Source organism: Mastigoproctus giganteus, chromosome 1 (assembly GCF_048544385.1).
Source record: "Mastigoproctus giganteus isolate SK-2022 chromosome 1, ASM4854438v1, whole genome shotgun sequence".
Classification (NCBI taxonomy): domain Eukaryota; kingdom Metazoa; phylum Arthropoda; class Arachnida; order Uropygi; family Thelyphonidae; genus Mastigoproctus; species Mastigoproctus giganteus.
Genome location: NC_143575.1, coordinates 198,281,807 through 199,373,362, shown reverse-complemented (window position 1 = coordinate 199,373,362; position 1,091,556 = coordinate 198,281,807). Strand labels below are relative to the sequence as shown.

At 37.9% G+C, this 1,091,556-nt stretch overlaps 4 protein-coding genes and 4 non-coding genes across 12 annotated transcripts; 4 read left to right on the top strand and 4 right to left on the bottom strand.

The window, feature by feature from the left end:
- The first annotated feature begins 45,152 nt into the window (after positions 1–45,152).
- Positions 45,153–45,234, top strand: TRNAL-AAG (transfer RNA leucine (anticodon AAG)). The gene has a single exon. It is a non-coding gene; the product is annotated as a tRNA-Leu (tRNA).
- A 37,671-nt stretch (positions 45,235–82,905) lies between these two features.
- Positions 82,906–183,877, bottom strand: LOC150091441 (popeye domain-containing protein 1-like). Of its 3 annotated transcripts, none has more exons than XM_090383940.1 (5): positions 183,814–183,877; positions 111,125–111,724; positions 104,308–104,416; positions 85,734–86,061; positions 82,906–83,276 (listed from the first exon to the last, which is right to left on the bottom strand). In XM_090383940.1, exons 2-5 carry the CDS (start codon positions 111,583–111,585, stop codon positions 83,071–83,073), a joined length of 1,104 nt encoding a protein of 367 aa, XP_090240066.1. In that variant the 5' UTR covers positions 111,586–111,724; positions 183,814–183,877; the 3' UTR covers positions 82,906–83,070. The 3 variants fall into 3 exon arrangements, with proteins under 3 accessions (XP_090240066.1, XP_090240056.1, XP_090240076.1); XM_090383930.1 differs by lacking the exon at positions 183,814–183,877 and adding an exon at positions 150,356–150,857; XM_090383950.1 differs by lacking the exon at positions 183,814–183,877 and adding an exon at positions 150,356–150,857 and having other exon boundaries at positions 111,129–111,724.
- Positions 183,878–226,812: 42,935 nt separating this feature from the next.
- Positions 226,813–226,888, top strand: TRNAT-UGU (transfer RNA threonine (anticodon UGU)). The gene has a single exon. It is a non-coding gene; the product is annotated as a tRNA-Thr (tRNA).
- A 6,792-nt stretch (positions 226,889–233,680) lies between these two features.
- On the bottom strand, positions 233,681–233,753 carry TRNAT-UGU (transfer RNA threonine (anticodon UGU)). The gene has a single exon. It is a non-coding gene; the product is annotated as a tRNA-Thr (tRNA).
- A 10,367-nt stretch (positions 233,754–244,120) lies between these two features.
- Positions 244,121–244,193, bottom strand: TRNAT-CGU (transfer RNA threonine (anticodon CGU)). Its single transcript has one exon. It is a non-coding gene; the product is annotated as a tRNA-Thr (tRNA).
- A 222-nt stretch (positions 244,194–244,415) lies between these two features.
- Positions 244,416–246,027, top strand: dgt1 (KAT8 regulatory NSL complex subunit dim gamma-tubulin 1). Its single transcript, XM_090383917.1, has one exon. It carries the CDS (start codon positions 244,650–244,652, stop codon positions 246,018–246,020), a length of 1,371 nt encoding a protein of 456 aa, XP_090240043.1. The 5' UTR covers positions 244,416–244,649; the 3' UTR covers positions 246,021–246,027.
- A 42,167-nt stretch (positions 246,028–288,194) lies between these two features.
- Positions 288,195–461,172, top strand: LOC150091436 (PEST proteolytic signal-containing nuclear protein-like). Its single transcript, XM_090375469.1, has 5 exons — positions 288,195–288,319; positions 343,475–343,731; positions 407,997–408,071; positions 434,690–434,739; positions 460,068–461,172. The coding sequence occupies exons 1-5, from the start codon at positions 288,277–288,279 to the stop codon at positions 460,186–460,188; spliced, it is 546 nt and encodes a 181-aa protein (XP_090231595.1). The 5' UTR covers positions 288,195–288,276; the 3' UTR covers positions 460,189–461,172.
- Positions 460,922–1,072,824, bottom strand: LOC150091435 (SAM and SH3 domain-containing protein 1-like). 3 transcript variants are annotated; one of them, XM_090375439.1, is made up of 19 exons: positions 1,072,146–1,072,824; positions 731,528–731,686; positions 705,701–705,760; positions 695,327–695,418; positions 631,128–631,183; positions 619,523–619,684; positions 610,930–611,021; positions 605,192–605,248; positions 554,093–554,180; positions 541,816–542,531; positions 523,597–523,668; positions 514,942–515,094; positions 506,585–506,672; positions 503,270–503,424; positions 492,087–492,302; positions 485,263–485,407; positions 478,869–480,010; positions 473,056–473,187; positions 460,922–462,128 (listed from the first exon to the last, which is right to left on the bottom strand). In XM_090375439.1, the coding sequence occupies exons 1-19, from the start codon at positions 1,072,698–1,072,700 to the stop codon at positions 461,862–461,864; spliced, it is 4,407 nt and encodes a 1,468-aa protein (XP_090231565.1). In that variant the 5' UTR covers positions 1,072,701–1,072,824; the 3' UTR covers positions 460,922–461,861. The 3 variants fall into 3 exon arrangements, with proteins under 3 accessions (XP_090231565.1, XP_090231584.1, XP_090231574.1); XM_090375458.1 differs by lacking the exon at positions 523,597–523,668; XM_090375448.1 differs by lacking the exon at positions 705,701–705,760.
- Positions 1,072,825–1,091,556: the final 18,732 nt, after the last annotated feature.

Here is a 1,091,556-nt window from a genome sequence, read left to right as displayed (position 1 = left end):
GAAATACTAGATAGGATACTTTTTTTTTTTTTTTTTTTTTTTTAATTTTGAACTGATAGTGATATATATATATATATATATATATATACAAATTTTATTTTAAAATTTACAGTGTTTGTTATATATATCATTACTGTTGTGATTAATGTTGTATTATTTGTTAGTGGATAATGCATAATATTGGATAAATATACATTGTATATTATGAGGTGCTACCTTAAAGTTATGAGAATGTATTTAAAAACACTGATTCATTTAAGTTACATACTTTGCATCATGTGCCCTGCATACTACACCCTGTGGGACTTAATATACTAACCCTAGCAATTCTGTCAATGTTGGAAGCATGCCTGAAATTTTTTTTCATAATGCCATCAAGTATCTCCTGTGATTTCTTCTGAATCTCCAAGTCCTTTACACTTCAGTATCATCTTTTGAAATAAGCCACAGGGAACAAAGTTCAGAGAAGTTCAAAGTCGGGGGACGGGGTACACAGGCAGTTGTGTCATGGCCAGAAAGACACAGCAGCATGACTGTTCTATTATTTTGAAAACCCTGAAAATTTGGGATTTGATAAAACATTTCTCCAAAAGATGTTTAATATCACATCACTTGTTTTTGAAGCTCCTTTATTAAGCATGAAACTAAACTTGATATAAAGTGATTGTTGTTTTGGATCATTCATTTAAAAAAAAAAAAAAAAAAAATCATAGAACATATTTTTACACATTCTCACTAAACAATTTGATTAACACAGCACAATGGTATACAAGGCAGCACACTCTGAAAATATACTTATTTATTCACCTTGTTGAAAAAATTTAGACTGTTACTGGCAGCATGATTGAGTGATCATCTTTGTAACTTTTGGTAGCATGTTATAATATATGTACTTTCTTACCTAAATACCCTATATGAACAAAAGTGAAACCTGTTGGCATTCAGTGTCTTCGTTTCTATTATTTTGTTTATTTTTTTGTAAATATATAATTTACAAAGGATGCATGCATGTTCACACACACACATCCCTGCCTGCCTGTTAAGCCAGTGAGTTAGTCACACATACTGTGCAATATACCTCCTATTTATATATTTCACAAACTTGGCACATTGGTGAATTGTTATTTCTGTTCATTTTCAGGCTGAAGTGTACATTACTGATTAGCACTGAACTTTATTAATAACACGGCTGCCTAAACTTCAAAATTTTTTGCAATCCTATGTAAACTAATAAAGGCTTCTTTACCTATATTTTAATCTTTAAAATATATATTTAAAAAATTTCAACCAAATCTTAGCTTTCATGACCTCTGCTTTCTTTATTGCCTACTGAAGGAGAAATGCTGCTACCGATGACAGCAGTGTAGGTGTGACTTAAATAAAGGGCAATGTTCTTCCCAACTTCAAAGAAAATATTGGCCATTTGCCTATAAAAATTAAGCGGTGGGCACTTAGGAAAAATAAAAATTGATAAAATAACTTTCTGTTACTCAATTGCTGAAATCTTCAAGATTTGAGTAATTATTAAAGTATTCACTCTTATGTGAAATCTGATTTCTTCATATGATTTTGCAGCTGTAATTGTGCTTACATCTGTTTCATAAATAGATGTAACAAAGATAGCTCATCGGTAGACTATAAAAATGTCTAAAAACACTGTGCTTCTGATCCAGATTGAAAAGAACTGTTGTAATTTTTATGGTGTGATCCTGAATGGATACAATTAAATCCTTGTTGAAAAAAAAAAATTATCATTGCCTATCTCTTAAATTGAATTTGGATATTTGTTGTATAGTTCAAGTTTCATATCGGTAATTGGAGATGAACAGACTTTAATTTCATTATTGGTTAATTTAAGTTGATTCAAATTAGTATCATTGTTGGTACTTTTAAGACTTATGGCTTGACATTTTAAAGTTCTCCAGTTTTGTGGTAAGCATAATAATGCAATAGCCCCCTAAGCGATGAAGTATTATTATTGGAAACAAAATCAAAAAGTGGCCATAAGCTCTAAATATGTACTCAGTTTGTACGAAAAGTTTTAAGTCCACAATAGGATGAACTTAATTTTCTATTTCTATAACAGTTGGTTGACAGCATTATCAATCTTATTTCTCATCAAATTTCAGTGATATTAGGAACTGATAAATTAGAAAGGGATCAATACATGTATCATAAATAAAAAAATGTTTTATAAAAGGATCAATACATGTATCATAATTAAAAAAAATGTTTATACCATATGATTTTTGGATTAAGATCTATAATGGGGCAGAGATAACCCACTGTGCTGGTTGCTTCTTCTGACTTTTAAAACTATCCTTTTTTCTATATTTCAACCTTCAGTCTTTTAGTGGAAGCCAAAACACCTATTAAAATTAAAGTAATTGTTTCATTATGTAGTTTACTGTGATGATTTTTCTGTATAGAATACCTACTAGGCTTGGCAGAACTTCATAAGCAGCTCACTACAATGAAGTTCTGTCAAAGTCTGCGAAGAATTACAGTTGCTTTTAACTTGCAGTTTAAAAGTATTTGTGTATTTGCAAACTCCTCTACAGTTGTAAATTTTTCCTCTCTGGAGTATAAACATTTTCTTAATTTAAAAGCTTGCTGGTTAAACACTGTCAACTGATGAGTAGAACCATGTGGGCAATACTAACAAGCCATCACCTGATTGATCAATAATTCATACCACAGAATACTCACTCCTTTCTATGTACATAATGTGTGGGCATACAATCAGTATATTATATATATAATACATCCATATATCTATACAGTTTAAGATAATTTCAAATAATGCTCAAATTATATTACACATCTTTCAGGAAGTGCCACCATATCTTGTCTGTGTTTTTAAGTAATTATAGACAGTTTATAATAAATGAAAGCACAAAAATATATTTTAAAATTGGAGAAAGCAATCAATCCTACGTGTTGCCATTGTCTGTCTGATTTGGGCTTACATAAGCCAAAATTCTCTGGAATTCAGAATCAGAAGTTGGTGAAATTGAATAAAGTAATACATAAGATTAGTATTTCATCAAAAATAAATAAATGCTGAGATTTTTAAGAAATTTTTACAATATTTTAAAAATTTAAGATTTTTTAAAATTGATTTGATTTTTGAACTCTGATATTGGGTGACCAAGTCAAAATAAAACAGAGCCCACCACTATTGAAAAACACACCGTTCAGGACCCAGACATTTTCAAAAAACTTCATCTAAAAAATGTTAACCTCCCCAATATATGAATAATATTGAGTGGTTAGAAGAGATCTCCCCCCCCCCCACCACCACCCAACAGTCTGCATTAAATTTATGATTTCTTCAGTGAAATCATAAATTTAATGCAGAACTCCATAGTAAGAAATGAATGTAGTACATTCAGTGCAGTCAACTTAAGAGGTACACTATAAATGGGGTATAAATAAAATACAGTGCATACATATTTATCAAGATTAATATGTCAGAGTTGGAAGGCTATTTCAGACTTTCCTATGATTTTAATTATTGCAAATAGGATGACATGTTATACTGTATTAATTTATTTTATTTGTGGCAAAGGGTCAAAAAAATATTATGTAATGTACATCATTATATGGGCAATATACTACAGTTAAACTTTAAATCATCTAGATTTCTCTAATGACCACTCTTATACCATGTGAATATTATAAGATAGTTTATTTAGCTATTAACTAAATCACTATATACTAGGCCCTCGATTTAACAGACAAAATTTGTCCTTAAGTCAAAATTTAGAACATATTTATATCTGATAGCATCAGCCATCACATCTGTCTGATGTGTGACACTATCAGACAGATGTGCTGAAAATTCCTTCTCATGAAATAAAGGCTGTTTGTCTGCTAGACAATACACCTACTCACCCTAATGCTGAGAGGTTAGTTAGCAGGGATGGGAGAAATAAATGTGTTTTTCTGCCTCCTAACTTACTTCACTGATACAGCCGATGGATCAGGGTGTAATAGTTGCATGTAAGTTGTATAAGAAGTTTTTGGAAGAGGTGATGGTTGTTTTAGAAGAAACAGAAGAAGATACAAGAGGTACCAGGACACTGCAGAATTTTACATGCATACAACATCAGATCTGCTATCGTCAACTAAGCAGTTGCCTGGAAAGGTATGAAGATTACTATCTTGGCCAATGCTTGGAAGAAGTTGTTGTATGATGTAGAACCTGAAATGGACTTTGAAGGAGTCGAGGCATCTAATTTTCGGGACCCTCTTCTGAGGGCCATCAACAAAACTGCAACTGTGAATGATGTGGAACAGTGGCTCAAAAATGATGGTAATCCAGGCTATCAAATTTCTTGTAAGATAGAGATTGCAGAAAATCCTTCTTCATGGAGAACAAGAGTACGTTGATGACAGAATCAGTTGCACTTCATCCTAAAATGTCTGTTATAAGACAACATATGGATGACATCATACATTATATTGAATCATCATCATCATCAGATCCTGATGTGCTTCCTTATTATGAACTTTTAGAGAATTTCGATCTCTGTAATAAGGAAGCAGCACCAAGGTGTAAGGCAACTGAACCTTGATGATTTCTTCAAGACCACTTTATCAACTGGACCTGTTTCACCAGAACCCTCTACCAGCAAAGAATTAACCTCTCCCTCCAGATAACAGTTGTTTCGACTCTGAAAATTGTAATTCTTTCAATTAAGTTAATGTTAATATTGAATATTATGTATTTTTTTAATGTTTTTTTGTATTTTTTTATTCAATGGGGTTTAAGAATTTTAAAGTATTTTTTCCTTCTAAAATGGATTTAAATGAAAAAACTAATGTTCACATTTCATATTAAAAACAACTTTGAGCTTTAATGGAAGAATAAAAATTAAAGTGGTGGAATCACTCCATTAGTTATATTGTTATGGTTTTTGATATGTTTAATTAAAATAAAGTTTGGTTCCTGTCATAAATTTATTTTTATATTTTTAACATGTTTTTAGTGGCATGTATAAATTACTCAATGTGCATTATAATAACATTTTAATACATCCTGTGCATTGTAAGTTCGTTATTAATATATGTTTTTAAAATACATTCAATTTAATGGACTTTCGGTAATAGTGGACACCCCTTCCGTTAAATTGAGGGCCTACTGTACTTTAAGGTAACATTTTGGAAACCTTGCCAGAATCCATCCTCAGGCCATACTTAAACTGTTGCCAGCCTCTTGTTTTAGCAATAGGCTATTGCTTTAGCAACAGCTGGCAACAACTTATATGTGGTCTGAGGATGGTTCTGGCAAGGTTTGCGAAACATTAACTTAATGTATAGTGATTTAGTTAATAGCTAAATAAACTATCTTAATATTCGTGTGCTATAAGAGTGATCATAATAGAAATCTAGATTCTGTCGAAAACAGCCACAACATCCTCCTCCAACTATATTAGATTTGGTAACTAAATTCAAATACTCAGGCACAAAACAATTTTTCTTTTACATTTTTATGTATGCATAAAATACTCTTTGTTATATGCTCATTATCTTACAGCATATTTTTATGGAATAATTATATTCAGAATTCATGATGATTCCATATCAGATTACAGAGGTGTGTATGTGTGTATGCATCATACATGTTAACGGTAAACTTGCATAAGTTTATTTGTACTATTTTATTTAAAGATTTTAGCCATGTTTCATCCTGTACTATGAAAAGGCTTTCAAATGATTTATGGCAACATGCTCTTTTCTGGACTATTTTGAAATAAATTGGAGTTCTTGATATTATAAAATACATTTCATTTGTTTTGATAAAAATATTGTGTAATTAAGAGAATTTTTGATTATGAAAATAGTATTTTCTGTTTAATATTCAGTTAATTTTTTTTTTTTTTGTTCATAGATTATATATAAATTTTCCTTGTTTTAATTCTCTTCCCTGCCCTAGATTATATGTACATCTTCTAGGTTTTAATCTCTTTTAAATAAAATTTTTTATAACATTTATTTTGCCGTTCAAAGCTAACCACTACTAAATAATGAAAATGGTAGTGATACTCGCATAGGAAATGTGCCATAAGTAAATATAATTTATACAGATATTATGTTTTTAGAGTAAATATTCTGTTGTGGGTCATCCTAAGTCTTGTGAATAAGTGCAATAATATTGCTAATTATTTATATTTTAATTTTTTTCTTTTCTGGGACCTATGGTAAATACTTTTAAAGAGATGCTATTTGCAGGAACTAATAATTCAGTTAATTATACAAAGGAAATTATATATATATATATAAATATTGACTGAATGATCATTTATAATAGATTTTAAATGTCAAAAAAAAAAAAAAAAAAAAGTTGTAAATTGATTAATTTTTTTTGTTCCTTTTCTTTAGAATGTTACAATTTTATCACCAGTTATATCAGTATATCATTTTTGAATTATATAAAAATTTAGGATTACAAACTATAACAACCAGCACTGCATAAAAAAAAAAAAAAAAAAAGCAAATGGCTGCCTGGATTAGTCATCCAACCAGCATAAAATTTAAAATCATTCAACAATGTCTTTAATGATTAACCTGTGATTTTTTTTTGTTTTTAACTATTTTATATAAATAAACCAAGCCATATGGGATTTTTTTTGTGTTATACAGTTGAAGCTCTTTATAGCAATCCCCATGGGAATGATAAAAATAGTTATATTAAAAGGAATGATCAGTAGTTTGTAAAAGCAGTAAAAAAGTGAAAAGTTTGAACATCTCATGTAATTATTAATGCAATATTGTATATGATTGTTGTACAGTGTAGTAAGATTAAATTGTGTATGGATCATAATTACTATATACAGTAGTATATATGTACAGTTAATTCCCCATAGAGAGGGGAATTCATTTCAGAACCATAGTAGGTTCCTCTTCATTTGTGCATACCCTGAAACATGCAATGTCCACATCCACTTTGTAGTCTTCAAAAGACATTTTCCTCTAAGGAGGGAAATGGAGGGCTATGACACACATGCATCTCAATTTGTTCATTTATTACTGAACTGTTCTATATGATTAATAGAGGAAGAAGCATGTAAAGCTTTGGTTGTTTCATCTTCAAGGCAACAAAATCCATTATGGTCAGTTGGTTATTATTTTTTCATTTACCTCACCCCATGCCAAAACACATAAATACATTGCCTGAAGCATGTCCATTTCACATTGTGCTTTGCCTTCAAGACAGCAAAATTTTTGTTTAATGTGTGAAAATTTGAAATTCCTCTGTGTGCATAAAAATTAAAATCAGCAAAAAAATTTAAAATTGTTAATTTTTTGGTGCCACAGAAATTTTGGACTTGGTGCATCATGGCCTGGGTTGCCCTTGCACCATAAAAAACCAAATTAAAAAAAAAAAAAAAAAAATTTACAGTTTTGGTGGCATCAAAAATCCATGTTCTATGTTAAAAACACATATTTTTAAATTAAAACTAACTTAGATCTGTCAACAAATGAATGTAAATTTAAAAACCAAACCCTTTAACCTACACTGTGATTCAAGGAGAGCACATCAGTAACAGGAGCACTTGCTGCATGAAACACGAAGTGCATGCGTAAAACGTTAATTCCAAACAATACATAGGTGTCATGACGTCTGAGAGCATTACCTTTTCACGAAAAGTGCAGGGCCATAAAGTGAATTTACTATCAGTGATTCTTCACGACATGTCAATCAACATGCGCATGTAATTAGGCTTAATGTAGTCCTGAATTTTTCCTAATTGTGAAATAATTGGGTTATTTTCAGAATTTTCTGCAAAGAATTCAAGGAAAGCATTTTCAAAAACAGGTATTGGGAGTTTCGGCTGTGTGGACAGAGTATATGCACAAATTGCTGAAATAGTGTCAGGGTTGAATCTACACCTCATAACCAATACAGGGTTTAGTGCGTTCTTTGATAATTTTTCTTAAAGGACTGGATTACCTTGATTGAGTGGCTGAAGAACTGATACCATATTAGGCAGCCAGTACTCAGTGACTGCATATAGGCAGTTCACTTGGTAGTGAAGAGTACAGTTATCCACAAACAGCAAAATTTTGCTTGTTCTCCCCACTCATCTTGTGATATGTCTTATCTATTCTTCAGAGATTTTTAATGACATCCAACTTTTTGTTTCCTTAAAACATAGTTGGTAATGTCTAACCTTTAAAAAGCACCAGAGCTCATGAGCTTCTCCAATGATTAAGAGAGGAAGCTTCTCTGTTCCACATGTTTGCTGCTAAAAAAATAATCTGTTTTCCTTCTTTCTACCACTACATTTCTTGCCTTTTAAATGTAAGGTATTTTATGGGGTAGCAACTTGGAGTCCAGTTTTGTCAGTATTGGAAATATTCTGTGGTTGAATGTCAACAAAACATTTTTTAAATGATTCTCCTTCCATTCCTTTGTAGTTTCAGTGGAAAAAGCTGCACTTTTGCCACACACTTTTAGGAACACAGCCCAGGATAAGTCTTAAATTTCTGGAACCATCCATCAGAAGACTGTCTTCAATATTCATCCGATGCACAAATGATTCAGCCTTAGTTTTTAAAAGATTTCCATCTGTGGGAATATTTTTTACACATATCATCATTAGTCATGGCAGGAGTACCATTACAAGATCTGGTTATTTTTCATTTTGTGCTCTAATCAGTGCATCAGATTTCTCCAAACTTTCAATCTTTCATAATAGTGAACAGTTTACTCCGAGAGATCTTGGCCTTAGAACATATGCCATTATCTACAGCTTCTAAAGTCTTAATTTTACCTATGATTGGCAAAGCTACCTGCTTCGTAGGAGCTATATTGATAAACATATAGTCAAAGTTAATTTCATTATGCCAGGAAGGGTGAGAAATTGCCAACGAATGATTTCTCAGTCAGCCTGCAAGCTAGTGATTAGCTTCCATATTCTTTCATTTTGAAATGTTCAATATTGTAATAAAAAAAGTAAAACACAAGATTGCGATGGAAATATTTGGGCCATAGAGAATTTGTTTATCTTTTAAGATCATAGCAATTGTAATTGCAATTACAAGACCTACTACATAGATCTTATAACATGCTAGTGCGTTAAAAAGAGGCTAGCTATAAAGTGCTTTGACTGTAATATTATTAGTTTAAAAATATATAGCAGAAGAATTTTCTTTCCTGCTTAAACATAAAACAGTGCTTTCTGTTAATTTCATCCAAGAATTTTAACTGATTGTGTGAAGGTTTCTTGTGCATTGACTACTTCTGTCACAGTGCACTGAGTTGTATGGTACTAGTGTAATCTTTATCATGTATTATGCCTGTACAAGTGGACAGACATAATACCTGATGTATTATGTCTGTCCACTTAATGAATAAAGTAATGAAAGTTGCAAGGTTATATTTCAATGCAAGCATGGAAATTATTTGGAAATTGTAGGCATCTCTGCATTCGGTTTCTATCTTTGAGGATAAAACTTTTAGCCACCCCCTTCAGTGGTGGCAGCTGAAATCTAACCATTAAACCTTGGGCTTATGCTCATGTCAGAGATGACACCATTATTTACTGATTGACATATTTTGTTAATAGCTTTATTTTAACTTTTAAAAATATGTCTTTTGTTGATGGCATTTGTTTAAAATATATTGGTAACATACAGTGACACTACAGATAATGGTATCATCTGTGAAGTGAGCAGAACCCCAAGCCTTGATGGCATGCTTTCAACTACCATCACTGGAGGTACCAAATTGTATTCAAAAACAGAAATGGAATACAGATGTACACAAATTTTTCAAATTCAAACTCTGAAAGAGTGTTCGTAGTGTGATTTGCATGTTGTTTGCGCAAAAAAAAAAAAAAAAAAAACAACCAACTTGGAATAAAAAGGGAAAAACCCACGCCTTCTGCTGTAAGACATCTAATTATAATCTCAGTGGAACCGAGTTTTAAGGATTTCTCCAGTCAATGTTGGGATTCAAACCCAGACCTCTCCAAACAAGCAACATGTAGTGAACCCATTATATTTATATGGGGAGTCAGAATTTGAGGATACTGAATCTAGGGGGGGGGGGGATATAAAAACATTGAAAAAAATTATTTATTTAGTTAGCATAAGAGAATTGCTCATTTGTTCATTCCTATTTATGTCCTATCTCACAGGAATAGCTGCAGGAAAGCTGCAGCACAGTATGTGATGTAATATGACATATTCTCACTATAAGTTGACAATAAAAACTGAACTACTGCCATTGTTCTTATAGAAGGTTAATAGAAGAAATAATCAAAGAAAGGATTTTTTTATTCAGTTATATTGTACAGGTTCCCCCCCCCCTCTGTTTCCAAATAAACAATTGTTTGTGACACTAGCTTGTGTTTTAAGAAGTTTAGTATAATTATTTGAGAAATTTGTGAAAAATGGCCTTTCTGAGGTAAATATTTTGTAAGAAAGACAGATAAATCATTGTAAAAAAGGAATGAGATGATATTGCAAAAAAATAAATAATAATATATAAATAACTGCTGTCAATGAATAGTTTATTTCTATAGTACTTGACTATAAAAAAAATTAGGAAGTGGCATGTAATTGCATTTTAAGCATTGTGATAATTGTTCAAGCTTAATTTTTTTAAAAAACTACTATCATTATGAATAATGCTATTGGTGGAGTCCCCCAGGGTTTGGTGTTGGGCCCATTGTTATTTTGTGTATTTATCAATGATATTGATGAAGGTATATCAGGGTTAATGTCTAAGTTTGCAGATTATAGGAAGGTTGGCAGGGTTGTTAATGACAGTACACTACTGCAACAGGATCTAGAAAAGTTGAGCAGATGGGCTGAGAGGTGGAAACTGAAGTTTAACATTGATAAATGTAGAGTACTGCATATGGGTAGCAGTAACCCCTGAGTGTAGTACCAACTGGGTGGTACTACATTCAGGGTAGTGGAAAATGAAAAGGACCTGGGGATAATTGTGCAGACAGGCTGCAAGAGTAGCTAATGGTGTCTTGTTAATGATATACAGGAATTTTGCTAGCAGGGATAAGGAGGTGATTGGCCCCTTGTATAAGGCAATGGTCAGGTCACACCTTGAGTACTGCACACAGGTCTGGAGGCCTCGTATTAGGAAAAATGTAGAGCTGCTGGAATGAGTACAGAGGACTATGAGATTGGTGAGTGGAACAGAGGGTTGCTGTTACCAAGAAAGACTTTAAGTTCTGCAAATTGCAGCATCTGGAGACTAGGCACCTGTGAGGTGATCTAATTGAGGTGTATAAGGCCTTGAATTGTTTGAGCAAGCTCAATGCTAATGGGATTCTCCTCTTGCTCAGATTACTCACCTGAGGGGACAAAAATTCGAATTGAGAAAAGACAATTGTAGAATAGATATGTGGAAATTTGCCTTTAGCCAGCAGGTGGTTGTTGATAGTTGGAACAAACTTTCATCTGTTGTAGTGGAGGTCAACAACTTAAATAAGTCCAAGACAGAACTAGATAAACATTTGGAGTGAGTGGATGGAAAGAGTTTTTTTTTTTTTTTTTTTTTTTTTTTGGCTGATGCTATATAAGCTTGCTTTCCTGCATTGTATGCCTCTGCTAATGCTAATAAGATTCCAATTTTATAATATTAATATCATTACTGACTGAGAAAATGGGGGGGGGGGGGGTTGAACAAGAAATTCATTCATGAGAGTAGTGTAGGTTTCTAAAATTATGATTTAAAAATTGCCCACATTTCTGCTTAGGTTAGCAAATTGTTTAAAAATAATTTAAAATAATGTTATGAAAATAACATTTTGCCTGGAATTTATTAGAAAAGAATGTCCTGTAACAACCACTCATGTTACAAAACAGAGTACCTGAAACAAAAATAGATGTTGTTGTGCATCTACCATTGAGATTGTATGTTAAGGTAAGTATTCCTGACAAACTAACAGACTTATTATAATGGAAAAATGGTGTTATTAGCATCATCTCTTGATGGATTGAATTAGCTACTTTCAACAAATTTTCCTAGAGACTTGTAAAAAATATTTTTTAATAATTTTTTTTTAAATGATTCTGCTTTATCACAACCAAGAGCCACTAATTCTGATAAGTGTCACATGATGATAACAAATCTTCAGTATAGGTGACATTCAACGTTATATTTTGAATTTTTATAAAAGAATAAAACATTAATTATTTATACATCACAAATTTCACTCTTACAGGATAGGAGAGAATTAGTGTGGTTGATATGCTGAAAAACCATTACTTGTATGTAATCTAGTGACAGGCATAATTGATTATATGTGAATTAGGTGATTGCAAAATCAACAAGAAGAAAACCAGAGGGTTAAAAAAACGGACAGTGGAGGGACAGTAATCAACTAATTTGCATGCAATTGATTAATATTTCCATTACACCAATCATTGTCATTTTCAAGGACTGAGAAATACGATGGAGAGAACTCAGTTTATTAGGAAATTACTTGAAAATACAATACTATAAAAAAGCAAAGTAATATTTCATTTTTAAGAAGCTGCATAGACAATCATCTGAGATTAAAAAAAAAAATTATAGTTCTAGAAACTTCAGGAATTTTTGTTCTTTATTTGGTCTACAAATGTGAAATATGAATAGACAGTGATATTTACTTATTATGTTTATTGAAATACAAATTGCTTTAAGCTGAGTTTTCTGTATAGATGAGAATACAAAAAAATTGACTGGCAAATGTAATACAGTAAAAATCCTATTACAACAAACGTCACAGGTATGCAAATTATTGTTTTGCTAAAATTCATTTTAATGAAATTTGCTGAAAATTATTTCAAAAGAATTTTTTTTTTAAATAAGTTCTGCATGCTTATACTGCAATATTTAAAAGTGATAATTTCTGATTTATTTAAATATTGACTTTAAAATCAATAAATTAATAAAGTGACTAAATATTATAATTTTTTTTAGAAATTGCTCAGAAATTAATCATTGATTTTTATCGTTAAAAAGATAAAAATACTACACTAGATAAAACTTTAATACATCAGCTTTAGCACAATTGAAAATGTGGGCTCAGATAACACAAGTTGAGTTTGATTACTAATTCTGATACTTTCTTTGCTGATCAAGCAAACCAATTTTGTGAATATAAGCAGAAGAGCCCTTTAAATCATGAAAACTATCCCTGCCCCTAATTTTATTTTTGTTTGCATGTTCTTTGATTTGACTTTTTTTTTTTTTGTTTACTTTACACAATTAAAAAAAAAAAAAAAAAAAGGAACACTACAGGTGCCAAAATTTATAATTGCACATCATTTGGATGGGGGAGCATATGATTCTTTCAAAAGTCTGGAAAACAATGAGTGTAATATTGAATTCTTTCAGCATATTTTTTTAGAACTTTCATATTTTTATTCCAGCAAATGTGCCCATAACCATATCTATAATTTAGGCTACACAGTGCTATTCATATTTTTCCGAAAACATTCTGCCTGTTGTAAACCAATGAATTTCGGCACAAAGGTGGATATTGAAAATAATTCTCTGTACTGAATTTTTTGCCAAAACTGTTTCACTCAAACAAGATTTACAAAGTACTAATAACGAGAGAGGGAGGTGAACTGGCACCTAGAAATATTTCTGTTATTGAGAAAATTTTGTTAAAATAGTATTCATTGTAACAGGAAATTACTGATTAAATTTCTAACAAAAAAAGCACTTTTTTTTTTTTATACTAATACAATACTAAAATTCAGAACTGCAAATGTAAATTTCATCCTCTTAACATACCTAATAATACACAAAAGCTATAACCTCAGGAAAGCAGTACCAAAATTAAGAACAGAACTTGGACACTGACTTTGATTTTGCACGTTGCTGTAACTATAAATACAAATGATTGATATCTGGATTAACATTGTTTACTTCATTATTAATTTTAAAATAAATTACATTTTTTATTTAGTTATTTTGTGAATAAATGATCAAGTAGAAGTTTATTTGATTTTTTTATGTTTATATAATTGTGTATTAATTATTTCGCCTAAGCAGAAATATGAGCATAAATGCATAGTTTTTTTTTTTTTTTTTTTAATTGCACCTTATTCTGGAACACACACTAAACACCAAAAGTCAGGATAATGTTGGTTATTTTGAACAATCCCTTTAATCCAATGCCAGTTGCATAGTACCTGAAGGTGCCTTAAAAAAAAAATATATATATATATATATATATTTTTTTTTTTATGAAAACTCCAAACAAAAAGGGTATTATAATCTGTAATACCATGTATGAGTTTAAGTCTGAGAAGACAGAAGGTGTTTACATTAAACTTCAATTTTTGTAGATTGTTGTTTTCAATAAATACATAAGGAAGATTGTGTGCCAGAAAACAGAAGTAAGATAAATGAGGAAGAAGAAAAGTTGGTTCTGTAAGTATGGAGTTGGACAGTGAATGGATGTTGACCGTTTGCAGTACATATTTAAACTGGTTTGGAAAAGAGGGAAATTACAGATGCCAATTCAGACCAGTGTGCCCATGAATGTATATAAGACTGAGTGGAGAGACTTTAAGAGATGAGTCATTAATTAACCTGATTGCCCTCTTCTGAATAGAGTCAAGAAGCTTGAGAGCTCTCTAAGGCTTGTCGCAGACATTCTTCCAGATATGATAGGCTAGTGCTTGCTACCTTGGGAGTCTAAAATGTTGATTGAACTGATATTCAGATCCCATTTGTGAGCTAAGTGGACTGAATTTTAGTGAAGTTGGGTTATTTTATGACAACCAGATCTTCTGCTTGCATCTTCACATTGGTGGAACTTTTACTAACTCTGGGGTATATCAGCCCCCCCCCTCCCCATGTGCAAGGGAAATATTGTACCCAGCATATTAGAGGGACCACCCTGGTCCCTCTAATATGCTCTATAATATTAGAGGAACCAACACAAGCATGGGTCACGGTGTGACATCTGCATCACTACACGGAGGAATGCTGCCCCTCTGTATCACAGTGAAATACTAGGTGGCAAATGACTTCCATCATTCAGAGCAACACATTGCTGATTCTTGAAGTGGTGAAACCCATGCTTTAATCTCCAGAGCAAAGCTCTGGCCCCACCTCTTCCATCATATAATATGAGTGATGCCTCTTGAGATTATGATGGGCATGACGAGATCCAATATTCTTTGCATTTTGAGAGTACAGCTCTAAAACAATATTCACAGGTTGGCTGCTAGATAGTCCACCAGACCAAACCTGTTGCTAACTCTCTAGGAGTCACCCAGATCAGCTATTGTATAATATCTCTATTCTGCCAGCTTATGAATAGAGGGTGTCTGAGTGGTGGGGATTGTCAAGGCTATGTTTTGTTAAGCAGCTGGATATATCCTTCCTGTCTGTACACCATATCCAAAAATTTCATCAATTCATACATCATATTTCCTCCTTCATGTATTGTGAATAGTTAAACTAATAGAAAAACTTATCTGTGAAAAGATCTAAATTTACCTCCCAAAAACTTCCTCATTAATTTCACAAATGTATATGGTCTCTGTTCCAATATCAATAATATCCATTTCCACATACAATCTGCCAATCCCCACTTACTTTTTCCAACAGGGTTTCAACTATTACTCATCTCAGTTGCTCTAATTATTCATTCTGCAATTTGCTTCAAAAATGGTAATTGTGCATGTCTGGGCTTATATTCCCTGTCAGAAGTTTCTTAATTTGGGATCTCCTCTGGCTTAATCTCTATCCCATTCTACTAAATTCATCTGTTGCTTCTATCATTCTCCCAACTCCACAAATCACAGAACTGTGATGTCCTTTCTTTGAACTCTACTTTTTTTAAGTCTGACTTTCTCTAGACACTTCAGTCCCAACTTTAGTGATGGTCCCTTCACCACTGAAGCCCCTCCCTCTCTTTCATGGTCATTCTCAGCCTCATGTTATTTGGTATTACAGGAATATTTATTGGTGTCCAATAAATGTGCTTAGGCTATTCAGTTTAAATATGTAGCATATCATAATTAGCTTGTGATAATTTTCAGCTTCATTTTCTGTCTGAAAAAGTTATTAATCAGCCCAAACTTGATTTTAAACAGGCTAAGAGTAGAAGGCTTGCTTCTTGTTCAAATGTGGTAGTCAAACATTCTTGTCTCTTGCCAAAACTAATGGTCACAACTTCTTTCCATCAGTACTTCTACCTCTGTTTCAACTGTCTGGTTCTATGCTTCCTCAGCTAAAGACAAAGCTAACTTGCTAGCAAGCATCCTGTTTTTCTTCTAACTCTTGGTAAATCACCTCCTGTCATACCCAATACATTCCACTTGATGCCTCCTATGGTCTTCCACCAAAAGAATGTTAGAATTCTGAACAATATTGCTGTTAAAAAAGCTTCAGTCCTGTTGGTTCTCAAAACCTATGCTTGCTCCTATACTTTGTCGCCTTTATACACTTTCTTATTCCACTGGTGTTTTTCTGAAATTCACTCATATAAAGCCAGTTGCTAAAAAGGGTGGCAAATCTCTTCCCTTCCAATTATTGTCCCATTGCACTTAGCTCTACTCGTCCCAGAGTATGGAGAAATCCAATTACCAACTCTTAAGCTATATCAACGTTCCATCCGAATAATGACTGTCAATGTATATTCTGCCAGTGACAATCCAGTGGTGATATATTGGCTTAATGTTACTCATCTTTAAACAGATTCAATGGAAAAATTTGGTAAACCCAAGCAGTTGCTCTTGACATTTTTAAGGATTTTGATTGTGTTTGGCATAAAGATCTAAATAAGCCATCATTTCCCCTTCCATCTTTATAAACCTCAATCAGGTCCCCTTTAAAGTACCTGGTTGCCAAGGTCTGTAGCCCACATCAGTTATTGTGCAGTGAAGTGAAAAAACTTAATTAACAAACTTAATTAACTTAATTAATTAGGAGGATTGACCTCCTAAAACTCGGTCAGTCTTTTGCACAAGAAAGAGTCTACTGCCACTGTTCTTATCTTTGGTAATACTCAATTTCTAGACGACATCACATATGTCTATTAGGGATTACCCCCAACTTATATTACCTTGGCATAAGCACATCACAAATATTTTTAATTTCAAAAAACCTGGGGGTTTTCTCTTTTTTGTACTCGCTCTGTACCAATCTTAAATCCATCCTACAATGAAATGTTTCCACATCTGGGGTAGCAACTGCAAAACCTCTTTCAAGCTTCTCAAAAGTAACTGTTGTCCATTAATAAATGAGTAAAAATCTGATTCCCCCCCCCCACAATAAGTGTAGTCAGACTTTTGAGATGTTTTAGAAGTGAAAAATTGTTTACATGGAATTATACATGCAAAGAATCTGTCAGATACATCATGTCTATTTACACCTTTTACTTCAACATGCTAGTTTCATTTTCGGTCTCTTATAACATATTGCTCATGGATTGTTTCAATTCACATGTCGAGCAATGTGTGGAAATGGTATCAATTACAGAAGGTAGTCCTGCTTTGTTTTGTGTTTAATTGTTGTACAAAATGTTTTTTCCTATATTATTTTTATTGATATAAAATGGTTTCTTCAATTATTTGTTTATTCTGTTATTCATTTGACAGCTGTTATTTGGTTTTTAGGGGCATTAGCAACTAAGGCCATATTGCTCCGGGGATATGCGGTGGTCATTCCCTGACCTTACCGCATCCTCTGTATCTGGTGCTCACGGGCTTGAACCCCGGTCTAATCAAGAAGTGTGTGCTACGCACTGCTGCTCCTGCCCACCTGGCTACAGAGGCGCCTCATTCATTTGACAGCATAAATTAACATGTGCACATACCTAGTTTCAAATTTTACACTCTTAAGAGTTCTCTGAACTAGAAAATAGAAGTGACTCTTAATTTCCTGTTTATATTTTATGATAGTTATTTTTTCATTGTCAGTAGAAATTAATGTTTTTGCTCAACCACCCTCTGAAGAGAGTAATAGCCATTGAAACAGCTGTCAGTTGTAAAATATTACAGATAAATAGTATATTAGTAATTAGTATTAGACATAATGGAAGGAAGCCACAGGCTTTTGCTGCACCAACCAAAAAAAAAGTAGATAAGAAAATACAAATTATGTTGGTTGTGGTGCCTCCGTAGCCAGGTGGGCAGTAGCAGCAGTGCGTAGCACACGCTTCTTGATTAGACCGGGGTTCGAGCCTGTCACCACCAAATACGGAGGATGCGGAAAGGTCAGGGAATGACCACCGCATATCCCGGAGCAATATGGCCTTAGTTGCTAATGCTCCTAAAAACCAAATAACAACCAAATACGGAGGATGCAGAAAGGTCAGGGAACGACCACCGCATATACAGGGGGCAATATGGCCTTAGTTGCTAATGCTCCTAAAAAAAAAATAATAATAATAATAATAATAATAAAAACAATAAATTGTGCTTTCCTCCTAACATAGATAACTATCCAGTTGACCCTTGAATTTATTTCTTCAAATTGTCAGCCTCAACTACCTGCAGAAGCAACTTGTTCCATTAATCAACAACTCACTGGAAACTTCCTACAATCTAGTCTAAACCTCTTCCCCTGCAATTTGAATTTATGGCCCCTAGTTCTAGAATTCTTTATAACAATGAAAATTCCACCTTTTTACATTTTACTAATCCCTCTCGGAGCCTTATAAACTTCATTCAGGTCCCCTTTAAAGTACCTGGTTGCCAAGGTCAGTAGCCACAATTGAAGTCTTTCCTTGTACAGTTGTCATTTTACAGATCTCACCATGCAAGATTCCCCTTCTGTGGACCCATTCAAGAAGTGCAATGTCTTTTTTCAGATGAGGTCTCCACACCTGGACACAGTATTCCAAATGTGGTCTTACAGTTGCCTTATACATGACACCTATCTCTACAGGATATTGTTCAATAAATCATCAATAGGACACCATGGGCTTTCCTAGCCACATGTTTATTCTGCTCAGAAAACTTCATTTGTGCTGTATCGTGATTCTCAGATCCCTTTCTTCCTCTACTGTTTTTAAATTTACTTCCGCCCCCACCAAGTGTATAAGTTATTTTGAAGTTGCTTTTCCCCAAGCATAAGACCTTGCATTTTCTGCATTAAAACATAGTTACCACTTTTCTGACCATTCTTGAAGTCTATTCAAGTCATCCTGAAGGAGTGCTGCTTGGAACTGATCATTAACAACTCTCCCAATCTTTATGCTGTCTGCAAATTTTGACATCATGCTTTCTATCCCTTTGTTAATATAGTTTATGAAAATCAGAAACAAGAATCAATCCTTGAGGAGGCACACTTCTGCCATTACACCAATCTGAAGAATATCCATTAATCATATCTCTCCTACAGCCACCCAATAATCCCGACATGGTCCAGCTTATACATTAACCTCTTATGATAGACTAGGGCAAATTCCTTGCTAAAATCCAAATAAACAGTGTCAAAATTGTTCCCTGCATCCAGCTATTGAAATGGCTTACTACATTAGTTAAACATGATTTTTCCTTAACAAAACCATGTTGTGTCCTTCAGAATGCCATTTCTATCCAATGTTCCTGGATTGCACTCTTGATTATTGCTTCTAAGATTTTCCCTACTACTGGTCAGACTCCCCTGTCTGTAGTTTCCGACCTTTCTCTTAGAACTACCTTTACATATTGGCAATACATTGGCACTTCTCCTAACCTCTCTCCCAAGTCCAATGTTGCTTTCATAATTAACCTCAATGGTTCAATACACTCTCTGGCCATCTCCCTCAAAATTATTGGATATATGCCATTGATTCAAGGAGCCTTACTTGCCTTCAGGCTTGAAAGTTTTTCTAATAAACAGTCAACTGTTAATTTCAAAATCACTATCATATGACTTAGCCTCACTTGCGCAGCCTGTTCTCAGCATGAAGGGTCTTTTGTTAGTAAAGACAAATGCAAAGTACCTGTTTAATTCAGCAGCAACATCAGTTGTGTTATCTAAGATTGTCCTAGAACCAGTACATAAGGGTCCAATCTGATTGTTTTCTTCTTTGTGTTCACATACATGAATAATTCCATGTTCCTATTCTTTTTCTTAGCCACTACTTTCTCATACTCTACCTTGGCTTCCCTAATCTTATTTGTAGTACTATTATAGATGAACTTATAGCTGTTGTAGGCTTCAATACTTTTCATCATTCTAACTTTCCCATGCTATCTTTTTCTAATCTATTAGAATAGCCAGCACCCTTTCAGCAACCCCCTCGTACTGTATGTGCTATTGTGATGAGGGCTTGCAGTCCTTCCTTGAAAATTTGTTTTCAGTTTTTTTTTTCCTTTTTAAGTAAATGAGATTGTACCTTGTTATTTTCAATGTAGGCCTATTCATTATAGTTAAGCTGTTTTGAGGAGAAATGTTTATTGAAGTAATTGTAACGAAACAGAAAATTTGTTTAAAATTATATATGATATTATTATAAATTATATATTATTCAACAATGTTGAAAAATGCATGATTAAAAGGATGGCTGTGCTCCGTTTCATGATCTGTTTATGTACAGAAAACATTTTAAAGTGGATAGATAATTATACTGCCTAATGTAAGTCGGGTCAAGAATATAGAATTTGTGTGTGTATATAGCAAGGTTATCCAGTTCAAACAAATTTTAAGTTCTTGATAATATTCTGCTACTGGCTTCATTTTTTAATTCATCATTTATCCACAATGGCACTTTGCTGTTTTGGAAATTATAAAAAAAAAAAAAAAAGTATTGAAAACATTTAGTTTGGAATTGCAAGTGCAAATGACAATTTTTTTTTTTTTTTTTTTTTTTTTTTGTGCATCAGAGAAATGTTTTAGCTGTAAGATGCATTTTGTTTATTATTTTCATTGGTTATCTGTTACTCTGAATTATTTGAATGAAGGAAGTTTTTTTTATTCTACGATACAAATGTTGTTAACTGAACCGTAACAGTTTTTTTTTTATAAAAAAATTTTCTTTGAGAGCAAAAAGAATCATAATCTAGTTTTCCACAAGAAAGAGGGGGGAATGTACTGAACTTTGGTTGGATATATAAACTGAAATTCTACAATCAGTACATGTGTTATATAGAATTTAAAAGATGTGCCCAAAGTCTTGATAGATAGTTCTTCAGAATGTAATATTTATAATTGTTGGTACCTTTATAGCACAGAAGTTTTTCATTTCTAGAACTGTACTGTAAAATAATGAATTTTAAGAAGTGTTTTAAAGTCATGTTTAACTATTTAGGGACCAAATTGAACAGCTCTGCTGGAATACAATATTTTTATGTATGATAAATATGGCTTATAAGAGGAATTAAGAAATTGTACATTATTAAAAATGCTTTTATATGAAAGAATACTGCCCTTGTAATTTTGTTTTTGCACATGCATGCACACAACCTATCATTTAGGATAATACTGATATGTTAAACCTTTTCTTAACATAATAGTTAATGCAATAGCATCATTGTTATACATAAGTGAATCAGCAAAAGGGTATCGTTTTTATCTTATTGTGAATACCTTCACAATGACTTTTATTATTGTTATTAGCCATATGGTGCAAGAAGCCCAAGGCTTATGCTGAAACAACCAAAAAAAAAAAAAAAAAAATTGAGAGATTCACCAAAAAAGAGAAGAATGATGATATCCAGCTCATGACCCTGGGTATGTCAAGTCCATACTCACCAGATGTGAGCCCCTGGAGTTGCCTTATTGTTGCACTACCTCAAATAAGCAAAGCTTCACCAGTGGAAAAAAACTGTTGTTGCTTATTCTTAGTGGATACCACTACCACCCAGATAGCCATTTCAAGGCTGTTTGGCTCTCAATGAAGAAGCAATGCTTATTCGAGGTAGTGCTATATTAGGAAACTTGTTGGAAGTATTCACAGTGTGAGATGTAATAAAAATGTCATTTTCACCATTTTGGGGATTCACTTATGTGTAACGGTGATGCTATTGCACTATTACGTCAAGTGAATCCCCCGTAGATTGAGGCCATAGCCCTTCCAAATTCTTTCAGCCTTTTTCTTAATTAAACAGAGCTGCAAGTCTTGCAGAAGTACTGGCCTTTGAATTTCAATTTGTGTTTGCATATTCATGTACTCAAATTGCAAATTCTCAAAGTTGTGCCAGAAGTACTAATTTGATTTCAGCTGATGAACAAAACAACTTTAAACAGTGGTTTTTTTTTTTTTTGATTTGTTCCTGCTTTTAAAAATAAAAATTAATAGATATTCTTCCAGAAATGATAGTCCAAGCAGGCCTGAGCACATTGCAACAACAGAACTAATATTCAGGTCACACCCATAAAATATAGTTGCAAAATTTGGAATGGGCTGGTTGACCTATAACAGAATTTTCTGTTTATACCTTTGCACTATTAATGGCTTAGTAATGAATATACTACCAGACAAATAGTTATAAAAGGTACTATAAATACATAGTGTGCTAGAATAATACATGTGTTCTTTCTCCACTTGACTTGATGCATCATGGCCTTGGTTGCCTATGTACCACAAACGATAAATCACTCAACCATTCTCCACTGAGAAATTCTATATGATTTTGATCCTCTGAAACAATGCCACAACCTTTGCTTATTGGAGGGCAAAACCATGTTTGGGCTCCAAAACAAAATTCTAGCCTTGCTACCCGTTTTTCCAATCTTGTCCACTGTCTGACACGAGTAATATCCACAGATTACTGCATTAGAGGACACTAGGCTGAAACTAATGGTACTTTAGGTGGCTTCAAAATCTGCTAGCAGATCATCTCATTGCCATGAACTTTTGGCAGAAGCCAGAAGGGCATCTGATCAGCAATATAAGAGGATACAGCTAAGACATTTCAAGGATTTGGGTATACTCTGCACAGCACATAAAAAAAAATTGGTGTTTACTTCTTCTGAACTTTTACTTTTAAAATCACAAATATTTATGTTAAACATAAATCAGTGGAATGGAAGCTTTTCAATTTTTATTAAATGCAATCATATTAATGGAACAAGTTTACCTGTCAAAGCAAGTCTCCAAAAATCTTATTAAGAAACATACTATCTTATTTTAAGTCTCAAGTTAATTTAATTTTACTTACAGTGCAGTATTTTTATCATGCAATTAGTAATAAAACGGAAGTTTATTACAAACCATACGATTTCTCTCATTTTAAAGGTGGTATTTTAAAAGCACACCTGTCATATTACAGATTTTGTAATCTAGAGTTTCCTTTATTTACCTTTGGCTGAAAATGTTTTCATACTTGGCATGACCACCTAAGGCAAAGGAGTTCAACAACTAATCACCTTGGCAGTAATACAGTCAATAACCACATTTAGCAGTTACATAGTCTGAAATGCATGTGTTAATGCACTCCCACACTAACCAATTAGGTATGTCATGCCTCTTTAACCCATTCAGTTAAGTTAATTTGCTGCATATTGGTGTGTGTGTGTGTGTATGATTGTTGGTTTGTTTCAACATGCGTAACTTCAGCAGGGTTCCTTTTTTAGCTGTGTTCATAAATGAAGCACCTAAGTCATTTCATAATCATCTTTAACTTCCATCCCAGCATCCATCCACATACAATAAACTTTTCCAATGAACAGATTTTAATGAAATTTTATATTTAGATATTTTTTAGAAGCATTTGGCAAGCAAGTCTCAATATCATTAAATTCTAATGGCATACAAAAAAACTGCATCACCTTAAAAAAAAAAAAAAAGAAAAATTCTAGTGAAACGTATAAGATATTGTTTGAGTAGTTGTTTTGTTTGTCTCAAAGCAAAGGTATTGCTATAAGACAAACAAAGCAAAGGTATTGCTATAAGACAAACAAAGCAAAGGTATTGCTATAAGACAAACAAAGCAAAGGTTTGTCTCAAAGCATCAGCCGTTTCTATGAATACAGTGTTGGAAGGGTATACACTCTCATTAGTATCCTGTTTTGCAGAGGTGTAAGCATGGCTCCATATGTTCAGTTGACACCAAGAAAAAAAGTGTAGCTGTTGCTCTGTCCCAGGAAGGGCTTTCTACGCATGCTATCGCTGATAAAATAGGCTGCCACCAGTCAAAAGTATCCTGGGTGCTGAAATTAAAGCATGAAACTGGTGATGTGAAGAGAAGACATGGATCAGGCCATAAGAGAGTTACTATGTCTTCCCAAGATCGATATTTGAAATGACTATGCCTTTGTAACCTCCATGCTAGTGGTCCTGATATAAAACTGGACTTTGAGACAGCCTCTGGTGTTGAAACAAGTGCGCAAACTATCCAAAGACTGCTTTCGGAATGTGGTCTGCATGTCTATCTGCCCAAGAAGAAGCGACATGCTTGGGCTAAAATGCATGTTTCATAGACAAAAGAGCAATGGGCTACCGTCATCTTTTCTGATGAATCGAAATTCAAACTGCATGGCTCGAATGGGAAGTGATATATGGGCGCCTTTGTAGCCAGGTGGGAAGGAGCAGCAGTGTGTAACACACGCTTCTTGATTAGACCGGGGTTCGAGCCCGTCACCACCAAATACGGAGGATGCAGAAAGGTCAGGGAATGACCACCGCATATTCTAGGAGCAATATGGCCTTAGTTGCTAATGCTCCTAAAAAAACCAAATAACAAACAAACAAACAAGTGATATATCAGAAGACTAAAATCGGAGGTATATCATCCTGACTGAAAACACCAACTGTAAAGTTCCCTGCCGGTCAGATGGTCTGGGGATGCATAACAAGAAAAGGGGTGGGGCAAATTAAGTTTATTAATGGAACGGTAAATGCAGAAATCTAAACTGCTATCTTAAGAAGTGCCAAACGTTATTAGGGGATCGCACGTAGCCGAGTGGTCAGGAGCGGGAGTGCAGTAGCATACGCTCTTTGAGTAGACCGGGGTTCAAGCCCCTGACTGTTGAATACGGTCGATCTGCCAACCCGCACTGGACCAGCGTGGCAGATTATGGTTCACTTCCCTCAACATGAATTATTGAGGAGGCTTCCATCCTGCAGTGGGTTGATAATGGCTGCACTTTACTTTTTTTTTTACTTTACACACAGACATCAAAAAACTGCATTTTTCAACAGGATTCAGCACCTTTCCACACAGCAAAATTGGTAAGTTTTATGCTATTTAGATTTAATGATGAGTTTGTCTTACAAGGCTTAAAACATACTTACACCAATGTTTTCCCCTAATTTTTCTCCCTTAAGGTGCAGTCATACCTCTGAAATGCTGGCATTACAGTGTTGGATGGTGCAGCAACAGTCCAGATTTGAACCCTATTGAAAATTGCTGGTACATAATGTCTAAAAATAAACCGACAAAGATTCAGCTGCAGGAGAGCATTGTAAGAGTAATGAAATTGGGCAACCATATATCCAGAAGTTGATTAATTATATGCCAGATCATTGCAAGGCCGTAATTGCAGCTCAAGGAGGAACAACAAAATATTGAGGACTTATTTTGCTGATTTACAGTACATAATACTATTACATTAGCTTATCATTTCAGTTTGTACACGTAAATGCAATAAAATGTATGTTTGGTTGTCATGATTGCCATTTGCATGATTTCTGATATTTCCATTAATTATGCATTTTACCTTTTGGGAAGATATTTATGGAAATTAGGTATATCAGGTGGAGTCATTCACAGAGATACGCAGTATATCCAATCTAACAAATGCATTTCGAACATTTCTGCAACCCATGATGCAGTGCAAAACACATTATGTATTTGCAAAATTCACAAGTGATGCAGTTTTTTTTTGTCTGCCACTGTATAAATCCAGCAATTTTATTTTATAATTATCTCAAATGATTCATATAATTAGCCAAAGGTGGGGAAATTCTGTTTATGATGGTGGATTGAAGGAAAGAATGAACAATATGTAGTTGAAACACTGTGCATATACCAGAAATTGACTGCTATTTGAAGAGTCCATTGAATTTCTTTTTTGTTCTGTTAAACATAGCAGATCAGTGTAATGGAAGCATTAAATTTTTATTAAAATCCTGGTGAAATAAATGTAATGCATTGCAAAAAGTTGAATTACACTAAAAGATTAGTAAAATACCAGAGGTATGTATGTATAGTCAAGTGATAGCATTCACTTTTTTATATATATATATATATTAATGATTGATTTGTTAAAAGTTAGTTATGTACTTTTTACATGTGCTAATCATAGCAAATGGAAAATATTCAATTAATTTAAGAAAAAAATCAAATGCACCTGCAGTGTAATGCAATGTGTGCATTACCTGCTTATTCTAATTATAATGGCCTAGCTGGTAGATATACTAAGACTGCTGCCATCACTAACGCAAATTATTCTCTTACCAGCTAATCCTTGCTAATCACGTAATGCTGATTAATTTTTCCTTGCAAAAAACCTAAATCTGCAACAGGTGATAGTTCTACACTACCAGTAATTAGTGAAACAAAGTTATGCATGCTTGAATCTGCATGATCTCATAAAATATGGTACTGTTTTGTAATAGTATTATATAATAATATTAGCCATATGGCTAATATTATCATATGATACCACAGAATTTGTAGTTTTGCAAATGGTATAATGAGGCCTGTTGCACCCACATGCTCTGTACAGTGGAGTCCATTGTCCAGAGGATCCTCTCCCTTCTTTGGCCACCCATCAATTATGCTGTTATTTCTCAAATTTTACATAATTTTGTTACCGAATTTCATATTTAAATCATCTTTATTTTATGCTATATTTCATCACTTTCATTTATGTCTTTTGTTTTAGCATTAGTAGAGGCATATGACACAAGAAAGCAAGCTTATAAAAAAAAAAAAAACCATTCCCATTTCACCCATCCATTTGCTCCAAAACTTTGTCTAGTCCTTGAATTTATTTAAACTATCAACTTCTACAACAGATGGAAGTTTGTTTCAGAAATCAACTACCTGCTGGCTAAAGGGCAGCAAATTTCTGCATATCTATTCTACAACTGTCTTTCTTCAATTTGAATTTATGCCCCCTTAGCAGTGTTGAACCAGGGGGGGTGAGTTTCATCCCTGTTGGAATAAGTCTCCCCCCAGGTGAAAAATAGTAAAAATTTTTATTTTATAAAACACGAATTCAATAAATTTATGTCAAATAAACACAACATGAAAAACCACATCAACTAAGTGTGGTACTTGTTAGGTGGTACACAGCAAAAATAAATCACTAAAATTCAAAGGACACGAAAATTTCAAAGTAATTAAATGGGCACTATTTCTGGCTGCACAAATTGTAACTAAAAGCCACTATTTCAAGTGTCTGCATTTTCGTTTCATAATTTTCAGGTTTCCTTTATTTTCACACAAACAATCTCTTGATAGTGTTTCACACAAACTGTCTACTTTCAACTAATTTTTTGTATAATGCAAACAAGATCACAGCCTGCAAATAGGTTTGCCTGAATTGGTTCCTGACAGATGCTATTGTAATTATAAAGGGTCCCACAGCTTTCAGGGAAAGGGCTAAATGTCTGGGCAGAGAGGAGAGTCTACTGCAGCCACTAATTCAATCGTTGGCAGTTTCGTTTTATGGTTTTCACATTCACTTTGTTTTTTTTTCATAGCAAGAGTCTACTTGTGGCTAATTCTTCCTTTGTATACCACAAACAAGACTGTTTGGTCGCAGCCTATAAATAATACATTTTATAACTTTTTTTTATTATATATGCACCTGTACTGCAAGATTGCATGAAGATAAGCTTAGAGGGCACAAATGAGTTATTGGAAAAATTAATAAATGAAGTGATTGATACACATGCAAAGATGATTAAATTATTACAATATAGTACTTGCATGTTTGATTATAATTTGTATAATTTTTATCGGTGTTTTTCATATCATTAAACTGTGATTATTGTCAGTGATGTGGATTTTGTGAACTGCGGGGGCTCACATCTGGTGAGTATGGGCTTGGCACACCCAGGGTCCTGAGCTGGATATCATCATTCTTCTCTTTCTTGGTGATTCCCTTCTGCTTTTGACTCTCTCTCTCTCTCTCTCTCAGGAACTTTTTTTTTTCCTGGTGCAGCATAAGTCTCAGGCTTCCTTGCACCATATGACTATTAATAATAATAACTGACTATTAGTATTTGGATGTTAAATAATAAATATTTCCTTTTGTTTCTCATTCTCTTATTATAACATTCATAAATATACATAATCTGTATATTTATGTATAAATATACAGATTTGTTTGTAATATTTTATGTTGTAAATATAAATAATAATAAAAAATATACTACGTGTACTCCCGAAGTTTACATTTACATACCCCCCAGTGCAAACGCTCTGGATTCAACACTGCCCCTCAGGCTCGTAATCTGAGCAACAGGAAAAATGCCATCAGCATTAAGCCGGCTCAAACCATTCACCTCAATCAGATCACCTTGCAGGTGCCTAGTCTCCAGATATTGCAAATTGCAGAAATTTCTGTACTCGTTAGAAACTCTACATCTTTCCTAAAATGAGGCTTCCAGACGTGTACACAGTACTCGAGGCATGACCTGACCATTGCCTTATAGAAAGGGATGATCGCCTCTTTTCCCAACTAGCAAAATTTCTGTATATCATTGACAAAACTCCATGACCTGCTCTGGCAGCCTGTCTGCACTGCTCGGAAAACTTCATATCTGACTGCACAATTACCTCCAGGTCTTTTTCATTCTCTACCAACCTGAGTGTAATATCATACAGTTGGTACATTTTTGTTCTTGGCTTAGGTTTTATTAAACCTAAGGCAAGAACAAAACTTTTTATTAAACCTAAGGCAATACTAGGCAGTTTTTAGTTAAGATTTTAATTAATTGCAAATTAATTAAAATCTAAAATTGATTTCTAATTGAAAATCAGGATTGCTGATTTGCAATTAGAAAAGAATACAAAATTATACCTTAATAGTATGAAAAAATAATTTCAATTTACAGTAGGAAATTATATGCAACTCAACTGCCTAAGAGCCATTTGGTTTTTATGGTGTATGAGCGACTTAGGCCATGATGGACCAAGTTTGAGAGAAGCTTGGTGTGTTCATCTCATGCTATAGGGTGCATAACCCTTTACCTGTCTTCTGAGTGAAACTTTCAGAATCATTAAATAAATAAAAGCAATAATATACGTCAGTACACACTTGTCTGGCATGCACTTTAATTGCTTACCACATTAAAGCAAGAACTAAAGTGTGCTAAATTGAGAAGTGTATACTTAAAGTACTAAGTGTCCTAAGCATGTAAATAAAAGGGTGCCTCAGATGAAACAGACTTGGAATTGTCATCCTGTAATGCGCAGATTTAAACAAAATCACCAGCAGACATCTGTCTTATTCTGTAACAAAGCAAGAAAACATACATAAAAAAATATATATATATCACTGGGTGCAAGGTCAGGCCAGATGAGGAACACATTTGACATTAATGCTGGCTAAGTACTCAATGAGCAGCATGAAGTCTCACATTGTTGTGATGAGGCACCCACCCACCTGTGTGCAGTTGTGGTCATTTGCAGCAAATGTGAACCCTGAAGTGTGCAGCACAGCATGTGAAACCATTCCTTGAATGTCAAAAAAAAAATGACCATAACCTTTCCTGCAGAAGCCACAAATAACTTTTGATTTTTTCGGTGTTGGCAATAACATAGACTTCCAAACAGAGCAGCTCTGTTGCTTACTGTCTGGATTGAAATAATAAAGCCATGTCTCTTCCACCTTATGCAGAACCTCACCATCTTCAATAATCATCCATTGCAGCTCCTGACAAACCTTCATGTGAACTTGCTGTTGCTCAGGAGTGAGTAGGCTTGGAACCAAGTGTGCACAAACACGTGTCATATGCAAATGGTCATGGAGACTACCGTGTGTGCTTCCTACTGATATTCTCAACATCTCTGCCAGTTGCTTTCTGTTATACGACAAACTTTCACAATTACAGAAGTAGTAGTGCATATGGTTTCTGTGGTAACAGCAGTGGTTGGAGCTCCAGGACTGCTGATTTTTGCGATTGAATCACATCCATCTTTACCATTCTAAACCACCTACAAGCTGTGCTATATGGAAGCATAGATTCACCATAAGCCTCTTTTAACATTTCATACACTTCGGGTGGTGTTTTCTTAAGACAGAAACAAAATCTGAGTGCACATACTTTTCCTTGTGTGTCATCCATTGTTACATACGCAAAACTGAACACGCATAAACTTTACTGGGCCACAGAGATCACACCATGTGGTCAAATCAACTGTGAAGTTGCTGTTTGATGTAGCTTGGGTTTGTCTTAAATTCCACAGCTCAGCCAGAAGTAGCAAGCAGTATGGTTGTTCTTGAAAAATTATGATCATTCTTTATTGAACTGCCCTCATAGAATTCTGCTAGTTGGCAAAACGAGTCTATCGTTGTTTTGGATTACTACCTAAGTGAAAATGATGCCCCCCTTTTTTTTTTAAGTAGTGTGAGAGATGTTTCCACTTATACCAGAGAAACAAGACAATGCCATGCATTAATGTGCTCAGTCATTTAATCTTAATCTTCTTCTTTATCTTCACCTTCTTCCCACGTTTATGTGGGGTCGGCATTTCCGTCCTTAATTATTTTCCTCCATTCCTCCCTATCATGGGCTTCCTCTCTCTTTTAAATCCTCTGCCACCTTGTCTTTCCATCTCAGCTTAGGTCTCTTCCTCTTCCCGGTCACCCCCAACTTTTCACACTTCTTCCCCACATACTCCTCACTTCTTCGTTCCACATGTCCAAGCCACCTCAACCTAGATTCCTGCAATTTTTTACTCAGAGGCCCCACCATGACCGTACCTCTAATGTAGTCATTTCTTATCCTGTCCTTCCTCATTACACCACACATCCATCTTAGCATCCTCATCTCTGCCACTTCCATCTTCTTTTCCTGAGCCCTTGTAATTGCCCATGTCTCTGCACTGTACATCAATGCAGGTCTAACCACGGTTTTATACATTTTTCCCTTCATTGTACAATTTACTTAATTATCACACAGCACCCCACTAATCTTTCTCCAGTTCAACCATCCACATTGCACTCTATGCTGTATTTCTGCACTCAATCCTCCATCCCTCTCAACGTTCAATCCCAGATACTTAAATTTCAAAACTGATGGTAGCTTTTCCTCCTGCAGTTTTATAGAACTCCCATCTTCTCCATTCAGTACCATATATTCTGTCTTTGTTCTACTTATCCTCATGCTTCTCTCTTCTAACGCTTTCCTCCAATTTCTTCTCTACCTTTCCTTGGGATGGTTCGCACAGTACGATATCATCCGCGAACAGAATACTCCATGGTGCTCTACTCTTCACTTCTCTCACCAACACATCCATTACCAGATCAAACAGATATGGGCTAAGAGCTGATCCCTGGTGCAGTCCAACTTCTACAGAGAAGTTGGACTGCACCTCAGTCATACCTACACTACTCTTAACCTGAGTCACTGCTCCCTCATACATTTCTTTCACAAGCCTTACATACTTTTCTGATGCACCCTTCTCCCTCATGCATCTCCATACCTCTTGTCTGGGCACTATCATATGCTTTTTCCAGGTCTATGAACACCATGTGCAACTCTACTTGCATCTCCCTGTATCTTTCAATCACCTGCCTTAAAGCGAAGACCGCATCTGTTGTTCCTCTTTCCGGCATGAAACCAAACTGTTCCTCTCCTATTTCCGTCTCCTGCCTGCCTTATCCTTCCTTCCACAATTCTTTCCCAGATCTTCATCGACTGAGACATTGACTTTATTCCCCTGTAGTTCCCACATTCCTGCACATCACCCTTTCCTTTATAGATTGGCAAAAGTATACTTTCCCTCCACTCATCAGGTATCCTCTCCTGCTGCCACAGTTTTTCCATAAAGTTCCATAGGATATCGATCCCTTCTTCTCCCAGACTTCTCCATACCTCTACTGGTATCTGATCACCACCTACTGCTTTCTCCCCTCTTCATTTTTCTTAGTGCGCTTTCCACTTCTTTCCTGCTTATGCCTTCCACTACTCTTTCATTCGTTTCTCCATCCTCGCATAATGCTCTTGGGTTTTCCTCATTTAATAACTTCTTAAAATAGTCTTTCCACTTTCCTTAACCTTCTCCTGATCACTCCCTTCTCATCTTTTATCTGTTTTATTGATGAGAAGTACTTTGATGCCCTGTCTCCCGTTTTGGCTATTCTCATCAATTGCCTATCTCCACCTTTCCTTTCTAGTTCCCCATAGGCCTCGTCCACTGCCCTCGCCTTTGCCACAGTCCTTTTTGCCTCCTTGTTTGCTAATTTATATGCTGCTTTATCTTCCTAGCTACCTGTTAAATCCCATCTTTTCTTCATCTCCTTTTGTTTTATCACTGATTGCACTTCTTCATTCCACCACCAAGGCTCCTTTTCCTCTGGCACCCCCTTTCCTGATGTTTTCCCCAACAACTCTTCTCCAACTTTCCTTATGATACAACTATTTAACTTCCACCATTCTTGCACATCTTCCAGTAACTTTATTCCTTTTAGCACCTTTTCCCTAAACTCCTTCCTCAAACCCTCCTCTTTCAATCTCCACCATTTTATCCTTTTCTCCCTCTGTCTTAAATATTTCCTACTTTTGTCCACTGCAACTTCCCAATCGACCGCAAGCAATCTATGTTGTGCAGACACTTTCTCTGTTTATCACCTTGCTGTTCCTCATTTCCTTTAGATGTCTCCTACGACACATGATATTGTCAATATGGCTTGTCCTTTCTCCACTCTTGTAATGTTATCAGCTAGCTTTCTTTCTTTTCTAAGTAGGTGTTAACTATCGCCAGGTCGAATGCCACTGCGTGTTCTACTATCCTCTCCCCTTCTTTATTTCTTTCCCCAATACTCCACCTTCCATACACTCTTCCTTCCTCTCTCTTGCTTCTTCCTAAATGTCCATTTAAATCGCTCCCAACAATCAACCTCCCTTTCTCAGGTATTGCCATGACCACTTGATCCATTTCCATCCAAAAACTGTCCTTTTCTTCTTCTTCTTCCCCGCATCCTACTTGCGGGGCATATGCACATACTATTGTGGTCAAATGTCCACCCACTTCCACTTTGATGCTCATAATCCTATCGCTCCTTCTGTTAACCTCACACACTGCATCTTTTAACTCCTTATCAACTACAATACCTACTCCATTTCTTCCTCTCTCATCCACTCCCCTAAAGAACAATTTGTACCCTTCACTGAGCTCTTTTGCTCTTTCACTGAACCATTTAATCTTAATAATCTGTTGTAATTATTGACAGTTTTACCATAATGTTGCATTTATTATAAAATATTGTGGGGCAACCAGTCTATAAGAAGTACACCTTACGTCAAAGAAGAATATTAACATGACCTTTTCAGCCCCAGGAACAGAACTAATCTTTTTGAATGGAGGATAGCTCTCTTGTTATCACATGCAGTTACACATTAATTAGCCTATATCATATTGTCCACCTTTTCAACAGTTGCTTGATGAATAAGACTTTGCTATGACCAGGACAAGCCAAGCCCTTAGTGAACTGCCAATCCCTTTTTTTTTTTTTTTTTTTTTTTTTGCACCACTGAAAACTGTTGGTTGTTTCAAATTATTATCACATACCCAGCAATAAATGGCCATCGGCCTTTCTCCTTCACAAAAATTAATAAAATCCCTGTTCACTTAGGACAAATCCATGTTCCTATTCATATATTATTAAGGTGAAAACTGAATGTAGCCCAATGGTTGATGACCCCTAGCACATGATTTTTTTTTTTTTTTTTTTGAAGGTTTGCCATTGCCACCCTGAGATAACAATCAAAGAAGGATTCAAAGAAGCAAATTCAGTTGGATTTTTTAATAACTAAATTGGTACTGAGTTTAAATAGTGCCCAAAATGAGTAGAGTGAGGAAACTTTAGTAGACCAGCGATCAGCACCATTGGATCCAGTGGGCCACATTCAGTTTTCACCTTAATAACAAGGATACAAGAGTAGCAGATACAAAAAAAAAAAAAAAAAAAATTTCTGAGCTTTACCATGCAGTTTACCATAAAGTTTTTTTCGGTTGTTTTTTTTTTTTTTTTTTTTCACACAGTTCTACAGATGCCTTGAAGAAAGTCTTGGGTAAGAGATTCCACAGTTAAAGTTGTGAAGACCATCAGAAATAAAGAGATGAGATACACCTATCTGCTATGAAAAACTGAAAGGTGATCTATAGTTTGAAAGTAACAGGAATATTTCCTCTTGAAAAGTCCAAGAAAATTGAACAACCTCAGAGTGTTATTTCACAACACAGAAATTAGACTGGTCCTATAATTGAACCTCAGCTTATCAGGAAGTGACTCAGCAATGTTTTTGCAGCAGATTCACGAATGTTGAAACAAAATTTAAAAAGAAACAGCAAAGCAAAGAGGAAGTTGAAAAATGAAAGGCCGAATCTGGAATATAACAAAAGCAGTGGCAGAAATAAAACATTGGCTACTAAAATTAGAAAATGCAAGAGACAAGATTCGACACTATCAAATTGCCAAAATAAGTGCTGTTGAATGTCATAATAGGTATAAAAATATATATGTTATAAAAACACACACACACACATACATATTTTTCACCTCAAACTTGTATCCCATCTTAAATTTTTTAAACTATTAAGTATTCCTAAAAAGTACTATTGACAATCTTACACAGTTTGGTCATTTTTTTTAAACAGAAGTTAAATAAAAATTTATTGGAGTCAAAATCAAGGTTAAATTTTTTTCATTTTATAAAAATTAGCATTTTCAGGGAAAATTCATCATTAGATTAAGTGCAATATTTCAAATTTTGATGTTAAAACATATAAATGAATTTATAATAGTTGCTCCATCACTTATGCTAAATATTTCTTTTTTTACCTTTGTCTTCTTGATGTATGCACAAGGTTAGATGATATTTGAACTTGCCCTTATTAAGAAAGAAATACGGTGGGATTGAAGAGTTAGCTGTTAATTTAAGAAGTACATAGTGTCTGGGTTTGAAGGTTGGAAAGACAAGGCAATTGTTAACATTAGACTTTTATTACAATACACATTCCAGAAAATGGAAGTTGAAGGGATAAATGAAGAAAAGTTGGTTTTGTGAGTTTGAAATTGGACAGTAAATGGATGCTGACTGGTTGCAGCACATGTTTAGAAGACAGAGAGCTGGAATTATAGATGCCAATTCAGAATATCTCTAGAAAAGGCATGCAGCAGAAACAGTACATCTATGAAAAGTGGAGAGACTAAGTGATGAGTCATTAATTAACCCAACTGCCCTCTTTTGCATGGAGTGTAGAAGCCTGTGAGAGAGATTTTGGGGGCACCATCCTAGATGTGGGAACAATATTTTATGGTAGGGTCAATTTGAGATTCATACAGCACTCTGTATGAATCTCAAATTGACCCTACCATAAAATACTAGTTGTTTAGAAGAAATTTAACACCAAGAGTGAAAGAGAAAACCCAGTTTTTTGGATGCAGTGGAAGCAATATTTGTGCTGTCTTTAAGGCAAGATAAATCAGAAGTCAGAATCCTTAATACAAATATGTGATCTTTGCTCGGGGTCAGAGTGTCATTGAAGATAAGCATAGGAGCATTAGACTCTTTTTTAGGAGAAAATAAAAAGACATGACTGAGTTTTAGAAGGATTGAAAATAAGTTATCTTTGCCTCATTGGAGAATTAACCGGAAATCAGAATTTAAGGAATTAGTAGTGGATATTGAAGAGCTATTTGCACTGGGCAACATTTCTCGAACTAGAAAGTAGAATGCAATGCGCTATCATCAGCAAAACTATGGATAGGATTTCCAGTCGGTGGGAGAGAGAACTGAACCTTGGGGACCAAGCACATTAGTGGAAAAATTAGAATACATCCACCATCATGTGCAGTGAGCAGTCAGGGAGAAAAACTGTATAACCAACTGCAAAAAAAAACCACAGTTGGAAATTCATCAGATAGATAAATAAATAAATTTTCTGTTTATACTCCGGGACGACCAAACGGTCAGAGGAGCTCACAAGATAGATAGAATACAAGAAACAGCACCGTATTCAGTAGTCACGGGCTTGAACCCCGGTCACTCAAGGCACGTGTACTTATGCACCCACCCGCGTGCCTGACCACTAGGCTACGGCGGCCTACTTTGTTTAGAAGACCTATATGCCAAACAAACAAAAGCCTTAGAAATGACAAGGGCAACTGCTTGAGTTTCCAACTTTTCCATTGAATCTGCCACAGATTGGCTTATATTATTCAATGTATTACAAATGGATTGACATTGGCATAATCCATATTGGTGATTATTGATCAAATGGAAGGTTGAGATAGTTTAGAGTTGGCAGTTAATGGATTTATCCATTACTTGGAAACAGTAGAGGTAAGAGCAATGGGACGATAATTGTATGAGAAGGATTTGTCACTCTTTCTTTAGGAACTGGCTGCTTGTGAGCAAATTTCCAAGCAGAATAAAAAACACTAATATGAAAAGGAGACAAAATAAAAAACCAGTGGCATAAGAAAATATAAAAAGGAGTTGAGAGCAAGTAGAGAGAGATGCCATCAGGACTTGGAAGCTTCTTGTTTCTTCAAGGTTGTTTGACATCCTTTTGATAAAAGCCACAGGCACTAAGTGGAGAGTTTGGGGAATGGTAGGAGGTGGTTTACCAAGATCATCAATACAAGAGTTAGCCAAAGAGTAGGATGCTAGAAAATCAGCTTTATCCTTACCTGAAGAGGCAATAGAACCATCAGGTTTTAACAGAGCTGGCAGTATAAATGGTAAAAGTTGTGGCCAGTAGCTTTGGCAAGAGACCAGAATGCTCAACTACTTTTTGGACAAAAAGTGAATTTTTTACACTTAACCTGTTCAAAATCTAGTTGGGATTGGATAATAACTTTTACAATTGTTGATCTTTCACTAGGCAGAAAATGAACCATTGGATGCAATATTGCAACGTTCTTATCTTGAACAGCCTTAACACATTTATTAGAAAACCAAGGTTCAGATAAAGGATAAAATTTTAAGGTGGAGTGTGGAATAAAGAATTTCATCCCTACAAGAATAATTTCATTGACACCAGGAGATTTAAAAATGGTAATCCAACAAAGGAAAATAAGAACAGAAATCTCGCAGATCATTCCGTTTTGCGTTCTTGTAATATTACAACACGAGGCTGAGAATGGCCACAACAGAGACTCCATTGGAGAAGACACTAATGACCAAGTCATGATCTGAGCTGCCTAAAGGATCACTCACCTCAACCATATACCTTAAAGGGTTATTAAAGTTGAGGATCCTGCTCAGGTTGCTAACAATCTAAACGAGTATTTTGCATCTACATTCACGCATGAGGAGTTATTCAGGAAGGAGAATGATGTAGGTAAAGTAAACATTGGCAGTGAGCTGGATGATTTTGTAATAACTGAGAGGAAAGTGGAGGAGAGATTGTTGAGGATAAACATAAAAAAGGCACCTGGGGTGGATGGGATCTATCCAGTTATATTAAAGGAGGCAGCAAAGGAAGTAAGCAAACCCTTAGCCATAATTATGAGAGCTTCCTTGGACTCAGGGGAGGTACCTATGGACTGGAGATGTGCAAATGTGACCCCAATTCACAAAGGAGGTTCAAAGGCTGACACAAGTAATTATAGACCTGTTAGTTTAACTTCTGTTCCAGGTAAATTAATGGAGGCACTGGTTAAAGAAGCACTGCAGGATCATCTAGACAAGAATTCAATTATAGCTCAGACGCAGCATGGTTTTGTTAAGGGCAGGTCTTGCCTGACCAATTTGATTGGATACTATGATGTAGTCACAAAAGAACTGGATGCAGGGAATAACTTTGATATTATATATTTGGATCTTAGAAAGGCTTTTGATACTGTTGCACATGGAAGACTGCTGCACAAATTGGAGCAGTGTGGCATTGGAGGCAAATTGCTGCTATGGATAAGGGGATGGTTGAGTGGCAGAAGACAGAGAGTGGTAATCAATGGACACTGCTCAACGTGGACTAATGTTATTAGTGGAGTTCCTCAAGGTTCAGTGTTGGGTCCGTTGTTGTTTTCGGTGTTTATGAATGATATTAATGATGGGATATCAAGTTTAATGTCCAAGTTTGCAGATGATACAAAGGTTGGCAGGGTCGTTAAGGACAATACTGACGCTATGCTGCTTCAACAGGATCTGGACAGGTTGAACAGATGGGCTGAGAGGTGGCAAATGAGGTTTAACATCGACAAATGTAAAGTGCTGCATATGGGAAACAGTAACCCCAGAGCAACGTATCAACTCTGCGGTACTACACTGACAGTGGTGGAGAATGAAAAGGACCTGGGGGTAATTGTGCAGGCAGATATGAAGTTCTCTGAGCAGTGCAGACGAGCTGCAAGAGTAGCTCATGGTGTCTTGTCAATGATATACAGGAATTTTTCTAGCAGGGATAAGGAGGTGATTATTCCCTTGTATAAGGCAATGGTAAGGCCACATCTTGAGTACTGTATACAGGTCTGGAGGCCTCATTTCAAGAAGGATGTAGAGCTGCTGGAACGGGTACAGAGAAGGGCAACAAGATTAGTAAATGGAACAAAGGGTTGCTCTTACGAAGAAAGGCTTAAGTTTTGCAAATTACAGAGTCTGGAGACTAGGCACCGGCGAGGTGATCTGATAGAGGTGTATAAGGCTTTGAATGGTTTGAGCATGCTCAATGCCAATGGGATTCTTCATCTTTCTCAGAATAATCACCTCAGAGGGCATAAATTCAAATTGAGGAAGGACGGATGTCGGATAGATGTGCGGAAATTTGCCTTTGGCCAGCGGGTGGTTGGTTGGTGGAACCGACTTCCATCACTGGTTGTTGAAGTTGATAGCCTAAACAAATTTAAAGCTCAACTGGACAGGTATTTCGAACGAACGGAGGGGTGAAATGGGAGTGGGTTTTTTTTTTTTTTTTTTTGTTTTTTTTGGCTGATGCTGAATAAGCTTGCTTTCTTGCATCATATGCCTCTGCTAATGCTAATGCTAATTAAAGAGAAAAAAAGATCAGAGTGCTAGGTGTGTATGGTTGAAAATAAGTTTGTCTGGTAGGAAAATTAACAATCTGTGTTATCATTGTTAGGAAATTTGTACTGGAGAAAAAGGAAGACAAAAGAGTTCCAAGTGATTAGAGGAGTTGGGAGAACAGTAGAGACAACAGATGAATTTGACAGGATTGGAGAGATTTTAAGCCAGAGAAGATCAAAAAGAGTTTCCAAATTACTCTCTCTCTAACAGGGAATATCAGAATGGACATATACATAAGTACCATCTTTGAAGAAAAAGGAATCCTACAGTGTAATAATTAGGACAAGTGAGATGAGACAACTGATAATTGGGATTCTGCCAAAGTGAGAGAAACTTGGCAGAATAAGTGTAATTAATTTCTAATTCTCTAATCGGATGTAACAGCAGAACACAGGTTGACCACGGTGTATTATCCGCATTGTGAATATGCTTTAAACTTTTCTACTGGCTAGGAACGCAAGAAAGCAATTGACCAGCGCGACTTCTCGGTACAGTATGTGGGAGAGCGGTTGTAAATGTGTTACGGCCACCATTAAATTGTGGAATGTTATGCATGAATTAGTTTTTAATTCATGCATTTACAGCACCAGCTCTATTGCCTAAAGGCCAGAAGTGCAAACAATAGAACAAATACCCAGGTCTCTCGAAATCCGTTCGTTATATGCAAAATTTTATTTGTTCTACAGCAGTGGTCTTCAAACTTTCAACATCTACAGAACCCTTGTCTCTAACTGAGTAGGATTCCACAGAAATAATATTTAATGTGTTTTTAGGTACATAACTGACTTAATTTTTAGAATCATAATATGTATCTTACTAAATAAAACAATTATTATTATAATGGTGAGGAGAAGAAGTAGAAAGGATCTGTACGACGACAACAGCTGAGCCTGCATAAAAGCCAACTAGAAACAACAGTATAAAAATTTATCCTTCAATAAATGTATTCAATATAATAATAACTGACAATATAGAATACAAAATCAATAAATAATGATTATATGCCCTACTGGAAACTAAAATTTTTATTACCATCTAAAATTGGTAATTGGTCGTTGTTTACGCCAATACAATGACTTGGATGTGCTTGCATTTGCAAATATCGTCAAAATTTAGAGTTATTGAGGTTATTTGCAAATGCATTCTGGTTCGGCATCTAATTTGTTTCTGTACTTGTATACGTGGAAAAAGATCTTTCGCAAAGATAGGTCATAATGAAAGGCAAAAGAATTTTTATTGCTTGTTTAGAAATTTCTGGGTATTCCTTGTACACTCAAATCCAAAAATCAAGTAGCTCTTGTTCTTCATACTTCGCTTTTACTTATCAGTTGATAAATCGATCAGTTTTGTCTCCTTCAGTGGTAAATCAGTTTCTTCAGATTTGAACCCAGTTATATGACTGTTTTTGTTGTTACAATATGTTAGATTTTTTCCTCAGGTGTAAGTAGTATTTTAATACATTTTTTACATTTTTTTAATTATAAAAAAAAACGAAAATTATAATTTTTGCGAAACTTTGGAACCCAATTTGAATATCACTGTTCTACGGAAACTATTTTACTTGGACTACCCATAGATTTCAGAATCTATATAAGCTAAGAATCTTAAAACTGAAATTTGGTTAATTTAGCAATTAAACAAAACTGGAGCATCTAAACAAAAGAGGGAACAAGATCAAATTCAAAAACAAAACAGATTGGTAAAAATAATTGTTTTTTTCTGATTATATTTAATCAGAAAAGATTAAATATAATCAGAAGCTAAGGTCCCAAGAAGTGTAAGTATGATCCTGTATGTTACACAAGAGATTTTTTTCATGAAAAATAAATGACTAATTGGAGTTCTTTATGTAAGGATATTACAGAAGAATAACTGCTTTGAAAGGAAAAACCTTTGTTGGTGTATAAACTGTGCTGTGCACTTGCTTGTGTATAATTTTCCAGTTGATGTTTAGCTTTGGCTTCTGTCATTCTGTAACGCTGCATTGGAAAAATTAGGTTGTCTGAAAAGAATATTCTTCCTTTGGATAAGAAGCTGCTGTTTCTAAAAATATTATTTGTGCCTATTATGCAAAGTAATTCCAGAAATAAGAACAGAATTAATTATAAAATGCATCATTTTAAAAGTATGCTTGTTTTTCTGAAAAATATAGGGTTTTCATGAAGAGAAACAGTGTACTTCCTCATAATAATTATTCAAAAAATCAATTACATAAATTATGTGTGATCACTACAAAGCCCCCGCCACTTTTAAAGGAATGTTCTGAAATAGAGGTGTGTGTGTGTGGAGTTTGCCTCTTGGGACACAAAAGCAGCGATTTCTCACATAAACATTCAAATGCGCATAAAATGTGGATGGGATGACTAAAGCCTCACAGCTGTGGTTGCTAAGCCACTTATCACAAACAGCTCAATAAGAAAATACAATCAAGAACTATTTGAGCACGACTAGGTCCGACACTAGGGATGCACAAGTGAGGCATGTGACACAGGTGCCACCAAAAATAGGCGCTGCTAGATGCGCTACTGCATATACGAGGGAGTATCAAAAAGTTCGTACCCTAACCTAGAAATAATAGCCCTAGAAAGGTGAAACTTCACAGGAACTTTAATCCTTTTCTATGTACTCTCCATATTTAATAACACATTTCTCCCATCTATGGATCAGTTGTTTAATGCCTTGATCATAGAAGTCTGCACTTTTTCCTGAAACCACAATTCCACTTCATTGATGACTTCCTGAGATGAATCAAAGCAGTGTCCGCACAATGGTTTCTTCATTCCTCTCATGGTGCTAGATCAGAAAAGAGTTCTCAACATCCACATTATGCAAATCCAACAGTTGGCAAAAACATTGCATTTGACATTGCTTCGGCAAAGGCATCAGCAATCTTGGAACCTATCATGCAGAGACCTTAGACATGTGCAGACGGTCATGTAAAATGCTATGGGCAGACCCACAACAAATTCCCACTGCATTTGCAATGAAATAAATTGTCACTCAGCACCAGCTGTTCAACCTTTGTACCACCGCACTGGAACTCCCATTTCCACTTTTTTAGTGTCATAGGATGGACAATTCTGCCCATACACAGCTTTACACTGTCCATACACATACCTTTCATTTTTTCATCAATTTCCTGAGTTTTCTTGCCCAGCAAATGCAGGAACTTGATCATTGCTCGATACTCCACTTTGTCAACCATAGTTTCCTTCCTCAGATTCCGGGCTCCACTCTACTATTCTCTTCTTTATTTCTTTGTCTTCTGCTGTCCTGTCTCCTGGGAATGTGTGTGTGTGTGTGTGTGTGCGTGTGCGTGTGCGCATATTGTTGCTGGCACGGAGTTCTTTTGAATGGCTTCAAACTCATTGTTGTTTGGTTTTTAGGAGCATTAGCAACTAAGGCCATATTTCTCCGGGGATATGTGGTGGTCATTCCCTGACCTTTCTGCATCCTCTGTATTTGGTGGTCATGGGCTCGAACCCCGGTCTAATCAAGAAGTGTGTTCTACGCACTGCTGCTCCTGCCCATCTGGCTACAGAGGCGCCTTCCAAACTCGCTTTTGACATTCAGTGCATGACTGTTGAGGTTGGCCATGGTTCAGGCATAGTTGTGGCCTACTTTCCCATGGTGTAGGCGGACACTGGGCAGGCACATTTTTACACATTTACACACATTTATGGCCTGTTACAGTGCTCCGTAACCATCACAATATACAAAGGCGGAGTTGAACTTTTGTTTGGGTGCCTTCCTACACAAGATACTATACATGTCTACATTAAAAACGGCATCTTCCTACTGATACTTTATCTAGGTCAGGATACAAACTTTTTGATAACCCCTTGTATATGCATGTTAAGATATGATACGATATGAATTAGGCATCACAAAAAGGTTTTGCCTCAGGCGCACAAATGCTAGCGCCACTTCTGAGCATGACTGTACAGAGTGGTCAAATCAATGCACGAATAATTAATACCGACGGCTCATGTTCAAATTCACGGAATATGACAATATTGTCATAGTTTAAATTTTTATGATCCTAAGTGCTAGGTCTCCTGAAATATATAAAAAGAATTTATTTGGGTTACCTATTAAAACATAAATCAGGGTGTGTTCTGATTGCTTATATCTGGCCGACAACCTGATTCAATGACAGCCTTGCATATTTTAAAAGAAAAAAAATTGATTTCCGCTGCGGTCAGCGATGCGTAAATCCTTTCTTAGACAAAGATGTTTTAAAATCAGATTTAAAAACAGGGGGGAACACCCTAGGCATATCAACTTAGGAGGACAGTGGGCGGGAAAGCAGTAAGTGGCACCTGCCAATCACTGCTTTGTTCCTACTCGTTTGTCGAAATATCACCGAAGATCGGGAGTTTTACCTGCTTCCATAACATTTAATGAAAAATTATTCAGTAATTATAACAGAGCTCAAAATGGACCGCAGCACACCATCATTATACCCACCGGTTTTATCAATGGCAGTCTCAGTTAGGATCATATACCCTCAGGGGCCCACATCTGGTAAGTATGGGCTTGGCACACCCAGGGTCCTGAGTTGGATATCATCATTCTTCACTTTCTTGTTTATTCCCTTCTCCCTCTGACTCTCTCTCGGGGTAACTTTTTTTTTTGCTGGTGCAGCATAAGCCTCACAGTGGTGGATTTATGACTTTAGAGGCCCCAGGCGCAATTCAATTTTGAGGCCCCCCCCCCTAAATATTTTCGGTACCACTACAGTGTGCATTCCACGCGCACGTTTTTACTATAGCACGCGGTCTAAATTGGTGTTGCGGTTTTAATCATTTTGGTTGCGCAATTCTTTCATACATATTTTATTAATTGGGAATTAAAAAAATTAATTCCCAATTATCACTTGCTATAAATGTCACGCCTCGTCAAACAATTCAGTTTTGATAAATACTTAAAACATTACATAAGATATTACAGATGCTTACTTGATAACAAAACAAAAATACTGCTACACTAAAACACCAAACTCGAGTAATTTGTAACAGATTCGTGAGTGAAATGTTAGTTCGGAAAGCTATTTAAAAAGACGATGCTCCGTTACATGTGAGCCAGCGCAGTAGTGATTTGAGAGGCTTTAAAAGACTACTGCGCTTGCTTATTGGTTCCCAATTAGTTGCGAATAGTTTTGAACTGCCTCCGCCAACAAATCTAATATCGTCACAGGATTCTTCACTCGTGGAATTACATCCACTAGGAAAAAACTGAAAGTGTTTAATTTAAGCATTAATGATAATATGTATTCTACTTCAGATTCACTTAGTTCGCATAGATATTTCATATAATATGTAGGGATATTCGCATAAGAGTTTACTAACTTCTCATCTTAAATTATAGTTTTACTCTATAACGGTAATAAAGATGAGTGTAAAAATTTAAAATGAAACATTTTTTTTTTTTTTTTTTTTTTGAGACCTGAAATTTGAGGCCCCAGGCGCGCGCCTCGTGCGCCTGTGCGGAATTTCGCCACCGAGCCTTAGGCTTCCTTGCGATATGTAGCTAGTAATAATAATAACCGCTCCCGATCAAAAATGTGGAATTTTTTTTTTTTTTTTTCACTGCTACAGGATAAAGATTATCCAAACACTGCTAGCTCTTCGACCCCCCCCCCACTTCCTTTATAAATTCTGGGAATGCGCTTCATTAAAATGATAAACTTGGGCCAAACTTGAATATAGTTCAGTATAAAGAATTAATCGTGACGTTGAGCTTTTAGTTGCAATACGACTACGAAAAAGTTTATCTATACGTAAATGCAAGGGGGGGGGGACAGTTACCATTAAATGCAGAATAGGGCATTTACAAGTAGGGATCGAACGAACGACAATTAAGTTTCATTTCTCAATTATGATAAAAATTTGCAATGGAGTGAAAATAGTGGTTCCGTCATTTTCCCTTTACAAGCTCAGTGCTTTCTCCAAAATAATTTGTAGGTAATTATTTATTGCATTGCGTTTAATGTTTACAATGTTGTTTATTCCAAATATTGTATAATAGATATATTAATAGTTTACAAGATATTAAAGTCAAGCGACGACGGACGGTAGGGTGGCCGAGCGGTCTAAGGCGCTGGTTTAAGGCACCAGTCTCTTCGGAGGCGTGGGTTCGAATCCCACCCCTGCCATGATAATTTTTTTTTACCTCTCTTTCTCTCTCCTTAATTTGGAAAATAAGGTTTATCCTTTTATCAATTCTTAATTTGGAAAAAAACGTATAAAAAAAAAACTATAAAGCACTTTACAAAAAACAAATTAACGCTGTTCGTGATAATCTCATAACGGTATCACAAATATGTATACAGGTAACCTCATATAACACGGTCGTTAGGTTCCTATAAAATGTAGTGTTGTGCGAAATCGTGTTATACGGGACTGAGAAAAAGTACAAAAGGAGGCGAGGGGGTTACGTTCCAATAACTAACAAAAATACATTATTTCGTTAATAAAATATTAACAAAAATACAGCATTCTAGATTTTGTGTATCTTCTGCTCTCTTTAAAAAAAAAATCAGTAATCTAGGTTTATTTGCTTTTGCTTAATAAATTTTTGTGAATTTCATCGTATGGAACTAAGCATTTTTGAACTCTGGGCTTCTTTCTTTCAAGAATCTGCATTCAAAAAATAAGATTCTAATTGCTTGGCTAAAATTATGCTTTCCCGTATGCTTTTTTGCTTAAAATTTGGAAGTTTAGAATTTTCATCTGCGCTATCATCCTCTGAATTGATTTGGTTTTACCTCCAATGCCATTTCCACCAAATCCACTTCGCCAGCCTCTTTTTCTACCAGTAGTTCTTGAACGTCTTCAGTAATCATACTGAAGACGTTCAAGAACTACTGGTATAAAAAGAGGTAGAAAAAAAAACAAAAAAACTTTTTTTTGTTTTTTTTAGGAGCATCGGCGACTAAGGCCATGTTACTCTGCGTATATTGTCTATAAATTGCGCGTGTCCCGAGGTCGATTTTCTGTTTTGATGGATGGAAAAACAGTTTCCGGAAGAAAAATATATGCTGCCTGAGCCCGACTAACTCAGCCACGCTGTGAAAAATACCCATAAAAATTTCTCCCCGTCATGAACGGGATTCGATCTCAAGTCTTTTCCACCCGGTGTGGGGATGAGGGCGATTTTTTCAAATGTGCTACCCACGAGGGCTTCAGTAGTCATATCATCAAAACCTTTCCCTCCTTCCGACGTAACAAGTTCTACTATCACACCGATTCCGTTTTCTGCCAGTTCGACCATATTTCCTGAATGAAGTGACTCTGTCCATACATTTTTCCACACGCATTTAAAGTTGACGGTTTTACTTCTTTGAGCGATAAAGCTATGATTCTGATACAGTCCACAATTGAGAAATTAACCCCAGGGGCTCACATCTTGTAGTATGGGCTGGCACACCCAGGATCCTGAGTGGGATATCATCATTCTTCTCTTTCTTGGTGATTTCCCCCCCCCTCCTCTCTCTGGGAACTTAGGATTTTATTTATTTATTATTATTATTTTATTTTATTTTTTTTTTGCTGGTGCAGGAAAAGCCTCAGGCTTCCTTGCACCATATATCTAATAATAATAAATAAATAATGTTTCCATGCCTCCATTACTTCAATATATTCGGAATAAATTTTTTTCCAAAATCCATTGTAACGATTTTCTGATATAATGAATTTTAAAGATTGATAATGGCTGAATGAAAGAAGTTGTGTTAACCTAGTACAACGTTTGGATGACTTAAATCTTTTGGATAGCCTGGCGTGCTATCCAATAGTAATAAAACTTTGAAATCTAGATTTTTCTACCAGTTCAATAGCACAGAACAACAGAACATAACACGGAGATTTCCCAACAAAATAAAACACAGGGATTTCTCAATATATATATATATATATTTTTTTTTTTTTTTTTCACTAGCGAGTCAGCAGCGGGGATTCAAAAAGAATAAAAATGTTGAAAAACTAAATCTAATATACAGTAATAGCAGGGTTTCCCCCGCACAAAAGCTCAAAAATACCCTGTTATGGAGATTTGCCGAAATTCTCTAACCGTGTTGTGCGAGGATTGCCAGAATTTATCAATCGTGTTAGAGCGAAACCGTGTTGTAGAAGTACCGTGTTATACGAGGGGTTGCCTGTATAACACAAACACAAAACGGTAGGATGGCAAAGCGGTCTAAGGCGCTGGTTTAAGGCACCAATCTGTTCGGAGGCGTGGGTTCGAATCCCACCCCCTGCCATGATGATTTTTAACCCCAGGGGCTCACATCTGGTGAGTATGGGCTTGGCACACCCAGGGTATCAACATTCTTCTCTTTCTTGGTGATTCCCTTCTACTTCTGACTCTCTCTCTCTCGGGGTAATTCAGAAATTTTTTTTTTTTTTTTTTTGGCTGGTGCACCATAAGCCTCAAGCTTCCTTGCACCATATGGCTAATAATAATAATAATGTGGAGTGAAAATGAAAAATTAGATTACATTAAATTCATTCCCCGTGTAATGAATCTAATAGCAGTACAAATCGAAAAAAGAGCTGGTATAAAAATCAACAGATATATTCATTGGAGGCAGGGGTGGGCAGAAGGGGCATAAGTCCCCTTAGCTAAAAAATTGAAATTAAAGAAAAAGAACGCAGGAGCCGTTCTTAAAAAAATCCTCAAATCCTGGTCGCCATGCCCTTCACCCTTACGATGCTACCTGGATACGCCACTGATTGGAGGAAGCAGTGGCACAGCGACCAGGAGACACTATGGGGAATGATATCGTCCATCTCTCAAAATAAAATTTAAAAAAAAAAAAAAAAAAGCATTTTATGAAATCAATTTTTTCACTTTTTAAATTTCGAGGTTCTCTAGTCTCCTTTAAGTAATGGTGCGCCTTTGTGAGCAAACTTCAGCAATACGGTAATTTTTGACTATTAAGCTAACAATTATGAGAATCGGAAAACCTAAATGACTTGTAACAATTATCTCGTGATTTAACTCAACTGTGTTATAGAACTATTTACTGGAATGTGGATAGTTATAGATATTTAGTACCTGCTAAATCATGAGATTGTAATTATTAAAATTCAACATCATATAACATTTTGTTTTTTCAACAACTAAAATAATTTTTATAGTTTTTCTTACTACAAGAAGCGTTGATATGAGCTTAAAATCCTCATTTCTCAGGAAACTTTCTTATACTTGTCAAGGTTTTCTTTTCCAAAGTTATATTCATATATTGTTCTTACTTCCCAATTTACGCTGAATAATAAATATTTGAATATAAAGTGCAGAAAACAAGAGAAAGAAAAAAAAATGTGTGACCAATGTCAAAACTATAAACTCAGGAGAGCCAGATGACCGAAGCCCCACGTGATCTTTATCCATACCAAACGAGTCGTTTCTCCCTTCGCTCAAAAGGGCGGACCTCACGGTATGGTAGTTTCCACTGTATGTGGGAAACGCTTTGAAAATTGGAATTATAATAAAATTCTGCCAGGCTTCGCTAAACAAATACGAACCTCAGTATCAATCAACATCCATTTATTGCCTACTGCTGTTATACAGCGATACATGAAACATTTATCAGATGTAAGATCGAGTTATCGTATATTTTAAAATTTTTATTGCATGATTTATCTCGTTCTAAACGGACCTTCCCATATTCTCTGGAGAACAAGGTTTCGATAAAGGCGAGAGTTTAAGATAGAATGAAGGAAGGATTTTATTCTTACAATAATTAAGATTTTACCACCTATCGTTAGAATATTAAAGGGACGTTGAGAAGTGGCAGTAGGGAGAGGAAGTTATCACGGCTGGTTGTGGGCCGGTGATCAAACACGAGAGTAAATTTGTATGGGCGTTTCAATTGACCTGGTTCAAGCCCACGTGACTGCTAAACACGGTGATGTTCTCATTCTTCTGTGAGCTCCTTTGACTCTGTGGTCGTCCCGGAGTTAAAAAAATAAATTAAATATTTCATTGATTTATTTTTTTTTGTTCATTTGTTTTTAGCAAAAACCTCAGCATCTCTTGCTGCTGTGACGGTAAAATTGGAAAATGGTATCAGTTGGAGTTATGAACTCCAACAACTGATACCATTTTCATTTTAATTAAGGTATATTACCATATTCCTTAATTATCATTAAGGAATGTTATTTCACTATTAGTAAAGTGACCAGACATTATGCGAGATGGTCCCAGATTTGTGTCGTTTGCTCCGCATTTTGCAAACTGTCCCGGATTGGACATGTAGCCTCCATCATGAATCAAGATTTTGCATTTTCATTTTATTCTGCATCCTTGCAACATCCTTTGTCTCATAGATGGTACAAGTTATGTGTAATTTTGCTAATTCTTGTGAAGAATTTTACGAAGATATAGCAAATAATGAAGAATTAAGAAAAATTCACTCCACGGAAAAATATTTAATTATATTGTTAAAATATGTATTATTATTTCACAGAAATACCTATATTATTTAGGTATTTCTGTGAAATAAAACAAATATACATTGGTGTTCAAAGAAAGTGCATCACACCCTAAAACTGTAATTATCGTCCGAATAACGTAAGTATGTATATGGCAATATTTCTTACAGATTGCATCAGATAAGATTGACAAGCATAAGTGATGACGTAATATTGCATCAGCTGTTACTTTCAGCTATATAAGCACGCTCTGCAAGAGTTGCAGTCATTCCTTGCTTGTGTCAGGATGGCGAGTTGCGTGCAGTTGACGCCACGAAGAAAGAGTGCTATTGTTGCTTTACATGAGGAAGGATGTTATTCCCGTCATATTGCTTATAGAGTGTCTTGTAATCAGTCGACAGTGAGTAGATTTCTTTCCAAACTCAAGAATACTTGTTCTGCTGATACGAAAAAAGGAACCAGACGCAAACGAATCTCTACGCCAAAACAGGACTTCGTTTTGAAGCGCTTATGGCTTAAAAATCGTAAAGCTTCTTCGTCTGAACTGAAAAGAGAATGGGAAGAACATACAGGAGTTGTAGCAAGTGCAGTAACAGTCAGAAGACGCCTCTTCAAAAATGGACTTGTAGCCCCTCGTCCTATGAAGAAACCCCTCCTCACACAAAAAATTAAAAAGGCCCGATTAATTTGGTGTAAGGAACATGTCAAATGGAGCCACGAGCAGTGAAAGTCAGTTATTTTCTCGGATGAGAAGAAATTCAACCTGCATGGCTCTGATGGGAGACAAACGATTCGCAGTAGACGTGGTGAAGAATACCACCCCAGACTGTATGGTGCCTACAGTGAAATTCCCTACCAGCCAAATGATGTGGGGTGAATTTCGTATCGCGGAGTAAGTCACCTGCAGTTTATAAAAAGTTCCGTAAATGCCAATGGATACCTGGCTATATTTGAAGGCAAATTGCTGCCAACCATTAGAGACCATTTCAACCTGCGAAGTAACTGCATCTTTCAGAACGACTCTACTCCTTGTCAATGGGCAGAAAGTGTAAGTAGGCACTTCTGTAGTTACTTTAGCTTCATTTCTGCATTACAGGTTCGACAGTAATGTGTTTTCATTTGTTACAGGTGAAAAAAAATGGTTGAAAGAACGGTCCATTACAACTCTTAGCTGCCTAAGAAACAGCCCGGACCCGAATCCTATAGAGAACTGTTGGCATCGTGTGGAATCTGCAGTTGCCAGAAAGAAACCAAAGACCCTTCGTGAACTTCATAATTCGTGTTTGGAAGCACGAACTATCAGTTGATTGTCTTCAGAAATTGGTCTTGTCAATGCCTCGATGGTGTGCTGCTGTCATCAGGGCCAGAGGCAGTTCAACTAAATATTAGTTTGCACCTGGTGAACTTTTCATTTTGTTTTCCATTTAAAATGATAAACTGAAGCAAATTGAGGGCTTCTGATAACATTTCAGCCACAATTGTCGTGTTTAACAAAACTGTTGTATGAAGGTTGCAAATGCTCATTTTGGAATATTTTGAGAGCACCAGTCAAATATTACTTAGCTTTGCCTTAACTATTAATAAATATCTTTTGTTTATATTTCTATTTGTGATGCTAGTCATTAATGTAACATACCATCCCGAAAAAGGGTTAGAAATGTGAAATTCCTAGGTGATGCACTTTCTTTTACCACCAGTGTATGTGGGGAAAAAAAAAAAAAAAAAAAAAGCGCAAATATAGGCTATATGTACAGTACTTGGTTTTTGATATGAAAACGTCTATAGCGGCGCCTAACAATGGAAGTTTAGCAAACACGTCACACTACCCACGTTACTGGTGTAAAATGTGATGTAAAATACTGAAATTAAAGTGATAACGAACGGGGTCACGGTAGGCCTTGTGGCAACGTTGCCGGCTTACTGAATATCTAGTCGAGGTTCGATTTCGGCTAACTACCCTTAGGGGAATTTTCCCAGGGGCTTTCCATTCAGCATTGAGTTTGGCGATCTCAAACCGTGGTCGCGAGGTTTTTCACCGGGATTGACTCCGGTTTTCCCCTCAAAACAGACAAACCGCCCTTCGCGACGAGAGGTACACGAAATTTTGATAGGGCTAGGGACGCGAGTAGACTAAACTCCGCAGCGTTTTCGCTGCGGACTTTACTCTTGAGGGAAGGGGGTTAGTGGGGCAGCCACGCCACCACAATCATAATTATGGTGGATTGCGGGCAGTCTATTTAAGGCGGCGTCTCCGTAGCCAGGTGGGAAGGAGCAGCAGCAGTGCGTAGCACACGCTTCTTGATTAGACCAGGGTTCGAGCCCGTCACCACCAAATACGGAGGATGCGGAAAGGTCAAGGAATGACCACCGCATATCCCGGAGCAATATGGCCTTAGTTGCTAAGGTTCCAAATAACTAACTAACTAGCACTAAGGCAGAGGATTTCAGCTGCAGCTAAAATCCATCGATTAAAATACGAATAATTATGCGGTTCAGCAAAAATCAATTGCTGGGGTTTGCACGTGCTGAAAAATATTTTTTTTTTTTTTTTTTTTTTGGTAGTTGTTGGCGCATCGGCTTCTGTGGCCATATTGCACCTCCCAAGGTTTTTGCAGTACTTTGATCCAAGCCCGAGGCGAGAATCGAACCCGCGACCTTTGGGTTGCCGGGCAGGTACTTTACCCACTCGGCTAGCCCGGTCGGCGCTGAAAAATATGAAATTAATTACGGGGGGGGAAGGTAGTTAGTGTGTACGGAGCATTTCGGGCGCATTAGCAAATTTCACGATTTACAGCAAAAAGCACTAGTTATGCATGAACAGAGAAAATTTCGTTTCTGCCCATGTCAGCAAACAACATCCAGTGCTTCAACTACAGCATACGGATAGCCCATGTGATATATACAGTATTCCAAAAAAATAAAATAATAATTGCTAGAATTCCATTGGTGTGGTTTTAATGAAACAGGAAGGATCGACAGATCTTTCTTACAGAGTGAAATATAAAATTTCCTTAAAATCTATCCACTGGGAAGAGTTATTACATGCAGACGGAAGGACAAAGAAATAATTGTATCATTTCTAATAGTCCGATTTGAATGATATTTGGAATGCTCAACAAATTTTTCTAAAAGGTCCAAATATAAATTTCATGAAAATCCGTCCTGAGAGTTGAGTTGTTGCATGCTAGCTGGCGGCAGGCGTGGTGAAGGCAATAGGCGCATTATGTATATAATGCTAACGTTCTTAAAAACGGGACCATATTTCACAAATCGGGCAGTTAATTGCATTGTTAAGGTGTGCTTACTTTTATTTATTGATACGAAAAAAAAAAAATCTATAGCGGCACATAACAATGGAATGTAACGGAAATGCAAATGTTGTCGTAAAATATTTGTATCGTTGCAATGATACTTCCAGCAGTAGTAACTGCAGGAAGTTTGATTACTACTGCTTTGTACTGATTATTACTACTGCTGGAAGTATGATTGTGACGTCATACCAAGGAAGTATGGTTTTAACGTCATACTATTCTACAAATGAATTTCGCTAACCTCTTCCAAGTTCTTCTAAGCTAAGCTAAGCTCTTCCACGCCAAGGATGTTTTCACAAAAAACATCTTTTGCGTACTGGGTACACACGCTTTAATTTTTTTTTTAAGAAGTGTCATATTTTATTTTATAAGTTTAGTTCAAAGAAGTATATGTATTTAATTTATATTTTGTATGTGAATATTTCTTTATAAATAAAAAATATATGTGTACATTGTTTTTGAGTGGGAGAGGGCAGTTATAAAATCTATGTCCCGCATTGGAATACTACGGATCTGGTCACTTTACTATTAGGAAAGTTGGAATATAAACTTCGAAATGACTTATATCAGTTGCAGATATGGACTGAAGCTGTCTAAATGTATCCTTCTGCACCTGAGGAACAGAAGTTGTAAGAGTTACTTAAGCTCGGATGGAGAGAAATGGAGAGAGAAAAGTGAGTTAATACGAAAAAGACTTTGGGATTATAGTACAATCAGATACGAAGTTTTCAGAATTGCAGTGTAAATAGGCGACTAGGAAGGCACATGCTGTCCTGTCCATGATTTATACGAACATTATAAGTAGAGGGAAGGATTTGAAATAATATTCAGATGAGGAGGCCACACCTGAAGAAAAATAGGTAATTTCTGGATAGAAGTTCAAAGAAAGGCAACAAGTTTGGTACCAATTGATATCTAAATAAAGAACGGCTTGGAAGGACACAAAGCTTGGCAACTGAAACTCTTGGGGGATGGGACGTGACTGAGGTATATAAGGCCCTGAATGGGATCACTAAAATAAATGAAGGAGGTATATTTTCCCTGCTAGCCGAAACAAGAACACAAATATAAAATCTTAATAGAAGGCTAAATCCCATAAAGTTTACTTTTGGGGCAGTGTGTTACAGATCATCGGAATAAATTATTTACCATGGTGGTTGAGGCGGAGAGTTTAAGAGCGAATCGGTGGGATAGCCACTTTTTTATGCTAAGCGAAAAAGTACGAGTGATCTGGAAAATGGGTTTTATTTTGTTTTGTTTTTTGCGTTCGCCGTAAAAGTCCATTTTCTTGCATAATTTAGCCAATCTAATACTACTTTAAAGATTTAAGGGAAGAAATAAAATTTAAAAAAATATAAATAAAAAAGCCTCTGACAAGGAATACCAAAGCCGACGCATATACACCTTAAAAAAAGGAATCAACAAAGACTTGAAGCGAGTGAGGTAAATGACAGTTTGAGCAAACAAATTATTGGAATTATTAAGAAAGTTAACGGGAAATTTAGAAATGTCCACGTGGATACGGACTTTCCGCACAGAAATGGAAATTAGATTTTTAAACCTTACATGTAGTATCCCACCAAAAATCATTGGACACTTGTAATTATGAACAAAATGTGTTTATTCAAAAAATTTAATAGCGTGTTAGCACGTCACTATCCGTAATGGCTGCGTCAATACGTCGTTGAGGACTTGCTACTAGGTTCTACTAGAAAGCTTGTGGTGTTGAGCCCTACTCCTTTAAAGCATTCATAAACTGCACTAACGAAGCGTGGTCGTCTCGGCCTTGTTGACTCTCTACTGGCCAGTGCCATGTTCCGATATTATTCTCTTTCAATCACGGTTCGCAATCTTGCTTCATGACAGTGTTATGTTGGAAAATGAGGACTAATTCCATAAAAGAGACAAACAGGATTGCATATAACAATATTCATGGTTCCATACACTACAATCAATATTATGAGAAACATTTCCCCCCCCCCTCCAACATACGTACAACCATGTTAATCGATGCTGTCTGCTTATAATCAAAGACTTGTAAAGTCTTTGATTATAAGCAACTTTTCCGTTAGAATTAATGGCATGTGGCTCTACGTGTAGTGAAAATTCAGCTCTACCTGTGGCCGCTAGCAATTTCACAGTTTCTCTAGGGTTCTGATGGCGAGATAAGGTAACCACCTATCTTAAGGTGCATCGGCTCCTGTCATTCAGGATTTTAACCCTACCTGGTCGTTTGTGGTCAGCACTTCTGTACTTCCATTTTTTCGGCCTATTGCCAGTTGTTTAACTTGGAAATGTTTAATTCCTGAAATAACACACAGATAGACATTTTCCCTACTTGACATTCCTATCGTTCCTCTCTGTAACTCAGCTCTTTCCATATGCTTCCAGACTAACCACTTTATAGGCAAAAATATTTGCATATTTCGTAGTTACATAATTTCCTGTAATGGGACCAAGAGGTACTCCAGGGCTTTTAGTAAGAAGATGGTGTATTTGTTAAGTTTATTAGGAAGCAGTGATGTCCAAATATTGAACAGATGGGCTCACGAGCACGAGAGGCTGCTTGTTTGGTAAAGGTTCTACCTTTATCTTAGGTCACACGAATCGTGAACAGGCTAGTTTATAAGTCGCCCCTATCAAATAATCTTGTTCCAATAGTTTGATTTATGATTTATTGAGTCAAAAGTTAGAGAAATTAAGTTTGATGTGATGATTTTTTTTTAACGTGCCGAAGACAAAATGCCACACACAGCGATAAATCAAAGCCCTCACGGTACGCCTGTCCCACATACGAGATGTAAATGACGTTGGATCTAACCATGGTGTCCTTCGTAACCATGACAGGCATCATATTGCATCGTAGAAGACATGGAGAAAGCTGTAACTCTGAACTAGAGAACAGCAGTTATAATCACCGTCCTCACAACATCACAAGGGGTGAAAAAGGCCTGAGTTCGGATACCATTAATGATGCAAGGAACTTATTTTCTTTTTTCCCTCTGGCCGAGTTTCACACAGGACAGTAAGGGTTTTCCCACAGAAACTCGGGTTTTCCATCCAGCAAAACCGTTTATAGTTGTCTGTACCATTTGTCAGGCAATTATGAACGGTTTTTCCTTCACAGTTTAGTCGATGTGCCCGAGGCAGGTTGCTATACCCTCCTCCCAACGCTGTACAAGCTTAATTGTTTATCATCATTAGAACAATATCCACAATTGTGATAACTTTATATTACATGGAATATCTCTCTCTCTCTTTTGGAGTCTAAACTGAGTTAGAGAGGGAGAAAGGAAGCCGGCAGAATTGTTGCCCAACACATATTACTACACACTTAATTCATTACCGTTATTACTACATGTTGCGCAGGAGCCTCATATGTACAGGTCCCCCTCTGATATATTTTTCAGTGAAAGTTAATCTATATAAAAAAAAATACAGATAGCTTCCTACAAAATGCTTTTTGGAAGGAACGAAGTTAGAAATAAAAAACTGTCACAGAGGAGGGGAGTAGAGCGCTGAAGTCAAAACGGAAAGCAGCTCGAAGAATAAAGGTTGCTTCCTAGAAAAAGCTATCAGACTTTTAGATCGGCACTTTACAGATATCTACCTTGAAGTCTCAATAAGCTCTTTGGAAAATCAATCTTGAGTTAAACGTAATGTTAAGAAATTTCATCTAGGACAACAAAGGAAAAGGTTGGTTTAAAATATAAATGGAAAATGGAGTGGGGGGAATTAAGCCAGAGACAGTCATATTTTGATTTTTTTTTTTTTTTATTTATCCTGAGATGTAAGCAACATAAGTCAATAAAGACAAATTTTGAATTGTTCATTATGAGTTTGAATTGTTCATTGATGGACAGTGCAATGTTGAGTCTGTTTAGTGTGACATAAGCAGTGGGAAATGAAAAATGAGAGTAATGTATGTTATAGGCCTAATGAATCTGATGAGTATAACGAGCAATTGTGCAGAGAAATAGTGGGCCAGTAAATTAGAATGCCTTATAATAGGGGATTTTAATTTCCCAGAGATTGACTGGAATTTGTGGGTTTGTCACTAACACACTAGCAAGGCTTTTGTGGATTTATTGGATGATTGTTTTCTACAGCAGCATGTTCGGGAGGCAACTAGAGGGAGTAATACTCTTGATCTGATTATCAGTAATGATTCTTCACGCATCAGGAATCTGCAGATAAAAAAAACCACTAGATGGCAGCGATCACAGTGTGCTGAAGTGAGATTTACTCAAAGAGGTAACTACCATCAAGGGTAAAGGGAAAGGTTTTTGCTTTCGTAAAGGTGACTAGGGTGGTCTGAGACAGTATTTAAATTCAATACGGTGGGACCAACTGATGATGTTACCAACAGCAAATTCAGAATGGGAAGCATTCAAAGAACTTATCTTGGAAGCTACTATGCTTTTCATACCAATAAAGAAATATTGTTCAAGGTTTAGGCCTAAATGGATGTCAGTTGAACTAATTAGACATGTGACAGAGAAGAAAAATGCATGCGATATATATAAATTAACATGTGACACAGAAGCCTACAACAGATATAAGCTGGTCTGTAACCAAGTTACAAAGGAGGTTAGGCAGGCGAAGGCAGATTACGAGAAATCTTTGACAAAGGATGCAAAAAAAAAAAAAAAAAAAAACCAGCAAAGAGTTCTTTACTTATGTAAACTCTACAAGGAAGGGGATGAATCAGATTGGTCCACTTGATATCGATGGTTCAACTGTGGCTCAGGTGGCTAACAAACTAAATGAATATTTTGCATCTACATTCACACATGAGGAGTTATTCAGGGAGGGGAATGCGAAAGGTGTATTAAACTCTGGCAGTAAGCTAGATAATCTTGTAATAACTCAGGGTAAAGTGGAAGAGAAATTGTTGAAGTAAGAAAGGCACCTGGGGTGGATGGAATATATCCGGTTATATTAAAGGAGGCAGCAAAGAAAGTAAGCAAACCCTTGGCCACAATTATGAGAGCTTCCTTGGACTCAAGGAGGTACCTATGGACTGGAGATGCGCGAATGTGACCCCAATCAACAAAGCAGGATCAAAGGGAGACACAGGTAATTAGAGACCTGTTAGTTCAACTTCTGTTCCAGGGAAATTAATGGAGGTACTGGTTAAATAAGCACTGCAGGATCATCTAGACAAGACTTCAGTTATAGTTCGGACACAGCATGGGTTTGTTAAGGGGAAGTCTTATCTGACCAATTTGATTGGATACTATGATGCAGCCACAAAAGAACTGGATGCAGGGAATAACTTTGATATCATATATTTGGATCTTAGAAAGGCTTTTGATACTGTTCCACATGGAACACTGCTGAACAAATTGGAGCAGTGTGGCATTGGAGGCAAATTGCTGCTATGGATAAAGGGACGGTTGAGTGGGAGAAGACAGAGTGATAATCAATGGACACTACTCTTCGTGGACTAATGTTATTAGTGGAGTCCACCAAGGTTCAGTGTTGCGTCCATTAGTTGTTTTCTGTATTCATTAATGATATATCAGGCTTAATGTCCAAGTTTGCATACGATACGAAGGTCGGCAGGGTTGTTAATGACACTAATGCCAGTACGCTGCTGCAACAGGATCTAGAAAGGTTGAGCAGATGGGCTGAGAGGTGGCAACTGAAGTTTAACATTGACAAATGTAAAGTACTGCATATGGGAAGCAGTAACCCCAGAGTAACGTATCAACTGTGTGGTACTACACTGACAGTGGTAGAGTGTGAAAAGGACCTGGGGGTAATTGTGCAGGCAGATATGAAGTTTTCTGAGCAGTGCAGACGGTCTGCAAGAGTGGCTCATGGTGTCTTTTCAATGATATACAGGAATTTTTCCAGCAGGGATAAGGAAGTGGTTATCCCCTTGTATAAGGAAATGATCAGGCCACACCTTGAGTACTGTATACAAGGAGGCCTCATTTTAAGAAGGATGTAGAGCTGTTGGAACGAGTACAAAGAAGGGCAACACGATTAGTGAACAGAACAAAGGGTTACTCTTACGAAGAAAGTCTTTGAAAGTCATTTGAATTTATGACCTGAGAGGTCATAAATTCAAATTTAGGAAAGACAGGTGTAGAATAGATGTGCGGAAGTTTGCCTTTAGCCAGCGGGTGGTTGATTGTTGGAACAAACTTCCATCTGTCGTTGTAGAAGTTGATAGCTTAAACAGATTCAAGGCAGAACTAGACAAACACTTGGAGCGAGTGGATGGGTGAAATGAGAGGGTGTGTGTGTGTGTTTTTTTGGCTGATGCTATATAAGCTTGGTTTCTTGCATCATGTGCCCTTGCTAATGAGCAAGAAAATTAAAATCATAACCATTTAGAAATCGAATTGCCAAAATAAGTCATAAGTATACGAAATATAATCGAAACTTCTTACCAGAAACGGAATCAAGGGGATAGAAAATAAAAGTGCAACATTTCTTGAAGAACACCAACAGAACTGATAACTAGTATCATTAGATAAAAACTAAAAATTTCTGTAATAAAATACTTTCCGATGGTTGTAAAACAAGCCCAGTAATAAGAAAACACACCCGTGGGACTGCAATTAAAAGCAATACGCACACAAACAGAATCAAGAGTTTAAAAAATGTGAGGGGGGGGGGCGCGTGAATAGCGTTCCAAGTAAGATGGATTTTTCCAATTGTTGTAATGGTTAACTAACCAGTGAACGCTTCAATTTGCAAAGTACTACTGACAGAGAGAAAAATCAGTAAAACTTCGAGCATTAGGCACTTTAGGTGTAGGAACTACTTCATAAACTTTTGTACTTCTAGAACTATACCAGAAAGTGAAACTTTATCATGTACTGTAAAATAGCAATATATCAAGGGGATAAAAACCCCCACAAATTGAAGAGAAATCTGGAACGGAATTAGTCTCACAACAGCAGAAATATCGGGTAAAGTCTTAATAATTAGCATTAGCATTAGTAGAGGCATTTGATGCAAGAAAGCAAGCTTATGCAGCATCAGCCAAAAAAAAAAAAACCCACTTCCACTTCACCCCTCTGTTCGTTCAAAATACCTGTCCAGCTGAGCCTTAAACTTATTTAGGCTATCAACCTCCACCACAAGGGATGGAAGTCTGTTCCACCAACCATAATTGCCATTAATCAAATGAAATTGGTGTATAAATTATTTTAGTTGCTCGGTACTATTCTATAATCTGCTATAAAAGGAATATTATTTACTCCTGAACTATTAATATATCGTTATAGTAGATAATATTTACTTATACAACACAGAGCACTCAATAACGTAATTTTACGATTTCGCGCTGTTGGCATAGATCATGGGTTCCTAATATTTTTGTACAGCCACCTTACTTATTCTAGTTTCAAAACTTAAACGAAATATATGGTAAGAAAAATTCAAGTGTTAAAAGACCTTGTTCTTTAAAGTTCCATTCTATATGTTGCAACAACTCGGGAATGAACAGCCGAAGCAAAAAAAAACCCTGAAGGGAAAAAAAATCTGCTGTATTTTGGGAGGCTTCAACTCCCTTAAGGAGTGAATCATTCTGTAAAGAACACCTGGTGTAGATGCGTATTCACATTACTAGCGAGTCCATGTCCAGTGATATTTCCATGAACGCGCTGCAGTCTAGGTAGACCGCATGACTGTCACACAGTTTGGTTCTGTGCAGAATGTTTGCAACTCCTTCGCTTGGACAAGTGCAGGTGATACAACCGCCACTTCCTCACACCATGAGAGCTGCCACTGCCCGGGAGAGTAATACCGATCGACGCCATTTCTTCCCAATACAACATGAGCCAACCCGGAACAATATCTGCCATGACCATGCGTCGCACGTATGGGCTATACCAGCAGACTACCCCTACGGCAATCTATCCTAACTAAGGTTCATCAGTGTAAGAGACTCGCCTGGTGCAAAGAGCTTGCAAGTTTGACATTAGAAGACTGGAAGAAGGTGTGTTGGTCGGATGAGTCACATTATTTACTCCACACCGTGGATGGTCGTGTACGGATTTGGCATCAACGACATGAAGCTCTTGATCCAACATGCATGGTATCAAAAAGTGCAGGCCGGTGGAGGCGGTTGTATAGTGTGGGGCACGTTTCACTGGCATGAACTTGGACCTTGGTACATGTGGAACAACGTATCAGTGGTCTCCGCTATCGCAACTGCTTGCTGACTGTGTACACCCCGCTATGTTACACTTTTTCCCGAATGCCGATGGTGTCTTCCAAGATGACAATGCGCCGAGCCATCGGGCACTTGTGCAGGAATGGTTTGAAGAACACAGTTCTGACTTCCAGCATATCAACTGGCCAGCGGAGATGGAGGAAACCCCTAGTGCCGTTTGACACTAAACATACATATCAATTGGCCTCCGAACTCCCCTGATATCAATCCCATAGAGCACTTGTGGGACACTATGGAAAGGCATATCAGGCGTCTGGATACACCAATCACCTTCATACCTACACTGATGACCGCATTACACACAGCTTGGTTGGCCATACCTCCCGAACGCTTCCGACATCTTGTTGAATCAATGCCACGTCGGATAGCTGTTGTACTGAGGGCAAAAGGAGGATCTACGAAGTATTAGGTAGGTGGTCATAATTCAGTGATCACTCAGTGTATAACATATTAAGGAAAGATATGAAAGATAAACCTGTCATACTGTGTTAATAAAAGGTCCTTTAAGTTATTTTTGCCAGTTTTATAACTGTATTCAGGCGATCACCATTAATCTCGCCGTCCCCCAAGACACACATTTATAGAATTATTCCGACGTTTCGCGGTGATCCTCCTAGGGTTCTCAAACAATTTAAAAAAAAAAAAAAATCACGATTTTATTCTAGTGAATTAAAAAACATCATCGACAAAATAGAACAAAAAAGATTAGAACGGTATGGACACGTTATGAGAATGTGGGAAGAGAGATTACCTAACAAAGCAATGGAATGGAATGGACACCCCCTAGAAGGAAAAGAAGAGGAAGACCTAGAAGTACATGGATGGATGGAGGGAATGAGGGCAGCTATGTAAAAGAGGAAATGGAAGAATGGAGACTGGGAGGACAGAAAAGAGTGGAGGAACAAAATTAAATTATATAAAAAAAGCTAGGTCGAGGATAACTGTCGATACAACGGAGAAATCCAAGAAGAATAAAAAAAAAACAGATGCCCATAACTAGCATCTCTCAGCATGTATACACAAGACTATCAGGCTTATAATTTATAGATTACAAAAAAAAAAAAAAAAAAACACCTTTCTATTCCGAGTGTTTTCGGGGTAAGTTCTGTATATGAACAACATGCGTCATGATTCGCAAAGGGATTGTTGCTATTAATTCTGGAAATTATTCTGAAGTACAAAGTAGGAAATCTGCATTTATTCTTAATAAGAGAACTAATGCTTAAGAATGGACAAGAGATGGAAAGCGATTTTTTCCCCGTTTTGCCTTTGTTGGTGAGGAAGACATCCCAGTAACTGGCTTAATTAATGATCAATCAGTGAAACGGCAAAAAACATCGCAAAGTACTCTAAGAGAAAGTAATAAGTTCACATCGTTATTTGAGTTAAACGGTGGAGAAGCAATCCAAGGACATTCTTCCGGTCAGCAGCAGCACCTAATGCATCTCGAAGAAAGAAGGAAATTAATTGTCCAGCTCTAAACACGTGATCAAGTAAGAAGGACAGATGACTAAGTGGTGACTTTCAGAATGAGTCATTAAAAAATAACCACCAAATATACAACCAGATCTTATACATGAAATGAAGACACCTCTGTTCCACAGGATAATAATATCACTTGACGCATCTGGATTTGGACTTCGATGTATATCCTTACAAGTGAAAGAAATGTTTTAAATGTGCCCAGTCTTTGCATAAATACATAGCAGAAATTTAGTATGTGCACAGGCATTACAAATTAAGAATTTTATTGAAAATTTTCAAAAAAAAAAAATAATCAATGCGAGCACACACTGTATCCACGGATAAATTGGCTGCTGCCCGATTTTAATACTGTTCAAATAATGATTCAAATACGGGCTTCCAGAGGACAAGTCAAAAGACCTTATGAACTCAATGTTGTTTGTAGGCCATTGTTAAGAAGAACTCTTTATTATATAAATAAATAAATTTTCTGTTTATACTCCGGGACGACCAAACGGTCAGAGGAGTTCACAAGATAGACAGAATACAAGAAACAGCACCGTATTCAGTAGTCACGGGCTTGAACCCCTGTCACTCAAAGCACGTGTGCTTATGCACCCGCGCGCTTGACCACTCGGCTACGGCGGCCGTCAATACATACATAAGGCACATTGCCGTATACAATTCCCTTCACGGCTACAAACCAGGGGTTTACATAAAAGAAATTACACAATATACCCGAATTACAAATTGACAGAGAGCTTATGATGACAGGAATCTGGATATAAAAAAAAAAGGTAAACTGCAGCCATTATCAACCCACTGCAGGATGGAAGCCTCCTCAAAAATTCATGCAGAGGGAAATGGACCATAATCTGCCACGCTGGTCCAGTGCGGGCTGGCAGATCGACCGTATTTAGCAGTCAGGGGCTTGAACTCCGATCTACTCAAAGAGCGTGCGCTACTGCACTCCCGCTCCTGACCACTCGGCTACGGAAAATCTGCATATAGAGTCCGCTAAAGGAATCCTGGACAGGTAATATGTTAATATTTAATTTTTAGACATGCAAGCTTCGGTTTTTTGTTGTAATGAACAGTCAGTCTATAGTTGACTCAGCAGAGGAACGCAGCAATAGTCGCTTAAGACAATACGGTGCTTACAAGATCAAGGACAACGTCACGTGGCGACAAAGTTAGGGTTTAAACCCTCCCCACCCCCAACTGTACTTTTCTTCTATTATTCTCACAGGCAGGAAGTTGCTTTGCTGTGAGATATTTTGGGAATCTGTGGCCTTTTGTGTGCCTTTAAGGGACAAACTTTATAGCTGGAAGACATCTGAAGAGGACATTGATTAAACTGCATATACAGTAGTTCGTGTGTTTTCTTTAAACCGCTTAAACCTACACATGGATGACAAACAACTTCCTAATACTGAGTTTCTTCCGTCAGTATCTACGGCTGAAAGTTCTGGATTATTAAATCCACAAGTTGCCCTCAAGGGATTGGATGATTCTGAGTCTTCGCAAGATGAAACTTTTCGTCAGAAATCTCTTTCCACTGAACTGAGATGACTCATTGCAGGACTCTGCAACGCAAAAAACATTGGCTAAAAATCAGAGTTGGCTAAAAGTCAGAGTTGGACAGTGATATCTCAAGGGGGGGGGGGGGGGCAACGAATGACAAGCTGGAAACAGGCTCCGAAGGTGAATTGAACTTAAAACAAAGCTAAATGAAATGGACGCACCTATCATTTTGAGAACCATATCTAAACTGCATAATGATTTTTCTGGGTTTCTCTCCCAAGAGGGAAACAAGATTACTAAAACAGCTGGTAATATCCTAAGAGAAAAGTGGCACAATTTGGAAACCGAGGCAATGTCACTTCTCATTGAAAACGAAAAACTAAAGGCACTTAATCAGGAGATACAAAATAGAACAGATCTCCTTGATAGGATTATAAATACCTGCCCGGCCTTTGTGATGAATTCAGATGCGACCAGACGAGAGAAATCAAAGGATTTGATGGGATCCGAGGTTACCGCTTCTCAGCTGATAAGGGAGCCAGACCTGTCATGTTCAGAACCTAATCATTCTGGGTTACTACCTGCTTCTCCTTTTCCTAGACCATATGCAGACACTGTTCGAATTTCGGTAAAAAAGACTGGACAACCGAAAGTTAAAACTGATAATGTAATTATTCTTCTGACGAAGTAATCGAAAATCTTCATGTGAAAAACTTGGCTGAAAATGGATTTTCCTTAGAGGAATGTAAACAAGAAATTGCTCTCAGATTTACTACCCGTGCAAGATCGTCGTCACTTGTGAATTGGGTAATAAGCTTCTCGCCAAGAATGTACAAATGCCTTCTGTCGCAAGAAAGGATTTTCTTATCTTGGAGTTCTCACAAATTTCGTCGGTTTACAATTGTAACAAAGTGTTACCTCTGCTTAGGATATGGGCACACTACACAGTTTTGTTCCCACGAATCCCCTTCGTGCGGTCACTGTGTCCGCAGTGGTCATGCTTTCTCTGAATGCCCTCATAAGGAAGAGGCGGCTTGCTGCGCAAACTGCAAGCGACGTAAACGGGAGTACAGCCATTCTGTAAAGGACAGTGAATGTCCTGAATATAAAAGAGCATTAGAAACCGCAAGAATAAGGACCGCTTATGAGTAATTTGACTCGTCACTCTGTACATAATGTAAACAACACTACCTCTCTAAACGGTTCTACGCCAGTTTCGTCTGTGAGGATTATGCAGATAAACGGGCAGAGATCTCGGGCAGTAGCTGACGAGATTAGGCTTTCTGCCGAGACATTGTCGCTATACAAGAGCCGTATTTTGCACGCGTCCAGTCTGGACCACAGTCTAAAATCCTGGGTTACTCGTTGAAAATAATACAACCTGTTGACCAGAATCCCAAATCTTGTATATTAATTCTTAATGACTCTTTAGACATCACGGTTCTTCATGGATTTTGCACTCAGTTCTCTACCTGCGTTCTTGTCACACACTCCATAATGAATTTTTACTTAATTTCTCTCTACTGCCCTCCATCGGAGGACTTTAATCATTCTTTAGCTTACCTTGAGACTGTGATAAATACTTTGGAACCGAATAGCAATATATTGATCTCATCGGACGTCAACGCATAATCAAACTTTTGGCACAGCTCTTCTACAGATGCACGTGACCTTCTCTCGGAGGAGTTCATAATTAATCATTGTTTCTCAATTCACAACAAGCCTAATCAACCTCATACTTTCTCAAGTTATGCAGGAGAATCTAATATAGATATAACGATGACAAACTCTCAATTCGATCTGCGGCTTACTGACTGGACTGTGTATACGGACTGGTGCACCAGTGACCATAGAGTCATCTATTATATGCTTTCCCCTGATTCTGCCGTTCCATCTTCACACACTTTCTCACAGCCAGAATTAATAAGATTTTCCATCAGAAATATTGACTGGAATGCTTTTGACTCTTCCATTCTTCTGGACCTTGACGAACAGAAACTTGCTTCTTTTGAAACCTCACCTATTTCTCATCAAGTGAACTATATTCAAAATGCTATAATAAAAGCGTCCCATAAGTCTTCTAGGAAAAAGACGGTTAATCAGAAGACGTGTTCATGGTGGACGCAGGAGTTATCCCAGTTAAGAAGGAAAGTTCATCGAGCCCGTAGGTATTACGGGCATAGAGACTGGCCCCAAACCGACGTTAATCGTTTTACCAGCAGTATTCTTCATTGAGGAAAAGCTACGTGAAGGCCATTGCCTCTCAAAAGCGTGAAACGTGGATGAATTTCGGTGACACCTCTGGAAATGCTAACCCTTGGGGTCTTCTATACAAGATTGTAAGAGAAAAAAACCTCTGGATCTAGCATATTTGGCTCAATTGTGGGGGACTCTGTGGAAACACTGAACTGGCATGATTCTGCAAATGCAATCTTGGATGCTCTTTTTTCCGTTGGATGATCCTACCTCAGACTTACCTGTTCATTCTAAAATCAGATCAGACAATGAATCTTATGTGTCCTCAACAACCACCGAACCTTTTACGTTGGATAAACTGCAGGCTGTCTCGCATAAAGTTAATGTTCAGAAGTGCCCAGGACTAGATCTTGTAGAAAACATTTTTATTATCAGAGCCTTCAAATTAAAACCTTATGTTCTTCTAAACTTATTCAACAGATGCCTTCAGGAAGAAACTTTTCCGGAAATTTGGAAGGTCGCTCTAGTTAAGTTGATCAGAAAGCCCGATAAGCCTTCTGGAGCGGCTAGATCGTACAGGCCGATCGCTCTGCTGGCTAATTTGGGTAAATTGCTAGAGCGACTAATGGCCATTAGATTGAATACCCTACTGGTAGAACAGGATCTGCTTTCAAGGAGTCAATATGGGTTCTGTCCCGGACGTTCCTGCGAGGATGCTCTTGTGGACTTTGTCTCTTCAGTTCAAAACTCGGTACATAAATATACCCTCGCCGTTTTCATCGACTTCAAGGGCGCCTTCGACTCCCTTTGGTGGGAGAGCGTCCTGGAGCATCTGCGATCGGCTAGGCTCCAACCACCTTTACCTTTTAATCCGTAATTACTTTGCCAATAGAACCATAATAGTCAAGGCTAAACATAGCCAAGTATCAAGATCAGGATCTAGAGGGTGCCCACAGGGCTCTATATTGGGTCCTTTTACATGGAACATGGTGCTGCAGCAGTGGCTCTCCCGATCTTTCGATAACGTCAAAATAATAGCGTATGCAGACGATCTCACCATCTTGGTAAATGGTAACTCTAGGGCCGATCTTGAAACTACCGCAAATTTTGTTCTCCGGGATCTCTACGATTGGACTGTGGCCAATAAGCTTAAAATCAGCTTGTCAAAAACAAAGATGATGATTCTTCGATCAAAGCTGGATATCTCTCGTCCTCCGTTGGTCAAGATCAACAACATTCGTCTCCCCATAGTTAAAGAGTACAAGGTTCTAAGAGTGGTAATTGATTCCAGTCTCAATTTTATTCCTCACTTGACAAACTTATCATCTAAAGTACGTAGATTTACTGGTGCAATTGTTAGGGTGCCCCGTGTTGAATGGGGTCTCTCCATAAAAACTTAAGGATCTATTACAATGCAGTTTTCTTCCCTCTGATCAGGTATGCTGCCGGTGCATGGTTTCACAGGGCACGGCTCAAACACCTCAAAGCAAAACTCGCCTCATTGCAGAGAACCATCTTGCGGTGTTTATTTAAGGCATGCGGGACAGTCTCGACGCAAGCTCTGCAAGTACTAGCCGGAACATTACCTTTAGACTTGCAAGTTGGCGCCTCCGTAGCCAGGTGGGCAGGAGCGGCAGTGCGTAGCACACGCTTCTTGATTAGACCGGGTTTCGAGACCGTGACCACCAATTACGGAGGATGCGGAAAGGTCAGGGAATGACCACCGCATATTCTCGGAGCAATATGGCCTTAGTTGCTAATGCTCCTAAAAACCAAATAACAAACAACAAACTTGCAAGTTACTTATAGAGGATTTTTATACAAACTGAAAAAACAGATTGAGACCGAATTTCTTGGAACAACCATCAAGATGATACTAAAAGAGAAAGAAGGAGACTGTGAAACGAGTTAGTTAACATCTGGCAATCTCGATTGGATACAGCTCCCGTTGGTGCAACAACGAGAAAATTTATTTATATCACAAGTTTCATTTCTCCTTGATAAGCGTGTTCGATTGTGGTTCTGCATGGACGTATTCACGTTATCCTATTGACAGGACATGGATCGATGAACCAGTCTTTTTAGGTTCAATTTATTACAAACAGACCTCTGTTTGTGTGGATCACCAGAGAGTTGGGATCACATCTTGTTTCATTGCTCCCTGTATGACGATCTCAGACTTTCTCTTCAAGCACTTACTAATTTTCAACCAGGACAGGAGTCGTCTCTGCTTCAAAGCTCGTGGTCATATCAGATTCTTCAGGCTTTCGCTCAAGGCGTAGTTCTTCGAAGGCGTTCAGTGTCGACAGATCTCAACAAAATGCAGCATAATGGTCCTGCTGATGCATAGCTGGTTAGATCTCCTTAATAATATATAAACATCCTCAAGAAGTGAAATTTTTCCTCGGCCTGCAGACAAAATTAAGTGCTTTCTTTCTCTCTCTTTTTTTTTTTTTTTTTTTTCAGCAGCATCACTTTCTTTCATGTATTTATTTATTATTATAATTTCTTTCTTTTTTTTTTAGGAGCACCACTACTCTCTTTTATTTATTTATTAAATTACATTTTTTTAAAATTTAATATATAAAAAAAGCACTTTTTTTTGTTTACTAATTTTTTTGGCTTTTTTTTTAGCAGCACCACTTCTTCCATTTTACTTATTTTTATTTATTTATTATTATTATTTTTTTTATACAAGTTTTATTTTATTTTCTTCTGCTTCATTTTTATTCATTTCGGTTCCATATCCAGCACCATGGGTGATGTTTTTTTTTTTTTTCCCCTCTGGAATGGGACCCCAGAGAATCCTAGCCTACCTTCTGGCAACGTCAGATGGATCAGAGTCTCTCTCTTGAGACAGTACGTGCTTTATATGGACTGGCCCACCTTCCCGTGGTGTGGACGAGTATCCGAATCATCTGTCCAGGTGACTGATGCTTCTGGGTAGCCAAGCGGCCAGAACAGAACACACACATAATATACACAAACCGACGTCACACACACATCTGGCCCATTTGTAGTAAAACTGTTCTTCACAGAGATACGAGGCGGAGTTGAACAAACGTTCTAGGAGCCGCCCTTTACATATACACAGATCCACAACATAATAAACAAAGATGAAAAAAAAACCAGCATTATGACACCAGAAAGGTTTGAATACTGGAGTGATGGATAGGTCCTCGAGAGCAGGTTCTAATGTCATCTGACGTGGTCCTGGGAAGGAAGTCGACCGAGTACTTTCTGCCTATATTTCTTATCGACTGCGAATTTGTAGAGGTCGCTGTCCAAGGAGTGTGTCTTGCAGCATTTGCATGGGTAAAAACCGATCAGATTAACTTTAACCGGTTTGGAATGGCCTGAAGGACTGGATTAGCCCTAAAGCTTGGGACCGGGATCCTCCATCCGCAGTTAGCCCAGAAATCTGGTACTGAAATAATACCGACCATCATTTTGATGGCAAAGACGAGTCTTCTCTCCCGAATGATGGCAGGAAGACGTCTGATGTTGAGAGATGCCGCCATCTAGGTGGTCCTTGGTGCAGGGAGAAGCCAAAATTTCCATATGGCCCACTTCGGTAGCCATAATTTCCCCGCGAAAATCCGTCTAAGATGGGTCGTAGCAGTTGAAGTCCAGACTTTGGCGCCATAGAGTATGACCGGATAAACACATGTCTTAATATATCTGCACCCAACAGCCTGGTCATGGACGTGCATAAGTTGTTGTTTAATCATCCACCGGAGTCGACAGAACTTTATTAGCAAATGGTCTATATGCGGTGGAAAGGAGAGCTTTTGATCAAAAATAACGCCCAGATCTGAATGTTGTTGGACGGCAGAAATCGCGGATCCTCTTAAAATGGGTTGCACTATTGTTGGGTTCCGTTTGAGAGAGAGGAAGTCAACTGTTTTGACTTCTCAGGATTGATGTGAAGTCCGAAACCGGAGAGGAAGGCCTCAAGGTTCCGGATTATTTGAAGAATTAAGGCATTGATGTATTCAGTAGTGTCACCAGGGCTGATGGTAATAAAACGTTTTATGTCATCGGCAAAAGTGATGATATCAGTTCGGCCCGTCACGAGAACAAGATTCCGGACAGGACCCCGCCTTGTGGGACTCCAGCTGTAATAGTCCTGGCGTAGCGCAGATTGCCATCGCGAACAATAATGGTCCTGTTCTCAATCATTGTCTGAATAAACAAGAGCACGTCTCCACCAATGAGGTAGTACTCACGTAGTAGCCTTGCCAACGCGTAAACGGATATGGAATCAAATGCTGCCTGGACGTCGATATAAGTAACGATGATTTCCGAACGGTGCTCAAATACCTCGAGGATCTTGGTAGTGGTGGTGACTAGATTTGTAGCAGTGGATCTGCGGTAGCTGTTGTGGCATAATTTGGATGGTTAATGTTCTCAGAAGAGATTTCTCAAAGAGCTTTAATAGGCTTGATGCAGAGAAATTGGACGGAAGTGACGTGGCTGAGAGCAGAGCGTATTTTCGGCAGCGGTCTTGCTAGATAGACATGCCACATAGGAGGGAAAAGGTTTTGATTAAGGATCTTGTTAAATGTTATTTGTGTTACTCCGTGAGCAGAAACACAATCTTGTTTGAGTACCCCAGTTCATCGAACAGTTTTATTCAGAAGCTTCATTACCCTTCCTACAATGTCTTGTTGGTACGATTTGCACTTTTAAACTTTTTTTTTTATAATAAACTCAAAAAAACTGTAGAAAACTTCCACAAAATCATGACTAATATAGGACAGCACAGCTTTTAAAATCTGAGCACAGACTCGATTACATCTTATTTGATGTGCACCATGAACTCTTTTAGGATAAGAGAACTAAAAATTATCTGTATAGTTTATAATTCAATTACAGAAATAACCGATCAATCTATTACATTATCAAAGCCGTTCTTGAAAGTATGTCTGTTACGATATTGACCTTAATTTTTGAATCTACAAAGACAATTACATATTATTTAAGAACTCTTAACTCAATGACCTTATAATATTAACCAGAATTTAATGAGTTAATTATTAAATACGAAATTAAGTAATTCACGAGTTTTCACAAATTACTAACCAAGGGCCGTACTGTCAGGTTTTGGCCCAGCAACTCCAAGCAATTGTGACTATTAGTCGATGACCCAAATTTGCCGTTGACTCCTGAAACGATCACTGCTCTGTTGCCTGAGTCAGTCCGCTACCGTGATTAACTGACATTGTAAATAAAGATATTATAATCACCATGGCAACGGTTGGATCAATAGCGTAATGGATAAAATTTTCATGGATGTTCTTATTATTCTGGATATACGAGATCATTGTATGTGATCGTACTTAATTTTTTTTTTTGTCCTATTTCTTGATTCTTTTGACAGAAAAATTTAATGAATGAATATCACGAGAGATAAAAAAAAAGGTAAATAAAAACAGAATAACACGGGATTTACTAATTAAATATGATTGAAAGAAGTACCACTTCAGCTACTGACCAATGAGTACTTCACTCGATGACGTGTATTATATCACAATAAAAGTTGGAATGAACAGTGCACAGGCGTCCAGGAACGTATCCAAGGGCATGCTGTATTCAGTGTTGCAACAACAGAATTGACGAGCTGTTACCCACAAACCTATCCACTATACAAGTTAATAAAAAACAAAGGGTGTAATTGTTATCCAGAGTGAGGAGCCTGGCCTCTGAAAGAATGGTATCTCTTCAGTTACAAATCTCGATATACAGTGTTTATCAGATGGAACAATGCGACAAGTTGGAAAAAGTTCTAAAGAAGACTGTATAGTCCCCAGCTGAGAAACATGGTGTTGGATTCATGATGTGTGGGCAGTATCTTGCAGGAGCGACATTGGCAACTTGAATAATACTGTTTTTGTACAACTGATACACTTTTACGTGGCCAACCTCCAATCAATATCACATAACGCTTATGTGGTATTGATTGGGAAAATATAACTGCCTAGCTGCTGAGACCTATCTGAGTCCAAAAACAATGTTTATGAGTCAAAGGTGAAGGACATGTGGAGGCTCGTGCACAGAGATTAACATCACTTTCTCGATTAAAAATATTTCTGCTTAGAAATGGAGAAGTATTTCAATTGATAAAGTTTCAAAAATGTTTAGAAAGTATGCCACGAAGACAGAATACTATATTACGAATCAAATGAGGCACTACACCTTAAGAACGATCTAAAATAAATAAAAAATAAATAGTTTTCATTTCAGGACTGCCAATAGGGTTATAATTTACAAGTAAGAGATAGAAGAACATCACCATATTTAGGAGTGACATGAGCTTTAACCACAATTCAAATGCCTGTACTACTGCAGTTCAGCGTTAACCAATCGGCTAAATCAGATCTTTTTTCACATCATTTGTCTAATTCTTATATGTTCAATAAAAAACCCCTGCCCTCCACAGGCTGTGAATGTAATGAATTACAAATACAGTAAATTTTGAACTATTTTATAATAGTGCGTATTTCATCGAAAAATGGATTATGTGGGGGGGGGGGGTTGTAAACATAACGACCCCACATAAAAATTAAATGTGATCAATGCAAATAAAAACAAATAAGTTATTAATAAATACTCTTCTGGGGTGTCTGTATATTGCCATTTTCGTAATTATGCTCCAATGTGAAAATCGGCAGACCATTATCGTTGCAGCCACCAAATATATCTCAGACGGCTTGTCTCATTTGTGTTAAAGCCTCTGAGTCACTATCTCTTTAATGAATCCCATCTACTCATCGCCATCCTTTCCTCCAGAGTGTAACTGGCGTAATCGGCCATTGCTGACACGACTTTATAATACCTAGAACAGACAACTGCCATTAGAAGATTGTATATGCATCGCATTTGTGATGAATGTAAATAGCACTTAAATTTAGCACAAATTAAGTTTTGCTGGAAGAAGGTAATGAAACAATCCGTAGACGTGTACATCTCCTTATTTAAAACTGCGAAAAACTTATTTGTTCAAGAAATAATAACAAAACGTATATGGTTGTGTAAAATAAGCGTTTCATTCAAATTTAAAATTTGAATACAAAGTATATTTTGTGTGCGCGCTACAGGCTTTAAAAACACAGACCTCAGGCATTAGTATATATTAGTATCATTAGTGGCAAATGATGCAAGAAAGCAAGCATATAAAGCATCAGCCAAAAAAAAAAAAAAACTACGCGTTTCACCTATCCATACCATCCAATAATGTCTAGTTCTTCACTAAATGTATTCAAACCATCCGCATTCCACAACAACAAATGGATGTTTGCTCCAACAATCAACCACCGGCTGACTGAAGACCACAGACCAGAACTAGCAGTAGTTCTGGTCTGTGGCCAGTGACAGTAGACAAGGTTTATCACAATGTGTACTCGCTATACACTTCGGCTAAATCCGAATTCAAATCCCGTAAAGAGACTGGAGAAATACTTAGAGAGGCCTCTTCCGACTGAAAAGGCCTTTAAGAATCGCGAGTTATTCAGTTTTTGGTTGTTTTTTTTTTATTCGCGGATCGCACAATATACAAACCGTACAGCTTTGTATATAGTTTTGCTATATAATATAAAACTACAGCTTTGTACATGCATAATTTAATACTCCATATTTTTAGAAACCGTATAAACTAGCACAACTCTAACCAACGTAGTCGATGACCCAAAAATCCCTTGCACAACCTTTATGGCCACTTCTGCTTTTAAAATGAATTTGTGGAATTCTGCTATTCATTACTTCAATAGCCTGTGGTACCTGGACGATAAGCTAACAACCATTCTTGCATATCATATTCCTTGGCATTGATCGAGCGGAAAATCAAATCAGTGGACACTCCTTAAAAGAAGAGTTTCTTGTTACAATTGGAGGGGGGGGGGGGTTGGAAACCTACTGTATTTCATAAAAATTAGAAGTTCAGATTAAGAGAGATACAATAAATCAATAAAAAATAATAATACAGTATTTTAAAATAAAACCGGGAAAAATATTTAAAAAGGAACAACAACGAAAGTAAGAGAAACGAAGGTTATTAAGACGACAATTCTGAGCACTGGCTCCAGGGGAAAGTGTCCCGGACTGGCTTTTTCCCTCTATTTCCTATTAAAGGTGCCTACACGTAGAACACCTGCGTTCTAAGTGTAAGCACCCTTAATAGAAAATAGAAGGAAACAGCCAGCCCAGGACACTTTTCCCTGGAGCCAGTGCTGACTCTTGATGCATCTGTTCAGATTTGGAGGCACTCCAAAGAGTTTACTCGCAGAAAGAAATCTGATATAAAACTACTTTACCTAATAATAATGAGAGGAAAGTACATCACGCTTGAACTTATAGATAAGATACAGCTCAATTTTTTACTCTCAGTTTTTACCAACTTTCAAGGCTCGTCCTTTCAGCGCCAACCTGGGAAAAGAACATCATTAACAGGCTGCTCTACCTTGTAAATATAGCTGAAACAGATATAGTCGAAGAGCGATTCTTTCAGGATTAGAGAAGACCCAGAATTGTCGTCTTAATAACCTTCGTTTCTCTTACTTTCGTTGTTGTGCTTTTTAAGTACTGTATTTTTCCCCGGTTTTATTTTTCATTGATTAATTGTATTTAATTATTAATGTTCTCTTAATCTGAACTTCTAATTTTCACGAAATATGGTAGGTTCCCAACCCTCAAGATAAGCATGCACCTGCGTTCTACGTGTAAGCTGCCTAACTTATGTTACTGGTCCACGTCCCCTACACAAGTGCTTCTCAAATTATCTGTGGTGAAGGACCAGTTTCTTTTATTTCCAATCAGTCGCGGATCGATACTTCTGCAAAATACAAATCGTCGCGGACTGGCACCGGTCCGAGGACCCCACTTTGAGTAGCGCTGCCCTACACGATACTCGGCCAACCAACGCCGCTGTATACGAGGGTCGGATGGGAGGCAGAAAACTCCAACCTGCAATGAGGTGCCTTTCACTATGTTTGAGAACCCTTAAATACGTAGTAAATGAGGGAGATAATAGTCCCCCAGGTGTCTCAGCGAAGGAGCAGTAGTAAAACCATCTAACTTGCTGGTGTAATACTAAGATATCACAGTTTTGGAATTTTTTTTTATTTTTATTTATTTATTTTTTTGTCCTAGATATCCTTATCCTTGTCATTCTACTAATCCAGTAAAATAAATGTAAATTTAATTATTTTTAAAATGTCGCTAAAATTTTAAATATTAAAATAAAGTAATATATTTGCAGGTGTAATGCAAAATTTATGCAGAAGAATGTCAGCAATACAGGTCTTTGTTTTTCAATTAAGATCACGCTAATTCTTTTACACAAAGCTCAATTGACCATATGTGCGCACTCACGGTAAGGGCTTAAAAACCACTTTAGTGATAGATCATAATTTGTATTAATTAGCATATCCAACGCGCGTTTCCTCGCATAACAGAATGATGGGCACGATCACATACAACAAACTAGATCGGGGGCAAAGACAGGATGATGCCATCAACAGCCATAAAAGGACTGTTGTAGGTTTATATGCACATCAACTACTGCGGGCATATTGCACCAATCATAAAGGGATTAGCTGACCCCAATATGGATTATGTACGATAACAGGTTTGACCGAGATGTAAACAGGTCAACTTTCAGAAACTTCTTTACTGACAAACAATTCGATCTATCTGCGCACTGAAGGTCTCACAGAACTGATGAATCGATGCAGAAGACAGGATTTTAACCTAAATTAAAAGAAATTGATTTAAAAATTATTTAACCAGTATAAATCCAGATAAGGTAAACTTTTACCAGTTCTTTCTCCCCTCCCCCAAAGTCGTACACTTTATTAGACGTAGAACATTTTTTTCGGCATATCTTTTAGTTGCTTGTGTTAGGCGTTTATTAACACTATTCCAGGATTGGGCTAACCGGTGGCTATCTTTAAAAGCAATACACTGTAAAGTAGGTTGGACTATAAGAAAGGATTTGCAAGTTATGTGATGATATCATTGTCCGTTGTGCGTTTCCCTGCTATTGCGATAATTTGTCCCTATACGTTAATTCAGTCTCGGACATGAAATATGAAAAAAAAAAAAAAAAGTTCTTACTTATTGTGTTCGTAGTAAAAACCAGGGAGTAGAAAAATCCCGGAGTAGAAAAACAGTTCATGAACGTGCTAAGAGTTAGTTAATTTATGCATGCTATACCGGAAGCAGCTAACTTCATTAGTGTCAGCGAATATCGAACAAATCTCCAGTCAACCATGGAATTATTACATTTACCTTTAAAAAGTGTTCACAAGATGACATTTTTATCTTTAAGGTCTTTTCTCCCACACTGTATTTTGATCTGGAATAACTTTTTCTCCTTCAGATTATGCATTTTTGCATGTTGTCCAGTCTACAATGCATAACTAAGGTGAAATATTACTCCAAATTTCTAGTAATCAAATCCTGTTTTGATTATAACACATATTGACAAGAATGCTTTTCCGATTACTTTAGCTAATTACAGACCATTATGTTTTTCAAATTTTGAATGCTTTATATAAGCAGAGCGTCTTCAATGTGTTCTGTTTATATAATAGCACTGAGCAGAGCACAGTTCAAAGGAGTTTACACTAAGCATTTGACAGAATGTTATCATTAAGCGTATTTTGCAGTCACGTGAATTCGAATGAACTGAAATGCGTGTACCACTGCACTACCGCATGATTTTTTTTTTTACAGTCGAAAAGCGAATTTGAGTGTTTCATCTTCAAGAAGTAATGGCCTTCACTGTTTCACGATCATCCTAAACATGCACTAAGCTCTCAAAAAGTACTTCAACACTAAACAGGCCAGAATACGTCGTACTTTTGGAAATAAAACTTCCAAAATCATCTTTAGTCCAACGACACAGAATAGAAAATGATGCATTATAACCATGTAGTTATACTCTATTTTTATAAGCGAGACCAGCTTTATCGGAATCTAATTAAAAATATATTAAGAGGATGCAAGTAGAATGTTTTTTGCTTCTTTTACGGAGCGATACCTATATTCCACCCACACGTATTACGAGATCCGTAATTACCAGGCACTAACCCGCTATAAAGAATATTTGTACACTATAAATAATTATATACAGTATAAATAAAAAGTATTAATAATTCATACAGTATAAATAATTACTTCTTCTATTCTCATAGATTTCTGATTTTTCTACAGTGAATTAGGGTAACATTTTAGAACAGCTCGAGACCCAGCATAGTAAAAACATTATCTCAATGCCATTATGCCAAGTATAGTGCCTTAGGGTGCTTACACGTAGAACGCAGGTAGCCGCTTACCGGAAACCAGCAGCGAAATAAAGTGGAAACTTCTCACTATCTATAAACACCCAGAAAACAGTTGACCAATGCAACTTCTCGGTATGAACACATAGAAAGCAGTTGACCAGTGCAAAACTTTGCCCCATCGCATACCGAGAAGTTGCACTGGTCAACTGCTTTCTATGTGTTCACAACCAGTGAGAACCTTCCGCTTTATGTTGCTGCTGGTTTCCGGCAAGCGGCTACCTGCGTTCTACGTGTAAGTACCCTTACTCTACAGTAGCAAGCAGGCAGCCCAACTGGTTGCTTGCTACACAGATCAACAAGTATTTTTATCAGAAAAAAAAGTGTGGCCTAGAGAGATCTTTTAACGTAGATTCAAAATCAGTATTCCCTCTAACATCTAATTTGTGGGATGACACGAACATGACGAGACTGATTATGCCACTCACATACTTATTCAGGAGACCTTTTTTGAATATACTGTAATTATTATTTATTTATTAAATTCTTTGAATATATCTATATCCTTGTTATTTCATAATTTAATTATTTGATAACAAATTGTTTCAAGTGAGATCCAGTGAATTGCTGAATTTTCTATCTAAATCACAAAGGATATTCGAAAAAATTACCTGTTATACTTTGGCAGTGACCAGAATATGGAGTGGGAACCGTGTTATTTGTAGCGCTTGTTTGAATGGATTACGTTATTGGTTAAACAAAAGGAAAAAGTCACTGCCGTTTGCCATATCCATGATATGGAAGGAGCTAAGAGACTACGGTGGTGTTTGTTACTTTTGTCATTTGAATTTAACTGAATTCTCCGCGAAGAATAAGCATAAGGTTATTTATCCGAACCTGGATTCAGCAATGACCAATCTTTCACGATGACAGTGTGCAAATTTTGGTACCTCCATAGCATGGACTAGGTTCTTTAGAAGATGATGGAATGCGATTGACAGAGACCCGAGAACCACTGCTGAAAGAGACATCGTAGCCGGAGTTGTTTATCCAAGTTGAGTTGAATGACGCCATTAGAAATCTAGCCCTCTCCAAAGATAAAACCGAACTTTTCGCTTGGAGACAAAAGTGGAAACACTTGGTTAAGAAGAACGCAAAGCGTCTCACTATCGAAAAAGGAGCCAAGTTTTGGCGACATTCTCTACTGTAAACAGTCTTCTCTGCTCTTCTTTAGGGAATTGTCACAAGTACATATTGCATCTGAATGGCGCCACTTCGACTTCCCACAGCAAAGTTTGAAAGCTTATCTTGTATAACGGGAACTTAAAGCCATCTACCCCCTCCTGCTCTGTTCATCTAAAGTACATAAAATAACATTAAGAAGCTACTTGAAGCAATTCAATACAGCACTCATCTGCGTTGCCCTCAAAGTCATTGGTATGTTAATCGACATGCAAGGAGGGGGGGTTTCACAAAACGTTGATTCCTATGCCTATGAGGTAGCTGTTCTACCGCAAACCATTATATTAGACGTGACTGGCCTCAAAGAAGCACATATCCAGGAACGAGAAGCGTTGTACTATTAGTGGATCAAATGAATAGTTTCCTTCGACCTCTTCACATTAAACTTGGCCTAATGAGAAGTTTTGTGAAATTGGATTGGTGGGCAAGATGAATTCGAGAGGATCTCATTACTTAAGTGTGAAAGGGAGGGGGGGGAATCTTTATGGGGCCTCAAACCAGAGTTTCTGCAGGACGAGAGCTTTGAAAAATGCGTAAATGCATTAGAACTAAAAGCAAGGCAAGCTTTCAGACGGCTTTTGGGAGACCTTTTGGGTAACCACAGGTCTCGGGCATACAAAGATGGAGTTCAGAAACGGGATGTCGTATGTCACTGTCACTTCATTTCTTGCATTCAGACTTACAGCATTTTAACAGTCATCGACCGAACGAAGAGAGTGTTAGAAATTAAGGAATAAATAAAGACCACTCTTGTACAAATTGAATAAATTTATTGGAGAAAGAAGGATAACTATAAATGTCAGTGAGACGGTAACTCTCCTTCCAGACAAATTTATCCTAAATAAATTAAATAACTGACTAGAAGAGAACATTCAGACGAGAAAAACTCCGGGGAAACCAGCGAGGCGATGTCTCCTTTACTGGATTAGAGCTCTCACAAATTGAGAAGAATTTTGTAAAGAAATGAGCTAATGGATTGGAAACGTGGGTTATGCGACCTATATAAAGAAAGGATGGCATCTAATAATTTTGTTTCAAATTACAAAATATATTTAATATATTAAAATATAGGAAATAAAATGATATATAAACAATATAAAAATAAAATAAATCTAAACTATTTTCTATGATAAATAAAATATAAAATAATTTAAATGATATAATTTCCAAGAAGGAACCAAGTGAGAATTTTTGATATGATTAAAATAACAGATAAAGGGGGCGCCAAGCAACAAGTATGGAAAATAGTCGAGTTTAAAATACAGTGCGCGGATCATGAGCCAACAAAATATAAAACAAGAATAGACTAGAAAAACCATTATGTTAAAATTTCATGAATTTTTTAGATCCTTACCTCCCCCTCCGTTCGGTTGGTGACTGCCAGAATGCTATATGTACCTTTTCTCGACCCTATAAAGGACTTTTATAGCGCATTTAAACTTGTTTCCCGAAAACCCTGGCACAGTGAGTAAAGAGCAGGAAGGGCCACGATGCATTAAGTCAAAGGAAAATCGCTAACAAGGTTTCTGGAATGAATGTACGTTGGTAGAGTAGTTTGCTGGATGTACCAAAGAAAATCATTTGCATAACACTTTTAAATTCTACTTTTTTTTTTAATAGTGTACTGTATTATTTTAACAGTGCATATAAAATGCATTCGGTTTAAACAGTAAAAATGCAATTGTAACCAGTCTCGTGTTTTGTAATGAAATCGTCATAATTAACTTGTATTGATATTATCAGTAGTCATACACTGGTGTGCAAAACTTAAGAACCAACACTATTTCTAAAGGTTACAACCACAATCTTTCCTTAAGGTACTCTTTACTGATGAGATTAGATTCAGTCTCAGCAGCGATTCTGGACGTCAGCTAATCTGGCGAGAGGTTCGAACGCGGTATCACCCCGCAAACATCACTGAAAGGGATCGACATGGCGGTCGAGGTGTTCTTGTCTGGGCGTACACAACTCCAGATACTGGACGGTGGTACTGTAACCGGTGCACACTACAGTACTGAGGTAATCCTTCCCCATGTGCGTCTGTTCCGAGGTGCCATTGGCCCCGAGTTCGTGTTTATGGATGATAACGCCACACCCCCATCGCACTGCAGCTGTTGATATGCTTTTGGAAAGCGAGGAAATTGTTCGTATGGATTGGCCTGCCCATTCTAAATCCCATCGAACACATATGGGAAGTTCTGGGGAGATGCCTAGCGGCATGTCCACGCCCACCAGAAAATGTTCACCAGCTGAAGAAGGCGCTGACAGAGGAATGGACGATGTTACCGTAACAACTTATCAACAACATTGTTCTAAGTAAGGACAGGCGGTGCAAAGCCTGCATCAACATTAGGGGTGGCCATATTTCCTACTGAGGACCACCTCTTCCCTTTGTTCCATCTTTGGAAATGATGCATCTGTATCATGGCAGCCATTGCTATGTTGCCATTTTTGAATAAAGTCCCCCTGTACCGTTTTGTTTCTGTTGTGTCGGTGTTGTTTCCTTCATCATTTCTGTACCTCACGAGGTTCCTATGGTATGCTTTTCCCATATCCAGGCCACTCCTATGAGAAGCTACAGGTGAAAACTTGACTGGTCCTTAAATATTGCACACCAGCGTATTATGGAAAAAACCCCCAAAAACATTTGAATCAGCACGCAAAACTGGTTTATAAAAGCTTGTTTACATCTTTGATAATGAAAAAAATCGTTATTTTGTTGACCAGTGCTATCACACAGTACCCGAAGTGCTATCCTGTTGTTCCAGACCAGTGGTTCTCAAGTGCTGCCACCAGACAATTTTCATAAATAAATTTTTTTTTATTTATTAAAATTTCAACATTAAAAAAATTATATTTTTTTTTAAAGTTGAACTAGGGGGTTGCGCTCGCTTCTTTTGATAAAATAAAATGCTTACAGAAGCTTTCCACACTGTGTGTGTCTCTTCCTCAGTTATGAATACATAACATATGGAAATAAAAAATGGTACCCCGTAGTCATGCTAGATAAAGCGCGTGCATGAGGTTTATCTAGCATGACCACGCTGAAACATAAGCTTGTTTTATCACAGTAAAACAAGCTTCATTTCCGAATTTTAGTATTTGTTACGTATTACCACGTAACCCGCATCCCTATTCTCCTATTGGCTGGATAAATATCACTAGGAATAAAATTATTTTAACGTATAGAAAGATGATTTTTTTTTTACGTAGAACAATTTTACATGATATTGTTCTACAAAACTCGAAAATATCTTTCTCAGCTGACTTCAGGATAGAATATTAAACTACATAACTTCTTATTATTAGTTCCAGTTTTTACAATCTCTTCAGGAATTTTATTATTATTCCTATGTTACATGCATATAAATTCCATCCATCATTCATATCAGTACAATAAATGTCTTAATAAAAGAGGAATTGTTCTGCTACCAGAAAAAAAAAAAACCTCTTGAGAACCACTGTTGTAGACATGCGTGTCTATGGTGACGACAGAGTATGCAGCCCTATCTTGCACGTGTACTTCGATTTCACGATTAGAGGAAAAGCAAGTGAAAATCACGGATTCTGGAGATGAGATACCGCAAATTCCACCTCGAAATATGATTAGTCGGTTTGTGATTATTTGCTTGGCAGTCAACAAGCCATTAGACAAAATGATAATATTCTTGTTATGTAACCAGTGACAAAATACCAGTTTTCCCTTTAAGGAACAGTCATAAAAATAAACATATTTATACGTTCTGTGGATAGTGAACAACTACAAACAATTTGAATTCGTGATCGTGTGTTTTTATTTTAAAATATTCAACAGAGTCACCATTTCTTGGATTTTAAGTTGTTCTTTATCAATAAGTCTTTTTATGGGTTCAGTTATGTATTCTGGTACGATTCCAGGAGTGGCCAATTCGAAACTGCACGGAGAAATTCGTCCCCAACATCCACTCCTCAAGAATACAGTTTAAAAAAATGAGGGAAGAACTACTACGCTTTTCTTTCGTGGTATATAAAGGCATTGAGTTAGCAGAACCTGAAGATATCGACACTGTTAACTGTGTTTATAGCTACTGGATTTATTTATTACGTGAAACTAGTTTTAATTAAAAGACTGCGTGAAATACAAAGATAAGATTTCGTAATCTTAATAAAGAAAATTTTAATTCGTTGGTACAAGAAATGACACAAAGACGACGCTTGTATGCAGATAAGTTTGTCAAGTTTAGGCGTGGTTAATTGACCTCACGTCGCAAATTTCAGTGGAGAGTGTTGAAGATTTTAATTTACGACAGAGCACAGCAGAGAGATGGAAGTTCGTTCTGAAGTCACCCTTAGTGCGGTCTAAACGCAGAACTCTCGAGGACCGCAAGGATACGAAGGGCTGTGTGAGGAGGATGGATTGGAGGATGATGAAACAGGCTCGAGTTTAGCTAAGGTGCTTATATTTTCCGAGACGACAACTGCCGGAAGTGGTCGTCGAGATGCATGAAAGGGACCCGGGTCAGAGAAGTGGGCGGAGTGACGTGAGGTTCGGGCTGGAGATGACTCTGAAAAAACAAAGAAAAAAAATCATTATTAGCTATTCCTAGCTATGTATTCGCGTATACAAAGCAGCGGGTGATCACTACTGCGTTGTTAATCATAGGCCTTCTGAATGGAAGACCTGTGGCCAACAACGCACTCTTCTTATTGCGCAGTAAAATTATTAAAGTGGCATTTTAAGTAGTTCAGAACTGTGTTAAAATATGAAGATATGTAGGATAGACGTATTGAAAAGGTACAAAAGACAGACTGATTGCCAAAGAATGTAATATTTCTGAGGGGTCGGTACTGCCCATCCTCCATGAACGCTTGGAGGATGGTCAGTTCTCGATAGGTGTCAAGAATATGCTCACACCTATTCAGCGCAGGGCTCAAATTAATCCGGAAAATTTACATGCATGATGCAGATACACAACAGTTTCTTTCAAGAATTTAATAAATCGGTGATAAATCGCGGATTACCTCTGGGACCGGAAAACAAAATAGGAGTGCCTACAATAGAAACGTTATGTGTCTCCACCACTTTAAAATATTCAGGACTCAACCTCTACCATTTTTTGGGATATGAAAGAAATTCTTTTGATAGACCTACAGCCAAATAAAGAAAACAACCTCTGGAGATGCCCATGCCGCTGTTCTAAAAAACAATCAAGAGGGACTTACAAAGGGACAGACAAGAAGAACTTAAAAAGGCTAATATTAGTGTTCTTCTATAGTGCAAAGAAACCACAGACCTTTTCGCCCTGTGGATAATACTAATATTAAGGACTTCATTACGTATTTTTACTCTGCTCGCAAAACAGAGGATATGCATGAACTGAAGGAGGGATATATACAGTATATTGATTAAGAAATAGGCCATGTTGTTTTTTTATTACTAAGCTAGATTACTTTGAGTGACCTTCGTTAAAACATCGAAATGAATTCGCCCCATTGATAAACATTTTCCTTTCAGAATTTCTACAATACATTACGATGAGTGAATGCATATCTATAAGTGCAAGGTGGAAACTACCAAACTTTCTATACCCGTTTTAATTAAATTCCGTATCAGTTCTTAACCATTCTTATTGCAAAGCGAGTCATATTTTAATTGGATGATTATGTCATAGGATAGAGTAGAAGAATGAAGCAAAACCAAATTCAATCGTTTAATTGCAATTAATTCTTAAGTAATTGTATTTTTGTGTTATGCGTAGGAAACTTCTTTGAAACAATATTTAATAATAATTTTCCATTAATTTTATAGCAGTTTGATGCTTAAATATGCAACTTTTGCTTATTTGCCAAACTTCATGCAACTTTTACTGAAACATCACTTTTTTGGCTTTCTCCTTTCCTTTTGGATCAGGTAGAAAGTTTTTGCAGTCGAGGGCGTCCTGATAAACGAATAATAAAGTTGCCGCTTAGCACTAAGACATTAAAGATATTAAAAATAACAGCAGTGCCTCTTACGACTTGACGTATTTACTTCTTTAGTCCAATCAAAATGTGTGTAACACATCATACACTCGCTCTAATTAATAAGGAATAGAATTATTTTTTTCATACACACATTTCTCTGCCGACCCAGAAAGAGCAGCTGACACTGATAAAGCATTTTGGAGGGGACGGACATCGAATTCGTCAAGAAAAAAAGCTAATAAACTGCATTAGCTCGATCTTATTATTATAGTTGTCAGGTTATTACTGATTGATACGTTAAGTTACAAAAAAAATCAAATTCATAATAGAAATCGAGAATTATGACAGCCACAGCTAAATATGCAGTTTGTGGGGCCGTGTCCAAAATAACTCTCAAAGAGCGATCAGTATTTGGAAGACCGTTTTTTTTTTTTTTTTTTTTTTTAATAAAATAAAAAACGGAATATTTAGTATCGTTAAGGAAGAACAACATTAGCTACAATCGGTGTTCCAAATGGGAAAAAAACGCCACTCTACTTGATAAGAGTGCTTTTTAAAATTAAGCTCAAAATGTTCTTGAAAAAAAAATCATTTTCAAAGTGTTGTTTGTATAGGATTGATAAAAGTATATTTAACCTTGTTTTCGTTGTCAAACATTCGCATTCCATTTGTTAATATTTTCTATTTGGAACATCGAGTTGACTGTAAACTTCAACGTTGTATTTTGAGCTCACAAAATAAAATAATTCTTCTTGTGTACGTATATAAGTGTTTTCACTGGAAACAAGACAAGCCCAAATTATATCCAACACGGAAATTATTAATGAAAAAAAAAAAAAAAAAAAAAAACACCTTTGGTATGTTTTATAACTTAAATTTGACGAGCAAGCAGTAAACAGCTGGCAGCAGACCTCGAGCCCGGTCTGCTGCCAGCTTCAAAAGCAGGCTTTCGTGGACCACTTTCTTTCTTTTTTTTTTTTTTTTTTTTTTTAACAAAAAGCAAACTATAGAGGATCTTATGTGAGAAGGGATTAGCGGGAATTTCAGTTGGTACTTACCTACGCTTCCACCTGGAGGGGTACCAAGATGTCTGTCTCGCGCTCTCCACAGCAGGGAACGAACAAATCCCTTAGTCCCTATGTGCACAGCATCCACACTAAGACTGCGTGGCATTTGAAACTGCCACCACTCTAACGAATTTGTCTGTGGCATACTCCGGCAATCGACGTGGTACAGTTCAGTGAGGGAGTACAGTTTATAAGTAATGTCTTTGCCTACTAGGTTATGGAGAAGGGCTTGCAAATAGGGGTTACTTTCAAGAGTTTGCTGAAGAATACTTCTCTGCCAACACAGATATAAGGAGGGTTCTGTTGCTGTTAGCGTCACCTGAAAGAAACAGAGACAATCAGCAAAAATTTATCCGTCCTAACTTTCATACTTCTGTGATTCTCAAAGACATCACTTTAGATGTAAAAGTATATACAGTATATTTTTAATTAACCAAAATTTCCTATTACATTTAATTATGCAGAAGGTTATTCAATTGTTCGTTTTAGTCTGGCTAACGTCTTTTAGTTAACCAGTTCGTATGATTACAAACTTAATTTTAGGTCTGCCTCGTGCCGACCGGGCTAGCCGGGTGGGTAAAGTGCCTGCCTGGCGACCCAAAGGTCGCGGGTTCGAATCCCGCCTCAGGCCTGGATCAGAGTAGTGCAAAAACCTTGGGAGGTGCATTATGGCCACAGAAGCCAATGCGCTAACAAAAAAAAAAGGTCTGCCTCGTGAAAACCAAACTCCGATATTATTTAAGTATAAAATAAATGGAGAGAAGACTACTTTCTATTGATAAAAACTTTACCCTTTTACAACTTCAAGCATACTTTACCCCACAATTACATTGCAATAACCTGCTAAACTAATTTGTCAGAGACTACATTTCTCGATCAATTGAGTGAATCGGCTTCAAGATAGGCTCGCAGTCGTTGATAAAAGAAAGTACTTCACCTACTCATTGCAGGCTACATTAAAAAAAATGAAATCTCATCTCCAAAAATGACAAAACACTGTGAGAGACATATGGAATTTGTTGAACATATATTATCTGGGAAAGAGGATATTCTGATCTGTTCAGACCCAGATCCATTAGTATTCCAGATTTAGCATTAGTTGAGGCATATGATTCAAGAAAGCAAGCTTATACAGCATCACCCATAAAAAAAAAAAAACCCTTCCCATTTCACCCATCCGATCACTCCAAATGTTTATCTAGTTTATCAACTTCCACAACGACAGATGGAAGTTTGTTCCAACAATCAACTACCCGCTGGCTAAAGGCAAACTTCCGCACATCTCTGCTACAACTGTCTTTCAATTTGAAACTGTGCCCCTTCAGGTTCTTAATCTGAGCAAGCGGAAGTATCCCGTCAGCATTGAGCCTGCTCAAACCATTCAAGGCCTTATAAACCTCGATCAGATCACCTCGCAGGTGCCTAGTCTCCAGATGCCGCAACTTGCAGAACTTAAGCCTTTCTTCGTAAGCGCACACCCTTTGTTCCTCTCACCAATCTTGTTGCCTTTCTCTGTACTCGTTCCAGCAACTCTACATCCTTCCTAAAACGATACCTCCAGACCTGTACGCAGTACTCAAGGTGTGGCCTGACCATTGCCTTATACAATGGGATAATCACCTCCTTGTCTCTTCTAGCCAAATTCCTATATATCATTGGCAAAACTCCATGACCTGCTCTGGCAGACCGTCTGCACTGTTCAGAGAACTTCATATCTGACTGCACAATTACTCCCAGGTCATTTTCACTCTCTCTACCACTGTCAGTGTAGTACCATACAGTTGATACGTTACTCAGGGGTTACTGCTTCCCATATGTGGTACTTTACATTTGTCAATGTTAAATTCAGTTGCCACCTCTGAGCCGACCTGCTCAACTTTTTTAGATCCTGTTGCAGCAGCGTATTGTCATTAACAACCCTGCCGACCTAGTTATCGTCTGCAAACTTGGACATTAAGCCTGATATACCTATATACAGTACCTTTATCGATATCATTGATAAATACACAAATTCAAATACACAAAAATATTGAATGATTCCTGAATCTCCACAACGACCATTACTGTTTGGTATATCCGAAATATTTTGTTGGTTTTGTATGTCCTAAAGGATATTATGAACAGTGACCACTACTTGCAGGTGCTTGAAGATGTCGTATGGCCAACTACTGACCAAGGGAAATATTGCACTGATCTTCATAAAAGATGGAGACGCTACTTTGCCGTGCATGACTGGGCAGCGCTTTTCTGAAGGTGACCAGGATGACGTGTACAGATATCTTTATTGCAATCAGCGAAAATAAGTAAATTTTACACGAATGCCTGATGCAATGGCCATAACAGCAAAAATGCTAGGGGTTTAACATAGAAACGAACTAAAACTCTAACAACAAAAAAAAAATTGTAAACATGAAAACAGTTTTTTTTTTTTTTTTTACAATATCAACAAACCAATCAAGGAAAAATAATGACAGTCACTCGGTTGAAGATGAGAGCTGCTCCCAGATGATACGTATTCTGTAGGCTTTGTCCTCAATGAATTTCTTGTAGTCAACATCCATATCTGGAGCATCTCCATTGGCAGGAATCTGTCGCTCTTCCTGAGCCTCCACGCCACGGACTGTAAACAAGGGAGGGTCCTAGTACCCTTAAGGGTCTCGGGGGGATTCTCCAACTACAAATCTGCCAAAAATTTGGCGTGTTGATTTCACCCACTATCATTTTAATGGTGACGAGTAAGCGGAGGGTGAATATCCGTTCTGAGACTTCTGTAGTTCAGAAGTTTGGTCATTTCTGAAGTATGTGTGAGGGGTGGAAGCTTGTGCTTGAAGAGCACCCACCAAAGAAGCCAGTACTCATCAGATGACATGGTTATTAGCGTGGTTTTTGCTGCCGACGCCCAGATTTTAGATCCGTAGGCAATGAGTGGCTGAAGAAACCGGTAAATATATTGAATGGTGTACTGGGATTCTGACTTGAAGGAGGTGTTGTTTGGCAAGCCATCTGGATCGGCAGACCTTGTTGTGAATATCTGCCACATGGTGTTTAAAGCTAAGCTTAGGGTCAAAGATGACCCCTAGATCTCTGTGCTTGGTTATTGGAGGGATGGAGGTTCCATGAATTTTCAGGTTTAGTTGAGTTGGGTGCGATTTGAGGGAGAACACTCTTTGTGCAGATTTATTTGGATTAATCTGGAGAGAAAACTGTGCTAAGTACGTAACTAGAGCTTTTAGGCTGTTGTTGATGGTGTCGGAAGCAGTCTCAGGTTGTCAGTCCCTTGGATCCGATAGAGGAGATTCAAATCATCTGCGTAGCTGAGAAAATCCATTTCCTGGCATAGGAATGGGTGGATGGCAGCAGTAAAGAGTCCAGACAGAACTCCGCCCTGGGGAATACCTACACTGACTTTCCTAGTGAAGGATTTTTTATTCACCGTCAGATGAAGACCCTGTTTGTAAGAAGCGACTTTAAGAATTCAAGGATATTTCCTTTAATCTGGTATCCCTCCTCACAAAGCTGAAGAAGGGGCTGGACGTCAATGCAGTCGAAGGCAAACTGGATATCTAGATACACAATTGTCATCTCCTCCCTGCCTTGTAGAGCCTCCAGAATGGTGTTAGTGGTTGCCAGCCGGTTGGTGACGGTGGACCTGCGTTTCAGTGCATAATGGATATATTGTGAATTGCATGAGAGAACCTGGTTAGTTAAGATGGGAAGAAGGCACTTCTCCATAATTTTGAGGATGCATGATGCTTTCATAATTGGCCTGAACTGTGATAATGAGGTAACTCCATGTGTTTTTGGAATTGCCCAAACTATATATTGATTCCAGGCTGTTGGGAAACTGAGTTGTTAGAATTTCATTTAGGATTCCTAGAAGCGCATCTATGATGAAAACACTTACGCTCTTAAGGATAAATTGTGGGATCCCATCAAATCCAGCACATGATGTTGGTGGGATACTATTGATGGCCTGGATGAGTTCTCCTTTTGTAATGATGATGGATGTGAGGGTATCTCGCTGACAACTGTTGTGAAGGTTCTTACGGTCTGACGCAGACTTGGGTTTGAATCTTGTAATGTAGTCAAGCCATTCGATCGGATTAATTTGCTGAGGGAATCATCATGTCCTGCTTTAAACGGTGTCTTCCCTACCTTGAGTGTTTTATCAATGTAGGTTTTCACGGCTTTAGATTTACATCTGTTAAGCTGAGCACGGGTTTTTGAGTATGCTATTCTGTCTATTGGGTCTGATGTGGCTTTCCATTTTGCACGAAGCCTTTGCTTATTCTGAAATTCGAGGCTGAGCTGTTGGTTCCACCGTGCTTTTCTCCGGCGAGAAATTGACACTGTTTTTGACTGCAGATCGAGCAATGGAATTCAGCCAGCAGGTAAGAAAGTGCAGCTCGATCTGTGGATTACATTGGTTTAGGGCATCCCAAGGAAAGACGGATCGAGGGGTGAAGGACTAATCACAGTTTTCTTAACTGGTATCTGATGTTGCCATGGTGACTTGGAAGCAATTGGGAGACAGAAGGCTATTGGTAAGTGGTCTGACATGAAGGCTGTTTCAGGCTGGCTGTCTAAGGTGAGGGAGTCTGTTGCAAAGATTAGGTCTAACTGACTAGTGCCTCTAGTAGGGGTAAAGTTCTGGAGGGTCAGTCCTACTGCAGCCAGATTAGAGGACAAAAATCTATGAAGACTGTGTTGGTCTGAGCTAATATTGAAGTCTCCATACACAAGTAAAGTTGCTTTTGGGTGGCATTGATTAATGATCCAGTTAGAGACCTCTTGTATAGTGCTCTTAACTGAAGGTGGGGGGATATAGATTGTGCACACGTCAAGCCTGTTGTCTTGGATACTGAGTGAGACTCTTACAGCTTCAAATAGTTCTGTCTTCAAAGTGGCTGAGCTAGTCCGTAAGAATTTCTGTGTGTTGAAGAGAATGCCTACACCGCCGCCGGTCCTCCGCTCTCTTGAGGCAAAAATGCCAGAGAAACATGCAGGTTGAGAGAAGGCAAAGTCCTCTTCATTAGGGGAGAGCCAGGTCTCTGTAATGCAAATCACGTCATACAACCTTGATAGGAGAAGAATTTCCATTGTCTGAAGCTTATTTCTCAGGCTTCTGGCGTTTTGTCCTTGTTGGAGCTCTGGTGGCCTTCGAATATCGGCTTTGATTCGTTCTGGAGGTGATCCTCACTTTAATCTTCATATGTTCCTCAGCAGTTGGTGGCAGGTGTTCTTGTCGCCGACTTGCTTCTATGAAGCTGTTCAGACCTTTGGAGAGATTCGGAACAGTATAACCTGAATGCTTCTCCCTTTTCTTAGACTTGATAGTGGGTCTGAGTCAGCTATTCCTTTCCTTCGACATGGTTTCATACCGTTCAGGAAACTGCATCTCGGTAGAGAGACGCTTCGAAAGATAGAAATGTTTCACAAGTGCCCCGGCAGGCCAAGATGATGCAAGGCTGATTAGTTTATAGTTAGATTCCACAGAAGTGATTTTGAATGATGCATAGTATGGTTGTTTGGTGGTAAACCTAGTAACTTCTGCATCTATACCTATGTCTTCATTCAGATATGATCTCATTTGTTCAACTGTTGTCTGTGGGAAAAGCCGTGTGACAAAAATTTATCTATTACGTGTCGAGATTTTAAGCGGGATCGCATGAATTTTTATTGGGTTAACAGTACCGACCGTGGGCTTCATATGATAGTTTGGCTTTTCTGGTGTGGTTTCTGGGATTTTTGTGCCTTTCTGCTTACGTTCGAAAAATGTCATCTCCTTAGGATATTCTGGCTGGGTTGTTACTTCGTTGTGGCGGTGAGATGGATGATTTACCAACTCAATGGCCCGCTGGCAATTCTGATCTAATACTGTTGCTTCACCATGGTTTCAAAGGTGCCTGTGGAATTCAGCATATGATGAAATTGGATGTCTCACCTGCCGTGGATGTAACTGGTATCAAGCACGCTACAAAACGAAATAAGTTCTCTTTCTGGACCAGACCGATTAGTGTTTGTAAGAGGAACTATTCTTCAAGAGGGAATTGTCGTTGTTCTACTTAAAGAAAAATCCCAGTAATTTCTTTTGATACTCAGCAAAGCAGCAATTTCTTCGAATTGTGAAACTTTCCTGCAAAGAACTCCTGCAGTAGGGAAAGAACAGATATTTTGTAGATGTAAAAAAAGCTGACAGTGCCCCAGAAACAGTGATATATGATCACCCTGGGGATAAACTTACATACTAAACTTATTCCCGTAACCCAAGGGAAATGTTATTACAAAGCCGTTAACCATGTACAGTCTGCAATGTTTTTCCCCGATAATGGAATTATTACAAACTATCACGTGGATACATTAAATCTTACTCTTCCAGTAAACTGTAGACCAGGGGTTCTTAACTTGGTGCTCGCGAGCGCCATTGTGCTCTTTAAAAAATAAATTTTGTTCGCGGCCGATCCTAAAATGGGTGCACGCGAGCACCTTCGCTTAAGCTAAAAAATTTATATATAAATTTTTGTACTTTAAAAAACGTGCTTTCTATTTCTCAACTTTCTGGATATTCTAGAAAAATTCAAGCCAATCTTTACTAGAAAATCCCTTTTTCACCCGACGCCTCAAATTCTACGAAATAGCATGGGATCGTATAATAATGTCATAGAATTCGGTAGTCTACAGTGGACACAGAATTCTACTTCAACAGAAAACATGCAAGCGACAGCCAGATAGATTTACCTTTCATCCTATCAAGAACCTCTGTAAATGCGTTTATTAATTAAGCGTACATAATATGTTCATAATAATAAAAAATGTAATTGTCTGTAAGAGATACTCTTCAAACTTCTTGGAAAGAAAAACGAAAACGGCTTTATAAGTTGTTTTGCGTCCACCGCATTCATAAGACACCAACTATAGTCCAAAAAAAAAAAAAAAAAAAAACGATTACATTACCATGTCACAGTCGAAAGAGTTAAAGGCTAGTACTTTCAATATTCCTACACTTTTTGGCTAGGTACATAAACAAGCTACGTAAGACCGGGTTTCCTATTTGTTCTATCGTATCATAGAGAGAACTGGACATTCCCAGCGTTAGCCACACACTTAATACAATACGTTATTCAATAACAGCATTTACTGTATATTTTAGCATATAATGTAAACTTTGCGATTTTCAGTTTCTCGTTTGACAGGTTTCTGTCGGGTTACGCTCAGTTGAGCTGCTGCAATAAGTAGATACTGTATATGTACTTTAAAGGTTGTGAAAAAGTGTTATAGTAAGAAATCTTCTGATTTTTGCGTGCAAATGCTTAAATGTACAAATATTTTCTTTTAACAGATCTAAAGTTACTAAACCCTTTCAAAATGGATAGGTTTTTAAAAAGAAATCGAAACGAGCATGATGAGGGAAAAAATTATGCATTAACACTAACTTCGCAATTGTCTGATTTAGACACGTTTCAAATGCAAAGAAAACAAACAAATTAAAAAGTACGCAATTCAGTCCACTTGGGAATATGATTATTTGGTAATAGATAATAGTAGCGGGACTAGTGTAATTTGCTTATTATGTCAGGCGTCTTTGGCTGGCTATCGGAAGTCAAATTGTGAAAGACATCACCAAACATGCCACAGGAATCTTCATGAAGCTTTTCGCAAATTTAATGATATTAGAAAAGCTAAACTTCAAGAAGAAAAAAAAGAAACTTAAAAGATAGAAAAATATTTTAAATTTAGGTTAAGCTAATAGTAGTAAAATAAATGAAGTTTCGTTTATTTTATCGAATATAACTGCAAAGAATTCATTGCCTTACACTAGTGGTGAAATAATAAAAAATTGTGCAGTGTCATCATTAGAAGTGCTTGCTAGGGTCTTACCAGGAAAAAAAAAAAAAAAAAAACAGGAAGCTACCCTGATTGATTAGCTCCGCCAAAAATATTCCTTTGAGTGATCATACAGTTTAAAATGGAGTTCATAAAATGGCAGATGTAATATTCAATGAATTATTAGGTAGAATCGAAAGTTGTGTATTTTTTTCACTGGTACTTGATGAGTCAACTGATGCTTCGGGCTCATGTTCATCACGTTAAATCAATCGAACAAAGCACTCATGTGCTTTGTTCGTTTCATTCAACGTGATGGCAGCTGTGAAGAAGATTTTTTGGCTATTTTGCCGCTTACTGGTCATACAACTGGAAAAGATGTATATGACGCACTTATGAAATTCCTCACAGTGCACAAATTTGATCTGAGTAAACTTGTATCAATTGGTGCGCCTTCCATGATAGGTAAAAACAGACTTATTGCTTATCTTAATAGAGATCAAAGGATACCTCATTTTGTGCATTGTCACTGCTTGATTCATATTGAATGAAAGATCAAAAAGAAGAAATTATAGGAATGTCTTGAAGTCACTATTAAAGTCATCAACCATTTTATTGCTAAATCCTTAAATAATCGACTTCTAAAAATATTTCTGGAAGATCTTCAAGTCGCATTCTGATCTTATTACCCATACAGAGGTTCGTTGGCTCAGTCGTGGAAAGACGCTCCCCAAAATTGGGGAGGTGTTTGGAAAAGTAAAAGCTTTTCTAATAGAAAGCAATAAAGACAACCTATTTAATGAAATTTTACTGAAGATTTCAAGATTACACTTTCATTCATGATGACATCTACAGCCATTTAAATAAGTTAAATTTGAGGCTACAGGGAAAAGATAAATTTGTGGTAGCTTTTATACGAGGAGATATTTTGCATTTGAGAAAAAACTCGTGTTTCAGAATAAAGTTTTAAAAGGAAATTTGCTTCCTTTTTCTACTCTTAAAAATATTTGGAGGAAACTGTTGTTGTTACTGGATTTTAGGGGCATCGGCAACTATGGCTATGTTGAAGGACACTGCCGGGGAGTGTTCATCGTTAGTAATGAATGCAATCAAAGACCTTAGTGACCAATTTAAATAGGTCACAAAGATTTAAATACTTGAAAGAGCACCTCCCAAAATTTGAATTAACGATAAATTACAGAAACCTTGAAATCATTAACTTGGAACAAATTTTCACTCAGAATGAAGTAGTAGATGCGGAGTTAGAAATTCTTGATATGCAGTCGTCTTTAGCTCTGAAATGTCTTTTCCAACACAAAATATTTTAAAATTCTGGGGTTCTTCCGACTGCAAAAAATTTCCTTTATTAAAAAGAGAAGCGTTCAAAGTATTTTCTATGTTTGGATCAACGTACACGTGTGAAAGTGCTTTTTCATTAATGAACAATATCAAAAACAACAAAAGGTTGGAAGAAAATCTGCGATTCTCTTTATAATGGAGAAATTAATTTCAAAGGTTTGGCATCATCTCTTCAAAGTCAAGGTTCATACTGATAGGGTAATATATATTATCCCCCAAAAATTTTAATCGAGAAATATAATTCTTGTATGCGTAATACGGCTAAAAAATTAATTAAAAAATGCATTTTTAATCTTTAAGCAAGAAAATTTATATTTTAATATATGGCGCTTGCACGTATTGTAAGCTGCAAAATCTTGCTCGCTTAAAGCAAAAGGTTAAGAACCTCTGCTGTAGACGAACACCAGAAGGAGGGAGATTTCCCGTTGATTGTCCCAGAGTTGCGCAACTTGTAGAATAAGTTTTAATCTTCTTCACTGAGTGATAGGTTGATTTACTAATTTATAATTCTCCTTGTACAGGTATGCCGTGCTATCTTATGAGAAGAGATTTAAAAATCTAACTCGATTTCATCAATAAGTATAAAACTCACAATTATACTAATATTGATCTTAAAACTACAAGACTGATCTCCATACATGCTATACTGTATATCAGGGTAAAGGTATCAACACAGGAAACAAAATTCCAGCGAGTCATTTTGTTTGGTGACCATAAATGACTAAACTCAAGATCGGCTTCTCGTTTTATTAACGAGTTGTAATGTTTCCTGATCACAATAAGATGTTGGTGACCGCTAGAGGGTTTGGGTGTCACATGATCATTTAGATTTTGATCTGGCAAATGTTTGGACAGATTTCTATCAAACAATTCTCTTGCGACCTCTTCGCGTTTGATATCCTTATCTAGGTCGAATAAGATGTTGAAGTGCGAAAAACTTAAATTTTTGAATCTGAGTTTTAATTGTCCTGATTATACTTCCTTAAAAATACATTTATTTGCTCGTTTTATTTTAATAATTATTTTATTTATGCACTGAATGTAACCGAATGCGTAACCTACTGTATGTTAAATTGCAATAGGTTTTAAGTTCCTAATGTAAACGTCTCTGTTAAATCCCCAGCCATCAAGATTGTGAAAGACCATTTTGCTTTTGTTATGGGCCGAAACGCACCGAAAGTTTTAGCTCGTCTCACCTTAGTGATGTCAAATATACATTTCATTATTAAAAAAAAGATTTTAAAAATATTATCCCCCTCTTCTGATGCATTCATATTTAATTATAAGCAAAATAAAGATTTTTAGTGCTCCACGGTAAAAGAAAATCTTTTTATTTATTATAAAAGAAGATTAGCTTTCCACGAGTTTTGCCATCAGACCCTCGTTGAAGTAGCAATAAGATTGCCACGTTCGCTTTGAGGTAGTGAAAATCTGGCTGTCTTAATATTGTTATTTTCAACTTGTACCCTTCACAAATGCCATTTCGCATTACGTCTAGCTGTATTTTATTATCCTCGAGAAAATAAATTGTCTTCTACTTGCAATAAGTAATCTAAAAAATAAATGAAAGTCCAAGGAGATAAAAAAAAATGTTCCAGAAATTCGGGACACTAGAATGACAGTGACAGAACGTCTTCTAACTGAACTTCTTTGCCAAAGGAATCAGGAAAGACAAACTACTTCACAAAAATTAAGAGACAACGTTCTGTGCAAAGTATAGACATAAATGAAATTCCCTTTCTCCAAAAACGTAAACATAATTAACGGACACGAATGGGGAATTATCCCTATGCGGCGATATTATCTTAATAATAAGACTGCGTAGCAATGATGAATTTATTCAGAAGGTCAAAAGAACCATCTCGTGCTATCTTTGAGACGAGGCAAAAAAGCTGACGATTCTGCCAGCCATAAAAATACAACGCCGATTGTAATAAGCTTGCCAAACACGGCTATACACTTGTCGCTTGAAACAGTATGCGAGGAGGTTAATCTTAAAATGGTCGTTAAAGTGTTTCAGAATTCTTTTGAACCACACTGGATAGCAGCCCAAATGACGGCCGCACACAAAAGAAAGGAATGAAATAAAGGGCACAAATTACGACGTGTGCATTAAAAATGCGTGGTGCCAAAGTACTCCAGAGAGCGATAGCATCCTTTTGCTTAATACTTGGATGTGGTGAATAATTTTAACTGCGGATGAAAATCAATCTACCAACTCTTTGAATTCAACTGCTGGAGTTGCAAGATTTAGGATCATAAAGATTCTCATAATATTTATTTTGCTTATAAGATGGTCATAAGGTAAAGGATTTTGCAGAACGAATGCAAAGTCTGTTTATAGCAGTAAAGCGCCAAATACAGGCAGTTCACTGTATAGTAACACGACACCTCAGCTGTTTTCTTTTTAGGTCATCGACAGTTTCAAAAGTGTTTTCGTGCAGGTTAAGGGAAAAAATTACTTCAATTAACACCACGGGTCAGATACCGATTTTCTTCCTTAATATCTTTGTTCAATTATAGTTTTTCTGCTCTGTTAAACTCTGGAAGTTGGGAAAGAATTTCATTACCATCGTATCTACAAATCGATATTATATTACTAATGAGAGGATACCTCAAGTAAACTAAAAAGCTGTTGATAAAACTTTAATTGCGAATCTTACCTGACAATTTGTACTCGATAATTAAAATAAAATTAATTTTCTGTTTATACTCCGGACGGCCCCATATTTGGGTCCCTCTGCGCATGTTCGACTCAGACGATTCCGATATGCATGTGAAAATGGTCAACTACGCTATGTGATTATGCACATTTATATTTTCCAACTAATATTTACAAACTGAAAACAAGGAACGTGAACTTTAGCAACAGACAGAACAATAAACTCATTCTCACTTTGCCATGCAGCAGACCAGCTCTAGAATCAACGTGACAATTCCAAACATTTGACCCTCAGAGGCAGGTAAATCAGTCGAACAGAAATTGAACTCATCGGAGCTAGTACATCCGAATTTAGTGTATCCTTTCGTCGGTAAGGGGGGTAATCAGACTAGTTTCAATCCAAAATTGGCTTCCTGTAGATATAGAAGGGGAAGAAGACGAATAACAGCGTGATTAAAAGAACTGCTGGAAAACTAGAGTAGGTAATGATCTAGTAAGTCGCTTGATCAAGTGGCTTAGTCCCTAAAGTGTTACGTTGCTAGGTACAGATACTTTTGATCACGTATTAATCAGAATTTTTTTTTTAATTTCAAGATTATCCAATGCATTCATCAAAGCGAATATTTAGTTACCAAGTATTAATAATGAACACTAACTGACCTAAATGTTACAGGCGGAGTGCCGCGTTAAAGGTTTTTTAATATCTTTAATGTGATGACAAAGGACACTGAGGTTGGATTTTGGCGTTAGAGGAAATGGTAATTTAGTATTAGCTATATGGTGCAAGGAAGCCCGAGGCTTTCATTGAACCAGCCCAAAAAAATAATTAAAAATAACAAAATACCGATTTGACTTACTGTTTAAGTGGGTACCTACTCAAATAACTGCTGAATTTCTTCATGTTGTCATCCTTAATCAACCATGTAGTCCGCATATTCGAATTTTTTTCTCTATGGCTTTCCTTTTGCCAATCTCACTAGTGCTTGGCCAGACCTTCTTTGGACCGTTCAAAGCAGCGAGATTTCTTTTAGCAGTCCTCTACGCTTAGAATGTTCGATAAATCATCGATGAACACCCATGGGCCTTCCGTGCCGCCTGTTTCAGAACTTCACAAATCCCTTTCTTCCTTTGCTATTTTAGTTATATAGGGTGTATAACTTACTTTGGGGTTGCAAATTAAATTAAATTTAATTTAGTAAATGTTTTGAAAAGCCAACTGCATTCAAAGACATATTTGAATGCGTGTTATAAGGAGATGACTCGTTCGTTAAGGCAATTTTAGTCCATATTGAGTACTACATGCAGACTGGAAGTTTCGTTCTCAGAAATACGTTGAGCTGTTGGAAAGGTGCAGAAAACGGCAACAAGTTTAATGAGGGCAACAAAAGGGTACTCTTACCACTCAGCAGTTTTCAGAATTGAAAACTGCTGAGTCTGGAGACTAGGTATCTTCGGATTGGGATATTTAGAGCTTTGAATGGATTCACTATAGCTCAATGCTGGTAAAATTCTTCTTCTTAGACTATGCACATCGTAAGGAGAAATTAAAACTGAGGAAGAATGGTAGCTGGACAGATATATGCTTTCAGCCAGCGGGTAGTTGCTGTTGGAGCAAAACTTCCATCTCGTGTTGTGGATGAGAGTGGTCTGTATAGATTTAAAGAGGGACTAGGGACTAGCAAATTATTTGAAGTCAGTCACGTGATGTGGGAAGTTTTTTTATTTTTTTCGCTGATGCTGTTGGATTGGATTGGATTTTACTGGCGCAAAAACAACTAGGGCTATGGTGCGCCATAAACATCCGCTGATGCTGTATAAGCTTTCTTTTTTGCATCATTTGCCCCTACTAATAATGTGAAGAGTTAGTACTGATTTCACATTTAGTATAACTGAGGAAGGATGGTTGCAGGATAGATGTGCAGAAGTTTTCCTACAGGCAACTGGTGGTTGATTGTTGGAACAGGCTTCCATCCCTTGTTGTGGAAGTGGATGGGTTGAATAAATTCAAGGGAAAACTAGACTAGACAAATTCTTAGAGGATACGGATGGATGAACTGTAGTTTTTTTTTTTTTTTGGCTGATGCTGTATCTTTCTTGCATCATTTGCCATTACTACTATTAATCCGTGCAAAGTGGTCATTTTATTCCATCCAGAGGCATGCCAGATATTCTTTAGCAGACTGATTTGTAATATTTGTGATCTAAGTGGATCCCAAAATGTTGTGGAGGTTTTTAATTATTTATTTTAATCCAAAAAAATTTAGAAATCTGTAATAATACAAATTTCACCACTGGTCCAATGCAGTGTTAGAGGTATGGTGGGGGGGGAGTAGCTTAAACAGATTCAGGAAATATATTATAATGCAAACTCAGTATGTAAAATACAAGAGTCTGTAAAATAGTAAAGTCATGACTGATGACGGTTGCAACGCAACATTTCAGTCTATTTTCAGCTGTAGTCGAAAAAGTTCTTCAAATATGCTGGTTCTGTAGGATTTGTCATCGCAAAGCAGTTCACTATTAATTTCCGCGTTCTAAAGAAATTAAGTATACTGTATGAGAATATATGCTGTAGGTTCGATAAGTGATTAAGTCTTGCACCAAGTGAGTCTACTCATGAGCTCGGTTGGCGCCTTTTACTTTGTAGGAAGGTGAACACGGATTGATGTTAAGTGTATTTAATTTCCCTTCCAGTAACTTTGTGAACATCAGAATACCTTTGGAGATAGTGAAGGGATTTTTTGTTCCTTTGCTTATTAAGCGTTGGATCCAGTATTCAAGGCTGATGAAGTTATTGATATATGACCGTGGTAATCATGGGCGATTGCAGAGGCATACAGAGCAATGGGATAAACGCACCTCTGCAGACACTGCGTGACTAATTTTGTATCGTAGAAACCCACGAATTCTGTCGAGTATTACAGAGAGTAGTGAGAATTTTCTTCCGAGAGGTCCTGGAGTTGTGTTTGAAGGCAGAACCACCGTGATTTTGGAGTCATTTATGAAGATATTCGTAAGTGACTCGAAAATCACGGTGACTCATGATCTTCGCAACCATTTTACAGAAATCTATGTCATTTTTCTTATATTTGTTGATGAAAGCTGTATGGTATTTTAAGACATCTAGTCGAGGCCGATACCGTGAAGATATAAATAGCGGTTCGTTGTTTGCTGAGCATTTCGTGAACCACTAGCTCATCTCGTCTGTCTGAATAGATGAACAATTTAAGGTTGTCGGTGTACGAAATGTTCTGATTCACAGAAAGCGGCAGATCAATGATGACTGCGAAAAGAGTGACAAATAAAACATCCCCTTGCGGTGCGGTTCATAATACATTTCTTGGTATACCGATTGTTGCATAAATGATACTTTAAGCACTTCCAGTAGGTTTATTGTAATTCTGAAATGATTTTCAATGGTGATTAAGAGCCGAGATGGAGATTCTCTCCTAAGAAGGCTCTATATCGAGAAAAATTATATCCATTTTTGCTTTGCCATTCAAGGCCTTTTAGATCTTGATGAAGGTTTTCATGTTTGTGACTGTGATCCCTTTAATATGACTTAAGTATGGGGTCTATGGCTAAAGCAATGATTATTTAACTGCTGAAGTATTGATTTTATTCATATTTTGAGAAAATTGGTCCGAATTCACTCGGTTAGTTCGTTTACTTTTTTTTTTTTGGTATTGGGTTAAAAAAAAAAAAAATCTTTCTAAATCACGGTTAGTTTTATTTTGCAGAAGCCAGGATTTCAATAAAATATGCATTAAGAATTCAATTATGTAAACACGATATATTTTGACAATGAAAAGCAGAAAACCAGACGCGACTGCACTCTTGTTAAGAAGCCTGATTATTACCTCAAGAGTATTCTTAGGTTACTGTCGTCCAGAGGGGAGAGGTTCTATCCTTCATTTGAATTTTTCCGTATTTTCCAAATTCCGTAGATCTATGGTTAGGCTATCGAAAATTCAGCCCACGTAGTAAAAATATTATGATCCATATGAAATACTTTATACGACTTCGCCAAAATCCTTCTTGCTGCGTCTTTGTTCTGAAGGCTCTTATCTTTCGACGGTTTTTTTTTTTTTTTTTTTTTTTTTTTTGAGAACCAAAGTTTGATACATTGAGGTTCTTCCGGTTTTCTCGAGGCGGCTGTTAAAGAGATGTTTAAAGATGTGATGCTAAGCTCTGGACAGCGCTATCTGGTGTTGGGTGAGCACCAGTCGGTTGTTTTAAGAAGATACTTCTTTTTTCTTTAAATCTGTTTAAGAAATTGATTCTAAATGATGAGAGTACAACTTCAAACGTTATTGAGCTGTGATCTGAAAGGAAACGAAAAATCCTGCGGTACACGTTGATTTGAAGAAAATTGTGAAAAATTAGACCCAATGTAGGAGACACTTCGAGTTGGTTCAGGCCTAAATCTCGCATGGTGTTCAGTTTGGTTTTATCTTCAGTGTGCCTGAGTAGTGGCACACTGAAGCCGCCTGATACAATTGCTGTATTTAAGCGCAAAACGATCCATGCCTATAGTGAGAGGTGTAGCGTTCGTTGTGTTCAGATGGAAGACGAGACATATATCAATTATATATGCCCTTCTTTTGATTATCATGCAGACAGTTTCGAAATGTTCGATTTTGCTTTTCTAGGTATTGCTATTATGGAAGAAAGTTATGACTCCTTTGCTTATTTTAAATTAGAATTTATTAGATTTTTCATTAGAAAGAAAACTACATGGGATTTTTTCTTTGTGATAAGGTTATTGTTGGGAGCAAGCCGTGTTTCAAAAAGAGATTATGTATTCTTCCTGAAAAAGCAAAGTCTGTAGTAGATGAAGCTTGGATATGGTTCTGACATATTGTGAGGAAAGGTAATCAGGGGTTTTATCAGTTAAACTACATGGATAGCTATCTAGGATTTCTGGTAGCAAATATCCCGATTTCAGATATAAAAGACCACAACCGTGGGTCTGGCGGGATTTCAAGGTGGTAATGTTTACAAGCAACTTGAAACTATGCATACGAAGAATGTTTAGTACATATTTTCCTAATGTTTGTTTGAATACGAGTCTCTTACTGAAGATCATTGTTTGAATTGCAAATATAGGTGTGTTGGCTCCAGCCTCGTGACGACGATTTTAGCAAGATCAAGTTTCGACCTTCTGCCTTTTCCATGAATGAAGGTCAACAGAAAGAGCGGTTTTGAATCCTATCAGGGTTTTTGTACTATACAAAAAGTGGGATCATTTTGGTAGAGAGATGGATCGTTTCTCATGTACATTTTTAAGCCTTGGAAATTTGTAAGCTGGATATAATATTAGTTTGGGGAGGAGGCTGGGAAAATTTTCTAAGGACGGAGTCCGAGCGAAATGACAGTGATATACTAGCTGATTACTTCTTATTTGTTCAAAACCACATGATCGACTTGGAGAATCAAATTATAAAAATAAAATCTGTTTATACGCCCGGAAGACCACACGGTCAGAAGAGTTCATAAGATTCAAAGAATACCAAAAACAGCGCCGTATTTAGCAGTCACGGGAACGAACCCCTGTCACTCATGACGAAGATTTTAGCAAGACCAAGTTTCGACCTTTTGCCTTTTCTATGAATGAAGGTCAACAGAAAGCGCGGTTTTGAATCCTATCACGGTTCCAGTTTAGCCTTCAGGTTTATTTAATCAGTAAATTCCCTTTCCCGTTTGCATGCTTTTTTTTTTTTTTCATCTTTCATTTATATCGCTTCGTTCAATTTTTCTTTCAGAAGAATCCAAGGAATAGTTAGAAAAAAAGCCTATGTTTGGAGTTGACCACACACAGCAGAATTAATGCACATGAAACACTTTCATCAATCATACTACTCGCTCAAAAATAGTCATGTTTATAATATCGTGATTAACGATGTCAATTGCAAGTGAATTGCAAACTCATCAATTACTTAATTTCGTATTTAAAAATTAATTCATTAAATTATGGTTAATATCATAAATTCGATTTCTGCTTGAAACTTTTCGAATGATATATGATTTATCATCTTTGTAGATGCAAAACTCAATGCCGATATTATGAACAGACGTTGTACAATGGCTTTGATGATGTATAATAGATTCCTGGGGAACGAAAGATATTTCGGCACCAAATAAAAATATCAAGGTTTGCCTTAAATGGAAATCAACTTGCATTTAATAACTACATTCCAATGCTATTAAAGTAAACATGAATTAGTTATTTAAACTCTCCAGTGACGATTACCTTATGCAACCGCTGTCGAAAGCGAACGGTCCTTTCACTTTCTATTAATGAGTTCTTGTCAGTGACTGTTCTTGGGATTAATTTCCGTGAGGAAGCTTCTGAATGTCAGAATATTTCGGACCAATGCTGAATTCGCTCACCGATGGGATGGGATGGGATGAGGAGTGGGTCAGGAGAAGAAGCAGTTGGCTGCTATCTCCAAATACGCAAGATTTTGCTAACGCATTAATCGCGCTTGTGAGAAAATATATTCTGCTACACACCCTAGGATTCAGCGCTGCTTTCAACATTTATCGTAGTGGCCTGCGGAGTTTTGTCATGAGATGTAATCCCAGGAATCTAGGACAAAGCAATCCTTTTTCCTTCGGCTTACTAATTATAGTTTTTTTTAAAGGAAAAAAAAAGGTTACAGTGAACAAAGCAACTGTGACATTTGAATTTTTGACAACTTTTTGGAAAGCACTTACCTGAAAGCATTTGTCGTTGTTATTTGCAGAAGACTCCCACTCAGGAGAATCGATGAACTCATTAGGAAAAAGGTAATGAAGGAGAACGTCTTCGCACGTAGCTTTCATTCTAGAACAGAATTTTATTTTAAAAATTAAAACAGTGAAAATAAGACAAACCTCATAACATATGCATTTGAAATATTAGCACTTAACACTCCTGGATAGGGAAAAACTACACACGACCCTCTTTTTTTTATTTTATTTTCTATTTTTTTTTTAATGAATCGTGAAATATCCGTAAGCATGTTATTTTTATTATCTTTATTTCCCATATGGGATACCCGGCTGAAGCCTTTGACAGTTGGGATGGGGGGGGGGGGTTGTATATACATACTTTACCTTTATTATACAAATTTAATATTTACGAAAGTTAACATTTAAAGTTAATACGAGTATTTATTCATTCTTAAAAGACTTGGCTATAATAATTAGTACTGTTACATTAAAAGCGCATTTAAGATTTTTACGTAAGCAATTCAATATTTAACCATATTTAATATTAATCCAATATTAGGAATACAATATTGAGTGGCGAAACTACCATACCGCCTAGTGGGGGAAGGACTTGGCTGGTTTTGCATGGTTGTTGAATATTACGTGGGGAGGGGGCGATCGGTATATCGCCCCCTCCCGATAAACAAAAGACGGATACAGAATCTGAAATGTTTTTTTTTTTTTTTTTTTTTCAAATCTTGTAATAGCATAACGCATCCTGAAAAAGCATAATAAAAAGTAAAGTAAATAAAATAAAGTATTTGGAGTATTTGACCAGATAAAACAGTACAAGGTTTAGGCATTTACCTTAATTACAATTTTTGGATTAACTATAAACTGAAAATGCTCGGCACACTGCCTATCTTTATAAAGAAATATGTTACACAAAATATGAAAAACATAAAAAAGTAAAATATAATAGGAAGCTATAAAGAGAAAAAAATATATGAACATCGCAGCACAAAACAAGAACAATTAAAAACACTGGCAGGGAAGTAAATCAAAATAAGGATTCTGATCAAACAGATGTGAAACATTGTTGGAGCTCAAAAACACAGCATGGTACACGTTGGAGAAGTGGATGGCTGGTGCTATCGTTTAGTAATGTGGCACAGTTTACGCCACAAGATTTGGATGGAGTTATTCCAGTTGAGCAGATGCGATCCACTCTAGGAGAATGCAATGGCATTTGTAATCGGTAGTCATTTTTTGCAGATTAATTCCAAGACGCGTCAGTTCCTGTATTTTAGGGTGTGGGAAAGGTAGGAAACGATTGCAAAGTTTCAGACGGTTGTATTTCGGGATTAGTGTGGGATCACACCTCAAGGATGGCGGAGGGTTGTGGCAATGACAGAAATCCCGGATATTCGGGGTATTTATTACTCCTGTGAACATTTTTACCGTAGTTATTAAATGTCTGATATCAATTAATTTTGAGAGCCTGGACACAATTAGCTGCTCAGCCATGTCAGTGGTTTTCAATTGAGGAGGTCGGCGATGCTTATTTGTGGCGCATTGTAGGGTCCAGTATTCAGATGCGAACACCAATTTTTGAAGAGAGGGCGAAGCAGATGCCCAAATTTCAACAGCGCATAAAATAATCGGATAAACAGCGGTTTGTAGATATCTGGCCTCAGCTGCGGCATCTTTGGCATGGAGTAAGTGGTTTTGCTCTGAAGCGTAAGGTGATAAATCGCTTCTAGAGGTATTCTCTGTGTATACGTCAAATCTCAGTTTAAGATCAAAATAGACACAGAAGTCGTTATGGTTGGTAACCACTGGGATGAGATTGCCACAAACTGATGGTTGAATGACTCTTGGTCGCTGTTCGAGGGAATAAATCATTATTGCAGATTTAGAAGGGCTAAGGTTTAAAACAAAAATATACACACGTCGAAAAAGCGGATAATTACAGAGAGAAGCAGATAATTACAAGTTTTACTTTCAGAAAGCATTAAAACCTCATTTTAACATCTCAGAGAAGACCAAATTATTTTTCGCTCTGATAGTTCAATGTAATGAAAATGGCATATATTAGCTATGGAATGCGCAAATGGTTTGTGTTTGATTTAAATCAAATAGTTTGATTTAAATGGTTTGTATTTTTAAAATAAGATGCAACGCCCCCATTGTTCAAGCAGTATTACGTTACGCGAAATGTTCCACAGAACCGTACACCATCTTTTTACATTACAGTAATGTTTTACGAAACTGTTCTATACGTACTAGTAACGTATAATTTCAGTTTAAGATTTATTACAGTTAGGTTTAATTTTTTGTCTGCATAGAATTTATACTATTCTACCGTTTGGTTTATGCGAAATTTATTAGTAATTTATTTATTTTTTTAAATTTAAACTTAACTTCTTATAAATGCATAATTTATTATCTCGTGTTGTCTTAGTCAGATTTGTTCTTTAAAAATTTTTACATAAAAATTCGCACATAAAAATCTTTATCTAATTATCAATGAGAAAGATGATAATGTAGGATATCTGCGATACCTACAACAATACTTTGAAATAATTTTCAGCAATATTCATTAGAACTGAATGATCCATGCATCACAAACTTTGCCAAAATGGTATTTTAATATTAATATTATAATGGCTAAATGATGCCAGGATGTGGGCTTTTTCTACATCTTCAAAAAGAAAAATAATAATCTATCATTTATACCTTCCACATCTCCAAAATGTGCCTATCCATTTCAGCTTTGAACTTTGCCAAAATATCCAACTCCACCGCTGTTGCAGGCAATTTATTCCAATCTACAACACGCTGCCCAAAAATAAACTTCATGAGATCCAGCCTTTGTTACTCCCAAGAATTTTTTACTGGTGTCCACTGGTGCCTCTGCCAATGAAAATACACTTCCCCCCCCATTCATTTTACTGATTCCATTCATAGGTTTATATACGTGTACCAGGTCTGCCTTAAGATGTCTTGTTGCCAAGTTTTGCAGTCCGCACTTCATTGTATATAAATTTAGGAGCATCAGCGACTAAGGCCACATTGATCCGTTTTTTGTTGCCTGCAAATTACGTGTATTGTGAGGTAGATTTTCTACTTGCTGGATGAAACCCCCGAGTTTCCGAGAGGGAAAAAAAATCATGCTACCCTCCTGAGACCGACTAACTCAGCCAAGTTGTGAAAAAGGCCCATAAAAATTCCTCATGTCATCGACCGGACTCAAACTCAGGTCTTTTCCACCAGGTGCGAAGAGGACAACGATCAACCAACGAGGGTTGGATGCCCCTTAAGTGACATCACGTGTCCGTACCATGCGATATAAAGCGAATAAGCAAGTAAGTATGCTGTATGAGCGCAATCGAGAATGTACAAGACGAAAGTTTTAAATGACTTTCAACGGGTCATGATAGTCGGTACCAATATCAGTATTTCGGAGAGTACAACCCTCCACGGGATTTCAGGTATATGACTTTGTCTCGGGTATATCGACATTGGTCTAATATCCAAATACCATCCAGCCAACGATAATCCTATGGTTGTAAACAGCTCGTTGATGCGAGAGGCCAACAAGACTTGTGCAAAGTCATGTTGCCCACCCAGTACAACACTGATAACCATTTCAGAATGCACAACTCATCGTACTTTTTCATGGATAGGGTTATCTCAACTGACGACAGACCGAGTTCCGCAAATAACAAGTGATTTTTTTTTTTTTTTGATTTGGTAGTTGTTGGCGCATCGGCTTCTGTGGCCATATTGCACCTCCTAAGGTTTTTTTGTAGTACTTTGATCCAAGCCCGAGGCGGGAATCGAACCCGCGACCTTTGGGTTACCGGGCAGGTACTTTACCCACTCGGCTAGCCCGGTCGGCTTAAATAACAAGTACAGGATACAGTGGGCTCACGAACACCAACACTGGAGAATTACAGAAACTTTGCCTGACCTGACGAATCTCGGTTCCTGCTGTTTCAAGCTGATAGGAGGACTAGAATATGGCGAAAATTGCAGGAGCAGATGGGGCCATCCCGCGAGGTAATAATGCTGGCTGGAGGTAGCGGCTTAATGGTGAGAGGAATGTTTTTAAAGTAAACATTGGGCCCTCTTGATAGCAGTGGAGCAGCATTTAGATGTCATCTGGAAACAGTTTCCAACCAGAAGCATCCCTTCATAGCTGCAGTGTATCTATCTGCATCATAAATATTAGTTATATAGCACAATCTGGATTAAACTGCAATACGAGGAAAACAAATTGTGATTTTTGTTAACAAAATCTAATTTTAGACTTATGCATTAGTATACTGGTGTGCAAAACTTAAGGAACAACACTATTTCTAAAGGTTACAACCACAAAATATTTACTTAAGGTACTCTTTACTCATGAGAGTAGATTCAGTCTCAGCAGCTAATCTGGCGAGAGGTTGGCACACGGTATCACCCCGCAAACATCACTGGAAGGAATCGATATGGCGGTAGAGGTGTTCTCGTCTGGAGAGGCGTTATCTTGGATGGACGTACACAACTCCAAATACTGTAAGGCGGTACTGTAACCGGTGCCCGCTACTGTACTGAGGTAATCCTTCGCCATGTGCGTCTGTTCCGAGGTGCCATTGGCCCCGAGTTCGTGTTTATGAATGTTAACGCCACACCCCATCGCACTGCACCTGTTGATATGCTTTTGGTAAGCGAGGACATTGTTAGTATGGATTAGCCTGCCCGTTCCGGCGATCTAAATCCAATCGAACACATATGGGACGCTCTCTTGAGACGCCTAGCGGCACGTCCACATCCACCAGAAAATGTTCACCAGCTGAAGATGGCGCTGACAGAGGAATGGACAATGTTACCGTAACAACTTATCAACAACATTGTTCTAAGTAAGCACAGGCGGTCCAAAGCCTACATCGACATTAGGGATGGCCATATCTCCTACTGAGGACTGCCTCTTCCCTTTGTTCCATCTTTGGCAGTGATGCATCTGTATCATGGCAGCCAGTGCTATGTTTCCATTTTTGAATAAAGTTCCTCTGTAGCGTTTTGTTTCCGTTGTTGTGGCGGTGTTGTTTCCTTCATCATTTCTGTACCTTGTGAGGTTCCTTTGGTATGCTTTTCCCATATCCAGGCACTCCTATGAGAAGCTATAGGTGAAAACCTGACTGGTCCTTAAATTTTGCACACCAGTGTAATAGCACAGTATTTTCTGTAACGCATATAAAAAAAGTTTTGGGTATTATCCTGAATGTAAACTATAATTTCTATAACACTATAAATCGGTTCACAAGCAAGCATTAACTTTCTCCAATTTGAAATTTGATATTTTTAAAAGATCATTACAAATACATTGAGATACGTTAACTTTCATAAATTGTTCATAAGTTGAGATACATTAACTTTCATAAATTGTACTAATTCCATCCAACAAATGCCTCTCAAATAAGGTACATCTAGTAATGCTAACATTTACTACACTGAAAGGATCGAATTCGTGGGGTTCCTGGGTAACGCGACCCTGTCGCCCCTCTCGCTAGTGGACGAACCCACCGCTTGGCAGGTACACTGCATTCATGTAGACGGTAATTCGATGACAGCATGGATAATCGTTGTGAGTTAACCGACTTTGAAAGAGGGATGATAGTGGGTGCCCGACGCATGGGTCACTATCGCAGAGGTGGTACAGAAATTGCACTATCCTCGTTTAACAGTGTCGGGAATAACATCCCATCGTGGACAGCGCTGTGGGCGGAGAAATGTGGTGATGAACGTGGTCATCGACGTCTGTCTCGCATTGTTTCAGCCAACCGGAGAGCAACAGTGGCACAAATCACTGCCGACTTCAACGAGGGAGATGCCAGAAACGTCTCCACCAAGACCATCTGGCGATTATTAGCCGCAATAGGTTATGGGAACCGTCGACCCACCAGAGACTAACACCACGAAACGGGACTCTACGCCTCAACTGGGCGAAAGAACATCGGCACTGGACCTTGGATGATTGGAGACGGGTCTCCTGGTCCGATGAGTCCGGTTTCCAGCTATTTCGATCGCGAACGGGAGGGTGCGTATCTGGCGGAAACCACACAAAGCTATGTCATGTCAAAACAAGGAACTGTTCAGGCAGGTGGACGGTCTGGGTCGTGTTCAACTGGCACACGTTGGGACCTCTGGTACGTCTAAACGCATTTCTGAACGGAGCAGGTTACGTGTCCATCCATGCAGATTGTCTGCAACCCTTCGTGGTCATCGTCCACCCACAGGGCAATGGACTCTTCTAGCAGGACAATGCGCCTCCCCACGGAGCCGTGGTGACTAGAACATGGTTCAAAGAGCATTCCGCAGATTTTACCACCATGCCCTCCCCGTTCACACCAGACATGAACCCCATGGAGCACCTTTGGGATGCTGTGGAAAGATCCATTCGAGCTTTGGATCCTCAACCCAAGAATGCGACGGAATTATGGACAGCGGTGCAGCAAGCATGGATGGAAATACCTGTGGAACGCTTTCGACCAGTGGATTCGAAGCCTCGCCGTGTGACTGCCCTTATCCGGGCGAAATGTGGGCCTACCCGTTACTAGGTAGGTATCCCATAATTTCTATCCACTCAGTGTACTTCAGTGGAATAATGGATTTTAAATTAAAAAAAAAACTTAAAACCAAATTTTTTATAATTAAGCTAAAGTTTGCACAATAGTTAACATGTACGCCTACAGTATACGTATAATTCCTGAATATATCATTTTTTTTTTTTTTTTCAATTTCATTACTAAACCTTTTATTCACACCACTTTGATATCAAGCTACGGATTCGTACTTGCCACGCAAAAGTATAGAAAGTCTCTCATCTGTAGAACTGGCACCTTCCAAGGCATAGTGTTCTCCTTTCTGAAGAGAGAAAACCTCAGCGCCTACCGTGAGGTCCTTGAAGTCCTTTTTGCTGACTTTCAGAGGTAAAAACATTTTCTTGTATAGGTCCTTCAGCTTGGAGTCTATTCGTGGAGGTAAGTTTTTGTAAATAAGATACAGAGAATGGCAACAGTTAGTAAGAAGAAAGATGAAATTCCATCCCAATATGTCAGGTGCACATATCTCCACCCCGGCCCAGACTGCGATCATCAAGAAGCCTGTCGCCAACAGACTGCGGAGTAACAAGACGCTGAGATGAAATCTGTGAGGCACCAGAAAGGCAAGAGCGAAGCACAGGTTTGCGCTGTGGAATAGCACGCTATGGGATTCTTCCCAGTCGGTGCAAAAACGCCCGGTCCTGTTACGCATGACCCTGGAAGGCTGTAAGGCAGGTCATGTGGTGGATGGTTTCCTTCTGGGTGATGTAGAGCTACCGCTGTGTCCATTTCGCTCTCATCTTACTGCCATTTATGGGTGTGGACGGGTGAAGGCCAAGCACTTCAGAACCCTATAAAAGAGAAAAATAACAAGATTGAGTTCTGGAATTTTAATTTTTATTCGAAATACTGAATTAATAATAAAAAAAGTCAATTTGTTCAATGCAATGAAATTAGATAGTTATAGTTTTGATTACTTTTATGTTAAAATTCTGAACAGCGAACCTCAATCAGCAGATATGAAAAATTTTGTAGGTGATTAGGCTCTTCAGGAAACTTAGAGATAAAGTTTCCTGAAAAAGTTGGGCACGTGTTCGTTATTAATAGAAAATTCAATATATGTACTTGGAACTGTAGAGGGGAGAAGTGGACATCACATTAGGATTCAGTTTGTCACAAATAACAGTTATTTTGAGGAAGATACGTGTAGGTTGTTACTAGGGGTTTCGACTGCCCACATGCAATCCCCTCCAGATCCCCAGTACCAACCTCTATGACAACCACAGATGAACTGAGCATGAAGGTAGCCGCCTCAAACAAGAACCACTGGATCCAGGATAGTAAACTTGGCACCCTACTATTGGTCAATAGATTTAATCCCATAATGTAACTGTTGACAGCACCTCTTGCCATGGAGGCGCCTCCGTAGCCAGGTGGGCAGGAGCAGCAGTGCGTTGCACACGCTTCTTGATTAGACCGGGGTTCGAGCCCGTGAGCCACCAAATACGGAGGTGGGGAAAGGTCAGGGAATGACCACCGCATATCCCAGGAGCAATATGGCCTTAGTTGCTAATGCTCCTAAAAACCAAATAACAACAACAACCTCTTGCCAGTATGCACAAGCTTGGTAGCATCGGCAAGCAGGAGTCTGACAGCAGAGAAGAATTTAATTTTTATGTATACATCTCCGTAAGTGTTTACATCAATCTATAGTACAACCCTAATGTAATTTTAACCTAAAATTCACAATTATGTTCTAAAATTGTAACTATGTTTTCCCCTCCTAACAACTAATGTGTGGTCTGATGATAGGCGGGTCATGCAATTAAACGATGAATAGACACAATTTGGCCTCAGTTGCCCTTGTGTCTTTAAACCCAATAACAACAACTGATGATAGGCAGCGGTAAGTTGCCTGAAATGTCACCTTAAATATATAGTGGTTTGGGCTATATAAGCTTAATAAACGTATTATTAATTTCACGTGGTGGAAGACTGGTTACTACAACAATTATTTTTCATGGAAAACAACCACGTAACGTCCTTACATAACTAAGTAACGTACAGTTTTAAAATTTTCGAAACAGCTGTTGTGGCACGCAGTCAGCATACTTAAATGTAGGAATATATGTGGTCGATTAACATTCGGGCATGCGCACTCAGTTTCTGAGAATCGCGAATGTGTGTACTCTGTCACAGCGCAATATCTTCATAATTCACGTTGTAATTTGAACAAGCAAATATCAAGTTTCGCACGTCTAAGGTTGGTTGTTGGCCTTTTTTATGGAGCAAAAATGACTAGATTATAATGCGCCATGACAGTCACGTATAAAGAAGTCTTTTCCACGCGCACACGTAACTGGTATTTGCTCTTTGTTTAGATCGTAGTATGCAAAAACAATTCCTCCAATGCTCACCACCCCATCCCACCCTCCCTTGCAATCTCCACAATGTGACCGAGGGCGTCAACTCTAACCATTCAGGGACTGAGTATAATATTCATGTCCCCGTCAACGCACATAAGATGCGCACTTGCACTACATCCCTCGACGGTTCTTTCAAAAGCCAGAACTTTGACTGTAATAAATAAATACAAGTTGAGGTACGCAATACGTTACATTTCAGACGCGTCAGCAAATTGTAACAATTCATGATTTATAACAAAAAAGAACAAAAATCGACGAATGTTATTCGCGAACCGAGTACATTTAGTTTGTGCGCATCTGCCATATTGCTTATTCATTTCTCTAATCAGTGCACGGCGCCAATCCAGTACTTTAGCTATAATATACGGTATATGGATATGTAATATGGAGGGGGAAAAGTAATTTCCAGATTATTGGTCCGATTTTAATGAAATTTGGAATGGCTCGGCAAATCTATCTAAACAGCCAAATATAAAATTTTAGGAATATCTATACAGAGGAGACAGTTATTACATGCGGACGGACAGACAAACGGATGGACTTGGTGAGGATAATTGGCGCTTTATGTATATTCTAAATCGCTTAAAAATACAATATTAACAGAATGTTAATACAGTATTGTATTTTTAAATCTACCATATAGAGCAAAATTGTAGGTTTGACACAAAGGTGTCCTGATCAATCACATTCAAATGCCTTGTTGACTGGAAGTCAACAAGGCATTTGAAGTCCCTAAACCTTTCCGCAAGAAACCAGGGCACGGAAGCCCCATGAAACAGGAAATTCAGGTATTTTAATTGAAAAGGGATAAAATCAGGGAGTTAGATAAACTCTGACACTATCTGGTGCATGTATTCTAACTTCGATTAGACGTTAATTGAAGTTAGCAGTCAGTACTTCTAAAATTCCTTTTAAGTAAAGATTTCGTGTTCTGCTTAAATTAATATTATGACAAGTTCACGCAACAAAATAAAATGCAAATGTTTGTAAAAAAGTTAATGTTTTATCAATGATAAAACATTAACTTTTATTACTAAAGATCTGAATTACAAAAATTTCCTATATACTGATTTAAAATGCTATAAGATAGCCAATAAAACGGCTTTTGGCTCTCCACTTGCGAAAATTTCACGAGTTCGACTGCTCACTTTAAAAATAAATACATTCCTGTTAATATTAACTATTTTTTTTTTTTTTTTTTTCAAATAGATGTTTGTTAACCACGTCACAATGATGCGCATGCCTTGAATAAATATTAATATTAGTGACTTTCTGAAAAGCAGGGTCAACATTTTCTGCACTTATTTTGCTAAAACTTCAGAAAATCTAATTTCTGAGCTTTTATTAACAGGACAGTTGTGGAGGGAAGAGTGAAGCACGTACATAATATCTGGTTGCTATATTTGAGACAAAAATATTTGATTTCATTAGGTCTATGATTAAAAATTGCTGCGGGGAGAAAACTTGAACAGATAGTGCGTGATCATTAGCAATGACTCTTACAACAAATACTCTTCTTTACTCAATGTATTCATGTGTATTTTTCAGTACAAACTGCAAGCTTCATGAATTCGTTACTTTGTTGTTACAACGGCATCATCATACCGTACGTTGCGTGTCTTACAATCATAATGAATACGATTCCGATTTACAATGGTTTTAGTTCTAGAAAATAGTTGTGATGGATGTCTCGTTAGATAACTGTTGGGCATTCATACAGTCTTCAATGCCGATACTTTAAACACCTTTGGTATACTGTATTTTCATTGCAAGTTTTTTTACATCCGATTCTCCAGTGCGTAAATAAGCCCTACTACTATTTCAGCGGGCTGAATATGCAGTTCAGCCCGCTGAAATAGTAGTAGAAGAAAAACTGCTTTAGAAATAAGAACGTCACTGGAAGATGTCTGCACAGAGAACAAATCTAGTATACTATAAAGCCTTTTAGTTTCTCTATCGAGACAATTTGTTCCCATGGGAACCTTGACGTATTTTTAACTCAGTATGAAATTGACGTCGGGTGATGGATTTATTTGGGGATCTGTAAAGATACAAGACTCGCTGCGTGTTTCGGCGAACGTCGCACCTGCTGGAAGTCCCACCTTCAGCCAGAGAGATGCGTGCTAACAGAATTAACGACCTGCAGCCACCTGCCTTTGTAGAATCATTGCACTTCGAACAAATAATGTCGTATACAAAGGACGACCACGAATAGATCACTCTGAGACGGATGACCACCGTAATGAAATAGGTAGACGGTTCAAGCAGGCTAAAAGCCCATTTAAGAAACTGCAGAACCTCGTTTGTTCGTAGTGACGCTGACTTTTTTTCTTCTGCTTCAAGCACAATACGTCAGATTTTAAATTATGAGAAAAGGAAAACAAATTGCTGTTTCACTAGACATTTCAGTTTACCATAGGTTACACCACGAATTCTTAGGAAAGCATACCTGCAGAGCCTTAAACTCTCCCATTAATGAAATGGATTATTTGAAAATCAAATCAAAACCACTTTCTTTGGTGGATTTCTCTTAACATTAAGGAAGATAATCCTTTCGTAAATTTACTTAAAATGAAAATGGCTGCACATAAGTATTTTGTGGCTCCAAACCACAAAGTAACACAGCCATTATGAATCTGCTGGTTGGTTGGTTAAAAATGATTAAATTAAAGGATTTTAGGATTAAGTGATTAAAGAATTTTAGACGCATCAGCAACTTAGACCATATTGCGCCATATACTGTATATTGTCTGTAAATTGCGTGTGTTTTGTGGTCAATTTACGTTAGGTGGACGAAAACCAGAGTTTCCGGGAGGAAAAACTATGCTACCCTCGCCTAAGACCGACTAACTCAGCCACGTTTATAAAAAAGATCCATAAGAATTCCTTCCATCATTGACGGGATTTGAACTCAGGTCTTTTCCACACGGTGAGGAAGGACGGCGATTCTACCATCTGTTTTACCTACGAGGGCATTAATCTATAGATGCGCAACTGTTTTATCACGGTGTATATCTTACATTACCTTCCCCTTCCTGTGCGTGCGCACCACTTTTATACTATTGAAATGTGTTGGGCTTGCTAAGTGTAGAATGACCGTTTGCTCGTGGCCACTTTGCTCCATGAATAATTGAGTCAATTAAGAGCATCTACTTCTGCCAAATAAATTTGTGTTATTTGCATTACCGAAACCTAGCTTTCCGATGAATGAGTATTTCCCACCTTAGTCGGATAAACGTACCTTCTAGGTCTGGTAAAAAGAGTGGAAGAATTTAATTAATTACTTTCAGACACGACATTAATGAAGTGGTCAAATCCCACCTTGTGTCATGTGGATCTTGTATTTAACAATAATTAATTTTTATCTTCCCTCATGCTCCTAGACCGATACTATCACCAATTTCTAGCATGGTTTACTTTAAATGCTAATTTAAGAGTTTATTGCTCTGTTTGGAGACTTTGATCTTCTTAGCAGAGAAGTTCGTGCTGCTGGGACTGATATACTGGAAATTGGCTTAGTTCAGATTGTTGATATTAATACTAAGGATACAAAGATTCTTGAATTTAATTTTGCTTCTCTTCTGTATGAATCTCGTTTTCTGTCAGATAACATTCATGTCGCTTATGAATTTCCAATAAATAGAATCCAAGCTACTTCTAGTTCATCTCATTTAGAAAATTATTATAAAAAGTTTGTTACCAAATTCTTGAACTTTTCTGTTGCTTTTTAATTGCTTAGTATTTGTCCCTGGAATTGAATGACTGATTGTTCTACTGAGCTCCTTCAGCTGTTCACTGCATAGCGATCATGTATTGTTCTGTATTCTTCGTTTCACCTTTCTAAAATCCCAGAAGTCTCAAAATTTATAGTGAAATAAGAACTAAGTGTTTCATTTAAACTTAAAATTATTTAGGGAAAAAAGAGAGAACCTTCATTTCAAAGTTGTCCCAACTTTAACTCTGCTAGAGCTGCTTTTCCGCCTTAACAAACCAAAATTGACTTGTGTCCAAGCATACTTCACAAATACAAAAAAAAAAAAAAAAAAAAAGTATTTTTTCCATCTGCGAGGCATGCTCAATATATAAAACCTAATGATCTTACATTGGTTAATTTTTATTATTTGTGAGTTTTAGAAACAGTTGTTTGTGCCAGTTTACCTGAATTCCCTTTAGATCCTGCTTTCCAACTTCCCATATCCTGTTTCTTTTTCTGCAGATGAAATTACAAAAAGCTAATAAATGATCTCCCTCCGTTGAATATTGTTTGTCGTGAAATCATTCATAATTATAAAATTAAATTCTCTGGTGTGTATATCTTTGTCTTCTGTTTTTAATAGATTTCTTAAAGAGATATTTTTTCTAACTCTTAGCTCTCTTATGTCTATCCTGCTCCTAAAATTGAAAATCTCAACCCTGCCTAAGTACCTTCGAAATCGCAATTTCATCTTCCTTACCCAAATTGCTTAAAAAAAAAAAAAAAAAAAAAAAACACTACTATTCTAACAAATTCTTTCTTAATTTCTCTCATATTCGTTCACTATGATGGCAAAATAAATATTTCCATAGTGGCCAACTTGCTGGAACTCCCCCCCCCCCCATTTGCTTGCTTTTAATCTAAATGGGCAGTTTTATTTAGTCGGAATTAAAGGGAATATTTTATCCGGCTTTCTCTTTTGAATTGCACATTGCTTCTCTCATATGGTAATTAGGCTCTAACTAGAAATGTTTCTACAGACATTCCTCAGGGTGGTTGGTTTCTCTGCCCTTCTCATCTTCGATTTACCGCTGTTAGTAATCGATGCCGCTCTAATTTTTATGCCGATGACTTAAAAATCTAGTAAATTTCTGGGAACAGCGATGAGGCTGCAATTAACGATATTAAACAATCTTTCTCTTTCGAAAGTTAAAGATAATTTTTCTAAGTTTGGACTCTGTATTAATGTAAAATCGCATTTCCTTCTCTAAAACCATCTTCAAATGGCTGTGTCCTTCTCTCTGGTCAATAATGGCCTGGCACATCCCTCCTAAAAAAACAAAGACCAGGAAAAATCCTAAATTAGTTTTTCTAGCGAATCGCATTAAGCTTAGACTATGTTTCCTGGTCCCTCCTTGGCATTAATAAATCAATAAGAGAGTCTGATCCATTTATATAATGTGTAACTGCCTACAGAGACGAATTTATTAAATTTCATTTTGTATTGTGGTTTTTTCAATACCCTGAAAAGCGCCTAAGTGCGTTATAGTGCTTTTTTTAAAGAGTACTGTCATTGTTGTTCAACTGCTCTCCACCTGAACGTGTTCCATATAACATTGAAGCAATTTGTCTCTCATATTATAATTGTTTCGGGTATACTGTTTGTAGCCTTTCTAAATTTTTATTCATGCATGTATGATTGAGCCAAGTAAATGGTATTATAATTCTATAATACCACTTCACATGGCTCGATTGTAATGGTATTAATTCTATAAAGAAAGCCCCACTGGATTTGTTCCCCGAAGGCACAGAAGATTGGAAGTACCCTTATATACCTTTGACTTACAATAAACGTCTTATTTATTTCATCTTATTCGTAGATGAAATTTTGACCAAATTAATATCCATCAGTACTTCAGTGGTAGTTTCTCTTAAACTACGCTACCTGATAGAACTTCGCAAATAAGTGTTCCCCTTCCATAAGAATTTGGAAACATCCGGATTCAATTCCATAATGTTAAATATTTTACTGGAATTGAAGTGAGGCTGAGTTAATTGGTCTTAAATAGGTATAGTGGTTTCTTGACCTAAGTTTCATTAAAACTTAGGCTAGTTCTAAGCCACCTATTTTTATTACAAAAAAATGTTACCCTCTTCCCTGGCATCATAGTCCCCCAGAAAAAGCAATCAGAAGGCATTTTCATTCCAGCGATTACCTGCAATGTTCTTTATTCTACCCTTCAATATTGAAATACAGTTTATTTATTACTAAATAGTAAAACGCCAAAACGAGCATTCAGGTTAATAACAGAAGACTCACGATCGTCCTTCGGAACGCATAAAAGGATGACATTTCAATGCTGTTTGTGATTCTATTTAATATCAAATAGTCAAGTTCAACGTAGTGACTAGTGATATGCATGCAGTCGCGAAACTGCCGGGTCCACCATCGCGGGAGACGGATGGGCTAGCAGGACCAAGCAGCTGGTTTGACAACGTTGCTAAAGAGCAGGGGAGGACCTTCGTGAATGTTGCGGATGGGCCCAGAATTTGTATTTTCCGCTACTATCTGCATGGAACAACATTCGTCTGTACGTTCTTTTAACTTCACAAAGACAGTAAGTACATAACAACATACAAAATGTACTCACTTCTAATAATAGTATAGTATGTAATAATCGAATATTGTATATCAATGTTAGTTTGTGCGCTTATTAGTTCAATGAAATTCATGTACAATATACTGCAATTAACGATTCTATTCTATAATTAGGCTCTTCAGGACTCTTCGAGAACCTAGTATAGGTTCTCTTTAGGCTCTTCGAGAACCTAGTATAGTGTAGGTTATTTATAACACCCTAACACTATACTAGGTTCTCGTTAATGCCAAAAGTAAGAACCGAGAATTTAGTAGCGTCTTTCAACAGAATCTTTTCATAAAACAAAAAGGGCAATATTACAAAATTTATGTATATAATTAGAGGCCAAGGATCACATTAAAATTATCTTTATTTAACTTTTAAGAGTATTCTTTGTGTCATTATCTCTTTTCATAGCTAAATCGGTTGCGTTATATTGATTAATACCGTTCATTCTGGACTTATAATAATACAATATGGTATGATTGGTTTCCACGACAATACATTTTGAATTCCGAAATGTTTTTAAAACTTTGTTTTGATTAAACTTTCGTGTTTAATGTTAATGCGCCATGGGGGAAAAGTTAAGCTGTAACAATTTTAACCAGAAAATTCTCCCCTGTATTTTAATCTTTCCATCCTCTTGGATTCTCCTTCACTCTTTGATGGATTTCGGAATAATTAATGATAGTCAAGTTGCATTTCATCCCTCAAAAATATTGATATGATTAACTCAAATACCCTGTTATGGCATAATATAGTGACCAAAATTAAAACGTCGGTCAATCTATTATTTAGAAACAGATGGGCATATGGAATATAAATAGCTCGTGGTCTCTAATTCGTTCATCACTATTAAGAGGCCAGACGGCTAACACCAAGCAGTCTAGACAAACATCGTTAATGTCACAGTTTAAGTGCCGAAGTTGTGAAGCCAAGAAATAAAATGCCTAGAAAATAAACAAATCATAACAGTCAGAAATGCAGAGGCCCCCATTAATGTTCAGCGTACTTATTTCTCAAATAAATTTAGGATTTGAAAGCATTTCATTCTTTGTTTTAGAATTTGTGACCAGCTTTATTCGGAGGTGTGGGTGAAACTGTAAAGCTGAAGCGGGTTTAACTGCAACCAACAGAATATGGTCGTGCTATGAGCATATGACGGATCGAGCTTTAATATCAGCCCTGGTTTTGCCTAAATAAATTGCTCAAAGAATTTTCTTCTAAACGTACTGTATATGGCTAATTCTTCAGTGCAAAATGAAAATCAACGTTCCCACCAAACTGTAAAACAGAACTGAAAATATTTCCAGGAAAGTGCGAAGGAATTAATACTAAAAAAAAAAAACTCAAAATAAAATACAGGAAAAAAAACATGGCTGACGGGCCAGGATCGGACATTTGCTACAATACTCGTTAAATTCGGCCGTGAGCTTTATCCAAATTACAAATTTAAGTTCAATAATGTGCGCAAGTGACATATCCACTTCCGCACAATGTTAACATATATTAATATTAGGTGAAACCATGCCACGTCTGTGAAGAACGTACAATCAGCACTCTATTACTGCTGCTGTATATTGCTGGAACCTCTTAGAGTGAACTCCCATCTGTCGTTAAGCCTCCATCTACATATCTACCAATTATGGTTGTTCTCAAAAGTATAATCGGAAACATAGGCAATTGTATGGGCTTCAATTACTTGAAAAACACCGTGTGTTTTGCTATGCGGTATACTACTTGTTACATTACTGTGTTGCTAAGGCTTGATCAAGCGTCTCCTTAAACCCAGAGAAAAATGGCAGTAACGACAGACATGGTTTGGCATCCAGAGCGAAATAATACTGCCATTGTAATATGTATAGCATAATTTCTTGGCGTTTATCACGAAAGGTACAAATTATTTCATTCTAGCAACTACTTAACGCTTGCATACCCCGAAAGAACACTGTTAGGAATTCTTTACATAGCTGCAATGACAGGCATTCTCAAAACGGGATTCTGTCGCCTGCTTTAAAATCTGTACCCTATCTTTACCTTCTAATTGTAGAAATGATATTATATATGGGCACACTCCATTCTGATAATGCGTCCAAAGAAAATCTGCTTCCAGATAACTTTCTTAACGTATTCGTAACTTCATTTTTCTTAAAAGGAACTAAGTGATCAGTACCCCGTACTACTCTGAAGATATTTTAACAGGTAAAAAGTTTAATGGCTTGCACCTTATTATATGCGTAGTAGTTTTTTTTTTTAATTTCTCCAACGTTATAGTCGCTACCGATATGCTTTTTGCTATTTCAAAACATTATTCTCATCTGGAATTGCAACTGCAACTTACAAGTGACCGTCCATTTTAAACTCAGCATGCGCAACCTGCAAAGGAGAATAGAACAATTTTAATAACATAAAATCCATTTGTCTGACCTATGCCTAAAGTTAGTGAAGAACTAACTGATTTATTATTGTTGCAACTGCTTATTGTGAATTTTGTATTCCGTTCCATTTTTACATTATCAACTCGATTTATTATTTATTATTACAAAGCCGCTTTCAAGTATTACAATTTGCAACAAGAGTTGGTCGCCTAATTTCTCTTATGGTTGACATAAACAAAAATATCTTGAAAAAAAAACAAGGATGTCAAAAAGGACTTTTGCATCCGATTTCCAAATCAAAGATGGTCCTGCGTAAACTTCTGCCATTTATTGGTTGGTGCAATACAGAAACCACTGATAGCTCGTTTCTTTCGTATCAGGTCGGACCCATACTGACCAGAAGCCGGCTCGCTATGTAAGCCCATGAGTTATCAATGGAGAACTTTTATTTACAGAAGCGAACTACAATTCCCTGCATCTGACAGTGAAGCAATAATCGCAACACTTCAAATTAGGTTGGACATCACAAAGGCGATTCAAACTAAGAAACGTCTTGTCTGTTAAATTGCACATGTGCGTTCTAAACATTACATATAGGCAAGTAATTTCCATTTAATATGACACAGGTGGATCAATGTGATTTTTTTCTAAAGGCAAACTCCTGCCCAGACTACTCGCAATATCTGTTGTACCATTACAATGCACAACCATATCTACTACTGAAATTTCAGTTCTAAATTACAAACGAATTCGCACGCATCAATTGTATTTTGGTTAATTACATTGGCACAAACTTATTTTTACTTTTTCATGAGGCAAGTTAAATCCTTGAAATATGAAATTAGTTTTACTGCGTGTTTTACATCGTCCACGATCATTTAAACATATTTCGACAAATGAGTAGTTAAAACTTGATGTTTCTTTTTACAGCGCGAATTCTTTGATGGCTCTAACTCATAAATAATGAGGGTAATCGTGATGGTAAGATTAGTGGGAGTTTGTCTTCCGGATAATAAAGTCTCCTGTACATGTTAATTATTACCGCACTTCCGCATTGCATCGCTGGAAAAGTACTGCTTTTCCGCAGCGACAAGAGGTGCCAAGCATACATATTTACGCTGATGAAAGAGAGGAGGGTTAATAACGTTGGACGAAGAGTGATTCACAGAGTGGAATATTGGGTACCACCACACAACCTTCGGAATGCCGGCCGCCCGAGAGAAAATCGGCACATTAATCTAGCTATAGCATGCAAGGCAGCTTAAATTGCATCAAACTAAGATAGACGTGAAGAATCGATTCACTATCTAATTACATAATAGAGGCCTGAATTCGAAAACGAAACACTTTAAATTCAGACAATGGTTATATACAATAAAAGTCGTTAGAGGGCCCCAAGCAGAATTAATATTAATTAACTGGTGTTTACAGTTCCGAAATTCCTGTACAAACCACACTGTCGCTGTGAGATGTATTTTCTTTTTCAAGTGGGAACTGTTTTCTTACGTACTGGGATAATTTTTCCTCACATTCTAATTTTTCGAAATTCTAAGCTAATGATTCAAGAATTGGTACTTATAAAGAGTCAAGACTTCGAACTGTCAAATGGGTTTCCATTTATCACGATTTAAATTTGTTTACGATATTCCTTAAATGCCATAACGATACCATTCACCTTTTAAGAAACACTGAAAAATTCATCGTCATAACTTTCACGTTAAAGTAATCCCCAGTGAAAGTCGGATTTTCCATTCAGTTCCACCGAGACAGGAGAGAACGAGTCATTTAAAGACGGATAATAAACTAGGTGTGGAGAGAGAATAAGAATGGGACCAATTTAAATGGTACATATTTCATGTGTTACGGTAAGAAAAGGAGAACGATCGGTTTAAATGATAAATGCATTTCGATACTTATGAAGTAGTCTAATCGTGATTAAACCTGGGTACTGTTCTAAGAAATGCAGAATATATGAAAATAGCAAATGCAACACTTAACTACAGTGGAATGGCTGTGTACAGCTCAATCACAAGAGGGAGCCCACAAGTGGCACGTTATTTTAAATAAGATAAGGATGTTGAAATAAAAAAAAATAATTTCCTATATTTAATTTAATAGAATTTTCTGATGGTATAAGCACTTCCGTATACAGAAAGAGAAGTAAACTGTCGACATTTTCGTCGTGCTAGATTCCCCTTATATGCGCTTGAATATAAACTGCGTGATGGTGATTGCTGTTATTAAAATTTTTGAACTCCTCTCCTATCCTATAAATATCTTAATCCCTATCTTCACCCGTTTATCAAAAATTACAAACCTGTTTTTTTTTCCCTGAAAATCCACTGTTTTAAATCTCGTTCTATTCAAATTGATTTTTTTCCTTCAACCTTTCTTCTGCTTAAAACTACCTGTGATAACTGAAGGTAATTCAACTTTGCTGTTTCCCAAGATGCTCCTCAAGGCTCGCCCTTAGGTGGGCTCTTGTTTATTGTTTACATTAATAATCTGTCAACCGTATTTCAGTCAGCAAATGTTCAGCGACAATTGTATGCAGATCACCTTAAACTTTTAACTTTACAAACTTACCTATTTTCCGACTGACAGTAATGAACTCTAATCCTATCTCGATTTCCTCTCATTCTGGCTCAACAAAAATAATAGGTTTCTAAACCCGTTATTAAAAATTATGTCGCTTTCGTTCGAATCGTGCAGTTTGATCCTTAGCCCATTGATTATTATACTGGAAATTCTCCTATTGCAAATATTGACTCATTCCAAGACTTCTGCGTTTTATTCTGATCTGATTTGATATTTTCCCGCATTGATCTCGTGATATCCCAGACTTCCAAACTCCTTAGTTTAGGAGGGTTTTTCCTCGACTTTGAAAAAGTGACAAAGTTGTAATTCGTTTCTACAAGCAGTTTATACTTCCGATTTTTGAATACTGTGATATCATTTGGTTCCCACAACAGCAATATCTTTCTTACAGACTAAAGCGAATTTAAATCAAGCTTTCGAAACTCTTTCCTTTCACTGACGAAACTACGAATCACTTTGTCCATCTTTAAAGAATGGACCCTCTCGCTCCAGAAGAGAACTCCACAATGATTTCTCAGTCTCTTCTTGAAAAAAGACCTTTCACGATACTTCGCCTTAATTTTCATCATAAAAAACTTGTTTTTCACTGCCTCTCCTTCGTATTTAACATTTACTTTCCACTCCTCTGATCCGTTTCTTCGGGGAGTAATCGCTACATTGAGAATATAAGCTTAATCCATCTATATATAAGAAATTACTTTTCACTTTGTTTCATTAAACATAGTTTTGTATAAATTTCAATGTACTGCAATTTTCAGCTTTTTCGCCCGAGTTTATAGTCTGCGAGTCCTGTGGGTGAGAAGTAATCTAAAAAAAAATATATAGCGCATTAGCATCTTAGGCCATAGTGTTCTGTGCGTAATATGTCTGTACAAGTGTGTTCACGAGTCACTATGCATATTTTTCTGAGTGAAAAAGCGGAATAACTCAGGGAAAAAAATCCTGCCCAACCCTCTCCTCTACGATTGGCTAACTACAGCCCCGACTAGAGGCCTTTAAGAATTCCGCCGGTTTTCGAAAAGAATCGAACCAAAACCTCTCCAAATGAGTGACAAGTGGTTAAACCGTTACTGGGACTGGGAATATGGAAGAACTAGAATACTTAACTATGCTTTCATCCATATGAAAGCCCCGATAGCGTAATAGCCTCGATCTGATGATATTTACCATCTGTTAAAATATCTTCATTGCTGGGGAACAGGACTTCCTTCACCAACACGTTACATTAGCTGCCGAGCGCGTCAAATGTCTCAAGTTACGGTATTCAATGGCATTTATGACTCCAAACAAGCTTTAATTTGAATTCAGTGATAAAACTTCGAGTTTATCTACTAGTAAGTTCAAACAATTAATATTTTTATTTTTTCTTATATAGCACTTCTAAAAACTTCGGCGACTATATGCTTTTCTCTCGTGTTTATCGGACAATCGGATTTAGAGCACCTTACCTCCCGTAGAGTCCGTTAAAACGAGGTTTTACGCTAATGAGTAACTATGGGTGACCGCATGCTGGTATATTTTCCTGGGTTCGAGCCACATGTGCCATTGGGTTTCCATCGCTGCTGTAGGCGATCCTTAAAAAGCCGGACGATATGATAAGTTTATTTTCCAAATGCAAAAGGTAAACAAATGTAGTAATAATGAGTTCTAATTCGCTTCAGAACATAAAAAAATGAATTTTACAACTTAGAACAATGCAGCTTTGTGACGAATGAAAATGCAGAAGCAACAGTATTATTATAATTACCGATGATTATAATAAACCCAAGGTATTTTAAATTGCAGTATTACTTATGTTTTTTTTAAGAATAACCAAATACAACAAGAATAGCCAAGTGTTATCTTGCAAATGTTTCAAGATAACTTATCTTTGCACTCTACCAGAGTGCAAAGATGTATTTCCCACGCAAGTAAGAGAACACGGAAAGACAATGATTTATTTCCCGATGTCAAATGTTTGTAGAGAAGAAATTAGCAGTCAATGGTTGAAGAATCACGACCTGGAGTTGGATGAGAAGTATCTAGTCGTCGAAAGTACGAATCACTTTGCCCATCGTTTAAGAATGGATCCTCTCGCTCCAAAAGAGAACTTAAGTTAAACATTCAGCTATTAAACTAATAAGAGTTACGAAAAGTCAAAAGCAGATACACTAGTGCGGAAATAGTGATTTTTTTTCTGATGGTTTTCTGCAAATGTGCACAGATTCGAATTATCAAATTTGATAGGATACAGTCAAATTAAAGAATTTATTTTGAAAACAAGAAAGGACGAGATAAATTTCTCATGGAAAGGTTCCTTTTTTGATTATCTTTTAATGCTATGGTAAAGTAGTTTATTCAAGTCAGAACCATTCATGTTAACTGCAGTATATCCTGAAGAAACAATTTACGTCCCTTCATCCCACAGTAGTAGGTTTCGCAACCTCATGCCTTATTATATTGTCAATATTCCTGCGACTGCAGAAAGGAAATGAATTTGAAATATCGCTCCACAGTAAAGCATCTCTGTTATTCCGTACAGTTTATGCCATGGTTTGCTCCGGAAGTGGTGTTACGGCGCATTCGGAAGGTGCCGTCTGTTTAAGTTTCCGATCAACAGTCAAACTTAGAAGTATACAATCAAATCTCTTTAATAATTATTGAAGAGTGACTACAAACTGATGATTGAAGCTTGCCTAGTCCACTGGATTAAAAATTTAACTATCAAAAACAGCGTAACTAATATCTACTGAAAGATTCAGAATGGCAAAAGTAAGCGATACTTAGATTAGTCAAGTCAGGCTTCATGCCACAATATGGAATATATGGCAGGATCTTATTAGAATTAACAACACCACTTACAGACTAAATAAAAAAACAAAAAAAAAAAACATGATACGTTTTCTCCGAATTACTAATTTAATCTGTTATTAGCGAATGTGAGAACCTTATGTTAAACACCAGCGTAAATTCCTGTGATACAATTATAAGTGCATTTATAAGAATGGTGGCATTACATTTGAGATAATTAACATTCAGAAATGAATCTTAAAAGAGGACTTAAGCTTTAAGTGGCATTAAGTATCCATCACCCTCTTTAAAACCCAACTTTTCCTCGTCATACGATGGAAAAAGGAGATAAATACATGCAGAGCATTGGCATTTTAGTATGCATTGCGCACTGATTCACGAATACAGTGCCCATCATGGATAATAATTAGCAAGACAAAGCACCACGATTTCGTTTATTTGTCTTCCATGCTATCCTTTTCCTGGATATTAATTTTCGTGGTTAGGGAACCCGGGTGCGATAACTGCGAAGTTAGGATGATTGTAATTCCCTTGGAAAATAAATTTCACTATCGGATACCAAAACTAAATAAATTTTCTGTTTATACTCCGGCACGACCAGTGGCGGATTAAGGATAGTTGGGGCCCCTAGGCAAATTATATTTCGGTCCCCCCCCCCAAAAAAAATAATAATAAAAAAAAAAGAATAAAAATAAATAAAAGTTAGGTGGCAAATAAATGAAATTTTGTACTTATAAATTTTTTGCTTAAATTAATCAAGATTTTTATGATGTTTACTGAAAACATTAATCTATTTTAGAACACTATAGGAAAATGTCTTGGCTTGGGTGAGGCCCAAAGTCTGGGACCCCTAGACACGTGCCTCAATGGGTAATCCGCCACTGGGCACGACAACCAAGTCAGTAGAGTTTACAGTAAATCGTCAATACAAATATTTATCGCATTTAGTAGCCACGGGCTTGAACCCCGGTCCACTCAAGGAATGCGTGCTATGCACCCTCGCTCCTGACCACTGGGCTACGTCAGGCCTATTATCAGAAGAAAATTACTAACTGTATGGAATAAAAAACATTTAATATGTTCAAATACTCCTTCCATCTATTTCTTGGATCAGGAAGATGCACTATGTTACAGAAGAGAAAATACAGCAACTTACAGAACAGATTTTAATAAGATATTTTACTCGTCATAAGGTCTGCTTTGAACAATACAATGCAGTCTTCGTATTTGGCCATACTTTCCACAGATTTCTGATACGCAGAGAAAATATTTCCTGGATCCTCGAGCAAAATAGTTTTTAATTGGCAAGCGATGGCGGCTCCTTGTGCCATAATGGTTCTGTTGGGTACAGATTAAGACTGAGAAAAAGTCTCAGTATCACCACATTCCTCTATGCCATATTACTGGCGATTTCAATTTTCTCCTTATAGATGGAACAATTGGGACTAAAATAGGGGGTGGGGTGGAATCACCTTTAAGAAGGTATTATGGAATATTTACCACTGATGGACTTCAGCGCAGTCTCAATTTGTACGACTGTAATTAAAAACTAACAATTGTTAGATTGTAAATAAACTAGACGATTGTTATTTATATCAGTATATTAGGAAAAGTAATAGGAACAAGAATATTCTAGGCATACATGATCATCACCCTAGATCCGGATAATATCCTAGAAAGCTGACAATAAAGGAACCCTTAGCGAGAAGTTATCACACAGTTCTAAGTTGTACGATAAGAAAGAGGTTTCAGTTGTTAAAAATGAAGGGTTTTATCTCAGAAAATTATACTGAGACAGTTTAAGACTGTCACAGTATCCCGGTCTTTATTAACTGTGTAGGCATATACAGGGTTGTTGTTGTTGTTGTTATTTGGAGCATTAGCAACTAAGGCCATATTGCTCCATGATATGCGGTGGTCATTCCCTGACCTTTCCGCATCCTCCGTATTTGGTGGTGACGGGCTCGAACCCCGGTCTAATCAAGAAGCGTGTGCTACGCACTGCTGCTCCTTCCCACCTGGCTAGGCATATACAGGGAAACTACAGAATATCTTTAAAGAAGCGGTCACTAAAGACATTAAGAAAATATAGTAAGGGAATATAAGTTCAAATTACGGAGGAAGCAGAATAGATCGAACTGTAAGACGTTCTTTTAGACAATGAGTTGTAAATCACTGAAATACAACTCCATGGGTAGTTGGGAGCTTGAGAAAATTCAAAAATCAGTCGGATCAGTACTGGTGGAAGAGCACGTAATAAGGGTTTTATTTATTCATTTTTATCTTGCTAGTGTGAGCAAAAGTGTGAGCCTAGAGCTTCCTTTCACCACATGGAAACTTGCTTATACCAACTTCCTTGCACCCTATCAACGAATGGAAAATACTAATATTAACTAAACCAGTACTCATTAACTAAGTGATTAAGTTATTAAGAGTTTTAGGGCAGAGAATCGACCCTATGGAAAAACTGAAAAGCTGCACCATAAAAACTGGCATCAGCATTAACGATAACGTCACAGTATCGCTGCTTATGCAAGGTATCATGCACAGAAATCTTCAGTCCAACCTCATATCACAAACAGATCCGAAACGTCAGCTTTCCACTACCATATTTCAACATTCCGGTTAGCACAGCTTCCTTCTCTCCCATTTTTCGGTCTGATGAAAACAGCATATATAGAGATTTCGCTGTCCGGGAGTTTCTTCTCCATTTTTCCAGAGGTCAGGTCCTCCGAGCATGACCACTTCATCCAAAGAAGAGCATTAATTTCCCTTTTAAAAAGATTATTGGTGAAAGTACGTCCTTGTATTCGGTGATACAATGATTATGCATACTGGCAACCGAACCTCTTGGTTGATTTCTCAGCAAATTTGGCTACAGCTTTTCCAGATAACACAAGTCCAGTTCTTTGGAAATCTCGTACGTGAAAATGCATAGTTTTCCCTGGTCGATTTAACTCTAATATCTTTCACTTTCGTATGATGTTCCAGACAGTGAATTTAAGATGTCTGGAAATTCACTGCCTTCAGAACGCTGAGAGGCCCAAAATCCTTGTAAACTACATCCTTTCTCACGCCATCCATCGTGGTCAATCTTTAAAGAAGGTGAATTTAACTTAAAATATCGATTACAAGTTCATTTCTTGGCATTTTATTTCCCGAGTGATTTGTCACTATCTCGTGAGTGCATCATCTATTCCGTTTTTCTTCGTTTCGCAGCATAAGAAGCAGTTACTCAAATCGGTTCCATAACCAGAGTACCGTGATTCCATCAGCCACTGTCGACCTGCAGCCCTCTGAGAAGCTGGAGTCAATGGCAGATTTTGTTTTATTTTTCATTAATTTAATAAGATCGGTCAGGTAGTTGTGGTGGGTATAATCGCAACCGTTCATATATATTTATATTTCATTCGTTTTTGCTTTAGGAGCCTATCAAGAGTAAAAATTGGTTGGGAAAAAAATTTATTTTTGTAATTAGTAGAGATTTCATGAACATTATCTTATTCTGAAAAAAATATCTTCTATAACTATTGACTTGGAATGTGTTTCTTGCCGAACTTGATTACATCACTTTATAATTTACTTCATATAATCGAAGTTGTAGACTGGAACTCACAAATTCGAATAAGTGCATTACTAGTCATGTGGTAGAGAGAAAAAAAATATAGCTGAAGAGTTAAGGAAATTTTGGATCGAATTCGGTTGGAACACGAAATTGCAGGCTTTTCAATTTCATTGCCTCCAAGCGTGGGACCAGAAGATACCCTTGCACTCTCAGAGAGAGTAAGGGTACCTTCTGGTCTCACGCTCATAATGAATGCACAGAACTCGACTTTAAGCGAACTCTGTGCTTTATAATGCAAAATACATCGTCTTGTATTTTGCATTATAAAGTCTTGACCTCGAAGTAGGCCAAACTGGTTATAATTACATCTCATTATACTGTACTAAAAGAAAATCACTGTTCTTTCCCACAAACTTAAGTTGTGGGAGGGGGAGGATATTGTCTTAAAAGGAGTGGAATTGAACAGTTCATCAGTTAATTGATCCAATACATCAACAAAACAGAAGTTCTAGATCAGATTTAAAAAAAAAGAAACCATTATCAAGGGCTTGGCTTATACAACAAAAAAAAAATAAAAATACTTTACTGGAATACAAAGAAATACCAGTCGAAATCATTGGTGCTAAAAGGACAACTAAGAATCACTTAAGAATCATTTTGGCAATGACAAATGTTACCATTAGAGGAAAGTAGCAATCTTTTGATAAATGTGACTGACACTCCGCTAGATTCGTCATAAATAAAATAAAATAAAATGATAAATGTGTTACGAGATAATTCTTTCAAATAGCTTAAAACACGAAAAGGAGGGGGGAGGGTCCATTCTGGCAAATTTTCAAATAGTTTAGCAGTCATAACTGTCTGGAATGAAAGATGCATTTTTGCATTAGGAAACACGCAAAAGCAGATTCGGAGAGCCCGCTCGTATTACCATTTAGGCTGATGTTAACATGAGATATGAATTCTACTTTCATGAGCAAGCACACAATGGAAAATGGAAAGGGAGGAATGAGTTTCTGTTTCAGAGAGAGAAGGTGTCGATTAGCCATTTTGTTCTTCCCTCTTTCGAACTGACAGCAATCACCAAAACTCACTTCGCCTACTTCTGTTACGGAAGGTGGTTGGCCATTAGAAACAGAACCGAAACCTTGACAACATTCTTATTGGGCGTCGTCAATGGGCAGTTTTTCCTGTATCTCGCAGCCAATGTTGTGACCATAACTGTCCCCATTCAGACGTAAAAGTAGAGCAAGTGCACACTAATAACAGATTTACCGCCGTATCGACACGCGAAACTGAAGCTGAGTCTTAAAATAGTCTTATATATGTTACTCTTATCACCTTGGTAATGAATATCATGCAAAAGAAAATTAAAATCGCAAAATATCCCTAAAAATTACGGTTATCATTAACTTATCAATGTCGTATGAATCAATAAACAGCCCATTGCTACAGAAGTGAACAAAACAAGGAGAAAAATGTCGCTATCTTGTATTAATAGCATCGAAAAATATTTGAAACTCAAATATAAATAAATATAAATCAAATATAAACAAAAAAAAATAAATTACGAAAAAATTAAATTTCATAGCTTAAAGTTTGAAATAAAGAAAATCATCACAAAAATGAAAATTAGGTCTGAATTTCTGTGGTCAACGCGGGAAGACCGTAGTATACGTCTTTAAGTTGGCCATGATTCGAGTTCGTGTGACTGATAAATAACAGTCAATGATAATGTTCTTGTCAAAATTATCAATCGCTAACTCCGCTGACATACGTGGCCGTGCCCTGTAAGTTAAAATTATTTTCCTCCTGGTGATACTTATTCAGCCAATGGGAGAAGAGGGATGCGGATTACATAACAAATACTAAAATACGTAACAAAAGCTTGTTTTACTGTAGTAAAACAAACTTCTGTTTTAGCGTGATCATTCTAGATAAACCTCGTGCACGCGCTTTCTTTTCTAGCTGGTTTTTTTTTTTTTTTTTTTTTTTTTTTTAGGAGCATTAGCAACTAAGGCCATATTGCTCCGGGGATATGCGGTGGTCATTCCCTGACCTTTCCATATCCTCCGTATTTGGTGGTTATGGGCTCGAACCCCGGTCTAATCAAGAAGTGTATGCTACGCACTGCTGCTTCTTCCCACCTGGCTACGGAGGCGCCATTCTTTTCTAGCATGACCACGCGGTACCATTCTTGATTTCCATTATGTAACGTATTTATTTGACAGTATGAACCCGAACTGTAATGCTCAATACGTTCTATGTTGATATCAATATTTGTAAAAATCATATTGAGGTAAACTTCTCTTATTCTTTTACAAGAAACGTATTTATGTATTCATAGCTGAGGAACACAGTGTCGAAAGCGTCTGTATTTTATTTTTCCAAAAGAAGCCAGCGCAACGAATGAAGCCCCCCAGTAATTTATTATAAACAGAAGTTGGAAGTTCACTCAATCACACACGGGTAAATCGAACAGCACAATCCACAGTTTGAATACTAAAAATAACAAATGTACGAATAAATTGAAACGTTGAACAAATATCATCTGACTACAGCCCTTGTTTTTTTTTAATTGTGAGGTGCGCTTTCTTTCTAGGAGGCACCATATTCCGAGGTGGAACACGAAGCATTTCGGACTAATTACTAAAATATTACATTGTTTTACACAATTTAATATTTGAGAAGTTTGTTCTTATTTGATAATATCTTAATCAATAGTAAATACAAATCCGAATTTACAAAACCCTTCATAAATAATTGAAGTAAAATGAAATATGGGACGGGAAATACAAACTTTAAAAAGTAAATCAGGGCGTTTTGAAATAAGTAGTTGGCCAAACTACTTATTTCAAGCCTTAACTTTAAATTATTACTTCAATTGTATCGAAACTTGTCACTCATGTTGTATACGAATTGAAAAACCGAGAATAATTCACGAGGAATCCCCAATCCCTCCTCCTAAAATCGGCTACCTACAGCCCTGACTAAGACCTTTAGAAATTTCTCTGATCGATGACGGGACTCGAACCTAGACCTCTCCAAACATGACAGTATAGTGGCGAAACCACTATACTGTCATGGAGCACAATAATCGAGAATGAGAAGATAGTTAACATCAGAAGTGGTTTTAGAAAGATTGCCTGGATATTAACGAAATAATTATTTCCTTCGGTAATTATTAAATTACTGAAGGAGTATTCAGCTGCATTAAAAACAAAAAATCTACAGCTACTTCTAATAACTTTTACCAATCCGGACAAATTTGACATGAAAAATTAGTCAGATAAAAACTAAGAAACGGTAACGTTTGACTGAACCAAGTTCTATGGGTCAGAAAGGCACTCAAGAAAGAAAGAAAAAAATAAGGGTGTGAAGGAAGTCAAAGAAAACAATTTACTCTTAAACATGTTTAAAAAAAAATCTTTATGAAAACTAATGTTAATTCAAATGTCAATAATTTTAGCTTGAAGCCAACCCGGTATGTTTCCCTCGAAACGTGTGATCCAGAATTATTTTCTTAATCGTACAACTAATTTTACCTGAAGACTTCAAGAGTAATCCACACATGACGATTGCATAAAGACATATCCATAAAAAGAAATTTTACGCTTCATGCAGCAATTCAGTCGCATCACGACATACATTTAGCTGAAAGAGTGCCTCGGCGGATACTGCAACGTGCCCATATGGCTTCTGTTGCTTCACCTTTGATGTCAGAAACGCCCCCACATTTCCTCTTTGTCAGATTTTGCTTCATCTGCAAATTCTTAGACAATGAGACAATTCTTTTTTTTTTTTTTTTTTTTTGCGCGCGCGAATTAAGAAAAATTTCCTCACTAATTCGAGATGACAGCACGATGACAATAGTAAAATTTCTCTGAATTGGGCCATCGTTCATGTATGGTACGCAGGCTAACACCTGAAGTAAATAATGCGAGTTCTATGCCCTACAGGGCATAGAACTCGCATTATTTACTTCAGGTGTTAGATACGTGTTAAATACAACGAGTTCTATGCCCTACAGGGCATAGAACTCGTTGTATTTAACACGCTTACCAAGTGAGTGTGCATTTGTAAGAACGAGACGTAAACTGTAGCAACTTGCTTTGACCATAGTTGCAGAGAGAATCAATTCTTCTGTTACAGTGTGCGTTTTTAGTTTTAACAGTCGTTAACTCGCCAGACAAAAAGGCGAAGGGCATTCTTATTCTCGTAAAACAGTTGAGATGTGGTATGAGATCGAGCAATGAATATACCGAGCCTGGGATATTAAAAATTTACTTCGATTCACAAGGATGGAGTAACTTTTAGCTTGGCTGAACTACAGATTATGGGTACACCTTGTCACTGCGTTGCGGGCATGGCCAAGTTCGGGACAGATTCAAGCAAAGGAAATGTGGTTTTTTAACAGACTTTCATTTTTGGCTAGTAAAAAAGGGTTTAGGTTAGTTTACGCCAGTAATTCGGGACTGATACAAGCAAAAGCAGCTACTTCCTCCAGAGGTGTACCCATAATATTAGCATTATGCATTAGTAGAGGCATATGATGCAAGAAAGCAAGCTTATTCAGCATCAGCCAAAAAAAAAAAAAAAAAAACCCTCTCCCATTTCACCCCTCCGTTCGTTCGAAATACCTGTCCAGTTGAGCTTTAAATTTGTTTAGGCTATCAACTTCAACAACAAGTGATGGAAGTCGGTTCCACCAACCAACTACCCGCTGGCCAAAGGCAAATTTCCGCACATCTATCCGACATCCGTCCTTCCTCAATTTGAATTTATGCCCTCTGAGGTGATTATTCTGAGAAAGATGAAGAATCCCATTGGCATTGAGCATGCTCAAACCATTCAAAGCCTTATACACCTCTATCAGATCACCTCGCCGGTGCCTAGTCTCCAGACTCTGTAATTTGCAAAACTTAAGCCTTTCTTCGTAAGAGCAACCCTTTGTTCCATTTACTAATCTTGTTGCCCTTCTCTGTACCCGTTCCAGCAGCTCTACATCCTTTTTGAAATGAGGCCTCCAGACCTGTATACAGTACTCAAGATGTGGCCTAACCATTGCCTTATACAAGGGAATAATCACCTCCTTATCCCTGCTAGAAAAATTCCTGTATATCATTGACAAGACACCATGAGCTACTCTTGCAGCTCGTCTGCACTGCTCAGAGAACTTCATATCTGCCTGCACAATTACCCCCAGGTCCTTTTCATTCTCCACCACTGTCAGTGTAGTACCGCAGAGTTGATACATTGCTCTGGGGTTACTGTTACCCATATGTAGTACTTTACATTTGTCAATGTTAAACTTCATTTGCCACCTCTCAGCCCATCTGTTCAACCTTTCCAGATCCTGTTGCAGCAGCATAGCGTCAGTAGTGTCCTTAACGACTCTGCCAACCTTTGTATCATCTGCAAACTTAGACATTAAACTTGATATCCCATCATCAATATCATTCATAAACACCGAAAACAACAATGGACCCAACACTGAACCTTGAGGAACTCCACTAATAACATTAGTCGACGTTGAGCAGTGTCCATTGATTACCACTCTCTGTCTTCTGCCACTCAACCATCCCCTTATCCATAACAGCAATTTGCCTCCAATGCCACACTGCTCCAATTTGTGCAGCAGTCTTCCATGTGCAACAGTATCAAAAGCCTTTCTAAGATCCAAATATATAATATCAAAGTTATTCCCTGCATCCAGTTCTTTTGTGACTACATCATAGTATCCAATCAAATTGGTCAGGCAAGACCTGCCCTTAACAAAACCATGCTGCGTCTGAGCTATAACTGAATTCTTGTCTAGATGATCCTGCAGTGCTTCTTTAACCAGTGCCTCCATTAATTTACCTGGAACAGAAGTTAAACTAACAGGTCTATAATTACTTGTGTCAGCCTTTGATCCTCCTTTGTGAATTGGGGTTACATTTGCACATCTCCAGTTTATGGGTACCTCCCCTGAGTCCAAAGAAGCTCTCATAATTATGGCTAGGGGTTTGCATACTTCCTTTGCTGCCTCCTTTAATATAACTGGATAGATCTCATCCACCCCAGGTGCCTTTTTTATGTTTATCCTCAACAATCTCTCCTCCACTTTCCTCTCAGTTATTACAAAATCATCCAGCTCACTGCCAATGTTTACTTTACCTGCATCATTCTCCTTCCTGAATAACTCCTCATGCGTGAATGTAGATGCAAAATACTCGTTTAGATTGTTAGCCACCTGAGCAGGATCCTCAACTGTTGAACCATCAATATCCAGTGGACCAATCTGATTCATCCCTTTCCTTCTCGAGTTCAAGTATGTAAAGAATTCCTTTCTGTTTTTCTTTGCATCCTTTGCCAAGGATTTTTCGTAGTCTGCCTTTGCCTGCCTAATCTCCTTTGTGACTTGGTTACAGACCAACTTATATCTATCATAGGCTTCCATGTCACCCATTAATTTGTATGTATCCCATGCATTTTTCTTCTCTGCCACATGTCTCATTAGTCCATCTGACAACCATTTAGGCCTAAACCTTGAACAATATTTCTTAGTTGGTATGTAAAGCCTGGTAGCCACCAAGATTAGTTCCTTGAATGCTTCCCATTTTGAGTTTGCTGTTGGTAACATCATCAGTTGGTCCCACTGTATAGAATTTAAATACTGTCTCAGACCATCATAGTCGCCTTTACGAAAACAAAAACCCTTCCCTTTACCTCTGATGGTAGTTACCTCCTTGAGTAAATCCCACTTCAACACACTGTGATCACTGCCACCTAGTGGTTCATTTATCTGCCGGTTCTTAATGCATGAAGAATCACTACTGATAATCAGATCAAGAGTATTGCTCCCTCTTGTTGCCTCACGAACATGCTGGTGTAGAAAACAATCATCCAATAAATCCACAAAAGCCTTGCTAGTGTGCGAGTGACCAACCCACAAATTCCAGTCAATATCTGGGAAATTAAAATCCCCCATTATAAGACTCTGATTTACTGGCCCACTATTTCCCTGTACAATATATTATTATACTCATCAGAGTCATTAGGCCTATAGCACACTCCTACTCTCAATTTTGATTTCCCTATGCTTATGTCACACCAAACTGACTCGACACTGCCCTGTCCATCGATGTCAACTGGCTTCACTTCCTTTGACTTTATGTGTTTCTTAATTAATAGCATAACCCCTCCTCCCCTCCTGTCCTGTCTATCCTTTCTATATACATTGTATTCCCCAAATTCCAGTTCCGCATTACTTATATCTGTGTGACACCACGTCTCTGATATCCCAACAATATCTGCCTTTGATGTTTTGAGCAATACCTCAAATTCATCAAATTTATTTACCAAACTCCTAGCATTGGTGTACACGCAGGTATACATGCACCTGTTTCTATTCTTAGCTACCCTAACACAACCCATGTGTTTACTTGTAACGCAATGACTACCAGCAGTCTCTGAAATATCCTGCATCTTGTTTTTCAGACTTCTGCTCATTTGAATAGAAGCAGTGCAAGAATCACTTCCACCTCTGCCAGTGGCTACTGTTAATCTATTAGTCCTTGTATCCCCCCCCCCAACTAGCAGTTTTCCGACCCACCTAACACTGCCTCGACAGCATCAGCAAAAATTCTTGCACCCTTTCTATTTAAGTGTATCCCATCCCTGTAGAAGCAATCTCTCCTGTTAACAAGTACAGTCCAGGCTGAAAAAAATTCTACCCCTTGAGCCTTGCACAATCCCTCCAGGGCCGAATTGATCGACAAGGCTCTCATCATATACTCCCTCCTATCGTGTTTGGGCAGAATTGCAGACACTTTCAAGTTCAACCCTAATTCACGGCTTTTTTTCAACAGTGACCTGTACTTGCTAAGTAATTCCGCCGGTCTCCTACTCTTAATATCATTAGTGCCAACGTGTACAACTATATCACCTTTTGTGCCCTTAAAAGATGATATCCGCTCTACAACGTCATCAACCTTTGCCCCTGGCAGACATACCCTGGTCCTATTCCACCTATCCTTTTTACAAAGCATGTTCCCCGTTTCCCTGACAATAGAGTCACCAACAACTACTAGTTCCTGTGGGACCAGCGCATTCTGCCTAGGGGGCTGCCCCTGTGTTGCCTGATGACCAAGTGCAAACTCTGGCGTTGATGTGGGCAGCTGAGAGCTTGATGGGCCCCTCAATTTATTTCCTTCGAGGGCATCCACCCTGTCCTTCAAGGTCTCATAAAGGCCCATAACAACGCTGAGTTGTCGCCTGATTTGCTTGCACTCCTTACATCGTGCACACACAAAGACATCCCCCTTGGCAGTATCATGTCCCGTACCCGACTGCTCCGCAAACATCAAGCAAACAGTGCATTTTAATAGACTGTGATTCAGAGGGCAACTGCCCCCCTCAGTTCTCCCCTGAACCACAGCACTCCCATTAGCTTGAGCCTTTTGCTTTGCTGCTCTGGTCAGAGTCATGATTCCAATTTAATTCAATAAAATTTAAAACAAAAATTAAATCCTTAAGTTATATCCCAAAACAGTTATGTTATATATATATATATATATATATATATTTTTTTTTTTTTTTTTTTTTCGGTATCTAGTGTTCCCTTTATACAACTTCCGTATCACGTGTACCACTATAGTTATGTATTAATTATTCGTTACGATTAAGTCGTTATATATATTTATAGAGTTAAAAATACAATTTAATTGACAATAAAGTTTATCAAGGTTAATAGATTTACTGATTAATTGACAATATTATATTATGCAGTATACTACACACTAAGCTTATGCTATCGTGTAAAAATGGCGGGAATTCACGAACGGTATTTCTACGGACTCGTAAGTATTGATTAGCTTCGAAATCTCGCTATCTCAATTTAGAATAAACTAAGGATCCTGACTAGGTCTATAATCTACTTATAGAAGATAATTTGATATAACAATTGGTTAATAAATCGACTAAATTTGGTTAAAAGACCTCTCGTTCAATTTGTGACACGTGGATTTGATACCGTTACCGATACTAAGTAATATCTACGAAATCTCTGTCTAAGTTAAACTTTAAACTAAGTATCGTAACTGGGAATATAAAGCTACTCTAGAAAATAAGTTAATATGACAATTTAAACTAATAAAGCAGAAAATAAATCAGGAAAAACTTCTCTGTTTGAAGAGCTTTAAGGAGCAATGTCTGCACAGGCTAACCTCGCACAAAATAACCCTTAGCTTTTTCAGTACTTTGTCACACTCATTTATTAATTTATAATCTTTGCAAGCTTATAGACTAAGTGTTGCCTCTGGTTATGCAATATCTCGTTAGCTTCAATTATAATCATGCTGATCGCTGCTCTTGACTGTTCATTTCTTTGTATCCAACTAATCTCTATGCAGCAATATACAATTAGACAGTTAACGCAGAAAAGATTACTAGATATTAAAAGATATTGTTGTTATTATTATTTATATAATGCTGCATAGCTATTAGCATTTAAGACCATATCCTGGACCAATTTGCATGTTATGCCGGCTGAAACCAGGAATAACTGGAAGGGAGAGGGGTTTTCTCTTATCCAGAGGCCAGTCACAAATAAAGTAAGACTATTTTAATATATGAACTCTTCCCTCAAAAAAGCAATTTTTTTATGAGTAGACTTTAAATAACATTTGTACTTTTACTCATAACACATTGTAATATTATTTCCATTAATCCCTCCATGCGTTATGTAATTTCAGAATGGTCCCGAATACCATAGTTGGAAAACTGCAGATACGATTAGTCTGAGGTAAGTAAATTGCTTTTACCTGTATTTAATTTAACTTTTAAACAGTTACTAAAGCGATGTAATATGGACATTTTATAGATGCTGTCAGAAACTTTCTGGTGTAGCATAAGCAGATATGACGATAAAGTAGCTGTAAATATTAATTCTATTACTGTTTATCGTTATTGTGATCCTTGTTAGATCGTTTAAAGGAGAAAAATAAGAAAAAGGGTAAATTGACAAAAGGTTCCATATACTTTCAGGACAATGCGTCGAGTCACAAGGCTTTCGTAGCAATGAAAAATTAAGCTAATACCTGGTCTATTCAAATAGATTCAGCTCCCTCACCTTTTTTCGATAACTGCAAAATGTTCAAAAGGGACCAAATTTCAGTCTGATTGAGTATGTTTTTTTTTTTTACTAGAAAGTCGGAGGAAATAACCTACGTACCGCGCCATGTATTAGTAGTAGTAGCAGCAGTGGCATCTGATGCAAGAAAACAAGTGTATGAGCTTATGCAGCATCAGCAAAAAAAAAAAAAAAAAAACACCATTCCCGCCTGTCCAGTTCCTCCTTAAATTTATTCAACCTATCAACCTCCACAACGACAGATGGAAGTTTGTTCCAGCAATTAACCACCCGCTGGCTAAAGGCAAATTTCCGCACATCTAATCTACATCTGTCTTTTCTTAATTTGAATTTATGCCTTAGGTTCGTAATCTGAACAAGTGGAAGGATCCCATCAGAATTCAGCGTGCTCAACCCATTCAAGGCCTTATATACCTCAATCAGATCACCGCGCAGGTGCCTAGTCTCCAGCTGCTGCAATTTGCAAAACTTAAGCCTCTCTTGGTAAGAGGATCCCTTCATTCCCCTCACCAATCTTGTTGCCCTTCTCTGTACACGGTCAAGTAAATCTACATCCTTCCTAAAATGAGGCCTCCAGACCTATACGCAGTAGTCAAGGCGTGGCCTGACCATTGCCTTATACAAAGGGATAATCACCTCCTTTTCCCTGCTAGAAAAATTCCTATATATCAATGACAAAACCCCATGACCTGCCCTGGCAACCTGTCTGCATTGCTCAGAAAACTTCATATCTGACTGCACAATTACTCCCAGGTCGTTTTCATTTTCTACCACCATAAGTGTAGTATAACACGGTTGGTACGTTTCTCTGGAGTTACTTCTACCCATATGCAGTACTTTGCATTTGTCAAGGTTAAATTCAGTTGCCACTTCTTAGCCCATCTGTCCAAATTATCTAGATCCTGTTGCAGTAGCACACTGCCATTACTGTCATTAACAACCCTGCCAACCTTTGTATCATCTGCGAACTTCGACGTTAAGCCTGATATACTTTCATCAATATCATTGAAAAATATACAAAACAACAGTGGACCTAACACCGAACCCTGTGGGACTCCACTAATAACATTAGTCCAAGAAGAGCAGCACCCATTGATTACCACCCTCTGTCTTCTCCCACTTAACCATCGTTTTATCCATTGTAGCAACTTACCCTTAATACCATTCTGCTCCAATTTGAACAATAGTCTTCCATGCACAACAGTGTCAAAAGCTTTCCTGAAATCCAAATATATGATATCAAAATTATTTTTTGCATCCAGTTCCTTTGTAACCACATCATAATATCCTATCAAATTTGTCAGACAAGACTTTCCCTTAACAAACCCATGCTGTGTTTGAATTATTGCTGCAGTCTTGTCTAGATGATCCTGCAATGCATCTTTAACCAGTGACTCCATTATTTTTACCCGGAACAGAAGTTAAACTAACTGGTCTGTAATTACTCGTTGTTGTTATTTGGTTTTTAGGAGCATTAGCAACTAAGGCCATATTGCTCCGGTGCGGTGGTCATTCCTTGACCTTTCCGCATACTCCGTATTTGGTGGTGACGGGCTCGAACCCCGGTCTAATCAAGAAGCGTGTGCTACGCACTGCTGCTCCTTCCCACCTGGCTACGGAGGCGCCTAATTACTCGTGTCACCCTTCGTTCCCCCTTTGTGAATTGGGGATACATTTGCACATCTCCAGTCCGTGGGAACCTTCCCTGAGTCCAAGGATGCTCTCATAATTATGGCTAAGGGTTTGCTTAGTTGCTTTGCCGCCTCCTTTAAAATAACTGGATAGATCCCATTCACCCCAGGTGCTTTTCTTATGTTTAACTTCAACAATTTCTCCTCCACTTTGCTTTCAGTTATTACAAAATCATTATGTATTCTGCTACAATTTGATAACCTTCTGCCATTTTCAAACCTTAATAATTCCTCACGTGTGAATGTAGATGCAAAATACTCATTCAGTTTATTTGCTATCTGAGCAGGATCATCAACAGTCGAATCATCGATGTCAAGTGGACCGATCAGATTCATCCCCTTCCTTTTAGAGTTTATATAAGTAAAGAAATCCTTGCTGCTTTTCTTAGCATCTTTTGCCAAGGATTTCTCGTAATCTGCCTTACCTCCTTTGTCACCTGATTACAGACTAGCTTATATCTGCCATAGGCTTCTGAGTCGCTTGATAATTTATATGCATCCCATGCATTTTTCTTCTCTATTACGAGTCTCATTAGTTCATTAGATAACCATTTAGGCCTAAACCTTGAACAATATTTCTTAATAGGTATGAAACTTTTAGTAGCTTCCACGATTAATTCCTTGAATGCTTCCCACTTCGAATTTACTGTTGGTAACATCGTCAGTTTATCCCACTGTACAGAATTTAAAAACTGTCTGAGACCACTGTACTCACCTTTACGGGAGCAAAAACCCTTTCCTTTACCCCTGATGGTAATTAAATCTTTAAGTAAATCCCACATCAGTACACTGTGATCACTGCCACCTAGTGGTTCCTTTATCTGCAAATTCTTAATACGCGAATGATCACTGCTGATAACCAGATCAAGAGTATTACTTTCTCTGGTTGGCTCTCGAACATGCTGCTGCAGAAAACAATCATCCAATAAATCCACAAAAGTCTGACTAGTGTGTGAGTGACCAACCCACAAGTTCCAGTCAATATCTAGGAAGTTAAAATCCTCCATTATAAGGCATTCCGATTTACTAGCCCACTATTTCTCTGTACAATTGTTCATTGTACTCATTCGAGTCATTAGGCCTATAACACACTCCTACTCTTATTTTTGCTTTCGCAGTGCTTATGTCACAAACTGACTCAACACTGCACTGTTCATCTATATTTTACTGTGGTCTTGTGTAACATTTATCAAACAGGACAAAAATGAGCACTATACCATGCATAAAGTCATTCTGGATATTTATTATTATAAATATTCAGACAATTAATTTTTTGTTTTGTTTCGTTGAAATTCGTGAAGACCTCACCAGTAGAGGATAACAACTACCAGTGACAAGATTACCAAGTCGCCACTGCAGGAAATGTCCCGAGGAATCAAAAGATCCGGCGGTTGAATTTTTTAATGGTTGTTAAAGAGAATGGGCACTCAATTTCCTACGGGGGGGGGGGGAAGAAGGAAGAAGCGGAGCTGGAATATCCATAAAAGCCTGAGGCAGTCTTTTTATATAATATCTCAATAGGATTCTCATTACTTAAAATATTTGAAAACGTCATTCCCACAGCAATAATCAATCACTGCTTTAACCATTGATCTCTGTATATTCAATGATTAGTGGAAGATCCATTCCCACCTATTTTGGACACTGGACACTTTTTAGGATACAAGGGCTTTCAACTGCAAGCCACAACTTGATATTTTGTTTTTTGATATAAAGGCAGCATATGATCAGATATCCATCCCCGTCCTTCTGCACATTCTGAAATGCTATTTCAATATCACAGGCAATCTCTTGAAAGTGCTGGCACCAATCCTTCAACCTAGACATCTGCTTGTCGCACATCGGTACTTCAGCAAAAGTTTCACCATCTCGAGGAATGTCCCACAAGGGGGCGTCCTCTCCTCAACGCTATTTACGGCTGCACTGGAACCCTTACTGTCGGTTAACCAAGACTTCCTGCCCTATGCCGATGATTTGAAACTATTCATCACTTCAGGAGACCCAAACTCGGCCCATTTAATCTCTGATGAAGTAACACGGAAACTCGCACTCTTTGAAGAGTATTTGCATGCCATTAGTTTACAAATAAATGAAGAAAAATCAGCCTAAGTCACTTTCACTAAAAAAGAATCACATTCCTGCCACCATTAATGGTTCTTAAATCAGGAACGTTTCTCATCACAAAGATCTCGGGTTAACATGGAACCAAAACCTAACTTTCCTCCCTTCATTTTATGGACTCCAGAAGCAAGTACTTCTTTGCCACGTGGGCCATTCGGCAAGAGCTTACCAGTTTTTGTAATGCAAATCTAATAGTTCAATATGTACAGAGATGTATCGTCCTAGTCATTATGTACGCATCAGTGATTTCGTCATCTGCCCCGCCCTCCTACCGGAAACGCCACCTTGGATTAGAATACTGGTACCTGCGACGGTTGAACTGGGCCACGAGGAAACCCTTCACAATCTCCAAGGCGGTACTGTTCTCAAACCTGAACATCCCACCGTGGAACCATCTCATCGTTAAACGAAATATTATAACCCTTAGTCAGCTGTTTACACACACTTTGGATGCCCCAGACATTGACAATATCCTATGCAGCAGAAAGAGAAGAAGAGACCAAAATTACAACTTTAATATGTACAGAAACACACTTCAAATCCTAACATGTATTTCATATATATTCCTCTCCAATACCATCAATTTCTGCAACATCCTAGAAATATCAGTAAGTAAAACCTGTTTTGAAAAGAAATAAAGAAAACAAATCCTGGCTGAAATCTTATCCGTGGTTCAATTCTGACGCAGCACGAGCGATTCCACGGTTGATTAGCTCTGCAAACCAGAAACCCCACGTCCATTACATTACACTGTTCGTGATAGAGCGTCATCGTCCACAAACAGTTGTCTGAATAAATCCACGCTGCAATGACCTTATCACGTACGAGAGCACGGTAAAACTAGCTAGAAAAAGCGTAGCACACCTCCTCATAAAATGAGGAAGGGGAGAGAAGACAATGATACTCAGCTGCCAAAACATGCGGGTTTTTTCCTAAGGCGGTTCTAAAAACTTTATGAAATGGCGTCATCCTTAGCTTTGAAACTTTCAATGCGCACCTTTCTTCACATCGAAAACAATTTGTTAAAATGAACATTCATTCGTACCCACTTCCACACAAACAATATTTAGATCGTCCCAGCTGCTTCGATTCCATCTTAATCATATAAGATGGCCATCCTAACTTTATGTAGTGGCGTTCCCTCTCTCTCACCCACCCACTCATCCTTAGCATTTTAATTGCGCTACTCTCTGAACAGCTGAATTTGTTAAAACGAACCTTCTTTGCCCCCCCCCTCCTCCCCCAGTGTAGAATTCAGCACTCATTCGTGATATCACATCGGGATTGTGAATTTTCTGAATCGGACGCCGTGGGTATCCACAACTCAGTTTAAGTGGGCGTAAGCGCCGTCACGCCGTAAGATATTTCAAGGCCACGCATCCTCCGCTTCATTTCTACTTAGAAAGTTCTGTCAAGTTTCTGGATTGCTAGCGAGAAGCTGATAATGGTGGCTGTTCTTTTCGGGAAATAACGAAGCTTTTTTTTTTTTTTTTTTTATTCTTTATATACAATCGTTTTCGGTAACGCCAAATCTTATGTTAAGCCTGAACACTGTTGCTGCCAGGAACGTTACCATTTCATTGAATGCGATGGGTATCATTCGACCAAAGGGAAGGGAAGCATTTTCGTCTGCTTTCAACACCATCTTAGCTTAAATTTGAAGACCTTTCTAAGGACCTTTAACTTTACAAGCCTCCTCTCAATCCTTTCCTCCGTCTGTATCTGTATTCTACCGCTTGTGCTGTACTACTATTATTATTAATTATACAACTCATCTGTTATACTGTACTCATAAACTAATGAAGCATTCTTTTAAGATTAACATTTAATTGATATGCTACGGAAGAAAGTAAAAATGGAATGAAAATAAAACTAAAATCTCCATATTTAAAACGTAAAAGGTGAGAACCGTATAATTAATAAACTGAGCCCATAGTAATCTGTGTTCCTGCTGGAACTTTAAAACTTTTACCTGTAGACTTCGATAAAATGCATGCATTTTTTTTTTTTTTTTTTAACTTTTGGAGCCACACTCCCTCTGGGGACAGTTTTCGCAACGTTTTCTATAAGTTGTCTTTTGAAAGAATGTAGATTATAAATCTGATTACAATAGGCTCGTTCCTTAGAATCAGGTCTCGGAATGTAAAAACTTAAATAATGGCCGCTCTGTTGCTCACTGATATCAATTCAACAACTCTCCCCCCCCCGGCAACTGAGAATGTTGGATTAAGTTACTTTCAAGATAACTCAGCATATGTCAATTTTTTTCTCTCACGGTAGCACAGTTGGTATAACCACTGTCTTCCTCACACCGTGTGGAAAAGACCGAATCACGTCAATAATGGAAGGAATTTTTATGGGTCGAGCCTTTTTCACAACATGCTGAATTAGTCCATTTCAGGCAAGAATAGCGTGGTTTTTTTCTCCCGGACTCGGGTTTTTCGTCCCTCAAAGAGACCAAGAAACACACGCAATTTACAAACATATTATACATGGCACAATATGCCCTGAGTCACTGATGCGCCTAAAACTCTACAACCAGAAATCTTATGTATTCTAAGGCGGATTTGTCGGTTTGGGTAGTGAAACCCAGAATAATTCTGAGCCCAACATCCGCACGAGACCAACTTAACCCCTCCATACAAATGGCATGTACTCGATTTACAAATGGCCACTAAAGTTCTTCACATTACGAATGGAATTGGAATCGGGCATTTCCAAACAGGTCGCTACTGATGTAACCAGTATTGTGACAGAGAAACAGATAATTTGAGTAGATGTTTCTAATGAAGAGCTTCAAGCACACGCCAACCATTAATTCATTGAAGAAAGGGAAACAAGGTTGTAAACAGAGCAAGGAAAAACGATAATCACTATTTCATTATGCTGGTCAGGGGACTGATGTGGGCAGTGGAGACTGCCACTCATTGGGATGCACTTAACTAAATCAAATTACTCGTGTGGTCAAAGGGGGTAGGCCCTATTCAAACAAAGGATTTATCTGCTGAGCTGGAAGAAGAATGCGTGCCACTAATACAGGAAAAGAAAATTGCATGTTTTAAGTGAGAAACGGGAGGTTCGGACACTTAAATGGAATGTGTAAATTCAGATTATCTTTGAAGAAAACTAAGTACGTTTAATGGAACGAATTCACCTTTATGAAAGTTTCACAAAAGAAAAAAAAAATTGTTGCAAAAATCTAATTTTAGGAACCAGTCTTCATGAAACAATGTATTGAAAATGGTTTTTCGCGTAAACCATTCATCTGAAAGAAAATATTCATGCACAGAAGGAGAAAAAAGAAAATTAACTAAAAACTGTTAAACGGGAGAAATTGCGATCAGCTTACTTGGTACACCGAATTCTGTTTTTAACATCGTAGATTCGAATATGACGCACTTCTGGGCCTACATGCTACAGACCACTCAATGAGAGTAAATATTTCTATAATAGCAGTGAGAGAATCGACAAGAGAATAGAACGAATACAGCAGCACTTTAGAAGTACGAAGACTTCCTCTGTAAAATATAGATGATTTGCATATCAGTGATGGAAAACCATTTAAACGTTCTAGAGAAGTCGCATGCGAAATATATATTATGAATGGATTATTAACCTTCTTTACACAATATGGTTAGAAAGACAAATCGTATTTTTTCTCCATCTCCTCCAGGAGAGTGACTAGCACAGGAAACCCAAAGCTACTCACGACCTTTCTCCTGGCGCCCCTTGGTGTTCGGTATAAATATACCACACTAAGATATATACAGTATATTTACGCTCAAAAGCCACGGCATCTTTTCTCTCCGGGCACGTGCCACGAGCTGTTCTGGAATCTAGTGAAGCTCCTGAATGATAGCCGACCCCAGGTGGAAGTTATGAAACGCTTTTCTTTTCTTAAAAGAATCGTGTGCGTAAATATGGTGTTTCTAAAGGTTGGCAAGCACCAACTTCGCTTCTTCTATGTGATGTTGTCCGACGAGTATTTAATGACTACTTAAAAGTCCCTTAACTGACTTAGTCAGGAAAATAAAAATTCACACAAGCACCCACGTTTTCGATGTAGTAAACTTTGCATAGTTTGATCCGTTAAGACAGAGTTTAAACTTTTGCGCACCCTAATTAAAATGGTACTTTTATATGTTGCCTACTGTTTATAGATGTTAAAATTCATTTGTTATAGGATTAATACATTAGTAAAATATGGCATATTAGCCATAAATCTGCTGCATAATAGAGTACGATAAAAAGAAAGTTAAAAAAATTAGAAGTTCTATTAGACCATGATAGCTTGTGACAACACGGCAAAAAGGTGAGGTAATGCCTGTAATAAGCACAATAGCAAAGTAAATGGTATTATTATTACACTGCATTCCTATTCTAAATTATTATAAGTATTAAAATAATTTCTTAAATTAAGTATATTTTAATATTAATAATTTTTAAAATTTTACTTTAGGAGTTTTCAATAAAACGATTTTTTTTCATAACTTTTCAGTTCCCCCCCCTCCCTTAAATAAATCGCTCGCGCCCACAATTTGGGGAAATTGCTGCAGTAAGCCAATATCAACCACAACGCAAGTTTTATGAGCCAACCAGAAGAAAAAGAAATAATGGCGATTGTAAAACAGTATCGTACCTATATGAGTATAACTTCATTCACGCATAAAACACTATTTATTATTACCTTACATCATTTATTACCTTTGATAAACACCATATTTATTGTAGGTTAAGAGAGAGGCGCATTCATCGTGGCTTACTGAAGGCTTCATGGGTGTCACGGCCGGGCAGAACGGCAGTCTCCATACCAATACTGTACTCGCTTACTGGTTTTGAGGGGAGGGGGGGAAGATACTAAACCTTCCTAAATCTAAAACCGATTTAGAAAGGTTTTAGATTCAAAGCGAAAGCAAAAAAAAAAAAAAAGTTGTCAGAAAATGATTGAGTTTTATAGTTATTTTATTTTATTTATTTAAATCACTGCATATGAGTCCGCAACTTTTATTTACATTCCGCAAAATATTCAAATATATCAATTAGAAATGAAGAAAAAAAACATAAAAATCAAATATGCGATTGATTTAACTTTCAGCAAATAACGGCATTTATACAACCAAACGATCTACAGTACACTAATAGGCACTTGAAAGAAAGTTGGCTATCACATGTTTATTTAATTCTACATAGAATTAAAAAAACAAAACAAAAAAACTTATAGATTCATGCCGATATTACATAAAACGAATAAGAGAACCAGTGTAAATGTGTGCGAAGCAGTAGTAAAATATTAATTATATCAAACGTAATAAAATACAAAACTGTCGTTTCTACTACTGTGGTTAAACAACTGCTCCGTAAGATAAGAGACTAAATTAAAAAATTTAAACTGACAACTTCGGAAAATAAAAAAACAGGCATGCTATAAATTTTCTTATCACTTACCGATAGCTGATGACAGGATAACCTAAGCATCGAAAAGCAGTAGAAAAACGTTATCACTCAATCTTGAAAGCGAGGTGTCTTTACGCTACACTCTTCGGTAAGCATATTAATTCACGCACGCACACCAAACGTAACTCTGTTTACTAGCAGCAGATGACTAATGCTGCTATGGTGCCGCGCGCGCACGTTGTGAGCTGCTATGATTCGAGTGATGTCGTCATTGGAACTGAGAGCCAGCTACGTTTCTCGAAAACTCCAGCTACAGACTAAACAGCAACACGATTCACGAAGGGGTCATTCTGTTCGGTAACTCCCTTATCAATAAACAGCAAATTTTCTCCTCAAAAGCATAAACACAATAATTTTGTTGTCATTCGGCCAGCAAATATAAATTATTGATGGAGCTAGGATGACATATCAATAACAGGTTAAATTTAGCCGTAGCTGTCACACGCTATGTTCGATGTACATCTCCTTACTATCCGACCTTTTTGAAGGTGAGTGAACAACACACTTCAAGTTTTATTTTCTAGAATCTAACACACGCAACAGGCTGCGAAATGTTAAGCAAAATCACTTGAAGAACTGTTATGTGAAAGTGATATGTGGCGCTCCCTGGTGGAACATTTAAAAGATGCATTGCGAAGAAAGTTTGGAAATTTTCAGTCATTTATGAATATTACGTCATCGAAATTAAAGTCATATATAAATTTATATAAAATCCAAATTATAGCACCAATTGAATAAGAAAAAAATCAGACGTAAATAGTATTTTTTTTGATTTTTTTTTAATATTTCGCACATTGAGATATGTATTTGATATTAGTAAAGTTTCAAAAAATTCAATACGGCTGTCGGGACGTATAGAAAAATTGCCTGAAAAATAAAAATGTTACATACTGTGGTTATACAGGGGAATTTATTTGTATGTGTGTTTGGGGGAAAAAAAAACAAAAAAAAAAAACGGAAAACGCATAAGTTTAAATTAGGAAAGAAGTGAAAATATCTATTGTCTCCCATAATGCCTCAATAATGTCAAACAAATAAAAAATATATTAAATAATAATATTTTTAGCAATAAACACAACTCCTTTCTTTCTCAATAAGAACTTCAGTTATCTGTCTATCTACTATACCTATTTTAAAAAATTCAGATACAGAAAAAAGATAATTTTAACAGGCATAGAAACCAGGTCCGTTAAGTACAACCAACTACACTGGTGTGCAAAACTTAAAGACCAACCCTATTTCTAAAGGTTACAACCACAAAATCTTTACTTAAGGTACTCTTTACTGATGACAGTAGATTCAGTCTCAGCAGCGATTCTGGACGTGATAATCTGGCGAGAGGTTGGCGCACGGTATCACCCCGCAAACATCACTGAAAGAGATCGATATGGCGGTTGAGGTGTTCTCGTCTGGAGAGGCGTTATCTTGGATGGACGTACACAACTCCAGATACTGGAAGGCGATACTGTAACCGGTATATGCTACTGTACTGAGGTAATCCTTCCCATGTGCGTCTGTTCCGAGGTGCCATTGGCCCCGAGTTCGTGTTTATGGATGATAACGCCATACCCCATCGCACTACAGCTGTGATATGCTTTTGCAAAGTGAGAACATTGTTATATGGATTGCCCTGACCGTTCCACCGATCTAAATCCAATCGAACACATATGGGACGCTCTGGGAAGACGCCTAGCGGCACGTGCACACCCACCCGAAAATGTTCACCAGCTGAAGATGGCGCTGACAGAGGAATGGATGATGTTACCGCAAGAACTTATCAACAACATTGTTCTAAGTATGAACAGGCGGTGCAAAGCTTGCATCGACATTAGGGATGGCCATATCTCCTACTGAGGATCACCTCTTCCCTTTGTTCCATCTTTGACAGTGATGCATCTGTTTGTTTGTTTGCTATTTGATTTTTAGGAGCATATTGCTCCGGGGATATGCGGTAGTCATTCCCTGACCTTTCCGCTACCTCCGTATTTGGTAGTCACGGGCTCGAACCCCGGTCTAATCAAGAAGCGTGTGCTACGCACTGCTGCTCCTGCCCACCTGGTTACGGAGGCGCCATGCATCTGTATCATGGCAGCCAGTTCTATGTTGCCATTTTTGAATAAATGTCCCTCTGTACAGTTTTGTTTCCGTTGTTGTGTCGGTGTTGTTTCCTTCTTCATTTCTGTACCTCACGAGGTTCCTTTGGTATGATTTTCCCACATCCAGGCCACTCCTATGAGAAGCTACAGGTGAAAACTTGACTGGTCCTTAAATTTTGCTCACCAGTGTACATCTTTGACTCTATTACCACGCAACTACAATAATTTTCGCTGGGCCTTATTATCATTTTATAGACTATCTACCGTTTCTTTGATATTTTTAATGTTTATTACTGTTAGATTGGTGTTTCAGAAGAATCTTGTATGTCTTCAACTTTATAGATAAATATATTTATCAATCGAACAAGTACATCTCTAGGTTAATCATTCTAATACATGATACTTTATAAGAACATCGTGTCTTTCTCGACACAGTGTTCTAATAAAGAAGTTAATGTTTTTTATAACGATAAATACTGGGAACCTAAAAACTTACCGAATATCAACTTCACAAATGACAGTTATAATTAATTTAATCAATAAATTAAATTTTTAACTACAACCGATAAAAAAATGTGATTTATTTAGCCTCAGCTCAAAGTATTATGAGGCACCAGCTGTGGATCTTCATAATTACACGTAATCTAATGAGCCCACGAGTATTTCGGATATCGTGTCAGTAAATCCCATGAATTTTAAGGATCAAAAACGACAATCAACTCTCGCGAGACTTTCAGTTCGTAATATTCCAGCCTTTCCGAGATACTGGATTATTGCTCGTCCTAGACGAAGTGATTCAACACTAATAATGAGAGAAATCAAAACTAAAAAGTTTGTTTTTAAAATACTATTTATAATCATAAGATAATTTAATAGAACCAACTAGAAATGAAGCTTTCACCAAAATAGCATTATGATCACATGTGCGAAAAGCTTTGATACGAGTCCTTCCCGTCTAGATGAGACATCTAGAGGGGAAGGACTTTTATGGATTTGTTTACTCATCGTCGTCGAGTTAGTTGGTCTCTAGTGGGGTTTTTTTTTGGACAAAAATACCTTACCTTGACAAAAATAACCAACAACAAGAAAAGAAACTTTGCATATGTTCCTTTATCCCCCGATGTTTTACTCTTAGGGAGGTACGGTTTCTCCCCAAAAGCTTTTGTGACCTTACTTTTCAAAACAGCCCTGATATATGCACTAAAATACAATGAGCGAAATGAAATCATACAAAATCATCGGCGCAGCTCTTTATGAGCTGCATCAATGATTTTGTAAATGTACGTTCTATAAATTGAGACCAACCGAATACGCTAGAGAGCATTTGTTTGGTTTTAATTCAAAAGCTATAGACAAAGGAGTATGGATTATAAGAAAAGTAGACTGAATTTTATCTTCTGGGCTCAGCTTTAAATGAGATAATCCTTTAATCTAGGATGTTTCTCTATGCCAACTGCAAATTAAAAATTGATAATAATAATATTAAAAAAACAAAACTAAATAGCATTTATTAAATAAAAGTAGGTATTGCTTTCACATAAATGAAAAAATTAAACAAACATATTCTTTACAAATTATTATTATAAATAATTACCTAATAGTACTTCCACACCATACTAAAATTCGACATATGTGATGAAAATCCCATTGAACTCATCGAAAAACACGCGAACTCAGAGTCATGTCTGAAGGAATTTGTAGACACATTCATTTCTTGCCTCTGTTTCAAATTGCACATTTTCCTGACAGTCTAAACCGAGAACCAACAGAATGAAACGAATTCTTGAAGACTCTCCACCATTCCGGAAACGCTGTAATCCTATCAGTTCAGTCGTCATACACCAAACAGCCAAGAATGTTACAATAATCACACTGACTTCCTTTTAAGAGCTTAATCCAAGCCTAGTAAGCGCTACAGAGACCTTTCCTTCTACCACCTAATATTCTAAACAACTGACTTAATATCCAGCACGTCACTTTAATATTACTGTGATGAGATGCTGCTCTTGGAATCGCCAGAATATAATAAATGAAGACTAAAGCATTTCAGGTCACAGCTCGTAAACATTCATTTATCATATACAAATCAAATCACACCTAACCATTTTAATTATGACGACTTAGTAGTAATTCTAATTGATAACCTGTGCGCCATTGTCAACATAAACAGCCATTAATATTAATGTTACTGATTAACATATTATACCAGTAGAAATGAGTATTTTGTCAAGTGGTAAAGGTTTTCATTTAAAACAAAGGAAAATTTAGCATTGAAAAGAAAAAAAAGTTTGTTTATACTCAGAGACGGAAAGAAGAGGACCATCTGTGTCACTGTCATGGTAGCCGTCCAACTTCATTTAATTACAGTAATTAAAGAAATAACGTGCTACCCAAGGACTATGGGCTGTCCAGCGAAATGCCTGGGTTTCTTCCCCCTGCAACAACTGTTCACCTATTTTCTGAATACTGACTGGCGACGCTTACTATAGTAGGGTGGCTACGGCGCATGCGCATTTCATCTTAGTTGTGTGATGGCGATGAATGTACTTGCAGCCCGGTGCCTCAAGTGATCACTTGGGTCATCTGACCTATTGTGATAATCTGATCGGCCCTACCCAGGACCATAGTCAATCCAATAGGGCAAAGAAGGGGAAAACTGTATCTTCTCTATCTTCCTTACTTTCCAACTGTTATTTAAGCTTCTTTGTTCTAACAGTATTGAAGAGATTCTAGTTAGCGTGTGGTCAATTACTAAATTAATAGCGAGGTGTCCATTAGAGTTACTCACCTCACACTTTAAATCACCAACCTTCCTGTTCTGCAAGGAGTAAATAAAAAGAGAACGAAAAGTAATTAAATTCGATGTCTACGCAGTGCATCTGTTGTTTAATCTCGTTAACAAAATTCAATAACCAATTTCGTTTGATTGTCTCTCTCTCTCATTGCAGTATCAAACCTATTTTATTTTAATAAGTAGGTGTCAAGTATAAATGAAATGTGATTTATCTCTTATTGAAGCTAGATGTTTGTTTCTCAATGTCCCATATATCCAACCAAAAAGTTTCCGATGGTTCATTTTATTACTTTTATTATTTTGCTGATACATTTTATTACTCCAGCATTTGAGTTTCAGTGACCCAACACATTTCGGTTAATAATTCAATTTTGGCTCGATACCAAATCGAAGCGATTGAGAGAGGGGAGGGCTACTGTAATAAAGCTAAACTTCTGCTGTTATTTACAGTCAAAAAATAAAAATAGGTGGCAAAGGTTGTTTGAAGAAACGAGAATACTAATGTACACGAATTAAAAAAAATGATTTTTGTTTATACTCCGGCACGACCACCAGGGAAGTGGAGTTTACAATAAATCAACCAATACAAATGTTAATCGTATTTAGCAGTTACGGGCTTGAAACCGGACCAACTCAAAGAGTGTGTGCTACTACACTCACGCTCCTGACTACTCGGCGGCTACGTCGGACCTATTATTACTATTAATATGTACTCGTGTGAGATTGTTTCCCACAGTTTTTGCAAATTGGATAGGTGCTGGTCTCTACTGTGAAGAGCTCGTCCACCTCACCTTATAAGTGCTCAGCTGGACTGAGATCTGGTGATTGGGAAGACTACCGCAACGAATTCAGTTTCACGTTCTTGGAACAAATTCTGTACAATTCTGGCCTTGTGACATGACGCTTATCCTGTTGAAATAACCCATTCGCAGATGGATACACTGCAGCCATGAACCTGGATGCGCCTGGACAGAAACAATTTTCAAATTATCTGTCCAAACGTTGCTCCAGATCTAGGGGGTCCGTTGTGCACCATGAAAACTCCCCCATACATTACACCCACTTCACTGTTGCCACCAGGCAGAATGGATCGTGGACTAGTGCTGTCTTCGCCATATTGTGGTCCTCCCACCAACAATGAACAGATACGTCAGACCAGGCAACGTTTTTCCAATCCTCCACCGTCGTCCAGTTTTGGTATTCCATAGTCCATTGTAACTACACCCCTCTTTTTTCTTTTTTTTTTTATTTGCTGACAGGAGTGGAACCCGGTTCAGCTGTTTTCTGCAATGCCTCAGCCGTGAAAAGCTACAACGAGTTATGCGTTCTGAAATGCATCTTGGTTACCATTGTTGTACTAGGATGTTACTTGACTGACTGTAGCATTTCTGTTATCCTGCACAATCGACCACAAGATCGCCGTTGACTAGATGTTATTTGTCTACTGGACCAATCTCCTTGCACGTGAGAAACAACCTCGGCACAATTTTACTTTCCGAGATACTCATACCGGCGCGTCTGCTATAACGATTTGGGAAGATTTAAATAACATTATGCTTTTTTTAGAGGAATTAAAATATTACTATTATGGCTATAGTGATAAAATTATCTTTGTTTACTACTTTTAAAATTAATTTAGCTGTTTATTTTCATTATCTGATAGCCATTGAAATGAATAATTTGTCTTTCCTATGAAGTGTCCTAAAAAAAGTCATCGATACATAACCACATCGTATCAGTAATTTGCATAAATCAATACTCGTTAGCGTTTTCAGAGGTTTGAATAATGTTTATTTAAAAAGAAATCTGCAAACGGCTTTATTTGCAAGTCCTTTCTTAATTGCTTAACAGATAATCATTATAAATAAGAAAATGACAAAAAATATTCTTAACTCGATAAGCGCACTATCATTAATAAGAACTTTTCAGAAAATTTATTTGAAGAGATAAAAAGAGAAAGAATTATTCGGAAAGTATAAGTAGTTTTCCATTAAATAAGAAACAAAACAAAAAGAAAAAGAAAAAAAAAAGCTGAGTGGATTTAGTTTGCTTGTCTTTTGCCATTTGGAAAAGGCCAGGATTGGATTCTTATCGCAGCTGAAGTTGAAAAATATCCCCACCTTTTGAAAGTGGAAGGAACATTTTTGAGTTTCATCCTCACAATCATAGCAAAGACAGTTTTTTTTAGAGTTGTGTTTTTTCTCTACCAGAAATTTGGATTTGTCAGCCAGCAAAGCAATCATAGAATACACTGAGTGGACAGAAATCATGGGATACCTGCCTAATAACTATATGCATCACCAATCTGGTCTTCTACCCCGACGTCGTACATAAACAGATTCCTGGCGGTCGAGTACTGGATGGATGAATAGGGTCACGGGCAACGCATTCACCATCTCCGGGGCTGTTTTATATACCAACCTAAATATCACTCTCTGGAGAGTTCACATTGCATCCAGGAATGTTCTTCTTCTTTCTCAGATGCTTACCGGTGTGATTGACGCCCCCAGTCTTCGAGAACTTATCTCTACTCCACGTGCTGTACGCAGTAATGATAATCCTTAGCTACCGTTACTTTCTATACTGTCCAACTGTGCTGTATGAAGAATTTCTTCCCAAACAACGCAGTCAACCTCTTTTCAATTCACTGGTAATAGACCCTGCGAAATACACCGAAAGCAGGCAGTACAAAGTGAAGAGCCTTTCTGAAGGGCACAGTTTGCTTACTTCAACTATAGAACGGGAACACCCCCCTAAGGAAATTACACGGAAAAAAATATGGAATGACCAACATGAAATGACTGTTGAACATTTACTTTTGTATGAAACTAAACAATTTCCCCTTTTAATTTTGTCAATAATTGCATTTTGTAAATAATATTGTAAATATACGCATTTGTGAAAATATTGTAAATAATATTGTAAATATACGCATTTGTGAAACTATTGTAAATAATTGGAAATATTGCATTTTTGTACACCCTTATAATCGGTCGGCTGTGTAAAATGGGTGAAAGCAAACACTTGCTACAATAATAAACGGATTTAATAAATAATAATATAACAATTAGACCCACCTTTCGTCCGGGTAAGGGCAGTCACGTCACATAGTGAAGCTAGAGTCCACTAGTTCATGAAAGCGTTCCACAGGCATTTCCATCCATGCTTGTTGCACGCTATCATAAATCCGTCTCATTCCTGGGTAGAGGATCCGAAGCTCGAACGGACCTTTCCACAGCACCCCAAAGATGCTCCACAGGGTTCATGTCCAGTGAACGGGTAGGCCTTTCCAATGTGGTAAAATCTGCGGAATGCTCTTCGAACCATATTCTAGTCGTCACGCCTCTGCAGGGAGGCGCATTGTCCTGCTGGAAGAGTTGCCCTGTGGGTGGACGATGACCACGAAGGGATGCAGAGGGTCTGCAAGGATGGACACGTAACCTGGACCGCTCAGAGCTGCGTTTAGACGTACCAGTGGTCCCAACGTGTGCCAGTTGAACACGCCCCAGACTATGACTATTACCGACCGCCCACCTGCCTGAACAGTTCCTTGTTGCCATGACGGGTGCACAGCTTCGTGCGGTTTCCGCCAGATACACACCCTCCCGTCTGCTCAAAATAACTGGAAACAGGACTCATCGGACCAGGAGACCCGTCTCCAATCATCCAAGGTCCAGTGCCGATGTTCTTTCGCCCAGTTGAAGCGTGGAGTCCTGTGTCGTGGTGTTAGCAATGGGACTCTGGTGGGTCGGCGGCTCCCATAACCTATTGCGGCTAATGATTGCTTGAAGGTCTTGGTGGAGGCGTTTCTGGCACTTTCCTCGTTGAAGTTGGGGGTGATTTGTGCCACCCACTGTCGCTCTCCGGTTGGCTGAACAATGCAAGACAGACAATGTTTGGGTCTGATAGTTGAAGTTGGTCATGGAAGACTACCTCTCTTCTTTCGAATTGGACACTTTTTACTGTCGAAAATTCTCAACCTCTCACTGTACACTGAGATTTTGGAAACCTCTGTAGTACTTTGCCAATTCTATGGAAATAAACTTTCCTTGTTCCAATACAATAATGCTTCGACCCATCAGCCCAGGCTGATATGCATCTCGTAGTTTGAAGAAAACGAAGTTTCATAATTGATGTGGCGATTCCAGAGTCCTGATCTGAACACCAAACAACTCCTTTTGCAAAAGATATACAACGTCCCAAAAATAGCAAGGAAGTACGACCCTTTTCGATTTCTACGATGACGACTACACTGAAGGAGGTAAATCACCAGGTTTTAGCTGGACATTATTCGAAAACCTTTTACGAAAGATCAACACTATCATGAATACCAAATCTGGTCATATATTATTAATTTCTTTAATAAAAATCCTCCCACACTTTATGTAACACAGTGATTATAATCACTTTCCTGCCAATTAAAAAAAAAAAAGGCTTAGGATTGAATCCTCACTGATGAAAGAAACTTTTATGGACTCTTTTCACAGGGTGGCCAAGTGGGCAGAACCGACCCGAGGTCTATCAGCGCACTGTGCTAGAATTTTTGGTGCTCCCTCTCCGACTTGAAATTTACAGCAAATCAATGAATTTTCGGGGAATTTTGCGCTCCCTAAATTTTGGCGCCCTGTTCGGGGGAACCGCTCGATAGTGCCTTAAGCCGGCCCTGCAAGTGGGTTGGTCTCAGATGATGATAGCAAGATTTTTTCCTGCCTCGAATCCCTGGATTTTTCATCAGCAAAAACAGGCAAACTGCATGCAATTTAGGGTATAATACATGGGTAAATGAACTTTGATAATGGAGGGTCGCTGCTTTTTGACACACTGGAGAAAATCTTTGGATTGATTCCATCGAGGACCCAAATTGAGAAATATTTCTGGTGGGGACGGGATGGGAAATATTTCTGGATATAGAAAAATAGGGAAAATGTATTTTAATCATCATAATCTTCCGAATGCAATGTCTTGTGTTCAATGAGAAAATTTTCTGTGAAGAGGTCGAAGGTGGCGGTAGATACAAAACAAAAAAATTAAAAAAAATGATCAATGAGATGCGAAGAACAGCTCATAACATCGAAGTTGTGTAATTACAGATGTTATTGTCTTTTTAATAACTGTCTTATAGTGAATGAAACAGTTTATTAAGTACATTACCAAAAGAAAGCTTTGTCTTATAAAAAGACAATGCATTGATTAGACTGATAAAAATCAATAAGTTTTTACTATAAAGAAAAAGTCTTTTTTTTATCGAAATATTAGTAAGTTAAAATATTTATTACAGAAATGTGATTTAAATTGCGTTAAGATATTATATTAAAAACACGTATATTTTATTTTCAGGGATTCTAAAGTCTCATTTATAGACACGTGTGGTTTTTCACACTCGATACTTCAGTAAAGTGATTCATTCCGAGGTTATCAATTCCTTGGCTTGGTTGCGCCGCCAATTTCTCAAAAGTCCACTTCAAAATCGAGTCGTTCAGCTTCAGAGCCAAAATTGTCTGACCATTTTGGACCATAGACTGTCGAAGACGATAAAGTGAATAAAATTCGTTTTATTAACGCAATTTTATTTATATACATAAATAAAACACTCCAACTTAAAATAAATCAGTTATATGTAGAAGTAAAGTGAAATTTATTTTTATTTCTAATTTATCTTATATGTGACACGGGCTCTTGTATGCACTCCACTCCACTCCCCTAGGAAGGACAGTGGTCGAGATTCCTTGTAAATACACCAACCAACCTCCTCACAGATAATTCTCCAAGCCTCCTGGTTTAGAAGAGACAAATGAAAGAATACTCGACTTTGCAGAAAAATTATTGCCAAAAAAATGTTGCAGTATTTCCATTCATTATAAAATGATCCTAACAGTAAGCACACTGTTTCGTGATTTATTAATCATGGAGAGTAACTTTAACTAAGCTAATTTATTAAGCAGGGTGGATTAATAGCTTTTCCAGTTACAGATATAAAGCGTGTACGTTTGGTTTGCTACCCAGTCTCATCAATAAATTTTGCCTGGAGAGAATCAGTCAATTAGCTATATGAGAGCGTGCTCATGTCTTATCAAGGAGGTTAAATGACTGTAACTAAGCAACCTCTCTCTCTCTTTCTCTCTCTCTCTCTCTGCATGTACGTGTGTCTAAAGGCAAATACGCTACCCGTTTTCCTAACTCATATAAACACCGAAAACAACAACAACAACAACAACAAAAAATTCTTGGGAATTAAATCCATCTGGAATTTAATTCCCAAAGCTCCATCGGAAACCAAAGGAATCATTAAAAGACTGCAAAACAGTACGACAAATGGATCATGCTGTAAAACAATTCCATGCAGAGAAACCTTATATGGGCCTTTTGCCAGTAAATCGGGTCGGTCGTTCATGAAATGCTTTGCTAATGCCGGCATCATTCTTGTAGCGTGTTTTAATCCAATATAATCAGCCTATGGAATAAGAACCTCTTGCATCAAGGAAATAATGCAGGTGATGAAGAATAATTAAAGATATCCCCAATTCATTAGTTTAGGCCATTAACGTTTCAGATTATTATTTATGTATTCGTTTTAGCCTGTAATCGTTGTAATGCTGTGGTTTGGGGCATTAAATCATAGAAATACAGTAAATGTGTTGTTTGGGATTATGAAATGTTCTTTTCGACATTTCGCGATGACTATACGTTGCCAGAGAGGAGATGTTTTACTAGCCTCGGAGAGGATGAATGTGTCACTTAATATTAGGTAGCAGCCGCGAGTTGATTAATTCGACCTTTCTAGTGGACTAGAAACAACAAAATTCATCATTGGCCTTTGTTGGCATCGGGCACTTTGTTGACAAATGAGCAGGAGAAAGGTCAAGTTTCTTTACTTAATTTCGGTGAGAGCTTTTGGTCAAAAATGTTACGGAAATTGAAAAAATGAGCAAACCCTAATCCCTCAGCGATGATTCATGTCATGTTTATATCCTTTTGTCTTCTTATAAGTTATGAAAATCTCTACAAGTGTGCCTGTTCTACTCCATTTCACCCTAAAAGAATAAATGTAATGACATTTAAGATAACGCAGCGAGTCAGCTGGAGTTATGTTAAAATAAGATCAACTCTGTGCCAATTAGGCTCTAAGAAACCAATGCTCTTCCAGTTAGGTAGCCAATAATAGCAGATGTTTAAAAAAATAAAGAATCTAGGCAATGGTCATATGCAGAATATTCCTTTCTTGATAATTTGGATGTTTTGATGGATTTCAAACGATCATGTTTTTCTCTTTCTCCAAATAGGAAACTACTTTGATTATCAACAATAAAATTTATTTTGTGGAAAAACATAAAATAAAACTAGAAATCTGGGTCAATACGTTTGATAATGACTATAAAATGACAAAAGATTCTAAAATGAAATTTAACTGTCCTGCATCCTAACACACAACGATTGAGAAAACTCTTGGACACTAGAAGCTTAGAGAACCCGAAAAACTCCAAAGTAGGAGCGTCATCAGAATGAACAAACTGTTCGTGTAGCATTGCAAAATGAATCTATTTCAAAATCTATCGAACATCATCGCATCTTACATAGAACAGGATGTAACTCTTACAAACTCTTCCTCTTTCACGCACTCGGAGAAGACAGCCCCAACCGGAGAACTCAAATAAATGAATGGATTTGTATGGCACTGATGACTATTATTTCTTAAATGAGATGTACGTCACAAAACAATTTCTTCACTTGTGAACAACGTTTCCATCAAAAGAAATTCCATAAAACTGAACATGTGACGTAAAGTTATGTCTGACCCTTGTCGATGATGACGTCCGTGTATTAATCAGAACTGGACAGAGTGTGGGTACTGAGCTACATTTTTCTGTTTCCTATGCTTTGTTTGAGTTCCATCTTCTAAAACAGTGTTTATCAACCTTGTACTTCTGGAAACTCCTTTTTGAGCAAAAGAAAAAAAATGAACAACTGTTCTTCCACGATCCCTTAATAATCTAACCAGCTTAGTTCCTCTTCTTCGTTTGAAATTGTTAGTTTATTATGCCATGTCGCAAAATCCCAGCGTGTGTTTCTAAATTCCCTTGGAATTCAGAGAGGAGTTTGCAATTTGTTGTTTGAGAACCAATTTCCTGAGGCCGACAAACTCGTTTACAATATGAGAATGCCTACAAAAGAGCATTTTTATACTACGGCAGAGTTAACTCGCGCCTTTTTCGTATAGTCAAAACAGCAGCACTAGGCACACTGACTTTGAGTCTTTATAGATAAGAACAGATTATGAGTCAATTGTTAATTTTTGAAATTTTAATTGGCGTTGTCATAGTCACAAACAGAGACTGATTTTTGGTAAATGAGCACTAATGAGCATCGCCGAAAAAATTTAGAATTGTCCATGAAAGGGTGACATGGTTAATTGACCTGAGGGCTTCTTAATGAAATATTATTAAAATACTTCGCTTTGTATCATTTACTTTTTCTTCTCTTTAAGCTTTCCTATGGTCTGCTTTCATTGCCAACTATCTATAATAACTGAAGATACTATGTCAACTTCGCTTACTATTTCACAAGGTGTCTTTCAAGATTCACCCTTACGTCCGTTCTTGTTTAATGATCTGCCAACTATTTCAGTCTGCTAGTTTTGAATGACAACTCTACACATTACCTTAAACTTTACAAAGTTATAAATTCCCCGATTTGGCAGCCCGGAACTCCGTTCCTGTTCAGATTCTCTTTCACTTGGACCTAACAAAAATAACATTTTTCTAAGCCCTAAGTTTAAAATGTAAATTACGTCGCTTCCAATCAATTCGTACAGTTGGACCATTACTCTTACTGATTATTCCATTGGAAATTCTCTCGCATTTACAGGCGAATTCAAGGCATTAGATGTCTTATTTCGATCTGCTTTACATCCCTCCTGCCAATCCCATAATGGGTTATATTTCCAAACTTCCCGGTTTACTGAAACGCTCTTCGTGTGCTTTTCAGAGCGACAGAATTATACTTTTTCTCTACAAGCAACTTATACTTCCAGTTTTTGACTATTGTGATTCTCATATAGTCTCCACAAATAAAAAGATAACAGCAATGTCTTTCTCAAAGGCTAGAGTGAATTCAAATGAAATTCTAAATCTGTTATGGTTCTAAATCAATTTATCTTTCACCAACAAAATTATGAATCATTTTGCAATCGTTTCAAAATCGTCCCTCCTTTCTCGAGACAGCAACTGCACGGGTCAATATTTGTTTACAATATCATAAGCTATTATAGATTCTCAATCTCTTCTTGATCAAATACATTTCACTATATCTCGTCTGAATTCTCGTCAAACTTATTTCTTGCTGTCTGTCCCTGGTATTCATCATTTATTTCAGAAATAAACAAACAAGAAATCGATTATAAGCTTAATTCTCTGAGTATAAAAAAAATTACTCCACTGTTTCATTAAGCTTTTTAAATTTGTACAAATTCTAACGTATTATCTTAATTTTTCTCAAGCGAGTTTTAAGGCTTGTGAGGTTAGAAATATGTACATAAATCAATAAATAAAATAAATCACCTCTATTCAAGTCTCTACTCAGGTTTTCTTTACTGTTCTCTTTCAGTCTTTAAAAGATGAGTACCCTCTCAAAAAGCATCCCAACTTAGACGCCGACAAAACCGGTGCGCTTTCAGTCTTATCACGTAGCAATTCCATTGAATGATGAGTCTCGCGAACTACGAACCAATCCATATTACGCTGTGAGTAAACAGAAGCGTCTCCTAGCAACCACCTTACAGGAATTAACTGTCTGTTCTACTTTCGGTTGCCGAAATATTACAGAGGTTAAACGGGATGTTTAATCGTTTCTGTGGGATATAGACTATTCGGAGTACACCCACAGAATCACTAGAAAGCGAAGTGGGCTAGCAGCGGAAATGAAGACAATCTCCTACAAATTCGCCTTTGGCTTTTCTATCACATTTCTTTGCAATTGGCTGAAGTTTTCATATTATAAGTCCCGGTTGATTGCTTGTGGGAAGCATAATTGATTTAGATGTCTTAGTAAAGCGAAGGTTGTTGGGTTTTCAAGCTGTGCCAAGACAATAAAGGCCCCGGCACGAGGTGTTAGTATTCTGTAACTTTCCTGTATGTGTGAGAGATTTGTACGTTTTACTGATAAAGAAGTTCCAAGACCGATTAACTCGGCCACTCTCTTAAAAAGGAGCTGTTTTAAATTTACTTTCCTTCCAAAGGGAATATTTCATAATTTTGGCCGGTAATGTAAATTTATCCTTGCGATTAAATCAATATTACTATTAAATTAATAATTTTAATTTCTATTTATCGTTTTTCCATTCTTAGTCTTCCTAATTATTTTTGTCATATCATTAAACCATAATAGCAATCTATTCTTTCTGCTAACCGAGGTTACATGGTTGACCAGAATATCTGGGGCTGTTCGGTCCAAAATATGCCTATTTGATAGGCAGAGAGTACCACTGATTAAGCTAGCTGTCTTTTGGTGAGTGGTTTTTAATAATGACGGAAAATGGTGAATCTTCGGGTTATATGATGTTGTGGGGAGAACCTACTCTCTAATATCTTTACGGACGAAATGCATCTAATCACAGTGAGTTCCTTCTCCTCTCCTCTTCGCTGTGAATACTACTTCCATCAGGATAATGTACAACTTCATGTAATCCAAATTTGCGCAGGTATAAAACGGCTGTGATCGCTCATCAATTTTTGTCATAATTGACGAATCCCAATCCCAAACCCAACAGTTCAGCTTTCTTTTGCATCCGTGTTACTAAGTATATGAAAGTATCTAATAAGCAAAGTCTTCACCACCTATAACCAGGACAAAAGTTGATATGTATAACACGTACATCAACAATTATCACGTGTTGTTGAACTAACAACATTAAGTTACAATAATTAACAAAAAGATAAGATCGCAATCAAAACTCTGCCATGCATAAAGAATACCAATGTACACCGATAAGTGTACTGCACAGGTTTTTGCAAGTTTTTCCTCCTAAAGAATTTATTTCTGCTTTCTGCTATTCGCAGTAAAAGGTGACTGACGTGTGAAGAGAAAGCAGAAATTAAAACCTACTGGAATCAGAGGAATTGCCATCTGAAGTCCTGCACGCAGTCAGATTGTATTGTAATATTACATTCGGCACGCTACGTGCTTCCAGATGGACGGTCACTGACCCTAGCATCTCTAATAACGTTGCAACACACACACACACACACACATACACACATATACGTGCAGCTTTATGCCAGAGCGAGGCTATATACGACTAGAATATTTCTGGGAAAATCAGAATGCAGGCACGTTATAGCAACATCAGCATTGCTTTCTGGTGCGAATGTTGTATGATTATTTACAGTGACACGCAGGGGCACGAGCCGAGAATGAATTTAAGTCTCCAGGAAAGCAGACCGGGCAATGATTTATTGAACGATTGGATAACGAAAGTCCAGCGAGAAAATTCTGCCTGAAACAGCATTTTGCCTAAATATTCTGCCTGAAATAGAAAGGTGACCTTATCTGCGCATTAAAACTATAAATTCGAGAAGAATATAATATAAGATGAATATTTTTTTTTCGAAATATACGCTTTGTAGCAGTAATTGTGAATAATATGACGAGTTTCATCAATACTTTATCGTATTGTATCCAACGTATCTAGATATTTATTTATCTTCCCCGAAGCATAGAAAGATCTTTTCCAAACGGAGAAAACAGGTCGGTAACGCGATGACAAATCATTTTATGACTGAATGCACAAATATGTCTGCTTTATATTCCTTAACACTGTCTCCCTTCCTGTCCCACTCGGGTAAACAGACATGTCTATTTACTGTGGTCTGTAGGAAGACATTGTACATTTGGTATTTCATGCTTCCTGAAGTGCGAGGTATAGTGATAAAATTCCGGACTGATGCAATAAAAAGAACACAAAGTGATGGAGCTTAAAAATGGTTTTATTTTTATCCAAAGATGGTGATTGAATAAAAATTCAATCACCACCTGATTGAATGCACTTAATTGCACTGTTCTAGAAGTTTCTGAAAAGAGTCAGCAATAGCGTCCAGAGAGATGATGTTGTTCAGTTCGTTGGTTATTTTTTTTTATATTTATGTCTTCAACATCCTGAAATCTCTTTCCTTTGAGGGAGGTTTTCACCTGGGGAAAGAGGAAGAAACCCTCTGGTACTAGATCGGTTTTTTCTTCTGGATGATTAGGGGATTGGTAAAGAAGAAATCCTACTGGCGGCTGAATAAAAAGGTAACTCCTTGTTTATTTCTAAAAAAATATTTATTTATTGTATTAGGCGGTTCCTGCCAACTTTTGGCAACACTGCCGTATTTACAATATCATACAGATAAAAGCCAATAAAAAATATGATGGTTTCAGTGATGTCTGCGTCGATCAGGAATGTAATTCTCAGAGATTCTAGAATTTTCCAAGGATAGTCAACCGTTTTCTATCTCAACGTAGCTGTTTCAACTCGGAAGGGTGGGGTGATCCTTAACTGGTAAACGAACTGGTCACAAAATTGAATCTGCACATCCTACCCAACCTGCGCAAATTGGCAATGAACCGTTCTCGTCACACTCTGTACGTAGTATAGAGTGCTATTTGACGCTTTGGACCTGGTGAAAAGAACTGAAGGGTCTTTTTTTTAAAATCCCACACTTCCTAAACGGGGAGTGAACTTGATCGGTACGATCCATAAGAATGATATACTAGTAGATCTCTGGCCTGGTTCCAATGTGCGAGGGATGGTAACTATATGGTGGCAGTTTCTGCTGCCGTCTGGGCTCAACACGAACAACATAACCCAACATTAAACCACGATACATTTACACCACTTCATTGATTGTCCTTTATCAGTATTTTTATTGACCTTTATCGTCACAATAAACACAGCGGAGTTGTCAAAGTTTGGTAAGGGCCGCAAACGTAACAAATAATAAAAACTAATACCCAGTGGCCAACATTCTTGTGGAATGTGAGGGGTGCGCCATCTTGTTGAAAAGAGCATATTGTTGCTAGGATCATCCTGAGTAGTGGTATAGAATACACAGGACAGGTAATTGTCCTTTCTGTTCATTTTTGTGCAACTTTCAGTTCAAAACATGTTAACTGTGAGAGTGTCTCGGACGTGTTCCAAAACCATGTTGGCTAATTGGCTTCCCTACACTCTCACGTTGTGTCCACCTTGCTGTGACGTGGAGTGCACTCTTCACTAAACACAAAACGTTTAAGTAGCTTCCAACTTCTGCCATGTCCACACAGAATGTCTTATCTTTACGTCAGCTTTAGCTTTAACATTATATACGTTAATTTTTAGACTGCGTACGAAACTCCTCACTTCTTCAATGGTTTCCTCACTTACAGTAGGCGTGCGGTCTTTTTTTGTGTGTTAAGCGCCAAAGCAACTAAGGCTAAGAGGTGACAGCATATTATGTCTATAAATGTTTTATCTCCAGAGCTCCCGCCAGATAAAACCATGTAACCCTTGTCTGAGACACTATCTCAGCCACGTTTGTGACAAAAGTCCATAAATGTCTCTTTGCATCATTGACCGAATTTGATTTTTTTTTTGTCTCTGTCAGGAAGCTAAAGCTACCCTGGCTACCTCCCAGTGGTGGCGACGGGAAGCGCAGAGTCCCACTAGAGGCTCTGCAGCCAAAAACCAGAACAACAACAGAACATAAAACAACACGCTACACACACTTCTGGCATTTATAGGGTTCTGTTTATTTCATGAGTACAAATGGCGCAGTTGTGGGGAACTACCAGTAGGGCCCCTCCCCAAACACCATGTTACTATGACCACTATGACCGAATTCGAACTCAGGCCTTTTTTGTCCGGTGTGGGAGGACAGCGATTACAACCACTGTGGTGCCCACGACTGCTGCGGTCGTCTTACGAATATGTGTTAAGTGCCAAAGCAACTAAGGCTATAAGGCGTCAGGATATCACGTCTGTAAAATTACATGCGTATTCTTTGCTCGATTTGCCTGTTTGCTAAATGAAAAACCGGAGCTTTCTGGGGAAAAACAACGCTATCCTTGCCTGAGACCAACTAACTCAGCTATATTGTGAAACAAAACTCATAAAATTTTTTCGCGTCATTGAAGGGATTCGAACTCAATTCTTTTCTAGCCAGTGTGGGGAAGACAGTAATTATAACACGAAGGCTGTCTTCTTACCGTGACGCGCAGAAAATTTGGTAGCTACAGAAGTCTTATGCCAGTGTCTGGAATAAGACTTCTGTAGATCGAATGCCTGTTTGGAGTTTTTCCGAACCTTGTACGAGTGCATTGTGCACTCGTACAAGGTTCGGATTGTGCTCTTTCTGCACTGTATTCGCCATTTCTGCTTAGACTAAAGCAGTACCGCCAGTGACTGCTTCAGCAATCAATTACAAACGAGCATAAATCTTTAACCATTTATTTTCAGCGCTACAAGCACATGATTATGATGAACACATTTACAATACAATGTGTATAATTATTAGTGATTCAATAAAATTTTGTATAAGTAATAAACGTAATCTTTAACCTTATATAGTTAATAAAACTTGTACCTTAACCTTAAAGAATATTTCTGCTACCCCCATTTTAACACATACATAAATGTGTTAAAGTAGCGCCTCTCTTCGCCGAATCAATTTACTTAGGTTGTAAGTTCCGAGAATGCTACTTCTCTTTTCCACATATGTGTCACGCGGTGATAGCTAATTTACAGGGGCACCAGACTGGTAAAACATTTCGGTAAAATTTATTCATGACGTGTTCTTAATGAAACTTTTCACTTTAAAAAGTGTTCCTTGCAGCTAACAATGAATACGGTATGAAATTCCCTTAGGGGAGATTATTTAACGACCTTCATATTATTAAGGACAGATGAGAGAGCTTTGAAACTGCCATTTAGTCATTTAAAATTCAAGGGGGGTTCACCTCAAGAATGCATCCAATGGAAGTCACGCAACGATGGAAAAAGTCATGTGAACGTCGGGGCACAGACTGGCAAAAAGCCAAATATTACTGAAAGGCTTGCCTTGTAGTTATTACAGTAAGAAGCCTATTGAGTATAGAATGGAAAAGGATCATGGTTTACTTGTGTTTCAAACGAAATACAGATTTGCGATTAAGAGCTCCCTCGGGTATTCATAAAAGCATCAAACCGAAAACTGCATACTTCAGTTGCACGTAACGCGATATGTAAAACACAGATATTAATCATAGTTTTATTTATTCTGCTTATATAAACGAAACCAATAATAAGAGTCAAGCGAGGATGAGCAAATGCTACATACAAATCAACGATTCCTTTACAAATATCAAAGAGTGCTCCATATTCTGCATCCACCAACTTTTATTGCAATCCAGAATACAACAAAATGACTGCAAATGAAAATTTTGTTCTCAACAGATGAACAGCTTGAAAAAACACAGAGAGAAATTATTCAACGTAAAATAGCTAGTTTTCAACACACGCGTACACATCACATTTCATAATGGGACAATAGATCATAGAAAAGACTTCGCTATGGACGAGCATCTGTTTTAGAATAGAAAAGACGGATCAATCACTGAAGTCCCAGACAGAATAAAGACCGCTGTAGCCTTGAATAAAAGAAGGAGTATGGATCCAAGAAAACTTCTTAGAAGGTTACGAAACAAGATTAATAGAGTTTAAGTCAACTAAAGATTCTGCTCATAGAGAAAGGGAAAAAAATCTTAATTTTGAAACACGGAGGTGCACCACTTTTTCTTTCGCTCTAAGGCAAGGTGGCGCCATTGTGTTTGTCTTTTTTTATAATTACGAAGTACAGATAAGCGAAACATTTCTAAATGTTTTTCTGACATCACGCAATGGTAGGAAGCAGATTGGCATATTTAGCTCATATCCACATTACTCCCAATTACTTAAAAAGGCTTGCAACGCATTTTTATTTTTATTTTCTTCTTTTCATTATTATAAGAATCCGCGACATGCCCCCCCCTCATGATAGTGGAACTCTTTTTCGTTTTCTAAACACGCATAATGAAGTTCACTTTAAATCTGAATTCTTCGCAAAAAATTGGACATATAAATGAAAGTAAACAAACAAAGCAGGAAGAATTAAACTGTATTAAGAAGAAAGCGTATAACACACTCTGGAAGAGATCCAAGTTTAAATGATTCATAAAAATACATTGTTGGGATTTTTTACATCTCATTAAAGCTTAGCTACTTGGTAGAAGACTTTAACGGAAGGGCCGTTGCATCTTAATGATTTCTGCACTTTGCAGCAATACTACGCAAAAAACTTGAAACAAAAACAAGAAAAGCGGAACAGGACAGAAAAGAGACACATCATTTCTGTAAATCTGGTTTTGACGTGATCATCTGTACTATTGAACACAAAAGGATGGCAAAACTGCGTTTCCTCGAACAATCTTTCACGCATATTTTAGTAAAGAAAAGACATTTCAATGAATAGGGAAAAAAATCACACGAGAACTAAGTCACAGATTAAGAACTTTACAAATGGAGCTACCGGTAATTCTACACACGTGCCTAATTTTATGAGGCATTCGTTTTCTTAACAGGTTACTTTGGAACGCAGTAATGCGTGGAGTTACCAGAGAGCGGACCCTTATTCACGCACGATCACATTGGCACGCGCCTCCAAAATATCAGTTGACGTTACAACCGGGGCAAAACGGATGCCGACATAAGGAAGGTATGGGTAATGTGTTCTTGACGTAATTATGGTACAACGCCCCCTGCTTCTCCTACAACTATTCATTACAGTAATTACTGCATAACTGGCGTCGTTCATAAATATTTGAGTACTTCTAGCTATTCTAGCAACGTAATCGACGTCACTTTGCGGTGTGTGGTACAAGAGTTTATCCAGCAACTTAGATCACCGATAGGATTACCAGAGGTGACGGAGCATCTGTTGTACTGACAGGAGAAGACAGTGTCCTCTGCTTGAATTCTGGTATTTTATGGATGTAATAACCGGTTTGTACACCAACCCAGAGACAGAGGAGTGATCCATTATTTATTCAAACTGAGCACCCCGCTATGTCGGACTAAAGTCGTAACCTGAGCTACCTACAGATCTTGTGTGATAGTGTATGCGCAGCACACCGAAAACAACGTTCACGAAGTGCCTGAACACACCTGGAGCAATCAGAACATTGAGATTATGTGTTTCGCTTTGATTTTCAGAAGAGTATGTAGGTATTAAAAGCAACAACTATGACAAATCGCTTCTTAAGCAAAAGAATAAGGGTGTAGAAATATTCGTGGTTAGTGTATCATTTAGTCAACGGTATTTCGATCTAAAGTATGTGAATATATATTTACTGACCTCTGTCAATTGCTCTGATAGTTATATTTCATTAATTATCGTAATGCTTCAAATGGTGTAGTCGTAATGCAATTTACATTCGATTAGCTCCGAGTTTGGTTTCATCAATATTTAGAACGCCCGGATTACATTTTCCCATTCATCCATCGAAATGGTAGAGGCTAAACACGCGGAAACGGTACATATTGACAACTTCGATCGCAGTCTGTTCTATGGTATGATTGGTAGTTACAAGATTGGTAAGCAAAGTCGTAGTGACAAGAGAGAACGAAATTTTGATTTGATTAGAAGAGATAATAAAAATGTCGCTCGAATGGTAGCTATATTCGCATTTAAACCGAATAAAAAATGAAATGTTTATAATAAGATGAAATTTTTCTGCGGTGTAAAGTTTAGATCTTGGATCTGACTCTGTTTATGTGGTAAGCATTCAGTTGTAGTCAATGAATAGAGTAAATATTGCCAAATTAAGTTAATAAAAAGAGTTTTAATAAAATCACATTTTTCACTTTATTCTGATATACGTTGACAATTACTGTCTAAGAAATATAATCATTTCCCCAGAAAAAGAAAGCTGTTGTTTCGCTCAAAGAAAACAAGGTCACGAAACGTCAGTATACCGTGTAGCATCGATACGTCGTTCCGGTTTCCCTGTTTACTGGAAGAAAAACCCCAGTTTCCAGGGAAAAAAAAACGCAGCTCTCACTGGAAATCGATTAATTTGGCCAGATTGTTAAAAACAAGCCGATAAAAATGGAGAAATTTTTTTATTGATTATTTTAATTGCTGTTTCAATGTCGTATACCAAGATATTAGCATACTGCAAATATAACCAAAAGTTAAATTACAACCAAAAACCTCTGAGATGTCAAAAAAACTGATAGTCTTGTATAATTCAGGCATTTATAAAGGACTGTGGTCGCTTCTGACAACTAACGCAATGAGCTCTCATGCTGTTTGCGAGGATGATAATAAGGTCTTGTGGAAATACGTTCCATTATTCAACAAGAGCGAGTTTGGGCGTATAGAGGATTCTCTGATGACGTTGAGTTACACCAGTTCATCTTCCGAAAACATCCAAGACATGCTCAGATAATTCGGGTCTAGAGACCTTACTGGCCACTCCATTGAAAGGGTGTCATCGCTTTAAAAGAATTCTTCAAGCAGCTGAAGCCTGTATAGAAGACTATTATCGCCCTTGAAAACGAATAGGGGCTACGATACCTCTGAAAAACCTCATATAGTGAAGCTCGAGGATCGTGTCCTTAGCCTTTGGGCAGTAAAGGTCCTTCCAAAGATGTGGAAATCGGTATGGTAATCATCATGAAAATGTGGAAATCATCGTGATGCCTTCCTGAGACCAGACCATGGTAATGAGCCATGGCGATGGTCTTGAAATATACAATTTTCCTTTAAACTGCCGTTCTTGTGGCTATTGAGTACTTTCGAGAGAGCTGCTGGTTTCTCATATCCCTAAGACACTTCGCTGTCAGATGCAGATAGCAGTCATACTGGATGTACCTCTTGGCTGATAGCGAACTACATCTGCCAATCGAGAGACAACTCTCTTGTTTGGTAGATGTAGTAGAAGCTCGCCTTTTCCATGTATGATGGACAGGAACTTGCCTTATATGGGGGGGGTGTCCTTTCCTACTATAAAAAACCGCGTGTGTACCCTGTACGCACAAAACATGTTTTATGTTAAAACATCTTTGACGAAAATCAGAAACGTTTTAAAATCGAACAGCTAGAACAGAATGATGTAACGTTTTATGCTCACGCCCGCTACTTACTCTACCGAATCAACGTAAGTGACATTATCGTCATACTTCAGTGCGAAATATTTAGTATGAACGATGTAACGATTTATGCCCACGCCTGCTACTTGAGCTACCAAATCAATTTGGAAGAGGTTAGCGAAATTCAAGCCAATTGCCTAATTACCCATTTGATTGTAACCATTTGTTGAATAGTATGAGTGCAACAATACAAGTATTTGTATTGTTCCAATTCGCATTTTCGTCGCATTCCATTGTTAGGTACCACTATAGATATTTTTGCATCAATCATCATTTTCTGATTAGTGAAAGGGACTGAATGCCACACTCCTATAGCTGTGTTCAACGATTCCGAAGTCATGCAGAGCGTTGATGAGAGTATCGAGCAAGTCAACCTAAGAAAATAAAGACGGAGGTAGCAATGAGTGCGCGAGGACGACAAAGACTATCGAGATTGTGTAAAAGACAGAAAATCAAGCGTTCGATTTAGCAGTGCCTTCAACCAGCAATGACGCTCCATCTAACAATAATGTGCCCGAAGTGAGTATTAATTATGTACAACGGAACATTTCTCCAGTCGCAGAGCAGATGATCAAGCTCCTTTTCCTTACATCGACTGCTATTTACATAAGAATGCGTATCGAGAGTTTGATAGGATACATATGAAAAATCATTTCTGTGTGCTACAATTGCGAGCGTCTATGTTTTCAGAATGACTCAAAGAAACCAGCTGCTAAAGATACACCATTGATACGCACTGCATTTCCTGATGTTGACGTCGACAGGATCCTTGTGTTTAATAGCTGTAGAAGATCACTTAAGAACAACACCTTTCCAGCGCTATCTAAGTCAAACAACTTTTGTCTACCCAAAAATTCCATCGCATTTACAGAAGTTGGATTTAGTGAGAGAGAGAGAGAGAGAGAGAGAGAGAGGCTTATTTCTCCTCGTTTACCGTTCATCCAGATAAGGCGCCTGAGACACACATACAGACAATACGGCATTCTGAGCAATACGGTCAATGTGCCTGTTTTAGTCAACACAATGGTCCATCGCTTGTCAAGGAAGGTTGACGACGATCATTGTATAAACGTGCATATAAAACTCAAGAAAATATAGAAGTCGTTGATCGGGTTAGTAAGAACGCGATTGGTTAAAGCATGACTTCAGTATTTGGTCGACACCCCTCTCTATCAATTGTATCAAGTCACGATAGATCAGTCATTCTTTGATGACAGTCACATGGGAATTAGGCTATCAGAGATAAATCCATAAATTAGGCAAAAATCCATTGTATCTTGTCGTCCAGTTGAAATTATGGAAATTTGTGAATCTTCAATCAAATATTTACAATACAAAAGCTCTTTTATTTCGTAATCAATATATGCAAATCAAAATACCTAAAAGAAATGCGAAGATTAGTAACCTTTACGAAAATGACAGCATTTGCGTAATTTCCGTCTAGCATTTTCGTTGCCACCTTACTTCGGTCCGCTACTTTACTGAATCAACGTTAGTTTATTCGGTAGACTTAGTAGCAGACATTCAGGAAGTTACGTAATTCTAGAAGTGACGTCGTTTAAGAAGTGACGTAATTTACATCATTTCCGCGTCGCATTTTCCTGACAAATTGGTTTTGCTTCAGTCCAAAATTTAGAGGTGCGGCAGACGCTGTTTCACATCAATAACCTAGAGAGTTGACTGTTAGGCTTGCTTGGATGTTATCTGCTATGAATGGTAGGTTGGCTGGTGTGGATGTCTGGCGATCTCATTGTTATTTCATTGATAATACAAGTTGTTTCCTTGCTGTGGAGCTGCCTGGTAAGTTGGGCATTCGCAGCTAGGGTAACTGCCACCGAGACTGACAGCCTGGTGAGCTGTAGTTTTCATCTAGTGGACATTGTGGTTAGACTGTGATGACTACCTGGTCAGCACATGCAAAAATATTATCACATCATCTGTTTAATCTAGGACTAAGTGGCCAATTCAGTTTGTAGTACAGCGGTGAGTGGAAACTGAGGTGTTGCTTTGCTCACAAATGAAAAAAAAAATCCCCCTAACCGTATTGCCATAACTCTGAAATTACTATTGACACGTTTATAGCTCTGGTCTACTCAACTTTCAATTCTTGTCATCCACCATTCCTAATCTTCTAAGCCCTTGTTGATATAATCACTGTCCTCTTCACACCTGGTGGAAAAGACCTCAGTTCCAATCCTGTCAATAACGCGAAGAATTTTTATTGGCCTCTTTCACAACATGGCTGAGTTAGTGTCTCGAGCGAGAGTAGTACGGTTTTCTCCCGGAAATTCGGGTTTTTTGTCAAGCAAACAGCAAATCGACCAGAGAACACACGCAATTTACAGACATTATATACGGCGCAATTGACCTAAGTTTCTGATGCAACTAAAACCCTACAACGACCAATCAATCAACCGAATCTTCTAAACATCTATGTTGTATCCTACAGAAAAAGAAAGCCTAATCACATGCGTTCTGTATTCCGTTAGATTAGAAACAACAAATGCTGTTGTAGTGCACACTTCTAATTTGCATTTTCCGGAGCCTTGTAACTATCGTATTTTTTCTAGTCAATAGCTATTGATTATTAATCCGTGACGCATTCTGCATGATATTTACACCTTTTCACACAAGTGAATGCTCTTTACTAAACGAGTATCGACAACCATGCTCGTCATGAACTCGTTTCATATCTCCGGCTTCCTCCACAGTAAAAAAAGGTAAAGTGCAGCCATCATCAACCCCCTGCAGGATGGACGCCTACTCAACAATTCATGCTGAGGGAAATGGACCATGATCTTCCACGCTGGTCCAGTGCGGGTTGGCAGATCGACCGTATTCAGCAGTCAGGGGCTTGAACCCCGGTCTACTCAAAGAGCGTGTGCTACAGCACTCCTGCTCCTGACAACTCGGCTATGGAGATCTCCTCCACAGTAGGCTGCGCAACTATACTTTTAAACTCTCGATTAAGTGAAGACTGTTCCATTTATATCGGGACGTCGATTCTACAATACTTTTGAAGAGCAGTGTAAACAAAACATCTGATCTCAGAAGATAGATGGTTTCTACCAGATCGAACTCTCGTACTCTTCGAAATTCCTGTAAACTGTCCTGGATATTGATCAAGTAATCAGTACGTGAAAAACATTTCACTTCCTGTTATAATTTCTCCACGAGTTACGTAATTACTAAAGGGAAATTTAATAAATTGCGCTAAATTATAAATTACACTAACAGAATACTCGCTCTCTGTTCTCACACTCACGCAGTTATCCTTCTTACAGTTCGCGATTCCACTGGGATAAATACATTGTTAATAATCCAGCTCTTGTCACCACATTTGTTCGGTGAGGGGCGTACTCAATTTGAAAACAAGTTCTCTGGCAATGTCGGTTGCCACGTCTACTCTAACCTGTCAACTCTCGCGTACGTTCCTCACCACGTGCGTGCAAAGCATGAAAACATACACAAAAAAGTGCGGGGATCGATAGTCTCATCCTATTTCAGTAGAAAGTCACTCGCTGTAGATTAAATACCGTCTAACCGGCTGCAGGAAGTCCCTGCAAGTTATAATCTCCCCACAGATTAATCTGACATTTACGGAAAACTTTCCGAGGTTTCTGTTACAGCTATTTATGTCTCTAGATCGTGACAGATTTCTTGATAATGCTAAAAGGCTGCTTTTTTTATATTGGACAGCGATTAATGAACAATAAAAATACCATTATTTTCGATTGAAACAATAACCGCCCTCCGGGTTGAACAAATAAGTAGGTTATTACTCGCTTCCACTTTTTCTTTCTATGATAAAAGTGGAGAAAAAAAAAGTGCGTAATTTTACAAGTCCTTGCTTATTAGTTTTTACAAAAATCTTATGACAACATGGAGACGCAAGAAGCCAAACTGTTCACAGGTTTAAAAAAAAAAAAAAAAACAACAACGTTATTTTCGAAAATATCTAAAACTTCATCAGGGGTACCCTTGAGTGAGTAGCCACTGAACTTCAGCTCCACCCAAAAGAGACCCGATTAATACAAATAAAAAAAACTGAGCATTTTTTCTCGATCGAAACAGCAGCTCTGATCAAAGTAAGTCTCCATCAAAGGAAAATGCTAAGTGCGCTAGCGAACTCCAGTAAAATAGGTTGCATGTTGTATCCAATATTTTTTTACTGCATATCACGCCGACATCGGTTATTATCAGTATAATATAACCTATTTGCTGCAGTAAAACATTTGCAAAGAGACCATAACGGGATCGTGGTGTTTCTCCAGAGTCTGACGTTTATATATATAGGGTGTCTCAAAAATATTGGTACAAACGTGGAATGTGAATCGCATAGGAACCCATACCCGGAAACGTCACGGGAAAGTAGTAGCAGAGGCACCAGAAGCAGAAATTACAAGACAGTAATTAGTGGCAAACATTTATTTGACATAATATTAACAATGGAGTACGAGATGGATGCATTTCATGATGTTACAACAGATGCTCGAAGTTCCACCATGAGACGCGATGCATGCGTGACACCGACGCAGCATGAATTGGCGGACCGGTCGAACACATCTGCAGTTTCTTTGACAGTAGCAACAGCAGCGCAGACGAGATCCATTTCCGTCTCCACAGGCGATTCATACACGATAGATTTGAGGGGTCCCAACAGAAAGAAATCAAGGCTCAATAAATCAGGTGAGCGTGGGGCCCACCACGTCCAATCCATCGACGCCCAAAACGCCTGTTCAAATGGTCACGAACGCACCTTCCATAATGGGCAGGCGCCCCGTCATGTTGAAACCAAATGTTGCGTCTCACATTTGCTGGAACATCGTCAAGTAACCCTGGTAGAACTTGTTCAAGAAAGATCTGATATTTAGCGGAGTTCATGCGGGATGGTAACACGTATGGGCCGACTAAGCAGTCACCGACCATACCTGCCCACACATTTATTGCTAAGCGATGTTGGGGGCGCATATGGGCGCACACCGTGTGGATTGTCATGAGCCCACACATGAGCATTGTGCTGATTGAATAAGCCTTCCCGAGTGAAATAAGCCTCATCCGTGAACAAAACATAGGTTGGAAAATTCAAGTCTTGAACACTTTCTTGGAGAAACCACTGCGCAAAATCCACACGTGCAGGATGATCTTGGGAGAGCAGTAACTGAACCCTTTCGAGGTGAAAGGGGTGTAAGGAATCGTCTGCCAGACAACGCTGTACACTGCAACGAGACACTCCTAAGGCAGAGGCAACGGCACGTGTGCTGGTAGTAGGATTATTCTGGACGGCATTTAACACACTTTCTTCCATGGCGGGAGTTCGCTTCGAACGTGGTTTGCCCGCATTACTCCTGTTACCTCTAAATGACCCATGATCGCACAAATTTTGATGCACACGCCCAAACAAACGGTGGTCCGGTACATGTCTGTCTGGGAAGCGTTCTCCATAAATCGTTGAGCGGCTCGTCCATTGCCCTCTGCTAATCCATACACTAGGTGCATGTCTGCCAGCTCACAGTTCGTATATCGACGCATGCTCTTCGTGCGGCGACTACTGCTTGAATAAGTAAACCAGAAATTTTCCCTCTTGCGAACTGATGAACAGCGCCGTGTACCAACTTAGGGTGACGTTTCCGATTATGGGTTCCTATGCGATTCACATCCCTTTAGATGTTGCCTACCTCCCCTAAACGTGTGTACCAATATTTTTGAGATACCCTGTATATATATACATTAAACACCAAAGTAATTAAGACTGTGAGTAATCAGTATATTGTGCTCGTAAGAGAGAAAAACTAGGCAGCCCTCACCTGGGACGGAATAATTCAGCTACGTTGTGAAAATAGCTCATAAAAATTCCTTTCATCATTAACGGGATTCGTGCATTTTTCCACCCAATGTGGAGAGGACGGTGATTACATCCACTGCACTACATGTTGTTGTTGTTGTTGTTGTTATTTGGAGCATTAGCAACTAAGGCCATATTGCTCCGAGGATATGCGGTGGTCATTCCCTGACCTTTCCGCATCCTCCGTATTTGGTGGTCACGGGCTCGAACCCCGGTCTAATCAAGAAGCGTGTGCTACGCGCTGCTGCTCCTGCTCACCTGGCTACGGAGGCGCCTACTGCACTACAGCGAGGGTTTCAGGTTTTACGGAGTAACAAGAATTAGCTATGGCCTACTTAGGAGGAACCATCTAGATCGTTTTAGAACCTCCAGAACCTGATGTGGATTTTTCTTTGTCCATATGTGAGAGTTATGGGTGCTGGTGGAACCATTCAGAACGGGTACTCTTCATCAAACTCAGCTATTTTGTGACCAAGTACTGCCAACCTTCTTATGTCAATGAAACTGCATTGGCATATCGGTTGTCTTAGGACTTGGAGCATACAGTAAAACGTTGTAAGGTAAATTAATTTTCTGACCTCTGGAGTCGGATACCTTCCCTTTCAACATCAACATCATGCTAGATCTAAACAGCATTGCCACGGATTGATGATCATCAATGTTCAATGAAAAATGATCTATCGTGTCCTCCTGTTGAAGCAACGTTGTTCCAAATCAAGAATAACAAAGTCGGAACCTTTAGGATGTAAGATCTAGTCGGATCAGTTTTGTTCAACTTCAAGTGCCTTTTCTTAAGCAGTTCTTTTACAACCTATTGATGTGCTTATTTATTTAGATTGAATCAAAGATGAAGAATGTCAAAATGTGTTGCACAAAGTGGCAAAAGAAGGATATTTTTAACACGGCTGATATAAGAACGTGGCTAGGAGAGGATAAAATAGCAATCTCACTTTGATGAAAAATCTGTATGTGTAGTGAAAAATTAATAAAATAGAAAGTTAAATTACACGAAAACAGAAGTTGATACCCTTATTAAATTTGAAAAATATTTCTACGCTCTTACAAACATTACGAGCAACATTATGAAAAAGCAAATAATAGGACTCTTACTCAATAGAACAGTTTCGATTTCTTCAAAGAACACATCACTAGGGAGGGATCAGTTGCATCTCATTAAATTTATACTCTTAGCCACTAACATTTAACGCGTTTAAAGTTTATTATTCAAAAAAATCGCATTATTTGTGTAATAGTTGATTTGAATCAAACACAACACAAACCTGCTTTTCCATATTTCCCTGTGAAACTCGTACTTTTGGCCTAAAATTACGACTGAAAGAAAGGTGATAGTGTAGCGTAACTATGGCACTTCAAGAAGCTCTTCGTGTCTACTATACACCAAAAGAATTAACCATTCATAACAGATCCGTGACACAAATGACGATGACGCAATGTCTTGTGACGCCATTCCAGTGAAAAAGCACGTGTCGAGAGAGCTACCACCGTCACCACACCCTGTGAACTTGAGGACACATTCTTCAAAACTGCCTCACTTGAGAAATGGGTGGGGCTTAATTGATGGATCAAGTTTCTCGAAATTAATTAAATGGACGGAGGACTTTTTGAGTTGCAGCTGGACAGGGCACGAGCGAATGTTTTATTAACCTCTACAGATTCGCATCACAGGCTGAAAAATGCGTGACAAGCTAATTCGGATTCTAAAGAGTGTGCGTTAGTTTTTCGTGGTGTAGAAGACAGGATTAAAGGTCGCGATCACGCGTCGTATGCAAAGGGGAATTGTGCGGCAGTAGACAAACCTGAGGAACTGCTAACACACTGCAGTGGGAATTGAATCCATTGAAGATCTGAATCCAAAATTAAGCAAATGTCTGATAGCTAAGCTAATGACAATTATTCTGATTTTATTATTTTTTCTAATAATGCTTAGAATAAAGTATGATTATACCTTATGCCTTTCATTTATATCTTAATTTTCCATGTCCAAAAGTTGAGGTATAAATGGAAAAAGGGCAATAGTTTGCAAAAACAATTGGTATAAATCGATGAAATTTGTATGGGAATATGGGATTTTTTGATGCAACAGTACTGCGTGTTAAGCTACTAGTAAAGCGTGCCATTTCTGATATGTGAAAATTCTCATACTCACCTAAATATTCAGCAGAGGAGGTTGTAGACCTTAATCATGAATATCATTGCTCAGAACAGTCTGGTAACAGCCTCTCGTGGTGTTCATAAGTCGTGGTGGTACTGAAACCGACTGCTCCAGTAAAGCGGTTTGCAACTCATTGAAAATGAGTCTAAAGAGATGGAGGACTCGAGACAATCCCGTAAACATTACGGAAATTAACCTGGAGGTAGTCTGATGGTCTGGGGGCATGCTAATGTTCAGCGCATATACGATGTCTTTGAAATAAAATGAAAGTAGATGTCAGTTTTTCACCATTTGTACTCTCTTACAGAGAGCACAAATGGTGAAAAACTTTCTATAAAATTAGTCTGTTTTCTGCATGGATTATACCCTATCCTTGAGGTCTACAGACCTGAATCCAATTGAGCATGTTGTTGTCGTTTCTGCTGCTGTTTGTTTGTTTTTGGTAGCAACTAAGATTATGAAGGTGTGAGTATTGTGTCTGTAAATTTCGTGTATTCTTCGGTAGTTTGCCTGTTTTTCTGGGTGAAATACAGGAAAAATTGCAGGCAAATAGTTTCTGAGAGAGAAAAAATCCGTAACACCCTCGTCTGAGCCTAGCTAATTCAGCCACGGTGTGTAAAAAGGTCCACAAAATTTCGTCCTATCTTGATCGGATTCGAACTCCGACATTTTTCAGACGGTGTTGAAGGACAGCAATCATAACCGCTGTACCATCCGCAAGGGTCATTGAGAATATATGAGATGCTCCAGGAAGACAAATTTCGAGGCGTTAGTCATCCTTAAAACAAAAGTTGAGTTAGCTCTCTCTCGTGGAAGAGATATACAGTGACTGTTAATACCAGTGGACTTTTAAACACTCTCTAATGCGCAAACTGACGAGACTTCTACAACCTCCTTTGCTGGATACTAATTTTTCAGACCCATGTGAGCTAATTTGAATATTTCAGAAATGATTATCCAACAGAGGAGGTTATGTGTACTTTCATGCTAAATTTCATTAACTGTATCGACTATTTTAAAGCCTTAATTCTTTTCGCATCCGTAACTTACACTCTGTGCAGCAGTGTACTGTCCAAATGAAATATGAAAGCAAGGCTCCGATAATAATAGATCAATAATAATGTGGACAGACCACTAATCCAATAACTATCTAAATCAGAAAATCGATTATTATTATTAATAATAAATAAGCCAGTAACAAGTTTATATACTGATATGGTGGCGTGTAATTAATTATTTAAATTCCATAATCCGGGAGAGTTAATCCTCATAATTCAACTGAAACACTCCGATGTAAAAGAAGTAAAGAAACTGTAGAAGAAGTATCCAAAATAAGTAATTATTTTAGAAAAATTTTCACTCACAATATCCCGTATCTCGTACGCATAAACAACAACTTGATGACGTAGCTTTACACCCCAGAATTGATGACAGTGAAGGATGTTGACTACAATGTTCCAAGTACCAGTATATACTCCAGTCTCACTAACTTCAAAATAACGACGATAAGAATACGCGTAATTATTGTAGCTATTTACGTTAGAAAGTTTGTTGGCGAAGTTCCACCCCTTAGCACTTGTGTGGTAGACATTGTTTTGGGTGCAAGTGATTGGCCGCGTTCCTCTTAGTGACATCTCTGGCAGCGATCGCTGTTGGCATCTCATCAAAGACACTTCACACCTGACTTCTTGCTTTCATGCATGTTCCATTAGCTGGCAATTACCATTAAATTTGTATAAATACTCCAATTATCAACTATAACAAATTGTAACAGTTGCCATTGGCAATTTCTGTTTGCTTTTAATACATCAGAGAACCTGATTGTCATGAAACAACAAAAAAAAAAGGACAAAAACGTTTTATACGAAGTTAGGGATCTCCTTAAAGCTTGTACATGCCTACGTTCTTGAAGTAGCATAATAACCTCAGGGCAACTGTACCCAAAAGGACTCTGTTCTTCGCAACAACATTCCATTTCATCCATCAATAAAGCCACTTTCGCTTCCTGACTTTTGCTCAGAGATCAAAAGCTTGAAGACGTAATCTCCATCCTCACATGGCAACATTCTGTGACGATATTGCAGTCTGTGAATCCGCCTTTATTCCATCTAAGCTGCGGTTTCTTTATTACACACAAGGTAATCTTATGTTTCAAATTGCCCATCCGTATTTTCTCTGCTACCCAGTCTTCTTTGCTTTTTAACTGACGGAATTCACTATTTCTGTTTTATTTTCAAGGGGATTGCTCAAATTCTCTTCAGTTCATTCACCGTGGCTCGGGATCGCTTGACCTAAATACCTTTAGTGATTGTACATTGTCGAAAATTATTAGTTGTAAACTCTTGACTTATTGGTATGCTCGGGTGTAAACAGAATACTTTCTTATAGTCTTGACGTTAGCATATCGAACTGCAGAGTCCTTGTGGGTAGCACTGTGGATATATAAACACTCTCCTCCCAGACCGGGTGGTAAAGGCCTGGGTTCTAATCTCGTCAATGACGCTATAGAAATTTATCGTATTTTTCATAACGTGATGGAGTTAGTTGGTGTTAGACGAGGGCTGCATGGTTTCATTTCCCCCAAAACTTTCATTTTTTCGTATAGCAAACAAGTAAACCGACTACACGCTATTCACAAACACACTATACTGACGCCTCGCATCCTTAGTTGCTTTGGCGCTAACGTTCCCCAAATTTTAACTAGATTTTAGGGAACCTCAAAGAATCTTCGATATTTCGTATAAAAATACTTAATCACTTATCAGACCTTTCTTGTTCAAAGTTTTGGCCACTCATCAAGTTTACCCAGTCCTCTCTCCATGGTATTTTCTTGTTACCAAAGGTCTGGTTGCTGTCAACTCAGCATAAGTCCAATAAACACCCAAGAGTTTAACTGTAAGTGCCTTTCATCCAATATAAAACAAGTGTTAAAATAACAATAAGATTATCAGAATGGTTTGGTCCTGGTATATCTCAGTATTTCAAGTGCCTTAAGAGCTTAACATTTCATCGATCTTAAAGGAGATGATTACACGTAAGCCGCCAAAGAAGTTAAATCCTTGCTCTGAACAAGGATTCAACATCGCACACAGTTTTAAAATGCATCGTACCTGCTTTTCTAAGACAATACAGGAATGATAACAGTTATAGAAAAATTTCCTTCTGTTCTAACTTCATTTTTCCTTAGACGTAACCGGAGTCCTGTGGGGAGTGGTGGGGACCGAAACGCCGGCAAGCACACCCAAGTGTTTAGCACTCGACAACAAATTGTGCGTGGAGGAGATCCCAAAATACTTTTCGCTCTCCAAACATGCTCACATGCCAGAGATTGTGTCCTTGAACGTTCGCAAAGTCAGCGACACCGGTAGCCAAGTGTTGCCGCCTCGTAACCTGCCTGAGATGATATCTCGCACGGATTACGGACGTGAAAGGTCAAGGCAGGTGGAAAGTGTTATTGGAAGGTGGAGTGACAAGTAGGGACAGATGATAACCACAATGAGTGTGTTCCGAACAGAGTGGTATAGGCACAAGGAACAGTGAAATTAATTTAACCACCTGAACTCCAATTCTTCATTCACAAATGGTCCAATATATGAGAGCATTCGTCTGACTGAGTTTTAAAAAATATTAAAAGAATTAAACCACAGCAAATGGTTACTTTTTTTTAAATATAAAAAGTAAATTCCCCCAGTTTTTTTTTTTTCTGTTAACATTATTCAGTTAAATTATCTTTGGCATTTTTATTGCATTTTTTCAGGAATATAAATAATTGTTTTCTAATTTTACTCCAGATCCTTGTAGAATTGTGATAACAGGAAACGGAGAAAAAAAATTAGAAAATAACGTATAGCTGTTTTGAGAGAAGGGCACGTAGTCTACTCTGTACGGTTAATAACAATTGACAAATCTTTCCCGATTAGGCCTGATGACAGAATCCTGCATGAAACTCAGAAACGTTACCAATGTAGTTTTATTGTGTAGGAGTAATTAAATTATTTTATTACTTAATGAGAATTACTTAATGTAATTCGTTTTACACAAAATTTCACCTGGTAACCACAAATCGCGTGATTTAATTGGTGTCATTCATGTTCTATGAAACGGATTTTTGTTTAAACAAAATTCTCAGACGGAAAAGATGTTTATCTGAAACTGTCCTAAGTTGATGAGAGTGCAAAGGCTACAGCCCATGGTTACGAAGGTAAATCCTATGTGTAAACTTAGTACGTGAAATATATGAACAGTTCATTAGTTCAGAGTTCATTAAACACAGTTCATTAGAATTTTGAACTATCGTTGGTTTCCGATTTAATTCTCCTGCTCACAGTCTTCTGAAGTTAAGAAACAAATAAACGTATTGCAGTTAGAGAAGGCCGTTACGTGGTTGTCTTCCATTAAAATTATTACTATAATTAATACCAATCATATACCATGTGAAATTAATAATATAGTTTATTAAGCTAATCGCCTAAATCACTATACAATTTATGGTGACGTTTCAGGCATCTTACCGATACCCATCATCAGACCATGCTGTTGGGGAACAGATAAATATAAAGGGTTACAAATTTGAATATTACAATAACAATTACCAATATTACGATTACAATTATCAATATTACCATTACATATATACAATTCCAATAAGTTAATTATTGTGGAAAATAATTCTAAAGTATTAAGACTGAATTACCGTTACAATAGAAAACAGATATTAACCCAAATACATAAAATACATATTAATACAAATACAAAAAAGTAAAATCAAATACATGCTGTCGTTTATTTGCTGTCAGACTCCATTCTGGGAGCATCAGCAAGAGGAGTCTGACAGCAGGTAAGAATGTAAGCACATATTGAGTACAGTATAGAAGGTTTTAATTCCTTTAGCTATTTTATTTGATAACCAACTGCACCTTAAATGCAACCTAACTTATTAAAATTGATTTCTTGCTAGAGAATGAGGTTGGGAACGACTCTAGTACATTTTAAACACTGTTTTCTACAAAACCTACCATCTTCTTCTTCTTCTTTAATGCTGCCGAATGGCGTTTGCGACTTCGTTTTGATATTGTTCTCTGTCTAGCGCTGCGTGTAGAATTTGTGCTGTTGTCATGTGAAGCCAGGTGTTGATGTTATCTAGCCATGCCATTTTCGGTCTGCCTGGGCGTTTCTTGCCTTCGATTTTTCCCTCCAGGATGAGTGGTAGTAGGTGATATTTTTGTTGGTTCCTAGCGATGTGACCTAGGTATTTGCATTTCCTGCTGATGATGGTTTTGAGCAGGTCCCGTTCCGTGTGCATGTCCTGCAGGACCTGTGCGTTGGTTATCTTGGCTGTCCACGGAATTTTCAGCATTCTTCGGTAGAGCCACATTTCGAAGGCCTGGAGCTTTATTGTAGTGGCTGATGTTAGAGTCCAGGTTTCTACACCGTAGAGCAGTATTGGCCAGATGTAGCATTTCAATGTGCGTAATCTATCATTGAAGTTTTCAAGGGAAGGATAATCCAAGTAGTTTCCCGTTGCTTTCTTGGATCACAATTTAGTTGAAAAGGTCGTGTGTGGACCTTTTGAAACGGGTTTCGTCTGACGTCTCCACTGAAACCTTTCCGCCATGGGAGGCCCTTCTGGGAGCATATATCTTTCGGTGCTTTAGTAGTTTAACAAATTAAACTACTAAACCTGAAAACCTACCATAATGAACAATAAAAATAAGTCATGAACGGTCACAACAGTAGTACGAAACAAAACACTACTGACGTTTTATAGTCTGCTTCATGTTTTTGCCCCCAGGTGTGTTGTAATATTAATATAAATATTATGTCACCTGTTATCGTGCTAATAGAAGCTGTCCATACCGTACTTTGAATATAATTATGATAGCCAGCTCAAACAGAAACCTGAATACTGATCCCTAATCAGCTATGCTTCCCGTTCAAGCTTCTACTGGGGTACAAAGTTGAACGATTATTTGCTCCTGTTTCTCAAAAGGTGATTAATAGCGATTAATAGCTTCCAACTGCATTTAGCTTCGCAGGATATCAGATTCAGTAGTCATGTGTTCGCGGTCATCCGTCATTTTATACTAGAATCATCTATTTCAAGGCGACTAGCGGTCTAGCAATAAAGTGAAGATAAAGAAATTTTTCCACTTACGACTTTGGACTATTAAATACTTAGCCATTTACCATTTTATTTCTCTATTAAATAAGATAGTCATAGACGACTGCCCGATCAGAACAGGATAAGGAACAACACCGTAGGGAAATACCGACTTCACTTTTTAATTATCTAGAGATCATCGTTTACTTCCTCTTCATCGCTCGAAGCTGCCCAAAGAATGTTTAGCAGGAAACAAGAGAGAAAAACATGTCATTGAATGAACGACGGAAAACCACATTGACTAAGGAAATTAGTTCAATGATTATCTCCTGTGGACGAGCAAAATAAGCAAATTACCAATTTCCGTTCTAGCGTGCCGCACCAAAACGTTGAGTGCATTAACAGAAGTTGCCATTCTTGGCAGAGGACCAACTCTGTGGATTCCGATTTAACTGATTTGTAGAATGGCTTCTCATTATTAATTCATAAACAAATGGAAAGAAAAAGATGTGTACTTCTCAGTTCTGGCAAATAACTGTCTGCACGCCACGAATTCGTCTGTTTTCTAAAACCACTCCAAATACAGGATTTAATAAACCACTAACCTTTGACTAACCGGTAACTGAGATACTGTGAGTGTCCTCTGGTGGAGAACTTTATTATTACAATTAGGTATGCAAAAACGTAACCTTGCGTGATATAATTATCTCAGATTAGGGCTTGTTGGAAAAGATGAGGTTAAAGGAGGGCAGGCTTTAGGAGGAGTTGATGGTATACAGGGTGTCTCAAAAATACACGACAAAACTTCAGGAATGATTTCCTCATATGTAGACAATAAAAATATTTCATATCAACATAGTTCCGGAAATGCTTGGTTCCCGAGTTATTAACCGGAATGTCTTATCTCCCGCAGGTGATTTCCTTCATCAAAAGGTACTGACAGAATCTGGTAGTTTTCCATTCCGACCATGTACTCAAATCAGGAGCAAGCGGATATGCACTTTATGTACGGTTTGGCGGACGGCAATGCTCTGGAGGCTCGTCGTTTGTACCACGAAAGGTTCCCAGAACGAAGATGTCCAGACAGGAAAATGTTTGAAGGTATCCATCGCCGCCTGTGAACATGGGACCTTTACACCTCGTGCTGCCGACAGAGGACAACCAAGATCTACGACTCCTGAAGTAGATGGGTGGACCAACTGCCTGGCCTCAACGCTCATCTGATTTAAACCCACTACGTTTCTTCTTGTGGGCCATTTAAAGTCATTGGTGTATTCGACTCCGGTAGCTGATGTGGAAACTCTCCGCAATCGAATTGTGGCAGGTTGTGAGACAAACGAAACATGCCAAGAATTTGGCATCGTCTTCGCGAGTCCATGAGACGTCGATGTGAGGCCTATATTCAGGCAGAAGGTGGACATTTTGAACAATTACTATAAGGTGATGTGAACAGTTAAGTGTCGTAGACAGACCTTCAAAACTCGGAAACAAAGCATTTCCGGAACTATGTTGATATAAAATATTTTTATTGTCTACATATAAGGAACTCATTCCTGAAGTTATGCTGTGTATTTTTGAGACACTCTGTATATTCAGTTATACATTAAAAGAGTACGTGCGACATCTGTGACCAAATTAACCTGTTGGGAATATTAATGAGGGCGTAATTAGACTCCCGAAAAATATCCTTTGGGCTAGACAAGTGTTACTGTCTCCCCAATTCACAAAGATAAAGAGGAGCTGGGTAAGGCCATGGTTATGGATACCATTCAGAACCATCTCAATAAGAATGGAATCTTAAATGGATCATTAAAGGGAGGTCATGCCCGAACAATTTAGTAAGTTACTACGATGTATTCATTAAGCAGATGGATACAGGTAGCAATTTTGACGTTGTATATCTAGTCTTTAGTAAAGCCTTTGATACTCTCCTTCATGGAAGGCTGCCGGAACAAACAGAGAAGTTGGAGTTACTGGTAAGATTCTATGCTGGAGTACAGGCTGGCTAAAAGATAGGAGACAGAGAGTTGCCATTAATGGTCAGTTAATCTTCAGGGTGGACCATCGTAGCAAGTGGAGTACTCCTTATATTTCTAATTTTCATAAATGATATTGACGAGGAAGTCTAAGGTAAGCTGTCAAAGTTTTCAAATGATTTGAAGGTGGGAAGGTAGTTAACGGTTCGTGTCAGGCCATGATGTTTCAAAAAGACAAATGGACTGGTTGCATAAAATGACGACTAAATTTTAATACTTCTAAATGCATGATTATGGATTTGGGGAACAGAAATCCTGGAGTCACATATAAGTTAAGTGGGGGGCGGAGACTAGCTAAAAGCTGTTCAGACGAAAAAGACACGTGATTTGGTTCAATCTGATATGAAATTTTCAATGCAATGTAAGCAGGCGGAACACATGGTGTTCTATCCACGATTTATAAGACCTTTGCCAGTAGAGATAAGCACGTCATTGTTCCTTTACACAAAACAATAGTTAGACCGAATTTAGAATGCATTCAGATCTGGAGACCGCACTTAAAAATGACATAGAACTTCTTGGAGAGGATTCAAAGAAGGTCGACCAGATGATTTGAAGAAGGCAAGTGCCTATCGATGCACATATCAAGAACAGCTTAAGAAGTATGAGCTCCAAAGTTTAGGAGATCTGATTAAGGTTTATATGGATGAGAGGTTCAGCAAATCGAATGAGGAAGGGCTGTTCTGCCTTGTAGGTGAGACGAGAAACAGGGAATGCAAATCTAAAATCAGGAAATAACAGAAGACTGGATCCGATGAAATTCATTTATGGACAGCGAATTGGCAAACATTGAATAAGTTACCTTCGCACGTAGCAGAGGCAAGTGGTTTGGGCTGGGTCCGAAGCGGAATAATATATTACCTTGTCGAAATGGGAATAGTATGAATAGTCTGCTTTATTTTACTATTATTTTATTTATTTAATCATTTTTGGCTGATGCAGAATAAGTCAGCTTCCTGGAATTTTGGCTTTACTAGTGTCATAAAAGATTGTAATGTATTAAATGTCAAAATTCTCAAAACTCACTTAAACCTATTGTTAGTTGATTGAAAATAAACATTTATGTGCAGGTTTAATGGACAGTATCTTGTAGCTTACAAAGGAAGGCATAAATCTCACGCGTGCCTTAATTGGGCTTAAAAAGAACAAACCCGCTTGATCCCATGACTCTTGCTGTGTGTTAAATTACCGTCAAGAGCCGGTGCAAGTGGAAGGATTTCCCCGCTTATCGCTGAAAAGCTCCGACAGAGGTGCCACTCTGTCGCTATTCTGTCACGCGCTCAAGGCTCAGATGGTTTAAAGGAGACACAACACCCGTTCCTTCGCTCTTTTATTCTTTTGTTTTTTAATTTCCTAGCGATTTTATCTGTGTCGATTCGGTTTATTAACTTAAATTCCCTAGGGATGAATAAAAAAAGTCCAATGTCTGGAGATGAATGTTACACATTTTGTGGGCTTCCTGGAATACGCTTACACAATGGAAACATTGCAAAGACGTTAAGGAGATAATTATTCCTAGAAAGGCAAGCCATGAAAATATCAAAAAAGAAAAAAAAAACCTTCGCCGTCTACTATCCCGAATATCATTTCATATTTCTAGAAAATTTTAACCGAAGTTTATAAAGTTTTACTATTCGCTTACTTCCGTCTAGAAAACTCTCCCTTTCTTTAAATTCCATTTTAATTCAATTTCTGCTCTCTAATAACTGCCGTGGAAATCCTTCAGGGAGCGAGCATACATACCCATTTATCACGTATGTCAATTCCTTCTTGAATAGAAATCCTAAATTTCTTCCTTTCGATGAACTCTTAATGAGTTCTTAGGCAACGATCGACTAAGAAAATTTCCGTACTACATTGGCGCCTTTAGATCTGTTAAGAATTCGCCGAAAGGAAAGGCAGAAGAATAAGTAGAATTCGAAGGTCTAGAATTTGAAATGTAGAGCGAATGTCAAAGGGAGATCGAATAAAAACATAAAAGAAAGCGAAGATGGTTTTCGAATTAATGCTGAGGCAGCTAAGGCCATGAAGTGGCTGTATATCTCTGTAAACTGTGTGCGTATTACTCTATGGTCGATTTGCTTGGTTGAGGGATGAAACCACGCAATCCTCTCTTAAAGTCGATTAATTCGACCACGAAGTAAAAAAGCATATACGAAATCGGGCTCTCTCTACAGGATTAGAACCCAGGCTTTTTTTTTCCCCAGACTGTGTGGAAGAGAGCCAATTGTGCTGGCCTAAAAGAGTAAGGAATAAATAGACACAGCAAAACTTTGTAGGGGTTTGGGCACAACAGCGACTTGGGCCATATTACGTCATATACATTATGTTTGTAAATTGTGTGCGTTCTGTGGTTGATTTGTCTACTTGCTGGTCGGTCCAGCAAACATAAAATCGACCTCGGAACACACGAAATTTACACGGAGCAATATGGCCGTAGTCGTTGATGCTCCTAAAACCCTACAACAACAAGCTTGTTGGACGAAAAATCTGAGTTTCCGGAAGTCAACTCGGGATTCGAATTGGGATCTTTTACAACCGCAATGGGGAGGAGAGCGATTCTACCTACTGTGCTACCCACGAGGGCAAGAAAAATAAAGGAACAAGCTTTTCGATACTTTGTGCATTTCACCCAGTGCTGTAATATTTCAGCCGATCAAGATAGCGGCTGTTACTTGCCATTCTCTTTGAAAGGCTCGGGTTCGAATCTTGTCAGTGAAGCGAAGAATTTATCGATGCCTTTCCGAGTGGAGCAACTGAAACTGGATTACCGATCTCAGTCGGAAGCGTAATGTTTTCTGGTGATGTTTAAGGAGGTTTTTTTCAGTTTGTAAATAAATGAACTAGCCTTAAACTATATGCACTCTTCAGACACACAGACCTCACTTAACTTAAGTTGGAAGTAATAACTGAAAATTACAAGCCAACCATCCACAGTCGCTCCGTCCAAATTCATTAAAATAGTACACTGCTGACTCTGATTATAATTGGATTGGAGGCATTGACTTCACACAACGTCTTATTTTCAAAGCGTATAAAAACGAAGATCGTACTGTGACATTTCACCAAACTATCAATCTACAAGTGTCATAAACTCCTATCCATGCTGCACAGAGTGGAAGTAATTGACCTTGCAGCAGTGACAATAGGTAATGTGGAAATGATGAATGATGCTACTCAGTCTGGGCATCAGTTAAACGGACACTGCATTTTGCTTTGAATTGTTGTAACGGTCTGAATTGCTTTACGTGTTGAAAGACCCATTAATGCAAATGCCTACTGTGACATCCCAAACAATTCTCTCCTATCTCACTTGCAAAAATTCTGTCTGGAAAGAACCAACTTGTATCAGCTTAACATCCTCTGTTTCACAAAGCATTATATCATGCTAAAGCCGCCTTAGTCAGTCCAGGACTTCGATCTTAATCAAGCTGAGACCTCTAGACTTTGTGAAGAACTGAAAACCAAGCCTAGATGCCCAACTTTTATGAATAAAATAACCACTACCTTCAGATGGGATTAGAGAATTAAATTGCTTTCTCTTCTTGAGAGTGTAAGACTATAAGAACAATGCGCTTATTTAGGACCATGATGGCACGTCAGATATTATTTTTTTATTTTCTCAACCTGTACTCTCGCACCTCGATTCCAGTATATGAGTACTGTCCGCCAGTTCTAACAAAGGAGTGAAAGTATCAAAACTGATACAGTTGAATATGATTGGCTGATCATGGGGGATAGAGAAGATTTTAGGAAATCCGGGAAGCAGAATGTCATTTGGTCAATGAGACGCACCATGTAATTATTCGCTTTTAACTGTCGGGTTTCCTATGATATACTTGAGGTCTCTATTTAATTAAGAAAATAAAATTAAGAAATTAAGAAAAAAAAAATCTCGCTAGGTTTGTGTCTATAGTAATTTTACATATGTTGTTTTTCAAGATCACCTGGCTACTATATTTACAGTGAGTCGCCAATGATCTTGGCTACATTGCAAATTACTCAATACTAAGGGGGAACCTACTCGCTGTTAGGTATATAGTACGTATATTTACTTAATAGCGAGTACGTTCCCTCCTTTAGAACTCAGGACAGCCTGGCAAGAACTCAACGAGGTGTCGAAACGTGTCATAGTGATGCCGGTCGGAGTTGACTGAATTTCTTTCCACCGTTGTTTCAAATTGGATGACTGAAGATTTCTACTACGAACAGCTCATTCCACCTCATCCCAGGTGCTCAACTGGATTGAGATCTCGTGATTTGGGATCCACCGCAGTAAGCTGAATTCACTCTCATGTTCCTGGAACCAGTTCTGTACAATTCTAGACTTGTAATATGGTACATAATCCTAATGAAAGAATCCACTCGCAGATGGATGCGTTGCAGCCATGAAGGATGAAATACCCTGGTTGGAAGAAATTTTGAGAAAACCTGTAGCACCCAAATATTGTTCCGCTGGTATTAAGATGGACAGTGTGCACCACAAAAACATTCGCCACACCAACTCGTTTTTGCCATATTGTGACCTGGCAACGTTTTTCCAATCATTCACTTTGTTGTTCTTTAGTCCACTATAACCATATCCTTGGTTTTTTTTTTTTTTTTCTGACAGGAATGGAACCCGTTTCGATCATCGACTTCAATATTCCATCAGTGGCAAGGTACGACGAGTTGAAATGTCCCTTTGCTTACCATTGTTATATTGAGTTGCTATTTAGATGATCGTTACCCTGTACAAGACTTATCAGCCTCCGTTGGCCTCTAGCATTAACGAGCTGTTTCTGATCACAGGATCGCTGTTGTCTGGATGTTATTTGGCTATTCGACCAATCTAATCTCTATGCACCAGAGACACAATCATACGTGAAAACCCCAGAAAGGTTGTAGTACCTAACGACTACCATGCTACGTTCAAAGTTACTTAAATCTTTCGTTTTGTCCATTCTTGCATTAAATTGAACACAATAATATATAAATGATTATTGCTAAGAATAATCCACACAACACCACAGCAGAGTGGATGTACATGACAAAAGTTTCTCTTTACACGCACATACACAAAAACGACATTCTAATAAAAATTAAACTTGTTACCGTCATATCGAAGTAACATTTATTTCACTAGAAAGTGTTTATTTTAACGTTCCTCAAAATATCAATTATAAATAATTGTTGCAGCTGTAATCTTTCATTAAAGTTTACGATTTAAAATAAATATATTCAGAAATCTTAACGGACCTTTTCCTAATCATTTTCGCAATAATACTATTATATTAATTAAAACTTGTTTTTACAACTCTGTAATACGAAAAGCAGTAACATAAAGTTTAAAACAGATGGCAAACGTTGTAGGCTTTTGGAATTTTATTAGAAATTATCTCTTAAGTTCCCACTATTTGAACTGATAAGCCAGAGTGCTATAAATATTAGATCTATCGGCCCAATTAACTAAAGAAGGGAGTTAATGTATGTAGTGTGTCATATTTCAGACGCATTAGCAAATAATAATTCATGGTTTATAAAAACCAGGCACCTTAGAAGAGACTTTATTGAGGTGTTTAAGGCTCTGAGCGGCAAAAGTAAAATGAATGAAGATAAAATTTTCACGGTTATAAATGATTCTAGAACAAGGGGCCATAAATTCAATTTACCGGAGGAGAAGTTTAGACTGGATTGCAGGAAGTTTTATTTTAGTCAGCGAGTTATAAATTACTGGAATAAGTTATCTGCATGGGTGGCTGAGGCTGACAGTTTGGGGGAATTCAAAGGTCAGCTGGATAATTATCTACGGGAGGAGGGAAATGCATAGGCTGTCTATTCCCTTTTCTTTTATTGTATTTAATTTTATTTTTAAATATTATTTTACTTTTTTTTCCTTTTGGGGGGAGGAGGGGCTGGTGCAGCATAAGTCTTAGGCTTCCTTGCACCATCTGGCCGTTACTAATACTAATTTTGGCTCAACTACACTCGCAGTTTTTGTGGATTGCCCAAACCAAGGTTGACCTGCTAATTAAATCGTGAAAAAAATAATAAAATTTAAAAAATATAATAAAAAAAATATATATATATAATGGACTCGAACACTAAGCTGATGACATTGTTAGGGTTATGGACCCATTTATAATTAAACTACTGGCTGAAAATGTTCCTCAAGTCCAGTAATTTGAATTTCTCAGAATTACAAACAGATCATTTGGATAAAAATAACTTATTGTGTGTATTTATTACAGAGCTGTATCTGTACAAAGAATTCATTAGCTTTTAGTGCGAGGTTAAAAATTATCTAAATTATAACCCACCTTAGCGTGTTCGTAAGTTATTAGAATTCATCGATAAAAAAAATCTGAAATCAATACTTTTCGGATTTATGACTCGCAAGCACGGAATTCAGATATGACTTCGACATTCAAAGACTAGCGGTTAAGGAATGCGCAACCTCGAGTTGGAGAAGAAAAATTATCACTAAGGTTGCGATGGCCTTGGAAGAACATACGATCTCTTAATATAGTCGGATAACAAATTAAAACTCTAGAAACATTTCATCCCTACACGAAAATTAATGGTTAGGGTTAACCTGAATATAACTTGGAAGTGCAGATTTTCCAAACTGCTATCTGATAAAACTGCAATCGTTAAGTCAGTGAATACCAGTCACGTGACAGGAAAGAAAAATCCATAAAAGTTCAGGGATGTAGCTTCTTCTTAGGAAATGAATTATTAGCGGAAGAAAGGGAACTAAATTTAAGGTCTTGCTCGGATGTTAAATCAAAAGTACGTGTACTTTATTTACATATGGGATTTGATCGCGCTTTCATAGCCTGAGGACTCCCATTACTCACCTGTTATTACTGTACACAACACGGCTGATAAATTTTCACCTATTAGTTCAGAACACACGTATTTCCAATTATTCAAAAGTAGTAAACAACTTTGAGACGAAGTAACTGAAACCCGCGTGACTGCAAAATACAGTACTGTTCTTGTATTTTCTCTCTACCTTGTGAATTCTTCTATACCTATGTAGTCGCTACAAGTATAGATTAGAAAATATTTATTTATTTAAAGCTGATAGCATTTACATGAATGCCACCCATATATATATAGTCATAAGCAAGTAGGTCTAAATTTAAAAATTTAAGTGATTATAATTAAAGTGAGTTGCTTTGGCCGCCGGTAGGTGGCGAACTGTGAATCCTCCAGAGATGAAATTGGAATACGTTGTCTAGACAATGCCGAAACGAAAGGGCACGAAAAAAAAAAAAAAAAGTTCTTAAACATGACACTAGGATGCAGCTACGCAGGGTGTGATGATAAAATTGCTGGTTGTGTATTGCAAATGTGTTGGAGGTACACTACAGCACGGTCACTTGTTGCTCGAAATATGTCACAGGGACCGTTGGCAGAATGCCATATGATGCTTTCCTTCAGGTCAGTTACAGAGTGAATACTTTGATAAGCCCTCTCTTCAGATATCCCCTTAACCAGAAAGTCACAATGATTATCTAAGCAATGGCAATGGCAAAATGCCGAAATATAACGCTGTAGTAGTAGTAGGGTTTTAGGAGCATCAGCGACTTAGGCCATATTGCGCCGTGTATACTGTCTGTAAATTGCGTGTGTGTTCTGTGGTCGATTTTCTGTTTGCTGGACGAAAAACCTGAGTTTCCGAGAAGAAAAAACCATGCTACCCTCGCTTGAGACCGATTAATCAGCCACGTTGTGAAAAAGGCCCATAAAAATTCCTCTCGTCGTCGAAGGAACTCGACCCCACGTCTTTTCCACCCGGTGTGGGGAGGACGGCGATTCTAACAACTTGTCCTACCCACGAGGGCTATAACGTGGTCATCGTGAAATGTGGTACAAAGCAACTGAAAGTTTTACCGGCTGAAGAATGCGTACTGAGCTCTGGGAATCATTTAAAAAGACCACAGCAATGCTCATCGTAACGACAATCAATTCCGGACTACGTCTTCGAACCTTCTCGTTGAATTCTCTATGAAGTTTGTTGTGAATCCACACCAAACAGTGTGGATTCACAACAAAGATGGCACTGGAGAGAAAGTTTGAAGATAATAAGGAGAGGCGATGACACTTCCATAACCGACAATTATAGGCATTTCTTAACGAGAAATTAGTATTCATAAGACCAAATGATGCAAGGGAGGGAACGTTTTCTACATCAACCAAAAATAAATAAAATAAAAATAATAATTATTATTATTTAAAACAGAATATTCATACAACAAAATAGAATAAAAAAGAATATTTATACGATTCCCATTCCCACAGAGTATTGTATGTATGTATGTATGTATGTTCCCTCTTTATGGCGGCCCCTAGGCATATGCCTATCTCCACCTATTGTCTCTGTGAGGAAATAATCCCTGTTCAATGGGCCTGACATAGTATTAACACACACTACAATACTGCAGTATGTGTTATCCATATCAGGCCGTTTTGCCACCAGGAAGCAGCTGTCCCTGGACCTCCTGGACAGCCAATTCCCGGTGCACGTTCGACGTTATGTAAAGCCGGGCCTGTTCCAATGGTCTGTGCTATAGCACAAAGTCCCGCATCCACCGGCGGGTGTGCCATACCAGTGGATGCCAGCAAATCCCGCACTCAGGGTGCCCAATCCTAAGTACAAAAAAAAAACGGTTAATATCAAAAATAACTAAAAAAAATAATAAATAAATAAATAATAAAATAAAAATAATAATAAAAAAATAAATTAATTAATTAAAAAAAAAAAAGAAAAACCCAAACTATGGGTACGAGAGAAAAAAAAAAAAAAAAGAGTGAGATATTACTGAGTGGCTTTCAGTAATTGTCGTCTTTTTCTAAAGACACTAAGACAAAATTGTTGAAAAACATTAAATCTATCTCTATCTGAGACAAGCAAGTGCAATTCATTAACATTACTTATTAAAACTGTTTGAAACAACAGAGATCTTTCTTCAGTATACAGATTACAATCCAATAATACATGTTTCCAATCTTCTTCAATCCCACAAATACAAAAACTATCTGTCGCTATACCCAACTGAAACAGTTTTGCCTTTAATGATCCATGCTCTGTCAGTATAAAAGAAGCCGTCATAGCTGGGAAAAACCAATCTATTTTTTTGTTTAATGACAAATAGCGAACATCTGGCAAAAAGTATTTGGTGACTAGACCAGTCGTACTATCGTTCCACCTACATTGCCATATATTATATAATTCATTTAATATTCTTTTTATCTCAATTTTCATATTAACAGATGTATTAGAAGTTATTCCCATATAGCTAACTTCCCTACCCTTCTTTAAATGATACACCATCCCTCTATATATCACATGCAAATCCAGGGGTAACACCCCAGCTATCACCTGAAGGGCATTCGTTGAAACCGTCCTACATACTCGATTAATTGCTAATAACATCACCCTCTGCATGGAATTTAATATATTTTTTATTCTAACAATATTTGCCCTCCTATACCAAATACCAGCAGCATATGAAACAATTGGCAGGAAAACAGCCTTATAATACAATCTAAGGGTTTTTTTATTTAACCCCCATTCTGTTCTAGTTATCCTTATTATAGCAGCACTAAAAGTTCTTACTTTATTCGCTAAATTTTCCATATGTTCTGTAAAACTTAATTTATCATCTATAGTTATTCCTAAATACTTATTGGTTTTAACATACGCTATTTGTTTATTATATATACGTGCAGTAGGTGAACGATCATAATTGAAAGCCCCTTTAAAAACCATCAGCTTAGTTTTTGTTATAGAGATATTCAACTTATGTAATGTAACCCATTGGGTCAGATCCTAATTGAAAGCCCCTTTAAAAACCATCAGCTTAGTTTTTGTTATAGAGATATTCAACTTATGTAATGTAACCCATTGGGTCAGATCCTCCAATATTTCCTTAATCTTTGTCTCCAAGACCAATCTTGAAGACCCCGGAACACAAATTACCAAATCATCTGCGTATGCTATACGATAACAGTGTTCAAGACTCCGAGAGAGCCACTGATCTAATACAAGATTCCAACACACAGGCCCCAGTACGGAGCCTTGGGGACATCCGCGGTATACCAATGTGTCGTAGACTAAATGTCATGCTCTTACTGATATTTTCCTATTTGAAAAAGAATTTCTTATTACTTTGTATAATTGATATGAACAACTCATCTTTACTAACACATTTAATACACTCTCCCACCACGGTGAGTCAAACGCCCCCTCGAAGTCTATGAACACTGCCATAGCATATTTATCAGTAGCAGTATCACAGTAATGAATTAAGTCATATATAGCGTCTTCAGCAAATTTTCCCTGTTTAAATCCATATTGATTTGTTTCAACTGTACAATTAATTTTTAATAATTACTCCCACAGAGTAATCATCCAGTTCTACTTTAAACTTAGCCAGACTCGCTGCCTTTACCACGTTGGGAGGAAACTTATTCCAATGTTTGACAACCTGCTGCTCATAGGTGAACTTTGTAAGATCCACTCTTCTGTTATTCACCTAAGATTTTGTGTCCTCAGGTACGTGTCTCAGCCACGAGAGAGAATAGACCTTCGTCACTCATTTCACTCAATCCCTTCAGTGCTTTACACTTCAATTAGATCTCCTCTTAGATGTCTGCTTGTTAAACTTTGCAATCCACATCTTCTAAACCGTTCTTCATATGTGCATCACTTTCCACTCGTCACCAATCTGGTCGCCCTTTTCTGGACCTCTTCTAAAGTTCTGTCTTTTTTTTAGGTGAGGTTTGTAGACTTGAATACAATACTCGAAATGCGGTCTAACCATCACCTTATAAAGAATGACATTGATAATCTTCTCCCTACTAGCAAAGGCCCTATAAATCATAGACAGGACACCGCGTGCCTTCCTAGCCTCCTGTTTATACTGCATGGAAATTTTCATAATTTAAATCGTAAATTTCATATATTGAATTGTAACGTCTGTCTTTTTCGTCTTGAACACTCTTAGCTCCTTTGCCCCTAGCTTATATCTGACTCCGGGATTTCTGGTACTCAAATGCAAAAACCTTCCATTTAGAAGCAATTAATCCACTGCAAATATATCCAGAAACCGTAATGTGAAGTCGGGGATCATGGAGATAAATGAAGAAACTATTGCAGAAGAAATCAAAACCCTTGGGAAATGTCCACAGAATATCCTGTTGTCGCAATACTGCTCTGGCAGCGGACGAATGTGCATTTCGTGTAACACCATCGGACATAACAACATCAATTTCGTCAAGAACAGCAGTCGCAAGTGTCGCATCCTCTGCTGGGAACTACAAAGTGTTCATTTCGTGGAAGTTTCTCTTCGTTTTGAGCAATCCATTTTGGGAACGGAGTCGTCTTCTTAAGTTTTTTTTTAAAACAGTAGTACTTCTGAGGCACAGCCAAAGCTTTGTTAAAGCTCTTCAAACAATTCAACGCCTTGGAGTTGTTTTGACAGAAGAGCTTCTTTACCAATAAAGTACAATCTTTCATTTGCAATACTAAATTGACATTCAATTGCTAGATGGTGACGTCTTCTTTTATCGTGCGTCACTAGCCATGTCATGATATTTACTTGCACACGAACTGCATGTAGCAACAAAAGCACTTTGATGCCACTTTTTTTTTTTTTTTTTTTGAACTTTGTTTCTGCACTGACTATTCCAGATTTCAATTGTGGACGATTCATGGTTTGCAACCTACAGGCAGCCAAAGTGATTCACTTTAATTATAACCACCTTCCATATTTTAATTTTTTTAAGATTTTTAGTAACTCATTACTCTCCTGTACGAGCAAATAAAACTCGTAAAATGTGTTTCTCGAGAAAGGTTTATTACTCGTGAGTTTCTTTATTTTTTCTGTTTGCTAGTGGTCCCTGTCCACATCATTAATTTCCTTAATTGTGCCTTGCTTTCTTTCTACTGTGTAAACAACCCAAATTCGGTGACTTTTTTTCCATTGCAGAACTCTCCAAGCTGCTCTCTGTATCCCATGTCTGATTGTCTTCTTGGCCTGCACACTGCGGGATCATTACAATTTTTCAGACTTCAGTACTTTTTTACCCTCGTTTCTTTCTAATTGCAGTTACACTACATGTTATTTGATTTATGAAACTGTTCTGATCTGTCGCTAATCTTAATGCCAAAATATTTAATTATCTCGCTTAAGTCGAAAAGAAATTATAGTCTGAAAGGATTGCCTTTCATATCCATTTTGGGAAGTACCATCACCAATTTTTGGCCAATGTTTGTTCACGCTTACTTTATTCCATTTAAGGATTTAATAGAAATTAAAAGAAAATTGTTAATAATATCAATTATACAGTGCGGTTCCCAATCTTTCTAAAATATCCAATGCAGCGAAGGCTAAACAAAGAAATGGTGATTTATAAAATGACACCAGAACCAGGACGAGATTCAAGAAATACAGCTTAGAAACCTTTCCACCACCACACCTTTTTGATTCTATTCTCAGCAACGGGATCCTTCTGTTGCTGATAATCATGGCGAATTAGAAGGGAAACTTGTATGTACAGTAGTTCCAACCTAAAACTACTGAAGGTACTATAGTCACGAAGCTTTCCGAAAATTTATGTTATCCTTTCTTCAGCATGTGTCTAACAGAGAGAGAGAGAGAGAGAGAGAGAGAGAGAGAGAAGAAGGAATGATATAAATTTTCTGAGACTGCATAAATATTTTGGAAATTCCAGCAGAAATAAATGCACATAATTATTGGTTTCAGTTATATCCATAAACTATCTTGAAAAGTGTACTGTTAAAAACAGTAAATGGTTGTAACCATGGTAACGAAACTCTTATTCGAGATAAGAGGAAGGGGGAAAACTGAAGTGGATCTCTACAATAAGATAAACGCAACCGATGGCAAGATAGAAATCGCGTCTGGCGATTGTGAATATTCGATGTAATACCGAACATCAAAGAAAATACTATGAATTTATTTAAAACAACGGTCTCTTCAGTACGTCACATCCTGTGGTATAATCGTAAAGGCAATGCCACTTGCTCTCTGTTTCGAAATGATCTGGCCTCCATTCTCGTTGCCAGACCAGAATTTTCTTCTGCTGCTGACGACAGGAACTTCTAAACAGGGCCGAACGGATTGGATAGGTTTTGCTGTCGACAGCTCCCAACAATTTTGTCCCCATCTGAATCACTTATGTCAGGACAATTAATCGATGACCCAAATTTTCTGTTGGCTCCTGGACCAGTCCGCTTCTGCTTCTAAAGAACTTTAGAACAGATGGACGGGTTAGTCAAGTCTCTTTTAATTTATGAATTCCAGTTTTTATCCAAAAACGCTCCAATCCAATCAAACAAAGGATCCATCCTTGATTCTCTAATAACAGAATTATCTGGTAAGCGGTTCCCTACGTGTGGTATATGTACTAAGTGGTACATGCGTCACTGCAGCGGTACGAAGTAGAAAAATAAATAGCGTAATACCGTAAAAGACGCGTTCAAGAAAATAGTATTGTTTTTCGATATCGTTGCTCAAGTTAAAGATTGGAAAGTCCTAGTCTAGACAGTTAATTTTGTTCAGCGTATTCTGCAGTATCTGAAGACGGTAAAAGGAAATCTTCGAAACGTTGTGCTTAGCTGTGAATAATCGCTACCAGTAATTTAATTGATAGAATTGGTGTACTGAATAACTATGTAGTAATTTTAGTAGCGCACTATCACTGAGTCTTCTTTAAGGTTGAGTTATGAGTTATTTTGACTTCTACTGATTCTTCCTACGACGTTTTATCAGGGGCTATTTATTCGTCGCTTTTATATGTTTCTAAAGGCAGCAGCCAAAGAAATAGAAATGTAATGTCATCGGCTTTTTGTTGGTAGTTTTATCACAGTTGATGTAAACTGTCTCTCTCTCTCTCTGTCTAAATCTGTGTAAGTAATCGATAAAGAATAAAAGCAATCGATATTCTCCAAGGAAACTTGTGGGCTTTCGAGACCAAAACACTTTTGAACGGAGCCATAATTGTAAAGATATCATTCGGCTTTTTTCCCACCAATTTCGAAGAATCGCACAAAATGCAAATCTAATGTCGTATTGATCTAATACGATTTCTTTATCGCACGCCTATGGTAACTAAATTTTTAACAAGACAGCTGCTAAAACAAATAAATATTAAAAACAATTTTTACTACAAAAAAATCAATGTTTAACTTTTACGATCAAACAGAAGTGTACAACAAGGTGTGGGAGGGTAAGGAAATAAATCCCCTGAGCTTAAAATTTGGAAAATGCACTTTTGTACTCTTATTTTTCTTGAAAATCTCTCCTTCAAATCGAGTTATAAAGTATACTTAAAAGTACAGATACGAATGTATTGTTACATTATAATCATCATAATACGTTCCCTTTTTCTCGCGTACACCCCTCGCCATCGCTATACAAATATCTGGATATGATGAACCTGGTATTGGGGATCAGTGTAATGAAATCGCCAAAATTTGGTAAAAAATAATTTTTATACTTTTATCTCACCTGAGTGAAATTTAGGTGTCCGGCCCTCGCAGTTAGCAGAGTGGTTACAATGGCCGTCATTTCATACCGTTTAGAAAAAGCATGGATTCCAATCCCGTCTTGAAGGAAAGAACTCAGATCTACTTTTCACAAAGTAACTGAGTTAATTACTCTAGGGCAGGGTTGCGTACTTTTATCTCTCGCAAACTTAAGCGTTTTGTCCAAAACATGTGGAACATGTATTCACCGTCTAGTGGTTCCCGGCTATTCCCCTATACAATCCTCCGATGTCATCCATGAGGTAACATTTTTGAATAACCATGTGTGTGTATTTGTTTAACGTTGTGTTGTATGACCGTTGCCGTTGCAGGCAGCCAGCAGAAAATCAACCTGAAAATTCGCTGACTCACTTCCGTCCCATACCACTGGCCGTCTTCTGTATTCACTGAAGCTCTGTACTTTTGGCTGTGTTTATTTAACTGTTTCTAGTAGCTGTGGGTATGTCGCGGTTATACCAGCCAGGTGAGCATAGGGAGAAGGCACCACTTAACGTGAGTCTCGGCAATCCAGTTACTGCAAAACAGTTCAGCGAGAAGATAAAATTTATGGAAGAGCCGCTATTGTCAAGCCACTCGTTACTGATGGTAATATTAGACAGGGTATGCAATGGCATAAGGAGCACAAAAACTGGACGCCTGATGATAGGAAGCATGTCATATTTTTAAAGGAATCATCATTCACACTTTTTCCAACGTCAGAGAGGGTGTTTGGTGAATGCCGAAAAAAGAGCATCATCCCGTCTTGTGCCAACTGTCAAACGAGGAGGAGGAGGATCAACAATGATTTGGGCAGCAATATCTTCATGGTATTCTTTAGGCCCGATCATCACGCTGAACGGGAGAATTACTGCCACTGATTTGATCAGGTTCATCCCATGGTGCTAACATTGTTTCCCACAAACGATGCCGTATTTGAAGATGATAATGTTCCAATATACACAGCCGGATGTGTCTAATCTTGGTTTGAGGAGCATGAAAGTGTGGCTAAACATCATCTCCCATGGCCTGCACAATCACTATAAATAAACGTTATTAAGCCAATGTGGGCACATTTGGAGAGGAGAGCGAGATTTTCACCACCTTCATCACTCACGGAGCTTGAAACGTTCTTCCACGAAGAATGGTCCAATATTCCTCTTAAGACAGTTCATGATCTATTTGAATCTATTCCAAGTAGAACACAAGCTGTTTTAAAAGCAGAATATAGTCCAACACCATATTAGTGCATACCTGTAACTCTTATCACAGGTGTTTCCATAATTTTGTTCACCCCTCCTATTATTCGTCGTCTTATTTTTCGTGAGTGCATTGTAGATTTTAAGCTTGTTTTAACATTTAATAAGGTTAACGTACCTCAACCTATTTCTCATATCACACAGTACAATATTTCTTCATTTTAATGCGTATACTTTATTTGACTATTTTATTACTCTTTGTGCAACTCGCTAATTAAGCTTAGGAACCCTGATTATTCGTATTCCTTCAAACCAAGCGCAGCAATTTGTGTACTTAACATAATTGAATGGGCGGTCTTTCTCCACCCCACTTCTTAACCACGTTTATGGTTCCGAAAAAGTAAGCGAAGCAATCTGTCGAAAGCTCTCCATACTTTTGCCTGGATTAACGGGAGAAATAAAAAATGTAAAAAAATGTAATTCATTAGCACACATGTTAACAAACGAAATTAATTTTGTAATTAGTTTGAAAGTAAAAAAACGTTCCGATTATATGAATTTTAATGCGTTCCGGAGCAGTTAAGTTTTCGGAGATAAACGTTTTATTTCAAATTTTATTTAAATTCTATCAAGTTGTGAAAAATACCGTTAATCTCATAGACGAGTATGTGGCATTTTTTGTGAAAAGTAAGCATTTTACGATTGTCATGTTTTATAATGAAAACAAAAACTCAGTTATTTCTAATTGAGTTTGTTCTTTACAAACAGTTTTTTATATGAGGGTTGTTCAATTAAAACAAGTTCGACGAGTTACAGTCCTTCACAAAATCTACTTCGTTTCGTTTGTACTCTGTTTTTTTCGTTTGCCGTTTCAAACCAAAGCGAAGTGATCCATTTTGGATCCGCTTTTAACGTGGCTCAGTTTTTAATTTTGAATGGTAAAAACCACAAATTCATAGCAGAATATCTACTGTGTGTACGATGACGGTTGCCACTTAAAACTTGTTGTTGTAGAGTGTAAAATTAAAATTTTCTAGAAGGAAGTGCGTGCAGAAAAATCATCAGTCTCCAAAAAATGTCGATCCCAGATTTCTGCAGGAAAAAGGCAGAAGTTAGATTCCTCGGGAGTCCATGCTAAGATATAGGGAGTAATGTCAGTTTGCAGATGATGTGAAGATGGGGAGAGCGGTTATTGACCACCTCCAAGCAACGGGCCTTCAGGATGTCTCGGTATACTTCACGGATGGGCGAGTAAGTACTCAAAATTCAAGGTTTTAAACTTAGGAAAGAATCATCCCAAAAAAAATTCACACAAATTTTGGAAGAGGAAGGTTGAGTTCAAAACCATACAGGAAGAAACGGTTTTGGGAGGATCGATGGTGTCCTGTCAATGATGTATCGAATAACTGCTTGTAAAGAGAGGAAGGTTATATTTCCACTGTATAAAGAAACTGTAAAATTGCACTTGGAATTCTGCGTCCAAGTATGGAAAAAAAAACAAGTCACGCTTTTACTTTATTTGGATGCATATTTGATTATGCAAGTCACGCTTTTACGATTTACGTTATTTCCACAGCGCCATTACTCAGCTCTATTGTACTGTATAAAAGCAAAGCAGTCTCTTCAAAATCATACAGTACTGTAGATGTTTGCCTGCACTACAGCAGCAATGCCAACAACGTTGCAGGAAAAGGCGCTATTAGTGAAGCAGGACTATCAGAACAGCAACGATGCAGCTGCGGCTATTACAGAATTCCAGCGTCAGAAGCGCATAAGGCCCACGTGGACCTATGACTGTTTGTGCTGTCCACAAAATGATTGCGAAATTTGAAGCGACAGGACATCTTGGTGTTCAACCAGGTAGAGGTCAAAAACGAGTGGACTCCTCTCGTGTTGAAGATGTGGCTATGGCTGTCGTGGATTTATCAACTCAATCTCCATGCATGTGGTAGCGCAAGTGTACCGGCTGTTTCTCGTGAAGTGGACATGCCGTATTCCGCTGTAAGGCTAGTAATGGGTCAGGTGTTGTGGTACTATCCTTACAAGATGCACATACTACAGCAGCTAAAGCATGGTGATACAGATATTCGTTCACATACGCACTTCAGTTTCTGGCGCGAATGACAGTGGATATCACTTGGCCACGGAACATCCTTTGGAGTGATGAAGCCCACTTCTTAAATGGACAAGTGAATACGCACAACTGGGCACAAGTGAATACGCACATTTGGGCAACAGAAAACCCTCGAATTATCCAAGAGGTCCCGTTGCATTCTCCAAAAGTGACACTGTGGTGTGGATTTATGGCCACATTCATGATTGGGCCTATTTTTTTGAACAGGTAATACCGACTGGACCCCGCATCTGTTGCGTCACTGGACAGCGATATTATGAAATGTTGGCAAATTTCACGATACCAGAGCTGCAACAACGTGGGTGCCTTCAGGATACCATATTCATGCAAGATGGAGCGCCACCTCACATCCACCGTTGTGTCCAAAGATTGCTAAGGCAACACTTTACAGACAAACGGGTCATCAGCCGTTGTTTCCAGACATTTTGGCCACTCTGATCACCGGACCTCACTCCATGCGACTTCTGGTTGTGCGGCTTTTTGAAGAACCAGGTGTCGGGAAGGATGTCAAACTCTGGCAGATCTGAAGGACAGCATTAGACATGTGCTGGCTATTCCAGTTGACATGTTACGTTCTGCTGTAAAAAATGCTGTTCTTCGAATGAAAACTGTTGTTGACCAAAATGGAGGACACATTAAACAATTGTAGCGCTGTTCAAGTGATTTGTATTGCCACAGCGCCATATAGTGACAAATTTTGTAACTAATTTTTTTTCCCAATAATTAGCGAGCGCATTCTTTATTGTACCTGTTGTCCAAATTTCTCTCTTCAGTACGAGCCTTAGAACTCGCTATAGAGCCCTCTACATAGGGATACTTTAATTTTAACAACCCTGTATATATACATTATGATTAATGTATAGCTGTATAAAAGAATTATAAATAAATAAGTAATTTCAAAATTTTAAATTTAAATTCAAATTGATTCCTGCGTTCATGGTTTCGTTTTAAATGACAACCCAGTATTTCCAGTCACCTTGCAATCAGACTCAAAGTTTTAATATAATCGTATAGAATTAGCCCCTTGCAATTATGACTGCACTCTTTTTTGGTATAATTGAATGCCGTGTATTTAATTAGATTAAATACACGGCATTCAATTATACTAATGATTTAATACCATGTATTAAATTAGATGTACAAAATACATCTAATGATTTAATGCCATATATAAAATTAGTACCATGTGTTTAATAAGATTAAATACATGGCATTCAAAGTGGTCCTCCACCTTGGAGGACCATTGAAATATGAAACATTGGTATACCCCGCTTAACGACAGGGGTTCCTTGAAAACGAGTCATCAAGCGAAATGTCGCCAAGTGAATGGGGATTTCTCATATATTTCCATGTTCTTATGATAGATGCGGTCCATGAAAAAAAATTAACTAGTACATTTTAAATAAAATAGTTGTTAGGGCGTAATAAGAAAAGGAGTAAACTTCCCTATTTTGCATAAATGGTGTTAAACAAATGTTTTGCTATATAACAGCATAATAATAAGATAAGACTGAAATGATGGCTAGTTGATTTATTTAATGCGAACCCATGGACCTTTTTTCTAGTTCTCCTGATAATTTGTAGAACAGTTTCAACTGCATCTTTGCAAGCTATCGCAAGCTTATTACCTCTGGATCTGTATCTCACGTGCAAAGGCTTTGTTTCCTATGTTCGTAAAGAATATCCTCTAACTTTTTCCGGTTTGGCCTATGATCCCACTGCCGATCCAAAGAATGAAAAAGCAAAATGTTGGACTGAGCTTCATAAAAGATGGCAAGCGAGATGGAATTCCCCGACCAAAGGAGCAGTGACCAGATGCTTCGTATCTGATATTAAATTCACTTCCTCAAAAAGTAATCAGTTTTGGTTCTACCCAAGCCTTCTTGCATCATACATTCTAACTGGCTACGGCTCTTTGAATGCTCCTCTTCTTCAATTCAATCTAGCAACGTCAGATATATGTAACTAATGTTTCTGCGGCGCCTCCGAAGACTGGAGTCATTTCTTATTCTTCTACCCTGTTTACCAAGATTTAAGACAAACATTATCTAGAACAGTACATAATTTCTCTCCTGGAAATGAAAGACATCTTTTTGGCAAATCAAAATGCCTTCTCGGCTCTGCAGGAATTTGCTACACACGTTTTTAACAGACGACGCGGATTACTGAGCTAACTTCTGTACTCAACAAATCTATTCTTACGACCTTCCTGTGTTGAAGTTCAGCATCATTAATTCCCTAGGATAGTGTTAACCTTTATTACTCTGTCTCTTTTTTTCCTTTCCTTAATTATTTTATTTCTTTTATAATAATATTTTTTAACATTTTATCTTATTAAATTTATTATTATTATTTATTTATCGCGTTTTATTTTTTTGAAACGTAATAATATTGTCCATTAAAATTTTTTTTTCTAAAATTTTTAATTATGCTAGTTTCTTTGGGGGGCAGGATTCGCTGGTCCAGTTTATTACAGACGGCATTTTCACCTGCTTGTACCCAGAATTAGGCTTTCTGGGTTCGGGAACTGCTGGCATTCACTGCTATTACACTTTCTCCAATGATGCCGGATTCTTTGTGCTATTCACCACCGTACGTGATTATAGGAAACTGCTGCATTCATAGAATTTTCGCTTCTTCCTATGGGTGCTGGAAATATTACATTTAGTTTAGTACGTGTATAGTTGGGCCCGCCTCCTCGTGGCGTGGACGGTTACGGAGAAGCAGCATTCCTGGTGATCACTGTTTCCTGGTAGCAAAGCGGCCAGAAACAACTAAATAACACAACAACAACACACACACTAGGCAAATAATTCACTACACTCATTTCTGGTTATTGTACAGAGTTCTGTATATTATCACAGAGAACCATGGCAGAGATGAACTAATATTTACGAGCCGCCTTATGTAAGGCACAACACATGTCCACACATGTCCACGTATATCTTAGTCAGTCGCAGAAAATGAAACTTTGGGTCTAGGTGTAGTGGATGAGACCATTTAATATAAGAGTCTAACACAGTGGTTTTCAACCGGGGTGCCGCAACAACATTCCAGGGGTGCCACGTAATTTGGGTTTAAGTTACTTGAACCTATTTTAAGTATTTATTTCATTATAAAGAGGTACATCCTTATAATTATATTATTATTATAACTATCATATATATATATATATATATATATAATATAAAATAAATTACTTAAGGGTGCATTATTAAAAAAAAAGGTCGAAAACCAGTGGTCTAACATCTACATATTCTTCTCTTTGTGCAATAGTGATAAGTATGCTTTGGAGAGAAACACTTCTTAATATTTCTAGAAATTATTTTTAAGGTGCCTTTAAAACAAAATAAGGGATGTTGTAAACTGAACATTGGCGGTAATTTTCATGTTTTGTTTTAATGAACTGTCGTTAAGCGAGGTATACCTGTAGTCGACAAAAACATAGGAACTAGAGAACTGGCGTCTTATGGTCTAGGGTCAATTCGACAAAATTCCCGACTAACTCTCTTCAGCTTCTCATAAGAAAGCGTTGTGACAGAATCAACTTAGGAGGTTGCTGGACCTTGCTCTACATCACTGATTGCGCCTACGTGGGTCTCAGTCGAACTGGGCACAATTGATGTAAAATTATTTGACGGAAGGAAAACTGATAAACGTGAAAAGAGGCGAGAGTAATTTTTAAAAAAAAAATGCGCCTTCAACTGGTTAACGATGTTAAGAAAGGAAAACCCGAGGTGATGTCAGCGAGAAGAGACCTCTAAATAAAATGTAGATGGTGTAATTCTGCGAATGTCAGTTTTCACGGTTCGGTCTTAATTAACATTAAAAATTTTTAACGAAATGATTGATGTTGTGTTCGGCACTGGTTGAGTCAGCACTGCACGTGCTTGCTTCTTGCACTTCGTACACAGTCTGGCTCACTCCCTCCTCACCCCTCAACTGCTTTGACAAATGGCGCCACGCGTTCCGAACATACTTACGGAGGTCAGAAAAGGAGAAGGGGGAGTCTTCCTACAGCATCCTTTCCGAGATACGTCTCGGTCCAGTAGGCGGCATTTCTGGCGCCGGATTGTCCCGAAGACTGCCGCGGACCAACACGTCACGTGTCGAGCGAATGTCCTCGGTCGAGACGACAATCCGACTGAAACGGTTGCATTAGTTTTACGACTGGCCATGAGACGCATCGAATGCGTGGCACGCTGACGGACGACAGCAGCGACACACAGACCAGGAATTTCATTCATGCCGTCAGTTTCAGAAAAATTCAAGGTGACCGAAAAATCTTTAGAAAGAAACTCAAAGAAATTTGACGGTCTTGGAAAATACTCAGATGGCAAACAAATAACCGAACAAAAAAAAAGGCTTTAAGTCTTTTAAATATGACTCACGAAAGGTTTTAGAAAAATTTCTTATGGCTCTTTCTAACTAATTCGTCAAAGGCAACTTCCTAAACGGAGAAAAATTAACACTTAATGCCTGATGCAAAATCTTCACTTCCGAAAAGTTGATCTCAGATACTTCCAGGACTGTGCTCTTTCTCAGCTGCCCCATTAAACTGCGAAGGGCTGATCGGTTCTGAGGTCTGATCAATTCATTACCGTGTCCTGCGTGACTTGCTCCACTGTCAGGCGCTTTATAATCAAATTGAACTTGGCTTCTTTGGATGAGAATTTTATGACGTTTAATTGACCCTAAGTATCAATAAAACAGACATTGTTACTTCTCAAGATAGTCTTTCCCCCTTTATCTAAGCACGGCTACCTGCATCATTCTACTAATTTCCAAATGCTTTTTTCCAAGAAGCATTGTGGTTGTTTTCAAAACCAGAACTGAATGGACTTCGATGACTTTATTTTCTACTATCAAGCAGGAAGTTCGTTTATCACATTTTCATGATCTTTGTTGAAAATTTATCACTTTTGCTCTTGTGAATATAATAAACTTTCACCGCCATAATGAGCTTTAAGTGCTGTTAAAATTTCGCCAGTTTTAAGTTTTCGGCCTTGTTTAAATTCGATCAACAAAAACAATGGTCTGCTAAACAGAATTTGGCACTTTCCTTTCAGTTATGATGCCGAATTTTCATCCCAAAAAAGTCAGGCTTTTCATCCAGAAAAACAAACCACAGACCATACGATATTTGCAGAAAAAATACACTGACGCCTCGTAGTCTTATGTTCCAAAACAAAACATGAAGCTGAGTAATGATCATTCTTTCGTTCGATGATATTCCTATAATCCTTTGTATTCATTTGTTTCTTAATAAATCTGTAATTTAAAAAAATTCATATTTCAGATACTCTCGAATTTCATGTCAATAGACGATCAGCTGTGCTTAATGCTTTTTTATTTCTTACTTCATGTCCAAAAAACTAAATAGAAACTGGTTTTCAGATAGCCAATTTCCGTGTTAGTTATTGCAGCGTGAAATAGGATTCTGTTTTAACGAAACCTTTTCCACCTTTCTTCGAGCTTATGGCAAGTTTCAACAAGGGATCCAGAAATATCTCCATTTAACTTTTAACAGAGTAGTAACAAAGTTGAGAAAATACATTAACAACCAATGTACCTTCAAAAATAGCGTGGAGCAGTGTTTAATTTCATAAATTTATGTTTAAAAGTAAAAAAAAAAAAAAAACAATTTGTTTAAATGATTTATAAATTTAAATCTGAAATAACAGTTATCTTTTCTTTTTCATACCGCGCTTCTGGCGCCAACTACCATAGCACGCTTAAAGTCATTTAAATCTTTCGTTTTACCCATTTTCTTATTGAATTGCATATATACTAGTATCTCCACATATCTGTCCACCTGCTTTATATTGCATGGTACGAACACATGATGCTGTTACTGATAGCGTTCTCCATATCATGAAAAAGGTGGGCGTGTCTAATAAACTGGCCACTCTCTATTTCCTCCATCTTTCAATGTTATACGAAAACTATTGTTTCAGCACAGTCGAAAATTGAGCAATAAATGTCACGATGTCAACCCGTAAAGTTGAGATTGGTTGGGTGGGTTTGCAATTTCTTATTATAATACATTTCAACTACAGATAACTTCGAGAGCCATGATGGTCCACATACACACTGACTGGCCCTTTTTCACTCTATTTCAGAGGACATCTGAAATAGAGGTAGACATAAACTTTTGTGGTGACCATAAAGTTCAATCGTAATCGAGATGGCATCAATTTGTGCCTTTTTTTGGCAAGAAGACACAGGTTGACAAGACCATACTGCTACCATAATGTCCGATGGAAACTTATCTCCATAAGAACTTCTGATATCAGTTCCTGACTCTTGGAACCCCCAAAGTCTGTGGACACGATCAACAGTGAGCTACCTACCTATATCTTCCAGATAATTCCATGACTCTAGCGTCGAGCGTCAACTTTCAACCAGATGGTCCCTCTTAGATATTCTTAACACGTCGACAACCTTTACGCGACTGCCCAGTTCACCGAAAGAGGAATAATCTAATTTTTCTGCCTGCGTCTTTATATGGTACAATAAGGTACTGTTGAATAGACTACATTAGCGACAAATCTCCGTGGAGTCGGCACGTGACTCTACATGCTGTATATGAAATGAACGCCATCATTAAAGTCAGTGATCAATTCAATTGTGAAATAAGTTGGCACTAATTTAACAAGTGGCTGTGTTGCTAAGTTTTAGAAGATAGTGTTTTTCTGAATTTGATGTAGCCAAATTCACGTTATAAATGCCAGTTGTTTTATTTCTTTCGCTTTCTTAACTTCATTTTCACATCGCCAAATAACTGGCGTTGTATACATATATATAATTTGCGTTTGAAGTCACAGTTGTTATAGTCTCCTGCCATATAGCATTACTATACTTGTTCCATTCCTTACTTCGAGCCCTATTTCTACAAACTCCACCGAACCGAAACTCTATCGGATGATGCAAGCGTCAATATGCGCATGAAATTAGCTTCTATAATGATCTTTTCCTTCTTATTGAAATTTAAAGATATTTGTATCCTAGGATATTCCTTTGTGCGACTGCAAAAGAGAAAGCGCATACATATTTCTGGTCCTCATACCCTACTGAGAGCAGAACACAATTTACACTTCGCTGCAAAGATGGTGAAGACCGTTTCATTATTATTGTTTACCCATATGTGCACAACAGAAACGTCTGTATCCTTCTTGAACTTTTGCCAGATTTCTTCTTCTGTTAACAGTACATTATAGAAAGCACATCGAAAAAAATCAAGACCTTGAAAGAGAGAATCTTCATCTATCTCATATAACAAGAAGAAAGTACTGTCTGGAATAGTTTTCTTTACAGGAAAATGCGTCAAGTTTTATGACCTCTAAAGCACATAACGCTTTTTAGGTTAATATTTTGTGTTTCACAGCCTTCCAAGTATGAAATTATTTCTTTATTTCTGTTTCCTGGCTCGCTTTACGGCGATTTTTTTAATTTTGCAAGTTCATTTACAAAATCCCTTCAATGTTTTAATGTGTCTGAATGCATCTTAATATGGAAGAGTTGTAAATCAGCACCTCGTTATAATGCAACATATTCTTCCTTTTTATGATGCATAATCATCATTTAATTCTTGGTAGCAATATGAAAGCTTTAACGGAATTATCCATTGAAAACTGAAAGAATCATCTTATTTAATTTCTAATATTAGGGAGAGAAGTGTAGACACTGGATGTACAATGTCAATGACGAAATACCAAGCCGACAGCTAGGCGATCGCCCCAAACATCAAAACATAAGAAGCCAAAATCAGGTATTAGCTATATACTGCAAGAAAGCCACACGCTTTTGCTATACTAGCCATATTAAAAATGAATAAATATATATAAAATAAAGAAAATAAACCTATGTGTTTCCCCCTCATCAAGAAACAGAGATACCTTGTATACTGGTGTGATAAGCTTTGGCGCGATAAAGTCATGACAAATGTCTCAGTTTAATTACATTTTTCCACTTTTCTCTGAGTGCCAAGGAAAGCGTACTCTTAATCAATCCTTAAGGCAGTGATTCTAGAAGTAGTAGTAGTAGTAGTAGTAGTAGTAGTGGCACTTGATGCAAGAAAGCAAATGTAGGAGCTTATGCAGCATCAGCCAAAAAAAAAAAAAAAAAATCGCACCATTCCCTCCAAATGCCTGTCCAGTTCCTCCTTAAATTTATTTAACCTATCAACTTCCACAACGACAGATGGAAGTTTGTTCCAGCAATTAACCACCCGCTGGCTAAAGGCAAATTTCCGCACATCTATTCTACATCTGTCCTTTCTTAATTTGAACTTATGTCCCCGTAGGTTGGTAATCTGAACAAGTGGAAGGATCCCATCAGAATTCAGCGTGCTCAACCCATTCAAGGCCTTATAGACCTCAATCAGATCACCGCGCAGGTGCCTAGTCTCCAGCCACTGCAATTTGCAGAACTTAAGCCTCTCTTGGTAAGAGAATCCCTTCATTCCCCTCACCAATCGTGTTGCTCTTCTCTGTACACGCTCAAGCAAATCTACATCCTTCCTAAAATGAGGCCTCCAGACCTGTACGCAGTACTCAAGGCGTGGCCTGACCATTGCCTTATACAGAGGGACAATCACCTCCTTTTCCCTGCTAGCAAAATTCCTATATATCATTGACAAAACCCCATGACCCGCCCTAGCAGCCTGTCTGCACTGCTCAGAAAACTTCATATCTGACTGCACAATTACTCCCAGGTCTTTTTCATTTTCTACCACCTTAAGTGTAGTACCACACAGTTGGTACGTTTCTCTGGGGTTACTTCTACCCATATGCAGTACTTTGCATTTGTCAAGGTTGAACTTCAGTTGCCACTTCTTAGCCCATCTGCCCAAATTATCTAGATCCTGTTGCAGTAGCACACTGCCATTACTGTCATTAACAACCCTGCCAACCTTTGTGTCATCTGCAAACTTCGACATTAAGCCTGATATACCTTCATCAATATCATTGATAAATATACAAAACAACAGTGGACCCAACACCGAACCCTGTGGGACTCCACTAATAACATTAGTCCACGAAGAGCAGCACCCATTGATTACCACCCTCTGTCTTCTCCCACTTAACCATCCTTTTATCCATTGTAACAACTTACCCTTAATACCATTCTGCTCCAATTTGTACAGTAGTCTTCCATGCGCAACAGTGTCAAAAGCTTTCCTGAAATCCAAGTATATGATATCAAAATTATTTTTTGCATCCAGTTCCTTTGTGACCACATCATAATAACCAATCAAATTTGTCAGACAAGACTTTCCCTTAACAAACCCATGCTGTGTTTGAATTATTGCTGCAGTCTTGTCTAGATGATCCTGCAATGCATCTTTAACCAGCGACTCCATTATTTTACCCGGAACAGAAGTTAAACTAACTGGTCTGTAATTACTCGTGTCACCCTTCGATCCACCTTTGTGAATTGGGGACACATTTGCACATCTCCAGTCCGTGGGAACCTCCCCTGAGTCCAAGGATGCTCTCATAATTATGACTAAGGGTTTGCTTAGTTGCTTTGCCGCCTCCTTTAAAATAACTGGATAGATCCCATCCACCCCAGGTGCCTTTCTTATGTTTAACTTCAACAATTTCTCCTCCACTTTGCTCTCAGTTATTACAAAATCATTAAGCACACTGCTACAATTTGATAACCTTCTTCCATTTTCAAATTGTAATAATTCCTCACGTGTGATTGTAGATGCAAAATACTCATTCAGTTTGTTTGCTATCTGAGCAGGATCATCAACAGTCGAACCATCGATGTCAAGTGGACCAATCATATTCATCCCCTTCCTTTTAGAGTTTATATAAGTAAAGAAATCCTTGCTGTTTTTCTTAGCATCTTTTGCCAAAGATTTCTCGTAATCCGCCTTCGCCTGCCGAACCTCCTTTGTGACCTGATTACAGACTAGCTTATATCTGCCACAGGCCTCTGCGTCACCTGATAATTTATATGCATCCCATGCATTTTTCTTCTCTGTCACGAGTCTCATTAGTTCATTTGATAACCATTTAGGCCTAAACCTTGAACGATATTTCTTAATCGGTATATAAAGTCTAGTAGCTTCCACGATTAATTCTTTGAATGCTTCCCACTTAGAATTTACTGTTTGTAACATCGTCAGTTGATCCCACTGTACAGAATTTAAAAACTGTCTGAGACCACTGTACTCCCCTTTACGGAAGCAAAAACCCTTTCCTTTACCCCTGACGGTAGTTACCTCTTTGAGTAAATCCCACTTCAGCACACTGTGATCACTGCCACCTAGTGGTTCCTTTATCTGCAAATTCTTAATACACGAATGATCACTGCTGATAACCAGATCAAGAGTGTTACTTTCTCTGGTTGCCTCTCGAACATGCTGCTGCAGAAAACAATCATCCAATAAATCCACAAAAGTCTGACTAGTGTGTGAGTGACCAACCCACAAGTTCCAGTCAATATCTGGGAAGTTAAAATCCCCCATTATAAGACATTCTGATTTACTGGCCCACTCTATTTCTCTGTACAATTGTTCATTGTACTCATTCAAGTTGAGTCTGAATCCGGAATTCTGAATCTGAATTCCTCCCCGACCAAAGCTAAACAATACTTCCTACAAGGAAGTGTTTCTCAGTGGCGGAAATCTACCTCTGGCTTTGTCCACATGGTGCGTAAGGCTATCCGCTGCTCAAAAACCCAAAAGAGCCCTGAGGAACATAAGCTTGGGAAGGGTACCTCCGAAAATTCATGTAAATATTGTTCAACGACTTTTTTGGTCAATCGGGCGCTGTATTCCCTCGTTGTTCTATCATGATTTCTTGGCCCTCGAAGATCTAACAGTATAAAGGTAAATAGCCTGTTCGAAGTTCTGCGAAGGTTACTTTTTGTTACTCTCATATTCTTCGGATTACAAGGGTAGAGATGAGGAGACAGCAAAGGTACAGATGAAAAAGAATGCATTTACTCTTATCGATTTTTGGTAATTAGCAATAGTAGTGGCATACGATGCAAAGAAAGAGGCTTATATCAACAACGCCAGATAGAAGTTTGTTTCAACAATCTCTCTGGCTGAAAGCAAATTTTTTCACATCTATCCCTTATATGCGTCGCCTGGCAAAGAGTAAAGATCCAATAAGCATTTAGTTTACTCAGTACATTTAAAGCCAAATACACATCAATCAGGACTCCTCACAAGTGTTTAGTCTCCATTCGTTGCAACTTACAGAACTGAAATCGTTCATGGTAAGAGTATATCTCTGTTGTTCCTCTGACCAATTATTGCTCTTCTCTGCGCCCGTTCCAATATATTCACATCCATCCTAAAATGGGGCATTGAGACCAGTACTCAGTAGTCAAAATGCGGCCTAATTTTCCCTTCTGGTAAATTCCCTGTATATCATCGACAGATTCTTCATGAGCTGTCTAACTAGCCTGCCTGTACTGCTCAGAGTATTTGTCGGATTGTGCAATTACCCATAAGTATCTTTGTTCTCCACTACTTAGAGTGGCACCAACAAATTGGTATGTTATTCTGGGGTTACTTCTACCTAAATGTAATACCTTGCATTTCTCAATATTATACCTCAGTTGCCACTTCTCGGCCCATCTATCTAATTTCTTTATGTCTTGTTGAAGTAGCATACCACGATAACTATCATTAATTATCATGCCAACCTTTGTATCATCTGAAAACTTTGACGTTAAAACGTGATGCCGTAATCAATATCGCTAATGAAGATTAAAAATAATGAGGGACTCAGCACAGAACCCTAAAGGACCGCACTAATAGCAATAGTCCATGAAGAGCAGTGGCCATTGATAACCACTATCTCTTGCCACTCATTCATCCCTTTATCCACAGCAGTAACGTTTCTTAAGGCCACTTTGCTCCAATTTGTACAGCAGTCTTTCGTGTGGAACAGTGTCAAAAGCTTTACTTAAATTAAGAATATATTGTCAAAATTATATCTTGCATCAGTTCCTTTGCTACTGAATCGTACCTAATCGGATTAGTCAGACAAGGTTTCCCCCTTAACAAATTCGTGCTGTGATCGCCGTATAACTGTATTTCTGTCCAGATGATCCTGCAATACTTCTTTAACCACTGACTATTATTTTCGGTGGAACAGAATTAGGCTTGCAGGTTTATAATTGTTCACGCTGGCCTTTAATCCACCTTTGTAAAAATCTGAACATCTACAGTCGGTGAGAACCTCCCCTGAATCCAAGGATGCCCTCATAATTATAGCCAAGGGTTTAATTACCACTTTTTCTGCTTCTTTTAATATAACTAGATAGATCAATCAGTCCCAGCTATTAGTTTACTTTTAGCTTCAGAAATTTCATTTCCACTTTCTTCTCGCTCATAAGAAAATCATTTAGCCACCAGTTACTTTGGTACTTCTATTGTTCCCGGCCCTAAAAACGTCCTGTGTCATACATGATGTAGATGCAAAATACCCATTGAATTTAATGTAGAATGAATGTGGATGCAAATACTGATGAAATGCTAATAACTGCTGATGAATGTAGGTGCAAAATACTCATTGAGCTTGTCAGCAATCATTAGTAACTATGTCATCCAAATCTAGTGGGCCAATGTGATTCATCTCTTTCCTCCTAGTTTGAACATAAGGAGAGAATTCTTTACAACTTTTATTTGCATCTTAGCCAAGTATTTTCATCATCTGCCTTAGCTTGCCTAACATCCTTAGTGACTTGATTTCAGGTTAGTTGGTACGTACTGTAAGTTTTATGTCCTATGCTAATTTATAATCATCCTATGCATTTTTCTTCTCTGCCACACGTCTCATCAGTTTACTGACATCCATTTAGATCTAAACCTTGAACAATACCTCCTAGTTGGTATAAAATGCTTAATAGCTTCTACTAAGCTTTATATACCAACTTTCCTCAATGCTTCGATTACAATTGTTTTAGACTAACTATTTAACTATTGACTCTGTTATCGTGGTAACAGAAAATTTTTTTTTTTTCAAAACAGATAGGTGGAAATGAATCAGGGTATGTCTGTCAAAAGGGGGAAAATTTAATAATGTAAAACAATTCTTTTTAAAGGGTAAAAATGTGATATTGTTGTACACGTTAGTATCAATGATATTAAGAATAGACCACCTAAGGATTTATTTAACAGGTACAGAGCAATGTTGAGAAAAATCCGTGATTTGGACTAAATTTGAAAGTGTCTTGAATTTTTTCCAAGAAATGATACGAGATAATACATGATGAGAACCTTAACAATCAATATTACCCTGGAGAGGTTGTGCAAGACTTGCGGAGTGGAATTTTTCACAGCTTGGTCTGTACTTGATAATAGGAGCGACTGTTCTTAGAAAGAGATGGGATACAGTTATTGAGTTACACTACTAAACGGCGCACATTGAGGAAGTCCCGTGGTTGTTCTTTTTTTTGTGGCTACAATATACTTCCAAAAGTGCATTGATTTGTTAGTTATATGCAATTTTATTTTTCTTGCAAACCTTGCTGGATTAGTCTGTTCAGGAATATTCCCTATATGTAATTTTCCTAATTTTATTTTGTGAAATATATCATCAACTGATTTTTTAAGGAATGCAAATAAAAAACAGCATTGTCTTTTTTTGTACAAATGAAAGATGTATAACCAGAAGATTTTGTGGGTGTATAGTGAAGGTGGATTTCATAACGGCAAAATAGGGAAATAAGTAATCACCCACATTTTAGATTATATGAGTGATAAGTTTTGCAGGGAACCCGGTTTCCTCGATGAGACGCCCATGAGTTGCAGTTTCATTTGTCCCTTTTACTGGACTAAATGAAAATTTTAATCATCCAGTCCCGTATAAACAGTTCTGAATAGTGAGTATCGGTGGCGCTTCATAGATCCAGCGTCGCCGGCGGTCTGATTAGCTTGATACCATCCACTTTCCCTGGGTGGGACTACGCGGAACTCTGCAAAACGGAACAGTTGTCTGCGATCCTCAGTATTAGCATATGCAGTATTTGACTATTGGACAAGGTAAACTGCGAGCCGGACTATACGGAGAGCAGAGGTTTGGAGAACCTGTCATTGGACAATAATCCGCTATGCTAAAATCCATCAACAGTAAAGCAATCAGAATGTTATTGCTGGAATTTTTTTCCAATTAAAAGAAGGCGTGTAGAAAGAAATAATCCATATTTGCTGGCCTAACAAGATTCGAGAATGCTTTCTTGTTTTATTTTAAAACGGCCAGTTTTTACTAGAATGACAGCTGGCTGAAGCTTTTTTCATTTTATCCTGTGTATATTATGAATATGCGATTGCTTTCCAGATTTACACATGAGTTTTGCAGCGCTGCCAACATTTCGATTGCATAATATTATTCCTCGGTCCATACAGAGCTTACTCGAATAGCAGCTTTTTATGTATTTCGGGAAATGTGGGTCATAGAAGGGTTCAGAGGGAAAAAAATCACGAGAATTTCTTACATATTTTTTAAGGAATTAAGTTAGAATTCTTAAAACAGAATCCCTCTTCATTTAAAATATTCTTTTGAAAGAAGCGTAGTTGGAAGGAGAAAGAGAGGGGGAGGAACTAGCAAATGAATGAATAAATAACATTTATTCTTTGAATGTAGACGCTTTGAAAGAAAAAAAAAGCGGAAATTTATTCTTTAAATTACAAGATTATTCATTTATAGATGACAATCCAGAACAACTGTGGTTGCTTAAAAACACTCTATATTCTGATTCTTTCTTTCCGATTGAGTTCTACCCAGAATCAATAACTACGAACAATGAACATTGAAACTTCAGTTCTGTGTTCATTCCATAAATTGAACAATCTCCTCTTGGGGGGGGGGGATTTATAAGTCGTTTGGGGATGGGAGGATGAGAATCCCTTCTATCCCAAAGGCATGTGTGTGCTAACTGACCTAACACCAACCGAGACGCTTTTGCGAACTTGAGATAACATCGACTGAATCATATTCTTTATGGATACGTGTCGCCATCTAGGGATTTATTTTAGAGTAAAAGCATTTTTAATTATTCCGGGAACAATTTCCATATAAGCCCAGTAACGAAATATAAATTATTAATAAGACAGATATAAAATTTTAAATTATTAATAAGATAGATCATTCTTTACCGATGCATTTTAATTTCATTTCATAAGCCAAAACTAAATAATTCCTTCTTATTTTACATACCATATTACCAGTTCCAGATTATGAACAATGCAGACTATGATTGGTCGAAGAATGGCAGTTACTTTTTAGTGCTGCCTAATGTAAAGTTCTACATTATATTATGGCTGATTTTCATAAATTATGGCTGATTTTCAAATATTCCACGATTTGCTTCAAACACGGTTCTTGAACCCAATAATGTCTCTTCTCTATCTTTGCACATTCAGATATCATTTTCTGCTATAGTTCTGAGGTCGGTTTTTGGACTATTTGATACACCACAGATTTCAAATGTCCCCAGAGGAAGAAATCGAGAGGCGGTAGATCCTGTGATGTTGTGTTCATTCGATCGTTTCTCGTCTTCCAATCCATTTAAGCTAAAACCTCTACAAGAAGAGGTTTTAACTGAATTTTGATTCCATTTCCAATTCCCCTCTTCAAAAACATTGCTATAAATTTGAAACGGTAACTCCGATATTTTAAAAATTTTCAAGGCTTACTTAGAATATTCTTCAACCTTTGTAGTAAATTTCATATCGATGGGTTAACCCATTTGTCCTGTCCTGTGCACCTGTCTCGCCCTTGAGAAGTCCTGCTACACAAATTCCACATCATAGCAATCCATCATTTGAATATCATAGTGAAATTTTGGTGAACACTTCATGAGTACCAGTACAGAGGTTATTAATTCCTCCCAGGGGTGGGTTATTTGATCATCAAACGCGCCTGAAATGCATATATTACCTAACCCTTGTTTTTAGTATGGTGTTAAAATTATATTCATGATTTTGTTTTAGTTCTCTAGTTATTTTAACTTCGCAGAATGTATTTATAGATGGCCTTCGCAAAATTTTGCCAATCGTGGTTTTAACCTCCGATTAAGTATAATTTCATATTAAGTGCGAAAATTATTCGTTGCTTGTTTTTGTAGTGGCAAAGCTACCTTACAACCATGTCCGCAGGGCGAGAGGGGCCTGAATAGTCTGAGCCGACGATTGAAATAGTATGGTTATCAAAGATTATCAGTGGGGTGAAATCTCGTCGGGGGGAGACGCAGAATTTAAAGTTTTGCCTCTGTTTTTGTCAAAGCAATTGAGGCTATGAAGAGTCAATGTACTGTATTATGTTATTGTGTTTGTAAATTGCGTGTATTTTATGGTCCGATTGCCCGTTTTTTCTGGATGAACACTAGAGTTTTGAGAAGGGGAACGACACATATTAAGTGCAGAATAAAGCCCATATAGACTATCCACGAGGCCAAGAAGTAGTACATTACTTCTTTATATTTGTCTTGGTGGTGCTTTACTTTATCTAAAGAGTTTATCTATCCACAAGAATCGCTCAGAATTTGTATTTTTGCAGTTGCATACTTTACTTTTAATATTTTCTCGTATGGTGCTTTTTGTATGTAGAAATCATCATAAACAGTTCGTAACCAAGTTGTCAAAAGTAGTGACTGGCCCACTACACATGCGGCTCAAGCAGCAAGGTTAATTGATATATAATCGCACAAATTTTGTATCGTATGTTATTCTTAAATTTAATTTAAAAATGCTGCAGAGAGACATATATTTAAAATAATTTATTATAGTGTTCTTGTTTTGAGGATTTTTTAAAGCATCGACTGTTTTGGTCATATTGTGCTGGTTCTTTTTGTAATTTTGTTTTAGTACCATCACCTTTTGTTGTACTTTTATTATTCCTCCAGAAGTGTTTGTAGAGAAGTTTTTTTTTTTTTTTTTATAATTGACAATAAAGGAATTAACTCCATATATATTTTGTCTGTACAACTTTGTTCACAGGCCGATTTGCATATTGTGGAAGTTGGAAACCTTTTCCCCCTGCAATCGGCGAGAGAAAACTAGTTAAATAAAAATAGTTGGAGTTGTCTTTTCTCAAAAGCCGTATTTGAACGATCAAATGAGAGAGTACAGTAGTATTCATGTTTGAGCTGGCTGTTTTAGCTCACGTGACTGCAAAATATGGAAATTTATTCTTTCTCTTGTAAACTCTTCTGGCCCAATGTAGTTGTGGCTGAGTATAAACTCAAAACTTATTATTATTTCCCGGGCCCCTTTTAACTACCAATGAAATGTAATTGATAAATGTGATTATTTTATGAAAGTGTCAAAATATTTGATATTTCATGCTTTCATAAAATAATCGCATTAATCAATTACAGTATTAATTTCATAATTCACAGCAGTAAAAAAAAAAAAAAAATCTATATTATACAGTAATTTATAATTAGAATGCGGTATCTTCATGTTCTAACCACCAGGGAGTGGAGAGGAGGTCAGTTTATCAGAAATTTTAGGACATGGGTTCTTAAAGTTTTTTTTTTATCTGCGACTCCTTTTCATAAGACGAAATTATTAGCTACCCCAGATTCTTTTAAACTGCGACCCGCAGTTTAAAAACCGCTGGTGTATAATAATTTCAATAGTTCTATAATAAATATTTAATTTTAATCACATTTATCAATGTTTGCTGCGACCCCCACAATCTTTTTCGGCCCCCGGGGGTCGCGAGTTTAAGACCACCTGATTTAAGACCACCCACAGTTTAAGACCACCTGATTTAGGAGACTAGGAATTGGAGTCCGAGTCCGAACCCCTATGGGAAAAGGCGGTAACCTGGTAAAGCCCACGGCCATGCTGACTCTCGACGCCCCTGTTATCTAATGACGTGTTTATGGGTTTAGAATCAATAGATTAATACGCATAGCAAGGGTCGGTGTTTAATATAGGATAAACCTATTAAAAAATAATAATAATTGCTTATATTATAATAAACATTATAATGACAAATTATTGTTATTCCCGAGTTACCCTGAGAGAGAGAGAGAGAGAGAGAGAGAGAGAGAGAGAGAGAGAGAGAGAGAGAGAGAGAGAGAAAGAGAAAGGAATCACCAAGAAAGAGAAGAACGATGATATCCAGCTCAGGACCCTGGGTGTGCCAAGTCCATACTCACCAGATATGAGCCCCTGGGATTATTTAACATGTTAAAATTTTAAACACCTGATAACCACGTTATGTTTCTTATCTTAAGAATATCTATCGGCCCTAACCGCATGCCGAAACAAAGTACAGTACCACTAATTTATTTAATTAAAATGCATGTCCACATACCATTTAACCAATCTATAAGGCTTACATTCTTTGCTGCTGGAATTCCTTACGTTGCCATCATGGCTCAGTGGTTAGAGCAGCACTGGTCTTGTAAACCAGGGGTTATGAATTCGATCCTCACTGGTGGCTTGTTTAGTTGAAAGTTATCCATTTTTGGATCAAAGTCCAACGAAAATGTACATGCCGCATTTTCTGATTTACACTACTCCACAAAATACTAATTCCGTTGTTAACAGACAAAAAAAGCTATACAATTGGAGTTTAAACTAAAGGTTGAGAGCTCTAGCGTAGGGTTGCTAGCTGTTTTTTTTTTTTTTTTAAATGCTGATTTCTCTGGATATTTTTCTCTTTCTTCGTACAGTATTTCTAAAAAGGAAAATAATGTAATTAAAATATAACCTAGCAAAACATCATTAAAAAATGAATACTCGTAATTAATATTTTCTTTGTACCCTTAATTTACGAGCTATTAACAAATTACGACTCTGGTGGGGAGTGGCAGATAAAATGTTAACACACTTTAAGTAACACATTATCACACCTTAAGTAACAGATTTTTTAAAAATAAAATATAATTATATATAATCTTTATTGTATACAAAAGTTATGTATACAATATACCCTTCACAGCAGCAATGTCAGGGGATAATTAAATCATATAAATTGATTTGGGGTATTCAGTGGCGTAATAGGTGGGGGTTAAAAAATTCACATTACGTAATTTGTGAATGGCCCTTTATTTCCTCGATAAACAGACTCCATAATCAACTGTTCTGTTAATCATGAAGTTTCCTATTGGAGAAGAAAACAAGGAGCTCATTAAATTGAATTACTTCATAATATTTAAAAACACATTCGCTCTTCTGCAGTATTAAAATCATTAAATTATTATTACAATTATAAATTTAGAAAATTGGAACTGTATCTCTATTGTATAGCTTTCTGAATGCGAACAATTAGACTCATGTAAGTTAATAGCTTTGATGAGGTAAAGTTGACATTGAGGATATATTACGTTTCCATAAATTATTTGGTTTCATTATGTTGGTTTCATTATGTTGGTTGAGATAATGTATCCGTGTTCCGATTGTGCATATACCCATACACTTCCTTTTGAACGCCTATGTAAATAGATTTAAATATTCAACAGCACGAAAAGATAACATTGAACGGATATGCTTCCTAAATCAAAAATCCAAATTTTCGTCACATGTATTAATGCTACTTATTATGCATGCTCTCTTCCATGAATAGCTTACGTATTCATGGAAGTTGTTAATTATGAAATTTTTATTCTGAAAAATGAAATGGCAACAAGATCAAGTATTGATGTAACTTTAAACAAGATTATGCACGGAAGGGTAGTTCATTTTTAGTAGCACATAGTATTACATCTACTGACTGAAAGAAAAAAGATTACTTTACTTTTTTTATATATAAAATATAATTGTGGTTTCGCTATGTACGAGTACTTTAGTTGCAAAATGACATAATTTTCCACCTCGCATGATTGCAAAAGAGAAAACAATAACGGATCCAGAGAGAGAGAGAGAGAGAGAGAGAGAGAGAGAGAGAGATTACACAGTTAGGAAGAAAGGCGCCCTTGGGAAATTCGGTCATTTATTTAGTTATTTCCATAACTCTACTCTCTCAATTTTCATAATTACGTTATAAATTACAGGGAGGAAAATTATTTTGCCATTCTAATGCTGAGAGAGAGAGAGAGATTAATTTGTTTTCATGTTGATGATATTAATTAAAATGAAAATTAAAATGCCCTTTGTGGTCCGAAATTGATCAAATGCTCAGGTTGTGGCACTCTCTAAAAAAAAATTTAGCGATCTAAAGTAAGTAAAGTTGCAAAATAATACATTTAAGTGTCTTAAATATTGTTAAGTCTATGATAAGCCGGAGATAGAATCGCTTTTCATAATTAATAATAATATTTCAAGCAAACTGTGACATAACTCCATTTCTTTTTTGTTTAGATAAAGAGGACAAATGGGATGATTGACATTGTTTTTATTCAGAAGAAAAGCGCAAATTTATTACACTAGTACCTCACAACAAAATACCCCTTAGATAATTTGGAAACGTCGTTCAATAAAATATAGCGAATATTACTCAACAATCAGAAACAAGAGAATAAATAAAATAAATTTTCTGTTTATATACAGTCAGAGGAGTTGACAAAATCGAGAGAATACAAGAAACAGCACAGCATTTAGCAGGGTGCTTGGAGTGATAGGGCTTGAACCCCGAACCTTTGAGTGATCGGACCTGAACCCCGATCACTCAAAGCACGTGTACTTATGTACTATTTTACCTGACCACTCGGCTACGGCAGCCATAGAAAAATTTTTGAGCATTCTGCATTGCTTTATTTTTGATACTGTTGATTCGTATATAGACTATGAAGATTTTGAATCAAATAAAATTAAATTTTTGGTGTTACAAATAGATGTATTTTCTAAATTACTCCTATTTACCATGTTGAATATAGAAAAAATTTAAAGCATGCGTTTAACTTCCATTTCCATTGCAAATTGAACTGGAAAATGAAATAAATAAATTTCTGGTACGAAGCGTGTGAAAAATTAAAGAAATAAAAGCTTTATAGGATTACAAACATTTCAGTCTGAATATAAAGCTTTTATATTTCTTTTAAATGTTCACAACATTTGTCTGAAAAATGCATTTTTTTCTCTTCAGTTTGGTTTTATTTTTGTGTTTGTTAAATTATTAAATAAAGGGCTTAAAGTTATTTTCTGACTTCAACTAATTTTTACTTAATTTTTTCGAAAATATGCGTTAGCTGCTCGTGTCATTTCCTCGGAACATTTTTAGCTTGTTTAGTAGAGTAGCTAAGTGCGATAAATTTTGTAATTCCAACTTGATATATCATTTGGATAAAAAAAAAAATAATAATAATAAAAAAAAGTCCCATTGCACATATAACTATCAACCAAGAGACAGATACGACTATTTTTAAACTCGCTCACATTTCTCATTTTATATCGTGCTTAAGATAATCCCGAGGGAAATCAAACATTGGAGTTTGTTTCTGTTAAATGAATATAATCAAGGAAATGTTTTTAGTAAAGTGGCGCTCGCATTTCGCAGTTAGTGCGTTACTAATTATTAACACGGGAGGCATAATACAACGTTGCTTTATATTTTCACTGACAATCGATACGCAGACTAAACGCCAAAAACAGTTAAATGTTACAAAAATACAAAAAGAGAGAAAAGAAGAATTAATTAAAACACATTAATGTTCTTCGGAACACTTACTGTTACGGGAAATAAAACGGGAGATTCAAAAATGCATTACACAGTAACGAACATTTACAAACATGGTAGAATAAATTGAAATATTTCTGGAACTGTCTGGGAGCGTTGTCTAGTCACCTGCAAAACTTTTCTATGGAACAGGAGTGTGGGCTACCCCATAGCTCATTGGATAGCAAACACCGAACCCTGGGGGACTCCACAAATAACATTAGTCCACGAAGAGCAGCGTCCATTGATTACCACTCTCTGTCTTCTCCCACTCAACCACCCTTTTATCCAGTGTAGCAACTTACCCTCAATACCATACTGCTCCAATTTATAAAGTAGTCTTCCATGCGCAACAGTGTCAAAAGCTTTCCTGAAATCCAAGTATATGATATCAAAATTATTTTTTTCATCCAGTTCCTTTGTAACCATATCATAGTATCCAATCAAATTTGTCAGACAAGACTTTCCCTTAACAAACCCATGCCGTGGCTGAATTATTACTGCAGTCTTGTCTAGTAGTATTAATATTAGCGGCAAACTGATTCAACGGTGCAAGCCTTTACAGCATCGGCCATTAAGAAGAAGAAGCGGGAAAAAATAATAAAAAAACACTTCATTTGCCCATCTCGTCTAATACTTTGTCCAATTCTTTAAATTTATTCACACTACCCCACTTCCATAGCACAGGCAGAAGTTCATTTCAACCATCAGTTATGCTCTGGTTGAAGGTAAATTTCCGCACATCTATTCTGGAACCACCCTTTCCAGTTTAAATTTATGTCCCCTTACGTGTGCCGTCCGGGAAGGAGTAAGAATAAGTATTTATTTCTTCAATTTACGCATTTCAATTAAGTTTCCTCGTAGATGCCTGGTATACGAGTACGTTTAAAATTCATATACACTGTATTGTATTTGTGGAGTAAATACACATACAATTCGTTTGATGCAGTTTCCCTTAGCGAAACTAAGAAAACTATTCTTTTATTCCTTTAAATTTTCTTGTGACCGTTATAAATAAAATTAATACATTTTCTGTTTATACTCCGTGATGACCACATAATACACCCAGGGGCTCACATCTGGTGAGTATGGGCTTGGCACACCCAGGGTCCTGAGCTGGATATCATCATTCTTCTCTTTCTTGGTGATTCCTTTCTGCTTCTCTCTCTCTCTCTCTCTCTCTCTCTCTCTCTCTCTCTCTCTCTCTCTCAGGGTAACTTGGGAATTTTTTTGGCTGGTGCAGCATAAGCCTCATGCTTCCTTGTACCATATGGCTAATAATAATAATAATAATAATAATAATAATAATAATAATAATAAGGTTATCGGAGTTTATGGTTATTTTAATGACAGAGTAACGGTTAAATAATCTTGGTTTAAATAAGAAAAAAGGGTTTTTTGTTCACTGAAATAGCAACCCTCCCCACCACGCTCTCTTCACGACTCTCTGAATAACATATGGTGGTACTCCATCTCCCACTGATTTCTTTACTTCAGGTTACAAAATTTGCAACAAAAAAAAAAAGTACAGTTATGCAAGTTACGGTCACATTTTTGGAGACGAATTTCCATTTCGAATACCTCCATGTGGCGCCATCTGGCATCTCTCGAGTGAACATAATAATGTATAATTATTTTTTCGTATGATCTCTGTTTCTGAGTGAAGTTCATAAATATGTTAAAGTACTAAGTACTGCTTTGTAACTTCATTTAGTTTCTGCCAGTCTAAAGAGAATTGTTTTTTAAACTTCCGACATAGCCACCCAAAGATAAGTGGAATTTATAACCTCACTGGATTTTTACTAATTCTGTGTTTTAATTTTAATCAGAGGCATCCAGCGAAAAAATTATCTGTCATTAAACAAACATGCTTCTGAAGAAAAGAAACGCATTTGTCAGTAGTGTTTTTGGTAAGTATATAAATTATTGATAAATGTTATTTAAGTTGTAGCCTAATACTTTACAAAAATTGTTTGCTTGGTTCTTTCTCCGTTTCTTCCTTTTGTTTCAAATATTAAGCGAATATTTTATTTTCATGTCTCAAATTTAGTGTTAGTCGTATTCGATAATCTCTCCACAGTCTAGCGATATTTGTAACCTCTCAGACGATTTCAGCTTTAGCAGTGGCAAACATCAGCCAAAAAAAAAAAAAAAAAAACCAAAAACCCGAAAAAGAGCGGGCACATGTTTATTGGTTCTTTCTTTTCTAGTTGAGAACGTTTGGAGACACTAAATACATTACGAAATTATGCTATATAATGCTATCCAGTGCACGAGAGCGTTTTATTTCACTGTGTGTGTGTGTGTCAGTAGCGTAGCTACTATGTAGGCAGGCAAGGCAAATGCCTCCGGGCCCGGGTACTTTAGGGGCCCGGCGCCTTTGGCTATCTCCTGTTTTTTCAATTTTCATTAATTAAGTAGGGGCCCGAACAAAAACGCTAGCTACGCTAGTGGTATATATATATATATATATATATATATATATATATACAGTAATCATAAATATTAATCATTTATTTTTACTATTATTATTAGCTACATGGTGCAAGGAAGCCTGAGGCTTATGCTCGACCAGCCTAAAAAAAAAAAAAAAAAATTCTCGAGTTACCTACCCTGAGAGAGAGAGAGAGAGAGAGAGAGAGAGAGAGAGAGAGAGAGAGTATGTGTGTCCAAAGTCGAAGGAAATCACTAAGAAAGAGAAGAATGATGATATCCAGCTCAGGACCCTGAGTATGCCAAGCCCATACTCACCAGATGTGAGCCCCTGGGGGTGTTCCTTTACAGCTTCATCAATCTAATTGGCTTTCTAATTCAGCCTTTAATTTCTTATAATTTAATGTCCCACTTAGGTTTCCTTCATCTTCTTTCCCTTTCATCCATCCCTAATACAGTACTTCTCTTTCTTTCTATCCTTTCCATATTAGTTTGACACCTTGTGCTCGTTACGTTTCCATCTGTCAGTCCTTTCTTTCTCATAATTATTCTAACTTTGCTTATATACTTTGGTATCCTTTGTTGCTGCCTCGCCCACTTAGGTACATTTTATTTTATTTATTCAATTGATTGCTAGTTACAATCGCCCCTTGTACAGCATACAACCCAGGGGGAATAAAACATTTACAACACAAGAATAAATTTACATAAATATGGACAGTTTAGTAAAAAAAAAAAGCCCATCGTGCTGGATGTCTCCACAGAGGAGTATCCACATCATGTTCAAGTTAGTACTGATGTGATTCAGTTGTTTGTTGAAAGATTTGCCATATTACTAAATACTTATTTTCCCGCTGTTTCCATGTTATAGTTGCTACTTTAAACTTAAAAATCTAAACTTTATATATATATATATATATATATAAAAAGTTGTCTTTACAGTTTTTTTTTTTTGTTTTCTTTTTTTCTGAATCTGTCCATTGTTGATCTGTTCTAATAAAACGTGTAAAGCAGATTTTTTCGAATTTTCTGACGATAACGGAATTGATTTTGAGTAGAAGTAAGAGTTATTAAGTAAATAGCAAAAAAAAAAAAAATAGGTTAGCTATTTTGGTATGGTATATACCAAAATAGCTAACCTATAGTATGTAAAAAAAAAAAAAAAAACGTAGATCTTCGATTCGAAATTTAAAAAATGACCAAAACAGCCACCAGTGAGGATCGAACTCACGACCCCTGGTTTACAAGACCAGTGCTCTAACCACTGAGCTATGATGGCGATGCGTCTTAGCGCCCTCCTAAGCGTCCTATCTTCTATGCAGACGATAATTGATCTCCGTCAGAAGATTTTATAAATTGTGGGGTAAAATGCATTTTGTACGTTTGGTCGTTGAGAATGCTACACGGCATATATGTTTTATTTATTTATTTTTTATGTAAACACTAATTAAAGTGCACGATGTAGTCAAATAAAATAAATAAAACGCATCAATCAAAAATTGCAAGGGTATTTTTAGTTCAGTTTCAAGAATGAATTCTCCCTTACAGCAAAACTAATTCAAATGAATCGCAGTCCAAAAACAACCAATTACATCCCGTCTAACACACTAACCAAATTTTACACTAATAATCTTGTGAGCTATACTTATTATATTAGTGACTAAACTCGTTTTTTTTTGTGTGTGTGTGTTTTCTATACTTTTCCTGAAACTATGTTTTTATTATTACTCTATTTTACTAATCTCTATATAATATCGGTGTAGATATTATATAGAGATAACGGAAGGTCAGGGTTACGTATACAAATCCCGTGTCCCTTTAGGGGCTCGGGGTCTTTGGCTGCCTGTTTTTGCAATTTTCATTAATCAAGTAGGGACCCCGAACATGTTCTTTGCCTCCGGGGCCGAAAAAGGGTAGCTACGCTAGTGCATATTACATACTAATCTGTGTATGTCAGTCTCTATAACTGTTCTATGGCTGACTCAGGGAATTCTTTGCCTTTTAGCTTGTCATTGTACTATGTCACGTGTATGCTTCGTCTCTGGAGCCACAGAGAAGTACTCTGTGTTCTGTGTCCAGAGCTTTGGAGTGCACTTTGATCAACCTTTTTTTGATCAGAACTGTGTTCTTGCCTTTATTGACGTGGCTTTGTTTTTGACTGGCAGCGAATAAACGGACATTACAGTATGAAGTTAGTTGAGAAGTACGAAGTTAATAATGAACAGTTTGTACTATGTGGTATTTTATTTCCACAGTTTCTGAAAATAAAATGCCACGATTTTATATGTATATAAAGTTAATTTAAAAGTGTGGCTTTCTTCTATTCTCAAACAGTATGCCGAAAGCAGGCTATTGGAACCCGTGTTCCCGTAAAATAAGAGAATATTCATGTAACCTTTATTTTGTAAATCCTGGGCCTATGCGCCGGACTTTAAGTATGAACAGAAAAGTAATGTTAAACAATACAGTAAGTACGTGGGTTAATTACCTGACGGTAGTTCCATTACCCCGGTGGAAGGCATAAAATTCAGGAATTCCGACTGTGGCGCATTTATAGTCCTGCATCACGAGAATGAACTGAAGGTCTCCACCATACACATCTATTTCAACAGTAGAGGGATAAGTGAAGTACTTATGCCTCTACTACTTAAATAGAAGAGGAGGGGTGAATGTCCATTTTAAATTTATATTATAATAGACCAAGACTGAAATGGGAACACAACAGATTCTATATGATTACCTTTGTTTAAAATTAATCTAAAAAGTAAAGTATCATAATCACTCCTTTACTCTTAAACTATAGTCGTACCGCAACGAGAATGAACTGAACGTCACCACAAGATGCAGTCTATATTATAAGTAAATGGTGGTGGGATGATTAGGGCGCTTTGATTTTTTAGATTGATTTTAACTTTAAACAATAGTAATCATATAAATGTACACTGAAACAATGTACAGAATCTATTCTGACCTTATTTTGAGAATGGTCTATAACATAAATATAATACAGTATCTGTATTCACACCTTGTGTAGTAATACCACTACTTCATAGACTATATGTATAGCGCTGACCTTCAGTTCATTATCTTGGTGGTAGGACCTTTATATACACTACTGTATATGTATAGTTTAGGCGCCTCCGTAGCCAGGTGGGAAGGAGTAGCAGTGCGTAGCACACGCTTCTTGATTAGACCGGGGTTCGAGCCCGTCACCACCAAATACGAAAGATGCAGAAAGGTCGGGGAATGACCACCGCAAATTCCCCGGAGCAATATAGCCTTAGTTGCTAATGCTCCTAAAAAAAAAAAAAAAAAAACAATATGTACAGACTACGTCTGGTAGTGACCTTTAGCTCATTATCTGTTCGGGCTGTATGACTATAGGTCTCTTAGGGTTATTGATTCCAGATGTCCCGATTTCAGTCAGGCAATCTCAATTTACGTGTGCAAATCCCGTGTCCCTCTTTATGTTAAGTAGGAAAGCGAAAATACTGCTTTGAACTTCTTATTGTTATAAACATCGTTAGTTAATTTGATTCAAGAAATTCATTCTATCAAGTTCACTTTCTAAAAAGTCTGGGGAAATTTTTAGTTTGATGAAGGATGCGCGATAGGACGCCAAATAGATTGACTCTAATACGCTGGAAGCACATTTAATAGGCATGTGCACTTGTTTATGCACAGATTCACCATCACCGCCCTTTGGTCGCTGTCGAGTTCGCGTTCTGGAGGTTTTCTGTCACGCCTCAAAATTGTTATATACACCCTGATCAAGATAGATAAAGCATATAGATAATGGAAAATTTTTCATTATCTATATGCTTTATATGAAAAATTATCTATAAAACATTATTCCAGTGGTAAGGCCTGGAATAAAAATCTCCCCACCTTGTATGAAGGGGTCCCGCAGCAAATTTAATCAGAAGTCAGTTATACAGGACCCCTTTATTTTGAGGATGAGCCACTCATTGCACTGAACATCACCAGCGTGGCAGTCGTAACAGGAATTGAGAAATTCAGTGCAGATGACATAGAGGAGTTTGCTAACCTTCCACAGTGAGTCCCTTAACAACAATAAACTGCAGGTTTTTTGTTTGTTGTTTGTTATTTGGAGCATTAGCAACTAAGGCCATATTGCTCCAGGGATATGCGGTGGTCATTCACTGACCTTTCCGCATCCTCCGTATTTGGTGGTCACGGGCTCGAACCCCGATCCAATTAAGAAGCCTGTGCTACGCACTGCTGCTCCTGCCCACCTGACTACGAGGCGCTATAAACTGCAGGAGAATATGAAGGGGTTTTAAAAGTTGGTGGTCTAATGTTATCTGAACGTGGGTAACACATAATAATAGAGGTTCTTGCCATGAAAACCGTGTCAGTACATTAGATCCCAGAGTAGTTGACAGCAGATCAAAAATGTAAAAGCATTGTCAAGTCAATATTTGCATAATTTTCAAGCTGGTCCAGCAATCCTTGCAAGGTTTATGATCATGGATGAGATGCTGGTCCCTCACTGTCAAGCAGAGACAAAGGAAAACTTTGAAACCGTGGAAACACAGCTCCTTCCCCGTCACTTCTAAAGAAAGTTTAAGTTCATTCCCTCCGTGGGCAGGGTGATGGCATCGAGTGTCTGGGGTGCTGATGGAATGTTACTAGTGAATTACATTCAGAAAGGCCAGACAGTCACAGGGACAAACCAGGACAACGCACCTGCTGCGAAGTTTTCATTACCATGGTTGCGAACTTTTCAAACACCCCTCTTACTTCTGTGTTACTTTTGATAATACACAAGTCTGAGTCCACTACTGTGATAGCTTTGACTATCGAAGTGATTGCAGAAGCATTTTCACTACACGTTGAGTGCATAAAGTTGCAGTGAATGCTATGAATCGAGGCTGAACACTCTGATTTGAACGATCTACACAAACTTTCCTTAATAGTGGCAGAAAACAGGCTCAAACCCAACCAAAAGTTAATACTTTTTAATGTGGAGGCGAATGGATTCCCATAAATGCAGTTTATTTCTGAGATACATATGTACATACTTGAACAAAATCTGTTATACATTATCAAAACCGTTCTTTTTGAATATTTTTAGTTCACGGTATTGCCCTCGAGTTTTCTATCCACAAAAAATAAATCATATCATTCGGAAAGTCTCAACCAGGATGATATTACCAGAATTTAATGAGTTCATTTTTAATCACAAAATGAAGCACTGTGTGCGTTTCAGATGACAGACGTTGTAAACCACGGTATTAAAAGCATGCCGGTTGAGCCAGTAATGCAGTGGTGCACAAACTACGAGGCGCGACCCACAGAGGGGTCGTGGCAATTTTTAAATAAATTTATTTTTGGTGTACATAAAAGCTAAAAACCTGTTGTTAAAATTACTTTTTCTAATATTGTAGGTGTAGAGAATTTACAACTCGAACTAAGTCTGAGATACGAATGAACCCTACTGCCTATTGCGTCGGGAATACACTGTACCTTAATTTGCTCACTGGCTATGGACCCATATTGTTATGGACTCATGTTATGGACAATATAGATTCAAATTCATATTGTTAATACTAGCAGACTTCAGCGCCTGAGGACCGGAATCAATTGACCCAAATCTATCACAATGTATACATACGCTGCTTAGGTATTGACCATATGAGATACGTGTATATATATATATATATATATATATATATATATATATATAATTACGAATAATAAAATTAAAATTAAGTAGAGAAGTTGGATTTGAATTTGAATTTGAATAGCGATAATATGAATTATGGATCAGGGACACTGCAAGAGCAAAGGTACCCTACAACCATAATGTATATATAAAATTATTTTTATTGTTATGTGTATAATGTAGTAGGAATATATCTATAATTTAACTAGTGCTAATAATGAAAATACCGTGTACCCTGGGAGCGATATATGTTGATTAAAGGGGGGAAGAAAGGAAAAGAAAAGTGTAACGTTATAAACAGGAAGAAACAAAGTGAGAATTTTGAAAAAACAGGAAGAAACAAAGTGAGAATTTTGAAAAAACAGGAAGAAACAAAGTGAGAATTTTGAAAAAACAGATTTTATTAAATAAATATATTGCTTACTTCATTTCCGAAAATTTTGTTTTTTCAAAATTCTCACTTTGTTTCTTCCTGTTTATAACGTTACACTTTTCTTTTCTTTCTTCCCCCCTTTAATCAACATATATCGCTCCCAGGGTACACGGTATTTTCATTATTAGCACTAGTTAAATTATAGATATATTCCTACTACATTATACACATAACAATAAAAATAATTATATATATATATATATATAAAATTATTTTTATTGTTATGTGTATATATATATATATATATATATATATATATATATATATATATATACAGAGAGAGAATCGGATCTAACAGGCATAAAATTGAGTAGGGGTGCCCCAAAATAAAATAAATGACTTAGAGGTACCGTTATTAAAAAAAGGTTGAAAACCACTGTGGTAGAACGTTGTAGAAGATTCCAAATGTTGCAGAGTCCAAAACTTTTGCACCAACAAGTCATGTTGTACCTAAGATTTCCTACACCGCTGCATTAAAACAGCCAAAGCTTCCAACCAGTGAAAGAATCAAACTTGTTATACTGAAGCCGAATGAGGTAGAGCTCTAAAGAGCAGTAAGGAGGTTAGAATGAAAGATCTGAAGTCTCTTCGCCCTCATCTTAATAATCAGAGTAAAGAAAACTCGGAAAATTAGAGATTGCGGGATCATCGTCGAGGAAGCCTCCATGGAAGATGTCGAGTAAATCCAACAGTGCGAAAGCCTGGAGGTCATTGGCCTGTGGGCCGAGATTCCCAAGTTACAGGTATCCAGCGTCCTCGTTTACGATGTTGATGCCTAGCTCATTATGAAAGAGAGATCTGACTGTCACACGTACATTATAGCTATCTTTTTAGATTGCAAGGGGTCTTTGACTCTGCCTTGTGGCCTAGTGTAATGAAATGGGTTAGGGCCTTCGAATGTGCTTCTAAGCTCTACAAATGCTTCAACAGCTATTTCACAAATAGCTGTTTCAAAATCAAGACCCAATTCCATCATATTACAAAGAATAATACCACTAGAGAGTGCTTTCAAGGCTCAATTTTCCGTACAGCTATGTGGAGCATGGTGCTGGACGAGTGGCTAGGCCACACCTTCGAGCACGCCTCCATGTTCTCCTATGCTGATGACTGAGTTATTATTTTGGATATACGCGTTCCTCGATTGAGAACCGAGCAGATCGTGTCATTGAAGCACTTGCTACATCTGCTTCAACCCACAAGTTGACCATTAGGACAACTAAAAGCAAAACATTCTTGATAAAGGGCAACCTTTATGCTCGCAGACACCCTCCGTGAAGGATGGCCATCCTCTTCAATATGAAAGGTCAGTCAAGTTCCCAGGCGACACTCTGAATAATAAGTGGACTTTCTTACCACATCTCGACTCTCCTAAAGGAAAAACTGGCGCTACTCAGTAATGTTGGCCCATGTAACTAGGACCGACTCGGAGGTAATAGGAAGAAATCCGCACCTTTTTTTATGGTGCTGTCTTCATAACCATTATAACTTATGGAGCCAAAATATGATTTCGACGTATGGAAAAAGAAAAAAAAATCTAATTATTATATTAGGGCCATCCGCAATTTCTTACATATACCCGTATATGTATTGTGTCTGTAAATTGCTCGTGTTCTCTGGTCGATTTGCCTGTTTTGCTGGACGAAAAAACTCCAGTTTCTGGAGGGGGAGGGGAACCTTGCTATCTACGCCTGAGGCTGATAACTCAGCCACTGTCGTGTGGACAAGAACACCATCATCAACAGGCTGGGACATATCCAATATCTCTTCCTATGCATGTCTAGAGATCAGTGTCTGTCAACACCTGCTGTGTAAGTAACCACAGGAAAACTTCCCCAAGAATTGTATGTCGCTTTCTGCAGTCTAACAGAATCTACAAGGAAGAACATAACAACAGAATTCCTAGGTATAAGTACCAGACTGACCAAGACCTGAAAGTAGAAAAGAAACGTATTTGCCAAGAAGTGAACATCCTCTGGCAATCCCGATAGTCCATTACTGGTAAACGTGAAATAACAAAGATATTTATCCCAGGCATCGACCAGTTCGTCAGCTGCACCTTGACCTGATTCATCCCTGACCTTGAGACGACATATCTCTTCTCCACACATGGGTTAATCAAAGCTAAACTACAGGAACTGCCCCCCTCCCCATGATGACCTTTGAATCTGTGATGACATGGAAGATTGGAGTTGCATCATATTCAACTGTGTTGCCAAGACAACTTTTGGAGGATATGGCAAATGCTTGAAACCCTGAGTAAGATAATAGGTGGGCCCCTGGCAAGTGAGTGACTTCTGCCAACCCAATTTTCGCTAGGATGTCCACTTGCTAGTCAGGTGGGATTAAATACGACGCTGGATCCACCAGTGAAATCTCTTTCAACAGGGAGACCCAATACATGCTTTTGGGGTTGTATTTGCTGGCCTAGTGACCACCCCTGGTACAGTACTTACCCTCGTCGTAATCTTCCACAGATAAGCTTTCTTAGAACTGTTGGATAAAACATCACCCCTTGTTCCTTTGGTGGAGGAGACAACCTGTTCAGTGACAAAGTAATGCTCTTTATCACGTTGCTGACTCAGAAGAACTTGGAAGTCTTATCTGTTCACCCTTAGGCACTTTTACTCTTTCATTTTACTCTTCCTGAAGTCGTCCCACATACTATAGGTTTTCCCACCTCCTACTCTCCTCTGAAATATCTCTCTCTTGGTATCCCCATCTTCACCTTTGATTCCCCCTTCTTTCACTATCTCCATTTTACTTTTCATTTGGGCCTTCCCCTTGCTCTTCCAAGGACCAGCTCTGTCAGATGGACGTATCTGCCCCTGCCCCTGCTCTGTCGTGGATGGAGGCTGGGAGTTGCCTTCCTTGGTGATCATATCTCTCAGTAACTAAGTGGCCAGATGAACAACATAACGTATGGTAGCCAGTAGAACACACAATCATCTGACTTTGTAGAGTCTTCCATCTTCACAGTGCTACAAAGTGCCGTTTTGTGGGGAACCATTGGCACCACCTAACAGACATTATGTCCACTATCCAAGCATAGAGTTTATGTGAGACAATCAACTGAAAGAAAAAGGTGCCACATTGTTTAGTGCCTACAGTCAAGCACGGTGGTGGTTCCTTCATGATCTGGGGTTGCTGCTGTTTTTCTAAAGTGGGTGACATCGTCAGAATTGAAGGAATTTTAAGAAAAGAAGGCTACAAAAACGTTCTTGAACATAATGCAGTATCCTCTGGACTTCGACTTTGTGGAAGAAATTTTATGTTATAACAAGACAATGGCTCAAAACAAAGCTCTAAGCTGTACATGTACTTTCTAGCAACTAAACAAGAGGAGGGGGGGATCCTGGAAATTATAGTGTGGCCACCTCAACTCCTGGTGTAAACCCAACAGAGCTTTTATAGGATCATCTAAACCGTCAAGTCCGTGAAGTCTGCCAATCTACACAAAATGTGTGGGAAACCTTTCAGATCGCTTGGAATAACGTTAGTCACGACATTGTTATAAAATTAATCGCCAGAATGCCACGTCTATATAAGGCAATGATAAAATCTCTGGCAGGATATTTTGATGAAAAATCAGTATAGTTTTTAATATTAATCATTTGAATAATTTTTTGCTGTAAATTTTCAATGCGTAATGAAAAATCTTAAAATACTTTGTAGTGTTCTTTTCTTTCCTTTTTTTTTTTTTTTTAAAGTATTAAACCTTACATTGTCATAGTTAATTTCAAATAAATTAACGAAAATTGTTGTCATACGCTGTGATTCACAACTTTTAGGCGGGAGCATATATAACAATCTATCTTTTACTCGTTTGTAATATTGCGTTAAGAGTATAAAACTCTTTTCTGCTCTTTGCCCTCTGCATAACTTTCGATTCTCTATTAAAAAAAATCGATAAATAACCAATGTATTGAGAGCGGCAAATAGGTAGCCGAAGTTCTTCTGGAATTGTCTAACGAAAAATGTAGCCTTTCTGCCCTAATGTCTTTAATTGATTTATGACTGTTGTTGTTGTAGTACAACAACAATCATAAATCAATTAAATAAGAAGCCCGAGGCTTCTGCTGCACCAGCCAAAAAAAAAAAAAAAAATCCCCGTGTTACCCTGAGAGAGAGAGGGAGAGAGAGAGAGAGAGAGAGAGAGAGAGAGGAGAAGTAGGCGGGAATCACCAAGAAAGGAAAGAATGATGATATCCAGCTCATGACCCTGGGTGTGCCAAACCCATATTCACCAGATGTGAGCCCCTGGATTTAAATATTTACAGACAATAGTCTGTAAATTGCGTGTTTTCTGAGGTCGAGTTTCAGTTTGCTGGACGAAAAATTCGAATTTCCGGGAGAAAAAGCCATGGTGTCCTCGCCTGAGACCGACTAATTCAACCACGCTGTGAAAAAGGCCCATAATAATTCCTCACAGCAAGGAAGCCTGAGGCTTATGCTGCACCAGCCAAAAAAAAAAAAAAAAAAAAAAAATTCCCATGTTACCCTGAGAAATAGGGAGAGGGAAGTAGAAGGGAATCACCAAGAAAGAGAAGAATGATGATACCCAGTTTTATCCATTACTTAGATTGTAAAAGTTATTATTGTTAATAATAATTACTCTGACTGTAACAAGTTAGTGAATGTTTGCAGTGAGTTACATTTCAGGCGCATTCAATTTTTTTTAAAATTCAATTTTCATGTTTTGTGATTACTAAAAGTGAAAAGTAAATAACTGACTTGCCATTTAATTACTAATTAACTAAAATTATAAAATAGTAATTGTTTTCACCCCACACTATGCCAGAATATAATATCACCCAACTTTTTATAAAGTATATTTATTTATTTCTGAATGTTAATAAAAATTGAAATTTAGCACGTATTTCAAACTGCAATTTAATAAACAAATAGCAACACGTCTCAGATGCTGAGAACACTTCATAATGTACTTAGTTATTTATTTTCGGATTTTAATATGAATTGAAATATAATACGTATTGCACAATTACTAAGCAAATAATTCATGATTTTTACACTTTGCGATAACATGAGTTTACTCTTTAATATTAACCTTAAAGTGTTTCATTCGTTTACCTTCCTAAAAAGTTTTTCGAAAATGCTGAGATTGTCATTGCCGATTACAAGTTCAAGGATTTTCGTAATTAATCGTGTATTCAGAATGAGTGATAACTACTATATAAATATTTGCATGCTTTGGATAGATTATTTTGGTAAAAATATATTTAATTTTGTTTCCACTATTAATGAAGTATATGGGGGGAAATTTAAATTTTCTAGAGATGTATTATAGCGGCCTGTTATATTGTGACTGATACATAGAGAATGAATCCTAATAGATGTTTTCTGATACTAAATGTGTTTATATTATTATTATCATTCTGTGCATATTCATATTTTGAAACTTGAATTGTACGCATGAAAAGGGGCAGTTTTATGATAGATCAGTAGAATTAACGCAAAAATTGAAGTATAAATGTGTACCAAAAAACATGATTTACGAGAACTACGAAGCCACCAGTGAGGTTCGAACTCACGACCCCTGGTTTACGAGACCAGTGCTCTAACCACTGAGCTATGGTGGCTGACGGGAAGTAGGTTCGTAATTCTTTTATTATAAGAAAACACAGATTATGGTGTACTTTCTCAGTGAAAATCGATAAATTATAAGAATTTTAAAGGAAAAATCACTCGTAGTTTAATTTTTCATTCTCATTAAGCCTTGATGAAAATTCTCCTAAAATATACAAAACCAATACGTCACCGGTAATTGCTGCTGGGTTGTAGAAGTAGCAGTTGTGCGTTTCGAGGTGTTGTTCGTGTCAAATTTTTAGTTTAGTACGTTATGAAACTTCAACGTTAGAACATGTACGGTTTAATAGATTCATATTTTCCTACATGAAATTACTTTTGATTTTCACTAATTGATTTTCATACTGGACGATATGTGACTGGAGAAGCTCTTTCGTTAGATGTTAATACCAAACAGTTTTATATGCCGAATATAGATAGTCTAAAGACGTCTGCATTACGGTAACATAATGAAGAGAGCTGTAAACAAGAAGAAAAGTAGTAAGTATCCCCAAGAAAAGCCATTTTGTAATTATGTACATCGTATTTGTATGCAGAATCGTTTAGAAGGTTATGATTATTGCATAAGGCATATATTAGAAGACAAAAGTGCGCCCTTTCGTCAGTGTTCTTTTGTTCACTCTCAAACAGGAAAACGTTGCACTAATGCTGCTCCCAAAACCGAGAAGAGAGATAGTCTATGCCCGTGGCATGTTAAGCGAGCCCTTCTGAGCAGTCGACTTTATATAAATAAAAAGAAGCCTTCTGAGTCGCCTCAAACTTTATTTGCTGCTTTGGAACATCATTGTCAAAGTACAAATCATGAAACAAATTCACCCCATGGAGATTCTTGGTCATCGAATGGAACCAATATAATATACTTGGATAGTAAGGATAATGAAATCGACGATATTGAAAACCCCTTAGTAGATCAAACATGGAAAGGTGGGATTGATAGTGATGCGGAAAGTGTTGATAGCGAATTAGATGATCCTTTAAAGCATGCGGGTGTGTATACCTCAGAAGAAGTTGCAGCAATTACTCGTGATAAGTTAATTCGATTGCAATCTCTTTATATAAATCAGTTTAAAAGGCTCCAGCATATCTTGCGAGAAAAAAGACGGTTATATCTTCAAGCACTGAAATCGGAAAAAGAAACTTTAGGTAGCATTCATCCATCACCAAAATTGCCTCCTGGGGAGATAAATGCTTATCAAAAACTAAGGGCATTAAGACGTTATCATCAGTGCCATGGAAAAGAAGCCCTTTTGAAAATTCAGGCACGTGAACGTAGGCGAGCAGCTGCAGAAGGAAGTAATTATCAGCCACCACGATATCATAGATGCACATTTTCACACGATGGACAAAAGTGCACCTCAAGAAGTCTTCCTTTGAGTAAGTTTTGTGCTAAACATATTTTATCTGATCCACTGCAAGTATTGTACAAGACATGCAGTACAGAGAATATTGATTGTAAAAAGCCTATTGTTCCTTACTCTGAAAATCCAGTCTGTGTGTTACATGCTCAGCTTCCCAATACTCCAGTTGTACAGGACCAGAACTGGGATCTTACAAATCAGCAAGTTGCTATAGCAAATGTAGTGGATATGGATATCCTTGCTCTAGAGCCAGAACATTTCCAGTCAATGGATGATATTGCTTCCCTTGGCCTCGATGTTGTTCAGCCCGGATGCCTATTTGGACTAAATCAGTTTGGTGAACCAGGTGAATCAACAGACTCTGTATTGTCGGATCATCCAGATCTAATGCAGTTGTCCTTAAATGCAGCAGATATTTTGGGTATTAACAGAAAAACTTTGGAGAATGAGGTAGATAAGTGATAAGTAATACCTTATTCCAAAGTATTATTATTTATTATTTTTGTTCTGTAAATACAACATAATATTGTATGCCGGTGAAAACATTAAAATATATCTTTGAAACTGCTGCAGCAGATGAATTCTCCTTTCGGTATGTACATTTCTTCTTATTTTGTTCACAATAGGCTGTTGTTGCAGCATTAACATACAGGTTAGCATTTTTACATTTTTTTTTTTTTTTTGGTGATTGGTTAACTATTGTCTTATATAAAGCAGATTATATACACAAATTAAATGTTACTTTAACAAATAAAATTGGTTAATAAGAAATTAAAAGAATACTGAATAAAATTTTAAAAAATCACAAATTAAAGAACTAACTAAATTTATCTATTTATATTATGGATATATAATAGCATGAAATATGAAATTTTATATCTTCTTTTTTTTTGGAGGGATAGATTTTCCCAAAGTTTTATCTCATTTTGCCTTTACTTAAATGCAGTGTAATTAGCAGAAACACCAATTCTCCAAACCAGTCAAATAAGTTACAGATAGCTAATCACCAGCTAACAGCCTCCATAGCCGAGTGATCAGGAATGGGAGTGCAGTAGCACATGCTCTTTGAGTAGACCGGGGTTCAACCCCCTGACTGCTAAATACAGTTGATCTGCCTACTCGCACTGGTGTGGCAGATTATGGTCCATTTCCCTCAACATAAAATGTTGAGGAGGCTTCCATCATGCAGTGGGTTGATAATGGCTGCAGTTCACCTTTTAACCACCTCTTGCTTTTTGCATGTATCAATTTATTTTACTTAAGTTAGACACTCAGGGTGGTGGTGGTTTTATGACACATCAGCATCTCAGGCAATATTGCAGCAATGTATAATGTGTGTTGGCTGAATAACCCAAAATAACTTATGGGGTGCTTCTCTCTCTCATCGTCATCATCATTTCTTTTTAGCAATGTCAAGTGGCAGAACCCAAATGTCAGGTGTTTTATACAGATGTAACTTTATGAATACTGTGCATTAAGTTGTATTTGCATTTTCTGTTGTTATGCTGCAAGTTATTTCTGGCATAGGAAAGCATTTGTCTGCATTTAGAATTGTGCTTGAAGTTATTGTATAGAAGAAGAAATTTTGGTCTTAGAAATAATAATACATTCAGTATCATGAACAAAGGTAACTACATTTATATTCTCATTCAGTTCAGTTTTCAGGCTTTAAAAGTGCTATGTATTAAGTGAGAGAGAGAGAGAGCGAGCAAGATCTGTGCTGCAGATTATACTTGTGGGTGAGTAAGCTGTATCATGTCATCCATTGTCTTATAAAAACTTTTATAATGTGATTGCTATCCATTAGTGACAGAATTATTAATATTAAAAAAACATTGAAAAAAAGCTGTAAAATGTACAATTTTTGCATTAAATTGCTGATTTCCCTATCTCAAATTTGACCCAATTTTTTTTTTACATAAAAAAATTGAATCAGTTTTAAAACAAATACAAATTTTTAACCGAACAAATTGATTATCTGTAAAAACTTATTATCTAAACTAGTTAATTCCCAATTGGTTTGGATAACTGAAGTCTCACTATATGCAGTGTAATTAAACAAGCACATGTCAATTTATAATACAGGGTGTCCGGGCTAGAGGTATCCAAAAATACACGCATATATCTCAGCATCTATAAGGTGTATTAAAATAATTTTTTTGTTATTATACAGAGTAACTCACCAAGTTTTTATGAAGGTTAGTAAAGTTCAATGTGGGCACCTTTTTGTATCTTGACAGATGTCAAACGATACTCGAGCTCTTGCCAAGTGTTTTCCAGTATCTGAGGAGTTATTAGAGCAACTGCTTCAACGATACACTGTTTCAAATCATCCAAATCCGGAACTTTTCTCTGGTACACAGTTTTTAATAAAACCCCATGCAAAAAAGTCCAATGAGGTCGTGAAACAGCGTATCGTTGAAGCAGTTGCTCTAATAATGCCTCAGATGCTGGAAAACACTTGGCAAGAGCTCGAGTATCGTTTGACATCTGTTGAGCTACAAAAGGTGCCCACGTTGAACTTTACTAAACTTTTAAAAACTGTTTTTCAAAAATTGGATATCTTTCATTATTTCACATTAGTGGTTTCTTTTGTTTGCATATATTATCATACTTTCCCCCAGAGCACAAGGTAGGCTGGTCAGCCATAACTTGTGTGACTATAATATCTGGAGCAAGCAACAGCTACCATTAACAAAGGAATTAATTCTCATTCTTACTTTCTGTCAGATGTGGATATGATAGTAATGAAAGTAAGTAGAAAAAATATAGTGGTTTCAGAAAATTGGGTTAAACATTTTTTTGATTAATTTTAAACAAAACCAAATTGACAATATTAATAATGCTCCAGAAAATTAAATTTTGGTGTTATTTAGACTTAAGTACTTTTGATTAAAAAATAAAATCGAGGTTTTTAAAAATATGTACTTCAAAATATACTTCATCAAATAGTAACCAGAGTGGTCACACCGGATTGATATCATAGCAGTACTGCACGTTATTTGATAGGGAAATAAAAATTGGGAGGAAAGTGGTAACTGCAGCTTATGCTGTCTATGAGATAAATGTAAAATATTTTTTCTTAGATCTCACAGACCTGGCATGATTACTGCAGGGTTGTACAATTGCTTCTGCAACACATTTAGATAAAACATATAAATAAAGATATACATTTATCATAAACTAGGAGATATGGGTAGTGTATAATCCTACAAGGTAAGATCAAATAGCTTTAGAACAAATATCATTAAAAATATCAGCACATTGAATAAGATAAACTTATTTTATTTTGTAACTTAAAAGTCGAATTTTTTTTTTTTTTTTTGTAGTAGATGGCATTTTGGTTGCACATGTGTAAAGGTTTATTTTTTGTCTGTTGTTGATGGTAATTAATTTTATATTGCTTTCTTAGAAAAAGAAAAAAGATCTTCTATAACATGTTGCTTTTCTTTTTCAAGAAATGAGGCTCTGAGATGCTGAGATGTAATTGTTAAAACATACAATGAAAAAGCTTTAAGAAGATGGGATATTTGAATGGTAGAAGTGGTTTAAAAATGGATGTAATACCTACCATTCAGAATGATGCAGTATATGGAGGTCATTGCATATAAACAAATTATCTCCCATTTAGAAGCATGATTTAAGCCATTTGTCAAATAACAAAGTTATAACCTCTAAAGTTATATGGTAGTTTGCTACACTATCCTTTCTGATGTTTTAAATATGACTGCTATGTTTGCAGGTTTTTAATGTAAGATAAGATGGACAAAAGAGTTGAAATTTTGAAAGATTTGGTTGAAATTAGTGATCAGATCCAGCATTTCTAAAAATAATAGTGACGGGATATAATTGTAGTTTCATTTTAAGACCCACAAACAAAGCATTAGTCCTCTGAAATGATGGTCTCTCTGTGCTGCAGTTATATTTTCCTATAAAGGCAGCATTAAACATTTGAATGCTTCATGATAACAATAATTTCTGAATATCTTTATAAAGACCGTAACTGTCATACAGCATTCTATTTATTCAACCTAACATTGTGCCTCATGATTTTAATTTTTCTCCAAAATAAAAAAAACTTATTAAAGAGATGATGATTTTCTGCTGAAGTAGAAGTTAAGTATTAATAATAGAAAACATCATGAAGCAACTTTGTGTTATAATGGGGAATTTTAACTCTCCAGATATGACTAAAACTTGTGGATTGGTAACTTGTGCACTGGCAAGACGTTTGTGGATTTATTGGATGACTGTTTTCTACAGTAGCATGTTCAAGAGGCAACCAGCTGGAGTAACTTTGATCTGATTATCAGCAGTGATTATTCATGCATTGAGAATCTGCAGATAAAAGAATTGCTAGGTGGCAGTGATCACAGTGTACTGATATGGTATTTACTTAAAGGTGTAACTACCATCGGTGGTAAAAGTAAAGGTTTTTGCTTTCGTAAAGATGGCTACATTGGTCTCAGACAGTTATTAAATTCTATACAATGGAACCAACTAATGATGTTACCAACAGCAAATTCTAAATGGGAAGCATTGAAGGAATTAATCTTTGAAGCTACCAGACTTTTCATACCATTTAAGAAATACTGTTTAAGGTTTAGGCCTAAAGGGATGTCAGATGAACTAATGAGATTCGTGGCAGAGAAGAAAAATGCATTACGAGAAATCATTGGCAAAGGATGCAAAGAAGAACAGCAAAGACATCTTTATTTATGTAAACTCTAGAAGGAAGGGGATGAATCAGATTGGTCCACTTATTATCAATGGTTCGATTGTTCATGATCCTGCTCAGGTAGCTGACAAACTGAATGAGTATTTTTGCATCTACATTCACACGTGATGAATTCTCTAGGTAACCAGATGTTTATCAAACTCTTAACAGGGAGATAAGCGATTTTGCAATAACTGAAATGAAAGTGGAAGAGAAATTGTTGAAGCTAAACATAAGAAAGTTGCCTGAGGTGGATGGGATTTATCCAATTATATTAAGGGAGGCAGCAAACCCTTAGCCATAATTATGATAGCATTCTTGGATTTGGGGGAAGTTCCCATGGACTGGACAAGTGCAAATGTATTCCCAAACAAGGGGGGATCAAAAGGTGACAAGTAATTAGACCTGTTAGTTTAACTTCTGTTTCAGGGAAAATAATGGAGTGATTGGTTAAAGAATTGATGCAGGATCATCTAGACAAGACTGCAGTTATAGTTCAGACACAGCATGGGTTTATTAAAGGGAAATCTTCTCTGGCGAATTTGATTGGATACTGTGATGTGCTCACAAAGGCAAAAAATAATTTTGATATCATATACTTGGATTCCAGGAAAGCTTTTGATACTGTTGCACATGGAAGACTGCTGAACAAATTGGAGTAGGGTGGCATTAAGGGCAAATTACTACTATGGATAATGGGAGAAGACAGAGGGTGGTAATCAATGGCTCTTTGTGGACTAACGATATTAGTGGAATACATCAGGTTCAGTGTTGTGTTCTGTATTTATCGATGATATTGATAAAGGCATAACGTCCAAGTTTGCAGATGATAGAATGGGTGGCTGGGTTGGTAATGACTGTATGCTACTGCTACAGATCTATAAAAGTTATACAGGTGGGCTGAGAAATGGCAATTGAAATTTAACATTGACAGATGCAAAGTACTGCATATGGAAACAGTAACCTCAGAGTAACGTACCAACTGTGTACTACTACACTCAGGCAACCCAAAGGTCGCAGGTTTGAGTCCCGCCTCGGGCTTGGATCAGAGTAAAATGCAAAAACTTTGGGAGGTGCATTATGGCCACAGAAGCCAATGCGCCAACAACTAAAAAAAAAAAAAATTACACTCAGGGTAGTGGAGAATGAAAAGACCTGGGGGTAATTGTGCAGTCAGACATGAAGTTCTCTGAGCATTGCAGATAGGCTTCCAGGACAGCTCGTTGTTTTGTCAATGATATACAGGAATTTTGCTAGCACGGATAAGGAGGTGATTATCCCTTTGTATAAGACAGTGGTTAGGCCACACTTTGAGTACTGCAAACAGGTGTGGAGGCCTCATTTTAGAAAGGATGTAGAGCTGATGGAACGACTACAGAGAAGGGCAGTGAGATTGGTGGAACAAAGGGTTGCTCTTACCAAGAAAGGCTTAAATTCTTCAAATTGCAGCATCTGGATCCTAGGCACCTGCAAGGCGATCTGACTGAGGTATATAAGGCCTTGAATGGTTTGATCAAGCTTAACACTGATGGGATTCTTGCTCAGATTACATACTTGAGGGGGCATAAATTGAAATTGAGAAAAGGTGGTTGGAGAATAGATGTGTGAAAATTTGCCTTGGGCTTGCACACACTGTTCCTTACTTTTCTTCCAAGCACAGAAATATTTCTGGAAGTCCTTTTAACACTTTGATTATTTTTTTCTGAATGTCTTCAATGGATTTAAAATGTGTTCTCTTAATTACATTTTCAGTTTAAGAGAAAAGAGTCACAAGAGGCTAAGTTTGGTGGTTAGGGTTCTTCTTGTCGACACACGGGGATTTTTTTTTTTGGCCAGAAACTGGTGCACAGAGTGCATTGTGTGCTGGAGTACCTTACCACAATTCAGTTCTCATCCTTTGAATTTTTTCACGCAGCCTTGTCAGAATTTCAGTGTATATTATTCATTTTCCTTTAATATCGAAGAAAATAAGAACCATGGTTTTTGATTTTGACATTCTTGGTGTTTTTGGTCTTTGGAATTGTTTGTCTTCCATTGCATTGACTGTCATTTAGTTTCTGGGCTGTACTGGAACAGCCAACTTTCATCCCAAGTAATTACAGTACTCACAAAGTCTGGATCTTCAGTTTTTTCAAAACTTCTTCACAAACTTGGAGTCTTCTCATTCTTTGATCTTCATTCAAAATTTTTGGCTGCATCTTGGCACACACTCTTCTCATGCCTAAATTTTCAGTTAAAATTTATCTGCATTGAGTTCTTATGCAACCATTGTAATGCTTTTACAATGATCACCTCTAATCAGTGTCCTTACCTGCTCCACATTTCATAAGTTTTCATGGATGTCAGATGGCCTTGTCATTCGTCTTCTTCCACATTCTGTCTTCCTAAAAATCTTTTATGCCATTCAAACATGCAAGCCCTTGACAGTATATCTTCCACATAAACTTGACATAACTTTCAGTTGGTGTTTTCTTTAGTTGTTAAAAATTCTCTCATTTTTCTGGCCAATTGCAAAAACACAAGGTAACAAAACCTGACTCACTGTGAAATGAATGAGCATGTCGGAACATGACTTGGCAGACAACTAGGGAAAGGTTCAAGGTCAACTGCTGTGTCTTTGTTTCACAGGTGTGTAGTGGCTGCATGCATAGTCTCATTATTTAATAGCCACACCTTGTGTATATTGGGGATAACCCTGACTTCTGACTTTTCTTGGAATGAGCAGTGGTAGTCCTAGATAGTGGCTAATGGGATTATAGGTTTCCCTTATGATAAAAATAATGTGAATTTTTTTTTCTGCTACATGATGATGATTAAAGCTCAATAATTCAAATTTTAAGAAAGAAATTTTTCTAGGCAAGAAAATGTTCCTCAGAAAGGACAAAAAAATATAAAATATCACAGCACTTTTTTTTTTTTTTTTGCCCCATCTCCCTTCAGGAAATCTTGGGACTACTACTGGGCATAAATATATCATAAACATTCCTTCCTTTGTGTCAAAAAAAAAGAAGCAAGACATTGTTCATACTTCCTGGATGGGACCTACACCCAAAACCTTTCTCCCTAGACTTTATTCCAAAAGTGTAGTCAAGTTAATTAACAACCCATCTCTCTCTCTCTCTCTCTCTCTCTCTCTCTCTCTCTCTCTCTCTCACACACACACACACACACTGAGGTTCTACTGTTTTCCTTTTCTCTAGATATTTCCATGCTGTTCTTCTGATTGGAATCTGTAATTCTGCCTTTCTTTCAAACCAGTTTGAATGCATGCCTCAAGTCAGTGTATGTTCACTATTCAACTCAACAAGCTAACTTTTCCTCATTTATCTGCTACTTTTGTTTTTTGGAACTACTTTTCTATGAATGTATTTTCTGATAATTATGATCCACAGAAATTGAAGCCCAGTGTCACCAAGTATCATCTATCTTCACAACCCATATAAGGTACTAAGTGCTATAGACTAATACTTTTTTTGTGTGAAAAAATTGAAAAATTCACCTTTTTCTGGGCACTGTCATCTGGTATACAGTAGTTTGCACTTTACATACGTGTAATGTAATCTGATCCGTACAAAAAATTTGGGTAAATTCATCATACAATGGAATTACTTTCTTCTGAATGGAATCAGAGAAGAAAAAGATAAATCTGCTTCTGCTGGACCATGTGTTGGGAAGGGGAAAACAGTTAAATTTTATGGATATCATTGGAGAACATTATACTTTCAAAAGTATTTGGATGCCATACTAGGTTCAACTGGCCACTTATGTCAAATATATCAAGGGAACATCAGTAGTAGCCATTATGAATTGCATTGTGCAATTTCAGAAAGCTTTTTTCATTAGTTGCCATTTTGATAAATGTTTTATGCCACTGAAATCTATTTGAGCCTTCACCTACCCATAGGTGACATCAGGGTTCAAAAGGGAAAATTTTACAAAACCCAAACACTTATCAGGATAATAGAACAGGAAACAGTTAATGTGTGTGCTTGATATTATCAATGCATGTAACGAACCATATTGTGTTGTAGAGTGTATTCTTGGCACATTTTTTCTCGATACAGCAATTGAAACACTGTTGTATCCAAGAATATGTGTGCACAGAGGAGAATTAGTGATTTTTAAAAAAAAATGGTCATGTCTAGTGATTGGGATTCCTAGGTGTTTTTATTTATTTATTTTTTTTTTTAATTCCCAGGAATACTGTACTTTTTTTGAAATTTCCCAGGAATCTTTGATTTTGTAGTCGTTTCATTTTTGTTTATACTTATTGTATAATAAATCAGAAACAATAGAGAAAAAAGCTTATTCTGAGATCACAATAACCCATTTAATTCAGTGGTTTTCAACCTTTTTTTAATAACAGCACCCCTAAATAATTTATTTTATTTTGCGGCATCCCTACTCAATTTTCTCAATATATATATAATATTAAAAAATATATGTTATATGATATTTATTACAATAATATAATTATAAAAATTGCATTTCATAATACAAATTATATATATACAGTATATAATTATATTCTTTATATAGAGGTACTAAGTAAACATCAATTATTATTATTATTAGCTATATGGTGCAAGGAAGCCTGAGGTTTATGCTGCACCAGCTAAAAAAAAATTCCCGAGTTACTCCTGAGAGAGAGAGAGAGAGAAACAAACAAAAGGGAATCACTAAGAAAAAGAAGTATGATGATATCCAGCTCAGGACCCTGGGTGTGCCAAGCCCATACTCACCAGATGTGAGTCCCTGGGGTTAATTATAGATCACCACAAAATTAAAAAGATACTGTACACCTCTTTATAATGAAATAAACAAATTAAAAAATAATAAGTTTAAGTAACGTAAACCCAAATTACATGGCACCCCTGGAATGTTGTTGCGGCACCCGGTTGAAAACCACTGATTTAATTTATTAAAATATAATTAGCATTTTAAAGTAACTTCCTTTAACAAGCATAATTCATCAATGGATTTGTTGCTTTAATGATGCCCTCTTTTTGGCAACAACATTAGTATCATTGGTTAAAAAAAAAAAAAAAACATGCTCACTCAGTCAGTGCTGGTTTTATTATATTTAGTGCTATGAATGCAATCAAATATTAGCTGCAGTTTTTTCTCTATATTCATTTATATTTAGCTCTTCAATTTATTGTAATCTTTACAAGGTTCAAAAGATTTTAAGTAAGCCTAAATATGCTTACAAGTTAGTACAAATGCATTGCAAGCATGTTAACTCACTTAACTACACAACTTGAGGCTTTTTCCCTAAAATGTGATGTAAGCCTAAATAGCAAGAATTGATCGTCATTATTGATCCATTGCATTCTTCAAATGTTCCTTCATAATATTTTATATACAGCATTTTATTATTTCATTTTAGAAATCATTTTGAAAAAGTTGTCTGAATTTGATGCAGTACATCGTGAGTTATTTATACAGTATTTAATAAATGGCAGCAGTTTTTTTTTTTGTTTTCTTTCTCACAAATAAAATTTTATTATTTATGTGATTTGTTACTTAATTTGGAATTAATTTTAATGACTCCTTAACTAATTATCAAATTTGAATCTCAACAGTCATGAGACTCATTGTCTGCAAAATTTCAGATAACTGTTCAAAATTAAACAACCACATAGATCGAAGAGTTTACCTCTAGACATTTGAGAAGAATATTATCATCAGCCCTAACTTGTGGATTCAAACAACTGAAATGCACACATTTTGCATTTAGCAATTAGCCAAATGATGTTCTACTCTCATCCCAATAATGTAAGTGATTCAAATCTGTTAAACATGGGTTCCTGACTATTCTGCTAAGTTTTACCCTTGAGAATAAGAGATTCTTTTTTTTTTTAAATTATGTAATTTTATAAAAATAGAATTTATTCGTAGTTTTTACATAATTTGATTAATTTATCAGTGTATCTGAAATACAAAATATTATCAGACTCATTATAAAATTCAAAGAAGACTCCATCCTCATCATTGAATTCATTCTAGTTATTTTCTGTATTATATAACACTTTCGTTATTGCTAAATGTATCCCGTAATTGTAGCATACTGATGAATTGCCCCATATAATGCTGCCAAAATATCAAATTTATGCATAATTTATATCAAATTCTTCAAACTTTTCTTATACAAGTGCCACTGCTGATTCAGCTTGAAATTTTTCTCTTATATTAAATTCTCTATTTTTGTGATGCAGATTAATTCTCAATTGCTATTACGTTCATTATGTACGCATGTCCATTCATTCAGTGCAGGGCTAAATATTTAATTTTTCCTTGAATTTTATTTTAATTATTTCTGCAACTGTGTAGTTTAATATTCTGATAGAGATGAATTAGTGACCTCAGTTTCATACTTTGGTATATTATGTTCTCTGGTGGAAATATTCTCCTAAAAAATACTTATTTCTGATTGATGAATATGCCATCAAAAGCAAAGAAGAGGAGAAAGAATTTCTTCCAATTACATTGTGCAAAATTTTATTCACAAATTAATTTTTTTTGTTTGAAATACTCATGAAATTTACCAATTTTTACATTGCTTTTGAATGGCAAATTTATGTAGAAGTTGCAAATGTCTAATGAAGCCAAATTTTGATGTTCGTTTGTAGTTAATTAAAACATTTCTTTGTGTTAACCTTTTTTCCCTCTCTCAGAATATCACTGTGTGGTCCATTACCATTAATGTAACTGCAAGTTCAACAAGAAATATAATTGATGGTTGAAATAAAATTATATGAAAATATTTACAAAATATTAAATAACAGTTGTTCTTTTCACCTGGCAATAAACAAATAATGTAAGAACAAAGAATCACAAAAATATTTCAAGAAAGAGCAGTTCATATGTGATCTGTAGTACCGAAAATTTAAAAATGAGTATTCCAAGTAATCGCTTATTCAAAAGATATAACTGGTGTTTAAGAATACCTGATTCCTAAATTGGTTATATCATCTCTACAGCTGGTGGTGTTAAAGGTCTTGCCTCAACAGGAATGGCCATCATAGCACCCACTGTACTGTAGGAATTTAGGCCAGTTTTGTGGTAAGAACTGTAGCTCTCAAATCCCAGCATAATGACAAACATCACTCTGAGCAATATTTTTCATCATTGAATTGCTGTAGCAGAAATGTGTGGTTATGGCACTTGCGATCCATTTTGTAAAGACTTGTGTTTAAATCCTGTTGGCGATGTTAGTAATTTAATTGATGTTTTAATAAGTGGGAACAAATGAGTTGGGTGGCCCCAGTTAAATGGAGGTTTAGGATTTGCTATATTTTATTATTATTATATTGCTGCTCTTATATTATTTATCCCTGATCGGGGGTTCCACCCCGTGACAGGTATTGCTACCAAGTACACAGGGTGGTTATGTCTGGTGTTATCGTTGGTCAAGGAACTCTGACTATCTTCAAGTGTTCAGGATTGCAACTTTCTGGAGTTCCTTGTAGGTGTTTTCTGGAAGACCTATTGCTGCACGGTTGTTATGTAAGGTCTTTGGCACCATACCGGTGATTGAAACAATGATCGGGATGGTCGTTACTTGTATATGCTACATCTCTTTGATCTCCTGTCTTAGGTTCGTGTACGTCCTGATTTTTTTTTTCTCATGCATTGTCTGGAGGCTGCCAGTGTTGGGCACTGCTATGTCAATCAGATAAGTAGCCTTTTTCTTCTTGTTGACAAGGGTTATCCAGTCTGTTGTGCAGGATTGTCTTCTCCGTTATTATGGCGCAGTGCCAGTACATCTTGTGGGTTGTCTCTAGTACTGCTTGTGGTTCGTACTTGTAATGTGGTACACTTTCTTTGATCAACTGGCATTTCCTTGCTAGCTTCTGATGTATTATCCTGGCTACCTGGTTGTGTCTACAAGTGTACTCAGTCTGGATGATCAACTTGCATCTCGCGGTGATGTGTTGGAGTGTTTCTGAGGCCAGGTGGCATCGTCGACTTGTGTCATCTGACACTCTGGACTCTTTTGTGATTGATTGTCTATAGTTTCTGGTGTTGATTACTTGGTCTTGAATGGCCAGCATGAATCCTTCGGTCTCGGGGAAGGGCGTGCCACTGGTGAGCCATGCATTAAAAGCAGTTTTATCTATATCTTGATGGAGGTCATTGTAGCATCTGCCATGGAGTGTCTTCTTTGCCCATCTTTCTAGCATTGTGCTGTCTGAGCAGGAGGGGCCTCCTCGCTTAGATTCAGTGGGTCTGTCTTCCTTATTGCCTAGTAGAGTGCTGCTGCATTTTTCTGGAAGTAATCTTTCAGGTTAGCTATCGCTGTTTTGTGTTGTTCGATGAGGTCTACAGGCCCCTTCCTTCCGATTCTCTCCCTTTTTCCGTTATTGTCAGTCTCTCCATGGCTGACTTCGGGTGGTGTTGGTGGCTCTTGGTCATCATTGCCCTTGTCTCGTGATATCCTCCAGCTTGGCATTAGTCATCTATGATCTCATAGATGACTATGTTATCTATGAGCGTATGTTATCTACGAGTATGTTAGCACTGGGACTGCATAGGTGTTTATGGCTTTAACTGTGTTGTGTCCAGTTTTGCTTTCAGCAGGCTTCTGAGTCTGGTAGTATTTTTTGGTCAGACAGGTCTTTATTTCCTTGTGCTGTAAAACTGCTGGTGAACCTGCATCATTCCCAGCTGTTTGTAAGTCTCTCTCTCTCTGTCATGACTTCAATCTCTTTATCAGTCTGCAGTTCGTAGTTTTGACCAACTAATTTACCTGATGCAATCCATGGATCTTGCATTTGTCTAGATGAAGTTCCATCCTGATATTACTGAATTCTTCAGTGATCCAGAGTAATTGCTTCTCGGTTGCCGTGTTGAGCTTGATGCCATCCATATACATCAGGTGGGTGAGTCTGTTCAGGTTTTTCCTTCCTTTGAGGTTATATCCATGCTGCTGTTGAACATGATGGATAGTGGGTTGAGTGTTATTCAGAACCACAGTGGGCTCAGGGCATCTCCGTGAAAGATTCCTCTCCTGATAGGGATCAGATTGGTTTTGATGTTCCTGACCTTAATTGTGGTACTCCATTTTGCCCTTGTTGCTTCTAGGAAGTTTGTCACTGCCGGATTGGCTTTTTTTTTCGATCTTCAGTATCTATTAGCCAGCTATAAGGCACGGAGTTGAAGGCCTTGTGGTAATCGATGTGGGCTGTGTACAGGTTGTGCCACTTCTTGTAGGTTTGCTATATAACCATGGCATCTACAACTAATTGCTCCTTGCATCCTTTTGCTCATCCACTTGCATTCTTTCTACTATCCAGCGATTATGTTCTGGCTCTCTCCAGTGGTCTGATTTCTTCTTGGTTATGCAGCTAGTCAAGGTCTTGTTTATCGGGAGCAGGGGCGGCTTGTCCATAGGCACTGCAGCACCCCCAGCTATTTAAATCTAAATATAGAGTAAACAGAGGTATATGAAATTTTGTGAAGAACAATGCAACGCAATGAATATTTTTATTAAAAGGACTGCATGCCTTTTAATAAAATTATTCTATTAAAATTAAGAGTATGCACTTTTTTTAATAGAATATTAAAAAACGTTTTATTTAAGTTGCATTCTTTTATTTAATAGAATAATTTTAATAAAATTATTCTATTAAAATTAAGAGTATGCACATCCTCTATTTCCAGTGATCATTTCAATAATAAACGAATAAAAACACGAAATCGTTTCCAACTTTGACGTTTAATTAACCGTAGGCCTCACTGTGTGGCAGGCAGTGACATTTTTATCTCAGTGAATATTTGGTAGTTGGTTGTCATTGGCAACTTGCCAATGTACATTTTTTATAGGTGAAAGGAATCAAAGTCACTGTAAAGCGTGCAGTGCAGATTTCATCGTTGACCGTGATGGGTGTGTAGCCACAATGTCAGTGTCTTTGTTATTCAAATTTCCATTAAATAATATCAGTGTTAAATCAATACTCAACATTCAACAATTAATTGTGTGATTACAGCATAATTGAGCTTGAACTTGGTAAGTTGAAGTTATATTATGAGGTGATGGGTAAGTAAAACATTTCTGCGACACGATTTTGTGAAATTTGATTCGATCATGGCCTCCATGCTTCTCCATGAAGTAAATCGCATGACTGAATAAACTTCAGCAACTTAGTTTTTCACAATTAAAATGCGATTAAAAAAGAAGGCCGGCCCACACCAAAGATTCAAATTTCTCAGAAGGGAATAAGTAATAATAATAAATATACAGGGTGTTTCAAAAATGGTCAATAATTTAAGGGTGAAAAGTACAAACTAAAATAAGCAAAAAAGTCCCAGCGAACATCGGGCTGCAAATGAACCGTTTTCAAGATAATGCAATTTTCTGTTAAGATCCGCCACTGACAATGGGAGCACTGTTTAGCAAAGAACTGTGAATGCTAACGGTGGTTTCATTAAACATGAGATAATACATTTTTAATTTTTGGTGTCAACACCACAGGATTTTACAGATGTTACAGGATGTTCTTTTTAACACCCTTTCCTCAACATCACGTCCTATGCTTCCGGGCCTACCTGCTCGTACTCCATATGCGAAATTCCCATGTTCTCTAAGGCGTTGATGTTGCGTGATGAATGTGCGCCTGTTGGGCTGCCTTCGGCGGGGAAACGCTTGGTACAAACGTGCAGCCTCGAGCACAGAGAACGAAGATATTACTACTCTGGCCTCGAGTGCACTGCTGTTGGCTTTACCATACATGAAGCGCATGTCCATGTACCCTTCGTTGCTGTATCTCTTTCCATGTTGACTGTCCTTTGACAAGTGCTAGTATGCCTGCTATATCTCAGAGCATTCTGTTTCAGAGAGGAGAAACAGAATGGGAATAACCTAACCTAAACAAGTCAGTGGTGGATCCCAACTCTGTACAGTTCACCTTATCAGTGGTGGATCCTTACTAGAAAAGAGCAATATCTCGAAAACGATTCACTTAAGGACCCATTTTTACTAGACTTTTTTGCATATTGTAGTGTACAGTTCACCTTTAATTTATTGACCATCACTTTTGGAAACACCCCGTATTTGCAGTTTTAAAACTGAAAGGTACCAAAGGAAAATTTGGCTTTGTGGTTGTGAAGTTAAAAATGCATTGTTTTGTTTTCCATGTTTACTGTTCCGAAGTGACTTAACGTGGACAAAAAGTGGCATTATAAACAGAATTAAAAAAAGAAAAAACTAAAAATACGAGAAACTTTGATAATGTGATTTCGCTATCGCTTTTAGGAAGCGTAAATATTAAAGAACAGCTTAGTGAGGCCTACAGACTTTCGATCTGCAAACATAACAGAAAAGTTACCAAGAACCGTGAGGTGTTATCTAAAATAATAGACTGCATTAAATTTTGTGGACATGACGAAAAAGACGATTCTAAAAATCCAGGTGTATTCACAGGATTAATAAATATCGCCTGTACATTAGATTCCAATTTAAAGAACCATTTAAAAAGTAATGCAGCATTTAAAGGCATTTCAAAAACTATTCGGAATGATATTCTTGACTGTTTGCTACAAATATGCCGGGATGAAATAAAAAGAGAAATTAAAGAAGCTTCATTCGTAGCTGTCATGGCTGGACACAGCAGAGGTTTCAGAACATATATACAAATGGTAATTGTTCTAAGATATGAACTGAATGGAGACATTTTTGGGGTTTTTTTTTCACTCAGGAAAACCAAACAGCAGACGGAATATCGAACTGCATTCTAGATCAGTTAGATATAATCCTCGAGGGAAATACTCAAAACTGGTTTCTCAGATATTTGATGGCGCAAGTGTGATGAAAGGCAAGAAGGGGGAGTTCAAGCTAAAATAAAAGAAGTGTACAAAAATACACATTTTATTCTCTGCTACGCACACCAACTGAATCTGATGATAAGAAATGCAGCAACTAGTACCCGAGTTTCAAGAATATTCTTTCCGAACCTCATGTCGATGCCAACATTTTTCTCGAGATCACCACAGCGTCTCTCTGTTCTCAGAAAGAATATGGACAGCCGTGTTGCCCGACCTTCCCCTACAAGATGGAACTTCAATATATGCACCGTGGACAGCGTTTATGAAAATTTTGGATCCTTAAAAAAGTGCACAGAGGAACTACAAGCGACAGCAAAAGCGGATAAGACGATTTCAGAAGCAACTGGAATTTTGCCTATCTTGAGTTATGAAAAGTTTGAACCAGAACTTTTACATTATCTTATGGAAAAGTTCTGGTTAGGACTTTTCCATCAGATAATGCCTCACGTGGAAGTTATTTCTAATAATGCAATCTTGAGAAATTGAGGTAGTTAAAATACATGAATATATAGGAAACTTTAAGAATGCCATTCTAAAAATCAGGAATTCAATGTAATTTTAAAATCCTTGAAAAACACTCATGATTGAAGCGAAGGAAGTATGCGACTATATTAGTGTTGATAGGTCAGAGATATTCTTTTACAAAGCAATTAATTGCTGCTAAATTGTTTAATAAGGAGAACTTTGTTATTTTTAGTACGAAAAGGCCCATGGAATAGGTACAGGAGTCTACTGAGGCATGTCCCTTCACTTTTCCATGATTGAAAGAGAAAAACTTCTTAGGAATTACTAGTTTTCTATAGCAGACATGATCTACACAATTATTGCAAATTAACTGATTTGCTGAAATTTATCTCAGAAAACAATCTAGCTGAAGTTTTTGGTGAACTAACAAAACTCATAAAAGTTCTTTTGACCATTCTGATGACTCCTTCGGAGCCCAAACGCTGCCAGTCGACAGTAAAAAGAATAAAAAAAAAAATTAAGCAGCGCTATGATTCAGAAAAGGCTCAATGCTCAAGCAATGCTTTTATTAGAGAAAAGCTTGGTCAACAGTGCACCAAACTTGAATGAAAAAGTTATTAATCTGTTTTCAACAAATAAAAACCGAATGAATTTTGTTTTTAAATAACAGTTCAAGTCTGTTACTGGTAAATGTCTAGTTTATGTTTTGTGGTATTTTTAACTTGCTTATTAATATTACTGTGTATGTCTACATGTCTTATAACCAAGGCAATTTAATGTAACTTTAAGATGCAGCACCCCCAAACATCAGGGTCACGAGCCACCACTGGTTGGGAGACAGGTGATTGGCCTGTATTTTGTATGCAGGCCAATCGGGCTTCTTGTATCTTGGTCTTTAGACTTCAGATTTGTGATTCCTTGAGTAAGAAACTTCGGGATTGTCTCTGGGTGCTTTATCCTTTGAGTGAACTGTGCTAGGTGCTTGTGTGTGCAAGTGAGCTTGTTGTGGACGTCATCTATTCCTGGGGTTCGCCAGTAGTGGGAGTTCCTGATCGACTGTTTACTTTTTCCTCCCTAATCTCCCACTCTCTTATCTCTTGTATGTCCTTGGTTTTCTTCCGTTCTAGTCCTATCCAGTTGGCTCGGCTGTTATGTCTTCGCTGCTGCATATGTTGCCCTAGAGCTCGATCGTCTTCTGCTCGGGAGGTCTGTTTCCGTTTTTCCCGAGACTCCTGTCGAAGGCTCTTTTGTCCTCATCGAAGATTTGGTTGTTTAGTTTCCTCTGGGAGTTCTCTTTTTATCGGAAGGCGCCTCTGTAGCCAGGTGGGAAGGAGCAGCAGTGCGTAGCACACACTTCTTGATTAGACCGGGGTTCGAGCCCGTCACCACCAAATACGGAGGATGCAGAAAGGTTAGGGAATGACCACCGCATATCCTGGAGCAATATGGCCTTAGTTGCTAATGCTCCTAAAACCAAATAACAAACATCTTTTTATCGGTATAGTCTCTTGCTGAGTGTGAGGAGATTCTGCTTCAGTCTGTCCAAGTGTTCCCCTATTCTCTGATTTTTTGGTCTCGTGCTTGCTGTGGACGCTGTCTCTCTTGAGGATGCTCTTCACTTTTCCAGTCAATTTCTTACTGCTATTACCCTGTTGGTACTGGTTCAATTGGCCTATCTCGACTCTTAATTCTATCTTCTGCTTAATTCTTCTATCTTCTGCTGTTCTGATGAATACTAGGGAATTTTGGAGTCTAGCGAATAGATAGGTTGGTAACACTGAAACAGAAATTTATGTGTTTTTGTATTTCTGTGTATCATTTACGTTGCAAATGATGTTAAGAGTGATGGTCATTTCTTTTATTTGTTTTTCAGGCTTATGGACAAAAATTACTTAAAAAGCCAGAATCCCACATAAATGTGTTAACAGTGTTGACAATTTTTGTTATGTATGTGGTTGTGTGACATTTTCCACTCAAAAACGCCAATTGACTCAACTTGTGAAAACAGGCTACTACCATTATTTTGGTAAGGTAGAGGATGAAGACGAACCCCAGGCACCTCATATTTGCTGCAACACATATGCTGTACTCTGTGGATAGATGAATAACAAAGGACGTTCAATGCCTTTTGCCATCCCAATGATTTGGAGGGAGCCTTCAAATCATGTAAATTACTGTTATTTCTGCATGGTGCCTCCTCTTCAGCATGACATGTCAAAAAAAAAAAAAAGAGGAAGTGGACTGTAGAATACCCCAAAATCCCTTCAGATATCCCACCTTTCGCACTTGGGGATGGTCTGCCTGTACCTCAACCTTCAGAAGAGTACACTTTTGAGTCTGATGAAGATAGGGACAGTGTGAGGAATGATGGTCGACTTAGACTTTCAACATCACAGTGTCCTGATTTTGTGTCAGAACCTGAGTCGCCTAGTGAGTCACAGAATCACTCATGATGTATAAAGTGATCTAATTCGAGACCTAGATCTGTCAAAAGATAAAGCAGAGCTTCTGGGATCAAGGCTCCAACAGTCGAATCTTCTGAAACCAACTATCAAGGTGTCTGTGTACAGGAGCAGGCAGAATGCTTTGACTCCATATTTTAATAGAGTCAAATGGAGTGGATTAATGTCACTAGTGGAGTTCCACAGGGTTTGGTGTCAGGCCCACTGTTGTTTTGTATATTTATCAATGATATTGATGAAGATATATCAGGCTTAGTGTCGAAGTTTGAAGATGATACAAAGTTGGCAGGATTGTTAATGGCAGTGTGCTACTGCAACAGGATCTAGAAAATTTGGGCTGAGAAGTGGCAATTGAAGTTTAACACTGACAAATGCAAAGTACTGCATATGGGTAGAAGTAACCCCAGAGGAACGTACCAACTCTGTTGCACTATACGTAGGGTGGTAGAAAATGGAAATGACCTGGGAGTAATTGTGCAGTCAGATATGAAGTTTTCTGAGCAATGCAGACATGCTGCAAGAGCAGGTCATGGATGTTTTGTATATCATGGATGATATACAGGAATTTTGCTAGCAGGAAAAAGAAGGTGATTATCCCTTTGTATAAGGCAATGGTCAGGACACGCCTTGAGTACTGCGTATAGGTCTAGAGGCCTCCTTTTAGGAAGGATGTAGATTTGCTTGAACGTGCACAGAGAAGGGCAACAAGATTGGTGAGAGGAATTAAGGAATCCTCTTACCAAAGAGACTTAAGTTCTTGCAGCGGCTGGAGAGTAGGCACCTACGAGGTGATCTGATTGAGGTGTATAAGGCCTTAAATGGGTTGAGCACGCAGAATTCCGATGGGATTCTTCCACTTGCTCAGATTACGAACCTAAGGGGGCATAAATTCAAATTGAGGTAAAACAGTTGTAGAATAGATGTGCGGATATTTGCCTTTAGCCAGCGGGTGGTTAATTGCTGGAAAATACTTTCATCTGTCATTGGGAAGTTGTTAGCTTAAATAAATTTAAGGAAGAACTAGACAAATTTTTAGAACGAATGGATGGGCAAAATGGGATTTTTTTTTTTTTTTTAGCTGATGCTGTATAAGCTTGCTTTCTTGCATCACATGGTGCATCAACTTTGGATTTCCAAGTAATACACAATTTTTAATATTTTCATTAATGTATTTTGATGAAAATTGGGTGAACAAAAAATTTATGACCACATGCACGGCCTTCAAATATATCCTTCTAATGCCCATGGTTAATGCTACTATTATTTTCCCTACTTCACAGATTATTTACAACAATATAATACTTCAAAGTTAGCCTGCAAGAATGCATGTAATATATATATATATATATATATATATATATATCAAGCTGCTCTTTTGCACTCTAAACCGTTCTATTCATCCAAGAGTAACCTATAATACCTTTTAAGAAGGCTTTCCCAGTATTAATAATTCAATTCAAGCACCAAGAGTAGTGTAACTTTTTTGAGGTCTAAGTGTAGAGCAACTTAATATTAACTGATTCATAATATGACATCCAGTCATGTTTTTGTGCAAACTTTGGTTTGCCTTTAATTGCAAAAAAAATTTCATCAACTTCTGCCGTGGAATAGGACCACAGCAAAAGGTAATGAAATTGTAGAGTACACGTCATCTTTTAAGGGCACAAAAACGTTGTAAATATTTACACTAATGGCGTTAAGAGATGATCTGAGGACTTAACAAATACAGGACAATGTTGGGGAAAAGTTTCAAATTAGGGTTAAATTGAAAGTGCAATCCTTCCCAGACATAATAGAAGGGAGTACGTGATGAAAGCCTTGTCAATCAATTTGGCTCTGGAGAAATTGTGCAAGATCTCAAGGGGTAGAATTATTCTCAGCGTGGTTGTTCTCGTAGCGACTGTTTCTACAGGGAGGGTATACATTTAAATTGACAGGATGCAAGAATTTTGCTGATGCTGTTAAGGCAGTCTTAGGTGAGTTGGAAAACTGCTAGCTTTGTGGGGAGGAATACACAGACCAATAGACCGCAAGCAGAGGTGAAAGTGATTCATGCATTGGTTCTATTGGAACATGTAGCAGCCTGGAAGACAAGGTACTAGGGATTTTAAGACATTCTGCTGGTCATATTGGAACAAGGAAATACATAGGATCTATTAGGTAAACTAAGAGTAAGAACAGATGCACGTATACTTGCATGTACACCAACGCTAGGAGCAATGTAAATAAATTTGATGAATTTGAAGAGATGTGGTTTCACTCAGATATAAGGAAAGCAGAAAGGAAATACACTCAATTATGACCACCCTATGAAAACTGAATACGACCCGTTGACCACGTGTGGTACCTGAGTGCGGAGTTAGTCGACCTACGTAGCATAAATAAGGTGTCAGTGGTTCAGTAGGTAGTAAAATTCCGAGCGTGATGGGTAAAAGGAAGGATTTATCGGACTTTGATAAAGGACAGATTGTGAGTGATTTTTTTTTTTTTTTTTGATTTGGTAGTTGTTGGCGCATCGGCTTCTGTGGCCATATTGCACCTCCCAAGGTTTTTGCAGTACTTTGATCCAAGCCCGAGGCGGGAATCGAACCCGCGACCTTTGGGTTGCCGGGCAGGTACTTTACCCACTCGGCTAGCCCGGTCGGCAGATTGTGAGTGCTCAACGAGCTGGTGCCTCGATTTCCCTAAACGGCTGAACTGGTGGAGTGTACCGCGACTGGCATCAAAATGGTCAAACAACGACCCCACGCAAAACTGCAAATATCAGCGAAAGGTTGATGTTGGAGGTGAGCGCCGGGTCCGACGACTCGTACAGGCGAACAGGCGCAACACTTTTGAAGAGTTGACTACCCAATACAACATGGGCCAACTCGGAATAATATCTGCCATGACCATGCGTCACACGCTCGCAAGTATGGGCTATACCCCCTATGGCATCCTCTCCTAACCAAAGTTCATCAGCGTAAAAGTCTCGTCTGGTGCAAAGAGCATGCAAGTTGGACGTTAGAAGACTGGAAGAAGGTGTGCTGGTCTGATTAGTTACGTGATTTACTCCACACCGTGGATGGTCGTGTACGAATTTGGCGTCAACATGAGGTTCTTCATCCATCATGCATGGTATCAAAAGTGGAGGCTGGTAGAGGTGGTTGTATCGTGTGGGGCATGTTTCACTGGCAGGAATTTCGACCACTGGTGCATGTGGAACAACGTATCAGTGGTCTCCGCTATAGTCAGCTGCTTGCTGACTGTGTACACCCCGCTATGTTACACTTTTTCCCGAATGGCAATGGTGTCTTCCAAGATGACAATGCGCCGAGCCATCGGGCACTTGTACAGCAATGGTTTGAGGAACACAGTTCTGACTTCCAGCATATCGATTGGCCTCCGAACTCCCAGGATATCAATCCCATAGAGCACTTGTGGGACACTATGGAAAGGCATATCAGGCATCTGAATACACCAATCAGCTCCATACCTGCATTGCTGACCGCATTACACACAGCTTGGTTGGCTATACCCTCCCCCCCCGAACGCATCCGACATCTTGTTGAATCAATGCTACGTCGGATAGCTGTTGTACTGAGGGCAAAATGCGGACCTACGAAGTATTAGATTGGTCATCATAATTCAGTGATCACTCAGTGTAGTGTACAGTGTTGATTGTGAAGCAGCACTGTTGACCCCCCCCCAACTCTGCATTTGGATACTCTCTATTGCAGTAAAAACTCTGCTAAAGGCAAGAGATAGTTTAAATTTTAGTGTTGGTCTGTTATTTCTCTGGCCGTTTAGTCGCAAGACTCCCAGTGAGATCTCATGTGCCCCGAGGAGGCAGGCCGGGTGTAGTTGGTAATAGAAAGGTCTCTGGTGGAGATGAATCCTGGGTAATACCTGAGCTTGCCAGGAAGAGGAGGAAAAAGAGAGCGGGGGAGACAGATGAGGAGGGGAGGAACAGATGAAGATAAAGAAGGTGGATGATAGAAACACTTTCCACCTGGAAATAGGAAGATAAAGGGTTAGGGAGGTACCCCTAGGGAAGAGCCCATACTCCACGGTTGTAGGGACTATTAAGAGCACAGAAAGGTTTGTGGTGGTAGAGTTCATCAAGTGAAAAGGGTGGGTTGGGAGGTGGGGAAGGGAATGAGGGTTTGTAGGGGGATAAAGTCATAGGGCCAGTGCGCCCTATGCGGGAAAGGATTTTTTAAGTACTAATTACAACATTAATTTGGTCTCTGCATAGTTTCACAGGTGACTAGACCTTCACTCACAATTCGTAAAACTTAATCTACAAGAATAGCTAATTTAATTTTTTTTTTTTTTTTTAATATCCATATTCAGGGTACAACAGTTAACACTTACAGGACATTTTCATTCATTTCCCATTTTCCTTTACCCTTCCCACTCACCCTGAATAAGACAGCACACAATTTTTTTATGTTAACTGGACTCATTTCCTACCCAGCACAAGATACACATATTGGCATATACATACATACTGTACCTACATTCACACACACACACATATATATACAGGGCGAATCACTACCAGTGCGACAAACAAACTTGCAGAAGGTGTAGGGGGCACAAAAACGAATTGGAATCACATAGCATTGCAGGGTCCGAAATGCCTTTGTCATGCGGTAGAGGACGCTGAATGGGAATGCTGACTTCCAGCGATCCCGCTGGAAGTCACCATTTGCGAACCGTTTCTGTTGAAGAAATCAAGTAGCAAAAGTCCTCCGGAGTGGATAATCCGCAGGCTCCAATGATTGAACGCGTTGCAGATGGTATGAAATCATTTGGTTTGTTGACAGTATCGTCCGTACAGTGGATTGGGAAATACCCAATCGTTGGCCTATCGCTCGAGTACTCGTACTCGGATTGCCTTCTGCAAGACAGGACATTCTGATCATTGTCTGGCGTCCTCGTCGTTCGTTCTCGATACATGGTACCTCTCGTGAAACAAACAGTCTCACGTAACCTTCTGTGCACGTGCAAAAATCGTATGATGAGGAGCACGCCTGTGCGGTAAACGTTCCTGGTACAAGCGCAGAGCGGCGCGCCCGTTACAATCCGCAGCTCCATACACGAGGTGCATGTCGGCCAGTTCAATGTTTGAATACTGGTTCATCCTACTGCCTCAGGAACCGGTTCGCAAATGCTGACTTCCAGCGGGATCGCTGTTCACGCGACCTCCCTTTCAACGTCCTCTACCGCATGACGAAGGCATTTCGGACCGTGCAATGCTGTGTGATTCTGATTCGTCTTTGTGGCCCCTACACTTCCTGCAAGTTTGTCGCACTGGTAGTGAATCACCCTGTATATATTCACATATATTCACTCAAACTTGTATACATTCACACACACACACACATCTAGTATAGCATAGCACACTATCGTATCGTGCTATCATCGTAAAGGGGGAGGCATGACGACCAGATTTTTGAGTATTTTTTTAGATAGACCTAGGAACACATATGCATGGTTAATGGGGGTTTATGCACGTTGTGCCCTCCCCTGAATATACCCCTGGCACAGAAGATACTAATGCATCCAAAAATATTGTTGTGCAGGCTTTTTCTCCGTTATAGTGTGTGCTTGCCAATGTTCCAAAGCTTCTCGGTTATGATGTGATATGTTTGTCAGGCAAGATCAGCTGTGGGCCAGACGGTCTCCGGCAAGAACCAACACTACTATTTGTATCCAGAGAAACCTGGGCTTTATATGATTGTCTAGCAGTTTATATTAGGACAAGAATCTTGTGCCCCAAGACTAACTCAGATTGACACTGAGAGTAAGCTTGCAGGATCGAAGATTGCGAAGTGTTCTCACTTTGAAACCTTCTTCTAACTTAATTAGGAGAGTGCCGCATAATTATGGTTCTTCTTCAACAATTTGTTCAGTGAGTTATGTGTAGCAGAGAGTAATTATGAGGCAAACATAACAAACAAAACATGGTTTATTACACAATACAATAGCTTACACATACAGTTAGGCGAAAACAATGCATATACCTTTAGCATAGTAACATTAGGCTTTATACCTTTACATATTTAGGTAACCGACGTATCAATATAACAATGGTATGTATTTGCAAAGTTGTTGTGTTCTTCATGTGGATTCGTACAGCCAGTGTGTTGTAATATTCGTCAGCTACCGTGTAGCTGACGAATATTACAACACACTTGTGGAACATGTCAGTTTGTAGATTATAATTAATATTAAGGCATGCGTGGTGATAGGTTACAATATCTATTAAATATAAAATACTAAGTGTAATAACAAAACGCTTATGAAAGTGTGAGTGTCCATGAGGAAAGATGTCTTTAAATGCGAATAATACAAGAGGGGGAAGGGTAGGTTCGACTTTGAGCAATTTAAGTACAGTTTGTTATTAAGCAACAAGGGTTGACTTACCCGAACAATTCAGCAACGCCTCTGGAACAATAGTTACAGGACAGTAGTTCATCTTCGATTCCCTTCTGTCTCTCCTCAACGGGTTTTCTCCTTTTCTTCTCCCGACTCTTCGCCTTCTCTTCTTAAGGGTTTTTCTCCACATTCTACAAAAGACTATCATCACGACGGCTCTCCAACTCACTGCCAACTCCCACTTCCAACTAACAGCTCACTACTCACTAACCCCTCTTCGCGTATTTATATGTCCCCCTTTTCTTGCCACCCCTCTTGCATTGCTCTGGTTAATATCATGCGGTAGAACAACATCTGGGGAACTGTCATTTACAGAGACCTGACTCAACCAAAAGTCCGATTTATGAAGGTAGTAAAAAGAATTTCATGTTTGTATGAGGTTGCGTCTCTGAACTGGACAAAGGCCAAGCGGACATAAAAATCGCCCACCCCGACACAAGGAATCTACGAAAAAACAAACACTCTGCCAATACCTGATTCAAATTACAACAGAAGTATTATTCTCCCAAATGTGACTCCTCTTCTGTACGACTAGCGTCGCGTCTAACTCCCTGTTTTTTCAACAATGTGCCCTGAGGCCTGTCCACTCCGAACGAATAAATAACCTCCGGCCGCGCTACGTAGCAGGCACCCGAAGGTGGTTTGGCATTTCATGGGTGTGGCCTCTGCTCCCGTGCGAAACCGAAAGTAATTCCGCCTTCTCCCTGTGAAGTAAGTATTGTATGACAGATACAGCGCAGTGACAAAAGTATGGGGCGCTTGTCCTTTCAATGGAAGCACTGACATAAGTGAAAATGGCGGGATTTTCATAATATATACACATTATCACATTTAGACCTCTTTGTCCTCATATATTCACACTCATGTAACCATTTATGTGTATAACTTGTATACTCCAGAATAATAATAGACAGATAACATATATTTATGGTTAGGCATATAATATAATTATAGATACATATAACGTTTATCATTATATCTAGAAGTGTTACCAAAGAAAAAATGTTATAAAACATACCGATGCAAGACCTCAGTTATGTCCGAAAACATGGATGCGATTGAGAAATATTGTTCAAGGTTTAGGCCTAAACGGTTGACAAATGAAATAATGAGACTCGTGGCAGAGAAGAAAAATTGCATGGGATGCATATAAATTATCAGGCGACACAGAAGCCTATGGCAGATACAAGCAAGTCTGTAATCAGGTCACAAAGGAGATTAGACAAGAGAAGGCAGATTACGAGAAATCTATGGCAAAGGATGTTAACAAAACAGCAAAGATTTTTTTACTTATACCAACTCTAAAAGGAAGGGGTTGAATCAGTTTGGGCCACTTTATATCGATGGTTCGATTGTTTATGATCCTGCTCAGAGAGAAAACAAACTGAATGAGTATTTTGCATCTACATTCACATGAGGTGTTATTAAGGAAGGAAAATGCCAGAAGGTTATCAAATTGTATCAGGATACTTAATGATTTTGAAGCTAAACATAAGAAAGGTTCCTAGGGCGGATGGGAACTATCCAGTTATATTAAAGGAGGCAGCAAAGAAAGTAAGCAAACTAATTATGAGAGCTTCCTTGGACTCAGGAGATGTACCCATGGACTAGAGATGTGCAAATGTGACCCCAATTCACAAAGGAGGATCAAAGGGCGATACGAGTAATTACAGACCAGTTAGTTTAACTTCTGTTCCTGGTAAAATAATTGAGTCAGTGGTTAAAGATGCATTGCAGGATCATCTAGACAAGACTGCAGCAATAATTCAGACACAGCATGGGTTTGTTAAGGGAAAGCCTTGTCTGACAAATTTGATTGGATACTATGATGTGGTTACAAAGGAACTGGATGCAAAAAATAATTTTGATATATACTTGGATTTCAGGAAAGCTTTTGACACTGTTGCCCATGGAAGACTATTGTACAAATTGGAGCAGAATGGTATTAAGGGTAACTTGCTATGATGGATAAAAGGGTGGTTGAGTGGGAGAAGACAGAGGGTAGTAATCAATGAACGCTGCTCTTCGTGGACTAATGTTATTAGTGGAGTTCCACATGGTTCCGTGTTGGACCCACTGTTGTTTTGTATATTTATCAATGATACTGATGAAGATATATCAGGCTTAGTGTCGAAGTTTGCAGATGATACAAAGGTTGGTAGGGTTGTTAATGACAGCAATCACAGTGTGCTACTGCAACAGGATCTAGAAAATTTGGGCAGATGGGCTGAGAAGTGGCAACTGAAGTTTAACATTGACAAATTCAAAATACTGCATATGGTTAGAAGTAACCCCAGAGGAACATACCAACTGTGTGTTACTACACTTAGGGTGGTAGAAAATGGAAATGACCTGGGAGTAATTGTACAGTCCGATATGAAGTTTTCTGAGCAATGGAGACAGGTTGCAAGAGCAGGTCATGGGGTTTTGCCAATGATATACAGGAATTTTGGTAGCAGGGAAAAGGAGGTGATTATCCCTTTGTATAAGGCCTTGAGTACTGCGTACAGGTCTGGAGGCCTCATTTTAGGAAGGATGTAAATTTGCTTGAACGTGTACAGAGAAGGGCAACAAGATTGGTGAGAGGAATTAAGGAATCCTCTTACCAAAGAGACTTAAGTTCTGCAAATTGCAGCGGCTGGAGAGTAGGCACCTACGAGGTGATCTGATTGAGGTGTATAAGGCCTTAAATGGGTTGAGCACGCAGAATTCTGATGGAATTCTTCCAGTTGCTCAGGTTACGAACCTAAGGGGGCATAAATTCAAATAAAATGTAAATTCAGTAAAAATGTTCTCTTCGGTCCCCATTCGGTGGCGGCTAATTCTCGTTATCATTCCGGAGTAGTTTCTTATCTTAGAGATATGGCCGAGATTTGGACAAAATGTCAATTTGGAGTCAAAATTGAGGTAAAACAGTTGTAGAAGAGATACGCGGAAATTTGCCTTTAGCCAGCGGGTGGTTAATTGCTGGAACATACTTCCATCTGTCGTTGTGGAAGTTGATAGCTTAAATAAATAAAAGGAGGAACTGGAAAAACATTTAGAGGGAATGGTTGTGTGCATTTTTTTTTTTTTTTGGCCGAGGCTACATAAACTCATGTGCTTGCTTTCTTGAATCATTGCCTCTATTACTAGAATGAATGACATCCCTTAAACCAGGCGCGATAGAGAGCTCCAAGCAAGAATTGTCATGCACATAATTATCATTTATACATGCATTCACAATATACATACACTAATGCCAAGAATAAAATATGCACACTATGACCAGGGCCGACTCAATGGTATATCGTACCCCTAGCCGATATCGACTGATGGCATCCCCCTTCCCCGATCCGATGCAAAAATTTTCATTTTTAGAACGATTAATTTTACCAATTTGTGCCAAGGTTTAGGGGCATTAGCTCTCCCTAAATATTGGTGCCTCTAGGCCAGTGCCTACATGGCCTTACCTTAAAGCCAGCTCTGACTATTACACATATAAACTTTCTCATATTCTTGAACTTGAACCATTCGTTCCATAAAACAGACACAATTATACATTAATAATAGACATTAACAGTAATACTGTTAAACATAGATATTACTTTTAGAGATGTCTATATCGGGTGTATACATTCGAACTGCGTGTCAAATACTTTCTAACAGGCCAGTCTCTTTTGGGTTTGTTTAATTTAGTCAGTCTCATAATCAGGTATGCATAAAGAACACAAAGAAGTGTCACAGTCTGGGTAGTCATATCATGGTTGCATCTCGTCTGAAGAAAGTTTTGAAGAAATTCAGAGAAGGCCATGTAATACATGTAATCCGAGATGAGTAATTGGGACATGTCATGAAGAACATGGGCCTTCTCTGAATTTCCTCAAAACGTTTTAATTTGTTCCATTCCTCATCAGCTCCACAGGTACATTTAGGATCCTAGGTGAGACCCAGTTGACACAACTTTGCATTCATGGAACCATGCCCTGTTAGCAAAAATGTGGCATTGAGTCCTGAGGCAAACCAACAGGTGGTGGTTTGGAGGAGACTAGGGTAACCAGTGGCAGGAATCTTCTATTGACTTCCCCTTTAAGTGTCTTTCCACCTACTTTGCCTTTACTGATAGAGTGTGCTTTGTGTCATTTTCCTTTCTTGTTTGAGGTCAGTCTCCAGGTTCAAAGTGATCCCTAGAATATTTGGGATCTGCTTCTAGTCTATAATTGAGGCTCTGTATAACTTCTACATCAAGGGGAAGTGCCCTTTCTAGAACAAGTAAAGCAGGTGTACTGGCAGTACAATATGCCCTCGTGATGATTAGGAGTATAATTTGTTGTATTGAGTCTAGTTTTCTTCTATTTTTGTCTAGGATAATTCTGTAATACCACATGCAGCCATAATACCATAGGTTATGACTGGGGGAAGATTGCCTTGTAGTTAAGTAAAAATGTTCTCTTCGGTCCCCATTCGGTGGCGGCTAATTCTCGTTATCATTCCGGAGTAGTTTCTTATCTTAGAGATATGGCCGACATTTGGACAAAATGTCAATTTGGAGTCAAAAGTATATTTACGTTCTGTTACCAGGGCTGTTGTTTTACCAGAAATTTTTTATCTGTGGTTGCCTGCAGAGCCGTCCTTTAATTAACATACACTTGGATTTAGTTTCAGAAATTATGGATTTTTGTCCAGTCCTGTAGGATGTTAAAAGCATGGTTTGCCTGATGTTTTAGGACAGTTCCAGTGTTTGCGTTCAAAGCATGATAAGGTCATCAGTGAAGGCCACTGTCTATCTGGCCAATATCCATTTCCAGGAACTCATCTAGGATTAGGTTCCAGGAAGAACAGACAGGACAGGACTGGGGATGGAGGAGGAGTTATGCTTTTAATTAAGAAGCATATTAAATCTAAGGCAGTGCATCCAGTTAACTGGAGTGGCCAGTGCAATGTTCAGTCAGTATGGTGTGACAAGCTGGTAAAATAAAAAAGAGTGTAGGAGTGTGTTATAGTGCTAATGACTGTGATGAGTACAATGAACAACTATTAATAAATAATACAGGGATTCCCTTGGTCTCTTTATAGGAAGGTTTCTTTTCCAACTCTCCCAATCCATCATGTAAAACTTAAAATACAAAGATAAAATCGATACAATTCATTTTAATGTGTTCCATACCGACAGTACGACAGCGATTTAATAACCCGGAATCACTGTTGAAACCCCAACCCGACTCCAGAAATATCAACTGTGACGCAACTATCAATATAGGAAAACATTATGTCAAAATTACAAATAGATTAAAAAACAAATAGGAAACACATGAAAACGGATTTCTTCGTTCTTAAGTTAGACAAATACATTTCGATGTCTCGTGTTCGCAGGACGGAATGAAACTAAAAAATGCGCCGATGTGTATATATATATTTAAAAAGAAATTTAGCATTAGCATTAGCATTAGTAGAGGCATATGATGCAAGAAAGCAAGCTTATTCAGCATCAGCCAAAAAAAAAAAAAAAAAAACCCACTCCCATTTCACCCATCTGTTCGTTCGAAATACCTGTCCAGTTGAGCTTTAAATTTGTTTAGGCTATCAACTTCTACAACAAGTGATGGAAGTCGGTTCTACCAACCAACCACCCGCTGGCCAAAGGCAAATTTCCGCACATCTATCCGACATCCGTCCTTCCTCAATTTGAATTTATGCCCTCTGAGGTGATTATTCTGAGCAAGATGAAGAGTTTTGATCACGTATGCGTTAATAGGATCAATTATCTGGTGTCAAAAAAAAAGTGTGCGAATGTTAATTCAGTTTCTACAGAGTTTCGTTTCAAGAGTTTGGGCAAAAAGTAACTTACTATAATTATGCTGTATATTAATTATTTTGGCTTCATTAAAGAAGGAAAGAATGTTCCTCATTTACAGCATGAAATGCCAACTCCGAAGCATTTGCTCTCGCCGCGCTTATGGAAGCCTCGTGTAGTTTTACGCGAAAATCCAACCTTCCCCCCCAAGTAGATCCGATATAAGCCGAGTCACAGTCTTTACAAGAAATGCTGTAAACAAGACCATGTGTTTGTTGAAAGGAAGAATTAGTCGAAACGTTTCTTTAGTAATGTATGTAATTTATTAGTAGGTCTAGCTATCACTTTCATATCCGTGCCCTTACATAAATAATTCAGTTTGTTATACAAAAATTTCAACATATGAAATTGTAATAAAATGTTTTTTATCAATATTTGTTTTTTGATTGTTATTAGTTCTTTTTTCCTGGGCAATCAATTTAACTTTATTGATAGAGGTAATTGGATAACCTCTATTGAGGAATCGCTTTGTTAGCTCCTCGATTTTTGACTGTAACACATTATGTGTGGTTGAATATTTAAAAGCATTTAAAAACAGATTGAGCATGACCGATTTTTTGTATGTATATGGTCATTCCGTCCTGTGAACACGATATATCGAAAAGTATTTGTCTAACTTAAGAAGGAAGAAATCAGTCTTCGCGCATTTCATATTCTTTTTTAATCAAATTGAATTTTGATATAATGTTTTCCTATGCTGTTAGGTGCATCGCGGTTGATATTTTTGGAGTCGGGCTGGGGTCTCAAAGGTGATTCCAGGTTATTAAATCACTGTCGTACTGTCGGTATGGAACACATTAAATAGTATGAATCAGAGCTGTAATACTCAATATATTGAGGTAAACTCCTCTTATTATTTTACTAATATTAAAATGAATTTTATCTTTGCATTTTAATTGTTTTACGTGATGGACTAGGAGAATTGGAAAAGAAGCCTTCCTATAAAGAGTCCGAGGTAATCCCCGTATTATTTATTAAAGGTTGCAAAAAATATAGGAGATATAATAGCTCTTATTACATTAAATGAACAACCATACAGGGAAATAAAGTAGGCTAGTAAATCAATGTTTTATATTGCGGTGTTTTTAACTTTTCAGATATTGACTGGAACTTGTGGGTTGGGCACCCAAACAGCATCTAGACATGGATTTATTGGATGACTGTTTTTTAGAGTAGCACGTTAGACAGACAACCAGAGAGAGCAATATCCTTGATCTGATTATCAGCAGTGATTCTTCATTGTAGGCGTACGCAGCCTAAAACAAGAAGGGGGGGCCAACCACATTTTGGGCTCGCCCCATAAAAAATAAAATATTTTATTTTTAAATAAACATATTTTTATAAATACAATTTTGTATATATATATTAAAACTTTTATTTATTTAAAAATACATTTATATAATTATTTATTTAAAAAGCATATACACCAATGAGCCAAAACATTATGACCACCTACCTGATATAATGTTGCACCTCCACGTGCAGCCAAAACAGTTCGTACTCGGCGAGGCATGGGCGCTACAAGATTTCTAAATGTTTTGTGGTATCTGGTACCAACACGTAACCAGCAGATCCTTTAACTCCTGTAAGGTCTGTGGTTGAGAAGGCGCAGATCGGAGTTGCTGTTCCAACACAAACCACAGATGCTCGATGGGATTGATGTCTGGTTAATTTGGAGGCCAGGGCAATACCTGGAAATGTTCCTCATGTTCCGCGAACCATTCTCGAACAATCCAGGCGTTGTGGCATGGCGCATTATCCTGCTGAAAGACAGCACCACCAGAGGGGAAGACCATTGTCATGAAAGGGGTGTACCTGGTCAGCAATGGTGTTTAGGTAGGTAGTAGACGTCAGAGTTCCCGGCACATGGATGACTGGACCCAGGGTATCCCAGCAGAGCATCGCCCAAAGCATGACACCGCCACCACGGCTTGTTTTCGTCCCGCGGTGCATCCAGGCACCATCACTTCCCCAGGTAAACGATGCACATACCCGGCCGTCGGCATGGTGCAACAGGAAACGTGATTCATCAGATCCGACGACCTTCTTCCAATCACTCAAGGTCCAGTTTCTATGCTCGCGTGCCCATTGTAGGCGCTGTCTCCGGTGGACCGTGGTCAGCATGGGCACTCGGAGTGACCTGCGACTAAGCAGGCCCTAGGCCCTATTTTCAGCAGGGTTCGATGTTCTGTGTGTTGTGACACATTACTCTCGTCACCAGCATTTCAGTTACCGGTGAGTTGCGCCGCAGTCGGCCTTCTGTTGCCACGTATCATCCGGGAGAGCCTTCGCTCACCTCGAGCATCAATGAGCCGTGGTTGTCCAAAACCTCGCCGGCAGGTCGTAAGTTTCCCCTCCTCGGATCACTTTCGGTAGGTACTAACCACGGCTGACGGTGAGCAAATTATGAATTATGATATTAGGGTCCCTTGTAAATGTCTGCGCGCGTAGCACAGTGGTATCGTCACTGTCCTCCCGACACCGGGTGGAAAAGGTCCCAGTTCGAATCCCGTCGATGACGCGAGTAACTTTAATGGGCTTTTTTCACTCCGTTGCTGCGTTAGTCGGCCACGTAGTGAAAAAATTAAGAGTATTGTAGATAGCAAGGTTCCCCCCCAGAAACTGAGGTTTCTCATCCAGCAAACAGACAAATCGACACTTGTACCCAATAGCGTCCAACCATTCGCGCATCGGGATCCACAGGAACAGGGATTTGCTATTTTGACTATCCAGCTTCTGCTAACCCAATGGACTGAAACCCTTTTTTTTTTTACACCTTTAGATTCCTTCATCAGGGCAGTAACAGACAATATTGAACGTTTTACTCGCCCTCTTGACATGGTAATACATATACGTTACAATTATAGATGCCAATTTTCAGATAAGTGCGGGCATCCGTTCTTTCGAGGTATGGCAATATTTTAGGGATGAACAATGTATATTCATTGCACTGACGGCTAGGGTCACTTAAACCACACCATTGCTCCACAGTTAGCATAGCATTAGCATTAGTAGAGGCATATGATGCAAGGAAGCAAGCTTATGCAGCATCAGCCAAAAAAAAAAAAAAACCCTTCCACTTCACCCCTCCGTTCGTTTGAAATACCTGTCCAGCTGAGCCTTAAATTTATTTAGGCTATCAACTTCCACAACAAGGGATGGAAGTCTGTTCCACCATCCAACTACCCGCTGGCTAAAGGCAAATTCCCGCACATCTATCCTACATCTGTCTTTCCTCAATTTGAATTTATGCCCTCTCAGGTGATTATTCTGAGCAAGAGGAAGTATCCCATCAGCATTGCGCATGCTCAACCCATTCAAGGCTTTGTACACCTCTATCAGATCGCCTCGCCGATGCCTAGTCTCCAGACACTGTAATTTGCAAAACTTAAGCCTTTCTTCGTAAGAGCAACCCTTCGTTCAGTTCACTAACCTTGTTGCCCTTCTCTGTACTCGTTCCAGCAGCTCTACATTCTTCTTGAAATGAGGCCTCCAGACCTGTATACAGCACTCAAGGTGCGGTCTGACCATTGCCTTATAGAAGGGAATAATCACCTCCCTATCCTTGCAAACAGAAAAATTCCTGTATATCATTGATAAGACACCATGAGCTACTCTTGCAGCCCGTCTGCACTGCTCAGAGGACTTCATATCTGCCTGCACAATTACCCCAAGGCCTTTTCATTCTCTACCACTGTCAGTGTAATACCACAGAGTTGATACGTTGCTCTCAGTTAGTTAATTACTAATATATTAAGAATATTGTAGAGAGACACTGGCGAAACTACCATGCCATGCGCCCTCGTGAGTTGGTAGAATCGCCGTCCACCCTACGCCAGGTGGAAAAGACCTGAGTTTGAGTCTCTTAGATGAAGTGCAGAATTTTTATTGGCCTTTTGCACAACGTGTCTGAGTTAGTCGGTTTCAGGAGACGGTAATATGGTATTTTCTCCCTAAAAACAGGGTTTTCGCTAGCAAACAGAAAATCGACCGCAGAACATGCAGTTTACTGACAGTATGTAGGGAGCAATATGGCCTTAGTCGCTAATGCTCCGAAAACTGTGCAACAAGAGCAACAACAACCATGCCGCAAGGACTGCCACTGAGGGAGAATCAGGATGATTTGTTTTGATTGGTTATTAAGGAGAACAAAGCTCTATTTGGGAATGGGGGAAGAGCAGATTTGTAATTTCGCTTCCGTAGGGAGATAATTTTCATTGTATCACAAAACGATACTTAGTGCTTTCTTTATCATGATCATAATTATTTCCATGTTAGTGGAAATAATTACTTTATCATAATTATTTTTTGTTAGTGCTTTACTTTATAATAATCATATGCTACAAACAATCAAAGAGATACTATATTTAAAAAAAGTGCCATTCAGAAACGTTCATTCTGTGCTTTTAATGTTGTAAATTTATTTAGGAAGGTATCTCTTCTTACATTTGGCTGCCCTTGGTTTTGTCGTTCAAATAGTTTGCCACCTTTAAGAGGCTTCGCACAAAGTGTGACTGCCTCTGCTTGGGCTCATTCAACAAGGAGCCAACCGTGGATTTATGGCTCTATTTTTTTTTTTTTTTTTTTTTATTAAAACGTGAACAGTAGATACATTTTCAACAACAACAACTACTGTATTTACATTCTATGTACAAAGCAAAAAGGAAAGATAAAGAAAAACTTTTTAGAAAGAAATACAAAGGTTTCAAAATTTTAATTTCAGGAAATAAGAAAAAAACAGTTTCTTGGGGTTGGGTCGTTCTCCTGTTAAGTGTCACACGTTGAAGGTGATGGACTGTTCAGTGATGGTGAAGAGGTGACCGCCACTGTTCCATTCGCTGTTAAGATGATCCACAGTTTCTGGTCTTTTGCAGTGGAATTCGAGTAGGAGTCTGCCCTGCAACTTCCTCCGTAGGCTCCACTTCAGATGTTGCGCCGATGTGTCGACAGGTGGCACGTCATCACTGCTTCTTGTGTGCTTCAAGTAGAAGCTGTAAATGACGGCCTTGGCCGCAATGAATAGGAAGTTGCAGGTGGTGTGTGCTGTCTGCTCAGAGTGAAGTAGGTACCAGTAGTCCTCCGGAGTGTGGGCGTGGTTGCAGGCAAGCTTTGCTGCATCCAAAGCGTATTTGACGAGTTCCTTGTTCACAGGGCATGCCAGGTATATGTGTTCCAGGGTACCTGGGGTGGCGCAGAGGAGGCAGTAGTTTGAGGAGCGTAACCCGAAGATTTGTAGCTTGACTGGGGTGGGAAGGATGTTGTGCCACAGTCTCCACTGGATGTCTGCGTCCGATTTGGAACATTTCGTCCTGTACGGAAGGTTCCACTGAAAGTTTGATGGTGGCTTGTGGTGAGTGGAGAGGGGTGCAGGGACAGCTTGGCAGGTGGATGACTGGAAAATCGTGGTTGCATGGCGAGACATGATTAGCTGATAGACTTTTTTGGAGGGTGCAGGAGACAGAGGTACCGTGTCTTCTGGTGATGTGATGACGAAGGTTGGTGTAAGCGAGGATCCAGTGACATTTCCAATCCCTTTAGTTGTAGTGATGTCTGGAAGAGCTTGTGTGATCGCTGATTTTATATGTATGTGTTGCTGCTTTGCATTAATGGTTTTAATGGGCAAATCTTCTGATCCTTTCCATTCAAGGCTTGGTGTCAGGAGGTCGCCTATGGTTCTTATTCCTGCCCAGTTCCACGTAGGGAAGAAGAGAATATCATCATTTGCAGGGTCTATTATTCTTTTATTGTAGAAGAGCGGTTCTGAAAGTATTCCGGAAAGGGATGTTCTCTCAAGATTATGGTGAAGGTTTAGCTTTTTCCAGCGGTATAGTGCGTCTTTATAAAACGGCGGTAGTTTGAGTGGTACTGGTGCCATGTCCATTCTCAATATTGTTGAAAGGGATAGTCCTCTAGTGGCTGTGGCTAGTAGTTTATCCGTAGTGTTAGATTGTGCGTATTTTGTTTGCAGCGTCTTAAGAAGAAAGGTGATCCGGAATGCTGTGATTTTGTCGTCTAAAGAGACCAACCCTTGACCCCCGTGAGTAAGTGGTTGGCTAAGTTTGGAGCAGGACATCCAGTTGGTTTTGTTCCAAAGGAAGCTTCGGATAGATGCCTGGATTTGGTGGAGGAAGTCAGCAGGTGGAGTGAGAATTTTGAAGGTGTGCCAGAGAACGCTTGCCGCCATATGATTGACCACAAGCACTCTCCCTCTCAGCGAAGATGTGGCGCACACGCTTCTCCATCTTCCGAGTACTTTGTTGAAACGACTCAGCAATTCGGGCCAGTTCTTCTGGGAGAAAAGGAGGGTATTGCCGAGGTACACACCTAGGTATTTCTGTCCCTCGCTGGACCATGTGCCTTGGATGGGGGAGTCGGTTCTAGTTTTCCAGTTGCCAGCCCACAGGCCGCTGGTCTTACAGTGGTTGAGTTTTGCGCCTGATGCTTGAGCATAAAGATCATGAGCCTTTTGAATGACTTCAAATTCACTCTCGTGTCGTATTGCAATTGTGACGTCATCTGCGTATGCTGAGTAGGTTATATATAGGTGGGGTTCTGGTAGCAGCGTTCGTCGGGATTGTATACTGGTGGCAATTTTATTAAGGAATGGTTCTATGGCAATTGCATAGAGTTGTCCAGAGAGTGGGCAGCCTTGTTTTATCCCTCTGGAATACGGAAAGTGGCAGGTGAGCTGGTTGTTGAGTTTCAGGCAGAATTTGGCTTCCTTATATAGCAGATGGATTGTTCCGATGATGTAAGGTCCATATCCAAAGGCTTTCAAGGTTTGAAATAGGTAGCTGTGTTCAACGCTGTCGAATGCCTTTTCCTGGTCAAGGCTAATTAGTGCTAGAAATTCTCTTTGGCTGTTTGCAGTGGAGAGGAGGTCTCGGATCAGATGTAGATTGTCGTGAATCGATCTTCCAGGTACAGAATATGTTTGTTGGTGATCGATGATATCAGGGAGCGTGGCTTTTAATCTATTGGCGATGGCTTTGGAAATGATTTTACAGTCCGTGTTCATTAAGGAAATCGGGCGCCAGTTTTGTAGATTGGCGCGATTTCCTTTCTTGGGAATCAGTCGAGCGACAGAGGTGGTGACCGAAGCTGGTAGTCCATGGAACTGAGCTTCTTCAACCATTTCAAAGAGTAGCATTCCGAGTTGATCCCAAAACGTTTGGAAGAATTCAGAAGTCAGTCCGTCCAGACCTGGTGATTTATTTTTGGAAAGGGCTTTGCATGCTGCTGTTAGTTCTTGTAGGGTGATTTGTTTCTCCATGCTGCAATGGGCCGTATGGGAGATTTTTTTAAGTCCTGAAAGGATTTCCTCCGTTGCCTTTGTAGAGGTTTCTTGAGAACTGTAAATTTCTCTATAAAATCTTGTTACTTCAGAGAAGATTTCCTCTGGGTCTTCAGTGATGTTTCCGTTTTGCAGCTGAATGGCAGTGATGGTGGTTGATTTCTGATGTCTGCTTTCTAATGAGAAAAAGTATTTGGTCGGGGCATCAGATAGATTTATGTGGGTGTATCTTGATCGGAGCAGGGCGCCTTTTGCAGAGTGTTCTAAGTGGGTTTGTATGGCTTGTAGTGTTGACTGGTAGGTCTGACTTTCAGATGGGAGATTTTTCAGCCTTTGCTCAAGTTGATAGAGGTTATTACGCTTTTGTTGACTTTTCTGTTGGCTGTAGGTTTGGGAGAATGATTTCAGTTTACTTTTAAATCTAGGCCACCACGTGTTCATGGGCTCCAATCTGTCTTTGGATTGGGCAAGGTTGGATATCAGGTCTTGCAGCTTAGAGATGTATTCCTTGTCTTGAAGAAGGCTATTGTTGAACATCCAATAAGCACCTCTACTTTTGTAGTGATTGGGTGAGAAAGAGAGCTGTAATTTGATAAAGGAGTGATCTGAGATATAAGACGGCAAATGTGTGATGCTTCTGACCAGGGGGATGGTGTGTTTTGGGATGTAGTATCTGTCCAGTCGGGCTTGGTAAGGTAGTCTTGCTGATGCTGTATTTGCTGATCTCCAGGTGTAGGACTTTTCTTCTGGGTGCTGGTGTCTAAATACGTCGACCAATTCATTGTTGTTTATCAAGGCTTGCAGGTTATTGATTAATGTTGTGCGGTGCTCAGTGCATCGTGCTCTGTCCATTTTTGGGTCAAGAGTGCAGTTGAAGTCGCCAGCAAGAATGATATGTTCTTGATCTATGGTAGAGAGGTGGCTTTGTATGAAGTTGGTTATTTGGATAGCGAGTCTGTCCTGCTGTGGCATGTAGATGTTAAAAAGGTGCAGGGTTTCCTTCTGGGGTGTATCCAGGAGGGCGTAAATTGCGTAGCCAGCGATCTCTGCTATCACATTGAGCTTGCAGGCTGACCTTTGATGAAGGCCGATACTCACTCCTGCCCCATGATGTTGTTGTGTTGGAGAATGATGAAATACATATGGCCAATCTGCCCATTTCAAGGATGGCCTTGTGTCTGTTTTAATATTTGTTTCTTGTAGGAAGAGTAGGTCGGCATGATGTCGTTGGACCTGGTGAAGGATCAGCTTATTGCGCGATGCAGAGGAGCATCCTCTTGCATTAAGTGATAGCATGCTAAGAGTCAGCATTATCTGCAGGGATAAAGATAAGGGTTTTGCAAGTTTTGGGGCGGTTAACATCCTGATTGATGATATTGCTGTTCAAGCCCGTTAGTCAAGTAGTACAGGCGTTTGGATCTATTCACATCTGCTCTGTCTTTCTTTCCTTTTAGTTTGGAACGCAGACCCGTAAGTTGTGAGATCAGCTCGGGTATGTTAGAGGTGAACTTCAGAGCTGTCACCAGCTTCTGTGGCGAGCCGCGTACTTCCCGTAGAAAGGATCGTAGTTTCTCCACAGTTAAAGGACCTTTAGTGTAGGGAAAATCGGTTTCCTCGTCCTCTGAAGCACTTGAATAGTGAGAATCACAGTTGGTCTCTTCTTCAGTGCCCAGAAATTCGGGTTCTTCTTCATTTGGATCGTCAGTAGTTTGTAGCTGTTTATTTATTTCCATACTTGGTGGTATGATGGACTCATTTGAGATCTGGCCGTTTATCTTCTGTGGTGTTCTGTATTTATTTTCGTCGCCCCTGTTGTTTTTGTTTGCGGTTTGCTCTTTTCCTGCCGCCGTGTGCGTTGTCTTCTTCTGTTTTGTGGCTTTGGACGTGGTCTGCCTTGGGGGTTGCTTTTGAGATAAAACTCTTCGGTCTCCTGAAGAGATTGCGTCCTGGTCTTCTGTGGTTTTTGAATTTTCTTTTTCTAAAGAGTTTGTTGTGGGGAGCATCTCAGACTGTTTGACAGTTTCTTCAGCATCCCCATTTTCTCCAACAGTCAGCTCGCTTTGTGCATCTGGCCTGACCCAGGTTGGTGCTGCCTGAATTTCGGTATTACTTTCAGAAGAGTTAGAGATATGCGGGCAGTTTTTCCTGATGTGACCCTCTTCGTGGCAGAAGAAACATTGTGAGGAAATGGAGGTATAGAAGGTGTGAGTTATTCCGTTTAGATCGGTGTTGATGAGTTTTGGAATGTTTGCTGCGTCATTGTTGGCGAAGTGCATAAGTGCTTGCCTGCGGAAGCTTTTTATATGCGAAAATTCCGGTTTCGTGGTTGCTGCAGAGAGTGTGCGTATTTTCCCGGTAACTGATCCGTATTTGGATAAAATCCCTCTCAGAAAGTGATGAGGGATTTCAGGTGGGACGTTTGAAATTGTGACTTTCGTTGGTGCTAAGGCAATTGGCGCCGCTTCTAGGTGATGAAGACCGATGTCTACTCCATTTTGCAGGATAGTTTGCGCCCATGAGGGGTGGCTGAAATACACCTGCACAGTTCCCGCCACACGGGATGCGTGGGTAATATTTTTCGGTGGTACTTTCTCCGCGATCGCTGTAAGGTACTGTTCTAAGGGAGTGTTTTCCTTGGTAGCGAAAATTACTATTCCATTTTCCCGGGAAGTAATAGCGGTTGCTTCATTTGTAAGAGCGTTGTTCGACCGCGTATGTACTATTGTTGGTCGCGAGAGAGAGGTTTTTGCTGGCGTCAAGCATAATCCATTAGATACGGTATTAGCATAAGTATTAACAGTTACTGACCTTTTGGACCTTGAAGTATTCACCTGTTGTCGCAGGGTGTGGTTTCCAGTATCTTGGTCACTGCTGGCAGTAGCTGTAGGTTCCGTTGCTGTGGTTGTTTGACCTTCGCTGGCCATAGCTGGAGGCAATAGATGGGGTGGATGGGGAGTGGAATAAGCCGCTATTGGAATGTCCAGCTTTCCATGGCTGAAGTTAATAAATTATTTTCTAACCTAACTGAAACTCCGCTAAATCTACACACACAAAATTATTATTACTCGAAAGCTCTTCCGAAGAGGAATCGAAATATATATATCTTGACTGAGGGTTCTCGCAGACAAACGTTGAAAGGGGCAAAAGGGCGGGAGCTCAAAAGCACGTGTCCGATCGGCGAGCCAGCATTAACTGAGGACTTATGGCTCTAGGTACAAATTTAGATATCCTGATGCAAACCGGACTTTGGATTACCCATAAGAGTATATTTATAGAATAAACACCCCTTAAGTTTTCATTAAGAGGGAAATTATTTCTACCATTCTGGATCTCCCTAATCGCCTTAGTCCATGAAAACTATTCTTTTTTTTTTTTTTTTTTTTTTTTTCTAACTCACACTGAAGCGTCTGCTTCCAATCACCTCGACATTTTCTAGAGACTTCTTGGAAAAGGATGCTAATTTTAGACTCGTATTTCCCTGAAATTCATATAATAGGCTTAAAAATTATGGATTTCTGTTCTTGCGTAATAAAATATTGTTATGAATAAGTGAAGTTTTAAACAGTCCTGCCTTTTATTATTTGGATTGTATAGTTCCAGTGTGTTTTTCACTTTAATGCTATCCGTTCCTGCAAAATTCGCCAACTGCTTTTAGATATCAAAGGAGGGCGCATTTCACTCACATTTGAAGAACAATGGCGGATGATAAAGTGGACGCGGAAGGCAATGTTTTGAAAGGTAATTTGTTGTTTCTTTTTAATCGACTTAGAAGTATAATTTAGGATACGTTTTAAAGGCGATTAAGATAAATATTTTATTTTATGCTTATGTTGGTTTTGTACATGTACTTGATATACGTTTTGTTTCAATTATAAATCGGCGACTCTCAAGAAACAACCGAAAAATGAGCAAATCTGTCAGTGTTGTGTGCTCAGTAAGTCGAACCTTGTCATAATATTAATAATTGTTGTTTAATTTAAACAACAGTATACTTGTTTAGTTAGTTGGATGTTCATCATTGATATGGTTGTATTGTAAGCACAACATGCGTTGCGTTTATTAAGTTTTATTTCGTTGTTTACCAAGTTACTTCAAAATACTCGTAGACGCGTTTCGCTAAGTGCATTTTGTTATGTATCTTTTTGATGGCCAAGTATTGTAGAGTTGAACTGACTGGCGGCTGTTAGTAGCTTTAAAACCATAATGATCGTTTAAACGAAATCAGCCACAGATTAATAGCTTATGACTTGTTTTATAGTCTGAAAACTTTTTTTTTTTTGTATCTGATTAGCTAATTAGTCACCAAAAGTAGTTCTTCACTTCTAATTTATATATATTTTGTAAAATGTTGGGTTGCAAGTAAGAATCAGCACAGACCATCTAATGTGCTAACCCTGGAGGAGGTTGTAATATGGAATTTCCTTGTTAGAGGAATTCTAAATATACTGTGTAAAAAGGATGGTGAAATAGAACTACAGTGCATTTGTTTAGGACAGAGATATATGATATCGTGAAGCACTTATACCTTTAGCTTTCAAAAGAGATTTGTTTTTATTCAGCCAGGAATTAATACATTACACAAATAAACTGAACTTCTACGTCTTATGATCCATTGTTAAGAAAATATTATAAGTTTGTACTTTATTTAGGCCTATAACACACTTCTACAGTCAGTCCTCGTATAGCATGATAGTTGTGTTCCTAGAAACCATCATACAATGCAAAATTGTGCAATATAAACAACAGGTTCTATGGGAAAAATAGGGTTAGGTGCCGACCGCCCAAGATTGAACACACATTTGTAACCAAAACATTACCAAACACAATAAATAATTGTAATAAAATATGTATTTTATTATGACTATTACGTAATAAAATATTGCTAATGCTTTTGCTTCTATCGTAAGCAAACTTGTTTTTTTTGTTTGATTTTCTATCCAAACAGATGACAGCAGTTCCATCTCTTCCAATTCTTTGTGTCTTGAACTAATGGATTTTAATTACACTTTGAGTTGTTCCTTCTATGAAAGTTGTTTTTATCTTCTCTGCATTCTTTCAAATTCTTGGCATTGCCTCATTTAGGCATGTAGCACGTGCAATATCACATTTTCTTTCACTTTGCTCAAAGCGTTGTTTTGCTCAAAAGTTGTTTTTATCTTCTCTGCATTCTTTCAAATTCTTGGCATTGCCTCATTTAGGCATGTAGCACGTGCAATATCACATTTTCTTTCACTTTGCTCAAAGCGTTTCATAATTTCATATTTTTTCTCTATCGACAGTGTGATTTTGGCCATAAATGCTAGTATAAAGCCACTACAAATTTTCCTGGGTAAGAATTTTTGACCCAGTCTGCCTCTGTTTATTGGATATTGCTTTCCTTTTTCTCTTTGAATCTGTAGTGTCTTTATTAGGATGCTTCCTTTTCACACCTTTTATTATTTTACTCATTTTTAGGAAATAAAGCACAATTACAAAATGAGGAGGCACGCTTGATACACATAAACAAAGCTGTGTGCGTGTAGCAACTGAATAAACAACACCGTAAAGGCAGAGACACACTATTAACATCTCACTAACTCGCATTTTACTAAAGCACATTTCTGGGGGTTACTACAATAAAACAAAAACAATTTCCACTTGCGTTTCTGCTAGTGGAATCTGTTATAAACTGGTAGTAAACTCGATCTAATTGCATTTGCGATAATAGTGATAGCTGGAATTGTGTGGGTTGTTACGGTGAAATGTGTTTCCCCTTCATTGATATAAAAAACATAAATATATTTTCAGAATCTTCTCTTCATTCCTAGCCGACCGGGCTAGCCGAGTGGGTAAAGTACCTGCCCGGCAACCCCAAGGTCGCGGGTTCGATTCCCGCCTTGGGCTTGGATCAAAGTACTGCAAAAACCTTGGGAGGTGCAATATGGCCACAGAAGCCGATGCGCCAACAACTACCAAATCAAAAAAAAAAAAAAAATCTTCATTCCTATGTTGCATTCAGTTGGGGTGATTCCATGTTCGACTGCCATTTCTTGTAAACACAAAGGCGAATCGTGCATAAGCGAATTCGCTTCATATTATATATGACATCATTCCCTTATCTATAAATCGTGTATGATCGAATTTGTGTAGTGTAAACACGTGTTAAACTAGGACTGATTTTACTCTAATTTTTGCTTTCCCAGTGCTTATGTCACACCAAAATGACTCAACATTGCACTGTCCACCATGTCAACTGGATGCACTTCCTTAGATTTTATCTGTTTCTTAACTAACAGCATAACCCCTCCTCCCTTTATATCCTCTGTATCCTTTCTGTACACATTGTAGTCCCCAAATTCCTTATATCTGCATGATACTACGTCTCTGATATTGCAACAGTCCCATCTACCTTTTGTCTTGATCAGCACTTCAAATTTATTTACTTTACTGCTAGCATTGGTGTACACAGACGTATACATGCACCTGTTCTTTCTCTGAGTTACTCTGACACAGCCCATAGAAGCAGTGCATCACTTTCACATCTGCCTGTGGCTACTGTTAATCTCTTAGTCTGTGAAACTCCCTCACGCTAGCAGTTTCCAACCCACCTAATACTGCCTTGATAGCATTAGCAAATATTGTTGCACTCTTTCTATTTAAGTGTATCCCATCCCTGTATAAAGCAGTCTCTCCTGTTAACAAGCACACACCATGCTGAGAAAAATTCTACCCCACGTAAGTAAGTAAAATGCAGCCATTATCAACCCACTGCAGGATGGAAACCTCCTCAACAATTCATGCTGAGGGAAATGGACCATAATCTACCACGCTGGTCCAGTGCGGGTTGGCAGATCGACCGTATTCAGCAATCAGGGGCTTGAACCCCGGTCTACTCAAAAAGCGTGTGCTACTGCACTCCCGCTCCTGACCACTCAGCTACGGAGGCCTCTTGAGTCTTGCACAATCTCTCCAGCGCCGGATTGATTGACAAGGCTCTCGTCATATACTCCTTCCTATCGTGTCTGGGTAGAATTGCAGACACTTTCAGATTTAACATCAACCCGTGACTTATTTTCAACATTAACCTCTACTTTTTAAGTAAATCTGCAGATTTCCTACTCTTAATGTCATTAGTGCCAACATGTACAACAATATCACTTTTTGTACCCTTAAAAAATATCTGCTCTACAATTCATCCTTTTCCTAGTCCTATTCCACATAGTCCTTTTGCACAATATATTTCCCTGATAATACAGTCACCAACAATAACTAGCTCCTGTGGAAACAGCACATTCTGCCTTGAAGATTTGTTTTTTGCCTTTAGCTGTGTGAAATAGATGTGTGGAAGTTTGCCTTTAGCTTGCGGGTGATTGATTGCTGGAACAAACTTCCATCTGTTCTCGTGAAAGTTGATAGCTTAAATAAATTCAAGGAATAACTAGACAAACTAATGGAGGGAATGGATCGGTGAAATGAGAAGTTTTTTTGTCAACGCTGTATTAGCTTGCTTTCTTGCATCATATGCCACTACTAATGCTAATAGTAATTCCTTTAATATCAGAAAACTAGAAGTGTGGTTTTCATTTTTGAGCTTAACATTCTTACTGTTTTGGATATGGAGGATTATTTTGTCTTCCATTTCTCTTTCTTTGAACTTCATTCTAAAATTCTGTCACCATCTTGATGCATGCTTTTCTGATGCCAAAATATTCATTTAAAAGATACCTGCTAACTTTGTCCATATTGACTTCTGATTCTGTTGCTTAAACAACGATCACTTATAATCAGTGTCCTTAACTGGTCCACATTTTCATCAGTTTTTATGGATACTGAGCGGCCTGATCATCCATTGTCTTCCACATTCTATCTTCCTTTTAAAATTCTTTTATGCCATTTTCAAATGTGCAAGCTCGTAATTAGTGTCTTCCCAAAAACTTGATGTAACAACTGAACTTTCAGTTGGTGTTTTCTTTAGTTTTGTTAAAGATTTAAGGTTGATTCAGTTGATTTGTTTGTCTCATTTTTCTGGCCAACTGAAAAAAAAAACATGGTAATGAAAACCTGCCTCACTGCAAAGCAAATGAGTGTGTAGAACATGACTCAGCAGGCAACTAGGGAAAGGTTCAAGGTTAACTGGTGTGTCTTTGTTTTTCAGGTGGTGCTTGGTGTGTAGTAACTGTGCACACAGTCTTGATATTGTATAGCCACATTTCGTATAGGGTGATTATAAAAGAATACATGTATTTCAAAAATGTATTCTGAAAACATTTTCTAAGTCAGTTTCATGAAAAATTGAACTACCTCTGTGCATGTGAAAATTTGAAAAATCAGCAAAAAATAATTCAAAATTGTTTATCCTTTTGATGCCACCTATATTTTTAGTATTTTCTGAACACAGCTATGAAAAATTCATGTTCTATATTAAATGCATACTGCTAATTAATTTTTGAAAATTAAAATTCCCTTCAGACCTGTTGGCAAGCAAATGCAAATTTTTAAACAGCATGATTTAACTAACATTTTGATTAGAGACCAGCTTGACAGTAACAGGAGCACTCACTGCATGAAACTGGGTGCACATGCATCAATAGTTTGATTCCAGGCAATACATCAATTTCATGAAGCCAGAGAGTGTTACTGATTGGAGGAAAGCACATGGCAATAGTTTTTTTATGAAACCCCCAAACTTGAAGGGTATTAGAACTTATAGTATTTAGTACCTTGTGAGGGGTGAAGTTTGAGAAGATGAAAGAAGATACTTGTTGACATTAGATTCGAATTTCTGTAGATTGTAATTTTCAGGAAATACGTATGAAGGGAGGTTGTTCCAGAAAACAGAAGTTGAAGGAGTAAGTGAGGAACAAGAGTTTGTTCTGTAAGTTTGAAGTAGGACAGTAAAAGGATGCTGACTGGTTGCAGCACATGTTTAGACTGGTTTGGAAGAGAGACAGAGGGGGGAATTATAGAAGCCAATGTAGAAGAACAGTGCCCATTGAAATATCTGAAAAGGTATGCAGCAGAAACAGAACATTTGTGAGACAGAGCATGGAGGGACTTTGTAAGAGATTGGTCATTAATTAACGTAATTGGCCTCTTTTGAATGGAGCCTATAAGCCTAAGGGGTTTAAGGCATTATTTCATGATATGATGGTTTTTGATTTGTATAGAGTGAGTAGTACTTTAAAAGAGAAGCTCTGAGAACGAAAGAGAAAAGTCCATTTGTTAGATGAAGAGTAAGCAGTATTTGTGAATGTCTTTGTGCTAAGCAATGTTAGAAAACAGGATAATCCCTATTAGAGATGTGTGGTCTTGAATAGAAATCTGAGTCTCATCAAAGATAATTATAGCAGCAGAAGCATTCATTTTGTGAATATGACAGAACTGAGTTTGACATGGATTGAAATTAACTAGTTATCTTTGCCCCATTGGAGAATTACCTGGAGATCGCCATTTAAGGAATTAGTAGTGGATATGTGAAAAGCTGAAGCTGTTTGTGCAGGGTAAGGTTTCTCAAACTGGAAGGTGGAATGTAATGTGTTATCATCTGCAAAACTATACATAGGATTTCCAATAAGTGGAAGAAGGTCATTAATATACAAGAGGAAAAGAGTGGGAGAGAGAAGTGAACCTTGGGGAAAACCAGCATTGGTGGAGAAGTTAGAAGACAGAGCCATCCACTGTCATCTGCAATGAATGGTCACAGAGAAAACTGGATACCCAATTATAAAAAACAGTTAGTAATCCATAAAATGGAAGCTTATTTAGAACGCTTATGTCAAACATGATCAGAAACCTTTGATATCAAAAGCAGCTGCTTAAGTTTCATAAACTTTTCCGACACGGGACAGCGTCCATTCTTCCCCAAAAAAGATAAACCCAAGACTGATAAAAGTAAGCCCTCAGCACCTCAGAAGCCGCCTGATGGACCCACCAAGCCAAAATAATGGCTAAATTCCTACAATGGAATTGTCGTGGATTCCGGCGAAATATTGATGACATCAAGGCCCTCCTGCAAAAGCACGAGCCAGTTTGCTTTTGCTTGCAGGAGACATATCTAAAGGCAAATGACGATCCCACCACGCACAACATCACAATTTTTCAAAAGGATAGAATTGCGGATGGCTCTGCTCATGGAGGAGTGGCTATCCTCGTCGGCAATCAGACCCCAGTTCAGCCCTTGCTAATTACAACTAGCTTGGAAGCTGTTGCAATTCGCCTTTCGGTGGGATTTATATTAACAGTTTGCTCTCTTTATTTGCCACCTGGGACTGACATCCCCCAGGAAGACCTTGATGATCTTGTAACGCAGTTGCCTCCCCCTTACTTACTTCTCGGGGATATGAATGGACATAACACCCTGTGGGGTAGTGCTAACATCAATGGAAGTGGGCGAGTCATAGAGCATATGCTAAATGACAATGACCTTTCCCTTCTAAATACTGGAACAAATACCTTCTTCCACATGCCTACCCGTACTTTTTCTGCCATTGATCTCTCTATCTGCTCCCCTTCTCTACTCCCTTCACTCACTTGGGAAGTGGAGGAGAATCCATACGGAAGTGATCACTTCCCTGTGATAACCTCGTTACACAGTGGGAGACCATGTCTTCCCTTCAGGTTACCACGGTGGAAGATTGATCAGGCTGACTGGACTGCCTTCCAACATCAGGCAAATTTTGATCTTAGCACAGTCAGTCAAGAGCCTATCAATAATGCAGTTAAGTACATCACAGAAAATATTGTCCAAGCAGCTGCGAATGCTGTTCCAAAAACATCTGCCCGGTTTCCACTATTTCCCAAACCTTGGTGGAATTCACAATGCACAGCAGCAAAAAAGGCTCAAAACAAAGCGTGGGGTATATTCCGCCGATATCCTACCACGACCAACCCTTAAACGTGCACGAGCCAAAGCACGATATATCCGCTGTCAGAGTCAAAAGGAATCGTGGATCCGTTTTACATAATCTATTAACCAGTCTACCAACTCTAAGGTAGTCTGGGATAAAATCCGGAAAATGAAGGGAAAATATACATCCCACCCTTCTTCAATCCTAGATTATAATGGATGCGCTATTGCAGATCCAACTGCAATAGCCAATTCTCTTGGGGAAACATTCTCTAACATCTCTGCAACATCTTCGTATTCCCCAGAGTTCTTGGTCCTGAAATATAAAATTGAAAAACAGGCACTTAACTTTAAATCTAAGAGCATTTATCCCTACAACGGGGATTTCACTATTCAGGAACTGAAAAGAGCCCTCGCTCTTTCCAAAGCAAGTGCCGTTGGACCAGATGGCATCCATTATGAAATGATTAAACATCTTTCACCAAAATCTATGGATTGTCTGCTCCTTCTGTATAACAGAATCTTTACTGAAGGGCAGTTTCCGGACTCCTGGCGAAAGGCAATCGTTCTTGCCTTTCCTAAGCCAGGAAAGGATCCAAAAGTCACCACCAATTATCGTCCTATTGCTCTGACTAGCTATCTGTGCAAAATCCTGGAGAGAATAGTTAATTCTCGTTTAATATGGTATCTCGAATCAAATGACCTTCTGTCCAACATCCAGTGCGGCTTCCGAAGGAACCGGTCCACTTTGGACCATCTTATTAGATTGGAAGCATCCATCCGGGATGCTTTCCTAAAACGCGAACACTTGGTGTCGATGTTCTTTGACATGGAAAAAGCATATGACACAACTCGGAGATTTGGCATTTTAAAAGATTTACATAGCTTAGGCCTTAGAGGGCATCTCCCCTTTTTTATTCAAAACTTTTTAGCCAATCGATCGTTCCAAGTTCGTGTGGGATCCTCACTCTCTCGCTCCTTTAGCCAAGAGGAGGGAGTACCACAAGGATCAGTATTAAGTGTCATGCTTTTTGCCATCAAAATAAATTCCATCACAGAACAACTTCCTCCAACTGTAAACAGTGCCCTCTATGTTGATGACTTTAGCATTTTTTGTCAGTCGTGCAACATGAGGGTTATTGAAAGACAACTGCAGAAAGCCATTGATAGTCTGAATTCCTGGGCACTTGCTAATGGCTTCAGGTTCTCGCCGGAGAAGACCATTTGCGTACACTTTTGTCGCAAGCGTAATCTTCATCCTGAACCTGAATTAAGGCTCGGACAAAATGCTATTCCAGTAGCAGCGAACACAAAATTCTTGGGACTCATATTCGATAAAAAAACTGACCTTTTTGGATCATATTCGTCAACTCCGCACAAAGTGCACAAGAGGCCTTAATATGCTCCTCTCGCTCTCCTCTTTATCTTGGGGTGCAGACCGATGCACCCTTCTACGGCTTTACCGTGCACTTGTGCGATCCAAATTAGATTATGGGTCCCAAGTATATTCTTCAGCCAGAGACAGTGCCCTTCGATGGCTGGACCCTGTCCATCATCAGGCTCTACGTATCGCTACTGGAGCATTTCGAACATCTTCTGTCCAGAGTTTATACATCGAAGCAAACGAACCACCATTATCGCTTCAACGTAAGCGGTTGTCTTTAAAGTACGCTTTAAAACTGAAATCCCTGCCAGACCATCCAACGTGGCCATTCGTTTTTGAGCCACTATGGGAAAACTTGTACAATACCCGTAAGACTGCCAATCGTCCGTTTGGTATTCGTCTCCAAGAGCTACTCAATGAACTTAATATCAAGGTAGACAAGGTTGCCCAAACACCAAAGCAACCCTTTCCACCCTGGCATGCTCATGTCCCGGCATGTGACTTATCCCTTAGAAATTGGGCAAAGTCGGACACTCTCATCAGTCTACCTGCAGCTTTATTCAGCACACCGAGCTGAACATTCTGACTTCGCGCCAGTTTACACAGACGGTTTGAAGTTGGAGTCATATGTGGGATCTGCTGCTGCCTTTACGGACAGCACTACATCGGAGCAGATTCCCTCTGAATGCAGCATATTTACTGCAGAGCTGCACGCTATTGAGTTAGCTTTGGATCACATCAGTAAATGCCAATACCAACGGTTCATTTTATATTCTGACTCTCTCAGCGTGTTACAGGCTTTAATAACTGTGAGATATAATTCTCATCCAGTTCTGTCTAGCATTCAGCAGAAGATTCACTTTCTCCATGAACGTGAATATGATATCCTCTTCTGCTGGATTCCCAGCCACATTGAGATTATGGGAAACGATTTGGCTGACACCGCAGCCAAATCAGCAATTCTCAATAATAATCGCTGCCTGTCAGTCCCCTATACAGACTACAGGCAAATAATACTCGAGAAAATACATTCCCAATGGCAGGATTCGTGGAATAGACAGACTGCGAATAAATTATATCAAATAAAGCCTGTAATTGAACCGTGGCAGTCTAGTCTGCGCAGGAATCGTAAGGAGGAAGTTGTTCTTGCCCGGACCCGCATAGAACATAGTCATTTGACACATTCTTTTTTGCTGAGGGCTGATGACCCTCCTATGTGTGAGTCTTGTGGCACAATTTTATCAATCAGACACATTTTAATTGACTGTCCAGATTTTAGCAATATCCATTTTACCGCTTTTAACCATCTGACTGAGCCTTATACACTCAGTCAGATTTTATCTGACAATGACCATGTGTCTGCTGTTTTTAGCTATTTTAAATCAATAAAGGTTTTTACTTGTATTTAAAATTTATTTGTTGATGTAATTTCTTTATTGATTTATCATTTTTACATTTTATACCTTGATTTGGTGACCTTAATAATTAGGTCAGTAAAATTAAAAATTTTAAATATCATCTAGTTTTGGCGCATTATAGCCTTAGTTGCTAATGCGCCAATAAAAACGGCGCCTCCGTAGCCAGGTGGGAAGGAGCAGCAGTGTGTAGCACACGCTTCTTGATTAGACCGGGGTTCGAGCCCGTCACCACCAAATACGGAGGATGTGGAAAGGTCAGGGAATGACCACCGCATATCCCGGAGCAATATGGCCTTAGTTGCTAATGCTCCTAAAAACCAAATAACTAACTAACTAGCCAATAAAAACCTAACAAACAAACTTTTCCATTGAGTTTGTCCATAGATGGGTAACATAGCCAATATATCACCAGTGGATTGACACCATACTGGCGAACGTTGATCAAATGGAAGGTTTTTCCTAGATAGAGTAAGAGTTGGTGGTTAATGGATTTCTGTTACATTAAAAAGTGTATAAGTGCAGTGGTATGATAATTAGATGGGAGGGATTTTTCACCTTTTTAGGAAGTGGCTGGAGATGAGTAAATTTCCAAGCAGATGGAAACTCACCACTGGAATAAGTGCAAAAAAAGGTGACAGAACGGGAGTGAGCACAGGTTTAGAGAACAAGTGGAGAAGTACCTTCAGAACTTGGAGTTTTCTTGGCATCAAGATTGTCCAAAGTCAGGTGGAGGTAAAGAAAGCCAACACAAGAATAACGAGAAAATTTAGTTTACCGATACGGCACTCTAGCACTGCTCGCTTGGTAAATAGGCGATAGGTGTTGTCGGTCTGGGGCAAAGTCAAGAACGATATATTGACAGGTAGGCGTGGCAAATGATGTACTGGTTTGTGCGCAAACACAACACAACACACGATAACGTCGGTTTAGTATCACTTTAGTAGCACTCAAAAGTAGGGCTTACAATACAGGTATTTTTAATTTATGAAACTGGGATACTGGTATTCCAAAAACAAACATTTTTCTCAATAAATTTTGATGACAATTAGGTGCAATAAAGTAAGGAAAAAAACAAGTACTGTAGTTACTTGAATTCATGTTTTAAATAAACTTTTATTGCAATAATAAATATTCTGAAAAAAATCATTAAAATACAGTTATTCTAAAAACAAAAAAAATACATATAGTTACTGCAAGGTTTAGTTATGTTTAAGTGTCCACACTACCTGTCCAAATAAAGTGAGCTTTTAAGAAACATAAGCAATCAATAGTATGATCGTTTAAAATGGATCTAATTTTGGTACATATTTGATTAGCGGCAGAAAACGCCCTTTCGGATTCTATTCTTGTACTGAGATAATTGTAGACGATCTTAGTTCCTATTTTCTAGGCTTTGAACTTTTTTAGCAAAAATAGTTAAAAGTATTTCATTAATTTCTGACTCGAGTTCATCTTTTAAAATCTCTTTGGAGTCAGGCAATTTCTTATTTTGGAAAGAATTTGCAGAACACTGATGTTCTGTTCCATATTGGTCTTCATGGTTGAATTATGTTCAACATTTTCTGAAGGAGCAAGACGTTTTATTAAGCGAAGTGTCATTTTCACTATAGTATCTTTACTGAGTCTGGGAGAGAGCAAAGAGAGGGGATAAGAAATAAAGAAGAGAGCAAAGAGTGCAGTTAAGGAATTCTTCACATATATAAATGCAAAGAACAGGAGGACAAATCAGATTGGACCCTTATGTAGTGGACGTGGGATAGTATTAGATAACATAGCTGAAGTTGCAGATGAACTCAACAGTTACTTTGCATCAATATTTACAATATTTAAAATAATTAAATGCACTTGGCATAATACTTTAAGAGTTTAATATCTATATAATATCAGTGTTTAGATACACCATAGACACTCTTAAAAAACTACAAAGTAGTTGTTGTGGGCATCATTTGCTCTTTCTCATATTGTGCTCTGCCTTCACGAAGAGTTGCCATGATACTGCACTACCTCAAATAAGTAACGCTTCACTAATAGAGAAGACTATTGTTACTTATTCTCAGTGAGTACCACCACCCAGACATGTTTCAAGGCTATTGGCCTATCATCAGTGGGTGGGCAGGTGCCCTAGTATTGCAGACATGACGACCCAGTTGTGAAGTTAATCGCACAATATGAGAGATGCCAAAAGGTGTATAAGATAATATTTAAAATAATTAAATGCACTTGGCATAATACTTAAGAGTTTAATATCTATATAATATCGGTGTTTAGATACACCATAGACACTCTTAAAAAATGGTGTATCTAAACACCGATATGTTGGTCTTGCACCTGGGGAACAGCAACCCCAAAATAACTTATACACTTGGTGGAGTTGAACTAAAGTCAGCAGGGGAGGAACGGGACTTGGTAGTTACGATATGGTCAGACATGAAGTTGTCCAAGAGTTGTGAACAGGTTGCGATGTTGCATAGTGTCCTATCGATGATTTATCGAATATTTGCTAATAGCGATAACGTCATAATCACATAAAGGTGATTTTATAACTTTTGTGATTAAATTATAAAAATTTTTTTTTTTTAAATTAGTACCGAAAAATCGGTATTTTTTGTATCAGTACTGGAAAAAAATGATGGGGATCCCGTTATTCAAGATCCCGGGATCCCAGTATTGTAAGCCCGACTCAGAAGCACTAATGGTAACTTGCCCTAATCGCACATGCCCTAATAAACACTTTCCATAATGGTGAAAAAAGGTCAGGTTACCTCCAATTGAATCCCACGGGAGCTTGAACCCCCTCCCGTAGTGGAGGGGGTAATCTAACCTTTTTTCTTTAGAATCATGGGTGGAGTACCGCATAAATTGTTTATTAACAAAATATTAATTTTTATTACGGTACTTTTATTTTTAAAGACACTTGTGCGGATACACACGTATCATAACGTCAATCAACACCTCAATAACTATTCACTATATATATACAGGGTGTCTCAAAAATATTGGTACAAACGTTTAGGGGAGGTAGGTAACATCTAAAGAAATGTGAATCGCATAGGAACCCATAACTGGAAACGTCACGGGAAAGTAGTAGCAGAGTCACAAGAAGCAGAAATGACACAAGACAGTAATTAGTGACAAACATTTATTTGACATAATATTAACAATGGAGTGTGAGATGGATGCATTTCATGATGTTACAACAGATGCTCGAAGGTTCCACCATGAGACGCGATGCATGCGTGATACCGACACAGCATAGATTGGCGGACACGGTCGAACACATCTGGAGTTTCTTTGACAGTAGCAGCAGCGCAGATGAGTCTCGCCACGAGATCCATTTCCGTCTCCACAGGTGATTCATACGCGATAGATTTGAGGCCCCCCCCACAGAAAGAAATCAAGGCTCGATAAATCAGATGAGCGTGGGGGCCAGGCAACGGATCCACCACGGCCAATCCATCGACGCCCAAAACGCCTGTTCAAATGGTCATGAACACACCTTCCATAATGGGCATGCACCCCGTCATGTTTAAACCAAATGTTATGTCTCACATTTGCTGGAACATCGTCAAGTAACCCTGGTAGAACGTGTCCAAGAAAGATCCGATATTTAGCGGAGTTCATGCGGGATGGTAACAGGCATGGGCTGACCATACCTGCCCACACATTTATTGCAAAGCGATGTTGTGCCGCATGGGGGCCCACACATGAGCATTGTGCTGATTGAATAAGCCTTCCCGAGTGAAATAAGACTCATCTGTAAACAAAACATAGGCTGGAAAATTCAAGTCTTGAACACTTTCTTGGAGAAACCACTGTGCAAAAGCCACACGCGCAGGATGATCTTGGGGGAGCAGTAACTGAACCCTTTGGAGATGAAAGGGAATGTAAGGAATCGTGGCGCCAGACACGCTGTACACTGCAACGAGACACTCCTAAGGCAGAGGCAACGGCACGTGTGCTGGTAGTGGGATTATTCTGGGCGGCAATCAACACACTCTGTTACATGGCAGGAGTTCGTGTCGAAAGTGATCTGCCCGCACTACTCCTGTTACCTCTAAATGACCCATAATCGCACAAATTTTGATGCACGTGCGCAAACAAACGGTGGTCTGGTACATGTCTGTCTGGGAAGCATTCTCCATAAATTCGTTGAGTGGCTCGTCCATTTCCCTCTGCTAATCCATACACTAGGTGCATGTCTGCCAGTTCACAGTTCGACGTGCAACGACTACCGTGCCGTCTATCAACTTATGGTGACGTTTCCGGTTATAGGTTCCTATGCGATTCACATTCCTTTAGATGTTATCTACCTCCCCTAAACATTTGTACCAATATTTTTGAGACACCCTGTATATATAAAGAATCTTTCTTTCTTTTCCTGTTATTTCCTAACCTAATGTTTAATGTTAGGTCACAAAATATAACGAAAAATAAAGAAACATTTTCCTTTTTTCGTAACCAAACCTAAATCAACAATATAGTAAAAAACACTCATGAACTCCAAAAATCTGCTTTTAATAATGAGGAAAAAACAATGAAGAACGTAAAAATGAATGGAACGAAACTTTTATTAATTTAGTTTTCATCAAAAAATCAACCAACATTTTATTTTCCTTACAAATTTCTTCCATCTTTAAAAGATTCATCGCTGCTTTTACCTGTTTATCATTCATCACAAAACTATTATGCACCGTTCTTTACTCATAAATACACATTATAATGCCAACCAATGACTACACAGTAGCTTGTTGTCTGTTGCGCCCATCACCAATCATTTCACCGTTTGCCATGCCTTCCTGTCAATCAATATATCTTTCTCGATTTTGGCTCCAGACTGATAGCTCCTACTGTCTGTTTACCAAGCGACAGCGCTAGAGTCCGGTGTCGGGAAACTAATTTTCTGCATAAACTATCCGACGTTTCTCGTTCTTCTCACTTTGGCTTTCTTTACCTTAGCCCAAAATCCTTTTGACAGAAGACCACAGGAGGGGTGCAGTGTACTGGGAGTGGTAGGAGGTGGTTTATCAAGACCAATAGAAGAGTTAGAAGAAAAGTAGGATGCTAGCAGATCAGCTTTATCTTTTGTTGAAGTGGCAATAGAACCACCTGGTTTTGACAGAGGTGGGAATAGAGATGGGCAAAAGTTGCACTAATAGCTTTGGCAAGCCACCAGAATGCCTGATTACTGTTTGGACAAGGAGCAAGTTTTCTACTCTTAGCCTGTTCAAAATCTAGCTTGGACTGATTAATAACTGGTGTAGGCAGAAAACGAATCTGAAGATTTGTGTTTGAACCAATTGTGATATGCAACATTTTTACCTTGAATGGCCTTAGCTCATTTATTGGGAAACAAAGATTTAGATAAAGGAAGACATTTTAAGGTGGAGTGTGGAATAAAGGATTTTATCCTGAGAACAATCTCACTCACATGATCTGGGCAAATATTGACATCAGAAGATTTAAAACAGTAAATCCAGCCAAGGAAAAGAAGAATAGAAATTTCACAAATCATTTCATTTTGCATTCTTGTAATGCCAAACAACACAAGGTTGAGAATGACCACTAGAGAAAGGCTGGCTCCATTTGAAAAGAGACCATCATTAAGTTGAGTTATTTTATTTGTTTTTTTTTAGGAGCATTAGCAACTAAGGCCATATTGCTCCGGGGATATGCGGTGGTCATTCCCTGACGGGCTCGAACCCCGGTCTAATCAAGAAGCGTGTGCTACGCACTGCTGCTCCTGCCCACCTGGCTACGGAGGCGCCTAAGTTGTGAGTTAAGGGTGCCCAGAGGACCATTGTCGACTTTGCACTTGGAAGGGTTGTTTCTAAAAAAAAGATTTGTGTTGGCTGTGTGTTTAGGATCATCTGGTATTCTTGTAGGTAAATGAACAATCTGTGTGAGATCATTAATAACAGTGGTTTACAGTGTATCTGGGGTTTGAGTAAAAGTATGTGGCAGTTATTTATGCATGTTTACTGATTACTAAACCAAAGTCTGTTTGTTTCTACCACGTAAAGATTTTTCACAATTCGTTAACAAAATACAGTGGATTCCGGTTATTTGGGCCACTGGTTAATCGGGGCAAATCTTAAAAAACAGAATCCATTCGAGAAAATAGCCAGGGTTTACTTCGCTTAATTGGGGTAAAATGCCGTTTAATCGGGGCAGGAGACTGCAGCACTGAAGATTACCCTCCAATTGTCTCCGACCGTACCACGTAGTTCGGTCAGATTTCTGGAGGTCACAACCATAAAACAATAAAAACATTTAGCAGTCACCTATTTATTGGACTTTTGTGTTAGTGAAAAATATCATAAACTGATAGTAAACTTGATCTTATTGAATTTGTGATAATACGGACAGCTGGAATTCTGTGGGTTATTATGGTAAAATGTATTTACACTTCTATGGAATCTTCAATCATATAAAAAAAAATAATTTTCAGAATCTTCTCTTTATTCCTATTTTTAAAGCTTCCTATTGTTACTCCGTTCTTACTTGCACATATCGTGTTACTTACAATTTGTGTGTGCTGGAATTCTGTGGGTTATTATGGTAAAATGTATTTACACTTCTATAGAATCTTCAATCATATAAAAAAAAATAATTTTCAGAATCTTCTCTTCATTCCTATTTTTAAAGCTTCCTAATTTGTTACTCCGTTCTCACTTACGTGTAACGTGTTACTTACAATTTGTGTGTGCCGTTTTCTTTGTTATTGATTGCTTATCTTTTTACTGTTTTAAATTTTAACCCCCACCCACAAATGACAGTGAACAGAAATATCAACTAGTTTTGTTAGTATATACATATTACAGTATGTATTAATTCTTCCGATTATCACGTATATTCTTCCGAATTTCACGTATCATTTAATTTTTTAATTGGTAAGGTATTAAAGGGTAAATTTGTACTTAATATATCTTTACTTTTATAGCCTGTGGATAATATTCCTCCTATTTTCGCTAATTAGAATCACTGTTTAATTGAATTAAAATTCAATTCACAAACATGATCACGACTGGCGCTTATTACACATCGTATAGTGAACGGTACTTTATAATGGTGACTCCATCGTAATGTGATTTTATTGTACAGTGAACCAATTGTAAAGGGGGGGGGCATTGTATTTTTAACTATTTACGTGAAACTTCGGATAATTGGGGCAGCTGCTTAATCGGGCCAAAATGCACTAGTCCCGATGTGTCCCAAATAACCGGAATCGACTGTATTACCTAGGTATTATACGCAAATGTGTACATAACTATAGTTTCTGTGATGGTTTACAAGTTTTATACCCCTATATTAATAATCAGTATCAAATATTTGCTTCAAATGCAACAGATTGTGCATGTTTAACCCGTAACTACACACACTGCAAGGTAGCTGACCTTGACCCAGAAAGGTAGACGGCCTCGCCCTGCTCTTCCAGCACATCTGTGATTCCAAGAATTTTATTTTCAGAGTGAAGTCTGGGAGACTCGTGTGTGTAGTTATGGGTTAAACTTATCTGAGCATGCATTCACTTGTTTGTACAGTCCACTCAACCACAGAGCCCATGTAAGTTCCCTTATGCGGTCACTGAACTGTAAAAACCGTCATGAGCTCTCATTGTGTGTTAATTTTCTTTTAGTATGGCAACCAGAAAGTATATAAACAATCCAACATATTTTGTTACATGTGTGGTTGTTTTGTTCCTGTAAAGCAGAGGCGAAATATTACCGATTTTGTAAAAATATCGTATTATGCATACTTTGACATAAAACTAGCCGATCGGGATAAATCGTGGGCCATAAAGTATGCCATACATGTGTCGAACATCTTAGAAAATGGAGTCAAGGAAAAAAGGTGTGCTTGCCATTTGCTATTCCTATGGTGTGGCGTGAGCCAGTAAGCCATGCCGAATATTACTTTTGTGTATGGGATGTTAAAGGTTACAATTCAAAAAATAAAAAGGACATCAAATATCCAGCTACCGTCAGCCATAAGACCCGTTCCACATGGACCTGATCTGCCTGTAAAACCTCCATCAGAAACTTTGGAGTCCACATCTTCTTCCACTGAAGCAGAAGCTAAAGAGGTTAGTGAAGAGGAATGTTATCAACCAGAAAATATTTTAATGGCACAGCAATTCACACAAGTCGAACTGAGCAATTTAGTAAGGGACTTAGGTCTTTCAAAGTATGCTGCTGAAATTCTGGGATCCAGACTTCAAGCAAAGAACTTACTTGTTCCAGGTACATCATTTTCTTGGTACAGAAATCGTGAAAGGGAGTTTATATAGTATTTTTTACAAGAAGGCCCTCTCATATATTGCAGTGATATCGCTGGTTTAATTAGTGCCTTAGGAGCTCCATCATATGTTCCTAGCGAATGGAGACTATTTATAGACTCTTCTAAGACTGGTTTAAAAGGTGTTCTCTTGTATAATGGAGATAAGTACACATCTGTGCCATTTGTTCATTCAGTCTACTTAAAAGAAACTTGACAATCTAAAGTTGCTTCTGGAGAAAATTAAATATCAAGATCGCGAATGGCAACTATGTGGAGACTTAAAAGTGTTATGTATGTTGTTGGGGGAACAGGATGGGTACACTAAAATGCCATGCTTTATTTGTGAATGGGATAGCAGAGCTAAAGTGCTGCATTGGACAAAAAAGCAGTGGCCTCGGAGGCACAATCTTACACCGTGGTCAAAAAATATTGTGCACGAAAGTTTGGTGAAGCCAGATAAAATACTTTTACCTCCACTGCATATCAAGTTATGCATAAAGAAGTAATTTACTAAAGCACTGAATAAGGATAGCAACTGCTTTAAGTACCTTTGCAGTAAATTTCCCGGTTTATGTGACGCAAAACTTGAGGGTATCTTCATTGGTCCCCAAATTAGAAAATTGGTTTTAGACGGTCAGTTCGAAACTACTATGACTGACGTTGAAAGGGAAGCCTGGATTGCTTTTAAAAGTGTAATGGAAAACTTTCTAGGAAATCATAAATCACAGGATTATGAGAAAATTGTTCAAAATATTCTCGAAAAGCTTTGCAATTTAGGTTGCAATAAGAGCATCAAAATTCACTTTTTGCATGCCCATCTTTATTTTTTCCCTCAAAAATCTTGCACAGATGTGCGAAGAACAAGGAGAGAGATGCCATCAGGACATAAAGGAAATGGAGCAGAGGTACCAGGGAAGGTAGAATACAAGCATGATGGCCGACTACCGCTGGTGTTTATAAAGGGAGAAACCTGGCACTGTACTTAAAAGAAAAATGATTAAACATTCTTTTCAAAAAAAGAGACAAAGGTGTGATTAATGAAATTTTCAGAATTTTGATTAATACTTATTAGTATTTACGTATATTTTGATATATGAAAATGTAATCCTATCAATTTGTCATTACTAAATACAATAAAGTTATATACGTTTGTAAAAAACAATACTTTATTTCTTAAATTGTGATGTATCTGAATGTGATAGAAAAAAATCTAGGTCATATTTGAAATCACAGCAACATATTCCAGCAGTAGGACCTATTGAAATTCAAACCCCAGTGAACAAACTTAAATTTGTTAACAAGTGTAATTGCAAAAACCTCTGCATCCCATGTGTGACTAGAAAACTGATGCCAGCTGGAGTTATAAATTATGAGGTAATTTCCTTGGTAAATTTCCAAGGAAAATTACCTCACTGTTAGCAAAGTTGGACTGGAGAAAGTTGAAGGACAACTGATGTGGGCAGTGGTTGAATCAACCAATAATTGGGATCCTGTCAGAAAAAGTATGTGGGCTTGGCAGACTGTAGGTGGAAATGGACAGCATTGAGATTGGAAATGAGACCATGTGTATTTTGGAAATGAACAAGGAATACTATCAGTGACTGATTGCTTCTTTTAACACTTAGATTGAAATCCTCTGTGATTTCAATCTAAATGTTAAAAGACATTTAGATTGAAATGTCTCTTCCCTGTTGTTTCTTCCAACTTTATGATTTCTCTTAAACTTTTGAGTTCAGGCTCCTTGAAGCGGTACTTGAAATTTCTTTATCACTATCATCCCTTTCTTCAATATGCACTTGTGCCTGCAATTCAATCAAATTATTTGTTGGGAGTTTTTCTTTATCAAACTCCAGCAACTCGTTCACATCTTTAATATCCACTTCCATGTTAAGATGTGTCACAGTGTTTAAAATATCCCCTCTGATATTTTCTTGCATTTATTGTAAATCTTAGTCATGGACAAACTGTGGGAAAACTTCAGCTGGATATCATCATTCTTCTCTTTCTTGGTTATTCCTTTCTACTTCTCTCTCTCTCTCTCTCTCTCTCTCTCTCTCTCTCTCTCTCTCTCTCTCTCTCCTCTCTCTCTCTCTCTCTCTCTCTCTCTCTCTCTCTCTCTCTCTCTCTCTCTCTCTCTCTCTCTCTCTCTCTCTCTCTCTCTCTCTCTCTCTCTCTCTCTCTCTCTCTCTCTCTCTCTCTCTCTCTCTCTCTCTCTCTCTCTCTCTCTCTCTCTCTCTCTCTCTCTCTCTCTCTCTCTCTCTCTCTCTCTCTCTCTCTCTCTCTCTCTCTCTCAGGTTAACGCGGGAATTTTGTTTTTGGCAAAGTTGTTGCTTCCTTACCATTAGTAGCAGCAGAAGCCTGAGTAATGGTTCTGATCATGGGTAACTTTTCAGATCTCTCGTGATAATACAATTTTTTGCCTACGTCTCCCCATTTTGAATATAAACTGTTTTCCTTGAGGTGTTTTGAAGCTGATGTTTTTCACAGTGTGACGGTACAAGGCAGATACCATGCAATCTTTGTTGCATTGCAGGATGTGGGATCCTAATTCACTGTTTCAATTACACATCAAATGATTGCTTTTCTACTGTTTAGTCTTGTATTTTTATTTAGTTTTGTTTTTTTAAATCTATTTTGGTTCTAGTAATATGTTTTAATTCTGTTCTTGTGCCAGAAAGGACCATGGTAGGCAGTCGAATAAAATAATTAGCTCGGACAGTTTTTCTCTCAAGAAAGAAATGATATTTGCTTTATAGAAATTGTTTTTATTTTGCTGAGGCTGGTTCTCCCTTGAGTGTAATTAATATATATTAATTACAGAACCCACTCTTAATAAAACATAAGAATGTTTTATATTTTTTGACAAGTTGTGTACAATACAAAAACTTCAAATTAATATATATTAACCAGCAATTGGCATCTAAGAGTAATGTGAAACTTATAGTGTAAGTGGTCACAGAATTAGATTTATTAAATCTAACAAGTTTATGCTAATTTTATGTAGCATTTCTATACAATTCAAACAGTTTAAAAAAAAATTCATTTGCAAGACTTTTTTTCCACTGTCACTTTTATTTAAAATGTTTTGGATTCCAATTTTTTGGAATCCAAAGTTGAAGCATTTTAAATAAAAGCTACCTGCCTTCTTTTTTATTTGTTTAAAAATTGTTTAAAAAACTTCCCATTCCAACTATAGAGAATCCAAGATAGACGCAATTCATTAAAAACTATTTCAGGTTTCAGCAGATAATGGATATAAACTTAACAGCTGCCTTTCCTTCATCAACAAATGTAAACTCTTGATGTTCATCTTGGACTGTACCTTCTTTAAGGACCATTTACTCTTTAGCACGTTTCTCTCAATTAGAAAGCCAAATATATTTTTATTTCAGATTTCTGTGATCTCTTTCCTGTATGTTTTCTCCCATGCTTTTCTCTGGAGTCACATGTATCACTTTTTACTACACATGCATGTGTACAATGCATTATCACCAATAATGTAGGAAAAATGCATTTTGACTGTTATTTACATTATTGATAGTCATTATATACAGAATATTATTTAAATAAACAGAATGTATAATAAAATGACATGCAGGAATCTAAAGCAATACAATATACAGTATATGCTTTAAAGCAGTGGTCTCAAACTGGCGGCCCGCGGGCCGCATCCAGCCCCCCGAAGCAATTTTACATGGCCCGCGAATACTTTCAGTTATGCATTTGTTGTAAATACGGTGCTTATAGTTTTAGAGACATAGAGATATGGACTGAGCTTATGTGCGCGACTGCTATTGAAGGAAAAAGAGATAGAATAAATAGGTTGGGGCTTTGTCTTTGTCACTGTGTGCTTGTATGCCAGGCCACGTGACTGGTGTAAGGTGGGAGAGCTTCCCATGTCAGTACAATCAGTAAATTTAGTTCGCCGGCCGACAGTTAGTGGTGCTTCAGTATTCTGGTGTTTCCGATTTTCTCTATTGAGTTGGTACTTCTGATATATATTTTCCTTGAGTCAGTCACTAGTTGGTTAGCTGGATGCACAGCTCATATTGCTATATAGATGGAGACAAACTAACGCACGGCTTATAAAACCTGTTTATTTGTGCTTGTTGTTAGATCTACAATGTAGATCTAGCGATAAACGATAGGTACTGATATAATGTAGATTCTACATTATATCAATACCTATTGTTTAGAATTGTGCATAACTTTTGAGTGTTGCTTTCATACGAAAATTCATCTTGTGAAATTAAAGTTGTTAATAAAATTATAATAGTGATTTTAATTAAGAGATTAAACTGCAAGCCATGTCTTTAACAAAGGGTAAAAGAAAAGTGGACGAAGAAGGACGTGTTTTTCAAGATAAATGGGAAATTATGCACTTTTGTGGTGTTGTGCGCAATAAAATTGTGTTTTATTTGTAATAAGGGAATATCAGTTCCAAAAGAATACAATTTACGTCGCCATTACGAAATGAATCATAAAGAAAAATTTGAAATGTTGGAAGGCAAATTGAGGGAAGAAAAGTTAGTTTCTGAAATCTGGCTTACAACGACAACAAATTTTTCTTACTGAAGCAAATAAATCCAGTGAAGCAACAGTTCACGCAAGTTTTGCTCTCGCACACATCATTGCAAAACGGTCAAAACCATTTACTGATGGTGAATTCCTTAAAGATTGTGTGATTAAGTCTGCTGAACTTCTTTGTCCTGACAAACAACAATTATTTACAAATATTAGTTTGTCAGCCAACACGGTAGCGGAACATATCAACGAAATCGCTAGTGATTTACGATGTCAGTTAAAAGAAAAAAGTAGATTTTGCAGCATTCTCAATAACAGTTGATGAGAGTACTGTCATCACAAATATAGCACAACTTGCCGTTTTTGTACGAGGTGTTACTGATGAGTTTGAAGTAATTGAGGAATTATTGGAAATAATTCCTATGAAAGGAAAAACTGGTGCACAGGATATTTTTTCTGAAATAAAAACTGTAATAGATAAATATAAATTAAGTTGGGATTTGCAAGTGATGGTTGGATTTGCAAGTGATGGTGCAGCTGCTATGGTTGGTAAAAAAAATGGAGTAACGGTAAAATTAAGAAATATAGTGAAAGAAGAAAAATTTCAGAATAATTTTTGCACTATACATTGCATTATTCATCAAGAAGCATTTTGTGCCAAAAGTTTGCAGATGGATAATGTTATGGAAACAGTAACTAAACAGTAAACTTTATCTGTGGACGAGCTCTGAATCATCGAGAATTTGTTGCATTGCTTGAAGAAATTGAAAGTGAGTATGGAGAAATGATTTATTATAACGAGGTGAGGTGGTTAAGTCGAGGAGCTGTATTAAAACGGTTTTTTGATTTAATAAATAAAATCAAAATTTTCATAACACAAAAAAATAAAACCATCGACGAGCTACATAATGATACAGGGATAACAGATTTAGCATTTCTTGTTGACTTCACCGGCCATTTAAATATTCTCAATAAAGAGCTGCAAGGAAAGAATAAACTTATCATTGACATGTATGCTTGTATTAAAGCTTTTAAAGTTAAATTGCAATTATGGGAAACACAACTGGAATCAAAAAATTTCGTACATTTCCTGCATCTTAAATCCTGTCCTATTATTTCAAATTAAAAATCTCAAGAATATGCAAGAAAAATAGCATTATTATGACAAGAATTTGAAGAAAGATTTAAAGATTTTAATGATTTGGAGTCCGATTTTACATTATTTTCATTACCATTAAGAACGAACGTGAATAATGCACCAGAAAAGTTACAGATGGAGCTAATTAATTTACAGTGTGATATAAATCTTATTCAAAGATTTGAAGATACAGATTTGATTAACTTTTATTTGTACTTATCAGAAGATAAATACCCTCAGTTACGAATTTTTGCAATAAGAATAATCACTTTGTTTGGGAGTACATTTATATGTGAACAGTTTTTTTCGCAGTTGAAAATTAATAAGTCCAAGAAAAGAACCCGATTGACCGATGAGCATCTACAATCCGTGATGATAGTTTCTAGTAATTTTCCTCCAAGGCTACAAACTTTATCAGAATCAAAACGCCATCAAGTGTCAAGTTGTAGTAAGAAATAAAGAAGTTTATAATTATTTACATAGAAACATATGTATTTTTTCTGTACGTGTCAAAATAAATTTTCAGTTAAACCATGTTCGAGGCAAATTAAATTTTAAAAGTAAAATTTCCAAACTTATTATAAACTTACACGCAACACACCACACGCATAACACGAGGTTATAAAGGGGTGGTATTCATACATTAGGAGTAAGTACGGTGCAATTTATACATATTCACTCTCACTTTGTTTAAAAAAAAATTCCGGCCCGTCAGCTGCTTTCAGATCGTGATTCGGCCCGCATGCAATTTGAGTTTGAGACCACTGCTTTAAAGCATACATGACAGGCCTAGATAGTCTGTAAACAGTTCACCAATGCATATAACATAGATAGGAAGGGGGGAAAGAAAAGGCAAGAACTGTCTATAATCCAGAGTTATGCTCTCTAAACTCTATAGATTGTACCGTCTCAACCTTGGGGGAGGGCCTTTAGTTGGCTAATTAGCCGAATTGTAGCCACCCAGGACATCACAGGTCCCACTCTGATATTTCAGTTGTGCATCAAACGATTGCCATTCTGGTTCAAGGTAACTCACAGTTATGTTTCTGGATCTAATTATTTCGTTGTGTCAACTTCCTGGGGGAGGGTTGAACATTTTAGGGCCTGGGTAATCAGCTGAAAAAATGTAATCAGAAAACACGAGAACTCTGAAAATGGTTGTTCCTTGCAACCCTACTTGTAATGATTTTTCTATATGAGTTTGTGAAGTAAATGAATAATAGCCACTGTAGTTTTTCTGATTTTTTTAAATTTACATAACATTACTGAATCTTTTGATATTAAAATATTTTGAATTAAGAAATATTGCTGAATACCATTGGAGCTTTCTGTCAGCGGTATACCAAAAATAAATTTAAATGGGAAAAAAAGTGAGCGTGTATAATTTTGTAATTTCATGCTCTTAACTGTTTTCTGCAGAAAGTGACTATTAGTGTTTGTTTATATTTTATGATTGTCATGTGTCTCCCACACCTCCAATTTCTTCAAATTTCATGTTTTCTGTGGTTTTTTGCACTGGAAAACAGAAGTGATTGTTAGATTAATGTTATATTTTCTGTGCTTTTTTTTTTTTTTTTTCCCTCCCTTTAAAATATGTAAAAACATAGCCGTTTTTAAATATTTAATTTTTTTTATAAAAATTAAAACATTACAGTATAATAAGTATTTAAGTAGTATAATCTATTAAGAAAGGATGATATATTTGTATAGTGTAAGTAGAATTTTAAAAAAATCTGTACCTTTTTCCATTAAAAAAAAAACGTTTGGCACTTCTCAGGTGTTGTGTAATCTCCATTGCAACTTTTTTGGGTGGGGCCACTCAGGTTGTAGGTGAATATGGCCTCTTGATCCATAGACCCCTGATTCTTGTCAACTAATTGGTGGGCCAGCTCAGTTGTTTGAACTGGCCCGCCAATTAGTAGCTGAAGAGTGTGGAAATTGCGAAAAAAATCAGTACAAGTTTAATAAATATGAATTCATTATAATAGAAATTATTTTGAATTTGCTGCCAAGCTGAGAACAGCTAAGGTGTTCTAATTACTGATATTACCATTACATTGTAGCGGCTCTCTGCCTTGATGAGTCGCTTCCCGAGAGCCGGCATTAGCAGTAGCAAATGTTGCAAGAAAGAAAGCTTACACAGCATGGAAAAAAAAAAAAAAAAAAAAAAAAATCCCATTTCACCTATTCATTCCTCCAATATCTTCCTTGAATTTATTTAGACTATCAACTTCCACAACAACAACAACAGATGGAAGTTTGTTCCAGCAATCAACCACCTGCTGGCTACTAAGGCAAACTTCCACATATCTATTCTGCAACCATCCTTTCTCAATGGGCGCCTCCGTAGCCAGGTGGGCAGGAGCAGCAGTGCGTAGCACACGCTTCTTAATTAGACCGGGGTTCGAGCCCGTGACCACCAAATGCGGAGAATGCGGAAAGGTCAGGGAATGACCACTGCATATCCCCGGAGCAATATGGCCTTAGTTGCTAATGCTCCTAAAAACCAAATAACAAACAACAAACAAACAAACCTTCCACAATTTGAATTTGTGCCCCCTGATATATGTAGTCTGAGCAAGATGAGGAATCCCATCAGCATTGAACTTGCTCAGTCCATTTAAATCCTTAAATACCTAGTCTCCAAATGCTGCAATTTGCAGAACTGAAGCCTTTCTTGGTAAGAACATCCCTTTGTTCCCCTCACAAATGTCGTCACCATTTTCTGCACCAATTCCAGCAGTCTACATCCTTCCTAAAATGAGGCCTCCAGACCTGCATACAGTATTCAAGTTGTGGGATAATCACCTCCTTATCCCTGCTAGAAAAATTGCTGACAGTTTGTTTGCACTGCTCAGAGAACTTTCTATATGACTGCACAATTACCTCCAGGTTTTTTTCATTTTCCACTACTCTAAGTGTAGTACCACAGTCGGTACATTACTCTGGGGTAACTGCTACCCATATGCAGTACTTTGCAGTTGCCAGTATCAAACTTCAATTCCCTTTTCTCAGATCATCTGCCTTACTTTTTTATATCCTGGTCCAGTAACATGCCATCATTCCTGTCATTAACCACCCTGCCAACCTTTGTATCATCTGCAAACTTTGACATTAAGCTTGACATACCTTTATCAATATCATTGATAAATATACAAAACAACAATGGGCCCAACACTGAACCCTGAGGAACACCGCAGTGTCCACTGATTACCACTCTTTCTCTTCTCCCATTTAACCATCTCTTTATCCATAGCAGCTACTTGTCCTTAATGTCATACTGCTCCAATTTTTACAGTAGTCTTCCACGTGCAAAAATATCAAAAGCTTTCCTGAAATCCAAGTATATGATATCAAAATTATTTTTTGCATCCAGTTCTTTTGTGACCACATCGTAGTATTCAATCAGATTGGTCAGACAAAATTTCCTCTTAACAAACCTATGCTGTGTCTGAAGAAGTATAATTGCAGCCTTGCCTAGATGATCCTGCATTACTTATCAAAAAAAAAAAAAAAAAAAACCCAGGTGCTTTTTTTTTTACCTCCCTCCAAATAACTAAAACCAGTACTAAGATGAACCTCATCTCCAACCAAACTGCACAGAAGAGGTGGCTCTCCCCACCTTTTCAGAAACTTATCAGACCCTAAATGCCATTTTTCCAACTGTAAAAATCTTTGCATGGAAGCAGACATTTTGTTTCAAATCCCAAAGAGATCTCCTAAAGGTCCCAAACCTTTTCCGTTTTCGAAGCTTCCACACATGATATTTTGCCTCTGTAATTAAAAATATCGTGAACATTTTTTTCTTGCCCAAGGGATGATCGAATTGCAAGTAAATTACCTCTTCTAGTGTGAACTGTCTTATCCTCAAAAATCTACAAATTCTCTTCCAAACTTCCTACATGAATCGACAGTAATAAAATAAATGGTACACTGTTCGCATAATCTGTTGCCTGTCTGACTAAATCTATACGTTATATCATTCACTGGTATGTTTCCGTAACCAACCCTCCACGAAAAATCAATATGCGATGGGTAGTTTCCACCAATTTTTAGATTTTAAAAAAACAACTGCGCATTACGGTTTCCTAAATTTGGTTTTTCTGGATTTTCTGATGAAGCATTGCCTATTCAAGGAGTTTGAGTGTGTGAGTTAGAGTTACTGTCCCTTTCATTCTTCTACACCGTTTCTTTTCCTCTTCCACTCCTACTATTACTCTCCCTCTACCTTTTTGCTTTTCTAAGTCTAATAGGGACAACTGGATAGTCGAGTTATCCCACACAAATACAAAATAGCCTTGAAACGGTGCTGTCTGGGTGGTGGTATCCATCTGAGAATAAGTAACATTAGTCTTCTCATCAGGTGAAGCGTTACTTATTCAAAGTAGTGCAATATCATGGCAACTCATTGTGAAGGTATTCACAACTTAAAACGATGCCGCTTTGCTAATATTCTGTTCATTCAGATTTGGCTATGTATTATTGATGCTTTCGCACTGTACTTATACATAGGTAAGGGTTTGCTTTCTTATGTTCAACTTCAACAATTTCTCTTCCACTTTCCTCTCAGCTATTACAAAATCATTTAGCACTCAGAGTTTGATATATTTCTGACACATGCTTCCCTAAAGAATTCTTCATGTGTGAATGTAGTTGCAAAATACTCATTCAGTTTGTCAAGCAATCTGAGCAGGATCAACAACAGTCAAACCATCGATATCAAGAGTGGACCAATTTGACTCATCCCCTTCCTTCCTTCCTTCTAGTTTTACATAAGTAAAGAATTCTCTGCAGTGTTCCTTTGTTTGCCTAACCTCTTCTGTGACTTGATTACAGAAGAGTAAAGAATTCTTTACATAAGTAAAGAATTCTTTGCAGTGTTCCTTTGTTTGCCTAACTTCTTCTATGACTTGATTACAGACTAGTTTATATCTACCACAGGCTTTTGTGTCACCTGATGAATTATATGTATCCCATGCATTTTTATTCTATGCCATAAGTCTCATCAGTTCATTTAACATCCATTTAAGCCTATACCTTAAAGAGTATTTCTTAGTTGGTATGAAAAGTCTAGTATAGTGTTTCTCAACCTGTGTGCCGTGAGTATGCTTCAGGTGTGCTGCAGAAAATGCAAATAAAAAAATATTAATAAATCCAAGTTTTATAATAAAATAAAAATTAATTCAAATAAAAAATTCGTTTAATTACGTTGCACCGATCCCAGCCCCTTTCAGTGGTCAACATGACATCATGTTTTGATTCCTAGTACTAGATCTGTTCACCTTTAATCCTTTATTCACTTTTTGATTCCTATTAGTAGATCTGTTCACCATTATTCGGTCAGCCATTCTTATCTTTTGAGAGACTCTCCCAGGTGCCCTGCAGCTGTATAAGTGCAACTTGTAAGCAGCATAGTAAGAAATGTCCTTTGTGTTTTAAAGGTAATTTTTGAGTTTTTATATCTCTAAAATGTCATATTCAGTTAATTGTATAGAACAGGTATTTTCAATTAACTGTATTAGTACATTCTAGAAGTAACTTTAACTTTTTTCGAAATTATTAGTGAAGGGAAATCAGAAGAGACAAATTGATAATGAGCTTGGAGAAAATGACAAAAAAAAAAAAAAAGAGTAACCATCAACATCTAAAAAGGAGAAAAAATTTGTGGTAAATATGATGATGACTATTTGGCGATGGGGTTTTCATATACTGGTACCCAAGATTGTTCTCTACCTTTATGTCTGGTATGTGGCTTAAAATTGTCAAATGAATTAAGAATTTATTGTCCAAAACTATGGAATATTTTAAAAGACTGCAGGCCTCTAGTAGAAAACAAGGTATTGAATTTTATAGCATGGCTAAAATATCTGATAAAGCTCAAGAATCCAGTTATTTAGTAGCCGAACCAGTGGCAAAAAAAAATTTCATCTGATTGCAGATGCAATTCATTAAATCCCTTATAGCAGTGGTTCCCAACCAGTGCTTCGCAAGCCTCTGGGGGTTTGTGAAAGTGTTCCAGGGGGTTCGCACTAAAAAAATAAAAAGTAAAGAATTGGCAAAGAAAGAAACCATGTCTCCCACAATTCCTTACTATCTTACAGTATATAATGTTGAATAAATGTGTTCCATGCTGTTTGTGTTTTTTTTTTTTTTTTTTTTCAGTCTCAAGGATCATTGTTATGTATAGGTACTTTTTTTAGAACCTATAGTACTGTACTTAGTAATGTGCATGGTTTGAAGGTTGAAAAGATAAAGGAAGATGCTTGTCGATATTAGACTTGAACTTCTGTAGACGGTAATTTTAAGGAAATATGTATGAAGGGAGGTTGTTCCAGAAAACAGAAGTTGAATGAATAAATGAAGAAGAAAAGTTGATTCTGTGAGTTTGAACTTGGACAGTAAAAGGGTGTTGACTGGTTGTGGCATGTGTTCGGACTGCTCTGAAAGAGAGAGTGGGAATTATAGAAGCCAATTTAGAAGAACAGTGCCATGCAACAGAAACAAAGTCTATGAGACAGATAATGGAGAGACTGTTAGAGATGAGACATTAATAAACCTAACTGCCCTCTTTAGAATGAAATCTAGAAGCCTGAGAAAGGTTTTTTTTTTTTGCGGGGGGGGGGGCAGAGGGGGATGTGGGAACAATATTCCATAGTAGGTCGGATTTACAATTTCTACAGAGTCAACAACTGTTTGAAAGAAAAGTAACGCCGAGAGTGAAAGAGAAAACCCAGTTTTTTAAATGCAGAGGAAACAGTATTTGTAGTGTGCTTTGTGCCAATAGAGATTAGAAGTCAGGGTAATCCCCAAGCTCTTGCATAGAAATCGTCATCGAAGATAAGCATAGGAGCAGAAGAATCCTTTTTGTGAGATATAAGACAGGACTGAGTTTTAGAAGGATTGAAATTAAGTTGTCTTTGCCCACTGGAGAATTACCTGGAGATCAGCATTTAAGGATTTTGCAGTGGATACTTTAGAATACTGGAAGGTGGAATGCAATGTGTGTCAGAAAAACTATGGATAGGATTTTCAGTCAATGGAAGAAGGTCATTAATATACAATAGGAAAAGAATGGAACTGAACCTTCTGGAATACCAGTGTTACTGGAAAAGTTAGAAGACAGAGAGCCATCATCCTCAGTGAGCGGTCAGAGAGAAAACTGGATACTCAGACAAAGAACAGCTGGCAAACTATAGGATGGAAGATTATTTAGAAGACCCTTATGCCAAACACGATCAAAAGCCGTTGAAATGTCAAGAGCAATGGCTTGAGTTTCACCAAACTTCCACAGAATTTGTCCATAGATGGGTAATATAAGCCAGAATTATCACCAGTGGATTGGCACTGGTGGAATTCATACTGGCGATCGTTGATCAGATGAAAGATTTCCAAGTACAGTAATTTAAGAGTTGGCAGTTAATTGATTTCTCCATTACTTTGGAAAGAGTAGAAGTAATCGCAATGGGACGATAATTGGATGGGAAGGATTTGTCACCCTTTTTTAGGAACTGGCCGGATATGAGCAAATTTCCAAGCAAGTAATAATACACATGCAGGTGGCAATATGCAAAAAATACTATTCATAAGAAAAATAAAAATAACTGCAATAAAAAGTGAGCACACAAAACAATATATTGCCATTATTTTTGTATTTGAGTCATGCAAAATTTATGTAATCAATGTTATAAGAACCTTTTGGGGGAAAATCATCATATAATTTCATATTTATAATATTTGTTACACATATTGGCAGAATTAGGTGGCAATGTGTTACTTTTTTTTCATCACTAAAATTTGTTAATTTTAAAGTGGCTTTTTTTTTTTTTGAAATATCAAAATTTGCTGTGTTGGAGTAATGCAGAAATTTCATGCAATTGAATGTCTCAGTAAACTTAACCCTAAAGTAGTCATGCCATTCTAATTAACTCGTGCAACTAATAAAAGGTTAAAGGAGTTGACCAATTTTTAGAGGGAATGGACAAAAGCAATGATTCCTTAAGGTGAAATAAATGTTTTTTAACATTCTTCTAATAATTTTTTTCCTTCGCAAAAAGACTCAGCAAGAGTGTGCCCTGGTCAAATTTGGGCATCAAATTTATCAAAATTCCCAATTATTATTAAAAAACAAAAAAGAACTAAAATGAATAAGTGCACTGCAATCTACTAGTAAAATATCAAGCATTAGCATACTCCAAGCAGAATTCAAAAAACCAAATACTTTTTTCAAATATTAAAGTTAAAATAAATAGTATAGCACAACATGCCAGGTTACGGAATACCAATTTTGCTACAAAACAGGAAAATACTAGCCAGGTTGAACACTTCAGTTGCTCACTAGTTTCCAGACTGTGGAATGTGGTGATCTGTTCTAGTATATCACTGAAAAAAAGACAAACTGCTCTAGCAGCCTATTTGACTGATCATCATCATGCCCACCCTATATTTTATGCCTGTCTTTTGATTATTGGTATCGATAAAGGTTTTTTACATTATCAATTATCCTAAGCGTAGTGCTGCTCAAACGCAGTATCATGCATTTATCAATCTATTTATCATTTATCAATCAATATTTATCAATCTCAAATGCCATTTTTCAGGATTTTGTTCTAAATCTTGTTGAATTAACATACCCTGATTATTTCGTTAAGCATTCTGCCTACCTTTGGGCTGAATACAGGAACCCTTAGTGGGGGGTAATCACAGAGCTGTAAGGAGCTTTTACATGGCTGATAAAAGGCAAAAGTATGGGTTTAAATTTCAGAAAAGGAGACTATGATAGTTTAAGATACTACATGGCAGCTATTAAAAGGGGAAGACAGCATAAGGAGGATAAAATAACTTATTTTTGAGATTAGAAGCTAATGTGACTGAAATCTGAAAACAGTGGTTTTGCTTGCAGTATTGTTTTAGCAGTCTTTATCACGCTGTTGTGGTTATCCATTCTCAATAGCCATAGTTTTATCAGAACAGTAACTTGGAGAGTTTTTTTTTTTTCATGTGGTTCAGATGAATGAAACAAGAAAAAGTGTAGGTGCTACTGTAACTGGGCAAAAATGAAAAGACAATGCAATTACTTTTGAAAAGAAAATGAAAATAAAGAGCTGAAAGTTGAAGTCATGCCATCTTATCAGCAGTGAGTTAGGGTTAGCATGCTCAATAATAATTATGACTATCATATTTATAACTATCAATAATAAATATGATAAAGATAAAATTATCAAATGTGTGAAAATGAGTTTTAGGTCAGTGAATTAATTCCACTGATGCACTTATTAGCACAGTGGATGAAATGGAAAGAAAACTGCTGAAAAATGCATGCATTAAATTCCACTTAACCTCACAATGATTCAAGAGATGGCAGAAGATATCTGTGGGCATCTGAAAACTTGTATTGGAGAAGCTAATGGCAAGGTTGGTAATTCTGATTCATTTAATACAGGTTAGGGATGGTTAAAAAAAAAAAGAAGATACTGCATAATATAAACTTGACAGGACAAGCTTCTGGTGCCGATTTAGCAGTAACAGCAGGTTACACCTACTTGCTTTCTGAAATTATTGAGCTGCAGGATACAATGGCAATCAAGTATTCAACATGGCTGAAATGGTATTATTTTGGAAGAAGATGCCCTGATGTACATGGATTGTAATTAAGAAGAAATTAGTATTAGTACTGGCAAATGATACAAAGAAACAAGCTTATAGAGAATTAGGGGGGAACCCCCCCTCTCTAATACTTACCTAATTCCTTAAATTTATCCAAACTATCCACTTCCACAATACCAAATGGAAGTTTGTTTCAACTACCTGCTGGATGAAAGTAAATTTTCACAGATCCTGCAACCATCATTCTTCAATTTAAATTTATGCCCCCTTATGTGTCAAGAGAAAAGATTCCATCAACATTCAGCATACTAATTCATTCAAAGCCCTAAACACCTTGTCCAGATCTCCACACAGGTGCCTAGTTTCCAGAACAATGCAATCTGCAGAACTGCAGTCGTTCTTGGTAAGAGCACTACTTTGTTCCCCTCACTAATCTTGTCCTTTGAACTAATTCCAGCAGCTCTACGTGCAGTACTTAAGATGTGACGTAACCATTGTCTTATACAATGGGATAATCACCTCCTTATCCTTGCTGGCAAAATTACTGTATATCTTTGACAAAACCCTATCAGCTGTCCAGCAGCCCATCTACACTGCTCAGAGAACTTCATGTGGGATTGCACCCAATTCTTTTTTCATTCTACACTACTTTGAGTGTTTCCACACAGTTGGTACATTGTTTTTCTGTGATTGCTGCTGCCTATGTGCTACCTTGCATTTGTCAATGTTAAACTTCAAGTGCAACTTATCAGCCCATCTGTCTCATCATCTTTATATCATGTGCAAAAATGGACATTACACCTGATATGCCTTCATCAGTATCATTAATAAATATTGAAAACATCAATAGGCCCAGCACTGAACCCTGCTTACACTGCTCTGATTTATACAGAAGTCATGTGAAACAGTATCAAAAACTGTAATGGGTATGATTGGGGAAGAAGATCTACCAAGGTTGCTAGTAAGTCAGTCCTGTTTTTAGATGAAGATGCAGTAGAACCATCAGGTTGTAAGACAGGTGAGAATACTCACCTGTCTTACAACCCGGTGGCTTACTGTTGTGAGCTTTGTAATAGCTACATTCTTATTTTGAATGGCCTAAGCACATTTATCGAAAAAAAATCAAGGTATAGATAAGGCACAGGATTTAGGGGTTGGAATATGGAATAAAGGATTTCATCCATACAAGAATAATTTCAATGACAATCTGAGCAAACACTGGGATTGTAAGATTTAAAACCAGGTCAACCAAGGAAGAGAAGAATAAAAATCATGCAGATCCCATTTTGCAGTCTCATAATGTCAAATAACATGAGGCTGAGAATGTGTGTGTATGTGTGTGAGAGAGAGAGAGAGCGAGAGCAGGACTCCACTAGAGAAGAGACCAGGTGTGTTGGGCAGGTGGTTAGGTGTCTGGTAGATAAATGAACAATTTATGTGAGATCATTAGTAATTGCAAAAAACCTTAGTATGTGCACTCCTCTACTTATGTATAACTTGCAGATATGTACAAAGCTGTTGCTATGTTTGTTGCTATATTTGACTGATGCTGTAAAAGCTTGCTTTCTTGCATCATATGCCTCAACTAATGCTAATGCTTATGTTCGGTTATAAGAATCAATTTTGAACACCTTTGTGATATTTTTCTAAAGCAGCTTTCTGGAGGTCACTGCCATAAAACAATAAAAACGATTAGCAGTTTCTAGTTTATTGGGCTTTTCTGTTAGTGCAATGATATTATAAACGGGTAATAAACTCAATCTTATTGCATTTGCGATGATACTGATAGCTGGAATTCTGTGGGATTTTATGTTATTATGGTGAAATGAGATCCCCTTCACTGAAATCTTGAATCATATAAAAAACATAAATAAATTTTCAGAATCTTCTCTTCATTCCTATTAGTAGGGGCATTTGATGCAAGAAAGCAAGCTTATGCAGCATCAGCCAAAAAAAATAAATAAATAAAAAATAACCACTTCCACTTCACCCCTCTGTTCATTCGAAATATCTGTCCAGCTGAGCCTTATTTAGGCTATCAACTTCCACAACAAGGGATGGAAGTCTATTCCACCAACCAACCACCCGCTGGCTAAAGGCAAATTTCCTCACGTCTATCCTACATCTGTCTTTTCTCAATTTGAATTTATGCCCTCTCAGGTGATTATTCTGAGCAAGAGGAAGAATCCCATCAGCATTGAGCATGCTCAAACCATTCAAGGCTTTATACACCTCTATCAGATCACCTTGCTGGTGCCTAGTCCCCAGACACTGTAATTTGCAAAACTTAAGCCTTTCTTCGTAAGAGCACCCCTTTGTTCCATTCACTAATCTTGTTGCCCTTCTCTGTACTCGTTCCAGCATCTCTACATCCTTCTTGAAATGAGGCCTCCAGATCTGTATACAGTACTCTAGGTGTGGCCTGACCATTGCCTTATACAAGGGAATAATCACCTCCTTATCCCCTATTTTTTGAGCTTCGCAAAATTATTACTCCGTATCTCACTTGCGCATATTGTGTTAGTTGCAATTTGTGTGTTCTATGTTATTGATTGCTTATTATGTTTTAAAGTTTACGATAAAAAAAAAAATGTCAGTGAACAGAAATATCAATTAGTTACACTGTTAATTAAGGTATGTACATAAGCATAAATTTATTTTTATTTTGCTAACCTGTGGGACTTCTGATTTTCACGCAACATTTAATTTTGTTAATTGGTGGAAGTAAAGTGTAAATTTGTGCATTATATCTTTACTTTTATAGCCTGTGGATAATATTTTCGCTTATTAGAATGGCTGTTTAATACAATTAAAATTCAGTTCGCAAACGTGATCACAATGACTGGCACTTACTACATATCGTATAGTGAATGGTATTTTATTTTTGTAGAGTCCATCGTAAAGTGATTTGATTGTAGATTAAATTAAATTAGGTATCGTATTTAGATTCAATTAGTTTTGAATAAATACTGTACAATACATTATTATTCGTTGTATGTTTTTTCAGCCTCAGTTAACTCGGTTACAAATCGTAAAATGCTGTACGTGATGAAGTTTGTTTAGGGGTTATAATCTCAGTGTGTTATACTGTACCGTACATGTATTTTGTATCTACAAGACCAAAGTTGGACTTACGTACATGGAAAAACAAAAAAAAAAAAACGATTGTAAGTATGTAAGGCGAGGACTGTCTGTATCTTGACCATGCGTGGTCCATAGAACTAGAAATGTGAAGCCAACTGAGTTGTGAATGTTAAAATCACCACAGAATATTACATCACTATAAGTGAGAGTTGGACTGGAGAAACTAAGTTTCAAAGAAAGGAAGTCAAAGGGTTCCAAATGATTAGTGAAGCCGGTGGAACAGAGGAAACAGATGACTTTTAGAGAAAAGGACAGAGATATTTTTTAAGCAGAGGAGATAAAAAAAAGAAAGGAGATTGCAAATTAGGAAGTCCCTGACAAGAAGTATCAGAGTGTACATATGCATAAATAACACCTTTGAAGTGCAAGGAATTGTGAAGTAAATAATTATAACAACTGAGACAAACAGCAGTTTAGGCTACTGTTAATTGAAACTCTGTCAGAAAAAGTGGAGCTCGGCAGACTGTAGGTGGAAATGAACATCACTGAAAAAGGAATTGAGACCATATATATTTGTGAAATGAATGAGTTTTCAAAAGGTTTAGATCTTTCACATAACATAAGTTTGATCTATTAGTTTGACTATACACTATTCAAACTCTCTCCAGTCACTAGCTGGCAGAATAGAAGCAGCTAGATTATACGCTAGTCGATCTGGATGCCTCCTGGAGAGCTACCAATAGTTTTGATCTGGTGGACTATTTAGTGACAAACCTATGATGACGGTTCTGGAGCTATACCATTGAAATGATGCCCATCACAACCTCAAAAGACTTCACTCATACTACACGATGGAAGAGATTAGAAGGCACCTGAGATTTGCTCTGGATGCTGAACATGGGTTTCACCACTTAAAGCCTAACATTGGCAAAATGGTAGCGTTGCACCAGATGACAGTCATCTACTCCATAAATATTACCTGGTTACACAGAAAGATGGCATTCCACTGTGTGATGTGGATAATATACCCCAGCTTATCTTTATGTTGGTTTACATCTGGGTGGTTGCCTCCAGTACACTTGGTGCAGCATTTCACACTTTACACTGGGGAATATACCTAAAGTTACTAAAAATTCCATCATCACGAAGGTGCAAACAGAGGAACTGGTTGTTGCAGAATGACCAGACTTATTGAAATTCAATAAAATGGACTGAACAGCAACTGGGACCTGATTATCAGTTCCATCAGCATTTTAGACGTGACCTGCTGGCCGCCATTTGAGAAGCACAGCCTTTTAAATTGTCAAGGGCTGGAAAATGTCTGTAGGCACTCCTTGTCCAAGAAGCGTACTAAATACTGTAAGGTGTTTTGCAGAAGGCAATTGATGAGGTACAACAAACAACAAGCCTGATCAAATTTATTTAGATTATCTATTGCCTGCCATACATCTCATGTAAGTGGTATTCCCCGAAGCATGGTACATAAAGCCCCGAGGGTATGGTTCCATCTGTTTTTCCTATAAAATCAAACATCTGCATCAACTGGAACTATAAAACTGTCAAAATCTTTTTGATTTTGTCCAGTGGATGATGGACAAGGTGGTGTGGGATTCAGAATGGTTATTTAACATCCTATGGACACAAATTGTCAAATTAGGGCTGGGGGAACCTTCAAGCACATGTTCAGGAATCACTCCAGCCATTATGAAGATAATAGTATGGTGTGGATTTGTGGCACTATTGTTGGCCCCTTTTTCATTGAGACCATTAACAATTGAGGGCACCTTGTGACACATGCACAGTTAGCACCACATGATATCTAGCCTATTGCAAGCAGATTATTCCACAGATTAATGAATGCTATGGTTTACATGGAAGCATAATTTTTATCTAGGATGATCTCTACATAAAACTTATGCTTCCATGCTACACCTCCCACATTAACACTGTCAAATAGCTACAAGAAATCTGCATAAAAGTCAAATTATCAGTTTATATTTTCCATATCCTTAGCCTTCATAATTGTTTAACCTACCTCCCATAGACTTTTCGTATTTGAGGTCTCTGAAACACTGTGTTGACAGAGATTTCCCTTTGATTCTTTCAGATTTGAAGGATGCAATCCATCAGGAGATAGTAAATACTCCATCTGAAATGTAGACAGTTGACAAATGCAATGCCTTCTTGAATTGATTGCTTATTAGAAAATAATTGTGTATCTCCTGGTGGCCCTATTTCTCACTAATTTTTTATTATTTGAAAAGATCATATATGTACTGATTACGATGGGGAAAAAACCTATTTTTTGATATGACCTATGGTTTTTATGTTATTTTTATAAAGTGGGAGGGAAGTTTATCACCCCTATGTATATTGTATTTTGTAAATAAATTATTATTTAATTAATTTTTATTAATATAATAAAGCATAAAGTGTCAGATTATTTGTAACTAGTTCAAAGCATCAGTTTACATAATTATAGAAGTATCAGCAGACAAAGGTTGCAAACATCATTCTTTGAATGTCTCATATTGTGAATCCTTTCACAAGTTGCCCTACTCCTTATGCTTTTTAAGTAGAGAAGACTTGTTTTTTTTTAATTCCCAGTTAAGTGCCACTGCCCAGACAGCACCACCACTACTTCGGAGATTTGTCTCCTGGGTAGACACTGATGAGGAGGCAAATCACCCTGCATGCAGTTCTTACTTGACTCCACAATATGAGATATTCAAATAATGCTGCTGATGATGTTTTCATACTTTTATAGATAAATTATATCTATAAAATATCAATTATATGCGAAATATCAATTTATACGTAAATTGATATTTTGCACTATTTGTACAATTTTTAGTTAATATATAATTATTTAATGCTACAGAATATGCTATATATTTTGACATCAGTCTGCTTCTGTATTTTGCCTTAAATTCTTGCTTAATCATATATTGTCCATAATAAGTTGACCCTTTTTATAGTCAATTTCACAACTCACATAGTGAAGTATTATGGTGAAATCATCATTTAAAATCGCACTATTTTTTTTAATTACCACATATTTCTGCTCTTTTAAAGTTTTAAGTTGACATTTTATTACACTGCATGGTAAAGTTCAAAAGAAGTGGTAAGCATATACACTGCTCCTTTTATGTAGAAAGTTTCAAAACTAAAACCTATGGACATAGATAATGATGTGACATTGCTGTTATTGATGCTATGTATATCTACATGGTAAGCTTTGATTACAATAATTGAGCTATTCTTTGCTGCTCAGTTACGTAATCAAACATCATTATTTGAACATCCCGTATTGTGAATTTAGCTGGAAAATGTCTGTCACTGTATCAACAACTTTCATGGTGCCAGAGAACACTTACATGGAACTCCAGAAAGCTGAGATCCTGAACACCTGTAGGACAGTCGGATCAGCTTCTCTGTAAACAGTGCTGCCTCAATTTGGAAGCACATTTGCTATAAGAAATTTGTGGTTTCAAAACTTGAAAAGTAAACCTGAAAACATGACTTGCAGTGAATTCCATGAACTGTTTTCCTCTGAAGTAGGTGAACAAATTCTTGGGTTCAAAAGTTGAGCAAGCATGCATATTGTATAAAGATATATATATGTATATATATTTTTACAATATGCATCGTTGACTTTAAAAATTTTTAATTATTTTTTAGTTCTTCAGAGGTTAACTTGTATTCTGGAGTATACTTGGATGTCATTAATATTTTGCCTCCTCTATCTTATGAGCATATTAAAAGGGGAAACATAACTGTATTGTGGCAGATTGCTTTGATAATTATTTAAATGTATATACTCTATTCTCTTGATGATAAGATGCACCAGACCATAAGAGGAACCCAAGTTTTTGAAGGCAAGCTGTTGGGAAAATATTTTATGGCATATAATTTAAACAAATTCACATGTGCTTGCTAAAAATGTCAGTTTAAAATGAAACTTTTAATAATAATAATAAATAATAGTAAACAAGCTATACTGACCATGTCATAAATAAGGGACATGACAGTTTCTCACAACAGACTAGATGTGGCCCTCATCGACAGGAACAAAATTGCTACCTACCTGATCAACATAGTGGTGCCCAACACCAGCAACATCCAGAAAACCTGAGGGAAAGATCAGGAAGTACACAGATCTAAGACAGGAAGTTGAAATGTGGCATATGGGACATGGTGCCAAAGAGCCTCTTTAAGAAACTAGCAGTAATTGGCCTCCCAGAGAACACTTACATGGAACTCCAGAAAACTGTGATCCTGAACACCTGCAGGACAGTCAGAGAGTTCCTCAACCAACAGTAATAATAATAGTAACTGGACACAACCAACCATCTTATACACTTGGTACTAATACCTGTCATGGGGGCAGAAAAAATCCCATAAAAGAAGAAAAGGTTTTTTATAATAATAATGTGGAAAACATTGCTTGGTGGCTCTTTCCACATAAAACATATATCTTTAATAAGATTGAATTTTACTTCATTAGATTATCTTAAGAACACTTTTTATTGATTATAGTTTACACTGGTAAATATTCAAAATTTTAGTTTTACTATTGTTATCAGTTGGTTTTTACTAGATTGACAGGATGTTCAGAGAACAAAGCTTTTATTGTATGTTGGCATAAGCCAATAATTATCTTTGATAATTATAAAAGGTATAATTACAGAGATCCACATAACAGAACCAGAAGGATTTATAAGGGATAATTTGACAATGGCAAAAAAAAAAATTTAAGGAAGTTGAGTATCTAATGCTTAGAGAAACTTAGTTGCAATTATTTTTAAATAGGTATTGCTTAGATGATTAAAGAAAATGATCAGATAATTAAGTTTGCAGGTTACAACAGTAGATCTTGGCAGCAAAGAGCTCTATCCAACATTTATTCTAAAGTAGGATAACAAGTTATTGCTTGTACTTAGCATCCCACTTTCACAAATTCAATGGATAGATGACACCTTGATGGTCCTGATTGTTACACTTTGGGAAGAATTTTTATCCTGTTGAAGTTACGCTCAGTGATTATTGAATTATGACCACCTACCTAATGCCTACCGAAGGTCTCCATAGCCAAGTGGTCAGGAGCGAGAGTGCAGTAGCACATGCTCTTTGAGTAGACTGGGGTTCAAACCCCTCGCTGCTAAATATGGTCGATCTGCCGACCAGCACTGGACCAGTGTGGCATATTATGGTCCATTTCCCTCAACATGAATTGTTGAGGAGGCTTCCATCCTGCAGTGGATTGATAATGGCTGCAGTTTACCTTTTTTACCTAATGCTGTGTTAGTCCACCGTTTGCACGGATAACAGCTCTGCTTTACTGCCCTGAAAGGCTTTCCACAGTGTTGGAATAGATGGTGGTCGCGTGTCCATATACTCACTTCTCAATCCAAAACATCCCATAGATGTTCAATTGGATTGGCATCAGGCAGATTTGGGGGCCAATCAAGATGGCTGATATCTTCACTATGTTCCTTAAACCAATTATGTACAGTGCAGACCCAATGACACGGTGCATTATCATCCTGTTTATGTCTGGGAAAAAATGCAACATGGTCTCCTAAAAGACTGGTAGACTTCATCAGTGAAACATTGGTCCCTACTCACCAAGGGTCCTAGTTCTTACCAGCAAAACACAGTCCATCTTAAGCAACCATTGCCACATGCCAAATTAGTGGGTGCCATTCACAATGTGTCCTTCATGTTGTTTGTGCCATGCGAAGGCATCCATTGGCACATTGCACCAGGTATTTGGACTCATCCAACCAGCACACTTGTTTCTGGTCCTCCAGTGTCCAACCAGCATGTTGTTGACACCACAGCATTTACTGTTTACTGTCGACTATTATCAGTTATGAGGAGAGGGTGTCTCTTGGGTAATCTGCTGTGCGAGCTGCATATATCTGAGTGTGTGGTGCATCATCATTTGAGATATTGTTCTTACATTCCCTGTATTCTATTGTATTGTGATGTCAGTTGTCACACAATGACTTGCCGTTGAGCTCGTACAATGTGCTGCACCTTTCAATGGCTACAAAAATCCACCTTGTGTAATTGGTGGGAGATGGTTTGGCCTGTTTGACACCATTCTTTGTATACCTTAACCACAGTGGGACATGAGCATCCAACAAGACTGTTGTCACTTCTGATATGGAACACCTGACGCACAGACTCTCACAGTTATACCATTTTGAAACCTCATAATAGCTTTACTGTGTTCCACAACTGCTACTTTATCACTTTGATTTGCACAACCAGATGCAAATTACCACTGTTCTAGCGTAGGAAGCTGTTCAGCATTTTATACTGCAAACTAAGCATAGTCTGTTACAGATGGGTTGTCATAATTCAATGAACATTGAGTGGAGAGCAAAAGTGTGGATTAAGTAAGCACCGGTTATTGTGATTATGTTTGCAAATTGAATTTTGATTACAAATAAAAAAATAATAATAAAGTGCAGCCATTATCAACCTATTGCAGCCTCCTCAACAATTCATGCTGAGGGAAATGGACCATAATCTGCCACGCTGGTCCAGTGCGGGTTGGCAGATCGACCGTATTCAGCAGTCAGGAGCTTGAACCCCGGTCTACTCAAACAGCGTGTGCTACTGCACTCCAGCTCCTGCCCACTCCTCTACGGAGGCCTTAATATTAAATGGCAATTCTAATAAGTGAAAATCAGAAGAATATTATCCACAGGCTATAAAAATGAAGATATAAAGCACAAATTTACACTCTTTTCTCTGTCATCAATTACAAAATTAAATATGTAAAAAAATCAAAAGAATAAAATAAAAATTTACACTTACTTACATAGCTTAAGTAATATACATACAGTACTAGCTAAACATAACACTTTGTAATCTGATATTTCTGTTCACTGACATTTTGCCGGGGGGGGGGGGTGTAAAATCTAAAATAGTAAAAGTAGATCAGCATCAATCAATAACAAAACATGGCACACAGAAATTGCAACTGACACAATACGTGCCAGTGAGATATGGAGTAAAAAGATTCTGAACAGATTTTACAGAATTTTATTTTACTGTACTGTAGTTTTCTTTGTCTTTTAAAAGGAAGCCGAAATTTTTACCTATTGAACCGAAGATTGAGATTTTAAACAGATTTTCAAATGGAGAAATTGAGTCTTTATTAGCAAAATTTTACAAGGTTGGAAAGTCAACCATAACAGACATTAAAAAATTTTTAAGTTCACATTGAAATTTCATTCAAATCTTATTCGCATTCTTCCCACGTTTACATGGGGTCGGCATTTCCATCCTTAATTCTTTTCCTCCATTCCTCCCTATCCTGGTCTTCCTCTCTCCTCCATCCTCTGCCCCCTTATCCTTCCATCGCAGCTTAGGTCTCCCCCCTCTTCCTCTTCCCCACATACTCCTCACTTCTTCGTTCCACATGTCCAAGCCACCTCAACCTAGATTCCTGCATTATTTTTACTCAGAAGCCCCACCTTAACTGTACCTCTGATGTAGTCATTTCTTATCCTGTCCTTCCTCGTCACGTCACACATCCATTTTAGCATCCTCATCTCCGCCACTTCCATCTTCTTCTCCTGGGCCTTGTAATTGCCCATGTCTCAGTACTGTACATCAATGTGGGTCTAACCACAGTTTTATACACTCTTCCCTTCATTCTACAATTTACTTTCTTATCACACAGCACCCCACTCATTTTTCTCTGTTTCAACCATCCACATTGCACTCTATGCTGTAATTCTGTACTCAATCCTCCATTCCTCTCAGCGTTCGATCCCAGATACTTAAATTTCGAAACTGATGGTAGCTTTTCCTCCTACAGTTTTATAGAACACTCATCTTCTCCATTTAATACCATATATTCTGTCTTTGTTCTACTTATCCTCATGCCTCTCTCTTCCAACGCTTTCCTCCAATTTCTTCTCTACCTTTCCTTGGGATGGTTCACACAGTACGATATCATCCGTGAACAGCATACTCCATGGTGCTCTACTCTTCACTTCTCTCACCAACACATCCATTACCAGATCAAACAGATATGGGCTAAGAGCTGATCCCTGGTGCAGTCCAACTTCTACAGAGAACTCCTCAGTAATACCTACACTACTCTTAACCCGAGTCACCGCTCCCTCGTACATTTCCTTCACAAGCCTTACTTACTTTTCTGATGCACCCTTCTCCCTCATGCATCTCCATACATCTTGTCTGGGCACTCTCATATGCTTTTTCCAGGTCTGTGAACACCATGTGCAACTCTACTTGAATCTCCCTGTATCTTTCCATCACCCGCCTTAAAGCAAAGACCACATCTGTTGTTCTTCTTCCTGGCATGAAACCAAACTGTTCCTCTCCTGTTTCTGTCTCCTGCTTCATCCTTCAATTCTTTCCCAGATCTTCATTGAATGAGACATTAATTTTATTCCCCTGTAGTTCCCACATTCCTGCACTTCGCCCTTTCCTTGGTGAAGTATACTTCCCCTCCACTCATCGGGTATCCTCTCCTGCTGCCACAGTTTTTTCCATAAAGTCCCATAGGATATCGATCCCTTCTTCTCCCAGACTTCTCCATACCTCTACTGGTATCTGATCAACACCTACTGCTTTCCTCCCTCTTCATTTTTCTGAGTGCGCTTTCCACTTCTTTCCTGCTTATGCCTTCCATTACTCTTTCATCCGTTTCTCCATCCTCGCATAATGCTCTTAGGTTTTCCTCATTTAATAACTTCTAAAAATAGTCTTTCCACCTTTCCTTAACCTTCTCCTGTATAACCACTCCCCTCATCTTTTATCTGTTTTATTGATGAGAAGTCCTTTGATCCCTTGTCTCTCGCGTTGGCTATTCTCATCAATTGCCTATCTCCATCTTTCCTTTACAGTTCCCCATAGGCCTCGTCCACTGCCCTCACCTTTGCTATTGCCACAGCCCTTTTTGCCTCCTTATTTGCTAATTTATATGCTTCTTTATCTTCCTGGCTACCTGTTAAATCCCATCTTTTCTTCATCTTTTATTTTATCACCGATTGCACTTCCTCATTACACCACCAAGCCTCCTTTCCCTCTAGCACCCCCTTTCCTGATGTTTTCCCCAACAACTCTTCTCCAACTTTCCTTATGATACAACTATTGAACTTCCACCACTCTTGCACGTCTTCCGGTAACTTTATTCCTTTTGGCACCTTTTCCCTAAACTCCTTCCTCAAACCCACCTCTTTCAATCTCCACCATTTTATCCTTTTCTTCCTCTGTCTTGAATATTTCCTACTTTTGTCCACTGCAACATCCAATCGACCACAAGCAATCTATGTTGTGCAGACACTTTCTCCGTTTTTCACCTTGCTGTTCCTCATTTCCTTTAGATGCCTCCAACGGCACATGATATAGTCAATCTGGCTTGTCCTTTCCCCACTCTGTATTATGTTATTAGCTGGCTTTCTTTCTTTTCGAAGTAGGTTTAACTATTACCAGGTTGAATGCCACTGCATGTTCTACTATCCTCTCCCCTTCTCTATTTCTTTCCCCAATACTCCACCTTCCATACACTCTTCCTTCCTCTCTCTCTTGCTTCTTCCTAAATGTCCATTTAAATCGCCCCCAACAATCAACCTCTCTTTCTCAGGTATTGCCATGACCACTTGATCCATTTCCATCCAAAAACTGTCCTTTTCTTCTTCCCTGCATCCTACTTGCGGGGCATATGCACATACTATTGTGGTCAAGTGTCCACCCACTTCCAATTTGATGCTCATAATCCTATCACTCCTTCTGTTAACCTCACACACTCCATCTTTTAACTCCTTATCAACTACAATACCTACTCCATTTCTTCCCCTCTCATCCGCTCCCCTAAAGAACAATTTGTACCCTTCACCGAGCTCTTTTGCTTTATTTCCCTTCCACCTTGTCTCTTGTAGGCATAGGATCTTCACTCTTCTTCTTTGCATCAAATCTACAATCTCTCTACTCTTTCCATTCATCGTCCCAATGTTCAGTGTTCCTATTCTAACACTTTTCATCCTCTTCTTCTTCTTCCCTAACTGGACTAACTTCTTTAACCGAACCTGCCCTTTGTTCGGTAGCCCTGACCCTTTTCTCAGTTTCCGGGCGACGTGACTGCGCATCGCTTATGGGGTACACCCTAGCCATTCCACATCTATTTTCCATCATTCTATCATTTTCTTTTGTTTGGCATAGTTTTTTTACAGCCGGATGCCCTTCCTGATGCCAACCCTCCACTTATCCGGGCTTGGGACCGGCACCTACTGAGGCTGGCTTATTGAAACTTCATTCAAATGGTGCAGAAAATGAGAAAAATTATGAGAATAGCTAATGACCCATCCCTCCAAGATACTGTTTATTAGCATTAGCATTAATAAAGGCACATGATGCAAGAAAGCAAGCTTATATAGCATCAGCCAAAAAAAAAAAAAAAATCTAATTTCACCCATCCACTTGCTCCAAACATTTGTTCTGCCTTGAATCTATTTAAGCTATCAACTCCTACAATGACAGATGGAAGTTTGTTCAGTAATCAACCACACACTGGCTAAAGACAAACTTCTGCACATCTATCGTACAACTTTCTTTCGTCGATTTGAATTTATGCTCTCTCAGGCATTTGTTCTGAGCATGAGGAAGAATAGCATCAGCTTTGAGCATGCTCAAACCATTCAAGGCTTTATACACCTCAATTAGATCACCTCGCAGGTGTCTAGTCTCCAGACACTAATTTGCAAACCTTAAGCCTTTCTTCATAAGATCAACCCTTTGTTCCTTATGCTGACTGGGCTAGCCGGGTGGGTAAAGTGCCTGCCTGGCAACCCAAAGGTCGTGGGTTCGAATCCCGCCTTGGGCTTGGATCAGAGTACTGCAAAAACCTTGGGAGGTGCATTATGGCCACAGAAGCCGATGCGCCAACAACTACCAAAAAAAAAAAAAATTGTTCCATACACTAATCTTGTTGTCCTCTGCACTCAAACCAGCAGCTCTACATCCTTCCTAAAATGAGGCCACCAGACCTCTATACAGTGCTCCAGGTGTGGCCTGATCATTGCCTTGTATAGCCTCTATACTCTACCATACTAATACTTGAACAAAGGGGTAATCACCTCCTTATCCCTTCTAGAAAAATTCCTGTATATCATTGACACAACACCATGAGCTACTCTTGCAGGCCATCTGCACTGCTCAGAAAACTTCATATCTGCCTGCACAATTACCCCCAGGTCCTTTTCATTCTCTACCACTATCAGTGTAGACCACACAGTTGATATGTTACTCTGGGGTTACTGCTTCCCATAAGCAGTACTTTGCATATGTCAATGTTAAACTTCAGTTGCCACCTCTCAGCCCATCTGCTCAATTTTATTCTAGATCCTGTTGCAGCAGCTGTAATTAGTGTCATTAACAACCCTGCCAATCTTCGTATCGTCTGCAAACTTGGACATTAAGCCTGATATACCATCATCAACATCATTAATAAATACAAGAACAACAATGGACCCAACACTGAACCATGAGGGACTTCACTAATAACATTAGTCCATGAAGAGCAGTGTCCATTGATTACCACTCTCTGTCTTCTCCCACTCAACCATTCCTTTATCCATAGCAGTAATTTGCCTCCAATACCACACTGCTCCAATTTGTGCAGCAGTCTTCCATGTGCAACAGTATCAAAAGCCTTTCTAAGATCCGAATATATGATATCAAAGGTGTTCCCTGCATCCAGTTCCATTGTGACCACATCATAGTATCCAATCAAATTGGTCAGACAAGAATTCCCCTTAATAAAACCATGCTGTGTCCAAGCTGTAACTGAAATCTTGTCTAGATGATCCTGGAGTGCTTCTTTAACCAGTTTCTTCATTAATTTCACTGGAACAGAAGTTAAACTAACAGGTCTGTAATTACTTGTCGCCCTTTGATTCTCCTTTGTGAATTTGGGTCACATTTGCACATCTCCAATCCATAGGTACATCCCCTGAGTCCAAGGCAGCTCTCATAATTATGGCTAAGGATTTGCTTACTTCCTTTGCTGCCTCCATTAATATAACTGGATAGATCCCATCCACCGCAGGTGCCTTTCTTATGTTTATCTTCAACAATTCCACCTCCACTTTGCTCTGTTATTACAAAATCATCTAGCCCACTGCCAGAGATTAATTCACCTGTGGCATTCCCCTCCCTGAATAACTCCTCATGTGTGAATGTAGATGCAAAATACTCATTTAGTTTTTTAGCTACCTGAGCAGGATCATCAACAGTTGAACCATCGATATCCAGTGGACCAATGTGATCCATCCACTTCCTTCTAGAGTTTACATAAGTAAAGAACTCTTTGCATCCTTTGCCAAAGATTTCTCATAATCTGTCTTTGCCTGCCTAACCTCCTTTGTGACTTTGTTACAGACCAGCTTATACCTATCATAGGCTTCCATGTCACCTGTTAATTTATAAGTATCCCACTCATTTTTCTTCTCTACCCTATGTCTCATTAGTTCATCTGACGTCGATTTAGGCCTAAACTTTGAACAATATTTCTTAGTTGATATGAAAAGCTTAGTAGCTTCCAAGATTAATTCTTTGAATGCTTTCCATTTCGAATTTGCTGTTGGTAACATCATCAGTTGGTCCCACCATATAGAATTTAAATACTATCTCTGACCTCCGTAGTCGCTTTTATGAAAGCAAAAACCCTTCCCTTTACCCCTGATGATAGTTACCTCTTTGAGTAAATCTCACTTCAGCACACTGTGATCACTGCCACCTAGTGGTTCCTTTATCTGCAGATTCTTAGAGCATACAGAATCACTATTGATAGTCAGATAAAGAATATTACTCCCTCTAGTTGCCTCCCAAACATGCTGCTGTAAAAAACAATCATCCAATAAATCCACAAAAGCCTTGCTAGTGTGAGAGTGGCCAACTCACAAATTCCAGTCAATATCTGGGAAATTAAAATCCCCCATTATAAGACTCTGAATTACTGGCCCACCAAACTCCTAGCATTGGTGTACATGCAAGTATACATGCACCTGTTCCTATTCTTAGCTACCCTAATATAGCGCATGCGTTTACTTGTACCACAATGGTTCCCAGCACTCTCTGAAATCCCCTGCATCTTGTTTTCCAGGCTGCTGCTCATTCCAATAGAAGCAGTGCAAGAATCACTTTCACCTCTGCCAATAGCTGCTGTTAATCTATTCGTCTTTGTATCCCCCCAAGCTAGCAGTTTTCCGACCCACCTAACACTGCCTCGATAGCATCAGCAAATATTCTTGCACCCTTTCTATTTAAGTGTATCCCATCCCTGTAGAAGCAGTCTCTCCTGTTAACAAGCACAGACCAGGCTGAGAAAAGCTCTATCCCTTGTGCCTTGTACAATCTCTCCAGGACCGAATTGGTCGACAGTGCTCTCATTATATACTTCCCCCTGTCGTGTCTGGGCACAATTGCAGACACTTTCAAATACATCCCTAATTCACGGCTTTTTTTCAACAGTGACCTGTACTCGTTTAATTCTGCCAGTCTCCTAGTCTTAATATCATTTGTGCCGACGTGTACAACAATATCACCTTTTGTGCCCTTAAAAGATGACATCTACTCTACAATGCCATCAACCTTTGCCCCTGGCAGACATACTCTGATCCTGTTCCACCTATCCTTTTTGGACGATATGTTCCCTGTTCCTCTGACAATAGTCGCCGACAACTACTAGTTCCTGTGGGACCAGCGCATTCTGCCTTTGGGGAGTTGTTGCTGTGTTGCATGATGTTCAGGCACCTCCGTAGCCAGGTGGGCAGGAGCAGCAGTGTGTAGCACATGCTTCTTGATTAGACCGGGGTTCGAGCCCGTTACTGCCAAATACGGAGGATGCGGAAAGGTCCACCGCATATCCCCGGAGCAATATGGCCTTAGTTGCTAATGCTAATAAAAACCAAATAACAAGCAAACAACAAACAGCATGATGTTCAAGTACAAGTTCTGGCATTGTTGTGGGCAGCTGAGAGCTTGATGGGTCCCTCAATTTAGATCCTTTGAGGGCATCCACCCTGTCCTTCAAGCTCTCATATAGGCCCATAACAACGCTCAATCGTCGCCTGATTTCCTCACATTCCTTACATCATGCACACACAAAGACATTCCCCTTGGCAATATCATGTCCCATCCCTGATTGTTCCACAAACATCAAACAAGCAGTACATTTTAAAAGACTGTGATTCAGAGGACAACTCTGCCCACTTCAGTTTTCCCCTGAGCCACAGCACTTCCATTAGCTTGAGCCTTTTGCTTTGCTGCTGTGGTCTGAGTCATGATTTTGATTCAGTTTCAAATAAAATTTCAATTTCAATACAAAATTATAACCCAATGCAGTTATAACACTATATATATATATTTTTTTTTAGGATTGAGTATTATCTCCGAGTTTTGTTATATAGTTTCTGTATCTCCTATTGAGTTATATGTATTAATTAATAATGTTACGTTTGTAAAATCGAAGTCATATGTACAGTCCATTCCGGTTATTTGGGACACGTCGGGGCTAGTGCATTTTGGCCCTATTAAGCGGCTGCCCCAATTATCTGAAGTTTCAAGCAAATAGTTAAAAATACAATGTCCCCCCCCCACCCTTTTCAATTGGTTCACTGTACAATCAAATCAAGTTACGACGAACTCAACATAGTAAAGTACCGTTCACTATACAATGTGCAGTAAGCCGCCGGTCATTGTGATCACGTTTGTGAATTGAATTTTAATTTTTTTAAACAGCAATTCTAATTAGCGAAAATAGGAGGAATATTATCCGCAGGCTATAAAAGCAAAGATATATTAAGCACAAATTTACCCTTTATTGCCTTACCAATTAAAAAAATTAAATGGTACGTGAAAATTGGAAGAATATGCATGATAATCGGAATAATTAATATGTACTTTAATATGTACATACGAACTAGTCACATTTCTGTTCACTGACATTTGTGGGTGGGGGTTAAAATTTGAAATAGTGAAAAGATAAGCAATCAATAACAAAGAACATGGCACACACAAATTGCAAGTAACATGATACGTTCAAGTGAGAACGGAGTAACGAGTTACAAAGCTTTAAAAATGGAAATGAAGAGAAGAGCTGAAAATTAATTTTTTTATATGATTGAAGATTTCATGGAAGTGTAAACATATTTCACCATAATAACCCACAGAATTCCAGCTGTCGGTATTATCGCAAATTCAATAAGATTGAGTTTACTGTCCGTTTATGATAGATTTCACTAACAGAAAAGCCCAATAAACAGGTGACTGCTAATTGTTTTTATTGTTTTATGGTTGTGACCTCCATAATTTCGACCGAACCACGTGGTACCGTCGGAGACAATCATAGGGTTATCTCCAGTGCTGCGGTCTCCTGCCCCGATTAAACGGCATGCTGTCCCAATTAAGCGAAGTAAACCCTGGCTATTTCCTCGATTGGTTTTTGTTTTTTAAGATTTGTCCCAAATAAACGGTTGCCCCGATTAACCGGTGGCCCAAATAACCAGAATCCACTGTATTTAGTTAAAAAAGTAAAGTTTAATTGACAATGAAGTTTAACAAGATTAATAAATTTTACTGATTAATTGATAATACTATACTATACTAAGCTAACAGATTTCTGATATCGTGCTAAGTGTTTTGCTATCTAGTTTTACCTTAAACCTGATGTTATCTAAAAAAAAGCCGTAATGGTCTTGTCCGGGATTTGAACCCGGGACCTCTCGTGCCCTGAGTGAGAATCATACCCCTAGACCAACGAGCCCAGTGTTCACAATTTGCGGGGGTGGGGGGAAATGGTTGTAAAATCTAAAATAGTAAAAAAAGATCAGCAAAAACAAAACACGGCACACAGAAATTGCAACTGACACAATATGCGCAAGTGAGATATGGAGTAAAAAGATTCCGAACAGAGTTTTTACAGAATTTTATTTTACCGTACTCTAGTTTTCTTTGTATTTTAAAAGGAAGCAGAAATTTTTACCAATTGAATCGAAGATTGAGATTTTAAACAGATTTTCAAATGGAGAAATCGAATCATTACTAGCAAAATTTTATGAGGTTGGTTGGAAAGTCAACCATAACAGACATTAAAAATTTTAAAGTTCATTTTGAAACTTAATTCAAATGGTGCAGAAAATGAGAAAAACTCTGAGGATAGCTAATGACCCATCCCTGAAAGATGCTGTTTATTTGTGGTTCACACAGAGATGAAGTTTAGGAGAATTCATATCTGGATCTTTGTTGTGTGGAAAGACACTGGATTTTAACAAAAAATTAGGCAAAAATTTAACAAAATATTTGTGGTCCAGACAGATGAAATTTAGGAGAATCGATATCTGGATCTTTGTTATGTGAAAAGGGGCTGGATTTTAACACAAAATTGGCCAGTCTTCCTCAGATTTTAAAGCCGCTGTTTTTATTTCTAAACTTTTTTTTAGTCTCCAGAACAGTATTTTTGATAAGTTCGGAAGTCCAAACTACCCCAGTCCCAATTAGTTCAGATTATTGACGCTCTACTGTACTATTATTATGGTCTGTACTTTCCATTGTGCAAAGAGTGTAACATCCTCATTGTCATCTAAGGCATGCTGATTCTTAAGTTTTTTTGAAGATGAGAACAATCTGATGTTTTTGCTAACTACCATAAATTTTTTGCCAATTTGTATACTTGTGAAATTGCTGGTTGCATTTGTATTGGTGTTGATGTCAAATCATGATTTGGTGTCTTCATCCAGCGACTTCTGGCTAAAACTCTTTACATCCAACTCAGTGCATAATTCAGCAGTCTTTTTTTTTTTTTTTTTTTTTTGTTATCTCCATTACAGTTCTCTTGGGCAGGGGTGGGGGCTAGCTTTTTCTATCCATGACTTGAGATAAAAACATTGCTGCATATGATACATCTAATATCCCAGGCCATAAGATGCTTGGGGATTTTGAGCATTTTCCAGTGGGGGGGAGTATGTCTTATGGTCTAGAAAATATGGTATATATTATATTCAGAACAGTATGTGATCATTGACTTCTGAATATCAAGTTCCAAAATACAACTTTTATGTCAGTATAGGATAGATTATGTTAGGTTACTAGCATAATCTGCCATATGTTGACATAAAATATAATTAGTGTGTATCTGATTAACTGTAGAAATGTTATTTTTTGTCATACATAACAAGCTACAGCAGAAGAATTCTGCTGATGATTCGCTCATTCAAAAGCATCTTTTGAATACTTTACTCTAATACCATACAGTTGCTGCCCAACTTTTAATTATAATAATTAATTAGGCAGCTGAAACCAAACAGCATAATGTGCTAATTTGAAATTAACACTATTCAATCTACATCCATGCTACAAAGTAATTTTGTAGACAAAATAAATGTGCATTGAGTGATAATTTGTAGTTTTGTGGTTAATTTGTGTTGCAGTGTTAGTATTTTTTAGTAAATGATACATAAATTAAATGTGCAGTCTACTGGAACACAGGTAAATGCATAGCAGTTTGGTGACTGATAAGTTTCTTTGTTGTACTGAAAGGAAAGTAGAGAAGAGTTAATGATTTGATTTTGTTAAAATATCAAATTACAGGGAAAGGAGATTAGGGTTTGTGGTAGCAATAATTGGTTAATATGGTACCCCAGTGTGAATGCTGACACATAATAGTACCAAAAAATAAATAATCAGAAATAAAATATATATTTTAATATTGTTTAATATTCCTGGTATAGTTTTTTGATGTTTCATTCCACATCACTGGTGGTGCATTTTATGTGTTGTGCATTTGCTTGGGTGAAAAAATACCTAAAAAATTTTTTTTTGAATGTTAAATAAAGAACATTAACATTACAGAGTGAATTGCACACCTCCTTTTGTATTTTAGTGATTGTTATTCGATATTTTTTATTGGATTTTGAAAATATAAAAAAATAATTGTTTTAATAATACCATAGAAGACTGATTTGTATTATTATAGTACTGATGATTAGTTAGGTAGTGAAAGCAGAGTTTTCAGTGAAATTGTAAACTCGGCTTGCCATTGGGGTCATAATGGAGTATACAAACAACTTTTTGTTAAGTATACCTATGATTTTTTTTTTTTTTTTTTTTTTTTGCACATCAATCTTGATGTCTAAGTTCTGCAAGTGGTACTTTGATCTGAAAAATTTGTCAGTCCCTGGCTTGCGTGTTATTCCTGTATCTACAACTGTTAAACTTTTAAAAACATTATTTAACCATGAACTACTCAGAAGGATATTAGATCTGTAATTTTAAAGGTTACCGGAAATGAAAAATTATGGATTACAGCTATGGCGGTTGATTTGTCAGATGGCACTTCCTCCAAACGTGCTAAATCTCAGATAGAGAACAGTTCCAAAAGAGAATCCTCGCACGGAATAGTAATCTTCATCACTCATTATAATTCTATTTGAGCTGTTTCATAATTCTTCATAATTATAAATTATTATTTTCTTTTTTTTTTACTTTAAATGGCAGGGATAATGAAAAAGAGAGGTGGTTAGGGTTGTTTCTGTCACCAAGCAGTTCATTAATTAGGGCATATTTCAAATTTGCCAGTGTGTTTCACCTTGACTAGGCTTGGACACCTCTCAGGACCAGGCTGACAATGGACCATATACAGAGGGACAGACTGATGATACGACTGCTATAGCAACAGATGGAGAGAAGAGGAAGTTAGACAAGGCAGACGATAGTGGAAGTGAAGGAGCAGCAGATGATGGGATCACAAAGAAGCAGAAAATTTCCATAGGATTTTCAAGAACATTTGGTGCTGCCAGAACAATCCAAGAAAAAAAGAATCCCACTCCAATCACTATTAAACTTGGCAGTCAGGTAAGTTGTGCTGCTTTCATACCTACTGATCATTTTTTTTCTTGCCATTTTGTGTTAAACCAGTTTCATTAGACCTTTCTAACCAGAAGGCTTCTGTTCCCTTTCTACTTTTCCTCTCCCCTCCTTCCTACAGCCACCATCATTTCCTTTTGAAGACATAAAATTGTGTTGTTTCCAAATCAGAACTTGTTTTGTATGATGTCATTTTGTGTTAGTTTAGATTTGGATTAGTTCTGAAATCTCTGCAATAATAACATTCCATGGTTAGTTATTCTGTTAATTATGCAGACACTATGAGGACTCAGAATCCAAACGATCATTGTGAAATGTTTGGTCAAAAAATATTTAGTTTTCCAGCTGACAGGCAACGCCTCCGTAACCAGGTGGGCAGGAGCAGCAGTGTGTAGCACACGCTTCTTGATTAGACCGTGGTTCAAGCCTGTGACCACCAAATATGGAGGATGCGGAAAGGTCAGGGAATGACCACCGCATATCCCCAGAGCAATATAGCCTTAGTTGCTAATGCTCCTAAAAACCAAATAACAACAACAAACAGCTGATAGGCCAGGAGCCTGATGGTGGTATTTATAGGATTTGGGGAGGCGAGTCCCAAAAATTTTTGAGAACTGTATTTAATTTACATATGCACATCTATCTGTGTGTGTGCACGCATACACACAGCCCAAGTAGCAAAAAGTAACTCTGGCAGTTGCGATTAACATTTCTGAAGCCTAATCAAGCTTGTTTCCACTTCCTCTTTTCTCTCATTTCGTTAATACTATACGGATTCAGTGTGACATTACTGAGAGTAGCAAAAATATAAACATAGATTCAAATATACTGGTGAATGAAATAATTACATGAGAGTAATTATAAATTCTAAAACCGTAAAAATAACACACAATGATCATATAAATTTTACTTAATGTTTACCTTAATTAAATTGAATGGAATTGTCTAAGCAAATTCTCTACCTAAACAATACTAGCATACTTATTCTTGAAAATTTCCATTTCAAAGACTAAATAATTGAGAATGGTTAACTGCTATCTCATTATACCTAACAAATATTAATAACAACTGCAATGAAATTGAGCTGTACGAATTTAATTAAAATTAAATAAATTTATCATTTGAAAGCATGAAATTAGAGTGTCTTTAGAAAAAACTAGAAATAAATGTTAAACTAATAGATAATGAGGTTTTGTCAATGATATACAGAAACTTTGCTAGCAAGGATAAGGAAGTGATTATCCCTTTGTATAAGACCATGGTTAGGCCTCATCTTGAGTACTGTATGAGTACTATACAGGTTTGGAGATCTCACTTTAGGAAGGATGTAGATCTGCTGGAATTTCCTTTGTTTTCAAAATCTTTCTCTGAAGATGAAATATGCTTGTCTGGCTCCCAGTTCTGTCAATTCTAGTATATCTGTGTATATATCCCCCCACCCATAAAGAAATATTGGATATTTCGTGATCAATTTTATGTTATCAACATGTAATTTTATGATAAAAAGAAAAATTTAAAAAGTTGGAAACTGAAAATTGTTAATAACAATTGATTTGATATGTATAATTTTTAGTGGTTACTTGTGCAGATGTTTTTCTGAAGTTTGTGTGTTAACCATTTTGGGGTGATATTCTAGGCATTACTGACGTGAGCAGTAATTCTGCATCTATTCAAAGTAGTGATCCTGTGGTTGTGTCGCCTCTGATAGTTTTTCTGAGAATATTTCCATCAGGCAAGCAAATTTCCTTGCTTGCCTGATGGAATTTATTTCTTATTGGTTGGGGTGAGAAGTGTTTTATTGGACTTGGATGCAGGTGAGCATGATCAAGTGGGTGCTTCTAAATTTTTGGGGTTCGGGATTTAAATGTGTCCTCACCTGTCTTCTTTGTTTCGACTCTTTCTATTTATCCTTGACTTTTATCTTGCTGATCAGATTTTTTTATTGCCTTATATTCAGTTTGACATGACTGTAGTGTTTCCTTTATCTTTTCTAGAGATATTATTATTATTAGCCATATGGTGAAAGGAAGCATGAGGCTTATGCTGCACCAGCCAAAAAAATTTGAGTAACCTGAGAGAGAGAAGGAGGGAATCACCAAAAAAGAGAAGAATGATGATATCCAGCTCAGGACCCTGGGTGTGCCAAGCCCGTACTCACCAGATGTGAACCCCGGGTTAAACTCTGAACATCTTCTTTGATGTTCAGAGAGGTCCAGTCACTTTGAATTTCTGGATCCACTAGCAATAAAACAAAAAAATGAAAACAAAATTATGCACAAGAAAAAGCATAACTTGAGTTTATTTTTAATTTACCCAATAATTTTCTACCTTTTTTCTCAATTATTTCAGGTGCACCAATTATTGAGAAAAAAAAATCAAAAAATTTGTTTGAGGGTTCTTTCCAGCTTTTGGCATGGGAAAAGGAACCATGCCAAAAGGTTCTCATAGACCTGCCCCTTCCTTTTTTTGGTCTGCAATCCTCAGAGAATTTCAGGACAACTCGTGGGGTTTTTGTCAATACATGAATTTTGCTAGCGATTATCCTAGGAGGTGATTATCCCTTTGTATTAGGCAGTGGTCAGGCCACACCTTGAGTACTACATACAAGTCTGGAAGCCTTATTTTAGGAAGGATGTACGCTGCTGGAATGAGTACAGAGAAGGGCAATGAGATTGGTGAGGGGAACAAAGGTGTGCTCTTACCAAGAAAGACTTCATTTCTGAAAATTGCCTTGTCTGGAGACTTGGCACCTGCAAGGTGATCCGATTAAGGTGTTTAAGGCTTTGAATGGTTTGAGCAAGCTCAGTCCTGATGGGATTCTTCCTCTTGCTGAGATCCACTTGAGGGGGCATATATTGATATTTAGGAAAGATGAAAGATGGTTGCAGAATAGATGGCAGAAATTTGCTATTAGCCAGTGAGTTGTTTATTACTAGAACAAACTTCCACTTGTCGTTGTGGAAGTTGATAGCTTAAATAAATTCAAAGAAGAACTAGACCATCTTTTGGAGGGAATGGATTGTGAAATGGGAAGCGGTTTTTTTCTCTCTTTATTTTGGCTGATGCTCTATAAGCTTGTTTTGTCGCATCATATGCCACTACTAATGCTAATGTTGAAAGTTTTATTGCTACATTGAGTAACAGTATGTCAAATCTGTCTTGCACTTGCTGTTTTAATTTTTAACTGCATTATATTAATTTAATTTCAAGTGACTGCTGGAAGTGTAAAGAGAAAGGAAAAGAGTAAGAGAGAATGTTTTTACTTTTAAAAAACAAAAAAACGTAGATAGATCTTTTAAGAGTAACGTCTGGAATTTTAGTTATGTGATCTGTAGAAATTCAAAATGAAGTTCTGACTTGGATGAAACCAGTCAATAAGAGATCCTTTTCATAGGATCAAAAAATTATTTTTAACATTTGGTTTTATAAGTAACATGTATTATGGATGGTTCAAGTTAAACTTATTGAAAGAAAACAATCATAATAAAATGCTTATTGATTCACTGTCTGTGGCCCAATAGACAAGTTTGCAATGCATAGTAGCAACTTATGTTGAAGCATAGTGTTATCTGTGACTAGCACTATATGTTTTTAAAATAACTTATGTGTGAGTCAGTATTTGTGATTTGCTTGTGCACTATGCAGCACTGTGTGTCATATTGTTGGTTTGGTAGGTGTGGGCCCCCCCCTCCTTTTTTCTCTAAATCTGGTCAACCTATAGTAAACCAGTATTACCACTATTCATTGATATTGGTCAAAGCTTCTTGTGGAACGTCAGTAACGGGGTGACAGTTGGTTAATCATACAAACAGAAAAGGCTTGCATCCTGAACTGGATCTTCATCAGTTTATTAACGGTATGGGAATAACATCTGTAAGGTAGGAAACACTCTAGTCCTTTATACAGGGTGTCTCAAATATTGGGACAAACGTTTAGGGGAGGTAGGTAACATCTAAAGGAATGTGAATCGCATAGGAACCCATGACCGGAAACGTTACCGTAAGTCGGTACACGGCGCTGTTCATCAGTTCGCGAGAGGGAAAATTTCTGGTTTACTCATTCAAGCATTAGCGCCGCACAAAGAGCATGCATTGATATACGAACTGCTGGCAGACATGCACCTAGTGTATGGATTAGCAGAGGGAAATGAACGAGCCACTCAACGAATTTATGGAGAATGCTTCCCAGACAGACATGTACCGGACCACCGTTTGTTTGCGCACGTGCATCAAAATTTATGGGTCATTTAGAGGTAACAGGAGTAGTGCGGGCAGATCACTTTCGACACGAACTCCCGCCATGTAACAGAGTGTGTTGATTGCCGTCCAGAATAATCCCACTACCAGCACACGTGCCGTTGCCTCTGCCTTAGGAGTGTCTCGTTGTAGTGTACAGCATGTCTGGCACCACAATTCCTTACATTCCCTTTCATCTCCAAAGGGTTCAGTTACTGCTCCCCCAAGATCATCCTGCGCGTGTGGCTTTTGCACAGTGGTTTCTCCAAGAAAGTGTTCAAGACTTGAATTTTCCAGCCTATGTTTTGTTTACAGATGAGTCTTATTTCACTCGGGAAGGCTTATTCAATCAGCACAATGCTCATGTGTGGGCAGGTATGGTCGGTGACTGCTTAGTTGGCCCATGCCTGTTACCATCCCGCATGAACTCCACTAAATATCGGATCTTTCTTGAACAAGTTTTACCAGGGTTACTTGACGATGTTCTAGCAAATGCGAGATGCAACATTTGGTTTCAGCATGATGGGGCGCTTGCCCATTATGAAAGGTGTGTTCGTGACCATTTGAACAGGCGTTTTGGTCATCGATGGATTGGCCATGGTGGTCCTATTGCCTGGTCCCCATGCTCACCTGATTTATCGAGCCTTGATTTCTTTCTGTGGGGCCCTCAAATCTATCGTGTATGAATCGCCTGTGGAGACGGAAATGGATCTCGGGACGAGACTCGTCTGCGCTGCTGCTACTGTCAAAGAAACTCCAGGTGTGTTCGACCGTGTCCACCAATACATGCTGCATCGGTGTCATGCATGCATCGCGTCTCATGGTGGAACCTTCAAGCATCTGTTGTAACATCATGAAATGCATCCATCTCATAGTCCATTGTTAATATTATGTCAAATAAATGTTTGCCACTAATTACTGTCTTGTGTCATTTCTGCTTCTTGTGCCTCTGCTACTACTTTCCCGTGACATTTCCGGTTATGGATTCCAATGCGATTCACATTTCTTTAGATGTTACCTACCTCTCCTAAACGTTTGTACCAATATTTTTGAGACACCCTGTATAAATACCCAAATTCCATACTTTCAGATGATAAATATATTTACTTTTAATGTGTATAGCTGAATTTCATTGTATATTTATTGATGTTAATATATTTATTAGTTATAACAGGATAGCAGTTAACAGTTTATTTCTTTCCTTTCAGTAACCTTGAAAAGGAAGGCTAAAGAAACTTTAAAATGTTGATAAATAATTGTTTTACATTGAGGAGATTTTGTTCAATTTTATTAAAAATTAAACAAAATATTTACATAATTTCATATGTTATTCTCATAATGGAATTAACATGAGTATTATCTTATGAGAATATTTAACCCTCTCCAATTAAAAATACTGAAATTAATTATGAGAGCATCTTTGGACTTGGGCGAGATTCCTTTGGATTGAAGAAGTACCAACGTATTACCAATACATAAAGGTGGTTCTAAGAGTAAAGTTGGTAACTATAGACCAGTTAGTCTGACTTTAGTGGTGGCGAAAATCTTAGAAGCAGTGATTAAGATTGTAATCCAGCGACATTTAGATAGATACAGCATTCTGAATAACACACAGCATGGTTTTGTTAAGGGAAAATCATGTTTAACTAACTTAGTAAGCTATTTTGATACAGTTACTCATGAACTTGATGTATGGAACAATTTTGACATAGTTTATCTTGATTTTAGTAAGGCATTTGACTCAGTCCCTCATGAGAGGTTATTGTATAAGTTGGAACATATTGGGGTTACTGGAAAAATTCTACGATGGATTGCTGGGTAGCTGCAGGGCAGAAGGCAGAGGATTGGGATTAATGGATATTCTTCAGATTGGTATAAAATCAGAAGTTGGGTTCCCCAAAGAAGTGGTCGGCTCTTGGACCACTTGTTCCTGATTTTCATAAGTGATACAGAAGAAGGATGGAAGGCGTGGTGTCAAAATTTGCAGATGATGTGAAGATTGGGAGAGTTGTTAATGATCAATGCAAAGCAGCGCTCCTACAGGATGACTCGAACAGGTTTTTTGTGCTAGTAAAATCAAAATCAATCAATCAACTTAAACAAACTTCAAGAATCGTTGGAAAAGTGGCAGCTTTGTTTTAATGGAGCAAAATGCAAAGTCGTACACTGGGGAATGACAACCACCTGAAATAAATTATACACTTGGTGGGGTTGAATTAAAAACAATGGAGGATATGAAGTTTTCTGAGCATTATAAACAGGCAGCTACGAAGCCCACGGTGTCCTATCGATGATTTATCAAACATTATTCTGTAGAGATATTGAGTGAAGGCAGAATTTTCACTGTTATAGAGAATTTCGGTACTTGGGGGGGGGGGACATAATTTAAAATTACAGGGGAAGAGATTTAGACTAGATTGTAGGATGTTTTCTTTTAGCCAGCGATTCATTGATTGCTGGAACAGATTGCCTTCATTTTCACATGTAGTTGAGGCTGATAGTTTGAATTTATTCCTATATTCCTATTTTTAACCTATGTGAGGATGGGAGCAAATAATCTTATCTACTTGTTTTTTTGATGTTTTTTTTTTTGCCTCTCTGTCTCTCTTCCTCTCCCCTTCTTCCGAACAGAGCAGCAAAAGCCTGTGGCTTCCTTGCATGGTGTGGCCATTACTATAAAACAATTTAGGAAAATAATAAACAAACCTTAAAATATTTATAATGTAATAGATTTGATAACATGCATATAAAATATTTAGAGAGGGAACAGTCAAACGGTATGTTTTCAGACAGAGTCTGAAATACTGATGGATCCAATATCTTTCTATTTTAGAAGATTTAGGAAAAATCTTGTTGGCCTGCCTCCTTAAAATCCACTCATGTGCACTTTGTGGTAAGCCCTGTAACATCACTTTGGTGGCATCGAACGTGTAGAGTGGTTCTCTTCAAGACACCTGGTCAGTGTGAAGAGGAAAAGACCAAACCCTTCAGCACTTATTAAATATGACAACATGACCAAACAAACACAGTCCCTGGCAGCTTTCACTCTCCCTCTCACGGTAGCGAGAAGATCAGAGTGGAAGCAGAGGGAGCAAAGAATCTCTGGGTATGACTAAGCTGCCATTTATGGAAACTGAACTTGGCCTGTTACAACTTAAGATTGCTCATCAGTGAAGATAGGATATTAGAGCTGGAAAAGGAATTACAAAATGTGAATTGGAATATCATCAGCTTGGCGGAAACAAGAAGAGGAAATGAATCGCTTACAAGTTTATCTGCTGTACGCCAATGAAAACAGCGAAAAGAGTGAAGGCGGAGTTGGCTTTCTGGTCCATAAAGATATTAAAATCAATATTTTGGAATTGAAAAGTACATCACCAAGGGCGTCAAGCCTACTTACTCAGGATTTCTAAGAGATACAAACTAAAGGTTATAATGATTTATGCACCAACATCGAGCCATGATGATGAAGAGATTAAAGAAATATACACTGATATTGAGAGACTTCTAGATGAACAGAACACTCACTACACCATCATTATGGGGGGATTTCAATGCTCATCAGTGAAAAGAGAGTTTTGTCTCTTTTCATCACTGGAAAGAGACAAAACAGCATAGAAATGGAAACTATAGGAAATTTTGGAATTGGTCAAAGAAATAAAAGAGGTGAAAGACTTGTGGAATTTGCAGAATCTCGAGGAATGTCAGTAATAAACACTTTTTTTCAAGAAAAGGCTGAACAGAAAGTGGACATGGAAGGGCTCAAATGGATTAACAACTAATGAAATTCACTTCATCCTCACTAACAGAAGATATATTGTGAACAATATTATCTTCCTGAATAGGGTAAATGTTGGAAGTGATCACAGAATGGTAAGATACACACTTGATATAGATGTAAGAAAAGAAAAAACTACTCGAGTAAATAATACGAAGGTCTTTGAGATAACAAATAGAAGAGGAGAAAAAGCAGAATGTACTGGAACTTAGGAACAAGTTTAAGCTTCTGCAGACCTTTCAGGCCCAGGTATCGATGAGCAATACAACAACTTTCTAAAAAAGAAAAGTAGGACAACATTAGGAGAAAACAAAGGGCTTAAATTAGCATTCATGAGCAGTAATACTGAAGGACAACTGGTACTGAATCTGAAGAATAGTGATGGTGTTCTTATAAATAGCAGAGAAGGCATAATTCAAATAGCAGAAGACTACTATAAAATATATAAGAAGCAAGGGAATGATGCCAGCAGTGGGGAAGATGGATCACAAAAATAGCAGTACGTACAACATATCGGATATTCTTCCTGATAAGGAACATACATTAAAGAAAATGAATCAAAAAGCCCCAGGTGAAGATGAAGTTGCTGAGAATTATTAAAATTAGAAGGAAGAGACATGGCAAGACTCTCACAAAATACATTAGGAAAGGCACGATGCATATGGAGTGGAATAATGCATAAGGCAATGTTTTGGGCACTGGGAAGGCAAGGCATAGACAAGGCATAAACCATTATCCTATACATTATGATTTTTAAGAAAATACATGAGAACCTTATTAGAGTAGACAAAGACAGTAGCGGCGCCTCCGTAGCCAGGTGGGCAGGAGCAGCAGTGCATAGCACGCGCTTCTTGATTAGACCAGGGTTCGAGCCCGTGACCACCACATATGGAGGATGCGGAAAGGTCAGGGAATGACTACTGCATATCCCCGGAGCAATATGGCCTTAGTTGCTAATGCTCTTAAAAACCAAACAACAACAACAAAGACAGTAGCAAATTTAAAATTGAGAAAGAAGTTCAACAAGGATACGCAATATTTCCAAAGTTTATTACTGCTAACCTTGAAGGAGCTTTCAGAAGGTTAGACTGGTCACTCAATGTAAATGGAGAGTACCTAAACCATTTATTATTTGCAGATGACATTGGGATCAGAAGCTGTGATCCTGAAGAATTAGAGGAAAATCTTAATCAGTTGTGCAGAGTAGTGAGGATTTTGGACTAAAGATGAATATGGTTAAAACACAAGTAAGGATAAACAAGTATGCCACAGGAAGGGATATAATCATTGACAGAGCAGAAATTGAAAAGGTGGATTCATATACTTATCTTGGAAAAGTCATTAGCTGTAATAATGACAAATGGCTGGAAGGCAAGAGAAGAATAAATTTCGGATGGATAGGATTGAGGAAATGTAGTCAGATAACGAGGAGCAATATCCCAGTTTTGTCTGAAATAAAATAAAATAATGAACCAAATGTATTCCCCCCACCATGACTTATGGAGGTAAAATTTGTGCACTCACCAGAAGAATGGAGCGAATTATATTAGAAATCAGTCTGCTGGATAAAAAGAGAAACACATGAATTTTATTAGTGAACTCAAGTAAAGGACATTCTTATCAAAACTAAAGAACTGAAATGGTCTTGGGCAGGACACATAGCTCGAAGACATGATGACAGATGGACTAAGAAAATAACAGAATTGGTGCTCAAGAGGAGCTAGAAGAAAACCTGGAAGACAACAATGGAGATGGACAGATAAAATTTAAGAGTTTGTGGGCAGTAAATGATTGGCCATTGCACAAAACAGAAGGAACTGGAAAGTTGCCGGAGAGGCTTTCTTTCTGCAGTGGATTGAAAGTGGCTGATGATGATGATAAAAAATATTTTAACAGTGTGTGAGCTAAATAGTGTGGTGTTCTCTTATAGCTTTTGAATTTTCTGTTATATATTAATAGTCTTTAATAATTCCAAGTTGAGTACATAAAATCAACTGGTGGACCACAGAACAGAGATGGAGCCTTTACATATAAGAAAAGGTAAAAAGTCAAGGTGAAAATTAGGTTTAAATGATTAGTTAGTTATTAAGTTTACAGAAAGCATAATTCACATTTTTACCTGAACACATTTTACTTAAATGAAGTGATGCTGGTCTACATTAAGATCAGAGTTATTCATTAGCTATACTGCAGAGTTTGGTGAATGGCATTAAGGTTTTACTAGCCTGTTCAGGTTTGAAGTTAACTTTGGTGAGCTTTGGAGACAGCTAGAGGTAACCCTAATTCTAACACAGTCCCAGATGTTAATATCGTCTAATTTTCCTGTCATTTGGTTCATTGTGAAGTTAATCTTACTGCAAAAGCAAAAGGGGAAAAATTAAATTTTCAAGATTCCATGGTCTGGACAAGCAGGTGGCAAATGAATATGTTTGTACACGTGCTTAGGGATTGAGGTAGCTGATACTGATTGGAGGATGATAGCATACATGATTCCAAAAAATATATAAATATTAAAATATTTTAAAATAATTTCATATTTTTAGTCTTTGCCATATCAAACTTCAGTTAGCAAGAAGCTTTTTCATGTTCTTTTCCTAAAATATTGTGTGTTTTCAAGATGAATTTGGAGTGTAAAAAGATTCTAAGAAGCTTAAATTCCAAAATTGAACTTTAATGTTTGCCCTCGAACAAGAATTGGCAGAAGAGTAGGTTTGGGTTTCAGCCTTATTATTATTATTGTTGTTGTTGTTCTTTCCACTCCGTGACAGGTACTGCTACCAAGTACACAGGGTGGTTGTAATGTCTGGTGTTACTGTTGGTCGAGGAAATCTCTGACTATCCTACAGGTGTTCAGGATTGCGACTTTCTGGAGTTCTTGTAGGTGTTCTCTGGAAGACCTATTGCAGCTAGTCTGCTATGTAGAGTCTTTGGTACCATACTGGTGGTTGACACAATGATCGGGATGGTCGATACTTCTTGCATATGCCACATCTCCTTGACCTCGTGTCAGGTTTGGGTACTTCCTAATTTTTTCCTCATGGATTTTCTGGACATTGCTAGTGTTGGGCACCGCTATGTCAATCAGATAGGTAGCCTTTATCATCTTGTCCACAAGGGTTATGTCCGATCTGTTGTGCGGGATGGTCTTATCCGTTATTACGACGCGGTCCCAGTACAGCTTGTGGGTTCGGGTCTCTAGTACTGCCTGGGGTTCATATTTGTAGTATGGTGCACTTTCTTTGGTCAACTGATATTTCCTCGCTAGCTTCTGATGTATTATCCTGGCTACCTGGTCGTGACTATGAGTGTACTCAATCTGCGTGATCACCTTGCACCCCGCGGTGATGTGTTGGATCGTTTCTGAGGCCAGGTGGCATCGTCGACATGTGTCATCTGACATTCTGGGCTCCTTTGCAATGTATTTTCTATAGTTTCTAGTGTTGATTACCTGGTCTTGGATGGCCAGCATGAATCCTTCAGTCTCGGGGAAGTGTGTCCCGCTTGTGAGCCATTCATTGGAAGCAATGTTATCGATGTGATCTCGATGGAGGTCATTGTAGTGTCTGCCATGGAATGTCTTCTTTGCCCATCTTTCTAACTTCATTTCTTGTACCATCTGGGCTGGAGGGGGTTCCTCGCTTAGGTTGAGTGGGGTATACCACTTATCTATCTTCGTTGTGGCTTGGTGGAGTGGTGCTGTGTTGTTCTCGAAGTAATCCTTCAGGTTAACTATCACTGTTTTCTGTTGCTCTATCAGGCCCCTTCCTCCCTCTTTCTGAGCTATTGTTAGTCTCTCCACTGCTGACTTTGGGTGGTGTTGGCGGCTCTTGGTCATCATTGTCCTTGTCTTTCGCATGATATCTTCTAGCTCGGTGTTAGTCCAATCTATGACCCCAGAGGTGTATTGGTGTATATGTTAGTACTGGAGCTTCATAGGTGTTTATGGCTTTAACTGTGTTACCTCTGTTCAATTTTGTTTTCAGCAGGCTTCTGAGTCTCTGATGATATTTTTCGGTAAGGCACTTCTTGATTTCCTTGTCCTCTAACTGATGAGCCTGCATCATCCCTAGGTATTTGTAGGTCTCTCCTTCTGTCATAGCTTTGATCTCTTTACCAGTCAGCAGCTGGTAGTTTTTGCAAACTAATTTTCCCTAGTGCAGTATGTGGGTCTTGCATTTGTCTAGACCAAATTCCATCCTGATGTCCTTGCTGAATTCTTCGGTGATTCAGAGTAATTGCTGGAGTTGTTTCTTGGTTGCTGCGTAGAGCTTGATGTCATCCATGTACATCAGTTGGGTGAGGGTGTACAGGTTTTCTTCCTTCTTTGAGGTTATATCCATACTTGCTGCCGTTAAGCAAGGTGGATAGCGGGTTGAGTGCTAGACAGAACCACGGTGGGCCCAAAGCATCTCCCTGAAAGATTCCTCTTCTAGTGGGGGATTGGCCTGTTTGTGATGTTCTCGATCTTAATGGTGGTACTCCAGTTCGCCATTGTTGCTCCTAGGAAGTTTGTCACTGTCAGATTGATCTTGTAGGTCTTCAGGATCTCTATTAGCTGGCTATGCGGTATGGAGTCGAAGGCCTTGCGGTAATTGATGTTGGCTGTGTATAGGTTGCGGTGCTTCTTGTAGGCTTGCTCCATAATTGCGGCATCTGTGGTTAATTACTCCTTGCATCCTTTGCTCCTCCACTTGCATCCTTTCTGCTGTTCAGCCATTATGTTCAGACTCTAAGTGGTCTGATATCTTCTTGGTTATGCAGCCGGTCAGGATCTTGTACATTGTTGGGAGGTAGGTGATCGGCCTGTATTTCGCTGGGTTTCTTGTATCTTCGTCTTTAGGCTTTAGATATGTGACAAACTTCGGGATTGTCTCCGGGTGCCTTATCATTCGAGTGAACTGCTCTGCTAGGTGCTTGTGTGTGTGCAGGTACCTTCTTGTACCAGTAGTTGTGGATGCTACCAATTCCTGGGGTTCTCCAGTTGTGGGTGTTCCTGATCGACTGTTTTACTTCTTGAATCTCCCACTCTCTCATCTCTTGTATATCCTTGGTTTTCTTCTGTTCTACTTCTGTCCAGGGTGCTCTGCTGTTATGTCTTACTTCACTGCTCCAGATATTTCCCTGGAACTCCTCGGTCGTCTTATTCTTGGGTGGTCTGTTTCCTGCTTTCTCATCTTCACCCAGTTTCTTGTAGAAGGCTCTTTGGTCCTCATCAAAGATTCGGTTGTTTATTTTCCTCTGGGAGCTCTCTTTGTATCTGTGTAGTCTCTTGCTGAATGTGAGGAGGTTCTGCTTCAGTGTGTCCAAGTATTCTCCTGTTCTCTGATTTCTGGTCTCATGTTTTCTGTGGATGCTGTCTCTTGAGGATACTCTTCACCTTTCCAATCAATTTCTTACTTCTGTTACCCTATTGGTACTGGGTCAACTGACCTATCTTGACTTTTAATTCTATCTTCTACTGAATTCTTCTTTCCCAAGCTGGCGGTTCCTTCTGTTTTTGGTTCTTCTGCTGGTCTTTCGTTTCTTTTCCATTAATCCTAGTAGCAGCTAGGGCAGCACAGCTGTGTGGATATTCTTCAGCGTTGCATCATTGTTGTCAAGGTGATGTGGCATTATTTGCCGATTGAGGTGGTCTGTTACTCCCCACAGGATTTTATTTGGCCACATGGGTTCTTGTGGGGGTCCATTCCATCAAATTCTGTTAGGGCCTTCTTCCAGTCGTCTTCTATTCTGGATATCATGACTTCATCTCTTTCAACTTCAGCTACTCTGGGTTGGAATTTCTTGCTGTTCCTCTTCTGGTTCCATATTGACCATATTCTTTATGCTTTGTTGTTGATCGCTGACATCCTGCTTGATTTTTTTCCAAGATGGCAGGAGCTATTAGGTTCTTCATGACGATGGTTCTTCTTTGGTGTGCTAATCACTGTTCGGTGACCTGAAAATCCGGGTAACGTTCCAACCACTTGGTATGTAGTCACAACCTGTACATTGTCATATCGGTTTCAAGCCTGGTTATTTCATACTATGCTCACATGGTGTACATATTCATTTCAATGCTCCACTTCATGCGTTGGCGTTTTCTTCCTTCCTGGGTGGTCACTAGCGCAGTTATGCAGGAAGCACTTCCACTTATTATTATTAGCTATATGGTGCAAGGAAGCCTGAGGCTTATGCTGCACCAGCCAAAAGAAAAGGGGGGGGGGAAATCCTGAGTTGCCCTGAGAGAGAGAGAGAGAGAGAGAGAGAGAGAGAGAGAGAGAGAGAGAGAGAGAGAGAGAGAGAGAGAAGTAGGAGGGAATCACCAAGAAAGAGAAGGATGATGATATCCAGCTCAGGATCCTGGGTGTGCCAAGCCCAAACTCACCAGATGTGAGCCCCTGGGATAAATTTTTTTTACTAGTAGTTGATGTATTGAGTTTTAGCTGAATTCAATTTCAGGTTAAAGAAGTTACGGGTAGTTCTCGATTTAAGAGTTCCCGGGTTTATGAGGTGTTTTTTTTCCAACTATCAAGCATTAACAAAATCGAAAATATGAATGTTAATTGCAATGAATGAATGTTAAACGTTCATAAATACCACATTTCAAACCACTTGCATAGCTATACACTGTATTGTATTTTATGATATTATTCACTTTATGATATTATTCAGTTCCTGAGACACCATCTTTTGTGAAAATATCACAATGTGAACCCATTAACACATTGTTTTTTGGTAATTCGTTCCAAGACCTTGGAAGTTGAAATTTTCACTATACTGTATATAACTAAGCTATTTATCCCTCTAAAAGGTCATTTTTATAATGGAAATTGTATTAGATACCAATTCAAATCATTAAAATGCACTACACACTTTCATCATTATCATATGTTCTGTTATAAGAATCAGTTTTGAATGCCTTTGTGATATTTTTCTAAAGCACATTTCTGGAGATCACCACCATAAAACAATAAAAACAATTTGCAGTTTTGAGTTTATTGGGCTTATCTGTTAGTGCAATCTGTTATAAATGGGTAGTAAACCGTAGCCCAGTGGTCAGGAGCGACAGTGCATAGCACGCGTTCCTTGAGTGGACCGGGGTTCAAGCCCGTGACTACTAAATACGATAAATATTTGTATTGACGATTTATTGTAAACTCTACTGACTTGGTTGTCGTGCCAGAGTATAAACAGAAAATTTATTTTTATTTTAAACTCGATATTGCACTTGCAAAAATACTGTTAGCTGGAATTCTGTGGGTTTTTACGTTGTTATGGTGAAGTGTGTTTTCCCCCTCCCATGAAATCTTCAGTCATATAAAAACATAAATGAATTTTCAGAATCTTCTCTTCATTCCTAATTTTTAAGCTTCGTAAACTTGTAACTCCCGTATCTCACATTCGCGTATTGTATTAGTTGCAACTTGTGCCTGCCGTTAATTTTGTTAATTTGTAAGGTAATAAAGTGTAAAGTTGTGCTTTATATCTTAACTTTTATAGCCTGTGGATAATATTCCTCCTATTTGCAAACGTGATCACAATGACCGGCACTTACTCAGAGGCTGACTGGCCATAAGACTTACAGGGGAAACCCTGGTGGGCTGGAGAAGACCAATGAAGACCGGCGCAATTGGCCATAAACACTAGTATGAAGCCACTACAAGTTTTCCCTGGTAAGAATTTTTGAACCAGTCCACCTCTGCACTTACTACATATCATACAGTGAACCGTATTTTGTTTTAGAGAGTCCATCGTAAAGCGATTTGATCGTACAATTAAACATTTGTAAAGTGGGGATCCATGTCATACTGTGTGTGCTTTTGTTTGTTCAGGCAGACGAAAGTGCCTCACTGACTCATTACAGTACATGCTGATGTTATGTTGCTCTTCATTTTGCTGTCTTTTCTTATTTCAAATTTATCTCCCTTATTATTGTACAGTATGCCAAAATGAAGCAATACTACGGAGAGTGATGTAAATAAAAAGAAACAGTGAAGAGGAATAATGTTGGAAACAAAATATGATATCATAAGCAAGCATTCGGCTGGAATGACTGTTAACGATCTTTGTGCGGAATATTACTTAAGCTCTTCCACTGTGTGTATAATTTTAAAGGACAAAGAAAAATATTTGAAGGAAATTAAAAATGCCCAATCCATGCAGTCTACATGGTTACGTACTAAAGAAGTTGACAGCATTATTCCTCAAATGAAGAAACTTTTAACCACATGGATAAATGACCAAACACAACGTTTAAATATGCCTGTTACCTATGCTACTATTCATGCAAAAGCTTTATCCATTTTTGAGATGCTTAAAGACAAAAAAGGGGACAGCTGTGAAGAAACTTTCACTGCAAGTAGTGGATGGTTTGATCGTTATAAAAAAGAGCTGGTTGGCATAATGTTAAAATGCAAGGAGAATCTGTGAGTGCTGATACTGAAGTGGCAAAATATTTCCTAAAAAATTAGAAGAATTAATAGAAGAAGAGGATTAATGCCATCACAAATTTTTAATGTAGATGAAACTGGGCTGTTTTGGAAGCTCATGCCACATTTCAAAAGAAGAATCGTCGATGCCTGATTTTAAAGCTTCAAAAGATCGCTTAACATTATTGCCTAGTGGTAATACTGCTGGTGACTACAAATTAAAACCTTTGCTTGTGTATCGTTCTAAAAATCCAAGGGCACTTAAAGGAATTGTGACAGCTATACTTCCAGTCATATGGAAATCCAATAAGAAAGCTTGGGTTACTGCTTCACTATTCCAGATTGGTTTTCGCATCACTTGGTGCCTGAATAAAACAATATTGTGAAGATAAAAATATTTAGGTCATTCTGATTTTAGATAGTGCACCTGGTCACCCACCATTTCTACAAGGTCACCACTGTAATGTTAAAATAATTTTTTTGCCACCAAATACGACACTACTTTTGCAGCGAATGGACCAGGGTGTTATTTCAACCTTTAAAGCGCATTATCTTTGAGAGACATTTGATATGCTAATTAATGCAACGGATAAGGAGTGAGATCCAACTCTTAAAGAATTTTGGAAAGAATTCCATATTTTAGATACAATCCAAATAATAAAACAAGCATGGGACAAAATTACAAAGAACATGAAGGGTGTTTGGAATAAACTCTGTCCTCGGTTTATTGATAATTTTGAAGGATTTCAAGAACCAGCAGAAATCATACAAAATGAAACAGAAGTGATTGTTAATATTGCTAACCAATTGTAGCTTGAGGTTTGTACAACTGACATCACTGATCTGCTTCAAGCACACGACAGAGAGCTCACAAATGAAGACCTCTTTGAAGTGGCCAAATGTGAAGAAGCTGAAGAAGAAAAAGATTTAACAACTGAGACTCCTGCTCATTCCTTCACTCTCAAGGAGCTTGATGAAGCTTTTCAACACAGAAAAAGCAGTTGAGATTTTTGAGTCACAAGATTCAAATCTCAAGCGCATTAGAAAAGCTGCTGCAGATTTAAAAACTGCCTATGCATGTTGTCGCAAAATTTATAAAGAAAAGAGAAGATTGTCTTGGAAACAAATGCATCTTGATGCATTTGTAAAGAAGACAACTCCTTGTGCTTCCAACAAACCAACAAAGAGTGCTGAGCCAACACAATGAGTGATCAAATAGTGTGCATATAGTCGATGAGGAAGAAGAATAAACATTCTTTAACATTTGGAAGTCATAAATAATTTCTTTATTATTATAATTTGCCTGATTTTACAGGATATTTTCATTTCTTTGGCTAAATAAATAATTTTTAAGCATAAATTATTGTTTTCTTGACCTGTATTTTACACTTCTATGGTCAACTTTCATTGTTGAGAGTGTAACCTTTTTTTTAATATTACGTGTGAGGGATGAATTCCTGCTTTACGAGCGCATGCTAGGAACAGATTAACTCGTAAAGTCGGGAAGTACCTGTAATTAGTATTGGTAAAGTTTGTGAAGGCAGATGAAACTTTTACTATCTCTTCAGCCAGAGCTAATGGGGATTTCCAGTTTGCCATAGGCTTAGTGAAGAGGACACCATCAGCATAAGAGAGAAACCCTAGGTTTTTATTTTAAAAAGTATAAAGGTGACAGCAAAGAGTAGAGTTGTGAGGGATGGAGTCCTTGGTTAATAATTGATCCTCAAATTTTAAAATGAAGTACTCTTTTATAGAATAAGCTTAACGGAGTATAAGAAAGGGTCTTTGATTAAAAATAATTGTTCAAGAGAAAGGCAACAGCATTGAAGGTCCATCTCCTGATTCGAACACTAAAAGGGTATTAAGAATTTGTGCACCTAGTCATGTTAGCATTAGCATTAGCATTAGTAGAGGCATTTGATGCAAGAAAGCAAGCTTATGCAGCATCAGCCAAAAAAAAAAAAAAAAAAAACCCACTCCCACTTCACCCCTCTGTTCGTTCAAAATACCTGTCCAGCTGAGCCTTAAACTTATTTAGGCTATCAACTTCCACGACAAGGGATGGAAGTCTGTTCCACCAACCAACCACTCGCTGGCTAAAGGCAAATTTCCGCACGTCTATCCTACATCTGTCTTTCCTCAATTTGAATTTATGCCCTCTCAGGTGATTATTCTTAGCGAGAGGAAGAATCCCATCAGCATTGAGCATGCTCAAACCATTCAAGGCTTTATACACCTCTATCAGATCACCTCGCCGGTGCCTAGTCTCCAGACACTTAATTTGCAAAACTTAAGCCTTTCTTCGTAAGAGCACCCCTTTGTTCCATTCGCTAATCTTGTTGCCCTTCTCTGTACTCGTTCCAGCAGCTCTACGTCCTTCTTGAAATGAGGCCTCCAGGCCTGTATACAGTACTCTAGGTGTGGCCTGACCATTGCCTTATACAAGGGAATAATCACCTCCTTATCCCTGCTAGAAAAATTCCTATATATCATTGACAATACACCATGAGCTACTCTTGCAGCCCGTCTGCACTGCTCAGAGAACTTCATATCTGCCTGCACAACCACCCCCGTTCCCTTTCATTCTCTACCACTGTCAGTGTAATACCACAGAGTTGATACGTTGCTCTGGGGTTGCTGTTTCCCATGTGTAGTACTTTACATTTGTCAATGTTAAACTTCATTTGCCACTTCTCAGCCCATCTGCTCAACCTTTCCAGATCCTGTTGCAGCAGCATAGTGTCAGTAGTGTCCTTGACAACCCTGCCTACCCTTGTATCGTCTGCAAACTTGGACATTAAGCTTGATATACCATCATCAATATCATTTATGAATACAGAAAACAATAATGGACCCAACACTGAGCCCTGAGGGACTCCACTAATAACATTAGTCCACGACGACAAGTGTCCATTGATTACCACTCTCTGTCTTCTCCCCCTCAGCCACCCCTTTACCCACAGCAGCAATTTGCCTCCAATGTTACACTGCTCCAATTTGTGCGGCAGTCTTCCATGTGCAACAGTATCAAAAGCCTTTCTAAGATCCAAGTATATAATATCAAAGTTATTCCCTGCATCCAGTTCCTTTGTGACTGCATCATAGTATCCAATCAAATTGGTCAGGCAAGACTTCCTCTTAACAAAACCATGCTGTGTCCGAGCTATAACTGAAGTCTTGTCTAAATGATCCTGCAGTGCTTCTTTAACTAGTGCCTCCATTAATTTTCCTGGAACAGAAGTTAAACTCACAGGTCTATAATTGCTTGTGTCAGCTTTTGATCCTCCTTTGTGAATTGGGGTCACATTTGCACATCTCCAGTCTATGGGTACCTCCCCTGAGTCCAAGGAAGCTCTCATAATTATGGCTAAGGGTTTGCTTACTTCCTTTGCTGCCTCCTTTAATATAACTGGATAGATCCCATCCACCCCAGGTGCCTTTCTTGTGTTTATCTTCAACAATTTCTCCTCCACTTTACTCTCAGTTATTACAAGATTCTCTAGCTTACTGCTAGAGTTGAATACACCTCTGGCATTCCCCTCGATAAATAACTCCTCATGTGTGAATGTCGATGCAAAATATTCATTTAGTTTGTTAGCTACCTGAGCAGGATCATCAACAGTTGACCCATCGATATCAAGTGGACCAATCTGATTCATCCCCTTCCTTCTAGAGTTTACATAAGTAAAGAACTCTTTGCTGTTTTTCTTTGCATCCCTTGCCAAAGATTTCTCGTAATCTGCCTTCGCCTGCCTAACCTCCTTTGTAACTTGGTTACAGATCAACTTGTATCTATCATAGGCTTCTGTGTCATGTGTTAATTTGTATGTATCCCATGCATGTTTCTTCTCTGCCATATGCCTCATCAGTTCATCTGACATCCATTTAGGCCTAAACCGTGAACAATATTTCTTAGTTGGTATGTAAAGTCTAGTAGCTTCCAAGATAAGTTCTTTGAATGCTTCCCATTTTGCATTTACTGTTGGTAACATCATCAGTTGGTCCCACTGTATAGAATTTAAATACTGTCTCAGTCCATCGTAGTCGCCTTTACGAAAGCAATAACCCTTCCCTTTACCCCTAATGGTAGTTACCTCTTTGAGTAAATCCCACTTCAGCACACTGTGATCACTGCCACCATGTTACGGTAGACTGTTTTATCATTCCATAATGGGGATCTTTCATTGAAGACTTGGACTGATAAGTAGCGAAGCATAAATTTTTCTAATAATTTGAACTAGATTAAAGAGATTGAGATCAGTTGAAAATCTGACATCACCAGGTGATGAGATGATTAGGAGATGGGACTGCAGCTGGTGGTGAACCATTTGTTCTTGTGGCAGTATGACTACAGTACAGTTTTGAGACCATTACTTGGAAATTAGTTTGCTCCAAGACTAGTTAATTAACTGATGTGTATTATTCCAATTTGCTCTTGTTTGGAGATATTGATCCTGTTAAAGATTGGAATATTAATTGAGTCATTGCTACTTCATGGTGGATCCATAACTGAGAGGAAGAACCTCCAAAAAGATTCTTTTGTTATTGAACTTGTTGAATGTGTCAAATCAGTGAGTTCAGTTTGTAATTTCATTGAGAATTTTCCCCCCCTTAAAAGTCACTTAGAGCTTTTTATTCCACCATGGTTTGGAGTGATGTGAAATTACTCCTCTCATCAATTGTAAAAGCCAACTTGTGGAAGTTATATCCAAAAAATATGTAATGGATACCCCCTTCCTGAACAGTGAAGTTCAATGGTTTGTGGTGTTCTTTAAAAGGTGAATTTCTATCTTTTGAAAATTAATTATATTAACTTAAATGTATATAACATTTCAAGGTAACATCTTTTGATAACTCCTTAAAATATGTGCAAGCATAGTAGCTCTCCAGATTTACAGCACAGAATCCATCATTTTGACTCAATTTGACCCCTTCTGTATCTCATTGGTGTAACAGTTTTTCTCCATCTTTTTGTTAAAAGGAAATCATAAAATAAAACTATAGTAAAATGAAAAAAAAAATATTTATAAATTTTGTGAAATTTTTAAATATTAGTAACTAATAATTGACATTCCGTAACTAATAATTTCTACAGTAACAGTTATCTATAACTGTTTCATCCAAGTTGTATGGTATGAAATTAATATACATTACAGTAAAATATTGGAAGACACATAATCATTTTTTTTATATATATTTGTATAATCAGGAAATGGTAACACAGTTCCCTTTGTGTGCTGTCAATTTCAAGTGGCAGGAAATATTAATGTTTTCAGACTTTTACAAACAAAAATGAGCATAAAGACAGTATGTAGTTTATAGAAAGAAGTGCTAAAATAGGTTTAATATTTCACAGTCACAATGATATATGTGTCTAACGTTTAACATAGAACGTAATCTTCCTCTGAGTTGTGCTAATCATTAGTCATATTGTTCAGTAATACTTCTCTATAATGAAAGAGTTTTGGAAGAACAAAAACAGCAGGCATCGGTATTGACATTGCACAGATAGGGAAAGGAAGAGGTAGGTACAAACATTAGCCGTCTTCTGAACAACCTGAAAGCAGGTGGGGATCCCTTTAAAAACTGACTTGCACTTGGTCATTGGCTGTCTTTTTATCTCATTAATTTGTGTGCTGAAAAGTGTGCTACATGCCTGCCTTTGAAAGTGGATGGATATTTGTTGGATATGCATTACAGTAAAATATTGGAAGATATAAGCTATAAAAAGCTATTTTGCTTTTTATAGCTTATATCAAATGTTTTTATCGGATATTAATTCTGTTCTTTATTCATTATCAATATGTTAGGCGCCTCCGTAGCCAGGTGCAAGAGCAGCAGTGCGTAGCACATGCTTCTTGATTAGACCGGGGTTCGAGCCCGTGACCACCAAATACGGAGGATGTGGAAAGGTCAGGGAATGACCACCGCATATCCCCTGAGCAATATGGCCTTAGTTGCTAATGCTCCTAAAAAAAAAAAAAAATCAAATAACAAATATCAATATGTATTATGTGATAACACTGACATGTATGATATGCACGAAATGAATGTTCATTGACTGTTAATGTTATCAATATTACAGAGTTGCTAAGCTTGTGAAACAATGTGTTACTTAAACATTGAATATGTTTCTCAAAAGATAATACTTACATGAACAAAATATACTTTACAAGTTATTTACAAATAAATTTTGAATGCATGAAAGTCCTGAGAAGAAGCATATACTTATTTTGATAATAATTGAGAGAAAAAAACTTTGTTACATATAAAGCTTTCTGTACGCAATAACAAAAACTTAACTATTTGTGGCCCTCAGAAACTAAGTGATCAGTATCAGGATACTGCTTATGCTGCAGCCTACCTCAAAGCCTAAGTTTGGCACTTTGATTCTTTGTGAAAATTCATTGTTATGAGTGAAAATTTCAATTATGACTGTTGAAAGCATCTTAACAATTATACCTGTGGGCATAGTGTATAGTTGTTTTAGCTGTTTAAGGTACCCTGTTTTAAACCATATGTGTTATAGAATTTTCTGAAAGTATTTTAGTATTAGCAATGGCCACATGGTGCAAGGAAGCCTATGGCCTTATGCTGCATCAGCCAAAAAAATAAATAAATAAACAAAATAATTAAATAAAATAAATAAACAAAATAATAATAAAATAAAATAAAAAATAAGAGAAAACGAAATAGGCAGCCTATGTGTTTCCCTCCTCCCATAGGTAATTATCCAGCTGACCTTTGAATTTTCCCAGACTGTCAGCCTCTACCACCCATGTATGTAACTTATTCCATTAGACAGTATGAATCAGAGCTGTACTACTCAATATGTTCTACGTTGATAATAATATTAGTAAAATAACAAGAGGAGTTTACCTCAATATAGTGCGTAGAACACTTCCGTATGATACCCTCCAGAAATTGAAACGAAAACGAAAAAATCGACAACTTACCAGTACATTAGAGTAAAATATAAATAATTAAATAATCAATTTAACACAATTCAAATCAATTTAAAACAATTAAAAATCAAATTAACGCAATGAAAGAATCTAACGAAAATATTCAAAACAATTTTCCTTCCTTAAGCTGACAACGCTTATTGCCCGTATGTCGTGATCACAGAAATGAAAATTCTCACAAGAATGAATTTTCATTCCTGTGATCACAACATACGGTCGAAAAGTGTTGTCAGCTTCAGGAAGGAAAATCGTTTTGAATATTTTCGTTAGATTCTTTCATTGCGTTAATTTGATTTTTAATTGTTTTAAATTGATTTGAATTGTGTTAAATTGATTATTTAATTATTTATATTTTACTCTAATGTTCCGGTAAGTTGTAGGTTTTTTTGTTTTTTCCGTTTTAATTTCTGGAGGGTATCATACGGAAGTGTTCTACGCACTATATTGAGGTAAACTCCTCTTATTATTTTACTAGTAACTTATTCCAGTAATTTATAACTCACTGGCTAAAATAAAACTTCCTGCAATCCAGTCTAAACCTCTCCCCCATAACTTGAAATTATGCCCCCTAGTTTGGCTCCAAGGTATGAATTGTCAGTGGATATTAGTCTTTTCTGCAGTAAACGGATGACATTAAGACCAAGCTGCATTTGTATGGTTTAACGAAAAGCCCAATACCTTAGTGTAAAAAAAAACTTTATTTATTTATTTATTATTTTTTTTTGATTCAGGTAGATGCTGTAGTGTATGCTCAAACAAAGAAATATTGAGAAAGAAAGAAAGAATGTATGCTGTAAAGTATGCTCAAATAGCAATACAGTCCATTCCGGTTATTTGGGACACATTGGGACTCGTGCATTTTGGCCCGATTAAGCAGCTGCCCCAATTATCCGAGGTTTCATGTAAATAGCTAAAAATACAATGTACCCCCCCACAATCGATTCACTGTACAATCAAATCACATTACGACGAACTCACCATAGTAAAGTACTGTTCACTATACGATGTGTAGTAAGCGCCGGTCATTGTGATCACGTTTGTGAATTGAATTTGAACAGCGAATTGAATTGAACAGCGATTCTAATTAGCGAAAATAGAAAGAATATTATCCGCAGGCTATAAAAGTAAAGATATATTAAGCAGAAATTTACCCTTTATTACCTTACCAATTAAAAAATACGTGAAAATATACATGATAATCGAAATAATTAATACGTACTGTGATATGTACATACGAACAAGTTGCATTTCTGTTCATTGACATTTGTGGATGGGGGTTAATTTAAAACAGTAAAAAGATAAGCAATCAATAACAAAGAACAAGGCACACACAAATTGCAAGTAACGCAATACACGCAAGTGAGAAAGGAGTAACGAGTTACGAAGCTTTAAAAATAGGAATGAAGAGAAGATTATGGAAATTAATTTTTTCATATGATTGAAGATTTCATGGAAGTGTAAACACATTTCACCATAATAACCAACAGAATTCCAGCTGTCAGTGTTATTGCAGATTCAGTAAGATCGAATTTACTGTCCGTTTATGATAGATTTCACTAACAGAAAAGCCCAATAAACAGGTGACTGCTAATTGTTTTTATTGTTTTATGATTGTGACCTCCAGAATTTCGACCAAACCATGTGGTACCATCGGAGACAATCGTAGGGTAATCTCCAGTGCTGCAGTCTCCTGTCCCAATTAAGCGAAGTAAACCCTGGCAATTTTCTCGATTGGTTTCTGTTTTTTAACCTTTGCCCCAAATAAACGGCTGCCCCGATTAACCGGTGGCCCAAATAACCGGAATCCACTGTAATATGCATAACTGTGTTCAAATTTTGCCTTTATTTTCTGTTTCGTGCAGGTTTTGTATTAGTATTATCTATGAAAACTGGAAATAATGTTTATATTTTGTCTCTTGAAGCATTAAAAATAATTTGACATTATTGAATTTATTTGCTTGTGTGTGTGTGCGTGCGTGCACGTGCCATAAATGTAAATACATGGTGTGTCAATTGATGCATTAGGGTCTACTCACTTTTTAGATTTAGGCCAGGGGTTTTCAACAGGGGCGAAAATTGGTTTTTGGGGGGCAAAAAATTAATGGCTTTTACGGTGGTTTGTGGCCCTCCAAAGTTCAACCCTGTATGATGACATCTTATTCCTTAATATTTAATTTCTCTCATTGGGTTTTCTTTTCCCCTGAGACAACTGATTTTTAATATATGGGTATATTATATTAGGACTTTTTTTTTTTTTTTTTCATTATAAATTTATATTCTGTTGTCAAAAACGAGGCAGCCATAATGCATCTACTATCCCTCCCCCATATATTTCTGTTTTATTATTGTATCTTTAAATTTCCTTATATGCACAATTTTTATTTTTTTATTTTCATAAAATTTCCCACCACCCCACATAATTTCAAAATTTTTTACATTGAAGGTGTGAGAATATGCGTTGTTTGCAGTGTTCCCCACCTTCATTTCAAACAACCTTACCCTCTCCCCAGCATAAATTTTCCTGCAGCCAGATGTGCTTTTGTAAATATGTTTGCATCTCGCCGAGCAAATTGCATCCCTTCAAAAATTACCTATATTTATTTATAGGTTTCAAAACCACATCCAGTTTTTTTTACAGATTCTTGTGGTTTCCTTTCCTATTCTTATGTATAAGGTTATATGTTTCAAATTTTATCTATCCTGTATTTTATTACTATTAAGTTAAGTACCATTCCTATAATTTCCTTTGTATTTCCATACGGATTTCAACCATGCCCAGGAGAAACCCAGTTTTAGAATGAGTTAATGGGATCTAAAAATATTTCTTGACTGAATGTCTAATAGTATGAAAGAAGTTGTTTATGCATGGGTATCACATACCCATGCATAAACAACTTCTTTCGAGTTATGGAGATGTTTGTAAGTTCCTCATCTAATTTTTAAGATCAATATTAAAATACCTCCCAATTTTCCATTTCATAGAGGTAATTTTGCACAATTAAATTTCTAAAGATTGTTTTCTGTTTCGTGCAGGTTTTGTATTGGTATTATCTATGAAAACTGGAAATGATGTTTATATTTTGTCTCTTGAAGCATTAAAAATAATTTGACATTATTGAATTTATTTGCTAGTGTGTGTGTGTGCATGTGCTTGTGCCATAAATGTAAATACATGGTGTTTCAATTAATGCATTGGGGTCTACTCACTTTTTAGATTTAGGCCAGGGGTTCTCAACAGGGGCAAAAATTGGTTTTTGGGGGGCAAAAAAATTTGAAGGGCCATAAACGATGGTTTGTGGCCCTTCAAAGTTCGGCCCTGCATGATGACATCTTATTCTTTAATATTTAATTTATAACAATGGGTAACAATAAGCCATTATAACAATGGGTTTTAAGATTAGTATTAGTAGTGGCAAATGATGCAAAAAAAAGCAAGCTTATACAGAATCAGCAAAAAAAAAAAAAAAAAAAAAAAACTTCCCATTTCATCTATCCATTGTCGTCAATAGTTTGCTAGTTGTTTGTTGAATTTATAATCACAGGTGAAAGCTATTTTCCACCAGTCTACCACCCACTGGCTAAAGGAAAACTTCTGCACTCCTATACTGCACCACCCTTCCTCAGTTTGAATTTATACCCCCTCATTGTGTGTAGCATGCGCAAAAGAAAGAATCCCATTAGTATTGAGCTTACTTGATCTATTCAAAGCCTGAAACACTTCAATAAAATCAACTCACAGGTATATACACCAATGAGCCAAAACATTATGACCAGCAAGTCATTATGAAATTCGAAGCAACTGCAGGTGAACTATGGTGCATGCGAGGGTCGGGATACGCTATAAAAACACCTGATAGTGAGCTCTATTAATCAGTGTTACTCTTGTTCTTCAGGTGGGAAAGGCAGCGGACTAAAGGTTATAGCATATCTGAAACGGCACAGCTGGTGGGGTGCTCATGGTCAGCCGTTGTCAGTACCTACAGAAAGTGGTCCGAGGAGGGGGGACCCATGAACCGCAACGAGGTGTTGGGCGACCATGGATCATCGATGCTCGAGGTAAGGGAAGGCTTTACCGGATGGTGTGTGGCAATAGAAGGGCGACTGTGGCACAACTCTCCGGTAGTTGAAATGCTGATGGTGGGAGTAATGTGTCATAACACAGTATATCGGGCCCTGCTGAAAATGGGGCCTGCTTAGCTGCAATCCACTCAAGAGTACCCATGCTAACTACAGTTTACCAGCGACAGTGCGTACAGTGGGCATCAAAACTGGACCTTGAGTGATTGGAAGAAGGTCGCCTGGTCCGATGAATCAAGTTTCCTGTTGCACCATGTCTACGTTATTTACCTGGGGAAGTGATGCCGCCTGGATGCAACATGAGACAAAAACAAGCCAGTGGTGGCATTTGGGCAATGTTCTGCTGGTATACCCTGGGTCCAGTCATCCATGTGCCGGGCACTCTGACATCTACCACATTTCTAAACATCATTGCCGACCAGGTACACCTTTTCGTGGCAACAGTCATCCCCTCTGGCAGTGCTGTCTTTCAGCAGGGTAATGCACCATGCCACGCTGCCCGGATTGTTCGAGACTGCTTCACGGAATGTGAGGAACACTTCCAGGAATTGCCCAGACATTAATCCCATCGAGCATCTGTGGTTTGTATTGGAACAGCAACTCCGATCTGTGGCGTCTCAACCATGGACCTTACAGGAGTTAAAGGATCTGCTGGTTATGTGTTGGTACCAGATACCACAAGACACATTTATAAATCTTGTAGCATCCATGCCTCGTCGGGTATAAGATGTTTTGGCTGCATGTGGAGGACCAACATCATATTAGGTAGGTGGTCAATTTGTTTTTTTCTCATCGGTGTAGTCTCCAGGCGCTGAAATTTGCAGAACTGGAGCCTTTTGTGGTAAGAGTACCCCTTTATTTCACTTACCAATTTTGTTGCCCTTCTCTGTACCCATTACATCAGCTCTACACCCTTCCTAAAATGAGTCTTCCAGACCTGCATGCACTACTCAAGATGTGACCTGACCATTGCCTTATATGAAGAGATTATCACCTCCTTATCCCTGCTAACAAAATTCCTATATATCAATTAACAAAACCCCATCTGTTCTCCTGGCAGCCTGTCTGCATTGCTCAGAGAACTTAACCCCGGGTTGTTTTCATTCTCTGCTATCCTGAGTATAGTACTACCCAGTTGTTACGTTACTCTGGGGGTCAAGGTTAAACTTCAGTTGCCATCTCTCAGCCCATCTGCTCAACTTTTCTATATCCCTTTGCGATAGTGTGCCGTTCTTACTGTCATTAACAACCCTACCCACCTTCGTATCATCTGCAAACTTGGACATTAAGCCTGATATACCTTCATCAATATCATTGATAAATACAAAAAAAATCAATGGGCCCACACTGAACCCTGGGTGGCGCCGCTAATAACATTAGTCCACGAAGAGCAGTATCCATTGATTACCACTCTTTGTTTTCTCTCGTTAACCATCCCTTTATTCATAGCAGCAACTTGCCTTTAATGTCGCACTACTCCAATTTGTACGTGACTTCTATGTGCAACCGTATCAAGAGCTTTCTTGAAATCCAAGTATATGAGAACAAAATTATTTTTTATATCCAGTTCCTTTGCATCATAGTATCCAATCAGATTGATCAGACAAAATCGCTCCTTACCAAATCCATATTGTGAATGCAGTATAAGTGCATTCCTTTATAGATGAGTCTGCATTACTTCTTTAAGCAGAGACTCCACTATATATCTCTGAACAGAAGTTTAGTTAGCAAGTCTATACTTACTTTTCCACCTTTGATCCCCCACCTGGGAATTTTGAATACATTTGCACATCTACACTCTATAGGGACCTCTCATGAATCCAAAGATGCTCTCATAATTATGGCTGATGGTTTGGTTGCCTCCCCTAATATAATTGGATAGATTCCATGCACTCCGGGCAACTGTTTTATGCCAAGCATCAACGATTCCTTTTCCACTTTCCTCTCAGTTATCTCAATCATTTAGCTCCTTGTTTGATTCTGATGAAGTTCTGGAATTCCCCTCAATAAAGAACTTCTGAGTGAATATAGACTGTTTGTCATCAAAGTGGACCAATGTGATTCAACCCCTTCCTTCTACTGTTAATACAGGAACTCCCCGACTTACGTAATACTTGACTTTACGTAAGTTTTTTTCTGGCAGGAGCAAACTAAAAAAAAAAAAAAATCGTGGAAACGTATTTTGCATCCCGTAGGAATAAATGGAGATATCGTGAAAATATTGTAATGCGATCCCTCAATAACACATTGGTTGTTTTTTTTTTTTTTTTTTTTTTTTCTGTAATTCCAAGTCCTTGGAAGTTGAAAATTTCACTATCCTGTTATAAGAATCTATTTTGAATGACTTTGTGATATTTGTCTAAAGCATGTTTCTGGAGGTCACTGCCATAAAAACAATTTGCACTTTCTGGTTTATTGGGCTTTTCTGTTAGCACAGTCTATAATAAACGGATAGTAAACTCTGATATTATTGCATTTGCGATAATACTGATAGCTGCAGTTGTGTGGATTTTTATGCTATTATGGTGAAATGTGTTCCCCTTCACTGAAATTTTAAATCATATAAAAAACTGATTTTCAGAAACTTCTCTTCATTCCTATTTACTTATTACAATGGTTGAAGGGAAAGGGGCCAACGGAAAGTGCAAGTGGTGGTAGCGCCAGGAAACAAAACAATTTTGAATGACTTTGTGATATTTGTCTAAAGCATGTTTCTGGAGGTCACTGCCATAAAAACAATTTGCACTTTCTGGTTTATTGGGCTTTTCTGTTAGCACAGTCTATAATAAACGGATAGTAAACTCTGATATTATTGCATTTGCGATAATACTGATAGCTGCAGTTGTGTGGATTTTTATGCTATTATGGTGAAATGTGTTCCCCTTCACTGAAATTTTAAATCATATAAAAAACTGATTTTCAGAAACTTCTCTTCATTCCTATTTACTTATTACAATGGTTGAAGGGAAAGGGGCCAACGGAAAGTGCAAGTGGTGGTAGCGCCAGGAAACAAAACAAAATTGATTTAGAAATGAAGATGAAAATGTTAATTAGAAGTACAAAACAGGACAGAGTTTGTCATCTGTTGCAAGTGGATTAGTTCTCGCTGCTTCAACATTGAATACTATTTTAAAGGACAGTGCGCGTATAAAAACATGTCAAAGGATCAAGGTACTTAAGATCAATAGTGATCGCAAAACAATGTTCAGTTGCTATATCGAAGATGGAACAGCTGTTAATAATATGGATGGAAAATCAGATTCAGAAGCGAGTGTCCCTGAGTCTAATGATCATTCAAGCAAAAGCAAGAAGTATTTATGAAGATATTAAAGATAAGTACGGCGAACCCCAACCCAAGTTCATGGCAAGCAATGGGTGGTTTAATAGGTTCAAGCATCGCGCTGGTTTCCACAACATTAAAGTATGCGGTGAAGTCGCCACTGCTAATTCTGCAGCTGCAGAGGGCAAAGCCCCCCTAGTGCTATACATTTATAATAATTTTTTTGTTTTTGTGCTAATTGAATCAGGCCTGACCATTATTTTTAGGGCCTCTGCCTACTTTCAAGTATCCATATATAGCTGCAGGCAAGACTGTTTCATATTTGTATTGTATTATACTGCCACGTAACACGAGGCAGTGTTTGATCGAAAACTGCCAATTTTGTGGGAGATAAGCTAACTAATAGATTAACAGCAGCTGCAAGCATAGATGAAATTGATTCTTGGTTTGCTTCTGTTTTGACATGCCTGCAGTAGCTTGAATTGTAGGAGGGTGTGGGAGGCCTATTGGATTACATATGCTTCGTATGAATTTACTAAAAACGCAAACAGGCAAAAGTTTACTTGCTTGTGCACCGGTGCTAAGACTATAGTAGATAAAAATGATGAGGTTGAAGTATTGGCATAGCTACCAACTCTGGATTCATTCAATCCTCTCCTTGTCATTGTATCATACTAGCTAGCATTGGTACCATAGAGAAATGGCACATTATGGCCATAGTTGCCGATGTGCCTAATAAATCCCTAAACCAACAACAACAACCATAGAGAAATTATGGTACCAACTCTTTAAAAATAATAATAATAAAATAAATCCAACTTTTGCATAAAGGAAAATAATAGTAAAACTGTTAAAAGCAGAATTTAAAAAAAGATTGTGTGAGGTGTTTTTTTTTATTTTTATTTTATTATTTTTATTTATTCTGTTAAAGAACACAGCTGTGGTAAACACCTGAGAATAATTTATTGTAGCTGATCAATTAGCCATTTTAAAATTTTCATTCTGCATGTTTTTATTTCCAGTGCAGTGCATATGTTACAACCCAGCAATGGTTCTCTCTCTCAATTTAGAAAGCACTATAGATTGATGAAAGACCTTAAAGGCTATTAAAAACTAATATAATTTAAAGATTTATTTTCAAAGAAATTAAATAATGCATTTTCAACTCCTTACGTTTACATTGGCAACAAAGTCTAGAAATATGAGCTGAAACACCCTTCCATATCAATAAATTAGTAAAGAATGTCTTCCTTTCAGCCACAGAGACCAGTGAGAGACAAATACAAAGACAGTATATCAGGAATTTCTAGGCAGGGTAATGCAATAAAAACTGTGACATTAGCAGTTTTATATAAAAAAAGGGGTGTTAGTGCAAGTTTACACACTGCCTGTTGAGATGATTTGTATGCTAATATGATCCAGTGAGATGTTACAACCTAAAATGTTTAATATACTCATAGCAGAAATAGAGCGTAATGAAAAAAATTGTTAAATTACAGACTTAGTTTTGGCAGCTAGCTGAATTTCTGTCATGAGTTCCTAAGGTCAAAGTGTGTTTAATTTCATTATGGCAGTCAAGTACTTCCCTGTTCTATAATCAATACTCACCCTTTTGAACAGCATCTCCAATGAAATTGTCGTTATCTACATACTGCTCACCCCTTTACTTAAAGCAATCCTAGAGGCACCCAGCTGCGTCCTTCATCACCTCCATGCTCGCCAAAAAAAATTATTTGCCAGGATTTCAACATTCCCCACATATGGATCACATGAAAAGATTGTAGCCAAACTCTCAGTTGGCAGTGATGGCCTCACGAGGGATTCCCTCGTGTATGCTTGATCTGCCTTACTTTAACTTGGTGACTCAATCCTGGTGCTGTTCAAACACTTAAAAAATATTTTTAAAAAACGATAAGAATAATCTCCAGCCCGAAATATCTAGATGTCCTCAAAAAGTGCTTAATATGCTATTACATAATCTGTCTCACGTTCCATTCTGGAATATGGTAGATCCCTGCTCACAGGAGTTTTCAATTAAAACAGCAACTCCATAAGCAGTGGAAATAATCTGACAAAGTTAATGACAGAACATCCTTCTCAAGAGCCTGGGCCATTTTTAATTGGCAGAAATCCCAGGCAACCAAGAGCTACTTTGATCACTTACTAGTAGTTGGACAGACATCTTATACAAAATGTCCTAGCTTCCCAGATCAGCTTGAATCTCAGAGATGGATTGACTACATATCATGATTTGACGACATCCTGGGAGTCAAAACTAATCCCAGCCCCATACCCAACAAAGGTAGGCAAAACTCATTGACATCAATCTGTATATCTAAACAGTAAATCATAGCTTTGAAGCCTCCAGCCTCCACTGCAGTTGGAACAACTCAGAAGGAACTGCAGACAGAATGATTCAGTTTATGCTGCAATGCTTGGTACTAACTCAACACAACTTTCTCCACCAGAGTGGAATATGTCTCATCAGAATATTAAAATCAGAACATCATCATCAAAAAACTCTTCAAACTCATCTCCAACACCTCATGTCTTTGAAATCATAGCTTCGAAGCCTCCACTGCAGTTGGAACAACTCAGAAAGAACTGCAGATGGAGCAATTCAGTTTATGATGCATTTCTTGGGACCATATGTCATCCAATCCTTGTTCAACATCTTCAATGCAGAACTCACTCATCACATCTTTCCCCACCAATGGAATGTCTGTCTGGTCAGGTTGCATCTGATAATCAGAACATCATCATAAAAGACTCATCTCCAACTCCTCATGTCTTCTGAAATTACTAGAAAGGATTCTCCTTCCTACTCCCACAACTCAGATATCCCAGATACTCCTCAAATTCATTTATTACGAAACAGTTCAACTATTACCAACCTTCTTGCCACCACTCGCAGTATCCATTTAGCATTTAAGAGAAAAGAACTCTTCCTCAGATGCTAATGCTTTTTGTGTACCTGGTCTCCTCCAGCTGCTTGAAGACCATTACTGCATTAGTGAAGATGCATTATGTGAGATCATTATAAGAAGTTGACAATTTTTAAATTTTATTTTTAAAGTAAAGAATTATTTTTTTTTAAAAAAAAGTATGGTAATTATGTATTTTCCATTTAAAACATTTAATCCGTTTTATCCACTATAAAATAGCAGAACTAAAAGAAGGGGGGGAAATGTTGAAGTGAAATTTGCTTAATAGGGCATAGTTATTTCATATTCATTTTAGAAAATTGTAAAAATAAAAAAAATTGTATTTATTTTATTTTTTATTTTTATTTTCCACTATAACACTAGTGTTGTAGTGGAAAATTTTATTATGGTTACACTGGTTAAATTTTACTGATTATACTGCTTAAATTTTATTTTCCACTAATATTAGTGTTACAGTTGTAACTTTACACCATGTTACATCAGAGTTGCATTGTATTGATTATTTTCATCTATCCTTCATATCTTTGTTTTCTTTTGGCCCATACAACATGAAGCTGGTTAAAAGTGTTGATGACTTTGAGTAAAAGGAGCAGTATTTGATTGGCTGCTTAGCAAAAGTATAGCATATGTTAGATGTTATAAATGAGTCTTAAAGTATATAGAGAAGAATGAAAATTGTATGTTCAGGCAAGGTGCTCAGAAGTGCTAAATCCTCTTTACATCTATGACGCATCTCTTGAGAAAATGGAGAAAGAAGCACTTTGTGGATTGAAGATAAACTGAAAAGGTCAAGCAGCTACAAAAGAGTGCTGCAAGTTAGCTTAGAATGTGTTGGTTTTCAACATACTCAGGCACATTGGAAGGGACCGTATACTCTGAAATCATTATGGATTAACCCAAGATTTATGGAACCTCCAAGGTATTTGTGGGAAATTTTTATTGCCCACCTTAATTTTTAGAGTTGGCATACATTTAACAGAGGTAGTGAAACAGTATTTATTAATGTTCGGGAGACTTTAGTGTTTGGATGGGACGGAGGTAATGCAAATATAGAACAAAGTAACGCTTACACACATTGTGGATTCTTGTGTCTTCTGATAGTGGGAAAATGTGCTGAGGACAGCAATGTCTTAAATTAATAGGAAGCAGATGTCAGAAACACAATTTTGAGAGGTGTGTGTGCATTGTCAGTTAAAGATAAGAGGAGGAGTTTAATTTCAGGAGAGGAGACTGTGACAGTGACACTAGGACTATCAACTGAGACAACAGTGTCAGGATAAGTAAACAATTCAGAAACACTTTGTGTAAACTGTGTATAGCATTGTTAATAAATGAGTAAGTTTAAACTCCTGAGTAGGACTGCTAATTCTGATGTGTAATGGGTCTAATGGAAACTTGGTGTCACCCAAAAATAAAGGTGACAAGTTTCTCTAAGCATATACAATATATATAAGAAGGATAAACAAAGTAAGGGGATGGGGGCCATTACCTATGATTATTCCAAAATTACATGTGTAAGAACCCATGCATGCCATCATTGAGTGTATGAGGTGTCAGATAGTTGGAAGCAAAGGAAAAATAAGAGGAAGGATATATGTAGGTGGAATAAGTGATTAAATGTGAGTACCTTTTTATGTGAGATTTAATTGTCTCTTATTAATTGGGACAGTTGGGTTCATCACAGGGATCAATTTAATTAGATTATTGCTTTTGATATCATTATAAGGTAAGGAAGAAGGTTAGGGAAAGTAGTAGGGATAAGAATATTATGGATCTGATCATTGCTTGTGATCCTGGTAATAACATTGGATTGATGATACAGGAATTCTTACCTGGGAATGATCATTAGGTTTCTAAGGTGTTCGATAATGACCAAGGTCTCAGTTGTTAAAGATATGGGGAGGAGGTTTTAATTTCGGGAAAGGAGGCTGTGACAGTCTAAGATTCTGGGTGGTCTCTATCAATTGGGATAACAGTGCAGGTATGGAGAATACAGGCAGATTAGGGAATAACTTAAAGCTGCAATAATAGAAGCTTGAAGCGTGCATACAAGATTAGGCGTCTCCGTAGCCAGGTGGGAAGGAGCAGCAGTGCGTAGCACACGCTTCTTGATTAGACCGGGGTTCGAGCCGTCACCACCAAATACGGAGGATTCGGAAAGGTCAGGGAATTCACCGCATATCCCCGTAGCAATATGGCCTTAGTTGCTAATGCTCCTAAAAACCAAATAACAACAAGCATACAAAATTTTATTAAAAGTTTGCAATGTTAATCAAACATTGCAAAATTAAATTTATTTATTGATAAATGTTTACATTTTTAATATTCTTCAATATAATTTTCTGCAACCACACACTTATGCCACTCAAAACCTTTTTGGAAGTCTTTTTCTTGAATGCATATAGGCAGTCCATGTTTGATTAGGTTTCTTGAATTGATTCTAGTCAGTTTCCTTTTGTCCTGTTTTAATTTTGGAAAGAGCCAAATGCCACATGGTGCAAAATGAATGAATAAGATGAGTGCAGCATGACAGCAATGTTTTTGTTGGTTAAAATATTTCCACATAATGAGTGATGATGTATGATGCAGTGCATTGTTGTATGGTGAAGAAACAACCATTCTGCAAGCTTTCAGTTTTGTGTTCAACAGAATGCATCTCCTGACCATTTTAAAACTTCTTAAAGTATGTTGCATTAATAGCGACTCTTGATCTTCATCATATGATTTTGAGCACCATTGCTTTTTTGGCCTTGATGAAGGCATTGGTTTTCCTTATGAGCATTGATCTTTGGGTCATATTCATATACCCAAGCCTCAGCACCTGAAATTCACCAATAATTTTGATTAAAAATGTAAGATCTGGCAAGGCTGTCTTTGAACAACTTGGTGAAATTACAGCTTTGTGGAGGCTTTGATTTCAGCTGACAATGTGGAACAACCTTAAAACTCAAATGCCAAGTGCCACATCCTCAGTTAGAATGGCCTAAAGCAAACAAAGTAAAAAAGGATGTTTCCTTAGCAGTTGCTTGAATGTTAGTCATTGATCTGATCAAATATTGGTGTGGACATCATTGATGTTTTGATCATTTCAGGATGATAGCAGACCACTTCTTTTTTCATCTTCAAGTGAAAAATTTCCTTCACAAAACCTTTGAAACCACTTGATTTTCTTTTTATCACCATAGAATCTCTGTATACTGAAACAAGCATTTCATTTTTCTGTGACTGACTTTCCAAGTACAGGTAGGACCCATTTTACAACAAGGTTAGGTTCCAGTAAAACAGGGTCATAAAATGAAAAGACGCAAAACAAGACCAATTTCTAATGTAATTGAATGAGATAGGGTCCAAAATTTTCCCAAATATGTACTAATATTTCTGTTCTTTATAAATAATTAAATATTTTAAACATTTAATGCACGTTTTATTTGTACTTGTACATAAAACAATAAAATAAAATTAATTTACTTTGGTCCTGTGGAGTCATCGCTTGAGTATGTATTTACTTCACTGATATTTTATGTGACAATGGCATAATGGGGCGACGTTAATGGGAGATTCCTTCAGGATCATTATCACAGAGTTCATCAAATGCACTACAAATTTTGGCAATAGCACTCTGAATATGTTTTGTTTTTAATGTTCTGATTGACTCCAACTCTTCCACTCCATCTGGTGTGTCAGCTTCATGTTGTTCAAGTTGCACAGTCAGTTCCTTCAATTCCTCCCTCGAAAGTGGCTCACCATGATTCTACAGCAACTGGTCAACATCATCTGGATCAACGTTGTCAATGCCAACGTCCTTAGCCATGCGAGAAATATCTTTAGCCACTTCCGAAGTTGGCTCAATCCTTACAAAATCAATCACTGCTTTGGACCACAATTTACACCAGATGCCATTCATGCAGGACTGTGACACTTCCTCCAAGGCAGGATCAATGTTTGTGATGCCATTCAGAATGTTATAAGACTTCCAGTAGTCCCTTACAGTTATATCAGACTGCACAGCCTCAACAATCCCTTTGAAAGTTGTACGCAAATAATACACCTTAAAGGTTGCAGTTACACCCTGGTCCATCAGTTGCAAAAGTGAAGTTGTGTTGGGGGGGGCAAATACACAACCTCAACTTCCAAATGGTCATTGTGGATTCCTTGGAGGTTGGCTGGGTGTCCTGGGGCATTGACACCAACATGATTTTGGGAGGCAAGCCATTTGCTGCAGAAAACTGAGCAACCTCTGGACAAAAGTAAGTGGTGTACCATTCGCTAAAAATTGTCTGAGTCACCCATGCCTTTTTGTTAGAGCACAAAAACACAGGAAGTCGTGTCTTCACCATGCCCTTCATTACACGAGGTGTCTCTGAATGGTACACCAACATCGGTTTGAGTTTAAAAGTTCCTGATGCATTGCCACCCAGAAGCAATGTCAACTGATCTTTTGCAACCTTGAAGCCAGTGGAAGACCTCTCCTCACAGGCAATGTACGTCCTGCTTGGCAATTTTTTCCAATAAAGCCCTGTTTCGTCCACATTAAAAACTAAATCACGATGGTAGTTTAAGTGTTTAAATTCGGAAGGATACTCTTCCGCCACTGCAACGTCAGCACTAGCATCCTCACCAGACACTTTCACATTGTGAATTTTAGAATGGTTTTTAAACCAATGAAACCACTCATTGCTGGCCGTAAATGTTTTAGTGCTACCAGACTCCTCACATATTTCATCAAATAACGACTTTACCGTATCCAGAATTACTGCCTGTGTAACAGGAACGTTATTTTGGTTCATATCGTCAACCCATAACACTAACAATTTCTCCATTGTCTCACTACATGAGTAAGTTCTGGAGGATGACATACTTGTTATCCCTGTGTGTGTGTGCGTGCGTGCGTGCGCACTTTATTTTATCAACACTGTTCATAATCGTTGATACAGTATAAGGCGCTAAACTCAGTGCCTTACACACATCCAACCAACGCTCACCAGACTCCATGTGACAAATCACATCCATTTTCTCCTTAATTGTTAGTGTTTTACGCTCTTTTTTGCCCCACCCTGGCACAGACACTGCCCTACGCTTAGAGCTGATGGTTACGCAAAAAATTATTATTAATGAGAAAAACACTAAGCAGTTAACAATTGAGGGAAAATTCACAACGAAACCAACATGGCGCACGGAACGTAAACAACACTTGGCATCACTATCATTCCACCCACAATGCACCACGAAAAAACAAAGAAACATGGGTTGCTGCGATGTGTTACTAAGTTGCAATTTTTTCAGTTTTAGTTATTTTCAATTTTTTCAGCTATTTTCAATTTTTTCAGATAATATTTTGAAACGATCGTTAATGTGAAAAGTCGTAAAATGGACCATCGTAACGGGACCTATCTGTTTACAAAAAAGGTAATAATAACCCTTTCAGCCACAAGTTTGATGCAGTGAGGGGATGGGGGGGGGATCCCTTGGTGAATTTTAGTAGATCAATTTTTTTTTCGTGGAATTTTTTAAATTTCTTAAGAATGGAAACTTTCGGCTTAAATACTTAAAATATTAATAACTTCTTATTTCATTTTTATTGCCGAACACTGGAGTAAAATTATTGTCAAAAATCATCAGAATTTTAAGAATAAAAAAAAAAAAAAAAAATTTAAATAAAATTTGTTGTTACTTTTTTAATAACAACAGTTTTCTCTACATTTATTTGTGCATTGCTTGCTTTGGTTTGTTCAAATTCTGGATCTAAATTCTACAGAAATTCTTCAATTTCATCTTTTATAAGTCCAAATCAGTTAACTGAGGTCAGCAGTTGTGATCTGATTTTAACAGCTGTTTTTGTACCACCATCTAGTGATGGACAATCAAAATAATTGATTATGGTAGTGGTTCCCAAACTACTGAGATTTATGGACCCTTCAAAAACCAAATCAAGTTTGCGAACCCCTACATATAATAACTTTATTTATCATCAATTTGCTATACATAGAACGAATAATTTGAAATATGTATGCAATTATATAGACTAATTGTGTAATGTTCTTTAATGAAATTCATTGTGATTCCATTAATATATTTTTAAGAAAATAAACACATATTACTTGATAACGTGTTTATTTCTGAATGTTTCGTGGACTTTGGTTTGGGAAACTCTGTATTATGGCATTTTCATAATAGATTACAGTAATACCTCAAAGTTACGCAATAGGTGGGTCTGATGAAAATCGCTTAAGTCAAATTCGCGTAAGTCGTGGTACAACTTTGCATATAAATACATATAAATTTTGTTTAATCGGGACCAAGGACTAACAAAAACACTAGTTTAGAATAAAAATATTTAATAAAATTGCAGTTCTTTATGACATCAGATTTTATTAATATTTTTTATTAATTTTATTTTATTAATATGTATTTTTAATACATATTAATAAAAATATGTATTAAAAAAATAAATGAGTTGAGTAAAAAGGTTATTTCGATGTCGATAGCTTCATAAAATCTAACAAATTCGTCTGACGACACATCACCTTTTTTTCACGCAGAATTTCTTCGTAGCAAGCTAATAATTTTTTTTATTCCTTGCTTTGTAGCTATAACGCATTCTTCGCTGCAGTTTGTTTTCTAAAATTTTTAAGCCCTTTTCAATTGAGCTGAGACCTTCTGTCAAGCTTGCAATTGTCATGTGCTTTTCTGGTGGAACTGGGTCTGAAGTGTCGGATACTTCAGTGACGTTTTGCTCACACGTCTCTATAAGCTCATTCATTGTCAGCTCCTCACTATGTGAATCCAACAGCTTGTTGACATCATCAAAATCCTTGATAATGTTAAGTTTACATTCCAAAGATATCGTTTTCCTTTTCTTACTAGGTGCAGGAGAATCGGATATACTTCATTTGAACGACAGTTTTTTTAAGGGTTTAGAAAACGCTTAACAAAACAGTCTTAACTTTCGTCGATCGTAGAATTGTAATTGTGCACGTAGAGTTCGCGCGAAACATGTCCAATGCGTATCACAGCAAGAGAAACACTGAGGGTCATTTTTCATATGCCATCGATATACGGCTCGACCGACGCAATCCATTTCTCTTGTGAAAACGATGTAATTTCCGACAAAAGTTAGCACGAATTCGAACGCACACATATAAATATAATAGTTGGAATACAAATTCTTGTATATGTATGCAGCTCATGTGGCAGCAAAGTTGAAATTTGTTCATCTTTCGCTCTCACTCTCCACCCTTGCACCGTATATCGATAGCATGTGGAAAATGACCTTGAAGATAGTGTGCGGCAGTGTTGCCAAATGAAAAAATCAAGAACCACGTAACTCCAAGTTCGCATAAGTCGGGATATTACAGTACTGTGTATGCAGATTAGGTTTTTACAAAATCTTAAAGATAACGGGGGGGGGGGGGACTACAGTTGAAGGATTCGATCTGATGTCATGAAAAGTAAAGTGCTGTTGCCACTTGGTCAATAGTCCTTTTCAGTTTTACACACACACGCATACAGAAAAACAGGAGAGATCTGTTAACGTAGCCAGCCAAAATCGGAAAGGTAGATGTTATGAAATTAGAGCAGTGGGCCATCATCAGATTTTTGACAAAAGAAGGTAATGGAGCCGCCTCCGTAGCCAGGTGGGAAGGAGCAGCAGTGCGTAGCACATGCTTCTTGATTAGACCAGGGTTCGAGCCCATCACCACCAAATACGGAGGATGTGGAAAGGTCAAGGGAATGACCATCGCATATTCCCGGAGCAATATGGCCTTAGTTGCTAATGCTCCTAAAAACCAAATAACAAACTAACAAGAAGGTAATGGACCAAAAGCTATTCACAAACGCACGAAAGCCATATGTTTTGATGCTGTCCCTTCTGAATACCAGATAAAATTTTGGTCTAAATAGTTTAAATGAGGTTGAAAATGAATAGATGATAACCTCCTGCTCAAGACTACCAGTGGAAGTGACAACCACAGAAATGTGCCAAAAAACTAAAACCCTCCTGTGTATATTAAAGTATATAATTGCCAGAGAATGTAATATTTCTGAGGATCATAGATTTCTGATTGAGAATTGATTATTCTCTACAGACCCTTGGACGTGTCAAAGTTCCTGCTAGATGCCAAGAATGCTTGTACCTCTTCAGAAACAGTGCAGCACTCATATTTGTGGTTTAGATTGACACATGCATGATGCAGTTGTACAGGGGTTTCTTTTCAAGAATTGTAACTGGTAATAGATTCATCACTGGGATCCAGAAACAAATGGTAATTTGTTTTCCACTGCATGGTAACCCGCAGTGTTTCCATGCAGTGGAAACACTGGACTCGGCCCTCTGCTGGAAAGATCATAGGCACCAGTTTTTGAGATATGGAAGGAATTCTTTTGATAGATTACATGGCACATAAGAAAACAATCACTGGAGATGCCCAGACTAGGTGCATCATGGCCTTAGTCACTCATGCACCATAAAAACCAAACTGGAGGAAATTTAAGAAGAGCCATAAATGAACAAAGAGGGGAAATTGACACAAGATGTTATTCTTTCTTCAGGTATTTATCTCTGCCCACCAGATGGACAGGTATTGAATTGAAATGAACGTACAAGTATTGTTGACGAGGGGATAGGCCATGTTGTTTCTTTAATAACAAGATAACTTTTTGTGACCCTTGTACTATTAAGAAAATATAATGCAAATGAGTGTATTGAGTCGGATGAATAAAGAAATGGTTGCTTTAGAGCAATCAAAATCACTGAGACAAATAACAGTTATAAGTTAGTCTTTAATAGTACCATAGAAATGATTAAACTGACAAAGGCATCACATAAATGCAAAGAAGAAAGACACTTGTGTTGGCCCCCCCCATACACAACAGAAATAATGGTTGTAGGAAAGTTATTGACAATCCAGTTGATGAGTGCAATAGGTATTTCACATTGATTTCTGTAGATGAATATCCCTTCACAGCAAGACTAGTGGTGGTGGTGGTGACATTACCACTATAATATTAGCAAAATGGCAAGGGTACTTCAAGCCATTAATGCTAATTATGATTGCTTCATCTGTGTCAAGGTTCATTTCCATGGATTGGAGAAGTACCAGTGTTATGTGCAGAGTGGATAACTGCAGACTATTCTGACTTCAATGGTAATGAAAGTAATGGAAGCAGTGATTTAGAATGCAGTTCAGGACCATCTAGATCAAAAGTTCCCAGCCTTTTTTTACCTGCTGCTGACCCCTTTAAAAAGCAAATTTTTCCCTCATTGACCCTATCATCCAAAAAATGCATTTTAATTTTAATGGATGTATTGTAAGATATGTAAGACTGTTAATAATAGTTAATTATTTACCAAAATTAATAAGGCCAATATTCATAGTTATTTTTAAATCATATATTATTATCTCTCTATACATTAAAAAATTTTCCTCCTAGTGATATTTATTCGTGCCAGTGGGAGAAGAGAGCGAGGCAATTACGTCACTACAAATGCAATTAATTACTAACAATTGCCTCTATAACGTTCATCAACGTCGTGCACGTGCTTCACTGTCTTAACATTTGATGTTCTATTGTAACGTTTTTTCTATATTAATGAATATTATATATTTGTAAATATTTTAAATATTTGTATAGTTTGTAAATATTTCAGTTAAATATTTTAGTCCTGCCCTTTTGGATGCAACAATATTCCTCGTGCATTATGAAACCCAAAGCAAAAGGCCTTTTCCTAAATGACCTATGTAAATAAACACAGGTAAATAATTACATAGTGATATTTATTCGATCTTCAGAATGCTGTGCATTACAAATGCACAGCATTTTGAAGTACTGGCAGTACACGCCTCCATTCTAACTGTCATTTCATGTCAACTGAAGAAGGTTAACTAGATAACCGAAAGCTTTTTGTATCTAATCTGATATATATATGTATTTTTTTCCTATTATTAAACCTGTTACAATCTATATTTTTGTATCCGTTTCACTCTGAGCAACTGTAATTTCAATTTTAATGCACAGGTCATTTGTAGTGTGTGATCAATATCTAATCCGGAAATTACATAGTTCATTTCCTGATTAGATATCGATCATGGTGACATGGTGGTTTTTGTCTAGCAGCACCGGGGTTGTTCCTCAACCCTGCATTTTTACTCTGTGCAGAATACAATACTTTGCATAAGGCCAGTGTGTGTGTTTTGTGAAGTATTGTTGTGGGTTGTGTTGTTCCTCTGGCCACTAACACCCCCAGTTTCCATCACTGCCCCGTGGAGGCGGGCCAGGACACATTAGGGGAGAAGAAACCTCTGGCAGGGCAAACCTAGGGGTAGCCTAGGCATCCAAGGAGAGCCCAAAAAAAAATTTTTTTTTTTTTTTATTGGAAAGGAGATAAGAAGAAGGTAGCATAAAAGGGGTAGAGAACAGAGGGGCCAATAGTTGAGGCACCTGATTTGAAAGGCGAAATGGTAAGGGGACCCCTGGTACAGGATGCCCATTCTGGTCCAGAGGGTGGGTGGTGGGGTGAGCCACCAGGCAAAAGGGGGTTGGGGTCACCCAGGTGGGGGCAAGGAGACAACCACCCCAGGTGGTAGGAATAAAAGAACATAGGGAGATTTCTATGGTGGAGCGTGCTTTTTGCAACTCTGTCCCACAGTGGTCTGGGGGTTATCCTAATGGCCAGTGTCAGCTTGAATAATCATGAGGCCCTTGAGGGCCTGCATAACCATCGGTCTGTCCGGTGATGAGGCTAAGATAGAGCATGCAATTAATAATAACTTTCATTCACACGATTTTATTTTTTATAGTTTTTTCTTACACTCTCTATTTTCTTTTATTAGCATTAGCATAGGCCAGTATTTCTCAACCTATGTGCCGTGAGTATGCTTCGTGTGTGCCTCAGAAAATGCAAATAAAAAAAATTAATAAATCCAAGTTTTATAATAAAAATTAATTCAAATAAAAATTTGTTAATTTACGCTGCACTGATCCCACCTCCTTCCAGCGGTCAATGTGACATCACGTTTGACTCATAGTACTAGATCTGTTCACCTTTATTCATCCATTCTTATCATTTGAGAAACTCTCCCAGGCACCCTACAGTTCTATAAGTGCACTTGTAAGCAGCATAGTAAGAAATTTTCTTTGTGTTTTTAAAGTACTTTTTTATATTTTTATATCTGTAAAATGTCATATTCAGCTAATTTGTATAGAACAGGTATTTTCGATTAACTGTATTAGTACATTCTAGAAGCAACTTTTAAAAAATTTTTGGAAATTATTAGCAATGGATACATTTTTAGTGAAAGGAAATTCGGAAAGGCAAATTGATAACGACCTTGGCAAAAATGGCAAAAAAAAAAAAAAAAAAAAAAAAAACGAACAACCATCAACATCAAAAAAGAAGAGAACATGTTGTCGTAGATATGTGATGATTGTTTGGCAATAGAATTTTCGTATACTGGTACCAAGGATTGTCCTCTTATCTTTATGTGTGGTATGTGGGTTAAAATTGTTGAATGATTCAATGATGCGAAGTAAATTGCAGCATCGTTTTTCTACAAAACATGAGAATTTATCGTTCAAAACTATGGAATATTTTAAAAGACTGCAGGCCTCAACTAAAAAGCAAGGTACAGAATTTTATAGTATGTCTAAAATATCTGATATAGCTCAAGAAGCCAGGCTATTTAGTAGCCGAACTGGTGGCAAAAAAAAAAAAAAAGGAAAAAACTCACCTGATTGCAGAAAGTGATTTTACGAGCATGTTGGGTAATCGTGAAAAGTATTTTGAGAGGAAGCTGGGTGGGGGGGGAATGACAGTACCACTTTCGAACGGCACAATTAACAGATGTATAAAAGAAATGTCCGATGATATTGAAGAACAAGTTGTTCAACATTAATAATTTTGGGTGACTGTTTGCATTGCAAGTACATAATTCTAGAGATATTAGTGGGAAAAACCAATTAATAGTATTTATTAGGTTTATAGACAATGACACAATTATTATTATTATTACTTTTTTTTTCTTCTTGTTGTTGTTGTTGTGAAGAATGCACTAAAAGGACAACTGGCCAAGATATTTTCAAAGTAATGAATAATTATTTACAGAAGTGTGGCATATTGTGGAAGTCGTGTGTTGGCATTTGTACCGACGGTGCTCCCACAATGACAGAAGCACTAAAAGGATTTGTAAACTTAGTAAAATGACACGATTCAATTATTATTACAACACACTATTTTAGACTCAGAAGATTTAGTAGCGGAGACAGTCGTGCCTGATTTAAAACTTGTATTTGACCAAGTGGTTAAAATGGTCAATTATATCAAAACTAGACCACAAAAAATACGTGTTTCTGGAAAATTATGCAAGGAACTGGAGTCTGATCATTTTTCTCTAATGATGCATACTGAGGTCCAGTGGCTACCGAAAGAAAATGTACTTGTGCATATGGACGAGTTGCGTGAGGAAATGCTCTTTTTTTTTTTTTCACTGGAGAAATCAGAATTTTGTGATCATTTAAATGGTGAAATTTGGTGCTGTAAATTAGCTTTTCTAGTAGATTTATTCGCACAATTTAATAAATTAAATATCAGTATGCAAGGCCCATAGGAAAATTTATGCACTTCTACTGACAAATTGTTCGCCTTTTAAGAAAAGTTGAGTATATGGAAAAAATAGGTAAATGAAAAAAATTTAGAAATGTTTCCCTTGACTACCAAAATTAATTATACTAAAATAATTAATGTAATAAGTGAAACATTAGAGCTGTTAAAGACAAAAATTGAGCATTACTTTCCATCCCTTGATACCAAAAATATTTGTGGGTAAGAGACCCATTTGCAACAAGAAATCTTCTGATGTTAGAACTTCCTCTGCAAGAGGAAGAAGAATTGGCTGAGATTTGTAGTCACCAGTATCTGGAAATTCACTTTAATAACACTGATATTAGCAAATTTTGCATCAAAATGCATACCCACGAATTTCCGAAAAAGGCAATTAGCATTTTGCTATTTTCCACTTCCTACTTGTGCAAAACAGTGTTTTCTGCTTTAAATGAGATTTGAAAAAAGAGAGAGAGAGAGAGAGAAAAAGAAAGAGAGACTAAAATCAGTAGAACATGAACTGAGTAAGCCTATTCACAATAAATCCTCTTATTAGAAAACTGTACTTTTCATCAGACCCAACTGTCTCAGTGATTAAAAATTGTATAGTTATTTGTTTTTATATAATTATGATAATTTTTTACATATTTTCTTTTAAATTTTATGCAATTCATGTATGTTCAAAAAAGAACATTGAAGCATTTAAAACAAATAATAAATGTATTATTAAATATACCCAACAGAAATAACTTCCAGTTTGTGAATATATATATATATATATATTATAATATAGTATTTATAATTTTTGTTTCTTTTTATTTATAAATTTTATTTATATTATATATGAGTATAATGGTGATTGTAGCGTGCCGCAACAACAAAAAGGTTGAGAAACACTGGCATAGGCATATGATGCAAGAAAGCAAGCTTATACACTGTCAGCAGGGGGAAAAAAAAAAACCCTAATTTCACCCATCCACTTGCTCCAAATGTTTGTCTAAATCTGCCTCGAATCTATTTAAGCTATCAAATTCTACGACGACATATGGAAGTTTGTTGTAACTATCAGCGACCCGCTGGCTAAAGGCAAACTTCTTCACATCTATCCTGCAACTGCCCTCAATTTGAATTTATGCCCTCTCAGGCAATTATTCTCAGCAAGAAGAAGAATCCCAGCAGCATTCAGCATGTTCAAACCATTCAAGACCTTATATACCTCAATCAGATCACCTCGCAGGTGCCTAGTCTCCAGACACTAGAGATTGTAATTTGAAAAAACTTCAGCCTTTCTTCATAAGAGCAACCCTTTGTTCTCTTCACCAATTTGGTTGCCCTTCTCTGTACTCATTCCAGCAGCTCTACGTCCTTCTTAAAATTAGGCCTCCAGTGATTATCCCCTTGTACAAGGGGATAATCACCTCCTTATCCCTGTTAGAAAAATTCCTGTATATCATTGACAAGACACCATGAGCTACTCTTACAGACCGTCTGCACCGCTTAGAAAACTTCATATCTGACTGCACAATTACCCCAGGTCCTTTTTGTTCTCTACCACTGTCAGTGTAGTACCACACAGTTGATATGTTACTCTGGGGTTACTGCTTCCCATATGCAGTACTTTATATGTGTCAATGTTAAATTTCATTTGCCTCCTATCAGCCCATCTGCTCAAATTTTCTAGATCCTGTTGCAGTAGCATACTGGCATTAGTGTCATTAACAACCCTGCCAACCTTCGTATCGTTTGTAGACTTAAACAATAAGCCTGATATACCATCATCAATGTCATTGATAAATACAGAAAACAACAACGAACCCTGGGGCACTCCCCTAATAACATTAGTCAACGAAAAACAGTGTCCGTTGATTACCACTCTCTGTCTTCTCCCACTCAACCATCCCTTTATCCATAACAGTAATTTGCCTCCAATATCACACTGCTCCAATTTGTGCAGCAGTCTTCCATGTGCAACAGTGTCAAAAGCCTTTCTAAGATCCAAATACAGGTAGCCCTCATTTTGCACTGGTCTGATTTGCACCGATTTGCAATAGCACCGGTCACTAACCAAAAGGCCATTTCTATTTATTTTTGCAATTTTTTTTATGAATTGAAAGTTTCAAATCGTCAGACAAAATTTATGGGCATCGTATTGTACTATGTATCATGCACTGCTCACGTGATCAAGAACAATTGAACTAATCAGCAATTAGCGCTGATTAGCAGAGACGAGAAAACTTTCCGCAATCAAAGTAGCCACTCATGGAAGCGGGAGGTGAAGAAGAAGAACTCTTTATTGCATTTAAACATTCAGTTGTTGTTTACGCCATGTACATGTGTTGGAAATTTATTACTAATTGTGCTATTAATAAGTTAAATACATAATCATTAATAGTAGTGAAAGCAGTGTGCAGCTTTTGCCAGTCGTGTTATTAAGTTTTTAATTTAATTAGAGATGCCATGTCTAGTAAAAGAAGTTCAATGAATTCTAGTGAAAATGAAAGCATGAAAAAGGTATGTCAATCTATCACGTAAAATAAGATGGTGGTTATTCGGAGGATGGAAGCTGGTGAAAACCGCCCTAACTTGTGTGTAGGGCTATGAATATGCCTCCGTCGACTGTTACTACAATTACGAAGAATGCTTGTGAAATAAAACAATCGATTCAAAGTGCTACGAGAGTAAGTTGTATACTAGTCAGTTACAGCAGAAATAATAAGCTTTTGGGAAAAAATGATGCAATTGCTGACACTTTGGGTCGATGAATTGAACCAAAAAACATTCCCTTGACCCAAGCTGTAATAACTGAAAACGCTAAGTCAATTATTGAAGACTTAAAGAAGAAAGAATGAAATATTTTTGGCTAGCAAGGGATGGTTCATGAGATTTAAAGCAGGAACCAAATGCAGAAGTGTGAAAATTACTGGCGAGGTAGCTGCCGTATTCCCTGCAGAGTTTCAGGCCATAGTATAGGAAGGTGATTACCCTTCAGATCTCATCTTCAATGTCGATGGAACAGGCCTTTATTGGAAAAAGTTGCCCTCAAGAACCTTCATTGCCCACGAAAAGTCAGCTCCTGGATTTAAAGCATCAAAAGACAGGCTGACACTTTTGTTGGGAACAAATATGTCAGGCAATTTAAAATTGAAACCAATGTTGGTGTACCATTCAGAAACACCACGTGTTATGAAAGGTTTAAACAAAGCCATGTTGCTTGTGTACTGGAAGTCAAACAAGAAGGCTTGGGTGACACAGGACGTCTTCTTGGATTGGTACACCAACTATTTTTGCCCTACTGTTCTCAAATTCTGCAATGACAAAAATTTACCAACTAAGGCTATTCTTCTTTTGGACTATGCCCCTAGACATCCTACAAATCTGGGTGAAGTCAGAATGCTTCTTAAAGTTAATGTTGTCTACATGCCCCCTAATACAACATACGTTTTGCAACCCATGGATCAGGATCAGGGAGTAATAGCTGCCTTTAAAGCTTATTACCTGCGGCAAACATTTACAGAAATGGTGAAAGCTTTGGATGTGTCCAATGTTATCATCAGAGAATATTGGCAGTTGTTTGATGTCTTAAAGGGCATCAATCACATTAACACAGCCTGGCAAGAAGTGACTGTCATTTGTCTAAATTGAGTGTGGCGTAAACTTCTTCCAGACCTCATGCATGACTTTGGAGGATTCAAGCCACAACAGAATGTTGTAGAAGACATTAGCATTAGCATTAGTAGAGGCATATGATGCAAGAAAGCAAGCTTATTCAGCATCAGCCAAAAAAAAAAAAAAACAAACACACCACTCCCATTTCACCCCTCCGTTCGTTCGAAATACCTGTCCACTTGAGCCTTAAATTTGTTTAGGCTATCAACTTCAACAAGCGATGGAAGTCGGTTCCACCAACCAACCACCCACTGGCCAGAGGCAAATTTCCGCACATCTATCCGACATCCGTCCTTCCTCAATTTGAATTTATGCCCTCTGAGGTGATTATTCTGAGCAAGATGAAGAATCCCATTGGCATTGAGCATGCTCAAACCATTCAAAGCCTTATACACCTCTATCAGATCACCTCGCTGGTGCCTAGTCTCCAGGCTCTGTAATTTGCAAAACTTAAGCCTTTCTTCGTAAGAGCAACCCTTTGTTCCATTCACTAATCTTGTTGCCCTTCTCTGTACCCGTTCCAGCAGCTCTACATCCTTCTTGAAATGAGGCCTCCAGACCTGTATACAGTACTCAAGATGTGGCCTAACCATTGCCTTATACAAGGGAATAATCACCTCCTTATCCCTGCTAGAAAAATTCCTGTATATCATTGACAAGACACCATAAGCTACTCTTGCAGCTCGTCTGCACTGCTCAGAGAACTTCATATCTGCCGGCACAATTACCCCCAGGTCCTTTTCATTCTCCACCACTGTCGGTGTAGTACCGCAGAGTTGATACGTTGCTCTGGGGTTACTGTTTCCCATATGTAGTACTTTACATTTGTCAATGTTAAACTTCATTTGCCACCTCTCAGCCCATCTGTTCAACCTTTTCAGATCCTGTTGCAGCAGCATAGCGTCAGTAGTATCCTTAACAACACTGCCAACCTTTGTATCATCTGCAAACTTGGACATTAAACTTGATATACCATCATCAATATCATTCATAAACACCGAAAACAACAACGGACCTAACACTGAACCCTGAGGAACTCCACTAATAACATTAGTCCACGTTGAGCAGTGTCCATTGATTACCACTCTCTGTCTTCTGCCACTCAACCATCCCCTTATCCATAGCAGCAATTTGCCTCCAATGCCACACTGCTCCAATTTGTGCAGCAGTCTTCCATGTGCAACAGTATCAAAAGCCTTTCTAAGATCCAAATATATAATATCAAAGTTATTCCCTGCATCCAGTTCTTTTGTGACTACATCATAGTATCCAATCAAATTGGTCAGGCAAGACCTGCCCTTAACAAAACCATGCTGCGTCTGAGCTATAACTGAATTCTTGTCTAGATGATCCTGCAGTGCTTCTTTAACCAGTGCCTCCATTAATTTACCTGGAACAGAAGTTAAACTAACAGGTCTATAATTACTTGTGTCAGCCTTTGATCCTCCTTTGTGAATTGGGGTTACATTTGCACATCTGCAGTCTATGGGTACCTCCCCTGAGTCCAAAGAAGCTCTCAAAATTATGGCTAGGGGTTTGCTTACTTCCTTTGCTGCCTCCTTTAATATAACTGGATAGATCCCATCCACCCCAGGTGCCTTTTTTATGTTTATCCTCAACAATCTCTCCTCCACTTTCCTCTCAGTTATTACAAAATCATCTAGCTCACTGCCAATGTTTACTTTACCTACGTCATTCTCCTTCCTGAATAACTCCTCATGCGTGAATGTAGATGCAAAATACCCGTTTAGATTGTTAGCCACCTGAGCAGGATCCTCAACTGTTGAACCATCAATATCCAGTGGACCAATCTGATTCATCCCTTTCCTTCGTGAGTATAAATAGGTAAAGAACTCTTTTCTGTTTTTCTTTGCATCCTTTGCCAAGGATTTTTCGTAGTCTGCCTTTGCCTGCCTAATCTCCTTTGTGACTTGGTTACAGACCAACTTATATCTATCATAGGCTTCCATGTCACCCATTAATTTGTATGTATTCCATGCATTTTTCTTCTCTGCCACATGTCTCATTAGTTCATCTGACAACCATTTAGGCCTAAACATTGAACAATATTTCTTAGTTGGTATGTAAATCCTGGTAGCTTCCAAGATTAGTACCTTGAATGCTTCCCATTTTGAGTTTGCTGTTGGTAACATCATCAGTTGGTCCCACTGTATAGAATTTAAATACTGTCTCAGACCATCATAGTCGCCTTTACGAAAACAAAAACCCTTCCCTTTACCTCTGATGGTAGTTACCTCCTTGAGTAAATCCCACTTCAACACACTGTGATCACTGCCACCTAGTGGTTCATTTATCTGCAGATTCTTAATGCATGAAGAATCACTGCTGATAATCAAATCAAGAGTATTCCTCCCTCTAGTTGCCTCCCGAACATGCTGATGTAGAAAACAATCATCCAATAAATCCACAAAAGCCTTGCTAGTGTGTGAGTGACCAACCCACAAATTCCAGTCAATATCTGGGAAATTAAAATCCCGAATTATAAGACTCTGATTTACTGGCCCACTCTATTTCCCTGTACAATATCTTATTATACTCATCAGAGTCATTAGGCCTATAGCACACTCCTACTCTCAATTTTGATTTCCCTATGCTTATGTCACACCAAACTGACTCGACACTGCCCTGTCCATCGATGTTGACTGGCTTCACTTCCTTTGATTTTATGTGTTTCTTAACTAATAGCATATCCCCTCCTGTCTTGTCTATCCTTTCTATACACATTGTATTCCCCAAATTCCAGTTCCGCTTTCCTTATATCTGTGTGACACCACGTCTCTGATATCCCAACAATATCTGCCTTTGATGTTTTGAGCAATACCTCAAATTCATCAAATTTATTTACCAAACTCCTAGCATTGGTGTACACGCAGGTATACATGCACCTGTTTCTATTCCTAGCTACCCTAACACAACCCATGTGTTTATTTGTACCACAATGACTCCCAGCAGTCTCTGAAATATCCTGCATCTTGTTTTTCAGGCTTCTGCTCATTTCAATAGAAGCAGTGCAAGAATCACTTCCACCTCTGCCAGTGGCTACTGTTAATTTATTAGTCCTTGTAACTCCCCCAACTAGCAGTTTTCCGACCCTCCTAACATTGCCTCGACAGCATCAGCAGAAATTCTTGCACCCTTTCTATTTAAGTGTATCCCATCCCTGTAGAAGCAATCTCTCCTGTTAACAAGTACAGTCCAGGCTGAAAAAAATTCTACCCCTTGAGCCTTGCACAATCCCTCTGGCGCATCCGTAGCCAGGTGGGAAGGAGCAGCAGTGCGTAGCACATGCTTCTTGATTAGACCGGGGTTCAAGCCCGTCACCACCAAATACGGAGGATGCGGAAAGGTCAGGGAATGAGCACCGCATATCCCGGAGCAATATGGCCTTAGTTGCTAATGCTCCTAAAAAAAAACCAAACCAAACCAAGCACAATCCCTCCAGGGCCGAATTGATCGACAAGGCTCTCATCATATACTCCCTCCTATCGTGTCTGGGCAGAATTGCAGACACTTTCAAATTCAACCCTAATTCACGGCTTTTTTTCAACAGTGACCTGTACTTGCTAAGTAATTCCGCCGGTCTCCTACTCTTAATATCATTAGTGCCAACTTGTACAACTATATCACCTTTTGTGCCCCTAAAAGATGATATCCGCTCTGCAACATCATCAACCTTTGCCCCTGGCAGACATACCCTGGTCCTATTTCACCTATCCTTTTTACAAAGCATGTTCCCCGTTTCCCTGACAATAGAGTCACCAAAAACTACTAGTTACTGTGGGACCAGCGCATTCAGCCTAGAGGGCTGCCTCTGTGTTGCCTGATGACCAAGTGCAAGCTCTGGCGTTGATGTGGGCAGCTGAGAGCTTGATGGACCCCTCAATTTATTTCCTTCGAGGGCATCCACCCTGTCCTTCAAGCTCTCGTAAAGGCCCATAACAACGCTGAGTTGTCGCCTGATTTCCTTGCACTCCTTACATCGTGCACACACAAAGACATCCCCCTTGGCAGTATCATGTCCCGTACCCGACTGCTCCGCAAACATCAAGCAAACAGTGCATTTTAAAAGACTGTGATTCAGAGGGCAACTGCCCCCCTCAGTTCTCCCCTGAGCCACAGCACTCCCATTAGCTTGAGCCTTTTGCTTTGCTGCTCTGGTCTGAGTCATGATTCTGATTTAATTCAATAAAATTTCAATTTCAGAACAAAATTAAATCCTTAAGTTATATCCCAAAACAGTTATAATGCTATATTTATTTTTTCGGTATCGAGTGTTTTCTACGAGTTCCCTTTATACAACTTCCGTATCACGTGTACCACTATAGTTATGTATTAATTATTTGTTACGGTTAAGTCGTTATATATATATATATAGAGTTAAAAGTACAATTTAATTGACAATAAAGTTTATCAAGATTAATAAATTTACTGATTAATTGACAATATTATATTATGCACTATACTACAGTAAGCTTATGTTATCGTGTAAAAATATCGGGAATTCACGAACGGTACTTCTACGGACTCGTAAGTATTGATTAGCTTCCAAATCTCGCTATCTCAATTTAGAATAAACTAAGGATCCTGACTAGGTCTATAATCTACTTATAGAAGATAATTTGATATAACAATTGGTTAATAAATCGACTAAATTTGGTTAAAAAAAAAAAACCTCTCGTTCAATTTGTAACACGTGGATTTGATACCGTTACCGATACTAAGTAATACCTACAAAATCTCTGTCTAAGTTAAACTTTAAACTAAGTATCGTAACTAGGAATATAAAGCTACTCTAGAAAATAAGTTAATATGCCAATTTAAGCTAATAAACCAGAAAATAAATCAGGAAAAACTTCTCTGTTCCAAGAGCGTCAAAAGAGCTTCGTCCGCACAGGCTACACTCATTCCCAAAAACCAACATCAGCAGGCTGGCACAAGAGGCAGGGTTAGAAGAAGATACGGTTGAAGATATGTAACTGAGCTCTTGAAAAGTCATGCAGAGACTCTTTCAAATGAAGACCTTGAAGAGTTAGCTGCAAAACTTAGCCAACAGCAGGAGGAAGAGACAAAAGAAGACTCCTCTAAAAATTATGAAGACCAGTGATCTACAACGGATCCTTGCAAGTGTAGAGTCCCTCACTAATGAGCTCTGTGACATTGATCACGACTGGGAGAGGAGTGCCACAGTTAAAAGGAGTGCCATATCAACAATGAGCCCGTAATTTGAAATTCTTAAAGAAAGGAGGAAGAAATCCAGGCAATCAACACTTGATCCTTTCTTCAAAAAAAGGCAATCTTCTCAATCAGGGCCATCAACAGCAGATCCTCAACCAGGACCTTCAAGAGCCAACTAAAACTTTGGCATTATGCCACGGTCAAAATGTTTTATGTATGTAGGTGTGTTAATTTATTTTTTTATTTACATGTACTGTGCGTACTTATTATATTTATGGAGGTTAAAAATAAAACACTTTTTTAATTAAAAAAAGTTTATTTCTTTGCTTTAAATATACCAGTATTGAAAAGGGTAGGTAAAATTTTTCGTGCCCGGAACCCAACCCTGTGATTTCCCATTGACTCATGATATAAAGGGTTCCATTTGCACTGTTCCCCCCAGCGTAAATTTAGGGCTACATATATATGATATCAAAATTATTCTTTGCATCCAGTTCCTTTGTGACCACATCATAGTATCCAATCAAATTGGTCAGGCAAGACTTCCCCTTAACAAACCCATGCTGTGTCTGAGCTATAACTGAAGTCTTGTCTAAATGATCCTGCAGTGCTTCTTTCACCAGTGCCTCCATTAATTTTCCTGGAGCAGAAGTTAAACTAACAGGCCTGTAATTACTTGTGTTGTCCTTTGATCCTCATTTGTGAATTGGGATTACATTTGCACATCTCCAGTCCATGTATACCTCCCGTGAGTCCAAGGAAGCTCTCATAATTGTGGCTAAGAGTTTGCTTACTTCCTTTGCTGCCTCCATTAATATAACTGGATAGATCCCATCCACCCCAGGAGCCTTTCTTATGTTTATCTTCAACAATTTGCGCCTCCATAGCCAGGTGGGAAGGAGCAGCAGTGCGTAGCACACGCTTCTTGATTAGACCGGGGTTCGAGCCTGTCACCACCAAATACGGAGGATGCGGAAAGGTCAGGGAATGACCACCGCATATCCCATAGCAATATGGCCTTAGTTACTAATGCTCCTAAAAACCAAATAACAAACAAACTTCAACAATTTCTCTTCCACTTTCCTCTCAGTTATTACAAAACCATCTAGCTCACTGCCCGAGTTTAATACACCTTTTTCATTCCCCTCCCTGAATAACTCCTCGTGTGTAAATGTAGATGCAAAATACTCATTTAATTTGTTAGCTATCTGAGCAGGATCATCAACAGTTGAACCATCGATATCAAGTGGACCAATCTGATTCATTCTCTTCCTTCTAGAGTTTACATAAGTGAAGAACTCTTTGTTCTTTTTCTTTGCACTCTTTGCCAAATATCCCTTGTAATCTGCCTTTGCCTGCCTAACCTCCGTGACTTGGTTACAGACCAGCTTATATCTGTCATAGGCTTCCGTGTCACCTGTTGATTTATATGTATCCCATGCAAACCTTGAACAATATTTCTTAGTTGGTATGAAAAGCCTAGTAGCTTTCAATATTAATTCTTTCAATGCTTCTCACTGCATAAAACTTAAAAACTGTCTCAGACCACTGTAGTCACGTTTATGAAAGCAAAAACCCTTCCCTTTACTTCCTTATGGTAGTTACCTCTTTGAGTAAATCCTACTTCAACACACTGTGATTACTGCCATCTAGTGGTTCCATTATCTGCAGATTTTTAATGCATGAAGAATCACTACTGATAGTCAGATCAAGAGTCAGACCTCTAATTGCCTCCCAAACATGCTGCTATAGAAAATAATCATGCAGTAAATCCACAAAAACCTTGCTAGTGTGAGAGTGACCAATCCACAAATTCCAGTCAATATTTGGGAAATTAAAATCCCCCATTATAAGACAATCTGATTTACTGTCCCACTCTATTTCTCTGTACAGCTGTTTATTATACTCATCAGAATTATTAGGCCTATAACACACTCCTCTAAATTTTACTTTCCCAGTGCTTATGTCACACCAAACTGACTCAAAACTGCTCTTCCACCCATGTTAACTGACTGTACTTACTTGAATATTGTGTGTTTCTTAACTATTAGCATAACCCCTCCTCCCTTCCTATCCTGAACACATTGTACTCCCAGATTTCATTTCTGCATTCCTTATATCTGTGTGACACCACGTCTCTGATATCCCAACAATAGCTGCCTTTGATGTTTTGACCAACACCTCAAATTCATCAAATTTATTTACCAAACTCCTAGCATTGGTATACATTCACCTGTTCCTATTCTTAGCTACCCTAACACAGCCCATGTATTTACTTGTTCCTCAATGACTTCCATCAGTCTCTGAAATCCCCCGCACTTTGTTTTCCAGGCTGCTGCTCATTCCAATAGAAGCAGTGCAAGAATCACTTTCACCTCTGCCAGTGGCTACTGTTAATCTTTTGGTCCGTATATCCTTCCCAAGCTAGCAGTTTTCCGACCCACATAACACTGTCTTGGTAACATCAGCAAATATTCTTGCACCCTTTCTATTTAAGTATATTCCATCCCTGTAGAAGCAGTCTCTCCTGTTATGAAGCACTGACCAGGCTAAGAAAAATTCTACCCCTTGAGCCTTGCACAGTCTCTTTAAAAGGGCCGAATTGGTCGACAAGGTACTCTTCATATACTCCCTCCTTTCATGTCTGGGCAGAATTGCAGACACTTTCAAATTCAACCCTAAACCCTAATTCATGGATTTTTTTTCAACATTGACCTTCACTTGTTAAGTAATTCCGCTGGTCTCCTACACTTAATATCATTATGCCAGCATGTACAACAATATCACCTTTTGTGCCCTTAAAAGATATCTACTCTACAAAGTAATAAACCTTTGCCCCTGTCAGATATACCCTGTTCCACCTATCCTTTTTGCACAATATATTCTCTGTTTCCCTGACAATAGAGTCATAGACAACTAGTTCCTGTGGCACCAGTGCATTCTGCCTTGGGGGTTGCCACTGTGTTGCATGATGTTCAAGTGCAAGGTCTGGTGTTGATGTGGGCAGCTGAGAGCCTGATGGGCACCTCAATTTAAATGCTTTGAGGTTATCTACCTTGTCCTTCAAGCTCTCACATTGGCCCATAACAATGCTAAGTTCGCACCTGATTTCCTCACACTCCTACATTGTGCACAAACAAAGAAATTCCCCTTGGTTGCTGATTGATTGCTCCACAAACATCAAACAATCAGTACATTTCAAAAGGCTGAGATTCAGAGGACAGCTGCCCCCTCAGTTCTCCCCTGAGTCACAGCACTTCCATTAGTTTGAGTCTTTTTCTTTACTGGTCTGGTCTGAGTTATGATTTCGATTCAGTTTCAATTAAAATTTCAATCTCAATACAAAAATATAACACTAAACTTATATCCCAATGCAGTTATAACACTACACACACTGTGCTGCCATTTTATTAGGTACACCTACCTAGTAGAGTGTTGAGCCCCCTTTAGCCTTAAAAATAGCCTGAATTCGTCTAGGCATGCATTGAACAAGATGCAGGAAACATTATTCAGGAATGGAGTACCATGCAGACACGAGTGTGTCACGCAGTTAGTATTAGTATTAGTAACGGCCGCATGGTGCAAGAAAGCCTATGGCTTATGCTGCACCAGCCAAAAAAATAATTAATAAAAAAAAAAAAAAAAAAAAAAAGGAAATTGAACCTATCATCCTTACCTCTACCACCTATGAAGGCAACTTATTCCAGTAATTTATAACTCGCTGGCTAAAATAAAACTTCCTGCAGTCCAATCTAAACAGTTCCTTGAGATTCAACAGAGGTGTAGGTCTGCAGTGAACAGCCTTTACCAGTTCGTTCCAAAGATGTTCAATAAGATTGAGATGGCCACTGCAGCAAAGAAAAGATATTGTCATGTTCCTGGAACCATTCCATAGTGATTCAGGCTTTGTGCACCAGCGCATTTTCCTGCTGGAAGTAACCATCTGACTGAGGATAAACTGTCAACATGAACAGATACACTTGGTCAGCAATGCTTTTTAGGTATGATATGGCATTCAGATGTGAATCTATGGGTATGAATGGACCCAGTGTATGCCAATAAAACCTTCCCCACCACCTTGCACAGTAGTCATCAGACATGACGAGTCCATGGACTCATGTTGTTTTCGTCAGATTCTGAGCTTTCCATCAACATGATGCATCAGGAACATTGACTCGTCAGACCAAGCAACTATTTTCCAATCCTTGATAGTCCAGTGCTGGTGTTGCTGTGCCCACAGGAGGGGTACTCCCTTGTTCTTCATTGATAACAAAGGTACACGATGTGGCCGTCGGCTGTTGTAGCCCATTTGCTACAAAGTGTGACTGGTGGTCCTTTGCGATATTTTGTTCTGTGCACCAAGGTTGTATTCCAACGTGATGTGTGACATTGTGGCCTGTCTGTTTGCTTGCACAATTCTAGCCATCCTCCTCTGACCTCTTTCATCAACAAGTGATTTTCTTCCACAGGAGATGATGTTTTCTGTTCGTTGCACCGTTCTTGATACACCCTTGAAACTGTGGTGCGTGAAAAGTTCAGGAGAACTGCTGTTTCAGAGATGCGGATGCTTTGTCCAGCACTTCTTGCACCTACCACCATGCCATGTTCGAAGTCCGTTAATCACTCCTTTTCCACATTCTTGCTACGGTTTGTATGCTTAACTGATACTAGAAAGGTTGTTCTGCTGCATTTATATCTACAACTGTGGTCATGTGTCTTGCAACGTTGTGAGACAAACCATTGGTGTGCACAGCAGGGGTGTACCTAATAAAGTGGCAGCACAGCGTATATATACATTTGTATATATATATTTCTTGATAAAACTCGATATTTCAGTATTGAGTTTTATCTCAAACTGAGTTACATTATATGAATTTCGTGTCGCGTATCAAGTTATATGTGCTAATTTATAATGTTACGGTTTGTAAAATGTAAGTAGTTATAATAGACAATAAATTTAACTATCTATTGGCGCTCACATGGTTTGAACTCTTCACTAGCTATCTATGCCAAATCACTGATTCTGAAAGCTCTACGAATGTTACTGTCATATGTTACGATCTACGTGACAAGTTAAATTATTAATTACATAAGTAGTGCTATAATTTTTAATCCTCTGCTGATAATGATTACAATGCTACAAGTTATGTAGAAACTACCAGTATCTGCTGTTTCGATATGAAAACAATGACTGCGATTCAAATGCAACTATCAATTCAATGCCGGCAGAAATCGACTGTGGTTTTTACATAGTTACAAGGCCAAGTAAAAAATAAATGCACCAATTTAATCAGCAAATCACTTAAAAACTATACTACTAAATTTAAATCAAAAGTTATACAAAAACAATTTCAAATCAATAAATAAAAAAGTTCACTTAGCGGCTCCAAACACATCTGTCTCCCGCTAGCCTCGTCGGCAAACTCTACTTTATATATTAGATTAGATATCGATCAGTGCATATTGATAGGTGTGTGTTTTACGTAGAAAAGATTTTACTTATTACTTTATACCTCTACATATTACCTCATACCCTACCCTACTATGTCATATCCTACATACTGCAAAGAGAAGGATTTTTGCTTTCGTAAATGTGAATACAGTGGTCTCAGAGATTTTTTTAAGTTCTTTATAGTGGGACCAAGTGATGATGTTACCAACAGTAAATTCTAAAGGGGAAGCATTCAAGGAAGTAATTTTGGAAGCTACTGGGTTTTCTGTTCCAACTAAGAAATACTGCTCTAGGTTTAGGCCCAAATGGATGTCCTAGGAACTAATGAGACTCGTGGCAGAGAAGAAAAATGCATGGGACGCCTATAAATTGTCAGGCGACACAGAAGCTTATGGTAGATACTAGCTAGCCTGTAATCAAGTCACAAAGGAGGTTAGCAAGCGAAGGCAGATTATGAAAAATCTTTGGCAAAGAATGCAAAGAAAAACAGCAAAGTCTTCTTTAAACTCTAAAAGAAAGTGGGTGAATCAGATTGGTTTACTTGATATCAGTGATTTGACTGTAGATTATCATTCTCAAATAGCTGCTGAACTAAATGAGTATTTTACATCTACATTCACACATGAGGAGTTATTCAAGGAGGAGAGTTCCAGATGTTTATAAAACTCTAACAGGGAGTTAAATGATTTTGTAATAACTGAGAGCAAAGTGGGATAAAAATTATTGAAGTTAAACATAAGAAAGGCACCTGTGGTAGATGGGATCTACCCATTTATATTAAAGGAGGTGACAAAGGAAACAAGCAAACCCTTAGCCATAATAATGAGAGAATCCTTGGACTCAGGGGAAGTTCCCACAGACTGGAGATAGTGCAATTGTATCTCCAGTTCACAAAGGGAGATCAACAGGTGACATGAGTAATTATAGACATGTTAGTTTGACTTCTGTTCCTGCAAAAATAATGGAGCACTGGTTAAAGAAGCATTGCAGGATCATCTAGACTAGACAGCAGTAATAATTCAGACACAGCATGGGTTTGTCAAGCAGAAGTCTTGTCTGACCAATTTGATTGGATACTATGACGTGGTCACAAAGGAACTGGATGAAAAAATTATTCTGATATATACAGTGTACTTGGATTTCAAGAAAGCTTTTGATACTGTTGCACATGGAAGACTGCTTTACAAATTGGAGCAGTATTACATTAAGGGCAAGTTGCTACAATGGATAAAAGGATGGTTGAGTGGGAGAAGACAGAGAGTGGTAATCAATGGATCTGCTCTGTGTGGACTAATGTTATATTAGCGGTGTCCCTCAGGGTTCGGTGTTGGGCCCATTGTTGTTTTGTATTTTTATCAATGATATTGATGAAGGTATATTAAGCTTAATGTCAAAGTTTGCAGATGATACAAAGGTTGGCAGAGTTCTTAATAACAGTAATGACAGTATGCTGCTGAAACAAGATCTGGAAAAGGTAAGAAGTGGCAACTGAAGTTTAACATTGACAAATGCAAAGTACTGCATATGGGTAGCAGTAACCCCAGAGAAATGTACCAACTGGGTGGTGTTACACTCAGTGTAGTGGAGAATGAAAGAGACTTGGGGGTAATTGTGCAGTCAGATATTAAGTTTTCTGAGCAGTGCAGACAGGTGGCCAGAGTGGGTTATGTCAATGAAATTCACGAATTTTGTGAGCAGGGAAAAAAAGGTGATTATCTCCTTGTATAAGGCAATGGTCAGGCCACACCTTGAGTACTGTGTACAGATCTGGAAGCCTCATTTTTGGAAGGATGTAGAGTTGCTAGAACAAGTACAGAGAATGGAAACAAGACTGGTGAAGGGAACAAAGGGGTGCTCTTTTGAAGAAAAGCTTAAGTTCTGCAAATTGCAGCTTCTGGAGACTAGGCACTTGTGAGGCGATCTGATTGAGGTGTATAAGGCCTTAAATGGATTGAGCAGGCTCAATGCTGATGGGATTCTTCCTCTTGCTCAGATTACAAACCTGTGGGGGTATAGATTCAAACTGAGGAAAGACATTTGTAGAATAGATGTGCAGAAATTTGCCTTTAGCCAGCAGGTGATAGATTTCTGTAAGACTTCCATCTGTTGTTGTGGAAGTTGATAGCTTAAATAAATTCAAGGCAGAACTAGACAAACATTTGGAATGAATGGATCAGTTAAATGGTAAGGTTTTTTTTTTTTTTTTTTTGGGCTGATGTGTAAGCTTGCTTTCTTGCATCGGGTGCGGTGTTGGCGAGCAAAGTGACCAGGGGAAGAGCCCCCCTAGTATTTATTATTATTATATAATTTGTCTGTCGACCCACATTTGACCACTCTTTCAGGTAGATTGACTGCTAGGGGGTTAATACTGACCCCATTGGGAATCTGATCTAGAAAGAGCTGGTGTTGTGAAAGGAAAATCTTGTTTAACTAGCCTGATAAATTATTATGACAGTGCCATTCATGAGCTGGACACAGAAAATTTAATAACTATGAAATTGTTTCTTTGGACCTGAGCAAAGAATTCAGCTCAGTTCCGCATGAGAAATTACTGTTCAAACTGGGGCATATTGGAATCACAGGTAGCACTGAGTAATTGATTGTGGGATGGATAAATGACAGGAGGCAGAGGTAATTAATAGTAACTCTTTAGAATTGATTATGGTTAGCAGTTGAGTTCTCAAAGGTCAATGCTTTGGCTACTCCTATTCCAGATTTTCACAGATTATGTTAATTGAATAATAAAGGGCATTATGTTACCACTTTCAGTTATGAAGATTCAGAGAAAGGATTAATGAGCAGTATTTCTTTAGGTTGACTTAGAAAGGCTTCAGGAATGGTTAGATAAATGGCATTTGTGTTTTGTTGCTGAAAATTGTAGGCATTTTACACTTGAAAAACAGCAATCTCAGAAATAACATATCTTTGTACAGTGCCGACCGGTGAAAAGGAGGGTCCATAGTGTCCTTTCATTGATTTATTAAACAACTGCTTGTAGCGATAGGGATGTTATAATTCCACTGTACAAGGTAATTGTGAGACTGCACTCAGAATACTTGTGTTCAAGTATGAAAGCAATACCTAAAAAAAAAAAAACCCACTGAACCTTTAGTAATGATCCAATGATGGTTGACATAGCTGGCGAGAATGCTTAGCAGTGTCCATACACGTGTGGGAATTGACTTCAGGCCTAGAAATAGAACATTGTGGAGTGATACTATAAGTTTTCAATTTGCTAATGGTAATTGATTATTTACAGTACAACATGATGGGGTAACAGTGAGTTCCCGAGATGTAGAGATGTAGCCATAAATAGTTTGTTTGACGTTGAGGTGATTCGGTTCTTTTAAATTGTATCATTTCAATACTAAATTACTTAATCTACCATATGCTGTAATAGTGTAGTGTTGGTCAATTCATTAGCATAATAATGAACAATCACATATACCCCCACCCCCACCCCCTTCAAGTAATAGTAAGTATTATTACACCTAGCATACATTTTAAAGAATTCTTGACTGGTGTAGAATAATCCTCTAATGTAATATGATTGTGTATTTATCGTTAGACAGATTTTTTTAATTTTTAAGGAATATTATGTAATTTCCTTATTTATATAAGTTTATTTTATTTTTATGCTTTTATTTCAGAAATCCAAGGAACAGGTTCCAACGTTAAGAAAAACAAGTGCCTCTGTTGCAGAAGCTTTCAATCAAGATAGTGATGTGAGTATTGCTCCTAAACCTTTATTTGTGTTCAGTCGAAAATATGTCAGTTTTAAGGAAAATTGTTCTTATTTTTAATTAGATTTTTAATAAAGTTTTTTAATTTGTTTAAAATAAAAGTTTCTTGACATGGACTCTTAACCTTTGTATGGTGTTATAGGGTTATTGCATACCTTACACAACTTTTAACCTTTTATCCCTTTATAATAAGAGATCCCAACTACATCATTACAGTCAGTGTGTGTTCAATTGTCATTCAGAAAAAGTTTGTTGAGCTACAGTGATCTCAAACACTAAAGGTTAATGAACTTGTGATTTTTGTGATTATTGATCTAACATTGGTAGCTGTTGCTTCCACTGTGTTTGTTGGCTGTATTTTCAGTGTCATCATATGATTAGTTTTATGGGACAGATCTTGAACTTAAAAATTTTATGCTTGGTTTTTGTACTGATGACTGGATTAGAGGGAGCATAGTAAAAATGTTCACGATTATCTTTTGAGAAAGAATTAGCAATGCACTAATATATCACATGATACATTAAGTTATTTTTATTGAAATGCTGTACTAAATTTAAACATTTCCATACCAACACTTGAGTAAATTTGGCAGCATTTTGAGAATGCATTGTTTCCCATCGTCAGGCCTACAAAGAAGTAGAATAATAGTTCAATTTCAAAGTTAGTTACTGTAAATAACTGCTATGTTTCAGTGTCCAGATAGCTGCAGTTAGCTTACTACAATAAGTAATACCCAAATTATAAAAAATAATGGATGAATTGTAGGTTGCTTACAATAAATAAGAGCTGAAGGTACTGTTATTTATTGTAATTAACTTTTAACTTCAGTTATCATTCTTACCCCTCTATATCCTGACAACAGGAAACACTGTATTCCCAAAACATTACCAGATTTATTAAAGGTTGATATTGAGGTGTTGTCAACTTAATTGTTACATTTTAATAAAAACAATTTAATCCATCATATGATATGTTAGTGTGGTATTATTAATTTTTTCTCACACGTACAGTGTCTAAATGTCCACAAGTATATGTCTTTCTTGCTTGTGATGGGTGAGGAACTTAAGTAATAAAGGATTTTTATAAGGCATATAAAAATTCTTTATTACTTGCATGTGTAATTTAGATTCCCTTATTGCTGGGTCTTCTCAAATCACCATACCAACCTCTCATTTATATAATGAAACCTTACAGCAAAGAAAAGATAGTATGTAGAAATCAAGGGTGAAATAACAAAATTTCCAACAGAACGGAGATGATACCCTCTCTCAATTAGAAAGAAATAAAGGTTAATAAAAGAAATTAAAGTTTATTAAAAACTACCGTTAGATTTATTTTTAAAGAAAATAAATGTAAAGGATGGCAACACCTAACTTGCATTGCCAATAGCCTAGAAACACTAACCAAAACACCACCCTTCCCTGTCAGTATATTAGTAGACCATCTTCCTTGTCAATCACAATTATATGGAATATGTGCTGAAACCGAAAGAGCTGACCTCTGCCATTAAATATTTTGGGATCCTGAAGAATGGAGGTGCATGAGATATCCCTCGAGGTCTTCATCCCTATATTGGAAGACTTCTCTGAGATTTAGGGTTTTTTTTTTTTTTGCTTCCAAAGGCTGGTGAGCGACAAACACAAACATTATATCCTGAATGTGAAAAAGCAGGTTGATGAATGTAGTCCTGATAAAGGCCTGACCTCTGCCATTAAATGTTTTTGGATCCTGAAGAATGGAAATCAAGTGCATGATATCTCCCTCGAGTTCAACTCTGTATTGGAAGACTTCTCAGAGTTTTGGGTTTCTTTATCTTGCTTACAAAGACTGGTGAGAGACAAACACAGAAACAATATATCTTGAATATGAATAAGAAAAGAGGTTGATGGATGTAGTCCAGTAATGTGCCACAATTTGGCAAACTTCACTATATTTTATGTATAAAATATAGTGAAGTTCTACCAGTACTGTGCTGTCAAGATTATTTGTGGTCTGATACGTTTCAGTAACTTACAATGTCAAACACATACACTATAATACACTCACAGTAGAAGCTCTAGAACATTGAGTAAATTTGGTCAGTTGTAGACTTAGTTGCAGCCAGCTGATTTTCGGTTGTGAATTTCTAAGGTCAAAGTGTGTTTCTATATGACATAAAATCTAAGAAAGTGCATCCAGTTGACATGGGTGGACAGTGCCATGTTGAGTCAGTTTGATGTGACCTAAGCCCTGGGAAAGGAAAAATGAGAGGAGGAATGTGTTATAGGCCTAATGACTTTGATGCGTATAATAAACAGCTGTACAGAGAAATAGAGTGGGCCAGTAAATCAGATTATCTTATAATGGAGGAATTTAATTTCCCAGATATTGACTGGAGTTTGTGGGTTGGTCACTCATACACTAGCAAGGCTTTTGTGGATTTATTGGATGACTGTGTTTGGGAGGCAATTAGAGGGAGTAATACTCTTGATCTGATTATCAGTAGTGATTCTTTATGCATTAAAAATCTTCAGATAACAAAACCACTAGGTGGCAGTGATCACAGTGTGTTGAAGTTGGATTTACTCAAAGAGGTAACTACCATCAAGGAGTAAAGAGAAGGGTTTTTGCTTTCATAAAGATGACTACAGTGGGATCAAGTGATGATGTTACCAACAGCAAATTCAAAATGGAAGCATTCAAAGAATTAAGCTTGGAAGCTACTGGGCTTTTTGTTCCAGCTAAGAAATACTGTTCAGATAAACTAATGCGACTTGTGGCAGAGAAGAAAAATACATGGGATACATATAAATTATCAGGTGACACAGAAGACTTTGTTAGGTATAAGCTAGTCTGTAATCAAGTCACAAAGGAGGTTAGGCAGGCGAAGGAAGATTATGAGAAATCTTTGTCAAAGGATGCAAAGAGAAACAGCAAAAATATCTTTACTTATGTAAACTCTAGAAGGAAGAGGATGAATCAAATTGGTCCACTTGATATCGATGGTTTGACTGTAGATGATCATTCTCAGATAGCTGCCAAACTAAATGAGTATTTTCCATCAACATTCACACATGAGGATTTATTCAAGAAGGAGAGGGCCAGATGTTTATCAACCTCTTAACAGGGAGTTAAATGATTTTGTAATAACTGAGAGCAAAATGGAGACGTTGTTGAAGTTAAAAATAAGAAAGGCACCTGGGGTGGATGGGATCTATCCAGTTATATTAAATGAAGTGGCAAAGGAAGTAAGCAAACCCTTAGCCATAATTAACAGAGCATCCTTGGACTCAGGGGAAGTCCCCACGGACTGGGGATGTTCAAATTTATCTCCAATTCACAGAGAGGGCTCAAAGGGTGACACGAGTAATTATAGACATGCTAATTTGACTTCTGTTTCAGGGAAAATAATGGAGTCACTGGTTAAAGAAGCATTGCATGATCATCTAGACAAGACTTCGGTTATAGTAATCAGACTAGAGGTCTGTACGGGCCTACATTTTTTATTTTTTAACCGGACCAGCCCAAAGTCCAGATGGCCTGGCCTGACCCAAGTCGATTTTTATCCCTGCGTGACTGAGACTTTTTATATAAATAAAATCACTAGCATTAGTTTCTAAAGTTTCATAATAATAAAGTAATAAACTTTCAGATTCAAAATTCAATATTAAAAATTATATAAAAAAAGAAAATGTAATAAATTTTCAATTTACCATATTTAATATAATTTCAAAATGAATATCGATATCCACCTCTACCAGCCACCTTCTCTTCACACACTTTCTGTTGCAAATTATTGTGCAGAAATAAAAGAGTCAACACTGTTGCTACCTATATTGGTTTGATGCTCTTTCACAGCTGCACCAAAATTTATTTCTGAGCTTGCACTCTGACGAGTCATATCCATGAAAGAGTACATATTTTTTGGATGAATTTTGGAGATGTTGGTCAGTTAAAAGTGTCAACACACAGATAATACACATTTTTTTATATAAGAAAAAGCCTAATTTGTTAGAAATAACAATTCATTACAATTATTTGTACCTGACCCACGCCTGAACATTTGTGTTACCTGGCCAAAGGGCCGGACCCGTGCTGACCTCTAGCTCAGACACAGCATGAATTTGTTAAGGGGAAGTCTTGTCTGATCGATTTTATAGGATACTACGATGTGGTCACAAAGGAACTGGATGCAAAGAATAATTGTATAATCATATACTTGGATTTCAGGAAAGCTTTTGATACTGTTACATATAAAAGACTGCTGTACAAATTGGAGCAATGTGGCATTAGGGGCAGGTTGCTGCTATGGATAAAGGGATGACTGAGTGGGAGAAAACAGAGAGTGGTAATCAGTGCACGCTGTTCTTAATGGACTAATGTTATTAGTGGAATTCCCCCAAGGCTATTGTTGTTTTCTGTATGTTGGGCCTATTGTTATTTTCTGTATTTATCTATGATGTTGATGAATGTATATGAGGTCTAATTTCAAGTTTGCGGATGATTCAAAGGTTGGCAGAGTTGATAATGACAATATGCTGCTTCAACAGGATCTACTAAAGTTAAGCACTTGGACTGAAAGGTGGCAACTGATATTTAACATTGACAAATGCAAAGTACTGCATATGGGTAGAAGTAACCCTAGAGTAATGTACCAACTGTGTGGTGCTAAACTCGGTGTAGACTGGCAGAACAGCCCCATGGGGTCTTGTAAGTGATATACAGGAATTTTGCTAGCAGGGATAAGGAGGTGATTATTGCTTTTAGGAAGAATGTAGGGCTGAATGTAAGAAGAATGTAGACCTGCTGGAACAAGTGCAGAGAAGGACAACACAACCCATGTATTTACTTGTTCCACGATGATCCCCAGCAGTCCTTGAAATCCCCAGTGCCTCACTTTCCAGGCTGCTGCTCATCCCAATAGAAGAAGTGCAAGAATCACTTCACCTCTGCTTGTGGCTACTGTTAATCTATTAGCCTATGAATTGTAGAAAAGCATCAGCAAATATTCTTGGCACCCTTTCTATTTAAATGTCCGGATGGTCTGTGGCAGCCAAATCCTCTGCTTGCACATTCACGATGGTGGGACTGTTAGTAATCCTGGGTATAACCTCCATGCACAAACACATGGTGGGTGACCACCCAGGTGTGAACCAACGTAAGCAGGGTTCGAGGTGTGGTGCCCACACCACATGGAGCAATGCCGCCCCTCTGTGCTACCAGGCAGTACTAGGTGGTAGATGACTCTTGTCAACTGGTGCAATACCACCACTTTGCTTATTGGAGGCTTGAAGTGGTGGAACCCATGTTTAGTCTCCAGAGCTAAGTTTTGGTCAACCCTTCCCCATCTCTTCCATCATGCAGTATGATTGATGACTTTTGAGGTGCCGACTGGGCTAGCCGGGTGGGTAAAGTGCTTGCCTAGCAACCCAAAGGTCGCGGGTTCAAATCCCGCCTTGGGCTTGGATCAAAGTACTGCAAAAACCTTGGGAGGTGCATTATGGCCACAGAAGCCGATGCGCCAACAACTACAAAAAAAAAAAAAAAAAACACACACACACCTTTTGAGGTTATGATGAACACCGTGGCGAGATCCACTCTTCCTTACATTTCAAGGTTACAGCTCTAAAACTGTGTTCGCAGGCGGGCCTCTAGTTAGTACACCGGACCGAACCTATTGGTAAGTCTCTAGGAGGATTCCGGATCAGCTAGTGTATAATCTTGCTACCTCTACTCTGTCAGATAGTGACTGGAGGGAATCCGGGTAGTGTGGATTGGGGGGGGTGGCATTGTCGAGGATCTGGGTATGTTCTTACCATGTGTACGCCCTATCCAAAAATTTCATTACTTCATACAGCATGTCCCACCTACTTTTTCTTACCATTGAATGCACCATGAATTGTCAAACTAATAGAGTAAGCTTATCTGCGAAAAGATCTAAATCTCCCAAACACTTCCTAATTCATTTCACAAATATACATTGTCGAGGCCACGTTATGTCGAGGATCTGGGTATATTCTTACCATGTGTACGCCATATCCAAAAATTTCATTACTTCATACAGCATGTCCCACCTACTTTTTCTTACCATTGAATACACCATGAATTGTTAAACTAATAGAGTAAGCTTATCTGTGAAAAGATCTAAGCCTCCCAAACACTTCCTAATTCATTTCACAAATATACGTGGTCTCAAGTCTAATCTCAACGATGTCAATTTCCACTTGCAGTCTGCCAAACCCCATGTACTTTTTCTGACAGAATCCCAGTTATCGGTTGATTCAACTACTGCTCATCTCAGTTGCCCAAATTATTTGCTGTATGATTCCTTTCGCCTCAAAGGTGGTACTTGTGCATATGTCCATTCCAATATTCCCTGTCAGATACTTGGTAATTTGGGATCTCCTCTTTTCGATCTTCTCTGGCTTAAAATCTCTCTCTCTACCTCATTGTGTCAAGTTCATCTGGAGAAAATTGAGTATACTGAGTTATGCAAAGCCTTTAGAAAGAGACTCAGCGAGGACATAAGAAAATTTAACACAAGAAAAATAGAACAAGCATTAAGGGAAAACAAAGGATTTAAATCAGTAGCCATGAGCAGTAATGCAGAAAGACAAATGATACTGAAACTGAAGAATAGTGATGGTGTACTTATAAATAGCAGAGAAGGAATAATTCAAATAGCAGAAGACTACTATAAAGAGTTATACAAGGAGCAAGGGAATGATTCCAACAGTGGGGAAAATGGATCGCAAATTAGTAACACATACAACATACCTGATATTCCTTCCTGATGAGGTAGAACATGCATTGAAGAATCAGAAAGCTCCGGGGGAAGATGAATTTTAGTGTAAAGTTGTTAAAATTGGGAGGAAGAGACATGACACAAAAACTGGCAAGACTCTTCACAAAATGCATTAGAAAAGGTGTGAAACCTAAGGAGTGGAATAATGCAATCATAGTTTTGCTGCATAAGAAAGGAGATAAATCAGGAATTGGAAATTATAGACCAATTAGCTTGTTATCCCACATCTACAAGTTGTTCACAAGGATCATTACTAACAGATTAGAAAGAATACTCAATGAGAATCAACCGAAATAGTAATCTGGTTTTAGGATAGGATTCTCAACTATGGATCACCTTCACGTAATGTCACAGCTAATGGAGGAAGCAAATGAATATAAAACACCATTATGTCTGGCATTTGTGGATTATGAAAAGATATTTGACTCCATATAGCTGGCCTCCGTAGCTGAGTGGGCAGGAGCGGGAGTGTAGTAGCACATGCTCTTTGAGTAGACCGGGGTTCAAGCCCCTGCCTCCTGAATATGGTCAATCTGCCAACCTGCACTGGACCAGCTTGGTAGATTATGGTCCATTTCCCTCAACATGAATTGTTGAGAAGGCTTCCATCCTGCAGTGGGTTGATAATGGCTGCACTTTACTTTTTTTTTTTTTTTTTTTTTTTTAGCATAAGGCAATGTTTCAGGCACTGGAAAGACAAGGCATAGATACTCCATATATTATAATTTTGAAGAAAATATATGAGAATGCTACCTCCTTTATTAGACTAGGCAAAGGTAGTAGTAAATTTAAAATTTAGAAAGGAGTTCGACAAGGAGACACAATATCTCCGAAGTTGTTTACTTCTGCCCTTGAGGAAGCTTTCAGTAGATTAGACTGGTCGCAGTAAGGAGTCAATGTGAATGGAGAGTACCTAAACCATTTACAATTTCCAGATGACATTGTGGTCATAACCATGATCCCAAAGAATTAGAGGAAAATCTTAATCAGTTAGGCAGAGTTAGTAAGGATTTTGGACTAAAGATGAATATGGCTAAAACAAAAGTAATGATGAACAAGTATGCCACAGAAAGGGATATAATGATTGAAGGAGCAGTAACTGAAAAGATAGAGTTGTATACTTATCTGGAACAAGTCATTAGCTGTAGTAATGATAAATGGCTGGAAGTCAAGAGAAGAATAAATGTTGGATGGATAGCATCCAGGAAATATAGTCACATACTGAGGAGCAATATCCCAGTTTGTCTGAAACGTAAAATAATGAACCTGTGTATACTCCCCACCATGAATTATGGAAGTGAAACTTGGGCACTCACCAAAAGAATGGAAGAGAAGCTGAGAACTATACAGCGAAGAATGGAACGAATTATATTGGGAATCAGACTGTTAGTTAAGAAGAGAAACACATGGATTAGGGAGCAAACTCAAGTAAAGGACATTCTTATCAAAACTAAAGAACTAAAATGGTCTTGGGCAGGACACATAGCTCGAAGACATGATGACAGATGGACTAAGAAAATAACAGAATGGTACCCAAGAGAAGCTAGAAGAAAACCTAGAAGACAACAGTGGAGATGGATAGATGAAATTCTTGAGTTTTTGGGTAGTAAATGGATGGCCATTGCACAAAACAGAAGGAACTGGAAAGTTGCTGGAGAAGCAATGGCTGATATGATTATGGAGGGGAGACATAGATTGAAATTGAAAAGGGATAGTTGCAGAATAGGTGTATATATTTACTTTTGGTTGGAGAGCAGTTGATTGTTGTAACAGATTTCCACCTAGTGCTATGAGGAAGTAGGTATTTTGAATAAATTTAATGAAGCATTAGACAAATTATTAGACGGGATGGACAGATGATATGGGTAATGTTTTTGATATAATGCTGTATATGTTTACTTCCTTTCATCATTTGCTACTACTACTAATACTAATGTGTACAGACAATTTCTAAACATTTTGGGAATGCTGGTCTACCTGTTCAATAAATTACTCAAAAAGCTAACATTGGCAGAAGCAAAAATCACAGTCTAATTCTTGATGCACTGTACCATTTTTAGCCAGACTTGGTGCTGTGTGTAACCAGAACAAATTACCAGTTGCACAGCTGGTCAAGATGCATTGGCCATTACTAATGAATTCAGCTTGTTTATTTATCTACCAGAATACCAGACATTCCTAACCACAAAACAAAAACCCTTTATTATTTTCTTACCAAAAACCATTCCATTCCATAGTCAAAGTACATAGTCAATGTGTGTGCCTGTCATTAGTCCTCTAGGTACTTCAGATCACAAATTGTTGATGGTATTCTTCTCTAGTCTAGTCTCTTCCTCGTGCCCATTATCAACTTTATGTTGTTTGGCATTGTAGGGATACAAAATGGTATCCATATGATTTTTATTCTTGTCTTCCTTGGTTGAATTACTATTTTAAATCTTCTGGTCCCAACATTCGCTGAGATTTTGTCAGCAAAATTATTGTTCTTGTGGAGATGAAATATGGCATTCCACCTGAAAATCTTCTCTCTTATCTAATCCTTGATTTTTCCAATAAATGTGCTATAACACTGTTCATGATAATGTATCATATCACATTGGCTTGTATCAAAATCTTCAGCTCAATTTTCTTCCTACACTAAAGCTCACAACAATTTTAAAACTGTGATTAAACAGTCCGAACTGAATTTTGAACATGCTAAGGATAGAAAACTTTATTTTTTTTTCAAATGGATATCAAGCATTGTGGTCTCTTGCCAAACTATTGTTCACAACTTATGTTATCAATACTCCCACTTCTGTTCAACTTGATGGTTCTATTGCATTCTGCGCTAATGGCAAATGTGACTTATAGCACCTGCTCTTCTTCTAACTCTTGTATCAGTGATCTTGGCAAGCCACTTCTTTCATACCCAGTATACTACTCTTATTGCCTCCCCATGGTCTTCTAACAGAAGGATGTTAGAAGAATTCTGAACAGTCTTGATGCCAAGAAGCTCCAGGTACTTGTGGAATTTTTTTTTCTCTTTTTCTCAAAATTGGTGCTACTATTCTGCATCACCGTTTTACACTTTCCTATTTCACTGGAGTTTTTGCTTCTGCTTAAAAATTTGCTTGTACTCAGCCATCCCTAAAATGGGGTGAAAAATCCCTCGCTTTCAGTTATTGTCCAATTCTGCTTACCTCTGTATCTGTCCATTTCCAAAGAAATGGAGAAATCGATTAACTACTAACTCTTAAACTATCTTTGAAACTTCCATCTGATTAATGAATGCCAATGTGAGTTCCATCAGTGTTGATCCACTAGTGACATGTTGGCTTATGTTACTCATCTTTAGTCAGATTTTCCCCCTCTTCTTTCCCCCCCAATTGGGTAACTACTTTTCTCTCTGACGTTCACTGCCAGTGATGGTAGATAGTCTCCCTCTCTCTCTCTCTCTATTCTAACTTATCCACTAATACTATTGTTCCCTGGGTTAGGTTCTTTTTCCCCTTTCTTTTCCTCATATATTAATTTCCTTTTCCTGACTGGAAATTCTTTCCATAGTTTCGCTGATGATAACACGCTCACTCCACCTTCCACTTTGTGAAACCTTGCTCTGAAGAGTCTCTATTCAAATATCCATAACTCAATTCCTGAAATGCTTTGTAATTGTCTTTGTTAATAAGCTCCTACTGTGTTCATCTTCGATGACTGATTTCTAGACAAGATCATGCATCTCTGAGAGCCTTGTCGATCAATTCGGCCCTGGAAAGATTGTGCAAGGCTCAAGGGGTAGATTTTTTTCAGCCTGGACTGTACTTGTTAACAGGAGAGATTGCTTCTACAGGGATGGGATACACTTAAATAGAAAGCTGGCAAGAATATTTGCTGATGCTATCGAGGCAGTGTTAGGTGGGTCGGGAAAACTGCTAGCTTGGGGGGATACAAAGACGAATAGATTAACAGTAGCCACTGGCAGAGGTGAAAGAGATTCTTGCACTGCTTCTATTGGAATGAGCAGAAGCCTGAAAAACAAGATTCAGGATATTTCAGAGACTGCTGGGAGTCATTGCGGTACAAGTAAACACATGGATTGTGTTAGGTTAGCTAAGAATAGAAATAGGTGCATGTATACTTGCGTGTACACCAATGCTAGGAGTTTAGTAAATAAATTTGATGAATTTGAGGTATTGCTCAAAACATCAAAGGCAGATATTGTTGGGATATCAGAGACTTGGTGTCACACAGATATAAGGAATGCAGAACTGGAATTTGGGGAGTACAATGTCTACAGAAAGGATAGACTGGATCAGGAAGGGAGGAGGGGTTATGCTATTAGTTAAGAAATACATAAAATCCAAGGAAGTGAAGCCAGTGGACATCACTGGACAGTGCAGTGTCGAGTCAGTTTGGTGTGACATAAGCATTGGGAGATCAAAATTGAGAGTAGGAGTGTGCTATAGGCCTAATGATTCTGATGAGTAATAAGGAACTGTACAGGGAAATAGAGTGGGCCAGTAAATCAGAGAGTCTTATAATGGGAGATTTTAATTTCCCAGATATTGACTGGAATTTGGGGGCTGGTCACTCACACACTAGCAAGGATTTTGTGGATTTGTTGGATGATTGTTTTCTACATCAGCATGTTCGGGAGGCAACTAGAGGGAGGAATACTCTTGATTTGATTATCAGCAGTGATTCTTCATGCATTAAGAATCTGCAGATAAATGAACCACTAAGTGGCAGTGATCGCAGTGTGCTGAGGTGGGATTTACTCAAAGAGGTAACTACCATTAGGGGTAAAGGGAAGGGTTATTGGTTTCGTAAAGGCGACTACGATGGACTGAGACAGTATTTAAATTCTATACAGTGGGACCAACTGATGATGTTACCAACAGCAAATGCAAAATGGGAAGCATTCAAAGAACTTATCTTGGAAGCTACTAGGCTTTACATACCAACTAAGAAATATTGTTCAAGGTTTAGGCCTAAATGGATGTCAGATGAACTGATGAGGCATGTGGCAGAGAAGAAACATGCATGGGATACATACAAATTAACACACGACACAGAAGCCTCTGATAGATACAAGTTGATCTGTAACCAAGTTACAAAGGAGGTTAGGCAGGCGAAGGCAGATTACGAGAAATCTTTGGCAAGGGATGCAAAGAAAAACAGCAAAGAGTTCTTTACTTATGTAAACTCTAGAAGGAAGGGGATGAATCAGATTGGTCCACTTGATATCGATGGGTCAACTGTTGATGATCCTGCTTAGGTAGCTAACAAACTAAATGAATATTTTGCATAGACATTCACACATGAGGAGTTATTTAGCGAGGGGAAAGCCAGAGGTGTATTCAACTCTAGCAGTAAGCTAGAGAATCTTGTAATAACTGAGAGTAAAATGGAGGAGAAATTGTTGAAGATAAACACAAGAAAGGCACCCGGGGTGGATGGGATCTATCCAGTTATATTAAAGGAGGCAGCAGAGGAAGTAAGCAAACCCTTAGCCATAATTATGAGAGCTTCCTTGGACTCAGGGGAGGTACCCACAGACTGGAGATGTGCAAATGTGACCCCAATTCACAAAGGAGGATCAAAGGCTGACACAAGCAATTATAGACCTGTGAGTTTAACTTCTGTTCCAGGAAAATTAATGGAGGCACTAGTTAAAGAAGCACTGCAGGATCATTTAGACAAGACTTCAGTTATAGCTCGGACACAGCATGGTTTTGTTAAGTATTAGAATTAGTATTAGTATTAGTAACGGCCGCATGGTGCAAGAAAGCCTATGGCTTATGCTGCACCAGCCAAAAAAAAAAAAAAAAATCCGAACAAAACAATAATAAAAACAAAAAATAAATAACTAAATAATAATAATTAATAAATAAAAAAATAATAAAATAAAAAATAAAAAGGAAATTAAACCTATCATCCTATGCGCTTCCCTTACCCGAAAGTACTATCCAGATGACCTTTGAATTTCCCCAAACTGTCGGCCTCTACCACCCATGAAGGCAACTTATTCCAGTAATTTATAACTCGCTGGCTAAAATAAAATTTCCTGCAGCCCATCTAAACATTTCCCCCCATAACTTGAATTTATGTCCCCTAGTTCTAGCATCATTTATAATCTTGAAAATTTCGTCCTCATTCATTTTACTGATGCCTCTCAGAGCCTTAAACACCTCAATCAAATCTCCTCTAAGGTGTCTAGTTTCCAAACTCTGCAACCCACATATTCGAAGTCTTTCTTCATAAGGACGCCCTTTTGCCGATCTCACCAGGCGAGTTACACCCTTCTTTGCACCCTTTCAAGAAGCTCGATGTCTTTCTTTAGGTGCGGTCTCCATACTTGAACACAGTATTCCAAGTGTGGTCTAACATAAGCCTTGTATAATGGGATAATCACGTCCCTATCTCTACTTGCAAAAGTTCGATAGATCATCGATAGGACACCATGGGCCTTCCTTGCAACCTGTTTACAATGCTCAGAGAATTTCATGTCTGACCGTATCGTAACACCCAAGTCCCTTTCCTCCAGTCCTGGGTTTAGTTGAACTCCACCAAGTGAATAAGTTTTTTTGGGATTACTGTTTCCCAGGTGTAATACCTTACACTTTGTTGGATTAAAGCACAGCTGCCATTTTTCTGACCATTCCTGAAGTCTATCTAGGTCTCTCTGAAGAAGCTCAGCTTGACAGTGATCATTAACTACTCTACCAATTTTAACATCATCTGCAAATTTAGACATCACGCCCTCTATCCCTTCATCAATGTCGTTAAGGGGAAGTCTTGCCTGACCAATTTGATTGGATACTATGATGCAGTCACAAAGGAACTGGATGCAGGGAATAACTTTGATATTATATACTTGGATCTTAGAAAGGCTTTTGATACTGTTGCACATGGAAGACTGCTGCACAAATTGGAGCAGTGTGACATTGGAGGCAAATTGCTGCTGTGGATAAAGGGGTGGCTGAGGGGGAGAAGACAGAGAGTGGTAATCAATGGACACTGCTCGTCGTGGACTAATGTTATTAGTGGAGTCCCTCAGGGCTCAGTGTTGGGTCCATTATTGTTTTCTGTATTCATAAATGATATTGATGATGGTATATCAAGCTTAATGTTGAAGTTTGCAGACGATACAAAGGTAGGCAGGATTGTCAAGGACACTACTGACACTATGCTGCTGCAACAGGATCTGGAAAGGTTGAGCAGATGGGCTGAGAGGTGGCAAATGAAGTTTAACATTGACAAATGTAAAGTACTACACATGGGGAAACAGCAACCCCAGAGCAACGTATCAACTCTGTGGTACTACACTGACAGTGGTAGAGAATGAAAGGGACCTGGGGGTGGTTGTGCAGGCAGATATGAAGTTCTCTGAGCAGTGCAGACTGGCTGCAAGAGTAGCTCATGGTGTATTGTCAATGATATATAGGAATTTTTCTAGCAGGGATAAGGAGGTGATTATTCCCTTGTATAAGGCAATGGTCAGGCCACACCTAGAGTACTGTATACAGGTCTGGAGGCCTCATTTCAAGAAGGATGTAGAGCTGCTGGAACGAGTACAGAGAAGGGCAACAAGATTAGTGAATGGAACAAAGGGGTCCTCTTACGAAGAAAGGCTTAAGTTTTGCAAATTACAGTGTCTGGAGACTAGGCACCAGCGAGGTGATCTGATAGAGGTGTATAAAGCATTGAATGGTTTGAGCATGCTCAATGCTGATGGGATTCTTCCTCTCGCTCAGAATAATCACCTGAGAGGGCATAAATTCAAATTGAGGAAAGACATGTAGGATAGACGTGCGGAAATTTGCCTTTAGCCAGCGAGTGGTTGGTTGGTGGAACAGACTTCCATCTTTTGTCGTGGAAGTTGATAGCCTAAATAAGTTTAAGGCTCAGCTGGACAGGTATTTTGAACGAACAGAGGGGTGAAGTGGAAGTGTTTTTTTTTTTTTTTTTTTTTGCTGATGCTGCATAAGCTTGCTTTCTTGCATCAAATGCCTCTACTAATGCTAATGCTAATTATCCTGGCTTCTTTCTTTTTTGCTATCAGCATTACTTTTGTTCTGATCAGCTACTCACTCTGTACAAGTTGTAAATCCATCCTATCATGGAATATTATTCCCACATCTGGGGTGGTGACTCCTAAACTTCTCTCAAACTTCTTGATTCCATTCAAAACACGTCAGTCAGGGTAATTAATGACCATCTCTTATAGTCTCTCTATTTTGTCTCATAGATATTCAGTTTGTACTGCATGCCTTTTCTGTAGATACTTTCATGGCACTGATCTGTGAATTGCCATTTGTATTACCCACTTTCTTCCAAATCAGTGTGAACTCACGCCACAAGCAGTCATCATCCGTTCACTAAACTCCTAACTCACAGAGCCAACTTTTGCTTTTCCTGCTTTCCCCTCTTCTACGTCTGTTTTCTGGAATGACCTTCCTTCTCATTTATTTGCTTAAAAATTATCAGGTGATAGAGTAAACCATTAGCAGGTGTAAACTAGTCTGCAGTTAAGTCACCTAGTGGGTTCAGCAAGCTCAGGCACACTTCTTTGCTTATGTAAACACTTGAAGGATAGGGATGAATCAGATTGGTCCACTAGATGAATGTTGATGACCCCTCTCAGGCAGATTTGACAGACTGAATAAATATTTTGCATCTAGATCTGCACATGAGGGAATATTTTGCCAGAAGTATATCTAATTTCAGAAAGCAAATTGGTTTTGTGATAACTGAAAGGAAAGTGGAAGAGAAATTGTTGAAACTAAATGTAAATAAGGCACCTGGGGCAGATGGAATCTATCCAGTTATATTCCTAGAGGCTGAAAAGAGGTCGGCAAACCTTTAGCCATAATTATGAGAGTGTCTTTAGATTCAGGGGAGATATCTATGGACTGGAGATGTGCGACTGTATCCCCAATTCACCAAATGAGATCAAAGGCTGAGTGAATAATTACAAACCTGTAAGCTTGACTTCTGTTCCAGGGAAAATAATGAAGTCACTGGTTAAAGAAGTAATACTGGACCATCTAGACAGGAATGCAGTTCTACAGCAGTCATAGCATGGATTTGTTAAGTGGTGATCATGTCTGACCAATCTGATTGGATACTGTGATGCAATAACAAAGGAACAGGATGTAAAAATATAATTTGTAAACTCATACTTAGATTTCAGAAAAGCTTTTGGTACCGTTCTTCACAAAAGACTGCTGTACAAATAATAATAAGAGTTTCTTTATTGACTAAATTGAATACATATGTGATTCTGTAAACAGATACCCAGGGGAATTTAACAATGCATTGTCCAAAACAAGTGACTAAATACAGAAATACAAAGTACAGCAGCAAATAAAAAATAAATAAATAAATAACCAGTAAAAACAAGTCAAAAATATCAGAAAAGAGGATCGATCGGAATTAGAACACACAAGACTACAAGGCCCCGAGTGCCAAGCGATCTTTCTAGTGCGATTATCTAGCGTTTTTCCTACAGCGAGTACTACTGCTTTCTTAAACCCTCCACCGCTCACATCGTTACTGCTGACTGCTCGCAACGTTACTGCTATAGCTAGCAACATAGTGCTCTCTTATTCTTCTGATCGCTTGGTCACTAGGTAGCTCTGTAGCCAGGAGCAACAGTGCGTAGCACACGCTTCTTGATTAGACCAGGGTTCGAGCCCGTCAGCACCAAATATGGAGGATGCGGAAAGGTCAGGGAATGACCACCGCATATCCCTGGAGCAATATGGCCTTAGTTGTTAATGCTCCTAAAAACCAAAAATAACAATAACAAGCTTGGTCACTGGTTGGTACCGCTCCTGCCTCCATGTGGCGGGGTCGGTAACCTGGGAGAAGAATCACTCTCTCCCCGGCTAAAAGGAGCAAGCATGGATTTCAATAATTTTCCGCCATTAGAGCCTTCAAGCTCAAGATCGGAAATGTCTGATGTCAATGACACTAATCAACCGAAAAGAATTCGAAGAGAAATGCAGTGCAATGAGATGCCAAACTTTCTGGTGATACACTCTCTCCAATCAGCCTGTAGGCAAGTTATCACCATTTGTTATCCAGAGATATTTGGAATCCATTGCTGGAACACCAAAAATGGTTAAACATCTACAATCAGGAGACCTCCTGATAGAAACAGCATCATCCAAACATTCTGAGTGGCTGCTCAAAATAACAACTTTTGGTGGGCTGCCAGTATCTGTCACCCCTCATAATAACTTAAATTCATCCAAAGGTGTCATCACAGAATGGGACCTATTTACAGTGTCTGAAGAAGAATTAGTTGGAAGAATTAAGCAATCAAAAGGTAATCAGTGCCAAACGTATAATGACTAAGAAATTTGGAAATCTTGTTCCAACTCGATCCATAATCTTAACTTTCAGCACCCCAGAATTGCCATCATTAGTAAAAGCTGGCTATTTAAATTGCAGAATTCGGCCTTATATCCCTAATACCATTCTTTGTTTTAAATGCCAGAAATATGGACTCTCCCAGCAGGCATGTAGAGGTGATGCCATATGTCCTATTTGAGTTCCAAAGAGCATACTCAAGCAGATTGTACAGCCTCTACTCCCGTTTGCCCGAACTGTAAAGAAAGTCATCCATCCTTTTCAAAATCATGTGAAATGTGGAAAACAGGAAAGAAAATACAAAAATATAAAACAGAACATAAAGTGACATACCATGTGGCACGCAGACAAGTTATGTTGACAATGCCCAGCCGTTCTTATGCATCTCACACTAGAAGCTCTCATTGAACAGCAGCTCAAACTGACATATCAATACCACCCAACACATCTATAGCTAATTGGGTTAAAACTACATTAGCAAACTCTGGAAAAAACACACCTCAAACTAAAACCAGTGAAGCGACCAACACTCCAATTAGCATCCTGACCGATAATGCAAAGGTTTTGCTTGACAGTGAACAATTGAAAACCACTAAAGAAAGCAAGAAAACTGAATTGCCCGCCAACATCATGGAAGTCGATATTCATTCAGAAATTGAGGAACCCATACTTGAACTCCATGCGAATAACACAATGGATATTGAACGCCCCACCTTCCCAAAAAAGGACTGGAAAAAATGCTCCTCATTCAAAAAACAGTCAGATGAATCATCTTCAACAAAACCTAAATGGCGCATACCATTTTATAATGGAATTGCAGAGGCTTTCGTTGCAACACAGATATAAAAGATCTAATTAACCAGTTTTCTTCAGTAGCACTAAGTCTCCAGGAAACTTACCTAACCTTACAAATTTCTCCTTCGATAAAGAACTACTGCCTTTATCAAAGAGATTGTAATACAGCTAATGCTGCCCATGGCGGTGTAGCAATCCTCATAAATTCAAAGGTCCCAACTAAACATATCCCTCTTTAGACTCAATTAGAAGCTGTTACTATTCATATAACTCTCCATATTGCCATAACGCTTGTCTCAATATACTTCTGCCAAACCATGCTTACTCTTTAAAAGACCTGGAAGGCCTCATCATACAGATTCCTCCACTTTTCTGTATATTAGGAGATTTTAATGGACATCACTCCTTATGGAGCACTCCAAAATTAGATAAACTGGGTAGACTCATTGAAAGACTTCTAGATACCCAAAACCTCACCATACTCAATAGTGGTGCACACACACCCACATACAACTCCCAAATGGACACACCTCAGCAATTGAACTCTCAATTAGTTCTCCAGTACTGGTCCCGACTATAGAATGGTACGTACTAAAAGATCCCATGGGTAGTGACCATTTCCCAATTGTTTGTAACCTGCTCACTACAAAACCACCATTAGACCAGCCCTGCAGGAACTGGAAATTCTCTAAAGCCAATTGGGCCAAATTTCAGTCTGCAATCACTCTGGACAAAAAAACTATTCAACTACAGCCCATAGATAAAGTTACTGATTATCTAATCCCCTGACCAGATGGCGCTTTAACTATTGGTGGAATGAAGAGTGCACAAAAGTGAAGAAGGAAAAAAAACAAAGCATTTAATTTATTCCATCTATCTCCAACTACACCCAATCTAAGCTAAGGCCGAAAGCGCGTTTCATTTAAAGGAAAGCCAAGAAAGATTCATGGACTCAATTTGCATCTACTATCAATAGAAACACTGACTCCCGATTAATATGGGAAAAAAAATTAGGCAGCTTTCTGGGAAGTTTCCAACCATCCCTTCCCCAATTCTTTCTTACAATGGGCAAAAATTGTCTTCTCCTCCAGATATTTCAAATTCCTTGGCCAAAACCTTTGCTCAAGTCTCCGCTGCTTCAAACTACACTCCAGAATTCCAGAAGATTAAGACCACCACTGAACAGAGATCCATGAACTTTCAAACCTCACAATCACTTCCATACAATCAGCCTATTCAATATCGTGAACTTTTACAGGCCATTAAAACAGCATGAAACAGTGCCGCTGGGCCTGATGGCATATATTATGCCATGCTGCAGCATCTCAATGAAAAAACTTACAACTACTGCTACTCTTTTTTAATCGGATCGTTCTGGAAAATGTTTTTCCAACCTCCTGGCACCAGTTTTACATGTGCTACCGTTTTAGCCTTTTTGAAGCCTGGAAAAAATCCCTCCAATCCTTATAGTTACAGGCCAATCTCTTTGTCAAGTTGCCTTGGTAAAATTCTCGAAAAAATGATCCACAGTCGACTCATTTGGATTATTGAAACTCAACATCTACTGAGTAATTGTCAACATGGCTTTCGCCAAAGCAGGTCATCCTTAGATCTGATGGTCAAGGCTGAATCCGAAATTCGCAATGCCTTTGTAAAAAACGAACACCTTGTTATGGTCTCTATAGATATAGAGAAGGCATTTGATACCACCTGGCGGTATGGCATTCTCAGTGACCTTCATACTCTTGGTCTACGTGGCATCCTGCCCATGTTTATTAAGAACTTTCTCCAAAGCCGCACTTTCCAGGTTCGATATCAAAACTCTCTTTCTACTATGGGGGCGCTTCCGTAACCAGGTGGGCAGGAGCAGCAGTGCGTAGCACACGCTTCTTGATTAGACTGGGGTTTGGGCCCATGACCACCAAATACGGAGGATGCAGAAAGGTCAGGGAATGACCACCGCATATCCCCGGCGCAATATGGTATTAGTTCCTAATGCTCCTAAAAACCAAATAACAAACAAACTTTTCTACTATCTTGTCGCAGGAAGAAGGAGTTCCCCAAGGGTCAGTACTGAGTGCAACCCTATTTGCCCTTAGAATGGATTCCATTACAAAAGAACTCCCAAATACTGTGCAGGCATATCTTTACGCTGACGATCTCTCTATTTCATGCCATTCTTCGAACATGAGATCTATTGAATGGCAACTGCAGATGACTCTCAGTAAAGTGCAAAAGTGGGCCGAACTCAGTGGATATTGTCTTTCCCATCAGAAAACTGTTGCGATCCACTTCTGCAATCAGCGCAAATTGCATACAGACCCTGAACTTTGAATATCAAACTGCACCATTCCGATTACCGATAATATCAGATTCCTGGGATTGATCCTTGACAGCAAGTTAAACTTCTTTGAGCACATTAAATCAATATGCACTACCTGTTTGAAAAAGCTGAATATGCTAAGAGCTTTATCTGCCCTGTCTTGGAGAGCAGATCGTACAACTTTGCTGCTCTTATATAGAGCACTGATTAGATCCCGTTTGGATTATGGTGCTCCAGTTTATGATTCTGCACGAAGGAGTGTATTGTATTGGCTGGATCCTATACAACACAATGCACTGTGGATTGCTCTTGGCGCTTACAGGACATCTCCAACCTATAGTCTATACATTGAAGCTCATGAGCCCCCTCTGTACCTCCACAGAAGAATGTTATTATTTAAATATGCAGCCAAAATACAAAGTTGTTCTCTGCATCCTATTCATCCATATCTCTTTAATCCACCATTTCACAATCTCTATAGAAATAAACCAAGTAAAATACGACCAGACCTACGGCTCCTTGAAATAACACAGAACTGGAATGTTCCTCTCCACAATAGGCAACAGGTAAAAAATTACTCTCCTCCACCTGTCCTCAACTGAAATGTGATACATATTTTCTGAAATGGGGAAAGAACTGTCTACAGACTCTAAATTTTGCAACAACTTCATACGAGCCATATTCAGAACTATGCTGACTTCCTACCGATATATACAGATGGTTCCAAATCTCACTCAACTGTTGGAGCAACAGCAGTGTTTCCCTCTGCTATCATATCAGCTTCTCTTCCACCTGAGTACAGCAGCTTTTCAGTGGAACTATATGCAATTCAGTTAGCTCTAGAAAATTTGACTCTTCACCCATCTGCAAAATATTTAGTTTACACAGACTCTCTCAGCTCAATTAGAGCAATGCAAAATCCCTTTCATAAGGATCACCCTGTTATAAATAAGATCAGGAGTTTGCTGTTGAAAATTGAAGACCACCAACAACTAGTGAAGTTTTGCTGGATTCCAGCACATTCAGGCATTAAAGGGAATGAACTGGCTGATACTTCTGCTAAAAATCCATCAACTTGACGTCTGTCTTCATTCATTCCAGCTTCTGATTATAATATAATTCAAGCAGCATACCATGCACAGTGGACAGAGCCATGGCATAAACAAACAAATAATAAACTCTTCCAATTGAAACAAGATCCAAAATTTTGGCACTCGAGCATTCAGACAGTTTGGCGAGAAGAAGTAGTACTCGCACGGATTAGAATAGGACATACTCATCTGACTCACCTCTATCTACTCACAGACAGTGATCCTCCTCAGTGTTCACACTGCTCCGAACATCTTAACAGTCGGCATATTTTGATTGACTGTGCACATTATCAACAACATCGAACTTCGGTATTTCTTTCTCTGGCTAACCTTCGAGAATCAATCACATTAGATCATATCAATGGAGAGAAGGCAAATATTAGTGAACTTTATTGTTTTTTGAAAGAAATTGGAATTTATGAACGAATATAAATAGTGTCTGAACTGAAAAGGAATTGAGCTGGCTTCATATTAATTATTATTTATAACATTACTATGAATAGGCACTATAGCCACAGCAGCTTGTTCGCCATTAAATCCCCCACACACACACACGACTACAAATTGAGCAGCACATAACACGATGTCAGCATACTAGGTCTGGCACTTGCGCACCTGTACTTTGCATACAGAAAGAAGCCAAGATTTTATCTCAATATGACTTGTCAATAGACTATAGGTCAATGTCAATGTTGAGTGTGTCCAGAGTCACATTTGGGAAGTGTCTATTGAAACTAACCTCTGGAGCTTAGAGCACAAGGAGGGGGTACTGCGGAGGTGTCCTCCTGGTAAACACTAACCAACCGTGTTGCAGATATTCGTGTAATCATGATTAGATGAGCACAGATGAAGGGAATGCCTTTATTTTTAGCTCTCTGGATTGTGGGTATATGTTGAAGGTTGGAGCAGAGTGCAGATTTGGATGTTGTGTAGATTGGGTGAGACCATAAGTTGGCCCACTTCAACACCCAGAATTCGAAACTCCATTGTTTCTTGAGGCTGGTGGGAGGTGCGGCAGACCATACTTCCATGGCATAGGAAAGCACACTACTGAAATAGGTTGCGAGGTATTTCTTGATTATTTTTTTATTGTGGGTTTTGCACAAATATATTGTCATTCCTCAGAATGCTCTCAAGACTCTGGAATACTTGGCTTGGATTTGTTGTTTATAGGTGAGATTTCTCATCAAGGATTACTCCTAGGAATTTGACACTGTCTGTGGGAGTCAGAACATTTCCTGCTAAGTCCGGAAGTAAGGATGATTCAGTATTGGCAGATGTCATCCAACTTGGAGTAAAGATGAAATAGCTTGACTTCTCTTGGTTGACTGACAGGCCACAAAATTTAGCATACTCACAGAGTGTATTAAGGTAGCTGTTTACAACTTCTGGGGAAGTTTGTGTTGCCTGTGTCACCAACCTGGTGTTTGCATGGCAAGTAACACAATATCATCAGCATATGGTAAGAACACAGGAACTTGATCCATGAGTGGGACAGATATTGCAGCAAATATCAGGGCCTAGAGTTCAGAACCACCTTGTGGGATTTCTACCTCCACACTTCTGAAGACTGTACTGTCATTACTTGTGAAGTGGAGCACTCTCCTAGAGATTTTTGAGGACCTCAAATATATTGCCGGATAATCCGTAGAATCTTTTGAGTAATGTAAGCAGGAGTGTGATTTGGATTGAGTCAAAAGCAGATTTCGTGTCCAGAAAAATGGTGTGGAGATCTGCATTGTCGTTCCCAGCATGAAGTATTTTCTGTGATAAGTGCTGTAGACAGGTTACAGTAGATCTATTAGGCATGGCATGATGAGTATGTTTGGGGCTATGTGCAAATATTGCGCATGCAACATCGTTATATATGCACTTCTCTAGGCATTTCGGGAAGGAAGAGGTGATTGATATTGGCCTGATGTCTGTAGGTGATTTTGTATGGGGCTGTTTTTTGGAACTGCCATGACTGTAAGTCAACCAGCTTGAAGGCACCTGTGCCTGTTTGGGTATTTTGCTGTAGAGATGAGTGAGCTGTCTGCTAATGAAATAGGATGCAATTTTGAAACTAAAAAGAGGTATTGTGTCAATTTCTATGGTGGACTTGTCAGGTAGTGAATTTATTATTTTTATTAGCTGTTTGGAAATTTCAGTATTACTGGTAGGTGACGAGATGTTTAGCGCTTCATTCCAAGGATCTTCTCACAAACAGTGTTCCCTCTTAACACACAGCACATGTTCGCACCATTCATGGGAATCTAAAAATAGGAGGGGTGCAAGTATGTCTTGTGGACCACACGTTTGCCCCTGGCCAGCCGGTAGTTCATGAAATTGTCAATCTGATTGTTTACTCTTCAGAAAATCCATCCTTGCTTTGGAAAATTTGGCATATGAGTCTTCTGAAGGTGACTTCTTGTAGGTAGCATGGCTGCCTGTTTCTCCTTGAAGACCTTTGTTAGGGGATCATTCCACCATGGCTTTGAGTGGGAACTAAGGGTGCATTTTTTGGACATTGCAGTCCTTGCAATGAATTCCATCCATCTCGAAAGCTAGTGGGCAGCCTCATTGATGTTCAGCTCCACAAGTATGTTCCATGGGTAAAGTTGGAAAAGGGTAGTAACTTTTTCGATGTATTTTGGATTGTACATTCTCCCGACAGTGCTTGTAGCTTGTACTGACAAACGTTCATCCTTAGGTGCCTGCAGTGATATCATGGTAGGGATCAGATCATCGTCGGGTGGGAGAAAATTATTGTTTGTGGTCATGGTTTTTTTTTACCAAACAGTTTGAGCAGATTCGCTGTAGGGTGGCATTGGCATGTGAAGGAAGAACATCGATAAGACCGACATGTTCAAGGGCAGTGTATCGAAGAGCTTCTTTGTGGCTGGCAGTGGAAGGTTAAAGTCACTGGGGATGATTAGCTTTTGACGATGGTTGATTGTGGATGACAGCCGTGCCGTCAGATTGAGTACACAGTCCTCAGAAACCGGAGGGAAATAAACAACACACACAGGGATCGAACTTCCAGCAACCCTGTAAATTCTGAGAACTGGTTCTACATCTCCTCCTGGGAAAGTGGATGCCTTAATTAGGGAAGTGCACCCCTTTGGCAAATTGGGGCAGTTTGGCATTAGGGAATTTTACTGCTATGGATAAAGGGGTGGTTGAGCAGAAGAAGACTGATTGGTTATCAGTGGGCACTGCACTTTAACTAATGTTCATAGTGAATTTCCCCTGGGGTTCAGTGCTGGGCATGTTGTTTTCAATGGTTATTCATGATATTGATAAAGGTAATCAGGCTTAATGTCATGGTTTTGCAGATAATATGAAGATTGGCAGTGTGACAATAATTAGGATTTGGTCTGCCAACTGTTTTTATAGATATTACTACAGTAATATCTATAAAAATTAGGCAAATGGGCTAAGAAATGGCAATTGAAGTTTAACATTGACAAATGTATATGGGTAACACTTGGCAGTAATTGTGCAGTCAGACATGAAGTTTTCTTTGTAGTACAAACAGGCTGCCAGGACATCTCATGTCCTGTCAATTTTTTTTTTTTTTTTTTTATAAGTCAGTGGTTAGGCCACACCTTGAGTATTGCATACAGGTCTGGAAGCTTCATTTTAGTGTGTTGATCTGTTGGAGTGGATACAGAGATAAGTGAGGGGATCAAAAGGGTGCTCTTACCAACAAAGGCTTTATTTCTGAAAATTGTAGCATCTGGAAATTGGATATCTGTGAGAAATGTTTATATGGCTTTGAATGGATTGAGTAAGCTAAATGCCGATCACCTTTATCTTGCTCAGGCAACATACACAAGGAAGGATGGTTGCAAGATGGATGTGTGGAAAATTAGATTTTGGTCAGCAGGTAATTGATTGTTGGAACAAACTTCTATCTGGTGTTGTAGAATTGTGTACTTTGAATAAATTTAAGGAGGAAATAGACAAACTATTGGAGGTTATGAATAGATGTGAGGGCCCCCCCTCCTCTCTTTCGCTGATTCTGTTTTCTTTTTTGCATCATTTGCCAGTACTTTTTTTTTTTTTTGATTTGGTAGTTGTTGGCGCATCGGCTTCTGTGGCCATATTGCACCTCACAAGGTTTTTGCAGTACTTTGATCCAAGCCCGAGGCGGGAATCGAACCCGCGACCTTTGGGTTGCCGGGCAGGTACTTTACCCACTCGGCTAGCCCGGTCGGCAGTACTTTTGTTGTTGTGGCACATTGATGTTCAGTGTTTGTTTTCATTTATTTTCCCAGTGACTAAAATTCTTTGTTTTGATATGTGGATAAAGTGTTCTAAGGTTTTCTGTAAGGCTAGCATACAGCACTCAAGACTTAATATAAAGAATTTATGATTACTTCAAAAACACAGTGTCAGATGAGAAAAGTTTTTTTTTTTTTTTTTATGAAAACCCCAAACACGAAAGGTATCAAAACCTATAGTACTTAGTACCGTGCATGGGTTGAGGGAGAAGTATGGGGGGAGGGGGGGTGATGGAAACTTTGCTCTAGAGACTAAACATGGGTTTCACCACTTCAAGCCTCCAATAAGCAAAGTGGTGGTATTTCACCAGTTGATGAAAGTCATCTACCACCTGTAATGAGTATTATTTTCAAGAATTTAAGGACTGTGTGTTCCCTCGTATTTTTGAAGTCCGGAAAAAAGGAATTGGGTTTGCAGTTTGTAACATTAAATATCACATGATGGTAAGTGATATTGATCACCATAATAGGTGTGTAAAACCTATTTGTAATGTCAGATGTCAAGAAGAAAACAAAAAAATTGTTTTTTTTTTTTTTTTTTTTTAATTTAGTTGTAGTTGATTATTGGGTAGAGTACAAATTTGAATAACATACCATAAAATTGAATGGAACCTGGGATTGGGGACCAAGCAGTGAAGTTAAAAATATTTATTGCATTTTTTTGGAAACATGAAATTTACTCACTGAAGAATTTGAGATGCACAAGTCTTTTAGATTTTTGATTTTGAAAGTAGATGAATAAGATATTCCATACAGATCTGATGTGAGGAACTTGGCTCCAGTAACAAATGTTCCTTTATTTGTTATTACTAACATGTTACTTTATTTGGATTAATAGGATAATAAGCATAGCAAATAAAATAAGCTGTGGTGTGGGATATTATTTTAAATAATATCATTGTTGTTATTTTTTTTTATTTTTTTGTTTTTTGTCTTTTGTTTTATTTTTTAAATTCTGAATTTAAAAATTGTCTCACAGGAAGAAGAAATGCCACCTGAAGCAAGAATGAGGATGAGAAATATTGGAAGGTATGTAAAAATATAATTTTGAAGATGGAATTTAGAAAAAAACATTTATCTTACGTAAAATGCAGTAAAACCTCCTACTGATTATTTAAGTAATTATTTTTTCTGTGCATCGTAAATTACATTGTTTTATTTTACACCAATATGCAAAACTGTTTTGTTTTATTAACTACATGCATGGTAGTAAACAAAAAAAGCTTAATCTGCACTTATAAGCATCCATTCTAGCAGTTTATTCAATAAAAAACATTACTGCCTACCACTTGTTTGGCAGGATATGATTATTATCACCTGTCCATCTCCTCTAACAGTTTGTCTAGTTCTTCCTTGAATTTTTTTATTATGGATATAGATTTATGCTGCGATGTAATGTAATATTACAGGGTATCCCAATATAATATACATTGTCTGCAGTAAAGGCCATTAGTGGGTTTCTTTAGGATCTGTCAACATGACTGAGTGCACATTGATTTATTGACATAAAATGTTCTGATTAGAACCCTTTATGTCAGTTTTCTGTTTTGGGTAGAAAATAAATATAAGATTCAGTAAAATATCAAAAGTTGATAATTAGTAAGTAAAAATTGCATTTAAAACATTTACTCAGCAATTTGTTTAGGCTTTAAAATATATTCTTAAAGTCATCTTATAGAGCAAACTTGTCATCTTATAACAAGTTTATATGTTACCTTACAAATTTTGAACCTATCATTCATTATAGGTGATAAATTTTGCATAAAAAGGCACCCTTTTGCCATGCTTATAACACAGTGCACTGGTTCTCAGGGTATTCTGGTTCATAGGTTTCAAACTGGATTTCATGATATTTTTAACGTATCAAGAGAAATATTATTTATGAGATTTATTGTGCCCAGCTACTATTATTATTTTTACTGTTGGTCGAGGAACTCTCTAACTATCTTGTTTCAGGATCATGATTGTCTGGAGTTCCTTGTAGGTGGTCTCTGGGAGGACTAGCGGTTGCCATGGTAATTGGGATGGTCATTACTTGTTCCATATGCCACATTTCTTTGACTTCTTCCTGTCTTAGGTCCGTGTACTTCCTAATCTTTTCCTTGTCAGTTTATCTGGAGTATGCTGGTGTTGTGCACCACTGTCAAGTAGCCACCCATTTTCCTTCTTGTCAATGAGAGTTATATCTGGTCTATTGTGTGAGATCATCTAGTCCATTATTATGGCATGGTCACAGTATAGTTTATGAGGAAGGGTCTCTAGTATGCCTCAGGGTTTGTACTTATAATATTATACACTCTGATCAATTGGTATTTTTGCATTATTATCTAATATATTATCCTGGTGACCTGGACATGTCTATCAGTGTACTCCATCTGGGAGATCACCCTGCATCCCACAGTGATGCAGGGTGATCCTACAGGATTGTTTCTGAGGCAAGGTGGTACGTCGATCTGTCACTTGGAGGGGAGTCCTTGGTGATGTATATCTTGTAGTTTCTGGTGTTGATTACCTGGTCTTGGATGGCAAGCATGAATCCTTCAGTCTTGGGGAAGAGCCTCTTGCTCTTTTGAGCAGCCATCTTATCTATGTAGTCTTGAAGGAGGTCATTGTAATGTCCATCATGGTGTGCCTTTGACCATCTTTGTTTCTTTTGTCTGTGTAAGTGGGATCTCCTTGTTGAGGTTGAGTTTTGTGTGTGCGTGTGCATGCACTGTTTGTCTATCTTCCTTTGGCTTGGTAGATTGGCACTTTTCCTGGAAGTAATACATTACTGTCTGATGGGCAGTAATGTATTACTTCCAAGATCTCTCAGGGTTCTTAATTGCCTTCTTTTGTTGTACAGTGAGGTCTATCAAACCCCTCGCTCCTTCTTCCTTGGCTGTGGTCAGTTCTTGATGGCCAAATTTTTGTGATGTTGGCAGGGGCAGATCCAGGTTTTGTGGGACCTGGAGCTTATACAATTTTTGCAGCCTTCTTTAAGAAAAATAATACAAAATGAGGTACAAAATTGAATATTTATTTAGAATGAGAAAAGAAATCACAACAAATAGCTTTTTTAAAAAAAGCTAACAAATGCGACAAACATCACAAAATCCAGAAACATTCCTTATTTTTATTAATTAACTGCCCGACACACCTCTAATACTTTTCTTTGTACATTTTTTGGTTGCATACTGTTTGATCGCCTCTTCGTATGACAATGATTTTGTAATATTTTCTATAAGGGGAATAGAAAGATAATTGTCTTTCCTGTATCATGGTTGATCAGAATTTGTGTTTTATTATTGATAGTTTAGAAAAGTTTTTCTCAGTTTCACAATTCGTTATTGGTAATGTCGTATAATTTTTTAGGGTTGTTGTCAAATTTGGGAAAACCTCTATCAAGTTTCTTTCATATATGAACTGTAAGATTTCAGGGCATTTCAAGTTTTCTTGTGCAGTGACTAATCTTAAATACTCTTTGAATTGATGAAACTTGTTAACCATTTTGTCGTTGATATCCTTGTTGTAGTGGCATATTATTAGCTTTATGTTATCTTTGTTGATGTCAGTATCTCATGTAAAATCAGTAAGAAATTAAATCTTTTTCCGGTGTGTTCATGTGATTTTCTCCTCTTCATCAATTGGATTATCAAACAAACCAAGAGCCTATTCATTACTTCTGTTCAAAATTTATCTCTTCCTCTTAATGAATTACTGCTTATCTGAATTTTCTCTGTTCTTTAATAAATAAATTTAAAGATGACAAAAGACGGTACCCCCTCACATATGTCTAAATCAAGAGTGTGTAATTTCTTACTTCTTTTATTGAAATGTTCCAAAATGTCTTTCCAAATTGCAGTTAAAATGGCGTATTTGAGCTGTATCGACTCTTTGAATAAACATTTTGAATCTCATTTGTGTTCGGGTTTCTCTTCAGTGTTTTCAAAAAAATATTTTTGAGTCCTTAAAATATCGTACCCAAGATGTCCCCAGGGCTTGAACAGCTTTATAATGCACAGACCATTTTGTTACACTTGGACTCTTTAAAGAAAAGTCCATGTTGGCATGTGTGTTTAAAATACTCCACCTACGCGGCAAACCCGAAAAGAAAACATAACTTTTGCAAAATACTGTAGTAGTCAACAATGTGCTTGCAGCCCTTTGTCCTCACCTTTTATAACAGCTGCATTGTCATACAACTGACCAAAAATGTTGTTCAATGGCAGGTTGCAATCATCCAGAATTTGTTTCACTTTGTTGAATAAAGTCACAGATAGATGGTGAAAAGGTTAAAAATCGCTCATAGGATTTTCCGTTATAAGAGTAGTGTACAATATTCGTCAACTGGTCAGTGTTTTTTCACATTTAGTGTAGAATCTGCAATAATGGAGAAGTATTTGGTGTCTTGTTTAATTATTTGATTTACCGCTTCGTTTTGTACGCATTTTTCCATTATTTCGATTAATTCCAGTGTCGAGTGCCACGAAATGTTCATATTGTGATATGACCTCTGGTCCTGCACATTTGTGTTACGACGCCAGGTGAGTGGGCAACAGGAGTATTCCTGTAAGCCATTCCTACACTGGGATGGCTAGAAATAACATAACTATACGAGGAAGTGACTAAACTATTATTGGGGCAGCCTGGAAAGTCACTTCAACCACCCATGTGTATTGTGTCTGTAAATTGCATCTGGCCGATTTGCCTGCTTTTCTGAACAAGAAACCTGTTTTTCTGGGGAAAGAACCTTCTATCTACACTTGAGACCAACTAACTCAGCCATGGAGTGAAAAAAGCCGATAAAAGTTCATAGCATCATCGACAGGATTCGAATCTGGACCTTTTCCACCTGCTGTGGGGGGGGGTACCATTGTGCTACCCATGCAGACACACGGAAGTGACTGCGAACCACATATATATCCCACTAAACCCAGACTAAATTTACTCAACTTCACTTATTTGGATCCCAAAAATGCCTGTGGCCACTCTAATGCCACCCGACACAAGGGGAGAGTGACAGAGAGGTTGGAGTGGAAAAAGACAGCGGTCTTAACTGATTGTGGTTAAAATATTTTACTTTTGCAAATTTTACGAAAACGTGACCATGTGAAGACTACTGGAGTTGCATTCCAGGGCTTTGGAAGAGATCCATGCAAGCGAGGGTCCCTGAATCTTTATTAGCTTTACAGTAAATCTGCCTCTGGCTATTAGTGCTTTTAGTCACATTATCCTGGCTGATCTCAAAATCTTCAGCTTGGTTTTGGTCAGATCTGTGATCCCAAAGGAGTATGTTAGTACTGGATCTGCATAGGTTTTTATGGCCCTGACCATGTTCCCACCATTTAGCTTTGTTTTTAGTAGGCTCATCAGTCTAATATTTCTAAGTCAGGTGGGCCTGATCTTGTTTTTTAACTGTTGAGCCTGCGTAATTCCTAGATATTTGTAGGCCTCTTCAGCTGGTAGTTTTGGCCGACTCACTTCCTCCTGATGCAATCCGTGGGTCTTGTATTTGTCTAATAATCGCATCCTGATGTCAGTGCCAAACTCTTCAGTGATCCAAAGTAGCTGTTGGAGTTGATTCTTGGTTGCTGCATGGAGTTTGATGTCATCCATGTACATCAAGTGAGAGAGGATGTACAGGTTTTTGCTGTTGTTGAGCATGTGATGGGCTTGATTGAGAACTAGATAGAACGAACCATAGTGGATTCGGGGCATCTCTCCGGAAGATTCCTTTTCTGATGGGGATCAGTCCAGTTGTGATGTTCTCAACCTTGATGGTGGGCCTCCGCTTTTCCATGGTTGTTTCTAGGAAGTGTATCAGAGTCTGGTTGGCTTTGTAGATCTTCAATGTCTATCAGCCAGCTATAGGATGCAGAGTTTAAGGCCTTGCGGTAGTCAATGTGGGCCCTGTACAGGTTGCGATGCTTCTTGTAGGCTTGCTCCATAACTACAGCATCATTGATCAATTGCTCCTTGAATCCTTTGCCCATCAGCTTACATTTCTTTTGCTGCTCAGCCATGATGTCAGTATCTGGTACATTGTTGGGAGATAGATGATTGATCTGTACTTTACTCGGTTTATGATGTCTTCGTCCTTAGCCATCAAGGTTATTCATTGTGTCCTTGTGTTGAAATGATTGTGCCTTATTATTTCGATAAACCTACTCTGCAATATAGCTTTGTGTGTGCAGCTGAACTTCTTGTACCAGTCGTTGTGGATGTTATTTATCCATGGGATTTGCCAGTTGTGAGAATCCCTGATTGACTGTTGTACTTCTTCCAAATCCCATTGTACATCCTTGGTTTTCTTCCATTCTAGGTCATATTCGAGGGACAGGCCATTATGGCTAACTTTGCTGTTCCACAGGTTTCCCCAAAACTCCTCCAGTGCCTTCTGGTTGGTGGGGTCCACTGCCCTTCTCCTCTTGTCCAATGTTCCTGTAGAAGGTTCTGGTTTTCGTCAAATACAGGCATACATCGGTTAACGTTACCTCTGATAACGAAGCTTCGATATAACGAAGTCCGCAATTTCAAGCCCCATTTAACATTAAAAAAATATTCCAGTTTAATCACCTGAAATCTAAACAAACTGAAGAAATTACGAAAACCTTTGGGGCTTCTCGTGGTTGGTTCGAGAAATTTAAAAAACGGGCCAGGATTCATAGTGTAAAATTAACAGAAGTTTCCAGAAAAACTAAAGGAAATAATTGAACGTGAAAAATTTCCACCAAATTTGGTGTTCAATGTTGACGAAAGCGGTTTGTTCTGGAAACGGCTACCAACAAAAGGCTTCATTTCTATTGAAGAAAAATCAGCTGCTGGGTTCAAAGCAGCCAAAGACCGTTTAACGTTACTCTTTGGATCAAATGCCTCTGGCGATTATAAATTTAAATTGTTATTAGTTTACCATTCAGAAAATCCGAGGGCGTTAAAAGGTAACATAAAAATGAATTTACCTGTAATATGGAAAGCAAATAGAAAAGCGTGGGTTACCAAGGAGTTATTTACTGATTGGTTTGTTAACCACTTTTGTCCTGAAGTAAAACGGTATTGTCAAAAAAACAACTTTGAAGAAAAAGCTCTTTTGTTGTTAGACAATGCTCCGGGACATCTTACTGATCCTAACACGTTGGACACATGCATTCCTGTCAAAGTTGTGTTTCTTCCAGCAAACACAACTTCCCTGATTCAACCATTGGATCAGGGAGCAATAGCATCATTTAAAGCTTATTATCTGCGTCGAACATTAAGCAGTTTAACTGAACTAGAGGATAAAGAGGAAATGACAGTTAAAACTTTTTGGAAAAACTACACCATTAAAAACGCAATTGAAAACATTGATAGTTCTTGGAAAGAAGTCACTAAGAAATGCTTACATGGAGTTAGGCGCAAAATATGGCCAGAAGTTGTACTAGAAGAAGAAAATAACATCCAAGAAATTAGAAATGAAGTTATCCAGATGGCTCAATCAATAGGTTTCGAAAATGTCGATGAAGAGGATGTTAGAAATTTATTGAATGCAGAAGATGATGGTTTTTCAGTGGAAGATTTAGAAAACCTTGTTAGCAACGAAGACAAAGATAATGAATACGAAGTTAAAGAAGTTCCTGCTGAAAAAGTGTTAACAACCAAAGATTTAAAAAGGTGCTTAAATGACATTGAAAACGTTTTAAATTTTTTTAGTGAAAATGATCCTGATTTAGGAAGAAGTTTTATTGTTAAGCGATCAGTGTTAAATGCAATAACTCCGTATAGGCAATTGTTAAATGAAAGAGAAAAAAGTATAAGTAATCAACTTTAGACTCATATTTTAAAATGTGATTTCACTTTGTATGTAAGTTGACTTTTTATTTAATAAAACTTTTCTTTGTTCGAAAAAAAAGCTTTTCGTTTTCTTTACGTAGGAACGTATCCCTATTCTGGCCATAGTATTTTTACCTCTGAAAACGAAGTTTCGCTTAACGAAGTAATTTCGTGGAACGCATCCTATTCGTTATTCGAGGTATGCCTGTATATGGTTGTCTGTTTTTGCTCTGGAAATTCTCCATATATCGTAAAGTCATGCTGAGTTACTTACTGAGTGTAAGGTAGGTGACCAGGTATGTCCAGGTGAATTCTTTGGTTATAGATCCCTTGTGTGTACTGTGGATGTTATCTTCTTTCTTCAGGATGATCTTCACTTTTCTGACAAGCTTCTTCTGTTACCTCGTTGGTACTGGATCAGTTGGCCTATCTTCACTCTCAGCTCCTCTAACTTCTGCTGTGGCCTTCTTTCCCAGGCTGGTAGAACCATGTCTTTGCATTTTGTTTTCTCTTGGTCTCTGGTTTCGTTCCATTCATCTTGCAGCTGCTACAACAACACAGTAAATGGTTGTGCAGATATCATCTACTGTTACTTCATTGTTGTTGAGGTCTGTGACTTGCCACAAGATTTTGTTGGGTCTCTGCCTAGGTATGGTATGGGGTTTATTCTCTCATTCTTCTAGAGCCTTCGTCCACCCTTCTTTTGTTCTGGATATCACAGTCTCATTTGTTTTCACTTCAGCTGCTCTAGGTTGTACTTATACCTGTTGTATCTGTATTCCTTATTCTTTGTAGTTGGTTGCACACATCCCGCTTGATTTTTTCCAAGATTTCAAGTTCTTCGTGATGATGGTCTGCACTGGTCTGCTATTCACTGATTGGCGACCTGAACAATCAGGAACCGTTACAACCACTTGGCGGGTAGTTTCATCCTTTACATTGTCATATTGGTCTCTAGCTTGGTTACTTCCTAGTATGTTCACATGATGAATGTATTCATTTCACTACTCCATTTCATCCCTTGACATAGGCAGCTGTATGTGGTGAGGGGATCTCCCAGTGGTTCTGCTGGTCCTCCAGATTAGCATTACTGGAATCCAATCCCCACAGCCTAGGTTCCATGCTCACATTGTAGAAACCTGGCATGTTTGCAGTGTGCTATGACCTGTGGAAATTTGGAAAGGGGGGATTCTGGTGGTTAAGTGGCCCAGCTTCGACACACCACTTTGGCCCCTGCTTCGACAAGATGGGTGGTCCTGGATGGCTTAGCTAAGATCAATCAGCTGGTGGGTCCACCTGTAAGGATCAACGGCATGCCCCTACCCTCATGGTCCAAGGTGCAGGATTTAGGCTGGGAATGTGAGCATGGTGTCTGGATATACCATGCCCACTCACATTTATTGTTTGCCGGCTAGTAGGCACCACATTTGGGCTCCATGGTGGGTGGGAGAGCCCAGACACAACCAAAGAATCTATGAATCTTGATAAAGTAATTTCCTCTGCGGCCTCAATGCTGTTCCTATCTGCCAACATGAACATTGACCCAGATAATCTCACTTCTGCTAAAAGACGGAAAACAGAAGTATTATCAGTTCCAACACCTCGTTACCTGATAACTTACTCTACTAGTGAGGTGCATTTGGAAGGGTTGGCAGGCTCTCCAAAATCTGTCAAGTGGCTTCGCTCAGGAGACATTCTTGTAGAGATCAGAAGTGACAAACATTCAGAACAGTCCCTCTGAGCTACATCTATGGGAAGGAATGCTAAATGCCACTGAATTCAATCTGTGGGTGAAATGGCTAAAGAGGAAATCTGTTCTGAATTAAAACCTCAAGGAGTGACAGCTACAATAGGAATATTCGTGTGTAGGGATGGGAAACTTGTTCCCACCAGAAATATCGTCTTAGTATTTAATTCACCATCTCCTAATGAGATAAAAGCTGGCTATATTTACTGTCTACTGTGTATGTATGTACCAAATCCTTCACGGTGCTTAAGTGCCTGAAATACGGACACTTGCAAAGGGCCTGTCGTGGAGCCTTGCTCTGCTGCAAAGGATCGTGAAACCACATGTTCAACTTCAAAACTATCATGCATTAACTGCCAAGAAGAATACCCTGCTTATTCATGAACATGCCAGAGGTGGAGAAAACAGAAAGAAATTCAGACTTAAGGCAAAGCTGAACATATATCAGAAGGCAAGAAAAGTGGTGAAGCCCTTAAATATAGACATCTACCTATGCTCAGACGGTAGTAGGGAGATGTTCCATTGGAACCCAATCAGAAATGGCTATATCACCAAAGTAGTCATCACTCCGTTTGCACGCTACCTATTAAGCTCACAAAAACCTTCCACAGAAACATCCATCAGCTTCCAATCCCATATCGGTACATCCTAATGCTCCACAGTAACAAAAGAAGTTGCTGGAAAAAAGAATAAGTCTGAAATACCCCTAGTTCCCAAGAAAAAATGGATGTTGAGGAGGAGGTAATAGTAGGTGTGGTAGTAATGGAGGCATGTGATGCAAGAAAGCAAGCATATTATAAGCTTATGTAGCATCAGCCAAAAAAAAAAACGCTTTCACACATCCATTCCCTCTAAAGGTTTGTCCAGTTCCTCCTTGAATTTATTTAAGCTATCAACTTTCGCAATGACAAATGGAAGTTTGTTCCAGTAATTAAACACTCGCTGGCTAACGGCAAATTTCCGCACATCTATTCTACGACTGCCTTTCCTCAATTTGAATATATGCCCCCCCCCCCCAGGTTCGTAATCTAAGCAAGCGGAAGAATCCCATCAGAATTCAGAGTGCTCAACCCATTCAAGGCCTTATACATCTCAGTCAGATGACCTCCCAGGTGCCTAGTCTCCAACTGCTGCAATTTGCAGAACTTAAGCCTTTCTTGGTACGAGGACCCCTTCGTTCCCCTCACAAATCTTGTTGGCCTTCTCTGTACACACTCAAGCAACTCAACATCCTTCCTAAAATGAGGCCTCCAGACCTATATGCAGTACTCAAGGCGTGGCCTGATCATTGCCTTGTACAATGGTATAATCACCTCTTTTTTTCCCTAGCAAAATTCCTGTGTATTATTGACAATACACCATGACCTGCTCTGGTAGACTGTTTGCATTGCTCAGAAAACTTCATATCTGACTGCACAATTACTCCCAGATTTTTTCATTTTCTACCACCCTAAGTGTAGTACGACCCAGTTCATACGTTTCTCTGGGATTACTTTTACCCATATGCAGTACTTGGCATTTGTCGATGTTAAATTTCAGTTGCCACTTCTCAGCCCACCTGCCAAAATTTTCTGGAACCTGTTGCAGTAGCACACTGCCATTAACAACCCTGCCAACTTTGTATCATCTGCAAACTTTGACATTAAGCCTGATATACCTTCATCAATATCGTTGATAAATATACAAAACAACAATGTGCTGAACACTGTGGAACTCCACTAATGTTAGTCCACAAAGAGCAGTATCCATTGATTACCATTCTATCTTCTCGCACTCAACCACCCTTTTATCCATTGTAGCAACTTACCCTAAATACCATTCTGTTCCAATTTATACAGTAGTCTTCCATGCCCAATGGTGTCAAAAGCTTTCCTGAAATACAAGTATATATCAAAATTATTTTTTGTATCCAGTTTGTTTTGTAACCACATCATAGTATACAATCAAATTTGTCAGACAAGATTTTCCCATAACAAACCCATGCTGTATCTGAATTATTACTGCAGTCTTGTCTGGTTGATCCTGCAATGCATCTTTAACCAGTGACTCCATTATTTTCTCCGTAACAGAAGTTAAACTAACTGGTCTGTAATTATTCGTGTCACACTTAGATCTGCCCCTTCATGAATTGGAAATACATTTGCTGCATCCTTTAATATAATTGGATAGATCCCATCCACCCCAGGTGCCTTTCTTATGTTTAATTTCAACAATTTCTCCTCCACTTTGCTCTCAGTTATTACAAAATCATTAAGAACCCAGTTACAGTTTGATAAACTTCTGGCATTTTCCTCCCTTAATAACTCCTTCATGTGTGAATGTAGATGGAAAATATTCATTCAGATTATCAACTATCCGAGCAGGATTATCAACAGTCGAACCATCGATATCAAGTGGACCAATCTGATTCAACCCCTTCCTTATAGAGTTTATATAAGTAAAAAGTTCTTGCTGCTTTTCTTAGCATCCTTTGCCAAAGATTTCTCATAATCTGCCTTTGCCGATCTAATCTCCTTTGTGACTTGATTACAGACTAGCTTATATCAGCCATAGGCCTCTGTGTCACCTGATAATTTATATGCATCCTGTGCATTTTTCTTCTCTGCCACAAGTCTTATTAGTTCATCTGACATCCATTTAGGCTTAAACTTTGAGCAGTATTTCTTAATCTGTATGAAAAGGCCTAGTAGCCTCCACGATTAGTTCCTTGAATGCTTCCCACTTGCAATTTGCTGTGGTCTTAGACATCAGTGTGCTGATGTCTAAGACCACAGCAGTCACTTTTACGGAAGCAAAATCCCTTCCCCTTACCCCTGACAGTAGTTACATCTTTGAGTGACTCCCACATCAGCACACTGTGATCACTGCCACTTAGTGGTTCCTTTATCTTCAAATTTATACACGAATGATCACTGCTGATAACCAGATTAAGAGTATTACTCTCTCTGGTTGCCTCACGAACATGCTGCTGTGGAAAACAGTCATCCAATAAATTCAGAAAAGTCTTGCTATGGTGCGAGTGACCAATTCACTTGCACCATAGCAAGACTATGGTGCGACAATTGTTCGTTGTACTCATTAGAGTCATTAGGCCTATAACACACTTCTACTCTCATATTTGCTTTACCAGTGCTTATATCACAGCAAACTGGCTCAACATTGCACTGTCCATCTATGTCAACTAGATACAGTTCCTTAGATTTTGTTTTTCCTAATTAACAGCATAATCCTTCCTACACACATTGTGCTCCCCAAATTCCAATTCTGCACTGCTTATATCTGTGTGACACCATGTCTCTGATATCCAAAGAATATCTGCCTTTGATGTCTTGCCAACACTTCAAATCATGAAATTTATTTACTATACTTCTAGCATTGGTGTATATTGAAGTATACATGCACCTGTTCTACCCTAACACAGCCCATTTATTTATTTATGATTCCCACCAGTCCTGACCCCCCCAACACCCTGCCCTCCAGGCTGCTGCTCATTCTAACAGAAGCAGTGCAAGAATCACTTTCACCTCTTGCTGTGGCTACTGTTAATCTTTTAGTCTGTGAATCTCTCCCCCCAGCTAGCAGTTTTCCAACTCACCTAATGCTACCTCGATAGCATCAGCAAACACTCTTGCTCCCCTTCTATTTAAGTGTATCCCATCCCTGTAGAAGCAGTCTCTCCTGTTAACAAGCACAGACCAAGCTGAGAAATATTCCCCCGTGAGCCTTGCACAATCCCTCCAGGGCCAGATCGATTGACAAAGCTCTCATCATATACTTCCTCCTATTGTGCCTGGGCAGAATTGCAGACACTTTCAAATTTAACCCTAACTCAACTTTTTTTCAGCATTGACCTATACTTGTTAAGTAAATCTGCAGATCTCCTACTCTTAATGTCATTAGTGCCAATGTGTACAACATCTTTTTTGTGCCCTTAAAAGATGATATCTGCCCTACAGCGTCATCAACTTTTGCCCCTGGCAGACATACCCTGGTCCTATTCCACCTACCCTTTTACACAATATATTACCCATCTGCCTGACAATAGAGTTACCGAGAGTAACTAACCCCTGTGGGACCGGTGCATTCTGCCCTGGAGATTGCAGCTGTGTTGCTTGATGCACAAGTGAGTTCTAGTGTTGAGTTGGGCAGCTGAGAGTGTGATGGTTCCCCCATTTTAATACCTTCAAGGGCATGTATCCCACTGTTAAAACTCTCATAAGCACCCATTAGAATGCTGAGTTGGCACCTAATTTCTTGACACTCTGTGCACCTTGCACACACAAAGACATCCTCCTTGGCTAGATCATGTCCTGTTCCAGAGAGTTCTGCAAACATTTCACAAGTTGCACCTTTTTTAGGCTGTGATGCATTGGAGAATCATACCCCTCGGTTATTCCCCGAGTCACAGCACTCCTGCCACTTTGTGCCTGTTGCTTTGCTGCTCTAGTCTGGAGCATGCTATTGAAATTAACAATGAAAATTAATAAATTTAATTAATTATCAATACTACACTATCTAATAGATTCCTAAATGCAGTAATTCATATTACACTATCTAGTTTTACGTTAGAGCTACCTATTTACCACAATTAAAAATTTGAATTCTCTACCACTCACTCTGTACGAAAACAATGGCTGCAAGATTCGAATGAAACAATGGTTTTACGTGTATTAAGTAGTAACCTAAAAAAAATCTAAAATAAAAATAATGAGCGTAACTAGAACTATAAAGCTTCTTATGAAGTAAAATATAATATTACAATTAATTAAATAGCGAAACACTGATCTTTTTTGGAGCTTGTAATTCACAGCTGGCACTTGTAAAGAGAGTCAGCTCCTTCTAATCAATTGAATCATCTTACCAGACAATTCAATCTTGGAACTCTTTGCTCAGGGAGAAATGGACACAGGACAGTGCCCATACTTCCCCAAAAGAGATAAATCTAAGTGAGAAATGTCACACTTCAGCACTTCAATAGCTGCCTGATGACCCCACCATGCATAACATGGCAATTTTTTGTTGTATTTCTTGTAACAACTGCAAAAATGGTTAAATTAAACTTTATTATATATGAAATAAAACAGAATACAGTACACATATAAAACTAGATAAAATATAAAGGGTTAAAATAGTATCTTTGGTGCGAGGTGTCCCTTCATCAGCTAGCTAGTGTAAGGTATACTGGGTATATATGACAAAAGATGATTGGCATGATAGCACGATCACAACTTCGGTGTTGGCAACAGAATATTATGTATGCTTAATGAATGCCAGCACTCATCGCACTGAAGAATGGCAGACTATAATGGGGTGTATATGAATTCCCCTATTGCGATTCATAGTGTGGTAATGGTTAAGGGTATGGAGGGCGCCTCCGTAGCCAGTTGGGCAGGAGCAGCAGTGCGTAGTACGCGCTTGAGTAGACCGGGGTTCAAGCCCGTGACCACCAAATATGGAGGATGCGGAAAGGTCAGGGAATGACCACCGCATATCCCTGGAGCAATATGGCCTTAGTTGCTAATGCTTCTAAAAACCAAACAACAAGTGTATGGAGTGCCTCAAGCCATGAACACTTGCATTATGTGAGAAGTTGATGATTTCAATGTCACGCTGAGGATCAAGGTTGTTGTTTGACCCAGTAGTGCTCAGCAATGACAGAGCAATCAAAGTTGGTGGTGCGGGGAGCCCCTCATGCTGTGAGACACGATCTCCTGGCAGTTTCACCAATGTAACAAATCCAACAAAATCCAGACGATATGGTAAATGGAACTGCCTTGCAGAAAAGGAGGAATTGGCATTTTCACCCTGGAAATGATGAGTGTAATTTCCTTTCAGGGAGTTGCACACAGTAGGAGTGCAAAATTCTGACGATACATTCAGATGTGCCCAGATAGTAGGAGGAGGTGTAAGCAATGAAGACAAATTCCTCATCGCGAGAGGACATGATCAGGTGACAAAGTCACGAGTTTATAATTCACATTTATCCAGAACACAAGGGAGTAACCATAATTAGAAAGTTCTTACCTTGGAAATCTCTAATTGTCGATCACCATCAGAACTGGAATGTGTCCATGCACGGGCAAACAAAGTACATGCTGCACAGGCCTATAATTAGTAAATTAGCCTGCACACAGGTTTCCTGAAGAGTGGTTCAAGGAGTTGTGAGAAGTGTGGACCATTGTCTAAAAAGAGAGGGTGTTGTCTGTTTCCAGTTCAACAGTAAATTGAATAAAAGGTGGAAGGAAATTGAGATATTGTAAGAGTCAAATTTCTGATCCCCGAGGGACAACAGCAAAGACATTGACGTATTGACACCAGAAGGTTATGTGGGCAGGAAGTGTAAAAATATGACTTTCCATCTCCTCCATAACAATATTAGCTATGATGGATCTGACTGGGACACCCATAGCTGTGCCTTGGATCTAGTGGAACAGAGAACCATTAAACATGATTGTGCTGCCAGTTAAACACCAATTGAAGGCAATACAAATGTGATTTGTGGAGAGTGAGGTGCTGTCCCTTAAGTTGGTATTCCCCCATCCAAAAGTCACCTCGCATAAGTAATAGTTTACTGTACAGGGACTGATGTGAACAGGAAGACCACATCAAAGGAAACCATGACCTCGCCCTCAGAAATAATAAAATCCTTAATGATGTGCAAAAAGTGTGTGCTACTAGTTACAGTATGATTAGTTCTCCCAACAACGGGTACTAACAACTTTATGGTAACTTGGAAAGTTCATACATGGTCGTGTTGCAACAGGAAACAATAAATCACAGGGGGATACCAGGTTTATAGATCTTTGAAAGTCCATAAAACTGCTGGAGCTGGTAACCTGTCATATGGAGTTTTCAACAAACGTTTTTGTGATCGTGGCCAGTCATATTACCCAGCTTTGGGTAATATGACTGGCCATGATCACAAAATAACCAGCATACCTTACACTAGCTAGCTGATGAAGGAAGACCTTGCCCGGAAAGGTACTGTTTTAACCCTTTATGTATTTATCTATTTCAATGCTTTTATTTATGTATATTTTACCTAGTTTTATTTATGTGTACTGTATTGTATTTTATTTCATCTATAATAAAGTTTAATTTAACCATTTTCTTGGTTGTTAGAAGAAATATAACGATATGCATCCTGGCGCTCAATGTCTGTTTTCTAATCACAATTTATCGTGATAATAGAATTGCAGATCGTCCTGCTCGCAGAGGAGTAGCTATCTTTGTGGGCAACCAGCTTAGAGGCTGTTGCAATTTGTCTTACAGTGGGTTCTTTGTTAGCCATCTCTATTTATTTGCCACCTGGGACTGACATCCCCCAGAAAGAACCTTGATGATCTTGTAATTCAGTTGCTTCCTCCTCCTTATTTCTTGGAGCTTTGAATGGACATAACACCCTATGGGGGAGTGCTAAAATCAATGGAGGGGGACAAGACAGAGCATCTGCTCAATGACAGTGACTTCTCCCTTCTAAATGTGGGGAAAAAAATACATTCTTCCACATGCCTATCCATATGTTTTCTGTCATTGATCTATCTACCCCCCCTTCTCTTCACTTGCGAGGTGGAGGGGAACCTGTATGGAAATGATCACTTCCCTGTGATAACCACCCTAATTAATGGGCGACCATGTTTTCCTGTTAGGTTACCATGGTGGAAGATTTATCAGGCTGACTGGAATGCCTTGCAACATCAGGTAAATTTTGAAATCACTGCAGTCAGTCAGGAGCTTATCAGTGATGCAATTATGAACATTACAGAAAATATTGTCCATGCAGCTGCAATTGCAATTCCAAAAACATCCACCCTTTCCTAAACCATGCTGCACAGCAGCAAAAAAGGCTCGAAGCAAATCTTGGGAGATATTCTGACAATATCTTAAAACGGCTTATTCTATAGCTTTTAAATGTGCACAAGCTAAAGCACACTACGTCCGCTGTTGGAGTCAAAAGGAATCATGGATCTGTTTTACAACATCAGTTACCCAGTCTACTAGTACTAAGGTGGCCTGGGAGAAAATCTGGAAAATGAAGGGAAAATATACATTTCACCCTTCATCGATTCTAGAATATAATTGATGCACTGTTGCAGAGCCAACTGCTATATCCAGTGTTTTTGGAGAAACGTTCTGTAACATGTCTGCAACATTAGCATTAGTAGAGGCATATGATGCAAGAAAGAAAGCTTATGCCGCATCAGCTAAAAAAATAAAATAAAATAAATAAATAAAAAACTCTCCCAAATTCACCCCTCCATTCATTTCAAATACCTGTCCAGCTCAGCCTTAAATTTATTTAGGCTATCAACTTCCACAACAAAAGATGGAAGTCTGTTCCACCAATCAACTACCCGCTGGCTAAAGGCAATCATCTGCACATCTATCCTACAACTGTCTTTCCTCAATTTGAATTTATGCACTCAGGTGATTATTCTGAGCAAGAGGAAGAATCCCATTAGCATTGAGCATGCTCAAACCATTCAAGACTTTATACACCTCAATCAGATCACCTCACAAGTGCCTAGTCTCCAGACACTGTAATCTGCAAAACTTAAGCCTTTCTTCGTAAGAGCAACCCTTCGTTCCATTCACTAATCTTGTTGCCCTTCTCTGTACTCGTTCCAGCAGCTCTACACCCTTCTTAAAATGTGGCCGACCAGTGCCTTATACAAGGGATAATCACCTTATCCCTGCTAGAAAAATTCCTGTGTATCATTAACAAGACACGAGCTACTCTTGCAGACCATCTGCACTGTTCAGAAAACTTCATATCTGCCTGCACAATTACCCCCTGGTCTTTTTCATTCTCTACCACTGTCAGTGTAATATAACAGAGTTTATATGTTACTCTGCGGTTACTGCTTCCCATATGTAGTACTTTACATTTGTCGATGTTAAACTTCATTTGCCACCTCTCAGCCCATCTGCTCAAACTTTTCTAGATCCTGTTGCAGCAGCGTACTGTCATTACTGTCCTTGACAACCCAGCCAACCTTCGCATCGTCTGCAAACTTGGACATTAATCCTGATATACCATCATCAATATCATTTATAAATACAGAAAACAACAATGGACCCAACACTGAACCCTGAGGGACTCCACTAATAACATTAGTCCATGAAGAGCAGTGTCCATTGATTACCACTCTGTCTTTTCCGACTCAACCATCCCTTTATCCATAGCAGCAATTTGCCTCTAGTGCCACACTGCTCCAATTTGTGCAGCAGTCTTCCATGTAAAACAGTATCAGAAGTCTTTCTCAGATCCAAATATATGATATCCAAGTTATTCCCTGCATCCAGTTCCTTTGTGACCACATAGTATCCAATCAAATTTGTCAGACAAGACTTCCACTTAACAAAACCATGCTGTGTCCAAGCTATAACTGAAGTTTTGTCTAGATGATCCTGCAGTGCTTCTTTAGCCAGTGCCTCCATTAATTTCCCTGGAACAGAAGTTAAACTAACAGGTCTATAATTACTTGTGTCACCCTTTGATCCTGCTTTGTGAATTGGGGTCACATTTGCACATCTCCAGCCATGGGTACCTTCCCTGAGTCCAAGGAAGCTCTTATAATTATGGCTAAGAATTTGCTTACTTCCTTTGCTGCCTCCTTTAATATAACTGGATAGATCCCATCCACCCGGGGTGCCTTTTTTATTTATCTTCAACAATTTCTCTTCCACTTTCCTCTCAATTATTACAAAATCATCTAGCTCACTGCCAGAGTGTAATTCACCTCTGGCATTCCCCTCCCTGAATAACTCCTCATGTGTGAATGTAGATGCAAAATACTCATTTTGTTTGTTAGCCACCTGAGCAAGATCATCAACAGTTGAACCATCAATATCCAGTGGACCAATCTGTTTCATCCCTTTCCTTGTAGGGTTTACATAGGTAAAGAACTCTTTGTTGTTTTTCTTTGCATCCATATATCCTATGCATTTTTCTTCTCTGCCATATGTCTCATTAGTTCATCTGACATCCATTTATTCCTAAACCCTAAACAATATTTCTTAGTTAGTATGTAAAGCCTAGTAGCTTCCAAGATTAATTCTTTGAATGCCTGCCATTTTGAATTTGCTGTTGTTAACAACATCAGTTGGTTCCACCATATAGAATTTAAATGCTGTCTCAGACCATCGTAGTCGCCTTTACAAAAGCAAAAACCCCTCCCTTTACCCCTGATGGTATTTAACTCTTTGAGTAAATCGCACTTCAGCACACTGTGATCACTGCCACCTAGTGGTTCCTTTATCTGCAGATTCTTAATGCATAAAGAATCACTACTGATAATCAGATCAAGAGTATTACTCCCTCTAGTTGCCTCCTGAACATGCTGATGTAGAAAATAATCATCCAGTAAATCTACAAAAGCCTTGCTAGTGTGTGAGTGACCAACCCACAAATTCCAGTCAATATCCAGGAAATTAAAATCCTCCATTATAAGACTCTCTGATTTACTGACCCACTATTTCCCTGTACAGTTTCTTATTATACTCATCAGAGTCATTAGGCCTATAACACACTCCTACTCTCAATTTTTATCTCCCTGTGCTTATGCCACACCAAAAAATTCGACACTGCACTATCCAGCAATGTCGACTGGCTCCACTTCCTTGGATTTTATGTGTTTCTTAATTAATAGCGTAACCCCCTCATTCCTTCCTATCCTGTCTATTCTTCCTGTACACATTGTACTCCCCAAATTCCCCAGTTCTGCATTCCTTATATGTGTGATACCCTGTCTCTGATATCCCAACAATATCTAATTTTTATGTTTTGACCAGCACTTCAAATTCATCAAATTTATTTACCGCCAAACTCCTAGCATTGGTGTATACCAAGTATACATGCACCTGTTCCTATTCGTAACTACCCTAACACAACCCATGTGTTTACTTGTACCGCAATGACTCCCAGCAATCTCTGAAATACCCTGCATCTTGTTTTCCAGGCTGCTGCTCATTCCAATAGAAGCAGTGCAAGAATCACTTTCACCTCTGCCAGCGGCTACTGTTAATCTATTAGTCCTTGTATCCCACCAAGCTAGCAGTTTTCTGACCCCCCCCCCCCCTAACACTGCCTCAATAGCATCAGCAAATATTCTTGCACCCTTTCTATTTAAGTGTATCCCATCCCTGTAGAAGCAGTCTCTCCTGTTAACAAGTACAGACCAGGCTGAAAAAAATTGTACCCCTTGAGCCTTGCACAATCTTTCCAGGGCCAAATTGATCGACAAGGGTCTCATCACATGCTCCCTCCTATTTTGTCTGGGCAGAATTGCAGACACTTTCAAATTCAACCCTAATTCACAGCTTTTTTTCAACAGTGACCTGTACTTGTTAAGTAATTCCGCCGGTCTCCTACTCTTAATATCATTAGTGCAAACATATACAACAATATCACCTTTTGTGCCATTAAAAGAGAACTGCTCTACGTCATCAACCTTTTCCCCCTGGCAGACATAACCTGGTCCTTTCTTCTTCCTATTCCCCTGAGTTCCTGGTTCTGAAATAAAAGTGAAACACAGGCACTTAATTTCACATCAAAGTGCCTTTATCCCTACAACAGGCCATGCATTGTACAGGAACTAAAGACTTTTCACCCTTTCTAAGGCAAGTGCTGTTTGAGCACATGGCATCCATTATGAAATGATTAAGCAACTTTCACCAAAAGCTATGAATCACTTGCTCTTCTATATAACAATCTTTATTGAAGAGCAGTTTCCAGGTGCCTGGCATTCATTCTTGCTTTTGCTAAGACAGGGAAGGATCCCTTCTACTTATCATCCTGTCACTCTGACTAGCTGTCTGTACAAAATCCTGGACAGAATGGCTCATTTTTGTTTAATATGGTATTTTAGAATCAAATGACTCTCTCACATCCAGTGTGGCTTCTGAAGAAACCGGTCCACTCTGGACCATCTTATTAAACCGGAAACATCCATCCGTAATGCTCTCCTAAAATGCGAACATCTTGTGTCTGCATTCTTTGATATTGAGAAACTGAGTATTGAGATCTCTTTCTGGTAAAGCTTTAAAAATGCTCTTGACAGCCAGGTTTAAACAGCAGTGCAGTTATATTTCTGGACAGGGCAAAGTCTATATACAACAGTACATTTCTTGAAGCAATCATAATCACCTATACAGCCAACCACAGAAAAATGTTAGGTAAGCTAAAGCATGCTCTACTGGTAAATAATCCTGTTTATTTTGTCAGTGTATACTGCACTAGAAATTAAATATCTAGTGCAGTGTGGACTTAAAAACCTGCTTTTTGTGAAAAATCATCTTTTCTCTCTCTCTCTCTCTTTTTTTTTTTTTTTTTTTTTTGTGCCTATCAGATCAAGGTAACTGCAAGCAGCAGTTACCCAATCTCCATTTTTTCGAAAGTCAAAAGTTGACAACTATGCAATTAGGTACAAATTGGAAAGAACTGGTTTTATTTGGAGAAATGTGATTTTTTTTGTTGGAGTTCAGTAGCATACGCTCTTTGAGTAGACCGGGGTTCAAGCCCCTGACTGCTGAATACGGTCAATCTGCCAACTCGCACTGGACCAGCATGGCAGATTATGGTCCATTTCTCTCAGCATAAGGTTAAATTTCTAAATTATCTTAACACAGTATTTTAGTATCCCAGTATTCATTTTCCATTTTACAGACGGAGATAGCTTTGCATTAGGAATATCCCCAACCCTGACTTCATGTTCAGAGCCCACCACTGCATCATTCACTAGAACAGTGTTCCATGCAAAGAATCAGCATTGAAGATGCAACCTGACTTCATACAAGTATCAGACATCTTTTTTCATCCAGAATACTATATAGCAGTCTTAGTGTATAAGAAGAGTGGACCAGCTGTGGAAGAACCACCAGCCAGAGATCTCATGCATTTGTGCATTCCCATTCCCAACTACATCTTATTGACCAAAAGGGCAAGAGCATGCTATGCAACAGTACAGGCATACTACAGTGGAGTAGCTGATCACAACATGGTAACATTGCCTATTCCAATCTGTGGATTGCCCAAGTACCACTACTAACATCCATCACATGCAGATGTTCCTACAGTGGACTCTTTGGACAGCAGATTTACTCGAAATTGGTTGCATGGTCTGGTGAATTGCATTTCATCCACACTAAAGGCGTTACACAGGGCAGTCAGGCAGTGTGATGGTCTGTGTCCCTGGGCTGCAAGTGTTGGACTGTTTCAACAAGCATTCCAGTAAGTTCTCTATCCTCCTCTTGCCACTAAACTCATCCAACCTCAAGACAATGGTCAGCATGATGCACAGCTCTTAAAGTGTATATATTATATTGATAAAATCTGTTGTAAAATAGACCATTTACAGGAAATTTGATAACGGTATACTTTTTTTTTGTTATCCTTATGTTTTCTAATCCATTAACATAGTGTATTTCTGTTTCGACCTATACCATATATAACAAGAATGGCACATAAATGGTGTTTTTGTGAAAAGTTACATTATAAATTGGAGTTGTGGAACCAATGGGAATTTGCAGAGTCAACTCTACCATCAAATGTCTGTGAGAATTTTTTATGGAAATTAGGAGTGCTAATGGATATTTCATGCTGTAGTGATAAAGTCATGAGAAAACTGTAAGAAGGTCTTTGCCCTATCAGATCTGCTTCTAAGCCATCCCTTCCACAAAAAAGTTGCAGATTTCTCTATTAAAGTTAAGGCAGTACAAAGTTGCCACTATAAGACCTCATCAGCCATCTTTATCACTAACAGTAATTCATGGTGCACGAAACTTCAGGTACTGAGGATTTATCCTGAACAGGCAAGACTTGGTCTTTAGGGTTGACCACTCACTGTTGATCATCCTCATGACACTTTTTTATGCTCAAAAACAGTAGGTGTCTTGGATGCAGTTTTGCAAAAGGCATGAAATAATAGTGAGCACTATGTTGCCATCATACAAACACTGAAAAACGATTTCAGCAATACAGTACGTGCCATATAAGCAGATACATTGCTAGAGATCCACAATATGATTCATCACATACACTTATGTGAAGATCATAAAGAAATATCATGTCACTTAATTTCAGAGGTTTCTTTTGAACACAGTATATTTAGAGAGTTGGCAATTCCATGTTGATTCTACTTTTTTTGGAAGCTGTTATGTTAAGGAGCATTCATTGATATAACAGAATTATCTGAGATTTTTGTTTATTTATTTATTTTTCTGAATCTGTCACTTCATTCCAGAGGTTTCTTTTGAACAGTATGTTTAGACATTTGCAATTCCATGTTTATTCTACTTTTTTAAAGCAGTATATGTTAAGGCGTGTTCATTGATATACCAGAATTATCTGAGATTTTTATTTTCTGAATCTTATCTTTTGTTCCATACATTTCATTATGGATGGCAGGGAATCATTAAGCAATAATCATTGCCTACCTACCAGGAATACTGTGAGGTGATTTAAAAAAGGTCATAATTCATCTGTGTGAGGGGTCATGATTCATCTGTGAAAAGTAATGATTTTTTTTTTTTTTTTTAACTTCTGATTTGATTTTTCACTGTAATTTTGAATTAAGTCAAAATAAGAACAAATTAATGTTTAAAAGTATTTATTTGCAGTTTTAATATAGATGAGCAACAGTATCTGGCATCTTAATATAATTTTTTTATTTTTTAATTATTAATCACTCCATGTTCATATTAAGTTGATTTGGTGTCATGATACAGTAAATTGAATGATTGCTATCACCATAAATTTCTCTCATAATTCGTATTTCAAGAACTGTTGGGTACTGTTACAGAAATGTTCCTTCTGGAAATATTTCTGCCGTGATGTCTCTTATAACAGACATATTGAGATCACCTTGGTGAAAATTGAGTTATGTGGGTCATTTGTAACCTAGTGTACTAAACTTGATTGCCATGAGCTTCCTTATAATGTGTTGATGTATACTTCTTTTAATGTGTTGTGAATGATGTTGTAAACTAGTTTCTCTAGCCCCCACACCTGGCAACATAATATTCCATTTGCAGTACTTCTCTTTTATGTCAGCATAATTAGAAGAACTATTTCTCTTGTCTGATCTATTTACAGATTTTTTTTTTACTTGTTATTAAATAAACCAACCACATGAAGTACACTGAATGGCCACTTTATTAGGTGCACCTATCCCCTTTTTTTTTTTTTTTATGAAATGGAGTGTTACTAGCATCACATGTTTGTACCATTTGATATCCAAGTAGGTGGGCAGATACATAGGGATTCTGCATGTGTTCATTTCATTGCAAGAGTGGACAAGATTAAAGATTTAAGTGACTTTGAATGTGGCATGGCAATTGGTACCTGATACACTGTTATGAGTATCTTGGAAACTGCAACCCTGCTGAGGTTCCCCCCCCCCCTCTCATATGCCAACTGCATCTTGTGGTCAGCAATGACTTGTTGATGTGAGAGGCCAGTGAATGGTGGAAAGGCTACAGGCAGTCAAATAACAATCCAGTACAACAACAGTAGCTAAGATATTTCAGAATGTACAACTCATACCTTGTCACCAGTTGGGTATGTAGCTGATAACCAAACTGGCTTACACTCCAGTCAGCAAAAATCAAAAAGGCGGAGTTATAGTGGGCTCAGAAATACCAACGCTGGAGGATTGGAAAAATGTTGCTTGGAGTCTCATGAATCAAAGTTCATGCTGACAGGAGGACCAGAATATGGTCAAAGGTCCATGTTGCTGATCCTGACAGGTGTCAAACAGTGCAGCTTGGGTGGGGGAGGGGAGAATTTTCATATTGCACATTTGGCTCTTTGATACTAGATAATTCGTGGCATTCATTGATATCAGTGGATTTTGTCATGTGACAAGACTAGAATTGTGAGAATTCTAGGAATGTGAGCGTGAATATAGGAGTGGCCTTACCAGTCACCAGATCTAAATCCAATCCAATCCAATCCAATCAAGCCACCAGTGGGATGAAAATGACCAGCATCTCTGCGACATTTTTTTCGATGCTTTGTTTGTCTCACAATGAATCCAGGCCAGTCTGTGGACTTGGGGAGCTTCTACTTGCTGGTAAGTGTACATAATAAAGTGGTACACTCAGTGTAGGTGTGCCATTATTTTGTTTTTACAACTGTAAGTTCTCTTTGTTCACATATTAAATATTGTATAACTGTTATTGCTGCAAGAGTTTGTACCTTATAACAATGCTCATATCACAAAGCAAGGAACTTCAGCCCACTGAGCATGTATGGGATTATTAATTTAAATGCAGAATTAGGGCAAGATGCTCCACTACTGAAGAGGCCGAGATGGTCCTCTTCAGTAGTGGAGCATAATATCATCATCTTTCTACCAGAAATTAGTAGAAAGTCCTACGTGAAACAGTGGGCCAATACACTCTTATTTATTATTATTTTGATCTTACTGTGGATGATCACTGGGTAACATGAATTTTTATGAAAAAAAAAAAAGTGTATATATATATATATATATATATATATATATTAAAAAAAAAACAGTAAGCAGTTATGTTTTCGAGACAGTTGTGCATGTACTGCATTTATGCTACCATATTTTAGTAATTTCCATAACAGTATTCACCGTTGTGCTTTTTTGTTTGTTTATTTGGTTTGATATCATAAAGAACAGTAATCTGTGTTTTGGTCAGCAGGTGATATTTAAGAAAACATTGATTTATAGTTGGATGTTTGAAATATCTTGAGTTACTTTATGTTCTCACCTTCCTCCAAATTGAAGTGTACAATGTATGTATGTGTAAACAGTAATGTGATTGTCTGTTCTTTTAAATTTTATCTTAGGGACACGCCAACATCAGCAGGACCTAATTCTTTTGGAAAGACTCGCCAAGGTTTTTGTGATGCAAAGAAGGTGTTTGAAAGGCAGTTGAAAAAGCAAATGGAAGAAGTTGGAGATAAATAAAACAGCAAGAGAACTTTCTAACTTTTATCCCATTCCTGTTTGTAACAGTGTGTATTCCCCATCCCATCCTTGATTTAATGGCATCAGTTTTTGTTGCTTTAGGTCTTCCCTTTATACCTCAACCCTGTCTCTTCTCTACAGTATTCTTTAAGAATTGCTCATTGTTCATGCAAGGAATAGGATTGGCTCTTACTTGCATTCAGTACTTCTCATCTCTGTATATTATGCTCTTAAAAACTATCATATTCTAATGTTTGAAATATAAAGTTGCTGGATCTTGATGTGATGACATGTTGTAGGTAGCAAGTAAAATTATCACTTGTAAATATATTAGCATCCTAGAGTCAGAACGAAAATTTTTGAAAACTGCCTTTTTTGTGGCAGATATATAAGCCAAACTTGACAAGAGATGCCTTGTCACTACAGCATGTCATCACATGGAAGCAGTGTTTCCCTCCAGATCTTTGTCACATGTAGACATATAGAAATGTATTTTGATTGTGTGGTTCATTGTGTATGAAGGTACTCATGTGGCATTTAGTCTGGATACTTCCATCTACAAGATGCAGTTTTGTTATAGAGCTGCTGTTCACAGGAACCTTGTGATATTCACAGGTCATGTAATGTATGTGTAAAAGTTAATGTAATCCCATTTATAAATGGGGTTTTGCCAAAAGCTGCACAGACTTTAGACAGCTACGCTCCTAAAGCAAGTATGGCAGTGACAAGACTGTTGAGGTAAGGGGGTGTTGTGCCCGTTTTTATTCCATGCTACACTCTGTCTCCAGTCATACATCATACAAAAGACAGCATATAATTTTTACACTATGTGTACAAAACAATGCAGCATTTTACTGAACACTCTTTGTATAGCATAAGGCTTACATATAGATATGTAGTTGCCACAAATTGGTGGATGTAGCCGAGCTGTTCTCAATGTAAACTCTCAGAACATCAGAATAAAGAAAGTTTCTCTTGCACATACATTGTTCTTTATACTTTACATGGAGTTACAGTAACTGCTTGTTTTGTAACTGGACATAAATTTATATAATCAACTTTTATTGGCAGACCATGGCAGGTGTATTTCACATTCAGCTTAGTGATGGGTAACAGTTCAACTTTACATTAAAATATACAGAATGCAAAGTTTATATAGGGGCAGGTCATTCATTATATATGCAAGTTCTTTCAGAAAAATGCATTGGGAACAGTATGACAAGCCCAAGGAATAGTTGCCTTAATAAGTGAAAGACTGTTATGACTAGACATGTTGAGCAACCTTTCCAGTCCTTCGGGGGAAGTTCCAGATTGGGAGGAGGTAATTATATTATCTGTGCAAAAATTAACTAGTGCTGCTAGTGGATGCTACATTTAGTAACCTTTATAAGAAAAAAATAAGAGAAAAGTATTTAGCTCACACAGATATCTTATACACCTAACTTAACCCAGAATACAGCGACAAAAAATATTACACAGAATTGTACATTTGTGGGATTGGGGGGCGGGGGATCCTCCACAGGCACTTTCCACCAACTTCATATATTAAATACAATCCCTGTAGTGTATCAAGCAAGATTACTCCTGATAACATAATTTACAATGCATTAATAACACCGATGTAAAACAATCTTGCTTGTCTAGAGGAATCTGCAGAGAAAGCTGTGCTGAATTCAGTTAGCTGCATAATGACCAAATTGGATATGTAAAGCTCCAATTGCTGCTGTAAGTAGACGGATATGACGGGCGTTGATTATTCCACAGGCTCTCAAATCTCCATCTCGCATCCTGGCTACTTGGTAAAGTTGAGTGTATCCAGCTCTTCGTAGAAGATGTTCATACATAGGTAGGCCCAAAGAGAGCAACCAGGAAGAAAAACTGGAATAGTTGGCTTGCACTACAGGTTCATTACAAGAGTCTGCCAGAAAATCATTGGGAATCTAAAATGAATAAAAGCAATATTTATAATTTCTGTTTACCAGTTTGTCAAAAACAAAAATTCCTCTATATGTAATTATTAGTGTGCCAGTTATACTGATTTAGAAAGGAAAGTATTTGTACTTTTGTTCACAAAAATTTTAATTACAAGTTAAAATTCCTTAGAGTAATATAACAACAAAGAGGCCATAACACTCAGATTATGTGACTAGATAAGTACATTACTTAGTAATGCAATTTTGAAAATTTAACTTTCCCATATGATAAAATCACATTCTTAAAGTGTGGCCTGCGAGCCATCTGCAGCCTACAAGCTTTTTTGTATGTGGCCTGTGATGATTTTTATATCAATTTATTGACAAGTGTTGTTTTCTCATATGTATGTTGTGCAATTGTATATACAGTGGCTGACAAAAAAAAACCGCATCACCTTAAAAAAAAGTAACATTTAACGTATAAAGATATTGTTTCATTAGTCATTGTTTGTCGTAAAGCAAGGGTAATACTTCACATAATACTTCTATTGCATCAGACAGTAATTGCAAGGTATTGCATCAGCCATTTCTATAAATATGGCATTGGAGCGTGTACACGCTCATTAGTATCCTGTTTTGCAGAGGTGTAAGCATGGCTCCATATGTTCAGTTGACACCAAGAAAAAAAGTGTAGCTGTTGCTCTTGTCCCAGGAAGGGCTTTCTACGTGTGCTATTGCTGATCAAATAGGCTGCCACCAGTCAACAGTATCGCGGGTGCTGAAATTAAAGTGTGAAACTAGTGATGTGAAGAGAAGACCTGAGAAGACTGTAAGAGAGTGACTGCGCCTTTCCAAGATCGATATTTGAAACAGCTATGCTTTCGTAATAGCCATGCTAGTGCTCCTGATCTGAAATTGGACTTTGAGATGGCCTCTGGTGGTGCAACAAGTGCACAAACTATCCAAAGATGGCTTTCGGAATATGGTCTGCATGCCTGTCGACCCAAGAAGAAGCCTTTGTTGAACCAACAAATGAAGAAGTGACTTGCTTGGGTTAAAACGCATGTTTCATGGACAAAAGAGCAACGGGACACTCATATTTTCTGACAAATTAAAATTCAACCTACATGGCTTGGATGGGAAGCAATATGTCAGAAGAAGAAAATCGGAGGCATACCATCATAATACCGGATGTAAAGTTCATTCGGTGCATAGCAAGCAAATATTAGGACTCACCACACAGATCGAAAACAGCATTTTCAAAAGGACTCAGCACCTTGCCACACAGCAAAATTGGTAAGTTTATGCTATTTAGATTTAATGATGAGTTTGTCTTCTTGTTTCACAAGGCTTAAAACATACACCAATGTTTTCCCTCATTTTCCTCCCTCAAGGTGCAGTCATACCTCATAAATGCTGGCATTACAGTGTTGGACTAGCCCGGCAACATTCCACATTTGAACCCTATTGAAAATTGCTAGTACTTAATGTCGTCTAAAATTGCTCAGAAGAAGCCGACAATTAAGATTCAGCTGCAGGAGAGCATTGTAAGCGTGTGGTACCACAAAATTGTATATCCAGAAGTTGATTAACTCTGTGAGGTCATTGCAAGGCTGTAACTGCAGCTCGAGGAGCAACAACAAAATATTGAGGATTTATTTTGCTGATTTACAGTACATAAATCAGCAAAAATATTACGTCATTTCAGTTTGTACACGTAAATGCAATAAAGTGTATGTTTGGTTATCATGATTGCCATTTGCATGATTTCTCATATTTCCATTAATTACGCAATTACCCTTTCAGATGATATTTTTGGCAATTAGATATATTGGGTGGAGTCTTTTTACTGGATTTGATTCACAGAGATATATATCCCATCTAACAAATGCATTTCGAACATTTCTGCAACCCACAATGCAGCGCAAAACATTATTTGCAAAATTCACAAGTGATGCAGTTTTTTTATCTCCCGCATCACAGCATTAACCCAATATACAGCCTACCCACAATTTCTGTCATGATATTTTCATTGGTCCACCAAAAAAAGTTGAAGAACCGTTGCTCTAAACAATCCCAATTACCAATTTAAGTAACACACATGAATTTTCAGGTGGAATTCATGTGTATAAACAAGACCCAGAAGCATATGACAATTACAAAGATATTAAGTCAGTTGTTTTTTCAGCAAATGCAAAAATTATCAAAAGACACTACTTCAATTCATTTATTAAACAGTGGAATCTTTAAGTGCAAGTGTTTTAAGAAAAAATTTCCTTAGTCATCTTACACTATATTTGTGGACAAAAGTTGGGATATAATTATGTAAATGCACTTTCTTGAAAATTAATTTATGTGTAACTGATGGGTAAAGATGGCATTTCTGAAATGTGCAAATCAGCTCATGAATACCTTAATGAATATCCAACAGCGGATGTTATAGGCATGATTGTCCCAGGCAACCAAGAAGTATAACAGGCTTTCATACTGTTAATGAAAGTACTGAAGTCCTGGTTATATCAAAACTCACTCTTCCAGGAGAGCAGTTTCTGACTTGTGTAAAGTTCTGAAGGACTGGCAACTTGAACTTTGTCTTCCCTAGAGCATCCTACATAAGATTCGGATTTGAGACCTCTGTATCTCCATTCTGGAAATATCTTCACTCTCTTCTGTTATGGAGCAGTAGAAACTGGGGGCTTGCTGTACTCCTAAAAAGTCTGACATGGTTCAAAGATTTCTTTCCTTTACCTCATGGCAGTCGCAATTCCTTTCTCAAAGGCGTGCAGCAGCTTTGAGAAAGTAACTATTCAGATTATTTAGTGCCAGGTCTTCCCTCCAAGTCGTTGAGTATAGACTATAATATGGCCTCACTGTGACCATATCATCATGCAACTTTTCTGGAATCCATTTGGTACATTTGTGAAACTGGTTGAAACAGGCTCTTCTCTGTAAGGAGTTGAGGGACTCAACAAATGAGTTACCATGCTGTCTTCTCCCTATATTGTCTGGCAGTTAGAGCCAGATATAAATCATCTTGTAATGTTGTAACCCTTGGTCAATGTAGTCTATTTCATCAGAATACTTTTGTCTCCACAGCTGGGATATCTCACATTCGGATGCCAACCTCACCTGTGATTGGCCTGCTTTTCTATCCTGCTGATTGCTCTTCATCCCATTGAATCACTTACAGTGCCTCTGCACCAAATGATTGAAACTTTATTTGTATGTGCTTGGTATTTGTAAAATTGAAATCAAACTGTTCATGTCTACATATCAGAATGATATGCTCATTTATATCGGTTATTTATATTAAAACAATTTCAGCTCAATTTACAAAGGTGAAGTGTGGAAACTATTCCTTAACTTTCATCCACCAACATAGTATTACAGGTTCTTGCCTTTTGTATTACGGTGTAATTTGGTGGGTTGGGAATCAAGAAAAATTTATTGTTAAATAAGAAGTGGAGCTTTTGATTTCCCATCAGTCATGTGTGCAAATAGTTCTCTAATATTCTCTATGAAGTTTGTTCTCCAAAATTAACAATGAATAGAATTCAATTATTTTCAGATCTCATCCACTTTCCAACTAAAAGGAAAAATAGCTAACAAACAGCATGAAAGAGTAAACCCAAAATAATTTCATAAACCCTTACCTAGCAGTGAGAAAGAGTATGTATACACACAAAATGAATGCATATGTGAGGGAGTGTTAAATAAATTATCTACCTAAGGTAGTTCCCATAGTTATATTTCAGTGATTCATGATTTATCATGTTCCTACATATTCTCAGCTTGAATCATATTAATTTTGATCCCACCATCTTGCCAAAAGCCATTTGTGAAATGATGGTGGCTGTGTATGGCAATAGTGCACCTTCAGAGTTCCAGGTGAAATTCTGGTTAAAACAACTCAAGTGAAATAGAGTCCATCGAAGATGATCCATGTCCAGGAAGGCCTGTGACAGCGACCATTCCAGAAATGTGCCAAGCTGTAGAAATGCTTGTGCTGAATGACAGACATTTAAAGGTGTCCCAAATCACTAGGGAATATGACATAACTGAGGGAAGTTATAACCATCTTCCATGAACATTTGGGGAAGACTAAGGTCAGTGCAAGGTGGGTCCCCAGACTTCAGAGGAGTTACATTGAAAAGTAAAGAAAGTAACAAGGAAGAATTTTTTGCCTCTATCTCATATCCTTCATAGGTAGGTAGATAATTTATTGAATGCCTCGTAAGATGTGTCATTTTAAGTACTAATATCTAATTTATTGTGTAGAATTTACAATGCTAGAATATGTGTTGCATTGTGGGATCTATGTTAATCCCTTGATCATGATCAAAAATACTCCCAGCTAGTCACAAATGCAATTAAGGAATTGGCATAGATTTCTTACTATAATGCTTATTCTGGCATTGTTGATTCTGGATAAAATGAATTAGCATCATAGTGAAGTGTATGTAATTGAAGATGACTTCATTTCAGGAACATATCTACACAGTCCCCAGTTCTTCCTATGAAAAACTTTTGCAAATGTATATTTAGTTATTTCTAGTTAATGTTTAAGAAATTCTAATGAGATTTAATTTTGCTTCTCTGAATATGTGTGAATAAGTTGTTGTTGCTTGCATTCATGAGAAAAGAAAACTAATCTTGAAGTTGGGAGTACAGTTCCTTAGTGTTCACCATTATTTTGAGTCAGTAACAGAAATGTGAAAAGTTTATAGTAGCCTTTTCACAAAAAAGGGCAGTTTGCAATCATGCTTAAACTTTTAGTACATTTTCGTTGGCTAATTCAAGAATCAGTATTACAAGTCTGCAACTTTTATTTTACTGTTTTATTCTCCGCTACCCTGAGTGTAGTATCGCACAGTTGGTACGTTACTCTGTAGTTATTACTACCCACATGCAGTAATTTGCATTTGTCAATATTAAACTTCAGTTACTGCTTTTCAGTCTATCTGCCCAACTTTTCTAGATCCAGTTGCAGTAGCATACTGTCATTAACAATCTTGCCAACTTTTGTGTAATCCATGAGTTGATGGCATATACTCTGTAATTTTGGCGGAGGTCACCAGAAAGGGTGTTGAACCATTGAGGTTAATTATGAGGGCATCTCTGGACTCATGAGAGATTCCTTTGGATTTGAGAAGTGCCAGCGTATTGCCAATGCATAAAGGCAGGTCCAAGTGCAAAGTTGGAACTACAGACCAGTTAGTCTGACTTCAGTGATAAAGAAAATCTTAGGGATAATGATATAGAGTGCAATCCAAGGACATTTAGATAGAAATGGCATTCAGAAGGGCACACAACATGGTTTTGCTTAAGGGAAAATCATGTTTAACTAATCTAGTAAGCTATTTTGACAGTTACTCATGAGCTGAATGTGGGGAACAATTTCAACATAGTTTATTTGGATTTTAGCAAAACATTTCCCTCAGTGCCCCATGAGAGTTACTGTATAAGCTGGAATGTATTGGGATTACTGGAGTGCTGCAGGGCAGAAGTTACATGGTTGTGATTAATGGATATTCTTCGGATTGGTGTAACGTTCAGAAGCATTGGCAATACGCTGGCACATCTCAAAAAAGTGGTGTTCTACAGGGATTGGTTTTTGGACCATTGCTGTTTCTGGTTTTCACAAACAACATCGATGAAGGGGTAGAAGGCATGATGTGAAGATTGGTAGAGTTGTCAATAATCGGTGCCAGGCAGCACCCCTTCAGGATGACTTGAACAAGCTGCAAGAATGGTCAGAAAGGGGGCAGCTATGTTTTGATACAGCAAAATGCAAGGTCTTACACTTGGGGAATAGCAACCCCAAAATATATTGTACACTTGGTATGATTTATTTTGGGGTTGCTATTAATGCAGTAAAGTTGGTGGGCTGAATTAAAAACAGAGGAACAAAGAAAGTGATCTGGAGTTATGTTATGGGCAGGTATGAAGTTTTCTGAGCAGTGTAAACAGGCAATCTGGAAAGCTCATGGTGTCCTATCAATGATTTATCGGACAATATCCCGTACTCTGATTATGTAGGCTATAGAGCATGTTGAACAAGCATCTCAGAGGGGACCTGATTTAGCTTTATAAGGCTCTGAGAGGGATTAGTAAAATGAATGTGGAACCCTGCACTAAAGGCCATAAATTCAAATTACAGAGGTTTAGACTAAGTTGTGGGAAGTTTTCTTTTAGCCAGTGAGTCAATTATTGGAACAAGTTGCCTCTGCAGTTGAGGCTGACAATTTGGAGAAATTCAAAAGGTCATCTAGATAGATGACCTGAATTTCTTCAAACCTACATCAGGAGGGGAGTGCTTATTTTATTTTATTTTTGGCCAATGCAGCAAAAGCCTATGGCTTCCTTGCACTATTTAGCTAATTATGATGAAATACAAAAAGAACTTAGTATTGTATTTTCATTATCATAAAATGTCAGTTCTGAATCTGCTTTTTTAAATGGCAGAAATATTTGTACAATCATTTGCATATTTTGATTTTGAACACAAAAGTAAAAAGAACTTCAGTAGCAGAGTTTCATTTGTTTTGGTAATTTACACATTCCCCATCTAACATTGGAATATAATGTCAAATGCTCTAACAGCAAACAAGCTTATGCACAGAAAGCAGCAAAGCTTTCTGTGGACACACAAAACTAATAATTTTTTTTGACAAGCAAGATTAGGTTCAATAAATGCATGAGCAATGAGACGTGGTCCAACAATGGACATAAAGTATAAACCAAAAGTAGTCAAAGCAATTGCTCATGTTTGAAAAACAGGGTCTCTACATCTGAGAAAGCAGTAGAGTTCTCTCATGTAGTGAAATAAAAAATGCTTTATTTCAACCATTCCTGTACATGTTTCTATTTTTCTACTGTTTAATTTGTTCTAAATTTTATATTAGCTTGATTGATTTGGATTTTAATAATTATTATTCTTACGAAATAAGTTCAGTAAAAGTCCATTCAAAGGCATTTGCCTCTGCTTCATATTTAGCTACTAGAAGAGCTATTTAAAAAGTATTGTGAAAAGACAATAAAATAACATATGAGGCCACAGTCACATGTCTCACCATGTTACAAGTGTAATCATATGTCTCTTGTAAAATTTAGGGGCATTCCAAATCAGCCAGGTTTCTACACACCAATTTAGCTTCATCATCACCAAATTGGTTCCCTGTAAATAGGCTCAAACATTTAAATGAAATGTTGGAAGAGGCAAGGGCAGAGACTGGATGGGTGGACATCTACCATTCAATCCTTGGTTCATTTACAAATTTTGTTCAGATTTATTTGGCATGGATCTTGGATCATACATAGCTTGCAGTTGCTAATGGAATGGAATTCTTTAGGTTTCAGTCCCTTTGGCATGAAGAATTCAAATAACTGCACACACTTCATTTGTTCATGTTTCAGATAGAGCAGCTATATTAGTTTAGTTGAAGATTTATAGGCATCCTCTAATAATAAAAGAAATTAAACTTATTCACTGCAATGTTTCACTATGTAGGAAGGTGCAATTTCTCTCTCAAGTGATCTGTTATCTTACTTTTCAAATAGATCTTGTATTAAATATTCATTCTGTTGTTTCATGATGCAGATACCTTTCTTGTATAAAGTTCATTGGACGTTGCTGATACCAGTCATAGACAGCCTACTGCACTTTGATGCTGCTTTTAGAGGACCAAACAAATTGAAGTTGGGGGGGGTACCCTAGGTCTGATTCAAAATGTTGGATAACACACCATATATCTCGGTACATATCGACTCTTGATACAGATGGAAGTGGCTACATTAGCTCACTATGAGTGTTTTGGAAATACGTGAATTGCTGTATGCTGCTAGCATCCTACAATGAGTCTGTACCCTCTGCACTCAAAAAATTTTAAAGCAACGTTCTGGTCCTGTTTGAACAGTAGGAATCTTTTATACTACAGTTTGTAAAGCCTAACAAGTCGATATAGCTGAATAATGGCTCTCAACAACTGAAATGGCAGTCTGTGATTGGATGTGTATGAACCTACTGTATAAAGTCAATGGAGAGATAATAATATCTGTAAGTGATGTTTCTGATATTTTTTTATTCGGAATTACTTCAAGCTACACTCAAGAAACACATACCAGCTGAAAGATCAATAAGTTTTATTAAAATTGGCACTCAGCTGTCAGTTTTGCATTCTACCTGCTATACAGCGCTACAGGCCTGACGTAGCCGAGTGGTCAGGAGCGAGAGTGCATAGCACGCGTTCCTTGAGTGGACCGGGGTTCAGGCCTGTGACTACTAAATACGATAAATATTTGTATTGACGATTTATTGTAAACTCTACAAATTTGGTTGTCGTGCCGGAGTATAAACAGAAAATTTATTTATTTACATTCGGCAAAATGGTGACCAGGCCGGAAAGGGTGTTCTGTGTGTTGTTAGCATTTTTATGAAACAAAATCTGTTTCTACAGTGCACCTACAGTTTCAATGAAAGTACGGGAAGGCTCCTCCGAGTAAACCATCAATTCGTGCTTGGTACGGGCATTTTGTTACTGAGGGCTGTGTGTGTGTGTAAACACAAAAGCGTTGGCAGACCATCAGTGAATGCTGAGAGCATTGAAGCCATTTGACAGGTGTGGTGTGACAGTAGAGAACTTAACGTAGAGAAAACACCTGTCTGGCAAATTCTTCAGAAATGCCTTCAACTGCACCCATATTGATTACAGATGTTGTAAATATTGAAATTCACAGACAAAGTGAAGTGATTTAACCTCTGTTGCATCTTCCTCAAAAAACTGGCTGACAATGACACGTTTCTGAGCAGGATGGTCTTCAGTGATGAATGAATTGACACAATTTACGAATCTGGGGGGCAGTGAAAATCCCCAGAGTTTTTTGAACATGAAAGGGACAGTCTTGGTGTTAACATTTTTGCCGCAATGTCTTGAAAAAAGCTGTACATGCTGTTCTTCATTGAACTGACAGTGACGTGGTTCGTCTACTTGGACATGGTCAGTGAATGGTTAATGCCACAGCTGCAGGCGGACATTACAGATGTGATTTATCAACAAGATGCTGCCCCTCTGCATTTTCATGATGAAGTGAAGTCGTCCCTAAACAAACACCTTCCTCAGCATTGGATTGGGTGTGGAGGCCATGTATTCCACATGGCCTCCAAGGTCGCTTGATCTGACGCCAATGGATTTCTTTTCGTGGGGTTATATGTAGGGCAATGTGTACATCCCTCCTTTACCAACAACACTTCAGGAGCTGAAGGCACAGATCACAGGGGCCTTTGGTAAAATTGATTGCGAAATGAAGCACAGCATGTGGTAGAAGATTGGATATTGCCCAACTTACTCATGTTGCCTACATTGAATTTTATCAATGACTTTATGTACCTTTATAAAACTTATTAAATTAATATTTCAGCTGGCATGTGTTTCATGAGTATAGCTTGAAGTGATTCTGAATAAAAAAAATATCAAAATCGGAAACATTTAAGGACACCTTGTATAATAAGGACTGTTCATTAAAGAATGATCATCATTTTTTTCACAACATACTTTTATTAATTATCCGTATTTTGTAGGTCCTTTTCGAAGTGGTTCCCATTTGATGAAATGCACTTACTCCAATGTTTCTGCCATTCTTCAAACCCATGGTGGAAGCCATTTTTTGACATGCATTTCAGAAGCACCTACAATGTCTTTACAACTTCTGATGACTGTAAATGTTCAGGATGCATGGTTAGGGCTGTAGGGTTGTTGTTGTTGTTATTTGGTTTTTAGGAGCATTAGCAACTAAGGCCATACTGCTCCGGGAATATGTGGTGGTCATTCCCTGACCTTTCCGCATCCTCCATATTTGGTGGTGACGGGCTCGAACCCCGGTCTAATCAAGAAGCGTGTGCTATGCACTGCTGCTCCTTCCCACCTGGCTACGGAGGTGCCGGGCTGTAGGGCAAATGAACACATTTGACATTTATGCTGGCTAAGTACTCGAAGGCAATATGAGCAACATGAGATCTTGCATTGTTGATGCAGTATCACTCACCTGTGACAAATGTGATCCCACAAGGTGCAGAGTACATTTCTGTAGCAAGGTTCCATTCCTTGAATTTCAGAAAAAAAGAGATTGACTAGAGCCTTTCCTGAAGAAGCCACAACTTTTTCTTTCTTCAGTGTTGAAGATAACATAGACGTCTAAACAAAGCTTTGTTGCTTACTCTCTAGGTTGAAACGAAGAAGCCATGTCTTATACACTATTTTCATTTTGTGCAAAACTTCAGCATCATATGCAAATGGTCACAGAAAATACTGTGCATGCTTCCTACTAATACTGATAATAGATGTTAAGAATAACATCTCTCCAAACTGCCTTACTGTCATACAACAATATTCTCTCATGATTATAGAAGCAGTTTTTATGGTTTCTGTAGTGACGGCAGTGGCTGGAGCTCCAGGACCACTGATTTTTGTGATTGAATCATGTCCATCTTTAAACATTCTAAACCACCTGCTGTACTATATGGAAGTGTAGATTCACCACAAGCCTCTTAACATTTTGTATGAGTCAGCTAATGTTTTCTTAAGGCAGAAATAAAATTTGAGAGCAGCATACTGTTCCTCCTGTGTCACATCTGCTGTTACGTAGGCGAAACTGAGCAGGCATAGACTTAACTGACTGCTAAGGTCATGCCAAGCGCATGAGTCAACTGCACAGTTTCTATGTGATGCAGCTTAGTTTAATTTTAAATTCCATAGGTCAGCTAGAAATTGCAAGCAGTATGATTGTTCATAAAAAATTGTGATCATTCTGAACAGCCCTCTTAATAATAATAAATGCTCTTCTACAACAACTAACATAAAAGGGTCAGCAGGCAGCATGAAAACTTTCTGCATTTCCAACATAGCAAAAACAAATTGATTAGCTTCATTAAAAGTTATAACAATTTATAATTACTCACTCCTCTTCGTCCCCTTAGCTGTAACATATGTATGCGAGCCTGGTCTAGTGCCTCAGCTACATCATAAATATCTCTTAAGAGTTCTTCTGCATATCGCTGTACTAATGCAGGAGGTATGCCACAAAATCCTGTCTAGATAAGGAAAAAATATTTCACTATCAACCTTGATATAAAATGTGAAAATGTGATGGGTGTTTTAACTTAGCACTAATCATTTTGGCTTTTTTCATAAAAAATATGTAAAAAATTCTTAATGATAAGGGGTATTTCATGTGTGAACAACTTGTCTGAAATACCTTTATAAGGGGTATTTTAGACATGAAATATTCATTTTATCTAAACCTCTTCTGAAATACTCGATTTTGTTTAAGATGACAGATAAAGTTCAGAGGGCACTGAAAAACAGGTTTTTAACTGGGCTCATGAGAGGATCAACCAAAAATTTGTCCAAAGAAAAGTTTTTTGAAAAATTTAGCATAGAGTCTTCACAAAAAATGAGCATATTCTGGGAAAATACTGTTTTCAGTTGGAAGTACCTTGGACAAACACAGATCTAGAAGATCCTCTAATAGGTAAGAACATTCACAAGTAGCAGTAGCAATTGAATAATCTCAAAGAAAGTTACTCTGTAAAAGGGAAAGATCATAAGAGGGATTTATGCATAATGGCCAACTGTCTTTACAGATTGTCATTGTGCATAAAGATCCCAATCATGAAGCTTTCTGTACATAATGTGCCTGGATACAAGCCTGCCTATAGATATATGCTGTGAGGTCTGTGATGCTTTGCTGTTAGGGCCACATAATGGGCATCTTGCTGACTTGTGAAAAAACTCATAACCACTTACCACACCAATAAGAACAGTTTCAAAATAAACATGTTTTCTGAAAACAAATGTGTCCTTAAATCAAGTATTTATTTGATGAAAAAAGAAATTCTACTGAAACTGTTCTCATACAACCAAAATGTACTCCCAAGCAAAGGAGTGAAACTTTCAACTTATGTATTCCATGCAACATTTTCTCATTTTAGTAAATTCACTTGAAAGATTCAGACATAAAACCATTTCAATAGTAATAGGAAATACCTTTAGTAAAATTTTTTTGACATACAGATTATGCATGCATTTAGACCAAGTTTACAATAACAAACTAATAAAATATGTGCCCGCTGCACTAGTTTCCTTAATCCTAAGTAAATGCTCACGAATTCTATATTTTCATGCAGTTTATATTTAATATCGACCGCCATATAGTTTAGTTCACTTTTTCTTATTATTTTATTTTTTCACAAAGGTTAGTAGAATTGCTACTAAAAGAAAATATTTACCTTCAATGTTATATTCATTCATTTACAGATCAAATGAAGAGTAACTGTCTATTTAAATGTATTGTTTGGAACACTGGCATGCACTTTTAAAAATATCTTCATCAATATTTACGAATTGATAGAAACAAAACTTCAGATCCCACCAACTTAAGTTTTAATTAACTTCTCATGAAGTGTTAAATAATGTCTGATGATTGTTTTAAAGTGTTAACAGAATAACATTATGTAAACTTTCTAATAAAAACATATGTTAACAATCCTATGTTATTTATAATTCATTGATACAGTTAAGTCACTTCTCCATTTTTTGCTGTGTTATTGTTGCTAGTTATTTACACTCTCCAATTGATGCAGCACTAATAACAATAGTGGCAAAAAGTTGAAGCAAAAGCTTATCTTATATCATTACTACAGAGTTTAATTTTTCAGATAAACTGAAGTTAGTACATTGGCATCATTATTGTACAAACTTTGGCTTGTCTGAAAAATTCAATTATGCAGTGATGATATAAATGCATTAACTAATGTTGGTTTGAGGCTTTCTGCCCTAAAATATTTTTGTTAAAAGTTATTTTCTACTAATCTTTTCATTATACAGAAAATAGGCACAGGTGTGTATGTTTCATGTGTTAACAACTTTTGTTCAGAAAATGTCTTTTTAGACTCTCCAAAAGAGTCTAAATGAAAGGGGAAAAAAATTCTTAGCAAAAAATTATTAAGGATAGTTTGTACTCCACAACATGATGGCTACCTTAAAACCAGTAATGAAAGCAATAAGCATTAGTGTCTGGCAGATTTGTTTCATAAATGGAAATTATTTGGTTGTATTTTTATTTGAACTTACAAATGGCAAAAAATTCTGAGAACTTTACTGGAAGCAAAAGGTCAAAAAACAAAACTTGAATGCCACAGTTGACCCAAGGTCCTTATTAGAATACAGAGAAAGGGTCAAGAGGGCTAAGATCTGTGAGAGAGAGAGAGGGGCCAAAGAAAAAGCTTGCGAAGGCTGGAAGAGACATGGAAAAGAAGTACCAGGAAAGTAGGAAAACATTTTGCCATTATTTAAAAATCTCAGAACAAGGGAAAAACAGCAGAGTTAAAACAGAAAATGGCATTTTCAAAGTATGAGGAAATTTTAATACTGTCTTTGCTATTGTATTAAAAAAGACTGGAAAGGCAGCAGGTGGAAATGAAATTAGACCTGAAATGCTAAAAGTTACAGGGGAAAATAGTGTCACTGGTTAGATTGAATAATCCTGAATTATTTTTCTAAAGAAAATTTTCTGGATGACTGGAGAAAGACTCCAGTAATTACAGAGAAATATCACTCTATATCAGGTAAAATCTATGCTAATTTCTTAGAGATTAGAAGTACTGTTGAGTGTAACCCTGGGTTTAGACTAGGATCAAGATAACTGCACTAAGACAAATTAATGTATATTTCAATTTAAGATTATCAGACAAATTTCTATGAACTACTTCAGAAACTTTGCATATAAAACTACACTGAAATTCTATTAATGTTTGTTGAACCTTTATTATTTCTTACGTGTGGTACTACACTGATTTACATGAAAAAGTAGTCTACAGTTCCCACCAACGCACTCATCTTCTCTTGGAATCTATATTCATACTGTTCCACTCCAGAGAAGTTTTTAAAGTTTAATTGGGTGTATTCATTTTTGTTTGTTAGATGCCACTGGAAGTCTGTTCAACACTCATTTTGTTACTGGCAAAATTTCACTATCCACGTGTGTAATAATGGGGAAAGCATGGCTTTAACTAACTTTAGGATTTTGTCTTGGCACACCTCTGTAATAAATGGTGGATGGTTTTATTCTTACATTAGGAAAACTATTGAATTTTACAAAAGACCTTAGAATAATTCATATTAGAATACAGAGATAAATGAAAATTTATCTCTGTATAAATGAAAGATTGCAACTTTCAAGGCATTGAACATAATATTCTGATTTTAAATCAGATAAGCACTAAGACAAATTATGAGAAAGTCATAAAAACTTGAACTCAAAAATCTGAATTTAGAATTTGTTGAAAAATACATGACTAAGTACCTGGAACTCTGCATTATTATCATTTATGGCTCTTAGAAAAGCAGTATAAATTCATACTGATTTAGAGAAACACTCAGTTTATTAAGAATATGAGAGTTAAAGGATGAATATGAAGCACACTGCAATATTTGTGAAACTAAATTTTCTAATGCTGGTGGCAATTGGTCTGATATTAACGATCAAGCAACTGTTAAACTTAGTATAAACCTACCTATTATGTATCAAGAGTGCTTACAACTCTGTCTGGTCTACAGATATATTCTGAAGTGGTTGGATTGAACAGTTGGTTCAATCTACTGTCAGTTTAACCATCTGATTGCCTATATTAACTGCTTGGAGAGAATTAGCAGTTCTTTCCCCATCAGTTAAATGTCAGGTCAAGCAGGAAAAAAAAAAAATTTAATGAAAGAACTGGTGTGGATGTATCAACTGAGAGCCATGTCACAATTCTGACAAGAGCCGTGTCACAAATCCTAAAGACTTTTGCCATTACCACAAGTTTTCTTTAATACATAAAATGATTGACATTAGAACTACAAGTTTTAAAGGCAAGTAGTTTTATATTCAATTTGAATTTAAAATAATTTGAGAGAAGTGCCTTTGCAGAAAGATTTAACTTGACAGGAGTAGAATAATCATTTATACTACTTACTTTTTCTTCCTATTGCAGACCTATTTGTTACATGTGGATGGCTATCTTCACTTCATTTCTATTATAGGTATCCTCATTAAACACTATATGTATGGTGCACTATGGCCATATTGCCGATGTGCATAAGAAATCTCTAAATCAATCAATCAATCCTTATTACACCCACACACATTGTACGTTATGCTTTGGCTTGAAAAAATTTCATGTTTTTGAAAAAAATTAGTAGTGGCAAATAATTCAAGAAAGCAAGCTTATGCAGCATCAGCCAAAAAAAAAAAAAAACCCTCCCATTTCACCCCTCCATTTGTTCCAAATGCCTGTCCAGCTCAACCTTCAATTTAATTAGGTTATCAACTTCCACAACAAAAGGTGGAAGTCTGTTCCACCAATCAACTACCCACTGGCTAAAGGCAAATTTCCGAACATCTATTCTACAACTGTCTTTCCTCAATTGGAAACTGTGTCTCCCCCCCTCAGGTTCTTAATCCCATCAGCATTCAGCTTGCTCACCTTATACACCTCAATCAGATTACCTTGAAGGTGCCTACTCTCCTGCAAATTGCAGAACTTAAGCCTTTCTTGGTAAGAGCACCCCTTTGTTTCCCTCACCAATCTTGTTGCCCTTCTTTGTACTCGCTCTAGCAACTCTACATCCTTCCTAAAACGAGACCTCCGGACCTGTACACAGTACTCTAGGTGTGGCCTGACCATTGCCTTGTATAATGGGATAATCACTTCCCTCTCCCTGCTAGCAAAATTCCTATATATCATTGACAAGACCATGACCTGCCCTGACAGCCTGTCTGCACTGCTCAGCAAACTTCATATTTGACTGCACAATTACCCACAGGTCTTTTTCACTTCCAGCTTATACTGCATCAGCAAAAAAAACCACAATTTCCCACATCACTTTCCAATCCCCTCCAATAGTTTGTCTACTTCTTCCTCAGATTTACTAAAACAACCCACTTCCACAACATCAGATGGAAGTTTTTTTGTTTTTTTTTATGAAAACCCCAAGCACGAAAGGTATCAAAACCTACAGTACTTAGTACCGTGCATGGGTTGAAGGAGAAGTATGGGGGGAGGGGGATGCCAGAAACTTTGCTCTAGAGACTACCTTCTGGCTGAAGGCAAACTTCCACACATCTTCCTCAGTTTGAATTTATGCTCCCTCATGTGTAGTCTGAGCAAGAGGAAGAATGCTAGATTCAAGAACCAAAGTTCTTGGATTTAGCATGTTATCTTTCAAACAGTAGCTCTCTAATAAAAACTTGCCTAGCATTTTGGATGTTAGTCAACAATAACTAGTTTCAGTTGTTTATAATGTTAGCATGTTCACTGCAGGTTGGCATATATATGCATGAAGGAGTTTTAAAACCACCTGACTTTAAGAAATATTTTCTTCTGATTTGACAGAAGAAAAACTGGATATTTTTATCAAGCAACCTTTGTCATAGACTGACTAATTCAGCCATAGTGAGAAGAAATCTCACAAATGTTTCTACCCTCCCCAGTCTAGAGAAATTAAAATCTCTTGATTTTAATTTGGTGCATTAAGGTAGGAAGTTGACGATATTTTAAAGTTATATTTTAGAGGTGTCAGAAAATGTGTTAAAGTAGCTTTAAAATATTGTCAGCATAACATTATATTAAAATAAATAAAATTTATTAAGTTAGACTTCTATTGGTAACATTATTTTATGTAATGCTGTTTAAACTACAAGATCATTACACTTAATTTAGTATTAACTTACCTTATCGGTATATGGATCTTGGCAAAGATCAATTCCCTCCTCATCCAGCTTGCGAGTTACAGCAGTCAGGAGTGATAAAGATGGAGGTCGGGGATTGCGGGAAGGCGGTTGTAGGCTGGCTTTTCGCTGGCCAACCTTTTTAGAGGATTTCTTCTCCATTACACTCACATAAATATCAACAGGAGTTTGATGAGAAGGAACATTTTCTTCTTCAGGTTTCTTACGAGGTAGTGTGGCAGATTTTACCTTTTTGGCAAATCCTGATCCACAGGAAATGTGTGTGGGAGATTCCTGAAGAACTGAATGATTGTCTGAATAATCTTGATTATAATGATAAGAGTAACAGGTTGGAACACTGCTAGAGTACTGTGTTGTGTTGACATTATGACATTCATTAATTTTCTGAGTTAATGCATAATACTTTGGTGGTGTAGTTCGTTTTGGAACTGGTGGTGGGTTTTTCCCCCTTGACTTTCTGGTGGTTTGCTCATACATTCCATTAGCAAGGGCCATTTCTAGTTCTGCTGCAAAGGTTGCAAATGGGAGTGGTTTTTTATGCTCCTTCTCAAAAGGGAAATACTTTGGTCCATTTATATCTCCACAATTCTGCTCAATTTCATGAACATCTTGAATATTATCTTTGGCTGATTTTGATTCCTTATCAGGATCATCACTACTATCTGATATATTTTTATCTAATTTTGATTCTTTAATTGCAGTAATATCATTTGGTGATAGTCTATCAACAGACAGACTTGGGGGAATGTTCAGTTCACAGTTTGTAGCACCATCATAATTTTGTTTAGCTTCTGATGTAACCGTATCTTCTGGACAACTGGCTATGTCACACTTTCCAGAAGAGCTAGCACTCAGGTCCAAATTATTAATAGTGGTTGTTGAATCTGGCCCTTCACTGGATTGTATCCCACTTTCTGACTGGCTAATATCTTGATCACCATTTTCTAGAGGCAGAGAGCCATTTGAAGGAAGACTTCTTACCATTTCTCGTTGGATATTTTCATTGCTAGCATAACAACCAGAATCTCTTGGTGATTGTTTATGTAATGCTATTCTATCTGGTGACTTTTCTTCTTCAACAGGAGCATGGAGCTCTGCTGGCAACTGGAGTTGAGCAGTTGAATCTAAAATAAAATAAGGCTGTTTATTATGAACAAAGATATCATGCAATTTTTTTATATTCACCCAGATTAGTTAAAAATAATAATAAATCAAGTTTTCCCTTGTTTATAAAATGTAAGGGAAAACTACTTGATTGTTTTACAAAATTATTTAATTGTATTCATGATTATGTAGACAGCCAATGCTTTATATAGTATAATGACTGCCATATAGAATAAACGAATTCATTTATATCAATCTTTCAGTTTTTTAAAGCCAAACTTTTCCAGTTTGCTGAGATTTCCAAAGGTTATATCTTTTAGATTTTTATGGAAAGTATACTTTTCAGTCAAATATCACTGAAATTCAGACTTTTAGATTTCAGTGAAGTTTGTGATATGTTTTGCAAATAAGGATCTGAAGAATTTAATCGATATCAGCTTCAAATTCACCATTTTAGGTGTGGCTCTATTGCTCATTTTTACTACAAAGTACACAGTATGCTGAGAACATACACTACACTTTATAATGTGATTTCAGTTTTTTTAGTGTTCCCATGTTTCCAATGATTTGTACTCTTGTCTGTATGTCTAGTTTTTCTAAAATGGCTTAGATTAACTTTCCTCATTATTTGCTATAATTATTGTTTTCTCAAGACATATTATCAACATATCAGATGTCAGGCATCTGATATGGTTTGACACATATGTTTTTATCAAAATAAGTAAGAAATTATATAGTTGGGTGTAATGGTTGACATGCCAACCCTAAGAAAAAAAGTAAAGAAGGTGAAAAAGTAAGTATGGTATATACATTTAACAAGAAAAAATGTGAACTGTAATTATGTGAGAATAAACTGACAATAACTTATAGATGTTGGTATTGATGTGAGAGGGAGTGGTGAGATTTTATTTTTAGACTAGGGACAGAGATTACTAATAAAGTGAGAGAATGTAAATACCTATAATAACTGAAATGATTGATTATTTCAAACTTCTTCAGACAATTACAGCCATAATAATCTATCTGGGATAATACAGTGTTTTGAACCTCCAACTAATGTGGGGGGAGGGGAATGATTATTATGGCAGACTTGCCATAACTTGGTTTTCTGTTCCCCTCTCCATCCATCTCCAATACAAATATACAATTTTATAGCATTTGTATCTTGTCAAACTGTTTAATTTAATCAACTGAATTAATTTAAAAAACTTACAATTACTTACATAGCACTGGAGCTACAGATAGATTTTTATGGCCGTTGTCTTACACTGAAGAAGTTGACAATAATAATCTATGCTTTCAGTTATTATTAATGTTTGTTTATCTCTCATACTTCTCTAAACATCTTTGGTCCTAATCTGAAAATAAAATTAAGATAATCCATAATTTACTGCTAATTTATTCTCTTATGTAATTACAGTTTATATTTTATTTTCTTGTTAAATGTGTATAGCATACTTAGTTTTTCACCTTCTTTAAACTTTTATTTTTTTCTTATTATTATTCTTAATATCCTTTACTTCTTGTAAAATTGGCGATCTGTACATTGCACCTAAGTATCTATTGTCATGCAGTGGCTACTTTATTAAGTGCACATACCCTTTTCACAAAATAATGGAGCATTCCTAAAGTAACAGCATGTGTTTGTACCATGCAAATATAAAGCCAGCAGGAAAACTCATAGATGTTGTGTGTATACAATGCTGTGCCAGAACAGGCAAGACAAAAGATTTAAATGGCATGATCAAGATCATATGCAGGAGATTGCCATATCCAACCAATGGCAATCCCGTGGTTGGAAACAGTTCATTGATGTGAAAGGCCATGAAGGCTGACAAGATTTGTGCAGGATGTCAAATTTATTTGGCTGCAGCCAGTCAAATAGCAACTCAGTGAAACAGTGGTAACTAACAAAGCATTTTAGAAAGCACAACTCATATCTTGCCATGCATTTCACAGCCAATGACCAACGTGCAGTCTATGTCTATCAGCAAAAAACAAGGAAATACTCTAATAGTGAACTCAGAGACACCAACACTGAACAGTGGAGAATTTCTGCTGTTTCACACTGATGGGAGGACCAGAACATAGTGAAACTCAATGCAAGTCCACGGATCCATCCTTGTCAAGTGGTGGCAGTGTAATAGTGTGGCGCACATTAGTTTCCTTGAGGAGCAACATTTGAATGGTTATCTGAAGATTGTTTTTAACCAGATGCATCCCTTCATGGCTGCAGTGTATCCATCTCTGAATGGTTTATTCCACAAGATAATGTGCTATGTCACATGGACAGAACTGTATAAAACTGGTTCCAGAAACATGAGTGAATTTAGTATACTGTAGTGGCCACCCTAGTCACCAGATAGTGATCCAATCCCGCACCTGTAGGATGAGGCAAAAGAAGCTCTTCAAAGTAAAGCTCCAAAGCCACCAATTTGCAATAACAGGAAAGATCTGAGTCAATATTGACCAGAATCCCTATGGCATGCTTTCAACACCTAGTTGAGTCCATCCCATGACAAATCCAAGCTTTCTTAAAGCCAAAGAGGGACCTACTCACTACTAGGTTGATTTACCTAATAAACTGGCCACTCACTGTATAGTTATCTATATTTCAAACAAACACATTTTAACCAATGTAGTAAAGTGTTCTCTTGCCAGATATGAACTTGCCATCGTTAGGGATTCAATTTAGTGTCAGTTCCCCAAAACAACTTACACTGATCATCAGCCAAAACATTATGACCAGTAAGTCGTAATGCAAATCGAAGCAACTGCAGGTGAACTACGGCATGTGTGTGTTGCTTGGGACATGGTATAAAAAACACCTGATACTAAGCTGCGTTAATCAGTGTTACTCTTGTTCTTCAGATGGGAAAGGCAGTGGACTTAAGTGAGTTTGACAAAGGCCAAATTGTAATGGCCAGGCAACTTGGGTCACAGCATATCCGAAACGGCACGGCTGGTGGGGTGCTCATGGTCAGCCGTGGTTAGTACCTACCAAGAGTGGTCCGAGGGGTTTGTGGGGACCCACAAACCTCTGACAATTGTTGGATGACCACGCCTCATCGATGCTTGAGGTGAGCGAAGGCTTTCCCAGATGGTGCGTGGCAACAGAAGGGCGACTGTGGTGCAACTCGCCAGTAACTGGAATGCTGATGACAGTAGTAATATGGCACAGCACACATACATTGAACCCTGTTGAAAATGGGGCTGCATAGCTGCCCCGTTTTCACCGGCGACAGCGCTTGCAATGGGCACATTGTAGTTTATGAGGATTGAAACTGGACCTTGAGCGATTGGAAGAAGGCTGCCTGGTCCGATGAATTGCATTTCCTGTTGCACCATGTGGACGGTCGGGTACGTGTGCATCGTTTACCTGGGGAAGTGATGGCACCTGGATGCACCGTGGAACAAAAACAAGCCGGTTTGTGGCGGCGATGTCATGCTTTGGGTGATGTTGTGCTGGGATACCAGGAGTCCAGTCATCCATGTGCCTGGCACTGTGATATCTACCACCTACCTAAACATCATTGCTGACAAGGTACACCTTTTCATGGCAACGGTCTTCCCCTCTGGCAGTGCCGTCTTTCAGCAGGATAATGCGCCATGCCACACCGCCTGGATTATTTGAGACTGGTTCGGGGAACATGAGGGAGACTTCCATGTATTGTCCTGGCCTTCAAATTCCCCAGAAATCAATCCCATCGAGCATCTGTGGTTTGTGTTGTAACAGCAACTCTGATCTGCGGCATCTCAACCATGGACCTTACAGGAGTTAAAGGATCTACTGGTTACGTGTTGGTACCAGATACCGCAGGACATTTAGAAATCTTGTAGCGTATATGCATCATGGGGTATGAGTTGTTTTGGCTGCACATGGAGGACCAACATATTAGACAGATGGTCATAATGTTTAGGTTTTGGTTTGGTTTTTTTTTAGGAGCATTAGCAACTAAGGCCATATTGCTCCGGGATATGCGGTGGTCATTCCCTGACCTTTCCACATCTTCCGTATTTGGTGGTGATGGGCTCGAACCCCGGTCTAATCAAGAAGCGTGTGCTACGCACTGCTGCTCCTTCCCACCTGGCTACGGATGTGCCTCCATAATGTTTAGGCTCATCAGTTTACTTGACACTGTATTCATCTGCATTGGTGATTGCTGGCTAGATACTTTTTGCATCTAGATCGCTTGAAGTGTCTGACTCATACTGTGTACTTGTCATATGTAGCAAATGATGCTAAAAGAATTATTGTCCATCTTCTGCTACAAACTGTACATATGGGCAGTTGTTTAATAACTGCTGTAGTGCTTTCTTTATATTATTCAAGGTATTAGAAAGATTGCTGTATCCTTTTCCATGCTTTAATAGGCAAAAAGTTGGGAAGGGTTTGCTCTTTAATATTTCAATTGTGAGACTGTGTACTGTAGATCTAAATGGGGTGGAATACACCTGCTTGTAAATATTATCTTCAGATGCTGTTTGAATATACTGTCAGGCTTATACAGGCACCTGATATTGTAAATGTGGAATGGGAACTTAATGTGGTGCCATTTATAGCAAGATGTAATGATATAATAGCTGTAATAATCATACTTTATTCATTGAGAATAGTCTGCTATCTATGAACACTTAGAGAAGCCTGCTGGTATTGTGTATGTAACTGGTTAAGATCAGATCTCAAATTGAGGCAGTTCTTAACATTAACAATGTGGTCAAGTGTCACTCACTCTTAAAAAAGAAAGAAAAGCAATCATACCATCTCGAGTATGAGTAATTACTAATTTTCTTTTAGCTTTATTGACCACCCCCCCCCCAAAAAAAAAAAAAAAAAACTTCCTGGCAACTCCCATTGTTCATGAATAAGTTCAGCTATGGTGAACTATTAACAGCCAAGCCCTGCTTCAGATGCATGTAAATATTTAACTAGTTACACTTTACTTGTAAATATTTAGTTTTCATTGATTATTTTGTGAAAAATGTCCTTGTACCTATAGCTATTTTTTTTAAAAATGAAAATGTTGCATAAGCATAACATTTTAATTTTATGCAACATTGAACTTATGTACATATGAACATACAAGTTATGATTTTTTTCTGAACTTAATTAGTAAGTTTTTTAGTGTATATATTATATACAGTTCTGTTGCTCAGATGCAGCCTATGTAACATTTAGAACTCCTGAATAAAATGTTATTTTATAAAAACTTTGTTTTTCAATAATTTTAAAATGTTGACTATGACTGTAAATATCTAATTCAACAAATACCTTCATCTAGTTGATCTGCTGCCTTAAGCAATTTAAGCTGATGCTCAGGATTAGTGATCCCCAGAACCATCAAATCTTCCTTCTCCAGCTCGCGAAAGGTATCCAAACTGTTGTAGCCATTTAACACTAAGACGTTCATATAAACCTGAAAGTTTATTTCTGGAAATTATGTTATTCTGTTGCGAAATGACTTAAGTAATTAGGTTTTATGGCACTGATCTAGTCAGAGGCAAAATGCTAATATACAACTATATATTCATAAGGATGAATTTAGAAGTTTTATAAGATTAAAATAAACAAAAGTTAATAAATTTGTTTATACATAATGCAGTTAAGTTCTTGGACTAGCTGCACAGCACTGTAGTCAATAAATGCAGCAGAATTTTCTGTTGTAAAATTGCAGGCTTGCTATGTGTTGATACAAATCTACACCTATGTATATTGCATCTCTGCACATATGTAGAAGCTTACCAATCATTCAATATATTTTGTTGCTGTGTGTGTGTAGTGGATTTGGAGAAAATTCTCATTCTTCTCCTACTGTGTGAATGCCATCACACTCTGAAAAAAATTCATGCATCAGAACCCCTGTGCAATTGTTTATAAAGCTTGCAGAAGTTTTAAATATTAAATTATGATTTGAACACATGCATCAGGTTTCTCAGCATGTGCCTCATACTCTTGAGGATGATCAATACAATGAGTGGATGACAATTAGTGGTGAGCTCATATAAAGGCAAACATCTGTTGTTTCTAGTGCTCATCATCACCAGGAATAAGACCTGGTGTTTTTTCTATGACCTACAAAAAAAGTAGAAATCAGACTTGGAAATCACCGTATTCACTGTGACCAAAAAGATTTTGGCAAGGCAGAGCAAAAGAGATTGACATTAAAAAAAAAATTTTTTTTTTTTTTTTTTACCATTATGGTATTGTGCACTATAAATTCATTTCTCAAGGTGCCACTGTGGAAAAGAAAAGATAAGTAGCAGTGTTGTACCAGCTGCAAGAGGTAACTCAATGAAAGTATCCAGAGTAGCAGGCAGCAAAAGATTGGAAGTTGTTGATGGCAGCACACCACACCTATTATGAACAACTTCTACTCATTTCTCATGCATCAAGAACTCGCTGCAATACTGTTATGTTACTGCATCCCCCCTTACTCATCTTATCTCTCAACCATAGATTTTTTTTCCTGAAGTTTAAATGTTCCTAAGTCTGTTGATTCCACAGCAAACAAGTAGTGATGTAATTCAAGATGCTTTTTTTTTTTTTTTGATTGGCACATCGGCTTCTGTGGCCATATTGTACCTCCCAAGGTTTTTGCAGTACTTTGATCCAAGCCCGAGGCGGGAATCGAACCCGCGACCTTTGGGTTGCCGGGCAGGTACTTTACCCACTCGGCTAGCCCGGTCGGCTATTCAAGATGCTCTTGTCAATATAATGCAAGGTGCAAGATATGGTATGTGAGAATTACAAGTTCAGGTGTCATCAGGAATGCAATGTGCCTATAAGGTGTCTTTGTGCAAAGTTTTATTCTTCCCCCCTCCAAAAAATAATTGGAGTTAGTTATTTTAATATATTGTTTATCATTCTTGGTTCTTATAACTCATGGCTGAAAACAAATTTATATGCTAATGTAATTGGCTAGTAACTTTTTAGTAATGTCTACGAGGTGTGACAATAAAGTTCTCGAACTGGTGCAATAAAAAGAACACAAAGTGAAGGGGGTCAAAAATGGCTTTATTTTTATTCAAAGTAATCACCACCCGACTGAATGCACTTATTACAATGTTCTAAAAGTTTCTGAAAAGAGTCATGAAGGCATCCAAAAAGATGTACAGTTCAGCAGTTACATTATTATTATTATTATTAGCTATACGGTGCAAGGAAGCCTGAGGCTTATGCTGCACCAGCCAAAAAAAAATTCCCGAGTTAACCTAAGAGAGAGAGAGAGACAAAAGTGGAAAGGAATAACCAAGAAAGAGAAGAATGATGATGTCCAGCTGAAGTTTTCCCACAGTTTGTCCATGACTAAGATTTACAATAAATGCAAGAAAATATCAGAGGGGATATTTTAAACACTGTGACACATCTTAACATGGAAGTGGATATTAAAGATGTGAACGAGTTGCTGGAGTTTGATAAAGAAAAACTCCCAACAAATAATTTGATTGAACTGCAGGCACAAGTGCATATTGAAGAAAGGGATGATAGTGATAAAGAAATTTCAAGTACCGCTTCAAGGAGCCTGAACTCAAAAGTTTAAGAGAATCATAAAGTTGGAAGAAACAACAGGGAAGAGACATTTCAATCTAAATGTCTTTTAACATTTAGATTGAAATCACAGAGGATTTCAATTTAAATGTTAAAAGAAGCAATCAGTCACTGATAGTATTCCTTGTTCATTTCCAAAATACACATGGTCTCATTTCCAATCTCAATGCTGTCCATTTCCACCTACAGTCTGCCAAGCCCACATACTTTTTCTGACAGGATCCCAATTATTGGTTGATTCAACCACTGCCCACATCAGTTGTCCTTCAACTTTCTCCAGTCCAACTTTGCTAACAGTGAGGTAATTTTCCTTGGAAATTACCTCATAATTTATAACTCCAGCTGGCATCAGTTTTCTAGTCACACATGTGATGCAGAGGGTTTTGCAATTACACTTGTTTACAAATTTAAGTTTGTTCACTGGGGTTTGAATTTCAAATATGACTTAGATTTTTTTTCTATCACATTCAGATACATCACAATTTAAGAAATAAAGTATTGTTTTTTACAAACGTATATAACTTTATTGTATTTAGTAATGACAAATTGATAGGATTACATTTTCATATATCAAAAAATACGTAAATACTAACAAGTATTAATCAAAATTCTGAAAATTTTATTAATCACACCTTTGTCTCTTTGTTTAAAAAGAATGCTTAATCTTTCTTTTAAGTACAGTGCCAGGTTTCTCCCTTTATAAACACCAGCGGTAGTCGGCCATCATGCTTGTATTCTACCTTCCCTAGTACCTCTGCTCCATTTCCTTTATGTCCTGATGGAATCTCTCTCTCCTTGTTCTTCGCACATCTGTGCAAGATTTTTGAGGGAAAAAATAAAGATGGGCATGCAAAAAGGGAATTTTGATGCTCTTATTGCAACCTAAATTGCAAAGCTTTTCGGGAATATTTTGAACAATTTTCTCATAATCCTGTGATTTATGATTTCCTAGAAAGTTTTCCATTACACTTTTAAAAGCAATCCAGGCTTCCCTTTCAGCGTTAGTCATAGTAGTTTCGAACTGACCGTCTAAAACCAATTTTCTAATTTGGGGACCAATGAAGATACCCTCAAGTTTTGCGTCACATAAACTGGGAAATTTACTGCAAAGGTACTTAAAGCAGTTGCTATCCTTATTCAGTGCTTTAGTAAATTACTTCATTATGCATAACTTGATATGCAGTGGGGGTAAAAGTATTTTATCTGGCTTCACCAAACTTTCGTGCACAATATTTTTTGACCACGGTGTAAGATTGTGCCTCCGAGGCCACTGCTTTTTTGTCCAATGCAGCGCTTTAGCTCTGCTATCCCATTCACAAATAAAGCATGGCATTTTAGTGTACCCATCCTGTTCCCCCAACAACAACATACATAACACTTTTAAGTCTCCACATAGTTGCCATTCGCGATCTTGATATTTAATTTTCTCCAGAAGCAACTTTAGATTGTCAAGTTTCTTTTAAGTAGACTGAATGAACAACTGGCACAGATGTGTACTTATCTCCATTATACAAGAGAACACCTTTTAAACCAGTCTTAGAAGAGTCTATAAATAGTCTCCATTCACTAGGAACATATGACGGAGCTCCTAAGGCTCTAATTAAACCAGCGATATCACTGCAATATATGAGAGGACCTTCTTGTAAAAAATACTATATAAACTCCCTTTCACGATTTCTGTACCAGGAAAATGATGTACCTGGAGCAATTAAGTTCTTCGCTTGAAGTCTGGATCCCAGAATTTCAGCAGAATACTTTGAAAGACCTAAGTCCCTTACTAAATTGTTCAGTTCGACTTGTGTGAATTGCTGTGCCATTAAAATATTTTCTGGTTGATAACATTCCTCTTCACTAACCTCTTTAGCTTCTGCTTCAGTGGAAGAAGATGTGGACTCCAAAGTTTCTGATGGAGGTTTTACAGGCAGATCAGGTCCATGTGGAACTGGTCTTATGGCTGATGGTAGCTGGATATTTGATGTCCTTTTTATTTTTTGAATTGTAACCTTTAACATCCCATACATTTTTTCTTTATGTCCTCATTATCTTGAAATCTTTCTTTTCAGGGCAGATTTCACCTTGGGAAAGAGGAAGAAGTCTGCTAGTGCTAGATTGAGAGAATAGCATGGATGGTTGATCTGTATAATGCCATATTTCATCAGAAATGACTTCACGACAAGTGCAGAAAGGGCGGGTGGCACTGTCATGCAATAAGAACCAGCTGCCTTTCTCTAGGAATTGTAGCCTCACCCGGAAAATGTGCTTCAATAGTCTTTGAAGCATCTGTACGTAGAATGCAGCATTGACTTTCTCCCCTCCAGATGTGAATTACAGTTTGTCAAAAAACATGATCAGTATCATCTTGATCCTGAACTTCTGTAAACAAAACCTTTTGGGCCTTGGTGATGATTTTTTAAGTCTACTGCATGCTCTGACACTTCATCTCTGGGTCACACCCAATACTCATCTCCAGTGACAATATAGTCGAGGAAAGTAGGATAGTCTTGACAAATCTGGATGAAGTCTTTGCATGATGGCACTCTTTGTGGCTTCTACTGATCCATGAGGCTGTGTGGCACAAATTTTGCCCAGACCTTCTTTTTCCCTAAATCTTCATGCAGAATTTGACAGATCATCTTATTCATATCTAACTCATCGGCCATCATTCTAAGGGTTAAACGATAATTACTTGCCACAATTTTTCAACTCTATCATCATGTTGAGAGGGTGACAGACACCCACTTTTTGGGTAATCGTGAACATCCTCACTCCCGTCTTTGAACCGCTTACACCATTCAAACAATGGTACAACTTAATACCTCATCAATGTAAACAGTTATTTCATACGTTTCTGTTGCAGATTTTCCCAGTTTAAAGCAAAATTTAATATTTGTTTGTTGTTTGTTCCATTGCAAAGCCATGACACAGAACATTAATGCTACTAATGAAACTGGTATTTGCAACCTGTCAGCCTACTGGACGATCTCTTAAGTTTGAACTACAACATGCCATTTCCATTTATTTTCAAACTCATTGAATGTGACCACACCTGTCTGGCAATTTTATTTTCACACCTCATATAGTAATGTATACAAACAAAAATGAGAATAAGTATTATTTTTACTTTTAAAAATTTAAACTCCCTTGTTTAGGTGCCTTTGTGGTGCAGAACAAACCTGCACACAGCAACCCTAGGTGCCACTTAAGAAGGTGAGACAACCAGTAGTTACACGCAATATAAAGCTTTAAACATTAAGGATTGTATAAAGATTGTCCAGCCATACCGGTTCCAGAACTGCTACTGGCAGTTGCAAAAGTGCATTTCTACTCAAGTAGAGCACTTTTTTTCTTTTTTTAAAAAGTGGCTGTGTTTAGGTTTAGTTATGTTTAATATGCAAATCTGGAAATTTTGACTGTACATGTACTTCATTATAATGGAGTGTATACAGTAGGCTGTGTGTCTGAACCAACACAATACTATTCTGCTAATTCCAGATTTCAGCAGAACTGAGCTTTCATGCTAGTGGCAGCAGCATTGCCAACTGGAAAAAAGTAAGTATTTTCACAGTATTCATATTTAATACACACCAAAGTTTCGGGCTGATAACATAGGAAAATAAAAACTAGTCTTATATTTAGAAAATAGAAACTAAATGTGCAACTGATGAGCCGCATTTCAAATCCCTAACTCAAGTATTTCTAGGTGAGGTCAATACTTATTGACCACCCCTTGTACATTGTAAAATCAGCATTTTCAAATGTGTGAAATCTCTGCAAAATAGTGCAGTTGAAATAAACTCAAAATAAAATTCACTAACAATAGAAATTTGTAAAATCAGCCAAGAGTTGTTAACAAACATTGTAGCACACCAATAACTTAAGTCAACCCAAAAGCAAGCAAATTTATGTTAAATAATGCTGATTGTTATGGCATAATCAAGATTACTTGTTCGTGCCAAAAAAATAAAAAAAGATATTTTTCAAAAAAGCTGATAGGTGATTTGGACTGACCAGGCCTGCTGTGAATCAAATTTGAAATTAGCTCAACAATATAGTTGACAACTATGAAGGAAAAATGGACTAAAATATCAGCTACTACTGCTATAAATCAATGGAATATGTTCACAAAAGGATCATGGCTGTTAGGCCTACAGTTATTAATTTCCAAGGTAAGCATCCACTTGCTAGGATAGCACTGGCATCTGAATACCATTGAGAATATAATGTGTGCGTATATACACACACACATCATATGGCTCAATGTTATTTACATCCTATATGATTTAATAGAAATCATAATGAATCTTATTGAGTCTGAGAGGTAAGACTAAGTAAACTAGATAGCATCAATTAAAAAAAAAAAAAAAGTAAGTTTAATAGCCAGTACAGGAACAAAATTTTCTTATACTAATTATCACCAGTTCTCTGCCTAAAACACTGGTATATACTTTGAGAATAAATGGAATTGTGAAAAGGACAAGAGACAATTTCTTAAATAGAATCCTCTTTAGAAATTAAACTTATATGAAAGTACACTATATCCTTCTTACCTGAAGATCAAGTTTTTGTAAAAGATCATCTAAAGTTTGAGGTTTATTGATATCATTATTTTCATCTGAGTGTCTTTTAGTGTGGCGGCGGCTTTTTCGATGTTCTCTGGGAAGTTCTTCAACATTAATAAATTTGAAGTGACCTACTTGACCTCGCAAGCGTCCTATCCACAAACCAGTATTGGGTTTTTCAATGATATCAATAATATCTCCTTCCTGTAAAAATAAATTTTAAAATTTTGTAAAAGCACTCTCCAAGTAATTAAAAAATAAATAAAATAATATAATTAGTATAAATTGTATTACATAAGTTTCCTTTGATCCTTTTTATGGTTATTTTAATTTTTTATTATTTATTTGAAAGAATTTTTAAAAATAAGTGAATAGTTAAATACATATAAACATAGCAAAATAGCAAAAATAACAGACAAGGGCTTCCTCCCCCAATTGATATTTACAACTGGTTATAATCAGTTGAAAAAGAGACATTATGTTGTGCTATTATTCGCCTTAAGGATATAATTTGAGATAAAGGGTGCTATACTACCATGTATTATTATTAAGACATTTACTTGAGATTACACTTGTCATCAGACCTGAAACTGGGGTGACTTCTGGAAATGATGATTGATGGCAATAAAATTTTTATAAGTTATAATTTAAATTACCTTGTGACCATGACTGATGGAAGTAGATAGTAAGAGGATCTTTACTTATGTTGCAAGGGCTGGATTTAAGAGCACTGCTTTGGAAAAATATTTCCAAAGTCTTTCTACAGTTTCAGTGTGAAATAAATCAAAAGTATACTTGGCCAAAGGAGATTCCTTATTTCCTACTGATGGCTAAGGCCACATAAAACATTGGACAAAGGATGGGATGAAATATGCTTCATTAAAGGTTCTTCTGGTGTACAAAAGATTGAGATAACTATTTTTTTTTAATTCCCAAATGTCTCTGTATCAGAGACCATGGGCTATGAGCATTGCTGGGATGATTGAGGTTTTCTTGGCAAAAAATATTTCCAGTCTTTCTACAGTTTCAGTGTGAAATAAATCAAACTATGCTTGGCCAAAGGATGAAATATGCTTCTTTGAAGGTTCTTCTGGTGTACAAAAGATTAAAAGCAATAATTCAGACACAGCATACGTTTATTAAGAGAAAGTCTTGTCTAACAAATCTGATTGGATATTATGATGTGGTTACAAAGGAACTGGATGCAAAAAATAATTTTGATATAATTTTGACATCAAAGCTTTTGACACTGTTGCGCAGGGAAGACTACTGTACAAATTGGAACAGAATGGTATTAAGTGTAAGTTGCTACAATTGATAAAAGGATGGTTGAGTGGGAGAAGACAGATGGTAATCAATGGCTGCTGCTCTTCGTAGACTAATGTTATTAGTGGAGTTCCACAGGGTTCGGTGTTGGGCCCACAGTTGTTTTGTATATTCATCAATGATATTGATGAAGGTATATCAGGCTTAGTGTCGAAGTTTGCAGATGGTCAGGCCATGCCTTGAGTACTGCGTACAGGTTTGGAGGCCTCATTTTAGGAAGGATGTAGATTTGCTTGATAGTGTACAGAGAAGGGCAACAAGATTGGTGAGGGGAATGAAGGGATCCTCTTACCAAGAGAGGCTTAAGTTCTGCAAATTGCAGTGGCTGGAGACTAGGCACCTGCAAGGTGATCTGATTGAGGTGTATAAGGCCTTGAATGGGTTGAGCACGCTGAATTCTGAAGGGATTCTTCCACTTACTCAGATTACGAACCTAAGGGGGCATAAATTTGCCTTTAGCCAGTGGGTGGTTAATTACTGGAACAAACTTCCACCTGTCGTTGTGGAAGGTGATAGGTTAAATAAATTTAAGGAGGAACTGGACAAGCATTTAGAGGGAATGGTCATGTGAATTTTTTTTTTTTTTTTTTTTGGCTAATGCTACATAAGCTCATATGCTTGCTTTCTTGCATTACATGCCACAATTCATCACTTGCATCACTGAAGAAGACGAATATCGAAATTGGTGAAATTTTGAGTAAGCTCTCTATTACTAAAAAATTTTAAATTATTATTTGAAAGGTCACGAAAATGGAATGTATGGAAGGGCAGAAGGTGAAATTAAATTTGAAATGCTGGAGGAGGTAACAGTATCATATGGTGGTTATATGACATTAAACGGAGGAATAATGTTCCAATTGATAGATTCTAGAAGGTGGGGGGGGGCAACATATGAAAAGGAAAATAAAGCTGGATATTGGCATCAGGTAAAATCTATGCAAGCAACTTAGAGAAGAGTTTGACATATTGAAGTCGAAGACATCATGAATATAACCTTTGAGAGGACCCATTAGGCCAAACAGGAAATGACAGGATCAAATATTCACACAAGACAAGAGACACACACACACACACACAGAATGTATTCATATTCACACTAGAATGCACTCAGAAATGCATTAACACAGCTGGACTACAGCAATTTTTTCTGTCCAACACCATCAGGAACAACAACAATCTTCACATAGACTCAGAAAGGTTATGCACAGAAAAACTACAGGAGGAAAATTTTCAAAATGTATACCTCCACTTTTAAATGCTGCAATCAGATGATTAAGGGAAGCCACCGAAGAAATTTGAATGCCGAAAACAACAATGAAAATGAAGTGAAATTTGGGCGAGGGAGACTGATTGTGTAAACAGTTAAAAATGAAAAGTAAAATCCTCAGTTTGTATTATGCTTTCTTGTTTTGTACTGTCTTGCTGTACATATCTGTGTTTATGTAAATATTTAAATTTTCCATTATTTATTATTAAATTAAAGTTACATAATAAATATAACAATATTAATTGTTATACACCAATTAAATTTAATTAATGTGTAATACAATATGTATGTATATATACACACCTCCTGGTCAACGGCCATAACCAGGTGTCTCCTAGGGAAAAATAAAGCTAATAATGATAGAAAAATTATAGAAAAGTCATGGTAACATAACAAGAACTTGCATTTAGGATTTTTGATCTTGAAAAGGCAAACAAGGATAATCTTTTAAGGGGAATAAAAATGCTTGTATAAAAATAGGCTAATCTGTAGTGAGGCTTGAGGGAATCAATGGAAAATAAATTTGGTGTGAAGCAGGGCTGCACTTTATCGTCACTTAATTGTTTACAATAACCATTTAATGAAAGAATATAAATTATAACAGAATTTAGTGAAAGATATAAAAATTGTATCATTATTATAAGTAGATGATATTCTGCTGTTAAACAGTAGCTTGCAAGGTCTTCAAGAATCTCTGAATAAAAGAGATAAAGGTTACAGAGACAATTAGCTACACAAAAGTACAAGTTATGAAAGCTGAAAGAAATAAGGAAAATTTGGAGCATTAAATTAAATAACCAAAAATTGAAACAAATTAGTAATTTTGTGTAACTAGGAATAGTCTTTAATGAAGATGGAAGATAAGCCTATTTTAACCTCCGGAACTGGGGGCTGGATAAAATAGGCTATTAGTGTTAGTTGAGGCTTATAATGCAAGAAAGCAAGCTTATACAGCATCAGCCGAAAAAAAAAAAAAACTTCCCATTATACCCATCCGGTCACTCCAAATGTTTGTCTAGTTCAGCCTTAAATTTATTTAAGCTCTCAACTTCCACAACAACAGATGGAAGTCTGTTCCAGCAATCGACTACCCATTGACTAAAGGCAAACTGCCGCACATCTATTCTACAATTGTCTTTCCTCAATTTTAATATATGCCCCCTCAGGTTCTTAGTCTGAGCAAGCAGAAGTATCTCATTAGCATTGAGCCTGCTCAAACCATTCAAGGCCTTATACACCTCAATCAGATCACCTCGCAGGTGCCTAGTTTCCAGATGCTGCAGCTTGCAGAACTTAAGCCTTTCTTCATAAGCGCACCCCTTTGTTCCTCTCACCAATCTTGTTGCCCTTCTCTGTACTTGTTCTAGCAAATCTACATCCTTCCTAAAACGAGACCTCCAGACCTGTATACAATACTCAAGGTGTGGCCTGACCATTGCCTTAAACAAAGGGATATCACCTCCTTGTCTCTGCTAGCAAAATTCCTATATATCATTGACAAAACTCCATGACCTGCTTTGGCAGCCAGTCTGCACTGCTCAGAGAACTTCATATCTGACTGCACAATTATCCCCAAGTCTTTTTCATTCTCCACCTTCCTGAGTGTAGTACCACACAGTTGGTATGTTTCTCTTGGGTTACTGCTACCCATATACAGAACTTTGCATTTCTCAATGTTAGACTTAAGTTGCCACTTTTCAGCCCATCCGCCTAAATTTTCTAGATCCTGTTGCAGTAACATACTGTCTTTAGTGTCATTAACAACCCTGTCAACCTTTGTATCATCTGCAAACTTGGACATTAAGCCTGATATCATTGATAAATACACAAAACAACAATGGGCCCAGTACCAAACACAGGGGGGACTCTGCTAATAACATTAATCCACATACAGCATTGTCCATTTATTACCACTCTCTGCCGTCTCCCACTCAACCATCCCTTTATCCATTGTAGTAATTTGCCCTTAATGCCATACCACTCCAATTTCTACAGCAGTCTTCCATGTGCAACTGTATTAAAAGCTTTCCTGAAATCCAAGTATATGATATCAAGATTATTTTTAGCATCCGGTTCCTTTGTGACCACATCGTAGTATCCAATCAAACTGGTTATACAAGACTTCCCCTTAACAAACCCAGGCTGTTTCTGAACTATTGCTGCTGTCTTGTCTAGGTGATCCTGTATCACCTCGTTAACCAGTGACTCCATTAATTACACCGGAACAGAAGTTAAAGTAACAGGTCTATAAATATTGGTGTCACCCTTTGAACCCCCTTTGTGAATTGGGGATACATTTGCACATCTCCAGTCCATAGGAACCACCCCTGTCTCTAGGGATGCTCTCATAATTATTTCTAAGGGTTTACTTACTTCCCTTGCTGCCTCCTTCATTATAACTGGATAGATTCCATCTGCTCGAGACACTTTTTTATGTTTAACTTCAACAATTTTTCCTCCACTTTGCTCTTAAATATCATAAAATCACTTAGCTCCCTGTTGGATTATGATAAAATTCTGGCATTCCCCTCCTTGAATAACTACTCATGTGTGAAAGTAGATGCAAAATATTCATTCAGTTTATCAGCCACTTGAGTAGGTTCATCAATAGTCGAACCATCATTATTAAGTGGACCAATCTGATTCATCCCCTTCCTTCTAGAGTTTACATAAGTAAAGAACTCTTTGCTGTTTTTCTTTGTGTCCTTTGCCAAAGATTTCTCATAATCTGCCTTCGCCTGCCTAACCTCCTTTGTGACTTGATTACAGACTAGCTTATATCTGTCGCAGGCTTCTGTGTTGCCTGATAATTTATATGCATCCCATGCATTTTTCTTCTCTGCCACGAGCCTCATTAATTCATCCGACATCCATTTAGGCCTGAACCTTGAACAGTATTTCTTAGTTGATATGAAAAGCCTATTAGCCTTCAAGATTAAGTCCCTGAAGGCTTCCCATTTAGAATTCACTGTTGGTAACATCATCAGTTAATCCCACTCTATAGAATTTAAAAACTGTCTGAGACCTATGTAGTCACCTTTACAAAAACAAAAACCCTTCCCTTTACCCTTGATCATAGTTACATCTTTAAGGAAATCCCACAGTATTTCTTACACTGTGATCACTGTCACCGTGGTTCCTTTATCTGCAAATTCCTAATGCATGCGTCATCACTGCTGATAATCAAATCAAGGGTATTACTTCTTCTGGTTACCCCTCAAACATGTTGCTGTAGAAAACAATCCTCCAACAAATCCACAGAAGTCTTGCTAGCATGCAAGTGACCAATGCACAAGTTCCACTCAATATCTGGAAAGTTAAAATCCCCCATTACAAGACATTCTGATTTACTGGCCCATTCTAGTTCTCTGCACAATTGTTCATTGTACTCATCAGCGTCATTAGGCCTATAACATACTCCTACTCTCATTTTCTCTTTCCCAGTGTTTGTCACACCAAACAAACTCAACATTGCACTGACCACACGTGTCAACTGAATGCACTTCCTTAGATTTTATGTGTTATGCTGTTAGTCTTAACTAACAGCATAACCCCTCCTCCCTTCCTAACTTGTCTGTCCATTCTGTACACATTGTACTCCCTAAATTGCAATTCTGCACTGCTTATATCTGTGTGACACCATGTCTCTGATATCCCAACAATATCTGCCTTTGATGTCTTGATCAGCACTCCAAATTCATCAATTTTATTTACTATATTTCTGGCATTAGTATACATGCACTTGTTTTTACTCTTAGTTACCCTAACACAGCCCCATGTATTTACTAGTTCTGTGATGACTCCCAGCAGCCCTTGAAATCCCCAGCAACTTGCTCTCTAGGCTGCTGCTCATTACAATAGAAGCAGTGCAAGAATCATTTCGCTTCTGTCTGTGGCTAGCTATTGTTAATCTTTTAGTCTGTGACCCCCAAACTAGCAGTTTTCCGACCCACCTAACACTGCCTCGATAGCATTAGCAAATATTCTTCACTATCATTGAGGAAACTCTTAAGGTTTCCTCAATGATAGTGGTAAAAACTCTTGCACCACCTTTGTTCAAACATATTCCGTCTCTCTACAAAATAAGTTCCTTCTACCTACAAGTGCAAGGCAAGCTGATAAAAATTTTCTCTACAGAAGCCCTTCAAAGTCTCTCCAGTCTTGAGTTAATCCACAACTTTTAGCATGTAGTTCCTCCTATCAAGCTGTTCAGAACTGCAGACATGTACAACACGTCTGTTATACATGTCTATGTTTCGTAAAGGCGACTATGATGGTCTGAGACAGTATTTAAATTCTATACAGTGGGACCAACTGATGACGTTACCAACAGCAAACTAAAAATGGGAAGCATTCAAGGAACTAATCTTGGAGGCTACCAGGCTTTACATACCAACTAAGAAATATTGTTCAAGGTTTAGGCCTAAATGGTTGTCAGATGAATTAATGAGACATGTGGCAGAGAAGAAAAATGCATGGGATACATACAAATTAATGGGTGACATGGAAGCCTATGATAGATATAAGTTGGTCTGTAACCAAGTCACAAAGGAGATTAGGCAGGCAAAGGCAGACTACGAAAAATCCTTGGCAAAGGATGCAAAGAAAAACAGAAAAGAGTTCTTTACATATTTGAACTCAAGAAGGAAAGGGATGAATCAGATTGGTCCACTGGATATTGATGGTTCAACAGTTGAGGATCCTGCTCAGGTGGCTAACAATCTAAACGAGTATTTTGCATCTACATTCACGCATGAGGAGTTATTCAGGAAGGAGAATGATGTAGGTAAAGTAAACATTGGCAGTGGGCTGGATGATTTTGTAATAACTGAGAGGAAAGTGGAGGAGAGATTGTTGAGGATAAACATAAAAAAGGCACCTGAGGTGGATGGGATCTATCCAGTTATATTAAAGGAGGCAGCAAAGGAAGTATGCAAACCCCTAGCCATAATTATGAGAGCTTCTTTGGACTCAGGGGAGGTACCCATTGACTGGAGATGTGCAAATGTAACCCCAATTCACAAAGGAGGATCAAAGGCTGACACAAGTAATTATAGACCTGTTAGTTTAACTTCTGTTCCAGGTAAATTAATGGAGGCACTGGTTAAAGAAGCACTGCAGGATCATCTAGACAAGAATTCAGTTATAGCTCAGACGCAGCATGGTTTTGTTAAGGGCAGGTCTTGCCTGACCAATGTGATTGGATACTATGATGTAGTCACAAAAGAACTGGATGCAGGGAATAACTTTGATATTATATATTTGGATCTTAGAAAGGCTTTTGATACTGTTGCACATGGAAGACTGCTGCACAAATTGGAGCAGTGTGGCATTGGAGGCAAATTGCTGCTATGGATAAGGGGATGGTTGAGTGGCAGAAGACAGAGAGTGGTAATCAATGGACACTGCTCAACGTGGACTAATGTTATTAGTGGAGTTCCTCAAGGTTCAGTGTTGGGTCCGTTGTTGTTTTCGGTGTTTATGAATGATATTGATGATGGGATATCAAGTTTAATGTCCAAGTTTGCAGATGATACAAAGGTTGGCAGGGTCGTTAAGGACACTACTGACGCTATGCTGCTGCAACAGGATCTGGAAAGGTTGAACAGATGGGCTGAGAGGTGGCAAATGAAGTTTAACATTGACAAATGTAAAGTACTACATATGGGAAACAGTAACCCCAGAGCAACGTATCAACTCTGCGGTACTACACTGACAGTGGTGGAGAATGAAAAGGACCTGGGGGTAATTGTGCAGGCAGATATGAAGTTCTCTGAGCAGTGCAGACGAGCTGCAAGAGTAGCTCATGGTGTCTTGTCAATGATATACAGGAATTTTTCTAGCAGGGATAAGGAGGTGATTATTCCCTTGTATAAGGCAATGGTTAGGCCACATCTTGAGTACTGTATACAGGTCTGGAGGCCTCATTTCAAGAAGGATGTAGAACTGCTGGAACGGGTACAGAGAAGGGCAACAAGATTAGTGAATGGAACAAAGGGTTGCTCTTACGAAGAAAGGCTTAAGTTTTGCAAATTACAGAGTCTGGAGACTAGGCACCGGCGAGGTGTATAAGGCTTTGAATGGTTTGAGCATGCTCAATGCCAATGGGATTCTTCATCTTGCTCAGAATAATCACCTCAGAGGGCATAAATTCAAATTGAGGAAGGACGGATGTCGGATAGACGTGCGGAAATTTGCCTTTGGCCAGCGGGTGGTTGGTTGGTGGAACCGACTTCCATCACTTGTTGTTGAAGTTGATAGCCTGAACAAATTTAAAGCTCAACTGGACAGGTATTTCGAACGAACAGAGGGGTGAAATGGGAGTGGGGTGTTTTTTTTTTTTTTTTTTTTTTGGCTGATGCTGAATAAGCTTGCTTTCTTGCATCATATGCCTCTACTAATGCTAATAATGCTAATGCTAATGTATAACATGTCTGTTATACATGTCTGCAGTTTTATCATTATAGAAAATACAGCTTGCTATGCAGGCAATTTGCTTATATGTAGCTTAATTGTTCACCAGCTATATCAGAAAACTGCTTTTTAAGACTAAGATTTAAAAAATAAGTAAATAAAAGGTTACCTTTCCCTAATTATTACTTTTAAATGTCATTACCTTCATGGGTTACTTCCATTAAGAGATAACTACAATTTTAACCATTGTTACACCTGGCAAAGGTAATTACTGCCATGTAGTTTAAAGTGTAGTCATCTCTTAATAAAAAAATAATTACCTGTTTCACCAAAAAATAAACAAAGTGATCTATCTGCTTGAGTATTTTAATACTGATTCTGCCTGGGTTGCCAGCACACAATTTAACAATGAAGATTGGTGCTGTTATAATCTTGTTACAAATGTGAGCAATTAATTCTGAAATCTGCAATGGAACATAACTGATTAGGTTGTGTGGTTGCACTGCAAGATTGTTACATGTGAGGTGCTTGCAAGGGGCAAAGTTGCCTCAATCATGCCCATATCTTATATTTGTTTAGACACTAGTGGTGACACTGTTGCACATGGAAGGCTACTGTACAAACTGGAGCAGAATGGTATTAAGGGTAAGTTGCTACAATGGATAAAAGGATGGTTGAGTGGGAGAAGACACAGGGTGGTAATCAATGGGTGCTGCTCTTCGTGGACTAATGTTATTAGTGGAGTCCCACAGGGTTTGGTGTTGGGTCCACTGTTGTTTTGTATATTTATCAATGATATTGATGAAGGTATATCAGGCTTAGTATTGAAGTTTGCAGATGATACAAAGGTTGGCAGGGTTGTTAATGACAGTAATGGCAGTGTGTTACTGCAACAGGATCTAGAAAATGTGGGCAGATGGGCTGATAAGTGGCAACTGAAGTTTAACATTGAAAAATGCAAAGTACTGCATATGGGTAGAAGTAATCCCAGAGAAACATACCAACTGTGTGGTACTACACTTAAGGTGGTAGAAAATGAAAAAGACCTGGGAGTAATTGTGCAGTCAGATATGAAGTTTTCTGGGCAATGCAGACAGGCTGCCAGGGCAGGTCATAGGGTGTTGTCAATGATAAACAGGAATTTTGCTAGCAGGGAAAAGGAGTGATTGTCCTTCTGTATAAGGCAATGGTCAGGCCATGCCTTGAGTACTGTGTGCAGGTCTGGAGGCCTCATTTTAGTAAGGATGTAGATTTGCGTGAGCGTGTACAGAGAAGGGCAACAAGATTGGTGAGGGGAATGAAGGGATCCTCTTACCAGGAGAGGCTTAGGTTCTGCAAATTGCAGCAGCTGGAGCCTAGGCACCTGCACGGTGATTTGATTGAGGTGTATAAGGCCTTGAATGGGTTGAGCACGCTGAATTCTGATGGGATTCTTCCACTTGTTCAGATTACGAACCTAAGGGGCATAAACTGAAATTGAGGAAGGACAGATGTAGAATAGATGTGCAGAAATTTGCCTTTAGCCAGCAGGTGGTTAATTGCTGGAACAAACTTCCATCTGTTGTTGTGGAAGTTGATAGGTTAAATATATTTAAGGAGAAACTGGACAAACATTCAGAGGGGATTGTTTTGTAATTTTTTTTTTTTTTTTTGGGTGATGCTGCATAAGCTCATACACTTGCTTTCTTGCATCACATGCCACTACTACTACAAACTTGAAATTCATTCTGCAATGACTATAACAGCATTTAGTATAATCCAAAACAAATTCAATAAACATATTAATTAGAACGTAGTGAGCGTAAACATTACAGCATTCATGCAGAACAGCAAATACAATTTTAGAAATTACAAAACACTTTTTAATATGACGTTTTAAGTTTTTCTTTTGAAGGAAAATGTGATTACAAAATGATCCAAAAGGTGTTTTAAAGATAAAAGGTATAGTAATGCTAAGAAATTCTATTTATATTTTGTACTGTTATTATTATAAAGCAAGTACTTGTAAATTTGAAGAAAAAGACTTTTGACCACATTATCAAAATGATTTTTTCCTTCAGGAAAAAAATCATTTTGGATATTAATAAATATGAAAAAGCTGTTTTTAAAGTAATTATCTCAATTTTTTTTTCTCCTTTTCAACAAGCTTTATAATATAACTTACCCTGAAAGCTAAGCCATCCTTATCGTAAGGACTTGGAGTATAATCCACTAGAGCTCTAGCTTGGCCTAAAATAGCACCAACAGGAGGTGAATTATCATCCTCTCCAGTAGAAGTAGAACTACGGTTACTACTGGTTGGTGTCTGAGCTTGTGGACCTGCAAAGGATAATTCTATCAGTGTTTAATTTTATACTATAGCACATGCCACATAAATCTGAAGACTTTTCATTATTAACTGAAATGGTTTATCACTTTTCTAATGTCTCTATAACCAAACTTATCTAATACTTCAAATTCATCAAATTTATTTACTGTTCATAATAGTGTATATGCATGTCTGTGCTCTTAGTAACCCAAACACAGCCCATATAGTTGCTTGTCCCATGAGAACCCCCAGCATGCCTTCTAATCTAATTCTCCCTGCTTTGCTGTCTTAACAGACATGTAGTAGCCTCTGTTTATGGCTACCATTAAGCTATAAGTCTGTTCACCCCACCTTGCCCCAAACTAGTAGTTTCCAACCGACTTAACACTACATCAAGAAATATCAATCTCTCCAGGGCCAGACTAACTGACAGAGCTTCCATTATGTACACCCTCTTATCAAGTCTGCACAAAATTCCAAACACTTTCAAATTTAGCCATAGCTTAGAGCTTTTTCTCACTTATATATTTTGGTAATTCATCATGACTAGGCATACCCACAATGCATTTAATCCCAAGAAAGTCAAGAGCAATGATATTAATAAACAAGCAAGAGCTATTTAAACAAGGTAAACCTATCACTAGTCAGGTTACAGAGGTCCCTCTTAACAGTTGCTGGTTATGGGTAAAAAGGAATTGTCAATGAACAAACAAACAAAAAAAAAAAAAAAACATGCTACTACAGACATATTCAACAATTAATTATGTCATGTCTGTTAAGAAAAACAATTATCCTTATGGCCATTACTCTGGGAAAGAAATATCAATGTGAAGCTATTTTTTTAGTGACCTTAACAGTTTGTTTTTCTATAATGTGGTTCATAATTCAGAGATATTTCAAAATGACCAATATCCAATAGTTTCAGAAATATTCAACTGATTAAATGACAAATTCAGTTTAATGGTAGTGCAACTTCACTTCATCATATTTTAACAGATCATCTAAAAATAAATGAAAATAAGAATTTATAATAGTATAAATCTATCTGGTATAAAAATCCTGTTCAAAAAGGTCATCATCTGGTTTTGTTAGGCACACGAAGCAAAGAAGGATTTATATCAAATCCAGAAAAGGAAACAGTGGAATAAGAAAATTCAACTTTCAAACTTGCTAATGCTGAAAAACACATTATTAGTCATTGCAGGAGATTGGAAAAAAATTTATTCAATGTATAATTAAACTAGAAAATTCATGTTAGGAAACTAATGGCCTAGTCGAATAGCAAATTTAATACTTACTATAAACTATAAGTAACAATGGTTCAGACTCAAACTTGTATAACTCCTTTATTCTCCCCCCCCCCCATCCAGCCTAAATCTCTAAAAACAAGTTATTTTAATGATTATTTTGATATCTAAAGAGCCTATTAAAAGTTAATTTCTTACCAAAAATACTCTTTAAGGAGTATTTTATTATAAAAGCTAATTATATAAATAAATATTAAATTTCTGCTTATTCTGCAAATGGCTGAGGCCAGAAGAATTTACATATTCATTGTGAATGCATCCTATTTTAATTAATGGCAGCCAGATTTTCAGCAGCACTGTTCATGTTTGGTGCATGTTTCATGGCAGCATACATGCTTGAATCTACATCCTCCTTACTTGTGGACATTGCTAACTACCGGACCATAAACAGTCAGATATTACTATAAATTTAATAAAGAGATGTTTTATCAAGTCAAAAATTGAGATATACCTACTCCACAGACTTATGTGACATGTGCAAATAGTTTCCTTTTTTTGTACACAAAGCATGGAATATTTAACAAAATTATTAATGGTAAAAATGCAAGTTATGAATCATTGTAAAGAATACTATATTTCTGAATTCAAAAACTAAATTAACGCCATTCATATAAAAATGTAACATAGATGGCAGTTTCTACTTTTTGTACATTTCTGCATTATGACTTGCTGTAGACTTGTTCACAAGCAACAAGTCTACAACTTGTTGCTTGTGAACATTACTGGCTATTGGACAGAAAGTGTCATCCATGTTTAGTTATGTATATATATTTCAGGTGTGTTTACAAATGCATAAAGTGCCATAATTTTAAATTTATATTGCCAAAACCTTTGGACTCCCAGTTTTTTCAACAACAAGATTGTGTCAATCTGGATTAGAGATCAGAGGCATTTTTGGGCTTTCTTTTCACTATGACTGAATTAGTCAGCCTTGCTGAAGGTTGCTTGTCAAAAATATCCAGTTTTTCTTCTGTCAAATTGTAAGAAAATTTTCTAAAAGTAGAGTGGTTTCCCCTCCAAATGGATTAAAAATCTGATGCCATATATCTGCATCATAAAGCAGTGAGCATGTTAAACAAATATTAATAGTGGCATGGTTAAAGCTAAACCACTGAATAGTTGCTTTTTATTTCACTAATATGCAACTAGAGAGGAAGAAAATAGAATAACTGGAGAAAAAAAAGTTACTGCTTTATTTTTTAATTTGCAATAATTAGCATTACATATGCATAGAGTGTCTTGAAACAATTCTCTGAAGTGTGATATGGTTACCATCATCATTGTATTTCAGAAGGTCATCACAGTATGCCCTTCTTCACCCTCTTTAAGTCCAATATTTGATTTAATTTTTGGATTTGGTGTTTTCTAGAAAAAAAAATTGAATGAATGTGGAAAATTTAATAATTTTTTGTTTAAAGATTTGTGCTAAACTATGAGTTGAATGCATAAAACATCAAAGATGCCATTGGAAAACAGGTTAATGCTGATTTTATTTTTGAGCATTAAAGCATCATTCAGTAACCTGAATGATGCTTTACTACTCTTCTTTTCCTTTAAAAAAAAACTACGAGTACTGTATGTCAACACCAAGTACTTTGCTTTAAAATTTATCAAAATTGTTAGAGGAGAAATACCCAGACCTTCACTAGGATCAAGTCATGACTTTATCCTAATGAAGGTCTGAGTGTTTTTCCTCTCATGAATTTAACTTCATGATTTTATACTGGGAGATAACTTTGACTGACCCTGCCCTCTGGGGGAAAAAAATGGAATAATTCAAAAGAGACATGTAAAAATTCCAATAATTTCACTGGTAACTTCAAAATTTAACTACTTGTGTGGGAAGTAAAAGTTGGTTACTTACTAGACCTAGAACCTGAACCACTTGGTATGCTTTCCATTGAACTGAATGTATGTACCACTTCCTGATGAGTAATACTGCCATGTGGTGACTGCAAGAAAAAATATATATATTCAAAATTTGAAGGTTTAGTTTATTTATCATTAATAGAAGTAATACAGGACTGAAATATGATATTCATTGCACAAATATAACGTTCAATCTTTTTGCTATCTCTTCATTCAAACTCTGAAAATAATAGCAAAGTCATCTTTAAGGATCCTTCTATCCACTAATAAACTGGATTTACTAATCCTGATCAACTAATAATGGTCACATACTTTATGGATAGAATTCCTCATATCACTTTTCCATTAATCATATAAACTATGTTTATATGACTGATGGAAAAGTGATATGGGGAAGCAAGCTTATACAGCATCATCCATTTAATATAATATACATACGCTTCTCATTTGCCCATCCCTTCCAATAATTTATCCAATCATTCTTTTAATTTATTCAAGCTACTTACTTCCACAACACCAGGTGAAAATTTATTCCAATAATCAATTACTCTCTGGCTAAAAGGAAATGCAAATTTCCTGCCAACTATCAATTTACAATTTATGTCATCATTATTATTCTTTATCTATATTTAAATAATTGTTCCCCTTGTGTGTCATCCAGGAAACAGCAAGGATATAATCAGCATTTAGTTTACTCAACTCATTTAAAGCCTTAAATTTCAATCAGGTCTCCTCATGGGTGCTTAATTTCCAGACACTACAATTTACAGAACTCGAGTCTTTCTTTGTAAGTGTATCCTTTTGTGTCCACAGTTAATCTTGTTGCTCTTCTGTACACCCATTACTCATTTTAGGAAGGATTCCTAAAATGAGGTTCCTAAAACCTGTATGCAGTACTCAAGATGTGGCCTAACCACTGCCATATACAATGGGCCAACACCCCTTTGTCGCTGATGGCAAGATTCTTGAGTTTAGTGCCACCCAAATGGTATTATTCTGGTATTAATGTCACCCAAATGCAGTGTTTTGCATTTATCACTGCTAATTTCAGTTGTTACTTCTGTATTATGAGTGGCCATTAAGTAACAGATCTGTCTTTTGCCATTCAACCATCCCTTTATCCACAGCTTTCTCCAAGTTCCACACTGCTCCAATTTATACAGCATTTGTTCATGCAATACAGTATCAAAAGCTTTACTGAAATCTAGATATATGACAATCAAAATTAATTTTTTATCCAGTTCCTTTAATTACCACATGAATTTAATGTTATGGTAGCTAATCACATTGGTCAGACAAGGCCCTGTTCCTGAACATACTGTGGCTGCCATATAACTTCATTTCTCTGAAGATGATCCTGCATTACTTTTTTTTGTATCTTAACCACCAACTTGCATTGTTTTCCCTGGCACAGAAATCAAGCTTATAGGGTCTGTATTTACTCACTTTGTCCATTAAAGGTTTGGCAATATATATCATTCATTTATTGTAATAATATACAGTAGAGCGTTGATAATCTGAACTATAATTGGGACCGAGGGTAGTTTGGACTTACCAATTTGTTCAGATTTTTGAACTTATCAAAAATACTGTTCTGGAGACAAAAAAAAAAAAAAAAAAAAAAAAAAGGTTCAGTAAGGTTGTACTTATGGTATTTTTATTCATTGGTAACAAAACAAATGTAACTTTCGTCCACAATAACACATATGTATAGGCCTTTAACAAAAATAATTACTTATTTTTTTGTTGCACCATTTTTGAACTTTGTTTCTTTGCTGCCAGATCTGTAACTCTTTTCAGCAAGAGTAGTTGAGTTGGACGGCATTCAATTTGCTGATCATTTGTCGATTCAACATCCAGTTTGTTTTCGATTTTAATTTTTAATTTAATTTTGTTAATTGGCAAGGTAATAAAAGTGTAAATTTGTGCTTTATATATTCATTTTTATAGTCTGTAGATAATATTCCTCCGATTTTCACTTATTAGAATTGCCGTTTAATAGAATTAAAATTCAATTCGCAAACCTGATAACAATAACTGGTGCTTACTGTAATTATTTAATGGCACCAGCATAAAAAAAATAAATGCTGGCTCATTCGTTTTACTGACATTTCGAATTACTGATGTTTGGATTTTCAACGCTCTACCGTATAATACTTACTAAAAATAATCTTATAAGCATTTATTATTAATGATAATTTACAGAATGCTGATGGATTTTAAAAGCAGCAGCTGGGTAGGAATATTAACAAGACTAAGTGATAGGTATACTTGTAGTGAAGCTTTCCACTCTCTTCTCACTGGCTGTGATGAAATGCAGTAAGCCTCCATTATAAACACTCTTGCTTATAGTGCTATCCCACTTTTAACATTCTTTTCTTCTAGCCCCCCCCCAGTCCACCTTGTAGAATGCCATGCAGTTTTTTAATAGCTATAACGCTCTGGTTTAAATACTTCATGCTTCTACTGCTTTAACGTCCCTAGTATAAATAAATATAATCCTTCTTTGCCTTGATTTTTAGCATTGGGAAAGGGATGATAAAGACCAAATTCTAGAACTTGTTAATAGAAGTAAACAGTTTTGTTTACTTCATAAAAATTGTTTCTGTGCAGGTGACTTGTTTATTTTATATTTAACTGTAACCTTTGAACATGGCATCAAGAAATTTCTTTAATGACAGTGTTATTATCACTATATTAATACTAAAATTTATCATGTTTTGTATGGTAATACTCAAGATATATTTAGTGTAATGAAATCTTTTTAAAAAGTATCGTTGTTTTTTAAGCAAACTAGTTAATGTATACATGGATTACATTTCAGGTGCATTAGTAAATTGTAATAATTCATGTTTTTTTTGTTTTTTTTTTTTTTTAAAAAGTTTACACAAAAAAAAAAAAAAAAAGCAATGACTTCTTTGGTCCATTATGCATGGACCAAGAAAATTGCATTTGCCACAGTGCCCATTCCTTCCTCCAATTGGTGCAAGGAAACAAACAATAGCCAGTGCTTCAGCTACAGTATATGGATAGCTTTATATGATATGTACAAAAATATGCAATTTTTTTAAAATTAATTAAAATGTTCAGCTATGGGTCAACCAAATCATGCTGCTGGGTCACCTTCTAACCCTTGGGTAATAGGTTGCCAACTACTGCAATAGACACTTAAAAAAAAAAAAAAAAACAGTTGAAGGTGCCAAAAACGGAAGTATAGTCTATTAAGTGCGCAGGTTCAACTCGCACATAAACCTCATGAGCAACGAAAAAAAAAGCTAAAATGAATGTTATCTACCAAAATATTGATGTAAAATAGACTTCTGCATATAGTCTGTATTTCATCACAAAATAGTTATTGCATTTAATCAGGTGGCTATAAATGAAGTTCTCGAGCCTGTAAAGATAATTTTGTGAAGCTATTTGGTTTAAGCTCAGTCAGTCCTGATATATACATGGTGTCTGAAAAAATCTGTTATTAGAAAAGCCCATAACTTTTGATCTGATAAGAAATAATAGATGAGTTTTCACCATTACAAATGGTAACTCAAAAAGTTTTTTCCATGTACTTTAGAAATCTGTGGTTTGAAGGCATTGCGGACAGTAGGCCATAAAACAAAATGGTTACCATGCAAGAGAAAGAAAGTGGAACGTGTTTTGTGGCTGGCTTCTACAAATTCACTAAGTTGGGTTTTAATATAATTATCACAGGATGTTTGGGAAGGATCCACCAAGTGTTCCAACCTTTTATATGTGGATTTTTTTTCATCCACACATGAAAGGTTGGGACACTTGGTTCAAGAAGAACTGGAGTTTACTGCATGATAATGGTAACAGATGGCCTCAAAAATCTGTCAAAGTTCAGGAAAACAATCTTAATGCATTCTATCAATGCCCATGAAAATCATTTCAGTGAGCTTCACAAGAACTTCAGATTCTGAAATCAACAGCATACAATGTCATTTAAAAGGCTTCAATTATCTGCCTATAAAGTTATTATAGCAGTTATTAAGGTACAGCAGGCCAGCTTGCTATACCTTAATAACTGCTATAATGACAACAAACAGGCCAGCCCTTTTACTGTTTGCCACCACAGTTAATTGAAGAAAACAAGTTTCCTACAAAAAGTGTGCTTTTCTGATGATGCAAGTTTTCATGTTTCAGAATATGTAAAACTGCACAATTTTCACACGGGGGGTGTGAGAGCCCACATGCAGTGCATGAAAAAATGTGTGATAGTCTGTAGGTCAACATGTGGTGCAGGCTTCATTGCAATCAGATTATTGGTCCATTTTTTTCCTTCTGAAAAGGCAATTAATGGAACAATCTATCTTGACCTTTTAAATAATTATTGTGCTTCCACATCTGGAGAAATATCAGCCAAATGTTTTTTTTCAACAGGATGGGTCCTGCTTCAGTGGTATCCTACTGTACATAACATATGTAAGAACAAGAATGACTGAATCTCTTTAATTCCTGAAATGTTAAGCAATGTACGGCTGGAGGTCAAGTAAAGATTTGACATCCTCAAACACATATTCAAGTTCATTGATGTACCTAAAAACATTTTGGGCTATTTAAAAGAGTTAATTATTTTTAAAAGAGTTAATGTGAATATGTGTCTGTTCAAAAGTTATGGACTTTTCTAACAATACAGATTTTTTTTTTTTTTTCAGACACTGTATTATTACAATAGTACTATTACAATCCCAACTATTTCTATTGTTAAATCAATCACTGAAAACAATTACATTCTGAGGACAAAAAATAAATAAAAGAAGAGACAAAAGATTACTGCTTTAGCCAATTTCATGGGTCAAAGAAGTAATCTTTTGGCAGTGACCTAAAATCACATACATGATACTGCCAACCCATATTTTTAACCCTACTCAATAGACCTCATGAATTTTTAATAGAGAAATGATGGCAAAATGCTTTCCCAACAACTTTGATGCAGACTATTTCTTCTATTGGGTTTTATTTTAAACCACTTTTTTCTTCTTAAAAAAGAGTTGGTTAAAGTTTCAGTTTTAGCTAAATAATGTTGTTTTCAACATTATTTTTTAGATTATGTTTTTCAAGAGTTATATTTTAATATTCTTATATTTCTAATAAGAATATTACCACATTTTGTAATCTCCTCTGATCCTCTTGGCCATCATGAAATGTGTGTATGCATGTGTGTATATCTTTCTGATTGTTAATGAGCTGTAACACATTAATTCAACAGAACTGTTAATGAGTTATAGTATAATCAACTTTTTCAGACAAGACAGGGAAGTCTTGTCTGACCAATCTGATTAGTTGTTATTTGGTTTTTAAGAGCATTAGCAACTAAGGGAATATGCGGTGGTCATTCCCTGACCTTTCCGTATCCTCCGTATTTGGTGGTAACGGGCTCGAACCCCAGTCTAATCAAGAAGAATGTGCTACGCATTGCTGCTCCTTCCCACCTGGCTGCGGAGGTACCTCTGATTAGTTACTATGACGCAGTAATGAAGGAACTGGATAGAATAAAATGTTAACATCACATACTTAAATTTCAGTAAAGTTTTTGATACTGTTCTGCATGAAATATTGCCAATGCAAGACACTGTGAATAAAGGGATGGCCGAGCAGCAGAAAAGCAGAGGTGGTGATTAATGGACTTCTTAGACTAATATTATTAGTAGAGTCTCTGAAAGTTCAGATGGGCCCTTTATTGTTTTCAATATTTATTAACAATACATATGAACACAAAGTTTAATGTCTACGTTTGCAGGTGATACAACAGTTTTTTTTTTTTTTTTATGAAAACCCCAAACACGAAAGGCATCAAAACCTATAGTACTTAGTACCGTGCATGGGTTGAAGGAAAAGTATGGGGGGAAGGGGATGCCGGAAACTTTGCTCTAGAGACTAAACATGGGTTTCACCACTTCAAGCCTCCAATAAGCTAAGTGGTGGTATTTCACTGGTTGATGAAAGTCATCTACCACCTACTTAGCAGGGTGGTTAAAAAGACCCAGAAAAATTAGTCAAATGGACTGAGAAGTGGCAACTGAGGTTTAATGTTGGAAAATACAAGGTACTGCATATGAGAAGCAGTAATACCACATCCTTTCTTTTGGAAAGATGTGGATCTGTTGGAAGGAGTATGGAGAAGAGCAACAAGACTAGTCAGAGACATAAAAGGATACACTTACCACAAAAGAATTTGATTCTACAAATTGCTCTGCTTGGAAACTATGTACTTGTGAGGAGACCTGATTGAAATGTTCAAGGCTTTAAATAGATTTGAGTAAACTAAATTTTGAAAGCATCCTTACAATTTCTCAGATAATATATATAAGGGAACAAATTTAAATAAAAAAGGATGGCTGCAGGATATATGTGCAAAAAGTTGCTTTCAGCCAGAGTGATTAAAGTAGAGGGGGGGGATATAAATGAAGTGGATAGTTTGTTTGCCACTACTAATATGCTATTGCATTTATCTGCAAATAAATGGATTTCATAGTTGTCCATGCAAATTTTGGTATGTTCTTAAGGGGTAGACAGGATCACAGTGACTAAGAGCAAAACAATCTTTTTGCAGAAAAAGTACAAAAAACACTTGGTAGAGCTGTACCTCATGCAAATGCAAAAAGGTTAAAAGTAGGACAATACCAAGGCAAATCGTAGTAATAAGAGTTCCTTCTGTTGTGAACATTAAAACCACTGCATTTAGTAGACTATAAATTCTGCCAACTACGAAAACAGAAGAGATGAGAAACAGTGTTCCTACTTTTCACACTCTAGGGAGAATTTCGCAGAAAAATTGATCTTTCAGAAGAGAGAACAGGTTGAAACCATTTTAATGGTTTCTCTATAAAATGAGAAAGCACATCTTATAAGGTAAGTGTAACAGTCCATCAACTAATTGGGAAGAAACATCTACGAAAAGTTTCAAATGGAGAAGTATGAAAAAGTGTAACAGACTTTGTTTCACAATCATTTGCAACTATAGTTATTATTAGATGAAGCAAAAACACAGGAAAATGGCTTTATGTCATAAACCACATTATTGCCAAGAGGGATAATAAGGCTGAGTTGAACAATTTTCAAATAAGTGGCAAAATATTATCAGAAAGTTATCAGACAAGTGCCTATCTGAAAAGCTTTACTAATCTGGTAAATTAGTATGATGATATTATAAGGCATGTGAATGCAAGAAACAACTTTGACATTACATATCTGGATTTTAGCAAGTATTTTGATATATTTCCTGAAATTAAAGCTCAAATACAGGGAAGATCCATTAGTGGATTAGGGACTGGTTGAAGAACAGGACAGAGGGGTGGTTATAAATGGCTATTCTTCGGAGTGTACTGGAGCAAGTGGTGTCCATCAGGGATCAGTGCCTGATATCTCTCTCTCTCTCTCTCTCTCTCTCTCTCGTTTTATCTTTCTAAATGATATTGATGGAGGAATGCAGAGGAATCTGTCAAAGTTTGCAGATGACTTAAAGGGTTGGGAGGGTGATTAATGATCAAAACTCAGGCTATACAGCTTCAAAAGGATTTGGACTAACCATAAATATTGTTTGAAAAATGGCAGACAAAGTTTAATTTTTATACATTAGGTATAATAGATTTCTATTAGATATAGATTAGGGGAAGAAGAATTAAAAAAAGTACTGGATGAGAAAGACTTTGGGATTACAATATAGAATTACATGAAGCTTGACATGCAGTCTAAGCTGGAGACAAGAGGGATGCAATGGTTTTCTATTTATGATTTACTAGAATTTTGTAAGTAGAGACTCTACGAAACTATACCAGTGTGGTCCCCCCCTCCTATGTTGATATAGACCAGTGGTTCCCAAACTGTGTCCTGGAAATTTGATCTATCACAAGATTAGGAAAACTCTACTGAGTTCGATGGCAATCACTCTTTAGGTGGGCTGTGCATATAGCATTTTTAAACTCCAAATGCAATTTAAGTGATAAGTTTGGGACCAGACTCTATGTATTGGTATAGACTATGTGATAAATTTCAGAGAAATATATCATCAATATTGTGTCAGTAAGTATTTTTTTAATCTGAACCTGTCAAAGTGTGTTTGTTGAGTGTCATATTAACCTATCTTTTTCTGACTTTACTCAAAAAAAAAAAAAAAAAAAAACTGTTCACTCTGAATAGCTAGTACTGCTTTCTATGGCAATTTTTTGCCACAGTTTCTCTATTAAAAATTCTAGAAGTTTCCACTGAATAAGCTGAACATGTGCTACAAAGTTGGCAATATGTTGTTATATGGTTTTGCACACCTGACACTGAATCAAGTGGAATTATTTTCAATTAAGCAAAAAATCCATAATTCCAATCATGTACACATACATCATTTTCTCCATTGCAGCCATTGCTACCACTACATGTACTTCCACGTGAATTTCTTAGTTTGGAAATCTTTTGTTTCACTCCTTTGTGAAGGTCTCTTACTCGCCCTGCCCAAGAACTTTGGCCAGTTGAATCTCGCCTTTCATTTAACTTCTGAAAAATAATAATACGAACGTAATTACTATCTCTGCTTATGAAACTATCTTACAATCTTTATATTTTAATATTTTTAGGTAAATTTAAAAAGTGTAGTAAGTTTCACAGGTAAATTCACTTTTCAAATAAGAGCAAGTAAGTTTCTCATATAAAATGACAGCATGCAAGGTTCCATGACAGTGTCAACTTTATCCTGTAGTTACAATTCATAATATACTATTCTAATGTTCTTTAAATGTTTTAAAACAGAATTAAATACAAATTCATAATTTTTACCACAGATGCTCACACATGAAAGATATATATAGTTTCTCATGCTAACTTCTGCAGCTTCAGTAAACAAAATATATCACAGACTCATGTGTACACATAATAAATATATCACTCCTTACTTAAGGAGTGACATGTTTATTTGAGTCTTTATAATAGTGCTACACTCTTTAAAGAATCATTACAAAGTAGCCATAAATGTAACTTTTATTTTTTTTTCTATTATAGACATTGATGGAATAGACTAAGATGTATCAAATTTTGGGTCCTCTTTGACAGAATAGCAGTTTTACAACCTATCACTTACTCGGAAAATCTCAATTTAAAATCCCGTTGGATACTAGGGGAATTCTTAAAAGCTTTCAATCAGGGCTGTAATTAGCTGATCTCAGGCAGAAGAAGTAGGTTTTTTTCCCTGTGAATTATTCCAGATACCTGCTTTGTCAATCAATGCAAAGATACCTGCTTTGTCAATCACATGTTCACGATACATGTGCAGATCACTATTGCACATTAAAAACTATTGGTGACAGATGGAAAATCAGTAAATATTACTTTACTATTATTATTTCTTTTCATACTTTTAACCTCAAAGGTTATCTACTATATGTCTTACTTATAAAACCAAATGTTACAGATAAGAAATTCTGAGTGTTTTAGTTCCAAGGTGTTTGCAATTATTTCCTGTTGTTTTGTCAACTTGACAACATCTAACATATTTTAAAAAAGTATCCATAACAAAATGCATGTGAAACATAAATTTTCATGTAATCTCTAATTAATATGGCACTGTTGGAAAAAAATTGACTATTTTGTGTCCCATTTCATCTTTGTCAGAAAAACAGGACACCTCACGCAACAACAGGATGATCCTGATAAAAAAAAAAAAGGCATCTGGTCACCCTACCTTGGATGCTAATATGCCATATAAATAAGAAAAACAGCATCAATTTTAGTCTAAATGACTAAAATTAAAACAAACTATTACCAGGGAATACCAACATGATTGCAACAGAATACCGTAAGCAAACGCAAATTCATTTCAACTTGAGGTATGCATAGAAAATGTACAGAGCAAACGTAACTGAAGTCCATGCTCTGATCGTTATTTGTGTGAAATGTATTTTTATTCCATAATGGTACAAACACAGTTTCTGAAGGAATAAAAACAACAATTTGTGACATTTCTCACGGCAAGAAGGCTATAAATATTAATAAAGACATCTAACAAACATTTTCACCTACTCTTCTCCCTTTGGAAACTGCACACTTTTCAACTAATATAAAATCTCTCTCTCTCTCTCTCTCTCTCTCTCTCTCTCTCTCTCTCACACACACACACCTCCGTAGCCAGGTGGGAAGGAGCAGCAGTGCTTAGCAACATGCTTCTTGATTAGACTGAGGTTTGAGTCCGTCACCACCAAATATGGAGGATGTGGAAAGGTCAGGGAATGACCACCGCATATCTCAGAGCAATATGGCCTTAGTTGCTAATGCTCCTAAAATAACAAACACACGCGCACACACACACACACACACAAATGCAAAGATACCTGCTATGAGTATATTCCCACACATGTTCACAAGCATATAAAAATATAAATGTTTGCTTCCACTGTGTCCAAAATAGTAATTAAAAATTTTGTTAGGTACTAAAATCTCTCTTTCTTTCTTGTATGGTCATTTCTGAAATACAGTTTCAACTCAAAAAAAAAAAAGAAAAAAAAGCAAGATTATTGCACAGGAATATCAATTTAATTTAGTTTGTAGTAATGTGCTGAGAGAAAGATATTATGTGGCTGTTTATAATGAATTAATGTGAAATATGAATAATATTAATTAAAAATAAATAAATTGCAAAACTATTATCAGGTGAATTTTATTGTGTATAACATATTATAATGAGTAAGTGAAACTCCTACACAACAGAACTGTTTAATAATTGGCAATGGTTTTGGATTCCATGTTTAATCTTCAGGCTTAATCAGAAAATACTGAAAACTTGGACTAGCTGTACCAGATGGAAGACCAAAATCTGATGACAGATTCAACATGGAATCCAGAATTTTCCAATTAGTTTCATTGTATGAAACTTTAACTTAATTTGCCCCACACAAAACTTCAATTTAGGAACCCAAATTAGTGAACCTCTTTTGACAAGGCCAAAGGAAACTTCGTTACAACCCTCTAGGTCTTGAAGAATGGTATCTTTTAACTTTGTAGCTGAGGAAAAGGTTAAAATGAATTTCTGCTCAATGTGATTATAGGAAACATGAATAACAATATGTTGGAAAAAATGATGTGGCAATCTAACAAATCTTATATGAGGCACATTTTAAGCAAGGGCTCTGCAACTAGAAGGAACAAGTGCATAGTCCAATAATTATTTTGATCATTGAAATAACTGATTATATATTGGTTGATTTTAAAATTGAGAAGAAAAAATAATCAAAAAAGTGACTAACAGAACTATTATATATTATTACTGTCCAGTCAAAACACCATGACCACCTACCTAATAATGGGCATGTCCTCTTTGCACCAGTATGACCATCATACAGTAAGGTTTGAACTCTAAGACCTCTGAACATTGCAGATGGTATGTTATACAATGCTGTCAGGATTGTGTTCCATAGAACTGCAATAGTTTGTAGTGGAGGATCCAAACACCAGATCAACAGATCTGGTGTTTGGATAATCCTAGAGGTGACCTATGGGATTCACTTTCACGTTTGGCAAACCACTCTTAAACAATATCAGCAATGTTGCAGGGTGCATTATCCTGCTGGAACACACCTGTGCCATCTGGGATAGGATAGGTTTTTGCCATTAAGAGTGTGGTTTAGGAGTATGAGGGCTCCAAGAAATTCCCAGAAAAACATCCCCTATACCAAAACTCTGCCACCAGCTGCCCATCTCTGTGGGACAAGGACATTGAAGCAATTCCTCTCCAGAGTTTGTTGCTGTACCCTCCATCTACTGTCCAAATGGCATAACAGGATATGCAATTCATTGGAAAAGGAAACTTTTTTTTCCAGTTGTCAATAATCCTGTTTAGATGCAAACTTTAAGTGTTTTTGGCAATAGGTGGCCATAAGTATGGGTACTTTGACCTGGTGCCTAATCTGGTAGTCCATTTGGAGTAGGGTTCATTGCAATGTGGTCTAGGAAACATGACTGGTCAGCCCTGGTTAAAGCCCATAGTCAGCCATTCCATCATTTTCCATCTATCAGCTCTCACAAGGTGGGACAGCGTATATCCACTGCAATCATCAATGAGGCATGGATGCCTGCTATCGACACAGTGACTACTGCTCTGTCTGCTATTCTTCCAGTCTTGGAATACTTTGGAACTACAACACTCTCGCTGAACATCCCACAAGTTTTGCAGTTTCCATAATACTGCCCCTTTAACCAAGAAAAGACATCCATTTTTCAAAGTCCAATCTGTTCTATTTGTGCATGTTTGTAGACCTATCAGGAATGGGACACAATACAGTCAGGGAAGGGGAGTATTTTTGTATGTCTTTGGTACAAAGAGTGTGAAAAAATTAGGCACCAACTCAGCATTTTGATTGGCATTTATGAGAGCTTGAAGGATGGGGTGGATGCCCTTGAAGGAATTAAAATGGGGCACCCAATCAAGATGCCCAACTCAATGCCAGAACTTATGCATCAGACAACACACAGCAGTAATCCCTAGGGCAGAGTGCACTGGTCCCACAGGAGGTAGTTATGTCAGGGAAATATACTGTGCAAAAAATGATAGGTGGACTAGGACCAGGGTATGTCTTCCAGGGGCAAAAGTAGATGATGTTGTAGAGCAGATATCACCATTTAAGAGCACAAAATGTAATATTGTTGTACACATTGGCACTAATGATATTAAGAGCAGGAGGTCCAAGGATGTGCTTAACAAGTACAGGGCAATGTTGGGAAAAAAGTCATGAGTTAGGATTAAATTTAAAAATCTCTGCATTATTGCACACACATAATTGGAGGCCGTATATATGGAGAGCCTTGACAATCAATTCAGCCTTGAAGAGGCTGTGCAGGCCCAAGGAGTAGAATTTTTCTCAGTGTCATCTGTGTTTGTTAATAGGAGAGACTGTTTTTACAGGGATAGAATAAATACACTTAAATGCAAGAATATTTGCTAATGCTATTGGGGCAGTGTTAGATGGGGATACAAGCAGAGGTGAAAGTGATTCTTGCACTGCTTCTATTGGAATGTACAGCAGCCTAGAAAGCAAGGTGTTGGGAATTTCAAGCTCTGCTGTGGGTCATCATGGAAAAGTAAATACATGGGCTGTGTTAGGTTAACTACAAGTAAGAACAGATACATGTATACTTGCATGTACACTGATGCTAGGAGCATAGTACATAAATTTGATAAATTTGAAGTACTGATCAAATGCAGACATTGTAGGGATATCAGAGACATTCTGTCACTTTAGACATAAAGGGTGCAGAATTTGAATATGGAGAGGACAGACAGGACAGGAGGGGGAGGGGTTATGCTCTTTGTTAGAGCATTAAAAACAAAGCAATGTATTCACTTAGCATGGGTGACCAGTGCAATGTTGAGTCAGTCTGGTGTGACAAATACAGGAAAACAAAAAGGATTGTAGAAGTGTGCTATAGGCCTAATAGCTGTGATGAGTAAAATAAACAACTATACAGATAAACAGATTGGGCCAGTAAATCACAATGCCTTATAATGAGAGATTTTAACTTTCCAGATATTGAATGGAACTTGCAGATTGCTCACTCACACACCAGCAAGACTTTTGTGGATTTATTGGATAACTGTTTTCTACAGCAAAATGTTAATAAGGCAACAAGAGGAAGCAATACACTTGATCTGCTTATTATTATTATTATTAATATCCATATGATGCAAGGAAGCCTGAGGCTTATGCTGCACCAGGGGAAAAAAAAAAAAAAAAAAAAACAGTTCCCGAGTAACCCTGAGAGAGAGAGAGAGAGTCAAAATTAGAAAGGAATCACCAAGAAAGAGAAGAATGATGATATCCAGCTCAGGACCCTGGGTGTGCCAAGCCCATACTCACCAGGTGTGAGCCCCACCCCGGGGTTATCGGCAGTGATTCATCATGCATTAAGAATCTGCAGGTAAAAGATCCCCTAGGTAGCAGTGATTACAGCGCACTAATGCGAGATTTACTTAAAGACAATTTCTGTCAACGGTAGAGGGAAAGGCTTTTGCTTTCGTAAGGTGACTGCAGTGGTCTCTGATAGTTCTTAAATTCTATAAAATGGGACCAACTAAAGATGTTACCAACAATAAATTCTAAATGGGAAGCATTCAGGGAATTAATCATAGAAGCTATTAGGCTTTTCATACCAACTAAGAAATAATGTTCAAGGCTTAGACCTAAATGGATGTCTGCTGAACTAACCAGACACGAGACAGAAAAAAATGCATGAGATGGATATAAATTCAGATGGTAGAGATAACTATGATAGATATAAACTAGTCTGTAATCAAATCACAAAGCAGGTTACACAAGCTAAGTCATATTACCAGAAGTCAATGGCAAAGAATAAAGAAAAGCGGCAAAGATTTCTTTACTTATATTGACAAGTAGAAGGAAAGGATTGAATCATATTGACTTAAAGTCTATAGTTGAACTGTCGATGATCCTGCTTGGGATCATCAACCAAACTGAATAGGTATTTTGCATCTACATTCCCACATGAGGAATTGTTGAACTTGGTGTTGAACATGAAGTGGTGGGAGGGGGTTCATTAGCTAAGAGACGAAAATGCATAAGGTGTATGTGTGTGGCCAATTTGAAGTCTAACAAGCAGTACTTCTTCTCTGTGATTTTTCCTTATCCTGGATTCCCATATTTGTGGATTAGGTTTTATTTCATGTAATTTATTGCTGGTTTGATTTCTTCATGCCTGGGTCCATTCGTTTTCACTTGCTCTTCTTACAATTGGTCTGAAATCAGTGTAAGGAACTATCATTGTTTTTTTTGGTAGTTGTGATGCTGACTAAGTTGTGCTGTCTGCTTTGTCATTGCCTGCTATTTAAGAATTATTGACACAGAATGTCAATTTCCTGTAGGAGAGGAATGATAAGAAGGATGTTTTCCCTGTATGGCTGAGATGGCACTGAACAAATCAGAATATATTAATGCAGAAAGTGACAACTGCTGACATATTTCTTTTATTGCAGGCTGGATAGCATATAATTCTGCACAGAGTATGATGTTCTCAACTGGAAGGGCATACAGCTGCTGCACCTATATGTGACTGGGACTTAAAACTACCCATATGGGGATTATGGAGTTTCCCAATGTGTTCTGAAACACAATTAGCATGTTATCTTTGAATGTTATGTGATGCAATGTCATTTTCTGACCAATGAGAAAAAAGTACAGTTAAATGTCTAGCTCGTGTCTATCCCATGGCAGTAAAGGCATATTTGTGTTTTCCTCGATTTTGTTGAGATCAATTTTCCATTTACGTATTATTTCTTGAAGGCATACTCCAGCAGGCCTAGGTTTATTTGGCTTAGAATCATAGAAAATTAGCCAAAGAAGTTGGTTGAGATATACCCAACAGGGATGGGATGGAAGGCTTCTTATTTTGGGAGCATATTGGCAAGGTAGGTTTTGTCTTCTAAGGTAAAGTAGGGGATCAATCATGTGCTTCTATGTAAGAGCTGTGAACTGGCATGGTTCTGTAGGCACCTAGTGCATATTGAAGGGCAATGTATTGAATGGCATTTAGAAATATTAAGATACTCTTTTTAGCTGAAGCATGAACTACAGCTCCAGAGACTAATTGTGATCAGACTAGAGTACAGTATAAATTGAGCAATAACTGCCTGTCAGCACCTCAAGATGTTGAGGATACTGCACAAAAGATATTTAATTTCTGTAGGCACGTAGTTCACAGGTAGGTATTATGCTTATGAAAATTTAGTTTGGTGTCTAAAACTAAACCTAATAGTCTTAAGGAATTTGTCATGGGTATTTTTAAGCCTTTCAGTCTTAAGACAGGTTCTGAAATTGTCAGAAGTGTATCATTCAAGTTAATTGATGGCTGTTGCATTTTGTCCGATTTTCGATTTTAGTTATTGCCAGTTGTAGTTGTCTTTCAACGGTAGCCATGTTTGCTAATTGATGGGAAATAGCTAGATCATCCATATGCATATAGGTTTCTGCTGTAGCTGGAATGTCTCAATTATGTTACTGGTATGTAATGCAAAAAGAGCTGCACTTAAAACCAATCCTTGTGGTATTCCTTCTCGCATTTGATTCATGGACAAAGCGTTCTGGAATCATACTTGAAAGGTCCGAGATGGAGGATATTTTGAGTGAATCAAGGCGCAGGTTACCTCTCAGTCCAAGGTTGCATAAGTCATGGAGAATTCCATATCTCCAGGTGGTGTCAAATGCTTTATTAATACCAAACGTTGCCACTACCAAGTTTTTTTTTTGTTTTTTTTTTGTAACAAGAGCATTTTGAATGTTAGCTGCAACTTTAATTTGAATATCAGTTGCAGACCTATTACAATGGAAACCAAATTGGTGGGCTGATATAGCATCCTGATCTTCAGTGATCCAGAAGAGTCTTTTGTGAACCATCTTTTCTAGGATTTTTCCTAAAGAGCTTGTCAGATACACAGGACAATAGCTGCTGGGGGAGAAAGCATCTTTCTCATGTTTTGCTATGGCTACTGCAATTGAATGATTTGGCGGGAAGCCCTGGAGCTGTACTACATTTACAGTTATGTCTCTGATTTATAGTTTTTATTGTTATTCATGTTTTGCATTAATTTACGTTGTAATAAATTAAATTTTTGATTCCACTTTTAGACAATACTGTTTCACACTGTAATATATAGATTGTATATAAGCTTAGGTACATAAACTTCATTTCAACTGGGGGGGGGAGAGGGAGAGGGAGAGGGAGAGAGAGAGAGAGAGAGAGAGAGAGAGAGAGAGAGAGAGAGAGAGAGAGAGAGAGAGAGAGAGAGAGAATATGTGCACATCTTAAGTATTTAAGTCTAAAACAAATGTAAATTTGGAGGGTGGACACAACTATCAGTATAAGTAAAATTGTTAGACTGCAGATCAGTCTACATTCCTTCCAGCCTATTAGCAAAAATGCACAATACTTTTCATCAGTACTTTACAAAATATATATATATATATTTTAGGAGAGCAGATGAATGGTAAAAGCATTACTTACTCTCTCTATTTCCTCTTGATCTTCATAGTCTGAAGAATGTCCATCTTCACTGGTGCTAAAACTACTCCTGCTCTGTAATAAACAGTTATCACAACTGATATTTTAGTTAAAAAAAAAAAAACATTGTATGAAATGTTGAGGTCAGTAAACAATTTACTGACCTAAGCTGTGGTGTGAGAGACATCCAATAAGACTATCCAAGAACAACAGTCATTATTATAAGATAATTAATTTGTCGCTATACATATGTTTTTTTTTTTTTTTTTTTTTGGAAGGAACTATAAAGAAAAACATAGCACTAAAACTAATTACAGTATATATATCACACTGAATGTTGTTGTTTCATATATATATATATATTTTAGAAGTGAATGGGAGGAAGTGATTTGATATGAGTGTTAGTAATGGCAAATGGTACAAGGAAGTAAATTTATATAGGATCGGAAAAAAAAAAAGAAAACACCCACACTGTTCCTCCACATAGGTGAGCTGATATAGTATCCATCTAATAAGGTCTCTAATCCTTCCTTAAATTTATTCAAAATTTATCCACTACATCAAAACCAGGTGGCACTTTGTTCCAACAATCAATTCATCTCTTATGAAAGCAAATTTTTGCACATCTGGCAATCTTTTTTTTTCAGTTTATATCGCCCCCCCCCTTATGCATTGTCTGAGCAAGGGTAAAGATTCCTTCAGAATTTATTCAATGCATTTGAAGCCTTAAACACTTCAATCAGGTCTCCTCACAGTTGCCTAGTTTCAGATGCTGCAAATTTGCAGAACTGAAGTCTTTTTTTGATAAGGATACCCTTTTATGGTCCTGATTAATCTCTTTTTTTTTTTTTTTTTGCTGCTCTTCTTTATACCTCTACCAAGAGATCCACATCCTTCCTAATGAGGCTTCCAGATCCGTATGCACTACTCAAGGGGCAGCTTAACCATTGCCTTATACAACAGGATAATCACCTCCTTGTCCCTGAAAAAAATTATTGCTATATATCATTGACAGAACCTCATGAGCTGTCCTAGCAGTCTGGCAGCACTGCTCAAAAAACTCCAAATTGGACTGTGCAATTACCATCAACTCTTTTTCCTTCTCCATTAGCTCGAGTGTGGTATTATCTAATTGAAATATTATTCTGCAATTACTGCTACCCTAGAATTCATCAATGTAATGTTAAAACTGAATTGCCACTTCTCAGCCCATCTGCCTAATTTCTCTAGGCCTTGTTGAAGTAGCATTCCCTGCTTCCTGTCACAAACCTTTGTATATCAAGTTCTGTTTTCTGATGATACAAAGGTTTGATATCATTAACATATAATTTTAATTATATTTCACCGTCTTATACCACTCAAACACTCCTTCATCCATTGTAGCAATTTGCTCCTACTGCTACACTATTTCAACTGTTAAAAGTCTTTCATGTGGCACGTTGACAGTACCAAATGCTTTACTGAAATCCAAGCATAGATGTTGATTACTTTTGCATCCGGTTCCTTTGTTACTATATCATAGTAGCCAATCAGATTTGTTAGACAAGATCTCCCCTCAACCAATCTGTGCTACAATTTGCAGATAACTGTATTCCTTTGAAGACAATCCTGTACTATTTCCTTAACCATTGACTTCATTATTTTTGCTGGAAAAGAAGTCAAGCTTACAGGTATTAACTGCTCATTTCCCACTTTGATCCTCTTTGTGAACAGGGGAAATGTTTGCACATTATTCTGTAAGTACCCTGAATTCCAGGATGCTTTCATAATGATGGCTAAGGGTTTGCTTAGGCAGCAAACCCTTAACAAAATAAGGCAGCCCCAGATGCCTTATTTTACTTTCAGCTTCAACAATTTCTCTTCCACTTTCTTCTCAGTTATCACAAAAATCATTTAGCTTCCAATTATAACTTGGAATATTTCTGGTATCCCCATCAGTAGAAACTTCTTCACATGTTTCATGTTTGAAGAAGTTTCTAAGAATAAAATGTACTCCCGTGTAAGCAGTAAGTTTTTGTCAATAAAGTATTTATCCTCTTTCTTGTGTGCTTTAGGTACTTTGTAATTGGTAGTTTTTGTACATTTAATCATTGAAGGTTTATGTTTCAACTTGGTTTTGGGTCTTGATAGACAAAGTAAAAAAAACTTCACTGCATATATTAACAAGAAATTGTTAAACTTAGAGGTCTAAACATACCTCTATTTTCTCATACCCAGGATAAAAAATAGGAATTGGGAGTGTACCATACCTCCTCAATTAACACTACACTTCATCAAGGTTGAAAGAAATTATTTTAAGGAACTCTACAAAAAGTAGATCAAAACTTGCTGTAATAATCTGATTCGTTCTGAAAAATTGTAAAGCACACTTTGAAGTACTACCTTTCAAAAATTTGCTGGATTTATTGTTGGAATTAATTTTTAATTGCATTCTACCCTTTATGCTTTTGCATTTTACTTCACAAATCCAGCAAACATCAAAAGCACTAGCAACATAAGACACAAGATTGTTTATCCCATCTTTATCCCAGTAAGCTTTGTGTGCTTTCATAGTGTGCTTTAAATATAAATAAGTTTTTTCATTTTCAAAAAGGGATAAAGGATAAGATACAATTAAATAGGAAAGATTTTGTCTGCCTGGACCTCCTGCCTTTATGGTTGTGCCATTCTCTTTCCTATTGATTTTCCTGAAGAGGGCACTATATGGGGTACTGCCAGGTAGAGTCCTCTAGTATCTAAGTTCATCTAGGCTTTCATTCTCCACTGAGAAAGTAATTTGTGAAACTGTGGTTTGCACAGTATAGAGCCTCAGCCTTGCAGGCCAATATTACGGCAGGCTTAGAGGTTATTGAAATACTGTTTCCTTGATTTTTTTTATAAACCTTGTCGTTCTTAACAAGATAGGACCCAGCATATAACATCCTTTATTCGATTTAATTAATTTTAATTATATTCTATCCTTTATCTGCATTTTACTTTACAAATCCAGAAATCTGCATAAGAGATCGTCTCAGCAGGGTTTGATATGCTTTCGTAGTGCTTCTTAAAATAAATTAACCCCAGGGGCTCACATCTGGTGAGTATGGGCTTGGCATACCCAGGGTCCTGAGCTGGATATCATCATTTTTCTGTTTCTTGATGAATTCCCTCTACTTCTGACTCTTGTTCTCTCTCTCTCTCTCTCTCTCTCTCTCTCTCTCTCTCTCTCTCTCTCTCTCTCTCTCTCTCTCTCTCTCTCTCTCTCTCTCTCTCAGGGTAATTCAGAAATTTTTTTTGGCTGGTGCAGCATAAGCCTCAGGCTTTCTTGCACCATATGGCTAATAATAATATTAATAATATTAATAATAATAATTTCTTTCAATCTCAAAGCAGCACAGTGTAAGTGAGTAGTTGTTATTCCTGCATATTTTTGCCCTCAAAGGTGCACATATTTTATAACATCACAAGTAAAAGATTTTTTAAACTTAAACAAGTTTTTGAGTTTTCTATTCATTTGTGTTATATTTAATATTCCTATCACTCAGGAATATTAAATATAAAAAGTTATATTTAATAGTCCAAATTCTTATTTTTTGGTAAATTCATGCTAATATATGCAAAAAATTGTTTTTCTTGATCTCTTGAGTTGACTAGCGTGACTGTTAATAGCAGTGCCCTTCAATTCCCACAGAAATACTGAGTCTGCTTTGATCACTTTCAAATACTGAGAGCTGAGAAATGTTTATTCTTCCCAGAATTTTCTTATAGGCTTTAAGAATTCACAGGACAATGCACAGTTTGATTACACACATTCATGTAATCCTTGTTGAAGGCACTCTATACTAAAACTTCATTTTGCATTTAGAATCTTGTCTTCTTAAAATCCTGTTTACAAGGAGCAATACAAAAGTAATGCTTCCTATTGTTTTCCTCAGAAAATTTAATTCCTACAACTATGCCTTTTACATTAATTAATCCTCAATCATTAATAAACACACTGTTATTTTTCCACAGAGTCACCATCAATTTCTATGTGCTACTGCCATCTCTGAGTCAGATGCTGTATTCCAATCTTGTAAAAGTCCTTACTCTTGCTCTGGAGGGCTTCACAAACACTGTGCTTGAGCTGGTTGTCATCTGCAAAATGGGTTCCACGGAGTGTATCCTTCAGCAGGCCAAACAGGTGATAGTCGGAAGGTGCAAGATCTGGGCTATGAGAGGAGTGAGAAAGAATAGTGCATCCCAGTTTTGAAATGGCCTCATCATGTGCAGACTGGTGTAGGGATGTGCATTGTCATGGAGAAGAAGAACCTCATTAAGGTTTTTGTCCAGTCGAACACTACTGATGCGGGCTTTCAACATTTTCACATATCAATTTGAGTTGATTGTGATGAACTCAAATTAATTAATTTTAATTATATTCTATCCTTTATCTGCATTTTACTTTACAAATCCAGAAACCTGCATAAGAGATCGTCTCAGCAGGGTTTGATATGCTTTCGTAGTGCTTCTTAAAATAAATTAACCCCAGGGGCTCACATCTGGTGAGTATGGGCTTGGCACACCCAGGGTCCTGAGCTGGATATCATCATTCTTCTGTTTCTTGATGAATTCCCTCTACTTCTGACTCTTGTTCTCTCTCTCTCTCTCTCTCTCTCTCTCTCTCTCTCTCTCTCTCTCTCTCTCTCTCTCTCTCTCTCTCTCTCTCACTCAGGGTAATTCAGAAATTTGAAGTACTACCTTTCAAAAAATTTGCTGGATTTATTTTTTGCCACAAGCAAGAGCCCATCTTTGTCCCAAAACACTGTCACCATGACTTTACTAACACCGTCTTTTGAACTTCTTGCATGGTGAACTTTGATGGTGCCACTCATTTCAAGGTCATAATGGTGGACCCAGGTTTTGTCACCTGTGACTATGCATGAAAAAAAAAAAAAAAAACTCCCCTTCACTCTTGTAGCACTGGAGAAGTTCCGTACAGATGACGTTCCAGGCTTCTTTGTGCTCGTGTATCAGCATTTTTTGGACCAAGCACAAACCTTGTTGTTACCTAGTTCCTTTATGATGGTTATCACAGCAGGTTTCCCTATATCCTACTGCATTGCAAAATTCAAGTGTTTTGATGCAGCAGTCCTCTTTGATCAGCATGTTGATCTGACTCTTGTTGTCCGTTGTCACTAACGTTACTTGCTGGCCGCTTTGGGGTTTGTCAACGTGTCACTTTCCTCACTCTTAAAAGTGTCTTACCCAACAACTTTGCCTTTCCTACACTTTTGTACTCACACCTACAGTATTGTCATCATAAACATTTTTGAGACACGTATGGATTTTGATAGGCATCACTTCTTCCTTGATAAGAAATTCAATCACCACTCTTTGCTTGATACGTACATCTGTAACATCCACCATTTTGAACTATCCATGTGCTGCATCACAAGACCAAGCACAGAGCCATTCAGTGTGGTGAAACTAGAGACATGTAGTCGCCACTTAGCAGCATGTGAGATGATCTACGGCGACACATTTGAAAGAAAAAATTTAGAAGGCATTACTTTTGTACCAGTCCTCATAATTATATCCATTCTTCAGATGAATAATGATCCCACTATACCTGGAAAATTAGCAGTCAGATACTATATCTTAAATTGAGGAAACATGCTTTGTTTCTGTTGCAGGAGCAACTATTTTCTCTTCCAGCAATAAGGTTGTGTTTTGGCTACTGTGCCTAACTGCTATTTTTATTCTTATTCTTTGTATGGTCACCCAATGTGGAAATGCATTTGTTTCGGCAGATACCAAATCAGCTGTTGTGGCTGTTTATACAGTACATTAATGTATTGTGCTGTTTGTATTAAGTCTGAAAAAGTGTGTATTTGCAGATCAATTTACATACTGTGCAGGCTAAAAAAAAATCCAGAAACTAATGGGGAAAACTTTATCCTTCTACCTGAGATCAGCTAACTACAGCCCCAAACGAAGAGACCTTTCAAAATCCAGTCTCCAACAGAATTCAAACTCAGACCTCTCTAAACAACTAGCATATGGCAAAAGCACTGTAATATAATGGAGAACTAATCAAACAGCATGATCTATTCTTGTCATTAATTGGCTCATAATATACAATGAATATCTAATGTAATGTATAATGCGCATTCATTTAAGCAGAAGTTAAGTTACCTCTTCCTACTAAATTTTAATGGTTATTATAGTGCTTCATGTGGTGGTACCCTTTACATACTGCTGAATGTAGATAATCGCTTTAGATTAATTATATTAAATAAAAAGATAAATACAAATGAATACTCATCATATAATTGTTAAAGGGTGCTACACTGTAATGTTCCTAATTCAAATAAACAAATAATGCAGATTTCTATGTTGCTTCATCTTTGTCATTATTCTAAATAGCACCAATTTCATTCATCAACCGAATCAATGAAGATAATTATTGACCAATAGCTATTGGGAAATTAATGTAATACACATACTGTTATGCTCTGCTGCTGCTCACCAGTGGATTGACACTAATGGAATCCATAATGCAATCATTAAGCAGATGGAAGGTTTCTAAGTAGTTTAGGAGTTGGCGGTTGATGGATTTCTCCATTCTTTAGAAAGAGTAGAAGTGCAATGGGACAATAACTAGATGGTAGAGATTTGTCACTCTTTTTAGGAACTGACTGGATATGAGCAAATTTCCAAGCAGAAGAGAAAATACGGATGGAATAAGGAAGTGTGAAAAGGCAACACAGAAAAGGAGTAAGCACAGAGGTTTTGTGAACAAGTGGAGAAATCTATCAGGACCTGGTGCTTTTTTGGTATCAAAACCAGTGTTGAATCCAGAGAGGTGACCGGAGGTGAGTTTCACCCTGGTGGAATAAAATGCACCCCTCCACCCCCCGGGCAAACAGGCAAATTTATTTTAATATTCATTCCAAGACCTTGAACATTGAAATTTTCTCCACATTTTTTGTTTAATTTTATGAAATTTTCTTTTTACTGCACTCTTTAGGGGCCGATAATATACACAAATTCAATAAATTTATGTCAAATAAACACAACACAAAAAAGTCACATTAACTAAAACAGCTGCCCAAAGTGTCGTATGTGGCGAAAATAAACACAAAAATTCAAAAGAGATGAAATTTTTAAAATAATTAAATGGGCAATATTTCTGGCTGCCACTATGTCAAGTGTAGTAAAAACCACTATTTCAAGTGTTGCCATTTTCATTTTATGGTTTTCAGGTTCTCTTTATTTTCACACAAACCATCTCTTGATGGTATTTCACACAAACAGTCTATTTGCAACTAATTCTTTGTTTATATATCGCAAACAAGACAATGACTGAATTGCAGGGCCTTGAATAGGTTCACCTGAATTGGTTCCTCAGTGATGGATGCTACTTGTAATTAGAGAGTGTCCTGCGACTTTCAGGGGAAGGGCTAAACAATGTCTGGGCAGGGAGAGGTGTGTAATGCAGCCACTATTTCAATTGGTGGCAGTTTAGCTTTACCTGAAAAAACAAATACAGGTTTCCTTTATTTGTTTTTTTTTTTTTACAGAAAGAGTTTATTTGTGGCAATTCTTTGTTTGTATACCGCAAACAAGATAACGACTTGGTCACAGCCTATAAACAATACATTTTATAACCTTTTTATTATATACTGTATTTATCTGTACCATATGTAGTTTGTGGTAGGATCATCTGTTGTCAGGTTACCTTGATGAATTCCCTTCGAAGTTTGAAGGACAAAGAAATAATAAAGCTATATACATGTACGGAAAACTGAAACAAAGGAAACATGTGGGAACTGAAACGAGAAAAATTCAGCTGATCACAGGAATAGGTGGCAAGGATAAAAGAATCTTTGATTCTCTTATCCTTGCCACATTTTACAAATAACATCACTCAAAATCGTGCAGACAGTGCAGTTGAGATAGAATACTCTTTCAGTAAAGAATCGTTTTAATGACACAGCAGTGTTGATCATCAAACTGCAAAGTTTTCATCATTGAAATCTTTCTTCAAACTAACAGAAGATGATGCAAACATAATCTCATCTTGTCTAAACTTTAACTTTGTTCCTTTGTGAAATGACATTTGCTCATTTAAATATGTGACAAAAACAGAAAACCAATTCAACAACAATCTTATTCATTCAATTTTGGAATCAAATATTGGATATGCTGAGCTAAAGACAGTATGTATCAAGCTATGCTGTATTCCTGTTTCAACTGCTAGTGCTGAACATTCTTTCAGCACAATGAATTGATTGATGACAAAATTAAGAAACTGAATGAGACAGAAAACATTGCAAAACTGCATGAAGATAAGTGTAGAAGGCCCAAATGAGTTATTGGAAAAATTAATAAATTAAGTGATTGATACATATGCAAAGAAAAAGAAAAGAATAAGATTATTATAATACTGCATATTTGATTATAATTTGTATGTTTTTTTGCAAATTTTAATCTGTGATTTTCATATTATTAGACTGTGATTATTGTCATTAATGTGGTTTTTGTGAACTGACTATTAGTATTTAGATATTAAATAATAAATATTTCCTTTTGTTTCCTATTATGCTTTTTCATATTCTCTTATAATAACATTCATAAATATACAGATTTGTTTGTAACATATACATATGATGTAAATATTATAATAATAAAAAATATACACAAATACTAATGTCCCCCACAAATTTTACATTCCCCCCAGTGCAAATGCTCTGGATTCAACACTGATCAAGACTGTTCAAAATTCTTCTGATGGAAGGTCACAGGAGGCAGTGAATGGAGTGTACTGGGAATGGTAACTTGGGAATGAATACCAAGATCATCAATACAAGTGTTGGAAGAAAAGTAGGATGCTTGCAGCTCGGCTTATCTTTAGCTGAGGTGGCAATAGAACCATCAGGTTTTAACAATGGTGGAAGTAGAGATGGGCAAAAGTTGCAGCCAACAGCTTTGGCAAAGGACCAGAATGCTCAACTACCATTTGGGCAAGAAGCAAGTTTCCTACTCTTAGCCTGTTCAAAATCTAGTTTGAATTGATTAACCACTGCTTTACAACTGTTGAAAGCTTTGGTGTAGGCAGAAAATGAACCTGAAGATTTGGATGCAAGCCAATTGTGATATATGCAACATTCTTATCTTGGACAGTCTTAACATATTTATTGGGAAGCTGAAGATGAGATTTTAAGGTGGAATAAAGGATTTCATCCCTACAAGAATAATTTCATTGACATGATCTGAGCAAATGTTGACATCAGAAGGTTTAAAACAGTAATTCAACCAAGGAAAAGAAGAAAAATCTTTCTTCTGGTAATGCCAAACAACATGAGGCTAAGATTGGCCATGAGAGAAAGGGTCCATTGGAGAAGAGACCATCACCAAGCTGTGGTCTGAGGTACCCAGAGGACCACTCACCTTGCACATGTATTTGGAAGAGTTGTTTGTCAGAAAAAGATCAAGAGTGTTGGCTGTGTGATTAGGATTGTCTAGTATTCTGGAAGGTAAATGAACAATCTGTGCGAGGTCATTAGTCAATTGCAAAAGTCTCAGCATCTCAAACCAGCTGAGTCCGTGTAACTACAAAACAAAAACCAGCTGGAGTTGTGAACATTAAAATCATCAAGGAAAACTACCTCACTGTTAGGAAAGTTTTACTGGAGAAAGTCAAAGGGTTTCAAGTGGAGTTGAAAGAACAATAGAGACAGCAGATGAATATTACAGAATGAGGTAGAGAGATTTTAAGCCACAGAAGATCAAAAAGAGGAGATTCCAAATTACTAAGTCTGGCAGGGAATATCAGAGTGAACATACGCACAAGTACTACTTATGAAGCAAAGGAATTGTACAGCAAATAATTAGGTCAGCTGAGATGAGCAGTGGTTGAATCAACTAATAATTGGGATTTGTCAGAAAATGTACACGAGGCTTGGCCAACTGTAAGTAGCAACAGACAACGTTGAGATTGGAACTGAGACCATGTATATTTGTGAAATGAACGAGAAAGTGTTTGGGAGGTTTAGATCTTTTTACAGATAAGTTTGTTCTATTAGTTTGACTCTTCATGATGTACTCAGTAATAAGAAAAAATGGACAGGACATGTTATATGAAGCAATGAAATTTTTTGATATGCATACACGTGGCAAGAACATACCCAGCTCCTTAACATAACATGGCCGTGACAATTGCCCCCCTCCATATACACTACGGACTCTCTCTCCAGTCGCTATCTGGCATAGTAGTAGCAACGAGATTATACACCAGCTGATGTGGAAGCCTCCTAGAGAGTTACCAATAGGTTTGGTCCGGTGGACTATCTAGTGGTCAACTTGTGAACACCATTTTAGAGCTGGACCCTCAAAATGCAAGTAATATTAGATCTCACCACAGTGCTCATCATAGCTTCAAAAGGCTTCAGGGGGGGGGGGGTTGCCAGAGCACTTTGCACTGGAGACTAAATACTGGTTTCACCACTTCTAGCCTCCAATAAGCAAAGTGGTGGTATTGCACCAGTTGATGAGAGTCATCTACCACATAGTGTTGCCTGGTAACACACAGTGGCAACATTCCTCCATGTCATGTGGATGTGACGCCTCAACCCCTGCTCAAGTTGGTTCCCACCTGAGTGGTAACCTCCAGTGTACTAGGATGCAGGTACTGTATTTCGGGACTCGCACAAGGGGAAGTGCTATTGTGAAGGTGCAAGTAGAAGATTTTCTTGTCACAGAACGACTGGAATTCACTGAAATTCAGTCCATTTGATTCAAGTATCCCCCGAATATCGGTTCCATCAGCATTTTAGACTCACACGTAGCAAGCTCAGCTTGTCATACCTGAGACAATGTCTGTGATAGCCTCAAGGGCTGAAATAAATGGAGAAAGTGCACCAATAGACAGGCTTGTTTGAGAATGCATTATTAGGAACAGTGACAATTCCCTTTAGAACACTTCTGTTCTTTGTCTCTTAATGATGGAATGTGTCAAATTCAGTTTGGTGTACCCTTCAAAAAATTCAGACCAGAGGCTCAAGTGATGGATAACTTTCTTTGTGATTCATATTAGCTCATTTCAGTCCTTGGCAGATTAACTTTTCTGACAAGGTTTCCATTCCCACCATGGGGAGGCAGGAGCAGTGCCTGGAGTGATCAAGCAAAGGTTAGTGGGCACTAGAAATCAAAAACTATGAAAAATAAAGAAGAATAAGTTTCCTTTCTTGCTCTCTTTTGGTACTTTAGAAATAAATACTTTAAAAATAAAATAAATAAATAAAAAGATTTATTAATGACAGGAATGTGAAAGAATTAGAAATCGTTTTAGAAACACACAGTGGAAGCTCCGAGAAATCGCTCAGCACCCAGGGCCATGTCAACTGGTAGTGGTCTAACTGCACAAATTTCTCAGTTAGATTTTGCAATAAGAAAATGATTAGGTCTGCTCTGTGGCACACTGGCAGTGGAGTAAGTATGTTTCTTGCTACACATTTGAAAATCCAGGTGGGGAGATTACTGCTTTTTCATGGAATATTACAAATTCCACTCCCTCCCCAGAGTACACAGAATCTCTTTGCTAGGCACAGGACTCTACAACCACCTCAAGCTAGGGATACAAACATTTGAGGGACTTGCCCAAATTGGAAATAAAATGTCTACTTGATCATTTTACCAACATCGACTTGCTAACCCTGAAACATCCAGGGTAGGATTACCTGCTAACCCAGCCACATGGTTGAGTAGATTCCAGTGGTCTTTACCACTCCACCACCAAATGTCAGTCACACTCAGCACTCTCGCTGCATGGCTTTTCTACCCTTCCTGGTGTTATCCTCCTCCTCCTCCTTTTCACCTGGTGGGGCAAACACTCCACTTTCAACTTAGGGGAAGCCTACATCCCTTATTCTTACTTTCACCCCACCCCCTATTCTGTACTACTGCACTCTACCTTATTTTTTCTTTTATTTTAATTGGTCTCCATTCAGGTGACTCTGACGGAGACCTGCCAGAGAATAATGGGTAGCCTGCTACCTCCTAGTGGCAATGTGGGGTCCCACCAGCCAAATGCCAAGACACAGAAAACAGAACCCAACATAATACTATGCATTCAACACACAACACTTTTCTGGCATTTACAGCAGTACTGTAATTCTTCACAGTGTACATATGGTGCAGATGTGGGGAACCACAGGTGGCACCTGACCCTAACACTATGCACCATCCCCCCCACTACAATTCATCAAAATAACAGTAACTGAGACCAGACAGACTGCCAAGGAAAATCATGGCCCAAATTCAAAAGGGTCTGGATGCAAAAGAAGTTAAGAGGCCTCATTTATTTATATTGAGACTTTGAGGCTCCCTCGATTGGGCCCCCTTAATTGGGGGGGGGCCTTGTGCGGTGCATCCAATGCATCCCCATTTGCACGGCTGTGTGCACACATAAGAATTGGATTCTTCAGGTGATGTACACAAATTGCTCCCCTAACTGGGTTTGCAGGGCCGGCGCTGTTACAAACGCTATCGCCAGCCCTGCAGGGTTTCAGATAATGCAATTTTATATTTTATAAAAAAAATTATCAGTCTGCGTTTTTCATACGTATATTCATGCATATTCAGTCCAGTCTCCTTAAACAAAAGAACACATCAATTATTGCTCCCACCTCCCGCAATCATGAAGAGAGGGGCAGGACTAGTGGATACTGTATTTATGCCTTACCCCAGTGGGGCCAAACTTTTGTCGCTCTTCAAATAAAAGGATGTTGTATTCGCAGCACACCTAGACTGACTGTCGAACTCGATGGAATTTCCCCTAATCTCGAGGCAAGTCATTCCCAAATTGTGTTTCCGCAAATGTGCCGAAGCACAATTTCGAAACAGCCGCAGTCTATCCTCTCAGTTAGTTAGTTAGTTATTTGGGTTTTAGGAGCATTTGCAACTAAGGCCATATTACTCCGTATCCTCGCAGTGAAGCACTTGTCAATACCTGATATTGCATAGCATAATGTTGCGCGTGGATATTTTGCTCCCTCTCTTTTTAGCCTACATCTTCCGCGAGTATCGAAGTATTACTGCATACTAAGAGTTGGTGCTAATTATCTTCTTTCTGGACCATGGCATAACTATCCTACCGAAAAACCTAGTGGAACTCAACTGTGCAAGCCCCCAAAATAAGCAAATATTTTTTTAAGAGCTATTTCTTTTTCAACATATGTCCATCTGTACCTCTGTCAGTGGTGAAAAATTAATTGCGGCCTATGCCTTATTCATAGATTCTACGCCTGTTCATTAAGTCGCAATCCTGATGGACAAGCCAAGACAAAAGAGAAAAAAAATAATAATAATAAAACAAATAAATATACTTGGTGCTGAGTTGTTTCGTAAAGAAAAGTCATTATTCATAATAACTGTTTAACATGGTAAGTTGATTTTACACAACAGAAATTTCTCTGTTCCTTATTAAAAAAAAACTGAAAGTTATTTAAAAAGAACCTGTATTCTTTAAACGACTTTTCACGATGTTATGTTTGCTCAGTCCCTCTGAGCAATAAACAGTACTTTATGCCATGTGAATGCATCACCCCCCCCCACCCTTCAAGTTTAATGTTTGCAGTTGTACCAAATTGTCTGGAAAGGGCTCAATTGTTATGTCCTTCATGATGCTTTGTGGCTTTCAATTTAAGTTTGGCGTAGCAGCCGTTTTGTTTTTCTGTTAATGTGATTTATGATAATACAAACTATACTAAACTTAGAAATAAACACGGCTTAAAGGTCGTTTCCATCATTATAAACGTAGAGCCGACCCTCCTTTTAAAATCACTTCCTTATTATAAAGTGGCAGGAGTAACAGCAACTCCTTCCCCTGTTTCGAATACAGATATCGAACACCGCAAAACACCAAATGGTATTGAAATTCTATTACGACGCTAAGATATTGCAATGAACAAAAAAGTAACGTTGCCACTTTTTCTCCCTTCCAACAGCAATAAATAGGGCAACTTAATGCACAGATGTTTCGTCACACATATGTAAGCAGACAGTCTACTCTGTTGATGCTGCATTTTTAAATCAAGCCAAGTACGGCAGACTCTCGATTTACCGGGACACTTCAAGATTCCAAATAAAAAAAATCAACCAGAAATCATAAAATTCAAGTAATAACTAGAATAGGTATAAACAGATGTTTTGCAAGTCGTAAATAGAAGACAAGAAGTGGCGTTATAAGTCGTCATTGGGAGATTAATGTGCTTATTATCTTGCAACCCTGCTGTCTTCACACCCGCCGCTCAAAAAGAAAAAAAAAAAAAAAAAAAGACCAAAAGTTTGTTTTAGTGCGTCGCGTCGATCGTTGTATTTTGTCGCACCGCAAAAAGACAAGTTTTGTTTCGTTATTTACGTCAGGAATGTCGAAATTTTTTTAATAGTAAATATATGTGTATATATTTTTTTTGTTTAGAAATCGCGAAAATGATGGGTAAACGCAAAACAGTTGCACTTTCGGTTAAACAAAGACTTGAAATTATTCAAAAGTTTGAAAACAGTGCATCCGTTAAATCTCCAATGAACCATTATAACGTTGGTGACCAAACTATACGCGACATTGTAAAAAATAAAGGGAAGCATAGTATTGGACAACGAGTAGTACGTGTTAAGTTTTTTATCTATCGCTATATTTTTTTACGTAGGTTGCTGAACATTTTTCGATATAGTAAGTCCCCACTTACGCAACTACTGTTTTAGACGTAAATTTGTTTTCACTGAATTTTTTTTATTTTTTTATTTTTTATTTTTAGGATTCTAAAATATAAAACAACAACAAAAAAAAAATAATAATAATAATAAGCAATCGATCACGACACGCGCAAATTGCACAAGTGAGATCGGAGTAACAAGCAAAAAATAGGTAAAAAAAGAGAAGATTCTTACAATGATTTATGGTTTTTTTTTTTTTTATATATGACTGAAGATTTCAGTAAGTGGACACACATTTCACCATAATAACGTAAAAACCCACAGAATTCCAGCTATCGGTATTATCGCAAATGCAATACGATCGAGTTTACTACAACGACCAATAAAACGGAAAGTGCAAATTGTTTTTATTGTTTTTTGTTGACCTCCAGAAATGTGTTTTAGTAAAATGTGAGCTCGCGTGGGGTGATAATAATGAGTTTTCACCTTAACCCTGTAAAGTTCTTTACAGAAAATTTCATTTTGACCGTTATCATGGTGCCGACTAAGAGAATAAGTGACAGCACTACTAATACATCTACCAATAAAAGGAAAGCGATCGATTTGGATCAGAAAATTAAAATGATAAGGATGTATGAAAATGGTCAAACATTAACAAGTATCGCGCTGAATTCAGATTTGTCAATAATAATATAGTAGCAATATGTTACTAGTCATTCCCGAGTTACGTAAAACTCGACGAAGTAAGAAGTCCTGGAACGTATCTTTCACGTATATCGGGGACTTCTGTATTTTTGGATTAACCGGGAAATCGATTATCCGGGATTTGTTTTTTACCATCAATCCCGGAAAATCGAGAGTCTACTGTACTTCAAAAGAAGGGAAAAGTGATCTTTCAAAGGGCCCTTCCAGACGAACCTACCTTGAGAAAGAATCGTCTTAATGGTGAAATTAAACTTATTTCTATTATAAAAAAGATTTTGTCAAAAGCGTCTTCGAGAATAGCAACTTACAGAATTATGCTACCGACTCTTCCTCTCCCACCTGATCCTGTTCTCGCAATATGGGGAACATATGAGATTACCAGCGGTGCCGTTCTGTGAAAAAATTTAGATTCTATAAAAGCATTTGTTGATTCCTTGGATAGTACGCATTCAGCGGCTATTGGTAATGCTAAGGCAATGCATTCTGATTCTTTGGCTAGATAATAGTTGTGTTCATCCAGACCCATTTCATCTGGTTACCTAGTTGTATAACCGAACTTGAAACGTGGAGACTTTCTTTGAGCAGCGCAATTGGAAAGATGGAAAAAGACGAATTGCAAATTTCAACCGTGCCTGGAGGCATACATAGGAAAGAAATAAGAAAAAAATACGATACTGTTTTTGAAAAGATATTAGGATTTCACACTTTAAGGAAAATACAGTAGATGAATTTATAAATGGGAAAGGAAATGAACTTCCATTTCAAGGAGGCTTCATAAGCTCACAATTTTAAATAGAGCTTAGTCACTTCCGTAGAAGTAGAAAGGTCATTCTCTGCGTATAAAATGGCCTTCGACGATAGATGAACGCCACAAATTTATAATGAACCACTTTGAGATATATATTAGTGTGTACTGTGACAAAAATTATTCCGGGTGAGTTTGAAAGGGAAAACTTTTTAAAAATATGTTAAAGCTTTTCATAAACGGTTTTATTACTTTAACATGTTGAATACAAAGAAACTGTGGTTCAATTAATTATAATAAACGAGTAATAAATGTAAAAATTGTACTACATTTATTAGCATTTTGGTGCATACTTTAGTATATTAGTGCATATAATCCGATCTAGTGATCCCCTATACTGATGGTGCTATTGGGAGTTGGTTCTATCTTCCTAGAACTATATAAATAAGCATCCACATAGCCTGCAAAGCCATTTTTCACCCCTAATTATAAAAGCTGTTAAATTCAGTCCTGGTATTGAAACTTAATGAACCACTGAATGTCTGTCAACGTTTAGTGGAAATTATTCACGGAAGATTTGAAGCTTTACAAAGTTATTAATTCATCCTCTCACAGCGCAAAATCGCTCCCTCCCCCCCAAACGAAGAGAACATCTATAAACACGCCAACCTTTACAATACAAATTGACGCAGGCAGTTTTAACGTCGCCATGAAGTGATTACTGACAAAAAAAAAAAAATTTTTTTTATGTTACAAAAACAAGAAAATAAAACAAGAAAATTTAAATTTCTAGGTATTAAATAAGGAATAAATTCAACATATTTTAATTAATAGTAACATAGTAAGCCTTTATCTGCAGTCGATTTAGGTAGTTAGGGACCTGGCGCGCATAAATATTAAAAGATAAAAACTTCACTTTTTACAGCTATTATGTTAGTCCGGGTAGTAAACCTGGCCTTGTCGGTAGTAAAGCAATAAAAAAAAAAAAAAGTCCAGGATAATTCTATTTTGTTTTTAACGAAAAATTTTATACAGTCAAAACTCTATATAACAACCCCCCAGAGAATGAGAAAACGGTCGTTATATCGGAAGGATGTTATAAAGATCATACATATAGTTATTGTATGATGAGAAATTGGCTGGCGCCAACCACATAGGACGTTAAAAAGAGAGTCGCTATACAGAGCTTCGACTGTACAGCTAACCTGCAGCACACAACTCACAAATGGAAGCAAAGTTCTTCCGTAGCATAGTTCACAACAAGTGCATGGCGCAAACATCTCTTAGCGGTTATAGCAACTAAGGCAGCCGAGAAATCTGGTGTTACAATTTGCCCCAATCTTCCCTATATTCATTACGAGCGCCGCGCACCTCTGACATCCGTTTAGCCCCGGCTCTGATTATTACAAGTACATTAAGCTTCATAAAGGACCTCAATTTAATAATGGATTTCGGAAATCATTGCATGTCCAAGCTTTTCCTCTGTGCATGACTGTGACATAACTACTCCAGTCTGCATTTGTCATCAGTTAAAACATTTTCACAATAAAGCAAAATGCTAGAGAGCCAGAGTTTTCCTCGCTCACCTTCCATCAGCAGACAGTCACCTGAACCTTTCAGCAAGAGTACTTAGAGTTCTTCGGACTCTAAATAACCTTTAGTCAGAATTTCCACTGCCACTCTACGAAAAATTAAGATCTTTCACAGCAAATATTAATTGCAATAAAATACAGTACAGTATTACAAGATTTAATGCTTTTTATTTCCTAGTAGAGTACCTTTTCATAATATTCTGACAACTTCGTCGACGATATCTATTTCTTTCGAGTTTAACAGACAATCGGATTTAGCAGATAGTCCTTACCTTTGTACAGTATATTAAAACGAGGTTTCATTGTATAACATTTTCTATCCGCAATCTTTGAAAACATTAAAATGAAATCCATATATTTAATTACTTGGACGAGGGAAGAGACTACCTCGAAACATTGGCCATTCTGTGTACATTTACAGTTGTTTTTGACATCATGATCAATGAGTCTTACCAAAGAAATATAAAAATATATGATACAATTAAAATATAAAATACTTACCTTCAAATTTCTTAACCTCTCGAGCACACCACCTTTATTCCTACGGTCAAGAATGGGAGAAGATCCGAAATCTCCCATAGCATCAGTCCTCGTAGTTTCTAGACTATTTCTCACACTACATCCAGAAGAACAACAACCTTCAGACTTAGTTCGTCTTCTCTGAACACCAAGAACACCGTAGTCAGAAGCTTGTTTACTACATGCACTGCTACATGAGGTGGCACTCCGACGTTTATTGCACCCATCAGTGGACGTGAGGGGAGTGGGAATAGCGACACCATCCGCATCCAAGTCTGTTATTAGGGTAGATGGAGTCAGCAGGTCAGAATCGTCCATGTCAACCGCAGCGGCCGTTACACTGCACATGATGTTTCCACAGTCTCCACCGCATACGGTAGTTCTGGGTGTATCTGACAAGGCCGAACACCTTTGATGTTGCTCTGTGACGGGATGAGTCCTTGCCATAATGGCGGAGGTGAATTCATCGTGGGAATAGGCGCGGAGATCATGTTTGGAACTAGGATCTAAGGCACATGTCGGGTGTTTGACTGGTGAAAAAGTCCAGCACGTGCCCTTACCCGATGAGCTCGTGCAGACAGAACAGGGAACTCGAGAGTGAGGGCAGCCTCGTTCGCAAGGTGGTAACTCGTGATTCCACAGCATGTCGTCAGATGGAGTATCATCGTAGATGTGGTTCGAAGTTTTGTTCAGAAGATCTGCAAAATGAATACAAAAATGAAATAAAATAAAAATCCTGTAACACACTGGGGGGGGGGGGACTCACTAAGTTCGCATTTTCCTTATTAATCGTCTAAGGTGGAAAAAATAAATAAAATAGCCTCCACAGTAGTTAAAAATAATTTTGGAACCAATACACAGAAGTAATTACCTGCATAATGTATAGTCATTGCAATTCCGTATATCCAGAGATGTCTGGTACTTTAATTTAAAAAAAAAAACAAGTATTAATTCACAGAATTTTATACCTTCCATATACAGAATTTATTCATTCTTTTCATTCTAGAAAAGCCTTTTTGCCGCCATCTCCAGGAGCATCCTTCACATTTCCCCAGGATGGACTCCTTAGCAGTTTCATCTCATCAAAACAAACAAACAAACATTGTTGTCCTCTTTCGGCTACTCTCACACAGGATTGAAGTCCCAAGCACAGCGGAAATTCTGTCAGGTGGAGTGAGTATTAGATCAATCAGAAGCACTGTAGAATTCTTTGACAAGATGAAAAATGACTCTGAGCGGATGTGCGAAGACAAGACTACAGTTATTCTAGAAATGTATCCCTTTGTTCTAAGCCCGTTACTTTCAGGTGATTTTGCATTGAATCACGATCAAGTACAGTTTTGTCGAAAGATTCTAACTTGTCTCCTGTGTGTCCCTCTCTGACCCGTGTGTTAATTCTTAATGTGATGCGAACACGGTGTTGGAAACTAATTCTTCTCTCCTTCTTACATCGGTAAGTTCACATTGCCTTTCCTCATGTAAATAAGATTGTGTAATTTACGTTACGTATTAAAAGGCAGAATATGCACCCCTGCCATATGCTGACGTGTCTACTTTAGATTGAGTTAAATAAATAATAATAATAATAAAAATTCTTATAAAACCTGAACCTACAAAGCTTAAGATAACAGTGACAAATAATCCAGGAAGAAACTGTAAGCAACAAACGCATGGCAGCCTTATTATTAAAAATATGGCTCTTTAAAAATCTGTGATAACGTAGGTATTTCCTCTTAGCTGTTAATCTACAACCTACTGTTGATGTCTTGACCCCTCTTTGGCGTGTAGTGAATACTAAATTCACTCTCTGGTTGTATGCATACTTCAGAAGCCGATAAGTGCTGCACATAGACAAATCACACCTTATATAAGTCCATTAATAACTGCAACTGATGTGTTGAATTTCGCACTTCAATTGTCTACACAGACATCGCCTTTTTCATTATTAATTCAATTACATCAATTTTTCAGAAATCTATTGCTAAGCACGGGCATTTTCTAACATTTTTTTTTTTAATTTATATATATATATATATATATATATATATATATTTTTTTTTTTTTTTTTTTTAAATATAAGCAAGTCAATTGCGTGCGGTGATCATAGCGCCTAGATGCAAGGGCCAAGGAGAAATATTATGCTAAAAGATAAAATTTCTAGGGACCCATAGAGTTGCGTTCCATTAAATGCTAGTCCTATCGCTACATTCCTAAAAAGAGTGAAGAACCTGTTAATCTCTTTCTAAAGGATTATATTAAGGCTGGGTTCACAAACGCGACACTAATGCGGAATCAGTGCTGCATGCAACCAATAAAACTAAAGAGATGTGAAGGGTCTTTAGTGGTTTTAAGTGATAAAGGGGCTTGAAAAATTAAGAACTTGATGACTTTGTCGATTTCGAAAGGAATGGCCATATTATTACAATAACTTTGTGGCAAGTATTGTGGTTATTACCTGCTTCCAGTGCAGAAACTAGGCCTAGACAAGTGGGACACTTTCCACAAGAGCAATAAATCGGAATGTAGCAATCCATAAATAAATATAGCTGGTGCCATTCTACAGGTTGGATGTGGACGCATATTCACCCTGGAGATGGTATCCTCCATCACCCTGGCAGTTAAAAATAACTGCTCTTAATAAATTCTGCCCACTTATGACCAAGGCCTACAAAAGTTAATAACAATAATAAAAATCAAAGGAAGTCAATAAAGAATTAAGTACACCAGGCTTAAAAAAATTTTTTATGAGATTTTCTTTATGAGATATTTCTTTGCCACATTCTCATTACTTAGTTTCCAGTCAGACCATCAGTCAATTACTGCAAAAATTCTAATCTCGGCTCCTAACTTCAATCAAATAAAGCAAGCAACATGCAAGTTCTTAGACCAACAAATGCATATATGCTGCACCTATCTTTGCCTGGGAAATTCACCCCCCCACCCTCGATCTTACAATAACCTCTCGTGACACTGTGGCTTTACCTTATAACTTCCTGTGATGCTACAAAAGCAATCACCATAACCAGCCGATCCTGAGCATGGTGGGCACCTGATCTTTGAACTATCGACTCTTTCCAAGGGGAAAAAAAACCAAAAAAAAAAAAAAAAAAAACACAGGTAGTAGACTTCTCCCTGAGACAATGCCAAACTGAGATCTATTCATTTCCGAATAGTATTCCCATCTCCCTAGCTAAACAGCACACCGATTTAGTTGTTTTTAACCAAAAACTCACATTCAATAATCACCTTGATTTCATTACAGCACAAATACAGAAGCTAAAATGGAATACAATGCAGCGTCTAATGGAAATGATGAAATGCAAAGCAGAATCATGCTGATGCCCTTTTCATAACAAAATGCTACTTCAACACCATCTACTCCACTCTTTATGAGATGGAGCTGTGGGGATCTGCAGCCTCTACTACTCTGAAGCGCTTGCGTGGTACTGAGATGGACTGAATTCAATCATCGGGTCCACCGTGTCGCAGCACTACCGATTTCGCATCTGCAATCAGTATTTCCAGGTTGCCAACGAGAATAAGAGACATCATCCTAACAGTATTGTAAAACTTCTTGCTGATACGACTGACGTTCCCCAGGTATGGGACTTCTGCCACTGGAGGATCCCTATTTATGGTCTATTGGCTACACCATCCCTGTGTCACAATAAACACCGGCTGCACACCAGCCAGGTTTATCACGACTCAGGTGCTTAGCATTGTTCAACATGTGGACTTTGATTTCGTGAGATTCTTCAAAGAGCCAAGGTAAGGAATCTTCAATGAATTCAACCATGAAGCGCATCCTGAACCGTAATTCTTTCGACACCATTGTACTCCGTCATTAATTAAGACCAAGGTGGGACTGAAACTTACCTGGCCGACGGTAACTTGCCACCTCACTGGTGAAGAAAGCACAGAACTTCAGTGAGTGTTGCACGCTGTATATATATAATATCATCTGCAATTATGTAATATAATATGTAAATAGAAATGCAATTATTAAGTATCGCCCTTTCGGCTAAGTATCATCCTTACTGTCAGTCAACTTTATATTATGTTTGTTGCGTGACGTTTAATTATTTGTGTTGACCTCTGGCCATGATTATTTAGGCTGTGGACACTATTGTAATTTTGATTCTGCACAGTACGTAAAAGATGGAAACATGCAATGAAGGATTTTTAATTAATTAATTTTCCAGACGCCAAACGAAGTGGCAAGTTCGTGATCCCTTAGTCGTCTGTTCTTATAGGGACGCCCTTACCCAGCGTTGTGAATGATGCGAACGATGCCTAAGGAAAACAAGAGCAGGTTAAAATGTGTGCAGGAAATAAACAGAGGTCATAAACAAGCAGAATGAGTAGCGGGCCAGGTGTTGACAGCCTTCAAAGGGACTTTTTCATCGGACGCCATATCAGCAATTTGAAACAGTGCACGATAGCCACACGTTTGAATCTCGAAACGTCAACCGTAGCCAATGTAGAAAAAAGGCGAAAGAAGAAAGACAACGTAGGTGCGGGCAAACGGTCAAGATTTAAAAAAAAAAAAAAAAAAAAAAAAAAAGAAGAAGAAAGAAAGAAAGAAAGACGGATAGGGATTGCCGATCCCCAAAGAAATTAATGAAAACGAACTGAGCGACATCTACGAAAATGTTACACTGGGGTTCCAGATATCCACTGGAACGTCCCAATGTTGTGAATGATGCGTTGGCAGTGGCGCTTAGCTCGTTCTTGAATTACAGAACAGTAAAAACAGTTACTCTGAGCAAATCGCGTTGGTCTTCAGATCTCTTGAGACTAAAGAGTGAGGATGTGGAAAATGCTCGAGGAACATTGTCTGTCATAATGTATTGTGCCTATGATGAGGTTTGAAGGAGAAGGGTTCATCGTGTGGGGGCTGCTTCTAGTGGCTCGGACTCGGCTGTAGTGATAAATACCATCAATACCGAGCCGCACACTGACATTTCGGAAATGGGCTTCCATACATACTCGATTCGATATGGAGTGTTTTGCTTAGAGAAAACGAAGCCCTACAAAATCATCTCGCCAGTCTCTTTTCTACAGCTAAACTGCCAACTTTACTGGAGGAATGGATACAAATTCCTCTAACGGGAAACTGATTCAAAAAAAATATTCCAACATAGATGGACTTCGTCAGTAAGACCAAGGTGGAACTGAAACTTATTAATTGGTTCATTAAAAGTTTTTCAAACATGATAATATCCAGATACTTTTGGTATAGCATTATATAAATTATAGACTCTAGCAGCCAGAGCAGTTTCTCAACTTATTTACAAACAGAATTCATTATTTTGGCTCCTTTCAGTCTTCCATATCCAAAGTACTGATACACATTAACAAAAAAAAAAACTTGCTCCACTAATTGTATATCACATGGAATATACATTTCATAAAGCCGCATGGTTATAAAAGAAGTGTGCGAAATTTATTCGATTATTTTTATTAAAAATTTCAGAACCCACTCAGATTTTTCTGGACCCACTCGTAGAATTCAACCGCCCACAGGTTTAGAAACGATGGCATTTCTCAACCTGTGGATCGTACTGGTGAAATCTATCAGTTTACCTAAAGTGTTCTGATCCTTGTATAATGTTCTGAAAATGAGAAAAAGCAATTATATGTGCAAAATACTCTAACGACAAAAAGTAAAAGCTAAAAATTATAATAATAAAACGCACGTTAGGAATACAGTGATACTTCTCCTAACGGACACCTCTCGCTAACGGACATCTCTCTACAACGGACATTTTCAAATTCCCCAACTCACCTCCATTGGTTTTAACGTGTTTGCAGCTTCTGTCTAGCGGACATTCTCTGTAACGGACGCGGACAGGCAATCTGCACTGTTTCGTTTAGATTAGCACTTAATTTGATCTCCCCATAACGGACAGCGGGCGAGCTCACGGCCCTTTTTCTAGGAACGTTTCTTCCACGTATTGCCTCAATCGTGTGTTTATTTTCTATTTCCGATTCTCTGAATTTTATCAAGGTTTACGTCGCGGTTCTAAACCCTTTTTCAAGAATTTTAAGTCACGTCTAAAACTTCTGATGAATTCGGTGTGTGCAGGGGGGGGAATATGGCCGGCCTTTCGTCTTTTCAGTTTCAGTTTTGTTCAGTGTCGTGTGAAGTGCACAATGTCTTCTCGTAAACATTTAACTTTAAAAGATAAAGTCGAACTCATTAATGCGTATGATCGGCAAAAAAACAGTGTTCGCAATCTCGCTGCAAAATTCAAAATCGGGAAGATGCAGGTAAGCGACATCCTAAAGAAAAAAAATGAACTGCTCAAATAATTTTGGCAACACGGAAATGATCAGGTTCAAAAATCATTCCCGAAAACTGTTGGACTTCAAATTTGTCGCGCACGTGCTAAAAAAATTCCCATTAATGGGCCTATTATTAGGGAAAAGGCTTTGGGGTTTGCAAAATCTATGGGAGTAAATGAGTTCAAAGCTTCTGTGGGATGGCTAGACAAGTTCAAAACTCGGCATAAAATTTCTTGGAAAACCGTAAGTAGTGAAGGTGGATACAACCCCGTAAGTACTGGGGTTGTAACAGAGTGGACCATCAAATTGGAAGATTTATGTCGTGATTTTGAAGCTAAGGATATATACAACTGTGACGAAACAGGGTTGTTTTTTTAAAGCTCTTCCTGAAAAAACGATGAGTCTAAAAAACGAAAAGTGCCAGGGCGGAAAAATTTCTAAGGAACGCTTGACTGTACTATTGTGTACAAATATGCTGGGAGACTTTGAACAACCTCTTGTTATAGGAAAACCACAAAATCCTCGTTGTTTCAAGGGCATAAAGTTGAATCTTTTGGATGTTGACTGGAAGTCTAATAAAAAAGCGTGGATGACACGAGATATCATGAGCGAATGGATAAGTTTCTTTAACCAAAACATGATTCGTCAAAACAGAAAAATTATTCTTTTCATGGATAATGCTGCATCTCACCCGCACATTGAATTGTCCAACATTCAAATCGTTTTTCTGCCACCAAACACATCTGCAGAGTGTCAGCCCTTGGATCAAGGGATAATAAAAAATTTTAAACTTCACTACAGAAAACGTGTTTTAAGGCATCTCATTGCAAACATGAACGATGTAACATGTGCGAGTGACCTTGCAAAGAAAATCAGCATCCTAGATGCGATTCAATGGATTTCCTCTTCAGTAAACGCAATTAGAAAACAAACTGTCGTGAACTGTTTTGTAAAGTCTGGCTTCTCAAACGCAAAAATTGAAGTTGTGAACAGCAATGTGGAGCACCAAGAAGAACAAGAACTTCAACATCTATTGATAATGTACGATATTTCAGCTACAAGTGACCCTGGCTACAAAGATATAGACTCGAACCTGACTACAGAAGACGGTGCTCTAGATATCAACGACATTATCATCGATATTTTTCAAGAAGTTCCCCATGAGGATGAAGAAATGGAAGGAGGTCATTCTGTCGAAGAACATATTAACGACGAACCACCGATGAAAATAGAAGAAGCGCTCATACAAATCAATCGTTTAAAAATGTTTTTCACCGCTGAAGAAGATACTGAAGGACTTTCGATGGTTTCTTCACTCCAAACAAATGTTGAAAACAAAATTATCAGCCGGAAGAAGGTGCAGAAGAAAATAAGTGATTACTGTATGTATTTTTCTTAAGATAAAGTCATAATAGGCATAGCACAATTGTATGTATATTATTTACAAAAATATTGTGCAAAATCTGTACATATTTTAATTTAATTTTACATTAAACGTTTAACGATTTTTCTTTCTTTCTTTTTTTTTCTCCCTCAGACTTCTTGTTAGCGGAGACTTCTCTCTAACGGACACATTTTCCTTCCCCATGGCTGTCCGTTAAAGGGAAGTATAAATGCGTCGAGCACGCAAAGATGCAGCCATAATGCCTCATGAACATTACAGTGAGAGATCATCCGAAACGAATTTTACCATGTAGGAAGCATGACGGCCACTAGGAATAAGCTATCACCTTACCCCTCAGCAGATCTATAAGGTCTGTGATAAGAAGTTCAAGTAATTTAACTTAGTTGTTTATATTAAGTTACGGGATCTATGCCAATTCTATAATAAACAACTAACTAGCATAGCACATAAGCAACAGATTCCTGGTATATACATACTAAAATACAAAGTTTTTTTTTTTTTTTTTTGTACTAGTTGCGTAATACAGTAATAGTACATATTACTGTATTTTATCAATCCTGGCATGCAAATTTTGAGTATCCAATAGAAATCTATCTACTACCTTACGGAGCCGTACATTATGCAAATTATTCATACCCATAAAAACATGGGTTGCGACCACATCACTTCATTCCAGTTTTCTGGCTTGCTCAGTGGGATCGTCACTTCTCCAGTACTCAGGATGGCACGTCATCACGAAGAATTTAGACGATTCTTTGAGATGGCGGGCCGTTGGATGACTCGAAGCCGGGCAGTCGAAGGCGGAGGTAGCACATTAGCTTATGTGCAATGCAGTGTCGTCTCATAAATAAAAATAAATTTTCTGTTTATACTCCGGGACGACCAAACGGTCAGAGGAGTTCACAAGATAGACAGAATACAAGAAACAGCACCGTATTTAGCAGTCACGAGCTTGAACCCCGGTCACTCAAGGCACGTGTACTTATGGACCACTCGGCTACGGCGGCCTTCTATCGTGGGAAGCAGTTTAAGGAGACAGGAACCATTACAAGAAGGGCAAGCACAGGTCACCCAAGGGCGACAGCACGACAGAACCCTACGATGTCCAGTAAACTGTTTCCTGAGGTTGCTGCGCCCACAGGGGAAAACATTTCCAACGGGACTGTGTTAAGAAGGCTTAATTCAAGTGGACTTTACGCAAGGATGCCAGTGGTTCATATCCCATTAACCTCAAACCACCGCAGAGTCGTCGAAACTGGTGCAATGAACATGCGACTTGAAGCCCTGGCAAATGGGGTACAATTCTGTTCTCTGATGAGTCCCGTTTTAGCCGACAAACAGATTCTAGACGTTATTTCACCTGGAGACGATGATGCCATCCCTCCAACATCAGAGAAAAGGATACTTACAGTGGAGGCGGTGGTCCCTATCGAAAACATGAAGAGAGGTATGGCTGGACACCGACGGAGTCCAGTCGTACCTCTCTTAATGTTTTCGATAGGGGTATCGTAACTGTGCAGAGGTACCGAGAACAGATCCTCAAAACCCTATGAGCGACTTTTTTAGGTGTGCGATTGGCCCAGATTTTCTTTTCATGCACAACAACTCCATTGCACATAGAGCTCAAGTGGTGGCCGAATATTTTGAAACTGTAAATAACCAATGACTGCCGTGGCCATCATGATCGCAGACTTAAATCCAGGGCTTTAGTGGAGGGTATATCCTCCGGATTTTTTTTTAGGTAAATAGCGCACACCTTCTGGTTTTATATTTTATGCGACCGAAGCGAATTCGATTAATAAGCCTAATATGCACAGTATACTCTGCTTTTCGTAACATTCATAGAGTACCTTCTGCTAATTTTACGACTACAGCACTGCTTAAATCCGATCGAATATGTGCGGAGCACTATACGCCCACAGTCAACTTTTCGGTCGCTTGGTGAGATAATTTAAAATCGAGAAAGGAGTTCGACAAGGAGACACAATATCTCCGAAGCTGTTTACTGCTGCCCTTGAGGAAGCTTTCAGAAGATTAGACTGGTCGCAGAAAGGAGTCAATGTGAACGGAGAGTACCTAAACCATTTACGATTTGCAGATGACATTGTGGTCATAAGCCACGATCCCAAAGAATTAGAGGAAAATCTTAATCAGTTATGCACAGTTAGTAAGGATTTTGGACTAAAGATTAATATGGCTAAAACAAAAGTAATGATGAACAAGTATGCCACGGAAAGGGAAATAATGATTGAAGGAGCAGTAATTGAAAAGGTGGAGTCATATACTTATCTGGGACAAGTTATTAGCTGTAATAATGATAAATGGCTGGAAGTCAAGAGAAGAATAAATTTTGGATGGATAGCATTCAGGAAATATAGTCACATACTGAAGAGCAATATCCCAGTTTGTCTGAAACGTAAAATAATGAATCAATGTATACTCCCCACCATGACTTATGGAAGTGAAACTTGGGCACTCACCAAAAGAATGGAAGAGAAGCTAAGAACTACACAGCGAAGAATGGAACTAATTATATTGGGAATCAGCCTGTTAGATAAGAAGAGAAACACATGGATTAGGCAGCAAACTCAAGTAAAGGACATTCTTATCAAAACTAAAGAACTAAAATGGTCTTGGGCAGGACACATAGCTCGAAGACATGATGACAGATGGACTAAGAAAATAACAGAATGGTACCCAAGAGGAGCTAGAAGAAAACCTGGAAGACAAAGGCGGAGATGGATAGATGAAATTCATGAGTTTTTGAGTAGTAAATGCTCAGTGCTCAAAACAGAAGGAACTGGAAAGTTGTTGGAGAGGCCTTCATCCTGCAGTGAATTGAAAATGGCTGATGATGATGATGATGATGGTGAGCTAAGGTCTGCACTGGTGGAAGAATGGGATTTGTTGCCGCAGAATCTTATAGACACCATTATATCGCGCATGATTTTACTTGCAAGCTGTACGAATAAAACCCCTTTTCTACGTGTTCTGTTAATTTTGTCGAGCAGTGTAACTATAATTAGTACAGATCAGGCCACAGCTTATTCACAGTTTAATAATAATAATTAAAAGAAGAAAGTCGCTTCGTCTCCTATTATCATTTTCTTTGTCTAGTTGGGTTTTAAAAGCACAAGACCGACTAACTCGTCCACCTTTTAAAAAAAAGTCAATAAAATTCCTTCCATCCCGACGGGATTCGAATACCAGGCCGTTTCTACACTATGTGAAAAAACAGCAGTTGTAAATACTGTGCTAGCCGCAAGGGCCTTTCGCTGGTGTGGTTACCGAATACCTTATTCTCGTCACGAAGACAGGTTCAAAATTAAACTCGAAAGCTTCTCTAAAAAATAATAATAATAAAACATAATAGACAGTTAACTGTTCATGAAATCAGCAAAGTGCATGGCTGTCACCCTGCAGAAATTAACTCTCCAGGGCCAAATATGTTACGACAAGCAAAGATAAAAGATAGTCTTATCAATTTTGCTCAAGGTTTAGAACTACTTCAAACCACGCCCTTACAGTTAATGGCTCCTGTTTTTCGAAAGGAAGTCAGAAAACCGACGAGGACAGCCGTTATATCGTACCTTTAACCGTATTATTTTACCCTCGAATATTATCGAATGCTTCTTAGAGGTGAGCGGATACTGGCCCGACAGGTGAAGCGCCATCAAAGCTTGAATACCATGACATAGTTATAATGTTGATGGAGTTATAGAAACTCAAAAAAAGAAACGATGTGGGAGTTAACCTCACATTTACTGAGCGAAAGGAACAGGGCGGAGGAAACGAGGTCATAAAAATTCAACTTCATGCATTGCTAAAGTAGGATATTTGGACCTAAAATTCAAATAGCTAGACCATTAATTCTCACTACTTGAAGATATTCACCAACAACAAAATAAATATGAAGATCTGTCGTTAGATGTTTCCAGAACATCTTTAATTTCTCAAAATATCCACTAGGGAATTTTTTTCTCCTTAAGTAACTTTTTCTGACTAAGAAAACATTTCACTATACGGTATAAAATTAATAATAAATAAATAAACCAGGAAAATCTGTACAGGTAGTTGATCTAAATAAGCCTGCCTCTTCAATATAATTTAAAATTTTCAAATATTATTTTCATCCGATATCAATCGAAGCTGGTTAAACTTTAATGAATTATTGCCCTAATTATGTTATTCATTAATTAGCTACTGAACAGTTTTATTTCGAAGCGTATTAATCGATTAGCCATTTCCCATAGGCGAATTACAAGAGGTAGGATATTTTTCAGAAAGGAAGAACTAAATCTCATAATTTATGTTAAGTTATACGTCTCTCCGGGATCATAATTTTGCCATGGCAGAATTACGATCCCAGAGACCCAATACTTCACGATTAGTTGTAATTCGCAGAAGATACGAGAGAAAGATAAAAACACTTCAAAGAAGTTATTGAAAGATATGGCAGGAAATTAGATCAACTTCTCAAAATTCTATCACTAATACGACAGCGATTTTACTGCTAATTCGAATTTGCATTTTATTCTCTGCCGTGTCGCAGAAAGTAAAACTTACCTGAGTAAAAGACCGATTTACATTTTGGTTGTCCTTTTTTCCCGCTAGGTGGCGACCAGATAACGTTTCGTCCAAGCTCGGTAAGTATCTGAAAATAAACGAGAAATTGAGATAAAATAATAGCAATAATTCAAAAATCACAAAGAATAAACGCTTCAGAGGAAAGCTAGGTAAAATATTATTCTTAATAAAATAAAATATTTTGTTCTCAATTTGGTTCTCAAGATATCCAAAGGTTTGTTCTAATTGTGTCACAGTTTACTTGAATAAATATATTATCCGAATATAACGCGCAGCACTTTTGACTAAGACGATAAATCAGATGTAAACTGGTTAAATAATAAAAGAGAGAGAAGAGAGAGAGTGTGTTAAAACGTCCAAGATGTGAAAGAAATAGATGGTAACTAGTCAAGTACTAAATTATTTTCCTTGCGTGACTTGGAGATATCTTTCTAAGAACTGCAGCAAGGACAATAAAGTGCCGTCATATTAAATAATTGGAAGTGTCACCAAATCGTATTACGACGCAGGTGAACCTACTAATGGCTAGAAAAGTTATTCCAACAGAATGGATGATAACAACCATATTATCACAAGCTCTTGTTTATGACGTAGAAGTTGGCATCACTCAGTGCCAACCTAGTCACTTTTTTTTTCGTTTTTTATGAAACTCAATTCTCATAATGATATGTGACACTTGAAGGCGTTTCCGGACACTAATTACATCCTTTTTCATGCGTTATATAATGCTACATAATTTTCCTTCAACCTTTTATCACATAAACAAGTGACTGAAGGTTGAATTTCTTTGGTTCGATTCCCAAGCTTCGTTTGTGGGGGAGGGAGGTGAAACAGCAATCTTAACACTGGTCGGGGGGAGTTATTAATTAATTCATCCCCTCCCCCGCTGTGGTTCCGAAGAAGGTATACAGACACTCATAAGCACGTTGCAAGATCGAGCCATTATGCTGCCTTAAAAAAAAAATGTGCAGCCCATTCTAACTGTTGCATTTCTATATCGGCTACAATAAAAGTTACAATTTACGTTGTAAACTTCTCTTGCTGCAGAGTACAAATAGATAACCTGGGGGAAAATATGCAAGGACAAATAAATATACACACACAACACAGCAGCCACAAAAATTGCATCACCACCTAAAAGTTTATTTCATTAGTATCTTCCTGTACATGTGAATTATGTCACCAGAAGACAACGCATTGTAATACAGGCAACCCCCGTATAACACGGTACTTCTACAACACGCTTTCGATTGATAAATTGCGGCAATCCCCGCAGAACACAGTACTTATATAACACGGTTTCGCTCTAACATGGTTAGAGAATTTCGGTAAACCTTGTATAACAGGGTATTTTTGAGCTTTTGAAGCCTACTATTATGTTGGATGTAATTTTTCAACATTTCCACTCCTTTTGAATACCCGCTGTTGACTCGCTACTCAAAAAAAAAAAAAAAAAAAAAATCCCTGAAATTTATTTGGTTGGGAAATCTCCATGTTACGTTCTGTACTATTGAACTTGTGGAAAAAAAATCACGATTTTAAAGTTTTATTACTATTAGATAGTACAGCAGGCCATCCAAACGTTGAAGTCATGTTCCTCCTACTACTACAGTTGTACTAGGATCAAGGCATTATATCCACCTTTAAAACTCATTACATCAGAAAATCGTTACAATGGATTTTGGAAATAAATTATTCCGAATCTATTAAAGTAATGGAGGCATGGAAACATTTCTCAATTGTGGACTGTATCAGAATCATAGCTTTGTCGCTCAAAGAAGTAAAACCATCAACGTTAAATGCGTGTGGAAAAATGTATGGCCAGAGCCAGTTTATTCAGGAAATAAGGCCGAACGGGCAGAAAACGAAATCGGTGTGATAGTAGAACTTGCTACGTCGGTAGAAGGGGAAGGTTTTGATGATATGACTGACGAAGCCCTCGTGGGTAGCGCAGTTGATAGAATCGCCCTCCACTCCACACCGGGTGGAAAAAGACCTGAGTTCGAATCCCGTCGATGACGGGAAGAATTTTTATGGGTATTTTTCACAACGTGGCTGAGTTAGTCGGGCGAGGGTAGCATAGTTTTTTCTTCCGGAAACTCAGATTTTTCGTCCGGCAAAACATAAAATCGACCTCAAGACACACGCAATTTACGGACAATATAAACAGAGTAACATAGCCTTAGTCGCCGATGCCCCTAAAAAAATAAAATTAGATATGATTACTGAAGACGTTCAAGAATTACTAGTAGAAAAAGAGGCTGGCAAAGCCGATTTGGTGGAAATGGCATCGGAGGTAAAACTATGGTCACTGCATCATAGCAACATATCAGATTGGTACTTAGACAATACGGCCCTTTAACAAATCCATGTTGTGACTGCAGTATAATTGCATTTCTGTTCAGATTGTCTTGCACTACTTCTTTAACCAGTGACTCCATTCATTTTCCCTGGAACAGACGTTAAGCTAACAGGTCTGTAATTACCTCATGTCACCTTTTGATTTCCCTTTATAAATTGGGGATAACATTTGTACATTTCCAGTCCATATTGACCTCCTCTGAATCAAAGGATGCTCTCATAATTATGGCTAAGAGTTTAATTACCCCCTTTGTTGCCTCTCTTAATATGACTGGATAGATTCCATCCACCCTAGGCGCCATTTTTTATGTCCAGCTTTATATAGCATGAAATCTGTGTCATGTTCTGTGAATCATCCTTTTAGAATTCTGGCACGGTGCATTGTTGTACTGTCATCCATAAAGCGGCCATCACCTTCCGGATAAAAGTAACATTGGAGGGTGCAGTAGATCTGATACAAAATTCAGGTACTCCCTGGATGACATTTGATCTTCCAGCGATATCAACAGACACAGTCCGTGTCAATAAAACATTCCCTATACCATACCACCTTCAGATGCTTAACAAGGCAAGCATGGTCCATCAGTTCTCGCCACACTCTTTGCTTACCATCAGTGCAAAACAGTGTATCGTGATTAGTCCGATCACACGACTTTTTTCCATTGTTCCACTGTCCAATCATGACGTTCTCGGCACCACTGCAAGCGGATTTTTCTGTTTTTCTATGAAAAAAGTGACTTCCGAATAGGCAAGTGACTGCTAATACTCAATTTCTTAAATTCCCTGGGCATATACGGTTGAAATAGGGGAGTTTGGCAGTCTGGGTTTGGTTGAATTCAGATGTTATTTGCTGCACACTGGAAGCCCTATTTTATTGTGCAGTCCTCCTTAGAAGAGTACAACGGCTTCGCTCTTGAGGTATTGTTTGTCTGTCACATTTACGCCTGTGAGATGTGGAAGAACCGCTTCATTTTCAGTCATTAAAAACTTTGAGATGGATGCTTTTGAGAAACCTTATGTCTTTCGTTTCTTGAATCGTGGCTCCAGCTAAACGTGCACCCACGATAAGACCTTTTCCAAAGTCCGATGGATCACACGTTTTTCCCATTGTCTTCAGATTACTGTAGTTAAGAGCCTATGCAGTCTTTGTACTCAAAGAGGCAACACGTCATCACCCCTACGTAGACTTTCAGAATAACGGCACCTTCGGGGATTCAAGGTGCCGTTATTTAGATTTTTCCGTTATCTAGAAAGTTTTATTTTTAATATACTTAATGCAGAAATAATGAGGCTAAATAAGAAATACAGTAGAGAGAGAATAAGAAATGCAACTTTATTAACTGCACACATAAAAAACATAAACATGTTAACCATCTAATGTTATATTCTGCCATTAATACACTCCTACTTACGTCTCGTTCTATTTTCTTTATTCATCAAGTTTGTCACTAAGCTTTAAAGAAATTTTCAACCATCGAAAGTTGATTATATTAGTAAGCCTAATAGCATGATTACACAATATATGAAATTGCACATACCAGAAAGCTCTCAACGACTGGACACAGCTTGATGTTATTTTCTTTGATATAAAAGTGGCCTGTGACAAAATAAACATAGTAGCCCTAATCACTATTCTCCAGCATTACTTCAACATCACAGGAAAAACTCTCAGCATCAATAATTCAATCCTGGAGCACAGACATATCATCATCTCAGCTTTCAAACAAAATGCACTACTAACAGGAGTGTCCCACAAGGGGGACACTTCTGTTAGTAGTGCATGTTGCCGCAGCACTGGAGCCCTTCCTGGCATTCCAAATTGACTTCCAATCGTACGCTGATGACCTGAAACTTTACATCACGTCTTAAATAAATAAATAAATTTTCTGTTTATACGCCGGGACGGCCAAACGGTCAGAGGAGTTCACAAGACAGACAGAATACAAGAAACAGCACCGTATTCAGCAGTCACGGGCTTGAACCCCGGTCACTCAAGGCACGTGTACTTAAGCACCCGCGCGTCTGACCACTAGGCTACGGTGGCCTTCTGACCAAAATCAAGTTCTTAGCACTTCCTTGCAGGCAAATAAAAAGATCCATCACCTTGAACAATATCTGACCTCAATCGGATTGCAGATTAATCACGCAAAGACAGCTCAAACGTCTTTCACGTGGAAAAAGTCACGCAATGATATCAATCTTACCATCAATGGGACACCCATTCAAAAAGTTAAAGCACACAAGAATCTCAGATTAGTATGGGATGAGGGGCTGCATTCCAGGCTCACCTCCTGAACACAAAAACATACTCTGCTATGTGGGCGATCAGCCAGGAACTAACGTGGATTCGTGACGCCAAATTGGTAAAGAAATATGTTCTTCGATGTCGCTATCCCATACCTCTGTATGCTGCAACTATTAGGTCCTCTTCCCCCACAACACACCTCAACAAGTTCCTCAGCCTGGAATGCTGGCTCCTGAAATGGCTTAACTGGCGGACTAGCAACCAATATACTATTTCTAGGGCCCAACTCTACATTAATCTGGAAGTCACTCCATAGAAACAACAGATTGTGGCTGCTAACCTTCTTGCTCTAGCCAGACTGATCACAGGACGACTTGACGCTCCTGATATCACTGACATGATAAAAACTCCCCGCATTGCGGGAAGAAATCAAGTGGACCCAAGGCTCGCACTCGGAATCAGGTTCAACAATCTAAACGGCTTGAAACGCATGTTCTCAGGAAACACAACAGATTTGATCAACAATCTAGCTATCGATTTGGTTAAATTCTGCCAACAGCATATATGTAGACGCCAGAAGCTAACAGACACATATACGAATCTACCGTTATGACACAAGAACACCACCAGAAGGAAAATTTCAAAGATGTGCTCCCCATTACACAATAAATGTAAAATAAAATAAAGTGAACCCATCACAGGTCTCCTCTCTTGGCATCTATTACTCCAAAGACGCTTGGCAGTGAGCGACAGTCAAAATTGTAGTGATACCACGGGCAACAACCGGTGATGGCTGCCTCAACCCTTTATATTTTTGTACATTTTGCTCATGTTTTGTCCAGCACTTTTCCATAAAATAATATCTTTCTTCATTTGGGATATTTCGGTATTCCACAATTTTCAAGCATATAAAATTTAAAAAAAAAAAAAAACACTGTAAATACTGTACCTTTCAGGTTAAGCACACATGTGCTTCATGTAAACCCCGGATACATGTCCCTGTCTTAACTTCTGAATGTAAATATCATCCCCCTAGCTTACTGCTGTCCACGGGGTGGCACTTGAGCAGAGCAATAAACAGATTTAATAAATAAATAAAATTGACATCTTCCATGTGTACCATACGGAACGGTTGGGATAGTAAAGCGAAGCGAACGTCAATGATCACATTTTTAAATGATTAACAGCATCCCACTAGATGCCAACATAATCATTAAACCAGGGGTGGCAACCTTTTCCTGCAGATGCTAAATTATGTTGGAAATGCGTTGGTGTCATATGGGAAATCGTAACTGGTTCCTAGGTGACGCTGGGTACGGACCATTAAATAAATAAATAAATTTTCTGTTTATACTCCGGGACGGCCAAACGGTCAGAGGAGTTCACAAGATAGACAGAATACAAGAAACAGCACCGTATTCAGCAGTCACGGGTCTGAACCCCGGTCACTCAAGGCACGTGTACTTATGCACCCGCGCGCCTGACCACTAGGCTACGGCGGCCTTTACCTAGCGTCACCAAATGTTTTTGCTAGTTAAGTAAAGGAATTAACACCAAGTGCTTGTATAAAATATATATATATATATATATATATATATATATATATTTACGTTTATAAAATAAATTTAACATAGGTTAACGAATAAACGTTTGTCCACACAGGATCGATGTTGTGAAGTGCTCACTAGAACCGCTAAATAAGATTCCGTTACGCTGAAACACGGCTCACAATTTCTATCAATACAAGTGAAATTTAAACTGCATGTCAGTACTTTCCAAACATTTTGGACACCAACGCGCTATGCACATACGAAAACTAGTTCGATACAGCAATGCCTTTTGTTCCTTACTTTTAAGTTGATGGTAAATGCAAAACGCTTTCCAACTTCCTTTGTTTCCAGCCAAAAATATGTACGTATGAAAAGGGAGAGAGAGAACGATTAACCAAATGCTGTTTGAAATCGACTAGATTACTTATTAACTTTCAAAGAAAAGGATCGTGTCCAGAAATAAAAGACTTTCAAGGTATAAAGCACGTGAAGACAAATGTAAAATGTTTTTTTCAAGTGTTGATCAGTAACTGCATTTTACTAGATCAATTATATATTCACTATGATTTCCTTTCACTGAAAAAAAAAACTGCAGTGAAAGGAAAGAGTGCTGATATGATGCAAATATTTGGCAACATCCAATGTGGAAAGCTCTGCTATATATGGTTACTTTTACTGGTGATTTTTGACCGTTGTAAATTTTTTTACATTGCCAAGAAATTAACTGTTACAACGCTTTATTATTTAATCAATTCTTATGTTATTTTACGTAACTTTTTTCACAACGGAAGGCGAGACATAAGTGGCACGCGTGCCTGGTTTGGATACCTCTGCATTAAACTATTCAGGAGTTGCAATTTCTCGGCCAATCACGAGATGTTGCCACCAACCTTGTTCTCAGTTGATGTTCAGGGTTAGACCTTAGCAGATACACAGAAATATCTGTTACTTTCCATTATGTTTTTTGCACTGAGTTTTCAGGATGAGGCAATTGCAATAAGATAAGAAAACGCTTCTTATAGGAGCTGCTAGCATATGTCGCTTTGTGTGTCTTTACAGAGGAGAAAGCATGGTTTGTGGAGAGGTTAAGTTGTCGTTAACGACCAATTCATCCAATGATAACGAATGCAAGCACCTTTTTACGAATACAAAACAACTTAAGCAGACCTATCACACTCATTTAACATTCGCTTCGCATTAAAAAGAAATTAAAAAAGAATAAAAAAACTCTGTTAGGCTTGCTCCGCCTGTACTCCCATTCCAAGAACAGAATTTAATCCCTCCCATGAAAGTCATAACGGAAAGAGAGAGGGGTTGACGACCCTGGCCAAACAAACAAAATCCTTCTCCCTCGTTCGTTGAGAAGAAGAAAATGACAAGTAAATGGCTTTATGACTAACGCTCATCATAGCCTTGACTGGGAGGCACATTTTCCTTGTAGGATTCCGCTGCATTCAGCTGGCCAATCCCCAGCAACCGCTTACAACACGGCGTGTGTTGTGTAAATTCATCATATGATGCAACTTAAATAGCAATATCGCAGGCTCGCTCTATTGACGCTGGCTCGTCATTAGAAACTGAAATTTCTTGAATTTGCGTGTTAATATTAATTTCAGGTGGTCCAAATACCGTTAGCATATTAACTGTTGCTGATACCAAACAATATAACAAAGATACATTAGAAGACTTGCACAATTTCATGTTTTTTTTTTGTTTTTTTTTAACAAAATAAGTTTACTTTGTCGCTCGCTTTGACGGTTTAGGAGTGTGAGCATATATGCGTAAAGCGTCTGTTGTCTTCATGTCCGTCCGCATGTAACAACTCGACTCCGAATAAAGTTTTATACATGTATTTAGCTCGTTTAGAAAAAAATTGTCGAACCGCCCCCAAATTAAATCAGACGAATACAAATCTGGTAAGTATTTTGTCTTTGTTAGTCCGCATGTCATAACTCTCAGTGGAGGAATTTTCATGAAATTTTATATTGGCTCTTTCAAAAGAATTTGTCCAGGCTACCCAAGTTTCATTAAAATCGAACTAAGAGAAAAATCCAGCAATTATTATTTCTTTCTTCATACATATCACATAGGATAGCACGCGTTTCTTGAGTGGACCGGGGTTCAAGCACGTGACTACTAAATACGATATTTGTATTGACGATTTATTGTAAACTCTACTGACTTGGTTGTCGTGCCGGAGTATAAACAGAAAAAAAAAAATAATAATAAATAAATATATATATATATACACCGTATTGTAGGGGGGGAGCACTGGACATTATGCTTGTTTTAGTGTACTGATTGGAGGTACGAATGGGCAATATGGCAGATGCGCAGAAACGAAATGCTCCCAGTTCGTGCATAGAAGTGGCTGATTTTGCTCTTTTATATATCATTATTTGCAAGCGTTTCTGAAATATAACGCACTATGTACATTCACTAACATGTAAGTTTTGTTATTTAAAAGTTGTATGGTTTTCCCCTGCACGGGGATGGTCCCAGCCAGGAGAAGTTATTTTCGCTAAAACACACACCTATGCCTAGTTGATTTAAATCAATTTAAAAACAATAATAATTATTAGTTGAAACCTACAGAGAAAGAAGGTCATTTTTCATTTAATTTAATTTTTTTAAGCATAACAGTACAGGATATTCTTCGGATACCATATACTCCCACAGCCAGTACCTGCTCCGACGTCTCTAAGATCGCCATAATCAAAAGTTGTGGTCCATATAAACAAAACAGATACTTTTAAATTGAAGGCAATACCAAACGCTGCGAACGTAGTGTTCGGTGTTTTTTGCGATTTAAATGGTCTTTATGTAGTTCAGCGGTTCGCAACGTGATTGATAATGCGATCCACTCATTAAACTTCGCGACCCACAACAATTCAAAGTCGGGAAAGAGTCCCGATCCTCGGCAAAAGGACTACTTACATAATTTTTTGAGAATATAACATCAAATACGTAAAATAGAAGCTGTTTTCATTTTACAAGGATTCACTGGAAACATGGGTCTAAACCTTATACATCCACAAAGGGGAGTTCTATGTGCGAAAATGAATAAAAATTCATTGGAAAAAGTGGTTCCAGGATGGTGGTGGTGCCACAACCCATTTCACTGTGGCGGCGCGTAATCATCTGATTTCGATAGACCAGGAGAAACAGACTGGTAATAATATTCCACGGAAAAGGCGGTCCGCAGACCTGAATCCAAAGGATTTTTTTCCATAGAGTTGTACTTCACGACGTATAATCTGATGTACGAAAAAACCGAGTGTAGAAATGAGAAGCGGATCTTGTTTCCATATTCACTACATCTACGAGTAATTTAATTCAGAACTCCTTCGGTTTGTTGACTTGTGTCCCGATGTCAGGTTGATGCAGATTGTGTTGTCATGTTTGAGCCACTACTTGAGCAGCTTCTGCGACTGTCGAAAATGATGAAAAACAATTGAAAACCTAATTACATTCACTCTTCCTTTTGTCTCGAAACACGCTTATTAAAAGCGTTTTCGCCCATCATTTTTCAAACACTAAGAGAGCTGTAACTCGGAACGGAAGCATTTTTTTTTTCTTTTTCTGGCACGTAGACATTTTTATTTACTCAAGGTGCACACACGAGTTTCGTATGAGCATACATGGACATTTTCATTTTGTGTGCGAGTTAAGAAGCATGCTAATCCACGTGGTTAAGCACAGTCGATTTACTGCAGTAGTTATGGCTGCTTTTGTTACAAGTAAGATTTTCGCTGCTCTTTCGAATGGATTCCAGACTCGCCTGTGATTCATTTCCATTGCTCGTGGGGAGAGAAAAAAAAAAAAGTCTTGAAATTCCTTAGCTTCATTGCTCTGGTTATGATAAAAGAGCTTCAGATCCAGCTCATCTTTCAGCGCAGTCCTTTCCTTTACAACCAATATGGTAACTGGACCTTTACTTTCCAGCAGACATGGCAATCTGGAAACTGTCACCTTGACATGACATTACCGATTTGGCATTTGTTTATGGCAACTTCAATTCTCTTATTAGAAGTATGCGTTACTATGCAAGGTCCATTCCATACGTCGCTCCTGTACATTAAGATAATAGGCCCAATTCAGCCTTAGGTTCCTTATAACCCGAATGTGTTCCTATGTAGGTGTGACCGATTTGACATAAAATACTTTGTGGAAGGAAAATTAATTCATAGGAAAGTTAAAACAGTCTAATGAAACTTTAAAACTAACAAGCAAAAGTAAAATCGTTGAAAAATAAAAGAAATTATGAAAATACGGTACGATGACAACGTGAGCATCCTCTACCTTCTTATGAGATGCAATATTCATTGTGGATAAAGAAATAAGTTAAGTCAAATCTACAGGGAATGGAAGCCAAAACCGTTGTTGAAATTTTCACATAATATAGCTGTATTACAACTGTGAGTTTATGTAATTTATATTATGTGCGGAATTTTAATAGTGAGTTTTATTACACACCTGAATTATAAAATTCCTCAGCTCAGCCAAGAAGGGCCGAAAATGGGGCAGTATTTGGCATTTACACGAAATTAATTACGATTACAGGACCATTTATTTGAGGCATTCTGCCAGTTTGGCACTCTGCGTCAGTGCTGCCCAATCTTTTTGGCTGGCCAAGCATTTTTGTATATTTTGGAGGGGTGCCACAAAAAAATAAAAAAAAAGTAAATATTTACTAAAAAAATAAAGTTATTTTATATAACTGTTTGTTATACATAATCATATTATTCGTATAATCATTTGGAATTAGTCAAATAGCAAAAAATGTCGAACTTTAAGAAATGAAATCATTAAGCCGAACTTAATTTGACTTTAATAAATTTACTTGTACGAAATTTAGTAACAGATTTTAGTTTGAATTTTATTATTTTCAATATGAGAAGCATTAATTTAATAGTACAGGCAGGGAAAAGAGGGAAAATTTTAAATGCAGAAGACACTTAATTTTGTTCGAGAAGGAGTAATTTCTGACGCTTAACATCCTACAATTTTCCCCAAACATCTTTGCTACGGGCAGGTGACGCCCCAGCAACTACCTTTTTCTGAGGTGTGTTTGGAGGAAATTCTAAGATGTAAGCGTCAGAAATTACTCCTGAAATAAAATTAAATGTTTTCGGAATTTAAATTTTCCCTCTTTTCCTTGCTTGTACTACTAATATAATGCTTTCTGTTATTGAAAATAATAAAATTCAAACTAAAGTTTGCTGTTTATAAATTTGTAAAGTAAATTTATTAATTAGGGTCAAGTGAAATTCATTAATGAATTCCATTTCTCCAAAGTTTAACATTTTTTCTATATTGATTCCAAATGATTAATAATATAATTATATATAAAACAGAAAATAAGGTAAGAAACAGTAATTATATATAAACGCTGCGCCCGCGGGCGCCATATTAGTCAGCCCTGCATCGCGCATTTAATACTGTGCCAGCACTCTAAACACTAAATCCCAGTGGTCAAGGCGTACTGAAATGCCTCCAGGAAGGTTTCTTTCCCAAGGCCTGGAAAGCTGCTCTTCTGCGCCTGATAAAGAAACCACACAAGCCACCTTCAGATCCTACCTCCTTCCGTCCCATTGCACTCTTGACAAATCTAGGGAAAATTCTAGAACGTCTCATGGTCCTAAGAGTCTCGGCGCTTTTCCAGGCGAAAAATCTAATCTCTCCACATCAATATGGCTTCAAAACTGGGACGGCCCTTTTCGACCTGGTGTTACATAAAGAAAACTGCGAGGCCAAGTTTGAATTGGCAATTTTTGTCGATTTTGAGGGAGCGTTCGACAGTCTGGTGAGACAGCGTCTTGGCGCGCCTCCGGTCTGCCTCTTGTTCCCATCAATTATATAAACTTTTCTTTAGCAACTTCTCTGAAAGAACTGTTATCCTAAAATCGAAGTATCAACTATGTCCTCGGGCCTATCTCTCGGGGATACCAGCAGAGGTCGGTTTTTGGGGCTTGTGGTGTGGAATACGGTTCTACAGGATTGGCTCTCCCGCTCCTTTGAGAACACGAAAGTTGTAGCCTTTGCCGATGACCTTACGATCGTTGTGTCTGGAAAATCTAGGAGTGCCACTGAACATAACGCCAATCTGGTCCTCTCCGATCTCTCCTCCTGGGTAGTTGTTGTTGTTATTTGGTTTTTAGGAGCATTAGCAACTAAGGCCATATTGCTCCGGGATATGCGGTGGTCATTCCCTGAATGACCTTTCCGCATCCTCCGTATTTGGTGGTGACGGGCTCGAACCCCGGTCTAATCAAGAAGCGTGTGCTACGCACTGCTGCTCCTTCCCACCTGGCTACGGAGGCGCCAGTCCTCCTGGGTAGCCTTGAACAAACTACGCATTAACCCAAGTAAAACCAAAATGATGCTCTTTAAGCACAAGCTAGCCCTCAGGCATCGACCACATGTTAAAATCTCTGGAATCCGGCTACCCATAGTTACTGAAGCTACCATTCTCGGAGTGGTTATTGACCACAAACTGAGCTACCTGCCACACCTCACCCATCTCAGGTCAAAAGCCAAGATGCTCTCTGGCTGCATTATTCGTATCTCCAGGAATGACTGGGGCCTTTCCAAGAGGACGCTTGGAAAGGCCCCAGTCTCTTTGACGATCGACTTCCTGTCGATCGTCATATATGCGGCTGGCGCCTGGTTTCACCGCGTTGGCTTGGTCAAGCTGAGAGACAGATTGAGTTCCATCCAACGTACAATGCTACTGACAACCCTTAGAGTTTGCAGAACAGTATCTACAGCAACCATCCAGGTCATAGCTGGAACTCTACCTCTGGATCTGTATGCCGCCTACAGAGGACTAGTATTTAGAATTAAAAACAACATCTCCACTAAGTTCCTTGATCATTGAGCTTAATCTTGACGCCGACCCAAAATCTGAGAAAGCCAGATACTACAATGAGTTAGTAAACATCTGGCAGACCCGATGGAATACATTTCAGGTTGAGATGGTTACCAGAGGATTCCTTTCCCTCACCATGGAGACTTCCTTCCTGGTTACAGGACATGGCTCTCTTAATGAAAAACTGCACCAACTAAGCCTCTGCACGATTGACTTGTGCTACTGTGGAGCCAAGAAAAACTGGAGGCACCTCCTTTTTCACTGCATTCTGTACGAAGATCTGAGGCAATGTTTATTGAACACCATCCCAATATCTGAAAATCAATTAGACCAGTTACTCCTAACCCCTGAACATCTGCTCTTCACAACTTTGCTACGGAAGTCTTTGCTCGAAGGAGGATATATACAGTGGTCAACCCCCCCCCCCCCACGGCATTGGGCCTGAAGTGGATTAGATAAAAGGGTTTCTGTCTCTCTCTCTCTCTCTCTCTCTCTCTACTTCCTTTATTTTATCTTTTTCCCCCTCAAGTGTAGCTATGTTATTTTTATTTATTTATTTTATTTTACCGTTTCTCCCCCCCCCCTGGCGCCTCCGTAGCCAGGTGGGCGGGAGCAGCAAGTGCGTAGCACACGCTTCTTAATTATACCGGGGTTCGAGCCCGTGACCACCAAATACGGAAAGGTCAGGGAATGACCACCGCATATCCCCGGAGCAATATGGCCTTAGTTGCTAATGCTCCTAAAAAAAAAAAAAAAAAAACCAAAACCTCTCTCTCCCGTACCTACGCCAATATTCTCTCTCTCGTATAATTTTTTCCCCCTCGCGTTCTGTTTGGAGTCAGCCACTCCAGTGTAGTTTTTTTCCTTTTATTTATTATTATTATTTTCTTTTCTTTTTTTTTCATAACCTGCACCACGGGTGGTTCCCCCCTTCTCTTTTCTATTTTGTCTGTCCCTCTGGAATAGGCCCCCAGAGGGTCCTGGCCCACCAGGTGGGTTAGAGTCTCTTTTGAGACAGTACGTGATTTACTGGGACTGGCTCACCTTCCCGTGGTGTGGACGAGTGCCCAGAATCATCTCTCCAGTTGATTGATGCTTCTGGGTAGACAAGCGGCCAGAGCAGAACACACACACAAACCTACACCAACACATTTCTGGCCCTTTTACAGTTGATTCTGCTCTTCACAGTGACACGAGGCGGAGTTGAACAGACGTTCTAGGTGCCGCCCTTTACAAAAACACATGTCCCCCCCCCCACCCACACACAGGAAATTTCGATTTTCCGCATTGGGTTATATGGCAATCCGAGAACTGCTGACCATGCTACCTCGTTTTTAATCCTCACGTGTTCATACGAGTTATTTATTCACACGATCACGGGTACATTTGTATTTGTACCGGCTAAAAACTCAACTTTCCGTCCACCTGAGATCGGTGAACAAGATCCCACACCTCATCTTGAAAAAGCTTCACGAATTTGAGTCTCAAACAGGATGGGAAACCAGACTTCTAAAAAAAAAAAAAAAATCATAAGTAACAAACCTACTACAGTGTTATGGAGGACAAATAGTAGACTACAGTACTGTATTTTCAGCGTGCGCGCGCGCGCGTGTGTGTGTGTGTGTGTGAGTGAGTGAGAGATTTTACACTGCGCGCGAGCGAGTTAACAGAGCGATGTTTTACTGCACGTTGGTTTGAATGTGTGTGTGAGTGAGAGAGAGAAAGAGAGATTTTTTACACTGCGCGCGAGCGAGTTAACAGAGCGCTGTTGCTGATTCTCGAGCAAGAAACGTTTTGCGCATGCGCGCTGAACTGCTCCTCCCTGCCTTGCGCAAGTGAAGATCACAAAGTTCAAGAAATTATAATGAGTGTTTTAGGCACTTCTGCTTTTAATTAAAGCGCCTACATATCTTTTCCCTGTCTGTCCGTCCACATGCAACAACTCGACTCCTAGTAGTAGTAATAATAAACGTCACATTATTATTAGTATATTTTATTTATAATAGTAGTATTAGTATTTTTTATCAATTTATTTATAGTAAAATGTATCCTATATTTTATTATTATTATTATTAATACAATATGAATTTTCTTATTTCCCCCTATTAAACGAGTGTCTAGAATGCTCAAGGATTATTATTTAGGGATTAGTGTATTGGAAAGCTAACAGATTAGAAAGAATACTTGATGAGAATCAATCGAAAGAGCAAGCTGGCTTTAGGACAGGATTCTCAACTATGGATCACCTTCACTTAATATCACAGCTAATGGAGAAAGCAAATGAATATAAAACACCATTATGCCTGGCATTTGTGGATTATGAAAAGGCATTCAACTCCATACAGCATAAGACAATATTTCGGGCACTGGAAAGACAAGGCATAGATACCCCACATACTATGATTTTGAAGAAAATATATGAGAATGCTATTAGACTAGACAAAGGCAGTAGGAAATTTAAAATCGAGAAAGGAGTTCGACAAGGAGACACAATATCTCCGAAGCTGTTTGCTGCTGCCCTTGAGGAAGCTTTCAGAAGATTAGACTGGTCGCAGAAAGGAGTCAATGTGAACGGAAAGTACCTAAACCATTTACGATTTGCAGATGACATTGTGGTCATAAGCCACGAACCCAAAGAATTAGAGGAAAATCTTAAATCAGTTATGCACAGTTGGTAAGGATTTTGGACTAAAGATAAATATGGTTAAAACAAAAGTAATGATGAACAAGTATGCCACAGAAAGGGACATAATGATTGAAGGAGCAGTAATTGAATAGGTGGAGTCATATACTTATCTGGGACAAGTTATTAGCTGTAATAATGATAAATGGCTGGAAGTCAAGAGAAGGATAAATGTTAAATGGATAGCATTCAGGAAATATAGTCACATACTGAAGAGCAATATCCCAGTTTGCCTGAAACGTAAAATAATGAACCAATGTATACTCCCCACCATGACTTATGGAAGTGAAACTTAGGCACTCACCAAAATAATGGAAGAGAAGCTGAGAACTACACAGCGAAGAATGGAACGAATTATATTGGAAATCAGAGTGTTAGATAAGAAGAGAAATACATGGATTAGGCAGCAAACTCAAGTAAAGGACATTCTTATCAAAACTAAAGAACTAAAATGGTCTTGGGCAGGACACATAGCTCGAAGAAATGATGATAGATGGACTAAGAAAAAAACAGAATGGTACCCAAGAGGAGCTAGAAGAAAACCTGGAAGACAAAGGCGGAAATGGATAGATGAAATTCATGAGTTTTTGGGTAGTAAATGGATGGCCAGTGCTCAAAACGGAAGGAACTGGAAAGTTGCGGGAGAGGCCTTCATCCTGCAGTGGATTGAAAATGGCTGATGATGATGATGTATTGGAAAGCATATGGAGTGGAGATAACCCCTAATGAGTTTAGGATCCTTTTCTTTGAAAGCTTTTCTGTCAGCCTAATAAGTTTGCATATTTTATTTCTTAAATTTTAATGAAATTTGGATAGGCTCGACTTTTTATTATTATTATTTATTTCTTTTTTAAGCCACATATAAAATTAGAAGTCAGTTATTGCGTGCGAAAAGCAGAGAACAAAATAAATACAAGATAAACTTCCTTTACTACGAATACGCTTAAACTTATTCTGTGAATATGATTTATTGTTCTAAAATTCAATCCCCGAAATTTTTCAGAATTCGCAGACAGCTCGGGTTCCAAGAATTCACAACTTCTTGCTAGCTCGGCAATGTGAAGGCACCACATCAGACCACAACGGAAGCATCACTTCTTTCTATTGAAAGCTAATTGGATAGCGAGAACTTTTTGTCATATTATGAAGCCTAGTCTTCAAACGCGTGGTGTAGTATTGCTACGCTCAGCAAGGGGATCGGCTGGCTACTCTCTCGGTGTAGTAACCAGCCAAGGTTACAATACTGCACCTACTCATTGACAATTGATTCTCGTTGCCCGAAGTAATGGAAATTTTGCTCACTTCCCAGTTAATTGGTCTCACGCCGTGTGGTGAGTTCCTTTTAAGAACACTTTTTGTTTTCACCTCACAAACAGAAAGTCAGCCATTGAACACACCCAGTTTTCAGTCAACTGTACACAGGAGAGTCGAGTAGTAAGGAGTAAAGTCGGGTAGGATATTGTTGATTACTAGAACAAGTTACTTCGTAAATAGCTGAGGCTGATAGTTTTAAGAAATTCAAAAGGTCAACTAGATAGATAGTTACCCCCAAAATTGCTGGAAACACTCCAAAAAGGAAGCCAAAATATTCTATTAACTAAAGCTGATCTATGAAAATGAAATATTTAGATGCGTTAGCATATACAGACAACTCTTGGTTTACGAAAGGGTCCCGTTCCAAGACGTTCGTTATGTGTATCTTGCATTGCTGAACTTTTACGATACGTATTGTATACGTTAGCAGCCATTTTAAATAATTAAAACCATGTACTAAACATCGAATGGTCTATAAAATACGTTTTATTATAATGTACGTATGCGTTATGGTTTATCGTACACGGTACGTAACGTAAAAAGAAAAGAATTTAAAAAACAAGATATCGTACTTGTTAATTTTAATTAAAAACATAAAGAGTTACGAAATAGAAATAAAGAAAATGAGTACTAACATACCATATGTATTGTACATACATATGTATTCAGCATTTACTCGTCAATATCTTTATCAGAGTTCAATATTTTCCACATAAGTGACACTAGGTGAAGATGAGGTAGATGGAAAGGCGTCTGATAGTGAAGAAACGCTGGGTTTTCCACTTTTTTAAAATATGCTTTTATTGAAGATTGCACAGTTAGTTTATTTTTTTTTCTTCAAAAATCTCACAGTAGCATGCTAGACAGTCACAAACGCCTCTTTTCACTTTTGTAAATTTGTGTCTTCTTCTTCAAAGATTGCCAACCCCTCAGAAATGTATCTAAAAGCTGCAGCCCTTGTAAATGTTCGGGGAGGCTGTGAACTATCAGGTTCTTCGGCTAATTCAGAATTTAGATGTATCTCTATTTGAATTATTTCATCGGTTGTTAATTCCTCAAAATGCGAGTCCAAAAGCTCTCTCACACACATCAAGGTCGAGGTCCATTTTATTGCTCAGTTCAACAATTTCTTCAGTCGCGGGTTTTACTGGCTCCTCAGAATCACTTAAATTATTCACAAGCTGTGGACACAAGTTTTTCCACACACCACTTAAGTTTGTTTCCTTCACATCCTCCCAGGCACCAGCAATGTTTTGCAATGCATTATAAATGTTGTATGCCTTAGTTTTATAAACCAAGAACAGTTCAGTATAATTATCATATAATAATTTTCTGATAATTATTGTAATAAATACATTTTTTTAAGTTTATTTATTTAAATCTTACAATTATGTTCACTATATGTTTGGCATTTCGTTTTATAAGGAACTCTACCTATTGGCACTTTAAGAAATTTTGAATGAATTGTGACGTTCGTTATAACGAATGTTTGTAAATCGAGATTTGCCTGCACTGCACTGCACTATACGCATAATGCGGCTGTTGTATTCGCTATGTCATTCCACATGTAACAACTCGATTCCCAGTAGATGGATATTCATGAAATTTTATACTTGGCCCTATCAAAAAGATTTGTTCCATAATTTCATTAAAATCAAACCAATAGAAATCCGACAATTATTAATTTCTTTCCGTCCTCATATAATGACTCGACTCCCAGTGGACAGGTTTTCACCCATTTTTTTTTTTTTTTATTTGGGCCTTTTAGAAAGAATTGTAGAGCCATCCCAAATTTTATCTCAATAGGACCAATAAAAGTCCGACAATTATTTTGACGAAATTTTGTTTCGCTCTGTGAGAACGATTTGTCGAGTCTTCCCAAATTTCAAAATAAAATTGGCCAAATGTAAATTCGATAATTAGTATTTCTTTTTCTTTCCCACCTTCCATACATATTACATTGGCAATCCATATACCATATGTTATACCTGAAGCACTGGACATTATGTTTGTTGTTGTGCACTCGTTGGAGGAATGAATTAGAATGTGGAGGATGAGCAGAAACGAAATTTTCTAGGGTCGCGCATAAAAGCTGTTACTTTCTGTTCTTTTTTTTAATATATAAATCATGAATTATCATTATTAGTTGCTAACGCGCTTGATATGTAACGCACTGCGTACATTAACTAACTTTTATAATATTAACTTCGCCTACAAATCACCTCTTAATTTTTTGAAAACTATTTGGATTCATTTAATAATTGAAAACTGCATGCCAAAAACGAAATTCAATCTCTGGCATTTTTCTTTGCAAAACCTCCATAGTTGAGCGGTCAAGTTCAATCCCCCAAATGCTCAAAATCGAGGCGGACAATTATCTCACACCAACTTCCAAGGCTATGATGTTGCAATCGCACGAATTAGAAGTACGGCAGTCATCAACCGAGCATCTCCGTCTAAAAGAGCCTTTTGTACGGGCATTGACCCAATTCGTTGGGGTTTGCCAACAAAAGGGTTGCAGGCGGTCACTAGAACTGGGCTTTACTGAAGACAATAGCGAGTGGGCTGCTAAGAACTGGTTTGAGAAGTCCTTGAGATAAAGAGGAAACAGTCACATGTTTTCTTAGAACTGTACTTTAGTGTTTAAGAAGTGCCATAACACAACAGCATAAAGTGACCGAATATAATGTTTCATGACAAAGAGTTAAGTCGCTTTTCTTTGCCATACTGACTTTGTTTTTAGGTCAGTATTTGTTCACACTATATTTACGAAATAAATTATATATATATATATATATATATATACACACATTTAGCGCAGCATGTAAAGCTGCGCTAAATGCGTACGTTTTAAGTTCTGTCTAAACGCGGTTACTGAAGATAATGTGTCCAAGCAGCGGAATTCTTTGCTACATTTGGACATTTCTCAAAAAATGTACAATTCTATTTATATTCAGTCTAAATGAATGTTTTCGTCGACGCCATCTTAAATGACTGCACGTTGCACATGAGTGACGTGCACACATGAAGGAGTACCTCATTGTACTCCTTTCCCGTACACCCTATAATTTAAAGCATCGCATCATTAATCTCCTTTATTTCTTCACCCTGCTATGACCTGGAGCAGACTCAAGAGTTGATTTTTATACGAAAATCTGTATTATATTTCCATAAGTTACCCTTCGTTACTGATTCTTTGTCGTGTCTGGTGACCTTATGGGTCAAAATAACGTAATTACTTTCCCTAAAGTGGGATCCTATTCACTGTCGCGCTCTTTGATGTCATAATCGAATCGGGGAACTCGTCTCTCTTCTTAGTTTCACGATTATATGCTGTCTGCAATAATTCACTTGATAATTAATCAGAGAATTAAATTGGTATAATAATTAAATTTTGAAAAAGTGGAGGAAAAGTGTGTGAAATGGGATTACGACGAAGACAAATTATATCAGATGGTGTTACAATAAGGGGAGTTTGTTACTGGCAACGTTCAAGATCGGGACTGAGATGAAACGAGTACCCTCCATCTGCAGACAAAGCAGAGAGAAAATTTTTTTTTTTAAAAATAGGAGTTAAATGGTTGACTATAAACAAAAAGAAAAATTATATATGAAAATGGATACGATAATGCCATAATTCCCACCATCTGATTCCTTTAAGACATCAAATATACGAAGACGCCGAGCGATAAAATGTGAGAGACGGTAGTACACGAGTTTGAGTTCATTGTGGTTCAATCCCACGTGGCTACTAACTAGTGACCTTCTTGTATTCTTTGTGTGAACTCCATGACCCAATGTGGTTGTTCCAGAGTATAAGCAGAAAATTTATTTAATCTTTTTTAAGAATAAATAAATATATATATACTATACAAATTCAAATGAAGTTACACGTAATCTGAAAGCGCAAAGTGACTGTGGATTAATAATTCATATTCCTTTTCTAAATAGCCTCCCCATTCCATTTAACTCGTGCATATTTAGCGCCTGCCTCTTCAAGATATCCCTGCAAATGAAAATCTTTCTCCTCACTCTTGAAAAAAAACACAATTCCGAAACTCAAGAGGTGAAGTACGGTGTAAACAGGCAAATGATGTTCATACACAGTAGGGGCTTCATGCACAACAAATCAAGCAACAGCTTGTGTCCTCCCAACTGAAATAATAATACTGTACTGTAATAAAATAAAAAATAAGTTCCACAAAGGTGACAACAAATTTAGTATTGGAGAAAAAAATATTACGAAGTTGGCTGGTTTATTCTGTAATAGCAACTCGTTTGATTGATTCGTATTGACAAAACCATACAAGGTTTCCCAATTGGGGCATTGTGTACTGAATAAATAATAGAAGAATAATTCTTGCAGTTACCACTACAACAAGAAATTTTTTGTAGCAGGGGCAAAGCCAAAAATACACCCCCAAACTTTATTATGAAAACAGCTACAATATTGCATGTTACAAGCTACAGATGAAATACTCACCCGGTACTAATAAAATATAAATATGCAGGATTGTCCATTTATCGTGCAACCTAGTGGTCAATGGTGTACCGAAGTAACCATGGGAAACAGAGCACGTCATTGGATGAGATATTTCAGACAGGTGGCAGAAGAGTTTCACTGTGACAGCAGCAGCAGTATTTGAGAAGCAGTATGGCATTTATTAATGTAGTGGGTACAATGCGTGTTCTCTCGAAAAGAAAGTATTTACCTTAGTTATCCTGCATCAAAATCAATTTTACAATGCTAAGAGATATTCGGTAATTAAATATCTTTAATTAATTAAATTCGGTAAGTAATTAAATATCCAAAACAGGCCTTTTCCCAATATGACAACCATTAATTGAATTCGTGGCATTGGTAGGTATGTTTAAACATAAGAGTGAATGCATGTCTACACCAGCAAGGTGGACACTTTCAGCACATTCTGCAAAAATTTTAATTAAATTCTATATTCGTTTTTAATAAAAAACCAGAATTGCATACAAACTGGATTTAACTTCTGTATTGTATTTGATTTGATTGGAAAAAGCACCATTCAAACACGTATATTTTGCTTTTAACATTGCAAATTTGTAAACAAGGTATCGATCCTTGTATTTGATAACCTTCTGCTTTCTCACCCAGACCTCGCTCGAGCTAAGGTCGCCATTCGTGTGCACCACCTATTTCTAGAAACAGTGACGCAAAGGAAAATATTACAATATTGTGTAATACGTGAAATATGATGCACGTCTTGTCCATAGAATAGACTAATAAAGAACCTGCAGAGTTCACATCTGTATTGGATACAGAAAGGAAAGAATATAAATAATTACAAAAAGTGGCATAATAATGTGGTGATAGGAGTGGTATGCAATGGGAGGAGTGTGAAAGGACGTAACACTATAATACTGTATACATATTGACACTGTACAAGTCTGAATCAGAGGTTCTGAACTTGCGATTCAAAATCATGCGATTGTGCTTCTTTCCTGCATAAAAAGTATCGGATTTTCAACAAGAAAAGCTTTTTTTGTGATTAGGAGGGGGTTATATAAACATAATCACAAGGTTATGACGACAAACCCATCAACGATTCAAGTGTACCTGTGGTTCAGTTTCTCGAAGACAGAACATAATTGTTGGGAGATGACGATACTCGTTGGTACGCCAGCAACAACTCGTGAGATGGACGGCATTGTCCACGTTCAGCAGCCGAATCGCGAGTGGAATTGAATTGAATAAGAACCAATTTAAGAGTTTGATGAAAGTACAATGCAGGATCTTGTGTGTGGAGGGAGAGAGAGAGAGAGAGAGAGATTTTCCAAGTAGACAGTGAGTGATTAGCAATTATTTTGCAATAAACGATGTAGAAAGAGTTCTACTCGTATTTCATCATTGTGCTGTAAACGTTAACATAACTGCAAATAGTATTAGTAGACGATACAGTATTTCGAATACTGTATCGTAATCAGCTTAAGTACAGCGACAAGAATTTGATCTCTCTCTTTTTTTTCTTTTTTTTTTTTTTTTTTTTTTTTCATTTCAAAAAATCTGTTTTACTCCATAAGATTAAAAACATAAGATTTACAGCGATTTATATAAATTTATGCCAACTAGGGAGGTCAAAATTCAGTTATTTTCGGCACTGCTAGTAAGCAGGTTGTTTATTTTTCTAATATAGTATATAATTTCTAATACAATTTTTATATTAGAAATTAGAAATTATTGAAGTGTATTGAAGTATACACTTCAATTTATTTAATATTTATAAGTACATTTAATTTATATAAAAAAAATACATACCCAGAGCTAAATTTTATGTCAGATCTGTTTATTTGCATTTGTTCTGGAAAATGGGTGGGCGTGAATTTTATGAAATATTTTAAGGGGGCGAGTCAGAAGGCATAAAAAGTTGGGAACCTCTGTACTAAGTAGATGAGGGTCACTAACTTCTCTCTCAGTGTATACCAAGAAACTGAACTTGAATATCGCGTGAAGTGTTTTCTTCATTAAAGTTTCTAAGTACCCATGAAATATCTTCTCAATACTGTACATTAAAATACGAAATATTTCGTGTCATATGTATTCGAGTCAAATATCTGTGTACTTCATTTAAAATGTGCAGAAATGCATCTCCATAGAGAATTTGTGATCAACCTGCATCTATTAAGAGCAACCTCCCATTGCGACACTTTCCCGTAAAATGGGCTGAACACAACTAAAGAGACAACCTTGGAAGTGCAATTAATAACAAACGCACACATGTACGCACGCACAAAGAACCTGTAACGGTGAATAATGAGATCATGCTTCATCAAGAAAGCGACATTTCTGTCATGGAATCTCATTCCTCACAAAAATGCAGGAAATGTAGAAGCTGTACAAATACGACACAAAAGATAAAATTTTTGCTATGCTTAACAACCTTGGCAATTGTCAAGGGTATTTCCTGAATCTGGCTTTAGAGTAAACAAATCAAAAAAAAATATCAGCATTTTAGTGAGATTCTGTCATTCCTTTTATGTTGTCAGTAATTCAAGTAAAAATATTTACTGTTTTAGAAATTAAAATAATAATTGCGTATTGCTGGAATCCCCAAATATACAAATTGTTCCATGAAATTCTCTCCGGAGGGAAAACATCCAAATACATACACCACGAACAGAGCCCTACAGTATTAAACACGTTTCAGATTTTTCTTTTTTTCCACATCTAGAAAAAAAATTGCATTTTTAGCGACCATTAAGTATTTATTTTCGTGTTTAATTAATGATCGTCGTTTATTTGTTGTCATTAAAGGCAAGGCTTCAGATCCTTTTAAATTCCACAAGGTCCTTTAGGTCCTCATCTGTTTATACTATCTGAACGATCAGGCTTGACGTAGCCGAGTGGTCAGGAGCGCGAGTACAATAGCATAGGCTCTGGAGGTTCGTGGACCGTGGTTCAAGCTCATGACTGCTATTAACGATTGTATTCAAGATTTATTAAACTCCTCTGACCTCGTAGTCGTGCCACAGTATAAACAAGAATATAAATCCAAAGCCTTACAAGTTATTAATTCATCCTCCGAAAACGCAGAACCTCGGGGTTTTAATTTCAGGAAAGGGCAGTGACAGTTTAAGAGGCCACATGGCCTCTATTAACCGGGCAATTGGCATACGGACAACGAACACATCAGAATTATGGAATTCCATTAATTAAAAAAATAATCATGAAGGCCATGAATGCATATACCAGGAGTGGCCAACTTAATTTGTGATGCGATTTACTGTTTTCCTTCAAAATGTGCAGCGATCTACCATCTCAAAAATTTCATTGCACAAATCTAGCGATGACTCTATATTTAAAATTCGTCGTGATCGACAGAAATTAAATCCGCGATCGACTCGTTGGCCACCCCTGATATATACCATTAAAAAAACATAGCAAGAGGAGGACCCTGAGATGGATGAATAGAACCACAGACAAGATTAGTCTAGAAAAGGCCGAGTATGAGAAATCACTGGCTAAGAGAGAGCAAAGAAAAAGGGGATTAGTGTTCCATGTACTGTATTTGAATACAAAGAAGAAAACAAAAGGAGGCTGTACCCTTGCGTAATGGGTAGAGCAAAGTCGTATATAACCAATCCGATGCTGTTGACGAATTGAACATGTATTTCGTATCAATCTTTACAGACGAAAAACCGGAGAGGAGGGAGCTGTGTGATTGGCAGTATGGAAATTACAGATGATTGTTTATAAGAAAAACTTTCCAACCTAAAGTCAATAGAGCTCTTAAATAAAATAAATAAATTTTCTGTTTATACTCCGGGACGACCAAACGGTCAGAGGAGTTCACAAGATAGACAGAATACAAGAAACAGCACCGTATTCAGCAGTCACGGGCTTGAACCCCGGACACTCAAGGCACGTGTACTTATGCACCCGCGCGCCTGACCACTAGGCTACGGCAGCCTTTTAAAGTTGATGGCATACAGGGCCGGCGGAAGCGAGCCTGCATTGCAGGCGGGCGCCGTTTCGAACTGTTAATATGAAGTTTAGTATGTTTGAGGGGTGCCTGCCTTGCAATGCAGGGACGCCCATTTCAGCTTTGCAGGCGGGCTACGTTCAGCCTAGCGCCCGCCCTGATGGCATATATCATTAATTTTGAAGGAGTGGCGAGAGAATGCACTGAACCACTAAGAATGATTCAATGCATTCTCTCGCCTTATATGCCAATATATCGACAGTACATAAAATCGGCTCTAAGAGCAAAGTAGATAACTACAGACTGATAAGTCTGACTTCAGTGATAGGGAAAATCATGAAGGCAATGATACAGAGTTAGCAACGGAATTCTGAAAGATAAGATGGTTTTGTTAAAGGACAATTATGTTTATCAAACAAGCTAGTTTTAACTATTTTGAAAAGTCGCTCATGAGCTGGAAGTAAGAAATAATTTCACAATTGCTTGTTTGAAATTTTTATTTTTTTTTTTATTTTTGTTTGTTTGTTTGCATTTTACTCAGTCCAGCAGGAGAGGTTACTGTAATAGCTGGAATATGTTGGGCGGGTAAGATTCTTAGGTGGGCTCCTGGTGGCTGCAGGGCAAGAGGCAGCCACCCATTGTGATTAATGGTTACTCTTCATATTGGGCTAATGGTAGAATAGTATCCCAGAGATCGGTTCTGAGACTACAGTACTTTTCCGATACTTTTAAATGACATAGACAAGAGAACGTGCTGTCAAAATTTGCAATTATGCCAAGGTTGGGAAAGTTTTTTTTTTTTTATGTAAACCCCAAAAACCAGAGGTATTAGAACCTATAGTACTTAGTACCGTGCTTGGGTTGGAGGTTGAGAAGACGAAAGAAGATATTTGTTGACATTGGACTTGAACTTCTGTGGACAAGTGGTTAATGATCAGCGCCAAGCAACGTTCCTTCAAGACGACTTGAACAGGATTCAGGCATGGTTAGAAAAGTTAGACTACCTGCACACAGAGTTTTTTTTTTTTTTTTTTTTTTTCGTACGACTGTTTAGTCGTAGGGATGATATCCATGATATTATATGGGGCTAGGCTCACATGGTCGACAGGTTTGCGACACGACAAAAGCGTTACAACCAATCCAGAATTTCCGGCGTACGACAACAGCTAGGTACAGAGCTTCTAATGTAGGTTCACCCACAGACAACAGAACTGTAGTTGAATTCAACTCACCCCCATCTCTCTGGGTTTTCCTCATCCCCTCTCAAATGTTCTTGAACACAGTTCCCACTCTCTGCTTAACGAGACGAAAGAAATTCCCCTGTGTGTGGGGGGGGGGTTAATGCAGAAAAATGCAAGCTATTACACTTGGGAATGGCTGCCCCAAAATAACTTATACATTCGGTGGTACCGAATTAAAAATGAGTAGAGGAAATAAAGGGATTTGGAGAGGAGGGGGTTACGATATGAGTGGATTAAAATTTCTCCGTGCTGTGTAGGCATGCTGCACAGAAGGCCTACAGTATCCTCTCGAAGATTTATTGAGAGGATACATTGAGCTTCTTGAAAGGGTCCAAAGACGGGTATCCCGCTTAGTGAGATTTGCAAAAGGGCGTTCAGATCAAGACAGACTTTGGATAAACGAGCTACAAGAGCGTGGTAACAAGGCACCTGACCAAGGTCAATAAGGCTCTAACAGGGACAGTAAAATGAAGGAAGGTGAAATTTTTGCTGTTATAAATGATCTAAAATTTATAAATGAACTAGGGACCAAATATTCAAATTAAGGGGAAAGAGATTGGTACTGAATGTAGGATGTTCTTTTAGCTAAAGAGTTGTTAATTACTAGAATAAGCTACTTCTGTGGGCAGTTGAATTCCTCCTTGGGAAAATTCAAACGTCAAACAGTTTTTTTTTTTTTTTTTTTTTTTTTGGCTGGTGCACAAAACCTTGGAGCTTTCTTGTACTTATGGTTAATACTAATAAGCTCTTCTCTCTCCCTCTCTCTCTCTAGAACAGCATTTTCTAAATCCTTCGATTTTTTTCTCAAATTAAGATAAAAATTTAAAGTTCCTCGGCCTATACAATAAAAACGTTGCTGGAACCCGTCGTAAACAACCATCTCTACTTGCAATATTACCATTGTCACAAAGCCATTAGTGTCAAAATATGTTGTCAAGTTAAAACCACAAAATAAATTCAATTTCAACTGCTAAGTATTAAAAGATGAATAAATTCAACGCGTAATCGTAATATAGCAGACTTGTATAGGCAATACTGCAATAAAGGAAATCCAAGAAAACAAAATTTTACTTTTGTTGGAAAAAGAAGTTTAGACGCTCAGCTCCCACTCGAAAGCAAAATCATTCCGTTTGTTTCATAGTTCAATAAATGATCAGTACATTATGTAATCAGATTTCTCTCAGCCACTACAGCAACTAAGGCAGATGGAAATTTGAAGTGTTATAATTGACGACGTTAAACAGTTGATCCATATGTATCTTATTTAAGGAGACTTAGAAAAAAAATCGTTATTTCTTAAACTTTGTGAACAAAACTGATCACAAAATGTATTAACCTAAAACAGAGTAAAAAGTTATTTTATGTATTACAATATCATGCCTTCAAATCAAAACTAGTGGCGCATTCGGTTCCAGGATATTCAATGAAAGTGAAATGTCAGTACTATCGTATAACTTACGACGTCACAAAATTTAAATTAAAAATTTTAATTTCCTAAATTATTTTAGAACGAAGTTAATGCCCAGATTACTTACACGCAACTTTGAATTGATTAAGAGAAAGACTGGATTTAGAAAACTATACCTTTCTCATCTTACCCCACTCCCCCATCATGCCGCCTCTACTTTTAATGTAGTTTATAAGTTTTGATGTATTAGACATGTCACTGGTGCGTGACAAGCTCTATTGTATCGACAAGGAAAAAAAGCACTCAGATTCTCTAAGAATCTGTAATGGGGAGACAAGGAAGGAAGGAACGAGATAAATGCACCAATATTTGCGTGACATACCTTACGATATTAGCCAGAAGATTCTTCTTTTGAAGGCCATTGCTAAGCCCGGGGAATGTTGGAGCAAAGGGGTTTACACCTGAATCAACACGTGAGCTGTTTCGCAACCAATGTCAGAATGATGAAGGTACAAGGAATTTGCTTGGAAACGACAAATGTTCTGCAATCAGCAGAACTAATTGCAGTTCCCTAATACAAGGTCGATTTATCTATTTTCGAAATCAAATGAATACCAGAAAGAAATTGTAGATGTCGCCACAGTGTTAATTACGGCGGGGGGGGGGGCAGATTCATGGTTAAGCCCAAGTCTTGGAACTGTATCTTAAAATCAGTAAGGTTCAGAAGTTTTCACTACAGTTTTAAAGAATTAAAATTAAACGAATTCGTAAGAATAATAAATAAATATTGTTCTGGCGATTTTTAGCTTACGTGCTGATAGTTGCATTCTAACTCTCCCTTCCTGCCATGGAATCTTCTTTATGGACTATTTTTTCCTAGATAATTTAGTTCGCTTTATTGATTGTTGTTGTTATTATTTGGTTATTAGGAGCATTAGCAACTAAGGCCATATTGCTCCGGGATATGCGGTGGTCATTCCTTGACCTTTCCGCATCCTCCGTATTTGGTGGTCACGGGCTCGAACCCCTGTCTAATCAAGAAGAGTGTGCTACGCACTGCTGCTCCTGTCCACCTGGCTACGGAGGCGCCTCGCTTTATTGATTAATTTATTTTAATACGTACAGAAGACGAGACACCTGCGTCATTTCATATAAGCAGTGAAGAAAAATCCTCCTCTCTCTTCCCAAATGAACTGTCCAATTCGCGGTATATGGGGTGTGCATTGGAGCACCGCAACAGGGGGCCCCCCGATCTAAGGGGACCAATTAAAGGAGCAGAGGCAGACGATAACAATGTTATGACCTGGTAGTGTTTTGCTCATGGTCCATCTCCCGATCATGTGCATTTTCAGTTTCTGGCAAATTTTCTGGAGCGTCTGCTCAGAATCTTTTTACGGTACTTATTTCTTCGGCGCGAAATCAGTCACCACTCAAGCCAGATCAAAGCGGCCGCGTGCGCCATTCACTTCTGAAAACGGAGAGAAAGACTAATAAATTAAATCACCATCCAAGCCACGCAGAGTGAATCTATTTAATCAACGTATAGTGCCCATAATTATTCTTATTGCTATTAGTATAAATTCTTTCGTTATCCTTACTTCATAACATTTAGGAAATACACTAGTTAATTTTTTTAGTGCACAAGTGATTATTACTATTAAGTTATATCGTTAGATTTTGGTCACATGTAGACAAAACTGTGCAGGAATCTTGGAACCGGAGGACTCCGTCCAAATGCTCCGATCGGGCCGTGTAAATGGGGTGTGCATTGGATGCGCCGCACTAGGACCCCCCCCCCCCGATCTAGGAAGCCCCAGTCGAGGGGGCTATCAGTCTCAACGTAAATAAACGAGGCCCCTTAACCCTTTTTTCCATCTGGATTCCCAAGTACCTTTGCACGGCCCCGGCTTGGGTGCTTCGCATCCACAGCATCTCTCTAAATTTCTCCTTTCTTACCTAACACTAAACAAGATCGTGAATCAGTGTCATTGTAAAACTTCAATATAACAAGCGCAGACCTTTGTGCAATAGATGGCAGGTCTTACACAAAGTCCCACAACATTGCCTAATACCTCACCACATCTAGCTACAGATAAAACAATGGGAACTGATAATTTCTCATCACAAAAGAACATACTGTAATCCCTCTAGTAAAGTCGTAAGGTAAGGACACACCATAATCATATTTGTCAGAGCTAAGGAATTATAACGTGTATAAGAATTCAAAGAACTCCATGAATTTTCGCTCAGCAACAGGTTCATATGTCAATATTTACAGTGTCTAAACCACGACTTCGGCAGCCATTTTCAAGGCACCAACACCACCCGCAACAGGTGCGGGATGAGATTTACCATGTTGTAAATCTCAGAAAAATTCTATAACAAAATGAAGGCGATTTTAGTTCACCCATCCTCATTTCAAACCGATTTCCGCTTATGACAGAATACAAATCATAAGTAAACAAATCGGAAGTCAGAGGTCAATTTAAACACTTCCGATGTCGTAACAAAAGCAGTGACACTTCGTACCACGACAGGGGTCTTTTTCGTGCACACTACCACCAAACATTAACTTATTTATTTATTTTCCTTGATACTACAGGTCAGCCATGAAGCAATAAGAACGTTTTTTATTGGAGAATACTGGTTAAAAAATCACGAGCAGCGTATTTGTGGCACAGCGCAGATGCGAGTATTCAAAATAGGAGTTTTCTACCTGCAAGCTAACCACTAGGCCGTGTACAGCAGGTCAACAACACCAGCACAGCAGCTCATGCATGAATTTCACTTTTCTATTATTTACACAGGGAAGAGCAAATTGAATTCTCCCCAAAAGCAAACGCCCTGCATAGTTCCCTGCATTACTAACTCTTAGGAACAGCCTCCCTAAGTGAGTGAAAGCATCCAAAAAAAAAACCTGACGAACTAACCTTTTTCAGCGGCATCTTCAAGTTGGAGACCAAGTGGCATTCCTTGCAAATATAAGCGTATATGAATGGCGTCCTGGCAGTGTCCTACTTTGTGCCCACGGCAACGCACGATACAGGTGGCTTCGGAAGTATTGTCCGTACAACTGTCCGACACCTGTTCCACGGACTCCTAGAACTGTTATGGAAGCGGCCACTGCGTTCGTAGGTGGAAGGGGAACATATGAGAGGAGAAAGAAATGCAGCTTCCGTCAATATAGCCGGGTAATCGCAAGAAGCACGCCAATTGGCCAGCGCCTGGCTACAAAATAGCACGTGATGCACAGAGTCAAAACACAAAGAAAGAGTTGTGAAAAACTGTAAAGCACACTATTGCAAGATCTACACGATTATAATTTACCAGTGTGTCCTTGGAATCCAGACTCCACGAAAAATACATTACAATGCCGATGGTGGGAAACAGAACAGATCATATGTGCAGATATTTGAGAGCGTGAATAATGTAGAAACGTAAGACAGATTTTTTACGTCCACGCAATGAGAAAATCTAATTTCTTGGAGGGAAAGAAAAAAACTCATAACGTTTTTTCATTTTTTTTTTTTTTTATGTTTATTCACATAACGGACTAACGCATAAAATTTACAACACAGATAAGAATATGGGCGAATAAGGTTAACCAAATCTTGTTCTAACAGTTTTAGCAAATATTTTGTATTACTTCAACTTAAAATGTGTTTGGTGTCGTTCATTCAAATGCACGCTTAATAAATTTGTTAGCAAATAAATTCAAAGCCGATTGACTAATTATTTCTCCTGACGGATTTACCATGACTTTTCAGTATCTCAGAAAATTATCAAAGCCTGTAGAACATCAAATACTCTGATATCTAAAAGTTAAGCCACACACACACACCATAATGCATTAAATCTATACCAAGATTATTTTGAGAAAAAATTGCACAATTTTACACAAAAATAGTTTATTTTTCTTTTCAAGGTGAGAACGAGGAAATCTTGTAACTTGGCTGCAACTTAGACATCCTGCATGTGACTACGATAGTGGTGGAAGAGAAGGGAGAATGCAAGCCGATTCATACGTGCTCAACAACTATTCCCTACGCACTGGCTCATCAGGTGAGGCACAACTGTCCGTTATAATCAATTCTGGAACATCAACTATTTGGGAAAAATATAAATAAATAAAGAAAAAAGTTTGAGAAGACCTTTTTAAATGGCTGCTGTTGGAAGACAACAGATTTGTATAACAACAGATGGCGCCCGACGCATGCTACGAAATCACTGCAGTCAAAAAAAAAAAAAAAAAAAAAAAAACTCGCTTTCAATGATGTTGCCTGATTTTAACGACTTCCTTCTTTGCTCTAGATGAAAATCGGCCGAGAATCACTTAGTACGCTGAATGTTGACTCTTCTACAAAGATCGCGTTACGCTACTGTTGTCATTACAGGCCAGGTGTTCAATTAATTCTCTTTCTTTTTCGTTTTTAATACAAAAAAAGAGAAAAGGTTCACTTAAACAATTCCCATATCTCCAGACAAAATCAGGATTTCTACATGAAATAAACTTAACTTGTAACTTTTCTTGGTATAAACAAAACTAAAGCGCCCTCTGTATCGTAGTGATTTCTTAACATGTTCCCAAAGTTTGGCAGGAGAGTTGTAATCACTCTGTGTACTCGTATATACTATACTGTTTATGCCTACATAGAGAAGTACAATTACCGTGAAGCATCAAAATATCGTTTAAAATTTTAGGATAGTCTTGTACGTCAAGTATAAAACCTAAAGTTGAATTAAAGGACGCTAATTAAGTGCTTCGGGTTTGAAGGCATGTATTAATATCAATATATTTACAATTTATTACGTATGTATATTTACACAAATGTACATTGTTCTTAAATAAATTTTCTTTTTATACTCCGGGACGGCCACTTAGGATCAGAGGAGTTACAAGACAGGTAAGAACATAAGAACATCACAGTGTTTATATTTACAGTCACGTGGGCGATAACCACGGTCGACTCGAACGCGTGTATTATGGTACTCGCATTAGAACAAATTATTTTTAACACGAAATTCCACCTTTTAGATAAATGCATTAGGATGCAAAAATAAGGAGAGGAAGCAGCAGAAATTTGTTTGTTTCATAATAAAGAACTCGCTTTTCATCCGACTGGACTTATTCCTCTCAAAGATGAAACTACTAAGCCGATACTCGCTTATCATTGCACTTCACTTTGACAGAATGATAAATCACTTTAAAATAAAGCTGTGATAACACACACAAAAAAAAAAACTGTTTTCTGATTTCTCATATTCACTAAGAATGAAAGACAGAATGTGATATTCTTGTTGTTGGATTTGTTGGTGAATCAGCAACTGAGGCTATATAATACACTGTTTGCTGTTTTATATCTTCCTTGTTTGTTTTACGAGTGACAGGGGTTCAGATAATGACATTTATTAATCAGTTTTAGGAAAACAAAAATGTCATCCATGTCCTGTCGATCTCCTAGAACACTCTGTAATGTTAATTGGTGCAAGGTGTGAGGAGAAACCAGTTTCCCGCCCTCTTAGATATAATGGACATTTTATGATGACATGTTTCTTTGTCAGTGGACATAAACAGTTACTGCACTGGATTGTGGAGCGCCGTCGTTTGTGAGTAGGTAACTATGTTGTTGTTTTTATTGGTTTTTTAGGAGCATTAACAACTAAGGCCATATTGCTCCGAGGATATGGGGTGGTCATTCCCTGACCTTTCCGCATCCTCTGTATTTGGTGGTCACGGGCTCGAACCCCGTTCTAATCAAGAAGCGTGTGCTGCTCCTGCCCACCTGGCTACGGAGGCGCCGCGTAGGTAACTATGATTGAGGTACGTATGATCAACGCTCAGTTTAGCTAGTATGGCTTCTTCCTTTGTTTCCTCTCAGGCTGGATTGCCACTGTTTGGGCTCTCTTTTGATTTCCCAAAAGTTCATTATTTGTTTGTTCTTCCTCACATGCTTATCCACCGTTCTTTATAGGTCCGATGTATAATGGACTTAGAGTCAACATAAGGTGTCCTGAAAGTAGATAAGATCACATTTTAAGCACTTTTGGCAGCTGAATCTGCCTGTTCATTTCCTGGGCATTCCAACGTATTCAGGAATCCAAGAAAAAATTATGAATGTAGTGGGCTACATGAAATTGCCTAATGCTGATATGTGGAAGGGTATACTTTCTTCATTGCTGAAAATGTCTATCAACATATGTATATCGGAGCATTTGCTGGGTTTCCGTGCTAGCATTCTGAAGTGTGTTAGTCATGTTCAGGCCCCAGCATGTTTTTAGAGCTTAAAGTCTAATGCCAGATTTTTTTTGAGCCGTGGTTTAGTTGGATAGAGGTTTTCCAATTTTAGCATGAAGAGATGTTACCATCGGGTGATGCTGAAGGCTGCCGATTTTGGCTGCATAATTTAGTAGCAGCGATTCCTGCATATTCGTACAGAGACTTTAAATTGGTGATGTGTCGAGTGGCTTGATCCTGTACATCATAGTGCACTGTGATGTACAGGATAAAGCCATTTCGGTACACTTGGCATGGCTGAGTCACATACAGGATACCTGTAGTCTAACTGGGATCTGATTAGTAAGCGGCATAGAGGTAGCAACAAATAACGACCTGCACCCCATAACACAGAAGAAACTACTCTGAGAAAAATTTGTTTCCTTAAGACAATTGGTACGAATATACAAAGGGTACTAGGAAAGTTTTGCAATATGACGCAACAATGAATCACAGGAAGCTGCTTGTTGCTGCATGTTGAGACATGTTCATACGTGCATAGTAGCCGCCGCGCCAAGTCTATGGGCTCAGTTATTCATTAGAAGTGAGAGTGTAAAGTGCTTGCGATGGCATCGTGGTCACGAAATGAGATAAGGGCAGTTTTGCGGTATAATTTCGTGCGTGGTTTAACCATAGACCAGTGCTTAGAAGAAATGACTCTTGCACTAGATGATGATTGTCCACATCGTACAACGATATTCAGGTGGTATAGAGAATTCCAAAGGGGAAATTTCACTCTGGAGGATTCTGAGAGGCCGGGAAGGCCACGAACGTCAGTTACGGAGGAAAACGTTACTGCTGTGAGGAAAATGCTTGACGAAAACAGGCGAGTGACCTACCAACAGATAGAGGATACTTTGGGCCTAAATGCACCAGCAATTCGTTCGATTCTGCAAGATCATTTGCACGTGAAGAAACTTTGTTCTCTCTGGGTGCCGCATCAACTGACTGAAGAGCAGATGACACGACGTGTGACTTGGTGCCGGGAGATGTTAAAAAAGTTTGATAAGGGACAATCTCGGTATGTGAACAACATCGTGACAGGTGACGAGACTTGGCTGTACTATTACGATCTGCCGACCAAGGCTCAAAACAAAGTTTGGGTCTTTGATGATGACGACACACCCGTAATTGTCAGAAAATCCCGATCTGTAAAGAAGAAAATGATAGCTGTATTTTTCAAATCGAGTGGAATTGTGGAACGTGTCGTTTTGGACACGCAGAAGACAGTCACAGCTAAGTGGTATACTGAACAATGCCTGCCTAAAGTCATTGGATCTATGAAGAACCTGAGGCCAAAGTCAAGAATGGACACCTGGTACCTCCATCACGATAATGCTCCAGCTCACCACGCCAAAGCCTGCACCGAATATTTGACCACGACAGGACTGAAACTTCTCGAGCACCCTCCCTACAGTTCAGACCTTGCTCCCTGCGACTTTGCACTGTTCCCGCATGTGAAAATGAAGCTAAAAGGGAGGCGGTTTTCCAGTGATGAGGACCTTCTACGGGCTTGGGACAACGAGTGTGCGTTACTCCCTAGTGAAACTTGGCAGAACTGGTTTAAAGATTGGTTTCGGAGGATGGAGAGGTGTATTGAATGTAGAGGAAATTACTTTGAAAAAATTAAATAAACAAAGTTGTATTGCAAAACTTTCCTAGTATCCTTTGTATTTTATGTCCTAGGAAGTTTATTTTTTTTATCAAGTATTAAACCAAGAAATGTAATATTATGCTGGAAAGTAATACGATGAAAATCTAACTGAAGGTCTGTTCAGGAGGTAAAGTACATTTACGCTCGAAGCGTACGGCAGTTGTTGTTGGTTTAGAAAGTCGATACCCATTGTTTTTGAACTAAGAGACTATTCTGTTAATGGTGCCTTGTAGTCGTGTTTCGATTAGTCGCATATTTTGAGAATGACATGAGATGGGATGGCAAGATCATCAGTATACAGGTAAGCATCAACTGTGTGAAGTTGATCCTGATGGCAAAGAGTGGCGCTCAGCACTGAGCCTTGGGAAACTCCCTTTTCTTATACATATACTCGAGAGAGTGAAGAATAGAACTGTATTTGAAAGGATCTGTTACCCGGAAAATTCTGAATATATTTCGGGAATTGATCCCGAAGGTCTGATTTATGTAAGTCATGGAGAATCCCGTATCACCGAGTTTTATCAAAGACTTGTTTGATGTCAACACATATCATGACTAAGTGCTCATTCCTGAGGAAAACGTTGCAGATATTTGCTTCAGCTTTGATAATGAGTCAAGGGTCGATCTACTTATCCGAAAACAATACTTACTTGGACTCAGAGTGACTTGAGCCTCTAGCAACCATGTCAGACTGGCCTTAACTATTTTTTCCCAACGTTTTCGTTGTGAGAGAAATATATTGAATTTCTCCACAGTACACTATTAAAATCAAAATATCACGTAAATCGATAAAAGATTGCACACCTCGTTATAATTAATCCTATTTAATTAATTAATTATAAAAAAAATATTTTTTTTTTTCTCTGAAGCACATTCATTGATATTTTCTCTAATAATCTCCTCTGCCTTGCATACTGTATAAGGGGCGATTGTAACCAGCAATCAATTGAATCTATTATATAATGAATAATTATATAATCAATTGAATATATAAATAAATAATCTACTAGGCATACATGCATGTCAAACTGACATTAAAGTACATAATACCATGCTCTGATTTTGTTTATTGCAATTTTTTTGGGTTTAACACACTGAACTGTCTTTTACATTTTAAATAACAATAAATACGCGTTATTAGAAGAAAATGTGGTACAAAAAAAAAAAAAAAAAAACTAATGAAACCAGTAATTCCTGAGATGCACTGTATACAGTAAAATCTTTAAAATCCAGCACTTCGGGACCTGACAGCTGCCGGATTTTCAAATGGTGGTTAAGTACAGTATTTCGGTTTGGCAGTATTAACCGAATCCCTCCCTCCAACGCTCATGGCCAACCCAGTAGTTACGATTGCCGTCCTTCCACAACAAGCATAAAATGTCTATGTTTGAATAACGTCGAGACACACTGTGGCCGAGTTAGTCGGTCTCGAATGAGGAGTATATGGGCTTTTGTCACAAACCGAAGAATACACGCAAATACAGATTACATAATGACGCCTCATGGTATTAGCTGCCCCAGAGCTTAAAATCCCCCAAACTTATTGCATTATGCTCAATTTCACTTTACGCGATGCCCTCCAGGAAAGCACCATCGCGTATAATGATTACAATCTGCTTACTGAATTATGCTGCAGTTGAAAAATTCAGTAATTATGGATATACACTGTATATATTATTACTGTACGGTACACATCACATAAATTTTCATGGCGTGACCTTACAAGCTGTTGAAAGGTGATTAGTGCTTTTCTTCCAGTCTCGTGGGTTTAAATGAACTATTAAAAATAATCTACAAGAGACCAACAAACTGGAAAGAACTTTCAAACACGCGCACGAACCGAAAGTTCTTTTTCAAAAATTGAGCACGCACGCTTCACACGTAATGGCTCACTCTTAATGGGAAACTGTTGTTAACGATATCTCAAAATATTGTAATAGGCTTCGTGCGTGGCAGAACTTGTCACAGTCGCTGTCATTTTAACAGAAAATCATGTGACTGAAATCTTATAAGAACTGTAGGCTTTCCCAGGAAGGGCCGTATATATGTGTATGCATATAATTTCATTAAAAAGAGATAATAAATGTCAACTGGACCAATTAAAAGAGAGCTGTCAGGCTTTCAAAATCGACAATTAAAGATTTATTAGAGAAGAAAGAAAGCCAATTACTTCAATAATTACATGTTACTCAACTCCATCTACATCAATTGACGACTTCGAATGAAGTTCTCGTACTTTTACAAATATCGCGATTTCGTTTTTAACTCTTCCTTGACTATTGATACTTGAGTACGTTTTTTTTAAGTTAAAATTAATAAAACATCGTTTTCGGTCTACAACGTCTCAGATTTAGCAATAATATGCATAGACAATAAAATATGCCATGACCTGATCCACACGGAATTATTTTCATTAGGCAAAGTCAGAAAAACGAACGTACTTTAAATTTAAAATAGCTTTGATGTTATAAAATTGATTTATTTTTAGTTTTATACAATAATTCCACGTATTTATGTAATTAATAAATATTCGTTTGTTTGTTTTTCATTATTGTAATGACGTGTATATATACATGTATATATATATTTGATCTTATAGATTATGATGTCTTTCCAGACATCATAATGTCTGGAAAGCAGTAACAGATCCCACCGACATTTTGATTTCCAGCCATCTGTGCGGGCAACAAGAAGTTGTTTGGTTTTCAGGAGCATTAGCAACTAAGACCATATTGCTCCAGGGATATGCAGTGGTCATTCCGTGACCTTTCCTCATCCTCCGTATTTGGTAGTCACGGGCTCGAACCCCGGTCTAATCAAGAAGCATGTGCCACACAGTGCTGCTCCTGCCCACGGAGGCACCGCAGGCAGCAAGAAGGCAGAACGTTCAGTGCTATGCGCTGAATAGTGTTGCAGAAAGATGACAGTATAGACTTCTGTACTTCTTTCTTCTTCGGAGAAAGAAGGCTGCTGTTCACCATCAAGATGGCCACCGGTAAAATTACAGAGCCGAACTTCTGGGATCACTGCTCTTGGCGCATTCCTCCCCCTTATCTCCGGTCTTCAGCACAGCTGCTAGCAAACCGTAACCGGCTAGTACTAACCGACAGATTCCTGCCAAAGCAAATGCTGCCCTCACTGCAAGCCATCGACGGGGACCTCCAAGAAGTGGTCAATAATAAAAAATACAGGAAGGGTATCCTCGTCGAACTAAAAATGTAAAACTGCGCCTTGTTAATAATCTGATTTATCTTTTTTTCTCATGTGTTTCTCTTTTGTAAATATGTTTTGTTAACCCCTGGCACCACCATGCCGTGACGGGACTAATTGTATGTCTATCATTGCTGCAATTAAAGATTCTATTCTATTCTATTCTATTCTCCCAGTTCTTAACCGAGAAGTTGCATGCTGATGCATACCGAGGTGGAAGAGGTGAGTTGCCTTGGTGACCTAGAAAACATGTCTACCGTTATTACAGATCACTGAGTAGCTCCTGGATACGAATTCCGAATAGACGGTTGATCTTCCGAAGTGTATTTCCCTTCTAACAGGAATCTTTTCCCCAACGTAGATCGAAAATGTCATTGTGGGCTGGTCTGGCCAGGCAGTTACAAAGTACTGTATATTATGAAGGCAACTGCTTCCGTCGAAGCAATAAAGATGACGTAACTGCTTCCACACACACTTTTGGACAGATGCTTCAGTAGCAGTAAGAATTGGCTGATAGTGAATGGGGATCCAGCCATCGAAGCCTTTGTTTCTGATGATGCGTATATCTGGGACCCGTAATTTAATTTAATTGCACTATGCACGATAGCGGCGTAATGAGGTGCATTGGTAGGCACATCAAGAGGCAGAGGAGAGAGTATGAAAGATGTTCAAACTTTCGATTACATCTTTCTTAAATGACTGCGACGGCTGAAAGACATCCATATCGTATACCTTAAGATAGTCTTTCTACAAAAAAGTATAGTTATTTATCAGTTCATCTTTACTTAATAATGTCTAATTAAATTATTTCTATTTTTAAATCGGTTTAAAAATCGAAATTTCTTACGCCTTTAAAGCACAGAGATCCATTTAACTTTTGGTGATTTGGGGGTGGGGAGGAGAGTAACTCCAGTTATTATTTGCTTTCATATTCTAAGTGGTTGCTCAATAAATTGGTTGTGTGGTACATTAAAAGTATGGGCAGTAAGATACAAAGTCTAGTACTGTATAAAAAGAAAGGTATGCCAATAAAGTAACGGAAATAAGATTAGAAAGCATCGAAGTGCACTAGTGATATTATACCGATGCTTAAGAGTTTCGATTACATCTTTCTTAAATGACTGCGACGGCTGAAAGACATCCATATCGTATACATTAATTCCACGTGCGTTGCGAATCATGGAATTCTGAAATAAAGGAAAACTTTGTAAAAGCAGGAATGGCAAAAGTCACGTTACTATGGGCGTTTACTCTGAGAACCACGAAAGGCGAGTAGACAGCAGGAGGGAAATCAATCTTTTAATGATCAAGTTTATAAATTAAGAGAATTCCATGATACGCTCTGAGTACAAACAGGAGAAGCAGACCAAATCGGGTACATAGTTGCGAGTAATTGTCACGGTGGTGAACTATGTGGGTAAGGAAAACAGATATCTAAAGAATTTGCACCGAATATTCTCACGCTTAACAAGAAGTTTATACAGAGACCAGACAAGTTAGCAGTGGTCAACGATGCACAGTACTAAACGTTTTCATAATGTTAGAGATCGCTGTTGTTTTGCGTCAAAGCAACTAAGGCTATGAGGTTAACGTGCACTGTGTCTGTAAACTTTTATGGTCGTTTTTACCAGTTTTCTGGATGAAAAAACCCAAAGTTCCGTAAGAAAACTGTGAAGTCATGGCTAGCCAGAGATCAACTAACTCAGTCACGATGAAAAAGGCCCATAAAAGTTCCTCCCATTTTTACGGGGTACAAACTAGAAGTTTTCCAGGACAGCAATCGTAACACTGTGCTACACTCAAGGATAACACATTATAACGATAGTTACAGGACATTAAGTTGTGGTAGATGTCTGTTTTAAGCGCAAGCGCCAAACAACTAAGGCTCTCAGGCGTTAGTATATCATGTCTGTAAAGTGTATTTTGTGGTCTATTCGCCTGTTTCCTGGACGATAAATCAGAGTTTTCGGGAGAGAAACAGTGCAACTCTCGCCTGAGACCAACTAACTCAACTACGTTGTGAAATAAAATAAAAAAAAAATAAAAAACTATAAAAATTTCTAGCATCATTGACGGGATTCAAACACAGGGGAGGGATATGATTATATCGACTGTGCTAACCGCTAGGGCTTACATGATTGTAAGACATAAACGTGAACACAGGTAAGATTAATGTCGAGATCAGTGATTAAGTCTGTTAATGAAACGAATAAGTTTATTGTCAATATTACTTATTCATTTCAGTTACAATTAGAATGTTTGAGTCCGAAATAACATAGTTTGTAAATTAGACCTTCAAACTTCCCTTCCCACCATCATCATCATCTTCTACCATTTTTAATCCACTGCAAGATGAAGACCTCTCCAGCAGTTTTCCAGTTCCTTCTGTTTTGTGCAATGGCCATCCATTTACTACCCACAAACTCAAGAATTTCATCTATCCATCTCCACTGTTGTCTTCCAGGTTTTCTTCTAGCTCCTCTTGGGTACCATTCTGTTATTTTCTTAGTCCATCTGTCATCATGTCTTCGAGCTATGTGTCCTGCCCAAGACCATTTTAGTTCTTTAGTTTTGATAAGAATGTCCTTTACTTGAGTTTGCTCCCTAATCCATGTGTTTCTCTTCTTAACTAACAGTCTGATTCCCAATATAATTCGTTCCATTCTTCGCTGTATAGTTCTCAGCTTCTCTTCCATTCTTTTGGTGAGTGCCCAAGTTTCACTTCCATAATTCATGGTGGGGAGTATACATAGGTTCATTATTTTACGTTTCAGACAAACTGGGATATTGCTCCTCAGTATGTGACTATATTTCCTGGATGCTATCCATCCAACATTTATTCTTCTCTTGACTTCCACCCATTTATCATTATTACAGCTAATAACTTGTCCCAGATAAGTATATGACTCCACCTTTTCAATTACTGCTCCTTCAATCATTATGTCCCTTTCTGTGGCATACTTGTTCATCATTAATTTTGTTAGCCATATTCATCTTTAGTCTAAAATCCTTACTAACTGTGCATAACTGATTAAGATTTTCCTCTAATTCTTTGGGATCGTAGTTTATGATATGACCACAATGTCATCTGCAAATCGTAAATGGTTTAGGTACTCTCCATTGACATTGACTCCTTTCTGCGACCAGTCTAATCTTCTGAAAGCTTCCTCAAGGGCAGCAGTAAACAGCTGCGGAGATATTGTGTCTCCTTGTCGAACTCCTTTGTCGATTTTAAATTTCTTACTGTCTTTGACTAGCCTAATAAAGGAGGTAGCGTTCTCATATATTTTGTTCAAAATCATAATATATGGGGTATTGTCTTTCCAGTGCCCGAAACATTGCCTTATGCTGTATGGAGTCAAATGCCTTTTCATAATCCACAAATGCCAGGCATAATGGTGTTTTATATTCATTTGCTTTCTCCATTAGCTGTGATATTAAGTGAAGATGATCCATAGTTGAGAATCCTGTCCTAAAGCCAGCTTGCTCTTTCGGTTGATTCTCATCAAGTATTCTTTCTAATCTGTTAGTAATGACCCTTGTGAACAACTTGTAGATGTGGGATAACAAGCTAATTGGTCTATAATTTCCAATTTCTGATTTATCTCTTTTCTTATACAGCAAAACTATGATTGCATTATTCCACTGCTTAGGCTCACACTATTTCTAATGCGCTTGGTGAAGAGCCTTGCCAGTTTTTGTGTTATGTCACTTCCTCCCAATTTTAACAACTCTACACTAAAATTCATCTTCCCCCGGAGCTTTCTGATTCTTCATTTTCTTTAATGCATGTTCTACCTCATCAGGAAGGATATCGGGTATGTCGTATGTGTTACTAATTTGCGATCCATCTTCCCCACTGCTGGAATCATTCCCTTGCTCCTTGTATAACTCTTTATAGTAGTCTTCTGCTATTTGAATTATGCCTTCTCTGCTATTTATAAGTACACCATCGCTATTCTTCAGTTTCAGTGTCATTTGTCTTTCTGTATTGCTGCTCATGGCTGTTGATTTAAATCCTTTGTTTTCCCTTAATGCTTGTTCTACTTTTCTTGTGTTAAATTTTCTTATGTCCTCTCTGAGTCTCTTTCTAATGGCTTTGCATAACTCAGTATACTCAATTTTCTCCTTGTCAGTGTTTTTCTTGCTCTTCATTTGTTGTCTTCGGTTCATCATGACAAGTGTTTCTTGACTAATTTTTTCTTCTTTGGATTTCTTCCCACCATATTATTAGATAAAAGTAAATTTTGGCTTGGCTGTTATGTAAAACAATAACATAATAATTATAACATTAAATAAATATTACGCGTAAATAGGCAAAAAGTACTCACTTAGTTTATCAGAAATCCTGCTCCCCCCCTCCCCACAGGGACATCAAGTACCGCTGTACGTAGACCTCGAATGTCTGAGGCTGGGTATACACATCTCCCGCTGTCGTATCCAGTACATTTAGGACAATAAAAGTGATAGCAATGAGATCTATGCGATTTTAAACATGGGAAATAAATAGAGGGCTGGACTTGAACACAGGCATCTGTGCTAGGACACTGGTTATGTCATTCGTTAATAAAGTCTGTGCCACAAATGAGTGGCCGACTCTAGAGCGCACCGGAAGCAGGTGAAGTAAACTGTCTGCGGATGCGTAGACAGGTTACTTTAGTTAAAATACTATCCCGGTACAACCGTGGCACTTATGTTCTGGTATGGACATAAAAATCCCCATACCAGGTCACCGATAATCTGAACTAGATACTGCAAAAGGTTTTGAAAGAATAACATGTTTAAATTTATAAAAAGCGCTCCTGAATTGATTGTGGGGCCAGGTATATCCCATCTTGCTGACTTTCTACTTACGAGATGATATGCCATCAGGTCTGCATCAGTAATTACTTCCCTGACTTACACAATCGCAGGATCTTAAATCAGCATTACAGAGATTAAGTCAAAAGAGGTCATGGGCATATGGACTCGTTCCATAGAATTCGAGGGAAAAGAGTTATGCAAAAAAATTTATAAAAAAAACGCACAATCAGTTGGCGCACAGGATAAAACGTGCATTATTGTTCAACTCATTTGGTTGATGAATGGTAAAAAGAGCGTCAACTAAATTATACAATCACGGAGCTTTTTGGGGAACGAAAACCTCATTTCTGTATCCTATTTTTCTCTTAAATAAAATTTATATGCAATAAAAACTGCGTTTGCAAATTCGGTGATTTCAAAAACAGTTAACTTCAGTTTAGAGAAGCTCGTAATATCGTTTGAAAGACGGGGCGCTTAAAAAAGTGAAGTGATTAAACACCTCTAAGTATTGGATATTGTACTCTAACTTATCATTACAATGTTTAAAAACAATGACTTGCAAAGGCCCAAAAATACACTGTTTGAAAGATGTATTTTGGATCTAATTGTTAATATAAATTTTTTACAGATCGAATATACTTTCGCAGAGTACAAAAATCAATTTTCGGAAGTATTAACGCACGCCTTTCTACTTGGGGAAAAAAATATCGACTAATAAGTCCTGCTGCTGTTGAGCATCACTAGATTTCATTTACTTCTTGATGGCTAAAAGTAAATACAGTACAGCAACAGTTTAGGTACAAAGGAAAGGTTATCTACAATATTTAATCAATTGCTCTATGTGTTGCGTAAAGTTTTATTTGGAAAGGCGCGTTCTACAATTACTGTCAATGTAACAGAACTTGTTGGATGGCTCCATTCTCCTGACAGTAGAACAGAATCAATATTGACATATCGACCAAACATTTATCTACGGGCGATTTGACAATCAGGAAAGGTTAACGCCTTCGTTCGTCCGAGGCGAATAAAAAAAAAAAGCATTAACAACGGAGATCATTCAACGTCAGTCAACATCCTCTATAGGAAGCACCTTTGTTAGAGAGAGAGAGAGAGAGAGAGGGGGGGGGGGATTGGTGGGTTGATTTGGTGTTTTCTGACGTTGGCATCTAAGGCCACACAATCCAAGAATGAAGAATAGAGAGTAAAGATGTTTGTCGTTCCAGAAAATTGCAGTTTATTCATTCAACAAGTATGATTGGTGTGTTGTTTGGAATAAGCTTTCTTTGATTTATAATAAATATTTTCAGTATACCGGTAACCTTCAGTATAATACTTCTTTGTCAGAAATATTGCAGTTTTGAGAGACCAGTCCATTTCATTCCACAACGATAGTGTTAATCAGCACAATTCACTTATTGCTTAATTTTTCCGATGATACAGTAACCAACTCATACTTTTACATACAATATGCTTGTGTATTCTCTTCGACGTTCGAAGAGACTAGTGATTCTCAACTGTGGAGCACCCCCACCAAGTGGATGGGGGGGGAGAGAGAGAAAATTAAAATTTTTAACCATGAACTATGGGAAGGGAGCGTGAACTCAAGAGTTAGTCTTTTGAAACACGTTGCATGCACAAACATTTTCCCAATCAATGCACTTAAAAAACCAATAGAAGGACCTCCTTTACAAGGTTGCCTAAAAGGTATAGGTTCACAACCCCCTTCCACAATGGCTGAAGATCACAAGCTTCTCAATCAGTGAAGAATTATCAGGAGAAAATTCTGCATTTTCTCTTTCGCATCCAGTATCGTATGTCTGACTTTACTGCGATATGCCATTCGAATATTCACGATCTCAAAACAACCTAAAACATTGTAAGGAAAATGTTGCTATCTATTCACTGTTCTGACGTTCACAGGGCTTCTGGGACAACAAGTGAAAAAATATTCTTGATATTTTAAAATAAAATCAACAGACACCAGAAAATAATTACTGACATGTACACTTTAATTATTTCTTTTCTCACTAGCTAGAATTGTTTTTGTTTGTTTATTTTGACCTTTCATTATCTATAAAATAACAGAAAATGGTTTTGCAATTCAAAACTAAAAATAATCCTTATAAAATTGAGGTTCCATACTTTTCTATCCTAGAAAATCAAAGCCTTACCGCTTTGAATTCTTTCATCACTCCACCTCTACCAGTCTTCCTCCTCCTTTTATTCAAGAGCACGGTTGGTTCGACATATCGACTAGTTGGCCCATCTGCTGCCGGTTCTGCGGACAATATGGCTAGCCATGGTTACCTCAGCTTCTTGATCCACATCTAAAGTTGTTTTCTTCTTCTTCTTCTTGAACGTTGTGGAATTTAGGCTTATGAAGCCTGTACCATTAATTCTCATTCTTTCTGGAACGTCCTCTGTTTCTTTTTCCAATAGGTTTGTAATTCATTGCTAATTTTGGTAGTCTCCCCCTACTAAAGTTGTTTTAAAATTTAAATTTAATTTAATTTTTAATAAAATTAATTTTTTAAAGTTGTTTTAAAATTAAAAAAAATGTCTAACTTTGTCTTCTTTCTGATCCGGCTGTTTTTCTTTTAACTCATTCATCGAATTTCAAGAATATTTCTTAATCTTCTTTGTGCAACTTCCTTCCATTTCACTTTTGTTTAAGTGCTAAAGTTGCTCTTCCTATTGTCTTGATAAGCAAAATATACTGCTTCATTACTTTACGTTTCAGAAACTAAATTTTTAGGAAGCAACTGTACTTGTTGAAGGTCATCCATCCAAAATTTTAAAACTAATACTTTTGATACTTCCAATACTTGTCTTTGTCACGCTCTCTATTTGGTCATGACAGTAGTACTACTCCACTTATTCAATACAGTTTTTCAATTTTATGCATTTTCAATCACATTTCTTTTGGAACTGAGTATCTGTTACATCGATTTGTTCTTGTAGATTGTTTCCTGTCAATTCCACTCAAATTTTTTGATCCTTCTTTGACTTCGTTTTCATCTTGTCATATTTGGACGATATGATTTGCAAACATTGACTCAGCATTTTGCCTGAATCATCTGATAATACATTTCCTCGGAATTGGTTCCGAAAACTGAATATGTTCCAAAAGTGTGGGTGACAAAGTTCGTTCTGAATTTGGTATTATTTCTCATTTCCATTAGGGCGAAATTCAGAGTGGAACAACTGCTATAATTGTGAAACTGCACAGGAAGTGGGAAGGTCTCTATATCAAGGAAAAATGCTCCTGTTTATACTCCGGCACGACCACCAGGTCAGTGGAGTTTACAATAATCATCAATACAAAGGTTAATCGTATTTAGCAGTCACGGGCTTGAACACCAGTCCACTTAAAGAACGCGTGCTACTGCACTCGCGCTCCTGACTACTCGGTTATGTCAGGTCGTAATGCTATCCACCAATCAGCTTACTCTCTAAGAAATACAATTTTTTTTATTAAAATTATCACACCATGACTGGAGAGACTAAAAAGTCCCCAACCCAGTGACTGTTAAGACAAACCATCAAATAACTGAAATAATTTAAGTTCATAAATCGAAAAATCATGTAAATTTCAAATTGCACTGTGTCTAGAATTTACATATTCTAAATAATTTTTTGCTTAAATTAGAGCCACGCAAGGTCAGAAGAGTTAATAAACTACATATGAACGTTTTTGAGGTATCGCGTGGATTCGAAAGACTGTCGCTCCATTTTCATACGAACCAATGATACAAACCCTTCAAAGAACAAGGAGTATAACGTGCTCATATAAGGTTCATTTATAATGAGGAAACATCCTTTAATCTACCTAGACAGAAGATTAATAATCGTTTATAATTTTTAGATATTTTACTTGTTCTTAGAATGGAGTTGTTTTAAGATAATACTTCCATTACAACTCCATAATATACAAATTACCATACTGTAACAGGGCTTAAGAATCACGATGATGAGTGTTATTTGTTATTTGGTTTTTTTTAGGAGCATTAGCAACTAAAGCCATATTGCTCCGGGATATGCGGTGGTCATTCCCTGACCTTTCCGCATCCTCCGTATTTGGTGGTGAGATGATGAGCGTAAAACAGAGGGGAGGAATTTACACTAAGAAGCCAAAACATTATGATCACCCATGTTTCCATGAGTGGGAGCATCCCACAGAACATAGGAGTGACGTCATCGACTGGCTCAGCATATATAGTGACCACGAGTAGTACCTGTCAGTGGCACTACCCAGTGCCACGAGGAAAGGGAAGGACCAGCCAGAGTTTTAACGAGGAATGATTTGCAAAATAATTCCTCGTTAAAACTCTGGCAGGTCCTTCAAAATAATAATCTGCTGTTCGAAGCCCGTCGTAGTGAAGGTGTGGCTGAAACGGTCCGAAGAGGAACACATAATCAACCAACGTGCGGGACGGGGAGACCACTGGTTGACTGTCAAGGTGAAGGGCGATTGGCACGTGCTCTACAGGACAACAGACAGCATGTTAACCCCTGTTACAGTATGGTAATTTGTATATTATGGAGTTGTAATGGAAGTATTATCTTAAAACAACTCCATTCTAAGAACAAGTAAAATATCTAAAAATTATAAACGATTATTAATCTTCTGTCTGGGTAGATTAAAGGATGTTTCCTCATTATAAATGAACCTTATATAAGCACGTTATACTCCTTGTTCTTTGAAGGGTTTATATCATTGGTTCGTATGAAAATGGAGCGACAGTCTTTCGAATCCACGCGATACCGCAAAAACGTTCATGATCCATCAATTAATGGCATACTACAAACCAGGCACACATAGAAACATTTCTGAGTACACCATCCGGCGTGCTCAGCTGTTGCTGATAGACCCACGGAGTAGGCGACCTGTTCATGTGCATGTTGACCGACCGTCATCGACGCTTGCAGCAGGTTCGGAAGAACCGTTCCCAGACATTGGACTACTGGAAAACAGCCACCTGGCCTGATGAATCAAGACCTCAGCTCCATCATGTCGATGGACGGTTGAGTATTCGACGGCAAGGAGGTGAACAGCTTCAACCAGACTGCACGGTTGGACAAAAATAGGCCGGCAGAGGTAATATCATGGTTTGGGGGGGGGGAGAATGTTCCATGGATATTACTAGGTTTCCTCATCCCCACTGCATACAGCCTTACCGCCAGATCCTATCTCGACACTGTTTCGGAACAAGGTTTGTTCTAATGGTGACCCTGTATCCAGATGCATCCTCCTCTTCCTGATTTGGTCCCTCCATTACAGAGAATTCGCAGCACGGGCACTAAACGCGCGAACTGACTACAGCGTTTCTGAACTTTTTTTTAACCTTCCTCACTTTTTTTAGCGCGATCTATTAATTTGTAATTTGAATTACATAATAGAAGAATTCATCGTATTGGTTTCTCTCTGATTTTCATATCCAAAGTATAAATATAAGTACGAAAAAAAATAAATAAATAAAACACGTATCTATTAATACATGTTATATTTTATTTAATCACTCAATTTTCCGCATTAATATTATAAATATAATTGATAACAAAAATATTTATCTATTATTACATCTATTTTATTAATTTAACGCGATTTAAACTTGTGATTGATCAAAAATTTCGCATCCTACCCATATTTTTCTGCAGCTCACCCGTAGCTCAGGTTAAAAAACGCCTTGATTCGATCATAACATCTCCAAATTAAACAGGCTTTATGCGTCGTACCCCCTTTTGCGCCTATCTAAATATGGTTATTATCAATAACCATATTTAGAGGTCCCATGGGTCGAACCATGATCGACTCAAGCGCGTGTACTATCGCACATTCAGACTGACCAACTCAGTTCCAATGATTGAAAAGGCCTCTAAAAAGTCACTCAGACCTCTTCTAATGAATAGTAGACGGCGAAGTATCGTGCTGACTAAACTACTACAGAGGACAGTTTATATGATTAAAAAAAAAAAAAAAACATTTTTTGTTTTTTTTTATATAATATAAACAGCCACATCTAGCGGTGGAAACGGTAAGCGTAATTGTGCACAAAATTATACAGCAACGGAGTTCTCATCAGAAACTTTCAAGTATAGTTATTATACTATAATAATATCAAAAACTATTAATTTTAACCAGTTTTTTAATGACAAATTGTTATATTTTTGTTTCAGCATATGCAGGTATGCAGGGCGGAAAAGGTTCCTCATTGCTGCTGTGGGATTTTTATTTTGAAGGTGGAGTTGATATTAAGCAAGGGATTCTGTCTGAGCTGGCTCTACCTTCAAGTCCCTAAGGTCCTTTAGTCCTTCTCACATGTCCATGGCTCTTTAGAGCCATGTGCATGTGGGGTTTAGACTCTCCCCCCACCTCACCTCTGTCATTTATGACGAAAGTTAGAAAAATACGTGACATTCCATTGAAATTTCAGCCTATTTTTGGCTGAAACGTAAGAAAACTGATGATAAGTCACGCTGTTAATGCTGACTTTCATAACAAACGCACATATGAAATCGCTTAATCAAAAGAACAGTTTTTACATACAGTGGTGAATATCAGTTTTTAGTACAAAATAAAAAGACAGCAAAATTCAGTTTATTTAATTTCTCCCTTCCTTAACTGTCAAGGCTTGGGAGAGGGGAAGATCTAACAGCTAAAACGTAAAATTAAGTCGCAAACGAGTTGCTTCGTTTCTGGCCTCGTACAAGTAAGGAGTTGGCGCTCGTGCCTTCAGCCGATGAACGCATTGTAAGATTTACCATTCAATCTCATTGAAAAGAGAACCTTACTTTGATGAACAATCCTTTCGGACTAATGCTTCCAAAATCAAGTGACAAAACCTGAACTATCGAGGATTTGTAATTTTAGGCCATTTTAGCAGCACGGTGGATGGAATATATAAGAATGAGCATGCATATTAACACACGTGATCACGCATCATGATGTTCTCACGAGATTTGTGTTATCTGATCAATTTTCATTTCTCGAGTGAAGATAATTTTACTCACCTCTGCTCTGTCCACATATTTGCAGCTTTTCTGTTTTCCTTTCTCGGCATGTTTTAGCTGAAAAAAATAAAAAAAATTACATACAAGAAAATCTCAAAGTAACAAAAAATTACCAGAATGTTTGCTATTACTGCTTGCATAAACAGATAACAAAAGTCACTACTGATTTACAAAATGAAAACCGTTACTAAAACTCCTCATTTTAAATGCGCATCTTAAATATATCATCACAGGCAGCAATCAGATAACGGCTGAAACAATTCAAGGGGAGATCCAGTAAAAGGTTATTGGGGTAGTTAAGACCCCCACGATTATTCCGAGAGCATATTATGCATGTTACGCGTTTTCATTATCTGTAAACAGAACAGCTTTCATATGCTGTTATTTCCCCAAGGATGAATCTCTTGTTTTTTCTCTACTATTCCTCCCTCTAAAAAAAAAAAAATTCAAGATAATTTGCATTATACTATTAAATAAACTGAATTGTCCTTTCAGTTCTGTCTGATATTCTCCTTTAAACTTTTGTTTACCTCCATAAATGACCGTATACCTTCAAGAGTTCAATAATGTACGTCGACGTAGATGACCACAGATTATTCAACGTCAGGCAACGCCCTCTCGAACCCAGATTACATGATCAGGTAATTTGAAAGAAAAAAAAAAAAAAAGCGAAATTTAGTAAAAAAATCAACGTACTTCTATTTATGGTACTAGTAACCTAGATACAATGGGTTTGGGTGGAGGGACTCGATTAACAGAAGTGATGCGCGAGCAACAGTACAAGGAAGCAAATTTTTAATTAAGCCCCCATGACATTAAATTCTTTTGGATTAACTCGGAACATTCTCTTCTTAAAGTAGAGTTTTTCTCATTTCATTTCTTGTGTATTTTGGTATTTTAGTGTTGCTTGGAGTAGTGTGGGAAAATTATTTCCTCAGTGGCGAAACTACCATACCACCAGCGTGAGGGGAGGGTAGATAACAGTTGGCTTAGTGTGGTTGTTAAAAAACATGGCGGAACTGTTCGAGAACCCCAGAGTGTGGGTGGACAGAATTTGTTGTTTCACTCTGCATTTCCTGTTCTAACATCTAACTTGGCTGATCAAGTCTTGATGTCTTATCTTCGAAAAGATCTAAACCTCCACAAGCACTTCCTAGTTCATTTCACAAATATACGTGGTTCAGTTCTAATCTCAACGATGTCCATTTCCACTTGCAGTCTGCCAAACCCCATGTACTTTTTCTGACAGAATCTCAGTTATCGGTTGATTCAACTACTGCTATCTCAGTTGCCCAAATTATTCGCTGTATGATTCCTTTCGCCTCAAAGATGGTACTTGTGCATATGTCCGTTCCGATATTCCCTGTCAGAGACTTGGTAATTTGCAATCTCCTCTTTTCGATCTTCTCTGGCTTAAAATCTCTCTACCTCATTCTGTCAAATTCATCTGTTGTCTCTACCGTTCTTCCAACTCCACTAACTTTAAACTCTTCGACTTCCTCTCTTTCCAACTTGACTTTCTCCAGTCCAACTTTCCTAACAGTAAGGTAATTTTAATGTTCACAACTCCAGCTGGCTTCCATTTTCTAGTCACAGACACCCTGCTAGTCGATATGCCGAGACTTTTGCAATTACTAATGACCTTGCACAGATTGTTCATTTCCTATCACAATTCCGGACAATCCTAACCATACAACCAATACGCTTGATCTTTTCTCACAAACAACCCTTCTAAGTACATGGTCGAAGTGAATCACCTCAGATCACAACTTGGTGATTATCTCTTTTCCAATGGAGCATTTATCTCATGACTATTCCCAACTTCGTGCTGTTTGGCATTACAAGAATGCAAAATGGGATGACCTGCGAGATTTCTTTTCTTCTTTTCCTTGGTCGTATTACTGTTTCAAAACTTCTGATGTCAACGTTTGCTCAGATCGTGTCAGTGAAATTATTCTTGTAGGAATGGAATCCTTTATTCCACACTCCACTTTAAAATCTCGTCCTTTATCTAAACCTTGGTTTTCCAATAAATGTGCTAAGGCTGTTCAAAAGAAGAATGTTGCATATAGTAATTGGCTTGTTTCCAATTCTTCAGTTTCATTTTCTGCTTACACCAAAGTCGCAACAATTGTAAAGTAGTTATTAATCAGTGCAAACTAGATTCTGAACAGGCTAAGAGTAGAAAACTTGCTTCTTGCCCTAATAGTAGTCGAGCATTGTGGTCTCTTGTCAAAGCTATTGCCCGCAACTTTTGCCCATCTCTGCTCCCACCTCTGTCAAAACCACATGGTTCCATTGTCACTTCAGCCAAGGATAAAGCTGACCTGCTAGCATCCCATTTTTCTTCCAACTCATGTATTAATGATCTTGGTAAAACACCTCCCACCATTCCCAACGCAATCCATTCAATGCCTCCTGTGGTCTTCCTTCAAAAGGATGTCAGAAGGATTTTGATGAATCTTGATGCTAAGAAAGCTCCAGGTGCTGATGGTATTTCTCCACTTGTCCTCAAAACCTGTGTTCCTGTTATTTGCCACCTTTTTTCACTTTCTTATTCCAAAAGGTGTTTTTCCTTTGGCTTGGAAATTTGCTCATATCCAGCTAGTTCCTAAAAAGAGTGACAAATCCCTCCCATCCAATTATCGTTCCATTGCAATTATTTCTACTCTTTCTAAAGTAATGGAGAAATCAATTAACTGCCAACTCTTAAACTACCTAGAAACCTTCCATCTGATCAACGATCGCCAGTATGGATTCCGCCAGTGTCGATCCACTGTTGATATTCTTGCTTATGTCACCCATTTATAGACAAATTCAATGGAAAAGTTCGGTGAAACACAAGCAGTTGCTCTTGACATCTCAAAAGCTTTCGATCGTGTTTGGCATAAAGGTCTTCTAAACAAGCTTCCATCTTATGGTTTGCCAACTGGGTTTTTTTTTTTTTTTTTTATAATTGGTTATCCAGTTTTCTCTCTGATAGCTCATTGAGGGCGATGGTAGATGGCTCTATGTCTTCTAACTTCTCCACTAATGCCGGTGTCCCGCAAGGTTCAGCTCTTCTCCCCACTCTTCTCCTCTTTATTAATGACCTTCTTCCGTTGACCGGAAATCGTAACCATAGTTTTGCTGATGATAGCACATTGCATTCCACTTTCTATTTTGAGAAATCTTGCCCTGCTCAATAAGCTTCAACTTCTCGAATATCCGCTACCAATTCTTTAAATGCCGATCTCCAGGTAACTCTCCAGTGGGGCAATGACAACTTAGTTGATTTTAATCCTTCTAAAACTCAGTCCTGTCTTATATCTCGCAAAAAGGATTCTTCTGCTCCTATGCTTATCTTTGGTGACACTCCGATTTCTAGGCAAGATGATATATCTCTTTTGGGGATTAACCTGACTTCTAATCTCTCTTGGCGCAAGCACATTACAAATATTTCTTCCTCTGCATCTAAAAAAACTTGGTTTTCTCTTTCGCTCTCGGCGTTACTTTTCTTCCAAACAGCTGTTCACTCTGTACAAATAGCAAATCCGCCCTACCATGGAATATTGTTCCCATCTGGGGGCGGTGCCCCCAAAACCTCTCTCAGGCTTCTAGATTCCATTCAGAAGAGGGCAGTTAGGTTAATTAATGACGCATCTCTAACAGAGTCTCTCCACTCGCTGTCTCATCGACGTACTGTTTCTGTTGCATGCCTCTTCTACAGATATTTCCATGGGCACTGTCCTTCTGAAATGGCTTCTATAATTCCCGCTCTGACTTCTAATCTCTCTTGGCGCAAGCACATTACAAATATTTCTTCCTCTGCATCTAAAAAAACTTGGTTTTCTCTTTCGCTCTCGGCGTTACTTTTCTTCCAAACAGCTGTTCACTCTGTACAAATAGCAAATCCGCCCTACCATGGAATATTGTTCCCATCTGGGGGCGGTGCCCCCAAAACCTCTCTCAGGCTTCTAGATTCCATTCAGAAGAGGGCAGTTAGGTTAATTAATGACTCATCTCTAACAGAGTCTCTCCACTCGCTGTCTCATCGACGTACTGTTTCTGTTGCATGCCTCTTCTACAGATATTTCCATGGGCACTGTCCTTCTGAAATGGCTTCTATAATTCCCGCTCTCTCTCTTTCAAAACAGTCCGAACACGTGCCGCCACCAGCCAACATCCGTTTACTGTCCAACTTCAAACTCACAGAACCAATTTTTCATCTTCCTCGTTTATTCATTCAACTGCCGTTTTCTGGAACAACCTTCCTTCATACGTATTTCCTGAAAATTAGTCTACAGAAGTTCAAGTCTAATATCAACAAATATCTTCTTTTGTCTTCTCAACCTCCTACCCATGCACGGTATTAAGTACTATAGGCTCTAATACCTCTCGTGTTTGGGGTTTTCATAAAAAAAACGATAGATGGATGGCGAATGAATTCATCCTTACTCGACCCCCTCCGCCTCAATCTAGAACAGCGAAGGAGTTATTTTTATCAACTGGATTGTAACCAGGCCAACAATTACTTCCTATAGAAAACAAGGATTCTGGTCATGTCATGTTATCAACAACATAATCTTGGAAATCGAAATCGCATCACAATTTATAAAAATCAATGAGAATTAACTTATAAGATGAAGCCATTGCCTTCGGGAAAGTACTTCTTCAGTGTGAAGAGGCAGTTTCCACACCGTTAAAGAGTCCGTTCTAAATCCTATGTATTAAATATTAACAGACACAAAAGAGCACATATCTCAAATACAACGTGAGTTGGACTGACATCATGTGTCTTGGTCTGCTATCATACGCTGTAACTAACAGAACTACTATGTCAACAACTTAAGATGTCACAATTTATATGAACCATTACATCTTTTCATCTATTTCACATTCTATCACCTCGCAGAGAACTCTTGACAAAAATGAGGGTCTGCATACAGTGGCAGAACTAAAAGAAGCAAACCTGAAAGTGCGCAGGATGAAAAACATTTTTAAGACGGTTTGACACGAACACATTATTATCGTAAAAGTAAAGTGGTAATCGTTTGAAGTCCGGACAAGCGAAGTTATAAACAGAAATTATGGCTCGAGATCCCTCGCTACCAAGAGGAGAGCAGGAAATCTAATGTTGTCATGTAGCTGCAAGTTAACTTCCGTACGTAAAGTTTTCGTTTCATCTGACAGCCTCACTAGGTCCATGTAAATCTGAGCATTCGTAAGACATTTTTACGAATTCTAAAGATGAATGCGGCTGAAATCTAGGCAGTACAATATTTTTCACCGTATTATTTTAATACCCTTGCGTAGGAAAGTCGCAGGATAAGTGGTACCCGGAGGAGAGTACCACTAAAGGGCATCATAACACGTCGTTGTCCCAGGAAATTACCCAGTCGCTCACCCTTGACGTCACTTCAGGTTACACTACCTTAGAGAACTATGCAAAAACATTTCAATAGGCAAACGTGTTCATTATTTGTGTAAATATGCAGCACACACGTTACCTTAGCTTTGTTACGTAATATGTTTTTAGAAGAAAATAATGAAGAAGAGAAAGTCGTAAACGACAAGTCCCCCAATATCTGACCGTTACTGATGAATATCTAAACATAAAGATACCATGGTAGACACTTTTTAGAACGACTTCATTCGTTGCTGAAACCAGACCTGCCTGATGAGGAGGGGACCTTTGACACCCCAGGGGTTTAACCCAAATCCAGCCAGTTATAAAATTAAGACCAATTGATACTCACCCTTTGAAAAGCCTGCTCCATGGAGATATAACCTTCCCGCACCATCCATGTTAGCTGTATCCTTTCCTCGTCGGCTAACTCTCCTGGAAACACTGCAAAAAACAGAGAAAGGGTATTTTTTTGCAATAAAAGTATATTTCAGATACACTTTTTTATTACAAAAAATGATAAAGAATTCTGTTTATTTACTGTGAATAAATATTTCAGAGTTGTGTGAATCACGGGTTTGTTGGCCGTTTATGGTAAGTGCCAGGCAAACAAGGCTATCACGTGTCAGCGTATCGTAACGCAGTGTACCCGTCATCAAAAAACATTAATTTTAAGGTAGCATTTGAATTTGTATCAACTTTGTCACGTGTATTTCACGCGACGGTTGGTGTTAAGCGCCAAAGCAACTAAGGCTATGAGGCCTCACGACGGTTCCCTCACCTTTATGACGTATTTGGATATTAGGTTACTCGGAATTCACCGTTGAGTGAGGAGATTCCTGCAATTTAGCTTGACTTCCACCTACTTAAATGACCACTTTTATATGACTGCACGGATAATAACTGTACAGGAAATGGAAAAGAACAGAGCATCCAGAGGATCACATCCGGTACAAGCATGAAAGAGCACGTTTCACGAAGGCTAAGAAACAGGCACACCTTGAAATTATTATAACAAAATTAAAAAAAGGGCAAAAGAATTACCAACAAAAAAAAGCTACATGCATAAAATGACTGAGAAAATTTTTAAGGATTGGGCTGAAGCTAAGTTTGGAACACCCCTCAAGGAAAATCAAGTTAACAGTGAAGATAACATTAACAAAATGCAGGATGTAATCAAGAAAATTAAAGACATTAGGAACACTAACCAAATTGTGACTAACAACGAAGAATTGAAGGAAATCAATATCAACAGAGACAACTTAAAAAGAGCAATCAACAGTCTCCCAAATAAAGCTACAATCGGGTCAGACAAATTCCCACTTTTTATGATTAAAATCTGTAGCTATTTCATCATCGATATATTATTACATCTATTTCAGAGAATAATGGTGGAAGAGGATTTCCCGAAGCTGTGGAAAAGCTTTACGTAAAACCTATCCCCAAATTAAAAAACCCTAAATCTGTAAAAGACTTCAGACCAATCGCTGTTGGATGCTCTTTGCAAAAAATCTTCGAAAAAAACAATCCTGGACATCATCATTCAACACTGCTTCAAACACAGACCTGAAATTTGCACTCAGTACTTCCTCAGAGATCGACCATCACCAACCCCATGGGAACACTACTAAAGATCCAGCAAGCGCTAAATAACAAGCAGCAACCGGATGTCGTTTTTCTAGATGTGGCAGCCGCATTCGACAACATATCCATCCCAGCTCTAACAGTTATTCTGAGGGACTACTTCCTCATTACGGAAAATGTCCTCCATTTTTTAATGAACACTCTTCTGCGCAGACATATCACAGTAACAAACGGGAATGTGTCACTACTTACCCAGTCGATAAAGGAGTCCCAAAAGGCGGCGTATTGTCCGCCACACTCTTTGCCATAGCTTTAGAACCCTTCTTAGCTAAAAACACGAAGCAATTCATCACATATGCAGGCGATATGAAATTTTTTATTACCTCAGTAGACAGAAATCTGCCAACTACTGCAACCAAGTGGCTAACGACAAAATAAAAGAACTACAAAAAAACCTCGACTATATGGAGCTACACACCTAAATGAAGACAAGACTGCACAAATGACTTTCACAAATAAAATAAATCCAAACAAAATAACAATACTGTATACGTGAACGACATCCTTGTCCAAAAGGTTCATAGTGGCATAGTGTTTTGTGGAAGGCACCACCGGTGGGTCCAAAAGGTTCAGTCACATGTTGATCTTAGACTCAAGTGGGACGAAGGACTGAACTTCCTTCAGCACTATGCTTACATCCGTAGGAAAACATACGCCGCGCTCTGGACAACCAGGCAGGAGCTCACCGGTATTAGACACCCCAATTTAATGATTCAGTATATGAATAGATGTGTTATCCCTATTCCTCTATATGCGTCATAAATCTGGTCTTCAGCCCCCAAAAGCACTATCAAGGTTTTTCTAGGAATAGAATACTGGCTCTTAAGACGGCTGAACAGGATTTCAGCTAAGCCTTTTACCATCTCAAGAGGTATACTATACTCCAATTTAGAAGTCACGCCCTGGAGACAAACGATCACTACAAAGAATATAATGGCAATAAATTTTTTTTCGTTTATTTATTAAGTCTTAAGCAGATTACAAGTTATTAATGTATTGTATAATTCTGATAATAAGTACTACATGTATTGTATAATTTAGTAACGAGTGTTACATATAATGTGAAATTGTTGTTGTTGTTGTTATGGAGGCTTAATGGCACATAAGCTGCTATGGCTATAATGTGACTATTCATGTAAAATTGTATATAATATTATTCTCTGTTGCATAACAGAATATGTATCTACGCCCCCTAGTCAACGGCTGTAACCGGGTGTCTCTTAGGAGAAATAAAGATAATAGTAATAATAATACAATATTCATTTACGATATATGAGAAAAAACATGTATCTTAAATGAATACACGATGAGAAAACTAATAAGATAATTGATTATTTACTGATTAATTAATGCTAAATTAATAAAAGTTATTGGAATAAAGGTACGACGAAGCAATCTCAGACAAGATGATTGTCTTAAGAATTTTCGAGTAGTCGTTGCGGAGAGCAGAAAAATGGTTCGTATTTTATACATAATCTCAATCAAAAGAGGCCTCCAGAAATGATGCAAGACTAAACAGGGAGAGACTTCTTTAGTTACAGACACTGTGCTAGAGGGGTTTAGTTACGGGGGCTATGCTCATGGCTAAGGAGGAATTTTAACTGAAAATCACTTTTGCAAATGCTCTATTTATATTTATTCTAACTGCTACTGCCCGTTTTCTATCGAAAAAAAAAAGGGGGGGGGGCTCATTTCAGGAATTGTCGAAGCATTAGAAATGATAGAAGTGGTTGCCTTGCATTGAATGGAGGGCTTATGCTTTTATCAAGTCAATGATAAAGTCATGATCTCTTTGCCCAATGCATTATTGTGTTTATCGATCTTAGATGAACACGATAGTCCATAGGTTGTATGGGATTGCGAACCGAGGGAACAATAAAAGCAGAGCTTTCTGTGTTGTTACGCTATTTAGAGGACGTATACAGAAATAGTCTTTTTCTAAGACCCTGTGCGCACGAAAGATGTTTTATGTGAAAGCATCCTTGGCTTGGAAAAGGTTAGCGAAATCCGTTTGTAGAATTGTTTGACGTCACAACCGCACTCCAACAATCGTACTTCCTGCAGTAGTAACTGCGGGAAGTATGATTGTTATATCAAGACTACATCGGCACAATCAAAAGGAAGTATGATTGTGACGTCACAATCATACTTCCTGCAGTTACTACTGCTGAAAGTATGATTACAACAATACAAATATTTGACCACAACATTTGTATTTCAGTTACATTCCACTGTTAGGTGCCGCTATAGATTTTTTCATATCAATAAATATAAGTAAGCATACCTTAACAATGCAATTAACTGCTTGATTGTAAACTATGGTCCCGTTTTTAAGAACTTTAGCATACATGCATAATGCGCCTATTGCCTTCACCACGCCTGCCGCCCGTTAGCATGAACAACTCAACTCTCAAGACAGATTTTCATGAAATTTATATTCGGACCTTTTAGAAAGATTTGTTGAGCATTCCAAATATCATTCAAATCGGACTAATAGCAATGCTACAATTATTATTTCTTTGTCCGTCAGGCTGTATGTAATAACTCTTCCCACTGGATGGATTTTAAGGAAATTTTATATTTCGCTCTGTAAGAAAGATTTATCAACCCTTCCTATGTGTCATTAAAATCACACCAATAGAATTCTAGCAATTATTATTATTTTTATTTATTTATTATTATTATTTTTTTTTTTGGAATATATATCATATGGGCTATCCATATACTGTAGCTGAAGCACTGGATATTATGCTTGCTGACATGGTCAGAAACGAAATTTTCTCCGTTCGCGCATAAATAGTGCTTTTTGCTGTAAATCGTGAATTATTAATGCTTGCTAAAATGAAATGAAATGCGCACATTAATTACTTTTTTTATTTTTTGTAATGAACTTATATTTTGCAGCAGGTACAAACCCCAGCAATTGATTTTTGCTGAACAGCATAATTATTCGCATTTTAATCGATGGATTTTAACTGCAGCTGAAATCCGTTGCCTTGGTGCATGCAATGCATGGAGCAGAACATGTCTGTTAAATAGACTGCCAGTAACCCACCTTAAGATGGTGGCGCGGCTGCCCCACTAGCCCCCTTCTCACAAGAAACACAAGCCAACCGGGCTAGCCGGGTGGGTAAAGTGCCTGCCTGGCAACCTAAAGGTCGCAGGTTCGAATCCCGCCTCGGGCTTGGATCAAAGTACTGCAAAAACCTTGGGAGGTGCATTATGGCCACAGAAGCCGATGCGCCAACAACTACCCCCCCCCAAAAAGAAACAAGTGTTTTCAAGTGTTTTCGCTATAGACCCTCGTCCACAAAACACTGCAGAGTTTAGTCTACTCGCGTCCCTAGCCCTATCAAATTTTCGTATACCCCTAGTCGCGAAGGGCTGTTTGTATGCTGTGAGGGGAAAACCGGATTCAATAATTTCAGTATTTTACATCACATTTTTCACCAGTCACGTGGATAGCGTGACATCATTGCTAAACTTCGGTTACATTCCATTATTAGATGTCGCTATAGATGTTTTCGCATCAAAAATAAAAGAAATAACAGAACTGGATATCTTGATATTGAAAAGGGTATATAAAAAATAAATTAAAAAGACAGAAAGGGCTGAACTAGTAATATTTCCCAAGAAATCCTAAAAAGTTTAGAAAAAATGACCAACGTTCAAATTATTTTTAGTGCAGTGAAGTTTACCGCCAACTTTTGAGGTGGCAAGGAAAAGTTAAAAAATGAAAGTTGAGGTGCAGCTGCCCTTTTAATATTAGTACTAGACTATAAAATATTTAAGGGCAAAAGCATCATTTTAACGTAACCATCTACCAAAGTAGTTAAATTAATTAATAAACTGGCATCGTTTTGGTTATATCTCATATTGCGAATGCCTTCACAACGAGTTGCCATGGTATTGTACTATCTCGAATAAATAGCACTTCACCAGTGGAGAAGACTACTGTTATTTATTCTCAGCGGATACCACCACCCAGACGGCACCGTTTCAAAGCTTGTTGGCTTCTCTTCGGTGGGTGGTGGTATCCGCTGAGAATAAATAACAGTAGTCTTCTCCACTGGCGAAGTGTTATTTATTCAAGGTAGTACAATACCATGGCAACTCTTGTGATGGCATTCACAATATGAGATATAACCAAAACGATGCCAATTTAATTAATTTTAATTTAACTACTTTGGTAGATGGCTACGTTAAAATGATGCTTTTGCACTAACCTACATATTAGTACTAGAATAACAAACCGAACCAAGGAAGCAGAATTGTCCTGCATCTGCCCTTCTTATCTCACGAAATTGGAACAATATATTGCATTTTTTTTTCGCCAATAATAACAGAATTATAAAGAGAATTTTAATCTTCAACTAGTATACTGTATTTAACATTTAATTATTAATTAAAATTTAACCATTAATGGCTTTTTTTTAATTATGAAAGAACCATGTCTTAATACAATCCAAGTTGAGACAACTTGGATTACAGCCTCGAATGAGGAGTTAAAAAAATCTTGTGCAGAAAATTCCTCTGATATCTTTTCTCAGACACGTAGTAGAAAGGTCTACCTACTCTAGGTGTGAATCACGAAGAACGGGCGTTTCCAATAGTTTCAATCGCATTCACAAGGTTATCGAGACGCGCGCAAGCAACCTCCTTATGTAGAGTAAGTGACGAATTGTGATGGGGAGAGTTGTTGAACTAGACCAAGGAAAACCAGGTAGGTGCTTTCAGACTAGACTATTGTCAAACAAGGTGAAGTTTGACATTAGCTATGCACTAAACGAGTCTAAAGTCATTTGGACACATGACCTTTGACTATTCCCATAGAGTATAGCAAAATATAAATAAACAAATAGTAAATACCAACAAAGTTAATCGATGCAAAGTTCACAAGCCCTACTGGAAGGATGTGCAACTGGCTCTCATATCGTCACCGCGTATTTTAACGGAAACCTATAGTTTATTATGAGCCCTAAAATGTTTACATCATCAATCCAACATTTTTGATAATGGTGGATTTGAGTTTAAATGCTTCCTTTATGGAGGTTCCGCTTTGAGGTGACCCAAATATATGCAATAACGGAAGCAACAACAAAATGTAATACACACACACACTAGAAAGGTAACAAAAAGGATGGCACTGGTACAGTGATGAGTCAGGCAACAGGTGCTGCGTGAATCACAGGCAGAAGTGCGAAAACATCTTTAACTGCATACACACACACACACACGGTGCTAATAAAGAATAATTTCCTATTTGTACTATTACACATCAACAGTACTTCATGGCTAGTAGTGTTTCTAAAACTAAGTGAACATACTGCAAACTAATATAATAAAAAATCTAGCTGATCCAGTTATCTGAAAAAAATTACAAATGGTCATGTATTTACTAGAATTGAGATGTACAGGTGAAATCATATATTTCTCCAGTTGCTCTTATGCTGGAAATAAGATACTCCTACTTCCCCTTCCAGGAAGTTAGGTTTGCAAAGCTATAACAATAATCCTCGCAACCAGTATGGAGACAATGTAAAAATATTTGCATTCTTCCAAGATTAACTGTCTTAAAAAAATGAAATGTGTTTAAAAAAAAAAAAAATGTGCGTTACACTTCAGGTGCATAAGCAATAATTCATTTATATAAAAAAAATTAGTTAATGTACTAGGAGTAGAGTTATTACACGAGAATAGAAATAAACAAATAAAATAAAAATATTACTGGATTCTATTGGTCTGATTTTAATGAACTTTGAATGGATGTACGAATATTTTTAAAAGCCCCAAATATAAAATTTCACAAAACTCCGTCCACTGGGAGTCGACTTGTTACATGCGGACGGACGGACATGGCGAAGAGAATAGGCATATTATGAATATATGCTAAGGCGCCTAAAATCAAGTTATATTAAGCTAGTATCATAATAATAATAAAAGCCGTAAAATAAATTATTATTTCATCATTTTAAGAAACAAATTCATCAGTATTAGCGCATAAATAAAAGTAATGTTGATTCGGATTTCTGTTAGCTTTGAATATTGAAGAATCATCGTATAAGGAATGCAACAGCAATAACTTAAAAGCGAATTTTACATTATCACACATTGTGTGATGTTGTGCTAATTTGTAATTCTAAGGATCACCTTAAAAAAACTCTGAGGAGAGAGTATGTGAAGCAAGTAAGAAAAAAGGATTGTTTCTGAATGTGTGTAAAACTAAAATTATGGTGATTATCTCGATTCCAGTAAAGTGAAGGTTAATGGGCAAGATATCGAAGAAGTTGATGAATTTGATTACTCAGGGTCAAGAAATAAATAAAAATAGTGACTGCTCAAACGATGTAAGGAGACGACAGGCAATTGCTAAAACGTTGGTCGCTGATCTGATAAAATTATGAAGAGATCATGATCTGCCCCTAAAGACGAAACTGAGAATCATTGATTCGTTAATTTTTCCATTTGCCACTTATGGATGTGAACGATGGAATCTGAAAAGAGTTGAAGAAGAAAATTGAGCCATTTGAAATGTGGTGTTACAGGAGAATACTGCGTACAGTATTTCTTACTTGGATCGAAGAACAAATGAGTGGGTATTGAATAAAATTGGCAGGCCTAAAATTCTTCTTCATAGCATCAATAAAAGAAAACTCAAGTTTTTTGGTTATATAGTAAGAAGGGAAAACGTTTTGTTTAAAAACATAATGGAAGGAAAAACCAAGGGGAAGAGGTGCAGAGGAAGACCTGCAACAAGGTGGAAGGATGGGATCAGTGAACTTCTGGGCATGACACTTTGCGATGCTGCTCGTATAGCACACGATCGATGCAGTTGGAGGAAATCTGTCGGTGGCCACAACGGCTCCTCAGGGAGCTATGTGACTGGAAGAAGAAGAGTGTGCACATGCTTCAAGTAGGTATTCCACTTTTGTTAAGTGGTAAGGTGTAAAAACATGGAAAACTGGACACTGAGTACTATGAAAGACAATGATATCTAAAATAAATATGAGAAACTTCATACAGCCACCTGTGCAGAAAGTTTGACATTAGAAATAGGTTAATGATATTTGGAGTCAGAGGTCATTTGGACACGTGATCTTTGACTATTTCCATAGAATACAGAAAAATAATAATAAATAAATAGTAAACTGCCAATAAATTGGATGGATTACTTATTATCTAAAAGAATTAAAATACATTTATATGAAGGCGGGTAGAATGAACTTTCTTTTTTTAATTTAAAAAAGAAAGAAAGAAAATGAAATAGCTTCTTTGAAAGAAGCTACACCGGTATTACCTACCTTCTGCTAGCCTCTTTTGAGAACCATAGGAAGATAATTTCCAGGAACTAGACTTTTGGCCATGCCTTGGAGATCCTTTCCTGCTACCTAAACTGCGGAATAATTTTCCCAAACCACTCCTTTTTTTAGTCTGTTCTGGTGCGTCCCCGTTTTCTCGTCCTTCTAGGAAAATTAACATTGCATTACCTTAAAGTTAGGAATGCTCAAAATAAAACTGCTGATAATAATACAAAACCTAGACAAAGTACACTGAAACATGCTAGCATTCCCAACTTCGCAGCGATAATCGTATTACGTTGATACGATGAGATTTATCTAACACTGATCTTCATACTTATCTGAAAAACTTATTTTCCTCTAAGTTGCTCAATTCAGTCACTGAAGAACTGGCACAGGGAAGTACTTAGAAACGACCGAGAATTAGCTTTGGTAATTAAAGCCAGATTTTATTCTAAGCAGGTTGAACTGCTTAAATTTTCGCTTTTCGCCATTATTTTCTCCTGTTGAGCTTCTCCCTCGTTTTACGTCTTTAGTTATTTGTAGAGGAAACCGACTGAAGTAATTGCTGAATCAGCAAAGCATAACTACCAATTATATTATGGAGATTTTCGAACGCTAGCCCATCCCCTTGTCTACCTTAATAATACTGAGTAACAAAAACGTTTCTTTATATTAACTGTTCCTTATACTTATCGTGTGTGATGATTCCAAAGGCATTGTCATTGGTTTTTCTGTAGATCAATATTTTGGCGTAATTGAAGGTTTTGTGTTATTTATATGTATTACATCATACGTCAACATACCAACGGTGTGATATTAAGAGCCTGTAGTATTCGTATAACATCCGTCCCCCCAGTTTTCTATGGATACCAAACGTAAGTATAAGTTATCTCCAGACTTGTTCTTGCTGTGTTTGTGGATATTATACAGGGTGTCTCAAACACGGCATAACTTCAGGAATGAGTTCCTCATATGTAGACAATAAAAATATTTTATATCAACATAGTTCCGGAAATGCTTGGTTCCCGAGTTATTAACCGGAATGGACGCCTGTACGTCTGCCCTGTGAGTTTGTTTAGAAGTATATGGGGCCCAAATAACTTATCACCAAAAACACCTGCCCAGATGCTGAGGCTGAACCGCTGTTGGTGATGTGATGGAAGAATTGCATGTGGGTTTTCCTCAGCCCATACATGCTGATTGTGAAAGTTTTGGATTCTGTCTCGTGTGAACTGTGCTTCATCTGTGAATATCACTAAGGAAGGAAAGTGAGGAGTTGTACCATACTGCTGCAAGAACCACTGGCAGAACATTACTCGCGCAGGGTAATCTGCTGGTGACAAGGCCTGTGCCCGTTGCAGATGGTAAGGATACAGTTGGTGTTCTCGCAACACTCTCCAAATAGTCGAACGTTGAACAGCCAGTTGCATTGCTATTCTGCGTGTGCTGATTCCAGGAGTGGCATGCACAACAACCAAAATCTCCTCCTCTACTTCAGGAGTCGTAGATTTTGGTCGTCCTCTGTTGGCAGCACGAGGTGTAAAGGTCCCATGTTCACAAAGGCGGCGATGGATACCTTCAAACGTTTTCCTGTCTGGACATCTTCGTTCTGGGAACCTTTCGTGGTACAAACGACGAGCCTCCAGAGCATTGCCGTCCGCCAAACCGTACATAAAGTGCATATCCGCTTGCTCCTGATTTGAGTACATGGTCAGAACGGAAAACTACCAGATTCTGTCAGTACCTTTTGATGAAGGAAATCACTTGCGGGAGATAAGACATTCCGGTTAATAACTCGGGAACCAAGCATTTCCGGAACTATGTTGACATAAAATATTTTTATTGTCTACATATGAGGAACTCATTCCTGAAGTTATGTCGTGTATTTTTGAGACACCCTGTATAGGTACGAACCAATAGGTGAATCACATTATCGTTGATTGTACCAAGTTTTACAGCATGTACGAAACCTGTTTTGGGATATCTAACAAGACAAGTGTAGGCATCTCATTTCTGATGTGGTGGTTGCAGATCAATGTTAGCTGGGTGGCTTCGTGTTAGTCGTAGGAGTATGCCTTTTGCTATATCTTGAATATGGAAAGCGTTCACAAACCATTCATCACGATGGTTTGTGAGCGCTTTCCAGTTGATACTTTTCTATGGCAGATATATCAAAATTTAAAAAGTCTGTGGACAGAAAAGTTTTAGTGCATCCTAAAACTTAAACACCGAAGCAAAAGAGGATGGCATACCATCCGCTTTGCATGGCATTGCTCAGTGAAGACCTGCCAATTCCCAATGCCAGTTTTTACACTGTTGTAGAATCCCTGAGCTATTTTAATATTATTTTTTACTTTTATAAAGTAAAAAGTCTTTTATAAAGAACTGCTAACTGGTATCAATCACATTTCAGAAGAGCAGCAGCATATTTTGGTATTAGTACTATTGGCAAATGATGCAAGAAAGCAAACTTATGCGGAAAAAAAAGCCAACATTTCCCATATCACTTGTCCATTCCTCCTAACAGTTTAGTTCTTTGTTCAATTTATTTAAACTACCCGCCTCTACAACAACAGATGAGAGTTTGTTTAAACAATCGACTATCCGCTGGCTGAAGGAAAATTTCCGCACATCTATCCGACAACCATTCTTCCTCAGTTTGAATTTATGCTCCTCGTGTGTAGTCAAAGCAAGAGGAAGGATTCCAGCGGAACTGAGCTTCCACAATTCATTCAAAGTCACAAACACCTCAATCAGATCTCCGCGCATGTGCCTAGTCTCCAGACTCACTTGCAAAACTGAAGCCTTTCTTGGAGAATATCTTTTTGTTCCCCTCACTAATCTCGTTGCTCTTCTCTACACCCGTTCTAACAGACGACTACTCAAGTTTTGGCCTGACCCTTGCCTTATACAATGGGATAATCACGTCCTTATCCCGACTGGCAAAATTACCGAATATCATTGACAAAACCCCATTAGTTCTTCTGGCACCTTGTCTGCACTTCTCGGAGTATCTCATATCTGACTTCACAATTATCCCCAGGTTTTTTTCATTCTCCACTTCCCTGAGCGTAGTAACAAACAATGGTACGTTAATCTCGGATTACTGCTCCCCATGAAGTACTTTTGAATTTGTCGATATTAAATTGCGACTTCTCGGCGTATCTACGCAATTTTTTATAGACAGTAAAAGTAAAATTTTGAAAGCTGCACTGCTTAACAATGGACAATGTACACCCATCGATTCCTGTTGTTGTGCATTCTGTTCATATAAAAGAACACTACGGAAGTGTGCAGCACATGTTAGAAAAGATCAAGAATACCACCGAGTAACATTCCTTTGAGTTAGAACCTGGAGCACACAATACAGTAAACAATCCCTTGATCCAAGAAACAGTCTTGCTTCCACCGCCCCATATCTAGCTGGGATTCGTCAAACGATTTGCTAAAGAATTGTATCCTCAAGCATGTACAGTGTTTCCAAAACTGTCTGTTGCAACAGTGAAACGTGGCATAATTTATTTCCCAAAATTTAAGTAGTTGTTGGCTTCGCAAGAATGAGAAAACAAAATGACTCATGCTGAATCAAATGCCTGGTGGTCGTCTTGTCTTGTAGTGAATGGGGTTTTTTTTTTTTTTTTTTTTTTTTTGGTAACGTTAAGAGTGAAAATTATGAAGTAGTTTACACATTGAATGAAAATTATGGAAAAATTGGATTCAGAATGCCAATTAAGTTCCATTACTTGAACTCGATAAAGAAGCATAGGGGGAGATTCCGCAAGTACATATTAGTTCTATAACAATATGTACACTGTTCGACAAAATTAACAGAACAGAATGTTTTTCATGAATATTTTATTCTGAACTGTGTCGCCGAAGCCGAATATTTGATATAATATGCATCCTGGCATGCAAATTTCGAGTATCCAATAGAAATCGATTTACCACCTTACAGAGCCGCAGCACATTATGCAAATTATTCATGCCCATGAAAACACGAATTGCGACTACATCACTTCATTCCCGCTTTTGGGCTTGCTCAGTGGAATAGTCACATCTCCAGTACTCAGAATGGCAAGTCCTCGTCGTTTACATGATTCTTTGAGATGGCGGGCCGGTGGACGACTTAAAGCCGGGCAGTCGCAGGAGGCATGTTGGCTTAATGTGTCGTCAAGGCACTATGGAAGCAGTTTCAGGAGACAGGAACCATTACAAAAAGAGCTATACGGGAGCTACGTCAACCAGAACAGGCCGCTATCTGGCTCTAACACCAAGGCGGATCCCTAGAATATCCTGTTATCAACTGTCTCTTGAGGTTGCTGCGGCCACAAGTGAAAACATTTTCAATTGGACTGTGTTAAGAACGCTCAATTCAAGTGGACTCTTCACAAGGAAGTCAGCGGTTTTTATCTGATTAACTTCAAACCACTGCTTCGAAACTGATGCAATGAGCATGTGACTTGGAGCCCTGACAAATGGGGTACAATTCTGTGATGAGTCACGTTTTAGCCTACAAACAGATTCTAGACATTTCATCTGGAGACCAAAAGGAATGCGGAACCATCCCTCCATCCCAACAACTGCCGTGGCGAGCATGATCACCAAACTTAAATCCGATCGAAGACGTGTGACGCCCTTGGGCGTCGCATTGCACGCCAACAGCTAACTTCTCAATCAATTGGTGAGCTAAGGTCTGTGCTAGTGGAAGAATGGGATTTGTTGCCACAGAATCTTATAGACACTTATATCGAGCGTAGTTCACCGCTGTCAAGTCTGTTTAGCTGTTGGAGAGGGTCACACTCCGTACTGATGTCACTGACCATAATTTTGAGCATCTTGTATCGACTTCTGTAATGCGACCTTTTTGGTAATTCTTATCAAACCCCTATAAATGTCCCTTAAACCTGTCTGAAGTTTCTCGCTGTCTCTTTATTTCAATGTTATTCTATGTTACACCACCGTATCAAATTTTTTCTCGCTTCATTGTAAGCTGCACGAGTTACACCACGTTTTCTATGTGTTTTGTTAATTTTGTCGATCAGTGTGGTTCGGGTTCATCACATCGACCACAAAAGACAGTCATTCAAATGTACATTTTTAAATAAATTGTTTTCAAAAAATATAAATCCGATGATAATTTCTATTTTTCAAATTGCGATTTTTTTAGCTCGTGTTTACTTGTAGCAAAAAGTAACAGTCCATTATGTACAGAAGTTAAACATTATTAATAAATCTGATACACTATTACTGCATATTTACTTTTCTTTCATTTCTGGGAAAACCTGATGCTAACAAAAACCAGGGTAAGATTAGAAATTAATATGCCCAAATTCACAAAGGAACATGAAGAAATGCAGATGAACAGAACCTTTTTGAAGATGTTTACTAATGCTTATTATTAAACGTCTATAATATAATAATGAGTCAAATACCTGAATTAAATCAATATGCTACATCTACCTGATGACTGTCGTATAAAGAGACAAACTACAATGTATAATGCCAAAGAAATAAAAAAATTTAAAAAAAGTTCTATTTTTATTTTAGCATGACCAATAGGTCAGAGGAGTTTACAATTAATAATTTTTTTTGACAATTAATACAATCGTTTACCGTATTTAGCAGTCATTGGGCTCGAATCAGAGTCAGCTCAAACGCGTATGCTACTTACATTAGGCAATGAAGGCCACAAAATTGTGCCCAGCCCCGTGCTTAAAAGGGGCCTTAAACGGAAAACCAATAAAAGTTTATCGGTGTTTCTACTGGAGGGAGAAAAACTGGGGTGGGCCACGGAATCGGACTTAAGACCTCTACATTTTATGCCAATCCAACTTTCTCTTCTTATGAATCGCTCTTTCATTTATTTATATATATATATATATTGATTTCTGTGTGTGGATGGAGTGGAATATAAAGTCAAAATAAGGCCTAAACCTCCCAATAGACCACCAAAATATAGCCAAAAATTTGTTGTTGTCTATCCAACTTTTCCTTTTCGAATAATGTTCGAAAGGCACTTTAATTTCATATATGCATTTCTGTGTTGAGTCCTGGCTGCTGTGGAATCGCTAATTAGTGTTAAAAGGTTTCCGGGGTGCAACGAAAAACATGCTGAAAATTTAGTTGTTGTTTGGTTTTTAGGAGCATTAGCAACTAAGGCCATATTGCTCCGGGGATATGCGGTGGTGATTCCCTGACCTTTCCGCATCCTCCGTATTTGGTGGCTCACGGGCTCGAACCCCGGTCTAATCAAGAAGCGTGTGCTACGCACTGCTGCTCCAGCCCACCTGGCTACGGAGGCGCCTGAAAATTTAGTGTCAGCCTGACCTTATTTTCTTGAAAAATGAGCGATTATCGGAAACTAATACAGATTTCTGTAAGGGGGGGGGGGAGAGAAGAGAACTTCAGGGTTCAATCGAATTGTAGTTGATCCTAGTTCATACTAATTTCTTAAAACTTTTTCAGGAACTAACAATACGCACACTGAAAATTTGGCGTCGTTAAATAATGCCCAAACATCTGGAACATATTTTTAATTTAGAGATAAGTCGGAATTTTATGAAAAGAAAATATCGAATTTATATTGGTTTGATTATAATGAAATTTGGGATGGTTGACAAATCTCTCTGAAAGACCCAAATATAAAATTTCATAAAAATGTGCCCATTGGGAGTTGAGTTTTTTACGGACGGATACAGATGATAAGCATAAAAGGTGTTCTAAGTATTTAGAAGTTTGCAAATACTTAGAACTTTTTTTTTTTTTTAAGGGACCGGACTTTTAAGTCTGATTCCATATTTTCAATATTTATTGAAAACTAAATTACAGTAAATCACAATTCTTGAATTTCAATATTTTTTTGAATTTTTCGGAGCCGAAAATCTAGGAATTAAATAGAGTTCAGAAATTCAAGTTTGTGAACGGGTAAATCCAAGAAACTGCGCCAGGATTTCCAGAAAATGAATTTAATACAGTCATTTTAAATGCCATTTCTTCTTCTTGGACATTGTTTCCAAATTTCTTTGTACAATTATTAAAAAAAAAAAAAAACAGACCAGTGCCAAGCAGCGCTCCTTGACGATTATTTGGAAAGGGTCCAATGATGGTCAGAAAAATGGTAGCTATATTTTAATAGCAAGGTCAATGACATGAACTAGTAATTTTGCAGGAGGCAGCGAGAGAGTTCATGAACCATTACGGTTCATTATGATAGCATCACCGGACTCAGGAGAGATTCCTCTGGATCAGGGAAGTCCAATCTATTGCCAATACATAAGAGCTGTACTAAGAGTGAATTGGGCAACTACATACCGGTCGGTCTGACTTCGGTGGTGGGGGGGGGGAAACCTTGAAGGCATGAACTAGTAATTTCAAAACAGGGATATTTTGATAGAAACAGGATTCTGAAGGCTACACAATACGGATTTGTTAAAGGAAAATCATGTTTAACCAACCTAGGAAGCTATTTTAACAGTTACACAAGCTGGATATAGGAAATAATTTCGACATTGTTTATTTGTATTTTATCAAATTCAATTTCTCAATTCATTAGAAGAAAATAAAAATATAATATTTAAATAATTTTATGCCTAAAACGGATCTGTACGGGAAAAAAAAAAACTGCTTGGTGAGTTCTTCCTAGAATACAAATATCTCGCTAGGTCTAACCGACTGTCTCGATGTTAGAGCTTCCCAATTATCGAAGTGCCGGATAACAAAGATTTTATTGTATATAGTAGTTTAATGCTTTTGCAATCGTGGTTCTCTTGTAACTTCTTTATATAGGGATGAACTTGTAACACAGCAAATATGCAGCTATAACATATGAGTTCGATTTCTAAGTTTCGCTCAAATTTTTGATGTAACGTCATATTTTGCGAAACCACACACTGACCTACAATCGAAAAAAGGTTGTTGACTACATGTTTCATTGACACAGCTTGCTCAGTGGGTTCGTCGGACCTTGCGATGTGCGTTGACTCAATGTCTTTTTTGAGTTTGCTATTGTAGCAAGCATCGAGGGTCATGACCAGATGAAGATACGAAACTTTTTTTGCGATCCCTGTCTTGTATATAGCGGATCACTTTGATATCGCACAGTTTTATACACGAGTTCAACTTCTCCAATGTTCTTGGAAAAAATTTTAAGCAATAAATTTTAAATAATAATACATAAATCGCTCGACAATAAAAATAGAACGTTAATCCATCAACATGATGGATGTTACTAAGAGTATTTAAGTAGGTTATCTTAAGATAAAACTCGTGACCTCACATTTCAGATCAAGAGAGAGGTTACCTGAAACACGCTCATATTCTAAACATCGAGGCCTGTCAGTACATTCCTTTCTGTAGGGGGACGAATACCCACTTCTTTTCTTCTTTTTCTTACCAGGCGTCCCACTGAAACATAGCTGATGCATCTCTTCTTACTCGATACACTTTCAGATGACCTTAAGTTTAAACGAATGTTCGCACGCCGACACTATTGTGAACAAGAGACACTCGAAAGGTCTCCTTAAAGTAACCACCAATGGCAACGTGGTCGTGCATCACGTGATTCCAGCTGCTACGATGGGTGTGGACCCAATTTGTTGGCATGATCGACTACATTGTGTGGCACTTCGACAAAGGCGCGTGTCCCAAGGGTATTACTTGGGTCATCTATAATTCAGGAAGGCATAGTTGGAGGATCTTCAATAGGCTCTCCTCCCTCACATCATCTCATCACGAGATGCGTCCGCCATGATTGATAGCCTCGATGCCGGGGTTCTCGCACTGTATAAAGGACACTGTTATGCCTGGTAGTCATTATATATATACATTTTTTTATCCCGAAATACAAGAGCTACGTATTTCCTGCATCCACCCTCCTGCCGAGAGTTGAACGCAAGGATTTTATTATGTAAAATCGATTTTTCCCGTTTATCGAGTTTCTCTTGTCAAAGGAATAATAGCATCAACGAACGTTGTGGTTTAAGGAAGGAAAACCAAAATATTTGGGATAAAACCAGGGCTCACACCGAGTCCAAACTCACTTTAAATACAATGAAATAGAAATTGGAAACTATATCGGCTTGAAACGAAAAGCATTTATTTTGTTCACTATCAAAATGCTTTTATAAGCAGGACTCTTTTACCGGCGACTGTGATTGTTTTATAAAATATCGATTTTTATCTGGATTCCTTTGGGAAAAACTGAAGATCAGCCGAAGAGTGCTACAAAATACTCTTGGAAATTGTAGTCGATAAAATAAAAAAACGATCTCTATACACCAGAGATAGCTAGATAGATAGATTATATAAATTTTAATACATTTAATGAATGCATTTCAAAAGAAATGGACATATTTCTGAACAAATATTAATTTATTTGTTAAAAATTGGTATATATTGCAGTTAAATAAGCAAATAAAAAAGAAGGAAACCAATCAAATTCAAAATTACCATACTGTAATTCATTTTAACTATGAATTAGATTTACAGAAACAATAATTTTAACAAGAAAACTGGACTGGTACTCCTACTTTTTATGACGAACGTTTGTAACGTACAAAATAAATTTTAACAGTGAATATGAATTCATTAAAATAATGTTACCAACGCAAGGATTTTAGAAAATAAACTTGTTTTTGTCATTAACAAAAAAAAAAAAAATAAATAAAAAATAATAATTCACTTGTAATTAGTTGAATATTGTTCTTACAATATTAAAGGGGGAACAGACTCTTAAGTAGTACCTTTCTGTCTCAAGAAAACCTCAAAGTAAAGAAAAAACTAACACAAAGAACTAAAAATAAAGGGCCCCCTCAATTTTTGTTGACAGAATTGTTTTCGAAACTAAGCAAAGAATATTATTAACATTTCATAAGGATGAGAAATGGCTGGGTATATCTGACATTTTGTTTTCCATTGATTTTGTTTTACACTGAAATTTCCGATTTTCATTTTTTGCAAATCTCACTTTCCATCCACATAGGCAGTTGCATCCTTGAATACTGCATAAATGTTGTATTTATTTATATTGCTTATTTAATTTCGGTTATTTTGGCGCCTAGGTTTGTAGGACAAAAGTGCGGGCGCCTGTTCCTGAACATGGTCAGTGTTCCACTCATCAATATTTAATGATTTAGTATGTCCTGCTAATGATCGATGAGCAAACCACGACACATTTCCACGCAACCCTTTGGGATAAGTTCTAGAGGTCTTAGTCATTAGGTTGTCTACGTGAACAGCATCTTATCCGCAAATCTCTCCAATGACGAAACGCCCACTTGTGCAATTTACGAGAAAAAAGTTAAAATTCTGAGACTTGTGACTTTGGGTTTTCCCCTCCAGTATTGGTAACCTAATATTTCTTCGTAATTCGTTGTTTTCCCAAAGATGACTGTTTATCACGGAAACTCAGATCTCATGTGCGCTCAGTAACCAAGGCAACCGACACGTCAAGTTCAAAATGACTTTACTGTGTGTTCTCTTTCATAGAAATCAGATTCTCTGAAAACTTCAGAAACACACAAGAAAACTCGTGTTCGTGTTTTTTTAAAAATTTGTTTAATTTCTTTTTTTTTTAGGAGTAAGGAATGTCCTATAATTTCTAAATTAGACAACGCTATGAGCGAATAAACAAAGACAGAATTATCATCTGTGTAATATTTTTTGTTTATTTTAAAGCCTTCTTTCCTACCAAGAAAGAAAGAAGACTTGAAAACAAATGATACAATTTGTGGAATGTATTGTTCTTATCCTTGTCTTGCTGCCTTTATAGAGGAGAAAAACAGCAAAGGCTTAATTTAACTAAGTAGTTAAAGTGTATTTATAACAACAGAAACACTGAAGTCTACTAAATCATTTATATTATAAAAATCAGAAGTTCCGTTTTGTCGTTATGAATCTTAACAACTCAACTGATGGAAAAATTCTTATTCTTATAAGAAAGAATATAATTAATTACTTTCTCTGCGTGTAAGGGGGTGGTTTCCTGATGATTACTGTAGGCCGTAGCATTGACTTCTGGCATTTGGGTCAGGGATTTTCACTAAGTTTTTCCCCCATGGATTGTAGATACGTGGGTTCATATAATGCGTAACAGGTGACTGCCTTAGCGGGCAACCCTTCGAGGGATCTAGAGCAAGTTGTTCTCACGCTTCCTGTATTCGTGCAACCAGTCCTTTTACGACCTCTATTTAAGTATGCAGAGGAATAAATCTGAATCAACTACAAGTTCACATACAGCCACAATCACCGTTTGAAAAACTTATGTGAATCAAATTTTAAGTTGCACATGCATCTTGTGACGCATGTGCAATTGGATTATAATTAAGTTGCACAAGCATCAGTATTATTAGTGTGATGTCTCAAGTGCTGTGAAATGTTGCCGATCCCTTATGCGTTGGAGGGAATAAATGCAAGGTGATATACCCAGGAAGTTCAGATTTTGCCGTCCTTAGTTTGGAACCACTGTTCAGAAGGAAAGCAGCTGAAAAGTTATAGACTGTCACAATTTTACCATAGTGTACTATCAAACCAGTGCAAAAGTAGGTTTCGCCACTTGAATTTCGCTTTAATCACTAAATGTAACTAAATAAATAAGATAAATACGTACCTCCAGAAGGAAAAGGGCAGGGTTCGTAGAAATACCTGGAGCGCGGACTAAGGCACCTGTAAAAGAAATTATATACGGCTGTGTTAAATAACTTTTCCAATAACAAATAAACAAATATGTTACTAGAACAATTCACTAAATGATTTTTATTAGCAGAAAAGCAGTCAGCTAACAATAATGCTAAAATACTTTCCGGTAAAACAGGAAAGAACAACTGAAATACCATCAGATGCTTGCTTCTTTTCTGTGAGCTCTCATTAATGCGCTGGCAATTTTTTTTCCCAGCTATGGTAAATTCCATTCTTTTCATTGACACTGTTTGCGAAATAATTTTGTGCCAATAATAATAATATATTTAAAAGAAAAGGTTTAATTCTGAGCTTTCATGGAAGGGAATGAGAAAAATTAAAATTGTAAATACTACGAATAGTTCGTGGGTACAATGCGTTGCAGAGTGGGGCTTGGTATCTTCTTCCTATGAATGCCTTTCATTTCATTAGATTAATAATGCAGGCTGTGTGACGCTTACCGGACGTAAATTGAAAGGGTTGGCCAAAAGCTCCAGCCAGGAATTAAAAAGAACGACAAAGGCTGTTCAAATTGTGTAATAATCAGAAATGCAATATAAAATCTATTCCACAAAAGCTTACTGTAAGTCCGCTTGCCCAAATACAGACATATTTCCTCATGCAGTTGGGCGCTTTCGTATTGTGAGCCTCAGCAAAGAAGAAGCGATTATTTATTAATATATTTATTTTAGTTTTTCATAACTGGCTAAAGTACGAGGGGGAAAAAATGGAAATACGTTGATTAAAAATGAAACAAGTGAATTCGGGTTTCCTGAGTTTGCAGCTACATGTGGGATAGCTCGCTCAGTGATCGTTAACTTAAAATTCGGAAAAGTGGAAAACCAACAAAATCGCGAATCCAACTGATTGCCTGACAGGTAGGTGGAAGGATATCAGTGCACTAATTTTTTTCTTTCTTTTCTTATGAGTAATTTTTCAATAACTTTTGTTGCAATCTTAGTGGTACATTTGTTAGTTAACCTTTAGGTCAGCGATGAGCAACCCATGGCCACGAATAAATTTCCCCTAATCAAACAAAAATTAAACGATTTTTTTTAAATTAACAATTCCGTAAATTTTAAAATTTACAAAAAAAATTAAAAATCAACAAATAACTTTCTCTAAAGCAGGAGTTTTTATCCCATTCGTAGTTACCTCTCTTCCAGTTTTGTGCTGCCACATTATCTCCCTTATTCTCTTTCTGTAAATTTAGAAATTAAATACATGGTTACAAAATTCAATTTTGAAAAGGACTTGTTGTTTCAAGCCATATTTCTGCCCATTAAAGAAACTTAAAGATGAAGATGTAAAGCAAAAAAAAAAAAAAGTCCAGGACTTCGTGTAGCCCTCAGGGGTCTTGTAAAACAGCTTTATTTTTATGAAGGAATATTTTCTAGAAAATTAAAATTGCAGATATAGAAAAAAAGTCTTGAGCGTCGGGAAATACGACACAAAGGGTTTCTTATGCTTACCGATTAAATACGGAAATTAAAATAAAACTTTAAATAAATTTTATTTTAAGTTTTTACATAAAATTTTAATACAGGCTATTTAATAACATTAAATAGGTTATATACTCAATTTAAAAAAGTATAAAAGACAAATCAAGAAGGTATAATACGAAATGAAAAAAAGATCTTGGATAAATTTCAAGTCTTGGATTTCTAGATGTAGTAACTCAGGCAGCTGAGACAAGAGGTACAACGGCAAAATAAAAGACATAAATGAAATCACAGAAATGAAAACAAGAAATAATTAATAAAACACTAAGAGATAAAGTTAAATCAAACAGTGTAAAGCACAACCTATTAATTAATGGATATATAATAGAAAAAAAAGAATGGGAAAAACATTTAATAGGATGGATAACGACGTTTGCCCCTAGGTCTCTCGTTCTCTAACAACAGTAAAGAACCGGAGACCTATGGGCAAACAATGTAGAGGAAGGCCAAGAAGAAGACAGAAGGATGATTTATCCTGACCCAACACACTGCATGCTTAATGGGAAAAGAAGAAAGATTTCAGGAAGATAAATTTCTCTTTGTATGCAGTGAGCAAGAAAAAACGGTTTCTCTACGCTTTAGATTGCTAACTCTCTCTCTCTCTCTCTCTCTCTCTTTTTTTTTTTTTTTTTGTGTTTTCTGCAAAATGAGATTTCCTTGCTCATTAAAAGTCATTAAAATGCTTGATATGGGTTCAGTGCGAGTTTCGCAATAACCTTAGCGAGGAACAAATATTTTACTTAATTAGGCATTTGAATCAAAGAAGCTCTTTCCCAGAGTGCAACACTTTTCATTAGATTGAGGATATTTCCAGAATGAAGTTCTTCCTTCCCTCTCGAGGTCTCCAAACCTGAATCTAATTGACCATGTACTGTATGAAATGTTTTAGGAAGACATTTTGAGTCGCCTACTAATTGTTCTCCAATACCATCAGAACTCTTGAACCAACTGATTAAAAGCATGAAAGCTTGTTGTGAGGTACCTGAGAGCCCGCCTGGCTGTCTGAAAGATCTATAACCTCCTCTGCTGTATACTCATTTTCACGTGCACATGAGATAATTTATAGATTTCAGAAATTCCATGTTTAACCCAAAATAATGAACTTCTATATTCTGGAAATTCAGATTTTTTTATCCAGCAAATAGACAAACCGACCAACACGCAATTTATAAACATAAAGGCTACCGTAGCCGAGTATTCAAGCGCGTGGGTGCATAAATACACGTGCCTTGAGTGACCGGGGTTCAAGCCCGTGACTGCTGAATACGGTGCTGTTTCTAGTATTCTGTCTATCTTGTGAACTCCTCTGACGTTTGGTCCCGGAGTATAAACAGAAAATTTATTTTAATATACGAAATACTTCATGGCATTAATTGCCTCATCGCAAATCGAAAGCAATAACTTTTCATACCGAACTTTACTGACGTGTGTCAATTATTTTGCAAACTATTTCACTCTTACCAATTCTATCTGTTGTCCTGCTTGCTTGTAGCAATAGTTACGATAACGGCTCCTCCACAATGACAAGTCAATTTATTACACGTGTGAACCGAACAGTTTTTAATTGGACAAGTGATGTTGGCTTCCGTGGACGATCCCTTACGCCTCTTTCATTCTTCCAACAGTGGTGATATTGGATTCAGAGGCAGTTCTGAGCGGGAAACTCACATTATTTTTCCCAAACAAGTGTGGCACACACTGAATTTTGCTACAGGGGAAACTGTTCTGCTGAAAAGCACAAGGTCCTGCGTCGATAAAACGGTGTTACTACTGAAAAACCAACTGTGTTATTGGGGATATCATATAACATTCCGTTAGGCATCATCCACAAAAACTATCAGTTTAATGAAAACTAGGTTTAAACCATCAGATAACCACACCAGTATTTCAGTCTGGACGATGCAGTTTTTTTCAAAGAGTTAGCACCACATTTGAGTTCTTTCTCTGTAAAATAAAAAAAAAAAAAAAAAAAAATTAAAAAAAAAAAGGAAAAGCAGCGTATATCTCCAAAGAATCCTTTTCCAACCACAAAGAGTCATCCATAGATGATTTCTATGGATGACTCTTTGGAGTCTCCCTAATCAATGTTCGATTTTGGCATGGTAAACTGCCTTTCATTTGTATACAGTGTTCCACGAGAGGCTCCAAAATCCATCATATGCTGTCTTTTCCTGAGGCATCCCACCACCTACTGTCTATAATCAAAATTAGTTGTGCTCGTTTCTGCCATGCATGTTGATTGTAACCTCTTAACCTCTACCTTGTGTAGCTTTGTAATACTTATGTACTACTGCACTGCTCTCGACAATATTTTCATAACCAACAAGTTGAACTATACTAGCCTTGAGCTTAACTCCCGAATTTGGAACTTTTCTGCTATTTTTGGTTTTCATTTAACCGATATAAAACTATATCGTTTTCTGACAGTTTCTATATACTCGCTGTTTCTGAAGAAAACAAAACCAAAGTGTTTGTTTGAATTATCTCTTGAAACATATTATCTTTTTGATTGTTGAATCATGTCTACCTTCTCTTTTAAGCAGCGCGTGACAAGAAACAGCGGAGTTTGATTGAAAGAGGAGAATTGTGTTAAAACAAATCCAGTTGAATCAACATCAAACACTTGCTCCCAAAATTGCGAAAATAAACAAAAAACAAAATGTTTCAATCTTTATTGACTCAGACTAAGCCTATATCTTCTAAATAAAAATAGTTTTGTTTATGCTCTGGGCTAGTCGCATAGAGTCAGAGGAGATCACGTGAATTCAAAAGCGCGAAAAAAATATGCCTGAAAATCTTCTTTCAACGGGAGTGATCGATTGTTGAAACAAATATCCATCTGGCGTTGTGGAGGTAGACAGTTTTAATAAATTTAATGAAGAATTCCTCAAATTACACTACCCGACAAAAATTTTTTGTCATACCTCTGGAACGAAAGTTGGTTACTCTGAACAAAATTAAATGTCCTGATTATGAAAATATCAATCTTTTACTTCTGTCACGTCTACATCTTTTGATGTAGACGTGACAGAAGTACGCATTTTTTAAATTCCTTTTTTTTATACAATATCAGCATGCACGGTTGTAATTATTACACACATGTTTCCCACTCAATGATTTCCTTTTATACTCCAGATTGCTTTCCCGTTTAAGGAACCAACAGTAATCTCCCATCATGGCAGAGTCCCAGAGACCTTGGTATCGTTTTTCCATTGCAAATACGTCCTGATGAAATCGCTTTCCTTGTTCATCACCGACGTCTGCTAAGTTTTCAGGAAAGAAATCCAGATGGGAATTAAGGAAATGCATTTTCAATGACATTCGGCACCTCATGTTCTTGTAACATTTCAGCAAGTTTGTCACCAATTGTCCATAGTTCTTTTCTTTTCTCTTTCCGATGAATCCGTGTACCACAGCCTTGAAAGATCTCCATGCAGCCAGTTCAACATCATTCAGGTTTCTTTGAAATTCTTCACCTTTTAGGAGCTTTCTTATTTGAGGATCTATGAAAAGTTCTTCCTTCTTTGCATGAGATAAATTTGGAAACATTTTCAGTAAATATGCGAATCCTTTGCTTTCTTTATTCAGTACCTTAGTGAAATTCTTAATCAGTCCAAGCTTGATGTGTAAAGGGGGAAGAAAAACCTTTTGTGAATCAACCAATGGAACATACTTTATATTGCTTTTGCTGGGAATATATTCGTCTCTCTTGTCCCGGTGTTGTACGACGGTGTTTGGCTGTTGTACGACTATCCCACAAACACAGGAAACAACAGAATTTAGTGAAACCACCTTGCAACCCAACAAGCAGTGCAATCACTTTGGGATCACCACAAATATTCCAACCATAGTCATTGTAACGTATAGCAGCAAGAATCTGGGACATACTATCGTAAGTTTCTTTCAGGTGAACAGCATGAACAAGAGGAATTGATGGCAAAGTATTTCCATTATGAAGCAATGCTGCTTTCAAACTTAGCTTTGACGCATCAATGAACAAACGCCATTCAGAGGTATTGTGATCAATGTTCAGTTCGTGCATAAGAAAACGACGTCTTTGCAAACACACACATTGTTTTCCATTGCAAAATATCTTGAAAACCCTTCATTTCGCTTACGGTATATTGTAATGTTTGTATCTTTGGCGAGTAAGTTTCACTGTTGTAGTCTGTCTGGATCCGAGTAATTCAGTCTTCTCTTTGGGTAAACCCAAGTCTCTGATCAAGTCGCTTAATTCTTCTTGTTCAATGAAGTGTGGGGCCTTTTCTTTTTCTGGCTCGTAGTCCAAATCATGTGAAGTGCATGGTTCCGCGACATCTGGTAAAACGATTTCTTCTGTACCTTCATCACTACTTCCAATACCCCAAGATTTTTGGTGGCACAAATACTGGCAGTTCTTTACCGTGTGGCACTGGCCTAATTGCTGATGGGACATTTGGATATTTGATGCAGTGCTTGCTCTTTTTGGAAATACCTTTTATTTTTGTCATGCAGAAATAGCAGTCGTCGAAATGATTCTTGGGCTCGCGCAACACCATAGGGTCGGCAAAAGGTAATGCTCTCAGCTTGCCATATAACCACAGCCTTAAGTTCGTTGTACAAGTAATACAACAGATATGTGGAGCCCAATTTTTTTCTTGATCACCGATCTTGCAGCCGAAATACAATGAATATGCAATTTTTGTGACATTGTATATTTTCTTCCTGTGAGTTTTTGGGATTAAGTGTCCAAACATAGCAGAATTTGTCTGGGTGATTGACACAAGTTCTGTGCTTTGTCTTCTCCATTTTAACAATGCATTATCCTAAAAACAGTAAAAGCAATTGGTAAATTTGAACAGAATGTAGCGTAGTTTATAATACACTATATATTGAACAGCTGAATGGTGTAATAAAATTAATAAAAATACTGCCTTGTCTGGAAAAGTGCATCAAAATCAAAATATATTATATTGCAAGAACAGTAATGATGTACTTTCTTAACTTTTAGCCCAATAAACAAAACCAACCAAAAGTTAATAGTTTAAAGATGGTATTTCAAACATTAATGATATCTTTGTACACAATCCAGTTATCTATCTATATCTTAAAACTGAGACGTGGTAGAAAATTTTTGTGATTTATTTTAAATTCTATACATAAAACGTGACCAGAAACAACCATTGATTTGCTGGAGGTAAAAATCATGTTGGGTAGAGTTATTCGAGGAATTGGAGAGATGAGGTGAGCAGTTCTTTTTTTGGCTGATGCTGTATAATACTAAAATACGTGGAGTGAGAAATTCTGTACAGCACGCGGACCCTCTCCGTTTTCTCAATGTCAATATATCATTAAAAACTGTCTAATCCACTCTTCCGTTCACCTCCTGGAGAAATACTGTTAATCAATCAATTCCGGAAGAATGCACCCTACGCTAAAATTATGTAAGCTTGGTTTATAACTCAAAAATACTATCTGTTCGCCAAGACTCAACTGACAATTTTTCATGGTTAGCAACAGACGGGACTACCAATGCGTGTGTGGCAAGTTTGTAGCAAACACGATTGCGGGAAAGTTGCGCGCCGAAGAAGCAGATGAGTGTCATAAGCACAGAAATATCTTTTGATATCAAACAGATGTGATCAGAAAGTATTTGTAGCATGATGCCAACGGTAGAGACAGCAGAAAGAATTACCCTGGCGCCGTCCAGATACTTGCCGATTGACATTGGCGCCTTCTAGCATCAAAAACACTATAAAGAACGACACGTGCTACAATCATTCGATTTGTAATTCTCTTAAACTTTTATAGTCTAAGGATGTAAATTTGATGTAAAGATTTGATGGGGTAATCGAAGCTGCTCCACAAATGAAGACAGCAAATCGTTGGAAGTGTTCTGTCCGGCCCTAACTCGCATAACTCGTTTAGCACTTGACCTAAGTGGCGTCGCATTTATAAATTTGTGGAATCTGAACAAAATATCCGTAAAAGAGGCCCTTACAGAGAGAAGTCCGAGTAAAAAATTCGAATAACGATGCTTTAAATGCTAATTTGTAGCTATGTGTTATTACAAAAAGAATGGTGGCTTAAAGAAAATCTTTTCACGCGTTAGCAGTTGTCCAGGCCTGAATTCGGCTCTGTGTTTCACAGGAGATATATTTCTAGATGTGAATAATTTAATTTCGTCTGTCAAAAAAGTTGTCCTGGGGTCCTTTCTGCGCTTAAAAAAATATAAAAACTTTTTGCTTGATATTACTTCTCCATCTCGCTAGTTCTTGGCTCGAAGATGTTTCATTTCATTATCAATTTTAATGATGCCAAAGAGGATATTCAGAACGAAACATCAAATTGAAACGTGAGCCAAAACCTAGCTATTATTTCACATTTTTTTTTTTTTTTTTTTTTTATTTAGCCAAATGTATAATTCTTAAGACGTGCTTACTTACATAATTCTTTAGTTACTGAGGGCGCTGTACAACAGGCAAATGTAGAACTAAATTGCAAGTAAAAATGGTGTTTATTTCTAACAATTCTGGTTTCGAGACAATGGCAGGGCCGTGCAAATGGGGGATGCATTGGATGCGCCGCCAGGACCCTCGATATAGGGAGGGCCCCAATCAAGGCAGCCATCAAAGTCTCAACATAAATAAACGAGGCCCTTAACTCCGTTTGCATCCGGATCCTCAAATGCCTTTGTACGGCCCTGGACAGTGTCAGTGAGCAAGTATCTAGACGGCGCCAGGGCAATTCTGGTGTATCTCCATTGTTGGCATCAGCTACAAAAACTGTCTGATCACATCTGTTTATGTTAAGATACTTCTTTGCTTACAAACTATTTTTTTCTGATAAAAGAGACAACCTCACTTGTGAAAAGTGAGAAATAAAAAGTGGTATTTTATGTGTAATATTAAATACGAGTTCATTTTAATTATCGTTGTAAGAATATTATGAAATTTTAATACATATTTAATCCATTTTCAGAGCATAGGCACATGAATATATCTAGATTTTATTTCCCTTATAAATCCTCTCTCTATCCATAAATAACGACAGCGTCTATTAGTTTGCGTTTATTCCAATAGATGGCACCACTGACAGGTGATACAGGGCTAAAGTTCATGGCGTAAGGCACACCCGATCACTTTTGAGTATGTTTATTCAAAAATAATGCGTTGAACACATCGACATTTAAATCAAATAACGCTATAAAATTAAAAAAAAAAAAAAAAAAAAAAATCGATGAGGAATTACTCCGTACAAGTCTGCACGCCGAAGAAACACATATCTTAGTTTAATCATATCTAATATCTCTGCTAGTTTAATCATACAGTATCTAAATTTATAGGAGTCGTTTTCCTCATGGGGTTATTCACCTAGAAATTAAACAGCTTATTATACCATTATAAATACATCTTTTTTTTTTTTTTACAGTATAACGTCAGAAGGCCTCTTCCAGAGTCTTAATCATATGTTATTGGATTAATAATGATTATAACAGGAGAAATATAGTTCTTTGTAGCTGGTCCGCAGTCTAATTTACATATGATGTGCACGCTGCGGTGCTTTGGTTGCATTCAAGCGGAGCGACAGAGAGAGGAACGGTAACATTATTCCGTAAAATAAATGTGTTTCGTGGTGTGACAGAGTGACGGCTAGTGAACGAATGATTCGATTCAATGGTTCGAGTCATCTAGCTGAATGACTGAGTCGAGTTATGAATTATCTAATGACTCGAGTCAATGGGCAGCGCTGTAGGCACCTAACTGTAAGTGCACCGATATCGACAGCCAATATACCACTACTGAAGTCACAACAGAATAACCAGATCTAACTAAGTACATCATCTCAAGCTCCAAGCTTCGGAATCTACAAACAAATCCAACTCAATTTGGCAGGAATTTGATTATGTAGTGGCACATTTTGTTCAAATAGAATATCTCCCATAGCATCCAGCATTTTTGCAATAGAATTGTATTTAAATGTCAGTCCCTTTGTTCGGACAAGAAAATCCATTAAATTGGTGGAAAATAAAGGACGACATTTATCGCGAATTAGTCTGCAGTAGATTTTGCATAATTGCCGTTTCAATTCCAAATGAGAGAATTTATTTACATTTGGAACTGAAATGGTAAACCCTATTTACCACCTGTATATAATTTTAATGATATTTACGTAATTTAAATAACTCATCTCATATCAGGTGAGTTAACTTAAAAAGAACCTCTTTGCTATTTTTAATATTAGGTTAGTAAGATATAGTGACTAGCAGTCATTAGGCTATAATTAATGGTAGTATTATCATTTGTGGTTAATCTCTTTCATGAAGAGAGACTTACTGACAAAAATTAGATTTAATTGCACACAGCCAAGGTTTTCCCCGGCCATTATATCTAATCATACAGCTTATAAAATTGCATGACTAAAGAGGAGAGAAAACCAACAGACGGCTCGAGATTGCTCACTTGACTTTCCACTGCGTACATAGCTATGGAAGGGAAGGAAAAATGAGTGACCTTGGCCGCCTGTTGCTTTTCTCTCTGCTATAATTATAATCGTGGTAAAAACGAAACGGCGATCTTTGCTATTATTCGAGAGAAATTGATTCAATTTCTCCACAGTACATTATTAATAAAAAAAAGGTCACATAAACTGATAAAGACTGCCTCGCTATAATAATAATTCCCTAAGAAGAATAGTTAAAGTTTTTCTTATTGTCCATTTCGAAATATTTCTTTTCTGAAGCACATCAATCGATATTCCGAACATTTTCTGTGACTATGTTTGCTGTTGAAATTTTACCCACTAGTACTATCTTTTATTCAACATAACACTAACAATTATTTGCAGATGTAAATGCGTTCAGTTGTTAGTGTTCACTGAAATGTGATTCGCCAAAACTGCTCTACCACTAGGTACACCTCTCAATCCCCGAGAGTGCCGGATTTGAGATTTTACTCATTTTCAACTTCACGATACAATAAATAAAAATAAAATATGCGCAGGGTGAAAATCATAAGTGGATATTTAGTAAGCATATAGAACAATGATTTATAAACAAGTTGACGTAACCCGGCGTACTGCCAGTTAAGATTTAAAGTACTGCTTTGCATATCATTGGCAGAACCCATGGGCTATTCTAGTAGTGCAAACAAACTGCTAGAACGGCATGGACAAGGGATGTCCATCAATGATATACAGGAAGTTTTACAACAGGGACAAAGAGGTGATTATTCCATTGTATAAGGCACATTCCATTGTTAGGCCACGTCTGGAATATAGCATACAGGTTTCGAAACCTCATTTTAGAAAGGACACAGATTTATTAGAAAGGATGCAGAGAAGAGCAGCAAGATTAGTTGGGGGCACAAAAGGATATTCTTATTTTTTATTATTCTTATTTTATACAAAGATAGGAGTTCTGTAAATTGCAATCTTTAGAATCTGGGCATCTGTGGTGAACTGAATGAAGTGGCTATAAAAGGGGTTGTTAAGCTTTCCTCAGATGAAACGCGCAAGAAAGTATAAATTAAAATTGGAAAAGTATGGTTGCATAATAGAAGTGGAAATTTGTATTCAGCCAAAGCATAATCAATTGTTTGAATAAACTTTCGCTTCATGTTGAGGAAGTGAGTACAGTAGTTTGCTTAAATTTAAGGAAAGTTTAGAGAAATTATTGGAAGGAAATTATTATTTTTATTATTTTTTTTTTTTGTATAAGCTCAATGGATCATATTTCCAATATTAATACTAATATGAATTAAAAAAAATTAATATCAAATATATCATTATCGAAAACTACTGCAATTTTTATTCATGAGTGTACACTTTGTCGTTCAGGTATCCTCACTGCACAAAAATCAATGGGAATGAGTTCTGCAGACCTTGTGGGTTTATTCAAAAGCAATCCTCCTCTATACCTATCCAATGTTCACTACGACTATTGCCTCATACAAATTTACTAGTCTAGTTTGGCGCAGACACGGAGTAATCTGTTAAAAGTACACTAATGTATCCAGAAGCAGGTTTCTTATTACTGGAAAGGCATCATTCATTGACAATTCAAGACAACTCTCCCAAGTAACGGCCGATTATAATTATCCTACGAGGTAAGTATCTGTGGAAAGTTAACATCTTTCTGTATAGTGGAATGAAGATTTAACAGAAAGCAATCAAAATTACAGCTGATATATGCACAACCGTACAACGGGCTGCTGAGAAAATATGCTGTTCATGTATGCGTAATAGTGGTGGACATTTTGAACATCTGAAGTAACTTCTTTATGTTTACTTAATAAACTTTTTGAGATATAGTATATCAAACTGTTTGCGCAATTTTGACTCACCTTGTATATAATCATATTTATATAGAATTATATAACATTTTTATTATAAAAGTATAACTTGTATTTATATATACAAGCATATTTGAAGTTTTACAGAGATATTTAATTTTCTGACACTAGTGTATATTTCGCAAGCTTTACTTCAAGATTTATTTCCTTATATAAATTCAATCTAATATTTTAATTCAGCAGGAATAAGAAATGGAATTATAAATTACAAGTGAGTCGGTGCTCAGAGAGTTTAATGTTAACTTTCTAAAAAAAGGAGGAGGGTGGAGTTTGCCTTGTATCAGGAAAAAATTGACAACTCTCGACTGAGACCGAGAAATTCATTCCATCTTGAGTGAATTCGAATCCAGGCCTCTTCCACACTGTGAAAAAGACAGATCATAACTACTGTGTTATCAACGACAGCACGGGTTTTAGTTCGTCGTTTTGGCAATCTGTAGTTCCTTGCAGTGAATATAAATACATATGTAATTGAACTGAATCATCTAGTATTTGATAATCCTACAGTTCGGGAGCATCGATTGTATTTTGAGGTGATGTGGTCTGGATACCATCTTAGAAGTCATAATACAGTACTAGAAGTATCTAATGCGCAGTTCTAGAAATGGAAAATATTAACAATGAGAGCACTGATATATCTGGTAATGAAAACGAGATCCCCCCCCCCTTAAGCTGATGCTATACACTAATTCTAATCGATTTTAACATTTGGACCAACGATTTATTACGAATTTTCTAGAACTTTTAATCGGAATGACTATCTTAACATTTCGGGAAAACTATCTTTGCAAGTCTAGCAACCAAAATGCTGTGTTTAATTAAAAAAGTAAACAACCGGAACGTCATTCCCTCCCAATTCGAGCACTATTCATGCATGCGAAACATCAAGCAATAAGAGAAAATTTATGGGCAGTTGGTGCTGCCATCTATTGGGAAGGTTGAGAAACTATTAACACACTTAAGTTGATATAATATACTGTATCAAAAAATGTTTATTCCGTGAACCGTCCAAAAATGCCACAATGCTTCACAACCTCTTTTGGTTGCTTAATTTAAACATTAGCTAAAACAAGATGGTTAAATGAATTGCACATAGGCCTAACTTCATTTGAAGAATCAACATTTAAGTTAATTGTTTAAACAACATTATGTTTCTTAAATGCCCAAAGCACCCGCTGTCCTCATGTAACAACTCGACTTGAAGACAATGGATTATGATGAATTTATATTATTATTATTATTAGCCATATGGTGCAAGGAAGTCTGAGGCTTATGTTGCACCAGACAAAAAAAATTTCCAAGTTACCCTGTGTGTGTGTGTGAGAGAGAGAGAGAGAGAGAGAGAGAGAGAGAGAGAGAGAGAGAGAGAGAGAGAGAGAGAGAGAGAGAGAGAGATGAATGATGATATCCAGCTTAGGACCCTAGGTGTGCCAAGCCCATATTCACCAGATGTGAGCCCCTGGAGTTAAATATTTTGTTCTTTCAGAATTATTTGTAGAACCAACTCGAATTTTATTAAAACTGAACTAATAGAAATCAGGCTTTTATGAAATTGGGCTTTCTGCCCTCGTTAAGTTGTTATGAATCGATAATTTCTATTCACGAATGGCAAGTAGAAATGATTCAACTTTGGTCTTATTTTTTGAATTTTGTCTTTCTATTATTTCTCGCAGTTCTCGTCAACTGTAACTAATCCCATCTCTTATTCGGTTATTGATTTGCTTTCTCCCCTTTTGCAACTCATTCATTCTAATTGCTATTTTTTAAAAAAATATTCTATTATCCAACAGAAAACAATAAAATCGTTTCATAAGAGATTAACCCACTTCGAGTTTGTGTTGTAACTTTGAAGTCGTGGCACTTAACAAGTTCGACGACCACCGATAGAGGGCAACACTATCCAGCTGAATGATACGCTCGACGATTTTAAATTTAAAAGCAGTTTTCTTTTCTTATTTCGTGCTTGAGCAGTAGCACTTTAGAGAACATGCCCCTATAGTATACATTCTAAGTCAACACACGGTGTTTGTAAACTTACCAGGATGTTGACACAAGGTAAAATTTTGACAAAGTTGCTTGCTTCGTCGAGCTATTTTCTTTTATAATATTAAAGATAAACTCTGGAGTGTGTGATGTTCAGTATATGCTGACTTAGATTTTCTCCTGATCGTGTATTTCCTGGGGGTAATTTTAGAAGTTTTAGATAAGGGTCATTTCAGTGAAGAGAGAGATTAAGAGAGCTGTTTTCTCGATTACTGTGAATTTATTCTGAAATTATTATTATTATTATTATTATTTATTATTATTTTTTAATTGCCATGTTAGGAGGTTTATATTCCAGCATATCCAATAACATGAATCAAAGTGGTCTATTTTAAAGGCTTTTACTGTTTAGAATTCAGAAATTCTGTTTCGCTACAATTTGTGTGAAGCAGGTTAAGAATGGGGGAAAAAATTAAAGGCAAGAAAAGTGAAAATGAAACACTAGAAGAAAATGGTTTAGAAGGGTAAATAACATTATGACAAAATTAAATCTCACTGTAAAAAGAGAATTAGAACAGATCATTTATATAACGACCATTTATATGATTATAATGACAGTATAATTTTCTGTCTCCTATGACACAAAGAGATTACCACTATCTTTTATCAAGGAAATTTCAGTTCTCGTAATATCTCTTCTTGGTCATCAGTTGTCATAAACATATCACGGTGTAGAACTAAGAAATCACATTGTAATTGGGATCATTCTGTATGTGAGAATTAATAATAAAATAACATAAAATAAACAAATTAATTGAAATTAATACGCGCGTGCATAAAACTTTTGACAACAATTATTTCTTTTTCCCACTCTGTGCGAAAGTCGCCGAAAGCGAATATTTGATATAATTCCGAGTATCCAACAGAAATCGATCTACCATCTTACAGAGCTGCACATTATTCGTGCCTATAAAAACACGTATTGAGACCACAAAACTTCATTTCCGTTTTTGGTTTGCTCAGTGGGATAGCCATATCTCCAGTATTCAAGATGGCAAATCATCGTTGTTTAGATGATTCTTTGAGATGGCCGGCCGTTGGATGACTTGAAGCTGGGCAGTCGCAGACGGCACGTTGGCTTAATGTGTCGCGCAGTGTCGTCTAAGCACTATGGAAGGAGTTTCAGGAGACATGAACCTTTACAAGAAGGGCTGGCCAAGGTCGCCCGAGGGCTATGTCAATCAGAACAGACCACTATCCGGCTCTAACAGCAAGGCGGAACCCTCCAGTGTTCTGTCATCAACTGTCTCTTGAGGTTTCTGCGGCCACAGGTGAAAACTCTCCAACGGGACTGTGTTAAAAAGTCTCAATTCAAGTGGACTCTACGCAAGGAAGCCAGTGGTTTGTATCCCATTAACCCCAAACCACCGCAGAGCTCATCGAAACTGATGCCATGAACATCTACAGTTCTGCTCTCTGATGAGTACAGTTTTAGCCTACAAACAGATTCTAGAATTCATTTCATCTGAAGACAACCAGGAATGCTGTACCATTCCTCCAAAATCAGAGAAAGAGACTTACGGTGGAGGCGGTGTTCTCGTGGGGGGGATAACGATTAAAGGCCGCACCCGTATTCCATGTTTTTGATTGGGGAACTGTAACTGCGCAGTGGTACCGAGGACACATCCTTGAACCCTATGTGCGACTTTTTGGGGATACGGTTGTCCCAGATTTTCTTTCATGCACGATGACGCCACTGCAGAAGAGGTGGAGGAATATCTTTAAACTAAAGATATCCAATGACTGCCGTCGCCAGCGCGATCACCCAACTTAAATCCGATCGAACATGTGTGGGACGGCCTTAGGGGTCGCACTACACGCCGACAGCCAACTCTTCGGTCACTTGGTGAGCTAAGGAGTGCGCTGGTGGAAGAATGGGATTTGTTGTCACAGAATCTTACAGACACTATATCGAGCATGGTTCACCTCTGTCAGGCTTGTTTAGGCGTTGGAGAGGATCACACTCAGTATTGGTGTCATATTTCCATATTTTTGAGTATCTTGTATCGACTTCTGTAATGTGACCTTTTTGGTAATTCATATAATGAACCCCGATAAATGTCCCTTATACCTATCCAATGTTTCTCGCTGCATCCTCATTTCACCACCATACCAAATTTTGTCCCACTTCATCGCATACTGCAAGAGTTACACTTACACCACGTTTTCTACGTGTTCCGTTAATTTTTTCAAGGCATGTGTTTGTGTATACTTTGCTGTAACGAAAGTAAACAAACTAAGTTACATCATTGTTTATACTAAGTAGCACTAACTTCAGTTTGTGTGTTTGTTAGCTAACACTTTCCGCGTGATATACGCAGAGGCAGATTTACCAATAGGCGGAGTAGCAAGTGTGCCTACGGGGGCACATATGTTACAATAGCTTACTGGGTCATAAGAAAGTATGTGGAGGATGGGGAAACCAGGGATATACGGGGATATAAATATGTTCCTGGATATAATAACTGGTCGCCCCCACCCAGGTCTCTCCATCCAAGAAACTAGGGTTCGCTGTTCGTAACTGGCATGAATTAACTAACTGCATACTTGGAACTGTTACCCTTCTTGTATACTTTGTGTTCAAAGTTTTGCACGTGCCTTTAGTAAAAATCGATGTCACTTTGTTATGCAGCAGGCTGCCGACCTGATATGTCACAACACGTGTCTCCCGAGGAAGCAGATGGTGTAAGCTGACAGCTGTGTTATTCCAAAGACCCTTCACATGACCCAGCTTCGATGTCTTCAGTCATTCCCATCAGTATCTTTTATAACAAAGAGCCTGTAACACGCTGGATGTACATAAAGGAGAATGGAGGCCTGCCGCTTCTTAGCGTAGTAAAGTTCGATGACAGTTTCTCCTTTCTTTCCCATTTTAAAAATTTCACTATTTTGCTGGCTTTCATCCCTTCTCAGTAATCTTTTTAAATCCTATAATAGTGATATTATAGATGGGTATTCAGACTAGTCACGAACTAACCGCCTGTCTGTATCCCTTCTCTCAAAAAAGAAAAATAATAAAATAAAACGTGACGGAGGGGGGGGGGGAAATCTAACATTACTAGAAGTTTTAGCCAACCAAATGACAAAGTGATTTATGATGGGTTATTTGCAAAATTCAGTTCTGTGGTTTCTTTCATTTACATTAAAAAACGGTTAAGTCGAATTCTATAAAATTTAAAAACTGCATGCAAGCATTCGCCATTTATCATATTTTAATAACAAGACTCAAAGGGGTGTGCTGTACACATTTTAACAACGTTCTGAAGTACCTAAAACGACTTTTTTTTTTTTTTTAAAGACTAAGTTTAACTAAATACTGTAGATAAAGTTGAACTGTATACAAATTACTTACATCTAGTTACACGAGGTACATTCAAAACGTTCTCGGAATTACAATAGAAGTTTATTGGGCGAACAGTGGGGCTTATTAATCTAATTACTTTCAAGGTACCTTCCTTCTGCACACACACACTTGCTCCATCCGTTCTCCCAAACTTTGAAACATTCTTTAAAATCGTGTTTTTTTTGTTTTTTTTTTTGTTTTTTGTTTTTTTTAAATTCATTCAACTGTAGCGAAACTACGATCCCGAATCCCCATTTTCAGTTTAGGGAACAGCCCTAGGTCAGACGGTACAAGTCATGACTTGATTTTTTTTCTCAGCCAAGACTACTGAACTGTCATCGCCGTGTGACTGAGTGCATTGTCATGGTGCAGGATCCAGCCATCTTTCCATTTTTGAGGTCGTCTTCGCCTCGCATTCTCATGCAAAGTTGTCTAAACCTTAACGTAGTAATGCTTCTCCGCCTAGTCAGAAATTAGTGGCGCACTATTCCCTCGTCGTTAAAAAAAAAAAAAAAAAACGATAAGCATGACTTTCACGTTGGATTTTGTGGCGCGAGACTTATTAGGCCGTGGAGCCATTTTGTGTACCATTGGGATGATTCCACCTTGGTCTCGGGGGTGTAGGCGAACTCCCACCTCTCATCCCCAGTGACTACTTTTCTTAGGAAGTCCGGATACTACGTCGATTTTTCGAACAAATCACCTGCGGTGGCTTTCCTGCAGTCCATTTGATCGTCCGACAGCAAGCGTGGAACAAACTTTGTACATACACGCGCGACGCATCCCTAACTCTTTCGTTGAGCCTACCAACGGTCCAACTTCAGAGCAATCCCAACAATTTCGCACGAATTCCTTCACTTTTCGTGAGATTTTCGTCATTTCGTGACGTTGAAGGGATTAAACTACCCGTAAAATGTTGCTTTCTTACATCATCTCCATAACCGTTCTATAATGCTTGTAGCATCTTTGTAGCACTTTCCCAAGTTTAAAGAACTGGATGCTAGCACACTGTACTGTTCAAACTGCGAAATTCCACAATCAGTTAGCTGTGACACTCAAGAGAAGTGGTCGAGCTAAGAAGTAGTCACTCGGGATGCGTGTGCACCAAAGTCAACGCCCCACCTTACGGGCGTAGCGCAAACTATTTAAATACCAGCGTGCGATTCCCCAGGAATCTTTAAATGTACTACGTATATCCTGAAAGGAAGATACTGTTTATTTGTATTGTAACACAATGGCAACTCGCTATAGCTCTGCAACGTCTCAACGTCTTGAATACGTCTCAAAAGTCGAGAAATTTGAATATACTATACTTGAAACGGCTCGTGATAAGGTTATTCTGTATGGAAAATATAATACTCCTGACAGAATTAACTTATACTTAGTTTATAAAATAGTTTTCTTTGTCTACAGGCGTTTCCCGCCAAAACCTGAAAATCGCGATTTCTGATTTCTAGTGGGCCTACACTGGAAATAAGTACCTCAAACCACTACTTAAAACGTCAGAAAATTGCTAAAAGTGAATTTAACACAGAAATTATGGCTGAAAAATCAAATAATGACAAAATTCTGGACAATGACCTAGAAGACTCCTCTGGAAATAAAGCTAGAGTGCTCAGGGAGAAAGCCCCTGTTAATGAGGAAAATGGTAACGAACTGGATAGTTGGCCTCCTGGACCCCTCAGTATTAAGAAGGGCAGGAAAGGAAAAAATCAAGAAACTATAGAAATTCCAGAGATGCAACAAAAGACAGAAGAAGAAGTAAAACTAGACTACCTAACAAATTTGACTGACCCTATCAAACAGGCAAAGGAAACCAGAGTGTATCTAGAAGAATATATGCACAAGCAAACCAACAGGATTACTTCTGCAATTAGGCTGCAGATAGTGAACTGTTGGTCACTGCTTGAGCAGCGCCTGATTGAATTAAACACAGAGAACCAAGTGTTAAAATCAAAATTAGAGGTTACAACTGAGGAGAAGAACAACTATAAAACAATGAACACACTAACCTATGCCCAATGTGCAAAGGTTAATAGCAAACAGGACATAACTAAAGCAAAACAAATAGCTACTAAGCAACCTAATATAAACAAGGAAAGCAACATTGTTATTCTGAAAGCAAAAAGTGACTCTACCCATAAAACCAGTGAGGCAGTTAAGGACACAGTGGTAACAAAGCTGAGGCCTCATCTGAGAGAAATAAAGATAAACAACATGCGGAAAATCAGGAATAATGGAGTCCTGATCGAGGTAGCAAGCAAAGAAGATCTAAGAAAAATAGAAAACCATCTTGAAATTGAAAAACTGGGCTTGCTCCCTGAAAAACCAAAAGGGAAAAACCCTAATATTTTAATCTTTGATGTACCTGTGTCAGTAATAGAAAAAGAATTCATGATGGATATCTACTTCAAAAACTTTAACAATGAAATGACAATAGATGAATTTGCTGCTGAATTCCTGCTGAAAAGAGCAACAAAAAACAAAAGGAATGGACAACTCAACATAATTGCAGAAATTACACCAAAAATTTGGAAGGTATTGCAGGGACAACAGAGAATCTATGCTGGCTGGACCAGTCATAGATTTAGAGAACATTTCCCTATCCAAAGTTGCTTTAACTGTCATAAATATGGTCACATTGCCAGAGACTGCACTCAGAAAGAACCTGTCTGTGGTCACTGGCCACGATTACAAAAATTGCAAAAATAAGTCTCAGCAGCCAAAATGTGCTACTTGCAAGGCAGCACGGCTGACTGACTATACACATAGTATCAGGGATGATAAATGCCCCAGTTATAAAAAAATGGCAAAACTTATACAATCTAGGACCAACTATGGGCCAGATTGAAAACATAAATGTGACTAGGGCTCTAAATCTTGTCCAATTGAATGCTCAAAGAGCAAGAGCCGTTGTAGATCAGATCAAACTCAAATTGGAAGAAAATAATATAGATATCTTGGTACTCCAGGAGCCCTACGCACATATGGGTAGAGTTCAGGGATACCCAAGAGACTATAAAATAATAGAATACACCTCAGGTGTCCCTTCCACAGCAATAGTAGTTAAAAATACTGACCTTACAGTCACAAAGGTGGGTCACCTTTGCTCCCCAGTGGGAGTGTGTGCCCATATTACAAGTGCTGTAGGACAGTTTTACATTATTTCACTATATTCCAGACCAGGTGAAGATATAAATCCAACTATTGAATACCTACAAGTAGTCACAAACTTGCTACCTACTGCAAATATCATAGTGTGTGCTGATGTCAACTGCCGGTCAGCCTTATGGCATAGCCGTACAGAAGACAGAGCAGGCACACACAACGGCCAGATACTTTCAGACTATATAGCCACCTCACCCTTTCAAGTGCTAAACCAACCAAATAACCTCCCAACTTTTAGCAGTACCATGTGGGAGAGTGACATTGATATCACTCTTGCCACCAATTCAATAGCTTATAAAATCACAGACTGGTGTGTCCAGCCAGCCTGGACCACATCAGATCACAGAGCCATTTCCTTCAAACTAAACAGGCAATTACAAACAACCCAACACTCTCTGTTGGATATCAAAAGGTATAACCTTAAAAAGGCAAACTGGCAGATTTTTGCAGAACATACAGCAGCTGAGCTGCAAAAACAGGAAAATGAGTGGTCTAGATCAGGCAACTGTAGCCCGGACGAGCAAGCACTGACTATGACAAACATTTTAACAAAAACAGCAACCCTGTCTATCCCACGGAAAAAACCGAGGAAGCAGACAGTTCCCTGGTGGTGTCCCGAACTGACTATACTCAGAAGTAGGGTACACCAGGCACGGAGACATTTTCAAAGAGCCAGAACATCTTGGTCACAAAATGAGGTGGATGCACTGAGAGATTCTTATAAAACTCTCAGGAATCAGTATACAGCCCTCATAAGAGATAAGAAAAAGGAATGCTGGAAGCACTTGGTGGGAACTACTGGAAACAATAACCCTTGGGGAGTTGTCTACAGAATAGTGACCAACAAGCTGCCAAGAGGAGATGTCTTAGAAACTACTGTCAAACCAGATGGAACCCCAACCTGTGTTGGGTGGATTCTGTAAATAACATCCTAGACAGTATCATTCAGACTGAAACTGGAAATCATTCCCCCACCCAACTCGACATTATAAAAGAAAACACTGAATATGACAATGCCAATATTGAACCTCTGTTCACTATACAAGACTTAGAAATAGCACTATCTAAAACCAAAAACAATAAATGCCCAGGTTTTGACCTCTTAGAGGTTGAGATTATCAAAAAATTAGCAGAAATAGCACCAGATAAATTAATAGCACTATATAATAACTGTATGACAGAAGGTATATTCCCAAAAATATGGAAACAAGCTGTGTTAAGGTTAATCCTGAAAAACCCTGAAAAACTCCCTACTGATCCCAAATCATATAGACCAATAGCCCTACTCCCTGTACTAGGGAAAATATACGAAAGATTAATATACAGCAGATTAGCTCAATATTACACAGAAGCAGGCTTGCATTCCAACAATCAGTATGGTTTTAAGCAGGGCAATTCTACGGAGGATGCCATGCACCACCTACTGACAACAGTTAAAAACACACAGGAGAAATATATGCTGGCAATCTCCATTGACTTTGCTGGGGCATTTGACTCACTGTGGTGGCCTAGTGTCCTTAGGAGACTTCGCCAGGCAAATGCCCCACAAAACCTCTATAAGGTAATAAACAGCTACCTTACAGACAGAAGTGTCTCAGTACGCACAAGGTTCCAGGAATTGACACGCCCTGTGAATAAAGGCTGCCCGCAGGGATCAATCCTTGGCCCTTTCTTTTGGAACATTGTTCTGGATGAATTTCTGGCCTTGGATCTGGGCCCCGTGGAAAGCCTGGCCTTTGCAGATGACATGATTTTCCTTGTAAAAGGCAACTCACGAGTGGTTGTAGAGCAAAGATCAAATGCCGCTCTCTTGCAGCTGCAGGAGTGGGCACAAATGCACATGCTCAAAATATCGCCTGAAAAAACCAAACAAATACTTCTAAAAGGTAATTTGGACATAAGAAGACGTCCACAAATCAAAATTAACACAATCACTATAAAAATGGTAACAGAACTAAAATATCTTGGAGTGGTCTTTGATTCAAAATTAACTTTTTACCCCCATTTGATCTACTTGGCGAAGAAAGTGCGAAATTATGCAGGTATGATTGCCAGGATCAGTCGAGCAGACTGGGGACTCAAAAGAAAGACCTTGGCAATCATATACCGTGCAATGTTCCTACCTGTTATCACCTATGGAGCCGGTGCGTGGTTCATCCGCTCGGCCATAGTAACAAATAGGAATAAATTAGAATCGATACAAAGGACAATACTACTCACTATTACCAGAGCATGTCGCACAGTAAGCACACCTGCACTACAGTTGCTGGCCGGAACTCTCCCACTTTACCTGGAAGTAGCCAAAATAGGCTTATATTATAGATTTAAAAAGGGCATACCCACAGAATTTCTGGGGATAGCCCTTGATACAACCAATACCTTCAATGATGAAAGAAAAAGAATAGCCACAAAGCTCCACGAGCTATGGCAAACAAAGTGGGAGCAGGAAACCAGAGGTCTGGTCACCAAACGGTTTCTGCCACTGGTGTCAATGGTCAGCCCAAAGCCACCTAAGTGGTATGCCCCTGGACTTTTTACATCATTTATATTGACAGGGCACGGCTCCCTAAAGGCGAAACTAACCTCCTTAGGCCTGACCGATGACCCAAACTGCACCTGTGGCGAAAGTGAAGACTGGGCACACATTCTCTATGAATGTATAATATATGACATCCCCAGAACAGAGCTAATAGCACAGATTGGTCCCCTTCCCAGGGGAGAAGAACATCTCTTCATCATAGAAGAGCAAAATTATAAAGCTTTTACATCTTTCACACAGAAAGTTTTCGAAATGCGCAGAGCAATGCAAAGAATGGCAATTCAGCCCCCCAGCAATTAAACAATAATCAATAGTAAAATTGCCCAAGTTTCCCACCACGCCCAGATGATGACTTAAAAACTGTTAGGGTAGCAGAATTCTGCACCCTGACAGAAACTTGACATAACAAAACTCCCCATGACTACCATGCCATGTGTAGGAACCTGGGGCCCCAAACCAGTGTAGGGGAGGGGGATGGGAATGCATGCAGAGAAAGTGAATGGGAATGAGCAGAAGAGCAAATGTAATTGGCCAAAAGAATACAAAGTTAAAAATAACTTACATTACTTTATATATATTGTACCAACAAACATTTACAAACCACATAAACACTATCACTGCATTCTCCCCTGGCCTGCAAAAAAAAAAAAAAAAAAAAACCTTGCAGCTAGGCCTGCACCACAACTGAAGAATAACAGTAAGTTGCGGTGCCCAGAGAGTGCAGTGCAGAAAGAAAGAGTCGAATAAATGAGATGAGAGCTAGAAGAATGAATAAAAGTGCAAGCGTGAGAGAAAAGAACACAAACCACAAATGCTAAGTTAAGTACACATTAACCCTGGTTTTAATTAGTATTTAAATTTACGCTACCCATCATTGCATCCCCTCCTGGTGTGTGAGAAAAAGATGAATGAGTTGAGTGAAATAATAAAAAAAAAAATTAAAAAAAAATAAAAAAAAATAAATAAATAAATAAAAAAAAAAAAAATATATATATATATATATATATATATATATATATAAATTATAAAATAAGAAAAAAGTATAAAAAAAATAAAATAAAATAAAATAAAAAAAAAAAAATAAATTATAAAATAAGAAAAAAGTATAAAAAAAAAAGAAAAATTATAAAATAAGAAAAAAGTATAAAAAAAATAAAATAAAATAAAATAAAAAATAAAAAAAATAAAAAAATTATAAAATAAGAAAAAAGTATAAAAAAAAAAGAAAAATTATAAAATAAGAAAAAAGTATAAAAAAAAAAAAAAAAAGAATGCAAGTAGAGTGAGAATGCACATTACGAATGAAGTAAATGTGTGTGTCCCCCCCCCCTTCACCTGGTAGGTTCCCCACTGCCAGCTAACATATCCCACCCCCAGAGCGGGATGGGCAGCTGGACCTTCATACCGGATTCGACACTCCTTGGACATGACACCGACGAAGACATTCTGCGGCTTTGCTGCCAACACGCCATTGGCGATCCGAACTGGGTACTCTAACCTGGTTCCCTTTAAAACCCCATCCCCAGGCAGGGAATGGAGGAGACGGATCTCTGTCTCCTCTCCTCCCTGCCTACCCCCCATATTTCGCCTGGTGGGGCTCGTCTCCACTGACCTCTTTGGGGATGCCTACTCTATCCGTCCCTATTCTTCTATCTGTTTCCTCCCCAGTCTTCAATCTCCCCCCCCCTCTCTCTCTCTCTCTCTCTCACTAAATCGACCTAGTACACCCCCTAACAATGCCGCCAAATTATAACCAACGTCTAAATTCTACCGGTTTTGTGCAAATCTCTAAGATATCTAACACTATCAGCTTTTATCTAGCGTTACATGTCTAAATTTAATAACATCAAAATTTTGCCCGACCTATTTGGCCTTTAACACATCTCTTTAGTGTTCAACCCTAACCAGCGATTTCCTAACAGCAATCCCATTAAGCATTAATGTCAAATGCATAAATTTTTTTTTTTTTTTTTTTTAAATAGGCCCTAGCCACTGAAATCCCAGGAAACTAGGTGGCAGGACCTGCCAGAGCAAATTGTTGTGATACTGGATACACCCGGCTAGCCTCCACGTGGCAGGGTATGGGCAACGTCGGGCCCCACTAGGGGCCTGGCGGCCAATTAGCCGGATAAACAATGGGCACAACATATCACACTGCACAGACACGACCCACACACTTTCAAGTCTCTGGCTTGACAGTGTACTGTCCTCGATACAGTGAAACACACGCGGAGATGGGAGAAATCCCAGGTGCCGTCTGACACGAACATACCTTATACCTTATAGCTCTGCAACTTGAGAAATCAGCGCCATCGTGAAAATGCTGTTTCTTTTTACAATTTCAAATATTACAAATTATATATTAATTGTAAACATTGCCATAAAAACACACGTATATGCCGGAAGAGAAGACACGAAGATATTTGAACAGAGTTGATAACAATAATAAGAAATGCAACAGTAAGATAAACCATTGACATAGGTTCAAACATTAAAACGATACAAAAAAAGTATACATTAAGTCACGTCACTGGTAAAACAAATAGTGAATAAATTAAAGAAAAAAATAATAAAATAAAGTACATTAATTAAATGAGGGGCTAGTCACTTTGCAGTTCACGGGAACAGGCATACTTGTGGATGGAGTTCATCAGTGATTGGAAATTGTCGAAAAGCCAATGAGAAAGTCATTTGCTTATTTTGTTTAGTGGACTGAACTACATAAAGTCCGTGGTGGCAGAGTCAATGTGAAACAGCGTAAGAATCCTCATTTGTCTACGAAGAGCAAGGAAGTTGATTTTACTAGTTGCTTCATAGGTTACAGTGATTACTTTGGCTAGAACGGTGATGTCAGCAATAACTCTTCTAGTGCTTAAAAGCCTCAGATAAAAGTAATCACACAGCGATTCATAGAACTGTATAGTGAATGATAAAATAGAAGGTACCGGACAAAATTTTTTTGGACTTCTTCAATTTTGTTAATTAAACTCTTGGCGTGAGGATTCCAGATGGATGAGTTTCAAAGATTGGCAGAACAATGGTTTTATATAAGATAACAGCATATCTGTAGTTTTTGAACTTGTAGGTGCTCCTTTTGAATGTTTGCTAGTGATTTTAAGGACCTGGGCATCAAATTTAGCGTTGCTAGAGAAGAGAACTCCTAAATCGTTGACTTGGTCACACCTTTCGATGACCACAGAGTTAATAGTGTACTCTGTATTTATTAGTTGAGGGGATCTGCAGGATGAGATAATGTACTGCAGTTAATGCACTGCTTCCCGATGAGTATTCTTCTTCTTCTCTTCTCTCTTCTCTAAAAAAAAAAAAAAAAAAAAAAAAAAAAATCGCCCATGGTAACACGTTAAATATTTGATAACAATTTCATTAAAGAATGGCTTACAGAATTACATAATTTTGTAAATTATGTAATTACATTATTGCTACCAGATGACACGCTATGCTGCACACACTAATGAAGTTTCTAGTTCCTACTTCGTAATTCTTGAGATTATACTGTAAAGGTTACTTTTTTCCCCCCATTCAATAAATTTTATAAACATTCTTAAATTTTCAAATGTTCTGTTAGAATATTAATACGAAACTAACGCTTTACAAGTCAATGTGTATGGAGAGTACCTAAACCATTTACGATTTGCAGATGGCATTGTGGTCATAAGCCATGATCGCAAAGAATTAGAGGAAAATCTTAATCAGTTATGCACAGTTAGTAAGGATTTTGGACTAAAGATGAATATGGCTAAAACAAAAGTAATGATGAACAAGTATGCCACAGAAAGGGACATAATGATTGAAGGAGCAGTAATTGAAAAGGTGGAGTCATATACTTATCTGGGACAAGTTATTAGCTGTAATAATGATAAATGGCTGGAAGTCAAGAGAAGAATAAATTTTGGATGGATAGCATTCAGGAAATATAGTCACATACTGAAGAGCAATATCCCAGTTTGCCTGAAACGTAAAATAATGAACCTATGTATACTCCCCAACATGAATTATGGAAGTGAAACTTGGGCACTCACCAAAAGAATGGAAGAGAAGCTAAGAACTACACAGCGAAGAATGGAACGAATTATATTGGGAATCAGACTGTTAGATAAGAAGAGAAACACATGGATTAGGCAGCAAACTCAAGTAAAGGACATTCTTATCAAAACTAAAGAACTAAAATGGTCTTGGGCAGGACACATAGCTCGAAGACATGATGACAGATGGACTAAGAAAATAACAGAATGGTACCCAAGAGGAGCTAGAAGAAAACCTGGAAGACAACGGCGGAGATGGATAGATGAAATTCATGAGTTTGTGGATAGTAAATGGATGGCCAATGCACAAAACAGAAGGAACTGGAAAGTTGCTGGAGAGGCCTTCATCCTGCAGTGGATTTAAAATGGCTGATAATGAACGCATTACAGAATGAGCAATTTCTGGTAGTCATGCCTTGACTGAAAAGGCTACAATAATGTATCGCTGTTTCCTTTAACAATTTATTATTGGTACAAATAACAGTTATTTGATTTTCTTCATCTTCCGGATTTATAACTCACTAAAAATATTCGTTATGCTTGTTCGTTTAAAATTCGTTTTAAAAACTAATCCGTATTTCAGAAGCGAATATTCAACACAGTTGCAGTAGTAAATGGACAACCGGCTGTTCGCGTATTTGAGTGCCGAGGATAAATTTACCCCTGCCGTTTTCTTTCAATGGCGAAACTACCATATCGTCACTTTTATCTCCGTGCTGGAGGAGGGCAAGGGGCAGAGGGCTCAGACAATTGGTTTGGCAAGTTGTTAAACAGCGTGGAAGAACGGTCCTGAACTTCGTGGAAGGATCCAGAATTTGTAGTTTGGCTATTATTTTATGTTCACTTTTTTCAATGATTCCATACACAGTACTTGATCATGCATGCCAACAGGCTTATCTGCTGGCGATACAACAACTGTCTTGTAACTCCGCTTCTCTAATAGTGGCATTATTCAATACTTCTTTGTACCGGTATCTATTCCGTTTTCTTATATGTCATGATTTTAAACTTATCCTTAATAAGGATACAGACCATGGAAAAATATCAATCACTCATTGAACACGAGGACCAAACGTATCCGCGGACAAGCTGTGATTCTTCAGTTGCAATTTTCATGTGTTTTACGATCTGCGTGTGTCCTAGTAGATAACTTAGGAGCCTTTTATATTTTCTCCCTCCTTGGTTATTTTAATAGTTTTCAGAATTACTTAATTTTTTTTTTTTTTTTTTTTTGATATTTTTACACTGAAAAAACTATTTGGAGCTGATTTCGTCTAGCATCATATGTCTCTGATGTGAGCTCAACTATATTTTATAATGTAGATTTTATTTTAAATTCTACTTCTGATTTTTATGTTTAATATACAATCTGATTTTATGTTAAAGATTTCTTTTATTATAGCTACACTCTTCAGGCTTTTAATGTAAATTCCAATTATTAAACGTTTGATATTTTTATAGGCCTTCTAGTTTTACTTGTGCTTACGTAATATACATTTTTTTCTCCAGATAATGAATGAAATATAGAAAGATGATGTCTAGTCTCAAAAGGAATTTCCATGAATGATTTACGTGACAAACAGCAAGATCTTGGTGTGTAAATCCTGTAACAACAGCTTAGCAATAATTTTCCAATATTTTTGGAGCATTAGAATAATCATACAGTATTCTGAATTTCAATGGATACACATAGCTTAGCCCCTTTAGACATACAATGGCCCAGAAAAGTGGTGATTTCAGGGAATGTGAAGGAGGGACGCTGTGGGTAGAAAGTACTCAGGTCTCCATAATAGATCCCTAATCATTTGTTAAATTTTTATAACAAAAGATAGAGGACCAGAGAAACAAACGTGCATCCGGGCTCCAAGGCTCCTATCGCACAACCCTGGGTAAACCCTCGTTGAACCACTTAAACGATATCTGACGGGGAAGAAATCTCAAATGATGTCGTACAGGCGGTGATGGCCCGACTGCATTCGCTCAACTGCGATTTTTTTTTTATAGCAGATATCCACGCACTCGTCCAACGGCAGGAAAAACTCAACAGTCTGCACGTGCGGTGGCGATAATGTTCAGTCACGCACAAAAATTTAAGAATTTACATATTTTTAGAAATATCTCATCCCCACCTATCGAGATTTCAATAACATTCTTTGTAGACAGTTATAAATGAATAGAACTGACCAAAAACACGATGAACGTGCACGTCATGAAAGAATAATTCAACTTGAAAATCGTACAAATTTCATATTACAAATAAAAGGCTACACAAAGATTAATTGAGGATATGATCACTCCTCGCTGGACCACAACTCTCACACATCGAATCCTCACTCTGCCAACAAGTTTATTCTGTAAGCCAGTAAGAAATAAGTCACATCCCTCTTTGATAGAAGAATTTAGCTCATTCTCGGTGAAGGAGCGTAGCTTGCAATTCGCTTTCCAAAGCATCCCTGGTGCCTCTAGAGGTCTGGTCTATCCACTTAATTCTCCTGATATCTTCACTTTCCAGTAATTTATCAAACAAATGAATCCCATTGCGATATCGTACATAAAAAGGACCTGAGGACCAGCTGCACTATCGTATATAGACCTAGATACTTATACGCATAGTAAAGGGGGAGGGCATATGTCCCTCTTCACCTGTCAAGCTAAGACTTCAGTTCTTGGTCACTTCTGCATAATACCGTGTCACCTGAATATCTCAGATTTGTGATTACTTTCTGGTTGATGTTTACACCTCCGGTCCAACCATTTAAGGCCTTCCTCATGATGCTTTCTCTACACAGACTGTACAGTCCTGGAGAGAGGGCGCATCTCTGTCTGACGCCTCTTTCTATTTTGAACTATTCTGAGAATGAATTTTCTATTCTAATTTTTGAATTGTTGTCATAGAGTTGTCTAATTAGATTCATCAAGTAAGTCGGGATGCTCATGTTGGTCATAGTTTTCCAAAGAATGTCCCACCTCACAAAATCAAAGGGCCTTAGCTTAATCAACACTTCTGTCTCAAACAAAATTTATAAATAAATAAACAAAATTTATTTCTTTTGTCTTAAACTGAAGAAATGTATGACAATTTCACCTGTGAAACAGAAGGGCAATTCTAGATTCTTGTTTAAACCTGGGTTGCACATGTTTCGTAAGTTACGTAACATTATTATACATTTAATACTATGTAATAATTATTCGTTAAATGATCAATATACAACAAATATTTTCAATGAATCTTAATCATATGCTAGATATATTGCAGGGATGAACTTATGGCCAAAAAAAAAAAAAAAAAATTTGTTTTTGTTGCCAAATATTGGTGTTCTTGCAATTGAAGCTGCCCAATTCGAGAGCTGATCATCACCCAAGCAAGCCCATTCGTTTCCTCTGATAACATCTGATACGGTGCACAACTTGTCGTTTTATTCAATTCTGAAATCACAATTCACCATGATTCTAAAATTAATGAAAATTCTATAAAATGCTGTATTGTATATTTACAAGGTATATTTACGGTATTTCTTTTATCATAGACTTGTATATTTTCAGCGTATACACATTTATTGAGGAAAAAATATAAAGATAAATAAAATAAATAAAAGTAAGAAATTTAAAGGAATATAATGTACGGCGGTTTTATCATAGGCACACGCAGTGTAGTTCATTTATTTAACACCAGATGGCAGAACATGTTTTTAGATCATCATTCCACGTAAATCTACTCTAAGCAACTGTAACAGACAATAATAGCTTGGCAAAAACCATCAACAAATATGAACAGTGTTTGTAATCTGAGTTTCCAGCATTCTTTTTCTCTATTCTTAATGGATCGAAACTCAGGGAAAAAAAAAAAAAAAAAAACACCTGCTGCATGAAATGTTTAGTTTTGTACTTTAAAAAAAAAAAAAAGCAGCAGGACCGTTCCACGTATGATAAATGGGACTGTCGATAAGCACGAGGCATACACACCGTCATAAAGGCGTCAATGCATATCTTAAACCAGATTTTTTAAGAGGAGGGGGGGGGGAAATGGAAGAAAGTTTTATGATCTAGGTGGGGAGTATCTCAGCTGAGCCTTCATAATGTGGAAAAAAATTTAGCAGCGTTTTCAAAGAAAGAGAATGGGGTGGGGAGTTTTCGAGTGAATCCTTGAGGTAGCATCGAACCTTGTTACCATGACAATGGCCAAAGACTATTAATAACGATCCAGTTTCAGAGCATCCGATCACAGCCTAAAATGAAATACAGTACTTATTTAGCTAAGTGAATTCAATGAAAGAGTTTATTCCGATATGGTTTGGGATTACGATTAGGCAACTGGAAATAAACGGATATATCACACTCCTGGTCGCATAATTGGTGAAATATTAAAACAGTGGGAAGTGGGCGAGCCAAATTCTTAGATGCCACTGCAATGTGGTTTTGTAAATAAAAAAAAAAAAAACAAGCAGCAGCACCGTTCCACGTATAAACAGGGCTTCAATATTTTGTTTAACAAAACAATTTATTTGTGTAAAAGAGGTTTAACAGTTTCGCTCTGCTCTACAAAGACGATCAAAGAACTTTGTCTTTATCCCTAGAAATGGCTGCATAGTTTATCATCCCTCAAAACAGCCAAACATACCACAGAATATGCGCAATTTACGGACAATACACTGATTCCTCATTGTCTTAGTTGCCTCGGCTCAAATTCAAAAACAATCCAACGGGATAAAAAAAAAAAAAAAAAACACTACCTACATACGATTACAGAATAAACTAAAATTTCTTTTCACGTGGATAAAGTTTTCATTAACTCCTGTTATGTAAATAAATTTCTTTATGGCAGCGAACATTTGCAATACTGTGTATATTACGCATTTGTACCTGTTCATAGGGCAAAATTATTAACAGTATTGAAAGGTAATAGAAATCTAAAAAAATTATTAATAAGTTTACGACTACTAAAGAGCATTAACGCAGAGTCCTCTACTGTTTCTGCAGGTTGCAATTTTCAACGAATGGGCAAATAACAGATTACACAAAGGGGGAGGGGAACACTTTTCTATACTTGCAAGATTTATTCCACACCAACGGAACAACTTTGATTTCTAACAAGTCCAAAAGAACACAAAAGAGGTCCTCTAAGAATTTAAAATCGTATGCAGTATTTTATCACTTTACTCTTTGTTGCAAACATGTATAATACTGAAAATGCTTGCAATCATCAAAGCTTATTTATTCCTCTGGTCTATTTATTCATTATTATTTTACTATTTTATTTTATTATTTATTTTTATTTTTTTGTGGCATACGGGCAAATATATATGGATGAAAGTTGTACTGTTGATGTTCAAGCTAAAATCCTAACAGCATTTACTAAGTAAACGTGTTTTGTAATCGTTACGATCATATACTAATTGTGAATTCAAAAACTAAACAAGCTACCACTAATTATCAATGAGCTGCTAATCTTGTCTACGAATAGCAATTAGACAGTCCCATGACCAAACAAATGTGTTTATACTGTTGTAAAACCAGTGACTCTGGGATGAAATATCGATCCGAAAACAAAATTTGCGGATTTGCGGGGTTTTCTGGTTTCACCACCTATTTTCCAGATATTTTCATAGCCGGAAAATAGGTGGTGATGAATATTGGATTGTCAAATCTGGAAGATTGTTCAACTGTATGCAAATAAGAGCAGAAACTAAGATGCAAGAGAAATACTCAATTCGAGAGGTTTTTTTTTTTCACACATCCTTCTTTGAGGTGATTGGTTTGCAATTGCACAGTTGCAGTTTAGTCAACACTGCACAAGGAAGTACATTTTTTTGGAGGATATTGGTCCTCTACGTTTTAACAGTGCACGAGGGTCCGGCAGTGGGATGTTTAGCTAGAGTTACAATACTGGCTTTGCTCAGAATGAGCTGTTACGATGTCCAGTCATTATTGGCATAAAGGATTTCTTTTGAGATGATAGAGTATTCTGCTATGGGTGAAGACATTTTTGGATTTTTCGTTCCAACAAATGCCTAAACTTGTTGGAATGCAAAAATCTGATTAGCTACCTTCCGTGCTCTATACAAGGCAGCTAAGATTATCTTCTTTGTTGTTTCAAAAGGCTGAGTGAAAGAAAGGCGCTCGTTTGAAATAACGCCAAAGTCGCGGTGGTTTATTACTATATCGATTGGTGCTCTGTGTAGGTCGATGCATATATTATTTCTATGCGTTTTATAGTACCATCCGCTCCACACAGAGTGAAAAAGGCGCTGGTTCGAATTCAGTCAATGACGCGAGGAACTTTTATGGTTTTATTTATTTATTTATATTTATTTATTTATTATTTATTTATTTATTTTTTTTTTTTTCACTCCGTCGCTGAGTTAGTCAGCCTTAGGCGTTGATCGCAAGGCCTCCCTTCCCCAGGAAACTCGGATTTTTCGTCTTGCGAAACAGCCAAATCGACCAGAGAATATACGCAATTAATGGACATATTACACCCGATGTTGTCCCCAGGAATTTTAATGTGAAGGGAATAAACAGATACTGCTGTCGCTCGCCAGTCGCAAAAAAAAAAAAAAAAAAAATCTCAATACAGTTTAAGACTTCCGTAGTAGTCAAACGTGTTGTACATGGGTTGGGATCGGTCGTGGTTTCCAGTCCACGTAACTGCTAAGTATGGTAGCGTTCTCTTATTCTCTCTATTTTGTAAACTCCTCTAACTCAGTTTGGCCGTCCCAGAGTATAAACAGAAAAAAATTATTTTTATTCAAATACATAAGGGTAACTCACATTGGTGAGCAAGCAAGCGATAAGTATTTCACATTGCTGATTTATCAACATTCAGTTTTAAAAATGGCGTTGTCAAAGCCACTAGAAATGACTAGATTATGCAATACGTTATCTGATATACATAACTGTATTTTTAATTTAAACTATTCTTACGCAGAGTACGCCGTCAATATATACGCCTGGCAGAGCCGTGCAAATGTGGGGTGCCTTGGATGCGCCGAACCAGTGCCCCCGATTAATGGGGCACAAATCGAGAGAGCCAAGTTCCTTTCGCTCCGGTTTTGTTGAAATCTGAAATGACTCCATAAATATTTCTAAAAGATCGAAAAATAAAATTCACGATAAACCTTCAACTAGGAGTCAGTTGTTGCATGTGTACGGACTGACAGGGAAAAGACATAGGCGCTTTACCCATAAAAGCAGAAGTTCGTAAAACGTGTTTTTTGAGTCCATGTCGGCCTACTGTTTTATATTTAGAGCCAGACCTTTTTCCCACTGGAACTCTTTTTTTCCTACAATCTCTTATATGTGTGCAATAATAAGAATACTGTCATTATGTTCGGAATGTACGTTCATTGATCCTTAACTATAGATTTGCAGTAATTTATTTACGGGGAAAACATATGAATAGGCCTATACAAAGAAATGCACATATACATATTGTACATATATGCCTATTTAAATGAAATAATAAATTCATCTTACCACTTTCTAGTCCGCAGGCAGCTGCCACTTCAAGTCCACAACTTGTCCGTAACCTATTTTCTCGTAAAATCAACTTCATCTTCGCTCTAAAATACAGGTTGAGACTGCACCTCGCTTTTAAAATTTCTTTGTTTAATACCAAGTGCAACTGGCACAAGCCAGGGAGAGGTAGTCCAGAGCGCAAAACGCCCCCCCCCCCCCCTACACTCGCTTGTGTTTTAAAACAGAATCGGCTCCAAAGCGACTTCTCTCGCTGGCAATGTGAACGGTTTCATTTAAACCGACATGTAGCAAAACATCGCTCTGTCGCTCGCTCGGCAATGTGAAGGCACCCTAATATGCATAAGACACAGAAGCCTGGAATATTGCCTACATCCCACCTGTCCCCTACACCGCATGCTAGCCATGGAGCTGACTGGAAAATTTTTTTTAGGGAAGCATAAAAGTGGTCCTCGTTACAAACGATAATTAGCTACGATTTCTTTAATAATGTTTAAAATCATTTGTCAAGGTTAACATCTAAACTGTGCCTAAAGGGTTGGGGGAGCAAGGCTTAGATATAGGGGCCTGGGGCATCTTAGCGCCTTTTACCCCTGACCAGTCCGACCTGCCATGATTACACCAATCAGGTAACAATAGTTTGTTTAAGATTGCTTTATTTGGTCTTTTACTCCTATTTCACGTTTGTTCATGTTGTTCGATGACTTCTACTTCGAGATGCGGTCGTTTCATGGAAGATCCATTTCTAGAATGGCTGTCTTACAAGAAAGCTTTGTCTCTGACAGGTATTTTTGCGACCATTCCAAGCGCATGTGAATTTATTTTCCGATTGCGATTTTCCGCCGAACTCAACTAAGAGAGGAAAGTGCTTTTGCTGCCCACCGCTGGTTTTAATGAAGTCTTTCTTCCTTGAAACACAATGTTTACCAAATGACCGCAAAGATGCGTTAACACGGCTTTTTGGCATCACGTGATCCCCAGAATTAATCGTGCTTTCCGTCTTGAGGTCAGATGGAACCTAATTATCTCACGTGACTCCCTTCCACGCCCCTCTAGACCGATTAGAAAACAGGAAACGATATTTTTAGAATTTTCCTCAACACTTGGTACGATGAGGGAATTCTTTGGCCTCCCACAGTCTCTTGCAGCAACACCAGTCTCGTGCTGACCGACATTAATATTCACAGCGAGCCGACCTGGGGATATTAAGGTACACAGTGGCTCCTGGCCACACCCTCTCACAGGACGCCGGTGAAAATTCCTGTAGCCCCTTTTCGTGTTCAAATTTTCCGACAGAAGAGATAAAAATCTCCACTTAATTAGCGTTAAATCTAACGTCTCGTTCGTGGCTCGGAACCTTCTAACGCTAGAGGAGATTTGGGCGAAATAAGATTGGGCAATTCTTGGCTACCTTTCAAGTAACGAAGGTAACATTGTGTCTGCTGCTTGTTACTGTGAATTCACTGCTGTCAAGTGACTTCGAACACAGGTGAGGAACGGCACTGTAAATAACACGGCAAATTATTGGATAGTATTTCTCTAACTACATCCATCCAGCAATGGAAGTGAGTGCTGTAACTCTATTGTGTGTGTTGTTTTCGCTAATGCCCAACAGATGGCGTTCTATTTGATGCCCGGAACCGCAGACAGATCGGCGCTGTTCCCTAGCTTGGCTGATGAGTGATTGCATCCCAGATGTAATTAATCATGCCGAGACATTATGTGAAGTATAACTGTATTTGCTGAGGATTGAGATGTAATCATCTTGGTTCCCCTTAGTTAAGAAACCATTAGAGTTACATAATTTATTTGTTACGGTGTTTTTGCTTCGTCCATTCGCTATTCTACCACCAGGTTTAAACCCTTCATGTCTATATCAAAATGTGCCCTAAAGCTCCACCTTTTTCTTAAGCTCATTCAAGCACCAATTGATAACAATCTCGCATTTACGGAGAGGAGGGGGGAAAATTTTTTTGCTATGTTAAAATTTCGATGGCAACAATTCTTTTCTTTTGCAAATGAAAATATTCTACAGTGCTATGGGCTTAGTGGCGGTTATATTTTTTATTTTATTTTATTATTATTATTTTTTTTTTTTTTTGTAGTTAACTTTGAACTCTCCTTGTCTGAGTGGGCGATTTTCTACACGTGATTTACGACCAAAAATTAAGTAATCGAATATCAATCTGCATGTACACCATCCTACCAAAAGTCAAGGGACGTTCGTAGTTCTGAACAAAACATCTATTTATCGAACGACATTAATAGAGTTTTGTCCACCTTTGGCTATAATTTAAAACATATTCGTGATCGCCACTAACAAGTTGTCTTGGTCTTGCCTTGCGCTATGTTAGTATCTAGCATTCTACATGGAGGTAATTTTTGGAATAAGTTAATAGAGCAGAGAATCGGATCAGGAAAGCATAAAGTACAATAGGGGTGAAGCACATCATAATGTAATACTCTGCAAGTTTAATGGTATGCACCCATTAGTTGCTGTTTTGTAATTCATTGGGCATTTTGTGTCTTCCTCTTTGGGAAGGAGAACTTTATATCCTTCTTTCTCCAAAACGCATAGATTCCTATGGTGATCTATCATTTTCGGATATTTTCCCCCCCTCTTCTTTATAGTTTTTTCCTCTCGTATGTCAGTGCTTCGGAGATAGGTGGAGAGTCTGGCCCGTTCGCTCATAGCATGCAGTTCTCTACGTGTCGTGGAAACGCCTACAGATTAACTTGTGGCTGCTCACAGCTCCAAAGTCAGATTCTCTACGATCTGATGACGTGATCAGCAGTCTCAAGGTGCGCCTTCTCCTGTCAGTCAGTGCTTTACACCTACCTGATCGTTTTTTGGGCTCAGTTTCACCTATGGACTTCCATTCCTTCGTCACTTAATGGTTGTTGTCTTGGAGATGTTTAATTCCTGAGTAATAGCATGCACAGACATTTTCACTAAATGATACCCAAGTATCATTTCCCTGTGAAACTCTTCTAGCTGTTCCGAGCACTCATCGTTCAGTTTGAAATGAACTTCGAGATAACTGCTGATCACCTTCATAGGCCAAAGTAGTAGAAATGCTCATATAAATGAGCATTACTGCTATTCACTGAACAGCAAGAATTAATACTCTGTTTTTCTCTAAATTTTTTTTCTCTAGCACACAAAGTCTTCATATAACCGAATTTTTGTGAAAAACTTAAGCAATGATGTTGATTTTTTTTTTTCCTTTCCAAAAAGTTTTAGTGACAATTTGCTTGATTAGCTAGAACACCTAAAATATCGTAACTACATTCAAGATATCTTTCCCTTTCACTATACAGTATATCGAAAAAGAGTAATAGCAATATATAATTACAGAACGCAATAAACATTCTTGGAAAGACAGCGAATTGTGCAGAAAAAGTTATTTTCCGATGTATAAATTGCAAGAAGTTTTTGTCTTACATACGGAACTTCAACTCTGAAATTCTCTTGACTCTCCTTAAGCTAATTTATCTCACGTGAAATGCTCTACCATAATTCAATGTTATTTCAGATTGAATTTAAGACATGCTGCTGCTGAGCAGAAATAAAGAGAATTATTAAAGAAATCGCTATTCTTTTAAAAGCTGCATATTGATTATATTTGCACTATATGTTAAATTTGTTAGCATGAATACACTCTAATAGATTTAAAACTTGGAAATTATATTCCAAGTTAAAATAAGTTAGAAAATGATTAACTAATGATTATGAAAATGGTTAACTGTTCACATTAGAAGTTCAATACTTTAAAACAAGTTTAAAACAAGCTTCCTATGTGATAACCTACAGAATACTGTAAGACGTTGAATTAAGTTAATGCTTTAATTTCAATCAATTATTTTACTTATATATTTTTTCCTTGTGTATTTAATGAAATTTTGTTTAGTTTCAATTATAGGAGTGGACAAAAAAAAATTTCCAATTCCTCAAAAAAGTTTGAAAATGTTTTTAAAAGTCTTTACAAAAAGGGTATTTCCAATACAGTTTTGATGTCAAGACAATGGAATGGGTGCAGGGAAGGGCAACTTTGTAAAGGGAATAAAAGGATGCTCTTACCACAGAAGGCTTCAGTTCTACAAATTGCAACAGCTGGCCAGTAGCCGAGTGGTCTGTTGCAGGAATGCAGTAGCACACGCTACGCTCTTTGAGTAGACCGGGGTTCAAACCCCTGACTGCTAAATACGGTCAGTCTGCCAACCCGCACTGGACCAGCGTGGCACATTATGGTCCATTTCCCTCAACATGAATTGTTGAGGAGGCTTCCATCCTGCAGTGGGTTGATAATGGCTGCAGTTTACTTTTTTTTTTTAATTTGGAAAAATATTAATTATACATATTCATTATACGTATTTCTAAATTAATGCTAATTGTTTAACAAAAACTCTGCTGAGTTGATAACTGAGTTGAGACTACAGAATAAACATCAAATAACAGGTATTATTAAGAATGAACAGAAAATTTTCGATGTGTAAATACTAAAAGATTTAGTTATTTTATTTTATAAAAATAAATAAATAAATAAAAAGCAAACGATAGTACTTGCTGTGGTCGCCTTGTGCTGCTATAAATGATGCATATTATTTTGGAATTATGAGAATCAAACCTTTAATGTAAGTGAGGTCCAATTCATGGTATCAAAGTAGTAGAAAGGGTTTCTAAAAGTTCTTTTTTCACCTTGGAGCGTTTTTCCTACGTCTTTTCCCATCAAAGGCCAAGTTTTTGACGAGTTAGAGATCAAGACTTATTAGGCCATTTTAAAATGAAACATTATTGCAAATATTTGCTCATCTAGAACAAATCATATTTTTCTGATATTGCTAGAAATGACAGCGCATTATTGATTTAATCATTAAGCATTCCTCCTAAGCTTTCACTGCATCATGGCAAAGATGGGGCGTTTTATATTGTATCCAATATCTAACAATTTTTATGATCACTGTATAGCTTGGTATAGATAGAGATCCACCTTTAAACATCTCGTGCAAACGATGTTATAACTCTGATTTTTGCTTTCTTCCTTCTAATTCGATTTGAAGAATTAAAAAAAAAAAAAAAATGGACAACATGTGAATATTCTTCAAATCTACTTCCTACGATTGAAGCTGTGTCTATCTGATGAGCACAACTATCGCTCTATTCTTTGAAATAGCCAAAATTATCTGAGATAGACACAGTCTTATTTCTTATAAAATGCAACCACGGCTCTTGAATTCTGGTTGGTTACAATTTACTCATGGGGCGAATCTGATGGGATATTAGATTGTTTGTTTATTTGGAGATTTATTAGGCGCATCGGCATCTGTGGCCATAGTGCGCCAGGGATATTAGAACTGAGAGTTCAGAAAATACGAAGGTAATTTGCTGGCTATTTGATATTTTTCCCTGAATGCTCTAATGACTGTAACATGAGCTACTGGATGGAAAGTACGATATATACATAATACAATATCGCGAAATCATTTTATTTCTCAATACGAATATAATTATAAAGTTTTATATCTTAACTTATTTTGCTCTTGAAATAACATTAAATTAGTGATTCGCAGTCTATGGTTTGCGGATCCCTCGAGGTCAATTGGGTATTTTTGAGAATCAGCGATGTTTCTCCCTTTAATTATTTTTTTTTTTTTAAGCAACCTATTAGTTGTTTCGTTTGTTCACCAAAACAACTGTGGCTACAGAAGCGTTACTGTATTCTGCATGTAAACTGCGTGTTTGCAATACCTGTTTTTCTGGATGAAAAACAATTTCCGTTGAAAAGCAGTGTAGCTCTTTGCCTGCGACAGATTAACTGTGTGAAAAAAAAAAAAAAAAAAAATCCTCATACTATGAAAAATTCAAACTCGAGAGTTTCTATCGTTGTCATTTCCACGTCCTGGGAATGACAGCGATAGATAGGACGAAAAAAAAAAAAATTTAAAAAACAGTAAACCCCCCCCCCTTTTTTTTTACTAGAAACAAAATACAGTAATTAAAATTAAATACATCACGAGAATTTGTTTTAGCATGGATGTATCAAATATATTTTCTTTTTATTTTAAGATGCAGCAAAATCTACAGAAGTACTAATTTTTGGTGAAACATTTCGTGGAACATCGGTTGAAAAATACTGCCCTAGAGAATATCATAATAAATGAAAGATAAAAACAACGAGACCTGCTATAATCAACAAGGGTTGGGTGTTCAGGTTATTCCAAAAGGTGATTGCTGGAAAGAAAACGGCAAGAAATACTGAACTAATGTGCTAAGGGATACGTGAAAATCTCCATAACGGTGAAGAGTTGATATGCTTGTACTGAATTGTTTGGTGCTTTTGCCCCATATTGCTGATAATGGTAATTATTACAGGCCTTTTGTCACAAATTGAAACGGGCATCGCAAGAAGAAGGTGTACCATAACATTTGTAAAAGGGCATTCGCCGGGTAGAACTACTTTCAATTTAAGTCAGAAAACGAAGGTCTTTTGGAACCTCGTTTCCCAATAAATTTCATAACTACAGTATATATGATTACATTTGTAAATGTTTGTTGGTTTAAGCACCATGCCCTTTTGAAAATAGCGCCCCAGGTGTTAGTCTTTATAGCTGTCGTCGGCCCTGTTCCTAACTATGTGTTTTTTTTTTTTTTTTTTTTTTTTCTTAAGTCGGTAATTTTTCTAATGTCGGTAGGACCGATGTCCTACCGACATTCCAGTAATTTTCCCTGCAATTTTCTTTTAAGGCAACCACATAACGACATTATCGACAGACAACAGTTTTCAGAGGTCACCCACAGAACCGTCTTTGATTTCTTTGAAGTCTTGCCATTCACTCTAATAATCTCCAAGTGCCTCACTAGGGTCTACGTAAGAGATCTTCTCTCGTACATCCGGGTGTTACAAAAGCCCTTTTTTCACCTAACACAGTAACGAACATTAGTTCCGCCAGTGTTGTTCAAGTTACGCACCGAAAAACTCTGCTGTTTAAAACTAGCTCTTGTAACTCCGAGGTCCTTAATTATTTGACGGCAGAAACTGCCTTTACACTTCGGCTAAGACCAACATTAGCTATCCCCCTCTCCACTTCGCAAGCTTGGATCATGGAATCGCGCCTTCTCTAGCGGAGATAAATGTTACTGAGGCGTTGAAAAGTAAGGGACTAATTGCTGCTTTGTCTCTCTCTCTTTTCGATGTCCACCGATCTTCTGTCAGCAGATTAACACCTGTGGCTCGCACATCTCTTCTATTTCACAGGAATGAACGCTAATCCCGAAAGTTATGAAGAGTGGGATTAATCCATAATAATATTATCTACACTGCTAGCAGCGAGAGAGAGAGAAAGAAATCGAATGTCATTAATACAGAATTCGCGTGATTCAAGAACAACATCACACCACAACATTGCTTTGTACAACTCTGTTGCTAGTAAAACTTGAAGAGGAGAAATAAGAGAAAGGTAGCTGAAACCGATAGATTTCCAATATAGAAAGAGAGAAAGAAAGCGAAAATTATACTGTTCGGGAATGTACTCTAGACAAAGCTTAATCAGCGTTATACAAACTTTTTAAGCTAGCGTCCCATTTAAATTTGCCAAAGATACTTGCTTCGTGATAGCATTAGTGAAGTGGAGGCAGAGGGATAATCACTGTCTCCACTTCCCTGATGAAGGGGAGTCAAACTGAAATCGCAGCGACGAAGATGATTTTGGTGATGCAGTCATGAAATGAAACATTCACAACTTTAGAAATAGCAATTAGAAAACTGAAGTGAACCATTTCAAGTTACGGTACTATTCACGGTTCGGTTCAACACTGCCATCACGTGTTCGGCTGCCCCTTTCTTATTAAATACGATCTGCATGCCCTCTAAGTGAATTTAAAGTAGGAACGTGGGGATTATCGGGTAGATGGCGTTATTTTCTCCCCTTTCCAAATTATTGACTAATGACGTGTTCAAAATATGAGTCTCCGGTATCAAATAGTTGTTATGTTCAATACTGCAAGCAAGGGTGGTGGGGATTTAATGGAGGGTGAACAAGGTTATTATCTGCAGCTCTTTAGTTAATGACACGTGCTCAAAACAGGAGTCCTCAGTATGAAACAACCGAAAGATGTTAAAATATTTTACTAAACCGTTAATTCTACACACGCCTCTATGTAACTGTTTAAATAAATTAATAACTTGCGTTAATTAACTATAACTGCGATTAACGACAGCCTTTTTCTCCATTCAGCAAAAGGGGGAGGGGGAAGAAGCGTCAACACTCGCCATTAACCGATACATTTAGCAGTTATAGTGAAGTCATTAGACCTACCGACTAAACTGTTTGTGCAACAATAAAATAGAGTGCTGACACGTGTAGTAAGATAGTTTCAACGCACGTGACTTTTGTATTGAGTGGTCTTCCCGTCCCAACGTGTCTGGGCTTTATCAGTGTCGGGGGCTGCACAAACCTGTAGTTTAATGCGATAAATCAATCATGTCATGCTTGAGAATATCTCACCATTATATTTCGGCAACAGGGGTCGCTACAGTCTACGCCCCCTTTTGTATGTTTTCCGCTCCTACGTCTGCCAGATGATTACCTCCCAAAGATCGCGATGACAGCTGCTGACCGAAGTCAACGGAACATCTGGTGGCCACACCCCGTACAAACCACGTCCCACTTACACACTACACCAACAGCTGTCGCTATGGTCGCCGAGGAATAGCTAATTACAAGGTCACGCAGACACAGCTTAACAGAAATTAGCGCATCCTATTGTTTGCTTAAGATCTTCCCTGAGGATCTTTAGAGAAGAATTGCTTTTGTAGTGATGGCAGTATGATGTAAACGGTAAGGTCAAAAGTTGATAAACATGGAAGAACATAGGAAATTAATATTGCAGAACTTCGTTACTACTATTACTACTTTGGCTTTTTTAAAAATTATTTTGAAGTATTTATAGAGCTTTTGCAACAGATCCATCTGTTCATGATCTCTCTCTCCACCGCCTTTCAAGGAAATTCAAGAAATATATGTTATATGAAATAATGCTCAAGAGATTTTATTATTTCTATTAATTTCAGAAATGCCAATTGAAAGAAAAAAAAATTCTTTTTGGAGATTAGCAATACAATAAAAACGCACTCTTTTGAATACTAAGACTCAGATGAATTTTCAAGAAAGGGTAGCGACGCGTTGAGAGGCTTTAAGTAATCATGGGGGTGGGGAGAATTCCAAATTTTTTTCGAGAGTAGTAAGGTATGATTGTTGGTTTGAGACAAAGTCCGAATGAAAAGAAAAACTGCATCTATCCTTGTCGCCCTTTTGAAACAGTACACATTTCCTCCGCCCCATAAAACAGCGATATTCAATAAATATAATTTATTTCAAGAATAAATTGAATGAAAGAATTTCAGAAAATAAATAAATTAAAAAAAAAAGTATATATATATATATATATATATATATATATATATATAGTCTGCCACTGCATTAGTAGTAGTTCACTATTTCTGCCATGGCCATACAAAACCTTTTTGGGGAACTGTCATGGCAACTACTGTTACGATTTCCAAATGAAATAAGAATATTTTTCACGCTATGATGGAAGGACAGCTGTATTGCAAGAAATAAAAATTACGAATCAAACTGCTGGTAATTGAAATAAGAAAATTAAAAGAAATTATAAGTAGAACTATTACAGTGTCCATTTTTTTCATGACGGCGGACACTGTAAAGACAAAAGTTATTAGAAGATATCAGTGAACACATACATACGAGTATATGGGAACTATTGAAACTGCTTTCCGTTTCTCAGAAGCATCTCTAAAGGTGTTATAAGTAGATGAGTTTAAGCGAAGTCAACAACCCTCTGCTTCTGTCCAGATTTTTGTATTAGAGTGCTGTACGCTTGTCCAGAAATAGGACCTTAATGGTGATTGTAGGTTGGTACGCATTCTCTTAATGCTGCTGAGGTAGAGTTTTTCTGACTGTAGTAAACCTGTACCAGCTCAAAACGAGTTGTTAATGTCGACATGTTGTCTTTCCACATGAGCCAATCCGGGGTCCCTCGATTGTGGAGGAAAGCTCTAAAAAGTAGTACAGTTAATGTAGTTGGCAGTCAAGCGGATTAGCTAGTCTAGTGATTATTTTAAGGATAGATGTTTTCAAAGATCATAATAAGAATTTTTTTTATAGAAACCTATGCCTGTTCGGATCATTTTCTGCCCTCACGGCTCCTTTGAATTAACTCGTTCAGATATTTTACGAACACCCTAGATACACACGAGTTTTAATGTATATTAATCATCAATAACATTTTACTGGAAACGTAAAAATATGCATACAAGTTAGCCCAATTAATTCGTATGCCTGTTGATTTTAAAAACGAAATTGCAAATATTAGTTACAAAATAAAAATCCTCCCTTCCTTCTCACTGATTTGTGGTAGGAGATGGAAAATAAAGATGGCACCGATTGTAAGTACAGTGTACTTACATTTTGATGGAACTGGAATTAATTATTAGTGCCTCTTGACCTTTGTTTAATATACAATGTTCCCGCCTGGTGTATTTTTAAAAACTCGAAATATGTTTCGTTGGCCACAGATATCCTCACTGGAGTATTATTATGCCGCTAGTTTGATGTATACCGGTGTCCCAACTCAGGAGATGTGATCGTTTCAACTTTAAAAATCATCTTTGGGATAAGCCGTATATTCTCCTTAAATGTTTAAAATGTGTTTCTGTTGAATACCACATAACTGGTGACCCGTTTCAGAAATTGCAGGCCAGATCGCTTCAATCTTGCCTCGAGCAATTATTCGTGGAGTTTCCCCGCTTTGGGCCTTAAGCTCTGATGGGTGATGCGCGTGTGCAAGCAGTTACCATGGTGACGAGAAGTCCAGAGCGCATTTGGTCTCAGAATTAGTAGCATTAGAGGAATACAGTCACAGGGTCTTCACCATCAGCTATATGCTTATCCCTATCATAATTTAACTTTAAAAACATTGAAATTCGGATGGCAGGCTATTATTTAGTGCTTTCTGTAAGATATTGGTTGCGTAGGTGTCACCATTACTGTATAGTAAACCTACCTCTGCTCTTCTCATTGGCAAAGCAATGTCTTCTGTTTCTAGTGCAAGTCCACTACGTTGCACTAGAAACAGAATACAATTTACCCAACTTTTTCCAGCACCTACTCGTACAGAACTCTCAATGCAGTATCCATGGCAACATCCATTACAACAACATTTTATATTCTCTGTTATTTAACTTGAAGTCCGGCATGAAATCTTTTATAACGGTGCTTAAATAATCGACAAGTTCCGGTGTCTGATCGGTAACACTTGCATTTCCATGGCAACACCCGAAATATCGTAATTAGTGGGGAACTTTTCGATTAAATACTACCATCTTCTAAGAAAGCCCAAGAAATTATGGAAGGTTCAAGGTGGACAGTGCAATTAACCCACGCGGAGTACTTAAACAAATAAAAGGGAACCACCAAAAAATATAAAAAATAAAAACCGAAGAAAACATGCACGTACTTTGACTCAGAAAAATAAATAAAAGCCAGGGCACCTTCAGACACGTGATGACGTGGCGGCGCGAGATGAATGATGGTCGATCGTGAGTCATGGCTGCACGCAGCGACCGCCATTAACCGTGTTATACAACAGCTTAATGTGGCTAATCCGGCCGGAGAATGTTAATTGCGTAATGACGATAGGGCCATATTTGGCCGCTTCTCCTGCACTGCTGCACAAAGAAGGGACAGGGATCAGTAAGTTCGGGGTACCTTGGCATTTATATAAATCCCCATGTAACGGCAGCCAGCCTACACGGTTCATTAAGCTTAACACATTGCCATTAGGTAAGCCAGGCATAAAATGAAGCCAACGCTCTCTGATAGGTTCCGTGCTTGCCGATAGCCCGCCTTGTCTCATTCCTTCCAACGGCCCATATCATCAAAAATCGAGCATGTCATGAGCATTACGACACCGTCGGATATCGGGAAGATGGTGGGGTTACGACTCACAGCGGCATCTTGAGGTTAACGCCGCTGTGCCCATAAAGGAAATGCGTAGCGACGACAAGGAGGTAAGTAAAGAAACAAACTTTGCAACCCTTCCGTATGGTGACGAATTTTCGCGAGGATGAATCCAAACAAGAAATTCGGAAGGAAAGAAGAAGAAAATAAATATATAGGAGGTGAGAAAGTGGGGGAGGTCAGTTTATGACTGACACCCGCACGTGTTTCTGTTGCAAGCCAATCACACGAAACCAAAGACTAACGACCACATATCGAAAACTCCCTTGCGCGTGAGATAACACCGCACATTTCCTAAAGAGCGTTTCCACGAAAACTCACTCACGAACAGGTACGAACTGCAAACGAGCCATTTTGTTGAAGGCACTTTCACCATGTGTGTGTGAGTGTGCGCGCAGGCGAGTCTCCAGTGTGTTATTAGAACTGTTATCGCCATGCAAGGGATGTTTAGTCGGATGTTTTCGTGGAGAGTAGTGACACCGCTCAGGGGGTCAGGAAATGGTATGTGTGTGTGTGGGTGATGTGGAAAGGAAAGTTGCAGAAATGCCTAGAAAATGCTGTGGAAACGCCAACCACAGAGACCACCCACTTGGTTACTCCAGAAAAGCAACAAGGCCTAAATTAATTCAAACCAATTACCACAAGGTGGCGATGAAAATTGAGTCCTTCACTTTAGTATATGAACAAAGAGAACAATTTCTAGAGAACAAGAAAAGTCGTCTATTTTTATTTATTTCATTAAAGTGAAATTTGTAATTTACGAGCTACCCACGAAAACAAATAAGAGATCAAGAAAAGATTGAAAAGTGCCGAAACTATTATAGGGAAGACTACAGTAATATAAAAGTTCCTCCAGTCTCGAAAGGGTTATGAACCCAGGCCTGTTACACAAGGTGCGGAAGGAGCGTCCGTAATTACTCTCTAGCCATTAGAGCTTGGTATTGGGAGTTCTACGTACCAACAGTCCTAAATACAAACCAAAAATACTAATTAAATCACTGCGGAAACTCCAAGTTTTATCTTGTCGATCTGTAATGATCGAATTAAGCAAGCATTTCAGAGTGGTATATACGTTTAGGTCTCTTGCAAGTGGTTCTATAAGATTCTCTCCTCGCGGAGTAACTCACTGCCAATTCCCAGCGAGTTTTGGAGGCAAAATGTGTTAAGGAGAACAAACGTTGAAAGCCTTTCAGATGAGTAAGCTAGAAGCGAAATAGTTCTGAGCACTCCTTGAAGCGCTTCAAGTTTGCCACTGATAAATTTCACAAATACAACTGTATAACGTTTTTAGATGCAATAATTATTCTCCGGAAGTAGTGGACTCTTAGAGTAGAAATGAGTATACCTCTGGAGCCAGTGAAGAGATTTAGCTAGCATAAAATTCAATATTCAAGGTTAAGGGAATCTTATAAGATGGACAGTAGTGCTGGACCCCCAACTGATTGAGGCGTATAAAGAAATGGGAAGTACACCCTTGCACATACCGAGTAGCGAGCTTTGCATCAGCAAAGTAACAGGTTACTGTTGAATGATCCAAAAAGGTTGAAAGTATTTTCATTCGGGCTGCATTAAAAAGCGGTTTGAAAGGTTACTTTTTATTTTATCGATCCCAATCTAATGGAAGGCTCGACAGTTGCGTATCTTTCAAATGGGTAGTCATTATTAGCAAATAGATGTTATACTATATTTAAAAAGTTTTATTAGTAAAAAAAATCTGTGAAATTGCCGATGGATTAAGTTCAAGGCTGATTGATTGAAGAAACGAACCAAGAACTATGAATTCTCGGTTAGTGATTTCCAATCAATCACGAGGGACGTTTGAAAAGTTCGTGGACTGAGTATGAAACGGTAGTGTTAAAATTTTTCTGTACTTAATGTATAATACTTCAAATAGTAACCCAAAAAGTTTCAATAAAGTCTTTTTTTTTTTAAATTACAGGTTCTGAAATCAACAAAATTGTGTGAATGAGGAAAGATGAACAAAATCAGTCACAGTGCAATCATCCAATATTCAGCGAAAAAGGGGACTAATGCCAAAAGAAATTCATAAGGATATGATTTCAACATATGGAGGATGTCCCTTCCTCTTCCATAGTTAAGAAGAGTACAGCACAATTTAAACGATGGAGGGACAGCCTGGAAGATGACCCACGCTGTGGAAGACATGCAACGTCCATCACTTCAGAAGTGACAGTGAGTTATCAATGAGTGACAGTTCGTTACATTGCCAGCGTCTTGGGCATCTCATCTGAAATAATAACAGAGGTTCTTGCTACGAAAAAGGTGTCAGCACGATGGGTCCAAAAGTTGACAGCAATAACAACAGATCAAAAACGCACAAGAGTTGTCAAGTCAGGAGAACTTTTGCATTGTTTCCAAACAGATCTAGCACATTTCCTTGCAAGGTGACTATGGATGATATATGGGCCCATCACTTTCAGCCAGAGACAAAGGAGCAGTCCAAACAGTGGAAACACAGTTCTTCCCTTCCCCCTCCAAAGAAAGCCAAGTCGATTCCTTCTGCTGGCAAGGCGATGGCATCGATTTTTTGGGATACTGAAGGAGTATTGCTAGGGGATTACCTTCAGAAAGGTCAAACAGCTACAGGGGCATATTAAGCAGACCTTGTGAAGCGTTTGTGAAAAATCAAAAACGCCAAGGAAAACTCAGCAAAGGAGTCTTGTCCTACTATGACAATGCACCTGCTCACAGGCTTTGAAATCTTGGGCCATCTCCCTTATTCACCAGGTCTAGTACCATCGAAACCTAATTTCTAATTTGAAACAATATCTGGCTAGCATCCATTTTCCCACCGACAGCAACTTCATTGTTGCATTGGATGAATTCCTGGAGACCCAAGAGAGTTCTTCGCAGCTGGAATCAACGCATTGCAGAATTGGTAGAAAATGTGTATTGACTCCAAAGGAACTATATTGAAAATAAACATGTTACTAGAGTCCTCAAAAAAACCTTTCATACTAGAGGCCACGAATTTTTCAAACGCCCCTCATATTATACTTCTTAATGAGGTTGGAACACGTTACCAAATTTTTGTCAGTCGATGTGCCTTTAAAGATAAGAAAAAGATGTATTTATTCCATTCCTAAAAGATTACTGCCATTTATTTCAGAGGAGTTTCATATCGCCGCATCTCTTTAAAAATACTGCGACTCCCTAATGTGCGACAGCGCCTCAAATAGAAACTGCTATTTTTGAATATTAAGTGGTTATCCCTATTAAACAAAGAAGCAGACTTGGTACTATTAAAATTAAGTTCGACATTAAATCTGCCCTAGACCGTTTGAGTGGGTAATGAAATGTGAATCTTTGATTGCACTTTCGACGTCAATATAGTTGAAAGCTATCGCAATGAAGTATAGGAACTATCGCTCAATTAAGAACATGCTGCAGTGTTCTCTCTCTTTCACACGAAAAGAATAAAATCATTAAATTTGAAGTGCAAGTTATTTTTTCGAAATTTATACTTCAGAATATACCGTATTCGTCATTTATGCATTTGTTTATTTATTTAATTTTCGTTTCTATTTTAATTCCGTTCTTTAATAAGAATCAGAATTTCTTTTTTCTATGCCAATAATATTAATTTAACTATACTGGTCAATACTTACTGACCATAATATCATTCGGTCTATGGTGCTGATTCCTGTAGAATATCTCCCTTGATTTTCGATTGATATGTGAAGTTTTTTAATCCGAAACTGAACTCCACCACAAACCTTTAATTTTCGCCTTAGTAATAACACCTATTTCTCTTCTTATTGCAGCTTTATGTAATTCTATCCCTCCAGCTGCTGACGTTCGCCAGAAACTTACCTTTGACCACATGCTGAATTTCTTATCAGAAAGTTACTTAAGAAATTTTTGGTTGCTGAAAATTGATCTTATTAAAATCAAAAGTTTTTCGAAAATTTTAAAATATATTAATATCTATACATTCTCTGATATCTTTTATGTATCCCTCTTATAGAATTCTAATTTGACTCCTTTAAGCTCAATTCAAAGTTGGATTCTTAAATTGGCATATCAATATGAATTTGAAGGGTTAGGTTAAAAAAAAAGAGTAAGACTTAACAGTTTAGAAACATATGTAGATCTATGGCGTATTGACTGAATATAAAGATCTTATTTCTAAGGGGATCTTGTTTTGTAATTTTATCTTTTGTAATATATTTAAACTTTAACTTATAGACTACTCAATTATAGTTTTAAAGGCTCCATGCTATGCTTTTTGGGGACTATTATACTTACTGTATCGTTTATATATTGTGTAATAAAGAATATTATTTATTAACTTATGAATCATTAAATATTTATCAGTTATATAATTGTTTATCAAAATGGATGGCACGAACTCTAGGACATAATAACAATGAGGCTATAATAGAAAATACATAAGAGATCGAAAAAAAAATTAACTACATAAATATCAAGGGAGCTGATTTATAATCAATGCCAAAGTGTGCTCACGAGGCGAATGGAGAAATATTGGAAAAATTAAAAAAGAAAAAAAAAAGTTGATAAGACCGAGGAGAGCGCACCAGATAATCATAAAATGGGTAATCTGAGAGGCAGATAGGAGGAAAGAAGTAGATGAGTCTGTGGTACTCAGTAGGAAGAAGATAATGCAGTGGAGAAAACAAATAAATAAAATTTCTGTTTTTATATTCCGACATGGCCGCGCAAGGTCACTGGATTATGCCACTTGCTACGGTCACACCTAGTTAATGTGGATCAGTTTGGAAATTTACTAATTTTAGTATAAAAAAGGTACACACTGAGAGAAAAAATAAGCCGAAATACTTTTCGCTTCCTGCGAACCGTTTAGTAGACCAGCTCTTGAGAAATATTTATGTTTGAATAAGGTTTAATTAGAATTCTCTATCCTTCAATTACAAATTTTGACTAAATTTTTCAACACCGCTTTTTTTTAGTTTTTGCCGTATGATTTTTACAGCTTCGTCCAGCTGGCGGTCATGTTTTGAAGCGTTTGATTTGGATAGTTATTCTCTAAGGACCATTTTGCACTCAATGAGATGGAACTGCGATATTTCAGCTAAAGGTGGAATCGACAAAGCAAGTTAAAAACTTTTGCTATTCAAGAATAGCAGATGGGATTATGAACACTGTATACTGTCAAATAATTACGGAAATATTAATTTTTCAGCATTCTATACTAATTAGTCTTTAAACTTGTAATTTGGCGGGTAGGAATGATAAAATTTCTACTGACTCCACGCTTTCACGAATTCATCACATATTATCAGACACGTAACATACGATACGAGAGAGGATTCCCGATCAGTCATCACAATTCCTCCTCTATTTCGCATTTTCTTCTATTTCGCTGAGAGCGAACTTGCGTACTGTATATACTATTCCCCCAACAGGGTGCTAGCTCTTAAGGGATGACCAAAGCAGGATGGGGAGTTTTTACTAATGTCAGCAAAGTGGCTTGTATGGAGTGCCGGTGGACGGGGGGGGGAGTGAAAACAGCTGTTCCTTGTGCTGTAGGCACGTGCACAACGTGCTGAAGCACGCTCTCTTAATGGACAACAGTCTGCAAAGAGGCAAGGAAGAGCCGGGCGGCCAATGGAACTCCTAATGTGGCTATTTCCACTGTTAATAGGGGAAAACAAGAAATCGATGCCATCCGGGATACTAATAAATTGTTCAAGGGACACACAGGGGGGCGAAGGTGAAGGGAGAACACAGGAGTGTTAATGGGAAAACGTACCGAAAACATTTCACTTACATGAGAAGTTTAGAAGGGAATGAGATCAGAGGTGATATCATGTCAACGTCTTTGTTCACTGTTATAGGCAGTGTCACCAGGCGGCGTTGAGTTTTGTCATATAATTACACAGGCTGTCACTAGGCTGCGTGAACCTTTCTGCTCTTCGGAAATGAAACTTTAGTTGCTGGTATGAAAGAGTAGCCTTCATCCGAATAAGATGCATTCTGCAATATTCAAATTTCATTATATCCGGATAGAAGAGTTATTGAGATGGAACTGTGTCGATCAGAAGGAACGAATGAATTCATTTTCAGCCTACTGGTGACTGTAGATCTGAATTCATCGACTCATCAAAGACGCCTCAGGTCTTATTTATGCCTACGGCAACTCCAAGCGAACGAAAACGTAGACAAACATTAATAGAACTTTCTTTATCTGGTCACGAGAATTATAAGTTAAGATCAGAAAACTTCATTTTTACAGATAATACATTTAATGATTATCTATCTTAATTAAGAGATTTGCCAAGAAAAAATTATGATACTTTTGCAAAAACTGGCACCCCCATTACGTAAAACAAAACCACAGGAGATAAGTATTAATAACTAACACTGCTATCAAACATCGTGCTTAAGCTTTTATGTGCGCAGTTAAGAATGAATATTTAATGCTTTCTTTATATAAGAATTGCTTTGTGCTTTATTGAGATGGACCCGTATCAGCTTTCTCTACATTACACAAGATAAACTATTGTTTTTACTTTTCCCGTTACGCCATCTTTTTTTTTTTTTTTTTTTTTTTGTTGTTGACTTTTAGCGAAAAAAAGGAGTTAAAGCAAACCATCGTACTAATTAATATCTCGTAGAAAATTACGTGGCACTACGAGAACAATGGGCAGCAAAAGAAAAGTTCACATGACGACAGGGATGTCTGTAGACAAACAGAATTCAGTAGATCGTTCTCTCTCTCCCTTTTTCTTTCTTGTAAGCTCGTTTATCCTTAAGCTTTCTTCTGTTCACACAGTATTTGAACGCGTCCAACACACATTCACGAGAGAGAGAGAGAGAGAGAGAGAGAGAGAGAGAGAGAGAGAGAGAGAGGTGGATTGACTCGATAACTTTTGGTTTTGTCACGCGCCTGTTAGCTTACTGTATACGGAGGCTGCTATCGAACAAAGTAACCAGATTAAGTCACACCGCAAACTAACGTCATTAATTCTAACTTAATTCCATAGAGAGTGATCCCAATAACGCAGTCGAAGGAGAATGAGGCAAACAAAAAATAAGATAAATAGGAAAACTTCTCTCCTTTTCAAGTAATACCAAAAGAAATAATCGGCAATCATTTAAAATGACAGAGTAAAGGCGCATGAAACAACATCAGGGAGCCATGCATTTACCAAAACATCATTTTTCCGTGCAAAAGAATAGCATCTAGAAGAACAACGGCGACCTCTGTCGAAAGACATTTTCTCATTCTTTTCAAACAGAAAATAAGAACGTATAGAAAAATGAGAATAGGAAGTAAGTGATTTTTCTTTAGTCTGTGGACAAAAATGAAGAATGACGCTATTGTGGATGAGATAAAACATTGCACAATAAGAAAAAATTCAGTGTGCGTGCGTGCGCGCGCCAGCGCACAAATATATACACTTTTTAAAATTCCGTTCTTTTTTTTTATATCCATGTATACATACGTGTAACGCCGAAAGGAAGACTTTTCGATTGATTCGTTGTTTGAAAAGAGAACGAATTCGTTAATTAAAGGACTTCTGTACATTACTACTAAAAGGAAGTCTACCGTTGTACGCAAAATGAACACAAGCTTGGATGATCCTTTCGTTGCAATAAAGAAGTTGCATATTTCTGTATTGAGCCAATTGGACATTGCAGTTTCAATATTGATATCCAATGAAAATAGACAGAGATCCAAATGCAAGTCGTAGTTACGCGTACTATGCTTGCATTCAACAAGGTATCACCCGAATGCTTCTATTTCTTTCTTCTGAAAGAAATATTCGCATACAGTTGACAAATACAGGCAAACACATTACCGAAGAAGGGGGGAAGAGAGGAGGAGAGAGAGAAACACTGAAGTGTCTCAAAGTAAGATTCCTATGCACGTTCTGGCGCGCCGTCATGGTGCAGAATCAGCAAACGGGCGAGTTGCAACAGTCAGGTTTTAACCACGTTAAGTAATATTGACAGCGGTGTTCGCCAGAGTTAAGATTCATTTCTGTGAACGTTGGGAATTCGTAAGAAAAATGAAGCGTGACTTCAGACCATAGATTTGAAGCCACCTCCTGACACGCGAAATAACTCTGCTTTTTCACCTGTCACGGTTCCTGTCCATTTCGGCCAATCAGTACAAATTGTGTCCAACTCCTTCTACAGCACTTTCTGGTTTTTATGAAGTTGTTCAGCAAAAGTGAAATATTTCGCCGCTGCAGCGAGGAAACAGACTTACTTACCTGCTGGACGGAAACATCTGCACTGACAGAAAATATCAATTTTGTATCCACATTGAGATAAAATATCTATTTTACTTACTTGAATATGCCATACGGGTTTTGTGCTAACGCTACCACATTCCCTCGGAGTCGCATTCGAGTGTCAAGTACGAATGTAAATCTCAACACACACGCAGTAAACTTCCGAGCTCAAAATATCCAATATACCGTATAGAAGTTCAAATGTACAACGAAACACCCAGTGCAGCATGCTTATCTGCAATTTACTGAAAGTGATAAATTGTTAATATTCAATCGTAGATCTTAAATTTTTTTAGATGTTCTATATACTCACAGTCTTCTGTTTCCAAATGACAAAAGAACAAACGTAAGACGAATGCATGAACAAGTGAGTCTTGCCCATTCGCCACGATGTAAACTGTTTCCACGAAGATAGTCCTTAAATAAATATCGACAGATCATTTCGAGTCTTCAGAAAATAAATGCACCGGAAGTTCCAGTGGCGGATCCAGAAAAAAAAATGACAGGAGGGGCACCATTTGTGACAAGGGGAACCATTTTGAGCATTAGAATGGCGATCACTTTAGCATCAAATGTTGCCAACTGTACTCGTTAAAATAGCTAAAACAACGCATAAATAGATAAAATTCTATGTTAACAATGAAAAAAAAAATTTTTTTTTTGTAGCTAAAGGGAATTTAAATGACTGGTGTATATTTTCCGAAAAACAACAGGGGGGACACGTGCCCCAGTGCCCCTACCTTGAATTCGCCACTGCATTCAGACATATAGTGATAAGAACACGTGCCCCAGTGCCCCTACCTTGAATTCGCCACATTCAGACATATAGTGATAAGAACTTTGTGGTAATTGGGGAAAGGGGAGGACCTTTGAAAAAAGAAAAATAAAAGAAGCTTTTTACATTAAAAAATGGTGGCTTTAAACAGAAACAAGGGGAGAAATATAGAGGAACTGTGGAATGGGCTTTTCAACAGTAAAATTAAGTAGGGACTAAGGGAGCACGGTGGAGGTAGGGGGAAACGTGTAACTGTGAAAACACGTGACGCTGGATAGGAGACACCTTATACGATATAATGTGCAATTAGAAAAAGGCCAATTTGTAATCCTTGTTTTGACTCATTATGCATGCGAACAAGAAAACCCGGTAAAGGATTTGTAACGAAATGCTCCTTTATTAAAGTTATTTATCAAAGGGTGCGAATAGTTTATTTCTGGATATAAAATGCTCACTGAAAAATATGCAGTCCCAAGTACCACATTCATTGAAAACTTCTTATTTATAAGGTCCCCGTAGTCGATTGATCAAAAGCGAGGTTCAAGTTGGCGTTTAAGTTTGCTGCTGGTTCTATCCCACGTAACTGATAAATACATTTATGTTCTTGTATTCTTCATCTTGCAAACTCCTCTGACCCCATGTGGCCATTTCGAAGTACAAACAGATAATTTATTTTTATTTTATAACTTCGGGTTACCACAAATACTTAAGGTTCTAGGATCACTGCCATTACATTTAATCTGTACAGCTGTCTAGTAATTGTCCAGTGAGCTTCCGGTCAAATATTCAGTTTAAAAATAAATTCATTTGTCGTTGGCCAGAAAAATTTAGAAACCTTATAAATTTAGGGACCTTATAAATAAGAAGTTTTCAATGAATGTGGTACTTGGGACTGCATATTTTTCAGTGAGCATTTTATATCCAGAAATAAACTATTCGCACCCTTTGATAAATAACTTTAATAAAGGAGCATTTCGTTACAAATCCTTTACCGGGTTTTCTTGTTCGCATGCATAATGAGTCAAAACAAGGATTACAAATTGGCCTTTTTCTAATTGCACATTATATCGTATAAGGTGTCTCCTATCCAGTGTCTCGTGTTTTCACAGTTACATATTTCCCCCTACCTCCACCTTCGACTGTAACAATATACGATAAATAGTCTATATTTTGGGGCGCATTTTTGTCATTAAAATAAATAAGATTTCTTTCTTTAGAGGAATAAATTCCAGACTTCAAATACGATATTTAATCAACTGCTACAACAAATAAGTGGCTTGCTATATGTTTCTAAGAATCACCGAGAATAGATCTTTCCGGGAGAATAAATATCCCTGTATGACTACGATTTCCCAGCAAAAGAAGTTCCAAAAATATCAGTTATGACGTCTCCCGGTGAACAAATATAAATAGCTTAGCTCGATTATTCTCAGGAGTTTATAAACAGTTTTCTCAATATCTGAAACAACTAATCCACTTCTTTTTTTTCTTTCTGATGATTCAGGATTGCTTTTAACAGAATCACTGGGCAATTCTGCTGTCAAACATCCATTACATGTTACTCTCCTTCTTCATATTTCTATTCCCAAGATGATATCTCCCTCACATGTATCATAACATTACTCTTAATGGTCAATTTTTCTCAATAAAAGGCCTTTTTTCCGGTACATAAGAAAACGCTTTGGTTAAAGATGTTCACTCGCCATCAGCATCGATACTCTTAGTGAACTATACAGAATGACTTGAAACTAATTTGGAGCATACTGTATTTCTGATTATTCTCTAATAGTGTTATGAAAGAAATTTTATTGTGGTAAGTATAAAATCGCTAAATTTTATATATAGGAAAATATATTTATCGGTTATAATTTCAATAATTTAAATCCATAATGCTTTAATTAGTTATTGCAAATTTTTAAACTTGCAAAATTTCATTTGTATTCGGTATGATAAGTGTCCTCAAAAAACTCTGATACCAAATTCGTATTGAAAGTGGTGTTCGCAAAGTTTATACTCTATTTATATATTTAATACCGGTGTTGAAGCAAGATTTGACTGATCAAGAGAAGGATTATAAAGAAAGCAAATTTTCTTTTTCTTTCTCCTCTAATATGCAGGTTTTTATGTGAAAGCTGTTGTTATTTTTGTAGTAGTAGGGTTTTAGGAGCATCGGCGTCTAAGGCTATATTGCTCGTGTATATTGTCAGTAAATCGTGCGTGGTCAATTTTATGTTTGCTGGTTGAAAAACCCAAGCTACAGGGAGAAAATACCTTGCTACACTCGCCCGAGACCGACTAACTCAGCCACGTTGTCAAAGAGGCCCATAAAATTCCTACCGTCATCAACGGAACTCGAACTAAGGTCTTTTCCACCCGGTGTGGGGAGGACGGCGATCCTACCAACTGTTACCCACGAGGGGTATGTGAAAGCACTGATCTAGATTGGACGTAAAAACTCTTACAAGAAGGAGAGGTGAGGACGAACCCATCCGACTGAATTACAGTACTACTTGCAGCTTTTAAGAAGGCAATTTTCAAACAAATTTTATTTTGCACAGGAAAAAAAAAAGAAGAGAACTCGCAAAAATAAAACAACAGAAAATAAATAAAAACACAAGAAAGATGAAAAGCCAAACAAAGGGAGAAAAATATGAGAAGGCTAAATTTTCGTACAAAGCAAAGGGATTTCAAAAAAAGTTCATCTATATTATCTACACCTCTGTTTATGCTGCTGCTGCCGTCTACTTTTAAAACAGTTTCCAACTGACACGAGAACTTTTTTCAGTTTTAAGCTCTATCTTTACAAATTTAATCCCTGCTGGGCTGTGACGTAATGATGACGTTTACAAACAATATTTCTGGACCGAAAAAGCTCTCATAAACATTGCAAGCTTAAATTGTCTGTTGTTTTCTTCCATGTTTTCATTTCTCCTTAATTTATAGTGTTGTGTACGGGGCCAAGGCCTGATTTACAAATAGCTACACTTCCACGAAGATCACTAAATTGTTTTCTTTAAAAGGGTAACGGAACATCAGTTTGCGTCACTCTTGCGACTCAGAAAAGGCAATTTCTTCTGGTTAAGTTTTTCTTTTCCTTCTTTTATTTTTTCTAGCATGCCGTGAAATCATTTTTTATCTTCGAAAATTACTTTCTTTTTCTTATTAACTTCCCATTGCTTGACGAGACAAATTGCTTACTTCAGAGGTATTTAAGTAGCACGAAACATGTGATTATGGAACCTCCCACTCCCTTTAAGAAGAAATTGAGAAGGACAAGGGAAAAAAAAAAGGACAAAAAAAAAAACAATTATCCGATGTCATTCATTACGGCGTTGCTGTAGGGCCGTGATCTGAGGTATACCAACAAGGTTTCTCTATGAGACTTAATGCCCTTTTTATTTTTCTTCGTTATTGCTTTGTTTTCGGGATATATTTCTCATGAAGGGAAGGTTCGTTCGCGGAGTTAAGAAAAAAAAAAAAAAAATAAGAAAACATCAACTGCATGCAAACAACAGACGAAGTATAAACCATCACCTAAAGATGCTAACAAATAAGACGTCGTAAAGGTCGTTTATTCACAACTGCTTTAAGTGCGTGTACACTAACAAATCTAGCAGTTGGTTTTAAAGTAATTAACTTTAAAACATTTTAAAAACATTTCTTTTTAATATGCAGATTTTTTATAAGAGTTAATCGCTTAGGAACGGGTTTTTTAAGTGTGGGGGGATCGAATTGCTCATTTTTAATTTTTAGAAAGCAAATTCTCTTTTAATAATCCTGTCATTTCATTTGTATTTCTCCTTTTGTTTTGTTTTAAACTTTAGGCCTACAAAAAAATTTTCATGTTACAGTGAACTCCATGCTCCACTAATGTTAGAATAAATTTATCTTCATTTCATGAGGGCCATACAGTAATTAAGTACTGTATGTGAAGTAGTACATTGGTAATGAAAACTTCAGCCAATAAACGCAAGTATGGTTCAACCCTTTGAAACTGTTATAACCAAAATATAACAAAATTATAAGTATAACAAAAAATACTGTTACACCCTCAGAACATAATTGACTACTGTGGCAAGAAGTTAGTGTTTTTTAAAGTTGCTGTTTACTACAAAATCGGAAATATAAAATTTTGAATTTTGTTGATGAGGTAGGGACTCTATACTGCAGTCTCCTCAATTCGGAGTGAGGTAACCATTCTCGAGCAGAAGGGAAGGCTCCTGATTTTTCTGTGGTTTTCTTTGTCCTCAAAGAAAGTGACGCGAATTATTCAAACCCAAAACTGCACATACGCTAGAAATGGCAATGGGAAACCACCCTACTAGTTATTTATTCCCGAGAAATGAACCCATTGGGGCGTAAGGATCTACCTCAAGGGAGAAATGCGAAACACTAGACAATAAGACAAGCTTAACAATTACCATGATTACACAAACACTACCCTAGAAGGAGAAGAGAAAACATTTGTTTTATGAAGCGCATACCCCAGGACCACCTTAGGGCCAACAATGTTGTATCATTCCCTGATGTCAATTCCGTAAACAAAAAAATTGCGAACATTAATCAGCTTACAGCAAGTTAAAAAAGAAAAAAAAAAAAAACATGTATTTGAATTAAAATAAAAATACAGGAAGCTGTTGAACAGCCACTTTAAAACACATTAACGAACATTGCAATCGCCAGGTGGTAGTTAAGGCTTCTCTCAAATATCTGACGTAAAAATACGTTAGCGAGAAAAAGACGAAACCCTCATAATGTAGGCGTTGTTTAGGGTTAATGAGATGGAAAACAGTTTTAGGTGGACTCACGCAATAATTAAGTAAGGTGTTGCAACAGCTGGTGTCTTACATCTTTCTTTTCGCTTATCGGTTATTGATGCTTAAGTGGGAGCCAGAAGGGCACAACCTCTTTAGGAGTTGAAGCAACCGATAGGTTTTGTAAAACTTTGTTCCAATCTTCTTAGTCACATACAAAGAAATCGTCTCAGATGTATATCCTTACTCGAAGTAACTGCATGGACTGGATCACATCGTATTCTTGAAGTTGTCGCACTTATGACTCTAAATGAATATTACCGAACACTATATCTACTGCACTATTACACAGCCTGATCCACTGTCGTAAACAGACAATACGGTAGCTACTACAGTCTTATAACCATTATTAGAGGCATATGATGCAAGAAAGCAAACTTATACAGCATCTGCCGGAAAAAAAAAAAAAAAAAAAAAAATTTTCCCATTTCACCCATCCATTTGTTTCAAAAGTTTGTCCACCTCTTCCTTGAATTTATTTAAGCTATCAACTTACAAAACGACAGAAGGAAGTTTGTTTCAGAAATCAACTACCCGCTGGCAAAAGGCAAATTTCTGCACACCTATTCGACAACTGCCTTTTCTCAATTTCAGTTTATGCCCCATCAGGTTTGTAATTTGAGCAAGCGGAAGAATCCCATCAGCATTGAGCCTGCTCAATCCATTCAAGGTCTTATACCTCAATCAGATCACCTCGCAGGTGCCTAGTCTCCATACGCATCAATTTGCAAAACTCAAGCCTTTCTTCGTAAGAGCACCCCTTTGTTCCGTCACCAGTCTTGTTGCCCTTCTTGTACTAGTTCTAGCAACTCTATATCCTTCCTAAAATGAGGCTTCCAGACCTGTACGCAGTATTCAAGGTGTGGCTTGACCATCCTTATCCCTGCTCGCAAAATTCCTGTATATCATTGACAAGAGCCACTCTTGCAGCCTGTCTGCACTGCTCAGAAAACTTCATATCTGACTGCACAATTATCCCCAGGTCTCTTTCATTAATTCTCCACTACCCTGAGTGTAACACCACACTCAGGTGTTACACTCTCTGGTACATTTCTTTGGGGTTACTGCTACCCATATGCAGTACTTTGCATTTGTCAATGTTAAACTTCAATTGCCACCTCTCAGCCCAACGTTTCTAGATCCTGTTGCAGTAGCATACTGTCATTAACAACCCTGCCAACCTTCGTATCATCTGCAAATTTCGACATTAAGCCTGATATACTTTCATCAATATCACTGATAAATATACAAAACAACAATGGGCCCAACACCGAACCCTGGGGGACTCCACTAAGAACATTAGTCCACGAAGAGCAGTGTCCATTGATTACCACTCTCTGTCTTCTCCCACTCAACCATCCTTTTATCCATTGTAGCAACTTGCCCTTAATGCCATACTGCTCCAATTTGTACAGTAGTCTTCCATGTGCAATAATATTAATTTAGAGTTCACATAAGTAAAGAACTCCTTGCTGTTTTTCTTTGCATCCTTTGCCAAAGATTTCTCATAATCTCCCTTCGCTTGCCTAACCTCCTTTGTGACTTGATTACAGACTAACGTATATCTACCAAAGGCTTCTATGTCGCCTGATAATATATATGCATCCCGTGCATTTTTCTTCACTGCCACGAGTCTCATTAGTTCATGTGACATCCATTTGGGCCTAAACCTTGAACAGTATTTCTTAATTGGTATAAAAAGCCTAGTAGCTTCCAAGATTAATTCCTTGAATGCTTCCCATTTAGAATTTACTGTTGGTAACATCATCAGTTGGTCCCACTGTATACAATTTAAAAAATCTCTGAGACCACTGCAGTCACCTTTAGTATGATGGTAATTAAATCTTTAAGTATCCCACAACAGTACACTGTGATCACTGCCACCTAGTGGTTCCTTTATCTGTAAATTCTTAATTGTCACTATTAATCTTTCAACATGGATATAATAACGATTTTAATACAGTATTACAACTTTTCGAAGACTTGGTAACAATACGAAAGAAATTAAAATTAGTTGCAGAATTATGAGAACCTTATATCTCATTTGCCAGTCATCGAAGTTTCTTGGGACTCTTCGCGGAAATTGAAAAAGGAAAATCAAAAAATGCGAGTTCAGTATTATATCTTTTTATGACCTTTACTATCTGAAATAATCCATTTTGTTAGTTAAAGGAGCATCCGAATGAAATTCTGATATCTGACGATGGCTCACTTATGATTAAATAAATTCGGGAAAAATGCCATTTGCTGCTTTTGGGGTACAATTGTTGAAAAATTTTAAGGGTCGAATAACGGCAAGCTGTTTCCATTCCCAACAATCTGTTTATACGAACAAGCGTTCTCAACCTTAGTAACCACAAAAAGCACATCGCAGTCATCGTCTTAATGCCTCGGACCATGTCATCCTTGCAAGCAACAACGTTCTTAAATCTACACTACAGTACTTCACTTTCAGTAACACCACATGCTGCCATTCTTTATTATCTACAATTACCTAACGTGTTGCTCTGTCCATTTAATGCTTGTTGTAATGGTCAATTACTTTGAAATAGAGGTAGGCTGTGTGTGTGGATGAATCTCAGAGTCTACGTAGATGAGCCATGTTATAAACTTTTCATATGAATCAGTTAAAACACTCATACTGTATCGATTTAGTAATGAAAATTTTCCAGATTATTTGTCGATCATTCGAAAATAATCCAAACATTTGCTTTTAATTCCTTTGATTAAATTTACTGTCTTAAATCTCTAAGGCTTGTTGTTACAACACTGATATTGATCATTTTATTTTATCAGCAATAAAGACCAACTCCACAATCCATACGGGCACTATGCCAGTTGCTAACTTTTTTTATTTGTCATTCGGGAATAATCGTTTGGAAACTTTGTTTTTAGCATCTGTGCAAACAATTTGGCCACTTGCACTGCACGTTTCCTGATTCCCACAAGCGAGTCACTTCTACAGTCTTGGAAATAAAGTGAATCGCTTACTTCGGCCTGACGTAGCCGAGTGGTCAAGGGCGCGAGTGCAGTAGTACACGATCTTTGAATGGACCAGGGTTCAGGCCCTGACTGCTAAATACGATTAACATCTGTATTGGTTGATTTATTGTAAACTCCACTGACCTGGTGGTAGTGACGGTGTATGAACAATTTTATTTATGTATTTTATTTTTTTTTTTTTTTACTTTCAGTGTCGTCGGTACATGCAAACAAGCAGACAGTTTTTCTAACTTTCTTAAGTCATTAAGATCATACTTTTATTTTTTATTTCTAAAGAAACCAAAAAGTTATTACACAACCTGATCATTTTCTTTCCTGAAAATCTTAGAAAATAGCCATCCTTAAATATCGCCGACGAACACATCATTAGTTAGTCCTCAAGAGTACTTTTAAGGAGACCGGTACAATGATGAATTTTAAGAGGTGGGCCATGACCACTCATCATATTATAAGCACAGTAAAAACATTCATTTATGAATTTATTAAGCTAACTCAATAACTGAAAGAATACAATACCAAAAATAAAAAGGAAAAAGCAGATATTATTAACACTGCCATGATGATCTAAAAACCGACCCAGGAGTAAATTAGTCTGAACAGACACCAAGTTACTGGTTACCCAAATTGGATAGTATGCAATGTAAGGTACTGTAACCACTCTACTACATATATCAAATAGTTCGTAAGAAATTTATTTAGGAATAAAGATAGCGTAATTTGTCTTATTGAGATCAAATTATACAGTATTTACACTGTGAAAGTTATTTTTCGCTCAAATGCGAAACATAAAAATAACACAATACATATCTTACCTCTGGGGTGAAGACTTATTGCTTCTTGGAGGGGGGCCTTGATAAAGACCGTAGATGGAAGCCTCTTCGTGATCACTGAGGCAACTAGATGGCTGATAAAGAGAAATGGATATCAATTCTCAGATGGTAAAGGTAAGAATAGAATACACATTTTTTTTACTTATTATATTATACCAAATAATGTTAAATAGCAATAATATTAGTATCAGGAATACTTCTGACTGTTTTAAGATTCCAGATTATTTATTTCAGTTTGAACATTTCTAGAGCACAAAGTCACGTGTTTTACTTGGAACCGTTGTTCATAGCTGGTGGCTGAATTAGCACTTCTGCCCTCACTGGATAATATTTAAAGGCAGTTTCTATTCTATTCTGAGTTATTTTACTCAGCGGATGGTTGTAAGCTGTTTTTTTTTTCCTCTGGGATCAAAGCCGACCGGGCTAGCCGAGTGGGTAAAGTACCTGCCCGGCAACCCAAAGGTCGCGGGTTCGATTCCCGCCTCGGGCTTGGATCAAAGTACTGCAAAAACCTTGGGAGGTGCAATATGGCCACAGAAGCCGATGCGCCAACAACTACCAAATCAAAAAAAAAAAAAAAAAAATCTGGGATCAAATCAATTTTCCTTTCAGCTTCTCAGAACTTAACTGTGGCGGGCATTTCGAAGGGTTTCCACTCGTAAAACTCAGTTCTACTTTTCGTCGGAAGGAAATCAATTATTGACAAAAAAAAAAAAAAATCTCAAAATATGATCAGTATTGAGCAGTTATTCTCATAAAAATAAACAGCAATTTTCACTACTTGTTGTTGTTGTTAGGTTTGTTGGTGCATCAGCAACTGTGGCTATAATGCACTGATTTCTGACTAGTATATCTTTGTTGTTGATGCTGATTCTGATAAAAATTTAAACAAGGTGATATTTATCAATCAATTTTAGGAAAACAAAAACGTCATCCATATCTTGACGATCTTCTAGAACATTACGTAGTGTTAATTGATTGCAATTTTTGAAAAGTAAGGAGAAAGCAGTTTTTCGTTCTCTTAAATATAGTGGGCATTCAATAACGATATGCTTTACAGTGAGTGGACATGAACAGTTACTGCATTGTGGGGCATCTTCCTTTCTTAATATATAACTGTGAGTGAAGTATGTGTGACCAATGCGCAGTCGCGCTAGTACAGTTTCTTTTTTTCTATTTTCCCTTAGACTGGATCGCCACTGTTTGGGTTCTTTCTTTATTTCAAAAAGTTTATTATTTGTTTCTTTTTCCCATATATGTTTCCACTGTTCTTTAGAGGTCTGCTGTATAATGGATTTAAAGTCAACATAAGGTGTCCTGAAATTGGAAGAAATAGGATTTGAAGCATTTTTGGCAGCTAAATCTGCCTGTTCATTTCCTGGGATTCCAGAGTGTCCAGGAATCCAACAAAAAATTATGCAGTGACCACGTGCATGAATTGCCATTAACTGAGTCCAGATTTGTTGTTGTACCAGAGGATGACTGTTGGGGCGTTTACATTGCATACAATTCACGGCACTTAATGAATCGGTATATATTATGGATTGAGTATATGAGGCTTCTTTTATTTTCTCCAGGGCTAGTAAAATACCATACAACTCAGCAGTATAATTACTACATTCTGAAGGGAGCTGTTTGGCGATGATAGCATCCGGCAGGACTACAGCTGTACCAACTTTACTGGCAGTCTTGGATCCATCCGTATATAGCTGCACGTAACTGCTAAACTGAATTGAGTGGGCCAGATGTAATTGTCCGATGTTAATATCTGGAAGATTATTCTTTCCCCATTTCTGATAGTATTTTTCAATATCTATCGTGGGTATTTGCCATGGCTGGATTTGCATGCTAGTATCCTGCATTATATTATTCATGCTGAGTCCCCAGCTAGTGTTTAGAGCTTGAAGCCTAATGCCAGATGGTTTGTTGAGACGTGATTTAGTATGATAGAGGTTTTCCCATTTTGGTCTGAAGAGATATTGCCATATCGGGTAATTTTCACTACTGATAATAAAAAACACAGACATTAGGGCAATCTGAGAATTACCTCATCTACCCGTATACACTGAGTGATCACTAAATTATGACCACCCCTATGAAAACTGAATGCGACCCGTTGACCACGTGAGGTACGAGAGTGCGCAGTTAGTCGACCTACGTAGCATAGATAAGGTGTCAGTGGTTCAGCAGGCAGTAAAATTCCACGCGTCATGGATAAAAGGAAGGATTTATCGGACTTTGATAAAGGACAGATTGTGGGAGCTCGACGAGCTGGTGCCTCGATTTCCCAAACGGCTGAACTGGTGAGGTGTTCGAGAGCCGCCGTAGTTAAAGTGTACCAGGACTGGCGTCAAAATGGTCAAACAATGACCCGACGGCAAAACTGCAAAGGTCAGCGAAAGGTTGATGGTAGAGGTGAGCGCTGGGTTCGACGACTCGTACAGGCGAACAGGCTTAGCACTGTTGAAGAGCTGATTACCCAATACAACATGGGGCAACCGGGAACAATATCTAGCATTACTATGCGTCGTACGCTCGCACGTATGGGCTATACCAGCAGACGACCCCTATGGCATCCTCTCCTAACCAAGGTTCATCGGAATAAAAGACTCGCCTGGTGCAAAGAGCATGCAAGTTGGACGTTAGAAGACTGGAAGAACATGTGCTGGTCGAATGAGTAACGTTATTTACTCCATACCGTGGATGGTCGTGTACGGATTTGGCATCAACGACATGAGGCTCTTGTTCCATCATGCATGGTATCAAAAGTTCAGGCTGGTGGAGACAGTTGTATGGTATGGGGCAGGAACTTGGATCACTGGTGCAGGTGGAACAACGTATCAGTGATCTTCGCTATCGTCAACTGCTTGCTGACTGTATACATCCCGCTATATTACACTTTTTCCCGAATGGCGATGGTGTCTTCCAAGATGACAATGCGCGGAGCCATCGGGCACTTGCTGTGCAGGAATGGTTTGAGGAACACAGTTCTGACTTCCAGCATATCGATTGGCCTCCGAACTCCACCGATATCAATCCTATAGAGCACTTGTGGGACACTATGGAAAGGCATATCAGGCGTCTGGATACACCAATCACCTCCATACCTGCATTGCCGGGCACATTGCACACAACTTGGTTGACCATACCCCCCTAACGCTTCCGATATCTTGTTGAATTAATGCCATGTCCGACATGGCATTAATTACCCCCGAACGCTTCCGACATCTTGTTGAATCAATGCCATGTCAGATAGCTGCTGTACTGAGGGCAAAAGGAGAACCTACGAAGTATTAGGTAGGTGGTCATAATTCAGTGATCACTCTGTGTGTATAATGTCTGTAAATTGCGTGTGTTCTCTAATCGGTTTGTTTGTTTTGCTGGACAAAAAACCTGAGTTTCAGATGGGAAAACCTTACTATCCTCGACTGAGGCCGCCTAACTCAGCCAAGGAGTGAAAAAAATTCCTTGTGTCACTGACGGAATTCGAACCCGTGCCCTTTCCACCCGGTGTAGGGAGGAGGTGAATATAACCATTGTGCTACCAGCAAAGGCTTTTTACCATTGATAAAGAAACATTAAGATCCTATGTAGAAATCATAACCACAAGATACTATATTGTTGGAAGGCAGAATACAATTGTGGTGAAAGGTCACGTTTCTAACTATTTACCATGGTTACAGGCGTTCCCCAAAGATCGTTATTGGCTCCCCTTTTTGTTCTGCATCTACGTGAATATAGCGAAAATTTGGGCCACTTCCAAGGTTCGCTCCCTAAGCGCGGCGAATGATCCTAAGAACTATGCCACCATCGTGAATGATCAGGATGGTCTTGGCCTTCATGTTCACTTGGCAATCTATCCATCAGAGACAGACACAAAGCTGCCTCTTCCTTTCCATAATATTCGCACTAATGATGATTGTATCTGCGACCTTGGTGTGACTTTCCACTTTCCGGTTCCTTTAGATATCACATCCTCAACACAACTAAAGCAACATTTAAAGCGGTAGGCTTCATTTTATTATCACCCCGTACAAAGCTTATTTTCTACCAGTCCTCGACTCCTACCCATCTATAATTTGGAATCCATATCATCGGTGCGTCAGAAAGCAACAGTAAGATACTTGTCTACAGAAATTGGACGATCTTCCATAACACTACCCAATTTAAGCTTTGCAACCACTTCAATTTCATGCCGCTCTTTGCACGAAGGAAATATTCAGACCGGAACGTCCATAACCGGAGAAGTTAAGAGGACTATGGGGAAAGGGCAGGAACGGGAGGATATATAGATATGTTCCCGGCTCAGAATATTTTATTAATATATTTTATACATACCGGTTGGCCATTCATCTTGTCAGGCACTCACTGAATAGAAACACAATTGATTATAAAAAGTATATTATAAACAAAACAAACTATTATATTCATAACAGTATGTTTTGTTTGTAATCATGTTATTAATAAACATTATTACTTGAATAATACTATTTTTAAAATAATATTGTTAGTTTCTGCGGCAGCAGCTATCTAATGTATGTTTGAAAATAAATAAATAATGTACGTTTTATAAATCTACATTACATTTTATGTAGTATTTTTTTTTTTTTTTGGCTTTACATCTAAGAAATAATCTTGTATTTATTATTTTATATTGTCCTTTAGTTGTACTTAAACTATAAAAAAAAAGTATCTTTTTATACTCGGAACAGCCATAAGGCAAGAGGAGTTAGGTATCCATTTATTAGGAAGGCAAATCTCAGCAGGATATATAGTTAGAAACAATGATTCCATTTATTAGGAAGGCAAATCTCAGTAGGATATATAGTTAGAAACAATGATTATGTGTATTGTAGTGTAAATAAAACGACATAACGTTACACAGAAAAAGCTTTCTGGTAATTATTAACGTATGGTAAAATTCAGTTGCCCTTTCGATGCGCATTAAGATTTGTGCAATAGACATACATATTCGAGAAGGGCAAGTTAATAACTTACAGGAAAAGAAGGAATAGGTTAAGTGAATAGTCGAACCACTGCTGTGCAATGAGCGAGATATGGTCTCTAAACATTTATCTGTGACCGATCAAAGCCCGAAAGGCAAGGTTTAGATGTATTAGCAAACACGAAATAAAGCAAACACTTGATAAGAAAGATATTTTAAGATCGATTTGTATTTTCTTTCCAACAATAACAGATCTGCTATAGCAGTCATAAACGCTCTACAGGTCCCTCACCAAGCTTGATCGACTCTCTCGCTGAACTAATAAACGACCCGACTGTTTACGTATAACCGCCATTGTCTTCAGCTGTATTTCGTATGGTCCAGACAGAAATAGCCGCCTTGTTCAAATACACTCTCCTCTCTTCGCTACGGTGTAACATTAAACAACAATTACACCATCAAAGCACCTCCGGTCATCAGCGAAATGAGTTCTTTAATTACCACCAGGGGTCGCTCCTGAGAACGTCTACAGTACTGCACGACCCTCTGATGTTTTCGACTACAACGCGGCAGATGGTGGGCGATCGTATAGAAAGAGAGAGAGCTGGGACCGATCAATTCCCTCAAATCCAGAGTCTGCAACGTTAGTGACAAGAGACGTGGCTCTGACCGTTCCTTGGCGACGCGAAGGGTTGCCGTGCGTTGTACTAATAGGCAATTGGCTGCGGAAGCTGGATAATGAGTGGACTGGACCATTAATCACACTCTTCTGTCCCCTCCAATATATTTAAGGGGCGGTTACAGTGATGAGCGAAAAAGTAGCTGCCCTTAATTTATAAATTGATTACAAAAATACTCCCCACATCAAAAACCACCAAATCAAAAAAAAAAAAAAAAAAAACAATTCAAGTATAATACTCTGTCCATACGAGCCGTGCATTATAAGCATGGAGAGAGAGACGATGCAGCTGAGAATTGGACCATGTTGCGGTTATCAAAGAAATCATTGCAAATATAAGTATTTTTTAATGAAATCAAAATATACCCTTACAAAGAGACCAAATACAAGCGAGTAATAGTTACCATCCCATACATTACTGCAACAATAACGTACGCGTTGAAAGTCATGCTAGCTTACCCTCGAAGGGCAGTTAAGAATAGATTCAGACACAGAATGTAGTTCCGAAAAGAGCTTTCTTTTCGCGTTTGTTCCCCTTGTTTAACAGTGATGGACTATGGATCGTTTTTTCCTGTGATTTCTTTCCCTCTAAATCTCCCATAATCCTTCTTACGACGACCTTTCTGGGCAGAGGATACTTCGGATTCATTCCTGTCGAAGTCCAATTACTCCTTGATCCATCACTGGTGCACTGGTGGCATTGCGGTTCATTTTCCGTAGCGTTAATTTGTGTTAGAAGTTTGGATGATTTCCTCTTCAGGACTGTTCCTCTTCGGAGATTGCCATTGTGTTAATTCGCTGCTAATGCCAGAATTTGATGGTGGCTCATTTCTTTTATCCTGCTTCCTTCTCATTACTTTCTCCTGACATCTATCCCCTTTTATTTCTTAATGAACCAAGTTTTTGTCTCGATGCTTATTACTGAAAATCTGAGAAATAATCCTTGAAAATCTAATGGTACGTTAAAAATGCTCTGAGGAGTATATCTTTCTTAGATGTTTTCAATGTCAAGGGACATCTAAAGAGTTCTCATGCCATCTGATAACTTTTCACCTTTGATTCCTCCTTATAAAATGGAAAACTACCGGATTTTAGAAGGAAAAGATCAAGGGCGACTAATTTTCGTTTTATTCCCGAATTCATTTGAGCGAAATTTAAAATAGGCTTTGATTAAATGCCACAATTGCACCTTATATTTCTTACATTTTTCCACGCAACCAACGAAACATTAAGTAAAATATTAGCAAAATGGACAGTTATGATAGTACTGTAAGATATATTAAATAACAAATATTCATATTCGTGTATATGTGTTAAATTCTATAGTGTTTGTTTTAGGGACAAATTCATCTAATTATACTCAAAAATCGAACACATAAATCCAAACAAAATACAGTATAAACAAATAGGAAAGGCAGATAGATAGGTATATGAAGTGAATTAGGATGTCACAGCAAGAGGAGAAAACCAACAGGCGCCTCAAAGCCTTCTCTTCCATAACGTTAGTACAGAGCGGGAAGCCATGTCAGCGACCTTGAGCCGCTTGTTGTTTTTCTCCCTGCAATAGTATTAATCATGAGCAAACAAAGCGAATATATAAATACTACAGCAATATAAATTATTTTAATCGGTAATTTAACTTTTTTTTTCTTATAAAAAGTAGGTTGGAAGTTGAAATTACCAATGCAATCGTAATTTTAAAAGATGTTAATTAGGAATAGCACAATTAGCATACTTACGAACAGTAGCATAGCCAGGATTTTTTGTCAGCAGGTACATTCACAAAAAAGGCGGCAACTGCCTAATGCTAAAAAGCGCCACAATACCAGATTTCGGCGTAAGGGAAGTACAATGTACCTGCTGACCCTATCCTGGCTACGCCACTGCCTACGAATAATTATATTTGCAAAAAAAAATTTAAATATAGAAGAAAAGGGTTAGCGTGGAAATTTTTAAATACTAGTTTTTTAGGCCAAAGTATTGACTTCGATTGAATTTTTTTTACACTGGTTTTTAAAAGTTTAAGTTAATTCAATACTAGAAAACTCAATAACATCCGAAATGTTTACAAAATCAGTTAACAGTGTCTGGATCCCCCAGCCCATTTCTTTTGCTGGCTCTTGATTCAACCATTTTGTTTCTATGCTCTGTGGTACCCTAACAGATGTTGCAAAAACGTTAACGCAAAAATAAAAAATAAATTAACTTTTATCTTGTAAATTATTCGCGTTAATAACTGACGCATCACAATTCACAGAGGCAGGATAACATCAAAAGGAAAATTGCATGTACTTATAAGATTAATTAAAAAACAGTTAGAGAAACTTTCCAAAAAATAAATACAAAAAAGGCTGAGGAAGAAAATATAAGTAAAGAATATAATTATCTAAAAATTTCCTTCAGTAATTCCTTGAACTTATATTTTTAATAAAAGATGCTCGCGTACAATTTTATCAACGTAATGCATCTCATAAATTAATAATAAATAAAAATATAATAGTTAATCGACTTATCTATTTCTTAAATAAAATACTTACCATCAGTTTAAGTAGATTTTTTAAAAAAAAACTTACTGGATAAAGATTTAAATAAATAATAATTTTACATTTTCTTGATAGCTAACAAAAGTCAACACTTAAAGAAAACTCTTTTCTTCTCATGAATCGGCACTCTTGGCTTATCATATATTCAAAATATTTTTCATGATATTTAGGAAGACTAGATCTGTATTTGTAAGTTCTATTACAAATTTATAATTAGTTTAAGCAGCTTTGTTAGAAAAGACCCATTTTGCGACATCATTCCCAGTAGAAAAATTATATAAAATCTTGTTAACAGTTTCAAGTGCTCGTAGCAACTAGTTATTTAATAGAAAGCGCCAATTCTATTATTCAGGAGTATTTTTTCTCAATGAATGTTATTAGCCGTTATTCCAGATTTTAAAAATGCTAACTTTTGCTTATTCTGATATTAAAAAATTTCTGATCACGCTGACTTGATCAAATTTCAAAACCTTTAAATCGACGCCTGTAAAGGTTTTAACCACCTTTAAATCAAAGGTTAATATCTCCCTCAATAATGTATTTATAACATAAAACCACCTTGTTTTATTATGGTAATATGAGTTCTGATAACTACTTTCATTACCGGATTAGGTAGTCAATCCACACCAGAAGTCAGCAATTAACATCTCGTTTAACCTTTATCATACACGTTTTTTTTAAGCCAGACTTAAGTCTTTGATCTGTTTGCAATATTTTCCATTGCTGCTAAAATTTCGGTGTTCTCTCAGCTGTTTGCTCCCACAGCTTTCTAGGACTGTAGAAGATTGACGTATGTGCGACTGACTATATGATTGACGTAGTTGCAGTGTGAGGGGGCTGGGGAGGAAAGACCATAAAATGGTTACAGAGTATGAGTAGTAATTTTTAACGTTTATGCTTGATGTCACTCAGCAAAGGCTTAATTTCTTACTCGGAAAGATGAATTTCCAGCTTAAATTTATTCACACTAGCCTTGGACATGATACAGTTCTTTCTGTCTTTAAGCAGAAATACGAGGTTCAAAAATGTTCAAACTAGCCTTGGATATGATACAGTTCTTTCTGTCTTTAAGCAGAAATACGAGGTTCAAAAATGTTAAAATGAATTAAGGAAATTGTATCTGCAGCTTTCATGAGACGTAAACAAAATTCAATCACTAGCGAACTTTTTAACCACGGATGGAAATCTTTTAGATGTCAGCGCAATCAAATGAGTTAAGAAAGTTGTGGTAGCAAGAGAACTGAAAAGCGCCGTTGGAAACAGGTAGTAGACCCAAGGGTCTAAAGAAAATCTAAAATTCAGATTCCGAAAGTATAACCGAATACACTGTAGCTTTTCTAAAATAACTACGAAAGGAGAATTTGCTTGCTATCACTATTTATTTATTTATTATTTTTTTTGTGGTGGGGGGGGGGGACTCCAGAGACCATAATTATGGCTGACTGCTTGCAGCAGATAAATTCTCAATGGGAACTTTTATGCTAATTTGACTTTTCCAGCTGAAGCCATTATAAAGATGCACGTCTCTGTATGCCAACACACCCAATTCAGAGTGTTGCTTCGAAGAATTTAATCCATTTGCCTATTCTTCACACCAGTCTTCTGGCGACTTTTGCTACTTTTTATTTGTTAAAACAACCGAATCAAAAGTAATCTGCAGAGATAGTGACAGGTTCTCAGAACGCAAGGAAAGCTCTTACATAATTGGAATAGAATCTCGCCAGGAAAAGGGATAGTAAGTGTAAGAAGCATTACACCAAAAATTGAAGGAAAGTTGTGGCAGAAAAACTGAATCAAAAGATGCTGCTAATAGTCGAGTTCAAACTATATTACCCTCCTTATACACCTAGAAAAGAAAACTAACAGAATTATAATCCAGAATTACAGCGTTAGAGAAAATACATAGAATTTGGGATTAGTTCACGCACACACACACATAACATACACACGTCTATAAACCACTGTTAGAAGAGATAAATCATGGGGGTTAAGATCAAAAGGAAATGTCCCCTGCCATTTTACCAAGCCCTGAGCTTTTATGATGTTTGGTGTAGGTTCACAGGAAGGAGTTATTCAAGCTTGCCTCTGGGATATATTCTTTGCTGTTAGTATCAATGCCACCCCATTATTGAAAGGGATTTTTAAGGAACAGGGGGTTAGTAAAACAAAAACAAAATGTGCCAACTTACCGAATATTTGCCTGGTTTGTAGTTCTGCGTTGGCTTTAGATTTGGGCTGTCGCTTTCTATCTGTAAAAAAGAAAAGAAAAAAAGAAACTGTGATTGTCCGTTTTGCGCGAGTTTCTAGAAACCAGTGCGAGAAATGACTAACCCTACGCCAAACCTCTAGCCTGTTTTCCCCACAGATTGATAAAGGTCTAATCTGGTTTTTGTTGACAGACTTGGCTGGAATGGCAGCAATAGACGATGTCGTTTCATCATCCCCCAGAGACATCTTAGGATCCATGTAGCGATCGTCGCCTTAGCAACGGGATAAACAGCTAATCACCCATCTCCACCTGTGTCGAGGTTAGGACAGAGCCTTCTATAAGATGCCATTTGGTTGAATCAATGGCAGATCCTTGATGCTGCTAGCGAAGGGTTTGGGGGATTCTGTATTTGCAGCATCATTTTTTTTTAGAAAACCTGCCACATCCCGTAATACTGATGTCGTTTGTTCTAGTTCGAGAGAATAAATAGCCTTCTAAATCCCCCTGCCATAGTAAAGGAAAATTTAAAATGCTTCCCGAAACTCTGCTGTTAATGAGGCTATATTTTTGAACATCACCGTGTTAAAAGTTGAAATAGCTTATACTGTGGTTGATGCACAAATCAGATACTGTGGGCAAGCAACGCCATCGTTTACACAATAAATGTCACAAAATTAAAGGAACAAAATAAATAAATAAATAAATAATAATAATAATTTCACTATTCAGAAATGAAATGTCATCAACTAATTTTCTTGATTTTTAATGAATAAAATAAATAGAACGCTGGTGCTTATCTTTTACGTTGATCTCAAAGAAAGATAGTACCACGAAGTTAAAGGGCGGTTCTAGGGTTTTTTTTTTTTTTTTTTTTTTTTTTGCTTCCACTTACGGCAATTTTAATAAATGGAGTGCTAATTCTCAGTGGGTGTGAGCCGGAATGCATCACTTTTCCTTGGACAGAAAGCTATTTTCAATTTAACTAAGTACTTAAAAGCATTAGTTAAAATGTTTTGGCTATCAGATAATCGGTATTATCCGATTGTTTTTTTGTTTTTATCATCTCAGAAAGCAAATGTTTACGATAAGTGCTAGAGAAAAATCTTGAAGATGCATTATTGTGTAAAAATGTGATGGAATATTAAAACAGTCAGTTAATATGAAGGACAATCCATCAAAATATTAACTTTCTTTTTCATCATGGCATTTTTTTTTCTATAAGTCGAGTAGGTTTTTTTTTTTTTTTTTTTATCTAAAAAAAAATTCGCAATGCATAAATATAAAAAGAAACATTTCAAGTTTTGCAAAAATCTGACATCACTGATTATTTATTATTCAAGCATTGAAGATTAAGCGAACATAAATATAGCATAAAGGTAGAGTAAATATTGGATGTGAAAGCGAGGGATTAAACGTCCAAACATGTTAAAATTTCAATTAGTTCATTAGGTGGATAGGATATAGCCACAGGGAATGCTTTGTGTGTGTGTCTGTTCGTTGCAAAGAGCATGAGGAGGTCAAAGTAAAGTCGACGTCCTGATGGTATTATTTAAGAGCAGGGCAGAATTTAACGTTATTGAAGGGCCTCATATATGCTATTACATATATGAGGCCCTTCTCTCTTACAGTTCACCTGACAATATTAAAAAAAAGGATTTTTTAAGATGGAGCGAGGCCCTAAGCTGTAGCTTGTTTAGCTTATATGTAAATCCGGACCTGTATAAGATCTTGAAAAATGTCTGATACATTTGATGAATCAAAGGAGAGGAACCTATTAAGCACTCAGCCCAACGTTTGAGCCAGTGTTCCAGCATCAGACAAAATAAAATTATCCTCCGCAGCACCTCGGTCCCAGGAAGTTGCTATAGTTGGTGACTATAGCATTGTCGGGAAAGTGGGAAATATATTGCAAAAAGGATAGGTGGAACAGGATCAGGGTATATCTTCTCTAAAATCATTTACTCATAAAATAGGTAACACCACAGATCAGCTATCACCTTTTAGGAACACAGGTGATATTGTTATATTCGTTAGCACCAATCATATTAAGAATAGGAAATCTCAGGATTTAATCAACAAGTACAGTTTTAAGAAAAAGTATCGCGTTAGGATTAAAATTGAAAGCGTCTGGAATCCAAACACAACAGGTGAGTGTACATGATGAGAGCCTTGTCAATAAATTCTGCTCTGGACAGATTGTGAAAGGCTTATAGGTTAAAATTTTCCCAGCCTGGTCTGTGCTTGTTAAGAGGAAAGACTGTTTCTATAGGAATGGGATACACTTAAATAGAAGGGGTGCAAGAATATTTGCTGATGCTGTCGAGGCAATGTTAAGTGGGTAGGAATACAGCTAGCCTGGGGGTTATACACAAACAGTAGCCACAGGTAGAAATGAAAGTTATTCTTTCATTGCTGCTATTAGAACAAGCAGCAGCTTGGAAAGCAAGGTGTCGACAATTTTAAGAGATCTGCTGCGAGCTTCTTGGAACAAACAAATGCATGGGCTGTGCTAGGTTACTAGGAGTAAAAACAGTTGTAGGTGATGAATTTGAAGCACTGATCAAATCATCAAATGCTGATATTGTGGGGACATCAGGAACATGGTATCACTCAGATATAAGGGTTTCAGAATTTGAATATGTACAACGTGTACAGAAAGGAGAGACAGGACAGGAGTGGGGGATTATGCTCTTAGCTAAGAAGCACAAAATCTAAGGCAGTGCACCCATTGAACGTGGGTGGTCAGTGAAATGGTGAATCAGTTTGGTGTGACATCAGCATTGGGAAAACAAAATGAGAGTAAGAGTGTGTGTTGTTATAGACCTAATGACAGTGACGAGTATAACAAACAACTATACAAAGAAATAAAGTCGGCCAGTAAATCAGAAAGTCTTATAATGGGGACTTCTAACTCTCCAGATAATCACTGGACCTTGTGGATTGGCGACTCACACAGTAGCCAAACTTTTTGTGGATATATTGAATGATTGTTGTTTACACTAGCATATTACAGAGACAACAAGAGAAAGCAATACTCTTGATCTGATTATCAGCATGACACCCTTCATGCATTAAGAATCTGCAGATAAAGGACTCACTAGGTGGCAGTGATCACAATGTATTGATGTGGGATTTGCTTAAAGATTTAAAATTTTATGCAGTGGGACCAACTGATGAAGTTACTAACAGCAAATTTTAAATGGAAGCATTCAGGGATGTTACTGTAGAAGCTTCTAAGGCTTTTGATACCACCCAGAGACAGTTTAAGGCATATACCTAAATGAACTGATGAAACTTGTGGAAATGAAGAAAAATACATGGGATGCATATAAATTATTAAGTGATAGAGACGACTACAGTATATACTGTATAACTTAGTCTACAATCAAGTCACAAAGGAGCTTAGGCAAGCTAAGGTATATTACGAAAAGTCTGTGGTAAAGAAAAGCAGCAGGGACTTCTTTCCTTGTGCAAACGGTAGGAGGAAGGCGATGAAGCGCCGTATAAAATATGTCTGTAAATTGCGTGTATTCTGTGGTCGATTTGCTGTTGACGAAAAATTCAAGTTTCCGGGAGAGAAAAAAAATAATGATACCCGCTCCTGAGACCGACTAACTCACAGCCACGTTATGAAAAAGACCCATAAAACTTCCTCGCGTCATCGACGGGATTCGAACGCAGGTATTTTCCACCCATGTAGGGAGAACGTTTATTATACCAACTGTGCTACCCAAAAGGTCTTTCTGGCAGAGGGCTGAATGATTTTTTGATAACTGAGAGGAAAGCGGAGGAGAATTGTGGAAGCTAAACGTAAAAAGGCACCTGTGGTGGATGTATGATCTATCCAGTTATATTAAAGGTGGCAGCAAAAGAGGTGAGGAAACTTTTGGCCATGATTATGAGTGCATCCCTGATTCAGGAGAGGTACCTTTAGACTGGAGACGTGAAAATGTATCCTTGATTCACAAAAGGGAATCAAGGAGAGACGAGAGTAATTCAGAGCTGCTAGCTTGACTTCTAATGGACTCACTGGTTAAAGAAGTAATGCAGGATTAATTACAGAGACATTTTTTTTTCTTTTTTTTTTTTTTATTAACATATATACATACAGTGGCGGACAAAAAAACTGCATCACTTGTGAATTTTGCAAATAATATGTTTGCGCTGCATTGTGGGTTGCAGAAATGTTCGAAATGCATTTGTTAGATGGGATATATATCTCTGTGAATGAAATCCAATAAAAAGACTCCACCTGATATACCTAATTTCCATAAATATCTTCCCAAAGGGTAAAATGCGTGATTAATATGGAAATATGAGAAATCATGCAAATGGAAATCATGACAACCAAAAAAAAAATGTATTGCATTTACGTGTAAATGACAGGTTAACGTAATAGTATTATGTACTGTAAATCAGCAAAATCAGTCCTCAATATTTTGTTGTTCCTCCTTGAGCTGCAATTACAGCTTGGCAACGATCTGGTATAGAGTTAATCAACTTCTGGATATACGGGTGCCCAATTTCGTGGTAGCACACCCTTATAATGCTCTCCTGCAGCTGAATCTTACTTGTTGGTTTCTTCTGAGCAATTTTAGACGACATTATGTACTAGAAATTTTCAATAGGGTTCAAATCTGAATGTTTCCGGGACAGTCCAACACTGTAATGCCAGCATTTCTGAGGTATGATTGCACCTTAAGAGAGAAAAACGAAGTTGTTACTATTGGGTTTAACGACACAAGGGCTGCTGTCGCCAAATTGTGTCCGGAAAACGAGGGAAAACATTGGTGTAAGTATGTTTTAAGCCTTGTGAGACAAGAAGACAAAACTCATTAAATCTAAATAGCATAAAACTTACCAATTTTGCTGTGTGGCAAGGTGCTGAGTCCTGTTGAAAAATGCAGTTTTGGACGTCTGTGTGGTGATCCCTAATAATGGGTTTCAGGCACTTCTCCAAGATAGCAGTGTAGGTTTCTGTATTCACCGTTCCGTTAATAAACTTAATTCTTTCGCCCCACCCCTTTGCTTATTATGCATCCCCAGACCATCTGACCGGCGGGAAACTTTACAGTCGTTATTATGCAGTCAGGATGGTATGCCTCCGATTTTCGTCTTCTCACATATTTATTGAATTAACCAAACCAGCCATGTACCTTTTCTAATTCCCTGGGTGAATCAAATATAGACATTTCTCTGGCCACAGCCCGTACTGCTCCTTATATTACTGATTGGGACGTAGAAACTGACCTAACAACAAGTGACCATAGCTCTATCGTCTTCCTGCTGGGATAAACTCTTCCTATTCAACAACCTCTTCGTAATCTCAAACGTACTCTTAGAAACATAAAATGGGATCGTTTAATTGTTCCGCTCTCTCTGACTTGCCTGAAGACAACCTAGAAAATTTTAATTCCCTTACCACAGAACAACTAGCACTGCAGATTCAAAACATTATCATTACTGCAATTCAGAAATCTACGCATAAAAAGAAGCTAAAAACTAACTGCACACCTTGGTGGAATAACGAACTTTCTTCTACTCGGAAACTTATACATAAAGCTAGAAGAAATTTTCAGCGCAAACGGCGTACTTGGCCTCAAGAAGAAGTCAACAGATTACACGAAGAATACAAAACTCTCAAAAGAAAATACGTAAAATTTATTTATGAAAGCAAATTGCAATCCTGGCACAATTTTGTCCGTACATCTGGGAATAATAATCCTTGGGGCGTCATTTATAAAATTGTTAAAAATAAAATAATCCTGGGTGACATTTTTAACTCCATTACCTCCAACAGTATGGAAACTCTTACATTAACAGACTCCATAAATGCCATCTTGGAGCAACTGCTGCCTAACGATGATCTCACTATTGACACTTCATACCATCTATCTATTCGAGATTTAAACCAAAAATACCTTCCTTTAGAAGAAAAGTCCATTCACTGAAGAGAAACTTACTTCAATCTTGAATAAAATTCAGTCAAACAAATGTCCTGGCGATGACCTGATTACAAATATATTTATCAAACATTTTTATGACCTAAGGCCCAAATTCTACTTAAATTATTCAACAACTGCTTAAATACTGGAACGTTTCCCAAACCGCGGAAACATGCCATTCTTAAGATTTTACATAAACCTGGTAAGCCACTAGATAATGCCAGATCCTACCGCCCCATAGCCTTGCTCTCTCACCTGGGAAAAGTGTTAAGACTAATCGCTAATAAAATTACCACACTGCAGGGAGCTACAAACTCCACATTCTCTCTTCAATACGGTTTTAGGCAAGGGCTTGGATGCGAAGACGCCTTATTAGAAATTCACCACCTTATTGATAGTTCTACTTCCAAGTACGTTATGGTGATCTTTATCAATTTTGAGGGCGCTTTTGATAATTTATGGTGGGAGAGCGCCCTCAGTAGACTCCGTTCCAATCATTGCTCTCTTCAGTTTTATAAACTTGTTAGAAACTACTTTGCCGATCGCACCGTCATCGTCATCACTAAAAGCACGAATATTCACAGATCTGTCTCCCGTGGTTGCCCCCAAGGATCAATTTTGGGTCCCTTGATTTCGAACCTAGTTCTTGATGATTGGCTGCTTAGGACGACTGAATTTCAAAATGTGCAACAACTTGTATGCAGATGACTTTATCATTTTGGTGAATGGAAACTCAAGATCTGATTTAGAACTCTATGCCAATAAAGTACTCTTTAAACTATCGTCTTGGTCCTCTAAGAACAAATTGAAATTATCCCCAATCAAATCGAAGATCATGATTTTTAAACACAAATTAGACTATGGCAGACCACCAGTTGTAAAACTCGACAAGAAATCACTCCCACTTGTCCGAAGCACCAAATTTTTAGGAGTCATCATCGAAGACTGCTTTTCCTTCACTGCACAAATTCAACATCTGTCTGTCAAAGTTAAGACTTTTACCGCAATACTGCTCCAAATTACCAGACTGGGGATTGAACACTAAAACCCTACATCTATTTTATAATGCTGCCATAATCCCAATTACAACCTATGCTGCCAGCCTTTGGTTTAGACGTACTGCACTCAAAACTGTACAAACCAAGTTATCCACTATTCAACGTTGTTTTCTCCTTAGCCTACTTCACGTTTGCCGACAGTATCAACTCTGGCTCTACAGACTCTTGCAGGCACTATACCACTTGACCTGCATGTTGTGTTTAGAGGGCTTTGCTTTTACATCCGCAGAGGAATTTCTACGGAATTTCAGGGAATAATTGTTGATCAGGCTGTTCAACAATGGCTGATCAGGCTGATCCCAAAACTGAACGAACCCGATGCTGGAATTTGTTAGTGAACACCTGGTAGAATAGTTGGAATTCTACCGAAAAAGGAGCTGTTACCAAAAAATTCGTTCCCGACGTAACTGCACTACTTTCCTCATCCACCAGAAAATGGTTTTCACCCTCACTGTTGACTTCCTACATACTAACTGGACATGGTTCGCTTAACGCAAAACTACCAATTCAGACTTTCTAATACAATCTCCTGCCGATGTGTTCTACCGGAAGACTCTCCTCACGTACTTTTTGAATGCTCCATTTACGAGGACCTAAGATTGGCTATTAAGGCAACAGTACCAAATTTGTGTCCCGGAGGTGAGAAGATACTCATTTCTGTCAACAATTTCCAGGCCCTTCAAACCTTCTGCAATGCTTCTTTTAATCGCAGGAAGGCTTTCAATCTCAATGTTAATTCAAGAAATCAAACTGAAAACACATTATAAATCATAATACAGCCTGTTGCCTAGTCTGTTGTCCTGATAACGTCATACACAAAATTGTTGTAGTTGTGGTTTTCAAGAACACGCAAAGGATTTATCAGATGCTGTACTTTTCTGACTCATAAATAAATAAATTTTCTGTTTATACTCCGGCACGACAACCAAGTCAGTAGAGTTTACAATAAATCGTCAATACAAATATTTATCGTATTTAGTAGTCACGGGCTTGAACCCCGGTTCACTCAAGGAACGCGTGCTATGCACTCTCGCTCCTGACCACTGGGCTACGTCAGGCCTATATCATCCTTTATCAAGACTCTCTGCAACTAAATCCTTCCTCTGCTCAGTGATACCGTCATCGACCAGAGACTTCTGATACCACTCCAGATTAACAGAATTCAGAATCATATCTAGAACTTGTTCCTACTGATCTTGTTTGAATGACATTACTACTTCAATTTGACAGTACACCTTTTCTCTTTGTGGACTACTTTGGGCAGCACTGCATAAAGACATGGATAAAGATTTTATTTATTTTATTTTATTTTTTTTTTTTTCTTTCTTTATTTATTTTTTCTTTTTTTACTTTATGCTATTCTCTTCCTTATTTCTTCGTCTTCTGCTGTCCTGTCTCCTGGGAATGGCTGTGTGCGCGCGCGCGTTTTGAATGGCTCCAAACTCTCTTTGGACATTCAGTGCGTGACTGTTGAGGTTGGCCATGTTACATGCGTAGTTGTGCCCTACCTCCCCGTGGTGTAGATGGACACTGGGCAGGCTTTCCAGGTGATCAACTGCCTGGTGACAAAGCCAGAAACAACTAAGCAACACACACATTGCACGTACATAACATTACACACATTTCTGGCTTTTGTACAAAGAAAGTTCAACTCTTTCTTTGTAAAGTTCAACTCTTTCACTGTGATGGTTACAGAGCACAAAGAAAGAGTTGAACTTTCGTTCAGGTGCCGTCCTACATAAGATACTATACATGTTTACATGTAGGTTGAATTTCGATTCGTCAGAAAAGATGACGGTGTCCCATTGCTCTTTTGTCCATGAAACATGCGTTTTAGCCCAAGCAAGTAGCTTCTTCCTCATTTGTTGGATCTACAAAGGTTTCTTCTTGGGCCAACAGGCATGCAGACCACATTCCGAAAGTTGTCTTTGGATAGTTCGTGCATTTGTTTCAACACCAGAGGCCATCTCAAAGTCCAGTTTTATATCAGGAGCACTAGCATGGTGATTACGAAGGCGTAGCCGTTTCAAATATCGATCTTGGGAAGGAGTAGTCACTCTCTTACGGCCTGATCCAGGTCTTCTCTTCACATCACCGGTTTCACGTTTAATTTCAGCATACTGTTGACTAGTGGCAGCCTATTTTATTAGCGATAACACGCGTAGAAAGCCCTTCCGGGGCCAGAGCAACAGCTACATTTTTTTTGATTGATGTCAACTGAACATATGGAGCCATGCTTACACCTCCGCAAAACAGGATACTAATGAGAGTGAATACCCTTCCAACGCAGTATTTATAGAAACGGCTGATGCTATACCTTGCAATTACTGTCTGATGTAATAGAAGTGTCATCTGACCCAATACCTTTGCTTTGCGACAAACAAAATGACTGTAATCAAACAATATCATATACGTTTCACTACAAATGTTACTTTTTTTTAAGGTGATGCAGTTATTTTGTCCGCCACTGTATATACAGACACTTTCTTATACAATCATCCGATTCAGCAGGGAAACTTCTTCTGATTATAGACCATCTCATACAAATTCACAAATAACAATAAAAAATCTAAAGAAAAACATGTATGCGTGTATACATGCAACTATTCAGTGTAGCGGCGGCACCTGGAATAGAGTTCAACTCCGCCAGTTATCATCGTATTGTTTACAGAGTGCTGTAATTTGGCCAAATGGAAATCATATATGTGGTTTGTATGTACTGCGTTAACCGAGCAGCAGAAAAGCGGTACCCATCTTCAGCACGAGGAGGTGGGCCTGTATTAACTTAATTGCCGAAAAGGGGACAAATCCTGCATCCACCGAAGGGGTGCGGCATCATCTACACAGACAGCATGGATTTGTGAAGGGTTGGTCTTGTCTAACCAATTTGATTGGAATGATTTAGGCCCTCGCGGGTAGTAAAGTTAGTAGAATCGCTGACCTCTCCCACACTAGGTGAAAAAGACCTGAGTTCGAAGCACATCGACGGCGTGAGGAATTTTTATGGGCCTTTTTCACAATGTGGCTGAGTTAGTGGGTCTCAGGCGAGAGTATCAATCCCAAATACTCGGGTTTTTCGTCCAGAAACAGACAAATCAATCAGAGTACACAAACAATTTACAGACATAATATATATCGCGCAATATGGTCTAAAACCCTACAACAATCACACAGAACTAAGGTATAGTAACAAAGAAACTGGATGAAAAAATAATTCTGACATCATATACGTATTTAGATTTCAGAAAAGCTTTTGAAGCTGTTGCACATAAAAGACTTGGAGCAGTGTGGCATTAATGACAAGTTGCTGCTCTGGATAAAGGGATGGTTTAGTGGGAGAAGATAGACAGTGATCATTAGAGGGCTCTACTCTTCTTGGACTAATGTTATTAGCGGAGTTCCCCAGAGTTCAGTGCTGGGCCCAGTGTTGTTTTCTATATTTATTAATGCTATTCATGACTATAAGGCTTTAAGTTTGCAGATGATCCGAAGATTGGCAGGGTAGTTAATCACAGTAATCAGAGTATGCTACTGCAACAAGAACTAGACAAATTAGGTAAATGGACTGAGAAGTGGCAACTGAAGTTTAATATTAGCAAATGCAAGGTAGATCATATGGGGAGCAATAATCCCTGATTAACGTACCACTGCGTGGAATTTTACCTTAATCAGGGATACCATTGCATAACGTACTCAGGGCGGTGGAGAATGAAAAAGACCTGAGAGGGAATTGTGCAGTCAGATAGAAGTTCTCTGAGCAGTGTAGACATGTTTTGGGGAAAATTCATGTGGTTTGTCAATAATATTCGGGAATTTTGCCAGCAGAGATAAGGAAGTGATTATCCAATTGTATGAAGCAATGGTTAGGCTACACTTTGAGTACTGCATAAAGGTTTAGACGCCTCATTTTAGGAAGGCAGTGGATCTGTTGGAATGGATCCATAGAAGTGCAACAAGATTGGTGAGGAGGAGGGGAAAGTGTGCTCTTACTAGGAAAAGCTTCAGTTTTGCAACTTGAAGTATCTGGGGACTAGGCACCTGCGAGGTGATCTGATTGAGATGTTTAAAGCTATCAATGGATCGAGCAAGCTCAATGCTGATGGCATTCTTCCTCTTGTTCAGCGAACACACGAGAAGGCCATAAATTCAAATGGATGAAAAATTAAAGCAGGTCCGATGTGCAGAAATTTGCCTTCAGTCAGAGGGTGGTTGATTGTTGGAACAAACTCATCTGTTGTTATAAAGAAAAGTAGTTTGAATAAGTTCAAGGAAGAACTAGATATACGGTTAGAGGGGACTGACAGATGAAATGGGAAGTGTTATTTATTATTATTATTTATTTATTTATTTTATTATTATTATTTTTGTTTTGTTGCTGTATGAGCTTGCTTTCTCGGATAATTTGTCAAATACTACTACTACTACTACTAATAATAATAATAATAATAATAATAATGAACCTATGCTAACATTTATTTAATTTAGCGCAATTTTTTACACGAAAAAAATTATTTAAAAATATTCTTGAAAAGTAATGCAAGGTCCTTAGTAATATAAGCTGGGATCCTTAGTAATGTAAGACAGGATCCGTCCCTAGTTTAACCACATTTTTAGCGGCCATTACCTTTGAAAAAATGGAATGAGACACTCTTAACCCACATCCACATGACAAATGTAAACTGGAATCCTTCAAACTTGCTATGATCAATTACTCCATTAAAATTATAGGCGACGTTTCTGAGTTCACTCTGGATTACTACATCAGGCCAAATAAATTAAGGAAATTCAGTTACTTCGATCCAAAGATGGATTGAATAATTCTAGCTACAGATATAAAATATACCTATAGTACAATATGTGAAAAATGAATCTATATATATAAAGGTTTCATATATATATATCTAAATACAATACAGATATGTTAGTCCTATAAAAGGATGAAAATATTGTGTTTTTATAGTGACAGTTACTGCGCAGCACCTACATCAAAAATGTTTCCACGGATCCAATGTAGTAGGTTGCAAGTAGAGGAACCTCCATTGGTCTATATGAGTTTGTATTTATGCTTCTTTTTACATTAGCCAGTTGGCCCACTTCATTCAGGCTGCAAAATTCAAGTGACTCGCTTCACCCCTTCTCTTCACACGGGATAAATTTAATGACAATATTACATTTAAACTGTTATAATTATTTGAATTTTGTAGATTTTTTTTTTTTTTTTTGTTGTTTTTCACCACCCCATGACTCATAGCATAGTAGGTGATTCATTTCACCCCTTATTGCTTCATAACAAATTTCATTTACAGAGCTTTTAATCATGAGCTGAAAATGGGATAGGTAACGTTGTTTTAAAGGAATATGTAAAAGTTTATAATCAATGGAGAAATCTGTTAGCAAAATTCGAGCACTTTACGTAAAACTACTGTTAATTCTTATTTTTAAATAACTCTTAGTTTTCCTTTGAACAATAATTATTCCTATTTTTAGTTCCGTAATAAAATATTTTAAAATTTCACTTTACTGAAAGGTATTTGTGGATGTGTGCTGGTAAATGTCAGGCGTTAATACAATAGTTAAGTTTATTATTTTTTTCTAAATCTTATCCGGCGGTACACTGGACTAGGTCAGCTTGTTATTTATATTTATTTAGTTCCAGAATGTACTTAACTGGAACAGAAAGGAGATTGACTTTTTCGTTTTTCGTTACATGACTAGGAATGTGTTGACTGCTTTTGAGATGGTCCCATATACATCTTTTATTCAAGGTCCATGTGGAAGTTACCACAGGAATCACAACTAGGGGATTTCACAAAGAATGCAGAAGGACATCTGAATATATATGAAAGGGATTATTTCAGGATAGTGGCATCCTCCCCTTCTATCCTGTGTAAAATTTTAGGGACTCCGAACACAAAGTTGGAAGAAAGAATTCTAAATTGCAAAGGAGATTTCTCTAATTTCCCGTCTTTGCATTATACAATACTTGTATTAAATGTCTTTTGTTATTGCCTACATTCATAAAGAAGTGAGCCAACTTTCAGATGCTACCTCAGTTCCAACTGCCAATTTAAACTTTCCTTCTAGTACTGGCAGTGTACACTCAGAAATCACTGCTGCTAAAGATAATTAAGCAATTAAAGAACACTACATAATGGCCGTTGCTATGGTTACTGCTCCGCTGGCTTGAGAAAATAATGTATTGCTAATCTCGCTGATTGCTTGGTTCCTCATCTGAAAGAAGAAGAAGAAGGGGGAAAAAAGAAAGAAAGAAAAGAAAAAACAAACCCACACAGAAACTATATCAGGTAGGAAAGTAAAGTTTAATAGACAACCAGTAGTTTTGCAATCACTGTATAGAGAGCTTTTAGAGTTTGTTATTTATTATTTGGTTTTTTTTTTAGGAGCATTAGCAACTAAGGCCATATTGCTCCGAGATATGCGGTGGTCATTCTCTGACCTTTCCGCATCCTCCGTATTTGGTGGTGACGGGCTCGAACCCCGGTCTAATCAAGAAGCGTGTGCTACGCACTACTGCTCCTTCCCACCTGGCTACGGAGGCGCAAAGAGCTTTTAGAGACCAATCCTGAGAATTACACCTGCTTCTACGTCATCTGCTACATATCAGGTCCCTAAAATTAATTTCTACCAGCACTAAGATCAGAGGCGAGGGAAATATCATTGTTGGATGCCTCCCCCCATCTGTGTTTGTTTCTTTCAGTTTGTTATTTTCGAAGAAAACCAACAACCCTGGTTTTATCTGAATATTCTTAAAATTGATATTTTTAGTTTTTTTGTTATGTTGAGTCTGCTATTGTATATAGGTGTTTAATGGCAGTTTTATTTTAATAAATTCATGTGTCTGTGTGAGTAGATAATTTCCTAACGAAATTTCATCTCCACGTGAAAAACTAATTACATAATTCCTAAGTTTATTAGCGATTGCCGAAGACTTCTAATGGTATTGCTACTGTAGGCGCCTCCGTAGCCGGGTGGGAAGGAGCAGCAGTGCATAGCACACGCTTCTTGATTAAACCGGGGTTCGAGCCCGTCACCACAAAATACGGAGGATGCGGAAAGGTCAGAGAATGACCACCGCATATCCCGGAGCAATATGGCCTTCATTGCTAATGCTCCTAAAAACCAAACAAACAGCTTCTGTTTAACTGGTTTACAATTCCTTTCAACTTTTAAGTTGAGAAAGCTTGAATATGGGAAACATGAAAGCAAAAGTCTATTAACATGATTTCCTTTTCCGGTTTTTTTTTTTTTTTTTGAGAGCAAGGTTAGTGGAACTTATGGAACTGTTAACGTCAAATTTTTGTTCAATCCTACAAAAGTATCTTTCTTTTTTCCTTTCTTCTTTTTTTTTAAGAGAAAATAATTACAATTGCAGGCTCCAATGCAAGTCTTAATGAAAAGCATTATACATGCTTTTACCAACTTCTCTTGAAGTATCAAAACTAGGAAACAAGTAACCCTCCAAGGATACAGAACTATCTTCTAACTAATAATGTCTTCCTTTTACTAATCCTAATTTCTATTGTGACTTGAGCGTCCTCTATGGGTCACTACCGCAACAACAAATTGCCCAACTCACGTTCTGGTCACGAGATGGTAATGTTTCCTCTTCCGTAAGCGGGTTAATTGATTGGCCGTAAAATTACAGATAATGAACACGGTCGGTATCATAATTTAATTCCCCAAATAGCTGTAATTTTTCTTCGGCTCAACTTTCCTGCCGCTTTGGTGCTCCTTTCATTAAGCCGACTGCCGGTAAATGTATATACACACAGCTCGCGCTCGGATTAAATTACCAACAGCGCAGGGTAGCTAGTGAAAGAGTAACAAAGATAGCAGAGGAGGAGGTGAAGGAGGTTAATGGAGCAGGCCGCTTGATGGAGAACCGATTGTGACATACGTTAACCGTGACGAGGTTTGGTAGGGGGACGCCTAACGAATGCCGGGATTTACAAGACGAAGGTAACGTAATGAGTGACGCCAGGCGACAGATAAATGATAAGATAGATTCATTAAGGGGAAGCTGGTTGAAGTAGATGGGAACAGATTAAGGCCTGCAAGATAGGTAGAGATAACTTCGATAGCTTGACATTTGCATATCCTTATCCATCTCCTCCCTACCAATTCCCTCCTCCCACACCACCTACTCACCCTCAGCCAAGATGAATGAAATGCCCAGCCCATCACACAGACACGCCGAAGGGATTTCAAATGCACATGAAGGACAGAATCACAGTGTTAGTAACTGTGCGCAAATACAAGACATGGGACTGCTAACATTGTGGTTAAATCATTTCTCTCCCGGCTGACGCTCTGTAGGAATACTAATTCGGCGTCTGTCAGGCGGGTTTCCATCAATGTTTCCATCTCATTAAATACTCAAGTCATTACCATTAACCAACTGCTTTCTGAAAATACGAGTTGAAACAGAAAAGACGGAGATTTCACAACCATCATGAAGCAACCAATTACTCAAAAACTACATAATATACATATATTTAATTTTCAAAACTTTATGCGATGGTTTTAGGTATTTCATAAATCTAATATACTAATGGACAAAATTATAATAACTCAGCTTTTCGTCAATATACCTTCTGAATAGTAAATCAAAATCAAACCGAAACTTATAAAAAGATAGTGGCTATAAACTTATGTAACTCCAGTAAATTGATCTGTAATTTGGCAAATGATCATCATAAAGAAATACCCTACAATGGTGCTGTAAGAAGACAAGAAGCAGGATATTTATATACGTCGGCGGCAAGATGGCCGCGCGTGTAAAAAAAGTTGCAGTTGATAATTTGAAAACAATTTCCAGAGACGCAAACCATTGCCAAGAGATCAGCACAAGGTAGTTCAGGACTTACTTCAGTCCTCATTACCATCAGAGTAATAATCACTTTACTGTAATGATCATGCGAGGTATTTCGAGTCTGTAAGGTATTTCGTTAGACCATCCTGATTGTAACAAAGCTGACATCTGATACATCAAAGAATATGGTTAGGTTATTATCTGAGGAACACGGATGACAGTTGATATTCTCTGACAAACTTGTATCTTCTGACATTGGCTTTGTCTTTGTCATGGCTGCTGATTAAGATTGAAGATATTATTTTTGTCCTCACGACATCCGCTGCAAGCCAGGTACGTGTACGGTGAAGCAAAACAAGTCAGAAGCCGCTAGAGAAAGACGCGTATTAACTGTTTTTTTTTTTTTTTTTTTTAACCTTTCGCTCAAAGGATTAATTGTAATGTCCTGTTAATCAGTTAGGTAGTGAAGACGTGGTAAATTAATATCTCTCAAAAGTTGAAAGGAAGCAATAATGGTTCATAAAAAAATTGTAAATACAGTGCATTGATAAGATTCTAATTTAAGAAGATATTAGATTAAGATTTTAAGAGTAGCTCTGGTCTTGTCTCTTTTTCTAGTTTCTTTTATGATCTTAACCGGTTTTAACGCAATATATTTTATTTTATTTTATTTTTTGAGCCAGGCACAGAAGAAAAGGGGAAATATAATAACAGACTATGGTACTTGAAAGAGGAATGTTTCAGAAAAGTGATATGATAAACAAAAACAACAACAAAAAAAAAATAATAATAAAATTAAAGAAAAGAAAGAAAGAAAAAAAGAAGCCCGGAACGTTTCCATTATAATAAGCGGAAATGGAGGCATAGAACGGCATGTTAACTGGTAGGAGAGTTATACAACATTATCTACACAAATAATTATAAGCAAGATTTTAATCCCCCTATTTGCTTATAGTATTTTCTTTCAAAGAGCTCTTGATTGAAAGACACTACAATATTTACAATAATCAGCATAACAGAAACGACAATAACCCTTGTGACCGTGTTTTTTTATTCATTATTCCAAGCATTCCAATTTAGAAACCCTTTTCTCTGGAAAAGGTTTTCTAATTCTTGCCAGTTGCTCAGAATCTTTAAAACCCCATTTTCTTGATAGTTGTAGCGTTTTCGATTTTCAAATTCTGTTTGTCACTTGCATCTGTTGTCTCTTTACTTAGTCCTCCTGGAACACAATGATCTACTCGGTGTTTCCTCCCTGCCGCATGGATTTAAAGTGCGAATTTTATCTTGACTGAACATCACAGTTATAGGTATCAGATTATTTTTTGATTGTGCGTGTGCTTTATAAATACAGTTGACTGGTAGCGACTAGAGTCAAAAGATTAAGGACCAAGACATTTAAATTTAAGGCCAAACGAAGCCGACCATCCTCCACATTGCATATACAGTACAATAAAAAAAAAAAAAGTAAACATTACGGCAAATTGATTTAAACATAACTGATACATCAGTGGCTGGACTACTGTTGACGTGATTACCGTCTATTTAGTGTGTGGTTACCATAGCTAAAGGTGTCATCATGGCATGACTAGATTGTACCGTACCAACAATCCAAGAGCCCCTAGCCATCTTTCAGCCTGTGATAACAAAAATAACATGACAAACTGAATGATCGGGTTGCGGAAAGATACTAAAAAGAACTAACATTATTCTTAAGGAAATTTTGTCGGAGCTACTAAAATCGAACAAAATGTAAAAGGTAATTGTAAAGTAGAGTTTTTGGTGTATTAAAAAAAATAAACAGTAAAAATGATGATATCGTTGTGAGTCAGAAAATAATCCCACTAGGAAAAGATGTCGGCAGTCACCTGCCCTTTTATACTAAAGAAAGAAGGAAGCAAATATATAACGCGCTTTCGTTATTACATTTCGAGCTTTCCACTGCTAACTGCACAAAGGTAGGCATAATCTTTTAGTCCACTTCTGAACAGTTTCGTTATTAATCTCTAATGCGCAAGCAAACCTTGTCGGAGTTAGACCGGTATTAACATGGAACATAATAAGCGGAAATGAAATTCGTTAGAAAAATAATAAATTGAGATGTCTAGTAATTTTAATTATTTCATTACGTTAAAAATTTGTCCACTAAGTCCTGGGTAAGTGTTTGAATTTGCTTACGGATATCATTTTTAACGAATGATTTATTAACGAAATTTGCCGTGAAAGGCGAATTTTCTGTCTATGTGCAGTACTAAAAAAAACCTACGTATAAATTAAGAGACGAGAACATTTCTTTTAAAGGGATTTGTTAAATAAGAAGCACCTATTTTTAACTCATTCTAAGACTGAGACAATCCCACGATATAAATAAAAATAAACTGTTCCATCTTAAGGAATTAGCAATTTCGGAATTTCGGTAGCCAAATATATAAAACAGCGAGAAAAGTAATTGAAAAATTTCCTTCTTTTAAAAGTATCGTAGTTACATTTTGGTCACGTTGATAAGGAGAAGATTAAAGATTCCTGGGCGAATTAAATTTCACTAAACCAAGAATAGAGGGAACAGGCGGCAAATATAACTGTGAATAGTGGAACGAAGAACACTGGATATTTACAGAGTACGACGTAGTCAGTCGTTAATGAATTCCTCTTGTCAAAGCTGGGTCGGGGAAAATGAGATCTTACACATGGTCCTACTTCTTAGGTTATAACGTTAGCCGAAAGGGAAGCTTCAAGAAAGAAATCCTAACTCTGAAAAGGTTCTCATTATAATGAGGTCGCTTATATTTAATGTTTTAAAAAATACATGTAACTGAAATTGCTTACCGTTACAAACTGTTTCAAATCTGTGAATTAAAAAAAAAAAAAAAAACTTCTTATATAACGCATTTACCGCCACAGGAGGCTGATACATAATTTTCTTATTAATAAGTAACTGATAAAAAGTTCCGGGGTTCTTTCAGAACCAAGCATAAAATCCTTGCTTGACCTACCATTAACAATCAGTAAATCCAACAAATTTTATCCTTCCGTTATCGACAATGTATACACTGGGTGGCCATTTTATAAAGTATATCCACCTAATAGTGAATAAGTCCCCCTTTAACTCTAGGAACAAACTGGATTCGTCGTGGCATGGACTCAATAAGGTGTCGAAAGCGTGCTACAGGGATGCTGGTCCATGTTGACAATTGCATCCCACAGCTGTTGACAATTGAATGGTTGTAGATCTCTACTCTGAAGAGTTCGTTCAACCTCATCCCACATCTCAGTTGGGTTGAGATGTAGTGTTGTAGGGTTTTAGGAGCATCAGTGACTAAGGCTTTATTTCTCCGTATATATCTGTAAATTGCGTGTATTCTATGGTCGATTTTCTGTATGATGGACGAAAAACCCGAATTTCTGGGAGAAAAAACCATGCTAACTCAACTACGTTGCGAAAAAGACCCATAAAAATTCCTGAAGTCATTGACGGGATTCTAACTCAGGTCTTTTCCACCCGGTGTAGGGAGGACGATGATTATACCAACTGTGCTATCAAAGAGGGACGGTATGTACTGATTGGGAGAGGCCAGCACATTAGCTTGAATTCGCTGTTATGTTCCTGAAACCAGTCCTGTACAATTCTGGCCTTATGACATGTTACATTATCTTGTTGATGAATCTATTCTCAGATAGACACACTGCCTCAATGAAGGGATGCGCCTAGTCGGAAACAATTTCCGACTAGGAGCATCCCTTCAGATAACATGTGATATCCAAACGTTCTTACATTGGTTTAAAGAGGGCCAATATGCGCCATGAAAACACTTCCGAGACTGAAATTGTGTTGTATGTTTATGTGGAGTGTGCAAAATATTAAATGTTTCATGGTACGTTCAATAGTTATGTTCCCGACAGTAGATTGCCTATTATTTTATTATCAGTTATTCATTATATCGGCGCCACCAGCCTGCACTGTTGACACATGGCCGGACTTCGACTCGTGCTGTTTCTCAATATTTTGGTACTCCCACCAGCGTGAAACATAAGAAACCGAGATACAGAGCAGATGTTTTTCCATTCTTCCAGTGTTGCTGTTCCTGAGTCCACTGTAATAGTACCTTCTTGTTTTTTGCCGACAAGAGTCGAACCAATACAGTCGTCGGCTGCGATAATCCATCCCTGACCAGGTACGACGAATTGTGCGTTATGAAATGCCTCACTTGGTTATCGCTGTTGTACTAAGTTGTTATTTGACTGACTGTGCCCTTTCTATTGCCCTACTCACATGAAAAACCCAATAGGGATGAAGTTCTGAGATCGCATCTGGTGTCAGAATGCTATGTTCAAATTCACTTAAATCTTTCGTCTTGCTCATTCCCAGTTTTTTGGTAGTTGGCGCATCGGCTTCTGTGGCCATAATGCACCTCCCTAGGTTTTTGCAGTACTTTTATCCAAGCCCGAGTCGGGATTCGAACCCGCGACCTTTGGGTTGCGAGGCAGACACTTTACCCACCCGGCTAGCCCGGTCGGCCTCATTCCCAGTGAACGGTACACAAACAGCATCCTTATATTTCTGCTCATCTGCTTCAGATCGCATGGTATAAACCCAGGATGCTGTTACTGAAGAAGTGCTTCAATTCATGAAAAGGATAAGTGTACTAATAAAGCAGTCACTCAATGTAAAGTAAAGTTATTAACAACTGTATGAACTAAACCCACAGTCCAATTTACACCGTTATGCGGCTAGTTCATTGCAATTGCTACGTGCACAACTCGCTGGTCTCGAGCCAAATTCTTTCAGCATTTTAAGTTCTGTCATGTCCAGTGCCAATGAATCAAGAAGCAGTATTTCATAAACATGACAGACTTTGCTATCGTAAATACGGCCTTGAGCTTTTCTGTCCAGGTTTGTTTAGCGACAATGTCTTATTTTATAGAGATCACGAGCTTTCCTGAATACTGACACTCCCTAGCGTACACCACCGCCAAACGGACCTTACAATTGCTTGAGGGATTCCTGCTTGGATGTTCCTGTTCTATTTATGCTGGTCTCACTTTATTTCTTAAAAGAAAAAACAAAGCTAAACGGTCTGTCGTAGTCCTTCAGAATACGGATGAAGCTGACGGCATATCGTTATAGATTTTTGTTTTAGACTCCGAGATTTTGTTGTATGTTTATGTGGAGTGTGCAGAATACCAAGTATTTCATGGTATATTCAATAGTTAAGACTCCCGACGGCAGAGGGGCCGTTTATTTTATTACCAGTTATGCATTTATTTATTTTATCATCTTATTTTCCCTGCTTTATACTAAAAGGAAACTGAAACGATTTATTCCTTTGTTTAATGCAAAAAGTAATCCGTTAAAACACCACTTTGAAAGCAACGAATCAAAGCATTTATTTCGAAGGAAGCAAAAATTAATCAGCCAAAGTGATTTTTTATTCCTTAGATCAGTTCTGTTTCTTATGCTCTCTTTTATCATGAGGACCGTAATTTCTCATGTCCTAGTACTTTTAATAAATAGCTTTTCAAAATTCTGACTGCTTCATTTTGTACACAAATGAACTTTTTTAATGAATAACCATAATTCTGGTACACAACACTTGCAGTATTATTAATTAATATTTTGTCTACTAGACACGCTATGATGAAACTTGCTTAAGATAAAGTACTATAAAAAAGAAATGAAAACAACAGAAAAAAAATGGAAAGGTTCTACTTATTTGCAAACCTACATTGGCTGCATAACCATATTTCCTTCTCTTGCTCCTTCGACATCCCTAGACTCTCTGCAGGATAATGCAAGTGATTCAACAACTGCATCTCACCGTGGAGGGTAATTCCCACTGCTCCTCAGGCATCGGCATCTGATGACAAACGAGCTGCATGCATAGATAAAAGTTGACTAGGTATTTTGGAAGAAGGTATATTTCGTGCAGAAATAGAGAAACTCAAAGCTATTCTTGCATAAGGGGTATAATGTGCAAATCAAGATCACTGCAGGAAATCGGAAGCATTATTATTTATTTATTTATTCAGTTTATTGCTTTTAACAAACACTCCTAGAACACCATGAAAACTAGAAGGATGCAAAAAAAGGAACCAACAGAAAATAAGTACAAAAAAAAAAACAAAAAAAAAAAAAACAATGACTATTGATCTGTAGAAATATGTACAATTGACATTTACATAAATATAAGGAACTGGTTCCTCACCCCTATTCTTTATTCGGCTTTTGCCATCAGTGTGTGTGTGTGTGCTGGGACAACGTCGACCTGCGTTCAAGGCGAACGATTCTTTGTAGGGCTCTCCTGGAATTATAATACTGTAAAGGGATTTCGTATGGTTTCTCTTTAGGAAGTTTCCCGGGTAGATTCGTGACGGTTTCGGCACCAGTACACTTTCACTTGCAGATCAGTCGATCCAGGAATTGTCACTGCCGTTAAAATGGCATGTACAGACCATTTGCTTATGTGGCACCCTAGCAATCCACGCTGGAAGTTTGTTAACGCCGTTGATCGCGGAATCTTGCATTCACAATCACACTACTCTATTCTTGAAGGCCTATGAGCATATTTATAGCAGTGTCTGACAGGTGGTGCTCGAGTAGGGCGTGACCAATTATCAACGAAGGTGTCCAGCTATTAATGGTAAGACAGTGTATGTAACCAATACTCAACCGTCTTACAGCTGGCAAGATATATTCTTGCGTTCCAAAGTTATCGACCCTTCTTTTTGCTATTCTTGGTCCGAGGCTTTATGAGAGTCTAAGCTATTTGCATAATTTATTTTGAAAGGTAGATTTTTAGTGAGAGCGTTTTGGAACTCAGTCATTGGTTTAGGATTCTTTTAGTGCTACACTATTGAGTGGTAGATTAGATTTTAATGACACCGAATTCTTAGCAGAATTAAATGGTGACCCAAGTTCAAAAACAATTAAAGGTTTATGAGGAATCAAGGAACACAAACCAACACCATGCGGCTTAGAGTTTACAGAGATCAGTTCTAGAAAATAAATAAATTTTCTGTTTGTATTCCAGGACACAGGGCTGAAGGAGTTTACAAATTCAAACTACTCGCTTTGATCACCCGGCATCAGATAAGATAACTTAAGGATTTGTATAATCGTTCCTTCCATTCCGTATAGTATTTAAGTGTCAAAGTCTTTCATGTCACTCTTTACATCTAAAGAAAGACATCAAGCTTCTTGAAAGGGTGCAAAGAAGGGTAACTCGCCTGGTGAGATCGGCAAAAGGGCGTCCTTATGAAGAAAGACTTCGAATATGTGGGTTGCAGAGTTTGGAAACTAGACACCTTAGAGGAGATTTCATTGAGGTGTTTAAGGCTCTGAGAGGCATCAGTAAAATGAATGAGGACAAAATTTTCAAGATTATAAATGATGCTAGAACTAGGGGACATAAATTCAAGTTACGCGGGGAAATGTTTAGATTGGACTGCAGGAAGTTTTATTTTAGCCAGCGAGTTATAAATTACTGGAATAAGTTGCCTTCATGGGTGGTAGAGGCCGACAGTTTGGGGAAATTCAAAGTTCATCTGGATAGTACTTTCGGGTAAGGGAAGCGCATAGGATAATAGGATTAATTTCCTTTTTATTTATTTTTTATTTCATTTTATTATTTTTATTTATTTATTAATTATTATTATTTATTTAATTTTTGTTTTTATCATTGTTTTGTTCGGATTTTTTTTTTTTTTTTTGGCTGGTGCAGCATAAGCCATAGGCTTTCTTGCACCATACGGCCGTTACTAATACTAATACTAATCTATGATAGTTTAGGGTAATTTTTTGCTGAAGGACTACAGTAAGCAAATATTCTATACTTTGTGACAAGAAGAGTTATGCGTTAGAATTAAGCGTTTCTTCCAAAACGTAGAATTTGTCACTACATCTGATTTGTAGTTGTAGTGGCAAATTCTACTTAATTTTTCCTAATTAAATATCAGTTTTTCAAGTAACATCAAAATGAGCCAGTGTTTTCAGAAGACCAAAATTATTACTACAGACTGATGAAATAAACATGGCACTGACACCACAGTAGTCCAAACCCACAACTGCATTTTCGATGTGAATTGGACAAATCGAATCGCACCACAAGTATATGACAATGCCCTTATGGTATCCTCTAAACCCTACCGTCCCTCTTATCAAGACTCCAAATACTCTCTCCGTTCCCCCTCCTTTAATTCGATATTCTTGATTTTATGTCCGGATATCATTAGATGGCGTAGTTGCCATAGTTTGTGTAGAATAAAAAAGCGTTCCATCTTCCCCCCACACACACTGAACGTACGAGTATACTAATACATTTGTGCATTCGTTCATTTAGGAATGAATGAGAGTAATGATAACTTTATCTCTGAACAGTCTCGAGATGATATCGAAGTCACGTGATTCCACTATCCCGAAACGGTTCGAAGGGAATTTTTCATCATTGTATTCCCCTTAAAGACATCCGCATATATAACAAAGTGATACTTCCTCCATCATCAACAATGCAAGTATCACTCGTGTAGCTGAAGTGCTCAAACTTTATTTTTAGAGGTTAGCTGAGGTTTTTATTTTTATTATTATTATTTTTTTATTCTTAGCTTGATGGATGTCCTCCAGTGATAGCTTCCGCATTGACGGAAGTTTCCTGCTGATAAGCCAAATGATTACTTAAAGGATTTTCCTGCATTAGTAAGCCTAAAAAAGCAGTTTCCGTTTACATAATGCCAGGATAACGTCTCCATTTCTTTATGCATCGAAACACGCAATTGAAAACACTGCACGGGACTAGTGTGACTCGCTAGTCATTGTACTCGAAGTTCTTCTTTCCCCCCCCCTCCACCTTGCTTATGTTTCTTAAGGAAACAATTAAGGAGTGTCACTATTGTGAGAAAGTTTCTTAAACGACCAGGTGCACAACGTGTTTTAGCGCTTACAATACACGAAGTCTAGCATCTCAGCGACTTTATAAGCGTACACAAAAACAATAGATTAAATAGTCATTCAAAGAAAATATAAAAGGTGACAGTTGTGAATGGAGAAAACGCAAAGCAGCCAAATGTATTAAAATATTTTATATAAAAGAAAGCAACCAATGGGAAGCCCTAGTTACGATTTACTTACTCCTCCAAGGTGAGATGCACGTGCTGATTTCTATTATCTTAATCTTTACCGCATCCCCAATAAGACAAGAGATTACACACGCACACTTTGATTATCGTTGAGCTTTTGAATCTCAAATAAATTCTATAAGAATTCTCTGCTGGATCAAATCTTTGTTTTTGCTCGATGCGAATGTTTTCCACGGTGCCTAATGCATTACTGACATATTCTGTAAGATTTCTATAGTTTAGATTGTAGTATATTCACATATAGTTCGTGCATTATATGAAAATCATCTTCTATTGCGTAATTTGTATAGCGCTGAATCACACATTATACTGAAACTATCTATAGATGGACGAGGCAAATCGATTTCGAACACCGTAATACTACTCTGACTTTCCTCGCAAGAAAACTTCAGTACTTTCTTTTCTAAGATTGCATTAAGAACAAAATATATTCAAACTATTCTGTACATTCAGAAGAATCTCAATTTACTAAAGTAACAGAAAGAAAAAGGGAGGGGGGGATAAATAAAAACAGTCATTTTGCTCATGATGCAAGAACAAAAGAAATCATGAAGCTGTTCCTATGGAGACTACAAGAACTGCCTTAGAAATAAGCAGCGCATTAAGGTGTAACAGGAGATGTGGGAAACTGTATCGCAGACACATGATGTTGATGTGATTTCTACCTCCTTATTGAGTAAATCACGTGTGTCTCTTGTCGTTAGATTCGTATCAACGAATATGAATGATCTCTCAGAGACAAGTACAGAGCCACACACAGAGGCAGTTTGAAGTGCACGAGACCATAGAATTTATCTGTAATCACAAATTGTTGCAGTAATTAGAGTTAAGTTTGCACCTACCGTCGGTGTGAGCGGATCGGTGACAAGCAGAGGAGGAAAATCAATGGCTACTCTACGCCTTCTTAGCTCTTCTAATCTCTCTAAGACGTCGTGATAGTGAGTCCGAAGTTCTTCCGCATACTGAGCCGCCAGTGTTTCGAGATCACCCTTTGAGCCGTCCTGTTGAGAGACATAAAAATTCATCAGATTATCCGAAACGTTAAATCTTATCCGACTATATAAAAAAATAATAATCACTGTTTAAATTCGACTTTTTAATGTTTACTAAATATGCAAACAAACAAAGTTGTATTACTGAACAAATAAATAAATTTTTAAAGTTGATTTATTTTTTTTCCCCCTTCGTTGTGAAGCATGGTTAATTGCAAAATTGTTTTATGAAACGATAATTTGATAAAAAATAAGTGGCAAAGAAATATCAATTACTGTTTATAAATCTCATGCGTAAGCAGGACACATGAGATGTTCATTTTATTCTGCTGGAAACCCGTATATGTTAATAAATACATTTTTATGTTTATACTTTAGGGCAGCCACATAGGGTTAGATGTGTTTACAAGATAGAAAAAGCAAGAACATACGTATTTAGCGATGACGTGAGCTCGAACCATGTAACCTCAAACGCGTGTACTACTGTACCCCCGCACTGATCACTCAGCTTGGTCAGGCCTTTGAATATTATTGTTCTACTGATTCTCTGCTAACGAAATAAGATATACTATTTCTAAACGTTTTTCATATTTATACTTTTCTAAACTTATTATTTTGAGGTACGCCAGCACACCAACACTTACTGGTTTTAATACTGAGATTCTAAAATACAGTGTCTTGTGGATGTTTAGTTATTCTATTCTGGTGTTTAGCTAGGGTTTTGTTGGCTGGCTTTTTTTTCTCAAGAAATGAAAGGTGATCTGGAAAGAGGTGTCACAATGAGCTGCACATAAAGAGTGAAAAGTAATGGTGATTTCATCGGCCCTTTCCAGGGAACTTTTACCTCTCTTTATTGTAATTTAATGTGAAAAGTATTTACTACTGATCCTTGGGGTGGTGATGGAAAAGCCCTTTCTTCTGATTACTACCATTCTTCCTTGATCAACATCGCTTGTGTTTAAACTAAATTAAATTAGTATTAGCTATGTGGTACAAGGAATCCTAAGGCTTAAGTTGCACCAACCAAAAAAAAAAAAAAAAATTAAATTAAACTACAAAGGAAATTTCATAACGAGTTATCACCAAAATTTAAACGGCTATGCAGCATTCCAGGTACTGCTCAGTTGCCTAAAATCATTTGCATATCACCAAGATAACTGAAACCACTGAAACTTGTTTAAAAATAAAACAAAAGTTAAAAGACAAATAGTAATTGCTTTTAAAATATCTCGTAGCTATAATCTGTGCCATATCTTGACAAACACAAGTTAAAAACTCAGTTCTTAATATCACCAGATATCGAAGTGAAAAAATTTGAGACTTACGCAATTATGAGATGAATATTTAAACTTATGAAAGCGATTTGCAGTGGATTTTTATATGGATATACATAAAATACAGTAGATGCACATTACTGCCAGTGGGAAGGGAGACACGCAAAATTAGATTAACGAAAGTGCTAGAGTTTTTCTAAGGGGCATTTAATTTTCATTTTGTTTATTTATGAAAGGCAGGAACGCTTTAAAACACACCAACAGAAAAGAATAAAAAAATTTTCAAGACGCTAACTCAGAATCTCAGACAGCCAACCCTCGAAAATATTAGTTCGGTTCCCCCTGTTATATCTCCTCGAGCCACAGCGAGATCGGAGTAAATTTTCTCCTGTCCTAATATGGATTCTGTTAGAACGCGCTGGTGCAGAATAAAACACAATTAATAAAGTATCTCCTTCAAATAATAAATTGTTTAAAGTTGAAAAACAACTTCTGAAACCACTTTCTTAACAAAACCAGGAACAGTGAATGCGCGAAAGAATAGGGGGGAACACACACAGAAATTTTAGTCTTAAACCTTAGATGACGTTAAATAATAAATAAATGTTCTGTTTATAATCCGGGCGACCAAACGGTCAGAGGAGTTCACAAGATAAACAGAATACAAGAAATAGCAATGATTTCTACACTGTTAGGTTCGGCATTAACAAGTGATACTCTGCAATCATTTTATCTGTGTAGTATGCTCTGCTTGATGATAATTCTTTTAGTGAATTTTAAAATTCTCAAGGCATTTTTGAGGCGTGTCGAATATTGGGTTAAACCTCCCAATCATAGTTTCATAAAATCCATTTACTTTCTTGTAATTTGGGTTTCTAAGCCAAACGTAATCCTACAATAAGATAAAGAAGAAAAATAAATCTGGCATACACTCTTACTGAAAGACGACAGAAATGATATAAGCTGTGATATCAGAGTTCCGGCTGTGAACCTCTTCGGTGAACACTTAAGAGGAGAGCTGGGAGATGGTGCTGATAGACGAGTGAAGAGGCTGTCAGAAAATATAGAGTGTTTGCAGATTGGTTGTTACAACGTCTTCGTTCTGCCAGTCGGGCAAGAATTGCAACCAGCCGCCTCCTTCTTACTATAACAAGACAAGAGGAATCATGTGACAAAAATCTTGATCTCCAGTTTGGATATTTCGAGTGACCCCCATAGGTCCTGGAGCAAGCCAATTGAGAGAAAACACGAAGGCAATTATCATAGCAGCAGAAGACAAAATATGGAATGAATGTATTATCAATTTTGAAATTAATTGGTGAAGGTTCTAATAACGATCAATTCATCATGAAATTAGATACGTCAATAAGGCACAGTAACTGCAGAGAATATTCGTAGGCTCGTTGAATAGATTTTAAGCCCATTGTGTTACAAAATTTGTGCATTGTATAAAACAAAGTTAAGCGTTCTTTTGTTTAACTTCAGAGACAAATATTTACTCATGTTGCATTTAGAATACAAGAATCTCATTTACCCACTGCTTTCTGAAGTCTCACATCAAAAGAGAAGGAAAATTAGTGGCAAGAGTGGTAAATTAAGAAATCCAGAAAACTGGAACTTCTGTTTGCCAAGTTTCTTAATAAACGAAGGGTTGAAGGACGGACGCGTGCGACAAGTCAAAGCACAGAGATATTTATTTCGAGAAAGAAAGGCTGGATGGACAGATAAAAGAGGGCAAGCGAAAAGATGGAAAGAAACCCAAAGAATACAAACGGAAGAAACGATGAAAATTATACTGCGTGGTAAATTAACGAACTATTGCATGTAATTATTTTCATGCGAAAGTTTTTATGAACATTTCGAATACAGAGAAACCGAAACAGTCATTCAGCCCTCCGTTATCATCTGTAAGCAAATAATCAGTCATAACTTCGATTTGCAGCCTATCTTATGTAGCACCCAACTGTTAGCCACATCAGCATATGGGCGACTTTACGCGAATTCTTAAGAGGTCTTTCTGCACAGACACTGCTTTTTTTTTTTTTTTTTTATTTTGGTCTAAAAGGGGAGGGAAGAAGGAAAAAAGAGATAGAGGGGAAAAATCAGCGTTCCTTCATCGTTCTCGCAAAACAGCAGCACGTGCCCTGAATGGCCAATGACAAGTGGCTAGATTAAAGAGAAAATTCTCATTCAGGGGCTGTCGCCGAGAATTCCCTGAAGAGTCAGAGAGATACTTTTGTACACAGTTCCTTTTCCTTTCGATGAGATTGAGTGCATCGATCGGAAAGGAGAGGTCCGGGACGGGTTTAAAGTTTCTTGATACATGGGGGAGTGTGTGCAGGAGCGGTGAAATGGAAGAGGAAAGGAAGCGATTCTTTCAACACACTTAATGTTTCCTCTTGGCGAGAAGGGAGGAAAGTAAGAAGAGGAAAAGGAGGGATGGGGGCAGAAAACCACAGGTCAGCTCGAGAATTCACTCGCAGAAACTTTAACGAGGCACCTAAAACAGCAACTCTTAACACAATCTCGTCACGTTTGCAGCATTCGCTACTATGAAAAAAGTCTCGGAAAATTCGAAGTGACATCAGTTTCATCCTTACGGGACCGGATAGTCCGCTAACATGACAGACCACCGAGAAAGTTCACTTTTTCGGAAAGATTTCAGAAACTTTCATCCACACAGAACAGCTTTAGAATGAACTGTTGAAGCATACTTACCATACAGGAGCTTTCTTTAAAGCCAAAACATTGCAGGAAAGATACTTTTACAGTGCGGAACAATCGTGATCCATAATATTAGCAATAAAATTCAAAGCACATTTCAGTGTAAGAAAATTTTCTATTGCAAGCAATAATGTAATACACCCTCAACCCCTCATTATACACGTAATTATTTGCGGCTTAAATTTGTTTTCAACATCTCTGTATTTATTTCCGCTTAAGAATTTTAAGAATATAAACTTTTCTTAGAAGAAAAAGTTTTGTGACAGAATGCAGCCTTCAAGAAACCTTTGCATTTGCCTCGTGTTATAGACCTAACAACAGCCTTGAACATTTTCTTTGGGTTTAATATTCAACACGAAAGCAAGGAATATAACAGCTGTCCAAACAATACGCCACGCACGCCTCTTTGAAACACGCAAGACAGCCTCTGGCGATACCCCCATTTGCTTCGGGCTGCAAACACGGAAAGAAACTAAACGTACAAGACAGGATAATTTCAGGCAAAAAAGTTTAGAAACACATTGTGGAATTAAATATACAGACCTGGATAGCTGCTGGAAGATTGCATTTAAATGCGACCAAAGAATATTCCATCTACCTTTGTTAGACTTCATCAAAATAAAACCTTGAATTATCGTTGAAATTCACGATTATCTCACGCTTTTACGTAAATAAAAAGGATAAATTTAGATATAAAATTTTCTAATGCTATCCAAGTACCACGAGCAAAAAGAGAGACGCTTACGTTATATAGCAATCTTTCTACATTTCTTTCATTAGAATGTGGTTTCCCATCCTTAATATTCTAAGTTGGATTATTCTAAAGTTCCGTGGATCAGTAGTGAACCTATATAATTTTATTATTAAATTCATTATTGATTCTATATAGAAAAAGACAGTACTCTTTCCACATAGATAGTCAGAGAGAGGCAAATTTATGACACCAAATTGAGGAAAAACTTAGAAATGGCATCCGTTTGAGGACTGGCGAAACTCATATCATGAGAATCGAAAGATGGAATGCGAGCCAGTTATAAAGATTGAGTGCATCGATTATTCTTTTTTTTTTTATTGAATTCCGACAGAACTTTGGACAATTTTAAAGTAATCGATGAACTGTTAGCCATTTCCATACGGTAACGGACCGTTAAGAGAATAAGACGAAGAGTATGAGAAGTCTTTATTTCAAGAAAAACTCAAGCGTTGGTATCTATGACTTTAGAATCTATTCTGGTAGCCATATTGGAAAGGTCTGAAGGGATCCAAAATAAATATATACAGACTGCTTATTTTCGGATTTCTTGACAACGAAATCAATTTTAGCCTAATTTTCAGCCAGAAAACAGGCTTATGAATCACTCTGTGTGCCCAGTAATATTTATGTTTGAAGTCCGATACAAGACAAATTTACGAACCGAGGTAGTCGGTGAACTCATTATCATGCTGTGTTGAAAACCACGTTAAGATAAAAATTTAATCCTTCTATTGGAAATAATTCGTTACTACAGACGATTCATATCAGCTACATCCTTACATTTCATTTTTTTTATTACAATGACGAATAGGGTTATCCTTGCACGATAACATGATAAGCTCTAATAATATCAATTTAAAAATATTACCAGATAATACTGATTTAAAGCAGATTTCTTACTAAATTTCCATAACATTTTGTCCACTATACCTTAATTTCGGCAGTTAACTTCATTCACGATTTCTAATTTTCTAGGTTTGTACATTCTGTAAATATCGCACATTGTATGATGCTTGACTATATGACGTATGTATGTCCCAATTTTTTTTCTCATTTATTATCTCTACTTTCATATTATTTTTAATTCGTGATTCACAGTCTCAGAACTCAGTTCAAGGTCCTTTCTATAGGAATGGGATTTGCAACCCGGGACTGCAAGCCTTACTATTTTTGCTACATTTTCTTTGCTTTTTACCTTTCGGTATTCTTCCTCTTATTTCTCCTGAGCCATTAGTTTTACGAATGCGTATCGAGAAACTATTTTCTTCCTATATTAAGTTTTTTCGCCTTCACAAAGTTTTTCAGCACTTTTCCTTGCTACATTGTTCGTTAATTACTTTATCTATGATGTGTTGTACAGTATTTAGCATGAATTTAATTTCTCATTTTTACTCTCGAGGTCGCTAGTTTGTGCTATATAAATTAAGCTACTTACAGTTTTATTTTCTTTTTCGCGCCTGTACCTTCGACATATGCGGTGAGTTCTTCAGTTGTACATTGTGAACTACATGCCTACTACATAATATTATAACTAAATTTGCCCACCCACATCTGATGACAGCTATCCCACCTTTTATTTTATTTGTTTAATCATTTTACTTTGCAGGTCCCTCGCCTCTAATTGGCTTTGTAATTCTGCCTATAATTCTTTGGCTTTGTAATTCAGCCTATAATTCTCTTAATTCATCATAACTTATAGGGTATTCACATTCTTTCTCCTTTTACAAACCTACATTATTATTTTTTCTGCTATCCTCACCCTTCTAGTACTTGGCACTTTGTGTATTTTTTCACTTCCATCTAAGCAAACTTTATCAGACTTTTCAATTCTTACGTACTTATGTATATACAAATTAGTATTTGTATTGTATTATTGTATTGTATTATTGTATTTGTATTATTTGTATTGTATTTGTATTATTTGTATGTATCTTGTTCCATCATCTTGCTCTTTTCTTTTTTATCGTCCCGTCAAACCTATCGTCATTTATATGTTTTTACTGTGCTTTTTTATATTTTATTAGCATACTGTTTGTTTTCTCTCAACTCCCTATTTTCCATGGGTGCTTAGTCTTGCCAACAGTGTTTTGTGAAACGCAGTACTTTTCAGGAATGTAGCTCCCTTGCAACTACAGGAATCCCGTTGGTGATGGAGTCCTGTGGTTGCAAGATAGCACAGTAGTAGCTGTCTTGAAGGTGGGTCTTGCAGGAAATTAATCAAGGGGGAAAAGAAACCGGGAACTCACAACCCTAAATGCACCATATAGGGTACCGCCCATGTTATCTCGTTTATATCAGTTCTCCTCTCCCTTACTTTCCCTCTTCGCAACATAATTAACACAGCACACTTCTTAACTAGGTTGTCCTCCCTCTTATTAGATAAGTCTCCTCATTGCAAGCGCGCTCGAAAATACCAAAAATAAATAATGAACAAACAGAACAATTAGATTTCGCTTGAAATTCGGAGGGAATGGTATTCAACTAGAGCTTCGTCATGAGGATGTGTTTGCTTGAGCGACTGTAGGTGCCATGTTCTTGTTACTATTCAGTTTTAAATCTTCCAGAAAATCGGAAAATATTAGTTAATCTCCTCCATCTGCCTCAATTTTTTTTAGATTTTTTCATCTCCCACCCCTTCCCTCAAAAAAACAGAAGTGATATATATATTGTTATTATCTGCCTGCTTGCCACGATGCTTTATCACCATTGCAATATCAGCATTTGGAACATTTCTATGTTCCTCCTAAACTGTTAAGTCTACAACTAGAAGAGGACAAGTAACTTATCGCTTAATAGGCATTCAAGATCAAAAGAAAGACGACGTGAACTCTTCAAAGGTTTCGATGCGCTATCAGTGTATTTCATCTCGCAAGTCTATGAGACGAAGCAAGTCTTGGTGGCCGCAACTCTGTTATTTCTCTTTCACCCTAAATAATAATAATAAAAGAAAAACATTACACCAGCACCGAACACATTAATAAAACCACTTATTAAATCGGACAACACGCGCCTTGCACACAGACCATAATAAATGAGCCAATTCCTGCTGAGACAGGATGGTGTGGGGGTCATTTAATTTCGGTGTAGAAAAGATTAAAAACCCCGCCTCCAACGCATTGATACGAATATTAATCAGGGTGTCTGGCTTTAAAGATAAAATCCCAGAATTAGGTCTGTTTCTGGGGAGCATCAAACAATCTGCTGGTGAGTAAACACTTCTTTCAATAGTCACACATATCCTGGCACTCTTCTGCGGGTTTCATTAATAATAGCAACTTTCCTTTAGCAAGCAGCGAAAAAATGAAAAACAATTAGTCTGTTAAGCCTAACTGGAATAGAGAAACAACACTGTCACGATTTGTATTACAAAGTCCTACTCCCTCCCCTTTAATTAACTTGATATTTTCTTCTCTCTTTTCAGAACGATGTCTGAATGTTTTTGTACACAAAACGATAATTTGAATCCCCAGACTTCGAAAACAAGCCAGCCACCGAGAGGGGCAAGTCAGCCTCAGTAGGTGCCGGTCCCAAGCCTGGATAAATGGTAAGGGTTGGCGTCAGGAAGGGCATCCGGCCGTAAAAATACTATGCCAAAACAAAAGAAAATGATAGAATGACGGAAAATAGATGTGGAATAGCTAGGGCGTACCCCATAAGCGACGCGCAGTCACGTTGCCCGGAAATGGTGGAGATTGCAAGAGGAGGGTTTGAGGAAGGAGTTTAGGGAAAAGGTGCTAAAAGGTTTGTTTGTTATTCGGTTTTTAGGAGCATTAGCAACTAAGGCCATATTGCTCCGGGGATATGCGGTGGTCATTCCCTGACCTTTCCGCATTCCCCGTATTTGGTGGTGACGGGCTCGAACCCCGGTCTAATCAAGAAGCGTGTGCTACGCACTGCTGCTCCTTCCCACCTGGCTACGGAGGCGCCAATGCTAACAGGAATAAAGTTACAGGAAGACGTGCAAGAGTGGTGGAAGTTAAATAGTTGTATCAGAAAGAAAGTTGGAGAAGAGTTGGTGAGGAAAACATCAGGAAAGGGGGTGCCGGAGGGAAAGGAGGCTTGGTGGTGGAAGTGCAATCGGTGATAAAACAAAAGGACATGAAGAAAAGATGGGATTTAACAGGTAGCCAGGAAGATAGAGAAGCATATAAATTAGCAAATAAGGAGGCAAAAGGGGCAGTGGACGAGGCCTATGGGGAACTGGAAAGGAAAGATGGAGATAGGCAACTGATGAGAATAGCCAAAGCGAGAGACAAGGCATCAAAGGACTTCTCATCAATAAAACAGATAAAAGATGAGAGGGGAGTGGTTATACAGGACCAGGAGAAGGTTAAGGAAAGGTGGAAATACTATTTTAATAAGTTATTAAATGAGGAAAACCCAAGAGCATTATGCGAGGATGGAGAGACGAATGAAATGGAAGGCATAAGCAGGAAAGAAGTGGAAAGCGCACTCAGAAAAATGAAGAGAGGGAAAGCAGTAGGTGTTGATCAGATACCAGTAGAGGTATGGAGAAGTCTGGGAGAAGAAGGGATCGATATCCTATGGGACTTTATGGAAAAACTTGGCAGCAAGAGAGGATACCCGATGAGTGGAGGGAAAGTATACTTGTGCCAATCTATAAAGGAAAGGGTGATGTCCAGGAATGTGAGAACTACAGGGGAATAAAGTTAATATCTCATTCGATGAAGATCTGGGAAAGAATTGTGGAAGGAAGGATAAGGCAGGAGATGGAAATAGGAGAGGAACAGTTTGGTTTCATGCCGGGAATAGGAACAACAGATCTTTGCTTTAAGGCAGGTGATGGAAAGATACAGGGAGATGCAAGTAGAGTTGCACATGGTGTTCATAGACCTGGAAAAAGCATATGATAGAGTGCCCAGACAAAAGGTATGGAGATGCATGAGGGAGAAGGGTGCATCAGAAAAGTACGCAAGGCTTGTGAAGGAAATGTACGAGGGAGCGGTGACTCAGGTTAAGAGTAGTGTAGGTATGACTGAGGGGGTTCTCTGTAGAAGTTGGACTACACCAGGGATCAGCTCTTAGCCCATATCTGTTTGATCTGGTAATGGATGTGTTGGTTGGAGAAGTGAAGAGTAGAGCACCATGGAGTATGCTGTTCGCGGATGATATCGAACTGTGCGAACCATCCCAAGGAAAGGTAGAGAAGAAATTGGAGGAATGGAGGAAAGCGTTGGAAGAGAGAGGCATGAGGATAAGTAGAACAAAGACAGAATATATGGTATTGAATGGAGAAGATGAGAGTTCTATATAACTGCAGGAGGAAAAGCTACCATCGGTTTCGAAATTTAAGTATCTGGGATCGAACGTTGAAAGGGATGGAGGATTGAGTGCAGAAATACAGCATAGAGTGCAATGTGGATGGTTGAAATGGAGAAAGATGAGTGGTGTGCTGTGTGATAAGAAAGTAAATTGTAGGATGAAGCGAAGAGTGTATAAAATGTGGTTAGACCCGCATTCATGTACGGTGCTGAGACATGGGCGATTACAAGGGCCCAGGAGAAGAAGAAGATGAAAATGGCGGAGATGAGGATGCTAAGATGGATGTGTGGTGTGAAGAGGAAGGACAGGATAAGAAATGACTACATCAGAGGTACGGTTAAGTTGGGGCCTCTGAGTAAAAAAAATGCAGGAATCTAGGTTGAGGTGGCTTGGACATGTGGAACGAAGAAGTGAGGAGTATGTGGGGAAGAGGTGTGAAAAGTTGGAGGTTATAGGGAAGAGGAAGAGGGGGAGACCTAAGCTGAGATGGAAGGACAAGGTGGAAGAGGATTTAAAAGAGAGAGGATGGATGAGAGAGGAAGCCCAGGATACGGACCCTCCAGAATCAAGAGAACCTGCACCATAACACGAAAATGATCCCTTCCCCTCCCACGAGAATAGAGCTACCACTAGCGTCCTGTACAGAGGGCAATGGGAACTCACTGTGTCACCTCTTCCTCGACTCCTCACTCGTCCATCTGTGCTAAACGATGTGAGCCGTGATTTGTTCGGCCAAATTATATGAGAAGCTTTTGGATTGTCGTACAGCTACGTAGATCCATTGTCTGAGCGCTCTATTTGCTATGATAGGAAGATAGATTAATCGGCGTCTAATGTTGAAGGTTTAGATGATTCTGATGCTTGCTACCTTCCGAATTTTGCGTGATATGGCGGGTCAGACAATCAGCAGTGCAGTCGTTGTCTTCTTCACGCCGGACTTATTCCTCTCGTTGCCTTATCCCGCAATAGTCATTGACTGAAGTCCCTAAACACTATTTAGGTCGATACATGAGTGAACTCCATTATTACGTGTAACGATGCTCCCGATACACGTACACCTATGACCATGCTGAGGTATTTGATATCGCCCTCTTTCTTCTGGCATACTTTAATTATTCCGCGGAGGCAATTCAGATCTTGCTATAGGTCTGCCGTACTATGTGACCCACATATCAGAGGCAGTTTCATTCGCCTACGATAGGAGGCCTGCGGATACTGGAATGGAAGATTCTCTAATAAACTGGCGGGAAGTGTATAATAAAATTGTGACGTATAGTAAAACAAACAGATAATAAAACATATTTATGTTTTTTACAAGCGGTTATGTTAGCACACTAGTTAATAAAACATATTTATGTTTTTTACAAGCGGTTATGTTAGCACACTAGTTAATAAAACATACGAGTTAAGTTTTTAACAAGGTTATTTCCTGTTGCATTTTCAGATACTAAAACTGAACAAAAGTAATGCATAAAATTATCATCTAATAATGAACAAATTTCTGTTCACAACTAGTAGGTAAAACTTAGCTGTTCCTTTTAAAAAAGAGAAAGTGTTTGTATTGGAGGAAGCCAATGAAATAATTAACTTGTGCATAAAGGGGAAGAGCAAAAATACAATTTAGAAAATTCCTTTTTAAAGATAAAACTATTTCTTAATTGAAGTGTTGTTTCATGGTTGAATGCACGTCCATTAAAATCAATGAAAGAACAGAGATAACAGTTGCCGACTCATCTCTCATCTGCAAAGCAATTAAAAGAAACCCCGCATTTTCGACACTACCTAAGCACTTAGAGAATTTCTTTAATTACTGAATATTACCTTAAAATTGAAGTCAAATCAAGATTTTTTTCTCTTGCTTTCTCATCACACTCCTCTTCTCTCAAACACCTTTTCCGTGTCTTACTGGAGACACCAAATATAAAAAAAAACCTGCTGTTATCTCTTGCATTCTTAACGACCTCTAAACACATTAAGGATTCTTTCTATCGGCCACGTCACTAGGTTGGATTCACAAAGAGAGAAGGTTGCTAGAGGTGGGGTAGGAATTCACTAGGTTAAATATCAAGGATTCACTTATTTCTCCTATGTATCGTTGTGAAATAATAAGTGAGGAAATAGCTGAGATTTACAGCACTGGCCTTACAAAAAGAATTCAGTTGGGAAAAAAAAAAAAAAAAAAAACCAGCATAAAGAGCAAAACGTCTACATTAAAATCAACACAAATACATATCATGCAAAAGATATAAAACTGACAGCACTTCCAATCTTTTGCTTTCTGTAGAGGAGAGTTTGAAGTAATGAAAAAGAAACTACTGCATAAAACGGAAAAATAGTGTTTCAAGTAGTAACTGGCATAATAGAATGATTGGTAATCGATAATAGCTACTAATCGTTCAAATGATATACTCAAATGGATCATTCGAATGATATGAGTATAATTGTAATAATCGAATGAATTTGCTATCATCTAAATAATTGATTATGACCTCTCGATTATGCCCATCATTAGTTTTAAGTGAGATGAAACTCTTTCCAGATAAAGAAAATAACAAAACATTTAAAGTTTAAAGAAAAAAATTGAATGACTTACATACACATACGTATAAAAAAATACAGATAGAAAATATTCGAAGAGACTTACTTAGCTTGTATACTTTGAAGAGAGAATGGGATGACGGGAAGGAAACTATTAGCACTTCTCAAGTTGCTTGGTTGCTGTAACCCAATCACATCGCAGGTAAACAATGTAAAACTATTTAAGCCAATTTTCCAGTGCCTAGAGACTGTTCTAACCCCCGCTACAGAAGTGTCGCGTTCCGTTAATTACCCATGAATGGGAACGGCGACAAGAGGATAATTGAGTTTGAACTTCGAACTTTCGCCCGAGTTCATCAACCGCTTTAAAACAGGCAAGCTTCATCTCGCCCTTCGCTTTCTATTAAATGTCTGTGGGAGGACTAACGTCGCATGAGTGCGTGTCAGGTAGGCGGCAGAATATCGGTGAAACATTGAGAAGGAGTGAGTGTGGAAGAAAGTGATGGCATAGTGTAATGTACAGTGTTTGGGGTTAATGTAACATCGTCAACCCTCAGAGGATAATTAATGTCACATTTTTTGGAGGCTCTTACTGAACAGTTGCGAAACACTGGCCCCCTTTTCGTCTCCCTTCTCCAATGGAAATGCCAATGACATGCTCGAGACTAATTCCAAAGTAACTTCAACTTTGTTCTGCCCATCGTTGCGTGTTTTTGATTCACTGTGTGTGTGTGTGTGTGTTTAAGTGCCGAATCCCTACCCATCATCTCTATTGAATTTTATGACAGTGAATTAATCATCTTAATCTTGCGCACAGAACTCCATTCCTCTTCCTCTTAATAATAATAATTTACATTATATAGGACAAAAAAAAAAATCCTTATTTTTCATCATAATCAATGTCAGTTGTAAACGGTAGAGCCATATAGTACCACTATGTGATAATGGTTTCTCAGCCTTTTCGAGCTACGTGCCCTGAACTTTTCTAACCCTCTATGCCTAACCTTTTCGCACTATGGTTCATAAACCACAAACAGCGGTATAAAAGACAAACTCACTTCACTACTGAGATTTGTTTACACTGTCCAGACATGCTTGGGTAACTTGTCAGGTAGCCCCCACCAGCTTTTTCAAAATTGTTACGTTTTTGACTTGGCGTATTTGTGGAGGAAATCGTTCAGATAGAGTAATGCTTCTTTCACTTTTTTTTTTTTTTTTTATCTTTTTATTTTATTTAGCATATTATGGGATGCGAAGTTCATTATGTTTCCTTAGTTCTGTGATCAATAGGTTGGACCAGCATTCTACTTTCTCCTCTTTGCAAGAAGAATCTAATACTGATATTACTGTTTCATCAGATGCCATTTGGATAAAGATAAAGAAAGGGAAGGCAAAGGATGGCTGGACAACGAGTGATCACAGATGTATTTATTTTAAAGTTCACGAAGGAGGACAAGGGATCCGTATGGAATTAAAAGATAGGATGGCAATAAATACCATGAATTGGCATAAATCTGAAGCCAAGATTGATAGTTTGCTGTGTAATAACAGACAAAAATTGGACAGCAGCCTGGTAGAGGAAAGATCCAGGATCATTACTGATATTTTGATTGAAGTTTCCAGAAGTTCTACGAGGAGGTGCCAGAATTATAAGAGAGCAGTGCCTTGGTGAAATGCTAGATTGCAGACGCAAGGAAAAGAATTACATGTGCCAGGTGGGCGTACCAAAGGGCAAAGAGATTAAGATTAACAGAGGAAATAGGATTTTAAAAATGAAATATGTGCAGTTAAGACGAAAATATACTGTATGGGAATGATACAGAAGGAGAATACAGACGGATGGAATCTTACCCGAAGTGGTTAAGAGATTCATATTAAACTATGGGCAAGAAATGTTAGAAGTGTATGATAACTGTTTAAAAGAAGATATTTTTCCGGTGCATTGGAAGGAAGCTAATGTAAAGGTATTGCTGAAGAGTCCCAATAAGGTCCTGATTGATCCTTCCCCATATAGACTTGTGGCCTCGTTGCCAGTTTTGGCCAAAGTTTTTGAAAGACTCTTGTTAACTAGTTGAGAGAATATATGAAGAACAAGGAATGTGCAACTCAGGCAATCTGGTTTTCGAAGACGCAGACCTACTGAGAATGCAGTTCAGCAGATAGTATAGAATGCACAGGAGACTCTGGAGAATTATATTTTGGGTATCTTTGTTGACTTTAAAGGATATACGATCCTTTAAAGTAATTTAAAGGACATTCGATCGTTTATGGTGGCAGAGTTTTTTGGCTCGATTAACACAAATGAGATGTTCAAAGCAGCTATATGATGTCTTAAATTATTTCCATGAAAAATACAAGTACGTAACAATTATTACCAAATATACTAAGTTCCGGAAAGCAGTGACTAGAGGGTCACCTTCAAGGCTCAATAACAGATCCATATAATTGGAATATTGTTATGACGAGTTGTTGGAACAAGAATGGAATGGCGCGAGCCGATAGCGTATGCCAATGACTTGTTGTTGTTCGTATAAGGACGATCGCGGAAACATTTCATTTAGCCTTGGAGACGGTGAAGCATTCGGCTCTAATACATAAGATGAACATATTTCAAAACAAGACACATATGGTGATGGTAAAAGGGAAATTAAGTGAAGGAAGAAGACCAAAATGCAAGGATTTTTGGTAGTTCTATTGCGTATTCTCCCTTAGTCAGATACCTAGGGATTACTATTGGCGAGAGGTTGTCCTTTTGTCCCACGTAAAAAAATTAAAAGAGAAAATAAGAGTGGTGTAATCGAAGATCAAAAGGATTGTAAGGGTAGAATGGGAGTCAAGGAAAATCTCTAGACCTATCACATAAGTGTATATTTCTAAGGAAGTCCCTAGACATAGTTTTATTTACACCTGAGTTCTAAATTTTATGTTAATAGTTGTGATATTGCATAGATCCACAATATGAATATTGTATAAATGCTTTAATGATGTATAATTTGAAGAAGATTGTCACTGTTAGATAGTAGAGATCCTCCACCTGGGGGCTGTGGCGGTAACATGCTACTCTAGATCTGACTTGTCAGATGGCGGAGTGCGGCCAGGAATCGGAAAAGAGTTAAAACTGTGTATCAGGATATTAAACTCCAATGAGCGTATAACTCTGGAAGCGTGTGGGATAGTGCGTGATGAGAATATGATGATGATGTTTCCTTAGTGCTATCTCTTTGCTCTGCTTTCCTCTTGAAATATGTAAGGATAACTTCCAAAAAGTTGGCGAGATAATGGTTAATAGATTATTTGAACAAAATGAACAATTATTGGAGTTCAGACAGACTTTCCTTTACAGCTCATCAAACAGACTAAGTATCATTCCTGTTTTCAATGTAAGGAATTCTGCAGCCGAACATCCAGGCGTTTGAGAAATGAGTATGAACAATAACTTAAACTGGGGTGATAAGTTGGGGACTGATTGTCATTGGAAATTGAGTGAGGTGACAACAAATTAAGGAAACTATCTTTGGAAGGTCTGAGATTTGGATTTGATTACGAGAGAAATTTATAATATTCTCTTAAATTGAGGTTGCAGTTAGCCGTTCTAGGGTGGACAGAGTGGGGGTTCCTCCCTCTTAAGTTATTCCGGTTTTTTCAGTTCGCATAACATATGAGCGAGAAGTGTAAGTGTCATTAAAATGATAATTTGAATTTTTTCACTCTCTTTCTCTCTCTCGTCTCCCCCCCCCATATGGAGAGGGGAGGGGTACTATCCCTGATCCTAACTTCATCTGAAAAGTGCACTTCAGATATAATCACGATAAAAACTGCTGGGCTTGCTCGCGCCGTATGTTCGAATCCACTTGATAACAGAAAATACAGTGACATTATTGAAGTTTTTATCTTGTTGTTGTTATTTGGTTTTTAGGAGCATTAGCAACTAAGGCCATATTGTTCCGGGGATATGCGGTGGTCATTTCCTGACCTTTCCGCATCCTCCGTAATTGGTGGTCACGGGCTCGAACCCCGGTCTGATCAAGAAGCGTGTGCTACGCACTGCTGCTCCTGGCTACGGAGGCGCCATTTTTTTATCTTGTAAAACCCTGATTTAATGTGACTATTCCTAAGTATAAACAAAAAAATTATTTCCATATTTTTTGTTATAGCAAATTAGACATATTGTGCCTATTTATTCTTCTTTGCTGGGAGAAGTCAAGAGCTTTATTATGGATGTGAAAGTGATCCGTTGCTATCATAAATATTTCTGTTTTCTTAAAGATAAAATAATTTTTACTTCGTGTTCTTATTTTGGAATTAAATTAGAAGACGCTGGGCCATAGTACCCACTCACAAAGGAAGATATACTTACAGAAAATCCACACAGATATTCTATTAAATTTTTAACAAACTGCATCTTTTCTCCTCTAACAACAAAAATGTAGTTATATGATATATATATATATATATATATATATATATATATATATATAAAATCAACTGGATGAATTAATGCTGTTTACCAGTAAAATGGAACATTCTATTATTTTATAGCAACACAGTTTCGTCATTTAATGGTGATCAACAACTGAATAATTAAAAATTAATTTTATTATTTAAAAGACAAAATGAGCTCGATAAAAAAAACCCTGCTAACTGGAATAGCTGAAAGATACAAACTGAAACGAACTATAAAGGAAACAGCTGAATTTCTATATGCATTTTATCGGCATCGAATTTCCTAACAAAACTTCATGAGTATACAACCATCTAAAACAGAATTGCGAAGCCATCGGTGAGAATAAAAACGGAAACGGATAGAGAGATCAACGTCAATTATTTTGGAATGAGAACGCGAGAGGAGACAGTGGCCAGGTCGATTTTCCCACAAAGGTCTTCAAGATGCACGCAACGGGAACATTCCTGCCACAATAAACTTACAGCATCTACATCTGTGACACTGGAAACCACGAAAAACGACGCGGTATCGAGACTATTGCTGCAGTTATCGCAAGCTGCTCTCCACTAGATAAGAAGAAATGGGCTCCATATGGGCTACTTCCTGTAGAACCCCACTTCCCCTCAACTCATTCCCTTCCCCCACTGGAAGTGATCCGTTGCTATCCGTAAACCATGGCTTCCGCAGCGAGAACGACACGACAATAAAGTCAATCTTCGACAAACTGTCCGCCTCTACAATATCATTTCTCAGGTGACGGACAAAGCAAGACCTCTATCCGAAGCATCCCTCGTTACCATGACAACCATTTTCTTCGCGCAACACGGACTCCGGGCAATAATTTTTCTAGCCCATTACCGGCCAGACTCCCCATCCAGTGTTTGGATAAAGCGGAAGCCCTTTTTAAAGGTGTGCACAGTTTAGCGATGCTAGGAGTGACTGCGACAATAGAGAACGGATCCCTGTGGCAATGATGGAGCGTTTTCTAACTTACTGCCAGGCTTTATAGCAGGCCTCAAAGTCACTATCTATAAAACGTCGACCTGTAGAGATTACATGGGCATCAAAGACAGTTAGTATATTTGAGCAAAATTTCCATTCGGCCGAATTATTAAAATTCTGAAGGATGGTTAGTGGAAGGAGGATATGAAATAATTAATAAATCAGGGTGGTTTCCCCCCCATTTCCCTCAGCTCAATAACATATACCCCCTGAAATGCATGAGAAAATCTGAATGCCACCTCGAATAACATTTCTCGTGTGCCATTCAGCTGATGGCGCTGTCAGTATCGATGCATAGTGTATGGACAATAATTGGGTTACCTTTCCTCCATCATGTGACATCACTATTTATTGCTTTATGCAAATCGCAGTGGCTTCGGGAACAAGACTTCTAGCACACATCAATGAATAAAACATTGCGGTCAGAATGGCGCGAAATTTCATTGGCATCTCATTTACCTTGAAACTATATTCCGTCGGCATCTTCCCTAAACCTGGGATTCATGCAGATTTATAATCTGAACTTTTCTCCGCGCAGGACGAGTGAAGTTCTACCTGGATCCTATTTTATTATTCCCGCTTTTCTGCAGTTTTCAACTTTCTTCAAGGAGTCACTTTTTTTTTTTTTTTTTTTTGGTTTATAAAAAGGTTACACCACTGTCCGTGACTGGAATTCAAGAATTTTTTTATCAAAAAGATACTCCGAATTAGCATGTCAGCTTGTTTCAAAAGCTGAAAAGTAGTGTATTTTTCAGTCTCTTAAAATTTTTCAGTCTCCAAAACCAATTGATTGCTTGGTTTCACGCTGAATCGCAAAGGTATATGCTGTAGCCAGTAACTCTATTTTGCTAGAAATAAATGAGGAAATATGAAAACCAGACTTTCTTAGGGGGGAAAAAAATGAATACAGAATTCGTCAAATTAACGATTCCACATTCAACAATCCAGACTTACAAAGACCTGAAGACTATGTAAGATGGCCATTCGGAAGGTAATCTCTGCTCTTGTTCCTTTTACTAAGGGCAAGAAACTTATATTTGCAGCATTCTTTCATATGCATAATTTTTTTTTAATTGTCTAAGATAATTTCGCCATCAAACTACCAAAATGGCTTCTCAGATAAGTGTGCATTTTTTTCTTTCTTTTTTTCTTTTTTTTTTTTTTTTTTTTTTGCAATCGACTAAACCTCATTCAGTAGTAATCCATAAAGATGGAAAAGGGGGGGGGGAGAAATAAAAAAGAAAGAGACGCAGACTACAAACCGGGTTGAACTAGTCTAACAAACTACAATTATTGTCTAGGGTTTGGTTTGAATGAATAGTTATATTTACCAGAACAATACCTTATAAAATTCAAAACACTATAAATTCCAGTTCATGAGTTCCGAAAACGACCAGTTTTGATGTACTTGAAATTTGAAATCACTAACCAGATTGGTTGTATTATATTTTAAAGATAACTGAAGCCATAAGGCATCAACATATTGTACGTGTAAACTGCGTATACTCCATGATCTGTTTTCCACTTTGGCAGAATGAAAAATCAGAGTTTAAAGAAGAGAAACTATGCAACAATCTCCACTAAATTGGCAACGGTGCGGAAAACATCCATAAAATTTCCTTCTAGATGGGACTATCTCAAGCTTTTTATGTGACAGGACAACGATCGTAACCAGAGTGCTCATCGGGAAGACCTAACTGACCAGACAGAAGTGTTTAGTGATATCTGAACATCTGCAGATCATAGAGGATTTCTTTCATAGTGCGAATCGCTGAATTAGCCATTCCCTCTTATTGTGTACCCAACAGCTTTAAAGCACACACACACACCATGTATTTAGGATATGGTATAAAACTCCCCACCTGCACATCATGGGTAACCCTTCATCATGGTATAAAACCTCATGATTTCACTTGACTATCACCTGTCAAGCAGTTTCATTTTTGTATTACTTATTTCGATACCGATGGGGGAAAAAAAACTTCAGATATAAGCGCTCCATGAATTAAAAAAATATATATGCAATTTTGTATTTCAAATCTTCAACATTTTCTAACGAAGCTAGCTCGACGGCTGAAGTTAACACTGAGACTTGACTAATTTATGGTGCTACACTTTATTTCCCAAATATACGATTAGTCTTCAAGCTGGCTTAACGTCAATTTTACCACCTTTCCAGATAATTTTCGACCTGTAAATAGACCATTCTATCTTAGAAAAGGAGCTTCTATAGAATTTTCCATTTAAGTTTCCTTTCAAGACGACACACGAAGTGACGATCAAAGGGGTAAAAAAATTTCAAAAGACAAATATCCTTCGGATAATATGGCACACCTTTCTTAAGAGAGTGTTCGCCTCTTCATCTTTCATTGTGTCATATCCTCTTTCCCAGTGTTAGGGTGTTATCTTCCCAACCATATTTCACCTGACTATAGCCGTCAGCGATTAAGATGTAGTCAGGTAGATTGGAGGCGAAAATTAATCATCCTTTACAGACTAAATTAATGGCCCAATGCTGTTTCACCAGGCTGAACTGGAAGATAAACAGTAGCTTTTAGCCTGTAGGCAAAAGAAGTTAAGATTTTGAGTCAATCTATCATGTTTTCAATCGCAGATTACGTGGGATTTCTATCATCGCTAAACTCTGCGGTTCGCTATTAAAAGATAATTTCTGTCGTCGACCGAGCAGTTGACATCGCTAGCGAAAACGCTGCACCGCGAGAATGAAACTAATCTACGTCGACGTGTAATTCTCTACAATCTTTGTCCGTAGGCAATGGATATTACGGCAGTTACAAAAGACTTTCGATTCAAGGCAAGTTCATCGAAAATTTTTTTTTTTCTCAAGGCTTTTTATAAGTCAACGAATTCGCTTACAAATTTCGAAATAACTTTGTGGAAGAATACAGATAACCCCCGTATAACACGGTAGTTCTACAACACGGTTTCGCTCTAACACGGTTAGAGAATTTCGGTAAACCTCGCATAACAGGGTATTTTTGAACTTTTGTGTGGGAGAAACCCTGCTATTAGGTTGGATGTAATTTTTCAACATTTCACTCTTTTTGAATCTCCGCTGTTAACTTGCTATTAAAAAAAATTGAGAAATCCCCGTGTTACGTTCTGAGCTTGTTGAACTTTTGGAAAAATCTAGATTTCAAAGTTTTATTACTATTGGATAGCACACCAGGCCATCCAAAAGATTTAAGTCATCCAAACCTTGAAGTTATATTCCTAACACCACAGTTGAACTAGGTTAATACAACTTTTATTCAGCCATTATATCAAGGCATTATATCCACCTTTAAAACTCATTACATCAGAAAATCGTTACAATGAATTTTGGAAAAAATTGATTCCAAATATGTTGAAGTAATGGAGGCATGGAAACATTTCTCAATTGTGGACTGTATCAGAATCATAGCTTTATCGCTCAAAGAAGTAAAACCGTCAACGGTAAATGCGTGTGGAAAAATGTATGGACAGAGCCAGTTTATTCAGGGAATAAGGCCGAACCGGCAGAAAACGAAATCGGTGCGACGGTAGAACTTGCTACGTCGGTAGGAGGGTACGGTTTTGATGATATTACTACTGAAGCCCTCGTGGGTAGCACAGTTGATAGAATCGCCCTCCTCCCCACACCGGGTGGAAAAGACCTGAGTTCGAATCCCGTCGATGACGGGGGAAATTTAGTCGGGCTCAGGCAATGGTAGTATGGTTTTTTTTTTTTTTTTCCCTCACGGAATCTCGGGTTTTTCGTCCAGCAAAACAGAAAATCGACCTCAGGACACGCAATTTATAGACAACATACACAGAGTAACATGGCCTTAGTCGCTTATGTTCCTAAAAAAAAATTAAAAAAAAAAAAAAATTACTGAAGACGTTCAAGAATTACTGGTAGAAAAAAGTCTGGCGAAGCGGATTTGGTGGAAATGGCATCGGAGGCAAAACTAAATCAATTCAGAGGATGATAGAGCAGATGAAAGTTCTAAAGGTCCAAATTTTACACTAAAAAGCATAAGAGAAGGCATAAAGTTAGCTGAGCAATTAATCTTATTTTTTGAATGCAGATTCTTGAATGAAAGGAGCCCCAAGTTCAAAAGGGAACTTCAAAAATGCTTACTTCCATACGATGAAATTCACAATAATTTATCAAGCAAAAGCAAACAAACCCAGATTACTGATTTTTTAAAGAGAGTAGAAGATAAACGAAATCTAGAATGATATATTTTTGTTAACATTTTGTTAACGAAATAGTGCATTTTTGTTAGCTTTTGGAACGTAACCCACCCCTTTTCTTAGTCCTGTATAACACGGTTTCGCACAACACGACATTTTATAGGAACCTAACTACTGCGTTATACGAGGGTTACCTGTATTTTATAAATATACCCAGTAACTTCAATTGTGCCAAATTTCCTTCAGTGTCAACTGACCTGTTTGAGGAATTACTTTGAGAATGTACGTACGTGAGTCTCTTTTGAGCTGAGATTGTTTCTTTTAAACTGTTTCAAGTACGGCATAAAACAGCTAAACTCCATTACAATTCAACTTCCTACTGAACTTCAATTTCATTTATTTCTGTTTCGGTTCTTTGGGAAACCTTTCTCTATATATATTTCCTGGAATTAAAAACTACAGGTATTCAAAGTCAAAATCAACAAGTTTCATACTGTTTTCTAATCCTCAACCCATCCAAAGATCAAATGTACCATAGGTTTCAATATCATTTAGTTTTTCGGATCTTGATAAAAAATCTATTTCGAAACACACAAGCCGGGAATCATATACTGTATTCAGTATTTACCACTCCATTAACTTGATACAGATAATTATTAACGTCCAAACAATTAACAATAATGATTGAAAAGGAGGAGCGAAGCAATAGCACAGGAAAAAAAAAGTTATGAGAAGGGTTCAATAGACATTACTAAAATTAAATTAATGAAGATACTTGATACCATGTTTGATACGCTTTATAACCATGAAAGTTGAATTTATTTGATATACAAGCTCCTAAACCCAGTACGTCAAATCACTAAACATTCAGGTGGAATGGCAACGTTTCTAGATTCATTACGGACTTCTATCTGTGAGCCAATTTATAAAGAAGGGGTAAATTATAAACTGACCAGAACTTTGCTGCTACAATTTACAAGGATAGTGGAAAACATTGAAAATTTGTAAAAAATAAACTAATATATATCATTATTCACAAGTAGCTTAAATAATGAAATAAGTTAAGCTTCAAGAAAGGATTCCATAGTGAATCCATAAATGTCACTATTTGCATATCAATATGTAGTGAATTATGTGGAAAGGCTTTATAACCTCACAGGATATTAGCAAATAAACTTAACTTTATATCATTATTCACAAGTAGCTTAAATAATGAAATAAGTTTGGTTTTTTTTTCATCTTGAGCTCGTCCGTTACAAAGCAAAAATAGCAATACTGCACATCAAAAAGGAATCTACTCCTTAACTAACGGGGAGAGATGCTTGTAAATTTTTCTGTACACCCTCATAATTTGAGCGATTACTAGAAGTTATGACGTGTCTTTAATGTAAGAACCAGGATAAAATTACAGCTTTTTCTTTAGATGCCTTAATGGAGTTTAGTAAGAAGTCATCTGTATGAAACCACAAGAACTTTCTCACTCTAACATTTAATTGACTTTCCTCAGTTTGTAGTGAAAAATGAATACAAATTACATTAACAAATTATTCTTTCCGTTCTGTTCCTTCTCTCATCGCCCACGAAACATTCAAGAAATTAAAGATTGGTGAATTATCTGGAAAAGTATACCATAATCACATTTCACGCCCATTTTACCTTAAGAAATATATCCTATTGTTTCTTTAAACGAGATTTGCAATATACCGAAGACATTATCGTTCTTAGCGAACCGCTTTATGATGATGTTGGATTAATTAAAGGGAGTGAATTACGCCACGTTCCATATGCTGGTTCTCATTACACTTCGTGGTAAGCAACAGAGAGAGGCAAGCCACCGATCTTAATTTCAGCGGAATGGTGGAGATTTTAATACAAATTATATCTTCTCGCTAACAATCGTGGTTTATTAGATGCCTCTTCAGCAAATGGAGTCGCCTCCGTAGTATGTGTGGACGTGCCGCATTCCCACACTGAACAACTTGCGGAGAACGATTCTGTTACATCTGATCACGTGAAGCCTTCTTGGGTGTTAGAATGGTACCGCATTAACAGTGCTATTCAGCAGAGTAATAGGAAATGCAGTATTAGTTAAGCAACTCTGTTTAACAACTCCGCAACTGATTATACCTTACAACTTTTCATTAGAAAAATAAAATTAATTAATCGAACTCAGAAAATGAAACCATGACGTTTTCTCCGGGCTCTCCGGTTTTCTCCATAACAAAAAAAAAAAAAAAAAAAAGGACTTTAATTAGCTTAGCATTTACATTTATGTACACCTTGGGAGGAAGCGGTTATTTCAGTTTCCAAGTGTCTATTCTGAGTATTCCAGAATAAGCAGAAGGATTGGTTATTTTCATCTTTGTCGTCTCTGATTTGGTACTACTTAGGAGCTACAATCTGGAGACTGGTCAGTGATACCTGCCTATTGTTTCAGATAGATTTCTACCTGTAGTCCGAACAATGGGGATGACCAGTCGCTCTTATAACATTGTTGTAGGGTTTGGGCACATCAGCGACTTATATATTTATATATTATGGTTGTAAAAACTGCGTGTGTTCTATGGTCGATTTGCCTGTTTGCTGGACGAAAAACCCGAGTTTCCCGAAGTTAAAAACCATGCCACCCTCGTCTGAGACCGACTTAACTCAGTGATGTTGCGAAAAAAGGGCCATAAAAATTCCGCGCGTCATTTCACTGGATTCGAACTCGGCCTTTTCCATCCAGCTTGGGGAGGACGGTGCTTGTGTCAACTGTGCTACACGCGAGGGCCTCTTACAGAGTGTCAATACATTGTAAACATGAACTCCATATTTGTAATGTTATGCAGTCCAGAACTCGTAAAGTGGAGAACCCAGTATTTTACCATGAGGCCATTCCGACTTGTTTCCATATGAAAAAACCAAGATTAACAGGAAAATTCTGATTTGGTTTTCATTAATTAGTTCAAGAGAAACCGAGAATACAAACAGTCTGTTTTGTTTTGTGTCTGCAAAGATTTGTTTGCCAGAGTTAAATTCTATCACGGATATTCAGTAGAAAAGCATTTATAGATGTACGCAGGAAGTGGTTTAATGGAATATATCCCAGGCGCTTGACGAAGGAAAACAAGTCGACTCCATCTTCCTTGATTTAAGCAAAGCCTTCGACAAGGTAGTCCATCAGAGACTAATCAACAAACTGCATCACTATGGTCTCAGAGGACAGGCACTAAACTGGATTGAAAACTACTTGGAAGGTAGAGAAATGTCCGTGACATTTAAAGGTAAAACCTCATATCCTTTCAGTCCTGATATTGGTGTTCCACAGGGTTCATTCTTAGGCCCGTTATTATTTCTTATCTACATCAACGACCTGCCAAGCACCCTTGGAGACTACCAAATCAAAATCAATATTTGCAGACGACATAAAAATCTATAAAGCAATTCGCAATACCAATGACTGCATCATCCTAAACGAAGCTCTTCAACGAGTTATTCAGTGGCTGAAGGAGAACAAAATGGCAGTCAATGAAAACAAGTGTGAGCTGATGAGCTTTGCTAATGCACACAAGAAAAACAAACTCAATTTTTCTTATTGTATCAACAACAAGGCAATCAAAAAAGTTAGCACAGCCAAAAATTTAGGTATCTTTATTAAAGAATCATTTTCCTTTGATGTCCATGTCTCTAACATTGTGAAGGCAGCTAGCAAAAAACTAGGTTTCCTGAAAAGAATTAACCGAGACTTCAATCAGTTGGCACTTTTCATCTTTCTTTACAAAATCTATGTTAGGCCAGCCCTAGAATTTGCCTCACAGGTCTGGTCCCCACATGTTGCTTATCAAAAATTAGAAATTGAAAATATTCAAAAAAGAGCAATCCAGTACGTCTGCTTTAAAAGTGACCTTGAATACAATGAGAAATCCTACCAAGAGTGGTGTGTATTCTTTGAACTCGAAACGCTGGAAAAAAGAAGAGATAAAACAGACTTACTCCTTCTTAACCAGCTGTTAAATGGTACCCTGAATTGCCCTCATCTCGTCTCACAAATAAATTTCAACGCTCCGACAAGAGCGTTAAGAAACCATCCACTGCTGAAACCATCCTATGCGAGAACAAATTATGGATACTACAACTTCTACAACAGGACTGCAAGATCAATGAACAAAGCAAATATGGAGATATTTGACACCCCCGGACACTTCAAGAGGCAACTTAAATTGCTAACCTCATCCGGTACCTGCTTAAAATGGACTCTTCTTGCAAGTTCTAAGACTGATTGTGTAATGTGTGTGAAGAAATACCAGTGTTCTGCCTTACTCTTACCTGTTCACTTAAATAGGACGGATGAGTCCTACTTGTATTTATTTAGTTTTATTTTATCTGTATATTTCAATTCATTATCTCCTTATGTACATTTACTTTTCTCTTTACTTTGGGAAATGTATACTCCAAGCTTCTGCTTTGAAGCTGTGTAATAATAATTTGTAGCTGCACCCTCAGGCACGTTTGCTGTTTTGTAGCTGTTAACAATAATAATAATAATGCTCTTTCGATTTTTTTCTGCGCTTTGCAATGTATGCAGGTTTCCTTCAGTCAAATCTCCAGGGGACAGTTTTGTATTCTGATATTTAAACTGTTTTCAGATATTAAAACTTTTCCGAATCCTAATGTTTCTGAAAAATGTAAATTAAAATGTGTAATTGCAACAGTTGAAACCTGTCTATAGAAAGAAAAAAAATAATAAAATAAAAAAGTCACATTAGGGGCACCCGAGGGTAACGCCATCTACCCATGTGTGCATAAAGCGCCTCCGTAGCCAGGTGGGAAGGAGCAGCAGTGCGTAGCACACGCTTCTTGATTAGACCTAGGTTCGAGCCCGTCACCACCAAATACGGAGGACGCGGAAAGGTCAGGGAATGACCATCGCATATCCCGGAGCAATATGGCTTTAGTTGCTAATGCTCCTAAAAACCAAACAAGCAAAAAAAAGCAAGCAGCGTGCACAAAATGTGTGTGTCCCTAGTCAGTTTGCCTATTTTACTGGGCGAAAAACCAGAGTTTCCTGAGTGGGGAAGGAAACCTTCCTATCTTTGCTTGAGACCGACTAATAGAGTGAAAAAAGCCTATAAAACTTCGCATGATTAATGGGATTCGAACCGGTCCTTTTCCACCCGGTGTGGGTAGGACAATGATTATAACCACAGTGCTACCGCGAAGACTATATGTAGGAAGAAAGAAATGAAAGGTGGGGGGGTTCCACTTCTAATTCTTGAATTTTGTATAAGTCAGGGATAAATTAAGTTTCACTATGTAGCGTACTGAATTATAAATTACTAAACAATGAAAACTACATTATAAATTACAGGCAAAAAAAGATGGACAAACAACTAAAAAAAAATAATAAAATGCATCTTAAACTACAAGAAAAGTGTATTCTACAAAATCCAAAAGAAATCTAGTGAAATGAATGAAATAAAATGTTTGGATTTGCCGTATTTTCCGAACATCTTTACTAGCAGAGAACGTACGGTTAATAAAGATGTTCAGAGAGGAGAATACTTGCCCATGGATTCTTTTTCCTATATTAATGAACAGAAGGCCAACTTCATTCTTTGGGATACTCCAAATTTATAATATCTGTTTTGTTTTCCTACTGCTCGGGTTGATAAAACAGATACAAACACTTGTGATAAATTAAAAGTGTTTGTATCTAATATAAACATAAAAATAGAGCACCAATAGCTAAAATCATTGCAGAGAATTTCCACGTTGTGAAACAGGTCAAAGAAAAGTGCCTAATAATATCGCCATCCGACACTGTCAATTTTAAATTTATGCGAGCCACTTCTTGCTATGTAAATTAAAGTTGATGACAGGCAGACCTCACTCCGATGAAAATAACAACCAAAGGAATCCCTTTCTTCAATAGAAAGATACAGTTTGTTAAGTAATACTTCTATGTATTCTGTAAATTCGAGGACCAGAACGTACACTACCCACTAGGAGTTAAAGTATAAGTTCTCATGATTAAATATTACTGGTACCCTGGTTAAGAAAACTTTGATGCTACTTGACAACTACTACTACCAAAAGGATGCACCAGAAAAGACAAGTCTCTTGAAACCTGATTAATAAGAAGCAACGTAAAGAAAAATTTTCAACATCGATAGTCGGCATTCTCGGACAGTAAATAACTCCAAACGAACCTGCCGCATCCCGTCTCCCCTCCTCTTCAACAGGTCAAGAGTCTTCCTGCACAGCCACTGTAACCGGCAGACATCAATACCGGCTTTTAAAATAACAGTGGACGAAGGCAGACGAAACAGTACAGCAATTTTCTTATCAATTTTCCTTTCATGGCTTATCGGACTTATTTTTCCTTTGGGTTTCTACCTCGGTCAGCTATAATTTTCCGTTAAGGGGTAGGGGTGGTTAGTCTTTAATTGCAACTGCCGATGGGGTCGTTTATGGAAATGACCTGGGCACCTCCGACAAACACGAGGCCCCAGTTTACAGAGGTCGTGAGTGGCGATACGGTGCTAGTTGTTCCTTATCAGCATTGAAATCAGGCGTAGCACACTGTCCATAGTTGGCAAATCTCGTGCGTTTGCCTCTTCTCTCTTCCAAAGCTTCTCCACACTCTTCCTCCCCCCCCCCCAAATTGAAGAGATGGTAGCAGAAGTCAATAACCCATAGATAACAGCCAGATGGGGTCAGCACAGCAAGTACTCCAGTAGAAGAAATGTAGAGAGAGAAAGAGAGAGAGGTTATAGATCACATAGGTAGCTTTAGGTAAACTATATAAAAAATTAGGCGCTACAATACGTCATATTTTCTACTTCATCCAAGAAATCGAATAAAGTACGATTTCGGACAAAAATATAAGGATACACAAAGCAATATTTTGTCCATGGTTGAAACTCTGCGGAAGATGCATTATTTTATCATACCAGGAGGGAAAAAAATCAAATTCCATATTTACAAACACACAAACAGACAGAGGCAGCGAGCGTTTGCATCACTGTATATTTTATACACAAGCAATGCATTTCTATTTCTGCCTATCCACTAAAAATATTCAAACCCAGAAAGTCATAAAAACACACCAAACATCTAGTACTCTATGACTGGCAGTGGACGATAAAAGATGAGGATGGAAAGCAGAAGGAATGTTAAGGGGGAGGGCAAGTTATAGTTCTAAAATGACTTCTCTATGATGAGGAAATGGCACAGCTAAGTCATATATCCCTGGCCTTTCTGATCCCTTTGGCTTATGGAGCGTTGCGTTAAAAGCTGCGTATAGGCAGACATGGAGGCAGCACTCGGCCTCTTACCTTTTGACTATAATAAATAGAAAGCGGTGGCACGAAGGCCAGTTATTTAAGTTTTATATCCTCCAACATCCATTAAAATAAAGGATCCCCCACTGCTCAGTGCTACTAATCATCTGGCAAGCACTCATTGGCTGCTTATGTGACAAACAAGGCTGGGACGTGAATCATAAAACTGTCGTTAGTAATTGTCGGTGGTGGAACGGGCGATGGTTTTATCATTTCCCTATATCACCTTAATTGTGGGAATGTTTAATGTTTTCACTACAATTATGTGAATTTAATTATATGAATGGCACGCGGATATTAATGATCCCCCAAAGTACCTTACAGCATCCGAACGGTGCCAAGAGCAGTATCCATCACTGGGAACAATTTCGGATTTCCCTTGGTAACCATAGAAACTAAAGAACAGTGTGGAGGCAAGGGGGTCTGGTTTCTAATGGTGCAGCACAAATGTTGGCGCCTAATTATCCCCCAATGTTTGCTTCACCTCGAGGTGATGAATATTTCAGATGAAGGAATGTTATTGGAGTAAAATGCCTACATAGTTTTTATTAGGATCATACGCGGTACAGATTTACATCTGCAATTACTGAAGAAATGCATGCCTGATGTTCACGTAGAATTTCTAAGTGGAGCAATCGCATGAGTGGTATTAATAAAGACAAATCGATGCGAGTCTTAAAAGAAAAAAAAAAAGTCACCTAGTTCGATCCAGGTATCTATCTAATCTTACTTTAAATTTACATAAGCTCTGCATTTTTGCAAGACTGAGTGATAATTTATTCCAACAGGTAATTTGAGTGAAAGAACTTTCTTATATCCAGCCGACAATTATCCTTTCTAAACTTAGGATTATGCGCTCTAGTTTGTGCCATTTTCCGAAATGAAAAAAGGTAATGCCCTATTATTTAATTTATCCGAGTCTTTTAAAGCCTCAAATTCCTTAATCTCGTTCTCACTCAGACGCATAGTCTCGAGTCTTTGTAACTCACAAAACTGATCTCTCTCTCTCTCTCTCTCTCTCTCTCTCTCTCTCTCTCTCTCTCTCTCTCACATATATCTATATAATAGATACGTACTGTATATATTCTTTTTTCCAGGGGTCACAGTGAATGAAAGAGAAAATAGTTAAAATTCTGGAAGCGCAAGAGCCTTGGAAACATTTTTGAAATGGGGTTCAAACATATAGACAACACTCAAGATGTGGTCTAATCAATAGTTTATATAATAGAATAATTATCGCACTGGCTTTGCTAATTTCTGTTTGCTAATCTAGATAAATTTCTGAACAATTTATCTAGATTTTGTTGAAGTAGCATACTGGTTACTATCGTTTATTATTACTATGTAGATAAGCAATAGTGTCATAGTACGTATTTTTCAAGCATCCCGATTCAAAGAATTCTATCAATTTTGTTAAATTATGTTATATTGCTACTATTAAAGTAGCAATATAACATATTTTTTATGTTTATTTATTCATGTTTTTTCTCCATTTCAAGTAGCTCAGTCTCCAAGTTTATTTGTCTAGTTCTTATACAGCGATGGTCTTCAGAGTCCAACCATGAATTTATGGGTCCCCAGTACAAATCCAAAAGTGAGTCATCTAAATACTATGTATTGTTAAGCTTCTACTTAACGGACATTATCCAAGTCTGTCCCGCACACCTCTTATTACCAGACATAAGAAACTGGTCTCCTCTTTTTTTTAGACGTGTTAACATATATGCATAAAGCCTCAATTGTCCGTTCGTATATAGTAACTCGACTCCCAGTATATGGAGTTTCACGAAATTTGGATCTTTTATGGATTTATTGTTATAAAAGATCTTTTAGAACGATTTGTCGATATTTCCCCTAATTTCACTAAAATCAAATCAATAAAAATCGGGCAACTTTTTTCATGTATATCTCATAAGCTATCCATATACCGTATACTGCAGATGAGGCACTGGATATTATGTCTGTGGCCATGAGCTGATTGAGAGAATGAATGGACAACGCAGGAATGCGCAGAAATGAATGTGCTCAGTTTGTGATAAAATGTAACGCACTTCGTGAACTAACTTGTTTTACTTCACAGTTGGCTTCGTGACGGTAATTTGTTTTGGTTTTTATGTTGCAAAAACGAATAGGGTTATAATGCGCCACGTCACCCTTAAGGTAGAAGAAGAAGAATTAGATACCGGTCTGTGTGGTGTATCTAATTATTAAAAAGTAAAATTAATTTACTCAAAAAATAAATAAAAATAATAAGAGAACGTAACCTCGAGTAACTTCACGAGGACCGAAAATATTTCACCAATAAGGTTTTCAATATAACTAAAATTGAGCAAATAAATAAACATCCCAATCCCTCATACTTTTCCAGTCGCAAAGAAAATGTGACCATTCAAATGGGGGGGGGAAGGGTTGGGGGTTATCATCCAAATTTCATCTTGAACTTCGCTAAACTAACAACCTCTGCCACGTTGAAAGTAATTAATTCCAACGTTCTACATGTTTCCAGTAGATAAATCTCATGAGATCCAGTCTTGTAGTCACCGGTTCGTTCTTGTCTTTCCTACCAATTCACAAGCAGCTAATCTTTTTATTTCAGTGGAGATTTTGGTCTTTGAGTCCAAACTTTCTCTCAGGTATGTCAAGCTAGGTTTGCTACCTGGGAGTCTAAAACGCTGATGGAACTGATGCTCAGGTAACACTCAAGTCAAGTGGACCTAATTTCAGGAAGTCCAGTCAGTCTGTGATAGCCAAATCCTCGGCCTGCGCCTTCACAATGGTGGAACTATTAGTAACCCTGTCTATAACCCCCATGCGCAAGTCCTGAAATACAGATAGTATACTGGAGGTGACCAGAGAGGTGCGAACCAACGTAAGAAGGGGTGAAGGTGTGGCAACTACGGAGGAATGCGGCGCGTCTGTGTTACCAGGCAATACTAGGTGGCAGACGACTCACATTAACCGGTGCAATACCACCACTTTGCTTATTGGAGGCTTGAAGTGATGGAATATATGTTTAGTCTCCAGAGCAAAGCTCCTGCAATTCCCCCTACCACCTTTTCCATCTTAATGGAAAATGCGGGAAGGAGGGTGGGGATTTCCAGAGCTTTGATGTCTTTTGTATGCACCAGCTCCCGGGGCTTTGATGTCTGTTGAGGTTATGATGGACATCATGGCGAGATCCAATCTTCCTTATATTTTGCGGGTACAGCTCTAAAACGGTGTTCGCAGGCAGGGCGCTAGATAGTCCACCGGACCAGACAGAACCTATTAGTAACTCTCTAGAAGGATTCCGGATCATCTAGTATATAATCTCACCGCCCCTGCTCTGCCAGATAGTGACTGGAGGGAATCAGTAGTGTGTATGCGGAGGGCATCGTCGAGGCCACGTTATGTCAAGGAGTTGGATATATTCTTGCGGCGTGTATGCCATATCCAAAGAAAGCGCCTGTTCCTGATGACATTTCTCTACTTGTTCTCAAAACCTGTGCTCCTAAGCTGACTCCTGTTCTGTGTCGCCTCTTTTTATTTTCTTATTTCAAAGGTGTTTTCCCTTCTGCTTCGAAATTTGCTCATATTCAGCCAGTACCTAAAAGGGTGACAAATCCCTCCCACCCATCCAGTTATCATCCCATTGCATTTACTTCTACTCTTTCTAAAGTAATCAAGAAATCAATTAATCGCCAACTCTTAAATTATCTTAGAACCCTTCCACCTGATTAATGATCGCCAGTATGGATTCCGTCAGTGTCGATCTACTCGTGAATGACACTGACGACTTATGTTACTAATCGTTTGAAAAATTCAAAGGAAAAGTTTGAAACTCAAGCAGTTGCTCTTGACATTTCAAAGGAATTTGATCGTATTTGACATAAAGGTCTAACTAAGCTTCCACGTTATGGTTTGCCAACTGTATGTTGTAATTGGGTATCTAGTTTTCTCTCTAACCGCTCACTCGGGTAATGGTAGACAATGGCATTCTGTCTCCTACCCTCTATACTAAAGCTAGTGTTCCCCAAGATGCACTTCTTTCTCCCACTCTTTTCCTCTTGTAACGTTAATAGCGTTAATTAATAACGTTCTTCCATTGGCTGGAAATCCTATCCATAGTTTTGCTGATGATAGCACATTGAATTCCACCTTCCAGTCTGAGAAACCTTGCCTTAAACAAACAGCTTCAACTTCTCAAATATCCCGTACCAATTCCTTAAATGCTGATCTCCAGGTAATTTTCCAGTGGGTCAAGGCTAACTTAGTTGATTTCAATCCTTCTAAAACTCAGTCCGGTTTTATATCTCACAAAAACGATTCTTCTGCTCCTGTGCTTATAGACGATGATACTCTGATTTCTAGAAAGATCACACATCTCTATTGGGAATTACCGTGACGTCTAATCTCTTGGCATAACCATATGACAAATAATGCTTCCTCTGCATCTAAAAACTGGTTTTTCTCTTTCGCTCAGCGTTACTTTTCTTCCAAAGAGCTGTTCACTCTGTACAAATAGCAAATCCACCTGACCATCGAATATTGTTCCCACATTTCGTTCAAAGGAAGGCAGGTAGGTTAATTAATGACTCATCTTTATCACCGTCTCTCCACTCTCTCTCCCTCTCACAGACGTTTTGTTTCTGTTGCATGCCTTTTCTATGGATATTTCCATTGCACTGGCTTCTATAATAACCTCTCTCTCTCTCTCTCTCTCTCTCTCTCTCCCAAATCAGTCCGAACACATGCCGCAACCAGTCAACATTCTTTTACTGTCCAACTTCAAACTCACAGAACCAATTTTTCTTATTCCTTCAACTTCCGTTTTCTGGGATAGCCTCCCTTCATACGTATTTCCTGAAAATTACAATCTACAGAAATTCAAGTCTTCAACAAGTATCTTCTTTCATCTGCTCAACCTTCAACCCCTGCACGATACTAAATACAGTACTACAGTGCTCTACGAAATTAAAAGAACACGTAGAAAACATGGTGTAACTCTTGCAGCTTGGGATGAAGCTGGACAAAATTTGGTCCGGTGGTGTATCATAGAATAAGGATGAAATTAGGAGACATCGAGAAACTTCGGACAGGTATGAGGGACATTTATAGTTGTATAAGACATGCCCAAAAGGCACATTATACAGGGTGTCTCAAAAATATTGGTACAAACGTTTAGGGGAGGTAGGTAACATCTAAAGGAATGTGAATCGCATAGGAATCCATAACCGGAAACGTCACCGTAAGTCGGTACACGGCGCTGTTCATCAGTTCGCGAGAGGGAAAATTTCTGGTTTACTCATTCAAGCAGTAGTCGCCGCACGAAGAGCGGCGACTACTGCTTGAATGAGTAGTAGTAGTAGTCGCCGCACGAAGAGCATGCATCGATATACGAACTGTGAGCTGGCAGACATGCACCTAGTGTATGGATTAGCAGAGGGCCCACACGGTGTGCGTCCCCATGCGGCACAACATCGCTTCGCAATATATGTGTGGGCAGGTATGGTCGGTGACTGCTTAGTCGGCCCATACCTGTTACCATCCCGTATGAACTCCGCTAAATATCGGATCTTTCTTGAACAAGTTCTACCAGGGTTACTTGACGATGTTCCAGCAAATTTAAGACGCAATATTTGGTTTCAACATGACGGGGCGCCTGCCCATTATAATAAAATAAATAAATTTTCTGTTTATACTCCGGGACGACCAAACGGTCAGAGGAGTTTACAAGATACACAGAATACAAGAAACATTATGGAAGATGTGTTCGTGACCATTTGAACAGGCGTTTTGGGCGTCGATGAAATATCATCGACGCCCAAATATTGTTCATATATTGTTCGTGGGGGCCAGGCAACGGGCCATGGTGGACCCGTTGCCTGGCCCCCACGCTCACCTGATTTATCAAGCCTTGATTTCTTTCTGTGGGGGGCCCTCAAATCTATCGCCTGTGGAGACGGAAATGGATCTCGTGGCGAGACTCGTCTGCGCTGCTGCTACTGTCAAAGAAACTCCAGGTGTGTTCGCCCGTGTCCGCCAATCCATGCTGCGTCGGTGTCACGCATGCATCGCGTCTCATGGTGGAACCTTCGAGCATCTGTTGTAACATCATGAAATGCATCCATCTCGTACTCCATTGTTAATATTATGTCAAATAAATGTTTGCCACTAATTACTGTCTTGTGTCATTTCTGCTTCTTGTGCCTCTGCTACTACTTTCCCGTGACGTTTTCGGTTATGGGTTCCTATGCGATTCACATTCCTTTAGATGTTACCTACCTCCCCTAAACGTTTGTACCAGTATTTTTGAGACACCCTGTAGAAGTCCACACAAGATGCTCAAAATATGATCACAAGCCATCAGTACGGAGTGTGATCCCGTCCAACGGCTAAACAGGCCTGACAGAGGTGAACTATGCTTGATAGAAGGGTGACTCTATAAGATTCTGTGGCAACAAATCTCGTTCTTCCACCAGCGTAGACTCTAGCTCACCAAGTGAGCGAGGAGTTGGCTGTCGGCGAGCAATATGACGCTCAAGGGCCTCACATACACATGTTCGATCTGATTTAAGTCTGGTGATCGAGCTAGCCACGTCAGTCATTGGATGTCTTCAGTTTCAAGATATACTTCCACCACTTGAGGTCTATGTAGAGTAGCACATGAAAAGCCAACCGCACCCCTAAAAAGTTGCACATAGGGTTCGAGAATCTGTTCTCGGTACCTATTCGCAGTTACGGTTTCCCCTATTTAAAAACATAAAGAGGGTACGGCCGCTGATCATTATTCTGCCCCACACGAGAATACCACCTCCATCGGAAGTGTCCCTTTCTCTGATGTTGCAGGGATGGTACCGCTTTTCTCGTTCTCTCCGGATGAAATAACGTCTAGAATCTGTTTGCAGGCTAAAGCGGGACTAATCAGAGAACAGAAATGTACCCATTTGTAAGGACTCCAATCACATATTCATGGCACCAGCTTCAACGAGTTCTGCGGTGGCTTGGGGTTAATGGGATACAAACCCATTTAAGTGGACCTGTAGAGTCCATTTGAATTGAGCCTTCTTAACAGTCCGTTTAGAAATGTTTTCACCTGTGGCCGCAGCCACATCAAGAGACAGTTGACGACAGGACATCGCAAGGTTCCATCTTGCTTGTTAGAACTAGAAAGCGGCCTGTTCCGGTTGAACGAGCCGTTGGCCAGCTGTTCTTGTAATGGTTCGGCTCCCGAAACTGGTTTCATAGTGCCGAGACGACACTGCGTGATACATTAAGCCAATGTGCCACCTCTACATGCCACTGCCCGGCTTCAAGTCGTCCAATGGACCGCCATATCAAAGAATCTTGTGAACTCCTCTGACTGTTTGGTCGTCCCGGAGTATAAACATAAAATTTATTTTTTATATTTTTATTTTAATCATCGAAACGATAATGATTGGCCATCCTGAGTACTGGTGATGTGGCTATCCCACTGAGCAAGCCAAAAGCGGGAATGAAGTTATGTGGTCACAACCCGTGTTTTTAAAGGCATGAATAATTTGCATAAAGTGCAGCTCTGTAAAGTAGTAGATCGATTTCTGTTGAATACTCGGAATTCGATTGCCAGGATGCCTATTATGGCAAATATTCGGCTTCGGCGACACAGTTCACAACAAAATATTCATGAAAAACATTTTGTCGAGTAGTGTATAGGTTCTAATACCTCTCGTGATTAGAGTTCTCATAAAAAAAAAAAAAAAAAAAAAAAAAAGAAATGCATTCTGATCGGCAGAAAATGTGGAATTGGATATATTGCTCTCCTCGCACTTGTAATGTCATATCTAATTGATAATTGTATACACGTTTCTATGGTTTAACAAATCAATCTGTAAATTAGTTATCATCCGAGTAAGATTTTTACCTATTGTATTCAGTATGATGTCATCATCAAAGAGTTTTTTACTTAAAAATATATATCTTTTATATAAAGATTATATAATATTGAAATGGATATTGCCTTGATTTCCACTTATTGCATATAATAATTTCTTATTATTTAAATAACTAATAAAATAAATGGGTGTCTCCTTAGAACTTTGAATAAATTACTTTTTAATAAAACTAAATCTGCCCAATAGTAGTTCAAAAAATCGTAGCGTAAGGTTCAAAAAGAACATCATATAATAAAATACATAAAACATACGCATTTACGTATTATGTACTACTAGTTTAGATATTACGGTATAAAAACAGATAGAAGTGTACTGTTTTATAATTATAGGGGTTGTTTAGGTCCTCATCTATTGATAATGAACTAAACAATCCCTGACAATAATCAGTATAATTATTCCTCTTACCGGTAAAATCGTTAGAGGAACTGAAGGTGGAAATCCAATTATCTGGATACCTGAAGATGAGATTTTAACGAAAGGAAAAGAATGCAACTGACTTCAGTGCTTTAGGAAGCTATTTTAGGCAGCTAATTCTAAACTTACTTCCTAGGATATGTCAACAGTGATTCGAAGAAGGACGGGTGTCTTTCCCAACACTAACCACGGGTAGCTTGCTGTCAAGAATGTGAAAGAAGTATAAAAAAAAGGGGGATTTTCTAAATAAATCTCTCGAAAAATGTTTCTTCAAACAGCGGTGGAAATCAAACACTCGGCTCTTCATTATTGGGGTGGGGTGGGGAGAGGAAAAAAGACCTGCGGAACTACAAACTGGGCTGCCTGTGGGTCTAGTCATCTTAGGAAGGGATAACTTTTAATGAATGTTGAATGTTTTAGAAAAATGGATGAGTCGCTCAAGGATAAGAGGAAAGCTAAAAGTCCCAACAGGGAATAAAGATTATAAAGGAGATCTGAGTCAGCTATTTAGGACTATAATTTTTGCGTATCGGACCTCATATCTAGCTCATTATACCTGTTGCATTACACCGCTTGGGGAGACGGTGGGCAGCATGGGAAGGGGGGGATAAACAGATCATGACAGCAGTATTCGACCTTGCGGTTCGTCCTCCCACCTCATTACAGTAGGCCGTAGTTCCTGTTGCTACGATCCGCCTCTTATTTCCACCGCCATTCCCAGCCACCCATCACTAATTATGTACCATGAAAGAGAGAGACCTGTTCTGTTGGGAACAGGTCTACAGTGGTCTATAGACGTCGGGTGCGTTGTGACGGATAATTTCCCCACACTAAAAAAAAAAAAAAAAATTGGGGTGGGGGTTAAAGCAGAAAACTGTCTGCACAAGTTTCACGAGTTTGACATCCGCCCCCGCCTCCCCAACCGGCGACTTTCAGAGGGTTCTTAGTGAAACGAAAATGGAGGTTTGACACGAAATTCACGGTCGGAAGAAATGGGACACCTATTACGTTTGAGTGTGTCTGCTTGTGATGGATGGGCTTGTGGGCCCGCGAGGTATTTGCAGAAGCCACCAAAACAATAAGCAGCTCACACACCAGACCACCGAGGCTGTGATCCTCTCATGTCACTGAGACCCCTCTCCCCGTATGCAGAGGTGAACTTTGGAGACATTTTAGATTAATTAAGGGACTGATATTTACCAGACGGTGCGGGGTCATGACTTCGCTACTCCCTTGTACTATAATAAGATCAGTTGTCTACAGTTCCTAGGCAACGCACAAACTACAGCTAAAACAAATGACAAATGTATTCATAAAAATGAGCCATCTGGTGGCAGATTATTGAATATGTACAACAATTAAATTTAAACAGAGCTTATGCAAGTTTTAATTACGTGCAGTAAATTTAAGACCAGCTTTCTTCTTATCAGAAGTTATTTCTTCAGCCAGCCGAAAACAGAACCAGAATAGGAATGTTCAAGACCAGTTCTGACAGGTTAGAGTGATCTTTTGTTAAACTCTTCCGTAGGGAAGGATTTAAAAGGGAAGAGTCTCTACTTGAATTTTAATTCAAAAATTTTTCTTGGAATTTGCTAGCAAATATTGTGTGTCCGATAAGTATCATCCGTCAGAGGATATGCTTAATACAATGATATACTTAAATAGATTTAAAGTTGATGTACGTCAAGATTATAAAACAAACGACCTGCAAGCCGAATGTGGTCCTTTGCATGTGTAAGGTTATCATATTGTCTTATGGGTTTTTTATACATATATAGCTCGTGCTTAAGTAATTCACAACTGTAACTAACGAAAAAATATGAAATTTAATTTCCCAGAGCTGGACTAGTGAAACCAATCTACATTTAATTTCCCAGAGCTGGATTGGTTTCACCAATCCAGCTCTGGGAAATTAAAGGAGTGGGTAGATACCAAAGCCATGTCTCTTTTTCATCCCTAAATATATCGACTCGTTAGAGTAATTATATATTTTAGAAAAACCATTCTAAAGCTGTAAAGCTGTTAAATTTAGAAGCTACTCGTGCGTCGATACATTTCGCTTTCGCAGTATCCTCTTGTATCGATGAGCTGCGTCTTACGCGAAGTTAGTGAATTAATCCAAACATTTCCTCTTTATCGGTATTTTAACTGACAAGCCCTGCGCTGCAATCATTCAACAGTACAGTCTTATGTTCATATCAATATGTTTCGTAAAGACTCAACTCAAACACACAACTTTCGTTGATTGGCTGTTCTGCTTCACAGTTAAAGAGAGCCGCTAGCGATGTATTTACATATTTTAAAAAGCGAACTGGAAACGTTTTCCCTGAAGGTTTTGCAGCACTTTCCTTCCAAATAACTGTTTAGCCTTCCTACTGTAATATTTATTTACATTTACATTCGATTTCTTCCCACATCCTGACTATCCTAGTACGAACGGTCGTAAAGCGACTTCTACTCCCCGTCAAAATTACGTGTCTGACTAAGAGCGTTGGTGTTTGTCCGTACTGCAGAAATAATCAACTCGCTCTTTGTTATCCTGCACACTTGCACATTGCTGCGAATCTCTCGGCAGTTCTGACAAAATTTAACAGCGCAGAGAATAGAAAGAGCCTTCAGAAACTACTAAGAAAAGGAAAAGAGATAAAAGGTATGGAAGAAGACGGTGAGACGACAGCTAATACGAAATAAATGATGGAAAAGGCACAAAGTAAGAGAAACAGAAACTATTTAAAGGGGAGAGAGAGCGAAAAAAGGAGCAGATGACAAAAACAGGAAAATAACTAGAAAAATAATGAAAAAAGAACCAGTTAAAATACTGTACAAGACAAAGCCATAGGTAAACACTGACAGGTAAGTATAAAAGTGCGAAAGGAGAAAGTTCAATATTTGCCATTTTACACTTTTGCGCATGCCCAACTGTTATGCTTAGAAAAGATGAAATTGAGCCACGAACTCATAACAATCAAACTCGGAGCTCAAGAACAGAACAACGACTTATTATGTCACTACCGGTGGGTTTTAAGCGCACGCAATAGAGAAAGCCTCGGGACCTCATTTCATAGCTTCTTCAAGCACCTTCTGGCATATTAAAGAGGAAGCAAGATAAGGTGTTTGAATAGGTTGTTGTGGTTTCGTTCAAATTACCTTAATAACAGAGAAGTAACTTTTACGCCATTCTGCTGAAGTCAAGTTAAGTGCACGCCTTGATGTAGTTCCATCACTGGGTGTGGAAACATGAAAGAAAACCCGGCGCATAGCCCAGCAGATAACGATATGCGTATATTTGGATACGGATAATGTTATGTGCGGACACTCGTTACTAATCTACTTGCGTTCTTATAAATGAAATATTCCCCCGGAACGTATATTTATGCGGCAAGAAATAAGCCAAACTTTGAGTCGAAATAATCATTGAACAAAAGTTATTCGCTTTACAAATAAACATTCCTTCTTCATTCCGTACGGTAAGAACACGTGCAATAAAACAGCACTGATTTCCAGGCGGCACGTAAAGTTCCAATTTATAACGGCCTAAAAGAAGCCATAAAACCGCCTTCATGCGACACGGAGAAAAATGTACATAAAGAAAATTTATGGCCCTTACATCTAGATCAGATCAATTTCATGCGGCGGTTGATCCCACAGTAACCCACCAGGCACGAGAAACGAGAAGCATTATTTTACGGATGAAACATGGATGCACAGGCTTTCAACAATACCAGATAATCTCTACATAATGCGCCCACACACAGAGTCCATAGAATATCAAACAGAAGGGTGTGTTTTATAGAGAACCAGTTCTGGACCCAGTTCTTCGCTATTATTTCACCTGGAAATATATGCAAATGAAAGACAACGGTTTGCTCAAGAAAATACACTGTACCAAGAACACCGAAGATTTATTTGGTACAATTTATTAGGTATGGTAATGAAGGACTTCAATTTCAACAAAACGTGCTGGGGATGATAACAAAGCGGAACTAACAGATTTAATATTAAAACATATTGAATATATATTTGCCAGGACTTTACCGATATCAGAAAATATTTTCCACCAATAAGCAGAACCACATTTATCTTGGCCTGTCTTCATAAACGCCACGTTTTGGCTTTCGTAATAAGGCGTCTGCTGCATATTAATTTTAAACGACGAAATAGTGGACCAAGGTTCTACTTTAAGATATCGCCAAACTTCTAACGTAATTTATAAGATCGTTCTTTACGATTTACTTCATATACTCGTATATAACGTTTGACGCCACGCGTCATCTAACTGGGAATATTTTATTATTTAGTTTTTGTTGGTGCATGAAATAAAACAAAGCATTTTACTGCGCACAAGAATAACACGTTTCAGCTATCAACGTCGCCAGAATGACGTTGATAACTGAAAAGGGATTCCAAAGTTCAATCCGAAACATTAAGTACAACTCAAAGATGATAAAATTAAGTTGTTGATACATAGCTTAGTGACAGTCTCTTCCCGTGGGCAAATCACAGCTAATCAATACAGAGACATGTGCAGCTAACCAAAAGACCAGTAACATTTCCAGCTAGTCCTAAAGTAAGTTAGAATGATGGTGTCTAATATGGTCTCTTCGCCTTCAGTCATGGTTCCATCATACGAGATTGATTTTCCTCGTTAGTAAGAGACGAGATTCTTTGCGTCCACGTCATCCCGCCATATATTCTCGTCATTGTGATGACAATGCCATTACGTAAAGAGGGTAGAGTTACTTTGTTACTTCCATTACTTAAACTAGACATCGTTAGACCACGTAAAGGGCATAGATGGCGGCACCAGTGAGAGATAAAGTCTATAAGCATAGCAAATGGATGCGACGTCTTTAATTCGCCTATTATTCCTCTAGAGGATCATGGTATCCTCTAAGAAATAGTAAATCTAGAAATTCAGATTGAAGCTACATAAACAGGAAAATATATATATATATATATTTAAATAAAATAATGCATGTATACCTGTACAGTACTATGTATAAAAGGAGAATTAAATAATATGGGGGTTATCCTTTCAGGATTAATTCGGAACCTAAAAACAATGAAAACAGTTTTATATAAATGTGTCTCCGATCCTGAACTATGGAGTTTTCAATGGTAAAAATATAATAAATAAGAATAAATTATTCATGTTTGCTCATTCTCATTTATTTTGTTATCGTTTTATTATTTTTATCATTGAAAATTCCATAACTATTCCTTAAAATTCAAACAGCCATAGTCCCCTTCCGTAACCGTTCAGAATCGAACATATGTTTATATGAACTTTTTTCGTTGTTTTCAAGTCCTGAATCGATCCGGAAAGGCCGCCCATATACTATCATGTCCTGATATAATAGCCCACATCATATCCTGGTGGTGGTGATGATGATGATGTGGTGATAACGCTGTTGATTGGCAGGGGTGTCACTAAGAAAATTCATTTGACCGCTAGATTACTGGGAAATGGTTGTTTGTTTGTTAATAGATCCTGCACATGATATTCATCAGAAAACCATATATTTCGAAGAAAATTATCATTTTTACAACATAACTAAGATTTGTGAGCAGCGTAGTTCCCTCTATTTCTTGTCAGGTCACGTAACTCATGAGCCACACCTGGGATATGTACTGTAGTGGAGTTCTTTTAAATCCTCAGTCCTATCGGGATAGGCGGACACAGGGGAAACCCTGGACACCGCTAGTAACGTACAAATTACTTTGAAGTCCTATCGGGATAAATTATTAAGTGTTCTTGAAGATTGCAGAATTTTGTCAAAGACCAGGCCATATGCGATTATTGGTAACACTTCGTCTCAGAGCAACCTGTGTAGTATATCAATACACTGCCAGTTAGACGGAACTTAGTTACTTACATTTATACACTTTGGAGGCCATCTTCGAAACTGGCGTGTAAAATGAACAAAGGACAAAGAAATCTGTCCTTTGTCTTTACCCATGCTTGCTTAATTGTATCGCTACTACATAAGTACTGTATACACAATGAAGTAATGGACTTTTTTTACAAAATGGCCTGACTCAGGTCAAGTGCAGGCCGCCTTCCGGGCTATTTAACTCTTTCATTAATTATGTGACTATTTTGAAAGCCAATCTCTACAGAAGTAATTACGAATATGAAATATAAACTTAATTTTTTTTGTTATTACTATCTGGAATTCCTTGTTTCTAACAGTCTGTCTTGGGATACTATAGGAGATGCACTTGATTCGGGCTAACTGAGCTCGCGTGTCGAATGCGTGTTGATCACGCAGAAATGCAATTACGGCATCTAGAAACTAGATCACTATCGCCACGCAATTACAAATGATTCTGAATTACAGCAAATCCCTAAGGTAAATGCCAATATTATACCGTCCATGACATTAGTGAAACAGCTATTCATAATCCAAGAAGCCTTGAACTTTAAAAGGTTAAAGTAGCACCGATTTTGACTGCGTGAAATTCAGAGTATGTGCATTACGAAAACTTCTAGAAAACACAGACGTTCACAACAAACAATAATTTGTCTTTATTAAAATAACGACAGTCGGGAAAATAATATACCATAAAAAAAAAAGTTAATTTCGCGGCATACATCACAAGAATATATCTTCATCAAGCATGTTGATTAAAATCCCAGAAACCTCATTAGCAAATAACGCTGTCTTTCTCCAGAAGGTCCAAAGTGTTTGAAAATATTTAGCGTTATGGAAAACGAGTTAATTTATATAGCAATGCTTTCACTGTTATTAACAGAGGTATAGTTATCTATTTTTATTTTTATTTATGGATTCTCGGTTCCGAAAGCATCAGAAACCTATCTTCTGTTAACGGCCAAACATCTCAGGGGACTTCTCAAGGTCCAGACATTCCTTGAAATCGTTACAGATGGAAGCCGTTCCAGGACTGACCACACCTTTCCATGGATTACAATGTCTTGTCTTCCAAACTCGCCAAGCACATTTCTTGTTTTACCCAGTGACAAACTTTGGAATTTAAGCGTCAGAATAAATCAAGACACTATCACCGTTCTACGAGCGCGCTGCGTTCTTCAGAGTCCACCGCCACACGCGGGGTCATTAATGTCTCCAATTCTTTGTCTTAGTTAGCTTCAGTGCACCGTCACGAAAAGTACTTGTGTTGTATTTATAGTCCCAGCGGTCCAAGTCCCCCAGCAAGTTTATCGTCGTGCTGTCTCTCCTCTTGTCTTAAGCTCTTGTATGTTGTCTCTTTGTTCATCCTTTCTGGCATGCGGCTTCCTCAAGGATTGCAAGAAACTTTGATGAGACATGGAGTGACCTCTTTGTAATGAGCGCTGTCTATTGAAAAAACCTGATAATCAGTTGCAGCAATTCAAGTTTCAGGTAACATTTCAAGTCAACCCATACAAAAATTCACACAGTACTGTATTAATTCTAGAGCGTCCGTCTCTTCGCTTGTCTACTGAACGACTTATTGGAAAGATATATACTTTGGAAAGGGGGGAAAAAATCGCTATTTTTAAATTCATACTCTGTTTATTCACCCTTTGTTTAGTTTTTATCGCAAGATCAAGTGGTGCATTCTAGATGTTTTTACCAGTTGTTTAGTCCATCAATGTATCTATACAATAAATATTTATTTCATTTATTACCTGTTCAGTTTACGGCCAACTCCTCTAACCGTGTGGTCGTCCCGGAGTATAAACAGAAAATTTATTTATTTATTAATGAGGTAATTTTCTAGTTTGCTTTAAAACATTTAGGATTTAAAACGCAGAGAAATGATCATTAATTCAGGTTTGACATCATCACAATACCTAAAAAGTTGGTATGCACAGCCCGGGTAATGATTGTGCGATTACCATACTTTGAAACCAAGTGATTTAAATTCTCCATTGGAACATGTGCTGCCATCTGATGGACAAGTCTTCACAGTAAGAAAATAGATCAATGACTTTGACTCTTTTAGAATACTAAGCTTTTCGGAAAATACTTAAAATTGAGAAATTGGACCAAACTTCACTTGAGAAATAAATCCAGTAATTAGAGGATGAGCAGCTTTTATGCAATACAACAGATATACAACAATACTGGTGTTCAGGGCTCGAAATGGACGTTAAAACACAGTTCAGGTATACCTGTTCAACGAGAGTTTTATATAGCATTTTTAAAGTTTATTACAGATGTTTTTAAAGTGAGAAACCATGTACAGTTGTACAAAGTTGTAACTAGTGTATATTTTAATTGTATAGTGAAAATATGTAAATAGCGTTTACATGTTGGACGAGTTTCGTACAGTGTTTTTAAATTGAACGTGGACTCGAGGCTTTGGTGAGTAAAAATTAAATGAAATTGATGATTAGCCAGATAGCAGAACACCTACCTCCCAGCGGTAGGGGCGGTAACCTCTCCACTAAGGTCGAATATTTTCAGTTGGTGAAGGGGGCTAAATGGTCTAAGCAAGGAAATTTAAATGTATTTTAAATTGTGTTTTAATCTCCTGATCAGACTAAAGAAGTCAACGCCTTCCTACATTACTGCACCGCACTCTTCAAGTGGAAAAGATGCTTCCTGACTGCCATTACTGCACCTGCTATTCTACCTTCTCCAGATTATAACACTAAACTGGACGATCGACTGGGAGGACTCCTAATTTCTGACATGGATCTTCCGGTTTCTCCTTTTGCTAACCCCACTGATTCCTACTGGCGCTCACATTCTAGCGCGAGATTTCGCCACTGAAATCTCCTGGCTCAGTAGCTTGGCAAACCCTTCAGGGTAGGATTTTGCATCTGCTGACGCCTACTCTCTGGCGTGGGAAGGACCACGTACAGTATTGTAGTTGTACAGTAAATATCAATTTAAGTCGCCAACGTCTCAGAAATTCTCTCTTTATTATTATCATTCCACTTGAAAGATTCAGACGAGTAAAGGATTCTTTGGACCACCGAAAGAATTAAAAAATGATTTATAATAAACAAAAGCATCGGAAATTTTGCTATTCTCTCTCGGATTCTTATAGAACTGAATTGGATTCCTTTAAGATGTCTTAACTACAGCTCTATATCCCACATATTCTACGTCTTTCATCATATGGATGCCCTTTTGCAAATTTCGCCAGACAGTCTTTGAATCCTCTGAAGCTCAATATGATTTTAGAAGCTCTCAGTTACTCTAAATCAGTGTTTTACAACCTACTACAGTATTACTGGAGATCCCCTTCATATCCAAATAAAATCTGCTAACATATCGCGCCGTTCCCCCACAGATCATAACAAGCTTAGTTCCCTTCTTTGTTTGATGTTTTGAGTTTTTAATTTATTATGGCATGCGCCTTCCTAGAATATACATCGCGGTTGCGACCTGCCACTTGAAACCACTGCTTCAAATTATCTTAAAAAACAGCGCTAGTTAGTTTAGTGACCCGCCGTCTCAGACTAATTGGATAAAAGCTTATATGTAATAGGTATCCAAAGGAAAATGAATTTCTGGATAGTGTACTTTAAATTATTTTTTCTTTAATTTTTTTTAACATGCATGATGTGAAACAAAACCGTGAGAAGCGAATTCGTTGAGCCACAGAACGTAGAGTGAAGGAATGTGATTAATTACGGTTGGCATTTAGTTTCAATGGATATTTTAATTAAGCATTATTATCCCGGCTTTCTAAAATTACTGGAAGACATTAGAGAGAATGATTTGCCACATCCAAAGTCACCCACTAAGTATGAAAACTTTTAGTGATTGTTGCCTGGATTATCTTCCATCAGCTTGCTCGCGTGACACCCACCCATTGTTCTCTCACGTCTCCAATAACCAGTCACTGCAGAGATGGTAGAGTCAATTTTTCCAGCAGATGGCGTGCATGTAGTGGAAACAGGAGGTCACGGCACAGCTCGGTTGTTAGCCAAACACGCCAGGACTAATTGTTAATTATGCCTAGCGTTCTACTGAGTTTGAACTGCAGTCGTAAACGTCGGGGGCGTAACCCGTACGTGCCCTCTGTACACCTGTTGATCCCAGCTTCAAAATGGGGCGAGGCATGTCGTCATTGTTACTACGCTAAGAAAGACTACCGTTTGGTTGGCCTTCCAGTAAAGACGGTCCCAGATCCTACTCTTTGTGGCATCACCAACATGAGAGAGAGAGAGAGGGAAAAAAACAAAAACAGGTTTTCATGGCGCAATCCATAGCAAATTATATTCATACCTTTCTAAATTTAATTGTGGAGTCTGTACGGTACGTGCACCGCAGGAGACCACGTGAGTCTAGTGTTGCATGAAAGCAAATTAACGCAGATAGTAAGGCGAAAACTCGATTATCCATCTCTGGATTAATTGTTTTACGGTGTTTAGAAAATTTTCCATAGGCGGTAGCATTTTTATGTACCTTTTATTGTTCATTAATTTGCACAGCGAAGGCTCTAATGGATTGTACCTTGTAATTATAGGTTGTAACGGAATGTTCGTTACTTATGGAATTTTTATCTTATTCCACCCCTCCCCAAAATTAGTTTAACATTATTAGATAACATTGGTTCTTCCATACTGGTGGAAAATGGAGTCCGCAGGGACTGGCAGCTTGCAACCTCCTGAGACAAACTCTGCTGCAGTATGGAAACAAACAAACAAAAAAAATAAATAAATAAAAACTTATAAAAATTCCTCTTGTTGTGTCAGGAGAAATTATGTACTTTTTTTATTAACCCCATACCCCCGTCTCGATGGGTGAGACTCAGCTTCGATCAGGGACTAGAACTGGAATCAGGCCTTTCCCACACAATGTAGAAAAATTTTATATTTTATTATTATTAGTTCACTTCTCGTTAGAGACACCTGGTTATAGCCTTTGACTAAGGATGTTTAAGGTCAAATATTCAGCCTATAGTTTTTGGCAATTGCGATTTAAGATTGCAGTACACTGATTATGAGCAAAGATAACATGATCAAAAGGATATACAGCCGTGGTCCAATGATTAGTGTGCAGGCCACAAGTAAGGAGGTTGCAGGTTTGAAGCCGTAAGTCGCTACAAAAAATGTATTGCCCATTTTGAGCTGTGGAGCTGAAACCTCCGGCCGCATTTAATAATTCAATATATACGCGGTCACAATGAATTTATTGTACGATATATACAGGATTTAATGGATAACATAATATTATATGTGATTTAAAGGACTATCCGTGTGGTTTTCTTCTGTCGAGATTTTCAGGATGGATGTTGAAGTAGTGACACATCATCACAGTATTTGTCGGAAAGAATCTTTCCAGGCTATCTAACTGGGAGATTGTGCTTCTGAGTTTGGTTCCTTCCCTGCAAAGCGTTTTTGTTTCTCTACGGCTCTTATTGCCCGATCTTCAACTTTCGGAGTATCCAGTATTCCAGTTAAAAGTTGGGTAAGTGTCAAAATATTTCTAGTAATTATAAATTGTCTTCAGAGCGTGACCCTGGTTGATTTATTAGAACAGCTCTTGAAAAGGCTAAGAGGAGTTAACAACTAATTATGACAATCATTAATCGTTTTTAGCAATCACGAACCATGGACTCGAACCACGGTCAGTTTACTCAGTTTCGGCTGTTAGTTTTTAGGCACATCGGCAACTTAAGTCATATTGCACCATGGTGCACTTTAGGTGGTTTTTCAGCCATTGGCTGAAACAGCCAGAATATAAATACTCGGAATCGTAAGACATAGGAGAAACCCTACAACCTCTGCCTGAGATCGGATGACTGCAGCCCCTACTGAAGGTCTTTAGAAATTCCTTCAATCTGTGAAGGGATTCGAACCCAGACTTCTCCAAACGAGTGAAAGTAGCAAAAGACTATACTGTCACGGAGATCACATCCACGGTCTTTTGAAACGCGTATGCTACTGCACTGGCCACTCGGCTATCAGGAATTCTATTAAGCCATCTCCGTATTTACTCCAGGCCTAGAAAGACCAAAATACTACATATTCAGGGATGAACCAAATTTGTGACGCATATAATGGGCTAGGAATAATGCATTCTTTAATATACTGTTTTATTAGATGGGAGTTTGTAATCTGTGGTCCCGAGCGGAGGGAAAACATGGTCACGAGACCATGTTTTCCTCTGTATATATTTGAAATCAGGAAGGAAGTTTGGTCCTTCGTCTCATTTGAGTCCAAGGTCTACTGCGCTTGTACGTTTTGGATTTTGGTGCCATTCACATATACTAACATGATTTTGCTTTCTGTTGTTAGTAAACACTATTTGTGCGGTATTATTTTCATTTGGGTGTAATCTAATATAGGCCAAGGATTTCTGAAGTTCGCTTATTCTAGTGTTTTCCCCTTATTACACTCAGTTGATTTCTGATCTAAGAAACAAAAAATTTAACCACTGTCCTTCCTCCTGATTTTTGGAAATTTGAGTTTTGTTTTGTTCTCAGAGTAATCCTATCCAGAATGGCATTGCAAAAAAAAAAAAAAATCCTGTTTATACTCCGTTACGACCATCGTTACGACCAGCGGAGTTTACAAAATAGAGAATTCAAGAACACTACCGTATTTAACAATCACGTGGACTCGAATGACGGTCAACTCAAATGCGTATAGAGTACTTCTGAAATCTCGCGTTTGACCACTCTCTTACGCCAGCCATTCTACTAGCCCTCCTTTCAGAAAACTCTAAGATTATTCTGAAAAGAGGAATTACCTTACCACGTTCGAAAACTGGAAGAATATTTTGTGCATATAAATTAATTTATAAACTTTTGGCCACTCTTCTTAAAAGCTATTGGCAATTGGCAAAATGGGAATGGTTAGACCACACACACAGAGCGTCCTCTATTACCGAGATGATTTTTTTTCGTGCAAAATAAATGCGCCTTTGTGCAGCTTCGTGATAACTTTAACCCCGTAACATTACCTAGGAGAAGCTATTAACCATTAACCGAAATGACGTTTGCTGATCTCCATTTGTATGAGTGCTTTCTATAAGTAACATGAGGGGAATAATGACATCAGACTACGAGTTCTTATCAGCGAAATTTAACATTTCCCGGCAGGATAACGAAACGAAACATTTCGACACGATTTTTAAATTAGTCTCTGGTTGTGAACCCAATGATTCTCTATAGTGTTCTTTTTTTTTTTTTTTTTTTTTTCTTCTTTCTTTCTCAGTAAGAATAAATTCAATAAACACAAGTATAATTCTTTAAGGAATCCAGTTAGAAGCGAAGGATATGAGTTCAAGCATTGCCAATACAATTTTTTTTTACAATTTTTCTCCTGTTTGAAACAAGACCAAGTTATACATAACATAGAACAGTGGTATCGGAAGGGAATTTTTCGTAGCGTCCTCGAGAACTGCAGTTTAATTTCGAAGCTCTGCAGCGAAATAAGAAAAAAGTTGATAAATACCTGTTTTCGCAACATAAATCGAATAAATTTAGTCTCCGGACCTACGAATTTAATGTACTAAAATAAAATTTTATTAGGAACAAGAAACAAGTTGCCTCTAGGTCAATGGCGTCATTATACTAGAGATGCCATCGACTTGGAGGCATCTTATTTCTGACTGCAAAATTCTACTTTTAAAATTACCCATAAACACTAAAGAACAGAATTAGATAGAGTAAACTGCGTTCTGTTCAAAAATTTTGAAATTAAGCACCTACAAGGAGAGCAGTTGGATCAAGAGAACCCTTATAAAACATATATCAAGGAAAGGGCATGGTTTAGGAACTATTTCAAGGACGAGAAGGGAAAATCTGAGAGTTACTCCAAAAGTAATGATTTTTTTCCCCTCCCAGTGTAATGGGAGAAACAAGTTGCTCCAGGTAGAAAACATCTGTTACTTCATTTACACTTTCTGACTGAATGATTTGAAATAATTATATCGGAGGCGAACTATCACTGTCACAGCTGACGTAGTTTTTTGCCTCTACTACCAGGGTGTTATAACAATAGAAAATGGATATACCGGAATCGTGTTTCCAGTAGATATCTGTGACCGAATCGTTAATTGGAAGGAAAAGAGCCTAAAGCAGCCCTGAAAAAATTCCCTAAAATGTACAGAGAGACTTTGTTAGTAAGTTAATAGGCGAGTTAATGAGTTCAAAATTAAGAAATGTTAAATGAGTTCAGCAAATTTTAAAAGGCAGTGATTGATGCCATTAAGCAAAGGGCTGATGAACTTACACGAGATAACAGGCAGATCATACAAGTCGAACTGTATTGGATAAATACCCCAAAAGTGTATTTGCTCTGTGTATTCTGTGGTTGGTCTGCTTGTAGCTAGACACACACACACAAAAAAAAAAAAAAAAAAAAAAAAAAAAATATATATATATATAAAAAACCTGTTTCCGGGAAAGATGGGGGGTGTAAGGTATATTGATGTCATGCGGCTCTAGGGGTTTCCCCCATCTCCGCGTTGCTTTCATTGTGGGTGTATCAGTTTGCTGGGAATGCCAGAGATTTAAAAGTGTGTGTGTATTGTACATATCATGTGCAATGTCACGTACCGTTGTTCATCTGGTCATTTAGCCGCTGGGACCCTGCTGGAGCCCAACGTTGTCCCACCTTCGCCCCGTGGAGGCAGACCAGGAACCCAGTAGACTTAGATGGGGGGGGGGGAATGGAGTGGATTCGATTCTCGTTGTCTGCTGGAGTTGAAGTAATCCTCAACTTCAGCAGGCAACGAGAATCGAATCCACGCCATGTCCACTCGATATGAGGGCACAGTAACATCATACACTGAGAGCCACCAGCGAGTGCGTAATGAGGAGGGGTGATAGACATCGGGCATACTTACTGACGTTCAAAACCGTAGAAAGAAAAATAATCTGATTGGAACTTCAAGAATCTTTCAATTGCAAAAGTCAGTTTTTACTGAAAATATTTACACTCATTACTTTTGAAGCGAAACTAGGATGTTATGCTTCAACGTTACTTCAACATCTTCCTCCATGTCAGGGGCAGCTAATGAAATGTTAAGTTTACTAAGTAAATAATAATAACAGTAATAATAGTTATTCGTAATAAATGAACTTTCAATAGATTTAAATAAAAATTCTGTTGATATATTGGGGAACTTTCTCATCCTTGAATTCAGGATAGAAAGCCGCAGGGAAAGAGATTAAACTTTCATTTGATTTTTAAAACGACTGTCTTTCTCTTAGAGTTGCCTTCTTCAACGAGAAGGGATTTTTTCCGTTTTTATTTCGGTGACTCACGTAAAACCACAGACATACCTTAACAGTGACAGTATTACAGAGTCTCATCATGCATATCGCTGCTTTGTCCTACAATTCATGCCGCAAGCAGAGCGATCGAAGTTTCGGTAATAAGGAGATGGGAGGCGGAAGAGAAATCTCCGCACTTCACCTGTCGGGAGACGACAACATCCAGTATTACAGTATCCCGTACAGCAGGCCCAGTTTACCTGTCATTATAACAAATTTACTAACGTACGCTGCACAGGGCAGCATAAAAAATAAATTCATCTGGCTATCCCTCTTTCTTTCGCACGAGCATTTCCACTACCCGAAGTGGATTAAGGAATCTCTACTCAATCACGCATAAATCCACTTCCTGCAAGGCTTCCAAATCCACGTCGACTGCGGGGCTGTCAAGTGTTTCCCTTTGCACCATCCTTCATATTTCACAGCAACAGACGTGTTCGGTGATACTGAGAGTAATAAATACATAATCGAACATTGGGAGTCTTAACCACCCCTGCTCCTGACAACCTCGACAACCGAACGAGGTTACTGATGTCATACTTCCCCAGTGGGTTGTCGATAAATTCAGGCGAGTTAAAATATGATTATTCCAAACCTTCAGATACACATTTTGACTCCGAAAATTCAGTTTAGTGTTAACAAATACAAGAAAAAGTTAAAAGTTCTTAAACATGAAGACAAAAAATATTAGCAATGTATATGTATAATTAGTTGGACTGTTGCGGTATAATAGGCTCTAGAGAAAGGGCAATGGCATTTCTGATGGTTCAATAAGGTTTTGGCAACTCGTGTTGTTGTTATTTAGTTTTTAGGAGCATTAGCATCTAAGGCCATATTGCTCCGGGATATGCGGTGATCATTGCCTGACCTTTCCGCATCCTCCGTATTTGGTGGTGACGGGCTCGAACCCCGGTCTAATCAAGAAGCGTGTGCTGCGCACTGCTGCTCCTTCCCACCTGGCTATGGAGGCGCCGGCAACTCGTGACCAGTACTATAGTAGCTGATGCTTCATATGGTCATCCAGTTAAAGTATTTAAGTTTTGACTTTAATTTGATTCTTTAAGTACATATCTGAACTCGCAAGCGATGAAAAAACAATCTTTAACCTTTCTCAGAATAAAACTGGAAAAAAATGACTTTTGAGTATTCGCAGTTATTTTATTTTAATTGAGTTAATCACTAGAAAACTTTGAGTTCAAAATTTAAATAGCGGAATTCAGTTAGTATTATTATTGGTAGTGGCAAATGATGCAAGAAAGCAAGTTTACACAACATCAGTCAAAGAGAGAGAGAGAGAGAAAAAAAAAAAAAAAACCTTACCCGTCTATCTTCTTCAAAGAATGTACTCAAACTACCCACTTCCACAACAACATATGGAAGTTTGTTCCAACAATCAACCTCCCACTGATTGGAGGCAAACTTCCGCACATCAATCCTGCAACCACCCTTCAATCTGAATTTATGCCCCCCCCCCCATGTGTGCAGTCTCAGCAAGAAGACGAATACATTGAGCTTATTCAATCCAGTCAAGGCTTTAAACACCTCAATCAGATTGCCTCACAGGTGCCTAGTCTCCAGACGTTGCAATTTGCAGAACCGAAGCCTATTTTGGTAAGAGCACCCTTTTGTTCCTTTCACGTTTCCTCTCTCTGCAACCTTTTCAGCAAATCTACATCCTTCCTAAAATGAGTCCTCCACACAAGTATGCAGTGCTCAAGATACGACAAAACCATGGTCTCGTACTCCTTATCAGTTGAGAATTGTTTAAAAAAAATCGGTGAACTGCTGAGTGCCGGGCCTCAGGATGAAGGGTCCGTAGTCACCAATGGTCGTTAGTGTAGTATCTAAAATAGAGAGCTTTATGGTAACTGAAAAAAAGTTTGTAGTACCCCGGCTTGGCCTAAAACTGAGTAAATAACTAAAACGTTGTCTATTTGAGTCTTTCCAACGACTGGAAATACACTTTCCAGTCGTTGTGAATAACAAGGGTGGAAGAAGCAGCTCCGACTTCTTCCTGGGGAAGCGATTAAAGTCTAGGGGGAGAAGTGACTGGCAGGTGAGGGACGAGCAAGGCTCCACGCAAGACCATATCCTTGCAGTATTATTAACCAGCCTACTTCTTATGCTGAACACTAATTTCTGAAATTGACATTCTCGGCTTACCAAAAAGTGTGGTACTTTTGTATCTTTTTTTTTTTTTTTTTTTTTTTTGTTAGTTGTTGGCGCATCGGCTTCTGTGGCCATATTGCACCACCCATTTTTGCATTTTCTACTCTGCTCCAAGCCCGAGGCAGGATTCGAACCCGCGACCTTTGGGTTGCGAGACAGGCACTTTACCCACCCGGCTAGCCCGGGTCGGCACTTTTGTATCCCACTTCATCCACACGAAAACCAAAACTTATTTGTCTATGGGCCACCAGACATGAATTAGTAGGAATCCGAAACCAGGCACTCACAACTAAATTCATCAACCCCATACCCCTACACGCTTCGCAGATTTAGTCCTCTTCTCCTGGTGCCGCCTCCGTAGCCAGGTGGGAAGAAGCAGCAGTGCGTAGCACACGCTTCTTGATTAGACCGGGGTTCGAGCCCGTCACCACCAAATACGGAGGATGCGGAAAGGTCGGGGAATGACCACCGTATATCCGGGAGCAATATGGCCTTAGTTGCTAATGCTCCTAAAAACCAAACAGCAACAATCTTCTCCTGGTAATCACCTTAACGCCGTTTTCGGGCTTGAAATACTGATTTCTTAGATGGCTGAATAGATTCACTGAGAACCCTTCACCATTTCACGAGCCAGATGTATTCGAACCTCATCATCAAGACTTGGAGACTACTAGTTACTAAAAGGAACTTGTTGACGCCTGATCAATTTCTCATCAGGAAGCCAGATGCACCAAATATCGACAACATAATTTCACGCCCACGGCCCAACGCGAGGCTCTCTACAGGTCCGAAGCTACCTCTGCACTCTTCACTCAACTTGCTTGACAGTCTTCGGCGATGCTTCCCAGAAAACACAATCAAAATATTTAATACACTTAAAGTTGACGCAGAAAGGCTTTGCAAAGATGCCGCATACAAAAAACATGTTTTGGGGACTCTTTTCCTCCTCACCCAACAGTGACGAATACTTCCAAATTGATGATCACTGTTCTGTGTCTCTATGCATACAAGTACAACAGACTTTGTGTGTCTGTAGGATACTTCGAACTATCCCCAAGCCTAAACTCGACAAATAACAGAGAGCAGGTCTCTTTCTAGTCTAATGAAGTCCATATAATGTCGAACGTTTTGTATTCTAGTCATTAGGCTGATCCTGATAGCACTCCACCCAAGGCGTCCAGTTAAAGTGAATGTCTCTCAATAGTAAATTTAAAGATACTAAGAATATAAGTTGTCGTTGTAGATAAGATTTTATAAATAAGACTCGTGTAAATATTTTAGCTGGTGGAGCTTAACTGTACTGCAGTGTAACCTCTTGTACATGTGGTAACTCGCACCTAAGTATGTAGTTATCACCTCCTAGCCTACGGCTGTCCAGGGATTAATCCTATAGGACTAATAAACTAATAATAACAACAATAATCTTCTCTCTAATGCGCATATCTTTACACAAGTATATATATTTTTTATAGTTCTCCATATTTTCTTATATCGTAATATGATGTAATGTTTAATTAATTTATTTATTTATTCATTTAGCAAAAGCCCATTACAGGCAGGATGACCAAGTTACAATGTGCAATCTTTTAACAATAATCAAATACATTACATTGACAAGAATTAAAATGTAATAATATAACTTTTTAAAATTATGCACTCACAAAAATTTGAATTTTGTGAGTGTATAACAATTTTAAAAAGTTATTACAATTTTAAACACTTAAACGATTATTTTGTACAAAGTTGATCTACATCAACAAAAGGGGTACTGCATCACTGACTCAAATAACTCTCCTTTAATTGTTTATCGTAATTTGCATAAGATACGAACTGGTCTAAATCACAATAATCTAGGTCGCCTGTCTTAAACCCAATAAATCTCTAATGGGATTATCTGGACTATCAAGTTCATGGAGTCTGCCCACCTTCAAAATATTAACGAGGAACTTTGCAGATCACTTGGAATAATGTTAGTCAAGACACTACATAAAATTAATTGCCAGAATGCCACCTCTGTGATAAAAGGCAGTGATAAAATCTCGTGGAGGATATTTTGATGAAAAATCAGTATAGTTGTTAATATTAATCATTCCAGTATTTTTTTCTGCTATAATTTTTCAATGCTTAATAAATCTTAAAATACTTTGTAGTGTGTTGTTTTTCTATATTAAACCTTATATTGTCTCAAAAATTAACGAAATCTGTTGTCATACGCTATGGTTCCCAACTTTTAAGCGGCAGCGTGTGCGTATATATATATATAGAGAGAGAGATATGGGGGATAGAAGTCTGAAGAGAAATTGAGAGAATGAACGCTGAAATATTCATGGAGCTGTAACGGTTAAACAAGGCAAGGTTAATCGGAGTTTTTCCCAGAATAGCTATATATACAATTATGATAACATTGTAAAAGAGAAAGAAATGCACTTTGTGCTTGCCTTATAAATGAACCCGACCCTTTCTTCTCAGACGATATGGGTTAAACAATAACGATTTACGGTAGAATGCATAAATAAGACAAATCTTGTTCAAGAATTACATGAAACACTGAAGAGCAGTCATCGTTAGCTCGCACAACGGAGAAGCAATAGTGTGGATCGATTATACACTTTCAATTCGAAAGAGATCACGTTTATCGTGAAATGTTTTATTTTAATAGGCACACAGGCATTATATTTTCCAGTCAAGGATGCATAAAACTTGAATTTTCAATTTCCTTACACGAATGTTCCCTTCAAACAAGAGGTGTTGGTATGATTTGTCAAAAATACAGGCGAATTCTGCATTCGTTCAGATGTGCGCTTTATCCAGGTTCAGAGAGCGAGAGTATTTCAATAACAATATTCAAACCATTTTTCCGCATGCATATATATCCAAGGCACACCCTAGTATTGGCGTGCGCGCGCGCGCTCACACACACGCACACATAATCTACTTTCATACATTGTTGACTTGTGTTGCAAGCAGAATCGGTAATGCTTATGCAGAAGGCACGTCTTATCAATCGAAGCGATATTGATTTTTCTGAATGTTTGCTGAACGTGGCGGAATAAATTGCGAAATAAGTTTCGACATCTGGACACAAAGAACACAACAAGCAAGCCTGTTATATTTTTTTTTAAATAAATGGCGTTTCCTAGAGATTTTATTATTTCGATTGCAACTTACAAACGCGACAGAATGATTCTGGCAGCCTGACTGAAAAAGAGCGAAGAGTTCTGGACTGTAGTACGTAGTGTCATTTTATTAAGATTATTTCGCGCATAATCAACTGCACCACAGTAGAAATGAGACAGAGGGGTGGTGTATACATGCAAATATATCAGAGACTCGACTCAAACTCCATCTTTTTTTTTTTCTCTCAGTCTCCTGCCAAAGAACCAAGAAGTGAATAAAGAATTACGAAAAGTCAATGAAGAATTAAGGAGAATTGACTCGAATTTTATCCAATTACATTCTTACATACGCGGAATCAGTGTAGCGTGCTTACGTAAATTTTAAATTCCTCCCGCACTTCTCATCCATGTGTTCAACGATACATTAAAGAAATACTTTTTCTTGTCTCCTCTCGAAATGACTCACATCCACGCAGAAAGCGAATTACTTTGCATTATAAGACCAAATGCCCAACCACTTCCGTCCCTTATAAAGCTTCTCGTGTGATGAGAGAGCGTTCTTAGCGGAGCTGTACGGTCTACTTTAACGATATTTGGAGCAGCCTAAAGAACAATGGAGATGAACAGTTTCCAGAAGAAGCAATATCAGAAAAAGAAAGGACTTTTTCGAAAATATAGTATTAGTATAAAAATGGCATAATGATGCAAGGAAGCGAACTTATTTTGCATCTGCCATTAAAAAGAAAAAAAAAAAAAAACCCTCTCATATTATTCTCGACAAAAAATGCCTATCCAGTTATTCCTTGATTTTCGCTAAACTCCCTACCTCGGCTACCTTTGTAAGAAACTTATTCTAAAGTTCCACAGCACGCTGCCTAAAAGGTAAATTCACGAGGCCTGGTCTAATCCATGAAATTTCCTCGAGAATCATCATCACCAGTAAGGATATTCCACCTTATTCATCTTGATAAGTTCCGTAGACCACATCTAAAGTTCATTATAGAGATAATGCATAGCACTCTTCACCAATCTAGTTACCCTTCCTTGAACTTCTCCAGAATTTTTATATCTGTCTTTAGATGCAGTCCCCAGAGGTGGAAACAATATTCCAAGTGTTACTGCACAATCGTCTTATAGACGACAATGGCTTGTCTACTTCCAAAATTCTGATAAATCATAGAGAGGTACAACCCCATGTACCATACTTACAACCGCATGAACTTCATGTCTTTCTGTATCGCAGTCCCCAACTGTTCCTTATCCTGGACATCCTTTAATTCCTCTACTCCCAGACTATAAATTACTCCAGTTTTCCAAGCGCAATACTTTGCATTTCGTAGAATTCACTCCAACTGTCATTTTTCAGACCATACTTGCAGTCGGTTCAAATCCTTTTGAATGAAGCAGCATAGCCTAGTTCTGGTCGCCAACTACTCTCTTAACCTTAAAGCATCATTAAACTTTGACAGCTTATACTGTATTCCCTAGTCAATATCATTTAGGAAGAAAGTATATAAGTCCGAACAGTAATCCGTGAAGGACCTCATTTGCTACTCTAGTCCACTCTGAAGAATACCCATTTATAACTATCCTTTATTTCATGTCCCAAGTGATTGATCTTAACTTATAAGAATGTTGATGCTTTGTAAGAATCCTACTCTAATTTATTCAATAATCTCTCATGAGGAACTTTATTAAAGCCTCTTTAAAATCCAGATATAGAATGGCAAAGTTGTTTCTCGCATCGAATATCATTATAACCTTATCATAGTAATTTACCAGATTAGTAAGTCAAAATATCCGTCACAAAACTGTGAAGGATTCCATCTTTCTAGAGAAGACCTCATTAATGCTATTAATGCCTTGCCTAACAAATCGACAATCAGCCCCGACAGGTGCCCTGTTTTTAAATTAAAAATATATAGCGCCTATATTGTTGATGTGTTGTTGCACATATCACAAAACATCCTGAAAGATGGAGTTCCTCCCAGGGAGATGGAATCACTATGTTTTGAGGTCGGTGCCAAAAAGAAGAACCCTAGAGACCCTTCAGACTTTTGGCCCATATCGATCAGTTGTTTTATTAAAACTCTTTGAAAAATCCATCCTCCCTGCTTTACCAACAGTGTTTTGCACACAGGCCTCTCCACTTCCACACCGTAGTACAGAGGCGATCCACTACTACCAATTTGTTGGAGACCTTCTTCAGAGTACAACCAGCTTTAAATGAAAAGGCCCAAATTGATATCGTATTTCTTGATATAAAGGCAGCTTTTGATATTTCCTTATTTGCCCTTGAAAATATTTTGGCAGTTTACTTCCGCATTGAATGCAAACTATTACAGATCATCAAGACCATTTTGAAGCCACGGCTCCTAATCGTACAACATCAAGAATTTCGCGAAGAATACAGCCTCACTTCGGGAATCCCTCAGAGAGGTGTTTTATCAGCTCTGCTTTTCGCTGCCGCCTTGGAACCTTTTATAGAGCAGAATCATAGTTTTATTTCTGCAGATGATATGAAGTGTTTTGTTGTCTCTAAGGAACGAGCCTTTGTGTCCGAAGTCAATTCCCACGCCAACTCTAAGCTTCATGAACTCCATTTATATTTAGGTAAGATTGGTCTATGGCGTAACTATGACAAGTCAACGCAACTGACAATAACTAATAAGAAGATAAAGAATAGAATCGAGTTATCTATTAATGGAGCACAGGTTAAGAAAGTTTGCATCTTCACTGAACTTGGAGTGACTTAGGATGAGGACCTTACCTTTAAAAGGCACTTTCAGAACACCAGAACAAAAAAACTCTCGCTGCCATCTGGGCTGTAAGACAAGAGATAACTGAGATTCGAAACCAGCAACTTGTGACCCAATACATCCAAAGACGTATTGTTTTGGTTTTCCTCTATGCCTCAATTATTTTGTCCTCTGCCCCAAATACCTAGATTAGAAAGTTTTTCAGCCTGGAATACTGGGTGCTCCGGTGGTTGAACAGGATTTCCGAGCACCCCTTTATAATTTCAAAAGCCATTCTATATGCAAACTTGAATATTGCTCCGTGGATTCAAAGGGTCAACCATGCGTAACATCTGTACTCTTGCACAACTTCTGACTGGGAGTTTAGATGCCCCTCAGATTGATAACCTTGTGGTCAGGCCACGCTCAGGGGCTCGGCTCCACTACCCTCATAGTCTCTCCGAAGCGCTCTCCATCACACGGAGGGATTAAGGCAGCTGTTTCGAACACTCTCAGTCTCTTTAAAGACTTCAAAATTTACCCGAACAGGTACTTCAATGACAAATCCTACAGGAAGCTCATTGCAGGGGACTTGTACACTATTTACTACAAAGTTAATGAAGAGGAGATTTTTCATTTCTTTTGAATTTGTGCCTATGAACTCTTGATCATCTGTAATGAACGATTTTTGTGTCTTCAAAAGCTCTGTACGGACTGAGGAATTCCGTTCTGTGGAAATTCTAGGAGATCCATACATAGTATTATGACTGTTGCTTTGTGACTTTTCCGCTTTATGTATTTATTTATTTTATGTATTTATTCTTATGTATTTTCTGATTTTTCTTTGTAGCCATCTAATTTGTTTTTGGATGTCTGTATGAGCCATCCTCCTAGATATTGTCTGTATAGGGTGTTAAATAAATAAACTGATAATAATAATAATAATAACTAGGGGGCTTCGCTCACCAACCCCAAACAAATATCAAATATACAAAAAATGTCTTAACCTGCTCGGCATCATTACTGAAGCCGCTTCGGAAAGAGTTTTCTTCATATAATCGACCGATTTGCTTAGATCTGCCGCTCGAGCGGCTTCTTGAAAAGTCTCGTACACTACTCCGTTCACAGTTCTCACGTCTTCGAAACACCTTAGACGTTTCGCTTCGCGTAACAATAATTTCAAATAAAACCTATTCAACCGAACGACCACTTTACACACATTTTTAGGTCGACGCCATTTATTTCCCGTTTTGTCTCATGTAAAATGTACAGGTATGAAGGAGTAAGTCAAACCTTCTACACCCCTCTCGTAAGTACACTCAATGTACTAACATTATAACGCACTGATCGAAATCTAATCAGGAAATCACCTATGTAATTATTATTAATAATTACATAGGTGATTTACATTTTATAATTATTAATAATAATTACATAATTTCCCAGCCCACTTGTACCACGTCACCCGCATCCCTCTTCTCCCATTGGATCGAATAAATATCACCAGGTGGAAAATTTTTGAATGTATAGAGAGATAATAATAATAATTTAGAATTCCATTTCAAGATGGTCGTGTATTGTCCTTCAAACACAGATTCTAGAAACTAGAATCTTACCAGCAGAAGTCAACCTCACTGATCTATAAATGGTCATCACTTCTTTGTCCCCTCCTTTACTGGGGAGACATTGGCACTTCTCCAGTCCAAGGGAATAATCATCCTGCATTTCATGATAATCTCATTAACAATGCTAATAAATGAATGCATTCACCTGCCACCTTTTTCTCGCAGCCTCAGTAGCTTTTTAGATAGATGCTCCTGTGATATCACTATGTCACTTATTTTACAAAGGTTGAACTCGGCTTTAGTATTCCCCTTGGCACTAATGTGGCTTCGATGCAAAATACCTGTTCACTCGGCCACCATTTCCATTATTCTGGCTTATTCTGTGTCTATGGCCTACAGGATAAATCCTTTAAACATTTCCCATAATGAAGTAGTATCAAACAGCACACGTAAATAACTCCAGTTAACAGAGCTCAAGAAATACTTGAGCTCTGTTAACTGGAGCTCAAGAAATACTTGAGTTCACTGTAACCCCCCCCCCCCCCAGGCTTAAAGTTTTGACCTTTCCCTTAGACCACGAAAATTTCCTTGATACTATCCAATTCATGACATTATGACAGTCCTCGCTATCGGTTCCTGAATTATAGTATTAGCAAATACTATAATATATTATAGTAGAATCCTTCAAGCCTCGAAATTTACAAGATTTTCATTATATACTCCCCTCCTAACATGTGTGGGCACAATTGTAGTTATAATAACATTTTGACCTACCTCATGGCATTTGATCTTACATTTCTTGCACAAGTATAATCATAAGCCCTTTAGTTCCTTTAAGAACTAACAACTGGTTAACACTATCAATTTTAGTACCTGGTTGATATACCCTAGTTCTATTTCATCTCTCTCGATTTTCCTAATCACCCACTAACGTTACCTCACTTGGAAACAGGATAGTCTCCATTTGATGCTTCATCCTTTGGTAATCTTTCCTTGGCATAGTACTGGAAGCTTGAGTAACTGCTGAGCCCCAAGATTTGTTACTTTCCAGGCAAGCACTCCCTGTCTCAGACTCAATCTCGTCCATTAGTAAATAAATATCGTCGATTTCCTACAACTGAGCACAAAAATTATATCATCATCAGCTAGCGACAGTTTGTGCAAGGAAATATAATTCACATGGGAATCAACAATGTCAATTCCCACAAGCAACACGATATCCTGGAACATGTTATGCTTGTTAGTTAAAACAGTATCTATCTAGACAATACCATTTGATTTAAATAACAAAACCGTCAAAACACTGACAAAAAAAAAAAAAAAAAAAAAAACATTTTTTGTAAGGTAACACTTACATCTACACTGAGTAGACAGAAATCATCCGATACCTACCTAGTAACGGGTAGGCCAGCCTTACTCCCAGATAAAGGCAATCACACGGCGAGGCATTGAGTCCACTAGTTCACGAAAGCGTTCCACAGTTATTTCCATCCATGCTTGCTGCACTGCTGTCCATAATTCCGTCGCATTTCTGGGTGGAGGATCCAAAGCTCGAAAGGATCTTTTCACAGCATCCCAAAGATGCTCCAGGGTTCATGTCCGTGAAAGGGGAGGCCGTTCCATGGTGGGAAAATCTGCGGAATGCTCTTCGAACCATGTTCTAGTCACCACGGCTATGTAGGGAGGCGCACTGTCCTGCTGGAAGAGTACATCACCTTGTGGTTGCACGATGACCATGAAGGGATGCAGATGGCCTGCAAGGATGTACACGTAACCTGGACCGTTCAGAGATGCGTCTAAACGTACCAGAGGTTCCAACGTGTGCTAGTTGAACACGCCCCAGACCAGGATACCAGGAACACGCCCCAGACCAGAGTTCCTTGTTCACATGACGGGTGCATGGCTTCGTGGGTTTCCGCCAGATATACACTCTCCCGTCCGCTCGAAATAACTGGAAACGGGACTAATCGGACCAGGAGACCCGTCTCAAATCATTCAAGGTCCAGTGCCGGTGTTCTTTCGCCCAGTTGAGGCGTAGAGTCCTGTGTCGTGGTGTCAGCAATGGGACTCTGGTGGGTCGACGGCTCCGATAACCTATTGCGGTTAATGATCGCCTGATTCTCTTGGTGGAGACGTTTCTGGCACCTCCTTCGTTGAAGTCGGCGGTGATTTGTGCGACTGTCTACGCGGTAGCACAGTGGTATCATCACCGTCCTCCCCACAACGGGTGGAAAAGGCCCGGATTCGAATCTCGTCGATGACCAGAGGAATTTTAATGGGCTTTTTTCACTCCGTGGCTGAGTTAGTGGGTCTCAGGCGTAGATAGCAAGGTTTTTTCGTCCAAAAAAACAGGCAAATCGATCAGAGAACACACGCAATTTACAGTCATAATACATATATGGGCCTATATGAGAGCTTGAAGGATAGGGTGGATGCCCTCGAAGGATTACAAGTGAGGGGCCCATCAAGCTCTCAGCTGCCCACACCAATGCCAGAGCTTGCACTTGGTCATCGCGGAACACAGCGGCAACCCCCAAGGCAGAATGCGCTGGTCCCAAAGGAACTAGTAGTTGTTGGTGACTCTATTGTCAGGGAAACGGGAAACATGCTTTGTAAAAAGGATAGGTGGAATAGGACCAGGGTATGTCTGCCAGGGGCAAAAGTTGATGACGTTGTAGAGCGGATATCATCTTTTAAGGGCACAAAAGGTGATATAGTTGTACACGTTGGCACTAATGACATTAAGAGTAGGAGACCGGCGGAATTACTTGACAAGTACAGGTCACTGATGAAAAAAAGCCGTGAATTAGGGTTGAAATTGAAAGTGTCTGCAATTCTGCCCAGACACGATAGGAGGGAGTATATGATGAGAGCCCTGTCAATCAATTCGGCCCTGGAAAGATTGTGCAGGGCTCAAGGGGTAGAATTTTTTTCAGCCTGGTCTGTACTTGTTAACAGGAGAGACTGCTTCTACAGGGATGGGATACACTTAAATAGAAAGGGTGCAAGAATGTTTGCTGATGCTATCGAGGCAATGTTAGGTGGGTCGGAAAACTGCTAGATTGGGGGGATACAAGGACTAATAGATTAACAGTAGCCACTGGCAGAGGTGAAAGTGATTCTTGCACTGCTTCTATTGGAATGAGCCGCAGCCTGGAAAATAAGATGCAGGATATTTCAGAGACTGCTGGGAATCATTGGGGTACAAGTAAACACATGGGTTGTGTTAGGGTAGCTAAGAAAAAGAACAGGTGCATGTATACTTGTGTGTACACCAATGCCAGGAGTTTAGTAAATAAATTTGATGAATTTGAGGTATTGCTCAAAACATCAAAGGCAGATATTGTGGTGATTTCAGAGACGTGGTGTCACACAGATATAAGAAATGCAGAACTGGAATTTGGGGAGTACAATGTCTACAGAAAGGATAGACAGGATAGGAAGGGAGGAGGGGTTATGCTATTAGTTAAAAAACACATAAAATCCAAGGAAGTGAAGCCAGTCGACATCGCTGGACAGTGCAGTGTCGAGTCAGTTTGGTGTGACATAAGCATTGGGAGATCAAAATTGAGAGTAGGAGTGTGCTATAGGCCTAATGACTCTGATGAGTATAATAAGAAACTGTTCGGAGAAATAGAGTGGGCCAGTAAATCAGAGAGTCTTATAATGGGGGATTTTAATTTCCCAGATATTGACTGGAATTTGGGGGCTGGTCACTCACACAGTAGCAAGGCTTTTGTGGATTTATTGGATGATTGTTTTCTACATCAGCATGTTCGGGAGGCAACTAGAGGGAGTAATACTCTTGATTTGATTATCAGCAGTGATTCTTCATGCATTAAGAATCTGCAGATAAATGAACCACTTGGTGGCAGTGATCACAGTGTGCTGAAGTGGGAGTTACTCAAAGAGGTAACTACCATTAGGGGTAAAGGGAAGGGGTATTGCTTTCGTAAAGGCGACTACAATGGACTGAGACAGTATTTAAATTCTATACAGTGGGATCAACTGATGATATTGCCAACAGCAAATTCAAAATGGGAAGCATTCAAAGCACTTATCGTGGAAGCTACTAGGCTTTACATACCAACTAAGAAATATTGTTCAAGGTTTAGGCCTAAATGGTTGTCAGATGAACTAATGAGGCATATGGCAGAGAAGAAAAATGCATGGGATACATACAAATTAACACGTGACACGGACGCCTATGATAGATACAAGTTGATCTGTAACCAAGTTACAAAGGAGGTTAGGCAGGCGAAGGCAGATTACGAGAGATCCTTGGCAAGGGATGCGAAGAAAAACAGCAAAGAGTTCTTTACTTATGTAAACTCTAGAAGGAAGGGGATGAATCAGATTGGTCCACTTGAGATCGATGGGTCAACTGTTGATGACCCTGCTCGGGTAGCTAACAAACTAAATGAATATTTTGCATCGACATTCACACATGAGGAGTTATTCAGCGAGGGGAATGCCAGAGGTGTATTCAACTCTAGCAGTAAGCTAGAGAATCTTGTAATAACTGAGAGCAAAGTGGAGGAGAAATTGTTGAAGATAAACACAAGAAAGGCACCTGGGGTGGATGGGATCTATCCAGTTATATTAAAGGAGGCAGCAAAGGAGGTAAGCAAACCCTTAGCCATAATTATGAGAGCTTCCTTGGACTCAGGGGAGGTACCCATTGACTGGAGATGTGCAAATGTGACCCCAATTCACAAAGGGGGATCAAAGGCTGACACAAGTAATTATAGACCTGTGAGTTTAACTTCTGTTCCCGGAAAATTAATGGAGGCACTGGTGAAAGAAGCACTGCAGGATCATCTAGACAAGACTTCAGTTATAGCTAGGACACAGCATGGTTTTGTTAAGGGGAAGTCTTGCCTGACCAATTTGATTGGATACTATGATGCAGTCACAAAAGAACTGGATGCAGGGAATAACTTTGATATTATATACTTGGATCTTAGAAAGGCTTTTGATACTGTTGCACATGGAAGACTGCTGCACAAATTGGAGCAGTGTGGCATTGGAGGCAAGTTGCTGCTATGGATAAAGGGGTGGTTGAGGGGGAGAAGACAGGGAGTGGTAATCAATGGACACTGCTCATCGTGGACTAATGTTATTAGTGGAGTCCCTCAGGGTTCAGTATTGGGGCCTTTATTGTTTTCTGTATTTATAAATGATATTGATGATGGTATATCAGGCTTAATGTCCAAGTTTGCAGACGATACGAAGGTTGGCAGGGTTGTCAAGGACACTACTGACACTATGCTGCTGCAACAGGATTTGGAAAGGTTGAGCAGATGGGCTTCGAGGTGGCAAATGAAGTTTAACATTGACAAATGTAAAGTACTACATATGGGAAACAGCAACCCCAGAGCAACGTATCAACTCTGTGGTACTACACTGACAGTGGTAGAGAATGAAAGGGACCTGGGGGTGGTGGTGCAGGCAGATATGAAGTTCTCTGAGCAGTGCAGACGAGCTGCAAGAGTAGCTCATGGTGTATTGTCAATGATATATAGGAATTTTTCTAGCAGGGATAAGGAGGTGATTATTCCCTTGTATAAGGCAATGGTCAGGCCACACCTAGAGTACTGTATACAGGCCTGGAGGCCTCATTTCAGGAAGGATGTAGAGCTGCTGGAACGAGTACAGAGAAGGGCAACTAGATTGGTGAATGGGACAAAGGGGTTCTCTTACGAAGAAAGGCTTAAGTTTTGCAAATTACAGTGTCTGGAAACTAGGCACCAGCGGGGTGATCTGATAGAGGTGTACAAAGCCTTGAATGGTTTGAGCATGCTCAATGCTGATGGGATTCTTCCTCTAGCTCAGAAAAATCACCTGAGAGGGCATAAATTCAAATTGAGGAAAGACAGATGTAGGATAGATGTGCGGAAATTTGCCTTTAGCCAGCGGGTGGTTGGTGGGTGGAACAGACTTCCATCCCTTGTCGTGGAAGTTGATAGCCTAAATAAGTTTAAGGCTCAGCTGGACAGGTATTTCGAACGAACAGAGGGGTGAAGTGGAAGTGGTTATTTTGATTTATTTATGTTACTTTTTTTTTTTTTTTTTTTTTTTTTTTTGGCTGATGCTGCATAAGCTTGCTTTCTTGCATCAAATGCCTCTACTAATGCTAATGCTAATGCTAATATATGGGTGTATATAAGAGATTACGGGTGGCCCTAATATAATAATTTGAATTTTTTTCCCCCTCCGGTTGGCTGAAACAATTCGAGACAGACGTCGATGGCCACGTGCATCCACCACCTTTCTCCGCCCACAGCGCTTTCCACGATGAGATGTTATTCGGAAATGGCATATTCTCGATACACTCTTGATACTGTCGAACGGGGATAGAGTGCAATTTCTGTACCACCTCCGCGATAGAGTAACCCATGCGTCGGGCATCCACTATCATCTTTCTTTCAAATTCGGTTAACTCACGAAGTTTATCCATACTAACATCGAATTTCCGTCTACGTGAATGCAGTGTACCTACGGTATATACCTGCCAAGCAGTGGATTCGTCCACTAGAGAGAGGGGTGATAGCGTCGCGTTACCCAGGTATCCCATGAATTCTGTCCTTTCAGTGTACTCTGAAGTTGTCTTTTGATATCAATCGGAATCACCCGCTACTCATTATCGTAAGGTAACCCTAATACTCCGATTTAACCATGCTAATCTACAAATCAGATACAATATCATTTACAGTAATGTTTAGATTCAGATATTTTTACTATCCATAATCATATAAAGATATGTTTACCTACGACGCCGGCACCAAAAATCACCATTAGCAGGCTTCGTGAGTAGCCCCAGTTGGTAGATCGCCGTCCTCCCTGACACCGGGCGGAACGCTGTGAAAAAGGCCCATAAAAATTTCTCCCTGGAAGAATTTTTATGGGCCTTTTTCACAGCGTGGCTGAGTTAGGCGGTCTCAGGCGAGGGTAGCATGGTTTTTTTCTAGAGGAAACGCGGGTTTTTCATCCAGCAAAGAGAAAATCGACCTAGGAACACACGCAATTTACAAACAATACACAGCAATATGGCTTTACGTCGCTGATGCTCCAAAAACCCTACAACAACAACACCGCTAGCAACAGCTATTAATTGAAACAAGTATATCTTCTGAAATTGAAACACAAATACCTGCTTGATTTAAGTAATAAAACCAACGATATGATCAGCGAGATTGCAAACTATATGGTGAAATAAAACAATATACTAGAAATTTATTTAGTAACAAAACAGTTTTGGTGCAGCGAATATGCATCAACAAAGAGAATGATCTGCTGAGGGGAAGAAGAAGGAAGGTAAGATGGGAGAATAGGGGGAGATATTCGATACCTACCACTGCTTTAGCAGGTCTTTTCTAAAGAATCAAATTTTAATCAAAATTCTGGAACTGTCTGTTCTTAAATTGCAAAAATATCATTCGTTAGGGCAGTTATGAAGGAACGTCGAGGTTCTTAATACCACTAACCAGCCAACTCATCAATCTACAAGATTTTCCAACTTTCGTCTAACAGACAAAAAGGCTTTATAGAAAATGCACATTATCTTCAAGTACAAAAGGGACAGAGACAAATTAGAAACACCTATCAAGAAATGCTGGCAGCCGTTAAAACTTAATCAATTAGCTATTTGAAGATGGAAAGCATCCATAAATAGATGTATTTCATATTAAAACTTATTATATGTATACATAAAAGAAATGGATACTAAAATAATTAGAGAGATTATTTTAGTATCCATCACGCTCTCAGAAAATTCAAATGGTATATTTATGTTCTTCAGATCACTCGTGTGAAGCGTACGAATGTCAGTATCGGATAGAAGCGCAAATATTTGTATAGGAAACTTGTTAAAAGGGTTACGGAATTTCTATTCGTAAAATTGCTTTTAAAATAACAGTACGGTAGGCTATGCATCGCAGGCTTACGTTTCCAGTGAAGTAATTACATTTACAGTTCAGTTTGCACTTTCGGCACTTGTATCGGTTGCAAAAACACGCATCCCTTACTTGCGAGGTGTTCGGCAGATGAGAAACTGTTTTCAAGATCACCCATTTAAGTCATCCATAAACTCATATAGACTGATGTGAAGCTGGTCACAATCGGTCTTAATGCTTCGTTTCAGAAGTAGTTAAAAATAGGAGTGTTGCTTACAGACAAACCAGCCTGCAGAATGCTATGCTCTCCCTAGTCAGAAAATAAGGTTTTTTTGGGGCGGCTAACTCACAATGCCGCTGTCCGGATTGGAACTTCTATTTCAGATAAATACACTGCTCGACAAAATTAACAGAACGGTAGTGTAACTCGTGCAGCTTGCGACGATGCGGGACAAAATTTGGTATGGTGGTGTATCATAGAATGACGATGAAATGAGGAGACAGCGAGAAACTTCGGACAGGTATAAGGCACATTTATAGGAGTTGTATAGGAATTACCGAAGTCAATACAAAATGCTCGAAAACATGGTCACATTACATCAGTTCAGAGTATGATCCCTCCAACGGCTAGACAGGCCTGAAAGAGGTGAATCATACTCGATATTAGTAATGACCATATGGTGCAAGGATGCCTAAGGCATATGTTGCACCAGCCAAAAACAAAAGAAGTAAATAATAATACTAAAATTAAATAAAATAAATAATTAATAAATAATAAAAGAGAAGGAATTACACAACCTATGCATTTCTCTCCATCCGTTTAATCCAAACAAGTCCGCGTGCATGGTCTTTTCATTGAAGCCCAAACCAACAGCTATTCAGCCTTCGTATGAAGGAAAAATCATCAAATGTGCAGCAAAGGATCGTTGAAATCACTGGATGGCAAAAGCAGAGTTAAAATCGCTGGATGGCAAAACAGCACCTTATCTGTGTTTTTGTACACCCAGGCACTACAAAGAGATACATCTAGACCGCCATTTTCCAACGTGTTCTCTACGCAGTGGTCTCCAAACTTTTTTGGTCGCGCACCCTTATTTTACTTAAAAGAACTAGCGCGCACCCCGGAATAAAAAATTAAATATATAAGTTTAATATATATTTTTTATTTATAAATCATTTACACGGAAGGCATTATATCTAAAATAACATTTATAACGTCACATATAATTTTAAAAGATCACAAATAAAAAAATACAAAACAAAATGAAATCGAAATTCAAGCACAAAATTAATTATATGAAATCATTAATGTAATATGCGTAGTAAATGTAATGTAATGCTATTTGTTTTATTTATAAATAATTTACATGGTATACATTATAACTAGAATCACAATATAAAATCACAATCTAATTCGATGCAAAAATACAAAACAAAATGAAACTGAAATTAAAGTACAAAGTGGTATAAATCAAATCAACAGCATTTTTCAGTGGGAACAGTGTGCTTGAATATTTTTCTTATTGCTGTGTATCTTGGTTTCATATTTTGGGACACAGCTACCCAAAGATCTGGTTCCAAGTTAAGTTTATTTCTAAACTTGGTTTTAATAATAAGGTAGTCATTGCAGAGGTTACCTCACATAGGTACGTTGGCGCCTCCGTAGCCAGGTGGGCAAGGAGCAGCAGTGCGTAGCACACGCTTCTTGATTAGACCGGGGTTCGAGCCCGTGACCACCAAATACGGAGGATGCGGAAAGGTCAAGGAATGACCACCGCACATCCCCGGAGTAATATGGCCTTAGTTGCTAATGCTCCTAAAAACCAAATAACAAACAACATAGGTACGTTGATCCAAATGGAAAGATTGCATCGCTCGCTCTGCTTACCAAATAACCCCATGGATCATCCGCGCACCCCCATGGATCATCTCGTGCACCCCACTTTGAAGATCACTGCTCTACGGAGTAGCAATTTGGGGTTTTGCGACCAAAACTATTTTAAAACCACTATATGCAGTCGAGTATTAGTTACTTAAATGGGCCACATGGAAGTCTCACTTATTTCCACAGCAGCGAACCACAGCAATATACACGGCTCTCGGGCTGGAACGATTGACAGCGAAGATGGAAGAGAGAGACGCCTAACTTTCATTGTGAAAATGTTCACGGGAAATATCTTCCCCCCCCCAACATCTAGGATGTTATCCGATGAAGAATTCCCCCATCCTGCGCTGAGAGCAGTGCCTCAGTTGTACTCGACCTATGGGAGATTGCACATGTCTGAGAGATTTCTGCCCACACAAATATTAACAAGGATAGTCACTGGACGTGGATCTGAACCAGTTCGCCTTTGACAAGCAGTACAGGAGAAGGATCCTAAAGCAAGCCCGTGATCTGCTCCCTACCCAGTAGTGTACTGTAGAAGACTCTTTTGGTGCCACTATCTGTGGACCACGTAACCTCTTACCTAGATGTACGGAGAACTGGCTCACTTGATATCGGTTCACAGATTTTTATATTATTCGTTTATTGTTGCTATTTTGTTATTAGCATTACGCAGTACATTGTGTTACTCAGTATTACTAGCTTATCGTATTTTTACCCATCTAAAATCCTTGCCAGCATGCCGTGATGTGTATATTGTATGGTATCTTTACGTACAATAAAGATTAATATATATCCAGCTGACCTTGGAATTTCCCCAAACCGTCAGCCTCAACCACCCTGTAGGTAACTTATTCCAGTAATTTATAACTCGCTGGCTAAAATAAAGGGTGCCTATAAGATTCTGCGGCAACAAATCCCGTTCTTCCACCAGCGCAGATCTTAGCTCACCAAGTGACCGAGGAGCCGGCTGTCGGCGTGCAATGCTACGCCCAAGGGCGTCACGCACATATTCGATTGGATTTAAGTTTGATGATTGTGCTGGCCATATCGGTCGTTGGACATCTTCAGTTTCAAGGTATTCCTCCTCCACTTGAGATCCACGTGCAATGGCGTTGTCGTGCATGAAAAGAAAATCTGGGGCAACTGCACTCCTAAAAATCGGTACATAGGGTTCGAGAATCTGTTCTCGGCACCTCTGCGAAATTACAGTACCTCTATCAAAAACGTGAAGAGGGATCCGGCGGTTGATCATTATTCCCCCCAATGAGAACACCGAATCCACGGTATATGTTCCTTTCTCTGATGTTGGATGAATGGTACAGCATTCCTCATTGTCTCCAGATGAAATAACGTCTAGAATCTGTTTGTAGGCTAAAACGGGGCTCATCAGAGAACAGAACTGTACGCCATTTGTCAGGGCTCCAAGCCACATTTTCATGGCATCAGTTTCGGCGAGCTCTGCGGTTTTTTTTTTTTTTTTTTTTATTTGGTAGTTATTGGCGCATCGGCTTCTGTGGCCATATTGCACCTCCCAAGGTTTTTGCAGTACTTTGATCCAAGCCCGAGGCGGGAATCGAACCCGCGACCTTTGGGTTGCCGGGCAGGTACCAGAGCTCTGCGGTGGTTTGGGATTAATGGGATTCAAAAATTCAAATTATTATATTAGGGCCACCCGTAATTTCTTACATATACCCATTTATTTAATGTGTCTGTAAATTGCGTGTGTTCTCTGGTTTGCCTGTTTTGCTGGACTTAAAAAACTCCATTTCTGGAGGAAACCTTGCTATCTACGCCTGAGATCGACGAACTCAGTCTCATTAAAGTTCCTCGTGTCATCGACGGGATTCGAACCCAGGCCTTTTCCACCCGGTGTAGGGAGGACGATGACGATGCCACTATGCTATCCGCGCAGATGGGGTTATGGGATACAAACCACTGGCTTCCTTGCGTAGAGCCACTTGAACTGAGCCATCTTAACACAGTCCCGTTGGAAGTGTTTTCACGTCTGGCTGCAGCAACCTCAACAGACAGTTGGTCACAGGATATCGTAGGGTTCCGTCTTGCTGTTAGCGCCAGATAGCGACTGTTCTGATTGACGAAGTCCTCGGCCATCTCTTCTTGTAATGGTTCCTGTCTTCTGAAACTGCTTCCATAGTGCCGAGACAACACTGCTGCGTGACACATTGAAACTAACGTGCCACCTCTGCCTGCGACTTGAAGTCGTCCAACGCGCCATCTCAAATAATCATCTAAACTAGGGGTGGGCAACCTTTATAAATGGCGGACTAAATAAAATGTCTGTGAGGTACACGCGGGTCAATTTTGTTTTTAACTTTCCACGATTTTTAGGATTATTAAAATGGTATATAATGAAAAAATTTTTCATAATACACGTACATATAATTAATTTTATTAATAAGAAAAACGAAATACAAATTCAAGATAAAATACAATTATAGTAACAAAATACAAATACTGTACAATTCCCGTAACAAAAATTTTAATATTTTATATTTATAATATTTAATGAGAGATTTGATACTGTTTATTTTTATCAGTGAATGGATATCGAAATTTGTTGTAGCAATGCGCAGAGTATTTTCTAAATTTACATCAGAAATTCCATTACTTTAAAAAATATACATAATAAACGGCGGGCCATTTATTATATATATTTTGAAAACGACCACGAGCCGGAAGTTGCTCACCCTGATCTAAACGACGATGATTTGCCATCCTGGGCACTCGAGATGTGACTATCCCACTGAGAAAGCGAAAAAAATGGAATGAAGTGATGTGGTAGCAACTCGTGTTTTTATATACATGAATAATTTGCATAATGTGCGACTCTGTAAGGTAGTAGATCGATTTATATTTGATACTTGGAATTTGCATGTTTCCATGCCAGGATGTCTATTACATCAAATATTCACCTTCGGCGACAATGTTTACAATAAAGTATTCATGAAAAACATTTTGTTCTGTTAATTTTGTCGAGCAGTGTAGCACAGCAATCACCTGTGTCTGCAGGAATCTAACAGACTTTCATCTGTAATATTCTAAATCCTGCTTTCCCATAATAAATAAATCGAAATAAATAAAACAAAAAACATCTGAAAGTGAAAATATCTTAAATATGCTGTCATTACTCACAGCCCAAAACGTGCATTAAGACCATCTGATCTCTACAAAAAAAGGCTTGTCTTATCTGCTAAGGCACACAGATGATGGGCATGCGTTAAGCAACTAAGGCTACGAACCATTACAAGAAGAGATGGCCGAGGACTTCGTCAATCAGAACAGTCGCTATCTGGCGCTAACAGCAAGACGGAACCCTACGATATCCGACAGACAGTATACTGACTCTGTAAACTGTCTGTATTCCTGTGGTCGATTTGCCAGTTTTCGGGAGAAAAAGAGCCATGCTATCCTCGCTTGAGACCGAATAACTCAGTCATGTTGTGAAAAATACCCATAAAAATTCCTTGCATCATTGACCGGATTCGAACCCGAGCCATTGATAGGCGGTGTGAGGATTAAGGTGATGATTATATCCACTGTGCTATCTGCGAGTGGCTCTGTCTTACTTATATAACAGTATAATAAAATATTTTTATTTACCAACCGATTACAACATGCAAATTATATCATCTCCGCTGCCTCTTAATAACCAGAATACGTTTCTCGCCAATAAACCAAGAACAATATCTCTTCGAGAGCGAGGACAAGTATAAAGCCTTAACTCAGTTTGCACAGGATCTTTGTACTAGAGAAGGACATACCCACAACCTCAGCAGGAATTTTCCTACAAACCAACCACTCGTCGTCCAGAATAAAGCTCCTTAGATGCCTCAACCAAACAAAAACATAACAGCTACAATCTGAAGAACAACAAATCGTTGACTTAACCTGGATCTGACCACTGGCTTAAACTGGAGCCATTATCTGAACTTGACCACTCACACGAACGGGACATGTCCTAGGAATGGCATAGGAAGACCCAACAAAGACATTGTGCAGTATGCTGCCAAAACATCATTTGGTGATCTGAACCGGGTACCCTCACCCGGTTCACTTTCCATCCCTTCCCTTGGCAGGGGGGGATGGTTACTCTGAATCCTTCCCCCTGCCACTCCCTATCTTCGCCTGGTGAGGCATGGGCCTGCCCCACCAACTTTTGGGGTTATCTTCACTATCGACCCCATATTTCTGTCTCTCATTCCCCCCACCCCCAGGCTTCAGTCTACACAAGCTACACAAGCCCCACACTCAAAAAATTCTTAACTCTACCCTGCATAACTTATATCTCTTTCGGCCTGACCCAATTTCTAGCGTTCCTTCCCCCTCCCCCCTTTTTTTGGGTCCTAACCACTGAAATCTCAGGAAATTAGGTGGCAGGACCTGCCAAAGTAAATATTAAATCTCTAAAATACTGGTGTACCTGGTCTGCCTCCGCAAGGTATAGTGTAGGCAACGATGGATCCCATTTGGGACCGAACGGCTAAAAGACCAGATGAACAACGGTACAAAACATTACACACCACAATATCCATACACTTTTAAACCTCTGGCCTCTACAGTGTTCTGTATCACACCACAATGTATACTACACGGAGATGGGGGAAACCCCTGGTGCCGTTAGGCCATAAATACATTATACCATATCATAGAAAATAATAGCAGTGGACTTTGCCAGGGCCTTCGACACTGTCTGGTGGCCGAGTGTCCTTGGCAGGCTACAGAAAGCAGTACTCCCAGAAAACTTGTATAACGGTGTTCGGGCATATCTGACGGAAAATTAAAGGAAAATTAATTTTGTCACAACCTTCCGAAGAGTGGTTAGAAGCGTTCGCAGGGCCTGCCCGCAGGGATCTATCCTGGGGCCGCTGCTGTGGAACGTGGTGTTTGATGAATTCTTGGCCCTGGACCTTGACAACGTGATCAGTCAGGCCTCTGCAGATGATCTGATCCTAACAGTGGAAGCGGACTACAGACCGAGACTTGAAACACAGGCTAATGAAGCACTACAACCCTGCAAAACTGGACGAAAATACATATGCTTAAACTCTCACCAACCAAGACAAGCTCAGTCCTACTAAGAAGTTCCTTAGACATCAGACGACCGCCGCAAATAAAAATACAGTAGCAGGAACCACCATTAAATTAACAAAGAAAATAAAATATCTAGGTATTATCCTGGATGGAAACTTATCCTTTACACCCTATCTCACCTGCCTCAGAGAGAAACTGCGGAACTACGCCGCACTCGTAACAAGAATATCTCGCAGGGACTGGGGACTCAACAGAAAAACACTGTCCCCGTAGTAAAAACTACACAAATTTGGTTCAAGAAAGCAGAAACTGTGATCAACAGAAGACTACTGAAGACCATCCAACGAAACATACTGTTAACTATCACTAGAGCATGCAAAACAGTCAGCACTCACGCCCTTCAGGTCCTGGCGGGAGTCCTACCACTGGACCTTGAGGTGACTCGCTGTGGGCTAATGTACCTACTCTGAAAGGACATGCCAGCCACTATCTATGGCCTTACCCTGGACCTAACCAGCAACCGAAAAACAGAGAAGCAAACAATCGTGGCTCACCTGTTGCAGATGTGGCAACACAGATGGGAGACATCCACCAAAGGACAAATAACACGACGATTCATACCGATAGTTGCAAAGATGTACCTAAAAGCACCATCATGGTTCTACCCAGGGTTAAATACAACCTTCTTACTGACGGGCCATGGCCAATTTAAGGAAAAACTCAATGCACTTGGGATAACAGAAGAGTCCACTTGCACCTGTGGGGAACTGGAAACTTGGCAGCATACCATGTATGACTGTGAAAACTATGAAGAACACAACACAGATGTAAACTTATAATCGAGATCAAATACCTGCCAAAAAACCAAGAGCACCATCTCCTGGATTCAGAAGATGAATACAAAGCCCTCAGCCGCTTCGCACTAGCCTTCAACAAAAGACAAACAGAAATTGCAATCCACAATGCCTAAATAGGTGCAGTGCAGCAAATAAATAAAATAGAAATAAAGCGACAGCACAGAAGAAATGATGGAAAGCAATACCAAGGAGACAATGCCTAAGGAATAGACACCAAACAGATATAACATGCGCCAAGAACTTGGAGTAACAACAGAACAGAAACACCGAAATGTGTCCAACAAAAAAGGAACGTGGAACCAACATCATATGGCAACTAGCCCTCTCCTAGGAAGAATTCTCACTGGGCACGACTCTGATCATCATAGTCAGGACAAGACTCACATATGAGTGAACACCGGATTGGACTTAGCAGAAATCACTGCCTATTGCCTTTTGGCGACCTGGGCGGGGCACCCTTTCCCGGCACACTCTTTCTCCTTTTCCCCAAGCGGGGGGAAGGGGACGGATCTCCGTCCCTTTCCCCCCTCTTCTCTTCTCCTGGCGGGGCTTGGGCATGTCTCACTGATCTCCTGGGGCCCCCTTCCCTTTTGGTCCCATATTTCTGAATTTTCCCCCCAGCCTTCAGCCTTCCCCCACTCTGACTGAACCTCACAGTGAATGCCGCACACAACAAAATCTAAATATTCAATATTGCACATCATCTCTTCTTTGTCTCTAATCTTTTAGCGTCTCACCCCATTAATCGCGTAGTCCTATCTTTTCCTTTTCCCCCAGTGGGGGGACGGTGTTTTCTTAGATATTTTTCAAAAGCGGTTATAAGTTCATAATTTGCCATCAGTATGTGCTACGCAGGTCTACATCATACAGGAATCTTATCTGCATGTTGCACTCGCGGGTAGAACAGTAGTTATAATCACCGTCTTCCCACACAGAGTAGAAAAGGTCCGAGTTAAAATCCTGTCAATGACGCGATGAATTTTTATGAGCTTTTTTCACAACGTGGCCGAGTTAGTTGGCCTTTGGCACTTAAAACACATACATGGATGTTTTCCAATTCCATGGCCATCCATTCATACTGATGCACTTTCAAAGGTACCCGATAATTTTCCAAGAAAATCAATCTATTCCTGAAATTAACTATGGATCCAGTTTGTGGCCTTAATAACTGCTGTAATCCGTCACTGCTTTCAACCATTCTACAGTAGAAGAATGTTTCCTTCTACTGCAGAATGGTTGAAAATTTTCTTAATTTATCCTTAAATTAGTCATCAACAACATGATCAAAGAGGAGCGTAGTGGCCGTATCCTGAGCCGTCATTAATATATTTCATGGGATGAAGTCAGGATTGTGAAGAGAAAGCCATGTATAGCAGTGGTCTCAAACTGGCGGCCCGCGGACCGCATCAGGCCCCCGAAGCAATTTTACACGGCCCGCGAATACATTTCAATTATGTATTTGTTGTAAATACGGCGCTTATATTCACTTTCATTTTGTTAAAAAAAATTCCGGCCCGTCAGCTGCTTTCAGATCGTGCATTCGGCCTGCATGCAATTTGAGTTTGAGACCACTGATGTATAGCATAGTATAGTATAGTATAGTATGGTATAGTATCTTATGCTGGTGGCTCCAGAACGTTAGTTCAACTCCGCCTGTTAAAATAAAGCCAATTAAGCAATGTAATTATTCTAAAACAAAGTGACTACCTGGCCTGGCTTTGGAGGTTGAAGCGGATACATTTCCACAGAACCTGCACAATGTTAACGATAGATAATTGTTCAGAATGCCAATGTCAGATATAGAAGTGAAGATGCTAAGACTAACGACCACCACTGAAAATTACAAGTAGCTCCTTATAATGACACTTCCAATTGACGCATTTCAGTAAATAGAAGTCTCCTAATCCACATTCGGCGGATTGACCTGAGCAGTGAATAGCACAACCAGTCACTGTTACTCAGATCGTGCCTGAGTAGCACTTTTTTGATGTTGTTCCAGAATCAAATAATGATGAATAACGCGCCACTCCACAGGATTTTGAGTTGATGTCTAGAGGAAACAAAGGCCATTAAACTTCCTACGGATACATCAACAACATATAATAATTTCAAAGTAGAACCGGAAATAAATCTACTGAATATCCACACTCCTAATGAGTTGAGCCTATCACAATACGGCTGTCCAACCTCAGGAAAATGTCAGCAGCAAGAGTAGGCTTCCTATTGAGAATTTTTTGTAAAACTGCTGGTTAAATTTTCTGAGTACAGGAAAAGCCGGGGTACCCGAAAGGAAATCCTCTCGTACCTGCCTAAGATCAGTTAACTGTGACTTCAGGATTACAAGAAGCTGGCTCCTCGTCACTAGGTCACAGGAACGTTGGTGAGTTAAACTTTCTGAACAGAGTTCGGACACACAGCCGCTTTACCAACCCCTACACATGACATTCTGGAAACTGCACCAGACAAGCAACCTCCCTCGAAATCCGCAAGCTTCACCCTTTTTAAATTGTAGAAATAATGCTAACCTTTCCTATGCTGTATGTTAAGTGCTCTTTTTTGAAAGGGTGCTCCCTCCAAGGACCACCACTCCAGGACGAGATGACAGGCTAGCCCGGGAGCCCAGTGGCAAAAGCATTTGGGGCGACCTTTGTTCGAACTCACATTACTGCTAAATTGCTAAATATATATTGCTGTTGTTGTTAAAAGCTATATGAAGTATAAACAACACAATCGGGAAAGAGAGGGGAGGATTTCCTGTCACTGTAATGGACTACAACCTATAACTCCAAACAGCAATAAATGCCTTAGAATTTAAGGCAGTGGAGCGCTCCTTTCATGAAACAGAAGTCGCTCCTATGCTAATGTAAATCGAACATTTGTTGATAATATTTTCTTAATTAGTGTCTCAACAATTCTGAATGATATACTCATTCGATACTTTTGTTCAATCGCAACATACCTTGAGATTTTAGAATAGAATCTTTAATTGCAGCAATGATAGACATACAATTAGTCCCGTCACGGCATGGTGGTGCCAGGGGTAAATCTACCGTTATAGTAATCAAGTTTTGTTATTTGTATACCCATACAACCAAAACAAAGATCCTTGCTATTTCATATATTCAACAAACTAATAAAAAAATGATACGGTGTTTTAAGTAACCGTTGGAACAGAGATGAACACATGTATTAATCATTCTTTTGGAAGATGGTGCATTACGCCTGTTCACTTGTGATTACATGTAAAGAGAAAACACCCTCAAAGGTGAATTGTGACTGTTAACACGTAGAAGTGCAACAGTATCGCACAACCATTATCACGTGCTCCACTACCACAAAATACAATCACGCACAGTCGTTCATGATGAAAACCATACATTTTTTGATGACTTAAAGCAATATATCAGCAGCGTGCGGTGTGAATCATGCTTCTCGCTGGAGCACGTGTGTATTATGTATTTCTAAACTATAAAAATCTCACAATGGAAAGATCACTCTATTATTAAATAAAAATAGCCGCAGAAAATCGCTTTTTCCGATGGAGTTCTTTCTTTTTGCGGCGTTATGATTCCTAATTCCACTGCAGTTCTGTTATTATGGATAACGATAGCACGTTGTCGGCCAGTAACTATTAATCACCCAATCGCTGACGCTTCCGTTGCTTTTTTTCTTTTTTTGACCCATTACCTAAGTGGCTCTGGTGACCCTACGGTGCGGTGAACCAGCGGATACAATATCTGCACTGCTGGAGTTAGTGAAGAACGAAGACAGGGCACGTCCATTACGGTCATATTAAGCAGCCGATCAAAGTGCCTTCCCCCCACCTCTCATCTATAGGGAAGAATAGAGGCTCCCCATAGTTTGTTGTTTAACACATGAGAGGCCGCTGGCAACACCAGAACGTATTAGAGAGCTTTTGATTTATTTCGCCCAATATTCTTCTCCCCCTGTCGTCCGATCTGCGGTCCACATCAATCATCGTCGTTCGGCGGCGTGTCCGTGCGTATACCTGCCCATTGATTTGCTCGCGCGCTACAGCAGCAGACAGCTACTTTGTCACTAGTCGTCCATGTCGGGGAAGAAATCACGACTTTCCGGCTGCACGGGAGCCAGGTAAAGCCTTCAGATGGAAAAAGGGTGCGATGCCGGAGCGAATGCATAGAAGAGTTCCGGAAAATAGTGAACAAATGTGGAAGCCCCGCTCACTTTTGCTTTCCCCCTTGCGTGATATAAATACCGTGGCAGTTTCCATGAATTTGTATGAAGGATGTAAGAACCTCACGGACAAAGAAAGGTGATACGTAATGGGTTGTCGTTCCTATGCCAATAGTTTCGCCACTCAAAATCTCTCATTATAAGTCTGCAGTCAGAGCGTAATTTCTTCTCTGGTGGTGTTTTTTTTTTTTTTTTTTTTTAATGCTGATATTAATTGCATCTAGTGAGTCATCAGGTACTCAGATCAAGAAATGATAAGGCTGTATAGCTGCAGTCATACAGGAGCTAAATTAAGAAACTTGAAGAGTCCATATCACTTGGAAGTACATACATTAATCATCGCGCTCTATCCTGAGGAATCCCGATTCAGCTTGTAACCAGATTCTAAATGTTATTCCAGTTTCTATATAGGAACTACAAGGAACCAATACTTTCCCCTTCAACATCACGGAATGAAATAATTTTGGTGGTGTCGGTGATACTGGTCGGTGGGTGGCATCATCAACGGTCGTATTGCTCTTCATATGCTCGACAGAGACTCCCTCACTGCCTAAAGGTACAGATAAGCTCCTTGAGCCCTAAGTGTAACTTTCAGTAGTGCCACCGTCCTTCATTTTCTGTTTATGGACAATAACGTCTATCTCTATGAAGCCCAATTTGTGCAGGAGTACCTCAACACAAAAGATATCCAAAGAAAGAAGTGGCGAAACGCAACCGTCGTTCCGAAATCCTATGGAGCATTTACAGGCTGCCCCAGGGAGACGAATTACTAGCCACCAAACCCTCCAACGACAACTCTCCATTCGTTGAAATTAGCTCTCGTAGAGGAGTAGGAGTTGTTGCCTCATTCCTCGGTTGTTGGTTTATGGGTTCCTTGACGCATCAAACAATTCGATTATATTGCACAAGTTCATGGTACACCAGACCATACGGTCTGAATTGTGTATGTCTGTAAGAGCCCGTCCACTTGCCGATGTGCACGTTGAGTTCCATCTGAAAAACCCGGAATAATTCACGATAAAGTCCTACTTTCTCCACCTGACATCAGATAATTACAACCTCAATTGATTCTTCCAATTTAAAGTCGAGATTTAAAACCAGATTTCTCCAAACATGTGACAAGTGGTGAACCTGCTATATACTGTCACATAAGGACTTTTCTGGTGGAGAGCTGCACAATCGAAAAAAAAACAACACCATTAGCCATGCTTAAAAGGCTGTAGTTGGAGTAGCTTGTTTAATCATTTATCGTATACTATTATACTTACCCAGACTAATGAAGTATTTATATAATTTTATATAAACAGAAAGTTGGTCTATCACGTTGATTCTACTACAAGGGAATTCAAGGTTATCCTTGGAAAGCGCCGCTCAAGAAATCCTCGAAGACCTGACTGCCTGGACTACCACACATAAACTAGAAATCTCCTCAGACAAAACCAAACAGATCCTGTTGAAAGGAAAACTGGATATAAAACGACCACCAAACATAAAGATTGGAAGCCAAACCCTAAAAATGGTCCCTACACTTAAATACCTTGGAGTGATGATTGACAGTAAAAAGCAATACATACCCCATGCAAAATATATACTCCAGAAAGTTAAGACAGTAACAGGAAAATTAATTCGAATTACCAGAACCTCGTGGGATATCAAACCACGCACCTTGTTGCTTTACTACAACTGCATTCTGCTTCCAATCATAACTTACGCTGCAGGTGCATGGGCAGGCAGTATACAAAAACATACTGTTAACAAAATAATCACTCAAGCCCAAAGATTCTTCCTTCTGGCATCCACCAAAGCGTGCCGCACTATATCAACATCAGCACTACAGATAATTAGCGGAAAGCTCCCAATTAAATTTGAGGTCATAAATACCTATCTCCAATATTGCCGAAGTAGGAACATCATATCTATTTTTGAAAGATACCAATAGATAGAAACCTCACAATTAAAAAAGACAACGAGAGACTACGGGAAATATACGTCATAGACTGGCAAGAGAGCTGGACCAATGACAGCAAGGGGCGGACAACACATCTATTCCTACCTCAAGCGGCGGAAATAACCAAACAAATAAGATCGTGGTTTAATCCGGGACTCTACCTAACATTCCTCCTTAGTGGTCATGGCAGCCTGAACTCGAGGCTAAACGCACTGGGATTATCAGCTACCCCGTGCTGTAAGTGTGGGGGCCTGGAAACGGTCCAACATATCATCCTGGAGTGTCCCTACTACACGGATTACAGGCTTCCCCTTCAACTCGAAACCAACGTCTTTGATACAAGTGACTTTCCACGGTTGGTTGCTACTGAGGAACACTATAAACAGGTATCGACTTTCGCGGAGCGCGTTTTCAAAAGAAGACAGGCGATACAAGGGAACAATCAGAACTGACTGGTTGGACTGGACGAACTGGGACTCAATCCACACTGTGATGTGCGTCATTAAACTGGAACCACGTGGTGGTCCACCACAAATGGACATGCCACTCTGGGCAATACTCACGCTTAAGTGTCATCAATATGTGTCTTCAATATGTGCCCTAAACTACCATCAACTCACCAGACCAGCATGGGCTCGAAAATGCCAGGGCCTTTGCCAAAATGGATATTAAACCATGTAAATACAGACTTTCACTCACCATGAGGCACCGCACTAGGTCAGGATTGAGCCCTGCGAGAGTGGATCCATCACAATTGAACAGTCCAAATCATGTGTCAACACTAGTATCTTCCTCACTAGGTCAGGATTGGGCCCTGCAAGTGTGGGATCTACTACATTTGGACGGTCCATAAACACGTAATGACTAAGTGACATACCTAGATATCCCTCACACTAGGTCAGGATTGGGCCCTGCAAGTGTGGGATGGCTTACCACGTAATACTAAGCTTATAACCATGTTAAAGGAAGGGAGAAAGGAGGAAAAAAAAAAAAAAAAAAAAAAAGAGAATCTGGCTGCCTCCTCGTGGCGCGGTACGGGAGCGGGGGGTCGGGACTAGTTCTCCGCGGCCCCCTGCTGCTAAATGCCAGATGCCAGCCACAAACAACATACACAACACATTACACACACTAATGACAATTATAAATAGTAACCGCGATAGATAACTTAAATTCCGTAAAGGCTCGCGTACTTATCACTCACTAAATACTTACTATAATTATAAATCACACTCAAATCTTAAATCTTACATTCAACCTAAACTTAAACTAAAATTAAATTAAACCTAACTCTACCTCAAACCCGACTTAACTTCAGCTTAACTTAAAACTAAATTAAATTAGGAAACATCAACCATAAATTAAACTTATAACTTTAATTAAACAGTAACTCAAATCTAAGCTTAAACTTAAACCTAAACTACAACCTAAACTTAAACTCATCTATAACTTAAATTTAAACCTAAACCGAACCTACACTAATGTCAAAACCAGCTTCATAATTACTTAACTCAAACCCAAACTTGCCCACTAAATTAACTAACACTCAACTTAAACACACAACAGAACTTAAACTTTGCTCAAACTTAACTTAACCCTAACCTAAAACTAAACACTAAACATTAACTTAAATTAACTAAAACACATTCAAACGATTTGATCTAAACTTCAACTTTAAACTTAACTTTAAACTTAAATTTTAATTAGATGAACCAAAAAAAAAACGATTCTGCTGGCACACAATTAAGCTTAACGAACGGCGGACATAGGGGACACCCTGGAAACCGCCAGTAAACTACAAAAAAATACTTTGATACTTTGATATCACGTTGATTCTAACACACGACGTGCATAACTCTAACCACTCGGTTACGGAATCCATAAATTTATACGCAGGTGGCCTTTTTAAAAAATTAACGCACAGCTGGGTAGTAGAGTGTCAGATTCAATAATTATATTAAAGTCGCCCATTCACAACAAGGGAATTACAATCAGAAGAGCAAAGTAATCAAAAACTTACGTCAGAACAAGAGTAGTTTACTAGGAGTTGATTTTACCCTAGTTGCTTTCCGCGACACTAAAAATTCAAATATTTTCACGCTACAACTATGAAAAAGTACAAGAGTTAAGCAGAGGAAGAAATCAGAAGAGATTAATACTGCACTCATGCGTATCCAGGTGTCATCGTAAGGGTGGGGGGCATGACCACCAGGATTTTGAGGGTTTTTTTTTTTTTTTAGAACGCCTCCTGCCTTCTGTTTCTTTAATTTCAATTTTTTGGTTAAGGGGGACATATGCCCGCTCTGCCCACCCCTGAATACGCCCCTGCATGTAACCATGAAAGACCTAATCGTTTACTTAAAAGCAATTTAATATTGATAATCCCTCACCTTCCCGCAAAGGACAGTGTTGAGAAAAATTGAATTTTCCGTCTTGGACTAAATGTCGTGTGCTAAATGGTGAATCACGTAAGCCGGAGGTTTCTACGTAGTCGACAGCGTTTTTTCACTCCCCCCCTCCCCCGTTTTCCTCCACATTTCCTCTGATAATTTATGTCCGGGGTGTCAGCTGTAGGAACGGCCTGCTCGTTTTAACAACCAACTTCACTATGCAGTACTTAATGCTGTGGATGGCTTTAATCAACGGTTAGCGACGCTAAATCCCACAAATGGCCCGCCTAAGTGAGTCCTTTCCAATTCGTGTTTTCTCTTCCTCCCTCTTTCCTTCCGTTCCCTTCTCGCTCAGATGATTGATAGCCCCTGGTCAGCATTCTTATCAAGAGGTGATAGATTGTCGAGGTAGACATATTGGCAACCTCGCGTGATGGTAAATGGAAGTGGAAATCTCTACCCACCCCCATCTCTGTCGTACCTTCTTTATTTTGTTATTGCAATATGATTCCTTCCTAGAGGAGAAAGTGTCCATTCTCGACCATGCAAAAACATAGGTTCTAAGAGGCATCGCATATGATGGAAAAATTAGTGCAAGAAACAATACAAAAGATGGAAGAGCAACAAGCTGATTTCTTTAATACCATAAATTATAGATTTTCGCTGATCACACAAGAAATAAGAGAGTTAAAAGAAGCAAATAAACTATTATTAGAACATAAGGAAGAGAGCAACCTTCGCAACGAGCATTATGACAAAATTCTATAGTGTAATCTACTAATTTTAAAGTCGTATTTTAATTAACGCGGAAGTAGATTAATATGGCAGATGAGTCAGGCAAAACTCCACATTTACAAATAAGAGATGGAAAAAGTGCTCAAAATACAATTCATGGTTCAGAAAGATTTTCCGACCTATTTTAATTCACCTCCCGACTCCACACCGAATTTATAATTTATTACTTTTACATCATGATTGGATTTCCCCAAAGGTAAGAATTTTTTTTTTCTCGTGCTCGTTTTGCCACTAGCAATCAGAGAGACAGAGTCGCTAGGGGGAGGACTAGAAATTATTGTCAGGGTCATGATTGCTAGCGGCCAGGTCTATTCACAAACTCAAGAACAGTATTGTCCTTTATTTTTGGTTCCCATCCCTAAAACTTTCAAATGCCATCCCATCAATAACCCACAAAAATATAATTAACCACTTAATAAAGTGTTGAGCTCTTTTGGACATGGTTCGACATTCGTTCATGTTCGATCTCATCTCACCGATTCTATACTCGATGGGGTTGAGATCTGCGGGAGATGGTGGGTCAAGAATATGTTGCATAACTAGGTTTGGAATCACGCCCTTAAACCATTGTGGCTTCTTTCAACAAGGGGAATGTACCTACCATGGTTACAACAGCAACACGGACAATATTTAGACAAACACTGTTGCGTACATGCTGACAACAGCCAATATAGTGAAAACAGAAACGTAATCGCCAGAGACCATCACAACCTTTTCCAGATGTCCACTGTATAGTCGCGAAGTTCCTGGTCTCACATGTCATAGTTGGCGATATGGAGTTAGACGAGAAGAGCGAAGTTCAACTGTCACGGAAGGCTCTAATATCAGGAGTCAGATAGTTTCATTCTTGAAAGCAGAAATAAGATCACAAAATTTGAGTAGATGAAATCTCGACTAAATTCATGCCCAATTGTCTCATTCTGAACCAGCTGGACAATGAAGAATTGTTCACAGTATTGTCAGCGTAAAACGAAGTTACACAACTGATACTTGCACTCTCACCCGCCTTGTTTACTGACCTCCCGTAGGGCTGACCCTAGAGCTATTAGCATCCACAGCAGCACTGTTTACTGATTTAATTTCTTTCTTTTCCTCTTTTCATGCAAATTCTCCGGAGTCAGCTGCCTAAATCACCGAAACACACAAGAGGACAAAAGGCAGAAACAAACAAAACACCCCAAAGGAAGAACTCGTTTATTACATAGATGGTTCAAACTTCTAATGCCATCAATCACAATTTAAAGTAGCGCAACTAAAGAAGTTCACGAGATGGAAAGAGGCGATGAAGAATAAAACTATTCACGTTGCTTTAAAGAGAAAAGACAATACGTAACCAAACGTGTAAGTAAAGTTAAAAATTATACATTAAAAAATAAAACGAATCTCTTGAGCTCGTTTCAAAAGCATTTCGTATTCCAATTAACTGCATAAAAATATCCACTAAATTTCTATAAAGTATTTTTCTCGCTTCCAACTTCCACGTGAATTGCTCTATTGCATAACAAGGCTAGAGTTTGTTAGTTGTAATTTAAGATACGAGTACTGAAGCTGTTTCCTTATTGTTTTCAGATAAAAGGGAAATTTTGTCTAGTAAAATATAAGTATCGCTAGAAGCGGCTTTTTCGAAGGCAGGTGTAATTAGCGAAATGTTATAAAATGCTTCCAGTTGGGAATTCTAGGAAACCGTTTAGTAATAAAATTTCGTACTGGCTGTTAAGTATTGGCAATCTGGGATTGACTAAATTTGAATTTTTGTTATAAATAATGAACCCCGTCGCTATCAGTGTAGAAAGTTTTAAAAGATAAGACTTCGTTCCCTGAAGTGGTGAGCAAAATCTCGCAAAACAGTGATTGCTCTTTTTTTTTTTTTTTTTTTTTTTCATTCGAAAAAAGCATAATTTTATTGTTAGCGTAGCCTCATTCTTTTTGCATTATTGTGAACTAATAAAGCAACTGGCCGTCTCTAAGGAAACGATTTTTCATTGTTGGAAAGCGTTGCACAGGCTAATAATACCATTGTTAGCGGTTGCTAAGTAGCCTAATTCCTAACAGTAACAATCAGAATTATGCTAAGCAGCGTAATTCTGATTGCTGCAGTCTGCCTTCTGGAGCAAAATAAAAAATACTGTAAATAAAAAAGGCAGAAAAATTGGCTAACAAAGATGCTTAATTCAGTAACCGGTAACATTTGTTCACTTTGTAAACTAAAATCTTATGCTTCTGGCAGTATTGATAACCGAATAATCGATACGCTAAACAAATTTTACACGCTTAAGATGAATGCAAATTTTGATAAAGATATGGTAGAATGCACAGCGAAACAGGTCACGCATACTATTTACTTGGAAAATTCTGCAGGGAGAAAACGTTCCGTAGGTTGTTTGAGACGACAGCTTACTTTGATTTCTTCCTCTCGATACGAATACAAATGTAGGTTTACTTTGTAGCCGAAATGCAAACCTATTTTGACTACTAAACGTAATATTTTCCCAGGAAGACATCGCTAAAAGATGGTTTCTTCCTAGTTTAGGCTCTTCTTGATGGAGGAAGGAATGCCATTTGAAGCTAAATATACAAAATCGTTGGGCAGAATATAGGCGTTCACGCTGGCCAAAAGCCGAATGCCACAGGGATGGCAAATACCCGAATGCATCGTGCACCGTAGTTTATAAGAAGTGACTTCCGGAGGACAGAAATGGGAAGGTATTATTGAACATCGCAGAAGTTTTGAAAGTAAGGGAAAAAAATATAAAGAGAGAAAGAAAATATAAAAAAAAAAAAAAAATATATATATATATATATATATATATATATATCAGGACTGGTGCGAGTATACAAATGACTTTCCTAGAGTAGAAAAAAAAAAAAAAAAACCAAACTACATTCACCAGAGTAATTCCACGCTAATAAACGTTGATAAGTTCATAGAATAGGCTTTTACGCACGCGATTTCGTTTACATACATCTAACGGGAGGTAAGAAGACCATAGATTAAAACAATTATTACGACAATAAAGCGATCCGGCGGAGATCAAAGATATCCCCACCCGCAGAATCCACTCCTGCAAATGACCGCAGTATAATCACATTTTCTGCATTTTAAAGAGCTCCAATCGAATCGCTTATAAAACTCCAACTTACAACACCTGAGTCTTTCTCCTTAAGGCGAATAACGATTTTATTATTGCCCCATACTAATAAAGCAGTTCGAGTTTACGAAAAGGAGTTCTCTTTTCAAAGCCAAAACGATTTGATCTGTAACGTCATTTTCTGTAATACGCACGTGCTTACAGAAGCGAAAGTAATTATCGGAAAAAGCGTAATTAATTTAAGAGCGCATTAAGTGTTCCTGAAGTCACATGAAGAGCAGAATTCCTCTCGCGACTATATAACGTCGATAAATACCCAGATTTAAGTTAAATGCGATAACCATTAATTTTTCCCGTTTTTTTTTTTTTTTTTATTTCTCTTCTCTCCTCCTTGCCGATCTTTTCCTCCAATCTTACCAAGAACGCTTGCAAATTGGAAGAAAAGTCAGTTCACTAGTGCCGATTACCAGGCTAATACCGGTGGAGGAACAGCAAATAATCGATATGTGATCAGCGCCACCTGCGACTTTAAGAAGTACTAGAGCTGGGCAGAATTAATGAAAAGTCTTTCGTAATAGCTTTTTCTTCCGGAGAGTGGTAAGATCTCGTGTTTCCGCCTTCAAAGCCTCCGAACAACAAAGAAGAAATCGAAACGACCGTCTTTTAACAAGGCTATCGCCGCTAAAGCAGACGACCATTCGACTATTGCGAGCAGCTCAACAACATCTTCCTCTCCAAACCCCCTTGTTGCAATCTCTCCAATGACCGAGGCTATAAAACCCACACCGGGAGTCAACAAAAACGATCAATGAACCCATTAAAAACCTCATCAAATGAAGTAATTCTCCTGTTAATGGCGAACGGCCAAACGAAATAATTTCAAACTTTTCTCCATCTAAGAAGAACAATGAATGATTTCAAAAATTTTTCTCCCGTCATGATTATATCTAACAAAAAAAAATAAATAAATAAATATATATATATAATAATAATACCATATTTCGGTTATAAGGTTTAGAAATGTCAGAAGAAACAATATAGTTATTATAGTAATATCCACTTTCTAATAATATTTGGAGTTATTCACCGGTCATTATTCAAAATTATATCAGTCAAAATCTAGAAAGCACTATTTTGACAAGTTCTTCAAAGTCCGGTCAACAGAGTATTTTTCTGGATGCACTGTTTCTAATCATCATACCAATTGACACCAAGGAAATAACTTTAAGGTAACTAACTACCTTAAAGTTATTTCCTTGGTATCAACTGTCACGTTAAAAAAAAAAAAAAAAAAAACCACCAGTCGCTTTAAAAAAATAAATAAATAAAAAAGAAGCCACCTGGCTAACAGAGTTGCCTTCAACTAGCCTGGAGTTGTTAAAAGTGCCTCCCACTCACACGAATGTCGTGTATATTAAACATCATTATGTCTAACAGTCACTGCTCATGCACGCACGTGAGGAAGACTCACATTAAAACCCTCTCGATACGAGAGAACGGTAATAAATTTTACTACTTGTTTCAGGTTAGAACGCAAGCGTGCAGCGCAGTAATGTGCTTTACTGAGAGTTTATTTATAGACACTTTAACCAAGGAACTCAACTGGAATGCGTGTCTTTATTGCGTTTCATTACTGTGAACAGATGATGCATCAGAAGATAATTATAAATAGTCACATTATCGGTAGTCATGAATATCTACCTGGAAAGGCAGATATAGGCAAAAAGTGCAAGGTTTCTGTCAACTAACCGGGTGGTTTCTTATTTGTCTGGTTTTATTATAGAAATCAAAGATGGATGCTGGAGAGGTCAGATCATAAAATTATAGATTTACAACCAAAACACACGAATCATCTACATTCCTAGAGTTCCGTTTCCCCTACCACCAAATGGCTCTTCGAAGAACAGTCATCTTATAGGCCACCGGAGACCTCAAGAAGCTATATAAGTCCAATATTCCCAAATGCACTTAAGACTGAAAGTAGTATTGTGGCAGAAATCGGTAACATTTGGCTACACCATAATGGTCACTTATGGACTCCCAAAAGACAACAAAAGTTACTTCGAATATATTTTTATGCAGCCCTACAATAATTTGCTTCCCTTTACATTCCCGTAAAGAAGCAGTAACTCTGACCCTCCAATTGATCTTTATTATTTCGAACATATTTAGTGCGATGTTTTCGGCTTCCGATCAGCACATAATAACATCCAGCAGTGTAATGCCAATCAATTGACAACAGACTCGCTATGTAATAATAACATATTTGATAGATCATTAATAATAAGTAGCTCGCTACGAGCTACTTATCCCACATAGCATAACCAAAATTTAACAACATGTTTGGCGAACCCAACAGAACACTACAGCAGCACATTCCTGGTATTGTTTAAAATTCTAGCTGATCCTCTAGTATTGTTTAAAATTCTAGCTCCTCTGATTTTATTTTTAACAGTTGGGCTCGCTTAAGATTAAAAGTTAGAGACAGATGGTCTAAAAATTAATAAACACATTAGTAAACAAGTTCAGGAATTTGGTTTAAAAATAAAATATAATATAATATAAAAATCTACATGTACAGAAAATAAATTTATTTTACAATTTTCCACCGGGGAAGGTGGAGAAAATTAACGAACTTCATAACTTGAAAAGTTTCGAAAGTCACTGCCTCACAATAAAATTGCACTTTAAAATATTCAGGAACGAAAAAAAGTTCAAGTACGTATTGCAGAATCTATAAAAGCAACTCATTGCATGTAATGTGGTTGAACCAATAGCGGTAAAGTGTTCACTATCTAGCGGCCCCAGGGGGTTCCCCTATCTCCGTACCAATAGCGGTGACTGAGACGTCTTATAAAATATCTCGTGTAAATGAATTTTTCTCTTATCCATAACTATAATGGGAATCCAACACAGAGACGTTTCGCTGAATGCCTTTGTAACATATTCATTAAGCAGACGTTCTCACTGTCGATACCATACACAAAGCTAAGAAAGCCAGAGAACAATTATGAGTTAATGATCAAGATTCGGGTCGGGTATATCCTCTTCAAACTCTGTCCCCATCCTTCCTTTCCATCCTCTTTTCTACCACTTTGGCCTTCGTAAATCACTCGCATGTCTTGTCTCCTGGATTAGTGGACGCAGGCCATCGGATAGTCTGTGTTATGGGGATTAACGTCCGCTGAAAGTGTTCCGCGGGCATGCGCCTATAAATCATCCCATTTAGGATGTTAGTAAAACATGTCACTTTTATATGTTTCGCCTTAAAAAAAAAAGTTTCCCCACTCATTTCCACTCTTAATATATTTTAGTTTTTTATAGAAGACCTTTCTTAGCTCTGAAAGCTATTGGAAACTTGCTATGAATAAAGAGTACACATACTATTTTTCTTCATAGTTGCTGCTTTTGTACATGAAGTTCTTTTGGTTTTTTAAACTGTGTCAAGTATTGTACTCCTTTTTCCATTTTTAAATTAAAGTCACTAGCTTCCTGAAAACGGGAAAAAGAAACTTTTCTAATCAGTGGTGAATCTTGTGCCACTTTGGGGGACGGGGAAATAATATAAAACCGATTATACTATGAAGAAACGTAAACACTCCGTATTTACGTTTCTCTAAATACAATTATTGCAGTACAACGTTCAGGGGCAACACCTGCTCCCTTCTAGATTCGCTACTGTTTTCCTCCTATACTTAAGTTTTCTCGAAGGATTTTCCTAGTCAGGAGAACAGATTCAGTGCCTGTCTTATTATTATTTTTTTTTTCCTAGAAATCATTTTTGATGTACTCTCTTCGCTGTCTATAGATTTGGTATTTCAAACCTGGTTAAAATAATGTAGAAACAGAACACTTTTAATAGCGGTTATTATTTATTTTTATTCAAGTTGATTAGATTTATTCCAGAGCTGTTACAAATTTGATTAGCGTTTCAACGTTTAACCATCAACCGTAGCGTAAGAAAATAGTATTTTACAAACCAATCAATATTCATTAGAGTCCACTTCTTTCTTACTTAAAAAAAAAATAGTACAGTATGATGCTAATGAAATGTAACAGATAATATAATTGACATTGTAAGGAACTGTTTGTAGACAGTAGGTTTATTTGCGAACGTAGTCATTAAGTCTTTTTTCCGTTGTTGTTTACTGTTTAATCAGATACATTCTTCTGTTAGTCTTCAGTAATGCTAATTAGAAAATGCAAAGACTTTTTTCAATGCTTAGAAATAAAAAAAAAAGATAACAAACATTATGTTACCGTGTGTGTGTGTGTGTGTGTGTGTGTGTGTGTTTTTTTTAAAGAGAATTTCAAAATTATCTACTTTTAGTCAAGCTTTGCTTCTGGAATCTAATTGCACTTATTACGGAGATGAACTTTACTGACGACAATACCAGAAGCAAGGAAGAAAGGAAATGAGGGCATTGTTTGAATTATTAAGAAATTACATTTTTTGATTAAGATATGAATTGTTTTTTTATACATAAAAACTTCTATGAAATTTGTATGCATAAAAACTTATTTTATACAAAATTCATAAAAAAATACAAAAAATTAATCTCGAGAAATGTCAAAAATTAAAATATTTGAAAATAAAGTATGAAAGTCAGTAAACATTAAAGTCATGGAAAAAATGTAGAACATTTAAAGTAAAATGAGAAATTAAGTAAAAATACGTATTTTTCTATTATTGCTGCTTGTACAGGAAAGTTCTTTTATAAATTAATAATCAAACTGAAATAACAATATTACTTGAAATTTAAAATTGTTTACACTCTGGTACTTTAGAAATCCGAACTAAGATATGTCTGGGCTCTTATGTGTATTGATTATTTATTTAGTTATTTATTTATTATTATTTTATTATTTTTTTTTTCTTAATTGTAGCCAAGAGTCCGAAAATACTTTCATTTACATACAGATATAATCAAATTGATCCTTAAAAGGATTATTTCTCGGGTTCGTAGCGTAAGAAATACATAAAAGTCTGTGAGATTAATAAATAGCCGTTTTTTTTTTTTTTTTTTTAAATATTAAGCTAAGGGGCTGCACTCGCTTCTTTTGATAAAATAAAATACAGACGCTTTCGACACTGTGTGTGTCTCTTCCTCAGCTATGAATACATAAATACGCTACATATGCAAATCAGGAATAGTACCACGTGGTCATGTTAGATAAACACAGCGCGTGCGCGAGGTTTATCTAGCATGACCATGCTTAAACAGAAGCTTGTTTTACCACAGTAAAACAAGCCTGTTACGTATTTTACTATTTGTTGCGTTTATTTGTTTATTACCACGTAACCCGCATCCCTCTTCTCCCATTGGCTGAATAAATATCACTAGGAGGAAAATTATTTTAATGTGTAGAAAGAAAAGATAAGACAAGCTATGTACGCAATGCGTTACATTTCACCACATTTGATTAGCAAATAGCATACCTCAGTATACTCCAGTTGTACTTTATTTACAAGTGTAGTAGTTCTATACTGTAGTGTTTACCCAAACATCGCCGCACGATGTCCACATAATGGTTATCTATAATGGACAGGAGAATGCTTTGGGAATATGAGTTAACATATCTACATGAAATTTGGAACAAAGATCTCTAGGAATATTTTAAATAAATCCTAAAATGCTGAAAAAGAATGGATTTCTCTTTCAAATTATATCAATGTTTCTGTATGGAGGCACTGAAGGGTTGTGGAACCTGAAACTCCCCCCACCCCAAAAAATAAAATAAAATAAAATAAAAACGTGCGCTGGAAATTTGGCGTCGATCCGACTTATCCTTCTCAGTTATGTCCTAACACCCAAAACATAACATTTATATATATATATATATATATATATATATATATATATATATATATATATATATATATAAAATGTTATTTAAAGTCAAAGTAACAGTTGACGGGGAAAAAATAACAAAAAACAAAAATGAATAAACAAGGTATGACAAATGCACCAAAACAGGAGGCAAAAAGTATCCTTTACTGCTTTATATATACTGTATACTTCTGTAGGGGGAGAATGGGAAGATATATAAAATCAGAATTGAGCTTGAAACCTCCCTACGGACTAAAAAAACATATGCTGAGAATTTTACCAGATCTGAATTTTCCTTCTCGAGTAAGGCCTGAACATCTGTAAGGAATGGGTTTTAGAATCAGAATTGATTCTAAAACCTTTTCGGGAACTAACAGAACACGCACTTAAAATTTGGTGTCGATCCAACTTTTCCTTATTATGCAATTCTCAAGAGTCCAAAAAATACTTCCATTTACATAGAGAAGCAAGATTTTATTTAAAAAGAAAAAAAGTTTTGAATTTTGTCCTTTTTTTGACTTGGAAATCTTTCTAAAGGATCTAAATGTAAAATTTCGTGAAAATCCGTCCACTGGGGTTCCAGTTATTACATGCGTACAGACTTGAAGAGAATTGGTACTTTACGCACTTAGCACAGAAATATGAAAATGAATATTCCAAATTATCCAGTACACATTACGTCACGTTCCAATTTAGACTAAAGCTAATTTCATACTTGTCGTTCCATAAAAACAACGGAATTAAATAATCTGCCTGCAGTATGATTTGTATAGTAGGCAGAATAATGACTATCATTCCGGCCTTTTATTCAGTCCTCCACCATTATCTTTCTTTTCGTCTGGAAATTCCATATTCCGTGAATCAAACTTATTTGCTCTCTCTTTCCAGTATTCACTTTATCTTTCCCCAGTACCATGCTCTAATTCTGACAACAACTACCACAATAAAAACCATGTATAAAGAATCCAACCTGGCAAAACTACGTTTCCAAGAGCGAGACACTATCCGCCTCCAAGAGCTTTAACAAATGTCCGTCCATGAAACACAAGTCTCGTTATTGTTCCCCCGCCAGTCGTTCTGAGTCGGACATGAATCAGAAGCTTAGACAACGGACAGAATACAAATGCCCATCTGCAAGAAGGATGAGACTCAAATATTCATAGCAGAAAGAAAAGAGAAGCGCTCTCTCTCTCTCTCTCTCTCTTCCACCTTTCCTTGATATATGTACCGTCTATAAGGCTACAGGAGTTTTAAAAACACAACGAAGATATATCTACAAATGCCACATTTAGCTGGAAGATGAGTGTGTACTTTAAAGCGTGAAAAAACTCCTTGTCACTCGTTTTACGTAGCTCGTGCCATTACCCAGCACTCTCCATACGTGTGCCATATACATACGTAAGCTTATTGGAGTTCTTATATTCACTCCTCATCATTCCAGTGCTGTTCGCTTGCAAGTTTCTATGGTAACTACATCTACATTTAACTGGTTATTCTCTCACAAAGCTTCTATCTTTCATCCCTCCCCCAAACTTCCAGTCATTTCTCTGCTTCTCTTCAACATTCTTAAGGAACTGCATCGATACTGGGAGTAACATCGATATTATTTACTGTAGCAGCTTTTCTCCTGTACAAATAATTCAAGGCAGCCTAAAACTACAGTTACTCCCCCAAATGGAAGAGCCCACCGTCAGTACAACCTTTAGTATCATCTTTATTCCGCATTCAGAATGTGTGTTGATACATGATCACCTGTTGCACAGAAACTGAATCGTTTAGACGTAGAGATTCGGGGTGGTGACTTGACCCGCTGTGAAGATCACCACAGATGTGCTAATTCAGAATTAGAATTATAAATTAGGGAGGATTGGAAGTTACATTCGTTACCCTCTCAGATTTATTGTTAGCGACAATTATTTTGTAATTAAGTTATCAATTATAAATTAGAAGTAAAATAATTATTAATTAAACAGAGGGTAGAAATCAAGCTTCATTGGCAGCAGGAAGGAATCATAACGATTCTACACATGAGAAAGGCGAGGCTGTTATCATTAAAATTAATGAGTTATTGAGTGTTACTTAAAATCTTGTTTACGAGATAAAATTTAGAGTTTCATTCGAATAATACAGTATAAAGTTTATTAAAGTCAATTACACTGGTGAACAGAATTAAGATAACACTTCCATTCTGTGACGCATATAAATGAAAAGCTATATAGAACAGCAAGTATACTTACCCGTAAGCAGGAAATATAGAAATTTTCTTCTGGGAGGACAAAGTATATTTACATAATTCAAAGCACACTTAAAGAGAAACTACCAGTTTTGTAAGGAGAAGTAACACGTTTCAGACAACGTGTGATCTCTGAGTTGTAATGCTATTAGAAAAATTACAAAACGAAATATGAAAATTGGTTTGCAGAAAATTAGTTAATTATCGATTGGCATTTTTTTTTTATAAAGCAGTAGTTTAAACGCACATATTAAAATAAGACATGTTTATTTAGCGTAGTCATCCCTACTTGAAAGAGTACAATCTGGAGAATTAAAAAAAAGCAGAAAATATACGAGCAGGTAAATGAAAATAAGATAATTAATTAAATAAATGGTATGCGCATTAGCAAATGCTACATTATATAAACCAACCGTGGCAGTCTAAATAATAAATTGAATTAATTCCCGCTACACAAAACGAGAGAGAGAGACAGAGAGAGAGAGAGACTTAAGTGTATGTATAATGCTGCTACGAAATACTCCACCATAAAAAAGGCCTTTACCGAGCGCATTTTTCGCGAAACATTGCAGCTAAAACATGCAAACTATTTTATTTATATTCATATGTTTGAAATACTGCCTGGTTCAACGCTGGATCGAGACAATCCACATAACACGTTCCGCGAACAGCGAGAGGCTCATGTCACGCAGATAACGCGCAGCAATTACGTCAGCACCTCATTTATCATGCGTAAATTTTTCATTGGATCCCCCTCCCCATCTCTTGAGGAAACAGGCAATCTCCTTAACATTTATATGCTTGTATATGGAAACAAAATGGAAGGGGAGGGGGGAAATTTACGAGCAGGCGATGGTACACGAAAATATAAAAACGAATAAAACTTTATTAAGTTAGGATTTAAATATAGAGAAGATCACGTAAGGAGTTGGTCATGTACAGTAGCTTACAAAAATAGAAAATATATAAATCGATATTTAAAATTAATTTTCGATCATAAATCTCCACCCCCCATCTGCTTAAACAGAAAACTTGCACTTATGAAAATGAAGAAATATTTGCTCACATACCACTGTTTTCAATCTTGGAAAAAAACCAACGGACATATTGATAATCGTTATGAACAGCCAAAAAGAAAAGTCAGGTTCCTTGTTTAAAATTATTTCGAACGGCGAAATAGGGCCTTTTCAGTATCAAAAGAATGGAAAACCTGACAAATGAGATATTCAGTTCATATTTATGATGTCTACAAAGAAGTATCAGATTTACAGGGCAATGAGAAATGTACTGTAAGTCAGAAGGAATCCGCATTCCTGCCCTAGAACAAATCGGATATAAAGAGAGAAGAAAGGGCTTTAACTGTTGGCCAATCACTGTTGTGCCATTAACACAGTTAGTTGTCAGCATTCAGAATGTTTACTTCGATCGGCATTAGCCAGTTTTCTTGTGGAACGAAGCTCCCCGAAACGCTCATTGTGTGTGATGACAGGATGATCTATGGCTTGCAAACCTAACATCAAGAAAATTTATCTTCGAGGAAGGAGAATAGTTGTCTGTTATTGCTCGAAACCGCTACCCAATGTTTAAGGTTAGAAAGTCATGCAAAAGAAGGAAACAATCTACAGCGAAAAAAGAAGATTGCTACGCAATCAGTCCAAGTTCCTATCTGAGATTTCTTAGTACGCAGTCAAGCTGGTTTATTATAATTTTATTTATTTTATGATTTAAAGCTTGGTGAGAAATTTCTGAAGTTAATACTATTTAAGCAGTGCTCAATCCTCTATTAAGGATTTTTGGTTCGGATCTGCAGTTGACAAGTGTGGTCGGGTGGCCACTGACTTAGTGATTTAGTGTTTATTGTCTGGCAGCGCCGGGGGTCTCCCTCAACTCCGCGTTGTGTTCTGTGATACATGCAGTTCCCTGTAAAGGCCAGAATGCATATATGTAAGTGTAGGGCTGTGTTATTCTTCTGACCATTTAGCCGTGGGCCCCTGGGATCCCTCGTTGCCCGTCACTAACCGGATGGAGGAAGGCCAGGTAGTGCAACACAGAGAAAGAACTCTGGCTAGGCAATCCCAGGAGTTGTCTGGGCTTTATACGGGTACCTTTAAAAAAAAAAAAAAAAAGAAGGAAAAAAAAAAGAAATTAAAGTATGAGCGTGGGAGATAGTTTGAAAGTGGGGAGTAATGGTAGGTGAGAATGCGTCCCACAGATGAGTGAAGTAGAGAGGGCCGAAGAATTTGGATGTCCCTGGGTTGCAGAGCCCATCCAGGCCAAGAGAAAGGATTGCACGGCTAGAGTGCTACACAAGATGAGAGCCATAATGGCACAGGTCATCCAAAGATGACTGTTTGATTGATTGATTGATTTGGTAGTTGTTGGCGCATCGGCATCTGTGGCCATATTGCACCTCCCAAGGTTTTTGCAGTACTTTGATCCAAGCCCGAGGCGGGAATCGAACCCGCGACCTTTGGGTTGCCGGGCAGGTACTTTACCCACTCGGCTAGCCCGGTCGGCCTCCAAAGATGACAGTTCCACCTGTCCCACAACAAGGTATACAAGTGGAGCACTAAAACCTTGTGTTGGTTTTAGTGCTTCTCAAACTATCCGTGGTGAAGGACCTAGAAACTATTATTTTTAGGCCACCCGAATAATTAAATTCATCTGCCGTGCTGTGTCTTATGTCTGTTAATTGCGTGTGTTCTATGGTCGACTTGTCTGTTTTGCTGGACAAAAAAACCTCAGTTTCTGGGGGGAAAAACCTTGCTATCTACGCCTGGGACCGACTAACTCAGTCACGGAGTGAAAAAAAGCCCATTAAAGTTCCTCGCGTCATCGATGGGATTCGAACCCGGGCCTTTTACACCCGGTGAAAGACCAGTTCCTTTTATTTCCAATTCGTCGCGGACCGGCACCGGTCCGCGGACCACACTTTGAGTAGCACTGAGTTAGATTATTATATAAGTCAAGTTCAGTTAAATTGTCGAGTTTTGGTATTAATCTTTACACTGAGCTGGAATCAAGTTGACCTGGATTCTCAGGTTGGTTCTACGTTTGGTGAACATTTCCTGGGAGAACTGTGTGAAACTGTCCTGGCCAGCGAGGAAAAAGTGCTCTTGTCCGGGTGGAAGCCCTCTCTCATGGATGTAATAAGTCGCGCTTTGGAGTCTTCCTAGTATGCGCAGTGGTTAAAGATATGCTCCCAGCTTTCTAGGAGCCCACAGGAACAGTGACGATCTTCAATGATGCCAAGTTCAGCACGTCTGGCGTTCAGGGAGCCATAGCCAGTGAGAATGAAGGAGGTAAAGAGACTACGAGCAAACCAGGAGGGAAGCTAAGGGCTGGTGAAAGTTATTTGGAGAAATGAATCTCTTTGTGACAAGACCATTAGGAGTGGAATCCCAACGAGCTTGCCAGATCTGATAAAAGTGATTCGAGATGTTTCTTTTTTTTTTTCTTTTTTTTTTTTTTTCGATTTTCGGCTCAATTGCCAGGTTCACACTGTAATTTAGGATAGTGGTTAGAGTACTTTTCTTAAGCCAGTACGAAAGCCCGCTTCGGATGACCTCCAAATCAAGGAGAAAGAAGCCCACCACGATCTAGAGGGCAGGAGTACTAACAGTACAGCATGACCTAGAGATAGTGAGGAGCACGTACGTTGTATTGATTGTAACTTCTCTGAATTCCTGACAAGTGTTGCCCTGTAAGCCCAGACAACAGCCCCATAACAAATAAGAGGCAAGAAAACTACCTTGTGGAGCAGGGTGATGGAACGAAAACAAAGGCCCCAGTCCTTGCGCGTGATCCTTTTCACCAAGTCAGTATTTTCTAATCTTTGTTCCAATATATTAGAGGTATCGGTGGCCATTTGTCATATGTATGAACCTTAGTTGCCTCCCCTGCTTCCGAACATATGCAATTAATAGATTGGTCATTACCTGCTACTTCATCTAAACCAAGGTTAGTATTATTATTGTTAATCAACAATTTTAGTATAGTATTCACCATAAGTCATCATTCTAATGGAAATTGACTAAGATAGAACGACCATTGGGCTCGCGGCGGGGACGGCGTCTCCGCCCCCACCACGAGGAGGTAGGTCGCCACACTAGCGACTCTTATGAAGTCAACAGCGTCCTAACAAATTATCAACTTGTTAACATATTAATCTTGACAATAAAGTGTCGGTGGCCAGCGTGAAGGTAGAGAATTCTGCACTTCTATCGCAGAATTCTGTCTGTTGTTAATACTGACCGCCGTGTATGGTTGCTGTAAATAAGACCTATATGGATATCCAGAAGTATAAACACAGAACTTGTTTTCAGCATAAACTGATTAAAGATAAGCCTCCTTTAATTTTTTCATAATAAACATCACAATTCTAGAATAAGGCAAAGTAATTTAATCTGGGACCACCAACGCCCAGATATTTATTAATAGAACCATCAGTATCAGTTTCTGAGTTGGCTTGCCCTCGTGTGTGGCACAGTTGGAAGAATTGCCGTTCTCCTCACACCGAGTGGAAAAGACCTGAGTTCGAGTCCCTATAAAAATTCCTCAAGTCGTGACGTCAGGAATTTTTATGGGCCTTTTTCATAACTTGGCTAAGTTAGTCGGTCTCAGGTGAGGACAGCATAGTTTTTACTTCCAAAAACTCTGGTTTTTTGTACAGCAAATGGAAAATCGACCACAGAACACACGCAATTTAAAGACAGTATACACGGAGCAACATGGCTTTAGTGGCTAATGCTCTTAAAACTACAACTAAGTTGGCTTCTGTCAGAGTAGTAAGATTGCGATTGTTGCGTTTTTCGCATTTTTCCTGAAGAACTTCAGCTTTTATGCTTTAAGGACACACATTGACCACGACTAGTAAAAACCTGCACTATTTTACTGGATTATTCATTTATTTATTTTATTTTATATTTGATGGGGCAACGTCTACGCATTGGATTAATAAGAAAATCAATTCTTAATTCTTACAATCCTTATCCATCATACTGAAATTTATTGGTAGGCAACAAGAACTTCAGGTAACATTAACGAAAATGGCCCAATATACATTTTAGGGTCTTCGGGACCTTTGACATAATTTTGAAACCTTCTTCCCTCTACAGATGATTTTAAAACAGTGCCTCGACAGTTTAAAAATTCGGTGGCGAGCACTTGCTAAAGTAATAAATTGGAGTTTATGCTTTCAGATGACTGCAATACATACAAGTAATTCTTATCTCTTTTAAAGGAACGATAGCGTTTTTCATTTCATTTGTATTCTCTTTCCCTTTCACCGGAGTACAAACCATTCGGACGATGGCCGTCCGTCCCTTTAAACACAGTCATCTGAAGCTATAATTTCATCACGTGTCGAACATATTCCTTTCACGTGACTTGTAGATCACTGTCTCCTGTTCGACACACCTGTGCTATTTACTTAGGATGCGTTCGCCTTCATGCAAGGGAGAATAACAAGGTTATGAGCAGACAGGTGAATCTTGGTAAGCGCCTGGAATGCCTGATCATTTCTTCTACCCCCTCTCCTCCTCCCATCACGTAAGATACAGCCATAAGATATAGTTCTTACATGTCGGTATGCCAGCCAATTGAGAGGATGAGATTTAATATTCTACGTGTGAGTTCGCAAACTGCGGCCATAGCGCTGACACTCGGCGTGTGAGTTATTGGTGGTATCCCCACTTAAGTGCTCCACAAATTACGAGAAGATTCTGTGTGTGTGTGTGTGTGTGTGTGTGTGTGTGTGTGTGTGTGTGTGTGTGTGTGTGTGTGAGAGAGAGAGAGAGAGAGAGAGAGAGAGAGAGAGAGAGAGAGAGACAAAATATGTAGGGAAGGGACTTTAGTTTTCTTGGTAGCAGGCAGGGGGGATAAAAAGCAATATATACTCACGTCTGGAATATTTCCTAGATTATATATGTTTGAACATGAGTGAAAAAGAATTGATTTTGGAAAGAAACTTTTATTTTATTTATTTTTTTTTTAAAAGAAGTGAATCCGCGATGTTAAAATTCACTCCCTACAGTGCTTTTCATCGATTATGCAATCCTGCTAATCATTACTGTTGTTGTTTAGACGTTGGAAAGGAATTCCACTTTATTCAATTTGCAATGATTAAAGGCCTCTCGAAGGAAACCACTTTAAGATCAAGCGGTTCTACGCCTGTTTAACTTCAGTATTGGTATTAGTGTTGATGTTTACAATCAGTTGTTCCTCTTAATTAGAACATTAATACAGAAAGGTGAGATAATTGCCTAGGGAATGGTGCTGAATCGTAGAACAACCTCCGCACAGACCATAGACTAATAATTGTGTCTTGTTGGGAATACCAGTTCAAATGGAGAGAAGCTGATAAACACAAAGATCGAAACATGTTTCGGGTTAGCAGATGAATCGACATTATCTTACTATCTGCTGATCAGATGCCTCGTGCATTCCATCAAGCGCATTTACTACGAAATGATTTCTTTTCTTGCGTCAAATAGAGTACATATGGCACGTGAGTATTTTATGAGTGTGAAAGAGAAACCTTTCACTCGTAGTAGTTGTTGTATTAGGATTTTAGGAGCATCGACGATTGAGGCCATAATGTTCCGTGTATATTGTCTGTAAATTGCATGTGTTCTGAGGTCGATTTTCTGTTTTACTGGACGAAAAAACCGAGTTTTCGGGAGAAAAAAACAATGAAACCTTCGCCTGAGGCAGACTAACTCATCCACGTTGTGAAAAAAGGCCCATAAAAATTCCTCACATCATCGACGAGACTCGAACTCAGGTTTTTTCCACCGGGTGTGGGGACGACGGTGGTTCTACCAACTGTGCTACCCACGAGGGCCTTTCAACTCGTAATATATGACATGCTACCGTATCAAAAGTATATAGACATTGTAATATAATGAACTCTGCGAAGGATACGTCTGAAAAGTAGGAACAGGTTTTGAAAGTGTGAAAGCAATAGCAGCGATATCAAGAACAAGCAGATTAAGTTGCAGCAAGGCATATACGAATTTTAGATGCTTAATCAGCTGCACGTTTGAACATTGCAACGTCACCCTGGCCGATGTAATGAAAAGATGGAAGAACGAAGATATGTACAGTAGGTTTAGGCAAACGATCAGATAGGTAAAAACAAAGCTAGTGGACATGAATCACCAATCAAGAAAGTAGTGAATGCGAACCGAGCGACATCTTTGGAAAATGTTAAGTTGGAGCAGCAGATATTCACAGGAGTGCCCATAAATGCGTCCATGGTTCATAGGGAGTTCATAGGTACCACATGGGATTTCATGGCGAGCTCCTGCTCACAAGCCTCACACCGACATCTTGAATAATTTCATAGTGTCCACACTCTGGCAGTTCTATATAGATGGGCTTTCCATGTTCTTAGCAAGGTAATGCTTCATCCGTACAGTAAATAGTATGAAAACCAAGTTTGAAGAAAAAAGGTCCAAGGATTCGCCTGTGAACCCGGGTTGCATATCTGAATCCGATGAAATACCTTTTGGACGAACTGGAAAGCCTGATCGGGGCGTGGCCAATATGCCTCTTTCTAAATTTAAGTTAATTATTTATGATTTTATTTTAATTTAGTTAATTATGTTACTCTGTTTATTATGATTTAGTTCAATGTTAATTTACATTTCGTTTAGCAGTGTCGATTGTGACGGCATCACGTGTAAATTTGCAATTTGGTTTATTATGTTTGCTTATTTAACTATAGGGGACGGTGGCAAGACATCTTTTCTTTCTTAAGTTCTATTCGTTGTCTACTACGTATTCGGATCGTATAGGGACATCCATTGGCACTCGGCTAGATAACGGTCAATGACTGAAATGCCATTCTTTTTTGAAGTTCACAAGCGTTGATGCCCTTGTGAATTCCCACTTCTTTCTTCTTCTTCTTTAATTATTCATTTAGAAAAAGTAGTGTTCGTTTATTTAAAATCCAGATTTTAAAAGAAAGCAGGAGTTTGCTGTATTTTTTAAGTGGTTTAGTATTTCCTTTCTTTATAAGTCAGGTAGAGTCTGGGCGCTTAGCACAGTGGTTATAATCGAAAAAGCCCAGGTTCGAATTCCGTCAATAATGCGAGGAACTTTAATGCCTCTTTTTTTTTTTCTCCCACTCCGTGGCTGAGTTAGTCGATCTCAGGTGTGGATAGCAATGTTATTTCTCCCTGCCCTTTTTCGTTAAGCAAAACGCGCAACTCGACCAGAAAACACATGCAATTTACAGACAACACACATGGACGAACAAATTGATTTTCTGGCTGTCTTAATGTGACAGTTATTTGTCCCTGTAGTAGAGTATTTTTTGAAGCAGTTATTGCTGTACAGCAAATAAACTTATTAAGAGCACATTAATGACACAAGAGCTTCTCTTTTTTTCTATTAAATAAAATGAATGCAACAATGACTAACTAAAGATAGAATAATTGTTCGGTTCGTATTTATTACAATGAAACAATGAATTCATACTATTAAATACTGTATTTCTGTACTGCTGACCATTGCAATGAATTAAAAGCTCAAGCACCTATACATGACTAATGCATTTTAGATAGATAGTGATTCTTTCCTGGGAGGACGCCAAGCAATTGATTTTGAAACATCTAAAAAGAAATTTACTTCTATGGTATATTTTGAAGAAATGAATTCGACTCGATTCTTTTTAAGTCATAGGAGGAAATATCTCTTTATTTCTGTAAGTTCGTGTAAATATTTGATGCATTCACTGTCAAAGTTTATTGCTAGCAGTAGCTACAATGACTTTGCGAAGCGCGTTAGGTTATCAAACTTCGCTAATACAGCCCAATGGACAGATACACTGCCAACTGTTCATGCATGAAATTGCAGATTTAGGTGCAAAGCAGAAATTCGCCTTCCCATCACGAAACTTAACTATTTGTGTAATGTCACATGAACACTCCGCTGTATCCTATTACGAAATTTAGTAATGCACAGCACGTAAATAGGATTTATTGAATATTACACGAAGGATTTAATTTGAGTCGAGCATCTATCTAACTGCAACAAAACAGTAGAGAAAATGGGATAAATATGGAGATATCCAGCTATAAATATGGAACAGATATGTAAGGAATTAAGTATCTTTATAGAGCCAAGATGCCGACCGGATGGTACATTTTCATAACTGCTAACTTGTAATACAATCAGTCTGTGCTGTATGTTCCGCAATATATACTTCGCATCTTGCAAATTGGAACAAAAATCCGGATTTGAATGGATTAGGACTTACATTGAATGGAATCATTGTTCAATAATGAGTATTTTTACAGTTAGTGTGCCGCGAATCTAGTATTTTCTAATACTTGGATCCATAAACGTCCCATCAACAAAAGTATGAAATTTAGATAATTTTTTATTAAAAAACATTTTGGGTTTTTCTGAACAACACTTACAAGTTGTGTTTTTTAATATCCAGTTTATCACTTCTCAACAGACGCGTGGGTGTTTAAAAAAAAAAAAAAAAAAAAAAAAAGACCTTCATAATAACGCTGTCTAATGAATTCCAAGTGAGTCGTGGTGAAAAAAAAACAGTGGACACCAATAAACTGAAATGGTGTTTCTCATCGTACTGTTCACTGCATGAAATCAAGTGGTACGCTACTGAGTGAGTGAAAGGAAGAGCGTAATTCGGACATAAACCGAAAAGGGAAAGAAATTACCTGCGAGAGCAGTTACCACAGAGGTTGCGATTTTTTGTGTTTAATTTGGTATCACTCAAAATTCAGTAATGATTCCTTTTCTCCTTTCTACAACCGTAATTATTCTAAAATACAAAATAAAATTCTTGCATTAATTTTTAAATATATTTCTTCTTCCTTTCCCGGTCCGTTTATTCCACTGACAGGGAGGTGCTAATAACAACAGAACTTATGGCTTTGTTTGTTATGACCTATTTCGTAAAATAAAAACAAATTTTCTTCTTGTATTTCTGTTTATACTCAACAGTCGGGACGACCACAATGTCAGAATAGTTCACATATAAAAGAACATAGCCGTACTTAGTGGTTACATGATCTTGAACCCTGTCAACTCAACCTCATGTACCCTCGCGTTTGACCACTTGGCTACGGTAGACTTACTAATGTAAATTAGGAGCGTCCTCCGACCTCAAATCGATACTATTTATTTGTATTGGGACTCAAATAACAGAGAAGAGGAAGACCTCAAAGAATAAATTCATTCACTCACAATCTTGTCCAGAATCGCAGATGGAAAAACAGAGAGAGAGAGGTGGGGGAGGAGAGGATGCGGTTCAGATTGCTTATAAATAGATGTTTATTTGGTGTACAGCAGAAAACGAAGTTAAATACTGTCCTACATGAGTAGATTAAAAACTTAAAACTCATATAATTAAGTAATCATATAATCGGCCTGAGCAGCATATTTACCAAACCTAGTCTACTACAACTACCATACTTACAACTTACCAAACCTAGTCAGGTAAGTGTTAGTATGTTGCGAAGATCACTGTTGCCAATAGCAACTAAAACCAAATGTAAAAGATATAATTGAAACATTTACTTAAATTAAAGCGATTATTTATATGTTCATTACTCACAAACTTTCATACTTCACAGATCATCGTAGAATATTAATATACTAGTCACCTTTATAAAATGAACATTAAATACTCAGAAAAGCACGTGTCAAAAGAGTAACTAATTAAAATAGCATTGAAAATGGTGCTGAAAATATAACTGTACATGGCAGGAGCCATGTACAGTTATGTTTTATATAGTTGATATAGTTGGTAAACGAAGGCGCGCGGGTGAACAAGTACACGTGCCTTGAGTGACCGGAGTTCAACCCGTGACTGCTGAATACGGTGCTGTTTCTTATGTTCTGTGTATCTTGTAAACTCCTCGTTGGTCGTCCTGGAGTATAAACAGAAAATTTATTTATTTTATAGGCAACTGTAATGGGTTTTCTCAAGTCGAACTCCTGCCATTGCGAAGATTATTAATTATGTTATGGTTTGCATTCAGCATGTAGGTAATGCTATTATTTCTGAGAAGTTATGTTTTCTATTATTAGTTATAATCGTAAGATAATTGCAATTAAAGATCACAGAACGGCGCGCGCGCGCGCACACACACACACACATTAAGAAACTATGGAAGGGGGGAGCAAGCTAATGAAAATGCGCGCCTAAAGAGAATTTTGCCGATTATTGATTTTTGTGGATGTAGCAGACAAAACAAAGCTCATGTACATCAAGGAAGGGGGAAAATAAAATTAAATACAGTCCAACGGGAAAAGAGGAGGAAAAATGGCTCGAGGGATTTCCAGGTCTCCACTTCACAACACTTATGAACATTCTGAAAATAAATCCGACCTTTGACCAACAGTTAGCCGCATAACCAGACTTGCGATAGGAAGCAACCCCACAGTGACAAATAGTAAACCTCACTCCCTCCCTCTTTCCACCCATTATAGTGATGTATCACCACCTGTCCCACAGAGAGTTGCCGTCGAAATCCTTTAAGCGTCATACTCAAGAAGGTTTGTCTCCACTAACCCCGAGGTCTATGAATGTGTGTGGGGGAGGATAAACAACACTCTCCCCAGGAAGCGGAAGGGAAGTATTGATTTTTTGGCCGCCTTGAAAGGAGAAGGGGGGGTGCATGCGTGTGTCATTTACTAACAGTTCGCGTTGCTACCGACAGCTGTTACTTGTGCTAGTTGCACGAGACATTAAGGAACACTATGCGGGATAATAACAGCTCATTAGGAACGAGGTAAGATGAAGGATGAAGCCAGAAGCCGAGTCTCGTATTAACTTTAAATAAACATCGCCCCCCCTCGACCTAATAAAGGTGTTCTTTTTTGCACGAACAGCTGTCAGTGAAATACCAACACGAACTTGATTAAAGAGTGTACAGCAGAGAAGCTACCCAGCTTCCTTTATTAAGTCTTCTTGCGCAGATCTCTCGTGTTGCACAAATCAGCACGCACATACTTAAACAGCAAAGATCGCTTTCGCATGCATAGTAAAAATTCCTCCGAAAAGACAAGCTAATCTTGTCCTCAATGTTCGGAATTTAACCGCTAAATTCATTTGTTAGAGTGAAATGCAAGTCAGTGTTGCGGTTTAAGACACTTCAAAGATGGCAAATGAAAAGGTCATAACTGCGGAACAACTTCGACATGGTAGCAATTTGAAAATGATCACGCTAATTACTTATTTGAGACCTAGATTACTTAAGGGAAGTAGGGAAATTTTGCAGCCAGATCGCGAGCAGTCACAGCGCATGCGTAATCTCTTTACGACAGGAAGCTTAAAGTACTAACATCGTTTCTACCAAGGGCAACACAAGGGACTGCCGAAGATAAGGGCTGACAACAAAGCTTTTAAATCATGTGAGATAGTGCAGCGTGCGGTAGGTGACCTCGAAGCGTAGTTTTCTCCTACTCTCCCTCCCCCTAGACAAACTGTTTATTGGGCCTTGTAGTGATATGTAGCGACAACGGGATCAACTCAGTCATCCGCCTTCTCCATTCTTCATCCTTTTACAAGCAAAGCCCCCCCCCCTCCATTTACTCAGCGGCAAGCACGGGACAGCATCCCCTTGTCATTGTTGCTAATAGCAAAAATATGAGCACCAGTTAAATTAACAAGCTACACCCCCAAAAAGAGCCATGTTATCTATAACTGAACGTGCAAGTTACAACCCCTCCGGGGATGACGGGACATAAAGCGTACAGGCCATAAAAGGCAATACTAGCAGATCACCCGCTACTGCTGTGTGTCGATTAGATCGAATATATTAGGTACCAAGCAACGCCATCTTTCATAAGGGAACAGTGTATTGGCAATATTTCTACTCTCCATATATTGGCAACATGAGCACATCTGTTTTATATATGTATAAAAACACGTGTGAAAGAGTTTGGAGTAACCGTTGTTTACAATTGCAATTTCAACAGCCGTTACAAAAACTGTTGGCCATTCTATCAAGACGGGAGGGAGTTCATCAAACGGAACGCTTTCCAACCCCTCAGTGCTGTATAAAGTTTGAGAAGAGCAGTTAATACTTCTGTATAACTGCTCTTCCCAGTGTACTTCTGTATAAGTGTTCTTGTCAAGCTGGAATTTGCCTCCCAAATTTGAAATCATTAAACAGTCAGCCCTAATAAACCAATTGAAAAAACTACTACATAAAATCTAAAAAGACATCATTGGCCTTCTGTTGCTTCTGGATCAAATCTGGTTCCATATCCCATCAGTTTCAGCCAAACACAAGAGCAAGCCTTTCACACCAGACGGGCAAACTTTGTCTCTATCCAAATCACGGACAGCCGATCAAAAACGAGTAAAAAAACGCACAAGAGAAATGCACACCATATGAGCAAAAGGTATGCTGAAGGACTTCTCGTACCCCCTCTTCATCTAGTCGCAGAGAGAAAAGCCACTACAACTCTGGCTCTACAACCAATACACAACACCCTACCAACAGGAGCTGTGGTAGGATGCCTTGAGCATCAGTGGCCTCTCGAATAAAGCCAATGATCTCAAGACCCATACGACAAACTAAAGCCATCTTTTTTTCCCGAATCAACCCTCAGATGACTCCAGAAGAAATTAGGTCAGAATGCCTGCGACTCATGAATATTACCGTAAGAGTCGCCCTACTGAAGAGGGCATCCACATATGCGTCCTTCAAAATTATTTCTGATGAAAAAGATATTAATAACGTTGCCGCCCCCTCCTTCTGGCCGGAGGGAGCTCTCATCAGGCCATTATCACAACGGCCCTCCGAGAATTAAACCACCACGTTACGTATTTCCCAGTAAACCAACCATAAACTCGCAAGGATAATGCCACAGGCATGAAACTGGGCCAGCACAGAATATCCATGCCCTGTCAGCTATGCAGGATGAACATCCTCTGTATGATCGTCAGTCAAATGGCAGTAAAATTCCTACAATAGTCACGACGTGACATATGATACATCGCAAGCCTATACCTCTTAGAAGACCTACGAGTGTACATATAAAACCAGCAGCCATGGGGAAGATATTTTATCAAAATGTTAGAAGCATTCGGAACAAGTTAGACACGTTAGAAGACATACTCTTGTCGTGTTCTGCGGATATTGTCTGTCTCACCGAGACCTGACTACAGCCACACTGCAAAGTGGACACTTGATACAAGGCCTACTTCGAATCAAGAATTAGTACGAGAAGTGGACGAGTATCCCTGTTTGTACGTGATAACGGATTTCAGATGATCTCTGCCTTCTACTCGGATTCAGAGCTTTATGAGGCAGTACTTGTCACATTAAAAGTCCACACTGCACTCCTGAATATAGCAGTCGTCTACATCACTCCTGGCGAGGGGCAGGATGCCCGAGGGTGCAAGGGGTGCACTGCACTGGGCGTCAACGTTCAAGTAGCGCCTGAAAACCTGAAACTTACATACACATATGAAGAAAATTTTAAAGTGGGTGGCAAATTTCAATTGGCACCCGGGCTCCACATATCCTAGAAATGTCTCTACTCCTGTCCTTAATCTACAATTGATAAATAACGTAGTAGGCTGGCTTCTCAACAAACTACGTGTCAGCCACCCATATAATATGTGGATATTTCAATCTTCCACCACAGCCCAATAATCTGCTGAACACCATGTTAAACAGGCTGCAGCCATGCTCCATTGCTCTTATGAATGACCAGCTTACAAGAGGTGCCAAAATGCGGTAGACTACACCTGATTCTATCTTCTGGTAAATGTCTAATTGATGTTCTTCCAGAAACGGTTTTTCTATCCGATCACAATGCAATCGCTGTCCTATTAATGCTACCCTACATTGACTTCAATTTTAAGGACAAATGCAAGAGCCAGCTTGTGACTTCACCACCCTTTCTGAACCCGAATAAATGCTTATATGCTGCTAACTGTATCCCATGAAATTGTATACTCACATGTGACGTCTTACTCGCAACATCTCTCTTAACCAGTTGGATCAACCCTGTTTCAGAATTTGCGGCTTCCAAACTTGTAAGAATCTCATCACGATCGAGAGCCTGGTGGAACACAAACCTAACTGTCCTGTTTAATCTAAAGCAAACTCTGCACAGGAAATGGAAACTGCCAAATGATACACAGGACAGAATTAGCTACTCATTGGCCAGAGCAAGATTCAATAGGGAAAAATCTAATGCAATCAATCGCTACATGAAAGATACACTTGACAAGGGAATATTCCCCCGGTGTAAGTATAGGAATGACACATATCAGCGAATTGACGGTGAAGCTTGGATGGACCATATCAGTAGATTCTCCAACATACATCATTAGTCATTGGACGTGGAGGTTGAGTGGGTTCCGTTGGTTGATAATGAGCTGGAGTCTGTTATTATCACAAAAGAAGCGCTGATACAGGGCATTAACTCCCTCAGGGCCACTAAGACAGCTGGAGTCGATCGAATTGCCCACTTCATGGTAAAGTGTCTCAACCCATATCTAATTGAACCACTGCAAGCTATTTATAACTCTATACTTCTTAATAGAATTTTCCCGGAAAACTGAAATAAGTATGCTGTCATTCCTATGCCAAAAATTACAAACCCTAACCTCATGGAGCACTATATGCCTATATCTACTGCATCTATACTCTTGAAAATACTGGAGAAAGCTCTACTGCCAAAGTTGACGAGTCAGATCCTGGTCAGTTAGCCTCAACAAATTCATTATGCATCTAACAGGTCGACTATAATGAACCTCTTTACAGTGCAAACCGCGATACTGAACGCTTTCCAAGCCGGAAATGAAGTTGCAATAATACATGCTGATATAAAGGCCACCTTCGATAGTCTCAATGTACATGCCCTACTACGACTGTTGCAACACGCCTTCCAAATAAAGGGAAACCTGCTGAAGTTCCTGCAGTCCCTACTAACATGGCGATCCATTTATTTGCATACAGATAGTCAAGATCCTCCAACGACCAGTCCATGCAGCAGTTTCACAGGGTGGCGTCTTATCCGGACTCCTCTTTACCGCAATGATGATCCCATTCTGCGAGGGCAAGGATGATGTATACACGTACGCAGATGATATTAAAATTTTAACGACCATCCAACCGTCCTTGTCTAACAGTGCAGTGTGTGACCAGATCAATCATAAGCTTGTGAAGCTATTAATATACTTAGATAAATTTGGCCTAGCCCTAAATCCACAGAAGACTAATGATAGTGTACTCTCTCAAAAAAAAAATCACCTACACTCGTACATCCAGAACTAAATGAGACACCTATCCCAATTGTCACAACTCATAGAGATCTGTGAATAATATTTTATACCAAACTTTCGTTCACGGAACACGTTAATATGCTTGTAAAGAGATTAAACTATCTACATTGGATAACCAAACAATATCTCTTGCACGTGAAACAAACTGCGACAACAGCAAAATATATAAGAACAACAGTGTATTTGGCCATACTGTATGGTGCTGAATTGTGGGTGTCAGTCACGCCTACCCACATTAGGAGAATATATGCGACTAAATTCTGGCTGCTGAAGTGGGCCAACAATAAACACCATCTGCCCCATCAGTTAAGGACCACGCAGCTTGCTGTACAAATGAACATACAGCGTTTACCAGACATTATTACCTGGAAACGACTGATAACTACAATCAAGATTGGAAGACTGGAGTGATATCATCACCATGCTTCTGGCAGCTTTGTGAGTGGCACATCCCACCATCTGGCTTAAGAGGCACCAAATCCCTGAAGATGAAAGCTAACAGGCTGAAGATGGCAGATAGGTTCATACCAGCCAAGGTGTTGGAATCAATCCACAGCTTGTCTCAACTTGGAATCGACCTTGAGACTCTAATATAAGATCCGAAATACAGGAACCAAACTGCGATGTGGTTCGCTCAGGCTACTGTCGCCTAACAGTTCTGGAATAACTATGTGACTCAATGCTATGCTTATGTGAACAAGTGTACCAAGTCTATGGTGTATTCAGTGGTGGTGGTGGTGTAGTTGTATTCCTTTATATTGTATTATATGTAAATCCCATGATATATATACTGCCGTAAAGGGAATTTGTCTCTCACCAATGTAACACTTATTTATCTTGGTAGGACAAAATAAAGATTTATTTACCATGCAAAGGTAAACGGGGCCCCCAGTGCATGGATAGTTTTCAGAAACCCCTTTCTTTCGTTATAGATACGTTTTACCATTGAATAAACGCTTTCATCCCCTCCTCTTCTGTGTCAGGGCCCTGGTGCATCACATCCAGCTCGTTCCCCTTTTGAACGGTCTTGAATCTACAAAAATAACACCATTATCAGCAGATCAAATAAGGATGACTAACATACTTGAGATCAACGACTTTTCCACTACCATCAATGCCCTTTATAGAGAACTCGAGGAACCAGCACTAGATCAACCTATTGGGTAATTGACTTCCTCTTTCTAACCTTCCGATCCATGCCGACAGTTTCGTACTGGACTGGCCAATTTTTGGAGTTCTTTTTGCACGGTGTAAATCTGGACTACAGCACCAAGTGTCTTAGTCCTTTTTGAGAGTACAGTGGTGTTGCCACTTGTCACTTTGGAGAAGCCTGGGTTCGAATCTCGTCCGAGCCTGTAAAAATCTCCCGTTGGAGACTCTTAAGGGCCTTTTCAAATTGTTCTTCCCAAATCGGGGTACAAGTTAGTCTCAGGGAGAGGGGGATAGGGCCCCCCGTAAATTACTTAGGACTTTTCAGCCTGCACAACGTACAGATCAGTCCATGAACATACACCTGTACAAACATGACACACGACAACCCGTTATGTACTGAAGCCCCATAAGACACAACTGGCGCACTGTGGCCTGATTAGTTATGTGCCCATATCAGAACAACCATCTCTATCTCTCTCTTTTGTTTACCGATTTGTCAATTTTATTATTATCCATTTATTAACCACAAGACACTGTGGGTCACCCCGGGACGGTAGTGTGCCAGGAGGGTGAGATATTTACATATTAAAGTGTGAGGAACCACATGTACAAGAGTACATGCGTGCTCGACCCGAGATATTTACATAATTGAACTTACATACGTTTCAAATAAAACAAAGTTTATAGTAATAGACATCAGAATTTGAAAAAAAAAAAAAAAAAATGCAGCAGGCAAAAAGTCCAGGTGTAGGCGATCGTCACAAGTTCAATAGTTGGTAACAGTTCTTGAGGCATTCCTTTCTGTAGAGCTTGTCCTCACAGAACTTATCACGGTTGATGCCCAGTTTATTGTAGATTTGGAGGCAGCTGGCCGGAAACATGCCCCTAAGGGAATCAGTGTTTGTGAGTGTAGACCGCAGAGGGTGGCAGGAGTCGCGGCGTTCACCTCTTGTGTTCTTTGGGCCAGAGATTAACGGGGATACAGATGGAGCATCTATTCGGCCTGTGATAAGCCGAGCTAACATGAGTACATTTCTTGTCGTGATGAGAGGTCTCCAGGGAGTGGTACCTAGATTAGCTTGGAGGATGGATCTGGAGATAGTAAAAGGGTAACCCACCACCTTGTTCATCCATCTGAGCAACCAATATTCTAGACTGAGATATTTTTTTTAGGTGGGAGGCAGGAGCAGATGCCCAAATTTCAGATGCGTAGAGAGGGACAGGGGTAATGCAACTCAAAATGTACCGACAAAGCAGCGCTGGCCAACGAGCTCCTGACGCACTGCCCAAAGTGCCGCGTACATCTTCTGTCTCATCCTGACAAAGTGAGGCTGGAAGGTGAATCAGAAGACGTACGCGGCACTTTGGGCAGTGCGTCAGGAGCTCGTTGGCCAGCGCTGCTTTGTCGGTACATTACCCCTGTCCCTCTCTACGTACCCTTTGCACCCTTTCCCCGCCAACGAAGATTTGAAAATCATTTTTAACTCTTTTTTTGGTTATCGGTAGTTGAGCAGATTTGGAAGGGTTCAGATGCAACCCAATTATGGCTAGATAGTTTTCCAGTTTAATTATCTGTGTAAAGGCCTGTTGGTTAATATCTGGGATCTGATCAGGATGGTTTGAACTCATGTAGAACTTCAGATCATCGACATAAGAGACAACGTTAGAATTACATGCTAGGAAAGTTTCCAAAAGTGCTGCGAAGAGAATTGTTGAAAATAAACTCCCTTGCGGGATGCCTCTTGTGAATTCGACAGTTACCTGGAAATCGTTGACAGTAACAGACAGATGTCTGAGAAGTAGGATGGACTTCAAGATTTGTAGCAAGGTATCTGCCAGACCGAAGTAGTGCTTCAGAATAGTAAAGAGAGCTGGTAGGTATATTCTGTCGTATGCCGATTTAATGTCCAGGAAGATGATGTAAATCTGGGATTTGTTATTGATGGCCTGTTGGATTCTGAAGAGAGTATCTAGAAGATTTGTAGTTGTTGATCTCTTGTGCAGTACGGTATGAAGGTACTCGGGCCTGTGACCAAAGAAGTGCTGGGCAATTTCTGGCTGAATCGCTTTTTGAAAGATTTTAAGTAAAGAGAAACTGATGGAAATTGGTCGTAGATCTTTCGGAGATTTAGGTTTCCTCATCTTTGGAATGGGCTTCACATGGTAAGATCTCCAAATTGATGGAACTCTTCCAGATTGTAAGATTCGTCTGAAAACGTGGAGTAGAGGGCCAACAATGTACGTGCTGCATATTTTTACTATGAATAATGGGAAACCGTCTGGTCCTACAGTAGCTTTGTTAGGTAATTTGTTGATGACATCAATCAGGGTCTCCCTAGATATTTCTATATCATTCATCTGTGCCCTAGGTAACCAGTCCTGTGAGGGAGGGGAATCTGGATCTGGAACATTTGTCTGCAGGAGGTTGCACTGTACCCATTCCTGGACAAGTTTTGGATCAATGATATGATGGTTTGTCTGGTGTGATAGAATCCTTCTACCCCTTTTCAACCTATCAAGAACAGCTTGGTTTAGGACTTGTCTTTTCTTTTTTAGGAAGTAAGTTCTTTCTTTCTTTCTTAAATATAGCGAGGTCTGAGGAAAGTTGAGATTTCTGCCATTTCCGGTAGGCCATCTGCTTTCTGATGAAGGCCAACTTGATTTCCTTATTAAAACACTGATTCGACTTGCTACAAATCCTAACTTTCTTGGATGCACCACAGAGTGCAATTAACTTCAATTGTTTGGACGAGGACATAGTGGCATCCTCTATCGACTCAGAATAGAGGCATCCCCATTCAAATCCGCTCAAGCACTGTAAAATGAGTTATTTAGTAGAGAAGGCAACCCTAGGCAGTTCAGCAGCATACTCATCAGGTAACTCGGGGGAATTGCCGTGCATGGATAACTGGCATGCAATTGGCAGGAGATCTGATTGAAATTGGAAATTGCTAGGCAGGAGCTTGATGTCTGGTAGGTTATGGAATATTAGGTAGAGCGCTTGGCCTCCTCTAGTAGCCGGTGCTAAGAACCGTGGAAGGTCAAAGGTCCGAAGAGTGACCTTAAGGTCCACAAGAGCATCTTCGAGCTTAGGGGTCGGCAAGTTGAAATTACCCGCAACTACAGTTGGAGTTCTAGGTACTAAATTTGTTGCCAACCAGGTGAGCAGCTCAGATCTAGAGTCTTCATTGTGAGCTGCGGGGATGGAAACCAGGCAGCACTGAATTTGAATAAGAGGACTCAGCGTTGTACAGATTGCATCAAAGTTGTTCGACTGGCTTACTCTTGTCCTTGTTGGCTGAAAACAGCCGTTAAAAAAGATTTCTAAACCACCACCCCGTCTGGTGTTTCTTGAATTCCCTATGTGCTTGTAGAAAGTGTTAAGAGGCACAAGATCAATCAAGCTGCCTATCCGCGATAGCCATGTTTCAGTAAGACAAATGATATCAAACTCTTCAAGAAAAAGAAGGGTCTAGAGGGAGTGAAGCTTGTTTTTTATGCTGCGTACATTTTGCATGAACCACAAAAGCTTTCCGCCTTGTGAACCTGGTTGCATATGGCCCTTTTGTTGATATACCTGTATGTCCTGTCTGGGTATGTTGTATGAGATCGGTCTACTCCTCTCTTGATACAGCTTAATGAGGGTGCCTAAGGGCCAGCAACTAGAATCCAAGACGATATGCTTCGCAATCGCTGGGCAGGAGATAAAGGAATAGTAGGTCGGAAACCTCGTTTTGATAGCCTTTGCATCAATCTTAATTCCATGTTCATGGGCAAAGAGAGCCTTGATACTTTCTGCTTGCGTTGAAGGACCCAGTCTCGAAACCAAAATTCTTTCTCTGTACAGCTGATATATTATAAATCTTCTCCAGTCTTCTCGACTGAGTGGCCGAAACCGGTTGGCGAGGTGCAGAAACTTGTGTCTCCTGTACTGGTAATCTGTTCCCTTGGAGTTCCACTGTCAAAATGTCTTGGGTGGAAATAGCCGTTTGGGGGTTATTGCTATAAGATTGTGCTTGAAAGTTCAATTGATGAAGATGACTCGAGGCAGCTACCTGAGCAAAGGTCCGTCCATTCCTGTTTTTGCGTGGGGGTTCTCTCATCTCCATCATGTTGTTACCGTTGTTGGGCTGGTTCGGAACCAGGCGACCCTGCTTTTTCTGTTGTAATCTGCAAGGTTGATACGAGTTAGGTTCACCCAGATTCCAACATTGATCCTGGGTACGTTGACGATCAGCAACCATGGGCAGATCAAGCTCAACGGGGTCAGAATGCGAGGGATGAGAGGGATGGGTATCCAGAGGGTTCAGCTGAACGGCAGGAGTGAAAGTCTGCTGGGTCAACCTCTCTGCAGCTAGAGGTGAACGCTGTAAATTTTTTGGATCGGTTATCCCTTGCAGGGATTGAACAGTTTGGACTGAGGATCGCGGAGGAGCCTCATCCACTTCCCGTAAACGCTCCTGAGGTTCCTGATGGGTCATCACTGACGTCTGACTAAAAGGAAGATAGCATTTACTTACAAAGATTTTCAAATCTCTGAGCTGATCTTTCAGCAAGAGAACCTGATCCAGGATTTCTGTATTTTGGGCTCTGAGCCTTCTATTCTCAGCATTAAGGCAAGTAAGAAAATCCATTATTGGAGACAGGACTTCCCCTAAGCTGATCTTGAAACCCTCAGGGAAGGCATTGAGTGTAGTGGTGTTGTCACTTAAAACGTTTTTTATTTCCAAAATTTCTAAGGGGATATTCACCAGGGAGTCCGTCGCGGAGGCAAGGGGCGAGATCGTATTCCTGTTCCAAAAAGGCATCATCTATCCCAACGTGTAAGCTTGCATCACGAGATGTTCTCGATGCAGGCGATGATGTAGAGCTTCCGACATTCGAACAGAGCACCCGAAACAATCCCGAGGACGCGGAAGGAGTTGCCTCAGTAAGGGTGATAGAGGGTACCTCTTCCTCCGAGATATTTTACTATTATTGTTTATTTATATTTGGATTATTATATAATTCATTATAACCTAAACTTATTTTTGAAACCTATGTCCTGTCAAAGGTTCTCTGTGTACGTGTATATTCCATCAAAAACTTTTTTACCACGTGCTAACTCGTTTTTGAAAATGCCCCAAAAAAACAAAAAATAACGTCTAGAAATGGATAGAAAAACAGCGAATAAATCATCGAAGTTACAATATTCTTAGCACGAAAGAGTATGAATTCAAATCACCTTTAAGCGTCTCAGATCAGCCTGTGTGGAACACTCCATGCAGCCAGAACACACCACATGTGACAGGAATAGTCTCGGGATGGAGAAAATTATTAGTCTTTATTTCCCCTTGCAACCACAAGGTGTCAGAAAGAAAAGTAATGGCCTGTATCTCAAACTTACGTTGTCATAGCAACGCAAATCTTCAGAAGTGTGACATCTGTGATCTCGTTTGACATGGCCTACAGTCTGCACAAAATAATGACGCAGCTCGGTTATCGAATCTATAAGCCAATAGTAAAGTTGATGGTGATGTCAACTAGACTCCGAGTTAAGGAAGTTTTATACAGCTTCATGGTGGTTGACGTAAACTGGGTAATACTGGTGTAGGCCCAAATTTGGCGATTTACAGGACTTGGAGAGATAGCAAAACCAACTTTAGCTTGTTAAAAGATGTTGGATGTGACAGGGTCAAACATTCCAAGTTAATACGACCTTTCTGATAAATTTTAAAGCAGCCATTCGCAACATTAAATTGGTCCACGCTTGTGGTCATGGCTGTCATGCTCACACCAATTTAAAAATCTGTTAATCCATAGATTTTTTTCTCCCCTGTTTTCGTGACGTATTCGAGAGCAGTTTCCATTACAGGAAAATAATGTACGCAATTTATTCTCCAGTTCACAAATTTTACTAACTCACAATCTTAACAAATCGATTGAGAATTTTAGAAATTTTAACCGTGAGAACCTCAACCTTGTTTTATTGAAAACGGTTTAGTGTATATTACTGATAATCTTTATTACAGTATGTAATAAAGATTACACTAATATACATTATTACAGTATGTAATAAAGAACACAATTTTAGATAGCAACATCTCCCCCGCCCCACACATATGCGGTATTATTAGTTAAAAAAAAAAAAAAAAAAAAAAAAGCCCCTGAAGGCATGTATAAATAATTCTTGTCCAAAATACAAAGAGCCAATGACCAGGACCTTTAGAAGAATCTTGTTCCATTGGCACTCCTCCAATCGAAATCCTAATATTTCATTAGGAACACGTCTAGAAAGAAAAATAGTGTATTAAAAAAGACGGACAAATCGGTCGTCATCTAAAAGAGGAGGAAAAAAAAAAAAAAAAAAAAAAAACAAAGAGGAAAATACCACAACTGTAAGGTCATTTCGATAATAATAGTCTGTGCTATCTTCCTTCTTTTTTACTATTGTTCCGAACGCTTAACCTCTTACCTCCCCTCCCCCCGGATCTCTTCAACCAACAAGCATAATGCTGCACGGTTCGGCATGTCGACGAAGCGAAAAAATTGAACTACCTAGAGTGCTCTAACAAGAAAAGGATTGGTTACACGATCTGTGACGAGCTGAAGAGTCTATCATTATGCGGTCGTGATGAGACTACACACTCAACAATCGAACTGTCCCATCTGCGTTGCTGGGCTACGACCATATGAGCAGCACAAAGCCGTCCATTCCGTAGCTTTCTTCCCTATTAGCTAAGATTAATATTGCTGAGGCGGAAAAATACTGTTCAACAATTTGGATTTGTACACGATAAAGAAGTAGACGCTTGGGCGTGGTTTCTAGCATGGAGAAGTCGAAATCCACATTCTCGAGAAAATATCCCTCTTTCTTGAAAGTTATATGGACGATCATTAGTGACGTATCGTTCTCAAGATGCTGAAGGTTTTAAGAACGTCCTACTGCGAACGTATACTGAGTTTTGTTAAGTTTCCATACTATTCATCCAGTCTGGTTTCCTCTTTCTCTCGTCGGCTTTATTTTATTAACAAAATCGACATTACCGTATTTATCCGTGTAATTTATATGCTGGTTCTTTTTCAGTCTGAATATAGGAGTGGTGATTATGCGATAATTTTTTAAAAAATATAATGGATATGGTATTGTAACATAAGCAGTGCTCAGAAAAAATATACTCAAGCAAGGTTATTCCACCTAGCGAGTAAACAATCTAAACATTGAAAAAAAAAAAAAAAAAAAACAGGTGTACGAAAGATTTTCAGGTACTAACAGTTGTAAGATAATAACAATCCTCGTTACCCGTTGTGTTAGATTTTGTTACACGACTGAATAACAGCTGTTCAAAGATTTTTTTTTTCTGTAATTTTGTGGGGAAAAAAAAAATATATATATATGGAAATATTCTCAGTGGATGACAAAAGGTTAAATAATTATGTCAGAAACTGAATGAGATCGTTCGAATCAGCTGTTTTACAAGGAAAAAAGATTTACAAAGTTCAGTAAATTGATATAAATCATTTGTAGATTACTTATTTGTAGTTCTTCCAAATTGAGAAACAGCATGTAAAGAGAAGTTCACTCAGTTGCTTTTCATTAAAAGTAAAAATAAGTCGCCGTTGCAGAAGAAGGATTTAAATGATCCCGTTGGTGTTATTTAAATTGTACTGTGTGTATTACGTGCGTACAACCGTGAAATCCTTCCTCCTCCCACCTGATAACTATCGTCCTGATTGAAGAGGATTTTAAGAATTCCTCCAGTCTTTGAAGAAGTTCGAACCCACACCTCTCCAAATGAGTGACAGTACAGTGCGAATCCACTGTACTGTTACGAAGGACTTAAATGATGTCCACAGTTTCATTATAATAAATTAATGTGCAATCTAACGCGAGTAGTTTTCGAGTAATAACAGTGCGCATATGGGATAACTTCGACCGGGATCTCAGCAACATGTCTTTCTTTAATTTTCAACCAATCTATACTACTAAAGTAACATAGGTTTCAATCACATTTCGCCTTTGGGATTACTATAAAAATTTAGTACAATATATATATGTGTGTTCTTTTTTTTTTTTTTTTTTTTGTCCCCCTGAACTGTCATTCAATTTAGATGCACAAAATTTAAAATAGAAAATGTCACCAAATTTCAAATAACAATTTTTTTTTAAAAACATTTTGCCTAACTTGCACTAAACTGTCTGGTAATCGAAATACTTATGTGCTTTCATAAACCATGGTCAAGTTGTACATATTACCTTGATACGATAATACCTTGGTTTAGGATTACTTATTTATATATTTTTTTTCTGTCTGACGGAGGAATGCACAGTTTGTGTATGGGGCAACGCAGATTCATTGCTCAGTTCAGTTAATTTGTACATTTATTTAGAACAATTTAACCATGCATTTTAATGGTCGCGTATATATGCATGATCGCAATTGTGCCAAAAGCGTAACCGTAATGGAATATGAATTTAGTTTTATTAAATCATGGTACGATCTTAAAATATCGCTATGTAACCATCCTCTATTCCAGTGCCAGGCGAACTTTTTCGACCATGGAACTCTTTTGATTCCTAGCTTACTGGCGGCCATTATGTTAAAAGAAAAAGTCTCAAACCTCTCAGAATTATAGTGATGGGTGAGCATGTGCCTTCTCGCGTACCAACACACGGACCGTCGTTTGTGTGCCGCAGCTTTGTATGCCTTGAAAACATTTTACATACAGTTTCCGAAAAACCATAAAGCAGGGATTTTTAACCTTTTCGGTTAGGATTAAAATTAAGTTCGAGAGTCAGCTTCGCTATTCACGGTTCGTTTTTTAATTAAAAATGTATTCCTTTAATTACTTTACTGTTATCTACAATTGAGTATGTTATTATTTTTATCAACTATACTTTACCCAACCAACCAATGGGCCCCTAATTCCTTGACCCCGTCCACTCGCGGTGGCTGATCTGCGTCATGTTAGTTTCGCCAATGCCAACTCTTGTACTTGAAGAATAAATTAATCTTAGTATTGCCGGAACCCTATAAAAAATAGAGTGAAATTTAGTATTGCTTTAGTAACGAGCGAGTAGTGATGAACCAATATCTCACGCTTTAGATTAAGTTACAGTATTCCAAGTAGGACAAATTAAGGACAAAGCAAAAACAGAACATGATTTATTTATGACATCACGTAAATGAGAACTTGCACATGGCGAATGATCTTTCTTCAAGCGAACCATTCATCTACGATCGGGAAATAAGTCATAAATAATTTAACTAAAACCAGAGAAATTAAACAATTTTTGTTCAGTTAATGCACTTTCCAATTTGAAATAAATAGAAAGTTTTGAAAATAATCTAAACCTACTGAAAAATCTAATAAATTTATGTATACTCTGGGACGACAACACAAGGTCAGAGGAGTTCGTTAAGATTATCAAATGGTGATAGTTTTTAGCGCCACGCTATGGTCAAGCCTACATTTTTCTTAACAAAAGGCTGCATAGTACATAAATAGATTCTGAATAAGTGAAAATGAATGAAGAGAACTCTTGTTCTTTAAAATAATTCTGAACAGTTGTTAACCTACTTTTCGTCAATAACCAACCTCTCAATCTCAATGACGGTATTACTGCAATAGAGAAAGAAGAAGAATAATAGATTTTAGATTCTGTAAATATTAGCATTTTCCACGGCAATCAAAATACTACGGCTTTTGCTTCCATTATATGGACGGCATTCCGGTTTCGGAAAGGCCATTAACATACGGACAAAGGACACGTTCTAATCACAAACAGGTCTTTTATGGGTCACGCGGGTTTTCCGAACACATAAGCCAGCAATAATCCTGTCTCCGGCGCGAGCTGTGGCTACACATAAATTAAGCACAAAATGGCTTGCTCAACGAACGGTCAGTCTTCAGGGAAAAGGCCAATGTCGAGCTGCATGGACGATTATCAGTCTTTCTTTAGTTCATCTGCAAGGAAGTGGGTTCAACAGGCAACAAATGGGGTCCTAGGTGAAATGATCGCGAGCGTACAATCACAAGGACAATACCGCGAGAAAAAAATATTGCGACTGCGACTAGTTTTTGGCTTACAATATTTCTGACGACAAAGAGAAAATGGCACGGTATGCTGGTAAATGGAGCGGACACAAAGCACATGAACTTTGTAATGCCGCTTTAACTCGTACGTAATTATAATGACTATTCCGATGCAATTGAAAGAAATGTCACCTAATTTATCCATAAATATGAGTAAACAAATTTAAGACGACCATCAGATATTCTTTCTCTGAAACAACTTTTTTGCTAACGTTTCCAAAAGTTATTTCGTTATTTCAATTAAATATCGTATTATTTTTATATCCTTTAACATATTTATATGAAAATCTAAAAATCTAAACATAATGGGCCTTAAGTAATCAAAATTCACAGAGAAAGATTCTTGTAAAAAGATTTTTTGCCAAATTTTAGTTCTCGTGTTCTCGCGGCATAAATAGAAAGGGCAGCATGTCATGATTGGAAAATAACAGAACTTAGATTGCACCTTTTGGAACTTCAATCCTAAACCGTTTTTGTTCTTCTATGAGCGCAGCAGCTCATTCCTTGGGTGTTGTGACTATCGACGCTGACGGGAATGAGCATCAACTTCCATCGTTATGACCCTAAATACAGAGTAAATCACTTGATTTTCCCCCAGGGCCATATTTCCTTTTTTGCACTCCCTGTCTTAGATGTAAGTCGCGTACACACACTTCGATCACAGAACCATAACAGTTTGCTTACTCTATCGGCAGCAGAAACACATAACAAAACATTCATTTAGGTTCTACTACGTTTGTTTGTTGAAGAGACTCTTGAGATTACTTAAAAGATCAAAAAAAAAAAAAAAAAAAATACAAGAGTAAAGAGTGTTGGGATGGATACGACATAACCATCACCTTTCAGTCAGAACCTCGAAGCGCGTAACCAGTCGCCAAATAAAAACGCCAGTAATGTGTTCACCTTAATTATCTATTCTACATAGATTGTGGAAAGGGCACTGGGGAAGCTAAGGTTTTTACTAAAAATAATATTCTTAAAATTGTTCGTTGGCAATGTTTCTGAATTATGTACTGCACTGAACCCTATATCAAATAATAAACAAAATAATAATTAATATTCTTAATTAATCAATAAATAATTAACCCAAATCTTTAGACCAGGAACTGGATTAATATATGCATAGTGTACAGATATAGTGGGTTACTATAGGAGTAGTGCATTAAGCAGTATTTTTACTATTCTAATTTTCGCATTCGTTCCTGATTTATCCTGTCACTCGAAAATGGAAACATTTCTGCCGGACAAAATCCCTCCCTCTGCCGCTAATTTGTTACTTTTGAACTCAGCAGTATCAACGAACTGATATTTGTGTTTTATATCCTTAAGAAGTAATGAATGCTTTTTTCATGCAGTTGTTTGACTTTAAATGTGTAAATTCCTACCTCCCAACATTTTCAAGTTATTTGCTACCATCCTTACTATTCCAGTGACATCTACTTCACCTTCACTAGCGCATATGCTTTCTGGCGACACATGGCTAGGAGTTAAAAACTCGTGAACTTGTAGCATGTAACATCAGAGAGGGAAGAAGCTACTGAGAGAATATGCAATGCAAATGAGAACGTTTTAGGCGCTACCACTGGATGCTAACGAGCTGCAGTAGGCTTCATCTGAGTCAGTAGCTTTTACAGTCCTTCGACTACGTTTATTACATGATTTACTAGCAGGCTGCAAGTTTTTGTTTAACTTTGTTAACGAGTTCCCCCTTTGTGCTCGACGAAATGGAGTCGACCTCTCGCCAGCTCTTAATTGTTAACATAAGAGCAGAGAATTGAAAGGCCGCGGATGGTTGGTGACATTCACTTGACCAATTCTTTACATATGTTACACGTCCTACAGCGTAGGAGTATCTTCAAAGAATCTTCACAAAGACAGAAGGATGTGAATGTATAAAGTGAAGTTATCGCTGGACTAATAAGTACTATTAAACCAGCAATAAAATGTTGCTCACCAGCAACTTTCCCCAGAATATGAATTATGTAGTGTGACGTTAGCATATTAACCTTTTAAGTGAATGTAACGAAAATATTTCTTATATCATGTCTTCTACTTGCCATGTAATGGATATGATGATTTTGTTAGTCACGCAAATTTCACATTGAATCCTTTCTAGTCCATAGACGGCAGGTCCATTAAATCACTGTAGCACACTGTCAACCGTAAGTGGTGGCAAATAAATGCAATTTCTTACGAGAATTGGCCCCAGTTCTGGTAAGAGTTTAGACAACAGAAAGCAGAAATTTTAGTTGAAATTAACTGGGCTTCTTTTTTATGCGAAAACAATTGAAGTTACGAGGCGTCAGTTGGTTTGGCGTAAATTGCCATTCTGTAGTCAATTTGCCTGTTTTGTTTGATGATTAAAAAAAAAATATATCGAAGGTTTCTGGGAGATAAAATCATGTAACTCTCGCCCGTGACCGACTAATGCGGCCACATTTTAGAAGAGAGAGAGAAAAAAAAAAAAAAAGCACACAAAAGTTACTCCTGTCAAGACGGAATCCGAATCTAGACCTTTTAGAGTGCTACCTGCGAGAGAAGTAGTAGCTCAGCTATTAGGTTTACATTATCCCATAGCTTCACTGAAAGAACGAGAGTTCAAGGTTTCAAACAAATCTTTCGCTTGGTTGGTTGCTTGTAGGGTTTTAGGCCATATTGCGCCTTATATAATACGAGTACGTAAACTGTGTGTGTTCTGTGGTCGATTTGCTATTTCCTATACGAAAAATCTGAGTTTCTGGGAGAGGGGAGGAAAAAAAAAAAAAAAAAATGCTACCCACACCTGAGACCGACTAACACAGCCACGTTGTGAAAAAGACTCAAACAATTCCTCGCGTCACTGATGGTCTTTGGTATACGGTGTGGGGACGGCGGTGATTCGAAAGTCACATATTTCGCATTTTCTAGAAACTGATTCACTGGTTAAAACATTCCGATATATAAATAAATAAATTTTCTGTTTACACTCCAGGACGACCAAACGGTCAGATGAGTTCACAAGATAGATAGAATACAAGAAACAGCACCGTATTCAGTAGTCACTCAACACACGTGTACTTATGCACCCGCGCGCCTGACCACTAGGCTACAGCGGCCTATCAAGAATTCCCAATTATGAGCCACACTGCGGAATGGAACTAACACATTCTTTGCCTTTTTTTAAATGTTTCATGAAATATGATTACGCTGGGTTTTTCTCCCCCTTCAGTTAAGGTAGTCCTTTCATTTCTCTGAAAGGAATACTGTTTTTATCCCCATAATCCACTGTACTGAAGAGCATTCTGATATAAAACCATCTGGATATTTGTTATTTTCACACAAAGAATAGGTGGCAAAGTGGGGGTTTTGATGAGCTCCTAGTACTTCCAATATTTAAACGCAGAACTGACTTTGAACTGAATATCAGAAGTTTCATGTTTGAACGTGGCTCCGAAGCCCGTCACCACTCTTGTGCTTCCATCGTTCACCCCGGAAATTCCGCCCAAACTTCGCATTAAGCAGTGTCTGTTTAATGTCAGTCATGTAAGTTTTTTCTGCCACTTCGCCCGAATTTTCGCTTTTCTGAAGCACGCAACAAACCTTTCATTGTATTATTAGATTTTTTTTCGGAAACAACCGGTGAAATAACTGCTCGGTTTAGGATGAGCACAGAGAACATCAGACCTATTACTCAGTCAGCACACGGCAAACTATTCCCACTCACGTCACCTGGGTTCAAAGAAATCCATTAATGGTTTCTCTGAGTGTTTCTTTTTATTTCTTTGCACGCTATGTTTTTTGTTTTATCATTTTTTAAAAATTTCCTTTGTTTATACAATGATAAATTAGTAACTTATATAATTCATTAAACTATTAGCATTTCGCACAAATGGAATGGTACAATATCAAGTCAATAAACAGGGCTCCAGAATACCTTTTTGAATGCAAAACAAAATCGTATATTCCTAGATCACATTTATGGTTTTAGATAAGAATATAAATCAGTTATAATTAAATCACGTGGGCCGACAAAGCAGTTAACGTAAATCACGAAAATAGTGACGCACCTGATGTGCAATTTCCTTCCCTCTACAGTCCGAAGATCTAATGTTCCCCAGCTTGCTTACTCGGTGGAAGAAACAACAAAGGAATTTCCCCCCTATATAGTTTTGTTTGGGGGAGGAAACACATTATTCTGCTAGAATCATCCTCAAGAAGTGGTGCTGAGACAGCACCTGAAAGAAAGTCTTAAGTTTTTTTCAAATTCAAGTATGCTAGAAGTGTTATATCTAATTTAATTGAATACTAACAGGCAGGATTGGTGATAGCCAATTATTATCGACGGGATAAGTAATATGAAAGGAAGTTGACTAGGAAAAGTAAAAAGTGGATACTATTAGTTTGGGGCGCCTCCGTAGACAGGTGGGCAGGAGCAGCAGTGCATAGCACACGCTTCTTGATTAGACCGGGGTTCGAGCCCGTGACCACCAAATACGGAGGTTGCGGAAAGGTCAGGGAATGACCACCGCATATCCCCGGAGCAATATGGCCTTAGTTGCTAATGCTCCTAAAAACCAAATAACAACAACAACTATTAGTTTGAACGGATAATTCACGGAGACAGTTTCATGGAAAGTAAAAATTAAAGGGGGGGACAATAGTTTAAATATTTATCTTCCACTCTCAGAACATGCGGCTATGACAAATTAAAAAATGGGTCTTTTTTAATCTATACAGTGATTTCATTCCTTCTCAATACAGGATTCGTGGCGATACCACTGTGTTAGAGAGGTCGGAGCTGTACTTCAACGCTTGAAAAATGAATGCTGGCGTCTTAGAAGTTGTTTCTACGTTTTGTGGCATTTGTTGTGAAATCCTTGTTATTGATTTTTCTCTCCACACCCCTCCCCCTCTCGCGCTTCATTTTTTCATCATTTTGCAACCTTACCCATTAGCAGTAAAGCTATCTCCTGGAGGGTCTTCACGTGCGGTCCCTTGACACCGGATAAAGTTTCGATGGAATCCATTGTGAACAGGTATTTATGTTAATTTGATTGCTCTTGTTAAGGTTGCGATGAAAGCGATTCATTTTAATCGCGCGTGATTGCGCGCTATTAAAGTTTATAGTGTAATGGCAGGGTACACAAATGTACCTCGTGGAGGGTAACCAGATGTGGCAAGAGATTGGACAGCAAACTCCGAACGTTGTAAAGGAAGTTTAAAAAAATAAAATAAAAAGTAAGGATGGATGGACTTGGCTACCTCTTTCTAAGAAATTGAAGGCGACTGAAACAGCCCAAAGTCAACCACCTCAAGTAATTGCGTCTTAAAGAAAAATAATAACATAAAAATGCTTCTTAAAGGGATGCAAGAACAGTACTTTTAGAAAAACCGAAACCTAAAAGCTGCGTTTAAATTTGGAATATTTTTCTCGAATTTAATTAATTACACACAATTTAAATGCCTAATTTAATTTAAAGGACTCGATACATTATCTGAAATCGAGACACTGGCTTGTACGATCCCTGCTTTAAAATCACAAATGGTTGTAAATACAGTACTTCCCCGCGTCTTATTTCAACGCTGAATCGTTAGCTTGTAAAACTAGCCACTATACATAATTTCTACGCATTTTTAACAGCTCGCTCACTAAAATCATCACGTACCGAATCCCAGATTTTTTTTGTGAACGCTGTATTCTTTCTTTCTTTCTTTTTTTTATTTTAACCACAGATACTTTTGATCTCTCATCCTGCAAAACGAATAGAATATTACACGGTATACTAACCACCCTTAACTGACTCAATTCATTCTAAACAACCGACCTCAACCCCATAGTTTACCAAATAATCTTCAAATAAAAACTTTCCGCTGTCATTTACATTTGGCCATCTGGTTGTGTTGTTCGTTGAGTACTTGAACGAATCCACACAGGCTACTCGAGAACAGAAAAGGCCTGACACCTGAAATAAACCCAATAGTAGCAAATTTCATATAGATTGTAAAATATAGTATTGACTTGTTTTAATTTTTATTTTATTTATTTTTTTGGTTAGCGTTTGGGGTACTGACACCAATAACAATGAAATATGATGGTCGCTTAGCTGAACCCACTGCATTATAATTGGAAACGAACCACCCCATTTCTTTAACACCCTCATACTATCAGCAATAAACCAGAAGAGTACCAGTGACGGTGTAATCCTTTGGTTGAGCCAGTCATCTTCTCCCCCCCCCTCCAAAAAAGAGATCCGTCAATGCCTGTTCAACCCCATCTGTGTCGTCAACAATACTCTGCTTTCGTTTTATGACAACCAAGTTCCAGAAGTAATGACTTTTCCTTTCTCTCTCTTCACCTTCTCTTCAGATACTGAATCAAAAGGCTAGCTGGTCGTCGGCGGTCATCCGTGGAGTGCAACAGCTCTCCAGAGCGTTGTCACAGCTTCTACCACTAAGGGAAGAAACCCAGCTGGTGCAGTTGGCACGAATCTTCGCCAGCAAGCCTTAATCTGAGCAACCTCCCTCCTCCCTCATAAACCTGGCGTTGTGCCGCTCCATAACGGAAACGTCAGCGTATCCCTACTGAGTATGTATACTGCGAACGCACGTGCTCAGCCACTGGTGCATGAGATCATCAGATAATTCTCCCTCCCCCACATAAAGGCACATATAGCACAAAGACAAAAATCCCCCCTTCTCTTCTCCCCCCCGTATTCTGAACTACAAGGACTGCCATGGTTAATCAGGTCCAGCTATAATATCCCTAATTTACGCACATTCCCTTTATCTAGGACCGAAAGCTAACATAAATCTGTGCAACCAATCAGGGAAGTTTCACGCCACAAGGCTCGCGAGCCGTGAAATGTCCCCCTCTGGTATCGAATGACCTGCGATTACTATATCTCCCCCATTCCCCCTTTTACCGTTTCGTCGGGCATGAAATCGTTAATAAATCCAGAAAACTGATTCTTCTAAGTGAACGTAATATACATCGTCCTGTAAAGGTGATGGCCAGAGTATATTACAGAATTAATTAAAGTACATTATAGCTGTGAAGAGAATTTAATTCGGAATCAAATAATCAAGAGACTTGTATAAGTATTATTACCAATGAAAGGGTCTTTTATAATTCATGAATATGAACTCATGCAAGTTAATGCTTCCTCCATTGCCTAAATAGTGATTTGTCGAAGATCTGAATCAGTTCTGCGCGAGTCAGAATCACAATGTTGGTTGATGCTCTGGGAGAGCTGCAAATCGTACATGGGTCAGAAATAAAGGGGGGGGGGGGATTGAATACAAATAAATTAATGGAAGAAGTCATGAAAATAAGAACGCGCTTCATTTATAAGCATAATTAAATTATTAAATCAGATATTTCAAGTTTATTGACACAAATGAAAGTGTAGAATTAAACACTGTAACCGGTGACACTTACAGCAATAATAAAACGAAAAAATAATCAAGTTACTATGCTTAATGTATAGTATGTTAGACGAACAGCTTAATAAGCTATATTATTAATTTCACGTTGTATAAGTGTGGTATTATATTTAGTAATAATCTTAATAAAAAATCATCACTAAGCCGTGGCGTCCCCACTGGAGCAATCGATAATCAAAAGGTAGTAAATAACGATCACGATAAATTGAGTTGAATAATAGGAAAAAGTCACGGTTTTGTGTCATTTAAAATACTGTATGCATGAGCTAATGATGTCTATAATTCTGAAGAAATTGTTTTATTCATGAAATCTGTGGCGATCTTTATTGTAATTTGAATTATGAGTATGATTAAACCTGCGCTTGCCTACCCTACAATTACAGGTATTAGCAGTCCCATATTTCTTATGAATTAATGTTTCTCCCACCTCCCAGTTCTAGAAAATTGTTTTTATGCCATGTCCATAACGTACACAGTGCGCTATATTTCAGGCCCGTTCGATGTTTTTCCTTTAATTAATTAAATTATTTTCTTTTTTCTATGATTAACAGAAGTGAAAAGTAAATACAGTTTTCCCTTTCAATTAATTACTAAGATTATAACGTCATAGAATACTTAATAAAACTTTATAGTTTTACGTTCTCTAATCTTAGCCATTTCAGTTTAAGTTCAACTGCATAATATTTATTACTATTCCCGTACACTTTTTTTTTAGTCTCTCTCTCTCTCTCTCTCTCTCTCTCGATATATATATATATATATATATAAAAGATTCTGTCTATCTTGTGAACTCCTCTGACCGTTTGGTCGTCCCAGAGTATAAACAGAATATTTCTTTATTTAATTTATATATATATATATATATAAACAATACACGTGAGGGAGGAACGGACTGTCTAAAAGCTAACAATACTGTTTAGTTAAAACAACATTTAATCTATGAATTTTTCCTCCCTACAGATTGTATGGAAAAAATAAATAATTAATTGCTGGATTTCTATTTGAATCGAATTATTACTTAGTGGCGGAGGCGTCTCCGTAGCCAGGAGCAACAGTGCGTAGTCACGCTTCTTGATTAGACCGGGGTTCGAACCCGTGAGCACCAAATATGGAGGATGCGGAAAGGTCAGGGAATGACCACCGCATATCCACGGAGCAATATGGCCTTAGTTGCTAATGCTCCTAAAAACCAAATAACAACAACTTTTTATTTATTTATTTTTATTAATTAACAAGATACACAACAGGTAACCATTAACAGTGTATCTGAAACTTGGTGGCGGACAGATAGATAGACGGACGGACATGGTGAAGACAAGAGGCGCATATATGTATGCGAACGCGCCTAAAAAGCCTTATACCAAGCAGAAAATACTATTACGATGGCTTGGTTCTAGAGATTTAACTTCTTGTTCAGTATTTATTTCTCACTTAATTGTTAATTTAAATATTTCATAAATCTTTCGGGAGGAGGGATTTCATTGTTTGAAATCCCTCCTCCCGAAATTTCATTGTTTGATTTTGTATTTGTTTTAAATAGCTCTAACAGCTCTAACTAGTCACTTGACAAATACACAACAACAAATATCAAACAGCAGATTATAATATTAAGGGTTTCGGACAAACTGTAGTATCGGAGACCTGGAGATTATTTGTGGAACTTCAGGAGTGAGGATCGACAGATTCTGTTCGCTGCTGATTGGTTAGGTTATGCTAGCACAAAAAAAAAAAAAAAATAATAATAATAATAAAATAAATAAAAGAAAATCCCTCGGCATGGCCAGTTTATTAAAAAAACATAAAACTAACTGTTCAACCGGCAGGGAACATCAGACTTGGTACAAAGTATGTGTTTAAAAATTGTAGTAGTAAATTTTGAAGAATTTAAAGCAAAATGTAAACTAATGATACTGTTCACAGATCACAGGCCTCTGTAACAGCGGAGTCCGTTGTTACAGAGTACCTTGGTATTCATCAAGCCAGTTCTGTCAACTCGTCTTCGTCTGTATTTCTTAATCTCACAGATATTCTCAACTCCATTTTGTTTCAAGACTGAAGATGCGAAAATACACATATGACCTTATGCATTTTTTTCCCTCCTTCGTACAGCGTTTGGCTCCGGTACTATTGTTTATCGAAGGATTGTTTTTATGTTCGTTACCCACTGTTTAGGTAATAATGCATTTTAATTTATGTAAACAATGCCTTTTAGCAAATATAACGATACAGGAACAGGTGTTAGCAGTACAGGTGGCCACTGCCATTTTTAGCGGAGGAAAATTTATTTTTCCTAACACCTGTTCCTGTAAGGCAGTGACATACAAGTACGTAGGGGAGGGGAACGCACATTATATTCGCCACGAATGAGTTACACAGCAACAAATTATACAAGCTCACCCGTTACATTAAATCTGAGAGGCGTTTATTAATTATATCAATGCTATTTCATACAGGCATTCTCACTTTAAATATACACTATTTTGCGTGTTCTGATAAGGCGAATTTCTTTAGTCATCACTCATGCCTAAGATTATAATAATATAAATTGTGGTGGTTATTTATTCTTGTTTCTCCTACCAGTGAAAATATGTTCCTTCTTCATTTTACTGATCCCCCTCAGGACCTTATATACCTGAATCATCACCCCCCCCCAAGATTTTAGTTACCGAACCTTGAAGTCTGTACCCTAATCTGATCTCCTTATGTACAAGGAGATCAGATTAGATGTACATAAGGAGATCTGATCTCCTTATGTACATCGATTAACACCCTTCTTCACCAATCTGGCTGCCCTTATTTGAACCCTTTCTAAAACCTCTGTGTCTTTCTTCAAGTGTGGCCTCCAGACCTGAACACAATATTCTAAGTAATTCTTGGTGGCAAAATGGTTTGGTCAATTATACAGGGTGTTTCAGTTAAACGTTTCAGAACTTCTAAGAGGGGTAGGGTACATCCTGACAACTCGAAATCATATAGCAATGTGGGGTCGGAAATGCTTTCCTGAAGCGGTGTTGTCCACAGAAGCACCATAAAGAAAAGAGACCGTAAGTGAGAAATCGTTTTAATAATACATGAAAAGAAGCAAAAGGTACATGGATTAAAGTAAGTGTTCGAAGTTTCTTCCACGGGCTACAATGTACGCCTCACATCTCCGACGCATGGACATCCGAACATTCTGGAATACTCCAGGCGAATTTCGAATTTCTTCGGCAGCTACTGCGATTCTTGCAACCAGCTCCTCAGCATTGTCAACAGGGGTGTCATAAACTAGCGATTTCATATGACCCCAGAAATAAAAATCAAGACATGATAGGTCGGGTGACCGAGCAGGCCAACGCACGGGACCACCACGTCCGATCCACTGTTGACCAAATGTGACATCCAGGTAGTTACGAACATCTCCGCTATAATGGGCAGGGGCTCCATCGTGTTGGAACCACATTGTCTGTTGCGTCGATGCAGAAATCTGTTCATCTCTCAAAAGTTGTGGCAATACTTGCTGCAGAAAGATCAAGTAGATAGGTCCGGTTAGACCTATCTACTTGATAATCCATGTACCTACGGTAATCCATGTACCTTTTGCTTCTTTTCATGTATTATTAAAACGATTTCTCACTTACGGTCTCTTTTCTTTATGGTGCTTCTGTGTACAACACCGCTTCAGGAAAGCATTTCCGACCCCACATTGCTATATGATTTCGAGTTGTCAGGATGTACCCTACCCCTCTTAGAAGTTCTGAAACGTTTAACTGAAACACCCTGTAGAATTATTCCATTTTGTAATTAGAAATTAATTAATTATTAATACAGTTGATATCAAACTAAATTCCTCATAAAAACCATTCAAATTATGTCTTTGTATATGCAAAACCTGAGGGTAAGATTGTGATTTTGTACATATTAAATAATGGTTTTGATAGTTTTTTAAATTACGCCCGCAGTGGGTGTAACTTTATGGAGTGATATTAATGTTTGTACTGAACAACAGGTCAATATGTCGTAGGGTAATGTGAATGTCCCCTGCATGCGCGGAGAGCAATATGCAGCAGAAGAGAGACAATATGCAGTTCACAGTGACGGGAATGTCTCTGTGATCCACACTGATGACTCTGCTAAGAGTGTTGATAAACGGGTCTATTTTTAAACTTTGTTTGAAATTAAAGCAAATGATTTATAAATTCAGATTGCTTACTAATGGATTTATCTTAACAGATAGCTAAATAGTTCCGGAATTCAAATAAAAAATTTAAAAAAAATGTTCTTGTTTATACTCCGGCACGACCACCAGTGGAGTTTACAATAAATCATCAATACGAACATTAATCGTATTTAGCAGTCACGGGCTTGAACTCCGATCCATTCAAAGAGCGCGTATTCCTGACTACTCGACTGCATCACCCATCTAGAGAAAGTTTAGTGCAGTCAAAATTTATGGGGAATGAGAAAGACTTGATGAAATAAACCTTGCAACAAAACCATTCCTCAAACCAGCGCCTCTTGCTTACAGAACTGTTTTGATCCTGTGGGATTTCTGTACTCAAGCGATTCCGGCAGAAACTAAAGTGTTATTTTGTAAAACTAAAAGTGTTATTGGTTATTAAGGAAGTCATAAAGATAAATTTAATGGACAAGAAACAGGAATATTATCCAACAGGCGGTTAACTATTAGCGTGCGTCACCTCTGCTGAAGCTTTGACTTTAGGTCAACACAGCCTGAAAGTTTAGTATCTGGCGATGGAACAGTACGGTCTCCCCTCCACCCCACCCCACCCTTCCTGCAACACCTATGGAAGAGATTTCATTACATGCATCAGTGCTCCAAATGCATCAGTCGGGACGAATATTTAACACGCTCCCTTGGAGTTGCCTAAGAATATTACCCCATTCTTTGCCACAGTTCATTACTGTTTTTGCTCCGTAATCAGCCCGAGGCGCACAACACGTGCGCCTCGCAGACCTTAATGCCACAAACAGCTTCACCTTATGACAGGCAAACGTAGAACGAATGCTATGAAGGACGAAGTGGTTTCCACAAGAAAAGAGAGCTTCCGGACTTAATGACATAATAAAGGAAAAGGGCCGTAGCACGAGAGACAGAGCAGACGATACGAACCGGAATGAAATGGCCAGTAACGGTTTATGGTTGAGAGGACGTTTAGTTTTGGTAGAAATAACATGACATTCATGTTTCGGCATTTTCCCGTGCAATTTTCGTTTCCCTATTCGAAAATACAAACTTTCGAGGATTCGCTTTATTCTCACGCCCAAATCAAGAAACCTTCCCACCCATCTTCATCGCCCCCTTAAAAGGTTTCGGTGAGGAATAACAACTTCAATGATTGTTCTGATCCACAGCCGGATGATCACCATCGCTAATCTCTTTCTCCAAAGGAAAAGAAGTAGAATATGTCTCAGATAGCTCAACAAATAGGTTTTGTTTTGAAACTTAAAAGCAACATTACGAAAATCAGTTTTTGTTAAGGCACATTTCACGTATCAACTTCAAAAATATCAACAAATATATGAAAAAGAAATTATGAGCATATGAAACATTTAAACGTTTTCTAATTTTAATAGCAAAAATAATTACTAGAACTTCAATATTAAGCCTAATACAGTTCATGACAACTCTAAGACTATTCCCCAGATGTTCATTAGTAAAAATTTTTTTTTTTTTTTTTTGTTTTTGGATTCGAGCTGAACACGTCATAATGGGATACCCAATGGCTGTGTACCATATTTCCTCATTTAACATTGTTTCATTATAATGTTGCTTATCATCAAGAACTATAAATTCGCTTGACATCGTGCCGTTCGTTCTTACGCCTACATTTGACTAGATGGCCTCCATATAAAACAAATTCAGGGGTAGCAGTGATCAGCAGGTTGAATGCCCTTGATCTATGGGGAGTAGGAAGATATTGTTTCAAAAATAAAAAAAAAAAAAAAAACCAACAAGAAAGTGAAAATAAAGACCTGGATGTTGGTGTTTTCCAATTCTCTGTGCACAGGAAATAAACAAAGGTAAATGGATGCGTAATATGACATACTTTTATTAGGCAGAAACAACTGTAGTTTCCATTTCTTCTCGTACGAGTTCCATTTCAGGTAAAATTAATCTTTCCAAGTCCTTTTGTTAACTAAATTGGATACAGACTCGGTTCATCAGAGAGTTAATGAGGCCTGACCATCTGAAACTTGATTCAAGACCACATGTCGTATTACCCATTCAGGAAACCAATTCGAGCCTCAATGAAGACACTGAGTACCTGTAACGTAAACTGGAAGTTGAATCCTGTAAATTTCCATTCGCGTGCCGAAATCATATTAACCTCCAACGTACCCCATTAGCAGAAGTGGGAATGGAATGAACTATCCCTTCATTTCCTTACCTTCAGCTACTCAAGATCCCCAGCAAAACTGCTTGTGTACACGAATCTCTTGAATCCTTCAAGATTCGTGTAAGCTTCGTTTAAAGGGAGGATGGTTTATATAGGATCACACACATACTTGTGTGTTCGTCCGATTCCATTTGTGTAATTCGTAGTACAATGGATTCCTGACCTAAGCCCATTAACGTCCAAAAGCTTTTGTCTTGGCTTATTGTACTCACGCGAGGGCTTTGGTGTCGTATTTATTGCTTCCTTTAACGCGAGTTTCTGTTAACTCTATTAGAACCGTGGTGAATCAAGAAATTTAAGCCACTGTACCGAAGTCTGTATTCTTTCCTCTCCCATTATTCATTAACTAGAGATACTGTCTTGATACAGACAATGTTTAATTGCTCTTCCAAAATTTTTCACGATTTATTCAATTCATATACCATTATGATATATTAGGAAGATACAGGTCAAAAGTTATCCCCTGTTTTTAAGAATTTCCCAACAAGTTTAATTCATGGAGAGTCTAGAAAACTTTTGAAGTTGCTTTGGCAAATATATTCTTTCTATTTTATAGCTACATAGTTGCTATTAACAGTTATAAATCTGATCTGAGTTCCTCACAATATCACGGAGGAACTGGTAAAGTACTGGTTTCAGTTCACATGTATAAGATTTTTCAATGCAAAGCCATACTCACGTAGATATAAGAAATTACTCTTTTTACATAATAAAATCTTAGTAAACGTTTTATTATATAATAATAGTCTTTCTCTGTTACACAGATGTTCAGTTTCTGCAGCGTAAATTTTCTATAAAATACTTCCACGGGTACTGTTCTTCTGAGTTGACATCTCTAATTCTCCAGCTCTCTCTCTTCCAAACCAGTCCGAACATGCGCTTTAACTAGTCAACATCCAATTGCTGTCCGACTCCAAACTCACGGAAGTAATTTTTCTACTTCCTCATTTATCCTTTCTACTTTTGTTTTTCGGAACAAACTTTCTTCACGTGTATTTTCTGATTCAATTCCGATGCCCAAGAATCTTCTGTTCTCAAACTTCAAGCTATATGTGTTATTAAGAATAACACATATAGCTTGAAATATATGTTACTAAGTATTACAGATTCTAATACCTTTCGAGCCGATCGGGCTAGCCGGGTGGGTAAAGTGCCTACCTAGCAACCCAAAGGTCGCGGGTTCGAATCCCGCCTCGGGCTTGGATCAAAGTACTGCAAAAACCTTGGGAGGTGCATTATGGCCACAGAAGCCGATGCGCCAACTACCACAAAAAAAAAAAAAAAAAACACCTTTCGTGTTTGGGACCACTTATTGTTGTGGGGTTCTCCTCTTTTTTTTTTTTTTAATTTATATTTGCAGCTTCGTTTGTAAAGGCCCTCTATTGTTTTAACATGCATGCATGTTTAAAGATTTTCGAATAACGTACTATTGTTATTATTTCTAAAAATTATAATAATAACAGACATTAAAACGCATTTGTATACACAGAGCGCATATGAAAGATCTGAATGAATTTATTCAGAGACGTACAAAGGATCTGGATGAGCATGATTTTTTATAAACATAATTTCTTATTACAATCTTTAAAGACATTAAAATGATATGCATATTTCCTCTCAAAACACTGACCCTTCGGATGGTCGCTAGACTAGCTAGCCCTTTTAACTGTTAACTACAATATCTACTTGCTCCCCCACCCAGTTCAACGTGTCTGCGAGAACGGGAAGGGTAGCACACCATGTTGAATATACCGAAAAAAATACATTTTTCATCCCAAAACGTGTAAATAAATCAGTTTATGAGGTGCACCTGTATCGCTTTACTGTATGTTTGTTTGTTTGCTTAAGAGTTTTATGGCGAATTAGCATCAAGCTTTACTGTAGTATAGGCATGTATTTCTGTTCATACTACAGTACGACCACACTAATTTTGACAAGAATACAATCAACCGTATTTAGCAGCCAATTGAGGTGGAAGCAAAGTCAAAATAAACATGTTTGTTGTTGCTGTTATTATTTGGTTTTTAGGAGCATTAGCAACTAAGGCCATATTGTTCCGGGGATATGCGGTAATCGTTCCCTGACCTTTTCGCATCCTCCGTATTTGGTGGTCACGGGCTCCAACCCCGGTCTAATCAAGGAGCATGTGCTACGCACTGCTGCTCCTGCCCACCTGGCTACGGAGGTGCCAAAAAAAAAAATAAACATGTATAATACTGCACTTTCTCTTTGACCTACTCGTCTATTTCGAAACTTATAAATTGGGGATCAAATCGATGTATGAATAGTGAAATTCAAAGTGACAAATATTTGGATACGCAGAATAAAACAAATTCTGGAAACTACAAACAAAATAACTATCCTGAAATATTACATATTGTAAATAAATTGTGTATACATGTATTCTATACAAAAAATAACGTAGGTACACCTAAACTTACTGTACTTAGATACTTAATTATAATCTTGAAAACAAAATTTCAAGAAATAAATTAAAAAAAAAAAAAAAAAAAAATCAGACAATGCAAAAGCATGACCATTCACCATGACCATACCTCCTCCGAAATTGACTATGGGAGCAATACGTTGCAGTAGATGACATTTCCTAGGCATTCACCACACCACTTATTGATTTCAAGATTGTAACGCGACTTTGCGCCACAGGACCCGTTTCCACTGTTCCATGGTCGAAGAACGATATACTACTGTAAAAGACGTTCTTGGGTCTTTATGAGGTTTTTGAACAGCAGCTATGTCACTGAAAACACGTGCCATGCAACCTCTACGGACAGTAGACGTACTCACACTTCTGTGACCATCTAGAGCTCCAAAAATCCGTAAGTTGCTTTTTTTTTTTTTTTAACGTCTTACATGACTATATGTGTACACCTACATCGCCCGCCTCGTATAACTTTTCATTACATCAACTACAGTTGTCTGTGCGAGCCTCAAAAGTGTAGCTACCTAGGTATTGCACCCAGTGGTGATATGCATCCACGTTCAATACTCGTTAAAACTTCATCAAGACCTTGCCGCTACTCATTTTTCTTGGTTGCGATATTTCTACCTATTCCTTGTACGCTTAAACCTGTTCCTGCTGTGCATACTTTTCGTTCCATTCACTGCATTGGAGGGGTGTTCGTGTAGTGTAGAACTCGTTTGGACTTTTATTGTTAATAATTTCACGTTTCGGCGTTTTGAAAGCACAATCCCTGCTTCGCAAGGTTCTTTTACTTTTGGGAGCAGGTCGAAGTCGCAGCAATCATATCAGAAGATTATGAAAACACTCTAATGTATCTCAGCTCCATCAGTTTACAGGTTGCTTTATAAGCATCTTCCCAAAGGCATCGTGCATTTTTTTTTTTTTTTTTCCTGTTTATACTCCGGGACGACCAAACGGCCAGAGGAGTTCACAAGATACACAGAATACAAGAAACAGCACCGTATTCAGTAGTCACGGGATTGAACCCGGTCACCCAAGGCACGTGTACTTATGCACCCGCGCGCCTGACCACTAGGCTACAGCAGCCTTTTTTTACAAGCGCGATAAGTCTAATATATGTTTCTGCTGTAAAGGCAGATGGTACTGAAGGAACGATTAGTACTCCGCGTTGATTGAGGCGCCGCTAGCAACAGCATAATGAAAAATGTTACTTCACAGTCATAGCAAGGATCAGCGTAGTCTTCATGTTGTGTGATTCTTGTAATGGTAATAGTAGTGGAAAATGATGCAAGAAAGCAATCTTATACAGCATCAGCAAAAAAAAAAAAAAAAAAAAAAATGGCACTACACACTTCTATCCATACCCTCCAAGAATTTGTCTAGTTCTTCCTTGAATTTTTCATACCATCCACTTCCAAAACAACAGATGGAAGTCTGTTCCAACAATTAATCACCCGCTGGCTGACAATTAATCACCCGCTGGCTGAAAGCACACTTCCGCACATCTATTCTGCAACCATCCTTCAACTTAAATTTATGCCCCATCATGAGTGTAGTCTTAGACAAAGGAAGAATGCCATTCACATTCAGTTTACTCAATCAGATCACCCCACAGGTGCCTAGTCTCCAGAATCTGCAATTTGCAGGACTGAGGCCTTTCTAAGTAAGAGCACCCTTTTGTTCCCTTCACCAATCTGGTTGCCTTTCTCAGCACCCGTTCCAGCAGGTCTACACCTTTACTAAAGTGAGGCCTTTAGAGCTGTATGCAATACTCAAGATATGATCTGACCATGACCTTGTACAAAGGGATAATCACCTCCTTATCCCTGCTAGCAGCAAAACTTCTGTATATCATTGACAAAGCCCCATGAACTGTTCTGGAAGCATGTCTGCACTGCTCAGACTTTCATATCTGAATGCACAATTAACCCAAGATCTTTTTCATTTTCCACTACCCTGAGTGTAATAACACATAGTTGATAAGTTACTCTGAGATTATTGCTACCCATATGCAGTACATTGCATTTGTCAATGTTAAACTTCAACTGCCATTTCTCAGCTCATCGACCCAGTCTTCCTAGATTTTGCTGGAGTAGCTCCCTCTGATGACTGTCGTTAACCACCTTGTATCAAATGCAAACTTTGACATTGAGCCTGATGAGCCTGATATAATTTCAGGCTTAATGTCAACATTGAAAACAACAATGGACCCAGCACTGAACACGCGGTACTCCACTGATAACATTAGTCCACGAAGAGAAGTACCAATTGATAACCACTCTGTCTTCTTCCATTTAACCATACTTTATCCATAGCAGTAAATTGGTTTAACATTTCTCCAGTTTATACAGCAGTCTTATGTGCAACAGTATCGAAAGCCTTCCTGAAATTCAAGTATATGATATCAAATTATTTTTTGCATACAGTTCCTTGGTCACTGCGTCTATCAGACTGGTTAGACAAGATCGCCCCTTAATGCTGTAACTGCGGTATAATTGCATTCCTGTCCAGATGGTCCTGCATTACTTCTTTAACCAGTGACTCCATTATTTTCCTTGGAACAGGTGTTATGCCAACAGGTCTGCAATTACTCATGTCACCTTATGATCACCCTTTATGAATTGGGGATACATTCGAACATCTCCAGTTGACAGGGACCTCTCCCCCGAGTCAAAGGATGCTCTCAGAATTGTGGTTAAAAGGTTTGCTTACCTCATTTGCTGCCTCTTTTAATATGATTGTATAGATCCCATACACCCCAGGTGCCTTTTTTATTTCAGAAATCACAATTTTTCCTTTCAGCAACACAAAGTCACGTAGCCAACATGACTTTTTTATACATTTCTATAATTTCACCAGTTTAGATATTTAAGAAATACAAAACCCAATTTTTCAATAATATTTAAATTATATAAAATTCTAAATTAATTATTTAATTACCCGCCGTCTTTAGTATTATTCATTTATAATACATGCTGATTAATTTAAAATAGAATTTAATTTACAGCTATTTTTCCTCATATTTGTCTTAAGATAGGATTCAATATGAATTTACAAACGTAACCAAATATTACACGTTGGAAGTGCTTCGGGGAGGCAGGGGGATTTGATTCTCTTCACTCAAACTAATATTTATACACGAATTACAAAAACTCTTCATAGCTATTTGCGGCTAAACCGAAGATAGCAACCATGAAAAACAAGTAAATTAAAACATTACAGTACAGTACTTCTAATTACCATGAATACTAACATAAACTATTTTCAAAGGGATACTTTTACGATAACAGCAAAAGTCCAAAGCTTTCGACTGCTGTACGATATACATTCATAACTCAAATCCTTTTTCACATATAAAATTGATTAAGCAACTGACTGATTTGCGCGAATAACTGAAGAAACAATGGGGGCAGGGAATTACTGAGAAAAACCATCGAACACGCCCAAGTAAGGAGGAAGAGAAAGTGTTCCAAAATAGCTCAAGAAGAATGCAACAATGGCGCGTGAAGAATGAACTGGACAACACACTCTGAAGCTGAAAACAACAAGAAAAAAACTAGCCTAAATTAGAAAGTGCTGAAACTGTTCTTTCTGGTGGAAGTTATGCAGATCACGTGGGCTACATTTTGGTTACCTAACCACTAAGACAGACATCACTGCGAAAAAAAAAACCAAACAAAAAAATTCAATGAATTTTTTTTTTTTCTTCTGTTTCTTCACTAAACGAAATTGCTGTCCAGGGATCAATGAACGTGAACGTGCTTGTGGGGAGTTTCTAGTATAACGTTACAGTATTCTAAAAACATGGAACTCAGGTCCCTATATTAACGTATTTCATTATTTTTCATCGCACTTATGATCGTGACAGCCCAGAACAAATGCGCCTTCTGTGTCTATCGTTCGCAAAGCCAGTTGTTATCTCATGAGCATTTGTCATTGTCACCTGTATATCAATTTGTCCTTAAATATCGAATAAATTTTTTCCGATATATGGCGAGTACTAACTAATGTGCGTGTTAATTAATACACAAAATTTTATATGCCCATTAAAACCTGTAAAATCTTCGGCAAACGGTATGTGTAGCACCTGTTATAACGAAACGAATATTTTGTATCCTGCTCTACTCTCTGATTCTAAATCACTAAACCCAACATTCCCGTTTTTTTCCCTTTCTTTTCATTTTTTTAAAACTGTACCTCGTGTTTTTATTTATTTCAATGTTTGCCCTTTGAAACTCGCCGCTTTTGGAAAAATAATGCCTCTCATCCAGAAAACCCACTTTCTTTACGAAAGAAGAGTAGGGAAGGGGAGTGGGGGTAAGAATAAAACCATCAGAATTTAAACTCATGCGTTGTTGCATTTGTGTGGTTCCCAGAGGCACCCCAACGAATGGCAATATCTTAATACCCACCTTTGTACATTGAAATATTACCCATCACCAAGCTCTTATCGCAACCCCGGTCCACTGTGGATTGATAACCAATTTACGGCTTCAGCGCCTCGCTCTAGTTGCCATAGTAATAACTCCCTCTCTTCCTTCATCGCTCCTGTCTCTCCCCCCACCACTGTGAACTAATACAAACTACACCAAACTAGCATTCCCCCTTCCCCCAACACACAGTTACTTGACAGATACCTCATTTCTTCAAATATTCAAGAGAAAAAGAAGGAGCAATAAAAAGAAAGAAAAAAGTGTGCTGGCTAACCTCCAAATTCTAGAGAATTTACTATATTCGGAAGAACGTCTGGCCTCGGAAAAGAAAGGACTACGAGATACAAAGTGTTTCGGCAAATTTCTGGTCCTACTAGTGTATAAATCACATTGCAGTCAGCTCCTGGCATTCAGCTGCCTCGTACAAGTGTAACGATGGTTATTTCAGCCATTTAAACTAACTTTTGGACGATCAAGCTGGGCGTAGTTGGAACAGCAAAGCTTTAAGGCGGAAAACTGCAGCCTGCTAGGCTTTTTTTCCCCACCCTTTATTCCTTCTTAAGAAAAACCCAGGAACGCAGAAAATTTCTGAACTACCAAGAAAAACACCTTCTGCTTCTTTTAATCACTTTAGTGTCTCTGTAGTAAACTACATCTGTCAAAAAAGTTAAGATGAACTCTTTCATCATAAAAGCGTACACTTGAATATCTTCATGTGCATTTTGATCTTTCTCGCTAAGGAAACCATCCACATTTCTCTTCCCTAGAGCTGTTTGCTTTATCAGTTGTTTCTGCTTCCCTAGGTAATCCTAAGCAACTCCAGGGAAACGACAAATGGAGGGATAATAAAAGGTTGAAAAGTAAGATAATGTATCTATTAGGCGGATGTCATTTTTATTTTTAGCAGAAAGGAAAGAGACGAATTAATTCACTAAGTGCTTGTAAACGATAAGAATTATATAAGACCAAAAGCTTGATCACGACATTGCTAATGTAATAATATAAATTGGCTTTTTCTGTCTATCAAACAGGCTGATCGGTATGATAATTAATTTAATTTTGTTAATTACGTTAACATTGGATTGACAGCTTTTAATTTGTGCGAACTGAACTTCAAGCTGAAATTATGACAAGAAATAGCAATCAAATTTGAACTTAGTGACGGAATGACATCTTAAAAATAGCCGAAATAGATTATTTCCAGATTTATCTTAAAATTAGAAATCTATAAATAGCTGAAAACAAATCAATCAACCTTTACTCCTCCACCAAATACTTCATCTGAAGAATTTACAGTTTTTTTTTTTTGTTTTGTTTTTTAATCATTTCATTCAAATTATAACGATTTGGATTTTCACATCAACCTCTAATCTACCTCGTTCATAGACATCGAAGGCTTAATCAGTTAACATGTTTTTAAACTTTCCGTTTTCAAAATAAAAAGAAAGCCATTTCTTCTTCCCATTTCAATTCGGAATTTTTGTTTTGTAGGGAAATTACCTTCCCTCTGTCCCCACTGCAAACAAATAATGTATGCATTAAAAGAGACTGTTTTTTCCTAATACCAATGCAATCTTCCAGAAAATCAGTCTTTCCTTTTAGTAGGTAGATAGTGAAAAAGAAATTCTAGTAAAAATTATTTTCATTACTTAAGAATTGCAAGCTTCACTTCTGACAGTGTACTACATTTCGTTGGAACTTTTCCGGTAAAAAACGGCTTGTATTAAAAATGCGGAGTTGTCAAGTAACATTTGGACACCGTTCAATAATTGTCATCGTGCACAGATGAATGGAGATCACTTTGAATACTAAGCAACCAAATGTAGCGACACTTCTTTGAGCTATTTTGATTGTTTTGAATCTTTATAATGAAGGCATGGAAACTGTTTCTGAAGAGAAAACATAAAATAAAAGTACTGTGAAGGCAGAAAGAAATGTCGGCTACACAATACACAGGAAGTAAAATGTAATGTATGTAGATATGTCCGTATGGTAGGCTAGAGTGAGAGTTGCAGGCTGTCACTAGGGTGTACATCGGGGAAAGAATCCATTATCTCCCCGGTAGGCTACGTATTATCGAAATACATATGTAATGTGACGGAATACAGTATCAAGAATCTGCAGGTTGATATGCCGGGAACCATAGGCAAGTTTAATTCCAAAGCATTTCTCGAATGTGCAGCTGTTTAAAAGCATCTGCCACAGCTGTAAATCTGGAAACGGATTATGTTGAATCCATGAAACATATTCGGCGAAACGTAAAAGGAAAGTCAAAGAAGTAACATTAAGACCCGCTTTGCGCAATCTCCAATATCCACTACGTGTGACTTGGTCGATAAGTGGTCCGAATTCCACTGGAAAAAAGCTCGCAACTTTTTTCCTTTAAAACTCAAAGCACGATGGTATGGCGAGATAAAAGAATGCATCAGTAATGAAAGCAACTTCTCAAGAAGGCGGATTTCTCTCCTTCCCTTTTCTCTTCTGCAATCACGCGTAACGTATCAATTCTATAGTTCATCAATAATCCTCTGCCGACAAGCGAACCCACTAATAATAAGTCACACCCAACTTACTTTATGTATCACACCGAATTGAGCGAAGTAGTGCTCGTAGCTCGTGACCACAATCCTCCCCGATTCCCTCCCCCTCCCCCAGTGCATAGCCTAGAGGCGCAAGCACAATTGTAAATCATGAAGGAAAGACGGCGTATCAACTCGTTATCCCCAAATGTATGTTATTAGAGGAATGAAGAGTAGCTTCCACGTAGCCCACAATTACATTTCTAACATTTCTATCTGACACGTGGCAATTCGCCAGTCGCAAAACGAAAGGAGGGGGAAGGGACGCAAATAATACGATGAAGATACAAATGACTACATCAACCTTTAGAGACGTCATCTGCATCCGAAGTGCTAGCATCGCTGCCCTGAAAAGTTAAAGCCTGCAATTACTGTGTGTGATACTTGCGGATGGATGAAGGATGGATGGATAGATAGATAGATCTAGTCCACCCCATATGTCTCTGACATTGCACTACGAAAAGAGGGGGAGGGGGAAGGAATGAATACTTCATGAACTGAAGACTATCGGCTGCCAGTCTTACATGGCTGCCGATCCCTACCTTAACATATATCAAGGTGGGGCTACGTTCTTAAAAGCGCACGTACGACTTAATTACCATGCCTACAAACACGAATATCTGCGTTCATCAAAAAAAAAAAAAAAAAAAAACTGACCTACACGGTACAAAAAGAAGAAGGGGAGAAAAAAACCTAAAGGCGCCAAACTCAGACAAGTGCAAACATACGCACACTTATTTATATAAAACATCGATATGCATTTATACAATATTAACTTACTGTCTAAACATATTATCCTTTCATCTAAAGGATGAATGCAATTACACCAAACGCACAGAAAGAGTACGCCCCTTTTATTCAAGGGGATGGAGTTGGCAATGAAGTTGGTAACGTAGCATAACCTAAAGCAGCCGGATTGGCATTGCTTTTCTTGTGTTTTTATTCTAGACTTCAGTATGGTTTTCAACTCGTGAATTTCGCATAACCGGTTTGTTTGAAAAGCCAGAGAACTCGGAGGAATAAAAACTCACAACGCAAACTTAATTTGAGGATTAAAAAAAAAAATCCATCAAATCAGATAATTACAGAACTCACGCAATTTACAAACAAGAAACACTAATCCTTCATGATCTCAGTTGCCTTGATAGCATTCGAAAATCAATAGCATTGGATCACAATATTCAACAGCGTTCAAATATTTTACATCGTTAACTGCATTCATAAATTTCCAAGTGAACAAGCATCTTGTGTAACCTGAAAAATATCTGGTATACATGGTGCCCCAAAGGCTCCTAAACAACTCTGAAATTAAATTTAAAAAAAAAAAAAAAAAAAATCTCATAAGAGTTAGGACCACTCCACAATAAAAAGCGGTGTTTCGTAGTTTATCGAAAGATCAGATAAATAAATGAACTTTCTATGTGTACTCCATGTCGACTACATAAGATCAGAGGAGTTTACAAAATAGAGAATACAAGAACATTAGCAGTCACGTGAGCTTGAACAATGGTTAACTCAAACGCACAGGCAAATGTGTCCTCACGTTTGAACACTCACTTACATACAAGTACAATGAAATTTCTGAACATTAATCCGCCATTGGGATCTTCGATTAGTGAATGGCATAAAGAATTTATGGAGACGGTTACTGTATTGCAAAAGAAGCGAATATGCGCATCAGTTATTATTATTATTTTTATTTTTTTTATTTATTATTTTTTTGTTGTTGTTGTTGTCATTGTTTTTTGCGCAATCCACGAAAATCGATTTTTTTATCTATCCATTATTCTTCGCCAAAGACAAAATAAAATCGGGAAACTATTTGGACACCATAGATCTCGTTGTTATTCCTCCATTCGAAAGTACTGAAAGATTGAAGAGATTAATCCAACTACCATCTAGTATTGCAACAGGGTGGTACTCCTCTACACTGCAATTTGGTAGCGCGTGAATGTCTCGCTTTTACTGAACGGTAGATCGGGCGGGAAATCCAGTTCCATGATTCTCACCGTCCACCGGGCATTGTCCCTTTAGATTTCGTACTGTGAACCTTCTCCAGCTACATCCACAGTAAAAATAAAAAAATTCTTTGGCGATTCATTCTCCAACTATAAAACAGCTAAATCTTCTGGGTGTAATATATGAAGCGCTTATCCAGTACGTGGAATCTATAGACCATAGAATTTTAAGCATGCTCCTGACTGTTTACTTCGGTAAAGGGTGACTCCAAGCGCCCTTAAAAGCTTCATCTAAGACTAGGATGGCCGGCTGTTTTCTGCTTTAACACATTTCGGTCAGCTTTAAATATTATTATACATATTAGTTATCGGGTGTCAATCCATGTTGTTTGCGAAGCATTACCTTAAAATTTAGAAAACCGCAATACCACATTCTGGTATAGCTAAGAAGCTGCACTTGCACTCTAGCCATTTTGCGTTACATACTGTCACCTAAATAAAACAAAATAAATTAAGCCTTGACAAAGTACATTTAGCCTTGAAATATAAGTAAAATTATATTTTCGTGACTTTCTTTTCAATTATGAATTTTTTTTCTGGATTGATAGAATCATTTCTGGACGTCCTGTATTATCAACTTCAATTATTCTCCCGTCCGGATGCACATCCCTTTTTCTGATCCCTTAGAAAAATTATTCACTTGTTACCCTTTTGTTTTTGCTTGTAAATAATCAAGTAACTTCAAAATGAATCATTTAGCCTTTCGAGTACATTCGTAACTACTTTTAATAGTACAGTTTATATCTTTCAATTAAAAAACACGTCTGCCCGTGGTAGTATATTACACTGTGCAAATAACAATCAGTTTAAAATTTTACCATATTTTATGTCTGAAAAAATAATTCGATATACGGTTTCATTTATTTCAAATTCTTTGGATATTGCTAAATACTGTATTTTCGTTACATTTTAATGATGCCTATTGCTGCCATCTATCAGCAGAAAAGGAAAGTCTAAGTCATAAATTTAACCTAACATTAATATTAATAAAGATATTTAAGAAAAAAAACTTATCGGTGCCCTTTGGCTTAGTGAAAATTTATTCCACTATTTGAAATCATAAGAATTAAAAACAAAGTGAACGGATAATGTATTCAAAAACGTAATGAAAATTACATGAGCGTTTAATAAAAACGCATATGGAATTTAAATAAAATGTATGAACACGAGTAATAATTTCATTTATTCAGATAATATGTGATGCGTAGCAATTAAGTAGTTTCTAAAAAATGAAAATCATTTTAATATACATATTGCTATTCATACTAATAACAGTATGCTGAAATAACATCCTTCATCAACATCTTCAGTCCTGTATATTGGATAAGAGAGGGAGGGGTTAGATGGATGGGGATAGGTGCTACGATCCTAATACTGCATGACAGAACATAGAGGTACAGAACACATTGTACAGGACAACAAATTTTATATTTTTCTGTTTTGTTTTAGTGAAATCTCGAAAGTTTACAAAAAGAAAAGTAATGGAGATCATGCACACAAGGTGATTTGCATAATGCTGTGCGGGATGTAATTAAATACAAAATGAAAATTCGGGAAGCAAGAAGAAACTTCAATATTCCAAAAGGAACACTTTGTACAAGCTAATAAAAAAAAAAAAAAAAAACACCTTCGAAAAATGTGAACTGGACTCTATAAGCCAGCTCTCACCAGCACTGCGGCACCTCATCGACCCAGGTAGGAAGGATGGCCGAAATTCATATATAAAATTAGTTTTCAATAATATAAAATAATTCAAACAGAAAAGTCTATAAATTATATAAAATATATCATATTAAAATTTGTTTAACTTCTCTATTTCATATTTTTATTCGTTTTTAAACATGTGTAGCAACTAACCGCCCCCAATTATTATATATAATATCAATTAATATATGCATATCCACGATTAAGAAAATCTAATGAATAATAACTTAGCTACACTGCAACCTACAGCAGTTGCACCATCCACGATATGCATATATTATGCATATCCACGATATGCACAATCTACAGCAGTTGCACCATCTGCGGAAATCACTCATTCACCGATGTAAGGTGCTTTTATTATTAGTAGTAACTATAGTATTATTTTTGTGAAAAAAAAAAAAGAGGTAAGTTAATAAACAATTAATAAAAATAAATAAAAAAGAGTGCTTGTGTGCTTCTTATTTGATCGTCGAAACTTCAATTCAGCAAGGCGTTTCGGATCCCATGTTAAGAATTTTTTTTTTTTATTACTAATCTCAATCATTCCTCTAAAGTTGGCAGCAGTTTTCAAACTACCTAACATTTATTTATGTTTAAACCCAAAGGACTGAGATTTCCCTAAAGTCAGAAGCAAAGATAAAACATTCTACTTTGAGAATATTCATATTAAGGAATTCCAGAATTTCCATGTGCATCTTATATCTGGGAATGAAGAAAACAACCATCACACAGAAATCCACCATTATTATTATTATTATTAATACCCATATGCGCTGACCCAGATATATGGAACATCTCAACATTTTTGAAGTTATAAATATACACACATAATTGATTCTTGAACTTTCTCTGTGGTCATCTAACCATATTTTGTAATACTGTATTTACAAAACAAAAAAAAAAAAAAAAAAAAAAAAAAAAACAACTCCAAGAACAGTAGGAATAAACACGTTAACAAACTGAAACAGAGAAAGTAATCAAAATAAATAACAGAATACTATCTATTCTGTTCTGTTAATGTGTTTCAGATTGTAAGACCGAAAACATTTTCGGTCTTACAATCTGAAACACATACCGTATTTCCCCAAGTATAAGACGCACCTTTTTTCGAAAAATTTGGGGTATAAAAACTGGGTGCGTCTTATACAGTGGTTGTAGATTTTTTTACTTGCATTTCCCGCTTTTTCGCTCTTGTTGTCTTTGCGCTCATTGTTTCGCACTTGTTACCGGTATATTAGGTTACGTTTTGCCACGTTCTGCTCAGAAATGGCTCAGAAAAGATTTTTGTACAGTGCTGCATTCAAGTTAAAAGTGATCCAGTTTGCAAAAGTGAATCGAAATCGTGCTGCTGAACGGAAGTTTGGTCCTCCTCCAACTGAGAAAACAATCCGAGACTGGCTACGGGAAGAAGAAACCCTACTTAAAACGCCACGTCAGAAGAAGGCCATTAGAGGCAAGTCAGCAAAACGGCATAATTTAGAGAGGGAATTGAAGATATAGATTGAGGAGCAAAGGGCAATTGGAATTCCTGTATCCACAAAGATGGCAAGAAGAACTGCTGATGAAAAAGAAGTTATTGATTTCAAAGGAGGACACAATTGGTGCTTCAGGTTCATGAAATGGAATGGACTAAGCATGCGTACACGCACCAGACCTGCCCAAAAGATGCTTGAAAGCTATAAGCAGAAGGTCCTTGAATTTCGTCGTTTTGTTATTCAATGTCGGAAGACATCAGTTTGAGTTGGGGCAGATTGCAAATATGGACAAAGTTCCCCTTCAATTTGATGTCCCAAGTAACAGAACTGTTGATAAGAAGGGGGTGAAAACTGTAACTGTGAAGACACGTGGACATGAAAAGAGCCATTATACAGTTGTTCTAGCTTGTTGTGTCGACGGAACCAAGCTGCCTCCTATGCTGATTTTCAAACGCAAAACAATGCCAAAAGAAGACAATCCTCGAGGAGTGATTGTCCACGTTCATGACAAGGGTTGGATGGATCAGGATGGGATGAAGATCTGGTTTGAGAAAGTTTGGAGCAGGAGACCAGGTGGGCTCTTAAGCAAACCTGCCCTATTGGTGCTTGATCAGTTCAGGGCACACATAACAAAAAATACAAAGAAGATTGCTGCAGAGCAAAAAACAAAACTTGCCGTCATACCTGGAGGCTTGACATCCCAGCTCCAACCACTTGATGTCAGCATTAACAAACCCTTCAAAGCTGCCATGAGAGACGAATGGAACCAATGGATGAAGTCTTCTGGGGACAATTTGACACCAGCAGGAAGAGTGAAGAAACCAACTATAGGAGAAGTTTGTACCTGGGTGAAAAGATCCTGGGATAATATCAAGATTGAGATCGTTGTCAAGTCATTTAAGAAGTGTGGCATTTCAAATGCCATAGATGGAACTGAGGACGAGGCAATATATGAAGACAGCGATTCGTAATCAGACACAGATGAGGACAAGCTAATGGATGGAGTTTTGACAGTGATGAGTTGTATGAATTTTATGATGAATAAAACTTGAGTTCAATAACTTTATGTAATACATTTTTTTTTTTTCGGGCCCCAAAATTAAGGTGCGTCTTATATATGGGGAAATACGGTAACTCATATAGTTTTTTAAAGTGTGCTTAAAACAGCAAAAATATTTCTTTCAATACGGCCGACCCAAAAAACACATGGCGTTTATTAGCATATTATATTAAAGAGTTAACACCTTTGGTTTGTGGTGTGCATTCGTACACATAGTAGTACGTGTGAATGATATATGTGCATTTAACAGATGTATGGGATTTAATTGTACATCTCAATGTCAGTCCCGCTTACTAAAGATTATAGGGCTGACCTGGCGAAAGCCATCAATCAAAAGAATGAGATCTTGGCTTCCAAAAAGTAGCATTATTTAGGTTTGTGTGAATGCCGTTATAGCTGCCAAATATTGGAGTCAACTTCCAAAAAACATTACAGTACATTAAGAAAAATCACTGGTTCAAGATTTTAATAGAAATCCCTGTTATAAACTGAAGCATCGCAGAGACTTTATTTTAAATACTCATTGCGAACAACGACGTAGCCACTGCTCGCTAGCCGACCGGGCTAGCCGAGTGGGTAAAGTACCTGCCCGGCAACCCAAAGGTCGCGGGTTCGATTCCCGCCTCGGGCTTGGATCAAAGTACTGCAAAAACCTTGGGAGGTGCAATATGGCCACAGAAGCCGATGCGCCAACAACTACCAAATCAAAAAAAAAAAAAAAAAAAAAACACTGCTCGCTACGGGCATTTAAAATAGTATAATAGTACCAGAATTCTCAAACATCAATTAATTAAGTGAGACACTATTATATCACGTGGTACATTTAAGTAATTTATTATTGAAGTGCTACAATTTGAGCGACTGAAACACCTCAATGTCAAACGCTTAAACAATTCTGGTTAAGTAGATAATAAAATACAAATTATAGCTTCTCTCCTCACGTAGGTAATTATCTTTTGCCGATCTCACCATGCGAGTTGCCCATCTTTGGACCTTTTCAAGAAGCGTTTTTAATTCTACCTCACCAAGAGTATGAGTCATCTTGGGGTTGCTATTTCCCAAGTGTAAGACCTTACGCTCTGCTGCATTAAAACATGGCTGCCACTTTTCTGATCATTCTTGAAGCCTGTTCAAGTCATCCTGAAGGAGCACTGCTTGAACTGATTATTAACGACTCTCCCAATATTTACATTGTCTGCAAAGTTTGACATCACCCCCTCTATCGCTTCGTCGATGTTGTTTATGAAAATCAATAATACCAGTGGGCCAAGAACCGGTCCTTGAGGGGGGGGGGGGAACACTTCTGAAGTTACACCAATCTGAAGAATATCCGTTAATCACAACCCTCTGCCTTCTTCCCTGCAACCACCACCCTGAATCCATCTTAGCCTCTTTCCAATAATCCCAACACGTTCCAGCTTATACAGTAATCTCTCATGAGGGACTGGGTCAAATGCCTTGTTAAAATCGAAATAAACTAACCAGATTTACTAGTCATATTAATTTGAGTTACATAAAGTACGGAGTATATTCCTGCTCAGTTGAGCGAACTTTACAATAAAACAAAAGAATAAAAGAAAGAGAAACTTCATTTTATTAGCTGCAATTTAGGCCCGATGTAGCCGAGTGGTCAACGCAAGAGTGAAAATAGCACACGGGTTTCAGTGGGCCGTGGTTCAACATCTCTTGACTGCTAAATTCATCTAACCTAGTGGTCCTGACACTAGGTTGCACGCGTATTCTAATAGAAAATATTTTAATAAAGAGTAAAAGAATAATTTTCTTTTTATTACAATAATTGAAGAACTAAATTTCTAAATGCAGATAGTCTCCTCTGTTTATGAAATTTCTGGTTACCACAATACCATCAATATTTTATAATATAATTTTCTATATGAGTCAAATTTCTACTATAACGACATTATTGAATGCCGAAGAATTATTTTTCTCTACACAAACGAAATCGAGTGCGTTGTCTGCTGTACGGCTGGATTTTCTTGTATCATAATAAAGAGATTATATTTATTTATTTATTTATTTAAATAATCGTGCGCTAATCCTCTGTCAGTTTGATATTAATTAAGACACGAATTTCAAAATAACACGAACGGTATTCGAAGCCTTGTAAACTGCATAAGTATATGTGGGAAATATTCAAGTACAATTACACGTACACTGTGAAATTGTACTTGAATCAGCAACATCGACCCAATTGACTGGCTCAACTACGTCGCCAGATTTTCTAATCAACCTCCAGCTCTACTTAATCGGCCACTCCTCAACGGCTCTCATCTCACTGATAGTCTCGCTACGATCCGAATTTCCAAGCAACAACTGATGCAGGCCATTAATACTCTCCCTCTCACAACAACCACCGGTGACGATGGCATCCCCCAGTTCATAATCAAATGTTTAAATGTCTTCATCATCGACTCACTCCTCAACCTATACAACAGATGCCTCGAAGTTCATTTCTTTCCACCCCAGTGGAACAGGTACTCTGTCTGGCCCCTTCCTAAGCACCAACAATCGACGCTCCCAAGCCAACATAGGCCCATCGCTTGCGCCTCTGTATTGCTAAAAATTCTGGAGAAAGCATTGCTACCGTCTGTCACCCATCAAATTCTCCGTGACAGTCCTCAGCAAATATACTATGGGATATCAGGAAGGTCAACTATAACTAACCTTGTAACAACCACTCTGCACATCTTAGATGCCTTCGAACAAAGACAGGAATTGTCAGTTATATATCTTGACATCTATTCCGCTTTTGATGCCATCTATATACCTAATCTCCTACGTCTCTTAGAAAACTACTTCAATTTTCGCGGCGATGTTCTCTGGTTCCTAGAATCTCTCCTATCGAAGAGGACCCTTGTTCTAAAGATCGGAACAAAGACCTTCACGCGCCACATAACTGCCGGTGTACCTCAAGGGGGGGTCCTGTCTGGCATTCTCTTCTCAGCAATCATGGTGCCATTTGTGACCAATAAGTGCAATTGGATCACATATGCTGACGATGTCAAGCTCCTTACTAAAATATCGCCACCCAACTCGGCAGCCGAAATCACTCAGCAAATCAGTAGCAAACTGCAGGACATGGCTGACTACCTCAATACCTTCAACCTCCAAATCAACCCCCTAAAATCAGCACAAATAACTTACTCTCTAAAGGGCAGCCCAACAACGTTGGAGCCTGTGCTTAACGGCTCCTCAGTTCCAAGTGTTCAAACACACAAAGATCTGGGGGTCGTTTTCGACTCCAAACTATCTTTCAACGATCACATAAACCTCATACAGTCGAGGCTGAACTCACTACGCTGGGTCGCCAAACAACAGCTGCTCCACACCACAGACCCACAACTGGTAAAAAGATACATCGTATCAATCCTTTACCCGACAATACTGTATGCTTCAGAGATATGGGCCTCGGCCACCGAATCCAACATCAAAAGAATATTCTCTGCCGAATTCTGGCTTCTAAAATGGGCCAACAGCAAACTCCACCTTCCCCCAGCTCTCAGATCAACGCATTTAGCAGAAGCTCTTCAACTACGCAGGCTCCGGTCCTACATCGCAGAAAGAAGGCTGCTGTTCACCATCAAGATGGCCACCGGTAAAATTACAGAGCCGAACTTCTGGGATCACTGCTCTTGGCGCATTCCTCCCCCTTATCTCCGGTCTTCAGCACAGCTGCTAGCAAACCGTAACCGGCTAGTACTAACCGACAGATTCCTGCCAAAGCAAATGCTGCCCTCACTGCAAGCCATCGACGGGGACCTCCAAGAAGTGGTCAATAATAAAAAATACAGGAATGGTATCCTCGTCGAACTGAAAATGTAAAACTGTGCTTTGTTAATAATCTGATTTATCTTTTTTTCTCATGTGTATCTCTTTTGTAAATATGTTTTGTTAACCCCTGGCACCACCATGCCGTGACGGGACTAATTGTATGTCTATCATTGCTGCAATTAAAGATTCTATTCTATTCTATTCTATTCTATAAATGGTCGCAAAGGATTCGGTGTGGATGAACATGTTACAGACATATACTTCGAGCATTTGACTTACCTAGAACAACAGTGATGACAATTATCTATACAATGTACATGCATATCGTCATCACTGTTTTGTCTGTTTTACTGTTTTTGTAAAAGAATAATTTTATAAATGCTGACAAATAGACAATATTAAAGAATGTGCCCTTTGTGTGACATCAAGAATGATCCCATAATTACAAAAACAAGAGATCCAGTTATGAACAATATGGAGAGATTGTTAGCTTTTGTATTAAAGATGAAACCACGAATAACGACGCTGACGTCAAGACCATAGCATCGGATTCTGAGCAAAAGTAAACCACATCTCTGAAAGGCACTTTCTCTCAAAAGCAACATTTATTTCTCTATACAATTATCCGTTAAAATGGCCACCAATAAATCAGAGTCGGACATTTGATACGGTTGCCCTTCAGATTGGCTGTAAGTTGGCTTTCTAACAAGGCAAGACAAATGACTGTCATTAAATTCTGAAAACTAATTATCCCGTCTAAGACAAATTTAAAAGGCAAGGTAATACATAAAGAAACATTGTAATTAATTTCCAAAAGTGTTTTAGTATGGCATTATCATAAGCACTACCTGGTCCATTTCCTCTGGGTCATGCATCGTGTTAAACTAACAGACTTTTATTATCCATTTTAACGCTGATAAAAAACTACTTATTCCGTATATCACCGACACTTTCCTCGGAGGTGTTGGTTTAGACTGTCCCTTTTCTTGTATAGTTGCCATTACTATTGATGTGATATCCTGTTCCATTTGATCGTTAACCCACTTTTAAAGAATTCACAGCCGCAGAGCATCCTCTTGATAGAAATATTTACGTTGAGGATACGCATTTCCTAAAACTTCTCAAAGTACTTAATATTATCTTCGGCGCCATCAAATAGAAAATACTTTTCGTCAAACCTCCATTATTCGCTTCTTTTTATTTTTGTCACCTTTTATGTCACCGTATCCACCAGAGTCGACACACTTATTGCTAACATAACTTTCCAAGCTGTGATTTTTGCGAAGACGTTTTTAAGTTTATATACCTACCAATAAAGATATTTGTAATACATAAACGTATATCTCTGCGATGTCCTCCCAAGTCGGTTATAATTTGGGTTTGATCCAGCAATTTAATGCCTTATAAGCATTTATCTAATATGCCCAATTTGCAATCTGTCCAGTTTCGATCTGGGTGTTGTCATTTCTCTCTCTCACTCTCTCTCATCTTTATTGTTTTCACGGAACGGCTTTACAATTAACTTCACTGCACCATATCTATATACCCAGTTTTCTGCTGCCCATTATTCTACCACAGACCACTCAGCCTCTCAATTTCATTCGTTACGAAATCCGTATGCCCTTTGGGATCAAAGGTTTATTAAACACCAGAAAGAGAAAATGGTTTAACTAGCCAAATTACAGTAAAAAAAAAAAAAAAAAAAAAAAAAAAAAATGAATTTAATGTGTAGCTACCAAACTATTTTTTATTAACGAATGGCTTTTCATATACATCTTCCTCCAAAATGTATTGGGACACTAAATGAAAAACAAAAATCTGGTTATAAAAAAGAAATTTTTAATATAAAATATGACCACTATGGCCTTTAATAACTTTTTCGGGGTCACTTTTTATGAGGTTCTGAAATGAAAACTGGAATATTGTTCCCCTCCAGTCCTGTCACAAGGCTGAGGCTAGTTCTTGGCTTGAACTAGGTGATCTTGTTTTGTCTCTCATTTGCTATTAAGAAAAAAAAAAAAAAAAAAAAAAAACCTAAAAGGTGGGCTAGATTTGGATTTGGGCTGGCAATGGTAGATTCACTATATTTATCACCTCATACCGCTGTTGTGCAGCCCCTGTACCAAGAAAGGCAGAATTGTTTACAATGTCATAATATACAGCTGTATTCATTACCGCTGGACCAAGTAAAACAGACCTACATCATCAAATTACTACCACTAAGCTTCATTGTAGGTGCAAGACAATCTGGGTGAAACCGTTCTTTGTGCATGTCACGCCGAGGTGCGAATCATACTATGTACTTTTCCCACATGACGTTCTGCCACTTTTGTAATGTTCTATTCTTCGGTTCTCTGCATCAGGACAGGCGATAGTTATTGGTCTTGCACTTATCACAGGTTTGCTAACTATATCCCGAGTCAACTCATTAAGGAAGCCTTCGCGATTTCGTCTCATTATCCGATTCTACTGTCGACACAGGCTGAATGGTTTCCTTGCCTTTTATCTTCCACTGGCGTATGATCAGTTGATTTTGAATATCCCACTTTGAAGAATAGAAACGCCCGCTATGCATTTTTACCAATCTACTACGGTACGTATTTAGGGGAGCGGAGGGGGCATATGCCCTCCTATCCATGCGTACGTATGCGTATAAGTGTTCCTAGGTCTATCTAAAAACATTCAAAAACCTGGTCGTCATGCCCCTCCTTACGATGATACCTGGTAAGGCACTGATCTACTATCACACCTATTATGAAGAATGAGGCAAAAATAAAATTTTCGTCCTTTTCTCGTCCCATTCAATTACTGAAGAAGTGAAGTACCGCGAAACGCCTGAGAAGTCTCTTAAGAAATCAAAGACATATTACACCATACGCAGGTTGAAATGCTAAATCTCTCATCATTCTCGAAAACTGGTAGGCCTACTAACAGCGTTGAGAATAGTGACGGGCATAATCGAAATAATCGATTATGATATTTTCATAATAGGTTATATGCAAATTAGGTGATTGCAAAATCGACAAGAGGAAAACCGAAGAGCAAAAAAAGGCAGTGGAGGGGTTCTTATATACAGTATATATAAAATTTCGTGTGGTAACTATTGTTGTTGATTTCATAATCAACTAATTTGCATATAATCGATTATTAATCATTCGACTATCCCATCACTAGTTATGAAACGGTTCTAAAAAGAGCGCGTACTACTCGCAACATTTTTGTGAACTCCGTTGGGTATACGAGGACGTGCCGGAGTAGAAATGTAACACTGAAACATTTCAGTTCATTTATCTATTTTAGCATTTAGTATTTATTTCATGCTCAAATTCCATTTAATATATTCGGAAATGAAAAACAAACTGTCACAAATAAATCAAAACAGTACGGAAGGCATTGACACACACACTGCTCGTACACAATAAAAAAAAAAAAAAAAAAAAAACCATCTTTCTGTCACTTCTGGGAAAGCGAGAAGACTCGTTAGCGTTATTTGTTGAAACTGGCGAGACTTATCAAAAAGCCACTAAAACACACCTTTCTTACTTCATTATTGAAAAGCCTTCGGAACGAACGGCTCTCTTTTAAATAAACATCGACGCCACACAGTACAGCCTTCACTTTAATACTTTTTTGAAAACGGCAGTAATTAATTTCACCCACATGCACCTTTTGATCCTCCCCCTCCTATTTTCTTCCTCTCTCCAGACCTGCTTTAGTCTAAATACCGGGATAATTAACATTTTCGCTTGATCAACCCCGAGTGGTCATAAATAATGAAAGTTCTTCCGACCCTCTCGCAAAGAACCTAATTCGGTTCGGTGTGTGTGTGTGTGTGTGTGACAGAGAGAGAGAGAAAGAGAGCGGGTCAGGAAGCACATCACAGCTCCCAGTCGGGTGACATAAAACTAATTCAACTTAACAATCATTAGGGTCTTCATAATGCGGCAGGCAGGCAGAAAGTGGTTATGTGACGGAGTATTTTCTTTGCGTCAGTAGCTTTGATTATAACGTGACTGTAAAAAGGTCGTAAGTAAAGGGAGGCAAGGGTCGGCCACGGGGCTGACGGGATTTCAAAGATGTCCCTCGCGGGAGAAATGACATTAAGGTGAAAAAGCTAATTTATGGAACCAAAAGAAACTGTGGTCTGTTGTGCGGAGAAAAGAGAGGATGAGAAAGATATCGAGTCCGCAGAGGGCACCGCAATGCCGAATTGATATGCCACTCAAGGGAATCGTTGCTTTAGTAGCTCATTGGCCAATTGGTTACTGACGCGTGAGCGCATGTGCTCCACATAGCCCCAGGGTATGATGAAAAAATAAAAAAGAAAAAAGAAAGGGAGACAGAAGCAAGAGATAAATGCATACACTTTGTTGCACTCACCCAGAAATAGAAACCTGTCAGAGAGCTCCATTTCTAATACCAATTGCAAGGTAAGAAAAATCGAAATAACTACTAAGAATCGTTATGTTTTAAGATACAAACTGGAATGTCATCTTCACTTCTAAATTCCGACTATTTAACTTCTTCAACAGAAGATTTTTTTCCCTATTAGATTACAGTTTCTTGACCTGTTTCATGTAGTAAGAAAATTTATATAAGGGCTTAATCACGGATCGTGAAATCCAAACGGAACACAAAGGCACTCGTTGTGCAGTGGACATGACAGTGCAATAACCAAACAGCTTTTTCGACTGTTAACATTACTGGCACAAAGCCAGAGTGATTGTTTAATAATAAAATAGTCATGACCAAATAACGCTGATTACTTCGTGCGATTCTCTAAGGATGTTCGTTCAGATCTGATATACTCGTACATTTGGACGGATTTCATTTTATAAAATTCCTAATAAGCGCAATAAATGGTATCGGTTAATCAAATTGGTGACGAGCACTGGAAAAATGGGCGCATGCTCAATAAAATCAGTTAAGGATTTGTCGCTACTCATTTGAGTTCCAGCGTTCAAATCGGTGATCTCAATGAGTGCGTGTGTAACTAGCATCCATCATGCGCATAAACTTTACACGAAACAGGTGCTGAGTGCTGGCCAGCTGTATCCTTTAGCGATTGTCACAGTTGGCAGTTCTCTCTCTTTCCCAGACCACTGCTAGCGCAAAGTGAGCGCATCAGACCCTACCATTTCTCCTTCAGGAAGCAAACAACTTACAACATAAACATGAACAGAATGAAGACCGATCTCATTTCCTCGGAACGGAAGATGGCCAAAGGTGATCTCGTCATCATTCTATCTCCGCCCCTTTTCCTTCCCTTCCCCCACACTAATTATGCCTTTACATACAGTGCGGAAGACGGGCAATAACGGTTCTGGTCGCTATGACATTAAGATGATGGAGGGGCCATTTCCTTTTGCTACTAGCGCACGATATCTAATTGGAAGACCATCGACAAACAGCAAGGTTTACCCGGGAAATGTAACATACCATTAATGTCCTTGCTGAGCACCACATCCGGTTCCTCTTCCGCTTCCGGTGCGAAATCTATAAAAGGTTTAAAATTTTCAACGTTTGTGAACTATATTTTTAAACTTCTCATTCAAAACTCGAATAAACAAATATGAATGACACATTCGGCACGCATGCGCATGACTAGAGTTCCAATGATACACTTATTCTACTATTACTAATCTCCTAGAAAGTTGCAGGATCCAAACTGCCCTGAACAGTTAAAAGCCAGATGGATATTATATTCCTAGACATCAAACCCGCTTATGGCAGGATAACGATCCAACCCCTCCTCCACTTCCTGGAATCTCACTGTTGCATTACAGAAACTTACAACTACTGCGAGATTTACTTACAGAGAGGATCATAATAGTAAAGCATGAAGATTTTAGCATCAATTACACAGTAAATAGAGGAATTCCCCAGAGAGGGGTGCTCTCTGCGACACTTTGCCGCAGCCCTCGATCCTTTCCTCTCAATCTGCAATAACGTCATAACCTATGCGGACGACCTGAAAATATTCTTACCATCCAGCAGTAATGACAGTGAGTATAACGATGCTTTACAAACCACACAGCAGTTAACTAATCTGGCTAACTTCCTTGCCTCGACTGGGCTTGATATTAACCCTCTCAAAACTGCTCAGATGTCCTCCAGAAAGCATAAAATACATAACATCACCATTCTCTTAAATGGCCAACCCATCCAAAAAGTCGATCATCACAAGGATCTGGGAATTACCTGGGACAACAATTATCCTTCGCTGGGCATTTCACTACCACCAGGAAGAAAACACTAGCCACCATCTGGCGCTCAAGACAAGAATTAGCTGGGGTTCAAAATGCTCAACTGGTGAAGGAATACATTGTTAGGTGCATTGCCCCGGTGGCCTTATATGCTTCGGTCATCTGCTCCTCAGCTCCTGAAACGCACGTTAAAACCTCCCTAAACATAGAATATTGGATACTCATGTAGCTAAACAAGATTTTCCAATTCCCCTTCACTGTCCCCAGAAGCATTTTGTATGCAAATATGGAGTGGAAACCGTGGACGTTTACTGTCATTTGGACAAATATTCATATACGGGCCAAGCTACTGACAGGAAGATATGATGCTCCAGTACTTACAGACATCATCTCGCACCCATGAAGTTAGAGGCAATCGTGCAGCCTGCAAATTTCGCTCTAATCTAAACTCCTTGAAAAGTTTAAACAGGATGTTCCCACTAGATACCATAGAAACCCTAAACCGGTTTCAGGTTAACTGTGAAAAACTGCGCTCCAATAAGGCCTACAGAGAGACTATCTGCTAACAAACAACTGAGTTACAACACTACTAGCTGGAACCCACAGTCTTTTAGTACTCTGAGTTATGCTGTCATCACGACATTCGAGCACGAAGTTAATAAATTTTAGCGTTGCGAATGCTCCTCTTCGAAGACATCCAGAAATGAAGAAAAATTTTTTTATATTAATGCACATCTCCTTTATTACTAAACTGTAAATATTTTTTGTAAATTTATCCCTCTGGCTTGCACACCGAACAAGGGGCGATTGTATTTTACAATCAAATGAAAAATAAATATACAGTATAAATAAATAAATTATAGTTAAAATTTAATTTCTTGCGTAACTTTCTTTTCTCCATTCTAAAGTTTTCGTCACTGCCATGCAAACGGTAAGTAGAGAATTTCTTCCATTTACCCACCACCACCAACTCAGTTCCTCTACCTTTAATACACAGCGTTAAAATAACATTTTTCAATCCTACCAGTCCATTTTCAAAGAGAAACATTAGCTAGAGGAATAAAAAGCAAAACAAGCTGCCAACAACCTTCAATGCTTCATCCGTTTGCTTTTTTTTCTTCCCCCTCTCTTCCTTACACCCCAGAGATAGCGAGCGAAGACAAAGTACCGCTGCGTGTCACCCGGTGGACAGGGGACAAAAAAAATGAAAGCAACTAGTGTCACACCTAGTCGGGTAACATGATATTCATCAGTTTACCCCTAACGGTCACCGAATGCCCAGGGGGGATGGAATCAGCTCGCCGCCAAATAAGAGCGGAGCAGTTACTGATGGGAAGAGTAATGGAGTGCGGACTGAACTGCGAAAGGGCATCGTTGTCCCGAAAGAGGCATCCATCACTCGGCTCGCTCTCTCTCTCTCTCTCTCTCTCTCTCTCTCTCTCCATCCTCTTTTTATAAGAGTGTTGGAGAAAAGGGAGGCCGAAGGAAAAGTGGAAGGAACGGAGGTAGTAGTCACGTGCAAGGGACTGAAATTTCTGAGAAAAGGCATGAAGTCCCCACAGAGACATTCATCAGATCCCAAACTTCCACGGCCAAAATGCTACCGAGGAGGGACGCACTTTTTTCCGACGTACTTGCAAACCAAAAACAAAGTTTTGCTCTCAGCCATTTTAGACAATTTTCGAGATGTCATTCCGATTATTTATAACACCCTTCTGCGCCTTCTCAGGAATCCTACATGCGAAGATAAGCCAACAAGATGCAAAATGAGCACAGCAGTTCACCTCTGAAGAGCATTACTTCTATTTACCCGGTTATTATTCAACGACATAACGCAAAAATTAGATGGAGTGGGGACCACGATAAAATTATGTTATTTATTCTATTATTATCCAACATACACAAGCCCTTGAATTAAAGCAAAGGAAAATTGAAAGATTTTTAAACAATTAGGTACATAAGTGTTATGCTTGAAATTACTCAAGCAGTGTGGCATGAAATTAGAGTGAAAATCGGGCAGGTGTTCAATTTTCAATTTCTACCTTTCGGAAAAAGAAAAAAATAGTGCAAATGTTACCAATAATTATTAATATTTGAAATGCTATAGGTTTAAGAAATTTAAAGTGGGTTGAGCATTTCTAACTGAAAGATGTTACTGGTGTTTGTTTTATAAGTTCGAACGGGGAAAAACGCCATTGATTTCCCAAAAAATCTACAGGAGGTGAACTATTTCGACGTTAATGTAATTCAAAAGACTAGGTAATCTAAACATGTAACTAAAGTCAGGGGGGTTAAGGGGGTCAGCAGGGGCATATTCTTCCCTTAACCAAAAATTTGAAATTAAAGAAAAAGAACGCAGGAGGCGTTCTATAAAAAAAAACTCAAAGATTGGTCGCCATGCCCCCCCCCCCTTACGATGATACCTGGATACGCCACTGACTAAGTTTACCATTGTACAGGTAATTAAAACCGACAGTTGTCTGATTGATAGCAACTAACGTCAGAAGTCATCCACACGTGCATTATCCCTCAAGTCCTGATGTTTATCAGTCTATGAATTGGTGAGGTGGGACTATGGGGATGGAGGGTCTGGGAAGGGGAGAGAGAATAAGAAGAGATGAGTGAGAGAAACGGCTCACATACTTTTCCATGTCATCCATCACAATTACATTGAGATATCTGGATATGTGCGCGCGAGCGGCGTTTTCAGACGCATTTTGAACTCACTAAATACCATCTTGCCATGAGGTCAGGATATCTAAAATGTAAACGGGAATGATAAGAATTCTTTGGTTGTCTGTTTACCGTCACTCCTCCGCTTTGTAAACGAAATCTTTGTTTCCTCCCCACCTCCTTCCTCTTGGGAATGCAATGACCAGAAAGTTAACCCCCTTGTCTTTAAGAAGAGTGATGCAGACTTTTACAGGATGCTGCAATTACTCACACGTCAAACTGCTAGAGGATCGGCGAATGTGATTAAGATGAATGTAAACCTTGCCGGAGTTCATATGGAACATCATAAAAACGAGTTTATTTTTTATTTTATATTTTTTTACGAATTAAGCTGCCAACAAAAAATTTGAAGAAAGTAATCCAAAAAGATAAGCATAACCAAAGGCTTCGAAAGATCAGATCAATACAGTTGGAGAAAGAAAACCCGATTTGTACAGATACTAACGCCAATCAAATCACATCGGCTTCCGATTTTTATCTTCTATTAACCTCTCACTATGAACATTGCTACGTTAATTGAAATGGAACACTAGTCCATGAATGGGGTGCACACACCACAGTTATTAACCTAGTGAGAAGTAAGCGCAAAAAGAAGGAGACAATGGATCTTAACGACGGCTGATAAATATGTCTGCATGGATTCGCTAAAAAGGAAATTTGTCTTCCTTCCTGTGGGAAATAGGGTGTCATTCCTCTCACTCAACCTTAGTTATTAAAAAAGTGTCATTTATTATACCTGTGGGGGCATAAAATATTTTGTGACAAATATTTTATCTCCCCCACGCCGATTCCCCAATTCGTTTTAATTACACTTTTGAGAATTAACTACCTTTTCGAAATGAGGTTTCAAACCATGGTCATGAGGTTTTTCACCAGGATTGACCCCGGTTTTCCCCCGGACAAACTACCCTTCACGACGAGGGGCACACGAAAATTTGATAGGGCTAGGGATGGGTGTAGACTAAACTTCGCAGCGAAAACGCTGCGGACATTTTTACTCTTGAGGGAAAGGGGGTTAGTGGTGCAGCCGCACCACCATCATAAGTTGGGCTGCGGGCAGTCTATGTAACATACGTGTTCTGCTCCTTCAAAGAATGCATTGCATGCACTATGGCAGTGGATTTCAGCTGCAGCTAAAATCCATTGATTAAAATACGAATAATTATGCTGTTCAGGAAAAATCTATTTCTGGCAAAATATAAGTTCATTACCAAAAAAAAAAAAAAAAAAGGTAGTTAATGTGCACAGAGCATTTCATATCAAGCGAGTTAGCAAACGTTAATAATTCATGATTTACAGCAAAAAGCACTATTTATGTGCGAAGAGAGAAAATTTAGTTTCTGTGCATGTCAGCAAACATAATATCCAGTGCTTCAGCTACAGTATATGGATAGCCTTGTGATATAGGCCTGACGTAGCCCAGTGGTCAGGAGCGAGGGTGCATAGCACGCGTTCCTTGAGTGGACCTGGGTTCAAGCCCGTAATTACTAAATACGATAAATATTTGTATCGACGATTTATTGTAAACTCTACTGACTTGGTTGTCGTGCCGGAGTATAAACAGAAAATTTATTTATTTTATACATTCCAAAAAAAAAAAGTGATAACATCTATAGCGGCACTTAACGATGGAATGTACTGAAGTGTAACGGACATGCAAATGTTTGTATCGTTGCAATCATACTTCCTGCAGTAGTAATTGCAGGAAGTATGAATATGACGTCACAATCATACTTCCTGATGACTGTGCCGATGTAGTCTCGATGTCACAATCATACTATTCTACAAATGGATTTCGCTACCCTTTTTCAAGGGGGGTAAAGTTCACTCCGTCTGTTTTTAGTTTCATTTAATGATTTTAATCTTATATTGAAGTTGTTCCAGCGTTGGTGAGTCAGAGAAAGGCATGTTTTACGATAATACAAGAGCAGTTACATATTTGTAAAGTTTATTCCTCCTTTACGTACGCAAGTAATGTACATAAACTAATAATCTAGTTCAGTAAATTTTTTCAACGAATATACTGATGAACACGCTTTCAGTTCATCTCACGGATGTTCAGTGGAATTGGACAGTGTGAGAAACGAGGAAAGCTTGAAACTTTCCTCGTTTCTCACACTACTCTTTTAATGCATCTGGCTCGGTGGATGGCTACATTGTCATCTTGAAAGTACCCAGTATGCATAGGGATAATCATGCAATATTGCCGGGTGTACTTGATCTGCAACAATGTTCAGCTATGCTCTGGAGTTCACGGTGCTCTCTAGTTAGATCAAGGGATCCCAGCAACAGGTCCCCACATCATTACACAACATTATACAACACGACGGTTCCAGTGCCGTTGGCGTTTTCCTCTGTATGTGCAGTCTTCTATCGATGCCGAAAAGAGCCAACTGAGACTTATCGAACCACATTGCGTGTTTACAATCCTAATTTCTTATACCATTTGCGTTCCTAGAGCTAAAGCAGCCATATTTGCTGATTTGTGTCTGAATTCAGTGGCTTCGGTCCCCTACTCCCCTAATGCATTCTTTGTAGAAGTCTTCGCTTGGTGCAGGTACCGATACCTAGCAATGTGCCTGAATTAAATTCACTACAGGGATCCTTCGCTCCGTAATTTTATATTTTCGGCCGCAGTTGCTTCTATTTTCATGGATAACTCTTAAGAGACTCAATGATACTAGTCTTTGCACGGTGCGTTTGTTTAACATTCAACAAGTGCATCCGTGTTCTCTGCTGTAGCATCTATTAAGCATACATCGATAATCACACCTCTTTAAAAAATTTAAAGAGGTGTGACTATCGATGTGATTATGTAAATTATTTGGGCACTAGTCACACGGCTTTATAGCGCTGTGATTTCTTTTGCATTGATTTTTGCAAACAGCCCAAACCTCCAGGAGCCAAAGATTATTTTTTATATTATTAAACTATAAAACGCAGTTAACAAATCAAATGAAACAAAAAAAAATTACACTATAAATAAATTAAATATAAAATTTGGGGGGGGGAAGCCTTTCGTATATTGGTCGTACTACCTTAAACCCTGAACAGGAATTGCAGTAGCAAGTGATTGATTGGATACCCCCCAAGCCAGTGGTGCAAGGAAATGGAGAAAGAAAGGGGAAAAGGATGGAAAGAGGGACGGGAAAGTAATGAAATAGAGGCCACTGTAGCCGAGTGGTCAAGTGTAAAGGTACTATACGCGTTTGAGTTCACCCTGGTTCTAGCCCACGCGACTGGTAAATATGGTGCTGTTCTAGTATTCTCTCCTAAATTCCTCTAACTCTATGTGGCCGACCCAGAGTATAAACATAAAATTTGTTTATTTATTTTAAGTAAAGCGTTCCTTGAGTTAAAAGATTATAATGACGGAAAAGAGAACGACAAAAAAAAAAAAAGGAAAAATAATAAGGAAAATTAAAAAGAAGGAAGAAAGGGTGCAGAGGAAAAGGAAAAAAGTGAAGGTACAGGATGGATGATCAAATAAGTGTAAGGATTTAACACACGTGCGGAGAAGGCGGCGCCGTCAAGATGAACCCCACTGAAGTCGCCACACCACCATCGACTCCAACACTAGATGGATACGCATCTTCTGGTTAATATTTCTTGGCTTTACCTTTATAAACATGATGTGAAATATCCAGCACGTACATCATCTCCATTTACCTTTTCTTTCTGCCTTTTTCAACTTCTTTTATCATTCATTTTTCTTTATTATTTCTCCTCTTTCTTTGTGGTAATTTTCCTCTCCTCTTTTCTCCCTTTTTTGCGTTGACTTGCACGTCTTCCCATGATTAGGGCCGGGCTGGCATGTTTTGTTCCTATCTGATTCACTTGTCATGTCATAACTATTAATTCACGATCCAAGTTTACTGTTGGTTGGCCCCGGCGGTGATCGCCGCTAGGCCACATGATGCAATTCGCCCCTACATCCCACGCATGGTTCTGCACGATTTGTATCAGCTGTACAAGCTAGTTTGGTTAGACTGACGGGTAATACAGTTGGTACTAGAAGGTTTTCGCAGCAGATTTTACTTTTACGCTTTATATGTTTTATTATATCACTAGATTTCTATAGCTTAATTATTACTTTGTTTTGTTTTACACAATCGATATTTGCAATTTTTGCAGTGTAGCTATTGTAGCTACAAGGTTTGTTAGTCCTAAAATTTTTGTCTGTGTCTTCTATCCTCTGTACTACATAGTGGCCTAAAGTCGGACTGCGCTGCTCTTCTTATTTAACCAGATTACTGTTTTTAATTCTGCCAGAAAAAAAGAGTCGCCGATATAAAGCATTCGATACGAAATTAAATCAGATTCACCTGCTGGGAGAACAAACTAACTTTCTAATGATATTACAAAACACACTTCAGAGAAAAAGAAAGCCGCTACAAAGTTTTCCGATCCGCTAGGGACCATCTAGAAACGATTTCTTTAATTCCAGAAGACCTCAATACTTTCCAACTCGACGTCATGAGGAGTTATCTTTATCCGGTAAAAATTAGAGACCGATTTAAACTCGAGGATAAATCTAAGGAAGATATCACCTGGTCTCTTGATTCTCTCGTTACAGCGAACTCTGCATGTTTACACCACACCATTTTCCCGAAGCAAAGCAACCTGTTTCCCGTGCCCGTCCTGTCGCCATGTAATTATCTGTTTCTAGAGAGCTACGATTACCTACTGCCCTTTTCCCAGACTTCTGACTGCAGGAAGAAAGGGATCCTTTTCGATGCTACACCACTATTTCCTTCGCCCAAGCTAATTAAGGAGATAACGAGTAGGCGGTAATTAAAAGTACCACCAAAGGAAGCAGACCATCTTCCACCATCCCCTTTAGTCTGTATAATTACGTGTCTGCTTTCCACCATGCAAATATTTCCTTTCTTTCCGCTAGCAGTGCATTTCTTAACTAGATCAACCCTTATTTTCTTTTTATGGTGACTACATGGCCGTGAGTAGGTACACGTCTATGACTAGTCCCTTCGCATTAAGAGCTTTGTCCCTCGAGATATTTAAATACCCATCCTGCGCCGCGCCATACGAGCACTAATAAATTGAAACCTAGCAAAAGAAACAGCTAATTTTGCTATCAGCCCATTTTCTGCAATGGGAAAAGACAGAGGAGGGAATAAATAAACAAAAAAGATTAAACTCTAGGAAGTTCCACGCCAAGGAATTCCATGCTCTAATAAACAACAGAAGAAAACAAAACGGTTAAATCCTAAAAGCACTAAAGATTAAAAGTAAATTGCGAGAGGAAATTCTGTTGTTGTTTTGTTCATTATAATAATTCGAACACAAAAAAACATCAAATCGGAAGTCCAGTACCAAATTATAACATTATGAAACAAATTTTCAAAAACGTTCTGTTTATCTACTGTTTATTTCTTTATGCTTTTTTAGTATGGTGATTTCGAAAATGACCTTAATTTTTGAACAGCATCAATGATTTTGCCCACAAATGAAATAAAGAAAATATGTAATAATACTACAGTATATCAGATTTACTAACAATGTGTAATTTATAATAGAGAATACAATATTAATCTTTTCTATAAGTAAAGAACGAACAACAACAAAAAAATCAAATATTAAAAATTTGAAACACTCCTCGGTTTAACCAAATTTTTTTTCCCTTAAAAACATAATTGAACATCTTATCTTTTTGGTCAGCGTGATCATCATAAATAAAGAACCAAACATAGTTGCCTATCCCATCTTCCTTGGTACTCTCCCCAGTTGACTGTATTAAGAGCTTAAGTACTGGAATAATCTCTCACTTTCTTCACCAATGTTGCCCAGGTTTGGTCTGAAGAAAAATCCAGATGAGAGTGCAAGTAATGGAGCTTGATTGATATTCTGTGTCCCAATTTTCTGTAATTTTCAATCAACTTGCTACTAGTTCTTTTTAATTTTCATCTTAATACTCCCAAAAAAGCTAATTCATTACAGGGCGAAACAACTACCACGAATTTCGTTCAACAGCATTCATTTTCTCTTCCGTTCTTATGAAGCAAACATCCTTAACTTGCAGACCTAAAAATATGCCACTTTTGCATCAGACAATTTTGAAAAAAATAGATTGTACTGTATATGCTTGAAGGTCCAATGCTTTAACACTGGTTTGATCCGAGCATGATATGGAACGGCGGAAACAAAACTTTGTTTCTTGGAACCAAGGGATCATTTACTATATTGTATGCGTAAAACTGCAACTCAATTCTACAGTATATCTGGCCCATTTGCAGTGATACTATTCTTCACAGTGATACGAGGCGGAGTTGAACTGACGTTCTAGGAGCCACCTTTTACAAAAACACATGCCCACACATCTCTTATCCTGTAATATATATATATATATATATATATTTTTGTCCTCGCCTTTTTCCCATTATTATATGAGGTCAGCGTTTTTACTATTTTGGCATGAAGTTTTTACGGCCGGATACCCTTCCTGACGCCAACCCTCACCCTTTATCCGGGCTGGGGATATGCGGTGGTCATTCCCTGACCTTCCGCATCCTCCGTATTTGGTGGTCACGGGCTCGAACCCCGGTCTAATCAGGAAGCATGCGCTATGCACTGCTGTTCCTGCCCACCTGGCTACGGAGGCGCCGCCTCTTATCCTCTAATACTCTGATCTATTGCCCTGCTATCCCAGAGGCAGAGAAAGTATGGGAACTTAGTGAAAATATATTACAAACGCAAAAAGAAACCCACAACTCTGAAGCCCATGAACATCCAATTTATAGTGATCGTACTTGATCTTTAACGCATGCTTCACATTTCTATAATCTTCATTAATATGAACAGAGTGCGCAATAGAAATTGATGGGTGTGTATTCCGACTGTGAAGCAACATAGTTTTTACTTTAGCTATCTATAAAAAGATGCTACTCTTTTGAAGTGATACTAATACCAATTTCTTCACAAAGACCTATCAAATCAAAACAATAGCACAGGGATTCTACAACAGTGTAAAAAAGTACATAAAAGAGACTTTTTATTTATTTATTTATTTCGGTATTCGTAACTTTTGCAGGCGGGATCCATTAGGGTCCAGTACCCTCCTCGTTTCAAGAAAATATTAGGGTCTTTCCGTTGGATTTGATTAGACCAAGTTACCAAGTCATCTAATTCTTGCTGATTACGGAAATGTGGCGCTTTACTTAAACAATCTTCCTGTTTGGCAGGTCTTCATTGTGTAGTACCGGTGCAATAGAGGATGGCATATTGAACATACTTCTTCTATACTACAACTTTTCTGGCCACAGATTTTTTACAAAAATAGCAGTCGTCATGATGGTTTGTAGGCGCTCTCTCTCTCTCTCGATATATATATATATATATATATATATATATATATATATATATATATATTCGAGGTATAGTAAAAAGGTATACAATTACGACTACCATGAAACTATCCCTCCAATGTTGACATGCAAAAGGTCAACATTGGAGGGATAGTTTCATGGTAGATCATAAATTAAATAAAAAGTAATTCAATATAAAATAATAATTTTTTTTTGTTGGTTTGAATTTCCCTGCTGGGATCCTCCATGGCAGTTATTCTCTACTTGTCTTTATCTTGAGATCTGGATTCGAATTACATCGGAGACTAAAAGAATGTCGACTTTATAAGATCTTTGGAGGAGGGCTTCCCAGCGAGTTATTCCACGTTTTTAATCCCGCCAGTATTAAATCATCAATCCGTGAAAACACGGATCCATTTACATGTTGCGCATCGATGACCCCCTTCTCAAGTTAACAACAAGTCCGTTGTACAGTCTGCAAAACAGACCTCTGATATGCTGAATTGGGATTTAATCTGCTATTTTTCATAAATAGCAGATTGAATCCCAATCTGCAGAGCAGATGAATAGCAAATTCGTAGTGTTTTGAATTTAGAAATGAAATTTCTAAATTCCAAACACTATTTAGCTGAAGGTAAATAAACCGAGAGAGAGAGAGTTTTATCCTTTTGCATCTCTCCTTGTCCATCTTTGTAGGCTGATCAGATCAATGTCCATCAGTCATTTCGTCATCACCATGGACGGGAATGCCGCATCCGCATCACCAATAACAAAAGCACTACAAGTTCTTACACCTTCGATGGCCTTTCCAAAGGCGAGCGATCTTAGAACGAGGATAAGCAGTCATCTCAGATCTCTACAGAACTCCCGTCACGATAATCAAGATAAACGATTCCTTGATAAACTGCTGAGTCTCCGTCACCATCTGAACAGTGGTTATTAAGCCTTCTCCCTAGTACACACAGACCTGTGATCCCTCGTCGATTTCAGACACACCCACACAGTAGGTCGAAGAAGAGAAAAGGAAGAGAAATTTAGATAAAAGGAAGAGAAACATTAGAAAAATGTTACCAACGTTTAAATTTGACACGTTAATGATTCGAATAGACGTAATTTCTGGTGAACATCAAGATTCGACACACATTGTACTAGAAAGGAATTGACATTACCATCTTCTTAATGTAAAATTAAAAATACGGCTAGAAGTTCTAACAAAAATCGATAATGTGGGTGCATCTTGTATTGGCTAAAACATAAAGAAATAAACTATAAGGAAATTACGGTTAAACTATAAAGAAATTATTGAAAAACTGGGGAAATTTAAAATACACATCAACAGTTCCAATTAAAAGGAATATACTTTGATTACGTCATCGCTAATTAATTTAAATTCCGTGCTTAGAACAGTACATAAAATATTTATGAACCACAGGTTGTCAAGCTGCGCGTCCTACTGCTGTTATAGAAAGTAATAGACAAATTATGAAACTGTGGCCTAACTGGCACGTCCACAAAGTGCACCTTGTTATTCAATCGATATTACAACTGTTACACTTCCTTTGAAGACTGTAATTCATTCAGGAAATGGTAGGGGGGGGGGAGAAAAAATTCCATACACACGTTCACATGACTTACTAACCATCCCCCATGTAGTTTCTCCACCCCTTAGTGACAAGTTCGACATCCAAGACACGTGTCAGTTCACCAGAACACGAGATCGCCATTATTGTCCCCATCGAGCGTCGGTCGTGCCCACGAGAGCATTAACTCTTCTTCAAACATGAACGCTTCATTACATCGGTAAGATGGGTAATTAGCTGCGATCATTAACACCCTCTGGTGGCAAATGGAAGAGACTCACGTGCAGTTTGCATTTTATCGGTGACCGACAACTGCAGGATGGCAAAAGCTTGGACATACATTTGCTTTGAATAAATAAAGCCAGTAAAGAATAAAATAGGGGTAGGGAACGGGGTAAGCAACATTGTGTATCCACTGAGGTTACTACACAGACAAAAATAGATTACGTTAGAAAAGCAACAAACAAATAACTGACGCTTCCAGAATGTACACCAATAATTAACACGCTTAACACAGTGCCTTTCGGGAGTCAAGGGAAAATACAGAAGTCATTTCCATTACACGGACTAATGGCGGAGAATTACAAACACTATTCCAAGCGGACAAGAGTACTCAACACATTCCAGGTATTCCGGCTGTTTGTGCGGCGATAAACACAGGGGAGGGAAACGAAGGAATGAGACTTGATTAAGATTGGAATTAATTAGAGAACGAATTCCAGTGCAATTGTGTTTGTTACACAATGTAATGAGCCGTATGCAAGATTTTCACCATTAGCATAACGAGAGCAATAAAAAGGAAGAAAGAGATAAAAGAAATAGACTAAAGAACTTAAAGTGCTTGCAGTAACTCAAAAGGCAGCTTAAGATAACGATGTTCTCAAGATGGGAAAAAAGTATGCAATACGAGGATTAAATCGCTCCATTTAATTAATGCTTATGATCCTGTTTTCTGTGGTCCAAGTATGGGTGACATATTGGCGGAGGTGAAGGCGTTAACTTTGTTAAAACACTTCGTTACAGAGACATTCCCTGCTCATTTATTCAAATATTTTGACTAGACAATTGCAGTTGTCACGTCATTTAGTTCCATGGGCAACGTGTAATGTCCATGCATACAGATCACGTTCCTATGAATACCACCATCACTGGTCCATTGTTATTCATCACTGAACCAATCTCTTCTGGAATGTTCCCGGTTTCAAGACAAAATGAACAATTCAATATATAGAATAGTAGCCGTAATGGGACTAACTCATTTCCAGTAATCGATGCAATTTATCGTCATTGAAAGATACTGACAAACCTAGTTGCTTATTGTGGTATTTAATCAAAGTAGGACATCTCTAGACGAACAATAGTATCTTACCCGTTTACTTTCAATTACGGACATCAGTACTACACCAGTGTACTGATAATGGAGGAAATAAAATTTTCCTCTCTCACTACAGTTACGAGTCCCATCATACATCATAAGATTTTATATTTGTCATATAGCATTATTTTTCCATATAAAAGGAAATTTTTCTTCGAAAGATTATTGTAGGGAATTTCCACCAAATTATGAATGTAATGCTCATACAATGATCGACTACGCCCAGTAGCGTAGTCGATCTACACAATATCTTCATTATAAGGACACATCTTTATTAAACAATATCTTCATTATCTTAGGGCGCCTCCGTAGCCAGGTGGGAAGGAGCAACAGTGCGTAGTCACGCTTCTTGATTAGACCGGGGTTCGAGTCCGTCACCACCAAATACGGAGGATGCGGAAAGGTCAGGGAATGACCACCGCATATTCCCGGAGCAATATGGCCTTAGTTGCTAATGCTCCTTAAAAACAAAAAACAAACAAACAATCATTATCTTAAATTCGACAGCCCTCCATGAATATTGTGTACTGTGTCAGAAGTCCCGCGAGAATGCGTATCCGCTCAGATGTACCAATACAAACCGCGTGGATTTGCAAGTCGTACATTGGAAGCCATGAATTGTGGATTGGAACTTAAGACTTTAAACGTGGGATGGTGATTGGATGTCTCATCAGTCACTTTTCTTTGTGTATAACTGCGATAAAAATATTTTTTCCCCAAAAATATTTAAATAAAAATAAGGTATCGGTAGCTTTACAAACACAAGAAGAGTAGTTCGTGCTTCATGCATGTCGTCCACAAAAAACGTAATGGGGCAGGTCCAAGAAACCACAAGGACTATCTGTCAAGGCTACGGCAGCCTGGGATTCAATGGTAGGACAGTTGTGCATAAGTTCGATATCGTTCCCAACGTTCATAGACTCTAGAACAGTGACAGAAGGTATTACGGACTAACGAATTTCACTGTATAGTACTTCATTCCGATGGGCGTGCACTTAAATCCAGGGAATTTTTTCTTTTTTATTTTTTAAATTTATTTTCAAGGATGTGCAGCCAATCTTCGGAGAGCTTCAAAAGAATTTTTTCAATACATTCACTAATATGCATTTTGTACGTATGCCGATGGATGTTTTTACTTTTTTGAAATATTAGTTTATCGTTAAATAAGGAAGCTTAATCAGAGGTGCGGGCATTTGTCGGTTAAATTAATGAATTTATTGCATGTAAAACTTTGTACATACTGTATAATAAGACGTTCTAAATTACTTTCTTTGAATAATATTTTAAAAAGTCTATCTTTTTGCTGTGCGATGTGACAGAAATAATCTTCTCCTATCAGTAGAAATGGTTTTGAAATAAGGACAAGTTAAAATATTAGTGGCGAAAGAAAAAGCTTGGCTTCCTTCTTATTCGGTTGGGGAAGGAAGAAGAAAAAGACACGAATAGATTAAAATATTAAAGATTCAAAGCACAATCTCTCAATCAAATATTCTCACTCTCTGTCGACAACGATAGACCACAGTGGTCACGAAGGACCAGGACAAATCAATAATAGCTCGTGATTTGTAACTACAGGCAACGAGCTACGCGAACGCCCGCGAGATATTTCAGATTGTATCACATTGTAATTACCCCAAGCCTGACCTTCCTTCATTTTATTTTCCAACTTTGATCAAACTTCTAGCCCAAGGGAAATGTTGCGATTTTCATTAATTGCGTTTATGCAGTGCGCATGCGCACTGCACTATCACAATCAGTCCTCGAACTGTACTAATCGAAGGGCCTCGGTAAAATGCACAATATGGGGGCCTAGAAGGATAGAAATCGAAGTTGAATTAAAACTAGAAGCCAATTAAAGGAAAGGGGGGAAACCAGACGTATTCCCTCTTTGCATTGTTCATTCCCAAGGGAAAGTTGAACTACGTCTCAAGTAGTCAAAGTCTGAGGTGCTTATTGGCCTCTTTCTGCTGCATTGAGCGAATAATTTTATTACCAAAGCATATTAGTATAGATCTAGCTACTTGGAAGGACAATATAATTCCGTTTCATGTACCACTGTCGCATCCAGTGGATTCTGCTGATATTTAATATGAGGACCAGTAGCTTTCTCAATATTCGTTTGGAATGAATCGTCTTGCTGATTGTTTTTCAATGCTCTCTAACTCTTAATCTCTTATGAAATTCATTTTTTAGTAATCAAGATTATATTAAATTATATTCAATTTATAATCTACGATTTTATTCCCATTCTTCCCCCCCCCCACCAATTCCAGAATAGTTATTGTTTTTTGGTATCTGATGAAGAGATAGCTGCAATCACTGAAACGTTATACGCTTATATTCACGGGTAATTTCAGTCAAGCTAGAGGCAGACAGGAATGTATTCTTCTTGAATATAGTTTCGCCATGCTTAAGGATAAAATGTGGGGGGGAGGGGGGTTTCTTAAAGATCGACTTTTATCTACTTAGAAGGAGCCGAACGTTTAATGACTTCACTACTGTCTCAGACCATGTAAAATCGCTGAGGTAATAGGTCTTGTTATCTCAACTGTACTAACTGCTCCCGGCAGCAATTAACCTCTGCGGTAAGGTCACATTTACATGCGGGTAGAGTGGCAAAACTGAGGTATGTGCATAAAATTAAACCCTTGATTAAGCCACATATCCTTGCCGACATCAAACCTTTTCGCGTATGTCATGAATGTTCATGTATGGGAATGCAATGCTAAAAGAACTATTTGAAACAACAGATGGCACCACCGTAGAATCCAGGAGAAGGTTTGCAATTTATTTATGTCTCTGTGTGTGGATACATAACCTATACAATGAAATAAGTCCGCGGGCGAATTCCTATCAACGGTGCCATCTGATAATTAATAAAGTAGTTCCTCCTGGTTAACTTCCTGGCGTGACACCTGATGGCACAGTGCCAAAATCACCTCGGGCCTCTGCACGTGCATGTGTGAGCGTGATCACCGACTGTCAACTATGATAGATAAATGTTTTAAAAACGCATACATTTTGGTTATTTTAATCAGAATTCCAATTACTGAAGTAAATTCGAAGCTCGTGAACGACTGCAAGGGCCGTAATTAAACTTAGTTGACCTGAAAGTTTTCTGCTGCATTCATATACAATACCTTATTCAATATGCAGCTTCTGTTTAAGAAACTATGTTCCCCCTCCTCGCACCTCACAACCGTATTTTAAGAGTGATGATTGTTAAGTGCAGAGGGGTGAAATTCTAGTACTGACTCCTTATGAAACATTCTACCATAAATGATTGAACTTTTAACCTTGCTTCCCCAAGAAAAAGGAAAAACTCTTTTTCTCCCCCCAAACAAACATATCTATATTTTTATATAAATTAAAAACGTTCATGAAAGCTTTAAAATAAATATAAAATCACGTATGAAGTATAAACTGCTATAAAAGTATACAATAAATGTCACGAAACTTTATTCATTCTTTAATTAGAGTGCATGCTGTGAAGATTCTTCATTTAAAAATCTGATCTCAATATTATGTCATATGCGCCCCCATTTTAAAATTCGTAAGTTGCCACTCTGCAAGCATGTAAATGGTTGCAAGCATGTAAATGCTTGCAGAGTGGCCTTTCCGCAGAGGGTGACTGCTGCCGGAAGCAGTTAGTACAAATTCATATAACAAGACTTATTCCTATTATCTCAGCGGTTTTACTTGCCTGAGTCAGTGGCGAAATCATTTCGTTCACTTGCTTAAAATATGGTTACAATACAGCTATTCGGGAAGAAATAACCGTACCGTCAATCTGCCACCACGGAGTGGCGATTCATTAAGCTTTACAGTAATTATCATGTAGCTGTAAAAAAAAAAAAAAAAAATTTACATTATTTTGATCATATGGAAGGGCTATAGTCCCTTAAGCCGCTACCTGGGATCGCCACTTCGAGAGGGAGAAAGGGTGGGACTAGAAGGAGTTAGAGGGAGAGGGATTGAACTGTTCGTGTACTTGCGGCGATATTTGTAAGTCTGCTAAAACAGAAGGATCTCCTTAACCAAAAATTTCAACTGAAATGCCCTTTTTCAAGAATTGAAAAACTCATACTTACAGACCTTGCAAGTTGCAAAGGCAACCATTTAATTGTTCACAAAAATGCCTGTTTAAACGTCATCTTGAGAATGGAGAGAGAAAGAGGGACCAGACCAGAATGTCAGTAGGTACGGGATTGGCACAGGTTGGAGGGGGGGGGGGACTGTTCATGCAGCTAATCACATTCTGCTAGAATTTACACATCATTTAGAATTCTCAAGAGCGAAACTGAACAAATGAGGAAAAATAACATTATTGATTATATCTCAGGATGAGTTTCTCAAAATGAATTGGTTAAAGAACTGTTACAATACACAGATGGAAAGCACTTGGCAACAGTCATATTACTCCTTGAGTGCTATGGATTACAGCAGGTCTTGTTATCTCAACTTGTACTGAGAATAGGTAATGGGTTGGGATTGCTTTGTATTAGCACTAGGGCAAACTACTATCAAGTTGTCTTAATGTTAATATTGTACAACGCTGTTTTCACTTTGTTGTGTCTGTAAATTGTATGTATGTTTTAAAACTGGTTTTTCTGTCTATGTGTCTGAAAAAAAGAGAGAGAGAGAAATTTGTTATACTCGTGGAACTTAACAAATAAGTTTCTAATAGGCAGCAGTTATCCAGCATACACTGTGCCATTTTCCCTAAAAATAAAAAAATAATAAAAAAATAAATAAATAAAACAATGGAAGAAAAACCGCGGAAAATTACCAATGTCTGCAGAGGGACTCCAATAGACAATTGGACTGAAATGATAAATGTAGACAAGACGTTTCCAAGACAATAAGATCTCCAGAGTTCCCAAAATGACAAATTTAGCAGCTAACTTCGAAGAACAAGAAACTTGTAAGCCTTTAGAAACAATACAGGTACAGCAGGGTCCGTTACGGCTTCTTCAAACAAAAGAAAGAAACGACAAAAAAAATTTCCCTGCCTCTCTCGTCTCATCAACAGAATCCAATCTAGAGACGGTACGGAGGGGGAAATCACAACGAGCCGAGTGCCTCAGCTGAACTGGTATTCTAGCCTGTGCCGACGATGAGATTGTGGTTGAATCGACGCTAGATTAATAGAATCAGAGTGGGACAAAACTCGCGCTAGATACGCTCACGACACGTGAGCACAGAGCTCCCTGCTACCTGTCCCAACTGTCGAGACAGCGGGGCAACCAATTTCACGCCATTTGCCTCCTCGAATATCAATTCCTTCTCTTTTCCCCAATCCCACCCTCCGTCCAGCCCTTCCAACTCCCATTTCTGTCCTATCGCTTCCGCTTCGTCGTGCACGAGCAACGGAAAGGTCAGGCAGGCTGTCGCGACAAGCGATACTCCAAAGTAGTCAGTTTGTGAGGCAATGATTGATGACTTGCCGACTTCTACTTTCGACCCTCGTCCGGGTAAGGGGGGTAGAGGTTACTGCGGGAAGCCAGACGTAGAAAGGAGGGAAGTTACATACAGAGCGTATATCGTTAAAAGACAACGACCTGCCCCCACCTCCTCCCCACACCCACAGAAGCACACTTGTTGTGTACTTTTTTTCCCTTTTAAGTGTGCGTGACATTTGTCTACCCGACAATACAGATAGCTGCAACACTAAATAATAGATTCAAAGACTGAACGACCTGAATACAAGCACTATCAGTATGCACCACTGTTAATGGAAAACTTGCTCCGTTAATCTTTCATGTCATTTGCATTAGCCAAATGCATGAGTAATTACCCATGTATTTATTAGGCTTGGTTTCTAATGAGACACCCGTTGTCTGCTTCTTGGATCGTTATATGCAACTGTTAGATTTATAACAAGCTAATGCTCTATCTTCCTTTCGTTCCTTGTGCGTACCCTCAAGAAATATAATTTCCGATAAGCAATACCATCTGCTTATTACATAATATGGGCTGGTTTATTATTCACTGGCTGGCATATTATAAGTCTCTTTAATCATATTCGTTATAATCTCTTTCGAATTGTTCGCACAATTTCCCATGTAGATGAACAATAATAAAAAAAAAAATCCACGCCCTTCTGTACATTTCGACTGGTAGCTAGTATTCAAAGTGCAGAATTGAAAGTTAAAGAGGACAACTTGGTCTAAGAATTGGAGAAATTAACTATTATAACATCGCAAACCTAGATTCTTTCTCCGTTACAAACAAGGCATTTCTGACAATTAAATAAATCTAGTACTTTTCTTGCATTCTAAGAACACTTTATATTTTTTCTCACAATTAATATTAATTGCTGTTTAAGATCGATTATTATTTCGCAATTCATCAAAAGATAAAGAAAGCTTTTTAATATACCTAGAGAATTAAGAAAGCCCATAGAAATTTCTTTCTATAGAAAGACATTTCTATAGATTTCCATTAGGTGGACTTGTGAAATACATTGCAGAAACATTATATTAATTATGAGAACAGCTAAAAAATATGAATAAATATGCAGTCTGAGTCATAAATTATTCATTTGGCATACTGAATGCGTGTATGAAGAAAAAGTCTAATTTATTCCAGATTATAATGCTCATTGCTAGGTCATTCTCAACGATATATAGCACGCATCGCTGCATATGGAATATCCCCAAGAGAAGTTCAGCAACACCTAGACGTATCCAAACAAAGTTTTACCAGGAAAAAATTTGCTATTATTCGATTTTGAAATGTTACTGAACCGGAACCTATTTATTTATTTAATTTCATGTACTTTATTGTAATCAAAAAGGAACAGGGGGAAAAAATATATATACATATATAGTCTATCATGTGTTATTCTTGTTTGACAATCTAAAACAGCTTAGAAAATATTATTATAGAATAATTAGGCTACTATTATTTTTTATTATTATTATTTTTTTTTTTTTTGCTGTTAAAACAAAAGAACTGTAATCACTAAGGGAGGACTGTGGTACTCTTCTCATCTCCTCGTGAACTCACGATATTCCTTCCGTTTATGAGGCCACAGATGGATTAACACAAAAGAACACACGGATTCAGTCGGAATTTGCTTTCCATCTTTCATTCATTTGATCCTGGGGCATAATGTAGATGGTTGCCCAAATGTTAATTACAATCGCGTGCAGTGGACCCAGGGGGGTTTAGCATCATCGTCAAGATCGTAATACATTATCGTAACGATGTTTAAGCCGGAACTTGACGAATAGCCATTAAGGAGTGACGGGCTATATCAGTCATACTGGCCGCGCATTAACATGAATGCAGGAAAATGCTCCCTAAGGTACACAAAAGATTTCACCTTCTCTCAAGATTTATAATCAATTAACTTCAAAGCCTCAAAATTCGCATGAAGCCAAGATTCAGTATGATTCAGCAATATTCAATAAAAAAATAATATCAGTAATGAGAGAAAGTCTTAAAAAAAAAAAAAAAGGCTAAAGGCGACATGCCTTTGAAATAATATCAATAAAAAGAACTCGATTGTGTTTATATGAATAATTTTATGCTGCGTATGTAATCTTCCTTTCACTGTTTTTGTTGGCTTAAATATTTATCTTCTAAGATCCAATAGTGCACCACGAAGATGTTTCTCAAACGAGGAGCAATTGAGAGTAACATTTTCAGAATCCCTACTTGCCTTTCATAAATTTTTGGTACCGGGTAGGTAACAGAATTTACCTACCGAATTCTCTGTCTATTGGGATCGATATTCAGTGAGTAGAAAAGTAGACTTCCTTTTCTCTACAGCGAGTTCAAATAAAATAAGAAGAACGAGAGCTACTCGTACTTCCGCAACAGTTAATGCAATCGAACTGGATTCTCCCACTGGTAAACAAGAACTTTCTTCAATAAATTTTGTTGTTTCTCATAGAGATTTTAACGTAGATATCAGAAACCTAAGTATATCTTGTCGAAAAAAATATTAATTGAAAGATCTATAATTTAGTATCGGCATATTTCTTAACTTGCATACCTAAAAATACTTGTACAGTTCTTAAAAAAAAACAAAAAAAACACCTTTTTGTACTTATTACTGTAATCGAATTTCTCTTTAGAATAATGAAGGCATCCATGAATTTAAATGAAATACCTATAGAGTGAAGACGTTTCACGTTTTCAGTCTACATGACTTCTCTCTCTAATTCAAAAGTGTAAACAGGTAACTAATTACTGACCTGTAAGATTGACTTCTGTTCCAGAAAAAAAAAATTATGTAGTCCATCAGTGGCGGATCCAGAAAAAATATGACAGGAGTGGTCCCATTTTGTGCACTAGAATGGCGATCACATTAGCATCAGTGTTGCCAACTAGAGTCAGTTGAAAATAGCTGAGCCACAATGCAAAAATAGATAAAATCCCATGTTAACAATGAAAAAAAAAAAATTTTTTTTTTTTTGTAGCTAAAGGGAATTTAAACGATTGGTGTATATTTTCCGAAAAACGACAGGGGGGCACGAACATCGATGCTCCTATCCTCAACCGCTACTGGAGTCCGTCTCCAGGAATATAAACCGAAAATGTTTTCTTTTTAAAGGAATCAGCGAGGACGTCTGAGCAGCAATAGAATTTATAAGGAGCAACAGCATGGTTTTGTTACGGGAGATTCATGTGTAATCAATTCCATAGGCTAATAAGAGGCCGACAAAAGAACTGGATGTAGAAAATAATTCTTATATTAATTTATTTATGTAGACTTGAGCAAGGTTTTTTCATACAGTCTCTGATTTACAATGTTTGCATAAGTTAGAATAACGTGGCATTGGAGGCAAGATACTGAGAATAAAAGGATGGTTAAATCATTATATCTGATCATCGCTCTTCATAGACCATTCATTGGTCCATGAAGAGGCGATGATCATTTATAACCATTATTCACAAATGGATTCCCAAAAGGTTCAATGCTAGATCTGAGTTTGCTAACAAGACCTTATATTTACCAGCGTTTTCTCTTAAATGCCATTTCTCAACAGGCATAGATAAATCATTCAGATTACTTCAAGAATTGCATTTAATACATAACAATAGTAAATGTAAGGTTTGTAATTTGGGTAAAAGTAATCCTGTTAACGTGCTGCTTGGAGAGCAAGAATTTTAAGGCGACTGACAAGGGGGGGGGGAGTGATTTGGGAGTAATCATACAACCTGAGAAGTTATCTCAGCCAGAGCAGTATAACTACCAAGACAGCACGTGGATTTTGTCAATGATACACTGTGCAGGAACTTTACCGGTAGACACAAAGAGGTCCTTATTCCACTGTATAAAGCAATAGTTTGGAAACCACCTGAATATTGATGCAGGCTTAGAAATCCCATTTTAGAAAAGATGTGGACCTATTAGAAAGAGTACAGAAAAGAGTGAAAGAGCGGCAAGGTTGGTTAAGGGCACAAAGGGGTATTTCTTGCAAGACAGACTGGAGCTCTTGAGTTACCATGACTGGACGCCAATCATCTAATTGGTAACCAGTAGTGTGACGAATAATCAAGAGAAGCCTACAAAAATTATCGGGGGAGGTGGGGGTTCAGGAAAAAACTGACCGGTACTCCCATGCACTGTGCGCCTCTAAGACGGTCCAATACTCTACTATAATAAAAAAAAAAATTTCTGTTTATACTCCGGGACGACCAAACGGTCAGAGGAGTTCACAAGATAGAATACAAGAAACAGCACCGTATTCAGTAGTCACGGGCTTGAACCCCGGTCATTCAAGGCACGTGTACTTATGCACCCGCGCGCCTGACCACTAGACTACGGCGGCCTCGATAACCTGATGAGGTATTTGATGCTTTAAAGTGAACTAAAATGCTGAACATACCTTTATTTCTTAGGTGATATACACGAGAAGACATACAAACTTGTAGATGCAAATTTATAAAGGATAATTGCAGAATATGCTTTTAGTCAAAGAGTAACTGGCCCTTCGAATAAACTCTCCTTATTTTTGTGAAAGTGGGAAGGTTATCTACATTTAAAGATGGACTGGATAAACATTTGGATGAAAAAAATGAATGAAGGCTAAATGGAAGCCATTGATGTTCAGCAAGGTTGCTTTCTTCCATCATTTTGCCAGAAAAAATAATAAAACAAATGCAGGGATAGCAATTATTAAAAGGTTTGAGGATCATATGCTGGAGATTTCCGGAGAGCTACATTTTTTTTATTAATTATTTTATTTGTTTATTATTATTTTTTTAATTCGGGCTAACGCATTTATAATGCCTTCGTTATGCGTGTGCAAAGTTGACAGTGAAGAATCAAAGGATAAATATTTCTCTTATATCAATTAAAAAGAAATAACGCTTTTTTTTTTTTTTTTTTTTTAATTCTTTAGTTTCCGCTGTTCCCAAAACTCTACAAATCTCCTAGAACTCTGATTTTCTTTAAAAATCGAATTTCCCCAAATTTAGTCGAAAAGACAAAAAAGAAAAGGGCTACTTACTCGTATATTTGTTTTGCTAGCTATGCAGTAAATCAAATGCACTTGTCTATCTGTGCCATCGTCTGTACCTATGGTTTGGAGAGAATAAAAGGATCATTCAGCAGACTTGTTTTTAAATGGGTAAGTTGTCACGGCATAATCCATGGAGAATCCCTAACTTCCCCCATAGATAAACATGCCGTATAACCTAACATCACAGAACGCTTATCATGCCTGAAAAGTTGAAATCTGTAAAATAGCTATGAATTAAGCACAACCTTTAAATTCTCTTGTATAAATAAGTCACATACACAAAAGAATTTGTGATCTTCATTGCGTGAAGGATGAATTTTATGTACAGTAGTTCACTTTCTTTTTTTATCAAATACAGTACTTGTACACGTGCATAAGTAAGTATACAAGTACATAAGCAATTTGAAGTTAAGCCAAAATTTAGGGCATTTGTATACCACATAGCATGCTATTGTTGTTGTTTGGTTTTTAGGAGCATTAGCAACTCTCTAGCTGAAGGCTGTTCAGGGGTGAAGCATATGGAATAAATTGAATAATAAATAAAAATAAGGCCATATTGCTCTGGGGATATGCGATGGTCATTCCCTGACCACATCCTCCGTATTTGGTGGTCACGGGATCGAACCCCAGTCTAATCGAAGAAGCGTGTGCTACGCACTGCTGCTCCTGCCCACCTGACTACGGAGGCGCCCACATATAGCATGCTATGAAAATTAATTTAAAATCATTTTTATATCAATTAAACGCAACTTATGTATGATAAGCTCTTTCACGGCGAATTCATTTCACAAATATGTGAAAAGTGAATGACCATAGCTCTAATCTCAATGAATTCCAATTCTATCTACAATCTGCCAAGCACTTACTTTTTCTGAAAGAATCTCAATTATCAGTTGCCTCAATCATCTAATTTGTTTTAATTATTTGCTCTATGATTCATTTTAATATATCAACTCTGATATTTCTTGTTAGAAGCTTCCTAATCTGGAATATCTTCCTTTTGCTGTCCTCGGTTTAAAATCTTTACCCCACCCCATTTGGTAAAATTCATTGGCTGTTTCTGTTTTAAGAACTCTACAAGTCACTCAGAACTTGGTTTGAAATAAATACGATTCTCTAATCTAAACTACCTAAATGTTTGCATTTATTCCCACCCCCCATATTAATTTATGGGGGGGAGAGAGATAAAAAAAAAAATTTGGATATTTTTCACTATCTCTTCTTCTTCTGGCGTTATAACCCAGGGTAGGTCTTAGCCTTCTCGACGATGTTCTACCAATAAGCCCTCACGGAAGTCAAACTTCTCCAACTTCTTATTCTCATGATCTTTAAGTTCACTTCTACGTCATCCATCCATCTTTTCCGCGGTCTTCCTCTCGCCCTCCTCCCGTAGGTCTCCAATTTCATTACACTCTTAGTTGTACTGCTGAAACTATCTTTACATAATTTATTATCCATATTTGTACGTAGGATACATTCTAAGGATACATAGCTTATGTTTATACGAAGGAAAATATACGCAACAAATGTGTTCTGAGGCAAAGAAGGTTCAAATTCATTACGTACTTGTGCTCACATGATTAATTATACATAAAGTTTAAAGCGGCCACACAAGTTCATACAAGTTGTGACAATTCATAATTTTCTGTTCTTTCGGTTTGGAAACAATAAACATAATCAGCCGGATTTTTTTCGTATGACACTCCATCGAAAACAATGATTTAAAAAAAAAAAAAATCAGTCGATATTTTTTATGATTTTTATTGTCTACAATTTTTTAAAAGGGAAAAAAAAAAACTAAGAAAGTTCCTCTGCACTAATCACTGAAAGATGATATTAAAAATTTTAAAAATAATTTCAAAGCCAAAAGAGCTCCAGACAATATCCTTACTGGGAGATTAACATAAAAAAGCACGAAATTAACTTGATTAAAAAAAATACATTGGCATTATAATGAGTTGAATAAGTTTGGGCTGATTAACTCATTCCAGGATATCAGAAAGCAAAACTCAAAAACTAAAAACTTTAAAAAATAAAATTTTAAAAATCCCGGAAAGGAAAAATATCCTGTTCGTAATCATGCCGGTTTCTTAAAAGAATGCTAGTAGTCGGAGATATCTTGAATGTTTAGATTCAGTAATACACTACAATTAACAGCGGCACGAATGTCCAAGATTACCGATCAATAGCGATATCCTTACGGAATCCACGAGTTTCTTCAGGCTGTCGCACCGACTATTGAGTGACGGAATGCAAGATCATATGAGGGAAGAGGAAATAGCAACAGTTCGCCACGAAAACTTTTTAAAATAAGCTATGTATAAAGAGCAACGCAGTTTGATTTACATGTTATGCAAATCAAACTGTGTTGCGCTTTATTCTTAGTCATGACATAAACTAAACCGCACTTGAAATTTGAAAAGTATGAAAATTAATTCAAAGGAAAAGTAAGAACTGCACTAGTCTAGTACTTATAAGAAGAAGAAAAAAAAAAAAAGCGGAAAATAGCTGTTACGCTTATCTATAAAGATATATTTAAATTTTGCAAAACCATAACTCTATTTCTGTTCATAGCATGGACATTTTTAATTCGTGCAGGTGCATGATCAACTCTGGAATCCCTTATATCGACAGCCATTCATGTCGAATAGCTGGGATGACTGAAACTTCAAAGGCCAAACCATTGGTGTCAACTACTGGTGAATTAGAGTTGCACTTACATTTCTAACCACTAAAATCTAACGAAGCCACTTGAATTTCTCAATGAGTTGTGCACCGTATTTTGCGAACCATAAGATACTTATTTATTTATTATTTTTTTTATTGAAAATGTTGCCTGAAAATCCCCTGCATCTCATAGTCCGAATGCATATTGGGTGTATTGCAGTGATGTCTTTATCTATCAGACATTTGAATTATTCATGGGTGAGGAGAATACCAGATTATGATTTCACACAAACAGGACGAAATGACGAATGGGTGAAAAATTAGTGGGAGATAGTGAAACTCGGAACAGTTGCCATGTCTTTCTAGAATGTGGAATCAACAGCGTCCTTGATGGCCCTGAAGACGATTCATTCACTCTTTGAAGAAAGGGAAAGTTCAGACCATAACATAAGTAATGGTGAGTGTGACAGTAGCAAAGTCGCGTGATTGGCATTCTATAAATGTGAAATATGAGCGAAAGCTTCGTTCCACACCGAAGTTTTGTTTAGACAGCACTTGTGAATCTATGTTTCACAGATATGCCACAAAATATTATTTTTTCAAAAATTTGCCTGCTAAAATGCTGGTGCGTCTTATGGACCAGTCCATCTCATTGTCCGGAAAATATGGTATATAAAGGCTCGTCTCGCTCACTTATACTCAGGATTCAATGGTAAGTAACTTGGTACTCTTTTTTTTTTTTTTTTTTTTTTTCAAAGAGCGCCAGGCTACTTAACATTATTTAACTACAATTTAACTTATTATTTAACTACTTAATAATATTTTCAAAACCACTACATATGTCATAGCTAGCCACAAGTAAAAATATCAGATTTGCCAAAACCTTCGGTAATTGCTGTTGTTATATGTTCATTTAAAAAGTTTATATTGGGGTACACCCCTCTTTTCGAAAAACTACTTTTGAATCAAATTCTCTCTCTCTCTCTCTTTGTTAATTTCAGCTGAACTAACCCAAGCATCAAATAAGCTTTTCTGCTTTTTCCATTTTCTATTTTCAGCAATGGCCAGGACTCCACTCAGATCATTCAAAAACAACAACTGAAGAATGAACCGTTTATTTACGATGTGTACAGACGAAAAAAAAATAAATAAATAAAAATAAAAAGACTCATTTTCTGGTCGGTTAATTTGTACATTTACTCACGACAGCCTAACTGCGCATTTTAACTGATCGTGCATGGGGCACTTAACACCAAAGAGTAAAACAATATGCCGAATGATATACCGAACAATCAGAGGTCCATGACTGTTGCGGCTGAAGGAAAGCAAGCCTTTTTAAAAAACGTAAAATAAAATTCAAGTATATTATATTCCAGTCATATAAATTTTTCGTTATTAAAACTAGACAAAAATAATAATAATAAATAAATAAATAAAATAAATAAATCATAAAATCACTGTTTCCCAGTATTGGATGTAAATATATACAGTATAGTTATAGAAAGAAGTAATGCATAATATTAAACTGCAGTGACATTCCCATTGTTATATCCACAGACACGAGAGACTGGCTAAAACAGAAGAGGGGATGTGTCTAGACATATCGCATATAGTGTCAAGCCACACACACAAAATAACTCACTAATAAGCATACCACTGCCGAAAGATGACACGCGGGATATCTGGAAAGTACGTCTCTACTAACCGTGGACAAGACAGGCGACCATAATCAGGTCAGCATTCTAATCACGACCTTCACTGGAGGCAGACACAAGTTTCCAGGTAATAAATCTTCTTGAAGGCCAGTGAGATGGTTACTTGTTTCAACAAATGGACTGCTTCCCGCTTAACGCTATTCGCTTGCGCATTCAGAAAAGGACTGTTTTTATATCGCCAGAGTGCGCGTTTGCATTATAAAAAATGTGAGAAGTCGGTAATTGGCAATAACTTTATTTTGTGACTATTACCTCAAAGAAATCTTATTTGAATTAACAGTTCCTGGAAGCAGAGTACCGTCTGAAGCCACCCGCCTATATTTACTCACTAATGCACATCACCTAGCTCTAGAGTCACTTCATCTCAACGTTCGAGTTGCTTGGCTATACTATATTTCATGGTTATATATGCCTTTATTGGAATTGGATCATACAACCGAAGTTGAAATTGCACATAAGGTGGACTTTGTTACTGTTCCACACGCATATTCAAGATTCAAAATATTAGACAATAATATATTGCCCCTTTTCTATTGACAATCTCTATTGCCCCATCACCTCCAGACACAGTACTGTATTAATAATGGGCCTCTTACGTTGGATCTTACTACTGTGCATGTAGCTAACTCGTTGCTAGAAAAATCGATATTATCCTATGTGCAAAATGAGATTCGATTCTGTAGAATCAACCCTTCAGAAGATCCTCCTGAAAATGCCCATTCGAAAACCAACCATAACTGGTAATATCTTTCTTTGACTGTGGTGACGTAAACCGTGCGATGGAGTTATATCGCAAAAGCAGGTTGTGCTGCCAATTTGTCAATAAAGGAACCTCGAGAAGAATTTCAGCTAAGGGTCAATTCTGGATAAAATAGTCTATTAAATTTTATCAGACTAATTTTTTTTAAAAACAAGGGAATCGGATAAGCCCCAAAATTTTAACAAGGGACTCGGGCAAGCCATTCCTCCACCAGATTCCTGCGCAAAATTATGAAGATAATCAAAATATATTTGAAAGGACGGCTTCTGAAATTCCAGAGCAAGGCTTCCAAATATTTTATTTGTGCGATCTCGATAATAAGATCACTACCTCAAAAATAAATTAATATAAATAATAAAAAAAAAAATAATAATAATTAATTAAAAGAAAATGGAATGAAAAAAAAAATTAAATATGAAGGGAACTATTTTTATACTTGAAAACGTTCATTTTTGTTCGGTTGTCAAATATACAATATCCCACAAACACATACAGGCTGCTTCTTTGTCATCTGCATGATTTCATCATAAAGCGAAAGCTGGGTTTAATTCTAAATAGCTACATTAAACTAGACGCCTCCGTAGCCAGGGGTAGCAGTGCGTAGCACACGCTTCTTGATTAGACCGGGGTTCGAGCCCGTGACCACCAAATATCCCCATTAGCAACTAAGGCCATAGCAACAATATGGCCTTAGTTGCTAATGTTCCTAAAAACTCAACAACATTAAACAAAAATTACATGCATTATACTATGAATAAAAATAAGTAATTATACTTGAATAGTGTCTTGCGCTTTTAATTTAAAAGCATTTCCTTAACTTCTTTAAAAATGTATATTTTCTAGCCCTTTCGCTCTCATCTAAAACCTGCTGTTGTTGGGCAGAAACAACCAACGTATAGTTTTTCATTTCCTTATGCATATTTTAATTTTTTTGCTTTCTACACATTAAAGATTCTTACGCGCAAGAGCACGATTTATCATTAAACTGGAAGTACGTGGATATGCTCTTCGATTAGAGCTTAGCACCTATTACACCTTTAAGGAGAATGGTTTATATAGTGATAAAATTATGATAACATAAAAACCTATGGTAGACTTTTCATTAAGAATGACGAGAGGATACACACATATCTTATTTAGTTTAACAATCCATTTTCCAGCTTAAGCATGCAATCAACTTCGTATTTTATTACTGTCGTGGGGGGAGGGGGGAAATCCGCACTGCCATCTGAATCCGCAGTCGGTAACTAATGAAACTCGACATAACCAAAGACGGTCACTGCTTATAAATGAGAGTCGGAAAAATAAAATAAAAATCTCCTAGCGAAACGTGGCGAGAATAAAATGTTGGAAGGGATAAAGGTGTTGAGTTTCACCTTCTCGCTTCTCCACGTGTCGCCGAAAGCCTCGTGCAGCTTAAGGTATCAACTCTGATAAGATGACAACTTGACGTTCTGACAGGACGCTTCGCATTTATTCGGCAAATGTCGTTACGGCTAGAGAGGTCTGGTGCGTCGCACGTTCACCCTCTGACCACCGTAACTGGATGCATAAAAGTTATCTAACAGGAGGTCTCCCCGACTTTCCAACGAGTTTTCAGATGGCAATGGCTCGTGCATCAATTCACACTATCTTAGAAAGTGTACTGAACGATTTCCATCTTCAGTCTTTTTCTTTTTTTCCCCTCCCTTCTTCTTCGCTGAAGCGCAGGAAATGAAAGAGTTCAGCGACAGCAAAGAACTTATATATGTGCATTATATACATTTACAGTAAAATCCTGTCAAGACGTTTTTTCAAAGGACCGGCTGATACGAACTTCTTAAGTGGGAAAAGAAAATTAATGTTTTCATTCTACATACTACTGCAAGGAGGTAGCTGTGCTGTTTAAAGAACTTTCCATGCACACAGAATAGTGTCTGCTTCAAAAAAGTTATTTTAGGTTGTTTTAGAATTTTAACAACCCTTTTCCTGCAGGAAAAACATTTCATTCTCGTTCAAGAGACTAACTTAGCCTCGGTATAAAATACCACAATGAAATTTCTACCCATCCCAACGGAAAGTATTTCTTTACTGAACTAAATGTCCAGAAAACTTCAATAACTTCTCAAGACGAACATGTATGAATTTTCCAAGTGGGACGAAATGTCCCAAATTTAATAAAATTTAAAGAATTCCGAAATTGTTATTCTTCACTTGTTTGAATTCAAGTTTATTGTACAATTCAAGTCCTATATGGCAGCAAAGGTCCAATGCAAATCAGAGTATAATACACCAAGCTACTAAAAACTTTTGCGAAATGTGTTATTCAGACACAGTGCCTTCCACAAACTCCCACAATCAGACAACGAGCTCTTGGTGTACACACTTATTCTGTCTCCTCATCGGCAAAATCACCGTCTTTTTGCTGATCACAAATTTCATCTACATTTTAGAGCCTGCAAAGAAAAATATGATAATCTATTTCATTCTCATCTATTTCTCATCCATTCTCCGAAGTTCCAGGAAAAGTTCATGTTCTGGAGACCTTTATGGGTCATCATTATCGGCAAAAAATCTCCGGATCCTCTCCATTTCAAGAAACTGGCCATCACACTTGAACTGGCTCTTGCGGAACAACACCAGTAGTGGATGACGTCTCTCACTCCGTGCGAGGGAGAAAAAAAAAAAAAAAAAAAAAAAACACCACTGATTTCGATTTCCATCGACAGCAGAAGATGAGAAATACTTCCTGTTAAAACGGTATGGCATTTAACATATGAGATTTTTACACCGTGGCAGAGTCAGTCTGTCTAGATGAAGGTGGCATGATTTGTTTATTTCTCCTTAAGCCTGGTTTTATATCGACCAAAACAGATAAATCGCCCACAGAATACACTAAATTTACAAGTTGGACGGTGATTTTGCTTTGTTATATACCGACGTTTCATGAACTTAGTTGCCTGGGACCTAAAAACACGGACGCCTTTCCTATTAACAAAAAATAAATAAATAAAATTTTAAAAAAAATCACGCAACTTTGCCATTGTAACACATGGGTCGGCTTACAGTTTGCGGGATCCCTCTGGATACTGTAATTATATAATAATTACAGTATCCAGACACTCCGTTTGCAACTCCCCACCACTTCGCTTGCATATAATCACCATTCTACACACACAGAGTGAAAAAGACCTGGATTCGAATACTGTACTCAATAATGTAAGGAATTTTTATGGGCTTTATATAATGAATTAGCAATTTAAAAAAAATACAAAAGAAGCTTAAGTAATAACTTAATACTGAAAACCGTTAAGTAAAAAAATCTGCATTTTTATTTATTTATTAAATCTGTTTGTTGCTCTGCTCAAGAGCAATCTCCTGGACAGCGGTAAGCTAGGGGGGTGATACATACATTCAGAGGTTAAGGCAGGGACATGTGTCTGGCGGTACATGGACCACATGTATGCTTAACCTGAAACGTACAGGGTTTACAGTGTTTATTATTTTACATATTTAAAGTTGTGCAATACCGAAGTGTCCCAAATTAAAGGATATTATTTTATCAAAAGTGCTCTAAATTACAAAACATGGGAAATCTGTACAAAAATATAAACGATTGAAGCAGTCCATCACCGGTTGTTGCCCGTGGTATCTCTTCAATGTCTTAGTGCTTACAGTCAGTTGTCTTTAGAGTAAAAGGTGCCAAGAGAGGAGACTAGTGACGTCTCCACTTTCTTTTATTTTAAATTCATCGTGTCATGGGAAGCATTGTCGTGACAATTGTCCTTCTGGTGGTCTGTCATAACTGTAAGTTTGTATATGTGTCCGTTAGCTTCTGGCGTCTGTACATATGCTGCTCGCAGAATTTGTCCAGGTCGATGGCTAGATTGTTGATCAAATCTACCATGTTTCCTGGGAACATGCGTCTCAAACCTTTCAAGTTGTTGAAATTGATTCTGAGTGGGAGCCTTGGGTCCATTTGATTTCTTCCGCGATTCGGGGAGTTTTTATCAGATCAGTGATGTCGGGGGCGTCGCGTCGTCCTGTGATTAGTCTGGCAAGTGTAAGAAGGTTTGCTGCCACAATCTGTTGTTTCCATGGGGTAACTTCCAAATTTATGTAGAGTTGTGCCCTACAAATGATGTATTGGTTGCCAGTTGAGCCATTTCAGGAGCCAGTATTCCACGCTGAGGAACTTTTTGAAGTGTGTTGTGGGAGCAGAGGACCAAATGGTTGCTGCATAGAGAGGTATGGGATAGACACATCGGACAGCATATTTCTTTACCGGGTCGGCGTCATGAATTCCAGTAAGTTCCTGGCGGATCGCCCACATAGCGGAGTACATTTTGGTTTTTGTGTTCAGGAGGTGAGCCTGGAATGTCAGCCCCTCATCCCAAACTAATCCGAGATCCCTTGTGTGTTTTAACTTTCTGAATGGGTGATCCACTGATGGCAAGATTGATATCATTGTGTGACTTCTTCCAAGTGAAAGACATTTGAGCTGTCTTTGCTTAATTAATTTGTAATCCGATGGAAGCCAGATATTGTTGAAGGTTATGGATAGTTTTACTTGCCTACAAGGTAGTGCTAAGAATCTGAGTTTGGTCGGAAGATGTGATGTAAAGTTTCAGGTCATCAGCATATGATTGGAAGTCAGTTTGGGATGCCAGGAAGGACTCCAGCGCTACGGCAAATAGGGTTGATGATAGGACCCCCCTTGTGGGACACCCCTATTAGTAATGCAGTTGTCCTAAAGTTGCAATGTGAGATGATGAGATGTTTATGCTCCAGGATTGATTTAATGATGCTGAGAGTTCTTCCTGTGATGTTGAAGTAATGCTGGAGAATGGTGATTAGAGCTGTTATGTCGATTTTGTCATAGGCAGCTTTTATGTCAAAGAAGATAACATCAAGCTGGGTCCTGTTGTTGAGGGCTTTCTGGATTCTGGTAAGGGTGTCCAGGAGACTGCGATTAGTAGATCTCCCCTTAATCATGGTGTGGAGGTACGGAGGCCTGTGATTAAAACAGTGGTCTGCAATAGTGGGCTTGATTGCTTTCTCAAATATCTTGAGGAACCCACAGCTGATGGCAATAGGCCTGAAATCTTGAGGGCGCTTGGGGTCTCTGCATTTAGGGACTGGACGAAGAAAGTATGTGTTCCAGATCTTTGGAATCTCTCCATTTTCTAGGATTTTATTGAAAATGTGGACTAGGAGGTCTATAATATATGAACTACAGATTTTGATTAGAAACAGAGGAAACCGATCGGAACCCACTACAGCTTTCAGTGGAAGTTTTTTTGACGATCTCCATCAGATGGCTTCGGGTTATGGTTAGGAGTGATATTGGAGGTTTGCAGGGAGTGCCGAAAAGTGTAACCGGGGGTTGTGCATGTGTCTGGTCGGTCTGTTGAAAAGTGAGCTCAGTCCATTCTTTAAATATTTCTTCCTTCATAGTGATTTGCTTGTGGCTCTGTTTCTGGAGTCTTTTAGATCTTTTCAGCTTATCCATGGCAAGTTGGCTGCAGACAAGTCGTCTTTGTGTTAAGAAGAGAGCCCTTGCCTTTTTATAGGCGCTGAAGTCTTCGGCATCAGCTGATTTTCTCCATCTTCGGTAGGCCTTCTACTTCTGGAGGAAAGTTTGTTTAATTGTTTGGTTAAACCATACAGAGGTTCTGGAGGTGATGCGTATTTCTTTTGCAGCTCCCTCTTTGGCTATTCCATAAAGCTCTTCGGCTAGGTGATTTAGGGCTACGTCAGGAGGGACAGTAAACAGGTGTGTCCAGTTGAATTCTCTGAGACATCCGAGGATGATTTCTGGTTTCAGGAATTTTGTAGAAAAGGTTAGTTTTCTTCTCAGGTTGGTTTTCTTTCCTGGGCAAATGATGATTCATGGTTGATATTCTAAGCTAATAACTTATAAAAAAAGGTTTACAAAATCGGATATAATTTCACTGTAGTCTAGTTCGCTGGCAATGTAATTTTCAAAAGAGAAAAATAGCCAAAATGTTAAGGTGTTCTTGAAGCACCGCTGACAATATGTAGGTTTTTATAAGTTTAATTCTAAAATCCTTTTCACAGTTGCTACAGTGATGTGAAAAATCGGAAGAATTGTGCGAGTAATGTAAGTAAACAGTTTATGGAACATGCACAATGCCTTTTCTTTACGAAACATAGTTCTCCACTTCTCTTGAGCTTTCTCTTATATTTGCGCATTTCACAATCGGATTTCTGCCTGACAAGTTGCATATCTAATTTTTTTAAACTTTTTTTAGCACGGAATCCAAAAGAACCGCCTTGTTCACCTTTCCCATAGGCTTAACCTGATTACACATTTACCACTTTACACATTTTGTCATTCCATCGGAATAACAAAAGAGGATTATGACAACTATTTCAAAAACTATTATGAAAACAAATTCTTCTGTATTAATGTACTGTCCAGTAGCTTCGCAAGAACTATTCAATGAAAACTATTTTCCAACGTCTAGCGTTAATTCTGTGTGACCGGGGGGGGAGCTAAACAGTAACTTATTAGTATTAAACGGCACAAATGAGAAAGGAGTTGTGCGTGAAAATGCTGCATGACCAGCCACATCACTGTCACTGCTAAAACATCACCGCCACGTGTGTACACGTTTCTACCATATGGTTATGTTGGTTTCCTTCGTGACGCAATAAACACGATGCATGACATGGTTAAATAAATGTGCCCACTTCCTGTGTGGTGTGTGTGTGCGCGCGCGCGGGTATGTTCCTAAGCGAGGAAGACTCTGACGCGCTGCCTGAATGATGTCGGTCTGCGGTATATTTTAACACTTTATATGTTTCTGCGAGTTTTGAGAACCACGCAGTGGTACATCGCGTGAGCAACGCTGACTTTGTAGAGGATTGTCATTGTTACGTAATGTGGATACAGTATTTAAAATGAAAGTTGTCTGTTGCCATGGCCTTGCTCAGCACGCGGTCAAACCCTCGACACGCATGCGACAGATACACAAATACTTCGTACGTGGGCACGCAGAGGGGAAATAGCGGCTGTACAACAGAGAGGTGGGTGGGTGAGCTGGGGAAGAATCGTGCTGAGATAATGAGTCACTAGCTGGTAATGGAGCGATGTCGGGAAGGTTGGAAAGAAGAAAAGTGTAAGGGAGAAAGAGGGAAAAGTAACGTTTTGTCTTCCAAAACAGACAGCCAGCATATGCCCCGTCTTAGGAGAGAAAATGGGAGGGGGAGTTTCTGTCGCTTTGCTGTAATAACTTATTTAGGAGATGTGAAAGGTGCTTTGTTGCACCTCACTTCAATCTACGTGGCTTTTCGAGGGTGTTTTGTGGAGCGTTACTTAGCGTCTTAGCTGTCCAAGGAGCTCTCACACCGAAAGAAGACGGATAGTATAAGCCGAGAAATTACATCTAACTCAACTGAATAGTTAGGGCTGTAGAAAGCTGCAACTGCGGTTTTCTTGGTAACACAAACAATCCTCTCATTTGACGTGATTTGTATTGTTCAAAAACATTTCAGTTTCAAAACTAATTTCTGAAAGAAATTTTAAGATTGAAAGATTATTTAAAAGCATGTCGTTTTCAAAAGGTCAAAATCCAGTGGTCTGTTCCAAATTCATATAAAACCTTCCCTGAGTGTTTCCGGATGCGATTTTCCTATCGGTCTATCTTTCAGATGATTCTTTGAAACTGAATCATCTTCTGAAATCCATTCATTCTGTTTATGGTCTGCAATTAAATGACATATAATTAGGACTAACAATTATTTTTGTTAATTTTTTAAATATTTTTGTGAACTATTTTTGATTAACTTTGTACATGTGATATGTACACGTATAGTGTTCTGTTGCAAAAACGTTTTTCAACAAAAAAAAAAAAAACGCTTCTTAATCTTTAAGGTAACATTCGGTCTAAGTTTTATCATAAAACTAACTAAAATGTACGTTAAACATGGTGCATCAATTAATGATGTAACAAAAAAAAAGTTACCATCACCACGCTATAAGAATTGCTACAAACTGCAATAAATAATGTTAGAGGTGATAACTGCAACCTACACACACAAAGGAAAAAAAATTAAAACTACATAATGGGAAATAAATAAAACTACAGTACTAAAGTTAATAAGAGCTTGTACTCACCCAGGGAAGAACAGGAGGAATCCTGCAATAACGTGGCACAACTGCTGCGCTGACTGAAATTATGCAAGGAAACTTTCTCCCACAGCCTTAACCTTTGTCTTTCTTTTTAATTTTGCTCAGTAGATTTTATGTTGCACATTTGCATTTCCGTTAAGCTTGTCGATTTGCCCTGATCGTCATGGAAATTTGCTTTTTTTTTTTTTTTTTTTCGTTTGAATTATTCCCGATTATTGGATTAACCATATTTACGGCGTGTTTTCTGTTGAATCTGTCTTTGTTGCTTGCATCGGGGTATCCATGATCGTTTTGGTAATTTAGCAGGCCATGAAAGAAATGCGAACGCTTGGAAATTTTCAGTGGCTGGTGCCTCCGTGATGAGGTAGTCACTGTGGTTCTCCCAAACCTTTTGTGTTACTTTCTTACAAGGTGTCTGTGATTGTCCAGCAGGTTTGGTGCGGGGTTAGTTCTTGCTTCATTCTGGCAGCAGTTGTGACTTACTATGGCAAGATTCCGTACTACTGTGCTTCCTCGGTAGGTGCAGGCTCTTGCTTGTTAGCTTTAATGTTTTTATTTCTCGCCCCCCCCCCCCATTGCGTTTGATTTTTTGTGTGCTTGTGCATTTGTTGCAGTTAGCAGTAATTCTTATACGTGATATAATAGTATTTAATTTTGCTCATCATAATAAAACTGTCATGTTCTAATTGATGTTAACATTATCATGATTTGGAAAAAATTTTAAATAAATGATATTTCTTATAATTTGCTATAATATTCATTAACGAAAACAAGTCTAGCTTTTCGTCAGCTATATCAATTTCAATTCAGTTTAACTCAAGAAAAACTGTAATGATTTACAGTGCTTCCTTGCACTCGAGTCTTTTGGAAATAGTTTAATTTCATGATTTTGTAGCCGACCGGGCTAGCCAGGTAGGTCAAGTGCCTGCTTGGCAACCCAAAGGACGCGGGTTCGAATCCCGTCTCGGGCTTGGATCACAGTAAAATGCAAAAACTTTGGGAGGTGCATTATGGCCACAGAAGCTGATGCGCTTAAAAAAAAAATGATTTTGTTAAAATCATGATATTAAATTATAACAGTTTTAAAATGTATTGGTTCAAGACCAATTAAATGGGCGCCACAACAGAGTTTTATAATTTTAGAAAACTCCACCAACCTTTGGTTTCCATGTATACATAATTGAATATTTTTACGGGTTTTTTTGTTTGCATAAAATTTTATTTATTTTATTTTTGCAAAGTATGTTTCCTATCGCTGGTCAAAGAACGCAACTCAGACTTGTAACAATGCGCCTGTGGTAAATTCTATTTTAGCTAAAATTACAGTCCAGCAAAGCCAAGTGGTCAAAGGCGAGTGGGTAGTAGCACACGCTCTTTCAGTGTACCGTGGTTCAGCACGTGACTTTTAAATACGATTATAAATAAAATAAATAAATTATCTGTTTATACACCGGGACGACCAAATGGTCAGAGGAGTTCACAAGATAGACACAATACAAATTAGACCGGGGTTCGAGCCAGTGACCACCAAATACGGAGGATGCGGAAAGGTCAGGGAATGCCCACCGCATATCCCTGGCCTTAGTTGCTAATGCTCCTAAAAACCAAATAACAACAACAACAGAATACAAGAAACAGCACCGTATTCAGTAGTCACGGGCTTGAACCCCGGTCACTCAAGTGTACTTATGCACCCGTGCAACTGACCACTAGGCTACGGCGGCCATTATATTCATGATTTTATAAACTCCTCTGACCTGGTCGTGATGGAGTACAAACAAGAAACGCCCCCCCCCCCCTTTTTTTTAGAGTTTTTCAGGAATGCCCCTACAAAGTTCAGCGAGATCTCACTGTGTATGCATACTTTATCAAGGGATGGAAGAAATATTTATTTATTATGCTTCATCCCGCAGATATCACGGTGCTGACTTCATACAATGATTTAAGGGTTTCTCAACCTTTATTTTTGGCGACTCCTTTTTTTTTTTTGAAGAGCGAAAATCTAGGACTTAGTCATAGCATTTTACTCCTTTGCTGTATTTAATTTATTATGGCGTGCCATGATCCAAAGGATATCTTGCTAAACTCCCCTGGGAGTTACGACCCACGAGTTGAGAATCACTGATCTACGCAATCCGTAGCAACCTCTCCAAAACAAGCGGAACGTTAACGTATGCCGTAATGTAGAATACAGGACGAGAAACAGGCCACGACTCACTCCTGTGCCACGTGACAGCGCAGTAATGGACATTTAAACACGGCCAGTATGGTTTCTCCTTTTCGTGCGGTTGGCGTAGACTTCAACCGTCCCGTCACACATGACAGCGGCCCAGAATACAGAGGGCGCTACGGAGGTGTCTGGTTACTCCAGCTGTCAGCGGCTTGACAAGCCGGGCGTGGGAAGCCAGGGATTGGGAACGCCTGTTGGTTTGCGATGAAGGTGGTCGCCTAGTCTACCTGTCGTGTGATGGCTGGACGCCTTTATTATAGCCCTGTCGAGGATGTGTGCATGCATGTGCTAAGTCTGAGCCATAGAATTTCTCACGGCTGCCCTCAATAATTCTTGTTTATATGGTTTCCACGAAAAGAATCTTGTTCTGCATACTGGGATATTTTCTGGAAGGAATTTCCCATTTCTTTCTCGGCATCCTTAACTTCTTTAAAAATGTATATTTTCTAGCCCTTTCGCTCTCATCTAAAACATCGATCTGAAGTTGTTCGCTGATGCAGTAAGAGTTTCCCGTCCCCTCCCCTCAAAGTGACTTAAAATGTGCATTAGAGTAAATTACAGCAAGCGTGCTACCTATAAATCATGCATAAACTGCTATTAAAATATAAGCTAATAAACAATTATTGGTTTTTAAAATTCTTAGTCAACTAAACAGCTAATTATGCTATTGCACTTAATATATACATCAACTAAACAGCATAAACAGTTACCATAATATAACTACGATACTGTATTTTCGATAGCAGTAACAGGACATCAATGATAATAAATATATCTTTTAAGATAACATTTAAACAAAATTTTTAAAGTTGAAAATAGATGTTCGCCCAAATTCATCACATATACGTTTGCTTACCCCCGCGATGTCAGTACCCACATTCTTGACGATATAAAACAGGGCTTTTTAACTGGTGGTCCTTTTTACCATCCCCTTAAAAGGCTTCTGGAAGGATATCCTGGGAGTTGCCACGTACCGTAATAAATTAAAAAATAATAATAATAAAAGAGGAAAAGATAGAACTAACTAGCTTGTTGTGACCAGTAAGTGGGTCGCAGAAATGTTGCTGATTTTTGGCTTTTAACTCCAGAAGGGGTTTCCAAGAAGATTGAACACAGATCTAACGAAATCCAATTTTATTCCTAAGAGGGAAGGAAGGAATCATAGAAGTACAAGCCACCATAAGGATATATTTATTCTAGTGAAAGCTACAGAAATGGACTTACTCATCTTTCGTAGGAAGTTTCACATTTTTATACAGCGAGAGGGGAGTGAACCAGTGGCAGGTGTTTCAGAAATACGCCAAAAAAAGAAAAAAAAAAAGAGATGCTTTCGAAATTTCTTCTACATAAAGAGCATCAGAACGAATTTTTCATTGTACGCACAGAATATAAAAGTTCCGCTGCCCGCATACAACATGTAAGTCGACGGACGTGGACACGTGCCTTGCACGTTTTACAACAGCGTTAACGTTATTTATAGCGGGAGCGTGTGAGAAGTCCGTCACCATAGCATGGACGACCGAAGGGAACTTGGATGCAACCATCTTAACAAAGAGTGTCTTCCTTTCTTCCAGGTGCCATAAAGGTAATGCACTAGTGCTGTTACAGCAGCGTTTAAGTCACCGTTTACATCCCTCACTTTCACCCCTAATTTACACACATCCGATCTTAGGGTAGCAAATTTGCGCACTCCTCGGAAAGAGTCGATGGCCTCGCATCACGGCGAATCCGCGGAGAGCATTTATTTGGCAAAGATTGAATAATTTATCTTCACATCTCGTTAGGGTTTGTTAAGTTCTTTTCTTCTGCCTTGGTCCGGAAACGGTCTGCCTGTCGGAGCGACTCCGATCTTCTCTTCAGGGATCGGAAAAGCCATTTGACAGGACAAAAAGGAAACTATCCATAAAACGCAAACAGGCCGCCTCTTTTCTAATAAAACAGGAGAGTCCATCAGCAACTGCAGATCTTGTTGAAAGTAATGAAACACAGTGCTAGAAAATAAGCTGTGTCATGATCACAAAAAGGGGAAAAAATCGCTGCCGTACTCTTAAAATCTGTAGAACTGCGTTAGGGGATATGGTGTTGATTTTAACTCTCGCTACCAGCGAGTACTTCAAATAGTATGGACCTTCTTCCTTGTAATGAACTAGGAAGATGTACAATAAAATAAAAAGTGGGAAAAAGAGAAAAACTTTGAATATTTAATGCAGTTATCTGTCGTGAATAAAATCAGCCAGACACAGATGAAAGCCCAAAATAATTATGTTTATATGTTTGTATCGTGTAAATTCGTATTGGATCTGTAAGGCTTCTAAGTCTACAAGTATTATTTTTATACAGGAGAAAGAACAGGAAAATAAATTATCATCAATACTGTACAGTATATACACATAGAGGTATATCAAATTATACTGGAAACATTTAGATTTCCGTAAAAGTAAACAACCAAAGGAGGGAAGCGGCGAGTTTAAACTTTAAAAGAGGAACATAGAAGGTTAAGTAGCAAACAAAACAAAACTTTCTAGAAATTTCTTTTTGAAAGCTATTATGATAGCTTTAGGAATAGATATACAGTATAGCGGACATACTCGTACATAAGGCTTTTGACGGTTTAGAGACCAGCGCTTGGTGGAGAAATCAGAGCAGAGCAGTCTAAGCCCATGGTCAGGAAAACAGCCTAGTGAGGTAAACAAACATGAGAAACTTTCCGTTACTGAAACAATGAAATTTGGATATTCGCAAAGTTGAAAGTTTAGATCAATAAGAAGACCCTACTCTGTAGTAGCAGTTCTCATTGGAAAATTTGCAAGGAATAAGGAAAAGTTGTGATATTTGAAAGATATATATATATATATATATATATATATATGTGCAAATTTTCGAGCGAAAAGGAGTATGGAAACTAGTTAGGGTGCTAAACAGATGTGAGTTTTGGCTTTGAAGAGAAGACGTTTTAAAAGTGCCCATATCACCTCTAAGGCAGGCCCGATCGGCCTTGCCTCATATATATACAAAGCAGTGCTAATAGTGAAGGGTAGTAGTTAATAATGATTAATACTACAATTAATAGTGAAATGAAAAATTGATTCGATATAATACAGCGAGGAGGATGGAAAACATGCAACCAAAGAGAATGAAGAAAAAAAGACAATAGCAAGATGCACTCGATGGTCAGAATTGATGTAGCATTCCATTGGCGGACTGCTGCCTGTTGCGTATTATGTACCCGGACATAAATGAACTGAAACTGCCCAGGCATTAAAATTCACTTATGGAAATTGAGAAACGAAAAGTTAAAAGCCTGCACACAGATTACTATTACAAGGGATGATCCAGGCGATAGGATAGGCCAATAAGAAAGCAGTCGCATTGATCTCCATATAAAAGCTATGGTAATTCCACTTAAAATAGTTAGAGAATCGTTTACACTAATGAGAGACTAATACTGTAAAAGAAATGATAAAATTAAAGGATAGCATAGGCTAATATATGGTCAATATTTAATATAATTGGAAGTGAAAGTTAATGTAGACTGTATCATTTATTGATCGGCTGCACATTTTATATCACAATTAACATTGGCAATAATGAGAAAGAGTGTACTTAAGATTAGTATTATAGTTCGGAAAGAGTGACAAAAAAATGTGAGAGATAAAGAAATATACAGGCAACCCCCGTATAACACGGTACTTTTACAACATGGTTTCGCTCTAACACGATTGACAATTTGCGGCAATCCTCGCACAACATGGTACTTATTAACACGGTTTCGCTCTAACACGGTTAGAGAATTTCTGCAAACCTCTCAAAACAGGGTATTTTTGAGCTTTTGTGCGAGGAAAACCCGGCTATTATGCTGGATGTAACATTTCAACGTTTCTACTCTTTTTGAATTCCCGCTGTTGACTCGCTAGTCAAAAAAAAAAAAAAAAAAAAAAAAATTGAGAAATCCCTGTATTTTATTTTGTTGGTAAATTCCCGTGTTACGTTCCGTGCTATTGAACTTGGGGAAAAAGGCGCCTCCGTAGCCAGGTGGGAAGGAGCAGCAGTGCATAGCACACGCTTCTTGATTAGACCGGGGTTCGAGCCCGTCACCACCAAATACGGAGGATGCGGAAAGGTCAGGGAATGACCACCGCATATCCCCGGAGCAATATGGCCTTAGTTGCTAATGCTCCTAAAAACCAAATAAACAACAATAAAAAATCAAATTGTGGAAAAATCTAGATTTCAAAGTTTGATTACTATTGGACAGCACACCAGGCCATCCAAAAGATTAAATCATCCAAACGTTGAAGTTATGTTCCTAACACCACAGTTGAACTAGGTTAATATAACTTTTATTCAGCCATTAGATCAAGGCATTATATCCACCTTTAAAACTCATTACATCAGAAAATCGTTACAATGGATTTTGGAAAAAATTTATTCCGAATATGTTGAAGTAATGGAGGCATGGAAACATTTCTCATTTGTGGAAAAAAAAAAAAAAAAAAGATATGATTACTGAAGATGTTCAAGAATTACTAGTAGAAAAAGAGGCTGGCGAAGCGGATTTGGTGGAAATGGCATCGGAGGTAAAACCAAATCAATTCAGAGAATGATAGCGCAGATAAATTCAACTTCCAATTTTTACACTACAAATCATAGCTTTATCGCTGAAAGAAGTAAAACTGTCAACAGGTGCGTGTTGAAAAAATGTATGGCCAGAGTCAGTTAATTCAGGAAATATGATCGACCCGGCAGAAAACGGAATCGGTGCGATAGTAGAACTTGCTACGTTTTGATGATAATGACTACTGAAGCCCTCGTGGGTAGCATAGTTGATAGAATTGCTCTCTCCCCCACACGGAATGGAAAATACCAGAGTTCGAATCCCGTCGATGACGGGAGGAATTTTTATGGATCTTTTTCACAACGTGGCTGAGTTTGTCGGATTAAGGCGAGGATAGAATGGTTTTTTCTCACGGAAACTCGGGTGTTTCATCCAGCAAAACAGAAAATCGACCTCAGGACAAACGCAATTTATAGTCAATATACACAGAGTAACGTGGCCTTAGTCGCCGATACTCCTGGAAAAAAAAAAAAAAAAAGATATGATTACTGAAGATGTTCATGAATTACTAGTAGAAAAAAAGGCTGGCGAAGCGGATTTGGTGGAAATGGCATCGGAGGTAAAACCAAATCAATTCAGAGAATGATAGCGCAGATAAATTCAACTTCCAAATTTTACACTACAAAGCATACGGGAAGGTACAAAGTTAGCCGAGTAATTAGAATCTTATTTTTTGAATGCAGATTCTTGAATGAAAGGAATCCAAAGTTCAAAAGGGAGCTTCAAAAATGCTTACTTCCATACGATGAAATTCACAAAAATTTATCAAGCAATAGCAAACAAACCCAGATTACTGATTTTTTTAAAGACAGCAGAAGCTATACGAAATCTAGAATTGTGTATTTTTGTTAACATTTTGTTAACGAAATAGCGTATTTTTGTTAGCTTTTTGAACGCAATCTCCTTTTTGTACTTTTTCTTAGTCCCTCGTATAACACAGTAGTTAGGAACCTAACTACCGTGTTATACGAGAGTTACCTGTAATAGAAAGGCTTAACGAAAAGTGAAGGTAAAATAAACGTTGAAAATAAATATCACAGTAACATAAATTAAAATAAATGTTGTAGATAAGGATAATTGGAGGTAATTGAGTACAAGACGACATTGCATTAAGTGACAGATGCACCCTTGCGAATTGTAGATTTAAACCATCATAAGCCATCGTTCACAGGCAGGTGCTTGTGAACGATGGCTTGTGATTACATTACATTTTAATATAAGATAGTTATTATAAACTAAAGGTTTATCAATAATAGGTAGCTAGCTTAATAAGAACTTAAAAGAATTAATTGATTCACATTTATTTAGAGGGTATTCTATTGGTTAGAAAGTATGATTAGAGAACTTCGTATATTGGCAAGATGTGTTATACAATTATAAAAATTAAGTCATAAGTTTGAGAAATAGTTTGATATGTTCACTGAGAATTATAGGTAGTTTGAAAAAGAAATGTCATAAAAGTTGAATAATAGGCATTGTTATAGATTTGGTTGAATTCGGCATCATCATTTCAGCAGGTTTATATGAGGTTACATATGATTAATTGAATTAGCATTGTAGCGTTGATCCAGAGAATTTTAAATGAATGAAAGAAGTGAATAATGACTGGAAATTTAAACAACCTTTATTACTGATGGGTTCTCCTTATGTGTATATGTATACATTCAAATAAATAGTCTTGTTGTATAGATACATGTTTTTGTTATTATATTTTGTGTCAGTCTCAGTTACTTGTGAGATATACATAGTTTCCCAATATACAAAGTTCTGAAACGAATAACCCTGAGCTCTTGGTTCTGCTGAGTTGGCTAATATTGAGAATTAACATAACAATCAGGTTGCATGTTAGACCTTAGTGCTTTGAGGGGGAGCCGTTGTCTCAAAGACAGATAGTTGTTAAAGAACGTAAAAGCAAAGATTTTTTTTGCTTTTACTAACTTTGCTTTTGCTTTGGGTAAATTAAAAATAATAATAATAAAATAAAAAAATAAATTTTGCTTTAGTAAATGTTGAAATAATAAATAGGAAACGGTTTGAAGAAACAGATAAAACAGAAGAAACAGATAAAATAAACATATAGAGGTATAATATACAAGATTTTTAAAAATATACACTCTTACAAATCGCCAAAGAAGTAGCTGACCAAGGTATGTAAAAAGTTGCATAAAAAGTGGACTCAATTCTTAAAGAAACTGGTAATTGTCACAAGATATGACAAAAGCAATAAAGAAGAATAAAAACAGTACATTAAACCATAGCAACAGAAACAAATAAGCTGATTAAAAAACTAAAAGTAATCAAATAAAACAGTCGCCAAGTTGGCTCAGTGGCATGCATTAAATTCCTAACTAACGCGGATCAAAATTTTTTCATTATTCATCTTGTTTGCATTTAAATTTTTGCAGAAAAATTTAAATGCATGAAGAAAAATGTCTTCTTGACACAAAATTTAAAACAAAACAGTTCGCTGAAATTAACAAAACAAAAGAAGAAGTCAGTGGGGGGAAGTCATTTACATCTGTAATAACAAAAATAGGTCAGTCAGCCATCCCTAAAGATGCCATTTCTTCTTCGAAAGGGAGAAAGAAGCAATAAGAAGTTTTAAATCTAAACACACATTTGTCAGTAGTAGATACCAAAGGACAAAGTCTATCGGAAACCAGTTTACAATTGCAGCTAAGGCTTAAATTAAGATTAATTGATGCGATCTAATCACAGCAAGTATTGCTGATAGAAGTTGTTTAGGTTATTCGATATGAAGTTCACTGAGCATTTAATACCCCAATTGTTAACAAATCATGTAAACTGAAATCGTCTTTAAGTATAACACGTCATGTTTAATATTAGATGTATTTCATTTTAAATGGCATCATTTAAAATGAAATACAAGCTTTGCTATAAATTTCACTCTTCTTTACAACAAATAGGAAATAAAAAGCAGAAGAAATTAGGAACAAGAAGCAGAAATAGCTTACTTACAAAACAGAACGATTTTATAACCTATGCACAGGGTCAAACAACGAACTAATGGGTCCCGAACAAATTTGAGCCCGGATGCAAATCAAGAGTCTGCGTACTTTCGCCCCACACAAGGGTTATTTACTACTAGATTTTCCATTTATGGGATCATTTTTACTACCAAGATGCTCCATTCTCCTCCCCACCACCTTTGAACATCAGGACCCCAAAGTAACTAGCCCCTTTTTCCTTCCCACAGTTTGGACCCAGCCAACTGCGAAGATCAAATGCTTCGCCTGCCTCACATGTATCTTATAAGATGCAAAGGAAAAAGAGCAGATGGAAATAATTTTCGCCCGATGCATAGACACTACTTATACCGTCCTTGCAATCAGTCAGATCCCAATCTTAGTACTACTAATATTAAATCTGTTGATGTTAGCAAATACACTGCTCAACAAATTAAAAGAACAAGCAGAAAAAGTGGTGTAACTCGTGCAACATGCAATGAAGCGGGACAAATTTGGTATGGTGGTGTACCATAGAATAACGATGAAATGCGGAGACAGCGAGAAACTTCGGACAGGTATAAATAACATTTATAGGATAGGGGTTGTAAAAGAATTATCAGAAGTCGATACAAGATGCTCGAAAATATGGTCACATAGCATCAGTACGGCGTATGTTCCCTCCAACGGCTAAACAGACCTGACAGAGGTAAACCATGCTTGATATAAGTGTGTTATATAAGATTCTGTGGCAACAAATCCCATTCTTCCACCAGCGCACCTCAGCTCACCAAGCGACCGTGGAGTTGGCTGTCGGCATGCAATGCGACGCCAAAGGGGGTCTCATACATGTTCGACCGGATTTAAGTCTGGTGATCATGCCCACCACAGTAGTCGTTGGATATCTTCAGTTTCAAGATATTCCTCCACCACTTGAGTTCTATATGAAGTGGTGTTGTCGTGCTCGAGGATCAGCTCGGTACCTCTGCGCAGTTAGGGTACCCTTATCAAAACATGAAGAGAGAGTGCGTCCGTTGATCATTATTCCGTCCACTGAGAACACCGAATCCATGGTATGTGTCCCTTTCTCTGATGTTGGAGGGATGGTACCGCCTTCCTCGTTGTCTCCAGATGAAATAATGCCTACAATCTGTTTACAGGCTAGAACTCATCGAAGAGCAGAACTGTATCCCATTTGTCAGGGCTCCAAGTCACATGTTCATGGCACCAGTTTCGACGAGCTCTGCAGTAGATTGGGATTAACGGGATGCAAACCACTGGATTCTTTGCGTAGAGCTGAGCCTTCTTATTAACACAGTCCGATTGGAAATGTTTTCACCTGTGGCTACAGCAACCTCAAGAGACAGTTGATAATAGGACATCGTACAGTTCCATCTTGCAGTTAGAGCCATATAGCAGTCTGTTTTGGTTGACGTAGCTCTCGGGCGACCTTGGCCAGCTATTCTTGTAATGGTTCCTGTCTACTGAAACTGCTTCCATAGTGCTGAGACGACACATTAAGCCAACGTGCCACCTCCGCCTGCGACTGCCTGGCTTAAAGTCGTCCAACGGCCCGCCATCTCAAAGAATCATCTAAATTGATGATGACTTGCCATCTTGAGTACTGCAGATGTGGCTATCCCACTGAGCAAGCCAAACACGGAAATGAAATGATGTGGTCGGAACACGTGTTTTTATAAGCATGAATGATTTACATAATGTGCGGCTCTGTAAGGTGGTAAATCGATTTCTATTGAATACTCGTAAATTGCCTGCAAGGATGCCTATTATATCAAATATTCGCCATCGGCGACATTGTTCATAATAAAATATTCACGAAAAACCATTTTGTTCTGTTAATTTTGTCGAGCAGTGTAGAAAAGGAATATTAGAGCGGTTAAAGGGATCTTATTCTAGCGATTTAAAAGTCTTAATATGAACATTAGTTATAATATCAACTTAAAGACATGATTTAATTGCAGCAGGTTTGAGTTGGGATTTTTCGAATAAAGAAGGCAAACAAGGCCATGAGACGTCTGTGTATTATGTTTATAAATTGCGTCTACCTGGAAAATGTCTAGCTATTATACTGTCACGGAAGGCCTCTGTGACAAGTATACTATTTTATACCAGAAAATATGGTATCAAATATAGTGTAGAAAAGATGGCACTGAACGAAAATAAATTGCTTGATGTCAGAAACAGAAGATGGTTATTCATTTTGTTACATTTTCCTTTTATTTTTGGAAAAAAAAAAAAAAAAACATGGAGAGAAAATCTTCCGTACACGATGACTTTAATTTATGGGGTCGCTTAAAACGAAAGCCAGAAGAACACAAAAATACTAAAAGCCATAGGGAAAAGGCATATACAGTACAAGTAGCTCAGCATGGGTAATAGTTAATAAAACATCATTAATCATATTCAACCCGAGCAGCTATTTTCAAAAAATAAACTCATTGTCAAGAGAAGAGAGGGGATGTTTAAGGTATCGGAAGATATTAAAATGATTGCATTTTCATGATTAATCATTAGCCCTTGGCTCCCTGAAAGGAGGGGACCAAATGGAGAAAAAGGGAAAAAAAATAAAATCTCTCTTCTTCAGGTCCTGTTTGGACTGAGACTCTACAACAATTGTGCTGGTATAGCTTAACCAGAATAACTGGGAACAGTGGGTTCAATTTCAGGGATTATAAAAAGGTGATATTAAGCTGGGAAGAATCTAAATTCGAATTTAGTTCTGGAAAAGAGGTCCATTGACTATTTTCCAAAACTAATCCTTCTGGTGGATGAGTTTGATCTGTTTTAAAAGAGTGTAAAGATAGGTGCAAAAGTTCCTTTCGATATGACAAATGTCATATTACCAATCGCCAATTAAAACTAATAAGAGATACATGATAGTGGAACAAAGATAATATTTCGCCCACAAATATTCCACTCTGTTAATGTGCACTGAGAGACTAATGGACAGTTATTCTGAGGGTGGACATTAATAATGATGAAAGATATTTGAACATGTCCATCGGCGAAATCCGAAATTCTGTCGAAGCTCAGAATTTCGTAATTTTGCTTCCCCCCTCGAAATAATTTTAATAACAAAAATGTTCTTAAGAATTTTTGCTATCACTAAATCCACTCTCTATCTACAAACAAAAAACCTTAGAAAGTGGAATTTAGTGATAGACCCCTCTCTAAGGAAAGTATAAAATCGTACTTCAAATCGAAAAAATCGTAACAGACTTCAAATAAAAAAAAAGTATAAGAAATAACTTTAGTAGTGTAGAAAAAAAAATTGCGTGTTCCTTGAATAGAAAAACGAATAAAGAGCGAGAAAACATCTTTCTCTCTAGCATAAGGTAAACAGACTGTAGTGCACTACTGCATAATTCACTAAGAAATGGAGTACGCCACAGAAAGAAGCAGGCAGATGGAAAATCGTCGTGACAACTCAATTGAAAATTAGGCAAAAAAAAGTGCAGCGTGTGTGTGTGTGTCCATAATGCTGCTCTGGGTTGCATTATTAGAAGCATCAAAGACACAGGACTGTTAACACAGATACATCAGCGCCTAGCCCCATTACCACGCGAATTTAAGAAATATATCTCTCTATACATTAAAAAAGTTTTCATCCTAGTGATATTTATTCGAGCCATTGGGAGAAGAGGGCGAGGTAATTACGTCACTACAAATGCAATTAATTATTGACAACTGCCTCCATAGCGTTCACCAACATCATGCACGTGCTTCCCTGTCTAACATTTGATGTTCCATTGTAACGTTTATTGTATATTTGTAAAAACAGTACAGTAATTTAGTATTTTGTAAATATTTTAATTTTTTCTACAGTTTGTAAATATTTCAGTGAAATATTTTAGTCCTGCTCTTTGGGGTGCAACAACATTCCTCAACCATTATGAAACCCAAAGCAAAAGGCCTTTTCCTAAGTGACCTATGTATATACAGGTAAATAATTACATAGTGATATTTATTCGACCTTGAAAATGCACAAGTAAATAATTACATAGGTCATTTCCTGATTAGATGTTGATCACAGTTACATATCGTTTTTTTTTTTTTTTTGTCTAGTGGCACTGGGGGCATTCCGCAACTCCGCGTTTTTACTCTATGTGGAATACAATATTCTGAATAAGGCCAGGGTGTGTGTTTTGTGAAGTACTAGTGCGATTGTGTTGTTCCTCTGGCCACTTAGCCTGGGGAGCGCCACTAACAACCCCAGTCTTCAGGTGGTAGATGACTTTCATCAACCGGTGAAATACCACCACTTTGCTTATTGGAGGCTTGAAGTGGTGAAACCCATGTTTAGTCTCTAGAGCAAAGTTTCTGGCACCCCCCCCCATACTTCTCCTTCAAACCCATGCACGGTACTAAGTACTATAGGTTTTGATACCTTTCGTGTTTGGGGTTTTCATAAAAAAAAAAAAAAAAAAAAAAAGTTTCCGTCACCGCCATGGGGAGGCGGGCCAGGACACATTAGGAAAGAAGAAAGCTCTGGTGGGGTGAACCCTGCAGTAGCCTAGGCATCCAAGGAGAGCCCCCCCCCAAAAAAATTATTGGAAAGGAGCTAATGGGAAGATAGGAAGAGGGTGGGATAAAAGAGGTAGAGAACAAAGGTGGCAGTGTTGAGCCACTCGCCTGATTTAAAAGGGGGAACTGTAAGGGAACCCCTGGTACAGGATGCCCACCTGGTCCAGAGGGTGGGAGTTGAAATTGGGTGGTGGGGTGAGCCACCAGGGGCCATACAGAGTGGGGGAAAGAGACTCAACCACCCCAGGTGGTAGGAATAAAAGAACATAGGGAAAGAGATTCCTATGGTGGAGCGTGTTTTTTGCAGCTCTGTCGCACACTGGCCTGGGGGTCACCCTAATGGCCAGTGTCAGTATCCCACACCATGCCAGCTAGGAAAAGCTATAGCATGGTGTCAGCTTGGATAACCATGAGGCCCCTGAAGGCCTGAATAGCCATCAGTCTGTACAATGAAGAGGCTAAGATATAATATTCAATTAATAATAACTTTCATTCACTCAACATTCACGCAATTTTACTTTTTATAGTTTTTTTCCTTATACTTTCTGTCTAGTGGTCTGAATAACCATCAGTCTGTAGAGGCTAAGAATAACCATCAATCTGTAGAGTTAGTGAAGAGGCTAAGATATAATATTCAATTAATAATAACTTTCATTCACTCAACATTCACGCAATTTTACTTTTTATAGTTTTTTTCTTACAATTTCTATTTTTCTTTTATATATTACATATAGAACAGTGCGTTTCGACAGGTGTATCTTTTACGTAGAAAAGATTTGACTTACTCCGTCATACCTCTACATATTACGTAGAAAGCGTGTGCAGGGGTTGGCGAGCAAGGCGAATCCCGTAGTAAATAATTAAAATTATTTTACTTTTATTCATTTCATTTCGCTCCAAAGAACAATCACAAATCTATTTAGTTATACACAAAAATATTTTATAATGAATTGACATTTAAGAATTACAACGCATAGTCTGGCGTGATTATTACTATATAATTACTAGTACATCTTATATAATACATGATATCCTTTGGAAGTTACAGTATATCAGTGGAAATTACTTGACTTATTGTTGAACGGAGAGTTTTTTTTTTTTTTTTATGTTTTAATTTTGATTAAATCCCCCCTTTACCTTGCCACTATAATTAGACTTCTTAATAAAATTTTAAGAGAACTGTAGAAATTCGGAAATAGTTCAATTAAATGACTATAACAACAGCAGCAGCAGCGACAAAAAAAAAAAAAAAAAAGAGAGAGAAAAAAAGGGTTACCATTATGTATGTTTGTTGCCGATTTTTATATTATCATAATGTTTTTAAAACATTACTTTTAAAATTTTAATTCAATTTCATAATACAGCAGTGCCAATCCAGTCGGCCATTTCTTGTTGTATGGTAAGCCATAAATGATCTTTCTTTTTCCCTTTTTTTTTTTTCAAATTTCAGAAAAACTAATGTAACTCATAAATTTCAGAAATAACCTTTCATCTGACGTTCCAGTCACTTGCATTAAAATAATTAATCTGCAAAGTATTTAAGCATAAAGATATTTTTCGTTCGGTTCTCTTGTCGAAATCAGACTGGATTTAAGACTGAAACGAAGGCTCACAGAAAAATGAACAAAAGTCTCCTTCCCTTTGCCCGTTTTTAATAACCCATTAAGACCAATAAAATGCTCTTTAATGCTCAGATAATTTTGATTTCTTTATCACAAAATCGACAAATAGCCATTAATTATAAAGAGTGGAGCAAATATGCAACCAAAGTGCAGAATACCTGTACAACTGAGAAGAAAAAAAGTAACCGTACTCTTATGCTTTTTTGATTGATTTTTGGGAGATCTGGAATGCTAGTTTGGAAACCGTTCACTATTCTTTCTGAAGTTCTATTTTAGTTTTCCTTGTAAAATTTACTCTTTGTTAATTAGTTGCAGCTGATCAAAATAATTCTCACGAGTGAACGATATTCCTTCCACTGTTCAGTGGAAGGAGGGTCATTTACTCGGCCTTATAGTGACCCTAACAGAAGAGCTACTCGGCCTGCACGATTATTCCGCGAGCATCTTATTAGACCGAGTTAGTATCGAGTTATTAGACGGAGTTATTCGGCTTTAACTAGACCTAATGCTCAAGTAAAATTAGCCAGAATGAAGGAAAAAACCTTAATCATCATGGTGGTGTCAGTATTTCAATAAGAATTTCATTCAGATTTTAATTGTGAAAATGGCTGAAGGAAGTTTTAAAGTTTTGGAACTTTAAAACAAACAACAATGCAAATTAACTAATTTTTACTTAAATAAAAACTAACTTGAAAAGCTAAATCGCTGCCAGCAGAGTTAACATTGCAAGCAAAGGTTGGTGAGATATTTATTTCAAGATATTTTACAAAATTTACAAAGTAAGAGGAGATTATTAAGAACGGCACGTTTTTAATTCATCTCCTCTCTTCGGGCAATTAGGGAGAAGCACTAAATCACTAGTCTAACGGACCCGCCAACGTTCTAAAAGGAAGTAATAGTATTTATCATTGGAGCATCAAAATTAATCAGAATAAATAGGGAAAAGAATACGATCGCCTCAAGCTTTCTCGAATGTATTTCGAGAATTTCATCCAATTTTTCATTCAATTTCATTTCATGAGAATTTCATTCAAAAATTTCATCCAATACTCATACGAAAGTGAGAAAACAAATATTTTAGCAATCATTATCTTTATATGAATTAACAACTGTAATATTCTGTTGTTAATTACTGTTGTTAATCCACAGTAAATGTTAATTCGACTAAGACTAAGAAAAAATTAATCTAACCATCTAAAAATGACAGTTAAGGTATAACATTGATAAATTCAAGGACAGCATTTATCCTAAGCTGACTTATTACTGTACTATGGAAACTTGAAAAGCTGAAGTAAACTTAAAAGAGGTATATTTCGATAAATAGATGAAACTGATAAACGAAATGAAATGAAATGAGTGAATGCGGGTTATGTTTATCAAAAGATTTTCGTTGGTTAGACGTTAACCAGTTTGGCACATTGCTGGACTTGATTGTATACGATGGCATACATTTCATAACTTCATAGCAGGTTAGTTTTTGGAATAAATTTGAGAGTTTTTTTATTTAATATAATAAACAGCAGTTAGTATGGATCCATATAGTGACGTAGGTTAGTTTATTTTTGTATTTAGTTAAGTATTCGAAAAGCTACAGGTTAATATTCAGATAGCCATTTTGGTGGGAACTTCATATTTTTCATTCGGTAGCTTAAACTTAACTTCTCTAATGGTTAAAGTTTTGTCAACAGTTTAATTTTTGTAATCTTTTTAAAGTTCAGATTTTACCTTAATGGTTGCTGCAAGATCCACTTACAATACAAAGTAAAAGGATATCGTGACCCAGACGGAAATGCCCGTAGGCATTTCCGGTGTGAGTCATGAGTTTGTCATTTGTATAGACTGTGTTGGCATTTATTCTAAGGTTGGTCTAGTGGTCAAACCTAGCTCAACTGGCGATTCTTTTTTTTACACCTGATGTAAGGTGTGTACCGATCTCAAATTAAAACTTTGTGCTACCAGAAGAATTCGAATCGTTGAAGAAACGAGTGCTTGCCCTAGAAACAAATGCAACTGAGAGCTCGTCAGGACTCAAGGATTTCATGACCTGTCAAGTGATGTAACCCCGATTCGGGTCTCAGATAAGAATAGTCAAGGGCATACCGCTCTGGTATGCATTCCAGTTGAAAGAACTGGAAATATTTTTTGTAATAAAGATAGGTAGATGATGATACCAACAGATTGTCAGATTTTAAGAGGAGCAATGAAAGCTTTATTATTCATGTGGGGACTAATGATATTAAACGAGTACGACCTAAGCATTTTTTTTGGATAAATAAAGAACCATGCTGAAAAAATGACGCGAGTAAGGTCTGAATGTGTGTGTCTGCAATTCTGCCCAGATATGATAGGAGGGATTATATGCTGAAAGCCTTGTGAGAATCTGCAAGACTCGGGGAGGGGGGATTTTTTTTTTTTTTTTTTTTTTTTTATCAGGGTGGTCCAACACTTGTAGGTAGAAGGAATCTATTTTGTAGGGGTGGTATTCACTTGAACAAAGGTGGTGCAAGGATTTTTGCCTGTATCACTGAGGATTCTTTAAGAGTTCAGGGAAACTACTAGTTAGAGGGAAGGGTAATATATCCGGGTTATTTGATGATATGAGTCATAATAATGCTTGAACTCACCTCAAGAATTCTTCTTTGTTAGCACAACTGCCGATGTCAAAATGTTCTGAGTGTAGCAATGTTTCAAATGAACTGGATGTGAAAGATAAGAAAACAAGCCAAAATAGCTTCAAGGGGTGTGCGTATCAAAGTAGTAAACTATAGAAGAATACTCAGTCTTAACTGTGTCTACAGTAATGTCAGGGGTATTATCAATAAAATACTGCATATGCTGACATAATAGGGCTAATAGAAATGTAGTGCCACCAGGAAAATTAAGAGGAGTGGTGGTGTCATTCTCCTTATTAAAAGCAGCCCGAGCACGAAAAGAGCTATCAAAAAAAAAAAAAAAAAAAAAAGGAGGAATGGATATCTTATTATGGATAACTTCAATCTGCCCGAGATTGATTGGAATTAAGTGGCAGGGAAACTCATCTTGAGGAAATTTTTTTTTCTAAATAAACTAGATTATTATTTGTACTAGCATGTCAGAGATAATACCAGGGGTGAGAATATTCTTGACTTCATCATTACTCACCAATTAGATGATATCACAGGGGTTAAAATTCAAGAACCATTGGCAGGTAGTGATACGCAGTCGTCAGTTGAAGAAAGATGTTGCAGTAGTTAAAGGTAAAAGCACGGGTTTTAATTTCAGAAGAAGGGACTTGGGCAATTTAAGGCGCTGTATGGCATCTATTAATTGGGCAGTTACAGAGTGGGGGTGAATACACTCGAATTGTGGAATACCTTTAAAACAAAAATCACAGAATCCATGAATGCATACATATCATTAAGAAAATATTGCAGGAGGAGGTTCCGAAATGGATGAATGCAGGCCAGTCAAATCGAGCAGAAAAAGACAGCATCGGACAAGTTCAGAGCGATGAACAGTACTGAAGCCCACAGCAGCTACAAGAGAAGCCAAGGCTGTGTATGAGAAAGCATTGGCCAAGAGAGCAAAGAATGGGGACAAGGAAGTTTTCACGTATGTGAATACAAGGAAGGAAGAAAAAAGCGAATCGAATCAAATTGCACCCTTGTGCACTGGGTGTGGGAAAGCCTTAGACAACCCAGCCAATGTTGCAGATGAATTGAACAGGTACTTTGCATCTGTCTTTACTGGGGAAGAAGACCCTTCCTTCATTCTGAGAAGAGGCTGTGCAAGTGAGGCTGAGTCATATGAAATTAGTGATTTCCAAATTACATATAACTGTTGATTAGAAAAACTTTCGAGCATTAAGGCACATAAAGGCTCCTGGAGTTGATGGCATATACCCAGTAATTTTGAGGGAGTGTATCGAACCATTGAAGTTAGCGGAGCAATATGGCCTTAGTTGCTAATGCTCCTAAAAACCAAATAACAAACAACAAACATTGAAGTTATGAGGGAATTTTTGGACTCAGGAGAGATTCCTTTGGATTGTAGAAGTGCCAACATATCACCAATACAAAAAGGCAGTTCTAAGAGCAAAGTTGGTAACTACAGACCGGTTTAGTCTGACTTCAGTGTTAGGGAAAATCTTAGAAACAATTATTAAGATTGCAATCTAGGGACATTAGATAGATATGGCATCCTGAATAACACACAACATGGTTTTGTTAGGGGAAAATCGATTGGAATTGTTTAACTAACTTAGTAAACTATTTTGACACAGTTGCTCATCAGCTGGATGTAGGAAACGATTTCGACATAGTTTTTTTGGATTTTAGGAAGGCATTTGACTTAGTCCCTCATGAGATGCTACTTGTATAAGCTGGAACATATTAGGATTACTGAAAAAATTCTACGGTGGATTGCTGGGTGGCTGCAGGGTAGAAGGTTGTTATTAATGGATATTTTTCAGACTGATGTAAAGTCAGAAGTGGGGTTCCCAGGGATAAGTTCTTGGGCCACTATTGTTTCTGATTTTCATAAACGACATCGAAGATGGGATAGAAGGCTTAATGTCAAAATTTGCAGATGACGTAAAAATTGATAGAGTAGTTAATGATGAGTATCAAGCAGCGCTACCTCAGGATGACTTGAACAGGCTGAAAGAATGACCAAAAAAGTGGAAGCTATGTTTTAATGCAAAATGCACTTGAGGAATAGCAACCCCAAAATAAATTACACACTTGGTGGAGTTGAATTAAAAATAGTAGAGGAAGAAAGGGATCTGGGAGTTATAATACGAGCAGATATGAAGTTTTCTGAGCAGTGTAAACAGGCGACCAGGAAAGCCCATGATGTTCTATTGATGTTTTATCGAACATTATTTTGTAGTGATATGGAGGTTATAATCCCACTGTATAAGGTAACTGTAAGAGACATTTGGAATACTGTGTTCATGTATTGAGAACTTATCTGAAAAAGTTACCGAGCTTCTTGAAAGGGTCCAAATCCGGCAACTCGCAGGGTGAGATTGGCAAATGGGCAACCATATGAGGAAAGACTCCGAATATGTGGGCTTAGCAACTAGGCACCTGAGAGGTGACCTGATTGAGGTTTATAAGGCTCTGAGAGGGGTTAATAAAATGAAGGAAGTGGACTTTACGGGTAGTTGAGGCTGTCAGTTTGAATAAATTCAAAGGTCAGCTGGATAGTTATCTATGTTAGGAGGGAAGCTAATAATTTGTATTTTCTTATCTACTCGTGTTTTTTTTTTTTTTTTTTTTTTTTTTTGGCTAGTGCAGATAAAGCACTCTGGCTTTCTTGCACTGTATGGCTATTACTATAAATAAACAAAATTTAAATTTATGAATAAATTAATGTGGGTTACATTTATCAGGCATTTTTTAAATAAACAAATTTTCTGTTTATAATTCTGCACCACATAAGGTCAGAAGTTTACAAAACAGAAAGAATACAAGGACAATAACGTATTCAGTAGTCACATGAGCTTATAGCCAATGTCATCTCAAACGCGTGTGCTACTATCCTCCCCTTCGTCTACAGCGAGTGATCAAACGTGAGGGTCTGACCTATTTTTTTTATAGCTGAGCTTACATTAGCTTTGTTTCAATGCACAATTTTACCAATACTACTAATTATAGCTCTGTAACAACATTTATAAAAGTTCATGTAACTGTACAATCCTAGTAATAAATTGGCACATGAAAAAAAACATAAATTAGCGCATATTTATAAACTTTAATTTATTGTTTGCCATACGCCAATCTAGGGTTGTCACAGAATTCAAGAGAGAAAATGATACTCGTTTGTAGAAATTAGCAGTCTTTAAGACAGAATTATCCCAATGGGTGTCGCGTGACTGGCGTCGTGTTACAAAAGGTATCATCAAATTTAGGATCATTCCAGAATTATTTTAACTCTAATTTCCTTTCATTGCATATATTGATGTAAGTGACTGATTAAAACACAGTTATTAATTAATAAGTTCAAAATTTATTACACTTATTGCTTCGCGTGTTTCATATTCGGCAGTCGTTGAGTCCTAGATATTTTCATTCTTTCTTTCTTTCTTCCTTCCTTTGAGAGCTACGAGCTGATGTGGTCGATTTCAGATGTCCTTGGCCAAGCGTTACAAAACAAGGGAAGTTGTGCACCGTTGCATTTACCATAAAGTTAAAGATAAGGAACAAAAAGGGTCGAGTGTCTAATTATTGCTTTGCTATGTATATATAACATGTTGGCATCGAAAGAGCTTGAAGACCACTACTTTAAAGTATGAGACGCGAACTGTCAATAGTTAGCTCTCTAAAATAAGGTCTTTCCTGCATGCAGTAAACAATGATCAATTATATCCAAAGAAACAAACATGATTTCTGAAGCTCTATTAATGCGAATTCATAGAATGAATAGAAATCAAACATTCCTCGCTAAATATTGTTCCCTAAATTTAGCCATTTCCATTTTATAAGCAAAATATACTGTTAATACCCAAGAACACAAACTGGGCCTTATGAATCTATTACACGATATACAGAATTCACCTTTTCAGAGGTCTATCCCTGTCATTCCGTATTATATCCTTTATAATGCCTTCTCCAATTTAGACGTTGACGTGTAAATTGGAGAAGGCATTCTAATTTCCATTTTATTGCACTTTACTCTTTCTGTACGAAATCAACATACTGATATGAATAAGCTGCCAGGTGCTTTTTCTTTAATGGACAACCGGTGCTTTGTTAAACGTATCCACTGGATTATAAATTGTCACTAGTCGTAGATGTTCCTGTTGTCAGGAGACATCATTGATCCTGTACTGCTTTATTTGCATTCATCTTCATGCATACATCAAGTTTTTGGAACGTTGCCAACGCGTGCTGATTTAGCTACTGGAACATCACAAGTCAAGGTGCAGCATTTTCGACAGTTAACTTTGGCTTCATCGCATGGTAGTGTATACGAAATTTATGGATAATAAAAGGCTATTAATTGATAACCGATGGATAACAACGAGTCAAAATAATGAGCTCGAATTTCCACCCCATCATTTAAACATTCCTCCTTGATAGTTCTTAAAAGTCTTTAGGAACAGCGAACTGCAAATGTTAGTTGACTAAATACGGAGGACTGCTATGCACGAAGTCGCAATTTTCGTATATGCTGGAAAATTTTACGGTTTCATATTGCGGATTCGCTTTCGCTTGAAACATTTTTCTTTTTCTTTTCTTTCGTCTGCAAGGAGTTCTCTCGACTTCGTAGCTAGCTTTTCCTCACAAATTCACTGGTTATCTCTTAAAAAAAAAAAAAAAAAAAAAACACACACACACACACACATCATTTACACATATTCCATAATTTATCACACTTGATACCAAAATGGGGGCAATCCTTAATCAATAATAATAATAAACGTTTTTATTACTGATTTTTTTATTTTTTTTATATTTAAGATAAAGTGAAAATACAAAATAAATAGAATTTTACCGATTGTAAATATTGTGAATATATGCCGGTGCTGGCACCCATCGGCATATATTCGGCCAATATCAATATAAATATTCATATATATACTGCCCTACCAGTATATTAGCGAATCCAGAATTCTAATATCTACAAGACTCCTTATGACATAAGGAGTGTAGACAATAAAATAGCCTATGATGATGTCCTGGTCATGTGGCAAAACAGATCCATAAGAAGAGCTATAATACCTCGGTGGAGTCAAGTCATTAAAGGCCTACCACGGAAAGGCAGGCGACATCATCAACAGGCGAAGCATGGATCCTTGATAGTTCTTAAAAGTCTTTGTTAAGTCATGGTGAACTCCACTGTGCCAGTGGAGTTCACCATGTATCGATGCACACAGCTTCTAATCTTTAGTCAGTAGCCAGGGTGGAACGAAACGAGCAATGAGATGAACAAGTCCGGCCAGAACACAACGGGTACTAGAGATGTCTGGCCTACCATGTACGCATTGGAAGGCAGAATTGCATACAATCGCCAAGCTTTTCAATACTGGACATCAGATACTCATCTCAAGCAGCAGAGAACTGAGAATAATGGGTCTACGCAGCTGTATAGCAATCCACAAGGCCTGTATGGGCGGAACAAATGAATCCGTTTTCAGTAGACGGGAATGGCGGCAAAGGTTGATGGTGAATTGGAAACAAGTAATATGGTCAAACGAATCATGATTCGCATTTTTTGTAACTGATGTACAGCTTCCTCGATAATGTGGAGGAAGCTGCAGGAAACAATGGATCAGTCCTGAATGCATCCTGCCCTTTGTGTAGGTTGTTGACGAGGGAGCAGGGAGGGGAGTTTTCTTTCGCTGTACAACATGGGTTCTCCGTTTATTCTGTAAGGCTCTGTCAAAACATCGTGCAAAGTTCATTCCATAATACTGACTTTGTATGAAGATGGCGGCAGACTGTCCCAAGAAGACAACGCCAGCGCCCGAAGGATGTGAGGTGTGCAGCGCACTCCAGAGATATGTAGCTTGTGCCATTTGCTCTCTTAAGGGTTTGGGTTTTTTTTTTTTTTTTTTTTTTTAGGCTTCCAGGTATGGGCAGCCTGGAAGTGGGGGTTGTTGGCACCCACCGGCATTGCACTACCTCCAGTAGGTGCGAGGTTTTAGTGCAAACACAGCAGACAGGTGGTACCTGCTCCCTGGTGGAGAAGAGGTCTTTTTTTTTTTTTTGTTTTTTCTTTATTATTATTACTTTTTTTTATTTAACATATTACACACACTTTACACTGCAGGCCCATTTTTAGAGGTTCTACTTGAATACAGAATATACAGGTGGATATGGACGTTAGTCTGGGTGCCGCCTTAGACAAGTACATACATAATGAACAATGCTCTCTTCTCCTATATCCTCCATATAGGAGATATGGAGGATATAGGAGAAGCGAGCATATATCCTATATCCTTTTTTTTAACTTGTTCTCCGTCCAGAAAGCTCGGGCGACCCGGGCGGAGATCAGCCAATAAAAATGGGCAGCCTGGCTACCTCCTAGCATTGTGTGCGGGCAACGTGGGGTCCCATCAGGAGCTCTGCGGCCAAAGCCAGAACACAACACAATCCAACACAATATTTATCCATACAAGACAACACTTTCCTGGTTTTTACAGTGGTACTGTATTTCGTCACAGAATACAGATGGAGCAGATGTGGGAAACCACTGGTGGCGCCTGACCCTAACACTATGTAGCCCGCACAGTTGTTGTATATGGTCCCAACAAGAACCTGCGAGATCATCTGGAACAACATATTTGAGAAATACCTCAGCAATCAACTACAACCAATCTGGCGGATTTAAAAAGGCCAATCTATAATAGGTATGGAACAGAATCACTAGGGACACCTGTGCAGACATCTTGGAATCCATGTCATGCAGGACTGCTTCTCTCATCGTTGCTGAATTTAAACCTACATTTTATATTTTGGTATATCAGCGAATAATAAATCTAATAACTACAGAAAGGATATAAAAATTAGATGTTGAATGGGGGCGAATAGCGTTCTAAGAGTAGACTGTAGTCAAGCCATCATGTTAAGAGAAGAGACAATGCGTTTTTAAAGCATCTCTGAATACGTTTTACTGAATAATTAGTTATTCAAGTATAGTCATTAAATTCGACAATTCTCTTCACTGATTTGAAAGGGTTCTAGCAGTACTACTTTCTGCGAGGTAAAAATTTTGAAAATTGTAGTGTTTTGGTTCTCAAAATGCAAGTCGCCATAGTTACTGAAAACAGAAAGTACAAAAAATAAATAAATAAATAAAATAAAATACTCAGTTTGCGCTATCAGTGATTTTTGTACGATATGACTACAGTAGGTGGAGCCATGGCTTTCATCAAAATGAAAAGTGGATAGAGAAAAGTACTTTGTATCCTCCGAAACGGTGGGAGTATCACTGTTTGTACAGTCGTCGTCTCTCTAACGGGAAATGCAAATTGCAGTTAAATTTTTTTTTTTCTTTTTCTTCCCTTGTTCAAGATAACTACCAGGTATCCACTGCAAAGATATGAAAGTTAATGATACCTCAGTAGATCTTACTTAGGTTGGTGTCTGAAGAAGAAAAAACATTAAGTTATACACACGAGTATCATCTATCATTAAGACAAATGGCCGTTCTGCTAAGAAAGACAAGAGAAAAGTAGAACAACTAATTTTCCAATCACAGCACACTTCAAAGTCGGCAAAGAATAAAATTTTCGTCGCTTTCGCCTCGTTGGAATCACAGCATTAGTGAGCACCAGCCTTACGGGTAACACGCGTGACACACCCACTTCATGCATTTTGAAAGAACCGCCCCGGAGACGTCCTCTGCTCCCATTTACATTCCCCCAGTTTCCAACAGGTGGCCGGCTCTCAAGATGATCAGTAAAGCAGTCTCACGGGAATGATGTGTTATTAGACGAGACACCCAGGAACGCCGAACGTTAGGGCACCCTTTATGGGGGATGTTCTTGTTCTTGCATTGTTTCGTAAAGGTGTGTGTGTGTGTGTGTGTGTGTGTGTGTGTGTGTGTGTGTGTGTGTGTGTGTGTGTGTGTGTGTGTGTGTGTGTGTGTGTGTGTGTGACATTAATAAATAATGAAATAAAAAATAATATACCATATGCTCGAAAAATGCCATTTTTGTTTAGGATGTGCAAAGAAAAAAAAAATCACTTATCTAAGCAAATAATGATTAAATGATACTGGCAATATACGAGTACTTAAATTTTAAGTTAGCAAATCATTTATGACTCAGTAAATAGAATTTAATAGTTTAGTTACCAAATAAAGTTTTCCATTACCTGAGTTTAAATAAGACTGACAAAACTGCAAACTTACGTCAGACTAAACTAATAACATTCTACTTCTTTGGATATAAGAGCTTTTGTGGAAAATGAGCAGCTCTTGCAATTGAAAATTGAAATTACACTGTTGTTTGAAAGATGAATTTGCAATTAACGCTTTATTTTTTAATGTTTTAAATTAATCTCGAGAAGTTTCATAAGCACATGACTAAGCCATTTCACACTCGCTTATCTCTTTGTAAGGTAGGAAATTCTTGGATAATTTTAGACCTAATCTTTGTAATTTAAAAAAAAAAAAAAAAAAGTTCTTGTTAATATTACGGCACGACCACCAGGTCAGAAGAGTTTACAATAAATCATGAATACAATCGTTACGAATACGGTTAATAGTCTTTAGTAGTCACGCGCCCTTGAACCAAGGTCCGGTCAAACAGCGTGGGCTATTGCACCCTCGCTCCTGACCATATGGCTATGTCAGGTCTAGGGAAAGGAGAAAATCCTTGAAAAACAGTATTATTTAGGATAAAAAATATATGCGTAATGATTTGTTACCGTGTTAGATATAGCACCGTTATTAAAACGGTTTTTGAATTCCATGTTGATTGCAGTTGTGTAATAGCGCAGATAACAGTCTGATTGTATAACTTTTTAGGAAACGGACCACGAACAGTTCCGAGTACCCCCCCCTGCCAACCTCACATTTTTTAAAGGACAAATATAACAAAATAGTATTGTTGAGAGTCCAAAACCAAACACATGCTGAATCTCCTTGTCTCCGTCCTCTCACAGAAACGTGGGAAAAATTGACCATTGCGTATTTTCCAGAGCAATTATCATCCGAATGTGCAGTAGGTGCATACACAAGGGGCCCACGGCAGCCTATGTTCATCTTCTGAATCCAGAAGATGCCGTTGATTAATAACACATGTCTGCATTCATATTCCATACAATGGTTGTTGTTATTATTTAGGAGCATTAGCAACTAAGACCATATTGCTCTGGGGATATGCAGTGATCATTCCCTGATCTTTCCGCATCCTCCGTATTTGGTGGCTCACGGGCTCGAACCCCGGTCTAATAAAGAAGCATGTGCTACGCACTGCTGCTGCTGCTGCCCACCTGGCTACGGAGGCGCCCGTCCATACAATGGGGGATAAACATTGTCAGTACTGTATGCTAAATAATGAATAGTATTTATTATTGTCACTCTGCTAAATTTGAATTGTAACTTAATCACTCTGCAGTGATCAGGTTATGATTCGAATAATATCAACGTCATCAGAAGTAAAAAGATATATTTTTTAATTTCATTTTTGTGTTGCGAAACAAGGGTGGCCACTCGCTCTATTTTTTATGGAAGACAGTTCTACTTTCTGATACTTTTTTTCTCTATAGAAATGAAATAGTAAATTTTTTATCTTCTATTTTTACCTCGAGACGTCCAAAATTTCAAACGTCAGCAGCACTTTAGATCGCTGGTCTTTACTGGTAGGATATGCATATCATTAAAGGGATTATATACTGTAGTAGTTTTCTGATCCCAATGTTCATAGAACTTAATAGTTCTATGAACATTATAAATAGGCATTTTCCTTGTTTTACACATGTCTAATATAAAACTGCCAATAAATCAGTCATCAGTGAAGCTGGTAAATGTATAGTATAAAATTTATTATCTAAAATTTAAAATAAGTATCGGACAACGTCTCTTAGATGCAGGGCCAGATTCGAATACGCCTAAATATACCCTTCTCACAAGGGCATTGTTGTTACCAACTGTCTGGCTCAAGTTTTGCTTATTTATTTTTTATTTATTTATTTTATTTATTTATTTTTACAAATTTCTCCATATAAGACTGCTTACAAATATCTCATTAGTGCACCCAGGAGTTGTAATTGCAAATTAAAAATTTGTTTCTTAAAACCCGCACTGGGCTAGGTTTGGCCAACTCAACCTGGACCTGTTGAAAAGAACACTGTTGTGGCCAACTGTCTGGTTCAAGTTTTGCACTACACAAGAAATACAGTAGTACTATACTTCATATTGATGTAGAATGTTATAATTTTCCTTCATTTTCTCAATAATTTCGGCGTACAAACTAATTACAGTATCGTAATTTGTAGAAAACTCGAGAATTCAAGTGATGGTTCATGGGTTCACTCGAATATCGAACTGAAGCAACTTCAAGTTGCGAATGATAATGTGAAAGTGATTGTCTAAATTTTTTACGGAAAAAGCCAAAATATATTTAAATGACAGATATGAATTTCCTGACAAATAATTTCACAGAAAAGTGTCAAAATTGTCCCTTATATTTGCAAAAAATATGGCATACTGGAACTGTTATAAACTCTCATAAACTGAAGAATGGGAAATGAGTGACAAGCGATAAATCTGAAACCGTCTGCGAAATTCAAGTACCCTTCAAAAACATGAGGGTAATCATACTTCAATATTCAGTATCTTGCAGCAATGTTCAGAGCCAGTAACAGTTATTATAATCGCTGTTCTTCCGCATAGTGTGTAAAAAGACGTAACGCTGAATTCTAATGTCTGGGAGAAACGTTTATGGACTTGTTTCACACTAGTCGAATTAGAAAAGTTAAAAGAAAAACACAGTTTGGAATTTGCAGCAATTTAGTATCACTCTTTAAGAATCTGCATCGTAAATAGATTTAAGAAGTTAACAAAGAATTACCATACTTTCAAATTTCCAGTGTTTCGATTTGTTATAGCATATTTTGGAAAGACGGACCGTCTAGAAATGGTCCAGAGAAAGCCGACGACATTGATGAAGAGCACAACATCCGTAAGAAAAACGAATTAGAAGTTGCGGATTATAAAGATTGGTAACCAGACATCGTAGGAGGAAGGGGGGGGGAGCGGACAGAAATATAAAATCTTGGGGAATAACAGAAGGCTAGACACATCAAATTTACTTTCGGGAAACGGGTTTTAGATCATTGGAATGCTCGCAAATTACTTAGCCAGAGTGGCCACAGAAGAAAGTTTAGAGGCGCCGTAGCCGAGTGGTCAGGCCGCGGGTGCATAAGTACACGTGCCTTGAGTGACCCGGGTTAAAGCCTGTGACTGCTGAATATGGTGCTGTTTCTTATATTCTCTCTACCTTGTAAACTCCTCTGACCGTCCCGGAGTATAAACAGAAAATTTATTATTTATTTAGTTAAGCTCAAAGCAGAATACAGTGAGCATGTTTGGCGATGTGCAAGTGTAAATACGTGTTTTTCTTGGTTATTTTATTTTTTTATTTATTTTTTTTTTTTTGGAAGAGGGGAGAATCTGCTTCTTTTCAACGTTCAGTCATTCTAATACTAATTCAGAAGGGCTATATATGTATACACACAGAATGATTCACTACCAGTGCGACAAACTTGCAGGAGGTATAGGGGGCACAAAGACGAATCGGAATCACATAGCATTGCAGGGTCCGAAATGCCTTCGTCATGCGGTAGAGGACGTTGAACGGGGGGTCGCGTGAACAGCGATCCCGCTGGAAGTCAGCATTTTCGAACCGTTTCTGTTGAAGAAACCAAGTAGCAAAAGTCCTCCGGAGTGGATAATCCGCAGGCTCCAATGATTGGACGCGTTGCAGATGGTATGAACTCATTTGGTTTGTTGACAGTATCCTCCATACAGTGGATTGGGAAATACCCAATCGTTGGCCTATTGCTCGAGTACTCGTACTGCCTTTTGCAAGACGTAGGACATTCTCCTCATTGTCTGGCGTCCTCGTCGTTCGCTCTCGATTCATGGTACCTCTCGTGAAACAACCAGTCACCAGTCTCACGTAACCTTCTGTGCACACGTGCGAAAATCGTATGATGAGGAGCACGCCTGTGCGGGAAACGTTCCTGGTACAAGCGCAGAGCGGCGCGCCCGTTACAGTCCGCAGCTCCATACGCGAGGTGCATGTCGGCAGTTCAACGTTTGAATACTCATCCATTCTACTGCCTCGGGAACCGGTTCGCAAATGCTGACTTCCAGCGGGATCGCTGTTCACGCGACCTCCCGTTCAACGTCCTCTACCGCATGACGAAGGCATTTCGGACCCTGCAATGCTATGTGATTCCGATTCGTCTTTGTGCCCCTTACACCACCTGCAAGTTTGTCGCACTGGTAGTGAATCACACTATATATATCTGATAATTAAAATAAATATGATATTTAAAATAGAAACATCATATATAGAAACATGATAGCTACATAGCCTTATTTATTTCTATTACTTTTGCTTAACGTTTACCTCACATAATATATATATATATATATGTTAAATTAAATGAAATAAAACATAAGCCAGTAGTATGGCAAAAACTGTAGAGCGAAAATTAACATAAAAATTTATTTATTTATTTATTTAATTCATTTATTTATTTATTTCATTATAATTTAACTTTATTTAATATAATTTAATGATAGTATATATATATATATATATATACACACACACACACACTGAGTGATGCCTCGTGGCCTTAGCTGCTTCGGTGCAAAATTTTATACCGTATAGCCCAACCCTTCAGTGACTACTGCTTGAAGAAACGAGAGTAACAGAATAGAAGTGGATAGTGTGAAAGCAGAATTCCGGTCCGCATCGATTTTTGGAAGAAATGTACTGTAGCTCCCTAAAATAGCATCCCAATCTTGTTAGGAAAGGACAGAAACCCAGCACTAATCAATTTATGAATGAACATTTAATATTTGGTAGAATAATCTTTTGGAGAATATTCTTGAAAATACCCTTAATATTGGATAACTTTCGGAGAATATGCTCTACTCTCCAGTACATTCCAGTAATAGGTTTATTATGCGTTGGCAGTGTGTAGAAGAACCTACCTATTTCTAGGTCGCCGAAGCCGAGTGGTCGGCGCATAAGTACATGTGCTTTGAGTAACCCGGATTCAAGCCTGTGACTGCTGAATAAAGAGATGGCTTTTCATACTCAGATTTACATCAGGGGTGGAAAAGATAACGCAAAAAATGATAAAACTGATTTGGAAAATATGAAATGAGGATAAATACATACAGTTTAATCCTTTCGTGAATACACACACGACTGTTTTTTAATGCGTGAGCTCTGTTGAATACACACTTACATACTCGTACAATACATGTGTATCATGTGGGGGAGTATGTATGTACTGTATATGTGTCTGTACGATTTTCATGTGATCTATCAGCCATATGTACATATGTATGCATTTAGAAAGTCGTTTCAAATAATCTGGCTGCTTATGTACAAATATATGTGGCAGCACCTCTTTGAATATTTATTGATTCTAGAAATATTCAAGTAGGTGCAACCATACGTTATTTGTTTCAAAAAGTTATAGACACAGTTCGTAACGGATAGCGGTAAGAAAATAGTTTTGAAAATCTTTAGAAAAGCTCGCATTTGTCAGCTTCAATTGTCCAATTTGGCTTACAAAACAGGAAATTGAATAAATTTCCTAGATTTCTAATATACAAGTTGATTAAATAAATTAAACGATACAAAAATGGATGTAAAAGTAACAATGGGCATTTTTATTTTTTTCTGATTTTTGTCATGATCTTTAACAAGAATTTCATATTTGGTAGTCAAATGGAACCAAACGTTGAACAAATTATAAGCCCGAAACAGATTCAATCGCCTCATTAAGGACAATTACTGTACAAATGAAGAAGTACTGTATAAGGAAACGGACAACTGGTATTTATTTTTATATTAAATTATGTTATTTAACTATGTCATTTTTATATCAAGTTATTAAACTATGTTATTTTTTTATTATTTCAGTTTTTATTTTTATTATTATTAGTTATTATTTTTTCCTGCTTAGCTAGCACCAAATTCATTTATGTACACTGGCGTTCAAAGAAAGTGCATCACCTCTTAAAATTGTAATTGTCGTCCGAATAACGTAAGTATATGGCAATATTTCTTACAGATTGCATCAGATAAGATTTACACGCGTAGGTGATGACGTAATATTGCATGAGCCTAATATTGCATGTTACTTTCAACTATATAAGCACGCTCTGAAAGAGTTGCAGTCATTCCTTGCTTATGTCAGGATGGTGAGTTATATGCAGTTGACGCCACGAAGAAACATTTCACACGGAGTTCAATGGAAGTGACAAAAGAAAATTTAACGGTTGTGAACAGAATTAATGAAAACATTCAGACAGGGAATATAGAGCATTTCCAAAGGCTATTACCGAATGTCTTCGATGCCAATGATGCACGTTTTGATAATATTTTCACATGAATTCCACTTCCCAAAAACTGTTCAGTTCAGAGACATCACACTTATTGATTGGATAAATGCATTCAATTAAAAGTGGGGCGCCTTTTTGGAAACATCCTGGTACTATGAAAATTACGCTATTAGAGTTATCAAATATTAACTATATTTTTATCGATGCATTTTTCAATTATCGTTTCTGTAATTAGCAATTGATTCGTGTAACACAAAAAATGGATCTTCTGCACAATAATATTCGTGTTATTTTTCAATACATGGTGATAAGTAAAAACAACAAGAAAAAAAAATGGAGAAAAAAAAATTGAGTAACAAGTCTTTAACGCGAGGCTTTTACTCCACACACTAACATGTTTGTACGCCGCGGGTCAGAAACCTACAGCAATGGTGCCAAAGGCGGCACCGGAGAGCTTCCCCGAATGGCACCAAGAGACGATTTTGCGCAATTATCATAATAAAGCCTTGTAACAAAAATCACACACACACACACACACACACACACAGTAAAGTTCACACCTTCGTTATACAACGCATTTTTAACGAGTAGCCCAATGTACCAATACAACGCATTTTTGTAGCAGTATACGAGCGCATTCTCGCAACATGCATCCAGCCGTCCTCCAAATGAAATTTAAAAAACTTTCTACTCACCTGTGGGCATCCAGTTTTACAACTTAACACCAGGAACTTTCCGTGAACGCAGACCCCTTAATTTAAAAATTCATTACTGGCACCAGAAACTCCAATCCAAAGTAAAACACAGCATACTTGAAAAGTTGTCGATCCCTTGGTTTAGCAGACGGCTGGATAGTTTGAATAATTTCTTCAGTATTTGTTAATCTGTAATCTTTCACAAATTTTCAACGATTGAAAGAGCTTAAAGCCCCTCCTGGAAAAGGGCTCTAAGGCCACTCAGTTGCCGTATGGTGGATGACGGATGGGAGACTATAACGATGGATTGCTTCCCAAAAGTTCTTTAATAGAAAATGCCGAATTTTCAGGGTGTTGTCATGATGAAAGCACCAATTCCCCGAAGCACACTTTTCCAGCGTTTCTCAGAATAGCATCGCGCAATCGCTGTAGAACTGTTTTGATGTATTCCTGGTTCACTGTTTGACTATCGGTACAAATTCATGATGAACAATGCCGTTAGTCAAAAAAATACGATAAGCATTATTTTGACGTGATCGAGATTGTTTTGCTTGTTTTGGGCCTTGGAGAAGACGGAGTCTTCTATTGAGAGGACTGCGCCTTTCTTTATGGGTCATAGTTATACAGCCATGATTCGTCACCAGTAATGATAAAAGAAATAAAGTGATTCAGCAACACATTGAGGAAGATCCTGATATGCGAAAACACGCCGGTCTCTGTGAACATTGGGATAAGAGGCACAAACTTGACTGAAATGCGTCTCATTTTCCCAAATCTTGCATTAAAATTGATTGACATGTCCCATAAGAAATAACCATTTCACTAGGAACTTCGCGGATAGGGAGGCCAGAGCGATGATCAACTTTCACATGCAAGCGGCCCTCTTTAATTTCATTTTGCGAATCAGCGGAATGTCTTCGAATGACATGGCATCTTCTCCAAAAGCGATTCGTGGAGTTCTGTTGCACTTTTTCCTCATTTGATGCAAATTCGTAGCTTAGTGAAATCACTCATTTAATACGTCGAAGCACACAAAACATCTCATCTAAACATAATTCATGTACTGTATTATGTTTAGATGAGTCACCAAAGATGTTGCGACAAGATGCAACTAGTCAGGACGCTGCAATTTCACGATATACAAATTTCGTCCCCGAACGTTTTGATCAGACCTCGTATATAAACAAACATGTGTACACAAGTGTTTCTAAGTGTTAAGCTAAGATGCAAAAGAAACTAGAGCTCTTAGGAGAAAAACGAAGATAAATATTTTTATTTTTATCTGTTAGCCAAATTCAGACATGTCAGTCTAAAATTTTCTATCATATCGTAAGTTGACTTGCGTCACAATTAATATAAATATTTAATCATAAGCATATTTCTATTTATAAATGTGCGCGCTTAACATTTGCATAAAATCCGAAAAAGGAAGCACCGAAACTATACGTTTGTATTTCAAATTACTGATAAATGTATTTCTTTATATATAATTTGATTTCAGCGTTCCCTCAACTTTTATTTTATTTGTTTATTGTTCCCTAACGATGAAACCCATTAGACTATCTCGCTACCGGTACAAAGTTCTGACGCTAAAAAATGAACAGAGAAATCTCTGCGACGTTTTCAACTTCTTTGATTCAGTTACTGAAACCTTTAATAAAATATAACGCGAAATCTTGTGGAATATTCCGACGAGAACTTCAGTAAATAAAGATGGAAATCAGCAACACAAAATCAATAACGGCACAGAAGTCCTGGGCATAAATAAAAGAGGCAGTCTGTCTTATTTTCATACATTTTAAAATAACATTTATCAATTTTTAAAAAACAGTACTGAAAAATAAAAAAATAATGCCTTTTATACACACACCACTGGAAATGATTTTTGCTTTGTTTCTTCCAAAATTCTACTCACGTCGCGCTGATATATTAAACTTTGTAAACGATTCCCTTATGAGCGAACCACACCCTAACGAGCCTGACTTAACAAAGGAGGGCACAAGATCTCCCAGGCACCAATTAACTGCAAAACTGTTATAATTAATTACCGACCTCAGTGACACGCATTAAAAGTAAACACGTTGCCTCTCGACAGACGAAGTCCATCTGAGCTCCACGCGTGTTCCGATAACTCGCTCTTGACTTGATTTGACACCACAACTAACATACATAGATGGAACAATAGTTGGCTGAATGCTATAGATAAAAGCAAATATAAAAAAACAAACGGAGATATTCAGGGTCTTAGAATTAAAAGCCAGCTTTTTGTTTAAAATACTCAAACGTTGAGATATCTCATTTGTATTGCAATGGTTGAATTACATAAAGGAGAAAAGGGGATTCTCACTAGTCAGGTGAGAAGCAATAAAGAAACATAATTTGAGCGTGAACAAGCGAAAACACATTACTGGTATTTTTTGTTACCTACTTTAGAATTAAAAGCCAGCTTTTTGTTTAAAATACTCAAACGTTGAGAAATCTCATTCAGGTTAACTTTAAACTGATTTTTTTTTTTTTTTTTTGTAATTATTTTTATAACAATCGATTAAAAAACTTATTCAGTCTACTGGTCCTAAATTAATGCAAAAGCAGTTGCTAACTGTCCGAAAAACGTTTCTTTGCTTATATCTTAAACTATCAAAACTTACTAGATGAAAGAACCCAAAACTGGCTGTGTTTATTTAGTTGATCTATAAGTTTAGTATAGACATTAAGAGATACATCGACTGTAGTCACGCCAGGCAACCAACTGCTGTGCCATGCACAACTTGAAGTAGGCCACGCTACCACAGACATATAGCTAGTCGTTGTGGAGTCAAACTGCGGTCGATAAAGCATTTCGTGGTTATTCATTGTATAACATTATGAGCTTGATAACAGTCAAGTAACGTGATCTCGTCACTTGTCGATGCTGGAAATAACTCCCAATCACTTCTGTATCAGGCAGAAGTGAAAGAACCACAATAAGTATAGTGCTTGTAACTCTGTCACGCTTGATCACAAGCTCGCGAGTCTTGGAACAATAAAAAAAAAGGTTCACACATGATGGTACTTTTCATACGTCTGTAACAACTCTGTGAAGAATGATTACATACTTTTTGAATCAGGAAACACTGAAAATACTGTCACGTGGGTCTCGTGGAGCCAAAACAATGAAAATAAAACAGAAAGTTCACCTACTTATAAATGACAAATACAAACAAGCCTGACATTTATAATTGAGGGAGTAAAAAATAAATACTGTATATATATATATTAAATAAATTATTAAATTATAAGCTGTTAACATAGACATTTCACCGACTCGTATACATTTTTATTAAGGTGGAGGAACCTGTATATATTTAATAACTTTTGCTATTTATGGACCTGTAACTCCCCTGCCCCCGCCGCCGCTACAGTTTCTCATTAGTGTTGCATGAGTGTTCCGCTCCAGTCGGCGGCCATCATGGAAGGCGGCCAATTAAAAGAAATCCTGCCTTGTGTATCGCTCAGTCACGCTTTAATTTTCAATTTAGGCACACGGTGACCAACCCTTTAACACCCACAGTCATTGCCTTACATTTCAACATCATGTTGAGTGTAAAATAAAAGAAACGACTTGAACAGTGTCTATTGAACTTCAAACGACCCCATTAATCACCACGGCCAGAAAGGCTAACTACACCTGGGCATCTGACATCTCTCCAATGTTTGCTCCGCCCATTATAGGGCAATGGTTCCACCGCGCCCCTTTCCGAAAAGGACACGTACAAAGAGAGAGAGAGAAAGACTTGTATTTCAATCAGCTACTAGTGTCAATGTTGTCTAATAGGATGAGAAATTTGTAATAACAGTTCACACAAAGAAGAGTCGTGTGCCGACTCTATTTCCGGCTTTAAGCTCTCGCCTAAGAGTAACAGAAACTGTACGTTTAGTAGTAGGAGGCGTGTTATGTGGAAACCACTGATTACACTTCATTCCAGTGTCTGAATAAATTATGTAACCACGATATCAAAAAGTGTACTGATTATAAAGACAACTGACAAATTAAAGTACGTAATTTCCTATACAAATATCATTAACGATACTGAAAATTATGCTATTTATCTTCAAAGTTTAACTACCCAGTGTAGACGGATACACACACACACACATATATATATATATATACACACACACACACACACACACACAAAATCCTTAGATTCAAATTTACAGATAGTGAATAATTGAAATAAAATTCACATTGTTATACGTAGTTTTCTTTGGAAATACAAATATCTCGGTATGAGTTTTAAAAATTGTGCATTTTTCGAGCCGAAAAATATGAATTCATCAACACATTATTCTAAACATTTCTGCTTGTACCAATGCCGTATGCTGTTACCCCCACTCCAGTTCAAGCTGTTATTAACCATGCACAAGTATATAAGAGCACACCTATTACTATTACAATATGAGTATAATTTCCATGTCTAATATGCCACTGTTTAAAATCCATCACACAGTAACGGAATAAAAACTAAATTTAATCTGTGCTCACGCTGCTTTACACAGGCGATTTCATTCACTGGGATCCCCAAAATATTTTCGCACTAGTTAAACGATGCCTCGTCCATTTTCCCTTAACAGTCCGCACAGCTGTGAAATACTATCGACCACTTTGTACTGCAAAAGGCAGATAAGCGACGAAACAGGAGCACCTCGTGTCATTTTAATAAAGAGAACTTATTAATTTTTTCAGTAATTACTTTTTACTCTTACTATATAAAATACAGTTAAGCGGCATATCAATTCCAAATTCTATCGATACATCAGGCGTTTATAGCCATTCGTTTTTTTTTTTAACCGAAGACTGCAAAATCCATTTTTAGAACCATTTTCTGGTTACATTTGTTTTCGTTCACTTTTGCTTAAAGCAAGGAGGCGCCAATTTACGTCAATTTATCTGTAAACTGTATGTTATCTTTCATAACATTTATTAGTTATTTATTCATTCAATTTGAGATCATCGTCTCACTCAAAGCCAGCAAGATGCTAGCGCAGATGAAATTTCAGAATTTAAAAAAATAATAATAAAAAATAACAAATATTTTAAAATAAATATAAATAAAAAAATAAAAGTAAATAAATCCTGTATGAAGGCTGTCTCTTGTTGGAATTTACAACGAAAGAAAGTGCAACAAAAATTTTAACTACGAGGCTTGTAGTTAATTTTTCTATATAATAAATAAATTTTATACTCCGGGACGACCACAGTCAGAGGATTTCACAAACCAGAGAGAGAGAATACAAGAAACAGCACCATATTTAGGAGTCACGGACTTGAACCCCGGTCACTACAAGCACGCGTACTTAGGTGCCCTAGAGCTGACCACTCGTCTACGGCATTCCTGCTAATATCGTGTTGTTATCGTATATAGTAAGAATATTGTATCACTGTATAATTTTTGTACACTTTGTATAGATTGTTCCATCTTCAGAAACCTTGGAGAAGGGACAACTTCGTAATTATTTCATCTCCCTATCGGTGGAAGACATATTCAGCCACTTCATTTCAAATAAATAAATAAACAAATAGCCTGGCATTGCTGCATAAATCTGTTATTTCTCACCACTTAAAACAATCAATCATATGTTAACAATTTACTACGCAAACCCCATTTTCGGTGTTATGCTTTCACATATCAATAATGCTCCACTTCATCGTCACTTTTTTTTTTGACGTGAAAACATCTTTGGCGGCACCTACTCGTGAGGTAAATCTCATAAAAAGTCATAAATTTAACAGACTGAAGTAAAACTGATTGGTAACGAAAATGCGAGACGGAAATGACAACTAAGTCACTAACGTTGATTAGGTAGAGTAAGTAGCGGGCGTGAGCATAAAACATTACATCTTTCATAACTTCGGTTCTGGCTGTTCGATTTTAAAAATTTTTACGGTTTTGACTTTCGTCAAAGATGTTTTCTCATAAAATAAAACATCTTTGTACCTGTTCGCACACACGCGGTTATTTTTGTCAGAAGAATGAAAATTAGGAAAAAAGTCCTCAATTTATATGGTCCGTATTACAATATCGATAAGGGTATACATGCTGAACTCATTTATCAGCCCAAATACACTGCACCTTTTTTTTACTTAAATTTTTAAAACATTTATCTGTGTCGATGCAAAACTGTGTTAAGATTGTAGGCAAAACATATATTCAAAATAGTTCTAACAATGAATAATAGATTCAAAATAAAATGTGTACACTGAAATAAATAAACATAAATAAAGATATAAATATTAGATTAATAAGGAAAGTAACTGAATTAGCTTTTGCTTTTATGATTTTTACGAGGCGTATCTGTTTTCAACCGAAGGTTTGACATTTGGAAGGAGGAAACTAAAAACAAGGTTGAAAAACGAAAGAAAAAATTCTTTAAGAAAATAAAACGGAAAAGGTTAAAAAAAAAAAAATATTTTTAATTTCATTATTCCAAATGCATCAAATCTTGGTTAACAACGAGGCAAATCTTGTAAAGTGTCATAAGTAAATGATATTCACTTACTACACCAGATGCAGACCGGGCTAGCCGGGTGGGTAGTGCCTGCCTGGCAACCCAAAAGTCGAGGGTTCGAATCCCGCCTCGGGCTTGGATATCACGATGGTGCCGTACTCTGCGGTTGGACCTCACGGCCACGATACATGAAGAAAGCAGGAGAAAAAACTGATTCCTTTGTGTATTGCTCACATCATACGATAAAAAAAAAAAAAAAAAAATTTACACCATATAGTTTCCTTCGAGACTTAGTACTTAGTACTAAGTACTAATAAAGAAAATAAACTGTTCTTTTTCTCTCACTATGACAAGTGCTGAATATTTTTCTTCTTCCAAAATTGTCTCTAAAATGCCTTTTTTTTTTTTTTTTTTTATCATAATGCAACAAATATTATTTAGAGCGCTTGGATTCCACTTTAAGCGACTCAATGGTAGGGTAACAGCGAGACTTTCAACTAACTGAAGCCAGGATTAAATTTTAGCTTCTGAACTTATTTTTACGGATTCTGATTCTTCTCCTTTTATGACTGCTTTTCACCGGGTTCGTAGCCAAAATGACTGGGTTGCCAAACTAATGTAGCAAGAAAAATTTTCATTTGGGAAGGGGAGGAGATGTTTTACTTGTCTCGTTCCAAATCATGTGAAACGGAACTTGCGCTTCAAGGGTGGGTAATTTATGAATATCGTGAACATTACATAGATGATGAACATCTTGGTCAAGGAAAAGAGTCGCAGAAATCATGAAGGATGACATCCATGTTGGTTACGTAGCCGAATCCAAAGAAAGCTGACACTTTTGAATGACAAGACTATTCATCAACGAGACATCCAGCTGAGCTTGCCTACTGCAAACGACATTTATATTTATTTATTATTATTTTTTTAACTTTGTGATATCGCGAAGTTGCCTGATAAATAGCAACCTTCTAAAACAAAAGAAAATGGCTGACAGCCGGGAAAAACACACACACAAAGAAAGCACTCGTAAATGGAAATAGGCATAAAGTAAACCCAGCAGCTATACACAATATTAACAATTTAGATAGTTTCGGTATGAATATCGAATATTCAAAACGTGCAGACCCTAGCACTATAAGGGGATTTCGTAACATTAGATGCCCATCAAGTTCGTGTAACAATACGACTAGCTGAGAACCGGTGCGTATTGTTACATGAAACGCATCTACAATACATGTATTCCTAAATAGTGATGTGGTGGTTTTTCAGGTTATAAAAATAATAAATAAATAATCTGCTTGTTTCGTGAAAATTTTTCCTAGGGGAAATTTTCAGTTAAACGATTTCGGAGGAGGCAACCCAAAATTTAAACGATTTAGGGAGACAAATAACTGAAACAGTGATTAAATTTTCAGTTCAGATCAGAGTTGAATCACTGTTGATAATGGAGTTTCAATTAGACGTTACAGGAAAAATAAATAAAACTAAAGGCAAGGTCTGACTACATGATAGGTCAATCATGTAGTCAGACTTGCTCCTCATATAAACGGCCGTTGTTATCAGTTCAATGAAACCCCACTCATTATCTCCGGTTAAACAAACAAAACAACTCAGCTCAGAGAAATGATGATAATATATCACCCAGCGGTCAAGAATGTTAACCACGTCTCTATGGCAACTCTACAAAAGAAGACGCCTCACGTGCATGCAAGCACGTGTAAGAGTGAGTATTCTCTCTCTCTCTCTCTCTCTCTTTTGGAAGGCCAGTTGGTGGCGGCTTGGCTATTGCCGATGCCAGAGGGGAAAATTTTTCGTTCGTAGATTGTGGAATGCTGGGTAACGGCAAATTCGCGGAGAGCTTTTCTCAGTCGGATGCGTATCTTTGGTGACCTCTGTCTTCATCCCCTCATACTCCCTCCCTTTCCCCCCCATTTGCTCACTTGGACTCTTTCTCCCTCACTCTCCCCATTCAGTCTTGACATGCTCGAAACGTCAGAATTCCAGCATGAATTCCACACTGTCATAGTCCGGTTCTTTGTGTATGCGCCACAGAAAACAACAATAGTCTTTCCAGTCGGATTCTCGCCCTCCCCCCCAAATCTTCCATCCTAGCCGAATTAATGATGCTCTTGAAGCGCAACTGTCTTTTCCGCAAAGTTTCATAATAGGATTACGAATTCTTCATTCACTCTTCCCCCTACCCCTCCCATAACACACCTTTTCTAAATAAAGCAGACGTTTGTGAAGATGTGGTTTGCAGATCAAACTAGTACAAAAAAAAAAACAAAGAGCGTGTTGTTTAAAGAAACGAACAAAGTGTATAAAATAGCTTCATTTTATAGTTCATCGTTATTTTGGAAAGCAGGGGGGAAAGGAACACCACACACACCATACCTTTTATCGTAAACTGTAACGTCATCGGTCGCTTTTCGTAGAACCTTATCTGAATAGCGGCGCATGAAAGTAATCAAGGCAAAGTGTGAAATCTTGTCGTTGGGCTGCACAAAAATTGGCTAAAGGTAGGAATGAGTGATGAGCGAAAGGCTGTCAGTACAAATGATGCGGGCGAAAAAGTGGCGAAGTCATTCATTAAGATTTAAGTAGTGCAATACTTGAGTCTGCCTGATAATTTGCAGATTACTTTCAACCGATTTAATTTAAATAAGAGCCTGCTGGAAGAAAGGAGAACATTCCTGTAAACATTAGGGAGCCATATATTTTGTTCGTACTTGACATCTCCATTATTTATGAACTGATGGCAAAAGAAAAAGATAAATGAATGCGTCCAAATTCAGGTATACAACTGAAAAAAAAATATCCAAATGAATAGAATTTAAATAATATTGATTACGAATGCGTTTTCGCAAATACGATGAAGTACCCACACGCACAGATCAATTGTTTAGAAATCACTTTATTCAAGGAAGAAATTGCAATTTTATTACTTTAAATTAAATTATTCGAGTTACACAATGTCCAAATAATACTAGAAACAGTCAATACATGAATAACTGACCCTGTGCAATTTTAACGTGTTTTTTTTTTTTTTTTTAAATAAGAATTACTGTATCATCAATTTTTAGCATAAGGTGTAACGATTAAGTTGTTGTATCTATTACTTCTGTCATATGAACCCATTCATGTGGTGCATGTGATCCTTATTATAATCTGTACAGGAGTGTGTTCATGGGTCGATTTGCAGGTTATAGAAAGTGAAAAACCCGCAATACGGCACGAAGAAAATACCTCGGTCTAAAGTGCTGGCCATGCAGCAACATTCACTGTGGAACCAGTTGACGTCTCTTTTAAAATTCCGTTCACTGACTACAAAAATCTTGTAATAAGTCGAAGTATAAATCAATGGCAAAATCAAGAAAGCAACAAACTCCTTCAGATTAAACCGAATCTCCAGTCTGGAGCATCCAGTTTCCGCTCTAATCGGGAAAAAAAGTCACCCTTGTAAGACTAAGGATACCTTACTGGCTTACTCACTCTTGTCTTCTTTCTGTCCCAACTGCCATACACAACCCACAATCCAATGTATCATAGTTGACTGTCCTCTCTATAAAAGAGTACGGAAGCCATGTTGTTATCAAAGCATGCATCCCAAATCACTTCTACTTTGAAACGAATTTTAGGCAACTGATCTGATATCAATTCAGTTTTCACTTTCCTAAAAGAGATACAATGTTATGACAGAATTCTATACACAGTCCTACATAATGAATATATCTGACCTTTAATGGCACCTGTTACTTTTTACCGTTGTTTGCCGCATAATGCTTTTAGTTGCCATTCAGCCGTACAACAGCCAAATTAGCGACCCTAGACAGCCTCCGTCTAAGGTCGGCTAACTATCTCCCTCTTCTACTGAAGAGACATAAGAATTCCTCCGGTATCCAACAGGATCAGAACAGAAACTTCTTCCAATGAGTAACAACTGGTGAACTCGTTATATTGTCACTTATGACTCACGATTAGGAAGCACGAGAAATTTTGAGACAGTTAACGTGTCAATAATGTATTGATATACATCACACTACGATGTCAGTTAAAATATATTACTGAATTGAGCCCTGTAGCACTGATGCTGCAAGTAACGTGAACCTCATGATCCAAATAACAACACTGCGTTGAGATCGATAAAAAGTTAGCGAACAGGAAATGTGCAAGATCGCCGAGTGGGGATATAGGAGAGATTGCAAGCCAGTGCAACAGTACAGTCGGTCCTCGTATAAAACGTGTTTGCATTACACGAATTCGATCATACACGATTTATAAATAGGGGAACGTTATCTTATATAACACGAACCGAATTCGCTTATACACGATTCGCCTTTGTGTTTACAAAAAATGGCAGTCGAACGCGGAATCACCCCAACTGAACGCAACACGATAGGAATGAAGAAGATTCTGAAAATGTATTTATGTTTTTTATATCAGTGAAGGGGAAACACATTTCACCATAATAACGTAAAAACCAACACAATTCCAGCTATCGATATAATCGCAAATGCAATTAGATGGAGTTTACTACCAGTTTATAACAGGTTCCACTAGCAGAAACGCAACTGGAAATTGTTTTTATTGTTTTATGGTAGTAACCTCCAAAAATGTGCTTTAGTAAAATGCGAGGTGTTAATTAATAGTGTATCTCGGCCTTTACGGTGTTATTTATTCAGTTGCTACACGCGTGCAGCTTTGTTTATGTGTACTACGGTTTATGGCCAAAATCACACCGGCCTCCGGCCCACCGTGGTTTCCCCCGTAAGGCTTATGGCCAGTCCGCTTCTGTCAATAGAGAAAAAATATGAAATTGTGAAACGCTTTGAGCAAAATGAAAGACCATGTGATATTGCACGTGCTACAGACCTAAATGAGGCAACGCCGAGAATTACAAAGAATGCGGAGAAAATAAAAACAACTTTCATAGCGGGAACAACTCAAAGTGTAATTAAAATCCATTAGATTAAGAGACAAAGAATTGGAAGAGATGGAACGGCTGTCATCTCTTTGGATAGAAAATCAAACAAAAAGCAAGTTTGCTTACGATAGAAGCAAAAGCATTAGCAGTATTTTATTACGACTTACGTATTATAATTTATACTTACGTATTATAAAATACGTAAGTATTTTATTACGACTATTTTATTTAATATAATAAATTTTTTACGAATAAAATACGTATTTTATTCGTAAAAAATACTTTTTTAGTATTAAAAAATACTAAAAATACTTTATTATAATATAATATTATTTTTATTACGTATTTTAATCGTTATAAAATACTTACGTATTTTATAACGATTAAAATTACCCGATTATTTATTGTGTTTGGTAATGTTTTGGTTCCAAATGTGTGTTCAATCTTGGGTGGTCGGCACCTAACCCTACTTTTCCCATAGGGCCTGTTGTTTATATTGCACGATTTTGCATTGCACGAGGATTTCTAGGAACGCAACTATCGTGCTATACGAGGACAGACTGTAACGTTGAGAGGTCTGTGCACGAGTTTAGTGCGAGAGAAGTAGCAAATTATCAGCTGCGGCAGCACGTAGAAAATTTTCATGTCAGATGTATTCCAGTAAAATGTAATTATCGACCATTTACAGGAGTCAGTAACATCTAAAGTGGGTTTATGTAGTAGAGTGGTCAATGCAGAGTGCAATATTACATGCGTTTAATCTAGATTTTCGAATACCATGCATTATGAAAATCAGTTCGTAAGCCGGGAGCAATTTTTTCATATATATAATGATATAAAGAGAGGAAGTGTTCCAAAAAATAAAATATTCACTCCCAAAAAATGCATGGCCACTGGGATAACCATTAGATTTATGTAAGATATATGTCCTAATAACAAAATTTAATATTCCTAACAATACACGGTGATGTTGTTGTTGGTTTTGTTTTTATTGGCGCATTAGCTACTAAGGCTACACGGTGATGTATTGCATTTGAACAGTCACAGTTTCAGAGTTTCATAGAGTATACTAGTACGTATGCGCGTTTTTGCCTAGAAAAGTCAGTACAGTACTGCAATTGTAATTTAAATAGTATTAAACAATCGGAGAAGTAATTCTTTGCTAACTCATATTCACAAATTGGCTAACTGTCAATGCCCCCTTCTACAAGTCAAATTGCAATGCGACTAACCTAATGGAAACTCTTCGCACCCTGTACAGCTGGAACAAAATCAGGACCGATCCTAGAATCCAGAGGACACCGGTGTAGAATTAATGTTGGAGAATGAACAACAAGGAAGAATTCTTGCCTGGATTCTGTGGGCCCCTTTTGTTAGTATTTAGGGCCCTTTTCGGTCTGGGATCCGGGAGCATTGACTGCTGAACAACTCCCCCCTCCCTTCAAGGACTAGCACTGAATTGAATTATAAAAAGTTGTTTATTTATTACTGAAATGACGGAGAGAATAGCAAACAGTTCTCCAAACAATAAATTAATTAAACAATTCTACTAAACAGAAATCACTTTTATCTAACAGGAGATTCTATTGGTAATTTGTCTTTTCATCACGTATGCCTGATAGAACACTTCACCAAATTAGTTTCCTGTACAGTATATGTTAAATATATTATAAAATATTTTATAGAAAATATTTGATTCTTAAACATTTTAATTTAAAATCCCGCTCATCCCTGGCTATTTTAGTAATTTTTTTTTTTTTAATTCAAACAGCAATAGATCCGTAATCGTTCCGAATTTGACACATGTTTATATGAACTGTTTTCATTGTTTTCAGGTCCTGAATCGATTCTGAATATACAGCTCACATGTTATGAAACACCTAATACACGATTAGGTTGCAATAATGTACTTTCAGCTGAAGGGATAGTAAACAGAGACAGACCAATCTCTCTGTTCGAACTATAAAGCAGGCTTAACCCTGATAAGCGAGCAACGTGCTGATAAATATCTGGCTTCCTTCTCATCACAGATTTAAAAATTAAAGATGGCAAAACTCGAACATCTGTGTTTCATGCTTCGGCATTTAGTTAAGGTGCCATTCAGATATTGTATTGTATATTCATGTCGCTAAGTGGCTCCCAGACATGCGTCTATCTCCACCTGTATACTCTGTTGGCAAAAGAAACTCAGTATTCTGACCCAAACAGTGTAAATGTGTAGGTGTTGTGTAGTGTATTGTGAAGTCAGGTCACTTTTCCACCGGGGGGGGGGCAACCACCACGTGAGTAAATGAAACCCGGCGCTCATCCCTGGCACATAAAGCCAGGCCTGGGCCTAATATATCTGTCAGTGCAATCCAGCACTATAATCCCGCACCTAGGCTGCCCAGACTTGGGAGCCAGCAAAAAAAATAAATAATAAATAAATAAATAAAATAAAATAAATATATATAATAATAATAATCATCCCACGCAGGGGAATTAATCCTGCATCAGCAAACTTAGCTAATACAAACAAAAAAAATAATAATAAATAAATAAAAAAGTGACATTCAGGTAGCATCACTCAACCAATAAAATCATCCCCGAGCCGATAACGAAGGCTGGTCATACCTACAGTAATTATGTCACTAAAACTTTGGTCACCATCTTGGGAGACTTTTCACTAAAAATCTCCCCGTTTCACTTGAGCAAACAGTGCCGCACAGAGAATCTTTCCTTTACTGGAAATTATAAAGAACGCGCCTGCCTTTTGTTCGACTCTCCTGAATTTGCTTCGTAAACTTTTTACGGGTATCGATACAGTCATCCTTCATGAACGTCATTATACTAATCTCGGGAGAATATCAAGAAACGCTTCTTTATCCCAGAAATGATGCAGAGCACATAAAAGGAGAGGAGAAGATGATGCCAAAGATATGTTTTTAATGCTTGAGATGTATAAACTTAAAAAAAAAAAAAAAAAAAAAAGTAATAATAAATAACAGAACTGTTTAAGAGCAACAGCAAACAATGCATTAAATGCACAGATGTACTCTAAATAGTCTCCGTCTTACTTGAAATTAAGTACAATCTAGTCTGTAAGGAAATTAGAAGGCAAACTGGAAAATAGCACAAATGAAAGGAAAATAAATCTTAAAATATATTATTGATAGGATTAAAAAAAAAAAAAGACTAGAAGCAAAGAGAGATTGAGAATGTAATAATGTGCTCGCTATACTCCAAAGCACGCTGGGATCTCACCATTACAGGTGTCCTTTAATTATCCAACAAAACAGTGGCTTTCTAAATGTAATGCTTCACTCCAACATGTCGTTTGGTTCACCCACTGGTACGATTAATGTTAAAGACTAGTCATTAGCAGAATCAATGTTCGGTTTGATGACGACTTGATAATTGCATCGGGAGTAAATTTAAATATTTCACGAGTACTTCTGCTAGTGAGGTTGATTGGTATAGAGTAATTCAAAGTCGGTCTTAATAAACTGGTGAATTCTTAAAAAACTTTTTTGAAATATAACGGTCCATGAGTTTAAGTCAAAATTTAATTAACACGCATAGGACAGACTCGGTAATCTACATTGATTATTCCCATCAGTTCTAAACCAAATAGAATATTCCTAATTCTCCTTAAATAGAATGTTGAAATAAAACATGTAATGGAATGATGTAAGAACTAATGATTACTTTGTAAACTAAGGAGATAATAAAGCCCTCAGGAAGTCAGCAATTTTTTTTCATATAATCTTGAATACCAACGATCCATTGGGACACTGTGGGTTTTAATTTTTGATGACATGAAAAATAGGAGTAATTATCACTGTGACAAAGACACTTGCAATCTTCTAAAAATCGATAATCGGGGGAGGGGGGGGGGGCATCGTTGCAAATTAAGGGCGGTCAAATACTAGCTGGTTTCGGCATCTTTTGTGACAATGTTAACTATGATAGATGGATGGAGTGGAGGGGTGGGGTGGGGTTTTCTTACTTTTGGCTAGGTAGTGTATTTGCGCAAGTAGCCGACCATGTGCTTCGCCTGTGCTTAAAGATCTTCACAAGTTTTGGAGATTAAAAAGACTCAGTGGTAAAAGTAAAGAAAGTTTGGCCGATGGCCCTTTAAGCATGCTAGTTCCAATCAACGTAAGCTTAACTTTTCACGGACGGTTGATTTCATGATTCTAACAAACGATAAACCAGCGACTTATACTCATTAAAATGACCTCGCGAGATTGTTACAGTCACGTGGCTCGGCCAGATGTCACTCTCCGAATGACTAATTATCGTAATTACACAAAGTTAACACGATGTGAATATAATTTTAATGCATTTAGCTACTTGCCACTTCGCTAGTGCCAAAAGATGTTATGGCAACCGTAAAACTGTGTTGAAACAACATAAAAGCTTTAACGAATCTCTTCCTTTGGAAATCTTGCAAAACGACAGTTGGCAACCGGCACTAAACTACCTGTATAAGCAATGTTGCAATTGTTGCTCTGTACAAGCTCTACACACAAATAAGCGACCTGGTCTGTATTTCGCGTCTTTGCGTTATTTGTGTATGTATGTTCTCTTCGTGGGGTTTACAGCACTAGCTGTAAAATATAGGTGATCGTAGAAAAACTATATAAAAGGAGGATAGGAAAGATTTAAATATATGATCCGATAAGTGACAGCTGTAACTAGGATATGTGTATGTGTGCGCGCATACACACACACACACACATATATATATATATATATATACACACATGTATATATATATACATTGGGTGATCACTGAATTATGACCACCTCTATGAAAACTGAATGCGACCCATTGATCACGTGAGGTGCGAGTTCTAGTCGACCTACGTAGCATAGATAAGGTGTCAGTGGTAAGTAAGTAGTAAAATTCCGAGCGTGATGGGTAAATGGAAGGATTTATCGGACTTTGTTAAAGGATAGATTGTGGGTGCTTGACGAGCTGGTGCCTCAATTTCCCAAGCCGCTGGACCGGTGGGGTGTTTTTTTTTTTTTTTTGTTAGTTGTTTGCGCATCGGCTTCTGTAGCCATAATGCACATCCAAAGGTTTTTTTTTTTTTTTTTCCCATTTTACTCTGATCCAATCCCGAGGCGGGATTCGAACCCGCGACCTTTGGGTTGCCGGGTAGGCACTTTACCCACCTGGCTAGCCCGGTTGGCTCTGGTGGGGTATTCAAGAGCCGCCGTAGTTAAAATGAACCATAATGGCGTCAAAATGGTTAAACAACGATCCGACGGAAATACTGCAAAGGTCAGCAAAAGGTCGATATTAGAGGTGAGCGCCGGGTCCGACGACTCGTACAGGCGAACAGGTGCAGCACTGTTGAAGAGTTGACTACCTAATACAACATGGGCCAACCCGGAACAATATCTGGCATGACCATGTGTTGCACGCTCGCACGTATGGGCTATACCAGCAGACGACCCCTATGGCATCCTCTCCTAACCAAGGTTCATCGGCGTAAAAGACTCGCCTGGTGCAAAGAGCATGCAAGTTGGACGTTAGAAGACTGGAAGAAGATGTGCTGGTCGAATGATAACGTTATTTACTCCAAACCGTGGATGGTCGTGTACGGATTTGACGTCAACGACATGAGGCTCTTGATCCCTCATGCATGGTATCAAAAGTGCAGGCCAATGGAGGCGGTTGTATGGTGTGAGGCATGTTTCACTGGCAGGAACTTGGACCCCTGGTGCATGTGGAACAACGTATCAGTGGTCGTCGCTATCCTCAACTGCTTGCTGACTGTGTACACCCCGCTATGTTACACTTTTTCCCGAATGGCGATGGTGTCTTCCAAGATGACAATGCGCCGAGCCATCGGGCACGGCACTTGTGCAGGAATGGTTTGAGGAACACATTTCTGACTTCCAGCATATCGACTGGCCTCCGAACTCCGCCGATATCAATCCCATAGCGAACTTGTGGGACACTATGGAAAGGCATATCAGGCGTCTGGATACACCAATCACCTCAATACCTGCATTGCTGATCGCATTACACACGGCTTGGTTGGCCATACCCCCCGAACGCTTCCGACATCTTGTTCAATCAATGCCACGTCGGATAGCTGTACTGAGAGCAAAAGGAGGACCGACGAAGTACTGTATTATGGAGGTGGTCATAATTCAGTGATCACTGAGTGTATATAAACACTCCAAATATCCCCACAGACTCAGCGGTGTAAAAAGAAGCCTTATAATTAGTGGAAACTTCCCTTCTGTTATATTTTACCATTCTTCGCACATAAAGTGCACGTTACTATACAACTGCAATACCAGTTGACTCTAAAAACCATCTCAAAGAGCGCACAAAATATCTTAAAACTAATGACTTTAGGGATATATCGGGGGATTGCCTAGCTTCAGCCCCTTCCAAATACTGTATACTAAAACGAAAATAAATAAATAAATAAAAAAGATGAGTAATGTTCTCTAAGTCAAAGCAACGGACCTGATTCTCAGCCCTGTCCAAAAAAGAAAAATCATGGTGCGTGTGCCGGAATGATGGTAACATCAGAGGGGTTGATAATAAATTATTGTAGAAGATTATGGGAAGGTATCTGTTATAAAAGTCATAAAACGTTTTCTTTCCTAATTTTTTTGTTCACATCAAACCGTAGAAACTTTCAAATGCTGGTTTTAAAAATATATAACGGCTGTTCTTTCTATCGAATAAAACTTCAATTCATCAATAAACATGAACAAAAATGCTGAAGTTGCCAACTTACATGAGTCTCTACTCAACTATAAGGTCACGCTGCTCTCGCTGACAAGGTTATGCTTTGAAATTAACGTAGTTCCATTCGCAAGACAAAAAAAGCGAATTTCGTCGTTTTCCTTTAAAAAAAATATGTACGCATTAAATTTTATCTAAAATCTTCTCACACTGTATTATACTTTTACAAATATGAATACAGTATGTACGCGAATACATTTAAGTTTTTGTCGCATTTGCCACTTTTTCTTTCATTTTGCACTTGTTCAGGAAAATTCGTTTCCCAACCACCACAGATAATCCCGAGTCTACTATATTCTGAAAGATCAGACAGAATCATTATCAGAAACTTTTCGACTTGCTTCACCTTCAAAAGTTTACCGAACAGCAAGCAGATCGTTTGCTGACAAATATTTAATCGAATTAATTTTGTGAGATAAAATTATGTTGCCATAATTGACATCGTTAATTTTATGGATATTATCATTATTATAGTTGTTTTTGGAATGCTCAACGCATTGCTTCACTGCGGTAGCGGAAATAACTCCCACTTCATTAATACGTGTAATTAAAACCATGATCGAAGGTATAAACCGCCAAAAACATCCCAAGAGGTCAATCTCACAGAGATTGCAAGCAATATTATTTGAAATTCGAAGTTAATGACCGGAAAGATCATTAGCTTAGGGGTTAATTGATAATTTGGACATTGTCTGGGTAAACAGGAATACTAATATCTGATTCCCCCCCTCTCTTTTTCTCTATGGTCACAGGAAAATCATTATAAATTTTGCAAAAGTTCTCAGTGTACAATGTTGTTTATTTAATTTATTTATTCCTTTTTTACCGGCGCCTCCGTAGCCAGGTGGGCAGGAGCGGCAGTGCGTAGCACACGCTTCTTGATCAGACCGGGAATCGAGCCTGTGACCACCAAAATACGGAGGATGCGGAAAGGTCAGGGAATGACCACCGCATATCCTCGGAGTAATAGCCCTTAGTTGCTAATGCTCCTAAAAACCAAAATAACAACAACATTCTTTTTTAGGTGGGTTAGCATATATGCGTAAAGCGCCTACTGTCTTTACCTTCTGTCCGTCCGCCTTTCTGTTTGTCTGCATGTAATAGCTCGATCCCTAGCAGATGAATTTTCATAAAATTTTATATTTTGCTCTTTTCAAAAAATTTGACGAGCAATCCCAAATTTTTTAAAGAAGTGTGTTATTTTATTTTTTAAGTTTAGTTCAAAGAAGCATATGTATTTATTTTATATTTCTGCGTGAATTTTTTTATAAATAAAAAAATAATTAAAAAAAAATGTGTGTATATTGTTTCAAGGGGGTTGTAAAATTTCCCCCACCGATGTCCCGCATTGGAATATTAAGGATCTAGTCACTTTACCGATGAGGGTATCTATATATGTACGAAATATATGCTGTCTTCCGTAGTCTACCTATTACATCGCCGTCTGCCGCTGGTTTCTAGAGGGCGGAGTTCGATTCCCTTGAAAGACTGGAGGAATTTCTAAAGTCTTGTTCAATCGAGACCGTAATTAGCCCCCGTCTAAGGTTGGCTAACCTTAGGCGAAATAGCTCTGATTCTATTCGCTCAGGCAAAAAGAGTGGGGTCGCCGTGAGTTATTTTGGAATTTTTAATCTGCACGACATGCAAATCGGCCCATATTTCTTGAGAGAAACTTCAAGAGGTTTCCCGCAGCTTTTTTTTTTTTTTTTTTTAATTTTTAAAAAATCTGTAATTTTTCTTTGCGAAGGACATATTTTTACTTATTTATTAATAAATGTTGCTCTGAGGACCCTCCTACTAATTTTTCTATTTTCAGTCTTCAATATCGTGGTATAAATGAACCTCTCAAATCCGACAATCCATTATCTGGTACCACCAATTTTCCGCCTATCTATAGGAAAATGGGAGAACCTGACAAACCAATCAGAGAATTGAAAAATTTAGTTTTGGATTGGCTATTTTCTGAAAGAGTGCATCAGATATCACTGTGAAAGGTGCATATTTCACCTGAAATCCAATAAAATACTGTGCTCCAGTCACGTAGGAAATTTATGAAAAGGTCATCATAATGGATTACCCAGAGTTTCTGGATTTCGCAGTTCGTACATGAAACATTCCCCAACCAACTTTTAACTCTGTCGTGCTTATGACGAACATTAACACAGAGACATTCATCCATTTTTATTTACTCGTATGCAGCTTAACAGAAGAGCAAGTGACCCAGAGGATTACTGTTGCTCAAAATGCAAACAAGGTCATTTATAGAAAATGTTTATTGCATTGTTAAAGAAATTCGATTGCGGAACTTCGGCCTATATGAAACTCTGAAATATATTGTAATTTATTCTCAATTTTGGGAGTATGACCACCAGAAATCAAGAAAATTCCAAGATTCGGGAAGGATCAGTTATCACTGAAAACTCTGGACATTACATTGGAAGAACACTATTCCATTTAAACGATCATCTCCGTTTGAAGGCATTTCTTATGGTACCTTATCAATGGAACCGAATAAAATTAAAGCAATATTTTAATGAAGTAAAAATTAATCTTTCACTTCCAAGGATTAAAAACTGGAGAGATAGAAAAAATTGGCGAAATATATATTCGGAAAATTAAATAAATAAAGATCCGCCAAGGAAAATCCATGAGTATGATGACTACGGAAATGTGGAGGAAATTGATTCGCGTGTGAATTTTAAGTGGGTACAGTATATAGATCGCCGTCCCATAAAATCCCTTCGGATATGGTGTTTAGCTTTCTCGCGATTAACAACTTTCTCATTCCCTTAAAAGACTAAAAAGGAGGGCAACAAAATTACGAATAGTGCTCTCAAGCACACTTTGGATAATTTAGTAAAATAAATTTAAAAAAAAAAGTCAAGAAAATTAGTTGCAAAATTTTCTCATTGTTTTTTCTTGTTTTTTTTTTTTTTTTTTTTTTTGGGGTCCAGGAGGCAATTTTATTTGGGATAAACAACTCATGCAAGCTTTATTAAAAATAGCTCATGTGGTCGACGGCGGGAACCTGATTAATGCGTTACCAATACGAGGAAAGGTTCTAAGGGAGGTGGGGGGGGGGGGTTTCCGAGTGGTGGGTTCACTATGGAAGTTCTTGGTTTGTTTACAACCATTGCCTTGGTAACGCTACTCGCGTGGTTTGCGTTAATCAATAGAAGCAAGCCTATTTGACCTGCAGTCTTGGGTCTCTTTGTTTGAATTAGCGTACGTAAGGGCAGAGAGCGTGTTTGAAAATCTGACACCGCGCGCTCTTACACATACATACATATAGATATACATATACAGTATATACAAGTAATACGCACCATGCAGAAAGGTAGACAAGCAAGTGAATGGTACTGTTCGAGCGTGTTCCGATTTCTCTCCACGGAGATCTGATTTGTGGTCGATGACAGACCACATGCTTATCTTTGACTTTTATAGCATTGGTGACGCAGTAATTAGAACACTATTACTTATTAACCGGCTTGCACGTGATAAAAGCACTGGGTGGGATATAATCCACACACTTCCGGGGACAGATATCGCTTATCGGGAGTCCAAACGCAAACGCTCCCCCCCCCCCCCACACTCACCCACGAGAATGAGGAAAGTGAAACATTACCAACAGATAATATACAAAGTGCAATTTCAAAGTGAATTAAAAAAAAAAATGAAAATAATTAAACCCTATACCAAGTTTACAGGAATTAAAAGCAACGAAAACTGTCTCTTTCAAAGCAAAAACTACTAATAATTAACAACCATCGAGAGAAGCAGAACCCGGGTTTGTATCAAGACTTAATTTCATGGCTAGGGGCCTTCAAGGGAGATTTCGCTAAGCTATCCATAGGAGGGAGAGGCGAAGGGAAAGTAGAAAATACTACTGTATCATTTTCGATATTTGATTATATACGTATTATGTTATGGTGTCAGTAATTTGACCCACCTTCATCGCACGCAACACAAAAATTCAGACTCCCATAAAATTATATCACAAATTAAAGCTCCCCCCCTTTCCTATTTACAATCCTAAAAGCTCCACTTAAACAAGTATCAAAAGCAATACAGTATTTACAAGAATCAGGATTTAGCTTTCGATGTATGTAAATGACTTTCTACAGTATATGGCCTTTTAACTACAAACTGCGGTTTCCATTCCTGTAAAAAACTGTAACACAGTTTCTTACAAGTATGGAAAACGCAATTTTAGAAGATGAAAAAAGAATTTTTTCTATTCAGAATCTTCGAAGAATGTTTCCTGGGTGTTTTACCCAGGAAACATTCTTTGAAGATTCTGGCAAACTTAAGTAATTTTTTTTTAATATGAAAAGGTAATTAAACCTTCATAACACTGCTATTTTTTTTTTTTTTTTAAATATTAGCATTGATCCTCAGCTATAAAAGTTTGTGAATAAAATGAAATGTAAGACTATCGTAAAAAGGTGCTCGAAATATGGTATTTAAGAGATAATATTACAACATGCAAGATACGCGATGTAAGCTATCCGAGAAACTTTTTGCGTTATTACTATCTACCATTTACTTCATGAAAAAGACGTCATTAATATAAATAAATATAAATAATCAAAATCTCATTGGTTTTTGGATAATTATAGCGTTGGTACTTCAATTACAATATGATATTGGGCATCAGTGCTCCTCAGATGGACTGCCAACAAGTGCAAGCTTCCCCCACCCCAAGCTCACAACAACAGCAATGACAAAGAATATAAGCCCTCATGTCAACCATGTGCGTCTTTCTGATAGATTCTTGCCTTATCTGATGATCCATCGATCCAGGTGTAGACGTTTCTAAAGACTTCGCTGCCCATGACTATAGACACCGGCGCCTCCGTAGCCAGGTGGGCAGGAACAGCAGTGCGTAGCACACGCTTCTTGATTAGACCGGGGTTCGAGCCCGTGCCCACCAAATACGGAGGATGTGGAAAGGTCAGGGAATGACCACCGCATAGCCCCGGAGCAATATGGCCTTAGTTGCTAATGCTCCTAAAAACAAAATAACAAACAACATAACAACTATAGACACGCAGGCATTCGAGCTTGCTTCCCCCCCCCGTTGTTTTGGGGATGCATGCTCTGAACCAGCGTTTCCCAAACTGGGGTATGCGAACCCCTGGGGGTCCGTAGATCAGTTCCAGGGGTTTCCGCGAAACATTCAGACGGTATCAAGTAATATGTGTTTATTTTCTTAAAAAAATATACTGACAGAATCACAACTAATTTCGTTATAGAACATTACAAAATTTGTACTTATTTTCGATACGATTAGTACTGTATATATAATTGTATACATATTTCAAATTATTCGTTCTATGATGATAAATAATGTTATAATTATATATATGCATAAAAATAAGAATAAAGTTGAGTTCTTTCACACATAAAATTGTGAATTTTCTTTTCAGAAAACCCAGTGTTTTCTGAAAAGAAACACACACATGGGTTCGCAAACATGTTTTGATTTTTGAAGGGGTCTGTAAATCTCAATAGTTTGGGAACGAACCACTGCGAGTCTAAACAGTTCTTTGTCTCGTGATCATATGCTCTTTCTGCAACTGAAAAACTCTTCTGGCTCCACACAGATAAAGAGGATTCAGTATTCACTCATCTTAGCACACTCTCTGTACGTATATTTATATTTTATACCCCACAAACCCCTAAGTTTTTATTCGTCGTTCAATTAAATCGTAATTTTACTTCTCTCCACTGTAGGTATAATTTGCTTGTGTCTCTCTCTGTCTGTGACGCTCTTTGAACTTGAGTAACCCAAAAAATAAACAAGCTTTTAACCTGATTCCTTTTGCAATAGGTTTTATTTAGTAGTAAAATTGAAATAATAAAAAAATAATAATAATAATAACAAAATTCCAAAGAAATTTTCCAAAAAATTTTCTGACCAATATGTCAAGTTAATTTCATTGTTCCCAATGAAATTAACTTGACATATACTTTGAAGAGATGACAATTTCTTAGTTTTTGTCATCGCAATCAACAAATCCCAGGGTTAGACTTTCAATGAAGTTGGCGTTTTTGCTCATGGCCAACTTTACGTAGCAGTTTCCAGGTCCCGATAATTTTTGTTCCATAATTGTAATTTTTTGAAAGGATGATAGAGTTATACATATAAAAAATTATCAAACTGCATTTTCAGTCATTTTATTACCCAGTCCGTCCTTAGCTAGCAGCCAAGGGAGCCGAAGGAGAAGTTACTTCCACATTAATCTTGAGTTCTCAGAAACAGTTTTGGGGAAATATTCGCCAGGGGTATTCTAGTATATGATAATTTGCCATTCAACTAACACACAGCAATGCCTTTATCTAGATGTGGGCTCTTGCTATGTACGTTTTGTTAATTTCCATTATGTTAACTCGTGGCCATATAACCGCGAAGGGATACATTGCAATGTAAACTATGTATATGTTGTTACAGCAATACACAAGAAAGATTACTAAAAAGGGTTTAGGACTGAAAGCCTCAGCCTATGGGAAATTTACTAGACGAACAAGTTAGTGCAAAGCCTCATTTTAGTTCGTAGTAAATCACCGAAGTAGGTGAAAACAGCCCTAAACCCTTTTTAGTACTTTACTATAGCACACCGTCTGGCGGCTCTCATATTTTGAAGTTAAACTTCATAACTGGGTTGTCACTTATTGTATCACTGGGTTACCTACCCACCCACTCACCCATGAGAGGCTACGAAGAGTCGAAACGGTGCCGTCTGGGTGATGGTATCCGCCGAGAACGAGTAACATTAGTTTTCTATACTGCGGAAGCGTTGCTTATTCGAGGTAGTGCAATAATAGGCAACTCGTTGTGAAGGGGTTCACAATATGAGATGTAACAAAAAACAATGCCATTTCACCTACTTCGGTGATTTACTACGAACTAAATGATGCTTTTCACTAACTTATTCGACAAAAAAGTTATTACAATAAAGATCTCTAATAATAAATAATAAATTTTCTGTTTATAATCTGGGACAACCATACTAGGGTCAGAGGGAATTACAAAATAGACAGGTGCCGAGTCTCAAAATCGTGGTTAGAGAATATAATAATAATAATAATTCTTGATATAAGCTTGGTCAGCTAGCGAACATTAAAGCCTATAAATGTTCAAAGATTTGTTTGCGCCAAGGGGAGAAAAACAAACAACTTTTTTAAATTCAATTTAATTTAAATCCAGTGATGCTTCTCGCATCAAAAATTGCACAGTTTTCAAATCTTTCATAAGCGTGATGTAACGCATGATTGCGCCTTATGCTATTTTATATGCGAGTTTACATATGCATAGAGTATCTGTTCGTTTGCAACAACTCAAATTGCTATGAACAAATTTTCATGAAATTCTATATACAGACCTTTTAGAAAAATTTATCAAGTCATTCCAAATTCGGTTAAAATCAAACCAACAGAAATCTTTTTTTTTTTTTTTTTTTTTTTCCTTCTCCATAATCTGTTCGTCCTTCGGAAGGTTTTGGGCCTAATTCCAATTTTACAGTGTCCCTCCCCACTCCACCTACAGAAATCCACATAAATGAAAATATGTTTCGGATATTCGAGCATTAATTATTTGAGAAGGAAAGTAGCACAGTACACATCGTCAGAGGACGTTGGTACGATTCCCTGGGAAGGTTTTGGTGCCAATTTCAATTCCACAGTCCTCTCACCCTCAGTTTCACCTACAGAAATACTGTGTTCTAAAAGAGGTTGAGTTCGAATTCCACAACAGACTGAAGAAATTTCTACGGCTCCTTCAATTGCGGTTGAGTTGGTTGACCACTGCCAGATGGAGCAGGGTTTCTCCCGCGAGTTATTTCGGAGTTTTTTCAGACTGCCCAACATACAAATCGACTTGTTACCTCTGGCTTAGACAAAAAGACTCGAGCACAGAAGACAACGGGAAAATAATTCTGCACTAAGTCTGTATAATCCTTTAGTCAGTCTGGGCGCTTTACATCCAATGGTTTTCAATATGTATGTATGTTTTTTCCGTCACAGGGTGGCACCCGGACCTACATCCATCTCCACCAATATAATTGAAGGCATAATAATCATCTAAATATGGTCGCCTGTTAATGTAAGAGTGTGTAGCATGTTATAGTGAACGGGCCACTCAGCCACAACTGGGCAAATATTACCCGGTGCCTGCCCTGGCACGAAAAGCCAGGCCTGGGTTCGCCATCACAGACAGTACGCGCTTTACATCAAGGCCGCGATCCCTCTGAAACAGACAGTGAATCAGGAGGAAAGGGAAGTATACATTCACTTCTATGTCCTGCGGTCCGAGACGACCGAAGGACATAGAAGGGAATTCTATGACCTGCGGTCATAGGAGTTCACAAAATAAAGAGAACACAAGGGCATAACCGTATTTAGTAGTCACATGAGCTTGAACCACGGTCATTCTGCGCGTGTACTTCTTTACCTTCGCGTGCGCTTGACCACTTAACTAAGGAAGCCTTATTGATCATTCTTCTGAACTTTTGTACCAAATTTCATGTCAATGATTTAATTCATTTCTCCTGTGCACCAGTCATCCCTTAAGAATTGCTACACAAATCCCACCTCACAGCTATCCATCACGTAAAATCTTCTGTACTGTACTCAAGAAGTGCTTACCAAAACCACGTGATGTTTAACCCCTAAAGTAGGTTACTGATAATCGACAATGTCAAGCAATCGATACATTATCTAACATTTTTTTAAAAATCGCTGCTGGATTTTAAAGTTGCATAAAAGACAGTGAAACAGTAGTCCACTGACAACGAAGAGAAAAAAAAAAAAAAAAAACTGGGTTTCAATACCACTGTTTTGAAGATATTTTCCGACTTGGTACCAGTCCCTCAATGTTGGCTTCGTAAATCTCGAATATCAACTGGTTTTATCCCCCTCTCCTAGTTTTGCTGTCGAACCACGTCTTACTGTAAATATGGTACAGAAATGTGGTTATATATGATTGCGGCTGATTTGACTGCACAGTTCACCGCTGTGGCATGAAGATTTGATAGATACGAGCACATAAGACGCCTCTGTAAACAGCTGGGCAGGAGCAGCAGTGCGTAGCACACGCTTCTTGATTAGACCGGGGTTCGAGCCCGTCACTACCAAATACGGAGGATGCGGAAAGGTCAGGGAATGACCACCGCAAATCCCCGGAGCAATATGGCCTTAGTTGCTAATGCTCCTAAAAACCAAATAACAAACAGCTATAGCATCATGTTTATACGTAGCCAACTACTAAGTAGTTACAAAATTGGCATCCGTTAAGTAAGCATATCTCGTATTGTGAATGCCTTCACAATGAGTTGCCATGGTATTGCACTACCTCAAATAAGTAACGCTTCTCTAATAGAGAAGACTACTTATTCGTAACCTGAGGCTATTGCCCCAAACAAATTATGTAATTTTTCGCTTACTGTACACCACAGGCATCTCTCATACTGTGGAGTTATACGTAACAACTGGGTTGTCATCATTAGACACCGGGGTACCTGCCCACCCACCGATGAAGAGCCAATAAGCTCTGAAACGGTGCCGTCTGGGTGGTGGTATCCACCGAGAATAAGTAACAGTAGTCTTCTCTATTAAAGACGCATTATTTATTCGAAGTAGTGCAATAACATGGCAACTTGTGAAGGAATTCACAATATGAGATATATTTAAATGATGCCAATTTTGTAACTACTTGGTAGTTGGCTACGTATAAACATGATGCTACAGCACAAGCCTATACGTTAGTTAACTTATTCGTAACCTGAGGCTATTGCCCTAAATAAATTATGTAATTTAGCAACAGAAATTAACACTTGATCTATATATAACAGTGTTGGGAAATTCATGCCACAAATTCAGTCGGAATGTGAACAATGTGGAACTGCAAAGGACATGCTCCAACGTTTCCTCCGACAAGAAAAAAAGTTCATCTTCAATTGCTTTCTTCAGCGCAGGAATGGAATGGTTCGTGTATTCGTCTAAAATACTGTCTTTGATATAACCCTAGAGATAAAAATCACATTGGTTTAAATCAGGCGGCATTGGAGGCCATGCCAGTCCTTTGCCATACAGGGTAGCGATTACAAACCATCCTGTTGTCACAAATTTAATTCAGGAACTCCAGGACAAGTCCTGCAGAATGGCGCTTCGCACCGTCCTGTTAAAACCAGTTGTCATTCACATAAATGCCGTAGCCATACAAAAAATGGCCCAAAACTATCCCCAATGACAGCCAGGTAGACGTTACTTGTGATCTTTCAATTAAAAACAAGGGACTAAAAATGCCAAATGCAAGGCGTGCACAACACAGCGCATGTAACGGATTGGCAAAAATAACGTGTGCATTCTCCAGAGCCCAAAAATTCGTCTTAGAGTCAGATCATCACTCTAAGAGTGCATTGAATTCCATGGCAAACTGAAGCACGCCGTTCTTTCGCATCTGGTGCTAGTGGCTGAATGAAATGAATTTGTAAGGACATACAGACAAATCACTTCGATAAATCTTCTTTATTGTGCTGTACGACATCCTCATCTGTCGTGAAATTTTATGCAAACTCTTTCTTGGACTTTGCAGCAATATTTCTCGAATTTCAACCTCTCTCTCTGATGTTCTTAATAACGGTCGGTCTGCATGATCTTTACAAATTGATCTACTAACCTCGGCACTATTTGGTTGGTCAATCCAGCACGCTGAAGCCTTGCCGGTATCTTCTCGGAGCATAAACAATTGAATTTTCACTTCTGTAGAATTCCTTACCAATAACACCTTTTGCTTAGCTGTACGTGATTTTGCCGCCGTTTTCTTCATGTCAGCTAGAGAGTGGTCAATGTTTCCAACCAAATCTCCAAATACCTCTCTGCAGAGTAATAATATTGTTCATATGAAAAAATTTAAGCTTGCGAAACTGGAAACAAAATAAATAGCAAGATGAATTTAAAAAAATATCACCTTTATACCTCACCTTCACTCGCTTTTTTTTTTTTTTACCTGCATACTAAATTTTGTCTGTAAATGGACAAGATTTAACATACAGGTACAGAACTGTGCAAGTACCAAGTTCGAATCGGGAGGCAACAAAATAAAACGGTCCCGATTCGAAATTGTTAACAGTAAGGAATATGTTTGTCAGCAGCAAGCTATTGTAGTTGTAAATTCTTGTGGAATTATAACAATCCCGAAGTATAAACAGAAGCATAAAGTTCTAAATAAATCTACTGAAGGATATACAGTACTCTTCCTACTTATGAATGTGGCACATTCATAAGTTGAAATAGATGACGCATCTATTTCAATCTCCAAATGTATATAGTCTGTTTAGTCTAGTGGTTTGGTTTAGATTGGGCTGTGAATGCTAAGTTTATTGGGGGAAAGGGATACAGATATAGAGGGATGTGCTGGATGAGGATATGGGGCTCGCGAGAGCCCCTTGTTAATTTTTTTGGGATTATCCGAGCCCCTTGTTAAAAAAATTAGTCTGATAAAATTTAACAGGCTATTTTAACCGAGGATGACCCTTAGCTGAAATTCTAATTTAGTGAGCTACTTGATAAAAAAATTGGCAGCACACACCCCTGGATGAGCTTATAAGCACATGGACATGGTGATCATATAAGCTTGCTTTTCATTTTTGGAAAGTAGGCTGAAAATGCTCATACTCATTACAAAATTAAAATCGGGGAACTTGCGTGTTTTAATATTTATGATGATGCTAATTAAGAGTTTACGTTGGCATATTATTTATGGTAATTTATTAACGGTTCGATTATACATCTAAGAATTAATTACATTAAAAATTTAACCCAGGGCGAAGAAACATAAGAATTCCTCGATTTTTCCTTTTCCTGATGGCGTGTTGTATATACATTCTACCCAACCTCCACGCATTTCATTTATAAACAGAAACAGAACAAGAAAAAGGAATCTTCACTTTCAGCGTTTCTTAAAGGAAAAGTTAATTTTAATTCGACATCGGCTGTTTTTGAGTAGCCTGAGGCGAGAAATGGAAATCTCGTTTCGGATTCACCTTTGAGAATAAAAATGAAAGTGCAACTGAGTCATCACATTCAGAAAAAAAAAAGGGGGGGGGGGGACTGTATTTTTGATTTAAAAAAAAATATATCAAATAAATGAAGGTGATAAATTCAGTTTCATGAACTAAATATACAATATAATTCTTCTTCGGATTCAGTACTGAAAGTCACCTACCAAAAAAAAAAAAAAAAAGGTGAAAAGCGCGTACAAAGACTCGTTGGCCTCTATTTATTTTTATGAATATTTAAAATCTTTAATTAACTGCTCGTAATGAACTATCAGAAGACTCGATACAGTGTAGCAAAACTACATGACTCAATGGATGAATCGCTAACATTTTTCATGATTAGCATGGTTAGTTTAAATCCTAAATAAAAAAAACACACACACAACTATAAGCAACAGTCATTGATAGGAAGAAAAAAGTAATTATACCTTACACGAAATAATCAAACTTTCTAAATAATCATCTCATTCAAAACTTAAATTTTATTGGTTCCAGAACTGTAGTAAAATAAATTGCACCTGCTAGTTTAGATCTCGTAACAGTAGCTGCATTTATGCGACATGTGACAGTAGTCTTAAGTTCGTATTAATTAAGAACTTGAGTTTGGAAACAGAAATTACTGGCAGAGGTGATACTGTCACGATTTAACTCGATTGCGTTCCCACTGATATAAAAGAGGAATATGAGCTGAGAAAGACATCTACATTACATCAGCTATGTTACAGGTGTCACTGTCGGTTGCAGAGTGGCATTTTCAAAGATCAGTTTTCCATTAAGTCAGCGTTTCGAACTTCCATTTTCAGCCAATCACGTAGATGTGTCCTTTAGAGATATCAACACGAGAAACAGAGTCCATGGGAAATGCAGCCTATACGTTCCCACAGCACATACTATAGCAAGCTCTTCCATTACAGCACCTCCCAATATATTCGTTCTGTTCTAAAATTAAACAACGGCGCGTGAGTGTAAAGCCTCCTGTCAGCAAACCCGGGGAGGTGATTTGTACGGAGTGAATCAACTCCGTGGTATCCTATTGGAACTTTAGTCTTAGAAACAGGGAGACAATAGCGTCTCTCAAGCAGGCAAATCGGGATAAACAGAGAACAAAGGCAGAAAAAAAGTCATTTGTTAAAGGGGATCAACTTGTTCTTTAAAGTTATTAGCATTCTTGTCTGGTGGTCGAGACAGCACTGCTTTATTTTTATGCCATTGACAAAAGCGCCATCTATCGAAGATAAGCTCTGGAAGATCATATCGGAATTTCTCTAGTTTAAACCCTTTTAAAACGTATATTTCTTCAACGCTATCTGTAAATGTGGGAATGAAGAATGCAGAACAGAGATTTATTTGTACAGCTATTTCATAAAACTTCTGAATAGCCATTTTTTCCCCTGTGAACTCTTTCTTTTGATCTCAGATGACCTCACAACATTCTCCAGTACTAAAGTTATTTGCTTACTAAGCCGTAAAGACAAGAGAAGAGAAGGGGGGGGGTACATTTCCTTGTTTCGTTCATTCTCTTAATTCTTCCAATGACTTTTCTTCTTTTTTGCTTTATGAAGAATTTCAGTACAAAATGTAAGATTAGTTATATCACATATTATGTGATATAACTAATCTTACATTTTGTACTGAAGAATTCCATATTAATTCCCGAATGAAGTGGTAAAAATTTTGGTATATCAGTTGTGGTAAATGCATGAACTTGTAAAAAGCATTTCAAGCGGTAGCTAAGTCAGTCAGTCAGTCTCATCGGAGGGAGGGGTAATCCAGTTTTAAATCTCGCAAAGCAATCAAACTGATCATAGATTACAAGCGATTTACAGACAAGATAATGTACTAATACCTCATAGCCTCTTGGCGCTTATGCTAACCAACCCAATTGAATTCTCCCTCGGAGTCCTATATAACGACTGCGATCGTTTTCCCACAGCAGGCAAATGCTCAACAGAATCTTATTTTGGTACTACTCCGTTTGTACTCAGTACGTTCAGAAAGCCCACCGCTCAGGCAATTTTGAAGAACTTCCCACCTATGGATAAAGGGTTGTGAGACGGAAGCAACTCCCAGCTATTTCAAACAAGACGCCTTTAACATTCAGGTGTGGGATGACCTTGTGAATACCCTAAAAGTCAAAGGTGTTTTATTGCCAGGTGTTTTATTGCCACACAATGATGCCAATTCTTTTCAGCGATGCCTTTGACATGAAAGTCGTGTTGTACATGCCACAAAAGAAACTAGTTTTCATCGTTAACATTCTTAATTACTTCAGGAGAGTTTTAATTAGAGAAAGAGGACGCACACTACCTATCCGCAGGTATTTAAGGAGGAAGCTACATATTTAACAATCCTGTTCCTCCCCCCCCCAAGCAAAATCCTAAAATATTTCAGATGCTAATTAACGTGGATGAAGCTTCCCATGTAGATTTCTCAACGTATTAAAAGGAGTTACTTTGCAACTATAACAAACATATATTAGTTAACTTTTAAAAAGCTGTTTTTTTATTTGCCCATAATAAAGGTAAACTGCAGCCATTATCAACCCACTGCAGGATGGAAGCCTCCTTAACAATTCATGCTGAGGAAAATGGACCATAATCTGCCACGCTGGTCTAGTGCAGATTGGCAGATCGACCGTATTTAGTAGTCAGGGGCTTGAACCCCGGTCTACTCAAAGAACGTGTGCTACTGCACTCCCACTCCCGACCACTAGTTCATTCTATTCGAATTCCTCCCTAATGATTAGACACTAACTTACTTACTCTATGGTGCTATGGGCCGCGAAGGCCCTTGACCACTTTGAAACTGATCCTCACCTTGTCCTATCTTGGGATAGCTCGGTGCAGTTATGTCCATCCTCCTCTTCTCCTCTATTCCATACGTCTTGTTTCACTCCATCTTCCCGTCGTTTTCTAGAAGTATTCCACCCTCTGGGCTCCTCTTAATACAATATATTCTTGTCAATATTTTTCTTCCAACTCTTTGTTATTCAATTTTATCCATTTTTTTGCATCTTCACCTTTCCTGTGTTCAAAAATTTTCCCCAAGATCCTATTTTCAAATTTTTTAAAGATTATTTTCTTCTTATTTGGACATTGTCCAAACTTCACAGCCACAGATGTCTGTGAGCATAATTATTGTTTTATATATTTTTAATTTTAGGTTTCTGATATAAGCTCAGACGCTATTTCCTTTTGAAGGGAACAATAACATGTTTAAATAATAAAATAGCAATATTTGATGGTAACAGATAGCATGCTAATTATGCATAATTTCCTCGTATAGGCTTCAAGGGATAGTCAGAAAAGTGGCAGCTGTGTTTTAATGCAGCAAAATACAAGATCTTACACATGGAAAATGGCAACTACAATATAACATGTATATATTTGGTGGGACTGAATTAAAACCAGTAGAGGAATAAAGGGATCTAGGAATTATGATAGGGGCGGATATGAAGTTCTCTGAGCAGTGCAACGGGAACCAGAAAAGACCATGGTTTCCTATCGATGATTTATCAAATAGCCTGTAGAGATAGGGAGGTCATAACCCTACTGCATAAAGAAACTGTAATATGGCACTTGGAACACTGTGTCCAAGTATGGAGACCTCATCTAGGAATCGACATTGCACTTCTTCGAAGGGTCCAAAGACTAACAACCCACTTGGTGAGATCAGCAAATGGTTGACCGCACGAGGAAAGACTTGGAATATATGGGCTGCAGAGCTTGGAAATCAGGTACCTAGAGAAGGCCTGATTGAGGTTTATGAGAGGTTAATAAAATTAATGAAGGCGGAATTTCCACTGTTATAAAGGATTCCAGAACTAGGGGCCATAAATTCAAATTACAGGAAAAGAGGTTTAGACTGCATTGCAGGAAGTTTTCTTTTAGATGGCGAGTTGTTGATTACTGGAATAAGTGGTTTCCGCAGGCAGTTGAGGCTGACAGTTTATAAGGTTCAAAGGCCCACTGGACAGTTACCTAGGTGAGAAGAGAACACAAAATTAGTGTTTTCTTACCTACTCTTTTATATATTTTTTATATCTGCCATGATATTTTTTTATTTATTTTATTCTTTTGTTATTATCTCTTTATATATTAAAAAGTTCTCCTCCTAGTGATATTTATTCAAGCCAATGGGAGAAGAGGACGGGGATATTACGTCACTACAAATGGGCAGGTAAATAATTACATAGGTCATTTCCTGATTAGATTTCAATCAGTGAGTTATAATGTTAGTATAATGTATTATACAAATAACAACAAAACTATACAAATATTTACAAAATACCAAACTATTATAATCATACCTCTACTATATCGAGATGATGGGTCCCTTCGTCAGCTGACATTAATATACAAAAAGCGTTACAATAGAACATCAAATGATGCCTGTCATGGTCATGTACTAGACAGTGAAGTACGTGCAAAGGTTGGTGAAAGTTAAATGGAAGGAACACAAATGGGTTACTGGGTAGAATCAGACACTTGTTGACAATGTAGAGCGCATACGTGGAACGAGTGCCAACGTTCGTCGCACTGAAAGAAAACATCCTCCATAACGTTAACTAACCTCGTGCACGTGCTTCAATGTCTTATACATGACCACACCTGGCATCATTTGATGTTCCATTGTAATGTCAGCTGATGAAGGGACTCGATATAGTTTGTATATTTGTAAATAGTTTAGTATTTTATAAATATCTGTATAGTTTGTAAATACTGTAAATATTTTAGTCCTGCTCTTTAGGATGCAACAATATTCCTCATGCATTATGGAACCTGAAGCAAAAGGCCATTTCCTAAGTGACCCATGTAAACGCAGGTAAATAATTACATAGCGATATTTATTTGACCTTGAGAATGCTGCTTGATGGGGAGTGGGGTAGCCAATGGGAGACGCGGGATGCGGAGGGGAGGGTCACGTGGTAGAATTGAGGGAGCAATTACGTCACTACACAGGCACAGGTAAATAATTACATAGGTCATTTCATTTCGTGATTAGATATCGACAAGTGTCACTTTTACATAGAAAACATTTGACTAACTCCGTCATACCTCTACATTTTACGCAGAAAAGCGTGCGCGGGGGTTGACGAATAGTTATTGATTATTAGTTTTTTTTTAGTTATTTTTGTTGTTTTGCCACTGCAGCGAAAGCCTGTGGCTTGCTTGCACTATATGGCTAATACTAATACTACTATACAGGTAGGAATCAAGCATGAAAAGAGGAGTTGAATATCAGTTAATGTTTGAGATTAGAACCTAGTGTCAGAAGCGTCTAAATAGATTTTATTTACAATTCTAATTTAGAGGGAAATTTTCTACAAGGCTTCTTTATCCACCAATATCAACAGCTGAATCTGCTCTGTTTAATCAACACTGCATAAAAATTGAGAAATTGGTTACTTTTTAGCCATTCACAGAAATCTTCATTAGTGCTCTTTTAAAGAAGGGAAATATTTGTTTCTCCCCTTGCGTTATTAGTTATTACCCTGTAAGATAATTCTTCTCCATATTGAAATTGTAAAATATTATTAATTTGTCCCAAATAATTGACTTCTTCCGCCTGCCCACTATATTTCACCATTCTAAATCAAATTGAAATCTCTTACTACGCATCCTATATACAGACGAAGAAGTGCTTCCAACAGATTCCTTCTGAACAGCAATCTCTCTCTCTCTCTGTTCCCCCCCGTAGTATTCCCTCACTACAAAATTACTCGAGCTGTCAACAAGAAAATGGATTCCGTAATTTATTTGTGTTCCGTAGCATTTTTTAAGCACATCGCTGCATTAGTGCAAAGAAAAAGGCCCAATCCCGGTGTGTTTCTGGCGTTTTTATTAAAATTCATATTTGCATTTAAATGAGATGGGAAGATGAAGAGCTCTCCGGATAGTTGGAAGACATCAAGAAAGTGTGAGCGCTAAGAGAAATGTACTGGGACTGCCAATTAGATCTTTAAATCTGTAGAAGATTAAATTAATTCGCAGATACGACCAACAGGATAAAGCCCAGCTGATCATCACTTCACAGGACACGACGTACGTTCCCTGTATCTTACAATCCATTTTAAAAACACTCTCTCTCTCTCTCTCTCTCTCTCTCTCTCTCTCTCTCTCTCTCTCTCTCTCTCTCTCTCTCTCTCTCTCTCACACACACACACACACACAACACAGAAATCGTTTTAACATTTTTTTTTTCAAACTCAGCTTAATATCTGAAAAAGAATTGCGTTATCAAAGTTATGTTTAGAATTTCGCAAATATTTCTGGAGAAACAATTTTTGAGAGAGTCAAAAATGAACAAAAGCTAAGACAGTAAAACTGCATCCAAATGATATCCCAAAGACTGTATATTTCTGTCTTTGCGCTATTATCTACATTTGAAGTACGGATTTCAAGAAAAACTTAAGCAAAAATAAAATTAAAAAAAAAAAAAAAAAAAACGGAGTCCGTCGGAAATGTTATTTAAAGTTTTCAGAATAAATCGATGCGCAATACAGAAAAACTAATCTCTGATAACAGTACGAAAATTATTATAGAATTGGCAGCACTGTATATAACCCTCGGTGAGATGTAAGCCGGTAACTGTAAAATATTAATACTGTGGAAGGCTTTATCACTGTTTAGTAAGAGTAAATTATTACTACATATCTCGAAATCACTGCAGCTCTGTGTCATGCAGAATTTAATATCCAGTTTCATCCATTTAAACAATAAGACCTGGATCATACCAGAATCGCTAAAGAAGGAATACAATTCCCGATAGTTAAAGATAGAGTTCATCTAAATGAAAGTAATGAATGCAAGGAATTTGAACTGAAGGAAGAGACTTAAGATTAAGAGAGAGAACCGCATTTCGTATCTACACATGTGAATTCTTTATGGAGAGAAACATCACTGAAATCTTTAATGTCGATCGCAATCTGTCCATTGCATAAAGCACCGTTGTTTAATTCACTCTGGAGAAACAATGTGATGTCTACTATGTTCACTAATAACATTGGTAATAGCCGGAAGTTGAATGAGAGCAATCCACCAATTGTTTATTCCGATGTCTATCTCACACATATCTATATCTTGGTTGTTTGAAAAGCTAGGGGTACAGTAACTTTCTCCTTACATTTTTTTCCATTTCTGCCCTCTTTGTCCTAAGAAAGTAAACGTTTATATTTGTCATATGAATCCTGAATATTTGATGGCTTAATCTGACCAGCTGGTTTCCTTGAAGAACAGTGGCCGCTGATAGCCAGCCGAAGAAGCAGCATCGATAACGCCAGTTGCTGAAAAACTGCTCGGTACTTAGCAATCTTAGAGCGCACTTAAAGTGACTCTGAGCTCAATGCTCTTCTATAATATTCACAAAAGCTGGCTTTCGATTGAAAAACACTATCATGTACAGTAATTTGATGAACAGTACTCGTGTAACGTGGTCTTTAATGAGCAATCATAAGCAACAGTAAATATAATTTTCAGGGTAGAAAAAAAAAGGGTACAACCTACAGAATTGGAGTATGAAAGTTGTATCATTAAAAAAAATAATAATAAAAGATTTACACAAATAATGTACTGTAACAATTAAGGACTGCAGTTATAAGCAGAATAATAAAATTATGTCCAAACTAATTGTAAAAATGAACAAATGCGATTAATTCAATAGCTTTTATAAAAGCTATTTCTTTAATAATAATCGCCCTTCTAGCCTGTTTGCCGTTCAGGGAGAAAGTTCGCAACTTTAAATGAATAAAATCATTATATTTGAATTTTTCAGACTACAATTTTCAGGGAATACATGACGGAAAGCATAGTTTCTCTAAAGTTTCCCATTGGTTAGTATTACGTCATGAATCCTTGTTTCGTCACAATTCCCAAACGTTGAGAAATATTCCAAAGAATTATAGGAATACATATGAAGTATTGTCTCTAAGAACAGAAGTAGTAGGGATTGATAAAGAGGAAGAAAAATTAGTTCCGTGATGTTGAAGTTCAGCTGTGAATAGTTTAGTAGCTGGATCTTGCACATATTCTAACAGGCCCATTAGTGTTAAATAAATAAATAAATAAAATAAAACGATGGAGGTATCACAGATGTTTGAAGAAGCAATATTCCTTTTCTGTGGTCAGACTCTTCTTGGTAAATTTTTATATCAGTTTCCAATCATTTTGAAATTCAGGTAACTGTCGAGAGTAAGGGGAACTAAATTGAGACCTTGTAAAATTCCGCTTGTAACATGGCTCCAACTGACTGAAAAACTATAGCCATAAGATATTGGTAGTCACGTTGGTAAATGGCAAGTATCCTGTTTTCTGTCCGCCTGCTTAGCTGGATGAAAATCTGGGGACGGATGAGCCATTTCTCGAAACCGAATAACTTGCTCACTGTGTGAAAAAGTTCATAAAAATTCTTCCTATTGAGAAGTTCGATACCTCACACTACCTGTTTAAGGGTTAAGTTTTATAAACCTCTGGATTTCAAACATGGTTTTAACCACTCTAGACTATGAGTAAACAAGTTAACGATATGACACAAATGAAAATCATCCTCCACCTCCTACCACAGGATCACTTCCCGCATGTTCTTATGTGCGGGATGGGTGCCACACCTCTACCTATGAGTACGCCAGCTCACATTTGGGTGGTCTCGTTCAGTATACACTAACAGCTAAGCGCACCCTTTCATCTGGAAAATGAGTCGGTCTCGGCAGAATGTCGAAGGCGTTCCTCCCTCGGAAACTTGAGTCTTTCATCCAGCAAAGCATGCAAATCATATAAGCAAATAATAGAATACACGCAATTTATTGACAATAATATAGCAAGAGAAGGAGTGAGAAAGATAAAATAATCAAAATTTCAAAGTAATAATAAAACATAACAAGTAAATATAATTATCCAAGAAATATGGTGTATGAAGCTGTCCTTCCTTGGAATACAAATAAGAATATATATATATATATATATATATATATATATATCCAAATTATATAAGTTAACGTAATGCAAGTATTTTGTTTATATATGTTTTTATTTTATTAAAATATGTTTTTATTTTATAGAATTGTAACACTTAATAATTTTTTATATATATATATCTTACAATTTAACACTAGTATATTTGGATTATATATATCTATATATATATATATATATATATATATATAATTTTTTTTTTTTTTTTTTCGTATAAAGCTTTTCCAATATTGGATCTCACTCTGCAAGAACTGACGCGTATTTTTTTGCACATAAATTTCCATTCTCACTTTACGACTTCGATAAAATCCCAAAGCGTTTGCAACATTCAATAAAATCAATACAGCGATACCGAATTTTGTATTCAATCAATCCACGTCTTGGAGAAGAAGCGCCAGAGTGACTAGGAATTCTTTCACTTATCTCTACTGATTCTCGATATTGGGAAAACATGCGCAAAGCACTTTTGGTTTCCGGACTTATAGTAGGTATAACGGCATACAAAGCTTCGATATGAAGGCGCAAACTAAATTGTATGAAAATACTACCTCGCTATGTTTTTGTTTGCTTTCAGCAGACATAAAAAATGCTGCTGGGGTTTATTTGTTTACCAATTACGCCGAGACAAGTAGGACAGTGAGGTGTCAGCATTGTGTGTCTGCAAACTGCGTGTATTTTATGGTCTGCCTATTTTGAGGGATGAAATATCCAATTTTGGAGAGAAAAACAGGTAGCCATAGTTTGAGGCTAGGCTAATTCTGCACGAATATAGAAAAACACATTTTGCGTGATTAGAAATATATTCAAGCTATGTAAGTCTTTTCAGCTCATATTCAATGGGAAAAAACTAATTTGGTGTTCCCTTAGTGATATGTTAAAAGAATCAAAAAGAGTGCAATGGCACGAAGCGAGATTAAGAAACAAAAATAAAATAAAGAATGAAGTTTGGGTTACCTATTGTCTGAGGGAGGAAGGAATTCGGCCTTCTCTTCAAACTATAAGTACATCAGTCGTCACGTGATGAACGCTCCTTAACCACCATCATGATAACGTCACCCACATAGAGAAGCTTAGCATCGACGATCTATTGGGTAAACAACAGCAGCAGCAGCAGAAAAGACAACGCACAAGAGCTAGCGAGGCTCGGAGCGTCATGTCCGACGGGCGTCCTCCTCCTCCCAACAATCAAAATCGGCAGTCAGTAAATTGGCAGGAAGTGGCCAAAATAAGCGGCTCGCGCTGTTTTCCACATTTTAATTTCCCAAGCACGGATTTCTGATAAAGGTGTCGGTAAGAAGACGAGGTCGGGGTCGGAAGAAGAAGAAAGAGAGGTGGGTTCCCTCAAGGCACGTTCTTTCATCTCATTGTTTAGGCTTAACAGTGTAGGAACTTTCAAAAGGAAAAACGCCGCATTCGTTTCCGGAGTAATTTCACCTTTCTGTATGCTTCAGTGGAGCTTATTCGAAACGGAGAGTGTTGCAAGCTGTGTTCCACAGCAATGACAGTTGTTTGGTTCGTTTTATTCGACGGAGGCTAATTAATTGAAAACTTTGGGCACTTTTCATGACAGTAAGAAAAAAATCGCGAAATCCGTTTAACCTTTTCAAGCAACATTCAATTTATATTTATTTATTTATTATTTTTTTAACCATAATAATAAGAAAAAAATAAACTGAAATTTGCTAACAGGCTGTTATAACCGAAAAAACGGAAACGTACGTATCAATATAAGATAACCAGACTCTGGCTTAGCCACGTTGTGGATTAACGGGGTTCATTACAGCGCTGTTTCTATACAGTAATATTTCAGTAATCCTTCAATTTGACTACTATACAGTTAATTTCAGCATCCTTCTGAGAGGAGTGCTTTTTTTTTTTTTTTTTGTTATTTGCGTCTGTGTGTGTCCATGTTAAAACGGAAAAGGATCGCCTCTTTCTTTTGAACAAAAGCTTAAGCTCACCAATAAATAGAAAAAATGCTTAAGTGCTAACTTTAATGTGCCTACTCCACAACAAGGACACGTCGCTCTCATGAAGGTGCTTCGAAATTTACCAAGTACCAATCGAGGCAATCCGGGGAAAAAGCAAACTTCTCGTGATCTTTCGTTTTTCAAAAAATAATATACACTTGTTAAATTTTATTTCGAATCTTCTCACGCTGTAGTATATATACAGTACTTTTTAAATATGAATATAGTACATATGCAAACAAATTTACTTTTGATGCGAAAACATCTTTAGCGACACCTAACAATGGAATGTAACAGAAATGTGAGACGGATGTGTATTGTCGTGGTCAAATATTTGACCACAACAATACACATTGCAATCATACTGCCGACCGGGCTAGCCAGGTGGGTAAAGTGCCTACCTGACAATCCAAAGGTCGCGGGTTCGCATCCCGCCTCGGGCATAGATCAGAATAGAAAATGCAAAAAACTTGGGAGGTGCAATATGGCCACAGAAGCCGATGCGCCAAAACTAACAAAAAAAAAAAAAAAAAAAAAAAAATCGTACTAAGAAAGTATGACGTCACAAAAGAACCATAATGGTTCTTTAGCGCACATCATACTATCCTACAAATGGATTTCTCTAACCTCTTCCAAGTTACGCACAAAAATGTTTCACATAAAACATTTTGTGCGTAACAGCGTACACATGAAATTTTTTGTCACATTTGCAAATTTTACTTTCGTTTTGTGGAGAAATGAAATTTCCGGAAAATTTCCGCTATCTTTGATGATTGTGACTTCATACAGAACAAAGCTTCCTGATTAAGATACAAATAGCTATAGTTATACACGGATGAGCCAAAACATTATGACCACCTAATATGATATTGATCCTCCACATGCAGCCAAAACAGCTCGTACCCGGCAAGGCATGGACGCCACAAGATTTCTAAATGTGTCTTCTGGTATCTGGTACCAACACGTAACCAGCAGATCGTTTAACTCCTGTAAGGTCCGTGGTTGAGACGGCGCAGATCGGAGGGAGTTGCTGTTCCAACACAAACTACGGATGCCCGATGGGATTGATATCTGCGCAATTTGGAGGCCAGGGCAATACCTAGAATTCTTTCTCATGTTCCGCAAACCAGTCTCCAACAATCCAGGCGGTGTGATATGGTGCATTATTCTGCTGAAAGACGGCACCGCCAGAGGGGAAGACTGTTGCCATGAAAGAGTGCACCTGGTCAGCAATGATGTTTAGGTATAGGCAGGGGCGTATGCAAGGGTGGGCAGAGAGGGCATATGTCCCCCCTTAACCAAAATTTTGAAATTAAAGAAACAGAACGCAGGAGGCGTTCTAAAAAAAAAAAAAAAAAAAAAAACCTCAAAAGCCTGTTTACCATGCCCCCCTTACGATGATACCTGGATACGCCACTGGGTATAGGTATATTTTTGTCTGGGCGCCTCCGTAGCCAGGTGGGAAGGAACAGTAGTGCGTAGCACACGCTTCTTGATTATACCGGGGTTCGAGCCCGTCACCACCAAATACGAAGGATGCGGAAAGGTCAGGGAATGACCACCGCATATCACGGAGCAATATGGCCATAGTTGCTAATGCTCCTTATAAAAAAAAAATAATAATAATATTTTTGTCTAACGGCTCCTGGGATTTCTTCCATCTCTGCGCATGTACACTGTATCAGACAAGCAGGGATTTAAAAGTAAATGAGTCATGCGGTATATAGTGCCCTTTGTACATTCAGTCTGAAAACCGGGCTCCTAATGGGACCCGACGTTGCCATACCTTGCCACGGGGTGGGTGGCCGGCCGGCCGGGTGTTACCTGTAATATATAGTACTCTGGCAGGACCTGCCACCTACTTTCCTGGGATTTCAGTGACTAGGACCTATAATGATGTTTAGGTGAAGTGTAAAGTGTATTTAGGGTCAAACGGCTCCAGGGGTTTCCCCCATCTCCGCGTAGTTTGCATTTTAAGGTGATACAGTACGTTGTAAAGGTCAGATTTAAAAGTGTATGGATAATGTGTGGTGTTTTATACCGTTGTTCCTTTGGCCATTTAGCTGCCAGACCTCTGCTGAGGCCGATGTTGCCCCACTTTCGCCCTGTGGAGGCAAACCAGGTACCCAATAATCTCTAAGTTCACTCTGGCAGGTCCTGCTACCAAATTTTCTGGGATTTCAGTGGCTAGGACCTTCGTTTAGGTACAAGTACAAAGAATGTTGAGGGTCAAACGGCACCAGGAATTTCTCCCATCTCCGCGAGTGTTCCCTGTATCGAGGGGCAGTATTCTGTCAAGACTAGAGATTTAAAAGTATGAGATAATGTGTGTGTAGTATGTTGTGCCCATTGTTCTTCTGGCCTATTGACCGTCCAGCCTCTGATGGGACCCGACGTTGTCCGTACTATGCCAACGAGGAGGCTGACCAGGTGTACCTTAAAATTTATTATACTCTGGCAGGTCCCGCCGCCTAATTAATTTCCTGGGATTTCAGTGGCTGGGTCCTAAAAAAAAAAAAAAAAAAAAAAAAAAGAAAAAAGATAATCTCGGTGGTATTATTGCAAGATCGCTATTAAGAGATAGTATGTGGGGTTTGTTCGCCGAAATGACCATAGGGTTGTACGCTAAAATGACAAGTTCTAGAGGCCTAATGGGGCGGGCAATAATTTTGGTGTTAATTTAAATTTGGATGTTTTTTTTTTTTTTTTTGGTTGGCGCATTAACTTCTGTGGTCATAGTGCACCTCCCAAGGTTTTTGCAGTCTTGATCCAAGCCCGAGGCGGGATTCGAATCTTGATTTGAGGGGATCGTCTGGTATCTAGGGCTCCTTTTAATAATATAGATCTTTTCTTCGAGGATGAGATCTTCAAGTTATTGTTGTTAGCCCAGTCCTCTAGAGTTTCTATTGCTCTGTTGGCAGTGTTCTCCAGTTGCGCCCTAGACCCCCCAGGCAGCATCAGAACCACATCATCCGCATAGGCTAGGTGGACGACGTCACCAAGTTCCAGGTTCAAAAAGCAGTCTAAAACCAGGTTCCATAGGAGTGGACCCAGGATTGAGCCCTGTTGGCATCCTCTGAATACTTCTCTTGTTACTGAAGAATATGGTGCTCTGACTGTCACGAACCTATTCGACAGGTAGGATTTGATGACCTGATACAGATTTGACGGTAGGTTGGCCTTCAGGAGTCGGGCCAGGACACTTGGCCACCATAAAGTGTCAAACGCCCCAGCAAAGTCTATTGCTATGACCAGAAAGTATTTCTGATCTGAGGTAGTTGCAGTATTAGTAATATTTTCCAGGACATCCAGGGTTGGGCATCCCTTCCTAAATCCATATTGTTGGAGTGACTGCAGGCTGGCTGCAGTGTAGTGGATCCCTATTCTGTTTCTTAATAGCTGCTCAAAGAGCTTGCTCAGGACTGATAAGAGTGCTATGGGTCTGTATGACCCCGGCAGGTCCAGTTGTTCGTTGGGACTTTTGGGAATGAGGCACAAGTTTGCAGTTTTCCAGACCTGGGGGAACAGGCCTTTGAGGCAGTGGTTGTATAAGTTAAAAAGCACGTCTGGAATGGTTTCGACGGCTTTCTTCACAATCTCTGGCTCCAAAAGATCAGAGCCAGGAGACTTCTTGTTTCTAATCCTTATGGCAGCTGTTTCCAGTTGAAGTTTGGTGAAAGGGTCTTCTGTTGCAGTCGTGCAGTAGGTTTCATTGTCCGCACAGAGGGTTATCTGCTCTGGGGTAGAGGGGGCAAGATGGTCTTGAAACATGGTATCCATGATGTTAATAATTGTTTCCTGCCAGGTCCGGGTATAAGTACCCTGCCGTGTCCTCGTCGCTGGTATGGTCTCACCCCTGGGGAGTTTGTTTGTGGTTACTCTGTATACCACACCCCAGGGGTTATCATTCCCAGTGGTAGAAACAAGGTGTTCCCAACTGAGCATCTTACACTGGCGTATGGTTGCAGTGCACAGGTTCCTTGCGTCCCAGAAGCTCTGTCTTAGTGCCTCCACTTCCGCTGCTGGCTGGGAGCACTTTGCCCGCTGGAAGAGTTTCCTTCTCCTGTGCACCCCTGCCTAAGCCTCTGTAGCTCTGGAGACCACCAGGGTACAGCCCCTGGGATTGGGTTTTCCTTTTTAATAGAGGTGTTGGCAGCTTCAGTGATGAGAGCAGCGATCGTCATCTGGTGCTGATCCTGGCTGAGTCCAATGATGTTCAGCAATTGGGCTGCTGTGGTCAGTGTGGCTTGGAAGAGTAGCTAATCCGCCTTCTCTATGGCATATCTTGGCTGTGCCGCCTTCACTGTTTTGTATCGACTAAGGGAGCGTTGGAGCTCAAACGTGATAGCCCTGTAGTCCGACGTGGTCCAGCTTTCTTGGACGATCCACGATGTTAGGTGGCCAGCAAGGGATCTGGTAGCCAGAGAGACATCGATTGTGGCCTCCCCCATCGAACTAGAGAATGTTGCCAGGTTATTTGAGGACTGTGTACGGACTATTCGCTAAGTAATCTTCACGTCGTTGCTCGTTCTGTACTGCACGTCTATCCGTGGTCTCGCTGAACCACGCCGAGGACCTGCAATTCACATCCGCTCCCACGACAATCTTACTGTTTGGGAAGTCTGTCTGGAGGCTCCTCAGATATCTGTTTACTGGTAGTATATCTTCACCTGGGTGACAGTATAGCGATACCGCATAAAATTCACCCAGGAGCGTGATAATATGAGTACACGCAGCCCAAGATGTGCAGTAGTTGGTTAGCTTTGTTGCTGTTATATTTGGATTCCGAATCAATATGTAGGCCCAGGGTGTTTCTCTGGTATCCTGCACTATCTTATAGGCCAGGGGATAACCCCTGACCTCCTTGCGATATGCATATGGCTCCTGGATGAGGAATATGTCGAGATTTGCCTCGTTCGCCTTCTTTGTGAGCTGCGCCGCTACTATTTTGGACCGTTGTGCGTTCAGTTAGGTGGTAGCCATCAGAGTGCCCGACACATGGATGACTGGACTCAGGGTATCCCAAAAGAACATCGCCCAAAGCATGACGCCACCGCCACCGGCTTGATTTCATCCCACGATGCATCCAGGCGCCATCACTTCCCCAGGTAAAAGACGCACACGTACCCGGTCGTCCCTATGGTGTAACCGGGCATGTGATTCCTCGGACCAGACGACCTTCTTCCAATCACTCAAGGTCCAGTTTCGATGCTCGCGTGCCCATTGTAGGCGTTGTCGCCAATGAACCGTAGTTAGCATGGGAAGTCGGAGCGGGCTAGGGCTACGCAACCCCATTTTCAGCAGGGTTCTATGTACAGTATGCACACATTACTCCCGTCACCAGCATTCCAATTACCAGCTAGTTGAGCCACGGTCGCCCTTCTGTTGCCACAAACCATCCGGGAGAGTCTTCGCAAACCTCGAGCATCGATGAGCCGTGGTTGTTCAATACCTCGCCGGCGGTTCGTGAGTTCTCCCTCCTCGGACCACTTCAGTAAGTACTAACCACGGCTGACCGTGAGCATGCCAACCATCCGTGCCGTTTCGGACATGCTCTGACCCAGTCGTCTGGCCATTACAATTTGGCCTTTATCAAACTCGCTTAAGTCCGCTGCCTTTCCCATCTGAAGAACAAGAGTATCACTGATTAACGGAGCTCAGTATTAGGTGTTTTTTATGCAGTGTCCCGACCCGCACACGCGCCGTAGTTCACCTGCAGTTGTTTCGATTTGCATAACGACTCGCTGGTCATAATGTTTTGGCTCATCGGTGTATGTATATTTTGTAAATTAAGAAAAATTTTAATAACGATATTAATATTAAGGAATATGGAACCAATTAACAGAGCAGTCTGCAAGCTATGAAACCTCTATTAGGATAATGCAAAGAGTTGCACAGAAGATCCGTATTCTGCCGCAGCTGAGTGGTCAAGTGCCAGGATACATAAACAGACTGTGCTTTAGTGAAGGCACCGTCTATTTATGTATCCCGAATTACTGCTAAATACGGTAACGTTCTTTTATTCTTCCTATCTTTTGAACTTCTCTGACCTTATGCGTTCGTCTCAGAGACTAAACATAAAATGTATTTAAATTAAATATTTACTACGGCTTATAGTTACCTAAACAAGGAATTATTATTATTGCTTTCCGCCACAAAAGTTTCAGGGGCATGTGCGAAAATATGGCTATGCTAGACATTTGTGCGGGAGAAAAAAAATAGGAAAATTAATTAATTAAAAAATTAGGGAGGTTACAAGAAGGAGAAAAAATTCAACACAAAGCACAACAGACGGAGAGAGGGCTTAGGGTGGTTAAAGCCACCCCTCCAAGAGTTTTTTTTACATATACATGTAATTGCACTGTCATGTAGTGACTCTTGTATAGGCTACCAATGTGAAAACATGTGGCCCCCTCCCAACCAAAAAAAGAATTTCTGGGAGGCACAGTGTGTTTTATGGTACGCTAAAGCACAGGAGTCAGGAAGCCAATTTATGAATATGTAGCGATAAGCGTCAGTCTATGAAACTACATGCAAATTGAGGTTGAGTAGCTTTCCATATACACTTCAATTTAACAGAATGGAAGTGTTATAAACGTAAATATACAAGATGGCCGGGAAGCGTTGAAGAAACGTTGATGGTATTTGTGTGACATTCTTAAGCAGCCCAAAGCAAATTAACTCCTGCAAGGTTGTTGGGCATTCCTTGCTCTGTTCATGCTTCTGAACAGTAGTGAATCTCAATTAGGACCACGAAAGGTCCTACATGAGAAGCTCATTGGGTCACATATGGTATAGAAATTAGGATTAGGTGTGTGTTAGGCACCCAAGCAACTAAGGCTATGAGGTATGCTGTGTCCGTAATTGCGTTTTTTTTTTTTTTTTTTGGTCGGTTTGCCGGGCCAAAAACCCAAGTTTCGGGAAGGGAAAAAAAACAATGCAACCCTTACCTCACCTTGTTTGTTTCTTTTTCTCCCCTCAGTTACTGATTAACTCAGCCACGTTGTGGGGAGAATCATAAAAATTCCTTACGTCATTTAACTCCAGACCTTTTCCACTTGGTGTGCGAGGACAGTAATTATAATCATAGATTCCCGTCGAGGACTGGCCAAAATTTCTAAGGTCTTCTTCAACTGAGGCTGACATTATCCGAAATTAAGTGAAAGGGAGAGGGATTAGGATTTCCCCCCACTCGTGAGTTATTCCTCGTTTTTCAGCCAGCATAACCTGTCGGAGGTTTACTAAATTCTGACGTCCTAACTGGCCGCTTACGCTTAAATACACTGCTATTTCTGTAAAATTGTGTTAAAAGTTCCTCTAAAATCTCCATAAAAAAAAATAATAAATAAATAAATAAAATTAAGTTCTGTTTATACTACTCTACGACCGGAGTATAAACAGAACAAACAAAACAGAAAGTATATAACTAGAAATTTGACAAAGAATACCATCTCTAATTACCTGGAAGAGAGGGTCTACGTGACTGTTCATTGTTATGTTAATGAATTGATAAACACTGCACTATATATCACGTGGTAGATTAAGCAATTTATTATCTAAAAAAGGTTTTGGGGCTGAACGCTTCAGACTACGAAAAATTCACTAATCGAATCTGGTTAGTGCATAACATCGTTTGTTGTATCTCATATTGTGAATGCCTTCACAACGAGTTGTCCTGATATTGCACTACCTTGAATAAGCAACGCTTCACCAATGGAGAAGGCTAATGTTACTTATTCTAACCTTGGGTGGTGGCATCTGCTGAGAATAAGTACATTAGCCTTCTCCACTGGTGAAGCGTTGCTTATTCAAGGTAGTGCAATACCAGGACAACTCGTTGTGAAGGCATTCACAATATCAAATACAACTAATACGATGCAATTCACCTAATTCGGTGATTTACTACAAACTAAAATGATGCTATGCACTAATTAGTTCAATTAGTAATTTATTATCGAAATGATACAATTTAAAGGAATTGAACCACCTCAATACCAAACACTTAAAACTATTTATGGCTACGTTTTGGGAGCTTTACTATTTCCCATCTTCAGGCCTGTAACGTGATGTGGGAGTGTAGTCTCTTGTATTGTATCATTTCGATAATAAATTACTTAACCTACCGCGTTATATAATAGTGTAGTGTCTGTAAACTCATTAACATATTATTACAATTTTTGTATTGTAATAATGTAATATAATTTTTAATTGTGCACATATTACTGTATTATTATTTTTTTTAAAATAAGAGATTTGAATGCTAATTTCATTTCCAAATCGAATTTTTTTTGTTATCACAATTTAATACTAGATTTTAAAATTTATTCGTATAAAAAAATCAAATATAAAAGACTTTATTAGCTAACTTGCAATATTTCTTTAATCCTGTGCTATATGAAAATTAAATTCTTTCCGTAGTCCTGTGCTTGTTACAAATATAAAATTCTCTCTACGGTAAATTCGAATCTGTAACGGATTTACACTGTATTGAAAAGGCAGTAAAACCGGGTTTTTCAGTGGTTTGTGTTTCAGTCTTTGTAAACTAAGACTTGACAAGTTGTCATGTAATTGCAATCAGGTGAGTAAGTGGCACATAATGAATAAATGGATTGCAAGTTCACATACTTCGATATAAAAAAAACAAAAAAAACCGAGTCGTGTGTAGTTCTTCTTTAATGCGATGCACAGATAGACGAGCTTTCAGGACTGAAAGTTTAACAAATTCAACTGAGAATTAAATTAATACCATCAAACTCGACATTCATGAAAAGTCTTCCTAGGTTTCTTAAAGCTTATTACGATTTTTCTTGTACATTTTAAAAGCGTAGGTGGACGGCTACAAATATGCATTTCTTTCAGCTAGAATTCTCACTTCATTTGCAAATAATCTCTGCCGTATATTAATGAAGATAAAAGCTTTTAAAACGAGCAGTTCTTCACAAAAGAAAAGTCAACGAAAGAAAAAAAAACGCGAAAAAAAAAAAAAAAAGATATTATAAAACGCATTTTGGTTTTTATACTTAAACATGCAAAGAGTATCAGGCAAAATCATTAACTTGCGTTTGAATAGAAATTTTTCTCCGGGCAAAAAATTCGGAAGGATATTTGCATTTTCATCGTTAACCTGGATGTGAAGAAGTATGCTGCCGGTGTTCTGCATATGACATATTTACTCAGAGTCATAAAACCGTAAAATACAGCACTCTACATGAAATTCTAAAATGTAACGCAAATCCTCATGTAAGGTTACAGGACAATTTGAAGGGGGGAAAATACAAACGCTCTTGACTAATCATCATAACTTATTGAGAAATGCAAAATCTAAAGATTTATATAAGACGATGATGAGAACAGCCAGAAGAAATTTAAACTTTTAGTCACAGATGAAAGATTTAAAAAGAAAAGAAAAGAAAAGAACAAAAAAGGAGGGTCCCCCCCCCAACTGAAAAGTCATCAGTTTTGAAAGAGATTTACACTGCAGTTTCAGTTCGATAAGTTTTTTTCAAAGCAGAACAGTTCAATTTTCTCTAAAGTATATTAACAGGTTAGTTGTTTCTGGTCTATTGGAACGTATGCTAGTTTAGTCAGTGCGCCGGTTCCTATGGTACGAGATGTGATCTATATATTGTGAAATATGTCTGTAAAGGCAGCCGATCTGCATGTCATACGAATTGAAAAACCTGGAATAACTTGAGAAAAACTGTCTTTTCAGCCCGAGATTGTCAACTAGTAACGGTTGAAGAAAACATTAAGAATTTACCCAGTAACTTAAGAATTCGAATAAGATTTCTAACCAGGGATGAGTTCGAAGGAGATTTTTAATCAGTAATAACTTCGAATTATTTCTAATTAGGAGTGATTAGAAATTATAGGCTAATTTATATTTTTCTAAATAATGCCACTTTTTTTTTTCTTTTATCTGTTTCTATTTACTGGATTGATAGTCTTTTTCTTGGTTTTCGGAAAAAAAAAAAAAACAAAAAAAAAACAAGTAAGGGTATTTTATTAATGGTTAGAAATTCTGTAATGTAAAAACAGTCGATCTTTTGTTTTAAAACAAAAAGGAAACATCAGTACTTTGACGTGGTCACCTTTTGCGGGCATGCTAACAGCGGCTTAACTACAAAATCTGAACTCCCCAGCAAAAATTTTCGAAAAACTGAAATTTTAACTATAATAGGTAGCATGGAATAATAAGTCGTCGGGTTCTTGGACTCTTCACTACCTCATTCCGAATTCTTGCAGTGGTGGACCTGGCAGAATAATAATTTCGGCCACTACATGATTATCATGAATAAATAAAAATAAGTAAATTTTCTGTTTATACTCCGGCACGGCCACATAAGGTAGGAGTGTTACACGACAGAGAGTATGAAAAACATGTATTTCGTGGTATTATGGTGATCTGAATAAGTGTGAGGTGAGTATCTCCGGACGGCTGCCTCTAGACCTACATTTAGTTTTCAAGTCAAAGTGTTTTCACTTAAGGCGTGGAGTACCACACAGGCGTTCAATTGAAATTGATTGCACTGGTGAAACAAAAGAGAAGAACCGTACCTGGATTTTCTTGGTTGATTAATGGCACAAGAGATGGAATGAAGTACTAAGAGTAGCATTACAAATAAACATTCCATCTTCTTCTTGACAGGACATGGATCATTTTTTGCAAAGTTACATGAGTTAGATTACGAAGTTACCTGTGGACCGTTCTGCTTGCGTCTGTGGGAAAGATGAAACTTGGGGACATATATGACTGTTATGAGTACTCAGATCGTAGGGAGGAATTAACAGCAAGGTCGCTGAATCTATATGGATTGAATCCTGGATGTGAACAACTTCTTGTAGGAACAAAGATGGACTTCGAATCCTTCCAAGAGTTTGCCGTCTATTTATTTAGAAGATGCTTAATCTTGTTACAAATAGAAGAGCAAGGAAATTAATTGTTGCAATCGTATAATAAAATTGTAACTGACTGGAAAACAACCCGGTTGGCTAATCATTAGAACGGATTTCAATATTTTAACAGGGTAGGAGCAGGATATGCGATACCGTTCTAATTATAGGCGGAAGCTTACCCTGTGTGAGCAATGATGCCCAAATCGTTTCAGAAAGAAAGATATCTTGGAGAGTTTTTGGGCGGATGGACTTTGAACAGATACTTCATTCTCTGTACGATATTATGAATTGTATCTGTAATGCTGTATGTATGTATTGTAAATATACGATAGGTTTGCCAGAATTTGGCAGCCTGGTACAATAAAAAAAAAATTACCTTTGTACTTTGGCGCTGACCAGTCGATACGGTCGTATTGGCATACTGTATAAAAAGTATTTAAAGAGTGATCCAATTCATGAGGCTTTAAATAATTGCTATCCCCCATCACATTCTTATCTCATCTTCATTGATAACTGTTGTTTTCGACAGGTATGAGATAAGGGCTATCAGCAAACCATTTTGAACTTGACAAAACTACGTTAGAAATAACCTTCAGTATATAACAAGTCACATCTGTATTCTGTAAAATAACAACTGAATGCAAATGTAAAAAAAAAAAAAAAATTGTCTTTCCGCGCGATTATATAATGTAGCATTACCTTGAAAGTTGGAGTTGGCTCCTTATAGTAAGCATTAAACGACGTCGTAAATTTAGATATAAGCATCTGAAATCGGCCTACATCCTTGCTAAAAATGCCTCTCCACACCATGTAACCATTTGGGATAATCAGAATGAAATATTTCACCTTTTCGCTACCTGACTTTCTGTCATCAGAACCGTAGAGATTAAACCTCAACTTCATCTGAGGAAAAACACTGTCCATTGATTACTAAACTAATTGACACGTTCTTTGTCTCGTTTCTACTGACTTCGCATTTTTCTCTCTCTCTCTCTCTCTCATCAGAAGAGGTTTTCTCTCTAAAAAAAGCGGACTTTCATTTCCAATGCTGCACAATCGTGGGCAAAAGATTAACAGTTGGTCTCTTAATAGATAGACCAACACATTGCTCCCACTTACCTCTCAACTAAATTGAGATTGCCTTGGGGATTTTTAAGAGGCCTACATAAATAGCGATTCTTATTAGGAATGGGAAGCCTTTTCTTTCCCACTGCCGACTCTCCTTGACATACAAGTTTTTAGAAACTTGTGAAATATAGAATGATGACATTGTACTTTTGACTGAAGTTCATCCATCACTAGCAGAAAATTAACTGAGTTGGACTCGCCGATTTGAACTTAAAGAAAAAAAACGGATACGCCTCTGGCATAGTTCAAATACTTAAACAGCACAGTATTTGTTTTTCACATAGCGTATTTATAGAATTATATTTTAGACATTTAAATGCATATATTATAAGTTTTGTTAGGTCTTGAGGCTTTTTTTTTTTTTTTTTTTAATCTATAACTGAATGTATTTTCTAAACATTTTTATCAGTTCGTTTAATGTTGTTACCTAATCGATCGTTATCATTTATCAAATCTTGCTTGTCAACGCATACTCTATTCCGGAAACTTACACGCTTATTACTGAGAATATTCTAATTATAGATCCAGAGGTAATTAAGCATCATGTTGTATTTATTAGTATTCCGTTGACGTGACAAAGATTATTAATAGCTCTCCTCTCCCTCTCTGTTTTCACTCCAAACAACTGCCGCTCATTTACTAGCTACATTCTTTTTCGTACGACTGGAAGAAAGGAATCATTATGCAGATTAAAGCTGAAATTTGATTTAATCGATTAAATGAACTCTACAAAGAAAGGGAGGTGAGTTGTATACACTGCATAATAAGCCTGATATTTATGCGATGAATTATTCGACCTCAAAACTACAGTTCATGTTATGAAAAAATATTGTCGTTAGGTGTATTTAAATGGAGCGTACAGGTATCTTGTGTTTTAAACAAACATGTCCAAAGTGTTGAGTCCAGGTTGGTTGCGAGTTTTGACTCTTTTGTAAAACAACAACCCAACATTGTTCACAGCTGTTATTCTCGCTTCATATGAATTCAGTACACAATGTAATTATTCAATATTTGAGGAGAGAAATTAGTAAGGGAAATGCCTTTTTTACGATATGTAATGCACTCTTCATATTTGAACCCGATAGGAATTCTCAGTTTATTTTTAATTCATTCAAAATAACAAACAGTATTTTGCCTGTAGAGAATAGAAGTAGGGAAAATTCTGAGATCAGTTCTCGTCATCAGTTTCCTTTCATCAAACACAACAGGTAAACTAATCGTCCAAACTGTGTTAACTTTTTTTTTTTTTTTTTAAATTATCTGTATGAAAGTGTATATATTATTCCAGAATAAGCAAACTAACTACGGCGATTTTTACTAATGATACTTTTTAGGCGTGTTTGCATACATACAGTATATGCATAAGCGTCTATTGTCTTCTATCATGTCCGTCCGCATGTAATACCTCGATTCCCAACAGATGGCTTTTCATGTAATACTATATTTGGGCCTTTTAGAAAATTTGTTGAGCCGTCTCAAATTTCACTAAAATTCGAAGAACAGGAATCCGGCAATTTTTATTTTATATATACTGTATTAGAAGATGAAATGCGCAAGGCATAATTTTTTATGGGTTTAGATAATTACCTATATAATATCGGTGTAGATACACTATAGTTTACTCATAAATTTGAACTGCGTATATAGTGTCAAAGGCATCGTTTTAATTGTATCTCATATTGTGGGAGATACAATTAAAACGATGCCTTTTGACACTACATATGTAGTTCAAATTTATGGGTAAACTATGGTATATCTACACCGATATTATATAGTTTATATATACTGTATAGATATACATACATACATATACTGTATTTGTAAAAGAATAAGAAAAGTTTACCTCAATATGATACGTAGAACACTTCCATATCGTATGATACTCTCCAAAAATTAAAACGAAAACAATTAAAAAATCGAAAATCTTACATTACAGTAAGAAATAATTAACAATAATTAAAAATCAAATGAACACAATTAAAAATCAATTTAATGCAATTAAAAATTAAGAAAAAAATTAATTTAAAAAAAATTGCAAAACGATTTTTCTTCCTGAAGCTGACAATGCTTTTCGACCGTATGTCGTGATCACAGGAATTCCTGTGATCACGACATACGGTCAAATGAAAAAAAAAAAAAAAAAAAATATATATATATATATATATTCTCCCCCCCCCCTCATACATATCACATAGGCTATCCAAATATTGTATATTGTAACTGAAATATAGGATATTATGCTTTCGTCGTGTGCTGATTGTAGGAATGAATGGGCAATATGACGGATGCGCAGAGACCAGATGTTATCAGTTCACGTATAGAAGTCGTTATAGTTTGAGAAAGTTGTGTTTTTGTTATCAGTTTACTAAATACATAAATCACCAATCTATTTACTTAATACATTAATCACAGCAGAAACGTTAAGCATTGTTATATTTCAATTGTTATTAAAATACAGGTAGAGAGAAAATCAAACTGCATTAGGAAAGCGTTGACAGCACACTACGATTGTTTAATTTATTTAAGCATAGAGCCTGAAATACTTGTTGCATTTCCCACGCTGTAATTACAATGTATTACGAAACGTGGAGTAAATATTACGTTGTGAGGTATGTATAGTGAAGTGAAAACAATTATATTTATTATTTTAATACTTAATTGGTGACAAGATAATTAGTTATTTACTTTTCAAAATTTTTAATCACAGAAAAAAAAAATCAATTAATTGAAGAAAAAAAAAAAATCGAACGCGCCTGAAATGTAATGCACATTTAACTAACTTTGTTACGTAGTTGTAATGCCGAAGAACTGTTCTATCACCCTGAAACATTGACTTGTTCTCTAAGGTTTCATAAGAATAAATTTCTTTTGATGTAGAGTCAGCGTGGTTTTGTTTATTTAACTTCGGCTACATAATATTGTCGCATGACACTATCTTACAAAATCTTACAAATAAGATTTTTATAAGCTTTCGATGAGGGATACATTACCGTTTATGGTTAAATAAAAAAAAAAAAAAGGAAAAAAAATAGAGGTTTTATAAGTTGCAAAAAGGGCATAGTGGTTGAACAGACATTCTAAAATTAAATAAAACTGAATTCACGACGACACTTGATACTGCGTTTAATGATGAAAGCTAAGTCCATTTGCTAATACAAAGTCACGTTATATCTAGCACATAAAATTACAAAATATTCATATGCAAGTAACTGACTGGTCATACACCTGACCTTACATCCGTTGTGAGAGTATTGAGTTTGACACCTGCCAAGGATGATATTTTTCTGTATTTTTTTTTTAAATAATTAAATAAATAAATTTTCTGTTTATACTCCGGGAATTATTATTTTCTTGAGCGTACATATCCCAACAGTTTTCTCTACAATGATTTTTTGCAGAATTTGATTTTTTATAAATCAGCTGCACAAAAAAGTATATCAGTTGAAGTCTAGTCCTGTAACATAATCTCTAATCTAACGATGGGAAATATGCGAATTTCGAAGTGATAAGCTGTAACGTCGCTTTTCCCGCAGCCTGATCAGAGGGAGTGGGGGTATAGCCACCGAGTTCACATCGCGGTGAAGTTACTCGGAAAAAGTTGAATGATTTCCCCTCCGGAAATTCGGTTTTTCATCCTGCAGTAGAATGCACTCCCTTTACAAATGCAATATACCTGCCTCCTTATAGCCTCAGCAGCTACGAGATCGTCGGCTTTAATAGTAACCGCTGGCTAAGTCAAGAGTATTAAGATATTAAAATATGGTTATTTTTATGTTTTATAAAGTTGGGATGGAAAAAGGCTGTTTCAGTCAATTTCATAATCAGAAAGGTTTAATTTTTATATGGTGTTTTAAATCGCTGATGTAACCCTGTTATAGGATTGATTACACCAGTATTTAAAACACAATCTACTTTATTTTTTTTATTTATGTAATTTTCAAACAAAAATATTCCACCAAGTCACAGAAAAAAAAAACTTCTTTGTATACAGGAACAAGAATTACGTAATACATTCACATAAATAAAAACGAACCTGAGAGGAAATACGAAATGTCTAATACGTGAGAGTCTCTTAGGAAATGTTTTCTCCATGTTTTCATGTCTTTCGGTGCACAGTAGAGAGGAACAGGGCCACAAAGCGACCTGGGATATTCAAATAAAACGTACCACAAATCAATAAAGAAGCCATTTAGCCATTCGTGGCGTATTCAGAATGCCATCTCGTCTTCAATGGAATACAATTTCCTAAGTGTGGGAAGTACAAGAGGGATCCCAACAGAACATGCTACGTGCTTTTTAATATCCGTGTTTCACGGCGTTTATTTTACGGAAAAAGTCGATCTGCACAAAAGACCATGGAATATTAAATCGTCGGAGATCTGAATGCCACCAACTCTACAATTAAATTCTGCTTGTCCTTTACGTTTCCGTAAACGGTTGTTACACTAGATAGGGAATTGTTTCTTGTTTCCTTCTCCTCCTTTCTTATATCTTCCAGGCACGCAATACGTGCTATCTGTAAATACACAAGATCTGTCTTTCAACAGAAAAATCGCTTTTAAACGCCGTTTCCTTATTCTCCAAAAACATGTTAGAATAATGCGAATTACAGAGAATTTCGTAATGATAAAAAAAGAAAAAAAAAAGCTGGATTGATCACAAAATGGAGTTTTGTAACAGCTCAATAAGTAACTTTCATTCTTACGTTACAGAAGCAATAATCAACGAGAATTTTTTTGATTTGCATTAGCAGTTCTGCTTCGTTAATCTGGTCACAGATCTTTTGTCTTTGAAAACAAAGTAATAAAAGTAAATAAGTAAAAAAAGAAGTGAGGAAATTTTTTGCATTCTGGCAGCCACCTCATTAGAACTTATGTAGTATAAGAAAGATTACGGAAAACTACGTTGGGTAATGTTAACTAAGAAACTGTGTGTCGGTTTGCCTTGTTAAGTTTAGATGTCTTTTACGCTCATTAAGCTATTTCACCGGAATGGGTGGGGAAGAGAGAAGGATGCTACCAGACCATTATTAATATTTCTTAGTCGTGGCTTCCGTTATATAAACTGTACTTTCTAGGTGGCTGGGATAGGCGCAACTAGAAGTTTCCAGGAAAACAGCCATGCCTCGGGAGTCTTCAAGACGCACAACTAATGACTGCTCCCCTCTCCGAAACAAATTAGCATCATCAGTTAAGCACATCCAAATTGCTAGATTGGAACTAATGAGAAATTCAGATTTCCTCCCATCGGACACGTGGTTCTCAATGACCCCCCTCCTAGCGAGAAGTTTAATGAACAAACTTTCCGTGGAACTATTGGAGACGGTTTTTATGCAATGGTAACTGGCTTCATGAAATTTCTTTTCAAGGTAATTTGAATCTTTTCATTGAACTGATGATATTAATAATCATCGAATCGAGGTTAAACGGAAGCTGTTTATCTGCAGCTGTTGACGCCATTAATATATTAATTTGAAGTAAATCACGAAAAGCAAAAAATGACACTATAAAATGTCAGTTTCTGTAAAAAAACCTGTTCATAAGTAACACTGTCAGATTATTAGACAGCTTGTAGCTCGACGAATAGATAAAATAAATAAATAAATTTTCTGTTTATACTCCGGGACGACCAAACGGTCAGAGGAGTTTACAAGATACACAGAACACAAGAAACAGCACCGTATTCAGCAGTCACGGGCTTGAACCCCGGTCACTCAAGGCACGTGTACTTATGCACCCGCTCGCTTGACCACTAGGCTACGGCGGGCTATGTTGTTGTTGTTGTTGTGGTGTTTTCTGGCGCACTTAGGCCATATTGCGCTTCCCAAATCAATTTATTTTCTGTATAAAAAATTGCTTGAGCAGCAACGAATAGATGTCCCCCCCCCCCACGACTTGAATGGAACATGCCGGGTTCGAATCCTTTCGTTCACGAAAAGGGAGAAGTTAAGTTAGCCGATTCCAGGTGGAGGGTTTTTATTTATTTATTTTATTTTATTTATTTATTTATTTATTTTTTGTTTCTTTTCTTAGCCTAGCAAACAGACAATCCTATCTTATAATACCCGGTTTGAAAACTAATGCGTCTTTCCTAATCCAAATTCTCCATGAGAATACAGTGGTTTCGGCACTTGTCATTCATTTGAGAGGGGTAAGTTCGAGTCCTGTCATGGATCGAAGAAATTTCTAAAACTTCTTCAACAGGGGCTGTAGTTAGCTGATCTCAGGCGGTGAGAGTAGGGTTCCAAGGTTTTGGGCCGCACAATAAGCAAATCGGGCCGTGAACACACACACACTTGTGCAACACAATACACAAATGGCACGATACGGTCTAAGTCGCTGATGCGCCTAAAACTTAACAACAATCCTAATCCAACAAATGACCCCCCAAGAAACTATGTACAGGAGAGGGGTGAAAATAGGGAGAATCGATGCCGTTCCCATAGTTCCAGAACTGATATTACTCGGAGATGGGTCTGTCATCCTAGAACTAGCTGTGGATTACCAAGCTTAACGACAGAATGATTTCTCGCACTAGCCTTGAAAATATCATAAAGGTCAGATAGTCCCAACTTTTTAATGAAATCCAGTTTTCTGCAGTCTTTCTATCTTGAGACTTGCTACTTTGCAAAGGGAAGTCAAGGGAGCACATGGGTTTGCCATTTCACAATTACATTTCTTTCTTATTCATAACATCAGGGAAGAACAAATTACCTATGGTTTTCCTAGGTCAGTCATGGGTTTTCGAGAAAGCGGTTGAGTACGCAAGACCAGTTCCTTAGTACTAATTACGCATTTTTCGAAACGGAATTTAAATTTATTATCAACATTTTTTTTTTCCCGCATTTAATAATTAAATACGAAAATCCATATAATAGGAAAATAACTTTCCTATTATATGGTTATAATAACACTGGGTCGGCATCAATTTCCTCCCTGAAATAATTTCGATAGATTCTCGTAGGAAATGTGTTCAAAAACTCAGATATATGCTTAAAAAGTTCTCATCACCATCAGTTTTTAAATATCGTCGGTTGATTACCGAAAATCAAGACCTGTAGTAGGTTTAATCATCTTTTCCAACCATTTTATCTTTTTTTTTTTCCCTAGAACAGTCGGGAGATTTCTAGAGCACTCGGGAGTTTTTTTACATCTCAAGAATGTTTCGGACTGTTCTAAAATATTTTACGTGTGAAAGAAAGGTCAGGATGTTTCTGGAAGGTTCTAGAACTTTCAAGAGTTCTCTAAAAACACTGTAAGCCTTCTACAAACTACTCAACAGTATTATACGAGCGGGTTCCGCACCAAGCAAGCATCGAACAAAGTGAACAAGTGCTTTAGTGTTTGTAAACAAATGTTGCGTGCATTAGTGTAAATAGCGAACTATATTTAAATTAGAAATAAAAATCTACAATTTCTTAATTGTGTTCCTATGTGCGCATACCTCAACCGTACATGGAATATGTCGCGGTCTTGCCGAAATAAGCCTGATAGCTTTTGCTACATTTGCGGAGAAGTGGTATTAAAATCGCAGCAGAAGCCATTGTCACAACTTGTGAGAAAAGCCTATGAACTCTATTTTGGATGTAAGGTCAGATATCAAGATAAAGTATGGGCTCCAAAGATTTCCTTTAGCTCATGTTCAAGGTCAAACAGGCTGGCTTAGAGGTAGTCGTAAATTGATGCTTTTTTGCTGTTCCGGTGATATGGCGGGAACCTCGACACGACATAAACGATTGTTACTTTTGTATGACCAATATTTCTAGTTTTTCTGGGAAATCCAAGCATAAAGTAGAGTATCCAACATACCTTCTGCTCTAGGGTCGGTTCCGCACGATGATACAATGCCAGTGCCAAAGCCACCAGAATGGACTTCACTCTGATTCAGGATCGGCAAACGAGTCCCCAGAAGATGCAGAACCCAGAAAGAGTACAGATTCAGACTTTTTCAACTCTTGATACTGCAAAGCCGCATCTAATCACTAATGCAGAATTGAATGATTTGGTCAGAGATTTGACCTCTCCAAAACCAAGGCTCAATTACTGGATCACGGCGTCATCAGTGGAATATTCTTGGAAATGGTGTCAATTTTACAGGAAGGGGAAATCTAATATAACGACATATTACTCCACGGATGATGCTTTGGTTTATTGTAACAACGTCCAGGAATTAATCTGGAGCACGTTTCCGAGCAGTGGAGGCTTTTTACTGTTTCATCCAAGATCAGTTTGAAAGAGTTTTACTCCAAAATGAAGGCGCCTCCGTAGCCAGGTGGGAAGGAGCAGCAGTGCTTAGCACACGCTTCTTGATTAGACCGGGGTTCGAGCCCGTCACCACCAAATACGGAGGATGCGAAAAGGTCAGAGAATGACCACCGCATATTCCCGGAGCAATATGGCCTTAGTTGCTAATGCTCCTAAAAAAACCAAATAACAACAACTCCAAAATGGAAATAAGTACTGTATCCATCTATACCACTGGGCCCTTTCGTAGGTTTCCTTCATGGTTCACATGAAGGAAACGTATGAGAACTTAACAGGTTCTTTTGCAAAAAAAATATGCTATCAAGAAATACAAATGGAATATCTGTACAGACCTAAAAGTGGTAGCTTTGTTGACTGACTGGGTTGCAAGGTGGACTAAATACTGCTGCTTTTTATACGAGTAGGACAGCCGAGCGAAGGATTGCCACAACAGGACAAAAAAAAAAAAAAAAAAAAGCTAGTCCGTTCAGAAACTACACCAGGCCAGAAAAATGTACCGCGTCCTCCTTTGGTGGATAAGTGAAAAATCTATTTACCTCCACTGCACATCAAGCTAGGGTTAATAAAAAATATTTGTGAAAGCAATGGACAAAAAAGGGAATTTTTGTAGGTCCTCAAATCAAACTGCTGTTCCAAGGTGAGGAATTCACTAAAAAATTAAAAATTCTACAGAAATAAGAGACTGGAAAGCATTCAAAAACTTCTGCCGGAACTTTTTACGCAATGAGAAATCACAAAATTACAGTGAAATTGTGAATGAGCCAAATTTAGCTTACAGAGAGAATTGGGAGGTAACATGTCATTAAAACTTCATTTCCTACATTCCCATTTAAACTTTTTTCCTGAAAACTTGGGAGCGGTCCCTGATGAACAACAGTGAAAGGTGTCACCAAGATATTTCTCAAAAGGAAAAAAGACACAATGGAAAATGGAGTCCAAATAAGTTAGCAAACTACTTTTGGAATCTCGTACGGGAGACACCAATGGATGATTATAAAAGGCAAAAACAAGACAAAATAAATGTTTTGTTATCAGATAAACATTTTTGTAAATAGAATAAGATTAATAGACCCATTCAATATTTAGTATTGCATATAACGTTTTCATAAAATATATGAAATCTTTTTTACTACAAACTTAGTTTTTGACTTTAATTCCCTTCTCCCGGTCGGGGAAAAAAAAATAATAATAAATAAATAAAAAATAAGTATTTTTTTTCCCCTGGCCTTGTAATTGCTAAATTCTGAGGAAAATATACATGAAATATGAGAAAGCAACATAAAAAAAAAAAAATAGAATATTATTAAAAAGGATATTTTCAAAAGTCAATTGTGAAACTATACTTGTGATATGCTAATTTAAACTGAGGGGACTTGAAGATTGCCTACTTGGCCGCACAATATAAAGGAGTGGGAGCACGCGGCCCGCCTTCCGATTTGGAAAACAGAATTACAGTATACAACTGATTTGACAAATAAAAAGTGAAAATAAACACAAGCATGTTTAATTTATACTCTTGTTGACCTATATGAAATTTATTTTGTAAACGTAAAATTACTTTTATTAATTCAAGGGTTTAGCACAAAATTCATTTAATGAACTAGCAAAACTTCTAGGCAGTACCAGGCTCTGATTAAAAGCTTTGGATGAGATTTTATAGAAAGCTGGTAACTGAATAACCAATTGTGAACAGTTTCTTTTTTTTTTTTTTTAGCATTTTGCTCTGCCCTTCGGCGTCACGCGACATATTTACAACATAATGTGTTACGTTACGGAAAAAGGCTGGCCACTACTGACATAAATAAAGCATCCATCTAGTTCTGAAGAGCCATTTCTACTCTTATATGTGATACACATTTCCCGCCATTGGAAATGTTTTAATCGATCGTGACGCACAGAATGAACTGTGGTCGTCAAAAACATGTTTGTAATAGTATTATTACATTCAATCAGAAAACATCAGGTGACTTGAAACCAGATGCGTTTTCGAATTAATGCATTTCCCAGTTTACAAAAAGTTATTTTTGTATCTTAAAACCTTATAATATTTCTGTTTCTAAATTCCTTAGCTTTCCAACGATATGCTATACCAGGAGTGGCCTACTTAATTTGTGATGTGATGTGATCTGCTTTTTTTTCCTTCAAAATGTGCCGCGATCTACCATCTCAAAAATTACATTGCACAAGGTGCACAAATCGAGGGATGACTGTATATTTAAAATTCGTCGTGATCGACTCGTTGGCCACCCCCTGTGCTATACGTCCACATTATCCCGTTCATTACGTGAAAAAATTTCCTTGATCACACGTTCATATTTTCCACTATCCTGGAAAAAGTATTGCAATTTTCAGAGGTTTGAAAGTTTTTTTTTCTCTAGTATAGAGCTAACATGAAGCTCAGTGCAAAATTTCATTAAATTTGGTTCAATAGAAGATAAATTAAACTGGAATACATTTTTGTAACGCTTTTCGCATGACGGCTTTTCGTTACAAAATTTTTATTTATGTTTATGGTTATTTATGCCAGTAAAAACGTTTTTAATGTCAAGAAGGAAAAAAAAAAATTATCTATCGTTCATACCTTCTCCATCTCCAAAAGTGGCTATCGGATTCCGCTTTCTTGAACGTTATAAACTCTGCCTCAACGACTGTAGCAAGCAATTCATTCCAATGATCTACAATACGCTGTCCGAAAATAAACCCTGAAATTTAGCCTTCTGTTACTCCCTAAAATTTTGTATTTATGCCTACTGGTTCTTCCCTCTTCTACTAGTGAAAATATACCCTCCTCGCTGATTTTACTGATTCTTTGCAAGGCTTTGTATTCCTCTATCAATCCCTCCTGAAAGGTCTAATTGTGAAGCTTTATAGACAGTGCTTTCTAAGCCGTTCTTCACCCCTCACCAATCTAGCAGCCCTTCTGTGAATCCCTTCTAGAAACTTTCTTCAAGTGTGGCTGGCCTTCAGACCTGAACACGATATTCTGAATGTGGTTGCACCATCGTCTTATATAAAAGGACAATGACATTCCTTTCCCTACTTGCGAAGGTCCTATATATCATAGAACGTCATGCCTTCCTTGCCACTTGTTTACACTGCATGAAAAATGTCATATACGACGTCATATAACCCAAATATATATTTGGGTTATATGACATATAACCCAAATGATATGACATTTGGGTTATATGTCATATAACCCAAATGTCATATCATAACATTTGGGTTATGATATGACATATGTTATGTCATATCATAACCCAAAAAATTTTTCATCCTGGACAACTTTTGAGCCTACTCTCCCCGGCTTATAAGTAACGTCTAGATTTCAGTTCTTCGGGAGCAAAACTTACAATTAGAAGCATTAAACTTCATTTTTCAGACCATTTGTGCTAAGGCTATGACGCGTCATATATCGTGTCCGCAAATTGCGTGTATTTAGTCGATACCTATTTGCTGGACGAAAAATCCGAGTTTAGGGAGTAAAAAAAAAAAAACAAAAAAAAACCATAACATCCTCGCCCGAGACAGCCCAACTCAGCCACGTTGTGAGAGACAGAGAAAATAAATCTCCCACCACAGGATTCGAACCCGGCTCCCCGCCCTCGGTGTGGCAGTGATTATATCCACTATGATACCCGCGAGGGCACTATTAAATGGAATAAGTTGCCACCCAAGGTAATTAAAGTGGAGAGTATGACGAGGTTCAAGGCGGAATTAGAATTTTACTTTTTAGAAATGGGAAAATTGTGATTGACTCAGGATTTTTTTTTTTTTTTTTTTTTTTTGGCTGAAGCAGTATAAGGTTTTTTTCTTCCATCATTTGGTTTGAATAATTTTATTTATTTATTTATTATTTATCAATTTCGATTTTAACAGTTTCTGATAACCATACAAAACAGATAAACTCATTTCTTTTAAAGATTGCATGGCTAATAACTAAGACACTAGTATAACGCTGTCTACGCGTAAAAGGTGAGCGGCACGATCGAGTGAACAATCTAAACCTTCTGTTAGTTTAATCCGATAAAGCTGTCCTCTCAACCGAGTACAATTTATGAAATTAAACGAGGCTGTATTGTCAGGTACTGATTAATGTGATTATATATGTGTGTGTGTGTGTGTGTGTGTGTGTGTGTGTGTGTGTGTGTGTGTGTGTGTGTGTACTTTGAACACCAAATTAATTAGATACCGTGTGTGTCTGTGTGATATTTCAGTCATGGGAAAAGATAACAAACATGCACTATCTTCTGTTTCGCTTCGAACTGCTGGCTAGAAAGTGAGCATTTGACTTAGTGGAGTAACTGCCAATTACCACTCTTGATGTACATACAAATGACTAATTAACCGAATACTGAAATGTGCTGATCGATAACCAAACTCTAATTTGAACACTGCGGTAGGAGTACACACAAAGCGGGAATATGTGCTTTCGATTCCAGTCGCTATAATTGAAAGGTAGGTAAGCTAAATTTTCGCACTACTCGATGAGTTACGAGAGATTGTCGAGATTTACCGTCGAGACATTACTCTGTAAGAGAATGTTTAATATCGTTTAATGTGCTTTCTCACACTCACAGCAAAAGCTCAGCTGAAGACAACTTGGACGAAACACAGTAGTAATTTTTGTTTTCCTCCACACACCCAGTTAACAATGTAATCTAAATTACTGTACATCTAGAAAAGAAACTTTGATAAAAGGTCTGAATGGAAGCAGTAGAGTTAAAATTAAAAAAAAATAATAAAAAAAGACAAGCACGCTATTCTCTACTTCCTTATTGTACGTTTAATTTATTCAACTCTTTAAGACCCAGCTGTACAGAAAAGAAAGAACAATTGTCCGTGTCTGCCCTAGAATTTAGCATTTAATGATATTTTAAAGATGTTAGCGAAACACTTAACAAACAAAGAGGACTTTACTTAGTTTATCCAGAATGGAATCCCGAGGTAATTGCATCAACACAACCGTACAAGACGACAGTCAAATAGAATTAAGGTGCTGTACATAAAATAAAAAGACAGCCAAACATACCTAAACCTACTCGGTTGTTTTTTTCTATTAAGCATGGCTATAGTAAAAAGACCATTAAAGAAAACTACTATCGAGAATACAGCAAAACAAACAGAAGCAATTCGTTTGGCCTTTTGTTAACGTTCGAAGACACCGGCAAGACAAAGAAGAGGTAGAATTAAAGGGGGAAGTACAAAACAAAGAGTGATAACAGTGGATGTTTCTTCTTTTAGAAGCTCACATTTATGTCGAATATCATCATGCTTCCTGGTGGTTTTTTTTTTTTTTTTTTTTTTTGGTCCTTTTCTCCCCCTCTCTAACAATAAAAGAATAGAGACATAGGAATGGAAATGTAAATACTTTCACTTTAAAGAAAAATACGAGGAGAAAATGAAAAGTGAAAGAGAATACAAAAGAATAAGAAAATGGACTCAGAAAGTAAAAGAAACACAAAAAGGGAAGAGAAACACAAAAATAAGATTTGGGAAAGAACTCAATTTTTAAAGTGGATTTCAGTGAGGGAGCTGCAAAACTGAGTTCCATAAATATTGTGTTGGAGCAAAAGGGAGTGAGAGATGTAGTTCCAGAAGCAAAATAAAAATGAAAAGTTTTATATATATTTGATAATATCCCGTTGATCTACTAAGCTCAAATCACAAAATATCTACTCCATTTTTTTTTAGGAGCATTAGCAACTAAGGCCATATTGCTCCAGGAATATGCGGTAGTCACTCCCTGACCTTTCCGCATCCTCCGTATTTGGTGGTGACGGGCTCGAACCCCGGTCTAATCAAGAAGCGTGTACTACGCACTGCTGCTCTTTCCCACCTGGCTACGGAGACGCCTATCTACTCCATCTCATAATGCAGGTGTAATGAATACACCACTTTTAGAATTTAGCGTGAATTTTCCAAGAAATCCGACCTGTTAGTAGGCCAAAGAGCGTGCTCGTTTCGCAATTTTCCAAATGGAAAATATCCTTGGCACATCTCTTGCGTTGAAATTTTATCAAATGCCTTTATTGCTTTTGCATGATTGGTTGAAAGTTTTCTCGCCATCTTGAATTACGTTTGTTGTTGCTAATCAATCATCTAAACGCAGAGAGCGCCATCTTTCTGCAAGTTTTAAATAAAATTTCTTATTTTCACAAAACATTTTTATATCTTACATATATATAAAACTTTTGGTTTCCTGACTTTAAGATCACTTTGCATTATTAATAAAATTATTACTAATTTTCATCACACAAATAATAACTACGTATTCACATTAAATATTAAAAGGAAATTATTTTATTTAATTAAAAGAAATTAAAAAAGGAAATTAACTGCTTTTCCTTTCAACATTTAATCATTAATTTCCAATCATTTCCTTCAAACAATACATTATTAATATGTAATCGTTAATAGATGCAATTTATGAAAAGTCCATTGTTTGTACCCTGAGTTAAAACCATTCGAAGACTTGTCTTTCTTATTTATACCATCGTGTTATTCTTTCAAGGATTACAACGTGATTCCATACATGTAAGGCGGCCGTACTTATTCTGATCATTGAGCATTCGGGCACTTTCGCAAAAATACTCTCTCACCCGCTACTACGCAAACTATTTAAACTTCTCGTAAGTTAAAGAAATTTTTTTTAAATCTGCCTAATTAGCAATCATAAAAGAAAGCAGTTTTTCAAACCTGCCTAATTAGCAATCATTAAAGGAAGCAACTAATGTACGAGTACAAAACAACATAATCAATATTCATATTATTTTTTCTTCGTCTATCACTCCAGTCTTTGTAATGGTGCTTCCTAGATACTTGAAGTTGTTAACCACTTTTAGCTCTTTTTTTTCCCACCATTGTAATGTATCCGTCAGACTCGCCACTCCTCTTTAGAACCATTACGTCACTCTTCTCCTGAATGAGAAAATGAGGTGGCAGGACATGATACTAGCCCATACATCAACTTGCCGTTGAATTTGTTCCCTGATCTCTCCCCATAAGCAGAGGTCATGTGGTCCTGTCCAAGTTGTTCCACCACTCTACATTGCACATCATTCATGACAACTATGAACAGTAGCGGTAACAGGAAGCCTCCTTGCCACAAACCTGATGTTATTTCGAAGCTCTCCGTCAACCCCATCACTGTTCTTACTTTGCTCATTGTATTGGTGTACATATTCTCAATTCTCTTCACAAGGTGTTCCTCTATCCCCGAATTTCTCAAAGCCTCCCACACTTTCTCTCTTCACGGCACCAAACGATTTCTTTATGTTCAAAAATGCCATCCATAATTCTTTGTGTTCATAACACTTTTCCATCAGTTGCCTGATGCAAAAAATTAGATCCACCGTCGATCTGACAGGCCTAAAGCCATACTGTTCCACATCCCAGATCTTAGGGAACAGTCTGTATGTCCACGCTATCCCTGCCTCGCCTGTAGCCTTCGGCATCTCTCCGTTTATCTCATCTATACCAGAAGACTTAACTGTAGATGTACCGAGTGGTTATAAAATAAGTTTCCTTATTCAGGAGACTAGTCAAAACGGTCATGTGTGTGTATGTGTATACTGTGTCGGGGTGGTTCCCAGGCATATGCCCATCTCCACCTAAATCATTTAAAAATACAGAAAACTGTAAAGTGGGCCTGAATTATAGCTAAGAAATTGAATATTCAAAACAAGAAAATTTGGTAGATAAAGTACACTAATTATAGTAAAAATAGACAATTTTGTATAGGAAAGATTAAAATTGTATTAAAGAAATGTTTATGAGCTTAGTATGTTGTTTATGTCAGGTCTCTCTGCCATCAGGAAGCAGCTGACATCTTCAGCTGCTGGCTGATGCCCGTCCCGGGCACGTGGAGTCGGACCTGTCTCTACTATTTTATACTGAAGTGCAAAGCACAAACCTGCACCCAACAGAGGAAGTGCAATACTGTTGGGTGCCAGTCAAAACGGTCAGAGCTAGCGCTGTGAAAATCAGTGGGTATGTCATTTAGGGTATGGGGAAGCGATTTGTAGAAGAAAAAAATTAGTTCAAATTTCCGCCACTAGGTGGGAAACGGCGCTGCACATATGTAAAAGTTGTCATTTACTTCAAGACACGCTGCTTACCCAAATGACATCCTGTTAGATAAAAGCAGAAAGGCCAATGCCACCGTCAATAACCATTATGGCTCTTACAAATAAAGGAACGTGCTCTTTTAGTAAAACTGTTCTACCAAAATAATAGTAATGCTAATGCAGCACTACGTGAATATCGGAAACTTAAAGATTTGCATAAAGGACCTTTGACGTCAGTGGTAATTCGAAAACTTATAAAGAAATTTGAAGCGACCGACCAGGGAGTTAGGTGTAATTCCAGGCAGGGGATGACCACGTATCAGAACGGAAGTAGTGGATGAAGTGCAAGGGCTTCTAGGTCAGAATGCGAAACACTACCAGTCAGAGATGTGTCAAGAGACTTGAACCTTCCTTGGTCTACTGTACGTAAAGTCTCTGAATAATTCTACACTGGTTCCCGTACAAGATTCACGTAGTGCAAGAACTAAAGTCTTGTGATCAGCAACAACTAATAGACTTTGCTCTACGATTTATGGCTCGTATGGAACTTGACGATACATGGGCGCGAATGATCGATACCTGTAAGGTGAACGGAAACTAGTGCACGGTACTCTTCTAAGAGATCATATTATTCCCGCTCTGCAAGAAAGGCAATGCTTGGAGACCGTAGTGTTCATGCAAGATGGTGTCACCCTCCCCCCACGTTGGTCAACAAGTGAAGGAACGGCTCCGTTCAACATTCGGAAATGATCGCATCACTTCTAGAGTCTTTCAGCAGTTCTGGCCAGCCCTCAATCCCACCACAGATCTCAATCCCTGTGATTTCTGGCTATAGGGATACCTGCAAGACAGAGTTTACCGTGGCGACATATAGACGCTTGTCGATTTGAAAGCAAGCATTAAACAGCATGTAGCCAGCCAACATCCCCAATGAGATGCTACGCGAAACTGTGCCGCACGCAGTCCTCCGTTTTCAGAATGTCATCTCAAGTGAACGAAAGCACGTAGAACACTATCTGTAGATTTCTATGTTCTGATATTAAAATCTAATCCTAAGTTAAGTACTGTATTCCATCTCATGTTTGCGGTGTCAATTTCTCCCCTGGTGGTGGACATTTGAACTAATTATTTTTTCTTCTACAAATTGCTTCCCCATACCCTAAATGACATACCCATCGATTTTCACAGTGCTATCTCTAACCGTTTTGACACTAGGGTCTCCTGAATATGGAAACTTATTTTATAACCACCCGCTATTTCCATGCCTGCATTACATCATTCCATTTCAAGTTTGTCTGGTCTCTCTCTCTCTCTCTCTCTCTCTCTCTCTCTCTCTCTCTCTCTCTCTCTCTCTCTCTCTCTCTCCATATCTTCTCTTTCATCCCCTATTTTATGATCAACATGCCCTTGTCCCTTTTGCTGGCTGTCCTGCACGTTCAACAGATTTTCAAAATACTTCTTCCATGTTTCTCTTATCTCTTCATCCTTGTTTATTAGGTTCTTATTATCATCCATCAAGTATTTTCTCTGTTCACCATCTCTTCTCCTGTTCCTCACCATACCATACAGCGTCTTTTTATTACCGTCGATATTTTGTCGTCGAGTTTCACTCCAATCTTCCAACCACAGTCTTCCCTCCTCGTTAACTATCCTCTTGGCCTCTCTCTTCACGGTTTTATAACTCTCGGTATTCTCATAATTTCTGTTCTGGATGCATTATTCTTGATTTTCACAGCCTCTCTCTCGTCCTCTCATTCCACCATGGGGTTTCTTTCCATCTCCTTCTATTGCTTGTCCTTCCGGAAACCAGCCCTGTCAGTCCTACTGTAATGTCTTTGAATGCTTTCCATTCTGGTTCAACACTGTTCACCACTGTCTTAGTTACAACCTTCCTGAACTCTTCTTTCAACTTCCACACTCGTAGTTTTCTCTCTCTTGTTATTTTAATCCTCTTCAATTTAGAGAATCTTAAAACTCCAACAACTGACCTGTGATCACTACCCAACGAGACACTAGGAATGACCTTGACGTCCACTATTCTTCTGTGTCGCTCTTTATCCACGAGTATATAGTTTTCTTTATTAATTAACTTTATTAGCGCACTAATTTAGCTAGTATACAGCTGGTGCCACCAGCGCCACATCCCCCCCCCTTGGCGCCTCCGTAGCCAGGTGGGAAGGAGCAGCAGTGCGTAGCACACGCTTCTTGATTAGACCGGGGTTCGAGCCCGTCACCACCAAATACGGAGGATGCGGAAAGGTCAGGGAATGACCACTGCATATCCCGGAGCAATATGGCCTTAGTTGCTAATGCTCCTAAAAAACCAAATAACAACAGCCATTTCCCCCATATATAATAGGCGAGCATGGAAATTCGAAAAAAAAAAAAAAAATCGTATTCATAATAAATAATGGGCTGCCTGGCGGTGTGTATGTGCGGGACCACCAGGGGCCCTGAGTCCAAATACCAGGACATAACCCAACATAATACTACACATTCAACATAACACTTTCATGGTATTTACAGTAATACAGTACTATATTTCTTCACAGCGTACATACGGCGCAGATGGGGGAACCACAGGTGGCGCCTGGCCTAACGCTATGCACACATCAAATGGAGTATAACCTCATAAATCTGGCATTCTGGGGACGTAGCACATGCGTTGCGTTTAAAAAAATCAAATTTTTGAAAATTCTGGTTTTTTGAAAGTTATGCACATGGCGAATGCATTCAGGGATAATTCATATTATATATATTTTCACTACAGCATAATTTAATACGGTCACATGATCAGAGACAAAATTGTAATTTTACAGTTGTGAATTCGCGGAGAGCTTAAAATTGCAAAATAAAACAAATATGCTTTTTGTTGATTAAATAATCTATATATATTGTCGAAAACATATTTGAATATTTTTATTAGATAATAAATAAATAAATGAAATATAAATGCTCAAGGCATAATATACTATAAGTTTAAAATACGCTATAAAATAGCAGGTACTCTGTTGTTGCAATCACGCCAACCCAGTTGTGAAGTTATTTCCACAATATGAGAGGTGCAAAAGGCGTGCAAGATAATACTTAAATAAAATATAAATACAATTAGTTTAACTAATATACTATGAGTTTAAAATACGCTATAAAATGGCAGGTACTCTGTTGTTGCAATCATGCCAACCCAGTTCTGAAGTTATTTCCACAATATGAGAGGTGCAAAAGGCGTGCAAGATAATACTTAAATAAAATATAAATGCTCAAGGCATAATATATTGTGGGTTTAAAATACACTATAAAATATCCGTGTAAATACTATAGTGAACTCATAATGGGCTGTCTCCTAACGGAGTGTGCGGACAACGTGAGGTCCCACCAGGGTCCTGCAGCCAAATGCCAGGACATAACAACAGAACTCAATATAATAATACCTAATACCAATAATAGGTAGTAACAATATGAGATACAATCAAATCGATACCTTTACACTACTTATATGAGTTCGCTATAGTGTATATACACCGATATTTTAGTGTATCTTAAACTCCTAATATATTATGCCTTGAGCATTTATATTTTATTTAAGTATTATCTTGCACACCTTTTGGCATCACTCATATTGTGGAAATAACTTTACAATGGGTCGGCATGATTGCAACACCAGGGTACCTGCCCACCCACCGACGATAGGCCAACAAGCCTTGAAATGGTGCCGTTTGGGGAGAGGGATCTTGATGAGGTCCTCGTTGCCATGAACAGGTAACAGTCTTTCCTAATGCGGAAGTGTTGCCTATTCGGGGGATTCATGAGTGTTTGAGTTCGGCGAGTGCTCTCCTAAATCTAATAGGGACAGTATGAGGATAACAGAGCATCTTATCCCATTCCATTTTTCAAACGGTGAGGCGCCTCCGTAGCCAGGTGGGAAGCCCGTCACCACCAAATACGGAGGATGCGGAAAGGTTAAGGAATGACCACCGCATATACTGGAGCAATATGGCCTTAGTTGCTAATGCTCCTAAAAACCAAAAACAACATTTTCAAACGGTGCCGTCTGGGGGGGGGGGACATGGTGGGGCTCTCGTTACCGCGAATAGGTAACAATAGTCTTACCTAATGGGGAAGCGTTGCCTATTCGGGGGATTTATGAGTGGTTAGTTAGTTCAGTGAGTGAGTGAGTGTGAGGAGTAACTGTCCCTTTCTTCTTTCAACGGCAGTTCTTCTTCTTCCTCTCCTACACCTTTTTTGTTTTCCTAAGTCTAATAGGGACAGTATGTGGATAACACAGTATCTTATCCATACCATTTTTCAAACGGTGCCGTCTGGGTGGTGGTGCCCATTGATATTAAGTAACAATAGTCTTCTCTATTAGTGAAGCGTTACTTATTCGAGGTAGTGCAATATATGGTAACTCGTTGTGAAGGTAGTCACAATATAAGATACAATCAAATCGATGCCTTTACACTACTTATGTAGTTTTTCATTATGAGTTCACTATGGTGTATTTACACCGATATTTTATAATAATAATATTATATAATAAAATAACACTGATTCCGATAATTTCCACAGAGCGATAGCCACCAGCATTAACCCGTGCTGCCCCATTGGTCCAGTTGGTAGAGTGTGTGCCTAAGAAATAAAGGTCGCTGATTCGAATAAATGAATAATAAATTTTCTGTTTACATTCAGGAAGCTACCAGATAAGTGTCAGAGGAGTTCACAAGATAAAGTGATATAAGAAAATTACCGTATTCGGTAGTCACGCGGACTTGACTACTACATAAGTAATGTTCTTATATCCAGTATGGGCATCGCAAGTATCCAATTTTTTTAATATGAGGTATAAATTGTGCAATATGATTTACAACTGAATCGCTTTAAAAACTAAGTAGGTATTATATTGTGAATTAGTACTGAATGTCTCACAAAATGAATAATTTCATACGTTGCAAATGAATAGTAACGATGACAAACAGTCTAGGAAATATGTAAAACAGAGTAATTGGTGATTATAAATTACAGATGGAACATAATGCATAAATTCGATACCCGAGGTGCAGTTTTTAAGCCGACCAACCTATTTTCTCTCTGCCTTTGTATGGTCGACTACCTTCGGAAAAATATTCAAACAATTTGAATACCGCTTTTATGAGGTTCTACTGCAGTAATAATATGTGAAAATTAAAGTGACATTAAATGGAAATCATGTGGAGGTAACTTTCGCCATATCTGGCATTCACATGTGTTCATTGTACATGAGGGTGCATGAGTACACGCGCCTTGAGTGATCGGAGTTCAAGCCCCTGACTGCTGAATACGGTGTTGTTTGTTGTATTCTCTCTGTTTTGTGAACTCCTCTGACCGTTTGGTCGTCCCGGAGTATAAACAGAAAATTTATTTATTATATATATATATATATTTTTTTTTTTTTTTTTATCTGGAAATTCTTCTAATCAGATCACAAAATTTACAAAACACTTTTATATACCTCCATTATAACCGGATTTTCGGCACATGGATTTTACATGACTACGGTTCATATTACAATCTTCACTCTTTCCAGAGAATCAACCATGGAACGAGAGCTATCTCTGAAATGCTCTAATACTATCGTACTAAAACGGATTTCCTGCTGTACTGTAACTTCAGTTAAAATACCACTAATATTAAGCCGCCGTAGCCGAGTGGTCAGTCGCGCGGGTGCATAAGTACACGTGCCTTGAATGACCGGGGTTCAAGCCCGTGACTGCTGAATACGGTGCTGTTTCTTGTATTTTGTCTATCTTGTGAACTCCTCTGACCTTTTGGTCGTCCCGGAGTATAAACAGAAAATTTATTTATTTATCTTCACTGTTGCGATCCTCTGTCACGAGCTACAGACAACAGACCTTTGGCTCAAACTTCATCGTTTGTGCAACTCAACTAGCGAAAGTAGTTTTCTCATTTCTTTCAGGATGCGATATTCCCGAAACGCAGCCACGGCGTATTGATATTCCGATAAAGTAGCTTTACTATATACACGACTCTTCATCAGAGTGAATTCCAAATTGACCCTGCTGGTTACGTTCATACCCTTTTTTTGTTTTGTTTTTATAGTCTCCGTGTATACACTTATAAACATTGATTCACACACCGACCGAATACAACTCCATTTTTACTGTAATATTGCGGTTACAAACTTTTTCTCTTCGTGTCACCTTTGTCATATGGTTTTTTGGTATCTTATGTAATTGACATTTCTTTGTATATTTTAATGATCATTGATATTTGCAGGTTTTCACAGTAAGGCACTTAAATACGTATCATTAGGAACAAAAGAGAAGCATTTCCATCCATCAATTGTTTCAGGAACAAAAACCTATAAAAATACACCGACAAAAAAGAACAAAAATAAATCATGGCACATTAGTGGTCAGTCAGTAGTGAGAAGTCACAGTCACTTTTTACGATATGGCGGATGGTGGATATTCGGAGAGAAAGCTACTTTAATAAAAATAAATAAATAAATAAATAAATAATAAAAATTTAATTCACTGTAGGAATTACAAATACTTCTTTCAATAATTCGAACTTTTAAATCAATTTTCGTTTGGTCTTCAAGGTATGTAAGGAAAAGACCCTAGGAGGTGTTCGAACATCCCTGAAGACACTAATAAATACTCAATCTATCGAGAAAAGATGGGATGACTCATGTTAACTGCCACCAGAATGAGCCTTCGTGCGACGAACTCAGAATTCCAGCCCACCTCTTACCCCCCCCCCCATCCTACTTCGACATATAAACGCTAACACGAACAGCAAACTGTCCAGATCCGGGGAGGGAGGGGGAGTAAACTACGAAAAACACTGACGCGTACCGCATAGACCTGGACGTGAGTAGCGGCCTTAAAGAGAACTCAACGGTATATATCAGCGATGCCGATCGAACCACAGATCTTTCCCCCCCACACACACACACATCTTTCCCCAAATGCTCCTCTGTCTATAGAAACGTTAGCAATGGTTCTGTAGCACGTGGCCCAATCACTTAGGATGGAGCTTGGAGCCTCCTGTCAAGTTCGTTATCAGGGGAAACCATACAACTCTCTCTCTCTCTCTCTCTCTCTCTCTCTCTCACACGACACTATTCACGACCAAGGCCTATTGGGATACCGTAACCGCTCGTGGATTACCAAGCTTGACGACAGGGCGGTTTCTCGTATTAGCCTAGAAAAGATCATAAAGGTCCGATGGCCCCAACTCTTTAAGGAAATCCAGTTTTCTGCAGTCTGTCTATCATGAGCACTCGTTACTTTGCAAAGGGAAGTCAAGGGAAGGACAGGTTTCCTGAGTGCAAAAACCGTACGTTGCAACATTCAAATGAAGCAAGCAATTTAAATTTTAAATGCAAGCACCAGTCGTACTGAAGCCAGTCATTTTTAAACATAAATTATCAACTGGTAATGTTCATTAACTTAATTGCCCTTATTATTTACAGAGAAAAAATCACGATTGCAGCGGAAGAAATCCTCTTTACAAGTTTATCAGATTTATCAGCGCATTATTCATTAGTATACTTTGAAAAAATATTAACATTATTCTAATAGAGATTTGCTGTGTTTTTTTTTTTTTTTTTTTCTTTCCAGGTTACTAGATAAATGCCTCTCTCGAATACACACACACATTACTGAAAATAACTTTCTGTATAATTCGTTACTAGCTGGGCAAGTCCAGCTAGTAACGAATTATTTCTTTTCAGAGTGGCAAAATAAAATACTGTAATTACAATATTAGACTACTCATTCTAAATCATGAAAGACAAAGGCAATTTAGAATACTAACGTTTTCAGAAGACAGGCACGCCAGAACCTGTGTGCAAAATAAGTTTTAGCGCCCTTCCTTTTCGTGAATTTTGAAACCTACCAATTCAACACATTCAAAACCTTGGTGAATTAGATAAATACTTACGTTACAATTATAATTATTTATTATTCAAAACAGTTATTATACAAAAATGTACTTTAATTTAACCCTTAGCTTAGTGCAGCGAAGGATTTTGTAAAGTAAGAGACCTGCTTGTACCTTACAATAAAGATCATATGTATATACAGAAATATACAACATAATAATAATAATGAAAAACAGCAAATATTTATTAATTATATAAATTTTGAATATAAAAATAAAAGTAAATGGAATTTTTTTTTTTTTTTTTTTTTGTAAGTTGCTGGCGCATCAGCTTCTGTGACCATAATGCACCTCCCAAGTTTTTTTGCATTTTACTGTAATCCAAGCCCGAGGCGAGATTCGAACCCGCAACCTTTCGGTTGTCAGACAGGCACTTTGCCAACCTAGCTAGCCCGGTCGGAAAATGGAATTTACAAAGGCAACACAATTTTAATTAAATTTAATTAAAGAAAGCTCGCGTTTCTGCTTTTGCCTAATGAAAGTTGTCAATATTTCTGTGTAGATCAAAGGCATCACATATTTCATTTTCTAAAGAAATTATTGATAAATCTAATAACCTACCCTGAGACGTTGATCGAAAATGTTTTTTATTAATTTTAAATTTATAAAAAGAATGTTCTTCAATAGCAGTCAAAGAAAGAGTTAAAAGAATTCGTAAAGAAATCGCGATATTTAGAAAAATACAAGTACAAAAATTACAAGTGGATCCAACACCAGATGGAGAAGATGTACCAGAAATTTTGATAGAAGTAAAGGATGCTATTAAATCAATTAAAAATGGCAAAGCAGCAGGACCCGATAAAGTCACTGTTGAAAGCTGGAAGCCAGCCGGTATGTAAAACTAGTCAGACTGTTTTCAAAAAAAGAAAAGAAAAAAAAAAAAAAAGCCTTCTGCTTAATAAAACTAGGTAATAGTAATAATAAGCGAATAATTATTAAACTGGTTTTTATAATTTAAAAAAGTTAGTTAATGTATACAGTGCGTTACATTTCAGGCATGTTAGATTTTATTTCTTCTGTAATTAACAGAAGCGAAAAGTAAATAATTAATTATCTTGTCATGAATTAATTACTAACTGGTTAATAATATATAAAATAATTCTTTTCACTTTAGGGCCTCCGTAGGCCTCCGTAGCCGAGTGGGCAGGAGCGGGGGTGCAGTAGCACACGCTCTTTGAGTAGACTGGGGTTCAAACCCCTGACTGCTGAATACGGTCGATCTGCCAACCCGCACTTGGACCAGCGTGGCAGATTATGGTCCATTTCCCTCAACATGAATTGTTGAGGAGGCTTCCATCCTGCAGTGGGTTGATAATGGCTGCACTTTACTTTACTTTTTTACTTACCTAGAACATTCATTCCACTGTTTTTAACTCTTTATAATCAATAGTGTATGAAATGAAATACGTCAGGCTGTGTAATTTAATAAATTAAACAGCCGTAGTATACAGTAATACCTTAGTTAACGAAGTAGATGTGTTCCAGAAGTTTAGTACGTTATAAGAAACTTCGTTATCGGAAGTAGAAATACCACAGCAGGAATATGGATATGTTCCTGTACTTAAAAAAAAAGTCCACATTGTTCAAATTAAAATCACATATCATATTAAGACGTCCAGTATAAAAGATAACTTTTCAAAAGTCCAGAAAAAACAGTAAACTCAAAATCTATTATGGAAATGAAAAATAATCTGAACCGTACTACTCACTTGAAGGCTTCTCCAAAAATTGATCGAGGGTCGACCGTCTCGCATATTTTTTTTTTTTTTTTTTTTACATTTCGCTATAACAATTCAAAACATTTAAAAAGGATCTCTTCACTATGCAGCTTCGTACAAAATCGGAATCATTTTCTGATAAGACATCTAAAGCGTGATTCGCTCTGTTGAAACAATTAAATAAGATCTCTGCTGTTAACCTCCTTTCTAGGTTAACAGCAGAGATCTTCTCATCTTCGTCATTTTCTGAACTGTTTACCTGTTAGCTTTTGGAGTTCTTCGTTCGTTTCAGTAAGTCCTGAACATTGATTTCGTCAAAGCCTATTGCCTGTACCATTTGACCAATTTCTGTTTTTCCTGCAATTGCTACTAATTGCAGGAATTTCGCATTCTACTCCATCACATTCTTTAGCAACATTGGACCACACTTTTCGCCAAACACCATTAAGACAGGATCTGTCACTTCATTCCAAGTCTCTTTGATATTGCTGATTGCTTTCATAATGTAATTTTTCTAGAAGTCTATGATCGACTATTGTTGACCATCATTAGCCTCAAGCAAATGACTAGAAATGAGTCTCAGATAGTACGCTTTAAAGTCTGCTATTATGCCCTGGTTCATTGGTTGCAGCAACGAAGTTGTGTTTTGGGGGAATCACTTCGATAGGAATACGTGTCTGAAGTGAGCTAAGATTTGAAGGATGGCCTGGAGCACTGCCCAGTAGCAAAAGTGCCTTGGGTTCGAACTTATTTCGTTTGCAATAACGTTGGACAGCAGGGCAAATATAGTTGACAAACCAATCGATAAAGAAGTCCATTGTTAACCAGGCAATTTCCATATTACTTGCAAATTAGGTCTGGACAATCCCTTCGTAGCTCGAGGCCTTTGGGAATGGTAAACAAGCATTGGTTTTAGCTTCACATCCTCAGATGCATTTGGGTCCATCGGCAATGTTCATAGCTCTTTGGCTGCTTTAAACCTGGAAGTTCGTTTCTCGTCATAGGAAAGGAGAGTTTTGGAAGGTAAGCGTTTCCAAAATATCCTGCTTTCATCCACACTGAATACCAAATTTGGCGAGTATCTTCTTTGCTCCATTACGACTTGCAGTTGTGCAGGAAATTCTGCTGCTGCCTGGACATCGGTACTTTCGGCCTCGCCCATCGATCAAACGCTATGAATTCTTACACGTTTTTTGAATTTTTCAAACCATCCGCGAGAAGCCACAAAAGTCTCGGTGGTTTATTTAGTTTCCTGGGCCGTTAGATAATTTTAATGCTTTGTGCTGATTTGCCGCCTGGGTGAGTGGCATATGGCTCTGTGTCATATCACTACCCAAACATTTAACATTTTTTCCATGTGCTCTATAATGCTACTAAGTGTACCTGTTAATTTAGACGCGGTAAGGGCAATACAATTTTGCACAGAATCCTTAACTTTATTAGCTTGAAAATTGTTTTTAAAGTTGATTGTGCCAGCCCAATGATTGTGCAACATGGCTTTTCTTTCTTCAGCTTCTATCCTCCTATTAACCTGCATTTTAGTTTCTAAACATATTGCTTTACGTTTTATTGACATACTGCGAAACTTAATATTTTATTATTTTTTATAAAATATATAAAAAATACTAAAATAACAACGTAATATACACTGTGCTGCCACTTTATTAGGTACACCTACCTAGTAGCCTGTTGAGCCTCCTTTAGCCTTCAAAACAGCCTGAATTCGTCTAGGCATGGATTGAACGAGATGTTAAAAACGTTCTGCAGGAATGGAGCACCATGCAGACATAAGTGTGTCACGCAGTTCCTTGAGATTCGACGGAGCTGTAGGCCTGCAGCGAACAGCCCTTTCCAGCTCATCCCAAAGATATTCAATACGATTGAGATCCAGGTACTGAGCGGGCCACTGCAGCAAAAAAAAAAGTCATTGTCATGTTCCTGGAACCATTCCATAGTGATTCGGGCTTTGTGCACCGGCGCATTATCCTGCTGGAAGTAACATTTTATGAGGATAAAAACTGTCAGCATAAACGGACGCACTTGGGTCAGCAACTATGTTTAGGTACGATGTAGCATTCAGACGTGAATCTATGGGTATCAATGGACCCAACGTGTGCCAAGAAAACATTCCCCACACCATAACACTGCCCCCATCACCTTGTACAGTAGTCGTCAGACATGACGGGTCCAGAGATTCATGTTGTTTTCGCCAAATTCTGATCCTTCCATCAACATGACACCAGAAACTTCGACTCGTCAGACCAAGCAACTGTTTTCTAATCCTTGATAGTCCAGTGCTGGTGCTGCTGTGCCCAGTGGAGGCGTGCTCTCTTGTTCTTCATTGATAACAAAGGTACGCGATGTGGCCGTTGTAGCCCATTCGCGACAAAGTGCGACTACTGGTCCGTTGCGATATTTTGTTCTGCGCACCAAGGTTATATTCTGACATGATGTGCGACATTGTGGCCCGTCTGTTTGCTTGCACAATTCTAGTCATCCTCCTCTGACCTCGTGCGTCAACAAGCGATTTTCTTCCACAGGAGTGCAGTCGAGAGGATGTTTTCTGTTCGTTGCACCATCCTCGATACACCCTTGAAACTGTGGTGCGTGAAAAGTTCAGGAGAACTTCCGTTTCAGAGATGCTTTGTCCAGCACGTCTTGCACCTACTAAGCCACGTTCGAAGTCCGTTAGATCACTCCTTTTCCCCATTCTTGCTACGGTTTGTACGCTAAACTGATACTAGAAAGGTTGTTCTGCTGCATTTATATCCACAACTGTGGTCATGTCATTTGCAACGTTGTGGGACAAACCATTTGCGTGCACAGCAGGGGTGTACCTAATAAAGTGGCAGCACAGTGGATGTGCCTACAGTAAAACCATTAACTACTGATCCGCATTAGCATGGAGTGAGTTATGTGCACCAAAAATCCCCACTACAAACTTGCCCATGTGCCGTAGCGTGTTATTTGCCAACTTCCTTATAAAGAAGCTTCGTTCTCAGAGGATTCGTTAACTGAGGTATTACTGTATTGTCAACGCTTACCTACTGCAGTTTACTTATTTCTTCCTGGATTTTGATAACAATTGAAATATGACAAACATTTAAAGCTCTTGCTCTAATTAATATAAGAAAATAGTAATAATTCATGATTTATGTATTTAATAAAATGATATGATAAAAAAAAATACGAGCAAAAAATCAACGACTTTTATGTGCTAACCTAACCGAGAACACCTCATTTCTGGGCATCCCCCATACTGCTCCATTCATTCCTCCAATCAGCGCATGTCAACAAACAATATCCACTGCTTCAGCTACAACATACGGTATATGGGGAGAGAAAGAAAAAAAAGAAAGTAAAATAATAATTGCCGATTTCTATTGGTCCGATTTTAATGAAATTTCGGAGAGCTCCACAAATATTTTTCAAAGAACCACATATAGAATTTCATAAAAATTTGTATCTACTGAGAGTTAAATTATGACATGAGAACGGACGGAACTGGTGAAGACGAACGGGTGCTTTAAGCATATTCTATTAGCTTAAAATTAGAGAAATTAGAGAATATTTAATCAAGCTTGGATGGCATCTTAAATCATCTTAAATTTCATCTGTTTTCGAATATTCTCGGGTTAAACCTTACTGAAGCTCTTAGCTAATTTGCAAAAGTGCCAATAACAATTATCGTCGCTGCGCCAATAAGTTCAATTACACCAAGAACTCACTGATTAAACATAAATAAATAAAAAAAGGCCATTTCCACACATTCAAAAAATTACAAAACAGTTTATTCTGGTTTTCTCAACTTTTTAGTTTTCATTTGTATAAACAGGGCTAACAATATGCGCTTTCTATACAAACTACGAACAAATCTTTAATTATTACACACACTGTTCGCCCTCGTGGATAGCACAGTTGATAGAACCACACTAGAAAGGTTCTGAGTTCGAGTATTTTTCACAACGTGGCTGAGTTAGTTGGTCTCGGGCGAGGATAGCATGGTTTTTGATCCCGGAAACTCGGAATTTGTCCAGCAAACAGAAAATCAACCACAGAACACACGCAATATACAGACAGTACACACGGAGAAATATGGCCTTGGTCTGATGCTCCTAAAACCCTACAACACACACACACACACTGGCCAAAAAAAAAAATGAGAAACCTTTGTATTAAGACAGTCCAGACAGAAGAAATGCAAAATGATGCAAAGAAAACTGTGATGTGGGGTGTTGACGTTATGCCTCGTTGAGTATAAATGCTGTCGAACAGCCTGTGCAGGCTGTTCAACAACAGTAAATTGAAGCCAGAATGGGGAAAACACCTGATGTAAAAAACTTTGAAAAAGGTCTTATTGTGGGTGCACGTTTAGCGGGAGCCACGATTCAAGAAACGAAAGATATAACTGGTTTCTCAAAAGCATCCAACTTAAAGATTTTTAATGAATGGAAAGCAAGCGGTCCTTCAAAATCTCAAAGACTTCATAAAATAAAAGTGGCAGAAAAACAATACTTCAAGAGCGAAGCCATCGTGCTCTAAGGAGGAGGACTGTACGGAAAAATAGGACATCCAGGGTGCAGCAAATGATATCTGAATTCAACCGATCCCAGAAATGCCCTATTTCTACCCGTACCAATCGCAGGGAATTTAAGAAATTGGGTATTGGCAGTCTCCTGCCTATTCGGAAGCCACTTGTTTCAGAGAGAAAAAAAAATCTGCTTGCAGTGGTTCCAAGAACGTTTTGATTGAACAGTGGAACAATAGAAGAAAACCAATAGGTCACACGAATCACGATACACCTGGTTTTGCACTGAGATAGGCAAAGAGTGTGGCAAGGACCTCACGAAGCTATGGACCCAGCGTGTCGTGCTAAGACAACCCAAATATTTTGAGGTAGTATCATGGTATGGAGAATTTTTTTTTTAGCACGGACCGGGTCTGTTGATACCAATGGAAGGTTGAATGCCATCCGGGGAGTACTTGAATTTTGTATCAGATCTACTGTCCCCTGCAATGTTACACTTTTGTCCGAAAGTGATGGCCACTGTATGGATGACAATGCAACAGCGCACTGTGCAAGAATCATTTGGAGAAAATGATTTCCACCATCTTCCCTGGCAAGAATCGTACAAGAATCGTTCGGAGAACATGACACAGTTTTCCACCATCTTCCCTGTCCCCCACATTCAACCTCATTTCAATGCTACTGAGAGTGTAGAGGATATGCTGGAGAGAGCTATTCGGCAAAGAAGTCCTCTTTCTTCAACTCTGTCGCAGCTACGCCATATTTTGCTGTAAGAATGGTCAGAATTAGACCAAAAGGCACTAAAACACCTTATAGAATCCATGCCGTGCCGCACACCTACTGTTATTCGAAACAAAGGCAACCCAATTCGATACCCAATTCAATATTGAATAAAGGTTCGTATCTTCTTTTGGCCAGTGTGCGTATAATTCCGCAGTACATATACATATATCCAGGGATGTAGTGGAGGGTATACCCTCTGGATTTTATTTTAAGTGAATAGTGTTTATCTTCTTGTTTTTGAAAGACTTGAAAAAACAATTATTATTGAAATATTTATGAAAATTAAAAAATAAATTTATTAGAATTTGATTCTTAGGCAATACTTATAGTTTTATGCAACCGAAGCCAATTCGATAAATAAGCCTCCTTACGTATCTGGAAAGATACTAAATTTTTTTTTTTTTTTTTTTGTTAGTTATTGGCGCATCGGCTTCTGTGGCCATAACGCACCTCCCAAAATTTTTGCATTTTACTCTGATCTAAGCCCGAGGCGGGATTCGAACCCGCGACCTTTGGGTTCTCTATATGTCGTGGCACTCTACTGCAGACCGGGACAAGATATAGACTTTGCAATCGACTACCTCCGATGCCTACAGGATACCCTACCAAATCAAAGAGTCATCATTGGAGCTGATGCCAACTGTTGCTCCCCGGCATGGCACGGCCTCACCCCAGACAGGCGAGGAACTCGAAATGGAAACTCTTAGAAGACTACCTTGCAGGATCCTATCTAACTGTACTAAATCGACCCCACCATCTGCCAACATTTTCGAGCACCCTCTGGGAGGCCACAATTGATATCTCCCTAGCTACCAGGAGCATGGCCGGACATGTGACTGATTGGAGCGTGGAGGAAGCATGGACCACCTCAGACCACCGGGCAATAACCTTTTCAGTTGAAAGACAACTAACAAGAATAACTCAAACAAACCAACCACAAAAGAGATATGTAGTCACAAATGCAGACTGGACACTGTATAGAGAGCTGTTCACCACGGCAATTAGACACAATCTGGAAAACATAAACGACCCGGATGACCTTCAGAGAGAAACTACAAAATTATTACTGAACATCAGTGATCGAGCGATAAAAAGAAAAAACCCAAAACCTGGCACAGTACCCTGGTGGACAACAGAAATTGCAGTACTACGACGACAAATGCAAAAAACAAGAAAAGACTTCCAGAGAGCTCGCAGAACCTGGCCTGAAGATGAGGTGGAGGTCCTGAGACAACATTACAGAGAAGCTAGAAACCGTTACACAGACACCATAAAAAAAAGTAAGAAGCATTCCTGGGAGCGCCTAGTGTCTACTTCCGGAAACACCGACCCCTGGGGCTTAGTCTACAAGGTGATAACCAATAAGCTCTCCAGGGGCGAGGTCATTAGTACTACCAGGACACCGGAGGGAAACCTAACGACCACCTGGGAGCAGTCAATGGGCAACATACTGGATAAAATCTTTAAGGAACCAGCAATATTAACCATGCAAGAACAACGCAAACTATAACACCTCGGCAATCGAACCTCCCTTCACCCTGGAGAAGCTCAGTGAGGCTGCCACCAAGATCAGAAATCGCAAATGCCCAGGACTGGACATGATTGAACCAGAGATCTTGAAGAAAACTGCAGAATTTGCACCGCACTTACTACTTACTCTCTATAACAGGTGCCTGGGAACAGGCAACTTCCCCACAGCATGGAAAACAGCAAACACCAAGTTGTTACTTAAAAATCCTAACAAAAAACCGGACTGCCCAGAGTCATATAGACCTATCGCATTGCTCTCAGTGGTCAGCAAACTATATGAGAGACTGCTGCACAAGCGAATCAAAAACCACTATGAGATGACAAACCTGGTGGCTAGGGATCAGTTCGGATTTAAGCCGGGTTCCTCCACAGTGTATGCACTTGGAAACCTGCTTCGGAAGGCACAGGAATGCAGAAAAAAAAATACCTACTAGTCATTTCAATTGATTTTGCCGGGGCGTTTGACTCACTATGGTGGCCGAGCATCCTGGGCAGACTAGGATTGGCTGCAGTCCCTATCAACCTATACAAGGTAATGGAGGACTACCTATCTTGCAGGAAAGTAAATATAAATGCCAACTACCAAAAAGTCACAAGATTTGTACACAGGGGCTGCCCGCAGGGGTCTGTCTTGGGGCCACTCCTTTGGAACATGGTCCTCGACGAGCTCCTGAACCTGGACCTGGGGCTGATCGGCGCCCAGGCCTTTGCGGACGACGACCTTATTCTTACCATTGAGGCTGACTCAAGAGCCCAACTGGAAACCACCGCAAACCAAGCTCTACAGAAAATACAAAACTGGGCTACAAGAAACCAGTTAAAAATTTCACCGACAAAAACCACATCTATTCTGCTAAAAGGAAGCCTGCAAATACGGCGCCCACCTCAAATTAAAATAGGTGTGACCATTAAACTTGCCAATCAAATGAAATATCTAGGAGTTATCCTAGACAAAAACTTATCCTTTCAACCTCACCTACAATATATAAGGACGAAGATAAGACGTTACTCGGCACTGGTGGCGAGGGTTACGAGAAAAGACTGGGGATTAAAAAAACAACAATAATGTTGTATTATAAGGCAACCTTCATCCCTGCGATAACTTATGCTGCTGCAGTGTGGTACAGCAAAACAACGCTTGCAGTCAATAGGAGAACTCTGGATATGATACAAAGGGCCATTTTATTAACAACCACACGAGCATGCAGAACAATAAGCACACCGGCGTTGCAGGTACTTGCTGGAGCGCTTCCCCTCGATTTGGAGACTGTAAAAGTTGGCTTGCTCTTCCTGCACGCCAGGGGGGTTGCTGCTACCTTCCAGGATTTCATAATTGACCCAGCGAGTAGTACTAAAACAGAAAAAGTCCGATTACAGACCTACCTACTTCGGGAGTGGCAACAAAGGTGGACCGATACAACAAAAGGAGAAATTACAAGAAAATTCCTCCCCGACCTTAGCAAAATATACCCCAAGCAACCGGCCTGGTACTTTCCGGGGAAGCACTTGACTTCGCTCCTTACTGGTCATGGCCCCTTTAAGGAGAAGCTGCTCGGGTTCGGCCTTGTTGAGGACCCCAACTGCACGTGTGAGGGAGGTCGAGAACTGGAATCACTTGGTCTACAACCGCCCAGAATATGAAGATCTCAGAAGCATCCTGATCACAAAGATACACTACCTTCCGAAAGGACTGGAATCCCACTTCATTGACACAGAAGAGGAATACAGAGCACTTTCTCAATATGCGCAGGACCTCTTCGAGAGGAGAAAACTGTTAATTACCATAAATCGTTTCTGACGAAAGACCACCACAAGTTAAACTATACAAGACCATAAAATACTATCCAATGGAGTGACTACAGAGAAAAACCTTGAGACAAGTTAGTGAAAAGCACAAGGATGGGGCTTACCCCATGAGCGACTGGACTGAAATCGACTCGACATTGAAGAAAAGAGACTTAACGCAGCACAACTGCCAAACGCCATTTGGCGACTTAAAGAGGGCGCCCTAGCCTCCATCTTTAATATCCCTATCCCCGGTGGAGGGGAGGAGACGGTCTTACTGTCTCCTCCCCTCCTCGCCATTCCCACTTTCCCTTCTGGTGGGGCATGGGCATGCCCCACTGTGACTTGGGGTTGCCTCCTCTTTCTCTCTCGACTCCATACTTCTGTCTTTTCCCCCCAGACTTCAGTCTCCCCACCCACTCTACCGGCACATACGCAAGCGAATGCCCTACACGTTGGAATTGATTTAATCATCTCCAAATTACGTTTTTCGCCCATACACTCGGACTTTCAAAAATTTAGCGTTATTCCTCATCGAATGTACCAAAAAAAAAAAATATATATATATATATATATATATTTTTTTTTTTAGGTCCTAGCCGCCGAAATCTCAGGAAATTAAGCGGCAGGACCTGCCAGCGTAAATCTTAGTCTACTGGTGTTTCCTGGTCTGCCTCCACGGGGCGAAAGTGGGGCAACGTTGGGCCTCAGTAGGGGTCAAGCGGCTAAACGACCAGATGAACAATGGTAAATGACACTATACATATACAATATCCATACACTTTTAAATCTCTGGCATTTCCCAGCGAACTGGTTCACCCACAATAAAAGCAACGCGGACATGGGGGAAACCCCTGGTGCCGTTTGACCCTAAACACACTTTACCTTTGGGTTGCCAGGCAGGCACTTTACCCACCTGGCTACTATATACTATATAAGATACTATATACCAGTGTTTCTCAATCTTTTTACTCTCGTGGCACATTTTCCAAAGAAGAAAAATTTCGCGGCACACCTACGTAGTCATAGAAGAAGAAATTTCTAAATTTCGCGGCACACTTGGAAAATTTTGCGGCACACTAATGTGACGCGGCACACCCTTTGAGAAACACTGCTATATACTATGATCTAAGGTACTATACATAAGATACTATATACTATGATCTAAGGCAGTGTTTCTCAAAAGGTGTGCCGCGTCACATTAGTGTGCCGCAAAATTTTCCAAGTATGCCGCGAAATTTAGAAATTTCTTCTTCTATGACTACGTAGGTGTGCCGCGAAATTTTTCTTCTTTGGAAAATGTGCCACGAGAGTAAAAAGATTGAGAAACACTGATCTAAGGTACTATACATAAGATATAGTATACTATGCATCCTTAGTAGCTATGCTCACCTGTTTATACAGCAAAGTACGAAGTTGCTGTTACTGAAAGAATACTCCATTTTATGAAAAGGGTTAGATGTACTGAATAACGTAGCTATTCAGTATATATTACAATATCATCAAATGAAACATTGTAATGTAAAAATACATTACGACATTTCACTTGATAACTCTGTATTTCACTTTATTATATATAAAGAGGCTGCCGTAGCCTAGTGGTCAGGCGCGCTGTGCATGAGCACGTGCCTTGAGTGACCGGGGTTCAAGCCCGTGACTGCTGAATACGGTGCTGTTTCTTGTATTCAATCTATCTTGCGAACTCCTCTGACCGTTTGGTCGTCCCGGAGTATAAACAGAAAATTTATTTATTTTATAAAAATATATCATTCTGTTTTCATTTAACATTTTATTTTAATACGGTAATCTTGTTAAAGGTAGTGTGCAATTCTTTATACGGTACATCAATAAAGTTGCTAAAGCTCAGCAAGGCAATGCTTATCACTGTTTGTTATTTGGTTTTTTTTAGGAGCATTAGCAACTAAGGCCATATTGCTCCGGGATATGCGGTGGTCATTCCCTGACCTTTCCACATCCTCCGTATTTGGTGGTGACGGGCTCGAACCCCGGTCTAATCAAGAAGCGTGTGCTACGCACTGCTGCTCCTTCCCACCTGGCTACGGAGGCGCCTCACTTATCACTGTACAGTACTTTATTTGACAGAGATAACGAAATTCTGAAAACCATTCTTGAACAATCATTGTGAATAGTTATTGAAAGATAGAGAACTTTCCGAGCTTTGCCATGCTTAGCGCAGTTCCTGTGGGAAGATCAGAACTTGTTTTTTTTAAATGCTAAAAAAAAAAAAAAAAAAAAAAATGAAATCGTGGCAGCAACTCACTTTTCATGACGTTGGACTGGATGGGGGGGGCGTGAAAAAAAAAAGGACAACGGACAACTCTACAGCAGTCTCACTTAGGCCCAGCTAGGAAGAAGAAGATAGAGCAGCGGGGGTAGTACTAACGATGTTTCTGTCACTAATTTTAACGTCCATAAGTCTGGTGTCATTAGCTTAGACTACAGGCGTCTGAAATCCTGTCAACTAGCTTTAAAAAATCGATAAATCACACACGCTGCTTGGAAGAAAATCGATTATTTTTCTGTTTTATTTTAAACAATTAAAAATTTTCTTCTGAACCGAAGCGGTTGAAAAACAGATAATATACCATGACACCCTTACCTGTTCTTTTCAAAAAAGAAAAGTAATGCCCATACAAAACATTATGAAAAGACAGAGGAGATAAAAACTACGAGAAAAGAAAAAGTGAAATCAGACCAAGAAATCCACGTCATCGTATTATGAAGTCAAAAATAATATTAACACCACTATATTCATTTCCTCGTGCAATACACTATTGTCAAGCATTTTATTAACACCAATGCCCATAGGTAACAATATTTTTCATGTATTTGATCGCCTGTAAGAGTGAAATCATAAATCGCGAACAATACATAAAATCACGGATTGCTCATCCTCAGTTCAAAGTCTAATCAAAAGCAATTATACTGTCTCTTGTCTTTTCCACAGAATACTTGAAGTTGTATGCAAACCATGTATGCTTTTACGGAATTAAAAAATACCTGATTCCTGGGCAACGCGACGCTGTCACCCCTCTCGCTAGTGGACGAACCCGCCACTTGGCAGGTATAGAAGTACACTGCATTCACGTAGAATGTAATTCGATGTCAATATGGATAACTATTGCCCCGCATTAACATGGAGTGAGTTATGTGCAACAAAAATCCCTACTACAAACTTGCCCATGCGGCTTAGTGTGTTATTTGCCAACTTCCTTATAAAGAGGCTTCGTTCTCAGAGCCATTAAAGTGAGTTAACCGACTTTGAAAGAGGGATGATAGTGGATGTCCGACATGGGTCACTCTATCGCGGAGGTGGTACAGAAATGTCAACACGAAACTGTTCAGGCAGGTGGACGGCCAGTAATGGTCTGGGGCGTGTTCAACTGGCACACGTTGGGACCTCTGGTACGTCTAGAGGTATCTCTGAACGGTCCAGGTTACGTGCCCATCCATGCAACCATCTGCATCCCTTCATGGTCACCCACAGAGCCGTGGTAGCTAGAACATGGTTCGAAAAGCATTACGCAGATTTTACGAACATGAACCCTGTGGAAAGATCCATTCATCTTTTATGAGCTTTCTTATTTGAGGACCAATGAAAATTCCTTCCTTGAGCTTTGCATGAGATAAATTTGGAAACATTTTCAGTAAATATGCGAATCCTCTGCTTTCTTTATTCATTGCCTTGGTGAAATTCTTAATCAGTTCAAGGTTTATGTGTAAAAGGGGAAGAAAAACCTTTTGTGGATCAACCAATGGAACATACTTTACATTGCTTTTGCCAAGTATATATTCATCTCTCTTATCCCAGTGATAAGAGAGAGATGAATATATACCCACTTTGAGATCACCAGTATTGTACGACGTAGTGTTTGACTGTTGCACGACTGTCCCACAAACACAGGAAACAACAGTATTTAGTGAAACCACCTTGCAACCCAACAAGCAATCCAATCACTTTGAGATCACCACAAATATTCCAACCCTAGTCATTGTAACGTATAGTAGCAAGAATCTGGAACATACTATCGTAAGTTTCTTTCAGTCCAACAGCATGAACAAGAGGAATTTATGGTAAAGTATTTCCATTATGAAGCAATACTGCTTTCGAACTTAGCTTTGAAGCATCAATGAACAAACGCCATTCAGAGGTATTGTGATACATGTCCAGTTCGTGCATAAGAACAACGACGTCTCTGCAGACACACATGTTGTTTTCCATTGCAAAATATCTTGAAAACTCTACATTTCGCTTACGGTATATTGTAATGTTTGTACCTTTGGAGAGTAAGTTCCACCGTTGTAGTCTGGATCCGAGTAATTCAGCCGTCTCTTTGGGTAAGCTAAAGTCTCTGAATTCTTCTTGTTCAATGTAGTGTGGGGTCTTTTCTTTTTCTGGCTCGTAGTAAAGCATTACGCTAAATCATGTGAAGTATATGATTCCGCGACATCTGGTAAAACGATTTCTTCTGTACCTTCATCACTACTTCCAATACTCCAAGATTTTGGTGGCACAGGTACTGGCAGTTCTTTACCGTGTGGCACTGGCCTAATTACTGATGGGATATTTGGTGCAGTGCTTGCTCTTTTTGGAAATACCTTTTATTTTTGTCATGCAGAAATAGCAGTCATCGAAATGATTCTTGGGCTCGCGCCACGCCATAGGGCCAACAAAAGGTAATGCTCTCAGCTTGCCATATAACCATAGCCTTAAGTTCGTTGTACAAGTAATACAACAGATATGTAAAGCCTAATTTTTTTTTTTTTTTTTTTTTGGTCAACGATCTTGCAGCCGAAGTACAATGAATATGCAACTTTTGTGACATTGTATATTTTCTTCCTGTGAGTTTTTGGGGTTGTGTCCATAAACATAGCAGAAGTTGTCTGGGTGATTGACGCAAGTTCTGTGCTTTGTCTTCTCTATTTTAACAATGCATTAACCTAAAAACAGTAAAAGCAACTGGCAAATTTGAACAGAAGGTGAATTCTTGTAGCGTAGTTTATCATACATTATATATTGAACAGTTGAATAGTGTAATAAAATTAACCAGAAACAACAACTGATAGCAAATCAGTTGTTGTTTCTGGTCAACTTTTATGTATAGAATTTTTGTATAGATTATGTATAGATTTTTTCCCTCCAGCAAGGAGGGAAAAAATCACGTTGGGTAGTGTAATTATATAAGTTAATACGTAATATGATATTATAGTTCATAATAGTCTTTATAATGTATTATGTTTGTACAAGTGTCTGTTCAAGGGCGATTTACTTCAGTGGACTTTAGGACAAATTTCATAATTACTCAGGCAGCACTTCAGAAATAACTAAACCTCTGAACTGGAATCATCAGTAAAGTTCAACATTTTCCTTAATTATGGCGCGAAATTGGCAAGAAGTAGCAAATTATTACTCCCACCAACTGGGACTATATTCCCATCAAACCAAATAAAACCCTAGCATTTTAATAAGTTTATTTGCTGTTGTTCTATGCGTATTAATCAAACTATAAAGTACTTTTAATTTTCCTCTTTATTAGCGCTTACAATCCACGAATCAGAAAACTACGGCGGTGGTGCCAAAGGCAGTACCAGCATTACAATACGATTTCATTTACTCATCACAATAAGCACTTATTTTTGCAAAATAGTCTCAGACAGTTTGCTGACATAAACCCCCGATTTCTAAAAGTTATAACTGGCATCTTAAGGTTGCCGATCCACCAATTATAATCGTTGAAAGAGTCGCAAGTTCTGTATTTTTGTTTGGAAACATTTTATGAAAAAAATCCTCTTTTCGGTATTTCTTAGATTAAGTGGTTCAACTCCAACTCTTAAAAAATAAGAATGACTTTCCTCTAAGAAATAAGATTGCAGATTTTAAAATGCAAGGAGTAAAATAAACAAATACAAATGAATTCATGATAATCCTTTTTTTTTTTCTTTTCTTTTTTTTTTTGGATTATCATAAATTTGTAGTACAAACACCGAAGCTTGACACTACAAGTTAAATGATCATATGCAACAAGCATCATTTCAGAAAAAAAGTTCTGTTTCTCAAATGCCGATATTTTTTAGTAGATTTGGTCGTCTTGTGGAAGAGCTAAGTAAAAAATTACAATCTTCATTAATCAGAGAAGATGAAAACTTAACTGAAGAGAAACTCTGGCAGATGGTAACTCAATATGTTTTCCTCCTCTGTGCTAAGAAAAGGCTAATACGCAGTTGTCTATAAAGAATTAATGCAAAGTAAGAATGGCACTAAACCAGGTAAACTGTTCCGGCTTACATTCCTTCTTGACTGGGCCTGATAGCAGGATTCAGTACAGAAGTTAGAACACGTCGCCAATTGCTAAGCAGTTGTACTGTGTGGGAGTTTTAGCTCACTAAGGGTAAACAGTAACCATTTGTGAAATTTGAACACACTTGTGAAATAAAAACTGAAAGTATAAAGTGTAATAAAAATTGACGGGTTTAATTAGTGTCATTATTATTCCAGATTAATTTTGCTTCCCCCCTTTCTGTTCTCTGATGAAAAGAGTTAATTAAAAGAACTAACTTGTTCTTTTAGACCAAAGACAGCCATAGATAGTCAAAATAAAACAGCAAACCATTACTAATAAATGGTTATTACAGAAAATGATTACTTTATTATTTTTTTTCCAGCCTTAGTCTTGCACTCAAATTCTATCAGAAATGATTTCCACAACATCTTTCAGTTTTTGAAAAACTGTTATTTTCAAACTTGATAATAACAGTTCTTTTTAAAAAAACAGAGTAAAATAAACCCCATATGAACGTGGGAAGAAGGCGAGGCCAAAGAAGGAGGAGAGTAAAATAAACAAATTAAAAAAAAAAAAAAAAAAAAAAAGATGGGTTGTTCCAATAAATAACGTGAGTTATACGAGAAGAGTATTCAAAACGAAATTTGGCAATACAAAGGAGGAGGAGGAGGGAAAGATTTATCGCATTCACATTCTCTGTAGTGCGGGAGTTTGATTATATGGCGGAGTTACGTTGTCAGGAACGGATTAGAATTTCAACTGTAGGAGCCAGAATTTAAAGATCAATTAACTATTCGTAAAACTGATTGATAAACGAGTCTAAGAAGTCTTTGCTTCTAAGTTACTCTTAGAAACAAAGCAGTCATTATTACAAAAGGTTTAAGAAGACTGTTACACTATAATAATTACATATTCAAATACACAAGTCTCAAGTTTCCGAATAGAAACTTTGCTGGAAATGCCTAGTATTGAGTCCTGGTTTAGAGCGCCTACTTACACAGTTATGCCTACATCTGTATGCCTAATACACAGGCGGGAATAGTAAAAAAACCTTTAACTCGTAACCTCCGTTGATTCTAGATACTTATGCTGGAAGTGAGGATTAGTGGATTTGAATATTAAAAGAATCACACTAGTGGTGTGGTCAAAAATGCGAAGGTACAGTAGTACACGCATTTAAGTTGGTAGTGATTCTGGCCCATTGTATGCAACAGAACTCCCTCTATTTAATATTTAGTTCTTCTAGTAGGTTTTATCCAAACTACCCGTTATATCGTTATTTGCTCACCCAACCTAACAAAACTGCTGTTGATATTTTTAAAAGTTACTCCTTGGCCTCGAACTACACTGAGTGATCACTGAATTATGACCACCTACCTAATACTTCGTAGGTCCTCCTTTCGCCCTCAATACAGCAGCTATCCGACGTGGCATTGATTCAACAAGATGTCGGAAGCGTTCGGGAGGAATGGTCAACCAAGCTGTGTGTAATGCGGCTAGCAATGCAGGTATGGAGGTGATCGGTATATCCAGACGCCTGATATGCCTTTCCATAGTGTCCCACAAGTGCTCTATAGGATTGATATCGTGGGAGTTCGGAGGCCAATCGATATGCTGGAAGTTGGAACTGTGTTCCTCAAACCATTCCTGCACATCAAGTGCCCGATGGCTCAGCGCATTGTCATTTTGGAAGACACGATCGCCATTCGGGAAAAAGTGTAACATAGCGGGGTGTACACAGTCAGCAAGCAGTTGACGATAGCGAAGACCACTGATACATTGTTCCACGTGCACCAGTGGTCCAAGTTCCTGCCAGTTAAACATACCCCACACCATACAACCGCCTCCACCGGCCTGCACTTTTGATACCGTGCATGATGGATCAAGAGCCTCATGTTGTTGACGCCAAATCCGTACACGACCATCCACGGCGTTGAGTAAATAACGTGACTCATCCGACCAACACTCCTCCTTCCAGTCTTCTAACGTCCAATTTGCATGCTCTTTGCACTAGGTGAGTCTTTTACGCCGATGAACCTTGGTTAGGAGAGGATGCCGTAGGGGTCGTCCGCTGGTATAGCCCAGACGTGCGACGCATGGTCATGCCAGATATTGTTCCGGGTTGGCACATGTTGTATTGGGTAGTCAACTCTTCAACAGTGCTGCGCCTATTTGCATGTTCGAGTTGTCAGATCCGGCGCTCACCTCTAACATCAACCTTTCGCTGACCTTTGCAGTTTTGCAGTCGGGTCGTTATTTGACCATTTTGACGCCAGTCCTCGTACACTTTAACTACGGTAACTCAAACACCCCACCAGCTCAGCCGTTTGGGAAATCGAGGCACCAGCTCGTCGAGCTCCCACAATCTGACCTTTATCAAAGTCTAATAAATCCTTCCTTTTACCCATTACGCTTGGAATTTTACTACCTACTCCCGTTTACCACGTGAGGCACGAGAGTGCGCAGTTAGTCGACCTACGTAGCATATGTAAGGTATGTCGACTAACTGCGCACTCTCGTGCTTTACGTGGTAAACGGGTCGCATTCAGTTTTCATAGGGGTTGTCATAATTCAGTAATCACTCGGTGTATATTCAAATACAGACTACAAACAGAACTCAGAAAAACTTTTCTTGATGTCTGTTACTTTCCGCGTACGTTCTTCGTACCTCGAAGAATAATGAAGGCGTTTCTAGTAATTTTGTCTAATGAACTAAATCGTCTAATTAAGCCGAATCGTAGCAGCTACAACAGTCAAGAGAAATTTATTTAAATCATTCCAAGAGCTCATTAAACAAAAAATGAATGAAAAAGAAGTTACAATTAAGACACTCGTACTACTTAGTCCAACAGTTTGGCTTTCGATTCGGGTTTGGAGTGGGCACTCATGTGCTTATATTCAGTCATAAAACGAAACTTTCAGAGTAGACTAAGTTCAGTTCTCTAATGCACTGCTGGCCTCGTATTCAGTTCCGCTTCCTCAACAAGGACTGTTCCCTAGACACTATTAAGCGTTAAAGAATAAAGTCACCTTTATCTTACCTTATGTAGTCAGTATTGATAATAAATTCTATTTTTATTGAGTAAAGTTCAAATCGACATGCGGCAGATGTTTGCCGTATATTGAGCGGTAATAAAATTTAACCAGCCGTAGAGACTACAAATTAAGCAATCTTCGTTTATACACATGTGCATCATGCATTCTGCTCTGTAGCTGATCGAAATGGAGCAGAAAGCGAAGGCAAGGGGCACAGGTGCGAACATGAAATCAGATTGATAACCGCGTGCGGTCGAAGTATGAACATTCTCGCAATTTCGTAAAAGAGAAATGATTAATAATGAAAGACTTCATTGCAATGAAAAAAAAAAAAAAAATTCAATAAGTCTGAAGAAAATAAAAAAAAGTTAGTAATATTAGGGTGGCGATGGTTGTATTTATATTTCGATCGAAGTCTATTTCTCTTTCTCTCTCTTCCTCCCTGCTGAACGTATTTGTGGGTGCTCGTGGATGCAAGCGTAAGCGTTAAAAAAGAACACTAAATAAAATAAAAATAAATTGTTTAAATGATAAATTTACTAAATACAAGAGTAAAAAAAATTACGAAACAGTAAAGAGTATGTCTTTAAAATTTTGCGACCTGGCGCCATCAACAGACTTTAGTAGGAGCTGTTCGATGTCACATCCAATAATCCATGAGACCATACACATTGCACACAAAACTTAGCTGATTCCGCCAGACTTCTATCAAAGACTAAAGAAACGTGTTATAATTTTCTGTAATTCCTCCTTAACTGGATGAAGATCTGGAATTTTCCTTAAAATTAAGTACAACTAATGAGGCAATACCCAATGTCTGGAACTATTATCGGGGATGACTGCAGTATCTGGGGTTCGGAAAACTCAAGTGATATAGAAGATTGACAAAGGTTCTTCAAAAGCTATGAAGCGAAACTGACTCGCCCTTTTTTATGGTGCATACGACTAGATTTAAAGGCGTTCACACCAAGTGTTCAGGAGTTAAAATCAACGGATTTTGATCCCTCAACTTGAAAATGGCAATGATTCTCATCGTTCGAGATAAGCGAGAACCTGAAAGACGGTTTTGGAGAGACGGGAATCCGTCTCGCTTTCCCCTTCTCTTCAAAGACAACTCCACGCGATCATTATTGTGGTTGTTTGGCCAAAGAAGGAGGGGGCGTACAAAGAAAGGTCCAAAAAAACAAAAAAAAAACTTCAAAAATTAAGGAATCTTATTGGAGGTGCAAGATGAATGACCAACATGATAGAAACAGCGTCAATAGAGAAAATATCCAATTGGTGTTCTGCGCAGTAAAGCTGAAATATACTGATAATGATGGATGTTGCCCTTTATCATCTTATATTTTTTATTCGCCATTTATGCCAAATTTATTTACTGTTCAATTCTATGTATCGTTTTTGGATACTATGAACCTTCATTCTTTATTCCTTGTCAAAGATTAATTCTGAGAACCTACTAGGGGCATGAGGTTAATCACGTGATGAAAGAGTTTCCTCTCCGTTTTATTCTTTTATTTATTTATTTTTTTTTACTAGATAATTTACAAGGTCTCCTGTAGGTGAAGAACAAAGAACTTATCTGCACACAAATCACGAACTGGGTCATCCGCAAAGAATAGCTACCACTAATTTTACTTTCCGCCCTGACAAACACCCCTCACGGTAGCTTCCCACACTTCATAACGAATTTCTCTGAACATGAACCTTATTTCTTTCCTCCCCACCCCTACACATTTTGTTTCACACTGTATGATGGTAGATATAACTTTACGTGAACGTACACATTGTGAGGGGTTACCGACCTCGGTGATGTCTCGACAAAACAGAAACTTTAGAATTTTCACGAGCCATTTTATACAAACTTCTGAAATAAGGCCGTACGTCTTATCGATTTAGTCTTGAATACTAAATATTAATGTATCAATAGATCGCATATTGGCTCCAGCACATAAATGAGATTTCCGTTCTTTATTTCAATTTTGAATGGAAATTTTGTACAATGCATTATACGAAAATTGGCACAACGTATCAAACGAAAGATAAAATATAAACAGTTAGAGTTTACTTATGCTCTGATGAACATGGACAAATGCTTTGAAAAACACTAACGATGTGCAGTATTGAAGATGGAACGTTTTTAGAACAAAGTAATCATCACTGTAATCGCATTTATTCTATAAAGTTAAATTTGTAATACTTTAATTGATATCCAGGATGCAGGAAGGTAGAGCGTTTAGAATCAATATAGTGCTGTCCTCTAATAGTGAAATAGTAAACTAATTGACGTACAGCATGGTAAACTGTATTAATAGTGAATTATTTTTTATTATTCCTTTTTATAAAACTGGAATTGAAGTGAATTCGAACAGAGTGATAAGCAGCTAGTTAAAATTTTTGAAAGAACTGTTGATGTGAAACATTAGGATGGACTGAGGAATGACTGGCAGAAAGAAGTCCATGTTATGGAGCCTATAGCAGTTAAAATGTGATAAATAAAATAAAACATTCCATGAGTATAGAAAACAATTACTCCAAAGAAATCTTAAACATGCTTTTTCCCAATCACTCTGTTTAAAATTAGCATCAAAGTTGTGCAACTGTATTCATACAAAATTCAAGTGATACACACAATTTATGATTCTGCAATCAGTTTCACCCTTTTTTGAATAGAGCTCCTTTGGCCAATAATCAAATTAAGTTCATGTACGAGGCATATTTCCACTTTCGTAGTTATGTTAATAAAGAAGATATGCGAATGGACGTGCAGCGAAATCGAAAAATCATCTCTGTATCCTGAAAGATGTAGAGCATGATGTACTTTGCGAAAGTGCAATTAACTGAACAATTTTTGATGCTAAAGTGACAAGTGACTCGTACCTACTGTACTTCACTCCTATTCTTCATAGATCAATTTGGAAAGAATATTTTTTCATCAAAATGAAACATGGCAGCATAGATTATGAATTCTGCAAGGGGGGAGGGTTGTTGTTGTTGTTATTTGGTTTTTAGGAGCATTAGCAACTAAAGCCATATTGCTCCGGGATATGCGGTGGTCATTCCCTGACCTTTCCGCATTCTCCGTATTTGGTGGTGACGGGCTCGAACTCCGGTCTAATCAAGAAGCGTGTGCTATGCACTGCTGCTCCTTCCTACCTGGCTACGGAAGCGCCTGGCGGCGGAGGGGGCTTACCTTCATGAGCGCTTCAGTGATCAGTTAATATCGAACAAATACACTGATTAGTCCGTTTAAAAATAGTCCTACCAGCTTTCTTCACCAGATCTTAAATTCCTATTTTTTTTTATTTTTGATGGCGATGAGGATCCTTTACGAATCAGAGCAATTAAATAAACGTACCCGTGAAGTTCCAGAGTTTAGAACAAAAACCAAACTGTGAAACAAATTGAAAACATGGAGTCCAAATGTCCTTCAAATTTCTTCATTGGAGAGTCAACGAATTTACCAGTGAATGAAATCCAAACTGCTGTGAAGAATATTCAGGACATACTCGCTACAATTATAGTGGAAAATGTTGTTATAGAGGCTTCCATATTAAAATGTTTTCATATGTACATAGATACACAGCGTTGTTTTATACTACACGATGCATAGGTGTAAGGTGTGCATATAAGCATTATTTCGGGAAAATTGTACATGTCCGATCCAACACAGAAAATCAAGCATACATAAGAGCGTGAAACCAAGCATATATAGTGAGTGAGAACAATGTTGTTTTTCATTTCTATTTTAACGTTCCAAGTTTCTATTTTAAATGCAGCTAACTTTTATTTTAAAAGTGCAACTATGAAAATAAACTTAAAAACGTAGGACCTCTGCGGAGAAGCCATTACGCGCGCGCGCATACACTCACTCACTCACTCACACTCTCTCTCTCTCTCTCTCTCTCCTAAAAATCTCCAATAGCGGGGGGGGGGAAAGAATTCTGCAGGAGAATTTTATCGTGGTAGTGAATGCTGTTATATACGTATTAACATGACTTTTCAAATTTGTGTCATTTGGGAGTAAATTTGAGTCACAGCGTCATCTAGAGCTTCGATGTGGTAACATATGATGATGTAGTGGAAGAAATCGGCATGCTTTCCAAACCTAGAGAAACGGAATAGAGTGTAGGAACTCATGCATCTGTAACCGTTTCAAACACTCAAAAGTTGATATTAAAAAGTAGATAACGAATCAGATGCTATAATGAATCAACAATCAAGCGATTTTGTGAAACCAAGTGCTCCTCGTGCCAGTGGACGGATGCTGGGAGGCTCCTTCCTGGTGATCAAGCCTCTCAGTAACGAAGAGGCCAGTCACACAACACACTACTCACACAACCCACATCGACTGGCTTTGAAATGTTTTGCAGCATCACAGAGTATTTAACGCGGATTTGTGGGAAACCACAGGAATCGCATAACAATAACACTATGTATCCCAGAAAAACAGAATGTGTCAAGGTAAAGCTAACCATTATTAAATGCTTTTAAGAGTCGCATTTTTCAGCTGACTAGCGAATCTCAAGAAAGGTCTCAGACCAGCATCACAGAACCCACCAACTAGAAAGGAAACCCATAGAGGACGAAGAAAAGATGATAGGCAAAGGCTAGGTTTAGAACTTGTGGAGCTTAAGAGAAATATGGGGGCCCATTCAAGGGTAATCCAGTGGAGAGATAAAGGATGCACCCCCCCCCCCAAATTATTTCAATAATATGTCTTGCATGTTATACTTCTGCAATATATATAAACGTGCAATTTTCATGTGCTACAACCCCTCTCCTCTAAAACCAATCTTCCTTGTTCTTCTCTTTCAAATAAAGACAGAATCCATCCCTGGATCCATTTCGTACAAAGATGCTCTATTACATTCATTCTCCTGAAAACAATTAATAAAAGTTTAATGTTTATTATGAGTTATATTTTAGCTTACTTGTATAATGAAATGTGTTTGTTTTTTAATGAGTTAATTAACTTTAACTAGCATTACAAGAAAAGGGTCTCAATATTAACACTCCTGCCAACAGAGACAAAAAAAAAAAAAAAAGGTGTTCTAGTAAGTAGCGAACTCTCACAATTAAAGCTCAGCCATCAAATGCATATCGTTTTATTAAAATGTCCAATTCTGAAACTTTCGAAAGGTTAACACTGTAGTGATGTATTCATTACTATCCTTTCGAAATGGAATATTAGTCTCGGAATCATTCTTTGTGAATAAAATAAATTATTTTTTTTATAACATTTGAAAATGTATAATATCTAAAGCAATTCCACCAAGGAAAAAATGCCCTTACCTGCATCCTCTAGTGAAATACCCGATAATTCATAGGTGTCTGTAAATACGATAATAAAGCCAAATTTGTATGGAATTTTTCATCTTATATTTGGATAACAATTCCCACTATCTATAACCGATTCAAAAAAATTCGACAATAATTTAGAAGTAGGAGAGCTTATCCAACACATGCCGACCGGGCTAGCTAGGTGGGTAAAGTGCCTGCCTGGCAACGCAAAGGTCGCGGGTTCGAATCCCGCCTCGAGCTTGGATCAAAGTACTGCAAAAACCTTGAGAGATGCATTATGGCCGCAGAAGCCGATGTGCCAACAACTACCAAAAAAAAAAAAAAAAAAAAAATATCCAACACATGTAGACAACGCAAAATCTGGACGTTTCTTTCTAATGCACATTTATGTTATTATTGCCTCCCCCCCACACACACACACCTTCTTACACTTAAATTGCCCAAACCGGCTGAATCCGGGTAAATTTCAGAAAATTTAATTTCTCTCTTCCCATTTTATTTAAAGTATACTGCGAAACAAAAATTTCGGATCAAATATTGGAATTAAATATAGCAAGGTTTAAAATTCGTAAAGATAAAATGAAAATAACATATACTGAAAACAGTATGTAGTAATGATTTAGAACGCAAATTAATATAGAAACTAACTGTTCTCACCTGTCGTGTCACGTTATTTACAATGGTAATACAATTATACACGGTATTACTAGGTCCTTTGCGTAATGACGGGGTCTCTAATGAATATAACAATGTTAAAATCATTAGAGCCGGACCTAAGAGCTCTACACTACTTAAATTGTATCATTACACACTATGAAGCGTCATATTTGGCATCCCGGCGTTGTAAACTCTTTGACCGCATTGATGTCCCGGTTTATAAAATGAAATAACTATTAAATCAAGGTAATATTGATAAAAAAAAAAAACTATACTTCAGCTATGTAAATGTCACATTTACTATGCTATACAAGAACTAAAACCGACCAACACGCTTATAGGGCAACATCGAACGAACGGTAAGCATACGACCAGATTTCGAAACAAGGTTTAATGCGTATGTGTGTTATAAAATACCAACGAATCTCTGACAGATATACAACTCCACATACTTCACTGGAAATACATAAAAAGACAGCTTTCTCCGATAATTCGTTCATATTTAACTTACAACCAGCACAATAATTTTCAAAGTAAATATGTGATTTCATTTTTAAAATAAATATATTTAATTTGTAAATTGAGTTTATCGTTCTAAATTAACACACGTTCGTTAAATATACCTTGTATACTTGCCGCTGACATGGGACAAAGCTGTGACAATAATCAACAATTCAAATTACAGAAGTATTAATTGACATAGCCGCTTTCTTTGACTAAATGTTTTTAGTTAGAAAACAAAAATAAGAAACTGAATCCAAAGCTGTACAGGGTGTTTGGTGAAATTTTTATCCTGACTCTAGGGGTTCCACTGTATTTGTATTAATCAAATTCTTTCACGAATTCGTGACACAGTACTGTTCATTAAAGCGACTGCATTCCTTGAAAATTGCACAGAATTTTACGTTATGATGGTCTAACAAAATTTATGAAATTCCACAATGAGGTCAAGAACTTACAAAGCAGGATCAAAGGGGAATATAAAGTATACACTACTTACAGAGTTGCTATATGGCTGAGCGCTAAGCCTGATGTTGTCCCTCACCAGTTTATCTCTGACCATCATCTTCAGTTGAATTTTGGGAAACTTGACGAGCTGGGCTTTCCCCTCTTCATATTCGTCCACATATTTCCTACCCGTCAGCCCGGGAGACTCTGACACATCGCTACCGTACCCGTAACTACCGTACGCACCGTCCCTGTCTTTGCCCATCGTCTTACGTTCGGCAGGCGTCGTCGGCACCGAGACGAATGTGCCCGTCAGCGAAACCGTCGTAGTAGTAGTGGTGCTGTCGGTGTTTTCCTGACAACAAAGTCGAATAGCATCGTCCAGGGTAAAATAGACGGCCGTACCCCCCTGCTCCAAGAGGATTCTGACGGCCTGCAAAATCTGCTGACGATGTGTGGCGTCGGTCACGCCGATAGCGTCCAAGTCAGGTTCACCGATCTGTTTGCAGATCTCCAGGTCATCGTAGCCGTTGTCCAGGAAGCTCTCCGAGTACTGTCCTAGGTGTAGCGATTTCAACCAGTCCTCTACGATATTCTGGTCTCCCATTTCTGTCACGCGCAGCACAAACACCTACAACAAGAATCCAAAGTGACCACCGGCCGCCCCACGAGTGCAACACTGGCAAACGTCGACTCCGCACTTAAAAGCACTTTCTCTCGTACACGCTGCCATCACCCTCTGCACGCCAAAACAACGAAAATGGCGCTTTCAATGGATAAGAACGGGATTTTAGCGCACGCGTAGAAGGTGGAAAGAGTGTGACGTCAAAACGACAACCGAAGGGGCACTCAGGTATGCAGCGGCGGCGCTCGTCGACACAAAGCTGACGACGATCGGGGAGAAAGAATCACCAGCTGACTGCTAATAAAATCTCCGGTCGGCTGAAAGTAAAGAAAAAAGAAGAGGGGTGGAGAAAAAGTCACAGTTTAATAAACCCTTCAAGAAGATGCAGTCTGGAAGACAAATCTTATTACGCGTAAAGGAACTTTGGTGTCGGCGAACTGCATTAAATATTAAATAATTGATTGAGTCTGTTTCTGGAATCGATATCCTAGAACCATCATGTGTGTTCCCTCTTTCGAAGGAATACAGGCAACCACTTGATGTGCCAGGCTACGGCCCGAGGAGAAAAACACGTGCCTCTCCTATCAGCTATAATTAAGCTGCCAGTAGGACAGATAGAAAAATAAAATAATAAAACGAAATTCAAAACTTTGAATACAGACTTCAGTGCTCACAGCTCAAACCTTCAAAGTATGTGATTCATCATAGGTACACATTGTTGATCTTTTTTATTTCCTAATATTATGTTTATCCCACTTGTGTTTCCTAGTATTCCGTTCCTTTATTCAAGGCTAAATGGTATTTAGAAGAATTAAGGTTGACAAAGATAATTAGCACGCTCGGCACACAGCAGAATGAGGAGAACCGTTCTGAAGACTAGTGATTCCTGCGTATGCTTAGTCAGAAAGGGAAAGGGGAGGGGATGTAGGCAATACAACCAAAGAAAGAGCCTTTTAATCATTTTAATATTATCCTTTCCTGATTCTACTATGTTGATTGGATTTATTTTTCCTTGGTGACAATTCACTTCCTACTTCATTTCACAAATATACGTGGTCTTAATTCTAATCACAACGACGTTCATTTCCACTTGCAGTCTGCCAAACCCCATGTACTTCTTCTGACAGAATCTCAGTTATCGGTTGATTCAACCACTGCACATCTCAGTTGCCAAAATATTCGCTGTATGATTCCTTTCGCCTCAAAGGTGGTACTTGTGCATATGTCCGTTCCAATATTCACCGTCAGAGACTTGGTAATTTGGGATCTCCTCTTTTCGATCTACTCTGGCTTAAAAATCTCTCTATCTCATTGTGTCAAATTTATCTGTTGTCTCTACCGTTCTCCCAACTCCACTAACCACTTGAAGATCTTTGAATTCCTCTCTTTGCAACTTGAATTTCTCCAGTCCAACTATCCTAACAGTGAGGTAATTTTCCTTGGTGATTTTAATGTTCACAACTCCAGCTGGTCGAGATGCAGAGGCTTTTGAAATTACTAATGACCTCGCACAGATTGTTCATTTACCTACAAGAATACCGGACGACCCTCACCACACAGCCAACACGCTTGATCTTTTTCTCACAAACAACCATTCTAAGTACACGGTCGCAGTGACTCTAGTCACTGAGTATCTAGTCACCTTAGATCACAACTTGGTGATTGTCTCTTCTCCCAACATGGGTATTCCCAACCTCGTATTGTTTGGCATTACAAGAATGCAAAATGGGATGACCTGCGAGATTTCTTTTCTTCTTTTCCTTGGTCGGATTACTGTTTCAAAACTTCTGATGTCAACGTTTGCTCAGATCGTGTCAGTGAAATTATTCTTGTAGGAATGGAATCCTTTATTCCATACCCCACTTTAATATCTCGTCCTTTATCTAAACCTTGGTTTTCCAGTAAATGTGCAAAGGCTGTTCAAGAGAACGTTGCACATCGTAACTGGCTTGTTTTCAATACTTCAATTTCATTTTCTGCCTACACCAAAGCTCGCAACAATTGTAATCAGTCCAAACTATATTTTGAACAGGCTAAGAGTAGAAAACGTGCTTCTTGCCCTAATGGTAGCCGATCATTCTGGTCTCATGCAAAGCTATTGGCCTCAACTTTTGCCCATCTCTACTCCCACCTCTCTGTCAAAACCAGATGGTTCTGTTGTCTCTTCGGCCAAGGATAAAGCTGACCCGCTAGCATCCCATTTTCCTTCTAACTCAAGTATTAATGATCTTGGTAAAACACCTTCCGCCATTCCTAGCACGCTCCATTCAATGCCTCCTGTGGACTTCCGTCAAAAGGATGTCAGAAGGATTTTGACGAATCTTGATGCTAAGAAAGCTCCAGGTCCTGATGGTATTTCTCCACTAGTTCTCAAAACCTGTGCTCCTGAACTTACTCCTGTTCTTTGCCGCCTTTTTTCACTTTCTTATTCCAAAGGTGTTTTTCTTCTGCTTGGAAAATTTTCTCATATCCAGCCAGTTCTTAAAAAGGGTAACAAATCCCTCCCATCCAATTATCGTCCCATTGCAATTACTTCTACTCTTTCTAAAGTAACTCGAAGAAATCAATTAACCGCCAATTCTTAAACTACCTAGAAACCTTCCGTCTGATCAAAGATCGCCAGTATGGATTCCGTCAGTATCGATCCACTGATGATATTCTGGCTTATGTTACTCATTTATGATTAAAGTTTGGTGAAACACAAGCAGTTGCTCTTGACATCTCAAAAGCTTTCGATCGTGTTTGGCATAAAGGTCTTCTAAACAAGCTTCCATCTTATGGTTTGCCAACTGTTTTTTGCAATTAGTTATCCAGTTTTCTCTCTGATCGTTCACTGAGGGTGATGGTAGATGGCTCTCTGTCTTCTAACTTCTCCACTAATGCTGGTGTCCCCCAAGGTTCAGTTCTTTCCCCCACTTTTTTCCTATTGAATATTAATATTAATGACTTTCTTCCATTGACTGGAAATCCTATCCATAGTTTCGCCGATGATAGCACATTGCATTCCACTTTCTATTATGAGAAACCTTGCCCTGCTCAATCAGCTTCAACGTCTCGGATATCAGCTACCAATTCCTTTAATGCCGATCTCCAGGTAATTCTCTAGTGGGGAAAAGACAACTTAGTTGATTTCAATCCTTCTGAAACTCAGTCTTGTCTTATATCTCGCAAAAAGGATTCTTGTGCTCCTATGCTTATCTTTGGTGACACTCCGATTTCTGGGCAATATGATATATCTCTTTTGGGGATTACCCTGACTTATCTCTTTGGCACAAGTACATTACAAATATTGCCTCCTCTGCTTCTAAAAAAGTTGGTTTTCTCTTTCGCTCTCGGCGTTACTTTTCTTCCAAACAGCTGCTCACTCTGTATAAATCGCAAATCCGCCCTGCCATGGAATATTGTTCCCACATCTGGGGCGGTGCTCCCAAAACCTCTCTCAGGCTTCTTGATTCCATTCAGAAGAGGGCAGTTAGGTTAATTAATGACTAATCTCTAACAGAGTCTCTCCACTCGCTGTCTCATAGACGTACTGTTTCTGCTGCATGCCTTTTCTGCAAATACTTCCCTGGGCACTGTTCTTCTGAATTGGCTTCTATAATTCCCGTTCTCTCTTTCAAAACAGTCCGAACACGTGCCGCCACAAGCCAACATCCATTTACTGTCCAACTTCAAACTCACAGAACCAACTTTTCATCTCCTTCGTTTATTCATTCAACTGCCGTTTTCTGGAAACAACCTTCGTTCGTACGTATTTCCTGAAAATTACAGTCTACAGAAGTCTAATGTCCGCAAATATCTTCTTTCGTCTTCCCAAACCTCCAACCCAAGCACGGTACTAAGTACTATATAGTTTCCAATAACTCTCGTGTTTGGGATTTTCATAAAAAAAAAAAACAAAAAAAAAAAACAATATACACATTTATTTTACTTTTCTTAACATAAATGTAACAAGGGATCATATTTAACTTAATTGATGGTACTGCATTTCAATCTGATGAACGCAGTACAAATCTGCAGTAAAATTAACACAATCTAAACTGCTTAAAATCTAAAAATCTAACTTACTCACTGATACTGTATGGTATATCGTACGGTAATCGAATCCAGAAACAACAAATATGCGTATCGAAGCGCGACCTAACTAAATACCGGCCATCGAAGAACCTAGGTAGTAATAGTAGTAATAGCACATGATGCAAGAAAGCAAGCTTATATAGCCTCAGCGAAAAAAAAAAAAAAAAAAAACTTACACAGTTCACCGATCCGTAGAATTTGTCTAGTTGTCTCTTGAATTTATTCAACTCATCCACTTCCACAACAACAGATGGAAGCCTCTTACAACAATCAACCAATCACTGGCTGAAGCAAACTTCCGCACATCTATTCTGCAACCATCTTCCCTCAACTTGAATTTATACCTCCTCATGTGTGCAGTCTCAGCAAGTGGAAGAATGCCATTAACATTCAGCTTCCTCAATCCATTCAAGGCTTTAAACACCTCACGCAGATCCCACCCCGCATGGTTCAACTGTTGATGATCCTGATCGGGTAGCTAACAAACTAAATGAATATTTTGCATCGACATTCACACATGAGGAGTTATTCAGGGAAGGGAATGCCAGATGTGAGTTAAACTCTGACAGTAAGCTAGATAATCTTGTAATAACTGAGAGTAAAGTGGAGGAGAAATTGTTGAAGGTAAACACAAGAAAGGCACCTGGCGTGGATGGAATCTATCCAGTTATATTAAAGGAGGCGGCAAAGGAAGTAAGCAAACCTTTAGCCATAATTATAAGAGCTTCCCTGGACTCAGGGAAGGTACCCATGGACTGGAGATGTGCAAATGTGACCTCAATCCACAAAGGAGGATCAAAGGGAGACACAGGTAATTACAGACTTGTTAGTTTAACTTCTATTCCAGGAAAATTAATGGAGGCACTGTTTAAAGAAGCATTGCAGGATTATCTAGACAAGACTTCAGTTATAGCTCGGACACAGCATGGGTTTGTTAAGGGGAAGTCTTGTCTGATTAATTTGATTGGATACTATGATGTAGTCACAAAGGAACTGGATGCAAAGAATAACTTTGATATCATATATTTGGATCTTAGAAAAGCCTTTGATACTGTTGCACATAGAAGACTGCTGCACAAGTTGGAGCAGTGTGGCATTGGGGGCAAATTGTTGCTATGGATAAAGGGATCGTTGAGCGGGAGAAGACAGAGAGTGGTAATCAATGGACACTGCTCTTCGTGGACTAATGTTATTAGTGGAGTCCCTCAGGGTTCAGTGCTGGGTCCATTGTTTTCTGTATTTATAAATGATAGTGATGATGGTATATCAGGCTTAATGTCCAAGTTTGTAGACGATACGAAGGTTGGCAGGGTTGTTAACGACACTAATGACAGTACACTGCTGCAACAGGATCTAAAAAAGTTGAGCAGATGAGCTGAGAGATGGCAAATGAAGTTTCACACTGACAAATGTAAAGTACTACATATGGGAAACAGTAATCCCAGAGTAACGTATCAACTCTGTGGTACCACACTGACAGTGGTAGAGAATGAAAAGGACCTGGGGGTAATTGTGCAGGCAGATATGAAGTTTTCTGAGCAGTGCAGACGATCTGCAAGAGTAGTTCATGGTGTCTTGTCAATGATATATAGGAAGTTTTCTAGAAGGGATAAGGAGGTGATTATTCCCTTGTATAAGGCAATGGACAGACCACACCTTGAATACTGTATACAGGTCTGGAGGCCTCATTTTAAAAAGGATGTAGAGCTGTTGGAATGAGTACAGAGAAGAGCAACAAGATTAGTGAATGGAACAAAGGCTTAAATTTTGCAAATTACAGTGTCTAGAGACTAGGCACCTGCGAGGTGATCTGATTGAGGTGTATAAAGCCTTGAATGGTTTGAGCATGCTCAATGCTGATGGGATTCTTCCTCTTGCTCAGAATAATCGCCCGAGAGGGCATAAATTCAAATTAAGGAAAGATGGTTTTAGGATAGATGTGGGAAGTTTGCCTTTAGCCAGCGGGTGGTATATTGCTGGAACAAATTTCCATCTGTCGTAGAAGTTGATAGCTTAAATAGATTCAAGGCAGAACCTGACAAACATTTGGAGGGAGTGGATGGGTAAAATAAGGGTTTTTTTTTTTTTTTTTTTTTTGGCTGATGCTGCATAAGCTTGCTTTCTTGCATCATTTGCCTTTGCTAATGCTAATGCTAAAAGCTTGGACCCAAACCTCTCATCTGAAAATATCATCGGACAAAACATCCTCAATACTGTTTAGGGGATCCCTGGCCCTCAGGCGGCCCCCACAAATAAAAATAGAAAACACAACTGTCAGGTTGAGGTACCAACTGAAATACCTGGGAGTTATTCTGGATTCAAACCTTTCTTTCAAACACCATTTGAACTATATTAGAGCCAAAATTAGGAAGTACTCAGCACTGGTGTCTAGAATAAAGAGATGGGATTGGGGACTTAGCAAGCGCACCCTGTCTCTATACTACAAAACGACATTCCTACCAGCAATAGCCTATGCCTCTCCGATTTGGTTTCGTAAAACTACAATGGTCGTCAACCAGCGAATCTTGGAAGCCACACAAAGGACAATACTACTCACCAACACCCGTGCCTGCGGTACCACCAGTGCACAACGCTCTCCATGTCCTAGCTTGGGCCCTTCCCTTGGATCTGAAAATCACCCGCTGTGGCATTTCCTACCACATTGCCAAAGGACTACCCTGCAACTTCAAGAACTTTACAGATAGTGGACTTAACAGCTAACCCCAAAGAGAAAAATACCAGATTCCAAAGACATCTGCAGCAGGCATGGCAAGACCGTTGGTCCACAACAAACAAGGGAGAAATCACAAAAAGGTTTCTATCCAACACTGACAGGGTACCCTGGGTCCCCCAACCTGGTTCAAACGCGGCCTCTACATGACCTACCTACTAACGGATTAAGGAACATTCAATGCGAAACCGAACTCCTTTAGAATCCTGGACGACCCACGCTGAGTTTGCATCGAGGCTGAAACGTGGACTCACATAATGCATGACTGTACACACTACGAAGACCTCCGTTGCAGGCTAATAACGGAAATCATTTACTTCCTGAAGGACCAAGCAATGCATCGACTGGACTCACTGAAGGAATATAAGGCCCTAACAAAATATGCGCAAGAACTGTTCACCAGACGCAGAACCCTAAACGCAATTCATAGTGAAAACACTAACCAGAACCTTCTGAGCCAACATCTAGGCTTTTGACAATGAGAAAACTAAACGACAAAGTCACACCGAGCACATTCCACCTACATGTACCTAGAGGAACAAACCTGGACGGGTCGGCGACCCATGCTTGACTAAAACCCTAACGAGACGCGGACTAAATGACAGAATCAACCTTGCACTCTGGACGGGTCTTGTACTCAAGAGTTACCTTCATCGGATAGAGACACCAGTACAAGCTGACAATCTACAGGAACGGGTCGCTCGAACTATGATGTTATTTGTTAGTTTGTTATTTGGTTTTTAGGAGCATTAGCAACTAAGGCCATATTGCTCCGGGGATATGCGGTGGTCATTCCCTGACCTTTCCGCATTCTCCGTATTTGGTGGTCACGGGCTCGAACCCCAGTCTAATCAAGAAGCGTGTGCTACGCACTGCTGCTCCTGCCCACCTGGCTACGGAAGCGCCTCTCGAACTGTGACCATAACGCCATGCGCCGACAACTACCTGACACTGTTCAACTGAAACAAATCAACGGACGGAACCTGATCCCAAGAGCGACAGATACAAATGACAGAACATACATAAAATGACTGTAATCACGTTAGGAGGGAAAACCACCACATTAGACAATACCGGACGGGACCTACGCCGCTGAGAGAAAACCACAAGCCATGTGGATTGGACATTTCTTCGTGTGACCTACGTGGATTGGACACTTCTTCGATCATGACTGCAGCTCTGTTGCCGAAAAGCCGGCTGGCGATCTAGACTGGGCATCTTTCCTGGCCCACTTTCTTCCCCTATCCTGGCGGGGGGAAGGGCACAGCCTCCCCGTCTCTTCCCCTCCCTGCTGCCCCCTATTTCCCTTCTGGTGGGGCATGGGCATGCCCACTGACATACCTGGGTTCGTCTTTTCTATTGACCCCATATTTCTGTATTTTCTTCCCAGCCTTCAGTCTTCCCCCCCCCCAACTCTTTCTAAATACCACAGCGTACACCCGAAACAATCAATATTTAAATTTGAACTTTAAATGTTGTTGTTGTTATTATTATTATTTGGTTTTTAGGAGCATTAGCAACTAAGGCCATATTGCTCCGGGGATATGCGGCGGTCATTCCCTGAACTTTCCGCATCCTCCATATTTGGTGGTCACCGGCTCAAACCCCGGTCTAATCAAGAAGCGTGTGCTACGCACTGCTGCTCCTGCCCACCTGGCTACAGGAACGCGGAAATTTAAATTCTTAGACGTGCATCACTCTTTCGGACTTCTAACCTCATTAACGTCTTACCCCAGAAAACTGCATAATTTTTTTACATAGGTTCTAGCCACTGAAAGCTCAGAAAATTAGGTGGCAGGACCTGCCAGAGTACTTATTTAAAATACTGGTGTACCTAGTCTGCCTCCACGGGGCTAAGTGTGGGCAACAGTGAGCCCCAATAGGGGTCCACCGTATTGTCAACAGCGTATTGTAACACACGACAATGTATACTACGCGGAGATGGGAGGGGGGGCTTCTGGTGCCGTTAGACCTTAAACAGTTTTACACTTATCCTGAATGTCACCAGGGATAGACATGATAGAGCCGGAAATTGTCAAGAAGGTGGCAGAGTACACCCCAAACCTGCTTCTGAATCTATATAACCACTGCCTCTGCTCTGGCTGCTTCCCAACGAACTGGAAGGTGGCCAGCATTAAGCTCATATTAAAAAAATTGTGTGTTACGAGCACGCATAGCGGAATTTAAGTGAAACTTCATTAGGCAAACATTTATCTCTTGACCGAGGATCCCATATTGACTGTATGAATGCCGCAGGCGACGAATCTGCATGAATGGGAGCCTTGGAAATATGAGACGTTCCATAACCAAAGCTAGTTTTGGCAAGTGCTGTGGCATCGGATGGTATTTGAAACCATCGATAGAGACGGACTCACTTTGTTCTTGAGAGTCACGGCAGCTGTTACAGGCCGCCATTTCACTTGCATCTTCATTTGGAAATGCTGTTTGAAGAAGAGCGTGATCTCGAGCTGTTACAATCTTCACATCGTTCTTGATCCAAAACCAATCACAATCATTATCTAGGAATGTACATTTAAACTGTAAGTGGATGCTTCGGTGTTTCTTAAAATCCTGTTGCTACGCTGACTGTATTACGTGTTGAACGATTTGATGGAGTACTTCTGACAGTCGGTTTTGGCTTCTTCGCTTTTCGTTTACTACTGGGTTTCGAGGATTCTTCATTTTCATTTGCAGTATCAGCTTCCATGACTCCTTCTTCCAAATTCACTTCTTACATTTCTGGGGAGATGTAAGGCTCTGAAGATGTGGATGGACTTCTCCGTCTTCTTAGTTCAACTCCATCACACGCTGTAATTTCTTCCACTGTCGAAATAGCTTAGATCTCTCCTTTGTACTCAATGGAGGTGGTTTCGGTGGTCGCATTGCACATATACGTGTTCTACACGCCTTAACAACGCTCACTCTTAGCCTTTGACATGTTGAATTATACGGTTGAGAATGATGAAATAAATAGCATGACGCAATCAGTAGGGATACTGATTGGGTCACGCGCCGCTCGTGCCTGGTACGGAGTGGTACAATTGTGGGGGGGGGGGGGAATGAATCATTTCGTGTCGCATCTTCTTGGCGATTTTTGTTAATTCGCTGACGCATTGCACGTGTACTATACTGTACGCCTTAGAATGCTCACTACAGTGGACCCTAGCTTTATTGGTTGGTTCTCTGTACCAAATCACTTTACGATGGACACTTCATAACAAAATACCGTTCACTATACAATATGTAGTAAGCGCCGGTCATTGTGATCAAGTTTACGAATTGAATTTTAGTTCTATTAACGGCGATTCTCATAAGCGAAAATAGGCGGAATATTATTCACAGGCTACAAAAGTAAAGATACAAAGCACAGATTTACACTTTATTACCTTACCAATTAACAAAATTAAATACTGTACAGTAAACCCTCGATTTAACGGACTAATAGGGGAGAAGGGGTGTCCGTTAATGCCGAAAGTCTGTTAAATCGAATGTAACCTGGGGGGCATTTTTTATTGTTCTTAATGTAAAAAAAAAAGCTTTAATACAATATACAGTAGTGCACAATATAAAATTATGTTGCAATTTGGCCTTTGATTTACGGATATTAGAAACAGTTTTTTTTTTACGCCGTAAATTTTACAAAACCTTGCTACTGAGAAGCCTTGTTCTAATTTCTCATACAGCTCTAATTTTTTCCCACATTTAAGTTCTGTGAACTTAAATGTAGGTCAGAAATTTAACTTTCTTTTAACTCTTTCTTTTAATTCCTCTATCACTTGATGCCATTTTAAATTGTAAGGATTGCAAAATTATTTAATAAATAAAGTCACAATTCAGAAATCACAGAAATACTGTATACAACCTGACCGCAGGTAGCGTCAGGCAGATTGAGACCGAAACAAAGCGAGTCGGTAGACCTGCAGTTTAGTGTTCCGAGTCACGTTCAGCTCGCAAGTCACCGCCTTCTCTTATCTGTTATCTGGGAAAACAGCTATTTGAACACGTTTTCAGAAAGAATAAAAACAATTTCTTGACTAGAATTTCCTGAATTTGATTATAAATGTAGGTAATTATCAAAACAATATTGAAAATAGGTAATTATTATTAATTTTTAATTAATAATAACGCTGAAGTTTTGTATAACCTAAACAAAAATATGGTCGAGATTAATATGTACATTAATTGTTACATTATTATTTGTCCGGTCCGTTAAATCCGAAATCCGTTATATCGGGGTACGTTAAATCGAGGGTTTACTGTAATACGTGAAAATCTGAATATTTTCCATAGGTTAACAAAAGAAAAAAAAAAGAAAGGAAGGCAAAAAACCAAGTATTCGCAGGTGATTAACCTTCCAATTACTAACCAGGCCTAACGCTACTTAAGTTTGGTGATCGCACGAGAAGTGGCGCATTTAGCCTAATACAACAGTTGGCTGTTTAGAGTGCCTGTGATGCGTTCACTTGTGTGGACATGTGTTTATGCAAGGGGCGGCTCCTAGAACGTCAGTTCAACTCCGCCTCGTTTCTCTGTGAAGAACAGTATCACTACAAGGCCGCCGTAGCCTAGTGGTCAGGCGCGCGGGTGCATAAGTACACGTGCCTTGAGTGACCGGGGTTCAAGCCCGTGACTGTTGAATACGGTGCTGTTTCTTGTATTCTGTCTATCTTGTGAACTCCTCTGATCATTTGATCGTCCCGGAGTATAAACAGAAAATTATTATTATTATAAATGGGCCAGATGTGTGTGATGCGTTTACTTATGGCAACGGTCGCATTTTCGTTGCGTTTTTTTTTTTTTTTTTTTTTTTTTTTTTCCCTGTCAATCCACGAACGCAAGTTACTCCCATCTGGAAACTGCCTGGAGCGCGCCCAAAGAAGTTTTACATCAAAAACCCATCCAAGCCACAAACACCTACCGGACTCCTATCGTCCGATTGCGCTCCTCTCTGTCCTGAGTAATGTAATAGAACAGATGCTTAGAGACAGAATTGAATTGAGGCACACTACACCCGGGCGCAACTCCATGCACCAAATCAATTCGATTTCAAATCGGAGAGATCCACCGTCCAAACCAGAGAGATCCAACAACAGAAAAATCACAGTACAGGCCTCATACTGAAGGGTGGAACGCCAAATTTATGATAGATGTCCGCAGGGCTCTGTGCTTGGTCCACTTTTGTGAAATTACGTCCTCGACGAGTTTCTTTGCTTGGACCTTGGAAACATCCATCTGCAGACCTATGAGGATGATCACTTTGATTCTTGCCACCAACTCCAGGGCTCAGATGGAGAACCTCGCTAACAGAGCTCTAGGAACCCTCCTGATGTGGGCTGAGAAGCACAAATTAACCATCTCTCCGACCAAAACTCAGTCCATATTATTAAAAGGCTATCTAACTCCGACAAGACCACCACTAATAAAAATCAAAGAGAGGACGATCAAGCTGACAACTGAGTTAAAATACCTAGGCGTCATCCTGGATAGAAATCTATCATTTGTCCCTATTTCAACCACATACATATAAAAATAAAGTAGTACACAGCAATGGTCGCCAGGTCTGGGGGACTGACGAAGTGCACCCTTGCGCTCTTCTACACAGCAGTCTTCATCCTGGTCATCACATATGCCTCAGGTGCCTGGTACCGCAAATCCTCAACAGCAGTGAACCGGAGAAGACTAGATATAATCCAAAGATCGGTCTCCAATTCGGTGTCAACTCATATTTGTAAAAGAATAAGAGATGTTTACCTCAATATGATACGTAGAACACTTCCGTATGATACTCTCCAGAAATTAAAACGAAAACAATTAAAAAATCGAAAATCGTACATGACAGTAAGAAATAAGTAACAGTAATTAAAAATCAAATGAACACAATTAAAAATCAACTTAACGCAATTAAAATTTGCATTAATTTGAATTTTCATTCCTGTGATCACGACATACGGTCGAAAAGCACTGGCAGCTTCAGGAAGGAAAATCGTTTTGCAATTTTTTCGTTAAATTAATTTTTTACTTAATTTTTAATTGCGTTAAGTTGATTTTTAATTGTGTTCATTTGATTTTTAATTACGCTTAATTATTTCTTACTGTATTGTAAGATTTTCGATTTTTTAATTGTTTTCGTTTTAATTTCTGGAGAGTACCATATGGATGTGTTCTACGTATCATATTGAGGTAAACTTCTCTTATTCTTTTACAAATATTGATATCAACGTAGAACGTATTGGGCATTATAGCTCTGGTTCATACTATCAGGTGTCAACTCATGCACTTCAGGTGATCGCTGGGACTCTTCTCCTAGACCTAGAAGTTGCCCATGTGAGCATGCTCTACCATCTAAACCGTAGAACCTGCACTACATTCATGAACTTTACCACAGATACTGCCAATAACCGATCCATGGAGAAAAAGAGACTATGAACCCATCTGATGACCATCTGGCAACAACTCTGGGCAGACTCCACAAAGGGAGAAATTACACGAAAGTTCCTTCAAAGTGTACAAACCAGATATCCACAGTATCCGTCCTGGCTGTCCCCAGGCTTATATACGACCTACCTCTTCACAGGGCACAGTTTTAGTTTGCTGCAAACAAAATCTACTGGAAATTACTGATACCCAAGATGCGGCTCCCTGGAGTCCTGGCACCATCTTCTGTACGACTGCGAGCTGTACGAAGATCTCCGTGGTCTACTTTTTACCCAACTTTATTTTATATCTACAAATCAGGAGCATTACCTTCTGGAGGATGAAATCATATACAAAGCCTTTTATGACTTTGCCCAAAAGATGTTTGCCAGACGCCGGGCACTGCCGCCACCTGCCGAACCTAACCTACTGGATCCGCCTTAGATATAACCTCACGCCCTGGTCAACCAGGTGCAAGGAAATCACACACCCTGTAAGAACTAGGTTGTAACAACAAAGTGCAAACCAACTAATCACTACGTCATCGTCACCACAAAGAAAAGGACGTCAGCCGCATGAGTGACCACCAAAACAGGACCAGACTCACTGAACGGAACCTCCACGTTATAAGTGATAATTGGACGGGACGTGCGTCCCAAGTGCGACCACAGACTCAGACTGTAACTAGGACAAACTGGAAGATGGGACACCATTCCATGAGTGACATTTCTTAGACTGGACTGCCCGAACGGGACCTCCTAAGAAGACTCATCACATCTTTGCTGTTCAAGGCCATTTTGGCTCTCCGAACCATGCTCTCTGGAATGGTCCTTTCATCCCCCTTCTCCCTGCCGGGGTAGAGGTAACGGTCTCTTTGTCTTCTCCCCCACCGCCCCTACTTCCCTCTGGAGAGGCATGGAGCTGCCCCACTGACACCTTGGGGTCGCCTTCTCTATTGAACCCATATTTCTGTCTGTTTCCCCCATTCTTCAGTCCTCCCCGCTCTCTTAAAATTTTCATGATTAGCGTTCAAACCAACCCCTAGTAATCGAACCCCACACTCAAAATTGAATTAGCACAATTTTTAATCACCTCGGCTAATCCTACTTCTAGAGTCTCCCCCTCTCCTTTATTTTAGGCCCTAGTCACTGAAATCTCAGGAAACTGGGTGGCAGGACCTATCAGAGTAAAATATAAATATAAAGCAACTGGGTACCTGGTATGCCACCACAGGACATAGTGTGAGCAACGGTGGGCACCGTCTGGAATCCAACAGCTAAATGGCTAGATGAACAACAGAACATAACACTACACATCTACCAACTCACACACTTTAAACGGGAACTCCTAAGGAACTCTCGGCCTTGACAGAGAATTATCTTACACTTACATGAAAGCAACGCGGAGATGGGGGAAACCCCTAGTGCCGTTAGACCTAAATACACTATTAAAAATCAACTTAACGCAATTAAAATTTGCGTTAATTTAAAAATTCAAATTAACGCAAATTTGAAAATGGTAAACAACGATGGGCCTGGCACTGAACCCTGGGGAACTCCACTTTAACACATTAGTCCATGAAGAGAAGTGCTCATGTGCCATGTGATCAAAAGAAAGAAAATTTTTCAAGTAAGTTATACAATGGATTTCAAGATTATTCTAAGTCAGTGGCTTAGGCATAATATTTATATCTAAACCTTATTTCACTATTCATATAAGAACTGCCATTTCTCAGCCCATCCACCCAATTTTCTAATAAGATTCTTTATTATGTTAATAAAGAATCTTATTATTATTAACGGCGGAACAAAAGATACCGTGCATGATGGATCAAGAGCCTCATGTTGTTGACGCAAAATCCGTACACGACCATCCACGGTGTGGAGTAAATAACGTGACTCATCCAACCAGGACATCTTCTTCCAGTCTCCTAACGTCCAATTTGCATGCTCTTTGCACCAGGTGAGTCTTTTACGCCGATGAACCTTGGTTAGGAGAGGATGCCGTAGGGGTCGTCTGCTGGTATAGCCCATACGTGCGACGCATGGTCACACCAGATATTGTTTCGGGTTGGCCCATGTTGTATTGGGTAGTCAACTCTTCAACAGTGCTGCGCCTGTACGACTCGTACGACCTGGCGCACACCTCTAACTTCAACCTTTCGCTGACCTTTGCTGTTTTACCGTCGGGTCGTTGTTTAAACATTTTGACGCCAGTCCTGGTACACTTTAACTACCCCAGCCCTCGCCCCCCCCCTCTCTACCTATACGCTAGCGAATGCCCTACACACCAAAAACTTACATGTCTAAATTACCTTACGCCCATAACTTGGCATAGCAAAACCAAGCGATTCTACCCATACGTCGACGCGTGGTTGTTACTGCCACGCTGAAACAGCGCTCTGCGATTTATGGATTAAATTATGAGTTCTTAGTGCTTTTATTTCAGGAAAAGTATGTCCAGTGATTTATAAACTACAGTGGACTCTATAGGTGAGGAACTTTTGAGTATTTAACTGGAATTTTGCAAGTTACCAGCGTTTTTTATCTGTTTCCTTTGTTTGCCAGACCTACACTGGTCACCATGTGGCTGGCAGCAGGGATATAGAGAGGCACCGATTTTAACGCGGAAGCCACGTTGGTACCTTGTACTTGACTGGGGAGGGTGCCACGATCTGTGATATATCCAGAGCAAAAGCTGCTCTAACAAGCTGTGCTTACAACTGTTTTAAAAGACAGTGAATAATGTTTTTAGTGACTCCCCCCCGCCATAAACTTCCATGATGTTGTGGAATCTTCTCTCACGTGCCTATTTCAATATTTTAGATGTCACAGGAAACCCCATGCGGAGGTAATCCCACTGCTCTAGGGGCATTTTAACACTTGACTCCCCCCCCCAATGATTTGACCTTGGGGATAGCTGAAATCGTTGCCAGGGTATTGTGTGACAACCATACAACGCACGAACTTGTGTGACCCACCAAACTTCGTCTTTTTAAATCAGCTACAAGAATATATAAACAGAACCCCGCTAATCCGAATACTCCGATTTTCCGATCTGGCCAGAAATGCCTTCGGAAAACCCCAACCAAACCGAAGAAAACATCGGAAAAGAACCAGAACCCATCCTGATTGATGGCAATAGGGACGACACCGAGGAACAAAAACCGACCCCACTTTCAAAAAAAAGGAACAAGAAACCGGGCGTCCCGAAATTCGAACGGGAAACCAGGTCGCAATCTGACCTGAGCAAAAGTAATTTGGAACAACAAAACCAACTGACTGAGATGACTGAAGAAACGCAAACCCTAGACCACACCTTACCAGGGGGCCCAGTACCAGACCAGATTCTCATACTCAGGTCTGCACTGGAGGAAATTTTTGCAAAGCAGAACAATCGAGTTACAACAACGATTCGAGCAGACATTGTCTCACTGTGGACAAAACTGGAAACTATCCTGTACAAAACCCACATAGAGAACGAAAAAATAAACGCCACATTAGAGGCATACCTGCAAGGCGGGGCAAGAGAAATGCCACAGCGTGCCCCGACCTTCTCAGAAGCGCTGAGGAACAAAACCACCACTGCAAACATAAATGAACCTGCTGCCAAACCTGCAAGAGTGTCCTCGAGAAGAACACTCCTACCAACACCCAACATAGTCATCCTAAAGTCAACAGGACAAGATGAACATACAAGCGAAGAAATAAAGAAGGTGGTAATGGAAAACCTGCGGAAAGACCTCGAAGCTACCCGAATTAAAGCAATAAGGAAAACAAGAAACCCAGGGATTGTAATAGAAACGGAGACCAAGGAAGAAGCGGAAATAATCATGTCCAATGCAAAGATCCCAACCTTGGGCCTTACTGCGGAAACTCTAAGAAGAAAAGGGCCATCTGTCATAATATTTGACGTGGACCAAGACATCACCCCCCCGAGACTCTAACCGGGGAAATCTATAGGAAAAACCTACAGAGAGGACTACCAGAGAGGGATGAAAAGCTAATGGTAATGCCCAAGTATAAAACAAGGGCCAGAAGCAGCGGAAACTGTAACTGGGTAGTGGAGCTGGCCCCAGAGGCCTGGCAAGTCCTTCGGGAACAGCGATCAATTTATATAGAGTGGAGTAGCCACAGCTACAGAGAACACGTGGCTATAGTAAAGTGTTTTAGGTGCTGCAAATATGGGCACACGACACACACATGTAATCAAATGGAACCAACCTGCGGCCACTGCTCCGAAAAGGGGCACAACTTCAGTAGCTGCCCAAACAAAGCAAAAGACCCTGTATGCGTCAACTGCAAGCTACTAAGGCTAGATCATACGCATTCCATAAGAGATCCAAAATGTCCGACATATCAAAAGTTCAAGTGTATATATCAACTCAGAACCGATTATGGGTACGCAACGTAAAAAATATAACGATGGAGTGCTAAAAATTCACCAAATAAATGCGCAACGTGCGAAAGCAGTGGTCGCCCAAGTATGCCTAAAAGCAGAAGAAGACAATGCTGATCTCATCCTTATTCAAGAGCCCTACACTCACATGAAGAAGGTTAGGGGATACCCGCTCAGGTTTAAAATAGTACAGAGTGACGAAGATACACCGTGGGCAGCAATTATAGTCCGCAACCCAGAAATAACAGTAACCAAGATCCCACAGTTATGCACGCCATGGGCAGCATGTGCACATATAATCAGCTCTGTCGGCTGCCTATATGCAGTCTCTCTCTACTGCAGACCTGGCGTCGAGATTGACTTCGCCATTACATATCTCCAGGATGTCCAAACTACCCTAGCAGGACAGAGGATCATAATAGGTGCCGACGTCAACTGCCGATCCCCAGTCTGGCACAGCGCCACGCCGGACCGGCAAGGCACCAGAAACGGCCAAAGACTGGAAGAGTTCCTGGCTAACTCAATATTGACGGTTAAAAATCAACCTTTCTGCCTCCCAACCTTCTGTAATACACTTTGGGAGGCGACCATTGACATCACCCTAATCACAAGAAATATCGATTCCCACGTGACCGACTGGACGGTGCAAAATGCTTGGACCACGTCGGATCACTGTACCATCACCTACCGGATACAGAGAACCACAGCAAGAATCGCAACAGAAAGGACGATGCTAAACAGATTTGCAATCTCCAAAGCCAATTGGGAACTCTACCGAGAACAGCTTATTAGTAGAGCCCAACATGATAGAATTGGGCAAACCAGACAGTATGGCCAAGAAATAAGAGAGGACCCAGACGAACTGCAACAAATAATAACAAACATCATAACCAAGGCAGCTGAAGTTGCCATAAAAAGAAAAACGCTTTCGAGCAAGACCATGCCCTGGTGGACCCCAGAGCTGCAACGACAAAGGAGATTAGTCCAACAAAAAAGGAAGGAATATCAGAGAGCACGGAGGTCGTGGCCACCCGCTGAGGTCACTTACCTGCGCCGCCAATATACAGTACTGAGAAATACTTATACCGAGAGTATAAAGAAAAGTAAAAAGTCCTCCTGGGAACGACTGGTCTCAACTAAAGGTAATGAGAATCCCTGGGGAGTGGTCTACAAGATCACAACAAATAAACTCCCCAGGGGGGAAATAACCACAGCAAC

What these genes read in the sequence shown, in the direction of transcription:
- dgt1 (XM_090383917.1), top strand. Translation starts at nt 244,650, where the DNA reads ATGAAGAGAGCTGTAAACAAGAAGAAAAGTAGTAAGTATCCCCAAGAA.
- LOC150091441 (XM_090383940.1), bottom strand. Translation starts at nt 111,585, where the DNA reads ATGCGTAACAGGACCGGGCGTTTTTGCACCGACTGGGAAGAATCCCAT. An exon ending in TCTATACTTTTGCGTGGCAA is followed by an intron (nt 104,417 to 111,124) that starts GTACGAATCCGT and finishes ATTCTGTTCTAG; the next exon opens with AATGAAAGCTACGTGCGAAG. An exon ending in CCCTCCAGGTGGAAGCGTAG is followed by an intron (nt 83,277 to 85,733) that starts GTAAGTACCAAC and finishes TTGTTTTTTCAG; the next exon opens with AGTCATCTCCAGCCCGAACC.
- LOC150091435 (XM_090375439.1), bottom strand. Translation starts at nt 1,072,700, where the DNA reads ATGGGAGACCAGAATATCGTAGAGGACTGGTTGAAATCGCTACACCTA. An exon ending in CTCAGCCATATAGCAACTCT is followed by an intron (nt 731,687 to 1,072,145) that starts GTAAGTAGTGTA and finishes GTCTCTCAACAG; the next exon opens with GACGGCTCAAAGGGTGATCT. An exon ending in TGGAGCAGGCTTTTCAAAGG is followed by an intron (nt 605,249 to 610,929) that starts GTGAGTATCAAT and finishes TATTTTTTTCAG; the next exon opens with CTAAAACATGCCGAGAAAGG.
- LOC150091436 (XM_090375469.1), top strand. Translation starts at nt 288,277, where the DNA reads ATGGCGGATGATAAAGTGGACGCGGAAGGCAATGTTTTGAAAG. An exon ending in CTATTAAACTTGGCAGTCAG is followed by an intron (nt 343,732 to 407,996) that starts GTAAGTTGTGCT and finishes CTTTTATTTCAG; the next exon opens with AAATCCAAGGAACAGGTTCC. An exon ending in AGGATGAGAAATATTGGAAG is followed by an intron (nt 434,740 to 460,067) that starts GTATGTAAAAAT and finishes ATTTTATCTTAG; the next exon opens with GGACACGCCAACATCAGCAG.